The sequence below is a fragment of the Macaca fascicularis genome, chromosome 20 (genome assembly GCF_037993035.2).
Source record: "Macaca fascicularis isolate 582-1 chromosome 20, T2T-MFA8v1.1".
In the NCBI taxonomy this organism is placed as follows: domain Eukaryota; kingdom Metazoa; phylum Chordata; class Mammalia; order Primates; family Cercopithecidae; genus Macaca; species Macaca fascicularis.
This window is the reverse complement of record NC_088394.1, coordinates 80,854,831-81,858,047: the sequence shown is the minus strand read 5'-3', so window position 1 is coordinate 81,858,047 and position 1,003,217 is coordinate 80,854,831. Positions and strand designations below refer to the sequence as shown.

Genomic DNA, 1,003,217 nt, shown 5'->3' with positions numbered 1-1,003,217 from the left:
CACTTTCTATTCCCAGTTTCCTCATCTCCAGGGTCCCTTTTCCTGCAGCATGCTGAGATTTCCTGCTAGACTTGATGTCTACAGCCTTAATTACCTGTTTAATACTTACTGTGTGCCTCTCAGTGCCAGACAGAGGCTAGGTACTTAAATACCTCATTTCCAATCCTCACAGCAACCTTGGGAGGTAAACCATTTTATCCCCATTACACAGATGGGGAAACTGAGGCTCAGAGAGGGGATTGCCACAGGCCACACAGTGAGTGAGTGGCAGCGATGGGATTTGAACCCATGTTGGTCAGATTCCAAACTCCATGTTTTACCCTGATGTTGCCTTTGGTTCAGACCTTCCAGTGGCCACCTTAGCTTCTTTGCCAGTAACCAGACTTTACAGTTGGACTTTTCCGTTGGTCATTCAATGTAAAACTGTGTGATGTTGACAGAAAGAAAACCAGACCCGAGGGTAGATGTGTTCATGTAAATCTATTGTCACTGCATAGAAACCAAATTAGAATCCCCTCTGGTGCGGGGGCACCACCCTCTTTCACTCCAGCATCCACTGTGCACGGTTCTGTGCAGATTCCTGCTCTGGGTGTGTAGTTAGGAAACAAGGCCCAGCCCTGCCCTGAGACCCTCGCTGCCTGGGCGGGGTCACTAGACAACTGATACAACCCAAGAAGAGCCTGAGAGAGGCCTGCAGAAATGTCCAGAAAGCTGCATTCAGCTCTTGCTTTGCATTGCAGCTTCCTTTAATGTTCTCTTGAAGCCATGAGCACGTAGGACCCCCACTCAGGGAACCATCTCGCTGGCTTCCTCATCCCCAGTGCCTAAAGCAATGCCTGACCTAACGTTGGTGCTCAGTAAACATTTTCTTAATTAGCTCACAAATAACTGAATGAGTGAATGAATGAGGGAATTCATTAGCAGGTCAAATCGCTTGAAGAGAGAGCTTGTTTACTGTTACGATCTGTGTGGCCGTGGAGCCCATGGTGTCATTTTATTTATAACAATTTGTACCTATTATTATATGGACAGGTAAGTTTTTCAGTCACTATTTACAATTTAGGACTCGGCTTGTGGACAAAGAACTCACTTCTCTGCAGTTAAGGAGCCGGATTCTAATACTGGCCTGTTACCGATTCCCTGAGAGACCCATAACTGATTTTCCCGCCTCGCCAGAACTCTCCAGACCCGAGCTTTTTATATTCTACAGAGAAATCTAAAGTCGCCGCCCCCAGAAGTCAGCAAGGCCCGTGATGTGCTAGAGGCAGCTTCGCTAACTGTGAGAGCTGATTGTGTCCAGACCTTCCCAGGGCACCTTCCACGTTCAATGACATCACGATAGTGGCTTGAAATCAGCCGCTGTGGGAATATTTATGAGATGGAAACTGACAAGTGCTTTTTTTTTTTCTGGAGAGCCAGTTGTTAAATTTCTACCAGCATACCCCTCTAGAAGGCCCAAATTTCTTCGAAGTTTCTGGTCTTATGTTTAAAATCTCGGCATATACCATGGAATACTATGCAGCCGTAAACAGAACAAGATCATTTCTTTGCAAGAACATGGATGGAGCTGGAGGCCATCATCCTTAGCAAATTAATGTAGGAACAGAAAACCAAATACCACATGTTCTCACTTATAAGTGGGAGCTAAATGATGAGAACACATGGACACATAGAGGGAAACAACACACAATGGGGCCTGAGGGTGGGGGATCAGGAAAAGGAACTAGTGGGTACTAGGCTTCGTACTTGGGTGACAATTTAATCTGTACAATAAACCCTCATGACACAAGTTTGCCTGTGTAACCAACCTGCACATGAATCCCTGAACGTAAAATAGGAGATTTAAAAATGACAGTAATCCCTAAGATCCTCTAATAACTAATGTTAAAAATGTTCCCAATTATTCATCCAAAAATTCTTAAAGACAATGTATTTTGCCATGGTTATACCTCTATATTTCAAATAAAATCACATTTTGGGGCCAAAGTTTAAAAAACTAAAATTCCCGTATATTCTGCACTTTGAAAAACTTGACTTTTGATTTTAGTAAAAAAACATTTTAATGACCAATTATATGACGGCAATCTTTTATTAAAATGGATGCTCTGAGAGGCTGCCATGTTTATCCTGCGCCTTGTTACATCTTTCTGCAACTGGGTTTCCTAGTTTAAAAAACAGAGCCCTGGGGAGGGAGGGATGAACAGGTGGGCAGAGAGCGTGTAGAGGAGTGGAACGATTCTTTCTGCCTGAGACTGCGATGGTGGGTGAGTGCCATTACACACTCATCCAAACCTACAGAATGTCTAACACCAAAAGTGAACCCGAATGTCCACGGTGGACCCTGGGTGATAATGAAGTGTCTATGTAAGTTCATACATTGTAATCAATGTCCCACTGTGGTGTGGGACGTGGTTGGTGGGGGAGGCTGTGCGGCGGGGGTGGGCAGGCTGCATGTGTGGGTGGGTGGGAACCCTCTGTGCTTTCTGTTCAATCTTGCTGTGAAGCTGAAACTGACCTGAAAAAATAACATCTATATTAAAAATTATTTTAAAAAAAAAAGAGCATGGCATGATTTCCAGGTGTCCTTCCAGATCTAAGATTCCATAGGGCTTTTGTCTCCTTTCTTTAATTAGCGCCAGCGAAAGTAGGATTTCCTGGTACCGGTTCCTACTCGTGTGGGGAAGGAACTGCAGCTTACACAGGTGCCGGTACATTCACCGTCAGATGTCTTCACCATGTGGTTAGAATTTGGGGAAGATGAGGCCAAGGGGAGGTTTGATTCTTCTAGCACGGTGGTTTCTCCAAGACTCTTCTGGCCACGTGCGTCAGGATCACCTGTTGAGTTTATGAAGCTACAGACTTCAGGACCTGGCTGAGACCTACAGAGTTGGAAGCCCTGGGGACAAGGCTTGGGTATTATTTTAAGTTCGGGAATACAATCTCTGCTTGGGTGACCATCCCACAGCCCCAGCCAAGCAGTGGCAGGTGGGCTGTTCCAGGAGCATCAGGAGAATGCAGGGGAGTTCCCTGCCATCCGCTCCACCACTCACCATGGCCTGACTGTGCAAGGCCCTCCGCCCCTTTGAGCCTCAGTTTCCCCAGCTATAAGATGGGGATGATGATGTTCACCAACTCCATGGGAATGGTGCATGAATTAAATCAGACACCCCTGGTTAGAAAGCGTTGGCTCCACCATGAGTAGCCCCTGCGCCACCTTGCACTTGTGCTGCCCTCGTGCCTTTCACACACGAGTCTTCATCAGAGTCTCATGCCCAACCGAGACACCAGTCAGGACCGGCACTTGTACCCCTGGTCAGCAGAGGTGGAAACACCCACAGTCTCTAAGAGACTGTGCCAATTGCCAGCAGGGATAAAGTCAAATTTCCTTCGCCTGGTCATCCACATCACCCTAGACATGCAGAGGTGCTTATGGGGGTGATTTGGGAGGCATGAATGCATCAAAACGACACTCCGGGGGAAATCCCCAACTGAAATCACCCCTGCATCCCTGGTACCCTTGTAGGAGCTAGGCACTGACAAACGTTGGGATGTGGCCACAGCTCCCATCACCAAGTTAGTGATCCATATGCAGAGACCTGAAATGGCCATAACACCCTATGCATTTAAATAGTCACTCAGCAAGTACTTACTGAGCACGTTCTGTGTGCTGGGCACATGCAGGTACTTACTGAGCACGTTCTGTGTGCTGGGCACGTGCAGGTGTTTACTGAGCATGCCCTCTGTGCCAGGCACTCGTGGGAGCTGGAGATGCACCAGTGTGCATAGACCCTGCCCGCATGGCGCTCACCACCTGCAAGGGGCCACGAGCTATATCAGTGTCAAGCCATGACAAGTACTCTCAAGAAAAATAAAGTCAGACACGCCAGAGAAAGAGAGGGGAGCCCTCTCTGAGGAGGTGATGTTTGAGCAGATCCCTGGACAAAGCAAAGGGAAAGTGGTGTGAATAAATGGAAGTGTTCTGGGAGGAAGGGGGCGCAGTACAAATGCCTGAGGTAGGACCACACTTAACATGTTTGTGGACAACAAGGAGCCCTATGGTTGTAGTGGAGTGGGGGGTGCAAGGGATGGGGGGAGGCGCTAGAGAGGTGATCAGGGGCCAAATCGTATTGGCCACTCCATAACGCCACTCCTGGGCATTATCCTAACAGAGGGATTAAACAGAAGCAGAAATCCACACTCAGGCACTGGCAGCGTTGGTCCTGAAAACCAGACATTTACAAGCGGCCTGAGTGGCCATCCACAGGGGGCTGTTTCGTGGGCAATGGCGCTCTGCTCCCCAAGCCCGCTGAATGACAGTTACCAGATTTTGTAGCAATGAGGAAAACGGGCATGATATAATAAGTTCAAAATATGTCTGGCACCTGAATGAAGACCGAGAGCTGTTGGGTTAGTGTGGGAGGAATGTGGGGAGCAGTTCTTTTTTCCCTTTTTCAAATTTTATATAATGCGGTTGCTGTATTATTTTTATGATTTAAAAAAAATGAAGGGAGAAAATGTGTTCAAACCAAACCAATGGCTGAGTGAGGGGAGGCAACGAAAAAGATCAGTTTCCCTTCCTCCTGATACACCCCACCAGGGTTTCGGGTTTTCTCACCACTGTTTGCTGGAACCCAGCCAGCCCAGGGAGTACTATGCCCGGGCAAGTACTATGCCCGGGTCCCACTCCTCTTGTCCAGTCCCAGATGGGCCACATGGATTCTCGGGAACGGGAGACTCCTGCTCCCTAAACAGCCTCCTTGCCCAAAGCCTCACTGGACATCTAGAGCAGGCAGCGGAGGCGGGGATGGTGGCGGGGGAGACATTCTTGCAGGACACCTGAAAAATGCCTCATCCCTTCAGCCCTGTGTGTCCTTACTGCAGAGGCAGGCAGGCACTGTAGATTCTATTCTAGTTATTATTTTCCTGATTCTAAGACAGGCTCGTACAAAGACATGTCACCTTCAATGAAAACAACACCTCATTAAAGGTTTTACTTTTTTTTTTTTAGATAAGGTCTCACTCTGTCACCCAGGCTATATAGTGCAGTGGGGCAAGCACAGCTCCCTGCACTCAAACTCCTGGGCTCAAGCGATCCTCCTGCCTCAGCCTCCTGAGTGGCTAGGACTACGGGCTTGCGTCACCTCACCCGACTAATTTTTAAATTTTTTGTAGGGACAGGGTCTCACTATGTTGCCCAGGCTGGTCTCAAAACTCCTGGCCTCAAGTGATCCTCCTGCCTTGACCTCCCAAAGTGCTGGGATTACTGGCATGAGCCACCATGCCTGGCCTAAAGATTTTATTCTATAATAAAATAGCTCGCTCCTTCTGTATCTTACAACTCACCCAAAACAAACCCACCCTACATGGTACTACAGGCAGAAAACCAGCCATCAAGAGTGTGAGGGCATCTCATTAGGTAATCTCTTCTGTTAAAAATGAAAGACATCAAGAACCATTCCAGTTGGGTTCCGGAGTCTTACAGTTTCCAGTTTCTGATATTTATCTCTCACTGTATTCCCAGCTGGGCTCAGCTCAATGCACAACAGGCCCCATTAAATGAACAGAAACTGGCTGGGAAAGGGTGCGGTGAGGGGTGGGGCCGAAGCCCATCTGCCAGGCGAGGGCCTGGGAACCCGGTGAGGAGCAGGCGGGCCCCCACCTCAGCTTCGGGTGTGGTTTCTGCATCTGCTCAGGCTACAGGAATAGGATGAGCTCTGGTGTCATGGAGAATGAGAATGTGGAAGTGGAGAGTCCAAAGGAGGGCTGCAGAGAATGAGCAGAGGAAGGGGAGGGTGGTCCTCAGACCTGCACTCAAGGGGACCCTGGATCTCACTGGAGCCCTCGCTCACTGTGGGGTCTTGGTCAAGCCACCATTTAATCACTCTGAGCCTCGGTGTCTTCCTCTGTGAAATGGAAACAATGAGAACAGATGTGGAGGCATTAGTCCCCCAAATGTCCACAGCCCAACCCCCAGAGCCTGTAACTATGTCGGGTGACCTGGCAGTAGGGAACGACAGTTGAGGGTGGAATGAAGGTGGCTTATCAGCAGATTTTAAAATAAATTATCCTGGACTTTTCAAGTGGACCCAATGAAATCACAAAGCCCCTTGAAAGTAAGAGAGTAGAGGGCTGGAGGGCCATGTCAGGACTCAACCAGCTGACAGATGGAAGAAGGGGACAGGGGCCAAGGAGTGCAGGTGGCCTCTGGAAGCTGGAGAAGGCAAGAAAATGAGTTCTCCTCTGGAGCCTCCAGAAGGAACCAGCACTGCCCACGCTTGGATTTTAGCCCAGTGAGACCCACGTTAGACATGACCTCCAGCACTCTAAGATGCCTTTGTGTTATTCTAAGACACCAAGTTTTGGCCAGGCACGGTGGCTCGCTTGCTGTGGCCTGTAATCCCAGCACTTTGGGAGGTCAAGGCGGGTGGATCACTTGAGGTCAGGATTCGAGACCAGCCTGGGCAACATGGTGAAACCCTGTCTTTACGAAAAAATACAAAATTTAGCTGGGCGCAGTGGCACACGCCTGTAATCCCAGCTACTCAGACGGCTGACACAGGAGAATCACTTGAATCCAGGAGGTGGAGGTTGCAGTGAGCTGAGACTGCACCACTGCACTCCAGCCTGACCAACAGAGACTCTGTCTCTAAATAAATAAATAAATAAATATCACAAAGACACCGAGTTTCAGCAATTTGTTGCTGCAGCAGTTGGAAGCTGGCTCGTGCGCCTGCCAGGGTTGTGGGTGTGAAATGAACACATGCATACACAGTGCTCAGCAGTGTCTGGCACGTTGGAAGCACCCTGCAGATGGCAGCTACTTTTATCTCTGAGAGAGTGATGTGGGGGTTGGTGCCGACCCACCGCTTCCCTGATGTCCAGTCCCCAGGCTTCGAGCAGCTATGGCAGCAGCCGGCCTGGCGCACCTCTCACGATGGCCCTGGTCAGTAAGACTGGGCCTGAGTCAGCAGGCAGTCATCAGAGCCATTTCTCCCTTGCTCACTGGGCAGAGGTGTAGATTCACGCAGTGGGGAAGTCGCCTCCTTTTCCCCAGCACCAGGTCTGCAGCAGCAGCTCTCAGCCCTGCCAGCCAGGACCAGTTGTTCCCTAATCTTGGGGCCAGTCCAGGAGTCCATTGTTTTTCAGTCCCCCAGGTGATCCTAATGGACACCCGGGGTCAAAAGTCCTCTAACCTAGAAAGAACACTGACCAAAGGTTGATGCGCTGACCTTGACCACTACAATACCAGTGACAACAGTGACAGTGGCGGCCACCATTTGCTGACAGAGTACTGGCTAAACACTTTACATATGTTATCTACTCAAATCCTTAAACCCGATTTGTAGGTACTATTGGCACCCCCACTTCATAGATGAGAAAATTGAGGTTCAGGAATGCAGAGAAACTCACAGTCACTCAGTGATAGAGGGGTGGGGCCTGGATTGGAAATTACAACCATCCAACGTGAACGTCTTCCCCTCAGCCACAAATGTGTGAATCCTCACCCAGTAACACACGGTGTGCAGGGTGGCCACTCTCCCAGGTCCCCTAGCTCCCTCACAGCAGATATGGGGCTATAATGGAAGGAAGCTCCACTCTGGTTCAGAGAGACCTGCGTTCAAGTTTGGACTTGAGGGGCAAGATGTAAAATACATCTTCCCATCACTCGTTACATAGGACTTCCTGGTCTGCGACTCACTTTGAAAAGAGTTACCTGGAATCAAGCCTTATCATAATGAATATCTTTGCAAAATAAGTGCCACACACTTTGAAAAAGATGCTTCATTCGTAAAGAAACAGAAGTATGTTTTGTTCAGAGAATTATATATTTTTTAGAGTGTCGTGCCCTCCAGCCAAGCTGCCCTGGAGGCCTTTGGTTGAAGGGCCAGGTTTATTCCTCCCTGCAATGAGGGTGGACACTCCCCATAGGAACTTTTTGGTGAGAGGGTGTTGGGAAGAGCCCCTGCAGGGCTTGGGGTTTGGATGGATGGTGGGAAGGGGAGGGTCTAGGGAAGTGGGGCTCAGTAGAGCAGGAGGCGAAAGAAAGGGAGCGATTCTCCGGGTGGGTGCTTCAATCACTGTCACCTTTAAGACAGGGGAGACCTGCACCAGCATAAAGCTGAGATTGGTCAAGAAACAGCCATTCTTCATTTGAGTGGGGAAAGGGGAATAATTGGTGTTTGTGGGTGACACCGTGGCCTGTCTTCGTCTCACTACTGTGATCCCAGAGTGACCTTCTGTGCAGCTGGTGTTCGGGGAGATGGTTTATATCAAACAGGAGAATGATTCAGCCCGGCCAGGAGCTCCAGGACAGTTCCCAGGTGTCAGTGGCTCCTACTTTCCTCCCCAAGAGTAATTAGAGGGAACCCTTTTAAAGCCATTCTACCATTCCTCCTTTTCACATTGGCCTTCCACACCATGTCTGAAGTTACAGACTCTGGCTGGATATCTGCATTCCACACTCAGGCAGATCACCTGTGGAATTATCCATGTTTTTTCAAAGCATTTTCCACATAGCACTAGTTATGTAAACTTCATGGGAGTAATGGAACAAAAAGGTTCCCTGAACTACCGCATTTGGGAAGCACTGGGTTCTTTGCTGCAGGACTTATCAGAGCCTTTAATATGCTCCTGTGCATTGTGAAACATCCAGAAAGAAATGGGGTATTTTCTAAGCTTGTTTGGTTACATAACTTTCATTTTTTTGGCTGAGTTGCAAATGGGTCAGTATCCTTCGGAACAGAGTTTATAAAATGCTGTCATAAGGGGTCTAAAACAAGGGCATCTAACTGGTAGGACATGGGTTCCTGAGGCACCCGGGGAGTCCTCACGTGGAGTTCACATCACAGAGGCTCGAACACATATACCCAGATGTGGTCGGAACACATCCTAAACGAGAACACATTCTAAATGAGAAGCTGCTGTGATTAGGGACACATTGTTGGCCAAAGCGTGTTAGAGAATTCAGCACGGCGTGTGATAACTAAGGAGGTTCCTGGTCCATAGAGAGGGAAGAAAAGCCCCATGTGTGCTGACTGACACTGCACACCCCTCGGCCTCTCCGTGCTCGTCGTTGGCCCTCCTTCTCCACCCTCCAGTTAAGAACTGGCCTCCTCCTAGCTCCCCCATGGAGCACGCTCCTGCCTGCTCAGCAGCTCCCCGTGTGCCGTCGTCTCTGACCAGCCGGTCCTACCTGCTCCCTCAGCCACAGACGCCCCTCTGCCAGGAAGCCTGCCTGCACTCACCAGGCAAGGTCAAGGCCTCTGCTGCGTTTTCCAGCAGCCCCTTCCCAGCTGTGATTTGCTAATTCTTCTCTACACTTGATTATTGCAGGGAGTGGGGTGGGGGGATTCCCTGCCCCGGGTGACTGACGGGGCCAGGTCTGTTTTGCGCTCTGTTGCAACCACAGCTCCTAGTATTGGACTTGGCATAAAACAGGTGCTCAACAAACATTTGTTGAATGAATAAATGAATATGAGGTCTTTGCACAGTATGTTAATATGGATTTTATTTTTTAGAAACAGGGTCTCACTCTATCGCTCAGGCTGGAGTGCAGTGGCACAATCATAGCTCACTAGATCCTTGAACTCTTGGGCTCAAGGGATCCTCCTGCCTCAGCCTCCCAGGTAGCTAGAACTACAAATGCTCACCTCTATGCCTGGCTAATATTTTTTATTTTTACTTTTTTGCTGAGATGGAGGTCTCACTATGTTGCCCAGGCTGGTCCCAAACTCCTGGCCTCAAGCAATCCTTTCACCTCAGCCTCCTAAAGTTGTGCGATTTCAGGCATGAGCCGCTGTGCCTGGCCTATCTCAATATTTTAAAGGGCCCCTAAGACTCAAATGCCGAAGACCACAGGTCAAGAAGATGCATACAAGTCTTCACATTTGCTGGGTGTGGTGGCTCATGCCTGTAATCCCACCACTTTGGGAGGCCAAGGCGGGTAGATCACGAGGTCAGGAGTTCGAGACCAGCCTGACCAACATGGTGACACCCTGTCTCTACTAAAAATACAAAAATTAGCTGGGCATGATGGCAGGCACCTATAATCCCAGCTACTCGGGAGGCTGAGTCAGGAGAATCGCTTGAACCCAGGAGGTGGAGGTTGCTGTGAGCCGAGATTATGCCACTGCACTCCAGCCTGGGCAACAGAGTGAGACTCCATCTCAAAAAAAAAAAAAAAAAAAGTCTCAACACTTAAAAAAATATTAATAGGTGCAGAGTGACAGCCAAGGGATGTGAGGGTTTTTTTGTGGGAGGAGAGTGATGAAAACGTTCTAAAATTGACTCTGGTGACAGTTGCACAACTCTGACTATGAAAGGCCATTGAATTGTATACTTGTGATGGGTCAATTGTATGGTGTGTGAATTCTATCTCAAAGTTGTCACAGAAAACAGGTGAATCTGGGCAAAACGTTTGGGAGTATTCTTTGTGCGATTCCTTATAACTTTCTTCTACATTTCAAATTATTTACCAGTACGGTTTTTTAAATGGGTGAATCAGATCTTAAGTCAGGGGGATTTTAGAAATCTTCCCTGTCCTCCCTCACCCAGTAAGCATTTATTCCGGATTTATTCCACACCGTGCTTGTCACGATCGTGAGCACTGGACAGGCATTCATTCCCTCGGTCCTCAGTGCCCTCCCGGGACGTAGGTCCTATGGATTTCCCCACTGTACAGGTGAGGAAACTGAGGCCCACCGAGGGGCATGGCTGGCCTCCATTTATAGTAGAGAAAGCAGGACCCGAAGTCGGGATATCTCCCCGGAGAGACTGGACCCTTCCCTGTGGAGCCAGCCTGACCCAGGGCCAAATCCAGGCTTCCATGTTGGTTATGGGGTGTGGGTCCAGAGATGAGCCCTGAAAAAAAAAAAAAGGCGGGATGGTGTTTGTGTGCGTGGTGTTTTGTTTTGTTTTGTTTTTTCCCAAGGAGTCTAATTCAGTCGCTCGCACATGTATTGCCCACAGCACCTGGGCCAGTTTCTGGCCGGAGGGGCCTCAGAAACCTCAGCGGCGCCTGTTGCAACAGCGTGACTACCACACGGCAACACCGACAGCTGCTCAGGAAGACACGGCGTCAGGCTGCCCGACACAGGTGGCGGGGACAGGGATGGACCACCCTGGCCAAGCTCAGCGTGGATTCCGGCCTCCAGGCCCAGCGGCGTGACTGCCCTGCTGGGGGACCGTCACCTCCCCGCTCCTAGGTGAGGTGAGATCCTGAAACCGAACCTGCCTTGACCAGTTCCCCCTTCCAACGCCAACGAAACATGGGACTTCCACCAACGATTCCTCTTTGGGAGTTGTCTGTCCCATAGGGCAGGACGTGGAGAGCTGGATTCAGGAAGTTGCTGGGCGTCTTCAGTTTTCAACTTCGCGTTTTCACTTTTCTTATCAGAAAGGTGCATGAGTAATACTGCGAATGCAGCACCTCGCGCGGTGGAACTACCTTGAGGTGCGGAGTCCCCGAAACTTCACTCTTCTCTTAAGTGAGTGTCAAGGTAGGGATCTGAGATGAAACGAAAGTAGGAATGAAAAGAGCTGAAATAGAAACGAGAAGAGCCAGGGACAGGAGCCAGAGCAGGCCACAGGCGCCGCGTCTCCGTGCGAGACGGGAATGTTCTACATGCAGAGTGCACTCTGGATGGTCTCACTAGGGGGACAGCACCATCCCAGAAAGGGACGCAGTTTCGTGAGCCACCCGGACCTGGCTCCACCCGTGGGCAGCAGCTACCTGACACGCAAAATCATTTCTCCTCTGTCAGCCTCAGTTTCGTCTGTAAAATGGGGCATTAATGCCCACCTTGCCAGGTTGGAGAGGGTGAAGTCAGCATGCCCATCAATGGGTATTAGGACATTAGTCATAATAACTAAGATTTACTGAACACCTGTTTTCTCTGTCAATCAAACAATATTATGCAACATTGAGGTGTTTCCCCACCACGGGCTGGGCGTTTCGCTGAGAACGGGCTGGCTGTGTCCTTCTTTGCTAGTCAGAGCCATCCTGCAAGGCTGTCTTCTTACTCCTATTTCACAGATGAGAAGACTGGCATCATCAGGGCCAAGTCCAGCCCAGAGTGGGTGTAAGTTTGTGAGCTTGCTGCTTAAACAACCTAAATAGGGTCCCTCTTCAGGATAAAAGTACAAAATGTGCCACACGTGCCCTGTAAGGGAGCAGGCAAGAAGGGAGACCTGGAGTTCCAGCTTCATTAGCCTGGTGATCCATCTGCAGTCCTGCCAGGTTCCCCAAGCCTAGGTGAGCCCAGCACCATGACCTCAACACAAAGGGCAAAGACCTGATGCGTGCAGAGGAGGAAGCTGTTTTCCTAAAGCAGTCAGCAATATGTCACCCTGGGGCCTTGGAGGGGAGCAGGTGTGGACCAGCACGGGGAGGAGGGAGGAGGCCAGCATGGAGGCAGGCAGTGCAAGGGAAGGGAGGGGGCAGGAGCAGGGCTGAGAGGGAGGCATGCGGAAGGGAGGCAGGAGGAGGCTGCCCTGGTAGGTGAGTGCCCCTACGAACCGTGGCGTGCTGAGGCCACTGAGGGTGAGAGGTGGGTACTGGCCCCACAAGAGCCAGGTTCTGGGATGTTCCCTGTGGCTCTCAGGTGGATAATGGAGCACGGCAGCCAGCCTGAAGACCTGGAGGCCAGCTGGGAAGCTGTCATGATTTCATTTTAATTAATTTAAACTTAAATAGCCACATGGGGCTCGTGGCCACAATATTGGGGATAAGAGAACATTAAGTTGGGGGCTCTGATGTGATCTCCCCACGTGGCTGAAGATAGCTCTGTCGGAGGTGTAGGAAGCAGCCAAGAAGGGTGGCCAAATGTTTGCAGGGAAACCAGTTACCCCACTATGGGAATAACCCAGGGGAGAGATGGTGGTGGCCCGGAGGGAGCAAGGCAGCTAGGCAGCATGTGGGTTCCTAACTTCATAGCTGTCCTCACTGGAGAACTAGGAGCCAGAAGGAGGAGGAGGAGCTTTGGGTGAGGGGAGAGGGTTGCAAGGATGAATTTGGGTTAAGACGTTTTGAGTGTGAGGTGCCTGCAGGCTGTCTGGGCAGAGCAGTTCAGAGGGTATTCCTTAGATGGTTCTAGAATTCATTGTAGTGGTGCTAAAGACATGGACTTGGAAGTTGTCAGCCAAGGGTGGCAGCTACATCGTGGGAGTAGATGTGGTCCCATGAGAAGACCCAGGATGGACCTGCACAGCCCAAGGAGATGACAGAAAGTGACCTGAAATTCCCTCCTGGCGATGCCACCAACACATCTGAGCACACACGGGCACTGTTGGACTTGGGGGCGCTATCTCAGTTACTGCTGGCCACCCATCCTCCCCATCTTTAACCCCCCACCCAGTGCCAGCTGGATACCCTGCCTGTTCTCACCTGGCAGCCTTCTCTGGCTACCTGCATCTCCTTTGCTGCCTGGGCAGCAGCCCAAAGTAGCAAAGAATTCACAGCCTCTGGCAACAGCCCTTGGATGTGTCCCTTTCACCTTCATAACAGCCCTGAGAAGCAGGTACTGTCAGTATCATCCTGCTGTACAGATGAATAAGGTGGGGCACAGAGAGATGGGGCCACTGGCCCACAGTCCCACAGCTTGTGGGTGGCAGAGCCAGGATTCCAGCCAGGCCACCTGTCACCAAGTGGCACTTATAGCTGGTCATGCCTCCTCGTAGTTGTACCCGGCTATGCCCAGCATGTGTGCTCATGCCATTCACCTGCCCTGACATTGGGCTGCTTCCAGCCATATCCGTGAGGCCCTGCGGGAGAGGAGCAGCAGCATGTGTTATGCTGTTGGCGCCGGCCCTGCCCCAGGTGCTCTCCATGCACTGTATCCTCGCCAGCCCACTCTAGGGGCTTCTCTCATCCCCGGTCTCCACTGCAGGCCCAGCGCTGGGGCTGCTGCTTCACTGGAGGAAGCTTCTATCTTCACACTCAAGATTTGGTGTTAAAAAATAAAGAAAAATAAAGCTGGGTTCAAAATTAGCACAAGATTCGCTACAAAGAACACAAGACACAATTTCCTGTATGGTTTTTTTTCTTCAGTTTTTTTAAGACTTCCAGAAAAGTTTCCACTGCAACACTGAGACCAAAAGGGTAGAAAATGCAAATGTGAGGATCCAACCTTGAGCCATCATCTGCCCCCAGCACAGGGCAGCCACAGAGAGATCAGGAGAGGGACAGCCAATTCCTAAAGACCAGAGGCTCCAAATGGGAAATGGGCAAGAATCGTGAGGGGTCACCAAGACAGTGGGCTCCTTTGACCCTGTGCCCTGAGCCTGTAGGTGCTTGGCTCCATACATGGATGGAGGATGCATGGGGAAGTGGGGAGCTGATGAATGGGTAGATGAGTGGATGGATGGTTGAGTAGGTGGATGCATGGATGATGAATGTGTGGGTGGATGAATGAATATAAGTGAGTGAGTGAGTGAGTGAATAATGAGTGAACTGTGTTTCTAAAAAACATATCACTTGACAGCTAACAACCAGTGTGAGAGGAAACACAGCCCCAAATACTTATCATTGCAGTAGTGGGACTCACACAGACTCACAGTCACCTTTGAGTCCTGGCTCTGCCCTTGGTGGCCGGGGACCTTTGGACAGGGCTCACCCACAGGATGGACCTGCTGATCCCAGTAGCCCACAAAGTGGAGCTAAAGTGTGCAATCTAAGAGCACAGGGGTCCTGCATTCGACCCAAGAAAGAGATTGTAGTTTACCAACAAAGTTCTCGGGGGAGGCAAGACTCCAAATAGCTGTTCAGACCCAGACAAATTTGTGGACTAAAGGGAGACAGGAAACCACTCCACAGAAAAGATCAACTTTTCACCTTCCAAGTCTCTCTGCAATGGAAAAAGCAGCTCTGTGTACAATAGAACTCTCCCATCCTTCAAGAATTCAAGCCCACAAATGACCAGTTGTGGCGGATTAATGCTGGCCACAAGTTCTCTGACACTCAGCCCATTAAAGGTGGGGGTCTGTGTCTCTTTCTTCAATCCAGTGGGCTCTGTGCCTGCTTTGACCAGCAGCATAGGTAGAAGTGCTGCTGTGTCCATTTCCAGGCCTGAGACTTAAGAATCTGCCAGCTGCTTCTTCCTGCCTCCTAGAACATGTTCTCTTGGTGTCCTGAGCCACTGTGGAAGAAGTCCATTTATGCTGCTGGGGAGAGCACATGGAGAGACCCGAGGTGATGTGGAGACAGAGAGCTGACAGCCTTCCCATCATCCCCATCAGTGAAGCCACCTTGGTCCATCCAGAGCAGGCCATCAACCAGCTGAGTCCCACTGAGGGACCCCCGTCAATGCCAGGGAAGCAGAACAACCAGTCAGCTGAGCCCTGCCTAAACTGCTGACCACAAAGCTATGAGATAGAATAAAGTGGTTATCATTTATGCCACAGAGCTTGGGGCAGTTGGTTTCGCAGCAGTAGAGAACTGACACACTAACTCTTCTGCCTAAAGAGCCATGGACCATATGTCGTCTCTGAGACACTGTGACTCTGAGTCATAGAGCTCCAAAATCAACAAGGGTCAGGCCCTTCTACTTTAACTCTCACTCTGGCTTGATAAAACCCAGATCCATGAGGCTAAGACATGGGTATAAGATTAAAAATCCCAAATTAATTGACTTAAAAATTTCATTTCATCCCCATTGAAATGTACTCCTAAATGCCCCCTAAAGGAAGGAAAAATGGAAAAAATTAAAAGACAAGATAATATGAATTCTAATGGTGAAGATTATCCTTCTATAGTGTCCAGGGCAGCTAAGGCCCAAGTCTTCTTCATTCACTTGTTTTACTCAACAGACATCTACTGAGCTGAGCACCTCCTATGTTCCAGGTGCTCTAAGACATAGGCTCTAGGGATACAGCAGTAAACACAGACAGACACAGTCTGATCCTTCTTGAACTTATTGCCTTATAGAGGAAACATGCTAATTAAAAAGAAAAACTTGTTCAAGCGTGGCTCACACCAGCAATCCCGGCAGTTTGGGAGGCCATGGTGGGAGAATCGCTTGAGGCCAGGAGTTCAAGACCAGCCTGGGCAACATAGTGAGATCCCATCTCTACAAACATAACAAACAAAAAATAACAGGCGTGGTGGTGCATACCTGTAGTCTCAGCTACTTGGGAGGCTGTGGCAGGAGGATTGCTTGAGGCCAGGAGTTTGAGGCTGCAGTGAGCTGTGATCACCACTGCACTCCAGCCTGAGTGACAGAGAAACACCCTGTCTCTAAAAAAATAAAAGGAATAAAAGAAAAGAAAAGCTCCTGCCAGGCGCCATGGCACAAGCTTGTAATCCCAGCACCATGGGAGGCTGAGGCAGGCAGATCATGAGGTCAGGAGTTGGAGACCAGCCTGGCCAGTATGGTGAAACCCCATCTCTACTAAAAATATAAAAATTAGCCTGGCGTGATGGTACACACCTGTAGTCCCAGCTACTCGGGAGGTTGAGGCAGAAGAATGCCTTGAACCCAGGGGACAGAGGTTGCAGTGAGCCGAGATCGCGCCACTGCACTCCAGCCTGGGTGACAGAGCGAGACTCCATCTCAAAAAAAGAAAAAACAAAAGGAAAAGCTCCCACACAGAAGTGTATGCATGTTGAGGTGGCAAGCCCTGTGCATATGCAACGGGGGCAGCCCTAATCTGGAGGGTGGTCAGGAAAGGTTTTCCTAAAGTGGTAGACCCTACTTCAGGTAGACTCTGAAGGAAGCAGGAGTTAGCCAGTACAGGAGGAAAGAGAGTGGATTCCAGGCAGAGGAAATGGCACGTGCAAAGGCTCCCGGGTAGATGGAAGGGGATGTGACATGCTGGAGAAAGTAGAAAAAAGCCAGTGTGCCTGGAGCCAGGAGAGCAAGGGGAAGCAGGAGACAGCCAGGGTTCAGGGGATGGGGTGGGTGAGCAGGGCCAGCCCACGCAGACCTTTACAGAGCACACAACCCACGCTCCTTGGCTTTTGAAAAGATGGCGCAGATCCACTTTCTAGCGAATGTCTTGCATAGCTGCTAGATGAAGGGCACCTTGGCTGTGTCAAAACTCCTTGAAGGCCAGGGCTTGAAGGGCCACAGAGGCTGCCTCAGCTGCTTCTCTCCTGGATAGACCAGATGGTCCGCAGAGCACAGTTTCCCAAGGGAGAGAGGTCAGGGCCTGAGCCACTCACTATTCCCTGGCTCTGTTACCTCAGGAAAGTCCTTTAATGGCTTTAGTGAGTCTGGGCTTTGGTTTTCTTCCAGAGTGCAGTATGGGAAGGGGGAAGAGAGTAAACTTCCAGTGGAGAACCCAACAGCCAACGTCCACCTTGGTAAGTTACACGGACGGCATGGACCATGGATAGGAAGTGATGAGAATAGCACTTTAATCTGAGATTTACCTCCCAAAAACCGGTAACCCCAGTTTAACCATGAGAAAAACATCAGAAAAGCTCAAACTGAGGGATCTTCTGCAAAATATTCTACCTGAGTAATCCTCAAAACCATCAGCATCATCACAGACAGGCAAAGTCCCAGAAACTGTCAGCCAAGAGGAGCCCACGGAAACCCAATGACTATCATGTGGAATCCTGGATGGGATCCTGGGACAGAAACAGACATGAGGGGAAATCTGAGGGAATTGGAATTAAGTGTGGATTTCAGTTAATGATCATGTATCATTATTGGTTAATTAATTAGAACGAATGTACCATGTTAATGTAAGATGTTAATAACAGGGGTAACTGAAGGCTGGTAGATGGGAACCATTTGTATTATTTTCTCAATTTTTCTGTAAAACAGTGCTAAAAAACAAGGTCTATATGCTTTAAAAAATTCGGATACCCCAGGCCTCATCTTTAGAGATTCAAATTCCAGCCTGGGTTGGTGCAGGCACTGATCTTTTTTGAAGTTCCCTAATGTGTGGCCAGGGGCAAGTAGCCGAGCTTCACTGTGGACATGGGTGGTGCAGCCATAGCAGGAAGGGCTGCCGTGTTGCAGTCACTCTGGCCTGGGTCCACAACCAGCCTAAGTTAAGCCACACTGGGCACTTAAGGACGCTGAGTGACCATGAGTCAACAGTGCTATGGCTGGGGTTCCTAGTCTGGGTGGGAAAACTGAGCTTGATGCTCTGAGGTCACTGTCAACCACAGGATTCCACGGCCCCAGAAGGAAAAAGCTACCAGATTCTGGACACCTGGATTCTAGCTCAAGCTATGTGTCCTTTAACTTAGCGACCTTCTGGACTCCAGTTTCCAAATCTCCATAGACAGAGGCGAGGACTGGTTGCTGTGAGCTGTCCTCCCCAAACAGAGCAGTGTGCCAGGCTAACCCACAGCTCCCCTTTGGTGGAGGCCTACTGAATCTTGACCACTGTCAAGGTCAATGTTGTCCTGTAAGAGCAATAAGTTCTGCAGTGAGCATAGTGTCGAGGAATGATGGTTATGCTCAGGAGCCCTGGATTTGGACTGTGCTGGTGAGTAGCAAGCTGCTTAACCTCTCTGTGCCTCTGCTTCCTCATCTGTAAAATGGGAATGACAATAATGATGACCTCACAGCACTGTTTGCAACTAAAAGAGATGATCCAGGCAGTGCTCCAAAAGTGGTCACTGTTACCCGGGAGACAGAGAGCAGGGCTGGACAGAAACTCCATGTTTTACTCATTGATGTGGACTCAGGCTTGGCATGTGGGTGGTTAGCAAACATCTGTGGAATTGTTAAATAATTAACCAAGTATTATAAGACAAAACAATGAGCTGAACATTCTGTAGTGGAACAAGGCATAGGTAGCTACAAGACACAGGATGGAAGGAAAGATTCTGTACGTCCTAGAACTTGGGAAAGATTTGCCTTGTGGCCTGTAGCAGGCAGAATAATGGTGTCCCATCCTTAAGACCTCCATGTCCTAACCCTGGAACTTATAGACAGGTTAGGTTACACAGCAAGGGGGAATTAAGGTTGCAGATGGAATCAAGGTTGTTAACCTTAAAAGAGGGAGTTTATCCTGGATTATCTGGGTGGACCCACTGTCATCACAGGGTCCTTATAAGTGGAGAAGAGGCAGAAGAGAGTCAGAGAGGTGGGATGTGGGAGGGACTCACCTGGCATCACTGGCTTTGAAAGTAGAGGGAGCCGGGCGCGGTGGCTCAAGCCTGTAATCCCAGCACTTTGGGAGGCCGAGACAGGCGGATCACGAGGTCAGGAGTTCGAGACCATCCTGGCTAACACGGTGAAACCCCGTCTCTACTAAAAAATACAAAAAACTAGCCGGGCGAGGTGGCGGGCGCCTGTAGTCCCGGCTACTCGGGAGGCTGAGGCAGGAGAATGGCGTAAAAACCCGGGAGGCAGAGCTTGCAGTGAGCTGAGATCCGGCCACTGCACTCCAGCCTGGGCGACACAGCGAGACTCCGTCTCAAAAAAAAAAAAAAAAAAAAAAAAAAAAAGAAAGTAGTGGGAGGGCCCACAAGCCAAGGAGTGCAGGTGGCTTGTAGAAGGTGGAAGAAGCAAGGAAACAGATTCTCCCCTAGAGCCTCTAGGAGGAACAAAGCCCACATCTTGATCTGAGCCCACTAGGACTGACGTTGTACTTCTGGCCTCCAGCGGTGAAAGAGACTAAATGTGTATTATTCACAAATTTGTGCTTATTTATTACAGCAGCTATGGGAAGCCAATACAAGGAGTGTGCAAGAGCCTACAGCGAGGGCCAGAGACACCTGCTCAGCCAGTGACAGGGATGAAAGGTGACAAGGGCTTTAAGCATTCTTTTGGACATAGGGAGAGACTGTCAAACTGTAGTCATCACTCAACGCTCTTCTAACTGATTTATTTGCTGTTATTTTCAGGCATATAATCTTTCAGATGATTGGCCGCAAATTTCAGTGTTTAAAAGCAAGTTACCAAGAGAAAAATGCTGAAAGTCCTAGCTCTCAGTCCCCTTCCGACCCGTACACTCTCAGACACTGGATAGGCCACTGAAACAACTGAACAAAGATATCAGGGGGAGGGGGGTGAATTACAGGCCATTTTCATTTACTCAGTCAGTGTCCATCGCTACACTGTAGTGGATATTTGTCACTAATGTGGGCACCCCAGCCTCAGAGCCCCTCTGCTGTTTACAGGATTTTCTCTCCCATGAGAGGGGAGAAGGACATGCCAGACACTCACGTTTCCAGCCTCCTTTGCAGCTAGAGTGCAGTCATGTGACCCAGGCTCCCCAGGTGCCCCCACACCTGGTGTTAACTCCGTAACTAGTACCCAAGAAGCAAGGGAGCAGGGCCTGGCGTCTACCCACCCCACATCCTTCTATGAGGTCTCATGCTCCTTAACCACAGTTGGCATTTGCTGTTTACAACAAACACCTCTAACTGATTCAGGGTTGGGACAATGCATGCAAGGCCCTGCAATGCTGTCACCAAAGGAGTGTTCTGCAAATGGCCCACCGGCCCTGGTCATCCCTCTCCCCAGGAGGATTAAGGAAGGCTTGGCATTATCATCACCAAATACAATTAACCAGCACAAAAACTACGCAGACCAGTCAAAGGAGAATTAGGAAGACACCCAAGAGCAAACAGCATTGCCCATCCATCAAGGTGCCATTCTCTGTGGGGTGCTGGGTTCTGTGGCAACGCCAGAAATGGCGTGATAGGAAAGGTGGCTCACCCTCTCTCACTCTTTCTAGCCCAGTGGCATTCTGAAAGTGCCTTACTTTTCATGTGATACCTCGTTTTCACTCCAGCAACACGGCCAAGTAGGCAAGGCAGGAGAGTCCCATTTTACAGCTGAACAAGTGGAGGAACAGAGGGGTGGGGCCATTTCCGTAAATGATGGGGCCAGGGCGGGAACAGAAGGTTCTAGAGTCCTCAAGCTTTTCTAATTGGCAAGGAAGGGGTGGGAAAGAGGTGAGGAAGAGAAGTCCGATAATGTCCCTCAGGACGCCTCGGGCTGCAAGGAGCAGAGTCAGATTCCTTGACTCCAACTCAAAGGAATGTCTGCCCCACAAACAGAGAGTTCTAAATCAAGGCAGCCTGGGGCTGGCACTTCAGGCTCTGCCACTCCCATCTCCACGTGTCAGCGCCATCCTTGGCTGGCAGCAAGATGGGGGCCTCATTTCCATCCCATCCTCTGGACATGCCACGTGGCAAGGAAGGAGGGACCTTCCTGGAAGCCCCAGCAGGTCTTTTTCCTCTCAGCTCATTGGCTGTTGTTCAATCCCATGCCCCTTCCTGAGCCGATCACTGTCAAGAGGGTGGGGTGCCTTAGAGAGGGATAAAAGATTCATAGCTGGTAGTGAGGATGGGGACCCCTCCCACTGAACCATACAGAGGAGGACTCGATAGCTGAACAAGATTAGAGCTCTATGAGCAAGGAAGAAAGGGAGAATGCATGTCAGAGGTGAAGCAACAGTGTTCCCATCAGTGGCCAACTTCTAAGAGAATCCTGGACTGCCACCTGAGCCTGGTCCCTGAGTCTCTGTTTTGTTTCTTTTCTTTTCTTCTCTCTTTTTTTTTTTTTTTTTTTTTTTTTTTTTTGACAGGATCTCCCTGTATCATCCAGGCTGAAGTGCAATGGTGCAATCACAGCTCACTGCAGCCTTGAACTCCAGGGCTCAAGTGATCCTCCTGCCTCAGCCTCCCAAGTAGCTGGAATTACAGGTGCACACCACCATGTCTGGCTAATTTTTTTAAAATTTTTCTGTGGGGATGAGGACTCCCTAGGTTGCCCAGGCTGGTCTTGAACTCCTGGGCCCAAGTGATCCGCCCATCTTGGCCTCCCAAAATGCTGGAATTACAGGCATTGAGCCACTGTGCCTGGCCTCAGTTTCTTTATCTAAACAGTGGGAATGATGCTCTTGCAAGATGTTGGGAGGGTTAGGTGGCATGGTGTGTTCACAGGTTCTCAACAACCTTGAGTTGCTGTCCTACTTAGGAAGATGCTCAGTTGTCCCTAGGACGTTCCCCCTTTCTTCCTTGCTCACAGAGCCCTGATTTTGTGCGGATGTCCAGTCCTCCTCTATATGACTTGAGGGGAGGGGTCCCCATCCTCACACCCAGCTATGAATCCCCATCACTCTCTAAGGTCCCTCATCCCCCTTGACAGTGATTGGCTCAAGAAGGGGCATGAGACAGAATAAACACATTTATCTTCCCTGTACACCAGATCCTCCACACAGCCTTTTGATCGCTGGCATAATCCATGAGCCAAAGTGTTAGTGGTGCCTGTGTCTATGTCTTCAAGACCTGAAGCGGGCCCTGTGTTGGAAACGTGCCACTGCCCAGGGACCTTGGGGTTATGGAACTGGAACTAATTACACTGAAGCACCTCTTGGTCCCCATTCAGCAAGAGTTACAGTCACCAGGAGCCCCTCGAGGTAATTAGCTCTCACCTGATGAACGGTTCAAAGTCAGAACACGAGTCAGCATTAGCAGAAGATGGTGATCAGTTCCAGAACATTCTGGTCACTTCAGAATGTGTGGCTCACCCACTCACACATTCACCCATTGGTTGTTCATTTGACAAACATCGCTCGTGTGCCTGCTCTGTGCCCGGGCGTGGGCTGGACACGCGGTCAGCATCCACTCCGTTTGGGTTTCTAGGCACAGGCTCTTCTGTGCTTGGCATTTTTAAAGCAATCCCATTTGAAATGCAACCGAAATTGTAAGCCTCGTTTGAACTAATTCTTTTCTTCCCACACAACCAAAGACAACGTGTCTGATGATGTCGTTCAGACTTTCCAACTACAAATAACCTTTCGTTCAAGCCCAAAAACACGATGGACGGGAAGGAAAATTTCTTGTGAAACCCCTGCACTCACAGTGGTTTGAGAGGAAATATCGTCTTGGCTGTGACAGCATCATGGTCGAATCTCACACCCAGAGAAAGGAAACGCCGACTTTAACCTCAAAACGAGGAAGATCATAATAGTGAAAAGAAAAAAAAGAAAGACAAAAAACGTCTACCCCAGAAATCCCTAACTGCTGCCCAGCCTGGGAACGTGTTGGGAATTTTTCCAAAGAAAGAGACCAAAGGACAACCCCAGGATGGCTGAGAGCTTGGGAAAACGGAGAGAGAACCCATGAGACAGCCACGGGAGGAAGGCAGATGCCAGGCAAGACGAGGGTGGCAGAAGCGAGTCAGGAGGAAGTGGCTTTGTGAGCCATCGACCTCACAGAGGGGGAGAAGCAGAAACGTAACCAAGCAAGGTGCAGAGCTATTTTCAGCCTTGGGGTTTTCACCCCAGGGTCCCCAAAGTGCTTGGGGCAGAGTACAGCTCCCCTTTGAGAAAGTCGGTGCTCTGGACTGATGGGAAGGACAAAAGAGAAGCCAGCTGAGAAGAAGGAGAGTCAGGGGATGCGGGGGTGGCACACACCCTCAGTGGAGCCTTGGGTTCCAGGCACCCACGCTCTGGGCCTCTGTTTTCTCACCTGCTCACTGAGGTTCTGTGTGAGATTCCTATGGTGGCTGTAACAAATGACCACAAATTTAGTGGCTTGAAACAACACACATTTATTCTTTTACAGTTTTGAGAAGTCGAAGTGTGGGCAGAACGGTTCCTTTCTGGAGGCTTTAGGGGAGAATCTGTTTCCTCGCTTCTCCAGCCTTTAGAGGCCACCTGCAGTCCCTGGCTCACAGCCATCTTCAAAGCCAGCAGTCACATCGTCCTGACCTCCGCCTCCATCAACCATGTCCTTGCTGACGCTGACCCTCCTGCCTCCCTCTCATAAGGACTCCTGCAATGACGATGACTACAATGACTACGACTAGGAAGTGGGGCTGTGAAAGGAAAATCTCTTGGACCCCTTCAAACTGGGAACTGCTCAGGGCAAATCTCCCTTCCTTTCTATTCGATGCGTATTCTGATTGCCTCGCTTATCAGAAACTCAAAAGAATGCAACCCGTTGTCTCACCTACCTGTGACCTGGAAGCCCCTTTCCTGCTTCGAACTGCCCACGCCTTTCTGGATGGAACCCGTGTACTTCTTACATAAATGGATTGATGTCTTGTGTCTTCCTAAAATGTATAAAACCAAGCTGTGCCCGACCACCTTGGGCAATGTTGTCAGGACTTCCTGAGGCTGTGTCACGGATGCACCTCCTTAACTTTGTCAAATAAACCTCCTTAAAGTGATAGAGACTTGTCCTTTTTCTCAATTGACAGGACCAACCCAGATAATCTAGGCTGCTCTCCCCGACTCAAGGTCACATCTGTAAAGTCCTTCGTGCCATGAAAGGTCACATAGTCACAGGTTGTTTCCTTGAACTCATTAAGAGTCTCTGTAAGAGGATGACCCTTCTACGAAACCCATTCTCAGTTACAATGGTGGCTAATGTTTATCCAGGGCTTCCTCTCCCCGAGCTGCCGCTCCATGACCCGTGTGTTCTACCAGCATCCCCACGAGTTAAATCCCATCCTCATGTTCTGTACACAGATGGGAAAACAAGGCTTGGGGTGGGCGCACCGAATGACTAGTTCACGTTCACACAGCAGCAAACAGCAAAGCGCGAGCTCTCGGCCACGTCAATATCCTGCCACCCTGGTGTCAGAGGCAAGACTGGCCTCACCTGACTGAATCAAAACAGATCCAGGGTTGAACGTAAAGCTTCTTAGCAACAGGAGCTGTCATCCATTGCTCCTAGATGAGGATGCAAGCTGGCACCGCCATTTTAAAAGACAGCCTGTCAGTTTCTTGAAAACTAAACACACTCTTCCCATACAATCCGGTAACCGTGCTCCCAAGTGTTTACCCAAATGAGTTGAAAGCATATGTCCACACCAACACCTGCACACAGATGTTCACAGCAGCTTTATTCGTGATGGCCAAGTGGCACGGAGCTTACTGAGGTGCCACCAGTGAGTTTTGCGATGCCATCTGAGTTGCTGAATTAAGACAAAGTCCAGGAAGGAAAGATCAAGACTGTCACCATAGTGGCCTGGCCTGTTTCTCACTGCCCTCCTGGCACGGCGTCCTCTAACCCTCATCGTTCCCCTCACACCATGTGCTCTCTGACTTGGTCCTTCTCACTCTGCCGTGCCCACTCCCTCCCTGTCATCCTAGCTCCTCGCAGTTCTTTGAGTCCTGGATCAAACCCTACCTGCCCTCCATCCAAATCCCTCTGTGGCCCTGAGATTGGATAAGGAGCCCTCCCCTGTCTCCTTTTCCTAGACCATGAGCCGGGGAGGGCAAATGCAGGAGCACCCGCTGTGGGCCCCACATCCCAGCTCTGAGCCTGGGTTCCCTGACCCTTTAGCGGGTGGCCTGGACACTCAGAGTTCCCATATGTTCCCAGCCCCAGTCTCTCCTTTATCTCACCCGTCCGCCACACACTGCCAGGACATCTCCAGAACATACCCCTGACCCTCTAGCCCCTGCCCTGACGTAGTCATAGAATTTATTGAGAATTCATTGAGAGCCCCGTGTGAGTCAGGTGTAGGCACACACCCAAGAGCCCCACGCAAGTACGTGAAACCATGGAAACTACTACCATCATCCCTGTTTTGCAAATGAGGAAACTGAGGCTCCGGAAAGCCAGGTGACCCACACATGCTCAGCTTGCTAGACAGTGTCAGAGCCTAAGTTCACCCACGTCAACCCAGTGCCCTCTCATACCTGTACCTCTGATGGCGTCCCATTGCCGAAGAATAAACCTAACACACAGTCTGGCACTCAGGGCCATTCCCCACTGTGGCTCGTACTCGACCTCACCATCACACCCCTCACCACGCCTGCACAGCACAGCCGTCTCCCAGACACAGCATGCCCTGTGGGCCTGGGAGGTCATGCTTGCCTTCCCCATCTGACACTCTCCTCTTTTTTTTTTTAACCTCAAGGCCCAGTTTAAATATCATGTTTCTGTGAAATCACTCTGGGAAGAGTACGGCTCTGGGATCAGCACTGCCCAGCCTCCCAAACAAGGCTCCCTCCTCTAGGGAGCACAGATGCAGCAAACCGCGACTGCAGCTGGATGAGGAGGGGATGGCAGGAACCTCGGTCCAGGCTGGGTAGGGATGGGCCTATGTGGTGAGGAGCCTGGGCTGGTGTTCGAAACCGCCAGGAAGACCTGGGGGGAGCAGCAGGAATCAGTGCCAGGCTAAGGGATGGCCGGGTTCCCTCGTGGAATCCTTTGGAGTCCCATGTAGGACCTGCTGTCATGTCTGAGACTTAGACCTTCTCCTGGTTTCCACCATAGCTTCTATTTACCAAGAGGGCCCACGCAGAGTAGGCAGGGGGATGTTCAAAATACTTAGCTGCAGGCACCAGCCACTCGAGCAGATGCCAGCGCTGCAGCACAGTGTGGGCTCCCTTCCCGCTCCCCAAGAACACCCACGTGTCCGCCAGGGAACCATGAAATGCAGTGCAGAAGCTGGACAGCCTAAAGCTGCACTTCACCAAGAAACACACAAGGAGCCCAACCCCACCCGTCATCGGAGAAGTGCAAATTTAAACCGAAATGAGCACCACTACATCTGCCAGGATGACTAAAACATAAACGACTGAAAGTACCAAGCGTTAGTGAGGATACAGAGCCACGGAAACCCTCGTGCTGCCCATGACCGTGTGCACCAGGGCGACCCACGGGAGACAGGCCCTCTCGATTGACAGGGCCAACCCGAATAATCTAGGCTACTCTCCCCAGCTCAAGGTCACATCTGTAACGTCCTTCGTGCCGTGAAACGTCACATAGTCACAGGTTGTTTCCTTGAACTCTCTAAGAGTCTCTGTAAGAGGATGACACTTCTACAAAACCCAGGTTGTCAGCAGGTCATCACGCTGAATGTACACACACCTGTGACTCAGAAATCCCGCTCTGAAACAAGTGCACCTGTACACGACCACTCACTGTAGGTCCCACAGTGACAGCCAAAATCTGGACACCAAGCAGGTGCCCCTCCATGGGAGAGCGTGTCAGTCATGGCACAGTCCCACCATAGAATGCAGCAGTGACAGCGAAGAAGCAACTCCAGCTACACGAAGCCATGGGGGGCTCTCCCCGCCTAGGGCTGAGCGAAGGAACTCAGACACAAAGGAGCGTGTACTGTCTGCTCCTGTTGATATAACACCCAAGATAACAGGCACGTGTTTAGGGACTAGTTGGCAGTAAGAGTGTAGAGAAAAGCAGGGGTGCTTACCCTAGAAGTCAAGATTGGGCTGACGTCAGCAAGGTCAGACTGCCTTCCCACCAGCGTCTCCTCTGGGTGGGACAGAAGCGAGCCTTAGGCGCCAGCGCGGCCAAGCGGAAGATGCGGGAGGAGGTGTTTCCCCAGGCAGCAGCTGAGGCCCTTTAGCAAGAAAACATCACATTGTATCTTCCCACCCTATTTGCCAGACAAGGAAACTGAGACTCAGGGAGGTGAAGGGACTTGCCTGAAGCAGCACAGGCACAGCAAAGGCGGGCAGAGCTCCCTCACCCAAACCCACTGCCTGCCTCCCGCCTCCCGCCTCCCGGTGCTGCTGCCCTTCCCGCTCCAGGCTGGGGCGGCGGGCAGCCATCCCAGAGGGCAGTTGTTGTTGACCTCTGGGCCCTACAGGTTTTCCTGCCTGTGAGGAAGAGAAAGGATCTCAGCCGACATCAGAATCAGGAAATGAAAGGAACCCTTGAAGGAACGACCTTAGGTTTCAGAAAGGCCCAAGTCCCCACCTTCACCCGGGCCTTTGGAAGAGCAGGCTCGCCCTGAGTGAAGCTGCTCCTCAGCTGAGTCTCGCGGCCTTGCCTGGGCTGAGCAGGCACAGCTGTCTGGAGTCACTATTTTCCTAGTGGCTGCACAAAAGCCTCCGTTAGCATCTGGAGACCTTCAGAGTAGCTCCGTCTGCCACCCTGGAGGCACTGAACACCCCCATCTCCCACTGACCCCAAACCCAATGTCCCAGCCCCAGCCCCAGGTGGCCACACCTGCACCCTCCTCATCCATCAGGGACGAGCTGATCCCCCACTCTATGAAGCCCTCCTCCCCATCCTCTGAGCCCCTGAAGCCCGCGTCAGGTCCAGCACAGGTCACTGCTTGCCTTAGAAGTGGGAACCATGTTGACCAGCTCCGGTGGGCAGCCAGCACACACCCATGTATCAGGAACCATTTATGGAACCCGTCCTGCGTGTTGGAGATGTGACAGTGAGCAAGACAGACACATACCCTCCCTCCACAAAGACAGACGGCCACTCCGGCCTTCCTCCAACCCAGCACTTCTGACTTTCGGGCTTGGATCCTTCTAGCTGGGCAGGTGAGGGCCATCCTTTGCACTATGGGGTGTCGAGCGGCGTCCCTGGCCTTGACCCACTAGATGCCAGTAGCACCTGCTTTCCGTCACGACAACCAAAAATGTCTCCAGACATGGCCAGATGTCCCAAGGGCCAAACCACCCCTGGTTGAGAACCGCCTACTGGTGGACACAGCTGCACAGCATCCTTAGTGAGGGCATTAAACGATCACAAGAGGAATGTGTCATTGCACCTGCTAGACACTTACTGCATGCCAGCCCCTCTGGCCCTGGGAGGGACGAGCTCCTTTACGGATGAGGGAAGGGCCCAGCAGTGCTCTGGGACTTTCCCTTGCTCACATTGTAAGGGGCAGAATGAGGGTCCCAGCCTCAGCCTGCTGCCCCGCTTCCTGGTGGCGATGCGTAGAGAGGTTTGGAAAAGAGAGGAGTGTCGTTGACATGTCCAGGTTTCGGGGGACCCTCTTTGCCACAAAAATTGAGAAATTCATGAGAGAAGCTTCCTCTGCAAAGGACAGGCCATAAAAATCAGTGCCTCATGCAGCACAGAAGAGGCACACAAAAGCCCTTCAGAGACCAGAATAGATGACAGGACGTGTGTCAATCAAGGGGGACCCGGGCACAGAAGCCAAGTAGGGACGCTGATTCGAGTGCTGGCCCTGCTGCCGCGAGCACTGCCCCGGGCGTCCTGGCTGTGGACCGGACTTCCTTGGTATGACCGTCCCGAGAGTGAACAAGAGCAGCTCAGGCCAGGAGGTGCCAGGGGGTGCTGGTGGCACATGCCTTTGACTCTGGAACTGACCTCCCCCTGCTGTTTGTGTGGCTAATCTCATCGAAGTTATTTAGCCTCTCTGTGCCTCCGCTTCTCCATCTGCAAAATGGAGAGAACGAGAATGGAATGAAATGTGTGCCGGGTAGGTCCCGGACAGCCATTGGCACACTCGACCGAGGTTAACTCAAGCAAGGGGTTTGCAAAGGGACTAAGCTCATGGGTGTGGGTGGGCCTCACACAGAGGCCACAGACTTTCTCTGGAAAGCTGGAAAGAGGCAGATAGTGAGTATCTTCGGCCTGGAGGGTCGCACGGCCTCTGCTGCAGTCGCTGAATTCTGTCGTTGCAGCTCCATGGCCAGATTTGGTCTGCAAGCCAGATTTGCTGAGGCCTGGTCTAAGGGAACCCAAGGAGACAGAGCAGGAACAAGGAGGAGCTGTCAACAAAGTCAGGGGACCTAGAGGGGCCAGGCGAGAGCATGGCTGCCGGAGCCCAGGAGGAGGGCGGTGTGGGGGCCGGTGCCTCAGGGGGAGCATTGTTGACTCAGAGAGACTCGGGTAGAAAACAGGGGAGTAGGCGCTCTGGCCTCTCTCTCCTCCCTCCCTCTGGTCTCCCCCTGGGCACCTGCTGGGGAAGCTGCTCATGGTCCCTGGAAGAGGTCAGTCTCCCTGGGAGAGCAGGTGGATGTTGGGACGATAGGAAGGTGTTCAGCAAAACAAGCTGAGAGCACGGTCTGCTCAGGCAGGCGCTCCAGCACTGTCGTAAGCTACGTTGGTGAAGAGGGCCTTCGAAAAATCTCTTCGCCCCGTCTGATCGAATCCCCAGCCACTGGGCAGCCTCCCACATTTGCTGCCCATGTCACTGGGGCACAAGGAGAGGCTGACTCAAACACTCAGGTATGCCAGCAGTCGAACGAAGGTGGTGGCATGGGTTAAGCGTCCCTCTGTCGCTGCGCCAGGGAGACCATCCTTAGCAAAGAGCCCCTCCCCGTGGGCCAACCAATCCCGGGGCAGAGGGGACACCCAATAGGGCTGAGGACCAAAGCCGGGGTCCAGAGGGCCCGCTGGCTTTCACCACGCCCGAGTCAGCCCGCACGATTGAATGCCTTGCCACCGAAACTGCACCCGGGAGCAGCCCTGAGCCAGCAGCGAGGGGCCTCTACAAAGAGGGAGTACAAGCCAACAACCCCGAACGGCCACAGTTGTTGAGAACCAACACTCCTCCCTCCAGGGCTGTGCTGAGTTCTCCCATCATCACGGTCGCGAGAATCCTCCCAACAGCTAACACGCACCCAGGGCTTACGGTGTGCAGGGCGCTTGTCTAAGCATGTCACATGCATGGTCTCATTTAATCCTCACAAACACCCCAGGAGGTCAGGACAATGGGTCCCCACAACATCCATGTGATGTGGGAAGAATCCATCATGTATAGTCAAGGATACTGAAATTCAGAGAGAAGTCATTTTCCAAGGTCACACAGCTCGTCAGTAAGGAGTCGGGATTGGAACCCAGGTCTAGCCGACTTCTCAGCCCGTGTGCACCCTTTGCAACTGCCCACACTGAACCTGGTGGGAATTCAGGCACATTCCCCAAACTGTCTCCCGCTTCTCCCCCTCCTCTCCAAACACCACCTTCAGTTCCCCCACCCCATCCTGCCACCCAGCAGTTCCACCCCCAGGGGTCCCTGCCTCTGCCCTGCAGCCCTATCTGGCTCAGTGATGCAATAGCCCCAGCCAGCCTTGCAGTTGAAATGTTCTGAAATGTACAGTAGACCGGGCCATCTGCTTCCTCCAAACATCACCTTCTGCCTCTGCTGAGAGCCGGGGCAAACGTGCAAGGACACAAAAGCAACAGTCACTTTATTTCTGGGCTTAGGATTTCGAACTGGCCTGGATTGCTCAATGTCTCCTTTTAGACGCGGAGGGCAGAGAGGCCAGAAGGAAGGCTCCGCAGATGCTACAGGAAGGGAAACGCTGAATGGGGAGCTCACATCTGGAGCTGCTCACACGCACTGTGATTTTCCTCTCCAGAAGCTCGTCAAGAAAATAGCCTCTTCAGGGAAGATGAGCATTAATAAAAAATAAAAAATTAAAAAAAAAAAAAAAAAACAGCCAGAGTCCCTTCTGAGAGATTTTTGTTTTCAGGTTTCCTTTTTGTTCCTAACTCCCTCTGGCCCTTATTATTTAGAAAAAAGGAGAGGGAGATAACTATCATGTACCAGGCCTTGGTAGATGCTTGTAACTCATATAAAGCCAGGAGCCGTGGGGCTCAGTCTCAGAGGAATGGCCTCTTGAAAAAGCATAGCTCAGCAAACACATGTAACCTCAGATGAACTCAGACCCTCCATCTGCACGAGTTGAGACCCAGGAGGTGAATGCACATGGAGAAGCCACCACATCTGTAAACAGCCTTTCTCCTCATCTGCACCTCCTTCGGGCCAGCCCGCTACTGCCCGGACGCTCCATGGGAGCACCTTCTCACCTTTCTCTGCCTCTTTCCCTTTCTCGATCCTAGAGTTCAACTTAGCCTCTCCCCAGCAGGAAGCAACCCCTCCAGGAAGGGAGGAGCAGGCTCACAACCACGTTCTCTTGGAAGACAGAGGAGGGGAGAGTCTCACAGTGATTTCTCCTGCAAGACTTTTGTTCACTCATTCGACCTCACAGAAGCCCTATGATCTCGCTCTTATGTTTTCAGTTTTTTGTCAGGAGAAGAGGATGAGAAGGGAAGTCCCATTTCTGTAGCACTTCTTCTGTGGCAGGTAGCTTGGGGGATACTGTTTCTGTAGTCCTTCCTGCCCCCCCTGGAGCCCCATGTCATTCACGTCTGTGTGCTCTTGTGGCCCTTCCTGTTCACGGCCACCTTCACTGCCAGAGCCCGACCCCGCTGTGTCCACTCACCGCTGCTCACTCCGCAAGCGTGTACAGAGCGCCACCGAATCCCAGGCGCTGGGCCAGGGACTGGATAGAGCTGGGATGTGGCCATCCTTGCCGTTGCACACGCGCAGAGAGCAAATAGGTCATTCCATTGTAATTATTTAATAACTGTGTGATAAACATGTATACCACTATGGTAAGCTGTCTAATAATTGTATGGTTATACCATCAGACCCTCACTTCCATAATTCACGTAACTGTGAAATTAAATAACTACGTTTATAATTAAAGATAACCAAACAACTCTATCACTATATAATTCTATAGTTATTTTAGCATCACATTATTTTATAATTGCTAATTATTAAATACTTACCTATAGTTGTTTAATTGTTGACATTGTAGTCCATTGACATAAATTATTGTAATTATACTTATAACTATTTAATAATAAATAAACAATGAAGAAAGAAAGGGAGGGAGGCATTAATGATACGTGCAAATCCACTTTCTTCGTATGTACTGCGTGCCAGGCACTGTTCTAAGCTCTCCATACTTATTAAGTCATTTAATCCTCCCAATAGGTAACATTATTGCCACTTTTTTACAGATAAAGAAACTGAGGAACAGAACGTTTAAGTAACACACACGGCTAATGATCCCTGAGCTGGAACGCAAACCCTGGATCATTCCGGCCACTACACACGTTTTCCTTGAAAGTCCTGACAAACCCTCTCCGAAGCAAACACAACCCCTCACCCGCCCCACCCCGCCCACCCCAATCCAGTTTATGCAGCTGTGACTCCCCCTGCCAGCACCTGCCGCAGTGTCTGAGACTTCTCCGGTCGCCTGAGCCCACCCCTGCACACAAGGCAAGAGGAAAGTGCCAAGTCATTAACAACCTGGGCCTGGCTCTGCAGGGCTTGGGCCTCAGCATTCCTCAGAAATCCCAGGCCTCCTGTAGCACAGGGTCATCATTAGAGCCGCAGGTCCCCTTCCCCTCCCAGCGCTTCTGAGATCACCTCCCCTACGTCGCTTACCTCGAATCCTTTTGTTTCTGTCTCTGTTCCTGGGGGAATCCAAACCCGACTCCACCCCACTTTCCAATACCGACAGCTCACACTGATAAACTGTGAGTCTCTGCCAAGCGCTGTTCTGGGATGCCTTGATGTGTTAGAGCACTCAAGCCTCACTACAAGTGGGGAAACTGAGGCTTGGGGCATCTGAATAACCCAGCCTCTTTCACTCGGCTACAGGTGGTGGAACTGGAGGTTCAAACTGGGCATTCCTGGCCCCACAAAAACCATAACCCACGGTGGGCTGTTTCATTATCTTTCTTGCTCTTATGAAGAAACTTTGGCTGAGCCTTAGAGGTGGGGATGAGAAGGCAGAAGGTGAGGAAAGGTGACCTGTGTGCCCTGAGGGATGAGGAATGGGCGGATAAGGGGAAACTTCGCACTAGGCTCCAGCCAGAGCAGCCAGTTCACTGGAACTCAAAAGCACTCTGTGCTGGATGCTGGCCCTGGCAGGGAGGGGTCTTTGGAACCCAGTAACATGTCAGAGTCCTGCTCTGAGAGGTCATCAAAATGGACAAGAAAAAGCCTCCATTCTCAAGTAGGCAGAGTCCACTGCCACACTCCCAAGACAAAGTTCGGAAAAGGCCCATCTGCCCGGGACTCAAGGAATAGGGGCAGAAAGGAGCCAGGATGCCCAAGGAGAGGCCAGGGGGATAAAAGGCAGGCGGGATGGCAGCAAAGGAGAAGCTTCGGGGCTCCCATGGCAGGTTGAAAGCATGGCTGCAAATTCCTGGACACTTCTTCCTCAAGAGGTGGTGTTTCCGCCCATTCCTCTTGAACCTGGGAGGGTTTGTTTGTCCAGTTCAGCGATGGCTGGGTCACAAACAGCCGTTCAGCTTCCCCTTTGTCCACGGGACTGCCCTGACACTGCCATACTGTGAGGAAGCCCAGGCTCCATAGAGAAGCCACAAGTCAACATTCTCACAATATCCCAGCTGTGCCCAGCCTCACCTCCTTCCAGAGCAAGCACCAGACATGGAATGAAAAAGCTTCTAGGTGGTTCTATCCGGGGGCCTTCAAGTCACTCTCGGCTGTTCCCAGCTAAGATTCCAGACATTGCAGAGCAGAGCAAAGCCAACACCACTGTACCCCGTCTAAATTTTGACCCACAAAATAAAGTGCTTTTTATACCACTAAGTTTAGGAATAGTTTGTTACATAAAAAGAGGAGACTGAAGCCCATCCGCATCCCTGGCAGAGTCCATCCAGACTGAAAAGTAGCCCAGAGAAAATAGGAAAGAAATAATGTACACACTCTTCTCAACTCCTGAGATGTTCCAGTTGGATTGTGATAAAAGACTAAACACTTGTGGGCACCTCTCGTCCACAGACACACTGCAAGGCAAAACATCGAGTCAAATAAGTTTGGGAAATGCTGGTTTAAATGGGCTTCTTACCATGAGCAAGGCCTTTTAACAGGTTAATGAATGGTGTGCTTGAAGGGAATGCCTGAGATCAGGTGTGCCCTGGGGCCAGGACATTTGTCATTCTCCTCCTACGTATAGTAAAAGCAGCTAGATTTTCCACTGAGAAACTGCCACCCCCCACTCTCAGCCCACTGGGTTGTTAAAATTACAGTCATTAATTATAGATTATTCTTTAGAATTTCTAAACATTTCTGAGTAATTGGATTGCAAAACTTTCTATTATGGAGAGTCTGAATCACGCACAGGAGCCATTTCTTCCTGATTCCCACAGTTGCTTCTTTATGGGGAGAAAGTGTGTCAGTGGCAGGCATGGATGGCTGCCCGGTGAAGCCCTTTCAGGAGGATTTTCTCAGGATTTCTAGGACTCAGCGGATCCTGAGGATGCTGGGACCCAAGGATCATCATCTCCAGGCTTCTGGACATTACGAGGGCAAGCAAAAATGTTGTGCCCCAGATGGATTTTGCATATGTTTTTTTGAGACAGTCTCACTCTATCACCCAGGCTGCAGTGCAGTGGCGTGATCTCGGCTCACTGCAACCTCCACCCCCTGGGTTCAAGCGAGTCTTGTCTCAACCTCCCAAGTAGCTGGGATTACAGGTGCCTGCCACCATGCCTGGCTAATTTTTGTATTTTTTTTTTTTTTTTTTTTTTTTAGTAGAGACAGAGCTTCATCATGTTGGCCAGGCTGGTTTCGAACTCCTGACCTCAAGTGACCCACCCGTCTTGGCCTCCCAAAGTGGGATTTTGCAAAAGTTAATGAACTAAGTGGCAATCACTCAGAAAGGGATTGTTGAAATATCTTAACTTCTTAAAACATTTTTAAAATACCAAGAGTGGAGATGGTTTGTTTGTCAGGATGTCCCATCAGCCCGTCCCCACCAGCTTCCCTTCAGGGCCCAGAGCTAACTGGCCAGTGCGGGGTCAGCATCTCAAGTCAGTTCACATCCAGGGCCCTCACAGCATTCTCTAGAAACCACAGTTCTTACAGAAGCATCCTGTCCCCAAATTTCCTCCTCTGCAAATGAAAACGCTCCCCATTCCTGCCTCTCCCCGAGCTTGCTGCAAGAAGTGGAGTAGGAAGGATTTGTCGACTGTCTGCACGACAGCGTTGACCTCTGGGGAGACAACAGACAATATCAACTTTCCACATTTGGCCCTGAATCCACAGGACGGAGAAGAGCTTGCTTGTAAACAAAATTCCTGCTTGCAGTGTGCGGACGTGCGTGTGACTCACGGCAAAGACCCCTAAGACAGTGAGTGACGGACCCAGCTGCTGACCTTTTGCGTGGGGTGTTAGCAAGCCCCCCAGTTCAAGGATGGCAGCAAGATCTGGTCATGAAGCCTCTCAGGCTAAGCTGTCCTCCTGGGACATAGATGGCTCTCAGTCAGACACGTATGAGCCTGTGCCTCAGTTTCCTCATCTGTAAGCTAAAAATGAAGAACAGGCCCAGTCTCACTGGGCTCATATGAGGGCAGAGGAGAGACCAGACATGGCCTTGCAGATGAGACGTGCTGGGGAACGTCTCTCCACCTGGGTTGGTCGGCCCCGCATCTCCCCGAATTGATGGGTTTTGTTGTGTTGATGGATGGCAATGCCCCACTAGGCTGGAAGTCATCTCTGTGACTGCCAGCCTTGGTCCCTCATGTCCTCGCTGTCTCCTCAGGGCCTAGCACAGCGAGATGTGCTTAAATAGGACACACACCCCAGCCATGTGGGGCCGACCCGACCAGGGAGGCCTCGTACAAATCACCCCCAGCTGCCTCCAGGAGAGTGAAATCAGCACAAGACCCCACCTCCTCCACACCCTTCCACACACTCATCCATCAGCTCACAGAAACCCAAACAGGCCCTCATTCAGAATAAAAACACTGGAGAATGTTTTTATTCCATACGATCCGTCCAAGTCTCCCTATCTTTTTGCTGTTGTTTTAGGGATATGTTGGGAAAAAAAAAAAGATCCTTAAAACAGGAGTTGGGTGAGGTGGCTCACACCTGTAAACCCAGCACTTTGGGAGGCCAGGGGAGAGGTTGTGGCAGATCACGAGGCCAGAAGTTCAAGACCAGCCTGGGCAAAATGGTGAAATCCCAACTCTAACTAAAAAATATATATATATATGGCAGATGTGGTAGCGCATGCCTGTAATCCCAGCTACTTGGGAGGCTGAGGCATAAGAATCGCTTGAGGCAGGGCACGGTGGCTCAAGCCTGTAATCCCAGCACTTTGGGAGGCCAAGACGGGCGGATCACGAGGTCAGGAGATTGAGACCATCCTGGCTAACATGGTGAAACCCCGTCTCTACTAAAAAATACAAAAAACTAGCTGGGCGCGGTGGCAGGCGCCTGTAGTCCCAGCTACTCAGGAGGCTGAGGCAGGAGAATGGCATGAACCCGGGAGGCGGAGCTTGCAGTGAGCTGAGATCAGGCCACTGAACTCCAGCCTGGGTGACAGAGCGAGATCATCTCAAAAGAAAAAAAAAAAAAAAAGAATCGCTTGAACCTGGGAAGTGGAAGTTGCAGTGAGCCGAGATCGTACCGCTGCACTCCAGCCTAGGTACAAGACATTGTCTCAAAAAAAAAAAAAAAAATCCTTAAAATCCCAGTGCAATATTGTTTTAGTCCAGCGCACTGAATTAAACCTGCACGTTGCAGCCGTAACTCCCCCTTTACAGAACCCAGAATCTGGTGAGAATTGCATCGTATTTGACAGTGAGGAAAAAAATACAGTACACAGCAGTTTTAAAAAAGAGCATTTTATTTTAACAAAGAATAAAAGAGATCAATATACTGTAAATGGATACAAAAATAAATATTCATTCAGCATATTAAAGATATGTGCTTTGACATTCATTTGAATTGGAGATTCAAGCCTATTGTTATCTTATGAACAATTCAGCAAACAGGTCTGGCATTCTTAAAAATATAATGCTTTGTTGGACAAAACGGAAAAGGCACGTCCCCTGGTCTTCTCCTCGATTCACCTGTGAGCTCATCCACATCTAATGGACCTCTGGGTCTGACTGTCACCTCCACAGGCATGGCGCTGGGAAAAGGAAACTGGTTTTTCATATTTTAAACCGGAAACTCTCACGGTCACAAATCCACCATGTCACGTGAGACTTGGGAGATCGGATGAGCTGTCTCCCAAACCCCAACACCTTCCACCTTCTCAAAATGAAGGCTGACAGGTGAGGCCCCTTCCTGCCCTTTCACTGGGAGATTCTGAATGTGGGATGGTGCTGACTCAGGCTGGGCACAAAGGAGAAAGGAGGACATGGAAAATCCGACAATTCAAAGTAGAAATATTTTAAACATATGTGAAAAACATTTGGAAAGAAGACAACAGGCATCTGGGATGATTTCATTACAGAAATGAAAAAAAAATAAATTTAGTTCTAATCTTCCTGGCAACAAAGCCCCAGAGGAGAAGGATTGTCTGAATATAAAAATATACCCGTTTGCCTGGATATGAAGACATATTCCTGCACTGAATTCTAGAAAGAATATACTTTCTTCTAACAAGTCAAGAGTTTTTCTTGCACTCATTAAAGGGGGGTTTGTATCTAAATATTTTTAAATCTTATTAAAATGCATAAAAGTAAAAAGATATTTCATACAGAATCAAGCCTATGAAATCATAAATCTATAATTCTAAGAAAAGATAAAGACAAAAACAACCTTGTTTTCACGAGTTGATTTTTAAACTCCAAATTCCTTTATTCGAAGCAGCTATCTGCTAATATTACTGAATGACAAGTCTTTGGAAATGATAGTTAACCAAAAATGCAGAAAGAATCACAGCAACTAATGATAATGAAGGGAAAATGTAGAAAATAAAATGTTTAGCCACACGTTGGGGTTACAGCATCCAGGCCACCACTGACATCTCAGCAGGGCTATGCCGCCACTTTGTATTAAACGTCTACTCCTCCGAGAATGCCCTTACTAAATTAAGTGCAAAGTAAGGCATCCCACCCCAGACAGAGGGATCCACATCCTTTAATCATGATGCAGGCCACTGCAATAGGGAGATGGATGCAGGACGCAGCCGGGGTGGGGCGCCCAAGCGACACACTTAGACGGTGATCTGTTGGTTTTCTCTGAAAAACGGTCTCTGGTGTGAGGCACAAATATCTGGAAACATCCGGAAGACGTGGTCTGGCGGCGTCTCCTCGGGGGCCTGCATCACGGAGCCGGCTCCACAGCTCTTCCCAGCCTCTTCTGCCAGCTGCCGGACATAGAGCTGCTCAATCTAGATGGCAGATACAGAAAGTCAGAGGTGGAGGCGGAGGCTCCAAAGGGGATGCGCACTGTCTTTGACCCTAGCCAGGTCCTCTGATGACCCCAGCGCCACGTGAGTCCCAAGTGAATGAGCCAGAATGCCAAGAAAGGGTAAGCAGTGCTCCTGCCGACACTGTTCCATACTCCCCAGTACTGTCCCAGCTGGGACAGCCAGCGCCCAGAATCCCACCATTAAAGATTAATTCCTTTGACCACATGACATAAGGGCTGACAGTGCCCTAATCTGTCACTTAGACCTTCAGGCAACTGAACAGGTAGAATCTTTCTGGATAAGAGGCTTAGATTTAAAAAACAAAAAAGAAAAGCAGAAAACACACACACACACAGATTATGCGCCTCCCAGACACCAGAAGATGGTTCGGAAATGGCAAGAATCTGTTTCCCCCATACTGAAGGTCTTGCCCAGGCCTGCCTCCTACACAGGTGGAAATTCCGTCCTTGTGACCTCTTCTCCAGCCCAAAACTTGATCCTTACATGAGGGGGCCAGGAGACCTGAATGCAGGGCTCAAAGGTGCCCATAAGGCCAGGAAGCGGTGGCTCACGCCTGTAATCCCAGCACTTCGGGAGGTCGAGGCAGGCGGATCACGAGATCGAGACCATCCCGGCCAACTTGGTGAAACCCCATCTCAACTAAAAATACAAAAAATTAGCTGAGCATGGTGGCATGGGCCTGTAGTTCCAGCAACTTGGGAGGCTGAGGCAGGAGAATCGCTTGAACCCGGGAGGTGGAGGTTGCAGTGAGCCAAGGTCATGCCATTGCACTCCAGCTTGGGCAACAGAGCAAGACTCCATCTTGAAAAAAAAAAAAAAAAAAACCTGCCCATACTTACCTGCACGAGAATGAGTTTGGAGCGCAAGGGGGCCATATCCGGAAACTCTTCCCCAAAGCACAGCACCACCCTGCCGTCGGGAAGCCGGCCCTGGCTGTTATAAAACTGCTGCAGCTCTGGAATGACACAGGCGGAGGGTGTTGGCAAGCAAGGCCAAGATGACCTCCAACTCCCGCAGCAGCAGGGCTGGGGGATCGGGAGATTCGGGGCTTAGCAGGGGCTGGGGGATCAGGAGATTCGGGGCTTAGCAGGGGTACTGCAGCAGGTAGGCCAGGGCACCGTGGGATCTCAAACTGGTGGCCCTTGGGCCAAATTCCAAGCAAGGAGCTGTTGGTTTGGCCATTCCAGGTTGTTGCCGGGATTTTAAGGCCTGAGTTGAACGCCTCTCCATGGGCACAGCTGCTCAATGCTCCCTCTTATCTCTCGAGAATTCGTGCATTGCTCTTACCTGCCTGGCCCCTGGAGGCAACTGAGTTTGCAACCTCCACCTGATGACACCAGGGAGGGCTGCAGCCCTCACCCGATTCTCTGACAGCCAAGTGAAAGGGTCTCAAAGTGGGGCCAGTGGACCAGCAGCAGTTGCCTTCCCTGAGAGTTCATTAGACATGCAGAATCTTGGGCCCTGCCTCAGACCCATGGAGCCAGAGGATGTGAGGCAGCCCCAGGAACCTACATGGCAGGACGCCCCTCCATGCCGTGCCGTGCCGTGCTGCCTGCTCAGGGGTGATAACCCCGGCCTCACACCCCCTCATTAGAGGGATTCCTCAGGGCTTATGCACCTGAGCCCACACACGCCACCACACCTGCCCTTCCAGGCCCCTCCTCTGGGAGTTCTCAGGCCAGTGGCAGCTGAGACCTGACACTAGCTCGGGCTGCTGCAGAGAGAGGAGCAGAGAGCATGGGGACATGGAGAAGGGAGCCGCCATCCTAGCCCTCCAGAGACACCCAGGCTGGGATCCTACACATCCTCCTCATAGAATAATGAAAGCTGATGGGCAGCACTTAGTGCATGCAGCTGCCATCCTGAGCACTTAGTGTGCGGAAAGTCAACGTATCTCATGACCTGCACACAGGTCCCCAGAGACCTTACTAAGACACTGTTTCGGATCCTGTGGTTGGAGCAGGGCCTCAGACTCTGCATCTCTAGCCAGCGCTCAGGGTCTCTCCACAGAACATACTCCAAAGAACATGAGGTTAAGTTCCTTTACCCTCCCGACAATCCCCTGAGGAGGGTACTGATTCTGCAGCCCCACTGTACACACGGGGAAGTTGAAGCATAGAGAAACACCGCAGGATCGCTCAGTGGGAGAGGACAGAGTGCCATTCAAAGAAGCCCCTCCTTGCCACACCATGCCCCTCGCTCCTCCACATCCCTCTGTGAGACCACAGGGCCACCCTGAGCTGCAAATGGCACATGGATAGGAGGCGTGATCTCTAAGACATGGGGGCAGCAAGGTGACGACGGTACAGACCTCGGAAGAACTGGCTGGTGTCGAAGACCTGGACCACCTCGTCGCGCTCCAGCTTGTTGGGCCTGCCCTTGCACACCACGGCGTTGCCACTGCAGAACACGCGGCCCTGGCACAGCCGCTTGACGAACACGCCCTGCCGGCTGCTGTGCAGCAGCACCCCGCGCTCCAGGTGCCCGAACAGCTTCCGCGTCACCTGCCTCTGTCGCTCGCTGGGGATGGCGTCGGCCGGTGGGAAGCGCACCAGCTCCAGGCCCTCGGGCCCATACAGCTTGGTGCCAGGTAGCCCAGGCTGGCTCAGGGACAGGCGGCAGCCCTCGGGGCAGGTGGTGGTGGCCTGGCCCACCAGCTTGCCCCCATAGTAGAAGCTGATCACCATCTGGGAGAATGCTGTGGACGAGAGGGACACGATGAGGGTGCTGCGGGGAGACACACAGGGTCCCTCCTGCCCAAGTGCACAGTCTGTCTCAAACCCACATGGGTAACTCTTTGTGTTTCTTGAACCACTTTGATAATTCTGGGAAAATCCGTGTACTGCTTGTAGAAGTAATGTTTTTATACGCATGAACAAATATACAGAATGACTAAGGAAACCAATGACAGAAACTATGAACTACAACAGTGTTCTCTGTTCTTCTTCATTGACTCTTTAAATACAATGTCTAGAGAAGGTCTGGTAACTGTTGTAATTTACAAGTCAGGCTGACGGCAAAGGATATTTCGATGTTTCGACAATTGTCATTTCTTATGATGATACTCTGTCTCAGAGGCACTGCTAAGGACACTGTGGTCTGCTTTCTACATTCATAACAAAAGGAAATGCTCAATTTAAACCTGAAGTTAAAGAAAATAAAGACATAATCTTTTTCTCAACAAATTCACAGTGCCCTTGGTATTTCCTGGATTTCAGATTAAGAATCTCTGCAAAACCCTCATCCAAATCTGTTCTCAGGAAAGAGTCTGAAAAACACTCCAACTAAAGCAGGGGTTCCCCAAATGTGGCACACACAGAATAATGCGGGAGGGGTGACACATGTAATCACAAGAATATTCCATCTTCAATACTACCCCAACCTCTGATTACGATTACCTCAAAAAGCAAGCCTCAGTTTGGTGCTGATAGCTCTCTAACACTTAACACCTGTCAACCTCCCCTTTTGAATAATGGCACTGAACTTAGGGCTCCAAATTCAGGGCATTGTCGGACGTCAAGACAAATTCAATGAAAGCCAAATACAATCTTAGTCAATTCTAGCCAGACAGTATCACCTACTTATACCAGGTGGCACAGGTCTTCCTTTACAGGCAATGATAGTGGGTTCTCACTTAAAATAAGCTTTAAAAATTCAGACTTGAGGAAAAACATGATGTTAATAACAGTCCAGGCTGTGAAAACCAGTTGTGACAGTGGACCTCAAGTGACCAAAGTTTGGAAAACACTAAACTAAGGTAGGAATGCAGATAACATGTAAATGCAGGGAGGTATCTGCATTTTAATCGCCTTAAACCAAAAGAATTACATACGCTAGCAATGAGCTTAGTGAGTTCGGGGCTCCTTCTAAGTACCCCAGACCAGTTCAAGGCTGCCTTGTGGAGCCACACAAATTGTGAGGTGCCCAACTCCATGGCGCCCCCTAGAGTTGTGCAAGGCACCACATCTGGGGAGGCCTTGAGGCCATCTGTGGTCCCTGCAGACACTGCTGGGTACTCAGAACTCCTTGGACCCTCCCACTGGGCTCTGCTCCCTGCCTTATTATTTGACAACCCACCATGCACGGGCTCCATTTCCAGCCATGCTGGAGTTACACAGGTTCTAGAATCACGCAGGGTAGGAAGCCAGAGCTGCAGGAGCTCTGGTCCACCTCATTGATTTGACACTTGAGGAAACCAAAGCCTAGAGAGGATCACCCAGAAGGAAATGGCAGCACTGGTCTCACTCTTCCCTGCTCACCATCCTCCCTGCTGGCCTTGCTCTTCCCTGCTCACCATCCTCCCCGCTGGCCTCGCTCCTCCTCACTCACCATCTTCCCCACTGGCCTCACTCTCCCTCACTCACCATCTTCCCCACTGGCCTCGCTCTTCCCTGCTCACCATCTTCCCCCCACGCCAAGTCTGCAACTTCTGCGCTGCCTGCTGACTCCACACACTCCCCTTCCTTCACCCTGAAGCAACTTTTGAACTTTGTTCCAAAGGAATGAAACACTTCAGGCAACTCCGTCACCCCTTTGGCCCTTTGCCCTGTCATTTCCGGGGCCTTATCTTGGTACCAGCACCTCTCAGTCATGTGAACTGGCAGCTTCACCCAGAACAGCTAAGTGCTTCAGAGACACCTGTGCAGGAGTGTCTTAGTGACCACACGCCACAGAACGTCTTATGCTGAGAGAAGGTTCCAGCTATCAGGCTTGCACCTGACAGGTGAGAAGCCACTCACCAAGGGCTGCCCAGGTGGGGCAGGTGAGCCTTCTGCAACACTAAGGGCCCCACTGCAACCCAGCCCTGCCCTTGCAACCCACAAGAGCAGCCGTGCTGGGGAACGGCCTGACCACACAGGCAGCAACAAAGATGCCCACAGCGCAGACCCTGCAGCCCACCTGCCTGACGTGCGGTCCCAGCGCAGCCGCTGCCCAGCTGGATGACCTCGGGCAAGCCGCTTCCCCACTCTGCCTCAGGTTTTCATCAGCAAAGCAGATAAAACAGCATCCACCTCACTGGGCTGCTGTGAGGATTATCGGAGCTTGTATTTGTGCTTGGCACAGGTAAGCACCAGTTAAAGAAACTGGGTAACAGGACAAATGCTTATCTACACAGACAAGACTCCTGAAGTTATAAATCATAGCCTACGGTCTACACAGCACCCACCAGGTGCTGTGTCCAGGGCACGGGACCTACCAGCACACTTAACCCTGAAAGGTAGATTATTAATGATTATACCCATTTTCCAGGTGAGGAAACTGAGGCATGGATTTACACAGAGGTGGGGGTGGGGCTGGACAGAGGTACAAAGCTCACAGCTTCTAGAAGGACGTTTACGATGCTCTGTGCATGAGGCAGTGGCTGTGACTCTGCTGGACTAATTCAGGGACATGGTCTCCCCAAATTGTGTCTCTGCATCTTGCTGAGACGACTCAGTTCTGTGCCTGGCTACTCCACAGCCCCCGGAAAGCATCGGTCAGCAGACTCCCAGGTCACAGCCCGGTGGCTGGTGAGCCCGGAGTCAGCCCCATGACCCAGGGCCTCCCAGAACTGAGCTCCTGTGGCAGCTGCCAGGCACAAGGAGGCCTCAAGAACAGGCTCTAGTCAGAGGCCTGCGTGACCTGGATGAGACCCTGAACTCTCAGTCTCAGTCTCCTCATCTGTGAAGCTGGAGTGAAAACAACCCCCAGCTCAAAGGGCTGCTGGGAAACAGACAAGAACTTCACGGACAGGGCATTGTCATCTCGGTAGTTTTCTTGCCTGGGTGAGAACCAACCTCCACAACCCAAAAAACTGTCCCATGCGGACCTCGGCCAGCATGCTCCTATCCCGGCCCCATTTCCTCCTCTGCCCAGAGGCCCAGCCCTAACGTCGGTGGCCCATCTGATGAGACCAGCTGCTGGCCTCCCACAGAACCAGCCAATGCTGGGAGATGCCCCGGCTTCCCTGTTCAGAAGATGCTGTCACCATGCCTGAGTGTCAGTTCCAGGGGCAGCTGGCAGAAGTGCAGCCAGGGTCCTTAGCTGCTGAGACTACACACAAAGGCCACCTCTGCCCACTGCAGGCGGGTGTGGGGACGGGACAGCTGCGGGGAGGCCCCCACTCTATAGCACACAAAGCTACGTGACCAGGGCTCCTGAGCCTGTGAAATAGGAACAGCCGCACCCACCTAGAGGTGGCAGGCACGGGAGCCTGAGATAAGGCTCTGAGAGGCTCCATCACTCCACCTGCGGCCCCCAAAGAGGGGCAGCACTGGCATGGATGCTGGCCTGTCCCTCACTCTCTCTCCTGCAGTTACAGCCTCAAAGAGCACGCTGTCTACTTGCTGTTTCAATCCAAGAAAAGGCTCAAAAGAGGCCACTCGCCTGCTCCTGACCAAATGGTGAGGAGGAGAAATCGGGGCCTCGACTTCCACACCAGGTCCTGCTCATCCACAGAACCCCGCAACCCTGCTTGGGTCATCTGGGCTTTGTCTTCAAACAGTGCCCGTGCCCCGCTCAGCCCGGACCACCCCGTACCTGAATGGTGCGCGTCGTAGGCGGTGTACCCCGTCACCAGCGACACGCCTGCGGGAGAAACAGAGAAGCAAGCTCAGAGCCACCCAGGTGTGGTGCCCAGGGAGCTACCCCAATCGTTCCTTCTCCAAGTCCCTTAAAAGGCTGCACATGGCGGGCCAGAGGCCCCAGGGAGCACAGGCTTCCGCTGAATTCAGTGCTTTTCCCCACCAGAGCAGACAGCCATTGTTTCACAAATGCAGAAAACCAGAGTGGCAAGTCGGGGGGACTTCCTCTATGCTGTGGGATTTCTGATCATGTGTCAGTGTGACACTGTGGGGCCACATTTCCTTCCCACCTCAAGCACTTGCCCCCAGAATACCACTGGACTGCATACCCACCACCCAGGGCTTCTCTCTCGGGGAGAGCCTGGGGGTGCAAGCTAGCTTTCCAGAAGGTGTTCCTGCAGCACAGAGGCGCCTTTCCAGGGGCCTCTCAATCAACACCCACGGCCTGGCAACCTTCAAGGCCTCCAGGGCCAGCTGCCACCTCCCAGACTCCCACAAGGGATGTGAGGCTGTGGGGAAGACACTGAGGGAGGAAGCAACCACATTCACGGGCTGCAGAAGCCTGGGCCTGGGGGGCGGGGGCATTTCAAGCAGCTAGGGGCTCGGAGTGGCTCATCAAAAGAGCATCAAAGGATGAAAGCCTCATTGAACCCTTGTGACCCCATGGCGCAAGTCCTGGTTTCTCCATTTTATGGATGAATAAACTAAGGCTCAAGATCTGCAACTTCCCAGAGCGATTCAAATCCAGGGCTCTGAGCAAACTTCCTATTCCTGGTCTGAGTTCTCCTCTCCTCCAAATGCCCTGGGCTATCTTAATGTCCTAACAGACTGTCCGACTAAGGGAGCGCCCAGGGAGGGGGCGTCCGTGTGGCCAAGAGCTGCATCTTCCCTCTAGCCTTACACAAGTTCACTAGACCCTCCCCCCTGGACTTTCCGAGGAGCGTGGGGAGAGCTGGCATGGACATCACTTAAGGAAAAAGCAGCTTGTGCCCTCCTGAGAAGCAGCGGAGAGCAGGGCCAAAGGCACAGCTGGGCTCTGCCCTCATGGTGGGAAACCAGGGCCATGGTTCTTCACCTCTCAGGGCTCAGCTACCTTCAATGACACATGGATCATGACAGCAACAACCACCCACTCCGTCCCTGGCTGGGGGAATGCCGTAAACCCCTTCAGGCCATGCCTGGTGACAATTCTGGGCCACCCACCCTCACCTGTGCTGGGCTGCTGCGCCCACCAGTCTGGAAGGAGCTGACTCCGACAGGCCTCCGGCGGGGAAGGGCTCCTTTTGATCATCCCCATGTAATCGTCCACAGAAGGCTGCACAGTCAGGGGAGGGAGAGGAGGGCAGCTCAGTCACTGATCTCCCACCTGGGGCTCCAGTGTTTGTAAAAATGAACAGTTCATGTGTAACTAAAACCATATTGTCACCTTTATCTCAGGACACAAAAGTCAAGCTTCACTTTGCAACCTGAAAGGCCCTAGGCCTTAAATCTACCGGGCTTAGCATTCAAACCATGTGGCCAAATTACTAGGCTCTCTGGGGGCCGCTAATAAGTTTCTTGGTCCTTTCCAGGACCTGCCTGTTGCAGACCCAGCGTTCCAAGTTATCCAACTGCCCCCAAAGCCCTGGATACACAGACAAGCTCTGAGACACCAATGAACGGTGATACTGGCCAAAGGCTGCCATGCTTTCGAGAATCTCACTCAATGAGCCACACGCAGATGTTTAATCTCTGGCCCATTCCTTAAAGGAGGCTGATAAATCCAATTATGAAATGTTTTGAAATTGCTTTTCTTGTGACCCCGGTGTAGCAATCCAATTATCTCACTCTCTCAGCTGAGTCAGCAGAAAAGCCTTCTACAGAAAACAGGACATTGGTGGAGGGCCACGAAGCCAAGAATTCACTCAGTCGGCTGCCAAAGACCACCCAGACACTTGGCAGCTGCCTCTGCAGAAGAGCAAGGCCGTTCGGGTAGGTGACATTCTGTTATCTTCATTCTCTGACAGCCTAGCTACTCTTAAGGATTCCATTATTGCTATGTTATTAAAAAGAAGAATTTAGACAGTACTCACACCACCTTTTGCAAAGGCTGCGTGAAGTTTAGTTATGCAAATGTCCAGCTTGTAATACCCATAAAAAGCATAGTTAAGAGGCCAAAGACAGAAGAAAAGGGCATCCCAATAGCTGAAACGGGCATACAAAAGCCATGTGTTCTAGGAGGCCCCGATTACCCTCTCCCTTGTAGCCTATGAGGAGTTTATGTGCAATTTGAATATGCTTGGTTATCCAGTTTTCTAATTCGTTAAGGAATAAAACCTGCACATTAAAAAGGAAGCAATCAAATAGGCATGAGAGCTGGTACAACACACCACGCCACCATGACAAGCACAGGCAGCAAGGAAAGTTTACATTTTGTTCTCTGCAGCCTGCTAGGAAGGCAAGGGAGTTCACGATGCCATTTAAAAGACTGCTGTCCATAATGTTCAAAATGTTTGAACAGTTTGGAGCTGGAAAGAACTTCACTAACACATAACAGGCAGCTCAGGCCCAGCCCTAGGGATGAAGGAGGGACTGACCTGTCGGCAGAGGCCAACCTGGGGAGGGGGCACCGAGCCAGTCCCGTTCCAGCTCTGCACAGGTGGAGATGCCACTTCCTAAGAGAGCCCGAGGCTCTGGCTGCCTTCATACAGCAAGAACGGTGCCCGTCCCTGACAGATGACATGAGACTCACCCTGGCAGGGCCAGACCCCTGAAACGCTGCCTCTGCTTACCTCCTTGATCAGCTCGTCGATTTCAGAGCGACCGCACTCCATCTCCGTGACTTCATTCACGCAGCCAGCAGTTGCCACGCCTAGTTTGCCTACAGAAAACCAGACAAACACCATGACACACAGCACGGAGGCATCACAGCCTTCACTGAAGCCATGATCCACTCTGAAAATGCTGAGTTTAAGGAAACGTTAAGTTAGTGAGTGTCTTCATTGGTTTGGGAAAGACGCAGAATTTTTTTCCCATGCTTCAGTCATCTGATCAGCAAAGTCAAAAGAGAGAAGTTGGTGGCGGTGGTGGTAGTTGTTTCTGCTAACACTTTTAAAGGATAAATACAGCATTTTGGTCTCTTTCTTCTATTTTCTGAAGTCCAAAATGAATCTGTATCAGATATACTTTACAGCAAGCATTTGCTAACCTAAGAAGGTTACATTTATAAGCCAGGGCATTTGAAAACACTCAAAGATTTCCTGGCAAAATGTGTTGGCAGGTTGGGGTCTTTTTTGTATTGCCAGTTGGCAGGAAATCTCTTTATGGCTTTTCCAAATATACACATGTGCATCAGTGCACATAGCCATGCCCACACACGCACCGCAGCACCCTCACTGATGCCCAGTGGGCATCAGCCGTAATCACAAACCACCTAAAGGTGCACAGCGTCCACAGGAGCACGCTGGGCCAGCCTCTGCTCTTTCCCTTCTCATGCCGCTTCCTCAGTCGACAACTTACCTTATGAAGTTTATCAGTGTGAGACATATCACAACCAACAAACACAAAAATTCATTATTCCCAGTGACCCACAGAATTTACCCACTCTTTCCTCCTGGCTGAATTTGGATTCCATTTCGATAGATTGAAGAATTCACTGAGAAGCTACTGATGGGGAAGTAGGGAGCAGGTGGGGCGCCCACCATGGAGCCTGCAAACCACTGAAGTTCAGAGGAGAGTGGGCCCCTGTAGGCAATTATGCAAATGCTACGTTGCTTCACCCCTGAGAACCTCCTGCTGCTTCTTAAACATCACTGTCAGGTGATGCTGGCCACACCCCATGCTATAAACAAGTCGGGGTCACCTACCGGTTCAAGCCTGACTCATCTTGCGGGTGGTAGTGGGGGCCAAAATAAACTTCTCTATTCCTTCAAATCACAATTTACTCTTTGGTGACAAAAAAAAATTGCCCAAAACTGGGAAATGAGGCAAAAAGATGACTGCTTAGCCTTTCAGGGCCACCCTGGACTATTATGTAGAGATTTCCTCCTGGAGGCACCCGATTCTCCAAGGGAAGGTCAGTTTGTTGGCCTTACTATTTAGTATTGATCAGGGTTCAGGGTCAGTAGAGTTAGGTGTTAACTATGGATGATTAGGCTACAAACGCCCCAAACCGCAGTTGTACTGTCCAGGTCGGGCATCAGGTTTGGCTCAGCTTTCTCGTTCATGGGCCACATTCACTAGCGCCTCGGGTTCTCTGTCCACCGTCTTTACCACCATGCTGCCTCCCTCATAACGATTAAGCAACTCTCTGACACAGATTTGCTATATATTTGTTTGAGTCACAATTTTAACTTTTAAAAAAGTTCTAAGTCAACACCCCCACAGTGGGAAGAGTCAAAACGTCAAACTTCTGCACAGCCCCAAGAAGTTTTGGGGGTTTCTATTTCTTACAGGCATTCATGGACTACTCAGAAGCTTAAAAGGAGAAAGTCAGAGTGGGTTATTCTAAAAGCTCCATTCAGTGGCTCAGAAAATCAATGTGTTAAAAGCATGTTGTAAACCAGTGCTGGTAATTAGGTTTTATCTCATAAATCAGCTACAATTCACAGCAGCGGCACAGCACAGGGCTTTGAGAAGGATTCTGAGGCCAGATCCCAGCTCAGCACTTTGGGACTGATTTTAGTGATGTAGGACCAGGGTGCGGCATGTTTTTGCTGTCCTGCTTTAATCTGTCACAAATGTTTTCTTGGGATTTGAGAGCTGGAAGAAACCTCGGGAATGATCACATCCCAGAGTTCCCAAATAATGATCAGGATCTAATAACACATTGAGGCATATCCTATCTCCAACAATGAAGCCCATGGTGCCATCTTTGACGACTTCATCTGACAGCTTTACTCCCAACCCTCATGATCCAGTCCTTCTGCGGCCACCATATTTTCCCCCAGCCTCCTCTGCAAGCTGCTGGAAAATGAAAGGATTCCTCATCAGAAACTGCTGGAGGATGCTTATTCCTGTCCAGGGGGGCCCTACACATGTCTGTGGTCTGGCAGCAAGTGGGGCACAGGCTGGGCTGCACCCAGTCTCCTCCGCCCTTCCCTCCAAGGTCACTGGAAAGAGATCTCAATCTCTGCTTATGCAAAGGAGAGAACTACTTTGTTTAACTGAAACCATGTGCCCCAGACCCTGTGTCTACCCCAGACCCAAGCTCTGTGGTGAAGGCTGCAGGCCAGGGCAGCTTCCGGAAGGTTTGATACCCATAAAGGATAGTTACATTTTTGCTCTTCCTCAGGAACAATTCGGTAAACTTTGTATGGCTCGGAAATGTCCAGCTGGGACCGGTCCGTCACTTCCTCAAAATCTGGGCTCTTATTCAAAGCACAGCGTAACCTCGTCTTCCAAGTGGCTGGTTCAGCTTTGTCCCCTTCTTTAAACTTCCCTTTAAAAACTGCCCAGGCCTGAAGAAAGAAACAGAAGCACATTAAATTCACGGCCGACTCCAATCACAAATATCTGTCACCATGACCAGGACCCCACACATCCTTCCCTTCCCACGAGTCTTTGTTGGCCATCAACTCTCATTCAATTTCAGGACCCAAGGCGACTCCAATCATGTCTGGAGACCAGATGTGAAAAGACCCAAGCCAGGGAGGGGGTCCTCCAGGTTCACACAGCTGAGTCAGAAGTCAAACCCAGGCCGAAGGCTCCTCCAACCCTGGAGTGTGCCTTTTAGCCAAGCCCTTCCCTGGCTGAAGAGCTGGAGACACCTGAGGTTTACACAGCACAAAGAGGAAGTTGCATATGGTTTCACCAGAGCGTTCAAAACAAAGAACAACTTGTTGCTTTTTCGGATCAACCCCTAAAATTTAGCATGAAAAGAGAACATTTGCAAAAAGTCAAAATGGTCATCCATCGCCCTGTTACTTTTAATAGAAATTTTGTTTTGCATTTTTGCATTTATTCTAGACTTTTCCCCCCAGGTGCTGTTTAAAATGTAATGAAGTATTTTCCCTTCATTGTGTGTGTTTTTTTAACAGATCTGTTTTCCGACTTCTCCAAGCCTTAGGATCTGAACTAGGACCAGAAATTCAAAGCCGATATCTTAAAGTCATAATGTAGAATGATGAATGGACAGGTGAATGGACAGATTTTAAGATTGCAAAACGGGAATACAGACACACCAACTAGGAGGAAACCACAGTCAGATGAGAATTATCTTCGGTTCCAGGAAAAATCAGACAGTGTCCTCCAGCCTAACATGATAGGAGATCTGTAGGGAATTCCCAATCCCATTCAGGAAAATGCAATTCCAAGAGGTAAGTAACTTTTGCACAGTCACCCAGTCTGAGATTAAATGCCAGCTGTACCCACTTCCAACCCAACAGTTTCTCCACCACTGCAAGTGTTCTCAGGTCCTGGGAAGCTTGTGAAAAATGCAGATTCCTGGGCCTTGCCCCTCAAGATTCTCACTGGGGAAGTGGGGTTGGGTCTAGGTGGCTATCTTTTTTTATTTATTTTTATTTATTTATTTATTATTTATTGAGACGGAGTCTCACTCTGTCACCAGTCTGCAATGCAGTGGTGCAATCTCAGCTCACTGCAACCTCCACCTCCCAGGTTCAAGCGAATTCTCCTGCCTCAGCCTCCCAAGTAGCTGGGACTACAGGTGCGCACCACCATGCCCAGCTAATTTTTGTATTTTTAGTAGAGACGAGGTTTCACCATGTTGGCCAGGATGGTCTTGATCTCTTGACCTCCCAGAGTGCTGGGATTACAGGCGTCAGCCACCGCACCCAGCCCAGGTAGCTGTCTTTAGCCAGTATCCCAGGGATTCGGATTTAGCTACCCAAGAGACCACACTTCCAGAAACTCCATCATGCCCCCATGAGTCACAGCTCCTTTAAAATAGCCCAGACTGTTTTTCCTCTCAAAAAAGACAAGAATGCTTACTGCTCAAGGCCAATGCTGTCTACTCTGTTGATGCAAAATGTTGCACCTCTACCTAGGGTAAAGAAACTGGAAGAACATTCCTACTAGTGAGCATAAGTGGTAGTTTCCTTATGTGACATTGATGTAAAACTCCCCGCTAAAAATATTTCTTAAAGTACACGGTCTTTAATGTTCTCCTTCATTAACTGCTTCACTGACCAGGCATTACTTTGGGTTTTGTTGCTGTTGTTTATTTTTAAAGAAATAAAAGAGCAAACCATGTACTAAATGAACTGTAGTTTCCAATTTTTATTACCTTAAATCAGGGTTTCCCCACCGTGGCAAGCCTGACATGTCAGCTGGGACCCTTCTTTGTGGTGGGGTAGTCCTGTGGATTGTAGAATATTCAGTGGCATCCCTAGCCTTGACCCACCAGATGCCAAGAGCACCCCTCTCCTAGCTGTGACAACCAAAAATGTCTCCAAACATGGCCAAGTGTTCCCTGGAGGGTAAATCATGATACCTCCCCCATCTGAGAACCACTGAGTTAACCCACATCCCAAATGGGCCTTGAAATGCACAGATTTCATGGCAACATTGTGATCAGCTGGTACACATACACAGCTGCGGTGCCTGTAAGGCACTGCCATATTCACTCGTTCATGCCAAGCTCACACTCACCCCAAGAGCAAGGCCAGGCCACATCATCCATCGCAGCAGGGCCCATGGCCAGGAGGCATCCAGGACCACCATCGGGTATGTGGCTTGCAGCCTGCCCTGAACTCTGTGACACAGCAGGCACCTGGCCCTCTCCCAGCCTCTCTAGCCAGCATTAAAAGGTCAACTTAGCTTGATGATCTCTCAAGATCCTTCTTGAGCTACAGCAAAAACTAGACATGAGAGTGATTTCAAGGCTCCCTGCAGCCAGCAACAGTCACTATGGCTCATTCAGCCTCTGCCATAACTTCTTCCTCCTGTTGACGCACAACTCAGGCTGACAGCATTGAACTCAGACCAGGAGGTCTTCCTAATTTAATATGATTGTTTCATGTTGTATTTTTTTTAATTAAATGTTATTTTTCCCTTCAAGGCCTGCTGAATTAGAAAAAACTGTGCTACTGAGTTTTAACTCATTCAGGCCTGTTACGATGCCTGATACAACCATGAATCATAACCTTCACTTAACTAGATCTTCCCCCTTCTCGTCATGTCAAGGAGGTGAAGTACTTTTTAAAAACTAAATGAGCTGATATCAGGGCCTCATCAGTGTACTCAGGGCTGGTACAAAATGAGCTCAATGTTTTTTCAATTTCTCTTCTGTGATCTATACCATGAGGGCGGCCTCAGGATGACGTCTGCAGACAATGAGGGATCTTGGGTAGCTAAATCCGAATCCCAGGGCCACTGGTATAAGTGGCCTCTTTTACCACTCACTTATTATGGAAGAAACCAAACTCATAAATTTCTTTCTTAACTCCTAAATTGTGGAAAGGTTTTCTTTGAACAGTTGAAAGAAACAAGAGTCTACATAACCGAGAAATCCCTAAGATGGCTCTATCTGACCGAGGTTGACTTCATCCAACAGCCAAAGACCTATCCGGCCAACGTCACAGAGACAGGCCTCTCAGAGGACGGATGGGAACAAGCATAGCTCAGGGAAGCACCTGATGGGCTCTTGTTGGTGTCATGTCTCCAGTGGCACTGGTGGCCCTCCCGACGGCCTCCCTGCTCCAGTGGGCACCCGCGTCTCCCTCCTGGCCCCATTCCTGCTGAGATTGTAGACTCATTTCAGATTGCCACATCAGGCGACTGCGTAACCAACGGAAACATTGGGAATCTTGCACATTTTTCTCAACACTGTTGAAACGGCCATGAAGAACATTGCATAAGATGTATAAATCTGGGGCTTTATTTCATTACCCCCCGAGCACAAGTTGAAGCAGGGAATGGGGTGAAGGGAGAAGCTTAGTCTCTGTCAGCAAGCCACATGTCAGGGCTACACAGCCTAGTCCAGCACCCTGTGCCATGTCTTAAAGATGTTTTACTGATGTCCAACTTGCAACTGTGCCCTCAACACCCAACACCTCTGGTTAAGTCTGTTGATCCTGGCAGTGGCCAGCTCTTATCAGGGTTCTCAATGGGGAGGGGAAGACTCTGGCCCTCAGGAGACATTTGGCAATGTACAAGACATTTTTTATTGTGACAGTAGGGAAGGGGATGCTACTGGCACCTGGTGGGTAGAGGCCAGGGATGCCACTAAACATCCCACAAGGCCTAGGGAACCCTTACAACAAAGAATTGCCCAGACCCAGGCATCAACAGTGGCAAGGCAGAGAAATTCTGGCTTTTGGGGTTATCTATAATGCAGAGTTCCCAATCGACTGGATGGGACTCTGATACTGTTTAAATCTGCAGTCCTTCCCAAGAGAAGGTCACCATGATGCCAAAGGCAAAAAAAAAAAAAAAATCTGCAATCAAACAAGAGAGAAATCCACAACAGCACTAAGGGTGAGGAAGCAGGCAGTGGTATCACAAAATTCACTGGTGCTGAGGCTCCCTGACCTGGGGTTCTTCATCAGAAAGAATCTGGAGATGTGGGGGCACCAAGGGACCCCCTCGAAGGTGAGTGCAAAGCATTCCCTTGTCCCCATATTCCTTGGAGTGGTCAGTAATGGGCATCAGATTCTCAAGAAGACCAGCAACCTCAAATTGCAGATTTAACATAATTACTGAAATGCACAGCCCCGCTGCAAACATCGGTCAGGCAAAGATGTGCAGGACCAAAATGCATCTTAAGCCGCCTTTGACCTATTTATGGTCCACTCTGGAGTTAAGGTGTGATCTTTTGTCATTTTTGTTCTCTGGTGTCAGGGGATCGTCATCTGTGGCTGGGAGTCCAGCACTGTCATGGGGTCCTACAGCCTTGACTCCCTCCACACCTTGTTTGTGGTCTCAGGTCTGATTCTGGCCCCCAACAACTCAGCCCCCTTTGCCCCTCTCTCACACCCACTCTCCTCTCCCCATCCCTGGCCCCCAAATGCAAGAGAATAAGCACACATGGCAATGGCTTATAACCTGGGCTATGATTCAGTCTACGTGTAGTGTCCACATTTGCAAACGTGGAAGTCTAGGCTTGACCTTGACCTAGGGCTCCGAATCTCCCAGAGGTGAAACCTGGACATCTGGAGCCTTAGGGATGCCCACACAGCACTCTGATGACCCACAAGGAACTCAATAGCCCAGCTGGTCTGCAGAGCTGGGTTGCCCCAATTCCTGGTTCCTCTGTCTGAATCTAGGTGTAATGGCAAGAAATCTCTGTTGATCAGCTATTCTGGAGTTAGGACCAAGGGTTCACAGTTGGGCCATCTTGCATTTGAATGCTGGCTCCATCATACAAGAACTGTGAGACCTTAACAAGTCACTTCTCCTCTCAGCGCCTCTATAGAATGAGGGTGGGAACAGCATCTACCACACAGGATCGTGTGAGCAGAAAACAAGCCGTGGACCAGGCCTGGCACAGAACAAACCCTCCATCACATCTCTCCACACATGGGGAACTCATTACTCTCAAGGGAGGTGAGACCAGTTTTAGACATCTGCTGCAGGTTCACAACCCCCTACACGACCCAGCCCCCAAAGGAATGACAGATGGCATCTCACCCTCCTGAGCTGGCCCTACAATGCCAGGCAGAAGTATCAGCTTTGAAAGAACAAGGACTGAAACCTTCCCTGGTATATGCATCGCCTCTGACGGAAGCCCGCGGGAAAAGGTCTTAGTGTGAGGGTCTCCAAGAAGTCTTTTCTCCCACTTGGCTCATCAGGAAAAGGAAACGGCAGAAAAGGGAAGAAAAGAGGCTTCGACCCCCTCATCAGAATACAAGTGACCACAAAAGTGACTCTGTCTCTCAAGAGACGTGATATCAGTTCATGTACATTTTTGAGACACATTCTGCACTCCTGAACCAATGTTTGCTTTTTTAAAAACTGGATTACTTTTTAAGTAAATGAGAAAGACGTCACTCAACATCTCCACCAGTCCATGGGGGAAAGGAGACACTGTGCCCACAGAGAGGAAGCGAGCTGGGGTCTTTACCTTGAAAATGGAGGCATCCACTTCCTGATTATAATCTTGCTTGCCAGCGTGTTTCCAAGGGATCCGGAACATGCTCTTCTCGTCATTCTCCCAAATCAGTCCTGGATACATGCTACTGTCAATCTGCTCGATCAGCCACTGTCGAAGCCGCCGACCACCATTTCGGTCACACATCCTTGGAAAGACAGAAACACATGCTGCGATATTACGGATATTGTCTCATTCATCACAGCAACCCAAAAACTGCTAACAGGAAACTCAGAGGTTTGCAGCAAAGGTGCTGGCTTGGGGGAAACCCACAGATTCAGGGACTCCGGGACACCTGCCATGAGAAGGCAATGCTGGCCTCCGTGACCTCACAGCCCTGAATGCAAACTGAAAGCTCCTTGGGAAACCTGCAGCCACCTGAAGCCACCAGCAGCCCCCTGCGGGCCCCTCCCACTGTGCTGGCTGTGCTCCTTCCAGCTTTCACTGGCCCTTTCCTTTCAGGCAGATACAGCCACAGTGAACAGCTCCAGTTTTAGCACAAGACTGGAAGGGAAGGGGAAATCACTTCTACAGCACCGGGTTTCTTCACCGAGCAGCCCATTAGCCTAAGAACTGACTGGGTTACTGGATGCCCAGCTGGCCCCATATTCCCTGATAGAATACAGCGTCTGTGCCATCTGAGAAAGAGGAGGCCCTCAGGCTAGCCCGTCTAAACAGCTGTTCCTTCACAGTGATAAGAGCACGAGTTTAAGAATGAGACAGAACCGCAATCTCATTCAAGTCCTGCCACGGCTCAGCTGGGAGACCCTGGATCAGCATTTAATCTCAGGGCATCAGCTACCCAGTCCCAGATGAAACTCAGGAAAAACTACCAGTACTGGGTGTAGGGAGAACTCAGATGGTATACAGAAAGCAACTGAGACAGGGCCTGGACCTTACACGCCAGATGTCATTATTATTATCCAAACTTCCTGGGCAACTCCTATGACCAACTGAAAGAGACAAGCGTGAGGGAATAAACAGCAGCTACAGAACAGGGCAAAGTTCACTGGGTTCCTCTTCCAGAAGATGTCCCACTCTAGGGACCTAACCATCCCAGGGCACCCAAAGACATCCTTTGGAAGAACATTCTTACCCAAGTAGACAGCTTCCCCAACAGCACAGAGAAAGAGAGAGAGAACTAGCATGACCTATCGACTTAGAGCCAACATTTCCAAGAACAGTGCTGGAAATCCCCGAGACAGCTGGATAGACGCCCACCCAAAAAAAATATATATATAGCATTTTTATTCTTCTGATTAAAATGTGACCTCTTTGGGCAAACGAGTTTGAAACAATCAGCAGTAACAAGACATAACGTCCCAAAATATGGTAGAGCCATGCTGGTCTAGAAAGCAAAATATCAATCAGAACCTTCACAAGAAGTACACATTCTGGAAACTTCAGCCACCCTGCAGGTGGCCATGAGATGGGAAACAGGGCCAGGTCCTAGGGAGGAAGAGGTGGGATTTCTTAAATTCTCCATCCAACAACCTCAGTTGGGCATTTATTGATTTAAAGGGAGTGAATTCAATTTTTTTTTCTTTAGAGACAGGGTCTTGCTCTGTCATCCAGGCAGGAGTGCAGTGGTGCTATCACAGCTTGCGGCAGCCTGGAACTCCTGGGCTTATGCGATTCTCCTGCTTCAGCCTCTTGAGTAGCTGGAACTACAGACATGTGCCACCACACCCAGATATATATTTTAGAAACAGGGTCTCGCTATGTTGCCCAGCCTGGTCTTGAACTCTTGGTCTCAAGTGATCCCCCCACCTCAGCCTCCCACAGTGCTGCGATTACAGGTGTGAGCCACTGCGCCCACACAAATGAGACCTTGGTTTGAAAACTCAGAACTCTGGCAAAGACTTTTCTCTAACCAGACCTTGCGATGTCACTTGAGCCTCTCCCTGAGGCTTCCTCACCTGTAAGTTGAGAGGCTGTATCTCAAGAGACCCAGAATTCTAAAGCAGGCCACGGTGTTTATCATGAAGAAGGGACAGACTTAGGAGAGGGTACCTGAGAAGAGAACTGGAACACCATGACCAAAGACCGCACCCCCCGCCGAAAGTTAGCAGCTCTTTGCCGGGGCAAGGTAGAAAAATTTCTCCTAGACTGAGGAATGAGCTGCATAGAGGTGGCCAGAACACAACAGAGGGGTTGGCATTTGAGAATTTCAACTAAATGAGACAGTTCCCCTGATTTCCTTGCTACAAGTTTCTTAAACTAGAATCCACAGTCCCTGAGCCTCCTGCAACCAAAAGCAAAATTTTGTTAGTACAGGCATTTTTCTAGAAAGAGGGTCAAAACTTTGTCATCAGGATTCCTAATGGATTCATAACATCTAAACTGTTGGGGACAACTGTCTTGGTGATTTACAGGAAAAAGAACTTAAAAGGAAAAAGAGAAGAGTGAGTCATAGCATCTGAAAGCTGAAAAATACTTTAGAAATCATCTAATCCAGCCCCCTCTTTACTTAACAGAGGAAAAACTGAGGCCCAGAGAGGCACGGCAAATACCAAGGCAATCAGCAGACTGTGTTGGAACCCATGCCAGCGCCCCAACCCCAGCAGCAGCTTATTTCGCACATGGTGCAGAGAAGAGCCATGGTTACATTACAAGATCTCTGCACATGTGCAGCCCCGTCTGAGTGTCCTTCGTGGTCTCCTCCAAGATTCTAAGTAACATCAAAAGCCTGAGATTCTATTACAATTATGATCCATAATGATTTATTAAACATTAACAAATTAATTCCACCAAATGCCCAGCCAGGAAAAATTAATAAGTATAGTCACATGTTTATAACTTCCTCTTCTTGATTTTGAGGTAATCTATTGGCCAAGCCCTATCTGCAGCCCTATAAATGTACCCAGCAGTCAGGCTTTCCAGGCGAGATGTGATAAGAGGCTGCCCTGGGCCCACCTAATCCAAATTACAGGACACACCTGAGCAGGCAGCAGCAGAACCCACCCTCTCCCCTTCCTCGGAGGGCCCCAGGGCACTCGCTGTGGCCTGGCATACCCTCATCACTAGACCAGAAAGCACCAAAGCCATTTCTCTCTCTGGCACCAACCTTCCTTCAGTGACTGAATCACTCCCAAATCTTTTCATAGAGGAAGCTGCCATAACCCAAAAGGACAAGCTTAGAACTGTCGTTTTAACTACTAGCTCTTACCTTTGGTTTAAAAAAGAAAGTGGGGGGCCACTGGTTGGGGAGACTTCTTAAAATTCTGGAAAATTCAGTCTCTAGTTCCCATTCGTAAAGCCTTTCACAGCTCTGGGTACGTAACACATCTCACCTTAGGAAAGTCTGTCCTCTGTATTGAGACTCATCTTACAAACAATGTTCTTTAAATAAATTTTTTCAAACAATGTTTTTGTGAGCTGTGGCCGGTATACAGACTCTCTTGCCAAGGACGACTGGGCTGTGATGCAAGAAAAGGACCTCAAGCCAGACTCAGAAATCTTAATTGACTGTCATTAAACAGAATTTTAGAACCAGTCTGTTCCCACCTTCACAAACTAACCCTCGATAACGACTGGTTATTGGGCAGTTCCAGAATTCTGACCCTTCAAGCATTATTCCACGTGGTAGAATTTCAGTGGAATGATAGAGCGAGTTTCAAGATTCGGGGTTGCTATTGCCCTTCATATGAGCTCTCCTAACGTTTTCCACGCAAACCAGATTTAAAGAAAAATGATATTTTTAAAAAGGCAACTATCTACCAATCTTTGGAAACAGGCAAACAATCATCAACGACTTGGGCATTCAGATTGGACTTAGGTGGCTGGAAAATAAGCAAAAAGCAGAGAGGGACACGGACGGCCACTGAGCAGCGCCTGGGGACATTACGGTAGGTAGTTCCACCCCCACGCCCCGCCTGGTGTCGGGGACCCCGCGGGACCCGAACGCGCGGAACACGGGCGCCCTGCCCGCCCAGTGTGCCTACCTGCCGCCGCCCTGCCGCCGTCTCGCCGCCCGCGTTCCCACGCTTGCTGCCGCGCTCCAGGCGATGCGCCAGCGGGCGCGCGACTTTAAAAAGGGCGTAGGGGGCGGGCCCGGTGCGCAGAGCGACGGCCACACCGACCAATGGCGTCATCTCGGCTCGAGCGGCCCGCCTTCTTTGAAGCGCTCGGCTTTCCGAGAAATCACTTTCCTCCCCCGGCGGCCGCGGCAGTGGGTCCGGGCCTCTTCTGCAGCCGCTGGCAGAGCCGCGCTCCTCACACCTGGGGTCCGGGGGCGGCGCTGCAGGGGGGCTTTCCCAGGAATTCGGGAGGCCCCGCGGAGCGATCTGGAGGCGTCCCCTGCCTCCCAGGCCGGCTCGGGCGGACAGCGAGCGAGCCCCTAGCAACGAGCCACTGTGCAGACCGTGTGCCCGCGGCCCATTAATCAGAATCCAGAACCGGAACCTAGCTGCCCCGCCAGTCTCCGCCTCCACGAGCGCTGGATGTTGGGCAGTGACTCCCGCCACGCGTTATTCCACGGAGACGAGGACGCGAAGGCCGTTTACAGACCGTCCCGGGTCGGCGGTGGCCTGCGCTGCCCAGGAGGGGCAGGTGAACCCCAGCTCCAAATGAGGCCACTGCCCGCTGAGACCGCGATTGAAACAGGAGCATCCAACGTGCTCGCCACTAGAAGGTCCCCCTGGGGAAATTTTCATCATAAATCCTTTTCTCGAGAAAGCGTCGGCGTTAAGAAGAGGTCCCCTGGGGGACCAGCCGCTCCTGGGTGTGCACTGACATTTATTGTAAAAATGAAGTGGAGGAGAAGGGGAACAACACTGGAAAAAGAAAGAAATCCCTGGAAACGGAAAAAGAAGTGTTTCCGTGTTCCGTCCTGGGGAAGCCCTGGAATGGGGGGAAAATGAAGGTCTAACTGGCTTTTATTGCCCCGTGGAGAATCACATATCGGGGCTGTTTTTGCATTGAGCTTTTCAAGGACCTGTGAAAATGTATGAGACTGAAACTTTTATTGGCTGCACAATACAAAAAGTACACTGCAAATCTGGAATTAATCAGTGTTTAAATGATGGTCCCCAAAACATGTTAACTTCATAATTGTAATGTATTGATGGATAAATGTGTCATTATATTTTGAAACTGTAAGTTAGATATCACTTGGTATGAGTTCCCTAATGCCATGATTGCCGGGAAGTTTTAAGTCATTATAAAGTGAGTTCCTCATCATCAAATAATTTTAAATAAAACTATTGTTTTAACACTCATATTATTTAAGAGTCTTTAGAGAATATAAGAGTGTTTTAATATGTTTGCTATGATGTGGGATGGAGCTTCCAGAAATCAGAGCATCTAGGACCTCAGAAGTTCTTAAAACAGCCTCTGTATATGTTTACTCTCATATATTTTTATCAATGTGCCCCTAAGCCTACACAGATTTACTTACAAATGCTATCCGCTGTGGAAAGATGCATCCTCAAGTTTCCACTAGCCTTCACTTAGATAAAGACAAGGGTAAGTGAATATAGGAAATCAACAGTGGAAGGGCTCCAGCACGTGTCGTTGGCAGTAGGTGTCACTATGTACATTACAGGAACTGTCTTGCATTAAAACTGCTCCAGAAACCCCATATTTTCCACGTGGTGGTTCCTCGCTGCCTAGGAACAATTTCTAAACAGATCTGTTTAGTTCTGCTCTTATTTAATGGGCATTTATGAGGCAACTATTATGTGCTAGATATAGTGCCAAGAACAGGAGACCCAAAGAATGAACATGATGTTTCATTCTCTGAGACACTCCTGCCCGGGAGTGTCAGAATCTAGAACCCAGCCTGGAGGCTCCACAGAGCCTGCCCCTTGGATATTGGGAGGCAAAAAAAAAAAAACCTTTGGTCCATGTGTGTGTTATTACTTGTCATATTACAGTGTGGTTCTATTCTTTATTCCCTGGAATTATATTTCCAATTGAAAGACCATTTTTCTGGCTGGGCACGGTGGCTCATGCCTGTAATCCCAGCATTTTGGGAGGCTGAGGCAGACAGATCACCTGAGGTCAGGAGTTCAAGACCAGCCTGGCCAACATGGTGAAACCCCTGTCTCTACTAAAAATACAAAGAACTTAGCTGGACATGGTGGCACAAGCCTGTAGTCCCAGCTACTCAGGAGGCTGAGGCAGGAAGATCACTTGAACCCGGGAGGTGTAAGTTGCAGTGAGCTGAGATCAGCCACTGCACTTCAGCCTAGGCAACAGAGCAAGACTCTGTCTCAGAAAGAAAGAAAGAGAGAGAGAGAGACCATTTTTCTGTGTACACAAGATTTCTGCTCATATAATGGAAACACAGTTTTCTTAGGTTTCAAAGAGCTTTCTTTCCATTTTAGTACACTGGGATCTAGCCCATTCTAACAGCTGCATATATTTCATTGTATATATTTGCCTTAATTTAGGTCATCAACTACCTAAACTGATTTGGGTGATCAATTTGATGACCTGAATTGATTATTACCTAATTGAGCATATCTAGTGAGCTCAGATCACCGCTCGTGATCTGGGAGCTGTGTAAATAGGTATGCACATATGTAAAATCACCCTGTCATTTTTTCTTGTCATATAAATGACAAAAATGGCTAAAATGGGCCAGGTGCATTGGCTTATGCCTGTAATCCCAGCATTTTGGGAGGCCGAGGCTGGTGGATCACAAGGTCAGGAGATTGAGACCATCCTGGCTAACACGGTGAAACCCTGTCTCTACTAAAAATAAAAAAAGTAGCCGGGCGTGGTGGCGGGTGCGTGTAGTTCTAGCTACTTGGGAGGCTGAGGCAGGAGAATGGCATGAACCCGGGAGGCGGAGCTTGCAGTGAGTCGAGACTGCGCCACTGCACTCCAGCCTGGGTGACACAGCAAGACTCCGTCTCAAAAAATAATAATAATAAAAATTTTAAAAAAGACTACAATGAGGACACATGGCAATAAGTGGTTATCTCATGCAATACCATTTATTGCAGCAAAAAGATGCAGAGCACGGTCCCAGGTTCTCTGATCCTTCCTTCCAGCATCTCACGATCCCGGTAAATTTCCTCCTGGTCTCTCAGTGGCCTACTTGCCCTCCTACCTCCTCATCCCTTCCCTGTTAATTCTACTTTGCTACCCTGCCTTTCTGTCTTCAGGAGCTTCTCAGTGGTAGCCACACAGGTCTCCTCCTGGCATCTAAAAGTCATACTTACCAACCTCATATTTTCCACATTCCAGCAGGAACCCCTGTTTCCATAGATGGCAGCCTACCACAGCAGGTTTTGGAGTTAGGCCCCAGTTCAAATCCAAGCTCCCTGACTCACCAAATGTGTGAGCTTGAGCAAATGACTTAACCTTCCAAAGCCTCAGTCTCCTTATCTGTATAATAATGGCATTGATGGTAATACTAGGCTAAATTCTGTGACATCACCTACATTCAACTTTTTGACCTACGGAAGGGCAGTTTACTATGGCCTAACCCAATCGTTCCTGCCCTTAGGATTGGTGGGCATTGAATGAGACAGTATCTGTGTGAGAGAGAGATCTCCTTCCTCCACCTTGCTCGTTAGCACAAGAGGAAAAGGTCAAATCGTCACCAATGAGAGAAGTCTAGAAAAAAGGACAGTGATTCCTAACTCTAAGAATGCCAACTGCAGACCAGTGATAATCTGCCTCCATGAAGAATGGGAAGGGTTCCTCCCATCTGGTTAGCTTCCTAGCTCCTCTAACACCTTCCTGCCCCCACCAGGTCACAGGTGGGTGCTTCCGGCTGCTTCTCACCTCCTCACTTATCTTTGCGGCTTTTAGAGACCCTCTCCTCTTCATGGAGTCCCTTTTTCTTCCTCTTCACCCTCCTTAATTCCTATCTTCCTGATGTCCAGAAACCTCCCTGTCGAGCCTCCCTCCCATCTGTCTTGCTAAGCTGCCAATCTGTCTGCCCAGTTCTTATGGTGGAGCAGGTGCAGAGGTGATGAAGCAAGGGCACCTTCCACAGCCAGCCTCAGGACCAAATCCCTGAGAGGCCTTCTGACCCAGACAGTGCCTGCGATGGACCAGATGATGTCCCCCCAAATACATACGTTGAGCCCTAACCCCCAATGTGACGGTATTTGGAGATGGGTCCTTCGGGAGGTAATGAAGTTTTGATGAGGGACTAGGGACCAGAGAGCTTGCTCTTACTCACTCTTTGCCTGTGTAAGGACACAGAGAGAAGGCAGTCGTCTGCAAGCCAGGAAGGGAGCCCTCCCTAAACCTGACCATACTAGCATCCTGATCTCAGACTTCCAGCCTCCAGAACACTGAGAAAATAAATGTCTGTCATTTAAGCCACACAAGGTATGCGGTTGTATGATGGCAGCCAGAGCTGAGGAAGGCAATGCCCCAAGGGACGGAGTGAACTTAGCATGACTTTTGAGTTGCACTTTGCTAATGGGATCTCGGTACCTCTTCTCCACTTCTGATGACGTTACAGAAGGCCTCCTCTATGGTCCTGGCTGTTTTTCCTAGTCTTGGGGAAAGGATGCTCTTTCTCAAGATGTGAATAAGAGTGGTGGAAATCCATCCAATCTCACATATAAACAAACTGCTTAGAACAGTGCCTGACACGGCCGGGCGCGGTGGCTCAAGCCTGTAATCCCAGCACTTTGGGAGGCCGAGACGGGCGGATCACGAGGTCAGGAGATCGAGACCATCCTGGCTGACACGGTGAAACTCCGTCTCTACTAAAAAATACAAAAAACTAGCCGGGCGAGGTGGCGGGCGCCTGTAATCCCAGCTACTCGGGAGGCTGAGGCAGGAGAATGGCGTGAACCCGGGAGGCGGAGCTTGCAGTGAGCTGAGATCCGGCCACTGCACTCCAGCCTGGGCAGCAGAGCGAGACTCCGTCTCAAAAAAAAAAAAAAAAAAAAAAAAAAAAAAAAAAAAAGAACAGTGCCTGACACAAAGTAAAAGCTCAATAAATTGTAGTGCAAGAGGGTGTTAGATTCTTCCCGGCCCGGCTTCTACAGGGACCAATTCCATGAAGAGCCAAAGTGTATGAGACTTACATGTTCAGATTTACCCCTTGGCCAGAGCAGAGACATAAAATGGGTTCAAGAGAGAGGGAGGAGGTGAGAGCCTTTCCAGCTGCGGACCCCAACCTCTCCCTTAACACTTTCCAAGCCAAGCTTAGCAAGTGAGTTCAAGAGTGCTCAGAAACATGTTTACTGAGAGCACAGGTGTCAACTCAGTCCTGAGAAAGCCAGAGTCACCTGCAGATGGGGCTCTGACTACTGCCCTAGAAATCAACAGGGCACTTGGGTGGTGGCGCCAAGAGCCTGCACTGCTCTGGGAATGGTGGCAGCCCCAGCGTGTGTGGGCAAGGGAAATGCACACATGTCCCGTAGGCGAGAGCTGGGCCACTCAGCAAAGAGCCAGTGTGGGGTCCTGCCCTCCAGGGCCTCCTGAAAAGGCAGTGGAACCTCAGGAGAGAGAGGCTGAAGGTGTGTCCTCAGGCATTGTGGGCTGAGTCACAAGCAGCACTTGGAAGAAAATGCCTCTGTTGGGGTTAAGTCAGGAGAGAGGCTCCCAGCGGGGAAAGTCAGATGAGCCCCCAAACTGCCCTGAGTGGGGCTGCTTTAACCATCCTTCTGCCCATACGGGGATGGCAGCATTACATACTTTCTAGGCCCAGAGGGCACAAAACCACCAGCCGAGTACGAACTCTCCCAGTGCCTCATCTCCCTGGTATCTGCAGGGCACGGGGGCTGCAGGACTCTCACTAGGATCCGTAGTCTTGGCATCTTCATTAAATCTCCATCCAGGGACCTGACAGGCTTGTCCATTTCTTTTCATCCTCCTCTTCACCCCCCGAAATACTACAAATCTCAGTGCATTTCCTATGGTGTCTGTCACAAATTATCACAAACTTAATGGCTTAAAACAGCACAAGTTTACAATCTATAGTTCTGCAGGTCAGACGTGCGACACGGTGTCATTGGGCTAAAATTAAGGTGTCGGCAGAGCGGGTTCCTCCTGGAGGCTGCAGCGGAGAATCTGCTCCTTGTCTTTTCAACTTCTCTCCGGCTGCCCACCTTGGCTCACGACCTCTTCTTCCATCTTCAAAGTCCGCAATGGCAGGTGAGTCTTTCTCACGTCACATCACTCTGCCGTTCTCTCCTGCCCTCCCCCTTTTTTTAAGAGACAAGGTCTTGCTGTGTCTCCCAGGCTGGAGGGCAGTGGTGCAATCATGGCTCACTGCAACCTCGAACTCCTGGGCTCAATCATCCCACCATAGCCTCCTGAGTAGCTGGGACTGCAGGTGCACCAAGCTTTTCCACGTTTAAAGACCGTGTGATTATATTGAGTCCACCTGGATCAGCTGATTAGCAACCTTCATTCCATCTACAACGTGAATTTCCCTTTGCCACGTAGCCTAACACAATCCCAGGTTTCATGGGCTGTGACTTGGGCCTCTCTGCGGGCCATTATTCTACCTGCCACATCATCCTTAAGATCCACCTTAAATCTTCCTCTTTCCTACTCCAGCCTTCACTGACCCACATTTTAAAAACACTGGACTCCAGCTATACTGAAATCTTTATAACATCATTTGGTATTTGCTCTATATTATGAATTATTTTGCTGAATTATTCTTGAGGCAAGGGGGAAAATCTTTTTTTGTTTTTTTTGTTTGTTTGTTTTTTTGTTTTTTGAGACGGAGTCTGGCTCTGTCACCCAGGCTGGAGTGCAGTGGCGCGATCTCGGCTCACTGCAAGCTCCGCCTCCTGGGTTTACGCCATTCTCCTGCCTCAGCCTCCTGAGTAGCTGGGACTACAGGCGCCCGCCACCGCGCCCGGCTAATTTTTTGTATTTTTAGTAGAGACGGGGTTTCACCGTGGTCTCGATCTCCTGACCTTGTGATCCGCCCGCCTAGGCCTCCCAAAGTGCTGGGATTACAGGCGTGAGCCACCGCGCCCGGCCGAGGCAAGGGGGAAAATCTTATGTTATTTCAGTGCCCCTACTTATCCCAGCACTAAATTAGAAATGCCTTAAGTAGACAAGGTATAAGTTCATTGCAAAAAAAAAAAAAAAAAAAAAAAAAAAACCCTCAGGGAGGGCAAAAGGAAAGAAAGCTGGAAGAACATTGCTCATCTCTGTGCTCTAAGAGGTGTATTAATTTTTATACCTATCTGAGCTGAGACCCCAATAACTCCCCAGGCTCAGTGATTCTGCAGGAGGAGGGCCCACAGGACCTGCCACATAGTTGCGCTCACAGCTACTGTTTACTGCAGCAAAAAGATGTAGAGCGAAATCAGCACAGGGAAAAGATGCATGGGGTGAGGTCTGGAGGAAACCAGGCCCAAGCTTCCCGAGTCCTCTCCAGTGGAATCCCAAACAATGCACGTAATTCCTCTATCAACAAGTTGCAACAATACATTTGAGATGTTGTCAACCAGGGAAGCTCACTAGAGACTCAGAGCCCCGGGTTTTTATGGGGCATGCTGGTCACATAGGCACCTTCTGCCTGGCACGTTCCAAAAAATTCCAGACTCCCAGAAGGAAAGCAGGTGTTCAGCATAAACCACACTGTTTGCACAAATAGTTTGGACACAGCGAGCCACTTTTATCCGTTAGGGTGGCAGGAACCGTCCTGAAATCCAAGTTCCCGGACAGCAACCAAGGGCCGACCCCCAAACAGGCCTTCCTAAAGGCAGCAGCACCCCCAGCCTGCTGTGCAAACTCTTCTGCACATGCTCCTCATTCCGAGGAGGTTCTGCTCTGCCGCACCTGCTGCTGGTTCCAAAGGTGCCTGTGGCTAATTTACCTGCCATTAACTACCTGTGCTCAGCTGCCTCTAACTAGGGTAGGCTGCATTTTCTCATGCTTCACTTGGTCAGGGGGCTCAAGCTTAAGAACAATGTTGCCACTACACACCAGCGTTTCAGAGGAAGGTTGGAAGGAAGACAGGAAGCCCCTCACATCTGCTGCCGCTCCTCAGAGGGATTGCCCTACCTGATGTGGGTGGTCTGTAAACAGGTGTGCACGTGTGGAAACACCATCCTGCCACCCATTTAAGGTTTATATAACAAAAATAAACACAATGAGGCCACCTGGCAAAGATGTTGGCTCAAGCAAAGACTTCAGTATACCTTCTGTAGGTCAAAAACTAAGGCCCAGTCCCATGCATGAGCAACCCTGGGGCTACAGATACTGGAAGGTGCATGACTCACCTGGGAAAACCAAAGAGTATTTGAAAGTTGGCAGTTTACCCTGGCAGATAAGGAAAAGATTCACTTATCAGTCTCCTCAACACAGAACAAATGACTACAGTTTATCAGGCAGTTGAATACCCAGGGCGTGTGTGCCTATGTATAGATATATATATATATGTATGTACAAAGTGGTAAATGTTTTCATGTAAGAAGCTATCTTACAATAAAAGTGAGACCTCTAAAAGGCGGTAAGTTGGGACTGACTCAGGGGACTTGAGAAGAGAAATATTGAGAAACTGGGTAAAATGTATCTGCCCTAAAGACATGAACTCTGACCCCATTTTGCTTCTGGTCATTTCTCTTTCACTGAGTCAGTTTGCTCTATCTGTTCACAGCGGGTTTGGATGGTGATTTACGAATTGCTAATATTGCCCCAATCTGTTTCTTTACTCTAGAAGGATTACAAATAAAAATCTGAGATTTCTATTTTTTATATCCTAAAACTCATCACTTTTAAATGCACTGGCATTCATTTATTGGATGCTTATTAGACAGCTGTAATGCACTAGGTATTTAATTCATAACCCTCCTGCAAGGAGTGGCAAAGTATGTAAACATTTAATGTAAAGAAAAATAATTTCACTAAGCATTCAATAACATTTTGTCTTTCAGGTATAAATTTTATTCACATTTATCACTAATGGAAGAACTTGAAACAGTCCTGAGGGAGAAAAAAAAAATCTTAAGAGTAAAAGGTTTCTTAAGCATAGATCAAAAATATCCTGAACATTTAGGGTTATTGCCAGGAAATACTGGTTTGTGAAAAATATAAATTCTGGGCCAGGCATGGTGACTCATACCTATAATCCCAGCACCTTGTGAGGCTGAGGCAGTGGATCACTTGAGGTCAGGAGTTCTAGACCAGCCTGGCCAACATGGTGAAACCCTGTCTCTACTAAAAATACAAAAATTAGCTGGGCGTGGTGGTGGGCGCCTATAATCCCAGGGAGGCTGAGGCAGGAGAATTGCTGGAACTGGGGAGGTGGGTTCATCTATGGGACTCCAAGCCTGCTTACAAATGAAGACAATTACAAAGTCGACAATTACAAAATATATATTATAATATTATATCTATTCTGACATGGGACATAGATGAGTGTTTTTAAATTTTAGCACAAATAAGCAACAGTGGGACACTCATCAAGATGTTCCCAGGAGGAGCCTCCCGGGATTCTGACTCAGTGCATCACAAATCTGTGTGCTTAGCAAGCAGTGCCAAATAATCTGAAACACTCACCCATGTTCATCTCCAGCTTACCTTTGCAGATGTGCAGCAGGTGCATCTCTGAGAAACAAATGGCAGAAGCACGATAAAATACCAATGCAACAACAATAATTTACCTCTAAGGAGATTCACAAATTTTGAGCATGGTAAGAGATTTTTAAAAATGCAATCCCAGAAGTCCATTTTTACCCTGGCACTTAGAGTCAAGACTGATGACTTTTTAATTGTCTTCACTTATAAGCAGGCTTCATTTCAGACTTTGGTGGTGTATGGTAGTCTTGTGTCAGTGGGCAGAATTTTTCCCCATGCTTACCTCAGTCCACTTAATAATGGGATGTGCTTTAACAATCTTTCTACAAATGGAATGAGGTGCCTGGTGATGTGGGAGCCACCTGTCCCTGGAAGCATGAAGGGAACACATGGTAGACCGCCTGTTAGAGGTGATTGTGGTGTTGCTGTGTGATTCGGAAGAGTGTACTACTTAACCCATAATCTCCAAGTCCCTTCCTATTTTAAGATTCTGTGATTCGAGGTCAACTTCATTGCCACTGAATAGGTCTTTAGTAAATATTTAGAGAACTGAAGCAGTCAAATGCACCCCACGTCGAAATTCCCTTCTCCCTATTTATTTTGGCTGTTTCTCTGGAATTGCACAGTTGGCTGGGATGCACCAAATGATTGCCTACAAAGGAAAGATGCAAGGAAGGGTTCCGAGACAGAGTGGGTTCTCCAGGCTCAGGAGTCAAGAGGGACCCCTTGAGTCTCAGCACTAAGTTCTAGAACTCAATGCAGGAAACTAAGGAGAAGAACCAATTTGCTAGGCAGCTTTGAGGGGGACTAGGAGTAGCAACTTAAAATTGCAGCTTGCTTCTCTTTTACAAAATGCTTGCTCTTAAATCATCCCCTTTGCTCTGCCCAGTGGAGTAGGGCAGACATGGTTATCCTCACTTGACAGATGGGGAAACTGAGGCTCGGGGAGCTGGAGCCTCTTGCCTTCAAACCCAAGGCTCTTTCCACTGCTCCTCATTGCTTTGCTCAGGGAGTAGAGTTGTTCTACAAACTGAAAATGAACCTAGGGAACTTAGTGGGGGAGTTGCTAGGGACAGGACACAAATGGCTGAAATTTCTTGATGAGTTAGTCATTTCCTTCCTGACAGCCTTCTTCTGGTTCTGATCTCATTTTTTAACCCCTGTCACCCACTCATGCAAATAAATGCATCATCACTTTCAAGCCAAGCCAGATGAATGTGCAAACAACATCTGCCTCATGGGCTGCTCATGGAACGTGTATAAAAATTAGGTTCAGGTAGGTCCACGAGAAGCCTTGGGAGGTGCATTAATTCTTTCCTGGCTGGGTGCGGTGGCCCATGCCTATAATCCCAGTACTTTCAGAGGTCGAGGTGGGAGGATCCCCTGAACCCAAGAATTAAAGACCAGCCTGGGCAACATAGCAAGACCTCATCTCTGCTAAAAATTTAAAAATTAGCTGGGTGTTGTGGTGCACGCCTATAGTCCCAGCTACTCAGGAGGCTGAGGCAAGAGGATGTCTCAAGCCCAGGAGTTCAAAACTGCAGTGAGCTGTGACCACAATCACTGTACTCTAGCCTGGATGACAAAGCAAGACCCTGTTTCCAAAAAAAAAAAAAAAAAAATTATTTTTTGTCACTTGGCTCCATTTCTTGGATTCCTCTTGGAACCTCAAGGAGTTTGGAACTATCTTTTTATAGAATAATTTCCAGGGACTCCTTTTTAAATTTAAATAAATGGAAAACCTGTTTGTTTCATCCCAGTATGTAGTGGTTCTGGAAAGACAGCGCGTGCCAGATATTACTGCTGAAACTCCGCAACATGGACTGGAATAGGCATGCTTATCTTTTTGAACTATGAATGTCAGATTTATTTTCCCTAAAAATTATTCTTATGCTTTTATTTCCTTATTTATTGCTTGGATTGGGTTACTTACTGTTTTGACACATAAATTTCCTCAAATGACTGGCATGATTTGTCAATGTATCATTGAGTACTTATCCATGACAGACCCTTCTCTCTTTTCCTGCGGTGGCGTGAAAGTAAATTCATCTTCAAGTGTCTTGAGTCTATATTACATAAAGAAGAACGCATGGTCTAACACAGAGAAATGGCTAGTGTTGGGAGGAATTCGTGATAGGAGGGTGGAGGGGTTTGGGACCACAGGACAAACAGGAACAACAGTGGAGTTGATTTGTCACGAATCCTGAACTAGTCTCCAGGAGTCATGTGGTGTTTTGATTGGGAGAATAGGAATATGGTGGGGAGAACCAGAGGGGATTAAAATATTGGCAGCCAAAAGTCAGGAGATGATGGGCTTGAGTCCCCTTAATTCACGAGGATTGAGAGGATGTTGTAGGACCACTATATAGTGCTTAGGGTTCCTTCAGTGAAATTTGGATTGGGGAATGGTGGGTAGCTATTATGGGGAAGTCAGTGCTTCACACTATGGGGTTTACTTGGCTGAGGAATTTGGGATTTAAGTCTGTTTGATGTTGAGTGTCTGAGGAGGGGTTTTGTTCTTGACATAACAATAAATAAGAGATGCTTTGGTGTAGGGCTGGTAAATGAATGATTCCTCCTAGTTTATGTAGAATGTCCATTCCTAATAAAGGAGTGGGACAGTGAGGAATGACCAAAAAAGAGTGAGTGAGGGTGACTCCCTGAAATGAGCAGTATACAGGCAGAGTTTTGTATGGGGTTTCTCGTATGCCCTTCATGCCAGCATCAGAAACGGATGATTATTCTAATGGGCTTTTATATTCAGTTAATGCCTATTCAAAAGAAAGAAAATAATTTTACCAGATGCTGTCCCAACTACCCTGGGTTCTGTGGACTCACTAGACGTGGAGCAAAGAATCCCAGGCACCCTCAGTCTTCCTTGGTCAGTGCCAGCAGTGAAGAAATTTCCTCCTGTGATAGTTGGGGGGCTTCATTATGAGCTGCACCTGAATGGGGAAGGTATCCCCATTGGGGGCAGTCCATTTCTCAGTGTCCCTAAAGACCACAAGTTGGGCATGGTTTGGTGGGAGGGGCCAAGGTTTAGGACAAGCCTTTGCCCAGTGTCCAGGGTTGCCACATTGGAAAGAGATTCTGAAAGAGGTGGAGGAGTTTTCTTTCAGGTTACTGGGAGGCTGACTATTGGGCAAAACATGCCTCAGCAATCACCCAATTCCCCAATACCTGTTTCCGCTCATACAACAGACAGAAAGTACATTAGTGATTAGCTAGGGCTGGGGAGTTTGAAAGAAAATGAGGAGTGACTGCAAATGCATATGGGGCTTCTGTTTGGGGTGAGATGGTGATGGTTTGACGGTGGTGATGGTTACACAGTTTTGTAAATGTACTAAAAGTCATTGAGTTGGACACTTAAAATGGATGAATCGCATGGTATGTGAATTATCCCTCAATAAAGCTGTTTTTAAATATTTTATTTAACTGGATAATTCATAGAAGATAAAAAAAATTCCAAACAGCCAATTAGCACACAGAAAGATACTCAACTATGATAGCGATGAGGAAAACACAAGTCAAACAATGACATAGACTCTCATACTCCTTATATCAGCAAGACTCTCAAAGTCTACCAATGCCTAGTAAAGTTGAGAAAGTAGAGAAATTGGGAGCATCGTATTCACTCCATCACATGTTGGTGGAGTGAAGCTGACAGAACCATGTGGAAAATTCTGGCATTGTCTCCAAGAGTAAAGATGTCATGCTTGGCGGGGCATGGTGGCTCACGCCTATAATCCCAGCACTTTGGGAGGCCGAGGCAGGTGGATCACTTGAGGTCAGGAGATCGAGGCCAGCCTGACCAACGTGGCGAAACCTTATCTCTACTAAAAATACAAAAATCAGCCAGGTGCTGTGGCACACACCTATAATCCCAGTTACTTGGGAGGTTGAGAAAGGAGAATCGCTTGAACCCCAGAGGCAGAGGCTGCAGTGAGCCAAGATTGTACCATTGCACTCCAGCCTGGGCAACAGAGCAAGGCTCTGTCAAAAAAAAAAAAAAAAAGATGTCATGCTCTATACGTCAAGAATTCCAATTTGAGGCAAAGACCCTCATTCTTACATGTGATCAATAAGACATAGAAAAAAATATGTACGTGGGCAACATCTGTTATAGCACAAAACTTGGAAGCAACATAGACGCACCTCAAGAGGTCATAGATAACCTGTGGTATTTGAATACAATGCATACAACATCGCAGTTCAAATGATAAACCTTGAAAATACAATTTTGAACAAAAAAAACACAAGTTACAGAATAACTACATGCAATATCATGGCGTTTATATGAAGCCGAAAACATGCACCACAGAGTAATGTGTTTATGAAATGACGTCAGTAGACATAAAATAAAAATGTGTATGAGGATGATAGAGACTAACTTCAAGGTAGTTGTTATCTCTGAGGAGGAGGAAGTAAATGACATCCCCATGAGACGTGGCCAACAGAGTCGCAACTGTGTCTGCTCTGTTGTATATAACAAAAGCAATATGAAGTGAATATCACATAATTTAAAGACTGACCAAACTAGAGGTGAACATTCATGATCACATGTATTATTCTCTTCTACATGCTTCAAAATCTAATGACTTTTGAGAAAAAGCATTGATACATAGTGCTACCTTGAAATGTTCATGGGAATACACTCGTGATAAATTTGGAGATTGGCAGGTAAACTCTTCAAAGCGGTATGCGGAAAGATCACCCAGCCACAGCCTGGCTGTACAGGCCCAGAGCCAAGGATGGATGGGGTAGGGGGAGGCTGCTGCGAGGTGGAAGCCAGGAATTCCAAATTCAGACCTGGGGAATACAGAAGCCCAGAGCCAGGGCACCTTAGTGGGTGAACCCCATGATGAACTTGCAAGTGGAAGCGTATCTGGGGGTGACAGCCAGAAACCAGAACAGGTTAAACTAAAAGCAGAAAGTTAGCTGAGGGCTGAATTCAGAGATGGGGGGTGGGTAGGAAAGGAGCGTCCCAGGCAAGAGTCAATGCACACAGTGAGAAGAAGCCACTTACGCAGCACTCACATCGGGACGCAGGGATGAGACACTGCCAAGGGGCAAATCCAGGATATGGAAGAAGTTCTACTTGGTCCTTGAAGCAGGACTAACCTGTTGACATAGCTGTTCAGAAAATGGCCAGGCATGGTGGCTCACGCCTGTAATCCCAGCATTTTGGGAGGCCCCGGGCGGGTGGATCACCTGAGGTCATGAGCTCAAGACCAGCCTGGCCAACATGGTGAAACCCCGTCTCTACCAAAAATATAAAAGTTAGCCGGGCATGGTGGAGTGCACCTGTAATCCCAGCTACTGGGGAGGCCGAGGCAGAAGAATCGCTTGAACCTGGGAGGCGGAGGTTGCAGTGAGCCAAGATCTTGACACTGCACTCCAGCCTGGGCGACAGAGCAAGACTCCATTTCAAAAAAAAAAAAAGAAAGAAAGAAAAAAGGAAACGAACGTGCACAGGGTGTGCTAAGTGCTCAGAAGCTATGAAGAAGCCAGTGGCCTCCCTGGTGGGGAAATTTTGACAGGTGTACAAATCACTACACTTCAAAGCAAACAATCCATGTGGCTGAGAGGATTTGAACTGGGCAGGCACTGTGGGAATTCGCAGGGAAAGATAAATAAAATCCACGAGGCTCTTTCCCGTGAGCTATTTGTTGGGGTTTCTCCACAGCCTTGTGGGCAGTAGACTAGCCCCAGGCAGAGGCTAGCCCAAGCACACATGCAGCAACTGGGATGCAGAGAGGTGAAAACAGTCACCCCAGGACTCAGAGGTGAAGCAGGCGAAAACCCAGGGTGCTGGTGTGAAGTGAGTGGGGCTTACCCCACCACATCCAATTCGCCCTACACGGGAACCACCAGAAACAGTTTTGTGGGGGAAGCAGCAGGTACAACGGGTGTAAACGATAGAAAGCTTTTCCACAGGTGGAGAGGAATGGACCCACACAGGAAAAAACAGTGCCAGGAACGCCAGAGGAGCAGTGGTCCCCGCGTGTGTTCTCGGACTCTACAGTGCACACAAGCAGCGGTGTGAGCCTGGACCATGAGCATACCCAGGGGGCAGTGAGAGGCACAGCCCACCGCAGCTGTCATTAGAGGAGGAGCGAGCACACAGGATACTGGGAGCCTGGCCCAGAAGAACTCTGCGCTAGTACAGGGACCGTGAGTGGGACAGGCCAGGCACCGCTGGCTGCTGAGCACTGAGAAACACCAAGAAGCTTCCCTCAGGAGCATGTGGGAGGACACAGAGGAGGCTCCCTCGGGAGAATAATGAGGACACGGCGGGGCTCCCTCAGGATGATAAGGAGAGGACATGGGGGAGACCCCCTCGGGAGAATGAGGAGGACACGGGGAGGCTCCCTCGAGAGAATGAGGAGGACACGGGGAGGCTCCCTCGGGAGAACAAGGAGAGGACACAGGGGAGGCTCCCCAGGAAAATAAGGAGAGGACACCATGGAGGCGTCCCTCAGGAGAATAAGGAGGCCAGGGGGAGGCTCCCTCAGGAGATTAAGGAGAGGACACGGGGCAGGCGTCTCTTGGGAGAATAAGGAGGGGACACGGAGGAGGCTCCCTCACGAAATTAAGGAGGACACGGGGGAGGCTCCCTCAGGAGAATGAGGAGAGGACACAGGGGAGACTCCCTCAGGAAAATAAGGAGAGGACACAGAGGAGGCGTCCCTCAGGAGAATAAGGAGGACATGGGGGAGGCTGCCTCAGAAGAATGAGGAGGACACAGGGGAGGCTCCCTCAGGAGAATGAGGAGGACACAAGGGAGGCTCCCTCAGGAGAATTAGAAGACACAGGGGAGGCATCTCTTGGGAGAATAAGGACACGGGGGAGGCTCCCTCAGGAGAATGAAGAGGACACAGGGGAGGCTTCCTCAGGAGAATGAGGAAGACACAGAGGAGGCTCCCTCAGGAGAATAATGAGGACACGGGGAGGCTTCCTCGGGAGAATGAGGAGGACACAGGGGAGGCTCCCTCAGGAGAATGAGGAAGACACGGGGGAGGCTCCCTCAGGAGAATAAGGAGGACACAGGGGAGGCTTCCTCAGGAGAATGAGGAGGACACAGGGGAGGCTCCCTCAGGAGAATGAGGAAGACACAGGGGAGGCTCCCTCAGGAGAATAAGGAGGTCACAGGGGAGGCTCCCTCGGGAGGACACAGAGGAAGCTCCCTCAGGAGAATGAGGAGGACATGAGGAGGCTCGCTCAGGAGAATAAGGAAGTCACAGGGGAGGCTCCCTCAGGAGAATGAGGAGGACATGAGGAGCCTCTCTCAGGAGAATAAGGAAGTCACAGGGGAGGCTCCCTCAGGAGAATGAGGAGGACACGGGGAGGCTCCCTCAGGAGAATAATGAGGACACAGGGAGGATCCCTCAGGAGAATGATGAGGACACGGGGAGGCTCCCTCAGGAGAATAATGAGGACACGGGGAGGCTCCCTCGGGAGAATGAGGAGGACACAGGGGAGGCTCCCTCAGGAAAATAAGGAGAAGACACAGGGGAGGCTTCCTCAGGAAAATAAGGAGAGGACACCAAGGAGGCATTCCTCAGGAGAATAAGGAGGACATGGGGGAGGCTGCCTCAGAAGAATGAGGAGGAGACACGGGGGAGGCTCCCTCAGGAGAACAAGGAGAGGACATGGGGGAGGCTCCCTCAGGAGAATAAGGAGAGGACACCGAGGAGGCGTCCCTCAGGAGAATGAGGAGGACACAGGGGAGGCTCCCTCAGGAGAATGAGGAGGACACAGGGGAGCCTCCCTCAGGAGAATAAGGAGAAGACACAGGGCAGGCGTCTCTTGGGAGAATAAGGAGGGAACAGAGAGGAGGCTCCCTCACGAGAATAAGGAGGACACAGGGGAGGCTCTCTCAGGAGAATAAGGAGGACATGGGGGAGATTCCCTCAGGAGAACAAGGAGAGGACACGGGGAGGCTTCCTCAGGAGAATAACGAGGTCACAGGGGAGGCTCCCTCAGGAAAATGAGGAGGACACTGGGGAGGCTCCCTCAGGAGAATAAGGAGGACACAGGGGAGGCTCCCTCAGGAGAATGAGGAGGTCACAGGGGAGGCTCCCTCAGGAGAATGAGTACAGGGGAGGCTCCCTCAGGAAAATGAGGAGGACACAGAGGAGTCTCCCTCAGGAGAATGAAGAGGACATGGGGAGGCTCCCTCAGGAGAATGAGGAGGACACGGGGGAGGCTCCCTCAGGAGAATGAAGGGGACACAGAGGAGGCTCCCTCAGGAGAATAATGAGAACACGGGGAGGCTCCCTCGGGAGAATGAGGAGGTCACAGGGGAGGCTCCCTCAGGAAAATAAGGAGAGGACACCAAGGAGGCGTTCCTCAGGAGAATAAGGAGGACATGGGGGAGGCTGCCTCAGAAGAATGAGGAGGACACAGGGGAGGCTCCCTCAGGAGAATGACGAAGACACGGGGGAGGCTCCCTCAGGAGAATGAGGAGGACACAGGGGAGGCTCCCTCAGAGAATAAGGAGGGCACAGGGGAGGCTCCCTCAGGAGAATGAGGAGGACATGGGGAGGCTCCCTCAGGAGAATAATGAGGACACGGGAGGCTCCCTCGGGAGAATGAGGAGGACACAGGGGAGGCTCCCTCAGGAAAATAAGGAGAAGACACAGGGGAGCTCCCCCAGGAAAATAAGGAGAGGACACCAAGGAGGTGTTCCTCAGGAGAATGAGGAGGACACAGGGGAGGCTCCCTCAGGAGAATGAGGAGGAGACACGGGGGAGGCTCCCTCAGGAGAACAAGGAGAGGACACGGGGGAGGCTCCCTCGGGAGAATAAGGAGAGGACACCGAAGAGGTGTCCCTCAGGAGAATGAGGAGGACACAGGGGAGGCTCCCTCAGGAGAATGAGGAGGATATAGGGGAGGCTCCCTCAGGAGAATTAGAAGACACAGGGGAGGCGTCTCTTGGGAGAATAAGGAGGACACAGGGAAGGCTCCCTCAGGAGAATGAGGAGGACATGAGGAGGCTCCCTCAGGAGAATAAGGAAGTCACAGGGGAGGCTCCCTCAGGAGAATGAGGAGGACACAGGGGAGGCTCCCTCAGGAGAATGAGGAGGACATGTGGAGGCTCCCTCAGGAGAATAATGAGGACACGGGGAGGCTCCCTCGGGAGAATGAGGAGGACACAGGGGAGGCTCCCTCAGGAGAATGAGGAGGAGACACAGGGGAGGCTCCCTCAGGAGAACAAGGAGAGGACACGGGGGAGGCTCCCTCGGGGGAATAAGGAGAGGACACCGAGGAGGCGTCCCTCAGGAGAATGAGGAGGACACAGGGGAGGCTCCCTCAGAAGAATGAGGAGGAGACACGGGGGAGGCTCCCTCAGGAGAACAAGGAGAGGACACGGGGGAGGCTCCCTCGGGAGAATAAGGAGAGGACACCGAAGAGGCGTCCCTCAGGAGAATGAGGAGGACACAGGGGAGGCTCCCTCAGGAGAATGAGGAGGATATAGGGGAGGCTCCCTCAGGAGAATTAGAAGACACAGGGGAGGCGTCTCTTGGGAGAATAAGGAGGACACAGGGGAGGCTCCCTCAGGAGAATGAGGAGGACATGAGGAGGCTCCCTCAGGAGAATGAGGAGGACATGAGGAGGCTCCCTCAGGAGAATAAGGAAGTCACAGGGGAGGCTCCCTCAGGAGAATGAGGAGGACACAGGGGAGGCTCCCTCAGGAGAATGAGGAGGACATGTGGAGGCTCCCTCAGGAGAATAATGAGGACACGGGGAGGCTCCCTCGGGAGAATGAGGAGGACACAGGGGAGGCTCCCTCAGGAGAATGAGGAGGAGACACGGGGGAGGCTCCCTCAGGAGAACAAGGAGAGGACACGGGGGAGGCTCCCTCGGGAGAATAAGGAGAGGACACCGAGGAGGCGTCCCTCAGGAGAATGTGGAGGACACAGGGGAGGCTCCCTCAGAAGAATGAGGAGGAGACACGGGGGAGGCTCCCTCAGGAGAACAAGGAGAGGACACGGGGGAGGCTCCCTCGGGAGAATAAGGAGAGGACACCGAGGAGGCGTCCCTCAGGAGAATGAGGAGGACACAGGGGAGGTTCCCTCAGGAGAACGAGGAGGACACAGGGGAGACTCCCTCAGGAGAATTAGAAGACACAGGGGAGGCGTCTCTTGGGAGAATAAGGAGGACACAGGGGAGGCTTCCTCAGGAGAATAAGGAGAGGACACGGGGCAGGCGTCTCTTGGGAGAATAAGGAGGGAACAGAGAGGAGGCTCCCTCACGAGAATAAGGAGGACACAGGGGAGGCTCCCTCAGGAGAATAAGGAGGACATGGGAGAGATTCCCTCAGGAGAACAAGGAGAGGACACGGGGAGGCTCCCTCAGAGAATAAGGGCACAGGGGAGGCTCCCTCAGGAAAATGAGGAGGACACAGGGGAGGCTCCCTCAGGAGAATAAGGAGGTCACAGGGGAGGCTCCCTCAGGAGAATGAGGAGGTCACAGGGGAGGCTCCCTCAGGAGAATGAGGAGGACACAGAGGAGTCTCTCTCAGGAGAATGAGGAGGACATGGGGAGGCTCCCTCAGGAGAATAAGGAGGTCACAGGGGAGGCTCCCTCAGGAGAATGAGGAGAACATGGGGGAGGCTCTCTCAGGAGAATTAGAAGACCCAGGGGAGGCATCTCCTGGGAGAATAAGGAGGACACAGGGGAGGCTCCCTCAGGAGAATAAAGAGAGGACACAGGGGAGGTGTCTCTTGGGAGAATGAGGAGGACACAGGGGAGGCTCCCTCAGGAGAATAAGTAGAGGACACAGGGAGGTGTCTCTCTGGAGAATAAGGAGGGGACACAGAGGAGGCTTCCTCAGGAGAATGAAGAGAGGACATGGGGGACGAGTCCCTCAGGAGCATCATGGACCAGGGAACTTTGAGTGCCTTCCTCCCCGGCTCTCCGTGGAATTCAGGAAAGTTTTCCGTGGCGGTGTCTCATTTTCGCCACTAACCTGGGGGTTTCCACAGGGCAGCCCTCTTCCTGACTGCTCCTCCCTCCAGCTTGGCAGATACTCATCCAGCTTCTCACCCCTCCATGTGTCTCTGTACTGCAAGGAACCCCGTGCAGAAAGCATTGGTTTTTTACATTCTCTATTTTTCAAATATGATTTCAACACTGTTTACTATAGTAAACACTACACACACTCCAAGCAAGGAAAAAAGTAAGTCTGTGCCTCAGCAGTTGCCAAGCATTCCAAATATGACTTGGGTCAACCCTGTAGATATGCCAACGTCCACTGAATTTTACCCCTTAAATTGGGTGATTTTAGAGGGTATGAAATCTACCTTCATCAAAAGAAATGAAGACAAACTAGCATCAGATATCATCGACAGGTTTAGGAACAGAAGCTGTTTAAACTCAGCATAATGGTCTATTTTTAACCATTGTGCTATTTCAGAGAAATTGTAATTGAACCATAAGACTAAAATCACCAAGATTTTGCTCTACACATTTCCTAAGCTATTGAAACATGGTTATCTCCCAAGGTTTCCCACTTCTCTATTCTGGTTTTGACTTGAGGAAATTTAAAAATTATGTCATCAAAGAGATTGAGGTCCCCTCACTATGCAGACATCAAAAAGAGACAAAGAAGGAAAGAGAAGAGAAAATGCAAGGACCTCAGTGCAGACAGGGTGGTCAGGCGACTTGGAGGTGACATTTAAAGTGGGACTTGAAGAGCCAGAGAAATTAGCTGTAAGGCGGGGAGAAACAAGCCTCCTGGCCACATTAAGTCATGTGGGTGAAAGTGGTTTCTACACGGCAGAGCTCTCAGTCAGCCCTGACCCCGCAATGGCTTCAAATGTCTCTGGAGAAGTGGCAGGGGCCGGGGGTGGGGGAGTGGGTGTCAGCCTTGAGACTGACCTACAGAAAATAGAGCCCAAAGCTGAGAAGCATGAGGCCAAGCACTGTGGGATTTTCCACCTGCCAGGAAAGCATTATGTCAGTGTCAGGCTGCAGAATGTCCATGGGAGAGACTGTCAATCATCCCCCATTCCGTGGATTCCTGATCAGACCATTTTTGAGACTAAAAGATGCACTTGTCAGCCTTCACCACAATTGAATCCTATTTAGAAGCTGTTTAAACAGAAAAAAAAAATGTGTCATAATTTTCCATTTACAAGGCACACACTTCACTTGGTTATGGAGTCAGGAATAGAAGCAAGTTACAGGAGCAAAATTCATGAAAATGTGAAGTTTGATAGGAAAGATCGGGAAGCCCCTGGCAAGATCATGGAGCTTCAGACACATTTTTGTGTCATGGACTCTGTAGTGGGTTGAATGGTGACCCCCCTCCAACCAAAAGTTATGTCCACATCCTAAATTCCAGAACCTGTGAATGAGACCTTATTTGGAAAAGAGTCTTGGCAGATGTAATTAAGTTAAGGATCTTGAGATAAGATCATCCTGAATTTAGGGTGGGCCCTAAATCTAATAATGACTGGTGTCCTTCTAAGAGGAGAGGACATGGACACACAGAGGACACCCTACAAAGACTGGAGTGACACCATCCCGAGCCAAGGAATGCCTAGGGTTACCAGCAGCTTCCAGAAGCTGGGAGACAGACAGGGAATGGATTCTCCTTCGGGGCCTGCAGGAGAACTCAGCCCTGCCGACGCTTGATTTGAACGTTCTGACCTCCAGAACTGGCAGAGAATGAATGTCTGTTGTTTAAAACCCCACCCCAACCCCTCACCTCTCAGTTTATGGTCATTTTTACAGCAGACAAGGAAACTAATACAGACTCCTTTGGCAATCTGCTGAGGCCTAATGGACCCTTGTCAAGAATAATGGGAGTTTGGATCAGAGGAGGGGGTTCTTTTAGGGTTCTTTTTTTTTTTTTTTTTTTTTTTGAGACAGGGTCTCACTCTGTTGCCCAGGCTGGAGTGCAATGTCGTGATCTCAGCTCACTGCAACCTCCACCTCCTGGGCTCAAGCAATCCTCCCACCTCAGTCTCTGGAGTAGCTGGGATTACCGGCATGTGCCACTATGGTATTTTTTTGTAGAGATGGGGGTTTCACCATGTTGCCCAGGCTGGTCTTGAACTCCTGGATTCACCTGCCTCAAATCGTGTTGAAATACAGTTCTCAATGGAGCTCTTAGGCACCCAGTGAGGAACTAGGAGAAACTTCTGTAACTCTTAGTGGATAATCTCTTGGAGTTTGTCTCTATTTGGTAACAGGGGACACCCCCAAGAGCCCTGCACTAGAATTCTTTACAAATAGCTACTGGCTGAGAAGTGGCCATCTGTCACTCAGTCATTTGTGCATCTGCTCCAGAGACAGCAGTGTCCTAAGGTTTCTTTATAGAAAGTTCAAACTAGGACACAATTCCCAGCTTCAGTGCCATGTGAATAACGGGTTTCAATTAATGTGAAACATAAGCCTCAACCAATGACTTTTAATAGAAATGAAGGAATACAAAACATAGCTCTTACACATCTTCTACTTAAGTTTCTTTAAAGGAATAACAACACCACACCATGCTCATTTCAGGGGATAGGCACAATGGTGCCAGACTCTTCAAGGGGCCTGGGTGGTCCTCTAGCACAGGATCTGCTCAATTTCAGATGGGCCTGGAGGGGGCCTGCACCACCTGCTCCAGGTTAGTGCTCTCCTACCCCTACGGGGTCCCATTCTCATCTATCTATCTATCTATCTATCTATCTATCTATCTATCTATCTATCTATCTATCTAGTGACAACCAGCCTTCTTTCGACAAATAATGCTTTTGCTTCCCAAAACCTTTAAGATCATCTTGCCACAAAATTGCCACTGCGTGCAACCTCAGAAACTCAAAAAGAACCAAAGGCGTTAGCATTGACTCGTGGTTTTCTCTGGTCTCCATACTTAGTGAGTGAACGGATTACCAGTCGGCCTTGGTCAAACCCTCAGAAGAGAAAAAGGGAGTACTCCCAAGTGTAGTTGCCAGAATCTGCACTAGATCCCACTGAAGTGGGGGATCTGTCTATAGATGCCTCCCCAACCTTCAGCACTTTCCCTTCCCCCACCTCCACAGAGCCATGGCCTCGAACTACCCCATGAACCTCACTGTGGCATCCAGAGCGAGTGGGCAGGAGAGTCTGATATTGACCAAACCCTGAGCTTCTATCACCCCTGCGTGTAGTAGCAAGGTAAAAGGAACCTTAAAATGGCCCCAGGATTTCCCACCTCAATCCCAGGACCAGGAAGGTATTGTGATACCACACCCGTGATGATGATAAGTTACATGGCAAAAGGGCTTTTGCAGATGGAATTAAGGTTACTATTCAGTTGATTCTGAGTGAATCCAAAGGGAGATTATCAAGGTGAGTCTAATCTAACTACATGAGCCATTAAAAGCGGAAGGCGATATTGTTTAGCTCTGTGTCCCCCCCGCCAATCTCATCTCGAATTATAATCCCCATAATGCCCATATGTCAAGAAAGGGACGTGGTAGGAGGTGATTGGATCATAGGGGTGGTTTTCGCCCATGCTGTTCTCATGACAGTGAGTGAGTTCTCATGAAATCTGATGGTTTTATGAGTCTTTGACAGTTCCTCCTTCACACAGTCTTCACTCACCTGCTGCCATGTAAGACATGCCTGCTTCCCCTTCACGTTCTGCCATGACTGTAAGTTTCCTGAGGCCCGCCGGCCATGTGGAATAATGAGTCAATTAAACCTCTTTCCTTTATACATTACCCAGTCTTAGGCATTTCTTTAGAGCAGTGTGAGAATGGACTAATATATAAGGTTTTCTCTGGCTGTTAGCAGAGAAGGGAGTCAGAGAGTCAAAGTGTGAGGGTGTCACATGGGGAGCATGAAAAGGAAGGCGTATGGCCTCTAGGAGCAAAGACTGGCCCCTAGATGACACATCCAGCAGGGAAACAGGAACCCTCAGTCTGATACCCACAAGGAACTGAACTCTGCCATCAACCTGGTATGCCTGGAAGCAGTTTCTTCCCCACAGCCTCCAGATGGGAGTCCAACCCCCGCAGGGCCTTGATGTTGGCCTTGTGAGGCCCTGGGCAGAGAACCCAGTGGAGTCTGCATGGACTTCTGACCTGCAGAACTGTGAGATGACAAGTGGGTGTTCCATGCCACTATGTTCATGGTAACTTGTTATACAACAATGGGAAACACGTGAGTGACATTCCATCAGGGGTGAGCTGGCTGCTTGGCCAGCTGGAGCTGAGGCATTCACAACACAGAGCAAGTAAAATGTTCCTGCAGCACCAGTTACCGAGTCCTTCCTTCAGGCAGTCACTGCCTCCTCCTGTCCTCCCAGCATGGCAGCCACTGGTCATATGCAGTTGGGGAGAGTCAGGAACGTGGCTGTCATTAGTTGAGATGTGCTGTACGTTCAAAATGCACCAGATTTTAGAGGCTTGGTGCAAGAAAAAAGAATGCAAAACACCTCAATTATTTTTATATTGATTATGTTGAATTGATATTATGGATCTATTGAGTTAAATGAAATTAAAATTAATGAAAATTTAAACATATGCCTGTGGTTCACATTGTGTTTAACTGGATAGTGCTGATCTGTGTATTGCCTCACTAACACTCACAGCAACCCCAGTGGGTAGGTGCTTCCCTGTGTTTCAGATGAGAAAACTGAGACTTTGCCAGGTGAAATCGATGATTCAACATCATTCAGGGAGTGAGTGGCAGAGCAGGGTCAGAAGCTGGGTCATAGGGACCAACACTCATTCTCTTAAAGCTTAGTGGGTCACCCTCCCAAGCAACAACCGTGAAAGTTTGTGTTGTCTTTTTTGTTTGTGTTTTCAGAGACAGGGTCTCTCTCTGTCTTCCAGCCTGAAGTGCAGTGACGCCATCATAGCTCACTGCAGCCTCACACTGCTAGGCTCAAGTAATCCTCTCGCCTCAGCTTCTTGAATAGCTGGGACTACGGGTGCGAGCCACTATGCCTGGCTAATTTTTTTTTTTTTTTTTTTTTTTTTTTAGGTATGGGGTCTTGTTGTGTTGCCCAGGCTGGTCTCTAACTCCTGGCCTCAAGCTATCCTGCTGCCTTGGCCTCCCAAAGTGCTGGGATTACAGTCGTGAGACACTACCCCCAGCTGAAAGTGTGTGCTTTCAACAGAGGCCTGTACTGTGTTAAACCAAACACATGGCTACAGAGAGGGTTAGACCACAACGCCAATCTATGGGAGGAAGTATTTTGGCACAGTAGGAGACTGTTCATTCTCCTGCAAATTCTACTCTAGGGACTTGCTCTGATAACTGCAGGAAACTAGACCTTTTCAATGAGTGATAAGGCAGTCATTGAATAGGAAAATTGTGGAATTCTTGGTCTTCTTCTTGAGATAATAAGAGGCTCCCCCATGATATCTAAGGAAATGTTTAAAGAAAATAAATGTTAGAATCCACAAAATGTGATCAATTTTTGCAAATGCCTTTGTTTAAGCCCTAAGCACTTAAATTACTACTAAGGAAATGAAATATGCTGGTTACTTTTGTCTAAGTTTCACTCGACATCCTTCCATATGCCCAAAATAAAATCTCAGTGACGCTTGCCCTTCCAGGGCACAGATCGTGTCTTCATTCCACTGGGAACACACTCTAGGAACAGAAAACAAATGCTGTCCCCCTGTCAAGGTGCAGAAAAACATCAGGAGAGGCCAGTGCGGTGGCTCACGCCTGTAATCCCAACAGCTCGGGAGGCCAAAGCAGGAGGGTCACTTGAGCCCAGGAGTTCAAGACCAGCCTGGGCAAAAAGTGAGACCCCATCTCTACAAAAAACTATCTGGACATGGTTGAACACACCTGTGGTCCCAGCTACTTGGGAGACTGAGGTGGGAGGATCCCTTGAGTACAGGAGGTCGAGGCTGCAAGTGAGCCGGGATTGCACCATTGCACTCCAGCCTGGGCGGCAGAGCGGGACCTCGACTCAAAACAAACAAAACAGGCGGCAGTTGCTCCACCTGTCCTGAAGGACTTGGAGGCCTGGGTAGTCCTCAACAGCAGGAGGCGCTAAGGAGTATTCTCAACTATTCAGGAAGTGGCGATTTAAGGGTGTGGCACAGTCCCTCGTAATCACTGTTCACCAATCCAAGGACACTCTATCACATTTTACACTCTTAGCAACCCATTTCTATTTCTATTTAAGTTGCACTCCTTAGAACAATTTTAATCCATTTATAATTCAGTGTTTATTTTGTCCAGCATGTTGGGTTCTACATTCCTCCCTTAGGAAACTGTTATTATAATTGCCATGCCAACCATCTGGCATGTAAAGATCTGCTGAGCACACCACCTCCCAGAAGACATCCTGGGATGGTTCTTAGGGGTAGAGGTCAGGGGAGGTTGAGTAGGATTGGTGGGGAGATCTCCAGGGTCATGTTTTGAAATGCATTCTGTATTTGCTTTGGTAGTAACATGTGACACCCTTTGTTACTTCTCAAAAAGTTTTGCTCCAAAGATGCTGACCTTGCTGACATGGACAGTGGCCCCAGCGGGGAACTAGGCTCCTTCCTGCAAATTCCAGGCTAGGCTGAGCGTGACCAACCCAGGAGAATGTGCTTCCTCTGGGTCACGCGACCAAACAAGGGTGACTATGGGACGGGAATAACATGTTTCACAAAAGTTCCCAAGTTCTCGACAAACAGGTTATAATTTTTCTTACATTGGAGTTGAACAAATATCCCTATAAACATAGACACAAACGTCCTCATCAAAATATGAGCAACTCAAAAGCCTGTACAGTAAGGCTAGTACACCATCACCAAATAGCATTTATTCCTGGAATGCAAATTTAAATCAACACTAAAAAAATCCATCAATGTAATCCACTATACTAACAGACTAAAGAATAAAAACCACATTATTGTCTCAATCAATGTAGAAAATGCAATTGTCTAAATCCAACATTCATTCATGATTAAAAAAAAAAAAAGAAAAGAAAAACAAAACTTTCAGCAAACTAGAAATATAAAGAAACTTCTCCAACCCAGTAAAGGACACCTACAAAAAGGTTACAACTAACCTTACACTAAATGTTGAAAAGCAGAATGCTTTCCCTGAAGTCCAAGAACAAGGCAGCGAGATGTCCGCCCTCACCCTAGAGAAGTGAAAACTTATGCCTACCCAAAACCCTGTACATAAAACTTACAGCAACTTTATTCATAATCACTAAAAGTCAAAAACAACCCAAATGCCCTTCAGTGGGAACAGATAAACAAACTGTGGTACATCCATCAAATGGAATACCACCAGCAAACAGAACAAACTATTGACACGGGCAACAATATGGATGAATCTGAAATACCGTAAGCTAAGTGAAAGAAGCCAGACACAAAAGATTACATAATGTACAATTCCATGTTTATGACATTCTCGAAATGGCAAAACTACAGGGAGAGAGATCAGCCCAGGCTACCATGCAGTAGGTGTGGAGGGAGGCCTGACTGCAGAGGAGCTGCCCCAGGAGCTCTGGGAGGTGGAACTGTATCCTAATGCATCTCCACTAAGGCATGCAGCACTGTGAATGTGTCGAAACTTAAAGAACTGCTCACCAAAACACAAGTGAATTTTACTACATGTAAATTTTGGAATAAATTTTATAAAAGCTAGCAAAACACACACAAACATTTCCTGGCCATCCTCCTATGTGTGTAGTCTTACAGATAAACTTGAGAATAATGTGTTAGGAAGAAAGAAAGAGAAATAAAAAGAGACAGAGAGAGAGAGAAAGGGAAAGAGGTGAAGAAAGAAAGAGGAACAGAGAAAGAAGAAAGAAAGAAAGAAAGAAAGAAAGAAAGAAAGAAAGAAAGAAAGAAAGAAAGAAAGAAAGAAAGAAAGAAAGAGAGGAGGGGAGCGGAGGGGAGGGGAGGGGAGAGGAGGGGAAGGGATAGGAGAGAGAGGAGAGCAGAGGCAGCAGAGGGAGAGGGAGAAAGAGAAAGGAAAGAAAGAAAGAGGAGGGAAGAGGAGGGGAGGGGAGAGGAGAGGAGGGGAGAGATGGGAAGGGGAGGGGAAGGGATAGGAGAGGAGAGGACAGCAGAGGCAGCAGAGGGAGAGGGAGAAAGAGAAAGAGAGAAAAAAAAAGAAAGAAAGAAAGAAAGAAAGAAAGAAAGAAAGAAAGAAAGAAAGAAAGAAAGAAAGAAAGAAAGAAAGAAAGAAAGAAAGAAAGGGAAGGGAACGGAAAGGAAAGGAAGTTAGTTCACTGGTAATGTTCTGAAAACGGCATTACATTGATAGATAATTTATGGGGAATTGACATCTTTTCAATGTAAATCTTTCTTCCCAAGAACAAGTCATCTTTTGTGCTCCTTAATGGAGTGTCTTCAATTTTTTTCACTTTGGGTCCAGCACATACTTTCCATGAAATTTTCCCAAGTTGTTTTTGTTGCTATTGTGAATGAACTCTTTTTTCTATTACAATTTTTGAATTCTCATTATTAGTATGTACAGATTACTGAGTTCCTATTCTGTAACTGGCTGCCTCATTGGCCTCCCTTGTTGTCATTAATATCAGTTATTAATTAATATGATGTTACATAGGCTGACATCATCCACAAATAGCAACTGTCTTTTTCTACTGTTTATATGTCAACTTCCCCTTTCTAATGACGATGACTAACACTTTGAAAACAATGGCAAGTAATCTCACTTTTATTTTCTAAGTTTCACCCACATGTAGGAGATAAAACAGCTGTTCAGCTTTTTGCCCTCAATCATCATTTTCTCTGACCTAAAGGATAGTGAGCCCTGTATACAGTTACGTCTCTATTTCTCACAACAGTTTTTTATTGATTAAAAATTGGTGGTTCATCAGGATTGAAAATGTAAAAAAAAAAAAAAAAAAAAAAAAAAAAAAAAAAAAGATCATTCCCAAATCCCCCAGCTCTAACAAATCGATGGTCTGTGCCCTCCGCTACTCCTTGTCTGAGCTCATCTTGCACAACATTTCCTCAGGTTGTGATCACAGCCTAGGAAACGTCTGTTCAAAGGCGGAAAGCACTCCCTGGATTTTACATCCAAACTCCAGGACCGAGGCAGCCACCTGGGCACATTCCCGCCTTGCCATTAGAGAGGGGGTTAGGAGAGTTGATAACAGGAAAGAAAGTTATGGGCTCCACTAAAGAGCGACCGAGATGACAGGAAGGAAAGGGGCTGGGCGTGCCAGCTGGCCCTGAATTCCCTCACATTCCCCAAAGATGACAAGGCTAGCAAGGAAAAGAAGAAGCAACACAGCCCCAGAGCCTGCAACATGGCCAGTCCGGGCGGGTGATCCAGGAGAACGGCTCCAGTTTCTTCCTGTCAGCCACCAGCTGCCAGACCTCGATCAACTCCCCTTAGCAGAAAGCGCAAGTTGAACACTGAGGAGGCTTCAGTGCTAATTGCGTGTATCTATTTCTTGGGCAAAACAGGGCAACTGGGATGGGGGTTGGGCCAACAGAGCAAGAAAACTGAGAAGCAATTCCAGATTATTCAAAATCATGAAATTGCACCATCTTTGTTCTGGGAATGACCCTAGGAATGACCTAGCATAACTTCCCAATTTTTGCAGGAATCCCCTCTTAACAGCGTCTTTGAATTATTCCAGTAATAATAGAGGTGCTATCTCACAAAGCAGTTTGTTTTTCGACGGTTTAACGTTTAGCAAACTCTCTTAAATTGAAATAAAATCGGTTCCAATTCAAAACTTGAAGTGGGGCTATCATCTGTAACGAGACAGAGTACAGCTCCTCGTTCTAGCACAGAGCTTTTTCTCTTGTTTTGACATTTGGTGAATTCACTGACATTTATGAAGAATTCCTCTAACATATGGCATATTGTCATATGGATTTACATCGAGAAAAATCTATATTCTGTTCTTAAGTGGGAGTCTCATAACCACAGGTTATATAAAAAAAAAAAATCTATTGTACATTGTTTTAAATTAAAAAAAAAAATTTAAATGGTGAATAAATTTCAAGGTAGTCCAAAAGAAAATAAGGAAATTTCCAATGCAATTTTCTCACCATTCTATTACAAAACAGGAAAAAATGACTAAGGAAGGGGAAAATATTATCTTCATTTTCATTTTCTATTGCTGCTATAAAAAATTACCAAAAACTGAGTGGCTTTAAATCACACAAACATATTATCTTACTGGAGGTCAGAATTCCAATATGAGGCTCACGGGGCTAAAATCCAGGTGTGGGCAGGGCTGGTTCCTTCTGGAAGTTCCAGTGGAGAATCTGTTTCCTTGTCTTTTCTTTTCTGGCTTCCAGAGGCTGCCTGCATTCCTTGACTCATGGCCCCTTCCTCTGTCTTCAAAGCCAGCAGTGCTACCTCCCTGACCCTGCTCCCATAGTCACATCTCACCCTGTCTCTCTCCTGCTGCCCTCTCCACAGTGAAGAGCCTTTGTGGCTATGCTGGGCCCACCTGGATAATACGGGATCATCTCCCATCTCCAGGTCACCAGATGAGAACTCTTAATTCTGTCTGCATCCTTAATTCCTCTTTGCCAGGTACATATTCACAGGTCCAGGGATTAAGAGGTGGACATCTTTAAAGGACCTTTGTTTTCCCTACCACAAGTATCTCTTCAATTGTTGATACTTGACAAAAAGATGTGATCAGAGGAAGACAAGCAAGTGTATTCCTTGTTTGTCCTCCTCTGATCACATCTGTCAACAGTGCAAGTGAGCATCTGGAGACTTGCAGGAACGTCGGTGGTGGTATTCTGGTCAGTCCCCATCTCCGCAGTCTCGCTTCAGTGCTCTGGCTTCCTTTGGCCTTGCTGTCATCACTGCCTCTCTCAGCTGCTAAGAGCTTTTCAGTGAAATGAAAAGGAAGAGGCTGATTTTTCTCAAGGGAAATGGGCAAGATTTAAAATAAATCAAGAAAGAGGGGGTTTTTGTTGTTTGTTTTGTTTTGTTGAGATGAAGTCTCGCTCTGTCTCCCCGGCTGGAGTGCAGTGTTGTGATCTCGGCTCACTGCAACCTCTACCTCCCAGGTTCAAGCGAGTCTTATGCCTCAGCCTCCCTTGTAGCTGGGCTTACAGGTGCACATCACCACACCTGGTTAATTTTTTGGTTTGGAGTTTGTTTTTTTTTTTTAGTAAACACAGGGTTTCACCATGTTGGCCAGGCTGGTATTGAACTCCTGGCCTCAGGTGATCCACCCACCTTAGGCTCCCAAAGTGTTGGGATTACAGGCATGAGCCATTGGGCCTGGCCAAGAGGGGTTTAAAAGTGTGCATTTAATATCACAGGTGAGCAGCAACTATCTGGGTCTGGTGGTGCCAGGGCAAGAAGAATTTATCAAGACAGTTGTTGGTAAAGAAAAGCAGATTTATTAGAGAAAGTATGAAAATATGTTGTAAGGGAGCAATGGGCAGGCCAGCAAGAGAGGAGCTGGCTGCAAGGAGACAAAGGCTTGCTGGAGACTTTATAGGATGGTGCTTGTGCTGTGTCCTGGAGAGAGCGACATGCAGTACTGATAACACCAAGGTTGCAGTGAGCTAACTTGCAGATGTCTGACAATAAGTTGGGTGCAGGAGGGCTATATGTCCTGGACCATGAAGAAAGGCAGGCTTGTGGCTTGCCTGCTTTTTCTTTTTGCTTTTCCTCAGTTCCACCAGTCTAACTCTGTTTCCCCAATTAGGACTCCACATTTGAAAAAGAATGGAAGCAACCGAGGCTGAATGAAGCCTTTGGAAGGAAGGCTGGGGAGACCCATGCTCCTGATCCTCCGCAGTGGAAGGAAGGACATGAGGGTGGGGGAGCTGATGGATGAGAGGCTCCCCACTCCCCTCTTGGGGCCCTTCACTTCCAGGAGAGGGTGTTGGGGTGGTCAGATCACAGAGGGAAGTGTCCACAGCGTTCACTCTCCTTCCTGGTGCGTGTGAATCAGACTGAACTGATGCTGACTTCTAGAAAACCCTACAGACCAAAGCTGAGAAAACCCTCTTTTAAAAATTGTAAGTAGCTTCAGTCTAGAAAAGGGGTATTGTTCAAACTCGTTAGATGAGAACCCAGAGCCTCAGAAAGAGCAGATTTGTCACAGAAGAAAGCAACAGGGACCACAAGGCACCCTGAGGCTGCTGTGGGGTATCCTGAGGACAGCTGACCCCAGCCCTGTGTCCTGTCCATGGGTCTTAAGTGGCAGTTCTAGAAGTGGCAGTTCAAACTCATGCTGTTCAAGGGTCAACTGTATGAAAATATGAGTTTTAGGCCTGGTGCAGTGGCTCACACGTGTAATCCCAGGATTTTGGGAGGCCAAGTTGGGTGGGTCGCTTGAGCCCAGGAGTTCAAGACCAGCCTGTGCAACATGGCAAAACCCTGTCTCTTAAAAAAAAAAAAAAAAAGGAAAAAAAATAAAATATGGGTTTTAAGCTGGGTGCAGTGGCTCATGAGTGTAATCCCAGCACTTTGGGAGGCTGAGGTGGGTGGGTCACCTGAGGTCAAGAGTTCGAAACCAGCCTGGCCAACACAGTGAAACCCCGTCTCTACTAAAAATACAAAAATTAGCCAGACGAGTCCCAGCTACTCGGGAGGCTGAAGCAGGAGAATTACTTGAACCCAGGAGGTGAAGGTTGCAGTGAGCCAAGAGCCACTGCACTCCAGCTTGGGTGACAGAGCAAGACTTCATCTCAAATATATATATATACACACACACACACACACATACATATATATACATACATACATATATATACACACACACATATTTATATATGGGTTTTAGGGTGATAAGAATATAAGTGCCTTTTTGCCTTTTTTTTTTTTTGGCATTGTTACATTGTTTTTTCAGCTACATTTGGTGTTACCGTTTTTCCAAAAAGAAGGTGTATCTTACTTTTTCTAGTAAAATCAGAATAGACTAAAAATAGAACCACACATAAATAGTCAGTGGATTTTCTGCAAAGATGACAAGATGACAGACAATTCAATGAGGAAAGAATCCTCTTTTCAGCTGATGATATTAGATGTGATATTGAGTATCCATATAGGAAAAAAGTAAATCGCAACTCTTCTATTGTATACAAAAGTTAACTCAGAATAGGTCTAAGACATAAATTTAAGAGCTACAATTATAAAACTTATAGAAAAAAAAACAGGAGAAAAATCTAAGTGACCTTGGATTAATCAAAGATTTCTTAAACAGGACACAAAAAGCACAAACTATAATATTTAAGAAATAGGACTTCATAAATTGTTTTTAATTTTTGCACTTCAAATGCCACTGTTAAGAAAATGAAAAGGCAAGCCACAAAAAATATTTGCAAAACATATATCTGACAAAGACTGCATGCTGAACATATAAAGAGCTCTTGTTGCTCAATAAAGAAAATAAACAGCTTAATTTTTGTAATGGCCATATGACCTAAACAGATACTTCGTGGAAGAAAATATACAGGCGGCAAGTAAGCACTTAAAACCATCATCAGTCCTCAGGCAAATGCAAATTAAAACCACAAATAAATATCCCAATATGGTCACTGGGATGGTTAAAATGTTTTAAACTGATAATACCAAGTGCTGCCAAGGATGTGGAACAACTGAAACTCACATGTTGATGGCAAGGATGCAAAACTATGCAGCCACTTTGGAAAGCAGATTGTCAGTTCCTTAGAAAGTTAAACATAAACTTATCCTGTGACCCAGGAATTCCACTTATAAGTACTCTCACCTCCCACCAAAAAAAAAAAAAAAAAACAGAAAACAAGAAAACATATGTCCGCATTAACACCTATTAACATGTGTTTGTTTGGGTTTTTTGTCAGTCATTCTCTTTTTGTATTTCTTTTATTTTACTTTCAATAGTTTTACGGGAACAGGTGGCCTTTGATTACATGAACAAGTTCTTCAGTGGTGATTTCTGACATTTTGGTGCACTCATCACCCTAGCAGTGTACACTGCACCCAATGTGTGGTCTTTTATGCCTCACCCCGCTTCCACCCTTCCCCACCAAGTCATTCTTACGCTTTTTCATTCTCATGGCTTAGCTCCCACTTACAAGTGAGAATATACAATATTTGGTTTTCCATTTCTGAATTACTTCACTTAGAATAATGGCCTCCAACTACGTTCAAGTTGCTGCAAAAACCATTATTTCATACTGTTTTATGGCTGAGTAGTATCTCCATGGCGTATATATACACCACATTTTCTTTATCCACTCGTTGGTTGGTGGGCATTTAGGTTGGGTCTGTATTTTTGCCATTGCAAATTGTGCTGCTATAAACATACATATGCAAGTGTCTTTTTCACATAATGACTTCTTTTCCTCTGGGTAGATACCTAGTAGTGGGGTTGCTGCATCGAACGGTAGTTCTACTTTCAGTTCTTTAAGGAATCACCATACTGTTTTCCATAGTGAACACCTGTTAGCATGTTTATAGAAGCTTTGTTCATAATGGCCAAGGGAAACAACCTCGCTATCACCTGGCAAGTGAATAAGCGCACTGTGGCTGTATTGGTCCCTTTTCATACTGCTATAAAGAACTGCCAAGCCTGGGTAATTCATAAAGGAAAAAGATTTAATTGACTCACAGTTCAGCATGGCTGGGGAGGCTTTGGGGAACTTACAGTCATGGTGGAAGGTGAAGAGGAGGCAAGACATTCTTCACATGACAGCAGGAAGGAGAAGTGCCGAGAGAAGGCGGAAGAGCCCCTTATAAAACTATGAGATCTCATGAGAATTCACTCACTACCGTGAAAACAGCACGGGGTAAACCGTCCCCATAATTTCTCAGTTACCTCCACCTGGCCTCTCCCTTGATATGTGGGGATTAAGGGGATTACAATTCAAGGTGAGATTTGGGTGGGGACACAAAGCCAAATCATATCAGTGGCATGTCCATACCCTGGAATACCACACAGAAATAAAGGGAACGGACTACTTACACAAACGTCAATATAACAATACAGATGGCTCTTCAAAGCATTATATTAAGTGTGGGGAAAAAAAAAAAAGAAGAGACTAAATACTGTAAGATTCCATTTGGCTACAATTCTTAAAACGGGCAAACCAATGATGGAAAGCAGATCTGTGTTTGCAGGGCGCTGGGACAGAGCGTGGGTTCATTACAAAGGGGAATGACAGGACCTTCTGGAATGATGGGAATATTCGAGGTCATTACTGTGGTGGTTACAAAACTTACCAAATTGTACATCTAAAATTAGTGGGTTCTGGCTGATCGCGGTGGCTCATGCCTGTCATCCTAGCACTTTGGGTGGCCAAGGAGGGCAGATCACCTGAAGTCAGGAGTTTGAGACCAGCCTGGCCAACATAGTGAAACCCTGTTTCTACTAAAAATACAAAAATTAGCCAGGCACGGTGTTGCATGCCTGTAATCCCAGCTACCCAGGAGGCTGAGGCAGAAGAATCACTGGAACCCGGGCGGCAGAGGCTGCAGTGAGCTGAGATCGAGCCACTGCACTCCAGTCTGGGTGACAGAGCGAGACTCTGTCTCAAATAAATAAAAAAATAAAATTGGTGGGCTTTATTGTACATAAGTTATGCCTTGGCAAAGCTGACCCCCCAAAAATCACCATGCAGTGGAAGCCACTGACATGCCTATAACCAAGGTCAAGTCCATATCCTGTGGCCACCAGGAGGCTGCCAGTGGGGAAGTAAGATTTCAGTTTCGTTTTCCCAGAGGATTCCTCTAAATCTAGGTGAGCAAAAGCAAAACATGCCGCAGAAACTTTACAGTTTTCCTGACACCTCCTCCCCACCCCCATGCCCCAGCCAGCTCGTGGCAGCTCTCTCATCATGAGCGTCTCAGTTTCTCTTCTTCCGAGAGGGATCTGACCACGTGGTCAAAGGCGTGTTGGTTCTCAGCGGCCACATCAGCATGTACTTTCCAAGCTGCATTCTCCAATGAGCAGCCAGGACCTGCAGCCTGGGCCATCTGTGTCTGCTCCCGTGAATGCTGACCTGCATCCTTTGCTTCCAGGTGGCACATGACCGAAAAGTGTATCCAGGGCAGACATGGCAAGAGCAGGGTTCTCCATGGGTGGCATCCGCGGGTGGGAAGGGAACATCACAGCCAGGAGCACAGCTCAGACCGCAGCTTCCAGGAAGCCACTGCTACCCTTGGAAATAGCACAGTGGACCCCAAGACAGGGCCTGTCACTGTCCCCAATTCCTCCTCCCTCAAGACAGAGCTGCCCCGTTACCCAGTCTAACAGGAGCGTGTGTGGCCGTCCCTCCACTGCCAAACCAATGAACATTTTCAGGATTTCTTTGCTTTTCTCCACACCAGGTGAGTCTTCATCCCTTTGCTTCCTTGAACACACAGACTGGACTCTCCTTATCCATCTCTCCTGCTCCAACGTCTGTTCCTCACTTCCGCAGCAGCCAGGCCCCAGTCTCACCTGGAAAGGCAGAAGTCCACCAAGACAGCAAGGCCCACCTGGCTCTCTCTTTTTTTTTTTTTTGCTTTTGTTTTCTTTTGTTTTTTTGTTTTTGGGGATTTTTTTTTGAGACGGAGTCTTGCTCTGTCGCTAAGGTTAGAGTCCAGTGGCGCGATCCCGGCTCACTGCAACCTCCACCTCCTGCGTTCAAGTGATTCCCCTGCCTCAGCCTCCTGAATAGCTGGGACTACAGCCACCTGCCACCACACCTGGCTGATTTTGTATTTTAGTAGAGATGGGGTTTCACCGTGTTGGCCAGGATGGTCTTGATCTCCTGACCTCATGATCCGCCCGCCTCGGCCACCCAAAGTGCTGAGATTACAGGCATGAGCCACCGCGCCCGGCCTCACCTGGCTATTTTGTGCTTTGCCCACCCATAGATCCCATGGAAGGCCGGAAGGAGCCCATGTGGGGCCAAGCCCCCAAGAGACAGCTCCCAGCCGGCGAGATGCCCACCTCTGTAGTGAGAGTCGAGTGGGTGAGGAATGCAAACATGAGAGCACTCCACATAGACAAGGTAACGTCAGGTCCCAGAGCCCAGATATGAGCCCTTTCCATTTTCTAAACTCACCCAAAGGCTAGCTGGCCACATTGTGCACCACTAGTTGCAGCTCAAGAAAATTAAACATGGGGCTTTTCCACTGCAGAAATTCCCAGTCAAAGGAGGAGCTTTCCTGCCGAGCCCGAGTGGAGGTGAATGAGACTCACGTCCTCCCAGCTTCAGCCACTCCTCGGAGCCCCATCAGGCCCTCTCCTCCCGGGCACTGTGGGCACTGGGGGCTGGGTCATTCTCTGTGGCAGGGCTGCCCTGGGCACTGTAAGATGATGAGCAAGATCCTGGCCTCGACCCACCAGATGCCAGTAGCAACCCCCAGCTGTGACAACCAAAAACACACCCAGACATTGGCGAGTGTCCCCCGTGGGGTGCTATCACCTCCTATTGAAAACCACTGAATTACATTTCTTCCTTTTACTTCGGTCTCCTTTAAATCTTTTTCCTTCTGCTCCCTGCAGCCTCTGCTCCCCAACCTTCCAGCCTGTCCCCATGCTGCAGTCCCCCTTGGCGTGTTCTGCAGCCTGCAAACCCGAAGAGGAGGGCTCCCCTCGACAGCAGCAGAGGCGAGAGTCCTCCCACGTGAGCGCCCCCAAGGCAGGGTCCTAAGGAAGCCTGGTGGTGTCTAACACAATGGAGTGCTGCTGTCCTTGGGGAGGTGGCAGTCCAGCAGAGAATGGCACTGGCCTGCCACCTGCCTGCTCTGTGTCACCCACATTTCCTCAGCACCAGCTGGGGGCCTTCCAGCTCAGGGGGCACCCACCCCTCTCCCACTGATCCTCAGGCACTCCACAAGGTCTGAGCAGCAAAGGCCCAACACACCAGAAATTTCTAGGAAGGCCTTTTCCTGACACATCCTTAGGTAGCGGAGTCGTTGGATGCAAAAGGAACTGATATGAAAGGAAACCGAATATCAGGCACCACTTCCCATCAGAGGGACATCCCAGGCAGGGAACTGGGGAGTCCCTTGTGCTGCCTGAGTCACAAGCGTAGCCCATAAAAGGCCTTGAGGACACACCTGTCAGAGCAGCCCACAACACAGACAGAAACTTGGCCTGCAAATCTCTCGGTCCCTGGTATTTTCCCATTGTCTATTTTCATGGGGAAGGACAAATCAGAATGGATCCTAATCCCCAGGTCTGAACGGGAAGTCACTTTTGAGCTGGCTTGCTATTCTCCTGTCTCAGTGGACCTGCTACAGACTGGGGTTTCTTGACTTATGTGCCCGTGAACCACTGCCTGTCTGGCGTGCGGGAGACGCGCACTGTGTACGTCTGCGATGCTGATGGCACCTCGCCCTCCAGCTTGAGGTTGTGGGTAGTGAGTGCTGTGTTCAGACAGTGGTTCCAAGTGGAAGATCAGGTCTTGGACAAACAGCCTGAGGGCCTGGACGTTCATGCCCCCTCCCCTCCTGCTCCTTGACATTGCCACCTGAGATCATATTAGAGCTCAGGACAGCCGTGGAGGAAGCAGGAGGCCATTTACCTGGGTTCACTGAGAACATTCTAGATGTCCGGTGTGTCCCTGAGCTCCTTCACTCCCACCTCCGATGTGGCCACCCTCAGTCCACAGCGGGAGGTCCCACCCACTCTGCAGAAAAGGAAGGGGAACTTCTTCCCACAGAGGCCTGGCAAACACCAAGCCTGGAGAAAAGCACTCTGCTCCTCCACGCCGGTGCCCAGCAGCTGAACACAACCGAGGGGCCCCCTCTGCAATGGAACCTTGGCCCCCAGTAAACCTGCCCGCCCTTCCTCTGTCCTAGACAACCCTCCCCCAGCCTCCAGCGGCCCCGTGGCCTTACCGCTATTTCACCGAGTAAACAGAAGGAGCAAAGGAGAAGGTGCATGGCATCCCTGAGACCCAAGCGGAGGAGCAGGGCTTGGCCGAGGGGCTGGGATCCACCTGGAAACAGGATCTTCATGGAAGGTTGCTTCCCCAACCCCAAGCTGCTCTGGTGCCAGCTCACCAGGCCTGGCACTGCCCACAGCATGACATCACGTAAAGAGACCTCAATGGTCACATAAGTGTCACCCCAAGACGGGTTGGAAAGCCCCTGGGTTTAGAGCATGATGTCGGTCTTTCTTCCTCTCTTATTGGACAAATGCATGCCCAGGAAGGGGAAGGAAAGGATGAAAGGAGAGACATTGAGGAAAATTCAACCAACCTTCGTCTCTAGGATCCAGGAAGACAGCAATGAGGAAGAAAATGGAGTTTCTAACACAACCGGGGAGTGAGACGTCAAACACAGGTGCAGGATGACAAGTCGTGTCCTTCTATGAAGGGCAGGAACAAGAGAGAAAGTGGAGGAGGGAAAGTGGAAGATGGAGAGAGAAAAGAGAGGAAAGAGAGACGGAGAGGGAGAGGGAGACGGGATCAAGTTAAGGACTCTGAGATGGGGAGGTTATCCTGGAATCTCCAGGTGGGTCCAATGTACCCACAGCGTCCTTATAAGAGAGAGGCAGGGCCGGGCGCGGTGGCTCATGCCTGCAATCCCAGCACTTTGGGAGGCCAAGACGGGCAGATCACGAGGTCAGGAGGTTGAGATCATTCTGGCTAACGTGGTGAAACCCCGTCTCTACTAAAAATACAAAAAATTATCCGGCCGTGGAGGTGGGTAACTGCAGTCCCAGCTACTTGGGAGGCTGAGGCAGGAGAATGGCATGAACCCGGGAGGCAGAGCTTGCAGTGAGCCGAGATTGCACCACTGCACTCCAGCCAGGGCAACAGAGTGAGACTCCGTCTCAAAAAAAAAAAAAAAAAAAAAAAAAAAGAGAGAGAGAGCAAGGCATGAAGGCTAGAATCAGAGGAGATGTGACGAGGATTCAGAGGGGGTCGTGGAGTTACCACATGGCTAGCTTTGGAACTGGAGGGAGGGCCACAAGCCAAGGAATACAGGCGGCCTCTAGAAGCTGGGGAAGGCAGGAACAGAAAGCATGCCCACTTACTGGGCTTGCATTTGTCCCATTACAGAAGAAGAAAGACTGATGTCACGCTCTCCTTGACAGCTGCCAGAAGGAACCAGCCATGCCGACACCTCTATCTTAGCTCAGTGAGACCCCTGCTGGACTTCTGACCACCAGAAACGGAAAAGAGGATAAAAGTGTGTTGTTTTAAGCCACAATATTTGTGGTCGTTGCAGGACCTTAAATGCCTCTTGTCTCAATCCATTCCCTGAATGACAAAAAATTAAAGAAGGAAAATCAGGTACGGCCAGGCGCGGTGGCTCACGCCTGTAATCCCAGCACTTTGGGAGGCTAAGCCGAGTGGATCACCTGAGGTCAGGAGTGAGACCAGCCTGACCATCATGGTGAAACCCCATCTCTACCAAAAATACAAAACATTAGCTGGGCCTTGTGGCACATGCCTGTAATTCCAGCTACTTGGGAGGCTGAGGTAGGAGAATCACTTGAACCTGGGAGGTAGAGGTTGCAGTGAGCCAAGATTGCACAACTGCACTCCAGCCTGGGCCACAGAGTGAGTCTCTGAAAAGAAAAAAAAAAAAAAGAAAGAGAAAAGAGAAAAACAGGTGGTATCTCAAGGCAGCACCTGTAGGGGCCACATGAAATGCACAGGTAGAAAGCACATGGACAGCTGGCAGGTCTTGTCATTCCCAGCAGGGATTCAGCAAGAAACATCTCGGGCTGCTGGGACAGAAACATCCGGAACCAAAAGAAACACAGAAGATCTCCCAGCCCCGAAGACAAGAGCCATTTATCACATATACCACCTTGTGTCTGTTATGACCAACAGACCCACAAGAAAAGATGAAGTTTGGGGAACAGGTCAGCGCCCATGGATAATTGTTGTAGGTTTAGTAGGAGTCACACTTCATAGCTGTTGGAGTATTTCCTGATAGACTCTCTGTCAGGAGGAGTTCTACACCCAATAAACAATTAGGAAACATTTCAATTTAACCACAAGAGATTCTGAGTTTCTGTGACTTATGAGCCAGGCCCTAGGTGCTTTATAAAGACACCTGTTGGCCAGGCGCGGTGGCTCAAACCTATAATCCCAGCACTTTGGTAGACCCAGGAGAGTGGATCACTTGAGGTCAGGAGTTTGAGACCAGCTTGGGCAACAGGGTGAAACCCCATCTCTACTAAAAATGCAAAAATTTGTGAGGTATGGTGGCGCACACCTGTGGTCCCAGCTACAGCTACTTGGGAGGCTGAGGCAGAAGAATTGCTTGAACCAGAGAGGTGGAGGTTGCAGTGAGCCGAGATCCTACCACTACACTCCAGCCTAGGCAACTATAGGAAGACTCCATCTCAAAACAAAACAAAATAAAACAAAACAAAAACACCTGTTGTTTGGTTTAGGGCCAGCCAGGTAATCTAGGCTGATCTCATCTCGAGATCCTTGACTTAGTTACATCTGCAAAGACAAATCACACTCTGGTCTGGGGGTTCGAACACAGGCATCTCTTTGGGAGGCCACCATTCAGCCCACTGTGGGCGGACCTGTACCTGGCAACAGGGCCAGGCTCCTCAGCACCCCAGATTTCCCCCTACTTCCCCCTCGGAATGAGCTTTCCATACCCTCAAGTGCCCCCCACAGAGGGGGTTTCAGGGGCAGTTCCAGCCTGGAGACCTAAGACAGGTGCTCCCATTTCCTGCCGGCCCACCCCAGGACCTCCTTTCTGCACACGGAGAAGGGCAGTGAGATCTTAGGTGAGACTCAAGGGCAGAAGGGAGACTCAACACCAGTGTGGAGGTCAGCAGAGCCTATCACATCTCTGAAACCTGCTTCTTCCTCCTGGCAACAGGGTGACAGCAAAGCCTGGCATGGCTGTCCTGTGTGAGAGGAGGATAAGCCTGGCGACTGTCATGATGTCACAGCTCCTGTAGACGTGGGCTACGCCTGTACGCCTGCCGAGAGCAACCCTGGAATTCAGGGGACATCAGGACCGGCTTGGTGGGGATATGCCTCCTCTACTTTGGACCCGTTAGAATCATTTTTCTCATCTGGTAAACAGAGCATCAGTACTTACCTCACCTGGGGACTAAATGGGATGTTTGGGAAGCCAATACCTGGCCCATAACCCACACTGACTCGATCGATTTTCAAAATTCTCTCTCCATAGTGTGGATTTCTTCTACCTCAAAGGCACAGGTTGTGTGCTTATTTTAGTACAGCATACATGGATAAGATAAATAACACATATACCTTAGAGAGAGAAATTATATCATACTTCAGGGGTCCATTTATCATGGCCAAAAAACCTTCAGCAAATGTGGAACTTACACCTTGAGGACAAAGAAAGACTTTCTCTCATCCTTAAGAAAGGCTGCCAGTGAATGTCTGTGCCATGCAAAGTATTTCCACAGTCATGTTTTATTTCATTGCAAATGATTGAAAGTATTGTGTTAGGATAATACATTCCTCAGTCCAGTAAATCAGACCGGCAACCTACATACGTCTCGCTGTGCAACCTACACACGTCTCGATGTGCGACCACGGCAGAGTTTCCCCTTCGCCCTCAGGGTCTTCTTTGTCCTGCACACGACACTTGACATCTGGCAACCTTGCAAGAACCAAGCGACGGTGCTGGTGTCTCCCTACTTCTAAACATCTGCAAACTTCATTTTCTTCTTAGACAAGCAGAAATATAAGTGGAAGGTCAAGTATTTTATTCTCTGACTCTAATGGGTCACCTGCCCCCTCTGGAGTGAGAGAGTTTGGAATCCTCCCATCCTGGGACACACTGGAGGAAGAGGTGGTTAGGGGGTGACAAGGTGGTCACTTCAGTGTGAGATCATCATCTGCTACAATTCAGGATACCAGGAAGGAGCACTGGTTGGCAGAGTCACAAGCATAGAGGGGACACACATGGTCTCTTGGCGCTGGGATACTCCTAGAAAACTCAGGGGCTTTTAGGAATTCCTATAGGGTGTTAGAGCAGTGTGCTGTCACAGAAAGGAGCAAAATCAGGAGTCCTAGGGTCAAGCCCTGACTCTGCTAGAAACTGGCCCATGTCATCAAGGTAGATTGCTGCAACAATGACTCCCTCCCGGCAACATGACTCGTGCTTCCCCGTATTCTCGCCCCCTGGTCATGTGGCTTTGCTGCCCCTCCCATCAACAAATGAGGTCTAGACCAGGCACGGCAGCTCATGCCTATAATCCCAGTTCTTCTGGAGGCCAATGCGTGTGGCTCACCTGAGGTCAGGAGTTCAAGACCAGCCTGGCCATCACGGCAAAACCCTGTCTCTACAAAAAATACAAAAATCACCCAGGCATGTAGTACATGCCTGTAATCCTAGCTACTTGGGAGGTTGGGGCAGGAGAATCACTTGAACCCAGGAGGTAGAGGTTGTAGAGAGCCGAGATCCTGCCATTGCATTCCAGTCTGGACAACAAGAGCGAAACTCTTTTGAAAGAATGAAAGAAAGAGAAAGAAAGAAAGAAAGAAAGAAAGAAAGAAAGAAAGAAAGAAAGAAAGAAAGAAAGAAAGAAAGAAAGAAAGAAAGAAGGAAGGAAGGAAGGAAGGAAGGAAGGAAGGAAGGAAGGAAGGAAGGAAGGAAGGAAGGAAGGAGAGAGAGAGAGAGAGAGAGAGAAAGAGAGAAAGGAAGGAAGAGAGGAGGAGAGGAGAGGAGAGGTGAAGAAAAGTCTAGACCAGGTGCTGTGGCTCATGCCTGTAATCCCAACACTTCGGGAGGCCAAGGTGGGAGGCTCACCTGAGGTCAGGAGTTCAAGAACAGCCTGGCCAACATGGCAAAACCCTGTCTCTACAAAAAATACAGAAATCAGCTGGGCGTGATGGCAGGCAACTATAGTCCCAGCTACTTGGTAGACTGAGGCAGGAGAATAGCTTGAACCCAGGAGGCAGAGGCTGCTGTGAGTGGAGATGGTGTTGCTGCACTCCAGCCTGAGCAAGAGAGCAAGACTTTTTCTCAAAATAAATAAATAAACAAATAGGTAGATAGATGATTGATAGAGAGAGAGAGAGAGAGAGAGAGAGAGAGAGAGAGAGATGATAGATAGATAGATAGATAGATAAGGTCTATTTCCTCATTTCCCCCACTCCTTGCCCCTCTGGAGTAGCCTGTGACATGTTTTGACCAATAGAATGGAGTGGAAATGACCTGCAACTTCCAAAGCTGGAGAGCTCCTACTTTCATACATTCTCAGCATCATTTGAAGATGCTGAGATGAAAGCTTCTCATGGCTCCTGCCACACAAGTGAGCCCAGGTAAGATCAGCTGAAGAATCACCCAGTCAACCCACAGAATCTTGAAGAATAATTCATCATTGCTGTTTTAAGCCATGAAGTTTCAGGGTCATTTGTTATGCAGCAATGCTGACTGATACATCTTCCCAGTCTGTTTATTCCTCTTCTGCACATCTCAGTTTCTTCATCTAAAACATGAGTTTGAATTAGATGATCTCTAGGTTCCTAAGGCTCTGAAGCTCAGTCATGAGGAAAGGAGATAAATGTTTGCCACATCAATAAACAAAAAGATAGAAAAGATGCTAAGTCAAAGAGAGCAGTGCCTGGGAATGAGCATTGTCTCCTCTTGGCTGAAATCGGTCCCCTTCCATAGATGCTGCCAAGGAGGGCATAAAGTTTACCCCAGCTGCACATATGGAAGCATTGCACCCCATAGGATGTGGTGCAAGAGATAAGTGATCTCAGACATTAGCCACACAGTCCTACAGCCCTGCACTCATATCCTACCTCCACTGTGCCAGCCTTGTACCCTGACACAAAAGTCCCTTTGATCCTGAGCCTGCAGCCTCCTTTGCACAGTGCAGATAGAAGTATCCACCTCAAAGAGCTGTCACAAGGATTAAATGAGATGTATGAAGTAGCTGGTGCCTGGCAGGCATTGAAAGTGGCAGTTACAGTCTTTCCACTTCAACCCACAGGTGCCTGGAGATGACCACCTCCAACAGGCAGGAGGAAGAACTGTGATGGAACAAGCAGACAAGGAGTCAAGGTGCTTTCTATCATCCCTGCAACTTCAATGACTAGTATCATTAAGTACAGGAAGTCTTCATGCAAACTCTATGCGTGCTTATGGAGGCAAGACTGTCAGAGGGTGCCACCCCTACCCCCCGCACCTACACGGACTGGTACAAACATTGTAGTAAGCCATGATGCACGACTCCAGCGTTGGTTGTACATTCCTCAGGGCCATAAGCCAGTGAACCTCGAGCTCCCCATTTTAGGTAAAGGGTACTTTCAAAGCAGCAGTCCTGGGTCACTGCTACTTCCCAGTGGTAGGGTCATTCTATTTTCTTCTAGCCCTTCTCTAAACTCTTAACTTCCCCATTAGAGGATATCATTGAGTTGAACTCTCATTTCAGGCTCATTTCCAGAAGGATTTAGACTCGCAGTTCTTCAAGTCTCTCTCACTAGAGTGAATATCTAATGGCTTCCATGATGCTTACCTTGGCTGTCTGTGTGCGGGAATCATGCATCAGCTCTAAGCGCTCCCTGCTGCATTTGACTTCCAAATTATAGCTGCCATTAGGGCCTGAAGTCCCAGTCTCTCAACCTAAATGTCTGCATGTTGTGAAATCGAGGGTATAAAGGGATGTTCAGAAAATAGCTTCTCCAACAGGGCTTCCTTCCTGTGGCCAATTTCATGTAGACATGTCACAATTGCAGGGGGGCAAAAAATGAGAGGTTAAAAAAATACGCTGGATTTGCTGAAAAAGTTATTTCTTGTAAAAGCTTCTCCCTTCCACTCAGGGAGAAAACAAACAAGCAGATTCCCCTTTGGTTTCCTAAATTTGTGAAGCTTAAGAAAACCCTCGCTTCAGCAAGAATCCTGTGACTAAGCCTGCAAGCCCCTGTCCAGCCCAGAGTCCATCAAACCAAACCCCAGGTTCTCACCCCTGGCTACATTCAGGACCTGTCCAGTCAGTTCTGTTTGAACACTTCCCATGACCTCAAAAAAAAAAAAAAGAAAAAGAAAAAGAAAAAAAATGCAGTGGAATGGGATCCCTGCTGAGCTAGGCTGAGATTCAGGCAGATCTTCCATTTGTATTCAGTTAACTTGTTCCTGAATACAGCCTTTACAAAGTATTTTAGTTCACGTCACTCATGGCACCCCTCTGTTAGTTGTTGTCTGAAATGTCATTGTTTCATTATCACCCTTGAGTGACAGTTTAGCTGGATTTATTTGTTTTTTAGTTTTTTGCTTGTTTGTTTCTTTTTGAGATGAAGTTTCGCTCTTGTCACCCAGGCTAAAGTGCAGTGGTGTGATCTCAGCTCACTGCAACCTCCGCCTCCTGGGTTCAAGCAATTCTCCTGCCTCAGCCTCCCAAGTAGCTGGGATTACAGGCACCCGCCACCACGCCCGGCTAATTTTTGGTAGAGATGGGGTTTTTCTGTGTTGGCCAGGCTGGTCTCAAACTCCTGACCTCAAGTGATCCACCCACCTCAGCCTCCCAAAGTGCTGGGATTACAGGTGTGAGTCACCGCACCTGGCCTTAGCTGGGTTTAGATTCCAGCTTCACAGTTATTTTTGTGGCTGTCTTTGGAGATGTTCTTCTACTGTCTTTTGCATCTTACTGCCAGTAAGAATCCATGGGACACTGGTCTGTGTCCCACTGGGGAGGGCTTTTCTCTCTGGCTGCTTGCAGACATTTCTTTGTCTCTGGTGTTCTGCAGTTTTGATGCAATGCATCTAACTGTAGGTTTGTTTTTATTTGTCCTGCTTTGTCCTTGCTGGTTGGAAAAGTCATGTTCTTCATCACTTCTGGACCTTTGCGGATGTTCTCTCTCAGCGCTGTCCTGTCTGTCCCGGAACCCTGATGAAACCTATGCTGGACTCCAAGACGCTGTAAACTCTTTTTAATGAGATTTTGCACCAAGTTTTCCATTCAGCTATTGTCTTATTCCTACAATTGTTTATTTTCTTATACCTTTAGTTTCGTTTGTGTATTTAATCATTTAAACATACTTATCATCTATCAGATTGCCTGATTATGTAAAGTTATTAAGGCTCTAATCCTGTAGTATGTTGTCTGTAATCAATTGGCTTACGATTATTGGAGACGATTACTGCATTAAGGTCTACCAAGAGAATTCACACAATTCTTGCTTTAGCTAAACATTTTCCATTATTCTCATGTTGTGAATAAGACAACTTAACGGTGATCAATATTTTAAAATAATTATAAACTTAGAGGGAAAATAATCTCCTTCAGTTTATGGAGATAGTCATGTCACAGAGAAAGAAAAGGAAAATTATTCAACAACCAAATTCAAATGATGGAATAAATTTGAGCGATCATCTAATCCTTTACTTCTGTAAGGATCACAGAGTAAGTATTTTAGGCTCTGCAGAACATACAGTCTGTGTCACAACTCCTCAAGTCTCTGTGCCAATGCAGCCGTAGAGGCTGTGAACGAGTGAGTGCGGCTCTGTTCCTCTTTATCTTCAAAAACAGGAAAGGGACGGAATTGAGCCCACGAACCATAGTTTGCCAAACCCTGATCTAGTCCTGTGTCTTACTCAAAAGCAGGAACATTTTCCCAAAAAAATTCCTGGAAGCCTGTTTGAATACTTTCAGTGACGGAAAGCTCACCCCTTTATAAAGGCCTTGGGAAAATAGGAGTGTTAGTAACAACAGAAACAGTAGAAACCAATCTCCAAGTCCCTCAAATGATCAAGGATCATTAATGTCTATGAAAGAATTAGATTTTTCAAGGACCTTAATGTCTATGAAAGAACTAGATTTATCTCTTACATCTACAAGTCTCCAGTCCCTCTGTAGTTTACAAATGGGAAAACAGAGGCTTAATGAGGTTAAATAATGCACCCACAGTGGCACAGCCCGCTTGCAGCAGGATGGGTTTTTGGGCCCCGAGTCAATGTTTATTTCCCCACACCACCTTAACAGGCTTTCTTGGCCAAAGAGCAGGGATGGAGATGATGACGGCGGTGATGGGGCGTGTGTGGGCCGGGGAGAGGGCTGCGGTGGGAAGATGGGGAAGAAGCCACGCCCCTGGCCACTGGTTTCTTATTCGATTACTCATCTGTAGAGAGATTGGAGACACATCACCTGACCCATCCGTCGATTCTCATCTGGCATCTAAAAGCACCAGAGTCAGTGCCGGGGAAAACACTGTTTAAAAATATTCCCAGTTTAACCTCAATCCCTCAAGCTTCATCTCTCGATAGGTGCCAGTGAGACTGTATTGACACCTACATCCAAACGTTTCCAGCTCAACAGCCCGCGACCTGCTTATCTGCAGGACCCAGCCCTCCCTTTGAGAACCTTTCTAACACCGCTGGGCGCCCCAGCAGACACCTGACGGAGCAGCCCAGGCTTCCAGCCCAGGGGATGCAAAATGGTGTCTCATCACGGTCCAGAGTTGTGCTCCCCGATCACCCTCCCATGTACTCATTGTGAATCAAACAACTTAACGGTGGTCAATATTTTAAAATAATTATAAACTTAAAGGGAAAATAATCTCCTTCAGTTTATGAAGATAGTCATGTCACAGAGAAAGCAAAGGAAAAGTATTAAACAACCAAATTCAAATGATGGAATAAATTTGAGCGATCATCTAATCCTTTACTTCTGTAAGGATCACAGAGTAAGTATTTTAGGTCTTCTGTGCGATGTCTGTTCCTGCCTTTTGCCCCCTTTTTTAATTGGGCTGTTCATGTTTTCTTACGACTTTGCAAGAGTTCTTTATAAAGTCTTGCTACTAAACCTTTATGTGTGTGAAGACTATGTTCTCCCAGTGAGTAACCTCTCTTTTCCCTTTTTCTTCAAGCTTCTTTCGAAGAGCAAAAGTTCTTCGTTTTAACTCAATCGAACGGCTCCATCTTTTCTGGTGGAATATATCCTATTAGGAAGCCTTCCCTACTCTGGGTTTCGCTGAATCACACTGCGTAACAAACAAGTGGCTTACAGTCACAGACGTTTGTTGTCCTAGCTCATGGTCTGTGGGTTGGCAAGGGCATCCTAGGTAAGGCTGCAGGGCAGCTCCAGGTCTGGTCCCCAGGCCTCCCCTGGTGCTGGTGTCTACCTGGAGCATGCTGTTTTCACGGTAGGTGTCAGAAGAGCTGAAGACCAAGCCAGACCATGCAGACGCACTACGGCCCCGGCTTATGTCACCTCTGCCAAACTTTTTTTGATCAAGCAAGTGTCACAGTGTGTAGTAAAGAATTTGCCCTTAACCAAACAGAGACCTGACCTTTGCCCTCAACTTCTGGAGGGTCACTGCTAAGCCCTAGGGAGGCCATGCCTGATAAGAGTACCTGTTGGCATGAGGGCCTTGGGACAGCCAGATAGGACCAAAAAAAAAAAAAAAAAAAAAAGTGAGCCTTTGGATTCTTTTAGGACATTTTGGAGGGGAAAAAAAATGTGGAACATGGTGAGTTTCGGGGGAATGGGTAGGACAGGGGAGGAGGAAGTGTCAGGAAGTTGATGCCGAGTCTTAGGAGCCAAGAGGGAAGGATTGACTTAAATTAAGGTTAACCTCAAACACTCCAGGAAAGTCAGTGGATTTGCAGCTAGAACATCTCTCGTGCGGCCAAGAAGGCGGTTAGTAAAAGCAGAGGCCACGGTGCATTGCCCAGGAAGTCCAGGTCACTTTCTGATATCTCCTCCCTTTGACCTCACTACCCTACAAGGTGGAACTATTACTGTCCCTGTTCTGCAGATGAGGTGATGCTCAGAGAGGTCGAGTGACTTGTCCAAGACCGTGACCACGGGGGGGTGGAACTAGAACTTGAACTCACATCTCCTATGGACAAACCCCACTTTGCTTTCCAGTAAACCACTCCTATAGAGATGTGCCCACATTGTGGGACTGAGGAGCAGAGACAGAGCCAAAGGGCCCCAGATGAGAGGAGAAGAGAGGGAGAAACAGGCGTGGACGGTGCTGTCTGCAAACTCAACAACCAAGTGAAGGTGAAGGCAAAGGATGGAGCAGGTGGTCTTGCAGAAGAGACGTACTCCTGTGTGAGTGATGAGGACACAGTGCACTATGTCACCTGCTGCTGAGCGGAGACACTTAGCTGTCCTTCCTCCCTCTTATAATTGAAGAGTCAGTGGTCCCAAGTGATACCCAGCTCCCAAGATACAGTAGAGGCAAGAGGTGCAGGGCACAGGCTTCAGAGTCAGAAGAACCTTGCTCTCAGCCTGGCTTTGTCTCTTCCCAGCTTTATTGTCCTCGTCTGCAAGGTGGGAATAGCACTGACAAGCTCACAGTTTAGAGTTAAGCCGCCACCACCAGGTGAGTTGGGACTGCCCAGCACACCGGCACCCTGGGCAGTGCACAGAGCTCCCTGCAGGGCCGGGTTTCCACCCCTTGAGCAGGACCCTGCCAGTTCCACCCCTGCAGCGTGGGTGCCCTTCTTCCGCCTCCTCCCTGCACTCAGAGGTGAATGCACAGTCTTTCTGCCGCTTCCCTCCAGACCTTGGTGTCAGGCCGCTGTCCCACCCTAAGCCTGTAGTCTCGGGCCCCAGCAATATCGGCTGGTGGGTTTTCTTTGCTCCTTCACGATACTCTTCTGGAACATCAGATTTCCAAGTTCCCCTGCCTGGCTGTAGGCCTGCCAGCTCTTCCATTTATAGTAGAATCTTGGTGTCTGAGATCAACTGCAACTTAGAGACCCTCCCTCCCAGCTCGGCCTTCTCCTGTGACCCGGAGTGTTCTCCCCAACTGCCCTCTCACTGGCCAGCTCCAAGGCTCAACGCAAAGAGTCAGGCTGCCCACGGCTGCCAAATCTGAAGCCGTCTTCCCGTCGTCTTTCCCAGAGAACCCTGCTGGCCCACACACCTTCTCCCACACCCCGGAAATCACCACCAGACTAGGGTCAGACACACAAGATGTCTCGAACCAATTTTAGTGAAATTGTCAAATCTGTTTTTCATGCATGAAGTCCCACCGTGCAACTCCCCAGGGGGAGACCCGGGAGCCCAGGCAGCCTGAGTGACTCACACAAGCCAGAAGTTTCTTCTTTCACAGATAAACCTGCCTTGTCCCAAGAGACGTCATCCGTATTAACTTTCTAGCCTTCCAGAGTCTTTGGGTTCCAGCTAACTTGGGTTCTGACATCCAAAGCTCTGGGAGGCATATTTATATTTAGCTTTTTTGTGATCCTGACAGTGTGTGGGCCAGCACGCCTTAGCTCCCGAAGGACTCTCATAAATATTTGTAGAAGAAAGAGAGTGAGGAAGGGAGAGCAAGACAGCAGTACGAAGGAAGAGAAAGACCCGGGGGTCTCCTACAGGCGCACTGTTAGCCTGGCCAGTGTATAAATATGTGAGTACCAAAACTATACACCTTTTTTTTGGAGACAGGGTCTTGCTCTGTCACCCAGGCTGGCGTACAGTGGTGCAATCTCGGCTCACTGCAACCTTGACCTCCCAAGCTCAAGCAGCCCTCCCAGCTCAGCCTCCCAAATAGCTGGGACCACTGGCTTCTACCACCACATCCAGTTAATTTTTTTTTTTTTTTTTTTTTTGTAGAGATGGGGCCTTGCAATGTTGCCCAGGCTGGTCTTGAACTCCCGGGCTGAAGTGATCCTCCCACCTTGGCCTCCCAAAGTGTTGGGATTACAGGTGTGAGTCACCATGCCACGCCCACTTTATTTATTTATTATTTTATTTTATTTTATTTTTGAGACAGAATCTGGCTCTGTTGCCCAGGCTGGAGTGCAGTGGTGCGATCTCGGCTCACTGCAAGCTCCACGTCCTGGGTTCACGCCATTCTCCTGCCTCAGCCTCCCAAGTAGCTGGGACTACAGGTGCCTGCCATCACGCCCGGCTAATTTTTTTGTATTTTTAGTAGAGACGGGGTTCACATGTTAGCCAGGATGGTCTCGACCTCCTGACCTCATGATCCACCTCCCAAAGTGCTGGGATTACAGGCGCAAGCCACCGCGCCCGGCCCGGGCCTACATTTTCTTTTCCTTAATAACAAGTCTGAAGGCAAAGGCCTTGAGGAAAAAGAAAAATGCGCCATGGCACTGGGGCAAAAATTGGGATTCAGACAAATTGCCTACAGGAACAAGTTCAGCGTTGCTGAGCTCAGAACGCAAGGCTTCCTCCTGGTTGAGAAGCATGTGTCCTGTGCTAAACATGTCAGGATACGATGGCAGCCTCGCCAGGCAAGGAAAGGAAATCCACGCGTCCTCACAAATCAGCAATGAAGCGAGCGGCAGCGTCTCCATCCAGCAAGCATCTGCACCCTCCACTCAGCTGCTCTCAGCCACACACATGGGCCTTTCTTGACCAACTGCAAGTACTGAAGGCGATGCCGGATTTATTTTAAAGGCAAATGTATTTCAATGAAATGAGCTGTCCCCCACCCCCCAAATCCTCTGTCAGCACTCCAAAATCTAAAAGTGAGAACTTTTTAAAAGCCACAGCAAATGGCAAATGTTAAACCTGTCAGACAAGGTCCGTAGCTAGACACACGCTCACTATACAACCCAGAGCTCCAGCCGCCTATCCATCTCTCCCATCCCACGTGAGAGTTAACCTACATTTGACCTTCAAAAACCCACAGACACATAAACAGTGTGAGATAACACACAGCCCTGAGACGTCCGCTCTGAAGGGAGGCTGGCTGAGAACCTCAGAGAGGGAAGTGGCTGCATTGTTTAAATAGAGCGTGTTAGTCACTGAGTTCCAGCGTGGTCTCCTCCCAACAGCTGCCTTTTGCTATATTATTAGAGCGAATGTGCTCTTGGCTCCAGAAACACGGGAAAAGGGTGCAATGAAGGGGTCAAAGTCATAATACCCAGGAGCAAAGAAGTAGAGACCAGGAGGAGACGGTGTTCGAGGAACACACTTGCAAAGCAGAGTCTGGTGTGTCTTGCTACACAATTGTCAGTAGCCTAAGAGTAGTACACAGACATTTCCATGACCTAAAAACTCAAGAGAGTGAAATGCAACATAGAAATCAACTGATTTGGGCCGTGCACAGTGGCTCACCTCTGTAATCCCAGCACGTTGAAAAGCTGAGGTGAGCAGATCACCTGAGGCCAGGAGTTCGAGACCAGCCTGGGAAATATACCAAGACCCCAAATCTACAAAAAAAAAAAAAAAAAGAAAAGAAAACTATAATTGACGAGGCATGGTGGCTCACACCTGTACCCCTAGCTACTTGAGAGGCTGAGGTGGAATGATCCTTTGAGTCCGGGAGGTTGAGGCTACAGTGGGCCGTGATTGCCACTGCACTCCAGCCTGGGTGACACAATGAGACCCCATCTCTAAAAAAAAAAAAAAAAAAAAGGAAGGAGGGAAGGAAGGAAGGAAGGAAGGAAAAGGAAGGAAGAAGGAGGGAGGGAGGAAGGAAGGGAGGGAGGGAGGGAGGAAAAAAAGGAAGGAAGGTAGGAAGGAAGGAGGGAAGGAAGGAAGGAATAAACCAATTTATAAAAGATCTGGAATTAGGCGTTTCTGTTGAAAAAGGGCCAGAGTTGAACCACTGACACCAGTGATGGAATTAGTCCCTGTGCTGGGCGGTCTGAGTGAGGATATGCGGAAGTGTATGTTGGACGCATGCAATAAAACAATAACAAAAATTCAAAATGAAGACAGAGGCATAGGAAAGCCAGCATCAGGAAGTTAAAATAAGTAACACCATGGTAATACATGGACAGGACTTGCAGGAACCAAAAGCAGAGCATGGGAGGTCAGCACTGGGGTGCTGGGATGTTGGGGAGGGGGGCAGTTGGGGAGTTCCAGACTACCAGAGTAGCCACAGGAGGCCAAAAGAGGAGGCCAAAAGGGTGGCAGAGGGACCCAGCGGCATTGCCGTGTGGGGAGAGTTCACACAGCACCCTGAGATCACTGCCCTTGGTAGGAGGCCTCCAAGGTCGGCCCTTGACTGGCACCTAGGAACTTGGACTTGGGGAGGGTTCCCACCATTTCCAGAGCTGATACGAGTAGCTCCATGTGCCTAAAGTGGGTCAAGAGTTATCACAAGAATGGCTAAAACCAGTAAGTTAGTAGAGCAAGCCACACCATGCTTTTTGATGGGACTTCCAAAATCAAGGCATCCTAAGTGTAAACTATATTGATTACCAACAACAACAAAAATCGGGATTCAGTTTTCCTCTCTGTTTTGGGTTGAACTGTGACTCCCAAAAGGATATATTGAAGTGATCACCCCTAGAACTTGTGAACGTGAATGTATTTGGATAGTTCACATTCCTACAGGATCTTTACAGATGACATAGGATCTTTGCCAATAAAGTCAAGTTTAGGTAAGGTCATGCTGGATTGGGCTGGGCCCCCACCCAATGACTGGTGTCCTCATAAGAAGAGGGGGAACCTGGACACAGGAAGGAAGGCCCGGTGCTGACACAGGTAGGACTGCAGTGATGCATGCACAAGCCAAGGACTGCCGGCCACCCACGAAGAAAGGAGAAAGGCAAGGAGAGAGCCTCCCCTGGAGCCTTCAAAGACAGCATGGCCCTGTGCACACCTCAGTTGTGGACTGCTGGCCTCCAGATCTGTAACCAAGTACAGGCCCCATTGTTTTAAGGCATGCAGTTTGCAGTACTTTGTTTTGGCAGCCCCAGGAAACCTACACTGAGCGATGAAGTGCGGGTGGAATGTCTCGTGCATCAACTGATGTCAGGTTCAAAGCTTTCTCCGCACTCCAGGTATTTCAAGGAGATACACATGACCCGTCTTCCCTCTGTGTAGAAGTGAATCAGCTTCAGCAAACCAAGAAGTACTAGCCAGGGTTTCAAAGTCAATCATCGAGCAAACCCCCTCGCCATCCACCAGCCACTTTTCTTCTTGCAAAACAGAACCTCTGACACCCAGCCTGACAGTCAAAGTCAGGGCCGAATCCGTCAGGGTAAAAGGACACCTTCCATGACAGATAGGTTTGTTCCTGGTCACTGAAGGACTGGGGCCACGGGAAGCCCATAGACACCCAGTCTCCTGCCAATGGGGGATAAACCACACAGCTGCAAGCTTAAGAGGAGCTGGTTAAGTGTGAAACAAACTATTTTTAAATTTTATATATGTGGGAATCAAAAGAAAAATGTCTACACCCCAAAGCACTTGTTTGGGGTGCTTTAAAATTTTGAAGAAAGACTTTGGAATCCTGATACCACAAAGCAGACTTTTAATTCACATACATGCCCAGAAGCAACAAAGAACTCATGAGAGGGCCTTTGGCCTACAGCAAGTTGGTGACATGGACAAGTGGACAAGGGGATGGATAATTCACGACCCCATAAAAGGCTCCAAAGAAGTCACACTTGACTGTGGCCGAGGCTCTTCAACAACATGTCTAGAGACTCTCAGGGCCTTTCCAGAGGGATCTTAGAGTCCCCACTTCCTCCATTCAGAGGATTAGGAATTTTTTTTTTTTTTTTTTTTTTTTTGAGATGGAATCTTGCTCTGTCGCCCAGGCTGGAGTGCAGTGGCGTGATCTCAGCTCACTGGAAGCTCCACCTCCCAGGCTCATGCCATTCTCCTACCTCAGCCTCCCGAGTAGCTGGGACTACAGGCGCCCACCACCATGCCCGGCTAATTTTTTGTATTTTTAATAGAGACAGGGTTTCACTGTGTTAGCCAGGATGGTCTCGATCTCCTGACCTCGTGATCCACCCACCTCGGCCTCCCAAAGTGCTGGGATTACAGGCATGAGCCACCGCGCCCGGCCAGATTAGGAATTTTGTAGCCAAGTATATGAACTCATATTCTCCAAGCTTCACAGAGGGAGGGGCAGAGCTGGGCTCCTGGATCCCTGTCCTCTCCTCGCCCATGTCCAACATGGCCCAGTGGGCCTGTGATCCCCACAACAGCACTCTGTGCATTTTTTTCTTAATTGATACATTAGTGTACATATTTACGGGGTACATGTGAGAATTGGATGCATGTATACAATGTGTATGATCAAATCAGGGTAACTGGGATATCCATCACCTCAAACCTTTATCATTTCTTGTGTTGGAAACATTCCAAATCTTCTCTTCTAGGTATTTTGAAATATAAAATAATCACTGTTAACTAGAGTCACCCTACTGTGCTACAGAACATGAGAACCTATTCCCTTCTATGTGGTGGTATGTTTATAATGAACTCAGTTATCTTCTCCCCTTGCCCCACTCTTCCCAGTTGATTTGTGAATTTCTGCACTCAGCCCATTTGACAGGTGGGAAAAGGGCTCAGAGAGGCGAGTGATGTCTCAGTACGTGGTGGGGTTGGGCCAAGAACCCAACTCAGCAGACGTTCTCCCACACGGCCTGCCTCTCTGAATTCTGGGGAAAGGGTTTGATCCAGCTTGGAGGTTGTGTGAGCAGAGGCTTCAAGAAAGGCTTTCCTTGAGCTTCAGAGTGGGGAATCTGTGACCAGGTAGAAGGGACGCCTTCCTTTGGGTGGGAAGAAAGAAAGAGGGGATGGAAAAGGAACGCAGCTCACGTGATTGCCCTGGAGCCAAACTTCTCCGATTCTCGTCGCAGCAAAGCCAGGGCAGTGATCTGGGGGCTTCTGTGATAGCAATTCAAATGAGGGGATTCGCCCCAACTGTTGTCATGGGAAACAGTCAGGAACCTGGGTGCTGCACGAGAACACTCCTATGAGGTGTAAGTTCTCACCAGTGGCTCTGGGTTATCCAAGAGGCCAGTGCCCAGCTGGGCTCATTCCCAGGCGTTAGCCTTCGCCTGGCCAAGTCCCATCTGCGTCTCTGCACAACTTTGGGAACCACTGCGGATCACCAAGTCTCCCGCATGCCAAGCACACGGAGCGGAGGCTGTGCCCCTGCGTTTTGAAACTCTGCTCAGTGCAGGAACACTGGAGTCATCTGGGCACCTCTGGGCACTTCTGCAGATGTGGGGATGGGCTTGCGGACTCTGGACAGGAACACTGGAGGTCACCTGGGCACCTCTGCAGAGGTGGGGATGGGTTCATAGACTCTGGGGTCTCCATGATGAGATAGCAGAAGAGATTGTGCCTGTCCAGGCTGGGAACTTCTGGAAATGGGTTCAGACATAGAATGCCTTGGGAAGGGGAATGGCAAGTAAGCCTTCTCCCTGGGATTTATTTCCACCTTGCTTCACACTTGTTGATAAAAGGAAATGTCCCTGAGCTCACACATGCGGGAACTTCCCTCTCAGTCACCCTGAGTTCTGGGAGCAGGCTGTGTGGCGTGTCCTGGCTGCTTGCAGCATGAAGAGCAGGTAGGGGCTGGCAGAGGGGACAGAGGGCACAGGAGAACTCGCCCAATAATACTTCCTCCACCCCTCCACCCCTTGGTGACTTATGGGGTCACCAAGTCAGAAGGGATCCCCATGAGGACCCTTTCATTCAGCACTTTAGGAAAAGCCCCTCTTCCCGCAGTCCCAGCATGGCTCAGGACACCTTGGGGCACAGGGCCCAGCTCTGTGTGCAGACAGAAGGGGCCAGAGTGAAGGGGGCCCAGCTCCTCTGGGTTGGGGGAGGGCAGTGTCTCCATGGGAAAGGAAGGAGGCAAAGCTGGGAGGGAGTGAAGGCCCTGAGAGGGGAGACCAGAGGTGGCAAAGCCAGGGACATATTCTGGGACCAGCTTATGCTAAAGAGTTCATGCATTTTGCCCCACTGGCTCCTTCCATCCATGCTCCAGGGGACAGCATATGGCCCTGCCTTACAGGGGAGGATCAGAGGAGCTGGAGACTTGCCCAGCAACACACAGCACGGGGCCAAGGCCCAGGCAGCATCACAGATGCCCTGCCTGCCCTGCATGACAGCCTGTGTGAAACCCAACACACACACCAGGCCACCCCGTGCCTAGGTCCCCATCCAGCTGGATGTGGTACTGTATGGTCGGGCAGGCGCTGTCACGCAGAGTCCCACACCCACACTCCCACACCACACCAGCCACGAGGAGACCACAGACCCATGGCTGGGCCTTCCAGCTGGGCTGGGCCACCATCCGCTCCCCCAGCAGCAACCCTGAGAACGGAGGCTCCATGGGGAACTGAAAAACAGTGGCACGGTCCAGCTGGAGTGGGGGAGCCTGGCTCACGGAGACTTGACCCGGGGACCCGGTGAAGCCACGTCCATGTTTGGGTTTTGCTTACCAACCTTTTCTCCAAGGCCTGCCTTTCCTGGTATCCGCATGCCCCTGAAGACCTGACCATGTCTTCTTTCCCCACCTGTCTGTCCCCAGGCTTCCCACAGAGCCTGGCCACCAGGAGACAGCGCGCTCACCCTTGTCAACCAGCTCACTGCAGCTGCAGACTTGGAGTTCAGGGACACTCATAGGAAGACTGAGGGAAGAAGAGATGGGGACCTCTCGGACCTCCTCTGGAAAATGTGGTCCGGGTACCAGGGGCACTGTCCCATGCCCCCTCCCCTTGACTCTGAGCCTCACATGGCATGCTGAGTACTGGGCACAGGGGCCTCGGTGGCACTTGGGTCAGGAGACACGATTCTGCCCCATCTGCCCTTGCCCCATGCGTGCACCTAAGATGCACCCAGCAGCCGAGATGTTCCTTCAATCACATTTCACCCCCCTCTTCTGGGACCTCCATCGACGTGCAGCCCGCATTCGATAACTGAGGAATCCTGTTTCACTTCGTCTTAGGGGCACGCTGGGCACCGTGCCAACTGCTCTCGAGTGTTCTGGACAGGCTTCTGGACCTGCTCTGCTGGGTGAAGCACTACTCACCACCAAGGATGGTGGGCTGAGTACTCCGGGCCCAGAGCAGAGCTCTCAGAACAGCACTGGAGCACAGCACACCCCAGCCACCCTGCTGCCCTCCCCAGCTGCCATGGGGTCTAACTAACTCATCTTGGTCCCTACTCTTTAGTGATCCACCCCAAGTTCCATCCTGGAAGAGCTGGTGCCCACCGCTCCATGGGAAGCCACCTGTGAACATGGTTCAGTGACTTCCGAGTAATAAAGGACAGAAAAGCCAGCCCCCTGGCATGCCAAGAAAAGGACCCCAGGCCACACTGCAAACTGAACTCCTGGGTCCAGCCTGTAATTTATCAGCCATGTCACCTGCCTGAGTCACCCCTGTGGCTATCGGAGGCCCAAGCAGTAAGCTGGGGCCAAGGCCTTCTCACGAGAGCAGGGAAGGATTGAACTCAAGGTCTCCTGACGTTGCCAAGCTCTAAGATTTATGATTCTGACTTACATAACCACCAGGGGCCATTTCCTCATTCGAAACAGAGGGACTTGCGAGGACCCCAAGCACTTCCACTTCTAGAAGTCAAAGCCATTCTCGGAGAAGGCATCGGGGACACAGACGGATCCACAGGAGCTCCAGGGCATCCCCTGGAAACGGAGGTTCCTTCTGTCCTTCCGAATGCCTGATGTCCATGTGCTTTCTTATAATTCGCCTCTCTCGTAAAAATAGAGTTTTTCCAATTCCCTTATTTGAGGTTTTACTTCATGACGAATTCTAAGAACAGCATTCACTCCTATTTTTTCCAAGAAACACTTTGGACTCCAAAGTCAAATACATAAGCACTTCCGTCCTAGTCCCTCTTTTGTCCTGAGAGCTTGGATAGAAACTCAGATGAGCTCACAAGCCAGAAATCTGTTTTGAAAATAAGGTTTTCTGCCTTCCTCCTATAGGTTTGGGGGTTTTTTTTATTTCAACTTTTAGATACAGGGGGTACATGTGCAGGTTTGTCACATGGGTATGTTGTACCCCAGTAGTGAACATAGTACCCAATAGGTAGTTTTTCAACCCATGCCCGCCTCCTCCCCCTCGCTGGTAGTAGTCTTCAGTGTCTATCCGTCCCATGTTTACGTCCATGTGTGTTCAAGTTTTAGCTCCCACTTATGAGTGAGAGCAAGAGGTATTTGGTTTTCTGTTCCTGCATGAATTTGCTTAGGATAATGGCCTCCAGCTGCATCCATGTTGCTGCAAAAGATAGGATCTCATTCTTTTTTACGGCTGCATACTATTCCATCGTGTACAGGTTCCACATTTTCTTTAGCCAGTCTACAATTGATGGGTACCTGGGTTGATTCCATGTCTTTGCTATTGTGAATAGCGCCGTGATGAACATATGTGTGCCTGTGCCTTTTTGGTATAATGATCTATTTTCCTTTGGGCATATGCCCAGTAGTGGGATTGTGGGATCAAATGGTAGTTCTATTTTTAATCCTTTGAGAAGTCTCCAAACTGCTTTCCACAATGGCTGAACTAATTTACATTCATCCTTTTAATAGTGGCCTTTGAAATAATCTTTGAAGTTGAGAGTTTCATGGGCATGGATTACATCTGCTCCTCCCAGTTCCAAGGGGAGGCTCATGGTCCCCATTCGACAGGAGAGTCACCTGGCCTTGAGGAGCTTAAGGGACAGTCTCTGGACCATGACACCACCACCTCCAGTGGACTGTGTCTCCCAGCTCTCAGCCTGGCCTGTTCTCTCCTCGTAAGCCCTGCCCCGCAAGGGCTGATTCTGGGGTCTGGGCTGAGACCAGTTCTAGGGAGCTGTGCTTTCCAGTCCCTCCAGCTGAGCCTGCGTCACACGCCTTGCTCGCCCCTCTAACCTGCTCCACAGCCGCTGACATTGTTTCTAAAATCCAGTCTCCAACAACAAAGTGCCGTGTTGCAACAGCTTCTCGAGCCACAGAGTGGTGGTTCTCTCCTCTCGACCCACTTCTCTATATTCAAATTTTACTCAGTTCACTGGAAAACACGAAAGATTCGGAACAGCGAGGCCACTGGACCAGCCCAGCAGCTCTTGGGGGAGGAGGGCACAAACCATCTGGCGTGATCACCGCAGGTCCTGGCGTTCCCAGGTGACTTTCTAGTAGACCCATCTGCTTCTACGACTGTGGTCTCTTGTGTAATTGTGACATAAAGTTCACACACCCAGCAGTGGATGTCGTACCCCACCACATGTCCTCTGGGGTGGCACACCTGTGGCAGGCTTCCAGACATGTCTCTCAAACTTTCCTAAGGGGCCTTTGGATTCCCATTTCCCTGGGTAGAGAGGCATGTGCTCCAGCGCCCATGTGCACCACATCACAGCGAGAGGGCCAGGGACGTGCAGCACAGTCGATTACGTTTCTAGACCACCAGGAGCAGTGAGGGCAGGGGAGCCGGCCCCAGTTCCCACCAGCTCGCCAGAGCCCATTCTGTGCACCTCATTCCAGCTCCTCATCAGTGGCACTGTGGCGACATGAAATCAGCCACAGTGGAGGGTTTGACACCATGTGATGAGCAACTGCTGGACGATTGGGGCTTTCCCTGAGAGAGCTGATTGTTAGGGTCACCAGCACATCACCAGTGAAAGGAGCCCCGAGCAACTGCTGAGCTGCATCGCACTCACCTGTCTGAGCAGAGGTGGGGTTCCATGAGCCCCGAGACCCCTTCTGGTTTCTGAACCAATGTTCTCTACTGCACAGCGGAAAGGGGCTCAGAGGAAGGGCCCAGAAGCCCAGACTTGCTGCCCGGGTTTCCCTCAAGAGCTGCCTTTCCTCTTCTGCAAGACGCATCAGCCCCCCACGGGGACAGGGCCTGGGGCTGCTCAGTGTCTGTGCGGGGCTGTTTGACAGGTTCACTGAAACAGAGTCCCTCCTCCTGCCTCTCCAGCCAAGCAGGACTCGGCCTGCCGACTGCTTTCCTGGCTGAGTATTTATTTTCTGCTTGTGATTTATAAGGCACACCCTCTCTTCCAGAAAGGCCAGGGGGAGCCTGGTATCCCGACAAGCAGCACCTGCCACTGCAGAGAAGAATCTGGAATGTGGGCCCTGGGGTGGCTGGGAGCCAGGTGTCCTCTCCAGGAGGCCTCGTGGGGTGACATTTGGTCCCTTGTCCCCAATCCTGCTCCAGAATCGCCAAGCCTCAAAGATGCAGAACTGAGTAGAGATCCTGACCCACTAGAGCACCGGAAGCCAGGATGCTGAGGTGGTGATCAGCGTTGAACATTCTGCGTGTCACAGCCTGGAAATACGACTGTCAGCATTACCTGCACAGTCTCTCACTTTGAAACGTCTGAGCAGAAGCCAGGTCATAAACAGGCAGTTTCTTGGCGAGCTCGGGGTTAGACAGCAGGAGCTGCATGAAGCAGACAACCCATGGCCTCTGCTGAGACGCCTGGGCCTCTCTCCTACGACAGCCGGTCGCTCACAGCCAGCGGGCCTGGGACACCGCGTGGCAGAGCCGACACCTGCTGCCCAGGCACGACCTGGTGGGACAGCTGAGTTCCTCCCCCTGTATGGAGCCGCCCTTGCCTCTGCCATGCCCATGTCCTCTGGGGTCCTACCAGATCATGCATGCCTGGAAGCCCCTTCTGACTTTTGCCAACTTTTGTCTCTGCACTGGTCCAGTTGCCTGACACATGTTCGAGTGCTGGTCAAGGCTGCCCAGGTTCCAGCCCTGGCAGTGGTGGATGTGGAGTATACCAGAGACTGCTCCCTGCCTCTGTGTGCTCAGCCTCAGGTCAGGAGGGGGCTGGGCTCACCTGCTAGGCCTGGAGGGCTGTGTGAGATGACACCTGGCAGGCACCTGGAACAGCACCCAGCACAGGGCAAGGATGCACAACAGGAGGACCGGTGGTTCCCAAAAAGGGGGTCAGAGCTGAGCTCAGAGGGCAAAGTTCTTTCCTTTTCGCCCTCCTCTCCACGTGGTTCAGGAACTCCTCAGTGGACAGGAGCTCCTAAACTCCCGATTCTTGGAGGTACACTGAGGCGCAGGAAGTTGCCCCCCAACCCGTCCCAAATACCTGGAGAAAATCCATTGCACCACCCGATACTGATTGTGCTGCTGACGTTGAAACCCGGCTTCTGCATCTGCCCTGGGCCCACAGCCACTCAGAGTCCTGCTCCCTTCTCTGCATGGCGGCCCTTGCATGGCTCAGGGTTGCAGCACTCACCAAGCCCCCTTCGCTGCTCCTCACTCCTCACCAGCTTGCTCAGGTCTCTGCACTCCAGCTGCACCCTCGCTGGTCAACTCCTGGTAAGCAGGGGAGTTTCTCCTTAGGCAGAAATCAAGAGTGCCACCCCATCCCCATCCCCATCCCCAGTGGCCCCCACCATTAAGCACTGAACCAAATGACATGTGAGCTGAAGTGCAGTCCATCACTTCCATGCATTCTCCTCAAAGCAAAAGAGCTGGCTCTGTCTCCCCGTCTTCCCCTCTTGTGGGCTTAAATGCAGACACGATGGCTGGAGCCTCTGCAACTGTCTTAGACCCTGAGGTGCTGTGCTTGAATGGCAGAGGAGCATGAGAAGAAAGGGCAGGCACCGTGGACCACGCCATGGTCAGCCCCGAGCTGCTGCCGATACCTGTGTAGTTTTCTTGTTTTAATATGTTGGGGGGAAATGGCCTGTCTAGAGAAAAAACACTGTTCCTCTCTCTCTCTTTCCTTTCCCTATTCTTCCTTCCCTCCCTCCTTCTCTTCCTTCTTTCCTCTTTCCTTTTCCCCCTTCCTTCCTCCATCCCTTTCTGCCTCCCTCCCTCCTTTCTTCCTTTGACGCAGTCAAATCTGATTCTGATACTCAGCCGGCATTGTTTCCATCTCTTCTTTCCAGCAGACCAAGTGGAATAAAGTGAGTGGTGCCATCCCACCTCCCACCACTTTCTCTGCAGGAGAACGCCTCCCATCAGAAAAGGCAGGCTCCTTCCAGGCAAGCCAGCCGCCTGCTGCGGAGGAGCAGGGACCCCACCCTGGGTGGGAGGACAGCCCATTCCTCTCCCGCCAGCCCCGGCTGGGCCAGGCCTGGTAAGCTTGGTGCCCCACCTTGGGCATCTGCTGCAGCCTGGCTGATGGCAGAACAGCCCTCTCCCTCGCTGACTCACTCAACACTGGGGTGAAGGGGACCTGCGCCATGACCTGCACTGTAGCTGCGTGTGTCTGATTTCAAGAGTGGGAGTGGGGGGAAAGTGGTGGAGGTGAGCTCAGTCCTGGTCTGGAGCCCGGGTGTTACGCGGCCCCCACCCTCAATCTCATCTGGGGCCTTGGACAGCACACTAAACCTCGATGCCAGAATCTCCCCCGACTCGAAGGGAAATGAGGAACAGGATTTGGCACCTCTCCCCAAACACATATTAAAACAAAGGGAGGAAGCACGTTTCCTATGGAGAAACCCAGCAGACGCCATGTGCACTGGGCAATGAAAGCTGGTGCCGTCGGGCTGGACAGACCCCACCATGTGCCCACAGGGTGCACTGAGAATATCTCAGCTTCCCTTCTGTGCTTTCCCAGCCAAAATGCCTCACGTGGGCCCCATCATGAGGAAACATCAGACAAAACCAAACTGAGGGGCATTTGACACAATACCAGCCTGTCATACCCAAACAGGGCAAGGTCACAGATATGAGGAAAGACAGGACTGTTCCAGACAATGGCAGGTGAGGGAGGCATGGCTATGGGGTCAGCCAGGACGCGGACCTGTGCCTGGAGGGGATGGGACTGCAGCAGTAGGCGCCCGTCTATTGAGAAATCCAAGTGGGGTCTCTGTGGATGGGGATGGGGAACACAGGAGTTCTCTGAAATAGTCTTACAACTTTTCTGTAAGTTCGAAATGGTTTCAAAGTAAACAGTCACCATAAATGGTAGGAGAAAAAACAAAAACAGGCGGAACAGAGAGTGACAGAGCTGCAGTGCCTCCTGACAGGACGAGGGGGATGAACACAAATTCTGCCATGTCCTCGCTGAAAGCCGACCCTGAGACAGAACGCCTTGGGGACAGACGGCTGCCAACTGGCACCTGAGAGGTCCCCTATGCATTTCCCGCGTGCGAGGCGGCCTCCAGATGGTGGTCCAGCTTCCTCAATGAATAGACGACTAGAAAGAAAGAACTGGGCCGGGCGCGGTGGCTCAAGCCTGTAATCCCAGCACTTTGGGAGGCCGAGACGGGCGGATCACGAGGTCACAAGATCAAGACCATCCTAGCTAACACGGTGAAACCCAGTCTCTACTAAAAAAAAATACAAAAATCTAGCCGGGCGAGGTGGCGGGCGCCTGTAGTTCCAGCTACTCTGGAGGCTGAGGCAGGAGAATGGCGTGAACCCGGGAGGCGGAGCTTGCAGTGAGCTGAGATCTGGCCACTGCACTCCAGCCTGGGCGACAGAGCAAGACTCCGTCTCAAAAAAAAAAAAAAAAAAGAAAAAAAGAAAGAAAGAAAGAACTGAGGGAGATTTAAGACACAAATTGATCTTTTTGCATCTGAATTTGAGCAAACCAACAAACCAACTTTAGGAAGACATTCATGAGAAAATCAGCGAAACCTGAATGTTGCCTGGATATTACATGATATAAAGAAATTATTGTTAAACGGTCTGCGAGGAATGATGATATTGCTGTGAAGTTTGTTTTTTCTGATTTGTGTTTGTTTTTTGTTTTTTTGGGTTTTCTTTTTTGCTTTGTTTTGTTTTGTTTTGAGATGGAATCTTGCTCTGTTGCCCAGGCTGGAGTGCAGTGGCACGATCCCAGATCACTGCAACCTTCACCTCCTGGGTTCAAGCAATTATCCTGCCTCAGCCTCCTGAGTAGCTGGGTTTACAGATGCATACCACCACGCCCAGCTAATTTTGGTATTTTAGTAGAGACGGGGTTTCACCATGTTGGCCAGGCTGGTCTCGAACTCCTGACTTCAAGTGATCGGCTTGCCTCAGCCTTCAAAAGTGCTAGGATTACAGGCGTGAGCCGCTGTGCCTGGCCTGTTTTGGTTTTTTGAGACAAGGTCTCACTCTGTCACCCAGGCTGGAGTTTAGTGGTAGGATCACAGTTCATTACAGCCTTGACCTCCTGGGCTCAAGCAATCTTCCCACCTCAGCCTCTTGAGTAGCTGGAACTACAGGTGCACACCACCTCACCAGGCTAATTCTTCAATTTTTTGTAGAGACAGAGTCTCACCATGTTGCCGAGGTTGGTCTCAAACTCCTGGGCTCAAATGACCTGCCCACCACAGCCTCCCAAAGTGGTGGGATTATAGACACAAGCCACAGTGCCTGGCCAGTTTTCCTTTTTTTTAAAGTCTTCATCTCTAAGACTATTTAGACACATTCATGGATGAAACAAGACAATGTCTGAAACTTGTTTAAAAACCACCAGGGTCGACCGGGTGTGGTGGCTCAAGCCTGTAATCTCAGCACTTTGGGAGGCCGAGATGGGCGGATCACAAGGTCAGGAGATCGAGACCATCCTGGCTAACACAGTGAAACCCCGTCTCTACTAAAAATACAAAAACTTAGCTGGGCGAGGTAGCGGGCACCTGTAGTCCAAGCTACTCGGGAGGCTAAGGCAGGAGAATGGTGTGAACCCGGGAGGTGGAGCTTGCAGTGAGCCAAGATTGCGCTACTGCACTCCAGCCTGGGGGACAGAGCGAGAAACTGTCTTTAAAAAAAAAAAAAAAAAAAAAAAAAAAACCCACCAGGGTCAAACTACATAAATGTCCATCAATAGATGAATGAATAAACAAAGGGTGATATATTCAGATGTTCAGATGGTGGAATATTATTCAACCTTGAAAAGGAAATTCTGATACATGCTATGACCTGGATGAACCTTGAAAACATTATGCTTGGTGAAACAAGCCAAACAAAAAGGACAAATACTATGATTCCACGCATATGAGGTTTCTTCAGTAGTCAACATCGTAGCAGCAGAAAGTTCAGCGGTGGTGTTCAGAGGCTGGGGAACAGGGAATGGGAGTGAATGTTTAACGGGCACAAAGTTTCAGTTAGTGGCAGAAAGTCGACTGGTGATGTTCAGAGGCTGGGGAACGGGAATGGGAGTGAATGTTTAATGGGGACAGTTTCCATTTCAAAGATGAAAAAGTTCTGGAGATGGACGGTGGTGCTGTTTGCACAACAATGTGAACGTGCTTAATGCCACTGAAGTGTGCACTTAAAGAAGGTTGAAATGGTAACATTTAGGCTATGTATATTTTGCCACAATAATTTTGAAAATACCAGGGTGGGTGAGCGCAGTGCCAATCACCACTGAAACTGGGTGTGGGAGCATATGGGGAGCTCTTTGAGTATCCGCTGCATTCTTGTGTGTCTGAAATCTTCCATACGAAAATGCTTCCTTTAAAAGTTCAGAGTAGGCTGGGCGCGGTGGCTCACGCCTGTAATCCCAGCACTTTGGGAGGCCAAGATGGGCGGATCACGAGGTCAGGAGATCAAGACCACCCTGGCTAAAACAGTGAAACCCCATCTCTACTAAAAAATACAAAAAATGAGCCGGGCATGGTGGTGGGTGCCTGTGGTCCCAGCTACTCGGGAGGCTGAGGCAGGAGAATGGCAGGAACCCGGGAGACAGAGCTTGCGGTGAGCCAGGATAGCGCCACTACACTCCAGCCTGAGTGACAGAGCGAGACTCCATCTCAAAAAAAAAAAAAAAGTTCAGTGTAAAACAGCAATCCTAATCCAAATCCATCAGGGCTGATGAGGAAATGCATGAAAGGGCATGTGAAATGATCATGGGATTGTGTGGGGGAAAATCTGGCTACCCAACTATGTCTATGATATGATATCAATTATATGCAAAAATAGGCATTAGGGGAAAAGTCTGAAAGGAAATATAACAAAATTACAATAGCTACGGTGTTCAGGTAGTGGGATAAGCGGTCATGGTTTTTCTTTTTCTGAACTTTCTCTGATAGAGTTCCTTGCAGAGTTTGTTTGTTTAGTTGTTGTTTTTGAGATGCAGCCTGGCTCTGTGGCCCAGGCTGGAGGACAGTGGTGTGATCTCAGCTCACTGCAACCTCTGCCTCCCAGGTTCAACCAATTCTCCTGCCTCAGCCTCCTGAGTAGCTGGACTACAGGTGCATGCCACCACGCCCAGCTAATTTTTGTATTTTTAGTAGAGACGGCGGTTTCACCATGTTGGCCGGGTTGGTCTTGAACTCCTGACCTCAGGCAAACTTCTGACCTTGACCTCCCAAATTTCTGAGATTACAGTTGTGAGCCACTGTGCCCAGTCCCTTGTAGAGTTTTATAAGTAAATTATGTCCACCCAAGGCAGGAACAGGAGAGAGGATGTCGGGAAGTAACCAAGGCAGGGATATGGCAACATCACTCCAGAGAGCCCAGCAGCTTCCTGGGAGAGGCAGGCTGGGGGTCTACCAGGACAGCCATAGCCCAGAGCAAGGAGCTCGGGAGCTCTGCCACCAGCTGTCTGGCCCTCGGATTTGAAGGCTGGACTCCCATCCCAAATGGACACGGTGCTGGTTGCAATGGGAATGAAGGAGGCAGCCAGTCTACAAAGGAGCCCGTCCACCTTCCCACACCGGCCTGTGCCTCTGCTGCCCAGGGACCTTGCCATGGGCCTTCAAGCCTGCCCAGTCGTACCCACTCCTGCCCACATTCTGTTCTCTCAGAGGTCCATCTTTTGTGGCTACGGCTTGTTTAGGCCAATCGCTGCTGGCTCCCGAGGGGTGCAATGGGCCAGGTCTTGTCCTGAGAAATGGCCCTGGCAGGGAAGGGACCTCAGCGCCCACCCAGCAGCAGCAGGCCCCATGGAGGGCGCTTCCTGCCCCTTCGCCTCCCGCTGCGGCGTCCATGGGCTTGTGGTTGCCTCGGCCCCAATCTGGACTCTGAGTTGCTCAACCGGCCATGCTTTTCCTGTTCCCCTTTTCCCAGGCGGGCGCAGCTCCTGCCGGTGTGGTCCTGGCCTCTGTGGGCTCACCGCAGGGAAGCACAGCCCCTGCACGGTGGCCCCCAGGGCTGTTTCCACGTCTCTGATTGCTTTTTCCCTGCCTGGGTTGCTAAACAGTTGATGAAAAAACCCCTTTCATTTGCTTTTTTATTTTGAGGAAGGAGCCCAGTTTGTCTGTCTGGGAAGACGCTATAATGGTCCTAAGGACAAGGCCCCAGCAGACCCAAGAGCCACTGGAAGCACCTCTCCTCCCTGTCCCCGGGTGATGGTGCCCGAGTGTGCCCGGAGGCTGCGCAGTCATTACTGCTGGTGTTTACAGAGACTTCCTGTTGACCCAAGGAGCGAGTGCTATCCCATCCCACCCTCCCAGGAGACCTCCAAAGGGGTACTGCTGTGACCCTGGGTGTGCTGACAAGATAACTGTGTTAGGCTCAGGGAGGCAGATGGAACCACTTCCCCGGGCAGGCTCACCTAGCACCTCACCAGGTGCCCACAGGTGCCCATGTACTGCCCAGGCCACACAGACATGGGAGGATCCTTTGGTGAGTGGAGACTCCGGCCTGAGTTCACCCTTTTCAGAAGGAAATACCAAGGGGCAGAGAAAAACACCTGCAACCAAAAACACCTGCAACCAAAAACACCTGCACCCAAAAACACCTACACCCCAAAACACCTGCAACCAAAAACACCTGCACCCAAAAACACTACACCCAAAAACACCTACACCCAAAACACCTGCAACCAAAAACACCTGCACCCAAAAACACTACACCCAAAAACACCTACACCCAAAAACACCTGCAACCAAAAACACTTGCAGCCAAAAACACCTACACCCAAAAACACCTACAACCAAAAATACCTGCAACTAAAAACACCTGCACCCAAAAACACCTGCACCCAAAAACACCTACACCCAAAACACCTGCAACCAAAAACACCTGCACCCAAAAACACTACACCCAAAAACACCTACACCCAAAAACACCTGCAACCAAAAACACTTGCAGCCAAAAACACCTACACCCAAAAACACCTACAACCAAAAATACCTGCAACTAAAAACACCTGCAACCAAAAACACCTGCACCCAAAAACACCTACACCCAAAAACACCTACACCCAAAACACCTGCAACCAAAAACACCTGCACCCAAAAACACCTACACCCAAAAACACCTACACCCAAAAACACCTGCAACCAAAAACACTTGCAACCAAAAACACCTACACCCCAAAACACCTACAACCAAAAATACCTGCAACTAAAAACACCTGCAACCAAAAACACCTGCACCCAAAAACATCTATACCCAAAAACACCTACACCCAAAAACACCTGCAACCAAAAACACTTGCAACCAAAAACACCTACACCCCAAAACACCTACAACCAAAAATACCTGCAACTAAAAACACCTGCAACCAAAAACACCTGCAACCAAAACACCTACACCCAAAAACACCTACACCCAAAAACACCTGCACCCAAAACACCTGCAACCAAAAACACCTACACCCAAAAACACCTACATCCAAAACACCTGCAACCAAAAACATCTACACCCAAAAACACCTACACCCCAAAACACCTACACCCAAAAACACCTACACCAAAAACACCTGCACCCAAAAACACCTACATCCAAAACACCTGCAACCAAAAACATCTACACCCAAAAACACCTACACCCAAAAACACCTACACCCAAAAACACCTACACCCAAAAACACCTGCACCCAAAACACCTACAACCAAAAACACCTACACCCAAAACACCTACAACCAAAAACACCTACACCCAAAACACCTACAACCAAAAACACCTACACCCAAAAACACCTATACCCAAAAACACCTGCAACAAAAAACACTTGCAACCAAAAACACCTACACCCCAAAACACCTACACCCAAAAATACCTGAAACCAAAAACACCTGCAACCAAAACACCTGCAACCAAAAACACCTACACCCCAAAACACCTACAACCAAAAACACCTACAAGCAAAAACACCTACACCCAAAAACATCTACACCAAAAAACACCTACAACCAAAAACACCTACAATCGAAAAACACCTAAACACCTACACCCAAAAACACCTACAACCAAAAACACAAAACACCTGCACCCAGGAGAATCCCTTCTGCAGGGAGGGCGGGGGGGTGAGATTAACACCGGGTCCTGGGTAATATGGCATTCTTATGCCAGCTGATGGATCCATGGGGGTTCACTGTATTACCCTTTATACATTCTGTGTTTGAAATCTTTTATAACAATTTTAAAGCAAAAAACTTTAATAATATAATTATATAATAATCATATAATTTTAAAGCAAAAAAAAAAAAAATGTACAGTTTTCCTCCCTAGCACTGAGAAAATACAAGGAAGAATATTAGCCAAGTGGCTGGTAGTCTTTGCATTGGAGACACTGGGCTCCACTATTTATCCCAAAACACACATTCAGGATTCAAGTACCCAACAGACAGCATGAAAGCGAGGCCAGGCCCACCCTAAGGTGTCACCGTGGAATTGGAATCTTGGGTTTATCAAGGGTCCCGCCACAGCCCCTCCGGCCTCCGAGGGCCATCTGACTCCACCCTCTGCCGTCAGCCTGTGCAGGTCACTCCCAAGGCCCATCCCCCCGCCTCCACGACCAGCTGTATAAAAACAGCAACCCTGACTCCAGAAACCTGTTATGCTTTTCAAACCCAAAGAAAGAAAAATGCAGGCTGCTCAGACACCTGAAACAAACACTGACTTGGCTTTTCTGACCCTGAGTTCCACAAGGATCTTTATTACATAAACATCTGAAAGATCCGTTCTCTGGAAACGGACAAAATACATAATTCACTGACAGCGTAAACAGCCCAGCATCCCGTGCTCCAGTCCCCAACTATCTGTTATTAGTATTTTTATTTCAAAAACTTCACGAAGGGTTTCATGGCCAGTGACCAATGCTCGTCTCCACGAGCAGAAATCGGGCGGCAGCAGCTCTGCAGGTCAGAGAGAGTGTGGAGAGAACCTGGACTTGGGGGTGATAACTTGAGGCGCTGGGGGTCCCCATCCCCATGCCCACTCCCAGCCCCCTTTTGTGCATCTGGTATGGGGTGGGGGCTAGATTCTGAAGTTTCAAATACTGGGATTACTTCAACTTGAAAATGCTTTTACAGGACAGGGAACTATGCTTTACATCTTTATTTTTTGAGACAGAATCTCAATCTGTTGCCAGGCTGGAGTGCAGTGGCACGATCTGGGCTTATAGAAACCTTTGCCTCCCAGGTTCAACAGATTCTCGCGCCTCAGCCACCCAAGGAACTGAGATTGCAGGCATGCACCACAAGACCTGGCTAATTTTTTTTATTTTTAGTAGATATGGGAGTTCACTATGTTGACCAGGCTGGTCTCAAACTTCTGGGCTCAAGTGATCCACCTGCCTCGGCCTCCCAAAGTGCTGGGATGACAGGCATGAGCCATTGCGCCCCGCCTGCTTTACATCTTAACAGGTCAATTCTCTGAGCCTGAGGTCTTTCTGTCCATGACACGGGTGGGTGGGCTGGATCAGTGCATAAAAGGTCCTCCATAGACCCAAGGTGTCCACGTTGACCCTGTGAAATGCATTGTAATTAGGGGTCTTTGGTGACAAGTAACAGAAGCCCGCCCACCCTGATGAAGCAAGGGAAAAAGAATGTACGGACCCACGTAACCAGGAAGTCCCAGAATGGACCCAGTGTGAAGGGGTGTAGAGACTAGTCAATGTGTGTACACATGTGTGCCCGTGTGTGCTTTGTGCATGTGTGTGCACGTGCATGGTGTCTGTGTGTGTGCTTTGTTCATGTGTATGTGTGTACACATGTGTGTATGCTTTGTGCATGAGTGTGTGAAGCCCGTGGCGTGGTGAGGCCTCCGGACGCAGGATTTCCGGGGAGCTCGTTGTGCTGCCTGGAGCAAAAACCCCTGGCAGGAGAGTGTTCCTGTGTTTGCTTCAGAGAACGAAAACGTCTCAGATACAGTGGCCCCTTCGTTCTCCCGAGTCCCCTCTTTGCCTTCCTTTCCTGGGGTTGGTATGGATCCCACATGCCCTGTATTTCTTCTGCTACAACCGAAGGCACCCTTTGGAACAGTCTATTGCCACCTTCTGTTTAGTGTCTGTTGGTAGAGGCTTCCTATGGCACAGACCCTCAGCAGCCTCTCTTCTCACACCCCCCGCATGTTTCCAAAATCCTTCCTGTTGACACAGGTACATCTGCTGCTTCCAGATTAACCGCTTGATGCAACTCTCGAGTGTAGCCCTGCCACAGTTCGTTTCTCCATTCCTCCCTTGATAAATGCTCGGGCAGGGACCTCCACCGCCAGCTGCACCCAGCATGGCCAGACAGCCCCCCAGCGTGGTCACACCTGTTTACTCTCCTCCCCTCCGCATTTGAGACTAGAGGACATATTTCTACTCAAAACAAGGTGAGCAGGGGATGCGGCAAGGACCAATGATAGAGAAGAGGAAGGCACCCACACCGCAGCAGGAGCTGGAGACACGGATATCCCACGCTTCCACTGGCTCGGGGATGCCTGGGAGGAACAGCCGGCCCATCAACAGCCCGTCCTATCCAATCTCCCAGCCCGGAAAGGCTCAGGAAGCCCCCAGTGCAGGCTTCCGAGGACTTTTTAAACGTTTCTAAAAGTAAATTTTAGCCTGAGATTCCTGGTACTTTGAAGGTCCGTGGAAGAGATCCATGGGCCCAGCAGCCTGGGTGCAAGAGATGCTGTGATCTTGCACATACTTCTGGGAGAGGATTGTCAGCTTGTGTTGGATTTTCAGGGACTGGGAACTCCAAAAGTCTTAGGCTCTGTGTGTTAGGTCAGGGCTCTTTCTCTTATGAATGGAAAAAAAAAAAAAAAATCCAACCTAAACTGGCTTGAATGACAAAAGGAGAAGAGATGGAAAGCATCGGCTCACATAAGCAAAAGGCCCAGGAGTAGCAGGGCTTGCCAATCACACGAGAAAATAAGGTCTCCAAGGACTTCACCGTCAGGCGAGCGCCTTCCACCTGGGGTCCCCCAAATGGGTCCACACACACACCCTTCATCTCCACACGCACCAGAAAGCAATGCTGTTCCTCAGTCACCCCAGCAGAAGTCCTGGAGTCCAAGTGAACCCATATAGGTCACATGCCCATCCATGAACAATCCCTCTCCCAGAAAACTGGGATGTGCAGGTGGGCTCGGGCCGGGTCCCTCACCCACCCCTGCCCTAGGGGATGCTGAGTCCATGCCCCCACGCGGCTGGGCACGGGAAGTGTGACTCCCCACCAGAAACCCAAGTGATGCTCTGCCGAAGGGGTTACAGAGCAGGGCGAGGCATTGAACAACCCTTGTATTCTGGAACAGGCAAACTCCTGTGCCTCAAGCTAAGTTCTCGGGTAGTTTACTGTGGCCAGTCCTGGATGAGGCCTGGTGACCCTGGTGCCCTGTCTGCAGGGATGTACTGGGGAAGGCAGTGCCGTCTGTCGTGGGCTGGATTCGGTCCCCTCACCCCAGAAGTATGTTACAGTTGTTGAAGTCCTAAGCCAATGGATATGACCTTATTTGGAAACAGGGTCTTTACTGATGTAATCAAGTTAAGATGAGATCATGCTGGATCAGGGTGGACCCTAAATCCAATGACAGCTGTCCTTATAAGAAAAACCTGAGAGGGATTTGCAGGCGCCAGGGAGACGGCTGTGAGACAACAGAGGCAGAGACTGGGGTGAAGTGGCCAGAGCCAAGCAACTCCAGGAAGCACCAGAAGCTGGAAGAGGCAAGGCAGCCCCTCCCCCGCAGCCTGCAGACAACGTGCCCCCTGGCAATGCTTTGATGAAGACGAGGGCCTCCAGGACCCTGGGGGAACACTGCTCTGTTGTTCTAGGCCCCCCAGTGTGGGGCCGTTTGTTGCAACAGCCCCTGGACACTGTCATACCCACTGTCCAGTCCCACCATTGGCTCTGACCAGGCGGTGCACCCAGGCAACCCGACGTGGCATGGTCACCCTGGCTCATATCCCTCACAGCCCCAGACCACTGGCTCCTCCACACCCATGAGGATCCCAACCTGGGGTTTTCCAAAAAGGCCACGAGGAGGTTTGAGGAAGTAGTGGCCCCAATGGCTGGGAAAGTCCTCTGGGCAGCCTCATGACTCTGCTTCCCAGGTGACCCCAGAGAGTCTGAAGACATGTCCTCCCCCAAATCCCCAGAAGGCTCCTGATCAAAGGGGAAACCCCAGGGACCCCCCTCCAGCCCAGCACACCCACAGCTTGTGTAGGACGCCTGGGCAGTACCAGAAGCCTACGCGGCCATTAGCCAGACACAGAATGACTGCCTGAGTTCCCTGCTGACCACACCCTCTGACCACATGTGGTCACCTCCAGTTGGCACTCTCTGGTATCTGGATATGGCTTGTCTCGATATCCAGTGGAGGAGCCAAGCCAAACCACCCCTGACCAAGTTGGCCTCAAGGGCTTGCTCCCTCTGAGCTCAACTCTTATCTGAAGTCTGTGCTATTAGCCAGGCTACCATAGCTCAAGGCCGAACGCCCAGGCCCTGGAAGTGGACAGACCTGAGTCTGAATCCCAATCCTATCACCTATTTGGCATACAGCCTTTTCTTGGTGTCTCCATCTGGAACAGAAAACCATATTTCCTATCTCTTAGGATTGTAGGAAAAGGTGACACAATGTACAACATAGCTGTTAGCATGATTTATGATGACAAGGCATTCGTTAAGTGTTTACTGAATGCCTAATATGTGCCAGACAATATCCTAGAAGCTAAGGTTACAGGAGAAACAAAACAGACACCATTGTCTTTAAGCCTATGAAGATGACAATGGTGATGGTGGCAATGACAACGAGGATGAAGATGATGCTGATGGTGATGGTGATAATGGTGATGGTGACAGTGATGATGATGATGATAGTGATGATGGTGATGGTGATGATGACGATGATGGTGGTGATGGTGGTGATGGTGATGATGGTGATGATGGTGATGACGGTGATGGTGATGGTGATGGTGATGATGGTGATGGTGATGGTGATGATGGTGATTATGGTGATGGTGATGGTGGTGATGATGAAGATGGTGTTGGTGATTATGGTGATGGTGATGGTGGTGATGGTGATTATGGTGAATGGTGATGACAATGAGGATGATGATGGTGACTATGGTGATGGTGATGATGATGGTGAAGGTGATTATGGTGATGGTGATAATGGTGATGGTGATGATGGCAATGATAATGATGATGGTGATGGTGATGATAAAGGTGAAATCAAGACTACTCTCTAGACCACAAGATCCTCCTGCACAGGAACCGTATCTCACATGTTCTGTCCCCTTCAGCATCTAGCACGGTGCTAGGACACGGGAGGTACTCAAGAAATATGTGTTGATGGACTTATTCTTCTCCAGGTTGCTTTAAGCAAAGGAGAACCCCCTCCCAAGAGTAGCTCAAGCTGGCCCGCAATGCAAATTTCTTTGAATTTGTGTATTTTAAGATTGACTTGAGCTTTTTATTTCATTCCACTGTATATCCATGTTTGCTTTACTTATAAACAACAAGAACTTTTTTCCAAAACTTTGAGAGAAAATGATACCCCAGGAAAACATGGCTTGTTTATATCCGTGGCTTTTGAGACACTAACCACCCCCAGACACTCACTGACCCTCCCACCCCAAACCCCTCGCGCTACCACCGCATATGTCTGGAGGTCCATAGAGCCCGGGGTCGGATGCACAGAGCCAGGCTGCTAAGCCGCTCTGGAAAAAACACTTCTGTCTCCCAGTGGTGTTGGGGTGGGCGAGCCTTTGAAGACAGGGGTCTCTTCTGCCAACTCGAGTGTCTCTGTGATCTGAATAGACAAGGAGACTAGGCCTGCATGCAACCACTGTATTCTTAGAGCCAAAAGGATATCAAAATAAGAAGGCCCTGAAAAGGTCTCTGGAAACTTTGTTTTCCCTTTAAAACCGGGTATTTCCAGCATAGGGGCCACATAATGGGGCTGCACAGCCCCTGGATGACTTGGATGCAGCAGTGTGGGTTCCAGTATCACCTCTGCCGGACAGTCCACGAGACGCCAGCGACTTAGTGAGCCAGCACTATATACAGCCAGCACAATGGGATCTGCTCTCGAATCCTCACAAGTCCCTGCTGCCAGGAGTTCTATGACTAGGCCCCTTCCCGATGGTAAAAGCAAGCAGGGAGCAGGCAGGGCCCTCACCCAGGATGCGGTGCAGCCCAGAGTTCCATCCAGAGCTGGGTCCCACCACGGCTCCCCCACCGCTTGCCCCACAGTACCCGGCCTCTCTGCCGCCTCCCTGAGTTTCTGTTTCCCGGTTCCTAAAGTGAGGCCTTTTCTCGGCTGCCCATATGTGTTCCGCTCTGTTACATAGGCTCATCTTCAGAAGAATGGCAGTGGAAAGTGCCACACAGAAAATTTGATAACAACACGTGCTCAGAAGTAAATTGAAATGTATTGAGCAGATGAGAATGCCCTGGCTTGGCCCTGAGGATGGACGCCCCGTCTTCCCCTAGCAGAACTGTGGCAAAGAGGAGGAAACAGGTGTGGGGAGAGCCCACCCATCTCATTTTCTCCCTCTTAGGTCAGGAGGGAGACCTACACCCCGACCGCGGGGACTGCACTTCTCACACCAGGGAGGCTCCATTCGCCTCCGAGGGTGTGCAGGGCCAAGGAGCCCGTAAAAGCAGGTGCATCTTTGGGGGATGTAACTTGTGGAATTTATGGAAATGCTTCTGTGTTAAAACAAACACAGCAGTGTACCATGGAGCAAAATGGGAAAATCCCATGGATTTGCGAGATCAAGCACAAGACTTTTAAAGGAACTCGACCTGCGTGGCACGACAATCGGGTCACTGCCCCGTAATCCAGAGGGCACAGGCTCCCTCTCCAGCTTCTCAGCAGATGGTTTCAGAAGAGCGATTAATCGGGGGAAGCGGAGCAGCCGCTGGGGCTCGAGGACAAGCACGGGGCCCTGGTGCCACCTGGTGTTCACGTGGGATATGACCACCAGCTTCAAATGCCGGCAGGTGGGTACAGTCCTGGGGGAGGGGTTGCTGTGTGGAGGGCAACCTTGCATTGCGGACCTCCCCCCAACCCCCATCAGCCTTCTTCAGAAGAAGCTGGGCCCCCACCCCTTTGTGAACGGGTTCCTTTGGCCTCAAGATGCTCACCTGTAGGCCTGTTAAGCTCAGATCTGTTCCCCTGGAGATTGTGATTCAGTAGCTCTGGGTTGGAGCCAAGAGATCTGTGTTTTCAACCAGTTTCCCAGGTGACTTTGATGATCAGGCAAAGTGGGATGCATGCAGTGGCTTGAACCTGCTTTAGAATCACCTGAGGGGAACTTGAAACTAGCTGCATCTGGGGTGGGCGCCTTGAAACAGTTGCCCAGGTGATTCTAATGTGCAGCCTTCACTGAGACACGCTGCAATGAAGGCTTTGGGCCAACATGGTGTTTTGTTTTGTGACAAGGTCTCTCTCTGTTGCCCAGGCTGGAGTGCAGCGGTGTGATCTCGAATCACTGCAACGTCGCCTCTGGGGTTCAAACGATTCTCCTGCCTCAGCCTGTAACTGGGATTACAGGCGCCCACCACCATGCCTGGCTAATGTTTTTATTTTTATAGAGACGGGGTTTCACCATGTTGGCCAGGCTGGTCTCAAACTCCTGACCTTGTGATCCACCCGCCTCAGCCTCCCAAAGTGTGGGATTACAGGCATGAGCCACCACGCCCAGCCTGGGAATGGGATTCTTAACATCCATCCCAAAACGAGGTGCTGCCCACAGCACAGGTCTCGGAGTGCCTTGGGGGGTAATTGGTTAGTTGGAGACCAGTGGACGTCTGAGTTACCTGCTTTCATTGTTGACCTTTGATTAGGTTTGGAGTGGTGGCAAAGGGACAAAAGGTGATGATGTTTTTTGAAAAGACCCTTAGAGGTTGACCCATGCCGAGGGTTTGCACGTGTTCATTGATTCAGTAAACACCGTGTGCTAGGTGCTCACAAGGTACTCCACCGGATTGGACTGACGGAATTCTGGGGTAAGCTGATGCAAATTCAAGTCCCAGCTCCAGCGTTATTGGCTGTCTGACCTTGTGAAAGTCACTTAACCTCTCTGTGCTTCTGACTCTTAACTTGTAAACTGGGGATTAAAAACTCCATGGGCTATAGTAAGGATATAATGCATGCGAGGCAGTGGGCCAGGGCTCGCATCCAGGTCTGTGGAGTCAGCGACCCTGCGCTTACCCCTGTGCCAGGCTACTTCAAGAAGAAAGCCCTTGTGCACTGTGAGTTAGGGCAGAGCAATGCCAGATGCTGCATGCAGCTGAAGCAGGGAAACGGCACACGTTCCCAGCATCGTAAGCCTGCCGCAGACCCTTATAAACAGTGTGCTTGCTTTCAGGGGCTGTGCCAAGTCAGAGTCTGTGCAAAGAATTCTTGGTGGTGAAATTATGTTTCCAGCCTGCAGAGCTGTGACCTGCTGCAAGACGTTCCTGCTGGCAAGGACGCTGTAGGAGGCAAAGCCCAGCAGCTAGAGGAGAGAGAATCACAGCAGCCGCCTGGTGAGTGATGGGTTTGGCCAGAGCCATCCTGCAAGTCCCCTGCCTGTGGGCAAAGTGCCACTGCAAGAAGAGATGTGGCCAGGCACGGTGGCTCACGCCTGTAATCCCAGCACTTTGCGAGGCCGAGGCATGAGAATCTCTTTAGGTCAGGAGTTTGAGACTGGCCTGGCCAACACGGTGAAACCCTGTCTCTACTAAAAATACATAAGTTAGCCGGGTGTGGTGGCGGGGACCTGTAATTTCAGCTACTTGGGAAGCTGAGGCAGGAGAATCGCTTGAACCTAGGAGGCGGAGGTTGCAGTGAGCCTAGATTGTGTCACTGCACTCCAGCCTGGGCAACAGAATGAGACTCTGTCTCAAAAAAAAAAAAAGAAAAGAAAAGAAAAAGAAAGAGAGAGAGAGGGTGGGAGGGAGGGAGACAGAGAGAGAGAGAGGCGTGAAGGGGAGGATGTGTCCCTGCCTTGCCCTCTGAGCTGGAAGAAGCTCCAGAGAGAAAGCAGCTCACTGAGCCGTGGGATCAGTTTCTGGACGTCCCCGCTCTACAAACAGGATGGGTTGTGTCCCAGAGCGCCCTCTGCTGTCCAGAGCTGAGAATGCAGCCCACAGAAATGCAAGTCTAACTCCAAGATGCAGGTCCCCGTGCCTCCCATCGCTGCGGTGTGAGACGCCTGCAAGCTGGAAACAATCCTTTAAAAGGCGTCTGAGCCCCGGCTCTGGGGAAGGAACTGGGGATCACGGGTAATAAAGGTCACAAACACAAATGAACCTCCCGTGGTGACACTCCCTTTCAGAGAGCAGCGTGTGACTCTTCGTGAGGCCCAGGCATCTCTTAGGCTCAGAGCCCCACCTGACACCTGACAGCCAAAAAACTGCACTCCAGGTCACCAGGACGCTCCTCAGCATCCTAGGCCTTGCTGCGGGCTGCTCTCCACCCGTGCTGGGACTTCTCAAAGAAACGGGAACCACACCAGCTTGATGGTGGGAACGTAAAATGGTGTAGAACACTTTGGTAAATAGTTCGGAAGTTTCTCCAAAAAAACAAATGACATATAAAGCTGCTATATGGGCTGGGCACAGTGGCTCACGCCTGTAATCCCAGCACTTTGAGAGGCTGAGGTGGGTGGATCACCTGAGGTCAGGAGTTCAAGACCAGCGGGACCAACATAGTGAAACCCCGTCTCTACTAAAAATACAAAAAAACTAGCCAGGCATGATGGCAGTCACCTGTAATCCCAGCTACTTGGGAGGCTGAGGAAAGAGAATCACTTGAACCCAAGAGGCGGAGGTTGCAGTAAGCCGAGATCGCGCCACTGCACTCCAGCCTGGGCGACAGAGCAAGACTCTGACTCAAAAAAAAGAATGCAAAAAGATATGCTATGAAAATAATAACCAAAATATTAGGCAAAATAGACTTTAAGACTAAAGTATTATTGGAGATAAAGATAATTTCATAATGTCAGAATTTCAACTTTCAGGACATTATAACCAATTTTAATTTGTAAATGCCTAATGATATAGTCTTAAGTATATGAAGCAAAAATTTACCAAAACTACAAGGAAATAGACAAAAATTTGTCTCAGAAATAGAACATGCAAACGAAAACATCAGAAAGGAATAGAATGAGCAATAGAAAATATCAGTAAGAGATGACGTATGCAGTGATTCATGCCTGTAATCCCAGCACTTTGGGAGGCCGGGGCAGGCAGATCACATGAGGTTGGAAGTTCAAAACCAGCCTGGCCAACATGGTGAAACTCTGTCTCTGCTAAAAATACAAAAATTAGCCAGGTGTGATGGCGCACGCCTGTAGTCCCAGCTACTTGGGAGGCTGAGGCAGGAGAATCACTTGAACCTGGGAGGCAGAGGTTGCAGTGAGCCAAGATTACACCCTGCACTCCAGCCTAGGCAACAAAGTGAGACTGTCTCAAAAAAAAAAAAAAAAAAGACGATATGAACAACACAATTAACAAACATGGGCCCATCGGACACACAGAAAGGACACTGCACAGGGCAGCTGAGGACCAAGTGTCATGTTCCAGCACACGTAGAATGGTAGCCAAAATGTCCAGGTGTAAAGCCTTAAAACAGGTATCAACAAAATCTAATCACACAGAGCATATTCTCTGATCATAATGCAATTACACTTGAAGTTAACAGCAACAAGTTAACTAGAAAATTCCTAGATGGTTAGAAATAACATGGGTCAGAAAAGAAATCCTAATGGAAATTAGAAAGTATTCATATATTTCGCTGAACAAGAATGAAAATTCTACAGATCATAACTTGTGGGCTGCAACTCAAGCAGTATCAAAATGTGTGGGAAAAGGCTGAAAATTAGTAAGGCTAATTGTAAAAATACAAATCAAGAAGTTAGAAAAATAACAAATTAGTCTGAAAAAAGAACAAATAAAGAGCACAAATTAATGAAACAGAAAGAAAACAACAGAGATTACAAATGACAAAACTGTGAGAAAGTCTAATAAAATTGAGAGCCACTGATGAGAAAAAGAAAGGGAGAGTGACACTGACTTCGTGAAGTAAGCTTGTGAAAATGTGATGAGTAACCCCTAAACCAATAAAAAACCAGAATGCATAACATCTCTGTCAGTTAGGATATAGTTGCGCAAAACCACTCCAGGAATTTTATGCTGAAAGGGATTGAATACAGATAACCGGGTGCTTACAAAACCACAGGAGAGGCTGGAAAACGGAGCTGTAGCCTGGGCCTTCAGAGGAGTTTTAGGAAACAGAGCTGACTTACTGGAGGAGCTCTGTCTTCCACACAACCTGTAGGGTGGCAGACCCAGGCTGACGCTAGGACCACTTCAAGAACTGCCATCAGGCCAGGAGTGGTGGCTCACAAATATAATCCCAGCACTTTGGGAGGCCGAGGTAGGAAGATCACCTGAGGCCAAGAGTGTGAGACTGGCCTGGGTTATGTAACAAGACCCCATCTCTACAAAAAATTAAAACATTAGCTGGGCATAGTGGTGCACATCTATAGTCATAGCTACTCGGGAGGCTGAGTCAGGGGGATTGCTTGAGCCCAAGAGGTCAAGACTTCAGTGAGCCATGATCACACCACTGATTTTCCAGCCTGGGCAACAGAGTGAGTCTCTGCCTCAAATTAAAAAAAAAAAAAAAAAACCTGCCATTGTTGTCAGTGAGGGTCAGACTGACACCCACCAAGGTTAGCAACAGGTCCTCCGATGCTGCTGCGGAAAACCCAGTGTGACTATGTTTCCTGGCAGAAAATGCAATCTTCCTAGCAAGAGGGCCACTGCTTCACTCCTGCCTTTCCAGTCTCCTCCAAGTGCATCTAATTCACACAATTTGCATCCAAAACTTGAGCTGAAAAGGAGATTGGGAGATGTAGCCTGTCTCTGCATTACAGGAAAGCTGTATCAGTCAGGGTCCAGTCAGGAGACAGAAACCATAATGACTGTTTGAACAGAGAGAACTGAATATGCAGAATGTTTAACCAGGTTACTGTTAACTAGGTCATTCAAAGAGTAAAAAGAAAGTATCATGGAAGCAGCAGCTCAAGAAGTGACCACCATTCCTAAGACTAAAAGATAAAGGGAAGAGGTTGAAACTATTAAAAATCTAGAAATTTGGGGAGGGACCATGTAGGTCTGAAACTCAGATCTAGAAGAGGGGGTGCCATTTGATTGGCGCTAGTGTCTCTGAGAGGCATGATGGGCTGACACCTGCAAGTGTGGGAAAAACTGAAAACTGGACTCAGTTACTACTACAAAAGGAATTGCTACTGCCAGGGTGAAGCAGCATGCTGTGGGGACGCTCACAGGAAGTAAAAAGAAGCAGACAGAAAGCTCATAGGAAATAGGAAGCAGACAGGAAATAGAATGGCAGTCAGGAAGCTCCCAGGAAATAGGAAGCAGACAGGATGCAGACAGGAAGCAGACAGGAAGAGCAAGTCTCTTCCTTCTCCCTCAGCATTCCAGGCTCCCAAGTGCCCCTATTGGCAGAGGCCAAGCCAGCTGGCCAAGCAAAACTGCAGTGTGTAGCACCCCAGCCCCCGCATCCATCAGCCGAGTATAGAAGGTGGGTTTAGAGCTGAGAGACAATGACTTGCCTGGTGTGGTCATCTCTTTACCTACCATACATGTTCCTCCGCACATTATGAACTTCCATTCGATATCAAAACAACTCTAAGTCCCCAGCAAACAGATGCAAATAGTCTTCATACAAAGGAAGATATTCGCATCCTCACCCCAAAATGAAGATTTGCTGAGTTCCAATAGTCATTGTACAGATCTCTCAGCTATGCAAATTACCACTCAAATTCAGTCACACTCCCATCTGAATATTCCGAATATTACCTAAAGGCTACGTTGTAAAATTAACCTCTAACAAACTTGTATGAAACAGTTAAGGAAAGGAAGATAGAGAAGAAAAAATAGTTAATACACACATGTGCATGCACACTCAACCAGCAAGGAAAAATATATGCATAGGTGCTAGAGTCCTTATTTCTGAAACTGGTCATGAAACCGTCACTCGTATTCACAGCTTCCTTCTTCCACTCTCCATTCCGTATTGCCTTTGCCCTTATCCAGGTGTCAGCTGGTTGGGGTTCTTCACATCATGGGTTAACCCAAATCTTCATTTATGTAGGATCCAAATCCTCAGTGGTTCTGCCTTACTGTGATTTTTATAAAACTTCTGTTTACGTAGCTTTACATTAAGTTTTACGATTGGACTGCAAAGTTCTAAGAGGCACCCGAGAGAATCCCCTGGGTTCTAGACATAGACTTCCCTGTCCCCATTTGTGTAGCACAAACCCGTTTTCCCCTTGATAAGCAGGATCCTTCACTCCAGACAGTAGGAGAGGAAGTCCCCCTTCTTTTCCTGATGGTTCAGTGGCAGGAAGAGCCCCAAACAGTTGTGGCAATCTCAATTCCTAGTTCGTTAGAGCTATTGTTCTGTCTCCTGGTAGAATTATTCATTCCCTTGGGAATCAAGACCTCCCAACCAGCAGAGAAAATGTTTAGAAATGGTAAACAGAAACCCTGCAAATGTGAGCTACGATTGTGCCACTGCCATTCCAGCCTGGGCAACAGAGACTCTGTGTCTGAAAACACAATAGGTGGCCAGGCACAGTGGCTCACACCTGTAGTCCCAGCACTTTGGGGGGCCAGGGCAGAAGGATCACTTGAGGCCAGGAGTTCAAGACCAGCCTGGCCAACACAGTGAAATCCCATCTCTACTAAAAATATAAACATTAGCCAGCTGTGATGGTGCATGCCTGTAATTCCAGCTACTTGGGAGGCTGAGACAGGAGAATCACTTGAACCAGGAGGCAGAGGTTGCAGTGAGCCAAGATCGTGCCATTGCACTCCAGCCTGAGTGACAGAGCAAGACTCCATCTCAAAAAAAAAAAAAAAAAAAATTCCTGCAAGTGTGAGCTACAATTGCACCACTGCTACTCCAGCCTGGGCAACAGAGACCCTGTCTCTAAAAAAATAATAGGCAGCCAGGCACAATGGCTCACATCTATCATCCCAGCACTTTGGGGAGCCAAGGCAAGAGGATCACTTGAGCCCAGGAGTTTGAGATCAGCTTGGGTAACATAGTGAAACCCTGTCTCTACTAAAAAATAGGCGGGGTGCAGTGGCTCACAACTGTAATCCCAGAACTTTGGGAGGCCAAGGCAGGCGGATCATGAGGTCAGGAGATCGAGACCATCCTGGCTAACACGGTGAAACCCCGTCTCTACTAAAAATACAAAAAAAAATTAGCCAGGCGAGGTGGCGGGCACCTGTAGTCCCAGCTACTCGGGAAGTTGAGGCAGGAGAATGGCATGAACCCGGGAGGCGGAGCTTGCAGTGAGCCAAGATCGCGCCACTGCACTCCAGCCTGGGTGACAGAGCGAGACTCGCCTCAAAAAGAAAAAGAAAGAAAATGAAAACAAAACAAAAAGGTTAAAATGGGAAATTCTATTTTATGTATATTCTGCCACAATTTTAAAAATTGGTATTTTTTTACAAAATAATGTACTGCGTCGGGCGGGATGGTGCCCCGTCTCTTCAGTGGGTTAGCGCTCACTGGCCTGTCGCGGAGTGTCGGAATGACCACTTCAACTGGGCGGCTGCTTCCGGTGAGGACAACGGGGAGGCCAGTGGCGTCTTCACCACTGAGGCATGAGCCCTAACCCTTTACTCTCTGGCTGTGAAGTGAGTTTCTTGATTAGAGTGATGTGTGGGATGCCCAGGCAGCAAATGACGCATGCACGGTGCTGTGCAGGGAAGGCAACTCCATTTCCTGACTATGGGCTTATTCTTGGAGGACAAATCTCGGCCCCTCTCCTAGAGGAGGGGGTCTAATGTCACCCACCTGCCACTGAGTGGCTGCCTGGTGCTCCCTCATGAAGCTGCCACCTCAGGGCATCTCAACAGCAGTGCCTGCAGGCAACCTGGGGGAGAGGAAGCGGTAGGGAGGCAGTCTGTTGCATGGCAAGAGTGATGCCATCTTGAAGCAAAACTGCCATGATGCCCAATGCTGGACTCCTGCGCACCAAGCTGTTCTGCAGGAAAGTCTTTAAACAGCGCCTTTGGCGTTCATAACCCCTCCCAAAGATGCTTATCTAACCTCCCCCGTGGTAATGAGTTTTGGCAAGAAAGTCTGAGGTGTGATCAGCCGCCCATGTCTTTACCCTAAACGCTTGCTGTATAAAGATGGCTTTCTGGAAGGCAGGGATGGGGAGCCACTATCTGTTCGTAAGTCCTGTTGCTGTTCCTAAGTTCCTATTATTTCTGGCCAGGTGCAGTGGCTCACGCCTGTACTCTCAACACCTTGAGAGGCCCAGGTGGGAGGATCGCTTAAAGCTGGGAGTTCAAGACCAGCCTCAGCAACATAGCCAGATGCCATCTGCACATGTAAATTTTAGATTAGCTGAGTCTGGTGACATATGCCTGTAGTCCCAGCTACTCAGCTACCTGAGGCAGGAGCATCACCTGAGCCCAGGAGGTCGAGGCTGCAGTTAGCAATGATTGCACCACTGCACTCCAACCTGGGGGACAGACGGAGATCCTGTATCTTTAAAAAAAAAAAAAAAAAAAAAAAAAATTAATTAATTATTTCAGAGAAACTGAATTTTTCAGCCTCTGGACTCCCTCAGTCTTTGGGGGTGGGGTCTGCACAGACCTGCTCACCGAGGAATAGAAACCTACGTGGCCCGGGCCATGCCATGTCTCCGTCCCTGTGCCATGGTTCCTTCTCCACAGCCCCAGCTCATGTCCCCTGCTCTCGTTCTGAGCCCTGCCCATGCTCTCCTGCTGCTTTGCCTGTCTCTCCACCCAGGGATTTCAATCCATTACAGCGCAGATTCTTAATTGCAGCCCAAACTCACTTTCCTGCACTTCTGGAAGGAGGCGGGGCGGAGGAAAACTTTTCTACTCACAAGAGCGCTCCTGCTGGGGTTGTTTTCTTTTGAGGTTCAAAAGCATGGATCTGGCCTCTGGGATTTCGGGCTCTACACTTTCCCCACGGGAATCTGGATCTTGCCTCTGCTTTCTTTGCCTGTCTTGGTGAGTCCCCTTCCACTCCCAGCAGTTTCTCTGCAGTGTGGGTCCCTGCCCGGGGACGGTAGCCTGGGAGGGTGGGTGTAGAGAGCGCTCCAGCCCCTTCGGGACCCACTGAGAAGCCTCACAATCACCTGCTTCTGCAGGGAGCGGCCTCTCAGCTTCACGGGAGGGTCGCCGTGCTTCCCAGTGAGTGTCCCGCTGCTGTGTCCCAGGTCCACCTGCTGTCCCCTTGCTTCCCTCCGCATCCTACTGCACCCAGGTTGATGCTGTGCCGGACTGTGGCGCAAGTGACTTGTCCCCACCCATTTGTATTCTGCAGATCATGAGGGGTTCGTGGGACTATCTCCTCACCTAGTATTGTCCACTGGGTTTATGGTTTTGCTATCTGGTTACTGTCTTTACATGGGGATTCAGGGAAATTCAAACACTCTACCACCATCTTCCTGGAACCCCCTCCCCTCTTTGCTTTTTTTGGTTTTTTGTTTGTTTGTTTGTTTGTTTTTTGAGATGGAGTCTTGCTCTGTCTCCCAGGCTGGAGTGCAGTGGCACGATCTAGGCTCACTGCAAGCTGCGCCTCCCGGGTTCACGCCATTCTCCTGCCTCAGCCTCCTGAGTAGCTGGGGCTACAGGCGCCCGCCACCACGCCCAGCTAATTTTTTTTGTACTTTTTAGTAGAGACAGAGTTTCACCGTGTTAGCCAGGATGGTCTCGATGTCCTGACCTCATGATCCGCCCACCTTGGCCTCCCAAAGTGCTGGGATTACAGGCGTGAGCCACCGCGCCCGGCTTTTTCTTTTTTTTGTAAGAGACAGGCTCTTGCTATGTTGCCCAGGCTGGTCTCAAAACTGCAGCTCTCAGCTGGGCATGGTGGCTCACGCCTGTAATCCCAGCACTTTGGGAGGCCGAGGCAGGTGGATTACCTTAGGTCAGGAGTTTGAGACCAGCCTGGCCAACATGGCAAAACCCCACCTCTACTAAAAATACAAAAATTAGCCAGGTGTGGTGGTGTGCACCTGTAATCCCAGCTACTCGGGAGGCTGAACCAGAAGAACTGCTTGAACCCAGGAGGCAGAGGCTGCAGTGAGCTGAGATCACACCACTGCACTCCAAACTGGGCAACAGAGTGAGACTCCGTCTCAAAAAAAAAAAAAACAAAAAAAAAACAAAAAACTGCTGGCCTCAAGCAATCCTCCCACCTAAGCCTCACAAGTAGCTGGGATTGCAGGCTCAAGCCACTATGCCTGTCCGGGAATTTTTAAATTCTGGAGAGTAGAAAACTGCCAGCTGGGAGGAAGATGAGCACAGAAGGAAGAAGAGTAACACAGAGGGACGGAGTATCTTAAATTTCAAGGAGTTTCAAGGTTAGGCTGAAGGGCGAGGTCTCTGTGATGGCCCCACATGGAGATGCAGGCCCTGGATGGGTCAGGAGCCTCATCTCTGAGGCATCTTCCCTTGAGGCCCGGGCCTGGGGAGACAGGGCCCCCTCTGGCCTCCAGTGAGCTAAGCCGGATTATTCCAAGGGCTCACCTTGCTCAAAGTCCTCCTGCTCCAATTTCATGCCTCAATATTTTCCCTGAGCACCTGGGAGGGACAGTCTAGGGGTGAAATGAGACCACACACACACTCAGAAAGAGTTCCGTCCTCCTCTTCCTGCGGGCTGCGGCCCACGTGCCCTGGCATCTGAGGACCCCTGCCGCGCCCCCACCCTGCCTCCTCCCACAGTGCTTCTGCCTGGTGGCCGTCTTGCTGTCCTTTGAACACACCAAGCCCCATTCTGCCTCCAGCGTCGTGCCTCCGTGCATGCTTGGTGCTGTGTCCACCTGCCAGTCCGACCTCCCCTCAGGCTTCAGCATGAGTGGCTCATCCCATCTTCAAGTCTCAGCCGAAATGTCACCTCTTCAGTGACAGCTGCCCAACCAACCCCCACCCATAACCTTTTCTCCCTGTGCCCCCTCCCTCCACCCTGCTGGATCATCTCCTTCTCTGTGTATGTGTTTTGCTTGCTGTCTCCTGTGAGCCTGGGAAAGTGAGCACTTGGAGTCAGGTCAGCATCACGTCCCCATGGCCCGTGGGTGACCAATGAAGGATCGTGGGCTGAATCCAGCCATGAACCCCTGCGGCCTCCCAAATTCCCACTAAAATGGCAGTAAAGGGATTTTCATTTTTTTTCAGCATGAGGACAAAATCAGGATGGACAGCCATGTTTTGGAATCTGAATCTGATGGACAAACGGCAATTCTCTTAGCAAGGTGGAGAGCACAGCTTCCTAAGCAGTAGGAGGGAAAGGCCAGGAAGAGCCTGACTATTCTCAAGAGGACTCACTCAGAGCTACTCCAGGTTAAAGGCAGAGGGCTTGTACAGCAGGCTCGATTCCACAGGCAGACATCTCTGCCTCCCTCTGGGGTGACAGCTCCTTCCTCCCGGCCTCTCCTGAGGGAGATGCGGGTGGTGATGAGCCTGACCTGCTGCCTGGCCCTGGGCAGGTGGCTCCACCAGAGCCAGGCAGGGACCAGGATCAGGGACCAGTGGGGCCGGGGTCAACCACTTCAGCTTCCCCCACCACCCCCAGGAGCCCACGCTTGGACAAGGAACTGAAAATGGCATCCCCCACAAGGCGGTGTGGGCTTTTGTAGTTAAGCCATCAAGGGGTCCGCACTAGTTCTCATGGCAAGACTCCACAAGGCCCTGTAGCCCCCCACATCCCACTCTCCCAGGGGGCTCAGCTGGTCCTTGGAGAACAAGGGATCAAGGGTGTTTCTACAGCACTGGAAGACACTCGATTGGGGTGTATTTGACCTGCTCTTGATTTTGAACTTAGCCCAAACCTTCCAGCCAGCCAAGGTCCTTGTCCCATGCACTTCCTCTGGGCAAGCTCTAAGGGGCCCCTTTGCCTTCCTGGCTACAGCTGTGCTTCTCTGGGGCCATTCTCTCCCCTTGCCTCATTCCTACCCACCAGTGCTGGCAGGAGGCCCCTCTCCGCCAGCCAGCTCTGCTCCTCTCAGCACACGGGCTCCATGTAAAGATGTGTTCTCTTCTCCAGACAGGGTCTGCAGTTTGGGAACTGGTCTTGGGTGGGACAGGTAACAGGATAAGTCCTGGAGACAGCTTGCCAGGGGCCAGGATGATGCTCGTAAGACCACCGCTTTGACATTGGCCTTGTGACTACTTTTTAGATAAAAGAGCTGTGAGTAGCCAGGGAGCTCAGCAGGCCACAAGCAGTCCAAGGGAGACGGGGCCAGCACCCACACCTCAGTCAGAGCTCAGAGTGGGGCTGTCCTCCCTGAGCTGGTGGCCCTCACCCTAGCCAATGTGACAACTGCAGGGAGGGAGGTACAGCCCCAGAAGAAAAGTGGTTCATAGACCGGGCACAGTGGCTCACACCTGTAATCCCAGCACTTTGGGAGACCAAGGCGGGCAGATCATCTGAGGTCAGGCATTCAAGACCAGCCTGGCCAACATGGTGATACCCCGTCTCTACTAAAAAATACTAAAATTAGCCGGTCATGGTGGTGGGCACCTGTAATCCCAGCTACTCGGGAGGCTGAGGCAGGAGAATCGCTTAAACCGGGGAAGTGGAGGTTGCAGTGAGCCAAGATCACGCTGTTGCACTCCAACCTGGGCGACAAGAGCAAGACTCTGTCTCCCAAAAAAAAAAAAAGGGTTGTGGTAACTCCTGCCGGTGTGCCTACAGGAGTATGAGATTTTACTTACATAACGATCTCTTGCCAAAAACCTCAAATTTCCTACATCAAGGGATTCTATATTTTCAGTCTTTATATAATGTCCCCTTACACAATTTAAGATACTAGATTTTTGCCATTTCATTTGCACCCAAAATATATTAACTCCAGACCCTTGGGAGAAACCTATTGTTTTAATTAGCTTTCATTTAGGTATCATTAAAGAACTGATCACAAAGGGTTTCAGGTAAACTGGTCATTTTATTAGCAGTAGTACTGTTTGGCATAACAGGTTTCCAGTAAATAGGCATGGAGTTGCATGGAGGTGACAGAGGCAGGCGCAGGCCAGCTTCACTCACTTCTTCCACTCGTTCTTTTCGTAGTCCCACTTGGAGGCTAAGCCCTGGATGGGGTTCACCTTCATGTCCAGCATCCTCTTGGTCTGCATGGCCACCCACTCTTTGTCAAAGGTTTGCGGGAGGGGGCCGTACACTACGGTGGGAGACAGGTTATGGGCAAGGTGTCAACAGGTTGTTTCTACGCCAAACCCTTACACACATTAAATCCTCCCAACATACCAGCCACTAGATCAGCAGAGCCACCTACCACTCAACACCCGCTCAAACACACGGTTTCTGACAACTGGCAACCACTGACATTTTAAAATTATCCCTTTGTTTGTAAAAAGGTAGCAACAAAAAAAGCTAAAAGCAGAAGGTCCTCTCTAAAGGCGATGGATAACAAGATCTAACAAACAGAGCCCGAGGTGACCTGGAAGATCAAATCGATTCGGGTCTGTTATTAACCCACATCCACATTCAAACCAAAAGTACGAGAATATACCTATTCAGAATGCAAAAATGCCTGTTCTGCCTGGACAGAGAGAACCTCGGGGAAGAGTCGCTACCACGAGCAAGCAACTCAGCAATGCCCACACCCCAACGGTCAGGTCGGGACCCCCAGATGCCGGCTGCTGAGATGCGGTCCTCACAGCAGTCGAGACGGTCATTAAAGGAGTCCCCTTCTCCGTGCTCGAACCTTCACGAGGTCATCTTTTGCTAAGTGACTGGTGAGCACATAAACCGCTACTGAAAACATGGTGCGCTGTCCAAAGTAGTCAAGGTATTTCACCACCCAACACGCATAGTCAACTCTGAATAATCAGATGCTGGCTTATAAACTAACCTCCCACCACTTCAGTTCTCCAGGTCACCAAGGCCTGGAGAACAATCCTGAGATGCACTCTGGAATGGAGTCCCTATCTCATGGCCTCAAAGTGTGGAGGTCCCCCACAGCCCACCACTGGGCACTGCAGGCTGGAGCCCCAGTCCAGGCGCCCATGCCTTCCTCCCTCTCTACTCACCATAGAGCTTCTCCCACATGACAACGAGCGCGGTGATGCCGATGAAGAACATGGCAGTGCCCACAACCGTCTTCCACTCATTTGAGCGCCTGTTCATCTCGGCAAAGCTCTCCTTGAACTTAATGCGATACACTGGGGGCAGAGAGGACAGCCGTTTACGGGCACAAAGGTCAGCAGCTCCCTCCTCTGCAATGTTCAACCACTTCTCCCCAAAACCACACTTGTGAGGGAGGAAACACAGAGCTGAAGGATACACCAACCCAGGCCACATCATGGGCATGCACATACGTGCGCACACATGCCCAGGCAGGCATGTGACGGGGAAAGGAAGGAAGAAAATACATGGAGTTTGCTTTAGGTGGAAATTAAAACTGCAAAATTGTTTCTTACTTGAATTACAGTGTTAGGGTCTATTTAATCTCATTATTTTAATGCCCCTTTCATACCAAACAGTATGCATTTTGCTGAGTTTCTTTCAATAATTTACAGTAAACAATGTCTTGCCCAGCAGATATGCTGAGAGGCTACCTCCACTCAGCACAGAGAAGGGGGCCTAGCAAAAGATCCCATCAGCTGGCAGAGCACAAAAACTGGGGCCCTGGGACAGTGACCCCAAAACCGAGCAGAGCAGCCCTCCTGTGCAAGACTGTTCTCTAGACAGTAGGCCCAGAAGTGAGCAGAGGCTCTCACACACACACTTCCCAGAGCTGCTGGGCGCGCCTGTGAGTTCCCTCAATACCCACACTCGACTTTCTCATCCATGGAGAGGCTGCTCCAAGACGCCTTCTCCTTCTCCTTCAAGGCCTTCTGGCTGGCAGACAGGTGCTTGACATGGGCCACGTCCGGCAAGGGATAGTCACGCCGATCCACATAAGCTGGGAGCATAAAGTCTTCACTCTTCACAACACTTTCTGAAAAACACATTGAATACATCTTTGAAAATCCATGTAGGTTGAGAGTCACGCACAAGGTGATACTTCTAAAAACCGAAACACACACACGTGTGCACACCTTGAAACCCTGGGTCATCTCAGGGGGTCACAGCCACTGTTTAAACAGCTGCAGGAGTGTGGTGGAGGCAGAACAGAAGCACTTTTCATCACAGCCAACAAAAACCCACCAGGGCAACTGCTAATGAATCCTGGGGCCAAGGTGCCCAGAGGCAGCACTTCCTACATTAACAGTTACCTACAGGGCCAGGCGTGGTGGCTCATGCCTGTAATCCTAGCACTTTGGGAGGCCGAGGCTGGCGGATCATGAGGTCAGGAGATCAAGACCATCCTGGCTAATATGGTGAAACCCTGTCTCTACTAAAAATACAAAAAATTAGCCGGGCATGGTGGCACACACCTATAGTCCCAGCTACTTGGAAGGCTGAGGCAGAAGAATTGCTTGAACCCGGGAGGCAGAGGTTGCAGTGAGCTGAGATCGCACCACTGCACTCCAGCCTGGCGACAGAGCGAGACTTCATTTCAAAATAAAAAATAAAAAATAATAATAAAAATAAAAAACAGCTACCTGCAGACGTGGGCCAAGGCCTTCAGGGCTCCCTGAACAGGAGACTGGACAAAATGAAAGCCTATCTGCAAGGGACTCAAACTAATGAGGAAGAACAAAAACAATAAAACATTGAAAGCGTTTCAAGTTCAAAAACAAAGACACGGCCGGGCGCGGTGGCTCAAGCCTGTAATCCCAGCACTTTGGGAGGCCGAGACGGGCGGATCACGAGGTCAGGAGATCAAGACCATCCTGGCTAACACAGTGAAACCCCGTCTCTACTAAAAAATACAAAAAACTAGCCGGGCGAGGTGGCGGGCACCTGTAGTCCCAGCTACTCGGGAGGCTGAGGCAGGAGAATGGCGTAAACTTGGGCGGCGGAGCTTGCAGTGAGCTGAGATCCGGCCACTGCACTCCAGCTTGGGCGACAGAGCGAGACTCCGTCTCAAAAAAAAAAAAAACCAAAAAAATAAACAAAGACACGTGAAAAGATAACCATGACAGCACCGTTCCAGGGAACCTGTGTCCAACCAGGACTGAGTGAGAAATCGTGCTAGCTCTTAGGAATGAGAATCATGCAGCCATTCATTCAAAACATATTTACCAAGCACCCTCTACAGGCAAGGCAGGGTTCTAGAGATGTGGGATCATCACTGAACAAATCAATCATTCCTGCCTAGTGGCACTTACAGTTCTAAAAGTGGAGAACAAACAATAAACATAACAAATGTGCAAATCACATGTTTGGAAAAAGTACTCTGGGGAAAGAGTAGAGCAGAAGGTCATCAGGAATGTGTGGATGGCAGGAAACAAGGGGCAACGTCCACAGGATGAGGCCGACCTAGGAGCCCGAATGCAGAGGGAGCGTGCACTCAGGAGTCACAGAGCACGGGCAATATCGTGCGCTTCTCCTTTCTGGAAATCATGTGCACATACTCACATACACGCAATGAAACACACAAAACTAACAAGGCAAGCCACAAACTATTACACGTAGGAGGCAGGAAGATCTGAGTGAGGATTTCTGCTCTATCTGCTTCTGATATTTTAGTGCCTTCAAAGCAACAGGTATCATGAGGGAAAAAGTTCAGAAATCAGAAAGGTAAGGAATAGCTTGGTTGTACTGATAGTCATCCCACTGTTAGAAGCTGTTTCTCCAATTCTGTCCTACATCTGCAAGAACTCTTTGTGTTACACACTAGTCTGGAGGTACAATGCCCACAACAATGCTTCAACTCCGTTAGCTCAGTCCCAGGGACTAAAATCTCCCAAATCATGTGAACAGTAAATCAACATTCAGCTTTAAGCAAAGTCATATATAGAGTTCTCTACACGTTTATCTTAGCCATGCAAATGACTAGTGTACTTACAAACTTATACTTGACACCTCCTCCCAAAACTGAGGTGGGATTTGAGGGACATGAGGTGGAAATGGCCTGAATTACTTTCTAATTTTAAAACCCTAATTCTATGAAAATGATGAGTGAACTATAAAGAACAGTTGTATACTGAATATTTTTATCAAGTTCAGCACCCCCCAGAGGTTTCTAAAGTTTAAAACAGCTTACACGAGAGTTATTAAAAATAAATGTAAATATGGGTGAGGAGAATGTTCTAGAATCAACTGTGGTGCTAATGACAAAACTCATTATATGAATATACTAAAAACCACTGGAGCATGCACTTTAAATGGGTGACTGTTATATGAATTACATCTTGTAAAGCTGTTGTAAATACCATGACAAGGAGACTGGGGGGTAGGAAAGCTATTATAAGGATGTAAACCTTCAAAACCTTGGTGCATGCAAACCTTAAAATTGCATCTTCCAGAATAATGACCAATTCATGGTTTCAGGGGTTCTTCAGAGCTTCAGGCCTGGTCCCCCAGCAATTAAGGGAAAAGCAATGGTTAATATACCAAACATTTCTTCTAAAGAGAGAGAAAAACAGACTCCAGATTCTTTTTTTTTTTTTTTTGAGACGGAGTCTCGCTCTGTCGCCCAGGCTGAAGTGCAGTGGCGCAATCTCGGCTCACTGCAAGCTCCGCCTCCTGGGTTTACGCCATTCTCCTGCCTCAGCCTCCTGAGTAGCTGGGACTACAGGCGCCCGCCACCGCGCCCGGCTAATTTTTTGTATTTTTAGTAGAGACAGGGTTTCACCGTGGTCTCGATCTCCTGACCTTGTGATCCGCCTGCCTCGGCCTCCCAAAGTGCTGGGATTACAGGCGTGAGCCACCGCGCCCGGCCAGACTCCAGATTCTAATGAATGTTTGTCACTGCTTCAACATGGACGGATTTCTGCTGAGCCTCTCCTGGGGAGATGTGGTATATCTGGGCGCCCCTCACTCAGGTGCATCACCACGCAAATATCCCAACTGACTTCAGTGACAGCTGATGGTATTCTAGACTGCTTTAATATCTTAGGTTGAGAACAGTTTCACGTATTATTCATGTGTGACTTACATAAGTTAAAAGTTAACAGACGCCAGGCGCGGTGGCTCAAGCCTGTAATCCCAGCACTTTGGGAGGCCGAGACGGGCGGATCACGAGGTCAGGAGATCGAGACCATCCTGGCTAACACAGTGAAACCCCGTCTCTACTAAAAAATACAAAAAACTAGACGGGCGAGTTGGCGGGCACCTGTAGTACCAGCTACTCGGGAGGCTGAGGCAGGAGAATGGCGTGAACCCAGGAGGCGGAGCTTGCAGTGAGCTGAGATCGCGCCACTGCACTCCAGCCTGGGCGACAGAGCGAGACTCTGTCTCAAAAAAAAAAAAAAAAAAAAAAGTTAACAGACAAGACTTGTCTAAGAGCCTGCGGTTCGTCTTCATCTGCCTCCTGTGTGCTGGAGATACGGCAACGAGTAAGATAGGCAGGGTCCCCGGCCTCAAAAGGCTTACACTCTAACAGGCTGAGACAGCGATACTCACATAGACATGCATTCATGAGGCATCCAGTGTTATAAGGAAAAGCACAGCAAGGTGAAGTGACAGGGAGCTTCCTGACAAAGGGTGGTCAGGAGAGGCCGTTCTAAAAGCACATTTGTATTGAGGGTGAATGATTAGACAGAAGTGGCCATCCTCAACTCAGGGCTCTACGGGAGGAATGGAGTAAGGCCAGGGGGCTGGGGCAGTGAGCAAGTGGGGAGGGGTGGTTCTGATGGTGGTTTTTGGTTTTCGAGCACAATAGTCAGTAATGAGATCAGAAAGGCAGGCAAGACCAGCTCTAACCAGGCAGGGTGCACACTCTACAGAGTCTACATGGAGAGTTTCTTCCAAAGCCTTCCCTGAACCCCACATCGGGCTAAATGTTTCTACCCAGGAGCCATCTCTTAATAAAACACTGTCTTCATCCATCTGTCCCTCTTCAGATTGCAAACAGCCTCCTGGAAAGAGTGTGTATTTCATCTTCTTTTTCTTCTCGGTGTCTAACAGTGTCTGGTATAAAGTAGATAGATGCCAGATACATGTAAAACTAAATGTGCTGTATGCCAGACACAGAACTAAGCTCTGTCCATACACTTCAGGTGAGCAAAGAGATTCCTAAGCTTCAGTAGCTAGTCCTTGACAGAAATGAGATGAAAACCCAGCTCAGGCTATGACGTCCAGGCTCCTTCGTTTCCATTGTCTCTATAATGTAAACAGACGTGATGCAAATGGTTGGGAGTTGTGGGGGCAAGGTGGGGAGGGAGGTCATTAAGGTTAGTTTTGGTGCAGAAGATCTTTTGAAAGGGGTAGATCTTGAAGCTTAAAACAGGGGAAAGGAAGGGAAGGGTAAGGGGGGAAATATCGGTATCACCAAAGATCCAGAAAAGATTCAATTTGATTCCTAAACACTTCTTAATCTAAAACCGGGCCCTGTGAGAATATTTGTATCTCCCCTAAAGACCCTCAAGAGCCAAACTAAGGTCTTTAAAACTCCAGCACAAGGCCTTATACACAGCAGGAGCAAAATGAAATTAGCTCAGCCTATTCAAAAGTAAGAAAAGTCACACTTACCATGTGCTCGTACACACACAGAGGTGGAAATTGCTCGCTTGCCAACTAGGCTAAATACCCTGGTAGCCAACATTCTGAAAGATAAAAATGTACACCTTCTCTATGAATAAGGGCAAACAGCAAGGAATGAGTCTTCTTTTTGCCCCAGAGCATTCTGGAATTAAATTCTTTTAGTTGCTTCTCCCCAACGCAAATGATCCATTCTTTATTACTGTCTTTGAATTCACAAAATAACCTAGGATGAGGTTTTTCTTAGTAGTTCGCATGCTTTTAAGGAGCTTCATTATAAATCAACTGCCATAATGTATACGAGCTTCAGGTAATTAACAGAACATTGGTCTTTTTAAAAAAACAAGGAAAGGCCAGGCGCAGTGGCTCACGCTGGTAATCCCAGCACTTTGGGAGGCCGAGGAGGGCGGATCACCTGAGGTCAGGGGTTCGAGACCAACCTGGCCAACATGGTGAAATCCCGTCTCTACTAACAATACAAAAATTAGCCAAGCATGGTAGTGGACGCCTGTAATGCCAGCTACTTGGGAGGCTGAGGTAGGAGAATCGCTTGAACCCGGGAGGTAGAAATTACAGTGAGCCGAGATCACACCACTGCATCCCAGCCTGGGCAACGAGAGCAAGACTTCGTCTCAAACAAACAAAAAAAGGCAAGAAGAAAAAATGTTAACAAAGCGACAGTGAGAAAAGTTAGAGATCATTAAAGCACTGTGCTGCCGTTACAGGCTCCATTCTTCAGGGGGCGGTGGGGGGAGGTAACAGCTCACAGGGATGGTGGCACGATCACATTCAACTGAGTATTTGCTTAAAACCTAATACCGCATATACAGACTAGAAGGGGAAATTGGAGAAGACTGCCAACACAGCCCCGGTCAATTTCCAATCCCTGAGGAGAGCGGAAAACCTGGTAGACCCCCGCCTCACCCCGGTCCTCCTCGATTCAGGTCCATCTACCCTACACCGCCCCCTTTAAATCGACCCTTCGCAGGAATGGTGAGGGTGATGTGGGAAAATACCCTCCTCGGGGCAGAATAAACAAGCATGACGTCAGGGCTGAAAGCCCGCGTCTAACTTCTCTCCTTGGGCCTAGCCCATGCGTGAGCAAACAACTGGAAACAACTGGCGCCCTCCAGGCTAGGAAGCCGAGCGCCGCCCGGGAGCCCCGCAAAACCCGGGAGGGGTTGCAGGGACCTTTGAAGGAGCAAGGGCGGAGGATGCAGGTACAGAGCGCAGGCCCGCCTCCCCACAGCCTGCGCCCTCGGCCAGCGGGCGCTCCCAAGGTCATTGCCCGAGGCCGGCCCGCAGCCGCCGCGCGACTGGCGAAGACGGACCGGGCGCTTCGGGACGGCCCTCCGGGCCTGCAGCCATGGAGGCCGGAGTCCCCGCGGGCCGGCCTCAATGTCACCTGGCTCCGAGGCCCATTCAGTGTTTCCTGCGGAAGCCGGGCGGCCACGTTGCGGGCGTGCAGACTCGACGGCTCCCGGCCCCCCGACACGGCCCGGCCTTGCGGCCCCGCACCGGCCACCTCCTGCCTCACCTGCCGCCACTGGCCGCCGCGACCGCCCTCTACGCCCGGTGTCCCGCGACCGGAAGAGAGCAAGGCCGCGCCGCGCAGCACCACGGGATCGAGGAAGACTCCGCCTGCACCCGGCCGCGCAGAGGTCACCGTGGAGCGGAAAAGGGTAGCGCTGAGAACGTCGTAAAATGCCGGGCCGGGCTGCTTTCCGGCAGGCGTTGGAGAGACCGCTTTCCGGCGGCGCCGGGCGAGAAGCGCGAGTGGGGTCTGGGGCTGCGGCTTCCCAGAGGCGCGAATCGCTTTTCGAGGAGCCGAGGCACGAACGGGGCCGGGCCTGAGGGGCCCCTCACCAGCCCGCGGCCGTGCCATCAATCACCGCCGACTCGTCCCGCTTCTCGGCTGAGGCGCCGCGCGGCCGGGCAGCGGGTCCAGGCCTCAGCCGCGCGCCCAGGGGCCTCGGGGCCCTCCCGGGTCAGCATGCCCGGGGTGAAGCTGACCACCCAGGCCTACTGCAAGATGGTGCTGCACGGCGCCAAGTACCCGCACTGCGCCGTCAACGGGCTCCTGGTGGCCGAGAAGCAGAAGCCGCGTAAGGAGCACCTCCCCCTGGGCGGCCCGGGCACCCACCACACCCTCTTCGTGGACTGCATCCCCCTCTTCCACGGCACCCTGGCCCTCGCCCCCATGCTGGAGGTGGCCCTCACCCTGGTAAGCGCGGAAAGGGCCCCTTCCCCGCCCTTGCAGGCAGCCTGGCCTCCCCTCAGTCAGCAGAGAGGCAGCTGGTTCAGCTGGCTCAGCGGTCGCCCTCCAGCAGGCTCCTAGGACCCGCTCCCTAGGGTCGCCGTGGCCAGGAATGGGGTGATCCACGATGGCGCTTGGGTCTTGGCGCTGAATAAATAGCGTCTCGTAGTAGCAGCGACTTTAACCGTCGTGGATGCTTTTAGAGGCGCTTTAAGGCGACGAGTTATACGTTAGTTTCCTGAAATCAGTAGCCTTTGTAGAAACAAGTCATCGTTAATTTGGTTTCGACAAGGATTCGACAAGAGTTTCCATTGAGGATTTCGAGTTGCAGGAAGTTTTCGCGTTGTTGGGACATTAATCGCTAGCATTTGGTTCTTCGCACCTTCACAGAGCCGATTCCTTATCTGGCAAAGTGTAAATGCTGTGGTTCTTTGGCTGTCGGTACTCGGGCACCCCGGAGCTCGGACGCTTTTAGAAAGGTAGAGTTGCCAGATCAGAGCTGTGTCTTCCCGTGATGCATGTCAGGCCTCGCTCCCCTTGAATGTGCCTGACGTTGTGTAAGGAGAATTTGTTCCCGTTAGTGGTTAACAACTTACCTAGAATGCTTCCATGGCTTTTAAAAGCTAGAGAATTTCTATGGGGCCGGGCGCGGTGGCTCACGCCTGTAATCCCAACACTTCGGGAGGCCGAAGCAGGCGGATCACCTGAGGTCGGGAGTTTGACACCATTCTGACCAACATGGTGAAACCCCGTCTCTACTAAAAATACAAAAATTAGCCGGGCGTGGTGGTGGGCACCTGTAATCCCAGCTACTCGGGAGGCTGAGGCAATAGAATCGCTTGAACCCAGGAGGCAGAGGTTGCAGTGAGCCGAGATCCCGCCACTGCACTCCAGCCTGGGCAACAGAGCAAGACTCCGTCTCAAAGAAAAAAAAAAAAGAATTTCTGTGAAATTAAACAGCAGAGCAGACGATCTGTCCAACATGCTTTTATGTTTTTGTTTGCAATGACAGCTTTATTGAAGTACAGTGGGAAAAAGATGTAGCATGCAGGTAGACTAGTTGGTAATTGAATTTTAGACAGTAGCTTTTCAGTTACTGTGATGAATGAAGGGAAAAAGACCATCTATAAATTCTATCGAGTTGTTAAAACCTGAAGGAAAAGTAAACTAGCCTCAGACCTACATACTTGAACTGAGATGCTGTTTGTTTTTCATTTAAAAATATACTGTGATGCCAAAAAATAGTAGCTAATTCATGTAAGAAGTAGCTAAGCTTGAGAAGGTGTAAATAGAATTTCTTTATCTGTGTCCCCGCCACCAAGTAAAACGAAACCATTTCATAATCTGCCATTTCATAACTTACGTAATTATGACACCCAAGTCAGTTGTGGGCAAGCAAGAAGTATCTTTGGGCAAACAGTCCTGGCGTAAGGTTACTGGGCACATCTTTGAGTGCTGTTGAAGTTAAACTTCATATCATTTCCGGGTAGGATTCAGATGATTATAATACTTAGGTGATATTTATAAAACCAAGTATTTTAGCTCTTGAAGAAATGTGCTGTCAGTACTGAAACACCACTGGGGGGGGTGTGTGTGTATGTTTTAATCCAGGTCTTTCCAACCATCTTTTTGCTTTTTTGAGATGGAGTTTCGCTCTTGTCGCTCAGCCTGGAGTGCAGTGGCATGATCTTGGCTCACTGCAACCTCCACCTCCCGGGTTCAGGTGATTCTCCTGCCTCAGCCTCCCGGGTAGCTGGGAATACGGGCACCCACCACCACACCCAGGTAATTTTTGTATTTTTAGTAGAGATGGTGTTTCACCATGTTGACCAGGCTGGTCTTGAACTCCTTACCTCAGGTAGTACGTCCGCCTCCACATCCCAAAGTGCTGGGATTCCAGGCATGAGCCACTGCGCCCAGCCTTTCTAACCATCTTAATTGTTCTGTTATCAAGAGAATTATTGGATCTGTGAAATGCATTGACTTGCAGGGAGCTAGATTCATCAGTAGCATTTATGCAGGATTATTCACTTTTCTAATAAATGTTTTTGAGTGTCTGCTTTGCGCCAGGCCTGTGCTGAGGAGGGATATGGCTGTGGGTGAAACACAGCACCTGCTTAGCACTTGAAGGTGCAGCAAGCCAACAGGCACAGTACCTGAACCTCACAGGCGGAACTTAGTAAAAAAGCAGCAAGGGATTTGAGAGAAGTCAGCCAGCCTAGGCTTGGGCAATCAGGGCAGTCAGGTTGCCCAGAGAAAGGGTCATGCAAGTAGTGGGCCAGCCCTTGACCCTCAGGAGATGGGGGATGGAGGGAGAGTATTCAAGGTACCAGCATGTGCGAAGAGCAGGAGAAAATAGTTGGCGGAAGAGGAGAGCGGGTAGGGGAGTTTGGAGAGAGCAATAGGATGGAGTGTAAAGGGGCGGTGGGCAGAGAGAGTTGAGTGGTGGACAGGTTGCTTTGTGGTGACCTTGTAGATCATGCAGAGGCATTTGGGCACCATCCTGAGGACAGATGGAAGTCACTGGAGGAGAGTTGCATGATCAGATCTGTGCCTTCAAGTGATGGCCCCAGCCTTTAGCAGAGAGGATGCTGGAGACAGGAGTACACCCTACACCCAAGACTAGAGGCAGGGAAGTGGCAGAACTGAGTGCAGCTTGGGTATGGAGAAGGGAACAGAAGAAAGGGCAAGCGGGAGAATCCACAGGTCTTGGTGACTAATCGTTCATGGACCTAGGGGAAAAAGAAGTGAGGGTGATACCTAGGTTTCTAGCTTGTGCGCTGGGACAATGGTGCGGTGGTGCCATTTGTTGAGGGAAGAGGCAGAGAAACAGGTCTGGGAGGGGGTGATTACTTCTGATTGGGGTATGTTAAGTTTGAGATGTTCAAATGAAGAAGTCCTAGGTTGAAAGGTGAAGAATGGGTCTGGGTTCAGAGACCAGAGATGTAGATTGAGAACCAGCGGTGTGCCAATGACTTCTGAAGCCATGAGAGCAGGTCATAGCGCTTGGGGACTGCGTAGGGAGAAGCTCTCCAACTTCATGTTTCCTCTGCTCTCACTGCCAACAGTCAACACAGAAGAAGACTTTCCGACACACCAAGCAGCGGGCACCAGCTAGGTGTCCCCGCATTCTGTTCTGACACTACCTACCTGGAGATAGTGTCAGAGCCCCACAGGTTGAGGGCTCAGCAGCAAGTCCGGGCTCTGGAACTTCTGACCCACCAGCTTCAAGGTGGGATTTCCTTGGCCTTCTGTTTGGATTTGATTAATTTGCTGGAGCAACTCACAGAGCTCAGGGAAACCCTTATGTTTATCGGTTTATTATACAGGACGCTGCAAAGGATACAGATGAAGAGACACGTAGGGCGAGGTATGGGGAAGGGGCAAGGAAGCTCCCCGCCCTCTTGGGTTTTTATGGGAGCTTCATGACATCAGCATTCCTTCCCCCTGGGTCTAGGGGGGGACCCTCTCCTGGAGGGTCTTAAGACCCACCGTCAGCAAGACTGAGAGGGGAGCAATGGAGTGGAAGGAGGGCAGGAGAAGGTGGGGTCCTAGCACCCCTGAGGCTCACACACCTGGCATTCTAACAAGACTAACCAGGGCCGTGAGGAGCCAGGAACGGGCAGGAAAACCAGTATCTCTCATCACACCCCAGGAACGTGGTGTGGGGACACTCTGGCTTTTATGGGTTGAGTGGAGGAGGAGTCACAGAGCAAATAAGGACCAGTCCAGGGGTGGGAGAAGAAGGTGTGGCTGCTAGCCATGTAAAATCCTGTCAGAAACTTCTAGGAGCTTCTTGAAGACAAACTTGAACCTCACTTGGAATGTCAGATACCGCTTATTCTTCTCATTCTTAAGTAACCTTGACAGAGTTGAACACTTCTGTTCCGACTATGGGATATGAATGCAGTACTTGACAAGAGTTAAACCCAGGAACTGTAAACAACTGCATTCAAGTCACCTGTACATGAATTTTCCCCGGGGAGCAGGGCTGCCTCCCAAACCACTTACCAGGGAGGGAAGATGCCCAGAGGGGACCTTGACTGAGCGTGAGAGGGCACCGGGCACCGCAGGGGCCCGCTCTGACCTTGCTCCCGCACCTTGTTCCTAAACTCTGCACTGTAGACATCCAGCCTCCAGCACCTCCGCCCACCACATGAGTCCCCATCCAGCAAGTTAGGGCCACACTAGACTCCCTGCAGTAACTACTCTTCAGCAGTGAAAACAAGCAGTAAGTTTTGCTAAGCAGTAGTTATTTGTACTGACTCTTCCGAGATGGAGTCTCACTCTGTCGCCCAGGCTGGAGTGCAGCGGAGTGATCTCGGCTCACTGCAACCTCCGCCTCCCAGGTTCAAGCAATGCTCCTGCCTCAGCCTGCGGAGTAGCTGGGACTACCAGCGCACACTGCCCTCCCGGCTAATTCCTTTTTATTTTAGTAGGGACGGTTTCACCGTGTCTCCCAGGCTGATATCTATCTCCTGAGCTCAAGCAATCTGCTCGCCTCACCCCCCCAAAGTGCTAGGATTACAGACGTGAGCCACCATCTCCGGCCCTAACGAGAATTTTCTCATTCACGAAAACTCATTCCCTCAGCAGTTGACAAATATGAAAAAGACAGCAATCCAGTGCCCATGAAATAACTTTCAGAGGAAAGTTACAGAGGAAAATTTGCAGCTGGAGTCCATCCACGAATTTTGTACTTCAGTTAAGCTATTTTTATTATTCCCCTTTTGACTTAGTGACTTTCTAACCTGAAGGCAATGAAAACTCTCAGTGTTTAGAGCCGTAGTTTATGAGGTTATCAGCCATAGAAGATGCGGTTTTAACAAACCATCTAAATCCATGCAGCTGTGTAAATGAGGCCTTATTCTCATGGCTCTGTTCTATGCAGAGAGCTTCCTGTTGGAATTGTTTTTGATAAGGGAGAAAGACCATAGACCGTCCATCAAAGGGCAACATTAGATTCCTTTGAAAGGCTTTTCGTTATTTTCCATTAAAAAAAATCCTTGCATTTGTGCATGCTTTTTATTTTTTTAAGTACTTACGCCTATTAACTTATTTATCCTTATAACCCTTTGACGTAGGTAGTGAAGGAATTATTTCTAATAGCAGAAACCCATAAAATGTTAGTAGGAAAATTAGCTTGAACCTGTTTCTCTAATCCCTTTTTGCCCTTTTCCCCTCGTTGATTTCTAGTGCGGTGGAGCAGCTTTCCGTTACGTTCTACTCAGATGACTTGCTTGCTCACTGGCCTTGTCACCATGATTTCAGGCTAGAATTCTTGCTGTGGCCTCCATGTGGGCCTGCCCTCTGCTCCTCTACACAGCAGCTGCCCTGGAGCTCTCCCATGCCCCTCCTCCCTCCTGCCCTTTGTTCATCTCCAGAACATTCACGTGCCGCCTTGAGAATGGGGAGAGGGCTGCTGTGGTTCCCCCTTTGAGTTCTTCCTCCTGAACTTCACCCTCCGTCTCGGTCCCATTGACTTCCCAAGCTCTTCCTTCATGGTTCCCGCTCCTTCTCATTCCATAGAAAAATCGGCAGCTGACTGGAGGAAGCTTTCCTTCTCAGTGAAAATAATAGTTCCTCTACTTCTGAACTCCAAGGCCTACTTTTTGCTACAGATAGGAAGGCTCAGCCAGTTACCCTCAGCTTGTTGGTAAATGGCAAGTTGCGGTCCCTTCCTCGCCTTCTATATGGTTATTGTATAGTCCCTTGTACACAAGGGGCGTGGGGGGCCGGTGCAGATGTTTGCAAGGCTGCTGCGAGGAGCTACTGCCTCTGTGCAGAGTCTACTTGGGAATGAATGAGGTGGCCCCAGCCCTTTTCATAGTTCTCTTCCATGTCTGGAACAGAGGCAGCCAAAAAGGGCATTGAGCCAAAAAGGGGTGGTAAGTAGACTCGTGCTGGGGTGAAAATGTCCTGTCTCCCCAAAAGTAAATGAAATTGCATGAGTAAGTGCAGGATGTGGAAGGTGTCTGTATTCAGAGTCAGTTTGACTATATTGACAACAGTCTCCACAGAGTTTTCTCCTGAACTTTTATTCTCATCTTGATTTTTCACAAGATGCGCATCAGGGTATGGGGTGTCATATCGCGAAGCAGGGACGTGGAAATGGATTCGTTGGGAACAGAGGTTGGGTGGCTTCTCAGCCCTGCCTTGTCTTGCCTCGCTTCGGAGGAAGCTAGTTGCCTGGACTGTAGCTGCCACTTAGATCCACCGCAGCTTTTCAAGCAGGAGCCATTTGGGCTGAGGGCAGGATCCTGCAGCCACTGGAGACCTGGCTGCCACACCCACACCCACACCACCAGCACGCCCCATCCCCTTCCCCTAGCCCACTCTACTCCAGGGCGCTCTCACCTGATGCCTAGTTTCAGATTCCGGCCTGTCAGAGGAAACTGCCCTTCTTATTAGAACTCGTCCACCCTGCCACTGTGAGTGCTGAGGCGTGGCGGAGTCTCCGTTCCTCCCTTTGAGTTCTCCATTCCTCAGTTGGTGAACAGGCTGTGTGTGCCCCTCATAGCCATCCATACAGCTAACTTGGTTATTCTTGTGTGTGTCATTCAAAAGTTCTAAATTCTTTTTTTTTTTTTTTTTTTTTTTTTTTGAGACGGAGTCTTGCTCTGTTGCCCAGGCTGGAGTGCAGTGGCCGAATCTCAGCTCACTGCAAGCTCCGCCTCCCGGGTTCACGCCATTCTCCTGCCTCAGCCTCCCGAGTAGCTGGGACTACAGGTGCCCGCCACCTCGCCTGGCTAGTTTTTTGTAATTTTTAGTAGAGACGGGATTTCACCGTGTTAGCCGGGTGGTCTCGATCTCCTGACCTCGTGATCCGCCCGTCTCGGCCTCCCAAAGTGCTGGGATTACAGGCTTGAGCCACCGCGCCTGGCCAGAAGTTCTAAATTCTAAAGCCAGGCCAGAGCTTTTGTGACCTGATTCACTTTAAGGGCAACCTCTTCAAAGCAGTCTACTGGAAGTTCCAGGTCATGACATTTTTCTGCTGGAATTTGGTTGGGCCCTTGGAGTTTTCTTACAGGAATTCCCTCGGCAGGCAAAATGTAAGTTGAGATATACATGGTGTTTGTCATAGGAATCATCTTTTGTACCAGGTGCTTTCTGTGCTCTGAGAGTGGGTACAAGGTGATACCATATGTGTTCACTCGGCTACGAGTCCTGACCAGGTGGCTTCAGCCCCGGAAAGAAATGGAGGAGCCAACTGAGACTGCTGCTGGGTGTCTTCGGGAAGTTGCCTGTAGCTAAATAAAAAATACATCCTATGCTTTTCCTAGAAAATGCTGTATGGTGTGGTCAGCTGAGTAATAATCCCACAAATATGTCCACGTCCTAATCCCCAGGCCTTACGTAGCAAAAGGGATTTTGCAGATGTGATTAAGTTAAGGACTTGAGGTTGGAGAGATTATCCTGGATTACCTGGGTGTGCCTCATGTAATCACAAAGGCCTTTGTCAAAGGGAGGCAGGAAGGTCACAGAGAAAGGAAGAGATGGATGATGGAAGCAGAGGTCAGAGTGAGGTGGCCATGAGCCAAGGAATGCAGGCAGCCTCTAGGTGCTGGAAAAGACAAGGAAAAGGATTCTCCCCTAGAGCATCCTGAAGAAGCACAGCTCTGCTGACCCATTATAGACTTCTGACCAGTAAGATAAAAATTCTGGCTGGCATCACCCTCAACTCAGATGACTTGCTTGCTCATTGGCCTCGTCACCATGATTTCAAGCTAGAATGTTGTCATAAGTGGGAGTTGAACAATGAGAACACACAGACACAGGGAGGGGAACAACACACACCAGTGCCTGTCAAAGCAGGAGAGCGAGGGGAGGGAGAGCATCAGGACAAATAGCTAATGCACGCGGGGCTTAAAACCTAGGTGACAGATTGGTAGGTGCAGCAAACCACCGTGGCACATGGATTCCTATGTAACAAACCTGTATATTCTGCACATGTATCCCAGAACTTAAATAAAAATTAAAAAATAAGGCCGGGCGCGGTGGCTCACGCCTGTAATCCCAGCACTTTGGGAGGCCGAGGCGGGCGGATCACGAGGTCAGGAGATCGAGACCACGGTGAAACCCCGTCTCTACTAAAAATACAAAAAATTAGCCGGGCGCGGTTGTGGGCGCCTGTAGTCCCAGCTACTCGGGAGGCTGAGGCAGGAGAATGGCGTGAACCCGGGAGGCGGAGCTTGCAGTGAGCCGAGATCGCGCCACTGCACTCCAGCCTGGGCGACAGAGCGAGACTCCGTCTCAAAAAAAAAAAAAAAAAAAATTAAAAAATAAGACATACACTTTAATCAAGTACAGTTTGTTTCGGAAATGGAAGAAATTAGGGAATTCGAAGTTAGACAATCTGAAAATATACACATTAAAAATTCTAAGAAAAACAATCATACAGTAATCTCTATGGATGGTGAAAAAGCCTTCAATAAAATGTATTAGTTTCCTTAAAAAAAAAAAAAGGGCATCGTGGCTTGCGCCTGTAATATCAGCACTTTGGGAAGCCAAGGCAGGAGGATTGCTTGAACCCAGGAGTCCAAGATCAACCTGGGCAACATGATGAAACCTTGTCTCTACAAAAAATTTAAAAATTAGCGGCTGGGCGCGGTGGCTCAAGCCTGTAATCCCAGCACTTTGGGAGGCCGAGACGGGTGGATCACGAGGTCAGGAGATCGAGACCATCCTGGCTAACCCGGTGAAACCCCGTCTCTACTAAAAAAAAAATACAAAAAACTAGCCGGGCAAGGTGGCGGGCGCCTGTAGTCCCAGCTACTCGGGAGGCTGAGGCAGGGGAATGACGTAAACCCGGGAGGCGGAGCTTGCAATGAGCTGAGATTGGGCCACTGCACTCCAGCCTGGGCAACAGAGCAAGACTCCGTCTCAAAAAAAAAAAAAAAAATTAGCTGGACGGGGTGGCGCACACCTGTAGTCCCAGCTACTCAGGAGGCTGAGGTGGGAGGATCACTTGAGCCCAGGAGTTCAGGCCGCAGTTGAACTGTGATCTCACCACTGCACTCCAGCCTGGACAGCCAGAGTGAGACTGTCTCAAAAAAAAGAAAAAAGTGTTGTTTTTAAGCCACTAACTGTGTGTAACTTGTCACAAGGGCAATAGGAAACTAAGACAGTGGCCAATCTGACTATGAAAATAAGGGCAGGCTACACTGGAGAGCCGGGATAGGGACACCCGGGTGGGGGGCAGAGACATGGGTCACCTCAGGGGAGAACACACTCAGGAGGCAGCCCGTGATGGCACATGGAGGCTGGGAGCACGGTGCTCAAGGATCAGCTCATCAAGGAGCTTGACCAAATTTAGAGCAAGGCCCTGTGATGGTACATAGAGATGTTTGTTCTAAGCAGCAATAGAAAGCTTCCGGAATCTATTCCATTAAGAGGTGAAAATGTGAGTTGTTTTGGAGTTGTTTTCAGCAAAGTCACAATGATAGCACCATTATAGATATTTTAGGGACGTAATCCTGATCTTTTGGGTGGATGACCAGAATGTCTAGTTGGTTCACTGAGCCCTGGTTTTGACCCAATATGGTAATTCGTGAACTCTTAGGAGGCAGAAATATCCTAATCCTGTGCGAGCCAGGGACCCTTGGACTGTAACTGTCTTGTCTGCTTTTGATCATGAAGGAGACTCAGAGGCCCAAACCAGAATTCAGGAAAAAGAGCAATAGGATTGTGTTTAAAAAACACACACATGCATTTTTAACCAGTTTATTCCCTACAAAAAAATGAAGTACCAATTTTGTTTCCTCTTGTGCAGACTGAGAATAGACTTTATTACAGTGTATTCGAATTCCATTATGCCAAAACAGGATGACCTTTTGTTGTTTTGAATAATGGCCTTAGACCTGCAGGAAGCTGCATCTGATGAGAAACATGGTACCATAAAAGAAACCCAAAAACACCGAAGGCCTGCCACCATGCTCCCATTTCAAAGCACACCATAGAGAGCTAAGGACATGTGCACATGCCCCTTCCTAACTTGGGACCTCTTTACCCTCCACCCCAGCTGCGGGGTATTTCACGATGTGATGCTTAGAATGCTGAGATCAAGTATGAAAAGACCTTTTTTTTTTTTTTTTTTTTTTTTGGAGACAGAGTTTCGCTCTTGTTGCCCAGGCTGGAGTGCAGTGGTATGATCTTGGCTCACTGCAACCTCCCACTCTGGGGTTCGGGTGATTCTCCTGCCTCAGCCTCCCAAGTAGCTGGGATTACAAGCACCCACCACCATGCCCAGCTAATTTTTTTATTTTTAGTAGAGATGGGGGTTTCTCCATATTGTCTCGAACTCTTGACCTCAGGTGATCCGCCCACCTCAGCGTCCCAAGGTGCTGGTATTACAGGCGTGAGCCACTGCACTTGGCCTAAACGACTTGTTTTGAAAGAGACTGAGATTCCCCTTCTGGCTCTGTTCCTACCTGGTTGCACAAACTTAGAACCTCTCTAAGCTTTGTTTCCTTAACTCTGAAGGATAATGATTTAAATCATTTTAAGGATTTCTAAAGCCCCGGTTCTTTATAAGAGAAGGTGGATAAAGATTGTTTTCCTTCCGACTCTCTGCAGCGCTGTACCAAACCTGTGGACAAAGGGTCCTCTCAGTGGGACTGAGGCAAGCGGTCATTCCTTACGGTCAAAGTCCTGCCCTTCCTGACCGTGTTTTCCTGAGTCCTAGCCTTTCTTGTGGGGAGCAGGGTATGAAGATTAAGATCCTGTCATGTCTTGTCCCAGCATGTGGGAGTGAGATCTGTGGTTTTTGCGACTTGATATTTAAGGGAGAATCATTCATCTTTTCCCAATTTTTGTTCCTCTTTCAGATTGATTCATGGTGCAAAGATCATAGCTACGTGATTGCTGGTTATTATCAAGCTAATGAGCGAGTGAAGGATGCCAGGTACGTGGATGCGGAACCGTCTGTAGGCGAGGAAGTGAGCACATGACAGGCAGAGCCTATCTCTCGTGTGCTTTTCGACCAGATACGAAACCTGTGAGACCCATGCCCCTTCCCTCTGTGCTTATTTATAGTATCTGAGGCAAACTGTGGTGTGGATAATTCCAAACAACAGAAATTCCAAACATTTCTATTAACTTTGGGATTCTGTTCTGTGTCTTCTTTATTTTGCATGAAGGGAATTCATACAATGAAAGCGACAGTCGGGGTTCCGGTTTCTGTCCCTGCTCAGCTCTGCCTTGCTTCCTCTTCCCAGACTAGGGGTGGTGGTGGGCAGAGCACTGGGAAGGAATGCTGCTCTATTTGCCAGCAAATAGACCAGCCTGTAGGTTTGGGGTCAGTACTCTGATGAAAATGTGGTATTTGCTGCCCCATTTATGCTGGTTCTTTCTTCCTTTTATCCGGATCCTTCCCCCACTGGGGCTCTCACTAATAACAAAGCTGAGAATTTTTCTGTATGTCTGTGTCATCTTGGTCCCAACAGAAAAACAGAGGACACGCTCGGGTTGGGATCGTCTGAGAAGGGCTTAATAAGCAGGCTGTTCACAAGTCATGGGCCGTAGATAAGAGAACGCACAGGGGGTCGTGCAGTAACCAAGACTGGCAACAACAGTCCAGAGGGTGGGGAGGAAGGTGCTGGGTAAAGAAGTCCACCTTGAGAAGAGCAGTGCCCTTAGGCAGGTGGCCACAGCCAGCCTGACATGGCCTCCCATCTGGGGAGGGGTGGCCCAGAGCAGTCAGTACCTGATGTCCCTCTTTCATTTTCCTTTGGCTTAACACAGCCAGAAGCCAGACGGGCAGCTGGAAAGTCCACACAGTATATAACAGGGGCATGCGTCATGCTGCCCTGACGTGGCTTCCTCATGTTGTCGGATAGAGCCGACCCTCCAGTGTCCAGGGAGATGGGGGTGCAGTGAAAGGCCCTGCCATTGGGTCCGCTTGCTCAGCACAGATGAGAAGGTAAGCTCGAGCACTTTGGAAATAATACTGTAAGCTGGTGACCGCATTGCTATCACTGATGAGGCACCAGTGTTTCTGATGAGAAACATGGTATCATAAAAGAAACCCAAATTTAGAAACATAATTATCTTACCCTTTTGGAGGGCTGGGTCCACGCACTGGATCCTGAGGGAGGCAGATGTCCTAGGAGATGTGGCGCTCAAAGTCAGTCCACTGAAGCGTCTGCTGGGGCGGTTGGGAGCGCATGGAAGCCTCATGCACGCTGGCTCTTCTGCTGCTTCCTCTGAGCCCATGAGCAGCACTGGCCTGTCCGGCTTCAGCACATCTCTTCTGATTCTCACTGGGATGTCCTCTGTTTGATATTGCCTGCCACCCTTTGTTGATGACTCCGTGTCTCCTTTCCTTCACTGAGCGAGAGCCTACCCACAGGGCCACATCCATCTTAGTCTTTGTTACATGAGAGACTAGGCGTGGGCTGGGGAAAGCGCAGTCCTCTGGCCCTTGCCCTCCTGTGGCTGAGTTAAACATGAAGGACAGTGCAAACGCAGGCTGCAGTGCAGGACAGTGGCCCCTGCAGGGGGCTTGGCGGCAGGGCCCGGGAGACTTAGACCTGGTAGAATGATCCCAGAAGCCACAGGGCACGATGTCCTGTAAACCAGGCCCTCGAGAGTGGGCAGGGCCTTGTCAAGTGCAGATGTAGAGACCAGGAGGTCAGCATTCCTGGTTGGGGGATAGAAGACACAGGTGAAGACGTGGCAGTGGCTGGGGCCGTGCCCACATGGAGGGAGATGCTAGGAAGTAAGGCTGCACAGGTAGGTTGGGCCACACCTAAGGGCTCCTCCGTGCTCAGAAGCATTTTGAACTTCACCTTGCAAGCAGTGGGGAGCGCCCTTGGCAGGAATGTGTTCCTGGACCAAGCAGTGTCTCCCGCGGCTGTCCCTGCAGAAGGGAGAGGAGACTGGGCAAGTGGGAATGGCATCAGGTTGTCAAATGAGTGCAGGGGCCTCCCTTTCCTTAACCCCTCACGCGCAAATCCGTGTCTGATGTGGTCACCCCACGTGGACCCGTGCAGGCTGTCCTGTCCTCCTCTCTGCACACACCTCATCTGGCTCACAGCCCTTATGTTCTTACCTCTGTGCTGACCTCATTACAGCCCAACCTGGAATTATCCTACTCAGACACAGTTTTCCTGCTCTCCATACCTTCCTTCTAGAATGTCGTCCCTGTCCTCACCTAGTCCACGTCCTTCTGCATCCTCTAGGAGGTTTGCAGTCCTTCATTAATAGACTTTTAAATGCATCCCGAGCAGCCATTTGTCAGATGTGTAGAGAGAATAAACCTTAGGTAGGGGTCTGCCACCCTGGAATAGGGAATCCACCCCCCCGTGTGCCCAGTTGTTTGAGGAGGAAACCTCAGGTAGTTAATGCTGTCCTATCCTTGGGCTCTGTTAGAGTCATTTTATTTCATCCTCACAGCAATGCACAAGTGAAGAAACTCCAGCCAGAGAAGGTGGCTTCTCAGAGGCCACATGGCTTGGGAGCTTAGGAGCTAGGATCTTGCCAACTTCTGACTTAAGTATGGTTTTGCTTTTGCCTGGAAAACCTTCCCCTCTCTTCAGCCAGACCTAGCTGAAAATTTACTCTTATTCTAGAAATATTGCCTGATTCACAGTGTCTTGCAGTATGAATTGGAGCCAAGTAGACCTGGATTCAAATTCTAGGTGACTTACTGATGCGCCTCCTTGGGCCTCCATGGCCCTATCTGTAAAATGGAGCTGAGTTCATGCCTCAGAGAGTAGTCATGAGGACAGAATGAAATAGCGCAGCGTGTTTGGCCTTGTGCTTGGTTTACAGTAGTGGCTGGTGCTGTTACTAGTGCTGCGATGACTTTTTCTATTATTTGTCTAATGTAGTGTTTATAACTTTTATGAATTTCCTAAACCTTAGGTCATTCTATCAAGTTTTATTATATGATTTGTTGTTGACCAGTGTTTTGCTTCATAGTTAGCATTTGATATGGGCAGGTTTCAGTGCCTGGCAGAGAGCCCTGGCCTGAGGCAGACACTCAGGAAGAAGCTTTTAGATACACAGCATAAGATGGCACCTACACGCTGGTCCAACGTGGTGCTGTTGGGAGGGTGAGCAGAGGGGTCTGCCTTCAGGATGCCTGCAGTTTTGGTTGGCAGCTGTGTCTTTCTAGGAACAAGGAGTTCCTGACAGCAGGAACCACAGCGGGGCAGTCTTCATTCAGGATGAAGTGGATCAGTATTGGAGATTCAGTGCCTAAGACAGAGAAATGCAAAGTTGGCAGCTCTTTCCGATACTTTTGACAGTTCATTAACTACAGATTTTTTGGGGGGTGGGTGGGGAGCAGACAGAGCCTCACTCTGTCACCCAGGCTGGAGTGCAGTGGCATGATCTTACCTCACTGCAACCTCCGCCTCCCGGGTTCAAACTATTCGCCTGTCTCAGCCTCCCGAGTAGCTGGAATTACAGGCACCTGCCACCACGCCTGGCTAGTTTTTGTATTTTTAATAGAGACGGGCTTTCACCATGTTGGCTAGGCTGGTCTCGAACTCCTGACCTCAAGTGAGCCACCCGCCTCAGCCTCCCAAAGTGCTGGGGTTACAGGCATGAGCCACCACACCTGGCCAACTACAATTTTTATTTTATTTTATTTTATTTTATTTTATTTTATTTTATTTTATTTTATTTTTGAGGTGGAGGCTTGCTCTGTCACCCAGGCTGGAGTGCAGTGGTGCGATCTCAGTTCACTGTAAGATCCGTCCCCTGGTTCACACCATTCTGCTGCCTCAGCCTCCGAAGTAGCTGGGACTACAGGCGCCCACCACCACGCTTGGCTAATTTTTTTGTATTTTTTAGTGGAGACGGGGTTTCACTGTGTTATCCAGGATGATCTCCGTCTCCTGACCTCGTGATCCGCCCGCCTCAGCCTCCCAAAGTGCTGGGATTACAGGCGTGAGCCACCGCGCCCAGCCACAAAGTTTTAAACTTCTTTTAAAATAATAAATTTTAGGCCAGGCATGGTGGATCACACCTGTAATCCCAGCACTTTCAGAGGCCAAGGCGGGAGGGTCACTTGAGCCAGGAGTTCAAGACCAGTCTGGGCAACATAGCAAGACCTCATCTCTACAAAAAAATACAAAAATTAGCTGGACATGGTGGCCTATGCCTGTGGTCCCAGCTACGAGGGAGGGTGGGGTGGGAAGATGACTTGAGCCTGGGCAGTTGAGGCTGCAGTGAGCCATGATCTCGCCACTGTACTCCAGCCTGGGCAACGGAACAAGACCCCATCTAAAAATCGGTGAACAGAAAGATATATGCTTAGAATTCTTGAGCATCTAAAATGGTAGTTTTTCTTTTTAATGAGGTTTCTTTATCCTCTTCCCAATAAAAATCCCTGACCAGCATGATCAGTGTTAAGTACGAGGATAAGGGCTTTGCAAGCTCTTCATGGCAAGTGGCCCTGCCTTTTGCTTTCCAAGTTCCTCAGCAAATGCAGGAGCAGGCAGAGGTGGGTACACGGGCAGGCCTCCTGAGGGCTCTGTACTCGCTCCTCACCATTTGCCATCAGTGCTGTAGGGACCTGGCACCCACTGAGTCCTGGTTGGTGCAGTGAAGCACTGCCTTCCCTCTGTGCTAGGAGCAGCTATCACGCTGCTTTCTTCAGTACGATTGACTTCTACCTGGAAAATCTCACTTTCCCTCTTAAGTCATATTTTTCTTAACACAGTCACATTTTTAAGTCATATTTTTCTTAACACTGCAGCCCTATAATCAGTACATCACTTTGTCAATTTTGAAAATGAAAATAGAATAATCATATAAAATAATTTTTAAAAACATTAATTTTTTTTAGCCTAATCACAAGGAAAGGATTGTAATTGTATATTGTGTGCTTTGTTAAATAACACAATAATCCATGTATTTTTATGACTGTTAAAAGAAAGATGGGGCCGGGCGCGGTGGCTCACGCCACCCAGCACTTTGGGAGGCCGAGGTGGGTGGATCACGAGGTCAGGAGATCGCGACCATCCTGGCTAACACGGTGAAACCCTGTCTCTACTAAAAATACAAAAAATTAGCTGGGCGTGGTGGTGAGCGCCTGTAGTCCCAACTCCTTGGGAGGCTGAGGCAGGAGAATGGCGTGAACCCAGAAGGCAGAGCTTGCAGTGAGCCGAGATCGTGCCACTGCACTCTGGCCTGGGCAACAGAGCTAGACTCCGCCTCAAAAAAAAAAAAAGAAAGAAAGATGGATGGCTTGGTCCCTGCCACAAAAAGCTGAAACTCTTGATTGTGCGGGGCAGATAAGATGCACAGAAGGAAAGCAGCACGTGCCATGGACTCTGTGTTAGAGCCTCTTAGAAATAAATCCTCAGAGCTCCAACAGAGCAGGGGGCCTCGTCCAGGGCGGTTTAGCAGGGCTTTGTGGCGAGGGTGGCATGTCTTCTGTGCCCTGAAAGAGGGGAAGCAATTCAGTAAGGAGGGCTTGGTGTGGAGGGTCAGACAGGGGACAGTGTCAGTGAAAAGATGGGCATGTGAGGGAGATGACATGTAGGCAGATTTCCTGACATGGAAGACACAGCATTGCCCCTGTGGCTGAGCATGGTAGCTCAGCTCACCATGACGAAGGCCTGCCTCTGCCAGCCTGAGAATGGTAGCCTTCATCTTGCAGGCAGTGGTGAGCAGTAGTCTGTGGGGCCGTGAGCACCAGGGGATGCGATGGGAGTTCTGTTTTAGGAAAATTTAGTTCAGGACAAACTTCAGGTTACATCAGAGAAGAAGAGCCTAAGCTGAGCTTCATAGCCCATGCCTGTGGTCCCAGCTGCTTGTGAGGCTGAGCAGGGAGGATTGATTGAGACCAGGAGTTGATGGCCATGATCGCACCTGTGAATAACCTCCATGCTCCAGCCTGGGCAACGAAGCGAGACTGTCTCTCTCTCTCTTTTTTTTTTTTTTTTTTTTGACAAGCACAGGTTGGAGTGCAGTGGCATGACCTTGGCTCGCTGCAACCCCCACCTCCTGGGTTCAAGCGATTCTCCTGCCTCAGCCTACCAAGTAGCTGGGACTACAGACGTGCACCACCACACCCAGCTAATTTTTGTATTTTTAGTAGAGACGGGGTTTCACCATGTTGGCCAGGCTGGTCTCAAACTCCTGACCTCAGGTAATCCACCTGCCTCAGCCTCCAAAAGTGCTGGGATTACAGGCATGAGCCACTGCACCCATCCGACCCTATCTCTTTAAAAAAGAGAGCAAGCGAGCCTAGAAATTATGAGACCAGTTAGGAAGCAGTTTTAGAAGCCCCTGCCTGAAGGAAATAAATGGCAGGGAGAATGCAGGAAGGGAGGGCAGAGAAAGGACCTGTGACCTGCAGGGTGGGGAAGAGCAAAGGAAAAGGTGGCCTCAGGTTGGAGAGGCTGGAAATGGGCTGGCCTGCTTGAGTGTGGTGGGTTCCCGCAGGGAGGCTTTTGAGGGGGTAGCAGTCTTGGGGCCATCAGGCAGTGGTCAGGAGACTTCCAGGTGCTGCTCTGCAAGGGAATGGGGTAGATGGCAGATTGCACAGAGCTGTGGTGAGGACATGGCGCAAGACTAGCGGCTTGTTAAAGAAGTTGAAGAAACAGGCGTGGAAGGGAAGAGGGAGGCTGGACAGCAGCTAGAGAGAACAAGTTCAATGCTTTTGTTTTTCCCTGAAAATAAAGACTTACACAGATTTGAAGGCAGAACTGGGGCTCGGGCACAGAAAGAATATAAATAAGGCCCCTGAGGAGAAGGCCCCTTCCCGACATAGGCTAGAAGAGTAACTTTGTGTTTGGAGACATGGAGCAGGAATGGTGTAGGAGCTGCTCTGTGATTAGTTCTATTAACTTAAGGTAGAAAGGTAGCATTTATCAGGGTTGGATGGCGGCAGGGCCAGAGCCAGCAGTGAAGGCTCATGAGCATGGAGAAGATGTGGAAAGGCTGAGGAATTTCTCAAAGGGTGATGGACCACCAGCTGCTCTGAGGTTGCTCTTACTTGTTGCAGTGGACAGGTTGCTTTGCTAGCGTGCAGATGGAGAAGGCCAGCCCGGGAGACTTGGGGTTTGGCCCAGGGGCTGGCAGGTGCCCTGCAGTAGACTTTATCTGCCTGCTTCACGCTACTCTCCACTAGGTTCTTGGGAGCCTTCCGTTAGGAGATGCCTCTCAGGATCCCATCACCAGGGCTTTCTGGTTGGAGTGAGGCAAGGACCTGCTTTGCATGATGCGCCCCGTTACCTAACAGTGTTCCCCGTCCTTGCTGGCCACACCCATCACAGTGGGGCTGTCATCACCAAGAGCCACTTTAAATGGGCAAAACATATTTACCTGGCAGGGGAAACACCAAGATCACACAGGTGGTTTTCCCAGGGCAAGGTTTGTCCGTTGCACTCCAGATGTGCTGACCCTGCGATTTCTTCATATGTGGGGAACTGCCCTCATACTCTCCCCAGCAATATAAATAAATAAGTAGGCTGGGCACAGTGGCCCATGCCTGTAAGCACTTTGGGAAGCCAAGGCAGTAAGATTGCTTGAGGCCAGGAGTTCAAGACCAGCCTGGGCAACATAGCAAGACGTTGTCTCTACCAAAAAAAAAAAAAAAAAAAACACTAAAAAGTAACTAAGTAACTGGGTGTGGTGGCCTGTGCCTATAGTCCCAGCTACTCAGGAGGCAGAGGTGGTGGAATTGCTTGAATTTGAGGTTACATTGAGCTATGATTACATCACTGCACTCCAGCTTGGGCAACAGAGCAAGACCCTGTCTCTACCAAAAAATTAAATAAGTAAACCGGTGAAGCCAGCACGTGCAGCCTGTTGACTACGCCAGTCTTTCTGTCATTGCTTGTTAAGTCTTGGTGGTGTTGACTGTGCCTTTTGTAAACAGTGTTGGATGGCATTGACTAGAATGTGGTAGCCTGACTATTTCTTTGACAGTCCAAACCAGGTTGCAGAGAAGGTGGCCTCCAGAATCGCCGAGGGCTTCAGCGACACTGCACTCATCATGGTAAGTCGCTTCTGTACAGCATGCGGGAGGCCCTTGCACCTCCCCTCACCAACATGGAGCTTGCTCTGCGGCGGTTTCCTTTCCGCTAACCCCTTCATTCATTTATCTGCTTGAGACCATTGCCGCCTCTTGCAGTTTTCTCCCAGCTGCAGACCAGTTGAATCCCAAACCGTGGCTTATGTGCTCCCACATCACTACACAAGTGGGAGTGGGGTCCCCTGCCAGCAGCAGCACCTGGGAACTTGTTAGAAATGCGAATTCCCAGGCACCCACCCCAGATCCCACTGAATCAGAAATGTGGGGGGGTGGGGCCCAGCAGTTCATGTTCACACACCTTCTAGGTGATTCTGATCTGAACATGCCAAGTGCGAGAAGCACAGAATTAGAACAGCCAGCACAGCCTCTAGGGGCGTAGGGAAAGAAGGCACTTGTATGTGAGCAGATGACATCGAGGGCCTTGCTGAACAGCCTTGATTCAGACAGAATCCTAGGATGAGGGAAGAAGTTATATTTGGAAGCTTCGCTTTTGTGAAAAAACAATGAAGGACTTGACATTTTCCTGCCTAACACAACAGTTTTCCTCGGGCCAGACGCTCGCGCCACTCTGCATACCGGCTCTGTGGGAAGAGTCTCTGCCCCAGCCAGCATGGGCACTGCTGCAGGGAGAGCCCCGAGGAGGCGCCTGTCGCTGCTGTTTGGCTAGCATTCTGTTCACTCTCATGTCCTTTGCCTTGTGCTCAGGTAGACAACACCAAGTTTACGATGGACTGCGTAGCGCCTACGATCCACGTGTACGAGCACCATGAGAACAGATGGCGGTGCAGAGACCCACACCAGTGAGTGCGCCCTATGCCGCCGCGCAGGCGGGGCTTTGTCAGCGCCTGGCCACGCGAGAGCCGCTCTCGCCCAGCCTGTGTTTTCAGTTAGTGTTTTCTCCAGAGGCATGGTACCAAGCATATTCCCCAGCTCCTATAGGCCCCAGTGCTCCAGCGCTTCCAGGCGGTGGAGGGAACCTCAGTGGTATTCACAGGTCTTCCCACCCCAGGCCCTAGGGCACAGACACTCTTCTTCCCAGGCCTTTGCTTTGGTGTATCTGTGGCCACTCAGAAAGCTTCAGTCATCTGCCACCAACTTTCTCAAAATTCCATGTGAAGGGAGTCCCTTCCACGTATTAACCATGTTTTCTATGCTGTGTACGTCTTCATGCGTTTGAAATGCCCATGTTTCTGAGTACTCTGCGCCATCTCTCCTCATACCACTGTGCATATGGCTGGCCTTCTCTCTTGATGCTGTTACAAGCCGCCCATTTTCACTGTTAGATGCTGACTTCTTCATGTTTGACCCGTAGTGACTACTGTGAAGACTGGCCGGAGGCACAGAGGATCTCAGCCTCACTCCTGGACAGCCGGTCCTACGAGACGCTTGTGGATTTCGATAACCACCTGGATGACATTCGGAATGACTGGACAAACCCAGAGATCAATAAAGCTGTCCTGCACCTGTGCTAGGCAGGCACCGCCATGACTGGGCTCCAGGCCTTTCCACTACGTTGAAGAAGAAAACCTATTTTTAAATGTAAATAAAATATCTTGTAGCCTGTGTGGAAAGCTGACCGTTTTAAGAAGTGGCATGTGCCTTGAAAGGGGGCAGAATGTTCAGTCGGTCGTGTTTTTAACAGAGTCTCTAGAAGAGGTGCAGACATCCCGTCTGACTGTCCCTGTGGACTCTCTCAGTTGTATGTTGCTATAATCCTCCAAATCAAAGCTCTTTCTGCTTGTGCAAGATTGTTCCTATTAAACAGTTTTAACTAACCTTTTATAATCTGGAGAGAATACTTTTTAAGGCTTTTGAACTATCTTTTTTTAAAAAAAAAAAGCCCACATCTTATACTCCATTGAATGTGTTTGTGAGTTTTTATCCTGTTTGAATTTTGATGTCCAGGCGTCCTGGGATCAGGGTAGGCACGTGGAGTGCCGGTGCTGAGCTGTTTGAGAAGCTCTGTGTGGGTGTTTCTGTCGTCAGGCTGGGCTGTGAACAGCACTGTTCCACGTGGTGTCGGCTCACAGAGGCGCTGCAGCTCTGCACAGTGGGAGTGACACCACTGATGCCACAGAAGCCTTTCTCCTTAGGGGCAAAAGCAAACATCGCTGGTAACAGGAGCTCAGGGTGGTACTCTTCCGCCACCCAGAAAGCTCACATGCCTGCAGGGCCAGGAAAGGGAAATGATCATTTCTTTTGTATTAGGAAAACAAGACTTAGACTTCCCGAGTTGTACAGAGTGACGTCTGTACTTTTTATACTTACAACATTTGGTCAAGTTTTCTAACCAAACCTTAGGAAACTGAGAGGGAAGCTTTGTGGTACCTTTACCTTTTTTCCGTTTTATATGAATTATTTTGTACAAAGTTCAGAGAGCGGTACCTTTCCTACTGTCTTTTCTTCGACTCCATGGAGGAATTTGTAACAATCAGTGTGACCTACTGAAAGGGTTTGTGATACAGCAGTCACTATTTTCTCTTAACACATAGGAAAAAAGTTCAGACATCGCTACAATAAATGTGCTTTATTGGATCCACCAAATTCTCTCTTCCCCTTTCTTCAAATACCTCTTACTCTTGATTTTTTAAGCTGGCGTTCTCTCACATGGGGGGCACAGGAAAGAGCGAGGTGCCTGTGCAGCCCCCTTCTCTCCCCTGCCCTCAGATGCCAATACATCACAGCTGGAGCGAGATCTTGTTGCGAATGGGCTTGGGTTTGTTTCATAAAGGGAGAAGAATCACCTCCAGCATTTGCGCGTAAGAAGCTGTTTTGTCCTGAGACTGAAACAGCAGCATAGGCCACCTCCAGTTAGAAGTCCAGGGGAACTGGCAGAGCTACTTGGAATGAAGGTGTGGTGAGGGCTAGTTTGGGAGGCATTTTAACAATACAGCCTTCCTATAAACCTTTCAAGGTGGCTTTCCCTCTGTCACCTCCCCGCGGAATTATTTTGCTTGGTTCTCCTCCTGCCTCCCAGGAGCATGTGCTGTCTTCTATTTTGGATTTAGGCCGAAGCTTAAGTCCCATAACCTGTTCCCTGTCTATGGCTGGGTCAGGCTTAAATTTTCCAAAGAAAGCATGTGAGATACCCTGAAGGGAAGGATGTATTTGTGAAAAGCGAAAACAGATTTCCAAAGTGCAGATAGCCGCTCCTATATTCCTTGTAAAAATAGCAGAAACCTCTGCTGAGCCCTTACACCCTGTGCTGGCCCCTCTCTCTTGGTCTGCACACACTGTGCTGTGTGGCCTGTGCTGCCTCCCTCTTACCACCTCCCCCAAAAAGTAGAGTCTGGCCCTGGGCTTAGTTAGGCTCTATCTTGCCCCACCCAGGATGAAAGAACAAGCCTGTTGCAGACCCACCGGAAACTTACTCACTCTGCCTTTTTGTGGAAAAGACAGAGGAGCAACGCGAAGTGCGTTTATATGTTGAAAATCTGCCCTGCAAAATGTTGAAGCCAGGTCCAGTGCTATGCACCTGTAGTTCCAGCTACTCAGGAGGCTGAGCAGAAGGATGGTTTGAGGCCAGGATTTCGAGGCCAGCCTAGACAACTAGCAAGACCCCATGTCTTAAAAAAAAAAAAAAAAAAAACTAAATGTGAGAGGGGTTGCACCTATGTTGATGTACGTTTAGACACACCTGTGTTTAGAGCCAGCCGTCTGCTTACAGTCATTCTGGTCGCCATTTTCATCTTTCATAGCATCCATCCATTAAGAAGTAAGACACATACATTATTAGTTTATATGAAAATGTCATATTCTGTTTCTAGTCATGGTTACCTTTAAGATCCGAGGATAGTAAACATGAAAGATAGGCAGTAACTTCATAAATACTCTAAAAAGCAGTGCACTTACTAAGGAAAATCAACTTTGCTAATCTAATGAAATTGGATTGCTTTAGAGCAGAAAACTAAGAAATCTTTGTTAAATTTTCAAGCCAATTTTCCATGGATCTGGTATTTGTAAGCCTCCTAGATGTAAAAAGTCCTTGTATAATTAGCTTTGGTTTATTTTGTTTTTAGACAGGGTCTCGCTCTGTCACCCAGGCTGGAATGCAGTGGCAGGATCATAGCTTGTTGCAGCCTTGAACTCCTGGGCTCAAGTGATCCTCTAGTCCGTCCTGATATTACTTTAATAGCGTATTTTTCTGGTAGTTGTGTTGAAAAACCTATTGTTTCTGCAAAGTGTGTTTCTCAGCTTTTCACACTTGCCTTTTTTGTTTTGTTTTGCATTGGCAAGACAGTGTTTCCAAAACCACCTTTTTAGCATTTACACTTCTCTCGCCACAGTAGCTACTTTATGGCATCATGGTAAATGGAAGCAGAAAAATAGCCTTGAGCAGCAAACTCTATACCCTATGGACATTTTTAGCAATTTTAGTGAAGATAGCTGAACTTAAAAATAGACTTCCGCTTTAGTAATTGACATTTCTTGAGGCTTCCCATCAACTCTTAGTGCCTCTTATGCATTGGACTTTTTTTTTTTTTTTCAGTTCAATCAAAAGCCTGGTAGGAATTGCTAGCGTTGCCCCTGCCAACTCTCAGGTATGTGGTGTCTTAATCTGACTTCATTTCCATACATCTCAGAATCTGGGAGATAATGTAAATATTTTCATCCTCATAAAGTTGACTTGTTACTCCTTAAAATGCTCACAATATCCTTGAATGGGACATAATATCTAATTGAGTTTGTTGTTTCTTAGAAGTGAATCACCACGCCGGGCGCGGTGGCTCAAGCCTGTAATCCCAGCACTTTGGGAGGCCGAGGCGGGTGGATCACGAGGTCAGGAGATCGAGACCATCCTGGCTAACATGGTGAAACCCCGTCTCTACTAAAAATACAAAAAATTAGCCGGGCGTGGTGGCGGGCGCCTGTAGTCCCAGCTACTTGGAGGCTGAGGCGGGAGAATGGCGTAAACCCAGGAGGCGGAGCTTGCAGTGAGCCGAGATCGCCCCACTGCACTCCAATCTGGGAGACACAGCGAGACTCCGTCTCAAAAAAAAAAAAAAAAAGAAGTGAATCACCGGCTGGGCGTGGTGGCTCATGACTGTAATCCCAGCACTTTGGGAGGCCGAGGGGGGTGGATCACCTGAGGTGAGGAGTTCGAGACCAGCCTGACCAATATGGTGAAACCCCGTCTCTACTAAAAACACAAAAAGCAGCCGGGTGTGGTGAAGTGCACCTGTAGTCCCAGCTACTTGGGAGACTGAGGCAGGAGAATTGCTTGAACCCGGGAGGCGAAGGTTGCAGTGAGCGGAGATCACGCCACTGCACTCCAGCCTAGGCAGCAGAGTGAGACTCTGTCTCAAAAAAAAAAAAAAAAAGTGAATCACTGTTCTTCTGAGGAGCCTTTTTTCCCTTTTAGGATTAACTTCTTAGAGAAGATGTTTCCTTGCAGGTTTCTGAAGTGCTGCCATTGGAGAAGCGATCTGAAGACTTCTGTGGAATAGGAGATCTAGCCCAGCTTTAGAACAGCTGAGAATCGTGTTCTCCTTGGTCTTTTGCTTTCAGAGCCAAGTGACAGGCACCCCCACAGCGGCCACTTGAGTTTGACTAGAGGAGCCCTTTGGCTCCCACTTGCTGTGTTACCTTGTAAAGCAGAATAGCATCCTGTATTTAGTGCTGGCTGAAAAAATTCTAGATTCCATAAATACACCTAAAGAACTGCAGTTCAGAATACTCATGACGTTCTGTGGCCCAGGTGCCTGCCCTCTCGGCCCCTGAAGGCAGCACCCCCAAGTTCCACCAAGCACCCTGGGTGCTCACCCTCACTGAGGAGTTCAGTGAAACCTCTAAGGTCAGCCAGGATTCAGTAGCCTCCAGGTTCTTCTCTCTGCATTCCCTTTGTTACTAAGAATATGGATTCTTCTTCAAGGCTGGACTTTCCCAAAAAGAATCTTGTTCTTGCTTCCAGCAGTGCCTGTTTCCCATTCTCTGTGTGTGTGTGTGTGTGTGTGACAGTCTCTCTCTGTCACCCAGGCTGGAGTGCAATAGTGTGATCTCAGCTCACTGCAACCTCCGCCTCCCAGGTTCAAGTGATCCTCCCACCTCAGCCTCCTGAGTAGCTGGAATTAGAGGCACCCACCACCACGCCCAGCTAATTTTTATATTTTTGGTAGAGACGGGGTTTCACCATGTTAGCCAGGCTTGTCTCAAACCCCTGACCACAAGTGAGCCACCCACCTCAGCCTCCCAAAGTGCTGGGATTCCAGGCATGAGCTGCCGCACCTGGCCCCCATTCTTAAGATAACCCGGCAGAGCTTCAACAGCCCCTGCCATTTCCACTAGCAGGGGGAGCTAGTGTTGGGGGTTAGGGTGCTGCTCCCAAAGCCTCCTGGGGGCAAATCCCAGCCGTACCACTTTCTAGCTCTGTGGCCTTGGGCAACTTACCTCTTGGTGATAACACCTGCTTGCATGGGTATTATGGAGACCAGAACGCTTTTGCTAATACTTAGCAGAATATTAGAGCCATGATGAAAAAAGTTCTTAACTTGTTTTTTGTTGTTGTTGTTGTTTGGTAAACATAGAACATTCTGTTGACCAGATTGACCTGAGAGGTACTTATTCATAGGAAACCTTCAGTGAACATCTATTGAATGAGTGAATCAAACCATTCATTCCCAAATTAGAGCAGTTTACATTTGCCTTCCCAGCAACCCTATGACAGTTCCATTTGACAGACAACGAAACCAAGGCCCAGGCTGCAGAAGTGACTGCCTGAGGCTGCACACCCAGTAAGCCGCAGAGGGTGGGCAGAGGACTGCGCCAGGCGGCCCCGCTGCTGCCACAGAGGAGCAAAGAAGCACCTCTTCCTCTACTTGCCATCCTCCCCTTCCCCATTCTTGCTCACCCCCCCCCCCAGTTTTAATACATTTTCTTCCTTCCTTTATACAAAATCGATGTATGTTCATGGTAGAAAATCAAAGAGAAAATAAAAATTCCCTTCTCCCATGCCCCCTCCTTCACTAGACAAGCGTAAGAAAGACAGAAAGTAGTGAAACCGGCAGGGATTTCGTGAACACCTTTATTGTCCCAGATCCTGAGATACAAAGAAATGGAAAGCATGGCGCCTGCATTTGAGGAGCTTACAATGTAATTTAAGAAGTCAAAGGTGGGCTGGGTGCAGTGGCTCATGCCTGAAATACCAGCACTTTGGGAGACCGAGGTGGAAGGATCACTTTAGGCCAGGAGTTCACGACCACCCTAGACAACATACTGAGACCCCCATCTCTACAAAAAAATAAATAAAATTAGCCAGATGTGGTGGGGCACACTGTAGTCCCAGCTACTCAGAAGGCTGAAGCAGGAAGATTGCTTGAGCCCGAGAGTTTGCGGCTGCAGCGAGCCATGATTATGCCATGGCACTCCAGCCTGGGTGACAGAGCAAGACCCCATCTCTCTCTCTCTCTCTCTCTTTTTTTTTTGGTAACAGGGTATTGATATGTTGCCCAGGGTAGCCTTTAACTCCTGGGCTTAAGCAGTCCTTCTGCTTCAGCCTCCCAAAGCGCTGGGTTTACCTGAGCAACCACACCCAGCACCCCATTTCTTTTTTTTAAAAAAAAAAAAAAAAAAAAAGCTAAAGGCATAAATACAAGTAAAACATTACAAAGTTTGTGCAGATTCCTGGGCTCAGGTCCAGAGAATTCAGATTCATTGAGATTTGGGGCCCAAAGCCTGCATTTTTAGCAGGTAAATTCAGGCCATGCTATGAATAACCCTGATCTTTAACCAAAACCTGCATTTTACTATGAAGAATTTATTATTATTATTATTATTATTATTATTATTATTATTGAGACAGAGTTAGTCTGTCACCCAGGCTGGAGTGCAGTGGCACAGTCACGACTCAATACATACAGCCTTGACCTTCCAGGCTCAAGCCATTCTCCCACCTCCGCCTCCCAAGTAGCTGGGACCACCAGTGCGTACCACCACACCTGGCTAATTTTTTTTTTTTTTTTATGGAGACGAAGTCTCACTATGTTGCTTAAGCTGGTCTGGAACTCTCGGCTTCAAGCAATCCTCCCACCTCAGCCTCCCAAAATGCTGGGATTACAGATAGGAGCTACCGCACCTGGCCTAAGAATATCAGATATGCAGAAATAAAGCAATTTGGCCACTAGCACATGTTCAACCAGGGACTGCAGAATTGGGCCATAAGGTTGAACGCTATGAAATTGCTAATTTACTGGGTCAAAACCTCAAACATCAGCAATTTCATAGGAGTCGACCTCACAGAATTCAGGTCTCCTGAATGAACTCTGTTATCTGTCTCCACAGGAGGCCATCTGATTTTCTTCTCTTTCAAAATGCATTGCACAGAGAATGTGTGAACGTGATCTTGCTTAAGAACACTGGAGCAACACGGAGTAGACACTGTGAGCCATCTCCGCCCTGGAGCCAGGACGGCAAGAAAGGACAGGGCTTTGCACTGCCTTCTGTCTCCCAAAGCATCCTACACATAGAAGACCTAGTTGTTTTTGGTGTTTTTTTTTTGTTGTTGTTGTTTTGGGATGGAGTTTCACTCTTGTCACCCAGGCTGGAGTGCAATGGCATGATCTCAGCACACTGCAACCTCCATCTCCCGGGTTCAAGCGATTCTCCTGTCTTTGCCTCCTGAGTAACTGGGATTACAGGTGCCCACCACTGCACCTGGCTAATTTTTGTATTATTAGTAGAGACGGGGGTTTCACCATATTGGCCAGGCTGGTCTCGAACTCCTGACCTTAGGTGATCCGCCTGCCTTGGCCTCCCGAAGTGCTGGGATGACAGGTGTGAGCCACCGCGCCTGGCCGTAGTTGTTATTTTTACTTAGTTTTTGAGAAGTTGAGTCTCTAGTCTGTTACGTACTCCCCACTTCCAGCAGGCAGCTCTGTAGCAAGGCCTCTCTGTCAGCTGCCTCTCTGGTCTCTGGGGCCCTGGCCCAGTCCCTGCGTATGCAGGACATGCCCCCAGAGGCAGGGTATTGATCCCTATTTCCTTCAAAATAGCTCTACCTTTGTCACCAGGATAATGGCTTGTTGGGTTTTGTTTTTTTTAATCCAAACACAAAAAGGTACAAACTAAAAAAGCAAAATCACCTATAATCCCCCCGTTTGCTGAATATCCTTCTAATCATCTCTCTCCTAAATGTTGGGATTCTTTATTTTTGGCTTCTGAAGTCTTACATTTAAATTCGTTGATAGAGATGTATGGTGGAACACTTTTTTTTTTTTTTTAGACGGAGTCTCACACTGTCACCTGGCTGGAGTGCAGTGGCGTGATCTCGGCTCACTGCAACCTCCACCTCCCGGGTTCAAGTGATTCTCCTGCCTCGGCCTCCCGAATAGCTGGGATTACAGGCGCCCGCCACCACGCCCAGCTAATTTTTTGTATTTTTAGTGGAGATGGGGTTTCACCATGTTGGCCAGGCTGGTCTCGAACTCCTGACCTTGTGATCCACCCACTTCAGCCTCCCAAAGTGCTGGGATTACAAGCATGAGCCACCACACCTGGCCGGAACCCTTTTTTTTTTTTTTTTTTTGAGATGGAGTGTCGCTCTTATTACCCAGGCTGGAGTGCAATGGCGCCATCTCAGCTCACTGCGACCTCTGCCTCCCGGGTTCAAGCGATTCTCCTGCCTCAGCCTTCCGATTAGCTGGGATGACAGGCATGTGCCACCATGCAGGCTAATTTTATATTTTTAGTAGAGATGAGGTTTCTCCATGTTGGTCAGGCTGGTCTCGAACTCCCGACCTCAGGTGATCTGCCCACCTCAGCCTCCCAAAGTGCTGGGATTACAGGCATGAGCCACCGCGCCCGGCGGTGGAACACTTTTATTGGCCAGATTATACTTCAAGGCCGGGCACGGGGGCTCACACCTGTAATCATAGCACTTTGGGAGGCCGAGGCAGGCGGATCACGAGGTCAGGAGATCGAGACCATCCTGGCTAACACGGTGAAACCCCATCTCTACTAAAAATACAAAAAATTAGCCGGGCTTGGTGACAGGTGCCTGTAGTCCCAGCTACTCGGGAGGCTGAGGCAGGAGAATGGCCTGAACCCGGAGGCGGAGCTTGCAGTGAGCCAAGATCGCACCACTGCACTCCAGCCTGGGTGACAGAGCGAGATGCCTCAAAAAAAAAAAAAAAAAAAATTGTAATTCCTATTTTCAGGATTATGTAAACACTTCATTTCCAGAACCGCTGTTTCCCCACTATGTGAATACCCTACATTTTGTTTGTTTCCTCATCTTACATGTATTTGGCAGAGGGTGTTTTGAAAATAAAACTTATTTATTGACGTTTAAGAGGTACCCAGAAAAGGACACAAATCACAAGTGAATAGCTCAGTGAAGGTTCACAAGGTGAGCAAAAGGACAGGCTCCTGGAAGCACCACCAAGCACAAAAACCCAGGCTCTGAGACGCCCCAGCACCCAGGAGCCCTTGTGTCCACATCCTGGACTAGTTCTGTCTGGCTTTGAGCCTGTTAAGTGGGAGCAGACAGTAAGTATTCTTACTGTGTGTGTGAGATTCGCCTGTGACCTGATACGTAGCAATCTTTTCTTCATTTTCACCGCTGTGTGTTATTTTGTTGTATCAATGTACCCCAATTTATCTATTTCTATGTTGATGGATATTTGGGTTATTTCCAGATTTGGACTGATACAGCTAATGCTGCAGTTAACGCTCCTGCACGTGCCTTGCCACACAGCTATGTATGCTTTTCTTTCAGGATATGTAGCGTGGACTTGCTAGGGGTGTGTGTGTGTTCACTTTTCAAGATATGTTGCCAGTTTTACAAAGTGATTGTACGAGCTGAACCTCCCACCCACCGTGTCTGAGAGTTCCCATTTCCTCAGATCTTCAGGACTTTGCGCTGTTAGTCTTTTTTTTTTTTTTTGGTTTTGTTTTTTGTTTTTTGTTTTTTTTTTTGAGACGGGGTCTCACTCTGTCGCCCAGGCTGGAGTGCAGTGGTGCAATCATGGCTCACTGCAGCCTTGACCTCTCGGCTCAACAATTCTCCCACCTCAGCCTCCTGAGTAGCTGGGACTACAGGTGTGTGCCACCACACCGAGCTCATTTTTTTGTAGAGACAGAGCTTTGCCCTGTTGCCCAGGCTGGTCTCAAACTCCTGGGCTCAAGTGATCTGCCTGCCATGGCCTCCCAAAGTGCTAGGATTACAGGCATGAACCACTGCACCCGGCCATTAGTCTTTTTGATTTTAGACATTTTGGTGGTATGTAGCAGTATCTCCTAGATTCTTGGTCTAAATATGAAAAGTAAAATGATACAACTTCTGGACAATAACAGGAGGATATATTCATGACCTTGGGCTTGGCAAAGATTTTTTAAGAGGACACATAAATGATAAGTTGTGCAACATTAAAATTAAGAACTTTTGTTCATTAAAAAACAGGATGGTGAAAAGGGAAATCCCACAGTGGGAAATATTTGTAATACAATTACCCAGCAAAAGACTTCTTTGCAGAGCCAGGTGCCATGGCACACGCCTGTAGTCCCAGCTAGTTGGGAGGCTGAGATGGGAGGATCGCTAGAGCCCAGGAGTTTGAGGCTGCAGTGAGCTATGATAACACCACTGCACTCCAGCCTGCATGAGAGAGCGAGACCCCGTCTCCAAAAACAAAAACAAAAACAAAAAGGCTTCTTTCGAGATTAGGCACATCTCAAAAGAAGATATCCAAGCGGAGTAAACATATGAAAATTGCCTCACTAATGTCCTCAAAGAAAAGCCAAGTGAGAACATGAGTCTGTTTTTGTTTTAGTTTTTTTGTTTGTTGGAGGTGGAGTGTCCCTCTGTCGCCCAAGCTGGAATGCAGTGGCACGATCTCAGCTCACTATAGCCTCTGCCTCCAGGGTTCAAGGAATTCTCCTGCCTCAGCCTCCCAAGTAGCTGGGATTACAGGTGTGCACCACCACGCCTGGCTAATTTTTTTTTGTATTTTTAGTAGAGACGGGGTTTCACCATGTTGGGCAGGCTGGTTTCAAACTCCTGAGCTCAAGTGATCCGCCCAACTCGGCCTCCTGAAGTGCTGGGATTATAGGCGTGGGCCACTGCATAGGGCCATGAGTCTGTTTCTTAATGGGAAGAAAATGTTTAGAAACAGAATCCTCTTTATGTGCACAGTCCAAGTGCCCTGGATCCCCCAGGACACTTTCACACGTGTGACTGAGTGTCAGAATGCCTTCAAACAAACAGCAGCCTCCACTGCCTCTTTCAGTCCCAGGCCCGAACATTGTTGAAACTCAGCCTCAGTACCTGGCCTGGGCACATAGGGAGTCTGAGGGTTTCAGCTGTGGATCTCCCCTGCACTGTTGAGTGGCTTTCCTCTGGGGGGCTTTTAAGAAAGGTACTGGAAGGCCGGGCGCGGTGGCTCAAGCCTGTAATCCCAGCACTTTGGGAGGCCGAGACGGGCGGATCACGAGGTCAGGAGATCGAGACCATCCTGGTTAACACCGTGAAACCCCGTCTCTACTAAAAAAAAAAATACAAAAAATTAGCCGGGCGCGGTGGTGGGCGCCTGTAGTCCCAGCTACTCGGGAGGCTGAGGCAGGAGAATGGCGTGAACCTGGGAGGCGGAGCTTGCAGTGAGCTGAGATCCGGCCACTGCACTCCAGCCCAGGCGACAGAGCGAGACTCTGTCTCAAAAAAAAAAAAAAAAAAAAAAAGAAAGGTACTGGAGTCCCACCCTGGCTGTCATCACCTACTGCCTCTACCAGCCTGGCCTCCCACCAGTCCTGCCCTGGAGCTCAGAGCAAGACCTCCCAGAATCTGATTGTTCTGTTAATCACCTATGATGCCTGGAATTCTCTCAGTGCCAGCTTTCTGAGGAGCTCAAAACCATTTGCAGACCCTGCTGGTAAAATGGCTGCCCTGAGGTCAGCTGAGCTCTGTGCTAAATTACTTCTGCAATAAGAGGCAGTTTTCCAAACTGTGCCTGAGAGTCCCAGAGACCCAGAGCTCCTCACCCACTGGAGGCCTTGGGAGGAAGGCAATGTTTAAACAGACATTCTCAGACTCTCCCGTCAGGGTGGTGGTCTCCATGGTTACTGAGATGTGGTTCGCACAGTAGGTAGAGCATCTGCACACACAGCCACTCCACCTTTACACCTGGGCAGAGGGAAGCAGGCAGGACTGCGTCTGGGCAGGCGCGTAGGCTGGAAGTAGAGAAAGGAGGGATGCGTTTTCACTGGGGGACCCCTGGAGCAAAGCAGGTGGGGAAAAGTCCAGGACCCAAAGGAAGTGTCAGTTTCCCTGGGTATCTCCCCATCTTCAGCAAGGGGTGCCTTGGCTCACTTTCCATATGCACATCCCAAGCAGCCCACCCTGGCACAGCCCTGGGTGTTCTGAAGATCCCACATCTTCCCTGGACCTCCAGGAATGTTAGGCATAGCTGCTCTGAGCTGCCCCACCCAGACTCGACCTTTGAAAGTCTTACCCAGGCTGACTCACTGTCCTTCTATTACTCAGCCTTTCTGGGTGCTGTGTTTGGGATAACGGAAGGCACGAAGGGTAGCCTGGGGATTGTGGGCAGTGTTGAGAGTGTAATGGGGTGCGGGGAAGGCTACAGACAGGAAGGAACCTGAGTGCCTGGAGGGGTGGGGAGGTATCTGGGGAGGATGGAGCCCCAAGCAAGAAGGGTCTTAGGTGGGGCTCCCATTTGCGTGTCCGGGTGGCACGGGGGTGACAGCCTGTGGGGGTTTGGGCAGAGGTCGGGAGAGACAGCTGAGACAGCACAGGAAGCCCTTCCCGCCCCTAGCTGCCACCTCCTGCGCCGCGGGTCCACGCAGCATCACTCCCTCTGTGCCTTGTGGGGCAGCCACTGGGGATGGACAGAGTCTGGCAGTGGGTACAGGAACCCTTGCCACAGTGGGTGACCTTGAACTCCTGAACTCAAGTGATCCACCTGCCTCAGCCTCCTAAAGTGCTAGGATTACAGGCATGAGCCCCGTGCCTGGCCGTGAACTTTATCTTAATTTTGAAATAAGGTAGGGTTCGGTAGTTCATGCCTGTAATCTCAGAAATTTTGGAGGCTGAGGCAGGTGGATTGCTTGAGGTCAGGAGTTTGAGACCAGCTCGGGCAACATAGCAAACCCTGTCTCTTTTAAAAATCCAAAAATTAGATGGGCGTGGTGACGTGCATCTATAGTCTCAACTACTCAGAGGCTGAGGTGGGAGAATCACTTGAGCCCGGGAGGTCGAGGGTGCCATGAGACATGATTGCACCACTGCACGCCGGCCTGTGTGACAGAGCAAGGCCCTGTCTCAAAATAAATTAATTAATTAAATAAAACAATAGTGGAGCATCAGGAAAAGAGATCTGGAAAGGGGGCACAGGGAAGGGGGAACCCTCCTGGGCCACCTGAAACCCCACTATGGGGATCACCAGCAGCCACCACCTCTGTCCCACCGCCATGTTAACGGTCCCAGCTGGGTATGGGGGGACTGGATTCTGCTTTTCCTCCCTGAGGTCCCAGCCTCGAAGAGCTGAGTTCTCATGAGGAGACTGGAAACTCTCCTCCAAGCCTCTCAGAGTTGCAAGGAAATGAAGCCAGCATCAGATCCAACCTCTCCAAAAAATCCAGTGCAGCGATCAGCCCGTGCCTAACGCCCAGCACGCGGGGAACTCACTGGGTCTTGAGCAGCTCAAGCCCACTGCCGATTGCCAGAAATTTCCCCCTGTGCTGTATGGGAACCATTTCCTGAATCTGCCATACTAACCCCAGTGTCACCCTTAGGGTCCCCCAAGATCCCCACACCTGCCTTCCCCAGGACAGACTTGCAGAAGTGCTCTCCCGTTCCCGGGAACATGCCCACCGTCCGTCTTCCTCCCTGGCCGTGGCTTGGTTCCCCCACCACGTGGGCTTGTGTCTTCAGCGTGGGCTCCGGTTGGTCCATTCCTCTAACGCTGGGATATGGAACAAGGGATTAAAGCTTCCCACAGCCACGGGGGCAACAGCAAGGCCTGAGCTTAAGGATAATTTCCCTTCTCTGCAAAGGCCAGGCATTTAGTCCGAATGGGCAGACTCTGCAAAGAGTGGGCCAGGAAGGGACCGGGAGCAGCCACAGCCCAGATGGCCCAGAAGAGCAAGCGATTGTCCCCAACCTGAGCGAGGTCCCTGAGACCCAAGGTGGCCGCTGATCTCTTATCCTCAGAGGTAGGAGGGAAGGTGGGTGGGAGCCTGGGAGGGGGCTCCAGGCAGAGATCGTGTGTGGCGGGGAGAGCAGCCTGGTCTCCTACCCTGCCCCAGGTCCCTGGGAGGTTCAGGGAAGAGCTTCCTCCTGTTTGCCCTCACTCTTCACCTCCTCTCAACACTTAATGCCACCTTCTGGGTGTCCACCGTGTGCCCAGCACTTTCCTGTACCCCTTCTCGGTGAATTTTGAAAAATATTATCTTTCGTTTCTTACAGCAGAAGTCATATGTACTCCAGTTTGTTTGCAATGTAAGGATTACAAAAAATCTACACAGAGAAAGCAGCGGCTGTGCTGCGGGTTCCCTCCCACCCCCACCTCTGCCCCCACGCCCACCCAGGCACAGTGGAGTGTGAGTCATTCCAACTGAAATTAAATGAGATATTGAAATTAAATGGCATGTAGAGAAGAGAGTTCATTTTCTTCTCACCATTGGCTGGCAGCGCCTGGAGGGAAGATCGCGTTCATTTGATGCACAATTCATTTGCTCGTGGAGGAGAACTCGCTGCCGGGAGAGAATTTCTGAGCATCTAGCTTTTTTCTGGGGAGTTGCAAGGGAGCTGTAACCACCCTCCATCCTCAGCTGAGGCAGCCAGGGGCTCCTGGGGAGGTGAGCTGGCTCTCCAGGCTCCCAGGACAACTTAAGGGTGGGCTCTGGGACTCAGGATTCCCCCTTCTGTGCAGACGCCACTCTGTCAAATATTTTAATAGCTGGAAGATGGAAAGATGCGGTGATTGGTTGTGAAGTCCTCAGCAACCTTTGATACGCTGGTGTGTTGGACCTTGGTGTGCCGGGGGTGCCCTTCCAGAGAGACTGGGCCATGTTGGGAGAGAGCCCAGCCCTGAGGCTCAGCCGTGAGCGGTCAGCAGCCAGCACGGGTACCACCTGCCTCTCAAGGGGTTAGCCCGGCACCAAGTGCTAGTGGGTGATATGGCACCTGCAGACTTTAAATATAATTTTCAATCTAATTTTCAATCTCTGAAAAAGGAAAGAAATGAGCGTTGATTAGAGGCAGTCTACAGAAGGGGGTAAAAATGCAAATTCTGAACCTGACTGAGTTCAAATCCTGGCTCCGCCACTTACCTAGCTGGTAACTCTGGGCAACTTACTTCACTGCGCCGTGCCTCAGCGTCCTAGCTGTAAAATGGGATCATAATGAGTGTCTGCCTTTTACGCGTGCTGTGCTTACGTGGCTTTTGGTGTCTGGCACATAGCAAGCTCTCACTAAATGTTCACGACTGCTAATGTTGAGGGGCTTCTGTTTCCAGATGCTGGTCATTAAAACATGGCTGCATTTTTGTCTCACATCAAAATAGTACCATTGACATAGGTACTGTCATCCCTGTTTTTCAGACGTGGGAACTGAAGCACAGCGAGGTTAGGTGGCTTTCTCAAGGTCAGTCATTCTTTTTTATTTTATTTATTTATTTATTTATTTATTTATTTATTTAAAGACGGAGTCTCGCTCTGTCGCCCAGGCTGGAGTGCAGTGGCGCGATCTTGGCTCACTGCAAGCTCCGCCTCCCGGGTTCACGCCATTCTCCTGCCTCAGCCTCCCGAGTAGCTGGGACTACAGGCACCCGCCACCACGCCCGGCTAATTTTTTGTATCTTTAGTAGAGACGGGTATTCACCATGTTAGCCAGGATGGTCTCGATCTCCTGACCTTGTGATCCACCCACCTCAGCCTCCCAAAGTGCTGGGATTACAGGCATGAGCACCATGCCCGGCCTAATTTTTGTATTTTTAGTAGAGATGGAGTTGCACCATGTTGGCCAAGTTGGTCTCAATCGTGATCTGCCCTCCTTGGCCTCCCAAAGTGCTGGGATTACAGGTGTGAGCCACCGCACCCGGCCAAGCCTGGAATTATATCAGGGTCAGTTCCGCGACTAGGCAGAGATCCCCTCGGTAAAGGGTCTGGGTGTCCCTGTGGTTTGTATTCCTAGACCTGCACTGTCCTGACTGGCAGCCACCAGCCACAGGTGGCTCCAGAGCCCTTGACCCCTGGCTGGCTTGAGTCAAGGTGTGTTTTAATGTAAAATACACACCAGCTTTCCAAGACTTAAGGCAAAAAGAAGAGAAATGGAAACTATCTTATTTTAATATTTTAATATTAAATCAAATATTAACATTGATTTAATATTAAAATTAAAACAATTTTAAAATTGATGACATGCTGAAATAATTTTTGGAAAAATTGGGTTAAATGAAAGATGTTATTACAATGAATTTCACCTGTTTCTTTTTACTTTTCTTTTTTTAATGTGGCTACTAGGAAATTGTAAGTGGCACTTGTGGCTCGAGCTAGATCTCTATTGGCCTTAGGCCTTGCCGGCCTGGCACCCCACAGAAGGTGCCCAGGAGAGCCTTGTAAATGGATGCATGGATGAATGAATGAATAAGCGGGTAAGTGACTGAATGAAGGAGTATGGGAGTGACCAGACCCTTGAGAACAGGACCACAGTGCATCAGAGTCCCGGCTGGCCCCATCCCCGGTGTTCTCAGACTGTACAGAGAGGCAGGTCCCTTGGTGAGGGGTCTGGTGCCCCCAGGTGGAGTGAGTGAATGGGCCAAGGAGCCGTGCCCATGAAGGACTGCCCGAGTATCCTCCAACCAGCCTACTCCCTGGGCAGGGCCTCACGGAAAGCCCCATGCTGACCCGGGAAGCAGCATCCTACAGAACAGCTCAGGCCCCTCTGGGGTCCAGTATGCACCCCTGGCCTCTCCCAGCCCCTGGCCGATGCATGTGACACTCCCATGCTTCTAGTGTTGCCTCCATGTGTTCATCCAAAGCCCACAGGGGGCCCGGACCACACTGTAGCAGGCTTCGAGCCACCTGCTCTGCCTGCCCCAGAGGCCTCACAGAAGAAGAATGTCAAAGCTGTGCTCAGCCCCCAGATCGTGGTGCCCAGGCCAGCCCAAGCAGGGGCCTGCACACCCCAGCACCCACTTTGACGCTCGAGAAAAATTAACTTTGAATCTGCCAGTCTGAGCAGCTGAGCCAGGCAGGCTTTAGGAAGAGTGCTAAGGCTTCTAACTCTGCAGCCTCTGGTGCACCCATGTACAGATAGGGCACGTGGTCTGAATTTCGCGGGGAAGCCCACTGGACTCAACAGCACTCCCCTCTCTTTTCAAAGATGTGCAGAAACCCTACTCATTTGGAACACTTGGGAACAAATATTTTACTTAAGGTCTCAGGTAACAGACTTTTAGCCCTTAAGCGCAATGCTTAGTTAAACATGGTAATGGTTTAGGGGAGGAGTGTCTAACAATGGCATTTATACTTTTCTTTATGACCAGTGGTGGTGTAGGGAGGTACGAGGCTGGACTCTGTTGGATCAAAATGCTCTTGGCACTACTGGGCGTGGAGTACTGGCCTGGGAGTCCCTCCATAGCTCTCCCAGCAGCCACCCTGTTTGGATGTTGGGTGTCCTTTTCACAGTTCTTCGCTCCCCTGCTCTGGTCATCAGCTCTCCCTCCTGTGCAGGGCAGGGCAGCGTGTTCAACCTCCTTCCCTGCAGCCCCTCCCCCACAGCCTACCTAAACCACCTTCAGACGGCTGCCGCTGCTACGCTCAGCTGCAAAAGCCAAGCTTATCCAGCGTATGTATAGTTAGGCCCAAAGTTTGGGCCAGCTCTTGCCTCTGATCACTGGGGGGTCTTTGGTGCCAGGCTTTGGGTCTCCCTAGGCTCCCCTGCTGTCTCCTGGTTCTCTGTCGAGGTGTGGACAGGTGAGGTCGCCAGGTATGCCCTCAAATAAATGGCATTCCTGTCCTTCTCTGGATATAATTAGTCTATGAACAGAAATGCCTGTTGCACAAAGGCAGCAAGTTCCCTACAGTTAGCAAAGTACCAATCTGTGTGTCTTCGAGATGGTTTCAACATCTGCTACTTCCTGAATTTGGCAGGAAATAATTAATTCAACAAAGCAAGTTCACCCATGGGCTGAGGGGGGCACAAGGCTGAAATCCGGGAGCTACGCTTAATCCCTATCCACCTGGCCACAGATCCTGTCCCTTCCCCTACCCCACCCACCCCACGTCTCAGGGACTCACTTTACCTCTCCACTCCCACACACCCATCCCACCTTTCCCTACCACGTCGTCAACCCCAAGCAAAGCTGGGACCTCCGACTCTCTTGTTTTGGGAGGTCCCCCTCCTGAGCCCAGCAAGCTTATAAAAAAATTCCACCCATTTACACCATTAAATACCATTTGTTCTGGAACATTTAAAAAATAATTTTTGTAATTTTGCATTTGAAATTATTTGGCTATAGGTAACTTAAATGGTGGGTAACTTAAATTTGGCTATAGGTAACTTAAAACGGTGGACCAGGCATAGTGGCTCACACCTGTAATCCCAGCACTTTAGGAGACCAAGGCGACCTCACCTGAGGTCGGGAGTTCGAGACAATCCTGACCAACATGGAGAAACCCCCTATCTACTAAAAATACAAAATTAGCCGGGTGTGGTGGTATATGCCTATAATCCCAGCTACTTGGGAGGCTGAGGCAGGAGAATCGCTTGAACCCAGGAGGCAGAGATTGCAGTGAGCGGAGATTGCGCCATTGCACTCCAGCCTGGGCAACAAGAACGAAATTCTATCTCAAAAAAAAAAAAAAAAAAAGGCTGGGCGTGGTGGCTCACGCCTGTAATCCCAGCACTTTGGGAGGCCGAGATGGGCAGATCACGAGGTCAGGAGATCAAGACCATCCTGGCTAACACGGTGAAACCCCATCTCTACTAAAAACACCAAAAATTAGCCGGGCATGGTGGCGGGTGCCTGTAGTCCCAGCTACTCAGGAGGCTGAGGCAGGAGAATGGCGTGAACCTGGGAGGCGGAGCTTGCAGTGAGCCGAGATCGTGCCACTGCACTCCAGCCTGGGTGACACAGCGAGACTCCGCCTCAAAAAAAAAAAAAAAAAAAAAAAAAAAAAAGTAACGGAGGCCATGACTGCTTGGCAATTACGCATATTCAGGAAGATTGGCGAAGCTAAACTTCATTTTGCTTCTAAACATACTGAAATCGTTGTGAAGACTACACTTAATGACAGAGTTTCTGTGTCTTAAGTAAACTTTTATTAGCTTGGATTTTGCAGTTTTCTCCATATTTTAGAACCCATAAGTTTTTTGTTTGTTTGTTTGTTTTTTAACTTTTGGACTAGGTAATACATTTTCATGATCCAAGTTGCAAGAGGAACAAAGGACATAGAGAAAAGTCTCCCAGGACCTCTGCCCGCCCCATCCCTTCCTCACAGGCAGCCAAAAACCCTGGTTTCCAGTGGAAACTTATGGAAATGTCTTATGCTTTAAAAAGTGCAGATCCAGATTCTCCTCCCTTTTTGTTTTATTTTTATATTTATTTTTATTTTGAGATGAAGTCTCGCTCTGTCACCCAGACTGGAGTGCAGTGGCGTGATCTCAGCTCATTGCAACCTCCACCTCCCAGGTTCAAGTGATTCTCCTGCCTCAGCCTCCCCAGTAGCTGGGATTACAGGTGCCCACCACCACACCCGGCTAATTTTTATATTTTTAGTAGAGATGGGGTTTCACCATATTCATGCTGGTCTCGAACTCCTGACATGGTGATCTGCCCACCTTGGCCTCCCAAAGTGCTGGGATTACAGGCGTGAGCCACTGTGCCCAACCTCTCCTCCCTTTTTTATGCAATGATTGAACATTTGTATGGTCTTCTACACCTTGCATTTTTTCACTTGGAGATCTTTCCATAGCAGAACATAACAGCCCAGGCACAGTGCCGTGCACATGTAATCCCAGCACTTTGGGAGGCTAAAGCAGGAGGATCGCTTGAGGCTGGGAGATTGAGACCAGGTTGGGCAATATAGTGAGACCCCGTTTTTACAAAAAATGAAAACAATTAGCCGTGCATGGTGGCGTGCTCCTGTAGTCCCAGCTCCTTGGGAGGCTGACATGGGAGGATTGCTTGAGCCCAGAGGGTAGAGGTTGCAGAGGGTGATACACCGCTGCACTCCAGCCTGGGCCTGGCCCATAGAGCAAGATCTCGTCTCAAAAAAAAATAAAGACGGGATATAAAAGCTTTGTCATTCTTTATTTCTTTATGGCTACAAAGCAATCTTTTGCTTTTGGGTTTGAGGGTTTTTTCCGCCCCGGAACATCTTTATAGGCTCCTGGGTAGCTCACCAACCCAGGCATTGCCCACCTCCTGGCACAGCCCCCATTCCCCTGAGCTCTCTGTGCCCCAGCAGCCCTGCCCTGCGCCCTCTCACCCCAGCAGCAGGTGGAGCCAGCTTCCCAGGCAGCCACTGATCTGGCTGCCCGTCCCTGCTGAAAATGCCTCCCGTAGCCAGCTGCTAGCATCGGCGCAGAGTCCCGGAACAGGACCCCAGCGCCTGCAGGTCTCCGAGGATCACACCGCTCACTCCCTCAGGTCCAGCCCGTTGGCCTCCTAACCAGCTGATCCTGCCCTCCCGGCCCTGCCCTCTCTAATCCCTGCCCCGCCATCTGCCCCTCCGGCCCCTCCACTTTGCTTCCACACCCACCTCACGCACACCGTCAGTCAGGATCTCTGCCCACGGCCGCAGGCTCCATGAGGCGGGGGTCTTACTTGTCTGTTCCCCAAACTGCCAGCATGTGAGCGAGCATCCAGCACTTATGAGATGCCCAGGAAGTAATATCAGGAATGAACGAGCGAGTGAGAGACTGCCGTAGTTCTTCCCGTCCCAAGCACGGGCTAGGAAATTTGAGACCTGACTCCTAATCCCAAATGCCCCCTCACTCATGGGGGACCTCCGGCAACTCGCTCCCCATGTGACAGCTTGACTCTCCTTACCCGCATCAGTGGGGCGCCCCCAAGGCTGGCGCAGCTCCTCCGTCCTTTTCAGCGCCCCGCCCATCTCTTTTCCTCCCCTTCATCTCCTGCTGTCCCGTGGCTTCTGCTTTCTGGCTTCCTTCCTCTTTCCGTGTGAATCCTCTTGTTTTCTTAGCACCCACTTTGCCCTCGTACCTCCTCCCTGCAGGAGGGCTGCCCCCCACCACCAGGGGCCAGGCTGTTCCTCTGTGTGTGTTTTTGAGACAGGTCCTCACTCGTTTATCCGGGCTGGAATGCAGTGGCGTGATCGTGGCTCACTGAAGCTTTGAACTCCCGGGCTCAAGTGAGCCTCCCACCTCAGCCTCCCAAGTAGCTGGGACTACAGGCGTGCACCACCATGTCCAGCTAATTTTTAAATTTTTTGCAGAGACAAGGTCTTGCCGTGTTGCCCAGGTGTGGAACTCCTAGCCTCAAGTCATGCTCCTGCCTAAGCCCTCCAAAGTGTTGGGGTTACAGGTGCACACTGCCACGCCTAGCTATGTTCCTCCCTCTCTGCTGCAGAGCCAGCCATTGGGACTGCGGGGCCCATGCACCCTCGGCTCTGCCACAGCAGTGGGGCTGCCTGGCATCTGTGGGTTATACGGTCATGCCAGGGCCTGGCTGCTGTGCTGGGTGAAACGCTTCTTCCCTCCCTTGACCTCTCTTTCCTCCATTATTGTTTTATTACAGCCTCGTTGAGGAGGCATTTTCTTTTTTTCTCTTCTTTTTTTTTTTGGAGATGGAGTCTCGCTCTGTCACCCAGGCTGGAGTGCAATGGTGCGATGTCAGCTCACTGCAACCTCCGCCTCCCAGGTTCAAGCAATTCTCCTGCCTCAGCCTCCTGAGTAGCTGGGATTATAGGTGCGTGCCACCACGCCCAGTTAACTTTTGTATTTTTAGTAGAGATGAGGTTTCACCACGTTGGCCAGGCTGGTCTCAAACTCCTGACCTCATGATCTGCCCACTTTGGCCTCCCAAAGTTCTGGGATTACAGGCGTGAACCACTGCATCCAGCAAGGAGGCATTTTCATGCCATAAAATTCACTTGTTTTAAGTATTCAATACTTTCAGTGAATTGACAGGCCTCTCTGCCCCTGTGCATGCCCTCCTCCTTCCCAGCCTCAGTCCCAGGTAACAACCCATGTGCTCTCTGTCGCTAAGGACTTGCCTGTTCTGGACATTCCATATAAATGGAGCCATACCGTATGTAGAGTTGTGTGACTGGCTTCCTTAAGTGTGTTTTTGAGGTTTATCTACATTGTAGCATGTATCAGCACTTTATTTCTTTTTATGGCTGAATAATACTCATTCATAGTCCGGGCACGGGTGCCCACATCTGTAATCCCAGCACTTTGGGAAGCCAAGGCGGGCAGATCGCTTGAGCCCAGGAGTTCCAGACCAGCCTGGGCAACATGGTGAAACCTCATCTCTACAAAAAAAATACAAAATTTACTGTATTTTTGTATACAGAATGCCGTGGTGGTGCAGCAGGCCTGCAGTCCCAGCTACTCAGGAGGCTGAGGTGGAAGGATCACTTGAGGTCAAAGCTGCAGTGAGCCAAGATCATGCCACTGCACTCCAGCCTGGGTAACAGAGTGAGACCCTGTCTTCCCCAAAAAGCAAAAACAAAAACATCCGCCATCATCTGGCTGGACCACATTTGGTTTATCCGTTCATTCGTTGACCCACAACCCACAGTCGGCTTGTTTCCATCTGTGGCTACTGCGAGTCAAGCACTGTGAACACGTGTGTCTAAGTCTTTGGATGACCATGTGTTCTCTTGGGTAGTACCTAGAAGTGAAATTAATGGGTCGCGTGGTAAATAAATGCTTAACTTTTTAAGATTCTGCCAAACTGTTTTCCAAAGTGGCTGTATTATTTTACCTTCCCAGCAGTAATTTAAGCATTCTTACCCACCCTTACCAATATTTGTTTTCTTTTTAAAAAAATCACAGCCATCCTAGTGTGTATGAAATGGGATCTCACTGTGGTTTTGATTTGCATTTCCCCGATGACTAATGATGCTGAGCATCTTTTCACGTGTGTGTTGACCATTTGTATATCTTTTTTGGTGAAATATCTACTGAAATCTTCTGCCCAGTGGTGTTTTTGTTTTTGAGACAGGGTCTCGCTCTGTTGCCCAGGCTGGAGTGCAGCGGTGCGATCATAGCTCACTGCAGCCTCTACCTCCTGGGCTCCAATGATCCTCCTGCCTCAGTCTTCTGAGTAGCTGGGACCACAGGCACGCACCACCATGCCTGGCTAATTTTTTACTTCTTGTAGAGACGGGGTCTCCCAGTGTTGCCCAAGTTAGTCTGGAACTCCCAGGCTCAAGTCGTTCTCCCACCTTGACCTCCCAAATTACTGGCATTACAGGCATGAGGTACTGCACCCAGCCCAGTCTTTTGGGGTTTTTTTGGTTTTTGTTTTTGTTTTTGTTTTTTTTGAGATGGAGTCTCACTCTGTTGCCCAGGCTGGAGTGCAGTGGCACGATCTCAGCTCACTGCAACTTCCACCTCTCAGGTTCAAGCTATTCCCTGCCTCAGCCTCCTGAGTCTTTTTTTTTTTTTTTTTTAAGATAGGGTGTTGCTTTTTTGATGATGTGGCCGACTATCCCCTCTGTTGGGACATGCTTTTTGTGCTAGGTACAACGGCCTGGGCTTGCTTGAGTCTGTTTCCTGTCCCTTTAACACCTGGGCGGCCACTGTGTGTGACTCTGATCCATGTCCACTGAGGGACAGCACAGTGAGAATGCCCAATCAGACTGCCTGATGGGAACCCAGGCTCTGACCCCCACTTACCTCAGCAAAAGTGAGGACACCACTCCATGCATCAGTCACTTCATCTGCAAAAGGGGAACCAAAATAGTACTGACCTCAGAAGTCTATGCAAAGTTTGCATTTGAAGTAGTGCCTGGAACTTAGGCAGCTCACAACAAATACTAGTTATGATTTCTCTGGTTCCCTCGACTTCATGGTGAATTTACACTCACGCTCACTCCATCTTCACAGCGGTCCTCTGAGTGGTTCTCCTCAGCCCATGCTGGGGTGAGACACTGACACTCAGAGAGGCCAAATGACATCGCTAAGGTCTCACACAGCCCAGGAGGGGCTGCTGAGGCTTCAACCCAGGTCAGGGGATTCCAGATCCCTGCCACCTCGCTCCCCCATGGCTGCTCCCAGGAAGACAAAGTGAGGTTCATTCCATCCATCTGAAAGTCAGGCAGAGGCTGTTCTGATATCCCTGGGCCCCACGCTGACGCCGCTCGATACACCAGTGTGTGCCAGGGGCTCAGGCATAGGGCTCAGTGGTAAGAGACTCAGCTCCTGCTGCTGCAAGAGGAACCCTCAGCCCTGAGGGAGGCAGAGCTGTGAGGACACAGGGTGGGGATAGAGGGTGCCGATGTTTGGGGACACTCAGGAGGCCGGTATGGGGCATGAGGAGGGGGCATCTCAGAGCGGGGGCTGTGGAGCCACAGGCTGAGCCTCCTGCATGGATGGGGCATCCCTGCCTGTTCCCCCTGCCAACCCCGCTCCTGGGGCCTGTCTCCCCAGAGCCTGTACTTTTTGAGACAGAGTCTCAGTCTGTCATCAAGGCTGGAGTACAGTCATGCGTTCTTGCCTCACTGCAACCTCCACCTCCTGGGTTCAAGCAATTCTCATGCCTCAGCCTCCCAAGTAGCTGGAGCTATAGGCATGTGCCACCAGGCCTGGCTAATTTTTGTATTTTTAGTAGAGACAGGGTTTCACCACATTGGCCAGGCTGGTCTCGAACTCCTGACCTCAGGTGATCTGCCCACCTCAGCCTCCCAAAGTGCTGGGATTATAGGTGTGAGCCACTGTGCCCGGCCCTGTACTTCTTTTTGTTTGTTTGTTTGTTTGGCTTTGTTTATTTTTTGTTTTTGAGACAGGGTCTCACTGTGTCACCCAGGCTGGAGTTCAGTGGTGTGATCTCAGCACTGTGTCTGGCCTGCAGCCACCTTTAACCCTCCACCCTGCTTAAGAAACCATTGTTAGGCCGGGCGCGGTGGCTCAAGCCTGTAATCCCAGCACTTTGGGAGGCCGAGACGGGCGGATCACGAGGTCAGGAGATCGAGACCATCCTGGCTAACACGGTGAAACCCCGTCTCTACTAAAAAATACAAAAAAAAAACTAGCTGGGCGAGGTGGCGGGCGCCTGTGGTCCCAGCTACTCGGGAGGCTGAGGCAGGAGAATGGCGTGAACCCAGGAGGCGGAGCTTGCAGTGAGCCAAGATCCGGCCACTGCACTCCAGCCCCGGCGACAGAGCAAGACTCCGTCTCAAAAAAAAAAAAAAAAAAAAAAGAAACCATTGTTGGGCTGGGCGCAATGGCTTACGCCTGTAATCCCAGCACTTTGGGAGGCTGAGGCGGGCAGATCACAAGGTCAGGAGTTCGAGACCAGCCTGGCCAGCATGGTGAAACCTTGTCTCTACTAAATATACAAAACATTAGCCAGGCGTGGTGGCACGCACCTATACTCCCAGCTACTCAGGAAGCTGGGGCAGGAGAATCGCTTGAACCCAGGAGGCGGAGGTTGCAGTGAGCAGAAATCGCGCCACTGCACTGCAGCCTGGGCTACAGAGTGAGACTCTGTCTCAAAAACAAAACCAAACCAAAAGAAACCATTGTTGAATGGGAAACCGAATGTCACAGGTGCACCACGTGTTGGTAGGATGTGGGGAGTTGTGAATGGGAAGACGGTCTCCCTCCTGGCCCCACTCTCCACCCTGCAGGACCCCTAGGAGGTGATGACCCCTGGGCTCGGGTCCCTGCAGAGTGCGGTGTGGCTGCAGGGTGCTCCTCCTTGTCCTGCACCCTGAACCCAGAACTTTCCTGGGAGCTTTTCCTCCTGACATCCACAGAGCAGCTCCCTTGTACCTGCCAGGGCTTCCTCTACAATCACTGGCTCATAGAGGCTTTTTCCTGCCCATTCTGTCTACAATTTTGAGTCCCCATCCCCACCCTTTACAGCCTCCGCTGTAAACGTTTTCCCCGTAGCACTCAGGCGCTGATACCCACGAGGGGCAGGGTTTGGCCTGTCTCTCTCAGCCGCTGTATTCTCAGGGCCTGGAGTGGTGCCTGATAGGCGCCAGTAAATGTGTAGAGCTCTTGTCAAACTGTGCACAGGAAGCTACTCTCCCAACCATTAATCCCCAAGGGGAGACAGGGTGGGGGAGAAATTGTTCTAATTCTCCTACTTCCTCTGCAGACCGAGTCTCCAGGTCTGAGAAGGAAGGACTCAGAGGGCTTTGGTGTCAGGGGCCTACCTTCCCGTCCTGCACCCCACACCTGAAGAATCCCAGCCTCCAGCGTCTGCCTTTCCCTGCACTCTAGGGGATTCTGATCACAGGCAGGTGTGGGGCTGCAGCCCTGGCCTCGTCTCTGGGGTCTGCAGGCTCAGTGCTCCCTGCAGCTCTTCCCAGGTGGTGGGACAAGGTGAGGCTGCTGAGCAGGACTCTCCTCCCAGAGCCCAGGGATCCCCACTAGCAGCTGCCCGCTACCAGCCCCCACCCCCAAGATGAAGATCGAGTTCCTTGGGCAGGCACCTCACCTGGCTGCCAGGAAAGTGACGTGCAGGTGGGCTCTCTGCTGCTAGATTTAAAATTCTCTGTCAGAGCCAACTATTAACATCACCTGGGTCAGCCTCGACCTCCTAGGCTCAAACAATCCTCCCACCTCAGCCTCCTAAGTAGCTGGAACTACAAGCATGCGCCACTATACCTGGCAAATCTTTGTATTTTTTTGTAGAGACGGCAGGGGTTGTGTGTGTGTGGGGGGGTGTCTCACCATGTTTCCCAGGCTGGTCTCAAACTCTTGGACTTGAGCAATCCTCCCACTTTAGCCTCCCAAAGTGCTAAGATTACAGGCATGAGCCACCACACCTGGCTTCACCTAGGGGTTTTTACATAACACCCATACGTGGGCCCTACCTGGGCCAATTAAATCAGAGCCCATGGGGCAAGGCCAGGGCCTGGGTATTTGCTTCATTCATTTTTTTTTATTTATTTGTCAGCTCGCCAGGTGATCCTGGCATGCAGTCAGGGCCGGGAACTATTGGAAAATACTCAGGGGTTCTCAGTCAAAAGCATGGTGCTCCCAGGGGACAGGTGGCAATGTTGGGAGATATTTTTTGGTTGTCATGACTTTGAGGAATGGCTCTCCTGGCACCTCGTAGGTAGAGGCCAGGGATGATGCTCAGCAGCCACAGTGCGCAGGACAGCCCCCAGCACAAAGGGTGACCGGCACAGATGCCGACAGCGCGGACGCTGGGAAAGTGATGCTGGAGTGTGAACCCACTGTTCTCACGGCAGCAGCCTCCTGGGGGAGGAGGCAGTCGGATTCTTTCCATTCCTCATCTCAGTCTGTACAGTTGACAAAACACATCCTCCTCAGCCTCCACTCATTACTGCAGCGTCCCCTCCCCCAGGGCTGAGGCTTGGGCCAAACTCCGCTGGGATGAGCAGCTCCTGTCTCCGCTGGAGGCAGGAGAGCGCAGGAGTGGAGACGAGCCGTCAGAAGGCACTCCTCGCTGACTGGGAGACCCATGACCTGTGACCTCCCTAAGTCTCAGGCCCCACACCTGAGAGGGTTGTCATGAACAGGCAGTGACGTGAGGGCTGCCTGCACAGTTGGCGTCAGGTTAAATACATAACCTGATAAATAAGGAAATCCTCAGTTCTCCTTTGAGGAAACAGAAGCCCAGAGAAAAGCTGATCTCCACTAGTGTCATCCCTTCTGCACCCTTCCAGAATAAGAAGGCAGGGTGAGGGCAACTGCCTGTCATCCCTAGGGACTTCTGCGGCCACCATTAGAGGAGACAGTTCACAGCGGCTCTGCCCCAAAGCTCCCTGGAGAGGAGCAGGACATAGGACGCTCAGCAGCCCAGGAAATGGCCCCTTGGGACCTTCAGGAGGTGCTGCACTTCCCCAGGGACCCGCTGACTCCCGAGGGGCTGGGACGCAGGGAGTCCCTGGGAAGGGCAGGAACTGGCAGTGCAGGGGAGATAGATATGAATCAAATCTGCACAATCACGAAAGGGAACCTGGCTCCAGGGCAGGCACAGCTGGGCTGGGAGGTGACTGACAGAGGGAGACACTGTGCCGTCGGGTCTCGGAGCCTTCATTCTTAGTTGCCTAGGCTTGTCCATCTCAGTTCCTCAGGAGCCTAGGTCTGGTCCCTGCCTCCCCACACCCAGCGAAGGGACGGCACACAGCCAGGCATGATGATTTGCCCACAGCCAGCTTGTTGAGCCCCCTCCCCATCCTGCCCTGAAGTCTCTGAGCTCTTCCTGGCTTTCTAGCCCCTCCCCAGGGATGTGCCCTCAGCAGACAGCCACCTGCACAGGCCTCCCCCAGCCCAGCAGTTGGGGCAACAGCTTTGATGGGCACGCCCACCACCCCAGCACCGGCCAGCAGCAGGTCCCATCCTGCCTCTGGAGGGTGGACGAGTGGAAGGAACGTCCTGCCCCTTCTCTTTGTTAGAGGCGGGGGAGTGGGGGACATGATACATTTCCTGCCTGTCGGTCTGGACTCTATAAGGTCAGGGGAATCTAAAGATCGCTCCATTTTTAGGAATGACTCAAGCAACAGCACACGGCTAGGACGATGACTCCATTTCCTGCAACTCTTTGCCACATTCACCAAAGGAATGTCACTTTCCTGCTCCGTGACTCAGTTTCCCCTTCTAAGCCTCCAGAAATATATAGGGCACGGGGTGTGGAGACCGTGGGCTTGTAGGGTGGAGAGGGTACCACAGGCTTGTAACAATGACATGGAAAGCACAGGGCAGGCATCTTTCTGTTCCTCCTGCCCCACTGGGCAGGTGTCTGCAGAGGCCTCCACACAGGTAGGGCTGATGGAGGGAGTGTGCCTCCTAAGAAGCCCATCTGGCCAAAAGACCTCTGTGTCCACACCGTGGGGAGCTGGGCGATTCCTCTCCCTGAAGCTTATCAAGGTCATCGCCAAACACCTGAAGCTTCCCGGGGGGTCAGAAGGCAAGCCCTGACCTCCTTGTAGGGTGCAACCCCAGGTTCACCCCGAAAGTGGGGTGCAAAGGCTTGCTTGGAGAGCAAAAGGGAACCCCCACAGCCGGAGCCACAGGGAAGGGGCACTGTATACCAGTGCCTGGGGTCCTGCACCAGAGGAGGGCGGCTGCAGACGGCGAGATGGGGCGGGGGAGCTTCTTGTCCTCGCCTCCCCTCTTCGCATCCGGGCAGCGAGGTTCACTGGAGCCGGGCCCTCCAGTATGGGAGGAACCCTGGTGCCTCTTTTCACCACCCAGGGCTGGGGTGCACGGCCGCAGGGAGCCCGGCACACAGCCCCGGAGAGGGGCGCACGGTGGGGAGCCCAAACTTGCCCCGGGACCTCCCAGGGCCTAGCGGGAGGAAACAGGCGAGCAGCGAGGGGTCGGGACCGCCGCCGAGGGCGCCGGGCGGGTCCTGGCACGCTCCCCAGGGAGACGGCGGGCGGGCCCGCTCCGCCCCGCGCCCGGCCCGTGCAATCCTGGCGCCCGCGGCCCGGCGGCTGCAGTCAGCGCCGCCCTCCAGGAGCGGGGCGGGACCGCGGGAGGCGCGCGGCGGCCCGAGCGCCGGCCGGGCCATGACCCCCGCTGCTCTCTCTTGCAGGCTCGTCGCCGCGGCCCCCCGAGCCAGACCGCCGCCGCCACCACCAGCGCCCGGGCGGGCCTCGCGCGCCCCGGGCGCGGCTCCGCAGTGAGCCCACCAGGAAGGAAGCGGTGAGTGCCCCGCGCCTCGTGCCCGCCGCCCCTTCTCCTGGACGCCCGGCTTCCTCGAGCAACGCGGCCCCTGCCGGGCGGCGTCCACGCCCCGCAAGCTCCAGCCGCTGCAGGGGCGCGGCTCGGGGGGCGGTGGGGGACCCACGCGGGCCCGGGCATCCCCCCAACTTCTTGTAGACTTTGCTGCGAAGACACAGGCTTTAGGAAACTTGGCCCGGCTCTGGCGGCGCTGTGCAACTTGCACCGGCGGTGGGGGTGTGTCCCCGCGCGGAAGCCTCTGGCCCCCACTCCCCACCGGCCACCCCGCACCGTCACGAGTTCCTTGGGAATGGACCAGAATGCCATTCCTGAGAGCTGGAAGGCAGCCCAGCGGGGGGCGGGGGCAGGAGGCCTCCCGAGGAACCATTTCCCCTCTATCGAGTATTTCCAAATCTATTATTTATGAACCGCCTCACTCAGGGGCCCCCCTGCGCTCCCAGGGCATCAAAGCATGTTTGCAACCGCAAAGGGCGACCCGTGTGGACGCACGCGCGCCTTCTCCTGGCTGGCTGCGGTCGGGCGGAACTGGGGGAGGCCTCAGTAAAAAGGGGCACCCGCAGCTCCCCCCAGGGGTAGGCGGAGGGCGGGGTCCGAGGGCAGCTGGGACTTCTCTCAGACCGCCTCTGGCTGCGGGGCCCAGATGGGATCAAGGGAAAATCTGTGCAGGCTGGACAGACTTTGGAGCCCGGAGGAAGAGGGAGGAAGGGAAGGCTGCGAGGCAAAGGCACTTCGGAGGTAGTGCAGGCCTCGGGGAACGAACGCCTCAATGTACAGGTGAGGAAACTGAGGCTCTGAGAGGCATACCCTGAGTCACAGGCTCCGGCGTTTCCTGCCTAGACCCCACCCACCCAACGCTGTGGGAAGTCCCCTGTCCTGGGCTGGGTTAACTCCAAAAAGCACCCTCACCTGTGCAGGCCACGCCCTCCTTGGGTTCTGCGCCCCCACCGCTGGGGACCGGGTCCTGCGGACGGGAGGAGGCCGTGTATTTATGGAAACACTTAATCCCTCTGCCAGCCCCAAGGAGGCTGAAAGCTCACCACCTAATCTCCTCTCCCTGGAAGCGCCTTCCCATGCCGGTGGGGTGCACCCCAGACCCACGTAGGGTGTATTTTCCCAGCCCAAGGTGTAGGTCACCTCTAGAGACTTGGGAGCGTCGCGTCAGTGGACACTGAAAAAGAGAGCAGTGATATTTCATGCTTACCGAGCACTCCTCGTGCACCAGACCCTGCGTTTTCTGTTTTAATCCCCTGACCAACTCTCCAACCAAATACTGTCAGCCCCGTTTTAAAGATGAGGAAGCAGGGCCAGGCACAGTGGCTCACGCCTGTAATTGCAGTACTTTGGGAGGCCAAAGCAGGAGGACTGCTTGAGGCCAGGAGTTTGAGACCAGCCTGGGCAACATAGTGAGACGCCCCCCACCCCCACCCCGCCCAGCTACACCAAATTTTTAAATTAGCTGGGTGTGGTGCATACCTGTAGTCCCAACTACTTAGGAGGCTGAGATAAGAGGATTCCTTAAGCCTAAGAAGTTGAGGCTACAGTGAGCTATGATCACACCACTGCATTCCAGCCTGGGCAACAGAGGGAGACCCTGTCTCTTAAAAAAAAAAAAAAAAAAAAAAAAAACCCAAAAAATTAAAAAATAAAAATGAGGAAACAGAAGTTTGTAAAGGCAAAGTGACTGACGCAAGGTCACATGGCTAGAAAATGGCAAGGCCAGGGCTGGAACCCTGAGCCATGGTACTGAATTGCTCTGACCTACAGTGGTAGCCAGGCTAGGCCTCTGGGCCTGCTGAGAATAATCCCCCATCATTAAAAAGATTAGTAAGTAATGATGGGGCCCAGGCACAGTGGCTCACACCTGTGATCCCAGTGTGCTGGGAGGATGAGGCAAGAGCATCACTTGAGGCCAGGAGTTTGAGACCAACCTGGGCAACATAGTGAGACTCCTTTCTCTAAAACAAAAAAACAAACAAACAAAATTAGTAAGAGGTTGTAAACCAAAAACAAAAAAAAACAAAAAACAAAAAAACAAAAAACACACACAAAACGAAAAACCTGAAGTCTCTCAATCATCTGAGTGGATCACTCCCCTTGGCTAAGGGCATTCCAAAGTTAACCTGAAAAGCTAGTTCAGGCCATGATGGGAAGTGGGGTCAGACATGCCTCATTATACTCTCTTCCTTTTTGAAATTCAGGCCCAGCTGACCAGCATTAACATCAGTGCAGACCTTCAGATTAATAGGAGAGTTCCTTTAAGTCTGATAAGAAACATGTACAATCTATTCTCTCTCAAGCCAAACCCCTTATGGTAACCCAGACATTCCTTTCTATTGGTTCCAGGTCTTTAGATAATAACTCTTTTGAGGTTTTTTTGTTGTTTTTTCAGATGGAGTCTTGCTCTGTTGCCCAGGCTGGAGTGCAGTGGCGTGATCTCGGCTCACTGCAACCTCTGCCTCCCAGGCTCAAGCGATTCTCCTGCCTCAGCCTCCTGAGTAGCTGGGATTACATGCGCATGCCACCATGCCTGGCTAATTTTTGTATTTTTAATAGATATGGGGTTTCACCCTGTTGGTCAGGCTGGCCTCAAACTCCTGACCTCATGATCCTCCCGCCTTAGCCTCCCAAAGTGCTAGGATTACAGGCGTGAGCCACTGCACCCAGCCCAGATAATAACTCAACCATTTGCCAATCAGAAAATCTTTGAATCTTCCTATGACCCAAAAGCCATGTCCCCCAATTCCCACCTACTCCCCGCTTCAGTTCTCCCACCTTTCCAGATGGAACCAATGTAAATCTTTTTTTTTTCTTTCCTTTTTTCTTTTTATTTTGGTGGGGGGACAGAGTCTTGCTCTGTTGCCCAGGCTGGAGTGCAGTGGTGCGATCTCGGCTCACTGCAAGCTCCGCTTCCCAGGCCCACGCCATTCTTCTGCCTCAGCCTCCCTAGTAGCTGGGACTACAGGCGCCCACCACCAAGCCCGGCTAATTTTTTTTTGTATTTTTAGTAGAGACAGGGTTTCACCGTGTTAACCAGGTTGGTCTCGATCTCCTGACCTCGTGATCTGCCCACCTCAGCCTCCCAAAGTGCTGGGATTACAGGCTTGAGCCACCGCGCCTAGCCTTTTTTTGTTTTTGTTTTTTTGAGATGGAGTCTCACTCTGTCACCCAGGCTGGAGTGCAGTGATGCAATCTCAGCTCACTGCAACCTCCGCCTCCCAGGCTCAAGCAATTCTCTACCTCAGCCTCCTGAGTAGCTGGGATTACAGGCGCCCACACCACACCCGGCTAATTTTTTTGTGTTTTTAGTAGAGACAGGGTTTCACCGTGTTAGCCAGGTTGCTCTCGATCTCCTGACCCTGTGATCCGCCTGCCTCGGCCTCCCAAAGTGCTGGGATTACAGGCTTGAGTCACCCTGCCCGGCCAATTTTTGTATTTTTTTGTGGAGACAGGATTTCACTATATTGCTCTGGCTGGTCTCAAAGCCCTCTTATTTTTTGGTAAATGTTTTTATTGACGTATAATGTACAGAAAGGTGCTTGAATCCTAAGGTGTTCAGCTCTGTTATTTCACAGTGGCCCAGAGAGGGCAGTGGGCAAGTATTTTGCTGTGAGTCACATGGCTCATCCGTGGGAGGCCAAGCAGGTGGGGATTTCGGTGGGCCTTCTGTCCCCACCCCATCCTGTTTCGCTTCCTGCTGGTGAAGGCTTCCTGTGGGCCAGGTGGAGGTCCCAGCCACTCAGAGAGGGGCTCACTGTCCCTGCAGGACCGTGGCTAAGCCGAAGGCAGCCCTTCCTTTTGCACTCTGTGGACCAGGAAGGAAGCACATGAATGCTTGCAGCATCGTTTCCCAACCCAGTTCCTTTGGCTGGAATTGCGGGAATTCGAGTCCTGCTGCAGAAAGAAAGTGGCTTTCCTAAAGAAGGAAGAAAAGCACCATGTGTGTCGTGAGCCTGCTGGGAGCCCGCTTGCCTGCACTCTCTTCCCTGCTTGCAGTGTGACCAGGCCCAGAGAGCTGAAGGGGCTTGCCCAGCCTCCCCCACCACCCTGCGCCACTGGGATTGCAGCCCACTCACCTGGCAAACAGTCACATTCCTCAGCTGTGACTCTTCTTCAGCCCTACCCTCTTCTGGGTCCTCCCAGGAGGTCTCTGTTAGGCAAGCAGGGCAAGGTGCCACCGTGACTCAGGACCTCCATGGGGTTACTCTGATTTCATCTGGGAGGTGGCTCTGCAGGAACCAGTTCATTCACTTTCCCTGTCTGGTTCTCCAGGTCCCCATCTGGGACAGCCAGACGTTAGAAATCAGATGACCTTGAATAGGGTGGTCAGATTCAGCAAATAAACACAAGGATAACTAAGTTATCCAGCTAAGTTTTCATTGTTTTTGTTTGTTTGTTTGAGGTGGAGCCTCACTCTGCTGCCCAGGCTTGAGTGCAGCGGCATGATCTCTACTCACTGCAACCTCTGTCTCCCAAGTTCAAGCAATTATCCTGCCTTGGCCTCCCCAGTAGCTGGGATTACAGGTGCCCTCTGCCACGCCCAGCTAATTTTTATATTTTTAGTAGAGATGGAGTTTCACCATGTTGGCCAGACTGGTCTTGAACTCCTGGCCTCAAGTGATCTGCCCACCGCCTCATCCTCCCAAAGTGCTGGGATGACAGGAATGAGCCATCGCAACCAGCCCCGGCTAAGTTTAACTGCAGATAAACAAAGAAGAGTTTTTATGAGTGTGTCCCCTGCGATAACTGGGCATCCTGTATTTTACCTAGTCACCTCTCTCTGACCACTTCCAGCTCTAGACTTGTATGAGTCTCTCCAGGATGGGTTTATCTCATACCCTAGAGCTGAACTTCTGTGATCCACAAAAGCGGTAACTGAAGGGAATCGGCAAACATTGGAGCCCGCTTTGATAAGCAGGGTCCCTCCAGCCAGCAGGAGATTCTGTCTCTGCTAGGCAGTCCGCACGGTGCCTCCAGTCAGCAGGAGATTCTGTGTCTTTGATAAGCGGGGTCCCTCCAGCCGGCGGGAGATTCTGTCCCTGATAGTCGTGTACAACTTGGTTGCTTTTGACTTTATGAAAGAACACAGCATTTTGCTTTTCTGTTTGCGCTGAAAATCTGTAGAGGGCGAGCTGGCAATCAGTCATGTTGTGGGCTGGTAATTTGTGGCACCTGCCTTCAAGGCTGTTGCAAAAACAAACACAGCCAACATGGAAGTGGGACTTGTCCCTGGAGATGCTCTTGACCTTAGAGAAGCTGTGTGGCATGTATGACATCTGATGTCCTTCTGTGTTGCTGCCCCTTAGGAGGGGGTGGACCTCTGCAAAGGAAGTCAGTGTTTTTTTGTTTTGTTTTGTTTTTTGAGACAGAGTCTCGCTCTGTCACCTAGGCTGGAGTGCAGTGGCGCAATCTCGGCTCATTGCAAGCTCCGCCTCCCGGGTTCACGCCATTCTCCTGCCTCAGCTTCCCGACTAGCTAGGACCACAGGTGCCCACCACCACACCTGGCTAATTTTTGTATTTTTAGTAGAGACGGGGTTTCACCGTGTTAGCCAGGATGGTCTCAATCTCCTGACCTCGTAATCTGCCTGCCTCGGCCTCCCAAAGTGCTGGGATTACAGGCTTGAGTCACTGCGCCCAGCCGGAAGTCAGTTTTTATAATTGCTCATCCTTGTCACCAGAGAGAATCCCGTGACCATTTGGCGACAGGGAGATTTTTTTTTTTTCTTTTTTTGAGATGGAGTTTCATCTTGTTGCCCAGGCTGGAGTGCAATGGCGCAATCTTGGCTTACCGCAACCTCCAACTCTCGAGTTCAAGCGATTCTCCTGCCTCAGCCTCCCAAGTAGCTGGAATTACAGGCATGTGCCCGGCTAATTTTGTATTTTTAGTAGAGACAGGGTTTCTGCATGTTGGTCAGGCTGGTCTCGAACTCCTGACCTCAGGTGATCCGCCCACCTCAGCCTCCCACGGTGCTGAGATTACAGGCTTGAGCCACTGTTCCTGGCTGACGGGGAGATGTTTATGCCTGGGTGCAAGAAAGAACCTGTTCTGGGAGGCCGAGACGGGCGGATCACGAGGTCAGGAGATCGAGACCATCCTGGCTAACACGGTGAAACCCCGTCTCTACTAAAAAATACAAAAAACTAGCCGGGCGAGGTGGCGGGCGCCTGTAGTCCCAGCTACTTGGGAGGCTGAGGCAGGAGAATGGCATAAACCTGGGAGGCGGAGCTTGCAGTGAGCTGAGATCCGGCCACTGCCCTCCAGCCTGGGCGACAGAGCGAGACTCCATCTCAAAAAAAAAAAAGAGAAAAAAAAAAAAAAGAAAGAACCTGTTCTTCTTTAAGCTGTTGTATAAATAATTAACAATCTGATATTTCAAAGGGAACATAAACAGAGCCCAATTCAATATGAAACGGAAGTTTTTCACACCCCTGCAAATGTGTGAAAAAGATAGAACATTTATACCTCAACTAGCAGTTCTTTTGGGCCCAACTGCTCCCATACCATTGTGCCAAGCTAAGGGTATCCTCGCCTTAAATCTTTTTTTTCTACCATTAAATCTTTATTTTCTTTTCCTTTGTGTGTTTATGTTTTTGTTTTTGTTTTTGTTTTGAGACAGAATTTTGCTCTTGTTGTCCAGGCTGGAGTGCAATGGCACAATCTTGGCTCACCGCAACCTCCGCCTCCCGGCTTCAAGCTATTCTCCTGCCTCAGCCTCCCGAGTAGCTGGGATTACAGGCATGCGCCACCACGCCCGGCTAATTTTGTATTTTTAGTAGAGACGGGGTTTCTCTGTGTTGGCCAGGCTGGTCTCAAACTCCTGACCTCAGGTGATCTGCCCGTCTCGGCCTCCCAAAGTGCTGGGATTACAGGCTTGAGCCACCGCACCAGGCCTTAACTCTTTATTTTCTAGTTACAAAGATACGTGTTTTTGTTTGTAACAAACTCAAACAATCTAGAACTCCAGCGTGTGGAATAGAACACTGCAACCCATTTCAGTGATGTGGGCTTGGCTCTGGTGTCTGGCAGCCCAGCTGTAGCTTGCTAGCCCTGGGTGCTGGGAGTCGCTGGACATCTGTGAGCTCCAGCTCCTCATTTGTAAAACAGGATGGTGATAATGTTTATCTCTTAGGGCATTGTTCGGGTTCAGTGGCATCGTTTTTATAGCAAACTTGGCCCAGAATTTGGCACATTGAAAACAGCAGGATATCTATCAGCTGATATTGTCATGATGATGATAATGAAGTTTAAGGTAAAAGTAGCTCCTCCCCATGGTTAGACAACTGTATGGCTTCTATTCAGACAGATGTAGAATCAAAGCTGTAACTCCTCCTTCTCAGACATTTCAACTCATCTAAGGGGCCCTCTCCCGTGTAAGCATCTGCGGTCTCTGCAGGGGGCTGACCCTGGATCTCACGAAGTGGACAGGGCTCTCCACACTTCCACATAAATTCACCCCCAACATAACAGGCCACACTGTGGAACTGGAGTCACATAGTGGGGCTGCCCTGGTGGTACCTAGTGGCAATCACACTGATGACAATGATGAGGATGATGATGGTGAAGGTGGCAGCAACAATGATGACAGTGACAAGCATGACAACAATAGTGAGGTGACAACTGTCTTAGTCCATTTGTGTTGCTGCAAAGGAATACCCACGGCTGGATAATTTGTAAAGAAAAGAGGTTCATGCCAGGCGCTGTGGCTCACGCCTGTAATCCCACCACTTTGGGAGGCTGAGGCAGGCGGATCACCTGAGAGGTCGGGAGTTCAAGACTAGCCTGACCAACATGGAGAAACCCCATCTCTACTAAAAATACAAAATTAGCCGGGTGTGGTGGCACATGCCTGTAATCCCACCTACTTGGCAGGCTGAGTCTGGAAAATCGCTTGAACCCAGGAGACGGAGGTTACAGTGAGCCGAGATCGCACCATTGCACTCCAGCCTGGGCAAGAAGAGTGAAACTCTGGAAAAAAAAAAAAAAGGTTCATTTGGCTCACAGTTCTGCATGCTGGACAGGAAACATGCTGGACAGGATGGTGAGGGCCTCAGGCTGCTTCCACTCAAGGCGGAAGGTGAAGGGGAGCCACAGACATCATGTGGCGAGAGGGTGGCAGCAAGTGGGAAGCAGGGAAGGTGCCAGGCTCTTTTTTTTTTTTTTTTTTGAGACGGAGTCTCGCTCTGTCACCCAGGCTGGAGTGCAGTGGCATGATCTCGGCTCACTGCAACCTCTGGCTCCCGGGTTCAAGCGATTCTCATTCCTCAGCCTCCTGAGTAAGTGGGATTACAGGCATGCACCATCATAGCCCGCTAATTTTTGTGTTTTTAGTAGAGATGGGGTTTTGCCATGTTGGCCAGGCTGGTCTGAAACTCCTGACCTCAAGTGATCCACCCACCTCAGCCTCCCAAAGTGCTGGGATTACAGGCGTGAGCCACCACGCCCAGCCACCAGGCTTCTTTTTAACAGCCAGCTCTTGCAGGAACCAATAGGGAGCAAACTCATTCATTACTATGAGGATGGCATCAAACAAGCTGTTCATGAGGGATCGCCCCATGACCCAGACACCTCCCATCAGGCCCCACCTCCAATGCTCGGAATCAAATTTCAGCATGAGGTTTGGAAGGGACAGATATCCAAACTATATCAATAAGAATGATGAGAACAATGATGATAATGACGGATAACGGTGGTGGTGATGATGAAGATCATGGTGACAACTCTGTCCCAGGCCCTGTCCTGGAGGCTGGTGATCGATGCCTGTTTGGCGGAGGAGGACACAGAGCCTGGGGGACCGAGGCCCAGCACCTCAGACTCGGGAAATGACTTGCTTAAGGTGACACAGCCCCTTTAGACTCCCAATTCTTTCTCATCCTCTCAGCCAGTCCTGTGCCCACTGCCTCCGCACTGTCCTGGGAGGGAGGCAGAAGCAGGATGACAACGAGGGCAACTGCAGGGACACTGAGGGGGGTGAGCAAACTTGCCGTGTGAAAACTCTTCTTGCAGGAGTTCCACACACCCCACATCAAACTGCCCTATGTGGACGTGACCACCCTCAGTGCTGCACCTGCCTGACCCTCACTGCGTCCTGCCCCCAGTGTCACCTGAATCCCAACTGAAGCTGCTCCTGGTCCCCCATCCTCTGGTTTGCTTCCTCTCTCCTTCCCTCCCTGCCTGCCTTCCTTCCCCTGTGTGTTTTGAGGTAGGGGTCTTTCAAGTTGCGAGACAGCTGCTCAGACAAAACCTGTCAGTTCCAGACACCTCTTCTGGGAGCTGGTGCTGCCTGGCATGGCGTAATATAGATCCTTTGCTCGGCCAGAGCCTGGCCCCAGGAACACATCTCCACCAAATCATAGAAGCTCCTAGGAGGAAAACGGTATCCGACGCACACGCTGCCGCCTGCGTCCTGCCATGGGAGACCAGAGTGGGGAGCCCAGGCATGCGCAGACTGTCATTGAGCTGCCCTGTCTCTTCTGGATGTTGCCTTTCTTTCCTTTTTAAGCCTTTTTCTTGAAGCAGTTTCAAACTTAAAGAAGAGTTGTGAGAATATAAAGAGGCCCTGCAAATATCCTTCGCCAGAAATGAACATTTACCTACATGCGCGTTCTCATCTCTCCCTGCACATATTCGTGCATATCATTATTTTCCTATTATTTTCCTGCTGAACAATTTGAGAGTTAAGTTATGGAAATGATGACTCTTGACCCCAAACGTGTCAGTGTATATATATATATATTTTTTTTTTTTGAGGGTCTCACTCTCTTGCCCAGGCTGGAGTGCAGTGGCACAATCTCCGCTCACTGAAACCTCCGCCTCCCAGGTATCTGGGATTACAGATGCCCACCACCATGCCTGGATAATTTTTTTTTTTTTTTTGAGACAGATTCTTGCTCTGTCCCCCAGGCTGGAGTGCAGTGGCACAATCTCGGCTCACTGCAAGCTCCGCCTTCCAGGTTCACACCATTCTCCTGCCTCAGCCTCCCGAGTAGCTGGGACGACAGGCACCTGCCACCACGCCTGGCTAATTTTTTGTATTTTTAGTAGAGGCGGGGTTTCACCGTGTTAGCCAGGATGGTCTCGATCTCCTGACCTCATGATCTGCCAGCCTCGGCCTCCCAAAGTGCTGGGATTACAGGCGTGAGCCACTGCGCCTGGCTACGCCTGGATAAGTTTTTGTATTTTTAGTAGAGATGGGGTTTCACCATGTTGGCCAGGCTGGTTTCGAACTCCTGACCTCAGGTGATCTGCCTGCCTCGGCCTCCCAAAGTGCTGGGATTACAAAGCGTGAGCCACCATGCCCAGCCATCAGTGTAGATTTTCTAAGAGCAAGGACCATTTCTTTCTTTCTTTCTTTCTTTCTTTCTTTTTTTTTTTTTTTTTTTTGAGACAGTCTTGCTCTTGTTGCCCAGGCTGGAGTGCAATGGCACAATCTCAGTTCACTGCAACCTCTGCCTTCTGGGTTCAAGTGATTCTCCTGCCTCATCCTTCCGAGTAGCTGGGATCACAGGTGCCTGCCACCACACCTGGCTAATTTTTGTATTTTTAGTAGAGACGGGGTTTCACCATGTTGGCCAGGCTGGTCTCGAACTCCTGACTTCAGACGATTCACCCGCCTCAGCCTCCCTAAGTGCTGGGATTACAGGCGTGAGCCACTGCGCCCAGATGAGCAAGGACCATTTCTTAAAGAACACAGTACAATAGGCCAGGCGCGGTGGTTCATGCTTGTAATCCCAGCACTTTGGGAGGCCGAGACGGGCGGATCACGAGGTCAGGAGATCGAGACCGTCCTGGCTAACCCGGTGAAACCCCGTCTCTACTAAAAAATACAAAAAACTAGCCGGGCGAGGTGGCGGGCGCCTGTAGTCCCAGCTACTCGGGAGGCTGAGGCAGGAGAATGGCGTAAACCCGGGAGGCAGAGCTTGCAATGAGCTGAGATCCGGCCACTGCACTCCAGCCTGGGCGACAGAGCAAGACTCTGTCTCAAAAAAAAAAAAAAAAACACACAGTACAATAATCATAATCTGAAAATTTAATATTGACCCCAGACTGTAATCTAAAATACAGTTGTTTCTCTTCTGACCATTTTATTACTTCTCTTCTCTTCTCTTTTCTTTTTTGAGACAGGGTCTCGCTCTGTCTCCCAGGTAGTGCAGTGGCAAAATCATGGCTCACTGCAGCCTCCACTTCCCAGGCTCAAGCGATCCTCCCACCTCAGCCTCCTGAGTGGCTGGGATGACAGGCATGTGCCACCATGACCGATTAAATTTTGTACTTTTTTGTAGAGATGGGGTTTCGCCATGTTGCCCAGGCTGAGCATTACTTTTGAAACAAACACACCAGAATGTCATGCTCTCCTGTCTCCCAGTCTCAACAGTAAACAACATCCTGCTGCTCGCATGGTGGCGCCTCCCTGTGCCCCACAGCATTTTGTTGTTTTACTGGAGTATTTTTACAGCAAATTCCAGACATCATTCCATCCGTGAGGACTTCCGTACAGATTACTGGTTTTCAAAACCCGCCGGGTGGGCTGCGATCAATGCTGAACAAAGACAGGATGAAAGGGAATAGTTGATAGAATCCGAGTACGTTGTGCAGGGCCGGTCTGCACTTTGCTGGGATGTTGAGTCTATCTTCCCAGCAGCCGCAGTCCAGGGAGGTTTGGGAAGCCTGGCCAGCAGAGGCCCTGGAGCTCTGTGCAGCTTTCCCTCTGGCTTCTTTGTGGTTGACCCTGACGTCAGGGCTGCAGGACCCCTTGGCAAGGCTGGCGGCAGGAGAGCCAGCATGGGCAGAATGGATAAGGGATGGAGATGAGGTCTGCTCCACCCTCCCCTGTTCCTGGAAGCTCTTTCCCCTGGGGACTCCAAGACTTTCCACGTCTGCCTGGTCACTAAAGGCGTAGTCTCCACAGTCCAAAGTTCTGGCTTCAAATCCCTGCTCTGTCACTTGCTACCCAGATGACCTTAGGCAAGTTAACGAATTCCTCTGTGCTGTTTCCTGTTAGATGTTTCCTGTGAAATGGGACAGGAATGGTCCCAACTTCATGGGGTTGTTGTGAGGATTCACTGTATATGTATATGTATATGTATATGTATATGTATATGTGTGTGTATAATATACATAAAAGGCTCTGAACAGTGTCGGGCCCATGGTGAGTGCCAGGAAATGTGTCTGTCACTCCCGCAGGCCTGGGCCCTCTGTCCCTCAGCCCCAGCCCCACTCCTTCGCTACCCCTCACTCCTCCCGTAGGGAAGGATTCTCTCTCCTGCATGTGAGAGTCCTGCAGGGAGCATTTAAAAATCTCAGTGCCAGACCAGGCGCGGTGGCTCATACCTGAAATCCCAGCGCTTTGGGAGGCTGAGGTGGGTGGATAACTTGAGGTCAGGCGTTCGAGACCAGCCTGGCCAACATGATGAAACCCCATCTCCACTAAAAATACAAAAAAAAAAAAAAAAAATAGCTGGGTGTCATGGTGCACCCCTGTAGTCCCAGCTACTCAGGAGGCTGAAGCAGGAGAATCACTTGAACCTGGGAAGTAGAGGGTGCGGTGAGCCAAGGTTGTGCCACTGCACTCCAGCCTGGGCGACAGAGTGAGGCTCCATCTCAAAAAAAAAAAGAAATCCCAGTGCCAGCCACACACCAGACCAATTGCCCCGGAATCTCTGGGGGTGGAACTCAGGCTGCAGTTTTTGTTTTTGTTTTTGTTTTTGTTTTTTTTTTAAGAAACAGGCTCTTGCTTTGTCACCCAGGCTGGTGTGAAGTGGCACAATCAAGTTCAAGGTTCACTGCAGCCTCAACCTCCTGAGCTCAAGTGATCCTCCCGCCTCAGCCTCCTGAGTAGCTTGGACTACAGGCACAGGCCACCACGCTTGACTAATTTTTTTTTAAATGTTTTATAGCTAGGGTGTCCAAACTTTTGGCTTCCCTGGGCCACATTGGAAGAAGAATTGTCTTGGGCCACGCATAAAATACACTAACGATAGCTGATGAGCTTAAAAACAAAAAATCGCAAAAAAAATTCATAATGTTTTAAGCAAGCTTACGAATTTGTGTTAGGCCACGTTCAAAGCCGTCCTGGGCTGCAGGCGGCTGGAAGGCTGCGGGTTGTACAAGCTTGTTTTTTGTTTTTGAGATGGAGTTTTGCTCTTATTGCCCAGGCTGGAGTGCAATGGCATGATCTTGGCTCACTGCAACCTCCACCTCCCGGGTTCAAGAGATTCTCCTACCTAAGCCTCCCAAGTAGCTGGGATTACAGGCACCCACCACCACACCCAGCTAATTTTTTGTATTTTTAGTAGAGATGGGGTTCCACCATGTTGGCCAGGCTGGTCTCGAACTCCTGACCTCAGATGATCTGCCCACCTTAGCCTCCCAAAGTGCTAGGATTACAGATGTGAGCCACTGCGCCTGGCTGTAAGCTTGTTTTATAGAGACAGGGTCTTCTTATGTTGCCTAGGTTAGTCTTAAACTCTTGGCCCCAAGCGATCCTCATGCCTCAGCCTCCCAACGTGCTGGGATGACAGCTGTGAGTTACCTAATCCGGAAGAAGCAGTATTTTGTAAAGCTCCTGGGCGAGGTGCGGACACTGCAGGGCCCAGCTCTTCTTGGCTGTAGTGTGGATGCAGGTTCTGAGTGGGCAGGGCCAGCTCAGGGCCTGAGACTCTGCAGGCACAGCTCCCGGGAAGCCTGTGCTGCTGTTCCATGGGCCATTCTGGGAACAGCAAGGCCCTGGAGAAAAGGCCTACCTGGAAACCTCGACCTCCTTTCCCTCCCTCGCTGTCATAAGGGACGGCAGCAGCTGACATTGCTCGGACTTTTCCTCTATTCCCAGCACAGATCACCTCCCGACACTCAGTCCTCGCTGCTGCTCAATGAGACCATTATGTGCCTCATCCCTTTTTTTTTTTTTTTTTTTTTTTTTTGAGACGGAGTCTTGCTCTGTCACCCAGGCTGGAGTGCAGTGGCCAGATCTCAGCTCACTGCAAGCTCCGCCTCCCGGGTTTACGCCATTCTCCTGCCTCAGCCTCCCGAGTAGCTGGGACTACAGGCGCCCGCCACTGCGCCCGGCTAGTTTTTTGTATTTTTAGTAGAGACGGGGTTTCACCGTGTTAGCCAGGATGGTCTCGATCTCCTGACCTCGTGATCCGCCCGCCTCGGCCTCCCAAAGTGCTGGGATTACAGGCTTGAGCCACCGCGCCCGGCCGCCTCATCCCTTTTTAAAAAAAATTTTTTTTCTCAAGATGAATTCTCACTCTGTCGCCCAGGCTGCAGTGCAGTGGCGCAATCTCAGCTCACTGCAACCTCCACCTACGGGTTCAAGTGATTCTCCTGCCCCAGCCTCCGAGTAGCCGGTATTACAGGCACCCACCACCATGCCTGGCTCATTTTTTTACTTTTAGTAGAGACGGGGTTTCACCATGTTGGCCTGGCTGGTCTTGAACTCCTGATACACTCGCCTTGGCCTCCCAAAATGTTGGGATTACAGGCTTGAGCCACTGTGCCTGGCCACCTCATCCCATTTTAAAGATGAGGAAAGTGAAGTGTTGAGATAAACTCTCCGTGGTCACATGGCTGGGACCTGGCCCAGCTGGTGCAGTGGGGAAGCCCCAGAGACCACTGCTAAGTTGGAATGGCCACCTTTCATACGCAGCTGGCCCACGCCCGCTCCATCAGTATCTCTCGCTCTCCCTGTCTTCCCCAGGCCCTCACTCTATGTCCTGGTGGTATCTCCCACCCATGTCTTACTAGCTCCACCTGGACTTCCAGCTCCTTCTCCAAACCTTTCCTGACCTGCCATCTTCACATTCACCTGTCCGATTTCTGGCCCAGAGCAAGCATCTCTGACCTCAGAGGCACAGGAATCCGTGGGACCTTGTGCCCCTGGGTGGGCCTGAGCTGCTGCCTTGCTCCCCAGCCTCCGGGTTGCTGATGCTACCAGTCCACCAACAGCTTGCAGACGAGGGCCAGGCCTGGGGTCTCCTCACAGGCCCTAGCCACACACCCTTCTAGAAAGCAGACTTGCTCCTTGGAATCCTCAGAATAAGCTCTTAACTCAAAACCAGCCCCAAAAACCCCAGGTCCAACCCATCTTTGGTTTCTCCCCACCTGTTCCTGCCTGACCTCCCACCCCCTGGGGCTCCTCCCATGGACTGTGCCTTTATCTTCCTCTGGACCTCTGCACACTACAGGCCCCTGTGGGGTGGGGCTCCAGCCTGGGGATCAGGACAGTCCTGGGTTCGAGTGTCAGCTCCACAGTCCCTAGCAAGCTAGTAGCCTCAGGCAGGTGCCACCACCTCTCTGAGCCCTGATTTTTGTGTCTGTGAAGTGGTGACAGTAATAGTACCTTGCGGGGCTGTTACTGAGGAATGAGTGTCAAGAGCACGCAGGGGCCCTGCACCACTGGCTGCTGCTTTTATTTTTCAATTGCTCAGAACTGAGGATGCCTCATGTCACAGGAACATCATGAGAACACTGGTTGGGATAATTCTAATACCCTGTGGGCTGGGGGCCACACGGGCTCTATAGCTCAGGCTGTCAGATCTCCAAAGAACCTGCATTAGGAAAAAAAAAAAATGGCAGCATTAGAATGGGAGGTGCGGCCGGGCGCGGTGGCTCAAGCCTGTAATCCCAGCACTTTGGGAGGCCAAGATGGGCGGATCACGAGGTCAGGAGATCGAGACCATCCTGGCTAACCCAGTGAAACCCCGTCTCTACTAAAAAATACAAAAAACTAGCCAGGCAAGGTGGCGGGCACCTGTAGTCCCAGCTACTCGGGAGGCTGAGGCAGGAGAATGGTGTAAACCCGGGAGGCGGAGCTTGCAGTGAGCTGAGATCTGGCCACTGCACTCCAGCCTGGGTGACAGAGTGAGACTCCGTCTCAAAAAAAAAAAAAAAAAAGAACGGGAGGTGCACTGCCATGGGGGCCTCTGGGCCACCCCCGAGCCCTGGCTGGCAGGTCTTCACATCTCTGCAGCTGCAGCCGTCCTGTGGCTCTTGAAAGGAAAGGCTTGGCGGTGTCGGTTCCCTATGATCAGTTCACTGCAGCCTCCACCTCCTGGGTTCAAGTGACCTCACAGAGCCAGGGCTGCAGACGCCGCCTTGGCTTCCTGTATATTTAACTTTGAGGCACCCATAAGTTTTTTCCACCAGCACAGACTCCCTCTTTGAGCAAATCCAGCCCAGATGTAGTTGACAGGTGGCGTGACCTGGAGGCCGGTGGTTTCTCTCCACCACAACCTCCTGTTTTGCACTCGTCAGGGCCGGGGTGGGGGCCTGGCCTCACATGGCCAACACAAACAAGTTGTGCCCGCCCCTCCTCTGAGCGCTCTCCTCTTTCCACAGGCCTGCAGAGGCGCCAGCATGGGGCTTAAGATGTCCTGCCTGAAAGGTAAGGCCTGCACCTCCGTCCCCACCAGCTCTCATGGCAGGGGGTGGGCTGGGCTGGGGGGCAGGAGGGAGGGGAGATGAAGCCCTCTGCCCTGCAGAGAGAGCGGGGCACCATCCCTTAAAGCAGTCCTGTACACAGCAGGTACCCTAAAAATGCTTGTCATGACCCTGAGCACCCCCCCAAGGCCTTCCATTTCTTTTTTTTTTTTTTTTTTTTGAGACGGAGTCTTGCTCTGTCACCCAGACTGGAGTGCAGTGGCCGGATCTCAGCTCACTGCAAGCTCCGCCTCCCGGGTTCACGCCATTCTCCTGCCTCAGCCTCCCGAGTAGCTGGGACTACAGGCGCCTGCCACCTCGCCTGGCTAGTTTTTTGTATTTTTTAGTAGAAACGGGGTTTCACTGTGTTAGCCAGGATGGTCTTGATCTCCTGACCTCGTGATCCGCCCGTCTCAGCCTCCCAAAGTGCTGGCACTACAGGCTTGAGCCACCGCGCCCGGCCCTTCCATTTCACTAGCAGTGAGTGACTGAGAAGGTGGCAGTGCCCTGGGGCCTCAGTTTCCCCCTCAGGGGGCCTAATCCCAGGCTGTGGAGAGTGAGGGAGGAGGAGACCTTTGCGAAGGAGCCAGGCACACGCTGGGCTGTTTTTTTTCCCGAGGACACACCTGGGGCCTGTTATCACCCAGACAAGAGGTCCAGCGTCCAGGTGCTGGGAGAGAAGGCCAGCAGGAGAAAGTTCTAGAAGGACACAAAACCACTGAAGGGTGTTGTGGGTGTTGGCGAAGGTGGCCCAGACTTCTGTCCTGTCTTCTGTCCTGGGGCAGACCAATGCGGGAGGAGACCTCCCATCCCAAGTCCATTGCTGCCCCCTCTTCTTTACCTTGGTGACAGTTGCTTTGGTCTCCCCAGCCGAAAATCTGGGAGTCACGTGGGCGGCCACTGGTCCAGACCCAGCATGCCTGCCTGCTCTGACTTGCGGCCCTGCTGCCTGAGACCAACTCTGGCTCCAGGTGTCCCATGGCCAGTAGTTTGAGGGCCGGGCTCCTAGCCTGCCCCAGGGCCACCTGCCTGACCCCAGCAGCCCCCTCCAGGCAGAGGTCACCTACGCACCTGGAGAGGTGGTCAGGAACTGAGCCAGGCCTGGGATCAGCCTGCATTGTGTGAGTTGTAGCCTCACCAATGCCTCTGTAAGACCTAGATCAAGAGCCTCAGTTTCCTTATCAGTAAAATGGGGATCATGGTGGACCCGTCTCAGGTCACCAGGAGCACCAGAGCAGGGCCTGGCGCACCCTGGCGGTGGCTGCTCTTAATTAATTGTATTATTTCCTTCGTCAAATTCACCAGGCTCTGTAGCCCATCCTTTGGGTTTAGGCAGGTTTAGGGCTTTTGGATGCAAGCTACAGAAGCGGATATTGGTTGACAAGGAATTTACTGGAAAGCCAAGGGGAGCCCACAGGAAGAGTGAAGTAAGGAGGAATGAAAAGGTCCCTGCTGGGAGCCGGGATGAATGGACCACCTTTTAGGTTCCCAGGCTGGGAGGAATCCGCTCCAGGAGAGCATCTGGCCCAGCTTAGGTCTTAGGCCCGCCCCCTTGGCGTGGAGGGAAGTGCATCTTGATTGACAGCTCCTCCAAGACCGCTTGCAGAGAGATTGGTTCCCATGGTGAAAATCGGGGTGTCCTTTGCCAAGCGGGATGGGATGCCAGACAGACACAAACAGCCCGCGTCCCCTCCAGGGCCTGCCTTCCTCTGAGACTCCAGCCTGACCCCACAGAGGAGCGGGCAGATGTTTGTCGAATGAGTATCTGTGAGTAGTTGAGGTTGATCCAGCCGCAGACAGTGGTTGAGAGGGTCAAGCCTGAACCCTTGAAACTTGAGGACTTTCTTCCCTTTGACGTGAGTTTCCCAGTTCCTGGCACAAAGTAGGCATTGAGGACACTTTTCTTTAAAAAGTAATATGTATCACATAAAACTTACCGTTTTAACCATGAAGTGTACAGGTTAGTGGCATTAAGCACGTTCACAATGTTGTGCAACCATCGCACCACCCATCTTCAGAATGAAGGTTTCATCATCTCCAACTGAAACTCTGTCCCCATTAAACACTAACTCCCCGTTCCCTCCCCCAGCCCTTGGCAGCCACCATTCTACTTCCCGTCTCTAGGAATCTGCTCTAAGGACCTCATGTCCGTGGAATCATCCAGCATTTGTCCTTTTGTGTCTGGCCTCCGTCGCTCAGCGTGGCGTTTTCTAGGCTCATCCACATTGAGGCACGAGTCACTGCTTCATTCCTTTTCACGGCTGAATACTACTCCACCATGTGGACAGACCACGTTTTCTTTATCTGCTTCTCCAATGATGGACACTGAGTTGTTTCCACCTTTTGGTGACTGTGTCAGGACATCTTTGACAAAGAAACCAGGCCCCTGGAGGTGTCTCTGGGACCACTTTTCTTCCAACCCAAGGCCGGGGCTTGATCAGGAAGGTAGACCAAGACTCTGCAGATCCTGACAGTGCCTGGGAAATGCACTCCGACACCACCCACCCCCGGCCCCTCATGAGTGAAAGCACAGGCAGCCAGCTCAGGGTTCCTGGAGCTGGGAGCTTTTAAAAGGACCACCTTCCTGTCGGCCCTAGAGCTGCTGAGTGCTGGAATGGCACCTGCCCCAAGCACGGCTTGTCCATCCATTTTTCATGGCTGGCTTTGGTGCTACCGGCCCCTGCCCACCCCCACCTGCCCAGCCTGGGTCTCTGAAGGTGATGAGGCCCGCACAAGCATGGTGGTGACTCTGGGAATGGGGAGTAGGGGGGCCAGAACTCTTTTTTTTTTTTTTTTTTTTTGAGACAGAGTCTCACTGTGTCACCAGGCTGGAGTGCAATGGTACAATCTCAACTCACTGCAACCCCTGCCTCCCGGGTTCAAGCGATTCTCCTGCCTCAGCCTCCAGAGTAGCTGGGATTACAGATGCCTGCCACCACGCCCAGCTCATTTTTGTATTTTTGGTAGAGACAGGGTTTCACCATGTTGGCCAGGCTGGTCTCCAACTCCTGACTTCAAGTGATCCGCCTGCCTTGGCCTCCCAAAGTGCTGGGATTACAGGCGTGAGCCACCACGCCCGGCCTGGAGAGAAACATTGTAACTTGACATTTGAAGCAACCAGGAACTCAGTAACATGGCATCTTACTGTCCTAGGGCTGCTGTAAGAAATTGACCCAAACTAGGTGGCTTAAAACAGGAATTTATTCTCTCACAGTTCTGGAGGCCAGAGGTGTGACATCCAGGTGTGAGCAGGGCCTCGTTTCTTCTGGAAGATCTAGGGAGGCTCCTTCCTGCCAAGCTCCTGGTGGCACCAGCCATCCTTTGGTTTGTGGCCGCTTAGCTCCAGCCTCTGCCTCATGGCACATGGCTTTCTTCTTCTGTCTTCCCCTCTCTTTTAAGGACAACTGTCATTTGCTTTAGGGCCCACCCTATTCCAGGATAATCTCATCTCAAGATCCTTAACTCAATTATATCTGCAGGGCTACACGGTGGCTCATGCCTGTAATCCCAACATTTTGGGAAACTGAGGCAGGAGGATCTCTTGAGCCCAGGAGTTCAAGACCAGTCTGGGCAACATCACAAAACCCCATCCCTACAAAAAATACAAAAATTATCGGGGAATGGTGACGTGCATGCCTGTAGTCCCAGCCACTTGGGAGGCTGAGGTGGGAGGATCCCTTGAGCCCAGGAAGTCAAGGCTGCAATGAGCCGTGATCACACCACTGCACTCCAGCCTGGGTGACAGAGCCAGACCCTGTCTCAAAAAAAAAAAAAAAAAAAAAAAATCACAAAGACCCGGTTTTCAACAATGTTAGATTCCCACTCATAGGTTCCGGTTAGGTGTATCTTTTGGAGCGGGCACCGTTCAGCCCTGGATACAATTACTGTCACTCCCTGGGGCCTCAGCACTACATGCTGCCCAGGGCACCAGGAGGAGGGACCCGCCAGGACCCAGGCCCTCTGCCTCTGTGCTCTAGCCCTGCAGCCTGGCCAAGGACTCAGACCCACCCAGCTGTTTCCAGGTGACCCTCCTGTACCATGCCCCCAGCTGCAGGTCTCCCTGGGTTCAAATCCCAGCTCTGCCCCTTACCAACGATTTGACCTTGGAGCAGGGCCAGCTTCACGGGCATGTGACCTCTGCAGCTACACAGGCCCCATGCTCAGTTTAATGCTCTTAATGCATATTGAACAATGGGCCTCACATGTTCATTTTCCACTGAGCCCCACAGATTACACAGTGGTTCCTGCCTTGGGGCAAGTGACCTTGTCTCTCTAGGCCTCAGCTTCCTCTGGGGTAAACCAAGGCATCCTGCATCCAGCCCACAGGTTTTATTGAGTGCTGGGTTCTGGAGAGGACTTGAAGAATCATAAAGACAGGACTCTGCCCAAGGGTATACTATTTAGAGCCACACCATCCAGTAGAAATAGATTTTAACGTTTCTAGCAGTCCCATGAATAAGGTAAAAAGCAACGGGTACGATTACTTTTAATATGTTTTATTTAATTCAGTGTATTCCAAACATCTTTTCAACGAGTGGGGTCCAGTTCACTGGTCTGGGAGGTTCAGTCAGCTGATCGGGGGGGGGGGGGGTGTTCAGTTGTCTAGGGGATTTAGTTTTGTGGTTTGGGGAATTTCGTTGTCTGGTCTGGAGGTTTAGTTGTCTGGTCTTGGGGGGATTGTCTCGTATGGGGAGGTTAGTTGGCTGATCTATGGGGTTTAAGTTGTCTGGTCTGGGAGTTACTTGGCTGGGCTGGGGGCTTTACTTGGCTGGTCTTGGGGGGTTGGTTGGCTGGTCTAACAGGGTTTACCTGTCTTGTGTGGGGATTAATTGGCTAATCTGGGGGTCCAGTTGGCTGGACTGGGGTTACTTGGCTGGTCTGGGGGTTCAGTTGGCTGGTCTGGGGTTATTTGGCTGGGCTGGGGGCTTTACTTGGCTGGTCTTGGGGGTTTAGTTGGCTGGTCTGGGGGTTTAGTTGTGTGATCTGGGGGTTTGATTGGGTGATGTGGGGGTTCAGTGGCTGGTCTGGGGGTTCAGTTGGCTGATGTGGGGGTTCACTTGCCTGGTCTGGGGGATTTAGTTTGCTGCCCTCCTTTCTTTCCCCCTCCAGTCTGAGAATCTCTCCCTCTAGAACCAAAGTAGGCTTTCTGAGCCAGGAGGCACCTTGGCAGTCATCTTGCAAAGCCTTACATTACATATAGGGAAATTGAGGCCCAAGGAGAGGAAGTGACCAGCTACGGTCACACCAACTAGAAATGAGACATGGGTTCCTTTAGGGAGGCGGTTCGGAGACCTGTTCTTATTCTCTTAGGAGGCGTGGTTACCGGAGGCATGGTTACGGGAGGTGTGGTTACGGGGGCGTGGGCTGAGCCCGCTCAGTAGAGTGTGAGGCATGGTTACGGGAGGCGTGGTTACGGGAAGCGTGGTTACGGGAGGCATGGGCTGAACCTGCTCAGCAGAGTGTGAGGGTCACAGTGGGTATGACATTCTTCCCTGCGGGCTTCATCTCACCGACTCTGACCAGCCACAGCCCCAGCCCTCGCCACCTCCTCCTTCCTTAGCTCCCCCATGGGCTCTGAGGCTGTGTAACTGCCTAGGAAGACCCAGGCCCCTTCCCTATTGGGCTGGCTTTGTGTCGATGGCACCCAACGTGGCTGGCTGGGATGGGGTCCGCCCACTGCTGGGCTGGCTTCCGTCTCTACCGTGTGTGACTGTCCGGTGGCTGCTGTGACAAATGACCATACACTGGGGGTGTAAAACAGCAATTTTTATTCTCTCATGGTTCTGAAATCGGCCCTGGCAGGGTCACCCTCCCTCCTCAGCCCCAAGTGAGGAACCTTTCAGCCTCTTCCAGCTTCTGATCACTTCAGGCATCCTGGGTCCAGTCTCTGCCTCCGTCTTCACGTGGCCTTCCTCTCTTCATGTTGCCCTGCATTCAACCTCCCTCTCCTCCTCTTGTAAAGACACCAGGCGTTGGATTTAGAGCCCCTGCGCCCCCAAATCCAGGGTGAGCTCATCACGAGATCCTTAACTAATTACATCTGCAAAGACCTCATTTCCAAATAAGGTCACATTCTGAGGTTCTGGGTTGATGTGAATTTGGGGGACACTATTCAGTCCCCATCAAGTCAGTTCACCTCTGAGCTTCCCCTGTGGGGGGCAGGAATGTGCTTCTCCTGTCTAGCAACAAAGACTCAGCCCAAGGGTGGTAGATATTGAGAGGGTGGCATAGGAGGAACACAACTGTGCCAACACCCCTTTGTTTCCGAGTCCAAAGGAGAGGGGCTGCAGTGGCACCCCTTAAGCAGAGTCCCTCTGCTCAAGGGCCTTTCCGTGGCGACTGTGACCCACAGGAGTGTCCCACGGGCCAAAGAACGTCTCCCTCTTACCTTACCCTATAAAGAATGGCACGTGCCAGCATCAACAGGAGCTGGGCATGGCCACCCTCATCACAGCTGAACTCTACAGTTCAGGGAGACTGAGGTACAGGGGATCTCTCACTGGCTCAAGGCCACATGGCCAGTTAGGAGAGGTTGGCTCCACAGACAGAAGGGGAATGAGGGAGTCGTCTCCTTGGTTCCTAAGTGCTCCCTCACCAGGCTCCAGCAGGGCAGAACAGCCAAGGAAATGGCGTGGTCCTGCTGCATGGTTCTCAGTGGGGTCCGGGACCTTCTGCATAGGCATCACTTTGGAACCAGTCAGACCATCAGATTCTCAGGACCCACTGGATCAACTGAATCAGGAACTCAGGGTTTTCAACACTTCCTCTGGGGGAATTCCAGTGGCTGTGTACTTTTGAGGACCACTGGCAAAATGGCTCTGGGGTCAGAGATCCAAGTTCATGTTCTGGGTCAGCCTCTGACTGACTGCAACTTTGTGCAAGTCACTTCCTGTGCCCAGGCCTCAGTTTCTGTGTCTGTAGGATGGAGCATCAACTGGGAAGATCTCCTGGGTCAGGTCTCGAGAGTTTTCTGAGATAGGCACTAAAGATGGTGCCCAAGGAGCCTTTACACCTTCCTGCTGTGGAGGTAGTTGCAGGTGTGTGGGGGCCTCCGCAGGAAGAGTTCAACTGCAGGCATGGGCTTTTCCGCTAGAGTGGCTGGCTGGGGCGTCAGGGCTACCTGGGAGGACCTCTGTGGTCTTTGAGGTTCTGCGGGGGGAACGTCAGCTCCAGCCTGGGTTAACTCCAGCATCACCATGGATACAGGCTCCTGGGAATGAGACTGGCCCCAGCAACTGTCCTGGGGAAGGTCCCTTAGGGCTGCCTGGGGCTTGGTGGGAAAGATGAAGGTTTTCTCCTGGGTTGGTAGCTTGTCATTGTTTTTTTAAAATAGACTTTATTTTTTAGAACAGTTTTAATTGACAGAAAAATTGAAAAGATAGTACAGAGAGTTCCCATATACCCCACACTAGCTTCTGCTGTTATTAACATCTTACGCTCACACGGTCCACTCATTACAGCAAACCAATCAATACAAATCCATTGTTCTTTATTGCTATTTTATTTATTTATATACTTATTTATTTATATTTTTGAGACAGGATCTCACTCTCTCTTTGTTGCTCAGGCTGGAGTGCAGTGGCACAGTCACAGCTCACTGCAGCCTTGACCTCTGGGGCTCAAGTAATTCTCCTGCCTCAGCCTCCCAAGCAGCTGGGACTATAGGTGTACAACGCCATGCCCAGCTAATTTTTTTTTTTTTTGTAGAGAAGAGGTCTTGCTTTGTTGCATGGGCTAGTCTTAAACTCTTAGCTTCAAGCCTTGACCTTCCAAAGTGCTAGGATTATAGGCATGAGCCACCACACCCTGCCAGATCCATTCTTATTAACTAATATCCACACTTTTTGTTTTTTTGAAACAGGGCCTGGCTCTGTTGCCCAAGCTAGAGTGCAGTGGCACAACCTCAGCTCACTGCAACCTCCATCTCCTGGGCTCAAGCAATTCTCCCACCTCAGCCTCCCAAGTAGCTGGGACTACAGGCAAGCGCCACCACACCTGTCTAATTTTTTTGCATTTTTAGTAGAGATGGGGGTTTTACCATGTTGCCCAGGTTGGTGTTGAACTCCTGGGCTCAAGCTGTCCTCCTGCCTCAACCTGCCAAAAGCGCTGGGATTACAGGCATGAGCCACTGCACCCGGCTAGATTGGTTATTATTAACTAATGTCCACACGATTCCAATTTCCCGCATACATTTTTTCTGTCGCGGGATCCCACATGACATTTAGTTGTCACACCTCCTTAGGCTCTTGGCTCTGACAGTTTCTCAGACACTCCTCATTTTTGTGCAGACCCTGGCTGCCAGGCATGGCTCTGACTCCCTCGCTCGGGGGGCTGAGCCTGGGGGTGGTTGGTGGTTGGCCGTTATGCCACCCATTTTTCTGTTTTTTTTTTTTTTTTTTTTTGAGACGGAATCTGGTTCTGTCGCCCGGGCTGGAGTGCAGTGGCCGGATCTCAGCTCAGTGCAAGCTCCTCCTCCCGGGTTTATGCCATTCTCCTGCCTCAGCCTCCCGAGTAGCTGGGACTACAGGCGCCCGGCACCTCGCCCGGCTAGTTTTTTGTATTTTTTTTAGTAGAGACTGGGTTTCACCGTGTTAGCCAGGATGGTCTCGATCTCCTGACCTCGTGATCCGCCCGTCTCGGCCTCCCAAAGTGCTGGGATTACAGGCTTGAGCCACCGCGCCCGGCCTGGCACCCATTTTTCTGATTTGCCTTCAGAGGCTTGCGTCTAGCCCCTGGTCAACCCAAAACCCAGAATCCCTCCATATGGCCCCGTGACTGTGTGAATGCCTGGCTCTGCTGGCGGATAGCTGCAGGCCAGAATTGCATGAGAGACTGTTCTTTCCACAAACCTTTATTGTGTCCCTACTGTGCACTGGGTGCTGACCCAGGTCCCAGGGCTACAGGGATGAACAAGGCAGTGTGGTCCCGGCCACTGGAACGTACAGAGGTGAGGAATAACCGTAATGCTAACTCAGTGCTGGATGGAAGCTAGTGCCTGCCTACCCAGGGTTGCTAGGGGTGGCATCACCCAGGAAGCACCCCAGCCTGAAGAGCTGGCCTGGTACAGAGCGGGGAAGGGACAGCTGTTCTTGGTAGCAGAAACTCTTGGGCATGGACTGGGAAGCAAGCAGGAGCCTGGCGTGCATGGTGGAGGAACTGGAGGGACCACAGCACCGGAGAAGATGGGAGTGGCCAGCTGGAGCCAGGCAGGGAATGTGGAGTTTCCACCCCTGGGGACAGGAGCTCTGTGAAATGGGAGGGTGAGAAAAGCATTCATTCCACTAATACATTTGAGCAGTGTTCAGAACGAATTGGAAATTTCATACATTTGAAGGGAGGTCACATGGTAGAATCCAGTCCCCGCTGAACCAGGAGTTAGAAAATAGCCAAGGTCAAGCACCCCACTTCCCTGAGCTTTCCTGTCCCCTTCTGTAAAATGGGCTCAGGCTCCTGCCTGCGGGGATCCTGGGGGAGGTCCTCACCCGCTGCCTGCTGGTGCCACCGCCATGTTCCAGGGGTCTTTGTCTACTCTGCCGACCTCCACACCCAAGCCACAAACAGGAGCCAACACATAGTCGCTGTTCCATGGTGCTGGTTCCCTTCCACTGTGGGACAGAGCCCAGACGAGGGTGTGTCCCGGGCAACTTCTCACAAACATGTATTGAGTACCTGCTGCATGCCAGGCAGCACACTCAGCCCTCAGGATGCAGCAGTGAGCAGCTCAGAGCTCTGTCCATGTAGAAGAAATGGAAAGCGTGTGTGAACAAATGCACACCCAGCAGGCTGGATTTCGTGGTGAGGCTGTGAAGGGAATTGAGCAAGGGGGTGCAGTCGAGGGGATGAGGTGGGGTGAGGGGTTCTCTGTGGTGCTGACACTGGAGTCAGCCATGTGGATGCAGGGAACAGTGTTCCAGGCAGAAGGAACAGCAAATGCAGAGGCCCTGAGGCAGGACCAAGCGCACTGAGCTGGTGAGCAGCGAGAAGGCAGGTATGGAGGCCAGGCTGAGCTGGAGGAGCTGAGGTCTCTGGGGCCAGCAGGTGGTAGAAGCTGAGGTGTGGATTGAGAACTTAAGAGTAATACAGGCCAGGCACAGTAATACAGGCCAGTACTTCAGAAAGCCAAGGTGGGCAGATTGCTTGAGGTCAGGAGTTGAGACCAGTCTGGGCAACATGGTGAAACCCCATCTCTACAAAGAACAGAAACATTAGTTGGGCGTGGTAGCATGCTCTTGTAGTGCCAGCTACTCAGGAGGCTGAGGTGTGAGGATTGCTTGAGCCCAGGAGACGGAGATTGCAGTGAGCCAAAATTGCACCACTGCACTCCAGCCTGGGCAACAGAGCAAGACCCTGTCTCAAAAAAGAAGAAATACAAAGCACTGGAATCATTCTAGCCCAGGAGTCTAAACCTCCACCACACATCAGAATCTCCTGGAAGGCTTCCTAATGGATGCTGCCCCGGCCCGTTAGAGGTTGGAATGAGATTGGTGTAGATGGGTCCCAGGCACTGGTGCTCTAGGAGGCCTCCTAGGTGATTCTCCTGGGCGGCCCAGGCTGACAACCAATGCCCTTGCCTTGCAGATGGGGCTGCGGTGGAGACTGGCTGCCCAAGGTAACAAGGAGCAAGTCATCCTGGCTGGGAACGCAAGTGTGCAGGCTCAATTCCAGGGCTCTTTCTGGAACGCTCTGAACAGACCTCTGCCCAGGAGGCAGAAGCTCCTGAGAGACACCCCCCTCCAGCCTCCCTTCGGCTCAGGGCAGTGGGGTGGATCATCAAAGCCTGTTTTAAACCAGAGAGCAGATGGCGTCTGATCTCGCCCCGCCCCCTGCCCAGGACAGAGCGGGCAGCCCTCCTGGCTCACAGCAGGGACTTAGCCGGTCTCCCCCATCAGTCACCCATGCTTAAGCTAAACCTCCGGCACCTGATGTCCTCGGAAAGGAGGGAGGCCAGGCCAGTGACACAGCAGGTGGGAGACAAAGTGCCATTTCCAGCCGTGCCTGGGTAGTTCAGCCCAGCTGGTCTCCACCCCAGTACTCAGTGTTAGTATTCAGGTGATAGTTCCCAAGGACTTTCTCCTCCTCACACTCCTGACACCATGAGGTTAGGAACCATGCTGCCTTTTTCATCCCTGTAGCCCTGGTACCTGGCCCAAGACTTGGCACACACAGACCATGTAACAAATGTTTGCAGAATGAGTGTGCTCTCAGCCTTAGCCACTGTGTGGAGACCCTCCCCGGACTGACCCTCCCGCCGACCGGGGTGGCTGCCCTGTCATCTTTGTCATCCCCATTATCTCGTCATCCCCATCATCTCCGTCATCCTCGTCATCTCCGTCATCCCCATCATCCTCGTCATCCCTGTCATCCCTCTCATCCCCATTATCCTTGTCAACCCCATCATCTCCATCATCCTCATCAATGTCATCATTCCCATCACCCCCATTATCCCACTCCCCCCATGGGAGATGACTGTGGCCATAGTGTTAACAGCCTTCCCATTTTTGCCAATCTGTTGGGTGAAAAATCGTACCTCAGGAGAAATTCATGCTTCCTCTCTTTTTAACAGGAAACATTTAACTTTTTTTTTTTTTTTTTTTTTTTGAGACGGAGTCTCGCTGTGTCTCCCAGACTGGAGTGCAGGGGCGCCATCTCGGCTCACTGCAAGCTCCGCCTCCCAGGTTCATGCCATTCTCCTGCTTCAGCCTCCGGAGTAGCTGGGACTACAGGTGCGCGCCACCATGCCCGGCTAATTTTTGGTATTTTTAGTAGAGACGGGGTTTCACTGTGTTAGCCAGGATGGTCTCGATTTCCTGACCTTGTGATCCACCTGCCTCGGCCTCCCAAAGTGCTGGGATTACAGGCATGAGCCACCACGCCCAGCCAACTTTTTTTTTTTTTTTAAGTACAGATGGGATCTTGCTATGTTGGCCATGCTGGCTTCAAATGCCTGGCCTCAAGTGGTCCTCCTGCCTCGACCTCTCAAAGTGCTGGGATTACAGGCATGTGCCACTGCACTTCTTCTTTTTTTTTTTTTGAGACGGAGTCTTGCTCTGTCGCCCAGGCTGGAGTACAGTGGTGCAATCTCAGCTCACTGCAGCCTCCACCTCCCAGGTTCAAGCAATTCTCCTGCCTCAGCCTCGCGAGTAGCTGGGATTACAGGCACGCACCACCACACCTGGCTAATTTTTTGTGTTTTTAGTAGAGACAGGGTTTTGTCCTGTTGGCCAGGCTGGTCTTCAACTCCTGACCTCAGGTGATCTACTCACCTCAGCCTCCCAAAGTGCTGGGATTACAGGCGTGAGCCACCACACTCCACCTGGCCTAACTTCTGATTGAAGTGTAACATACATACAGGAAAAAGACGCAGGTCCTAAGTCAGCTGCTCCATGCATTTCACACTGACCAACAAACATGTCAGCTGCCCAGAAGCCCCTCAAGCTCCCTGCAAGGGCAATCGGGCTCCTGACATCACAGATCTTGACCTGAATGTGAGCTCCACATGTCTTTTTTTTTTTTTTTTTTTTTTTTTTTTTTGAGATGGAGTCTCGCTCTGTCGCCCAGGCTGGAGTGCAGTGGCCGGATCTCAGCTCACTGCAAGCTCCGCCTCCCGGGTTCACGCCATTCTCCTGCCTCAGCCTCCCGAGTAGCTGGGACTACAGGCGCCCGCCACCTCGCCCGGCTAGTTTTTTGTATTTTTTTTAGTAGAGACGGGGTTTCACCGTGTTAGCCAGGATGGTCTCTATCTCCCGACCTCGTGATCCGCCCGTCTCGGCCTCCCAAAGTGCTGGGATTACAGGCTTGAGCCACCGCGCCCGGCCGCCACATGTCTCTTTTGTTGAGCAAGGAACTCGTAGCCGCCCACACCACGCCTGAAAGTCCTCTGAGACCCTCCTGTGACGGCTCAGTGCAGTGGCCGCTGAGAAGGGAGGGGTGTGCGTTCTCAGCTCCCCAACCCCTGAGGGACCCTCTGTCCATGCCTGAACTTCTCCAAGCCTCAGTTTCTGTGAAGTGAGGGCTGACCTGCCTCTCCCAGCGCTAACACGAGGACTGCAGAAGATGCTGTAGGTGAGGTGCCATTTCCTGGCTGTCACTCTCGAATGTCATTTGTCACCAAAAAGAACTTCACCATTTACAGGAGGGACACCACCTCTGGTAGGATGGGCTGTGTGCCCTTAGCTGTGTGATCTCAGGCAAGTGACTCAACCTCTTTTTGCCTCCGTTTCTTCCACGATGAGTTAGGCAGGATAACACCAAGGGCTGTTTAGATCATTTCAGGAAGTCAAGTCCTGTAGAGACACTGGCATCGTGGCGCCCGGTGCACATAGGCCTTCATAAAACATGTTGAGGGGCCTGTCACTGCACCTGTCTCTTCTCAGCACTGGGACCAGCAGCTCCTGGGGCCCTGGGCTGGGTCTTTCCCGTCAGCCGTGAGCCCCTCTGTAAGATTCGCTGAGGTTGCCTGGGCAACAAAGGCCGGGTCCTAAAGCATGTTGTTGCTGTCGCAGTCCAGGAAAGTCCTGGTCCCTGATCAGGGAGCAAGCAGAGCAAGGCAGTCCTGGGGCCCTGGGCCCACTCAGGGGGAGCCAGTACTCCCCGGAGAGCTCGCCTTGCGCAGTGGCTGGACCTGAGCTGGGAGTGGCAGTGCTTGGTGCCGCTTCGGCCCCTGAATGCTGCTCCTACCTGGAGCTGCAAGTCCAGCTCAGCCTTCGGTCTGCTCTGCTCTCTGGCTGCAGCCTCTCCCAGCTTCAGCTGCCCACAGGGCCCAGGTTCCCCTGGGAGACCCCCAGTTTGCTCCAGTAGCAACGTTCACCACCTTTCTCTGGTACTAACTGGAATCAGCCTGCTTATATTACTCCTTCCATAGCAGTCATAATAGTACTAATAATATGGCCCCACTAAGTGCCTGCCATTCAATACCTTACACTTAGTACCATGCATCCTTGTGACAGTCCTGCAGGATACAGGTTATTATCTAGGGCAAAAGTTACAGTCAGAGCTGGGCACAGTGGCTCACACCTATAATCCCAGCTTACTTAGGGGGCCCAGGCCCTCCTTACTCCCTGAGCCCAGGAGTTAGGAGGCCAAGGCAGCAAGATTGCGTGAGCCCAGCAATTTGAGTTCCACCTGGGCAACAGAAAGACCACCACCTCTTAAAAAAAAAAAAAAAAGTTAGAATCTCTATTCCAATGAGACGGCTGACAGTGTAGCAACTGTTAGCGCTGATAACTCCCTTTGCAGTAGGAGACAGGGTAAGAAACTTGTTCAGACCACACAGCAAGTCAAGGGCAGACTGGGGGCTTGGGTTCCTCTGGCTTGGGCCATCCTGGAGCCCCTCCGTGTAGCCCCAGGCACTGGGGCCACATGGGGACAGAGGAAGCCAGCAGCTCCATGCCAGGCATGCAGCGCCAGCTGTGAAATGCCCGGTCATTGTTGCAGTGAATGTCAATTACCCCTGTGGTTCCAGATCCTGGGTGACTGGCCTGTTCCCCCGACAGGGCCATGCAGAGTTGCCAGATTGAGGATGGAAAAAAACATAAAAACAGGATACCTGGTTATATTTGAATTTCAGATAAGAAATACTGTCAAGTAGAAGCATGTCCCAAATATTACATGGGACATGCCTCTACTAAAAAAGTATTTGTTAGCCTGAGATTCAGATGTGATGGATGGCCTGCATTTTACCTGGTGACCCTGCCCTCCAGGGACAGCTGGCAATGTCTGGAAGTATTTTTAGTCATAGAAGCTGGGGGTGCTACAGGGTCTAGAGGCCAGGGACACTGCTAAACATCGCATGACACACAGGACAACCCCACCTCAGAGAATGACCGCAGTGTCAGCAGCGCCAAGGCCAGGGGACCCTGGTCCACACACGAGCATTTCCGTGGCCAGGCAGGGTGCCAAGTACGTGGCTTTTTTTTCTTCTTCTTCTCATGGTGGCCCTGCTCTTGTTTCCATTTTAGGGATGAGTAGATTGAGGGCTGGAGGAGGGGACACTGCCAGGAAGTGATGGGACCAGGGCTGGACCTGGGCTTCATTTTTTTCTTTTGTTTGGAAACAGAGTTTTGCTCTTATTGTCCAGGCTGGAGTGCAGTGGCACAATCTTGGTTCACTGTAACCTCCGACTCCCGGGTTCAAGCGCTTCTCCTGCCTCAGCCTCCTAAGTAGCTGGGATTACAGGTGCCCACCACCACGCCTGGCTAATTTGTTTTTTGTATTTTTAGTAGAGATGGGTTTTCACCATGTTGGCCAGGCTGGTCTCAAACCCCTGCCCTCAAGTGATCCACCTGCCTCAGCCTCCCAAAGTGCTGGGATTACAAGCATGAGCCGCCACGCCCAGTGCCACCCTCCACCACTTTTTTTTGGTTGTTGTTTTTTTCTTTTGAGACAGGATCTCTCTTGCCCAGGCTGGGGTGCCATGGCGTGATCGCAGCTCACTGTAACCTTGAACTCCTGGGCTCAAACAGTCCTCCCTTCTCAGCCTCCCAGGTAGCTGGGACTACAGGTACACATCACCACGCCCAGCTAATTAAAAAATTTTTTTTAAAGATGTCTTGCTATGTTGTCCAGGCCGGTCTTGAGGCAGGATTGCTGGGCTCAGGCAATCCTTTGTCCTTGTCCTTCCAAAGTGCTGGAATTACAGGCATGAGTCACTGTGCCTGACCCTGGACCTGGGCTTTGGAATCTGGGCTCACCACACTGTACCCACACCCTCCACAGCCTTCCCAGAGCGCCCAGCACTAGGATGAGCAGGAACAGACCGTGGGAACTGGGAGGGCTGCCCAGGAGGGAGGAAGTGCAGTCAGTGCCCAGGGCAGGAATGTGGTTTGGCTGGGCAGAGCCAGGCAGCTGGGCACCTTCCCCCACCTTGGTGTGTCGAAGCTCCTGTCTCTAGCTCCTCTCAGGTTGTCTCTCTCCAGCAGCTCATCCCTGACGCAAGCTAGGGCTTTTTCCTTAATTAAAAAGAGATTTAAAACATCCACTGCTGTCTCTATTGGGCCTGGGATGCCTCAAAAAGGTAAAACCGCCAAGAGCTGCCCCAGCCTCATCCATAATAACACAAAGCTTTCCCTGTAATTGGAATTAAAAAAAAAAAAAAAGATTAAATGCATCTGGAACCCTTGGAGGAATTTATCAGTTTACTTTTGAAAGACCTGCACGAAATCCAGAGACCTGGTCATCTCTGAGGGGTTAGTGTCAGCCCCTGTGACCCCTGTGTTCCTGCTTCAGGGCCTTTGTGTGTGCCGTGGGTGCCTTGGGGATCTCTCCTGCCGCTTTCTGATTGACCCCTTCTGAGAAGCCTTTTCCAGCTCCTGGTCTCCCCTAAACCCTGTTTTTCCCCACTGTGAGTGGGCTTATCATCTGCCCCTGGTCCCTACTTGCATTGACCCAGGATCTTGGAAATACCTTTGTGCTTCCAGCCCCCAGAGCACAGGCTGTGCACGAAACCCTGCATGGCCCCTGCAAGGGCCCTGACTTCTCTCTCTGTGCCTCCGTGTGCCCGTCTGGAAGATGGGGTCTGCCTCACTGGGAGGATCAAATGACGAGTGCCCAGAGGCACTCACATAGTCCAGCCTCCCTCAAGCACTGTTCTCAAGGCTCAGCATCATGGGCCCCTCCCAGCGATGGCTTGAATTACCGGGGACCCTCCTCCTTTTCCTCCAGCTGACCCGGAAATCTTGGGGACCCCATTCCTGCTACTGGAGCCTGGACAGGAGGTGTAGCGGGGAAGGCACAGGTAAACCTCTGTAGAGGCCATTCTTTCCTCAGCAGTGTCTGCAGCACCTGGGGCCATGCAGGGCACACAGCAGGTGCACAATAAATGCCTGTTGACCAGCCACCTCCCTGGCCCAGGCTCAGAGCTGGGGCATTACACTTGTGCTGGAAAGGAGGGTGACATACGCTGGCTCTCCAGGTGAGAAAGCCCCGGCCGAGAGGCAACATCACAGCAGGAAATGGAAGTGAGAGTCAGATGGTGGATTTCCTCCTTCCCAAGCCCCTGGCCATTCCCACAGAATAAGGGAAAATTGTGCCCCCAGAGTCAGGTTGGAACCAGGAATATTTTGTGTAGCACCCACTCCAGCTGTGTGACCGCAAGGGGGCGACAAGGCCCCCGACCCACACTCAGGGGGCTGTAACAGTAGCCGTTGGCACCCAGTAGGTGCTGAATGTTGGCGGAATCAATGAACAAGTGCCCTGACTGAGGACAATTACACCTGTGGTTCAAATCACGTGGTGTGAATCTAAGCTTAGTATCAACTCGTGATCTGAATGACAGCTTGTGTTTACTGAGCGTGCACAGCAAGGCCAGCACTGGGGTTTTCTCATCCACAAAACGCATATAGAATCATCGCACCGCCTTGGCTGGAGTGAGGACTCAAGGGTGGTCCTTAACCTCTCGTGCCTGCCCAGCCGGACCTGGGCACTGTTATTTACCCGAGTTCTGCAGGTGAGGAAGCAGAGGCCCAAAGAGGCGGAGCCACTGCCCAGGTGGCCCGTAGCACAGGTGGGCCTTCTGGCTGTCCGTCCCATTGTGGGTCCGACAGGCTGGAGCCCCCTGTGTGTGTGATGGCGCTTTGGGGAAGAGGGTGTGGTCCCGTTCAGGGCCTCCAAGTGGAACACCTGGGGTGCAAGCCTGAACTGTTTTTAAAAGAATCAGGCCGCGTGGGGTGGCTCAGACCTGTAATCCCAGGACTTTGGGAGGCCAAGGCAGGTGGATCGTTTGAGCCTAGGAGTTCAAGACCAACATAGTGAGGCCCTGTCTCTACAAAAAAGTTTAAAACTTAGCCAGGTGTGGTGGAGAATGCCTGTAGTTTCACCCAGCACTTTGGGAGGCCAAGATGGGAGAATCGCTTGAGCCAGGGAAGTCAAGGCTGCAGTGAACCTGAGCCACAGAGAGAGACCCTGTCTCAAAAAATCAATTAATTGAAATGAAAAAGAACCAGTAGAGGTCGCACGTGAGCCGTGATGCCAGCACTTGCTCCTGTCTCCAGCGCGTGTCTGCGGTGACCTCTGGGCGGCCGGGAGTTCACCAAGAGCTGGCACAGGGAATGGTGCCCTGACCCCAAGGACCTGGGCATCCTGCACAGAGCCTGTATGTGGCGTCTCGGGCACGGGCTTGCCTGACTCAGCATTTGAAGGATCAGGGTTGCTGATCCCAGCAGCAGTGAGGGCAGTGTGCGTGGAGCCTCGTCAAGCCCCAGCTCTGCTCCCCAGGCTCTGTGTATTCCCAGCACGTTACCTCCCTTCTCCAAAGCTCCGTGTTCTCCTTTGTAGCATGGGCGTGATCCTAGTGTTCTCCCTGAGGGATGGTGTGAGGGTTGGTTGCAGGGGTGCAAATGGCAGGCTCGGCCCAGAGCCCAGCTTCGGACGCTGAGGAAATGGTGGTCTCAGGGGAGAGGCAGCACAGCACCCCCAGCTCAGGACCCCCAGGCCCCGGCCAGTTGGCTGCCCGAGGGCCATTTCTTCCCACACCTGGCAGCCCCACGCCCCGCACCTGGCAGCCCCACGCCCCACACCTGGCACTTCCTGCAAGGCTGGTGCCATAACAGTTTTACAGCCAGGGAAACTGAGGCTCCAAGAGTAAAGCCACCTGTTCCCACGGTAGCCCTAGCTCAGGGGTTCCCATCCCTGGCTGATAGAGTCACCTGGGAACTTTTCAAAATCCTGGTGCACCTCATGGAGCCATCAATCAGCCTGTCTAGGGTGAGGCCCTGCATAGGTGATTTTTTTTTTTTTTTTTTTGAGACGGAGTCTCGCTCTGTCGCCCAGGCTGGAGTGCAGTGGCGCGATCTCGGCTCACTGCAAGCTCCGCCTCCCGGGTTCCCGCCATTCTCCTGCCTCAGCCTCCCGAGTAGCTGGGACTACAGGCGCCGCCACCACGCCTGGCTAATTTTTTTGTATTTTTAGTGGAGACGGGGTTTCATTGTGTTAGCCAGGATGGTCTCGATCTCCTGACCTCGTGATCCGCCCGTCTCGGCCTCCCAAAGTGCTGGGATTACAGGCTTGAGCCACCGCGCCCGGCCAGCATAGGTGATGTTAACATCCCAGGTGATCTCAATGGGCAGCCGCGATGGGAACCACTGTCCTGAGCTAGGAGGGCGCAGAGCCGGGTCTCAAAGCCTGTCTGACCTCACCATGCCAGCACCCGCCTGTGTAACCCATGTGGAAGGCCAGCTCCAGGGCCCCGGGTTCTATGGTCTGGTCTCCGTAGCGCTGCCCCCACTGCAGAGGACGTGGCCGCAGAGCAGGGGTCAGGGCCTGGTGACCCGGAGCACGAGGCTGGGCTGCCTCCCGGGAAGGGGGAAGGGCTTCCCGCACAGGCTCCATCCCCCTGAAGCCTTGGGACGGGCCTGGGTCCCTAGGATCTGCTCCCTTCCTTCTGGAATCCCAGGCTCAGGAAATAGGCTTTTAATAGCCTGAGGCAGGCACATAATTAACAAATAACAATTCTGGCCTTAGCACAAATGAGCTCCTTGTCTGGGGCAGGGCTGGCATTTGGTTTTTAATCCCCAGCGTTGGCTTCATCCTCTTGAGAGCTTTCCCTCCTGTTTGGCCACCTCTGCTGCTGAGGCTGGGCAGCCCCTGGGGATGTGAGAGGGGCTGGGGTCCCTCCCTCCTCCCTGTCTGCCCTCCCCTCTCCCTCCCTTCCTCCTCCATCTCGCCTTCCTCCTTCTTCCTCTTCCCTGTCTCTTCCCTCCTCCTCCTCTCTTCCCCTTCCTGCCCTGTCTTTCCTCCTCCCTCTTCTCCCTCCTTCCCTCTCCCCTTCCCCCTTCTTCCCTCTCCCCTTCCCTCCCTCTATCCTCCTTCCCTCCTGCTTCCTTCTCCTCTCCTCCCTCCCTTCCTCCTCCTTCCTCCCCTCTCCTTCTTCCCTCCTCTCTTCCTTCCCTTCCTCCTCTTCCTCCTCCCTCCCTCCTCTTCCCCCTCTTCCTCCTCCCTCCCTGTTCTCCCTCCTCCCCTCTCCTCCTTCCCTCTGTTTTCTCCTCCCTCCTCCCTTCCTTTCCTCCTCTCCCTCCAACTCCCTCTCCTCTGAGACTTCTGCCTCTCCAGGGCTCACTGAGAACCTGATCCTTCCAGATTATATGTGTGGGTTTTGTCCTCAAGCTCCAGACCATGTAAAAATGCAAATGTGGGGTGTTTTATTTTAGAATCTTGGAATATTCACCGAGGAAGGGGTTTGGAGACTGAGCAGGGAGGCTCCCTCCTGTTACAGATATGATCATCAGCGATTCCTTTTGTCGGGGGCCTCCACAAGGAGCTCTTTATGGATGATAATAGAGAACACTTACGGGGCAGCTGGCTGGGCAAAGTACTTTCGTGAATTCATTCATTTCCTCACACGCAGCCCTTCAAGAGGGGGCTGCCCTGCCCACCTGCCGCCGGGCTTCTGGCTGTGGCTTTTGTTTTTGGCATGAGCAAGCCTCAAGCTTTCGAGGTTCTGTTTTTGCCAGTTACAACATCGGGTGTGTCCTCGATCCCAGCTCTCCTCCGCAGTCAGTCCTGGATGTTATAGAGGAGGGATTGGCAACCACAGCCCCAAGACCCAATCCTGCCTGACGCCTGCTTTTAGAAATCAAGTTTTATTGAGACAGAGTCATGCTCGTTCATTTCCGCGTTGTCTGTGGCTGCTTTCAGGCTGCCGTGGCAAAGTCATGTGTGTAGTTTGTGTGGCTCACAGAGATCAAATATTTTCTGCCTGGCCCCTTGCAGTTACATGGGGGCTGTTACATGGGATCATGGCTACGGGAAGCACCGGCTCTTGGGGTCAGCCAGATTCCAGTTTGGGGATGGATCCTGGCTCTGCCTCCCACTAGCTGTTCAGTTGTGTGCAGATATTACTCTCTTAGGTCCCCAGTTTCCACATCTGTGAGATGGGGCTGGTGACACCGAGCACGGTGGCAATGGAGCCTGAAGGAGCCCACGCCTACGGCCCCCGTAGCTTGTCTGGGCGGTTGGCAACACATCCTTTTGTTTGTGGTTGTTTGGGGTAGGGATGCCTCTCTCCAAGTGACTTCCTTTGATTTGTTTCACACTCTGGGCTTCTGTGCAAGATTGCAGGAGAAACGTTCTCTTCTTTAAAGACGGTTCAAACCCCACTGCGTTAGACCTGCTTCGGAGGGGCTATGTGGGTGCTGCTGAGGGGCTTAGAGTTCTGTCAGGCTGAAGTGGCCTCTTCCCTCAAAACTACCCAGTCAGGGGCCAAGAATCTTCCAAGACCGGGCGCGGTGGCTCAAGCCTGTAATCCCAGCACTTTGGGAGGCCAAGGCAGATGGATCACGAGATCAGGAGATCGAGACCATCCTGGCCAACATGGTGAAACCCCGTCTCTACTAAAAATACAAAAACTTAGCCGGGCATGGTGGCGGGCACCTGTAGTCCCAGCTACTCGGGAGGCTGAGGCAGGAGAATGGTGTGAACCCAGGAGGCAGAGCTTGCAGTGAGCTGAGATCGCACCACTGCACTCCAGCCTGGGCAATGAGCGAGACTCCGCTTCAAAAAAAAAAATTAGCTGGGTGTGGTGGCGGGCGCCTGTAGTCCCAGCTACTCAGGAAGCTGAGGCAGAAGAATCACTTGAACCCAGGAGACGGAGGTTGCAGTGAGCCGAGATCAAGCCACTGCATTCCAGGCTGGGCAACAGAGCAAGACTCCGTCTCATACATACATACATACATACATACATACATACATACATACAGTCTTCCAAAGGAGGAAACACGGTTGGGGTTCAGAAGGTAGGGAGGTGACGGGGCAGTGCCTGGGTGAGGGGCGGATGCTGGTCACTGGGCTGAGAATGAGGGGAGGGAAGTGACTGGCTGTGCACAGGTCAAAGGGGGTTCATCATGGTCACCTCACACCAGCCGTGTGTGCCAGGAACCGTGGCGGTCTCTCCCTAGCCCAGGGACTCAGCTGATTCTGCCACTACCACCCCGTGCTTGTCCATGAAAACAAGAAAGCTGCAAAGAGTTAGACTAACAGAAGTCGGGGTGGGGGGCACACATGACCACCCACCCTCTGCCAGCAGCTGCAAGTTTGGGGGTTCCCCAAGCCACCCTCATGTTTGTTCAGTTGCTGAAAGGACCCACAGAAGTCACTAGAGGCTCTGATTCCTGGCTATGGCTCATTCCAGGGAAGGGACCTAGGTTAAGACCAAAGGGAAGACGCTCACAGGGCAGATCCCATGAGAGCTCCAGGCACAGGCTCCCACTGTCCCCTCCCTGTGGAGCCATGGGCAGGGAGCCAACTCCTCCTGACGGTGGTGAGTGACAGCACGGAGCATCGCCAGGAGGGAAGCCCCTGGCCTCCGTGTCCAGAGTTCTTACAGGGCATTATGGATTGAACTGTGTCTCCCAAAAATTCCTAAGTCAACCTCCTCACCCCAGGGCCTCAAAATGTGGCCTTCTTGGGAGTAGTGTCTTTGCAGGTGTAATGAGTTAAGATGAGGTCATTTTAGTAGTGTGAGCTCCTAGTCCAATATGACGGGTGTCCTTATCAAAAAAGGGAAATCTGCGCTGGGTGCAGTGGCTCATGCCTGTGATCCCAGCACTTTGGGAGGCCGAGGTGGGTGGATCACCTGAGGTCAGGAGTTTGAGACCAGCCTGGTCAATATGGTGAGACCCTGGCTCTACGAAAAATACAAAAATTAGCTGGGCGTGCTGGTGCATGCCTGTAATCCCAACTACTTGGGAGGCTGAGGCAGGAGAATTGTTTGAACCTGAGAGGCAGAGGTTGCAGTGAGCTGCGATCATGCCACTGCACTGCAGCCTGGGCGACAGAGCAAGACCTGTCTCAAAAAAAGGCTGGGAATTGGGGGCGGGAATCTGGACAGAGACAAGACACAGGGAGAATACAATGTGAAGGCAAGAGGCAGAGATGGGGAGCTTCTATAAGCCTAGGAACGCTAGATTGTCAACAACCACCAGAAGCCAGGGGACAGGCTTGGAACAGTCTCCCTTGCAGCCTCTGGAGGAACCAACCCTGCCGACACCTGGATCTGGAACTTCTGGCCTCCAGATCTATAAGACAATGAGTGTCTGTTGTTCCAGCCACCCGGTTGATGGTGCTTTGTTGTGGCAACCCCAGGAGACGAAGGCACTGGAGCTCCTCTAGAGGCTGATTGATTGCTCACTTTGGAGCTCAGCCTGCAGGCTGCCATCTCTCTGGGCATGACTCAGAGCCCCCCTCCATCAATCATGCCTTTGGACACCCAGTGTAACCACAGCCCCTGGCAAACAAAGACTCTCCTATCAGGCAAGATATTCCAAGGGCTTAGAGAGCACCTCCCAGAAACCATGGACGGAGACCAGACCTCTTTTTAGGCAAGGTTAAATTCTTTACTACACAAAGGGCCTGGAGAGGAGGTGCAGTGCACCCGGGGTCACACAGCTGGTGGCCTGATTCCAAAGCCAATGTGCCTGCTGCCTTCAGTTTTTCTGAGCCTACCGCCTTGGTCAAGTTGCAGATGAAACAAGAATTTGGCCTGAATGGCATGGCTCCAGGTCCTCTAGTTGTACTTTTTTTTGTGGATTCAAACAGATTGTCCCTGACAGCTCAGGTGTAACCTGCCTCTCAGAGGAACACCCCTTAGGTGAACAAAGGTTGCCCTGAGAAGCCCCCTGTGATTTCCCCACAGCCAGGTATGAGATTCCCACTGTGCACCTGCCATCCCTTCCTATTGGAGTCAGGGAAAGATTTGCTAACTCTATCAGTAATCTATCACTGCATAACAAACTATGCCAAAACTTTGTGACTTAAACATCAAACCTTTATTATCTCAGAGTTTCTGTGGGTCAGGAATTGAGGAGTGGCTTATCTGGGTGGTTCTGGCTCAGGGTCAATCATGATGTTACATCCAAAATGTTAGCCAGGGCTGCAGTCTCATCTGATGGCTGGACTGGGGCTGGAGGCTCTGGGGCTGAGGTGGCTCCCTCGTGGTTGTTCGCTAGAGGCCTTGATTCCTCACCCACATGAGCTTCTCCACAGCTTGAGCATCCTTGTAACATGGTGACTGGCTTCCCCAAGAGCAAGTGTTCCAAGAGAGAGCAAAGAGGAAGTTGCAATGTCTTTTATAACCTCACTGTGGAAGTCACACACCATCATGTCTGTCCTATTGTTGGAAGCAAGTCACTAAGTCCACCCACACTCAAGGGCTTAGACTCCACCTCTCAGAGCCATGTTTTAGAACCCCCACACTGACCCTACAATGGTCACTTAGGAACATTGTCCTAATAGTGGTCAAGGAAGGCCCGAGAACAGTAGGAAAAATACCCCCCCAACCCCTTATTACTCAGCTTCTCCCTTTGGTCAAGGGCTCTGATACTTGAGCTAATTTATCCCAGCCTGGCATTGTTTGGGGCAAAACCAAAGTGATGGGGCATAGAGACAAGGATTGTAACACCTAGCTTAATGCTGCCTGAAGGGTTTTTGGTTGTGTTTAAAATTATTATTATTATTATTTTGAGACGGAGTTTCACTCTTGTTGCCCAGGCTGGAGTGTGATGGCACGATCTAGGCTCACTGCAACCTCTGCCTCCTGGGTTAAAGCTATTCTCCTGCCTCAGCCTCCCGAGTAGCTGGGATTACAGGCGCACACCACCATGCCCAGCTAACTTTTTTTGTAGTTTTAGTAGAGATGGGGTTTCTCCATGTTGGTCAGGCTGGTCTCAAACTCCCGACCTTAGGTGATCCGCCCACTTCGGCCTCCCAAAGTGCTGGGATTACAGGTGTGAGCCACCGTGCCTGGCCTTCTTTTTGTTTAGACAGAGTCTCACTCTGTCACTTAGGCTGGAGTGCAATGGTAGGATCTCAGCTCACTTCAACCTCTGCCTCCCAGGTTCAAGCAATTCTCTTGCCTCAGCCTCCTGAGTAACTGAGATTACAGGTGTGTGCCACCACGCCCAGCTAATTTTTGTATTTTAGTAGAGACGGGGGTTTCACCATGTTGGCCAGGCTGGTCTTGAACTCCTGACCTCAAGTGATCTGCCCACCTCGGCCTCCCAAAGTGCTGGGATTACAGGTGTAAACCACCATGCCCGGCCTTTTTTTTTTTTTTTTTTTTTAGATGGATTCTTACTCTGTCACTTAGGCTGAAGTGCAATGGTGCAATCTCAACTCACTTCAACCTCTGCCTCCCAGGTTCAAGCGATTCTCCTGCCTCAGCCTCCCAAGTAGCTGGGATTACAGGCACACAACACCATGCCCAGCTAATTTTTTTATTTTTATTTTTAGTAGAGACAGGGTTTCTCCGTGTTGGTCAGGCTGGTCTTGAACTCCTGACCTTAGGTGATCTGCCTGCCTTGGCCTCCCAAAGTGCTGGGATTATAGTTGTAAGCCACTGCACCTGGCCTTTTTTTTTTTTTTTTTTTTTTTGATGGAGTCTCACTCTGTCACTTAGGTTAGAGTGCAATGGTGCGATCTCAGCTCACTTCAATCTCTGCCTCCCGGGTTCAAGTGATTCTCCTGCTTCAGCCTCCCGAGTAGCTGGGATTACAGGTGTGTGCTATCACGCCCAGCTAATTTTTGTATTTTAGTAGAGACGAGGTTTCACCATGTTGGCCAGGCTGGTCTTGAACTCCTTACCTCAAGTGATCTGCCCACCTCGGCCTCCCAAAGTGCTAGGATTATAGGCATGAGCCACCACCCAGCCCGCATTTAAAATTTAAAGCACTCCTACTTACTCTGTCTCGAGCATGTGCTGAGCTCAAGGGAAACACAGATGAATGAAGTAGAGACAGCAAAGAGAGGTAGAAATAAAAACAAATCGTGTCATTCATTGATGAATGGGTAAACACAGACATGCAGAAGAGGGAGAGGCCAGATCTGCTGGGACACCTTTCCCAAGGAAGAGCCCGTTGCACCAGGCTTTGAAGGATAAGCAGGAGCTTGTTACTCAGGCAGAGGAAGAAAGAGCATCCCAGGCCGGGGGAACAGCATATGCAAAGGCACAAAAGGGCCCCGGGAGCCCAGGGAGTCTGGGGAAGTGTGAGCGCTTTGCAGAGTAGGGGCTGGTGGCCAGAAATGGGGCTGCAGCTGGCTGGGCCACATGGTGAAGGCTGAAAACTGGACCTAGAGGCCAACTAGCCTGTGATCAGCATTTCCCAAAATCTGTTTCCCGACTCATGGTTCTGGGAGATGTGTTGGGGGCTTCTTTGACATTCCTGAGACTCAGGTTTTCATCTGTGATGCGGGGACAGCTGCGCCCCTTGCTGCGAGGCGTCAGGACTCAGGTGATGAAGGGGGGGTGGCACCCGCGGTTCCTGGCGGCCACTGATGCCTGTCTCTCTGTTGTGTGTGTACGTGCGTGTGTGCTCCACGCCTGGCTTCTCAGGCTTTAAAATGTGTGTCAGCAGCAGCAGCAGCAGCCACGAAGAGGCCCCCGTCCTGAACGACAAGCACCTGGATGTGCCCGACATCATCATCACGCCCCCCACCCCCACAGGCATGATGCTGCCGAGGGACTCGGGGAACACAGGTGAGGCCGTCTCCTCTGCCGCCAAGCAGGGTCGGGTCTGGGGGCCTGGTGGCCTGGTGGAGACAGCTCTCAGGGGCGTCCTTCTGGGCCACGGGGCCGAGCTTGCGTCCCCACCTCCCCCTGGGTTCATTAAGCATTTATGGTCAGACCTGTGTACACTGCACCGTGAGCCCCCTGCCACGGCGCCAGCCTCAGCACGACGCGGCGTGTTAAGTAATTAGTAGACAGCCTCTGCCAGCAGCCAGTACGATTGATGGATGGGGCCGGGCTGGCCTGCCACACTGTGGCTCCCGCCAGCCAAGGTAATTGATGGATGCTCCTTCCCCTGCCAGTGGGAGGACCGCTCCTCCGTCTTGTTGGCTGCTGCAGTTTGGCTGGACAGGACAGACTGGGAAACACAGCCCATGCCCAGGCTGGGGCCGGACCCTGGGCCTTCCAGATGCAGCTCACTGCTGGGAGCAGGGAGGAAATAGAGTTCTTCCCAGGGAGAGGGTGAGGAGGTGGGACACAGGCCCAAATCGGCTCCCCCACCTGCCCCTCGGTGATACCTCTGGTGCTGGTGGGACAAATTGTTCACGTATTCATCGAGCAAAGATTTATTGAGCTGGGCCTACACCAGGTGCTGAAGGCTGCTGCTATGAATAATAATGATATTGGGGATGGTCATGATAGGTTGCACTGTACTGAGTGTAATGAGTGGATTTTCTTATTTAGTTCTTACAGGAATTCTCAGAGTTAAGTACAGATTTCATCCCCATTTTATTATTTGTATTTATTTATTTTTTGAGATGGAGTTTTGCTCTGTTGCTCAGGCTGGAGTGCTGTGGTGCAATCTCGGCTAACTGCAACCTCCATCTCCCTTGTTCAAGTGATTCTTCTGCCTCAGCCTCCTGAATAGCTAGGATTACAGGTGCCCACCACCATGCCTAGCTAATTTTTGTATTTTAGTAGATATGGGGTTTCGTCGTGTTGGTCAGGCTGGTTTCAAACTCCTGACCTCAGGTGATCCGCCTGCCTGGGCCTCCCAAAGTGATGGGATTACAGGCATGAGCCACCGCACCCAGCCGCATCCCCATTTTAGAAATGGGTAATCTGAGGTTGAGAGAGGCTGAGACACTTGCCGTGCAGCTGGTCAGTGGTGCAGCGGGGAAGCAGCCCCAGGCTGTGTGATCTGCACTTCACACCATGGCCCCCAGGCCGGATGCCCTCCCCACAGGTGGCATCAGTTAGTTGACAGCCATTGTGACGTGGGTCTCGCTGGGCCCATGTAAGCGACACGGCACCCATGAGGCTGATGTAGGGTACGTGGAAGGCTGTCTGGGAGGGGGGATCTGTAGACCCTTCCAGATGTCCTGAGCTTGGGTCTCCGCTTGCCCGGCAGAGCAAGTGACTGGGAGAAAGCTGTCAGGCCCCTCTGGGTTGGACCAGTGCAGGTGCTGGGTGGAGCCATGGTGGGTGCAGTGGGGTGCCTTCCTCTGTGACCTTTCCAAGTGCCTGGCACCAGGCTAAATGCTTTTCACAAATCTCATTTAATTCTCATTCCAACCCTTATCTCTAGTTTAGAAATGGGGAAACAAACAGGTCCAGAGAGGGACAGTGCCTTGCCCAGGGACACACAGCAAGGTGGGAGAAGAGCTGGGCTCCTGCTGCAGTGCTCCTCCTGCACCCCAGTGCTGTCTAATCAGAGAGCCCAGTGTGGGCGGACAGAGGCCCAGGTCCTTAGCTCAGCTGTCACAGTCTCTTCCCTCTCTGAGCCTGTGTCCTCACCTATAAAATGGGATCATGCCACTTTGCCTGCTTCCAGGACCAGTGTGGGCAGAGGGGAGACACAGGGTTACTCTGCAGGGTCCGAGCCCTAGGGAGGTTCCTGAACCCTGGGAGGAGTTCCTCTGAAACTTAAGCAGCTCCGGGATCCGACTCACCCAGAAGGATCCAGCATCACTGGGCTGGGTCCCATCTCTGCCTCTGGCAGCACCAGAAAGCAAGGAATCCCAGAGGCCTCAGCCCTGCAGCTCCCAGGGAAGCGGGCCTGGGTGTGGTGGGGGCAGGGTGCATCCAGGTGTCACCATCCCCTCTTTCTCCTAGTCTGGTTGGATGAGACAGGGTCGTGCCCGGATGATGGAGAACTCAACCCAGAAGCCTGAGGAGGTGTCGTGGATTTGTCTGGTGGGCTCCTGCTGCGGGGTCCCAGCTTCAGGTGTCCGGGGGCGTGGCTGCCTGGAGCAGGTGTGCTGAATACCTTGGATGGGAACTGAGCGAATCTGGGTCTCCGCTGGGAGAGATGTGGCAGGACCAGCGAGGAATCCAGCCTGCCTGCTTCCGGAACAGTGTTTTCCGACCCTGCTGAGTGGACTGGACCTCTGACACCTCCAGGGTCTTGCTGACTCCAGCCTGGTGCAAGGGAGCTCCATGGTCCTGGCTGTTGGGGTCCCAGGGAGAGGCTCTCTTCAGGACAAACACACCTTCCCAGCCCCACGGGCTGTGCAAATACGTGCCCCTGCCATAAGCACAAACAAGAACTTCTTGCAGGTGGAGTGGCTGTTTTTTTTTTTGTTTTTTTTTTTTTTTTTTGAGACGGAGTCTTGCTGTGTCGCCCAGGCTGGAGTGCAGTGGCCGGATCTCAGCTCATTGCAAGCTCCGCCTCCCGGGTTTTTACGCCATTCTCCTGCCTCAGCCTCCCGAGTAGCTGGGACTACAGGCGCCCACCACCTCGCCCGGCTAGTTTTTTGTATTTTTTAGTAGAGACGGGGTTTCACCGTGTTAGCCAGGATGGTCTCGAACTCCTGACGTCGTGATCCGCCCGTCTCGGCCTCCCAAAGTGCTGGGATTACAGGCTTGAGCCACCGCGCCCGGCAAGAGTGGCTGTTTTTTATAAGTTGTTGTACAGATGTGGGAACAGTCCAAAATGGGATTTATAATTTCTTTTTTTTGCATTATAAATAAAGATCCTCTGTAACAAATGGTGAATCCTTTTTTATTTTTTTTGAGACAGAGTCTCGCTCTTGTTTCCCAGGCTGGAGTGCAATGGCGCAATCTCAGCTCACTGCAGTGTCCGCCTCCCGGGTTCAAGCGATTCTCCTGCCTCAGACTCCTGAGTAGCTGGGATTACAGGCATGAGTCACCATGCCTGGCTAATTTTTGTATTTTTAGTAGAGACAGCGTTTCACTATGTTGGCCAGGCTAGTCTTGAACTCCTGACCTCAGGTGATCTACCCGCCTCAGCCTCCCAAAGTGCTGGGATTATAGGCGTGAGCCACCGCACCCAGCCACAAATGGTGAATCCTGCTTCTTGGGTCAGGAGGAGGCGATGGAGCATGCCAGGAATATAGTGGGCCCCACGGCCAGGGCCAGCTCTCTGGACGTGTCCTGCACACTGCCACAGGGCCCGTCTCAGAAGGCCCATGCTGGGTTCAACGTTCTGCTGTTGCACCTTGAAATTCTCAATCGGTGCCCAGCATGGTGGCCCATGCCTATAATCCCAGGGCTTTGGGAGGCCAGGGTGGGTGGATCACTTGAGCCCAGGAGTTCAAGACCAGCCTGGGCAACATAGAGCCCTATCTCTACTAAAAGTTTTAAAAATTAGCCAGGTGTAGTCGTGCACACCTGTACTCCCAGCTACTAGGGAGGCCAGGGTGGGAGGATCGCTTGAGCCCAGGACATTGAGGCTATACTGAACTACAGTGGTGCCGTCGCACTCCAGCCTGGGCAACAGAGTGAGATTCTATTTCACTTGATACTAGGAGTTTGAGAGCAGCCTGGCCAACATGGCAAAACCTTGTCTCTACTAAAAATACAAAAATTAGCAGGGCATGGTGGCACATGCCTGTAATCTCTAGCTACTTGGGAGGCTGAGACATGAGAATCACTTGTACCCGAGAGGTGGAAGTTGCTGTGAGCTGAGATCATGCCACTGCACTCCAGCCTGAGTGACAGAGTGAGACTCTATCTCAAAACAAAACAAAACAAAACAAAACAAAACAAACAAAACAAAACAAAATGGAAGGAAGGAGGGAGGGAAGGAAGGAAGGAAGGAAGGAAGGAAGGAAGGAAGGAAGGAAGAAAAAAAACGGAATGCCTGCTGATGCTTGATGCTTACCTTCTCCTACTTCTGTCCTATCCTCTGCTGCTTGCTTAATGTCTGAGCCCTCCACTGCCTGCTTAGCAGCCTCCAAAAATTCTCCATGATCCCTAAGAGGCCAAAGGCTTAGCCTTGCTCACCCTCCACTCCAATTAAGCTGAACTCCTTGATTTTCCTTGTACACATGCCTCTTGTTCTGGTTACCATTGCTGCACAACAAATATTTAGTGTGAAACAACAACCATCATCTGTTTTGCCCACAAATCTGCAATTTGGACAGGGCCTGAAGAGAGAGTTTGTCTGTTTCATGAGACACCAGCTGAGGCATGTATGTCATCTGGGGCTAGAAGATCCACTTCCAAGATGGCACACCCACATGGGCAAGCACCTACCACGTGGCTGCCAAGTTGGTTCTGGGCTCTTGTTTTTCTCCACAAGAACCTCTCCCGGGGCGGCTTGGGCTTCCTCACAGCATGGCCCCTGACATCCAAGCAAGAGCATCTCCAGAAAATCAGGTGGAAGCCGCATCGCCTGTGATGGCCTACTCTCTGAAGTCACATCACATCACTTTGGCGGTCGTCACGGGCCTTCCTAGATTAAAAAGAAGGGAACATAGGCACCATCTCCTGATGGGAACAAAGTCAAAGGCATAAATAGAGCACAGGCTGAGTGCAGTGGCTTCTGCCTATAATCCCAGTGCTTTGGGAGGCCCAGGGAGGAGGATCACTTGAAGCCAGGAGTTCAAGACCAACCTGGGCAATGTAGTGAGACCCTGTCATTACAAAAATAAAAAATAAAAATAAACTGGGTGTGGCAGTGTAGACCCACTAGTTGGAGGCTGCAGTGAGCTGTGATCACACTGCTGCACTCCAGCCTGAGTGACGCAGCATTAAGACCCTGTGTCTAAAAAAGAAGGAGGGGGAGGAGGAGGAGGAGAGGAGGAGAAGGAGGAGGAGGAGGAGAAGGAGAAGGAGGAAAAAGAAGGAGAAGGAGGAAGAAGAAAGAGAAAGAAGAAGAAGAAAGAAGAAGAAAATGTGGATGGGAGATGTTGTGGCCCCATTTGGAAACTACAACCTGCCACCCGGTTCAGGCAGTTCTCCCTGGAACGCCTTTGCTCCCAACCCCAGTCTCTCTGCAAGGTCCAGTTCCATGGAAGCCTGGTGCCCCTCCATGCCAGGCCCTGCCAGCAGGAAGCTTTGCTGTCCTCCAGCTCCCACAGCACGTGTTCCCTCCCTCCCCTGTGAGCGGGGTGCCCTTCTGTTGTTTCACAGTCACTGATGTGCGGGGCATCACAGGAAGAGGTCCCTTGTCGCTGGGGCTCACAGCCTAAGGCTGATCAGCTCACCTACACCCCAGGAACCCCCGCCACTGTCTCTAATAAATAAATTTCCTAAAGGTAGTGACTTAGTCTCACACATCAGTATATTCCCAGCACCTCTATCATAGGCGCTACCGTATTTATTTATTTATTTAGTTTTTGGTTGGTTTTTTTTTTTTTTTTTTTGAGACAGAGTCTTGCTCTGTTGCCCAGGCTAGAGTGCAATGGCACGATCTCGGCTCACTGCAACCTCCGCCTCCTGGGTTCAAGCGATTCTCATGTCTCAGCCTCCCAAGTAGCTGGGATTACAGGCGCCCGCCGCCGCGCCTGGCTAATTTTTGTATTTTTAGTAGGGACAGGTTTTTGCCATATTGGTCATGTTGGTCTCAAACTCCTGACCTCAGGTGATCCGCCCGCCTCTGCCTACCAAAGTGCTGGGATTACAGGCGTGAGCCACCGCACCCAGCCTTGTTTAGTTTTTTAGAGACAAAGTCTTGCGCTGTCACCCAGGCTAAAGTGCAATAGCGTGATGGAACACTGGGGCTCAAGCAATGATCCTGCCTGAGCTCTGGGATTACAGGTGTGCACCACTGTGCCCGGCCCTTATTTAGCATTCATATTGCCTGCTATGTACCAGGACTGTACTTAACACTTGACAGATATTTTAACTCACATAATTCTCATGGAAACCCTGAGAGATACTGTATTAGTCAGTTTTCTTTTTGCTGTGATGTTGCTGTGTAACAACCACCCCCTCCGCCCCCAAACTCAGTGGCTTAGAACAGCAAGCACTGATTCCTCACTCACGGGTCTGTGGGTTGGCCGTGGCCTTGCCGATTGGCTGCGAGGAGCTGGGCTTTATCAGCTGCAGTTGGACTCTGATTTCCCCAAGTGTCCTGTCATTTAGGCACCAACCAGAGTGTGCTCATTCACTCAGTGGGTGGCAGAGGCACAGAGCACAGGCAGAGTCAATGCATTTGCAGCTTCTGCTTGCGACACGTGCCCACATTCCCTCAGCCAAGCAAGTCACATGGCCAAGCCCAACACTGTGAGCCGGGAAGTTGCACGGCACAAGGAAGGGACAGACAATTCTCCTAAAGACGGGGAAAGGTGAGTCGGAAACAATAACCTAATCTCTCGCAGGTCAGTTATCTTTATTACCCGCATTTTACAGATGGGGGATGGGAGGCACCTAGAGGTTAAATCATTTGCCCAAGGTCATCCGAGGTAAGTAAGTGGCAGACGTGGGAATCAAACCCAGAGCCTGTGGTCTTACCACCCAAGGGATCTGCTTCTCTTGCGCTTGTTGATTGGCCAGGCAAATAGTCGCCCCCTTCCTTCTGGCTTCTCAGAGCCCCTTCTGTCCACCTAGAAGCCAGACTGGACCCTCTGCCCCTCCTCTTGAATGCAGGGGGCGCTGGGTCTCAGGGTTGCAGGAAACCTCATGCCTCCCTGAATACTCCTCAGTGGTCTGCCATGGCTGGTCATCCACTGGCTTCCCCTAGGATTCCAGGGCCCACAGCAACCTGGCTGAGGGCTCTGAGCTGGGGACACCGGAGGGAGGGCCGGCTAGAGGCTGCAAGGCCCCAGGACTCTGGGTGTGGCTTTCTCTCAGGGGCCTGGGCTGAGTTCCCTTATCCCCTAGAGGAACTGGGGCCCAAGGCATGCATAGCAATCCCCAGCTTTGGGCCTGGTGTGACCAGAGGCCTCAGCCCTGGTCCGCATCCCCAGCGAGGTCAGCGTTTTGGAGGTGTTGCCCCACGATCATGTCTGCTGAGTAAGGGCAGAGAGACCCTTCCTGGTGACAGCTGCCCCCCCACACTGCAGTCAACCCCATGGTGTACCCACTGCACAGCTCCTCTGCCCCTCGTATGCTTCCCGTAAGCTCTGCCTCCCCTAGGAAGGGAGGGGCATGACGGAGGGGGGCCTGCTCCGCGCAAGCTCTCACATAGGAAGGCATGGGAGCTGGGGGAAGGGCACCCACTGCAGCCCTGGCACCAGGGGGTGGGTAGGAGCAAGGGCTTTGGTGTCAGCCAGCTCCCCGTTGTGCTGTGTGATCCTGGAAAGTCACTCAACCTCTCTGAGCCTTTTCTTCATCTGTACAGTGGGGATAGTAACTACCTACCTTATGGAAGCATATGAGGATTGCATGAAGTCATCCACGCAGCCCATCCACCACCACGTGGAGTTTGGCACAGAGCAAACAGTTTCTAAATGGAAGTCATCATGATCAGGTGGGCTGTCAACCTCTCTGAGCCTCAGTTTGCTCTTCTAGGGAATGGGGACAATGCAATGGGAACCTGAGGATTGTGTGAAATTGCGCAAATGCATGAATGTGGGCTGGGGTAGTAAGAGGGAGGGCCCCGCAGCAGCCCACCTAGGGTCCTATCTAGTGGATGCTCCTGGTGCCCACCCATTGCTGTGACACCAGCAGCCCACTGCAAGCATCCTCTTCCTTTCCAAGGTTCTCTCTGGTGCATGAATAGGTGTGGCAGGGGTGGGGGCTCCTGAAGACCAACCAGGGGTACTAGGGACCTTAGACTCTCGGGAGCAACCTGCACCCGATACCAGGAGGGGTCAATAGATAAATACCCCTGCCTCCTTGCCCCTTACTGGTGGTGTGGTGGGCAAGTCGGAGGAACTGTTCTTCTCAAACTGTCACGTGCTCTCAGTGGAGCTCTGCTTCAAAGGCAGAGGTCTGGGCTGGGGTCTGTGATTGTGCATCTCCAACCAGCTCCTGGGGGGCTGGCTCATGTCGATGGTCCACAGGCCACACTTTCAGTAGCGAGGCTTCATAGCTGCCCAGAGGTTCCCAGTGGAACTGAGCCCTGGCTGCCGGCCATAGAAACCTGCTCGCTAACCTGAACCGGCTCCTGAAGTTCCCTGTCTCAACCTCTCTTCTTGGGAATGCCTTCCAAATAAACCACTTCCACTTGGATCCTGTTTGGGGGCCCCAACCTCAGAGGACGCTGCCGCACTCCACCTATCAGCTGGATGGCCTTGAGCAAGTCACTTGGCCCCTGTGAGCCTCAGTTTCCTTAATCTTCAAATGGAGACAGTAACCAGGAGGTGTAGAAGACAGCATGAATGAACACGCGCAAGGAACCGGAAATGCTAGCACCAGTGCCGAGGTTTGCACAGCTGTGCTGGAGAAGAGCAAGGCTGATCCCCGTTGCCACAGCATTGCTGGGGTGTTGGGTTCTCAGTGAACCGGACGCTTCATCAAAGACTGGGGATGCTCTGTAGGTGGGGGTAGGTGCCTCTTTGGAGCAAATCCAGAGTGAGGATTTATGTTGAACCCAAAACATCACTCCCCTATTCTTATTTTTTGTCTGTTCTTCTTTAAATACGTCCTGGGGGAATGGTTCCTAATGTCTGCAGTTTATTTTTCATTTATTTTTTAATGCCAAAGCCAAGCATACTGATTAAAACCAACAATAAAAAAGCTTCGTGAATGGCTCCCCCAAAGTGTGTGTTGGGGGAACACGGGGCCACAGTAAATGGCAAATGAAGAGGAAATAGATAGAAATTAACGGCGCCGGCTGCCGGCAAAGCCCGTTAACCCTAACCCTGGTGTGTCCGGGGAATGTTCCCAGGTTCCAAGAGGCCAGGGAACGTTCTGGTCTTGAAACTTGGGATTCATGTTGTATTCCTCCAGGAAGGGAGGTTGGGAGGGAGAAAAGTGTGAAAACAGATGGAAATGTAATTTTTTAATGACAGCAGCAGATGGCAAAAAGACACAAGAGTGTATTCACACCATGTCGGAGCCATTTGAGAACGCCTGGCCCAGCCGTAATGTGCGCGGCGGGCTGTCACAATGGCTCCCCGGCCAAACCCAGGAGCCGGCACGCTGCAGGCAGGAACATGCTGGTCCCCCAGGGAGGTGTGGGCCCCGCTGCCAGGCTGTGCAGAGCTACAGGTAGACGGGGAAATACCTGTGGCCACCTGGGTTGGATCTAGAAGCTTCCCTGTGCCTGGCTCTTCTGGGCAGAGTATAGATGGGCTCTAGATTCAGACCCCACTCTTGGTGCCTTGGCTGCTCGGCTCGCCTGCCTCCAGGTGAGTCTCCTCATGCTATACTGCATCCTACCGTCGACTTCATGCACCCTAAATTCCCTTCTAAAGTGTATATCTAGGCTGGTCATGGTGGTGTGCACCTGTAATCTCATTGTTTTGGGAGGCTGAGGCAGGAGGATGGCCTGAGTTTGAGGTTGCAGTGAGCTATTATCATGCCACTGCATTCCAGCCTGGGGAACAGAGCAAGACCTGGTCTCTAAAATAAATAGGCTGGGTGTGGTGGCTCACACCTATAATCCCAGCACTTTGGGAGGCTGAGGCGGAAGGATTCCTTGAGCCCAGGAGTTTGAGACTAGCCTGGGGAACAAAATGAGACCTTGTCTCTACAATGCTGGTGCATGCCTGTGGTCTCAGCTATACAGAAGGCTGAGGCAGGAGGATCACTTGAGCCCAAGAGGTCAAGGCTGTAGTGAGCTGTGATTGCACCACTACACTCCGGCCTTGGTGGCAGAGTGAAACCTGTCTCAAAAATATTAATAAAATAAATAAAATGCAGCTCTGTCATGTCACCCCAGTGTCTCCTCTAATGAGATGGCTTGCCTTAAAGGGCTTCCCATTTGCCTTCAGGATCAAGTCCAAGTTCTTCAAAGTAGCTCACAAGGGCAGGCCCCTTCAGGCTGGCCCCCACCCATCTTTCTGGCTTCACCGCTGGCCCCTGCCCTGGTGGGATGCTGCACTCCGTGGGAGAGGAACGCCTGGCAGGAATGTTGAGAGACAAGCCCTGCTGCTGCCTAGAGGACAAGCCACTATCTATTGAGCAAGGCTGTGCCAGACACCACTGAGGACTTTACCTGCGTCAGTCCCTTTAAGCCTTGCAACAGCTCCGGGAAAAGGTGATGTTCAAAATCAGCCTCAGGTGAAGTGGTAGGGGCCCAGTCCATCAGACCCACTGCTGCTGGCCAGAAACACTGGGCCATGAGCACCAGGTGGAATTGGCCCTGCAGGAGGTCACGTGGTTGCCCCCCTCGCAGACCAAGGTGTGCTGCATGCCCACGTCTCACAGCAGGAGTCGCAGAGGTGTCTACAGCACCCAGAGCACAGTGGGACGCCTCGCTTGTGAAGTCATCCTTTCCTATTCTCAGGCCCTGCTCTGTGCCATATCCCTGGCTTGTTTCAGTGGAGGCAGGGCAGGAAGAGTTACCCCCGAGGGGTGTTTTCCATTCTGTGTGTCTTTTTGGTTGTGCCACTGTTTTTCTAGCTCCCTCCTCAGCTCAGTGGCAAACACCACCAGCTGCTAGCTACTGCTTTCCCCTAGGCTCCCCGCAGGAGACCCCAGGAGACAGGCTGGGCTCACTTTATGCCACAGCAGTGGCTCCTTACCTTAGCTGAGGAGTCTGGAAAATTCTGTTGTCCTGGCCCTACCCCTAGAGGTGCCGATTTCTTTCGTCCAGGAGGAGGCCTGGTCATGGGGCAGGTGGTTCTACTGCAGATGGGGCTGGGAGTTTGAGGAGCCTCTCCCCCATCTCATGTCTTCACTGTAACTCATCATTTTCCTAGGCCGCTGGTCTCCTCACCGTAAGAGGGTGAATTAAGGGTCGAATTAACACACTCTGTGCAGGTGACCCACAGGTGCTCAGCCCCAGAATGACCTGTGCAGGTGCATCAGTGGGCAGGTCTCACCCCAAGTGCTGCCAGCCCAAAAGTCAGACACGTGTGAGTGGCCCACAGAGCACCCGGTCTCCTTGCAGGCACTCAGTCTCAGGGGCCACCTTGCAAGCACTGTTTCCCACATGCTGGGCAACACATCCCATCATTGCTGAAACATGACTGCTTTAAAATAGCAAAACCAAGTCTCATTTTTGGAGGACCATTTGGCCTGTCTAAATTCTAATGTCACCAGAAGATACTGTTGCCAATGATCCCGAAATAGGTTCACAGATTCCACGGTGTTATAGTTTTAAGGCTGGGTGTGGTGGCTTACGCCTGTACCTAGCACTTTGGGAGCCCAAGGTGGGAGGATCACTTGAAGTCAGGAGTTCAAGACCAGCCTGGACAACACAATGAGACCCCCATCTCTACACCAAATACAAAAATTAGCCTGGCATTGAGACACATGCCTGTAGTCCCAGCTACTCATGAGGCCAAGGGAGGAGAATCACTTGAGCCCACGAGACTGAGGCTGCAATGAGCTGGAATCATGCCACTGTACCCCAGTCTGGGTAACAGAGCGAGACTCCATCTCAAAAAGCAAAAACCACCCACAATAAATAAAATAAAATAGTTTATTTATATTATCTTTTTTTTTGTTTGTTTGTTTTGGGTTTTTTTTGAGACGGAGTCTTGCTCTGTCACCCGGGCTGGAGTGCTGTGGCACAATCTTGGCTCACTACAAGCTCTGGTTCCCGGATTCACACCATTCTCCTGCCTCAGCCTCCCAAGAAGCTGGGACTACAGGCGCCCGCCACCACGCCCGGCTAATTTTTTGTTATTTTTTAGTAGAGACGGGGTTTCACCATGTTAGCCAGGATGGTCTCGATCTCCTGACCTCGTGATCCACCCGCCTTGGCCTCCCAAAGTGCTGGGATTACAGGTGTGAGCTACCGCGCCCGGCCTATATTATCTTATATTTATTTGTTTTTTTGAGATGGAGTCTCGCTCTGTCTCCCAGGCCTGAGTGCAGTGGTGCGATCTTGGCTCTCTGCAACCTCCACCTCCCAGGTTCAAGTGATTTTCCTGCCTCAGCCTCCCAAGTAAGTGGGATTACAGGCACTGGCCATCATGCCCAGCTAATTTTGTGTTTTTAGTAGAGATGGGGTTTCACCATGTTGGCCAGGCTGGTCTCGAACTCCTGACCTCAAGTGATCCGCCCGCCTCAGCCTTCCAAAGTGCTGGGATTACAGGCGTGCGCCATTGCACCCAGGCACTCTTATGTTTATTGCAGCACTATTCACAATAGTCAAGATATGGAATCAACCTAAATGACCATCAACGGATGAATGGATTAAAAATGGGGTACAGACGGGGCGTGGTGGCTCATGCCTGTAATCCCAGCACTTTGGGAGGCGAGACAGGTGGATCACCTGAGGTCAGGAGTTCGAGACCAGCCAGGGCAACATGGTGAAACCCGTCTCCACTAAAAATACAAAAAAAAAAAAAAAAAAAAAAAAAAAGATGGGTGTGGTGGCACATGCCTGTAAACCCAGCTACTTGGGAGGCTGAGGCAGGAGAATCACTTAAACCCAGGAAGTGGAGGTTGCAGTGAACTGAGATCAAGCCATTGCACCCCAGCCTGGGCAACAAGAATGAAACTCCATCTCAAAAAAAAAAAAGGGCCGGGCGCGGTGGCTCAAGCCTGTAATCCCAGCACTTTGGGAGGCCGAGACGGGCGGATCACGAGGTCAGGAGATCGAGACCATCCTGGCTAACACCGTGAAACCCCGTCTCTACTAAAAAATACAAAAAACTAGCCGGGCGAGGTGGCGGGCGCCTGTAGTCCCAGCTACTCGGGAGGCTGAGGCAGGAGAATGGTGTGAACCCAGAAGGTGGAGCTTGCAGTGAGCCAAGATCCTGCCACTGCACTCCAGCCTGGGAGACAGAGCGAGACTCTGTCTCAAAATAAAATAAGATAAAATAAAATAATTAATTAATTAAAAAAGAAACAAAACAGCTTTATTGAGGCATAATTCACATACTATAAAATTCCCCCTTTTAAAGTGTACAATTCAGTGGTTTTTAGTATATTTACAGATTTTGCAACGATCACCACTATCTAATTCCAGAACATTTCTGTCACCCCAGAAAGAAACCTTGTACCCCTAACTCCTCATTCTCCCTCCTCCAGCCCCTGGCAACCACTAATTCACTTTCTGTTTCTATGGATCTACCTATTTTGGACATTTCATAGGAATGGAATCATATAATATGTGGACTTTTGTGTCTGACTTATTTCACTTAGCATAACGTTTTTTTTGTTTGAGACTGAGTCTCGCTCTGTCAACCAAGCTGGAGTACAGTAGTGCAATCATGGTTCACTGCAGCCTCCACTTCCCAGGCTGAAGCAATCCTTTCACCTCAGCCTCCTTAGTAGCTGGGACTACAGGTGTGTGTCTGTGTCAGTGTGCTGGACTTTTTTTTTTCTTTTGAGACAGAGTGCTGGAGTGCAGTGGCATAATCTTGGCTCACTGAAACCTCCACCTCCTAGGTTCAAGTGATTCTCCTGCCTCAGCCTCCCGAGTAGCTAGGACTACAGGTGTGTGCCACCACACCTGGCTAATTTTTGTATTTTAGTAGAGACAGGGTTTCACCATATTGGCCAGGTTGGTCTTGAACTCCTGACCTCGTGATCCTCCCGTCTTGGCCTTCCAAAGTGCAGGAATTATAGGCATGAGCCACCACGTCCCGCCTTTTTTTTTTTTTTTTTTTTTTTTTTAAATATGGAGATGGTATCTCACTATGTTGCCTAGGCTGGTTTCAAACTCCTGGGCTCAAGTGATCCTCCCATCTCAGCCTCCCAAAGTGCTGGGATTAAGGTGTGAGCCACCGCTGGTATCAAGTTTTTGAGGTTCATCCACATTGTAGTGTGTACCAGGACTTCGTTATGATTTGCAGCCGATTACTACTCCAGCGTATGAATAGGCACCATTTTGTTTATCCAGACATCAGTGGGCGGCCACTGGGCTGTTCACACATTTTGACTACTATGAATCATGCTACTATGAAGGGAAAGACACAAGTCCACCAAGTGATTCTCACGCACTCAGGCTTGAGGCATCAGGAGAGCACCCTCTTGCAATCTGTAAAGCTGCACACTTTCCCATCCTGTTCTTTCCAAAGCCCGGCGAGGCTAGCGGCAGCCCTGGCCCCATTTTACAGATAAGGACACCGAGGCTCTGTGCTGTGGACAACCAGGCTCCGGTCGCCCTCCTACCCACCCCACAGCAGCCTCTCTGAACCTCGGCTTTCTCATCTTTTCCTCTGCTCTTTTATAGGCTGGACAAATTAGGAAGTAAACCCTCGTCAGCTTTGGAACACAAATATTTGCCAGTGAAGAAAACATTCCCCATCAATCAAAACCGGGACAGGCTGGTACATATGTCTGCAGCCACCTCAGGGAGCTTCTGTTTTAGGAGGGGCCAGGTGGCCCACAGCTCCCCCTCCTCCCTGAACACTGCAGGCTCCTTCTCTTCCTACTTCATTTTGAAGATGCAGAGACAGGGGTTCCGAGTGGTCACTTGCCCTTGGTCACACAGCATCCAGAGTGACCTTTTATTTCTTCTCTTCAAGCATATTTGTCTTTTCTCTTTTGTTTTTATTTTTATTTATTTTAATAGAGATGGGGTCTTGGCATGTTGCCCAGGCTGATCTCAAACTCCTGGCCTCAAGTGATCCTTCTGCCTCTGCCTCCCAAAGTGCTGGGATGACAGGCGTGCCTGGCCAAGAGGATGTGTCTTCACACATGAAGTAACTCAGTGAGAACTCCAGGTCTGTAAAGGACAACTGCCAAGGCAGATACACAACAGACATAGCTTTGTGAGCAGCCCTGTGAGCTTTAGGGCTTTATTTCACCTTCCTGGGGCTTCAGGGAGGTCGGAGAGGAGAGTACCTGGTTAGCTGGGGGCGGGGGGCGGGGGGCGGGGGGCGGGGCGGCTTTCCTGCTGGAATTCCAAACCCTGGAATCCTCGTGTCTCCTGTGACTTTTCTCGGGGCCTAATCATCAGGGTTTTAAATTCGACTGCAGTCGTAGAATAGCGCTTCACCTCCAGGAAGCTTTTCCGGCCATGACCACCCCATCAAAATCACCTGGCCCTGGATGAAATTCAGCTTTGTCTTCCCCGCGACTCCTGAATCCCAACTCCCAGGAGCGTGCACACAAACAATGGGCACCTGCGAGGGGATTCTGACACAGGTGAGCTCCAGACACTGCTCTGGCTTCACCTGCGCCCACTGTGCAGGGGCAGCCGGTCCAGCGAGCAGGTATTTGCTCAGGTGGTACAAACCTACCGCTCCTGTCTCATCTGGGACTCCTGCCGAAGTGCACATTCTGAGCCCCTGCTCCAAGTGTCCATATTGGAAGCTGTGGGATGGGATGTAGGAATCTGCATTTTTATAGATTTTTAAAACAATGTGTGCAGAGAGGGCAGAAGATTGTGAAATTAATGGAAACAAGGTCTTCCCTGATCGCTCTGTCAGCCCAGGTGATGCCTAGTCCCGGGCCCGGTGCTGAGTTTGGGCCAATAAATGCCTGTACTCCTGGTCTGGCACGATGGCTCACACCTGTAATCCAGCACTTTGGGAGGTCGAGGTGGGAGGATCGCTTGAGGCCAGAAGTTCAAGCCCAGCCTGAGCAACATAGCGAGAGTCCCAAATCCACGAAAAGTTGTTTAAAAATTAAAATAAAATAAATGCTTTCACTCTTGGCCCCATGCGGAACGCCGGCGTAGAAGCGGCCCGGAACCCCACCCCTGGCTCTTGACTAGGGCTGTTTGCGGCGGGCGCCGGGGGCAGGCGAAGGGACACCAAAGCTGGCACCCGCCGCAGGAGGTCCTGACGGCGCCAGGTGCTCGCCCACGGGCGGGGCGGAGCCGGGGTGGGGGCGGGGCCAGTCCGCGGGCCGGGGCGGGGCCGGCGCTCAGCCTCCCTTGGCCTTGCCAGTCCGCGGGCTCTTTGCAACCGCGGTCTCCGCCCCCGCCGCCCGCAGACGGCGCCTATAGGCTGTTTACCGCGTTCCTATAGGCTGGCGCAGGCCGTCTTCCGGCTGGGGCGGGCTCCCGCCGTGGCGGGAAAACGGCGGCCGCGGCGTCTCCTCCCGGACGCTGAGGAGGCCGAGGAGACCGTGAGGCTCTGGCCTGCCGCTCGCGCCGCCATGGACGCTGCCGAGGTCGAGTTCCTCGCCGAGAAGGAGCTGGTTACCATTATCCCCAACTTCAGTCTGGACAAGATCTACCTCATCGGGGTGAGGCCCGGGCCGGCCGTGGGGCGCAGGGCGGGCGCCGAGGGGAGGGGAGGCCGGGCTGGGCGCGTCCGGGGCTCCCGCGTGGCCTTCAGAGCCGGGGTCGCGGGCTCGCCCTGCTCCCGCATCTGCGGAGGCCGCCACTCCGCGCTTGACTCGCCCACCGCAGTTCCCGCTTCTCGGATGAGGAAAGCGAGGCTGCTCTCGTTTGCCAGTGGCCCCGAACGCCCGGGTTTACAGGGTTTTTTTGGTTTGTTTTTTGGTTTTTGAGACGGTCTCGCTCTGTCGCCCAGGCTGGAGTGCGGTGGCGCGATCTAGGCTCACTGCAGCCTCCGCCTCCCGGGTTCAAGCGATTCCCCTGCCTCAGCCTCCCAAGTAGCTGGGACTACAGGCGCCCGCCACCACGCCCGGCTGATTTTTGTAGTTTTGGTAGAGACGGGTTTCACCATGTTTGGCCAGGCTGGTCTCGAACTCCTGACCTCATGAGCCACCCGCCTCGGTCTTCCAAAGTGCTGGGATGACAGGCGTGAGCCACTGCGCCCGGGTTATTTGTTTATTTGGTAGAGATGGGGCTGGCCTCGAACTCCTGGACTCCCGCAGGCGATCCTGCCACCTCGGCCTTCCAAAGTGCTGGGATTATGGGCAGAAGTCGGCTTTACCTCTGTTTGTTTGTTTGTTTTTGTCTTTATTTTTGAGATGGAGTTTCGCTCTATCGCCCAGGCTGGAGTGCAGTGGCGCCATCTCGGCTCACTGCAGCCTCCGCCTCTCGGGTTCAGGTGATTCTCCTGCCTCAGCCTCCTGAGTAGCTGGGATTGTGAGCCACCGCGCCCGCCCGGCTTTGCGTTTTTAGTGTAAGGGAGGCACCTTGGCGCTGGGAGTCCTGGAGAAGGAGGGCGGACTCTGTACCTGCCCAGACCCACCTCCCCGCACCCCAGGACCCCAACATTGGGTGTGTGAAACCTGTTCTGGAGTTGGAGGGTGCAGGCGGGAGAGGGAGCACCCCCGACCCACTCCGCGGGGGATTTACATCCCCCTCCGTGGAAAGGCCGGAAGGACTGCGCTCCACGCTCGCAGGTGTCTTGGAGCCGCTTAGGAGGTGCTTTGTTCTGAGTCTGATAACAGTTGGGTTTTTATTATTTGCATTTGGACTTCAGCCTCTGCCATGCCTTGCCTCTTATTTGATAGCAGTGACGCACAGTAATGCTTTTTTTGTTCCTTTTTAATCTTACGGGGAATTGTTTTACTTTTGTCAGGGGGACCTGGGGCCTTTTAACCCTGGTTTACCAGTGGAAGTGCCCCTGTGGCTGGCAATTAACCTGAAACAAAGACAGAAATGTCGCCTGCTCCCTCCAGAGTGGATGGACGTAGGTAAGGATGCAGTGGAGACTGGCTGACGAGTGGGTGGGGCTGGGCTTGGGATGATACCCTCTCCCAAGGGGTGGAGGCATGGGGCCTCCTTCCTGATTAGGTGCGTGCTCCCTCTGTTCTATTATCCACTGATCAGCTGAAAGGAATACTTCCCGATTCACCTCTCAGCAGAGTCTGCTAACCAGAGTTACTAATGTCATGTTAGGTTTTGGTGTATGTGAAAATTGTAGTTTATTTTTTGAGACGGGTCTGACTCCATCACCCAGGCTGGAGAGCAATGGTGCAATCTTGACTCACTGCAGCCTTCACCTCCTGGGTTCAAGTGATCCTCCTGCCTCAGCCTCCCAAGTAGCTGGGATCACTGGCGTGTGCCACCACACCCTGCTAATTTTTTCGTTTTTGTAGAAATGGGGTCTTGCCATGTTGCCCAGGCTGGTCTCAAACTCCTGGGGTCAAGTGATCTGGCCACCTTGGCAGATCTGCTGGGATTACATGTGTGAGCCACTGTGCCCAGCCTATATTTTAATGTAAGACATTTCAATTTGCTTCAAAATAAATATATGACCTTAAAGAAGCATTTGTTTTAAATTTTTAAAAGTTAAGTATAGATTAGCATGTTGAGAAGCAGTTATACAGAATGCATGAAAATAATATATCACAAAAGGGTTGAATATTATTCAACTATAAAAAGGAATGGAATTCTGATACATGCTACTGCGCGAATGAACCTGAAACATCTTAAACATCTTGCTGAATGAAAGAAACCAGGCACAAAAGACCACACACTGTATCATTCCATTTCTATCAACTGTCTAGAATAGGCAAATCAATAGAGACAATAGATTACTAGTTGCTTAAGTACGGAGTCTTGCTTTGGGTGATGGAGGGATTGTGGAGTTTCTTTTTGGCATGATGAAAATTGGGATTGATTGAGGTAATGGTTGCCCAAGTCTAAATATACTAAACACCATTGACTTGTACACTTTGTTTTTAATAGCCCGCAAGTGCTACTAAAACGTGTGTGTGTGTGTGTGTGTGTGTGTGTGTGTGTGTATATATTTATTTATTTATTTATTTTTTAGTGGAGATGGGGTCTTGCTATGTTACCCAGGCTGGTCTCAAACTCCTGGACTCAAGTGATCCTCTCAGAGTGCTGGGATTACAGATGTGAGTTGTTGCCCTTGGCCAGAAGGCATTTTTAGCAGAGAGACCCACCAGGCCTGGCTGCATTAGTGCAGCATCCTCTCCCGGCCCCTTGTTTAAAATCAGTATCTGGCAATTTTGTTCCATCCACACCTGAGGTGATACATGGCAAGGGCCTGTTTTATCGCAGGCTAGAGTCAGAAGGTGTGGAGAGTTCACCTTGAGCTTTTTGCCTGGGCTGGAGCCGTATTGTGGGAACAGTGAGGCACCAGTCTATAGACCCTACCCAACAACCTGCTGCCTCCTGACTTCTGCACCACAGATAAGTCGTGCCTGTTCTGGACGGGGCACGGTGACTCACGCCTGTAATCCTAGCACTTTGGGAGGCCGAGATGGGCGGATCACCTGAGATCAGGAGTTCAAGAACAGCCTGGCCAACATCGCGAAACCCCGTCTCTACAAAAAAATACAAAAATTGGCTGGGCATGGTAGTGGGCACCTTTAATTCCAGCTACTTGGGAGGCTGAGACAGGGAGAATTGCTTGAACCGGGGAGGCGGAAGTTGTAGTGAGCCGAGATCATGCCACCGCACTCCAACCTGGGAGACACAGTGAGACTCCGTCTCAGGAAGTTATTAAAAAAAAAAAAAAAAAAAGTTCTGCCTGTTCTGGGACTTCATTTAAATGGAATAATCTAGTATGTCATTTTTTTTTGTTTATGACTTCTGTTATCTAACATTGTTTTTGAGATTCACCTGTTTATGTTCTCGACACTGGGACACAGAGCTCAGCTCCCGACCCCTTTCTCCACTACCTAAACTCATATCCACACAACCTATTTAGTTCTTCCATTGCTGGATACTCTCCATACTATATATTTGTTCACCGATTCTTCTGTTGGTAGATATTTGGGATTCCCATTTTTGGCTTCTAAAAAACATTGAGAGACAGGGTTTCTCTGTTGCCCAGGCTGGATTGCAGTGGTTATTCAGGTGTGATCATAGTGCATTGCAGCCTCCAACTCCTGGGCTCAAGTGATCCTCCCATCTCAGCCTCTCTAGTAGCTGGGACTACTGGTGTGCACCAATGTGCCCAGCTCATTTCTGGCTTTTGAGACAGAGTCTCACTCTGATGTCTAGGCTGGAGTGCAGTGACTAGATCATGGCTCACTGCAGCCTCCACCTCCTGGGCTCAAGCGATCCTCCCGCTTCTGCTTCTTGAGTAGCTGGGACTACAGGTGTATACCATCACGCTCAGCTAATTTTTATAGAGACAGGGTCTCACTTTGTTGCTCAGACTGGTTTTGATCTCCTGGGCTCCCACCTCGGTCTCCCAAAGTGCTGGGATTACAAGTGTGAGCCACTGTGCCTGGCTCATTTTGGCCATTAATAAGGCTTTTGTGAATATTCTTGTCCAAGTCTTTTCATGGATATGTTATTTTCTCTTGGGTAAATAAACACCTAGAATGATGGACTTGCTGGATCTTAGGGATAATGCTTAACTTTGTAAGTAACGGCCACCTGGTTCTTCAAAGCTGCTGAGCCTTTATCCTATAAGAAATATGAGTTCCCATTGTTCCATGTCTTGGCCAAAAATTTTGATTGTATCTTTATTTGCTAGAAAGGTGGACCAGAGGTGTTTCATAAGCTGATTCAGATGTTAATAAAAGGATCACTCTTCTGTGTAGAGAAGGTCCGTGTGATAGGAGCAGAGCAGGGAATGAATCCAGGCAAGCACTGAGGGTGGCCTCTAGCTGATGGAGGTAGGAGATGTGGTGGGCGTCTAGGTGTGTTTTGAAGGAAGCAGCAGCAGGATTGGCTGAAGGACTGGCCATGGGGTGTGAGGGAGAAGAGTGAAAGCTGACAGCCAGGCTGTTGGCTGGAGGCCCACAAGGAGAGGGAGTTGCTGTCTCCTGAGGTGGGAGGCTGCAGGAGCAGGCTGTGGGCTGCAGTGGGTATCAGGAGTTGGGGTTTGAACTGTTGTGCTTTCTGGATATCCAGGGGGAAGTTACAGCAGCAATGAGATTATTGAGTCAGGAGTTAGGGCTCAGGGGCTGATGGGGGTATAAATTTGGAGGTCTTTCTGAGCACGTGGGTGGTATTTGGATGAGGTGGTGTGGATATGAGTTTAGGTAGTGGAGAAAGGGGTTGCAAGCTGAGCTCTGTGTCCCAGTGTCGAGAGGTTAGGAGGAATTTGCCAAGAGACAAAAAGGGGAGCCTAGTGCGTTCAGAAGAAAGCTCAGAGGGGTGTCCGGGGAGGGCCTTCTTTTTAAGGCAGTATCTATTAGTGTGTTTGGGAGGATCGAGCAGGGAGGGGACAGTGATCATTCAAGAGCATGAGAGCTGCTGGAGTGCCTTCCTGTGCAGGTGAGAGGGTCCAGAACACCTGGAAGGCTGATCCTCGAGTGCATAAGAGCTACGCAGGGAGTTTGGGGGATGGGGTGGCATGTGGGTCACACGCAGATGGGTTTCAGGTGAGAGGTGGGTGTTGGGTTGAGGTGGTGCTGGTGGCAATGAAGAGAGGGAAGAGAGGGTGAGTAGATCAAGGAACTGGGCCAGGATTGCAGGACGGCACCAAGGGCCCTGGGGATGGGTAGTTGGCCCTTTACAGAGGGACCCTGCAGCGTAGCTGTGCTCCGTGCTTGTCCCTTAGCTACATTCCACAGTCCACACCCGGGACACGTTTCTCTGCAGAGCGGGAGGGCTGAGGGAGCTGGAGCATGTGTGAGAACAGTGCCGATGCTGGTGGAATTGGACACAGCTGTTTGATTCTAGACGCTGGGCTTTAACCCGTCTAGGATACCATGCCTCCTCCCGGCTGGGTTGGCTTAACCCTCCTAGGATATTGTATCATGCCCAGGCTAGGGTGGCTTAACCCCTAGGATATTGTATCGCTCCTAGGCTAGGGTGGCTCAGCCCCCTAGGATTTTTTTTTTTTTTTTTTTTTTTTTTTTTTTTGAGACGGAGTCTCGCTCTGTCGCCCAGGCTGGAGTGCAGTGGCCGGATCTCAGCTCACTGCAAGCTCCGCCTCCCGGGTTCCCGCCATTCTCCTGCCTCAGCCTCCCAAGTAGCTGGGACTACAGGCGCCCACCACCTCGCCCGGCTAGTTTTTTTTTTTTTTGTAGTTTTAGTAGAGACGGGGTTTCACTGTGTTCGCCAGGATGGTCTCGATCTCCTGACCTCGTGATCCACCCGTCTCGGCCTCCCAAAGTGCTGGGATTACAGGCTTGAGCCACCGCGCCCGGCCGCCCCCTAGGATATTGTATCGCACCCAGGCTGGGGTGGCTGAGACCCCTAGGATATTGTATCACGCCCAGGCTGGGGTGGCTCAGACCCCTAGGATATTATATCACACCCAAGCTAGGGTGGCTCTAGTTTTGTAAGTTGTCTTGTTCCCTTCTGAACAAGGCAGTATAAATAAATTTAAGTCACTGACTACTTTGATCACTTATTGCATCAAAGGTAAAATACTGACCAGGTATGGTGACTCACTCCTATAATCCCAGCACTTTGAGAGGCTGAGGCAGGACGATCACTTGAGCTTAGGAGTTTGAGACCAGCCTGGGCAACATTGTGAGACCTCGTCTCTACAAAAAATAAAAAAATTAGCTAGTTATGGTGGCATGTGCCTGTGATCTCAGCTACTCCTTGGGAGGCTGAGGCAGGAGGATTGCTTGAGCCCGGGAGATTGAAGCTGCAGTGAGCTGTGATGTTGCCACTGCACTCCAGCCTGGGCATGAGAGAGAGACCGTCTCAAAAAAAAAAAAAAAAAAAAAAATGCAGTAAAGGTAAAGTATTTTGCTGTTTCCCTAAAAAAGAAAAAAACACAACAAACATCAAACTTTTGACTCTAACATTCTTTTTAGGAATATATTCTATAGGCCAAAGCAGCAACAAAAATTTACCTTTTGGAGAGAAAGTTTCAAGGAGGCCTCAAATCATCTAGTTAATGATACAAATGTTGTCCCAAAATATTTTTTCATGTATTTGCTAGTTGATGATGTATTTGCCAGATAATATAGGCACTAGGTAAATTTGGAAGGTTTAATAAATATCTGTGATGGTAAAATGTATTAACTTTTAAATTTCAGAAAAATTGGAGAAGATGAGGGATCATGAACGAAAGGAAGAAACTTTTACCCCAATGCCCAGCCCTTACTACATGGAACTTACCAAGCTCCTATTAAATCAGTAAGTAGATCTCACCTCTTTGAGGCCACACCCAAGACTGGATGGACTCGCCATGCCCTTCCTCCAACCCTCGCCTTTCCTCTCCGCTTCTCTGCTTATTGCCTCAGTAAGTGGCAGCACTGGCCACCCTGTTTCTCAGGTCAGTGACTAGGAGGTCATCTGTGTACACACACCTGCCAGGTGTACTCTGTCTCTGTGTGTCTTTCTCTCTGTTCTTTCCCTTTATCTCTCATTTTTCCTTTTCTCCACCCCCTGGTGAAGCCCTTGGCTCTTTTTGTTCTGCCTCACATCACTCGACATTGGACCCTGGTGTGAGCCACCAGTATCTCACAGAATCGGCAGTAGCCATTCTTTGCCACGTATGTGTTTTATTTAGCACAGCTTTACTCCTGTTTCTCCTTGTAGTAGGTGGATTTGAGTTTTTTTGTGTCTTTCGCAGGAAAGGCCAGAGGACTCACATTTGCCTCTGCGCTTGGTTTACAGGAAAGCCCACTTCCTGGCAAAATCATGCCGTAGTAACCCCGTAGCTTGTTTGCCGTCATCCATACTGGCTCCTCTCAGCTTCCCATTCGTTCTTCACATCACAGTCAGAGTGGCCTTGGAAAGGCAGAACTGCCATGTGACTCCCTGCTTAAAATCCTCAGTCTTCCCTCTAAAGTCCTGAGAATGGTGTTCAAGCAGTGTGAGCCTGGTGCATGCTCCCCCTCCCTCTTTCACCCTCTTACAGCTCTTTCCTCTGCTTCTGGAGGGCTCAGGCTCATACTGGCCCCTGTCACTTCTTTAAGAATTCTGACTTTGCATATACTGTTCTCTGCCCTGTAAGTCCGTCCTTTCCCTGCTCCTGCTCACCTCCGCTGGTTAGTATAACATGTCTCTTCTGGGTTCAGCATACATGTTCTCTTGGCAGCTCTACACATTGCTATGGCATTTGCCAGCTGTAATTTTCTTTGTCTGGCTGTGCCATCACATGTACCCATTTTAAATGGGCAGGGACTGGGTCTCGTATGCATATGTCCCCAGCGAGATGCCTGGGGCTCATGTTTGTTGAGTGAAAGAGTGAAACTAGTAAAGAAGGCAGACAAGTGGATAATTTTGCTTGGGAGATACTTAGAATGTCATTTGTACAATGTCAAGCTTCTGGGCATCCTTTAAGTGGGTTCAAGAGCAGAACTAGAACAAAACATTGGGACACTAGTACTACTGCAGAGCAGCAGGAAGGCCTGGGGGCCCACCGAATGGCACTGCTGAATTTTAAAGGAAGACTTGGGGACACAGCATGGGCTTGTGCTTAGGCTGATATGAGGCTGCAGTCAGCCCATGAATTTCATAAAAAGCCGAGAACCAGCAATGCACCAAGCAGTGGCATTTGTCCCATAGGCCTGGTTCCTGGTGTGGTGGGGGAGAGATGCGGGCCTGGGAGCCCATAGTGAATCTTCAGTGTGACCAATGCTTTTGACAGTCCATCAGAGCACAGTAAGGCCAAGTGGTGCTAGAGAGGGCTCATAGAGGTTTGCTGGGAGGGCAGACTTGTAGGAGGTGGATGGTAGGAGAGAGGGCAGTGAGGCAGGAGGAGCTGATGTGCTCTGGCACAGAGTGTGGAGGACCTGGTGTAGCCAGGCAAGCAGAGGTATTTGAGCATGTGTAGTACATTCATGGGAGCCGGGGAGTGGAGGCATAGATTCTGCTGCAGTGGCCAGCCCCTGGGAGGGGCATGTGGCCTCAGAGGGACCTGAGAGAGACTGCAGTGGTGGTGGCGACAGTAGTTGGAAGGGAGAGGATCTATAAACAGGCTAGGTAAGAATTTGGCATTAGCTAGGTGAGGGGGCCTATTCATGTTTTGTTTTTGAAGTTCAATATGTATGTAGTTTTTATCAAAAACCTTGTTTTATAATTCATTTGGTTAAGGGACTTAATTTTACATATGTTCTTCTGTTCAGTTGATGAGGAGTTGGGGTCTGTTGTTCTTTAACCTGCTGTTCAGAGCACAAGATCTAAATGTTTGGGGGTTTATAAATAACACTCACCACATAAATTCTGTACCAGTGATTTGCCTCTTACTAATCAGGAGTTATTTGTAGCATATGGAGAGAGAATGTCTAGCGTAACCTGTAATGCCTAGCGACGAACAATATTTGCTTCTGCTTTTAACTTGTAGTTTTTCTTTCAAGGTTAGTTTAAAATATTTCACAAAGGGAGCCTCAACTTTGTGAAAGCCTTCCTTCAGCCCTTGCTGACTTTGAGCTTCTAGCCAGAATTTTGCTATGTGTAGGTGTGCTCTATGTATACTAATTTGCAGTTTCTTCTGTGATTTTTGAAAATTGTTTTTGTCTTCTCTGAAGAGCAGAAGAGTCCCTTCCCTTCAGGGCTTGTATGAGGATAGAAATGCCAGGTAAAGTGCTGAGCCCAGTACCTGGCATGGAGCTGGTGTCCTGCTTCTTTAGGCTGTGACCCCTGGATTCCTGGTGGGGAACAGGGAGATCTGCTCAACACTCTGTAAATAAGGAGCAATAGAACTCGACCTTTCAGCCAGCCCTTGAAACTGATTCCTTGTAGATGGAGGTTATGCAGCACAGAACGCTGTTATCCTGAGACAGAGGGTTCTGACTTAGAGCTGATTCTCTACTAATTTTCTTAGGTAAACAGAAGTCCTGTTCAGCAGCCTGCCATGGGATAGTTACCGTGAGCAAAAGAAACACCATGTGGATCACTGCTGAATGTCCTTGGCACCAAGCTTAACTGCTACACATCTTTACATCCTAAAGTTGAAAACAAAGCAAAACAGACTTGCTGAGTCTGGAATAGCCGGAGTATTTTGCCTGAAAAGAGCCACTCTATCCAGCATTGCCTCAGCTTATCCGAGTGTTCCCTGACTGACTTACCCCTTGCTCCTTTAGTGCTTCAGACAACATCCCGAAGGCAGATGAAATCCGGACCCTGGTCAAGGATATGTGGGACACTCGTATAGCCAAACTCCGAGTGTCTGCTGACAGCTTTGTGAGACAGCAGGAGGCACATGCCAAGGTAGGTGCCGCCTCACCTGGGTGCTAGTGGCCTTGATGCTGCATAATTTCACATGGCCTCCTGTCTGCTGAGGCTATTACAGGCAGGCATTACTAGCTGTGCTTTTTAAAAAGTTCATTGGTTTCTTATTTTTATTCGGTAGAGTTTACCATTTTCTCAAAATCAAAAACTCCTTGGCCAACTTGGTCTGTTTTCTTGTTTTAGCTGGATAACTTGACCTTGATGGAGATCAACACCAGCGGGACTTTCCTCACACAAGCGCTCAACCACATGTACAAACTCCGCACAAACCTCCAGCCTTCGGAGAGTACTCAGTCTCAGGACTTCTAGAGAAAGGCCTGGTGCGGGCGGCTTGCCGGGGGATGTGAGTGCTCAGGACGTGATGAGGTACTCGTGGTTCTGGAGCTCTAGAAACACTCTGAATGCATGAAAAACATGTGATGGTGCAAGGAATGGATTCAGGACATTGTTGGAGAAGCAAGTTTGTGATTAGTCCTTAAAACTTAGCTCCCTGGGACATTGTTCAATTCCACATCTGTTTCTAGAAACCAGCCTTTTTTTTTTCCCCCTTTTGAGAAAGAAAAAAGCTTTAGGCAAATAAGTTATTCTCCCTAGCAGAGCCACATGGGTCTCCTGCGTGGAATCTGTCACACTCGGGCAAGTGTTCAGTGACTGGTAGGTATAGATACAGCAGGAGTGGCCATGTGGCCCACAGCTTTTTTCTGTCTTCTTAATCCTGGTTTCTTGGGCTGAATTTGGACTCTCCCGGAGGTGGCTCACAGGGAAGGATGGCAGATGGTGCAGCTAACAATGCTGACCAGTGCTTTTCCTCTAAGCGCTGATGCACAATAAACATGGACCCAACCCAACTCTGACTCTTTAGGTTTTTGTCCTGCGTAACTACCAAGTAAAAGGACTGAGCCTGTGGCTGAGATGACTCAGTAAACTAAACTGAGGCACACAGCAGTCAACTGGAAACTGCAGACCAACACCTGGGGTGTCTCGTTCTCTTGGTTACTTCTAGCTCAGGTTTAATGGGTTTCTTATCAAGGAGAGTCAGGAAAAAAACGAAACCAATGTATTGAGCACGAGTGACACTTAAGACAATGCTAGAAGAAAAGTCAGACTTTTAACGCTGCCCTGATGCATTTAGGGAAGGATTCTTTGTTGTAGGTAACAGTGGGCTCAGGGGAAATTATTTTTTTCCTAAGAGAAAATTACTTAATTTGTAGCATTTTGGAATGGTTAGGTCCTTTACAGAAATGACATTACCTTGAGAGATGAAATGATTGACCAGCATCATGCAATGGATAGAAGGTTCTGTAACTAGCTTTAAAAAAAAGTTTAATTTTTTTTACGGTGGCTCACGCCTGTAATCCCAGCACTCTGGGAGGCTGAGGCGGGTGGATCACAAGGTCAGGAGATTGAGACTATCCTGGCTAACATGGTGAAACCCCATCACTATTAAAACACACACACAAAAATTTGCCGGGTGTGGTGGCACGTGCCTATAGTCGCAGCTACTTGGGAGGCTGAGGCAGGAGAACGGCTTGAACCCGAGAGGCGGAGGTTGTAGTGAGCCAAGGTCACGCCACTGTACGAGAGCAAGACTCCATCTCAAACAAATTTTTAACTTTGTTTTTAGACAGGGTCTTGTTCTGTCACCCAGGCTGCAGTAGAATGGGGTGATCGTAGCTCACTGTAGCCTCCAACTTCTGGGTTCATGCAGTCCTCCCACCACAGCCTCCCAAAGCAGTGGGGTTGCAAGCATGAGCCGCCATGCCTGGCCAGCCTGTTTTTGGCTGGACACCAGTGGGCCAAAAGCAGTGGGGTGCTGTCTGGGGAGCTCTGAGAATGCACGTGTGTGACAGGCTGAACCTAAAAAGACCATCCCCCAGTTTCGGCCCTACAGTGTCTAGCATGCTATGCACTATTGCTCCATGTTGCTGCCCACGTGTCCCCGCCAGGCAGGTGTTGGGGGTTATTTGGACACTGAAGGGTCAGACCTGGAAGACTGGGACCAAAAGAATAGGTCTCTATAATTTAAGGTGCTGTTCATAGTTCAGGTCGTAAGACTTGTTCTTTCATCTTACCCTTCCTCGGAATCCTCTTGCTTTCATCTGGGGATCTTTTAGAATGAAACTACTTGTTATTGTGGAGGGCAAGGGGTCCTAATGCCCTCCTCTTAGAACCTGAGCCAGTCGAGGCAGCTGCATCTGTCTACGTGTTTTATCTGTGGAGATGTATAGTTATGGAGCTTTTTTTGTTTGGCCTTGTTTTATTATATCATAAAAAAGATTTTCCTTTTAACATGATTTAGGAAGATTTTATTTTTTGGATGTTGTCAGAAATTACAGCAATATATTCATAAATACCTAATTACTACATTCAACAAATAATATTACAATACAATTAATTCAAACAAGTACACTTAGAACAGGTTTAATTTCACAGCATCTAAACTGCCCCCAGAGTGACCGAGGCACCGGTGTTCCTCCCTCCCACCTGTGTATGGGTTTACTGTTCTAGAATTAAGCACAGGGTACATACAAAATAACACCAATTAGCATGGTCTTCCTCAGGTCAAGGCAGAGTTAAGGAGTTTTTTAGGTTAAGCACTGGATTGAAAAGTTGGGGACAGGCTACTGCAAGTAGTAAGAAAGTCAACAGCTTGGTTACTTGAAAGAGTATAGAGATTGCTAAGTGGCTAATATACACTTTAAAGAGGAACAGAATTGGTTTGTGCTGACCATCTCCATCTTGTGGTGGATCCCTGGAATTTTCTACACTTGGGTGAAACACGTGGCTCAGGGAAAGGGGGAGTGGAGTATCTGGTTTGAAATTCAGCTTAATTTTTGAGATTTGGCAGTATATTATGAGCTACTTGAGGAAAACAGCATTCTGCTACAAACTGCAGATTCCCTGTGTTAGAATCCTTCACCGCTGAAGGTGTGGGCTCCTTTTTGATGCTCTCTGAATACTCTTAATGGTGCAACCTATCAGAATGTTAGTCCCAATTCAGTGCTTTATTCCTTTAAGATTAGAATGTAGACTAAAATGTGGAAAATCCCGTCTTGGTCACTTATCTGAGACAATTGATTAGGAACATATTTTATCGTCAGTCTGGCTCTGATTATATGAAACAAAGAAAAATAACCTGTTTCAATGAGGAACCAGATAATTTACTATTGGAAGGTATCCCTCTGCAGAGGACAGGTGGCAGTTCCCTTCCAGGTAATGTAGGAAGATGGTTGAAGGACCGAGCCGAGGGCTTCACGTACATCCTGACACACAGGTGGCATAATCGACTCCAGAGCGGATTTGACGTATTACTCAACGTGAAATAGCTGAACAAAAAACTTAAGAGATTGCATGTCAATTTTTAAGCCCAACTGAAAACAGATTTAGGTGCTACTGTGTTGAGAATCATCTGAAAGTAAGTTTTCAAAGTATGAAACTAATTGTTGGATGGGAAAACCATGATTGGGTACTGTGTCTTGGGTGGTGTGCTTTCATTTTTGAGAAACACTTCTTACCTTTTTCTTAGTTTATTCATGTTGCCTCACTGGTTTGTATTCTGATTGTCGTATTTCTTGAGCAAGAGTACTCAAATCGCCACAAGTACGTGGAAGGATGGGGAGACTGGGCGAGAAGCTCAAGGACCGGGCAGAAGTGGGGTTTCCACTGGCAGGGGAGAAGCCAACTATTGCTAGCACAGTGACACTGCTTCCACCCTGGGCGGATCCCTCATGGTGTACCACCTGTCCCCTGTGCTGTCACAGAAACTCCAACCAAGGGAGCACCCCTTAGATGGTAAGGGATGAGCTATGTTTTTAAGTTATTGGATCTACTTTTCCCTTTTACTTTAGCCAAGGCCATTACCAGAAGCATCCAGACATCTGTGATGGAGGACGTGGCCTGAGAGCAGAAGTGCTAAGATGTGACTCTTAAGCCTTCAGACCAGAAACCTCAAGCAGGTTTTCAGTGGAGAAATCCAGTGAGATTTTTGCCCTGATCGTTTGTAGCCGACTCCCTCTGAACACCTGTGGGACATGTTGAGCTCCCAGTGTCTTTCAAGGGGAAGGCCGCAGCACAGCCCCTCGAGTTCTCTTCCAGCCGCTTCTGTGGAGAGGAAGGCGCTTGTTGACTGCTGATAATACTGGCGGTACATTTGTCTGAGTTTGCTAATAACTGGAAGATTCTTGGCAGACGTACAAAGCAAACTGTGCGGGGGCAGATAAAGCGACACGATGCCAGCTGCCAGCAAGCTGTTCTGCGCAGCAAGGGCTAGAGCCAAGGGCTCTGCCGCTGTTCACAGCAGTGAGCAGCCAGCACACAGGTCAGGCAACCTGCCCTGAGCTCAGGCCTCCACCCCCCAGACCAGTGACTGGCAGCCCTGGCCTCTGGTGAGGGCCCTTGGGAGCAAGAGAGGCCTTCTTGATCTAAACACTGCCTCCATAAGCAGTAACTGGGACAAGGAGAAGACTTGCCCATTGCTTTGCCTTGGTGTGATGAGCCCAGTTTCTGACCATTCCTGTGCTTGTCACAGTAAGTTCAAAAAAGAGGGGTTCAGCTCAGACCTCGCGGCTTTTACAAAGCATTGTATTTAAATAAAGCTTCTGACATTGCTATTCTGTACCTGCTCTCAGACACTTTAGAATTCTATCACAGAAATCACTGACTTCCTGAAAGGTTTTTAAAAGCCCCCACCCATGTGTGCACATGATTGTCACACATGGGTTCTATGGACCTCCTCCCTTGATAGCAATGGGTAATATTTGCTATTAGCTTGTCCAGATGCTGGGGGCGGGGAGGGGGAGTGGAGGAGGTAAGCAGTAGCGCATGGCTTTCTACGGCAGCTTCTGGTACAACTCAAACTAAAAATGAAGTGATCGCATAGGCGCCAGTGGTAAGCTCTTTTACTTTTCTTCTTCTTTAATTTTTAAAAACACTTCAATATTTTAATGTCCTGACCAGCAGCAGTACAAACACTAAAAGCAAGGTTTTTTTTTTTTTTTTTGCCCAAAAAAACAAAACAAAACCCCCAAACAGGAAAAACAAACAAAAATCCCCCAAACCACATATTAAAAATGGCAGGCTTTTTATAACAATAGTTAAAGTAATAAAAACATACAAAACTTTGTTTTTTTAATATATATACACAGTACAAGGCTGAAGCACCTTTGACTTTTCTCTCAAAATTTACGTCTGTATGAAAACCCCACCCACTGTAGCAACAATCTGGTGGGTGTGAAGCTGTGTATACACAGAGCTCTGTACATGCTCCCCACGGAGTAATAAAAAGGTACCTTCAGTTTGTGAATTGGTTTTATCTTTAGGTAAGAGCTTTTCCACGGAAAAGCCTTTGGGTTGCTTTGTGTGCTCCTAGGACTTGTTGCTTTGAAGGAAATTTTGCAGGAAAGTAAATGAAACAAATAAGCCCTTTTTTTTACTTACAATGCACCCAACCTTTTCAGCTGAAGCAAGTTTCACTCCTGGGAGGAATGAGACTGGCCCCATCACTGCGGCAAAAGCAAACTGGGCTTGAGGCATAGTAACATGGCAACACAAGAAAACAGAACCGGTTTGATCCACTCATCTGCACAGGGGGCTGTCAATGATCACGTTTTAGTGTTGCTAATGGAGCCTTCACGTTCAGATTAAGAAAAAATGTGGGCGAGGAAGGACTAAAACCACCTTTAAAAAGAAAAAGTATGGGCAATCCTACATTGGTTGCTCGCTGAATGACAATGGTGATTCAATTGCATTGACGTCAAGGTGAGTTCATTCTTTTTTTCTGGAGCCTGGAATCCTTTGCTTCATGCATGGCACATTCTCATTTTGTAAGCTTCAAACCTCCCAGTGAAAAATATTAAATATTCAAGGTAATAAAATAGATAATATTTCTATACTATAGGTTCGGCCTAGTGCAAGGGAAACCGTCACCTGGGGTATCCCTTCAGGTAGCCCCTAGGCCAGTGCATTGCAGGCAAGGCAAGGCACTTTCGTAAGTGGTCCAGTTCTGCCTGGAGCCGCTCCCGTTCTGAGACCATCTTCTGTTTCTGGTTCCTCAACTCCTGGAGAGAGGGAAATTTGTGTCAAAACCAATCCATTTCCTCTGTGAGGACAAGCATGTGGTATACAAACATGCTGGATGGAAGGGCAAACCTACATTTGAAAATGCCCCAACCGGGCATGGTGGCTCACGCCTGTAATCCCAGCACTTTAAAAGGTTGAGGCGGGCAAATCACCTGAGGTCAGGAGTTCGAGACCAGCCTGGCCAACATGGGGAAACCCCATCTACTAAACATAAATTAGCCAGGTGTGGTGTCCTATGCCTATAATCCTAGCTACTCAGGAGGCTGAGGCAGGAGAATCGCTTGAACCCAGAAGGCAGAGGTTGCAGTAAGCTGAGATTATGCCATTGAATTCCAGCTTGGATGACAGTGAGACTTCACCTCAAAAAATAAGTCTCCTTTTCAGCCTGTGTTCTGTCCCTGGCTCTTCCAGAGTCTTAAGAATCGGCGTCTGCTGCTGTCTTGGCTCAAATTCGGAGTTCTTGGAACCCCCAGATGTAAAAACTTTGGGAGTGATCTGAGACCTGCTTCCCATCCCTGCCCCACAAGGACATCTGCTGGACCAGTCCTGCTAGTGTGGCTGTGAGCCGGGTGAGATGGTTTCGGTTGCTTCAGCTTCCCTTCTCTAATAAAACCCTGCTGCTCTCCTTAGCAAATCACAGTAGGGGAGACTGATACAGGCAATAATTCATTCTGCAAACAGCATCTGTACCCTTCCAGGATCAATATTCTATGTTAAAGATAGCTCCTTCCTTACCTAAATCCTAATCAACTAGTGTCTGAATTTTCCCCTTTAGGAGACAGTGGTCTTGCTCTGTCAACCAGGCTGGAGTGCAGTGGCATGATCGGAGCTCACTGCAGCCCTGAACTCCTGGGCTCATATGATCTTCCTGCCTCAGCCTCCCAAAGTGCTGGGATTACAGGTGTGGGCCATTGCATGCAGTCCAAATTGTGACCTCTTAAGAGCACATTTCCTCTTTGAAACTTATCTTCATGGGTGCTTCTGAACCCAAACTCAAAAGGTTGCGTGTTTGAATGTTTCTGTCCCTTCCCAACTCACCGCCACGCTGTGGGAGAGCTGCTCTGCCGTCAGGCTGAGGCTGTAGTGCCGGGCCTCCAGTCGTCTGCATTGTGTCTGCAACACCTGCCGTTCCAGATTTTGCTCTGAAAAGACAAGAGATGGTAATGTATCTTCTGTGTGCAGGGGCAAGGCCTGGCGAATGCTCTCCTCTTCACACACTGCCCAGCAGAGCCCAAAACCTCTCTCCAGTGCAGCCAGCAAAGGCCTCTCCTGTGGGCCACAATGTTCCCAGCCCTTTGAACTGTACCAATACATACATAAACACTAAATTAAGCCCAATACACAGGAATAAAGACAAAGGATCCAGGACTTAAAGGCAATTTGATACAGATTAGGAAGAAATTTGATGGCCTTAAAATGCATCTTTTAAAAACAAAATAGGCTTTCAGTTTAGGCTGCTGGAAAAAGGCCAGAGTAAACTTAAAGCACAGATTTAATTAATAAAATAAAGCCTCTGCTCTACCAAAGGATACCAGGCCTAGTTTTAATAGGAGGGTGACTTCAAATATTTAAGGACAAATCCCTACTTTATACAGAGTGTTTCAGAGAATGAAAAACAGGGAAAGTGCTAACAATCTGGATAACAAAGTACAATAAAACTAGAGTCTAATACTAATGAACATACATGAAAAATCCTAAAAGTACTAACGAATTCAACAAGGATGGAGCAACATCAAGAAAAAAATCAAAGGATGAAAAACTCTGGAAATGGGAACCTTCACTCTTTAATGGGATGCTTTAAAGTTTCACAGACAAGGGCCCCACCAGTGCCTCTCTTTGGCAGCACTGGAGTGACATGACAATCAGACAAATTCAAAAGAACCAAACCTTGTATTTGCAGGTTTGATCATCTGTGATTCCTAAGATCTAAGGAATAATCACAGGCAACGTAAAAAAAATCCAGTCGGGTGGGGTGGCTCACGCCTGTAATCCCAGCACTTTGGGAGGCCGAGATGGGCGGATCACGAAGGTCAGGAGATCGAGACCATCCTGGCTAACATGGTGAAACCCTGTCTCTACTAAAAATACAAAAAAAAAAATTAGCTGGGAGCGGTGGTGGGCGCCTGTAGTCCCAGCTACACGGGAGACTGAGGCAGGAGAATGGCGTGAACCTGGGAAGCGGAGCTTGCAGTGAGTGGAGACTGCGCCACTGCACTCCAGCCTGGGCGACAGAGCAAGACTCCGTCTCAAAAACAAAAAAATCCAAAGACCCCCAAAATCTGTGATACCTGAAACTAAATCTAGTCAAAACTTCATGTACAAAAATGATGTGATAGTTTTGTACCATATTCATGGACAAGGATGCCAACCAAGTCTGTAAATTCAATGCAACTGAAAATCTAACAGGACTCTTTTTGGGAGTGAATATAATGTGATCCTAAAATCCTTGGGTGAAAGCCACGGGCTAAAAACAGCTGAGCAGTAGCTGAGAAGGGGGGGTCAGTGCAGGTCATGACTGACAGGGGCGAAGCCAGGCCCAGCAGGTGTGGGAGTTGAGGCAGGGAAGACTGTGCCCCATACATTGCCTGGACAACTGGTTGGGTGGGAAAGATGCAGTTAAGGAAAATTTCTGCCTTACTCTGTACACACAAACGAATCCTACACGGAACAGGAAAAAGCCGAACTCACAGAAGAAAATACAGAAGAATAGCCTTACAGCCTTAGGGTATGGAAAGAACACACACCAAAAACCCCACAAAACCAGAAAAGATGGAAATATTTCATCTAGGAGAGTTTAAAAATAACTCTGTATTGTTTCTGGATATATACGAGTACACTTAAAGAATAGTAACATGTAGGGGGAGTGGTGGGCAATAAACTCAAAGATTCCATGGGAGGAGGAAAGGAAGTGAAATACAGGATTTGATGCCCTGGTTGTAGCTACATGGGCATTTGTTTTTAGTTTGGAGAATACTTTTCCAGACTGAGTTCTGCCAGGAGAAAAAAGGAAAAAAAAATTTTTTTTTTTTGAGACGGAGTCTTGCTCTGTTACCCAGGCTGGAGTGCAGTGGCGCGATCTCGGCTCACTGCAAGCTCTGCCTCCCAAGTTCACGCCATTCTCCTGCCTCAGCCTCCCGAACAGTTGGGACTACAGGCGCCCGCTACCACACCTGGCTAATTTTATGTATTTTTAGTAGAGATGGGGTTTCACTGTGTTAGCCAGCATGGTCTCAATCTCGACCTCATGATCTGCCAGCCCCAGCCTCCCAAAGTGCTGGGATTACAGGCGTGAGCCATCATGCCCGGCCAGAAAAAACTACTTTTCTAAGTATTTGAAGTGGTTGACATTCATAATCAAGTCTTTGTATTTGGTGATATTTACAACACTGTCGCACGTGATAATAAAGAGTCCTCTAGGACATGTTAAATCAATTGCAGGTGGCTGTGGCCTGGCCCAGCTTTTGTCAAAGCACATACCCAGCAGTGCCCATGCAGTAAGGATGGTGAGTGCAAAATGAAGGCTGGGTACCTCTGCTGTTCCCCAAAGGGGCCTTTGCAATATCCTAGAGAAACTGAGGAACAGAAGCAGGAGGTGGTGTGCAGTATACAGGAGCATCAAATGCTGCAGCGCCCAGCTTCATGGCCCCACTCCCTGGCAGGGGAGATGTGGCCTGAGTCCGCCTGGTGCTGTGGCTTCCCAGGAGGGTTGGCGTGCGCATTCCCAGGTGGGATCAAAACATCCTGGGTATTCTAAGAGGTGGCGAGCCTTCAACTAAGTCTTTGCCAGGAGCCCGTCTTTAAGGTGCTTGGCTAAAGTAAAGGTAGCTGAAAACACGACGCACCCATTGGCCACAGAGCAATCCTTGCAGTGTGGGGAGGCTGTCACCGGGCTAGAGGCATGCTGGAGCAGTGACCAGGCCTAGCTGCCAGGGCTCAGCAAATCAACTAGGTCATCTCCCAGGACCCTTACATGAAACTGAGGCCGACATCCGCACTGATGCAGCTCAGAGAGCGGGGCCCACATGAAGAATGGCAGGTGCCACCAGAGCTGGCATCGTGGTACTTGGTTGCCCTAGCAAGACTGGCCTCAGGTTCCAGCATGGGACATCACCACTACCAGAAGCCGGAAGAAACTTCCCTTCCAGTATTTGTATCTACTGTGCCTCAGGATGGAGAAACAGTCCCCAGGCTGGCAGAGGTCTGCATGAACTCACCACTCAGATTCCTTTCCAAAGGTACTTTCCTGACCCCCTCCCTGCTCTTCCTCAGCACCCCCATACCTTCTATGTGTTCCTGGTAAGCTTCAAAAATGGCCTCAATCCCTTGCCACTTGCGTCTTGGGGCTTCCTCATCATCTTCTCCATCTTCATCCTCCTCTTCTTCCTCCTCTTCCGAGTCCCGGTCCATCTCCTGGGTTGGGGGGCCCTTCCTCACAGTGGGGGGCTCCTGCTGCCCATTGTGCTGGGGTGGAGGGGCGCGGCTGGAGGACTGCAGCTCGGGAATGTTGTAGTGGACGGACGTGTCAACCTTGTGGTTCTGCTCTGCAGACAGCACAGCCATGCTCCCTGTGGAGGGGACAGGGCTTGTGTCAGTGTGTTGGGGAAAGGGACACAGGGTGCTGTCTCAGAAGGGAGCTGTGCCCTGCCTTTGGTGCAGAGTCAGCATGACTGCAGGGCTCCAGGGGCCAGTATGACACTGGGTAAAAGAGGGATCTAGCCCAAGACCTCTGGGCTACAGACCCAGCGTGAGAAAGTCTGAGACAGCCAGGAGACACCACAGCCCTGAGCGCTAGTTGATTCTGGTACATGGACCATTTTTGCTGAAATTCATCTCTGAGACTCCATTTTTTGTTTTGGCTGCCCCCGGTCCTCTGGGTAGCAGGCTAGAGAGAAATGGCCCAATCTCAGCTCACTGCAACCTCCCCTCCCAGGTTCAAGCAATTCTCCTGCCTCAGCCTCCAGAGTGGCTGGGGTTACACGCATGCACTATCATGCCTGGCTAATTTTTGCATTTTTAGTATAAATGGGATTTCGCCATGTTGGCCCAGGCTGGTTTAGAACTCCTGACCTCAGGTGATCCGCCCACCTTGGCCCCCCAAAGTGCTGGAATTACAGGTGTGAGCCACCGCGCCTGGCACTGCCTCCATCTCTTTGAGCTTGGTCTATAGTTGGCCCTCAGCAGACACCAGCCCGTCCTCTCACAAGGCATGGGTGTGTCGGTCCCTAGGCATAATGGGGCTCTGCCCTCTCCCAGGAGTCAGCCTCATTGTGCCCTGTTTCAAGAGAGCGTGCCCCCTCTCATGGCATGGCCCAGTGGGTGACATCCTCAAGGGCACACCTGGCTTCCCGTGTGGATGGCAGCCCTTGGTGGGGCCTGAGACCAGCCCAGTCAGTACAGTGACTTGGCTCAAACTGGTACAGCAGGGTGACTAAAATCTTGAGGAAACCGTTTAGTGTAAGGCCAGGACAAGGTCAGAATAAATTGGCAGAAAAAAATATGCCCTAGGGCCACAGAAAAGCCTCTACAAGGTGTACCCCCAAGGGGCAGGGAGGGAGGGTATTCTGAAATTTTGAAAGGCATCTCAACAGCACTGTACAGTCTCCCTTGGTATCTGTCATGGAGGACTGGCTCCAGACCTCCTGTGAACACTGAAGTCCAGGGATGTTCAAGTCCCTGATATAAAGTGGCGTAGTATCTGCACATCATCTATGCACACCTCTAGAGTACTTGTAATACCTACACTTTACCTGCTGCTTGGCAAATTCAAGTTTTGTTTTTGGAACTTTGTGGAATTCCACCCCACCCGCAAATATTTCTAATCTGAAGCTGGCTGAATCCAAAGACACAGAACCCATGGATCCAGAGGGCTGGCAGTGACATCTTTAGATACCACCTCTACCTTGAGGACTGGCGGCCATCTGCATCTCTGTCTTGAAAAACATGATTCTTTCAAATGAATGCTGGTAAAAATCCACTCAAGTGCTCTTCCCTGCCTTTGGGGAATCTTTTTTAATCTCTGCAAAAACCAATGCCTGCTGGTGTTCACTGCTTTACCTCTTACCTATCGATGAGTCCCTGCTCACAGCACAGCATCAGCGCTGGTGCCTACAAATGCTTTTCACCTACGAGTTCAGGTTTTAGAGCTTAGAGTAAAACAAACAAACATGGTTTTGGCATAATAACAAAATTATTTTCTTCTGGTGATTGGAGTTTATAAAAACTTGTGCCCACAGCTGAACAGCTGTGGCGCTCAGGGACTTTGGCTAGCCTCAACCATTGCCGAGAGCTGAGCGGGGACTGGCAGCCTCATTACCTTTATGCTTCTGCAGGGCCTTCTGGGTGGACTGCAGCACTGACTCGTGGAACTGATGTGCAAACTCTTCTGCCACAAAGGGCTCCCACGGCTTGCTCTTCCCATTGGTGCTGTGGGACAGCGGCACAGGAATGTCCTTGGATGCAGCGCCCCGGATGTAGTGAAGCATGCTCAGGCTCTTCTTGCCTCCAGGGGCCTCGCTCAGCCTGGCTTTCTCCCCGCTGGCAGGAGCTAGCTCCTGGACTCTCGACAGCTCCTGGGGCCGAACCTGTTCCAGCTTCCCAGGCTCCGTGGCCTTTGGGATGTCAGACAAGGAAGCAGCAACCCCCACCGGCTTCTCCACATCTAGAGAGGCTTGCTGAGTGGCCGGTTCTTTTAGAGAAAGAAAGTGAAGGAAAATGTTAAGAAATGCAAGTTAACAGGCTGAGTGTCCAGCACACAGATCCTGGTCTCCAGAGCTTACACTTAAAGACCTAGTGCAAAGAACCAAGACCCGGGGAACATTTAAATCACCGCCACACACATGGCTCTTCTCTGAAGACGGCGGGGTGTTTAGTGGCAAGTCCATCCTTTGAAAGATGTCCCAAGAAGAGAGAAACAGATCCACAGGAAGAAGGAAGTCCCCCAGCCACGGGGATGGTAGGGAGGTATTCAGTCCAACCGGACAAGAGTGGGTGAGGAGCCGAGAACTGGGATGAACTGTAAAGATTCCCTGTGACATTTGACAGGGCAGAGATCAGCCAGAGATGTAAGAGGAGGAAAGGTGTGGCAGCAGGTGCCAGCGGGGCCCAGAGGGCAGAGTGAGGAAGACAAAGATTCAGGAAGAGAGCCAGGGCAGCCAGGCTAGTGGCAGGACCAGGCTGCGGGCACTAAGGCTGGAGCACGCCCTCCCTCCTGGGATGGTACCACTGGATTGGCCTTCATGTGAGCCTCTGTGCCATAACTGAAGGACAACGGTTATTATGACCACAGTGATCACCACATAGAGCTCCACGGAAACCAGACCCTCCCCTCAACTCAAAGCCCGTCTTCGAACTGACGCTCCGTCCCAATGACTGCCACAACTGTGCAAGAATGGTACGCTTGTACAAGAAGAATGGAAGAAGACAGTCTGCAGGAGGCCACATTCACAGTGATGAGGACCTCAAGTGGATGCCTGAGCCTGGGCAGCCCATGGGATGGTCCTGGGTGGTGGCAGGTGGGGCTATCCTTCCCTTACCACTCAGGGAGACGGCAGGACTGTCCCTCGGAGAGTTTGTCAAGGAGTCGGCCACTGCTGCTGACAGTGCCTTCTGCTTCATGGCACGGAGCATTTCAACAAGTCTCTCTTTGTCTATGAGAAAAGCAGCCTGAGATTAACGAGCCAGTTGCGTCATTTTTTGGAGAGGACAGCAGGATTCTAGCCTTGATGGGCAGGTAATGCACTAAAGCCGGAAAAACCAAAAGCAGGTGCGATGGGGCAGGCCCAGTTTTAAGGAAGCAACCATCTTACAGCGAGCCCAGATTGCTCTTGGCATCACTACACAATGTCCTAGCTGTGCTCCAGAGACAGCTGTCTGCGCAGTGGTTACCCCTCTGTGAATCACTGTGCCCACAGACCTCGGAGGTAACGTGTGACGATGTATTCTTATTTCAAGTCAGAAAAGGTGGCCCCAACACAAACAAATGCCCCAAAGGCCCAGGCCTGGCCTCTGAGGCAGAGTGCCTTCTCACCCACTCCTACCATTACTGCCACTTCCTGAAAAGGAAAGATGACCCCATGATGTTCCACGCAGCAGATTCCTGATGTCACCCAACCCTTCTTGACTGTGAAACTCAAGGGCTGCATCGCCCTTAATTTTTTTCCTCCAAAAATTCAGCCAGGTAAAAAGATGCTTTGTATCTAGGGAACTGGGCTGGCATTCAACACATCACTAGCCCGTTAAGAGAAAGGGAAAACTACTGACTGGTTAAAAGCAGAGAGTAAATGGCTACACCCTGATCAACACCCTGAAGCTGCTCAAGGTCTAAGAAGTAACTGCTTTTCTTCAACTTTCTCCCAGAGAGGAGGCCAGAGGTCCATGAGGACTTGGAGGCATGCATAAGGTCAGGCCCAGGAACATCAACATCTGGGCACCAAGCCAGCCTGCATTGCAGGCCAAGGAAGCCAAAACTCTGAGCAGGTGTTGCGGCTGCATTGTTTCTTCTTCTGTATGGATTCTAGCCTAGAGGGTCTGTCCCAACATGGCCCTATGTGGCCAGACTGGACTGGAAGCATCTTTCAAGGCAAGCCATTGGCTCAGTGTGTGCTGTCCTGCTTGGCAGCCCTTTCCCAGGCCTCCGGCCACCAGGACACAACACCCAGCAGACCACCTAAGCAGTCCAGCAAGAGGAGAAGTCTGCAGCAAACGAACCTGGAACACTTGGTACCTCGCCTCATGCCTGGTGCGGTCACTGGAGCACTCGGCTCAAAGAGCGCCTTCTCGGGCGCTGGGAGATAGATGAGTAACAAGGGTAGTCCTCAGCTCAAGATGGTGGGGCTCTCAGAGCAAAGCCTGCCAGGTAAGGCTGCTGTGGAGGGTGTGTAAGAACAGAGAGGCTGTTCCCGGGAGCCGGGAGGAGTAAAGGGGCGGCCTCAGGCTGAGTGATCCCAGATCCTGCCTGGAGTCCACTGGCCCCACCCGCTGCTTCAGAAACCCACTTCCACCCCAGTGAGCCCCCACCTTCCTACCCAGGCGAGGCCCTACCTTTCCTCTTCTCGGCGCTGATGTGGGTCAGGTTGAAGATGGTCAGGAACTTCTTCTTTTCTTCGAAGTTGGGACTGTTGTTCATCTCGTCAGGGCTGTAGCGGGTGGACAGCGCCAGTCTCGGCGAAGGCGTCTGCCGCTTGCTCTGAATCGTTGGGGGCGACGGGCTTCTCTCTCTCAACATCCGCCGCCGCTTCCTGCGCTTCTGGGCCACCAGTTCCTCCTTCTGCTGTTGGGTGGTCAAGCCAAAAAGTTGCAAAAACTCTAGCTTCTAGATTGGGAAAGAAAACAAATGAGTTTGAAGCCACTGGCAGTGGTATGCTTTCACTGTCCCGGGGTCCCCTCCTGGGGTCCTCGAAGTGTGTGCCAGGGCTGGCTGTGCCCGGTGGCAGAGGAGCTTGCTAGGGCGAACCCGCCAGGACTTCTGGAGGAACCTAGCAACAGTGGGGTGGACTGCGGGGTGTGGACGCTAGGACCGAGAGCCCAGCCCAGAGCATGTCCATGGGGAGGAGAGCCCAGTACCTCGGAGGACGTGTCCAATTTGAGGGGCGGCTGCTCGGCCACGCAGCGGAGGTGGGCCCTGACCTCCTCCTCATCGCTCTCATCGTAAGAATCATCGAGGTCGTAGTAGTACCCTGATGGAGAAATGGTTGTATTGAACCGGACAAAGAGCCTTCATCTGTCCAGTGGACATGCCCGCAGGGGCTCATGTGTGCAGACTACCTATCAGTCCAGGCCTGCTGGCACCTGAGCACCCTGAAGGCCAGTTCCTTTCAACCGAGGTGGAAACCAACATTAACCCAGTCCTGGGGCTTTGCAGGACCGCAGGCACGAGGCTTCCCTGGGATCCATGGCTCCCAGGGGCCTCCAAGTGGCTGGGTGGTCCCCTGGGCCGACAAGACCTCCCTCCTCCCCCGGCAGGGAACCACTCATCATACAGGCCTGGGGCTGTGTCCACAGCAACACAGGACTGCCTGTGCGCACGCACTCCCCCGTGCTGTGGCCATCTGAGTCCATCCCCTGGGAGGGGACAGGCACACACAGGCCTGAGCTCTCAAAGGCACAGAGAACAATAGCAGAGCCCCTTGCCCGGGGCACTCGGGTATTTCCCTCCTCCTTTACAAAGTGAGCAGGGGAGAGAAACTCGGCTGGGCCCTCCATCCAGCCTAGACCAACAACCAGGAAGACTGCCTGTGCCCCAGCTTCTAGTGAAGAGAAGGCTGAGCTCAGCACTGGACGGGACCCGAATGTTCAGCGTCAGAAATGAAACTGGGCAGGAGCCCCTGCTCCCCTCCTCACACCCAGGCCTGCTCGGTTGCTCTTCCTGGCTCTCTGGAGAACTCAGGGAGCTGCTGGCTGAGGACTCCCCGCCCCAAGCAGAAACAGGAATGAAGTGCCTGACCTCCTATGCTGACCCAGGGCAGTGCCAGCTGCCGCCTCCTCACCCCTTGGCCCACCTGCTGCAGCTGGTGACAGCAGCCCCATATGTGGAGCCCCCGCTGGGCCAGGGCTGGCTCTCCTGTTATGCTGCACTATTAATATTTAAAACTATCGTATTAGCCTCCGGCTCATCACTTATTCATCGTGCTTGTCTGTGGAACTGTCTTTACAGGTGGGCTTTGATTTGGCTTTCCGGGACAATTTGCATCGAGGCAGGACAGGCACGGGGATTAGGGTCTGCCTCCCCTACAAGGGTGTCATGTTGCTACACAGAAGCCAGTGCAGTTGCCACCTGGGGCCTGGGACTACCCCAGGCAGAAAGCAGGAGTGGACGGAGGGGCAGGGGGCTGGCATGCAGGTTCCCCGTCCCCACTGTGCAGCTCTCCCTGAGCAGGTCGGGGTCTGTGGGGAGGCAGACCTTTCTCCTGGGCCTCCCGCCGCCTGCGCTCCTCCAGGTCCAGCTTGCTGACCAGCCTCCGGCGCTGCTGCAGGAACTCATCGTAGATGTAGGCGGGGTCGGGGGCCCGTGGTGCTGGGGGCCGGTAGGGCGAGCCAGGCTTCAGGGGTCCGCTGAGCTCCCCGAAGGTGGCTGCCTGTGGGAGGGAGGCCCGCTGCTGGCCCAGGATGGTCTGGGTGGACTTCTCGAGCTCAGCCAGGAAGGGCCCAGGCCCGGGCGGGAAGGGCTGGTGCTCCAGGCTCCCTCCCTCTCGTGGTGGCGGTGGAGGTGGTTGGTACTTGTCCAGGGGGGCAGGCTCTCGCTTCCGTGGCCCCTCCTCTGCTTTCTCCGGGCAGAAGACCCGCTCCACCTTCACCAGCGGCACGGCTGCCTGGCGGCTGGGCTCAAATGCAGCTGGATGGCTGTGCACAGAGTGGCTCTCGGCCCGCCGCGTCTCCAAGGTGTTGTCCATCAGGGACACGGGGTTCCAGAGGGCCGTGGGTGCAGCATGGAGCTGGGGCTTGGGTGAAATCAGAGGTGGTGGCCCCCCAAAGTGCTGCGGAGGGTCGCGGCCACCTGGCTCGTGACGGTTTGGTCCTGGCCTAGGGAGTGAAACCAGCCCGTCAGTCAGGGAGAAAAGACCCTTCAGCCACCCCCAGGCTTCCCCGGCTGCCTGCCGCTCCTAAGATGACCCAGATGGCACAGCCCCTTAGAGAGCCAGTGCCAGCGGGGCTGCAGGGAGGGGCACATACTCCACCCCAGGACCATGGTTTCTGTTCTTCATTTCTTTTTTTTTTTTTTTTTAAGATATAAAGACTTGGCCGGGTGCAGTGGCTCATGCTGTAATCCCAGCACTTTGGGAGGCCAATGTGGGTGGATCACGAGGTCAGCAGTTCGAGACCAGCCTGGCCAACATGGTGAAACCCCATCTCTACTAAAAATACAAAAATTAGCCAGGCATGATGGCGGGCACCTGTAATCGCAGCTACTCTGGAGGCTGAGGCAGGAGAATCACTTGAACCCGGGAGGTGGAGGTTGCAGTGAGCTGAGACCGTGCCATTTCCCTCCAGCCTCAGCGACAGAGCAAGACTCTGTCTCAAAAAAGAAAAAAAAAAAGAAAAAAAAAGACTCACTCTGTCACCCAGGCAGGAGTGCAGTGGGGCAATCTCAGCTCACTGCAACCTCTGCCTCCCAGGTTCAAGCAGTTCTCCAGCTTCAGCCTCCCAAGTAGCTGGGATTATAGGTGTGCGCCACCACGCCCGTCTAATTTTTTTTATTTTTAGTACATGGGGTTTCATCATGTTGGCCAGGCTGGTGTTGAATTCGTAACCTCAAGTGATCCAACTGCCTGGGCCTCCCAAAGTGCTGGGATTACAGGAGTGAGCTAGCACGCCCAGCCCTCCAACACCTGCGGCAGGCGTGTGCAGGCTGTTCCAAGAGGACAGGGAGGCTCTCAGCCTAAGCTGCTAGGGAAGGCCGAGACCCCCTCAGGCCTGGGACAGACCCAGTTTTGGTCGAGTTTCCCAACTGCTTGCCTGAATTCCCCTAAGGGCAAGCGCTCATCCTCACTTTCCATGGGGAAACCCACATATGCTGGGCTGTGGCCCTGCCACCAGTACCCTCCTCCCGCTGTGCCTTGTAGGGACACAGGGCAGGCTGGCCACCTTCACAGGGTGAGTACTCCTTCCTCCCCACTGTCCCTGCAGGCAGCCACGAGACAACCTTCCAGTGCCTGCCCAGCCAGAGTCAAACCCACTGTGAAATGGAGATCCTTCCAGTCAGTATCGGGGCCTGTGCCGAGACTGCCCCCCAGTGGCCCCTGTCAGAACTGCAGCAACCCGAAGTGTCCCGTGGCAGAGGCCACCAAGTGTCTTCAAGGACCCAGGCTAAGGCCTGCTGAGGCAGGGAGGGAAAGAAGGGATTTCTAACATCAGAACCCTTCCATTAAACAAGCAGCTGCCCCTTAGTTGCACTAAATGACTTGTTTCCTCAGTGCAATTAGAACAAGATTTAATCTACTCAAAGGCCTATTTTTAATATTGTCTTTCCAAAGTTTATTTTTAAGAGATGGGTCTCGCTGTGTTACCCAGGCTGGAGTGCAGTGGCTGTTTACAGGAGCAATCCCACTACTGATCAACACGGGAGTTGTGACATGCTCCACTTCCGACCTGGCCTGATTCACCCCTCCTTAGGCAACCTGGTGGTTCCCCCGCTCCCAGGAGGTCACTGTATTGGTGCTGGATTTAGCTTGGACACCCAGTGGGTATAGTACACTACAGCCCAGAGCTCCCAGGCTCAAGCGATCATGGACCTCGGCCTCCAGAGTAGCTGGGACTACAGGCATGTGTCACTGTGCCTGGCTATCTTTCTGTTTTTTAAAGGGAGATATACTCACGGGCTGTCTGGACCAAGACTGCACAGTGACCCTGGGCAAGGCTTGAGGGGAAGGAAGAGGCAGAGGCCACGGCAGGCACGTGGCCAGGCTCAGGGATCTCTAGCTTGCCCAGGGGGCCCTGTTTAAACACAGCCACCAAGGCTCTCCCTAGTTATTCCAGACTCCAGGCCAGGGGACGAATCCGATGCTGCTGTCCCTCTTAGCGGAATACAACCGGGAACCACAGGAAGAAGCTGTGTCTCAAGTAAACAGCAAAGGAGTAAACCCTGCAGGAAATCAACGTGTCATGTGCCGCCACAGCACTGAACAGTTTTCTAGCGTGGAGCATGAAGGTCCTGTCAGGCCCCCAAGTTCCCAATGCGGTAAAGCCGCGTGTGCAGCCGGCCACGGGGAACCACCGCAGCCAGGGGAGACCCGGCCCGGGCCAGACCCTGCTTCCCATCATGCCCCCGGTCCTAATGGGGCAGCTATACTGGCTGGAAGCAGTCCATGGGTGGGCAAAGTCACAACACCTGTGCGGGGCCCTGGGGAGCCCTGAGGAAGAAGATGCCTGACGGGAGGCAGGGCACCCTGATGTTGTCAGGCCATGCCAGGTGGGAGCTGGCTGCCCTCAGTCCTCTGGGTAGCAGGCAAGGCTGAGTCTGAGAGGCCTCGGGGACTGGGAGAGGCAGAAGGGACCTCACTTCTGCCGTGCCGGGCAGCGTGAGCCACGGAGAGACTCCGCTGTGGCCTGGTGACAGTCACTCCCAGTCAGCCCTGATCAGTGTGGGTACATTCCCTCGCTGCCCCACTGGATAACGGGGGCACGCAGAAGGGAGGACAGATTTTAAACCGCAACGCGCTTTCGTCCCAGAGCCCAAGGCTTTCTTCTCCCAGGACAGCACCACAGCCTTGAGAGCCGGAAAGATGCTCAGAAATCATCCTATCCACCCTCTTTTATGGACAGTTGAGGAAAGTGATGCTCAGGGAACAGAAGCAGTGTCCCTAGGTCCTTGAGCTGGGCCTGGAGCAGAACTATGGAAGCCTGGCAGGTCATCCCCACCAACTCTGGCTGAGGGTCTCAGCTCAGCCCTTCAGAGTGAGCCCTGGGAGGATATGAGGTGGGGGCCTGGGACCAGCACAGCCCCAAGGCAGGTATCCCAGGGCAGGCAGGAGCAGGGAGGCCTGGGGGCACTGGGTCCCAGCTCAAAAGACCTGTCTGCAGCCAGGGTCCCAAGGACCACCACACAGGTTCCTGGGAAATGCTTTATAAAGGGCTAGAAAATGGGCATGTGTTTTACTATTACTACAAAAGCAATAAAACTCATTTTTTCCCTTAAAATCAAAAGCTGTCTCCTTCTTGTTAATAATAATAAAAAAAAAAGGCCAGGCTCAAAAGCAGAGGAAGATGGAGAGAACAGGTATTACTAGTAACTAAAGCTTCCACCCTGCAGTCTTCATCTGCTGTGAATGGCCTCCTGGGAACTGGGCCAGGCTGCGTGGGCAGGGCCCTGGCTCTCACCATGGACTTGACTGGTCTCTTCACTTACTGGTGGGGATTCCTTTGAGCAACCCATTTTCTTCCTCAGTCTCAGCTTCCCCATAGGCAAGACAGGCATTATAACGCGAAGATGAAAGAACAGAAATGAAAGAGGCAGGCAGAAATGCTGGGGCAGGATGTCGGGCAAACAGGAGGGGCTCAATACTCGCTGAACAAATCGGAACGTGAAGGCTCAGCCCTCCTTCCTTCCTGGGGCTCACTCACCTGGTGGTGCTCTCTGGCCTGTGCTCCGCCTCCACCGGCACTGGGGGTCGGCCCATGTCCAGGTGCTGTTCCAGCACTTGCTGCCGGAACTCGGACACCTGAGACTGCCGGTCCTCCTTCTCCTGCCGCAGCCGCCGCTGCCGCGCCAGCCACTTCTCCTCCTCGTTGGTGCGCTGGATCAGCAGGGCTGTGGCAGCACTGCTGCTCGGCAGAGAGAAGATGCCGTGGTTGGAGATGAGGCTGGGCACCGTGTGGTGTGGGGTGGGCACCGGATGCAAGGGGTGTTGCACAGGCTTGGGCGCCTGCAGGCCGGCATCCTTCAGCTTCTCTGTGGGGGGAAACGCAGTCGAGCAGGGTCTCAGTCACGTGGGCCAGCATGCTCCCTTCCCATCTTCTCTCGCCCAACTGCGCAGAGAAACCAGAGCCCTTCCAAAGGGTTCTTCCCGCAGCCAGAAACAAGATATTCAAAAGGGGCCCTATGGGAGCTTTCGAGAAGCAATGTCTTGTCCCTGGAAGGAAACGCTCCGTGCTGGCACAACTCTTGCCCAGCCAGTGCGGTGCCAGAGCCAGCTCACACTGGCTCAAAGAACAGACTATTGGCCGGGCGCGGTGGCTCACGCCTGTAATCCCAGCACTTTGGGAGGCCGAGGCGGGCGGATCACAAGGTCAGGAGATCGAGACCACGGTGAAACCCCGTTTCTACTAAAAAAATGCAAAAAAAAAAAATTAGCCCGGCGCGGTGGCGGGCGCCTGTAGTCCCAGCTACTCAGGAGGCTGAGGCAGGAGAATGGCGTGAACCTGGGAGGCGGAGCTTGCAGTGAGCCGAGATTGCGCCACTGCACTCCAGCCTGGGCGACAGAGCGAGACTCTGTCTCAAAAAAAAAAAAAAAAAAAAAAAAAAAGAACAGACTATTAAATTTCCGGGAAACATGTAAAAGCCGGTTGTTATTACTAAATAATTGTTTCGTAAACTTACAACGAAATAAATTATGTTAAACTCAACAAAGCACTCAAAACTTATCCCTTCCTGATGCCCTGGCTACATTTCACAACTGTCCTCCTGGGGGTCACCTACATCCACTGTGTCTATATTGCATGCCAACATGCCTCTGCTCCCTACTCCACATCAGCCATGCCACGCAGGGTGAATGCAGTTGGGCAACATTTATACCACGGCAACCGGCAGGTGCTGTGATTCAGGGCTCCTCCCTGCAGGTGGCTGAGACCTTGCCCAGCACAACCCACCCACGCCCAGGCACCTGCTCGGGTTGGGGTCAGCTGCTCCGAGGGCTTGCCCCGCTCCTCAGTGGTATGGCCACGCAGCCCATGCAGCTCGGCCACAGGCAGGAAGGCGGGCTCCAGGGCCTTGGCGGCCAACAGCTCCTTCTCCCGGGCCCGCTGCTCCCGCTGGCGCTCCAGCTCACGCTCCTTCTCACGCTCACGCTCCTTCTCTTGCTCGCGCTCCTTCTCGCGTTCGCGCTCACGTTCCTTCTCCCGCTCGCGGTCAGCCTCACGCTCACGCTCACGCTCCCTCTCCCGCCTTAGCTCCTCGTCCATCTGCAGCCTGCAGCACATGGAAAGAGTTGGGGGCTCTGCTGCACCAGGAACAAGAGAGGGACCTGGGACAGGTCCTTTAAAAGCATAACCAGGAAGGAACCAGGGCACTAATCCGAATAGCGACGGGAGGTGAGCAGGGTTTCACTGGTGCAGGAAGAACTTAAGGTCCATACAATCAAAGCAGCTTACAAAACCCCCAAGCACCCCCGAGAGCTCCTCGGCCTGCAGGTTTACTGCAGGAGACCACGGCTACCGAGACAGGTGCTATTTCAGAGCACAGAGCCTGAACGATCATTGTTCCATTTGGCAGGTGGACAAACTGTGAGGACAGGCATGGCCAAGGAGTCCAGTCAGGTTCCAGCCCAGGCTTTCTGCCCAGCTGCCATCAAGGGACAGGGAGGGCAGAGGGGCTCCTCGGCCCGAGGCACACTTACCTCTCAGCACTGAGGCCGGACATGCGCTCCGAGTGCAGCGCTGCCAGGGATGAGTGGGAGAGCTCGGGGGGGTAGCGGACCCCGGAGAGGTGGAGGTGCATCGCTGATGGGTGCAGCGGGGGCAGAGAGCCGGGGGTGGGGATGGGGTAGAACGGGGACCTCAGGGCGGACAGGCAGTAGGAGTCATCCATCCTGTGCGGAGAAGACAGGGCCATGAGCAGCAAACAAACCAAGGGGAAGAACCAGCCCTGTGGACAGGTGTGCCTCAGCCAGGTACACACACCTGCCTGAGCGTGGGGAATGCGGCAAAATGGCTGGGGGTGAAGACCATGCCTGCTGCTAACCCCAAAGTCCCTTAATGCCGGAGGCTGCTAGGTGCCGACAGCTTGGGGTTCCAAGGCACTGCTTGCCACCTCCTCTGGCTCAGCACAGAGCGGTCAAGTGCCCAGGCCCTTCCAAGGCTGGCCAGCAGGCTGGGCTGCCCTGATGTGGGGCGGTCTATGTCATGACTCCAGGCCCCTCTGACTAGGATGTGCAGCGCTTCTCCAGGGACCCAGGCTATGCCACAGGGCCACTGGGCTCTCCTGCTACATGGCAAAGCATCGCCCCTCCCACGGGTAAAGCCCTGCTCTCTTAACAGTGACTCGCTGTCAGTGGACCCGCAATGAGAAGGGGAAGAGCCAGGGATGACAGCACAGTCACCAAGGGGGACTGTCTACAAGGAGGGGCCCCTAATAGGCCATCAGGGCTGAATTTGGGCTCAAAGCTGGGGACAATTTCAGGGGCTACTCTAGACACTCCCCTGGGAGCCTGGCCCCAGGTTGTAAGAAACCCCTTCCCCGCCAGGTTCCGTCTTGCCAGGAACAGACGAGCACCCACGTGAGACGGCGTGCGGGGGATGCCTTACCTGAAGGCCGGGTGGGGGAAGGGGTGTGGGGCCAGGTAGCTGGGGTGGTAGTAGGCTGCAGCAGTGGCCGGGTCCAGGCCGAGGGGAGGCAGCGAGGACATGCGGAGGTCGTCAGTGGTGTGGTAGGGCCGGAAGCTTCTCAGGTAGTCCTCGGTCACGGTGCTGGGGGGCACCACGTGGTGCACAGGCCGCTGGAGGCTGCAGGCAGGGACAGTGGGAAGAACAGGTGAGTGGAGACCTGCTCCCGCGTGGGGGGATGGCTAACCTCCCTGCATTGCCCCTGGCACTCAGTCGGCACCCAGACTCCTGGCACCCAGAACGAGGACGGGGCTTAAGCAGTGGGGGAGCGAGCTGCCACCGCCACCTCAGTGTGGAGGGGCACAGACAGGGCTGCAGTCCCCAGAGCTAAGCGGCCGACGACCATCTGGCGGACACAGCCTCATCTGTGGAGGCCGCAGGCTGCCTGGTGATGCAGACCTCAGCGCTGTGTCCCCACCTGGCCGCCTCACCGAAGGCCCCGCCGGCCAACTTACTTGAGTGGTGGGAAGCGGGAATCCTGCACAACCGAGCTGGGGGAGAGGCCGAAGGGGTAGGGGGTGCTAAGCAGGTGCGAGGGGATGGCTGGGCCCCCTGCCTTCTCCTGGGGGAGCGGGGGCTCCACAATGAGGCGTTCCCGACCTCCACTGCTGCTCCTGGAGCCGGCGTCCTGCGGGAGGAGAGAATCCGGTCAGGGCAGGAGCCTGGTATAGGCCACTGCCCACAGGACAGAGCCAGGTCTCCTGACTCATGGGAAGGCTCTAGATTTAGTTCATGTTCTAGAAACATCCTTTCCCTAAGGCTTTCTACACAAAACATGGTGCATGTGGCGTGGGAAGCAGAACCGTAAGGAAGGGGATGTGGCTCCAACAGGTCTGGGGTGAAGCCGTCTCGGGGTCGGTCTCCCTCCCTGGGCCTCCTCAGTTCAACAGAAGAACTAGAACCACCCCCGCCACCCAGAACCACAATGTGCACAGGTGAAGGATGCAGGGCGGCAGGGGTTCCTGCCTCCACCGTCGCTGGTGTGGACATCCAAAGGTCACACCAGACACACACCAGGGCAAGCAGACACTGTTGGCACCCAGCACGCCATGATGCGAGTGCCACAATGTAGCCAAGACGTCAACAGCGCCAACAGCTGCCCATCTGACCTCAGATGTCCTGGTCCCGGTGCCCACGTGGAGGGCAGAGGCCATAGGAAGCTGGCACTGCCCCCGGGCTGAAGGTGCTGGTCTGCCCCCAACCAACTCCTGCGGTGGCCCTAGCCCTGGCCCTCGCGTCCACCAGAACAGGCAGCAGCTGGGCCCTGACTGGCCAGCTGGGGTACTGGCCTTCACACACACGGTGGGGCAGGGAAGGCGACAGCTCGCCTGTCCCAGGCTCCTGGACAGACAGTGGACCTGGGTGTAGCTGGGAAGGTGACCCAGAGGACTCAAATGAGGGGTCTGCTCTAGGCACAAAGCAGGAGGAGGCAGTGGCCCAAGGTCCACCTCTCTGGCTGAGGTCCCTGCCAAGTCCAAGGATAGGCCGTGCCACCCCCAGCCACACAGAGGCCACCCTGTGCACCCATCCATGCGGGGTCCAGCCCGGAGAAACCAGAGCGTGAAAAGGTCTTGCTTGTTCCTGTTATTCGTGTGACTGAGCGGGAGGCAGAGCAGGGCTCAGGGCCGCCCAGATGGGGGCTGTGCTCTAGACTCTGGATGGCTGCCAACCCAGGTGTCACTCTGTCACTGGGGCAGCCACTCTCAGCCCCAGCATCTCCCCCATGTGGGGACAGCACTGCCCAGGCCTACCCTGACCTGGGGGTATCTGAGGGCCATGACCCCGCTGGCCCCTCCGAGCTTCCCAGGGACGCAGAGTCACGGGAAGCCGGCCCTTCCTCACGTTCTATGTGGCCGTGTCCGGTAACGACTGCTGATCGGCAGGCCGTGCTCCTGAAGAGCACCAGCCCCGCTCTGCCTCCCTGAGCCACGAAATGCCAAACACCCCAAAAACAAGGAGGCTGTGGCCGTCTCCCCACAAAATCAGCAGGAATGATGGCCCAGGGGCTCTGAGACCTGCCCCACTGCGGAGAGGCGTCTGTCTCCCAGGGGCCGTGCCTGTGTCCCTGATCCCCCAGCCCCTCTTCCTGGGCCCATCCATCTTCACGGTGGCAGACGGTGGCCCGGCAGCAGCACATGGCACCCGCGCAGAGGCAGTGCAGGCAGCCCCGGCTGGCGCCTCCCCCACTCTCCACCCTCCAGGAGACAGTCAGCGAGGATTAATTGGAGGAGCTGCTGCCACCGCCGCCTGGAATCTTCAATGAGAGGCAGCATCTGCTCCCTTCCCGCGGGCTGAGCCCCAGCCCCCCTTCTCTGCAGGGTCCTCCCGGGTTCACGACCTCTGACCTGCCCTTCCAGGGTGCTAGTCTCGAGGGTGGGAGGTACACATGGGCACTGGCGCCCTGCGTGGGGCCAGGAACTTCCTATTGAGGGCCAGCGCCTGGTCTTGGGGTCTCCAGCCTGTGTCAGCAACCGGGGTAGTGGGGGAGTGGCCGAAGGGCCAACCTGACCTTGGGCCATCCTGTCGTGCCTCGTGCACACATCAATGGCATGTGCCCGTCACAGCACCTGCTCAGAGGTCAGTGGAGCTGATGGCGCAGCTGTGCACAGGCATGCGGGGGACTCAGGGCAGCGGAGTTGATGGCACAGCTATGCATGGGCATGCAGTGGATGTACCAGCAGGGTGGGGGCCTGGACATGGCAGGTGCATCGCCAAGCTTGCCCGTCTACCCCAGCCCTGTGAGGCCATTTCCAGGCTTGGCTTCTAGATCCTGCCTCGCGCCCCTACCCTACCTGGCACAGGGCCAAACATCTGAGGAATGGAGCACAAAGCAGCAGCTCTGTCCCCAGGGCTTGGGATGGACTGAACTAGACTGAGTGGCCCCTGGCCCCCCAGCATCCAGGTAGCACACCCCAGTGAACACCAGGCCCAAAGCTAATGGGCCTTTGAACTCCCAGAAAGGGACGTCATTTGCTCAGGCACCCGGGGGACCTGGACTCCCCCTCCCAGGCTGGTGGTGAGGCCTCCAGGACAGGAGGGAGACGATAGCCAAGGAGCTCAATCATCACCCAGCCCTGGGTGGCCAGAGTCAGAAGAGGGCTGGAGGACAGACCCGACCCGAGGATGGCACCCAGGGAGAAGCTGCCGACAGCCGAGGCCTGCCGCCCTCCTCCGCATGCTGCCCGCGTCACGGGCCGGGTCAAATGGCAGAGCACAGGGCCCCAGCCGCCCCGCCACAAGGAGGGGCCTGTCCTCGGCCCAGACACGGCCCTTGAACCCCTTTCCCCTCAGCCGAGGACAAAGCCCTGCTCGCAGGCCAGATGGCACCTTCCTGGCCTGGTTGAGGACAAACAGGGAGTCCGGGAGGCTGGGGGGCAGCCAGCAGGTGGGGCAGGGGCCCGCCCGGTGAGCCAGACCCAAACGTCTGTGGCTTCCGTCTGGCTGGCACCCGGCCAAGCCTGGCACAGACACCTGGGAACTAGGTCAGCGGGGCCTGGAGTGAGGCACAGGGCTGCCCCCCACCCAGGCAAGGCCCGGTAGGCTCGGCGGCTACCCCCAAAGGCACCCCGAGAGCAGCAGCCAGGGTCCCACTGCTGTCTTCACAGACAGACCCATCAGGGCGCATCTGCGGGCAGCTTTTGATTTCTGAGCAGCGGCTGCAGCCGCAGCTGCAACGATGAAAGAAAGAAGGCGGAGGAGGGGCAGAGGGGGAGGGGGGAAGAAGGGGAGGAGGCAAATCCGTCATTCTCCGGTGATTAGAGCAAGGGTTCCACAGTCAGACAGGCAGGACATGCCCTGTTAGCTTTAAAACAGGCTTTTTCATTTCATTTCTCCTCTGGCAGCTCCCACTACCTGGGAGAGCGCGGTGACCCCTAGAAGGGGCCGAAAAGCCTCCGGCCTGGCGCCTCCCACCTGCATCTGCGGGCTCGGAGGCCCCTCACGACTCGTGGCCAAGGCTTTGGGCAGCGTGGGAGGGGAGCCCTGTCTCCGCCTCCCCGCTCCCTGAGAGGATTAAATTCCCCGCTGAGCCTCTGTGCCCGAGTGAGCGGGGAGCCGTACATCACCTGCTAATCCAGCTCCCAGCCCCGCGCCTTCCCTGGTGGCACCGTGTTCCATTAAGCGCCGAGGTGGGAAACTGCTGCAGCAGGGCTGTCGCGCCCCTGCTCTGCCCTGGGCTTGCTCAATGTTCCCAAGGCGGTCAGGACCCTCTGAGGAGGGACCAGCTCAGAGTGGAGGCGTCACCAGGGAAGGCGCTGGAACCCCCTTGAGGAGTCCTGGGCCTAGGCCAGGAGCTCCAGTCCGGGTCAAGGCAGTGGCTGGGTGCAGGGTCCCGGCCGGTAGAGGCTCCTGGTCCAGGCTGGGGCAGGGAAGCGGCCTCCTGTGAGCTGCGGGCGTGGGCACCAACAGCCAGGCCGCATTAGTGGGGCGCAAGGAGCCTCAGCTGTTTGAGTCACGTGATTCAGGGCCCCTGTGGTCAAGGCTGACCCTGAGGGGTGGCCTCTGGAGGCAGCGAGGTGGTAACAACTCCCTCATCCTCCCTCAAACCAGGACCAGGGCCGCCTGCAAGCCCTGTGAGGTATGGAGGCCCCTCTGGCCTGGGTCCACCCTCCATGCCACGCCCTGCCCCGCCGTCTCCAAACCTCACATGAAGGATGAGTGAAACTAAGAGAGGCTTCGGGGGCAGAGGAGGTCCAGCAAGATGAGGACCCCGGGCAAGTTTGTCCTCTCAGCCAGGGAAGGCGTGAAAAGAAGCAGAGGCAACATCAGGCCCCGGGGGTCCCAGTCCAGGGCTCCCAGGGATCCCCACTGCGACCCTGGATCAGGGCCTGCCCGGCGGCTGTCACCTGTGGACTGAGGCTGCTCCCTTTCCACACCTCTGGGGATAGAGGACAGACAGGACCCGATGATGACCAGGTGGCTTCAACGCCCATGTTCCCCGCCCCCCCGGCCCCCAGGAGAGAGGGCTGGTGCAGGGAAGAACCACTCCCCTCCTCCCCACCTTCTTTGTGGTTTAATTAGTATTTCCAAGCGGGGCCGTCCCTCTGGGAGCTCAGCAAAAAAGTCCAGGCGACAGCGGCACCGGAGAATCGTTTTTAATTGGGAAGGGCCCATTCCAGGCTGCGCGCCAGGCATGGGGGCTGGGAGAGCTGCAGGTAGCCACCCGGGGACGCGCCAGCTCCAGGCAGGGGCAGAAGAGCAGCTCCCAGTGCCAGCTCCTTCCACACAGGCAGGCCCAGTACAGCGCGAGGGGCGCACGGACATAAGGAGCCCCGAAAACTTGGGGAGGGGCCTCCGCTGGGAGCCCCAAAAGTAAGACAGAAACACAAAACCCACCAGATGTCTTGTTCCGATAGCTCCTGGGCTGGGATCTTTCCTACCTCAATTCTTTGTTGAGTTCACACAGTGACAGTCACAGTCTGCCGGGTGTTCGACGTGCAGACGCCACTTTACGGCTTGACAGTGCTACAGCTGTGAACTGGACTTCCACCCCCACCCAAATCCGTGTGTTGGAGCCCTGACGCCCAGGGCCTCAGAGCGGAACTGCCTTTGGAGACACAGTCTTTAAAGAGGTGACTAAATGAGAATGAGGACACGAGGGTGGGCGCTAAACCAACGGACTGGTGTCCTTACGAGACGAGATCAGCACCCAGACGTGAAGACACCACAGATGACCCAGGGAGAAGGCAGCCACCAGCAACCCAGGACGGGCCTCTGGGGAAACCAGCCCTGCCAGCCCCCAGATCGTGAACTTGTGGCCTCCAGAACAGGAGAAAATAACTGGACACCCCCAGCGGGTGGTTTCTTCCGACAGCCTGGGCAGACTGATGCGTGGGCCGAGGTACTCACCCGCACAGGGCCTCCAGGAGGGTGCCGCTGTCACTCACCTCCCATTGCAGGGAAGGAGACGGAAACTCAGAGTGGGGGAGGGGGTGTCTTTGGAATTTAAACTCAACCTTGAAAGCTCCAGAGCCCCCAACGGATGCCTGAATCCAGCCTCCCCTCAGAAGATGCTGGGCTCCCTGCCCCGCCCCACTCACCTGCCGGCTCTCGCTCCTCCAGACGCCATTGACGGTTTTGGTTGGAGCGATGGTCACCACGGGGGGTGTGCTGGGCACGCTGTGGCCCCCAGGGGGGACGATGATAGGGCCCATGGGCACGCGCTTGGGTGTGCTGGCAGGGGAGCTATGGTTGGTGGCCGGAGAGGACACGGGGGACGACTCGCTGCTCAGTGAGGACCCTGTGGAGGAGAAGACGGTGGTCTGAGTGGGAGAAGCAGTGACAGCTGGGGACCTGGGTTCCAGCTGTCCCCCTGCCCCAAGTGAGGCACCCAGAGCACCAGGTCTACCAGCCTCGTGGGCCCCCACCCAAGACAGGCAGGCAGGAGACACCCCTCCTGAGGCCCAACTGGGTCAGCAGCTCAGTCTACCCCAGGCACTCCCTATCCCTTCGCCCCACTCTCCCTGGTCAAGAGGCACAAAGCACAGATGCTCTGGTGCCCAGGGCCGCCAACCGCCACCAGACAGGAAGGAACCTGGGCAGGGCAGGCAGGACCAGCACCTGACAGCCCTGAGTGACAGACGAAGGCGGCACCTTTCGGGACAGACATGGAACCCCGGAGTTAGAGAACACACGTTTTTCTAGATGTCGTGAGCCAGTGGTCTGTAAACATCCCAGGACACACAGGCCAGCCGGGCCACGCACCCTGCCCCGCCGAGAGGCGGCTCCACATGTGAGCAGCAGAGACCTCAAGCCTCCAAGTCTTCCCAGGGAGCCCCATGTGCTTGGGGGATGTGGGGGTCACAGGAAACGGTATCCCCTCTGGGGGCTCCCATCAGGCTGGGGAGACAGGGGGCTGGAGGGTGGCAGGAAACAAACATAAGAAGTGGTCGGCACTGGCTAGGCGCGGTGGCTCACGCCTGTAATCCCAGCACTTCAGGAGGCCGAGGCGGGCGGATCACGAGGTCAGGAGATCGTCGATCCTGGCCAACACGGTGAAACCCCGTCTCTACTAAAAATACAAATATTAGCTGGGTGTGGTGGCAAGCACTTGTAATCCCAGCTACTTGGGAGGCTGACGCAGGAGAATCGTTTGAACCCGGGAGGCGGAGGTTGTGGCGAGTGGAGATGGCGCTGCTGCACTCCAGCCTGGTGACAGCATGAGACTCCATCTCAAAACAAAAAAAGAAGTGGTCAGCACCCCTGAATGGGGCCCAGCCAAGCAGGGACGCAGTGCGGTGGTGGCTGAGGAAGCCCAAATGGCAGCCACTCAGGGTGACCCTGGGGGAGTTTTATTTTTACATTTCAGAAACTGACATGTAATTCACCATCTTTAATGATACATGTCAGGAGGTTTGCTTAGGTTCGCTGTTTACAACCACCACCACAACCTACCCCAGAACTCGCCCATCATCTCACAAAGAACCCCTCAGCCCCCCGGATGCCGTGGGGATGGAAGAATGGGTGACTGCAGCCCTGCTGGTAGCAGGGGGAGGGTGCAGGGCAGGCAGGAGGGCTCAGGGCCTGGGTGACAGATGGCTACAGCCAAGAGGATACCCCAAGGGCAGGAGGTGCGGACGGGCAGGTGCAGCAGGGGTTTGGACAGGGGAGGACAGGGAGAAGTGTTCCCAGGCCCTAAGGGAGGGGGCTCCCTCCATCACAGAGCAAAACTGCCTTCTCAGACCAGGGCTCCCCTCTGTTGCCTCCCTCCCACCCAGGTCAGAAAGGGACCAAGCGTGTGTGGTGGCAGGAGTGGGGGTGAGGATGTCCAAAGGCACCTGCTCCAAGAGTCCTCCTATCCCCAAGCAGGTGCCAGCCTCACTTCCACAGCCCCCACCCCCTTGTTGTGGGGGTCAAGTCCCCGTGACCGAGGCCAGAGCAGCTCCCCAGAGGCTGGGGCTGCTGGTGGGGCCTGGGGCTGGGCCTGGGGCTCCAGAAGCTCTGCTGCTTCTGGGTCAAGAGCCCTGCCCAGCCTCACGAGGCTCGGGGGAGCACAGCTGCACACTCACACCCCCGACTCCAGCTGACCTGCAGCCTGCAGGGAGGAGACCCCGTGCCGCTCACACGGTTGTGGACTTGTACACAGGTCAGTGTCCAGCTCACCCTCCCCAAGCCCCCTTCCCAAGCCCCTGACACAGGCCTACGGAAGCTCTCCATCCCCAAGAGCCAAACACAGCACCCAATCAGTGTCCAGCACAGACCAAGGTCTTCAACAGGGCAGGCCACAGAGGTGGCCCTGGATTCTATGGTATCACAGCACAGTGTCCGCTGGGGCAGGTTCCAGCAGGAGCAGACACACATCCACCCACCAGCAGCACCGTGTGTCCAGGCAGCCACCCATCACAGGCGCTGCGCAAGCTCACACCTGGGCTCACGGGGACAGGTGCTGCCGTCTGAGGCGGTGAGGTACAATTGGGCGCCTTCTGTTTGCAAAAGCCCCACTTGGGAGGCACCTGCAGCCCAGGGCATGGCAGAAGCAGGGGTCAGATGCCCTTTCCAGGAGAACCCCAGCCCACCAGCTCCCGGCATCCTCCCCGACTTCTGTTCCGAACTGGCCTTGGTTCCGGTGGCAGAAGCAGTGTCATCCCCGCTTCACTGCATCCGGAGTGGGCACACACACATTCACCAAAGAAAACGGCTTACAGGGGGTGCCCAGAGTCGTCAGGCAGCCAAAGTGGCCTCCGCGGTGTGACGGGAGGGGGAGGCTCCACAGGCATCCCCATGTGGAAACAGAACTTTGTTCTCCCAAAGGTGCTCCCTTGGGGGGGGCAGCTGCCCCGTCCCCAGAGCACAGTCCTGTCGCCTCCTGCAGAAACGCTATCTGGGCCTCTTTAATGTGGATTCCTGGCTTGTGTGCAGCCTGCAAAACTGGACAGGGCAGCCCCATGGCAGACACTCAGTCCAGCCACATTGGCCATGCCCCAGAGCAGCCCGGAGGCACAGTCACACTCTGCCCAGCAATGAACTGCTCAAGGCAAGGCCCCCACCTCATCACGCTCCCACCCACCGCGACCTGGCCCAGGTAGGGAGGGAGGCTGAGGGCTGCTGCCCCTGAGGCGTGACCCGCCCCCAGGCCCCCAGATGGACTAGCCACTCACTCACTGCCCACACCCCGAGAACTCCACCACCCCAAGTCGGCTGGGCCAACCCCTGGGACTGGGCACTGTGCTGGCGGGATACTAGATCCACCTGAGGAAGGAAAACGCTGGCTGCAGGTCAGGGCACCATGACCCTCACCTCGGGGGCAGGGGGCGGGACAGGAGAACAGGCCTCAGCCCTCCTATCTGTGGGTTCGTTCTGCACACTGGCGGTCTAGCTGCTTTTCTGTACGTATTTAGATTTTGAGAAAAAGTTCACTTAAAGTTTTTGGGGGAAAAAACCAAAAACCAGGGAAAGGATCTTTCTTTCAAAAAAAATTCCGTGGAATCTCCATGGCTCTTCGGTTTCAGTTGTTACCGCTTCACTGAGCTATGATTCCATCCCGCGTAACTCACCCACCCAGCGCACGGCCCCCCCGGTTCCAGCACGTTCAGAGTTGCGCGACCATCACCACAATCCATTTTAGAGCATTTCCGTCACCCCAAAAGGAACCTGGTACCCACGAGCAGCCACTGCCCTCTTCCCCAGGCCCCGCACGCACTGGCTTTCGTCTCTGCGGAGGGGCCTGTTCCAGAGACCTCACATCAAGGGAATCCCACTGCATGCACTCTCGTCTGGCGTCTCTCACTGGAGCCGCGTTTTCACGGCTCATCCACGTGGCAGCACCTAAGAGAATCTCTCCTTCCTGAGGCTAAGTGACAGTCCACCGTGTGCCTCTGTTCACCCAGTCCTTACTGGTTTGCCCTCAGCTGGTGGCATACAGGCTGGGCCCACCTTGTGGCCGCTGTGAACAGCACTGTGCCCACCACTCTTTTTTTTTTTTTTTTTTTTTTTTTTTGAGACAGGATCTCACTCTGTTGCCCAGGCTGGGCTGGAGTGCAGTGGTGCAATCACTGCTCGCTGCAGCCTCAACCTCTTGGGTTCAAGCGATCCTCCCACCTCAGCCTCCTGAGGAGCTGGGACTAAAGGCATGTGCCACCAGGCCCGGCTAGAGTTTTTTTTTTTTTTGGTAGAGACAGGGTCTCGCTATGGTGCCCAGGCTGGTCTCAAATTCCTGGGCTGAAGCGATCCTCCCGCCTCGGCCGCCCACAGTGCTGGGATTACACATTACGAGTAACTGCGCCTGCCTCACCACTCTTCTTCGTGGGATGCCCTCCTGTGCACCCGGCCCAAACCCAGGGTGACCCCATCTAGATTCCAGTAGCTGTGAGTGGAGGAAATGTGGACATCTGTGCTCTGGAGCTGAAAAAGGAAATAAAACCAAGACACCAAGAGCCGCCACCCCGTCGAGGCAGAGGCTGCTGAGAGCTCACGATCCGGGCTCCTGCTGCCCAGGGGAAAAGTTGGGGCCAACGGCCAGGTGGGCTCTGGGTCCTCCCTGGGGACCGGACAGACAGCGGGGAGGTGGGAGCAGGAGCCCCACCATGTGGCAAGCCTCAGGGACCTCAGAGACTTCTCTGCACCCCAACTCTACAAATGGGGAGAACCTTGCAGCTCATGCCATAAGGGGGTACAGAGACCCCGCACTGCCCCATCCCTCTGAACCCCACTTCCCAGAGAGACCCCTTGCCATGACCAAGGCAGCCTCCACTCCAGAGTCTCTGAATGAGCCTTGTTTCTAAACACCAGTGGGTGAGGAAGTGAGAGGAGGACGTGAGCGGCGGGCAGCTTCTCTGGGGAAGGGTCTTTGCCTGGGGCCAGGGGAGGCCATTGACACTCAGCGGCCTAATCCCTGCCGGGGGATGCTACTCACCAGACCAGCCAGCTCAGCCTCGATCGATGCCCCCGCAACGCCAGGCCCATTAGCGAGGCTGGCGCCTGGCCCTCGAACCCTCATTCTCACCGCGCGGCTGGAGCAGGAAGGTCTGTGATTGCTGTAATTAACTGGCGGTATTCAGCCAGGAGTTAGTCAATGAAACGGATCCGGATTGGAGATGACAAGAGGCAGCCCGCGTCCACGTCACCTCTGCTGTCTGACCTCGAAGATTAGTGCTGAGGCCCACGGGCAGATGTAATTAACAGCTGACACCCCAAAGTCAGCCGGCAGGTAGACTGAGGGCAAAAACAGGACTGCAGCACCACAGCAGCACCTATCAGCCACCCAGGCTCAGGCCCACCCCGCCAGGCAAAAACCACTGGCACCCCCTGAAGAGTCATCAGTCTTTAAGAGGCGCCTGGGGGCCAGGCCCCAGGACCACTCTCAGGGCACTGGAGACCGAGGCGGGCGTGGCCTCACTGCGGTCAGGCCCCAAAGCCACAGGCCCTGGCCAGGCCAGCAGCGAGCATGGAAGGAAAAGGGAGGGCAGGGCACTCCGAGGGGTAAAGACTCCCCGGCCGAGCTCGGGCACAGGCATTCCCCGGCCGCCGTCCTGCACGGCCCCGACCCACCCCAGAGCCTGGCCCCACTGCAACCACTCAGGGGAATGGCGGAGGGAACAGAACGGTGACTAACGGACGTGCTTCCCTAAAGAGAGTCCCTGGAACATCTCTGTGAGATGCCCACTCCCACAGCCAGGGCTGCCCACAGCTTAGCAGGGCCAGAGCCCCAGGGGGCGGCTCCGGCGTCCACAGCCCATGCCTAGCCCATGCCTACTCCATGCTGCCGATGGAGACACAAATGAGAGGCAGTTTGAATAGGCAGGTGAGTGACAGACCCATCACAGCCCCTCGGAAGGAGGGTCCCCAGCTGCAATCTGCCCCCTGCTTTCAACCATGCAGGGGCAGGTGCCGGCCAGGGCGGGAACCCAGGGGACCCTGTGTGTCTGCTAACCTGGGGGCTCTTCCTGTCATCTGTTCTGTCCCCAAGTCACTGTTTAAAAGTTTCTTTTTAATTAAAAAATATTTTCAGAGACAGGGTCTCTCTCTGTTGCCCAGGCTGGAGTACAGTGGTGCAATCATGACTCATTGCAGCCTCCACCTCCAGGGCTCAAGTGATCCTCCCACCTCAGCCTCCAAGTAGCTGGGACTATAGGTGTACAGTATCACACTCAGCTCCCAGCTCAATCTTGAAAGAGCTCTGGGCAGAGTCCACTCAGCAGGAGCCTCAGCGTGCCACGTGCCATGACTCTGGAGTAGCCACGCCAACGGTGATGCCGGCTGGGCCCTTGGCCGGTGTGGGCTGGAACAGCTGGAGGGTGGGCGGGGCAGGTCCATAGAACCTGTGTCTGCCCGGGCTGCTCCTCCACTCTCTACCCTCACCTACCGAGCTGTTTCCATTCAAAACCTGGGAACCCAGCCCTGGCGGACTTGTGGCGACATGGACGTGGAAAGGAGCCTGGCCAGAGGAGGTCCAGTGCTTTGCCCGGGAGGCCCAGAAGGCCCATGGGAGCCACAGGAAGCCACCAGTCAGTGAGTAGGCAAGTGGGACAGGAGCCGAGTCACCCCAGCCGCTTTCCTTGAAATCTGCCCAGCTGAACGGGAACAGCAGACCCCAAAGGAAAGAGCCAGTCAGCTCCCCGCCCACTAGGAATCATGCGGGTCTGGGAGGTGAAGTCCCCATCGCACAGGTGACGAGAACAGGCTGGGAGACCTTCTGGAGTCACTGCAGCCCTGGCACACGGGACAGCAGGAACACCACAGCGCAGGGCTGAAGTCACGCCACGACCCCCTGCGTCCCAGGGAGACGTGGGAGACGAAGTAGTAGCAGCCGCCCTACGTGGCTCCCAGGATGGGCCTCTCCCAACCTGCGGCCTCCTGCGTCCACCCACGAGGCCCCACCTCACAGCTGCAAAGGGTGGGGGACTGTCGGCCAGTGGCGGGCTCCCATACCCACCCTGCCATCGTGTGCCACAGTCATCAAACCCAAACTGACAATGGGAGGTGTGGGTTTCTAGCTCGAAATGCATTTTGCCGGGACCGAGTATTTGCTGAACAGCGTGAGCTGAGATGCTGGACCCTGGGAGCTGGATAGGGTCGGGAGAGTCCGCGTGAGGCCACAGGAGCTGAGATGGGTACCCCGAGGGAGGTGGGGCATTAGGGTGAGGAGGAAGAAAGAGGCACAGTGGTTGCGGGGAGGCAGAGGGTGCATCGGGGAAACTGGAAAAAAATCACCCTTATATCCAAGTGGCTAGGGGAAGCCTTGCCTCCATTATCCCAGGACAGGCCCCCACCGGCTGACACGCCAAGTACTGGGCCCCTCCACCATGCCCAGGGCTCCCCACTGTGCAATGCGGAGAAGAGGTCAGGATAGGTGGTGGGGTCCTCTCCACCGGCCTTGCTCCCCTCCGCCCCTGCCCCCCGGGCCAGGAGGACAGAGGGGCACGCTGAGGACGCCGCGGTGCTCACACCTGCGCTGGAGACAGACCGGCTCCAGACGCCTGCAGAGCCACCGCCACCGCAGACTGACACCCACGCGAGGCGCGCCTGCCAGGCGGGATCCTTCCTCCGTGTTTGTTTTGCCGTTTTCTTTGAGAGGCAGATTTCCGAGGCAGTGGCAGAAAGGGGGAGCCTCTCCCCCGCCCAGGCCGGCTCCACGGCGGAATCACTCCCACGGCAAATCACGAGGAAGGCTCCATGGTCCCTGCTCACTCAGGCGGGATCCTGGTTTCAGGTGGCACCAGGGACCAAACAGTAACCGGATCTGCCTGCCTTCTCGCCTGCAAAGCCAGTGACAAGACGAGGCAGGCAGCCAGCAGACACCACCGGGGGAAGGCGGCACAGGGCCCCGCAGGCCTTGATGACAAGAGAGCAGTTCCATCACCACTGCCACCACCCGTCAGCCCCGTCCCTGTGGCCCAAGCTGGGCTGTGGGTGGCTGGGCCACTCCTGCCGCAGGTAACACAGCGGCTAACACCTGCTTGGAGAGGCCTCTGGCAGCTTCCAGGGCAGGTACCATGAGCCCCTTGGCTAGTGTTAAGGGAGCAAAGTGTGGGCAGGGAAGCCATGAGTCCCAGCCACTGGGCTGGTGACAAGAAATGGGGTGGGAACAGGCTCAGACTCTTGTGCATCCAACCCCAGCTCTGCACCGTGGGTGGTGCTGGGGTGAGGTGGGGCTTCCTCTCCAGCCAGGAGCACCTGCTCAGAACTGTCCTCCAGATGGCAGCTCTCCCAGCCCACCTGGGAAGGCTCTGGTGCTACCCTGTTCCCAGAGCACTGGCCTCCCAGAGCAAAGGCCCACAGCATGATTGCCCCCAACTGTTTCCCAGGGAGGAGGTGCCTGGTCCCAGGTGCTGCCTGTGCCTCCTGGAGCAGCTGAGGACACGCAAGGCTCCCCGTACCTCCGCCCCCCGCCGCCTTGGCAGACGGGCACTGCGTCCCCGCGGGAGGCTGCTGCCTGCTGCGTACGGCAAGCAGATGCCACACAGCTTGTGAGGGCGCCTGGCAGCAGCCCTGGCTTCGTCACACAGCAGCGGGGGCGGCAGTGGAGGCTCCACGGCCTGCCCTCTGCAGGGGCCAGAGGGGAAGGGCCAGAGACACCCGGCAGCCCCCAGCCTGGACAGCTCCACGGCAGGCCCAACAGCTGTCGGACCCCAGCCCAGCTCAGGGCTGCCTTCAGGGTGTGGAGCTGGGGAGCCTGAAGCACAAGGCCTGGCTCCAGGCACAGGCGTTCCTGGGGCACCCTCGGGGCAAACACCTCTTATTCCGTCAACAAGCACCTCCAAGGACAGGGATGATGTGGGGATCCCGACACACCTGCAAGGCAGGCTAGGCCTGGTGCCCAGGAGGCTCAGAGGGGGGTCAAAATCTGTCCAGGGCAGGGGGTGGGACATGGGGCTGGGACCCACCCCTCAGTCTTGGGACTCCTAGGCTGGCATTTCAGATGCCTATCGGGGTGGTGGGGTCTCTCTGTGCAGAAGAGGTCCTGGCAGGAGAGGCAGGGAGGGAGGTGGTGGCTAGGCCGTCACTCCGAGGAGGCGGGGGGGGGGGTCTCTGCTTGTACCCAAGGACCCGGTGCCACCTGAGAAGGCTGGGCTATGGCAGGAGCTGGTCCACCTGCATCGGAGGGAGGGCTGGGCGGCCCTGGGGACATCCCTTTGGTGGCTGGCACAATGTGGGAGGAACAAAGAGATCAACAGCCACCAGGGCAGAACAGGGTCAGGGACGCCTGGGCTCAGACTGGAGCCTGGGTCGGTCACTGGGAAGGGGCCGGGGGTGCAACCCAGGCTCAACTCGGGATCACGCCCAAACCTGCAACCCAAGGCTCCTTCCAGAACACGCTGCATGGGGCTTGGGCACTCCAAGCCCCCCTTTCTCCCAGGAAGTCAAGACAAACAGGCAGCCACCCGGCCCTGCCTGCACCCTGCACCGCTGGGAGAAGAGGAAGCCACTGCAGGCTCCCGGCCCAGAGCCACTGATGAGGGGAAGCCATGGCGGACCCACACCTTCCCACCCCACCGGGGCAGCACACACCCTCCCCGGGCAGATGATAGGGGTCACCGGGGTAGGAAGGAGAGTGGGCGGAAGGCGTGGCAGGGGGTGGAGGGGTGTGGGAGGGCACGTAGGAGGTTAGGGTGGTAAGAATGGGGAAGGCGAAAGGAGGCAGCATGAGGGTGGGGGGCAGGGAAGGGAGCCAGGGTGGAGGCCTGCTGCACTGACACTCATGCCACCATGCCCGGCTGCTGCTCATTATCACTGAGGCCCCACAATTCATGAGATAGAGACCTGCTCCTCACCCAAGAAACAGCGGAAGCTCAGAGAGGCGAAGCGGCCTGCCCAGATCACACAGCAAGGAAGGAAGGTGCGGGTGTGCATCGGCGATTCCCAAGCGTCCACCCTCGCCCAGGGAGCCCCGGCCTCGGGAGTGAGTAGGTTAAACGGTCAGGCTGGCGCTGGGGATGGGTGTCTGGCCCCGTGCTGGTGGGCGGGTGACTGAGCTTTGAAGATGGGAACACATCTCAGCCTCCAGAAATATAAATCCCAGCGAGGGCCTCCTTTTCCTCTCCTTCCTAGCCTTTCTCCTGGGGCAGCGCAAGCCACAGCTTCGTCTGAATTGAATTTTTAAACTGCACCCTTGAGACACAATGAGAGGAGAGACGTGGAGGCAATCACCGTCAGATGGCAAAAAATGAGAGGTGCTTCCAAAAGTCGTCAGGCGTGCACTGGAGAGGAGGGTCAGTGTGAGTGAGAAGGCTGCCGCAGGCGGCCAGGGCCCCGTGGACCCCCGACGAGGGGCCTCATGGGGCAGCACAGCCTCTGCTGTTCCCTGAGTGCGCCAGCCCTGCCACCTCTCCTGCCACCTCCCCCTGCAGCTCTGGGAGCTGCCCCGCTTCCATCCCTGCCCCTTCTGCCCGGGACGTGCCATCGCCAGGAGGCAGCCCTGGCTGTGGGCCTGTGAGTTGGCCAGCTCAGCCGCTAGCCCGCAGGGGCTTGGTGCTCTCTTGGGCACCTGGCAGGCACCAGAGGGACCCCGTCCCCTGGGAGGTGTGGCTTTCACAGAGGCCCAGTCTCCCTTTCTGCGGGGAGGAGGCTATACCTGCGTGGCAGGGGGCTACGTTGTCTCAGGCACGAGTTGGGGGTTGGAATTCCCCACGCCACTTACAACGTGAGACCCGGGCAAGCCGGGGGCTCAGTTCTCATCCACCAGAGGCGAAGGCTGTGTGAGCAGCACAGCGAGCCCGCCAGGGGCACAGCAGGCGCTCGATACACAGCTACTGCCGAGATGAAGGCGGGGAGGCCCTCGCTGGTCCACCTCCAGGATGGAGAAGACAGGCAGCTGGGGGTTCGTGGCCCCACCCGGGTCGTCCCACCACGAGAGGCAGAAAGGGCTGTCACGCCACAGACGGCCCACGAGGACCAGGAGATGTCATACTCAGAGGAGTCCAGACACACGCTGCGCCAGCCCCTGTGTACGAAATGCCCACAGGCACATCTACAGAGGCAGAAAGCAGACAGCAGCCGCCAAGGGCTGAGGGAGGACGTGGAGGCTGACAGCAAATGCCACTGGGGTTCTCTGAGGGGTGACCCAAATGTTCTACAATTAGATAGTCACACACTGTGTACGAAAATCACGAAATCACGCACTTCAACAGGGTGAATTTTATGGCATGGGAATTATAACTAAAAAAATTTTAAATAAAAAATCCAGACCCCTCCCACTGCCAAGTCTGCCGAAGGTTCCCCCTGCTGCCCTCTGGCGCAGGTGGGGAGGTAGCAGAGGGAAGCTGGAGGGCCCACATGTCCCCACCATCACCCAGGATTCCACAACCCGCAGGGAGGCAGGGTCAGTGCACTGACGGCCAGGCAGAGACTCTTGTGCGCCAAACGCCAGCTCCCTGCACCAAGGGCAGTGGTGCTAGGGGTGGGAGGGGCTTCCCCTCCAGCAGGGACCACTGGGACCACCTGCTCAGAACTGTCCTAACAGTGGCTCTCCCAGCCCACCTGGGAAGGTCCGGCAGCAGCAGGACCCGGGCACGACCCCACCCGCTGCGGCTGCCGTCTTGCGACTTGACCTTTCTGAACCTCGGCCTTCTCATCTGCTCAAGGGGCCTGGGAGGGCTGCCGGCCAGTTCCACGGACGGGGAAAGGTGAGGTCAGGGTGGGTGTGACTCCATGAGAATGCGGACCAGGTGCACTGAGTGGCTGAGGTCACGAGAACAAGTTACCCAGTCCCTCCTCATCCAGACCAAGGCCTGACCAGTGATGACCAGATGGAGACTCAACAAAATGGAAGTGGGGACGACAAGGGCCCCGGCCCAGCTAAGGGCGTCGCAAGACCCGAACACTGCTCCACAAACCCTGGTGTTCCCAGCTCAATGGGGGTGACTTGGGTGAGTGAACCCGTGGGCACAAAGCTCAGGCAGTGGCACTGCTCACCCGCTCTCCTGACCCTCTGCCACCCAGTTCCCAGGCATTCATCCGGGGGCATCTCTCCTGCGGGGCAACCACCCTGGGGGACCCTTCCCAGTGCCCCGGTCGCAGCTGGGAGGGAGGAGGCCCCGAGGCCATGGTGTCTGGCCTCCTGCCATGGGTGCCCAGTGGCACACTTTGTTACTGGCCAGTGAGGACCAGCAGCCTCTGGCACTCAGGCCGCCCGCTGGCCGAGCCACCAAGCCAAGTGCTTGGGACAGCCTGGGGCAGCGGAGAGGAAGCGACCGCCCTATGAGGCAGGCTCCTGCTGTGACGCCCACGGCCGCTGCCAGGCCCAGGGAGGGAAGGCGAGTCTGAACACCTCTCCACCACCTTCCTTGGCGAGGAGGGAAACCTGCCCTTTTCCTGACGACGTCCTCCGCGGCGTTACCCGGGGTGGAGCCCAGAGGCCCCAAAGCAGACACAGCTGCTGGATGAAGGCAGGATGCAGGGGTAACCCAGCCCGGGCAGCACCAGCGCCAGCCACTTGTCGCCCGTGGCCTTGGAAATCCCTCACCAGCCCTGGTTCTCCTGCCCCCAAACGCTGGGAAAAAAGACAACTGCAGCAGGAGGAGCCGGGCCAGCTCTGCCCTCGCTTCTCTCTGCCCCTCTCAGGAGAGCCCAGGTCTCGACTCCAGGCTCTGCTTCCTCCCGGGGTCTGTCCCCAGTCGCCTTGTTCACCACCCCGGAGAGTCCAGGATGCCTGGGGGGCCACCGGGCAGGCAGTCTGCCTCTCCCGAGCCATCTGCCTGCAGCTGCCTAGCCTCTTGACACAGGTGGGGGCCATGCAACCTGGCCCGCTCAGGCGTGGCCAGCGAGTCCCCTGCTGGGGGCGTGGAGGGTTTTCTGGTGGTCCCGCCTGTGCCTGGTTTGCCAGGAAGAGCCAGGAGGCAAGGAACTGCCCCCTGGTGGTACAGAAACCAGACCCCAGTGGGCCTCCCTCCTGGGCCAGTGTCCCCCATCCATCAACGCCAGCTGTGTCCTCTCGTACTCCCCCACTCTCCAATGAGCGGTAGCAGAAAGGACCCAGAAAGGAGACACTCAGAAACGAGAAGACCCCCCAGCCCGCCCTGGTCAGGGCAGGTGTCCCCTCTGCCAAGCTGGAACCCGGATAATATAGACGGATACAGCTCCTGCACGCGTTGCTCTGTGGCCACCCTGGAGGGCCCTGGAACCCAGGATCCTAAGCCATGGGCCTTTCAGGTGAATGAAGCAGATGCCATTGGGGTCCCTGTTTCCTCAGCTCCCCTGCCTGTGAGCAATGCGTCCAGAGGGTGTCCGAGGCTGGAATCCACAGGGCCAAGGCCCCCAGCAGCTCCAGCCGCCCAGTGCGCCTCCCCGTTCGTGCCAGCAGCAGCCCGGGCATGGGCAGCCAATGGTCATCGCAGGCCCCAAGAAGTGCCCCAAAGCCAGAGCCAAAGGGGGCCTCTTTAGAGGTTCACTGCACAGACAGGAAAAACAAAGCTCAGAGGGTCAGTACGTGCCCAGGGTCACACAGCAGGTCCTGCCCAGGTGATACCAGAAGCCAAGGCTCCAGACCCCAAGGGGCCGCTTGTCTACGCTCCCCCCAGTCTCTGCCTCAGGGAGTTAAGCAGTGGTGGGGTCAGCTGTGCCAGAGATCCCTGCTCCAGACCAATGTGTTTCCAGGGACACCATGTTCTCTGCCACGTCTGGAGGGGGTGGTCGAAGCCTGGGCAAGGGGCCACTCAGGGAGCACTAGGGCCTAGCTCTCCCCCTGCAGCCTGGTCCAGGGCACCCACCCTCCTCCCAACCAAGTCACAGAGCTGGCAGGAGGACCTAGCTACGGCCAGACATCCCTACAGTGACTCCGGGGGCCGAGGAAGGACAGAGGCAGGAGCGACAGAAGCAGAGGCAAAGCAGAGGTGCTGGGGCGGGCGGGCTGGCCCAGGGTCTGCAGCTCAGACAGCACTGCCCGCTCCACGCAGAGCACACGGCACAGGAAAAACGAGACCTGCTGTGCGCGTGCACGCCGCGGGCGGGAGGCTGAGTCCCGGCCTCGGGAGCCGCAGCTCCCCCCACGCGCAGCCTGGCGGGCCCCCTTACCTCTGGGCTCCTCCGCCTGTTTGGCGAGCTTGCGCAGCGCGGCGGCAAAGCTGGAGGATGGCGCGGCCTGGGCCGACAGCGCGCTGCTGGTGGCGGGGCTGCCGCTGGGCACCAGGGCGCCATTGAGCGGCGAGGGGGTGAGGGGGTTGACGGTGGCGGTGGTCCTGGTCGCGGTGGAAAGCATCCCTAGCGAAGGGGACTTGGGCTCATGGCTCATGCCTGAAACAGGAAAAGAAGAACCAGAGGTCACCCAGAGAGCAGGAGCGCCCAGCACCAGAGCAGGGTGGGCAGGGCTGGGGCGGGGGGTGCCGGTGTCAGCAGCAGCATGCAGGGAGCAGGGGCAGCCCCGGGGGCTCCAGCAGGACAAGCAAGAACAGGACAGAGCCAGCGCTGCGGAGAGAACAGACCCCGTCCCCAGAGTCCAGCTGGAACCTGGCACAGACCCAAGGGGCCCCCAGGACCCCAGATGCTGACTGGCTTGGGCCAGCACTGTCCCTCTACCTCTCCAGGGCAATCCGGGCTGGGCAGGCCGTGCAGGATCCCGCGCATCACCCAACAGGCCCCAGACTATCGAAGGGTGTGGGGAAGGAGACTGAGGCCCAGGGTGAGGAGGCGTTCAGCCCGCATCCTCAGGATAGAAACACGACGACGGAGAGGCCCAGGGATGACGGGAACCAAGACAACTGCTGTGGCCACCGACGCGACAAGCACACGATGCCAGGCACGCAGGGCAATGCCCTCAGGAGGCTGGCACGAGTTCTGCCCCACATTACAGAAAAGGAAACTAAGGCCCCAACTCAGCCCAGTCCACACGGGCACTCAGCGCAGACCCCCAGCCTCCCCGCCACTCAGGGACCCTGTGCGTCTCTGTCTGAGAGGGGTCCCAGAGATGGGGCCACACAGGCAGGCTGACGGGGAGTGGTGGAGAACATGGCTGCCCCACAGACCCCACTGTGGCCCTTTACTGGGCACAGAGTCTGCCCTGAGATGCTAAAAACAGAAAACTGCGAATCCAAACCGCGGTGCAGCTTGGAACCCTCCCTTTCCTTCCAGGGCCAAGTTCAGGCCGACCTGGCCCAGCAACAGCTGACCTGGCCCTCCCGGCCAGTGGTGGTAGCTGCAGCAGCAGCAGGTCTGAGCCCAGGTACAGCCATCTGGTGACATTAGAACCACTGGGGAAAGGACATGGCCACCTCCAAACAAGCCCTCAGTCCTCCCATCCCGTGTGTCCAACCAATAAAAGCCCAACTTGGTCAAAATGTTTTTCACCAGCATCCCCTCCCTCCCGAGACGCCCCCACCCCTACGTCACCCACAGGCCAGGGTCCCGGCTTCCTCCCTGCGGACGCATCTTGGTTGGAGTGGTGGATGCTGGTGTCACAGAGATCATCTGGGGGACCACACATAACACAAGAGGGGCGGACTGTGCACTTCCTATGGGGTAAGGGCAAGGGGGTCCCAGGGTCCCCCCGGGGCTGTGGGCCCACCGCCCTCACCGAAGAGGCTACCCTGGCCTCCAGAGCCCACCCCACCTCTGCCAGATTCTAAGTCACACTGACAAGTCTGAAACCTGTCCCCATGGGCGGCAGGCCCGGAGGCAGTGTGGAGGGGACCCCCTCAAGACCTCCTTTGTCCACCTGCTATCCCCAGAACTTGCCACCAAAGGCCATGGGCCCTGGGCGTGTATTCAAGGAGCAAAGTCCTCCCTCTCCTGACAGGGGATGTAGGGAGAAAATAACTCTTTGGGGGTACTGAGGGAAAGGCGGGGGCACTGCCTATGAGGAGAGCTGCAAATGAGACAACATTGAGGCAAGAGCGAGTTTAGGGGACATCGTTTGTTCTCTCCAGTGAGAGCTCACACCTCAGGAACAAAGGACCCCTAAGAGCCCCACGCCTATGGCAGGCGAGCCAGCCCCCAGCTGCCAGCAGTCACGTGGTGCCGTGGCCGTGCCCCGCAGCAGTGGGCCCCACCTAGCTTGGGTCTTTCTGGAGGGACCAGGGATGGAAGGGGGACCCGCACCCCCACCCTGCCTTTCCAAGGCCGCTTCAACCTGGCACAGACATGCAAGCACGCGGGAGGGCGGGGGCTTTTGCCTGGCAGCCTGACTTCCAGAAAATGCGGGCAGCCAACAAGGGCCCTTCCTCGGTCAGCCTGAACCCTGCCAGCTGCTCTCCGCTCTGCACTGCTGGCCGTACTGCCCCCAAGGCTGGCCTGGTCTCTGCCCGTCCCCCGCACCGGGCTGCCATCAGTGCCTCTCCCTGTGGGTCCGGTGGGGGCAAGGAAAGCACGCCTGTGGCTCAGACCCACGCTCTGCTGCTTCTGGCTGAACTTGCTTTGGGCAAGTTACTTTGCTTCTCAGGGCCTCAGTTTCTTCATCTACCCAACGGGGTAACAGCACAGCAAACCCGACCTCATGAGGTCACTCCCCTGAGCGTAATGGGGTAACTGACACGAGGGGCTTCAGAGCCTGTGGGGGGCCCCATGGCCATTAATAGACAGCATGCCAGCGAGCAAGGACAGATGCCAGTCCCAGCAGGCAGGAGGTCCAGCCACGGTCACACAGGTGTCTCAGCAAATGGCACCCATGCTCTGGGTCTGCACTGCCCACCCCACCGGAGCTACAGTGGGGAGGGCACGTGGTGTCAAGCTGGTGGGCACCCTGCCCAAGAGCCCCCTGCCCTGGGCCCACAAACCCGCACACCTTCGGCAGAGGGCCACCCCGTGACCCCAACAGGCCGATGGCTGGGGAAAGGTGACACAGAGGACACTGGGGCAGAGGGAAGACCAGCGCTCTTGTCCTGCTGCCTGCAGGGGACACTGGAGGACGTGGCCCACATGGGGGCTGCCATGGGCAGTCCAGAGGACCACTGGGTCCTACCTGTCACCAAAGCACCCTCAGCACCACACTGAGTAGGCTGCGGGGTTTTTAGGAGGGAATGTCTAGAAAGACAAAGTGGCACAGGACAGAGTCCCACCCTCACAGGGACCCATGCAGACATCAACGAACCAGGTCCTCGTGGTCCCAACGAGGCGCTCAGGAGGGTGGCACTAGGAGGGCTGCCTGGAAGATAGGAGCAGGGCCCCAAGGAATGCAAAGACCACCCCCCCAGGGGATACCGCAGCAGCTCTCAGAAGTCACACAGACCAGTCGGGCACTTCTCAAGACAGCCTCACAATGAGCCCAGGAGAAGCCACAGCAGCTGAGCCGTCACCCACCACCCAGCCTGTGTCCCACCCCTCACAGCCATCGCCCAAGCCCAAGAGGCCTAGTGTGCAGATGGGGAAACCGAGGCCAGATGACCGAAGTTTGTTCCAAGGTCAAGTAGTTGAGCAGCATGTCCAGGACTTGAACCCAGCTTCCTGGGCCCCCACTGCTCATTACCAGCACCTGCTCAGTCCATGGTCCAACCACGGCACCCGATCAGAAGGTGTGAATGGTCACGTGTGTGCACCACACACAGCTAAGGTATACTGGACTGTAATGGTTAAAAACATTCATCCTGGGCGTGACGGGCACACCTGTAATCCCAACTAAGTAGAAAGGTGAGGTGGGAGGACTGCGTGAGGCCAGGAGTTCCAAATCAGCCTGGGCAACATAGAGAGACCCTGTCTCTATAAGTTACCCTGAAACTACAGGTGTGTACCTGTAACTCCCAGCTGTTTGGAGGATTATTTGAGCCCAGGAGTTGGAGCTACAGTGAGCTATGATCACACCACAATACTCTAGCCTGGGTAACAGAACCCTGTCTCTCAAAAAAATAAAAAGAATGTCTACAAAGTCTTCATCAATCATCCCTTCAAGAGGTAGAGACTAATTCCCTTCCCCAAGCATGGGCCAGACTGAGCAACTCACTTCTGATGAACAGAGTATAATGGGAGCAATAGTCTGCAGCCACCAAGGCAAGATCGCCTCCTTGGCCCTCTTGGGTCACTCCAGTGGAGGGGGGTCAGCCGCCGTGTCATGAGGATGCTCAAGCAGGTTGTGGAGAAACCCGTATTTCAAGGAACCAAGGCCTCCAGCCAACAGCCACATGAGAAGCTACCTTGGCAGTGAATCCTCCAGCCCCAGGCTGGCCTTCTGATGAGACCACAGCCCCAGCCAACATCTCAAGTAGGCTCGTCATAGACCCTGAGCCAGAACCACCCAGCTGAGCCATCCTCCAATTCCTGGCCCACAGAAACTGAGATAAGAGTTTTGTGTTTAAGCCACTGAGTTGCAGACAGTTGGTTACACAACGCTAGATTACTGATACGGTGAGTGTTGCCACACCCTCTGTTAATCAAGGCCACCCTCTCAATCCATCAGAAAGCCAAGAAGTGAAACTATCTGCACACAGATACTCTGCATCTTCAGTCTCCAAAACATGTCCCTTTGATGTCAGAGACCAGCAGCATCCCACATCCCCCTTTCCCACATTCCTCAGAGAGCCAGCCACTCTACCTCTCGGCCGCCCTATGAGAAAGCCGTGAATGGGCTTATTTCCCAGATGGGTGAAGGCAGGCTTGGATCCCAGGGCCAATGCAGAGCAGGGCTGAGAGGACCTCAGCACAGTGCCCATGTGACACGCCAGCCAGGGCCCAGCTCCAGGGCTGCTCCAGGGCTGATCTCCGGTGCAGGCTGGGTGGCCAACTGTGCCCTGCAACCCGCACCACATGCTGCCACAAAAGGGGGACATGGGGCACTGTATGGTCATTTCACCTTGAGGTGACCCATCCTGGAGGTCTGGGAGCAGATGCCAATTCTCTCTCCCATGGCCTTCATGAGGCCGGCTGGCCGCCTGGGCAGACATGCTGTGACCACCAGCCACAGGCATGGGTTGGGGGCTAAACTAGGCTGTCTGTGTTGCTATAAAGAAATACCTGAGCCTGAGTAATTCATAAAGAAAAGAGGCTTATTTTTGGCTCCTGGCTCTATGGGGTGTACAGGAAGCGTGGTGCTGGCATCTGCTTCTGGGGAGGCCTCGGGAGGCTTCTAATCATGGTGGAAGCCAGCACATCCGGTGGCAAGAGAGGGATCAAGAGTGGGGAGGTCCCAGACTTTTAAGCACCCAGATCTCGCTAAGAGCGTGCTCGTCACTAAGGTGACGGTGAAAATCCCTTCATGAGATCCACCCCCATGATCCAATCACTGCCACCAGGCCCTACCTCCAACACTGGAGGTCACATTTCCACATGAGGTTTGGAGGGGACACACATCCAAAGCCTATCAGTGGTACACAGAGGCCATGGTGCGAGTCCCAGGTCGGACCCCAAATGGTGCACACGCCTTGAGGCTACTGGCAGTGTCTTCAGATGGCAACGAGAGGAGCTATGTCTTTCGTTTTCACCTTTTTTCTCTCTCTGTATGTTCTAATTCTTCTGCAGAGAACCAGGCTTTTAAAAGGCGGCCATTCAAAGGGATGGCGGCTCGACGGCACGAAGTCGGTACCGCCAACAAAAGTGTGGGGCCATCCAGCCCCAGGGCAGGGGTGGAGGGAACTGGGGTGTCCCTGCGGGAGTCAGAACCTAAGCCCTCACCCAGGGAGACCCTCTGCCCACTCCCTCCATGCCCGGGTCTGAGGCTACCTCAATGTCACTATCACTAGCCCACTGGCATCCTGACAGCAACCTCCGTACCCCAGCCTCTGACAAAGCCCAACGCCTGCTCCCTAGGCCCCATGGCCCTCCAGCCTGAGGTACAGTCTCCCTGGGTCCCTGGGGGTCCCCTGCAGGCCGCATCCCTGCAATGCCTGCTCCCTAGGCCCCATGGCCCTCCAGCCTGAGGTACAGCCTCCCTGGGTCCCTGGGGGTCCCCTGCAGGCAGCATCCCTGCCCCGGTGTCAGCTGCAGGCTCCCGAGGAGCTGTGAGCCTGGGAAGCGGCTCTGCTGATGTCAGGTCACTTAAAATAGAATTCCAAATGAGCGGCTTCATTAGGGGGAATCTAAAATTAGCGCTGCTCCTCAGTATGTGTGCACTGGGCGGGCGGGGCAGGGGCTGCAGCGGCTGGGGGCAGCTCCCTCGAGGCCAGGACAGGAGGCCAAGCACCGGGGAACCCAGAGATCCTTGGAGGGGTCTCCCTGGACCTGCTGCAAGTGGACACAGCCTCCAGGGCCCACCTGCCTCCTGCCCCTCCATCACAGGCCTGGTGGGGTCACTTCAAGGCTGCTGCCCCCCAGGCCTCGGCACAAAGCCCCCAGCCCTCCCCAGGGAGGCAGATGTGGGCCTCCTTTCACACAGGTGTTCTCTGGCTGAGGCCAGGGCAGGTGCCAAGGTGTCTGTGGCGGACCCAGGGGCAGCGGGGAGAGGGAGGCCCTGGGAAAGCTCACCCCCCACTGCCCTCATTAGAGAGGTATTTATTAACTTCTGCGCCCCTGGACATTGACTGAATTCTTGTCTACATTATCAGCTCATGTAAATTCATTATCCTAACAGCTGGCAATAAGCTCCACCGGGTGAAGGCCTGTGATGGATGAGGGCCGGGGGCTGTCTCTGCACTGTACGAGCTCTCCTGACACGTGCAGCTCAGCAGGCGAAAAAGAGCCAGGGGTCTAGGTGGACCAGGTCTGTGAGGCCCCCACCCTCTTATTTACATCACATGCTGCTCTGGACACCCCCCTTCCTGCCACTGTCAGCTGCCACCTTGACCCCCACCCCCAGGAAAAAAAAAAGCTGCCATAGACAGACACCTAAAGGCACCTCGGGCCAGGAAACATACGCCTTCTTCACATGAGCCTCAACTGTGTGCTCCTTGGACCCTTCCAGAAAGAACCCACCTGGTCTAGACAGTCTGCTTGGCAGAGCTGAGAACCTAGAGGCTTCTGCCAGAAACCAGAGGGCAGGAAACGGAGAATGAAGCAGCCACCCACAGCACCACAAAACCCTCAGGCCCCACCATTTCACAGACAGGAAAGGTCTAGGGAAGCAAACCCCACCAGGCCTGGGGCGAGGCCCCCCCCATAACAAAGCACCGCTTCTTGAATCAATACTTTCTCCTATTCTCTGCGTAGGTTTCTAATATGGTCAGAAGCAGCACAATGCTTTAAAAAAAAAAAAAAAAAAAAAAAAGGCAAGAAGAAAAGGAAGCAAAGTCCCAATGGAGAGGGGCAAGGTTGGCTGGCCCAGCGAGCTGGTGTTTTTCCGGAACCCATCTCGTTCCTGGTTCTTCGGAACAGACCCCAAACCGGCTTGCCTGCTGTCCAAACGCTCCAACAACAGGATTTAAAAGAGGGGGGAAGATCTCTCTACTCCATTAAATATGGTGTCCCATCCCTCGCTCCCCCTCCCCACGAGGGTGGAGGGGCTTATTAATCAGCGTGCCAGCCGCCCTCCCGGCCTCCCGCGGATCCCATAATTACTGCTTCCTTTCATCCCGGCTCTTCCCCGGCACCAGACCTCAGGCCTGCTCCCTCCGTGCTCTGTAATTACAAGCTAATAGCTGAGATGAATTTTCTGCTGGGCCCCGGTTCAAGCACCAATCCGCCCCTTCCCCCTGACAGCCCCCCGTGGGGTAATTACACCCCGTGAGGCTGGGCGCAGCAGGGCCTTCACTTTCAGGCCCCGCACGCACAATCTGGACCTGGATTCTCTAATCACCCCTCTTGGTAATTCTTCATTACCGCAGAAAGAAATGTTTGTGAACAAATAAAGGGCGTCCCCCAGCTCGGGGACTGGTGCCCGCCCCCGTGATCCCCGCTCCCCCAAAGGAACGAAGCTTCTGTGGCCCTAACGAGGCCAGGACACCCTGCTACAGACCCTGGCAGCTGAGGCTGCACGGGCACCACGTGACCCCCAGGAGCCTGGGCGGCTTCATAATAAATTCATTATCATATCTGCCCTCCACGCGTTCCAAGCTCACTCGCACAAAGCGATTTTTCTTGGGGGTGGAGGCAAGGGAGGGGGCCGGGAGGCCCTGGGGGAGAGGTCTCCTTGCTCCAGATGCATGGGGGCAGCGTGCTTGTGCCTTTTTTTTTTTTTTTCCGACTAAGAACACCTCCCCCAGGCTGCCCTGGGCCCCCACACTGGACTTGCTTCCCAAGGTCTATGTCCCAGAAACCGGCCAGGGCCATCGCTCATGGCTAGGGCAAGGACAGCCCTCGCAGGTGGCCTGGATCCTGACCTGGAACCAGAAGGGCTGGGAAAACACAGGCAGGTGGGCGGGGGCAACCTGCACAGCCACAGAAGTCCCCACCCCAGGAGGGAAAAGCAACACAACACCTGGCCCACGCAGACCTGTCCTCTACCACGCTCACTGAGCCACGGTAGGAGTCCCCAGACGCCCGCCAGGCCCCAGACAACCACGCAGAGCCACCCACAATGAGCCATCTCCCAAGCCATGCCTAGGGCCCCCAGCAGCCATATTCTGAACCCCATATTCTGCCTGAGCCCCACGACATCCTCGAAGCTGCAGTCCTGCCATGAATGGGGGTGACTGGGAGGGGGGCTGGCCACCCCAGTTTCTCCCCAGCCTTGTCTTGCCCACTGCCATGCTGGGAACACAAAGGGGTTCTTCTGCAGAACACGGGGTGCAGAGCTCTCGGAAGGTGCCCACACAACGGCACTGGACAGTGCAAGGGACCAGGTAAACCCAGGGGTGTCACCGGGGGGGGGGGAGGTCACCTGGACGGGCTTCCCAGTTTGGACACCACACTACAGTTCTGAGGACGGCAGGGGGGCTCTGCACAGATGGCGTTGGAGGCTGGGGTTGCATCCTGGGGGCCCGTGGACAGCGGCCTCCTAAGAGCCGACAGTCCTACGACTGAGGTTCACAGCCACAGACTGGTCCCGGAGGTTCCTGGATGGAGGCAAGGGACGGGAAGTCAGGCAACAGATGGCAGCAACATTTGACGCGATTATCCTAAGCGGCTGCTGCGTGTGCGGAGAAGCCGGCCGGGCAGATGAAGGGCTGGAGAGGAGGGTGGCGGGAAGGGCGGGACTGGCAGATGCGGGCGGCAGCCTGGTCTCGGCGGGGAGGCGGCCTCCTAAAGAGGCAGGACAGACCAAGGGGAGGGCAGGGCCCTGAGTCAAGGCTGGGGTCGGTGTCCAGAGCTGTGACTCCAGGAGATGGTGCCCAGCGCCAATGGCGACGAGGGTACCAGAGGGCGACTTTTACCGGGCACCGGCTACCTGTACCCTTACTTCCCTTCATGTAAGCAGACTCCAGAAAGCAACGCTGCCCAAACAGCAAAGTGACACAGGCCGCGGGAGCCACACAGCTCAGCTGAGACGGAGTCGGGGGCTCACCCACGCCAGCCAATTCCCGGCCCCTCCGCCACCCTGTGCCCTCGGCGGTCCCTGGAGTACCTTGTCACATTCTCGCCATGGGCTGCTTCCTGGAGGCAGTGGTCCTGGCGGTGCCCAGGCGCCTCTCTCCACCTGTTTATTCCACACAGTGGGATGCTTTACTCCCAGCCTCCGGAGGGCGAACAGAGGCTGGAGATTCATGCCCTCAGCCCGGGTCGCACGTGGAGGCTCAGCAGCCGGAAGGAAACCCAGCTGTCCTGGCCATGGTGCCGGCTGCTTCCCTTTAATGGGAGAAGGGACTGGAAATGGCTGGCGTCACCTGGGGTCCCCTCCCTGCGGCAGCTCTCACCCTGTGGCGGCTGTTTGGGTGCCCACTCGTGTGCTGTACCCGTTTTACAGATGGGACCTACATGGCTGGGAATAGGAAGGCTCTGGACTCAGGGCCTCTCCCAGCCCCACTTTCCCACAGCTCTCGGCCAGAGGGCACCTGTGCTGGAGCCCAGAACCGCCCTTGGGTGCCCTGTGTAGCCCGCGGCACCAGAGCTGACCGAGTTGCCTTCCACTGCACCCACTCCTGCGGGAGCCCTTCCTCCCTCCGGAGGCCCTGGGCAGAGGAATGGATGGGGTCCAAGGTGTCCACACAGGCGAGAGGTGCCCAGGAGGGAAACCCAACCTGGACCCCGCTCCAGGGCGGGCACTGAGGTCTCCAAGTTTCTGTGGGATGGCGGGTAGGAGCCGGGGGCATGGGCCAGCAGGAGGAAGGGGGCTGGAGCTGGAGGCGCACAGGTCAAGGCCAGGTGCCCTCTTAGTGGACAGAGCCAGAGGGAGGAGGATGCTGAGACACCTGCTCATGAGGCCCCTCTCCTTCTCCCCCGTGTGGAGGAGGCTGAGTGTTTAACAAGCTCCCTCAGGTAAGTAGGAGGGACAGAGGATCCAGGGACATCTCCCAGGAGTGCCTGTCCCTTCCATACCGAGTGAGTGCCGACACCTGTCTACAGGGCCCTTAGTCTCCAGCCAAGACCAGGGACCAGGCCGTGCAGGAGGTGGACACCAACAGGCGCTCAAAGGAGCAATGATGCTGCGGCCAGGAGTGGCCTGAGCAGCAGGGGAGGTGGCGCAGGGGCAGGAAGAGGGGCCCACGGTCTCCAGCTTCAGAGGCAGGGAGATGGTGATGGCTGGAAAAGGTCCCTTCCCTCTAGCAGGGGGGACGCCCACACCAGCAGAAATGGGCGGCTTTAAGTCAGAGATGCTCTGTGCCTGCCTGCGGGCACCGGGGTCCTCCCATCCCACTCAGCCAGCCTGAACCTCTGCGGAAGGCTGAGAGCTGGGGAGCCTCGAGGAAACACACTATGGGGGCTGAGCAAAAAGGGCTTGGTCCTGAGCTGGAAAACCAGAGGGGGCGGGGGCGGGCCCAGGCTGACTGACGCCCAACAGCTCAGTGCGGACTTCCAGGGCACCGCATGGCCTGAGCCTCAGTTTCCCTGTCAGTACCACGGAGAGAGGGTGGAAATGACTAGATGAGAGGGTCAGAGAACAGTGGCTCACGACTGTAATCCCCGCACTTTGGGAGGCCGAGGTGGAGGATCGCTTGAGCCCAGGAGGTTGAGGCTGCCGTTGAGTAGTGATCACGCCACTGCACTGCAGCGTGGGTGACAGAGCGAGACCCTGTCTCAAAAAAAAGGGGAAAAAAAAAAAGACAGTGGACAAGGGACCAGCCTTTTACCCTTCAACCTGTGTTTATTTGACCTGAAGTCATGCTGTGTTGTTTAAAGAGAATCAATGGGCAATATTTTAAAATAAGAGGCTTCAAGTCAACATGAAGCTGCCCACTTTCTCTTGAAAAGTCAAAGCCATAAAAATCACAGTCCCATGAGTGACACTTGTCCTTAGTTTGTCCCTAAGTCTCCAGGTTGCCAGAGTCACCACCCCTCTCCTCCCTATGGTCTCAGGTCGGCCAGCTTCCTCAACACCAGGTCTTCCCAGTGCTGAAAGTACATGCAGGTCTGAGCAACTAACAGCCCTGCAGGAGCTGCAGCTGCGACCCTCAGCGCAGCGACACTCCACTCAGATGTCATCAACACGGTAACCCCTTCAGGGCGTAACAGAAAGAGGTCAGCTCCTTCCCAGGCTCAGCTTCGGGGGACGCCTGTGAAGGCCACAATTCTGGCGCGTGTCAACCCCAAGGTGGGTCTCCCCTGAATCAAAGCCAGCTCACCAAGCCACGACTTGCCCCTCAAGTCATAAAACAGTTACATCTGCTTTTGCAAAAAGGTCTACTCTCAAGATGGTTCAAAGTGGCAGACCAGACCCTCTCCCCAGGAAAATACACCTACTGCATGTTACATACAGTTTTACCAAGTTCACAGAGCCCGTCTGTAAACCCCGGGGGAGTATGTGCTTGAAGATGTGCAGCATCCGTGAATCCAGGCCACAAACTCCCACAGCACCGGGTTCCCTAAGCAGCAACCCACAAGTACGAACACACTCCCCCAATATGACCTGCCTGGACAGAGGAAATACAGGGTGAAAAACAAAGGGCCCAGAATGATCCAAGTTCTAATGGTGCTTCCTCATCCAGACTCCTCTCCCATCTTCAAAGCCCCACGTGCGGTGCCCATACATCACTAAATGCCTCACTGGAAAAAATGAACGATCCTGCAGCCAACATGGACTTTGGAATGGGGTTGTCCGGGAAAAGCCCCCACAACAGTCATGTGCCAGGAGTCCTGGACTCCTTCATCCAACTCAGCCACCAAAAAGGGCAAATTGGCCACTTTCTCTGGCCACAATCATCCTGCAACTGCTGAATGACTGACTGCTTCAGTCTAAATGATTCTGTAATTCTCACACACCCCTCCAGAACCCCAGTGAGGAACTTGTAAGTTTCCCAGTCAGGTCCAGACCTGGCTGTTGGGAGTTGGCAGTCTCTGCCCACCAGGACTGGTAACATGACAAGTAGTCCAGGCTATGTCTCCCGTCCTGAAGGCCCCCTGGAGGGTGTGGGGTGGGAAGAATGAGCCCGAGGTGGGCAGGTAAGCAGAGGTGAGCAGGAGCGCCCTCCCCTCCCCGGCTTCTTCAAGGGTAATCTGGCAGAATGAACACAACAGTCTCTCCAGTGGATAACAGACACGGATGACACAAAACCCCACGGTCCACAATGCCAGCCGTGGCTGGAGAAACCCCAGCTCCAGCATCCAAGCAGACACAGTCCTGCTGTGAGTGGATTCGGAGCCCCTTCGCAGGATCCCAACCAGTCTCAAACTGGAAACCAGCCGCTTAGTTAAAATGTCCTCCCTGTGCCCAGGTGACAGGCTCCAGGGGCCTGGCATCCCTGCTAAGGATGGATTAACTTCCTTAGTCCTATAAAGTCTTGTAAGATGTACATTTAAGTGGAAACAAGTTGTAAAACGATAAGACTGTATTCAAAAAAGGAGGCCGGGACATCAGCTTCATTTAAAACAGATCCGATCTCAGCGCACACCTCCACTCCCTGCAAACCCAGGCACAGGGGAGGCCGCAGACCTTTTCCAAGAGATGATCTAAGCAGGTCCCCAACACCACAGACACCCAGGGCCGAGACCATGTAAACGGGTCCCCAACACCACAGAGACCCAGGGCCGAGACCATGTAAATGGTTCTCAACACCACAGACACCCAGGGCCGAGAGCATGTAAACAGGTCCCCAATACCAGAGACCCAGGGCCAAGACCATGTAAACGGGTCCCTAACACTACAGAGACCCAGGGCCGAGACCATGTAAACGGGTCCCCAATACCACAGAGACCCAGGGCCGAGAGCATGTAAACGGTTCTCAACACCACAGACACCCAGGGCCGAGAGCATGTAAACGGGTCCCTAACACCACAGACACCCAGGGCCGAGACCATGTAAACGGTTCTCAACACCACAGACACCCAGGGCTGAGACCATGTAAACGGGTCCCCAACACCACAGAGACCCAGGGCTGAGACAATGTAAATGGGTCCCCAACACCACAGGGACCCAGGGCCGAGACCATGTAAACGGGTCCCCAATACCAGAGACCCAGGGCCGAGACCATGTAAACGGGTCCCCAACAGCACAGAGACCCAGGGCCGAGACCATGTAAACGGGTCCCCAATACCAGAGACCCAGGGCCGAGACCATGTAAACGGGTCCCCAACACCACAGGGACCCAGGGCCGAGACCATGTAAACGGGTCCCCAATACCAGAGACCCAGGGCCGAGACCATGTAAACGGGTCCCCAACAGCACAGAGACCCAGGGCCGAGAACAGCGCGGAGACCCAGGGCCGGGAACAGCGCGGAGACCCAGGGCCGAGAACAGCGCGGAGACCCAGGGCCGGGAACAGCGCGGAGACCCAGGGCCGGGAACAGCGCGGAGACCCAGGGCCGAGAACAGCGCGGAGACCCAGGGCTGGGAACAGCACGGAGACCCAGGGCCGAGAACAGCGCGGAGACCCAGGGCTGGGAACAGTACAGAGACCCAGGGCTGAGACTATCTAAACGGGTTCCCCAACAGCTCAGAGACGCAGGGCTGAGTGGGGCTCGGCCCAGGCATTCCACAAGGACGATTCCGAAACCCTGTTTTCTTATCTGTTCCGGGGTGACTAACCACACCCTCCTGATGGGCGGCAGAGACGGCCGCGTGGATGGCAGCCTCTGGGAGGCGGAAGTCTCTCCAATGCTCCCATCTGGCTGAGAATTTCTGCTTGAACCGCATTCCACTTTGTGTCTTCAACACCCAGTATAGCATCGGCTGTCTAGTGGATCCTCGTATATTTAAGTGAATGGAAAAAATACCACATGTCAAATGCAAAAACATTACAAAAATACACTCAAAGATAAATGTACACTGGGAATTCAGTTGGAAGAATCCACTCACATCCCGAGACTGGGTGAAGCAGCTCAGTTTAATTTTGTTTTTGTTTTTTTTTGTTGAGACAAGAGTCTTGCTCTGTCACCCAGGCTGGGGTGCAGTGGTGCGATCACAGCTCATTGCAGGCAGCCTCGAGCTCCCGGGCTCAAGTGATCCTCCCTGCCCAGCTTCCTGAGTAGCTGCGACCACAGGCATGTCCCACCATGCCTGGCTAGTTTTTTTTACTTTTAAATTTTTTTGTAGAGGGGGGTCTTGAACTTCAGCGCTCAAGCAATTCACCTGCCTCAGCCTCCCAGAGTGCTGGAATTACAGGCTTGAGCCACTGCACCCCGTAAGAAGCCCAGGTTAAACAGGGCCTTCTGAAGCAGCCGGTCACCTCTCTCCAGGCTCTAACGGAGACAGGGTGGGAGTTGGGTGAGGAGGCTGGAGTGGGAACCTCACAGTGTGAGTTTCTACTTCTCTACCAATTACCAGCTGTGTGACTACAGGCAGGATATGGGTCCCCGGGGCCCCTTTCTTCTCCGGTGGATGGCTAAATGGGGATAAACCCTACCCAGCAAGTCAGTCCCTCCCTGGGGAGGAGGAGCGCACCGGAGTGAGAATATCCCCCCACCATGCCTGGCGCACAGCCCACAGCGTGACCCTCATAGGCCGGCACAGTCGAAGCACCTCTGGATACAGAAATACAGTCTTTCCCATCTGGTTACTAAATCCCAGAGACAACTCCTTAAGTGGGATCAAGACCTGGCCGGCACACCATCTGCCCACAGATCACACCACGTAAGGGCGCCTGCCATGCCTCCAGACCCCCTTGGGGGCTGTGGGGCATCGCTTGGCACCCCCAGGCTTTGCACCCCAACCCAGAAGATAAAAGACTCAGGATTAGCACAGAAGAGGCCCCTAAGGCTGTGCCCCGTCCCCTGGCCCCCACTGGCGAGCTGTCTTGTGCTCAGCTTGACACATAGATTTTCCTTTGGGACGGCTTAACCTGTCCAACATCAATACTGCTCAACCAAAAGCTGGGCGATCAATACCCTTCATTGCTGCCTGCGGCCACAGACCCACCATCCGAGCACAGGAAGGGCAGGGCTGGGGGAGGGACAGTTTGTTGAAGCACCTCCCGCCACCTGGGCCCAGAGTCCCAGTCACCAAGGGGGCAGTGGTGTGCATGTGAGCCTGAGGGGGCGTTGAGGCTCCCAAAAAGAACCTCCAGCTGCTACAGCCCAGCAGAGGGGTTGGCTGGGTCTGCTGTGGTGCCTTGAGCCTTTGGGCAGAAAAAGCAGCTCCAGTCTTGGTGGGAAAAGGGGCCACTCCCAACACTGCAAGGGAGTGAGTTGAGGATAGGGGAACACAGCCTTGGAGCTTTGTAAATTAAAGCCAAGCTGGACACAGTGGCTCACGCCTATAACTCCAGTACTTTGGGAAGCTGAGACGGAAGGATCACCCAAGATCAGGAGTTTGAGACCACCCTGGGCAACACAGTGACACCCCGTCTCCACAAAAAAAAATTTCCTAATTAACCAGGTGTGGTGGCACGCACCAGGGGTTCCAACTTCTCAGGAGGCTGCAGCAGCAGGATCACTTGAGCCCAGGAGTTTGAGGCTGTCGTGAGCTGTGATCACACCACTGCGCTCCAGCCTGGGCCACAGACCAAGACCCTGTCTCTAATTAAAACAAAAACCACAGCAGCAGCAGCAACAGGAGTAGCCGCGAGGCTTTGCAGAGCCTGTGTCAGGTGCTGCACTGGGCACCTGGTAATAAAGCCTTCAACCCTCAACAGCCTCAGGATACAGGTGACATTGTCATTCCTATTCTACAGATTAGAAGACTGAGGCCCAGAACACAAGTGCCCGAGGTCACACAAGCTAAGCAAGAGGCAGATATGGACCGTCAGATGCACCGATCAACACAGTAACAGCTGACACTCACCAGGCGCTCACCCCACGCTCCAGGCCTTCTCAACCCTCACCCGCATATGGCATTTACCCGTCAGGGGCATGTGGCAAGCATTACAGCATCTCATCCTCACCCTCAACTGCCAGAGGGCCTCTGCATCCTCGTCTTACAGATGAGAACATGGGTGGGGGTGAGGATGTGATGATTAAAGTGGGAGGGTCTACATCACCATTAGCATGAACCCACCTCACGCCGCCTCAGTCCAGCGATCCCAAAACCACGATAACACACACCTCCTCAGATACGTCAAGTCCTCCAGCTGGAGGAACCGGTTCCAGAATTGGAAGGCCTGGCCAGAGATGCGGGCGAACACGAATCCACCCATGCCAATGGGACTCTGCATTGAAAGCCCCTCTAGAAGGGCTCAAAGCCCACCTGGGCCAGGCAAGAATGACCTTCAGGATTCTGCCTGGGGTTAACACATGGCCCACAGACATCCAGAGAGCAGCCAGGTGAGAGGTGCCCCGTCCTGCGGGGGAGGTGGGGTAGAGGGGAGATGTCCATTTCTGAGTCATCAGGGTTCTCCATCCAATTCCAGGGCAAGCAAGGTGGTCTCTGGCTTCCCAGGTGGGAACGAGACCAGACCCCAAGTCTCCTTAAACAGCATCAGCCCATCTTCCCAGGGAACAGAATTCCTACCCACATCGCTCCCCCCAGCAGAAGGCCCTTCTGGAGTAGGACGGCCAAGCATTGAAAAGTTCCCACCCTGGCCCCCCGGTGACGAGGAAGCTGCTCTGGAAGAAAGCAGAGCCAGGGTCTCAGCTTGAGCTGCACATGGCAGTCACCTGGGGGGTTTAAACATGGATGCCCAGGCTTCGTCCCCCCGAGGTTTGGGCTGAACTGCTTGGCAGTACAGCCTGGGCACTGGGCGCTTTGAAAAGCCCCCCAGGTGATTCAGAAGTGCAGCCAGGAGAGACCCCTGGGCTGGAGGCTCCCTGCTTCCTCCACCTGCCTCCCTAGAAACCCCAAGTTACAGGGACCCACAAAAGCCTCCAGTGCAGCCTAACCCCTTCTTTCCACAGATGCTTTGCAGGCACAGGTGAGGGTAAACGCAGAGGCCCTTTCCAGCACCAGCCCTGCCCTCATCTATGGCTCCTTCCTCCAGGCCTGGGCTCCGCCCCAGCCTCCTGGGGGCAGCTCTCACTTCCCCTCTGAACTTCTGTTTCCAGACACGGGATGGGCATGGGATTATGGAAGCGAGGGAGGCATCGGGTCAGGAAGGGCAGGTGGACTGGCCTCAGGGACAGGTGGGTTTTGCAGCAGACGGGAGAATCCCAGGCAGACAGGACGGCCCATGCTAGGACAGGGACGTGGCCAAATGCAGGAGTGGCGAGAACGGCGTGTGGTTTCGTCTGGCTGGAGCTGAGGGCGTGAGAGAAGAGGCTGGTGGGGGATCAGAGCTGCAGAAGCAAGATTAAAAGGCCCCCGAGTGTGCGTTTGGCAGGCGTGCAAAGGGCTGCTTTTGGCCACGCTCCTGTTTTATCTGTCTGTACACCTCCCAGCAGCAAGCACACGGCTGGGTTCAGAGGAGGAGCTCAATAAATTCTCATTGACAGGGACACTCAAACGTCACCTCCCAGGCTGTGGCCTCAGCCGGGGGAGAAAGGCCAGCGTGCGGAAGTGAAGCCAGCAGCACGGCATCCCACACCGCACTCAGTGAGGCCGCTGAGATCTGAGACTCCACGGGGGGAGGAATTAAAGCCAGCCGGCCAAGCTTCAGCACAGCTACCAAGCTGAAATGTCACCTGCAACATGGATCTCTGCAGGTTCAAAAACAGTTCTCCCAGCACACCAGGAAAGGGAGGGGAAACCCTGTGGTTTTCGAGGACCCTGTTGTTGCCACAACAGAGGCAATTCACATGCTACCCAGAGAGGGTTCCCATCCAACCCCGGCCCGATGGTGGGGTTTGATCCTTGGACTTCGAGTAACCCAGGCTGGGAATTCCAAGGCTTCAGATGGGGCCAGAAAAAACCGGCCCTGCTAGCCAACTCCACAAACCCCTGCGAGTTCCTGAGGGCAAGAAAAAGGTAGCAGCCAGGCCTCTAGCTTACCCGCACTCTTTCAGAAAAGTGGGAGGCACCAGCTCCTGCCCCTCAGCTCGGGGCTCTGAGCCCAAAGTCCCCCGGTTCTGCCTCCTTCAGAGCAAGGGAGGACAGAGGGTACCTGCTCCAGGGGGCTCAAGGGGAATTTGGGACTCCAGGGACTGGGGGGGGATCTCTAGCTCAGAGGTGCAGGACCCTGGTCTGCCACAGAGTGGCGCTGTGCAGACTTGGCTCTTCCTTGGGCCGGCAATGCTGAGCCCACAGGCAGGCTTGGCTTCTGCTCTGAAACCACAAGGCACTCAGATCTGCAGCCCCTGAACTTCCCCCAGAGACAGGGAAGTGACTGCTGGAGGGGAGGGCTCACGGGGCCATCAGAGGAGGCTTCCTGCTGTGAGCGTGGTGTCAGCCCTACACCCCGCCCCAGGCCCCAGTTTGCCCCCCGTCTGTACGTTAGGATCAGGTGGGGAGCTCTGACAACCCCCAGACCCGGGTCAGGAACCCAGACGCTGTGGCTTAATTGGGCTTGGAAAGGCCTGGCCAGTAGCAGTTTTAAAACACCGAGTTTGGAGATCTACAAGTCCCTTTGAACTCTTGACACTCCAGGATCCTAAAAACCGTCCCAAAGAGCTCAGGGCCTGCGCCACAATGGCCAGCTTGTTGCCTTTCTTGTTTTGAGCTCAGCCTCACTGTGCCTAGAACCAGGACTTCCTGACCTCCCTTCCCAAGGCGGGGCTGACCCTGGGTCACCAGAGGCCCCTGGCGGGCTCTCACCAGCTCTGGCACGGCACCGCCCCCAAGGCTCCAGGAAAGAAAACTCCAAGCGTCAAAACCGTGGTTGGCTCCAGCTTCCCCCGCTTCCCCTCCTGGTTTTGGTGGCTGCTGCCAGAGTGACAAAAGCCATCCTCGCACCCGGCCCGCAGGAGATCAGGAACGCTGCCCACACGGGGCTGGCTGTCTCAGAAAGTCTTAGGAAGCACCGAGGTCGCTGCTCTCGCAAGCCAGGGCCTCTTCCAGCGCTCCCGAGTCTACCTGGGCGGGGCGGCTCCCTGCACAGCCGGCGGCCGGGATGACACACCCCGCCGTCGGAGCCTGCGCCCTGGGCCCCTCACCTGTGGCGTGGTGGCTGAGTCAGGCACAGCCTGTGCCTCAGGTTCTGCCGTCCCTGCTGGTGGAGGCGGCCGTAAACACAGGGTGAGCAACACTGAAGTGCCCCAAGCTTAAGCAACACCGAGGGAAGCCGGGGAAGGCTGCTCACCTGGGTGCCCCTTCCACCCCTGCCGGGGGACGGGGGCACAGAATCCCAGGGGAGAGGACGAGGCGGCCAACCAGGGGGCACATTTCAAAGCGCCCCACCAAGACCTTCTCTCTACCCCTTTGTCCCCCGCCTCCTAGAAATCGGCTTAGGCGGGGACGCTCCCACCCGGAGTGCGACTGGGCCTTTTGTTCAGGCGCCTTTTACAAAAGGAGCTCTCTTTCCATTTGGTGGTCCCGCTTTTTGTTTCCAAACCCCAACCTGTGTGGGCCCCTACCCCTCAGGCCCCAGATAAGGCACTGCAGCGGTTACCAGGGGTTTAGTGTGTTTTAAACGCACTTTGCAGACAAAAGATAGTTTGTAAGAGCCAAACCGACTCAACTCCGGCTGGCATCCACCGCCCAGCTGGGAACCCGGCAGGTGCTCCCACACCGCCAGCATGCTGCCCTCGGATCTCACACGGACACTGCAACCAGGCCCCCGGCCCACCACGTGGAAGGAGCACAGCCTCCACCCCCCCCCATCCAGTGGGGGTGTCGCGGTATCCCTGCCCGAGATCTGGGAACCCCCTCCCTATGGCCTGCGCCTGGAGTCTCCACTGTACATTTCTAAGTGGCCCCCTGGTCCCCCACCCGGCGCTGGGGAGGGGAGGCGGGAAGCTGGGGGTGGGCGGGCGCAGGGAGGGTGAGCTCCACTCCCGCTCCGCCTCCATGAAGGGAATTTAATTAGCCTGCTGGAGAGGCGGGCGGGCGGCCGAGGAGGTGTCTCTGGTGCTGCAATATAATTGAATCGGCTCCACTCGGTCGGGCCACTCGCCGCCCATCAGCGCGGCCGCAGGGCCCGGGAGGGCTGGGGGCGGGGAAGCGCATCCAGGCGGAGCAGGAAGGGCCGGGGAGGGAAAAAGGCCAGCGCGGGTGGGGGGCGGCGGATGTGCAATCCCTCTCCCACCTCCGAGGCTGGGGCAGCCATCTTCTGCGGGGGGAGGGGAGGGGCAGGGAGCCGCTCCGCCGGGGGTGGGGGGAGAGGGAGGAGAGAAGCGGCCAAGCCCGTGGCGCGCCCTTTCCTCGGGAAGCAGGGAGTGAGGGTCACAGACCCGGGAGGCTGCGGTTCTGCCCTCCCGACCAACTCCCCCGCGATGAGGGGTTGGGGAGGGGGAGGGGAGCAAGACAAAAACCCCAACCGGCGCGGCCCCAGTAGCGAGCCCCCCGCTTCCTTGGCCGTCACCAGCACCTGCCGCGGGGGCGCACAGCTACCCCCATTCGCTCCCTCCCGCGTCGCCGCAAAGTTTTCATTCCAGCTCTCCAGCGCCCGCAGCTCTCAAGAAACTCCCCCCGCCACCCCCATCCCCCCACTTTATCTGACCTCTAGTCCGCACGCACTTACGCACGCCCCCCGCCCCCCACTGAGCACACTCCTGAGCCCGGAGCCCCCACCCGCAGCCAGGCCGCCCAGGCTGCGACCCGCGGGCGGAGGAAGGGGGTGGCCTTTGGTCGCCTGCCCGCCCTCCCGGCTCTTATCGCCGCTCACACTCCGGGGAAGTTGCCCGAGAGCCGTTGGCGGCCGCCCCCGCAGAACCCGCGAACTTGGAGGAGGAGAGTGCGGTGCGGGGAGGGTGGAGGACCCGCGTCCCCGGCCCAGTGCGGCGCGCTCACCTTTCATGCCAGGGCCCCGCAGCTCCGCCTCGGCTGACACATGCTGGAGCCACCGTCGCCCAGTGTTTGTCTAAACTGCTTATCTCACCCGGGGCTGCTCGGCGGCGGCAGCTCGGGCCTGCTGGGGAGGTGGAGCTTCCGGGGCCCCGGCCAAGAAACACCTGCTGCTGTCGCCGCCGAGGACACACCCAAACGCAACGCCGCCCACTCCCGGGCCACTGGCTCGCTCCCGGCTCCCTGACCTCAGCCAGCGGGAGGTGTCGGGTTTCAGCCGCAAACACACAGGCGCGCGCGCGCGCACCGACGGGCGCCCGGGTCCACCCGCCCAGGCACACGCCCCTCCCCGGCCCGGCGGGCCAGGTGAGGCGAGGACACCAGCGGGGCCGCGGAGGTGCCACCCCCACACTCCCGGGAGCCCCTGGCTGGACTGCTCCGGGGTCCCGGGGACCTTGGTGGCTAAGACCGGCCACTTGACTCTAAAAGTAGTGAGCAGCCACAGCACCCTCGCCACGTGAGAGGAGCCCTGTCTCCCAGCCGCGTCCCCGGAGCCTAGAACAGTGCCCGGCACAGAGCAGGCCCAATAATGGGCGGACGGGTAACTCCGTGTCCTGGAGGCCTTTTGGAGAACAACCTTCTTGGCGCTGGTGGCGCGTGGGGTGGGGGGAGGCGACACAAAATAGACTGTGTACCCAAGCCCCACCCCCCTATGCCTGACCTTATTACCCCAACTAGAAAAGGCTGAATACTAAGAACTTGGCCTCAAAATTCCATAAGGGACCCCATCCCCCAGTTTTAAGTAACTTTTGGGAAGGCCACAATGCGGGCCGCTGCGGGGGGTGTTCTTTAAAGAGCCCACGGCCCAGGGGCTGGAGAACCCACGGAGGCGCCGCTCCGCCAGGGGGATCATTAAGTAGCTGGGGTTGCGGTCAGAGGCGAGGTCGCCCGCCTCCAGAAACTGGCACGACCCATTGCGCTTCTGGCCCCAGCGCAGCGCCTCCCCATTCCTGGCACCCCCCCCCACCCTACCTCACCCAGGCACTTGACTGGAATGACTCAGGGAGCGTCCTGAAATTCCTGGGCACCCACAGGCGGCGCGGAGAGGGACTGAGGGCCCCAGCCTTCCCACCTTCGGCTCCGCCCACCCCGCCCCCACCCAATCGTGGCGGGCGCGTCCCCAGGAAGCTCGGGGTTAAAGGGGCGGGCCTCGGGGGCAGGGGTCGCCAGGCCTCCCCCGCCGCCTTCTGGCGCCCTGGGCTGTAACCCCCCCGGGCGGCTCCGAGGCCCCGGGGTAACTCCCTCCTCGTCCTGTTCCAACACCCCTCTAATCTAGCGCGTCCCTACTTCTGAGTCCTGGGGCAAACGAGCACCCCCTGGGCGGCCGCCCCTGCGCTGCGGGTTTCGACTTTCAGCCCCCTCTTGCCAGCCCCAAACCTGCCCCGGGACATGCCCGCGCCAGGCTTGGCAGGCGCGCACGCTGCCGTCCCCGCGGGCCCGCCTCCCCCGCCTTCCTCCCTCCCCCTCCCCGCGCCAGCGCGGATTGCGACGGGAGCGAGCGCTGGGCGCCTGCCACCCCCCATCCATCTGTTCCCGATGACGCTGGCGGGCCTAGAGCATTCGGGGCCCGCGCCAGCGAGGAGCAGAACCAGCCTGTGTGCCCTCCGGGGGGCGGGGTCTGGCGGGCGCCCCCAGGCCCCGCGCTCCCCGTTCCACCTCTGACCGAGAGCACGCCTGGGCCCCGGGGTGGGGGCGCACGCAGGCCGGCCCCCCGCCTTGCACAAGGCTCCGGGCCGACCACAAACGAAAAGGGAAACGGACCGGCGAGGCCGGGTCGGGCCGTTACTGGCTCCTACCTGCGGACGCTGGCCGGCCCTGGCACGGCGTGGGGGTGCTGCTTCCCCGCACGACCCGCCAGCTCCCCGGCGACGCCCCCCCTTGAGGCCTTGGCCGGACGCTGTAATTTAGGCACCACACGGTGGCTCGGCCGCACGGCCCCGGGTAATTTATACCCGCACTGGCCCGCGGATTCACCCGGCCCCAAGCGGCCAGGGCTGGGAGGGGGAGGGGCGCCTCCACTCCTGCTGGGAGTCACGAGCCGGGGAAGGGGAGGATAGGGAGGTGTTATGAAGGAATGGACGACTGGCCCGGAGCCTTAAAAACAAAATGCACCTCCAGGACTGGCCCAGCCCCTTTCCCACCTGGATTACAGGCGGCTGGGGGAGGGGAACAGCATGCAAATGAGCCTCTCGCACCTGGCCGGGAGCTGCCTCCGGCCTAGTTCTCCAGGTAGACACCTAGGCCCCACCTCCAGGTCTCTCACCGGGACACGGTGCCACCGCCTACTACCTTCTTCCTTGGAGAGGCCCTTGGGCCAGGGGTGAAGGTGGGGTTAGCTTTCTCCATTGGAGCAGGACCACGACGGCCAACCACAAAAACATGTAGAGTGGCCACTGGGAGGTGCATCACTCGGCTACTTTTTAGAGCCGGCCAATCCCTCCTGCGTATACATCTAGCTCCCTTGGATTGCGAGATAGATGGGTGGTCTGCTCCCGTTTCACAGATAAGGAAGTTGAGGCCCTGAGTTGCTCAAGATCACGCACACAGGTGACATGCAAGCTACGCTCCAAACTGCTCACACCTGGAGTCTCCCGGTCCCAGCCCAGTAGGCCTAGGGGAGCAAGGCGCTGCCAGACACCCCGGCAGCCGCCGGGGGGCAGCAGCGAGCCGCTCTGTGAGTCCTGGCCGGGAAACGCTGGCGGCCACCAGGCGGGCTGGCACGAGGGAGATGGATGACACTCACTGTCAGTGCGCCCGGCCCCCGGAAATTAGTAATCCGGAGCACGGCCTCTGAGTTTAAGGGTGGGAATTGCTCTCCTGCAGCCGGCGCGCTCCTCGCTAACGAGGTTTGTCGCTTGACTCCTAATTTCCCAGCACTGGGGCTAAGGCTGGCCTCCCTCCATTTCCCTCCAGGCCTGCTCCTCCTCCTCTCTCTTCCTAAGCAGCGCCCTGCCCACAGCCCCGCGCCCCCAGATAGTGCGAGCCCTTCCTGGGCACAGCTCTCCTTCCGTGGACCTCCTCCCCATCCTCCACTCCCATTTGCCTGCAAGGAGCTAGGTAGGTGCCAGGGCCGGGCCTACGGGGGCATCTCCCAGAGCAGGAGTCCTGCCCTGGGGACGCTGCACGCGCTGCTCCTTATCACGGACTGTCCTTTGTGCCAAGGCAACAGGATGCTGGTGGCTGGTGCGCGTTTGCTCACACCCTGAGTCCCCTACCAAACTAAACTATGCCTCCAAGAGCGGAAGGCAGGCTCCCAGCCCCTCACCTGGCTCAGGTACCTGCTTCAGTGACACCTAGGTGCAAACTCCAGCCCTACCTCCACAAGTCTTGGGACCTATCAGACCTGTGCACGAAAGATATTTAAATCTTAAAAGCTTTCCTAAGGGCATGGTAGCTCACACCTGTAATCTCAGCACTTTGGGGAGCCAAGATAGGCATATTGCTTAAGATGAGGAGTTCAAGACCAGCCTGGACAACATGGCAAAACCCTGTCTCTATTTAAAAAAAAATAGCTCTGCATGGTGGCGTGTGCCTGTAGTCCCATCTACTTGGGAAACTGAGGTAGGAGGATCACTTGAGCCCAGGAGGCAGAGGTTGCAGTAGCTGAGATTGTGCCACTGCACTCCAGCCTGGGCGACAGAGTGAGACCCTGTTTCAAAGAAAAAAAAAAAAGCTTTCCATTTCAGATGAACATGAGACACCTTAAATCTACTCCCTGAGCTCAGGAACTAAGAGGGGTGTCTGGAGGCGTGAGGTCTAGAAGGATCCACCAGAAAGAAAGGGATGCCTTGAACCACAGAGGGTGGGTGGTTTTTCAATCCACAAACACACTAAACCCTGGGCTGTTTCACACTTGCTTTTCCGGAAACAAAACTGAAAATTCCAGTAAGCCTTCAGCAAGCGCCTCGGAGAGGTCAAGGTTAGCTGGATGTGATGGCACAAGCTTGTGGTCCCAGCTACTCGGGGGGCTGAGGCAGAAGGATCATTTGGGCCCAGGAGTCTGAGGCTGAGCTATGATTGTGCCACTGCACTCCAGCCTGAACCACAAAGCAAGACCCTGTCCTTTTCTGTTTTTTGTTTTTTAAACTCAGGGGTGGCAAGGGACAGACAGCAGAGGGCAGACACTGACAGAGGGGACACTTCAAGGCAGCAAGGAAATTTGGAAGGCAAGAGGGCAGGATGACAGCACAGACCACCACGACCACTGCCTAAGCATCAGCCTGGGCCATGTCAGGTGCTCAGGGGTGCGGGCACCACCCATGACTGTCACAACCCCACTAGGTCTTAGCACAGGGCCCAGCCCTGGTGGAGGATGGATCCTGGACACGTTCTTTCTGGTTCTGCTTCTTCTAGGGCTCAGCAAGACAGCACACAGCCTAACCCAAGGTCATTCTCCACCCTGGCCAGTTGCTCCTACCACGTAAGAACTGCATGTCACCTTCATTATGTTGCCTGGACACCTTGTTCAGCGCCTGGATCCGCAAATAAGTATCAGGGACCTGGATGTCCATGGGCCAGGAGGTAAAGATCACTTCTGCCATTCACCAAGCACCTAACAAGAGCCAGCGCTGCTCAGCGCATGTCACTGGAAGCCCTCCTGGCCTTGCAAGGCAGGCAGTGACCTCCATTACACAGCCCGAGTGGGGAGACCTGAGAAGGTTAATTGGCCTGCCTTGGGCACACACATTCCAGCACGAGTCTCATCCAGACGTGGCTCTTACACCTGGCAGCATTTCTCGGTAACCACCTGCCATGGTCACTCTGATTATGAAGAAAGATACACCTGCAGGGGGACGACAGTTCTCAAGCGGTTTCAGGTCTACGTGCTTACCCCTGGGCAGCTGTCCAGTGCCTGAAAACCATTTTGGTTGGGGGCCGGGGGAGGGGGCCGTTCGCTGCCTAGAGCTGAGAACCCTGGGATTCACCCAGCTGCCCTGCACGCACAGCCCACCCTCCCCAAGGCTACCAGCCCTGCTGCAGGGGCAGGGGGTGGGGGGCTAAGTCCAAAGAGGGCACTAAATCCACAGGGCACGAAGGGCTGAGGGGTAGAAGGCTGCCCAGCTACCCCATCTGCCCTCAGCCCTGCCCTAGGCATCGGTGAAGGTGCAAGCTCCCACCACTTAGATTCCACCCTCCTCTGTTTCCTGCCCTGCTATCACTGGCCCAGAAATGCTCCCCATTCTTCAAAGCCCAGCTTACATCTTATCTCTTGCAAGAAGGCTTTTCCCATCCCTGCCTCTGGAATTCATCTCTCCAGGCTGCGTCCCCCTCTTAGATAGCGACCACATAGTGCAGCGGGTCTTAAATCATGGGTGGGGGGAGGAATGCAGATCCCCAGGCCCCTCCCCTTACTGAGCCAAGGTCTCCAAGTAGGGCCTGAGAAGCAGCATCCTCCACCAGCCACCCTGTAGGCCGGGCCACAGCGTGTCTGCTGGAGTCCCAGACTCCCTGCTCCAGAGCGGCAGTGGGGGCCTCAAGGGAAGAGGGGCCCCTGTCTCCTAGCAGGGACACAGTCCCCAACCCCTGGGCAGGATTTAAGATTTAACCCAAATCTGCTGAATGGATAAAGGCTGAAGGGAGAGAGGAAAAAGCAGGGCCCGCCTCTCCCTGCCTGCCCCTCTTGGGGAGGAACCAGATTCTCCAGGGATGCTGGGGGAGCCCCACCCCAGCAGTTCAGGTGGCCCTCAGTAGCCCAGGTCACCTCCAGGGGAACAGGAAAGGGTTAAGGCCCGGCTAACTCCCTTTGAGGAGTTTTCCTCTTAACCCCGGGCTGCCCCACACTTCCTGCCCTCTCAGCGCCTGGTTCCAATCCGCACCCCGCACACAGCTGCACTCCTTTACAATCAGTTAACAGCTGTTTTGCATAGATTTTCAATTCTAATTGCCTCGCTTTGTGAGCGCCGCCGAGCCCTGGTGAATGGGGACGCCGCCACCGCGGCTGGAAAGCAGGCGGGAGAGGGAGTAAAAGGAAGCCGTGTGCGTCGGGGCTGCTGGCTTTATTTTTCTAAATGGGAAAAGAATGCCCCTGCCACCAACCACCCCCGGCTCCTGCCTCTCCTACTGGACTGGGGAAACCTGAAATGGGTGACCTCACCTCTGGAGAGGTGCCCACCCTATGACCTGGACTCCCTGACCCCAACCCAGATACAGGTCCCAGAGGGCACCTTCTAGCTCCAGAGCTGGCCCAGGAGCCATGGCTCTCCTCCTCCCTCCTGCCCCCTCCTCTTCCCTCCTGCAGCTCCCCTCCCCTTCCCCCTGCAGCCCCCCTCCTCCCTCTTGTCCCCCCCCACCCCAGGCTCTCCGGTATTCAGATATGGGAAGCTAATTGGACAATAAAGTTGAACAGCAAGGAAACGCACTCTCTGGAGACAGCTGGCATCTATAAAAGAGAAATATTTGCATTTAAAACCTTTAAACTTTATATGGCGAGGCCAGGCCGAGGCAGGGGAAGGGGGCTGGGGAAGCAGTGCTCGGACCCTTGATGGGGACAGAGGATCCTGGGAGTTTTGGACCCTCTGCCACCAGTGAGCTCCCCCGACACATACCCCTTGCCCTGTTACTGTCTGGGAGGCAAGTTGGCCCCTGCTAGCCAGACAGCCCTGGCCAAGTGTAAGCGTCCCAAGTGTCTGAAATCCTGGGAAGAGCTTGCGTCCACTTGGGCTGCCACAGGCAAGCCATGGGGATCCCAGGGCATCCAGGCTGGGTCCTGCACCCCGGTGGTGGGCCTGGCTCAACTGCTTTCCACAACCTGTCCCTCTACCGGGTCACCCAGAAGCTCCAGCACCCAGTGACGGGCCGACTCAGTGGCAAAGTAGCTCCTTCCTGGCAAGGAGATGTTCTGCCAGGAGCCTCCTCCAGTGACCTGAAGCCCTCCGCCCCGTCCCCTGCACATCCAGACAGTGCGGCTGTGTGAGGGCACCTGACCGGGTCTGCATTCAGGGCCCTGCGGGCGGGCATCGCTACACTGCACGGATGAGGTTGTGGGGCTCGGAGAAGTCCGCCGTGCCTTCCGAGCACTCCTGCTGTCTGGGGTGGGGATGCCAGGTTTTCATTTCCTCGCATGCCTAGTTCCCATTTTTCATATTTGAGAGAAACCTGGCCAAATTTTCCTACTGTCAACATTGGTGATGTAAAGCCGGGAGAGCATGTGTTCCGGAGTGGTCTGATTTTAGCAGGCTTTTATAAAATTGCAGCGCGCTGAGAACCCCGTCTACCTGGCAGGCCTGCTGGAGTGGTTGTGCCACGGCAGACTTCAAGGGCAGGAGCTGAAACTTCTGTGGTGGAGGTGAGGAGGAGGGCAGGGGCTGGCGGCCAAGCCCGATAGGCACATGGGTAGCTTTCAACGATGTCAACGGAACACAAACCACAGCAGAAACAGGTCCAGTTCGCTGGCAGCAGTCAGAGGGGAGCAGGGTCTCCTCCTTGCAACTTTTCTTCCCATCAGGAAACTACCTCCAGTCCAAGTGAGGCAGTCTCAGCTCCTGGGCCGCCAATGAGCCCAGCCTGCTGTTTGAGGCTTCTGATCACCTACAAAGCGGTCTTCAGTTTGTCTGGCTCCCTCCCTATGGGCAGGGCAGCACCCTCTCTACCACTTACCTCTAAAAACACCCTGGGGCCAGACGTGTTAACCCCATTCAATGACCACCCAGACAGCAAACGTTAACATGTGGCTTTGGAGAGCACAGCCGGTGGCCATCCCCCGGAGGGTGCAGGGAGAGGATGGACGTGGGAGTCAAGCTGCCTGACTGGGCAAATGTCCACCCACTGCACACCCGTTTCCTTAGCTGCTGCCCTGCAAGGAAGGTGTCCCCTGCCCCCACTTTGGTGAGGACCAGACAAGACAATAGAGAGAGCCATGCCCAGTGCCTGGGACGCAGCTGGAGCTCAGAAGTGTTCCCTCAGATTTGCTGTGCAGAGGAAGTGGAAGGGCGGCAGCACATACAAATAAAGTTTTACGAGGAAGCACTTCTCGGCGCCAGACCAGACGGGCAGGGAGGTCGGTCACTTAGACCACTTCTGCCCTGGGACACTGGGCCTGGAGTGAGAGCAGCGGAACTCCTTTCTCCTCCCAACATTAGGAGAGGCCTTGGAATGTCACACACACTCCAAGAATCACACCAGCAACTTGTGTGTGCCCAGCCCCTGCTGGCCCCTGGCTGGTCACTAGGCAAGGGGAGCAGGACAGCGGGTGGGGCCTGGCCAGCCACCCAAGTCCCTGGCTTCTGTAAGTATGAAGATACTGACAGCAGGCTGGGCGCGGTGGCTCACGCCTATAATCCCAGCACTTTGGGAGGCCGAGGCAGGCGGATCATGAGGTCAAGAGATCGACACCATCCTGGCTAACACGGTGAAACCCGGTCTCTACTAAAAATACAAAAAATTAGCCGCGTGTGCTGGCGGACGCCTGTAGTCCCAGCTACTAGGAAGGCTGAGGCAGGAGAATGGCGTGAACCCAGGAGATGGAGCTTGCATTGACCCGAGATCATGCCACTGCACTCCGGCCTGGGCAACAGAGTGAGACTCCATCTCAAAAACAAATAAATATAAATAAATAAATAAATACACACACACACACACACACACACACACACACACACACACACACACACACATATAAAGAAAGATACTGATAGCACCCTGTCTGGCTTTCCCTCTCAGAGATGTAGCTTTTTTTTTTTTTTTTTTTTTTTGACAGAATCTCACTCTGTTGCCCAGGCTGGAGTGCAGTAGTGCGATCATAGCTCACTGCAGCCTCGACCTCCTGGTCTCAAGGATCCTCCTGCCTCAGAAGGTGCATCTTTAGAAATTATCCAGTCAGCCCAGATGACCATCAACGGGGGAACAGATAAACAAAATGTGGTCTCTGCATACACGGGAATATTATTCAGCCATAGAAAGGAATGGGTCCTGATACACAGCAAGGCTTGAAACATACCTTCAGGTCCACTCAAAACCTTGTACAGATGTTCCTATCAGCACATAGCCAAAAAGTGAAAACCTACATGTCCATCAGATGATGGATAGATGAAGAAAACACGGTTTATCCATACAGTGAGTGGACTATGACTCAGCCATAAAAAGGACTGAGGTGCTAATCCACGCTACAACACAGATGAACCTTGAAGACACGAGGCTGAATGAAAGAAGCCGGACATACACGGAGGATCCCATTTGTTTGAAATGCCCCAACAGGCAAATCCAGAGACAAAAACCAGATGAGGGGTTGCTTAGGGCTAGGGGAGGGGAGAGGGCAGTGGCTGCTAATGGATCTGAGTTTCCTTTTGGGGTGGTCCTTTTGGTCCCTCTCTCGCCCCTGCCTTTGCCACATGATGTGCTGGCTCCCCCTTTGCCTTCCCCCAGGATTGTAAGTTTCCTGGGGCCTCCCCAGAAGCTGAGGAGATGTGAGCACCATGCTTCCTGCAAGGCCTGCAGAACCATGAACCAATTACACCGCTTTTCTTTATAATTAAAAAGAAAAAAAGAAAATGATTTGGACCAGGACAGAGACGAGGGCTGCGTATTATGAATGCACTAAATGCCACTGAACTGTACCCTTTAAAATGGCTAATTGTATGTTACATGAATTTCACCTCAACTAAAAACAATCCGATCTGGGCCAGGCTCAGTGGCTCACACCTGGAATCTCAGCATTTTGGGAGGCCAACGAGGGAGGATCGCTGGAGCCCTGGAGTTCGAGACCAGCCCAGGCAATATAGTGAGACTCCATCTCTACAAAAAATAGAATAAAAAAAAAATTACCCGGGCATGGTGGTACCTGTCTGTGGTCCTGATTACTCAGGAGGCTGAGGTGGGAGGACTGGCTTCAGTCTGGGAGGTTGAGGCTGCAGTGAGCCACGATCGCACCACTGCACCACAGCCTGGGCGACAGAGTGAGACCCTGTCTCAAAACAAAACAAAACAAAATCCAATCTGAAGGCCTGTGCCTGTCCCTGGGAGAGGTCAGGTGCAGGGCAGGGCCTGCAGTTTCCAGAGAAGCCCCAAGCAGACGTGGCCTTAAGAGAAGCATCCCCTGGAAATTCCCTTCCGGGCTGTGTGGATGTCCCTTGGGCACTGGGGGCTGAGCAGCCACGAGCAAAGCCAGTCATGACCCAGCACATTTTGCTTCCAGGGAACTTTCTCCACTGGGTCTCCCACACCCTTCCACGGACACGGTGCCCTCTCTGTGGACTCAAGCTCTGAGATGGAGGGGTTCACAAGGTCCCCTCCCCCAGCAGAGCTCCCCCAAAGCTGCAGACCTATTTTTGTCCTCACCCACAATTCTCCCATGGAGGGGGAAAGGCGGGCTTGTCGCCCCATCAGCTCTGAGCAGCTGGAGGTTGAGACACTGAAATGCACACACCTGTCTCCAAACAGGGCTGCAAGGCAGCTCCTGCCACCTGGCCACTCGTCTGGAAAGCGGCCAGCTGTGACCCTGGCAGGCCTGGAGGGGATGGGATGGCAGCCCAGGCAGGGGCACAGGGAAGCAAGGCCTGCTGAGGTCACCAGCTGGCTGTGGAGCCCCCCAGTCCCAGACCCCTGACCTGAGGCCAGTGTGCGGGCCCCTGTGGGGGAGGGCAAGGGCAGTCCCTGTAACCGGGCACGTCTATGGCAGCAGTGAGTACACTTCCACCTGCTGAGCCTGGACACCAGTGGACCAGAAATCTGGGTGATTCACTCAAAAGCCTGGGAGGAACTGTCCTCCTTCCTAAAGATTAACTGGCTGTCCTCAGGCAGGGCGAGGGGCTGTCCTCTGGCTTCCCGGTCCGTCCACTGGCTCAGAAAACAGCCACACCCCAGACCCCCACCAAGGCCACCATCCAGAGCTGGGCTACATGCCCAGAGAGCACCCAGGAGGGCGGGTTCTGGAGCAGCAGGTCATCCTAGGCCCAGGACAGATGTGGGTCGGGCAGGGCTCCTGCAAGGTCAAGGGAGCGCGCTCACACCAGACCAGGAGCGGGTCTAGAACCCCAGGCTGGCCAGGGTCCAAGGGTCTCCATTAGCCCCCAAGAAGCCTCCCAGGGATCCTTAGAAACTTTTATTTCTGGGTCCTTGTTCCCCGATTTTCTACCATATGTTAAAAGCCTTCGAAGTTCTTTTCCGTATCAAATAGCACTGGCTGGGGACACGCAGGCCTGTGAACTGGTCCACAGGCTGCTCCCGCTCGGCCTCCTCCCTGCCTGGCCCCCGCCTCGGCCTCCAAGCACGCCCCCTGGGTGCTGTGTGCTGCTAACCTGGCCCTGGCAGCAGCCCTGGTTGCTCAGAATCAGCGTTTGTGCCTACTGTGTGCCTGGCCTTCTGCCTTCATCCTTGCCGTGAACCTATGAGAGGCCAAATCCCCTGGACGGTGGGGCTGGGATCTGAACCAGGGAGGAGATTATTCTAGAACTGCACTGTCTCTTCCCCCAGGCCCGTCTTCTCCCTCTCCCTCCATGCCGCCTCCCAATGCTCCTGACAAATGTCTTGATTAATAACCTACTGCCTGTCATTAAAATCACAACTGTCACTCGGACAATCAAGTCGCAGTTGCCTTTATCACTCGCAGGCTCAACAAGCGATGCACGCAGACAGAGGAGACCCTGGTGTCCAGGGCGGCCCCACCCTCGCCCACCGCAGGATAGACGGGCCCTGGGGACGCGGGGTCAAGGCCTGGGCCTCCGCTCCCTAGCTCAGGACGGCTGCAAGGATCCCGCTGCTCTGGCTCTTGTTGTGTTTATGTCTTTATAATTTGGTCTCACAAATTAAAATAATCAAAAAGGAAAGGTTAGAGGGACAGAGTTGTTTTCACCCTGGTGTTGAGATTTTTAGCCAGCTGCCTGCCGGCCCCGCGCTGAAGGTGAGCGTGGAGGCGGTGGGTCCCCAGGTCATCCCCACCTTGATTCCTACCTGCTCTGCCTCTTCTCACAGAGCCTCTTCCCGCCTGGCCTTCCTCTGGCCTGTGTCTTCGAGCTCTGGTCCTGAAAGGCCTCCTCCCCACCAGCCTGGCCCCTGCAATCCCACGTTCCCTGGCTGCCGTGGGCCTGGCAGACACCCATGGCTGCCCCACCCCAGGTGCCCCCTCTCCTGGGGCTGCTCCCCTCCCACCCCTCAGACCGCACCTTTCTCGTCTTCCTGGTGGGCCCCTCTCCCTCAGCCTGCCTCTGGGGCTCCCACAGGCCTATTTCCCCTCCAAGACTCCCTCCTGGCCCTCCGGACTGCACTAAGGGCATCTGGAAGCGTCTCACAGTCTCTCTAGACTCGCCCAGCCCCACCGCCCTTCCCTGGGCCTGCTGTATCCTCCCCCAGCACAGCCCCATCTCCTCTATTCAAATCCTGACCTCTTCCTTCAAGCCCTGGCTTAAAATTCTGCCTCCTCCAGGGAGTCCTCCTGGATGGCAGCTCTAACCCCCACTGGTGAAAACCGACCTTCCCTCCTCCCACCCAAGTGTTGCTTTGGCATTCTCGCTTTCTTCCAGGCGCTCACTGAGCTGAGCCATTGGAGAGGAAACTGAGCTAAATGAAATGAAGAAGCCCCTAGGAGGACACAAACCCTCATCAGCGCCAAACAGCCCTCCTGTCCCCAAAATAAACCCAGCCAAAAAAGGATGTGGGAACCTCCTGCAGGATATGCACCATGCCGTCTTGTCCTGGATTGCTGAGTGCCTTTCCCCAGTTGACAAGGATGGGTTTATTTCATCAACCCTCAGAGTCCCTACATCTGTGCTGCTACACCAGCCCCTCCCCTCTTCGTAGCTGGAGTGTTTTGCAAAGAGCCACCAGGAAAACCAATGCCGGGTATCTGGTGTGTGTGTGTGTGTGTGTGTGTGTGTGTGTTTTGTTGTGTGTGTGTGTGTGTGTGTGTTTTGTTTTGTGTGTGTGTGTGTGTTTTGTTGTGTGTGTGTGTGTGTGTTTTGTTTTGTGTGTGTGTGTGTGTGTGTTTTGTTTTTAACAAGGCTCCCAAATGATCTTAGAAGCACACAGACATACACACCAGAACCTTCCTAGCCACAGCCAGCCACCGCCTCTCAACACCAGCCTCTCACCCAGAGTTCACTCTCCTTTCCCATGGAAGACAGTGGTCCTCGAGACGGCCCTCAGCCTGGCCTTCCCCATCAGGCGCGGGTTACATCTTCCCAGCCCCTCCCCTTGGCCCACACAGAGGCATCGAGGAGGCCCAGCCCCCTCCCCCCAGCTCCGCTCCCTGCACAGACCCCCTGCCTGGCCATTTGAGCACAGGGTGGTCACAGCCCAGCTCAGGAGTTCTACTCCTGGCTCAGCCAGCAAATTGCTTCGCGACCTTGGGAAAGTCCCCACACTGCTCTGACCCCATCTGTGAGTGTTGCCGTTAATAACCCAAGGTGGCACCTTAAAAGCAGGCTCAGCTCAAAGAAGCCACGTGGACGGGGCGGGCTTGGAAGAGGAAGGACCCCATGGCTCTCTAGCTGCACATGCGTAGAGAGTACCCACAGCCGCCCTCGGAGGCCACAGACACCCAGAGGGGTAGCCAGGCACGGCTTCAGGGGGCTCACACAGGAGGGACCTTGCCAGGTCCTGGTCACAGGAAGGACAGCTGCCGCCCTCCCATTTTAGAGAGGAAGAGTCTCAGAGCCTCGCCCACGACTGGGGTGACAGCCTCATCTGTCTTCCAGGTGACAAGTCTCTGTTGGCCAGGCTGGCAGTGGAACGATCATAGTTCACTGCAGCCTCTAACTCCTGGGCTCAAGCAATCCTCCTGCCTCAGCCTCTCAAGTAGCTGGGGAGACAGACGCACATCCCCGTGCCCAGCCAGGTTCAGAGATCTTAAGAGGGAGAGAAGGAGAAAGAGAAAGGAGAGGGTGGGGCCTGCGCATGTCTCTTCCATCTCTTTCAACTGCCTCAGCCCGTTTCTGGCAATTCTTCAGGTCCAGAGAAGGCCACAGAGGTGAGATGCAAAGGGCTTGTGATCACAGGTGGCCTGGGCAGCACACGGCCGGGAAGCCAGATCCCAAGACACACTGCACTTCTATTGACTCATGATCCCCAAACTTCACTTTGCACAAGAACCAGCTGGTCCCATGTTACCACCCCCACCTCCCTCACCCACATTCCAGATTGGGGGCAGGTCCAGGGTGGAGCCCAGGAATCAGTATTGTCCACAGGTAGCCCCTGTCCCGGCTCTGAGGGGGTGCTTGGGGCTCACCCCTGGAGAACCACCCCATGACACCAGCTCATCTCGTCATCTGACCTGTGGCGTGATCCTCTTTTAAAAATTAATTGTAATTTATTTTTTCTCCCCCGCCTCTCTCCGCAAGAATCTGAAGCAGCGTCACCAACCTCTGATATCGAGACATGTTTATTATTTTTATGGTTTCTCAGGAAGCGCCGGGTAACTCGAAGGGGAATTATATTCAGAGAGAATTGGGTCCCCAGTGTAAGTCAACATTATTCATTTAACAACTGCTATCGGCGCACGAAGATGTGAGCAGGCCTTACCCGAAGATGTGTCCTGCGGTTACTGGAAGATTTAATTCACAACATCCAAGAAAAATAATTGAGGGGGAGTAGGAGACAGAAGGGTATGGAGCAGGGCCTGGGGCTTGGCAGTTTCTTGTGCCAACCACTGCCCCGATGCTCCAATCACCGCCTGTGGGCTTTGTCATGGATCACAGACCACAGGTCCCTGCTCCAGCAAAGAAGGGGCCATGTCCTCATCCAGAGGCTGCAGAACGGACGAGGGGGCCAGCACCACAAAGCCTGTCTGGACAGAGCTTTTGAAAGAGGTGACAGCCAAGGTCCAAGCAGCCAGCCAGCCCTCCCAGCTCTCAATGGTTGGGGGATGCGGCCCTTGCCCCATGCCTACTTGGGAGACCCACGTGGCCCGGAGCCCCTCTTGGCCTGCCTGCCCGGAGGGTATCTTCCCTTGCCTTTGCTGCAATGCTCCTCAGTGGCTGAGGGAGCCGGGGGTCCGGGCACTAGGGATTAGAGGTTCCTGCTCGGCTGTTTGCAGTGCTGGTGCCTTCTTAAGCACATTCATTGTAAAGTACACTGGCAATCTCTGAAAGATCAAAGTTGGTTTCTAATATGCATTGTTTGGAGACAGGATACCAAACACGGAGAGCCAGACACACGGCTCTGGGACGGGGCTAGGCATTCTCCTGAAAGCTGATGCCCGCAGACAGGGCTCACCGAGGCACAGGGACAGGCCCTCGTGGGCAGCCTGCCCGAACTGCCCTGCGCGGCTGGGTGGTGGCAAACCCAAGCACAGCATATGGGGTCCCAGAGAGCAGAAGCCAGCTGCAAAGAACCTTCTGGGCCCTCTTGTCCAGCCTCTCCTCCGCTGAGAGATGAGAAAGTGCAAAAAAAAAAAAAACCCACCAAAGCTCAGGCCCGGGAGAGAGAGCAGAACGTCCTTGCCCGACACTGTTTTCTGCCGATGGGAGACACCTTCTCCCCGAGACAGTCCAGGGCCCGGTTCCAAGGAACCGCATCTTCAGGGCACCAGTCAGTTTGGTATTTTATGTTCTATTTTCCACTCTCTTCTCTACCATTCCACAAGAAGCAGGGCACCCTTCTGAATACCCTGAGGGCCGATCTCTAGCGGTCAGAAAGGTTAAGCACCTGAACCCAAGTCACACAGCAGCAGAGAAGATCACAATTCAAATCAGACTCCCAGCTCATTCTCCTAGAGAGTGAATGCAAAAAGGTCTAACCCGAGACCAGTAACGGCTGAGGGTGGCCCATCTTTTAGTTATTGAAGAGTCCAGCCAGGCGCCGTGGCTCATACCTGTAATCCCAGCACTTTGGGAGCCCAAGGCAGGCAGAACACTTGAGCCCAAGAGTTTGAGACCAGTCTAGGCAACATGGCGCAACCCCGTCTCTACAAAAAATACAAAAATTAGCCAGGTGTGGCGGTGCATGCCTGTAGTCCCAGCTACTGGGGAGGCTGAGGTGGGAGGATTGCCTGAGGCCAGGAGGTTGAGGCTGCAGTGAACTGTGATCTCACCACTGCACTCCAGCCTGGGGAACAGAATGAGATCCTGTCCCCCAAAACAAATTAATTAAATGTAGTAAGAGAATCGGTGTGACTAAACTTGTAGAATACTGCTCTCTGATAGAACTTTCTTTTTTTTTTTTTTTTTGAGACAGAGTGTCACTGTATTGCCCAGGCTGGAGTGCAGTGGGATGATCTCAGCTCACTGCAACCTCCGTCTCCTGGGTTCACAGCAATTCTCCTGGCTGAGCACAGTGGCTGATGCCATTAATCCCAGCACTTTGGGAAGCCAAGGCAGGCAGATCACCTGAGGTCAGGAGTTCGAGACCAGCCTGGCCAACATGGCAAAACCCCTTCTCTACCGCAAATGCAAAAATTAGACAGGCGTGGTGGTGGGTGCCTGGAATCCCAGCTACTTGGGAGGCTGAGGCAGGGAGAATTGCTTGAACCTAGGAGGTGGAGGTTGCAGTGAGTCAAGATCACGCCAGTGCACTCCAGCCTGGGTGACAGAGCGAGACTCCATCTCAAAAAAACAAAACAAAACAAAAAAACCCTACAAAGTCATTCTTCTGCCTCAGCCTCCCAAGTAGCTGGGATTACAGGTGTGCACCACCACGCCCAGATAATTTTCATATTTTTAGTAGAGACAGGGTTTTGCCACATTGGTCAGGCTGGTCTCAAAGTCCTGGCTTCAAACGATTCGCCCACCTTGGCCTCCCAAAGTGCTGGGATTATGGGTGTGCGCTACCGTGCCTTGCTGAACTTTCCATGATGAAGAGAACATTGTCCATCTGAACTGTCCAATACTGGCACACATGGCCTCTAAGCACTTGAAATGTGGCCAGTGTGACCAAGGAACTGAATTCTAGATTTTATTTCATAATTTAAAATTTTTAAATTAAGTGTAAATAGATAGCAACTACTGTATTGGGCAGCATAATGTTAGAATACAGAAACAACTACATTTTCTGAGCCAGCGTTTATGAGATTTGGTCTGAGAGGTGTATGTGGGCTGATGGAGAAAACAAGGTGGGTCCCCTGAAGGCAGAATCTTCCTGGGAGGCTTCCAGAACACATGAGCACACACACGACGAACACAGTGAGCCAGGCGCCCGGCTGCCGTCATGGGAGTCTCTCTGAAAGCTCGAGTCTGGAAACATCACAAAGTCTGAGAACATGGTTCCTCCCCGGGGAACTATTTTGAGGCTTCATTTCCCAAGTCAGTGATGGGGTCTGCAGCTAAGGTGGGCCAGGCCCCCTCCCCTCACATTAGGGGGACCATGATGCTGCTGTGAGAAGAGCAGATGCATCCGTCCTTCGAGCTGTGATGCGGTGGTGGGTGAGGCAGCCACATCTCTGCCAGAGGAAGGACCCCACCTTTAGACCAAATATAGGCACTATGGATATACAGTGGATGAGCGCGTGGTGGAGGGACAGATAGGTTCAGGGACGGACAGAGGAACGGGTGGGTGGGTGGATAGATGTGTGGGTAGATGGAAGAGTGGGTGGGTGGGTGGAGGAACAGATGGGTTCAGGGGTGGACAGAGGAATGGGTGGGTGGGTGGAGGAATGGGTGAGTGGATGGATAGATGTGTGGGTAGATGGAAGAGTGGGTGGGTGGGTGGATGGATGTGTGGGTAGATGGAAGAGTGGGTGGGTGGGTGGAGGGACAGATGGGTTCAGGGGCAGATGGAGGAATGGGTGGGTGGGTGGATGGAGGAATGGGTGGGTGGGTGGATGGATGTGTGGGTAGATGGAAGAGTGGGTGGGTGGGTGGAGGAATGGACGGATAGATGGATGGATGGATTGATGGTTGGGTGGATGAGTGAATGGATGGGTATGGGGATGGAGAAAGGAATAGGTGCATGAATGAATGGGTGCATGAGAGGGAGGGAAGGAAAGAAGGAAGGAAGGAAGGGAGAGAGGGAAGGAGGGAAAGAAATGGATGAAAGATAGATGGGTAGATGATAGATGGATGAATGTTAAAACACAGAAAAGATCTGGCATTACAAAGTCCCAACCACATGGAACGTGTCCTAGAGGCTTCTCAACAGGCATCAGTGGGTTTTCAGGAAGGAATATACTATTGTTTCCCGATCAACAAGACCACGGAGTCCCAGCCAGGAGGCACAACCCTCTCCACCAGCCTAAGTCTCTAAGTCTCCTCAGAGGGGCCTTGAGCATTCAGGCTGCCTCTGTCAAACTGAAAAGAAGAAGCTGGGCCCCCAAAGAGAAAGGATGCTTCCTGAGTTTATCCAGAGGCAAATGCTAGACGACCCCAGGTAATAAAGACCCTCGGGGCAGGGTGTGAGGCCTGGGCAGGGCTTCAGAACGCAGTCTGGAGGGATGCAGGGGCCAGAGAGCAGGGCCATGTGCTGGTCTGTGCTCAACAGACACAGGAACGTCCTGGCCTGTGCGGGCCCCAGAGAACCTGCCCTTCCTTGCCACCCCCTGGTTTCTTTCCAAGGCTCCTCATTCCTGGGCCCTTCCCACGGCCCTGGTACCTCTTCCTTCACCACGTTCAGCACAGCCTTGTGGGCCTCCAGCGATGCCCAAGGTGAGCAGCGCTGGCACTCTCCCCACGAGCGGGCATGACCAGCAGTCACACACCCGCCAGCCACAGGCACTGCGCATGTGTTTCGTGCAGGTGTCACTCGACAGCCTTTATCCACATTCTGTCCTTTGATCCTCCTAACAAGCCCACAAGGCAGGGACAGTAATGACTCCTGTGTTAGAGGAAGAAACCTGCTCTGAGGGCCTGAGAAACTTGCTCACATCCCACAGCGGGCGTCTGAGCCACGGAGGCCAAGTTCGAACCTGCACTCCGATGCAGGAAGAGGCTCCACGGGCGTTTGCTGAAAGAATGAATGAATGAATGAATGAATGTATGAATGTGTGCATGTGCGTGTGAGGGAGCGAGTGAAGGAAGGACAATTTGAAACCGTTCCTGGAGTCTAGGGGCTTAGAGCTCTCTGGAAGGACAGCATGAAAGGCAGGCCAGCAGCCCCAAGGAAGGCCCTGGCCAGGCGACCCGTCCAGCCAGAGAGCCACAATTCCCCTGGAGACTCAGGGCTCACAGATGGGGCCTGGGGCATGGAAAATAAAGGAGCCTTCAGTGGAGAGCAGATGGAGAAGCTGACCGCAGCGGGGCAGGGAGGTCTGGCGGTTCCAACCCCTGCCCGCCTGTCCCCTCTGGTCCCCCACCCCCCAGGGATTGGACCCAGGCCCTCCACAGCAGGCCTCCTGCCCTCGCCCATCGGGGCCACCCGACAACTGCCAGGCAGGCCAGGCCTTGGGCAGCCCTGGCTGGTCCCCCTCCTCCCCTAGGCCCCTCTCCTCCCTCCCTTTCCTGCAAAGAAGTCAAATTTGCCACTCTGATGCATTAACCAAGCCGGGTAATGAATGGCGAGTGTGTGGTGCGCCCGCTCGGAGAGAGAGAAGCGCAGGCCAGGCGCGGACCCCAGCAACCGGGCAATTTTCCAGGCTCTGCTTCCGAGCCCCTCCATTCAGCCCCCTCCGGCCCCCCCAGAAGAGAGAAGCAGCATGCTCTGTCATCAGAACCGCATTGTTCTGGCCAGAAGAAAAAACGGGTCCAGCAGATGGCAGGTGTAACAAAAGCAGCTTGCTGTGGCCAAACCAATTATTTATCTAATTATGATTTACCACTTAACCACATGATCTTTCTGCAGAGTTGTGGGCAATTAAAACCAGGGTGACTGTGTGGATTATGCAAATGGGCTGGAGCCCAGCGAATAAAATTGGAGATTAGACATTCACACAGGCAGGCGCTAGCACAGGGCAGCCCCGGGGGGAGTGAGGGGCTGGGAGGGAGGGGAAGCTAAGGAGCCGGGCTGGGGAGGGCCAGGGGGTCAGGACGCGGAAGCAGGAAGGAGAAGGAAAAGTAAGGGAAGGGGAGGGGAGGACGGGACAAGGCAGTGGGAACTGCATCCTCCCTCAAGTCCCCAGGCTGCCCCTGAAGGATGACATCAGGCCCCTGGGAGAGGGAAATCAAGGCAGCTGACCTGACCAGCCTTGCAGAGAGCCAGCCTTGCCAGGTCCTAGAGGGGAGGCACCCCTGTGGCCTCCAGAGCTTGTGCTGGGCTCCGTGGAGCCAGGGCACTCTCTCCTGTGGAGGGGAGGGTTAAGGTGGGGTGTTCTGGGCCCGTGCCTCCAGCTGGCTGCCCCACAGTGAGAGCTGCCCCATGGGACCAGGTTTGGTCAGGTAGGTGGCAGCCACCACAATGACCCACTCCATAGACCAGGATGCCCATGGTTCCCCCCAGCTCTGTCACTGACCCAGCAGCTGTGTGACCACGGCCAGTTTGCTTGTGGTCTCTTGGCTCAGTTTCCAAACAAAAGGACTAGAGAGGATGATTCCTCCACTTCCCTGCAGCTTTAAAAGATGGGGTGACATTCTCCAATAGCCAAATGCAATCCAGGTCTCCCAGAGCTGGCTGAACAGAGGCGGGGGCGCCTGGAGAGAGAGGCAGCCATGAGGGTGTCCAGGCACCCCTGCCTAGAGCTGGTCTCCTCCACCCAGAGCGCCCCCACCCACACTGCTCCGAATGCTTAGGGGGACTCATCCGGTTAAGCCTTCCAAAAGCTCTGTAAGGGGTGCCGTCGTCATCCCTATTGACTGAGGCACAGACAGGTTCAGTAACCTGCCCAAGGTCACACAGCTTGTAAAGGGCAGAGCAGGAACCGTCACGCATTTGTGCCTTCAACTCAGGCTCCCCTGAAATGCCAAGCTCTGGGTGGAAGTTAAACATAAAAACCAATGTAATCAAGGCCCCCATCCTTGAGGGGTTGCATTCTGCTGGAGTGAAATTTCTGGATCTGCCATGTTTAAGCAGAGGAGGGGGTCACAGGTAGAAATGCTCCTCCCGCCCCACCCCTGCAAGTGCCTAGGCAAAACCCTCCCAGACATGTGTGAAGGCCCCTGTGACCTGGACACAGGGTCAGCGAAGAAAATCTGCACAGGCCGGGCGAGGTGGCTCACGTCTGTAATCCCAGCAGTTTGGGAGGCCGAGGTGGGTGGATCACTTGAGGTCAGGAGTTTGAGACCAACTTGGGCAACATGGAGAAACCCTGACTCTACAAAAAACACAAAAATTAGCTGGGCACGGTGGCCCCAGCTACTTGGGAGGCTGAGACAGGAGGATCACTTGAACCCAGGAAGTGGAGGTTGCGGTGAGCCAAGATCACACCACTGCACTCCAGCCTGGGCAACAGAGACTCCATCTCAAAAAAAAAAAAAAAAAAAAAGAAGAAGAAGAAGAAGAAAGAACAAAGAAGAAGAAAAGAAAAGAAAAAAAGAAAAATCTGCACAGAAAAGCTCTTCCTTACGCAGTGCTCTTCCCACTAGCTCTGTACTGACCTGGGGGGTGCCCCTGGCCGCAGGTGCTACTTAGCCTTAAACATGAATTAAAATTAAATACAACAACAGCATCCAGTCCTCATTGCTCCAGTCATATTCTGAGCACTCCATAGCCACACGTGGCTGGAGGTTCCCGATTTGGGCATCATAGATCTAGAACATTCCATCAGTGTAGACTGTTCCAGCAGACAGCGCTACTCTGGAAAGTCGGCTCCAGGGACACAGGATTTTTGTCTTTTGTTGGTGATGAATTCCCAGCACCCAGAACGGTCCCTGGCTATCCATTTATGGAATGAATGAAGAAATGAAACGCCTCTTCTGCAAAAAACAACGGTTGATTTTGGGCGGAGTCCCAGTGAGGTCCAGACCCTGAGTGGCTGGTCTGCCTGCAGCCAGGAGCCCCCAGCCCCCGCAGCTCATGCCCATCTCAGGGCCAGAGGGGAGGCTGGTCTTGCCACAGGGGGCACTGCCGACAGCCAGGTGACCACCTCCAGGACCCCTCCCCAGCACCCCCGAGCCAGCAAGGCTGTGAGGAGCAAAAGCTTGGCTGTTTGCAAAGAACCAGTTGCCACCCAAGGCTCCACCCGCATTTGGGAGTCAGGGAAGAAAAGTTAGGGCCACCGGGCTCCCCAGTTTCCCTTCTCTTGGCCCAAACTAACCAGCCTCGTCTCCCCACTTTCTGAGTTCGGGCCCTTAGTTCTAACGCGGGCTGGGGGTGACAGGGTAGCAACTGGAGAGGAAACTACAGTTAAACAATTCAACTCCTGGGTACCTCCAGGGGCCCTGGAAATAAATCAGGAGTGCCCGATAGAGGCCCCTACCCCTCAACCCCAGGGTCAGGCGCTGTTCTCTGGATCCGATGAAAGCTGTGGACCTTCTGCTAGGATTACAGGGAAGGCTCCCAATTTTGCCACCAATGTCAGGGGGTCTGTAAGTCCTGATGGCCTCTGCCCTAGCATCTCTTCCCACACGAACAAGAGTAAGGCGGAAAGGGCAGGGTGGCCCTTGGGACACAGGCGCCTCAAATGCCCTGTGCCCTGCTCCCTAGGAGGGCACAAAACTGGGCTGTCCCTGGTTCAGCTCTGAGAGCATGTCTAGTCCCCCCCACCACATGCCAGCAGCGAGCATGGCCCAAGCTTCATCCCAGGGTTTCTCGGCTAGCCCTGGGGAAAACAGGGTTCCCATTTTACAGGATGGAAAAGCGGGGTCGCAAAAGGCAGAGTGAGCTGTGGAGGGTGGCAGAGCCGAATGGTGGTGCAGCGTGGCCGGGAGGGAGCCCGACACCCACTTCTCCCACAAAGAGCCCGCCACACATGCTCTGCACACACTCCATCCTTCCTCCACAGACACACACTCACACACACATGCTCTCACACACGTTCACATATCACACATGCTCAATCACACACGCTCACACTCATTCACATGCGGGCTCATGCGTTCACACATGCAATGTCACACAAGCTCACACAACCACACACACTCACAATCATTCACACACGGACCCACACATTCATGCACGCAATGTCACACATGCTGAATCACACACGCTCACACTCATTCACACGCGGGCCCACGCATTCACACATGCAATGTCACACATGCTCAATCACACATGCTCACACTCATTCACATGCAGGCCCACGCATTCACGCACGCAATGTCACACATGTTCACACAATCACACGTGCACATTCAGTGACATACACAATGTCACATTCACATTCACATGCTCACAATCACAGGGTCATGATCACACACGTTCAATCGCACACATGTTCACACAATCACATGCCTCACACACCTTCACAATCACATACATTCAAACACACATTCAGTCACACATTCACACTCATGTCTCACACATTCACACAAGCCAATCTCACATTCACACATGCGTTCACACTCCACGTGCTCACTCTCACATTCACACACACAATGTCACACACGTTCACATTCATGCTTAATCACAGGTTCACACCACATTCACACAATCATACATTCACACACATCTCCATCACATGTTCACATTATCTCACACATGTTCACACACGTTCACACATATTCACACTCCCATTCACACGTTCATACGTTCACAATGTCACACACGTTCACACATGTTCAGTCATCCACATTCACACAATGTCACATTCACACGTTCACACACACATATACTCACAATGTCTCATGTTCACATTCCATACAGTCATACATTTGCACAAGTCACACATATGCGTTCACTGCCATTCACACATATTCGCATGCACACACACATGGGGTCACACATGCTCACGCACGATGCTTCATAAATGTTACTGGAGAGCTGATAAACAAATACCAGGGACACCCCACCTTCCGGAGATGCCAGGGAAACAACCCACCAGGTTCCTGCCATGACTCCTCTGGAGTTCTTCCAAAAGTGCCCAGGCTCCACCCGCTCCGTGTCAAGGCTCCCACCCAGCCCAGGCCCTGCCCAGCCAGCATCCAGGCTCTGCCCAGCATCCAGGGCTCTCAGGTCCACAGCCCTCTCCACCTGCGTGCGCAGCTGAGAAACAGGGCCCTACCCGACCTAGAAGCCCCCCAAGCCCTCCCCACCCCAGCAGGGGCTCAAATGGCATCCTGAGTCTCCCATGCCCCAGGCGGGAGATCTGGGGTACAGAGTGGTTGCCAACACTCCTTTCAGCTCCTGCTAGGACGTGGGTGGGGGTGGGACCTGAAAAGTCCCCAGCTGGGCAGAGAGGAGGGAGAGAGGGAGAGAGGGAGGGTGGGTGGGGAGAGGCGGGTACAAGGGGATCCCGGGAAGGGGAGGATTTGGGGGCCTGGAAGTCAGGACAGCCCATAGCCCTCCTGGCATGCAGGAGTGTACCCCACCCTCAGATGTCTGTGTGTGTGTGAGAGTATATGTGTGAACATGTGAGTGTGAACGCGTGTGAGTGTGAATGTGTGAGTGTGAACATGTGAAAGTCTCTGGGGGGACTCTCATTCCCCCAGAGCTGTGCTCATGGCTGCCCCTCAGGGCCGCAGGTACAGAGGCCAAGGGGTCATTCGGGAGGCAGCGGGCCTCGGGTGCTTATCTGGGCTGTCCCCAGCCCTCCCAGCCTCCCCTGGGCCCCCTGACAAAGGCCGTCCTCCCTCCAGGAAAGTGCTCCTTGTTAATAACGGCCACGGCAGATTTCGCCGCCTGCCTGAGTTGATAGGAGATTTATGCAGCCCGCCAAGTTGGGAAATACAGAAATATTCCTGATAATACTTCTTGTCCCAGCAAAGGTCACAGACAGGGCCTATCAATCCCGAGAAATAAAGAAGCCCCCGGTTTTGCTTGTTCTCTGGCGAGGCAGGAGAAGAGCCCTTTCTTTAATCGCCTCATTTGGAGCACTGGCCGGGGTTGTATGTCATCCGAATTACAGATTCAGCATTAATTGACCAGATGTGGGGGGCTCTTTCAGGGCCCTTGAGGATCATAAAGCCGTTCCCACACTGGTAATTAGCAGCCTAGCAGGCCCAGGCTGGGACACGGGCCCCCCAAGGCCCGCAGCGGGGACGGGGGGGCCAGCCAGCCAGCGAGCATGTGCTGCCTCTCTCAAGGCCCAGGGACCCCCTCAAGAGCAGCCAGGCTGGTGGCCGATGCCACATAGGGGATACTGTGTTCTGGGAAGCTGGTGGCAGCCAGCAGTGGGTGCATTCCTTGGCTGACCCTGTCCTGTCCTCCTGGTGGGGAATCGAGCGAGATGCAAGAAGCCAGCTGGGGAAGGGGGGTCACTCCAGTGAAGTGAAGCTGGCAAGGACACCACTGCCCACCACCAAAGGGGTGGGTGCAGCAGTGAATTCCCTGGCTTCTGCAAAGAGGGGGACGAAGAGGCACTGCCTCCTCTGTAGAGAGGTGGGGGACAGGGACAGCCAGGTGACCAATTACGATGACAGAGGGCATCCACAGGGGTGACATTACATTTAACAACCAACCCAGCAAAGCAGGGGCTGAAGCAAGGTGGTGCCTGCCTGTCCTGCAAAACCTTAACTCTTTCACTGCCCAGACATGGGAAGTGCAGGGGGAGGGGGCTCAAGGGTCCGGGAAGGCTTGGGGGTAGCGGCGAGGAAGAGCCTCTTTGCCAACCAGCACGAAAGTCCTGCAACATTCTATCCACCAACCCAGACTAAGTATCCCAGCCCTCTAGCACTGGCTCCCTGAGGAACAGCTGGGGCAGGAGAGGGTTCTCGGTGGCAGAACCTTCCTGGAGGTCATCGCAACTCATACTCCGGCCTCTGCTCAGTGACTAGTGATGGGGCAAAACCAACAGGGGGCCTGGGCTGAGCTGAGAAGCCCCCACCTCGCCCAGGATCATACCTGGGCTGAAGGTGTGAAGCCCCCGATACGTCCCCAGGAGCCCAGCAGGTATGCGGTGCCCCTCGCCCTCCCCCTCTGGAGCCTGACCACCCAGAGCCTCACATGCACACCGCCGCGATCAGTTCTGCTGTGATGTGTTTTATGAACATGCAGATGGCATGGCCAGGGCCAGGGGGAAGGTTTTACCTTGGGATAAGAAATTAACACTGGCAAATAGCAAATTTACTGCATGTATTTTCATTTTCCTAATACCAGCACCATCTGCTAGCAATTGGGGCTCCACATCGCCGTTTTCCCCTTTATTTCTCCCGGCCGCTCTTTCCTGTTTTCATCTTCCATGGCCGGGCCCTCCAGACACTGCTGGGGGGGGGGTTTCGTCCTCAGACCAGAGCACCCACACTGGGACCAGCACCCTGCACCCTCCCGCCGAGACCCACCCTACTTCTGTCTCCTCCAGGCAACAAGAGACGGAGGTGCCCCCACCACACACACAATTCTGAGCCTTAGAGGGATGATGTGAGCCTGGCGAGGAACAGCCTTTAACCAACCCTCACTCTCAACCGTGATAGTGCAATCAAAACAGCTCCATCCAGCCCCCTGGCAGCTGTGGGCACTTATTCCTCGCGTGCTGCATGCTGGAATTATTTAAAATAAGAAAGTTAGCTACTGTGCCTTCTGCACTGAGCTCGCCTGGGCTGGGGGAGTAGGGAGGGGCTGCAGGGGGGCCTGGGGGCACGGAGGAGAGCCGACCAGGCTCCGGGGTTTCCTGCAGCCCAGGAGAAAGGGGCCCTCCATCCCGGGGCTCTCACACGGCTGCTCTCAGAGCTGGGAAGGGTGATACTTTCCACGTGGGAAGCCATGGGGCAGGGCAGTTGGGGGGCATGGGGGCCGGCGTCAGGCCTGTGAGCACGTTGTACGAGCAGCTGCGACTCTTGGCCATGCGGCCTGGCAGTGGGACAGCTGGTGTGGCCCGGCTCCCGGGAGGGACTGGATCCATCCTGGGAGCCCCTGGAAGAACAAACATACCAGGGCCGAGGGATGATGACGCTCATGAAACAGCCTTCAGGCTGAGCCCATGGGAAGGCCAGATCAGAGAGATGGGGCTGGAGAAGAGGGGCTGCCTCTAGATCCCAGCACTCGGGAACCTCACAGACAAAGGCATCCAGGCCAGGGCTCCGCTGTCTGAAGCAACACTTATGTCATGGGCTGAACTGTGTCCCCCAAATTCTTACGCTGAAGTCCTAACCCCCAGTGCCACAGACTGTGTCCTTATTTGGAAATTGCAGATGTAATTAATTAGTTCAGATGAAGTCACATCGGGGTAGGGTGGGCCTGAACCCAATGACTGGAGCCCTTCTAACAAGGGGAAATGCAGACACAGAGACAGATGCAGATAGCAGAAAGATGATGCAAAGAGACGCAGTGAATGGACGGCCAAGTCGGGGAGAGAGGTCTGCCTGGACCAGACCCTTCCCTCCCAGCCCTCAGAGGGAGCCAGCCTTGGGGTGAACCTGCACCTCCCACCAAGATGTAGGCTCTTCTATTACCCCCATTTACAAGTCAGGGAACTGAGGCACAGAAAGGTTAAGTAACTTGCCCAAAGTCACACAGCTAACAATTTTCAGAGGCAGGAAGTGACTCTAGGCAGGCTGGCTCCAAGTCCACACTCCTCACACGGGTCCCAGGTCACACCCTGCAGCCAAAGGAAGTATATGTGGATCAGACACTTAAGACACTGGCTGGGAAGCTCTGAGTGGAATGATGCTCATGTCATCGCCATCCGCTCTACAACAAGGAAACTGAGGCCCAGAGAAGGGAGGGCACTTGCCCACGGCCATGCGGGAAGAGTGCCAGAACCAGGATGGGCCCCTTGGGTCCGGCAGCAGACTGCAGTGATAGGAGGGGTCTAGACTTGGGCTGGGACAGGGCAGGAAAGTCTCCCTCCCTCCTCCCCACATGGAGACCCAGCTGGGCAGAGACACCACAAAAGCAGCCATGTGCCAAAGCCAGCGTTTGGAGAAACTGTGGGTGACACAGAGAAGAGTCCTGCTGTCCTGGGCGTACTCCATGGGGTCTCATGGCACGGGCCTCCAAGCTCAGGGGTCACGTCTGGGCACCCTGAAAATGCCGTCTTGGCTGCCATACTGAAGAACTACCAAAAAGGGAAGAGAGAAGGAAAGCCCCCGGGCAGACTGGCCCTTTTGGAACCCTGGCATGAGGGCAGGGCTTGGAGCCATTCTGGATGGGCCTCTGGTCCCTGGAACCCTTGGGGACCAATGGGTAGAAGTCTCTGGACCCCAAGACGCTGGTGACACACAACGGGGCAGGCAGGGCTGCGGCAGGGGTTCCCGGCGGGGCAGGCAGGGCTGTGGCAGGGGCTCCCGGCGGGGCAGGCAGGGCTGCACAGGGGCAGGCAGGGCTGCGGCAGGGGCTCCCGGCGGGGCAGGCAGGGCTGCGCAGGGGCAGGCAGGGCTGTGGCAGGGGTTCCCGCGGGCCAGCACATTTTTATTGTCCCATCGTCTGTGGCCTCGCCGGAGACGACAGCAGGTGGAAAGCGGCAAACGGCTCAGCAGCTGATCACGCCTTTTTTTTCACCTTTTAGAAAATGTCCTCGCAACTTTTCTTTCCCATCAGTGAAAGCTCCCACCCCATACACTGGATCTGGCCTTGGAAGATGAGGTCTTTGGACTTCCCTGGCCATCTCTGGCGCATCCCATCACCGTGACAACCCGGGCCACGTGGCCCCACGGTTTGCCTCCTTGGAGGTTGTGGATGGGGCTGGAGGGGTAGGGGAAGGAGTGCAGGGGGCGAGGGTCTTGGCAGCCTCCACCTTGGCACGCGTTTCCATCCTGCAGAGCCGCCCCCACACCCTGCTCAACCGCGCTGCTCCCACCAACTTTTCCGGCCAGAGGGAAGCCAATGCACGAGATTAGAGGATAAAATTTATTTGAAAGAATTTTATCGTTCAGCCCAATGATGGTTTTAAATATTAAAAAGGCATAAAACGGAGGGGGAACGGAAAAGCAGTACCAAGTACCAGCCTCGGATGGCTTTCGCCAAATAACGCTGCCATCTGAGAAAGAACGTGTGCGGGGAGAGGAAAGGGTGGGGGAAACTGCTCCACCTCCCCGATCCTACTGCTTCTCAGGCGTTTTCAAAGCAGCATCCCGGATCTCCCAAACCTTACGGAGACAGGTAATACATTCATTATTGATGGATCAGTACCCGGAGAGTGTAAATTACTGAAACAAACACGGCATAATTAGGGCATTAGAGGCAGCGTGGAGGGAAGGCGGGGTGTGCTACGCTTGGCTGTGGCTTTCATCTTTGCAGGTGTTCATCTTGATGGTAGCCAGCATCCCAGCCTGCCTACCATATGCACATCCCAGCTAGCCAGTTCTCAGCTGGGAGGCCCACTGGGAACTCCCTCCTGCCCAAAAAGAGGGGAGCCAGGGGCCCCGAACCAGCCTGGCATCTTGGGGAACACGCAGAGGGGGAGAAAGCAGGTCTCCACACAGACAGGGGCCCACGCACCGGCACGCAGGCACACAAAGACCCAAGGCCAGTCTGCGGGCTGTGCAGCTGGCGAGCCTGTGTCCCCGTCCCCATGCGTGCCCTCAGGATTTCATGACAAGAATGAAACTGATCAGGCAGCCTCCAGCTCCATAATTAGGGCCAATTGAAGGAGACAAAGAAATCTATGGAGATCACAGTGGGAAGTGGTAGTGATGAACGCTGGCTTTGAAACAGCGTTTTGTACTCACTGGACCATCACTGTCTTTACATAAAAGCTGCCTGCCTCCTTTCCCTCGCTCCCCTCCCTGGGAGCAGAGGCCGCCGGGGAGGCAGGCTCCAGACAGCCCCTCCACCAATTGCCTTTTCTGGGTCAGGCCTCATTTCTTGTGGCACGACAGGAGGAGGATGGGGGGCGGGTGAGGCCTCCTCTTTTGTTTTTTTGTGTTTTGGCAGTGGGAAAAGACAAAAGGCAGGCATGAAAAGCCCCCGCTCTCACATGCATCTGAGTATGGGGGGCTACAGGAAGGTGACTCACTCACTGGCACGCTGGGAGAGCACAGGGCCCGTGTGTGAGTTTGCGTGCGAATGTGTGAGCATGTGTGAGTTCTTGCGTGTGTGACTTCAGGCGTGCATGTGTATGTGTGTATGTGTGTGTTGGAATGGGGGGGTCCTGGAAGGGCCAAGAGCCTTGGAATCTGAGGAGTCTGCAGCCCATTCTTGATATTGCTTTACTTTCCAAAAAGTTATGACAACAAAACCATCCTGGGGCCCAGACCCAGAAGCCGTCAGCTATGGAGGACCCTGGAAGCAGGCAGAGAAAGGTGAGTTTGAGGGGACAAGGCCAGGGGCTGCTGGCAGAGCTGCAGGGCACAGGGCACACATGGCAAGGGCTGCCTGGACAGACGGCTCACTCCCTGGGGATTCTAGGAGACCCCAACTGAGAATCGCTGCACGTCCTTGGACGCCTTGTTATCCTTGGAATCGGGGATACAGGGGTGGAATCAAAGACTGGGCCAGCATGTCCTGCTGTCCTCTAGAATTCCAGCGGGAGACCCCCAGACACCAACCCCGCAGGAAGGTGGCCCCTGGAGAGCTGGGGCCGCACCCTGCGGGGAGAAATGAGTGGCTCCAGGAAGCCACCCTGGCTGGCATCCCCGAGACTGTGCCAGCTTGCTCAAGCACGCATGTGTGGCTTCCCTCCCCGTGCCCACAGTAATCCTCCGACTTTACAGCAAATTATTAAAACTCACTTATATTTAATCTGCCTTCTGGAATTAATTGAATTTTTACGCTCAGCAAATGCCACAGTTTGTGCTGCCTCCCGATCGCTGGCTCGGAACAGTTAAATGACAAGGCGGCCGACCAACCGCAGGCTGTGCAGACGGGCTCTGGGGGGTGAAAAGGCATTAAGAGGCGAGGGGGGTGTTGTGCAGGATGGCCCTGTCCCCACCCCAACGCCCTGAACCGTGGAGAAGAGAAGCTCAATTTATCAACACAGGGAGGACTGAGCTCCAGGCGCCTCAGGCGGCTGCGTGAGGGGCACTGGGTGTCAGCTCTGGGGATGCCACCAGTGCTGACTGAGGACCACCAGAGGGAGGAGCCACCCAGGAAGCAAGCCAGGCAGGGCTCCTCCCCTTGCCAAGGAGGGTCCTCCCAGGGGATGTCGGGTCCAAGGAAGCTTCACCCTTTCCCCCAAGTGACCGGGCTCTGGCCAGTCCCCCAAAAGACCCCAAGAACTCCATTTCCTGCACTCAGCATTCCCAGGAACCCAGCACACGGGGGCTTCCCCATCCCCCCTGAACCACGGCCAGCTTCTGCAGTGGAGTTCCACCCGAAGGCGAAGGCACGGAGGATCCAAGGTCACACTGAATACTGGCACGCTCCCTTCTCGCCGAGACACATTAATCCAGGGGGTGCAGACACCTCGGGGGAGGAGGGGCAATGTTTTCAGAGCCCCGTTCGGGTGCGAAGTGAATCCTCTTACATTTGCCAGGTTTGGAGTTTTCAGTGAGATGACACCAGGGTGCCTGTGGAAGTGGCTGTGTCTCCTCTTGCCTCCTTCCCCACCCAGTTCCACCCCAGGAGCCCAGGGATGGAGGCCCAGGAGACGGATCCCACAAAAGCCAGCAACCACTCCACCCCAGGTAGCTGGCGGTATCTGCCTCTTCAATCTGACTGCTCATCCACTTGGGGTGGGGAGCTTTGAAAAATGCAGACTCCCAGGCCCCACCCCAGATCCTCTGGCTAGGATTTGCTGGGTGGTAGAAAGCTGGGGAAACGTGTATTTTCTAAAACCCCAGGAGATTTGGATGCAGCCAGCGGGGGCCAGGAACCTCAGCATGGGAAGCTACAGCCCTGGGTATAGACTCCATCCGCTCGTGCCTGATGCGGCCCTCCTCTCAAGGAAGGGCGAGCTCACTGAAGGGGACAGGTCATAGGTCAGCCCAATTCACCCTGAGCACAGAAATGCACACTGCATTTAGGATGGTCGGATTGCTGGACCAAGCCTGTCTCTCTGTCCCCTGCACACATATGCAGATGTGCGCACACAGACGCATGACGAGCTTCTACGGAAGAGGAGAGCGGTAGGACCAGGCTCTCCAGGGTCCTGCCTTGGGGTCTCTCCCCACAACTGTGGCATAAACCTCTCTCCAGAAACAGAGAGCCTAATAACCCCTCTCAGCTCCCCAAAATCCGAATCCTAAAAGGCTCTCCCCAGGGTTCATCTGGCTTCAGCAGAGACCCTTCCCACCCAAGCCAGAGCCCGGCATTCTCAGTTGCCAGGGACACTGTGCAGTATGGCCCCCAGCAACCTGGAGACATCAAGGTTCCACCTCCCTGCTTCCAAGCTGCCAACCTGCTCCATTTCCTGGGCAGTGGGTAAGGGGCAAGGGGGATGGGGGCAGAAACAGATCCTCCCCCTCTCTTGGCGCTTCCTTCACCAGGCCCCTCCCAACGGAAGCTCCCTTCTGAAGAGGCTGGAGAGCTGCTGCGCGGAGAGGAGCCCACGTGGGACCCCCACAACACACACAGGTTGATCACCTCGCCAAATCCTTAGTAAAACCATCCCTGTTCAAAGGCAAAATCAGCCAACCACCAGTGTTCCTCTGACCTAATGCCCAGCAGGACAAGAGCTCAATGCCTGGATGTCACCTCCAGGGCCTCAGCAACTATGCACTTCTGCTCAGGCTGCCAAACAAAACACCCTAGACTTCGTGGCTTAAACACAGAAATTTATTTTCTCATAGTTCTTAAGGCTAGAAGGCCAAGATCAAGGTGCCGGCAGGATTGATTTCTATGGAGGGCTCCCTTCTTGTGCTTCTTGAGCTCATGTGGTGGAGACAGCGCGCTCCCCGAGGTCTCCTGTGAGGACACTAATCCTAGCAGAGCAGGGGCCCACCCTGAGGACCTCACCTAACCATAACTATTTCCTTAGAGGCTCCATCTCCAAATACAGCCGCCCTGAGGGTCGGGGCTTCCACATCTGAATTTGGGGGAGCACAAATATTCAGCCTGTGACGGGGACCCCAACAGATGTCAGCCACCACACCCAGGCCTTGTGACCCAACAGGAGGCTGCAGTGTCCCTGCGCATCGCTGGGGCATGTCTAAACCGGTCCCTCTGGATGACAGCAGGGGTCTGAGAGGCTCAATGGCAGGAAGGAGCCCAGTTCAGTGGGGAGGCAGAGAGCACACAGCCTCCCTCCTTGGCAGGGGTTCAGATGCTGCCCAGCTTTCAGGGCTCACGGGCTGCTGCCCAAGGCCTCCCACTTCTCCAGGAAGGGCCCTCCCTTCCTCTCTCCCTCTCTGAACTCACCCCTTCTCCCTCTCCCCACACGCTTTTCCACTGTGAGACTGGAACATCATCAGGACAACCCAAAACCTCCTCGTCCCCTGCAAGACTCAGCAAACATCCACAGAGTGAATGTTCCAAGCAACATAGTCCAGGAGCCACGTTCCAGCCACGGGGCCTCTGCACCTGCTGTTCTCTTCACGTGGCCTGCCCTTCCCCAGAAAGAGGGAAGAGGCCCTCTCTGGTTGTCCCATCGAAACTCCACCCTTCTGTCACCACTCCCAGCTGTAACCCTTCTCTGCAGCCCTAACATGCATTCCACTTTATTTGCCTTGTCTACTGTCTGCCTCCCTAACCACTGAGTCGGTTCCAGAGGTTCCAGGATTTTTGTCTTTTTAGTTTAGCTCTGGTTCTCCAGGGCCTTAGTGACTAGTGTGCAGTGCCTAGCAGCCGGTAGATGCTCCATAAATGCTTGCTGATTGACTGGGATGAACTCCCGTCCATGGAGCTATTTCAAGCCAAACCTAAATGATCTTTCAGGGCTAGTTCTAACCTAAGACTTGGTAGTTCCATGACTCTCTTCCTGGGCCAGACCAAAAAGGAACTTTCAGCAGGAACCCCAGACTGGCATCTGAGATGGGGCTCCTTGGAGGACTCTGACTAGGAAGAGAGACGGGAGGCCGCGCCGAAAACACAAGCCCTTCGTGGGTCTCCCAAGTTCAGGTCTGGGGAATCCCGCAGGCCCCTCAGGAACGACCCCGCTGGTCCTGGATCTCCAGGACGCGTCCCTCTGACCTGCCTGCCCGGCCTGTGAGTCCCCACCAGCAACCACTGCAGACACAGCGCCAGGGCCAGGCCGGATTACCATACATTAAGACATAATTACTCTGCGGAAATTTACAATACAAAGCGCCCTCCCCAAGTTGGCTTCAGAAGGATTCCAAGGATACAAAGCCCTGCTGTGTCTGCCACCGACCCAAGCTGGCCCCAGCCAGAATTTCAAAAGAAGTGGGTGGGTTAGTTTTTGGAAAAGCCCCATTCTACCCTCCAGGCAGAAGCGCCGCCCCAAGGGTAGGGACCTCTGATACCCCCAAGCCCCACCCAGAGGGGAAGGTCCCCTCCATCCCCACCAACCTTACTCCTAAACTACGGGTTCCCCCAAGTCCAGAAGCTCCAAGCTGACACCACCAAGGTCACCCCACTTCTCTCAAGTTCTCTCTTTTTAGACTATTTAGGCCTAAGGGCAGAAAGAACCTCAAATCCCAAAATACTAGCTTTTGACCTGCAGTGAGGTGTGGCAGCCCACTGACATTGATTGAGCATCTGCTGTATGCCTGGTACTGTGTCAGCATTAGGATGCCACAGAGAACAAGACAAACCAGATCGCTCTGCTGGGGGGGAGCTTACAGTCCAGTTGAGGAGGCGCAGTAAGATGCTAAAAAACAAAAACAAAACAAAACAAAAAAAACACGTCAGGTGTGCAGGGTGGGTGAGTGACCTGGGTGCACGGTGGCCAGAGAGCCTCAGAGGTGGCAGCCGAGCAAAGGCCTGAATGAACAAGACCAGCCTGTGCAAAGGCCCTGAGGTGGAACCATGAGTGGTGAGGGGGAGCGGGGTCAGAGCACAGGAGCGCTGCAGAGAATGCGGGCTTTTATTCTAAAGAGGGTTTCCAGCAGGGAAGCTGCCTGATTCAGGGGACACTTGGCCTGCTGTTCTGTTAGAATCCTACATCTACCACCTCCTGACCCTGGGATGCTGGGCAAGTCGGTTAGTCCTTTAAGCTTCTGTTCCTCCCTGCAAAATAAAAACAGTAACCACAGCTAACACGGACTTGTTGCACAGAACAAGACAGAGAAAGTCGGGAAAGGGAGGGCCACGCTTGTGAGGGGCGGGGGAGAAGCTCTCTGAGCCTTAGCTGCCCCATCTGTGAAATGGGAACCAGCCCCTGCCAACAGAAAGACTAAAGGCCCAGTGACTTGTGCCTCTGTTGTTTGGGGAGCCCAGGCACTTGGAGCCTGGAGTTCGGGACAGGCTGCCACCGTTATCCATGGCATTCAGGTGAAAACACTGATGAAGGGGTTATTTATCCCTCCGGCCATAAAACTGTGCTGTGTCCCCAGCTGCACAGCAAGCAGCTGTCCTGGTGCCGCCCTCCCAGGTGTCAGCGCACAATATCTGGGGTGGCTCAGGCGGTCCTGGGGAGAGGCCCTGCCAATCACCTCCAGCCTGCTGGGTGCCAGCCAGAGCGGAGAGCTGGGAGGGGCCGGCACTCAACGGAAGAACTGCAGGCCTTTCAGCAGCCTCCCTGCAGGAGAACAAAGGCCAAAGCCTCCCAACACCAGGTGGCTGACAGCAAAGAAAGAGGCTCAGAGAGGGGAAGGAACTTGCCTAGAGCCACACAGCACGTGGCAGCAAGCCAGACTCTGCAAAGGCACGGCCGTCGGGCATCAGAACCTGCACTGCTGACTGGCTTGGAAGGCTCAGCTCAACAGGGAAATGCAAAGTGCTGGAGCCCCTAGAGGACTGGGATGGAAAAGCGGAAACCTGGAACCCAGGCCTTTATCTGCCCTGCTGGGGTGGGGGACCTGGGCTTCTTCCTACAACTCCTGGGCAAGGGTAGAAAGAAACATCAGTTCCTGAGTCAAGGGTAGAGCCAGGCCACCCCTTCCTAGGATGAGTGATCAGGACCTGCCAGGTGACCCTTGACCTCTGTGCCACACTCACACCCTGGGCAGGTGATTGTGCCTCTCTGGGGCTCAGCCCCTGCTCTGTGAAAGGGGGATAATCTCAGCAATGCCTCCTGGGCTAGTGCGAAGGAGAAATGAGCCCATGCAGGTACTGCATACAGTAGGCCCTCAATAAGCTTCAGCTCTGGCCAGCCCAGGATGGAACACTCTTTGGAGGTCCTCCAGCTGCTGGGTGGGGTGAGGGGGTCCTTGTCACAGCAGACCTGCCCTGGCTGGCCCTGAAGCACTTCCTCCACCACCCTTGCAGGGACAGCAAACAAAAACCAAAGTGCCCCGAATGCACACCCCACTTTCCCGAGAGGACCGCATCCTCCCTCCTCGAGGCAATCACCACTGGGCAGGCCAGGCACCTCCACTTTCTGGGACCCCAACTTCAAGGACATCAGCCACCACCTACCATGAAGAGAACTTCAGAGAAGACCTGCATCTGCCCCTGGCCGGGTGCCTGGGGACGGTCTGCTCACCTCCAGGACCTCAGCATCCTGACTGTGATAATCAAGACAGAGTCACCTAAAGCCATCACGCAGGGCCTGCAGTCAGGGAAGGGCCTGCCTGCTCTTGTAAACCAGGCAGTGTTGCAAAACTGGGGTGGGAGAAGCTGTGAGAGCCCAGTGATGACCCAGGGTCCCTGTGTCTAATCCACAGGCTTTGCAGTGGCAAAGCATGACAGAAGCACCATGATCCCCAAGGACACACCAGGGCATCAGTTCCCGAGCAAGCCTGGAACCCAGATTTGCAAACCCAGGACATAACTGCTTTTAGTCCCTCCTGGACCACTTGGGAAGGAAAAGCATTTCTAAAACTCTATGTTGAGAATAGGTGACCCTTCAAAAAAATGCCCCATTGCACCCATAACATACCCCTGCTCTTGGCAAGGCTTAGTTAGAAAGAAAGGGTCTGAGGACAACTTCCCCCTGGGAGAGCAGACAGTCAATTGGGGACTTGCTAGAGGAAGACAAGCTGCCCAGATGTCAGGTGATCCGAGCTCCAGCACCTACCCCAGGCCTCCAGCAGAGACCAATAAGGGCGTCTAGGCTCCAAAAGCGGTGGAAGGGGCAGCGTTTGGCTTCTCTTTGCTTTTAAAAACTAGCCCACCTCTATGCTCATTTCAAAGTCCTTCCTTAAGAGATAAACTATTTCTTCTTAGAGTCTGTAAAACCCATTTATTTTCAAATCCCAGTTACATCGGAGACCACGTCCCTTTAAATGTGCCTTTCCCTCTGGAATCCAAGAGACTCCGAAGCATTTGGTAATACTGTGTATTAAGGACGCGCCATAAAAATAAATTGCATTGTAAAAGTGGCCTCTTAACAGACAACCTTAGCTGCAGGGTTAAATGTCTAATTCCATACTATTACCCACAGAGAGATCAGATAAATCAAAGGGCACCCGTATTCCTGGCCTTGCTCCTGTGGGCCTCTGGCCTGGCACAGAATGTGTTAAGCAGGGCCCAGGATAAGAAACCTCTTCCAGGTAATACTCCCCCATCACTGTTGTAATACCAGGAGCATCTTCAGAACCAAATGCTCCCAAAGACAGCTGTCAGACACATTAAAAAACAGGAAGAAAAAAAAAAAAAAAAAAACGAGGCAGCATACCAAATGCCAAAATATAATGAAAATTCAACAGCTAAAACAAATATAACCATAAAAAGACTGGAATCCTAGAAAAGCGATCTCTACAATTAAGCAGTTTTCTGCTATATAGTGATAATCACCTAATTATACTATTAATGACAGTTCAACCTGCTTTGAAATAAAAGGACATTCTTCCATAACAGGATGCCAGCTGTTAGTTACAGATGTCAAACATCTTCAAAGCATTATTATTAAGGGGGAGGGAAAAAACCCTATAAAATGAACACATCCATATCCCCCACCCCGCCATGCAAAAGAAATCGCAATTAGCCATGTGCTTTTGCAGTGCCCGAGTGAAATAATAAAGATAAAATGTGAAAGTCCAAGGAGGAGATCAGAAAAGAGGGGAGACGATAGAGAAGCTGGTCCCCCTTCCTCAGGCCCATCCACGGGGCACACAGCACCAGAGCGATGCAAGGAGGGTCTGTGTATATTTTAACGGCATCCTTAATTCCTTCCAATGAAATAATCTCCGGAACCAGGATGTTTATTCCAGAGAGCAGATCTCCCGGCAATTCCGCCAGAACTCCCCGGGTAAACACAAATCCTTGAGTGCCTCGTTTGGAAGCTGCTCGCCACAGCCAAAGCTGGGAGCACCGCAGGTCGCAGAGGTGGCTGCAACCTGCCTGCCCCGGCCCTGCGGACATATGCTCGGCCTCATTCCCTGCCAGTATTTCTTCAAACTGTGCGTGCCTTTGACATTCTGTAGCGCCAAGGTGTGATAAATATCCAACTTTGTCTTCTGACAATAGGCAGCCACATTTAATTAACTGGAGCATAAAAAGCCGGGGGCGGGGGAGAGGGGGCGTGGGGAGCCCGCTCCCCAGCGAGGGGATTAACCTTTGAAGCAAGCCGCTGGCAGGGCAGGGGGGCTGCCCGGCCTTGTCGGGAGGGTGCGAAGACAAGCTGGTTGAATCTAAAGAGGGGGCGCTCGGGGTTAAATCCCCTACCTGCCTGGAGCGCAGATCCCAATATAACCAGGGCAGGCTCCAGCAGGGAGCCCCCAGGGGTCCGTGATCGATGCCTGCTGCCTCCCACCCTGGCTGTAGCTGGGTGAGGAGGACGCCCGGGGGGGCCTGAAGCACAGGAGGAGACCAGTCAAATCTCAGCAGAGCCACCAGCGGACAGGCTGTCACGGCGCTTTCCGGGGGAAAAAAAAGTCTGACGCATTCCACACCAGTGCCTTCTTGGGCTCTTGGCATCACCGCCCAGGTGTCCTCTGAAGGTTGGGCGGAGAGGCCCAGAAAGGAAGGACCTGGCTTTGGGTATCTTCTATGAGGTCACTCCCTGTAGCTTTCTGACCCCGGGGCCTCGTCGGAGGCAGAAGGGACAACTTCGCAGAGTTCAGCTACCGCTGACGCGCAGGGAGTAAGCCTCGGGTTTTAATGGGGTAGCAGGCAGGCGGACTGCAGAACTCCCGAAGGGCCCAGCCAGGTGTCAGGAAGAGCCCTCCTAGTTTGGCCTCTAACTGGCTGTGTGACCCCAGGCAGGTCACTTGTCCTCTCTGGGCAGCAGACGAATAATGAACACTGGGATTTTCCCAGGCTGGCTTCTCACTGCGGAGTGGAGAAAAAGCATTCTGGGGGCCTGCTATGGAGGGTCATTTATCCAGTTTACAACTTCCACCGCCGGCCCTCAATGGCTTCCTTTCTCTCCCACAAGAGTGCTGGGCCAAGCCAGCTCTGCACCAGTTGGACGCCCTCCAAGAAAAACTCAGGCTCCGGGGGCTGCCTGTCAGGACCAGACGGGAGGCCTGGCGCCCCCGCCCGCCATGTGTGGGGAGCGGGCCTCTCCCAAGCCAGTCCCTGCGGGGGCTGAGCTCATGGGATGTCCCGCTTCTTCTCTGGCCAAAGAGACGGCACCACGTTTGCCCGAGTTCTCCTGAAATTCCCACCCAAGGAGGGTGGCAGCTGTCACCTGCCCTTCCCAGCTTTGGTCTCTTTCTATGGAATTCAGCTTTGGAGAACATTTTCTTGAGTTCCCAGGAAGTTCCCCAGAAACACATGAAGGACACTCACTCACAATAACTCTAATCTGAGGCAACTGGTGGCCGGAGGAGAAGAAATGCTTCCCCGGCCCAGAATGGTACAAGCCAGCGCACCTGCTGGCTCCCACTCTAGATGTGCCTACTGTGATGGCCAGGTGTTGCTATTAATAGCAGCAACGAAAGACATCATTCAGCTCCTTCGAGTTTCCAAATAAAATATTACTTGACACAGAAAACCAGCAGGTCCCCAGGACACAGCTCCACTTCACAGCTGGGAAAACTGAGGCTCAGGAAGAGAGTCTGGCAGTTCCTCAAAAGGTTAAACAGACTTACCAGATGGTGCAGCAGTTCTGCTACGGATACATGCCCAAGAGAAATGAAAACATACAGCCACACAAAAACGTGCACGCCAATGTTCACAATAGCATTATTTGTAATAACCAAAAAGTAGAAACAAGCTGAACGTCATCAACAGATGCACAGAGAAACAGAACGTGGTCTATCCAGGCCAGGACAGACGACTTGGCTATAAAAAGGAATGAAGTATTAGCCCAGCACAGTGCAGCACACCTGTAGTCCCTGCTACTCAGAAAGCAAACATGGCTTGAGCCCAGGACTTTGAGGCCAGCCTGGACAACATGGCAAGACCTCATCTCTTAAAAAAAGAAAGTAATGGGCCGGGCGTGGCGGCTCACGCCTGTAATCCCAGCACTTTGAGGCCAAGGTGGGTGGATCACCTGAGGTCAGGAGTTTAAGACCAGCCTGGCCAATATGGCAAAACCCCGTCTCTACTAAAAATACAAAAATTAGCCGGGTGTGGTGGTGTGCACCCGTAATCCCAGCTACTCGGGAGGCTGAGACAGGAAAATCTCCTGAACCCAGGAGGCGGAGGTTGCAGTAAGCAGGTATCGCACCACTGTAGTCTGGGCAACAGAGTGAGATGGAGTCTCACAAACAAGAAATAAACAAAAAAGGAATGAAGTACCGATATATGTTAACAACATATATGGATAAGCCTTGAAAACACGATGCTAATTGAAAAAAGCCAGACACAAAAGGTCATATATTGCGAGTTCATCCACATGAAATGTCCCTAACAGGGAATCTGTAGAGACAGACAGCAGACCCGTGGTTGCCAGTGCCCGGGGGAGGGAGACTGGAGAGTGACCGCCAATGGGTGTGAGGTTCTTCTGGAAGTTAAAAAAATGTTCTGGAACTAGATAGTGATGAGGGTTGCACAACTTTGTATTAAAAACCACTAAATTGTACACTTTTTTTTTTTCCAAGACAGGGTCTTAATCTGTTGCCTAGGCTAGAGTGCTGTGACATCATCGTGGATCACTGCAGCCTCCACCTCCCCACGTTCAGGTGATCCTCCCACCTCAGCCTCCTGAGTAGCTGGGACCACAAGCACACGACACCATGCCTGGCTAACTTTTATAATTTTTTTTTTTTTTTTGTAGCGATGGGGGGGTCTCGCTATGTTGCCCAAGCTGATCTCGAACTCCTGGGCTCAAGCCACCCACCCACCTAGCCTCCCAAAGTGCTGGGATGCCAGGCGTGCACCACCATGCCAGGCTGAATTGTACACTTTCAAGGGTGACTCTCATTGTAGTGAATTACATCTCAATAATGAGAACAAAAACAACTGAGTCTGCTGAAGGTGCAAGGACAGTACAAGGAGTTGTGGCTGGGGACGATGCCACGTGCAGGCAGGACCTGGCGCTGGGGTGGGGCTCCTGCCTCTCCATCCCATTCAGCGGCTTTGTGTCCTGATCCTGGGATTGGGGGCAACTGGGAGGCTGAACAACAAAGGGGTCGGCACTGTCTCTGGAATCAGAATGTCAGGGTTCAAACCCTGGCTCCCCCTTTACTAGCTGTGTGAAGCTGTATGCCTCAGTTTCCCCAAGGGCTGATGATGGCACCACCTGCCTGACAGGGGTAGTGAGAGCTGAATGAAGCAACTTCTACTGGGATTTCAGATGCCCCCATGAGCAGAGTCCCCCACCCCCAGCAGCAGCATTCTCTCCTAACCAAAACCTCCTCTGTCCAGTCCCACGTCTCCCGGGCTGCCGGCCCTCTGCATGTGATTCCTCCCTTGCAATGCCCTGACTTGACTGTCACAAGTTCTCCGAAGTAGGCCTCCCTTTAGGTCACAGACAGGGCCCCACACCTCTTCCAGAAAGCCCATGACGACCCCTTGGCCCCCCTTTCCCAGATGAGGTCCTGGAGCAGCAGGGGCCCCTAGGGTTGGGGAAGCCCTTGGAAACTGAGGGAGGAGAACTGGGTTCTGGAGCAGGCCCTGCTGGGTTCTGAGCAGCCCATTCCAGGCACATCATTTCCCCTGCTCTGGAAAAGAAGGCAAGGCACCTTGTGCTCACACACGGCCTGGGGGGGGGTGTGTGTGTCGGGGGTGTGTATTGTGTGTTGTGTGCACGTGTGTGTGTGGTGTGTGGTTGTGTGTGGCATGTAGTGTGTGTGGTTGTGTGTGTTGTGTGGTATGTGGTGTGGGTATGGTATGTGCTGTGTGTGTGTGGTGTGTGTGTGTGGTTGTGTGTTGTGTGTGGAGGGGTATGTGCTGTGTGTGGTGTGTGGTGTGTGTGGGGGTATGTGGTATGTTTGTGTGTGGGTATGTGGTGTGTTGTGTGTGTGTGGTGTGTGTGGTATGTGTTGTGTGTGGTATGTGGTGTGTGGGGGGTTTGTGTGGTATGTGGTATGTGTTGTGCGTGTGTGTAGTGTGTGTTGTGTGTGGTGTGTGTGTGGGGTATGTGGTGTGTGGGGGTGTGGTTGTGTGTGTGATGTGTGGTGTGTGTGTGTGGTGTATGTTGTGTATGGTATGTGGGGGTGTGTGTGATGTGTGTGGTGTGTGGTTATGTGTGTGTAGTGTGTGTGGTATGTGGGGTGTGTGTGTGTGATGTGTGTGGCATGTGGTGTGTGTGGGGGTGTGTATGGTATGTGATATATTGTACATGTGTGTGGTGTGTTGTGTGCGGTATGTGATATATTGTGCATGTGTGTGATGTGTTGTGTGTGGTATGTGGTGTGTGTGTGGTATGTTGTGCATGTGTGTGGTGTGTGTGTGGTATGTGGGGTGTATGTGGTGTGTGGCGGTGTGTGTGTGTTGTGTGTGTGTGCTATGTGTTGTATGTGTGCATCACTAGACACTAAGACTGATGTCCTCTAGGGTCCACCTGGTCCCCACATCCAATGCCACTTGACAATGGAAACCACTCCTTCCTTCATGAAACTGCCACTTGGCGGTTTCTGCCCCCACGCCCAACTCACTTCCCCATTTCATGGACAACCACCGTCTCTCAGATTCCAAACATGTCCCTTGCTGCCAGCTCCTCCCTGGGTCTGGCCACCCACAGGGACCCTCTGCAGCCTGAGCTCCGCCATGGCCTCAGCTCCCACGCCTCTGCCTCCCTTGCTGGGGCCTCTTGCAGCCTCTGACCTGTTTCTCCTCCTCAGTCCTTCCTGTGTTTAATGGCAAAAGGTCAGTCGGTCAGGTCCCTCCTCCAGGTCCCTGTGGCCCCAAACAAAACAAAGACCTCCCCGCTGGGCTCTCGATCTCAAGAGCCTCCCCAAGAAGACCCGGGGACACTCCCAGGCCCATGCCAGTATCACTCCGAGGACTGCAGGCCCAGCCTTCCAGCTTCTGGGCTGAGGATTGGCAAGGTCCAGTGGAACTTTCTGGAACGACGGAAATGCTCTCTATCTGCACCGTCCAACTGAGCAGCCTCCAGCTGCACGTGGCTGTTGGGGGCTCAAGGCAGAGCTGCTGTGACTGGGGCACTGAAGTTTTCATTTTCTTTAATTTTGATCAGTTTAGTTTTCAGGTCTGATAGCCATGGATCTGTGCTAGTGGCCACCACATTAGGTGGTGCAGGTCCAGTGCCCTGACTACCCAATGTGAGGCCTCTGGGCCAGCAGCACTGACGCCGCCCAGGCCTTGGAAGGGTGCACATGACTCCAGGGTTCAAGGGAGGGAAGTTCCCCTGTGTCTTGTTAGAAAGGCAGAGCCTAGGGCCCCTCCCGGACCCGCGGAATCCGAACCTCCCCTTTAGCAAGATCCGGGTCACTGGAGTACACAGTACAGTTTGTGGCACGCTGAGATAAAAACCACTCTCCTCTTCACACCTCCCCCCCTTCCCTTTTCAAAAGCAACCAACGCTTCAGAATCTGCTTCAAGCACAACCTCCTGCAGGAAGTCCTCCCAGATCACTCCAGCCAAAAGGAAACTTTCCATCCTCCAAGTGCCTGGACTTATCTGTATCCTTCCAACCCCCAGAAACTTGGAGTCAGTGGCTTGCGGCTGAGCTCCTGCCTCCTCCGGTGTCCGGCAGGGCCTTGAAGAGAAACCTGTGACAGACTTTCCATCCTCCCCCTCAGCCCCTCCAGGGCCTGGCACCAACAGGTGCTCAGGAACCGCCCTGGCAGTTGCACTTGTGAGAAGCCAACGTCTCTTTCCAAACCAGGGCAAGGAGAACAAAGTTGGTTGCGGGCTATTTGCGTTCCTATTCCTCCCACGTGGCTCACCCCACCGGTCTGACCCGCTGGCCACCTCTCCCCGAGAGCCGTAGCACCTGGGAGGTGACAGGGCCCTGAGTCAAAGGCATCAAAATCAGATGAAAAGCCAGGCAGGTGGAGTTATGGGTTTCAATAGCCAAATAAAACCGCACATGCTTTTCATGACTCTCTCTGCAGGCTGGGATCAAGTGTCACGACTCTGTCACACAGCAGGTGTCAGTTCTCGAAGTGCCTGCCAGCAGGCCACTTGTGGGAACCCCCAAAGCCCCAGAGAATCTCTGGCAGAGGCGGGTCAAGGACCAGGTCTTTCCTCTCCCCACTGCACTCCGTCTCCTAAGCGCAGACCTGGCAGCCTCTCACATGCTGGGAGGCTCTGAAGACTTCCCCCAACGCCAAGATCCTCGAACATGGACACTGACCAAGTGCCAGGCCCATCCAGAACTCCGCCGCCTTGGAAGGGGCCCTCAGAACCAGCCTGTGTGCCCAGGACTCTGGCAGGCAACCTTTCATTCCATCTGGCCACGCAGCCAGCCCGAGGGCTGCTTCTCCCAAAAGCTCACTGCAAGAAGTGGTCAGTTCAGCCTGGGAACTCAGGACCGCAGTTCGTATCTTGGCTCCAACCCCGGAAGCCACCAGAAACCTCACTTTTCTCTGTCCTCCTCCGAGAAAGGCGGGGATTGAAACCCCCACCTCCACCCCCTAGGGCTCAGGCAGGAAGTGGCCTCATCTCCACAGAGGTGGGCGGTCTCCAGGGCTTGTATTACAAACGCGTCTGTCCAGGCCGAAGGCAGGTGCAAGGTCCCCCGGAGAGACCGGCAAAGCCCACACAGGCCTGATGCAGCGCAGAGGCTTTCCCCAAGGCACGCCACGGCTGCAGCGTAAACTCTTCAGTTCCTGAGAAGCAGGGAAAACACATGTAACACGAGACTGCAGTCATCCGCGCGTACCCCTGTGTGCTGGCACTGAGCTGGGGAGGCCCAGGAGTTCCTGCGCTGGAGCTTCTATCCCAGCAGGAAATACGGTGATGATGACGATCACACAGACGATAATACCAAGAGTAAGTCCGCCCTTCCTGACAGCCTGGATACCACACTAAGCTCTTTAAATGTACAAACCCTTTTAATTCTCGCAGCAGCCTCAGGAAAATGATCCTCCACGTTTACCACCCGAGTAAACTGAGGCCCAGAGAGTTTCAGTCACTTGCCCACGGTCTCACACACAAGGAGTCAAGGCAGAGCAAGAATTCACATCCAACCAATTGGCCCCTGGGCCCAGGGGCTCAGCTACTAAATCAGGAGCTACAATGGTAGGTCATGGTTGCTTCCTATCTACAGAGCAGGGAGCAGCCACTCCTAACAGGAGTGAGCACTGACCGTTCCCGGAACCCTGGGCTCGGCGCCCTACACAGCAGAACAGCCTGGACAGAGGTGTGGAGAACAGGTAGAGAAGCTCAGGCTAGAGCGTTAGGCAGCGTTGGCCCTGTCGAGGAGGAAAGGATCCCAGCAGAACCATCCTGGAAAAAATGCGAACTTACTATTTCAAGTAGGCTCGAATTTGGGAGGAGGCTCTGTTGCACGCCACCCAGAAAGTGACCTTAATGACACTAACCGTGATCACACTCCAGAACCAAAGATTATCTGTTAAAGGAACCCTCATTTCCAGGGGTCCCCATCCTCTCCTAGGAGGCTCTAAGAGGGGAGCAGAGGCAGAGAAGCGGGAACTTCCGGCTCCTTCTGCACAGACATCACCCTCATCAGCAGCTCCACAGTGGGAACAGACCGCTACGAACCCAAGGTGATCCAGGGGGTCAAGAACTCTCTGACTTTTGCTCCCGTCTTGAGCTGGCCCCAGCCCAGCCCTGGTCTAGCTTCAACTTTGCTAATGAGCCATGAGTTACCAGCCCCACCTCTGGACTAAGGAACTAAGGGAGTGAACGGGGAAGGGTTTCCCAAGAGCCTCCACCCCGGGTAATAAGCCTGTATCTGGGTCACGAGGCTGGCTGCCTGCTCTAGCCACTGATCAACCCTGTGTTGAAGTCAACGATGAATATTCATGAGCCTATCCAGTTCCACACTTTCATTTCTGGCCCAAATTAATAATTTACCATGGAGTTTCATAAAAATCAGACATAGCTCATTAGTAGCTCCCCAAAAGGCACTCCCATCTTCCCACTGATCCAGTGAGGGGCTCATCTTGCCTCTGTTGACAAGAAACAACACCTTTATTTTCAGAGACAACCCTCACTGTTATGTTCAGAGGACCAGTGAACCTGAAATTGGGGGCTGCCATGACTGCAGAGGCCCACACTGGAGGCCTACCAGCCTCCCCACCAGGGCACCAAGGCCTCTGCCCACAAAGCTCCACGTCACAGGTCTTCAGGAAACTTCAGAAGCAGACCCTGGAAGAAATGCAATCTCTTTCCTTCCTCAAGGTAAGGCTACCACTATCTGGAAACACAGACTTCATAGAGGCCGTGGGTGGGTGGAGCATGTGTAGCTGATGACATTTTCCAAGAGGCAACATCAATCACGTCTCTGAAACCTCATGCCCTTCTAGAAGGGTACCATTCCCCCATTAAGGGGGGGAGGCTAGGCCAGGCACAGTGGCTCATGTCTGTAATCCTACCACTATTGGGAGGCTGGGGCAGGAGGATCACTCAAGCCCAGTAATTCAAGATCAGCCGGGGCAACATAAGAAGACTCTGTCTCTACAAAAAATTTAAAAATCAGCCAGGTGTGGTGGTGCATACGTGTGATCCCAGCTACTTGGGAGGCTGAGGCAGGAGGATCACTCGAGCCCACGAGGTAGAGGCCGCAGTGAGCTGCGATCGCACCACTGCACTCCAGTCCAAATAACAGAGCGAGACCCTGTCTCAAACAAACAAAAAGAGATGAAGCCTAACTCCCCTCCAGCTGAATCTAGGCGGGCTTGTCCCTCACTTGCAACTAATAGAATGTGGTGTGGCACAGCCTTCCTTCTGAGCCTAGGCCCTAAAAGGCTGTGCAACATCCCCGTTGTGAGCTGGGACCCTGCCTTTGGAGCTCTGAGGTCACCATGTTGTGAGGAAGCTCATGCCACACTGAGGGGCCACGAGGAGGCATCCCAACATGAGAGCCCCGGCTGCAGTATGGCCAACAGCCAGCACCAACTGCCAGGCCTGAGTGAGAGGTGCCTTTAGACGACTTGGGACTCTGCACAGCAAATCACCTTGCCTCCCAGTCTTCCTAGCTGAGGTCCCAGGTGTAGCTGGGCAGAGCCAGGTTCAACCCCACCACACCCTTTCTGAATTTCCAACCCACAGCAGCTGGGAGAATAAAACGATGTTTTATGACCACACACTTGCTCATGAAGTCTTCCTTGTCCGGGTCCCCTGCAGACCCACCCACTAGCCCTCCCACCCCTGCCCCCACCCCGCAACGGCAACGGTTGGTCTGACCTGACCACCCACAGGCCGGCACCCCGCGGTGAGTGCTGTCATAAAGATGGGTTGAAATCTGCCTGTGAGTGAAACTTTCCAGGAGGGAAATTGGGCGGCGGGAGTAACACCTTGTCCCTGGGCCCTTAAGATCTAAGATAAAGGCAGTGACACTTCCGACAGTGACACAGGTTCTTGGAGTGGGTGAGAGGCCCTACGTGACCACCCCCCACCGCCCATGCAGTGGCTGGCCCTGCCTCACCTCGCCGGCCCTTCCGCTGCGGAGGGGCCCTTCCGCTGCGGCCCCTCCGCAGCGAGTTCAATTAAGTCCCCACCATTCTCTCCTTCTCCCTTCTTTTATGTTCCCTGCCGGCCCCCCTTTCTCTTGTCAGATAACCACGGGAAACCAGCAAACGGTTGACACAGTTACCAAGACGACAGAAGTTAGGACCGGCAAGGAGGTCTGAAAGCTAATCCTAAATGAATTACAGGACAAGAATGACAGAGGTGGGGAGGGTTGGGGCCAGTTCAAAGGCCCCAGAGTCTGAGACAAGGTGCTGTCGGCCTCGGGGCACTGGCTGTGGGCCTGTCACTCGCTAAGGGTGACACTGAAGTCTTCTGGGGTTGGGGAGGTAGAAGAAGAAATCTATTACAATGAAATTCTCCACTGAAGCTGGGCTGGCCAATAGTGCCCTCCATCCACTGACTCCTGGGGCCCAGGATTCACCCAATTCGGCTTTTCTTACATGGGACACGGTGGAGAGAGGGCAAGGACGACCTCACCAGGCCGATTCCGTTTCTTCTTTACTTATTCAGAACTTGCTGCCTTGTGACCATGGTGCTGTGCATGGCCCAGGCTGGCGGACAGCCATTTCGGGAGTCTGGGCTTCTCAAAGGCCCTCCCTGCCCAGCCCACTGCCTCCCCCAGGAGTGACTTGGCCAGGTCTCCCAGGTAGGGTCCTCCTCTTCCAGGTCACTCTCAAATCCAAGACATGGACGGCATGGAGCTGGGAGCATGACAGCTGGGAGCTATCAACCCAAACGGTAATTGCAGCTCAGGGTCCTACAGCGCTTAGTCCCTCCCTTCTGCCAGTTAACTCATCGAACGCTCTCAGCAGCCCCAGGAGGCAGGCTCTGCTACTGGCCCCATTTAGCAGATGAGAAAACAGAGATCCAGAGAGGGTAAGGAACCTGCCCAGAGTCACACAGCCAGTAAGGAGCAGAGGCAGGATGGAACCCAGCACTTAGGTAGCGCTGCAGCCTCAGAAAAGCCTGCTGCCCTTGAACCCGCAGGGCCCGCCAGAAGACTGGCAAGGACACCCGGGGAACCCTCGCCGTCGGGACCCAGCTCCTCCCGGAGCATGGCCGAGACCCAGGGTCCCTCCTGCTGCTTCTCACACCTTCTCTCAGGCTTTGGCCTGGTTCAAGCACTGCTCACCCCACAGCCTGCTCTCAAATCTCCTGCTGGTCTCCAGGGTCAGGTGGAGGGGTCAGGCCTGTTCTCTCGCTCCAGTGAGCACTGGAGTCCCCAGGAGGGCTCATGAACACACACACTCCACAGGAAACAGCCTTGGCGCTCCCTGCCCCGGCTCTCTCGCCATTCCCCTTCTCCCCAGAGCTTCCCTCCAGGGACCCTTCGCCATGGGCCCCTTGCCGGTGTGGGCACTGCACGGGCATGCCACTCTTGGGGCTTCTCGGTGGCATCTCCCTGTGCCTGGCTTGCGCTCTACAGGTGTTAAACAAGCACGGGGAGTTGGTTATTTATTTATTTATTTTTTTGAGACGGAGTCTCACTCACTGTGTCACCCAGGCTGGAGTGCAGTGGTGCCATCTCGGCTCACTGCAACCTCTGCTCCTCCTGAGTAGCTGGGATTACAGGCACACGCCATCATGCCCGGCTAATTTTTTTGTATTTTTAGTAGAGACGGGGTTTCATCATGTTGGTCAGGCTGGTCTCGAACTCCTGACCTCATGATCTGCCTGCCTCAGCCTCCCAAAGTGCTGGGATAACAAGCATAAGCCACCGCGCCCGGCCAAGTTGGTTGCTTTTAAGAACCCAGGTTCCCACTCACTGACAACAGAATTGAGTTCATGTGTCACTGGCTTGATGACATTCAAGACCCTCCAAGATGTGGCTCCGACCTACTCCCTGGCTTCATTCCCACACTCTACCACCCCCTGGCCACCCTCTCCCCACCCCTGAACTCTGGGCTCTGCTTCCCACCAGAAGCTGTGAAGGGCCCCGTCCGCCATACTCCCACACCCCTGGCTCTCTGAGGACAAGGACTGGGCCTCATGCATCTATCTCTCCAGCCTGCAGGGCCTGGGAGGAGCAGGCAAAGGACTTGACAGGCACAGCTACCCCTTCCGCACAGGCTCCGTCTGCCTGCACACACTCCTACTATTTCTCAGTTTCTGGACAGAGCCCTGCTGCCAGACACACTCAGGACCCCATGGTGCCTCTGAAGGATGTACAGGCTTCAGAGCCCCACCCCTAGAGGGTGCTGCTGAGCAGTGGGGCAGGAGTGGTAGCCTTCCCTGCCAAGTCCCCACTGGTGAGGAATGTGGGTTTCCCCAGAGTAGAAAGGACAGCTCAAATGTCACCTCCGCTCTGTGGCCTTCTTGGATACAGCCTTCACCCCCATCTCAAACCAAACTGTTTTCCTCTGCACGCCCAGAAAATTCTACATATACCTCTCAGCACCGGTACTTGTCACCCTGATTACTCAATCCATGCCCCCCACACACCACCACCACCACCACGTGGGCAGAGATGGCCCCATACCCAGCTCCCGGCACACCCGACATGAACCTAACGTGTTGAGTCTTGTAAGAACAGTTTCCCTATTTCTGTTCATCTCTCCCCACTGTGTTTGCCTCCTTCCTCCCAGCCTCACTCACCTTGGAGCTCCATACTTCCAAAGCCTGCTTTTAGTGCCACCTCCTCCAGGAAGCCTTCCTGGATTCCCTCTGCCAGGATGCTTCTAGGAGTTTCCAGAGCAATCCATCTTTGCTCAGCTCTCTGTCTGTTCCCAAAGTGACTTACAGATAAAACACAGACCTCCTTTGCTGCTCCTGCCCAGTGGACAGACGCAGTGCAGTGTCCGGCACCCACTGGTGCGGGCCCTGCCCAGCTCATGGGGGTCCTGATGGGAGGTGCTCAGGAAGGGGAGGCTTGGTCTGTGTCCTCAGAGGACAGGACTAGGTCACAGGCACGTGTTCTATGTGAAAAGCAACAACATCCCAGCTCGCCACAGTGGCACAGCCCAGTCCAATCCAGGGGCACAATCTGCCCGTGCCCAGCCTGAGGTGACCATGAGACCCCCAAATCCAGAGAAGGGAGGGACAGCCCGTCTGACCTCTGAGGTCCCTCCCAAGTCCAATGTTCCATGACTTCCTGACCCCACAGGCCATTAAGCAAGCAGCCAAATGCCCACTGGGCAGCGGTCCAGGCCTGGTCAGAGGGCGCTTCCTGTCTCACTGAGGGAGGGAGCGGAGGATGGAGCTGCCCGGATCCTTCAGGGCCTGGGCTTCCGGCAGGGCTGGGCTCCAGGACGGGGTGGGATCACGCTCTGGAGATGAGACCTGGACCTGGCTTTACCCAAACCCCGCGAGTGCCCTACTCCTGCAATCCCCCAGCCCCAGTGCCCCCTCCAGGCTTCCAGTAAAGCTGTAATTGGGGCTGAAGGCAATGACCAGCCCCAACCCCAGCTGCGGAGGGCCTGGCATGAGTGGGAAAGAGCCGGAAAAATACATTTTCCCCTAAAGACTTGTAAGAAATTCTCACTGATTTTTTTCCCTTTTACCCCAAGCTTTCACAGCACTAAATATGCCACACTTAGTAATTTTACAAGCAAACCAAACTATACATCACACGGTTTTATGTTCCTAAATTAACAAAAGGACTTTAAATCTATATGGAGCTCTTAAAAAAAAAAAAAAAAAAAAAGGAGGATACCGCATGGATGTTTATTCCCTCGCCCCTGAACTCCCTTCTCCCCTTCGAATACAAGGCACCCCATAGCTTCAAAATTTCTGCTGAGCCTGCAGCTAGACCACCAAAGGGGGACAAGCCCAGACACGGAAAAGGATCTGCTTGGCTGAGGAGGTCCCCTAAGAGGGGATCTCACCGTCCTTCCTGAAAGGCCACGTTAGGGGCCACAGACATGATTTTCCCACAAAGAGTAAGACAGGACGCACCCGAGTCGATGGAGAGGCTGCCTCTACCACCCCAGTCTCCTCCAAAGTCTAAGGAAGAGAATTGGAAGCCAACAGGCCCTGTGAAGTCTCCCGACTGCTGCGTTCTCATCTACACAATGCCAGGGTAGACCAGGTGACTCCATCACACTTGACGTTGGTGAGAGGGAACCCCCGTGGGACCGCTCCCCCCACACATGTCCATGTCCAGCGGGAAGATGGGCAAGCGACACGGAGCACCAGGCTCGAAGCAGGAGGCCACGTCCAGACACGTCCTCCCCTTGCCAGCTCTGTCCAGGAGCTGTGTGGCTCGGACCACCTGCCGCTCCGGCCCTGCACTTTCCCCTGCGTAGAAGGACACACATTCTTGCCCCGGAATCCAGGTAATATAATGACCATTTGCTCCCAGAGTACAAAGAAACCTCTTCTGTCTCCAGAGTCAAGGAGATAAGAAGAGAGTTTCCAGCGGGACTATATCAGATTCCCACCCATGGCATAACAACAACACATTTAAGCAAGAAAAAAACCTTAATGAGAACCAAATTGGGCAGGGGGGTGGGAACCAGAACAGGCCCCTCGGAGAAGGGCTGGGCTGCAGCTGGGACAAAAGGGCCCCCGGCTTTCCCAGCCGACAGATGGAACTGTGGCGGCCTCCCCATTTCTCAGGGGTATCCGAAGATTAATTAGTGACTGCCTGGAAAGTGCTAGATGGAAGCCGAAATGCCTGTCCCCGCTGAGTTTCTGAGCTGTAAATAAGCAGCTTTCTCAATCACAACTGAAATAGCCATGTTTCCTTTTATCTGAGTCAGATCCCATTAGGCCTAACCTGCCCCCAGAGTGGGTCTTGGGTGGTTCCTGAACCACAGCTACGGTTTGCTAACGTCCCATGACAAGCCTGAGGCTACGCACAACCTCAGTCCCTGTGGGTGCCCCGTCCCCGCCTTGGCTCCGAGCACCCTGGAAGTTGGGTTCCAGCCTGACCTCACCTCCAGACACCAACCCCAACCCAGGTGGGCCTGAGCAGAGACCAGCACCCTGCCTCACACCTTGACTTTGTGGAAGCAGTTTAGATGGGTGCAAAACAGAACCCAGAGGCCTCCACATGCCGAGCTTCACTCTGGGTACCCCAGCTCTCGGCTGGAGAAGCCTCAGTCTCCTGCAAGCTCCTCCCAGGATGGTCAGAGAGGGGCCTAGGACAGGCGGGATGAGATATTTATGACTCGCTCTGGCCTCAGGGGGCAACTAGGGGCAGGGAAGTATTCCAGGGGGACCCTGAGTCCTAGAGCAACCACCAGCAGGCTTCATGGCTACGGGCCAAGCCCCAGCTCTCGCTGGGCCTCAGTTTCCTCTCTGGAGGGCCGAGGGCAGCCTTTCTGGCAGTGGACAGTGATCCTGAGGGAAGGCCAGGGTCACCCAGAGTTCAGTGTGGGGCTGGGGTGGGGTCAGCTGATGGCTGAGGAGTCAGTCCTCCCTCCAGAAACGACAGGAACCAGATAAGGGGCTGGGAGGGCGCCGCTGCCAATACCAGCGGCCAGCTCCCACTCAACACAGTCAACAAATATTTATGAAGCAGGGACTCTGGAGCCAGACTGCCCAGGATCAGCGCCTGGCTCCACCATTTACTGCACATGTGACCTCGACCTGTCTGTACCTCAGTTTCCCTGGCTGTCAAGTGGGAAAAGAGTAGCCTGACCTCCCAGAGTTGTTTTGAGGAAGCACCGTGTCTGGCATGGAATGGGAATAGTAGACAAAGCAGCCACTGCCTCTTCCTCATTAATAAATTTTTTTTTTTTTTTTGAGACAGGGTCTCATTCTGTCGCCCAGGCTGCAGTGCAGTGGTGGAATCACAGCTCACTGCAGCCTCAACCTCCTGTGCCCAGGTGATCCTCTCACCTCAGCCTCCTGGGTAGCTGGGTCTACAGGCATGCACCACCACGACTGACTAGTTTTTTTTGCATTTTGTGTAGAGAGGGGTTCTTCTTTTTTGAGACGGAGTCTCGCTCTGTCGCCCAGGCTGGAGTGCAGTGGCCGGATCTCGGCTCACTGCAAGCTCTGCCTCCAGGGTTTACACCATTCTCCTGCCTCAGCCTCCCAACTAGCTGGGACTACAGGCGCTCGCCACCTTGCCCGGCTAGGTTTTTTTGTATTTTTTAGTAGAGACGGGGTTTCACCGTGTTAGGCGGTGACCTTGTGATCTGCCCGTCTCAGCCTCCCAAAGTGCTGGGATTACAGGCTTGAGCCACCACGCCCGGCCGAGAGGGGTTCTTACCATGCTGCCCAGGCTGGTCTCCAGCTCCTGGGGTCAAGTGATCCACCCACCTTGGCCTCCCAAAGTGCTGGGATTACAGGTGTGAGACACCTCGCCCAGTCCTCATTATTATTATTTTTAGATTGTTATTATTGGCCTGGCACTGAGTCTGGTAAAAAGGAGACACTCAGTCTGCGCCAGCATGGGGCTAGCAGCCTGGTGGAGTTCAGGAAAGGGGGGATCTAGGCATATGTACATACAGAGGAAGATTCGAGAAGGGACCCCTGTTTGAATTTCCCAGTTGCCCCATTTGTAGGAAGGTAGAGGCCACACCTTGTACCCTCCCACCCACCAGCCCCATCTCCTTTCACACACGCTCCTGCACCTTGCTGTCCCTACAAACAGCATCCCCTCACAGCTACCATTTCCCCCTGGCCAGTGAAGAAGCACCAAGAGGCAGACGCTACAACCATGGCAGCAAGAGGCCTGGTCCAAAGACAAGAGTTCAGGTCCCCACTAAGAAGTTCTATGACTTGGCCAGGCGCAGTGGCTCATGCCTGTAATCCCAGCACTTTGAGAGCCAAGGCAGGTGGATCACGAGGTCAAGAGATCGAGACCATCCTGGCCAACATGGTGAAACCCCATCTCTACTAAAAATACAGTAATTAGGTGGGCGTGGTGGCGCACTCCCGTAGTCCCAGCTACTTGGGAGGCTGAGGCAGGACAATCGCTTGAACCCAGGAGGCAGAGGTTGCAGTGAGTGGAGACCGTGCCACTGCACTCCAGCCTGGCAACAAAGAGACTCTGTCTCATTAAACAAAAAAAAAAAAAAAAAAAAAGCAGCAGCAGCAGCTCTATAACTTGCTGCAAATAATTCTACCTCAATAACAATAATGACCGTGACAAAATAATAATTATTATTATTACAGTTATCGCTTGACAAGCGCTAACTTCATCCCGGGCACCATCTTCAGTGGACCTGCTCATTCTGTTTCTTGCAAGAGGGTGGGCAAACTTTCTCTGTCCAGGACCAGATAGTAACTAAAGATTTTAGGCGTGGCCAGCCCAGATGGTCTCTGCTCACAACTCAACTTGGCCATTACAATGTGAAAGCTGCCAGAGGAACAGGCGTGGCTGTGTGCCAATCAAACTTGACTTACAATGGGCCGGGCCATGGATTGCTGACCCTTGCCTTACACGGATCCTGAGGGAGATACAATTATGGATCCCATCTTACAAATGGGAAAACAGACTCAATTGAGACTATCAGTCACCCGTCCAAGGACACAGCTTGGAAGAGGCAGAGCCTGACTTCAAACCTACTGCCCAGCCTCAGTTCTCTCACCTGTCAAACAGGAGGAGCCGGTGCCTGATGCCAGCCTGACTATGAACTGCCCCCGGGGCAATGGCTGGACAGGCGGGTTCCAGGCCCTTGCTCCCTGCAGTATCTGGGATCTGGTATCAGGCATAGAAACCAAGTCCAAGAGGCTTCAGAGCACCCCAGTGTCAGGCCTCTGTGGGGCAGGGTCTGCCTCTCATCAGAACCACAGGCCCGAAGCAAGCCAGGCTGGCTGCTGCACCTCAGCCCCCTTATTCCCAGTTCAGTGTGGCAGACAGAAGCCAGCTTCATGTCCCAGCTCTGCCACTTCCAAGCTGGGCAATTGCTCAGCCCCTGGGCCTCACTTTGCTCATCTGATAAGTGGGTGGATGGCAGCACCTATCTCAGAGAGAGGAAGTGAGAGCTACGGAGAGCCCACAAAGCATTTGTAACAGGGTCTGAGAGCACTCAAGAGGACCAGGCCAGGGCCGGGCATGTAAAGTCTGTAATCCCAGCATGTTGGGAGCCCAAGGTGGGTGGATCACCTGAGGTCAGGAGTTGGAGACAGCCTGGCCAACATGGCGAAACCCCATCTCTACTAAAAATACAAAAATTAGCTCAGTGTGGTGGCGGGTGTCTGTAATCCCAGCTACTCGGGAGGCTGAGGCAGGAGAATCTCTTGAACCTGGGAGGAAGAGGTTGCAGTGAGCCAAGATCACACCACTGCACTCCAGCCTGGGCAAAAGAGCAAGACTCCATCTCAAAACATAAAGAGGACCAGTCCACTGCTGTTTCTATTACTCTCAATGCATTAACCCCAGCCCTGCAAAGCCACCCCCTGACCATGGTTCTTCCCAGGAAGCCCTCACCCTGAATATTACACTACGACAACAAAGTATAAAACCCCAGTGGAGACTTTAAATACAGCAACCAAAAAAAAAAAAAACGATAATGCAGGGAAAGCCTGCACCCACCGGCTGAGATTTACTTGTGCCCCGACCCCCCCTCCCCTCACTTCTGACCTCTCTTAATCTCCCTGGGGGTCAGGACAAAAGTCATCCCTCCTGCCTACCCACTGGGGGCTTTACTCCAGCCTGGGCTGATCTTCCTTAATGGCTTTGAATTTCCCAGCCTGACACTTCCTCCTCCTCTTTCTGAGGCTCCCTGTGTAAATAGAAAATCGGTCACCTGATGAATAAATATGCACCAGCAGCCTCCAGTGGCAGGTGAAGAGGGGTGTAGATTACAAACACCTGTGCTTTGAAGACGCCCTGTACTTAAGAAGATTCATTCTTGGCACAAGCTTGTCCTGAGTGCCTCCAAGGCAGGCACAGCTGCCGGGGAGGCACAAGCTCTCTGCTTTAAGGATCTGTTACATTTTGGGTTAAAGGGCTCTAGTGACTAGTCAGCGCGACTGAGACCCAGCCCTCATTTACCTGGAATCTTCCCATGGGGGAGATGGCTCTGAGTTCCCAAAGGCTCACTCCGCCTTCGCCTTACAACCTTTATTTTACTAAGTTGGGGATTCCCGGTTCTAATTTGGATTGGATCCGCTAAGGGAAGTGCGGAGGGAGGGAAAAGCCAAGCTTGCTGTTTGTTGTTGATTTGCATTTCAGGCAGTGGAGGGGGAAAAAAAAAAAAAAGAGATCAAGAATGGAATGGAAACGCTGGGAAATATTCAATATTCTTCCTATAAAAACGGCATATACACCAAGGAAAAAACATAGACCTGGTCAGTTACTGGGAACTAAAACAGACACCACAAAACTCAAAAAGAGTAAAAGTGCAGATTTTCTCCAGGAGGAGTCTTTCCTGCCCCTTTTTTTTTTTTTTTTTTTAAAGTCAGTAGGACTCTGGTGACCCTCTCTGCCCTCTATTAACTCAGTGAAAACGTTTGCCCAGGTTAGGGCAGCAAAGGCCAGATCCAAGGGAGCTGGGTCTTGTCCAGGCCCCTTCCTCCCCCACACGGTCCTCCTGGGGACTCCAGGGCGGTGTGGAAACCTCAGCAAAAGTGACAGGATCTTCTGAACAGAGAGAGAAAAAAAAACCCGAAACCGAACACCGGGCCACGTGCACCCTTCCCCAGCAAAACAATTCAGAAATAAAGCTCCAGGGCAGCGTCTTCTGCAGAATTTTATAAAAGCCTCACGATGGGAAAACTAGGAACTTCCCCTCTCCTCCCTACAGCCCCACACCACTCTCCCCACCCACACACACCCCACCTTCATTAGGTACCGTGTGTCAAAGCTCAAGGGAGATCAACTCGAAGGGAGGGAGGAAAAATAACATCAGCTCATTCCTAGAACCAGCGGTCACACGCAGCACAGCCTTCCCGACCTGCGGTCACGTGGCCCCACCTGGGGCAGGCCTGTGCGTTCCTCCTCGACCCCAGCGGGCACAGGAGTGGGGGTGCCGCCGCGAGGTGGGGGAGGGCCCTGGGGTTCACCACCAAGGGCTCCCTCGCCTGAATTCCTGGATCACCAGCTTCCATTTAGCCTACACTCAATTTTTTTTAAGGTTTATAAGTCCAAATAAGCTGAATTCAGGAGGGGCTCCCCAAACCTCCAGCTGTCAACCCCCTCCCCTCCCCTCCAGACTGAAAGCGCTACTTGCCCCGAAACAGAAAGTTACAGGGCAAGCGGCTGTCACCGCGCAGGAAGGTTAAGGAAACAGGAAGCCACGCCAAATACCCTCCTGAGCTTCCCCGGCCCCCTCCTCCGACCTCGGCGGAACAAAACCTTCCAGGGAATCCCAGGCAGGAAGGGGGGCGGCGGGGGGGGGGGGCCGGCGAGCCACGCTCGCGCCGAGACCGCGCAAGGGGGTTGGCTGGAGGGAGAGGGAAATAAGCTCCAGGATTGGGGTGGGGGAGCATGCTACCCGATCGGGGCGGCCTGCAGGAAAGTAACTTCACACTCGGCGCTTAATTCACCTTGGAAGGTTTAAGTGCCTCGGCCGCTCGCTGCGCCGCCGCGGCGGAGCCGGCTCCGGGCAGACAAAAGGAGCGAGACGCGCAACCCCCGGCGGCGGCGCGGTGGGGGCGGCGGGCCGGGTGGGCGCTCCCAGCTGCACGTAGCCGCGCACACCGCGGGCTTGACCGCCGCTGGAGGATCCGAGGCCGCGCGCGTCCGCGGGAGGGACCGGCGGACCCAATGCCCCGACCCTGGCTCGGGGGTCTGGCGGAGGGGGGTCGGGTGAGGAAGGGTCCCGGGCGCGCCGGCGCCGCGCGGGACCCGGGGAGGCGCACGGCTAGCTTACCTGGTAAGTAATACAGAGGCGGCTTCAATCCAAACATGGTTCAAATTAGAATTCCATAGTGGCCAAAGAGGGATGAAGAAGGAAAATAATATTAAAACCCAGGAATGAACAAAAAGCACCGTTCAAGCCACGGCGCTCAAAAATGTCCAAAACAATAAAATAAAGGCAGAAGAGCGATCCTGAGAGCGACGAAAAAAAAAAAAAAATCAGTCTTTTTTTCCCCCCCAAGATGATCAAAAGGCTCTCTCTCCGACCAGCGCCCGGGCAATTTCGGCCACCTTGGCCCTGGCAGATCCACAATGAGGTAATTGACGACCAAGGACGGGCCGGAGCCTCCACGGCTGCCCGGGTGTCTTCGCCGCGTGTGTATTTTCTGCCTTTTGGACTTGAGATGCAAATAAAAAAAAAGGAGGGGGGAGCACGGCGGAGGGAAGCAGGCGGGGAAGAGGAGCGAGAGAAAAATAAAGGGGGGAGGTGAGGGTGATGAAATTGGGGGGTTAAGATCTTCAGGGATTACTCATTTGAAAGGAAAAGGGGGGGGGAGAATAAAAAAACAGCCCCCAAGACGTGCGAGTAGCAATCTCTCCTCCATTCAGCCATTTGAATGTCAAGGGCGAGGGTCAAGAGACCTGTTTCCAACAGGGTTTCACGTTCAGAACCAGAAGGAAAAAGGAAGGGGGGGCGGCGGGAGGGGGTATCTCTTGTTGCCAAGGAGAAATCGGCTTTGTTTTGTTTCCCCTTAGCTACTGGGTGAGGAGGGGCGGGGTGGCGGGGAGAGGAGGAGGGGGCGAGCGGGAGAGGGGAGAGCAGAAAATTAATACCCAAACAGCCAAGAAGTACTGAGGGGGAGATTTCTTCTCGTAAATAAAAGAGGCGGCGATTGCAAACAAGTCTCCGGCAGGAGAAAGCAGGCCGGGGAGCCGGATCCCCTCCCCCTCTCGCCACCAACACCCCTCCCCCCGTTTTTTGGTTATCTCCCTGGCCCGGCGTCCCACCACTGACTCAGAGAGAGGGGGTGGAAGGAGGAGGAGAAAGAACTCGCGGGGGCTCTGGCGCCTGGGCAGAAGGAGGCAGGAGGAGAGCGGGGAGGCGAGAGCGCACGGCGGTGGAGAGCCCCTCGATCAATTTTCATGCAAGAATCATTATCGGTAAATTGGAAAGCTGGCTGCCTGACAGCAGATTTGTCTCCCCTAATGAAAGCGAAAGGGTAGGGGCGCAGCGGCGGGCGGCTGAAGGCGGCGGCGGCGGCTCCTTCCGTCTCTACGCGGCATCTTCCAACAGCTCCATGCTTCGCAGGGCGATAATAATAGTTTCACTTGCGAGCTTCCCCCCGTGCGGCCGCCGAGCCGGGCGGCAGATCCATGCGGACGGGGAGCGGGGAGCAGGAAGCCGGGCTCGCCTCTCCAAACCCGGGGAGGGTGGCGCTGCCGAAGGCAGGGTGCTCCCCTTTGCGCCGAAGCGGGGGCCGTTTGCAAACAGTGGGCGGCTGCGGGCGCCGTTGGTCCCCACTCCGGCTGCCCAACTCCGCGCTCTGGCCGTCGGCCCGCCCGCCCGCCGGTCTTCCCTCCCTCCCCACCCACGATTGACAGCTGCGGGAGCCGGGAGTTCGCCCTCCGCCAGGACCCGGGAGGAGAATCCCCAAACCGTGACCCAGGACTCGGGGCTGCCTTTTGTGGAACCCACGCGGGGCTGCGGCAACGCACACGCTGGCTTGCCCTGGTGAGCTCCTCGGGCGAGCGGTTTCCCTCCTTTCTTTTCCTCTCACCCCTTACCCCGCACCCCACCCCTTAAAAATCCCTGTTGCAAGTGTAATCAAATGCTTGATAGCATCTCCCACACTCTCCCTGCACTGGTGCATTATCAGATCCGGGAAGGCATGCTTCCAGGCAAATAGGCCTAATAAATGCTATTACTGGGATTCTGCAAGCCCCGGCTGCACCATAGTAACGAGAGCCCCGGCTAATTTGGTTTAAGAAAACGATCAACTGCACAGAGACTGAGTGTGGAGCCTGTATCTCTCCTCCCCACGCCGCCTCCCTTTCACACCAGCTCAAGAAGGCCCCATGTGATAATTCCCCAAATCGAAGGGGAAAAAACCCTGCCGCCAAACCACATCCTGTGCGCTTATTGTCCAGCCCAGCGATTTTAAAGAGACAGGATCCATTTACCCACGTCCCCCGACCCGCCTCTTAAACGCACGCTGCAAAGCTGCCTCTTGATGTGACAATTTATTTTCAAGCCCTTTTACCTCCTGAGGGGCCCCTCGGTGGCACAACCAGCCGGAATCACGACTTGGTGACACTAAGGGGTCACCTTTTGACCCCAGATACAACCATGGTTTGAGGAGCAGACCTGAGCCCGCAGGTACGCACGGCGGGGCACCGCGGTCACGCCAGGCTTGGGTTCCTGCCAACGCTCTCCAACCACTGCGTAAATCAGGGGTCCCCAGCGGTAGCCCCGGGGTCCCTGCTAAATGCTGCGGCTTCAAATGACAGTTGAACTCCCGGAATAAGATACCCTAGAGAAAAGCTCCGGAGGGCAAATTGGAGGAGGTTGGGAGAGTGGGGGGAGCGGCGTGCCTTTTGACCTCTCCAAGCCACTTGCCAAACCTTCGCCTACCCCGCCAGAAAAATTCTTAAATGAGCTGGGCGGAGCGCTTGGAGCCAAGGGAGGGGTGGCGCTCCTCTCCGCCGCCGCCAGCGGCTCGGTGGCTGCGGCGTGCTGGCGGACGCCTTCCGCCGGGGCCCGGCCGCCTGGGGTGCGAGGAGCGTCTTTGAGTCCCCCAGCTCGCTGCTGCGCCCCGCCTGGCGCCCCCTGCCCCCGGGCGGCCGAGCGCACGCGGGCGCAGGGGAGGGCGCCAGAGCTGCTGACCTGGAGGAAACCGGCCGCTCGGGGCCGCCCGCGCCCGCCGCCAGCCTCTGGCTGCTCCGCCCCGCGCTGACCCTGGAGGTCGCGCCAGGCCCTCGGCGCCGGCGGCCCTTTGTTTCCGGAGCTGCGTGGCGGCGCGCTCTCTGCGCCTCCCCTTGCACCCGCCGCCGGCGGCGGCCTGGCAAACAGGGAAGCGGGGTTGGGGTCCAGCACCTGCCCTCCCTGCCCCCCCGCCCCCACCCTGCGCGCCCCGCCGGGCCTCCGGTCCCCCCTCCCACCCATTTATCACTCGCGAGCTGCACAATCTGCGCCCCTGGGGGGCGGGGGGGTGAGGAGCGGCCAGGACGCGGGTTAGACCAACCGGGTGAGCTACCGCCCACCCGCTAACCCCTCACAAATTGGAAAAATCTCCCATCTTACTTAGGGGAAAAAAAAAACCAAACTATTTTTAAAAGACCCTAAACTATCAGTTTCTGTTGTCATTCTTTTATTGGTTTTTAATTCTCCGGGATTACACGAACAACAGTAGTAATTAATACTAAACCTTCCTCTACTGTATATGCTAATGGCAGGAGCCATAAAAATTAATTTGCAAACATGTCATTACACAATAGCTGTACAGGCAATAAACCTGTAATTATGGGCCAATCACAGGCATGGTACAGAGGGAGGGGTGCTCCCCCAATCTGCTGGGTGCCCCCCTTCCCCTGCTCCAGTGGGGAAGAGGATGCCAGAAAGAAGCTTGCCTCCTGGGAGCCACCTGTGGAGAACGGGAAAGGGGTCTCTAGTCCAGAGCCCCCATCAGCCTGGCTTCCAGGCAAGAGAACTTGGAGACAGCCATCGAGGCCCTCCTGAGATTGAAATTGAGCGTGGTGGCCCGACGCAGTGGCTCACGCCTGTCATCCCAGCACTTTGGGAGGCCGAGACGGGTGGATTATGAGGTCAGGAGATCGAGACCATCCTGGCTAACATGGTGAAACCCTGTCTCTACTAAAAATACAAAAAAATTAGCGGGGCGTGGTGGCGGACACCTGTAGTCCCAGCTACTTGGGAGGCTGAGGCAGGAAAATGGCATGAACCCATGAGGCCGAGGTTGCAGTGAGCCGAGATCACGCCACTGCACTCCAGCCTGGGCGATAGAGCGAGATTCTGTCTCAAAAAAAAAAAAAAAAAAAAAAAGAAAAAGAAATTGAGCGCAGAGAGGCGACGCAGGGGCTTGGAGAGCTCCCCAGGCCTGGCTGGCGGTGGGTAGGCCAGACCAGAAAGGAGAGGGCCAGAGAAGAGTGGGCATGCTGGTGGGCCAGCTCCTGGCTGATCTAGTCAAAGGTAAACATCTCCCCCTAATAAGTATTTGAATGCCTGCGTCGAATTACCTTAAAATGCTCAGGCCAAGTCCTAATTGCTTTTAGCCACACCCTTGGGAAGGAGAGCTGTAAGATTCTAGTGATAGCCCAGCCTCCTTTGGCCCTGGATCTGGGCGTCTCAAAGTAGGTTAGTGACATTTCCTGGTGACAGGGACCTTTGTAAGGGAGGAAAATATGAGACCCACTATGGGAGGGTGGTTACACCACAGCTGCCGACCTGATGCCAAAACAGCTGAGAAATAGCAACCCCACTGTGCCCCCCGCCGGCCTCCCGGGCAGCTTTCCATTGAATGGCCGGGTTGTTTGCCACAATGTGGCTGAACAGGGTAGTGGGAAGGATTTTCCCCTTCCCACTGGCCCTTGTGGCTTGGCTGTGGTTTTTGGAACCCATCACTACAGCCATTCATTCCCAGGGGAGCCCCCCCCCCCGGCCTCTGAGGGTGCCTATGGCCTGGCTAGGGGTGACAGGGGCCACCAGTCTAGGCCACACCAGGACGGAGTGCCAGGTGCCCATGTGAGAAGGGCAGTGCTCTTCATAAGATTTCACCCCAGAAGGATTCTGTCCAAGGAAAGAATGCCTCTGTCTCTCTCCCACCCCCCCCCCCCCCCACTTCTCCGGAAAAGCCTGGTGGTGGCGATGCTCTCGGTCCCCATCCCTCCGCTCACCGCTGGGGAGGAATCGGACATTTATGGAAAAGAGGTAGGAAACTAGGCAGGCTGGACCACTCAGACCTGTGCCTCCAGGTAGCCCTTGTCAAAGGCTGGGGACGCCAAGGGGCAAACTCACCCCGCACCTTCCTGAGAAAGCCCTGCCCACGCTGCAAGCCCACCCAAGGTGAGAGGGAAGAATGGGCCCTAACAGCATAGGGCCATGTTCTGGACACAGCAGAAAAAGAGAGACAACTGCTTCATCTCTCAATGGGAGAAAAAAAGCCGGGGGCTGGGCTGCTTCCCAGGAGGTGGCATGTGGCCCGCCGGATCCCCACTCTGAAGAGGCAGGTCCCCTCCACCAGCTGCACCTTCAAAATGGAGGGTCCCCAGACTCCCTCTAGCGGGGCTGCCTTTGCCACAGCACGGAGACAGTCTAGCTGGCCAACAGAGTCAGCTGAGAGCAATAAAAATAGCGTCCCAGCACGTGCTGGGAAAACTGAGGCTGCAGGCTGGGGTCTGGAGTGCACGCGGCGGGGTACCTCGGCTGGCAGCTGTGCCCATGGGCATCTGGTGGCCCCCCAGGACCAGGCCACAGCCTCCCCCTCTGGAGAGGGGCACTGCTCCCCAGATTCCAGGAAAGGGAGGGGCGGGGAAGCTGCGTGGCTAACCTGGAATGACCCATCTGTCCTCGGGTGGGCAGCCTCCGTTTCCCTCTTTAGGGTAATAATACCAGCTGATGCTCCCGCGTGCTCAGTCTGTGCCAGCTGCTGTTCTGAGCACTTTTCCTGGATGGCGCATTAGATCCTCGTGACAATCTGGTTCAAGGTCACCATGAGTTCCATTTTCCAGATGAAGAACAGATAGGTCAAGCAGCTTGCCCAAGGACACACAGCCAGTGGGTGGCAGAGGTGGGGATGGAACCCAAGCTGGCTCCCAAGTGCATGTTCATTACCATCGGCAAAGGTTTGCAGTCAGACTTCAATTCCATCTCGCCCCACTGTCTGTGTGCCCTCGGGCAGTGACATCAACCTTTTGACCCTCAGTTTCCTTACCTGGAAAATGAGGCGAATCACCCCTGCTCTCCAGGAAGATGTGTGTAATGACACCGGTCCTGGCACACAGATACTCCATGAGCAGAGCAGCCATTAGCCCTGTCTTTCAGATAACAGTGGTAATAATGCTAATAGTAGCTCCCACTGATTGGGCCTCAGTGACCCGGGGCTCCACGATGCCTGCTTTCCTATGATGTCATCTTACTTGGGACCTGCCCCAGCATCCCCTCCCCCTTGAGATGGACACCACAATGGCCATCACCCACTTGTGTGCATGAAGATGCTGAGGCCCAGAGAAGTGAAGCCAGTCACCAAGGGCAACGGCATACAGGAAGGGGATACACCCTGTTTCTCTTTCTGTCTGGCTCTAGTCCTTAGGTCACTGGACCGTCTATGAACATTCCAAGTCTCAAGCAATCTGAGGTTGAAAGAAAAAAGGGAACCTCTGTCTAGTCACACCTCATGGTGACTTCTGCATATCCAGGTTTTGTTTTTACCTTCGCTTGGTGGGAATTACAGGGCACACCCCACCCACGTGTGCTGTCACATCTCAGAGCATTTAACCGGGATCCTGGGGCCGAGGTGTCCCCAGCCTGCCCCAGTGCAGGCAGAATGGTAATCTGCCAAAAGTGATGCCCACATAGCCAGGTGCAGCGCTTATACCCATAATTCCAACACTTTGGGAGGCCGAGGTGGAACGATTGCTTGAGCCCAGGAGATCAAGACCAGCCTGGACAACATAGTGGGATGCCGTCCCTACAAAAAATAAAAATGTTAGCCAGGTTTAGTGGTGTGTGTGCCTATAGTCCCAGCTACATGGGAAGCTGAGGCAGGATGATCTCTTGAGCCCAGGAAATGGGAGGCTGTAGTGAGCCGTGTTTGTGCCATTGCATTCCAGCCTAGGTGACAAAGCAAGACCCTGTCTCAAAAAAAAAAAAAAAAGAAGAAAAAAAAAAGAAAAAAGATACGTCTGCCTGGTACTGTGACTATGGCCTTATTTAGAAAGAGTCTGTGAAGATGTAATTAAAAATCTCCAGGCCAGGCGCGGTGGCTCACATCTGTAATCCCAGCACTTTGGGAGGCCGAGGAGGGCAGATCAGGAGGTCAAGAGATCGAGACCATCCTGGCCAAATGGTGAAACCCTGTCTCTACTAAAAATACAAAAATTAGCTGGGCGCGGTGGCAGGCGCCTGTAGTCCCAGCTACTCGGGAGGCTGAGGCAGGAGAATCGCCTGAACCCAGGAAGCGGAGGTTGCAGTGAGCCGAGATCGAGCCACTGCACTTCCAGCCTGTTGACCGAGTGAGACACTGTCTCAAGAAAAAAAAAGAATCCCTAGACCAGATCATCCTGGATTATTAGGGTGGGCCTAAACTCAATGGCAAAGGTCTTTATAATGAGAGGAACTATTTGCACCCCCACGTTTATCACAGCACTATTCACTATAGCCAAAATATGGAATCAACCTCGGTGTCCAACACAGACAAATGAATCTAGAGAATGTGGGACATACACGCAATGGAATACTACTCACCCGTAAAAAAGAGTGAAACCCTGTCATTTGCAGCAACACGTGTGGAATTGGAGATTCTTACATTAAATGAAACAGGCCAGACATAGAAAGGCAGACACTGCATGGTCTCACTAATATGTGGGAACTAAGAACGTGGATCTCATGAAGACAGAGGCGGGAGGGGTAGAGGGGAGGGCGGACAGAAGAGAAGTTGATTAATGGGTGCAAATATACAATTAGATAGAAATAAGACCTAGTTAAAAAATAAAAAAAAGATCTAGTTCTACAGATCAGTAGGGTGACTATAGTTCATAATAATCTATTGTACACTTCAAAATAGCTAGAATAATTCAAAATTTTTTTTTTTTTTTTTTTGAGATAGAATCTCGCCCTATCACCAGGCCAGAGTGCTGTGGCTCAAGCTTGTCTCACTGCAACCTCTGACTCCCCGGTTCAAGTGATTCTCCTGCCTCAGCCTCCAGAGTAGCTGGGATTACAGGCATGTGCCACCACACCCAGCTAATTTTTTTGTATTTTTAGTAGAGACGGTGTTTCACCATGTTGGCCAGGATGGTCTCGATCTCCTGACCTCGTGATCCATCCTCCTCGGCCTCCCAAAGTCCTGGGATTACAGGCATGAGCCACTGTGCCTGGCCTCAAATATTTCTAGAATAAAGAAAAGAAAAATATACCAAGTACACTGATTTTTTTTTTTTTTTTTTTTGAGACAGAGACTCATTCTTCACCCAGGCTGGAGTGCAGTGGTGTCAGCTCACCACAGCCTCCACCTCCAGGGTTCAAGTGATTCTCGTGCCTCAGCTTCCCAAGTAGCTGATTACAGGGACACGCCACCACGCCTGGCTAATTTTTGTAATTTTAGTAGAGACAGGGTTTTGCCATGTTGCCCAGGCTGGTCTCAAACTCCTAACTTCAGGTGATACACCCTCCCCGGCCTCCCAAAGTGCTGGGATTACAGGCATGAGCCACCACACCTAGCCCCAGTACACTAGTTTGATCTGTACAAATTACATAAATGTATTATCACATTAATTATATAAATTATTAAACTATCATATAACTCCAAAAACATGTTCTTAAAAAGAGGAACAGACAAAAGAGAAGACACACAAGAGACACGGCCACATGAAAATAGAGGCAGAAATTGGAGTGCTATGGCCACAAGCCGAGGGACGCCTGGAGCCCCCGGGTGCTGGAAGAGGCAGGAAGAAGCCGCCTGTGGGACCTCCGGAGGGAGCATGGCCCCACTGACACTTTGATTTCAGTTTCATTCCGTGAGAGAATACATTTCTGTTGTTTTAAGCTGCTACCCAGTTTGCAGTAATTTGTTATAGCAGCCACAGGAAGCTAATACATCCTGTCACTTCTGTCAAATGCCCTCTGTCCTATCGGCCCTGGGAAGCTCTGGGCAGTGTCCAAGTCTGGAAGCTGCATGCTTTGGGCCACAGCTGGGTCAAGCCATCCTTCAGGTGTGTCACAGGGACTCAGATTGAGATAAAGTGTCCTGAGGCCCTGGACAGGGGTGTGGTGAGGCTGCCTGCCCTCCACAAAACTCACGTCAGCACTCCACTGGGACCTGCCCGCCCTCTCATCTCACTACCTCGTGACACACATTTGCCAGCCAGGCTTTGGGTGGAAGACCGACCCCCCCGAGATCATCAGATGTGGCCATCTGCCCAGGGAAATAGCCCACCAGCCTTCCTGAGGGTCGACCTCTCACTGCTGGCCTTGCAGACGCCTGCAGGCCCCACAGGGCCAGGGGTGACAGTAACGACAAGAATCCCTGGTGGCCAGCTTCTTACCAAGCCATGCCCTTTCATCCCAGCCTCTAGGGCAATTGGGTGGGGCCAGGTGGCCAAGTTCTGGCCAAGAGAATGTGGTGGAAGGAATAACTGGCCACGTCCAGGCCTGGCCCGGAAGAGCTGCCTGTGCGAGCCTCTGTGTTTCCCTTCCTGGGTCTTTGTAATGGATACCTTCTCCCAGGATGACTCTGAGTACAGATACTGAAGCCAGCAACACCTCCATCAACTGATGCTCAGGGCAGAGGCCCCTGTTCTGGCTCCCCACCAATCCTACATTATGTGGGCATGTCCTTGAGAAATAAATATCTACTGTACAACTTATAATGCACCCCTGTGAAGTTCAGTCTCTTTGTTATGGGGGTTTGTGTGAGTTTAACTAACAACACAGGCCGGGCGGGATGGCTCATGCCTGTAATCCTAGCAATTTGAGAGGCTGAGGCAGGCAGATTACTTAGGCCACGAGTTCAAGACCAGCCTGGCCAACATGGTGAAACCCCACTTCTACTAAGAAATACAAAAATTAGTTGGGCATAGTGACGCATGTCTGTAATCCCAGCTACTCAGGAGGCTGAGGCAGGAGAATTGCTTGAACCCGGGAGGTGGAAGGTGTAGTAAGCTGAGATCAGGCCACTGTACTCTAGCCTGGACAACAGAGCTAGACTGTCTCAAGAAAAATAAAAATAACTAACGGCCGGGCATGGTGGCTCACGCCTGTAATTCCAGCACTTTGGGAGGCCAAGGCCAAGGTCAGGAGATAGAGACCATCCTGGCTAACACAGTGAAACCCTGTCTCTACTAAAAATACAAAAAATAATTAGCCAGGCGAGGTGGCGGGCGCCTGTACTCCCACCTACTTGCGAAGCTGAGGCAGGAGAATGGTGTGAACCCGGGAGGCGGAGTTTGCAGTGAGCCGAGGTCGCGCCACTGCACTCCAGCCTGGGCGACAGAGCGAGACTCTGTCTCAGAAAAACAAAAAACAAACATAAAAAACAAACAACAAATACCCGTAGGTCTCCTTTCCAGATGTTGACTTTCTGCTGAGTACTGTGCTACATGCTTTAAGTACATTATCTTGTTACATCTTCACAACAAAAGCAAGTCTATTATTATCCCCATTTTTTAGATGAAGAAACTGAAAAAGCCTAGAGAAGTGAAGTGATTTGCTCAAGGTCACACAGCCAGTAAGGAGCAATGCTCAGATTGGAACTCAGACAAGTCGGAAGCCAGGCCCTGTATTTTCAACTCTCTCCATGCGGCCTCCCTCATCTCTCTGTGGTAGGAGCTGGCAAAGACGCTTTACCCAGAAACCCTTCTTAATTAAAAGCAAAACAAACAAAAAACAGGAAGGGTAAGAACACTGCATCTGCAGCCTACATGCAAAACTGTGTGTCCGACCTCCAGTTGGGGCCTGCCCCTGGAGCAGGCTGCCAGCAAGCTCAGTATCTGGAAACTCTTTAAAATAATGGTTTTACAAGACAGAGGCAGCGATACGACAAAAGACCTTCCTTCCTATGACTACGGAGATGCCAGAGAAATCAGACAGCGACTGTGCTGGGGACTGCCCAGGCCACATAGTCATCCCTGTGAAGGGACCCTCTGCCTGTCCTCGAACGCCTCCTGGGACACAGACGGGCCACTTCTGGAGGGAGTCCATTCGTCATCTCAGACAGCCCTGGTTGTCAACATTCTGCATTGTGCAAAGCCAACAGAGCCCTGGCAAGAGCTGTTGGAAGGTGCCACAGAGGTCCCCCGAGGGGAGGAGAAATATGGGAATAAATGCGACTCAGAAGTCCCTGGACCAGCAGCTCACACCATCTGTGGACACCGTGACAGCGCGGGCACGGCTGGCCTCCTCACATCCTGCTCCGGTGCGGGCCTGCTCTGGCCGCGGTCCTGCTCTGCTGCGTGGGGGCAAACGGACAAGGCTTTCTTTTCCGCAAGCACTCCAGAGACCAGGCGAGGCCCTGCTCCAGGAAAACAGGCATTGTGAACAGCCCTTCCCACTGTCCCCTGCTGGGGTCTGCTGGGCAAGAAGTCACTGACAGGGTTGTAACTCTCCATTTGTGGATGACACACAGATCTCGCTGTCTCCTCCTGGGCCTAACTGGTTCAGGTCCATGTAGCCCTCTGGCCAAGAAGATGTGGTTTCTACGAGCAGCTTCATCCCTGCCTTTCCCCTCATGCTGGGTGCAAGCTTTTTAGTGCGACAGACCAGAGTGGGATGCCCGAGGGCCCTCTGTGTCCTTCTTTGCCTTTACCTTGAAAGAAATCTGGAGCCAGCCCCAGCCACTTCCTTTCCTATTGGTCTTCCTCGCCTGTTCTTTCTGGACTGTCCCCATGGCCTGAGCTGTCCTTTACTTGCCCTCCAGCGGGTCATGCCTGAACTGATGGGGCAATTCTCGATGTGTCCCCAGCATGGGGTATTCAGTAGAATGGCTCCTCTGTCCTGGCACTTACAAAGCATGGGCACGGCTCAAGGTCTCTCAGCCTCGGCACAACTGACATTGGGGGCCGGATGATTCTTTGCTGTGGGGGCTGTCCTGGGCATCGCAGGATGTTTAGCAGCATCCCTGGCCTTGACCCACAAGATGTCAATAGGACAGCACAGTTATGGCAATCAAAATATGTCTACAGGCTGGCAGGGTGGCTCACGCCTGTAATCCCAACACTGTGGGAAGCCGAGGTGGGTGGATCACTTGGGTCCAGGAGTTCAAGACCAGCCTGAGGAACGTGGCAAAAACCCATCTCTACAAAAAATACAATTAACTAGGTGTGGTGGTGCACGCCTGTAGTCCCAGCTACTTGGGAGGCTGAGGCAAGAGGATCGCTTCAGCTTGGGTGGCAGAGGTTGCAGTGAGCTGAGATCGTGCCACTGCCCTTCAGCCTAGATGACAGAGCAAGATATTGTCTCAAATTTAAAAAACGTTTCCAGATACGGCCAACTGTCGCAAGGAGCAAAACTGCCTCCGTAGAGAACCACTTACGTAGCCTAAATAATCCAGCCAGCACGCTGGGTGACACAAGTTTTAGACCTCCTTCTATGGCTGGCCTTGAGCCAACAGCTGCCCTCTCTTGGCCCCAGCTTTAGCACATACAAATTTAGAGGGGCTGAATGGGGTACTCTAGTCTTTTAGCTGTCTCAGATTCTCCAGTGCTGCTTAGAACCAATGGTTCCAAGATGGGGATAAGCTTGTGACTCAGGACAACAGGATCAGAAGGGAAGGGACCCAGGGTGTGCCCCCCAGCAGGGCTCATGCAAGAAACACAGGAAATGGGGTGTGGACTCTATGGGGTGGGCAACCCTGGTGCCTCTGGCATTTCAGTGTTTCTCCCTTTTCTCTGCAGTCCTCTTTCTCCCCAACCTAAACAAAACCTGCTCTGAAAAGAAATACCTACTATTAATCATTCACACACTAGCATGACTTAGCCTTGCCTCTGCTATCTCTACAGAATCCAGGCTGTGTCCCTGGTTGGGTCCATCTCCTAGCCCCTGGAACAGCTATAGGATGTATTTGGGAAAAGCAGGGCAAAGGAGACTTTTTTTTTTTTTTTTTTTTAAGATGGAGTCTTGCTCTGTCACCCAGGCTGGAGTGCAGTGGTGTGATCTCGGCTGACTGTAACTTCTGCTTCCTGGGTTCAAGCGATTCTCTTGCCTCAGCCTCCTGAGTAGCTAGGATTACAGGCGCCTGGCACAGCACCTGGCTAATTTTTGTATTTTTAGTAGAGACGGAGTTTCACCATGTTGGTCAGGCTGGTCTCGAACTCCTGACCGCGTGATCCACCCACCTTGGCCTCCCAAAGTGCTGGGATTACAGGCACGAGCCACCATGCCCGGCCACAAGGAGACATTCTTAAGTGCATTTACGCTAAAAACAGTGGCTTCCATTTCTAAGGTCACGTGATGAGGGAAACTACGGAGTACCCTGTATTGCAGGAGCTGCTACAGGGAGGGAGAAGCCCCAGCCTGGTGCTGGACTTGGTGGGAGGTCATTTGACTCAGAGGTATCATGGTGAAGAGGTGGGGCCAGCAGGGCCACCCACAAACCAGGTGCTGTGTGGACAGTCCCCCGGGCTTCACGACCATCAGTCTCATACGGCAAACACTAGCTTGTGCTGAGCTGAACACAGCACCAAGGCCAGAGCACTCTTAGTTAACAGTCACAATCCCAACCCATGTGTCCCAAAGAGAGCCTTTCCGGTTGTTTGTGGGGGTGGAGTAACCCAGAAGCATCTCCGCTTCAGCTCTTCACTGGGAGGCAGGCTGGCTGCGCCTGGGCAGAGCGAGACACACCTGTTCAGTTCTGCACAGCGGGGGCTTACGGGTGTGGGAGGGGATGCTGGGTCCCAGCACGGTTCTGCCCCTGTGGCAGGTGTAGCGTGGCTCTGGCCTTCTCTGGCCTTCAGTCTCTTCCTCTGTAGGATGCTTGGACGAAATGATCCCCCAGGCCCTCCAGCTCGGTGAGCCCATGATTAATAAAACTCAGACACACCATCTGCTCGCTCTGACATTTAAGAAACAGAACGGGTTTTCAAAGAGAAAGCTGCCCTGTGCAGCCTGCTCCCCGCCTTCGCCTGCTAATCCAAATGTGGGTTCACACCCTCCCCGCATCCCAACCCTGACTCTACAAATTCCAACATGCACACACACAATCACACGCAGAGCGCGCTCCCCCTCCTCCACCCAGAAGGTCAAAACCGGATGGGGTGGGGGTGGGGCAGGGCAGCTGAAGGCGAGGTCTGCCCTAATAAAACCCTGAAATGACTGACGTCTTCTGGGCCTCCCACCCTTTATACTGCCTTCTCCACCCCGAGGGTAAGGATGCATTTTGAAAACCACACGTCTCCAAACTTCACAACTCCCCTGATGCCGAGACAGCCTTCCCTCATGCTCAGCCCGTTCCCAGTGCTGGGGAGGGAGACTGCTCTCCCTTTCTGCAGATGGGAAAAGTCAGCCCAAGGTCACACCAAGGACAAGCAGCGAGGCAGGGACGCGGCTCCTGACAGAGTACACGCATGTGGAATGTTCTGTGCCATGCAGGGCCCTTTCCCCTGCAATGCTCATCAACACCATCCCCACCGCTCTGTCCTCCAGACAGCCCTTCACCATGCACCGCGGCTTTGCCTCTTATGCGACGACTCAGAAACAGGACCTCAGGCCCACTCCGATCCCAGGCACAGAAGCAAACCCTCTGTGCTATGCCCATGGCCCTGCCTTCTCCACGGAGTGGCTGGCAATTGTAAGCCCTTAAGGCCAGGCCCAGAGGAGGGTAGTGGGGGACAGTGTGGGCCCCCAGGTGAGACTCTCCCACCAGCTAGAGGGTTTTCACTAGGCCCAGGAGCTGAGCCGGGGCGGTGGGGACACGGTCAGGACAGTGAGGCCTGTGCCAGCCAGGTGCCTGCTGTGTGGCTTCCTCCAGGTACCCAAGCTCTGCCTCTGGCAGGGAACAGTGGAGAAAGTCCCTCGGGAAGGCCCTAGCCTAGGGCCTGGCACTCTTTGTTGACTGAGTCTTGGTCACCCCCAACTCAAGCTGTCCTCTTGCGGCTGGCAGCCCTCCTGGGGAACCCCCAGGTGGTCAGCTCTCACCGTCCCAGCCTTGGCCTATGGGCCTCACCGGCTGGCTTCTAGACTCTTCCTCCATGCTGGTCTCCTCCTGAACATCCATGCAGCTGCCTACTCCCACCCTGACCTCCCTAGACAAAATGCCTGCTGCTTCCCACCATTCTCCCTGTCAGGCACAGCCCCCAGACCCTCCTCTCAGGCTCTGTCTCAGCCCCTACCCCCATCCCCGCCACACCACCCTGCTTGGAGAAGTGGCCTGAGTGTTTCTCATAATGACCAGTAAAAGCAACCCAAAAGAACTAAATAAGAATGTACACTGGACTTCTTTTTTTTTTGAGACAGGGTCTCACTCTATTGCTCAGGCCGGAGTGCAGTGGTGCAATCACAGCTCACTGCAGCCTCAAACTCCTGGGCTCAAGGGATCCTCCTGCCTCAGCCTCCCTAGTATCAGGGACTACAGGCCCATGCCACTTCACCTGGCTAATTTTTTGTACAAACAGGTCTCACCACATTGCCCAGGCTGGTCTCAAACTCCTGGGCTCAAGTGATCCTACCTCAGCCTCCCATCAAGAGCTGGGATTACAGTTGTGAGCCAGCACACCTGGGTACCTCCAGCACCAAAGAGCTGTCAAGACTAGAAGGAATCACCATGCCAAAAGCAATGAGAACAGGAAACCCTCAAGGTGACCTAGCTCAGAGGCCACATTTGCCCCAAGAGCATCTACAGGTCCGAGGAAATTTGAATTTCTGTTTTTATGGCCTTGAGAGTTGGGGGGAACACAAAACCAGGCCTCAGGCACTTTGCACAAGTTGGGGGGTCTGATTGGAGACCCTCCCCACAATAAGCTGGGACTCCAAAGAACTACCTATTCCGTGTGAGTGACAGGCAAGTCGACCAGCCCCTGTGCGAAAGGACAGGCAGCGCGGAATCTCTAGTGCTGCCCAATGAACATCGAGGCCTGAACTGGATGAAGGGGGTCCAAAGCCGTGTCTCTAGGCACCTGCCAGACATGCAAGTCCTCCTGAAGAAAAGCACCTTCATTCTGAGCTTCGAAGTATGCCTACGAGAATGTTTCAAATACAATGAGCTGTACACAATCGAAAATATCCAGGCACACAAGAAACCACACTTCCCAGTTGAGAATCAGCAGCCACAACAGCTGACAGAAGCAGACCTGCAGTGACTTTGGAAGTTGGAATTACAGGTACCCGCTCAACAACCCTGCTGACTTCAATATAAAATAAAAGACAAGCCTGCAGCTGTCTGCAGAGAAGAGGAAACCCTAACAAGAGAAGTGGCACAGTCTAACCTCTCACCGGAACGTAGTCCCCATGAGGGCCAAGACTCCTTTGTTCCCTGCCATGACCCCTAGAGCAATGACCTGCCCACATGGGAGCTCAGTAGCAAACGAACTAAATGAACACACTGGACTAAGGCCTTCAAGGAGGGGACAGGGCAGCCATCCGCCTGTTCTGGGCGAGCCTGGTGAATCATTCTAGTCAGTGAGCAGATAGGTGAGAGGAGATGATTAACCCCAAATTTCCCTTCAACGTGACATTTCTCTGTGTGAATGCAGGCACTAATGAAAAAACAAACCCAGCCACAGAACGGCCTCCACAGTGGAGAAAAACAACCCAGAGGTGTAATGACTATTGCAAAAAGCTGAATCCTTTAGGCCAAAACAAGCACCCCCCACCGTTATAATTTCGAGTTCTCCATTCTTTATTACAGCTCATAGGCTTGGCTTGAGAAGCCTGTACCAGGGATTCTTTCTGTGGGGGCAATTTTGGTGCCTGCAATTAGCTGAACAGGCAGCTTTTGTCCCTGCTAAAGCACTCAATTGCAGGTGTAATTAGGTTCCCTCACCCCTGAAATCTGCAGAGAGCCGCCCGCCTTGACTAACTGCACCCACAATTAAGTGCTTACGGGCATGTGGCTGGAGCCGGGAAACATGTGCACACAGCTAATAGCAGGGGCACCAAGCAGGTTTGCAAAAATAGACACTGCGGTGGAGAGATCCAGGCTTTTTGCATTTGTTGTTCAAACGGCTCTGTCCAGCTGGGAATAACGAGGAAAGACAAACACACCAATTAGGCTAGGTCCATACATAAATAAACTGCACAGCTCCTTAATTAAGACACTTACAGGAGTGGGCAAAGCTGTGTGGAGGCAGGGGAAGGTGAGCCATGCCCTGTGGGGCTGGCACTGTGCAGGGGCACCGGCCTTGAAGAGCACCCAGAGCGGATGCCATGGTGGCCGAGATGGCGGAGTCAGGGGCAGACCCGCTCCTGGTGAACACAGCTGTGGGCCACTCCAGCCAAGGGATACTGAGGCGGGTGGGGGAGATTTGGGGTCTGGAGAGGGACTGGTGGGATATGGGGAGGAGCCCCACAGGTCCTCCAGGGCAAGATGGAGGTTAAGGCAGCAAAGGAAACGAAGGTGGCTTAAATCCTGTGTGTCCAGAGAACGGCAGTGGGGCACCGAGCCTGCTCCTGGATCCTTTTCCCAGAGCTGGTTGGTCTGGTGGGTGACCTCCTCCCTACAAGCAGCAGTACCTGCCCTCTCCTCCTCCACTTCCTCCCCACAGGGGCCTCTGAAGGTGGCAAGTCCCCAATGAAACCACCTGCTGGCTTCCAAGGCCGGCTCCCCCAGGGCACCTTTAGTTGAGACCCAGGTCCTTATCAAGTTCCCTGGCTACAAGCACAGTCAGAGAAAAGAAAGGACGCATGGGGCCAGCGATGAAGACGGTAATGCCAGGAAGTGAAAGGCCGCCGGGGACTGAGGGGAATCGGTGTATTTCTGCTTCCCAGCACCCCCAAGCTTGTAAACTCCCTGCCGCACTGCTGTATTGCTTCTCAACAAGAAAACCAAGCAGATTATAGTCGCTGCACTCAGGCCAGGGAGAAAAGCTTCCCTCTCTCCCGACAGGCTGAGCCACTGAAAGCGATTTGCCTTTTGCAGGGCTCAGCAGTCCTGGCTGAAAGCAAAGGGCAGAGGCAATATTTAGATAATTAAAAACCCATTGCTGGCGGGCCAGCCGGGCGGCCACAGGTGGCTCTAGGGTGGCCCAGCAACGGCTCAGATTGGCCGGCATGCCTCTCTTCTTCCCTCCCCTTCTGGCCTGGGTCTCCTGATTCAGCTACGGCTGCGGGAGATGAGAGGCCAGCAAATCCAGCCGGGTGGCCAGTGGGAAATGCTGCCCAGGGAGGAGTCTGGGCTCAAGGCTGCGATTCTGGCTCCATGGCCCTCACTCAAGAGCCGGCCTCAGCTGCCTTTCCATCCACCTCTGCTCCAGCCACACTCGCCTCCCTGCCTCAGGCCTCTGTGCTGGCCGTAGCCTCTTTCTGGCTATCCATGGCTCCTGGCTCTATCCCAGCCTGTACTCAAACACCGCCTCCATAGACAGGCCCACCCTGACCACCCCAGCCTCCTTGACCCCTCACTCTCCTGCGGGGCTTTGGGTACCATTTGATTTCTGAATCCACACCTGACTTTTCTGTCCTTCATCTTTCTCGCCAGGATCTCTTCGGCCTTCACCACGGGGTCAGCTGTGCAGCAGACACACAGTGACTGGACAAGTGAGTGGCCAGGTACGACGCCACCCAGGCACCTCGGAAGAGGGGTAGGCACGAATCCAGATGGGGACTGTGGCCTCCGTGAGCCCTATGGCTCTGGAAGCTTCCTCCCATGGGGGGTCCCTGCCCCATGGGAGCTTGAGCCCAGAACTCGAACCCTGGCTGAGCTCCGCCCCAGCTTTCAAGCACCCGGACAGCCCCGTTGACCCCAGGTTGGGCCGGCCGGGCAGGCCTCAAGCCCTCACTTAGCTTCACCTTTGCATTTTTAAAGCTCGTCTCAGGTCCAGGAGTCGCTGAGCTCCCAGGAGCGGGGCAGGGATCCCCGTCTCCACTGTCCCGCCCTCTCTCCACTCCCCTGCTCTGAGCAGATGCCTGTGAAAATCAAAATCAGGATCGGCTCCTCTTTGCACGGCCCATCCTCGATGATCTGTTGTCATGGGGACAGCCAGAGCGTGGGCCACCACCATCCACAGCTAACCTGCAGCCTGGATTGTAGGCCCTACATCACCTGCCTTCCGACCAAATGCTGCCCAGAGCCACTAATGAGCCACAGAACTGGCAGCTGGAATTTCCCTCCTGTCTAGCTTCTGCATCTCAGCTTCACTGGAGCCTTCCTGGGTGAGGTGCTGGAGAGGGCAGGGCCTGACCACTGCCCAGCCCATTCTTTGGGGTGGCGCCTGCTGGCTGGAAGGCTCAATGACTGCGTCAGGCCTCCTGCTCTTTCTCCAAACTCTGGGAGCATGTGTCCCATGCACAGGGTCACCATTCCTTGCTGGCTCCATTCCAGGTCCTGAGTTTCTAGAGACTTCCCCTGTGATCAACGATCTTTCCTGACAGCAGCCCCATCCCTTTGCCTGTAGCAGTGGCAAAATCAGCCACACCTGGCCCATCCCGGGAGGCCCCGGGCGCCTCTTCCCTCCCTCTCACCCCTCAGAGACAGGAACGGTGACATGGCCATTCCGAGCCAGGCAGGCTCCAGTGGGCAGGGGCTGGGAGCCAGAGGGCCTGGGTTCAAAGCCACCGCCATGCAGGGCCTGTGGCCTCGTGGTACCTCAGATCCTTGTCGCAGTGAATGTGGGTGAAGAAGCTGCCACCCGATGGTGTGAAGCACAGTGGAGGCCCAGCCGTCTGTTATCTGTGAGGTGCGGCTGATGTCCCATGTGCTAGACGAGGCCCTGCCCGCGGCCCACACAGGCAAGGACTGCAGAGGCGCCTGGCAAGCAGTGAACGCCTTGGAGACCCTCCTCCTCCCTGGGAGCTAGAGGCTGCTTGGCCGACCGTCCTGCCTCCTGGAATTTCTGGATGGAGCCCTATTTCTTCTCACCCGCCATGCAGCCAACTCCACCGTTACTTACTGAGAGGTTTGGCCTCTCCTTTTCAGAGGAACCCCAGCCTTCACCTCCTGAGCACCGCCCACTTCCCTAAAGGAAGCAAGCCAGGGAGGTCCCACCGAGAGAACTCAGAACTTCCTGGCCTTCAGCCACAGAAGCCTTGTTGGTGACCTGGCCAAAACCCATTAATCCCTAGAGGTGGCTGGGTCTCCCTCCTGGGGACTGTTTCCCTGGGACATTCCCTCCAAGTTCCTCTGAATCTCTTTCTCGTGGCCTTCCAAGTCTGCTTTGCCACTGTCCCCTCTTGCAGCCCCTGTCCCGATGACTCAGCCCTTACTGTGTCTTCCATCTTTGAATCCCAAAGCCTAGGACTAGGGCCTGTGTATGGAAGGTTCTTAATAAATGCTTTCAGGTATATAGCAGGTGCCCAACGAATGCCCGTCAGGAGACACATGAGGCACAGGCAGGGCCGGGCAGGACAGGCCTTTGAAGCAGGAGGGAATTAAGAAAGAAGGTCCACTGGCCCTGTGGCAACGGCTTTATTTCTGCAGGCAAAGTAGGGGTGAGGGTGGAAAAATGGTTCCCACTGGCACCAAGCCAGGAGCTGATTTTGTGTTGGTCTCTCAGGCCCTGGGGCTGGTATCTTGACACATGCAGCTCTAGGTCAGTGATAGGACCTACTGGGGATCCCACCCACTTCTCCTTTCACCCAGTATCACCCCAACCCCCAAGCAGCCTTTCTCTTATCAGCCAACTGTCACACCCAGAGGGCCACGGTGGCTTTGCTTTTTAATCCCTCTCTCCCCGGCCCAGATAAGGAGGCCAACCTTTACCCTCTGCTGCTTCCCCTCAGCAGCCTGGAAAGCTCCCAGATCACACAGGCCTAGGGTATCTATAAAATCCCACTGACTCCGGAGGTAACCCAGGCGGGGTGGAGAAGGAAGGCCGAGGTCAGGGTTTCCCATCTGGGAGAATCTCATACCCGCCCCCCAGAGACCTGGCTGTGGCCCCAGACAAGGGGAGGCAAAGACAAGTGCCTTGTTCCCCGAGGGCTCGGTAAGGACGCCTTGTTGTATGACTGTGGCTCTGAACCTACTGCTTTACCATCCTGGTACTATGAGGCACGAGCCAGAGCCAGCCTGGGAGCACACAGGGCGAGCCTTCCTCACACTCCCCCAGTCTGGTGCCACTCTGCCTTACCTCACTGAGCCTGGAGTCCTTTGGGGCAGGGGCTGGGTCTCATTTCTCTCTGTATCCTGGCCCTGAGAAGGCCTGGGTCCCCTGCTCAGACCATCTCTGTGTGTGTGAGACAGTCCCACACAATCACCTCTAAGAAACAGGTGTGCAAGGAGCTGCTGCCATGCCCATGCCGTGCACACATGCCTCCAAGACCACAGGCTCCTCATTCCTCATTCACGTAGCCCGGACTGGAAGCAACCCAAGCATCTGTCCCGAAGCAAAAGACGGGACCAACAAACCGCTCAATCCCTACCACGGAACACCAGGCAGCAAAAGGAACAGGCTATCGATCCACGCAGCAACGCCGATGGACGTCACAGACAGAGGAGCAACGCTGTGGGACTGCATCTCCATGAGGTTCCACAGCCGGCAAAACTACCCCAGTAGTTGCCCAAAAGCAGCAACGGGAGGGCCCCAGCAGACACTGCACACCCGAGCTCACGGCGGCACGACCAGCAGCGGCCAAGAGGCGGACGCAACCCAAGGGTCTGCGGACAAATGACAAATAAAATATGGTGCGCACATACAGCGGAGGATGGCTCTGCCTTAAAAAGGAAGAAAATGTGGACGCACGCCACAGCCTGGAGGGACCCCGAGGATGCTGCACTGGGTAAAATAAGCCAGTCACAAAAAGGTCCTGCAGGATTCCACATAACGTTATGTATATTTTACCACAATTTTTTAAAAAAAGAAATTGGCCGGGCGTGGTGGCTCACTCCTGTAATCCTAGCACTTTGAGAGGCCGAGATGGGTGGATCACTTGAGGTCAGGAATTCAAGACCAGCCTGGCCAACATGGTGAAACCTCATCTCTACTAAAAATACAAAAATTAGCCAGGTGTGGCGGCACACACCTGTAATCCTAACTATTTGGGAAGCTGAGGTGGGAGGATTGCTTGAGCCTGGGAGGTGGAGGTTGCAGGGAGCCGAGATCACGCCACTGCACTGCAGCCTGGGTGACAGAGCAAGACTCCATCTCAAAAAAAAAAAAAAAAGAAGAAGAAGAAATTTAAAAACTAGCTTAAAGGGATGGAAAGCAGATGGCAGTTGCCAAAGCTTGGCTGTGGTGGAGACACGATTGGGAAGGAATACCTGAGAAGAAACGTTCTGGAGTGACAGCGTTATTCTAGACCTTAATGGAGTGGGGGTTACACAGACGTGTGCATGTGTCAAACACCAGTGAGCAGTCCCCGCACAGTGGATGCATTTTATTGAATGTAAACAATCCTTCAATAATACTGAGTTTATTTTATTTATTTTTAAGACGGGGTCTCCCTCTGTTGCCCAGGCTGAAGTGCAGTGACTGGATCACAGCTCACTGCAGCCTCCACCTCCTGTGCTCAAGCGATCCTCCCACCTCAGCCTCCCAAGTAGCTGGGACCACAGGTGCGTGCTACCATGTCCAGATAATTTTTCTAAATTTTTTGTAGAGATGGGGTGCCACTATGTTGTCCAGACGGGTCTCGAACTCCTGGGCTGATGTGATCTTCCTGCTTTGGCCTCCCAAAGTGCTGGGATTACAGTCATGAGCCACCATGCCTGGCCAATAACATTGATATTAAAAGCTAAAAATATACTTTGAACACCCATCTCCCAATATACACATATTTATTTAGGAGTCATTTTTATGTACTACATATTAAAGATCTCTCCATTATAACACATATGCAAACAGATAATTTTTTTTTTTTTGAAACGGAGTCTCGTTCTGTCGCCCAGGCTAGAGTACAATGGTGCAATCTCGGCTCATTGCAACCTCCGCCTCCTAGGTTCAAGCGATTCTCCTGCCTCAGCCTCCCGAGTAGTTGGGATTACAGGTGCCCACCACCATGCCCGGCTAATATTTTTTATTTTTAGTAGAGATGGGGTTTCGCCATGTTAGTCAGGCTGGTCTCGAACTCCTGACTTCAGGTGATCCACCCGCCTCGGCCTCCCAAAGTGCTGGGATTACAGGCGCGAGCCACCGTGCCAGGCCAAACAGAGAAACTTCTAAAAGAGAAGACGAATTGAGTTCTAGCATTTTCTTCCAGAGCCTGCTGGGTTGCTGTCCTCCCCTTGGAGACCAGATCAACACTGTTCACAGGCAGCGGCCGACACCTTGGCAGGACAGGAGGTGGGGAGCGGGCTGGTTTGAGCTGGTTTTGGAATACATGGGACATGTTCTGGGGAAAATCTCAAGCCCCTGAAGTTTGCTGATGACAACCACCAAACCTGGGGCCACAGGCACAGGACTTGCAGGGGAGGCTCAGTTCATGCCACATGCACTTTGCAGGTTCTGGAGCCCTCTGCCTACACCCTCACATATGAGAACAGGCATGACTCCAAAATACACATGTGGCAGGTAGGCCAGAATTCTCCAAAGCAGCCAGAGTCTCCACCTGGAGCCACAGGCCCATCCTGCCTTCAACCTGACGCTGGACCCTGGGGGCCCTGCTCAGAATCCAGGCAGGGAGGAACACTGCCGGGGGATGGGGGGCGACCACCAGAGACACACGGACATGGCAGGTAGGGCAGTAATGAGGAAGGAGGGGTCCCCAGCGCTAGGTCAGACGTGGTGGTTCACACCTATAATCTCAGCACTCTGGGAGGCCAAGGCAGGAGGATTGCTTGAACCCGTGAGTTTGAGGCCAGCCTGGGCTACAAAGGGAGACTTCATCTCTGCAAAAAATAAAAATAAGTTTAGCCTGGCGTGGTGGTGTACGCCTGTGGTTCCAGCTACTCGGGAGGCTGAGTCAGGAGGATTGCTTGAGCCCGGGAGGTCAAGGTTGCAGTGAGCCATGATTGCACCACGGCACGGCAGCCTGGGCAGCAGAGCAAGACTTTGTCTCAAAAACAAACAAACAAAATGATCCCAGCTCTACCACACTTTAGCTGCGCAGCCTTAGGCATACTCCTACGTGCCTCAGTTTCCCCATATAAAATTGTGGATGATGATACATGCTTAGGGTTAGCAAAGTTGTGAGGATGAAAAAGCTAATATACAGAACCAATATACAAACTATATTAAAATGGAGTGTCTGTGTCAATCTTTTTTCAAGGCTAACACTGTACACAAAGCGCTCAGAGCAAGCCCAGTGCTGAAGACGAGTCACCGTTACTGTCTCCCTAGACACCCAGGTCCCGCCTCTGCCCACCCCCCTACTCAGGCCCCTTCTCCGTCGGCGCCCTGGGGCATCTGTGTTCTCTCTGAGGACACCAGGAGAAAGGGAAGAGAGTCTCAGTCAGCCAAAAGAGTGTCTTGTCTCTGCAGTCCAAGTTCAAGTCCACAGTTGGGTTTGTGTTTAAGTTGTCCTTTTCCTGTCCTGCGCCCAGCACCTGGCCCCTCCCTGCGCCCATTGTCTCAGGACCCAGGGCCATCCGGTCCATCCTGGGGGAGAACAAGGGAGCCCCCCGCCATTTCCTCGAACTTCAAGTCCCTTGGCCGAATAAACACAACTACACACAAAAGGCATCCCGGCAAGGCCATACAGCAGTGTGGGGCCGGGGCAAGGCGGAAGGGGGCAGGCAAAAGCCACTGTTCCAGAACATTCTGTGTAAGGTGCCAGCGGGGCCATCCTTGGGTTCCAGGGTTTCTTTTAGCAGAGGCTGGGCCAAGAATGCCTGCCTGCACGGCTGAGGTCCTCGGAGAGGGCTCCTTCATCCTTCTCTCCTACCCGACACCACAGAGACATGCCTATGAGTATCTACGGACGACAGTCTGTGCTCATCCATCCACCCAAGCGAGGGCCGTGACAGGGGTCAGCAGCCCTGGACAACTTGCTCCTACTCCCCGGCTGTCTACGGCCACCGTCTGACCTCTCAGCCCCAGGATTGTGTTGTTTAGGGCCTCACCGGACACAGGACGAATGGGCACAAGCAACTCAACACCCCAGCCCTCTCAGAGCCGTGCCCACAGTAGGGCTAAAGGACACCCTCTCTATTACTCCTTCCCTTCCCCATGTCCCCTTCCCACTTTCTCCTGTTATCCCCAGAGATCATTTCCCAAATAAAGCTCCTGCACTGAGGTCTGAATCCGGGCAAACAAACGAAGCCAGAGGCAAAGGTGTGTGCACGGCGTGGGTTGGCAACTCCTGGGAGCCAGAGATCAGGCCCTGCCCCCAGCATGCAGCCAGGCCTGGTGGGGTTCAGCCCAAGGCGACACCTGAACAACACCTGTCAGACAAAGGGAAGCCGGGGCAAGTCACACGGCCAAGGGGGCTACGCCTCAGCCCTGGGAAGGAGGCCGCAAGAAAAGAATCCTCCTCATGTGGGCCTCAGGGCTTCCCCTGGTTTGGGTCACGTTCAGATTTTCCCTCCTCCGATGAGACGAGACCCGACTATCTCAGAAGGAACCGCCATGCAGCTGTAATTGTTTCCTGTGTATTCCACCCATTAATGGGAACTTGGATCCCCCAGCTGGCTGCTCCATGAGGCTTCAGGTAGCAATTTTCCATTTGTGTTTCAAATTTTAATGAACGCACTTGTCCCCTGGGCCCTCGTTGCAGGCTGTAATCCTCATGGAGTGGGTCGCAGGCATGTCACCCAAGGCTGGGCTCCAGTGGGATTTCTACAAGGGCTTGATTTCTCCAGGGAATAGCTCCGACGAAAAATGGTCCATGCCACAGCCTCCTCCACCCCCACCACCCCTCCCTGCTGGCTCAGTGTCGAGCTGGCTGCAAATCTTAAGATTATTATTTCTTTCCGACATCCCCAAAGTATCCTATATCCCAAGATGGAGAGTAAAGTTCAGCTCTGATAAGATTGCATCACCGGGGAGGAGATACATTCTCGCCCTTGCTCCCTCTGCCTCTGGCTAACATAATTCCTTTCTGATCTTACCCAGGGCATCCAGTCAGGCTGGGAGGCAAACAGGATAATCCATTTTAGAGAGATTGATCAATATCGTTAGGAGCTTTTTAAATGGTTCCACAGGCTTCAGGGAGCCAAGGCAGACAGCTGAGCTGGAAATCGGGCCAGAAGAGGCAGGAGGGCAGGCGCTACCCTCAGGGATTTCCAGATAGTCCTTCCATTTCCTACCAGGCTTCAAGAGCTGGTTCCAATCAGGGCAGGAATGCTGGGTACATGTGGGCAGGTTGTGCACTGCACAAGGGGCTAGGCAAAGGGGGAACAGCAGGCTGAAGTCTAGCCGACCTTTCACTCTTCTCGCCAGCGCCTGTCCACACAGAGGAGGAACCGCTCTTCTAACCTACAGCGAGGCCCCCTACAGGCCACGGCTGGTCCTGCCAGCAAAGGACAGAGGTGTTTCCTGGCTCCCAGCTGCCTAGCATTCTGGGTCCTGTTTCCCCGTAATCAAGAAGACAGCCTTTCTGGCAAACCCCCTCTAGCTAGATGGTCTAATCACTGAGGTTCCGGAAGCCTCCCTGTTCTGTCTCCACCTACCCTCCCCCAGCCTAGCCCCAAACTGGCCTCCATGTTCCAGCCCAGGGACACCTAAAGCCAGGGTGCTGGGAGGACCAGTTAGACAAGGAAAAGGGGCCCGGTGGCGGGGGGTGGGGGGTGCTAGAGCAAACCAGAGGGCACCTGCCCTTCCGGTGTAGCAGGCACTGCTCAGCTGCCCCCAACAGTTACTAAGGGGTAGCGCAGACCCAGACCCAGGGTACCAGGAGTTTTGAAGAGAAGCTGGAACTCTGGGGTTTAAATGTGGGGAAGAAATTTCTTCATTTTTAATTGTAAATACTGGCAATACATCTTTAAAAATAAATAAAATACCGTGTAGGAGCTAAGAAAACATGGCTGCAGGCTGAGTACTGAGCCATTTGAGGCCTTCCACCAGCTGCAACCTGGAGACTCTGCCCCTGTCTCCTGGACTGCTGCTCACTTGCCACGGAGCCACTGACGTGGCCTTCCTGGCTACATACCGATGGCGATGGCCCAGCTTCTCTGCTGAAAACCTTCTGGCGGCTTGACACCCCCAGCCCCCAGCCCCCACCCCAGTCCCACACACGATTAACCACCTGCACATCCTGAATTGGACCAAGTCTCACGCGGCCCGACCCCTCTGGACCACTGCAGGCACCGCCTCGCTGGCCTCCTGCTGCCACCCACGCCCCCTACAGTCAATTCTCAGTACCGCAGCCTGAGGAGGCTGGTCCACCAAGATGTGGGTGCCTCCGCTGGAACCCTCCATGGCTCCCATTGATTCTGAGTAAAGGCCAAGTTCTTACAATGGCCTCTGGGGCCTCAAGCTATCTTCCTCCCACTTGCTGATCTCCTGGCTTTCACTCCCACCCCAGGGCCTCTGCACCAGCTCTTCCCTTTGCCTGTCTTACCTCCTCCACGAGGCAGCCACATGACCAGAAAGGGCTTTATCAATAATCATGTTGGAACAAGAGGCATAAACTTGCACTTCCCCAGACGATGGGACATCCCCCCACCCTTGGTTTCTTCTGTGCTCTGCCACAGGGTATCAGAAGGCCCTTCCTGACCACCCCATTAAAAAACAAAACAACACAAAAAACTGCAACCCACGGCTGGGGGCAGTGGGCCAGCCTGCAATCCCAGCACTTAAAAAGGAGCATGGGGCGGGAGGATCGCTTAAAGCCAGATTTTTGAGACCAGCTCTGGCAACATAGCAAAATCTCATCTCTACTAAAAATTAAAAAAAAAAAAAAAAAAAAAAAGCTTGGGGTGGTGGTACACACACCTGTAGTCCCAGCTACCTGGGAGGCTGAGGTGGGAGGATCCCATGAGCCCAGGAGGTTGAGGCTTCAGTGAGCTAGGGTTGTGCTAGCTGGGTGACAGAGCAAGACTCCAACTCAAAAAAAAAAAAAAAAAACAAAAAAAACCCAGCCATCCCTGCCCCACTCCCCCAATCCTTCTTACTCCATTACATCTTCCCCATATCACTTTTCACCATCAAACCTAACACATATTTATCTGTTGATCTCTTTGTTTGAGGCCCTCACTGCACTCACGCTTCACGGGGGTGGGAGTCTTGTCTGTCCAGCTCACGGCCACACACCCAGGTTAGAGCAGTGCCAGCGGCTGAAGGCCTCCCCGCTGCTTGCAGGATTTGTGCGAGCTGCTTAGCCTGATGCTGAGGCCCCCCACACCCCTGCCCACCTCTGCTGCCATCCTCGTCTCTCCCTCTGCCATGAACTGCTGGAGTGTGAGAACAAACTGACACACATGCTCCTCTCTCTCTTCCAGGAATGGCCTTCTCCTCCCCACCTACCAGGCAAACTCCTATCCATCCTTTAAAACCCAATGAGGAAATCCCCTACTTCAGGAAACATTCCTTGACTCTGTTCCCACTTCCACCAGTTAATCCTCCCTCCTTCGACAGTCACTCCTGTACATGTCTGTGCTGCCATTCACAGCTGTCCACATCCATCGATGTGGGCGAGCCCGTGCGCTCTCTTCCAGACCACAGGCTGTGCAGTCAGCCCACTTCCCCAGTCCACTGCCGGCCCCACATCCCTCCGCCAGGGCTGCTGGCCCCACTTCCCCCCACCAGGGCAGGCTGCTGGTTCTGGAACTGCATTCACTGCGGCAAGCTCTCCCCAGGGCAGCGTAGCTCGGGTGCGTGGGAAGTAACTGCCTCCCCAGCACAGAGCAACTGCCTTTTTGGCAATGGCCATGCAGCAGGGAAGAGGGTCAAGAGCCTGGTTCTCGCCCCAGCTCTGGGCACGCAGCCCTTGTCCTCCACCCCTGCCTCCCCGGTAACCCTGGTTCATCCCAGCCCGGCTTCTTCCCTGGGAGAGGTTCTTCTGAGGGTGAACCTCTTCGGCATGGTCCTTTCGGCTTCCCTCCCGCCCGGCAGGGGCAGTAGCCTTCCCATCAATCATCCGCCTCACAGGATGCCCTTTAACACACGCATGTGCACAGGTGGGCGAGGCCGGAGCCAGCCCCTGTGCGCCCACGGACCAGCAGGGAGACAAGCCCGGGCAGCGGTTCCTCCTGAGGGAGAAGCATGACGGGCCTGGCTGCAGCTCCCTGGGCTTGAAGTCAGGCCGCTGCTCAGGAAGACAGAGGCGGTGAGGTGCAGGCCACGGCCTCATCGGGATCATCCTGACTGGACAGGGGAACGCAGGGAGAGGGCCACCCCCTCCCCAAATCCCTGCACAAGGGACAATATTTTTACAACACTGTTTTGGCACTTCCACCGTGAACTTAATTTAACATCCATATTGCTGCTACTTAATTAAATAGATGAACTCATTTTACATTTACAAGTCTTAATTCATCCTGAACAAAATTGGCCATGTTTAGTTCTTTATACACTAGCAGCTCCCTGGAACAAATGGTGACCTTTTCCAGTTAACAGTGGGGACAGGTTAAAAGCTAATTATCGGCTCTGGGCGCCTGTAAGAGAGCGAGTGGACGTCTTTATCCATCATCAGAAGTGAGGGGAGAGGTGGCTGGGTTCAGTTCTTTCTTACGCAGTCACAGGCAGCCAAGCTGGCAGGCGGTATAGACCTTGCCCAGATCCCTGATGGTGGGCAGGTGGTCTCACCCCTCCCCATCCCTGCTTTCCACCCACATCCCACCCTGCCTATAACCACTGCCCTGTCTGTGCTGCCCAACACACCCCTGCATCCCTCTGGCCTGCCTGGCTGACCCCAGCCTTGTTCCCAGGCAGCCCCTGCCCTGGAAGACCCACCTCTCCCCACAGCCTGGCCCTTCCAGACACTACGCCCTGGATTCCAGCAGTCCTGGCTGTTCTTCTCACCCTGCGCCGACTGTGGGGCACAGCTCTACTTCTGCAGCTCCTGAGGGGCGGGGGCCAGTGGCACAATGGCCTGGGTCCCCAACATTGCCCCACATGCCCCATCGCTACAGCTGGCAAAAGGGAATGGTGAGTCCCTATCTCTGGGGGCTAATTCCTGAGGACGAGCTGGGCCTGACACACAGCAGGGACTCAGTGAATGTGGCTTTTGCTGCTGAGCACAGGGTGGGGGAAGAGATGTGTGGCTGGTGGGCTGGGAGTCAGGTGTCAGGCTCAGGTGCTTGTCTCTCAGCAGCTGTACCAGGTGGGGACTGTCTGCACCCAGGAGCCATGAGCGAGGGGACAGAGGGAAAGTTGAACGGTCCCAGGACCCTTGCTGAAGGCATCTGGCAGGTTCCTGCCTTTCCACCCTGGCAGAGTCAACGCAGCCAATCCAAGGCTGCTGGCTGGTGCCCTAAAAGGCTGATGGGAGGCTGGAGGGCCGCGGCTCAGGCTCAGCCACAGGTGAGGTACCCAAGGCAGCCAGTGCTCCCACTACTAGGCACGCAGGTCCTATTACTACCCCTGCATTATAGGAAGAAACTGGAGCCCAGAGAGGTTAAACAGCTTGTCGGGGGTCACACAGCTAGCAACTGTGGAGACAGGATTTGAGCTCAGACATACTGACGGCAAAGTCCATGGTCTAATCACAAAACACACTGCCCCTTGAGGGACAAATGGAGCCCCCTAAAGGTGGGTAACTCTGCATTCTGGGCTCTGTGACGTTAACTGGTCCCCAGCCATGTGGGCAGTGACACCCCCCATTTGGGGGTCAGCTCCTACACCATGACGTACTGACCCCCAAAAGAAAGCCTGCCAGCCTGCCCTGGACATTGTGAGCAGGGTAGGAGGGAAACCATGAAACAAGAAAGCCTAGGGCCAGCCTGGCCACCTTGCTCCTTCTCAGCTCACTGGATTTCCCCAGTGCTGGGGAGATGACAGCCACGCCGACAGCTGCTCTCCCACAGCCACCCTGCCCTCGGGCTGAGCCAGCCACACTGTGCCCACAGCTGGTAGAGAGATGTTGATCCCAGGAGAGGGGCTGTCTGTGCCCCTGGTGGTCACCTCACCATCAGTGCAGCAGACTAGTGGGCCAGAGGAGCCCAGCTGCAGGCAGAGGGGCAGCTGCTGCCAAGGTGCCCTCCCCGGCCGGTGAAACCACTGGGCTGGCCAGGGGCCACTTACCCCCTGGCCCACTGGCCTCAGGTTCCCCGTGGAGGCCAGGAGGCTGGCGAAACCCCCCGGGGCCAGCAGGCGTGGTGACGCAACCACAAGGGCTGATTGCAGCAGAAGCTGCGGGCAGCCAGTGAGACGGCCGGATCACCCCAGGGAGCAGGTTGTTTGTTTGGGGAAAGGGGAAGCGGGCATGGGGGGGTGCTCACTCATTCATGTTTAATCCTGCTGGGCTCACTAATGGCAGCCTCCGTGGCCTCAGGAGATCCCAGCAATGCAGAGATGCAGCAGGGCTGCTGCAGACAAGCCCGGGACTGTGGACCGGCTGCCTCAGTTTCCCTAGGGTGTAAATGTCCTGCCCCTACCTCCCAACTGTATGGGATACAGTGAGGCCATCAGATGCCCCTCGGGGGAAGCTGACTGGCCCTGATGCCCTCTCCCCCTCGTGATTACAGGCCTGGCCTCAGGCTTCCTGGCCCAGGAATGCAAACAGGTCAGGACAGTGTACACACACCAGGCTTCCTGGCTGAGGCTGACAGCGCCTCCCCACCCAGGGCATGAGGCCTCAGCACCCCTCGGCTCCCCTTGGACCCCACCCTCACCTTCCCACACGTGGCAAGCCCCGGGATGGAGACTGCAGGACCCGGGGGCTGCTACCGGGAGCAGGGCCCCATCCGACAACCGCTACAGCCATGGCGGCCGCACTGGCATTTAGGAGCCCTCGTGTCTCTGCAATCCCACTCTGAGCTCCGCAGGCGGCCCCACTTCTAGATGAGCGGACAGAGGCCCAGAGAGGCAGAGTTCCTTTTCTGAAGCCACAGAGCCGGCAAGCAGCAGGACTGGGATGGCATCTGAGGTGCCCTGGGGTCTCAAGGCCAGAGCTCTTACCATCCCCACCACCCCGCGTCACCTCTGCTGACATCCAAAGGGCAAAGACCTGGCCACCTGACTACCAGCCAGAGAGCCAGCCACCAGCAGGCAGTCGCCAGCACAGGAGTCAGACGGGCGAGGCTTGAACATGTAGGTCCCCCGCACCCCACCGGCCCCCAGACCTGGGCCCCGGAAGTCAGAGGGGTGAGGGGCTCCTGGCTGCAGCAGCTGGCCCCGGCCCCACCACCCTGGAGACGGGGCTCAAGGCAGACACGGGGGTCTCGGAAACAGCATCACCCCAAAAGCCCTCCCCTACCCAAGGCGTTCCTCAGTGGGCCAGAAACCGAGGGAGTGAACTGCCCCCTCCTGCGCCCTCCCACTTCTGCTCATCCTGGACCTGTTCACCCCCATCTCCCGCAGCACTGCCCGCCAGGCCAGAGCCCTGTGGTGTGGCTGGCTCTGAACCAGACCCTGGGCCTGAGGGCCAGCCCCTCCCCCGGGGACAACGTGACACCCAGACTGAGCTACCAGGCCAAGCAGCCGAGACTCTCAGGGTCTCCCAGTGTCCGGGGAGGCTGCCTGCAGTGACACTGGAACCCAGGGAAGGTTTGGAGGTGCAGGCAGGCACGAGGAGGGACCCCCTCTGTCCCTCAGACCCCTGGAACTGCATCAGCTCCAGCCCCCAGGGCTGGGGCCAGGAGTCGGGTGGGGGGCGGCTCCCAGGGGTTCCTCAGCCCTGCTTCCTTCCTGGCCCCAGCCCTGGCTCCTTCCTCAGTCCCTGGAGACTCTCTCTGACCTGGGGAGTGTGGCCAACTCCTCCCAACCCGGAGGCAGTTCCATCAGACAATCTGCAGTGTGTCTACCCAGCACCTTCCTGAGCACAGAGGATGGAGGTGGGGTTTAACGAAAGTGGGAGAGGGAGCTCTGCTGGACAGGCAGGATGCCCCGTGCACGCACGCACACACAGGGCACTCACAACCACAGGCACACACACACAACACACACAGGTCTCACACACACACGGCACACACAACACAGTCACACGCACAAAACACACAGGGGACACACAACCATAGGCACACGTACACACACACAGGGCACACACAACCACAGCCACAGCCACATGCACATAACACACACAAATCTCACACAGCCACACACAAACACACACAGGGCACGCACAACCTCAGGCACAAACACACAACACACACACAACACACACAAGTCTCACACAGCCACATACACACACAGGGCATGCAAAACCAGAGGCACACACAACACACACAGGTCTCATATACACAGCTCACACAGTCACATGCACACATAGTCAAACAAGACACACATGCATACACACAACACATGCCCACAGTCACACTCACACACAATCACACACACAACACACACCCACACAGGCCATGCAGAGTCACATGCACATACAACATACACACACAAACACAAAGTCACAACATACAGCCATGCACACAAGTCACACACAACACACACCCATATACAACATACTCCTGACACTTCTACATATATCCAACACACATTCACACCCAACACATGCACACACCCATTCACACTACAAAGCACAACCACACACATACAGTAAAACTCCAACACACTTTGTACAACCAACACACAGACACCCACACAAGCACCCACTCACACCCTCACACTCACAGACTTGGAGCCGGCCTGCTGTGAACCTTGGGCAAGTGATGTCACCGCCAGGTGACTCAGTTTCCCCATCAGTAGGATGCAAATTATCCCCCCTTTATGAGCCACATATGAGCTACGGCCGGAGGCACAGGCAGTTCGCAGAACAGCACCACTGGCTCCGCTCATTCTCACGAGACACGCAGGGGCTAGTCGGTTGGACGAGGTGGGCAGGAAGGTCTCCTCTGGCAGGGAGGGAGTCCTGCTGACCCTGGGAGGACATGGGGAGGGATGGGCTGGGGAGGGGAGGGAGGGCTGTGTCCTGGCGGTTGTGGGGTGGGCCCTGGGCTGTGGGCATCTTTTATACCTGACCCAGCCCTGACGGCCCTGACCACAGCTCAGGCAGGCGTTGGGAAGGGTGCAGTACAGGGAAAGAGAGGGGGATACCGGACAAGCCACGGCCCGGCCAATCCCGCAACTCATCCAGGGCTGTGGGAGAAGGAGAGGAGGGAGCCCCGGTTCATAAAGCATCCTTTAAGGCTGGTTGGGTGGGGGCTGACGATTGTCTCATTAAATCCTTGGAGCTGCCACCCGCCCAGATATGCCTGCCTGGCTTCCAAAGACCGTCTTCCCATGGGGGCTCCTGGAGTTTCTAGGAGGCTCTGGAGAGGCTCCCGTGGGAGGCTGTTTCCCCTGCCACCTTTGCCAGCTAGAAGATGCCCCGGCTTCTGTGAGTGGGGCCCAGCTTCATGCTGGCACGCTCTGTCATGGGAACACTTGGCATCGCCAGGCCCTCATTAGCACAGGATCTTACAGCAGTCACGTGGGAACCCTCCACGACCCCCTGGGCTGAGCGCCAGCGTGCTCCGGGTTTTACGGGGTGAGAACACTCAGACAGAAAGAGGCTGGCCCCTCTCAGGGCGGTTCCAGTGCACAGCCAGGCCCCTGCCCTCCACACAGCACCACATTCCTGCTCCTCCAGGCGGGAGCTGGAATCCCTTTAGCCGATGCTCAAATGCAGAGGGACAGGGAGGCTGCACACACACGTTAGATTGACTGCAAGGGAAGGATGCCTGAGCAGGAAGGGGACTCCAGTGACACCACTGTAAAAAAGAAGATACCGAGGTCCACAGAGAACCCAAACATGCCCAGAGCTGAACTGCCACAGGTAAAGCCGGGCCTGAAACCCCGGCCTCTTGATGTCCACAGGCTGGGCCCTGGACAGGATTCTGCTGCAGGCAGGAGGAGAGTCAGTGTGCCCAAGGAGGCTGGGCTGGGAGGACGGCAGTGGATCGGAGGCAGGAGCTCTGGACCCCATCCTGGCTGCTTCACAAGCTTGCTCTGGGCTCCAGTTCCTCCTCTACAAAGGTGAGGTTTAAGTACAGGCACAGGGTCACTCTTCGGGTTTATGTCTCTAAATCTAAACAGAAAATCAGCTCCCAGGCCTGGCACCGGTGCCTCTGATCTCTGACCCTGCCCTGGGATCACACCAAGTATCGGTGGGTGGCAATCGATGGTCTGGGGTCCAAGGCCTTCCAGCACTGGTCAAGATGGAGGTGCAGCTCGGAGGTCAGAGTGTCAGCAGACCATGTTGATCCCTGAGATCTTCACGAAGAACCCAGACAAACCGGCCCGCTGGGCTCCCAAAGACTCCTCAACCCCAGCTGAGACCTTCCAGCCCCAAACAAAGACCTGTTCAACCGGTCTGTCTACCAAGCCACTTCCATCCAGGGCGGTGCTGGCCAGTTGTCAGAGGGTGGCGGGACCAGACCCACGGGGGCCTTGGTCCTGCACCTAGGATGCTGCCCTGTTTCTCCTTTCCCCGAAGCTGGTCCCCACTGTGATCCACAAAGCCTTTTTCTCTGGCAGAAAATCAGAAAAACAGAATGTGGGTGTGTGTTGGGTAGTCTTGGCTTCCAAAAGGCTAGGAATAAAAATAGGAGCAGGGGCTAGGTGCAGTGGCTCACTCCTGTAATCCCAGCACTTTGGGAGGCTGAGGGGGGCAGATCACCTGAGGTTAGGAGTTCAAGACCAGCCTGGCCAACATGGTGAAACCCCATCTCTACTTAAAAAAAACAAAAATTAGCCAGGTGTGATGGCGAGTGCCTGTAATCCCAGCTACTTGGGAGGCTGAGGCAGGCGAATCACTTGGGCCCGGGAGGCTGAGGTTGCAGTGAGCCGAGATCACGCTAGCCTAGGTGACAAGAGTGAAACTCCTTCTCAAAAAAAGAAAAAAAAATAGGAGCAGAGCCAGAAAGATTCCTCCGAGACCCTCCTTGTCTTCTCTTGGGGGTCTGCTACAATCCAAATGTTTGTGTCCCCGCCCCCAATTCCTGCGTTGAAATCCTCACCCCCAAAGTGATGGTATGAGGAGTTGGGGCCTTTGGAGGTGAATAGGGCATGAGAGCGCAGCCCTCACGATGGGATTAAGCTCTTGTTAGAGGGCACCCCCCTTCCACCATGTGAGGATACAGTGAGAGGACCACGAGGTGAGCCCTCACCAAACACCTCATCCGCCAGCACCTTGATCTCGGACTTTCAGCCTCCAGAAACGGAAGCAGCACATTTCTATTATTGTTAAGCCGCCTGGTCTATGGTGTTTTGTTACAGCAGCCTGAGCTAAGACAGGGTCCTGGGCCTCCCTATGCACCCAGAAGGGCCAGAAGCCCCAAAGCACTGTCGGTCATAAGGAGAAGCCTCCGGGACCCTTTCCCAAGTATAGCGGGCATGAGAGAAAGGTATCTTCCTGCTCCTTACCCCCAGCCAGGCTTTTTAGAATCCCAGAGCACCAGTCTCAGGAAGGAAGGGGAGCACTCCGACTCCTTAGCCATGAATGACGATGACAATGACGATTGCTGGTGGTGGTGATGACAACGGTGGTGATGACGGTGATAATGGCGGTGACAGTGATGATGATGGTGGTGATGCTGATAGAGACTGTGGTGATGGTGGTAAAGGTGACAATGATGGAGACTGGTGATGGTGGTCATGGTGATGGTGAAGGTGATGATGGTGGTGATGGTGACGACGATGATGACAGTGATGGAGACTGTGGTGATAGTGGTGAAGGTGATGATGATGGAGACTGGTGATGGTGGTGGTGGTGATGGGGACTGTGGTGATGATGGTGATGATGGTGGAGACTGGTGATGATGATGGTGGTGATGGTGGTGATGGGGACTATGGTGATGGTGGTGGTGATGGTGATGGTGATGATGATGATGGTGATGGTGGTGAAGGTGATGGTGATGGTAATGGTGGTGATTATGATGATGGTGGTGAAGGTGATGGTGATGATGGTGGTGGTGGTGAAGGTGATGGTGGTGATGATGGTGATGGTGGTGAAGGTGATGGTGGTAGAGACTGGTGATGATGATGATGGTGATGGTGGTGAAGGTTACAGTGGTGATGGTGGTGGTGATGGGGACTGTGGTGATGGTGAAGGTGATGGTGGTAATGACGGTGATGATGGTGGAGACTGGTGATGGTGGTGGTGATGAGGACTGTGGTGATGATGGTGATGGTGATGGTGGTGAAGGTGATGGTGATGGTGATGGTGGTGAAGGTGATAATGGTGATGGTGGTGATGATGGTGATGGTGGTGAAGGTGATGGTGGTGATGGTGGTGGTGGTGGTGAAGGTGATGGTGGTGATGATGGTGATGGTGGTAGAGACTGGTGATGATGATGATGGTGATGGTGGTGAAGGTGACAGTGGTAGTGATGGGGACCATGGTGATGGTGGTGAAGGTGATGGTGGTGGTGGTAATGGTGATGATGATAGTGATGGTGGTACAGGTGATGATGGTGGTGATACAGATGGTGGTGAAGGTGATGATAACGAGGGTCATAGGTGAAAATGTTTACACATACCTAGAACCTCAGTGGTCTCCACACTTGATACCCAGTACCTCATTTAGCCCTTACAGATCCCTATGAGGTAGTGGCATCATTATTCCACTTGTCCAGAGGAGAGACTGAAGCACCAAAAGGAAAGAGATCTGCAGTCATACATGGTGAGGGAGGGGCTGGGATCTGAACCCAGGCAGATGGGTCCAGAGTGTACTCCTCAACACCATGGTCCTGCCTGGATCCAGGTCCAGAGAAGAAAAACATGAGCCAGCCAAGGGACAAAACAGGGGTCTGTGCTGAGGGCCCAGGTGTGAGCCTGAGCTGGGTGGCAAGACAGGGCTTTCCTTCCTGCATGGGCATCTCATAGTGCCAGGTGCCAGTCTTGCATAAGGAAAGGTCCTTTTTATACCACAGGGGCGCTAAACCCATGGCAGCGGCTCTGGGCACACCTGAGAGTGCATCCCTTGTTCACTGAGTGATTTAAAACCAGGCCGTCCGCACACCGCATTTTGGCTTTATAGACCGACTCTGAACCTCATCTATGCATAAGATGCAGCACTGTGATGCATCTTATTTTTCCCCGTTTTACAGCTGGGGAAACTGAATCTCAGAGAGAGCAACTGTTGGCGGAAGGCAGAACTGGGGCCAGAAGCGAATGTGACCCACCCTGAAGGCCCCCTCAGCAGCCCAGCCTTGGCTCCCAGCTGTGAGACCTTGGCCAAGTCACTTCTGTGCCTCGGTTTCCTCTGATGTAACACAGACAGTTGCATCACTGTCTCACAGCAAATGAGATGATGCAGACACAGCACACGGGACAGTCCCGGCCATGCGGTCAGGGCACCGTCCTGTGGCTCCTTTCCATAGCTCCTTCCACAATCTGCCCCATCCACAGTGGGCACCCTCATCACCCAGAGAACCCCTTCATTCTCTCTTGGACTCTCACACCCAGAGAGAACCGACCCTGTGGGGCACACCCAAAGCCCCTCACCGAGGGGTCACTGGACCTGGGCCTGCAGGCGCAGATGTCTGGGCGGCTGGGGATGGTGGGGCCGTGGCAGCAGCCTCTGCAGGGCAGTGATAACCTGGCTGGCGCTGGCCGGCTGTGCCCAGTTCCAGCACATGCGCCTGTCAGGGCATCTCAGGCCAGGAGCCGTGTCCCTGGTGCCCGGCTTGGGGCCGGCAGCTAGAAGCGACAGGGAGGCAGAGACCCTGACAAAGCATACATCCTCTGTGGGCAGAGATAAACTTTGGAGGGGAGAGGGGCGCTCCACCAGCCTTGCCAAGCCGCCACACGCTGATGGGGCACACACAAGGCCTTTCGCGGCCACACGGCTCCGCTTGTCGTTATTCATGGCGGAGCCTGCTTTATCTCCCGCACAGTATGTGAGGCCACGAGATGGACGCTGGCTCCGTGCACGGGGCTCCCTTGGAAAATATTAATATGTAAATGTCACTCTCCGAAGACCAGAAATGAAATGGAATGACCGACCGCAAGATGCTCTGCTGGCGAGATAAAACGAGCAAAGAAAAGGAGAAAAAGCTGCCGGGGCTGGAGGTGGGGGCGAGTGCTGAGCTTAGGCAGGTGGGGCTGGAGGGGAGCGTGGGATTCAGGGGCTGGTGGTGGGCGGTGCGGGCAGCCACTTCCACTCTCTCCAGGCAAACGGCTTCAGCACAAGGCCTGAGAGCAGGTGGAAGCTTCCGGGCTGCGGCCCCAGTGTCTTCACTCCGACACAAGATGACACATATGGGCACTAATGTGTTACTCTCTCCAGGGGTCTGCTGGAAGTTTTTCATGTGCAGAACTCACTTGGTCACTGGCAGCTCTATTGCCCCATTTCACAGATGAGAAAGCGGTGGCACAGGGAGGTTAAGCAGCAGGACCAAGGACACATGGCTGTGCCAGAACCGAGGCCTCTGCATGTGTCCTCAGGGTACCCCATCTCCTCCCATCTCCCACAGAGACACCGGGAGGGACCCATCTGATGGACCCTGTGTGCTGTCGAACCCTAGGCTGCCTTCTTCATCTCCCCAGCGAGGGGGGGCGCAGCCTGCCCCCAACGAAGGCAGAAGCCCCCCACCCACCAGGAACATCAAGAACCAAGACACATCCCTGCCCCAAGCTGCACCCCGTGGTTAGTGGGTAACGCTACGAATACCACCCGGCTCCTCAAATCAAAAGGAAAAAATGGTAGGGGGGCCTTAGAAAGGATCCAGCCCACCTCCTGGTTCATTCCTCTAATGTTACAGCTGAGGAAACTGAGTCTCGGGTAATTTTTTAAATGTGGTTTTTTTTTTTTTTTTTTTTGGAGACAGGATCTCCTCTGTCGCCCTGTAGAGTGAGCAGTGGTGCCATCATGGCTCAGTGCAAATTCAACTTCATGGGCTCAAGAGATCCTCCATGCCTGGCTAATCTTTGTTAATTTTTGTAGCGATGGGGGTCTCTCTGTACAGCCCAGGCTGATCTCCAGAGAATATTTAATCGTTGTTGAAATATCCACCACCCCTGGGCCACACCACACTCCAACACTGTCGCCCACCACCCCCTTGAACTCTGGTAAGTGGGTGCTGGCACTGTCTCCGAGTCACAGTCACAAGGTCACAAGTAGAGCAGCAGCCTGCCCAAGGTCCTGCGATCACAGGTGCTGGCACCAGATCACAGCTCAGCTCTGCCCCGTTCCCCAGGCCTCCCAGGAGTGAGTACACCAGGGGGCTGGTCCCTGTGAGGCTCACGTGAAACAATCTGTCCCCGGCAGGGACCACAGACTTAGCTCTAGGGAAGTTCTGGTAAGAGGGAAGACTGGATTGAAGACCGAGAATGCCACTGCCCCCAGGCCTCCCTTCCCAGCCTCGGCTGCAGCCAGGTGCCCGCATGTTATTTCTCCTCCTCCCATCTCCTCTCTGCCCTTTCCCCTGCCTGCCCCCTGCCCTGTGTGTGCGGTGCTGGGACAGCAAAGAGTGGAGTCCCGGGCCCTGGGTGGGAACACCCACTGGCCAGAGCCGGTGGGGAAGGGCAGGCTTAAGGCCTTGGCAGAAGATGCAGGAGGGGACAGGGTTTCTTGCCCCGTATTTCTGGGGTGCTTAAAGGGCTCTGTCCACATGTGCTGGGGGCCACTGAAGAGCCGGTTCTAATGTGTTTCCACCCCACCCCATCCTAGCCTCGGACCTCAGCTCTGCACAGCCCAGCTGCCAGGTGCCCTGGAAAGTATCAGGGACATTTCCAACTCCAGCCTCCGCCCTCCACGGTCCCCGACCTGTTCAGGCAATCTCCCCACACACGGAAAACTGCCTGGCCCAGTCCAGGCCCCTGGCGCCCCAGGGTCCTCAGAGGACACAGGTCAGGCTGAGACCAGCCTCTGGCCCTTCTTTCTGAGCTCCTGCCCTTCCCCACGTCCCTCCGCCCACCCGCTGCCAGATCTCATCAGCAGACTCTCAGGGTGACCCCAGGCCCCGAAGCTAGAGAAGCAGTCGTGTTTCTTCCTCACCCACCGCCAGCTCGCTACTTAACCCTGCCGAGCACGGAAGCCCACGGCCCAGGAGGCTGGCAGGAGGGGCCTCGGGGGAGTGTGGGCTGAGACCAGGCAGCTCCTGGCTCCCCAGGCACTGTCTCCAGGCTAGAGTGCTGGAGTGCAGGCCCCTGAGGACGGGGATGGGGGCAGAGGTGAGGCGGGTGCCCGCAGATGGAAACTGATTTCAGAAAGCTGGAATGCCGATTGGGAAACATCAGAGCTTGTTTGTCAAAGTGAGGCACGCTGGGAGCGGCAAGACCGCCTCCTGGGCTCCCCGGAGGCGGAGCACCCCCGACACGTGTGCACACGCATCCACATGCATGCATTCATACACACATGTGCACACACATCCGCCCAGATATTCACATGTGCCCATGGGTACACCTGCAGACACACACAAACATGCATGCACACTCACACGCACACTCATAGGCAAACACACAAATACATGCCCACACACACGTACGGGCAAACACACACACGTGTGCATGCACGCACACATCCCTGTCAAGCCTCTGACTCACCAGCCTGGCCTGCAGCTCCCAGGATCCCTGCAGGGACGGGGAGAGGAGCTGCTGGGGGCTCAGGAACCTCCTGCCAAGGCCCTGACCACCCCCTGGGGCAAGGGGCAGGCGGAGAGCAGGCACTCGGGGCCTGGAAGTGTGATCTGGACTTGGGAAACCTCCATCCTGGAAGGAGAGGTTTCTGGCAGTAGAGGCCCTTCCCAGGGACAATGGGCGCAGAGCCTCTGAGCTCAGCCGCCTGTGTGAGGAGCCCAGCAGGGTGAAGAGTGGGGCTGGCTGCCTTCCCAGAGGCCGTGCCAAGCTTCCAGTGGTGTCACTCTCCCAGGCAAGGGGGCTACACAGCCAAGTCCGCCACCTCCAGGCCTGACTGCCCTGCCCCTCCTCCAGAGTGAAGGACGCCCCAGGAGCTGCCCTGCTGGGGGGACTTGAGAGCATGCAGGCATTCTGGGGGCAGGACTCAGAGGGTGCAAGGGATGGGGGGCGGTGCCATGAAAGGGGAAACGCAGGCAGCAGTGCAGAGCTGTTTTCAGGGAAGGCCTGGGGGTTCCTGGCCCTCCTCCCCTGAGACCCAACTGGAGGGAGAGGAAGAGGACAGAGTGAGAGCGGAAGGGAAAAACCGGGGAGGGGACAGGGGAGACGGAGGAGGAGGAAGAGAGGGGAGGAGGGAAGCTGAGAGGAGCAAGGGAGCAGGGGAGGAGGGCCGGGTGCGCAGGGGCGTCTTCCAGAGGGAGGCGGGGAGAGTGATCAGTGCTGACCTCTGCACCCAAGGGAGACCTCTTTCTTCAACATGGTGTACCCCGGAATCACCCAGGGAGTCTGGGGTCTTTTGTTTTCTTTAGGAGGCCCCAGGGATCCCAACGTGGAGTGGTCTCAGCGGGAGGACTCCAGCAGCAGCACTACCTAGGAGCGGAAATGCAGATGCAGACGCCGGGGCCCTGACCCAGAGTATCACACACCGCGGTGGGGTCCTGATTTCCGCGTCGCACACGTGCCCTGCCCTGGAGGGATTCTGATGTTTGAAGGAATGTGGGACCCCCCTCCCCGGTCTGCAGTGTGCACCGGGGCAGAGCGGGGGAGGCAGGCTCCAAGAGCAGCCCTTTCTCGGGAGTAAGACAGGGAAGGAGTGGCCCAGGGGCCGTGTAGCAGGCAGGAGGTGTAGGGCCCAGGAGAGCTGTGGGCATTCAGGTGGGATTCCGTCTGCTTCCTGGAGGAGGAGGGTGAGGCCTGGAGGCAGCAGATTCCCCTAAGTCCTTCTAGAAGCTGGGCAGACAAAGAAGGGGCTGGCCCAGTGAAGCCTGGGAATGGGTCTTTAGGTTGAGGAGCAGCAGAGAGGGAAGAGAAGAGAGGACGTTGCGTGCCTGAGTGGCGAGGGGGGTAGCCTGCAGGAGCCCCCCATGGTGGGGACGGCTAGTGCTTCCAGGCACTGTTTCCACCACTGTGGGAAGGCTGTTCTTCCCACAATACTCAGGAGCAAATAGGGGCACAGAGACATTAGGGAAGTGGCTTAGGTCACCCAGCTGCAAAGTGGCTGAGCTGGGAGAGAAGGAACCAGATAGGCCAGTCCGGGTTCATGCTCCCAGCTGCCATCTCTGAGCCAGGAGAGAAAATCCAGGTGGACTGGAGTCTGGGTTCATGCTCCCAGCCGCCATCTCTGAGCCAGGAGAGAAAATCCAGGTGGACTGGAGTCTGGGTTCATGCTCCCAGCCGCCATCTCTGAGCCAGGAGAGAAAATCCAGGTGGACTGGAGTCTGGGTTCATGCTCCCAGCCGCCATCTCTGAGCCAGGAGAGAAAATCCAGGTGGACTGGAGTCTGGGTTCATGCTCCCAGCTGCCATCTCTGAGCCAGGAGAGGAAGAAGCAGGACACAGAGGCAGCAGGAGTCAGGCATGGCTCAGGGGTCCCTGCTGGGCCAAGTGAGGAGCTCCCCAGATGGGCTGATGGACCACAGAGCAGAGCGATGGAGACACCCACAGGGCTCAGAACTCAGGCTGTGGGTCCTGAGAAAGTAGACAGTGGTGAGGGCACAGGAGTGTTTTCAGGGATTCCAGAGCTCCCCACAGCAGCTGGGGTTTAGGGTCAGATAAAGCGTGGTGGGCAGAACTCCACGGTTGTAGCTGGCCCTTCCAACTCTCTCAAGGCTGGTGATGCACCGCTGCCCAGCTCTGTGATTCAGCAGGCCGGAAAGACGCAGGCAAGATTGGGGTCCCCCATACCTGACTTTCTCGGACCTGCAATTAAATTAGCTTCTGTCTCCACCAACATCACTGGCTAATCAGCCCCCGCCACTCACGTTCCCTGGGTGATGGGCGCGCTTTGATATCGGAGTGGACTCTAATGCGTGTGGTGTGAGCGGCCCTTCATTTATTCCGTGCCTGTAATTGATGTTTATATAAAGTAGCTCTTACAGCTACTCAAAGTAGGAGATGAAAAGCAATCAATCAGCCATTTGCCTCAAAAGAGAGGGAAGAAAACACCGCACATATCAAAAGCAGTCCCCGAAAAAATCTTGGGGAAGGGGCAGGATTAGCCCGTGAGCACTTTGAAGTGTGGGGTTCCCATCAGGCAGACGAATGGCACAGCCAGGATTTGGGGGGTGGCACAGGCAGTACTGGCTCGCAGAAGCACAGCAAGTGTGGAGTCCCTTCTGGAGAACCCAGGCTTCGGTGCAAGACGCTGTCCTGGGGACCGACAGCTGTCCTCAGGGTCTGGCTGGTCCTGCTACCTACTCTAACAGCTTCGCAGCTACCTGCTGTGTTCCCTCTGGGTCACAACTCCAGTGAATACTGTCTGGGTCCAGGCTTGGTATTGAGGGGGCTCTGCTGAGCCCGAGGATGTCCCCAGGGCCACACCCCTGCCTCACAGCCAAGATTTAATAATGACCATGGTGGGCCCAGCCAGGCTGTGGACTCGCAGAACAGTGCTCCCTACACCTTGTGCAAATTCTCTCCCCTCTGCTCCCACCCACACATTGCATCCACCCTCCGACCCTCACACCACTGCGACGTACCTCCCCCCACTCCTGCATGGAGACCCCGACTACAGAAAGCAGCCTGCAGGGGTCTCTGCCCTGCGGTGGCTTCAAACAACAGAATAGCTTCTCTCATAGAACTGGAGGCCAAAAGTTGGAAATCAGTAGCACTGGGCTGAAATCAAGGCAGAGGCAGGGCCCTGCTGTCTCTGGAGGCTCTAGGGAGGCTCCTTCCTGCCTCTTCCAGCTCCTGGAGCTCCAGGTGTTCCTTGGCTTGTGGCTGCATTACCTCTTCCATCGTCTAATGTTCAGTGTGTCTCAAATCTCCCTCTGTCTGTCTCTTCTGAAGACACTTGAGATTGCCTTTAGGCCACCTGGATACTCCAGGATAATCTCATCTCCAAATCCTTAACTTAAATCCCCTCTGCAAAAACCCCTTTTCCAAATAAGGTCACATACACAGGTTCAGGGCATCGGGACCTGGGCATCATTTGGGAGGCTTTTTTTTTTTTTTTTTTTGAGACGGAGTTTTGCTCTTGTTGCCCAGGCTGGAGTGCAGTGGTGTGATCTCAGCTCACTGCAACCTCCGCCTCCGGGGTTCAAGCGATTCTCCTGCCTCAGCCTCCCAAGTAGCTGGGATTACAGGCACGCACTACCATGCCCAGCTAATTTTTTGTATTGTTAGTAGAGACGGGGTTTCTCCATGTTGGTCAGGCTGGTCTCGAACTCCCGACCTCAGGTGATCTGCCTCGGCCTCCCAAAGTGCTGGGATTACAGGTGTGAGCCACCGCATGTGGCTGGGAGGCCATTTTTTGTTTTTGAGAGAGTCTCACTCTGTCGCCGAGGCAGGAGTGCAGTGGTGCGATCTCAGCTCACTACAACTTCTGCCTCCCGGGTACAAGCCATGCTCGTGCCTCAGTCTCCTGAGTAGCAGGAAGTACAGATGTGCACCACCATGTCCGGCTAATTTTTGTATTTTTAGTAGAAACGGAGTTTTGCCATGTTGGCCAGGCTGGTCTCAAACTTCTGGCCTCAAGGGATCTGCCCGCCTCAGCCTCCCAAAGTGTTGGGATTACAGGCGTGAGCCACTGAGCCCAGTCTGGAGCGGGGAGGCATTTTTCAGCCTACCACACATACAAAGGGAAAAGCCTTCCAGGTTCTTGCTTCTCTGAGTCCAGCTCAGATGGCCACAGCAAGCCAGGCACTCGGTCAGCACCTCTTCCATGCATCTAATGTTCACTGAGTGCCGGGCACTGTTCTGGGCACTGGGGACACAGGAGTGAAGAAACAGAGCACAGTCCCTGTCTTCATGGAGCTTTACAGGTACAAGCCGCTAAACAGCAATGCATGCAAGTGCAAAAATAAAGCCAGAGAGGAACGGGGTGTTTTTTGACTCAGTTTTTGACAGAGTGGTCAAGGTTGGTTGCTTTTGGATAAAGGAGGAGCCAGGAGCATGAGCTTGTGCAGACCTGGGAAGAGTGCTCCAGGGAAAGGGAACGGCAGGTGCAGAGGCCCTGAGGCTGGAGCCATGAGGCCTGTGAGGCAGGAGTGGGACACATGGTGCAGGGAGCAGGTTGAGCAGGAGGCCTGCAGGGGTCGCGGGGGAGCTCTAGGGTTCCAGGGGCAACTCTGACTTTCACACTTCATGGGTAGGAGCTGTGGGAGGGTTCCTACAAGGCCAAAACTACATGCACCTACACTTGGGAGGCTGCCTCCCTTAGAAGGCTGGGTTCCCCCTCCCTTCCAGTGTTTTCCAGTAGAGAGCCTCGGAAACAGCCCCGGTCCCTGCTGAGGTACCAAGCCCAGGGCCTGTTCTCTCACACACAGCTGCAGGCACAAAGCAAGGCTGCCATGTGTACCCCCGCCAAGGCGGGTGCATGCAGGCCACACCGACGCACACACACACACTCGACACACACACACACCCTGACACACACACACATGCTGGGGCCCCGGTCCTAGGCTGGGGGAAGCGGTGGGTGAGCCCGGGGGATGCTGGAGTGCAGCTCCATTAAGAATTTATCAGCCCAGAGGGAAGGAGTCTTTCGTGCTGGGCCTCAGACAGTGGGGTCCTCGTGGCAGCAAAACTTTGCTTCTGGGAATAAAATAGAAATTCAGCCCCCGGAGTATAATGAAAAGCCGGCTCACAAAGCATTTTCTTTTTGAGCAGCTGAGCGGCCCCCTAATGATGGGAGAGCCGAGGGGCAGGCAGGGAGCCCTGGGGGCTCCAGGGCGGGTGCAACTGATGGTGGCGGCGTGGGGGTGCTTGGCCCCCCAGGCCCCACCTGCTCAGCGCTGCCTGGCCTAATAAAGCCTCTCTCTTTGGAGTCACATTCAATGCGGTTCCAACAGGGAGCCATACGTCACCAAATCCAGCAAAAATTTGTGCTAAATTGAATCAATCCATCTTGGAAATGGCTCTTGTCAGCTTCTGTCAGAGGAACCGTCTGCAGGGGACGAAGGGATCAGGACGTGGGGGCGGGGGGGGGGGTCTCCTCTCCCTTCCAAACACCTCCAAGGTTCCCACAGTCTCTGACAGAGGTAAGGAAGAGACTCACACACACACATTTACCCTCACGAATGGGGCTCACGGCACGCAGTCAGGGAGCAGGCAGGCAGCCGAGGTGTGCCGTTAACAGCACACATGCCCCGCACCCAGCATGGCCAGTCTGCTCTTGTTCCCCACTCTGGCTTTCAGGACCAGCACACACCCTCAGATGGAGCCTCCTGGCCTCTCCATTCAATGTCACTCCACAGTCATCAGGCACTCGCAAAGCACCAGGCAAGCTGATGACAATAAGGGCCAGGGGTCGCTGGCCAAACGGAGCTCAGACCCTCCAGGTGGGTGACCAAGATGATGACCCCTTCGTACTTTGGAGCTGGCGGGGACGGCTCTGGCCTTGGTCTTGGCCTCCTCGTATCTGTACCTGGAGCTGGGGGCTCCTGAGATGAACAGGACACCAGATGGGAGCCAGCCACTCCCCCATTGTTCTGAGTTAGGCTCAGGCAGCCTCTGAAGGCCCCAGCCCTGGTCCACCACCAACACTGACTTCCTATGGCCAGGACCCTTGCTACCACCACCAAAAGCTGTCCTTGGCATGGATCCAACCCTTCCTGCCCCCTCGCTTCCATGTGCACCCACACATACCCACACGCCCATCATGGGGGCAGGCCATTTTCTCCGTCACACGATAATCCCGCTCTGCCCGGCCTTCCAGCCTTTGTCCGTGTCTTGCCCCTCACCAGGCAAGCCTTTCTTCTCTACAGAGGCTACCTGGATCCTTCCTCTTCCTCAGGTCCTGGTTCAAGTCCCTCCACCTGATGTTCCCACCTTTGCCCAGCCCTACCAGACATACCCACTGTGTCCCAGCCAGCCAGTCGCCAGTGACCAGCAGTGCCATTGTCCAGTGAACCACCTATGCCCACCCAGTGCACATAAGCCGAGGGGGAAAGACCCCGACACACACATCTGTACATCCCCCAGGACCTGATACCAGGCTGGGCACACGGTTACAGACCTTTCTCCTGGAGGTAAAGTTCAAGGTAAAAGACAAAGCCTTATTAGCTTCCTGCTAATTTCAGTCTCTAGAGAAAAACAGACCAGCACGGCAGCTTCCACCAGCATATCGAGCGCAAGGGGCAGTCTCCCCTCCGAGGCTGTGTCTGGGTAACTATTGCCACGTGTCCACGAGGCAGCTCGCTGAGGATGTTTTAAAGGCTGCGGGCCCTGCCCTGACACCCACCCAGGCCACAGCTGAGGGGACGGACAGCTGGAGGCCCAGGCTGAAGCTCAACCACCTCTCACCCCTCACAGACAGCCCCCCTGGCTCTCTACAAAGCCCTCCAGGGCGTGTGCTCCCTCTGGAGCTGCTGGCTTCTTCCCCGTCCAGTCCCAACTCACCTCTCGCCCCTGGTGGTGCGGAAACAGAGCAGGGGCTGGGTAGAAGCTACCTGCGTATGTCATTCTGGAACATCATCTGTTCCGAAAAATAAGGGAGGGAGGCCAGGCGCGGTGGCTCCTGCCTGTAATCCTAGCACTTTGGGAGGCAGAGGCGGGTGGATCACCTGAGGTCAGGAGTTGGAGACCAGGCTGGTCAACATGGTGAAACCCCGTCTCTACTAAAAATACAAAAATTAGCTGGGCATGGTGGTGCGTGTCTGTAATCTCAGCTACTCGGGAGGCTGAGACATGAGAATCACTTGAACCCCGAAGACGGACATTGCAGTGAGCCGAGATCGAGTCACTACACCCCAGCCTGAGCGACAGAGCAAGACTCCATCTCAAAAGAAAAAAAAGACAAGTGATGGACTTAGAAGTTGGGGCACTGGCCACCTCAGCCCCCATCCATCAGCAGGTGGCTTCTGGGGGCTGGGCACACCTGGGCACCCCTGGGGCAGGGGCCCATTACATGGTGAGCTCAGCCCATAGAAACACACAAGGTGTGTGCTCGCAACTTTTCTGATGAATATGACGCATCCATTTCAAATTGAAAAAGAGGGAAAATGACACCTATTATGGGCTGATTTGTGTCCTGCCAAAATTGATATGCTGACATCCCAGCCCCCAGGCCTCAGAATGTGACTGCATTTGGAGACAGAGCCTTTGGAGAGGTGATTCAGGTCAAATGAGGTCACCTGGGTGTCATTAATCCAATAGGACTTGTGTCCCCATAAGAAGAGGAGGTGTGGACACAGACCCGCACCCAGAGGGAAGACGGCATTCACACGCCAAGGAGCGAGGCCCCAGAAGAAACCAACCCTGCTCACACCTTGACTTCAGGCTCCTGGCCTCCAGAACTGCGAGGGAATGGATTTCTGTGGTTCAAGCCAGTGTGTGGCATTTTGTCATGGCAGCCCCAACAGATGAATGCAGCACCCACTGGGTAAGGAGGAGTAACCCTGCCTGCGGTCCCGCATGGGAATCCCAGGCTTCCGGGCTGCCCTCCCCACCCCAGCACAGGGACCTGGGTGAGGCCAGAGGAAGAGAGGGACGACTGGGGTTTGGCCTTGTGAGGTCGCCTACCACAGCCCCCTGCTCAGTTTCCAAACCGGATACCACGTAAGCAGAATGCTGAGGACGGAGCTCTGCAGAGGGATTTACGAGCAGGCAGAGAAGACAAAAGCAATCTCGCTTGACACAAATCTAGATGAATACGTGGATAGGAAACCCACAGACTGGCAAATTAAAACGTGGTTCAGGGCCGGCGAGCATCGAGGACGCCCGTTGATGGATCTTCTCAGCCACACAGCCACGCCAACCAAATATGTCACCACCACACACTCCGGAGAAGCCGCAACCCCACAGTTACCCCAGGAGGGAGGCAGAGTCACTGGTCGGCACACTGCAGGCTACCAAGGCTACGGACTCCAAGCTTGTGGGGTGGCGTGTGTGCAACTCTGGACCATGCCTTGGAAGGAGGGGGCTGTCGGGTCCTCCCTGGCTCAACAGGGGAGGGTGGCTGAGCGATTGCTGGCTTTGCTAGCACTGTCCCCTCACTAAGCTGTAAGGTTTGGGGGAACAAAGGCTTCATCTGCTATGATCACCTCCCCCAGCAGGTAGCAGGAGCTCACGGACTGGCTGATGAATGAATGAATGGCAGTGGCTGGCATAGGGCTAATCGATGTTAGCGACTCTTATGATTACAGCACCGCCCCCACCTCCCCAGGTTGAAATGCATTGAAAACACACCCGCTCTACGTACAAGAAAATACCCAACCCATGAAGGTACGCTTTCCGCTACCTGGGCCAACCTCCTCTTCCATCCTCAAAACACGTCTTCTGCACCAGCCACTCCAGAAGCTCCCCTGATCACCAACAGGCCCCGCTCTTCTGGCTCCTTCTTCGCTTGTCTTGTCCCCTTTTCCTGGAATAACCCTTCTCTCCCTCCCTGGTGGACCTACCAGATCCCTCAGGGCCACGCTTGGACGCCGTCCATCAGCTGAGCCTTCCCCATGTGCCTGCTCCTCCCCACCCCCAAATAGAGCTGAGCTATCCATACGGTAGCCACATGTGGCTATTTATATTTAAATTATTGAAATAAAATCAAAGGAAAAATTTGGTTCCTGGGCCTCACGGACCACATTCCAAATGCTGGAGAACCATATGTGGCTGGCGGTGACCGTCAGGGACACACCAGACACAGGACATTGCTCCATGGATGCAGGAAGTTCTGCTGGCCGGAGCTACCACAGGAAGCTCTGCAGCGCAACTGCTCACAACAGCTGATGTCTGCAGGTCAGCTCCCCGGTTGGACTCACTGTGGAGTCCCTCTTGGAAGCCGGCATTCAGGAGGCACTCCAAACTTGCACACAAACTGGAGATGTTTAGGGCAGCACCAGGTCTTTTTTTTTTTTTTTTGGAGATAGGGTATCCCCCAGGCTGGAGTGCAGTGGTGCAGTCACAGCTCACTACAGCCTTGACCTCCCAGGCTCAGGTGATTCTCCTGCCTCAGCTTCCCAAGTAGCTTGCACCACGAGGCTCAGCTAGTTTACTTTTATGTTTTATAGAGACGGGGTCTCCCTATGTTGCCCAAGCCGGTCTTGAACTCCTGGCCTCAGCCTCCCAACGTGCTGGGGTTGCAGGTGTGAGTTACTGCACCCGGCCTACTTTTTGTTCTTAATTCCAGGGAGGCAGAGTTTCCAGAAGATTCTGTGATCATGATCACAATCATGTGTTAGGGGTGTCTATACACACCAGACCCCGAGCATGTGCCCCCCCAACACTCCCACCTTTGCCCTGTAATGTCCTATTTCACAGCGATGGACACTGATGCCCACACAGGTGGCAGAGCTGGCACTGGAATGGTGGGTCTGACACCACAGCGGCACCTTAAAATCATGCTCCCAGGGCCTGGGCTCCATTTTGAATTCTTTGTAAGATCAGCTAAGGACCATCCTCTGTGACCCTCCCCAGTTCCCAGGCAGAGTGACAGGCACCGTCACAGGCCCAGGAGCACTCGCTGTGACTGATGTGGGCATGTGTGGAGGGCCTCCTGGGTAGGACTCCCAGGCTCATGGGAGGTTGGGGCTGGAAGTGGCCTCAGGTGCCCCTGGTCGCGTGGCAGGCCCTGAAAGGTGAGGGAAAGGCCTCAGGTGACATGAACGTCGGCAGATGCAGAAGCTCATCACCCCATCACCCTGCTCTCGGGGCGCCCCCCACCCACAGCACCATCCTCCCCTGGGCGTCAGAGAGTCCATCCCTAGGCACACGAGCCACCCACAGCACCATCCTCCCCTGGGTGCCAGAGAGTCCATCCCTAGGCACACGAGCCACCCACAGCACCATCCTCCCCTGGGCGTCAGAGAGTCCATCCCGAAGCACACAAGCCACCCACAGCACCATCCTCCCCTGGGCGTCAGAAAGTCCATCCCGAAGCACACGACAGGGCCAGGCCCAACATTCAACAAACCAGGATCCAAAGCCGAGAAGGAGAAGGCAAATTCGGCCTGGGTGAGGGATGGGAGTGCTGGGTCACGTGGGGCTGTGTGTGCGTGCACATGTGTGTGCACACGTGATGATGACGAGGAGAATGGTTGGGAACAGAAGGAACTCTTGATGCAGTGACTTCACCATCATAACTTCCTTTCAGGCCTTCACCTTCCTATAAATTCTTCATGCACCACAAGCAAGGCCGAGGATGATGCTCACAGAGAGGGCAGAGCCAAGGCCAGAGCCACCGCCTGGAGCACCCCCCATCCGTCCTAGCTCTGTACCCCCTAGTTCTGGGACATTAAAAATCCCCAGATGGTTTAAGCCAATCTGAGTCAAGGTTTTCTGTAACCTGTAGCCCCAGATATCCTGACAAATACATTTACTTAATAGGTATCTAAATTGGCTCACTTGCCAGTTTTTTCTTTTTTATTTAAATTTCTTATTTGTATTTAAAAATTGTTTTCTTTCATCTCTTTATTTCCCAATTCTAACTATGTGGCAATCACTCACTATTTAACCCAACTGTCTCTGAGCCCAGACTCCGAAGACTCGTGGGTTTCACGCTAACTGTATGCTACTTGGAAGCACCTTAAAACAGCCATGGGGTGGCTGGTGAGTCAGAAGAGACGCATGTGTGTGCCCCTGTGACCGCTCTGTGGGCTGCAGCTGTCATCACACCCAGCTCTGGAAAGCCAGACCTCTGGGTCTCAAAAGACCTTTCCAGAACAGGGCTCCACAATTTGGCCTCTAAAGTGTGTGGCCCACAGCACGGGTCCAAACCCACCTGCTCACAACAGGCTTTGCAAACACTCCAGTGCTCACCTTACATCGTGGGCTTTGGGGGCGGCCCTCAGGGAGGGTTCACACCCACCCTCCTCAGCCCACCTCCCCAAGATGCCTTTGCGGAGTGGGGTACCTCTTCCACCTGACCTCTCGTCATGCATGGGGACCTGTAGAGTACTACCAGCTGGCAGGGATCAGCAATAAACACGGGCCTGGAAGAGAGGTGTGGGCGGCACCGTGGGAGGCAGAGGGTGGGTGGCGGATGGTGCTTTTCTGCAGGGTCAGCAGCCCGGGCTCCAGCGACCACCGCCACACCTGACCCTCCCTCCTAATGAAGGGAGCAAGAAGGATGACCATCTATCTTCTGCACTGCCGCTCCTAATTAAGCGCCGGCGAATTCCCCAGCCTGGCTGCTTTCTGTCCCCGGCATAATATGTTATTTACCTGCAGCTAATGGGTTCACGGGTGATGATAGTCTTGTATCAAATGACGGCCGCTTGGCTTCTGACAGTTTTAAAGACCAGTCTCGGGGACACTACAGTTTCTAATTACAGGGTCTGTCATCGGCGAGGTTTGCTTCGACACTGCCTCCTTCTCCCTCGGGTGACACTTCTGTCCAGATAGGAAATTTAAGTTCAGCCCCGACAGTTAAGGTTAAAAATACTGCTTGGTACGAGGCAAGAGATCATAATTTGGGTCGCTGCCGTGTTTAATTAATTGGACTGCGGCAATCAGAGCTCCATGGGCCGTAATTACCGGCAGGGCCAGAGGCCCCGCTCCCCTCGCCGTGTCTCACAGCTGTAATTTTGCAGAGGCTCTGACCTGGCTCAGAGCAAGAGGCCCCGGAGTTCTCTCAAGGCCGAGGTCCTTCATTAGGAGGCCATGATTTGTGAGGAGGAGGAGGAGGAGAAGCGGCAGCTGAGGGCAGGTGGAGGCTGGGGAGCTAAGGCAGGAGGGACTGCACCTGCCCACGCCCTTCCCACCTGGGGGCTGCCTCTCCACCAGGTCATTCTGGCAGCTGACCCTCCCTGAGACACCCATGCAGTGACCCCTAGATGCTAGAGAAAGTCACAGGGAATGAAAATCCTGGCTTCCGTGTCTCACTTAACCCCTCGAGGGGCCCCACCCACTCTGGCCTCCTGCTGTTCTACCAATGGGCTTGGTGAGCTCAGACCTCAGGGCCTTGACACGGGCCATGCCCTCTGCCCGGGACACCCCTCAATGTCAACATGGTTTCCTGCCACTCTCTTTGCTCAAATACAAGCTCAGCGTGGCCTCCTCATGGGGCCTTTCCCAGCCTTCATACCCTCATCGCCCTCCAGCCGTGGACCCTGCCTGTCTCCTCCGATAATCCTCCTCCCACCGTGCATTCTGTCTTCCGTGAGGACCCAGGCCCGGCCTCCTAGAAAAGGCAGCTCTTTTTGACCCCCCTGCCTGCTCCAGGTCCCCCAGGGCCACTGCTGCTCTCCAGTCCAGGTTGACCTTGCTCAAGTTTCAGAGAATCCCTGGAGAAGCCAGAGTCAATGCAGTCCTTCCCGGCTCCACGGACACCAAGATGGCCCTGCCCAGCTCGCTCCTTGATCTTGACCCCAGGCTGCCCTGCAGGTTGGGGGTGTGCTTGCCTCTGACCCTGTAGGGTTCCTTCTCCAGCTTCTTTTAGCTCATGATCTCGAGAGCAGAGGCCTTGCAGCCATCATGGCAGACACAGGCCAAGAACTTGGACCACCAGGTGGAGGCCGTGGCTCAGGCCTGGCCCAGGGCCGGTCGAATTCGGGAAGGCCCGTTGCCCTCAGAATCTGGCTCCGCGGCCGCAGGGTACGCTGGTAATAGTGGGAACTTTGGAACCAGACTGCTCCCTGCTGAGCCTCAGTTTCCCCATTGGTAAAATGCGAGGAGTCCTGCTTCCTCCCTCCTGAGAGCTATCCTGAGCAGACGAGCTGACAGTGCTCAGGGCGGCACACGCAGGGCCATGAAGCTGTGCTACCCACGGCACTACCCACAGCACAGGCTGACCTCCCAGGGAAGCTGCCAGGATCGAACTCCACTGTGCACATTCAGGTCCTACAACCCCACGCACGAGGCGTCACCAAGGCTCTCTCGGGACTCAGCCCATACGGCCCCTCTGGCTGCCCCAAGCTCGGCCGGGCAGGTCCATCCCACCTCACTCAACCTCCAGCTGCCTTCCCTCGGGCTCAGTGCCTGCAGCCAGCACAGCCCCTTCCCACGGCCCCCACTGAGTGCCCCTGCCACCCACTCCCCTCCCCCCGGGATCTTCCTGCCAGAGAGAGCTCTCGGTGGGCGCCCAGCTCCCCTGCCCAGCCTCCCGTGGGGAGAGCAGCCCCTCCAACCCCACCCCCCACAAAATATTCTTACATGACAGCTCTGCCAGGGCCTGATAGAAATTCAGAAATAAAATTATTCGTGTGAAGGAGATCTAGTCTGCAAGTGTTGGAGAATGAGGGGAGGAGGCAGGGCCCTGTCGGGGGTGGGTTCCCATTCTAAACCCACACAGCCAAGGGGCAGCATCTGTGGGCGGCAGCCTGACCTGGGCAGTTCTCACCCAAAAGGGGATGTTGTGGGCTGAACTGGTACCTCCAAAAGATATGCTGAAGTCTTGGCAAGGCACGGTGGCTCATGCCTGTAATCCTAGCGCTTTGGGAGGCCGAGGTGGGAGGATTGCCAAGGCCAGGAGTTCAAGACCAGCCTGGGCAACACAGCGAAACCTAGTCTCTGCAAAAATTTTTTAAAAATTAGCCAGGCATGGTAGCACATGCCTGTAGTCTCAGCTATTTAGGAGGCTGAGGCGGGGGATCGCTTGAACCCAGTAGTTTGAAGCTGCAGTGAGCTATGATTTGCATCACTGTACTCCAGCCTGGGCGACACAGCAAGACTCCATCTTTAAAAAAAAAAAAAAAAAAAAAAAAAGGTGAAGTCCTAATCCCAGAACCGTGTGTGTGATCTTATTTGGAAACAGGATCTTTGCAGATATTAGTTAAGAAGAGGCCACACTGGAGTAGGGTGGGCCTTTAATCCCAAGACTAGAGTCCCTACAAGAAGAGGAAAAGGGACTCAGACACACACAGGGAAGACAGCCACGTGCTGACAGAGGCAGAGACTGTCAGGAAGCTGGAGGGCGAAGAAGGATCCTCCCCTGGGGCCTTCAGACGGAGCATGGCTCTGCAGACACCTCGATCTGGGACTTCGGGCCTTTACAACATAAGAGAATACATTTCTGTTGATTTTAAGCGCCCCCCGCCCCCCACCCCCCGGTTTTGGTACTTTGTGTCTGCAGCCACAGGACACTGAGGGCGGGAGGGGGTGACATGGAGGAGGAAAGGTAACATGGAGGAGGAGGGGGCAGAGCGGCTGGCCGATGCCCTGGCACACCCCACTCGGGTGCCCTCTGCAGCGTGCCCAAATCCATCACTGCCACGACGTGCCCCTCCTCCCAGACCCTTGGTTCCCATGGAGCTCAGGGACCCAGAGGGTGGGGGACAAATGCACCTGTTTATTAGGAATCGAAGGCTGGGCTGTGCACATCTCAGTGGAGAGCTGCTTTTGAAGTGCCGAGTGATTTATTTTAGCCAATTACTGGTGCACTTCCCCTTCCCCAAGACCACACGTAATTGATTGAAACCTATTGAAAACAAATTAGCCAGCACCAGGATGCAAAGATCTGTTTATCACTTCTCTGGAGGTTTGCAGGAAATCCACGTGAACTACAACACACATTCCCATTTGTTTTTCCCTTCCCCAGAAGGACAGGAGGAGAAAAAAGAACAAACCTTTTCCAGACTGAGCAGGCCTCGCTCTGCACCTGGCAGCCTGTTATTTTCCAGCTCTTGCAATACTGGGGATGATATGGAGGGGGCCCTAATATTCCACGGTACTAACACCACTGGTCTGTGGTGGGGTGTTTAGGGTGGTCCCATGATTTTACTGCAGAAACAAACATCTGCATACCCCCATTTGTGTGTCTGTTTGCTATGACTTGCTTTCTTACAATAAATTCCCCAGCATGGGATTTCTGGAATCCAAATGAAGAAACATCTCCACGCGTCTTACTTCGACTTTTGCCTTTTTTGCTTTTCTGAAAAGGTTTTTCCCATGCACACGATGCTCGGGCTGCAACAGTCTGTCCATTTCACCACAACTGTGCCAGCAACAGATGTTATCGTTTTATGTTTGGAGGCTGACCTAGCAGGTATAAAGTGGTACCGGAGGGTGGGTTGAAATTGTACCTTTTACATAAAATTTTAAAAATTATTTTTAATTGCAGTAAAATGCACATAAAATTTTCCATCTTTGCCATCTCGAAGCGCACAGTTCTGGGATACTAAGTACATTCACACTGAGGTGCTTTCTTAAAGATAACTTTCCTGCCTTCTCTGTGACAGCTGGCAGGCGCCCTCTTGCTGATGCCCATCTGGGTTGTCCTTCATGCCGCAGATCCTATGAACTTCACTGCGCCCAGGTCTTGGCCTCAGAAGCCACTCCCAGGAGTGTCCCAAGTCCTGGAGTCCTACTCATGCTCAGGGGACACCAAGGAGCTTCCTCCTCTGCTCAGAACCTGCAGTCTCTCTCCTGTGCATTTCCCATTTGGCCTCCGCTCCTCCTGGAAAAAGCCCTGCCTTCCACCAAATGCAGGTCACATGGTGGCCCCAGCCCTGCCCGTCTCCCCATTCTGGCATCAAGCTTCCAATTGCTGGAGCTGGCATTTTCTCTCCCTGGTCTGTGCGATGCCTCTCACTGCCTGTGAGCCCAGGCCAGGTGCAGGTTGCTCTAACCACAGTGGCCCTGCCACTCTGCAGGGGGCAGGGTGGCCAGGCCAGACAGCTGTTCCTTCAACTGGAGCCCAAGTGAGGCCCGCCTGTGCCACCCCTGGCCAGCTGCACCACTGCCCAAGTCGAAAAAAGTGAAAGCTCCCAGGCCCTGGGGGACCTCAGCCCTCTCTCCTGCTGTCACAGCCACCACTGTGTGCCGACGTGTGTATACACGTGTGAGTGTGGTGGTTGTCTAGGTTGTATGTGTGCATGTGTGGATGTGTGTGGTATGTACATATATACACACGTGTGTGTTTATACATATGTATGGTATGCATGTGGGTGTATGCGTGAGTCTATATGCATGGATGTCTGTGTACATGCATGTATCTCTGTGTGTGTTTGTGTCGGTATGCATGGTGTCTGTCCATGTGTGTACATGTCTATGCATGTATATGTACATCCGTATGCATGGGTATCTGTGTGTCCATGTGTGTGTCTGTGTGTCTAGATGCATGTGCATGTGCGTACATGTCTATGTGTGTATATGTTCATCTGTATGTGTGGGTATCTGTGTGTCCGTGTGTGTCTGTATGTCTGTGCACGTGTATGTCTGTGTATGTATCTGTGCATGTGTGTTGGGGGGTGGGGAAGGGGACGCACTGAGGACACCCCAGCAGTTCAGTGCCGTGCAAGGATGAGCACAGGCTAGGAGGACCCCAGGAGAGGAACCGCAGCTTGCAGAGCAAACAGGGGGTGCGTACTGTGCTTCTGTCCTCCCGCCAGTTCCACTCTCCTTCATCAGCCAGCACGGCCCTGCCCACACGCCCCTCTGGGGCCAGATCCAGGCACCCACCTCGCTCCCACCCCAGTGAGGCGTGGTGCTCCTGCGCGGCACACAGGCACGGTGGACAGGGCATGAGGTCCCTAGGTCACCTGCTTCCCCACCTCCCAGCTGTCAGACTCCTGGTAAAAGCAACGTTAGCTCCCCAGGCGTCGGTTTCCCATCTGTAAAAAGGGGATAACAAGACTGCCACCCTCGCAGGGAGACTGTGGGGACTAACAGGGTTGCCACGTCAGGTGCTGAGATGGTGCTGGCTCTGGGCTGGGGGTGCAGAAGTGCAGCCCACCCCACCCCGGGTTCCCCAGTCCCAGACCTTGAAGCAAGCGCTGGTTGTGTTCCCCAAGAAGATGTGTCCATGTCTCAGTCCCAGGACCACACACAGGACATTATGTAGAGACGGGGTCTTTGTAGATGTAACAAAGGTGTAAGTTCACGCCACACCACACTGCCGTGCAGACATGGGAGGCCTGGTCCTCTTCAGCAGGTTGCTGTGAGGTCACAGTTCGGAGAAAAATAGGCTCCCATTAGAAACAATGACCAAAAATAAGAGCGGGGTGCGTTTCAGGGAACCATGACTCTGTGCCGGGCACTGGGCTGGAGAATTTACGCGCATGATCTTGTTTATCCCAACCATCCCGTGGGCCCCTGGAGAGCTCTACAGCCCCGTTCTACAGATGAAGAAACTGAGGCACAGGGCTGAAGCCTCTCACTCCAGGTCCCACATGTGCTGGGATCCGAGAGTTCCTGCTGCCACAAGAGTCCCAATGTAAAACACAGGAGGCAAAGAAGGAGGTCTAACACCAGAGGTGTGCCCACCCGCTCCACCCTCAGGAGACCCAGCAGCTTCAATGGGACCAGAAAGGCCAAGACCAGGGCCAGGCGTGGCAGCTCACGCCTGTAATCCTAGCACTTTGGAAGGCTGAGGCAGGCGGATCACCCAAGGTCAGGAGTTCAAGACCAGCCTGGCCAACATGGCGAAACCCTGTTTCTACTAAAAATACAAAACTTAGCCGGGCGTGGTGGCGCACGCCTGTGATCCCAGCTACTCAAGAGACTGAGGCAGGAGAATTGCTTGAACCTGGGAGGCGGAGACTGCAGTGAGCCGAGATCGAGCCATTGCACTCCAGCCTGGATGATAGAGTGAGACTCAATCTCAAGAAAAAAGAAAAAGACCCAGACCAAAAGGGGGGACGTGGAAACCCTCCTGCCACAGGGGCTACCCTGGGCCCCAAACTGGCCAGTGACAGCAGGTGAGGGGCACTTTACAGCCCTGCCTGTCCTAGGTCCCTGGCGACGGCATATCTTTGCTCCTGCCCCTCCCTCTCCCGCCCCCCTGACCATCACTCGCGGCCTCCAAGGAACTCGGCTCAAATCAGGTTCTGAATCTTCCCTAACACTCTATCTGTATGTCATGACAGCATGGTCCCAGCTCCCTGCAAAGAAGTCAGTTTCTCCCGAATTCCACTTCTGCCCTCAGCCTGTAAAAGCTGCCCAGCGGTGGATGGGTTGGCCCCCCTGCCCACAGCTGGCCTGGCTGCCACTCTGCAGACATGCCCCACCGAGGCCACCCAGGCTGCCCGCCTCCCCAGCACCCTTTGCTGGTCTCCCAGGCGCAGTAATGGTTCCCTCTCTGGAAGCTTCTACTCAGTGCTTATCGCTCTGCTCTCTGTGAATCTTGTTTCCGGCACTGTCGGGTCCCAGTGGCGCTCGGCGTCAGCCGTGCAAACACCATCACTCACGTAGCATAAACCTGTTGTAACCATCCCGGCCAGGCCCGTGAGGGGCGGCCCATCGCTCATCCCTGACGACGGCCTTGGAGGCACGGGGTGGTGGGAGATGGATGGATCTGGGAATTGCCATTGGCTGCAAAGTGGGCACCTCTCACCTCTGGGGAGCAGGGTCAAGTCACTGTCACCGCAGGCTCGGGCCCTGGGGAAATGAAGCCAGAGACCCTGCTCCTTGCTGTGCCCCCACAGAGAGTGCTTGGATGGATTCTGCACCCGGGATACAGCTCTGGCTTGCAGAACAATTGATTCCCCAGGCTCCCTGTGATGCTCTGAGGCAGGTCCCCCCGGGACTTTTGACAAATGAGGAGTCTGAGACCGAGGGACGCTCGATGAATTATCCCAGGTCTCCAGACTCTGGCATCCTTTCTGTCAGGACAAGCTGCTCTGGCAGGCCTCAAACTCAGCCTCCCCTCCTCCAGCCTCCAGGAGGCCTTGATTAGGCCTTAACTGCCCTTGCAGGGGTTTAAAATGTTCCCAGCATGGCTGGGTATGGTGGCTCACACCTGTAATCCCAGCACTTTGGGAGGCTGAGACAGGCGGATCTCCTAAGTCGGGAGTTCGAGACCAGCCTGACCAACAGAGAGAAACCCCGTCTCTACTAAAAATACAAAACTAGCCAGGCATGGTAGTGCATGCCTGTAATCCCAGCTACTCGGGAGGCTGAGGCAGGAGAATTGCTTGAACCCGGGAGGCGGAGGTGGAGAATCACTTGAACCCAGGAGGTGGAGGTTGTGGTGAGCCGAGATCACGCCATTGCACTCCAGCCTGGGCAACAAGAACGAGACTCTGTCTCAAAAAAAAAAAAAAGGCCGGGCACGGTGGCTCAAGCCTGTAATCCCAGCACTTTGGGAGGCCGAGACGGGCGGATCACGAGGTCAGGAGATCGAGACCATCCTGGCTAACATGGTGAAACCCCGTCTCTACTAAAAAATAGAAAAAACTAGCTGGGCGAGGTGGCTGGCGCCTGTAGTCCCAGCTACTCGGGAGGCTGAGGCAGGAGAATAGCGTAAACCCGGGAGGCGGAGCTTGCAGTGAGCTGAGATCCGGCCACTGCACTCCAGTCTGGGCGACAGAGCGAGACTCCGTCTCAAAAAAAAAAAAAAAAAAAATAGCCAGCTGTGGTGGTCCACATCTGTAGTCCCAGCTACTTGGGAGTTCCTCACTTGAGCTCAGGAGTTCAAAACCAGCCTGGGCAGTATAAGTGAGACCTTGTCTCTACAAAAAGAAAAAAAAAAATTAGCCAGACATGGTAGTATATGCCTGTAGTCCCAGCTACCTTGGGAGGCTGACGTGGGAGGATCGCTTGAGCCCAGGAGTTTGAGGCTGCAGTCACGACACCACTGCACACCTTCCTGGGTGATAAAGTAAGACCCTGTCTCAAAACAAACAACAAAAAAAGTGTGTGCATTAGTTCCCTAAAGCTGCCACAGAGCTTATCCCGAACAGAGGGGCTTATAACAACAGGCACATTCTCTCCCAGTTCCGGAGGCCACGAGTCTGAAATCGAGGCATCAGCAGGGCCGGGCTCCCTCTGCAGGCTCTAGGGGAGGACTCTTCCCCATGCCCCCCAGCTTCTGGTGGCTTCTGGTGGCTCCTGGTGTCCTTTGGCTTGCAGCCGCTTCACTACATTCTCTTCCTCTGGCCTTGCATGTCTTCATGTAGGGACCCCAGTCATGCTGGACTTGGGACCCACCCTATTCCAAAATGACCTTATCCTTAGCAACTAATAACATCTGCAAATATCCCATTTCCAAATAAGGTCACCTTTTTTTTTTTTCTTCCTGAGACAGGGTCTCACTCTGCTGCCCAGGCTGGAGTTCAGTGGTGCAACCCCAGCTCACTGCAGCCATCACCTCCCGGGCTCAAGTGATCCTTCCACGTCAGCCTCCCGGTAGCTGGGACTACAGGCATGCCCCACTACACCCAGCTAATTTTTTGTATTTTTGTAGAGATTGGGTTTTGCCATGTTGCCCAAACTGGTCTCAAACTCCCGGACTCAAACAATCCTCCTTCCTTGGCCTCCCACAGTGCTGGGACTGCAGGTATCAGCAACTATACCTGGCCCAAATAAGGTCCCATTCTGAGATTCTGCGTGGATGTGAATTTGGGGGTGCTCTATTCAACCTACTGTAGACTCGGATGCTGGAAGCTGGAAGGGGCTTTACGGCTCACCAAGGGTGCCCCCCTCTTCTTCTGATAAGGAAGCCACGCCCAGAAGGGGGAGGTGCCTCCGTGGCAGTCCCCACACAGAAAGGAGGCAGCGGGCCCTGTCCCCTGCCCCGCCTGCACCGACCCCTGCTGCCTGAAAATAGGTGGGCCGTGGAGAGGTCGACCACTGGGCACAGGGGCAGAGCCTTACTTACTTACAGTCCATCCCGGCCCAGGAATTTCTAGGTCAGGCCAGTAGCCTTCTTATGGGCTGTGATCATGCTGGACTGTTTCCAGCACTAAATTATTTAACACGCGGCTATTCTAGTGTTCTCTGCCCTTCGGGAGGAGGGGAGAAAGGGAGAGAAAAGCTCAGGATGGCTAGGCCCGTTCCCCAAGAGCCAAGGTTGGGGTAACTGAAAGCACTGACCCCGAGTCAAATTAGTTTGGAAGACCCTGCCCATAACGTTTTCTGAGGCAGAGGGTGGCACGGGGCGAGGAGGGAGCACTGGAGTGGGAGTCCTGGCCTGTGGTTTGGTACTGGCTACATGAGCCATGCTAGGTTGTCAGGCCACCAACAAAGGCCGACACTGTCTTGGTGGGTTTGAAGCTCAGATGAAAACATGCTGGGAACATTTTATTTATTTATTTATTTATTTGTATATTTATTTATTTATGTTTTATTTTATTTGAGACAGAGTCTCCCTGTGTCGCGCCCAGGCTGGAGTGCAGTGGCAGGATCTCAGCTCACTGCAGCCTCTGCCTCCTGGGTTCAAGCAATTCTTGTGCCTCTCAAGAAGCTGGGAGTACAGGTGTAGCTACCACTTCCAGCTAATTTTTAAAAAAAAATTTTTAGCCGGCCACAGCTGGCTGATGTTATAATTTTTTGTAAAGATGGGGTCTGCCTCTGTTGGCCATACTCGAGCACAGCAGTGTGATCACAGTTGACTGCAGCCTCCAACTCCTGGACTCAAGCAATCCTCCTGCCTTGGCCTCCCAAGTAGAGGACTACAGATGTGCACCACCATGCCCAGCTAATATTATTTTAATTGGTTATAGAAATGGGGTCTCACTGTATCACTCAGGCTGGTCTTGAACTCTTAGCTTCAAGCAATCCCCCCGCCTCAGCTAATACAAAGTCTTAAACCTCAAGCCAGGTGCAATGGAAATTTGCCACAGCAAAGTTCTGCCTGGGGCCTCTGCATCGCCCCTCCCTGGAGAACACAGAGCTCGCCGGCTCCCTTCCTCCACGCCTCTGCTCCAGCATGCCCCCACCAGCCTCCGCTGTCCCCCACTGGCACCAGCCCTGTGGCTCCGTACCCTGCCCTGGCTCTGAGCTCTCTTAGTGTGCCCACCCACAGACCGGTCACATACTCTCAGGACGTTTATTGCCATCCCCAACACACACACAGAATATAAGCTCCTCCAGGGCAGGGGCGTCTACCTCTGTCCCCGCTCTGTCCCCTGCTCCAGGCTCACAGCAGATGCTGAGTAAATACTCCTAGGAGGGACACACGTGATCTGAGCCCAGCACCACTCCAGACAGACTCAGGAGGGAACAGAAAGGCACTGTGAGGGCATGCGTCAGAATCCCCCAGGGACGGCTCCCTCTGGGAAGGAAGAGGCCTGGCTGTGTGTCGTCTCTGCTAGGCAGTGTGGCTACTCAAGGACGCTGAATCTGGAAACTACCTGTGTTCAAATCCAACCTCTGCCACTTCGGAGCTGCAGAGCCTCAGGCAAACTGTGGAGCCTCTCTGGGCCCGAGTCCTCCGTCTGTAAAGTGGTGATACGAAAGTACCTCCCCTCATTGAACTCTTGTGGATACTAAACAAGTGAACGTGAGTGAGGCCCTCAGAACGGGGGCTGGTATTTCGTGAGCACCAGGTAAGCATTTACTGCTGTTGCCATCATTGCTGGAATTCCGGGGAAAGAATTCCTAAGAAAGTTAAGAGTGCGGCAAAGGGGAGGGGATTCGATTTGAGAGGGGGACTCAAACGGGGATGGGGCCTGCTGGCGGGGGACAGAATTTGAGTCCCTGAACTGCTGGAGATGGAACCCCAAAAACCTCAGCACAGGCCGACAGGGGCGGCTCCCGGCCAGCGCAGCCGCCGGCAGCCTCTAGTCTATTTATAGATCAAACACGCTCGCCATCAAGGTCCCTGTGTCCCCGCCAAAAAGCTGGTTCTGACAAGCAGGAAAAGCAAGTCAACCAGAGGCTCCAGCCAAGCTTGTCTGGCACCCGCTGCCTCGGAGGGGCAGGCGTGGCCGGTGGTAGCCAGCTCTCCAGGCCTGGCTGCCCGTGTCCAGGGGTCAGCTTCCCAGCACCTCAGTGGTGATGGTGGTGCCCAGGTAAGCAGAAAGATGCCCCAGCCCACGGGGTGCTCAGAGGAGCCCCAAGACCCAGGCAGCGACAGGGACAGGCAGGCAGAAGGCACCTCCTGTCCACATGAATACAGCCATGTGGTATCAACACAGGCCACAGTTACCCCCGGCCGACCTCGCGAGAGGCGCTGTGTCTCCCAAGAAAGGGGCCCCTCCAGGCTGCATGCAGCCAGGCCCAGTGTCACCCCCACTCTGCCCCTCTCCTCATCAGACTGTGGTGCTGAGACGCGGCTTTCAGGCTCCCAGGAGGGCTCGGGGAACCAGATGCCCCTTCCTGAAAGGAGACCAGGCTCTGTCACTTTTCTTGCCTCCTCCACCATCGGGTCCGACTCCTCAGGCAGGCCACGACCCCGCCGGAGCCCAAGCTCCTTCCAGCTGCCACACGGGTCTTCTCACCCTCCTCGCCCACAGGCCAGGCCTCCCTGCGCCCCAGCACCCCTGCCAGAGGGCAGCTTCTGGGCTCACACCCTGGCCCCCCAAGTCATCCTGCACATATCACCTTCTCATGAAGCCCCTCCCAACCCACTCTCTTCTAAAACCACCACCCAGCCCCCTAGAACACCCCACATCTTCCAACATCCCACCTCTCCCGTTCCTATAGGGAGCTTCCTGTCTGTCTCCAAGGGCAGGGACTGTTCCCCGTGGCTCCGGGGCACCCCAGGTGCTGACAGGTGCTCAGTGAACACTGGGTGAAGAAACAGATAGATCCTGGGTCCCTTCTCCTGGCCCCAGGTGGCACCCAGGCGCCTGAATTGAGGCCTGATGCTGCGTGAACACAACAGTGCCTGCTAGCGGCTCCGGGCTGAGCTGCAGTTGAGAATGCTTGAAAGCGCTTTCCAGCTGCTCAGGTGCTGCCCCTGTGACGGGGCATGGAGAGCCCAGCTGCACCCCTCCCCCTGCACCTGCAGGACCTACCTCAAGGAGGGCTTTGGGGTACCCTGGCGGCCAGAGGCAGGGGGAGAGAACGGGGTGTGGAGTCCAGCCCCTCGGTGGGGAGGCTCCTGGGGCCGCTAATGGCTTTACCCCCATCCAGCAGACTTGGCCAGCATTAATTTGACCATATATACACACGCTAATCAGCTGTAACCGTGGCACCCAGCTCAATTCAAATTGATTTACTGAGCCTGGAAATGGATACAAATGTGATTAAAGGCTTTTTATTTTACATAGGTTCTCTATAAAATGATTTAAATCAATTGCCCGGCAGGCCCCACGCTACTGCTGCACAGAGCCGTCCTCTTCTATTGATGGATACGGTGCTCCGAGCCAGGGCTGGAAGCACGGCGCTCTCTGTCCCCGCCCTGGGATCACAGTCGGGGCAGCCACAGCATCCACTCGCGGTTGGCCGCCTCCACACGGGGTGCCTCTCTGCGGTGACCGGGCACCTTCTTGGGGGCAGCAGGAGCTAGCGGGTCAGGGGCTGGCCTGGGAGCCAGGTGGGTTGGCCGTGGTGACAGCCTCCTGCACCATCGTTCCTTCTGGCCACGATGCCCTGGGCCTGGGAGGTCAAGTTCAGGATCTAGACCTGTGAGGGGGGTGCGGGAATTGGCGCTTCTGCGGACATCACCTGCTCTACCCTGCTGCTCCTTTTACACATGAGGAGACCAAGGCCCAGGGGTTTGTACCAGGGTATCAGAATCAGGGACAGACAGCTCCTGGGCCACCCACGGCAACCATGAAGGCCCCACCTGCCCACATGAGCGCCTAATGGCTCCAGTTGATTTATAAAACATTATCTCCTCCAGTGAACACAGAAAACACGAGGTGCTCCCGGGCCCCTCAGCCTGGGGGGGAGCTCAGCATGGAGCCCCCAACATGTAGGGTGCTACCCAACATCCAGCACAAGGGAGGCCGGAGCAGCAGCCAGCAGACCAAGGAGGGTCTCTGCCACCACCCCCATCTGTATGTCTCCAGGAGCCACCATAACACAGGACTGCAAACAGCATCGCTAAAGCCACAGAACTTTCTTCTCTCTCAGTTCTGGAGCCCAGAAGTCGGAAGTCCAGGGGTGGGCAGGGCTGCACCCCCTCAGAAGGCTCTAAGGGAGGTCCTTCCTGCCTCATTCCAGCTCCCGGTGGGTGTGGGTGCTCCGTGGCTGTGGCTGCCACGCTACACTCTCGCCTGTCTTCACGTGGCCTTTCCGGCCTATCGCTCCTCTTCTCCTAAGAACTACCAATCAGGCCGGGCGCGGTGGCTCAAGCCTGTAATCCCAGCACTTTGGGAGGCCGAGGCGGGCAGATCACGAGGTCAGGAGATCGAGACCATCCTGGCTGACACGGTGAAACCCCGTCTCTACTAAAAAATACAAAAAACTAGCCGGGCGAGGTGGCGGGCGCCTGTAGTCCCAGCTACTGGGGAGGCTGAGGCAGGAGAATGGCGTGAACCCGGGAGGCGGAGCTTGCAGTGAGCTGAGATCCGGCCACTGCACTCCAGCCTGGGCGGCAGAGCGAGACTCTGTCTCAAAAGAAAAAAAAAAAAAAAAAGAACTACCAATCAGGCTGGATTTAGGGCCCACCCTAGTCCCATGTGATCTAATCTCAGCTCGATGACACCTGCAAAAACCCAGTTTCCAAATCGGGTCACGTTTGAGGTTCTGGGCAGACATGACGTTTGGGGGGACACTATATTCACCCCAGTTCAGACAGGGTCTGAGTCAGCACACTGGGGTTCCGCTGGGAAGAGCTCATCCTCCTGTGAAGGAGGCGTGGGCCGTGTAGCAACTTCACCAATGAAGCACGGCTTGTGGGGCGGGGGCTGTGGGGCAGACACAGCAGGGTGGGGGCTGTGGGGTAGGCGCCGTGTGGCAGGCACTGAGGGGTGGGTGCTGTGGGGCGGGGGCTGTGGGGCCGGCGCTGCGGGGTGGGCGCTGGCTGTGTGCCTGGGTCCGACGGCTGCACAGTCTCTGCTCCTTGGAGGGGCAATGTGCCCCCGCCTGTCTCTGCTTGAGAGCTTCTGCAGTGGTTCTGAGAACTGCAGAGGCAGACGGTGCTGGAGCCATGTGCCACCTGGTTACTAGGCAGACCCCCAGCCCCTAGTGCCCACTGACAGGCAGGGGCCACTAGCCTCTTACATCTTGGTGGCAGAGACCGTGCTCAGAAAACCCCACTGGCCAGGCTCAAAAGCCCATCCAGGATGGGGAGGGCTGGCTGGGGGCAGGGAGAGGGTCTCTGACTCCAGACCTGAGCTGTCCAGTAGAATAGCCACAGGTGATGATTTCAATTCAAAGTTGAGCTAATAAACATGAGATAAAATTACAGTTCCATTCCTGCGTTGCCCAGGCTGTGGGTAGTTCGTTGCTAGCACATGGGACATTGCAGATGCGGATACTTTCCAGCATGACAGAAAGGTCTGCGGAGGGCGGCTCTGGACCTGCTTTTCCTGGCGTAATTTGTACCATGTCGCCCACGGAACAAAAAAGAATCAATGCAAATACTAACAATTTAAAAACGAAAGGCCAGGGCTGTTGATGGCCCTTCACCCCAAATCTGACCCCTGGGCAGCTGTTAGAATTGGGTGTCTCCTGCTGTTTCACCTTCCCTCTCTGGCCACACTGTCCAGGAAATCACCCACCTCTGATTCCCCTGGTCCCCAGCCTGAGGCCCTTGCCTAATTCTCTGGTGTGCTCAAGCTTCTCCCAGAGGCAGCTCAAGGTCCTCCTTCAGTCTCCATCACTCTGTCCTCTGCTCTCCACCTCACAAACTCCTGCACATCCTTCAAAACCCAAGTCCAACTTTATGACCTCCGGAAAGACTGCTCCTGCGGCACCTTGAACTTCCTCTCTTGTGGCTCTTTTCACTGAGAACCTGAGTCCCTGGTGTGCCTGCCCTTCTCTGTCTGGAGTTTCTAGAGCTTAGCCACGCAGACAGCCCCATAGGCTGTAATGCACTAGCTGTGCGAATAAATAAATGTGTGACAACCACGGACGGGAACCAGGTCCCATCCTTTGTTTGTACTCTGAGCATACTCCGAAGCACACAGTAGGAGCTTAATAAACGGAGGGAGGCAGATAAGCTGAATTAAGTGGAGAAAAGACTGCAAGAGGATGAGGATGCTAGATAGGGACACTGAAAAGCTGAAAGGACCAGTAAGAAGATGAAGCAGGCAGGGCCCATGTCAGCTGGGAGGAAGGAGTGGCCCTCCAGAAGCCAACCCCATCACTCGGGTTTTCCTCCACCTCCTTCCTGGCTGCAGAGGGAAGCGTGGCCCTGCAAGGTCACAGCGAGGATGACCACAGACTCCAGGACATTCCCCCAGGCTCCCCTTGTCTGGTCCTGCTAGGAGTCTCGATGGCCAGGCAGTGGGGCTGCCGCTGCTCTGCAGAGCCCAGAGGAGTGATGAGTGGCACTGGGGTATAGCCCTAGAGGTGCGAAAGGCATTGGTGACGGATGGGTCACCCTTGCCCCAAACCACCCTTTGTGAGGCCAGGAGCCACGGCCTCGAGGGACCACCAACCGAGGCGGAAAGGGCACGTAAACCATGCAAGGTCACACAGATGCCTGCCTTGAGCTCCACCATTCTGGAGTGAGCAGTGGCCTGGACAGCCCATCTCCTTCCCCCACCACCCCCCATTTCCCGAAGGCACAGCCTGGGCCCCAAGCCCCCAGCTTCCTGCTTCTATTCTGGGGTCACCATCAAGGTTGTATCGTGGGGTGATTCCCATCCTGGACTTGGGGACCTGGATTTGAGGGCCCGGCTCTGCCGTTCCCAGCTGTGTGACCTGGGTGGGTCACCAAGCCTCTCTGTTCCTGTTTCCCATCTATAACACAGATAGAAATAAGGGGAATAATGTGGTCACTGTGGGCTCACATTTGCCTGGCTCATAATGAGGCCTCAGTGTTTATGAAATTCGCCTGCCCAGGTGCAAACACAGACCACACGAGGGTTCTCAGGCCCTTGACATGCCCGTCACAGCCGGGAAGACTCTACAGACCCCAGAGCTCAGCTCTGCAAAGACTGAGCTCTAAAACACTCCTCTGTATCCACGGGAGGTAGCTTGCCACGTGACAGGAGGAGCCGCAAGGCTGTGAGTGCAAGGCAGACTCAGTCATTTCTGTAAATGCAGAATTTTTCCTGGGGGGCAAGGAGGTGACACCCAGTGAGGTGCTATTTGTATCCATGTCCACTTCGAGCAGGACAATCTCTTCTGATCCCGTTTTGCTTCCCCTCTTTTCCCAACTGGACAGAGAACCCATCCACTGGGGCAGGGCAGCCTCTGGAAGCTTCTGGAATTCTTGCCTTCCAGTGTGGCCCAAGGCCTCCCTGCGTCAGAACCTCCTGGGGTACACGGCAACCACCTGTGAACCCCAAGTCACTGGGGTGCCTATGGTGAGGTGGGCACAGGGCCAGGCACAAAATGACCATACAAGAAATCAGTAACAACTGTAATTTCACCTGAATCCTGCAGCCTACATTTAGCAACAGCTGAACTCACCCCAAGAAATGCACACTGAGCACCACGCACTGGCGAGGCCCCAGCCATGCCAGGAGGGAGGTAGAGGGAGCCACGAATGTGGGCTTGGGGGAACCCCCGAGAACAGCCCATGCGACAGGACAGATGCCCGCTCCATCCCGGGCATGGAGAGGCTGCTGGAGGTGGCAGGGCAGAGAGTGAGTCGGCGCTCCCATCCTCGCTGGGGCAGGAGTGGGACAAGGCTGGGGGCCAGGGCAGGCCCCTCAAGGAGAGAGGAGACTCCACACCAAGGCCGCCAGCCACAGGAGCCGTGGACAGTTCCACCCAGAGGCAAGGCCTTATCAGTTTGGAATCCTGAAATTCTAAGATAGGAGACATGCCACCCCCTGAACGGAGCCACCAGGTGCCACTTAGTGGCTGCAATGTCTTTTTGATGCCTGCCATGCCAAGGGGTGGGAGCTATGCTGCAGGGTAACGGTGGCCCTGGGCAACGCCAGGGAGAACAGGGGAGGGTCCCTGCTGCCCTTGGAAGGCTTCCCGGGCTCTAGAGTGCAAGTGAGAACATGCGTGCTCTTGAGAGCAGGAGCGTGTGCGTACGTGTGTGTGACAGCAGGTGACACCAAGGCAGCATGTGAATGGGTGTGCAAGTGTGTTATGTGTGAGTACAGAGAGAAGGGGAGAGGGAGAGAGGCGGGGATAAGGGAGTAGGGTAGGAGAGAAGAGGAAGAGGTGGTGAGGACAGAGGCTGCAATTGGAGGGACTGGGCGTGGGGTGCCCCCAGTTGGCAGGGCCGCACCTGGGGTGGGCACCCTGACTGCACGGAGCTGCCGTTATGCCCTATCTGTAGAATGGGGCCATGACACCCCCTAGCAGGCTTCTGGGCCAGAACAGGGTCCCTGTAGAGGGGAGGCAGCCGCTGGTGCAGGCTCACGTCCTCGGGGGGCCTGGGTGAAGGGTCCTGTGCTCCTTCTCTGTGGGTGTTTGGGGGAAGGACGTGGGTGTTTCCCGGAGCAGCAGCTCCCAGCTCCTACCTGGGGCCTGGGCTGGGTAGGGGCTGCGGTGGGAGAGCTGCTTCTGCCTGCCTGCCATCCCTAGGGAGGGTGGCATCAGGCTCCCCAGGAGTGAGGCGGCCCAATTACAGGAACAATTACGGGCACGCTGATGCACAGCCGGCCGCCTCGGCGCCCACCTCGCGAGTGACAAGCTGGCCCGGCGGGCTGCGCACGGCTTTAATCCGAGGAAGGCTCTCGAGTGCTAATGGTGCGAGCAGGCTCATTAGCTGTAATCCATCTGTCCTTAACGCGGCGGTGGTGGCGGCCGGGCCTGCGGGATGAAGGATGCCCTCCCAGAACGGCAGGCGGCAGGCGCTGCGGGCACAGACTGAGCAGGGGCTGTGCCTGGCTCCCTCCTTTGCCGCCCAGGAACATGAAATAAAGGCAGAGGTGAAGGCACAGGGGAGGAAGAGGAGGAGGACAGGGCTCCCCACCGCCCCTGGTGTGACAGTGGCTGTGCCAGGGCTGCACGGGACCCGGCCCACCCTGCTGTGTGACTGCGGGCTCCTGTCTCTCCCTCTCTGGACCGATGCCATTCTCTGGGAAAACACAGGGCCTGGGATCCATGCCTCTGGGCGCGGGAAACCATGAGTGGGTGGCCCTGGGGTGCCTATCTCCGGGCACAGGCTGTCACTCCACTTCCCTGGGAGGTGTGGTGGCGTGAACGCTGCCCGGAATGTTCCAGATGGTTTTCTGACAACCATAAATCCTGCTTTTGTCTGTGGCGGCGGAAGTGGCCCTACTGCACCATCTGGACAACGGGTAGCCTGGCAAGAGGCGGTCACTGGTGGGTCCCCAGGGCCTGGCCCCGGGCCTAGGACAGGTGCTGAGGAATCAAGACTGAATGAGGGCTGAGCAGGCAGGTTCCTCAGGCTAGGTTCGGGGTGCAGCCCATACCCAGGGCAGGCACCGGGGTAGGCAGCACCCACATGGCCGTCATGGTGGAGGACAAAGACCGTGAACTGGAAAGGGGGCCCAGGGAGACAGGCAAGGCAGGGGAGCTGGCTACAGAAAAGGGGCCACCCCGGGCACAGAGCCGGCGCACAGAGCAGAGGTGGAGCGGCTGAGAGGGGCTCTGTGCCAGGGCCCTCCCTGGTCTTGAGTCCTGGCTCCGCTGTGCAATTGAAGGAGGTTACTAAGCTTCTCTGCGCCTACTTCCCCAGCTGTAAAAACATGGGAAATAACAGCCCCTCCCTCAGGAGACACGTGAGCTGCTGTGCGGAAAACCCGTTCCAACGGGCCTGGCCCCTGAAGCACCAATGGTGGTCCCTGCTGTGCAGCGGATGCGTCTCCCTGGCTTCGTCACTCAAGGGCCACTTCTGCGGTTTCCGCCACGTCTGTGTACACCCTGCCCTGTAGTATTTACTTACTCCTTCGAATCCATCTGTTGTTTCTGGTTTGGGTTTTGGAGGGATAATTTATATCAACGAATTTTTAAAAACTATTTTATCTCCAGAAGGAACCTGTCGATCACTGGCAGGAACGGGAATCTGGGCTCCCATCCGAGTCCTGCTGGCTATACTGGCTCTGAGCGCAGACCCCTCTCCTGGTTCCCAGGGGACCCGCAGAGGAGAAAGGGAGAGAGGCAGGTGTGTAGGATCCACTGGCCCCTGGCCACGCCTTGCTCACCGCCCCAGTCGGAGGGTTGTTAGGATGGGAAAACCTCACCGGGTTCTACGAATGGGCATGTTCCTACATAGCGTAACCGGTCCGGGAGCCACACAAAGTCACCAAGTGTGGGATGTCCCCCTACCATGAATCCGAGGGCCTTCCGGGGTAACCCCAGCTCTGCCTCAGTTTCCCCATCTGGAAAACAGGGACGCACCTCTTGGGGAGGGTCGCTGAGGGGGTTTCCTCTAACAGTTAGGTCTGAAAGTCCCCCACTGTCCCAGCTGAGGGGAAGGCAGCAGAGCTGTACCCGTGACGGGCAGGGCCCAGGAGGACGGTACACCGAGGACAGCAAGCTCCCCAACATTCTTCAATTATTCAAACAATAATCACACCCTTATTTAAAGTCTAGCCTTGCATTCGCGGCACCCCAGCGGCAAGCACGGAGCCTGCTGCTAGGTTTACACGGGGATGGGCTCCCTCTCTCAAAGTCAATTAATTAAGCAAACGCTTTTGCCAGCATGTTCTCAGGTGTGCGGCCAGGAGGCCCGTCCGTCTCAGCCCGCCGCCTCGGGGACACTTGATCCCACAGGACCTGCCAAGTGGGCGGGGACAGTGGCCGGGGCCTGGGCATTGCCTGGTGGAAGAGAAGGGACCAGAAAGAACTGTTCACAGGCTTCATGGAGCGCTTGCTGTGTGCCGGGCTGGGCTGGGCCACGGGCACTGGACAGGCTCTCAAAACCCTCTTGGTCAGCCCCTTAGCACCCCAGTGTACAGGTGGGGAAACTGAGGCACAGAGTGGGTGAGGGACTTGCCCAAGGTTGAAGGTCACAGAGAAGGGGACTCAACTCCACGCACTCCCCTCTGCCCCATTTCTGTTCTCGCTCTCCCACAATCCACCCAGGCAGGGAACAGCGGCAGTGACAGCTGAGGCTTCCTCCTCTGAAAGCTCGGGACAGAGAGCCTCGCTTTTTCAGGTTTTGGAATATTTGCATGTATTAATACGCAGTGAGATATCTTGGGGATGGGACCCAAGTCTAAACAGGAAACTCATGTATGCTTCATATACACCTGATCCACATAGCCAGAGGTAACTTACACAATACTTTGAATAATTTATACACGAAATAAAGTTCATGTGAAGTCCTTATGTGTGGAATTTTCTAGATGTAGTGTCGCATTGCCACTCAGAGAGTTTGGTATTTTGTTGTTTTTTTTGAGATGGAGTCTTGCTCTGTTGCCCAGGCTAGAGTGCAATGGCGCGATCTTGGCTCACTGCAACCTCTGCCTCCTGGGTTCAAGCGATTCTCCTGCCTCAGCCTCCCAAGGAGCTGAGATTACAGGCGCCCGCCACCACGCCTGGCTAATTTTTGTATTTTTAGTAGGGACAGGGTTTCACCATGTTTGTCAGGCTGGTCTCGAACTCCTGACCTCAGGTGATCTGTCCACCTCGGCCTCCCAAAGTGCTGGGATTACAGGCGTGAGCCCCTGTGCTCACCTGAGTTTTGTATTTTGGAACACCTTGAATGTTGGATTTTCGGACGGGGGTGCCCGATCTGTACACACAAGCAAAACGTACACTTCGAAACAGAGGCTGGCAAACAGAGGCTGGCACTGAAGACAGATGTCCCATCCACGTCACTCACGTCGGTTTTCATATCAAGCCCCCAGGTAAGGACTATCGTTACCAGGATTTTATGGGGGGCGCGGGGATCTGAGTCACGCGGAGGCCGAGGGACTCATTCCAGGTTGCGCGAGTTGTCAGAGATGGGCTGGGGGTTTGAATCCAGACCGCCTGACCTGATCCCTGCTCTGGAGCCAAGTAGAGCCTTTCTAATCCCCTTGCAGGGCAGCTCAAGGCACCCACGCCCTCCTCCAGGAAGCACACAAGTACACGCTCTCACCTGGCAGGACTGGGCACACACCCGAGCACCCCCAGCATCAGCGACTCCCAGCATGTTCTGGAGGGTCCCGGAGCTGGACCCTCACCCACAGTCTCCCATCGCCCGCGGCTCTTCTCCAGCCGACAGCACCGGGCACTGGAGACACTGAGCATTGTGCCAAGGCCTCCCTCCTACAGCCTATGAGCCCCGAACAAACAGGACAAGGTGGATCGTCCACAACAGCAGCTCCCTTTACAGGCGGGGACATGAAATCCAAAGGCCGAATGACTGAGGCCAGATGGGCTGTCTGCAAGGGGCACAGTCCGGGTGAGGGCTTTGGCCACCCTGCCCCCAGGGCCTCAAGGAGCAGGCCAGCATGGTCCGTAGGCGGCTGAGAATGTGGATGCCGGGTGGAAGGCTGCTCCACACCCCCATTCTGCCACCTCTACACTGTGTGACCTTTTGGGCACATCACAAGTAACATCTCCGGGTCCCAAAACGTGGTCTCACAGGACCATCTTCTCACCTTTTCCACGCTTCTCGCCACATCTCCCAAAGTGCCGGGCCCTGGGCAGAGTCCTCCTAAATGTACTTGCTCTGGTGGCAGAATTAGTGACACCCAAGGTCAAAAGAGCTGCTGGGCCCTGTGTCCACCTGCTCGTCTCAGCTCCTGGAAACTGACCACGCCAAGCACTTCCAGAAAACATCAATTGCCGAAACCTTGGCGCGCACACACAGGACAGAAGATTCCAGTCAAACAAAAGCATCTCAATCAACTCCCCACCTGGAAGGAAGAGGAGCCACCCACGAAGAACTAACTTCAATTCCTGGGCAAGGTTCCTCTTATGTGGATTGCCCTTTTCTCCCTACCACCTCCTTCTAGAAAACTCCTATCCACCCCTCAAAACCCTTCCTAAGCATCAAGCTCCTCTGTCCCCACCCAGAGTTAACCACTGCCTCTTCCCCTCTGAGCCTGGTACAAGCCTCTCCCATGAAAAAAACTGGCTGTGCTACGCACTTTACGTGGTTTATCTCAGGAAATTTTTCAAAAAAAGGAGATGTCTTTTATCTCCATTTTACAGAGAAAGAAACTGAGGCGCAGAGTGGCTGCACCATGTGCCGAGGCTGGGTGTAAACCTGGGAAGTCTGGCTCGGACCTCAGCTGCTCGGGGAAGGACCGGGTGGGGAGACGAGTGAGGTGTGGCTGTCCCAGGAAGAGCAGGTATCAGGGCAGGCTGGGAAAAACACCAAAAGTGAGGCGGGAGGCCGAGCGGCCCAGAGAGGGAGCAAGGGCAGATTAAAAAATAAAACTGAAATCAGAGCAAAGGCAGCACACGCTGTCCCGGGAGGGGGTGGCAGACCTGCGGTTTTGCACGCGCTGCTCCCTGGGGGCCCTGCCGGCGCTTGCTCAGTGTGGAGCCCAGCTGCTTCGGAGTATTATTTCAGGAGTGCAGGGAGGTGAGCAGAGGTCTCTGGGCCTCAGGTCGAAACTTCAGGAAGGGGGCACTGGGATGTCAGGCAGAAAAATCAGACGGTGGGGATGGGGGGCCTGGACCTGACCGACAGTGCCGGCCACCCAATCTGGCCCCACATCTTCCCAGGGGCCTTGGCCACCCCTGCCACCTGCCGCACCTGCTGGGAAGGTGACACCAGGGTGGGTTGTCCCTGCTCTGTCTCCCAGGAGGGCAATCGGACACCAAGCAGAGGAACAGGTTCGATGGGCCGTGTGATTTGCTCTCAGTGGCCGGGGAAGGCGGGGGCCCCACTGGGCCTCCCAGGACAAAGAACGGGTGTCCCTTCAGCAGCTGCAGTCACAGGAGCGTTGAGGCTCAAGAGAGCTCCGAAACAGGGTGGAGTGGCGGTGGCGGCAGAGCTCCCCAGGGACCCGGGAGCAGGCAGAGGCGGGTGGAGGCTCACAAAGGCCCCACATGCGCCCCCTGCCACACGGCCAGGAAGCAAGCGAGATGCAGAAGACGTGGACCAGAAAAACTCCCAGTCCCGCCCGGCCCAGTAGGGCCCTGGGATTTCCCTCCATCCCCCTCCAAACATCTGCTTCTCATGCAAGCGGAACAATGTCAGGCCCATGCTGTAGATTCAGGAGTCAAACTGCCTGAGTCCTACTCCTGGCTGGGACCCTTGAGGCCCATGACCCTGGCTCCTCACTCCACCTCTCCGTGCCTCGGTTTTATCATCTATTAAACGGGAACAGGACGCTCAGGATGATGTTAGTTTAGTGATTTCAACCAAGTGCTGGGGACCAGCCGGGAACATGGGCAATGGCAGAGAAGTATCACCCGCCCTGCATCGTGGCCACTGTGTGGCCTCAAGCACCCCAGGGCCTCTCTGAGCTTTGCGTCCTCCGATCTGGAATCTGAACCCCGGGCATGGAGAGCTTTGAGGAGGAAACAAACCCTGATACTGCAGAACGATAAGCCATTGGGCCTGGGCCTCAGTTTCCCCACTCTGTACTGGGAATGACGGCAGCCCCACTGCAGAGCTGCTTGGGCTTCTGTGAAGGGTTCAGGCTGGCACCTGGCACACAGTGACACTCAGAAAATGTTCACTCCACACGGCAATGTGACGTCCCCAGCCAGCCCCTTGCAGCACCAACAGGAGGTTTCCTGCACAGAGAAGGGATGGTGAGCTAAAAACCTCCACACTCAGTGAATCAAAAACATAACATCCACACACAAACTCATGCAAGCCAGGCGCAGTGGCTCACGCCTGTAATCCCAGCACTTTGGGAGGCAAAGGCAGGCAGATCACCTGAGGTCAGGAGTTTGAGACCAGCCTGGTCAACATGGAGAAACCCCATCTCTACTAAAAATACAAAAATTGGCCAAGCATGGTGGCTCACACCTGTAACCCTGGCACGTTGGGAGGCTGAGATGGGCAGATTACCTGAGGTCAGGAGTTTTGAGACCAGCCTGGCCAACATGGGGAAACCCCATCTCTACTAAAAACACAAAAAATAAATGAGCCGGGCATGGTGGCGCATGGTTGTCATTCCAACTACTTGGGAGGCTGAGGCAGGATAATCGTTTGAACCTGGGAGGTAGAGGTTGCAGTTGAGCTGAGATGGTGCCACTGCACTCCAGCCTGGGCAACAGAGCCAGACTCCATCTCAAAAAAAGGTGAGGGGGAAGAGGGGGAAGAAAGAAAGAAAGAAAAAAACACCTCATGCAAGAACGTTCATGCCAGTGCCATTCTCCATACCCAAATGGTAGGACTAGCCCACATGGCCCCCAGCTGAAGAATGGACACACTGGTCTCTCCATGCCATGGATTTTTTTTTTTTTTTTTTTTTTGAGACAGTCTCGCTCTGTCACCCAGGCTGCAGTGCAGTGGCGCGATCTCAGCTCACTGCAACCTCTGCCTTCCAGGCTCAGGCGATTCTCCTGCTTCAGCCTCCCGAGTAGCTGAGATTACAGGTGCCCACCACCACACCTGGCTACTTTTTGTATTTTGTATTTTTGTATTTTTGCATTTTAAAGCCCTAGGAGCCCTTCCTCTGTGTGCTGCCCACCTAGGAGGGTGCCCCCCAGCCACAGGCAAACATGCCCAGAGCCACCTGGGTCTACCCAGCACCCCTTATCTTATCGTGAATTCTGCGAGCCCCTCTGGCCTCCTGGGCTCTCAGGGGTCACTTTCCAGGTGCAGAAGAAGGTCTTAGGGTTTTTTTTTTTTTGAGATGGAGTCTCACTCTGTCACCAGTGATCTCCGCTCACTGAAACCTCCAGCTCCCGGGTTCAAGCAATTCTCCTGCCTCAGCCTCCCGAGTAACTGGGATTACAGGCACCCACCACCATGCCTGGCTAATTTTTTGTATTTTTAGTAGAGACAGGGTTTCACCATGTTGGCCAGGCTGGTCTTGAACTCCTGGTCTCAAGCGATCTGCCTGCCTTGGCCTCCCAAGGTGCTGAGATAACAGGCGTGAGCAACCACACCGGGCCCCATGCCATGGAATACTCCTCAGCCACAGGAAGGCAGGAAGTACTGACACACGCTGCTGCATGGACAAACTGTGAAGATGCAATGTTTGGCGGAAGAAGCTGGACACAAAAGGTCACACAGTATGGGTGTCCATTTCTGTGAAATGATCAGAACAGGGAAATCCACAGACAGAAAGCAGATGAGTGGACATCTGAGGCTGGGGCAGAGAAATGGGAGCGGGGAGTGACCGCTAATGGGGAGGGGGATTCTTTCTGGGGTGACGAGAACGTTCTGAAATGAGGTCATGGTGACTCAACACCATGGGCCTGTACACTTGAAAAGGGTGAACTGCGAGATATGAGAAATTCATCTCAATAAAACTGTTTGAAAAAACAAAACCCTAGGCCGGGCGTGGTGGTTCACGCTTGTAATCCCAGCACTTTTGGAGGCCGAGGTGGGCGGATCCCAAGGTCAGGGGTTCGAGACCAGCCTGGCCAGCATAGAGAAACCCCATCTCCACTAAAAATACAAAAAATTAGCCGGGCATGGTGGCGGGTGCCTGTAATCCCAGTTACTTGGGAGGCTGAGGCAGGAGAATTGCTTGAACCTGGGAGCTGGAGGTTTCAGTGAGCGGAGATCACCCATTGCCTGAGTGACAAAGTGAGACCCTATCTCAAAAAAAAAAAAAAAACCCTAAGACCTTCTTCTGCACCTGGAAAGTGACCCCCGAGAGCCCAGGAGGCCAGAGGGGCTCGCAGCATTCACGATAAGATAAGGGGTGCCGGGTAGACCCAGGTGGCTGTGGGCATGTGTGCCTGTGGCTGGGGGCACCCTCCTAGGTGGGTAGCACACAGAGGAAGGGCTCCTAGGGCTTTAATTTTGGCTAAAGAGTGAGGATGTACATTAAACAAAACGCATATTTGGAGTCTTCATTGAGCAGCTCCTGTATACATGTTTAGGGCATGGGGGACAGGCTGTAGAGCCAAAACCCACCCAGTCCCCGATGGGTCAGCTCCAACTCAGCAAGAAGTTGCACAGGAATCAAGAACCACATATACATCCCAGCACTCTGGGAGGCCAAGGCAGGCAGATCACTCGACCAGCCTGGTCAACATGGTGAAACCCCATTTCTACTACAAATACAAAAATTAACCAGGTGGTGAATACCTGTAATCTCAGCTACTAGGGAGGCTGAGGCAGGTTCAATCACTTGAACCTGGAAGGTGGAGGTTGCAGTGAGCCAAGATCGCACCACTGCCCTCCAGGCTGGTCAACAAAGCAAGACCCCAGCTCAAAAAAAAAAAAAAAAGAACCACATACGATACCAGGCATGGTAGCTCACACCTATAGCCTCAACTCTTTGGAAGGCCAAGGTGAGAGGATCACTTGAGCCCAGGAGTTCAAGGCCAGCTGGGGCAACACGGTGAAACCCCGTCTCTACTAAAAAAAAAAAAAAAAAAAAAAAAAATTATCAGGCGTGGTAGTGCACACTTGTAGTCCCAGCTACTGGGGAGGCTGTAGTGGGAAGATCGACTGAGCTGTGATCATGCCACTAAACTCCAGCCTGGATGACAGAGTGACTCTGTCTCAAAAATAAATAAATAAAAGAATCACATAAACACACTGGGTCAGCCAGTGGGAACAGCATGTGCAAAGGCCACAAGGTAGATGGAATATAACGAACCAAGAATGGCTGGTGACCCAGGGAACAGAAGGCACGGGCAGCAACTGCCATGAAGCCATGATACATGGAATTTAAAGTAGAACGTCCATTCCGGGATTGCTGGCTGCCTGCCTTTTTTTTTTTTTTTTTTTTTTTGAGACGGAGTCTTGCTCTGTTGCCCAGGCTGGAGTGCAGTGGCCGGATCTCAGCTCACTGCAAGCTCCGCCTCCCGGGTTTACGCCATTCTCCTGCCTCAGCCTCCCGAGTAGCTGGGACTACAGGCGCCCGCCACCTCGCCCGGCTAGATTTTTGTATTTTTTAGTAGAGACGGGGTTTCACCGTGTTAGCCAGGATGGTCTCGATCTCCTGACCTCGTGATCCGCCCGTCTCGGCCTCCCAAAGTGCTGGGATTACAGGCTTGAGCCACCGCGCCCGGCCGGCTGCCTGCCTTATTTGGGATTGTCCTATGCATGTGTAGGGGGGGATTAGAAGACACCCAGAAACCTCACCATCCCTGAATGTCACCCCAGACTCGGCAGGTACCCCCGAGTTGCCACAGGAATTCTCATCGGATTCCACTGAGCACCATCCCAGGTCTCCGGGAGCCCATCGTGTTCTTAGAAGCCTGCAAGCCTCAACAAAAGGTGAGGCACGGTGGCTCATGCCTGTAATCCCAGTACTCTGGGAGGCTGAGGGAGGAGGAGCTCAGCAGTTTGAGACCAGCCTAGGCAACATGGCGAAATCCCACCTCTACGAAAAATTTTAAAAATTAGCTGGTGGCATGCAACTGTAGTCCCAGCTCCTACGGAGGCTGAGGTGGGAGAACCATCTTAGCCTGGGAGGCGGCAGTTGCAGTGAGCCAAGATTGTGCCACTGCACTCCAGCTTGGGTAACAGAGAGAGACCACGTCTCAATAATAATAACAATAAAGAAGTGGCCAGTGCGATGTCTCACACCTGTAATCCTAGCGCTTACGGAGGCTGAGGCGGAAGGATCACTTGAGCCCAGGAGTTTGAGACCAACCTGGGCAACATAGTGAAACCCATCTCTAGTATTTAAAAAAAGAAAGAAAGAGGCCGGGCGCGGTGGCTCAAGCCTATAATCCCAGCACTTTGGGAGGCCAAGACGGGCGGATCACGAGGTCAGGAGATCGAGACCATCCTGGCTAACACGGTGAAACCCCGTCTCTACTAAAAAATACAAAAAACTAGCCGGGCGAGGTGGCGGGCGCCTGTAGTCCCAGCTACTCGGGAGGCTGAGGCAGGAGAATGGCGTAAACCCGGGGGGCGGAGCTTGCAGTGAGCTGAGATCCGGCCACTGCACTCCAGCCTGGGCGACAGCGCGAGACTCCATCTCAAAAAAAAAAAAAAAAAAAAAAAGAAAGAAAGAAAGAAAAAAGAAAAACAATTAGAAGAAACATTCCCCCACAGCTCCTGCCTCCTCTTTCTTCCCGGTACAAGCAAGATGTTCCAGTTCCCTCTGGAGAGGGCCCCTGGCCTGGGAAATTTCAGGCCTCGACCCCTGGACAGAGGCCCTGTCACTAGATTTACAAGGCCCAGAATTGCCCGGGCCCTTCAGACAGAACTGAGGCGTGCCACAAATAATCCAGCTTCTGAAGGCCGGAGCCAGCATTGTGATAAATCATCACTCCTTAGCACAATTACAGGCTCCAGGCAGCAGACCGTCTCCACCTCGGCATGGCCAGGCGGGAGGGATAACCTGCCCTCGCCTGCTTCAGGACACCAGGTGCCTCCACAGGACAAACACGGTCCGCCTGCCCGCATCCTGCCCCAGCCTTTGGGCCATGGGCTGGTGATGTCCCATCCCACCCAGGTGCAGGCAGCCCCGAGGGGCCCCCAGCACTGATAGCAGATTCAGCAACGCACTTGTCTGTACTTGCACTGCTCTGCAAACCGTCCCTCCCCTGCTGCCCCTGGTTTTCAGGAGATGGGTGGGGTCTGGGCTGGTGGCGGCAGGGAGAAGGAGAAGGAAAGGATACAGAAAAGTTGGGGCCTTGTCTGGAAGGGGCAGGAAGAGAAGGGGGCCGTCGGGGACCGCCCATCAGAGCAGGGTCAATTAATCCATCGAGGAGTGTTATTACAAGGCACAATTTATCGTGCCTGGGCCACATGAGTGGTGGCACAGAGGACATGGGGTCGCCCCAACTGCATCAGGAGATAAACTGGAGATGTCTGGAGAACAGAGCAGAGATTACAGTGAAATTCAGACGCCAAGGTCCCGGCCGCGAATCTGTCAGCACCACGGGGTCTGTCCAATAAGTTAGAGACGATAAGGATTGAAGGATGAAGTATGAAAAGCAACGTTCATTTCAGAAACTGGCACAAGGGCTTCATGGCATCTTTATTCCCCAGGCTCCCTCTTCCAGGGGTCCTGGAGGCTCAGTTTCCAGGCAGAGAGGAGCTTGTCGGGGAGGAGAAGGTGGTTGGGGGGGAGAGGGAGGAGGGCAAGGGGCACAGGGGAAGAGGAAACAAAAGGAAAGGAGGGGGAAGAGGAAAGAGAGAGCGGGTGGGAAGAGCGAGGGGGACTAGGGGAGGACAGAGGGTGATGGGGACACAGCCCAGGGACGCACTTTCCCCAAGGCTGGGTCAGGCTATCAGAATAGGCGCTCAGGTTTAATTGTGGGAAGTGCTGCAGAGAGGGGAATGAAATGTCACTCCCTGCCGGGGCTGGCATGGCCCCTCTGGCATCCCCGCTGCCCGAGGTCCTCCACCCGCCTCCCTCTGTGCACCTCCAGCTGTACTCCCCCAGCTCCCAGGAACAGCAGCTGCCAACGTGGCAGGATGGGCAGGATGGGCAGGAGGGCGGGGCAGGCTGTTTGGGAGAAACACAAGACAATCAGAAGCCCATCGGAGCACGGGCTGGCAGGGTGGAGGCTGCACTGAGATGCCGGCTCTCCCTGCATGGACAGCCCAAACCTCTGGCCCTCTTCTCTGTCCCAGGTCCCTGGCCTGACCTGGCCCAGCACCTCTCATCTGGACTGGCGCAGGAGCCAGCTCACTGGTGTCCCTGCTTCCGCCTCAGTCCTCACGCCTCATCCTCCACATGGCAGCAGAGGACCCACTGGAAGATTCGTCAGCTCACGTTTCTCCTCTGTTGGGAGCCTCCCTATGTCACACTCTGCCCCGCCCGGCCCCGCCGTGCTGGTTTCGGGCCTTCGGCCCCCAGCGTTGGAGCTCTCTCCTAGGCATTAGACCGGCTCCAGCTCTGTTTTTTGGAGCTGGTCATGCTAGTGCCTGGAGAGTGCTCCACACAGATGCTCCCCCGCAGCGCCCTGCTCCCCACCAGACTTCTCAGAGAGGTCTCCGCTGTCCTCCTGTAGTGCTGAATGGTGATCCCCCACAAAAGACAGGACCACGATCTGCACTTGGAACCTGTGCGTGTGACTTATTTGGAAAAACGCTCCTTGCAGATGTGGTTAAGTGAGGGCTCTTGCAATGAGGTGGTCCTGGATTATCTGGGTAGGCCCTAAATCCCACGATGTGTGTCCTTATAAGAAGAGGGGACAAAGAGCAAGGGCAACATGAAGACAGAGCAGGGAGATGTGACCACAAGCCAAGGACTGTGGCAGCCAGGGGGAGCCGGCAGAGGCAGGAAGGGTCTTCTCTGGGAGCCCCGGAGGGAGCCTGGCCCTGCCAGATTTCACACTTCCAGCCTCCTGAACCGGGAGAGAACAAACAGCTGTGGTTTTAAGCTCCTCAGTCTGTGATGCTTTGATCTGGCAGCCCCAGAACTCTGACCACCACTCTAAATCCTGCAGCCTGCCCACTCCTCCACCAGCTCCCGGCCCTAGCCCTGCCCTAACTTGGTTTCCGCAGCACTTTGCACCTTTCAACTCATCACTTTTACTGTTTATTGCCTGAAACAAGCTCCCCAGGCCGGGGACCTGTATCTTTTACTCGATGCGGTCTCAGTGGCCAGGACAGTAAATGGTGCAGTCAGTGACCAGCAAATAGGCCGTGGAACGAAGGACAGTTTCTGCATGGCCCTCCCACTGCCTGCTGATCTCCATTCAAATGTCCTCCCTCGAGAGGCCTCCCCTGTGCCCTGCTCCTGGCACCTTGGTGCCGAGCGCACCTCCCGTGCTAGAACTCCTCAGCCTTCCTCGCCTGTGCTGACGTGGAGAGAAGCCCAGTGGGCTTGGGCCGAAAGCCCTCTGCAGACACACAGAGCAAGCCTCAGTTGGAGGAGCCACAGCATGGCAGGGGCTGCAGGGAGCCCAGGAGAGGCTGCAGCCCCCACCCCTTACCCCCACTGCTCTCCAGCACCCTGCTCCCTACCAGAGGTGCCAAAGTCATGTCGCTTGGATCCATGTAATGGTGACAGCTTCCCGGACCTTGTTCTTTGCCTTTAGGCCATTTAAAGTCATTTCCCGGTGGCAGAAGCAGACAGAGCTGCAGAGAGCAGCAGGGTCAGACTGAGCAAGGCCTTGGGCTCCAACAGGGGGAGGCCAGACTGGACCCTGAGCCACTGTTGAGCTTGGGGCTGTGCCGGGCTGGGCTATGCCTCCCAAAATGCATGGCCACCCCATAACATGGCCTTATTTGTAAACAGAGCCTTTGCAGATATAATTAGGTAAGACGAGGCCACACGGGAATAAGGTGGGCCTTAAGTCCAATGAGCTGTCCTTCTGAGAAGGAAATCTGGACACAGAATAGCACATAAAGACAGACACTCAGAGAGAAGGCCACGGGAGGAGGAGGCAGGGACCACGGCAACGTGGCCAGAAGCCAAGGAGCACCCGGAACTACCAGAGGCTGGAAGAGGCAGGAAGGACCCTCCCCCAGGGCCTCCGGAGGGAGCACAGCCCTGCGCACACCTTGATTTCAGACTCCTGGTCTGTAGAGCTATCAGATAATACATTCCTACGGTTTTAGGCTACCCAGTTTATGGTCGTTGATTATGGCAGCCCCAGGAAACATACACATACCTTGAACAAGGATTTCTCAACAGGGGCATTTTGCATGGTCTGAGATCCCCCAGGAGACACTTGGCGATGTTTGGGCAGGTGTCTAGTTGTCACACTGGGACAACCAGTATTACTGGCATCTCGTGGGCAGAGGACAAGGTCAATCTACAAAGCACAGGACAGCTCCCAGGACAAGGAAGTATCTGGCCCCAAACCTCAACGGTGTTGCAGTGCCTGAAGGTGTAAACACTCATCAGATTTCTCCCATGAGGGGCCACCACAGGCTCCAGCCACAAGTGGTCACTTAACAAATGTGGGCTTAGCCAGGTACGATGGTGTGTGTCTGCAGTCTCAGCTGCTCAGGAGGCTGAGGCAGGAAGGTCACTGGGGCCCCAGGAGTTAAAGGCTGCAGTGAGCTAGGATCACACCGCTGCACTCCACCCTGGGCAACACAGCGAGATCACCAAAAAAAGTAAATTAAGAAATAAATGGGGCCGGGCGCGGTGGCTCAAGCCTGTAATCCCAGCACTTTGGGAGGCCAAGACGGGCGGATCACGAGGTCAGGAGATTGAGACCATCCTGGCTAACACGGTGAAACCCCGTCTCTACTAAAAAATACAAAAAACTAGCTGGGCGAGGTGGCAGGTGCCTGTAATCCCAGCTACTCGGGAGGCTGAGGCGGGAGAATAGCGTAAACCCGGGAGGCGGAGCTTGCAGTGAGCTGAGATCCGCCACCGCACTCCAGCCTGGGTGACAGAGCGAGACTCTGTCTCAAAAAAAAGAAATAAATGGGCTGGGTGCAGTGGCTCACGTCTGTAATCCTTGCACGTTGGTAGGGCGGATTGCTTAAGCCCAAGAGTTCAAGACCAGTCTGGCCAACATAGTGAGACCCTGGGTCTACAAAAAACACACAAAAAATTAGCTGGGCGTGGTGGCGTGCCTGTAGTCTCAGCTACTCTGGGAAGCTGAGGTGGGAGGATCACCTGAGACACGGAAGTGGAGGCTGCAGTGAACTATGGTCTCACCACTGTACTCCAGTCTGGGTGATGGAGTGAAATCTTGTCTCAACAAGTAATAAAGAAAATTAAATAAATGTGGGCTGAAAGGCCTATGAGCCTGGCCTACGGTACCATGCAACCAACACTACGATCTTCAGCTTAAACTGTGACTAAATGAGGCTGGAGCTACGAAATCCTCAAAAGAGATAAGGTAGCCTTGGGACCGGCAGATCCCTGCCACCCGCTATCCCTGGAGCTGGGGACCTGCCCCCACCAGAAATGCTGAGAGCCCAGCCTCTTCTTCAGGTCAGCAGGGACTTCGTGTCTCTGGGCAGGGGTTGGGTTGAGAGCGCCCAGGGCAGATGGGGGAGGACTGAGCCATGCACATTCGATGTGGCTGGGCTCAAGGACATGCCACGGAGGCGTCCATGGAGGGAATGCCTGAAGGCTCCTGCTCTGGGGTGGCAGCAGGAACCCCCAGCGCCCCCCTCCCCACCAGCACCAAGCTTCAGTGGGCCACGTGTCTGCCAGATGGCAACGCGCTATGTGTCAGGAGATAATCACTATTAAAAATTCACTGGGTTTTATTTTATCTTTGTATTTTTTTCAGATTCTGTTTGGGCTCTCTGCTTCCTCCTAAAGAAGCTACCAAACCGCCACGGTTACACTGTTTTAATCGCCGCTCATTAAAAGAAACACTGACTGGGTCACAGCGTTTCTCCACCCCAGCAGCTGTGGGGGTAAGGGAAGTGGGCAGGGGGCGGGAGGCTGGCTCTCCGGGGCAGCCCAATGGCTGCCAGCCCGCCTGCTCACCCCTGTGGAAGAGCCCTGCAAGGTGCAGCCCCTTCCCGGGGCACCCAGACAACCCTCCCAGACCCCGAACTCCCTTGAGGCACAGAGCAATCGCATTGCAACCTGGGAAGGAATCTGGCCCTGTCAGGTGCAGGCTACCAGGGAGATCAGTTCAGCACCCCAACAAGGGGCACCCGAGAAACCACACATGGGGCATCCCAGGTGCAGTGGCCGGACAGGAAGGGGACCCCAAGTGGCCATGTCACTCGGGAAAGAGACACGGATCCCAGCTCTGCACCCGGGGCCTCGGGCAAGCCCTGACTTCTCCAGGCCTGAGCCCTAGTTCTGCCCAGTGGTGTGCTGAGCTTAGTCTGGCTGCGGCTGGAGGGTCACCGAGGGGCGCCAAGCCCCACAGAGGCACTCCAAGTCAGTGGGAAGACCCCCCCGGCTGGCCCCAGGCGCCCTCTCACTTCAACCAAGGATTCAGGCACCTCCTTGTTCCAGCAAGTTCTGGGTGCCGTGGGCACAGCCTGAACAGCCCAGCTGGCTCGAGCTGCCGACTTTCTAGAGGGGTAGGAGGTGAGAAAAAGCGGAACACGGATGGGGGCTCCCGCACCCTGGAGCCTTGCCCTCACCCTCAGAGTGAGCACATCCCAGGGACGGGCCTCTGGGCAGAGGAGGGGGTGGCATCTCAGGCCTGGGGTGAGCAGGAGCAGCCCTCCATACCCATGGTTGCCACTGCGGGGAATCACAGTGAGGACGGGGGTCCTGGGGCACCCCATGCTTGGTTGGGGACTCTGATGGGCCGAGGGCCCTGGCTCCCCCTCCCACCTTGCCTTGCACTTTTGGTGTCCCTAATCCTCTGTGGTTAGGTGACCTGCTTGGGCAACTGCTGGGAAAAAGGCTGGATTTTTGCAAGGTGCATTTCAGACTGGAAAATGACCTTCCTCCAGTCAGCCCGGATGATTTCTCCCACCTGAACTGGGAACCAGAGAGGGAAGTGACTTCCTAGCCTCAGGGAGCAGCAGCATCCAGGTCCCCAAAGCTATGCCCCACAGTACTGGGGGCCTCAGAGTCCATAAGGAATGTTAGACAGAATTTTTAACCATTGCACATTTTTAAAACATGTAAGGTAGGGAAAAGGTGATGCCTGTGTCCTAGCGTTGCCTTAACAAATGGCCACAAACTGGCTGACTAAAAACAAAGAAATGCCTTCCCTCACAGTCCCAGCGGCCAGATGTCCAACCCCACTCCTGGAAGAGGCTCTTCAGGTGGATCCTTCCTGCCCCTGCCAGCATCTGGTGGGCACCCTGGCTTGTGGTCCCACCACTCCCATCTCTGCCTCCATCTTCACGTGGCCGCCCCTGTGTCTGTGTTTTCTCCTCTTCTGTCTCTCATAAGGGTCCCTGTCACTGAATTTCGGGCCCACTTTTTTTTTTTTTTTTTTTTTAAGACAGAGTTTTGCTCTTGTGCAGGCTGGAGTGCAATGGCACAATCTCGGCTCACTGCAACCTCCACCTCCCAGGTTCAAGCGATTCTCCTGCCTCAGCCTCCTGAGTAGCTGGGATTACAGGCCCCTGCTACCACACCCAGCTAACTTTTTGTATTTTTAGTAGAGATGGGAGTTTGCCACATTGGCCAGGCTGGTCTTGAACTCCTGACCTCAGGTGATCCACCTGCCTCAGCCTCCCAAACTGCTGGGATTACAGGCGTGAGTCACCATGCCCAGCCACGGGCCCACTTTAATACAGGATGATTTTAGCTCAAGAGGCTTAACTAATTACACCTGTAAAGAAACTATTTCCAAATAAAGTCACATTCTGAGGTTCCTGGTGGACGTGAATTTTCGGGGTGGCCCTATTCAACCCAGTGTCGATGGTCGACACCCCCAGCACACTAAGATGAGCTATTCTTCTTCCAGCTCATACTCTTAGACATCAGTAGACGGGGAAAGGCAGCCACTCTTGCCAACATCTGTTCTGTGTGGCTCCAGGCGGGGAGGGGAGGGACATGACCCTCCGGCCCTCAAAGCTCTCCAAGATGACGTTTCTGGGTGGCACAGGCACAGAAGGGCCCTACGAGGGCTGGGTGTGGTGTCTCACACCCGTAATCCCAGCACTTTGGGAGGTCAAGGGGGTGGATCACATGAGGTCAGGAGTTCAAGACCAGCCTGGCCAACATGGGGGTGAAACCCTGTCTCCGCTAAGAATACGAAAGTTAGCTGGGCATGGTGGCACATACCTGTAATGTCAGCTACTCAGGAGGCTGAGGCAGGAGAATCACTTGAACCCAGGAGGTGGAGGTTGCAGTGAACCAAGATTGCATCACTGCACTCCAGCCAGGGTGACAGAGTGAGACCCCATCTCAGAAAAAAAAAAAAAAAAAAAAGGAAAGGGCCCCACAAGAAGCTGGTCCAGCCCTTCAAGGAGTTAGGGAGGCTGAGGCCCTGAGCGTTTCGTACCTTGCCCATGGTTCTGGAATATTCCCTATTCCTCTAGGGCTGTCCCACCCTCTTGTGGTTCAGGGAACCCCAAGCACAGAAATACCTGAGACCCAACAGGTGGGAGTCAATCTCCCACCAGGACCTCCAGCAAGGCTTTCGAGGTGGGCCGTGGCTCTTGGGAGGAGGCCAGGGGGTCACTCCAGGGACAGAGTGAGGGGTGGGCAGAGAAGGAGCCCTCACTGGCATGAGAGAAGGTGAGTCTGCAACCCCGACGCCTCCCGCGCCCCATTCTCTTCTGTCCCTCTGTGTAGCTTTTGATGCAGACGATGTCTCAGGTCCCAGCTCGGAGATGTGCCGACATTCACTAACTACTCCCTATGTTGTAAGCGTGCCTTACACAAATCAACCGTCAACTCCAACACCCCCAGCAGGTATGTGGCGGTCCTGAAAAACGTCCACAAATTCTTTGACGCTCTTCCCATCTGGAGGGGGTATCTCCGTACCTTCCCCTTGAACCTGGGCAGTTTTGGAGGCTGCCTCCGTAGAAGTGATGCTGCGTGACCCCTGTGGCTGGGTCAGGGAAGGTCACACAGCTTCTGCTGGCCTCTCTTGGGACACTGGCTCTGGGAGCCAAGTAAGATGCCCAGCTAAAGCCACCACGTTGAGAGACGGGGGGATGAGACCAATCCAGCATTCTCACCCCACCCATTTGAGCCTTCCCAGCCCAAACAGCAGGCACAAGTACAGAATCGGCAAGATGCCCCCAACCCAGCCCCCGTCTAATACAACAACATGAGACCCCAGGCGAGAGCTGCTAGCTGCACCCCCAGATTCACGAGCAAACAAAATTTTTGTTCTTGTTTTATGCCAATGTCTTGGGGTAGTTTGTTACGTAGCAATAGCTGACTAGAACAAGCCAGAGATGAGGAAACTGAGGCACAGACAGGTCAAGTGTCTTGCACACAGCCCGTAAGAGGCAGCAGCAGGATGCGAACCCAGGCTGGCTGGCTCCGGACGCTCCTTACTGTTAGCCGGGCAAGGGTGAAGACGCAGGTGCCCACACCATCCAGCAGGGGTCTGCATACTCACCCGGCTGCTGGAGGCCAGGGCCCAGGCCATCTACTGCCCACCCTGCCCCACTTCCTGCCTGGCCTCTTCCTTTTTGTTTATTTTTAAGACAGAGTCGCCCAGGCTGGAGTGCAGTGGCACTATCTCAGCTCACTACAACCTCCGCCTCTGGGGTTCAGGTGATTCTCCTGCCTCACCCTCTCAAGTAGCTGGGATTATAGGCGCCTGCCACCACGCCTGGCTAATTTTTGTATTTTCAGTAGAGATGAGGCTTCGCCATGTTGGCCAGGCTGGTCTCAAACTCCTGACCTCAAGCGATCTGCCTGCCCTGGCCTCCCAAAGTGCTGGGATTATAGGTATGAGCCACTGCGCCCAGCCATCTTCCTCCCTTTCTATATATTTAATTCGCAAACCTGGAAACACTCTGCATACTTTCCTCACTGGAGGACAAAAGCACAAATGATACCACTGTCATTGCCACCTGCAGTGAGTCTTCGAGAATGCCAAAGGCGTGGCCACCTGACCCTATCTATAAGGCACCCAAATGCCATCCTCACCTCCCAGGGCTGCTAACTCCTCAGGACCCATGAGCTCAGCTGCCAGTGTGTGCCAGCAGGGCCCCTCTGAGGCCATGGAATCTCAGGGGCAGAGCCTGGCCTGGGTCCACGGTCGCTGGCAGCCATGGCAGGGGTTCCCAGGGTTCACACAGCCCTGCCCGCTCCCCAGGGGGTCCTGGGGCCACTCCTGCTTGGGGAGTAATCACATCACCACACCTGCGTGGAAGCTGCTCCATAGCCCTGAATTTCAAAGCACAATGAGAGCAACTCCCGGCTACCAGAGCCTGGGCCCTGGCAGAGCAGGTCAGCTGGCAGGCAGCCGGGTTACCATGACCTGGCTTTGAGGATGATCCACCCCGTGTCCTTTCAACACTGACCACGTGGTTCCACCCAAAGTGCCCGTGTTCTCACATTCCCACAGCTGGCTGCTGTCACTGAGATGTGAACCTGCCCTCTGGGCCCCAAAGGAAAAGCTAAGCTCTTAGGCTGGGTCCACACCCCTGCCAATGAGCTCATCCACCCACGGGACTTGGAAACAATTTTAAGGCATCCCAAAGTACAGACAGACTTCGGATGTGACTCCACTAATCATTAGAACAAAGTGCTCACTGAATAGCTGGGAAGTGGAGCCACTCATTGGTCTGGCAGGAAAAATGGTTACTGTCTATTCATCTGACAAACATTTATTGGGCACCTACTACATACTCAGCAGCTTGGAAGATTCTGAGATGAGAATGTAAAGGATCTTCCCTTGAGGAACATCTGTCTGATAGGGAGAGAAAATAGGTACAAATGTATAAATTCCACTGAGAAGAACAACAACATAGACCATAAGGAGGCAGGAGAGATGACTTATGGCTGGGTGGAATCTGGAAGGCTTCTTGGAGGAGGTGGCATTTAAGCTAGGCCTTGATGTATGGGGAGATGGTAGGGAAAAGCAGGAAGGAACTTTCAGGTGGAAGAAAAAATAGCAGCTGACATTTATGACACTGACAGTATGCAGTCATTAACTGGACTGATGCACTTACCCTTAGCAGGGCAGTCCTGCCATCCCCATGGAACGAATGGGAGAATGTGGCACAGAGAGGTGAGGTCACTTGCCCCAAGTCACACAGCAGTAATGAAGGAGAACCCAGATGGGAGCCCAGGTCTGGCGCTCTTCATGGATCTATTACATGCTTCCTTTACACCCCAGGCACCAAGCAGAGATGGGAAGGGCCAGGGCATGGCACAGAAGCAGCATGAGATTAGGCTGACAGGAGAGCTGGGGAGGCAGGAGCTCCAGGTGGGCAGGGGGGCAGCCAATGGAGGAGCCCAGGATTCCCACCCAACTGCTGCATGCTGCCGGGAACCTGGGGCCGTCCCAGACTCCCGGATATCAGAGTGACCGGATCTTTCTGGCGCTGAAGGAAGAGACGCCAGTGGCCACAGATGGCTGGCTGGGAGCGTGCCCCTGAGTGGGACTGTCCAGGCTCCCATGAGCCTCTCCCCTCCGCACCTCACTAGCTGTGTGACCCTGAAAAACGAGCATGCTGTTTCCTCACCTGCAAAAGTGAGAGGGCATGAAGCCAGTGCCCTCCCCCAGACGCTGCCATGAGGACTGAGGTGTGACCACAGGTAAAGGACATAGGGAGGGCCCATTCTATCCGTAAGGGGCCCCTACCAGCCCCTGCGGGCAGTCAACCCAGCACTTAACACAGGCCTCTCCAGCCGCCATGCTCCTCCCGGCCCCACTAGCTGGGCTATAGAAACAAAGTGAGGGCCCTTCCAGCTCCAGGCAGGTAGCCTCTGTACCTGGACAGGGGAGTCGGTGTGGCAGAGGGGGAGCAGCAAAGAATCCAACCACCACACCCTGCAGGCCAGGTACACCCTCCGCCTGGGAGATGGTGGCGCATTCCCGAGGCTTCGTGAGTACCCTGTGCAACCCGCATGACCATCACCCCTGGGGGAAAACAGAGACTCCCAGACACCGCATGACCGGGCCAAGGTCACACAGCTGGCGAGGGGCCGTCTAGGGGCTGTCGAGGCCCTCCTCCACCAGCCGGGCACCCAGAGGAACGGCGATCAGAGAAAGCCAGGCAGAGGGGAGCAGGGATCAAACACCCAAATAAGAAGAGAGTTTTGCAGGTCCACTTAGCTTCAAGGAAAAAAGCCTCCCCTTTTCTCTAAGTGGCTGCCCCCCACCCCGGCCCCCCAGGAGAGCGCTGGAAACCGCCTAAGCCGACATCTGATGGACAGGGATTTGTTTTAAGCTCTTTCTACCCACTGGACTATAATCATCAACCGTTCGCGACCTCTCCACAAATGACTCTTTCTCCCCCTGAGTTTTCAAAAGGCAAAAAGCTTTAAAAGCTGCAGTTCAAACAGGCAGAGAGGTGCACACAGAGAGAGGAGGGGTGGGCGGGCAGGCGAGGCAGCCAGGAGGGGCCAGGCATGGGGGATGGCGTCGACCCCCTGCTGCTCGCCTGGCTCACCTGGAAGAAAAGGCCCGCAGGTGAGGTGCCTGAAGGTCAGGATGGGAAGGAGCAGTCCTGAGACCAGCATCCCCGCCCATTCTCTGTCACTGGAGCCACCCCGAAGGGATCTTGGTAGCCAGGGTTGCTGTTCATTGAAGGCTTCTCTCCGTCTCTCACCCCGGCCACCTCTCAGCCCGAGGACCTCAGTGGCCCACCGCCAGCTTTACTGCCCTCAGCTTGCGCCACTGCCCCGGGCCTCAGAGTCTCGCTCACCCTCTCTCTGATGGGACTCATGGCGCCACCCACCCTCAGCGGGCTCTGTGACTCTTACCCTCTCGCTGCCTAACTGCGCCAGTGATACAAGGCCTTCATGCCAGGAGTTCTCCTCCCCAGGGAGCTGATGGGGCAAGGGAGGTGATCCGGCAGTTTGGGGAGGGGTAGGTTGAGAGTTCCAGCCCCACAACCCACCCCAGGTCCCACCTGTGCAAGCAAGAGGGCGCGAAGTCCACACACACAGCCCCATTTCCCACCGTCACTGCAGGCACGAGGGGCCCTGCCTGGGTGGCACCCACCTCCAGGAGCCCCATGGCCAGGCTAAGGCAGAGCCCTGGGTACAGCAAGCTCGGTACCCGCCGGCCACTTTCCTACACGGGGTCTGAGGCCAGCCTCCCCCGCCTGCCTAGAAGCGGTCCATGCGCAGCCAGACCGCGGGGTTCAAGGGTTTTCTACCTGAGGAAGCCAACCCAGGGCTTCTCTTCTGAGTTGACAGCATGAGGAGGCGGCGCTGGGGAGCACGTGCGTGGCCTGAAGGTGATGGGGCTGGAGGGCGAGATGGGGTGAGTGTGGGGCCAAGTCCCAGCCCCGGGTGGGTGGCGCGCCCCAGAAAGTTCCACCCCGGACCCCCACCCTCCCGTCCACGGGGCGGTGAGCTGGGCACTTACTGAGGTTCTGGAGCAGAGATGACCAGGTCTTCATGCCCAGCATCCTGAGCCGCCCCCCGGGCCGCGGGACCCGGGGACTCTAGGAGGGGCTGCTCAGCATGGCCCGCGGCAGAGGCAAGCAGTAGGGGCGTCACGGGGCGGCAGAGGACGGGCCCGGAGGGGGCGGAGACGTGGATGGAGCCCCGGGATTCTGCGGGGGTGGGGGGGCACGGAGCAGCCGGGGCGTCCCTGCGCGGTGCGCCCTGCCCGCGGCGCGGAGCCCGAGGAGGGGCCGGGGCGCCTGGGGACCCCGCAGCCGCTCACGCCGCCCCCCGGCCCCGCGCCCCCGGCTTCACGCACCGCCAGCCGTGGCCGCGCGGCCGCCTTGCAGCCACCACCTCGTCCCCCGCCCGGCCGGCGCCGCCTCCCGCCTCCCGCCTCCCTCCCGCGCCGCGGCGCCCCCGCCGCCCTCCCCCGCCCGCGCTCCCCGGGCAGCCCCCGCTCCCCTGCACTTGATAACGCGCTTGTCAAGACTGCTGAGTTGTTCCTGACCTCTCCCCCGCCGCTGCTAATTAAGGCTCCGCCGTGACAGTTCAAGTGCCGAGCATCAAGTTTGCAGAACCAAAGCCTCTAATTGGGGCCGCTTTTCATTTCTCCATCCCCGGGGCTGGGGCTCCCCAGACCTGGGCACTGGCGCATTTTTCTTTGTATTTTTCATCAGGGAGGAGGGGGAGAAGGAGGACAGGCACCAGGAGAGGAGGGCAAGCAAACAACCAAAAGCCTGAGGGAAGGGAGGGTGGAGGGCCCCCTCCTGCCCAGCAAAAGCCAGGTGGCAGCCACAGGACACCTCCCTGCCAGACGACCTGACATCGCTTCTAACCCAGTCTCTGAGCTCTCTGACCTAGGGCTTTAAGGAGCTGAGCCCATCCCCCAGGAGGCGACTGCAGGGGACCTCCTGACACCTTGTGCTCTGGCAAGGAGGGGCAGACCCGAGACTGGGTGCTGGGGGCAGAAGGTGTGTGTAGCTCTGGTGCACACAGCCCTGCGAGCACAGCCTCCCTGCCCCTGTGGGGAGGTGCTCAGCCTCGCGCCCCACTCCCCCGGGGCCCGCTGGCCTCTCCTTTCCAGATAAGTGCTGTGAGCACCGAGGCTCTAAGTGACTCTTCAAGCTGCCTTTCTCCTCCACCGCCTACTAAATCAAGCTGCGCTGAGAGCCATGGGCTGGGAGGAGAGCAGGAAGGAGGGGCAGGGCTGCCTGCTGCTCTCAGGAGCTGGGGAGGGGTGAGGGCTGGGAGAAGGTCCGCGGGGAGGGGAGGAGGGGAGGGGAAGAGGAGGCCCAGCCGCTGGGATGGAAGAGGGGAGCTGCAGGAGGTCCAGTGAGGCTGGCTGGCGAGGCCTCTTAGCTCAGAATCCTGGAGCTTCACGCAGCACAGGGATTATGGCTCTCCCAGCCCTCCGACTGCAGCCTGAGAATTCCAGGTGATCCTAATTAAAGGGGTGGGGGCTTTCTTTTGAGCCACTACCCAGGCGATTCTTATGACAAGTCAAGTTTGAGAAACAACCATGTACACCAGGGGGTCTCGAACCCCTCGCAACAGATTAGAACCACCTGGGTGCTTTTAAACCACATTCCCCCTTGCCTGGGCCTGCCCTCAGACCAATGACATCACACCTCTGGGCATGGACCCAGCCACTGGTATTTTCTAAAGCTCCCTGGGGGTTCCAATGTGCAGCCAAGGTAGAGATCCTTTGTTCCAAACCAGTGGCTCTCAAAGGGGGGAGGGGGGCTTGTCCCCAGGGCATAGTTAGCAACCAGTGTCTGCAGACAATTTTGATTGACACAACTGGGGGTCACAGCGCTGCTGGCACCTGGTGGGTCAAGGCCAGGGATGTTTCTCAACACCCTGCAGGGGACAGAACAACCCCCATACCAAGGAATCAGCCAACCCCAAATGTCAACAGTCCCAAGGTTGAGAAACCCAGGGTGAGCCAATCCCCCACCAGGCAAAGGCCCTTCAGGAACTGTCCTCCCCTGCGCCCAGCTCAGGGCTTGCCCGAAGCAGGTGTTCCCTAAGGGTGTAGGGAGACACGGTCCCTGGGTCTCCTTCCCACTCGGGAGCTCACTCCTTCCCACCCAGCTGGCTGCCGTCAGCCTGTGACTGTTACAATTGCTTCCTGTGTTGAGCTGAAATCTCTTAACTTCTACCCCACTGGGCCAAGCCCTTTCCCATCTGTCATCAGACTTCACGTCCTTATTTGCAGCCCACTCTCAAGGTCCCCTGGGTCTGAGCTGCTCCAGCAGACTCTCCCCACCCCCACCCTGGCTTCCTTAGCTCCTTCTCCATTGCTGTCCCTGGTTATGGGACGTTCCTTGGCCTGTAAACATCCTCCTTAAAGTGCAAGACCACAGGACCGTGTCTGCGCATGGGTGCTCCGCTCTGGCCTCCCACGCCCCCAATCTCTTCAAGTCTTGGAAGTGACATTAGCTCGGGCAATGAGAGGTCACTGCCGGCTCCTGCCCAGCTTGGAGCAGCTGAGGCCTCATTCACCCTAACCCTAACAAGTGAACTCCCCCACTTTCTGCTTGTCAGTTTACATTGGAAACAGAGTTTTCGGCTTTACATGAACTACCTTGCATTTTACCAAGTGCTTTCTTCCCATTGTCTAGGAGATTAGCAATATAATGCGGTTTCCAAGGCCAAATCGTCCAGCGTCCCTCCCTTGAGGGTAAGCCCTGGCGGTCACCCCTGCTGGACAGGACAATTTGGGGAGTTTAAGAAAATACCAGGCTGTGCCCCCCACCGTGAGCAGCTGTATCAGAATGTGGAGAAGGGGCCCAGTGTGTCTCAAAGCACCCCGGGTGGTTCCAAGGTGCAGCTACGGCTGAGAAGGGCTGCTGGATGGATCAGGGACTCAAGGCCTTCTCCAGGCCAGCCCATTTGACCTTGAACACACTTGGTGTTTCAGGCTGGAGTGTCTGTAGGGGAGTGTTTATCTGGTCAAGGGATGTGGGCCAGGAGCTTGCATCCCCAGGACAGCGTGTCCTTGCTCGTCGGAGGCCAGGCACTGGGTGAAGGTATGTGCACTGCGGGGCCCTGGGGGCTCACGCACCCCAGCAGGAGGACAGGATCCCAGGGAACAGGGTCTGCTTTCTGGTAGAAACTCTTTGGGAAGCTCCTGGGAGGAGCCAGAAGCCTGGACTGAGATCCAACCAGGCCATCCACTCACTGCGTGAGCTGGGGGAATAGCTCGGCTTCCCCGGGTGTCAGCAACCCCCTCTGTGAAGGAGGGGTGAATGCCTGTTCAGCCTTGCACAAAACAAGTGCTCAAGACCAAAGAGAGAAAGCCGCTGGGAAGGAGAAACAAGTCTCAGCAGTGACTTGCCTGAAGCCACATAACTTGCAGGGCCTCAGTATACTCATCTGCAGGATGGGCAGACTGGGCTCAGTGACTCCCTGGAGTCCTCTACCTCTAATCCAGCCCTTGGCATGAATTAACAGATCCCAGCCACTCCCCACTAAGCACATAGGCAAAAGGGACCAGGCAGAGCGTGGAAATGGATGCCCTGGTCTCCCCAGAGTGAAAGGGCAGCTGGGTGGTTTGTGCTCTAAGCCCCTAAGAGCCAGTGGGATGGTGATGGGAGCCAACAGGAGCCCAGGGAACAGGGCTGCCAAGTATAGTTGTCCAGACTGTTCACTGCACAAGAGCTCCTGAAGGAAATGGCAAGTGGGAGCTGAAACCCAATACTCACTCTACTCTTCAACAAGCACCTGGGCATGGGATGGGTCTGCCTGAAGCAAGGGGTAACTTCTAATTTGCACAAAGGAGCCATATGGGCGGGTGGTGGCTCCGTGGAGGGGCACCCACAACTCCTGGATGCATGTGGAGACACAGAGGGTGCCCGGGGGTGGCATCTGCAGTTGGCAGGGTGGTTGTTCTAGATAGACTCCGCCTGCCTCCCGACTTCCTCTCGATGCCATCTTTCTGGGTGAATGAGCACAGGCGGTGTCAGAGGCCACTGTGTAAGCAGAGGATGATGAGCCGAGTCACCACAGGCAGCAGCTGACGGAAAGCCTCAGTCCCTGCCAAGGCCCTGGGCATAGGGTGGCAGGAGCGACAGCGGCCAATACTCCTGAGAGAGGGGAGGGCACTGCTTGCCCCCCCCGGACCTGTGGGCAGGCAGCACGGCTTCTCCCGAGCAGGGAGACGGGTACCTCCTTGCTGAAGGTGAAGGAACACAGCTCCCCTCTGGCCTTGGATGGAGGGTTAGCAGTAGAAAGACGCCCCAGGCTCCCTGAACCTGAAGCGACTTTGTCCCTCCTGCAGTACAGAGGGCCTCATGCTTTAAGAAGCACCAGAATCCCCAGCAGCGCTTGGGAGAACACAGCCTTGCTCTGCCGCCCAGCATTTCTCATTTAGCAGGTCTGGGGCGGGGCCTGAAAATCTGCATTCGTAATGAGTTCCCAGGAGAACCCCACTTTGGGAACTGCTGCTCTGGTGTGATAGCCACCCACAATGTGGAAGCCCCTGCCACTGGCCAGGACGGCATCAACAGGAGATTCCCCTGGACCCTGGGCTTCCATGCCCAGCTCAACCAGCCTCTCCATCTGGGCATCCTGATATCTGGGACAGGGCCTCCATCTCTCCATGCCCCCTTCCAATGCCCTCCTGCTAGGGCCATGTCTGCTCAGCTCTGGCTGCCCTGGGGCGCCTCCTTCAGCTCCAGCTGTCGAGTGCTCCCCTCCAGGCACCTGCACCTGGAGACCCATTCTCCAAGCAGGGCCTCATTTACCTGTGGCCTTACAGCTCCTACCTCAGCTGTGTTCCCTGGGCTGCACTCCTCCCTGCTCCTTGAGGGCAGGACTGTGCCTTTTCTGAAATGTCCCCTGGCATCCAGCCGGGAGCTAGGCAGGGGGTCCCCGGAGCTGGAGGGGGTCTGAAATGGCTGGCCCAGTCCCAAGCGCTGGGAGGCCAGGTCAGCGCCAGCTGGAGCTGCAGAGGGGGCTCTCGGGAAGCCCAGAGCAGATTGTAGGGTCTGGGGAGTCACCTGAGCACCTCACTAGAAGACAGGAACCAGAGTGCACCAGGATAGGGTCACTGCTGTGTGCCTCAGTCTCCTCACATGTAAAATGGGGTCAATAATAGCTACTTCAATCTCAGACAGAGAATGTATGAAAATTACACATCACCAATGCTACCACATCTCAGGATCGAGTGAGGAAGTGTATGGAAGGCTCCGCACAGGGCCCCGCACACTACCAGCCCTTAATACATGTTGGTTGCTGTTATTTCTACTGGAAAGCAGGGTTAGCACCAAGCCTTGGTTATATTCTCCCCATGCTCAGGATGGCTCCCTCCACTCCTAGAGTCTGCCACTCTGCCCAGCCGGGCTGAAGCTGGATGCCTGTGGGGCAGGGGCGGGGGTGGATCGTCCCCAAGTCTCCTTCCTGAGGCATGAGAACATGAGGACCTTGCTGGCAGCTTCACCCAAGGAGGCAGGGGTGCTGTGTGCAGGTGGCCCCGGGGCCCTAGAGGAGCCCATCCAGCCCTCACCCTCACCCTGCTCTCTGCATGCCTGAGCTCAGCCCCCACCAGGTCCTGGGACGATGACATTTCTCATCACCACGAGGGAGACTGTAAAGCCTGCTGTGCTACCCTACCGGACAGAGAAACCCAGGATGATCTGTACCCCAGCCCCAGATCAGGGACCATCGGAGGCAGCCTCTCCCCTCCCCTGCAGTGGGCAAATGCTGGGACTCATGGCCAGGCTGGTAGCTGCAGTCCAGGCTAGGGGGAGTCTCGCCATCCCCTGTCTCCCTGCTACCCGGCTCAGGGTGGAGATGGCTCCCTTCTCTCCTCCTCCCAGAGCGTCTTCCTTGCTCTGGGGTCCTGACCTTGCCCAGATAAGCTCTGACGGGGCCTCTACCCTTTCGCTCTCCCCATCCTTATCTGACTATGTGTGATGCAATCCCGACAGCCTCTAGGGCAGACCCCACTGCCCTTTCTTTTGGGGTCAGAGGCAAGCAGGAGGCAGGAACTGCCTGGCTCACCCCCACAGTCACCCTGGGTAGACAGCGATCTCAGGACGCTCACTGCTGAGGTTCATTTATCAGAAGATGCTTTCAAGCCCAACTGGCTAAGTCTTCCAGAAAGTAAGCTGTGGAAGCCCTTGGTCAGCTTTTCTGTCGGGAGTTGGTTTCTTGTGACTCAGCAAGGGAAGGCCCGTTTTGTCCTGGGCTGTGCTGTGAATGGCATCTTCTTTGAGAACACAGCCTGCCCGTGGTCTCTCCTGTGAGTCCCACCGTTCCTGGCAATGGCGGGGCTTGGGAGTGTGGTGGGTCACAGAGGGCAGGTTCTCCCCGCCAGGGCCCTGGGTCACCACAGCAGCCTCCTAGCGGGTCTCTCACACACCAGTGCTCACCCTGCTGCAGCCTCCCTCCCTAGAAATGCTTAATCTTCTTTAAATACCACTTAGCTGCCTCAAGTCCTTTCTGGAAGCAGAGCAAAAATGGCAGAACACACACACACACACACACACACATACACAGAGAGAGAGAGAGAGAAAAAGCGCAGGAAAATGACTCTCCACCCTGTCCTCAGGATGCTTGGGGATTTGCAGTGGGGTCCACACCACCCCGGACTTCGTGGCAGTGTGAAATGGTGGGCTTCGTGCTGCTGAAGGTACAAGCAATTTGGAAGTCCCAGAGCATAAACTGGAAGGCAGAGAGGGTGGTGGAGATGGCTGAGCCCCCATGTTCCAGAGTAAGCTCAAAGGGTCCCACCTCCAAGTCCTTCCTCCTGCAGGGCCTCCCCACTGGAGCGCCCTCTCTCTCCCACTTCGCCTCACTGGATTCTGATGCCCCAGCTCCACTGCTTCTCAAAACCAAATATAATGCTGACGACAGACCCCCTTTGCACCCCACAACAATATACCAGGGGTCTGGCCCAGGTGTCCTCCACAATACTGTCCTGCCCCTCGGTGACCCTCCTCTGAGCCAGGACTGGGTTAGCTCAGGGAGGCACAGCTGCCTCTGGACACAGGTGAGGAGGAGTTGAGAGGGAGGGCCAGCCGCTCAAGTTCAAATCCTAGCTCTGTTACTTACAACTGGGTATCCTGGGGCAAGTCATTAACCTCTCTGAGCCTTAGTTTCCTCATCTCTAAAATGAGGATGCTATGAGTTTATTTGCATTGTAAGGCTCACAAAGCAGCGCCTGACCCCAGGGGTGGGGGTGGGTCCCTGGGAGGGAAGGGCCTTAGGCCAGGATGGGGGTTAGGCAGCAGGATGGGCCCCAGGTAGGCGTGAGATTGGAGAGAGAGCAGGACACTTTCACCCCCAGACAGCTGCCTGCACGTGGATGGGTCACATTCCCCCCAGTCTTGTCAGAAACTGAGAGCATAACTCCGCAACGTGGGAAGTCTTGGCCACCTGAAGTCTCCTGCGGGGGAGGCAGCTTACAGCGTGCCAGGCTCCCTGAGTTTGTCTCTCATCTGAGACTGAGCCATCAATTCCAAACGGGGCTGAGTTGCAGCCCAGATAATCGGGGGCCCCCAAATGAGCAGAGACTGTGCTTGCCCTTCTGTTTCCTGGGCAGCCGCTGTAAACCCCACACCGGCCTGAGCATGGGGTGTGAGTGGGGGCCATGGGGTCTGCTGTTAGAACACCTCAGCTCCATCCCCAGCCCCACAACGAGTAGACTTCCTTCCTTCCTTCCTTCCTTCCTTCCTTCCTTCCTTCCTTCCTTCCTTCCTTCCTCCCTCCCTCCCTCCTTTCCTTCCTTCCTTCCTTCCTTTCCTTCCTTCCTTTCTGTCTCTCTCTCTTCCCCTCTCCCTCCCTCCCCCTCTCTCTCTCCCCCCCTCTCCCTCCCTCCCTCCCTCTCTCTCTCTCTCTCTCCCTCTCTCCCTCCCTCCCTCTCTCTCTCTCTCTCCCTCTCTCTCTCTCTCTCCTCTCTTTCTTTTCTTTTCTTTTCTTTTTCCTTTCCTTTCTTCCTTTCTTTCCTTTCTTCCTTTCTTCTTACACTTCTGTCTCCCAGGCTGGTGTGCAGTGGCACAATCTTGGCTTACTGCAGCCTCAACCTCCTTACTGCAGCCTCAAATTCAAGCGATCCTCCTGCCTGCCTCCCCAGTAGCTGGGATGACAGGCATGTGCCACCACGCCAGGCTGAGTGGAGTTTTGGAGTCTCTGTTTCCTCACCTGTAAAGAGGGACCCTAGGGTCACCTTGGAAGAGAATGAGGCCCTGCTCTGAAGGGATAACCATCCAATCTGCAGGTGTTTATTGCAGCTGCAGGGCGCTGGTCAGGTCATCACCCCAACTCTCTCCTCTGACGCTTACGAAGCCTCGTAGGATGCACCCGTGTCCCCATTTACAGAGGAGGAAATGGAACGTAAGGTGCCTGCACAGAGCCTGGCACCCAGAAGGTTGAGTTGTGGCTCTCCAGAAACATCTGTCCACACCCTCACCCTCTGCACCTGCACAGGTGACCTTATTTGGAGGCAGGGGCTTTGCAGATGTGATTAACGTAAGGCTCCTGAGATGAGCTCATCCTAGATTAGGGTGGGCCTTAAACCTAGGGAGGAGTGCCCTTGTAAGAAACACAGAAGGAGATGCAGACCCACAGAAGGCCACATGATGACGGAGCCAGAGCCTGGAGTGACGCATCTACATGGCAAGGAGTGCCAAGTGTGGCCGGCACCGCCAGGAGCTGGGAGGAAGGCTGGAACAGATCCTCCGCCAGAGCCTCCAGAAGGAACCCGTCCTGCCGACACCTTGACTTTGGACGTCTCCAGAACTGTGGGAGAGTCAGTGTGTGTTGTTTTGAGGCCCCCAGTTTGGGGTGATTCATTACGGCAGGCCCAGGAAACTCATCTGGTGTCTGCCCAGGAGCCTGGCTACATGGATGCTCCTGGGAACATGAGCCCAGCCAAAAGGGCACTGTGGGCTCACTGGCCCCTGGACCCTGCTGGCAGCAGGGGAAACTGAGGCCCACAGGCATGCCTGGCCGGCCACCCCTCCTGAGCTGTTCTGCCTTGGCTTGGAGCCATTTGCTGGCTGCTCCCCTGCCACATGGGCAGCCCTCCAGGGTCACTGCCTCCACCAGGGCTAAGGGTGAGGAACCAAGGGCCTGGGGCAGCCTTGGAGAAGCTCAGAGGGTATGAAAATTACACATCACCAATGCCGCCACATCTCAGGATCGAGTGAGGAAGTGTATGGAAGGCTCCGCACAGGGCCCCGCACACTGCCAGCCCTTAATACATGTTGGTTGCTGTTATTTTTACTGGAAAGCAGGATTAGCACCAAGCCTTGGTTATATTCTCCCCACGCTCAGGGTGGCTCCCTCCACCCCTAGTGCCTGCCACTCTGCCCAGCCGGGCTGAAGCTGGATGCCCGCAGGGCAGGGGGCAGGGATGGAATCGTTCCCAAGTCTCCTTCCTGAGGCATGAGGACCTGGCTGGCAGCTTCACCCAAGGAGGCAGGGGGTGCTGTGTGCAGGTAGCCCCAGACCCTGGAGGAGCCCATCCAGCCCTTGCTCTGCTTTCTGCATGCCTGAGCTCAGCCCTTACCAGGTCCAAAAGTGTCAAGCAAGTGAGGCTGGCCATGGTCAGACACCCGGGGGTCCTCCCAGAGTTGGCTGGGTGCAACCACCTTGTGCAGAGGGAAAAGGAGGTCTAGTGAGGGAGGGCGCCGGATGAAGCAGGATCCCCCCACAGGAAAGGCAGTGGCGCCCCCTCTTCCTAGCCCCCTGGGCTCTAGACTTCACGTCAGGAACTGCTCACCTAAGCCTGGTCTTATGGGGTGTGGGGCACAAACCAAGCCCTGCCCTCAACAGCTGGGGCTTCAGGAGCCACCCTCAGCCCTAGGGTCACCACCTGAGGGACCTGCTACCTCTACCCACCGACCTCCTGATGAAAGAGGCGCCTTCCGGTGGCTCAAGCCTGTAATCCCAGCACTTTGGGAGGCCGAGACGGGCGGATCACGAGGTCAGGAGATCGAGACCATCCTGGCTAACACGGTGAAACCCCGTCTCTACTAAAAAAAAAGTACAAAAAACTAGCCGGGCGAGGTGGCAAGTGCCTGTAGTCCCAGCTACTCGGGAGGCTGAGCCAGGAGAATGGCGTAAACCCGGGAGGCGGAGCTTGCAGTGAGCAGAGATCCGGCCACCGCACTCCAGCCTGGGTGACAGAGCGAGACTCCGTCTCAAAAAAAAAAAAAAAAAAAAAAAAAAGAGGTGCCTTCACACCTAAGCTGGGACCCAGCCCCACAAGCAGCCCCGTACCCCAACCCTCCGCCCCCACTGCCTCGCTTCCTACGTCCAGCCACCCCGGCATACATTGTCACTGCCTGGCACGCCCTGGATGCCCGATGCTGAGTCCTTCGTACACACTGCATCCATACACGGAGTGATCTGCCCAGCCTCCACGGAGGGAAGGGAGGTGGAGGAGGGTGGGCAGGCTGCTCTGGGCCCCTGAGCCACCGTGTGACTTTACCGCAGAGCTCCCCAAAACAGCGTTTCTTCACACCCCCATCAGCCATGCCAATGTCTAAATCTAGAACCTTCCTCCAATATGGGAGCGGGAAAGGACTGCCTTGCAGTTGCTAACCCCCTGCCCCCATTTTACGGGTGAGGGACCCAGACCCAGGGGCGTCCGTGACTCATCTGTCCAAGGTCACAAAGAATCCTGGTGTCCCTCTGCCCCGGACCAGCAGCACTGGGGACACAAAACCAAAACACAGAGGTAAATTGCCAAACCGCACAGCCAGAGACAGCAGACAGCTCCAGGGAGGACCCTCAGTGCCCACAGGGTGGGTGGGGTTGGAGGCACCGAGCAACCGCCCAGCCCCCCACCCAGTACTGCAGCACTCGCCTAGCCCAGCGCCTGGCAGAGGGAGGGGCCCAACCCCAGTTTGTTAACAAAACGAACATGGGAGAGAGAATGCTAAACTGCTGCCACTAACAGAAAAGATGCCCGGAGTTCTGCCCACCGCCCACCAGGGGTTTCTCTCTCCCAGGGCTTGTGCTGAGGGTCAAATCCTTCTCTGAGTTTCAGTGAGGCCTTCAGGAGAAGACCACAGGCCTCCCAGTGGGAACAGCCTGGGCCCACTGGGGCAGGGGATTCCAAGGAAGGAGGGAGGCCCTGTGAGAGGCAGCAGCAACCCAGGCTTCCAGGAGAATCTGTGACCTTTAGACCAGGGGCTTCTGGGCCCCGCTGGGGTAGCTTTGAAAAATCCCAGTAGCCTTGCCACAGTCCCAGATCAACCAACTCAGAGTCCGTGGGGGTGTGGCCTGGCCATCCGCATTCGTTAGAGTCTGTCCCCAGGTGATGCCCTGAGTTGCCAGACAGAGGCAGAGGCGGGGGCCGGGGTGGGAACACACACGCTCAGCACCCGCTGTTAATTACCAGGGCCCACTGGCACGTTCCAGCTGATGAGAGTTGGGTAAATAAATAAATAACCGCGCTGGCAGGGTCATCAAACATCATCACATTAGGGACGCGAGGAGTCAGACAGCTTGACTCTCAAAACATAATCGGCTTAATTGCGGGGCCTCGATGCAGGCCAGGGTGGCAAATGGCTTCAGCACTCCCATTCGTTTCATTAAAATCCAATTATTCGTGCCGGACACAGGTCTCTCTGGCAGGGACAAAGATGCATCTTCAGCCATGGTCTAACCTGACACCGAGACATGGGCCTTGGGTGGGGACGCATCTTGCTTACAGCACGTGGGCCCGGTCTCCCTGGAACCAGAAACTCGGTGGGGGGAGGCAGGCAGAGACGGGCCTCTTGGGTGGCCTCTCAAGCCAGGTGGCCTGTTATGAGGAGCCTAGCAGTGTGACTGTGGGCTTCAGTGTCTCCACCGGGCAAACCATTTGTGGTGCATCCACACAATGGTGCACTACTCTGCAACAGGAAGGAACCAACCACCAGCGCACGCACCAACCACCGCCAGTGCACGCAGCAACCACCACCAGCGCACGCACCAACTTAGATGGGGCTCAACCCTGGCACACTAAGCACAGGAGTCTTTGTACTGAACGCCTCCATCTGCATGACATCCTAGCAAAGGCGAAACAATAGAGTCAGAAAACAGACCCATGGCTGCAGGGGCTGAAGGTGCAGAATTACCACAAAAGGACGCCGTGGAATTTGCTGAGGTTGGAGGCGGAATTGTGTAAACTGTGGTGGTGACTGTGAGAATTCACCGACCGGTATGCTCAAAAAGACTGAATGCTCTTGTGCATAAGCTATATCTGGATAAACGGGGTTTGTTGTTTTTTTTTTTTTTTTGAAATGGCGTTTTGCTCTTGTCACCCAGGCTTGAGTGCAGTGCTGCAATCTCGGCTTACTGCAACCTCCGCCTCCCGGGTTCAAGCAATTCTCCTGCCTCAGCCTCCCTAGTAGCTGGCATTATAGGCACACACCACCACACCCAACTAATTTTTGTATTTATAGTAGAGACAGGGGGCAGGGGAAGGTTTCCTCATATTGGCCAGGCTGGTCTCGAACTCCTGACCTTAGGTGATTGGCCTACCTCGGCCTCCCAAAGTGCTGGGATCACAGGTGTGAACCACCGCACCCAGCCAAACCTGGCTTTTAAAAAATATGTAAGGTGGGTCGGGCATGGTGGCTCACGCCTGTAATCCCAGCACTTTGGGAGGCCGAGCCAGGTGGATCACAAGGTCAGCAATTCAAGACCAGCCTGGCCAAGATGGTGAAACCGAATCTCTGGGCATGGTGGCGGGCGCCTGTAATCCCAGCTACTCAGGAGGCTGAGGCAGAGAATCTGCTTGAACCTGGGAAGTGAAGTCTGCAGTGACCCGAGATTGGACCACTGCATTCCAGCCTGAGCTACAGAGTGCGACTCTGTCTCAAAAAACAAAAAATAAAAAATAAAAAACAGTAAGGTGGCTGGGTGCGGTGGCTCGTGCCTATAATCCCAGCACTTTGGGAGGCCGAGGCAGGCAGATCACCTGAAGTCGGGAGTTCGAGACCAGCCTGACCAACATGGAGAAACCCCATCTCTACTGAAAATACAAAATTAGCCGAATATGGTGGCATATGCCTGTAATCCCAGCTACTCAGGAGGCTGAGGCAGGAGAATTGCTTGAACTCAGGAGGCGGAGGTTGCGGTGAGCCGAGATCACTCTATTGCACTCCAGCCTGGGTGACAAGAGTGAAATTCCATCTCAGAAAAAAAAGGTCAGGTGCCTAAAATAGAACTGGCCACAAAGTACCCACCATGGTAATGGGGTTCCCATTACATGGGAACAGCTGGGCACAGCTGTATGGTTCCGATTCTACAGCAAGGGGCTGAAGGGAGAAGGCCACTGGGGCTGAGACTAGGCCCTTCCTTTTGGGCCAAGCTGGGAGCCCTGGTGGGCATGGTGTGGCAGGAAGGGGAGTGGTGGGCAGAGGCGGCACAGTCCAACTTTCTGTGTTTTATTCCCCACCAGGGAAATGATTATTATTGTTGGCATTGTTGTCATCATCAGATTTGCAAGGTGGATCTTCAAATGCAACCCTTATATTTTGCAGGAGACAGGATCAGAGAAGTCAAGCGATCTCTCCAAAGTTACACAGCAGCGATCCAAACCCAAGGCATGCTGGTCCCAGTGCCCCGAGCTCACAACCACTACACCTGGCCCCCTCCTCAAAGGTTACCAGTGTTTCCTGAATGCATCTCAGCTGGGCTGGGAACAAGGCATTTGGGCTTCATAAGCGTCCATTCCGGAAGAGAGGGCAGGAGCCATCGCTCACTCCGATTTCCAATCAATTTCACTTGGCAAGCGTTGCTTACTTCATCTGGGCCTATGGAAATTGGATTCTCAGGTGACCCTGTGGCCAAAGGTGGCCAGACAGGGCCATGACTGTAGCCGGATCTGGGAGCCAGGGCTCTGCTCTTCCCCACCCGCCATACGGCCTCAGCCCGGCTGCCGGGAGGCCCTGAGGTTTCCCAGCCATCCCTTGGCTTTGTTTTTCTGGGCCCTTCCAGGCCCAGAACCATCCAGAAAAGTCAGTTAGGCCGGGAACAGCTGCCTGGCGCCTCTTGAATGGCTCAGATGTGGTGCACGGTGAGGCCCCAAGCCAATAGGCTGCCACTAGGTGAAATGGGCACCATTAGAGTCACAAAGACCAATTAAAATGAGAGGAAAAACAGCCTTCCGTTCTCCCAGGGCACCCCGGCCAGCTGCTCCCTGCTCCCACCTCACTGGCCCCAGGGGCTGCTCCAGGCCCGGTTTCCAGCCCGGCTCCATCCTGTGCCCGGCCACCTGCCTTTGACAGAGTCAATATTGACGCCTGAGAGGCCTCCCGCTCAGGCGAGTAGAGGGCTGAGGGGGTGGAGGGGCGGGGAGAGGCAAACAGCTCCTGGATTTTCGACTCAATTGCTGCGAGGAGAGATGAGAAATTGCCTTTCTGACCCAAAACCGGAGTTCACAGCTGCACTTCATTACCGATTTCTCCAGGAGGCCCTGGGAGAGGCTCGGCTCGGGAAGGACTCACCTGTTAGCAGCAGCTGCCGCCTGCCTCTTTCATAAACACGTTGGTGGTTTCCTGCCCGGGGTTGCAGGGCCGGGGATGTGGGCGGCGTGGGGCGGGCTGCCAGTGGTGCCCCCGGAGCCCCCCTCCATCGCCCCTGCCAGTTTGCATTAACTTGGCAGATGGAGGGAGTAAGAGGCGCCAGATAAGTGTGCAGGAGGGAGAGGAAACGGCCACAGTGTCGGCTCTGCTCACTTTAGAAGGGACCAGAAGGTGAGGAGCACATCTTCCCCCTGGGGTCCCGCCTTATCTCTCCATCTCATGTCCACTGCACAGGGCTAACAATAGCATGACAGATGACTGGAGCATCTCCAGGTACACAGTAGGCACTCAGCAAGTGCTCTCTCGCCTCCTGGCTTGCAGCTGGCCTCTCTGCTTTTGAAACACCACCGTTCAACATCTGGTCATCACTCAAAGAGCACAGCGTCCTGCACCCCAGGGGTTCTCCACCCTGGCTGCACGGCAGAATCATCTGGAGAGCTTCCGGAAAGATCCTGAAGCCTAGCTGTACCCCAGAATCCCTAAGCTTGGGCCCAGGTATGTTTCCAGAGCTCCTGGGCAGCTGGAACACAAAGCGAGGCTGAGACTCTCCGTCTGGGATCATTATCTGGACCTTCATGTCTGCACATCTTTTTCCAGAGAAGGTGATACGTGCAGGTGGCGGAGCCCAGAGCTCGGTACACTACTGGGAGGAGGCAGAGGGCTGATGAGCCCTCGCTGGCTGCCAGGTGCTCTAAGCTTCCTTCCCAGCTCTGCTTCTCCCTCTGCCATGAAGATTTGCAATCCTAAACCACAGCAAGCCCTGAGGTATCAGCGGCTGCCTCCAGTCGCCCACCAGGAGCTGACAATGAGAAGCTGTGTGACCCTGGGCAAGTCACTTGAGCTCTCTGGACCTTTGCTGATGAGCTTGGAGACTGAACCAGATGGCCGCTGAGCTGTGCCTGAAAGGCACCTTGGGGTCTGACCTCACGCCTAAAGGTGCAGATGGCTGCTACCTTCGGAAGCAGTGGCAGCAGCTCACTACCAGTCCTTCTCAGTTCAGCCTCCACTGAATTGAGTGATCAGTGGTGATCCTACTGGGTGATCCTACAGAAGCTCTGAGCCCCACAGAGCCTCAGTGGCCTATCTGGTTAGTTGGAAGATGTGACACCTCACAGGGTTGCTGTGAGGGTGAAATGAGGAAACAGGCACAGAGCAGGCGCCTGGGCCATGATGGTGACAGCTGGTGACAGCTGGTGTGTGCTGAGCACCTGTGTGAGCCAGCTCCATAGCCAACCTGAGTCCTCCATCCTCCCAGCGCACCAGTGTGGCTGGTTCTTTTAACGGCCCCATTTTTCAGATGAGAAAGTCAAAGTCCAGAGAGGTCATCTGCCCAAGGTCAAGTGGTGAATCTGGGACTTGAACCCTGAATTGTGAGCCCCAGCTCCTGGCCACCACACGCTTATATGAGCCTTCTTCCAGTGGCTTCTCAGGGCCACTGGGGCCTCAGAGTGGCCAGAACAGACAGCGGCCCAAGAAAGAATCCTTGTGGGGAAACAGGGCCCAGAACACGGAGGGCCTGGGGGTGCTGCACACTCCTAACTAGTGCCTTCTTCCTTGCAAAGCAGGCAAGGTGGGCCCGGCATGGCCCTGGTTGCTGGGAGGACCCACAGCACGCCCAAGCAGGGTCACTGCCCAGGGCAGGCTGCTTTGTGTCCTGGCTCAAAATACAGGCTCAGCTCAGGGTGTGTGACCCATAGGGCACCTGACACTGTGCTGGAGGGGTCGGAGGAGCCAAGCCGAAGGGGATGGGGTGCGGGGGAGCAGGCACACAGAGCAGGAGGAGGGTGTGCCCGTGCAGAGGGAAAGGAAGGCCAGATGGGGACAGCTGGAGCGGGGTTGCGGGCCCTGGGAGGAACCTTGGGAAGCACCAATGAGGAAACTGAGCCTGAGACAGATGAGCCAACCTGCCCAACGCACCCAGGAAGCCAAGCGGAACAGGACGCAGGCTACCGCCTCCACCATGCCTGCTCTTCCCTTGTTCCTCTGTTCCCCAGGGCTGAGCTCCAACACACAGTAGGTCTCCCCGCCAGGCAGGCAGAGAATCTGCTCGATGGTGACTACCAAGGCACCCGCATCCTGCAGGGGCCAAGCCCCGCCCGGGCTACCCTCTGCTCTCCACTCCTGCTGCTGTCCTTCCACACGAGCCCAGTCATCGCAGAACCCAGAGCCAACGCCGGGCCCACTAGGGGCTCCTGGCAAACAGGAAAGCCACCAGGAATGCCGGGGTGGGGGGTGGGCATTGCCCACCCATGCCTATCACGTGCCAGGCGTTGGTCCAAGAGCTTACAGCTAGATCATCTCCAGCACTGAGAGGTTCAGTTGTTATTATCACTGCTTGACAGATGGGGAAACTGAGGCAGAGAGCATTGCAGCCACCGCCCAAGGTCTCACAGCTGAGAGACCATGAGGTAATCAGGCCATCTGGTCCCAGAGCTCCCACGTTTAGCTGATGAGTGGAGGATGCAGCAGAGGCCTTGTTGTCCTGGGAAATGCAGGTCCTCCAGGGAACAGGCCCTGACGTTGCAGATCTGACGCCAAACAGCTCCCTGCCTGGTGGGGTGCCAGGGCCAGGCGGGGCTCTCTGGAAGCAATACTACTACCAATCAGGCTGCTGACAGCGCTGATACCAGCAGCTAATGTTTACAGAACGCTCACTGTGTGTGCACCCAGGCACTCTTCCAAATGCTACACGCACAGCCGTTACCCATGGAACCTCCCAAGCCTGTTAGGTAAATGCCATTATTTGCCCATTTCACAGATGAGGCACTGGCAGCACAGAGAGGTTAGGACACCTGCCTGAAGACACACAGCTACTAGGTGACAGTGCCAGGATGTGAACTCATCAGCCTGACCCCAGCGAGCTGCAAGGCGGGCCCCCAGCAGAACTCCCACAAGGGCAGCATGGCTGCAGGGGCCAATGGGAGCAGGCCAGCCACCCACCGGGGCGGCTGGTGGGAGTTCTCCCTCGCGCCAGGAGAGGGCTGCTGCTGCTGGCGCGCTCCCCGAGAGGCCAGGCCTTGCAAGGGAAGCAGAAATCTGTCGTTAACACAGTGCCAAACCCAAAGTGGCTGCTCCCAAACTGCAATCCAATAAAAGTGCGACTTGTCTATTTATCATCCTCAGGGCTTTTTATCACAGTGCAGATGGCTGCTACCTTTGGAAGGCTCAGCAGCTCGCTGCCAGCCGCCCGCCACGCAAAGCTTAGCTCAACAGAATCTGGGCCTGCACCTGTGAGGGGTCTGGGGAATGGCCGCCCCCCCTTGCCGTGCACGGCCGCCAGCGAGCACACTCAGGGCTCGTCCAGCCCACCTTTCCTCAGCCTCTCCCGCCCCCGTGCTCACAGTCCGCCTTTGCAGAGCGGGGAGGGGGGTGGTTTGCTGGAGCAGGTAGCAGCACACTCGCCCCTCCACTGTGCTAGCGGCAGTGGCGGCCACACCTGGTGTCAGCCTCTAATTACCCCACGTGGCAGCTACTCCCGGGAGAGGAGAGCAAGCAGCAAGGGGCCCCATGGGGGACGGCAGTCAGGTGTGTGGCACCCCGATGCCCAGTGCCAGGCGGCTCAGAACAAGGGGGCCCTGTGGGGTGCCACTAGCGATTCAGGCTGGAAGATAAAGCCAGGGAAGATCAAGGGCGAGGCGCGCAGAAAAGACAGCCCCCGCTCCCCTGCCTGCGTGCGGCGGGAAACCCAAAGCATGAAAAACTGCTCAAGATCACGGCTGGTGCGGAGCCGGCGGCACACCTGGGCCTCCTGTGACAACGTGGGCAGCGGGGAGGCGGGGGAGGCACAGCCAGCGCCACGGGAGGGGGCACAGGCGGGACACCCCAGGGTCAGCGATCCGGAGCTTCTGCTCCCCCACTGGAAACACTCTCTCAGAGGCTGGAGGGGACGGGGAGAGGGACTGGGGCTGGGGCCCAGCACAGCGATGGCACGAGAGATCAGGCCTGTGCTGGATGCTGGTTCCCAGCTTGCCAGTGGGTCACAGGAAGCAGCTTTTCTAGCAACATGGAGCCCTGCTATAGCGTGTGTGCACGTGTGCATGTGTGTACGTGTGTGGAGAGGGCTGAACGATTTACCCCAAGCGGACTGCAGAGGTCCCGGGGACACCTGCAACCAGGGCACTGCCAAGCCCGCAGGCCATGACCTTTGCCCTCTGGACCATAAGCCAGGAAACAGAACACCCCAGAAGCCCCTGCCTAGGGTTCCCCAGGCTGTCCGGTGTCGCCTTTCCAACTAAACCAGACTCGGCAGCTCTCGACGCCAGCGAACTTCCTGCCATCCCTCTCACCTCCCTGGACAAAGCCCTTCACAGCCTCTTGAGACACCGTCCCCTGGTTGCCTTTGCTTATGTCCCTTGGGCTGGCTAGAAAGCGCCCCCTGGCCGGGCACGGTGGCTCACGCCTGTCATCCCAGCACTTTCGGAGGCCTCGGTGGGCAGATCACGAGATCAAGAGATAGAGACCATCCTGACCAACATGGTTAAATCCTGTCTCTACTGAAAATATAAAAATTAGCTTGACTTGGTGGCATGTGCCTGTAGTCCCATCTACTCAGGAGGCTGAGGCAGAAGAATCGCTTGAGCCTGGGAGGCAGAGGTTGCAGTGAGCCGAGATCACGCCACTGTACTCCAGCCTGGAGACAGATCAACATTCCATCTCAAAAAAAAAAGAAAAAAGAAAAAGCGCCCCCTTGTCTCCCAGAATGTGGCAGCCACCCTCCGGGGCCCCCTTCATCACAGGAGCTCTCGTATGGCCCGGCCCAGGGCTTCTGCAGATGTGCTTTCTGGTCGCCACAGGTCACCGAGAGCAGGCACGATCTCAGCCTGTAGCAGAGCTGGGAGCTGAAGTTCCAAGAGGCTGGGGCACCCAGGCAGAGGGACCTGCCTGGCACTTTCCCTGCTGGGCCATCCGGCTCTGAGGTCCCTCCGTCAGCCAAACACGAGGCCTTCTGGTGTGAGGACTCCCTAGCAGGGAAGGCAGGCGGGTGGCGGTGGGGACGCGGCATCGCACCTCCTGCTGCCAGGCCTCAGTTCCCTGCTGCACTCAGCTCACGCCACGGGAACAGCGGGAAGCATCTGTCACCTATGCTTCTCTGAGTTTTTACTTTTTGTAATAATACTACTTAAGTTTCTACCCAGAATAATAACAGTTAACGGTTATATAAACATTACCATGGGCCAGGTGGAAACGCTTTCCATCCATTTCCTCACTGGATCTCAGTAACACGAGGAGGAAGGTCATTGCCCTAGCTCTGTTTTACAGGTGGAGAAGTGGCCACGGAGAGGTGAAGATACTGGCCCAAGGTCAGCCAGTGGGAGCCAGGCCAGGCTCTGGGCCACGCACTCCACTGTGCTGCCTCTTGGGGTACACGGACCAAAGGGAGAAGCAGGCGAGATGGGCCTGGAGAGGGTGGTCTGGGGTCTGGCGGGCCATGGTGTGCTGAGGACAGCCCCTCACGGAGAGGGCATTAGCACGCTGGGGAGGAAATGGGGCCTGCACTGGGCTGGTCAGTGCCCCCCCAACCACATTCACGTCCACCTGGAACCTTAGGCTAGGACCTCACTGGAAAGAGGATCTTTGCGGATGTCATCAATCAGAGATCTCAGATGAGACCATGCCGCTGCAGGGTGGGCCCTCGATCCAATGACGGGTGTCCTTATAAGAAGAGAAGACAGAGCTCGCAGGGAGGACGCCACGGGCAGACGGAGCCAGAGGTCAGGGTGATGCGGCCACTAGCCGCGGGACACCACGGGTCACCAACAGCCACCGGAGCTTGGAAGGGGCAAGGATGGATTTCCTCCAGGGGCCTCCAGGAGGAATCAAGCCCACCAACACCTTGATGTCGGACTTCCAGCCTCTGGAACTGTGGGAGAACACATTCCTGTCATTTTAAACCACGGCATTTGTGGCAACATGTTACTGCAACCACTAATACGGGAGCTACTGGGGCGGACGCTGCCAAGCAAGGGGGCCAGGGGCTGCCTCTCCACCTGATGGGTTGCCTGGCCCACAATGCCACCTGGGTGCCCTCTGGGTTTGCAGCAGCAGACACAAAATCTAACAGCAGTCACGTCACACCTGTCTCCTGCCAAAAATTCCCAATGACCCCTTGGCCAGATCCTAGATGCTGTGCACCACCCAGTCTCAGTTTACCCCCTGTGCTTCCCAACACATCATCCCCTCTAGCCTGCCCGAGCCTCCCCTCACTCTGTCCCTTCATTCACTCATCATTCATTCATCCATTCATTCAATAAACATTTGTCCACCACCTGCTGGACACCCAGCGCTGGGCCAGGATGCAGCAGGGAACAGGACTGAAGTCCCTGCCCATGTGGGGCTGATGCTGAGACGGGGCCAGGATGGTAAACAAGGAACACACAAGCAAGGAACAGTGTTTCAGCAACCGGGGCCCCACAACGGAAACAAAGGCAGTGAAGGAGGTAGCGGAACAGCTATTTAAGGAGGAGGGGGGCAGCAAAGGCCTCTCTGAGGAGGTGATACCTGAGCTGAGGCCTGAAACAAGGGCAGGACTAAGTTCTGGGAATATTTGGCAGAAAGAGCTCCAGGCCATCCACAACAGCAGGTGCAAAGGCCCTGAGGCAGAAACAGATCTGGCTGTTTGCTGTTTGGAGACCAGTAAGGTGGTCAGTGCGGCTGCAGCAGGGGCCCACGTGGAGGTGGAGATGAAGCTGGACAAGGCCGCTAGAAGCCAGAGCATGCAAGGCCTTTAGGCCATCGTGAAGAGTTGGGATCTTATTCCAAGCGGCACAGGGAGCTGCTGTGATGTAGGGGGTTTTGGCAAGGGAAGTGAAATGGGCTCTCAGATGTTCTAAAGTGGTCCCTCTGGCTGCTGCAAGGAGAAAGCATTGTAGGGGTTAGAGGGGAGGCAGGGAGGTGAAGGAGGAGCCCACTGCCATCAATCCTGGTGTCTTTCTCTGATCCTTCCTTCTGTCACAAGAGCCTTTCCTGGAAAACTCCTACACATCCCTCAAGACCCAGCTCAAATGTCCTCTGTTTTGTTTTGTTTTTTTATTTTTGAGACAGAGTCTCACTCTGACACCCAGGCTGGAGTGTAGTGGTGAGATCTTGGCTCACTGCAATGTCTGTCTCCCAGGTTCAAGCACTTTCAGCCTCCTAAGTAGCTGGGATTACAGGCGCACACCACTACGCCTGGCTAATTTTTGTATTTTTAGTAGAAGTGCGGTTTCACCATGTTGGCCAGGCTGGTCTCAAACTCCTGACCTTCAGCCACCTCGGCCTCCCAAAGTGCTGGGACCTCAGGCGTGAGCCACAGCGCCAGTACATGTCCTCTGCTTTGTGAGTGTCCCTTAACCTGGTGATTCTCAACTAGGAGTGGACTGTGCCCCCCAGCGGACAAATGGCAACGTCTGCAGACATTTTTGGTTTTCACAATTGGGGGGTGCTACTGACATCTGGTGGGTCGAGGCCAGAGATGCTGCTAAACGTCCTACAATGCACAGGACAACCTCCACCACAAAGGAGGAGCCAGCCCAAATGGCAACAGTGCCGAGGCTGAGAAACCCCAGTCTGTCTGCACCCTGCAGCCCCCCGGGAGCTCCCTGAGGTCCACGCTCTGCTGTCACAGCACTGGGATCAGCCGCCACCCATCTCCCCGCCAGCCCCTCGTTCCTCAGGTGTGGCCCAGCATACGGGTTGGCTTCCCAGGAGCTTGCTGGACGTGTGCAGCTCAGGCCACCCCCCCCAGCAGGTGGCCCAGGGCTCGAATTGCCATGAGGCCCCGCGTGATGGGTGAGGACTCTGGTGGGACCGCGTCCTCCCGGAAGCCAGGCCAGGGCTGAGTCAGCTGGCCTCCCAGGGCGCAGATGTGGCCTGCCCGGCTTCACTGCAGCCCACAGTTTCCAAAGCTGCAGGAAAAGCTCCCGGGAAGGCCCTACCTCCATAGGCACATTCCAGGCTGCACTGTGCCCCCATGACGGGTCCTGGGGCCTCAGCACCAGAGCTTATCCAACCTGAAAAAAGTAAAAGCTGCAGGGAGTGAGACCCAGTCAGATTAGCATCCAGCTGACCAGTGACCACTGACCCCAGCCAGGGAACCGGGTGTGACCCTTGGCAGAGTTAACCCCAGGTCCTCCCTGTGTCGGCTGAAGGCCAGCAGCTGAGTCCTCATTCTGGAGTGGGTGTGAGAAAGATGATGTTTGGGACTGTCCAGCTGCCCATCTCCTGCTCCAGCAGGTTCATCTCAGATGCACATGAAACTTCTGGAACCCAAGGAAGCGCCTCCCCCAGATGGCAAGTGCTTAGTCCAGTGGCTGGCTGTCTCCGGGCAGTGGAAAGGAACACTGTACACGGAATCCTGAGGTCTCAATCTGGGCTTGTGATTCGCTAGAGCAAGCTGCACCTGCAGCTGTCCTCTGAATGTCCTGAAGGTGTTCCCCAGTCCCCAGCAAAGCAGAGGACTGACTGACTTCTCATCCTCACCTCCAGACCCCAGTGGTCTCGGTGTTGCTGAGTCAAGATGTGGTTCGAACCATCCATTCATTCACTGACTCAACAAACATTTACCACACCCAGCCCCACGATCGGCACTGGAGACACTTTGGAGAACAAGACACGGGACATCAATTTGCTCAGGGCTTAAACCCGAAGGTGCAAGTGTGTGTCTGTGGAGCTCTGTGTAGACTGTGTACTGTGCATATTCATGCATGCATGTGTGTGCACATATGTAATGTGTGTCTGTGTATCTGAGTGTCTCTGCATATGCATGTGTGCATGCATGTATCTATGGGCGTGCATGCCTGCGTGTACATGTATACACATATGTGTGCATGCCTGTGAGTTTATATGTGTCTGTGTGTGAATGCATGCATCTGGGCCTGTGGATCTGTGATCTCTGTGCACATGTGTGCACTCACTTTTGTGTGCATGCGTGTGTGTGCACATATGTGTGCATATCTGTGTGTGTGCATGCATATGGATCTGTGGATCTCTGCGCACCTGTGTGTGCACTTTTGTGTGCATGTATGTGTGTGCACACGCGTGTCTGTGTGTGTTGGGGAGTGTCTTCACCAGTCGAAGCTGGACCTGCAGGCCCATCAGGAGCCCACCCCCGACTGACACAGGCCAGGAATTACAAAGCATTTCAGCGTGACGCCTGGTGTGTGTGTGTGTGTGTGTGACCATGTGTGTCCCCGCCTGTGAGTGCCTCTGAACAAAGTACACCGTCTACCTCTGCGAGCCCACTGCCATCTGTCTCTCCCCCTCCTGCTCGGCCATTTGAGCCAGTGGTGGGGGGGCACCCCCAGCCTCCCAGGCTGAGAGAGCCAGATGGCAGGAATCAGGGCCTCATCTTGCCCCAGGGAGGCCAGCGCCCGAGGCCACCCCCACTGCTCCTCCCCGGCCACCTGGGTCACAGGGCAGGCCACTACCCTCATTCTTGGTGCCTCCTGGCTGTACTGACCCCTGTTCCCGGGCCCCACCTCAGAGGCCTTTTGCCTCAGCCACATAAATCACCATCCAGGTCAGTGCCGGGTGAGCGGCCAGGGCAGGCAGGGCACGTCCCCCGGGTCTGCAGACAGAGTGGCTGCTGAATGACCCCTGACAGCCCTGGCTGGGGGCCTCGGAGGGAAAGAGGGCAGGTCGGGAGGCTCTCGTGTTCCCCTGGGCTTTGTGGGTGATCTTGGCTGTGCCCCACCATGTGTGGAGGTTGACTCTGATCACAGGGCCTGGGGCAGAGGAGCAGGCCCACACCTGCTCAGGTGGCCTCTGGAGGCAGGCAGGAGGCCGCTGGGGGACGCTTACCCTAGGACCGCGTGGGGAGATTCCCAGGACGCAGTGGTCAGTACGGGAGCTGCACAGACAGTGCCCGCAGACCTGAGTGCTGGTCTCAGCTCCGCCAGCCACAGCTGAGTGACCCAGCACCCTTTGCTTCTTCACCCCTGAAACTCAGGTGCTCACACTTACTTTATACAAAGTTCCCCAAGAATTCAAGGCGGCAGTCACTCATCAAGCAGTCATTCAACAAACAGAGGCCCAAGAGGCTGTGGCTGAGACACGCAGGCTCTGGAAGCAGCCACTTGGTGTGAACTCTGGTGACTCGCTTCCCAGCTGTAAGAGCATGGGCAAGTGACTCCACTGCTGGGGCCTCAGTTTCCCCATCTATAAAAGAGGAGGCTGACAGCATGTACCTTCTAGATTGCCCCAAGGATTAAGTGAGGCAGTGCTTAGAGCAGGCCCGCACAGAGCCTCTCCAGGCGGCAGCTGATATCACCCATGAGGGACCTCTGGGCAGGCCCAGGTACCAAGAACAGAGCGTGGTGCGCCCCTCGGTCTCCTGTCCCTCCCTGGAGGCCACCACTCCCCACTTTCCCCAGCAAAGAGCAGCACAGATCCAGACACCACCACGTGGCCTCCCAGGGTCCCCCAGGCTGGGCTGAATTCTCCAGCATCTGGAGTACTGAGTCTTCATTCATTCACCCTCTCATTCCACACATTCTACAGTGTCTACCTGTGTTAGGTACCCCGTGGGGGCTCACAGACTGATGGGGAGGCAGAGGCGGAAACACAGTATCCTATTGGGGGCCACAGAGAAAGGCGGGCAGCCCCTGCAGTGCTGAGAACAGAACCCCTCTCCCCTCCCCCAGATGAGCCCGAAGTAGCTTCGGACATGGAACTGGGTCCTGAGCACTAATAACAGTAGTTAGAATAGCTGTTATTTATGCACCTTCCAGACATAAGTGACTTAATCCCTACACAACCCTATGATGGGAGGCAGGTACTATTGTCATTGAGGAGGCAGGCTCAGAGAGGTTCAGCAACATGCCCGAGACCACACAGCTAAAGGGTGGGAGGGAGATTTGAACCCAGAGCCCGTCCAACCACTGAACATAGCCCCTACTAGCTCTAGGGGTTGGTGTTCAGCCTCCCTGATCCCCCAGCCCAGATCTGTGGATTCCTAGACAGGAGGAAGGTAACCGGGAGGCAGATCGACTTTATAAGTGGGGAAACAGGTCCAGGTGGGGCAGGAGACAGGCAGGACAGGCGGCTCCTGTGCAGGCTGAGGCTCCAGCCCAGACCCCTTCCTGGCCTCCGATCCCGATCCCCCGAGCTTGCAGCTGCCCCTCCTGGTCCTTCTCCTCGGTAGAACCCGCAGGGCTGTGCAAACGCGTAGCTCCCTCCTCCCCCAGGGCGGGTGTGGGTGCCGCCTCCCGAGATGTCATTATTTCCTTATTTCTCCTCCCAGGCACCATACGGCTGCCTCCCGGTCCAGCAGGAGGCCCCGGGTCTTGGCAACATCCTGCTTTCTAGAAATAAAAATGAGAAGAGGGAAAAAAGCCTTCCAGGAGACCAGTTCTTCTATTTACATGTAAAAAGGCCTCCTCGGCACTCCCCGCCCCTCCCCCACTTCTTCTGGGGGTTGAAGATTGTTTGCAGGGCGTGCAGGGGGTCTCTGTGACCCCAGGAGCCTCCTCGGGGAGCCCGGCGAGATCAGATGGCCTCAGAGGGTTGGGGGACTGTGGGGAGGGGCAGGCCGCCTAGTCGCCCCACCTCCCTTAATGGGAAATTTCATGGGTGTGGTAGCTTGTGAGACCGGCCGGCTGCGCCCACGCCCCAGCCCCCGCCATCTGCTCAGAGGCCAAAAGTCGCAGGGGAGGGGAGTAGGCCTCTGCCTGGGCTCCGCCGTGTCGACCTCGACGGTAACCTCCCCTCCCCATCCCCACATTTTTTAAGCAGCTGTCTCCCATTGATGAGCTCAAGGTTGCCTCCAGTCCACCCCCACAGTCCCGGGCTGCCCGCTGCGTGGGATGGGGGAACCGAGCCCAGCCCACACTCTGGCCTGCGGGCTCCCACCCCCAGCCCGGCTGTGGCAGCGCGCGTGGGGTCCCGGCCCGGGACCAGGCACCTGGCCAGCGAGGACTCTGCCAGGCAGCTGGCCCGCCCCTCGGGCAGGAGACTGGCGCCCACGGGCCCTCCGGGGTTTGGGCCTTGCCCAGCTGGCCGGGCCTGGGGCTAGAGCTGCCTCCCGGACTCTCTGGGAGGTCAAATCCTAACCCCACTGGGGCTACCCAGGTCCCCACCTTCACCCCCTGGGTGTTTGCCTCCACGGAGGAAGGGAGGCCCCCTGTTCCTGGGAAAAACAAATCCCACCTCCTGCATTCTAGGCAAAGAGTTACCCCAAGTACAGTGAAAGATCAACCAGGGAGAGGGCGGACCGGCAGAATCGCACTGGAGTGTGGCTGACCGAGCAGAGGCCGGGATGCTGGGGCCGGACTCAGGGCTAGGACAGGCTGGGCCAGGATCCACGGTGGCCTGAGACAGTGTCTTGAGCTCTCTGGGCAATTTCCCTGCCTGCAGCACTGGAATAAGAAAAGCTGGCTTGCTGGATTCCTGCTCTCTGATACCTTCACGGGCTACTTTGCCAAGAGCAAGGGAAGGAGGGGAGAGGAGTTTAGGGGTGAAGTGTTGGAGGAGAGAACAGGAGGTTCAAGCAGCCACCTCATTAACCCAGGGCTGGGCAAGGCCACTCAGTGACCCCTAAATCTTTCTGGAAGGCCCTAGAGGTTGGGTGGGACGATGACGCGGAGAGTTTAAAGAAGCTTCTGGAGGCTGCCTGGCAGGGTTCTGGCCCTGGAAATGCAGACCCACGCCAAACACACTAGTGAGATCCAGGAGCCCCAGACTCCACTTGCCTTCTGGGGTGACTACATGGGGCTGGTGGGGTACCAAGGGCTTGGGCACACGCAAGTCCCCTGTGGCCTCAACTTCCTGCCTGGGGAACATGGGACCCACAGATCCACCTACAGCCGAAGGGCCCACTGTGCATGGCCCCTGGTCAACCCTCAGCCCATCTTGCACAGATGAGGAAACTGAGGTACACACAGGCAGGGATGGAGTCACAGAGCTACGGGGAGACGTCAGGAGAGGGAATTTCAGGAGAGGGGATTTCTGCTGCCCATTCCCAGGCCATCCTTATCCTACACCATCTCTCCCTCTCCCCTTTTCTCTCAGACATTCCCATCAAGCCCAGATCCCCCATCAAAACCCACTCAAGGGGAGGAGTTGCAGGGGCAGCAGGAGAAAGCAACAGACCCCTCCCTCCCTCAGCCCAGCCCCTCCCACAGGACCCGCCCCAGAAGTCAGACGGGCGGCGCACCTGCTGTAGGGGCTGTGACAGATCTAGGGCACGGGCTCAGAGGAATTTCCGCTGCAGCCGAGGGAGAGGGAGGGAGGGTGCAGGTCTCCATCTCTACAGCTGGGCAGAGGGAGGACCCAGGCTGGGTCCCCTAGAAGGCTGCTTCTCCACGGAGGACACAGGCTCAGAGGAATTTCTACCACAGCCAGGGAGGGGATGGTGGGAGGGCACAGGTCTGGATCTCTAGAGCTGGGCAGAAGGAGGACCCAGGCCAGGCCCCCCAGGAGGCTGCTCCATAAACGGCACCTCCTGACATGTACAGGCCGAGGCTCTGGGCATCCAGGCCCTGCTACCACATCTCAGCCTGCCTGGGCCCCTGCCTGACCCCGACAGGGAATCCGGGGCTGTGGGGCTGGAGGGGCCCCAGTGCAAAATGAAAATGGGGACCTCCTGTTCAAAAATGATTAAGCCCATGAAGATGGCAACACCAGGGCAATAAAACCAAGCGTAGGCCCTCCTGAGCGTGGGGCCTGTGTGACTGCTGTGGCTGCACAGCCACAAAACCGCCTTGCTGCCAGGTCGGGGAGGGGACAGGGAAAGGCTGCGACCACAGGGCCCCCCCGCCCCCCAGTAGGACAAGGCAGCAGACCAAGATGGGCAAGTCCAGCCCCCAAGACCACAGCAGACCAAGATGGGCAAGCGGAGCCTCACTGTCTCCCAGGCTGGAGTGCAGTGGTGCCATCTTGGCTACTGCAACATCTGCCTCCCGGGTTCAAGCCACTCTCCTGCCTCAGCCTCCCAGGTAGCTGGGATTACAGATGCGTGCCACCATGCCTGGCTAATTTTTGTGTTTTTAGTAGAGAAGGGGTTTCACCATGTTGGCCAGGCTGGTCTTGAACTCCTGACCTCAAGTGATCCGCCTGCCTCAGCCTCCCAAAGTGCTGGGATTATAGGCTGTGACGTGACCAGCCTAGCTCTGATACTTCCTAACCGAAGCCTTGGGCAAGCAGCTCAACCTCTTTGTGCCTCAGTTTCCTCATCTGTAACATGCAGATAATAACACAGTAATCCTTCCCTTACTGGATTGCTGGGGAACTAAAAGGAGTTACATATACAAGTAAAGCGCTGACACTGAGTACACAGGAGGCGGACGGCACTGATTATTATTATTATTATTATTATTATTATTATTAACCACCATCCTAGTGACTCCTAGGCCATGCCCTAGATGGTGCCCATGGGGCAGCAGGGGCAGTAAGGCATTCCTTGGGACCCTTAGTTTGTCACAGAAATGAGGCTGCAGTCGCCAGCCCTGCAGGAAATAAATCCTGAGACCATGGCAAGTCTCTTCCCATCTTCCAGTCGCAATTTCTTTCCTGGTGAGGAGTTGGGCCACAGTCCTTCAGACTTTGATACTGGAGAATTTCTGCTGCCCCTTTGGGTGGGAGACTGGTGCCCACAGGCCCTCAGGTTTGGGTTGTGCCCAGTTGAGCAGGCCTAAGGCTGGAGCTAGTTAGTCCCCCTTTCCACTAGGGATATGAGGAATTACGGCTCTTCCTTCCCCTCCCGGAGCCAGAGATTTCCATCCTTCCATCTAGTCATCTAACCAACATCCATCCATCCATCCAAACCACTTCCATCCATCTATACAACCAATATCTATCCACCATCCATTCATCCATTCTCTATCCATCCAAAATCCATCCATCTATCCAATATCCATCTATCCAGCATCCATCCATCCAACATCTGCTGATCCATCCGACCCTCCATCCATCATCTATCCAGCATCCACTGGTCCATCCATCCTTCCACTCATCCAGTTCCATGCCAGTATCTATCCATTCAACATTCACCCAGTCATCTCTCCATCCATCCGGGATCCTTCTCTTCATCCATCCATCTACACAGCCTTCATCTGGTCAGAGAGACAGACACCAATGCCAAACAGCAGGGCCCAGAGCTGTCAGGACTCCACAGTGAGTTGGGCAGCAGAGGTCCCTGGGTTGGCCAGGGATCACGGCCAGTGGTGTGCACTCCCGCTTCTCTCTCCAAGGCTGGCTGAGGGCAGGGAAAGTAATTGGGGGAAGGTAAAGGATTGAAGTCAAATCACAGCTCTACTTTTATAATCTAGTCACCGGACCCAGGTGACTTAACCTCTCTGTGCCTCAGTTCCTTTGCCTGTAAAATGGGCATAAGAGATGCTTCTTTGGGGTTCTTATGAAGATCAAAAGAAAATGACAATATAAACCAAGCAAGAGAATGTATGGGGCAAGTGTTGAACTCAAGGCTGGTTGGGTCACTTGCCTGCAGCTCAAGGCCCACTGTTGAAGAGAGCACTTGCCTGGGGCTGGTGGCTGAGACTCCCTGAACCCCTGAGCCCCATTCCAAGGTGCCACAGGGAAGTCTCCAGAGGGGACTTATCATCACCTGATCCCCCAAGCACATCTGAAAAAGCACAAGATAAAAATGGGGCTCTTTCATCCACAGTGTGATCGCTCTGGGCCTCTAGATGCCAGACCAGTCCCAATCTGCCACCCCAGTAAGTCCTGGAGCCACAGGATGACCCGTGTAGAGCTGCAGAGAGTGCCGGGGCAGGCAAAAATCCCCAACCAGACAGACCGAGGTTCAAATCCCAGCTCCATCCTCACCTGTGCACCTGGGGCCTGCTGCTCAAGCATCCCAGCCTTGCTTTTCGCATCTGTCAACTGGGGGCATTTCAGGACTGTTGGAAGCATTGAAGAGAATACCTGGAAAACACCTGACACACAGTGGTCCCTCAAGAATGTCTTTTTTTTTTTTCATTAGAAATGAGAGAAGAGGAGAGATACTGAGAACCGTGGAAATACACAAAAGTGGCATAAAATATGCCCCGCAAATGACATCTGCCACGATCCTGCTTGCAGGCAGGACCCTGAAGAGAACACGCAAGCAAAGCACGGAAAGAACCGCGTGCAGTTGTGTGTTCCGGGATGTGCAGCTCAGCTGCTCGGCACCTGGGAGACAGCGGGTTGGGTCAGAGCTTCCAGCTCATTCTCGCCCTCTTCCCACCCAGGCTCTTCTTGCCTGTGAAGTGAACGCTACTGAGAATTCCCACCTCTAGGGAGGAGGTTTCACTTCAATACGGACTTGACTGTTGATTTCAAGTGCATCCTCAGTTCCCTAAAATTATTTGGAAGGGATGGCTGTGTACAGACCCTCTGCCTCCTCCATCTGGGCGTGACTGTCTCGGCCAATGGCAGAATGTTCTGGAAGCATGGCAATCCATTCTGCACGCATAGAACCTAATCTTACGACACTCCAAGGGCTTTATTAATAGCCTATTAGCGGGTAATTCATGCATTTTGATGAGAAGTCATCCAGTGGTCGTTTATGGGGGAAGAGGGGTGAGGGGTGAGTTCGGGGGCGTGCAGCTAGAGGGTCACCTCCAGTATGCGTCCCAGCACCCGCCCAGGCGGTGAGGATTCCACCAGGCCCCCATGCCGAGGCGTGCCTGGGATGCTCCTCCCACAGCCCCGCCACTCATTAATCTTGATGAGTTTTCTGCTGAGTATTCTTCCAGGGCTTTCAAACCGCTAGCTAATTGCAATTAATCACTTACTGAAACAGATGTCAGGAACAATGGGATTGGGAAGGCTGGAGGCTTGATAAAGCTGTCAGGAGAGGGTGCGTGGGCGGCTGGGGGTCCAGGGAGGTGAGGCGGCCCAGATACCCTCTGGGCCCTGGGTGCTTAGGGTGCCAGGCAGGCCAGTTCCTGTCCATGTGGGCTGGGTGGAGCTTCGCTCTGAGGGAGGAGGGAAGGTCAATGGTGGGAGGCAGGTGCCATGGCCAAGTGTCTCTGGGAGTGCGGGCAGAAACCTCCGACGTTGCCACGGCCGCCACCCCGGAGGAGACTTTCCAGCCCTGAGCTCAAAGGATCAGATCTGGGGCCAGCAGGCGTTGGATCAGAGACGCGCTCTGCAAGCGTGGCCCGCAAACACAGTCGGGGCGTTGTGTGTTTTTCGCCCCGCAGTAATGTAAGAATTGTATTTTCGCATTAGTTGCCAACATTTAAAAATCAGATTTGACAGAAAAATCTGGACTTCTGGCTTCTCTTTGAAAACACAAAGATTTTGCCATACGCCATCCTGCGGCACCGTGGGCTGGGCCTGAGCGAGCTCCCGTATGGACGGGGCCTGGATGCTGGCTTTTGCCAGTGACTCCACGTTCGCCCCGGGGGCTTCCCTCCTTGGGTCTCTGGCTCCTGCATACCCCTCACGTAGCCGCCCTATCAGACTAGACTGAGGCATTTTGCAGATTGACACCCCTGGGGTCTTCGTGCAATTCCGAGCCAAGCTCAGGAGGGTTTGAATCCAGGACGTGAGAAATCTGTCCCCTGAGGCAGCGGCTTTCAACCTTAGCTGCACAAGAAAATCACTTGGGGAGCTTTAAAAAATCCTCAGCCCAGGGCCCTGCGGGGAGCTGGAAATGCTCTGTATCAGCGGCGGCTCTCAAAGTGCAGCGTCTTCAGCAGCCGCAGCCCTTCTTGGGAGCTGTGTAGGAACACAGACTCCCAGGCCCCACCCTGACCTGCAGCGTCAGAGAACCCAGGACAGGGCCCGGCAACCTGCGTTTGCCTTCACGGGATTCTGATGCCTGCTAAGTGGGGGAACCTCCGCTCCAGGCCCTGTTGCAGGGGTGCGGGCAGGTCATGCAGCTGTGTGCCTACGTCAGAATTTCCCCAGCGGTGCCCTTCAGACGAATGCCCTGGACTGCCGCCGCCCTGTGCCCAGCCCGTACCTGGGGCCTATCAAGCCAGAGCCTCTGGGGGTGGCACCAGGTGTCCCCGTTCTGTGCAGCTCCCAAGTGACTGCCATGTGGAGGCTGGGCTGAATGCCGCTGCATGGCTCCATGCTCACCCTCCCCACCGGCCCCCGCCAGGCCTTTGAGGTGCACAGCAAGGTCCAAGGTCATCCCCAGGCCAGGCTCCCTTGGCCACCTTCCCAGTGCAGTTCCCACCTGTGTTCCTCTTGGAGTTGGCTCTGGCCCTACCAGGCTGGGTGACCTTGGGCAAGTTGCTGAACCTCTCTGTGGTTCTTCCCCATCTTCTTCCCTCATCTGTGACTGGGAATGAGGACTGCACAGGAGGCTGTCTGTGTGTCCAGCAATTATCACGGCTGATCTCGGTTCTTCCTTCGGTGTGTTTTTATGCTCCAAACTGCTTCTGGGGCTGGCCTCATCTTTCACTGTATTCTACCTGTTTCCTCTTCTGTACAATGGGCTTCATGACCCAGGAGGTTGTGAGGATGAAATGTACGCATGGGCAACGTTCCTAGCCTAGCCCCAGGGATGCGGTAAGTGCTCAAAAAGTGCTACATGTTGCCCGGACCCTGCTCACACTTCACTGGGCTCCGGCTGAACCTCCGATGGATTCCCCAAGGACTGGGTGGTGAAGAGACAGGAGAATGAATGAAATTCCCTGACCTGCGCGTACTGCACGTTTTTACCGAGCCCCTGCGGAATGCGAGGCCCTGTTCACAGTCCTGAGAACCACACAGAGGAGAACAGGTCACTGGTGGAGCTGACAGTCCAGCAGGCAGACAGAGAATAACCACACACACGCATCCATGAGCAAGCTCGCTGTGACCCAGAGCTCTGGAGAAAAATGGAGAACTGAGAAATGGAAGGAGGCCATGTGGAGGCTGTGCGGTGGAAGCAAGGGGGCTCAGAGCCATGCAGGTCTGTGCAGGCGGGAGCAGCGTTCCAGGCAGAGGGAAAAGCAGGTGCAAAGGCCCTGGGACAGGTCTGAGGCCTGTGGGGCTGGAGCAGAGCGAGCAAGGGAGATCTTGGGAGGAGGTGAGGACAGGAGATGCTGGGGCCTGGGGGCCATGGAACAGATCACACCAGGTTTTGAGGCCAGGCTAAGGACTTTGGCTTTTGTCCCCAGGGACATGGGAGCCACGGGAAGGTTCTGAGCAAGGAGAGACATGATGACACCTCATTAGCAGATTGGCACTCGTCACAGTTGTGCCTGCCTCCGCCACCAGAGCCCCCGTTCTTGGTTCTTCTGCAGTTGGCTTCCCGGGAGGATGTTTCGGGGCAGCAGTACAGCCACTTCCTGGAGATACTCTGTCCCCAGACAGAAGTCCCTGCGGGGAGCTCCTCCGTGCACATGCCCCTGGCAGAACGTGCCAGTGATGCATGCCACACAGAATGTAAGTGTGGCACCTGCCATTGCCAGGCATCCTCGGGGCTGCTCCGGACACAGGTCCTGGGCAAGGGCTGTGTGTCCTGAGAAGGTATGCATGCCCTGGGCTGTCTCTCCACCTGTGCCTCTGCACACATGTTACACGTGCTTGTGATGAGCGGGCACCTCTGCTCCTGCGCGTTTACTGTGAGCGATGCAGCGTGCGGGGGCTTCGGAGCTGTGGGCATGCCACGTATGTGCATGTGTTGTACATGTGTGTTGTGCACGCTGCTGTGTTATGTTATGAAGCTGAGATTCTCGAAGGTGGCTGGGCAGAAAGAGTACCTTACAAATGTTACTGTTCACTCCAGCAGCCCAGGACGGTGGCCACAGCTCACCCACCAGAGACAAAGACAGTTTACTGGTCTGCTGTCAACACCAGGGACCCCCAGGCCTTTGTCTACTGGAAGCAGGATCGATTTTCCCCTAACTGCCAAGGATCCCCCAGCCCGCTCCAACTCACCGGACCCCTGGTAACTAGAACGGGGGGTGGGAGGTGAATTCAAACAGGAGCCAACAGTGAAATTCATCTTCTGGGGCTGTGGACAGGCCAGTTCAGGGGAGGGCTTACCTTTCAGCCAGGTGTCCCCCACAGAGGACCGCTCTCGGGGCTGGCCTGCAGCCTCACCCGCCCACTCGAGAAACCCCACAGGGACCCAATACACCTTGTCTTAGCGAGGCAGGGGAATAAACTGCTAGCAGTGCTGGTTCCAAGCGCTATAGTCACTGCCTCAGCACCCCGTGAGGCAGGGGCTGTTATCGCCCCATTTCACAGCTAAGTAAGCTGAGGCTTGGGAAGGTTCAATCACTTACACAGCATCACAGGGCCAACAGGTGGCAGAGCTGAGCTCTGAAGCCAGACGGTCTGGCTCCGAAGTTCGAGCCACGCCTTGTCTGACACCTACCTGCCTCCGCCCATCGTTACCCCTCACAGCTCTCACCAAGACACGAGGGAGTCCTGGGTCGTGCAGGAAGCCCAGGTCAGGAGCCCACGGCCAAGGCTGGACCTTGTGTCAGGGCCTCAGCCTGCCCTGTTAATGAGGGACCGGCCCCGGCTCTCCCTCCTGCCTGGGATCTGGTGAGGCTCAAAGAGACAAGGGTGGGCGAGATTCACCAGTCCCCAGCACTGAATCCCCTTGAACAAGGGGTCTATCTCAGTCCTGTCCAATACAGCAGGTCCTGTCCAATACAGCAGCCACAGGCCACACATGGCCATGGAGCACTTGATATGTGGCTGGGTCCAACTGTAGCGTGCTCTAGGTTCAAATTCACACTGGCTTTTGAATATTTAGGACAAAAATAAGGATGTGGAATATCTCACTGATACTTTTTAATATTGTCCACATGCTGAAATGGTAACAGGATATATGGGGTTTGTTAAAACATATATATATATACACACACACACACACACACACACACACACATATATATATATATATATATTTTTTTTTTTTTTTTTGAGACGGAGTCTTGCTCTGTAGCCCGGGCTGGAGTGCAGTGGCCGGATCTCAGCTCACTGCAAGCTCCGCCTCCCGGGTTTACGCCATTCTCCTGCCTCAGCCTCTCGAGTAGCTGGGACTACAGGCGCCCGCCACCTCGCCCGGCTAGTTTTTTGTATTTTTAGTAGAGACAGGGTTTCACGGTGTTAGCCAGGATGGTCTCGATCTCCTGACCTCGTGATCCGCCCGTCTCGGCCTCCCAAAGTGCTGGGATTACAGGCTTGAGCCACCGCGCCCGGCCCACACATATATATTTTGAGACGGAGTCTTGCTCTGTCGCCCAGGCTGGAGTGCCATGGTGCGATCTTTGCTCGTTGCAACCTCTACCTCCCGGGTTCAAGCGATTCTCCTGCCTCAGCCTCCCAAGTAGCTGGGACTACAGGTGCACGCCAGCATGCCCAGCTAATTTTTGTATTTTTAGTAGAGATGGGGTTTCACCAATTTTTTTTTTTTTTTTTTTTTTTGAGACGGAGTCTCGCTGTGTCGCCCAGGCTGGAGTGCAGTGGCGTGATCTCGGCTCACTGCAAGCTCCGCCTCCCGGGTTCACGCCATTCTCCTGCCTCAGCCTCCGAGTAGCTGGGACTACAGGCGCCCGCCACCACGCCCAGCTAGTTTTTTGTATTTTTAGTAGAGACGGGGTTTCACCGTGTTAGCCAGGATGGTCTCGATCTCCTGACCTCGTGATCCACCCGCCTCGGCCTCCCAAAGTGCTGGGATTATAGGCTTGAGCCACCGCGCCCGGCCTGGTTTCACCATTTTTTGAGATGGAGTCTTGCTCTGTCACCCAGATTGGAGTACAGTGGTATGATCTCGGTTCACTGCAACCTCCGCCTCCCAGGTTCAAGCGATTCTCCTGCCTCAAGCTCCCAAGTAGCTGGGACTACAGGCGTGCACCACCACGCCTGGCTAATTTTTGTATTTTTACTAGAGACGGGGTTTCGCCATGTTGCCCAGACTGATTTCGAACTCCTGGCCTCAGGTGCTCCACCCACCTCGACATCCCAAAGTGCTGGGATTACAGGCCTGAGCCACGGCACCCGGCCTAAAACATATTGTTAAAATAAATTTCACTTTCTTCTTTTTTAAAGGTAACTACTGGAAATAAAACCTAAGCCAGCACGTGGCTCACATTTGTGCCTGAGTTGCATAATCCGTAGACGGTGTTGCTCTGCTTTGACTTCAGGCACCCTGGAGGGTCTGGGAGATGCTTCTCCAAGGGCTGAATTTGCCTGAACTTGTGGGCAGCTGCTGTCCCACTCCCAGGACCCCAGGACTCACAGTGCTGGCACTGGGGTTGACACTGCATAGCCACCACATACTGAGCCTGTTCCCACTGTGAGGTCTGGGCTCACAGGTGGGGATGCGAGCGGGGACAGTCTCATAGCTCTATTTCCTAGGCAAGTAAACTGAGGCCCCCCAGGTCACTCAACAGTAAGGGGCACAGTCAGGATTCAAACCAAGGTCTGCGGGACACACCACAGTCCATGTTCTGTGCCACCCTCACCAGACATTTTTCAAGCACTTCTCCCTAGAAAATAAAAGATGAGGATGCATGAGCCACCAGAAGTGGGCTGAAGCCAGGGTTAATTTAGCACACTCCCAGTGACTGGAAATAACAGAGCTTAAGAGGATATTTTTTTGTGGTTCATTCATCCATCCATCCTTCCATCTACCATACATCTGTCCATCCATCCACCCGCCCACCCACCCTTCCATTCATCCAACCATCCATCCATCCAGCCGCCCACCCACCCTTCCATTCATCCAACCATCCACCCACCCACCCATCTATCTACCCATCCTCCCTTCCTTTCTTCTTTCCTTCCTTCCTTCCATTCACCCATCCACCCACCTACCCATCTACCTACATCTGTCCTTCTTCCATTTATCCATCCATTCACTCATTCACCTATCCACATTCATTCACGCACCATCCATCCACCATTCAGTCATCCATCCATCCACCCATCCACCCACCCTTCCACCCACTCTTCCATCCATCTGTCCATCCATCCACACATCTACCCTTCCTTTCATCCTTCATCTACCCATCCATTCATCCATTCACTCATCCATCCATCCACATTCATTCACCCACCATCTACCATCCATTCATCTACCAGCCCACCCACCCTTCCTTCCTTCCATCCATCCATGCATACATCTACCCATCCACCCTTCCTTCCTTCCTCCCATTCACCCACCCATCTACCCATCCATTCATCCATTCACTCATCCATCCATCCACATTCATTCACCCACCATCTACCATCCATCCACCCATTTATCCATCCATCCACCCTCCATCCATCCACCCTTCCCTTCATCCATCCATACATACATCTTTCCTTCCTTCCTTCCTTCTTCCCTCCCTCCCTCTCATTCACCCATCCATCTACCCATCCATTCATCCATCCATCCACCCATCCATCCATTCTTCTATCCATCCATTTTCCACTCATTCTTAGAGAGTGGTGGTTAAAAGTGTGCATTCCAGAGCAGGACTGTCTAAAGTTTGAATCCTGACCTTGCCACTGACCAGTTGAACAACTGTGGACAGGAAACTCCACTGCTCCCTGCCTCAGTTTCCCCATCTAAAAGAAAGAGATGATATTAGGAGACCTCAGTCTAGGATGTTCAGATTCTTCCTTGCCTTTTACTTGCCATGGGTTTTTAACCAAAGTCTCCTGTAAAATGGGAACAAAACTGCTTCTTCCTAGCAGTGAGCGGTCAGGAGATAAGACTCCTCAGTGCAGTGGGTACGCGGGGCTGCGTGACTTTCTGGGTGGGCAGGGCAGGCTTGCCTGGCTTGCCTTGGAGGGTGGGTGGGGTGGCCATGTTTGAGTGATATCATCCTTTACTGCCCCTCTTCCCTGCGGCTCAGTCTCCACCAGGGCATCGGTGTGGTTCTGCTCCACATCCCACTGGGAGGAGACCAGCCCCTTTTTGCCACCACAAGATGGGCTTTGTCTCATGAGTATCACAGGCGACTTCCCTTCCCCCAACACTCGCAGCCCCAGTCCCGCAGCACATCTGCCTCCAAGGTCAGTCCCAGGTCCGTCCTCCACCAAGCCTCTGGGTCCAGCAACTCCACCCTTTCTCTTGGCCCTGGGGGTGGGGCTGCTTCCTGCTATCACCACCTCCATCACCTGTGCATCCCCTCCTGCCTTCCGGGTCCTCCAGCACCTGCTCAGCAGTGACCTGAGTCAAATCCTCTCTGTTGAAATGCCTCAGGCGGCTTCTATCGTGGCTGGCCCCTAACAGAACAGGCAGCTGTTTAACAGCTGGGACCATGCAGGAACAGCCAGGGATGCAAACGGCTGCTGGGACACCCCCCCACCCCAGAGTGCCCAGGGAGGGCCAACAGGAGTCCTGGGCGAGTGTCCCGGGGCCCCCAGCCCAGCCCAGCCTGCTCGGAGCTTGCTCTCCACCCTGGCCCTCTGCCTGCCCCGCTCCAGCTGCCTGGTATGGGAGGCAGAGCTCTGCCTGCAACCCGAAGAGGCCCTGACACATGTTAAAATAAATATTCTGCAAATATGATGTTCCATATGTATGACTTCGTGGGGTGATGATTTTTCCACTGATCGCTGTAAGTGACAGCTGCGCGGGCAGCACTGGAAACACAGGCTCCAGCGGCCCTCGCTGTGCCACGCAGAGGGGGTGGCGAGGGGGTGCCACAGTGCGGAGCATCTGGCAACTCAGGGCGCGAGGAGCCCTCGCGCCTGTCAGCGCTGGGCGCGGGCACATTAGCGATTCCGAGGGACGGCGGGAGCAGGTGTTCCCAAGCAGCCTGTTTGTAATAACTACTTTCAGATTGTTTTAAAGTATGTGAGCGAGATCCTGGAGGGCTGGGGGGGAAGGAAGAGGGCGGAGGCTACAGGCGGCCCGGCCAGCTCAGGGGCAGCCTTGCATGTGTCCAGAGCTGGGCAGGGCTAGAGCGCACAGCTGGCAGGTTCCTGTGTGGCTTGTCCACACGTGTCCAGCCAGGTTGGTTAACCGGCACCCTGCCATGCATCCTGTGGCCCCAGCAAGCTGCTTCCAGAAGGCCTGGCCTCTCACCAGGAAACCCCCAGCCTCCCCCAGAGCCCCGGGCCGAACGGGTGAGATGTGTTCGGCAGCGACCCTGCCATCACCAAGAACCTCAAGCCTGGACGTCTGGGTACGACTGCCTGGACGCTGGTACCAGAGGGGTGGGGGCTTTGTGCTCCATTCCATCCCAGTCCTGAGAACACAGTGCTCAGTGAGTCCCCCCAGTGAACCAACAAATGCATGAAAGCGGATTGTCATCATTAGGAGGACAAGAGCTTTCTGGTTCCTTCAAGAGACCCCAGAACACTCTTCTTCTGAACACACTTGCTCCAAAGAGCATCCCGAGGTCTGGGCTGGGGGCATGGATGGCGGAGGTTCTGGCCTCCCTGGTGGATGCAGGGGAGGGCTCAGGAGGGACTTGAGGAGGGCAGGCAGCGCCAGCCTCCAGGAAGTGGCCTCACGCCACTCCTTCAGGTGGGGTACAGGTGCTGGGGCTGACATCCTGAGTGGGGCCTCAGGGGGTCTCCCCCAAAGAAGTCCCACGAGGCTGGGGCTGCAGGGGCCCTGCCTATGAGTGGCAGGGGCCAGGTCCATGGGGAGAGCATTGGAGGAGAAGGGAGAGCAAGTGCGGTTGTGGGTGAGAGAGTGGACAGATGGACAGATGGACGGATGCGGCGACAGAGAGAGGGACACACACTAACGGTTCAGTCTGCTTGGTAGAGTAAGACTCCTACCCTGGACACCAGGCCACACCCCACCCACCCAGGCCCCACCCCTACCCCACTGTGCATTCTCTTTTTTTTTTGAGATGGAGTCTTGCTCTGTTGCCCCTGCATCACCTCTCTGCGCTCAATTTCTTTCTTTTTTTCTTTTTCTTTTCTTTTTTTTTTTTGAGACGGAGTCTCACTCTGTTGCCCAGGCTGGAGTGCAGTGGCGTGATCTCAGCTCACTGCAACCTCGGCCTCATGGGTTCATGCCATTTTCCTGCCTCAGCCTCCCAAGTAACTGGGACTACAGGTGCCCGCCACCATGCCCAGCTAATTTTTTGTATTTTTAGTAGAGACGGGGTTTCACCATGTTAGCCAGGATGGTCTCGATCTCTTGACCTTGTGATCTGCCCACCTCGGCCTCCCAAAGTGCTGGGATTACAGGCGTGAGCCACCACGCCCGGCATGTGCATTCTCTTTTCTACAGCCCCTGAACTCCTCTCTCATTGGGGGTCCCGTGTTAGTGCACAGTGGCTCTCCATGGGCTCAGCAGCCCCCCAGCCTGTGCTGAGGACCTGGCTACACACTGGAATCGCCAGCTTTAAGCAAGCCAAACCCTGCCACCCCAGACCAGCTGGATGGAAACAGCAGCTGGGACCCTGGCTGGGGGTGACTTCCGAGGCCCTCCAGGGATCTCAGGTGCAGCAGAATGAGGCCATGGCAGAGCAGCAGCTGGGTGGAGCACCACAGCAGCGACGGGTGAGGCCACTGGACATCTCTGTCTGGAGCCTGACCCAGGGACTGGCCCGGCCACTCAGGGAGGACGTCCATGCAGGTCTGGAAATGGCGCTCCAGCTTGGCTGGGCATTTGCCCCTTCCCTGCAGAGAAGGGTTCCCCTGACCATTTCCAGCACAAAAGGTGAGCAGAGAAGCTTTCACTTCTCAGGGGTGGGGCAAATGATGAGGATCTGGTTCCTGGGGAGCTGACTCTGCTCCACTTCAGTGCTTGTGAAGCAGCACCTGGGGCCAGCTGCACCTGACTGCCTCCTCGGGCAAGGATGTGTGGACCAGGGGCTGGGAGCAGTGTTTACAGCTGCCATTTAAAAGCCAGTCAAGTTCAATATTAGCTCTGGGGTTTGTGCAATCTGTTGTCAAGATAAAGCAGCCAGGCAGGTGAGCAAGCTGGGCGCGGCCCCGCCCCTGGAGCCCCCAGCGTCAGGCCTGGTTAATGAGCAGCCAGCGGGTTCAGCCGTCCTTCCTCCAGCGCCTGCTTTCCAGAGTCTGCTGAGTCCAAACCCAGGGCAGCAGCGCCCCGGTACCCCTCTGTCCTCACTCCCTGGCTCCGGCCTCCAAGTCCCCAAGCGGCTTCTGTACCTGCAGGGCCTCTGCCTGGGACCTCTCTCCTCTCGCCTCCTTCAGGCCAGAATGCTACTTCCGGCAGCCAGAACCCCCCCTCTCTCCTGCCCCTTTTTCTCTCCTACTGTCTGCTTTTTTTTTTTTCTTTTGGCCAGAACAGGGCCAGGCCCACAGTGGCTGCTCCGTGAACGTGTGTGCGAGAGGACTCCCAGCACGGTGCTCCTCCTCCTCCTCCCTTCCTTGCTCAGCCCCGCCCCACACTGCCTTCCACGCGGGCCCCAGGCTTCTCCCAGCCACCAGGCCTCCGAGGGAGGATCCGACATCCCTCATTTAGTGGCTCCACAGGGGCACCCCCCCGCCCCCGACCAGCTCCTTCCCGCAGAACCTCTTACTGTCAGTCTTGCCGGGAGGCTCGCCTGCGCAGGGAGGATCCTGACCGCCACCCCTAGCAGAACTCATCTTTTATTCATGCCGATAATGTCAACGAGATTGTGTCTGATGCAAAGTCACTTAACCCATTAGAAGAAGTTGCGGCTGCAGCCCGGCCAGGGGCCAGAGGAGGAGGGGGCTGAGATGGGGTGTGAGGATGACCCGGGCACACCCTGGGGACATGGGGGTTCACTGATGGCCTGCCTAGGTCAGTGGCGCGGCTTCCCCATGCTGGGCTGTTCCTGTACATGGGCCGTGGGGCGGGAGTCCTGCCCACCGGTGAGCCTACATGGGGAAGGGGCCCCTCTCTGTGCCTGACATTCATCCTGGTTGAATGAGGCAGTGAAGCCCCTGTTTGCTGTGCTTTTTGTGGGGTGCATCTTCCAGGTCTGAGTGTCCAGAGGGTGTGGAAATTGGGGTGACCCTGTGGAAAGCAGGACCCCCGCAGAATGCCCTGGGCTTCCATCCCCCTGCAATCTGGGGCCAGGGCCCAAGAGACCCCCCAGGGACCCCTGTCTTGGGCCCAGATCACTGGCAGGGGTCCTTGTCCAGGAGACGGGAGGGTGCCCGCTTGCACTCCGAACTGCCCAGCCCTGCCCTTCTTGTTTCTCTCGGTTTAACACACACTTTCACAGCGCTCCCTGCATGCCGGGCTCTGTGCTCAACACCACACATACTAATTCATTTAATCCTCCCAACGCCCCCGGGTAATAACAGTAGGTGCTGTTATGATTCCCATTTTACAGAGGGGGACACTGAGGCCCAGAGAGTCACGTGGCACAGGCGGCGTGAGGCGGCGCAGAGGCGGCAGCCCAACTGCAGAGCGCCCCCTGCAGGACAGCGCGGCCTCACACCGCGGGCGCAGCCAACACCGCCGCCGTAGCCGGTAGGGGCGCCCCCGTGTGGAGGCCCGCGGCACTGCAGCTCCAGGCTGTGGCCGGGCGCCCTGCAGCCTCTCTAGAGGTCCTGGTGAGAGGCCCTAACCCTCCACCCAGGGCGAGAGGACGCCACCTGCCCTTGGCTCCCTGAGGGAAGGCGGCTGCTGGCTGGCCACCCCTGAGAGCGCTGACGGATCACAGGTGCAGTCATGGTGGGATGTGAGCACCAGCAAGCCCGGTGGGCCGAGTGGGCTGGCTTAATCTGCTGCAGGTCCTCCAGTGTTTGTGAGTCCTGTCATTGGAGGGAGGCATGGTGGTGACACAAACGAGGCACACAGGCCCAGAGTGACCAGAGAGCAATGGTGCCACCCTTGGCCCTGGAAGCCCCAGGGCCCTCCGCATCAGGGACTTCCTCTGAGGGGACATGGCGACGGGTAGGGAGGACAAGACAGAAGCAAATCCTGCCTGATCCTGTGTTGGTTTTCCAGGGCTGCCACAGCCGAGACTGGGTGGCTTAGATCCACAGAAGTGCATTCCCTCACGATCCTGGAGACCCTAAGTTCCAAACCAAGGTGTCTGCAGGGCCATGCTCCCTCCAGAGGTACTACGGTGACAGCCTGGGCGACAGGGCAAAACTCTGTCTCAAACAACAAAAAGCACACAAAAAGAAATGGGGTCTCACTGTGTTGCCCAGGCTGGTCTCGTACTCCTGGCTTCAAGCAGTCCTCCTGCTCCAGCCTCCCAAAACACTGGGATTATAGGCATGAGCCACCGCCCCGTCTGGCCCGAGCACACTGCTTAGTGTCTGCCAAGGCACCCGTCAGACCCCTCTAGATACCTTGAGGGCAGGGATTTGTTCTGTTCAGCATCCCTGGCCCCAGCGTCAAGCTCAGCATTCACAGACCCGTGATAACTGCCAGCTGGGCCTCAGAGGGGCCTTCCTCGCTCAGACTTTGCCCTTGCTGTCCCTCAGTTCTGTTCCAGCCCAGTCCCCATGACTCTGGCCCTCCCACAGCAGTGGTGGTCAGTCCTGGCTGCCCACTCCACTTTACCTGTGGAGTTCCTGGCTGGCCCTGCAGAAGCCCCACTTGGACCATTTCCATCAGTGTCTCGGGGGTGGGGCCCAGGCATCAGAGGGGTTTTTAGAGATCCCCAGCTGATTCCAACGTGCATTCACCATTACACAGCACTGCACCAGAGGCAAGAGAAAGGCTGGCACATTCTGCTATAATGTGTTTGTTTGTTTGTTTGTTTGTTTGTTTGGAGAGACAGCCTCGCTCTGTTGCCCAGGCTGGAGTACAGTGATGCAATCATGGCTCACTGAAGCCTCGACTTCCCAGGATCAAGTGATCCTCCCACCTCAGCCTCCTGAGTAACTAGGACCACAGATGCGGACCACCATGCCTGGCTAATTTTTGTTTGTAGAGACAGGGTCTCGCTATGTTTCCCAGACTGGTCTCAAACTCCTGGGCTCAAGCAGTCCTCCCATCTCAGCCTCCCAAAGTGCCGGGATTATAGGCACGAGCCACCACACCCAGCCATCTGGTATATTCTCAAACCCTGACCCCCACTCTAAATGTTGCCTCCTGAGGTGGCCTCTAGCGCCCTCTATGAGCTGAACCTTTTGTAAGGGCAGGGCCCGGGCACCCTCACTGCTGTCCCTGCAGAGACCAAGGCAGCCTCTGACTGTTAGAATCCCCAGGCTCGGTGCCTGGGCTCCCATCACGTCACTCACTCGCAAGGTGTCTCCCCAGTCTCCCAGCTTTACACGCCATCTGTGCGCTGAGGACGCCCACATTCATAGCTCCAGACTCAAATATCCAACTGCCAGTTGGATCTCCGCACAGTGTCTCACGGCAGCTCTCACATGGCCAGGACGGAGCTCCGGCGCCTCTCCCACCCCCAAACCTGCTCCTCCTGGCAACACTAACCTTCCAGCCGCTCAAGTCAACAGACTTGGAGATGTTCTAAGGTTCTCTCTGTCTCCTATCCCACCTCTGCTCTGCCAGCAAATCCTGACAGCTCTATGTTCAAAACGTTTCCCAGATCCAATCCCTCCCCACAAAGCTGCCACCCTGGTCCTGCCTGGATCCCTGCGGCAGTCTTCTGGTGGCTCCCTGCTTGCCGGCTCGTCCCCCTTTTTCTGTTCCTCATATAGTGGCCAGGGGGATCCTGCATCAGAACCTTGGAAGGACTCTCTCCTTTTGGCACTGGACCGTGTCCTCTTGATGATGCCTGTCCCCAACGTCCCACAGACAGCAGTGGCTTCTCTATGCTGAGAGGCTGGGTCTGGCTCCTGGGAGGGGCAGGGAGGCTGCTGGCTTGTGTGTGCCTTTTCCGGGGCAGGCTGGGCTAGAGCAGTCAGAGAGGGCTTCCTGGAGGAGGTGGGGCTTGTGCTAAGGGCTGATCTGGATGGGCAGCCAGGAGAAACACGGGAGATGGCCAAAGAGCAGGAGACGAGACAAGCAGTGTGCCAGGGAAGGCAACGAGTGGTCTGCATCGTCCTCTGCTTCTGAGGGAATGCCTGGGATCACCCTGGGGTCCTATGCCTTGGAGATTGGACCTTTCAGCCCCACCTCTGTGACTTTGCATGTTAGTGGCTTCGTGGCAGCTAAAAAGACTGCTCAGCACGCTTCCTGGAGCACGTTTCCCCACCCTGCCTCTGTCTGGCATGGCGACTCGCAATGTGGCCCTCGGGCCAGCGGTGGCATTGTTAGAAACACAGCCTCCAGCCGGGCACGGTGGCTCACACCCGTAATCCCAGCACTTCGGGAGGCCGAGGCGGGTGGATCACGAGGTCAGGAGTTCAAGACCAGCCTGGCCAAGATGGTGAAACCCCATCTCTACTAAAAATACAAAAATTAGCCAGGCATGGTGGCAGGTGCCTGCAATCCCAGCTAGTCGGGAGGCTGAGGCAGAGAATTGCTTGAACTCGGGAGGCCGAGGTTGCAGTGAGCCGAGATCATGCCACGGCGCTCCAGCCTGGGCGACAGAGCGAGACTCCATCTCAAAAGAAAAAGAGAAAAGAAATGCAGCCTCCAGCCCCGCCTCAGACCCATAGAATCAGAAACGCGGTGGGTGCAGCCCAGCACTCAGGACTGTAACGCGTCCTGTGAGGGATGCTGATGCCCTGGGATGAGACGCTGAGATCCTCTGCTTTAGCCTTGGGAATAGCCTGGGCCCAGCACCCCCTCTACTCCCCCTGGCCTTGGACCCCAGCCTTCCATACCCAGGGACTTCTGACTGCTGAAGCAGCCTGGGCTGCCCATGGGGGAACACAGCCACCTAACCCGCTGATGCCGACACTCTGGAGGCAGTGGTAGAGGCAAGATTCCTACCGCTATGCTGGACACACACCTGGGTGGCCCTTCTAAAACCATAGGCACTTAGAGCCAGAGGGAGTCAGAAACTGTGTGCTCTGACCCTTCCAGGTTGCAGGGAGAACACAGAGGCCACGGGGCTGAGCTAAGCCTGAACTCGGGTCTTCCAGCGCAGACTAGCGGCCTGACAGGCTGTGCAGGTGGCCAGCCAGGGCGGTGTTGTCTCCACGGGGACACCTGGCAATATCAAAAGATGTTTCGCTTGTCACAACTCAGGGAGTGAGTGCTACTGGCATCTAGTGGGGTTGAGGCCAGGAATGTGGCAGACACCCAACAGTGCACAGGACGGCCCCCACCACCCAAATGATCTCACCCACATAGCCACAGAGCTGCTGGGCGTGGTGGCTCACACCTGTCATCTGAACACTTTGGGAGGCCAAGGCTGGTGGATCGATTGAGCCCATAAGTTTGAGACTAGCCTGGGCAACATGGTGAAACCTGGTCTCTACAAAAAATACAAAAAAATTAGCTGGACATGGTGGCTTGTGCCTCTACTCCCAGCCACTCAGGAGGCTGAGGTGGGAGGATGACTTGAGCTTGGGAGGCTGAGGCTGCAGCGAGCCATGATGGTGCCACTGCACCCTGGCTTGGGGGACAGAGTGAGACCCTGCCTCAAAACAAAAACAAAGCACACACCACCACCACCACCACTCCACAGGGCTAAGGTTGGGAAGCCCCGGCCTCCATGCCAGTTCTTGGGCCTCCAAGTCAGTCATGGTCCAGGGAACCTGTAATTCCATGAATGTGGATTTTCCAGGGACTCTTGGGTTCCCATCAAACTCTTAGCAGGAAACCTGCAAGGCTGCTGAAATGTACAGAATGTGATGGGCCCCCTGAAAGTCTGGGCAAGTGGGCACACCCCATTCCACATGGCAGGGACTGTACCTCCTTCCGGGAAGGAGCTGGGCAGAAAGCACCACCCGGTGGACTCCCACCTGCTCAAGAGGAGCCGCTCTGAACCCACGGCCCCACCCCATCTCACCACTGGCTCTCACCTGGGGGCTCTGAACGGAGAAACCCCACAGAGCAGAATTACACATTCAACCTTGAGAAATTAGGCGGCCCCTCCCAGCTCCCGGCCCCGGGCTCCTCCCTCCTCCAGCACGCTGGTGAGCCGGGTTCCAAGAGCGGTTCATATTTAATAACGCAATTTATATTCCACTCTCAACATAAACTATTGTAAAGGCGCTCTAATGTAAAAATACATCTGGCTTGTCAATAGTTTATCTTCTGGATCTGCATCTAAATCCCTGGGCCTGTTTGACTTATGGCTGCACCACCGTCTAATGAATAAAAAGGTGCAAATTATAGGCCCGGCTTTAATGCTCATCATAAAATTAGACGATAGTTGCAAAAGCTGCATTCTCCTGCCCACAGTGCCGCGATGGTAAGCCATAAATAAAGTGTATTTAATGTATCCCAGGGCTGTGCAAACCCAGGAAACAGTGTGTTATTGCTCGGCCTTCGATGGGTCCGCCACAAGTTCAATGAAGTGATAACGGATCCATCATGTGAATTTATGTTAACTGTCTCCTTGCAAAGCCATGGCCTCAACACTGTAAATAGCCTACAATCCTTCTAGCGGGCCCGCCTGCCAATAAAACTGTCACTGCCAGCCTGGCAGCCAGCACCTCCAGGACAGGGGAACAAGCCGTAAGGTTCTGGAGGCCGACCTGGGCTGCGCCTCCCACCCTCGCAGCTCTGCTGTGGGGCCGTCAACCGCACGGGGAATGAATCTTCTTGCAAACAGAGCAGATCCCGATCACGGGATCAGCAGAGGCCAGCTGCTGTAGAAGGGTTTGCTCGGGGCCCTGGCTGGTAGGGGACGGGGGCTCAGAAGGTGGCCATCTGCCTCGCCTGCGGGGAGCAGAGCCAGGGAACTCGAGGTGAGGACCCAGTTTGCCAGCTCTGCATCTCTAGGATAGCAAGTTTGCCATAGCAAACCCCAGGACGCCCTCAGCACCTGGAAGCCACCAGTAACAGAGTCATTATATAGTCATTCATTCATTCATTCATTCATTCATCATCGTGTCCTATTCAGCACTTTCTCTGTTGTGGGTCCTCTGCAGACATGAAGAGGACACACTCCCTCCCCAGGGAGACTCAAAACATGAGAAAACAATTAAGTCCTGGCCAGATGCAGCGGTTCACACCTGTAATCCAAGTACTCTGAGAGGCCAAGGCGGGAGGATCACTGGAGTACAAGGGTTCAAGACCAGCCTGGGCAACACAGTGAGACCCTGTCTCTACAAAAAATACAAAAATCAGCATGGTGGCGCACACCCAAGGTCCCAGCTACTCAGGAGGCTGATGCAGGAGGATGGCTTGACCCCAGGCGGTAGAGGCTGCTGTGAGCTATGACTGGACCACTGCACTCTAGCCTAGGAGATAGAGTGAGACCCTGTCTCAAAAGTAAATAAATAAAAATAAAATTAGGCCGGGCACAGTGGCTCATGCCTGTGATCCCAGCACTTTGGGAGGCTGAGGCAGGTGGATCACCTGAGGTCAGGAGTTCAAAAGCAGCCTGGTCAACATGGTGAAACCCCGTCTCTACTAAAAATACAAAAAAAATTAGTCGGGCATGGTGGCGAGTGCCTGTAATCCCAGCTACTCAGGAGACTGAGGCAGGAGAATTGCTTGAACCCAGGAGGCAGAGGTTGCAGTGAGCCGAGATCACAACATTGCACTGCAGCCTGGACAACAGAACAAGACTCCATCTCAATAAATAAATAAATAAAATAAAGTCACGCTAATGTCGATGCGTATCAAAATGATGATGCCGTCTCCCTTTTCCAAAGCCCCAGGGCACAAGCCCTCACACCTGTGTTTCTGGGCGTGGGCGTTAGGACCCACGAAGGCACGGCGATGTGATTCTGTGGGTCAGGGCAGCAGTCTTTTTCCACGGCACAAAACAGAATAGAAAATACGAGAGATGTGGGTGTGGAGAAGGGGGGAGCACTGTTTCAGGGAAGATGTGTGCATGGCCTGCGTCATGATGTAAAATGTGAAATCCATATTGTGGGTTGTCAACATTGAAGTTGGAGAAACACCTGACTATGGCAGTCATTTAGCAACCAATGCAGTTCCCGAAATACCGGCTTTCTCAGCACGCGAAGACATCTGATGTTTCCGAATAAGTCCCCTAAATGCCTCCTCCCTCCTCTGTGTCTAGCTTGACCCCTCATCCCATAGAACTGTGGCATGGAAGGGGAACGTGGGCCCATGGGGGAGTGCCAGCTGTCCACACCCTCTGTATTAGTCCATTTTCACACTGCTATAAAGAACTGCCTGAGACTGGGTTATTTATAAAGGAAAAAGGTTTAATGGATTCACAGTTCTGCATGGCTGCGGAGGCCTCAGGAACTTACAATCATGGCTGAAGGCGAGAGAGAAGCAAGGTGCCCTCTTCACAAGGCAGCAGGAAGGAGAAGTGCTGAGCAAAGGGGGAAGGGCCTGTTATAAAACCATCAGGTCTCGCGAGAACTCACTCACTATCACGAGAACAGTACAAGGAAAACCACCCCCATGATCCAATCACCTCCCACCAGGTCTCTCTCTCTCAACAGCTGGGGATTACATTCAAGGCGAGATTTGGGTGGGGACACAAAGTCTAACCATATCACCCTCCTTGCCCTGGAGGTTCTGGGAGTAACCATTAGGATTCTCTATGTTAAATTCCTCACTCCGTTTCTGAATTGCTGTTTGGGGGTCAGTTTTATCAGGTACAGTCTGCTAGGCCAGTGGTACATGTATGTAATTGATACCTAAGTAAACATGTCCATTTGGGAAGCGTGTGTTAAATATGATTTTAATGACATGGGTTGAATGAAGTCTGGAGACCATCGGGACCCGAGGCCCGCACTCAGCCCTTGCTGCCTGAAGGTGTAAGTGACATTAGTGATGGAAGATGGTGCTCCACACTCACCCAGGAGAGCGGGCCGCCATGCTTGGGGGTCACAGCTGGGGAAGATGGTGACATCAATCTCCTCATCTTCTGGACCCTCCCTCCAAGGCCCTGCCTTCCTCCTAGGTAAAGCACCAAAGCCACTCAGCTCTTGGCTTCCCAACCTTCAACCCACCTCATTCCCCATGTCCCATACTTTCTTGGGAGATGGGGGTCCCTCAGCCCCACTGCCTCAACCTCACTCACAGTGGCCACTGCCCGGATGGGAGCGGCACTTCCACGGTGTGCGGAAACACACAGGCTTCAAAATGGAAAAGGGTGCTCTGCCTGGAAACAGTAAGAGACAAGCAGAGCAGCAGGGGCTCGGTGGGGCAGCCCCTCCAGCAGCAGCACAGAACCTTCCAGAAGCCAGGCCTTCCTAAGTGTGCATCAAAGGCTCAGCATCATAACCTGCACCTTAACAGGCACCCGGGCTGGTGGCTTCATGGACACATGGTCAATGCAGTCACACAGGGCCTGGGGTGGGCTGAACCATGGCCGCCTGAAAAGATGTCCCCGTCCTCATCCCTGGAACCTGTGAATGTGGCTTTATATGACAAAAGGTAAGGGTGTTTGCAGGTGGGATTAAATCAAGAATTGCACTGGAGAGGTTAGCGAGGATTAGCAGGGGAACCCTGAGTGAAGAGTGAGGATTATCCAGGGGTCCTGAGTGTAACAGTGAGGATTATCCAGGGATCCTGAGAGTAACAGTGAGGATTATCCAGGGGTCCTGAGAGTAACAGTGAGGATTATCCAGGGGGGGCCTGAGAGTAACAGTGAGGATTATCCAGGGGGGCCCTGAGTGTAACAGTGAGGATTATCCAGGGGCCCTGAGTGTAACAGTGAGGATTATCCAGGGGCCCTGAGTGTAACAGTGAGGATTATCCAGGGGGGCCCTGAGTGTAACAGTGAGGATTATCCAGGGGCCCTGAGTGTAACAGTGAGGATTATCCAGGGGTCCTGAGCGTAACAGTGAGGATTATCCAGGGATCCTGAGAGTAACAGTGAGGATTATCCAGGGGGGGCCTGAGAGTAACAGTGAGGATTATCCAGGGGGGCCCTGAGTGTAACAGTGAGGATTATCCAGGGGCCCTGAGTGTAACAGTGAGGATTATCCAGGGGCCCTGAGTGTAACAGTGAGGATTATCCAGGGGTCCTGAGCGTAACAGTGAGGATTATCCAGGGGTCCTGAGTGTAACAGTGAGGATTATCCAGGGATCCTGAGAGTAACAGCGAGGATTATCCGGGGGGGTCCTGAGAGTAACAATGAGGATTATCCAGGGGGGGCCTGAGTGTAACAGTGAGGATTATCCGGGGGCGGGTCCTGAGTGTAACAGTGAGGATTATCTGGGGGTCCTGAGTGTAACAGTGAGGATTATCTGGGGGTCCTGAGAGTAACAGTGAGGATTATCTGGGGGTCCTGAGAGTAACAGTGAGGATTATCCAGGGGGGTCCTGAGAGTAACAATGAGGATTATCCAGGGGGGTCCTGAGAGTAACAGTGAGGATTATCCAGGGGGGTCCTGAGAGTAACAGTGAGGATTATCCAGGGGGGGTCCTGAGTGTAACAGTGAGGATTATCCAGGGGGGGGGCCCTGAGTGTAACAGTGAGGATTATCCAGGGGGTCCTGAGTATAACAGTGAGGATTATCCAGGGGGGCCCTGAGAGTAACAATGAGGATTATCCAGGGGGGTCCTGAGAGTAACAGTGAGGATTATCCAGGGGGGTCCTGAGAGTAACAGTGAGGATTATCCGGGGGGGCCCTGAGAGTAACAGTGAGGATTATCCAGGGGGGTCCTGAGAGTAACAGTGAGGATTATCCAGGGGGGCCCTGAGAGTAACAGTGAGGATTATCCAGGGGTCCTGAGTGTAACAGTGAGGATTATCCAGGGGGGGTCCTGAGAGTAACAATGAGGATTATCCAGGGGGGGCCTGAGTGTAACAGTGAGGATTATCCAGGGGTCCTGAGAGTAACAATGAGGATTATCCAGGGGGGCCCTGAGAGTAACAGTGAGGATTATCCAGGGGGGCCCTGAGAGTAACAGTGAGGATTATCCAGGGGTCCTGAGTGTAACAGTGAGGATTATCCAGGGGGGGTCCTGAGAGTAACAATGAGGATTATCCAGGGGGGGCCTGAGTGTAACAGTGAGGATTATCCAGGGGTCCTGAGAGTAACAATGAGGATTATCCAGGGGGGCCCTGAGAGTAACAGTGAGGATTATCCAGGGGTCCTGAGAGTAACAGTGAGGATTATCCAGGGGCCCTGAGTGTAACAGTGAGGATTATCCAGGGGTCCTGAGAGTAACAGTGAGGATTATCCAAGGGGGGCCTGAGTGTAACAATGAGGATTATCCAGGGGGGGCCCTGAGTGTAACAGTGAGGATTATCCAGGGGTCCTGAGTGTAACAATGAGGATTATCTGGGGGGGGGGTGTCCTGAGTGTAACAGTGAGGATTATCCAGGGGTCCTGAGTGTAACAGTGAGGATTATCCAGGGGTCCTGAGTGTAACAGTGAGGATTATCCAGGGGGGCCCTGAGAGTAACAGTGAGGATTATCCAGGTGGGGCCCTGAGTGTAACAGTGAGGATTATCCAGGGGGTCCTGAGTGTAACAGTGAGGATTATCTGGGAGGGGGGGCGTCCTGAGTGTAACAATGAGGATTATCCAGGGGTCCTGAGAGTAACAGTGAGGATTATCCAGGGGTCCTGAGTGTAACAGTGAGGATTATCCGGGGGTCCTGAGAGTAACAGTGAGGATTATCCAGGGGTCTTGAGTGTAACAGGATTATCCAGGGGTCCTGAGTGTAACAGTGAGGATTATCCAGGGGTCCTGAGTGTAACAGTGAGGATTATCCAGGGAGGGTCCTGAATGTAACAGTGAGGATTATCCAGGGGTCCTGAGTGTAACAGTGAGGATTATCCGGGGGCAGGGGTCCTGTGTCCAATCACAAGCCAGTTTCTGAGAGGTGGGCAGCGGGAGTTCTCATGCACACAGAGCAGAGGCCCCGTGAGAACGGCGCAGAGAGGGAGGTAAAGACACCAGCCCGGAAGGCTGCAGTGAGCGGACACAAGCCCTGGAAGCCAGAGCCCCCAGAGGCTGGGAGGGGCAGGAAGGGGCCTCCCAGGAGCCTCTGAAGGGGGTGCAGCCCTGCCCACACCTTGATGCTGGACTTCTGGCCTCCAGACTATGGCAGAATACATTCCTGGGAATTTTTTTTTTTTTTTTTTTTTTGAGACAGCATCTCACTCTGCTGCCCGGACTGGAGTGCAGTGGCAGGATCACAGCTCACTGCAGCCTCAACCTCCTGGGCTCAAATGATCCTCCCATCTCAGCCTCCTGCATAGCTGGGACCACATGCACGTGCTACCCTACCTGGCTAATTTTGTTCTTTTGTTTTCCATTTTGGTAGAGATGGAGTGTCACTATGTTGCCCAGGCTGGTCTCAAACTCCTGGGTTCAAGTGATCCTCCCACCTCAGCCTCCCAAAGTGCTAGGATTTCAGGTGTCAGCTACCATGCCTGGCCTACAATGTCAATTTTATCCCTCCTTTGAAAAGTCACAAGGCATGTTCATTAACAAACTTAACCGACCAAGAGACCCTCATTCTCCGAACACTCAGAGTTGGGGCAGCTTTGACAAGGCCCCAAGGATCACACCTCCTGGTGTTTGGGCCCCTGGGTGGCCCCCGCCCAGTAAGTGTGGGCTGGACCTGGCGACTTGCTCCTAATGAATGGAACATGGCACGGGTGAGGGGGCTCACTTCCGGGGTCGGTTACAGACTGCGGTTTCCGTCACGTGTGCCCTCTCTTGCCCTCCCCCGTGCCCTGGCTTGCCTGATAGCACAGGATCCCTGTGGTGGGCTCAGTGTGGCTTCCAGCCAGCATCCGGCAAGGAACTGAGGCCTCTGTCCCACAGCCCAAAGGAACTGAGTCCCCCCAGCAACCACGGGAGAAGGCTTGGGAGTGGACCCTTCTCCAGCCAGCCTGCAGCTGGCGAAGGCTGATACCCAGGAGGCCTGGCTAAGCTGCATCCGGATCCCTGACCCACACACACTGTAGGATAATAAACGGCGTCTGGAGCCACAAAGTTTTGGGGCAATTTTTTTTATTTTTGAGTCAGGGTCTTTCACTGTCACCCAGGCTGACATGCAGTGGCACAATCACAGCTCACTGTAGCCTCCATCTCCCCTGGCTCAGGTGATCCTCCCGCCCCAGTCTCCCAAGTAACTGGGACTACAGGAGTGCACCAGCACACCTGGATAACTTTTGTATCTTTTGTAGAGACAGGGTTTTGCTATGTTGCCCAGGCTGGTCTTGAACTCCTGGGCTCAAGTAATCCTCCCGCCTCAGCCTCCTGAAATGCTAGGATTACAGGTGTGAGCCCCACGCCTGGCCTTGGGGCGATCTGTTCAGCAGCCAGAGGTAACCAGCAATCCCAGCACCGCGCTCTCCACATGCTCTCTTCAAAGCACTGCCCTGTGATGCCCCAGCCCCGGCTCCATGCGGCTTGCAGCCCACTCTCTCTGGGTCCACTCTCCCATCTCCAGCCTCAGCATGGCCCCGGCCCTCAGAGAAACCACCATGATCTTCCCTATTCGCTCAGCCCCGTTCTTCAGGCTGGGCGCTCCCCTCTGCAAACCTCCTCCTCCCAGGCTCTCTCGAGTCCCCCTTCCTGGCAGCTTCTCCAACCAGCCATCCCACCGGCGACTCCTCTCCCCAGAGCTCCTTGGCGTCAGGTTCAGGATGGAAAACACAGTGGCCCGGTGGACAGGTCGCTCCGGCTTCAGTACCCAGCAGCTCGTCTCACCTCCCCGCCAGGCCGCAAGGTTCTTATGGACACATCCCAGACATCGCAGGGCACTCAGAGTGTGCCGTAAGCTGGGCTCCGGGACAAATGGCACAGGATGCTGCCCTCTCTGGGCCAACGGTTCTCAAACTTGCGAACAAAACGACTTGTGAGGAAGTGGTTGGCCTCCAACGTCTCCGGGCTCCGGTTCTGAAAACCCGGCATGGAGCCCAGCTGCTGTCCCTCAGGGCGAGCTCCAGACACTAAGTTGCACCTGCAGGCACACACCTGGATCCCCCAGAAGTGCCCACTCACAGCGGGGCTGCCCGGTAACCAGCACACGCTCACGCCAGGCACAGTTAGATGGCTGGAAACACGGAAAGCACACGTTTAGAAATTCCCATCAGGAATGGTGGAACCCAGATTGAGAAACACTGCTCTCGACCCTCCCTGCCAATAGCAGCATGGATGGGTATCAACCCCAGTAATGGGCGTGCTGTGCTGTGTGTATACAGCAGGTGCCCAATAAACACTCAGCAGCAGTTAGAAGCACTTATATATGCCTCATTTGGGCCTCAGCCCCTTGACCCAGCCTGGGGACCCCACCCTGGCCTCGGCAGAGCGTTGGCCCTCACCTGGATGGGCCGCCCGGCAGGTAGAAGCCGCCTGCCTCCGCCCTGCCCTCCAGAACCCTCTGGCCAGCTCGTTCTCCTGGCCCCTGGTGCCTGGCTTTGCGGGAGACACCCCAAGGGAGGCAACTGTGTCCCCTGTTGGGGTCAGCAAGCCCATCCAGAGCCCCTGAGCTCCGCTCCAGCTGGGACAGCAGCATCTTTCACTCTCTGCTGCCACCCCTGGTGCCCCACCCACCCCACCCACCCCGATGGCCCGGGCACTCCCTAATAATAGCAGTACTAAATCTTCCCGGCCAATTCTGCTCCATTTCTATAAATAATGTAGAATCTTTTTATTTACTGACAGGTTGTAAAAGTATCAGGGAGAATAATGTGAAATCAGGAACCGCTGAATAATGCATGGCGTTGGCCTCACTCCCTCTCCTGCGGGGGCGGGGCGCCCATCGCCGCTCCCCGCACTGCACCCACCCAGCTGGGCCTCAGAAAGCCCAAGCTGCGGACCCCAGCACCACGTCCTCTGATTTGGGCTTTTGTGGTGTGGCCTCCACACGGGGGTCTTCGTGGGTGGGGTCTCTGGATCTGCACTCCCACTGATGTAGACGCTCAAACCAACCTCGCCGGCTGCCTCCTCTCACACACAGAGATTTGCAAGGTCAAAGCCAGGTCTCCGCTCTGACCCCTTCCGCGCACACACACAGACACACAGACCCACAATCACACCCAGAGACACACACAACATACACAGACCCAGAGACACACACACCACATGGAAACACACAATCACACACAGACACAAAATCAGAGACACACACCACACACACACACAGACATCACACACAGACACACACACCACACACACAGAGACACACATCACACACACACGCACACACACAACCACATAGACACACCACACAGAGACACAGACACACACAACACATACAAACACACAAAAACACACAGAGACACACATGACATACACAAACACAGAGACACAACACACAGACACACAGAGACATACAACACATAGACATATACTCATACACAGGCATGTATCACACAGGCACACAACTACACACAACACACACACAGACATACGAAATACACAGGCTCACAACCACACACAACACACATACAAAACACACAGGCTCACAACCACAAAGAGACACACAACACACCCACATAACACAAAACTACACACAGAGACATACCACATACGGACATACAATCACATGCAGAGACACACACAAAGACATACACGCAACACACACATGACCACACGGAGATACACATACAGACATACATGAAACCACACACAGTACACAGAAACACATGACACACACAGATATATAACCACACACACAAAATCATACATAGAAACACACACACACAATTACACACACACACCCACACACACACAGAACCCTACACTTCCTGTTTTCCCATCTCTTTGATGATCCCAAAACCTCAGCAGGGAGTGGACGCCTGCGAGGCCTCTGGTGGATCATTCCCTGTTTTCTTGACTTTGAAAGAATGAGCATTAATGATTCGTGGTGCCAGTGTGGTGGCGAAGGCACAGGTGTCAGCAGTCAGCTCCGTGTGGCCGTGACACAAGGTCCCTGCAGGAGGCCCATGTGTTTGAGCTGGGCCTGCTCAGGAGCTGCTGCGCACCTGGTGTGGCTTGGCAGGTCACACTCCATGGGGCACAGCTCCAGGGCACAGCCCCCTGTAGCTGGGCATGCAGTGGCCTGGGGCCCAGGGTCTGCCCTGGCCAGTCTCAACCTCTCAGCAATATTAATGGTGATATTAATAATGTAACAGCAGCCCACACTCACGGAGCCCCCACCACGTGCCAGGGGGTCTTCTAAGAGTGAAGCACATATTCCTAATTCATTCTTCCCCCAAACTCATCAGAATGCGCACCCCGCCAAGTGGAGGTATCCTTGCCTGTTTCACTGTCTGCTGCATCTCCCATGCCCAGGGCAGTGACTGGCACACAGAAGGTGCTCAATAAACATGTTCTGAGGACACGAAGCTTGGTACTGCTATAGTCCCCACTTTACAGGCAAAGAAAGCAGGCAGATGGCTTAGGAAACTGGTCATTTTATCCAGGGGCCTGCAGGGGCTTTTGAAAGCCTGCAAGGGTCAGCGGTGAGAAACTAGGGACAAGGTAGAACCACATCAGCAACGTTCTCTTCCTGAAGCTGGTGGGGTATATGGGTACCGGCTGTGTTATTCTTTTTTTTTTTTTTTTTTTTTTTGAGATGGAGTCTCGCTCTGTCGCCCAGGCTGGAGTGCAGTGGCCGGATCTCAGCTCACTGCAAGCTCTGCCTCCCGGGTTTACGCCATTCTCCTGGCTCAGCCTCCCCAGTAGCTGGGATTACAGGTGCCCACCACCTCGCCCGGCTAGTTTTTTGTATTTTTTAGTAGAGATGGGGTTTCACCGTGTTAACCAGGATGGTCTCGATCTCCTGACCTCGTGATCCGCCCATCTCAGCCTCCCAAAGTGCTGGGATTACAGGCTTGAGCCACCGCGCCCGGCCGGTGTTATTCTTTATACTTTCTGAAATGCATTAAGTATTTCACAATTAAGACACTCTAAAGGCCATGGAGCCCCTGTGGACTGCCCCCGGAAGCCCACCTTTCCATGTGCACAGGGCCCCACTCGGGGCGGTCTGAGAGGACCAGCAGACCAGGCAGCCTCCCATGGGTGCAGCACCAGGAGCTGACAGTAATGAAACCCTGGAGGACTCCCCACAGCACCACACATCACATGTGCACATTTATATGGTCACATGCACACAATACGGACATACACATGCCATATGCATGTGCAAACCTATGCATCCTCAGGCACACATGTACACATCACACACACATACACATGTGTATGTAATACATAAAACACTGCACATGCATATGTATATACCAACCACACACAAGTACTTACACAATGTACACACATATGCACATGCTACACACACACCCAGAGGCACACACAAACATACCACACACGTGGGTGCACACTTGACATGCATTATACGTGTCTACACATGCACACGTATACACATGCACCCACACACATTCTCTGTGCAGGACCATGTAAGGACAACGTGAATAGAAAGTGACATTTTCTTCCAGCCCAGGAACCCAGAGCTGGGCTGTAAACTTAGATTCTCTCTCCTGGCTCTGACACTAAAGTTGTAGGATCTGAAATGAGCCCCTCAATCCTAACCTGTCCCACTTTACAGCTGGGGAAACTGAGGTCCAGGGTCATGCAGCGATTTGTCTGATTATGCGGGAACATGATCAGTATTTGGCCATGTGTGGCCGTATCCTGGGCAGCTCTCCCATGCTTTACCACAGCCTAAGTGGGTTGCAGGGGTGTCCCCAGTCCCCACTCTACAGATAGCAGCAGGGTACAGCCACTTGCCCGCATACAGCAAGCAAAGGGGCAGTACTGGACCCAACCCTGCTGACTGGGAGCCGGCACGCTTCCCCTCCACCTCCTGCTCAGGAGGGACTGGGCTCTCGCCTGCTCTGACCCCTGGGAGCTCTGTGACCCCTCAGGCTTCTGTGTCCCAGATTCTGCCACTGCAAATCACATGTTAACACTCCTCCACTTCCCCAAAGACACCTGAGTTCTTTACCTGCTCACTTCATCTCACCCAACTCTCAACAACCATCTCGGGAACCCGTGATCCCCATCACGCCCATTTTGCAGATGAGGAAACTGTGGTACTGAAAGCCAGCATCATTCGTCGGGGTCCGAAGCTTGGAGGCCTAGCTCCAGATGCCCCACAATGCCAAGGTGCGTCTTCACCAGGGTCCTCTACTGCACAGGATCACCTGGAAGCTCTGAGAATACACCAAGGTCTGCAGCCCCCACCCCCAACCCCACCCCCATGATTCAGAACTAACTGGTCTGCCGGGTGGAGCCCAGGCTCCGGAATTTTATGACTCCAAGGGGCAGCCCCGGGTCTGAAGGGCTCATTTGCTTCCAGAAGCCTCACACCTCCTTCTATGTGGGCTGGAGGAGGAGGATCCCAGGGGAAGTCCCTGAATTTAAATCAGACCTTCAGGAGGGTGGAGAGGGACGTGCGCCTTCCTCCATATTTCAGTCCCACAGCCCAGGGCCCCCAGTCCCCAGGGAAGCGGTGCAAAGGCGATGCAGGTGTGAGGCTGACGCACGTCCTTGAGAGGGGGCCAGATGGCTGCTCGGTGGCAGGTGGTGGCTCCTGCACCCTGGCGCTCCAGGGAGGCCCCGGGCTGAGTCAGAACCCGAAGGCTCCCTGCACGGAAGGTGACTTTGGAACCTCAGGAACTCAACATGACAGCTCCAGAAGCTGGCGGCAGCGGCGGGGGGCAGACAGGGAGAGGGCTCAGTCTCCAGATTTAGTCCTGTGACAAGCCAGGGCCAGCGGAGACCACGTGTTCCAGGCAGGGCCCATGCGAGGAGACACGCATACCATGCGCTATGCCTGGCCTTGGGGACGCACCACCCGCAGGAGACAGCTCAGCACCTGCATCAGCGAGTGGACACTGAGTGTCGCTTGAGCGCCAAGGGTGGGAGTGGGGATCACAGCCTGAGCACCCTGCTGTGTGGCCCCGGGCCCTCCAGTCTACCTCTCTGAGCTGCTATCTGCTTCCCCAAATGAAAAAGGAGAGAAAAGTGTCTGCTTTGCCACGGGGCTGAGAGGAGACATCTGAGCCCCTGCCCCAGTGTGTGGGAAATCGAGTTTCCCTCAAGGACTTCACAGAGGAGACGGGGGATGGGGCAAGGGGGCTCCCTGGGACGTCGGCTTGTCTCCTTTTCCATCCGCCTGTGCCTCTCTGCACCCTCTTCCCACCCACCCAGCTGGAGGCAGCCCTCGTCTCTCAGTCCCTTGCTCTGCTTTTCACATTTGCTGTCTCTCTCTGGACCTTTCTGTCCCTCTGTTCTCTGCCTGGGTGTCTTCCTCTGTCTCTCTCCACGCCCATCTCACATTGTCTCTTTGTTGCTCTCTGTCTCTCTCTGACCTTCACAGGCTCCCTGGAGAGGGCACCCCCATCTCACACACAGACAGGAAACAGGCAACCGCCCAGCCCACGGCCCTGACCTGCGCTTCCCAGACACAGCCTCCCCTGCCGCCACCCTCACCCACTACTAGGACAAGTCCCCATGGGGGCCTATGGCCTCCCATTTGTGCAGCGTCCAGACATCCATCCTGCCCCGTTGTGGGGTCTTGAGAATGGCCTGGACGTCCTGAACTGAGCAGAAATCCCGCTCCCAATCAGAGGGAGGAGGCAGCTGCCTGCGCAGCCAACTGCTCTCCTCCATGGCTCTGGGTGCTGGGCAGCTGCCTGTGGCCGTGGCCAGGCACTGGAAGGTGCTGGCAGGCACGGGAGCGGAAAGCATCCAGGACAGCGGCTCTTCCACCCAGCGTGGAACTAGACTTGGGTGCTGGGGAGGTGGGAGGGGTGTGCAAACAGCCAATCAGAGGTGTTTTTGCATTACGATTGCAGCAGGTCCACTCTGTGCTGGAGTTCAAGACAGGGCCTGTCTGCACTGGGCCATGGCCTAGTATTTCCTGCCTTTCCAAACGACACAGCCGCCCGCTCCCAACTCCCCCTGCCCCAGTGCCTGGGCAGCAAGGAGAGGCTGAGAGCAGAAGAGCATGTTATCCTCCTGCCCCCATGGGCTTGGGGAACTGGGGAGGAGGCGGGCAGGGGCAGGGAAGGGTGTGCCTGTTGATGTTCTGCCTCCTGCTCACGGGGTCCCAGTGAGTTTTCCAAATGAGGTGGACAGACTGAGGCTGGGAACAGGCCACTTGAGGCTGAAGCTGTCATCAGCCTTGTTCATATCCAAGAGAAGGTTCTAGAAGCAGCCAGCTCAGGGGCAAAAAGGAGAAAAATTCCCAGAGCATCTTGAAACTCAGGACATACCAGCCAGGGGACAGGGCTGTGGGCTCTGCAGGCCGGGGGGACTCAGGACGCCAGGACTCCTCACGCAGCCCTTCTACGAGGCGCTGGCTGGCTTTCCTCTCTCCCCATCTCTGGGCTGGCTCTGCTCCAGGCCAGCCTGGGAACAGGGCAGAGCCTGGGGAGGGTGGGCGGGCGCCCAGGAGGAAGCCATGGGGAGGAGGCCAGGGGGAGGAGGCAGGCGGGATGATTTAGGAGCTGTTCTGGGCAGGCCCCTGGAGAGCGTGGGCAGGGGAGGGCGGACGTGACAGAGGGAGGGAGCATTTGTTCAGGGTGAGTCAAAAGATGCAAAGGGCTTTCTCGGGAGGCCTGGAGAGAAAGGGAGGTCTGGAGCTGCCGTGACGAGGGCTGGCATGGTGCCTAGCCAAAGCCAGAGCTTCAGAGCTGGGTGCTGGCCACTGGGAGGGTGTTTCCAGGCAGCGAACATGCCAGCCTGTGTCTAGCCTGGCCAGACCTGCAGGCTCTGAGACGCCCCTTTGCATCTCGGCTCCACCCTTGGCAGCCTGGACCCACTGTCGGGTCTTGGTGTGCCCACCTGTGAAACGGGAGAATCCTATGGTCCTTCTCACATGAGAAGCCTGGCACACAGCAGGGCGTGATCATCTTAGCTGCTGCTTCTCCCTCCTTTCTAATACGCTCGGCAGGCACCACTCTCCTGAAGCCTCAGCAGTTCGGGGCTTGGATTTTTCTGGGCCTGGTATAGATTTTACCTGTCCATTTGGTTCCATTCCACTCCCAGCGATTCAGGGTAACGTTCAAGAAGCCCTTAGCTCGGCATGCAGGGCCTACCCCAGCTTGCCCCAGACCCTCCTTCCTGCTCATCCCCAGCCTTGTGTGGCCACAGCCTACAACCTCCCTATGTTTAGGTGCCCCAGCCTCTGCCCACCCCATTTCCCCCATCGAGAATGCCCGGGTGCCTCTCTCTGCAGGCCTAATTCCTATATGTCCTTGTCCTTCAAGGCCCAACTCAATTGCCACTTCCTCCAGGGAGCCTTCCCTGGATGCCTCTAGCCTACCCCACTGAGCTTCCAGAGTGCCTCCTCCAGACCCATTTATCCACCCTTGGTCTGGGCCAATGTTTGAGCCCAGAAACCATGTGCCCAAGGAGCCAGGGCTGGCAGGGAGGGGGATGCCCGAGGAAGGCTGGGTTTTTGCAGGCAGCAGGAACAGAAGAGGAAAGGTTTGCTCTGCTGTAGAAAAAGAGATGTTCTCGGGGGAGACGGACGGGGCTTCTGCTCCAACTAAGACAAATGAGCTAATACGAATCCCCAGGGCTTTCAGGGGGAGAAGCCCACACACCTGGCTCCTGGCAGGGCCTGGAATCTCAAGGTGATCCTGCAGACAGGAGTGGGTGTGTGTCGGGGGTGCTGGCGCCCATCCAGGACTAAACCAGTGACCTCACAAAAGGGCACAGGGGAGGGTCCATAAGGCAGAGCCCCCTCAAGCCACTCATCCGAGGAACCACCCAAATCGTTTGCTTTAAAGGCACACTCAAAGCCCGACCGTCCTCTTCCTGTGAACATCACAGAAGCAAGCCCCCGACCTCCCCGATTATTTGAGAACTCTCCCTCTACACCCATCAAATTAGAGCAGCGTCCAGCGGGGCCGCACCAGCACCGACAGGTATTAAACTTTAATGAGCGCTAATGGCTTTGCCCTACTTCGTGAGTGCCAGGCCTACATTTATGAACATTTAATTTCTCGGGCCTTGACCTCGCTCCCTCCCTCGCCTGCCGGTCCCTGGCTGCCTCTCACCCTCCAGCCCCGCCTCTCCCCTCACAGATGTTTGTGGTTTTCCTCAGCAGTCACCGCTGAGCCTTCCCCGGCCCCTGACAGCCCGAAGGCTCACTGTCCTAGGGAGTCAACAACCCGGAGGCCAGCAGCGAGCTGGATCAGTATCCATGCCTGGCGACAAGCGGCCTGAGGCCCCCAGGCAGATTGGAAGTGTCCTGTGGGTCCTGGAGAGCGGCGCACTTCATGCTGCCTGCAGGCCATGGCCCCAGGATGCCTGGAGTTCCCCAGCCCAGCCCCGCCCCAGTGGGCCTGCATCAGGACTGCGGGGCGCACGCTGGCGGCCAACCCCCTGCTGCCCCCTGGCGGTGAGAAGGCCCACCTGCCCGTCGGGGGGAACCCCCAGTCCCCCAGCCCAGCCCAGCCACCAGGCTGGGGGGCAGTGGGGAATAGATAGAGGGGGTCTGGGCAGGGCACCTCATTCTAGACTGGGCCCGTAAGAAGATCAGAGCCCTGAATTGCCTGCTGCCTCCTGGGTGCAAGTCCCCTGCCCTGGGGGCCTGTAAATCACACAGGAGCCTGAAGACTGTTCCAGAAGGTTGCAGACCTGTCTCAGTCAGGGATAGGTGGCTCTTTGGGACTCAGTAGTAGTCTCTGCAAAATGAAGTTAGCAAAACACCCACCCAGCTGCTTCCACACCCCTTTAGCTCCAGGGCTGGAGTCAATATGAGAGGCACTTATTAAGCACCTACTGTGTGCTGGGTACTGTGCGGGACGGAGCTGTAACGACATCAGACATTTCTGCTATCAGGATTCAAGGGGATGGTACATCAATCACAGACACCAGGTCATTTGGGCTGGGGGCCCTGGGAGGATGTGGCCCCTGGCCTCCCTGCCACTCCTATCCTGCCAGAGGCCTCAGACAGCCTGAAGTTCACATAGTTTGTGCTCCCGCCTCCCTTTTCTTGAGACAGGGTCTTGCTATGTTGCCCAGGCTGGAGTGAAGTGGCATAATCACAGTTCATTGCAGTCTTGACCTGCTGGCCTCAAGTGATCCTCCCACTTCAGCCTCGCAAAGCGCTGGGATTACAAGTGTGCACCACCACGCCCGGTGCAGTTTCTCTTCCGACCTCCAAGAGGCAGTTGCCTGTGAGAAGCAATGACTGCAGGCTCTGCACCAGCAGCCTTGACAGGGCCTCTATCTGATCCTCCTCCCTCTGACCAGCCTGTGGTCATTATCTGAGGGAGGAGGCCAAGCCCAAAGAGGCAGGGAGAGAATGAGAGGAACCTCGGTCACATTAGGACCCCTTGTTCAGAGGCATGCACTCTACCTCTGGGCAGAGAGACCTCGGAGGGCATCCCCGCATATTCAGGGTCAGCTAACCTGGCCCCAGCCGCTTCTCTAGCCTCAGGCTCCATCTTCCCTGAGGCAACGCTCCCTAAGGGTTAAGGAGACTGGCCTTCTGGGTTCCAGTCCCTTCCACAAGTCCTGGCTGTGATACGGGGCTGGCTCTCAGTTTCCTCATCTGTGACATGGAGATAGTGGGAGAACCTACCCCCCAGTAGGATTGCATGATAAAATGTACAACTCCCAGTGAAACTTAAATTTCAGATAAACAACAAACACTTTTTCTTTATTAATACATAATACATAACCTGAATACCATATGATCCCATTTAAAGCATACGGTTTGATGGACTTTGGTGTACTTACAGAAGTGGGCAGCTACTCACCACAGTCAATTTCAGAATATGTACCCCACTCCAGGGAGAAATTCCATACTCATTAGCAATCACTCTCCAACCCCTCCCCAGCCCGAAGCAATGGATGTTTTAAGAGCATAAGTATAGCCCAAATATTGCATGGGACATACTTATACTAAAAGGTATTTGTTGTTTATCTAAAGTTGACATTTAAGTGGGTGTCCTGTTTTTTTCTTTCTGGATCTGGTGACTCTCTCTGCCAGGCCTGTTGTAATCCTGAAGGAGTCGGCCGCCTGTGCAGAATCAATGCTGTGTGTGCCGGCTGTTCTGTTATCATTATTTATATTGTCTTCATTTGGGTTTCTCCAAAAGCGGATCCCAGGACAAGGATCAAGGGCAGGGAGATGATCTGGGAGGGAATCCAGGGAAGGGAGGGAGTAGGGGGTGAGGCTAGGAAGGAAACCTACAGGGGCCACGTTGAACAGGCCAGCTGGGGCCCCTAGGAGAGAAGAGTTCCCAGGAAGGACAAGGACAATTGGGAGGTATCCACCAACACCTTTCCTTCTTGGGCTGGAGTGACTCCCAGGGACACCCACCTCCTGGCATGTAAGTTGCAGCCTGCGTGAGTCAGGGCAGCCCGGGAACACGTTCCAGCATAGAAGTCCAGAAGCCACAGGGTTCTACAGAGCCATCTGCAGGTAAGCTCGGAGACTGGTGGGGGACATGCTGGTGGGGCTCCAGTAGCACCTATTACAGCGACCTTGGGCACACATGTCAGCTTGAATAGTGTCCCCACCCTCGTGCATGTCCACCTAGAACCTGTAAATGGGGTCTTGCTTGGAAACAGGGTCTTTGCAGATGTCATCAAGTTAAAATGTGGGTATATTAAATTATGACCGATGTCCTTTTAAGAAGAGGGAACTGGGACACAGACACAGAGGCAAGGCGGCCATGTGATGACCACAGACACTGGAGTGACGCTGCCACAAGCCAAGGAATGCTGAAGCCACCAGAGACTGGAAGAGGCAGGAAGCATCGCTGGCTGGACCTGCCAGGCAGAGTGTGGCCCTGCCAACCCCTTGATTTTGGACTTCTGGCCTCCAGAACTGTGGGAGAAGAAATCTTTCAGCCCCCCGGTTTGTGCTACTTTGTTATCGCAGCCACAGGGGACAAATATCACAAGTCACTATCACTCTGTGCCTCGTTTTACTCAACTGACAAAAGGGATAAAAATGCCTGCTTCTTAGGGTGGGTGCGTGTGACATGCATTAATGCCCAAATGTGTTTGCACACTACCTGGAATGTTACAGCTCTGTGCAGCGTGGCTGCTGGGACCATTCTCACTGCTGCTGTGGGTCTGCCTTGCTCCATCCTGGCCCTCTCTTGGGTGTGCTGGGGCTGCCAGCTGGGGGAGGGGGGCTGGGAGCTGAAAGCATCAAACCAGCTAAGCAGCCCCAGCCAAGGAGGCTGGCGCCTTGTCCTGTCAACTCCCAGGGCGCAGCGGCGGAGCCGTGAAGGCGCTGTAATAAAGTGGACCGCTATCAGCTCCCCACGGTGCCCGGCCCCTCTGCTCAGCCCTGCCCAGAGCTTGTCATTCTGCCAGCATGACGCATCTCCAAAGTGCAGACACAAAAATGTAATGTCATAACATTCGCAGTCCAATAACCTTTGCTTCAGGAGACAGCTCTGGCTGTCAGAGGAGCTGGGAGGTAAATATTTCAGCAGGCGAGGCCAGCACGGGGTTCGGGCTGGGACCAGACTCCCAGAGCTGGGCGGTGGCGGGGGACAAGGCGGGGGTACGGGAACACTAGTGTCCAAGCTCACCCCATTTAAAATATCTGCACAGTAAATCCAAGGCGAGTGAGCAGGAGAGGCCAGAGCCAGGATGAAATATGAGCAGACATAAAGTCCGACACCTTTATTGTTCTGAAATGTCTTCCAACAAGTTATGGGACCACAGCTTGACCCTAACCCATCATATTGTTATATGGAGGGACACAAAGCTAGCTCTTAGAATTAGGGCTCAAAGGGGACTAGCTGCCCTGGCCAGGCCACAGCCCTGGGGGGCACAGGTGCCCCCCATTTAGCAGGAATCTGACCCTGATCTTGTTGCCAGAAAGCAAAGGAGGCCCCGTCCCCGTCTGTCGCTGGACACCTCCCCTTCGTCACTTGAATCATGACCCCTACTCCAACATCAGCAGAACCATGCCTGTGACCACACAAAGCTACAGACCGTGCATATTTTGGAGCACCTACTGTGTGCCAGTGACTGTCCCAGATCTCGAGGACACAGAGGTATGTATAAGAATACATAGTTCCCGGCCAGGCGCGGTGGCTCAGGCCTGTAATCCCAGCACTTTGGGAGGCTAAGGCGGGCGGATCACGAGGTCAGGAGATCGAGACCATCCTGGCTAACACAGTGAAACCCCGTCTCTACTAAAAAAAAAAAGTACAAAAAAATTAGCCGGGCGTGGTGGCGGGCGACTGTAGTCCCAGCTACTCGAGAGGCTGAGGCAGGAGAATGGCGTGAACCCAGGAGGCGGAGCTTGTGGTAAGCCGAGGTCACACCACTGCACTCCAGCCTGGGTGACAGAGTGAGACTCTGTCTCAAAAAATAAAAATAAATAAATAAAATAAAATAAACAAAAAATAAGAATACATAGTTCCCTTTGTACAACTATTATGTATCCATCATAACTACAAATAAATAATTTTATAAACAGATAAAGAAATAATCTGTACTTTCTAGGCCTGATCTGCAGCTGAATCCCAGCCTAGGCCCCGAGGTCAGCTGCTGGTGCTTTCTTTGCTCTCTCTGTCCCTTCTCAGGCTTCAGTCATGCCTCAGTTTCCCCTTGGGTAAAACAAGACAAAGAGCCAGACTCCACAGGGTCTGTGTAAGGCCTCAGTGCCCAGATCCACTAAGCATGGGCCCACCTGCCATGCAGCTGTTTGCGAGTGACGCCCCTCTCTGGGCCTCAGTTTGCCTCTCTATTAAATGGGGGCAATACTAGCACCTGCCTGGCAGGCTTGTAGGAATTCAGTGGGTTAGTTCAGTGGGTTAGTTCAGGTAAAGGGCTCCAAGCAGGAAGGGCCTCAATGATGTGTTAGGATTATTCTTCTGTATATGGAAGAGAAGAACCTCAGCTGTGAGGGCAGGAGGTTCTCCCTGCTTGAGGCTGTCTAGGACAGTGACAAATGGTGGGAAGGATGGAGGACGGACGCAGAGACATGGCCACAGGAAGATGCTTTGCACACCCAGGCTTACACCACCTGCATGCAAACCAGATGCAAACCAGATGAAAACAATGTGACCTCCACCCTCGGCCCCTGATACGACCCTAGCAGCTGCTTTCTTTTTTTTTTTTTTGAGACAGTCTCGCTCTGTCACCCAGGCTGGAGTGCAGAGGTGCAATCTCAGCTCACTGCAACCTCCACCTCCTGGGTTCAAGCAATTCTCTTGCCTCAGCCTCCTGAGTAGCTGGGATTACAGGTGCCCACCACCACACCCAGCTAATTTTTGTATTTTTAGTAGAGATGGGGTTTCACCATGTCAGCCGGGTGGTTGACATCAGGTGGTCTTGAACTCCTGACCTCAAGTGATCCACCTGCCTTGGCCTCCCAAAGTGCTGGGATAACAGGCATGAGCCACTGCCCCTGGCCCCTAGCAGCTTCCTAATGAGGTTCTGCTCTACCAGAATGCCTCAGATGCTGCCTGGCCCCCAGTGCTGGCCAGTCCTTCCTCTCCCCAGGACCTGGCTGGGGGGCCTCAGAGCCTGAGCTCCTTTTCTCAGTCAATGAGGGCCATTCCATGGTTCAGAGATTACCCTCGACATCATGGAACATTTCTCTCTCTTTTTTTTCCCCTCATGATCTATTCCCAAAGAACACTTCTTTACCTTGTAGGATTCAGGACACCTATGATTTTGTCTGGGGATTCCCCATCTAACCACAACGTCATCATCCAGTCACTTGTCCTGGCTCAACCCAACCCCCAATGCAGAGCCACCAGCTGCCCCACTCCTTCATCAATAGTCACAACTGAGTCAAGGGAAGGAAAGAAACCCAGATGTTGCCTGCCCTCTTTCCATCTTTCCTTCCTTCCTTCCATCCACTCATATATCCACTCATCTACCCATCCATCCATCTACTCACCCATATACCCACCCATCCATCTGTCCATCCATCCATCCATCCATCCACCTATGTATCCATCCATCCATCCATCCATCCATCCATCCATCCATCCACCCACCCATCCATCCATCCATCCACCCACCCATCCATCCATCCACCCACCCATCCACTCACCCATCTACCCACTCATCCATCTGTTCATCCATCCATCTATCCATCCATCCATCCACCTATGTATCCATTCATCCATCCATCCACCCATCCATCCATCCATCCATCCACCCACCCATCCACCACTCACCCATCTACCCACCCATACATCCATTCATCCATCCATCCATCTACCCATGTATGTATCCAACCATCCATCCATCCATCCATCCACCCACCCACCCACCCACTCACCCATTCACTCACCAATTCATCCATCCATCCACCCATCCATTCATTCACCAATCCATCCATCCATCCACCCACCCATCCACTCACACAACTACCAACCCATCCATCTGTCCATCCATCCATCCACCCACCACCCACTCATCCACCCACCCATCCAGTCACCCATCTACCCATCCTTCCATCCCTTTATCCATCCCTTCATCCATCCATCCATCCATCCATCCATCCATCCACCCATCCATCCATCCACTCGCCCACCTATCCACTCATCAATCCATCCATCCATCCACCCACCCATCCATCCAACCATCCAATCATCCATCCATGCAAATATCCACCCATCCATTTTCATTCACCCATTTGTCTAACCAATAAGTACTTACTGATCACCTACTTTGTACCAAAGCACTATCATTAATGTGTTCTGGTGACACATAATGAACTACACAGATGAATGAGCTCTCACAAAGCTTATGTTCTAACCAAGGGAGAGAGATTTTTAAAAGAAGAAAACTGGCCGGGCGTGGTGGCTCACGCCTGTAATCCCAGCACTTTGGGAGGCCGAGGCGGGCGGATCACAAGGTCAGGAGATCGAGACCACGGTGAAACCCCGTCTCTACTAAAAATACCAAAAATTAGCCGGGCGCGGTTGTGGGCGCCTGTAGTCCCAGCTACTCGGGAGGCTGAGGCAGGAGAATGGCGTGAACCCGGGAGGCGGAGCTTGCAGTGAGCCGAGATCGCGCCACTGCACTCCAGCCTGGGCTGGGCGACAGAGTGAGACTCCGTCTCAAAAAAAATAAATAAATAAAAAAATAAAAGAAGAAAACCAATGAACAAGACAGTTGTGGAGAGTTGGTGATAAGCAAGAGGAAGAAAGCAGCCCAAGGTAACACGAGAGCAGGTGATGTCCTGGAGGAGAGGGGCCACCAGGTCAGGTGATCCGGGAGGGCCTCACCAATGAGGTGATCTTTGAGCTGAGGCCTGAAGGTTGGGAAGAAGTCAGTCCTGCAAAGTTCTGTGGAAAGAGCATCGCAGGCTGCAGGGACAGCAGATGCAAAGGCCCTGGGGCAGGACCAAAGAGCAGGGGCCACAAGGGCTTCAGCATGCATTGGGGGGCTAAGCGGGGGGGGCTAGGAGGGAGGCTGGGGCCAGACCTTGCAGCATTCCCAGTGCTCCACAGGCCGCAGCAAACGGCATGGCGCCGGGGAAGTGGGGGGTTCTGGGGAGTCACTGGGTGTGAGACTCAGGAGGGGCCTGGGGCTGGACCATGGGTGCAGGGGGCTCCCACCCTCCTCAGGCCCGGTGTCTGTTGTGTACAGTGCCCTGTGTGGGACTCCAGTACCCGTGGCATCTGGGCTGGAAGGGCCCTCCAGAAACCACGGGCGTTGGGCAGTGGCAGGGGAACCCCACTATCGCTCCTTTCTGTCCTTCAAGTGGTTCCTGAGAACCTCACATTCAAATTGTCAAGAACTCAGGGACTTGGTGCTAGAAGACCCTAGGTGATGCTGTGTGGCCCCAGGGAGCCCCAGAACCTTCCATGGGAGCTGTACAGTTGTCCCTTCCAAAGTCCACCCAGCCAAAGCCAGCAGCCAGGGCTGCCCCAAGAGGCACCCCAGGAATGGCACCCTGGCCCCTTCCCTCTCCTCCAGCACCCATAGGGTAAAATCTGGTAACAAGATCTCCAGGAGAAGCCTCTGGAAGGAGTGTCCCAGGAGGACAGCATGAGTGGGGGAGCTGTTTCCAGCACCCACTAAGTGGGGTCATCTTTCCTGACTACTGACTCAGGCCAGCCTCCTTCCAAGGCATTTCACACACAAGCGTGCTCAACACTCAGGTCACAAAACCGAGGGAGGCCCAGAGAGGGTTTAGCACCTCCTGAAGGTCACAGAGCCGACACAGCTGGGACCAGAAGCCATGCTCTGAGCCACCACTATGACAATGATGATGAGAAGGATGACAATAACCACAGATACCGCTTCTGTGGCACCAGGTGCCGAAGCTGCCAGACATAGCCTGTCACGGCGACAGCTCACCCTATCATCTCAAACCCCCATGCGTTAGGTCACATCGTTATTATTATTATCTCATTTTGCCTATGGGGGAAACTGAGGTAAGATGGGGCAAGAGACTTACTCATTTGCACAGTGAGATGGCGTGGCCAGGTCTGACCCAGGCAGCATCCAGCTCCCCACCTAGAGTCGGCCGTCCATCCTGGTGTCAGACACGCAGGCAGGACGCGTCGGGCCAGGCACCTGCCAGTGTCAGGGCCGTGTTCAGCTCTGCCGGCCGCATTGCTAAGCCCGAATGGGGGAAGGGCGTGGGAGGGTCCCACCCGAACCACCATGTTTAAACAGGGTGGGAGGGGGTGGTAGTCTCTGAGCCAGTGTCCCCTCAACCCTGACCTGTCACAGAGAGTCCTTGACCAGAAGGGCTGCTGTCTCACGGCCACGGGAGGCCCAGACAGCCCCGCAGAGTGACACCCACCCTGGGTGTATCCTTGGGGAATGGGGGTTCGCCCCCTGCCCACCTCTCTCCAACGGGGCTTGAGCCAGCCCTGAAAACAACCCATGCCGCTATCTAGCCCACACCCAGGTTCAGGGCTGTGCAGGCCCCGTCTGGAGCTGGAACTGGAGCCGTCCTGGCCCGGGGGTCACTCGCGGTCATTCTTAATGGCTCTCCTCCCCTGTCCAGCTCTGTCTCCACCAGGGAGTGATCTATGACCCCATTACTGCCGAGGCCTCGGAAGGGCTCCAGGATGGATGGCCGGCTGCCTCGCGAGAGCGGGGAGGCGAAAACACGTGCAGGTGAAAAATGAACTTCATCAGACTCCCCGGGTCTCATTACCATCTGTCAGCAGCCAGGCGCTGGCTCTGTGGGGCCGTGGGACCTGCTGGGTGCGGAGGCTGCGGACACTCCTCCTCCACCAGGGGTCTACCTCAGCCACAGCCTCCGCTTGGCCTCCTGCCCTGCTCCCCAGGGACCCAGAGGAGGAGCTGTCTGCCATGGGTAGTGGTGGGAGGCAAGTATTTCCCACAGCCCAGACTCTGTGTGGCTGTGAGTCTCTGTCCAGGCGTCTGTCTCTCCCTCTGCATGGTGACTCCAATAGTGGGGGCCATACCATGCTCTTCTGGGAGCCCTGGCCTCACACACAGATGGCGTCAGGGGCAAGGGGCAATTGAGAGGAGCCCTGCCCACACCTGGACCAGAGACGCACAGCCGACGTCACTCCCCCGTCTCCTCCCAGCCTCCTGCCCCGGACAAGCAGCCACAGGCTAGAGGCTCCCACCCCAAAACACCTGCTGAGGGTGCCCTGCCCCAGGCACCCATCCCAAGCCCCATGTGGCCGGGCCCAGAGTGGCACAAAGGGCTTCCTTGGCAAGAACAGACTTGTCTCCCGACTGGCAGAGCAACAGGGCCCGGGGCAGGTGACGGAGCCGGTGAGACTTTTATGATGGGAAGCGTTTCTGAAAGCATCTGGCCCAGCCGAGCCGAGGCCAGGGTGGGCGGGGCAGGGGTGCCCAGCATGCTAACCTGCTGGGTCTGCGGCAGGCTGGATGGAAGGCCGGATCTCCTACTCGCCTGTCTGCTTGCCTGAGGGCCCCCAGGGTGCAGAAAAGCCCAGCAAGACTCGGACATGCCTGCTCTGTGTGTGTCCCCTCCTGGATGCTGGCACTGGAGGAACTGTTTCCAGCCCTCCACACCTCCATCAATGCCTTGTCCCCTCAGGAGAGCCTGGGCTTCATTAGCTGGAGCTCATCAAGGTCTCTGAAGAGTAGGGCTAGGAGGCATCCAGAACAATCCACCCACACGCCTGGCCGAGAGTTCCCAGCCCTTCTGTGGGCTGAGCCACCGCCTGCACAGGTCCCAGCTTGCAGGAGAAGGGAAAGTGAGGCCCAGGGGCAAGGAAACCTCCCTCACAGTCGGCACCACGTGTATAGTCCTGGTGCTGCACACACCGCAGGACCCTCTGACACATTTGGTGAGGTCTGGGATTGGCGCTATCCTTGGTCCCATGTATAGATGTGGAAATGAAAGCTCAGAGAGGTTGAGAGAATGGTCTGAGGTCACACAGCCAGTAAACAGCAGAGGTGGAAGGAAGCCGGAGCCCTTGTCCCATCTGCCATGCTACAGGCAAGGGGGAGGTTCTCCAGCCCTCCCAGGACGGGCCGCTCGCCACCTGGCCACATCCACAGAGAGCAAGGCACGTGTCTGTTTCTCACTCCTCTTGGAGAGGGTCTCTGGGGCCCCCATCAGGAAGCCTGGGCTAGGCAGTCCCTGCCCGTGTTCACAACAGCACCTCCTTCTCCTCCTCTGAGTCTGTGCCCCGCTATGAGGGGAGTGTCATTGACTGTACATAGCAAGGCCCGAGGGTGGAGGGAGAGGTGCTCTGTGGAGCAGCCTGGAGAAAGGAAGCTCTGCCCATGTGGATGTGATCACTGGCCTGAGCTGTATTCTGGAGGGAAAGCCCAAGAGGACTTGAAGCAGTCAGGGGTGGCGGTCAAGCCCTGTGAGGACGGCCCAGGATTGAGGACAGCAGCTTCTGGGCCAAGGACACAATCCTGTGGACCCCATGCCACTGGCCCAGAGACCAGTGGTCCACTCTGACCCCAAGCTCTGCAGGGAAGAGGCCTGTGTGGTCCTCCCACCCTCGGCTGGATGACTTCCTGCCTTCATGGGGCCCCTTTAATGGTAGACCCCTCTTACCCCTGCCAGGGTCAGCCACCCTCACGAGCCAGCCACTCTCTCCTCCTGGCCTCTGCTCCCCTCCCCAAGCAGATACCCATGAGGCAGTTAGAGGGAGGCAGGAAGAGTCCATGTGGTTGGCTTCTGAGGAAACTCACAGTCACTCAGGCTGGCCTGGAGGAGGAGGAGTATGAGTGTCAGAGAGAGACAGAGAGACGCAGTGGGGGGTGTGTGTGTGTGTGTGTGTGTGTGTGTGTGTGCTGGGAGCTCTGCGTGTATGTTCAAATGTGTGACAGACTGTGTGTACATGTGAATGTGTATGTATGTACAGAGGCTGTGTATGCGTGTCTGCATGTGTGTGAGCGTATGTGTGCCATGTGTATGCAGCTGTCTACTGCGTGTAAGTGTGTATCACAGTGTGTGTGTGCTGAGGACTGTGTTCACGTTTGCATATGCATGTGTGCTGGGAGCTGTGTGTATGCTTAAGTGTGTGACAGGCTGCATGTGCATGTGAATGTGTGTGTTTATGTACAGAGGGCTGTGTGTGGATGTGTGTGTGTGCAAATGTGCACTGTGTATGCAGGTTCTACTGTATATATGTGTGTGTTATAGTGTTTGTGTCAAGAGCTGTGTGTGGGTGCATAGGCATGTCTGTGCACTAAGACTGTGAGTACACACGCGTGTGCATGTGTGGGTGCAATCGTGTGTGCCCAGGTTGTGTGCACGTGTGTGTGAGTGTGCATGTGTGCGCACATGTGTGTGCATGGGTACGTGTGTGTGCATGTGTGTATGCACAGGTGCATGAGTGTGCATGTGTGCATGGTGTGTGTGCATGTGTGTTGTCCGTGCACATGTGCATGTGTGCATATGTGTGCATGAGTGTGTGTGCATGTGTTGTGTGTGCATGCATGGGTGTGTATGCATGTGTGTGCACGTGCTTGAGTGTGCACATGGCTGTGTGTGTGTGCCTGTGTGAGGTGCCATGCTCCCGATGGCCTGGGGCTTCTACTGTTATCTGGCAGTGCTTTGACTTGGAATCTGCTTCCCTGCTCCCCATTCTGTCCCTCCCATCTCACCCAGTATCCCTGGGCGTGGGCTCCCAGCCTGGGCACAGGCAGGTACCCCCCGCTTTCAAGGGCTCTGCTGTTGCATCGGGAAAGTGAGGGGCAGGCCATGTCCATCTTCCCGGGGCCCCTCCCAGCTGTGTGACTGGGAGCGATTTTACCCAATTCTGCACATTTCAGGGGCAGCGGGTCACTGTGTGGTCTCTGAAACAGAGGAGCCCTCGTCCAGGGCCTGTGGACCTGATTAGCCTTGTGTGGGAAGCCAATCCCGTCCCAGAGGGTCTGGTGATGACAAGGGGGCCATCCCTGCCCCCACCACAGTCAGGGTTTGCAAGTAAAGGAAGGGCCCAGACACAGAGATAAGGGTGGGCTGGAGAATGACCAGGGCAGGAGATCAGGCAGCGGAGATGAGCCATCGAGGGCCGCCTGTGCGAGCCCCGGGCCCCAGCGGCGATGTGTGGCCAGGAGATAACCACATTGCGTGGGGGTGGCTGCCCGGCCAGCTCAGGGCCGCATGATTGATCACAGCGGAGGAGCCAAGAGACCACAGGAGATCAGATCAGCAGAAAGTTGGGGCTCTGTGGAGCTCCAGGAGACCTGAGAGCCGGCTTGGCTGACAGCCTGCATGCCTGTTATTTACTCCTGGGCCTGGGACCAGACTTCCTTAGGCACTCCGTGAGCAGGCCTGGGAGCCTGGCCCCAGCCCGGTGAGATGCCCCGAGGCGGGTGTCAGGCAGGGGACCCTGACAGGGAGAGGCTCCCCCTCCAGCTTGCTTTGCAGTGACATTTCTCTGTGAACAGATGCACCAGCCTCAGGGTCACCCAACAGCCTCTTGAGGGATGGTTTGCACAAAGGAGGCCTCCCAGGCCCTGTAACCCTGAGAAGTGGTTCCCAAGGGTCACTCAGAGCTGGTGGTCTCGATGCCAAATTACTACACTGACTAGTGAAAGCCAGCAGCGTCTGGCTGCCTGGTTCAAATCCTGCCTGTCAAACCCAAACAGCCTCAGTTTGCTCATCTGTAAAACGGAGATAACAGTACCTCCCTCTTCGTGATGTATGAATATTAAACTGGCACCCAGCAAGAGCTACGTATGTGTTTGTTAAACAAAATGAAAAGAATACTGTGGCCTTTCAGATCCCCTCCGTGGGGATTGATACCCAGAGGAACAGAAAACAGGTGTTCAAGGACCCATTTGCACCTTATGTTCCCAGCAGCATTCTTCACCATCGCCGAAACTGCGGACAGCCCAAGTGTCACCAACAGAAGGACGAATACGTAACATGGGGTCTATCTACACAATGAAATATTATTCGGCCATAAAAAGGGATGAAGCTTTGATTCAGGCTGCAACGTGGATGAACCTGGAAGACACCACACTGAGTGAAAGGAACGAGACACAAAAGGCCACAAACGGTATGATTCCATTTCCGTGAACTGTCCAGAATAGGCAGATTTATAAAAACAGAAAGTAGATCGATGGTTGCCAGGGGCTGGAAAGGAAGGTGGGGGAGTGAGGAATGGCAGAGCTAATGCGTCTGGGATTTCCTTTTGGGGTGAGGAAATGTTTTTGCACTGGACGGAGGTGGTGTTTGCGCAGCACTGCGAAGGTACTAAATGCCACTGAATTGTTTGCTTCCAGTTAGTTTTGTGTTACGTGAAGTTTACCTCAACTTTAAAAAATTAAAGAAACATGCATTGCAAAGACTTCGCCAGAGCTCACCGGGTTCCCACGCCAACTGGAAATCCACAGGACCCCAAATAAAATGCGAAGACCAGGGAGAAGGACGGTCTGCTAGCTTGGCAGGGCGACACTCCCTTCAGCCGCAGGAGCAGCGGAGGGCTGTTTGCGAGGCTGGATGATGGATTGGGGCTTGATGCAGGACCCCCAGTGAGTATTAATTAGATCTAATTAGGTCCGGGGCCACGCCAAATGGAGCCAATTTGTTAACCTTGTTTATGTCAAGATTTCAAATAGCTATGGTCTAATGCAGAGCACAGATCAAATCTCTGAGATGCCACACTAAACCTGAACCATGAGAGATGGGAGGCCTCCCACAGAGGGCAGTGTCAGGGGCTGGGAGCGCCAGGGTGGCAGCGGGCGGGGGGGTGTCCTCCCACCTCGCCTCACCCCTGCTTCTACCGTGTTTGACCAAATGGTTCCCTACGCTCCAGATTCATCACCTGCAGAACAGCAGGGTTGGCCAGGGGCTCAGGGAGGATTTAGAGGGTGGTTTCAGCATTGCCACAATTTAGAAGAGGCCCTCGAGTGCCACCTCCTCCCCTCTTGGACTTGTCTCCCTCTGTCTCCAAGAAGACCTCAACTACTCTCCTTTGCATCTTGGAATCCTTCAAGTCACAGCCTCCGCCTCTCCTCCTCTAGGGAGCCCTCCCAGACTGCCTCGGCCACGTGCCCTAATCCTTGGGGTATAAGAGCCCTGCCTGCCCAGCCGGACTTGATGATCCCTGAGTACAAAGGATCACAGCTGTTCACAGCTATGGTGAATGTCCAGGTTCAAATTAGTGAGTTATGGCCCTTATAACCCATCAGAATGTTCTAGAAATGGTAATGCTTGGTCTTCCCAAGGCCAAACACCTGCTGTCCTATCCTTGGATTTGGAAATTAAAGCCCCTTTGGCCACCACGCTTGGCAGGGCAGGATTGGGGTCTTGGTAGATGTTGTCTGGGGATCTGCCTGGGGCATCCTGGCATGGACAGGCGGGCCAAGGGGCCGGCGAATGGCTACATCTTAGAACCAGCAAAGGTCTTCTCCTTCGTAATCTTGGACCAGGGAGCAGGAGCTAGGGGAGGAGCACAGCCATCTGCTTCCCTCGACCCCTAGGCCATGGCCACTGGGCTCTGGCAGGGCCCAGGATCCAGTAGCAAAGGAAGTACACATCCAGGGCTGAGGGGACTCCAGGACTCCTGGCGCCCCTGCAGTAGCCTGGCAGGGAGCAGCGTCCAGGCCCAGCCATCTGACTTGCAATGGAGGGAGGGGCCGCAGGAAAATGTCCCCCAGGAGCTGGGTTGCTGCTTCTAAGTAAGACCTCAGATGGTCCATGAGAACCCAGAGGTCCCAGGAGACCTGAGCCATGCTCACCATGGGGTGAGGAAGGAACCCATACGTGGAAGCACCTACTATGTTCCAGGGAGACCTCGAATCTTCTCAGGAGCAGGGAGGGGTCTGCGGGAGAAGCGGTGAGGAAGACCACTCCGTGTTCTCCCTCCTACATGTGACAAGGCTTTCCCGAGGGCCGCTGCACGGGGCCAGGCACCATTCTAGGCACTGGGGGGATGGAGAGGAGCAAAACGGATGGAAACTCTGGCTTTCTGGAAGCTGCTCAGCTAGTGTGGACACCAGACCAGGAGTGGAGTTGATTGGTACAACACACTCCCTCTGCCAGACGGCACTGTGTGCTAAGGAGGCCCAGGGAGGAGGGTGCTGAGGCCCGGGGAGGGGCGGCCATCACGTAAGAAGTGGGCTGGGACCGGGAAGCCCAGGGAGAAGTGGCTCTCTGGGGAGAGTCCAGGGAGATGGCAGCTCTCTGAGGAGGGTCCAGGGAGATGGCAGCTCTCTGGGGAGAGTCACAGCAGCTCTCTGGGGAGAGTCACAGCGGCTCGCTGGGGAGAGGTGCATGGCTCTGTGCATGGTGCAGGTGGTAGATGGCTTTGCCCAAGGCTGTCTGGCCAGTGAGAGCCAGAGCCGGGATCTGAACATGAACCTGGACACTTTAATGCTCAAGTCCTCTGGCGTTTGCAAGAGTTGGGGAACATCCAGTTTGGCCACCCTCAGTACTGGTTCAGGGAAGTTCTCAAGTGGAGGAGAGGGAGCAACGGCAGAGCCGGGAGGAGACCGCAGAGCGGCACGGGGGTAGCCAGACGTCTGGGGACGAAGCGGGGAACGGGACTGGCAGTCACTTTCCATCCCCAAGTTGCCTGTCTGGCATTGCCCAGAGAGTTGGGGCAGGCACAGGGCTGCAGGGGGCAAAGGTTCACCTGGGCCTCGGTCTCCTGGTCTCCAAGATGGGTCAGCAACTGTGCCTGCCTCATGAGAGCCATGGGAGGATTCAAAAAATGAATCAGTGCAAAGTGCGCCAAGCAGGGCCACCCTGTCTGGTGAGTACCGCACGTGGGCACTGTCGTGGTGCTGATTATAAAGAGGGAGAGCCTGGGGTCTCTTTGGCCTGGGGGGAGTCAGGGAGGCTGAGCAGACTTCCCATGGCCCACAGCTCCTAAGTGAAAGGCTTCCCGCCTCCACCCTCCCGCACATGCCCACACTGCCAGGGGCAGGCTGGGACCCCTGACCGCCTCCTGGCACACAGAAGGGACTCTGCCCGCAGGAGGCTGCCCCAAGCCACCCGGCCTGGAATGGATGGGCAGGCAGCCACATGGAGGCCACCGTCCCAGCTGAGGGAGGGGCTGGCGGGACCTGAACATCACGGAGTCCCAGAGGGGAGTCTAGAAGCTTCTTCTTTCCCAACCCACCCAGAGCCCGCCACGGAGGAGGGAGCCCTGCCCCCACTGGCCTCCTCAGCCCTGTCCCGAACCCTGGCACTGGGTGGTGGTGGGGGGTGGGGGTGGGGTCTGTCTCCAGGAGACGCGGCTGCCATTCCCAGGGAAATCCACTTGACCACGTGTTCCTAAGCCCAGGGTGCAGATGACGGAGCCGATAGAGCCCTTCCTGGAGACAGGGCTGTCTGCAGAAGGCCAAGATAAGGCTGAGCGGCTGCCCAAGGAGCGGCCGGGGGGCAGCCGGGCCCTGTGGTTTCCCCTGTACCGGGAGGTGGAGGCTGGTGCGGACGAGGGTTGGGGGCCCATGCCCTCCCCCCAGCTCCTGTATGTGTGGACACCAGGCCATCTGGAAGGCCGCCCCCAGGGAGCCTCCTGTTGCAACCCTGCCCGTGTTTACAAAACCAGGGCTCATCCTGGGCTAGGCCTGGTGCTGGCCAACCCCGGGGACAATAGAGGGGAGCCCCAGCCCCCTGCCTGCAGGACCTCCAGGTGTCACAGGAAAGCGGAAGCAGTGGCTTCTGCCCAGGGCACGTGGGGTAAGAACCGCTGCTCACGCTTGCTTACTGTTCCTTCTCACAGTGCCCCCACCATCATCTCATTTAACTGCCTCCGGCCCTACCACATATTCTATCAGTCCCTCCTTCGTTCAGATAGACAGCTAAGGCACAGAGAGGGTAGGTAACCTGCCCAAGGTCACACAGTTAGGAGAGGTTTCCATTGACATCTCTTTCCCCAGGGATCTGAGGGAACCAGCAGCGCAAACCGAAGTCCTTGAGTTAAAAATTTTATTTCTTGGCAAGGAGGGCCAGGAGCCAAGAGGGAGAACAGGCCAGACCCGAACCACTGGGGGCTGTGCAGCATGGCACCCTGCAATTCAGACACTGCACAGATGCCCGTGTTGAGTGGGATGCGTGAGACACCCAGAGAGATACACAGAGAGATGTCCTGTCCCCTGAGGACAGAAACGGCTTCCTGCAGCCCCCAAATCCTCACACCACGTGCGGCCTACCAGGGGTACCCTGTCATCCACAACTCTGCACACACGTCAATCCTGTCAACATTCCAGACTTACAATAAAAAAAAAGGTGATCCGAATTCCAGAACCAAAAATCAACACGTGGTCGGTGAAGGTGGGAGGCAGGGCTGGGTCACTCACACTGGGCAACTCCAGCCACACGGCCGCCTGCGACTGCGCAGTGTGCAACCTGCACAACAGGAGGATCCGTGGGGTAACACGGGGCCATCTGTGCGGTGTGGGGAGGGGTGTGCAGAGAGGCCTATGGCACCATGGACACACTCTCTTCCCAGCAATCCTTGCTGTCCTGTCCTCCCCCCACAGCCCCCACCTCCATCTACCAGCCCCAGCCCCCTGCTCTCTGCCCAGCAGAGCCCCTCTCATCCTCTGTGTATCAGAGGCACCTGTGGCTTGGCAGGGCCTGTGCTGAAGGCTGAGGGCACAGACATGGCGTCCTCTCTCCCTCTGGGCTCGCCTCCAGCTCCCAGCCGCTGCGGTGACAGCCTGCCTCCCACGACTTCAAGAACAGAGCCAGGGCTGTGTTCCTGTGTCCCCAGCCAGGACCACACGCCCGGCAGGCAGGCAGGGAGGGCAGAGCCCTCATCCCACTCTGCCCACACCACCCGGCCACAGGCTCTGTCTGTGCCCAAATCTGCCATCAAGGAGCCAGGAGGCGGCCAGACCAGCCTGCACAGCCACCGAACTCACCCCAGTCCAGCCCTCAAGGGCCGGGAGCAGAAGGGCAGGGCCCCAACCGCTGCGGTAATCCTAACGGGCAGGGACACTGTGCCAGGAACCCAGGCTCCTCCCCAGGCCTAACCGAGGTCGAGCTCCTCCATCATCCCCATTTCCCGGAGACAGAAACTGACACTCAGATGTGCCTTCGGGGTCTGGTTCCTGTGCCTCTCTGCGGACCATCTCACCATGTTCTGCTTGCCAGGGGGTGCAGAGCTTGTTTGGGCTGGGGATGAAAAGAGAGAAGCCTGGAGTTTGCACCTTCTTTGGTGGGGGTGGGGACCCTGAGGGCTGGGGGCAGTTGCTCAGGCCCAAGAGAAATCCACGTAGCAGGAGGGAGGCCAGCTCGCAGTGTGGGGTCTGGTTCCCTGTGGGAATTCCAGCTTCAGAACTGCAGGCTGCAGCCAGGCCCCCGGCACACCTGGGGCAAATCTCACACCTCTCTGGGCCTCAGTTTCTTCACCTATAAAATGAGGCGAATGGTGGAGCTGACATGCGCACGAGAGCTGGCATGCAGTAGGCACTTAATAAATGTTCTTTCCCTTCCCGTGTCCCACTTGGTGAAGGGGAGAGATTCACAGGGGCCAGGGTACTGGAGGTGGGCAGCGCGGCTGCGGAGCTGCCCCCAGGAGGGACGGGCAGGCCTGTGCAGTTCCCTTGCCTGTGCTGGCCCAGCCTGGGCTCATGGCGCTCTAGCTGCTGCCTGGGAGGTGCCCGGCAAGGGAAGACAGAGTCAGAGGTGTCCAAACTCCAGTCTCCACTTCAGCTACCCCTATACCTGGTCGAACACCAGCAAACCCACCGCTTAAGCCCTGCATGGCCCCAGGCAGGCCTGGGGTTCTCAGGGTCCTGGCATCTGGCTGCCCCACACCCCAGCAGCGCTGGCACCGCCCAGCTGTGGCTCTTTGTGACGCCCGCTGCTTTCTAGATATGGGGGCTGGACTGGGTCCCACCTTAATGGGCGCCCTGGGCCTGGTGAGGATGAGGCGGGAACCTCCCTCGTGGCTGGGGTCCTGCTCACCTGAGACTCCTGCATTGCTCCCCACCTGGGGGAAGTGGGAGGGCCAAGGCATGGGCTCTGGGTGGCCGGAAAAGGCACCTGGGGCCTGGGAGGTGACACTGGGATCCAGAAGCTCCCAGGCAAGGGGATTAGCAATGACAAGAGTGACAGTGACAGGCAGGGTGCTGGCAGCTCGCACAGCCTGAGCTGGGTGTCCTGAGGGCCTCGAACCCCAACTCACTCTATCCCCACAGTCTCAGCCAGTGAGTGGCTACTGACTCCCCTTAATGGCCGGCAGCGGTGCACAGAGGTTAGGTGGCTCATCCAGGTCACACAGCAGGGAGTGGCAGCACCAGGATCGAAACCCAGAATGTTGGGGCCACAGCCCCGTTTTCCACCATGACACTCGGGGGCAAAGGGGTGCTTGGGACAGCCTCGGCCCTACAGGGAAGGCACAGTGTCACCATCGCCAGGAGGAGTGACGAGAGTCCTTGTCCCTCATCTGTCTTCACCCCACAGAGGATGAGGGCTGTCTGGCCTCAGTGAGGCAGAAGGTGGCCCAAGAGGAGGTTGGTAAGGATCCTGAAACCGCCTGGGTGCCTCCCCTCCTCCACAGCCCTCGCCAAACCAGAGGCTCAAACGCGTCCACCGGGCCTATCCACCCTCCACTCCCTCCGGGGTCATGGGCCTGGCTGGCTGCCAAAGCTATTGTCTCCACGCTACTGCCCTCAGCCTGGCCATGGCAGCCACATGCCCTGAGACCTGTACATCACACCACAGAACACACTGGGAGCTGCCTGTGCGTGAGCACACACACACAAACACACACGCACACACCGACACATATTACACACTGAGAGCCACACACACACCCACACACACAGAATCATACATGTGCACACAATAATGCACATGGACGCAGACACAGACATGCACACTGACACACTACATACTGAGGGCCACACACAACCACACGCATGCACACTGACACACACTGCACACCGAGGGCCACACGCGACCACACAAGTGCACACTGACACACACTGCACACCGAGAGCCACACGCTACCACACGATGCACACTGATACAGTACACACCGAGGGCAACACGTGCATACCAACACAGCACCACACACACTGAGAACCACATGTGCACACAGACACACAGGTACACAGATGCACGTGAACATGACAGCTGTGGACGACCATGCACATACACACATGCACACACTATGGGGCGATGGGTAAGGCGCCACTGACTTGACCTGACAGTGCCGGGGGGGAGTGGGGAGGGAGGCCAGGCGGGTGCCTGGAGCCTGCCACTCATGAAGGAGACACAGAGACTGGCCCTGCCAAAGCAGTGGTAACCATGGGGCACCGTGGGGCAGGAGCACAATCACCCTGCCCTGGGCAGACTCGGGGATCCAGGGTCCCCAGGCCTGGTGGGAGGAGAGGGCGGCCAGCACTCATCCATTCACACTTTCGTCCCTCCGCCCACACGCACCCACCTGTTCGCTCCAGGACCTCCCTGGAGCACCTGCTCTGAGCGGACTCTTCCAGGCTACAGCCAGCACACCTGTGGCCCTCCCAGACACTCACTCCGGACTAAGAGGACACGCAGTAGCGATGCGGTCACTGAATCCCTGCTATCCATAGTGCCCCAGCCCATCCTCCCAGGTGCCCCGGGAGGCAGCTGCCGCAGCATCCCCACTTCACAAATGGGGAGACAGGCTGAGCTGGAAAGCAGCAGACGGGGAGGAGTTCTCATCCCCTCCCCTCCTCTGCTCTTCCCTCCCTTGCTTTCTTTCCATTTTTTGTCTGTTTTGTTTGACAAGAGAAGACACCAGAGACACTCAAACAAACAGCCCATGATAGAAGACATCAGAGAAGGCGCCCCAACAGCCTGGCTATTTGAGACAAAGGGGTAGAGGGAGAGCGCGCGAGAGTGGAGGATCCCAGCATGGAGCGATCCATCCCCGGAAGCACCTCGAGGCAGCTGGGACTGCTACCGCGCACCTGGCACCCATCCTGGTGGACGAGGAGCTGGCCTCCCATGGCCACAGAGGCTGTTGCTATTGTTGACACCTGCCTGTCCCGGCAGAGGACCTGGGCCTAGAAGGCCACAGCCCACTGCCCTCCTAGTCAAAGCCATGTGGGTGATTCTGGAGAACTTCCGCATGTCTCACAATTTAGAGAACATTTTCCTAATGGGTGGACTTCCTGTAACTGAGGTCGGGATGAAAGCTCTGTGCCACATGGCCTGGCTTTGCAACCCAGCTCTGTGACTCAGCCGACCAGTGGTCACTTGTCCCCTCCTCCTCAGCCTTCTCATCTGGAACAAGGGGGAGGAGCCTGCCCACCTCCCAGGGTATGGTGAGGCTTTGGTGGACTGGTGCCCACCGAGGGTGGTGAAGAACCTTGGTATACAGTGAGTGCTCACTAAATCCCAGTGGCTAGGGTCCTCATTACAGTACAGATGAGGCGCATGGAGGAATTGGGATCTGGAATCTAAGACCCAGAAGGAATATGGTCTCTTCTGACCTCCAAAGACTCCCTGACAGGTTGCACGAATCCTGTTTGAATACAGTCAGGGATGGGGAGCTCACTACCTCGCAGCCAGCCCACGTGCAGAAGGGCATGGGGTGTACATGACTTGCTAATGTGTGCTTGCCACTTGGTAGTGTGTTCCTTTTTTTTTTATTTTTTTGAGAGAGAGTCCAGAGTTTCACTGTCACCCAGGTTGGAGTACAGTGTACATGATCTTGGCTCACTGCAGCCTCAACCTCCCAGGCTAAGGTAATCCTCCCACCTCAGCCTCCTGGGTAGCTGGGACCACAGGCATGAGCCACCATACTCTGCTAATGGTTTCTATTTGTCTTTTTTTTTTAGAGATGGGGTTTTGCCATGTTGCCCAGGCTGGTCTGAAACTCCTGGGCTCAAGTGATCTGCCCACCTTGGCCTCACAGGCACGAGCCACAGTGCCCGCCAGGGGTTCCTTCTTAATGAAATCAAATCCATCTTCCACAGCCCAAGCCAGGGAGTGCAGGGTCTGGACCACAGTCCCGCGGTATCTGTGAAACCAGCCATGATGGAAGAAGCATGGAGCGATGAGAAGGTGAGAAGCCCCTTGCACCCCACCTGGTAAGGAACTAGGAGCGCCAGGGCTTTGGTGTCACCTGTGCTACACACCTGTGCCCTCCTGGAATGTCCGCAGAGGCAGAGCCCCCTCTGCACGCTTCCTCTCCTTCTCTGCCTGTTCCTGCAGCCAGGCTCCTGGCTCCTCTCCCAGCCCCTCCTGCCCTTTTCCTCTCACTTCCAGAAGCAGCAGGTAGCTTGGGAGAGGGTCATTCAGGTTCTAAACCTGGCACTGTCTAGGGCTGCTGAGCAGCCTCAGTTTCCCCCTCCATGGGAAAGGAGGGTGGGATTCAGTGACCTCAGAGGGCCACCTAGTACCCAGGGGCCCAGTGCTGGGAGGATGGAAGGCACCCTGAGCTCACCCTCAGGTGTCTGGTGCCAGGCTCTGTGCCAGCTGTGCCCGGTAAGGGTCTGTGCACAGTACAATAGGGGTAACAGCAGGAGGGGCAGCTGGGACGTGCCCAGGGAGTGCCCAAAGGGCTGTCAGCTGTGGCCTCAAGGCCCTGCCACGCCCCCTTAGAATCCTAACACCTGCGCCTGGGCACTGGGGCTCAGAATGGGGCCATTATGCCTGTCCCTGGGGTCACTGTCCCATGGTTCAGCACTCACGCTCCACATCTGCACCCATGCAGCCCCTGCAGCCAGGACGCACACCCTCACCGAGCCACAGCTCTGCCCTCTGTCCCTCCTTCCTATCTCAGTCTTCTGTCCTGGAAGTCTGGGCACTGTCCGAAGACCTGCGCCCGGCTCCTCCATGGCGCTGGGTGGGGCCATCCCTGGGGACTCACCCGGAAGGAGCACTTTCCACTTGGGGCTCTTCTGGTCCATGAGCACTGCCTGGCCCAGCCCCTGGCCCCCCTGCCCTGGCCGGGCAGCCCGAGGAGCAGCGGTGGCCTCGGTCATCAGTCAGCTCCCCTTGGCCTGGGGAAGGAACGAGGGGGGCGGAGCAGCGAGGCGGGAGGAGAAGAGGACGCCTCCGGCTCCCTCCCGGCCCAGGCCCACAGCTCCGTGTGGGGCGCAAACTCCCGAGAAGAGCGCGAGGGCGTGGAGCACGCCGCAGCCAGCCGCTGCCGGGCGCAGGCCCTCCTCCTGCCCTCCCAGCCTCCGCCCCACCCTGGCACAGGCCGCTGCAAGCTGTACACAGGAGCCAGGCCAGCTCAGAGAGTAGCGGGAGCTGGGAGCTGCGGCGGCCACTTCCTGGCTTCCCTGTCAACTCCGTGGGCAGCAGAGAAAACCCAGTTCCCAAAGGGGGTCACACAGAGTGATATCCCGCCCAGGTCACACCCATGAGCTCGCAGAGTTCTCCAGCGGCACACACTGAGTTCCCACCCCAGGCCTCCCGCAGTGCCCAGCCCTGGGTGGTGGCCTAGGAACTCACTCCACACAGAAGCAGCCGTCCTCATGGGAGGGAGGGAGAGAAGGAGGGAGGGAAGAGAAGAGGGAGGGGAAAGGAGGAAGCCCACCATCATTGCTGTATCCACCTTCAGGTGCTTCTCCCCTGAGGGGCCTCCTTTGCCCTACTCGGGTCTGGGTGCCCAGTTCAAGCAGTGCTGCCTCCTCCCTGGAGCCCTCCTGGGTTGCCCCGTGCTGTGTTCTCTGCGTCTTGTGAGAGCCCATCTTAGTGTATTTGGGGATAGATGGGTTGAGCAGTGACCAGAGGTGAGCACCATGGCTTAGCTGCTTTAGGGGCAGGCAGGGGCAGAGGGATGCCCAGTGCACTGGAAGGTGGGGTCGGTTGGCCATCTGCTGGGGTGCGTTGCTCAGAGGCTAGGGGAGGAGCAGAGGCTGGCTGGGTCTCTAGGGTGAGTGCCCTTCCCAGTGCCCAGGGACAAGGTGGAGGCAGCCCCAGGGTTTGGTTTTGGCTGTGCATCCAGGGTTTCACTGCGCCACCTTCTGGGAGAACGCTAAACTGCACCCAGAACCTCCTGGGTCCGGCCAGCATCCAGCCCCTGCCCTGCGAGGGTGGCGCAGGGACTACCTGGAGGGCTGCCCTCCCAGCTTTAAACTCGGGAGTTACTAACTGAGGCCACCCTCTCAAGGGGGCTCCATCATCAGCCCCGTGTTCCCAAGGAGGGGACTGACCCGGGATGACGCAGAATGCACCCCTGGGGCTGAACCAGGCCGTGGGGCCCAGTCTGCCCCTGCAGAACGACTGTGAGGCTGAGGGACCAGTCCCAGCAAAGCACCTACAACTGTGCCTGGCACACATTCGGCGCTCAATAAATGACTAATCGTGAGCATGGACACCATGCCCCAAAGGCTCAGCCAGCTCAGCCCAGCCAGGGAGAATGTGTCAGGTTGTATAACAGCCCCAAAAGACATCCACATCTAATCCCCGGCGTCTATGAAAATGTCACCTTCTATGGCAGAAGGGACTTTGCAGACATGAGCATGAATCTTGAGATGGGGAGAGTATCCTGGACTGTCCAGGGTGCTGAGGGGCATCTAATGGGGTCACAGGGTCCTTGTAAGGGAGGCAGGAGTGGGTGGTGGGAGATGTGAGAACAGGAGCAAGTAGGGGCTCACGCCTGTAATCCCAACACTTGGGGAAGCCAAAGAGGGAGGGCTGCTTGAAGCCAGGATTTTGAGACCAGCCTGTGCAACAGAGTGAGACCCCATCTCTACAAAAATACAAAAATTAAGCAGGCGTGGTGTCGCATGCCTGTAATCCCAGCTACTTGGCAGGCTGAAGTGGGAGGATCGCTTGAGACCAGCGAGGTCAAGGTTGCAGTGAGCCGTGATCGTGCCACTGCACTCCAGCCTGGGCCACAGGGTGAGATCCTGTCTCCAAAAAAAGGCAGCAGCAAGAGGTTAGAACGATGTAGGAGATGAAACGGCTCCTAGAAGTGGGAAAAGACGAGGGAACAGATTCTCCCCTAGAGCCTCCAGGAGGAGCCAGTCCTGCCCACACCTTGAATTTAGCCTCGTGAGACCCGAGTCAGGGCTCTGACCTCCAGAACTGTAAGGAAATAAGCTTTTGGTTTAAGCCACCAAGTCCACGGTGACTTCTTACAGCAACACAGAAATAATATGACTAGGAAGAGTGCTGTTCCCAGACACAGCACCCGACTCACAGCAGCTGCTTGGTCAGGACCCGCTCCATGTGCTCAACCCAGGGAGCTTGCAGCCCTCCCAGAACCATCCATGCCCTAAGGAGGAGGACCCATCACACCCGGGTGACCGTGAAGTACCCTTGACCCCAAACTAATCAGTCTGGGAAGCCCCCTAGGGAAAACAGGGTGGTCTACAGCTGCTGGAATTTTATTTTAAACTTTGTCATCATTTCAAATGGAATTTTAGTTTAGTTTAGTTTTTTTAGTGACAGGGTCTCACTCTGTCGCTCAGGCTGGAGTACAGTGATGCAAGCATGGCTCACTGCAGCCTCGAACTCCCGGGCTGAAGCGATCCTCCAGCCTCAGCCTCCTGAGTAGCTGGGACTACAGGCATGGACAACCATACCCAGCTAATTTTTAAGTTTTTTGTAGAGATGTGGTCTCACTATGTTGCCCAGGTTGATCTCCAACTCTTGGGCTCAAGTGATCCTCCTGCCTCAGCCTCCCAAAGAGCTGGGATTACAGGCGTGAGCCACCATGCCTGGTGGGAGCTGTATCTTTCAGAGAAGGCATTTAGGGCTGATCTAATCCGTTGTGAAACAGGCGGCAGGAGAGCCAAGGCTCTCCCCCGATGCTCCAGTGGCCTTCAGAACTCTCCCAGCACAAAGAGTTCTGCCCAGACAGGCCAGAAGATCGACTCCACCCTGGGCCCTGGAGAGAGAATGAAACTTCTGGAATGCAGTAAGAACCTGCTTGGAACATCAGCTCTTGACCCAGGAAACTTGGGAAGATGTGCATCCTCCGTGCTTGGAAGAATCTTAATTTCCGGTGGCTCACGCCTGTAATCCCAGCACTTTGGGAGGCTCAGGTGGGTGGATCACCTGAGGTCGAGAGTTAGAGATTAGCCCGACCAACATGGAGAAACCCCGTCTCTACTAAAAATACAAAACACAATTAGCCGGGCTTCGTGGTACATGCCTGTAATCCCAGCTACTTGGGAGGCTGAGGCAGGAGAATCGCTTGAACCCAAGAGGCAGAGGTTGCAGTGAGCCGAGATCGCGCCATTGCACTCCAGCCTGGGCAACAAGAGTGAAACTCCATCTCAAAAAAAAGAAAAAGAAAAAAAAGCATCTTATTTCCTCTTTACATGTCCCCTCCCCTGGTCATGTCTCCCAGCAACAGCTGACTTAAAAGCTTGCATTCACTCAACAGAAGTTTACTGAACACCTATTACGTGCACTGTACCACACACTCGAGAGATCACGAGGACAAGGAGCCATGGTCCCTGCCTTCATGGTGAGGGTAAGCATGCCAGGCACTGGCTGCCTCAGGGCCCTTGCACATGCTCTTTGCTTGGCCTGGAACTCTCTGCCAGATGCCACCGCCTTAGGCCTCTGTGACCACCCGTTTAAAGCCACGACCTCAGGTCTCTGTGTCCCCTGCCAGTTTCTTCACAGCCCTCCCACCACCCGGCATCACTCCTTTACCTGCTCATTTGGGAGTTATCTGCCTTCCTGTTGAACGAAAGCTCTCAGGGCAGGGGTTGTGTCTGCTGTGTGCCCTGCTGTGCCCCCCGTGCCCAGCATGATCTTTGGCACACAGGTGATGCTCAATGAACACTTGTGAACAAAGGCACACATACGGCATGGTAGCGGCAGAGATGGACGTGCCGTGCCGGTAGACAATCAGAGCTCGGTCAGATCGGAGCTGTGGTGAAGTCGCAAGCCAGGAGACATCCCCAGCTCTCCTGTGGTGTCTGCTCCCACTTAGAAGGTCATGGTGAGGGCAAGGGTGGCACTCTTCAAACCGTGTAAACCCACAGTGGTGCCAAACGGACCAGCCGAGGTCCCCGGAGACATTTGTTTATCAGCTTGGACTGGTCAAAGGGAATGAAGGACAGTGAGTGGGCAGAGGCCACGGCAGGGTGGTGGCCAGGCGGGCCAATGCACGGTGGCCCCTGCAGAGACGGTCTGTGCCTGGTGACATGGCTGTGTCCCTGGGGTCCCTGGCACTGCCCCTGGGACGCCCCACCCTGAGCTCCAGAACAGCCACTCCTGCTACTCAGCCAGTCTCGTCTTTTCCATCTAAAATCTTTATCACCAACTTATTGGGAAAGGAGTTCCAGTTTAGGGTAAACAGACCCTCTAAACAGCAATTTTGCCAGTTATAAAGATCTGCTTTTATTCAATGCTTGGTTTATTGTTTTTTCAACTTCCCAAGTTAAATTCTCTTTTCTTTTTTATTTCACACAAATCTAAACCAGTCACAGACAGACACACAGAGTCACATGCTAGCAAGAGAACCAGCTGAGGGAAACCAGATCCCAGTAAGTAGGAGAGCAGGAAGCAGAGGGGAGGGAGGGTCTCTAGACCCAGCATGGGTAAGTCCCTGCTAAATATTCCAAGAGGCTCCTGGGGAGAGATCCACTTACAAGCAAACAGCCTCTCAAGGCTGCCTGGGCTTCTAAAGCTTCCTGCCCCGACTTGCAAGCTCTGCACTCCCAGCATTACAAGAAGTTCCCGAGAAGATAAATAGATTGGTCGCGGAGAGGGAAACAGACTATGGATCCCAGCTCAGCTGGAAACCTATGAAGAGAGACTGAGACAGAGCGGGTGACATGAGCCAGGAGGCAGTCATGCTGCAGAAGGGCCAGGGAAGGGGGGGCTCCTGTGCAGAGCTGGAGAAGCTGCAGCCAAATCCAGCCCCCCCGTGCCCTCCGGAGCAGCTGCCGCTTGGCAGTGGGGGCAGAGCTCTGGGAGCGCCTGGTGTCAAAGCACTCGGCACCGGAGCCGCTACAGGCAAGGCTTGCCAAGGACTTCTGGAGGCCAGAGCCAAGTACCCAAGCACAGTCCCGCCTTCCTGGCGATGGAGGCCGGAGCCCGGCTGGGAGCCCATTTGCCCAACAAAAAAGAGACAAAAGCCGTCCCAGGGCCAGGGTTTCTGGTGGTCACCAGCTCTCTCTCGCTGCCAGGGCAGGCCCAGCTCACACATTCCCATGTGCCAGGCAAGCATCTGATTCTTGAAACCCCATCATCCCCATTTTACACATGGGGAAACTGAGGCACAGGGCAGCTATCTGCCACACAGCAGAAGCTCCAAAGGAGCAGAGCCAGGTTTTGAACTCCGGGAGAGGGAGTCCAGATGTGCACACCAAAAGCCATCCACAGCCTAGTCACTCCCAACGAATAACTGATTTCAACACAAGGCTAGACGAGACAGTGGAAATGAAGTCGCTGTAGGCTACTATAAACCTTCACCTTCTACAAACCTTCACCTTCTACAAACCTTTGCTTTCTACAAACCTTCACCTTCTAGGCAACGCACATGGACGCACCCTTACAGCCCTGTGGTTCCATCTACTGAATGTGGTCCCCAGGGGTGCTCCCCGGGCTCCAAGAGATCCTCAGCTGCAGGTTGAGGGGCTGAACCCCAAGGCTACACTCTGAAATGAGCCTGTCTATACTTGCCTTCTGCTGGCTTCCTTCTTTCGTGTTCCCAACTTGACCTTCTGGGAGGAGCCAGGTGAACCAGCTGCCCCTTTCTCCGCCGGGAAAAGAGGAGAGTGAAGGTGGAGGCAGAGTGCAGGAGGAGTGCGTCTGAGGTGCTGTCTGCACAGACAGGGCTGAGGCCATGGCCCTGGGCACGTGCTATCTCAGGCGGGTTTCTCAGAAAGAGACAGGGAGAACAGGATGCCGTGATCTCTAAGGCTGGGCTCCCGGGGAGACTGGGGGCGGGTGTGAGGATGCAAGGGTGACTTCAGACAGAGCCCGGACCCCAGCCCTGTCCCAGGGGAGCTCTGGAGGGTGGGCAGCTCCTCTCTCCAGAAGTAAGGGGCTTCCCACCCCACAGTTGCCAGTCACTGATTGCAAAGGGCTGCCCCGAAGATGAGAGCTCCCGGCCCGTCCTACAGAGCAGCTGCAGGGACCTGAGGACAGTCCTTCAAAGACAGCCTCGAAGACAGCCAGGGGCTGCCTCAGAACCACAGTACACAGGAACCACGGAGGGCGTGCAGAACTGGGAAGCGCCTGGGCAGTGCGCAGACAGCCTCCGACCCGTGCCATCTCAGGGATCGTGGAACCGTGGATGAACTGCCTAGCAGAATGGCAGGGCTCGGCCCCTTCCGCCGGGGACAGTGCTGCTGGGGAGTGGCTGCTGTTCTGCTCCCCTCGAATCTGGGTGGGGCATGAGCTGGTCCAGGCCAGTGGGAAGTGGGCAGGAATGGCACACGTCACCTCAAGGCCACAGCGGGAGAGCATCTAGGGGTGTTCCTGTATCTGTTCCCTGTGCCCGCTGGTGATGGGACATCAGGGCACTCTGGAAGCCCCGAGGAAGCAGAGACCATGGCTTGAAGAGAATCCGGGATCCTGAGTCACCCAATCAGGAAGACCCACCGTGAACCCCGGGACTGTCTGTTACAGCACCGGGGGTGCCTGCCCTGACTAATGCAGCTGACTTTATAAACGCTGTGGCTGCAGGCTAAGCATAAGCTCCAAAGATGTCTACATCCCAATCCCTGAAGCCTGTGCATGCGCCACCTTACCTGGGAAAGGGGGATTAAGGTTGCTAACCAGCTGGCCTTGAGACGGGAGATGGGCCTGGATTAGCCATGTGGGCCCAGTGCAGTCACAGGGGCCTTCTAAGTAGGAGAGGGAGGCAGGAGAAGAGGAGCGAGAAGGAGGTGTGACCCGGAAGCAGGGTCCGAGAGATGCTGCGTTGCTGGGTTGGAAGGTGGAGGGAGGGCCGCAAATCAAGGAATGTGGGTGGCCTCCAGTCAAGGAAGCTGCAGAAGGCATAGAACAGATTCTCCCCTGGAGATCCCAGAAGGAACAGACCCTGCCCACATTGGGATTTTTGCACAGTGAGACCCACAGTAGACTTCTGACCTCCAGCACTGTAAGAACTATGTGCATGAAAGAGTAATGAGTGTTGTTTTAAGCCACTAAGTTTGTGGTATTGTCACAGCCGCCATGGGAAACGAACACAGACCTCTTCCTAAGTAAGCCCTTGCCATGGTGGCTGGCAACGCAAAAGTCACAAGAGCAGGCAGAGGGAAGGGACCTTCTGGGCCGGCCCAGAGGCTAGAAACGGAGGGCACGATGTGTCTTCTCCAGCAGCTCCCACCCACCCTGTCAGCCCCCTCCTCTTCTCCCCTGCCCCACCCACTGTCCCAGACCACAGGGAGAGGCTGGCTTTCCTTTCCTCAGGTGGCCAACAGAGGGCAACTGGTGGTGACAGTACCTATGGGTAAACTGAGGCACCACATGGGAAAATCAGGCTTTTGCAACTGCACCCTCTGGTGGGAAAACAGCTCAGTGCTTTCATTCTCTTGATTACCCTCACTCCCTCCTTCCTCTGCTGTGTGTGGACGCCTCCTGGAGTTGTGCAGTGTGCACTCTGCACAGCCCTGCCTGGCAGCCCTCAGTGCCTTCTCAGTGTTCATCCAGTATCACTGACACCATGCTACCAGAAGGATTTTATTTTTACCATGCCTATTCACTAGTCAGAGCAGCAGAGCCCAGGAAAGGTCCTGAACCTTGAGAAGGCTCCGTGGCCGGGAAGTAGCAATGCTAGGACTTAGAGACTTCGACCTGAGTCCAAGCCCCTCCCTCCTATCACCAACCAGTGCTGCTTCTCTCCCAAGGCAGCTGCAGGCAACACAAAGATACTTGTTCTAGGGAAGCCTGTTCCCATCCGCTGGTGATAAATTAGCAGTGTCCTCTCAATAGATTCTATACTGCACGCGATGGCACATGAGAAATGGGTCTTCATTTGACTAAAGGCCGAAGAGTACTGGAAAGAGATGAGCTCGAGTGCTCGCCCGCCCCAAGAGGGAAGGACACACATCACAAGGTTTCGGTTGCACCCTTCTCCCAGCAGCTGGAGATGCCTGCTCAGTCCATTTGGGCCTTGCCTGCCAGAGGAATCCCAGCCCCAGGGGTCCCCAAGGCCTTCACAGAAGGGCCGAGTCCCCAGTCCTGGAGCTGTGCTCCCCGCAGCCAGCAAGAGGCCACTTCCCAGATGGCCACTGCAAATGCAACACCTGGGAACCAAAGCTGCCCACAAGGTAAGAGCCTGGCCAGCCACCAGGAGCCTTTGCCCGGGAGTGGCCCCACTCTGGACACGGCGGTAGCCCCATCCGACCGTAGTGACACAAGTCTGATAAGCTCTGTGGGCTGGCCTGGGAGTCTGGGACAGCAGGGAACCCAGTGTTACCAAAACTCATCACCGCCTTCCACAACAGACACAACCCCTGCCTCTGGGGGAGACCAAGGAAGCTGACGGCCATGTGCTTCCCTGGGGGACTCGGCCCAGGTCCCAGCTCAGCACAGGCTCCTCCTGTACCTGCTTCCTTTCCCTGGCAAAAGCTGCTGTCCCCACGCACAAGGCATTTCCAGGGACGTGGGGGTCAGAAATGGACTGCCCTGGGCGGTTACAGTTCCTCCACCTGCCCTGGCCACCCCCACCGCTGGGAAAGGCCCCTGCCCCAGCCAGTGCCAGGGTGGGACCACCATGTCAGGCGCCAGAGAGACAGAGAGGGCAGAGAGCGTCAGTGCCCCCGGGGCCGTGGCCTGGGAAGAGGGAGACGGGGCTGTGGTGGGGATGGGCATTTGGAATGTGTCTCCTGTGTGTGTTTCTGTGGTGTGTGCTTACGTGTGTGTGTGAGACAATCTTGATGCCTGTGTGTACCTGTGTGTGGGGGGGGTCTGTGCCTGTCTCTGTACCTGTGTGTGTCTGTGTGCTTGTGGGGGGACTCTGTGTATGTATCCATGTGTGTACTGCATATGTGTTTGTGAGTCTGTGTGTGTATCCACCTGTGTGAGGATGTTTGGCTTCTGTGTGTGTGGCTGTGTGTGGTATGTGTGTGGTGCAGACAGGCTCTGTGTCTGCCTGTATATGGCCCTGTGCCTGTGAGTCTGTATATCCACGTGTATATCGTGTGCTTGGGAAAAATCTATGCAGGTGTGTGTGCGTCACGGGTTTCTTTGTGTGTATCTGCGTATGTGCTGGGTCTGCCCGTGTGTCTGCATATCTGTGTGTGTGTGTGTGGCCTATGCGTGCACCCGTGCCTATGCCGTGTCTGTGGGCTGTCTCCGAGTGCCTGCTTTCCTGTGTGTGTGAGTGTGTGTGTGTGCGTGTGTGTGGCCTATGCGTGCGCTCGTGCCTATGCCGTGTATGTGGGCTATGTCTCTGAGTGCCTGCTTTCCTCTGTGTGTGTTTGCGTGTATGTGCTGTGTCTGTGTCTGTCTCGTGCGTCTGCGTGTCTGGACGTGCCCCCTCCCCCTGCACCCGCCCCACCGCCCAGCTGGCAGTGCACAGCTGGGCCCGGGAGACTGCGCCCGCCCGCCTGTCGGATGAGAGGTGGCAGGTGTGTAATAAACCATTAGTCACTGTCATGTTTCTGAGCAGCAGTGGCTGCCCAGGCGGGGCCTGACTGTGGGACACGCTCTTGGTGGGTCTCTAGCTGGGGAACTGCCCGGACTTGGCAGCAGCCTGACAAGGAGCAGCTGGCAGACGCAGGTTCGTGCCCTGGCCCCACCCTACCTGCCCCTTCCCGGCCACAGGGCAGGGGCTCCTGGCTTGCCAGGTCAGCCCTTATTGCAGGGACACTCACGGGGATCCTCCACAACCTCTGCACCCTTCTTGGCACCACCAGACTCTCAGGCCCTCGCCCCTAACTTCCCTCGCTGTTACACAGTGAGTCACAGCAAGGACCTGCTGATGAGACAGATTCTTTCCAGGGACCTGGTGGCCACTGGGACCAGGGACTCAGGAGTGACCAGATCCCAGGGACTCAGATGTGACCCAGGTCACATCCCCAAAGGTCTCCAAAAAGGGCTCCTCTTGGAAATGTCAGTCTGAAAACTCCTGAATTAGTTTTAAACTTTTTTTAAAATTAAAACAAATATTTTTGAGACGGAGTCTTGCTCTGTTGCCTAGGCTGGGGTGTGGTGGCACAATCACGGCTCATTGCAGCCGCCTCAACCTCCTGGAATCAAGTGATCCCCCCACCTCAGCCACTCGAGTAGCTGGGACCACAGGTACATGCCACCATGCCCGGCTAAATTTTATATTTTTGTAGAGACAGAGTTTCAACTGGGGGTGGCCCAGGCCAGTCTTGAACTCCTCAGCCTCCCAGCACTCAGGGAAGCAGCCTGGTGTGCCCGGGGTGAGTTCGGTGCGGGAGCCAGACTTCAGGGTTCAAGCCCCATCCCCCTCGCTCAGTGCTGTGTGAGTGGAGGCAGATTGCTCAGCCTCTCTGGCCTGCAGGACACTGTTTCACTGACGGAGGAGGACATGTGTCCTGACATGAGTGGGGAAAAGGCTGACTTGGTTCTTCCTCGGTGTCCAGACCTCTTCAAGCATCTTACAAGCATCAGCTCACGTGGCTGCCACGAAAGCTCTACTAACACCTACTATCATGGCTCCCACTTACAGATGTGAGGACAGAGGCTCAGGATGGCTCATTAATTTGCCAAAGGTCCCTCAGATAAGAAGTGGATGGGCCTGCTCCCCCAACCACAGCCAAACTCCGCCTAGGAGTCCATCTGGGCCTTGTTCTGCTCCGGAGGACTCTGGTTTCCTAAGGCCTCTCCTGTGGCAGGACTCTGCCCAAAGCTGTGGGAGAGAAACGGTGAGAACCAGGCAAGCTGCCTCCTCCTCGGAGCCCTCCACCGACCCGTGAGCCCCCAGGCCCGGGAGGACGCATCACCAAACAGGGGCACCCGGACTACCCCAGGCACAGGGGAACACTGGTGTCCTCCTCTGACTGAGCCTCCCCTGGGGACGTCCTTAGTGACAGGTGAGTGTGGACCCAGCCTGAGCTGCCACCAGAGCTGAGCATCAGAAATCACAAACAAATCCCAACTCACTGGTTCCAGCCTGCACCCTGAACACTGAGGGTACCAAGGCCTGTCACAAACACGCTCGGGTCCTGGCTGAGTTAATCTCCACACCTGCCCCGTGAGCCAGACACTCCCATTAGCTTTCTTCTCATTTCCCAAATGAGGAAACTGAGGCATGGAGCAGGGAAACTCACTTGTCCAAGGCCCTTAACCATTCCTCCCTGACAATGGCCTGGCCTCTGTGATCAGGAACTCTGTTTAGCTGGCTCAAGGCAACAGCAGAGCAGGTCCTCAGACAGGGTGGGGCAGTAGTCCCTGCCTGGCCTGCTTTGTGGCCTGACCACCCTGTCCTTACCTGCCAGTGTCTGGAAGCCCTTCAGAGGGCTCAGCGACCCTGAAGTCCCTGGCCAGTCCCTTCCCTCCACCAGAGCCTACCACATGAGAAACAGGTCGGTATTGGGGTTGTCCTGCAGATGGAGGTCCCAGATCAAAGTCCAGAGCTTGGGGGATGGGCCAGCTGTCCCCGGGTCCCCAGCAGTCCCCTGTCTGCTCATCTCCTCTCCAGCTCGGCCCAATAACATGCGGTGCTTTGGACCCACTGCCCTCACTGTGGTTGGCTCCCGGGGCGGGCTGGGCTGGGGGTCTCAAGTCTCCCATCCTGTAGGGCAGTGATGGGGGCGGGACAGAGCCTTGACCACAGCCCTCTGGAGGGTCTTGCTGACGAACCTATGGCCTAAGGGGTGGCTTCAGGACGGGGCCATAAAAACGCATCACAGAGGTCACCGAATGTCCAAGCCCAGCCAAAGGGTCTGACCTGGCCCAGGCCCCAAGGCCCAGCAGCCAAAGCCTCAGGGTTCCACACACGGCAATTAACCAAGGAGGGCACAGCCTCGCCTTGCCTCAGGGAAGCACCGTGCAGAAGCCCTCAGGAGATGTCTAAGGACGCCTTGGGGTGGGGGTGTTGTCCACAGCGCGTCTGTGGCTAGAGGGAGTGGGAGAGGGAGGTGCCATCGTCCCGCACACAGCGGCCTGGCTCCTTGTGGCCCAGCCTGAGAGATCCACACACGTGCGCCCGGGACACAGCACGTTGACATCCGCAAAAACCCAGAAACGACCCCCTCTGGACTCAAGAATATCCGTTACATCTTGTTTTTAAATGAAGGAATGAATGAAGACAGGAGAGTGCAGAGGTAAATAGATAAACAAAGGCAGCCCTCAAGCATAGCAGGAGAGGGTATCGAGAACCAGGGATGTTGATGAAACCACGATTTGGGAGCCCTAAGGAGCACGGAAGAGAAAATCCAGACTCCAGTAAGGGAGACCCCGCACCCGGTCTCTCCCCTAGGATGTTGAGGACACGAGGCGGAACTGTCTCTGAACTCAGGTCTTGGAGTCCCCATCCCTCCTGGGACAACCGCATCCCAGCCCAGTAACCAGAGATACAAAAAGAGCTGGCATCTACCTGCACCGGCGAGGTCTGGTCCGTCCTCCTCCCGGCTGCTCTGCAGACACTGTACTGGCCTCAGCTCCTGGGCCATCCTGGGGCCTCTGGGCAGGGTCTCCATGGGGGCGCCTGGCCGGGTCTCGGACTCCCGGGTGGGAGGGTGGGTGGCTGTAGATGCTTCCAGAGATCCACAAACAGCCTGAAAGGAAAAGAGATGGACATGGTGAGCCTGGGCCACGCCTGCAGGGGATGACACATGAATGGACTCTCCGGCTGTAGGTGCCATTCCTCCCTAACAATGGCCTGGCCTTGGCATCAGGGACTCAGACTGGCTGGCTCGGGGCAACGGCAGAGCAGGTCCTCAGTAAGGCTGGTGCCAGTGTCTTCCCCGCCCAGCAAGCCCGGCCTAGGTGACACCAGGCTGGACCCCTGCTGCCGGGGTTCCATACAGTCCCATCTGCTTGGTCATCCAAAACTGGAGCTTCTGGAGCCCTTGTGGCAGCTGGCCAGCACTGCAGGGAGCCCAGAAGCATCTAAGAGGCAGCCTGAGGCTGATCCCAAAGGTCCAGCCTTGTCCTGTCCCCTAGTGGTGGTGGGGACAAGGTTTATTCTGTGGTCCTTGCCCAGAGACCCCCTGGGGCCTGGCACTTGGCTCAGAGACCTGGGCAGACCATCTCAGCCGCATCCTGCAAATCAGGAAAAGGCCCTCATCCGACTCCCCGCCGAGGATGCTCTTCCAGATTGGGCCGCTGGGCACCTGGTACGATCCTGAGCTGTTATTACCAGCAGAGGAGCAGCAGACAGGACCCTCACCTCTCTGAGCAACGGGAGTGCCTCGATTACAACATGACAACCTGGATACAGGGCCAGGCACGGTGGCTCCCGCCTGTAATCCCAGCACTTTGGGAGGCTGAGGCAGGAGGATGACTTGAACCTAAGAGCTCCAGAGCAGCCTGGGCAACATCGGGAAACCCCATCTTTACAAAAACAAACAAATACATTTTAAAAATGGACACAGGAAGGCTGTGATTGTGATGTCTTGAGTTCTTGCAGGAGGACAGGTGGGGTGGCACCTGCTCTGGTGCACGTCCTGGTGACCAGCTGTACGCCACAAGCTGGCCGGAGTCTCACCTGTGGCTTTACTAACACAGATATTTCTTCTAGGTCCCTGCGTCAAGGGGAGTCAAAGGGAGCACAGAAGTGGTGCGACCCCCCCTGGGAGCAGGCAACACTGGCCGCTGACCATTCACGGCTGTGTCCCTCCCCAGGTGCTGCCCCCTGACAAGGGAGCCCACCCGAGCGAGGACCAGGACTGCAAGGGTGCGGCCCTGGGCCTCAGGGCACTTTTGCAGGAATTCTCCACCCTGCTGTGTGCACCTGGGCTCACTGGTCCCAAGGGGAGCAAGAACTACCATGCTGACGACGATGATGGGGATGCTGACGGTGATGACGCCAACTGCCCGTTACTAAGGGCCTACCTGTCCCGAGCTCTGCATGGAACTTGGAATAACTACCAGTTATAACTATAAGGATGAACACGGTTAATCTCCATCCACACTGCAGGGGGTCATCCCATTTCCACAGCCCTCACTTTTTTGTAATCTTTATTTTTTATTTTATTTTTAACTTTTTGAGATGGAGTCTCGCTCTATCACCCAGGCTGGAGTACAATAGTGTGATCTCAGCTCACTGCAACCTCCACCTTCTGTGTTCAAGCGATTCCCCTGCCTCAGCCTCCAGAGTAGCTGGGATGACAGGTGTCTGCCACCACGCCCGGCTAACTGTTTTTTTTAGTAGAGATGGGGTTTCACTATGTTGGCCAGACTGGTTTCAAACTCCTGACCTCAAGTGATCCGCCCACCTCTGCCTCCCAGAGTACTGGGATTACAGGCGTGAGCCACCACGTCCGGCCACTTTTCTATAATCTTTAAAATTGTCATAAAATATACCAGGCCGGGCGCGGTGGCTCAAGCCTGTAATCCCAGCACTTTGGGAGGCCAAGACGGGCGGATCACAAGGTCAGGAGATCGAGACCAGACTGGCTAACACAGTGAAACCCCGTTTCTACTAAAAAATGTAAAAACACTAGCCGGGCGAGGTGGCGGGCGCCTGTAGTTCCAGCTACTCGGGAGGCTGATGCAGGGGAATGGCGTAAACCTGGGAGGCGGAGCTTGCAGTGAGCTGAGATCCAGCCACTGCACTCCAGCCTGGGCGACAGAGCGAGACTCCGTGTCAAAAAAAAAAAAAAAATACCAAACACAAAATTTACCATTCTGACCATTTCCAAGTGTGCACTGAGTACATTCCCAATGTTGTGCTACCATTACCACCATTCATTTCTAGAACTTTCTCATCATCTCACACAGGAACTCTGTCCCCATTAAAAGGCTCCCTGCTCCCTGCCCTCAGCCCTGGCTGTTGGCATCTGCTCTCTGTCTTGGTGACGGGCTGCTCTAGTTGGCCCATCCCCTTTCCAGGAAGGGTTGGTAGGAGCCTGGGGTCACAGGCAGGGTCAGTCCAGGCCAGGGGCTTCAGAGGCCTGGGTGTGGGAGGCTGAGGGCCTGCCGTCTGGTGAGGTGGTGAGCTAAGCCCCCCCAGCTTGAACAACGAACTGCGCTACCAGGCCCCTGTCGTGGGGGTTGGTGACCCTCCACTTCTCAATCATGAGCTCCAGGGACAGGAGGGTTGTGGAAAAGCAACTTTCTGTTTATCTGTTTTTTTTTTTTCTTTTAGGGATTAGTGCTATAAAACCCAAGTGCCTAAGTGAGACGGATGGTTTGGAATTCCTCGGGCAAGCGCAGGCTCCACCGGCTCTGCATGCGAAGGACATATAAATTTACCATTTGTTTCCGGGAATGCTTTAATTTATGGGATCCATATGGTGACACTGGCCAGACCACAGCCCCCACAAATCCCACAGGCGTGCCGGCGGCTTAGGCTGGAGCCAGGAGGCGGCACCTCGGACCAACACACTTTATTCATTCATCCACTCACGGCCCAGGGTAACCCCATCAGGACGGCAGGTAGCCTGGGGCCTATACCAACGTGGTTTCCACCCTGGGGACTGAGCCACTCCCGCAGCCTTGCCCCGAGTCGTCTCGGGCAATGCTGTAGGTGATGCTAAAGAGAGGAAGGCTTGGAGCTGCTGTGTCCATGACGGGGCACGGACAGCAGCTCCAGCCAGCCCCAGAGGCTCCTGGTGCCAGGGAGGGCTTACGGGGCAGCACCGGTCATGCTGGGCCGCATCTGTGTTCAAGCCCCCAGGGGATGGGCTGGAGGGGTGCAGGGGAGGGCTGTGCCATGCCCCAGTCTCGACCCCTGCCCACCTCCTGGTCCCTCCTGGAGCTGGGGGCCAGGCTTCTGCTAGAGGGAGAAACTGAGAGGCCCCTCCTGGGGTGGAGATGGCTCCCAGAAGCGGGACTGTGAGTGTAAGGAAAGAAGTCAGCAAACACAGCTGTGGTGAGGCTCACCGTCCGCTTAGCTCAGCACTGGAACAAAAGAGAAAACAACCCTTTTTACTGAGCACCTACTATGTGCCAGGCACTGATCTAGGGCTTTATACTGATTAGCATAGTTAATCCTTCCAATAAGGCATGGAGGCAGGAAGAGATGAACTGAGCGGTCTGAGCTCCCACAGTAACTGGAGGTATATGGAGTTGACCTGAAGCAGTTGTCTGTAACCTCAAACAGCTTACAAAACAACTGAAATACAGCTTTTCAGTAGAGAACAGAATATGGCAAGAGGGAACACCACTGGGGGAGATGGGAGCACAGATGACAAGTACTACAGGAGTTTGAGGATGGGAGGGGTCAGCAAGGGTTGGGGAAATCCACACGGGCTTCCTGGAGCAGCTGGAATGTGAAGTGGGCCTTCAAGAGGAGTAGGATTTGAAAGGGAGTAGGAACAGGAGGGACAGCATTCCAGGTGTGGGAGGCACCTGCACAAGGCGCCAGAGGCAGGAACACACATGAGATTGTTCAGACACGGAGCCAACTGGGCAGCGGGCTTCCTGCAAAGGCAGCTTGGACGGGCTCCTGCTCTGCCTTAAGGGGCTCGCAGTCTGGGACAGGAGTTGGAACACACGTCCCCGCAGGGGCCAGGAGGGGAAACTCCGCAAGGGCACCGAGTGGAGAAGACTGCAAGGAGACAGCCACAGCCCTTCCCAGGGTCAGCAGGTATCGCCTTGATGGAATTGAGTCCCACTTTCACAGATCTTCTGATTTTTCAAGAAGAATCTGGGAATCCTCTTTTTAAAAATGTTTTTATTAAGAGACAGGGTCTTGCTGTGTTGCCCAGGCTGGCCTTGAATTCCTGGACTCAAGTGATCCTCCTACCTCAGCTTCCCAGGTAGTTGGGGCTACAGATGGATGCTACCACTTCTGGCTTTGGGAATCCATTTTTTTTTTTTTTTTTGAGACGGAGTCTCGCTCTGTCGCCCAGGCTGGAGTGCAGTGGCCGGATCTTGGCTCACTGCAAGCTCCGCCTCCCGGGTTCACGCCATTCTCCTGCCTCAGCCTCCCGAGTAGCTGGGACTACAGGCGCCCGCCACCTCGCCCGGCTAGTTTTTTGTATTTTTTAGTAGAGATGGGGTTTCACCGTGTTAGCCAGGATGGTCTCGATCTCCTGACCTCGTGATCCACCCGCCTCGGCCTCCCAAAGTGCTGGGATTACAGGCTTGAGCCACCACGCCCGGCCTGGGAATCCATTTTTTAAAGTTGAACTCTCCTGATGATGAAGTGTCAGCAACTAATCCCCGAAATGTGAAAACACTGTGCAAACCCTCATACACTTTTGATGAGAATGCAAAATGATGCAGTTGCTTCACAAAACAGCCGGCAGTCCATCAAATGGTCTAACATAGGGTTACCTTGCAACCCAGCAACTCCACTCCTAGACATACAGCCAAGAGAACTGAAAACATCCAGCCATCCGCACACAAACTTGTACAGGAAGGTGCGTAGCAGCCCTCAGTCCCACAGACAAATGAATACTGACTGCCAACAACCCAAGTGAGTGTGGAGGTGGGTTCTTCCCCGGTCAAGCCCCCGAGTGAGACTGCGTCCTGGCCAACAAACCAAGTGAATGTGGAGGCGGGTTCCTCTATGGTTGAGCCTCCATGTAAGACTGTGTCCTAGCCAACACCTTGATCTGCAGCCCAGTGAGAGACCCAGAGCAGAGGGCCCAGTTGAACTGTGTGATAATAAACATGTGTTGTTGCAAGCTGCTAAACGTATAGTACTTTGTTACACAGCAATAGAGAGCTGATAACAGTTCTTAAAGTTCTAGAACAGCACCTGGCCTGGGTATCAGTGTTCCCTGGTACCACTGTCTGCTGAGCTGTGTGTGTCAGAAACAGAGGGAACCAGGTGCCAGTCCCTCCCCTGGCCTAGCTCTTCCCACCACTGTGACTCTTGCTGGGAGTGAAAGGATTTTACCCCCTTTCTTTGTCAGCAGCTGGCCTGGCTCCCAGGGGAGCCTGGTCAATATTAATGGACCGGCAAGGCTGCAAGCACACAGGGTTTTGTGAATATGGATTATCTCATGCTCAGCACCATCTTGAAGGTGGAGGCAAAGGTTCTCAGCCAGGTAATCAAACAGAGGCAAAGGGGCCCCCTTCCTTATCCTTCTAAGGCCACATTTACGACAGTCCCTGAAAAAGCAGGCCCTGAAACCTGCATATGTGCTGTGCCTTATCTACCAGAGCCAGGAATTCCAAGCCCACAGTGGGTCTGGATTTAAAGTACTGTTGTGCCTGGCCCTGCGATGTCATCATCCCCCACTCCTGGGGGGCCCTGGAGAACATGGCATCTCAGAGCAGTCCAAGGGGCCCAGGCAGATCGGGCCTCGGACGACTGGCCAGGCTGGGAAAATGCCATTGTTTCCTGAATTTCCCTGGACAAGAGCCACCACCTTTAAAGCTTTAGTCAGTTAATGGGGAAGGGTGAAAGGGGGAAATTTAATAGGGTTCTTCCAAATAAATGGGGATTCACAGCCTACCGCTGAATAGCCTAATGAGATCCTGCATTGTTATGCTTTCTCCAGGGAGCTGGAGTGGTTTCTGGAGAAAGCCGACTCCTGGTAGACTCAGGGGAGGAGGGTGTGGGGGAAGACAGATGCCACATCCCTGCTCCAAAGAGGAAGACTGTGTGTGTGTGCATGCACACGCATGTGGTCAGTGCCAAGTTTTATTAATTTTATTAGTCCATGAGATCCCGAGGTCTGGGAGCCCCAGTCTATTTCAGGTTTTTTTGTTTGTTTTTGGTTTTGAGATGGAGTCTCACTCTGTTGCCCAGGCTGGAGTGCAGTGGTGTGATCTCAGCTCACTGCAACCTTTGCCTCCCGGGTTCGAGCAATTCTCCTGCCTAAGCCTCCCAAGTAGCTGGGACTACAGGTGACCACCACCACGCCCAGCTAATTTTTGTATTTTTACTAAAGACGGGCTTTCACCATGTTGGCCAGTCTGGTCTCGAACTCCTGACTTCAGGTGATCCGCCTGCCTCGGCCTCCCAAAGTGCTGGGATTATAGGCATGAGCCACTGTGTCCGGCCCCAGTCTATTTTTAAAAATGGTTTATTGATATATAAGTCACACACTATACAATTCACCCATTTAAAATGTACCATTTGATGGCTTTAATGTAGGTATAAGCTGTGTAACCATTACCACCATCCGTTTCAGAACATTTTCATCACCCCCAAAAGAAACCCCCATCCCCATGCACAGCCCCCCCTCAACCCCATCCTTCCAGGCCCTGCAATCGCTCATTTGCTCTGTCTCTGTGGACTGGCCTCTTCTAGACATTTCATACAAATATCATTTCTGGACATTTCATACAAATCCAATATGTGGCCTTTTGTGCTGCCTTCTTTTTAAAGTTAGCACCATGTCTTCAGGTTTGTCACGTTGTAGTGTGTAAACCAGTATTCTGAACAACAAAAGACATTCCAGTTTGAGGACCCGCGGCAGCCCAGGGGCTGCTGGACAGACACGTCAGAATTCCCTTCTCCAGGAGCCTCCTCGGCAGGAACTGGTTGGTTGTTCACGGAGCCAGTTCCCTCTCCCTCCTGGGCATCCAGCCAGATTCCATCTCCCGGCCTCCCCTGTAGAAGGGCACAGCTGGTGCCCCAGGTCCTGGCTACTCTCCCAGCTGGGAGATCTTAGTGAAGCGGCTTCACCTCTCCAGGCCTTGGTTTCCTTTTGAGTACGATGAGAGCGGCACTTTGGGAGGCCAAGGCAGGCAGATCACTCAAGCCCAGAAGTTCAAGACCAGCCTGGTCAACATGGCAAAACCCTGTCTCTACTAAAAATGCAATAATTAGCCGGGCACAGTAGTGGGCGCCTGTAATCCCGGCTACTCAGGAGGCTGAGGCAGGAGAATCACTTGAACCCAGGAGGCAGAGGTTGCAGGGGCAGAGATCATTGCACCACTGCGCTCCAGCCTGGGCGACAGAGCGAGACTCCGTCTCAAAGAAAAAATGATAGTGACAACACAGTACCCACCTCCAAGAGGAATGATGGAGGAAATTCAATGAACTCTTCTGCTGAGGCACTTGGACCATAGCAGGTTCCCAACAAACTAGCTGATCCTGTGAACTAAGGGCGGGAGCATCAGGAACAAGAATCGAAGCATCACGGCAACCCCATGGCCCCGAAAAGCTTGAAGGGGTGTGTGCTGGGGAACGCGCCTTGGCCTTGGGTGCAGATGGTGGGGGCGGGGCCTGTCCACTGACCCTTACACCCTGGCCTCTGGGCAGCTCCAGCTGGTAGGGCTCTCCTAGCTGCCGGCCTGGAGCTCCATGACAGTCTAGGGTCCCTGAAGTCACAGGGGCAGGATGCTCTGAACAGCTAAATTTCAGGAGAATGGGGCCCACCCACTTTTCCTGACCAGCCAGAATCATCTCTTCCTTCCAAGCAAGCTCCAGGTGCGCCCCAGGAAGCCGGGGCTGCTGATCTTGAGTAAAACACACGTAGGCCTGAGTCCAAGCTGCCACTCACCTGCTGGTGTGACTAGGAGAAACCAAGCGAGCCACAACTGCTCTGGCTCTCAGCTGATGTCTCCAGGAAGTGGGCTAGTAACACCTGCCTTACTCGTCCCAAGTACCTACTATGTGCCAGGTGCTGGTTGAGCACCGGCCATAGGCAGCCCATTTTATCATCCCAGCAACCCCACCTGAATTCTCGGAGGCACAGAAGTCAAGTCAGCTGCCCAACGTCACCCAGCCGGTCACAGTGGGAGCCAAGAATGTAGGCCAGCATGTGTCCTCTGTCAAGTACCTAGTCCCCGCCCAGTGTCCAGGGCACAGTAGGTGCTCAGTAAACACTGGCAAAGCCTGGTTCCACACCCCCATGCCTAGCAGCCGCACAGCAACCCAGGCCATGATCTGGGGCAAGTAGGTTCATGCTGCTGGTGAATGGCAGAGAAGGGAGGTTTGCTGACGGGCTGAGGCTGATTTATCTTGAGAGCAAAGCAGGGAAGATGAGACAAGGAACACAACCGCAGGAGGGGAAGAGACGCCAGCATCCTGACAGCACAAAAGAATGCAACGTCACCTCCTTTTCGCCCTGAGGAAAAATCAAGCACAGGCACGAAGCCAAGTGCAGGGGGAAAGGCGGTCCCTTCCCCAGGGCACTGGCAGGGTGTGTGCGTTGGCTAAGGAGGGCGGCGGGCACAGCCAGCCCAGGAGCACCTCCCCTTTAATAACTAAAGGGTTATTAAATGTGCACTGGCCAGAGGCTCCTGCCCCTGCTGGGGACGCTCAGGTTGCAGCACCAGTGCCGTCATCTGCCAGGGAGGGAGAGAAGGGAACACGGACAGGCCAGCCCTGCCACAGGAGTCCTCTTCTCCCGCTGTCCTGACCCGCTGTGGCCCCACACAAAGCCCACCTAGCAAGACTTTCTGCTCAACCTGCCCTGATGGGATTTCTTGTTCTGTGCTTCAAGCTAGTGTGTCAGAAGCCAAAAACAGTATTTTACGCCCCTTAATTCCCTGTAATAGCTCCATAATGGCAAGCAGAGGACTCCAAATACTGCAATAAAGGGAATGATAAGGCTTCGGGTCAGGGGGAGATTGGAGATGCCGAATGCCGAGTCCCTGATAAGCAGACAACTAAAGGGTTATTAAATGTGCGCTGGCGACCGGGTGTAATTGGAAAGTTATTAGATATGGAATACACACAGCACCCGGCAAATGAGTAATCAGGGACTAATTAAGCACACGCCACACGGCAGATCGCGCGGGAGAGGCTGGTGGCTGCCACATCTGTGACTGCAATTAGGACCGCTCCGGCTGCAGCGCTCCCGGCTGGGGTTGGGGAGCGGCGGGGTGGGTGGGGGTTGGCTGTCTCGGGCAGGGCGCCGCAGCTGGGGGGTCAGAATCAGACTCTCCCCGCTCTCTCGGGGGCTGGAGGGAGGGAGGCACCAGGCTCCTACAGCCTTGAGGACAACAGAAGCTCAATTAGACACATGGTCCAGGGCTCGAAAAAATAAAAAGGCGGTTCTGTCCCAGGCTTCAAGTTTGGCCAGGTGATGGCTGGCTGCAGCTGCCTGAGCCCTCTAGACATCCATGAAATACATGCACAAAAGCACGACCCAGAGCCAGGCAGGCCAGGCGAGAATGACCAACCCATTTTATAGATGAGAAAACTGAGGCTGAGTGGACAGAAAGTGGGCAGAGGTCGCCCAACTAGATCCTCTTCCAGCAGGCACAGAGCACCTTGCCTTGGGTGTCTGGGTTAGGGAAAGGAGCCTGCATTTCCTGGAGGGGCAGTGACCAAGATCAAGTGGAGAAAGAGAGGCTAGATGCAGCTGGGTGACCAAGAAAAGAGCTGGGACCTGAGCAGGAGCGAAGGTAATCTAGGGAATGCCTCTCTGTGTCATGTCCCTGGCCTCAGCTTCCTCCTCCATAAAGGTGGAGCTGAGTCCCACCCATAGTTCTAAACTGGATGGGTTGATGGACAGATGAATGGACAGATGGATAGGCAGTGGATAGTTGGATGGATGGATGGATGGATGGATGAAGAGTGGATGGATGGATAGATGGACAGGTGGATGGATGATGGACGGGTAGACAGATGATGGACAGATAGATGAATAGTGGATGGGTGGATGGATGATGGGTGGATGGTGGACAGGTAGGTAGCCTGGCCAAACTTGAAGCCTGGGACAGGCCTTTTTATTTTTTCAAGCCCTGGACCATGCGTCCTGGACCATGAGGCAGCTGTGCATTCCAGCTTAGCACAAGAAGTCCATGAGTGCATTTGCTACATAAAGAGTAGAAGAAAGAAGGGGACCCAACCCTGCCTGCCGCAAAGAAAAGCTTGTCATTGGAAGATAAGAAAGTCCCTGGTTCAAGGCCTCAAGGGCTGCCAGGGTTGAAGAATCTGGGTTCAGTTGACACTGGGGCTTGTCTGTCCCTGACCAGGTGGAACGGAGGGTCCCAGAGCGGAAGCTTGCAGCAAAGATGGCTTTTGCAATGCCTGCAGCCACGATGTCCACAGCAGCTACTGAGGGCCAGGCCTGAGCTTGTCCCTGCAGGTGTTGACCCATTTAAGCCTTAATCAACCCAGTGAGGCAGGAACTCTGTGTTCCATTATACAGATGAGGTCACTGGGGACAGAAAGGTTGGCACACTTGCTGTGTCTGATCCCATTGTGGGATGGGCGGGTGGGGCACGGGTCTTTCCAGGAGGGTCACTAGAAAGCAGGGATCCATGTTGATGGCACTGAGAGCCTCAGGACACACTTAGGCTCGGAGGCAGCTGATGGTCCCTCACAAGGCTGGCACAGGGCAGGAGGTCACTGCTTCCCGAGGCAAGAGCGCCTCCTCATGGCTATCAGGCAACAGGGTGCTTGGGTGCTGCTGGGGAATCCAGCCGGGCCAGGGTAAGTGGCCACCGCCCCAAGATGTGGAGGCCCTGAGACCTCGGCACCAGCCCAAGAACCTCCTCCTAGTGGCTGGCAGTGGGAGCTAGACTGAGCTCAGACCGGCTCGCCATTGACATCCTGTCTCTCCCAGGGACCCCCTCCCAGACCCAGTGGTAGCCCCCCACCCCCAGCCTGCTCATCTCCTGCCTCCAAGGGTGAGAGCCTCCTGCTGAGCCCTGGGTGTACAGCCCTGCCAGCCACAGCTCTCCAACACCAATGGGCAGCGGCCTTCCTGAAACACCACACTTATCCCGCCAACCCTTTACCAAAGTTCTGACCCTGTCACGTGACATCTAAGAGCCACGTTATTTGGTTCAGCTTAGCTCTGCATCCACATTTCTGTCACACCCTCATATCCACCCATCCAGCCAGCCACCCACCCATCATCCATCCATCCACCATCCACCCACCTGTCCAGAATCCACTCACCTGTCCACCATCCATCTACTCATCCACCATCCATCTACCTGTCCATCACCCATCCACCTGCCCATCATCCATCCATCCATCCACCATCCACCACTCATCCATCTACCTGTCCATCATCCACTCATCCACCATCCGCCCACTTGCCACCATCCACTCACCTGTCCACCATCCACCCACTCATCTACCATCCATCTACCTGTCAATCACCCATCCATCCACCACTCATCCATCTACCTGTCCATCACCCATCCACCCGCCCATCATCCATCCATCCATCCATCATCCATCCATCCATCATCCACCCACCTGCCCACCATCCATCCACCTGTCCATCATCCATCCATCCATCATCCACCCACCTGCCCACCATCTATCCACTCATCCATCATCCATCTACCTGTCCATCATCCATCCATCATCCATCCACCACTCATCTATCTACCTGTCCATCATCCATCCATCCATCATCCACCCACCTGCCCACCATCCACCTACTCATCCACCATCCATCTACCTGTCCATCATCCATCCGTCCATCATCCATCCACCACTCATTTACCTGTCTATCATCCATCATCCATCCACCCATCATCCACCCACCTGCCCACCATCCACCTACTCATCCACCATCCATCTACCTGTCCCTCACCCATCCACCCACCCATCATCCATCCATACATCGTCCATCCACTACTCATCCATTCATCCATCATCTATCCACCCATCTATCATCCATCCATCCATCATCCACCCACCTGCCCAACATCCATCCACTTGTCCTCCATCTATCTACCTGTCCATCATTCATCTACCCGCCCATCATCCCTCCATCCATCATCCATCCACCCATCCACTATTCATCCATCTGTCCATCTTCCATCCACCTGTCCATCGTCCATCATCCATCCATCCATCATCCACCCACCTGCCCCTCCATCTATCCATCCATCTACCCATCCATCGTTCATCCATCCACCCATTCATCCACTTGTCCATCTGTCCACTGCCTGTCCCTCTGTCCACACATCTATCCATCCACCCATCCACCTGTCCATTCATCGACTTGTCCATGTGTCCACTGTCTATCCATCTGTCCATCCAGGCATCTATCCATCCATCCACACATCCACTGTTCATCCACTCATCCACCTGTCCATTTGCTCATCATCCATCCATCCATTCATCCAGTAAACGTTTATTGAGTACCGACTCTGTGCTAGGCTCTGTGCCTGGGATGTAGCAGCAAGAAAAACAGCTAAAACTCCCTGCTGACATTCTGGCTGGGGAGACACACAGTATTTTAACATGATTATGAATAAACAAAGTGTTCATCTGTCCGTCAGCAGGAAGTGCCATAAAGACAAACAGCAGGAGAACAGGATGGAGAGAAGGGCAGGTGGGTGAAGAAAGTAATGGATGGGTGGGCAATGGTAGAGATATCATTTTCCATAGGATGGCCACACTGAGAAGAGCATATTTGTGAAAAGACCTGAAGGAAACGAGGACACCAGCCACGGAGATATCTGGGGAAGAGTGTTCCTGGAACAAGGAACCGCAAGCGCAATGGCCCAGAGGCAGCAGCACATTTGCAAACCTTTTCTTAAAGGGCCAGATGGTATTTTTGGCTTTGTGGGCTGAATGGTCTCTGTCAAAACCACTCAGCTTTGCCACTGCAGCTCCCAAGCAGCCTCAGACAATACCTAAATGAACATGTGTGGCTGTTTCAATAAAACTTTATTTATGGACACTAAAATTTGAATTTCATATAATTTTTATCTGTGGTGAAATACTGTTCTTCCTTTGGGTTTTGTTTTTGGCAACCATTTAAAAACATGAAAGCCTTTCTTAGCTCATGGGCCGTCCAAAAACAGGCAGCCAGCTGGACTTGGTCCGCAGGCCCCTGTTCTAGAAGCAGAGAGGAGGCCTGGGGTTTAGGAGGGGGTGGGAGGTGGGGCACTGTGCATGCCGACTCCTAAACACAAGGAAATTTCTTGTAGGCAAAGCCTGTCAGGGAGGGGGGCTTGTGGGAGGGGGTGGCTAAGCCTTGACAGAAGAGGCGAACCTGGGAGCCATGGTAAGGGCAGAGCAGGGCTGGCTATAGCAGCACCCACGAGGTCACCTACATCTGCCCGAAGGCGGCAGACGGCTCATTCCAAAGCACACATGGCACCAGCCAGCTTGTCTGCAGCACCGGCTCCTCCCCTCCCTTCCCTCTCCAGCCTGGGAAGCTGCATCCTGCTGGGGCTGAGGGCACAGACTCAGCCTTGCCTGCTTCAAAGTCCAGCACTACCTGATGAGTTGTGTGCCTGCTGGCAAGTGGCTCTACCTCTCTGGGCCTTGGCTACCCCATCTGTGAAATGGAAACAGTGACAGTGCCAGCCTCCTGGGGCAGCTGCAAGGGCCAATGAGTCTGTGCTGTGAAGCTCTGGGGCAGGGCCTGGCCGGGCAAGGGCACTGCCGGATAAACAGGGAGCAGGCCAGCGCTTCACACACGCTCCTGGTGCCCATCACATGTGCCCCACATGCCTGTCCTCTACACATTCGCCGCATCACAGCTTCTCAGGGGGCATCTCTCAGTCCCAAAACAAGGGCTTCTGTCATCCTGGGAGCTTCGGGCAGCCAGTCAAGGAGGCTCCCCGGGCAGGGTCCCGCTCGGCCCAGGGTTCCAGGCGAAAGCAATGCGCGGGCTGCTCACAAACCTTGCCAGCTGCCTAAGGTTCCCTCTCATCCCAAAATGCCCCCTGCCTTCCTCCCAGCAATGTTCTGTGCCACCTCCTCAGCCAGGGATCACACCCTTTCCCCTGGGCGCCGTCCCCAGCTCCCCTCCCCAAGCAGAGCTGGCTGCACCCCAGCCCATGTCCATTAGTGGCACATCCCAGTGCAAGAGATTTGGGTTACCGATCTGCACCCCCAGACCGTCAGCCCTGTGTGAACAGCACTCCCAGGCCCCGTCCCCAGCACAGCCGCTGGAGGAGACATATCTGAGTTATGCAAGGAGCCATGTTCCTGGGTGAATGGTGTTTCAGGCGCAGGGAATGGCCAGTGCGAAGGCCCTGAGACAGGAGTGTGCCTGGTTGCATTTGAGGAAAAGCAAGGAGCAGGTGGCAGGGGAGGAGCTAGGGAAGCAATGGGTCCCGTTTCGAAGGTCCCCACAGGTCCCTGGGAGGACTCTGGCTCTCATTCGCAGCGAGAGGGCAGCCTGCTGAATGTTCCGGGCTAAAGAAACATCATTTTCATTGTTGCCTTTTTAAAATTTCAACTTTTTTTGAGTCAGGATCTCACTTGTTGCCCAGGCTGGAGTGCCGTGCGATCATAGCTCACTGCAGCCTCAACCTCCTGGGCTCAAGCGATCCTCCCACCTCGGCCTCCTGAGCAGCTGGGTCTACAGGCACGCACCACCATGCCCTGCTAATTGTTTTATTTTTTGTAGAGATGGGGTCTGGCTATGTTGTCCAAGCTCATCTCAAACTCCTGGCTTAAAGTGATCTTCCTGCTTCAACCTCCCAAAATGCTAGGATTACAGGAGTGAGCCACTGGGCCCGGCAAACTCTTTAAGCTGAGATACTTGCAGATTCGCTTGCAGCTGTAAGCGGTAATGGAGCCATCCCCAACACCTTCACCCAGCCTCCAAACGCAACCCCTTGCTCCCTGTAGTACCTGCCGCAAGCAGGAAGTGATAACCACTAATCTGCTCTCCATTCTAGAACTCGGTCACCTCAAGCACGTTAAGGAAATGGAATCACATAGCGCTCGGTCCTCTGAGGCTGGCTTTCCCATTCAGTGCGGTCCTCTGGAGACGCACCCAGGTTGCCCTGTGCACCCATGGTTTGTTTCTTTTCATTGCTGAGTAGCATGCTGTGGTGCGGACGTGCCACGGTTTGTTGAACTGATTTCGGGTTTAACAGGATCAAGAAGCACCTTCCTCCCTGAGAGGCTGAGGGAGGCACATCCGGCAGCTCAGCTGCTCCCTCTGCGCCTCCGGGCCTTCTCCACAGCCGCTGCTCCCCACTCCCTGCTGTCTACCACCCCCTCCGATCTTCAGAACCTGTGCCTAGCTTTCTCTGCTGGCCCCCCTTTTCAGTGGCACCCCCTCTTCATGCACAAATTGCTTGGAGAGGGGTGCCATTTGTGCATGGAGAGGGGGTGCTGCTGAAACGGAGGAGCCAGCAGGGATGCTCCATTTGCTAGGCACCTGCGGAGCCCAGTGCTCCCCCCACCCTACCATCGCCTCCGCTGATGTCCCAGGCTGGGGAGGCCAGTGGCTAGGAGCAGCTAATCCATAGGGTGTGCTCCCTGTTTAGATGTGGCTCAGAGATGTTTAACAGCCTGCCAGACGTCAGACAGCCTGAAGATGACAGACTCTCGCCCTGGTGCGCCTTGAACCTCCCAGAGACAGACCCTTGTCACATGCGCTCCGAGGAGGAGGAATTCATCCAGCGGGTCTCCCAAAAGGATAGGAGAGTGGAGGCTGGTGGGGCCGCCGAGGCCCACGCCCTGGGGTCTCAGCTCGCGCGTGGGCCACCGCGGGTGAGCGTGACACAGGGACTGAAGGAGCAGAGCCACCTCAACCAGGGTAGTCAGTTTCTCCAGCGCCGACGGGGCATTCGCTAAAGTGATCACTAGGACTATTAATTTCTTCCCCAGCCCTTGCCAAGGGTATTAAGAGTGAAAAACGGCAGCTTAGCTCTAGGGAAATTCTTCAGGGTGACAAACATAAAAATAGCTCTAATTGAAGTTGATAGAAATTATAGCCTTTAAAAATACACTTCCGGATGCACGGGCTGCAATGTGAGTTAATGCCAGGGCAGGGTTTCTGTCACAGGATCGTGGAAACACAGTGACAGCCACAGCAAACAGCCTCAGGAGATGTCACTTCTGCTTGGTGGACCCTGAGGTGTCGGGGAGGTGGCAGTGACGGGCTGGAGGGCTGGCCACCCGGCCCTGCTGACACAATCCCACCTGCTCACCCACAGTTCCTGCAGAGGAACAGCAGGCAGCCCAGGAATAGACAGACCACCTGCCGGTCTCTATTCCACTGCCGAGAGAATAGGCCCAGGGACTGAGGTCACTGGCTCGTTAGCGGCAAGGCTAGGATCCAACTCCAGCCATCACCACAAGGCCTTGCTCCCTAAAGCCTGATGCCCATCTGAAACTCACACATTAAAAAACATAAATAACAGGCCAGGTGAAGTGGTTCACACCTGTAATCCCAGTGCTTTGGGAGGCCAGGGCAGGAGGATCACTTAGGGCCAGGAGTTTGAGACCAGCCTGGGCAACATAGCAACATCCTATCTCTACAAAAATTTTATTTATTTTTATTTAGAGACAGAGTTTTACTCTGTCACCCAGGCCGGAGTGCAGTGGTGTGATCTCTGCTCACTGCACCTCTGCCTCCCGGGTTCAAGCAATTCTCCTGCCTCAGCCTCCCATGTAGCTGGGATTACAGGCGCTTGCCACCAAGCCCAGCTAATTTTTGTATTTTTAGTAGAGACGGGTTTCACCATGTTGGCCAGGCTGGTCTCGAACTCCTGACCTCAAGAGATCCACCTGCCTCAGCCTCCCAAAGTGCTGGGATTACAGTCATGAGCCACTACGCCTGGCCTCTACAAAAATTTTTAAAATTAGCTGGGCATGGTGGCACATGCCTATGATCCCAGCTAATCAGGAGGCTGAGGCGGGAGGATCACTTGAGCCCAGGAGGTCAAGGCTGCAGTGAGCTGAGATCCACTGCACTCCAACCTGGAAGACAGAACAACACTCTGTTTACTTAAAAAAAAACAGTAAACAACAGAGTCCCTAGAGAGCTTAGAAAAATTCACATGTTCTTGCACACAGTGATGAATTGACTTCTAGCAGTCAGGAAGGTTTCAATTCAGTGGATGGAAGAATAATAAGTATAATGGCAATAAAATAATAATCAACACAGGTGCAGCATCTGCTCTCTGCTCTGCCCTGTTTTAAATACTTTCCACATATTTTAATTCACTTAATCCTTGCCAGAGCCGATGAGGTAGACACTGCCATTATCATCATCATTTTCCAGATGAGGAAACTTGTGCAGAGGCTCAGAGAGGTTGCATAACCTCCTAGATTGGGGGCCAGGGCAGAGCCGGGAGTGGAGCAGCACAGGGCTCCAGCCCACCCTCCCACCGTCCCCTCCCACCGTCCCACCCTCCCAGCTACCTGCAGAGTCTGTCAGCCTGACACATGGGAGAAAACCCTTGACCTGCTGACCTGCAGGAAGTGCCTCTGTTCATTCTTAAACCCAACCTAGGAACGCACCACGCACAGTGGTATCAGGAGCTGGTCCCGAACAGCTCACGTGAAGATGTTTTTTCTTTGTGTGTTTTTGGGACAGGGTCTTGCTCTGTCGCCCAGGCTGGAGTACAGTGGCGCAATCTTGGCTCACGGCAACCTTCTCCTCCCAGGTTCAAGAGATTCTCCTGCCTCAGCCTCCCGAGTGTTTGGGATTACAGGCGTGCACCACCACACCCAGCTAATTTTTTGTATTTTTAGTAGAGATGGGGTTTCACCATGTTGGCCAGGTTGGTTTTGAACTCCCCAACTCGAGTGATCCTCCTGCGTCGGCCTCCCAAAGTGCTGGGATTACAGGTGTGAGCCACCACACCCACCTTTGTTTGTTTTTGAGACAGGGTCTCCTTGGAGTGCAGTGATGCAATCACAGCTTACTGCAGCCTTGAACTTGTGGGCTCAAGTGATCCTCCTATCTCAGCCTCCCAGATAACTGGGACCACAGGCACACGCCACCATGGCAGGCTAATTTTTTTCTACCTTTTATATAGAGGGGGTCTCACTATGTTGCCCAGGCTGGTCTGAACTCCTGGGCTCAGCCTTGCGTGATGATTCTTAAATGACTTGCACCATGTGTTTCCACTCTGGATACACCTTTATCGACTGAGATTCAGAAATGCACCAAAAGCTCACTGTCTAAGCTCAAAGCTGTGCTGAGAGAGCTGGGGACCAGGGGACAGAAAACAAGCCTGTTAGTGAATTTTAAAGTATTTATCTGGCCCCTGCCCTGGGCCAAGCACCGTTCTTGGCACTGAGGACTTGGCAGTGATCAAGACAGCGAAAGATTCGGCTTCTGTGAAGCTGACATTTCAGGTTAAAGGAAGACAGGCGATGTAAATCCAATCCTTCTGGTTCCACAGGCAAACACGAAAGTCACCAAAAATGAAAATGCAGATGCCGTCTCCTGGCATCTTGAATTAGACAATTCAAGAGTCTAAGACTCTCACCAGCAAAGGATTAAGAGTCATTTTTTTAAAAAGAAGAAAAATGGAAAGATTAAAAAGAACCGCCTCCACCCCCACCCCACACCCGCTGCCTCTCTCTGCCCCCCTCCCCCTCTGCACATCCACAGAAAGAAATCTAATAATGGGAGAACATTGAGAAGACAGCAATTTTAGTGCCTTTTCACTGCCGCCTTCCCTGAAAAGATCTGAAGGGAATAATTGACTGAAGTGAGTCCCAGTTGGGGTGGAAAGGGGAAAAGGAAACATGGGAAATAAAAGGCAGAAGCTTCCAGAAAGGGTGCAGCACGCAGGCAGAGTCACGCCAGGGCCCCGTCAGTGCCACGGCCATTTGTCCGGAGAAATCACAGCCAGAGTGAGCACAGCCCTAGGTCCGGGCAAAGACAAATGCGCCCCTTCCACAGGAGGAAAATCACGCCCCAGCTGGAAATCCCGGGTCAGCCAGCTTGGCATCCACGCCCAGGCGGACTCTAGAACAGATCATTGGGAAAACCAATTTGCAATCACGTAAAATAGCCACGAGAATTGCTACGGGCCTGGCTACTGGCCTGGCTGGTGGGGAGGGAAATGGCACCAGACCCAGTGACCTCCCTCCCTTCCAGGTGACAGCAACGGTTCAGGGGAAGACAGCAGGGTTGGGGCCATCCAGCTGCTCATGACAGTCACAGCAGCGGGCGGTGGTAACATGCCCAGCTGCGACTCCACCCAAACACCCGCCGCAACGCCGAAACCAATGATGTTCACAGGATGAGATGCCCTGTGATTCTGCCTGCCACGTGCCAGGCCAAGCTCTGCAGACACCTGCTCATTCCATCCTCAGCAGTATCACGAGAGTAAGGCCGCTGGCAGCAGCACCTGTCCATCACAGCTTGCCCTCCTTCATGCACTGACTTGGTTACTGTGGGCTGTGTGGCCACGGGGAAGTGACTAAACCTCTCTGGGCCCCAGCTTCCTCATCTGTAAAATGGTCACAATGATAGTACCTACCTCACAGGGAAAAAAAAAGTGACTCAAGATAGGTGTATTTAGACCACTACCGGGCCTTTAGGAGCCACTGGATAAAACCTAGCTGATTGTATTTCCCTGACAGTAACCCCTTAATTATTTAATGTCATTTAAATTATTTAGCCACCACATGTGCCATGCAATGCTCAAGCACTCTGCAAATCTTACTTGCCTGATCCTCCAAACATGCCTATGACATAGGTTCTATCATTATACGCCCATTTGATGGAGGTGGAGACTGAGGCAGGGAGGGGTAAGTCAGCTGCCTCAGGTCACACAGAGCCAGCTCTGCACCCAGATGCCATCATCCCCAGCCTGCACTGTTAACCTCGGGGCACATCTACCACTCAGAATAGCCCGGAAGGTTAGGCACTCAGGGTGGCCCTATCGCAGGAAGGAGGTTCAGCCGCTGAATGCACCCAGAGGTGAGGGCAAGATACGGAAAAAGCCACATCTGGAGACGCTGAGGGGGAAGATCTGCCGATGCAGAGATGATAACGGAGGATGAAGCAGATGACAACGCCCAGGCAGCCTGCCCCACCCTGCCGTGGGCAGCCCAGGCTCAGGGCTCCAGGGAAGAATGGCCCAGGCGGTCAGCAAGCGGGAGCCCCCGATGCAGCCGGGGCCCCTTGTGCTCATCTGGGGCAGCAGGGAAACTGCACACGGATGATCTGTATCCATTCTCCAGATCTTTATTCACACCCTGGGTTTGCTTTCAGTCACTATGAAAAGCAGCAACAGCCACCAGCACCCAAGGAGGTGGAGGTGCGGAGCAGGACGAGCCGGGCCAGCACCCACAGGCCCAGCACAGGGAAGGCGCGGCCTCTGTTCACTCTCTTGATCCAGAGGAGAGGGAGGGCCCAGGGGTGTTCCCAGCACCCTCAAAGCTCGGAGATGGGAAGAATCTGAAAGGTCACCTGCTCCAGGGTCTCCAACTCCAGGCTGGGTCCTGCATGAGACCAATACGGAGGCTTCGGCCAGTGGTTTTCAAAAAGAAAATCAAATGGAATGAAAACATTGAATGTGCCGCATGCAGTGAAAACAGCAGAGGCTGATGCTTCCGTTTCAGACGCCGGGTGTGGCAGCATTGCCAGACCTGGACAATCAGGACTCCTGCCCCTGGGCCCTGTGCTGAGAGGAGCCCAGCCCTGGCCCACACCCAGGGGCCCCCGAAGGCAAAAAGATGTGCAGCCCAGGGCACTGGCCCCCAGCCCATCCCTGTGCCAGGTCCCCGGTTTCCCTGCTTGGAAGTCCTGAGCCTACGTGCAGGGCCTCCCCCAAGGCCTGTCCTCCTGAAGGGGCTGTCTGCCGGCGAGCCCTCCCCTAGACCCAAAGGGTAGCATGAGCTTTGAGGAGCGGGCTGGGGTGCCCACAGGCGTGGCCTGGTGTGATGCGGGACACAGTGATGGGTGAGAAGAGACGGCAACAGCAGTAGTTTCTGTCTGCACTCTGTCGCCAGCCCCTCGATGCTGGGGGCAGAGCTGGGGTGTGTGCATATGTGTGAGTGTGCATCACATGCACTACAAATGTGCATGTGGATACATGCACTTGTGTGTACATGTCTGTGAGTGTGTGTGCACCTGTATACGTGTGCCTATGTGTATACAAGCATGTGTGCATGTCAGTGTGTGCATTTGTGTGGGCAAGCATGCACATGAACGTGTGTGCCTGTGTGAGCATGTGTATGTGTGAATGTATGACTGTGCATGCATGTATTTTGGCATGACATATGTGTGCATGTGCATGCCTTGTGTGTGATGTGTGCACATAAGAATTGTGAGGGCAAAGGCGGGCGTGGTGGCGGGCGCCTGTAATCCCAGCTACTCAGGAGGCTGAGGCAGGAGAATTGCTTGAACTGAGGAGGCGGAGGTTGCAGTGAGCCGAGATCACGTCACTGCACTCCAGCCAAGGCGACGAAGTGAGACTTCACCTCAAAAAAAAAAGAAAAAATGTGAGGGCATGTGTGTCAGGCTGTTCAGTGGCTCATAGCCCACCAGGTTGGAGAAGGCCACCAGTGTCCTACCCGAGCCACCAAGGCTGCAGGTGGCCTAATCCCGCACCTCTGCTTCTGCGCCTTCTGTGCTGAATGCCACCGACTAGTCGGCATCTCTGAAGCTCTGTCTTCAAAAGCTGATGAGCTGATGCTCAGGCCGGGAGCTCCTTGAGCAAAGCCTTGGCCATCCCCTGGCTCAGTGCCAGGCTTAATGAACATTTGTTGAATGAATAATCAAGGGAACGAACAAAGGCTGAAAAATCCATCAGCCAATCCCCAAACACTGCTGGAGTGGCGCATGTCAGGAGGGCTAATGGAAGCTCATTAAAGCACCAAGGCTTGATGCTGCCAAAGCGCCCCCTGGTGACCCTGGAGTCCTGCAGAACTGCAGCCGGGTCCTCACCAAGGCTTCGACAAGGACCCTGGTCTGCACCCGGGGAGCCTCCACACCCTGTTCCGCCATGGCTCGGAGACACTAGGATCCCAGAAAGGCCTGAGTCACACCTGTCCTAGTATGCGGTCCTGCCCTGGCTCTGTCCTCCTGGAACCCCAGCCCCAGCTGCTGGAAGTGCACTCAGGCCAGCCGGCCAGCAAGCTGGGGACTTCTTTATGGGACATCTGGGGTAGCAGGGAAACTCCACACTGGACGTGAGGTCTGAAGGGTGTCCCGCCCTGCTCCCAGCGCACCCAGCAGCTCGAAGGCCTCAGACAAGGCACTGGCTTCTTTGGGTATCAGGGTTCCCAACTCTAAAATGGACATGGCTCCCTCCCTTCTACCTCGTCCCTTCCTCTTTTCCTTCTCCTTCTCTTTCTCCCGGCAGCCAACAGTGTTATTGCTGCTGTCACTGTTGGTGGTGCGGGGCATGAGACTGCCACCCTGCAGCAGTGGCAGTGGGAGGGGCTGGGCACCTTCTGTGGTGCACGGCCTCACCCCATGCCCCTCCCCCTATTCTAGGCCATGTACCCCCTCACCCCAGAAACCCACGCCGCAGCACCTGCAGGGAGCCCAGCCCGCACGGCACGGCCTCCGCCTCCTGCAACTGCCTACTCCCGGCTCCATGCTAATTACTCATTCCTGCTGGATCAAAAGTCTTGTTGATTAAAAAGCAGATTGAACTCACTGGCTTGCCGAGGAAAGAATGCCAAGACAGTACGGCCCTCCGCTCGGGCCCGGGGCTGCTCCAGGCCTCAGCAGTGCCACCCAGGGCAAACGGCTGTGTCAGTGAAAAGTACTCAGGACCGGTCACCCCCGGGCTCAGAGCTGGGGCCTCCCGGGACGGGTGTTGGGAGAGAAAATGACTCCCCTCCACCCTCCGAGGTTCCTTAGCTGGGCTATGAATAAATCAACATGAGCGATTAACGGGCGAAAAACCATGTTTAATTACATGCGCAGACACGGGAGTCCCACCGCACGGGAAACTCAAACAAGGGTCAGGTGACTGTCGCTTGTATAGATAGCATCCGAGCCGAAGGAAGAGCAGGGGCCTGGGGCTTCCGGGAGTCGCAGGAGGTGAGGGAGGAGGTGCCTGGTGAATCAAGCTTGTCTTGCTAAGCAGATAAAGTCTCTGGTGATAAAAGTTGTCGGAGCAGCTCTCTTCCCGGTGCAGACACCTCACTAATGCGGCTCTCCTTTACAAATGCAAATTGCTTTTACAAAAGGACAGCTTTTCAGAGCGACTCCTGGCTCTGCAGTTTCTCAGAATAACCGGCTGTAAATATGCTGAAGAAGTATATTTTGGGGTGGCACATTCTGGTCTCCTACAGTCATATTTTGGGGTAGTGGTTCTTGAACCCCCCCATTTAGGGGGAAGAAAAATGGCGTCCCTCCACGAATCACATAGCCCCAATCAGGGGCTCCTCACAAGTGGCCCACCCCATGCCAAGCACCCCCAAAAGCCAATGCACTGCCCCTGCGCCTCAGAGTCCACCCTCTGGTCAGGACACCATGTCCTTCAAAGATGAGCAGAATCTGGGGACAGAGACAGGAGAGGAAACGCAGAGAAGGGGTGCTGGGAGAGGGGAGCTCGTCATGGCTGGAGCACCGGGAAGGACGGTGGGTGAGGCCAGAAGGGCCTAAGTGCGGGACCTTGGCAACAAGACAGTGACTCCAGCAACACCAGTGCTGCTGCCCCACACAGGCCCTGTCCAAAGTCAGCTCCAGAAACGCTGTGAGGCGTGGATAACTTTTTCCAGATGACCAAACAAAGGCCAGTGAGGCCCAGGGTCACCAGGTGGCAAGTGGCAGCTCCACATCCACACTCCGGACGCGCCAGCTCAACTCCTGCAAGGCCATGGGCAGTAGGGAGCCAAGTCGATCACAGAGTAGAGGAGTGACGGCACAGCATCATGTGTGGGGCAAGGAAGGCCGTGTGGACTCAGAAGACAGCTTGGTCAGTGCACACGGTGAGGGCGGGACCAGGAGAGTAGCTGGAGAGGGAGCAGGTCTGAGGAAAGCAGAGCCCCCGTGTCCACGCCCTGGAGGAAAGACGGTGTTGATCCCAAGGCTGATGGACCACAGGCTGACGGGGACATTTTGGTTGTCACAGTAGTATCTAGCAGGAGAGGCCAAGGGCACAGCTCGGCATCTTGCCATGCACGGGACATCCCAAATGTCAACACTACCCAGGCAGAGAAAGTGGGAGCATGGGGCCTCTGGGCCAGGGAGGGCAGGCAGGGCTGTGGAGAGGAGGAGGCTGCAGCTTGGGGCCCACTGAGGGAAGTGGCCCAATGGGATGGGATGCCCACGCAGAGACGGCGGGGAGCTCCAGAAGTGAGATCTCCAGAAGAGGCGTCCAGGTCCAGAGCTGAGGACCCTCTTTGGGCCCCCATGCCTGCCGGCCAGCTCCAAAGGCTTGCTCTCCTGTAACCCAGCCAGTTCCCAGGAGGCTGGTATGTTATTGTCCCCATTGCACAGAGGAAGAAACTGAGGCCCAGGGCCACACACAGGAAAGAGGCGGAGCCAGCTTCTGATGCAGGCTGGCCTCAGGCACCTGACCCAAGCCCCCAAGCCCTAAGGGGGTGAGGTGGGCAAAGTGGAAGGTCTCGAGGCCGGGCAGCAGCCATGCTCAGAGGAGCCTGCAAGAGAGACAAGAAGGAGGCCTGGAAGAGAAGCGTGGTGGGCTGGGCAAGCACAGGGTCGGTTGCTCCATCACACTGGCCTCTGGGGCTGCTGGCAGGGGATCTTGCCCTCTCAGTAAGGGAGACTGTTGGAGATGACCTGGGTAGGCCTGCGTGGATCAGCTGGGAGGCCTTCAGAGCCAGGCCAAGGCTTCCCTGAGGAAGCAGGACCCCTTGTGACAGCAGCTCCCCCGCCCGCCCCTCCTGGTGAGAGCCCTGCAGATGCTGGGCCTGCCCGCCAGCCTCCCCACTGTGAAGTTCAGGGTCCACCTCCCACCAGTTCTGCAGCTCTGGGTGAGTGCTGGCTGATTTGGGGGTTTCTAGAAGGGTCCAAGGTTGCGGAGTGCAAAGGGATGACAGGTGGAGAAGTGGTCCCTGGTGGTGATGGTCTCTGGTGGCCTCTGAAAGGACACACTCTGGGAGCAAGGGAGGTTCAGTGTGAGAAGCTGGTGTAGACCACTCGCAAAGTCCCCGGCTGAGACAGGGGGTAAAGGGGGGTTCTGAGGTGGGACAGCATCCTCCCTGGGTGGCCAGCACATGGCCTGGCCCCTGGACCCTCCAAGAAGGGCACTCAAAAGACAAGCAATGACCTTGAGGAGAGAAGAGGCTAGAGGGGGAGAGAGGGTGTTTCAGAGGGAAGTGTAGACAGGAAGAGGCCGAATCGGTGTTTCCAGGTAGGAAAACAACTAAATCCAGGGTGGGAAAAGCATCACGCCATCCTGACCCCTCGGTTCGGCGCAAAGGAAGCCGAGGGAGAAGGAGAGGCCTGCGGGGTCCGCTGAGCGCAGCGCAAACCTGGCTTCTCGGTCCTGCCAGCTGGGGGCGGGGAGAAGCACACACGGGGAGGGGGGCTTTCAGCTCCCTAAGCCTCATATTAACCAAGAGCTGCTGGCTGTGGATCCTGCTGTGTGACCTTGGGGAAGTCACATCCCCTCTCTGAGCCTCTGCCGCCCCATCTGGAAAGTGGGGACACTGGTCCTGACTTGGTAGGGTTGCTGGAGGATTCAGTGAGTTAAGGAAGACAAAGTACCCGCAGTGTGCGCTCAGTACGTACTGCAGTCCTTAGTGTGATTAGGGAGAGGGAGGATTCTGCCCATCCAGGTCTGTAAGCGGGAGACCAAGGCACACAGACCCAGGGGTTGACGGCACCGCAGCCCCCTCTCACGGACCCCAAGGGACAAAGAGCAGCGGTGTTGTGCTTTCTACCTCTAGGTATGAGTCACCTCTGGTACTTGTCCCAGTTGCTTGGGTGTGACTGGGAGTCTGGGCCCCCTGCCCCATCCCTGGCTCCCCACTTCAGACCTGGGGCAGTCAGGCTAGGACGGGAGCCCCAGCTGGTTGTCAAAGAACCCCAGAGCCTCCACTTTGAGGCAGGAAGCACCCTCTGGATGCAGAATTGCCATAAAGGTGATTCAGGTGTACACACCCCTTCCTCTGGAGGCCCCAAGGCTGGACGCGCCCATTAGAGGTCTCAGGCCCTGCCCCTCAAGCTTCCGAACACGGGAGGCACACCCTCAGGAGCACAGCAAAGACAGGGAGTGGCCAGGCACGGTGACTCAGGCCTGTAATCCCAGCATTTTGTGAGGCTGAGGCGGGCAAATCACTTGAGGTCAGGAGTTTGAGACCAGCCTGGGCAACATGGTGAAACTCCATCTCTACAAAACAAAACAAAAAATACAAAAATTAGCTGGGCATGGTGGTGTGCGCCTGTAATCCCAGCTACTTGGGAGGCTGAGGCAAGAGATTTGCTTGAACCCGGGAGGTGGAGGTTGCAGTGAGCCGATACCATGCCACTGCACTACAGCCCGGGCGACAGAGTGAGACTCCGTCTTCAAAAACACAAACACACAAACAAACAAAACAGACGGGAAGCATTTCCCATCTCTATTCCCATCTCCAGAGGAGCACTTGAGCTCAGAGAGGTTAGGTGCCTAGCCTAAAGCAACACAGCAGGGTATGACCTCTCTAACTCCCCACTAGGTGGCTTGCATTAAATCCTGCCCCAAAGCCAGGGTCTGAAATGTGAGCCATTAACAGCTCCCACGTGCCTTAAGCAGCAAGACAAGAGTGATTCCTACACAGCAGCAGACTTCCACAAACACTCCGACTTCCCAAGCATGGGGTAAGGAGGGAGGAGGGAGACAGGGAAAGACAGGGAAGAAGTGTCCCCGGGCCCCAGGGGCTCATGCTTGGCCACTGACATTTATCCAAGAGGGGCAGGAGGACTCAGAGAGGGGCAGACTCTGGGATCCAGGCAGATGTCATTTCACAGTTCAATTACGAAATATTTTAAACATACAGAAAATGATGCATTATACCTGCCGGTGCCCACCCCTGCCCACCTGCACCCTTCCTGGATTGGCAGAGGCAGACAGCATGGCAGTGGGCTGCTGCAGCCCCTCACAGTGCCCCAGGCGAGGCACCTGCTGTGAGGGGCTGTCTCTGTTCTCCAGCTGCTGTAACACGCGACCGCGAACAGTGGCTCTAACAACACATATGCACCCTCTTTGGAGGTCAGAAGTCCGAGTTGGGTCTTGCTGGACTAAAGTCAAAGTGTGGGCAGGGCTGGCTCCAGGGGAGACTGTTCCCCGTCCTTTCTTCCAGCTTCCCCAGGCCCCTGCATTCCTTGGCTGGTGGCCCCCACCCCATAGCACTCCAGCTCCTCAGTCTGTCACCACACAGCCCACTTCCTCTCCCGCAGCATCAGCTTCCATCACCCTCTTCTAAGGACAGTCACAAGGACAACCCAGGACACTCTCACTGTCTCAAAGTCCCGAGCTCACATCTGCAAAACCTCTTTGGTGAGGGGATCAGGACATGAGCCCTGGGTTCCCTACTCAGCCCAGCACAGCAGGCATTTCTCAGACGTGGCTCTGCCCATTCCCCACTACTGGCCGCCACCGGGAAGAACACGTGCACCTCAGAGCCCACCGGGGAGACTGCAGAGCACCTGGCAGGGGCATTTGCCAGGGGGGAGAAAATAAAGCAGGAAGCACAGAAGCCCCTGGTGGGCGGGGTCTCACACCTGCCACCCCCCAGCCCCTTGCCCCCTGCACCCTCCCAGCCCCTTGCCCCCTGCCCCTGATGCCCGGTACTGTCCCCTCCTGCCCTCCGCCCTCCCCACACATTCCCTCCCCCCCCATCCCCAGCCTTCTTCCCAGGCAGTCCCTGGAGTTACTGTTTTAATGAGTTCCTTGCCCTCTAATTAGCAGGTGCGGCTCTGAAAGGAAGCGCCTGGTGTTTACCCTGCGCAGAGCCTTTAATAACCAAGCCCAAGGAATCCTCGGCTGGCTCCGGCCTAATCCCCTCGGAACACCGGCGCTTAATGAGCCTTGGCACAGGCAAACCTTCTCCTGCCCTCTCCCCGCACCCCGCAGCCCCCCAGGGCTCATTGCTGAGCGTCTCCGAGGGGCTGCCACAGCCTGCAGAGACCCAGGCCCGGGGCCAGCGGGTGCCCGACTTGGGGTCCAGTTGCAGGCGGCTCTGCAGCCCCCAAGCCAGCAGGACACCCGGCTAACATCCTTCCAGCAGCCCCTGGGGCTAGGGCTGTTCCAGGCTTAGCGGAAGTGGCTGACTCACACCCACCCCATGTCTTCCCCACACCGCCCCAGCAGAGCTGAGGCCCTGTATTCACAGCACACAGATGCGCTGAAGGTCCTTCTCCACTCATTTCACACACCAGCCCTGGAGGCAGCCAGCGTCCACCCCCATTTTACAGATGAGCAAACTGAGGTGCAGAAAAGCTCAGGCCTTGGCTGGCTCCTAAAGGGCAATGCTGGGTTTCCAACTGGGTTTGGTTTGATGCCAAGGTTGTGGCTCTTTCTGGGGGTCCCAGGGAGCTGTGGGGGCAGGGAGGGGCCCAGGGCAGAGATCTCCCCCAATGTTAAAACACTGGGGCCATGGGGGTTCTGGCTCCACTAGGGGAGGGCAGCCAACCTCACCCCTCAATCCCCCACCGAACACCCCTCTTGGGCCCCGATGAAGGCTTGGGGCCCCCAGTCCAGGAGGGGCATCAGCCACCCTGCAGGCCCTGCCATCCTCTTCCCCTGGCAGGCTGCAGGGGCAGGGGTGCAGCTGGGAGGTCTGGGTGGTCTCCTCTGTCCCTGTCCATCTAGTCCACCACGGGAGGCCCCGGGGCAGGGACGCCCAGCCGCAAAGCCTTGTCAATCACTGGAGAGGCAGAAGCTATGAGGACCCGGCAGGGACACGGACATGGCTATGGGGAGGGACCCAGGTCCATTGTCTCTCTCCAATTCCCGGCCCCACTGCAGACCCTGCAGGCCCACAAAAGGACCTGCACTCTGAGGAGGAATATTCTGGAACATGTTGTGGCTTTTTTCTTTTAAATAAACGGCTCTGCCTCTACGTTGCTTGGGAAGCAGAGGCACCTCCCACCCCATTTTGTGCTGCAGTTGAATAGCCCGCCAGTCGGCTGAGAGCTTGAAAGGAGCTTGGAGTGTTTAGGCGGGCGGGGGAAGGCCTCCGCAGGCTTCCTTTGTTGGGAAACGGCTCCCTCCGGCCCCCGCTGTGCCTTTATCTGGCTCAGCCGGCTCTTCCTGCAGTCCCGACGCCTCTGAGAAGGTGGCTGGGGAAGCGGAACCCTCTAGGCTGTGGGCAGACAGTGGCCAGGAGACCCTTCTCTGGGGTGACAGTCCCACCCTGGACAGGGAATTCCAGGCCCTTCCACCCCGTCTGGGGGCTTGCTGTGGAGGAGGAGCGGAAAGAGGGCCTGCCAGGCCTGGCCCCCCAACTCCGCTGTCCTATGTTCTGCCCTGGCCTGGTGAGAATGAACTTCCTGGCATCGGTCGGTCATAAGCAGCCAAGCATTTATTGAGTGCTTACTGCATGCACTGCTGTGTGGCCAACATGAGGAGGAGAGGCCAAAAGGCTGAGTGACCTTCTGGGACATGACCTGGGGGACCACTTGACCGTAGCCAGCTGGATTCAGGCGTGGCCAGGGAACTGTACCGGGCAATATGGGGGTGGAGGGCATGAGGGCAAGGATGACCCACCCACTCCCCACTCCAGGACATCCTCCCAAATAACCCGTAGGTGGCAGGCTGTGAGTCTGTGATCCTCAGAGTTCACTCTCCCCCCGGACCTCAGTTTTGCTTATCTGTAAAATGGGCATGTGGAAGGGGACAGTGACCTGTATGAATCCATGCAGCCTTGACCTTCTGTTTCACGAGGATGGAACAAACACAATGTGTGCCAGATTCTACTTTCCAAAAACGGCCACAAACGGTATTTCCCACCTCACATGCTCTTCCAGAACCTTCCAGTTTTGTTTTTGTTTTATTTTGGTTTTTTGAGACAGAGTCTCACTCTGTTGCCCAGGCTGGATTGCAGTGGTGCGATCTCAGCTCACTGCAACCTCCCAGGAACCTCCTAGGTTCAAATGGTTCTCCTGCCTCAGCCTCTGGAGTAGCTGGGACTACAGGTATGTGCCACCATGCCAGGCTAATTTTTGTATTTTTAGAAGAGACAGGGTTTCACCTTGTTGCCCAGGCTGGTCTTAAACTCCTGGCCTCAAACGATCTACCCGCCTCGGCCTCCCAAAGTGCTGGGATTACAGGTGTTGAGCCACCACATCCGGCCTTAGAACCTTCCAGTTTTGTCCTCTTTTCCTGGACCTGCGCAGGAGGAGGCCTCTGTGTCTGTATCTGCTAATAGAATGTGGTGGAAGTGGTGGGTGCCTTGTAGCTTTGGAGCCTAGGTCATAAAAGTAATCCAGCTTTTTCTTTTGGGACACTGGTCTCGGGACCCTGCCACCATGCTGTGAGGAAGCCCAGGCTGCCCGGGGAGAGGCTCTTGTGGAAAGAAACAAGCCCAGAACCAATCTAGCAGCCATGTGGTAGGTGCACGCACTGTCTTGGAAGTGAAGGCTCCAGCCCTAGGGGAGCTGCCTCTCCTGGCGCCCTGGGGGCAGGACCAGCCCTCCCTGCCAAGCCTTATGCAAATCACAGACCTGTGAGCAAAATCAGCGATCATGGTTTATGCTGCTAAGCTTGGGGTGATTTGTCACAGGTAATAGATAACTGGAAGAAATGTTTCCAGGCAGGGACTCGGTCTTAAACTGATCAGGACCCCACATCGTCCAGCACCTTCCAGGCGCCCACACGTGCTTGCTGATCACAGCCTCTACCCTGGACATGAGCTGAAACCACAAAGTAAGCCCCAGACTGTATGAGTCTGTTCTCACGCTGCTATGGAGAAATGCCCGAGACTGGGGAATTTATAAAGAAAAGAGGTTTCATTGACTCAGTTCTGTATAGCTGGGGAAGCCTCAGGAAACTTACAATCCTGGCAGAAGGGGAAGCAGAAGCAGGCAACTTCTTCACAAGGCGACAGGAGACACAGTGCGTGCAAGCCGTGGAAATGCCAAACTCCTCATCAGAAGAACAGCACAGGGGAAAGCGCCCCCGAGATCCAATCACTTCCCACTGGCTCCCTCCCATGACCTGTAGGTTTGTGGGGATTACCATTCAAAATGAGATTCGGGTGGGGTCACAGCCGAACCATAACACAGGCTAAACTCATTTAATCCAACAACAAGCATCCCCATTTTACAGATGAGTTCACTGAGGCCCAGACACGTTAATTAACTCACTTAAGGTCACACAGCCAAGATGTGGTGGAAGTGAGATTAAAACCAGGCCGGAGGCTCAGAGTCCTCCCCATTAACCCTTAGGCTTAACCGCCCCTCCCAGGTGGTTGTGATGAGACCATATCCTGAATAAGCCAGGGAAGCACCGATTCCAGATATGTATGACCCTTCCAGTCGAGGATCTTGTTAAAGTAGACACCGTCAGGCCAACTTTCTACCCCTGTCAAATTTTTCATATGAACATATTTTTAAAATTGACTGGGCTGGGTGCAGTGGCTCACACCTGTAATCCCAGCACTTTGGGAGGCCGAGGTGGGAGGATCATGAAGTCAGGATTTCGAGACCAGTCTGACCAACATGGTGAAATCCCTTCTCTACTAAAAATACAAAAATTAGCTCGGCATGGTGGCATGTGCTTGTAATCCCAGCTACTGAAGGCAGGATAATCACTTGAACCTGGGAGACAGAGGTTGCAGTGAGCGGAGATCGTGCCACTGCATTCCAGCCTGGGCAACAAAAGTGAAACTCCGTCTCAAAAACAAAAAAAAATTGAAAATACTCTTTATCAGATCACAGGACTCAAATTTTGGTTTGAAAACCATGATTGTGACACTGGAAGAACTTACAGGGACAATAAAGAGCCCCCGGAGGTCAAAACACAGTGCTCGTCCAGGCCCAAGGCCTGCCTCCCTCGCCACTAAAGCTTTTTAAGACCCTGAGATCTAGGCTGAGTATGGTGGTTCATGCCTATAATCCAAGTACTTTGAGAGACTGAGGTGGGAGGATCACTTGGGGCCAGTAGTTCGAGACCAGCCTGAGAACATAGTGAGACCTCATCTCTACGAACGATTTTAAAAAGTAGCCAGGTGTGGTGGCATGCACCTGTAGTCCCAGCTACTCAAAAGGCTGAGGTCCCTGGGCTCAAGTGAGCTCAGGAGGTCAAGGCTGCAGTGAGCTGAGATTGTACCATTGCATTCCAGCTGCAGTGACAGAGTGAGACCGAGACCCTGTCTCAAAAAAACCAGATTTAAAAAAAAATGAATTGGGATGCAATTTATACATCATAAAAAGCACCATTTTAAAGAGTCCAACTCAGTGCTTTTACATTTCACAATGCTGTGCAACTAACTCCAGAGCTTTTCCATCACCCAAAACAAAACTCCATACCCATTCGTACTTATCCCTCTTTCCCCCGAAATCGCCCTCCCCAGGCCCTGCCAGCCACTCATCTGCTTCCTGTCTCTGTGGATTTGCCTACTGGACGTGTCACGGATGGGGCAGACCCACCCTCTGTGCTCGTTCCTTTTATGGCCCAGTCATACCCCACTCTCTGGATAGACCAGATTTTGTTTATCCGCTCATCAGCTGACAGCTTCTGTGCTGTTTCCACTTAGGCTATTACTAATAATGCTGCTAGGAATGTGTGTGCACAAGCTTTTGTGGAACCGATGTTCTGATGTTTTCTTTTTCTTTCTTTCTTTTTTTTTTTTTAGAGAGGCAGTCTCGCTCTGTCACCCAGGCTGGAGTGCAGTGGTGTGATCTCAGCTCACTGCAATCTCCGCCTCCTAGGTTCAAGTGATTCTCCTGCCTCAGCCTCCCAAGTAGCTGGGACTACAAGCACGTGCCACCAAGCCCAGCTAATTTTTGTATTTTTAGTAGAGATGGTGTTTTACCATGTTGGCCAGGCTGGTCTTGAACTCCTGGATCTACCTGCCTCAGTCTCCCAAAGTGATGGGATTACAGGCGTGAACGATTGTGCCCGGCCACTGATGTTTTCATCCTCTTGGGTACCTAGAGTGCAGTAACTGGGTCCTCGCGCAACTCTAAATTCATCATCTGAGGAGCTGCAGGCTGTTTTCCATGGCAGCTGCACCATGTGCGTTCCCAGCAGCCATGCGCAACGGTTCCAACTTCTCTACATCCTCACCAACACTTGTTATTATCTGTCTTTTTAATGCCTGCCCCATCATGGGTGTGCAGCGAGACCTTGGTTAAGCTTTCATGTGCAAAGGAATCGGGTGGTGCAGAAGCAGTTCACAGAAAATGCTCCTGGGCTCAGGCCAGGTTCAGGCTCAACGCCTTACTGGACTTGGAAGCTGCGTGGCGGTTGGCCAGATGACCAGCCACTCTGTGTGAACCTGGACCACAAGGCAGGACCCCTTCGGATCTAAGGGGAAACTCTTCACTCAACAACAATGCAGCACATCAAGGTGGCGATGGGGGAGCGTGGAACTCAGCCTGGGGCCCCGGGTGACTGCACAGTTGCCCCCCTTGGGGCCGGCCCTGGACACAGCTCTCCAGACCTCTGCCCACTGCTCAGCCTGGCCAGAATCAGGGGTGGGAGCAGTCACTGGGCAGGGCCTCTGGGAGTTGGCAGTTTCCCACCACACAGGCCTTGGGATTGGGGTCCCTCATTTCAGGCCCCACCTCATCTCCCGCAAGCTACCAGATTGTGCCGTCCACCCGGCGACGCGCCCCCTCCTCCTGGCCGGCACCTTCCCCCGAGATGCCCTCTCTGGGCCTGTCTCCCTTCTTCCGGAATTCGGCTCACCTCAGCAGCCTCCTGAGACTCTAACTCCCAAGGCCCTTCCGCCAGTGCCCCTGACCTCTAGGCTCTCACTCTTTCTAGAGGCAGCCCAAGGCCACTATTCCTATCTTGCCATTTTGTGGTCTCCGGCAACCCTCAGTAGGTTCTGGAAATGTCTGTCTCCCACCCGGAGACAGCACAAAAACGCTCTGTTGAACCATGTGACCCAATCTTTGGTTTTGAGACTGCAGCCCTTAGAGTTTCCAGGCCCACCTGAAATGGCCTCTCACGTCTTGCCCCAAGGTTCTGTCTCCGCCACGAACCACAAATGGTCAGAAACAACAAACAATGACGCCCTGTTCTGTTTTCCCTTCCAAATGCTATTTTGGGAGGTGACAAAGTAGGAAAAAGCATGAGCTTTTGACTCAGACTAACTGACATCTAGTCCCCGCAGGGTCACTCACCAATCAACACTGACCTCGAAGTCGTCAGAGCCTCAGTTTCCTCAAAAGCAAAACGGAGGCCGGGCACAGTGGCTCACGCCTGTAATTCCAGCACTTTGGAATACCAAGGGGGGTAGATTACTTGAGGTCAGAAGTTCAAGACCAGCCTGGCCAACACGGCGAAACCCAATCTCTACTAAAAATACAAAAATTAGCCAGGCATGGTGGTGGACATCTGTAATCCCAGCTACTCAGGAGGCTGATGCAGGAGAATTGCTTGAACCCGGGAGGCGGAGGTGGCAGTAAGCCGAGATCACACCATTGCACTCAAGCTTGGGCGACAGAGCGAGACTCTGTCTCAAAAAAAAAAAAAAAAATGGAGATAACAGCCCTTTGCTCACAGAGTCACCAAGACGGCTGGGAACAACGTCCCCAGAACACAGCCGAGAGGTCCTGAACCCAGCAGACCCCTGTAAGTATCCACTGCTGGCTCACTGCAGTACAAACAGTCCCTTGGTCACTGCTTGCAAACCTCCTCTGATTAGGTTTATGTATTTATTTTTCTTTGCTACAAGGTTTGAAAGTGCAAACAGTGTGGCCAGTTACAATGTTTCCAGAAGCCTCCAGGAGTTCTCAGCAACTCTGGGTGGGCTGTTCCCCTTCCCCGACTGCCACCTTCTCCGCCTTGCCGGGGCTTTGAGGGTGCTGACCCACCCCAGGCTATCAGACCCAGACTGGCCTCCAGGGATGGCAGAGGCCGCTCTGTTTCCTGGAACGTGTGCCATGTGACACTGAGCTAGCCGCTGGCAAGCGGGAATGTTGAACTTGGAAACAACATTGCTCTGAACGCCTTGGAAGGTCCACCCAGTCCCAGCCCTTCTGACCTGCAAGTTGCTGGGTGCAGAGCCTCAGGCACCTTCCCACGCAGGCTCCACGCCAGCCCCTAGCAATGGTCACTGCCCAGGCAGGGAGGAGCCGTGGCCAGGCTCAGTGGGTGGACACGGCCCTGGCGGTCAGGAAGCTGGACATGGGGTCTGGCTCTACCCCAGCTGGCTCAGGGACCTTAGGCTGCATCTGCTTAGGTCCTTCTTGGAGCCTCAGTGTCCAAGGCTATTACTCTAGATGCTCCAGTCAGTCTCTAGATTCTTCCGTCAGTTACAGACAGAATCTTTCTTTCTTTCTTTTCTTTCTTTCTTTCTTTCTTTCTTTCTTTCTTTCTTTCTTTCTTTTCTTTCTTTCTTTCTTTTTTTTAAAGACAGGCTTTCACTCTGTCACCCAGGCTGGAGGGCAGGGGCACAAAACTCCTGGGCTCAAGCAATCCCCCGCCTCAGCCACCCAAGCAGCTGGACCACAGGGACACACCACCACACCCAGTTACATTATTATTTATATGAACAAAATGGTTTTAAGAGTTGGGTCGTGCTCTGTCACCAAGGCTGGAGTGTAGCAGCATGATCACGGCTCACTGCCACTTCAAACGCCCAGGCTCAAATGATCCTCCTGCCTCAGTCTCCCCAAGTGTTGGGATTACAATCGTGAGTCACCATGACTGGCCTAATTTTTTAAGTTTTAGTACAAACAGGGGCCTCAGTATATTGCTGGCAGAATTCTTTTCTCCCTTCCTTTCAAACAAAAATAAATATGTAATTTAGAGAAAAGCAGACCAGCTCAGGCAGCAGAGGGGAGGAAGCATGGAGTGGACCCCTTCTTTGCCCTCCTCTTTCCTTGCAGTGCGGCTTCTGAAGCCCCTGTGCTGAAGAAATCATTACTTCAAGGACCCCTTGGGATTCCACAAGCCTGCACACTTGAGCTACACGAGCATTCATTCACGCTGCAGATGGAGTTAGCACCTACTGTGTGCCAAGAACCGTTCTAGGAGACGGGGATAAGAGACAGAGAAGGTCCCTGTCCTTCCAGATGCCTGGAGGTATCACAGACTGGCAAATACACATAAAATATACAGGGAGCCAGGGGCACAGAGGAAACTAAGGCGACCTAAATAAGATCGGGGTGATGGCAGGGGGCGCAGAGGAAACTAAGCCACCCTAAATAAGACTGGGGTGACAGGAGTGTGATTTCTTTTTTTTTTTTTTTTTTTTTTTGAGACGGAGTCTCGCTGTGTCTCCCAGGCTGGAGTGCAGTGGCGTGATCTCGGCTCACTGCAAGCTCCGCCTCCCGGGTTCACGCCATTCTCCCGCCTCAGCCTCCCAAGTAGCTGAGACTACAGGCGCCCGCCACCACACCCGGCTAGTTTTTTGTATTTTTAGTAGAGACGGGGTTTCACCATGTTAGCCAGGATAGTCTCGATCTCCTGACCTCGTGATCCACCCGCCTCGGCCTCCCAAAGTGCTGGGATTACAGGCTTGAGCCACCGCGCCCGGCCCAGGAGTGTGATTTCTAAGAGGTCATGTGAGCAGACTCCTGGAAGGAGTGAGGAAGGGAGCTCTGGGTGTACCAAGGCCCTGGGGCACAAGCATGCCTGGTGCTGTGGAGCAACAGCAAGAAGGCGGTGCCTCCAGGGCAGCCACGCAGAGTGGGGAGAAAGGATGTGGGGGCTAGAGAGGTGGTGAGAGCCCATCCTTGGGAGAACAAATGTACTGGCTGGAACAGTGCTCCCCAAGAAATCAGGCTCCTCAAAACCTCAGAATATGACCCTTTTTTGAAATACGGTCTTGAAAGATGTTACTAGTTAAGATGAGGTCACACTGGATTAGGTGTTTTTGTAAGAAGAGAGGATACCGGCCGGGCATGGTGGCTCACGCTTATAATCCCAGCACTCTGGGAGGCTGAGATGGAAGGATCACTTGAGCCCAGGTGTTTGAGACCAGCCTGGGCAACATAGAGAGACTCCATCTCTACAAAAAGTCAAAAAAAATGAAAAAAAGAAAAATAATTAGCTGGGTATGGTGGTGGCCCTGTCCGTCCTGGTTCTGTGAGCTCTTGGATTCACCAAGTGAGAAATGGGCGTCTGCTCCACATACTTCCTGGCCTCAGAGGAGGCAAACAGGCCTGGTGTTCTGTGTGAGCAAAAGGAAAACTGCTCCAGCCTCAAGTGACACAGGTCTGCTAACCCATGCATCGTCCACTCCCTCCACGGAGGGTGACCAGAGCCCTGCCGGGTGGGGCCACAGCTGCCCACTCTGCTTCCCACTCAGTCCCCTCTGGAGGCCCTTGGCCCCAGGAACAGCAGCAACATGGATTCCCCAGCCCCGACTGCTTCTCCTTGTTGCCTTACTTAACGTTTCCCAGACAGATTTCTCCTGTGAAAATGTGGGGCCTGTCATTATCCATCTGAGAACCTGTAATTTGTTTTTAAAGAAACGCAACCCCAAGGAGAAGGGAGCCGGCTGGGTGGGGCAGCCCCAGGCTTTGCCAGTTGTAAGCCCTGGACCCAGGGAAAGCTTACCCATGGACTCAACAAGCATTTATGGAGCACCTTATGTTTGCCAGGCACCATGCTAGGTGCTGCCTCAAACAGCACTTCAGTTCAGTTCAAGGATGTTGCACTAAATGGGTACTATTTGTGAGAAGGCCTTCAAAGAAGGTATAAAAGGTGTAGGATAGAACACCAAACTGAAATAGTAGGAGGCAGAATGTGCAAATGCCCCCAAGACTGGCCTCTAAAAGATCACAGGGAAGCTCAGAAAAAACAGAGTGAACGAATGCTGGAGGTGGTGTTCGAGGCCCCTGTGGGCCCTGTTCTGGGTGGAGCCTCAATATGCTCATCTGTGAGATGGTCGCGATAATATCTGCCCAGAACCTTGCCTGGCAACTGAAAAGCTCCAATGGGCTCAGCACAGGGGCCCCTTCACACAGGGAGCTCATCAGCCCGACGCGCGCCACCCCGCGCACTCCAGCTGGAACGGAAGGGTGAGGACCAGGAGGCTCCGTGGCTGGGACGGACACAGGCTGACGCCCAGGAGCTGGCATCTCTCCTGCTCCGCTAGAAAAGCCGCCCGGCTCCCTGCAGACTGGTTACGATGGGACTCGATCCAGAGGCTTCCGTTAGGACTCCTGCTACACTGTCCCACCCAGTGCCCTGGCACCGATCGCAAGCTCTGGGTCACACGCCTACTTTTCCAGAATTTTCTTCACAAATTTCCGACAACTACTGGTGGAAAGCTAGTGTTTTCATTGGCTCTGAGACCCCCAACCTACCACCTGGGCATTTGCCTAAATGTCAAGAGAGAAGAGGAGAAGGGAGCGGGTGAGCAATACTGAGGGCCTACGATGTGCCGGGCCCCACAAGTTCACGTCCAATGTTGCCTCCACTCCACCCTTCCAAGCTACAGACCTCGCTCGCTTTCCAAAGGACACCAGACACCAGGTGGTACGCCATTCTTAGCACTTGGGTCCTCAGCCCCGCCTGCTTCTTTAGGACTCCGCCTTAAACACTGCCCCGTCCATGTTATCAAGGGACCCAGATCATTTACCAACAGCTCAACATCACAGGTCGAGTCAACAGAGAAGGTGGCCCAGGAACTGACAGTCTGGGAGGTCTCCCCCACTCTGTGTCTCCTGCGGCACTACCTTTGGGGAGTCAATGGCAGGTGAGAAGCTGAGAAGCCACATCCTCACTGGAGGCTGCTCTGGAGTCCGCCCGAGCAGCTTGATATGGCTGTGCCGCCCCCACCACCTCTGATGCTGATCTGAACGATGGCGCGGGCTCTACGTGTGCCCCACACCCACCACTGTTCCAGGTGCTTCTCACACATCACTTTTAGTTCCCACTATTGTCAGCCCCATTTTATGGACGAGGAGGCCGGGCACAGTGGCTCACGCTTGTAATCCCAACACTTTGGGAGGCCCAGGAGGGAATATCATTTGATCCCAGGAGTTTGAGACCAGCCTGGACAACATAGGGAGGTTCCCTCTCTACAAAAAATTAAAAAATTAGCCAGGCATAGTGGTACATGCCTGTGGTCCCAGCTAGCTACTTCGGAGGCTAAGACAGGATGATCACGTGACCCCAGGAGGCTGAGGCTGCACTGAGCCACAGCTGCACCAGTGCACTATAGCCCAGGGCCCAGAGTAAGACCCTGTTCCCCCATCCAAAAAAAGGGATGAGGAAACCAGGGCTCAGAGTGACTCATCTTCCAGACACAGCCACACTTCAAAGTGAAGGGCCCCCTCAGTCTTGCTGGACCCAGTGATCACAGCCGAGAAAGGACTGAATCTCTTACGGGGCCTGGCAGCCCCTTAACGCACCCCATCCCTGGCCCCAGATCTGAGGCCTCCTGCCCATCTGGGTACAGGTCCCACCACCATGGGACAACCTCCGCCCCTGCCCTGTTCAAACACGGCCTTGTTGTGTGGCCAGATGTTTGCAGATGCTATTCTTCCTGACTGGCTTGCCAATTCCTCTTTCCCAGCTTTCTAGAACCTTCCCAGTTCTTTTGAGACCCAACTCAGGCCCCACCTCCCCCAAGAACCCCAGGCTGAGGCAGATATCCAAAACACTTGACAACTCACACGACAGAGTTTCTCTATTAGTCTGGGGTCTCCCAGAAGCAGACGAGGCAAGGAGTTGAGCTCAGGTCCTGCACTTAGGAGGGAAGCGCTGGATACACTGGTGGGCAGTGGGGCAGGAAAGTGAATGAGCCAGTGCAGGGCACATGGATGCTCACCAGCATTCACTGTGGGCACCAGGCTCAATCCTGCCAGGGATCTCCAGGGCTGTGCAGATCAGGCCTAGGCTATACCACCTGAGGGGCTGGGACTTGGAGGTGGGTTGTCCTCACTTCCTGGGGCTGCTGGCCAAGGCTGGTCCTGGGGGCATGAGTCCGCAGCACCACTGGAGCTGGAGGTAGGAAGTGTGGTGTGCACAGCACACCGGAGAGCCAAGAGGAGAAGGAGGGCTATCGACCAGCCAGAGGGATGCATGCCTGCTGTCAACAGCCAGGAGGTCCTGCAGCCCTGACATGGAGCAAGTGCTAGTCCTGTCCACAACCAAAGGAGGTGCCTGACGTCACAGTCACTACAACCAGACCAAGGCCCAGTCTTGTCCCCACGTGATCCTCAGAGCCAGGCATGGTGCCTGCCCAGCATACAATAGGTGCTCAGTAAACGCTCACAGTTACATAGACACATGGCAAGATGGAGCAGAGACTTTTATGGGAGGGAATCAACGCGCCTGCCTCTGCCTTAGGCCCCAGCAGGGCAGGGACGGGGCCTGAGATTCACTCAGCAGCCCACCCCCAATGGAGGCGGGCTCCCCATAGAGCGCCAGGGCATCCCTCCCGGGGCTCCCGCTCTGCAGCCCACTCAGTTTTTCTACTCTTTGAGGCCGTACCCTGTGCCCCGAGGGGCTGCAGCCATGCCGGGCGGGGTTCCCTGAGCCCAGTGCAGCCCTTGACACCCACCATCCTGACGGGGAGATGTCTGCTCCCAAAACACACAAGAAGTGGGCCACAACACCCCTGTGGGTGGCAATTCCTGTGGAGCCCCAGGGGGTCAAGACTCGATCTACTGCAGAGGCCACCGGCTGATGTGCAGCCCCCAGTGAGGACATCTGCTGTCCTTGCAGGTGTCCTGGTCCATGGAGGCCCGAGCGCTGACCTCCACTGCCCCCTACTGGCCACGGGCAGTCCGGTCCCCTTACCACTGTGGAGCTCAGTGACTCCTCCCCCAGTGGGAGAGACCTCAGATCAAAGCCTGCTGGAGCGCCCCTCACGGGGAGAGGACACCTGGACCAGGAGCCGGGAGATGTGGGTGACAGACGGCTGGTCCCTTACAGTCACCTGGGCCACACGTGGCTAGGGAGACCTCGAAATGTGCCCTGTGCAGATTGAGACGTACTATAAGCAGACACACCGGATTCTGAAGACTTGATAGGAAAAAAGGAATCGCTCTCTGACAATTCAACATATTGATGACATGTTGAAATGATAATATTTTGAATATATTAGGCTACAGAGAATATATTAAAATAAATTTCACCTGCTTTTCCTTTTTAAAAGCGTGGCTAGTAGGAAATTGAAAACGGCATAGGTGGCTGGTGTCGCACTTCCGCACCGAGTTGCTCAGGGAGCTCGTGGCTGCTATCAGGTTTCTGGTAAATTCACTTTGCCCTTTGGAAACATCGGTCAGGCCAGATGGCCTCTGCCGTCCATCAGGTGGGACATTCGATGGCTCTGAGGGCTGACGCAGGAGCAGCCACAGCAAAGCCCAGCAGGGGCACCATGGGCACGGCCTGGGCACCAGGTCCACAGCACCAGCCCTGCGTCTCCAGCCTGGTCCTGCACCTCACCTTCACCCCCACTCCCCCCAGGGCCTCGCCCTGCTCTGGTGTGGGATGCAGTGAATACACTCGCTTGGTCCTTTCCCAGCCTGGGTTTGCTCTGAAGCCTTCATCCCCACTACTCAGGGTTGCCAAACACAACAAACAAGAATACAGGGTGCCCAGTTCATTTCGGATAAACAATTAATACTTTTTTTTTTTTTTTTTTTTTTTTTTTTTTTTTTTTTTTGAGACAGAGTCTCGCTGTGTCGCCCAGGCTGGAGTGCAGTGGTGGCCGGATCTCAGCTCACTGCAAGCTCCGCCTCCCGGGTTTACGCCATTCTCCTGCCTCAGCCTCCCGAGTAGCTGGGACTACAGGTGCCCGCCACCTCGCCCGGCTAGTTTTTTGTATTTTTTAGTAGAGACGGGGATTCACCGTGTTAGCCGGGATGGTCTCGATCTCCTGACCTTGTGATCCGCCCGTCTCGGCCTCCCAAAGTGCTGGGATTACAGGCTTGAGCCACCGCGCCCAGCCAACAATGAATACGTTTTTAGTGTAAGTATATCCCAAATACTGCATGGGATAGACTTTTATACTAAAAACGCATTCGTTGTTTATCTGAAATGCAAATGGAACCGCGGCCCCCACATGACTGGGCGCGTATTCCTCTCCTGCCTTGCACACGGTCTCAAGTCTACACACACCAGGCAGGCGGCTCCCCCAAGACACAGGGGTTGGGTTTTGGTTACTCTTGTCCCCATCACTGTGCAATGGAATGAACGAGGGGCCCAGTACTTGCTGTAGGAGGCAACACCAACCCGAGGCCCTCCAGGCTCTGCCCGCTCCCAGGCACTCAGCTCCCTCTCAGGGCCACTCCCCAGTCCTGACCCCCAGGGCTCTGCAGGATCACCATCCACCATGGTGCCGTGCCCTGTTTCCTGCCTGTTTGCCATCTGAGCCCTGTTTGTAAACAAAACGTCCCCCAATCTGATGAGCGTACAGGAGGGGCAAGTGAGACCGGACAGCAGGAGAGCAGGCCCTAAATGCTCCTGTGAAGACAGGGCAGAGCTGTGTGGCCTCCTGCTGAGCCTCCCCCAACCCCTGCTCCCTCAGCCACCTCTTTGTCTCCTCTCTTGTCAAAAGCTCACCCTGCAGTGGTGCCCTCAGAACTTCTCAGAGGAAGATGCTAAGGCCTGCTGTGTCCACGGTGGGCAGGGTGGGGCACTCCCAGATATTTCTAAAATAAGCGGCAGATCTTCACTGGGCCTCGGCTCTGTCCCGGGACACGCTGCAGATTTTCTGAACTGGCCCTGATTTCAAGCACTACCCAGTTTTTTCCCCAAGCATCTAAGCGTCCTGGGTGTTCCTGTGAGGTCACCAAACAGCAAGTGCAGGGCCGTGCCAGCTTGTCACTTGATCAACGCACGGCCCAGAACACTTAGCTGGGAGGGTCCCGGGATGGTTCTGTCTCCTCTCCGAGAGGCCTTGGAAGACACACGAGACACAGAGACCTCTCCTGGGCCTTCCCCCAGGTAACCTTGCCTGGGAGACAAGAAACAGCGGGAGAAAACAAGCCTGGGGAACCTGGGGTCTGCTGCGGGGGAGACGGCGGAGTGGACCTCCAGGATTCTAAGCCAGAGACCCAGGCCCACCAAGCACGGGGAGCCTGCCAGGGGAGCAGGTGTTCAGGAAGGAATGGGGCGAGAAGGAGGGAGCCTGTGGATGTGTTCGTGTGTGTGTACATGCTCACGTGTGTGCATGCATGTGTGCACACATGTGTAGGGGAGAGTGGGGTGACCAGCCTGGCCGCCTCCAAACCCTGCAGCCTCACCAGGCCCCACTGTGCCTGACATCCCTTCATCTGTCCCGCGGCCCCACACAGATGCTGGGCTGGGACACGGCATCCTGCGTGCTTCGCCTCTACCCGTGAGACACAAGCCGAAAACAGGCACCCAGGGCAGACTCAAGACCTTTCCAAGGGAATCCTGGGAGGTGGCGGCATTCATGCCCCCTACCTTGGCGAGGTGTGTGTAGGGCCTGGCTGGTTTTGTGGCACCAGCTGGCAGAATGCCTGCCTCCTCTTTTCCTTGCCTTCTCACTCTCCGGGCGGCTCTGCGAGGCACTGCCTTAGGGGAGGGAGGTTGGGAAAGTGGGAGCCCTTCTCTGAGCTAGGCTGTGTCACACACACACACACGGCTGTGTCACACACACACACACGGCTGTCACACACACACACACTGTGTCTCACACACACACACATGGCTGTCACATACACACACACTGTGTCACACACACACACACACGGCTGTCACACACACACACACTGTGTCACACACACACACACTGTGTCACACACACACACACGGCTGTCACACACACACACGGCTGTCACACACATACACACACGGCTGTCACACATACACAGCTGTGTCACACACAGACACACACGGCTGTCACATACACACACGGCTGTCACACACACACACGGCTGTCACACACACATACACGGCTGTGTCACACACACACACACGGCTGTCACACACACACACATGGCTGTCACACACACATACACAGCTGTGTCACACACACACACGGCTGTCACACACATACACACACGGCTGTCACACACACACACGGCTGTGTCACACACACACACGGCTGTCACACACATACACACACGGCTGTCACACACACACACGGCTGTGTCACACACAGACACACACGGCTGTCACACACACACACGGCTGTCACACACACATACACAGCTGTGTCACACACACACACGGCTGTCACACACACATACACACACGGCTGTCACACACACATACACAGCTGTGTCACACACACACACGGCTGTCACACACACACACGGCTGTCACACACACATACACAGCTGTGTCACACACATACACACACGGCTGTCACACACACATACACAGCTGTGTCACACACACACGGCTGTGTCACACACACACACGGCTGTCACACACATACACACACGGCTGTCACACACACACACGGCTGTGTCACACACAGACACACACGGCTGTCACACACACACACACGGCTGTCACACACACACACGGCTGTCACACACACATACACAGCTGTGTCACACACACACGGCTGTGTCACACACACACACGGCTGTCACATACACAGCTGTGTCACACACACACACGGCTGTCACACACACATACACAGCTGTGTCACACACATACACACACGGCTGTCACACACACATACACAGCTGTGTCACACACACACACGGCTGTGTCACACACACACACGGCTGTCACACACATACACACACGGCTGTCACACACACACACACGGCTGTCACACACACACACGGCTGTCACACACACATACACAGCTGTGTCACACACACACACGGCTGTCACACACACATACACACACGGCTGTCACACACACATACACAGCTGTGTCACACACACACACGGCTGTCACACACACACACACGGCTGTCACACACACATACACAGCTGTGTCACACACATACACACACGGCTGTCACAGACACATACACAGCTGTGTCACACACACACACGGCTGTGTCACACACACACACAGCTGTGTCACACACACACACGGCTGTGTCACACACACACACAGCTGTGTCACACACACACGGCTGTATCACACACACACACACGGCTGTCACATACACACACGGCTGTGTCACACACACACACACGGCTGTCACACACACACACGGCTGTGTCACACACACACACACGGCTGTCACACACACATACACACTGTGTCACACACACACACGGCTGTCACACACACACACAGCTGTGTCACAGACACACACGGCTGTCACACATACACAGCTGTGTCACACACACACGGCTGTCACACACACATACACAGCTGTGTCACACACACACACACGGCTGTCACACACACATACACAGCTGTGTCACACACACACACACGGCTGTCACACACACATACACAGCTGTGTCTCACACACACACACGGCTGTCACACACATACACAGCTGTGTCACACACACACACACGGCTGTCACACACATACACAGCTGTGTCACACACACACACGGCTGTCACACACATACACAGCTGTGTCACACACACACACGGCTGTCACACACATACACACACGGCTGTCACACACACAGCTGTGTCACACACACACGGCTGTGTCACACACATACACACACGGCTGTCACACACACACACGGCTGTCACACACATACACAGCTGTGTCACACACACACGGCTGTCACACACACATACACGGCTATGTCACACACACACGGCTGTGTCACACACACACACACACGGCTGTCACACATACACAGCTGTGTCACACACACACACACGGCTGTGTCACACACAGACACACACGGCTGTGTCACACACACACACACACGGCTGTCAAACACACATACACAGCTGTGTCACACACACACGGCTGTGTCACACACAGACACACACGGCTGTCACATACACACACGGCTGTGTCACACAGACACACACGGCTGTCACACACACATACACAGCTGTGTCACACACAGACACACACGGCTGTCACACACACACACGGCTGTCACACACACACAGCTGTGTCACACACACATACACGGCTGTGTCACACACACACTGTGTCACATACACACATGGCTGTGTCACACATACACGGCTGTGTCACACACACATACACGGCTGTGTCACACACTGTGTCACATACACACACGGCTGTCACACACACATACACAGCTGTGTCACACACATACACGGCTGTGTCACACACACAGTGTGTCACATACACACATGGCTGTGTCACACACACACGGCTGTGTCACACACACTAGGCTGTGTCTCATACACACACGGCTGTGTCACACACATACACGGCTGTGTCACACTGCGTCACATACACGGCTGTGTCACACACATACACGGCTGTGTCACACACACACTAGGCTGTCTCATACACACACGGCTGTGTCACACACACATACACGGCTGTGTCACATACACACTGTGTCACATACACACACGGCTGTGTCACACACACTGTGTCACATACACACACGGCTGTGTCACACACACATACACACACGGCTGTGTCTCATACACACACTAGGCTGTGTCACACACACACTAGGCTGTGTCTCTCTCACACACACACACGGCTGAGACCAGGGCGGCAGCACATCCCCCAGGATGCATTTGCTGTCCACATATCTTGGGTCTCCCGGCCTCCCAACTCCCCAGTGGGCATGTATGAGGGTCTCGCAGCCCGGGGTAGACATTGCCAGCTCAGCCCAGGCTGGCGGGTGGCAGAAGCCAGGACTTGGCCACATAAGTTGCCCAGAGGCTCCCAGACAGCTCCCTGTGGGCTTCCTTTCCCACAGCCTGTTCTGACCGCCCAGACCTCAGGCCTGCCTGAGCTGGCCCCAGAACCCTCCTTCCCCACCCCCCAAGCCTAGGGCCTCTCCAGCTGTCCCAGGGGGACCAGCAGGGCAGGAAAACCTCTCACAGCAAAGGGCAGGGAGGGGGCAGGAAGGGGATGGGGGGGTAGGGGTGGAATTATTCCGCTTGGCTTCCTCGGGGCCAACATGAAAGGGGCCCGTTGTCTGCAAGAGAGGAGGCCAAGATGGCCTGGCCCTGGCCCAACGGGACAACCCATTCCGAGACTTCCACCAGGGTGGTCTCGGGGCAGAGGCAGCCCTCCCCAAACACGGAATCACACTGGACGAGGTCAAGGCTGGTGCCTCGAGGACCTTGAGGAAGACACGCAGGACAAGGGGGTCCGCCCAAGGAGAAGCAGGGCAGGTCTCCCCAGGAGCTTCTCGGAGCCCTGACCAGGCATTGCCCCCAGTCCATGAATGCTCAGCTGTGGTTAGAGGGACAAGGGACCCCAACAGGCCAGGGGCCCCATCTCTCACTTTCTGAGAAGGTTCCCTGGGAGGCCCCACAGGCTTCCCTCCTGCTGTGGCCAGGGCTGAGGGTGCCCTGGGGTATCAGCGCTGGGGCCTCTGCGAGCATCAGCCGGGCAGTGGGTCCTCCTCCTCTCCCAGGGAGGCCGCCCACTCCAGGGACCTGCAACCCGGCTGGATCTGCGGCCTGCTTCATTCCCTGCCCCTTGGCCTGGGCACTTTGGTCACAACTGCCCAGGTGACCACTCAGGAAATCCACCAGCCTAGACAGGGTTGGACAGTGTGGGGAGAGGACACTTCAGCTGCTCCCCTCTGAGGCCAGTGTCAACCCGGGTGGATGACCTTCTCTTCTTCCTGTCCCTCCTCCTCCCCTCCTTCCTCCTCCTCCTTCTCCTCCGCCTCCTCCTCTCCCTCCTCCCCCTCCCTGCCTCTCCTGTAGTGAACAGCGTCCCCTCAAAACCCGTGATCTTCTGGAACCTGTGAATGTGACAGTCTGGAAGGGGGTCTTTGCAGATGTCAGGAAGTTAAGATGCTCTAAATCCAGTCTAAATGCACCGAAATCCACGGGGCTCTAAATCCACTGGCTAGCATCCCTATAATGAGAGACAGGTCTGGGCACACAGAGAGAAGGCCACGTGAAGAGGAGGCAGAGACTGGCATGATACAGCCATGAGCCAGGGCACACCTGGGGCCAACGGGAACTAGAAGAGGCAGGATGGGTCCCGGAGCCTCAGAGGGGAGGGGAGCCCTGCCAACAGCTAGACTGTGGACTCCTGGCCTGCAGAACCGTGAAAAAGTGAGTTTCTGCTGTTTTAAACCGCCAGTTTGTGGCACGCTGTCACATCAGCCTAAGGACACTCAGTTGTGTTTAGGGTGGGGGGTAAGTACGCCCGCCTGCAAGACGATCAGAGGGACCACAGAGGGGTTGCAACATTCTCTGAGCTGGGCACACGGGAGGGGATGGAAGTGGTGGGCGAGCGGACCAGCAGGAGAGTCTGAGCGTCCTGTCCTTGCCCCAGGGCTCTGGGGGTGCAAGGCAGAGAGGCCAAGCCAGCCTGGACCACCCTCGTCCCAGAGGTCGGGTGGAGCTGGCCCAGCTGCTCCAGCAGTGTGCACGGACACCGCCCACATCTCCAGACACAAGGACAGCAGTGCGGGGCTGCGGCTGCGGCTGGGCAGTGCCCGGCCGGCGGAGGGAACCTGGGAAGGCAGGTGCTTCACAGCCCTCACTAAACACAGACGCGGAGGTCTGGGGTGAGGACTCGGGGCTGGGGCCACAAGTCAGTGGGTCCCCATCACCAGGACTGCAAGGTGGTATGTGGGCATCGGGGGCTGGGACAGATGTCCCTGGAGAGCCTGCACCATCTCAGGTCCTAAGACATCTGGGAAACGAAGGCAGGCAGGAGGCACCCAGGGCCCCAAGAGAGCCACAGACAGAGCCACCAGGCCCAGGTACGCAGCCCAAGGGGCCCCCACAGAAGGAACCCCAGGTGCACCAAAGCAGAAGCCCATGGAGTCCACCAAGGAGGGAAGAGAAGAATCCGGAAACGAAGCCTCGGGGAAGGTGAGCACCCCGGCTGCTCCTTCCCTCCCTCCCCAAGGTTCCAGGGTGGGAGGCAGCCGAGGGCTCTGCCCGTGTCCTCTGTCCCCAGCAGCTCTCCCATGGTGTCACAAGGGCAGGTTGCCTCTGACGCTGCTGCTGACCTGGGGTGTCTGCACTGGAGCCAGTTTAGAACTGCACAGGCTTGGGTCCTGCCACCACTGTTTCTGCTCCCACGACGCCCACCCTGTCCAGGGAGCCCACTGCCTGGCAGAGAGGATGGCACACTCTCTTCACGGCTCGGCTCTGCCCCTTTGTGCCCACATCAGGGTCATGGGATTTAAGTCTCAGCTCTTCTGCTGGGGGGCACCCCGGGAACCAGGGGCATCCGACGGGCCTCTGGAATTTGGGACCAGCCCATGGAGCAGGCTGCCCTCCCCTCTGCCGTCCTCCACGGCTGTCAGATGCCCGCCTGCAGGAGGACGAGATAATCCTTCTTGACAGAGCCACGGCCATTGCTGGCGGCCGCGGGAAAGCGGCTGGGTTTATATTTAGCCTCAAACTGCTCCTGCCTGCCGGGTGCTGAAGGATGCGGGGCGATGGGAGAGCCCTGCTGTCCCCTCTACTGCGCCTGTGGGTGCCCCCATCCATCCCCAGCCCCTGAGCAGACACACAGGGCTTTGGCTGTGCACTGCCTTGCAGCCCACCTGGCCACACCTGATGGACCCTGGGTGGGTGCTGAGGGGAGTGGCTGGGCTGGGGAGGTGGGCGGGGAGGGGGTACAGACCAGAGGCTGTTCCAAGCACCTCAAGTGGACCCTGACTGGGTGCACTGCCCTTCCAGACCAGGCTCCATCTCTCCCTGGTGGGCCCCAGTGGGCCCTCTTCCTCCCTCCCTCCCTCCCTGCCAGCCTGGGATGGCTGAGAGAGGATGCCCAGGTGCCAGGGAGCAGGGAGAGGGGCTCAAAGGGAGAAGGAACAAGAACCAAGGGCAGCGGGCAGGTGACAGGATCTGAGAGGTGGGGGAGAAGGAGGAGGTGGCGGGGGAGAGGTGGAGAAGGAGAGCACGGCAGGGGAGGGGAGGGAGGGAGGAAGACAGGAAGGAACCGCTGATCAGAGCCACTGTGAAAGGAGGGCAGCCGACAGTGACATTAATGAGAACGACAGCTTAATAAAAGTAGCTACTGTTTCTCCAGTATTGCCAGCTGGTTCGCGCATATTAAGACGCTGAACTTCACAAACATCCCGTGCAGTGGCCACAGCAATTGTTCCCATTTCCAGATGTGCAAAGTGAGGCCTGCAGCAGTTATAGGCCTCACGCACCCCGCTCCTGGGTCCTCTCCTGCCACCCAGGCAGGCTGGGTCAGGGCGTGGGGGCGCCAGCGGGAGCAGGTGGCGGGGGCAGCTGGCAGGAGGCGCAGGCCAGCGCGGTGCCCCTAGCCCTAGCTGAGCGCCAGGCGGGGCAGGGGTGAGGCCGTGCTAAGTGGCTTATGCCTGGGCTCGGGCCGACTGACAGGCGCTGGACTAACAAAGACACGCTCTGTTCCCGGGCAGGTCATGTGGAAAGCACAGCCGTGACCCCGCCACTTCTCTTTCTCTATTTTTTTTGTAAGAAGGGATGTCTGTTCCTGAGCCGGGGTGTGAGGGGGTGGCAAGGGGGCGCCCGCCACTTCGCCAGCTGTAACCACATCAGCTGCTGCAGGCACAATGGATGTTTCTTGGCCGCGTCCACCCCTCACCCCGAAACCCCAACCCCAGGTCGCCAGCCGGCCCAGACCCAGGGCTCAGCCTGCCACCCGGCTCTGCAGCACTGTGACAGCACTGAGTGCCAGCTCGCAGACAGCAGCTGAGACTGGATCATTAGCCCCAAATGGCGTCTGCAGAGCAGGGGAGGGGGGCAGGCCCTGGCACTGCGGAAGCTGCTCCTGGCCAGATCCGGGGGGGTGGGCCACGTGCCGCGAGGACGCTATTTTGGATGTGTTGAATTAAATAAAATATCATCTTGAAATTAATCTCACTCAGTTCTTATTATTTATTTATTTATTTATTTATTTATTTATTTATTATTGTTTTAGAGACAGGGTCTGGTTCTGTCGCCCAGGCTAGACTCCAGTGGTGTGATCACAGCTCACGGCAGCCTCAAACTCCTGGGTTCAAGCGATCCTCCTGCCTCAGCCTCCTGAGGAGCTGGGACCACAGGCACGTGCCACCATGCCTGGCTTTTACATTTTTTGTAGAGATGGGGGTCTCACTATGTTGTCCAGGCTATTCTCGAACTCCTAGCTTCAAGCAATCCTCCGGTCGGCCTCCCCAAGTGCTGGATTACAGGTGTGAGCCATGGCACCCGGCCTCTTTTTACTTTTTAAATGCGGCTACTGGACAATTTAAAATTCTGTATCTGGCTGGCATTCCTGGTTTCCTGTGGCCGGCCTGGGTCGAGAGCCTCGCTAGTGCAAAACCAGCTGAGACCAGCAGCTGCAGCAACCCCTTGGAGCCTGTCAGAAATGCAGAGTCTCAGGCCCCACCCCGTCCTGTGGAACTAAATCCCAATTCCCAGGCCAATTTTGGAGCCTCCACGGCTGCCCTTGTGACCTGTCACTAACCTGAATGCAGACCTCCCGCGCATCTGTGCTTCTGAAAGGCCCCAAGTCACTCTAAATGGCTTGTCGCTGTCACGTCATCCGAGACAGCACAATCCCAAGCTGGGAGGAATTTCTCCTGTGGGTCATGGTAGCGGCAAAATTGGATCTGAGAAGGCTGAACTTGACCTGGTCTCTCCAAAACGGCTTTTGCTGCAAACCTCTCTGATTCAGACTAAAAGGAAGGAAACAGCTGTCTCGCAGAATTCAAGAACCATTGACAGAGCGAGAGCCTTCCCCAGGCAACGTGTTTTAAAAATATATGTTCTTCTTTGTGGATATACACAACATAAAGCCAGGCTTCCCTGTTGAACATCTTTCTGGGGTCAGTTTTAATACATAGATGAGAAGGTTTCCTGTTCAGAGGGGATTGCAGGAACTGTGGTGAGAGCTGCTTTCAAAGTCCCCGAGGAGTTTGTTTTCTGAAGCAGTTTAAAGGAAGCCCTCCGTATTTCTGTTTGTAATCAGTATTGTGCTTTATGGCTTAAAATGCACACTGATGTTCGAGGATTGCTACACCCAGGAAGCCGGGAGCTTGTCTGTTTTGATCCAGAGCCTTAAGAAGTAAAAGGCATTCTCTGTCCTGGCTGCCCCAAAAGGTTCCCTCAGGGTCCTCTCGGAGGCTGGACTCAGGGGCCACAGAATGGTGGGAGGAGTCAGCCCTTCCTGTCCCCAGTTTTTGCTCTGAGATTCCGGCTAGGTGGTCTTCAGAGCTGAGGGCTTCCTTTAGATGTCTCTTTGCAATTCAAAGAGCAGAGCAGCTCGGCATTCTAGGTGAAATACAAGGAAACTGAAATGCAGACACTTACTCGGAGCCTCCTGAAGTTCATGGCTAAGTCCCTCCTTTGGCCACAGAACCGCGCCTGACCTCCCTCCTGCCTGGTGGAAGCTGTCCATGCTGCCGGCACAGCCCCCCGAGGGAAGTAACCAAGCCCTCCCCTGAGGATCTAGAACCTGCTATCAGCTTCACAGCTGATCCAAATTCCCAAAACCCCCAAGTACTGGTGCACAGTGAAGGATTAACCGAGCCCACAGAAAGTGCGACCTTTCCCTCGGCTCCTGGGGCAGTCACCTCTAGACCCCTGAAGAGTCCTGTCTGATGACATTGTCTGTTTACCTGGGGGCTTAGTCACCCTGGACAGCCTACGCTAATGATAAGATTCATGGTGGTGCCTTGGACCATGTGGCATCAGCTCGACCTGTGGAGGGACTTGGAGGTTAAGGTCAGTCACATGGTGTCACCCATGCCCACGTGACCAAGCCCCAACAAAGACTCTGGACACCAAGGCTGGGGGAGCGTCCCTGGTTGGCAATGCTCTGTGTGTGCCGTCATACGCTGTTGTCATGAGGAGTTAATGCTGTCCAGGACTCCATGGAGAGGGACACCTGGAAGCTCTGTGCAGGGAACCCTCCTGGGCTCAGCCCCACGCATCCCTCCCCTTGGCTGACTGAAACCTGCATCTGTAATAAACAGTAACTGTGCGCGCAGCTTTTGACTTCCAGTTCTGCAGTTGCTCTAACAAATTACTGAACCTGAGTGCTGTCTTGGGCCCCCCTGAGCTGGGCAGGTGTGTGGTGTGTCAGAAGTGAAGGTGATCTTATGAGCTTTCTTGGGATGTCGCAGGTGGTCAAACCAGAGAGAACATAGACAAGGAACAGAGAAAGTGGTGGCCACTGACAAGGAGCCTCCAGGTCTGACACGGAGTGTACCTGACTCTCCACCTTGCAAACCATTTGACGACCTCAGGTCAGCAGGTAAACGAGGCCTGAGCTTCCATCCCACCCCACCCCCACTACCGGGGGCAGGCAGCCGGCTGCAGCCTGTACATGTGGCCTGTGCACAGAACACCCTCTGCCCAAGCTCAGCTGCTGGCCCAGCCTCGTGGACACCTCCCAACCTGCCCTCACCTGCAAGGGGCTTGGGCTGTACCCACACCCCTGGGTGGCTTGTGCTGAGCTTGGGCACAGTGCTGGATACGCCACAGCAGAGCTTGTGCCCCAGTGCATGACGGGAAGGGGACCCCAGGACACCCAGGTCTGTATGCTCCCACCTTTTATGAACAGGTACAAACCGCTTGTGGCCTCTGAAAGGCCACTCTCCTTCTGGAAAATGCTCAGCCTAAAAGCCCCTCTGTCGAGTCCACAGCTCCTTCCAATCTGCCTCCGTTTGGCCATGCCCAAGGCCAGAGGTGGCCCGTTCTTATTGGCCTCAAATTGCTAGAAACAGCCAGGCATGGTGGCACATGCCTATAGTCCCAGCTACTCAAGAGGCTGAGGTGGGAGGATCGCTTGAGTCCAGGAGGTCGAGGCTGCAGTGAGCTATGACTGAACCACTGCACTCCAGCCTGGGTGACAGAGGAGACCCCACCCCTAAAAGAAAAAAAAAAAAAGTGCTAGAAAGTTATTTCCCCTAGTGACTCAAAGCCCTTCTCCTGCAACCTCTACCCACAGTCTGAGGGGAGCCCTTGGCTCTGACCGGAAGAACTCCACTTACTTTCAGCGCAACTCACAACAGAAGCAACGACCACCTGATCACGCCCCTGTGATGATGCAGCTTCACTTCCCTCGACTGCAGCTCAGGCGTCATGGCCTCCTGCAGTCATGCAGACCTGACCCACCGGGTCCATATGCCAGTGTCAACATGACCCAGACACCCTCCTTCCTGAGCAGGGAGGATTAGGAAACAAGACTGGCTAGGAGCACAGACAGGGCTGGACGGTTCTTTAAGGAAACTGGAGACCAATACATTCTTGGAGGAAGGTTCTCTCTTTCTAGAGCAGGAGTTCCTAACCCTGGCTGCACACCAAATCACCAGGGGAACTTTATTCATTTATTTATTCATTTTTTGAGACAGGGTCGCACTCTGTCACCCAGACTGGAGTACAGTGGCACGATCTAGGCTCATTGCAACCTCCACCTCCCAGGCTCAAGTGATTGTCCTGCCTCAGCCTCCCGAGTAGCTAGCATCATAGGCATGCACCACTACTGCCCGGCTAATTTTTGCATTTTTAGTAGAGACGGGGTTTCACTATGTTGGCCAGGCTGGTCTCGAACTCTTGGCCTCAAGTGATCTTCTTGCCTTCATCTCCCAGAGTGCTGGGATGACAAGTGTGAGCCACCATGTGTGGCCCACCAGGGAACTTTAAAAAGTACTGATGCTGGGCCAAGTGTAGTGGCTCACGCCTGCAATCCCAGCACTTTGGGAGGCTGAGGTGGGTGGATCACCTGAGGTCAGTTCAAGACCAGCCTGGCTAATATGCAGAAACCCTGTCTCTACTGAAAATACAAAACTAGCCAGGCATGGTGGTGCATGCCTGTAATCCCAGCTACTCGGGAGGCTGAGGCAGGAGAACTGCTTGAGCCCAGAAGGTGGAGGTTGCAGTGAGCTGAGATCGCACCATTGCACTCCAGCCTGGGTAACAAGAGCAAAACTCCATCTCAAAAAAAAAAAAAAAAGAAAGAAAGAAAAGAAAAACTGATGCTGGCTGGGCATGTGGCTCATGCCTGTAATCCAAGCACTTTGGGAGGCTAAGGCAGGAGGATCGCTTGAGCCCAGGAGTTCGAGGCTGCAGAGAGCGATGACTGTACCATTGCACTCCAGCCTGGGCAACAGAGTGAGACCCCACCTCCAAATAATAATCATCGTCATCATCCTGATGCCCAAGGTCCGTCGTCAGAGATTCCAGCTTCGTGGACTGGAACGAGGCCAGGGCATCAGTGTTTTGTGGAGAGCTCCCCAGGTGATTCTCACGTGCAGTCCAAGTGTAGATCCTGCTCCAGTCACAGGGGTGGGGAACCCGGAGTCGGTCCAGGGAGCTGCTTGCCTGGGGCAGAGCCCACAGGACAAGCTGCAGCCCAGGATGGCATGTGCCCTAGGGGAATGGGAGGGCCTCTCACAAGGAATTGAGCTGGGCGGGCTGGGCTCCTGACAGGATGTGGGCTTGCGCTGGGCAGGCCTGGGAAGGGTGTGGAAGTGGGTCCTATGCTGCGCTGGACAGTCAGGAAGCAGGGGTCACTCAGTGCTGGGCTATCTTCATTTCTTTTAGGGGCTCAGAAGGTTAAAGCAAAGTTAGAGTTGTCATAGGCAAAGGAACAGCAATGAACAACGCTGGTTGGAAGAGGAGGACGTTGAGTCATTCTGTGGTTGCAGAGTGGCCTGGTCGCTCTCTTGTCCCCAGTGAAGTCGGGAGGGCCCTGGCCTGTCTCTGCCATCTTCTGCAGGTATTGTTTATGTTCAGGCAGGAACATCATGGCCCAGCTGCCAGAGGGTGGCTTTTCATGTTCTCAGCTGACACCAGGTTTGGTGGTGGACTCAAGGCAAAAGAGATGTCCTCCCCCGCCACCCTACCGCTTGGCAGCTGCCGTGTGGCTTTTCAATCCCAAAAACCCTACTTCCCTTTCCTTTCTGAAGCCACATTTTGGGTGCTTCTCCTGGCATGGGAGAGCCTGAGCTCCACAGAGCTGAGGGCACTGCCCCTGGCGGCCGCCCCGCCTCACCCACAATGCCCAGGAGTTAGCTGGGGCCCAGTCCCCACGGAATGCAGGCACCCAGCCCCTCTGCTAGACAGCCCCGGCCCCACCGAGGGCCTCTCCCCTCCTGGCTGTAGCCAGGAAAAGAAAAGGACAGGAGGTCACTAAAGACACCATGCCAGGGGGCTACTCCCAGCTCTCCACCACGCAGCCAAGTGACCGATCCCTTCCTTTTCCTGGGACTCAGTTTCCCAGCATAAAGCAAGAAGGCTGGCTATATCTCTGGGGGCCCGTGTGCTCTGTATTCCCTGGCATTGGGATGTGGTGCGGAAAGGCCACTGCGCAGTGATTCTGTTCCCTGACCGTGCAGAAGCACCCCAGGGACTTCAGGAAGCCAAGGGGCTCTGTCCTGCAGCTTTTTCTGCTGTCTCCTCTTATCTGGGCCTCGTTTCTAGAATCTTCTCCTGCCCCAGACCACTGTGGTCCTGTTCTCATCGTCTCCGCTGTCTTCGCAGGCAGCCGGGAGGCAGGAGGCCGGCAGCCGACAGCAGCACCAGCGGCTGGGGCGTCCCCGGGACACCCCTGGGGGCAGGGGCACTGCCAGGCGATTCCCAGCCTTCTCCCATGCAAACCTCGCAGCCCCGCCAGGCCAGGGCCTCTGTTCACCCTCGTTTCACTCGGGAGAAAACTGAGGCAGGGCCGGGCCACAGACGCTTTCCCTGGGTGCCCCCAGAACTCGGGAGGCGGCGGCCAGTGCCAGTGGCCCCAGCGCCTGGCCATTGCCCGCACCACCGTGTTTGCTAACCTAGTCTGCAGCTGGCCAGCTGTGCGGCCTCGGGCGGCCCCGTTTACCTCTCTGAGACTCAGTGTTCCCGTCAATAAAATGGGAGTCACAGTAGAACCTGCCACCCTTAGTTGTTGTGAGGGTCCAATGAGCGAGTCCAACGGCCCCGGGCTCACAGCAAGAGCTCACCAAGCAGCGCACCGCGGCGTGGGTGCCGCGCCCTCTGGTGGCTGGGAGGGCTTCCTGCAGGAAGAGGGGATAGGCGGCACCATCCGATGGACAGGTGGGAAACCACAGACCTCCTTTCTGGGAACAGCCGGGTCGCGACTCCCCACCGAGGGGTCATAGACTCTCACTTGCAGGGTGTGCCTTGACCTCAGCATGACTGGAGCTGGAGCATGTCCTAGAGCCCCAGACATGAGCCCAACCAGAGTGACCGCTGCAAGCAAGGCAGTGGCTCGCATGGAAAACTCCGCGCCCGCTTCCCGTTGCTTGGCCACCTGTCCTCAATGCCGGGCACCCCACTAGGCCTCCGGGCTGGGCAACAACGGCCAGAGGGATGGTCACTAAACCCACTTCCTCGCTCTGGACACATGGCTAAGCAACATTTCCACCACCTCGCTACAGGCGGAGGCCACAGGACTGGCTGCAGTCAGCGCAATGTAGGTGGAGGCGACGTCACCACTGTGCCATCCTCTGCTCATCACTAGCAATGCGGAGGCCGAGGCTCCGGGAGACCGGGTCCCTAAGTCACTTCATGGAAGGCCCACTGAGCACCCCAGTGGACCCGACTGAAAGAGAATGCGCTTTGGCTGCATCACGCCACTGAAGACGCTGGGCTACTTGTCACAGCTGACCTTGCCCACCCTGCCCAGCACACCACACCTCGACGAGGCCAAGGCCAAGAACTGACTTCCCGGAGCTCACCACGTTCTCAGGTTCAGATGCCTGGGCCCCCCACACCAGAATTACCAGGGCTGCTTGTGAAAATGCAGATTCTTGGGCTGAATCAGCTCTTCCGATTCAGAGGCTCTGGGGATGAGGTTCTGCAATGCACATTTTAAACCAGCAGCCCTGGTGATGCTGAGGCATGCGTGCATTTCAGAGCTGTCAGTAGCAGAGCAGGAAAGCACAACCTCTCACGCTTGCTGTCCTGCCCGAGCCCAGCCCCCTCCCTGCTGTCGAGAAGAGCCTTGACAGCAGTACTATCGGTGTGTGGGGGGGTGTGCTCTGACTCATTTGTGGCTAATGGTCACTCAGTAAACTGGGCCGACAAGAGATTCATTAGGGTCCTTGCTTAACGCAATGACGAATTCATTGAATTCTGCTAAGGTCGCCCCTTAGCAGGTGGGATAAATCGCAGCTGATCTCTGTCAGGATGACTCCGAGTCACCCCGGATTAAATTAATAATGATTAATTGGGGCTCCTGAAAGCTGAACCACCGAGCGAAGATTAGAATGTGCGTTCGAGTCCTCTCTCTCTTTTATTTCCTCGCTCCCTTCCTGGGCTGTGTCTCCTCCCCCCAGGTGACATTCGAAGACGGGAAATTGGACATGGATGATTTTGAGATCTGGGGTGGCCATTAGCAGCTGTTCAGAGGGCTGCCCTGCAGCTCAGCCGGGGAGGGAGGTTTGGGAAAAGCCCTGCCTGGAGAGTTCTCTCTGTTTCTCCAGGTTGTGCCCCATGGCGGTGGACAGGGCCATCTTCCTGGGGCATGGAGCCCAGATGGGCCTGCTCAGGCTGGTCTGCACCCCGATTTCCAGACAGGGCTTGACTATCAGAACCCAAGGATGCAAGGACAGAATGGGGACAAGGTCACGGGCTCCTGGCTGTGCTCATCTCGTGAGACAAACAGCAGGATCTGACAGCTGGGGTCTCTGGGCCATCTGGAAGGAGGGCGCTCCCTCTTGGGGGCTGCTGCCTGTGGGGGTGCCCTCTGCCCTGCCCTGGGAGGGGACCCAGGGAGACAGGGTCCAGCTTCAAGGGCACAGAGGCAAAGGAAACACAGATGGCAACAGCGAGGGACAGATGTCCATTAGAAAGTGCTGTCCCTGTTTAGAAATCAATCCCGCAGGGAGAGAAGTCCCACACTGGCCCCAGCAACTTCCCTTTCTGGTGCCCATGCAGGGCAGCTTGCCATCCACCGACCGGCAGCCACTGCCATTTTATCTCAAGTGTGGCTTGTACAGGTGAGGGCAGGAGCCTGTCTGCTGGTGGATTTTTAACAGGAGATCATGTTTCCTGGAAACCTTCTATCATCCCGGGAACCCGTCTCCCTGAGACCACCCACTCCAGGGCCTTCCTCAATCACCCCCAAGAATCCGACATGTCTTCCTGAGTGAAGGCCGCTCCTGCCAGCTGCCTGGGTTCTTAGCAAACATTCACCGAGGGCACCACTTTGCGGGGCCCAAAAGGCTCATAAAATGGAACACGGGCTCGACCTGGGAGGTGTAACCATAAACATCCCTGCAGCGGGCTTGGCAACCGCCCTGACACTGACCACCACAGCGCCATGTGAGGGGAGAGGGAGCGCCCCACCAGGCCCTGGGGGTCTGGGGAAGGTTTGGGGCCACTTCAGAGAGCTGGTAGGTGCAACCACACAGGAATTCTGTGTAGCGGGGGAAGGTGGCCCCTGGAGGAGGGAACACCCTGGACCCTGTTGCCAAATGCTCCCATCCCACACCCTCGCTGCATCTCTGCCTGGGTCTCCCCCTTCTCCAGCCCCCCCATCCCCACTCTCCCCAGATTCTGGGAGGCAGCATGGCTGGCGAGTTCAAGGTATGGGGCATGAGTCCAACCCCCTGGTGTGTCCCAGTTCAGCCGCACGCCAGGTGGGTGGTCGGGGCCAAGTGGCTTGACTCTGTAAATCCTGCCTCATCACCCACACAGCGTGAGACTGGATGCGGAAGCCGAGACGCAGGAGGTGCAAAAGCCTGGTGCAGAGCAGCCGCTCCAAAGTGGAAGCCTGGCAGACGAAAGGACACGCAAAACATGGTGGGACCACACCATGGACTATTCCTCAGCCAGAGAGGAATGAGGCGCTGACGCCCCCTGCAACACGGTGGACCCTGACGACGCTGCTGAGTGAAAGCGGCCAGACACCAAAGGCCACAGTGTGTGTGAGTCCATTCACATGAAATGTCCGGGACAGGCAGCTCCCTAGAGACAGGAAGCGGATGAGTGGTTGCAGGATCCGCTGAGGGGAGAACAGGGGCTGACACCAAATGGGCACAGAGTTTCTGTCTGGGAAGATGAGAAAGTTTGGGAATCAGATGGCGGTGACAGTTGAAGAGCATTGCAAATGTACTCACTGCCACTGAGGTGTATACTTAAAAATGGCTAACATGGGTGAGTTGCAGTGGCTCACGCCTGTAATCCCAGCACTTTGGGAGGCCAAGGCGGGTGGATCACCTGAGGTCAGGAGTTCGAGACCAGCCTGACCAACATGGAGAAACCCCGTCTCTACTAAAAATACAAAAATTAGCCAGGCGTGGTGGTGCACCCCTGTAATCCCAGCTATTCGGGATGCTGAGATGGGAGAATCACTTGAACCTGGGAGGCGGAGGTTGTGGTGAGCTGAGATAGCACCATTGCATTCCAGCCTAGGGAACAAGAGCAAAACTGTGTCTCAAAAAAAAAAAAAAAAAAAAGGCTAACATGGGAAATTGTATGTTATTTATGTTTTCACACAATTAAAAAATGCTTTTTTTTTTTTTGAGACAGGGTCTCACTCTGTCACCCAGGCTGGAGTGCAGTGGTGGGATTAGAGCTCACTGCAGCCTTGACCTCCCTGCCTCTGCCTCCTGAGTAGCTGGGATTATGCATGCCACCACACTTGGCTAAATTTTTTCTTATTTTTAAAAGTTTTTATAGAGACGGAGTCGCATTATGTTGCCCAGGCTGGTCTCGAACTCCCGGGCTCAAGCGATCTTCCCGCTTTGACCTTCCAAAGTGCTGGGATTATAGGCGTGAGCTACCTCGCCTGGCCAAAAAATGCAATTTTTAAGTCTACAGTTAAAACTGCTTAATTTCTGCAGAGAACAGAGTAGGCAGAGGGCTCAGGTGTGACATGCTATGCTTGAATCCTCAAAGCAAGAACAAGTTCACTGGAGGCCCAGAGGCAGGCCTGCTGGGGATACGGTCCCTCTGACCTCAGGCAGGTCACTGGCAGAAGCGGGCTTGGCAGCTTCCCTGGCTTCCCCGTGGCCAGGTGTAGGCTGGCAGGCGGGGTGGAGAGGATATAGAGAAGGCAGCCCAGGACTCAGAAATCCAGGTCCTGCCCCTGGCCTCTGCCACCACTAGCCTGTCACCTACAGACTGGCCCATTCCTGAATAGATGCAGGAATTCCAACATCCCAGATCCAGCACCTGGTGCATTCAGGACCAAGCCCCTTAACAACTCAGGTATTATTTGTCCAGCATGTCCTAGACTTGCCAGGCCAACCCCAAGTGCATTTTCCCTGAAAAAGACAAGACGGTGCATACATACGGACACGGGATTTGACTGACCTAGCACCACGCTGCATGTTCACTGCACACAGTCACTGACCAGAGGGCCACGCCTCACAGGGGAACTGTGGCCACGAATGTCAGGAAGCATTCTCACACCTGTCCTCCAGTGGTGAGGACAGACATTCCAGACAGGCAGGCTGGCCTGTGTGCCTATGACTGCAGGTGACCGGGGACAGTCACAGACTGCCTTTGCCAACCAAGGAGAAAGCCCGTCCACCAACACAGACATAAACACCTAGGCTCCCCCACACCCACTCCTGAAAGTTCTAGCCCACCTGCAGCGGACTGCCCCTGCCCTACCTGTGACACTCACACTGCGATCACAGCCCAGATTAACAAGCAAAGAGCTTGAATTTGTTTCTTTAAAAATATTACGAGGTCTCGGCTGGGTGCATTGGCTCATGCCTGTAATCCCAGCACTTTGGGAGGCCGAGGCAGGTGGATCACTTGAGGTCAGGAGTTCCAGAACAACCTGGCCAACATGGTGAAACCCCATCTCTAAAAACACAGAAAAATTAGCCAGGCATGGTGGCGCATGCCTGGAATCCCAGCTACTTGAGAGGCCAAAGCAGGAGAATTGCTTGAACCCGGGAGGTGGAGGCTGTAGTGAGCTGAGATCGTGCCACTGCACTCCAGCCTGGGAGAGAGAGAAACTCCATCTCAAAATAACAATAAATAAATAAATAAATAAATAAATAAATACTATGAGGTCTCTTGTCAGGGCTACGCCAACAGTGGTGACAGCCCTGCTGAGTGGGGGACTCAGGAAGGTGGCCAGTTTAAGAAGGAGGTGGAGATAAAGCACTTCTTCTTGGACATGTCAAATTTGCCTCTTGGAGACATCTGGGCAGGGAGGCAGCTGAGGGATGGGGCCAGGCTCTCAGACTCAGAGGGCCCTGCACCAACAGCAGCATTGCATCACCAGGGAGCTCATCAGAAATGCAGAGTCCCAGGCCCCACCCCGCGCTGCGGAATTCGAGTCCGCTTTTCTAACAAGATCCGGACATGTCCCACGTTGCAGGTTGAGAAGCTCTGGGTGTCCTCGCCTCTCTGGAGAATGGAGATTACAGCCTTTTACATTTTTCCCTCAATGATCTGTTCCAACTGTCTTCACGGAAGGCAATCCTTAATAAGCTGAGCTCAAGATACCTGGCCTGTTTCCCACTCTCATCCCCACATTTCTGCATATGGAATGCAGGGACTGAACTCAAGTTCCACGGCACCCTGAAAATAAGCTCTGCAGGCCACAATGGAGATTCCATATCCCAGCAACAGAGGGAGACAAGGAAATATAAAACTCAAAAGATGAGGGCCAGGTGCAGTGGCTCACATCTATAATCCCAGCACTTTGGGAGGTCAAGGTGGGAGGATCCCTTGAGGCCAGGAGTTTGAGACCAGCTGGGCAAGAAAGTGAGACCCCGTCTACAAAAAATAAAAAAGAAAAAGAAAATTAGCCAGGCACTTTGGATGGCATGCGCCTGTGGTCCCAGCTCAAGGGAGGCTGAGACTGGAGGATCTCAGTGGAGGCTGCCATGAGCCATGATCACACCATTGCACTCCAGCCTGAGTGACAGAGCAAGACACGATCTCAAACACACACACACACACACACGCGCGCGCGCGATAGCTAAACATTCGTGACGGGGCAACCCATCTGATAGTAAGTCATAATTCTTAAACTAAAACTAAAACGTCATCCGGGTTCAGATCAAAGTCTAAGGGATTTACAGATGCTTTGCTTCTCTGGCTAAGAAGGTTCCTCCCCATCTCTGGAGTTTGTCTGCTGCCCCTACCCCTCGGTGAGTCACTTCGTTGGTGGGCCTGGGGGAGGCCTCTGGCCCTGTGAGCCCCAATTTTCAATGCCCACTGCCCTGGTGGCCCAACTTCTGTGCAGATGCTCCCAGCAACTCCAGTGCGCCCTCTGGAGGGAGGGGAGAGAAAGTGCCGTCTCCTGACAACCCTGGAGGGTGCCAGCCCAGCCCGGCAGAGGGCGGGCAGCACGAGTCACTGGGATCACTGGCCCCCCCATCCTCCCCACTCAGTCCCCCTTGCCCCACACTGTTCTGAAGGCTTGGGGCTTCCCAAGCCCCGTAAGTCACTAAAGATGCAGTCCACACCCAGCAGGCACAGGGTGAGGTCGAAGGAGGAAAGATCGGGCACTGGCCGGGGCAGCGCCGCCAGGGGAGCAGCACGGGTGTGCCGACAGACCCCCTGAGTTTAGACCCCACCCCCACCCTCACAGACAGCAGGACTCCAGACAAGCTGTGGACCGGCCCATGCCTCAGTCTCCCCGACTGTTAAATGTAGCAAGTGATAGTCCCTTCCTCCCAGGGTCTCTGCAAGAATGGAAGGAGTCAGGATGTGAAAGGGAGGGAAGCCGAGGCTCTGAAAGCATCAGTGGGCAGTCAGCGTTACCCCAGGTCATTGGCACAGAGAGAGCTGAAGAGCACTCAGAAATGGGTTCCTGCTGCACGGTTTTTGTTTGTACGGTTTTGGTGTTTGTTTGGAGAAGGAATCCAGCTCTCTCACTCAGGCTGGAGTGCAGTGGTGTGATCTTGGCTCACTGCAACCTCCACCTCCCGGGCTCAAAGGATTCTAGTGCCTCGGCATCTCGAGTAGCTGGGATTACAGGTGTGCACCACCACATCCAGCTAATTTTTTTTGTATTTTAGTAGAGTCAGGGTTTCACCATGTTGCCCAGGCTGATCTTGAACTCCTGAGCTCAGGCAATCCACCCAGTTCGGCCTCCCGAAGTGTTGGGATTACAGGCGTGAGCCACTGCACCCAGCCCTTTGTTTTGTTTTAATGAAACTACCTGACCGCGCTTTGTGCCTGGCTGTCTGTGCTCAAACATGATGAGCCGTGGGAGGTGGTTAGAGACCGGCCACAGGGAGGGACAGGCAGTGTTTGCACAGGCTGTTCCCTTCCCTAGCGTGCCTTTCACACCTTCTGCCAGTTCAGAAATCACCTCCTCTCCACTCCCACATCCCCCCTCAGCCTTGAAACAGCTTTCATCCTTAGGTTTCCCATACCGGCCTCCTGGTTCTCAGCCTGCAAAACTGATCCAAACGGGCTCCAAGGAGAGCTGTGGTGCTGGCTTCCTGGATGGGTGCTCCGAAAGGCTGGATTTCAGTGCAGCGGTGACGGTCACCCCTCCTGTTACAAGGAAGGGCCCAGAGCAAGGGGGACCATTAAAGTCCCAAGTTAGGCTGGGTGTGGTGGCTCACACCTATAGTCCCAGCACTTTGGGAGACCAAGGCGGGAGGATCACTTGAGCCCAGGAGTTGCAGACCAGCCTGGGCAACACAGAGAGACCCCATCTCTACAAAAAAAAGGTCACAAATTAGGCGGTTGTCCATGGGAAAAAGGATCGACATGTGTTTTCTACCAGTGTTGCTGTGATGGTCCTAAATCATGTCCACAAATTCTCTGACAGCCCCAGCAAGAGGGGCCTCTAATTCTCCTCCCCTTGACTTAGACCAGCCCAGGCTCACTCCTGACATCAAGAGTACAACGGAAGTGACACAGCCCTGTGACTTCCACGGCTGAGTCATAAAAGGCCATGAGGCTTCACACAAGACCTTCTGCACAGACGTGACAGCAGCCGAAAGGTGGAGACAGCCCAAACGGCCATCGGCGGCGGATGGGTGAACAGAACGCGGTCTATGCGCACGGTAGAATAATCACTCAGCCGTAAAAGGGCTGATGCGCTGGCCCACACCGCAGCCTATGTGGACCTTGAAAACTGATTTTTGTATTTTTAGTAGAGACAGGGTTTCACCATGTTGACCAGGCTGGTCCCGAGTAAGAGAAGCCACAAAGGAGCTCGTACTGCAGGATTCCATTCACAGGAAATGCCCAGCACAGCCCATCCTCCGGCAGAAGGTGGACCAGTGTGTGCGGAGGCACTGGGAAGTGGGGCATGGAGTAACCACTGGGTGAGTATGGGGTTTCCTTTTGGGGTGATGCTATGCACTGAATGTGTCCCCCTCAAATTCAGGTTGAAACCCAAACCCTTGAGGTGATGGTATTAGGAGGTGGTGCTTTTAGGAGGTTATTTGCTCAAGAGGTAGCTCCCACCTGTAATCCTAGAACCTTGGGTGGCCTAGGCAGGAGGATGGTTTCAGATGAGATGTTCGAGACCAGCCTGGGCAACATAGTGAGACCCTGTCTCTATAAAAAAGTAAATAAATAAAAACTAAAAAAATCTAAAACACTGTGAACATACAAAATGTCACTGAACTGTACACTTTAAAATGGTAAATTCTGTTATTAACCTCAATTCACAATAGACCCCCAACCCCTTCTCTCTTTGGACATGCACCTTGGGGTCCCTGGACTTCTGTGCAAGGATCCCAATTACCCTGAAGCATCCATGCTGGGGAGTTCATGGAGAGACTGGGGTGGAGGCAGAGGGAGGGAGGGAGAAAGAGAGAGAGAGGGAGAGAGGCATGCTGGCAAGGTCCAGGAAGGCTGAACATGACCCCAGCCTGTAACCCTGAAATTCAGCCTCACACCGTTGAGAAACTGTCAGGCAGCAACATGAGGCAAAAGAATGGCCTGGGTAGCATCTGTAATAGCAGAACCTGGAACCAACCTCCCTCCATTGACGGAACACGAATGAACAAATGTCACCCGTGGAATACTACACAGCCGGGACAAGGGCCAGCAGGGCCTGCTCAAGTCACTCAGAGTAAACCTCACACTTCAAGCACAGACTCCGGAGGGTACAGCTCCATGTGACCATTTATCCAGGGTTTACAAACAGGCAAAACAAAACCAGAGGTGGGCTCTGGCTGGAGCTGTGTACCCTGGAAGTCTAAAGGAAACATCTGGTTTTCAAGCGTGGGTTGCTCTGGGGCGGAGGGAGAGGAGGCAGAACGGACCCCAGGGGTCTCGGCTGCAGCTGGAGAGATGCCGGCTGGAACAGGCCACCTGGTTTGGCGGATGCGGGGAGCCAGGCTGTGCTCTGGAGTCTTTGCCAGTGTTTTCTCATTTCACCAGCAGCCTGGGAGGAGATATCACTGCTGCCCTCCCCATTGCAAGAGGGCACCTCAAGGCATGGGGGGGCATCGTGCTGGGTTGGCAGTGCCCCCGAGACTTCAGGTCCACCACAGACTCAGCACACGACCTCCTTTGGAAAGAGGGTCTTTGAGATGTAATTAAAGATGAGGTCATGCTGGGTTAAGGTGGGCCCCCATCCAAAGACTGGCGTCCTCCATAGAAGGCCGCATGAGGACACACAGAGAAGGTCACGTGATGGCGGAGGCGGAGATCACAGCGATGAAGTTCAGTGATCGCAGAGATGGCTTCTAGGCACCAAGGAACCCCAAGAACTGTGGGCGACGCCGGAAACTGGAAGAAAGGCCCAAACAGATTCCCGCTCTAGTTCCAGCAGAAGGAAGGCATCCCGCTGGCACGCTGATTCCAGACTTCGGGTCTCCAGAACCGTGAAAGAACACATTTCTACTGTTTCAAGCTACTACTTCTATTTTTTAATTTTTTTTGAAATGGTGTCTCATTCACCATATCCCCTGGGTTGGGGTGCAGGGACTCAGTCTCAGCTCACCGGAACCTCCACCTCCCGGGTTCAAGTGATTCTCCTGCCTCAGCCTCCCGAGTTGCTGGGATAACGGGCACGCGCCACCGCAACCAGCTGATTTTTGTATTTTTAGTAGAGACAGGGTTTCGCCATGTTGACCAGGCTGGTCTCGAACTCCTGAGCTCAAGTGATGCACCCGCCTCGGCCTCCCAGAATTCTGGGATTATAGGTGTGAGTCACCGTGCCAGGCCAAGTCACCACTTTTGTGGTGATTTGTTATGGGACGCTAACAGGACACAGGACACTAACACAGGCCCGTCACTCGTCCAGTCACAGAAAAAGTACAGCAATGGGGGACAAAAGCTGATCCGTGACTCTCGGGAGTTGGGCTGGGGAGAGGGGCCTGACCGTGGGGGCCTGGTGGAACACTGCGGAAAGAGGGAGGTGTTCAGTACCACGGTGGTGGTGGCGGTGGCCACACGACTGTACACGCTTATCAAAACTCTTCGAAACAGACACTTAAAATGTGGATTGTATTGTATGTATATCATTCCTCAATAAAGCCACTAAAAAAAACAATTTAATTTGCTTGCACACACAGCTATTCATCACAAGAGGTCATGTCTAGCACTGTCCCTGTTTCACAGACAACGGAATGTTCTGGGACCACACAGAGGTGATGGGTGTGCACTTTCGTGAATGTGTGAAATGCCACTGAACTGTACACTTACAAATGGTTCGTTCTGGCCAGGCGCGGTGGCTCACACCTGTAATCCCAGCACTTTGGGAGGTTGAGGCAGGTGGATCACCTGAGGTCAGGAGTTTGAGACCAGCCTGGCCAACATGTCGAAACCCCGTCTCTAAAAATACAAAAATTAGGCCAGGCATAGTGGCTCACACCTGTAATCCCAGCACTTTGGGAGGCTGAGGCAGGTGGATCACAAGGTCACGAGATCGAGACCATCCTGGCCAACATGGTGAAACTCCATCTCTACTAAAAGTACAAAAATTAGCTGGACGTGGCGGCACACGCCTGTAATCCCAGCTACTCGGGAGGCTGAGGCAGGAGAATTGCTTGAACTTGGGAGGCGGAGGTTGCAGTCAGCCAAGATCGTGCCACTGCACTCCAGCCTGTTGACAGAGCGAGAATCTGTCTCAAAAAAAAAAAAAAAAAAAAAAAATTAGCTGGACATGGTGGTGCACACCTGTAGTCCTTACTACTAGAGAGGCTGAGGTATGAGAGTTGCTTGAACCCAGGAAGCGGCGGTTGCAGTGAGCCAAGACTGCACCACTGCACTCCAGCCTGGGTGACAGAGTGAGACCCTATCTCAAAAAAAAAAAAAAACAAAAAAAAAAAACAAAGGTTCATTCTTTTGTGTGAATTTCACCTTCAATTACAACAATTTAATCGAAGCCCAGAGAAGTTAAGTAACGTGCCCAAAGCTGCACAGCAAGTAGCTGGGAATATGGGGGGCGGCACCTCCCACGCTGAGGGTGGATTTCCTGATCACCTCTCTGCCTCCTTTACCGGGCTCCCAGGGTCAAGGGCAGGGCTGCCTTATTTCTATCTAAGTCCCCACAGCCTGACCCGGTCAACCCGAAGCCAGCTCTAATAAAAGCTGGAGGGAAATAAGGGCTCTCTGTGGTGAGACGGACGAGTGTTTCGTGCTGGTGGGGGGATGGGGAGGAAGGCAGACAGCCAGAAGGTTATGGGCCCCACAGAGAGGCCCGGAAGGTGGCCTCTGGCCTCTGGGCCTCCACCCCCAGCCTGACCTCCACCCCTAGCCCCCACAGGGTGAGGGCAGTGTAGGGAGGGTCTCCCCGGAGTCAGGGGCCCAGCTGGGCTCTGTCAGCAGCTGGGGCTGGCCGGGTGGAAAAGGGCGGGGACGAGACCCAGCCTCCGCACCAGGCGGTGGCCACACACTGTGCCCGAGCCGCGGCCCTGAGCCCTGTGGGCACGTCTGCCGTGCCAGGGCTGACAGCCCTTTATTTGACCCCATGGGATACCAGGGCTCACACGGGGGCCGGGGGAGGAGGCTGGGGAGGGCGGCGTCCCCTCCAAGGGTGGTAGCGGGTTCAGTGGAAGAGAAGGATCCAGAAAATGCTGCTGGATTCAGGAAGGAAAAAAATCCAGCACCAGCCAGCAGGGCACAAAGGCGCCCTTCTGCAAAGCGGGCTGTCCAGTGGGGCTTGCGCCACCCTCGGGACAGGGAGGAGGAGGGTGAGGAGGGATGCCTGGCTCCTACTCAAGCTCTGAGCAGGCTCAAGGTGATCAGGAGGCCTCAGCTTGGATCTGCAGCCCGGTGTCCAGCTCGGCTGAGACCCTGGGTGAGGGACACACCCACTACATGCCTCAGTTTCCCCTTCTGTAAAATGGGGATAATGACAGTGCTGACCTCCCAGGGCTGCTGTAAAGATTCCAGGAAATGCTGGATGTCACATGTGCGGACAGCATGTGCCTGAATCAGGCTTTGCTGTTCTCATGATGATTCCAGGCCTGCAGCCCCCTCCCGCGTCTGGCTGCTATGGCTCTGACACTGAGGACGGGCACTTCCCTGCTCCCCGCCCGGGGGCCCGGCAGACGCTCCCCAGCTGCTTGTTCTCAGGGGAGGCTGGGCAAGGCTCCCACACTGGCCTGCTCAGGGACCAGGGGACCGCACGAGCTGGTGAGGCTGAGGAGCAGAAGAGAATGCAGGACATGGCACTGGCCAGCCATCTGGTCAGCATGACAAGATGAAACAAGTCAGAATCTACCGGACAGCTCGTGGGTGGCCACCTCCTATCTTTGTGTGTCTCAGTGACAACAAAGCTTCTATGAAGAGTTAGTTATTATTACAGATTATTACAAACAGGGTTGTACATTGGAAAAAGGTGCTCCCTTGCTCCAGGACACCTGGCATGGTATGTGCTGTGTGACCTGGATTTTGGTCTGTGTCCTTGGGCAGTGTGTAACCTGCACAACTGTACAGGGCAGCTGTGGAATGAACAAACAGAAGGCCAAGCGAGTGACGGAGGGTTTAAGGCATACTCCTTGCTCTCTAGGGGCCTAGTATCTATTGAGGTTACAGGAAAGAGAACTGCTTACGTGTCATTTACCAGTGTAAGGCAGGATGGGGTCAGTACCCAACGGAACAGAGCTCACTGGAGGTCATGGGGAGGGATCCTTGAAGGCTGCCACGCTCCAGGTTGAGGGCCTGGGAGTGACATGGACGTGGCCTTGTGATGAGAAGACAGCAGGGGCCCAGGTCTGCTGAGGCAGGGCAGGCTGTGCGGGGAAGTGCGGCGGGGCCTTGGCCCAGGGCAGGAAGGCTGCCCTCAGGAGTGCCACAAAGGGGATGACCCTTCCCACGCAGGGAAGTGACTGACTGTCCAATAACTGGCATCCAAACCACTTCTCCCTTCACCAAAGAAAACCCAAGCGGTGACTGTGGGAGGGGAAGAGGCCTCGTCTCACTTCCCCACTGGGTTTTGCACCCAAGACCTCCCCTCCCTGGCCCTCTTCTCTAAACACCCACCTGCCCATCACACGCAAGGACACGCAAGGGCACGCACCAGGGAGTCAGAAGTCAGGGACGGGACAGCAGAGTGGGGAGTGGAGTCAGCCGAGCCCCCCACTCTGGGGGATGCTGGACGCCTTCCACGGAGCCTTGGGGCCCTCAGCCATCTCAAGGGGGAGGGAGGCCGCCACAGTCGGCAGCGTGGCCTGTGCTCCCCCCGGTCCCTCCTTGGCACCCCCAGGTTGCCATCCTCCTCTCTCCAAAGTTCTAGGTGGCTCTTGAGGACGACAGACCCCCCTCTCCAGGCAAAGCTGTGCAGGCCTTGGCTTGGGGGCGGCCTTTACCCCAAACCTTCAGTGGCTCCCCACTGCCTACAGCTACTTTCCACCAACAGTGAGCCCCCAGCCCATCTCCCTCTGCTCCTCCACACAGCTCCTGCCCAGCCAGGGCCCCAGGGCTCTGCGTGCCTTCCCCTCTCTAAACACCCCTTCTTCAGGCCCAAAGATAAGGAGCGAAGCCAAGGAGGCCGAGTGGCTTCCCTGTCACTTACATAGCTTTTTGGGTAGGAATCAATCAAGCCAGATGCAGAAATCTCCTGCCTACTGGGGCTGCAGGCTCAAGACCACCGTGCTGCGGCTCTGGGGAGCCCAAACAGGTTCTAGCTGCCCTCGGGGATCATAGCGCCCCTTTCAATCATCTACCACATTCTCGTGACAGTGGCATTTTGATGAGCACTGGGCAGGTGCTGGATGCCTTCATAAGGACCACGTAACTCTCCCATTTTACAGATGAGGAAACCAAGGCTGAGAAAAAATATAGGTCTTGCCCAGGGTACACAGTAACCCAGTGGCAGGACCAGCACAAGTTGGTCTCCTGTGCCCACGTGCAGCACACTGCCACCAGGCTAGCCTGGCATGGAACAGGTGGGACCCCAGGTGACATGGAACCTCCCGGTTCATGCCGAGATCCTTGGCACCCAAGACATACCCCCAAGTTTAGCCAGCATTGGTGATGCCTCCCTCCAGTCCCTGGGCCCACAGAGAGGTGGGGGTGGCTGAGCAAAGCTGCTCTTCACGTATCCACCTGCCCACCAATCCCTTCTGCCCCATATCTCCCTGGCTGCTGTTTCAGGGGGCTGATGGCGGGGCACGCCCAGCCTCCCTGCACCCCCAAGCCTCAGCTCTGCGCGGCACTTCCTGTCAGCAGCCTCTCCTGTGCCTGTGAAAGGCCGTGTGGGCTGCAGCCTGCCCGACGGGAACCCCAGGGCCTGGCTCCTGCTGCAAATGTTCAGAGGCAGTTATTTCCACATGAGGACTTGGAACGGAAATGAACGTGGCCAAGCTCGGCGCCCCTCCTGCAAAGTGCCCCTCGGGGAAACAGGAACCTCCGCTCTGAGCTTTCCCGCACGTGTATGTGGGAAGGTCTGATGGATGGGGGACCCAGGGAACCTGCTCCCTCCACCTGAGCCTCTCCATCTGTGCCCAGGCGAATCTCCTGGCGGCTGTCACAGCTCACCCTGCAGGGCTGGCTAAGCAGCGGGATGGCCCAGTGTGTGGGGTCTGGGCTCCCACCCAGGGACCCTCCTCCTGCCGCCGCTTTCTTTGAGTGGGAACTTTAGAGACATCAGGAGGGCTCTGTGGGCCAGAAGCGGACAAAGAAGCTTCTGCAATGACTTGTAGGCAGGAGAGTGGTTCCAGCGGCAGAAACAGGTGCTGGGCGCCCTGGGGCTTCTAGCCCTGGTGGCTGGATGTGCCTGGGGCTGGTGCTGCCCAGGTTTGAATCCTAGCTTTGTTGCTTCTTAGCTGTGTGACCTTGAGCAAGTTAACTGCACTCTCTGGGCCTCCACGTCCTCTTCTGTACTCCGGGCACAGTCATGGCCCCTGCCTCCCAGGACAGGGCTGAGGCGCTGGATGAGACAACCTTTGTTGGGGAACAGCACCTGACCCTGGTCCAGTGCCCAGGAAGCGCCAGCCAACAACTGTCAGAATTGCACACCTCAGTCTCCCATCTCTCACTCCCTGTTGCCAGTGGCAGACGACGAGGACAACTGGCTCCCACGGGAGAGCTGGGAAGGAGGTAGAAGCTTCCATATTCCTGGTGGATGGGTGCGACACCAGCAGCTCCCAGCACCCACGGGAACCTCCAGCCAGCAGGCTTGGAGTCCACCGCCTCTCAGTCGGGGGGTCACGGGCACTGGTCCGACCTCTCCGGGCCTCAGGTCCTCATCAGGCAAACAGGGACAACAGCCCCTCTTGGGAGAAGGTGTCAGGAGAGCTCAGAAAGCAAATGTGCCAGGTGCGGAGCCTGGCCCTAGCCCAGCTCCCAGGCACGGTCTGGCTTCTTCCCATCCCCGTCTGCAGACCCCAGAGTGTCTGTCCTCTGGGCCGCACTCAAGCCTCTCTGTGTTTCTTCTTGGAGGCTGCTCTGGGACGTGGTTTTGGGGTCAGGTCACCCAAAAGAAGGGGCCTCATTACTTGACATCTGCCCCTTGGCATCATCTGCCCCTTGGCTTTGCCCCATGTGGAACCCACAGCCTGATCCTTAGCAGAGTCATAGACAAACCATGGCTGGCCATTCTCAGAAATCCAGTCCCCTCTCACGCCCTCGAATGTGGGCTCCAGAACGTGACTGTGGAAGAAGAGACCCAAGGCTTGTGAGTGCAGGTGAGGTCACCAGACTAGGAGCCAAGCTGTGTCGGGGTCGGGGGGTGGGGAACAGCGGTGTTTGTGTTGTCAGCATTGTGTGAATATCTGATAATTCATTTTGTCCTCTCAAAGTCACATGCTGGCTTTCCTTCTTTCCTCTGCCTGGAGGACCCTGTCCTCTTCCAACAGACAGAGGCTCATCAGGGCGTCTGTCAAAGGACACCTCTTCCAGGAAGCCTTCCTGGATTGGCAGTCCCCATAAAGACTATTGCTGCTCCCACAGCACCACTGCCCTCATCGTCCAGGGTCAGGGAGCCCACCCTCCCCCATCGCCAGTAGGACACGGCCTTCTCTTTCATCTTCCTCTAAAGTCAGAAAGCCTAAGTCACTGGGTGCAGTGGCTCGCACCTATAATCCCAGCACTTTGGGAGGCAGAGGCAGGCAGATCATGAGGTCAGGAGATAGAGACCAGCCTGGCCAACATGGTGAAACCCTGTCTCTACTAAAATACAAAAGATTAGCAGGACATGGTGGCGCGCACCAGTAATCCCAGCTACTTGGGAGGCTGAGGCTTGGGAGGAATCGCTTGAAGCCTGGAGGCAGAGGTTGCAGTGAGTTGAGATAGCGCCACTGCACTCCAGCCTGGCGACAGAGCAAGACTCCATCTCAAAAATAAATAAATAAATAAATAAACAAATAATAAAAATAAAAAAGTCTAAGTCTGATCAGTGTCATGCTGTTTCCAGCTCCCTTGCATACAAATGTGTTCACTAACCACCGCCCTAGATTACAACGCATGTTGTTACAATGGGATTTTAGAAGGGAACGGTTTTAAGGGCCAGAATTGATTCTTAAAGTTCTCTATTCCTTTCCCATCACTTACCCACACCCCCTCTCATCAGCTCTGGAGATTCACATAGGTCACGCGTTCCTGTTCCTATGCTGCAGCTAGGGCAACTGAGGCCCAGGGACAGGGTTGGTTTCCCCAAGGTTCCCTGGCATCTAGCAGCACAGCTGGGGTTAAACCCAGGAGGTTCAAGGCAGCCTGCTGCTCTCCGGCCTGGGTGCTTGTTAAAAATGCATATTCCCGGGCTCCAGCCAGATCTAATGAATCTGAATTCCAAAGAGAGGTCAGGCAGACACATGCTCAAAAGCTCCACCAGGGGTTTCTTTCCGAGTGAAACCGCGGTTTTCATCCCTGCCCCAGCATGAAGGAGCCCCCCAGCCCGGGAGCCAGAGGCTGAACCAGTTGAGAGACAAAGACCAGCCCAGCCTGGGTTCCTCACTGGGCGACTGCCCCAGGACCCTAGGACCTTGCCATGTCCTTCACCAACAAATGTGAGTTGCCTACTCCACCCCCTCCTCTGCATCTTCCTGTATCCCACCACCACCCCATCGTTTACCCTAAGCCCCTAAACCAGGCTGCAGACAGTCCAGCTCCATGGTTCTCAAAGTGTGGCCTGTGGCCCAGCACATTGGCCTTCCCTGGGAGCCAGTGAGAATGCAGAGTCCCAGGTTTCATCTCAGACCTGCAGAATGGGAAACTGCATTTCCACAAGGCTCCCAAAGGGTTCACACACATTGGTTTGAGAGGCCTGGCACTACATATGTGTTACTTAGAGGACACGAAGCAAGGCCTGGACACGAGTGTGTCAGGGGCAGGGGAGCTGAGCTGGACATGGGTGGCCACGGTACAGGTTGAGTCCTTGGGGGCAGCTGCCTGTTTCACTGACAAAGCCAGCCTCTCAGGCCTGGGGAAAAACCCAGCATGGGCGGGGAGGCCAATGGGGGAAGGATGAACTCACGAGAGCCTCTGGCACTGCAGGGAGGACGCCAGGGACCCTCCCACGTAGCAGGTCATGCCTGTTTGTATATGAGCTTAGGAACCAGAAGGGGTCAAGGTGATGCCCTGCCAGAAGCTCAGGGCTGTGCCAAAGCTTATCTGAAGATAAAATGAAACTTGAGCCCAGGATCTGATCCTGAGTGGTTCAGGTGGTTCTCACCACCTACATTCAGAGGTAGGTGGTGACAGCTGCTGCCCCACGGACCTGGCAGGTGGAGGTGAGGAAGGTGGCCGAGGCTCATGAGAGCCTGACACCATTGTTTTCTGGCTGACTTCCCCTCCTTGCAGGGTCCCAGTGATACACACCATTTCTCAGGCCCATAGAGCCCAGGCTGGGGCTCCCGTCCCAGTTGGCAAAGAGGGGGTGGAATTTCACCCCCACTCCCTCTCTCTCAGGGTGGGTGCCTCCTGCAGAGCTGATAGCCCCACCCTCCCCACCTCCAAGATTTGCTGGGGCTGAAATGCCCCCACCCCCAGATTCCAATGACCCAGCACAAATGCCACCTCCTCCAGGAAGCCTGCCTGGACCCCATGTGAGTTTTGCTTCTTCCTCTATGCCCCTGGCCCCCAGGACAGAATAGACTGCATCCTGACCTCTGCTGTCCTCAGCGGCAGGGGTGTCTCCCCACAGAAGGGAGGTTCCTTCAGATCAGAAGCTTCTTTGAAACTTTTCTGACCCCAGCTGGGCAGGGCACTGCCGCACACAGTGGGCTCTCAACACGTTGTCACATTCCACCTCCCCAACGCCCCCATGGGTCAGTCCAGGCTAAGAGGCGGCTCTGCTTCTAATTAACTGCATCACCCTGGGCAGGTGGCTCCTAAGTCCTGGGTCTCTTTGCCCATCTGCCCAGGTTGGATGTATCGTCCTACAAGTTCTTCCAGCTCTGGCACCCCAGAGTGAGTTCAGGGTCAGCGACTCTGTAATTATTTTTTAAATATCAAAGGAGGTGGGGGTTTGAGAGTACTTATTTCTTCTTTTTTTTTTTGGAGCTGAAGTCTTGCTCTGTTGCCCAGGCTGGAGTGCAATGGCGCGATCTCGGCTCACCACAACCTCCGCCTCCTGGGGTCAAGAGACTCTCCTCTTCAGCCTCCCGAGTAGCTGGGACTACAGATGTGCGCCACCACATCCAGCTAATTTTTTGTATTTTTAGTAGAGATAAGGTTTCACCATGTTGGCCAGGCTGGTCTTGAACTCCTAACCTCAGGTGATCCGCCCACCTTGGCCTCCCAAAGTGCTGGGATTACAGGTGTGAGCCACCATGCCTGGCCAATAGCGCTTATTTCATAATGATCTCCATTTCTTCCTTCCACAAATACTTCTGTGCCTACCGTGCACAGGCATTATTCTGGATACTAGGAATGCTGCTGTGAACAAAATAGACCAGCCCTGGAGCTCCTGGGGCTCCTTTAGGCTTCAGCAGGGGTGAGGGTGAGAGACAAGAGGCACAAGGTCAGTAAGTAACTCACCAGCCAGTGCTGGCAACACACGCCAAGGAGGAAAATGGCATCTAGGGGGTGGGGTTGGGACTGCCAAGTCAGGGGCTGGAGTTTTAGAAAGGATGGTTAGGAAAGACCCCACAGAGAAAGTGACCAATACGGAAAGGCCTGGAGGAAGCGAGGGAGGGGCCGTGTGGAAATCAGGAGGAAAGGCATTCCAGGCAGAAGAGGCAGCAGGTACAAAGGCCCTGGGGCAGCAGCGTGGCTGGTCCAATCAAGGAACAGCAAGACCGGGGGGGCGGAAGAGAGTGGGTGTGTGGAGGAGATGAAGTCAGAGGTGGCGGTGTGGGTAGATCACGACAGCCTTGTCAGTCACCGTAGGGATGTGTATGGCTGTTTCACTTTGAGGTCTTCCACGAGGTCCCACAAAACCCTGGGGTGGGTGGTGCAGGCGGACGGGCAGGCAGCAAGCCCCCCACTCCCCAGCTTGCTCCGGCCCCATGCGTCAGCCCGAAAGGCCACCCTGGGAGCTCAGGCCTCCGAGCCCCACCAAGTGGTGCATGTCTTGCACAATTTCCAGGAGCCAGATCTGACAGAGCCATCTGTTTCGAACAGACCCCGGCACTCGCCTCCAGCTGGCCTCGTGCATGAGCCAGAGTTCTCAGTGACACCGCAGAACACTCATCTGCCGCCGCCAGCTCAGTCCCCGTCCCCCGAGACGTGCAGGGAGGCCAGAGGCGCCGGACAAACAAGAGTCCAGCTGTGGCGGGCGGCACCCGGGGCGGGCAGAGTGACCCGCTGAAGCCCGCAGCCCCCGGCACTTTCCAGGGTGGAGGCACATTTTGCAAAGGCTTCTCTTCCACCAGAGCTGCTTCCGACTGGGCCCCAGCCCCTGGAACCCATACTAGGGGGCAAAGAAAAACCTGCGTTGATCCATTTTGTTTTTAATCCCTACACGGGGAAGAAAACATCCCACTTGCTGATCATACGAACTCGTCTGACTTTAAATTTCCCAAGTGATACCAGAGCAGATGTTCAAATAGCCCCTAAATCTTTCATCTTTCAAAAAAAAAAAAAAAAAATCCCAACCCAATCTGAAGCTGTTGGGCAATTGGACTAATAGATGCGTAAATCGCAGCGCCAAATAATTTCTGGCAAGCCCAAGAGCTGCCCATTATGACTGTTACAGCTCAGACGTGCCTAATCTTAATTTATTTTCACAGCCCCCAGCCCTCCGGGCCAGCCGCACTACAATGACCTATTGTTAACATGGAAGTCTCCCCATGTGGGGACGGGCATTTGGAAGACCATCTTTTCAATGGACACCAGGCTCACCAAGTCCTTGATTCAGTAACACGGACTGTGGCAGCAATTTGAGGGGAGATGAGGCACCAGCCAGACACAAAGACACCGACACCCCCTTTTTATTTGTCAGAGCTGAGTTGTCATACACCCCCTCGAATAAATGCTCCCATCTGGAATGAGTCACTTGGCAAGGACACGGAGAGCCTGTGCCAGCCCGTAGGCCGACCCGCCTGAACCCCGTATTGGAAAATATCAAGCGGCCACTGTGTCCTCCTCCTGCTAACACGCACGGAGCACGGGGCCCTTTGCTGGCACTTGTTCACCACCGCCCAGTCTGCTGACCTCCTGGCTGAGCAAGAAGCACATGTGAGCCCTGGGCTGTAAACTCAGCAGCTCGGGAGGAGGGAGGGGCTGCAGGCCCGACGAGGGGACATCTCGCCCTATGCTAAGCCCAGATACCAGCCCCTCCATCTTTTCTGGGGGACCACCCAGTGCCCAAGAGAGTGGGCCTCACTCACCCCCACAGCCTGACGCCCACAGCTGCTTTGTCTCGCCTGCCAGGGGCACGCCACCAAGTCCTGTTTTCCCATGTGGTTCCTTGTGATGTTCAGACAAATGGCATCAAAGCCACACACTCTGGGAGGTAGAAGGTGTTTGGGAGTTAAGCTTTCTCAGCCTTCATGGTGTACATGGATCACAGATGCGGGGCTTGTTAACACACAGGTCCTGATTCTAGGTCTGGGGCAGGGCCTGAGACTCTTAATTTCCTTTTTTGTTTTTTGAGACAGAGTTTCACTCTTGTCACCCAGGCTGGAGTGCAGTGGCGTGATCTCGGCTCACTGCAACCTCCGTCTTCTGGGTTCAAGTGATTCTCCTGCCTCAGCTTCCCAAGTAGCTGGGATTACAGGCATTCACCACCACACCTGGCTAATTTTTGTATTTTTAGTAGAGACGGGGTTTCGTCATGTTGAGCAGGCTGGTCTCAAACTCCTGACCTCAGATGATCCACCTGCCTCAGCCTCCCTAAGTGCTAGGATTACAAACATGAGCCACCACGCCTGGCTGTGCTTTCTTACAAACTCGGGGTTAAGGGTGTACCCCTGCTGCTGGTGTACAGACCCCACTTTGAGTAGTGAAGGGCTGGTCCAAATCCCTATCCATACAGAATCAGCTACATCGAGAAGCACACACTCTGTTTGGGGCAGGAAGAACCCCAGAAATGACACTGTGTTCCCCTTGGTGCTTCATGACACAGGCATACGGTGTCACCCTGGAGACAGTAACACGGATCACTTGGTGTAAGTGACATCTGCCAGGCTTCATCTGGCCATTTTCCCCTTTGAAATTAATAAGTATCTCATGGAGAGATACTTTGAGACGATGCAAATCGCTGTTCTTCATCACACTTTCGCTCACTGATGTCAGCATCCATTGACGGTTTTGCCTGAAACGATGACTCCAGTGCTGTTTGTAAGCGGCGATTTTCTATTTCCATCGTGCCCTCTAGGTTTATTAATTTTTAAGTTCAAATTCTGGTCTATGATTACAGACCTACTCTGCTACCAAAAAAGAGCCTAGACACCCTTGAACTGACATCTCAGCAACACCTGTCAGTGACTGCCAGGACGGCTGCAAGGTGAGCTGTGTGTGCCAGCCCCGCCCGCACCCACCAGCCGTCCCCTCAGTATTCCGTGAGCAACCATTTTCCCCACAATCCCTCCAGCCTGAACAATCACATCCTACTGCAGACCACGACTCTCCCAGCAGCGGGCGTTTAATATCCAGTTAGCAGGTTCTCACCACCCTCTCGCTGGCTCGAATACAGCATCTGCACCAAGTTCCCGAGAATCGTCAACCCAGCAAATCCCTTAATTGGTGGACATGAAAATCCAGGGCTTTGTGCTGTAATAACAGAGTCCTGGGGGCCTGGGGAGTTTGTGCCGCTTGGAGCTCAGGTTTCTGGGACAGAGGCTGAGCGCAGGGCAGGGAGGCAGGTCTCACCTGGCACCTCCCGGAGTCCTCGCCGAGCAGATGGAAGCAGAGGCTCTCTCGCCCGGCCCCCGCCGGGAGACCTCTCTCTCTTTCCCTCGGCCTGCTCTGCCCTCTCCCGCCTTCTCCCTGTCTGATCCTTCTCTGCTGTCATGTTCTTTGTCCTCGCGCCACACGCTGTGATTACACGCCAAGAGTCGCCCTGCAGCGACAGCTAAAGCACGACCCGCCGGGCAGATTCTCAATTCTCCCGGCCTCCCGACCCGCCGGGCCTTCTCCTGGGCCGGGGGCATCTTGAAAGCTGAACAACTGGCCTCTGAAGGCTGGCAGGCAGCTGTCCTCACGAATGCCACAGCCACGGGCATGCATTTAATTGCTGGGAGGGACTGTGGAGGCCATGCAGCCTGCCTCCCTCCCGCCCCCATCTTACTCACAAGAGAAACTGAGACCCAGAAAGGCAAAGAGATGGGCCCGAGGACATGAGGGCAGGAGGGAGACATGGTGGAGCAGATAAAAGCACAGATGCTGGAGCCAGACAGCCTGAGATTAAAGACCAGCTCCAGCATTTCCTAGCTGTGCAGTCTCAGGCAAGTGAATCTGCTTTTCTGGGCCTCAGTTTCCTCATCCATAAAATGGGTATAATAATGGTCTCTACCCCTTAGGGGCTGTTTGAGGGTTGAATGAGCTAATACACTTATGAAGCACTGAGAAAAGGCCCAGCAGAATCAACAGACACGAATACCGTTTTACCCCACGTTCCATTCAGCACCCTTCCTCGGGCTGCAGCCGGACGAGGTTGCACCTTGCGTCAAACTCTGCCTGCTGGGGTCCACGGCCCATCCCAGGGAGAGCACTAAGGATACCATCAGCCCAGCCCACTCTGGCAGCTGCAGGAGGACAGCCTGGGTCCCCCTGAGGCCTTCGCCAACTACTCTGCCTGAGTTAGGCCATGCCTCAGGGCCTGCAGCTCTCAGGAGCCCATTCACTCCAGAACAAGGTGTGTGTGCAGCCCCCAAAGTCCACAAAGGGAACCCAGCTGCAAGCCAAGCAGAGCCAAGATGCTCAGGGCACATGGGGTTGGCACCCACTCTCCGGAGGGCCCAAGTGAGCAAGCCACAGGGGCCCCGCCATGCGTTTTCAGTCTCTGCCAGTCCAGCATTTGGTTAGGACACAGAGAGGAGACGGGAGACACAAGGGCAGTGGAGAAGAGGGCAGGAACCCGTGTGGCCGGGCCCAATGCAGAGGCATGGCTGGTACTTCCCAGGTTGGGCCATCCAAGGGGTTCCAGCCTCTACCCTGCTCAGCAGCCGCCACGTCATGAGGTCAGCCAAGTAGCCTTGTGCAGAGGCCAACTGTGGAGATAGGAAACCACGTGCCCATAGTGGGAGGGAGCCACCTCTGAAGTAGAGCCTTGGAAGCAGATCCCCTTGCCCAGTCCCGGGCCAGCCTGCAGGTGACTCCAGCCCCAGCTGATGTCCAACTCCAACTCTGTGAGAAACCCCAAGGCAGAACTGCCCGGTGGAGCCACCTCTGGAATCCTGACCCACAGAAACTGTAAAAGATCATCAATGATGACTGCGGTTGTAAGCCACAAGGTTTGGGAGTGATTAGTTATGCAGTACTAGATAATTAATACAACATAGAATTATGCAAATTTGTCAAGAAACAAGACTTCAAGGCAGGTGATAACATTGAATCTCGACTAAAATCCTGGTATAGCAAAAGCATAAAATTATGGACAGAAATAAAGGAAATCATAATTCATAAAAATCCTCCAAGGAAAAACAAGAGCCTCTGAGTGTCCCCAGCTAACGAGCAGCACCCCCAATCCTCCGGAGGTCTCTGACCTCATCATCAAATAGTCCAGGCTGCCTGAACGCTTCCTCGATCCTGTCCAACTCTGACTGTCTGAAACTGGAATTTCCAGCCCTCATTGGGTTCGGTAAATGCCCTGGGTCCCCAAAACACACATGAGAACTCTGAACCGGGCTTTCAGAAAAATAACAACTTTCAGAAACCTGGAGGAGAAAAAAGCTTTAAAGTCAGTCTACCCCAGTGGGAGGTAGGTCGGTGGCAAACTGATCTAAAGTAATCATGAAAACACAGCAACCCAGCCGCGCATGGTGGCTCATGCTTGTAATCCCAGCACTCTGGGAGACCGAGGCGGCCAGATCACAAGGTCAAGAGATCCAGACCCTCCTGGCCAACATGGTGAAACCCCGTCTCTACTAAAAATACAAAAATTAACTGGGCATGGTGGCGCACGCATGTAGTCCCAGCTACTCGAGAGGCTGAGGCAGGAGAATGACTTGAACCCGGGAGGCAGAGGTTGCAGTGGGCTGAAATCGTGCCGCTGCACTCCAGCCTGGGCGACAGAGTGAGACTCTGTCTCAACAACAACAAAAAAAAGAAAACATAGCAACCCACAGGATAACCCCAGATGTGGCACCTGGCACCGTCTGTGCCATCTAAGACCCTACACAGGGCTCTGCATGTGGGTGGCAAACCTGGGGACTGTGGGGTTTCTGGCGAAATAATGCTGGCATGCCGCGGCGGGCGTGTCCTGCCCAGATAATGTGAATCTATTCCGCTTTGCTTCCAGAGCTCCTGAAACCAAGAGTGGCGAGGATGAGCTTGGCAGCAACACTAACCCTGTGCACATGCTCTCCATCCTCCCACCTCATCACTGGACACCACCCATACCCTGAAGTGGGCTGACACAATGAAAACCACGTCCATGCACCTTGGTTTTGCCCATGGTGAGCAGGTAGGAGGGAACTTGAGTTTTAGGTTCTTCTAGGGTTTTCTCTTCCTGGAGCATCGCATATGCTTTTTAGAGGAAAATAACAAAAATGGAGTCCTTGAAAGTCATTGGAGCCTATTAGCCCCAAGTAATGAAGAGGCAGGTTAGATGACGCTCCAATGCAGGGCAACTTCTCATCTGGCATTTAAGACGCTCACCCCACCTCTGTGGGCCTCGGTTTAGCCACCTACAGAGGGGATATGAGTAATAATTATCTCCTTTGGAGAGGTGCTGTGAGGGTTAATTAACTCGTGCCTGGAACTGCTTGGAGCTGCTGGTGGCCGAGGCTTGGAGGGTGTGAACGTCACCATCCACAGTGCTGTTCTCACAGGAGCCATCACCTGCCTGCTGTCAAGAGGGCCTTTTGTGTCCCCAGCTAATTGGGGCCTGGGACAAGCCACAGGGCTTCCGCAGACCTCGGATGTCCTCCCCAGTAAAGGTTCAGAACTGACAGCCTGGAAGATCATGTCCACCTCTAAGGCTTTGTGGAGGTGATGCTGAGAGAGGCCGTTTGCATTGTGGGTTCATTTGCTTCTTGACAATTCTAGGTCCCTGCTGAAGTGACTTTAGAACAGGGAGGGCTGTTCATCTCCAACTTCCCCACAACGCATCAGAGACACGGGGCAGCAGGGGCCGCTCTGACCTGGCCCAGGCACTGGAGTAAACCCAGATGGGATGACCTGGGCAGGCAACTCCGGAACCTGGTTCCAATTCAGCCCAAGGACCCACGGGACCCTCTCCTTGTCACCGCCAGTGCTCTCTGCTTCTCCCTGCACTGGCTTTCTAAGAAATCAGACACAGTAACACAAGAGAGAGTCCTCAGGGGGCTTGAAAAATGGAGAGACATTGACACAGATGCAAGGAGGCAAAGGTGACATTTTGTAAAGAATGATGGCAGGGACGGTGTGGGGGCAGTCCCCAAATTAAAGAGACCATGTGGCCAGGTGCTGTGGCTCACACCTGTAATCCCAACACTTTGGGAGGCCGAGGTGGGCTGATCACCTGAGGTCAGGAGTTCGAGACCAGCCTGGTCAACATGGCAAAATCCCATCTCTACTAAAGATACCAAAATTGGCCAGGTATGGTGGCGGGCACCTGTAGTCCCAGCTACCCAAGAGGCTGATGCAAGAGAATCGCTTGAACCCAGGAGGTAGAGGTTGCACTGAGCCGAGACTGCACCACTACACTCCAGCCTGGGCGACGGAGAGAGACTCCGTCTCAGTAAGTAAATAAATAAATAAAGAGACCATGTGACCCAGTGGGACAGACCAGGAGTGGTGCATTCCATGGGCGGAATCTGAGAGCTTGGGTGCTGGTTGGGGCCTTGGCCAGAGAAGCCTCACCCTGGACTGATAGAGGCCTTACCCAAGGTCACCTGGCTAGTGGAAAGCAGGGGCTGGGTGCACTTTTCCCAAAACCTCCGGCTCCTGGCCCAGGGCCTTCCTACCATCTTAAGCACCGCCCGCGGTGAAGCTGGGTCTCCAAGGGCCAGTTCCATCTGCTCTGAAACAGCACGCGCTCTGGAGACAGTGCTGCAGACCTTCCGAGCGCCGGGCGTGTTGCCAACAGAACTGCTGCCCTCAGCAACCCCTGGGTGAAAAGAGAACTTTCTGGAGCCTCAGCAAGGCTCAATTTCCCCCTCAGCTCTGTATATGAGGAGAATTGAGTAATTTCACTGATAAACCCTGGAGTCACCGCTCACACTTAATGAGCTGCTGTCTCCCCGGCTAATGACGCCGCCGGAGTTTGCTCTGAGATGGCGTTCCTTCCACGGGGAAATGGGCTTTTCTTGAAACATAGATCCTCACTCGGGCAGGGGAGGAACAGAGAGTCCCGAGAATTCAAGTGAAGACAGAGAAGCTGGAGTTGAGAAAACACCGCCTCCCACAATGACACAGGGCTCATGGGCTCGGGTGCTCAGGAGGCCCAAGCAGGCGAGGCAGCACCACCTCACAGGGAGGAAACTGAGCTCTGACCCACAGAGCTCCGTTACTGATTGATTGAAACAGGATCTTGCTCTGCCACCCAGGCTGGAGTGCAGTGGTGCAATCCTGACTCACTGCAACCTCCACCTCCTGGGCTCAAGTGATCCTCCCTTGAGTGGCTGGGAACACAGGCACACATCACCATGCCCGGCTAATTTTTGTACTTTTTGTAGAGATAGGGTCTTGCTCTATTGCCCAGACTGGTCTCAAACTCCTGGGCTCAAGTGATCTGCTGCCTTGGCCTCCTGGAGTGCTGGGATTACAGGCATGAGTCACCACACACAGCCCCATGGCACTACTTTAAATGAGCCTGTAGCGTGTTTGCATGGCAGAAGGTATTTCAGGACTGAGAATAGAACCCATAGAGTACACAGGAAAATACACTTTCTCCCTGGGGCGTTGGCCTGAAGCATCCTCCTCCTTCCCCACTATTTTATTGCCCTCTAGCCCTGAAAGCTGCCACATCATATTTTATGTCGTTTACATTTTTTTAAAATCTGGGCATTTCTCCATCAGCTGGGAAGGACACTGGTGTTGAGGTTGATGTCCCTATCAAGGACAATAACCGCCAAAGCTTCCAGTGCTTTGACAAAACCTCAGATGTGTGGCCTTCTGGCCAACGTCTGCAATTTCCTGCACTGAGCATTCGCTGTCTGTCTGGGGGCTGCAGCTCTCTATAAGTCTGCTGTGGCTGAACCAAGAAACAAGTCATTCGCAGATTTCTACAGCAATTAGGATTCCGTGAAGGATTTCGAGGAGATGAGGAAGGCTGGCATCTTTCAGAGTGCAAGGTGATTTTGGAATACAGATAATTTCTTTGGGTTGAATTACCTAGAAGTTTGTCACTAACCTATGTTCCTGAACTATGAAACATGAGTATGTGAGTTAAGAAATAGTTTCTCTTGAGAAATAAACAACTGGCAAATAGTTTGGACAGGAAGAGTCTTTGCTAAATTATTCTTACTGATAATTCAAGACACTTACTTGTATTGGAATTGGTTTGGGATTTTTAACTATGTGTATGAAGCCTACGAGGCTAACAAAAAAAAAATATCTGGGGTAAAAATATATTTGGGGCAAACAAACAAAACCAAAAACAAACCTTGTGAATTCAGGCTCAAATGATTTTTTTAAAACCTGTATTATTAAACACAGTGTCTTCTTTCTCAAAAACCTCATGAAAAACAGGCAAATACACACAAAAACAGAGAAGCAAAGCACTGCTCAGTAAGGGGGCTCAGAGCACCCTGCTTCAGGCATGCGTAGAGAGGGACCGCCAGGGCTCCCACCAGTGCGGCCTCACTGCTCAGGAACGAGAAGAGAGGCTCTCAGGCCACACCCTGCAAAGGGCCTGGGTCAGAGGACAGCACCCCCGCCCCCTGACGCTGCAGGAGGGTGAGTCCAGGGGGGCCTCACCAGCTTGGATTCAGATCCCGGACTTCAGCCAGGGACATGGACCCCTCTCCTCCATCTTCTCATCTGTAAAACGGGGCCAAGTCCGTGACCTTCCTCGCACGACAGCTGTGAGGTTGAAATGGACGATACGGTTGGGATACAGGCCACCAATATTGTGACTGCTCTCAGTGGAGTCAGGAAGACCACATGGCTGCCTGCTTTCCCACCCATTCCCCTCTGTGTGCACTCTTGGGACCTAGGGACCCGCTACCCCCAGCAGGAAGGAACCCCAAGGTGGAGGCCGGGAGGAATCACAGCTCGAAGGCAGCGGCAGCAGAGAAACAGGCCTGAGCTGTTGGAAATGGACATAAAGCAAAGAAGAGACGCTTTGTGGGGGTGGGGGGTCCCCAGAAGATCACCACTCACCCCCCCGCGTCCAGGCTGCCCGGCCGCAGCCCAAGGTCTCTTTCAGGTGGGATGGAAGTCGGGCTGGATGAGGCACCCGTGGTAGGCGGGAGCGCGTCAGTGAGGTCCTGGCCCAGCATCACAGGCAACACCGGAGTTTTTTAGAAATTCAGAGTCCCAGGCCTAGTGCCAGGTGACTCGCATACACATCTGAGAAGCACAGGCTTGCCCTGTGCCCAGCCAGCCGCGCAAGGGACAGGCCCCACCAGACTAGCAGCTCAGCCTCTTCCACCTTTCAGGGGTGGGTTCTGGTACTGACAGACCCTGGAACCCCCTTCTCTCCTTCAGGGCTCCTGTGGAGGGCTCTAGGGCATCCCAACTCTCACATGTAAAAAATGACTCAGCCTGGGCCCATCTGGAGGCACCGGCCAGAAACCCAGGAGTCAGTATCCTTGGACAGCCCTCACAGTGCCCCGCCCACCCCTGTGTCACCTGCCCAGTCTCTTCCCTACTTCTCCCCACTCCACAGGCCGGATGTGGGGTCTCAGGGCCTCTGATGGGCTGGGTGTCCCCTATACACCTCCCCCACCTCTTTCCCCAGATCCAGTCCATTCTGGAGCAGCTGTTAGGGACTCTGAAGATGCCATCCGATCCTCTCATCCTGCAACCTGAAACCCTCAGGGTCCCCCTACTCTCAGAACAAAGCCCCCAGCCTGGCTCGGCTACACGGTCCCCTCCTGCCCACCCACCCTGCCCGGCACATTCTCCAGAGCCCGGCCTTGGGGGCTCTCCAACTTGAGCATGCACGGGAGTCTGAGGACACCTGCCTTTTAGAGCCGCAGTGCAAAGCTCCTGAATCAGAGGGCCTGGGTGGGGCCAAGAGCGCATGTCTAAGGAGCTCTGGGTGACATCCTGCTTCTGGGCCAGGTCCCACCCCACACACCTCCCCAGCCCCTGCCCTGGCCCACGCTGAGAGCAGTGCGGTGGGTCCATCCTGTCTCCTGTCACCGCAGCATCCTCCATGCCCTTCCCGGCCACTTGCCTCTACTGGCCCCTCATGGTCATCACAGGCAGGTCACCCCGAACCCGGGCCCTTTCTGGATTAAATATCCTTAATGTTGCTCCCTGAGGCCCTGCCTTGGCTGAACCTGCCCAGTGACTTAGGAGTTGATTCCATTCATTTCATTTGCCACCAGCAGGCTTTGGGGCAGCAGGCCGTGCTCAGAAAACCGCCAGGTGAACAAACTGCTGGCCTGGACGAGCTGTAAGCCAGACTTCCTGGTCCAGTGCATACCAGCTCTGAGGCTCCTGGGGCACCTTCCTGAGGTCCTCCTACCTCAGTGTCCCCCTCTGCAGCAGCATCCGTTGTAGCAAGTAAGGAGATTCATGTCAGGTGCCCAAACGGGGCAGACAGTAATGCTCAGCATGGGCTGGCAGCCAGCAGGAGGGCCTTCCAGCTGCCCCACAAGGTGGAAACAACAGGCCCGGCCTGCTGCTCCCAGCTGTGTGACCTTGGGAAAGTCACTCAACTTCTCTGGGCTTCAGTTTCCCCATCTGCAAAGTGGGGATGCAAACCCCAAGGAAATCGAATAGGACCCAAGGAAATCGAATAGGACTATCTTCTCTGTGGCTCTGACTACATCCCAGGCACTGGGCTAGCAGGGGACTCAGCTGCCTATCAGTCCCTGTTTGCCCGTCGCTGGGAGGGAGACCCTGAGGCCCAAGGACATAGAAAGCACCCCCTCTGACTTTGCCTATAGCTCTGCAGCATGAGGCATTGCATCCACCCATGCAGAGGTGAACCGGGCCAGAGAGCAGAGAGCCGCCAGCAGGCAGGGCTTGCCCCGCCACCAGCCCTCCTCCTAGCTAAGCCCTTCCCTTCCCAGGCCGAGGGTGCCATCTGCTGGGGGCATGGGGCTCAGCACCCTGGTTCATCCCTTTGCTTGGTTTCCACCTGGGTCAGGGGTCCCATGTTGGAGGCTGCACCTTTACGTACCCCTATTCAGTCCCTGGGGCCCCTCACCCTGACTGCCTCCCCACCTCCAGGACCGATCTCTGGAAATCAACTTTGACCCCAAGGGCCCTGGGGGTAGCCCAGAGAGGATGCCACAGGGAGAAGTGTGAAATGCTGGGCACTAGCTCCGGAATTTTCTCTTTTCATTGGTGCCGTTTGAACTCAGTGGCTTGTCCAGTGAGACAGGTCCGAGACTCACACCAAGGTACTTCTGGATGCAAAGTCCAGGCCCTTCCTCCAAGGTGGTCCTTGCCAGTGCCAAGGGAGCAAACCCTCAGCACCCCTGGCTCACGCTCTCCTGACAGAGCCTTCACCCCCTCAGTGCCCTCTGCCTGGGCTTCTGCCCCCTGCCTGCCCTCTGCACAGCTTTTGTGTCCTGTCCTTCCTTCGGTGTGGAGGAGCGGGGGCTATTGGAGCCCTGGCTGGCTGTCCTAGCAGGGAGCTATTCAGTCTCCTCCAGTTCAGAGGTCTGTGTGGTCTGAGAGTAAGACTTTAGGCCGCATGGTCCATGGGGAGTTGTCGTCTGTCTAGGGTTGGGGCCCGCACAGGCCCAGGTCTGCGTCTGCGGATCGGCTGATATTCCATGTCATGCTCCCTGGCCAGTCACCGCAGAACGTGGCCCCTCACACCTGACAGACTCCTTGCTTTGGGCACCGGCCGCCAAGGAGCTATAATAAGGAATGCTTTGAGCTTCAAGGCTGCTGATGGAGAAACTGCAGAAAATGCCTGGTCTCATTCCAAGAACAGCAGGAGGGGCTGGAACTGGAACAGGGGCAGTGAGGGCCAGGCCCCACGTGCATCTGCAGGGTCCAGGACTGAGCTTTCTGCAGATGACATGCTGCTGGGGGCAGGTGCCAGTGGCTGGACACACAGGCTGAACGCAGCCTCAGGGGTCACCCTGGACCAGCGCTCTGGGTTTATTCCTCCCCCTGGCAAGAGGGAGACAGGTACCTACACCCTGTTAGTACTGCTGACACTAAGCTGCCTATCCCACGTGGGAAGCTGGGGATCCCTTCCCACCAGGAAGGGCCCCTGCCCGCAGAGGCCTCGACAGCTGCCCATTCATGGCCCTCTTCACACTCCTGAGGCTGCTCCTAAACCTGGCAGGTAGCAAAGTGCACGGCCACTGGGATCCCTAGGCCCAAAACCTTCCAAGTCAGGTTTGAAGAGAGCTGCCGAAGCCATCTGGCCAAGTGCTCGATAAACACATCAATATACCCTTCCCTCCTTTAACTTTATTTATTTTATTTTCTTTATTTATGTATTTATTTTTGAGATGGAGTTTCACTCTTGTCACCCAGGCTGGAACGCAGTGGCGTGACCTCGGCTCACTGCAACCTCTGCCTCCTGGGTTCAAGCGATTCTCCTGCCTCAGTCTCCCCAGTCGCTGGGATTACAGGCGCCTGCTGCCATGCCCGGCTGATTGTGTATTTTTAGTAGAGATGGGGTTTCATCATGTTGGTCAGGCTGGTCTCGAACTCCTGACCTTAAGTGATCCACCCGCTTTTGGCCTCCCAAAGTGCTGGGATTACAGGAGTGAGCCACCGCACCTGGCCTACAATTGCCCATTTTCAAGTGTACAATTCAGTGGCATTCACAATGTTGTGCAGCCACTACCTCTGTCTAGTTCCAGAACTTTTTAATCACCCCAAAAGGAGACCCCGGACCAGCATGGTGGCTCACGCCTGTAAACTCAACACTTTGGGAGGCCGAGGTGGGTGGATTACCTGAGGTCAGGAGTTCGAGACCAGCCTGGCTAACATGGTGAAACCCCGTCTCTACTAAAATAAATAAATAAATAAATAAATAAAATAAAATTAGCCGAGTGTCCCGGCAGGTACCTGTAATCCCAGCTACTTGGGAGTCTGAGGCAGAAGAATCACTTGAACCCAGGAGGCAGAGGTTGTGGTGAGCCAAGATCGCGCCACTGCACTACAGCCTGGGCAACAAGAGCTAAACTCCGTCTCAAAAATAATAATAATAATAAAATAAAAAATAAAAAGGAGACCTCGTGCCCATGAGCAGTCACTCCTCTTCCTCCTCCTCCCAGCCCCTGGCAGCACCAGTCTGCTTTCCGACCCTATGGACTGGCCTATTCTGGACATCCCACATGAACGAACTCATACACTATGCGGCCTCTGCTGACTGGCTTCTGTCACTCAGCATCACGTTTTCAAGGTTCATCCACACTGTACCATGGATCTGCACTTCATTCCTTTTTATGGCTGAGTAATATTCCACATTTTGTTTCTCCATCATCAGTTGATGGACACATGAGGTGTTTCCACATTTTGGCTACTACGCAAAACACTGTTATGAACATCTGGGCACACGTTCCTTTAAGTTGTCCTAAGGTCAGACTGACTGGGGGCACGTAATTACATACAGTAAAATCTACTCTTCCTAAATGGACGTTGTGCTGACTTTCAATGGCCCAGCATCACTGTTTTCAATCTTCACCCACCCCCAACCCTAGCGACGGGGACACCAGGGACCGGAGAGGCCACGCAGTTGGCCTGGGGTCCCTCACCTCTAGGCTCCTATTCCGTCAACTCCCAGCCAGTCATGGCTTCAATTCTTCCCTGAGAACAAGTAGGGCCCCCATGGGCTGGGTACAGTGGCTCACGCCTGTAATCCCAGCACTTTGGGAGGCCGAGGCGGGCGGATCACCTGAGGTTGGGAGTTTGAGACCAGCCTGACAAACACGGTGAAACCCTGTCTCTACTAAAAATACAAAATTAGCCGGGCGTGGTGGCGCATGCCTGTAATCCCAGCTACTCGGGAGGCTGAGGCAGGAGAATCACTTGAGCCCAGGAGGCGGAGGTTGCAGTGAGCTGAGATTGCGCCATTGCATTCCAGCCTGGGCAACAACAGTGAAACTCCCAGAGAAGAGAAGAGAAGAGAAGAGAAGAGAAGAGAAGAGAAGAGAAGAGAAGAGAAGAGAAGAGAAGAGAGAGCAAGAAAGAAGTAGGACCCCCTTGCAAGGAGAGCTTCAGGTTCTCTTTTCTCCTGTGGGTCCCCTCACCAAGCTCCCAGCACTGCCAGGGGCTGTCCAGAGTCAGCCCAGCCTCCCCGTACACAGACCCATGGCTTCTCCAGAAACGACCGGCTCTGAGCACGTCTCCATCCCTCCCGCTGCCCAGGCCTGAGGGAGCCCAGGCCCCATCCCACAGACATTCAGAAGGTTTAGGAGAATGCCACCTATGTAAAAAGATCTCACCAAAACCAGACCATTTTCCAGGAAAACAGAAACTGCCAGCATTCAGTCAATAAGTAGAAACAAAAGCAGATCTCGGATCAGCGCAGAAACAGAAGAAAGTTGTCCCAAGAATCATCCAGGAATGCAAAGGCCCAGACACCTCTGCGGGCCTGAAGCTCCTTCGGACGTGAACAAATGGATCGTCCCGTGCATGAAGCCCTTTCAGAGCACGGTCAAAGGCAGGAGCCCCCATCCACTCCACGCTGGGAAGTGTGCAGCCCAAACCCAGACACCCAAAGCAGAGCTTGTTAGGAAAGGGAGCCCGGGCTTCCTTGGGCCTGCCTGTGCCCCCAGCTAATGGCTGCCACATGGTGACGATGATGGGAACGCGGGACTTGGATCTGGGACCATCTGTCCTCAGGCTGGCGGCACCATGCCCTGTAGTGCACAGGAGGTAGCCTCCACCAGAGGGAAGGGGTGAGACAGGGGTTTGGAAGGGGAATCCTTGCAGAAAGGCATCCTGCGACGCTGGCCTGGTCACGTAGCCCCCAAAGGAGCTCCTGAAGGTGCCCTGACCCCAGCCCTGGGGCCTCCGGCTACTACCCTTAGAATAAGGTACATCTTAACCAGAATGTGACCCATTGCTGGTGACCAAGAAACCACCACAGCCTGACTCGAGCTCCCTCATCCCCTCTTTCCCTCCAGGCAGCACTGCTCTCCCCACTTCCCCTTTGTCACAGGCTCCCGAGACAGGGTGAAAAGTGGCAGAGGTGGGGGGTCATGGCACCTGGTCACAGGCCCTGGCTGGCTGTGTGACCCCATAGGCCCCTAGTGTCTCTGAGCCTATTTCCAGCTTTAAGCTCCTGTACATATGGCCCTGACTGCCTCTGACTCTTGGGACATGCTGCAAAGCGGCAGGAAAGCCAGTGTGGGCTGCAAAGGCCTCATCAGTGCTGTCACTCCCACACCCTGGCAGATGTTTCAGGCTTTGGGGATGCCTCTCCTTTCACCCCCCAAAGTCCTACTGCTGACTCCAATAACCACAGTCACTCTTCCCCACCAGTTCCCAAGCCCTGGTCTTCCTGTACCAGATTCTAAACATATATCTGCATCCCACAGAACCCCCAAGGAGCTGACTGAGAGGAAGATGAGCCATTCATGTGAGCAGAGATGTCAAACAGGCAGGAGTGCGGGGAAGAGGGGCAGGGGAGGAAGAGGCTGGGAGAGAGGGTGGGCTTCAGCCAGTCACCCTGGTGGGTAACTGGAACTTGATCCTGCTCAGGAGCTCTGGGACCCACCGTGAAAGACACGCTTCCGTGGTCCACCCACAGGAGGGATCTGGGGTATTTATACACCAACTCCCACAGACATTAGTAAAGGGCTCCTCCTCAGGGCGTTCACCTCCCAGTACTTCTGGCCTCCCCCAGGCCCGGAGGGCTCCTGGGCCACAGAAAGCACCGAGGAGAAGAGATCCTTTTGGGGACAGGGCCTGACGGCATTCACTCTGCCTCAGTGAGACATGGGGATTAGCACCAGTAAAGAAATGAAGAAATGCTGGTTGATCTGGCACAGAGGGGGCAGGTATGGGAAGCCAGGTCTTTGCCTGCACCGGGTGCCTTCTTTCCATGTCCACCTGCCTCTGTCTAGCCTGGGATGGATGGGCTGCCGGAGGAGCCAGACGGGCACATTTAGAAACTGCTCTTTCCTGAGTGGATGGCAAGAGCTCATAAGGAACCTCTCCCACCCCGGAAACACCCAGGGCGACATTCTCTCCAGCTGGCGGGAGCTGGGCTTCTGAGGATTATTAAATGGATTTTTCCTCCCTCTCGTGTGTGTTTCCTTCAAGGCCGCACGCAGGACAGAGCATTAACAAAGCAGCCAGCCCAGGGCAACATCAATCCAACAAATACAACAGCCCGAGAGCTTTGATTTAATAAAATCGGCCCCCACTGGGCCGCTTTAATTGTTTCCAGATTCTGAAAACATTTGAAAAGAGGATGCAAATGGAAAAATCTACCTCTGGCTACCAAAGCATTCCAGGCTCGCTGTGCCGAATGTCTACAGGGGCTGTGTCCTCGGAGAGTCACCCAAGCAGATGGAGCGGAGCCTTGGATGTTGCTGGGACAAATGTCCGGGAGAAGAAGGACACCAGGAGGGAGGCTGTCTCTATCCATCAGACAGGAAGAGTGGCAGGTCACCGGGGTCTTCACCTGGGCCTCCACAGAGAAGAATGTGCTGGGAGCCTGGCTGGTTCTGTTTTGTCTCCAGAGACCATGGAATTGTGTTGTGGCAGGTGGGAGACCCAGGATCTGCCCAGGAATCCGGTGGCCCGGGGAGGTTGCCACTGAGCGTCTGTCCAGTCCCTTCTGGCCAGTATGACCCCAGAGGAGTGAAGCCACGCTACGCCCCACAGCAGAAGGTAACATGGCCACGTGGAAGGAGGAGCATGGGGTGGAGTCCAGCAGACTTGGATTTGAATCCTAGCTCTACCAACAGTGTGGCCTCAGGCACATCACTCACCTTTTCTCAACCTCAGTCTTCATATCTGCAACATGGGCTCACTATGCAAACCACAAAAGCCCTCCGAAGTGTCCACAGAAAGCAGCTACATGTAGGCGCTGCCTCAGGTGCTGCTTGGTCATTAACATGGCATGCATGTAGGGCACAGGCATCCCACCTATGGTGCCACCTCTGCCGACAGGGTCTGGTGCTGCCCCAGGGAGGAGCCCAGAGACCCCGGCAGACCTGCTGCAGAGTGCCAGGCACAAGGGCGTCTGGTGCAGCTCCTCTTTGGGGACACTGCGAGCCCTTTCCCCACGGCTTGGGCTTCAAGGTGGGCACTGAAGGCTGGACAGAGGGGCTTTGGGGGCCAGGAATGCAGAGCACAGGAGGCAGTGCCAGGGAGTCAGGAGTCTCCTGTTCTGTCCTGGGTCCCCAGCCCCATAGGCCACTTGCACTGTGTTTGTAAGAATCTCCCTAACAGGAAAGAGTGTTTGTTACCTCCATAGAACACAAGGGTGAGAACACTCTCACACACACACACACACACACACACACACACACACACACACACTCACTCATGCTAACAGGCACATTCCCACCCTTTGCTGACGCAGATGACAGCCTGCCACGGTCTGTATGTTACAAGTCAATTACACCCGCCTCCCAGCCTGCCTCTGATGCCGCTGGGGAGGTCATCTTACCATCTCGGGACACAGGGGAAGGATGTGGGATGCTTCCCCAGGAGAGGCCCGGCAGCCATCAGAAGGCCACTTCCCGTCAATCAAAGGAGTAAATTGGAGGTGGGGGTGGCTCATTTACTTTCATCTCTCCATATTAGATGGCATGGTAATAAAAGAAGAAAATGGTATGGTTTTTGAGTGGCCTCGGGCAGGTTTCTGAATGGTCTTGATGCTCGGTTTGTCCATCTGTAAAATGGAGGCCATGCCCACCCCAGGGTCACTGTCCAGGAAGCCCCTGACTCAAAAGACATCACAGATCCATCCTTTCCTCCCTCCTGGTGTTTTCTGCAGCCTCCCCCTCCCCTCTCATTAAAATCAGAACGTGCTGGAAGGCAGGGGCAAGCCTAGCCCCCTGGTCCCCCCTCAAGTAGAAATGGGTCCCATCCTTCAGGACCTGTGTCTGGGCAGCTTTGAGTGTGGAGAGAGCACGGGGTCCCAAAGTCCACCTGGAAGGGGGATGGCTCATGGGTTCTTACCCAGGAGGCTGGGCACAGATGGAACCAACACCCCCCGAGGAAAGCAGAGGGTATCTGGACAGCTGGACTCCTCCTGCTGAGGCAGTGTGGGAGGTGAATTGTCCGGGTCCCTTGGGGGACTCCAGGGGCAGCTGCACGCCGAGATCATAGCAGCAGCAGTGCCCCAGGCCAGCCTCACAGGTCTCACTCCTGCCCTTATGGCCGGACAGGGTTTAATCAGACACCTGGATGACGATGAAGGTGCCCTTTGGCCTATATGGCTTGCAGCCCGAAGCCAGCACCCCTGACTGACAACCCCCTCCCCACTCATAGAAGAGTGATTGCAAACTAGGACCCAGACCTGGGGCAGGGGCCAGACGGGGAAGGGGAGTGACGTGGGTGCCCGACACAGAGCGGGTCACTGTGGGGCTCGACACGGTCACTCAGTGGGGGCCTGGCGGTGTTTGTACTGTGGCCATTATCACTATCAGGAGGAGGACTGCTGGGGTAGTGCAGCTGTGGCCACATCACAGCTGAGCGATGCTGTGTGTGAAATTATGCTTCTGCACCAGTGTCCTGTAGAACCCCCACCTGGCCACACCCTGTGCCAAGCAGTACCAGGGCCTCAGAGAGTAGATGAGCTGTGGCCCCTTCTCTGGGCCCCAAGCAATTCCCCCAAGGCAGCAGGATAGACAGCACCGTGTCACCGAATACAGAGGCATCATGGCAGACCGCTCGGCAGTGGGCACAGTGAACCCCACCTCCTTACCAACCACGACAAAGCCTGGCAGCCTCTGGGCAGTGCCAGGCGGTGACGTGAGCTCTTGACAAGTATCACTAATTTAATCCTGGCCACAACCCGCTGAAGTGGGCACTGCTATTAGCCCCATCTCCCAGATGAAGAAACTGAGGTTCAGAGAGGCCACTTAGCTGGGGCCAACAGTTAGTCTGTGGCAGAGTTGAGGCTTCAATCTGGCATCTGGTTCCATGGCTCATGTTTAACCGCCATACTATGCTGCCTCTTATACAACAAGAGCATATCGATACAGTGCCCTGGTTGTTTGAGGAGGGGTTGCCTGCAATGGGTTTTGAAGGATGAATAGGAGTTGTCTGAGCAAAGGAAACAACCCAGGGGTCAGGGAAATCTTGGATGTGTTCAAGAGAATGAAGAAAAGTTAGTATAGCTCGGAGTAAGGGCAGGTCAATCCCTGGCACATAGTAGATGCTCAATAAATACTTGCTGAAGCAGGTGCTGGAGGAGAGCAGCTAGATGCAAGCTAGCAGGAGGTGGCTAAGGAGCGTGACTGTCCTTTAACCCACCTGCACACGCATGCACACACAGGCACCTCCCCATCCCCCCTTCCCCAGTCACTGCCCTCCTTTCCTTCGTGCCAGCCCCTCCATGCCAAGTATCCTTGGGAAGCCACCGAGGGGGTGATGGAGAAAAGAGGAGACTCAGGCAGGCAGGGACAAGGCAGGGGTGGGAAAGCTGGTTCACTTTGCTTCTGGATGTTTATGGTTCTGGAAAATATGCCAGGGGCAGGGGAGGTTAGCTATCCACCACCACCCCCACTTCCTGGGCACCCTGGTGGGGAGGGGGCAAGGATGTGGCTCGGCCTCAGGCGAGGGGTGGGAGTCTCAGGGGAGGCCAGCCCAGGCAGCCGCCGCCGCTGCTCTGATAACCTTCAGCCCCGACCTCATTTCCCACCGAGGCTCGTGCAATTTCTTCCAATTTTCCACATAATTAGCTGAGCGGGAGACGCATCCCCTGCTCTGGAGGCCCAGCCTCCTGGGCAGGAAGGAGCCAGCCGCCTCGGAGCCCAAGGGTCCATGGCTGAGAGCAGAGCCACCTCCCTGCAGGCTCCCTCCTGTCCCCCCGCTGAGCAGGCACCAGATGTCCAAAAATGGGGGATCAAGGGGGAGGGGAGGAGCACAGGACACGGAGGTTAGTGTCCACTCCCCACCAGCTGGCTGTGTGGCTCCAATCCTCAGCCTCTCGGGCCTCAACACACAGGTCACATAGGATCAGTACCTCCAAGAGTCCACTAGAGCCCTGTCTCTGCCCACCCCTCCCAGCCCCAGCATACCCCCAGCAAATAGCCACCCTTCCTTCATGCTGCCCTCACCTCTTCTGGCAGCCCCCAAACCATCCCTTCCCTCCCTGGAGTGGTAGGCGGTGCAAGGACTAGGAGGGGGCATCTAGGAGGCCCACAGCTCAGCTCTGCACCAGATCAATCCCTTGTCTGCTGGGTAACAGGCGGTGTTGGAGACCCATCAGCCTCAGCCTTGCCCTCTGTGAAGGGGGCACAACAGAAGCTACCTCAAAGTTGAGAAGAAACAGGTCCTCGTGCCGGAGACCCTCAGTGCCGGCCCTGCTCCCCGCCTGGTGGACAGTGCCATCCCTGTCCAGTTAGAGGGAGGCCTCTGGATGCTTCTGGAATGCTTGCCATTGGCAATCTCCAATTTGGCTCAACAGAAGCAGGGAGGGAAGGAATACAGGTCTCCCTGCTGGGCCCCCACAAACACGAATTCACTCCTCGGGCCTCAGTTTCTCTAACTGAGCAATGAGCAAGGTCGTTGAGCTCTCACATGGCTAGAAAGTTTTCCTAGAAAGAGAGGAGGCATGCCCAGCAGCCTCGGCCGGAGCTGGAAGGGGGCGCCATGGCCCCCAAGGTGCCCAGAAAAAAGGACAAGTTTGCCCTTCCTGGGGAGGGAGGCCCCTCTCGGATGGGTGGGGTGGGGCACTCCCCCGCCTCCCTGGGGAGCCTCAGGCTCCTTGGAACGGCCTTCCTGTGACGGCATGAGCAATTCCCTTCCTCCCTCCCGAGCCCAGCACCGCGGCCTGAAATCCATCATTCCACTTTGTCTGTCCAAGGACCCGCAGGCCACCCAGCCACTCTTACAGGGAGTACAGCAAGCATTCTCGGGCAGAACCAGGCACAGCGTACCCAGAAAATGTCAAGGCCAGAGACTGCAGAGACCCAGGCCCACCCAGTCATGTGACTGTGGACCTGGGACCTCACCTGCCCTGGCCCTGGGCTGCTCATCAGGAAAATGCAATCATCCACGTCACACAAGCCTGGACCCCAGGGATGTGTGGGATGCTCGGGTACCCCATTTCCTGAGCACAGCAGAGAGCCCCGCATGGCCTGATCAAAACATTCCTCCCTCATGAAAATCAGAACCTGCCCCAAACATGTGGTCTTTCAGTGCCTGCTCCCAGCAACAGCAGGGGGGGCATAAGCCTCTGGAGTTAGCTATCAGAGGAGGCTATCAAGGAAGGCTTCCTGAAGGAGGTGAGGCCCGAGATGAGGAGTTTGACCAGGGGACAAAGGAGGGGTCTGCCCAGTTATGAGATATAGTCTGGGCACATTCTGGAAAAGGCCAGGAATTGGCCTGAACTGGGGCAATTATGTCAGTGGTGAGGTCTGCAGGGTGCATTAGTGTGGGTCTGGGGCGGTCGAGACTCAACAGGGAGGACAGCATCTCTAAGCAGTCAGCCCTCCTCAGCAGCAGTCATGCCTGCCTCCACCCAGCGGAGGTGGCCGCCAACTCCTTTCTGCTCCGTTTATGAAACTGGCTTGCAGGCAGTCAGGATTGGTGACAGTCTCTCCCATTGCAAACAGGCTGGTCTCAGTGTCCCGTCCACACTCCGTGCATTTACCCGCAGGCCCTCATTCTAATTCTGCTACTTGTTTGCCCTTAAGAATAATAAAATTATATTCCCCCTCGCAACTCTCCCAACTCACCAATCTGGGGAAGCAGCCTCCGCCACTGTAGTGATAACAGTGCGTGTTTACTGCATATTGACAACATGCCAGACGATGCTCCGGATGCCACGGTGGTGCCTGCTCGTTTACTCTTCACCACAGCTCTCTCAGGCTGTCATGACATGACTGTCCCATTTCTCAGAGGGGAAAACTGAGGCACAGAGAGGCCAAGTCACCTGCCTGGCCTCACACAGCATGGAAGTAGGGGAACCCGTGTAAGGACCCAGGGCGCCTGATCGCGAAATGCAAGGACTCAGCCCCACCCCCTCACCCCTCCTGGTCCTGGTCACCCACAGTCTACACACACCTGACACCAGGGGTCTCCAGAGGGGACAGGCCAATTTCACATCCTTTTCCTGACTCTACACACACTGGGATACCAGCAGCTGGGAAGTCCAGCAGGGAGAGAGGGCTCGAGCCGTGACAAGCACCAGGGACTGCCTGCCCGACGCCATCCATAGGGGGATTTCATGCGAGTTCAGGGCCCGAGCAGCCACCCCTGGCCCTGGCCCCGGCCCCTTCCTCTCACCCCTGGGCTCCTCTGCTGTTGATGCTTAGATCTCAGCTCCAGGTCTTCAGACAGTGGCTGGTGCAGAGGAGAGTTTGAAGAGGAGGGAGGCGATGATGCTGGGGGAATCAATGTGAAATCAAGACTGGGCCCAGAAACCTCAGGGGCTCCCCGGAGTTGAGGCGTGGAACCCCCACAACAACCTGCCCAGTGTGAGGCCAGGGCTCCCCTCCACCTCACCCGGTCCCCCAAGCCCATCTGAGACGGGTCCTCCACAAGGTCTCCTTGTGCTTTTAAGCTAGGGATGGGGGGCAGATATCCCATTCCACACCAGGGACATGACATGCCACCCACGGGTCAAGGACCCCTCTACCCTAACATGAAACCTCAGGCCCTCTGAGAGGGGCCCACTCCCGGCTCCAGCTGCCCCCCACTCTCCCACAACAGACTGTGCCCCATGATCCCTAACTGCTAACCTTGCGAGGCACCCTCCACTTGGAATACCCTTCCCTGCTTTCTCTATCTGGTAGTGCTAAGGGTCTGTGGAGCCCTTACTGGGGAACAGAGAGGTCCCCGCCTCCTGGAAGCCCTCCCTGGCCCCAGGCTGGAGGGCCCGCCCTGGACTAAGCTCTGCGCCAGCACTGTTTGTCCTCCCTACCGACCAGCAGCTCTGTGAGACCAGGACGGTACAGGAGATCTGGAATGATGAATACGAAATAGAAAAAGTGGCCGGGCGCGGCAGCTCATGCCTGGAATCCCAGCACTTTGGGAGGCCGAGGCAGGCAGGTCACCTGAGCGCAGGAGTTCCAGACCAGCCTGGCCAACGTGGTGAAACTCTGTCTCTACTGAAAATACAAAAATTAGCTGGGCGTGGTGTCCCACGTCTGTAATCCCAGCTACTTGGGAGGCTGGGGTGGGAGAATCACTTGAACCCTGGAGGCAGAGGTTGCAGTGAGCCGAGATCACTCCTTTGCACTCCAGCCTGGGTGACGAACTGAGACTCCATTTCAAAAAAAAAAAAAAAAAAAAGATAACAAAAAGTGACCATTTCATCTGGTGTGATCTGACCCTAGGTGCGTGCCCCCGAGGTAGAAGAAATTCAAGCTTTAATGCAGGAGCCAAGTCCATCTGGGCCTAGACCAGGGATCCTCACACTGCAGCCACCGGGCCAGCAGTGCGAGTGCCACCTGGAAACTTGCTAAAGGCGCAGATTCTGAGTGAGAAACTCCCAGGACCGCCAGCAACCTGATTCTCCAGCTCTCCAGGGGCCTCGGATGCACGCTCCAGCGTCACAGTCCCTGCCCTGAACACTGTAGAGTAAAAGGCTGTGCATTTCTATCGAGCCAAAAAATAAAAAAGGTTTGATGATCTTTGCTAAACAAGCATGATGCTAACATGATGATGATGATGGTCTCAGGGAGGCCTATTCTGACCACGCTCTTTGAAGCTACAACTCTCTTCCCTCCCGCACCCTCCAAGCGTGAGCTTCCTTCTGGAAGCCTCTAATCACTGCGTGTCGCTAATTAGCTGTCAGGAGTGCTGTAAGCGAGCCTGGCCCCCGCCCTCCCGCAATCTGCAGGATCCGGGTGTTATTCGTCTACTCCTGTACTGTCTCCTTCCCTGCTAGAAGCTCAGCTCCCTAAGGGCAGGGATCTCTGTCCACTTTGTCCACCGCTCTATCCTCTGAGCCTAGAACAGGGCCTGGCATACAGTAGGTGCTCAATTAACACCGAATTGCAGAATGGAGGAACCCAGACACTCACCTAGTTCTTTTCAGCTCCCTTTGCAACACATTTTCCAACTGGTGCCCACGGCAAGCTTGTTAAGAGACGGAGCAAGCATCACTCTTATACCCAGTTTCGGATGAGGAAACTGGGCTGTGGGGAGGATCAGACTTGCGCAAGGTCACACATGGAGCCTCGGACTCCCGCTCTGGTCTGATTGCTAAATCCAGAACCCTGTGATCTGTTGGCAAATTCAGGCTCCTGGGATCAGGCGTTCTGGCCTTGCCTCCTTCTCCTGCTGACAAGCCTGCAGTCTAACGGCGTGGCCAAAATGGAAACCGTTACCCTAGAAATCACCGATGTGGGGCTGGAGGAGGGCGGCCACGGCGTGCTTCCTCTGAAGTCCCGGCATGCGGCTTCAGGGCCGTGACGATGATGCCTGCCATCTGAGAGGCCCCCCGGTGCAAAGACACACAGCTAATTAGCTGTCAAAAGCGATGCAAACTCTAGCTGGCCCCCTCCCTGACAATCTCTCCCGGAATCGCCCTCTGCCACCGCGTGTCACCACATGATAAAAGGAAATATGTTCAAAGCAGAACCACTAACAAGAGACAGGGAGGCTCTGAGAGGCAGAAGGAAGCAGATTGCCTCTGACACTCTCCGAGGAAAGGGGGATAAATTAAAACCATTAAAAAAATAATTTGTCATCGTCAGTTTTCAGAAAGAAGTCATTCTTGAAGAGCAGGATTCTTGTTTGGGGCATTCCGAGCACCCGCAGGGGAGACGCCAGGGAAGTGGGTAAGAGTCTGGGCTCTGGATTCAAAACCGGCTTTGTCCCTTGTGACCTGGGTCACCTTGGGCAAGTCACCTTACCTGCCACACCTCAGTTTGCCCATCCGTAAAGTGGGGGAGACAATCATCCCGACATAAAGCATGGGGGAGAGGCTATGAGAAAATACACATATTTCAGGATACACGAGGGTTCAGCCCCCCGGGGACAGCCGAAGCGGGCACCAAATCACAGGTGCTGATGCGCCCGCTGCTGCCCAGCTGCAAAAACACAGGCACGTTCTCAAGCCCCTCAGCTTCCTTGTCTGTGGAATGGGGACAATGACGGCTCTGGCATATAAAGTGCTTAGCATGCACCTGAACAGCCATCCACTGTGGGATGATCTGTCCGAGGGCATCTGCTGAAAGTCGACGGCCTCAGGATGGCCGGGAACCCATTGATGCCCAGCCCTCTCCTGCTGGCCGCCATGTCCCCTCTAACACACAGGGCAGCCCTTCACTCTGAGCCTGTCCTGGCCTCTCCCAGGAGACCCCCACAGGTGTGCCACCCGGCGGTCAGAACCAGCTGGGCTGCTTTGGAGATGTGCCTACCCACTCTGCGCCCTCCTCCTCTGTGGGATGAGGGGAAACACGCCAAGTGCCTACCTGGCTGAGCCCTTGCCAGAAGTCAGGCACAGCTCAAAACTGCGTGAAATCCGCTGAGTCAGCAACTGCTCGCTGTACAGATGGAACACGGAGGCACCGAGGCAGAGGCACACCCTGAGTGACTGGGGGCACCAGGCCTCCTGCCCCCAGGGGTAGGTGAGGCAGAGTCGCACCCTGAGTGAGACAGGGTACCAGGCCTCCTGCCCCCAGGGGAAGGTGAGGCAGAGTCGCACCCTGAGTGACCAGGGGCACCAGGCCTCCTGCCCCCAAGGGTAGGTGTGACAGACAAGCACATGGCATGGGTGTGGTTGGGGCCAAAGCAGAGGTGTAGTCTTGAGCGTGTGTCTGGAAAGCTCTGGCAAGAACGCGAGTGGGGTTGGGGCAGCCCAGGGCAGAGGAAGGGCTGAGACCCTGGGCAGCCGTGGCCCTCCAGGCAGGGGAGGCAAGGGCTGATCACTTAGAGCACTGGGTGATGCCCAGTGACCAGAGCACCCGGGAGAGGGCAGGACCTGTCAGGGCCAAGCCATGGGGGAACTGAGCACCCCCAGGTTGAATGCCCCCTCCCAAGATGCAAGGCTGGGCCCTTCCCTGCAGGTTTCTCCCTGCTTTTCCTTTGCTTTCTCCCTGCAGCTGGGCTGGGGTAGGTCAACAGATGTCCTCAGCCCCCATCTGGATGCTGGCACGGAGGCCAGCCATGGACTCCCTGAGCCCTCAGTGCCACGCCCCATGTGCCCATCACTGCAGGATGTCGTGCGGGGGTGGGGGCTCCCAGTACAATGCAGGGGCAACTGGGACACAGAGAGCAGATGGTGGGCACACGGGCAGGGGTACAGCCCTGCCCTCGGGACTGTCACTGCTCTCACCTCCCCTCTCCTCTGCCACCTGTGTGGCCACCATCTGGCACTGATGCTTCCACAGGGGACAAAACTCCAGCAGCAGGACAAGCAGCTCCTTCCCCTAGCCCTGTGCAGTTCTGTGCAGCTGCTCACCCTCTCTGTGTCCTGGCTGCCCTGGGGCAAAACGAGCCAGCCGTGAGGGCCTCCAGCCCACACCCCGCAGGACAGCTGTGACTTCAGTCTTTATTCTGAGATCTCTGTCTGGCTGTTGGTAGATCCTTGACCTCTTCACACAAAACAACAAGAGTCTTCAGGTGCCTGGAGCCCACGGCAAGAGTGGTGGAGCATGGAGGGAAGGGGTGAGCACAGGGTGGGCCAGGGTAGAGCACAGGGCAGGACGGGGGCTGCACACAGTGGGGCCGTGCGGATGGGCAGCTGGGAGGCAACCGGGGTTCCTTGGAGACCAGGGGCACAAGCCCCACCCCTGGTGGCATGATGTTACTTCTCCCTTCCACAGTTGCGGCGGCCCCTGCAGAACCCTCCTCCTCCCTTGCCCTGAGCCCGCATCCTCCCTGGGCAGAGGTCAAGATCCCCTCCTCTCCCCAGGACCAAGAGGGGCCTCTGGGGAACTTGTCCCCAGCCTGGCAGCCCCCGGGGGCCTCCCAGAAGAGCTTAGCCCCCAGAGAAGAAGGGGGAGCAGTGGGCCCCTGACAGCTGAGTGATTGCCATGGCAACCGCGCAGCAAGGCAGCTGGCAGGGGGGAGGTTGGCAGAACAACGGGCTGGCCTCCGACGGGGAGAGGGCGAGGTCAGGCTGGGGCACAGGGGCCACAAGGGGCGGAGGCTAAACCGCCACAGCTCCCTTCGCAGGCCTGACAAGCGCCGACATGACAAGCTTGTCCCCCTTGGAGGAGTGCGTGGTGACCCCGCTGGGCGGTCACTGACCAGGCGGGTAGGACATCTGAGAACCCCTCCAGACCCAACCGCTTTGACAACCCTCTCCCTCCTCCTCCCACAAGTGGGGAAGGGGCTCTTGCTGGGATTCCTGACGCCTTGGGAGGCAGAGGCCTCCTGGCCCCCAGCTCCCCCTCCGCCTGGAGGCCAGCCAGGAAGGGCTGGCGCGGAGCAGGGGCCATGGGGCTGCAGGATGCGGGAGGGCTGAGCTTTGCTGGGTTTTCCTGCTGCTGTTTCTGCAGCTTGTAGTGAAGACCCAGTAAGAACGTGTTCAGGGGAAGAATGAAGGAATCAGGGGGCATCGTCTCAACATCCTTTCACTGTGGTTCAGGAAGGGAGACCCAGGGGTGCAGGGCCAGGACAGGGGCTCAGCTGAGATCAAACACAGTCTGTGTGACTCCAACCTGCTGTCAGCCCCTCAAGGGAACTGGGCTGCTCCCAGCGGTGTGATGGGCCAGTGGGCCACATTCACGGTTTTGGGGGAGCTGGAGGGGACTCTCAGCCCAACTCTGTCCCTTCTGAAGATGCGTGAGGAGGCCCCTGCTGCCTGCTGGTCTTCCAGGTGCACATCCCACCCTGCCCCTCAATTGAGATCCTCACCCAACCCAGCAAGGGCCGTTTTGCCCATTCTACAGATGGGGAAACTGAGGGTCCCCAAAGAGAGTCAAGCAGCCCAAGGTTACTCTGCAAAGTGAGGAACTAAGTCCAGGCCCTGAGCTCCCAACCACACCACCCCTCCTATGCCCCTGGAATCCCCAGGTGAGGGGCCTCAGTTTACGTGTATTTATAAACTGAGACGTGGAGGAATGATGAGAAAGCATCCCAGATACTCGGGGGACACCCAATCTTAGCTCATCTGTTCTTTTCTTTTCTTTTTCGTTTTTGAGACAGGGTCTCACTCTATTGCACAGGCAATGGTGCCATCACGGCTCACTACGGCCTCATTCAAACGACTGGGCTCAAGTGATTCTCCTGCCTCAGCCTCACCAGTAGCTGCGACCACAGGTGTGCACCACGTCCCGCTAATTTTTAAGTCTGTGGTAGAAACAGGGGTCTCACTATGTTACCCAGGCTAGTTTTTTTCCTTTGCAATAAAGGCAGTTTATAAAATGCTTAGCTAAATATTACTTCATTTTCCATATCTTATAAGACTTATCCTATAAATCAATTTACAAGTATATAGGAAATCTCCTTCCTCACACTATGTGCTCCAGCTTGAAGTTGGACAAAATACAACGGAATGAGCTCCTGGGGAAACATGGTAGAAAATGCAGAACGTTGCTGAGCATGGTGGCTCATGCCTGTAATCCCAGCACTTCGGGAGGCCGAGGCAGGAGGATCACCTGAGGTTAAGAGTTCGAGACCAGCCTGGCTGACATGGTTGAAACCCCATCTCTACTAAAAATACAAAAATTAGCCAGGCATGGTGGCGGGCTCCTGTAATCCCAGCTACTCGGGAGGCTGAGGCACGAGGATCGCTTGAACTCAGGAGGTGGAGGCTGCAGCGGGCTGAGATCACACCACTACACTCCAGCCTGGGTGACTCTGTCTCAAAAAAAAGAAAATGCAGTGTGTTGTTCCAATTGTTCTCTGACGAATACAGCAAGTGTAATCCACCCTTCGTCTCTTCAGCCTCCCTATGTCCCATGTCCCCCCACCCACAGACCCCCACCTTGTCCAATAAGAGCAGCACCATCCAATAGAAAGTATCGTGACAGAAAGAACCTTCTAGATCTGTGTTGCTCAATACAATGGCGACCGGCCACACGTAGTGATCACTTGAAACTCAGCAAGTGCAGCTGAGGAACTGAATTTTGCATTGCGTTTCATTGAAATGTAAGTGGCTACATGTGGCGAGGGTCCTGGGCCCTGAAGCTGGAGAGTAAAGCCTTTATCATTTACTACAAGAGTGTCCTGAGGCCAGGGGCAGGAGAGTGACAGACAAGACCCCACAGCTGACAACCCCTCTGGGTGGCCCAGCACCCCGTGACAGGGACAGACATGGGTCTGAGCTGGTGGGTGTGTTCAGGCGGGGATGGGGAGGAGCGGGTGGAATCCGGGGTCCCCGATGGAAATAAGGCATCAGCCAAGGCCGGGAGGCCGGGCCAGGTGCTGGATCAGGCCCGGTGAGAGCTTCGCCAAGGAACGTGCTTGGGTGGCCCTGAGAGTGAGCGCCTCAGCCACATCGCACCTCAGCTTCCCCATCTGCACCAAGGCAACGAGAACAGTCCCAAACCTAAGGCTACTCTAAGGCTGAATGAACCAGTGCATGCGAAGTGTCTGCCTTACACAGGGTGCGCCTAAGTGCTGGCTGTTGTCATTATTATTAATGCAAAGCACTTAGACATGTCTGCGTCAGAGAGGGCGCTCCACAGGTGCTGGCTGTTGTTGTTATTATTATTATATTATTATCATTACATGTTTCTCGGGCTGTTTGCCCCACTTGAAGCTCCTGCCTTCCACCCGCCTGGTACTGTCTGAGTCTCCCTGCGGAGGGACGAGCTTCCAACTCACCCTGTTGGCGTCCCCTCCCCACCACGTGGTTTAACCAGAAAAACCGGCATTGTTTCAGCCCCATGACACTATGAGGAAATTAGTATCATTCTCCCATCTCACATATGGGGAAGCTGAGGCACAGGGAGGTTAGGGACTTGCCCAAGGTCATACCGGATTGAGAAGTAGGCACTGGCCAGGTGTGGTGGCCTACGCCTGTATTCCCAGCACTTTGGGAGGCCACGGTAGGAGGACTGCTTGAGCCCAGGAGTTTGAGACCAGCCTGGACAACACGGTGAGACCCCATCTCTACAAAAATGTAAAACTGAGCCAGGCATGGTCGTGCACACTTGTAGTCCCAGCTGTTCAGGAGGCTAAAGTGGGAGGATGACTTGAGCGAAGGAGGTTGAGGCTACAGTGAGCCGAGATCACGCCACTGCACTCCAAAAAAAAGAAAGAAGAGTAGGCACTGACTGGCCAGGCATGGTAGCTCACACCTGCAATCCCAGCACTTTGGGAGGCCAAGGCAGGCAGATCACGAGGTCAGGAGTTCGACACCAGCCTCATCAACATGGTGAAACCCTCTAAAAATACAAAATATTAGCCAGACGTGGTGGTGGGCACCTGTAATCCCAGCTACTTGGGAGGCTGAGGCAGGAGAATCGCTTGAACCCGGGAGGAAAAGGTGGCAGTGAACCGAGATCATGCCACTGCGCTCCAGTCTGGGCAACAGAGCAAGACTCCATTTCAAAAAAAAAAAAAAGTAGGCACTGACATCACCCCCACTTTACAGATGGGGAAACTGAGGCTGAGAGGGGTATCATCAGTGGTCCTGGACCACACAGCCAGAAGACAGCTGGGCCAGGCTGGGCCGGCAGCTGGGCTTTCAGGCCTCCCAAGCCCAGGCTCTGGCCTCTGGGCTCCCGGGTCTCCCAGGCAGCAGGAGTCGCGGGAGAAGCCTCTGAAAGGGCTGGGGAGCGGGTGGGAAGGTGTGGACAGCAGGCTGGGCTTCTGCCACTCGCTCCATCCTGCCTCTCACGCCCGCCCCTCAAGGAGCCGGAAGCTGGCAACAGCGACCGCCGCCGCCGCCTCCCCTCTCTGGGCCCATCTGCTCCGGCACCGGGATCCAGTGGGTGGCGGGTCCCTGCAGAGACCGCCCGCATCAGAGGTGGGTGCTGCCCCCAACCTCCTCTTCTTCCCAGCCTGGGGATCACCGGGGGACACAGAACAGTGTTCATGAGTGCACTGTGGTGGGCAGAGCAGGCCGGATGCCCCTCCACCTCCAACACTGAGACCTGGGCACACATCCCCAGCCTCGGCTGCCGCAGGTGTAAAATGGGCACAGCATGTGTTGGTTTAACAGTGGGCTCTAAGCCAGCTCCTGCCCCTGACTGGGACCCCTCTGCCTGCGTCCTTCCCTTTAGGTTTCCTGGTCATAGCGTCTGGGTTTCCAGGACCCTCCCACTTCAAATCAGTGCTGGTGCCCAGGAGCACAGTCATCCTTGTGACAGGCGTGTGGCCGGGCTGAGGACCAGAGCGAGCAAGCTGGGAGGATGTGCGGACAGGGAGTGAGATTTCCAAATGGCCTCCCCAGTGGGCGGCAAGGGACCCCCAGAAGCTAAGAGCCCAGAGCCACCTGTCCCAATTGATGACGCTCATTGCCAGACCTCCTGGGGTCAGGAGACCTCTCCGAGTGGGGCGGTCATGCTAAAGGGTCACCTAATAGATAGCAGAATATGTGCTGAGTACCTGCTGTGCGCCAGGCACTGTGGGAGAGGCTAGGGGACAACTTCGTGAGGGTCAACACATGTCCCAATCCAGACAGCCAAGAGAACCAGGTCTGCAGGCACCTGGGCGGAGGGCAGGGGCGGGCAGGGCTCTGCAGCAGAAACGCTGGGTTCCACCACCTGCTCCTGCTTCCCAGGAGTGGGCTCCAGTGCCGGCTCTGCCATCTGGCTGTGTGACCCCAGGCAAGTCACTTGACCTCTCTGTGCACCAGAATACACCAGGGTAGAAACCACGCCCCCTTCGGCGCAATCCCGGGAGGTGAGATGAGCTGCTGCCTGGCACACGGTTTAAGTGCCCCACAAGGGCTGGCAATGGGATGGTGCTGAGGCTGCGCCCCACACGGCAGGGTCCCCATCCTTCCAGATGGGAATTCAGCCTCCATTTTTGCTCCAGCTCCATCCCACACCTTCCTGACACAACGCACCAGACATCCAGACCTGCCTTTGCCACCTCTGAGCCCACAGCACCCAGCCTGTGCCACCTCCTGGCCTTTGCACGCACAGTTCCCACTGCCAGGAGCAGCCTCTGAGCCCACAGCACCCAGCCTGTCCCACCTCCTGGCCTTTGCACGCACAGTTCCCTCCACTGGGAGCACTCTTGCCCCCCTCCTTCTCCCCTGGCTAACTCTTCCTCCAGGTCTTCCGGGAAGGGGACCGGACAGGATGTCCTTCCTCTGGGTTCTCCCAGACTCCTGGAGCCCCACCAGTGCCATCAATCACACTGTGCCATAGCCCACCCTGGCACAGTGAGCCCTGGGAGGACAAGGCCTCCCCATCCCTCTGCAACACTCAGAAACCAGCGTACAGAAGGGACTCCAGAAAGAGGAGGCAGAGACACAAAGGGGTCCCAGGTGGAGACAGCAGAGGTGGCTGCAGCAGCAGCCTGTTCCCCCTGGAGACCCCACCCCATTTCCAGGGCCACACAGGCTGCAGCTCTCCAGGATCTGGCAGGGGACAGCGACACCTAGTGGGCAGCGGGCACAGTGCCCCACCACCCAGGAGGCCCAGCACACATCCCAGGCCCCAAGCAAGCGGGGATGAAGACTCCAGGGCAGGACCAGGGGCAGAGGGGTACCCAGCAAGCCAGGTGGGTGCGGCGCGTCGCCGGCGGCGAGGCAGGCCTTGGCGCCTTCTCTGCTCCTCCTGCCTCCTCCCGTGGGCAGCTCATTCCCGCGTGGCATATGCCCGCCATATGCTCTTCCCGTCACAGCATCTTCAGCGGGCCTGCAAGCAGCCTGCTGGCGGGGGGCGGGGGCGGGGGCGCCTATGAGCTGGAGCCGCCTGGCTGCTGAGCCTTGCAGGCTGCAGGGAGCAGCTGGGGGCTGCCGAGGGCAGGGAGCCCACCCAGCTTCCGCCTCCCTTCCACCTCCCTGTTGGCAAGTGTCAGCTCCACCAAGGCCCCTGCAAGGGAGCCAAGCCTGTGGTCATCCCACATGACAGGCAGCCAAACTGAGGCTCAGAGAGGCTGAGTGTCTTGCTGGAGGATACAGAGCCTGCAAGGACAGGCCCGTCCTGTCACCGGCAGCCTCAGACTGCACCTGTAACTTGGGGCAGGTGGTTGGGGTGACTCACTGTAGCGTTCTCTGATGTTGGAGGCTCAAGGGTTCAGAGCTTTGCTGTGCCATCCCCATACTGGCACGACCTCTGTTTCCTCCTCCCCTGAAACCATAGCTGGGGCCTCTCCGGCCTCTTCCTGCTCTGACAACCCCCTGAAGGAGGATCTTCAGGGCATTTCTGGGCCTGGCACCTGACCCTGGACTTGAGCTTCTCAAACTGGGTTCCCCAGAGCACTGGCGCCTGCAGACGGGCTTGAGTCTGCCCGAGGGGCTGAGGGGAAATTTGAGGTGGGGACCAGGAGGTTGTCCCCCTTAAACCAGAAAGTGTCTAGGGTAGATTTCCACAGTAATTTCATGGGCATACACATCTAAGCAACAAGGGTAGGGAGGAAGATTCCAGAACTTTGTGCTACGGAGGAGGTAACACTGAGCCACAGTGACAGGCCCAGCCCCCTCCTGCCACCAGATTCCCTCAGGAGCCAGGCCAGGTGACCCCATGGAGATAAGGACAGGCCCAGCCCCCTCCTGCCACCAGATTCCCTCAGGAGCCAGGCCAGGTGACCCCATGGAGATAAGGACAGGCCCAGCCCCCTCCTGCCACCAGATCCCCTCAGGAGCCAGGCCAGGTGACCCCATGGAGATAGGGACAGGTCCAGTCCCCTCCTGCTGCCAGATTCCCTCAGGAGCCAGGCCGGGTGACCCCATGGAGATAGGGACAGGCCCAGCCCCCTCCTGCCGCCAGATCCCCTCAGGAGCCAGGCCGGGTGACCCCATGGAGCAGATTCCCAAGCAACGGATGTTTACTGAGCATCTACTCAGTATGAGGCTCCATCATTTCCAAGTTTCGTTTAATCCCATGGGGCGGGAGTCAGCCCTGGGTCTCTGGAGTCAGACTCTGGGGTTCAACTCCTGTCTCTGCCGTCTATTAGCATGTGCCGATCAGGCAGTGACTCACCCCTCTGTGCCTCCGTTTCCTCATCTCTAAAATGGAGCTGACGGCAGTTCCTACCTGTTCATGGCAGCCTGGCATGGTGGCCTCTGACAGCCAGGGAGTGGCTGTTTCTGAGCACACAGCAGAGACCTACTTGCCTGGAGGACGGGGGAGGGGTTCTGCACACCCAGTGGGTGTGTGCAGCCCCCTAATGAGGACAGGAGCCAGGTGCCAGTCCACCAGGCAGCTGCTGCATTACTCGGGCCCCTTGATGCAGAATCACCCGGGAAAGAGGAAGAGCCACCTGCGTTTGGAAAAGCAGGTCCCGTACCCGGCAGCAGAGGCCTGCGTGTGAAAGAGGGCACGTGCCCAGCAGGCAGGGTCTGACCGCCCAGCAAGGCCCAGGAGGCACCACCACAGGCAGGCAGGCCCTGGGCTCAGCCCCTGCCCAGGGTCACTCTGCTGCCCTTCTCCAGCCCTGTCTGGTTCCTCGGTCAGGCGGAGCAGGGTTCGAGGCCCGGCCTGGCTGCACCCCTGCTGGATGACCTCGGGCCTGTCTCCTGCTGGGCCCAGGGAAACAGAGAACTGGACTGTGCTGCGGCTCAGCCAGCTGGTGAGTGCCAGGTCTCATGGCCGCCCACTCACCCGGCACTTCCTGGGCACCTACTCTGTGCTGTTTGTGCCGGGTGCTGGGACACGGTGGTAGAGAAAACAGACATGAGTCCTTCCCCACAGGGACAGGTTTTATCACCTTGAGAGCATCTGCGGGAGGACAGAGCAGCCTGAGGGCAGGGCCTCTGAGAACTGGAAGAAGCTGCTCTGCAGACAGCACTCACACACGGCGACACCCAGGAGCCACAACTCCATATGAAGGCACGGTGCCGGAGGGGATGGCGACACGTGTCCACAGGCACACTCACAGCTGGGTGATTCAGAACAGCCCAAAGTGGGAGCAACCCAAACATCCATCCACGGATGAAGAGATAACGAGACGTGGCACACCCACACGGTGGAATATTACTCAGCTATGAAAAGGAATGAAGTCTTGACTCGTGCTACACAGATGACTGAGGAATCCAGACTCCGAGTGAAAGAAGCCAGACACAGAAGTCCACGTGCTGTGATTCCACACAGATGAAATGTCCAGAACAGGCCAATGCCTGGAGACAAGAAGTAGATGGGTGGCAGCCAGGGACTGGGGAGGGGATGGGGAGAAGCAGATGGGTGGTTGCCAGGGATGGGGGGTGGGGGTGGGGAGTGACAGCTAAGGGTGCAGGGTTTCTTTTGGGGGTGGTGGAAATATTCTAGAATTAGATAGTGGTGATGGTTGCACAACTCTGTGAATATCCTCAAAACCACTAAACTCTACAGTTTAAATCAGTGGCTTGCAATGATATGTGAATTATATCTCAATACGGCTGTTATAAAAAAAACTGCACTTAAAATAGCACTTACAAAATGCCGTTTTTCATACATCGGGGTATTTTTGAATTACAAAGATGAAAAGGCATGAACACATTGTTTTGATGATCAGCAGCACAATAAAGGTGCTTGGGGGTCTCCATGGCAAGGGGCTTGCAGACAGAGCAGTAGGGGGTCGGGGGAGGCCTGGCCCCGGTGCCTCCGCCCCCAGCCGAGCTCACCAGGCATCCTGGGAACACCCCGCTGGGGCGGGGCCAGCCAAGTGCAGACGCCCTGCCAGCTGCTCTGTTTGTAAACTGCCAGCCAGTCCTGCAGGGCCCAGGCGAGAGGGGGTGCGCTGCTGGCACGAGCAGGGCGCCACAAGAACCTCTGCCAGGGACCCGGGACTCTTTGCCAGGCCTCCCTGGAAAAGTCCAAGCCCCTTCTGAAAGACAGGCCACTTGGCCTCCCTCCCTGGTATGGGCAGGGGGAAGAGGGGTCTCTTCGAGGGGCACAGCCAAGGGCTCGGCCTGGCCTCAAGTTGGTGGACAAAACTAGGAGAGAACCGAGCAGAGCTGCTGAGGCCGCGGCAGACCAACATCGCAGGACCTGCAGCAGCAGCCAGGCGGGTACACAAACCTTGCCCTCACCCCAGGGGACCCCGTAACAGCTTGGGAGGCAGGAGCCGTTCTCATCGCTGCTACAGACAAGGAAACCGAGGCAAGGAGAAGCGCCCAGCTGGCATCACTCTCGGCCCTGTTGCATCACCAGCTTCTGCAGCTGTGACACTGCTGCCCTCATGGAGAACAACTGGAGCGGTGGGCCGTGGAGGGCATCTGCCTGCCTACCTGCCAAACTGCAGGGTGGCCTGACCCTGTGCCGCGTGGGCACAGAGCTGTGAGGGGCAGCCCCGACTCCAAGCCAGGCCCTCAGGGTTACCAGAACACCCTCTTCCCAAACGTCCTGCTGCAGGGACAGCTGGACAATGGGAGCCCCAGGACCAGGCCTGCCCCAGAGTGGCTGGACGCCTGCCCCCAGTGTCCTGGTGGGAACCCAGGACTCTGCCCTGCTGTGCTGTTGCTCCACGGACTGATGATCGTGAGAAGTCCTGGTGCTGGCGCTGGCAGCAGCCTTTGGAGAGAGGCGCCCCACGCCCCCTCCCCAGAACCCGGAGCCCTGGCTGGCAACCCAGCTCTGCTGCTCAGGGTCCCAGTCTGAAACGGGCCGACGGCAGCCTCACCTCGGGGTTGCTGCCTGCACAGGCCCACAGAGTGCTAGCCCGGCTGGGCCTCCGCAAGTGCCACAGTCCTCGCAGCGAGCATGCCTCCTGGGCCCCACGCCCCCTTCTGCGACGGGTCCCCGCTATCCCCCATGGGACCCAGGGAAGGGGCTGAGTCGGGGACGGGCTCTGGGCCCACTAAGGCAGCTTTATTCCTGCTGGCTGGGTCTACTGGGCTACTGGGCACAATGAAGTCTGCACAAGTGCAGCCACTGCTGCTTAAATATCTCTCGTGCCTGGGAAAGGCAAGATGTCTTAGCTGGGCCTCAAACTGGCTGAGCAAAAGGGCTTTTGTGCACTTGGAACATGAAGTGTCTGGGGCAGGAGGCCTTCAGGCATGGCTGGATCCAGAGGCTGAAGGCATCGCCTGGGAGCTGCCTCCTATCTGTGTCTGTGTCTCCCTCGCCCATCCCGGAAGCTCCACCTGCCAGTTGAGCACTAACTCCAAGGGAGTGCCCAGTGCCCAGGGCCCATGCAGGCTGGTCCAATGAACCACTCTCAGCACTGACTTCACGCCTCCCGGAACCTCAGCCTGGACCCTGGTATCTTCACCCAAAGGGAGGAAGCGGTTTCCATTAACTAAAGACCTGAGCTGGTATCAATGGGGGGAGATGGCGCCAGCCAGCACCCCCCTCCCTGCTTGGTTCCAGCCAAGATAAGGTTCCCAAAGGACTAATGCTGGTGTGTAAATATTAGATACTTCTGTCTCCTTCGAGACCAATTACACAGATCATGGTGGCTCCCCCAGGACTCTGCCTTCCACTTACTGTATCATCATTAACAGCCTATTAGGTAACAGCTGCTCAGAGAGAGAGAGAGAGAGAGAGGCAAAGAGGGAGGAAGAGGCAGAGAAAGGGAGGAGAGAGAGACAGAGGGAAAAAGGAGGGAGTGTGAGAGAAAAAGGGAGAGAGAGAAGGGGGAAGAGAAAAGAGACAGAGGAAACAGAAAGAAGAGGGAAAAAGGGGAGAGACAGACAAAAGGAAAGAGACAGAGCTCGTGAGGATGGCAGCACAGGACACAGAAGGACCCAGAATCCAAACTGGGCAGAGGTGGGAAGACAAACGGTCAGAGAAAGAGAAAGGCAGAGGGAGGCGGAGGGAGGCCGAGGCGGAGGAGGCAGCAGCGAAGACTCTCTGAGGGGTACGGGGCTCCTGGGGCCCCAAGCCCACCCGCCCAGCGGGGTCCCCACAAGAGGAGCAGCAGGGTCCTGCCTGTCCTTCTCCATTTGCACCTGCAGCTCTGCACACCTCACCGACCCTCAGCCCCACAGGGAGGTGGACAGAGCTGGGGGGCACCAGGCAGGCCTCAAGTAAGCTCTTTTAAAGCCAGGGTCACCCCTAGCTGTCCTGAACCCAACAGCACTGGGCAATTTGTCCCCAAGGAATTCCTACAGCCAAAAGTGACGAGAAGAAAGCCACTGTCTGGTGGAGCCCAGGCCTCCTGGCAAAAAGGGCCTTCAGGTGCATGCTTGGATGCAGGGGCTGTGCCACTGCTCAGAAGGGGGCTCAGGTGTTCCCATTGTACTCACAGACCAGCCCCATCATGTCCCCGACGTGCCCAGCCCCTCCCTCCCCATGTTCCCTCCCTGAGTGCTCACAGCAGCCCCAGGGGCAGCAATGAAGTGAAAGATGAGAGGCAGGGGCTGTGAGTGGCCTGCCCAGGGCCAGCTGGCCGGGGAGCCCCAACGCTGCTGCTGCTAAACCCCAGGACAGGCAGCTCCTTGCATGCAGGGTGGGAGAAGTGGCAGTGGTGGCAGTGGCCTGAGCCAGGCTCAGGAGAAAGAACCCCCTGTATGGTCGGCCAGGTCCAGGCCTCCTCTGAGGAGTGTGACGTGAGGGCCCGGCCCTCATCCTGTCCTCCTCCCTGGCTCAGGCCCGGTCCCTGCATGCGGCCACTGCCTTCTGGAGCCTGTACAGTCCTCCAAGCCACCTTCCCTTGCTCAGGGACCCCACTGAGCTCTGAGGACCTCCCAGTGCTGCGGCAGGTTTCCCATGCATTGTCCATCCGTCCAAACAACACGTAATTATCGAGCACTCCCTACCCACTAGGTCTTTTCCAGGCACTGGGGACAGAGCACGGACAGGGACCTGCAGACCCTCCCACTCAGAGCATCCAGCTCGCGGCGAAATCAAGACCAGGACACTTGTGACCAGAGAAACCAGAGATGAGAGCCTGGGCGAAAAGAGAGCAAAGAGAGAGGCGTACCAGAGGCGGTCAAGGAAAGCCTCGGGGACAGCGCAGAGCAGCAGCAGCCCTGGAGGGTGGGGCGGGTAACAACACAGGTCAGACAGGAAGGCGGTGCCCCATCTAGGGACACCCCCTGAGCCACTTAAAACTGTATTCTGGCCAGGCGCGGTGGCTCAAGCCTGTAATCCCAGCACTTTGGGAGGCCGAGACGGGCGGATCACAAGGTCAGGAGATCGAGACCATCCTGCCTAGCCCGGTGAAACCCTGTCTCTACTAAAAAATACAAAAAACTAGCCAGGCGAGGTGGCGGGCGCCTGTAGTCCCAGCTACTCGGGAGGCTGAGGCAGGAGAATGGCGTAAACCCGGGAGGCGGAGCTTGCAGTGAGCTGAGATCCGGCCACTGCACTCCAGCCTGGGCGACAGAATGAGACTCCATCTCAAAAAAAAAAAAAAAAAAAAAACTGTATTCTAAGAGCACTGGGAAGGGCCTCGGGGACATGAGCAGGTGGTCACCCAACCTGGCCCCTCTACCACGCTCCCCTGGGCCGTGGTGTGGGGGACAAGCCAGCCAGGACTCCATGACAAAGGGGCCGATTTCCTGAGCCCCCACTTCCTCTGGTGCTCAGTAGGGGCCACAGACATCCAGCGGGGAGGCTCCCCCAGAGGGTGCCCATTTCACTGCTTCCAGGCAGAGTACCCTTGGCTGCCCCCCAGGCCCTCTCTAGGCCACTAGGCTTCTGGGGCCTCCGAGGGTGGGACTGGGGTGGGCCTGGCGCCCAGAGCCCCTGCTGAGATTTCAGGCTCCCAGCCCTGCAAAGCGCCTCATTTCCCCTCCGCCAGGGCCGGGGATAATTAGACGACTGGGGACATAAATCACGGCTGCTCCTGCACATCTGCTAATCACATCTCCTGCAGACAGCGTGTGTGTGTGTATATGTGTGTGTCTATGTGTGTGTGTGTGCATGTGTGTGTATATGTGTGTGTCTATGTGTGTGTGTGTGCATGTGTGTGTATACGTGTGTGTCTGTGTGTGTGTGTGTGTATATGGGTGTGTCTATGTGTGTGTGTGTGCATGTGTGTGTATATGTGTGTGTCTATGTGTGTGTGTGTGCATGTGTGTGTATACGTGTGTGTCTATGTGTGTGTGTGCATGTGTGTGTATACGTGTGTGTCTATGTGTCTATGTGTGTGTGCATGTGTGTGTATATGGGTGTGTCTATGTGTGTGTGTGTGCATGTGTGTGTATATGTGTGTGTCTATGTGTGTGTGTGTGCATGTGTGTATATGTGTGTGTCTATGTGTGTGTGTGCATGTGTGTGTATACGTGTGTGTCTATGTGTCTGTGTGTGTGTGCATGTGTGTGTCTATGTGTGTGTCTATGTGTGTGTGTGTGCATGTGTGTGTCTATGTGTGTGTATATGTGTGTGTCTATGTGTGTGTGTGTGTGTGCGTGTATATGTGTGTGTGTGTGTGTGTGTGTGTGTGTGCGCGCGTGCGCGCAGGGTCCCTGAAGCTGGGGCATCCTGCAGGGGGCCTCCATGACACCCCATGTCCACCACGCTCCACAAAAGAACACGAGTGCTAGTGTGTGTGGGCTCAGGTTTCCTACAACTCACAAGCATTCACACAGTCACACACAGATGCCCTACACACTAACACACGCAGACACCCCCAATACACACACGCGCGCACAGACACCTCGTCTCCCCACTAACACACCTAGACACCCCCCTCCACCCACACACGCCTTGCTCCCCAACACACGCAGCAGACACCTCCCACACACACACGTAGACACCTTGCCCCCTCCACTAACACAGGCAGACACCCCCCTATACACACACACACACACACACACGCACGCACGCACGCACGCAGAAGGCAGAACCCCCAGGGAGGACCTGGAAAGTGTAGGGTTGGGTTTTGGCGCCACCTAGAGTCCATGTCCTGAAACTGCCAGAGCTGGACGAGGCACCCCCAGGCAGTGCCCACACTGGCCGTCCCCCTCCAACCAGAGGACACTTTTTTTCTATTAAATGTCCCTAATCTGTTACAAGTCCGGTTCATACAATTAACTGGAAGAGATAGTAAGGACTATTTTAAGAGTTAAAATGTTTAATGTAACTGCTTTTAAACAAGATTAGGGCATGAAACTTTATATCCAAGAAATCCAATCGAAAGGGGCAAGAAAAGAGGGGAAGTGTTTTTAAACACAGTCAGTTAGGAAGAAGCTCCTTCTCCAAGGATGACGGGACAATGACAACAGCAACAATAACAATGGGACACATGGATGGGTATGTGTCAGGCAGAGGCTCTGCCCCTGGACCAGGTGGAAACGCAGCGTCACGTCCACACACGGGATGCGAAACTTCCCTTCCCCGTGCTCCCAGCAGAAAGTCTCGGGATGGTGCTGCTCTGGCTTCGGTGCCTCTCAAATACTAGCCAATCTCCAGCTTTAACAGCAGGGCAAGGGCTGAGGCTCAGAAACATCAGAAGCTATAATATCAGAAATTCCTCACTGGCTACCTTTTATTTACGGTGAGTGGGGCCAGGGGTGGTTTTTTTGTTTTGTTTTGTTTCTTGAGACAGGGTCTCACCCTATCACCCAGGCCGGAGTGCAATGATGCAATCACGGCTCACTGCAGCCCTGACCTCCTGGGCTCAAGCCATCCTCCCACCTCAGCCTCCTGGGTAGCTGGGACTACAGGCATGCGCCACCACACTCAGATTTTTTTTTTTTTTTTTTTTTTTTTGGAGACGAAGTCTCACTCTGTCACCCAGGCTGGAGTACAGTGGCACAGTCTTAGCTCACTGCAACCTCTGCCTCCCAGGTTCAAGCAATTCTCCTGCCTCAGCCTCCTGAGTAGCTGGGACTACAGGCATGTGTAGTCCCATGCGCGGCTAATTTTTGTATTTTTAGTAGAGACGGGTTTTCACCATGTTGGCCAGGCTGGTCTTGAATGCCTGAAATCAAGTGATCCACTGGCCTCGGCCTCCCAAAGTGCTGGGATTATAGGTGTGAGCAACTGCGCCTGGCCCCATATAATTTTGTATTTTTGGTAGAGATTGGGGTCTCACTATGTTGCCCAGGCTGGCCTCAAACTCCTTAAAACAACACAAATTAATTTTCTTACGCATCTGGAGGTCAGAAGTCTGATAAGGTCTTCTGGGCTAAAATCAAGGGATCAGGATCAGGTCTGTGCTCCTTCTGGAGGCTCTAGAGAACCATCTCGTTTCTTTTCCAGCTTCTAGAAGCCGCCTGCATCCCTTGGCTCATGGCCCCTCCTTCCATCTTCAAAGCCAGCAATGCCAGGTGAGTCCCTGCTGCATCCCACCTCTCTGACTCTCTTCTGCCTCCTCCCCACTTATAAGGACCCTGTGATTACACTGGGTCCACCAGCATAATCCAGGGTTAATTCACAGCCTTAATTCCACCTGCAACCTTAATGCCCCCTTTCTTTCTTTTTTTTTTGGACACAGAGTCTTGCTCTTGTTGCCCAGGCTGGAGTGCAATGGTGCAATCTCAGCTCACAGCAACCTCTCCTCCCAGGTTCAAGCAATTCTCCTGCCTCAGCCTCCCGAATAGTTGGGATTACAGACATGCACCACCACACCTGGCTAATTTTGTATTTTTAGTAGAGATGGGATTTCTCCATGTTGCTCAGGCTGGTCTTGAACTCCCGACCTCAGGTGATCCACCCACCTCAGCCTCCTGAAGTGTTGGGATTACAGGCGCGAGCCACCGCGCCCGGCCCACCCCCTTTCCAAGTAACCAACGTATTCATGGGCTCCAGGGATTAGGAAGTGGACATCTTTGGGGACCATCATTCTGCTGACCACAGCTGGGATATAAAGTTTCCTTTTAAAATAAACTTACATTGAAAAAGGGGCGTCTTGGCCGGGTATGGTGGCTCACGTCTGTAATTATAGTGCTTTAGGGGGCTGAGGTGGGCAGATCACTTGAGCCCAGGAGTTCAAGACCAGCCTGTGCAACAGGGGGAAACCCATCTCTACAAAAAACACAAAAATTAGCCGGCATAGTGGTGCACACCTGTAGTCCCAGCGACTCAGGAGGCTGGGAGGTCAAGGCTGCAGTAAGCTGAGATTGCGCCACTGCACTCCAGCCTGGGGAACCGAGCAAGACTGTCTCAAAAAAAAGGGGTGGGGGAATCTTGTTTATATGAATAATGCAATAAATAATACTAGAGTGTCACGTGAGTGTGAGCACGTTCAGCAGGAGAGAGCGTGGGAGGAGACCTAATACCTCTGGAGGAACCTGTCTTGCGTGCCCATCTTTCAGGAGGTAAGTGTGGCCCCAGACGGTTAAGCAATGGCTTGAGTCACCCAACATGGTGGCAGACCAGGGCCGCTGGGCCTCTGGCAGAGGGGAAGGAGGAGGGCAGCTGCTTGCAGGGGGGTGTGGGGTGAGCAGAGGATACTGAGGCTTGTGGACAGGAAGGCATTACACTCTTCCTCAGGGCAAACAGGAACCGTGGCCTCTGTCCATGCTCCTCACTAGGACACTAAACTGTCCCCCACTCTTATCTCATTTCCCCTCTGGTCTCTAGGAGGTGCAATGGGGTCCAGGGAAGTGCACCCACTCCCCTCAGGGATGCTCACCCAGGGTTCCTCTCAGTGTGCCCTGTGACTTTGTTTACCCCTTTGTCCACACTGCCCTTCACACACCTGACGCTTTGGCTTTCCTCTGCAGGCTGGACACCGTCCCGTCCCCACTACAAGCTCCCTGAAGCAGACCTGCAGCCACGCTGCAAGCCTATTGTAACAGCACCAGCGCGGTGGGCAGCCCTGGTGGAGGTGCACCCCTCGAGGGCACAGCAAAACTGCATGCACCTGCCAGTGAAATCTACGGGGACCCTCCCACCCCCTCCAGCTAGTGACAAACGTGTGCCACCCTAAGGGAACAGCTAACCAGAGAAAGATACCCCCACTGAACCACGCTTATTTCTGAGCTTTGACCCAGTAACAAAGATAGCCTCCTGGCCCCCATAACGTTTCTTTTGAGATCAAAGACTTTCAAAAATGTTAAATAGTGAGACACGTGATTTTTTTTTTTTTTTTTTTTTTTGGTCTTTTTGAGATGGAGTCTTACTCTGTTGCCCAGGCTGGAGTGCAATGGCGCCATCCTGGCTCACTGCAAACTCTGCCTCCTGGGTTCAAGTGATTCTCCTGCCTCAGCCTCCCGAGTAGCTGGGATTACAGGTGCCCACCACCATGCCAGCAAATTTTTGTATTTTTAGTAGAGACGAAGTTTTGCCATGTTGGTCAGGCTGGTCTCAAACTCCTGACCTGAGGTGATCCTCCCAACTCGGCCTCCCAAAGTGCTGGGATTACAGGAGTGAGCCACTGTGCTTGGCCAACACATGATTTTTTAAAAGCCAAACAGTAGAAACAGTTAAAAGTGAAGGTTGCTTGGACTCCCCAAAAATGACCATGGTAGATCCTTCCCGTGCGTCTCCCCCAAATCTGCCACGTGTACACACAAGCATAGATGCGTCCACACACATTCTCACCTGCCAGGACAAACTACGGCGCACCAGACACGGAGCCGGCTCCCTGCTCCTCCACTCACAACATCTCTGGGAGCTCTTTCCACCCCAGCTCCTGCTGCTGCGTAGAGGCCAACACATGGCTCCTGTGGTTTATTTCCCAGCCCCACCTTCCAGGAGGGCACGTGCAAAGCTCCTGGGATTGCTGCGTGCACCTGGCAGCGAGCAGCCACACGCCACCGCCTTCTTCAACACAGGCAGTGATGCCAGGGACACAGTTCCAGCAGCAAAACTGCGAGGAAAGGGGTGTGTGTCCCCATTTGGGGTAAGCCCCACTGCCCTCCGATGTCCTTCCCCTCACAGGCAGCCTCTAGAAGCAAAGAGATTCTCCCCTGTAGCCCCCGGAAAGGACCTGCTCCGCTGGCACCTTGACGTAGCCTGCCCCAGCAAGAATGATTTTGCACTTTGGACTTCCAGAACTGAAGGATAATACATGTGTATTGTTTTAGGTGCCAAAGGATGTGGTCATTTGTATTAGGACCACACACTTCGGAAACTGACTCTGTGTCTCCTCGTTAGGGCTTACATGTTAGTCACCTGGGGGATGGGCGCAGAGGCTTACGCCTGTAATCCCAGCACTTCGGGAAGGCAAGGAAGGAGGACTGCTTGAGCCTAGGAGTCTGTGACCAGCCTGGGCTACATAGTGAGACCCCATCTCTGTAAAAAATTTTAAAAATTAGCTGGGCTTGGTGGTGTGCGCCTGTAGTCCCAGCTACGAAGGAGGCTGGGGTGGGAGGATCACTTGAGTCCAAGAAGTCAAGGCTGCAGTGAGCCATGATCACACTACTGCACTCCAGCCTAGATGACGGAACAAGACCTTGCCTCAAAAAAAAAAAAAAAAAAAAAAAAAACAAAACAGGATCACCTAGAGAACTTTGCAAAAATGTCTAAGCCCAAGGTCCACCCCAAGCCAATTACATCAGAATCCCCAGGAGCAGGGCCAGCATCAAAATTTTTCTACGGAGCAGTGGGGTCAGGGTCACTGTCCTAAACCTCCTGTTTCCGGAGTCCCCGTCCAGCCCTCCCTGCTTGGGACAGGGGCTGCCCTCTCAAGCCCAGCAGGCGTGGCTGTCCTGGATGGGCCTCAGTGCGCCCATCTGTAAAGCGCTGGTGACAGCACTGTCCACGCTGTGCTGCTGTGAGTTTAAAAGAAAGATCAGTGCAAAGTGGCTGAGCACAGGCCCTGCCCCGCGGGGCACCGACAGGAAGACGGAAGGTGGTCTTCACCAACTGCCCAGTTCCCTGTGGTCCTGCTGACTGCACTGACCCACCCTTTCCTGAGTGGGGGAGCGGGGAGGGTGACACATCGCCTGTGTGCAGGCCCTGGCCAGCAGGGACAGACCCTGAGGGCTGCTGGGCCTCTGGCAGAGGGGAAGCAGGAGGGCGGCTGCTTGCAGGGGGGTGGGGTGAGCAGAGGATACTGAGGCTTGTGGACAGGAAGGCATTACACTCTTCCTTGGTGCCAGGAGAGGAAGTGAGGGCCTCTGCAGGCATCCACAGGGCGAGCTGCCCGGCGGGTGATGGGCAGTGAATCTGTAATGCCAGTGAGCACCCGCACAAATCACCTGGGGACATGGGACTCTCGCACCTCCTGAGAGTGGAGGGCTCAGGGCGGAGGCAGGGACACCAGGACGGTGCAGCAGCGAGCAAGGGAACCTGGCTGACCCCAGGTGCAGACAGCAGCTGGGAGAGATGAGCAGCCTCAGAGGGGCCAGCTCCCTCCCCTCCCAGCAGCTACCAGGAAGGGAGGGCAGGCTGCCCCGTGTGGGCTGGGGGTGCCCGGGGAAGGGGTCTGAAGTGTAGGCCATGAGATTCGATAAAGGGCATCAGCCACTCTTAGTCCTAAAGTGAGCACAGGAGGAGAGATCTGGGGGAGAAAGTCCTTTGAATCCCAGCTAGGAGCCACACCGCCTCCAGGAAGCCCTCCCAGACCACCCTAGTAGGGCTGAGTACATAAAGCGCAGGGTTTCAGAGTCACGCAGACCTGAGTTGGAATCCCTGTTCAGTGGCTTACTAGCTGAGTGACATATTCCTAAATCCAGGCATTGGAGGACCACACCAAGTAACTGACACAGTTTGTTCAGAGACTCACCAACGCCCCCTCCCTGAGGTGAGGTAAATGTTTAACCACCAGCTTTCTGCAAAAAATAAACAACTCCAGCTTGCAGTACCTGCTCATTTCCCTGGTGTAAACACTCCCACCACAGCAGACTGCAAGCTACCAGCATGATATCATGCAATGCCCACTTGGGAAAAGGTGGGTCAGAGACAGAGAGGGCCTGGGAGGTAGCACAGGGAAGCACCCCCTCAGGGGTAACTGCCAGGTGCCAGGGGCTATGCTGGGTGCCCCAGCACCAACTCCTCACCACAGCCCTCTAGGATGAAAACCATCAGCCCTGCTTTTACAGACACAAAGAACTGAGGCTCTGGTAGGAGAAGCAATGAGTCCAAGGTCATGCGGCCGAGCCCAAGGTCACGCGGTTAGGAAGTATCAGAGCCACGTTCAAGCTCAGATCTGTCTCCAGAGGAGGAAGGAGGCTCGTTTCATGGGGGAGGCCCGGCTAAAGCCTTGAAAAACATGACAGGCATCCCTGGAAGATGGAAACAGCCTCTTCCGGCCTCCAGACTGGACTCAGAGACACCAGGGCCTAGGGTGGCAGCTTTTGAGAGGGCATTTTTTTAACAGGGAATTAGAACGATGGGAACATCTCTCCGTGACTTACAGAAAGGCGCATTTCTGCTTCCCTGGGTCCTGCGTCCAGCCTCTCTGCTCCCCGACTATGCAGGAATCATAATTACCTGGGACCCCCCAACCTAGCACCAGCCTCTGAATACAATTCAGCCAAGACAGACGAAGTCTGAACGCCCACTCTGACACCCTCAGCTGTCACCATGCTCAGGACAATGGCAGTCCTGATGGGCAGCGTGTCGACAGTGGCCCTGAGGAACCTCGCAGGGCGCACCCAGGCTCCGGCTCTTCGTGACCCCTCCACGCACCGTCTCATTTAAGTCCGGGAGACCCCTAGCAGCAGGAACTACCACCTTCCCCTCACTTCAGGTGAGGCTCGAGAGGCTCAGTGACCAGCCCCTTGCCCCTGCCAGGACTCCTGGGCTGTGAACCCCAACAGGGAAGGTGGCAGGAAAGGCCAGCAGCAGCCCCCAGGACAGTCGTTGGTGAGGAATGCAGGGGTCGGAAGTGCTGGACGTTGGCGCTCCACCCATCTCCCCCTTGGTGGGGGTCTGGTCTGCCCCGAGGAGGCCTGAGCCAACTGAGGGCCTCTGGCTGTGGCTGTGCAGCTGGGGGAGGGGCCCAGCACCAGCAGGAAGGGTGTGGGATTCCATATGGGGAAGCCCTTGGGCTAATGACTGGGGAGGAGGGGACAGGCACAGAGAACAACTTGGGCACCCACGTGTCAACAGAACAGTCACCACGGCCAAGCATCACGTTCCTGTTAACTTATTTCATCTTCACAAGAACCCTTGGAGGCCAAAGCCAATGTCCCACTTAACAGATAAGCAAGTTGAGGCTCAAAGAGATTCAGTCTTCAGAGATTCAGTCGCTCAAAGCCACTCACTGGTGGCACTGCAGGGCTGCAGGCTCACTCTAGGCCCTGAGCCGGGGTGTTTCTACCAGGCCACAGACATTTACAGTGAAGTGCATACAGTCAATGCCAGGCCTGATGCTCTGATGCAGAAGGATGCACCCCGTTACCAGTAGACCAAGACCAAAACCATGTCCAGACCTCAGCTGGCAAACTAGACTTTCAGTTGCTTTGGGATCTGAGATTTTCAGGATTTCAGTATCGGATTTCAGGATCCAGAACTGGCGTGATCAAGATGGAGAAGAGATTTCTATTGAATCATGACAAATGGCAGACTCATAGCCCCGGCGGGACCCCCAACCCTGGCTGTGTTCCTGTGGCTCCCCAAGATCGGGTACGGAGTTACCCGGAAGAGCCCTCACTAGGAGCTGGGAGCCGTGGGGCGACTTGGCTCTCCAGCTCTCAGCTCTCCCAGCCTCGTCTCCTGCAGCCCAGATTAGGTGGGTAGGTGCTTAGTCCTGAAGGCATGGAAGCGCCGGACCCTGAGGCCAGGCTCCAGAAAAGGCTTGCAGGAGGAGCCCAGGGGACTCAGGGCAGCCGTGCAAAGACAGATCACTGTCCCTTCTCAGAGTTCTTGAAGCAGACAGTCCTCCCCACCCCTGCGGCGCCTTCCGACAAACTCCCCAGGAAAGGGTCTCTGCCAGCTTTGCTCACATGCCCGGCCTCACACCTGGTGCTCAATACCCGCTTGTCCTCAGAGGCAGCCACCTTGCACTAGGAGGGTCTTTAAATGCCCAGCTCTGGCCACTGCCCCCATTAACACCTTCCAATGACTTTTCGATAGAAAAGGCCACTGCCAGGCCTGGAGTGGTGACTCATGTCTATAATCCCAGTACTTTGGGAGGCAGAGGCGGGTGGATCAATTGAGGTCAGGACCTCACTTCGAGACCAGCCTGGCCAACATGGTGAAACTTCATCTCCACCAAAAATACAAAAACAAATTAGGGGGGTGTGGTGGTGGCCTGTAATCCCAGCTACTAGGGAGGCTGAGGCAGGAGAATTGCTTGAACCCGAGAGGTAGAGGTTGCAGTGAGCCGAGATCGCACCACTGCACTCCAGCCTGAGCAACAGAGCAAGGCTCCATCTCAAAAAAAAAAAAAGAAAAAAGAAAACAGCACTGCCCTCCCTAGGCCCAGGTGTGCAGGTGGTGTCAGCCTGTCTAGCACACAGTAGGTGCTCATTAACTATCTGTTGGGGCAGGAAGGACTGGAAGGAAGGAGCCCTGTGGATTGATAAATTGGGGGAGAGTGGATCAGGTGGTGGTGAGAAGAACAGGAGCCCCCCTACCCTGACTGAGGGTCCCCCACCCTGACTGAGGGTCCCCCACCCTGCTGAAGGCCCCAAGGGCTGGCCCCACCAGGGAGACCCTGCGGCAAGCGGCCTGGAGCCTTCCTCCGCCCCAGCTCTGACCCAAACCCTGCCTGGCTCCTCCAAGGGGGAGCACAGAGGCTGGCGGCCCCAGTGTGGGCAGTGCTGAGCGAGCAGAGGCAGCCAAGACAAGCAGAGAGGCTTCAACGCCCCTTCCCAGGACACACGCCGAGGCCAGGGCGGCCCTCACGCACGCTCGGGATTCCGCCTGCAGAGCCCGGAGCCAAGGGCTGACGAAACCGCAGCACCAGCCCCAACCAGGCCGCCGCCACAGGGGTGCAGGGGGAAGAGGATGTCTCCAGAACACCACCCCCCTTGGATGGCTGCCTTGGTGAGAGGCGATGGCTCTGGAAGAAAAACAAACAGGCTCTAAGGGAGGAGGAGGTAGCCAGCAGATGCTGGAGGGTGACTCTGTCTGGGGAGGTCAGGGCAGGCTGGCACGCCCCCCCAACCCTATGTGTGGGGAGAACCTGGGCAGAGAAAACATCAATAGCAGGACGCCACCTCCCAGGAGTCCTCCTGCACCCACACACCCCCAGGCCTGTGTTGGGTCCAACAGCACCACAGGCCAAGTGGCCCAAGGCAGAACCTCAGGCCTCAGCTCCTCACTGCCCTCTTCTCCACTGCTCCCACCCAGGGCCAAGCTCTCTGCATTCTTCCCTCAGAACCCTTCATTCATTCATTCATTCATTCATTCATTCATTCATTCATTCAACTAGTGATGAGAGAACTCCTAGGATGTCCCAGGCCCTGTTCAAGATGCTGGGGTTGGAGCTGCAGATAGGGCCGTCTTGCCCCAGGGAGCTTTCATTCATTCACTTTCAGTGGCTCCCCAGTACCTTACAGATAAGCCAAACCCCAAGCATGTGCTGTCAACCCCCAGCTCAGAACTCCCTCCCAGGACTGTAGCCCCACCTCTGCTCTCCAGTCACCGAAGAGTCCCCTGCAGTGGGCACCATGGTCAGCTCACACCTCCTCCTCCTCTACCAGGTGTAGGGCTCTGATGCCATTTCCATTGTTTTATCCATTCATTCATTCTGAGACGGACTCTTGCTCTGTTGCCCAGGCTGGAGCACAGTGGCGCAATCTTGGCAAACTGCAACCTCCGCCTCCCGGGTTCACGCCATTCTCCTGCCTCAACCTCCCGAGTAGCTGGGATTACAGGCGCCCACCACCATGCCTGGTTAATTTTTGTATTTTTAGTAGAGACGGGTTTTCACCATGTTGGCCAGGCTGGTCTCGAACGCCTGACCTCGTGATCCACCCGCTTCGGCCTCCCAAAGTGCTGGGATTACAGGCGTGAACCACCACACCCGGCCCATTGTTCTTTCTGAAAGTCTCTTTCATCCTCTCTGCGGCATCAGCTTTAAATGGAAAACCCTTGGGGTGGGGGCAGCAGTGACAAACGCATTCAGGATGCCAGTGACTCACAGTTCATTCAGGAGGGGGAGTTCTGCAAGGGCAGGTGGCTGGAGGGCATGAGACCTAAGGAAGGGATGGTGGGTGGGGGGGCCAGGCAGAGGTCCCAGGGGGCCTGGTGGGTGCAGGGGAGGCACACTTTCGAGGCATTACAGGCAGCAGGAGCTGTTCCTTCATAATCTCTGGGGCACTCTACCCAGGCTGGAGAGAGAACCGCGGCCAGGGCTCCACAGGCCACTCTCCTGCTCAGGTACCTTCAGTGACTCCCTATGGCTCAACCACAAAGTCCAAAGAAATACAGGCTGTTGGGACCCAAGAGCAGGCATTCACAGTCTTCACAGTGGCCCGACCCACCCCCAGGCCCAGGCACACACTGTTCTCTCTCCACACCGTGAGACACACAGAAGGCACCCACCCCCAGGCCCATGCACAGGCCCTTCTCCCCACAACAGGAGACACACAGGATGTGCTTGCCTTCATTCATTCCTATGCCCCCAGTGGGACTCCAAGTCTCAGAGTTTCTAGCCCAGTGGGCCAGAGGCCCAGCCCAGGGCCAGGCAACTTGGGGGACGTGAAAATGAAGCTCTGAGGACTTGACCAGACTCAGATCATTATTTGACTTTTACACAGAAGTCAGCATCTGCTGTGCCACAGCTCACACCACAGGGGCCAGCCCGGGTGCCCTAGGACCCGGCGCTTCACCCCCCTCCGGACCTCGGTTTCTCCCTCCGTACAATGGGGTCCCCAAGAGCTGGTCCCAGTCCCCTACCAGGAGAAACCCGAGCCCAGCCGCCCTCTTTTCCGGTCCGGTGGCCCAGCTCACTGCCTGCCCGGGAGCCACACAGGCAGCCAGGGAGGGAGGAGCGGGGAAATCCGGGAGGGGCGGCACCGGCCCCAGCCCCAGCCCCAGCCCCAGCCGCAGCCGCAGCCCCAGCCCCAGGCCCAGGCCCAGGCCCACCCTCGGCCCCAGCCGCAGCCCCAGGCCCAGCATCAGCCCCAGGCCCAGGCCCGGCGCCGGAGGGGGCGCCGGCTGCTGCAGCCCCGCTCCCCAGATGCGCGCATTCCTGGAAGGTAGCGCCGGCCAGCGCAGGGGTGGGGCGCGGGTGCCGCTGCCAGATGTGCATCGCGAACAGCTGCCCCGGCGCCCGTAAGGTCAGCTCCTGGCTCCAGCCAGCCGCGCTCACCGGCCGGCGCCTCGCCCGCCTGGCACCCGCCACGTTTCCTGGGGCGGGCGGGCCCCCCACCTCCCAGTCCCGCCGCAGAGGGGAAGGGGCCAGAACGCCACCCAACGGTCTAGGGGAGGAGCCGGAATCCAACCCCACCCTCGGGGTGGGGGGGAAGGGGAGCATGAACCCCGCTCCCGTGGTGGCAGAGGAGGGGTGAGAACACGCCTCCCCCCTCCACACACACACACACACACATACACACACACACACACACACATATATAGTCCCCTTTATCACCGCCTCACCACGGTCTAGCCAGGAAAGGCCTCTCTGCGGTGGGAGGGGGATGGGCGGCCAGAACACACCCCCTATACACACACACACACACACACACACACACACACACACACACACACACACAGAGTACCCTTCCATCACCCCCCTCACCCCACCCCTACCCCCACCCTCACCCCACCCCACTGTGGTCTGGAGAGGAGAGGTCTCTCTGAGTTGGGAGGGGGGTGAGGGGGCCAGAACCAACCCCTCTTCGCCTGGGGAGCCGTCACCCCCCAGCAGTGGGGGAAAAGGCCAGTCCACTCCCGCCTGGCAGCCAGAGGCAGCCCTGGGGGTGCGGAGTGTGTTCTGATTTTGTTTCATTGGATGTTTCCTTTCAGTAATTGAGAGCCCCGGCCTGGGAAGAAAGGGCACCCCTATTTCGGGCTGGGCAAAGCTGCCTGGGAGGGGCAGCAGTGAGGAGTCTGGGGCCCCTAGGACCCCTGCCCCAAAGAAGTGGCCTCACCCCCTGCTCCTCCACCTCACCCCACGCCAGGAACACCCTGCCCCCATCCAAAGATGTGTGGTCCTATCTCTGAGGGTCGTGGGGATGCGAGGAGCCAGGAGGGGGATCAGGGCCCAGATTGGCCTCTCTTTAGTATCCGGGTCTCTGGCGGGGCCCAGGGCAACCCCCACCCTCCAGTAGATAAAGGCGCCGGCAGCCGCCTTTGTTTCTTTGGTGTAAACTGAGCCAGATGCCTTCTAATCCCCCAGCTGGGCTGTACTGGCGCTGGCGGCCGCGGCTCCCACCCCCTCCACCCCGCCCGCCAGCATTCCCAGGGCTGCCGGCTCCTCCCTGATGCTGCGGGGGCGGGGCCGGCATCCTCAACTTCTCCCCGGGTCCAGCAGAGGGTCAAGGGCAGTGTGAGGCCAGCGGCTTTGTGATCTGCCCTCCTGGGCCTCCTGGCGTTGGGAAAGTCACAGGGCCTCCCTGAGCCTTGGTTTTCCTGTCCGTAAATTGGGAATACGGACACAGCCCACAGGGATGGAGAGTGCTTGGCAGGCATCTGCTACCATTAGTGGGATCCACAAGCTCGGGGCCACCCCGCCCCACCTAACCGCCCATCCATCTCCAGGGCAGAGAATAGCAATGGCAGGAACGTCACTATCTAGGGGACCTGCCAGGAGCTGCTGGAGCCGTTCCTGTGCTCACTGACTCCTTCCATGAGCCGGAGAACGCGGGGAGGTGGTGCTCATGTGATCCCCACTGCACAGACCAAGACCGAGATGGTGGGGCCCAGAGAGGCCCCAAAGCTAGTAAGAGAGGAGACTCTTATTTCAAAATGAGGCAGTATAGCCCAGAGAGGTAAAGTGAGTAGCCTAGCATCACACAGCAAAAGGGACCCGGGCGATGGGTATCTGAGGGGCAAATACAGGACGGCGGGGAGCAGATCCCTTCCTGGCCTGCACCAAGACTCCCTTTTGCAGCACCAGAACCAGACACCTACAATGCTTGTTAAAATGCAGAGTCCCTGGCCTTGGTCTCGTCCTATTGAACCTGAGTTCCTAAGGGGGCCTTAGAATCTGCTTTTGTTATATAGGGGCTGGGGGGCTGGTTCTGGGGCCCATTCAGGTTTGAGGAGCCACCTTCTGTGCTCTTGCCCATGTGATCCCTGCCATGTGTGGACACGGGGCAGGGATAGGAGGGGCCTAGGATAGAACAGCTCCAAAAGGGCTCCCTACACTTTCCTAGGCCACTTGGGCTGGGCAGGCAGTCTCACCTGGGCTGGTCCAGCCAGGAGGCCGGCGAAGTGCCAGCTCAGAACCTGCCATGAGCGTCTGATGGACGCCTGCCTCCCTCCAAAGACCGTTAATCATTCCGAGAAAGTCCCTGTCAGTGTGTCTCTTCCCACTGCCTCCACCACCCATCCATACGCACACCCCGGCATCCATACACACCACATGCACACACGCATACCGAGAGCACACACGCAGGCGCCACATGGACACATATCACACACCTCATACATGCATGCATCCAGACACTGTACATGTGTGCATATGCAGCTGTTAGAGCAGTTCCCAACCCTCAAGAGGAGAGAACGAGGCCCTGGAACTGTTCTAAATTTCCCCAAAGGCCGAACCACTCTGCCCAGCCTCCACCTGAGGGCTCCAGCCCGGCTCCAACTCAGGTGCCCTTGATTTTGGTGACAATTCTGTCAACCCAGCAGGCACTGGGCTGTTCACCCCATGCAAAGACCTGGTGGGTAGGTAGCGATTTGATGAAGAAGAAATGAGCCAATGAATGAGTGCTTGGCTGACAAACGAGGCTGGGTAGACACCTTGCCTTTGCAGGCACAGGGTCCCATGAGGGAAACAGCAAGGGGGACTCTCAGGGATGAGAAGGCCAGGACCGAAGCTGCCCCTGCATTTCATTCAAGAGGACAAGGCCCAGCTGGGTGGCCTGTTTGGAGCCACGGGGCCAGCAGCCCCAGCAAGGCCACTGGGACCAAAGCAAAGATCTCACTGCCCTCGCCTGCCGACTGCCATCTCTGACTTCAGCTGCGCACCTTGGCCCAGGTGGCCCCCCCCATGTGGACCTTGCCCAGGCTCATGCACTTTGCACACTCACACCTGGGGCCATTCATTCATTCATTCACACCTGGAGCCATTCACACCTGAGGCCATTCATTCATTCACACCTGGGACCATTCATTCATTCACACCTGGGACCACGCATTCATTCACACCTGGGGCCATTCATGCATTCATTCATTCCCACCTGGGGCCATTCATTCATTCACACCTGGGGCCATTCATTCATTCACTCATTTGGGTCAGAAAGGATACTAACATAGGGTTGAGATCCTGAAAATGTAACCTGGGTGGAAGGAAGCTAAGAAAGCTGAAGCGGTCAGGGAGGCCTCCGGGAGGAAGTGGCTTTTGAGTTGAGACTTGGGAGCTGGCACTCTGGGCAGAAGAGCCACATACAGTGGCAAGGGACTGTTGTTTCACAGGACCCCACTGGCTGGAGCCTAGGAAGGAGCACCTCGATGGAAGGGGGAAGCCACCTCCTCCTGCCCAGTCCTCACACAGGAGCTGGGTCTGCTGGGCCTCCCTGGGGCCACATGGCAGGAGACCAGGGCTGGAGGGTCTGTCCATTTTGCTCCCAAGCTCATACCCTGAGTAGGACAAGCCACCAGGGAGCAGTTCTGTTCCTCTTTCATTCTGGACATTCACAGCCTGTCCACATCATCAGCCCCTGTCCATCCACCCACATGAGGATGTCAGAGCCTGAGTCGTCCTGGGGTAGCCTGGGTTCCCATCCTACCCCTGGGAAGGTGGAGGTCCGAGGGGAGTAGATGTCAAATGGACAGAACATTTAATTTCAGATAAACGAGGGCTAGCCTTTTCAAAGTGAGCCCCCTGGGAAGCACACTGTGGCCAGAGCTTCTCTTTGGATGTTCTTTGGGGTTCAGAAGGCAGCTCCCAAGGAAGGAGTCATAAAAATGCTTGGCTCGCTGTGGGCTTGTTGAAACAAACATATACCTCCCAAGGGATGTACCGAAGGCCAACGCCTTGCTTCTGGTCCACTTGCCAGGAAGGCTTTTGCTGCTTTATGTCTCCCCAGCACCGCCTCTCACTGTGGGGAAGTGAGCCTGGCTCGGCCCAGGTCCCCTGAGGCCTGGCACTCCCTAAACAGAGGCAGGGGGGCAAGCCAACACTGGCATTCATGGCGCTCAGAAAAGAGCCACCAGAGACACCCACCAGATGTCAACGTTGGGTATCCCCGGAGGCCAGCACCATCATAACTTTTTATTCGCTCTTGCAAGTTCCTTGCCTTCTAGCTTTTCTCAGATAACCAGGCATCATTTTATGCTGAAACAACAGTAATTCTGACACAAAGAAAAGAGCAGAAATAACCTTGATACAAAAGTGAAGGTTTAGATGGGCTTCAGAGCCTAAACAGGTTGCTGACCAAGAGGAAGACCCAACGTGGTCATCATCACACAGGTAGCTCTGCCCAGAGAGACCCTAAGGAAGGCAGGGAAAGGGGGCTACATCCAACCAGCCACCCTTCTATTCCACCCATGCATCTAACCACTGTCCATCTATCATCTACTAATTAATCTACACTTCCATCTGTCTGTCTTGTCTAACCATCTGCTCATTCAGCCATCCATCCTTCCATCCATCCTTCCGTCCATCCATCTATCCATCCATCCATCCATCCATCCTTATGTCTGTCCATTCATCCACCCATCCTTCCAGCCATCCTTTCATGCATCCATCCATCCGTCCATCCATCCATCCCTCTATCCATCCATCATCATCCATCCATCCTTCTGTCCATCCATCATCCGTCTGTCCATCCATCCATCCATCCATTCATTTATCCATCCATCCATTCCATTCTATCCATCCTTCCATCCATCCCTCTGTCCGTCCACTTATCCATCCATCCATCCTTATCTTTCCATCCATCTAGTCTTCCATACATTCATTTGTAGTAAGGAACTTTTCCATTTTATCTAACCAGCATCTGTCCCTCTCTAACCCAGGAGGGCTGTGAGTTAATATACACCCTTTTCCCCCTTTATAGACATGGAATGTGTCCCGGGGTAGGCCAGTTATAATCTGCCCTTGGGTATTCGCTAGGAATCTCTCCCCACATGTCCAGGATCACTAGACGCCAGCCTAGAACTGCTGGTGGCCATCTCCGACAGCATACAAGGAGAGCCTGCTGGAGGACGAACCCCCACAGCAAAAGGCAGAGCTAAGTGGGGAGAGGTAGAGGCCTACAGACAGTCAGTGAGACCTGGATCCAAGAGGCTGAAGCCAATGTCACCCCATTGGTTACACGAGTCAGTAAACCCTCTTTTGCTTGAGTGAGTTTGAGTTGGGTTTGTGTCACTCACAAAAAGAAAGGGGCGTGGATAACACAAGCCCTTTCAATGTAATACAAAGTGATTTAGAACCTTCTAGAAGCTTAGCCCTGAGCCTGAGAAGGACACACAAAAGATAAATAAGCCCTGTCCTTGACTGCCAGTTGGAGCAGCAGTTCTAAAACACAAACAATGAGGTTACAAACCAGACAGCACAGGCACTCAATGCCAGCACGGGGTTAAAGGAGGCCAGACAAGACCCCAACCAATTAGCTTCAGTTTTCCTACCTGTAAAATGCAGACAGCACCACTTAAACAGTGCAGGGTTGCTGGGAGAACCCGTGATGGAGCAGGGACTCAGCTACCCACCCAGCAGCCATACTAGCCCAGCCTGTCCCCCACAGAGCCTGAGGAGGCAGATAACGTTCCCAGAGCCCCTTCAATTACAAGCAGGCATGTCGCATAGCCCTGGACAACTGGACCTAGGTTTGCACAAACCTCCTGAGAGACACTTTCTTCCCCCAAAGAGAAAAGGGCAAGAGTGCCCTCTACCCCTTCCCACCCTGCTTTGGGATGCTATCATGTGAGAATGTGATGCTTGGAGCCATGGCAGCTATCTTGCAACCATGAGAAAAGGACCAAGAGAATCACACTTAGATTTACTCTGATTTAAGGAAAAGCTCATTTGTTGTACCCTGGAGCAGCGAACTGCACTCTCCACTCTCACTGAATATTGGTTTCGGGAGGCAGTCTCTTGAGGCAGTTAAGAGCGTGGCTTCTGGAGCCAACCTGCCTGGGTTCAAATCCCAGCTCAACAACTTGCTGGCTGTGTGACTTTAGGCAAGTTTCGGAACCTCAATTTCCTTCTCTATAGAATGGGACTTATATGAGCATGAACTAATTTAGTACACATTGAAACACTTAGCACAGTACATGGCACACAGACAGTGCCCAAGAGACAGTGGATGCTGCACTAGCCAGAGAAGGCGGGGCAGAGTGAGAGAAGGGACTGGGTGGGGCAGGGAAGGCCAGAGGGGCGCAGAGGCCAAGGCCCCAGTGACCTGAACAGCAGCCACAAGTCCGCTCCCGGCCTTGACACAGCACAGGTGGAGCTCTCACTGTGTCCGCCCTGCCAAGGCCGGAGCTGGCTCCAGCCTGCTGCTGACTGCAGGGAGGGCCACCCCCTGAACCCGACATGGCTGCCACCCCCCTACCCACCCGCACGCTGGGCCGCTGGTGCTGCACCAGATCCCAGCTGGAACCTACAAAGGGGGGCATCTTCTTAGGTAGGGAGACCTCAGCCCCCTGCTCCCACGATGCTGCCACCCCATGCTTCGGGCTGTACTCCACAAATCCCCAGCGATGTTTCCTCCTTGGTGGGGATGGCAGGTGTCGCACCCTCCCTTGGGCCCAGCGTGGATGCCCATCTGGTGAGGCAGGAGCAGTTGTTCCCTCCTGGGATGCCCAGGCCCTGCCCAGCTCGGAACAGGCTGCAAGGCTGGGATGGCTTAACTCTTTCGGGTATGTTCTCATTCTCCATGGAGGACCAAAGGCCCCAGGGTAGGGGGCCCCAGGGTGCCTTCTAGTGGGGTAAACTGAGGCAGAAGGCGACCTCAAATCTTGCCGCGCAATTTCCTTTTCTGAGAAGATGCTTTCTGCCAACTAGTCTTCTGGGCTCAAGCGTATGTCACCACTGGCCCTCTCGTTTTCCAAAGCCACCCAGACACGGCAGGTCTGGCCCATCGGTGCCTGTGACCTGTAATTCATGCCATGCTCGCAGGGCCTGGAAAACGGCACCCATGAGGCACACACTGCAGGCAGGGACTGCATTGCTGACGCGTAACACTTCCTGGAATGCCCACGGCAACTCCAAGAGACAGGCAATATTATTATTCCCATTTTATAGGAAAGCACACTGAGGCTGGGGAGCGTAAGCACCCTATCCACCTCCCACAGCTGGTCCATGGCAGGGCGGGGGTTCAAACCCCAGCACAGCTGACCTGGAAGCCTGGGCCTTTGCCGCACTGACTCAGCCTTCCCCAAAGCTCCTGGCCCCAGAGCCTTGCCCTCTCCCTCCTAGCCATCCTGTACACTGCTGGCCACGAGCAGTGTGGACAACCCTCCTCTGCTCAAAAACCTACAATGGCTCCCCAGCACCCACAGGAAAAAAAAAAAAAATCCTTCGCAAAGCCCTCCGTCTGTAGCTCCTGACATCACCCCCAGACTTGACTCATGTTTCACTGTGAGCCAAGTGACAGGGCTCCTCCAGGGGTGCCAGGACTAAGCGCTGCTCCTCCAGCAGCCAGGGTCACTCCCGCCTCAGGGCCTCTGACCGTGCTGTTCCCTCCTCCGGGATCACCGGCCCCAAAGAGCTGTTCGCCCACTGCCCCCCCTGCACGGTGTTCTCTGCATTGATCTGTTTTGTTTTTTTGAGACGGAGTTTTGCTCTTGTTGCCCAGGCTGGAGTGCAGTGGCGTGATCTCGGCTCACTGCAACCTCCGCTTCCCAGGTTCAAGTGATTCTCCTGCCTCAGCCTCCCTAGTAGCTGGGATTACAGGCACCCGCCACCACACCCGGCTAATTTTGTATATTTAGTAGAGATGGGGTTTCTCCATGTTGGTCAGGCTGGTCTCAAACTCCCAACCTCAGGTAATCCGCCCACCTCGGCCTCCCAAAGTGCTGGGATTATAGGCGTGAGCCACCACGCCCGGCCCCGATCTGTTTAAATGTTTGATGCTCCTAACTCTAGTGTGAGCCCCGTGAAGGTAAGGCCCAGCCTGTCTTGTTCACTGCTGCAGCCCCCGGTCAGCTTGAGGCCAGCATTCAGCAAACAGAGAATGAATGAATGAGTCAAACAACCAGTCAATCAGTCTCCAACTCCCAGGGTCCAGTGCAAAGCCAGACTGTGGTGGATGCTCCAGAGCCTGGGGCTGTCCTGAAATGAATCTCCCCTCCCACTTCCTCTCTGCCTGCCCTGATCTTCCCCAACCCTCAATATTTCCCTCAAGTGACCCAACCACCCCACATCCAGCCCCAAAATGCAAGAACCTCCCCGCTGCTCTCTCAGAGACTGCCCAGCTGCTTACACTTTCCCATGCTCGCCAGCTCTCACGCCTCCTGGGCCCTGCCTGTGCTGTTCCTCCTACCCGGACCACCCTTTCTCTCTCACCCACCCAGCCAACTCCTGCACATCCCTCAAGATCCCATTCAAGTACTTCCTCCCTTGCAAGGTAGAGTTGATTTTACAGCCCCTTCTGGCACCTCATCCTCTGGACATACCCACCGTGAGGTCCGTGAGAAGAGGCTTGCATGCAGTAACCTTCACTGAGTACAGCGGGTGCTTACTAAACCACTGCAGGATGACTAACCGTCTTCTCCAGTCATGCACGAACAGGCCTTCCCAACCAGACTGGAGCTCTCTGATAGCAGGGGCTGTTGTGTTCATTGCTATGTCTTTAGCATAAAACCCACTGCCTGTTGGATGGATAGATGGACCAATGAACAGATGGGTGGGCAGACGGATGGATGGATGGATGAAAAGAAGGACTCAGGAAAGATGGGTAACGGGTATGTAAATAAACAGATGGAAGATGAAAGGAAAATGGGTGGGTGGGTGAATGGATGGAAAGAGGATGTGTGGGTGGCTGGATGGACAGGTGAGACCTAGGTGTGGGGATGGCCGCTACCTGACTGACTTACTCCTGCATGGAGAACCTCAGTTTTTGGGCCAGATGAAGAGTCCTGCAAAGGCTCCCCCAGCCCCACCAAGTGCTACCACTGCTCAGAGGAGCAGACGGGTGCTAGCTCCTTCGTCCTCCTTCACCTACACACACACACACACCAGTCCGGGCAGTACCACAGGCAGCCCAGTAAGGCTGAGGCTCAGGCCACCTCCCAGCAGGAGACACCCATCCTGCCCGTCCCTGTGCTGAGCCCCCTGTGTAGACTCCATTCTATCTAAGCCTCACAACAGCACCGGCAACAGCCTGCTTCCTCACCTTATCAAGGAGAAACTGAGGCCCAAGGAGGTGAAGTGCCCACTGCAGACACACAGCTGTAGGCAGCAAAGCCAGGACTCTGACCAAGGCCATCTGGCTGCAGAGCCACGTGCTGCCAGCAGCCCCCTTGATCAGGCCCCACCTCTGCATCCTGGCGTGCTCCCTCCACTTGTCCTTCACCATCACTTTACTTCCTATTTCTTACTTCATAATTTTCCTTAAATCAACTCACTCTTTAAGCTTAAATAAATTAAAACTGTAGATGACTGTCATAAAATGGCAATCAGTATCAAGCAACATAAATAGAATGTAACCCTAAAAAGAGGTCCTGGGAAACCAAGCAGTGTTATCCCATTTCAGCCAGATACCACTCCTGATAGACGGCCTCTCTGCCGCTACCAAACAGAGAGATCAGCAAGAGTGGTGGTTTCAGAACATGTCCATGGACCCTCTGACATGCCTCCCTTAGTGACACGTGTCTAAGGAAGTGAGTATGGCAGAGTGGCAGGGTGTGGCTTCTGAGACCAGGCCATCAGAGGCACTGCAGTGTCCACCTTGCTTAGGGGGAAGCCAGCACCCTAATGTGGGGACATTTCAGCAGCCCTCTAGAGAGACCCACATGGCCAGGAACTGAAGCCTCCAGCCAACAGCCACAAAAGAGTCACCCGGCCAGTGGATCCCCCAACCCCAGTGGAGCCTTCTGATGAGACCACAGCCCCATGTGACATGCTGATAAGGGCACCTTGCGTAGGAGTAGCCAGCTAAGCTGCTCCTTAATTTCTGTTACACGGAAACTGACAGATGATAAATATTTATTGTTTTAGGCTACAATGTTTTGAGGCATTCTGTTAGACAGCAATATATCACAAATACTCCAAGTGTTTGAGAGGCTCTGAAGACAATAATTCCACACCAAGACTCTCTGTGCAGTGAGAGAGAGTAGTGTCAGAATGGCCAAAGACACCTGAAAGGGGAATGAATGTATCCTTGTGGGGCTCCATGCATTCCCTAAGACCGTGACCGCACTGGCCCCTGCAGCGGCTCTCTACCTGGCAGCGGAGGTACAGGGTTCATGTGGATCAGGCCTCATCTCCCTAGGGACTCCCCCAGTGGGTCCCCTTCCCACGGAGTGTGAACTGTGCCCCAAGGCCCTGCTGACCTCTGAATCCCCGCCCCATGCACAGCCCCTGTGCTCACTGCTCCAGCCCTGCTGGCCTCCTGCTCTTCCCAGGAAGCCCACACCCGTTCCCTCCTCGGGACCTCTGCACTGACTGCTCTGCTCTCTGACAGGAACACTCGTCTCCTGGCCGGCTCCGGCTCTACCCTGGGCTCTGCACAGAGGGCCCCAACCACAGGATCTATGGGGCAGTCCTCCCAGAGCCTCTGCTCAACACCCCAACTTTGTCTTCAGCTTTGTGTATGTGTGTGTATGTGATGTTTGTGTTGCATTCAGCTCCCTGTGATCTCACGTGGTCTACTATTCACTTTTTTTTTTTTTTTTTTTTTTTGAGACAGAGTCTCGCTCTGTCGCCCGGGCTGGAGTGCAGTGGCCGGATCTTGGCTCACTGCAAGCTCCGCCTCCCAGGTTTACGCCATTCTCCTGCCTCAGCCTCCCGAGCAGCTGGGACTATAGGCGCCTGCCACCTCGCCCGGCTAGTGTTTTTGTATTTTTTAGTAGAGACGGGGTTTCATCGTGTTAGCCAGGATGGTCTCGATCTCCTGACCTCGTGATCCGCCCGTCTCGGCCTCCCAAAGTGCTGGGATTACAGGCTTGAACCACCGCGCCCAGCCCACTTTTTTTTTTTTTTCCAAGAGGGAATCTCTCTCTGTCACCCAGGCTGGAGTGCAGTGGCACGATCTCAGCTCACTGCAACTTCCACCTCCCGGGATCAAGCAATTCTTCTGCCTGGGCCTCGCAAGTAGCTGGGGCTACAGGCACACACCACTATGCCCAGCTAATTTGTTTTGTATTTTTAGTAGAGACGTGGTTTCACCATATTGGCCAGGCTGGTCTCGAACTCCTGACCTCGTGATCTGTCCACCTCAGCCTCCCAAAGTGCTGGGATTATAGGTGTGCGTCACCACGCCTGGCCAATGTTTTTTTTGTATTTTTTTGTATTTTTGTAGAGACAGGGCTTCACCATACTGGCCAGGTTGGTCTCAAACTCCTGACCTCATGATTCGCCCACCTTAGCCTCCCAAAGTGCTGTGATTACAGCCATGAGATACTGTGCCCGACCAACTTATTTTTGCATTCTCAAAGCAAGCACCCCCCTCCCCTGCCATCAGAAAGTAAGCTCGGCGGGGGCAGGGATGGAGCTGTCATCCACGGCTACACCATCATCACCAAGAACAGTGCCAGGCACATAGTAGATACTCAAGGAACCTCTGTGGAATGAATGAATGAATGAATGAATGAATGAATGAATGAATGAATGGGGATACTGCCAAGAGCTCAGCATCCAGGAACCCAGGGAGTCGGGCTCCAACTGAATTAAGCTATAAACCCGAACTGGAACCAAGCACACTAATTTGTAGAGCCTTGAGCTAAGCCCAAATATTAAGTTTCTCAGTTGCCAACCAGAACGAGAATATTTTTTTAATGAGTTTGGCTCCTGGAATCCTCCTGTGTGTTCCTTTACCCTCCTCTTCCCTTGCCTTCTCCCTTTTCACGCCCATCCTTCAAGGGCAGGTTTTTCTACGGAGGTCCTGTGTTCCTTTCTCCCCACCAGCATCGTGGGACAGGGTCCCTCCCACAGGAACCGGACAACACTTCCTTCTCCTGGGGATTTGAGACGCGCCACGTTCCCCAGAATCGCCAAGGGAGGAAGCGTCTCTGCCTCCAGAATGTCTTAAAAATAGTGCTGATAATGGGGATGGGGCTTCCTTTTGGGGTGATGATAAAGTTCTGGAAATGGAGAGAAGTGGTGGTTGCACAGCCTTGTGACTGTGCTAAACGTCACTGAACTGTGGGCTTTAAAATGGTTACAGTGGGAGGCCAAATGCAGCAGCTCACGCCAGTAATCCCAGCACCTTGAGAGGCCAAGATGGGTGGATCACTTGAGACCAGGAGTTTGAGACCAGCCTGGTCAACATGGTGAAGCCTCATCTCCACTAAAAATACAAAAATTAGCTGTGCATGGTGGCACAAGCCTGTAATCCCAGCTAATCGGGAGACTGAGGCAGGAGAATCGCTTGAACCTGGGAGACAGGGGCTACAGTGAGCCAAGATCATGCCATTGCACTCCAGCCTGGGCGACCAAGCGAGACTGTCTAAAAATAAATACATTAAAAAATAAAAAATAAAAATAAAATGGTTACAGTGGTCACGTGTATTTTACCACAATTTTTTGTTGTTGTTTTTTGAGATGGGGTCTTGCTCTGTTGCCCAGGCTGGAGTGCAGTGGCACGATCTTGGCTCACTGCAGCCTCCGCCTCCTGGGTTCAAGCTATTCTCCTGCCTCAGCTCCCGATTAGCTGGGATTACAGGTTCACAACATCACACCCAGCTAAGTTTTGTATTTTTAGTGGGGTTTCACCATGTCGGCCAGGCTGGTCTCGAACTCCTGACCTCAAATGATCCACTCGCCTTGGCCTCCGAAAGTGCTGGGATTACCGGCGTGAGCCAATGTGCCCAGACTATTTTAACACAATTTTTAAAAGGTTAAAAACATGGTTCTGGTTCCACTTGGCACGACTGAATTCAGGAGTGTATAGGATTAATAATAACCATAGGCTTGAAGACTTTTCCCTGCCTTTTCCTGAGATAAGACAAATGAGTATGGCAGCCTTGACTCTGCCAGCCCTGTTCCTGGGAACAGAGCCTCTCCTTCATCCCTGACCAGAAAAAAACAAAACTAGAGGAAAGCAATCCAGTAAGACTATCTGCAAAATGAAATTCTGAGGAACTCTGCAAGCATGATTTTTAGCTATACAGAAGACAGTTTTTCAATTTTTATGTTCCTCTTTTGCATGCACAACTAAAATGGTAAGAAAACAGAGAAAAAGCCACTGTATGAAGGAAGCTCTGCATGGATCCAAACTTCTGCTGCAAGGGAGGCCCGGGGAGGCCTGGGGAGGCCCATCAGCAGCGGGAGACCAGTGAGACAGAAAATCAATCAACAAAAGCTCCCCACCCTCGGAGAGGGCGTCTTCAATGAGAAACATCTCCTCCCAGCAGTCCATGCGGAGACGGAGACACGTTTGTAATTGGGCCACGTTTTCCGTTTCCTGGACTTCATTTGTGTTCGAGGAGGCAGTAAAATTCATTATGATTTCCAAATTTGTTTGATCCGACAAGGAGATGTTGGTGCACGGCTGCCGGGGGTGGGAATCGGCTATTGTGAAAAATAGCTATCAGCCTCCTGGCGGTGTTTTTCCAAGATCTAAAGCTGCTGGTGGCCTGGTGTGAACTGTCAGGCACGTCCCGGAGAACTCCTGACTCAAAGGGACGGGACCGTGAAGATAATCCCCAAGTGGAATGTGGCGACCCCATTTCACACAAGCAGGGGGCATGGCCTCCAGCCTACCCTGTGGTCTGAGGGACCTCTCCCCCAACGCCGGGGCCTGCCTGGGCTGGAAAGCCCTGCACTGGCCCCAGCCTGGGACCTGGGATCCCATGCGGACATTTTGGACTAATCTGTTCCTAAGGTCTGGTGGGTCCAGTTCAGGGCAGAGTCTGCTGGAGGGAGAGGCCAATGTGCCCTGGGCCTGCGCACCCCAGACTCCTGCAGACCTGAGGCTGACAGATACCAGGCTGCCCAGCGGGTCACAGTTGACCCTGTGGGACAGGGGCCGGGAGGGGCAGCTGAGTCAGCTCCCTCCAGATCAACAGAAAGCTGGCCTCTCCATCAGAGGCACAAAACACCAGGGCTCCAAGTAGGCCTGGCGTGGGCTCTGGCCCCCAGCCCAGGCAAGGGGCAGGGTGTACCATCTGCACCCCATCCTGAGGTGCTGGGGTGGCTGGGGGCCGAGCCCCCACCCGCCTGGACAGGAAGGAAAGCGTGCCTCTCTGGCCCTGGGCTTAAAGAGCTGCTGCTGTTTCAAACCCTCATCTTGTTTAGGAAGCCGAGGCGGAGACCATTCAGGCAGCGCGTCCTGGCCCCGTCAGGGGATGTGGGCAGGGGGCAGCCCTGGCTGGGGAGTTGGGGCTGCATGGGTGGTGCCTGGTCTAGGGAACCTGCTGCCATGTGAACAGGGGACCAGGACATCTCTTTAGAGGGATGGGGATGTGGCATACCCTGCTCATAAGCAGTGTGTGTGTGTGTATGTATATGTGTACACGTGTGTAGACATGTGGATGCATGCATTTGGGGGGGTGTGTATGTATGTGGTATGTGTCTGTGGATGCATGTGGGTGTAGGTAGTATATGTACATGGTATGTGTGTGTGCATGTACGTGGGATGTGTGTGTGTGTGCGTGTGCTGGGGGAGTGTGAACCAGGCCAGTAGCCTGCAGCTGACCTCCCCGGCAAACCAGCCGCACAGTGGGGCTCCTCGCACAGCCCGGCCCCCCGCCCACCCAGCACGGGAGGGACAGCTGCAGATGCCGACCCTGTGACCATGAGGCCGGCACCCCTGGCCTCCCTGCCTCTGGGCGGGGGCTGCGCCACTTGACCTCAGAGGTCTGGTGACTCCAGGATTTTACAGCTGGGGGCCTGGTTTTCTCAGCCGCAGGGTCTCGGAGAGGGGGCAGCCCGGAGGACGCTGAATGGCCACAAAGGCTTGGCTGTTCTCCCATGTGCCTTGCTGGGCCAGGGAGGGGGAGAGGGGCTACTGGAGGAAGGAGTGAGCAGGGGGGTGGGGGCAGGGTAGGAGGAAGCTGGAGGAAGCAGTGGGGGGCACGATTTGGGAAGGTTTCCTGCAACGGGGAGGGATGGGGAGGAAGTGGTGGGAGAGAGTGAATCAGAGACAGAGACAAATACTGAGAGAGATGGAGAGACAAAAAAGAGAAACCGAAGCAAAGAGAGAAAAAGGGATAGAGGCAGACACCAGAGGTGCAGAGAGCGCAAGAGAGCACGAGAGCGGCAAAGCCAGGGACTCCAGGCAGCAAGACAGAGACAAAGCGCGACGGGCCAGGGCAAGCGGGCAGCAGCGGGCAGGCCCGAGAAGCCCGCCTGTGTGGGGAGGCTGTAGTTCAAAAGGGAGGGGAAGAGGTGGTTTGACGACCAAAGTCATTGAAAAATTTTTGGCACAGCTGCCCCAGGCTCCTGGCCGCGGGCCCGGCTCTGAGCTGAACTTAAACAAACCCCTGTTGCAGCCATCTGCTTGATTTTAAAATAAATCAAACAGTCTGCTGAGCCGGGGGTGATCGAGTTTCCATCTGCGCCACCGCCCGCTCGCCGGCTTGGAGCCTCGCTTGCCTCTCCCAGCCAAGGCTCCTGGCAACATGTGGTCCGGTAATTCCTCCAGGAGCAGGGAAACTGGACCCCCGCCTGCCCCCAGCTCCTAACTGAAACCAAGTGCCATTTTCACAGCCACCCACTGGAAAGCAGACCAAGAAGAGCTCTTGAAATCCCAGGCGCGGGGCAACACCAAGCTGCTTCTGGCCCAGAGGGTTGGGGAACATGTTTTGGGATTCCCTCCTGCTCCTTGACAAAGAGTGAGGGGCCGAGAGTGGGGTGCTGGTCCCCCAGCCAGAAGGATGCTCTGACATCATGTAAGGACACACAGGCCACCAAGTCTGGGCAGCTGTGGCTCATGGGAGAATGGAGAACGGCCCACCTGGAGCGGCCGAAAATAGCAGCAGGGATTCCCATCCCCCAGGCTGGGGTCACCCTAGGAAATGCTGCCCACCTGTTCCAAAGGAAGTCCTGTCGCCTGCAGGGCCAGGAGACCAGGAGAGCCTGCCTTCCCTGGCCCAGGCCAGAAACAAAGAGAAACGTCGGCTTGGGAACCCTTCGTGAACCCATCTGTAAAATGGGCATAAAGCAAAGCTGGCGGTCCCACAGTCTTGGGGCTGTGGCTTGCAGAAGGGGGAAGGGGCGGCTCCAAATGCAATTCTGGAAAACGCAAGAAGGAAAGAAATGACCACAGGAGACAGGTCAGGTGCACAGACGCAGAGGACATGATATGACCACTCAAAAGTGTTACAGGCGACATTCGGAGATGGAGGTGGGATGGAAGAAGAATGAGAACATTTGTCTGTTGTCATTGCCACGCAATGAGTGTACTCATGCTGTCAAGACGGGGCTTTCTAGAGAGTGCAAGGTGGTCCAAGACAGCTAGCCCAAGGACGAAGGCTCCCTGACCAGATAGGACCCAGGCCAGCCCCAGGCCAGCAGCTTCATGTGGTAGGTCTGTCCTGGGCCCCAAAGCTACTTTTAACCAGTACCCCCCAGATATTATTCTGGATCCAATCAAAGTGTCAAAATAGAATTCATTTTTTTAAAAAACCCACATGGGCAGCAGTCTTTTTGGCTGGGCGCGGTGGCTCACGTCTGTAATCCCAGCACTTTGGGAAGCCGAGGCAGGCAGATCACTTGAGGTCAGGAGTTTGAGACCAGCCTGCCCAACATAATGAAATCCTGTCTGTACTAAAAATATGAAAATTAGGCCGGGCACAGTGGCTCATGCCTGTAATCCCAGCACTTTGGGAGGCCGAGGCAGGCCACTTGTCTCCTCGAGGTCAGAAGATCGAGACCATCCTGGCTAACATGGTGAAACCCCATCTCTATTAAAAATACAAAAAGTTAGCCGGGCATGGTGGCGGGTGCCTGTAGTCCCCACTGCTCAGGAGGCTGAGGCAGGAGAATCGCTTGAACCTGGGAGGCAGAGCCTGTAGTGAGCCAAGATCACACCACTGCACTCCAGCCTGGGCGACAGAGCGAGACTCCGTCTCAAAAAAAAAAAAAAATACAAAAATTAGCCAGGTGTGGTGGCATGTGCCTGTAGTCCCAGCTACTTGGGAGGCTGAGGCAAGACAATCACTTGAACATGGGAGGTTGAGGTTGCAGTGAGGCAAGATCGTGCCATTGCACTCTAGCCTGGGCAACAGAGCAAGACTCCATCTCAAAAAAAAAAAAAAGAAATCCGCATGGACTTTCAGAATACACAGGAAGGACACGTGACATTCAATCGGTCATTTGATTCTTTTTTTTTTTTTTTTTTTTTTTTTTTGAGACGGAGTCTCGCTCTGCCGCCCAGGCTGGAGTGCAGTGGCCGGATCTCAGCTCACTGCAAGCTCCGCCTCCCGGGTTTACGCCATTCTCCTGCCTCAGCCTCCCGAGTAGCTGGGACTACAGGCACCCGCCACCTCGCCCGGCTAGTTTTTTGTATTTTTTAGTAGAGACGGGGTTTCACCGTGTTAGCCAGGATGGTCTCGATCTCCTGACCTCGTGATCCGCCCGTCTCGGCCTCCCAAAGTGCTGGGATTACAGGCTTGAGCCACCGCGCCCGGCCGGTCATTTGATTCTTATAAAAAATATGCAAAGGGTGCCTGGCTACTGCATGCTGGAAGCTATGGAAGCAAAGATGAAGCAGACACAAGACCAGCTGGACGCACAGAGCAGGGACCTGCAGAAGGCAGGTCACGGGTGAGCCAGGTGCAGAGCTGGGCCCGTCACTTGCTGGACTCCCACGGGCCTGTTCTTACTCCCATTTTCCATATGATTTGGAAAGTGAGGCCTAGAGGCAGAAAGCAGTTTGGGAGGTCATACAGGTAGCAAGCAGCAGAGCTGAGCTCAAACCCAGGTTCACCGCTCCGAAGGCCACATGTTACCACTATGAGCGGCACATCTCATTTCACCTGCAGCCCCAGAAGCGTGCCTGGCACTCCGCAGGTCTCCATAAACGTGCACTCAGTGAAGGGGTTTACTTCTCTTTCAAAGAATCTTAGGAGCTGAGAATGTGCACTGTGTTTGAGATGAGGCCATGAAGGTTCAGGAAGGTTCAGCAGCCCCTCCCGAGTCACAGGGTGACACACAGACTTGGGGCTCGAACCTGGTGCTCCGGACCCCCAAGCTCATGGCTTACAGTGGAAACCCTAGGAGAAAACCACCTCGGCACAGTGAGCTTCAGATGAGGCTGAAAGGAGCCAGGCGCAGTGACTCACCCCTGTAATCCCAGCACTTTGGGAGGCTGAGGCGGGCAGATCACTTGAGGCCAGGAGTTTGAGACCAGCCTGGCCAACATGGTGAAACCCTGTCTCTACTAAAAATACAAATAATTACCTGGGTGTGGTAGTGTGTGCCTGTAGTCCCAGCTACACAGGAGGCTGAGGCACGATAATTGGTTGAACCTTGGAGGCAGAGGTTGTAGTGGGCCAAGATTGTGCCACTGCACTCCAGCCTGGGTAACAGAGAGAGACTGTTTCAAAAAAATATATAAAAAATAAATCTGTTGGAAAAAAAGAAGAGGCTGGAAGGACTTCTGACTGGGGACAGGGAGTGCACAGGTGGTGATCAGGGAGGGCTTCCAGGAGGAGGCAGGAGGAGGAGGATTGGGGAAGGATGCAGCAGGAAAAAATGACATGAGCAACAGGAGGGCTCAGGAGAGTCCGCTGGGCTGTTCGGCTTTGAGGCAGAGAATGAGATACTCCTGCTTGCTAGCCGTCACTGAGCCCTTCTTGCAGCAGGCCCTGTTCTGAACCCTGTCCGCGTATTCGGGCATTTAATTCTCACAACCAGCCCAGGACGTCATCCCCTATTTCACCAGCATCACCTCTGACACATTCCTCATGTGGCTTTGGGAAATCCACACACGCTCTGAGCCTGGGATCCCCCTGCAAACTCAGGGAATGAGGAGCCGCCGGCTCGGGGACCTTCCAGCTCCCACCTTCTCGCACTCTGCAGGGCACACGGTCCTCTGGAGGGATCCCCAGCCCTCGCGTGAAGGTCTCAGGCGTGGCGACTTCTTTTGGCCCACCTGACCAGGCTTCGCTCCCAACCCCAAACACAGCACAGAAATGAAGACAAGCTGTTTCCGAGAGGCACATCCCGTCCAGGGCCTGCCCCAGTCCCCTCCTCCTGCCTCCCACCCTTTTCCCCCATCGTCCCCATGTGCAGCATTTGTTGAGCGCCTGTGCAAGGCACCGCGTCACAGGGAGCTTGACACCCGCCCAGACACCTGTGAAGTTGCTACTCTCATCACCCCCACGCTCCATATGGGGAAACGGAAGCAGAAAGGGGCTGAGTCAGTGGCCCAAGGTTATCTCAGGATTACCTGACGCAGCCAAGGCCCCAAATCCAACCCACTCGCGCCTCTACGGCCCTGTGTCAACCATGGCACCCCGCTCCTTCCTCCCACACGAGCATCAGGCTTGCCACTTTCCACAGGCTGCCTCACCCATTCCTCAAGAGAACCCAAAGAGGGGGTGCTGCAAACCCACTTTGCAGTTGGGGAAACTGAGTTCTGTAGATTGCTCAAAGCCAGGCGGCCGGTAAGAGACAGGAGTGAGTTTGAGCAGCAAGTGCTGGATCTTTCCAGGGACAGCCCCAGAAACAGTCCGGGGCCGGGGGGTCCCCCAGAGGCCGGAGGAGGTGAACACAGCACCTCCAAGCAGCTGCTGGGAGTCCTACAGCCCAGGCTCAAATGCAGCCTCTACACCCGTCTGTGGGAAAATAGCTTAACCTCTCTGTGCCTCAATTTCTCATCTGTCCCAGGGAGATAAGAAAAGTACCAATCTCCTGGATATGAAGTGAAGGTCACAGACATCAGTTTGTGTTCCTGACACGTGTAGTAAGCTAAAGGTTTTCTATCCGTTATGACTACTTAAAAAATATTATATTAGCTATGAATTATTATAATTAGATAACATATCACTATTAGGTATGGTAATAGAGACAGCTGGTAATATCAGTGCTTTATCTTTTGTTGTTAGAGACAGTCTTGCTCTGTCGCTCAGGCTGGAGTGGTGGGATCATAGCTCACTGCAGCCTCCATCTCCTGGGCCCACGTGGTCCTCCCCAGTCAGCCTCCTGAGTAGCTGGGAGTACAGGTGCATGCCACCATGCCTGGCTAATTTTTTGATTTTTTGTAGAGATGGGGTCTCACTACATTGCCTCCATCCTGGGAGCAGGCAGAGGCAAGATGGGACAGGAGGGGCTTGCCCCTCCCCAACTCCTGTTGGCTCTGGGCTGACCCCCAGGGCTCAAGGGAACACTTGTCAAGTATGTCTCTGGCCCACCCCTCCAACGGCTCCGCTCACAGCTAGGGTTGGGGACAGGCCTCCAGGTGACCAAAGGCCCTCGTGTCTCAGTTGGCAGCTGACAACCTGATCCTGTTCTGCGACAGAAGCAGCAACCGGTGGGGTTGGGGTGGGGACGGGGGAGGGGGATAGTTGAGAGTCCTAGGCTAGCCCTCCAAAGCCAGCTTAACCCATAATATCCCATAATAGTCACGCCCCCCAGAAAGTGTGCTCTGAAAGCAGTGGTGTTCACTCCTTGATCCCCAAGTGCCTGGAACAGTGTGAGGCACAGAGCAGGCACTCTGTGAATGTTTGCTGAGTGAATAAACAACAGCCACATGCCAGGCACTTCTCTAACAGGCATCTATGTGACTGTCACCATAGCTCTATAAGGCAGATATTATTATTTTTTTAAATGTTTATTTCAATTGCTTTTGGGATACATGTGGCTTTTTGTTGCATGAATGAGTTATACAGTGGTGAATTCTGAAACTCCAGTGCACCCGCCAACTGGGTAGCATACACTGTCTCTAATGTGTAGTTTTTATCCCTGGCCCCCCCCCATCCTTCCTGTTCCGAGTGTCTGAAGTCCATGGTGCCACTCTGCCTGCCTGTGTGTACTCATAGCTTAGCTCCCACTTACAAGTGAGAACATATGGTCTTGGGGTTTCCATTCCTACGTTACTTCACTCAGAATAATGGTCGGCAGATATTATTTTGCACCTCCATTGTACAGATGAGACAAGTGAGGCTTGCAGCACTTAAATGACCCAAATCACAGGGTTTCAAAGCTGAGGAGCAGGGATCTGACCCCACAGAGTAGAATTTGGAGTCGAAGCTCTGTCACCACTTGACTTCTGGTCACAATCCCACGTCTGTGTCGCCTGTGACAGGGTCAGTGTTCGTGGTGGCCTATCCCCCAAGGCTCTGGACATTCAGCTCTTTCCTCTCTGGGCACTCTAACCAGGCCTTGGGCCTAGCGTTGTGCCTCCACCCACCTGCCATCCACAGAGGCCAAGACCAGGGAAGGAGGAGAGAGTGGACATGGGAGGTAAGGGGCCAGCCCTCCTGTGGCCACAGGGTCCACTCTCAGAGTCAGCCCTGCCCTTCTCTCCTGCCCCATCCCCGCCCACCTATCCATCCACAAGGGCCCCGCATCCTCTCACTCACTGCAGACCTATGTTTTGCCAGACCTGCCGACCCCATCCAGGACACCAGGCCGTGCCGAGGACGCTGCAGTCGCCTGCGCCACACGGGGTCTGAGAGGGGACGGGGTGGGGCCACAGAGGCCAGTGAGGGAAGCCTCAGAAGGGCCCAGGTACTAGTGGCTCAAGGCAACTGTGATAAAGAACCACCATCTGAGTGGCTGAAAACCACAGAAAGTCATTCTCTCGCAGTTCACTTAGAAGTCCGGATTCAAGGTGCTGGCTGGGCCGCGCTGCCCCTGAGGCTCCGGGGCCAGCTCCTCCCTGCCCTTTCCAGCTTCTGGGGGCTCAGTCACCATCCTACGCATCGCTGGGCCAGTAGCTGCATCAATCCGATCTCTGCCTGCACCCTGTGTCTGTGTCTCTAAATCTCCTTCTTGTGGGGACATCAGTGTCTGGATATACATCCCAAACCCAGTATGACCTCACCCTAACTTCACGCATGGGCAAAGTCCCTATTTATAAACAAGGTCACACTCACAGGTTCTGGGTGACAAGAATCTGCGGGGGGGCCCTCACCCCAGCACAGTCGGCTTCCCCGACGTGGTGCCTCCGGAGCTGCTCTCGTGGGTGAGCAGAGGCCACCCACCAAGGGAGGGGCCCGCAGGCAGGCCAGTCTCGGAACCCGACACTCGTACAACGTCAATCTTCTTTCTGTCTCTGTGCACTCCAAACAGCCAGACCCTATTATGGGATATTATGTACCCAGCGGAACGATGCCGGTGCCAGCTCCCAGCCTGGCAAGAGATGCCCTGGGATGGCCTCCACCTCCCTTAACAGCCCTCTCTCTTTTTCTCTGTCTTATGGAAGCAGCCACAGAAAATCTCTGCAGGGAGGACTGAGGCCTCTGTTCCCACGTGACTGACCTGGCACAGCTGCCAGCAGCCTGGGGCCCTCTGTCCTCAGGGCCTGCGAGTCTGAGCTGCCTGTGGACTCTGCTCCCCACCCCCACAGGCTGGGCAACGGGGGCCTTCAATATTCTTCACTCTTCGAGAACCAGCTCAGAGCCTGAGCTCAGTTCAAGGTCATGTGGTCCCTGCAAGGGCACTCCTGATGGGTGGGAGTCCAGGCTCTGGACTCCCTGGGCTGGGGGCGTCTTCCTCACACAGCAGAGCCCGCCTTGCTGACTATCACACACGGGCCGGTTGTTGCAATCTGTGCAGCAGCCGTAGCCCAGACACGCGACACTTCGGCTCGGAAATGCCGCTCCTGGACATGTGCCCCGCAAGCATGGCAATGACAAAGTACACAGGAAGGTCCTTTGACTGTCATGATAACAGTGGGGGGTGAGGGGGCTGTTCTTTCTTATTTTAATTTTTAGAGACAGGGTCTCACTTTGTTGTCCAAGCTGGAGTACAGTGGCGTAATCATAGCTCACGACAGCCTCCACCTCCCGAGCTCAAGCGATCCCCCTCATCTCAGCCTCCCAAGTAGCTGGGACTACAGATGCATGCCAACATGCCTGGCAACTTTTTTTTGTTTTTTTTTGTTTTTTGTTTTTGAGGCAGTATCTTGCTCTGTTGCCAGACTGGAGTGCAGGGGCACGATCTCGGCTCACTGCAACCTCCGCCTCCCGGGTTCAAGCGATTCCCCTGCCTCAGCCTCCTAGGTAGCTGGGACTACAGGCAGGCACCACCACGGCTAATTTGTGGTATTTTAGTAGAGACGGGGTTTCACCATATTGGCCAGGATGGTCTCAATCTCCTGACCTCATGATCTGCCCACCTCAGCCTCCCAAAGTGTTGAGATTACAGGCGTGAGCCACCGCATCCGGCTGCCTGGCTAACTTTTAAGTTTTTTGTAGAGATGGGGTCTTGCCATGCTGCCCAGGCCGGTCTCAAACTCCTGGGTTCAAGCGATCTTCCCACCTCAGCCTCCCAAAGTGCTGGGATTACAGGCACAAGCCACCACATCCAGCTACGGTTTGTTCTAGACATTCAGCAATAAGGTATCATTAAGAAAACACAGACGCCCCCTCTTCCTACACAGCTGGCCATCTTCAGCTGTCACCCCTGCAAGTGGGCGGACACCCCTCATAGATGTCTGTGGGGCATCATATTCGTTTTCTTGGGCAGCCATAACGAAGTGCCACAGGCTGGGTGGCTTACACAATAGGAATGTATTTTCTCACTGTTCTGGGAGCTGGAAGTCCAAGGCCAATGTGTGGGCAGGGTGGGTTTCTCCTGAGGCCTCTCTCCTTAGCCTGAAAACGTCATCTTCCCCATGTCCTTACACGGTCATCCTCTGTGCAATATCTGTGTCCTAATCTATTCTTATGACTACATCAGTCCTATTGGCTTAGGGCTCACTCTACCCACCTCATTTCACCCCAGGTTGCTTTTTTTTGAAACCGAATCTTGCTCTGTCACCCAGGTTGGAGTGCAGTGGCGCAGTCTCGGCTCACTGCAACCTCTCCCTCCTGGGTTCAAGCGATTCTCCTGCCTCAGCCTCCCAAGTAGCTGGGATAACAGGCACCTGCCACCATGCCCAACTAATTTTTGTATTTTTAGTAGAGACAGGGTTTCACCACGTTGGCCAGGCTGGTCTCGAACTCCTGACCTCAAGTGATCTGCCTGTCTCGGCCTCCCAAAATGCTGGGATTCCAGGCATGAGCCACCGCACCCGGTCTCTAGCCCAATTATTAATACCTTTCTGAAGGCCCTATCTCCAGACACAGGCACATTCCAAGGAACTGGGGGTCAGGGTTGCAACACACAAATTTGAGGAACATGGCTCAGCCTATAACAGGAGTCCTCCCCAAGTCAGAAACCATTTGATGGGTGATGGTTCAAGCAATGCCAGCACGGAGGTGACACAGAAGCCTTCAGCCCCCCAGTGCCTGGAAATCCACACGCTCAAAGCTATGTGTAACTTCAGGAAGGGAGCCCTGCTGGAAATCGCTCTGCCCCAAGGAGCAGCATCCATCTCAGAGGAAGAGCCCGGGTCAGCTCCCAGCTTCAAGACGCAGGAGCAGAGTGGCACTGGGCAGGCACTGACACCTGTCTCGCAGGTGCCCAGCACCCCATCAGGCTCCATGGGGCGCCCTGGTCCACACCTCCCATCCCCAGGATCTCACTCCACCCCTGGTCTCTCCAAGCCAGATGGGAACCACACAGCTGCAAGTGGTTCCCACCACAAGTCACCACCTGCAAAGGGCTTGCACGCCAGGGGCCCCTCCAGACCCTCAGCCCTGTGGAGAAGCTGTGAAGGTGCAGCCTCGCTGTATGGATGACCAAAGTGAGGCTCAGACACGCCAGTGGCTTGTCTAAGGTGACACAGCACAGCAGTGGCAGAGTGGGACAGGAACACAGCTCTCACACTCCACTCAGGCTGCAGTGATGCTTCGCTGGTCACGATGCAGGACTCCACCCTGCATGCCAGTGGCTTGTCAGCAATAATAAAGTGCTTAGCAAGAAAGACATTCCCTTTAAAAAAAAAAACGCACACACAAACCTGAAGCTGAGACCAGTCTCTCCTGGCACCCCACGCACTTTCTGGCATGGGAAGGGGCAGCTTGGCCAGGGGGCTGGGTACCCCCCAGGAGTGAGGCCCTAACAAACTCCCAGAGAGGTGGTATTGGGATCCCCAACCTAATGGAGGGATCCCCACCACATGCCTGTGGCTCACAGATCCCAGTGTCTGCACACAGGAGGCACTCAATAAATGCTCCTTGAGCACTCAAGGGCCCCAAAGCCAGTATCAGCAAAACCTGCATCCCAACAAGGTCAAGTGGCACAGCCCTCACCTGTGAGAAAGAGTCTGGGAGCTTCCTGGCCCAAAGATCATCTTACAGAGAAGGAACCCAAGGCCCAGAGAGGCAAAGCAACCTTTCCAAGATCACACAGCTTGCTTGGGTCTTGGCCAGAAGAAGAGTCCAGGTGGCTCCTCTCCTACTGCCAGAGATGACAAGCTCAAGTGACAAGAATGCCTCCCTCCCATTTAGTGCTAACACAACACGGTGACAACATTAAAGGATGTTTCAATGGGCAGTGGGTGGCACCCCCATCACCTTCTAATCACAGCCTCATGCAGCTTCCCAAATTCCTCCCAGCCTCAACTTACACAGGCATATTTCTTTAAGGCTGGAATCAGGACACGTGTACGGTCTGGCATCTGCTTATGGCCACTCAACATGACATCACTGGGTTGTTGTTTTTTTTTTTTAAGACAAGGTCTCACTCTGTTGCCCAGGCTGGAGCGCAGTGGTGCAATCACGGCTCACTGCAACCTGGACCTCCCGGGCTCAAGCTATCCTCCCACCTCAGCCTCCCGAGACTGGGACTACAGACATCATGCCCAGCTAATTTTTTTGTAGAAATGGGGTTAGCCATGTTGTCCAGGCTGGTCTCAAACTCCTGGGCTCAAGCGATCTGCCCACCTCAGCCTCTCGAAGTGCTGGAAACACAGCAGTTTTCTCAATCACACCTTACTGTGGACATTTGGATTTTGTTTCCACTCTGGTAAATAACAGTGCAAAGAACAACTCTGTGCACCTATTATTTCCCTTCTTATGAGTTACTTCTTTAGGACACATTTTCAGAAGTGGGACTCCTGGGTCAAAGCAGCCAGTGTTTCTCAAACTCTTGACACCTGCTGACAAATGGTTTCGGTAAAGACTAACATGGCACAGAACTACGCTGCCAGCGGCAGTATGAAAGAGCCATATTTTTGCAGCTCACCAGCACCAAGTCTGACCATGTTTTTGATATGCTAATAGTTGGACTGTAACCGCGTCCCCATGTATTTACTGTTGTGTCTCCTTTCATTTGAATTAGCTGTTCAAATCCCCTGCTAAATCACAGCACCCCTGGAGGTAGGAAAGCTCAGTACCAGTCTCTGGTGGCCAATCACTTTAGGTCACCAACTGGTCACTTTGTAGACCAGGTCAAAGGCAGAATTAGGATAGGGACCCTTAGCCCCCTCCCAGCAGCCCCCTCAGCCTCAGCTGCCTGGATCACCAGGGCAGGCCCAGCAGGCAACGTCAGGCGGCCAGCCAGACTCTCCCTCCCAGCCTCGGGATCACGTGCCGTGACCATGGCCATGCACCTCGATCTAGGGTTGCAGAATGTGGGCTGAGCAGCCGGGGAACACCTCCTGGCCTTGCGTGACCCTTGGGCTGGCCGTGGGAAGCAGGTGCTATCGAAGCTGTTTCTAGAACTGTGAGGTGCTTGCGGGTTTCTCCCTAATGTGGGGCAGTGATGGTAATGAGGGAGAGAGTGGGAGGGGGCAGTGGTCCAGGGGGATGCAGGCCAGCTGGGGGCCATGAGAGATGCAGAAGAGGTAAGAACAGAATGCAGGCTCCTCTGCATGCCCAATGATCAGAGCAGGGGCGGGGGCACAGGAGCCGGGCACAGACAGCCAGGAAGTGCATGCCGAGGTCACACACGGGGACGGAGGATGTTGCCCTGGCCAGCTATGACGCCTTGGGCAAGTTCCTTAATCCTCCATGCCTCAGTTTACTCATCTGTAAAATGAGATCGTGGTGGCTACCTCGTGGGGCTGTTGTCAGAGTTAAAGGAGCCAATTCGTGTGCAGCTCTGCAGGTCAGAGCCACAGTGAGCAGAAAACAGAAACGCTGGACACAGTAAACACACGGTGAACCCCAACACACGGCAAACCCCAACACACGGTGAACCCCAACACACGGCAAACCCCAACACACGGTGAACCCCAACACACAGCGAACCCCAACACACGGCGAACCCCAACACATGGTAAACTCCAACACACGGCGAACCCCAACACATGGTAAACCCCAACACACAGCGAACCACAACACACGGTGAACCCCAACACATGGTGAACCCCAACACGCGGCAAATCCCACCACATGGTAAACTCCAACACACGGCGAACCCCAACACACAGCAAACCCCAACACCTGGCAAATCCTAGCACGTGGTGAACCCCAACACATGGCAAATCCCAACACACGGCAAACCCCAATATGCGGCAAACCCCAACACGTGGCAAACCCCAACACACGGTGAACCCCAACACACAGCAAATCCCAACACACGGTGAACCCCAACACACAGCAAATCCCAACACACGGTGAACCCCAACACACAGCAAATCCCAAACACGGCAAACCCCAACACATGGTGAACCCCAACAGATGGCAAACCCCAACACGTAGCAAATCCCAACATACAGCAAACCCCAACACGTGGCGAACCCTAACATACAGCAAACCCTAACACACAGCAAATTCCAATACGTGGCAAACTCCAACACAAGATGAACCCCAACACACGGCAAACCCCAACACATAGCAAATCCCAACATGCAGCAAACCCCAACATGCGGCAAACCCCAAACCCCAACACGCAGTGAACCCCAAACCCCAACACACAGCGGACCCCAACACACAGCAAATCCCAACACACGGCAAACCCTAACACACGGTGAACCCCAACACACAGCAAACCCTAACACGCGGCAAATTCCAACACGCGGGAAACCCCACCCCCATCCCCATTCTGCTAATCTAGACCAGGCAGCGGTCAACTGCGGCCCAGGCTGAGCTAAGAATGCTTTTACATTTTTAACAGGTTGTTTAAAAAAAAATAACAAGGGAGAGTATGGGGCCCAGAGTCTGAGGCTGTATGGCCCACAAAGCCTAAGATATCTACCATCTGGTCCTTCACAAAGTTTGCGGTCCCTGGTCTAGAGGCACCAAAGTTTCCTTCGGAATTGTGTGAAAGGGGACAGGTGGTGTGGGGGACGAGGACCCAAAGGAGTCAGGAGCTGAGGCAGCAGGAGGCCAGTGTCGGGCAAAGCGTCAGGGAAGGGGCCTGCTCCAGGGCGTGGCTGCTATGATGCTCCTGGAGCCCCAGGCAGGCACCAGGCAGGAGCACCGAGTGGGAGCACCAAGTGGGAGCACCAGCCGAGATACCACACGGGCGATGGCCAATAACTCCGGGGACTGTTCAGAGAGCACTCTGATTATTCCTTCCACCAGCAACGTGGCAGGGTGAATCCCCAGCATGCGGTGCGGTCCCTCTTCATCAAGCACCCAGCCCTATTGGGAATGTTGAGACACCAAGGGCCTGGACACCAGGGAAACTGAGGCTGGAAGAAACAGCATCACCCCTCCAAAGTCACCAGGCCATTCAAGGACAAGGATGAGAGCCAGGCTCCCTGACTCCCTCCAAAGTCACCAGGCCGTTGAAGGACAAGGATGAGAGCCAAGCGCCCTGACCCCCTCCTAATGCTGCTCCAACCACACACTGACTGTGGGGTACATCCCCATGGTCCTGGGCACCCGGCACCCACCCAAACTTCCTCTGTCCCCAGGGACCCTCATCAGATACCCTCCTGTGAGGTCACCCTGGCCTGGATGCAGGGCCCTTGAGTGAGACCCCGGGATAAGGATCCAGCTACCCACCGGCAACATTGTGCCTTTCCAGAGCCAGTATCCCCTTCTCCCCTCCCCTTCCTGCGCCATCCCTGAAAGCCTCCGTAGGTTTGTCTGTCACATACATCCCAGCACCCAGCAAAGCACGTGGTGACCAGGAGTGGATGTGTGAGTAAATCAGTGGCGTCCCGGAGAGGTTGGCTATAAAGTGACGTCCTCCTCCATTCATTCTACAGTCGAGAAAGCAGAGGCCTGGAGAGGCAATGGGCCTGTCTGCCCTCACCCTGCTGGTCAATGGCAGAGCTGGGATTCGACCCAGCCTCATCTGGCTCCGAAGCCCAGGTTCCTCACACCAGCGCCTGCAGGGGATTCATGAAGGAGCTGCAGGCTCTGAGAACAGATCTCCTGCTGGGGCAGGGTGCAGGGGCCTCTGAATGACCCTCAGTCACCCCCAGCAGGGGAGGCCAGCCTCTCCCAGCTGGGCTGCAGGTCCCAGTGCATCTGTCATGTCCACTGCCATCACCCGAGGGCTGGCATGGACCAGGAACCTGCTGGGTGATTGAGTGATGGGGATGGCTGGCGGCAGGCAGGGGCCCCCAGTGCAGCACAGCAGAGCCGGCCCTCAAGACCTTCCCAGTTGGACTCTAGGAGGCCGGCCCGCAAAGGGGAGCCTGAGCAGGGGGCCTGGCCAGGGCTTCTGGCTGAGAGGAGAAAGTGGGGGTTCTGCTGGGGAGCAGCGCCCTCAGGACGACAGGGGTCTCCTGGATTCGGCTCCACATTCTGCCTCCCTGAAGGTGGAGATGCGAGGTGGGGAGAAGGCAGGCAAGCGCAGACGCCAACAGCCCCAAGCCGCCAGCCTGTCCCCATCACCAAGAGCCCTCCGCTCGGACCTGCCAAGAGCCGGGGCCAGCAGTGGGCCTGGAGAATAAACATGTCACAGCGAGGCCAGCCTGCCGGACCGCTGGAGCCAAGAACCGCCGGAGGCTGTAAACAGTCTCTCCTCTTGGCCACCGACGCTGGCCCACCCCTCTGGGCTGGGAATTAGCACTTTGCCTGCCATAAAGAAAGGGCAGGAGGGCTGGGGGGGCCTGTGGAGGGGGTGGTGGGCAGGGAAGCTGGGCTGGCCAAGGGCCAGCACCTCCATCCTGGCGGCCTAGAAGCTTCCCCCTTTCTCCAAGAGGCGCTGGGAGATTGTGAATGAATGGGGCCTGCTGAGGACGCTGGGGGCCCAGCCGGGGAGGGAATGGGCAGGGGCAGGAGAGAAAGGGGTGGGGGAGGGGCTGAAGCCCATGCTGTAGGGGCCCCCCGGCCTTGGCCTGGGTAAGCAGATGCTTTTCCAGTACGCCAAGCCCTACCTGGCTTACAGCTGGATCTGGGGAAACCTGGGGGTTCCTGGGGAGGGGGTGTCCAGGCCCCACTGAAACCCAGTTCAGCCACCCTGAAAAGCCTCTCGCACCAACTCTCTCTGCTCCTGGCCGCTGGTTCCAATCAGGCTCAAAACCTGGCTTCATTCCAGTTCTCCTTGCTGGAACACAAGGCTTCTCAAAGGGCAGATGTGGCCCGGCCATCCCCAGCTGAGACCTTTCCACCGTGCCCCCCCTTCCACCGTGCCCCCTGCCCTTCAGATCATGGTCTGAGTCTCCAGAAGGCCTCCGGCCCGGGCTTCCCCCGACGCCTGCCTCCTCGCCAAACACAGGTCTTCCCACCACACCCCGCACCATTTGCACATGCACCCCCCTCCCTCCTTCCCAAGCCTGGTTCACTCCCCCTTATCGTTCAGAACTGGGATCAGCTGGCACTTCCTGCAGATGCCTCCTGGCCTCCCCAGGGAAGTCAGTTCCCTACCTGCCCTGTTCCCTGTTTCTCTCCTTCCAAACCCCTGTCCTGGCAGCACGCTGACATTTGTTTGTGTGGTTTGGCCACTGACATCTGTCTCTCCCACCAGACTGGAAGCTCCGTGAGGGAGGGGCTGTGTCTGGTTTTGCACACCACGTTTCTGTCTTGCAGGCACGTGACAGCACTCAGTAAGTATTTGTTAAGTGAATGAAGCAGCAGATGAATGAATGGATGGATGAATGAATGAGTCAGGCGGCCGTGTCACCTGGAAAGGTCACCCAGGGCTCAGTTCAGATGTCCTCCCAGTCTGCGAGGCTTTCACAGATGGGCCCCTGGGTCCCGCTCCCCAGAGCTCCCCACAGGGCAGGCCCATGGGACACCCACTCACACTGAGAAGGGGACACCGCATGCTGCCCGGGGCAGGAGAGATGGGCAGGGGCCTCCACGGCTGCCTCTTACCCCCAGTGTAGAGCCCTGGAGCCAAAGAGGGGCTGCGGGGATGAGTGTGTTTGGGGGAAACTAAAGAAGGAAAAAAAAGTAAGGCAGCGAAGACACAAAGCCCGGCCTGCTGTGACCTCAACTCCTGTTTCTGCTGTGTCGCCTCAGGCCAGTGGTCTAACCTGCTGGCTTCCCACGGAAGAGAGAGCCGGGTCTCCCTCCATCTAACCCCTCCCCGTGAGGCCACAAGGGCAGGCTGTGTCCCATGTCCTGTCCTCAGGCCTTGGCTCTGCCTGCTCACCACTGTTGCCAGGGTGCCACACCACCTTGGCTTCCTGCACCTGCCCCACCTTTAGACTGGACCTGGACACAGGTGTGCCTGCTTTACCAGGACCCCACCTGCACAGCCTGGCGATATGCCCTGCGAAGCTGTTGTGGGGCTGGTGGCCATCACTCCATCTAGGTGGCCATCACAAATGGATGCTGAGGGCAGTGGAGCAAAGATGGAAAGTAGGCACCTAGGAGAGAGGCCCCAGAGCCAGGTGTGAACTCAGAGCACAGGCACCCCCAACAGGAGAGGACCCAGGGCCAAAGCAGTGAGCATCTCAGGAGAAATCCAGCCCCCTGCCAACGCCGAGGACAGCTGGGGCCAGAGCCACATTCCCCAGGAACACACAGATGTTCTGGCCAAGGAGGAGGGGGAGAAGGGGGGTAGAGGTGGGGAGGGAAGGGGAGGAGGGAAGGGGAGGAGGGAAAGGGAGGAGGCGAAGGGAGAGGACAAGGGCTGGCTCTGACCTTCCCACAGAGCTGGGGCACAGCCAGGAGGCCCACAGCCTGTCTCCAGGGCGGGCGCAGGACAAGGCCCAATCCCCAGCCTCCATTCCCCTTGGCCAGGCCTGGCTCCACACTGGGCCTGGGAGCACAGCATCTGGACTCCCAGGAGGGCTCCGGGCGAGAACAGACACAGGGAGCTGGGTGCGATTGGCCGAGCTCCGGCCAGAGGCCCCCAGGGCCCCTCCCAAGGGGCTCTCCCAGAACGCTGTGGGCCTGGCCTGAGGATCGAAGGGTCCCCCATGAATGCTGGCAGCCCCATCACTGTGGCAACTGAAAGCATCCCTGTGTGGGGTGGGGTTCTGCCTCTGGTGAGCCCACAGCCTGGCTGGGGGCCTCATTTCTCCAGAGCCAGCCCCCTCCCCATCAGCACCACCATGAGCCCAGGAGTTTGAGACCAGCAACACAGTGAGCCCGTCTCTACAAAAAATGTCTTGTGGGCCCCACCCCCGCTCTCTCCCGGCCAAGCCAGGCCTCTTGTTCCAATACTCCCAGCAATGGGGAGAGCTTCCCAAGCCCACCCTGGAGGCCGTGTGGGGCACAAATGGGGAGGAATTATGATGTAGGAAGTCCCCAGAGACCCTAACACTCAGGCCCTTCCTCGGAAGGTGCTGGATTCCAGAAGGCAGTTGGGGCTGGGGAGGAGAGGTCCCTGGGATGGAGACAGCCAGCCCCAGCCCTCACTGCCCAGGCAACCCTGTGCCAGCTCCTCCACATCACAGGCCGCCCGGGGCCCGACGGGGGCCTAACAGGGGAGCGTTTCCTAAGTCGGTCAGCCCTACCACCTTCCGCCAGCTCGGCTAAGGCCCGCCACCACCCTCCAGGACTTGCACTCACCTGAAGTTCTCCTGTTCATCAACTCACTTTTAAAAACTCTTTAAACATTAAAATGTATCTCTCTCTCTTACCATCCACAGACGGTAACTAAAATATATCCCCGGATTACACTGTAAAGCCCTAGCTTCCTTGTCCACAATTCTGAAATCTAAGAGGCCCTGAAAAACTAAAAAAAAAAAAAAAAAAAAAAATCCCTAAGTTTGTGGCAAATCATTTGGCCATCAGACTGCATGCTGACAGACACAAGGCTAAGCGGCTTCCTCTCACATCTCCAACATGCAGAGAAAAGCGAAGCCTGGAACTGTGGATGAAGGCCAGGGCCCAGCCAGGGCCTGAGTCAGTGGTTAATGGCCCAGCCATGGTCACTGGTTTTTGTTTTGTTCTGTTTTGTTTTTTGAGACAGAGTCTCCCTCTTTCGTTCAGGCTGGAGTGCAGTGACGTGATCTCAGCTCACTGCAACCTCTGCCTCCTGGGTTCAAGCAACTCTCCCGCCTCAGTCTCCCGAGTAGCTGGGACTACAGGCGCTCACCCACGGACCCAGCTAATTTTTGTAGTACAGATGGGATTTCACCACATTGGTCAGGCTAGTCTCAAACTCCTAACCTCAAGCAATCCACCTGCCTCGGCTTCCCAAAGTGCTGGGATTACAGGAGTGAGCCACTGTGCCCCGCCTCCCGTTCATTTCCTGAAGTCAAAAAAACAAAACAAAACAAACAACGGGGAACATGAGTTGCAAGGATCACTGGAGCCTAGGAGTTCAAACCCAGCCTGTACGACACAGGGCGGCCCTGTCTCTAAAACAAAAACAAAATAGCTGGGTGTGGTGGCGCCTGCCTGTGGCCTCAGCTCCTCAGGAGGCTAAGGTGGGAGGATCACTAAAACCAGGGAGGCTGAGGCTGCAGTGAGCTACGATTGCGCCACTGCACTCCAGCCCCGGCGACAGAGCGAGACCCTGTCTCCAAAAAAAGAAACACTTCTAGTCCCAAGGGTTTTCAGATAAGGGGTTACAGATCCACACAACGAAAACAAAACCAATACCGCTTCGGCCGGGCGCGGTGGCTCACGCCTGTAATCCCAACACTTTGGGAGGCTGAGGCGGGCGGATCACAAGGTCAGGAGATCGAGACCACGGTGAAACCCCGTCTCTACTAAAAATACAAAAAATTAGCCGGGCGCGGTTGTGGGCGCCTGTAGTCCCAGCTACTCGGGAGGCTGAGGCAGGAGAATGGCGTGAACCCGGGAGGCAGAGCTTGCAGTGAGCTGAGATCGCGCCACTGCACTCCAGCCTGGGCGACAGAGCAAGACTCCGTCTCAAAAAAAAAAAAAAAAAAGGCCGGGCGCAGTGGCTCAAGCCTGTAATCCCAGCACTTTGGGAGGCCGAGACGGGCGGATCACGAGGTCAGGAGATTGACACCATCCTGGTTAACACGGTGAAACCCCGTCTCTACTAAAAAATACAAAAAACTAGCCGGGCGAGGTGGCGGGCGCCTGTAGTCCCAGCTACTCGGGAGGCTGAGGCAGGAGAATGGCGTGAACCCGGGAGGCGGAGCTTGCAGTGAGCTGAGATCCGGCCACTGCACTCCAGCCTGGGTGACAGAGCGAGACTCCGTCTCAAAAAAAAAAAAAAATACCACTTCGTTCTGTTCTGACACTGCCCTGCTCCAGGCTTGCAGCCCATCACCAGGGTCGGTTCGTCTCTAGCCTGGTCAGACTCATGGAGACAGAAAGCAGAGAGCAGCCAGGGCTGCAGGAAGCAGAGTTCGTGTTTACTGGGGACAGAAGTTCAGTGTGAGAAGACAAAGTTCTGGGGATGGATGGTGGGGGTGGCTGCACAGCACTGCGAACGTATTCAATGCCACTGAATTGTACAGGTAAAAACAGCCGAAGTAGTCAATTTCCCATCATCTTAGCACAATAAAAATTGTTGAGGTTTGCATGACCTACTGGCCCTTGAGATGTCCCCTTTCAATAACAGCGAATGTGGGACGAAAGAGTGCAACGTCCTCTTGGGGTGATTGTCAGTGAACGCAGTGTCACCAGGGTCCCTTAAAACACGTCATCCGGTGTAAGAGTTCAGCCCACACCTGGAAACACCTGCCCAGGGCAGACAGGTCAGGATTTAGAGAACAGGGCCCTGGGTTCAGGCTCTGCCTCCACTGCGTAACAGCTGTGTGACGTGGGGGGACCCACATGACCTCTCTGAGCAAAGTTTCCTCCTTTCTTCAAGGAACTGGAGGGTACCGGCAGCCACCGAGACCCAAGCCCTCAGGAAAACGCTCCACAAACATTCATTATTGTCCCTGTGATTACTCAATAAAGGTGAGGCTGGCGCAGCCCGCCTGACATAGGAGATAGGAAAAATGTCCAAGGGTTCTATGAGGTCCCTGTCCTGAGGAAACTCAAGACCCCCGGGAGAAAGATATAAAACTGGGCCCCAAGGACAAACCTGCATGTTATGTGATAAAAACGGGATCCGAGCATATTTGAAGGTGGGAGGAAAGAGTGACAAGGTGTCAGCGAGCTTGTGAAAGAAAAGGCAGATTTATCTTCAGCCCGAAGAGGGAGGGATGACAGAGGAGACGAAGGCAAAAGGCAGGGTGACAGCCCACAGCTATTTTTATTTATGGCAAAAAGAGAAGAGGGCAAAGTCAGGCAGGGACTGGCAGCCCCATCTTCTGGCCTAGGAGTCTCACGTGTCCCCCTTGTCCTGTGCATCCCACAGTGGCCATCCACGCTGTCCCATCACTGGTGCTCAGACACTGCGGTAGCCTCCTCCCTGCTCTCCCAGCCAGCAGCCTCCGGAAGCCACCTTGGTCTCCGCACAGGGGTCTGCTGGCCACATCACACCCCTACTCAAAACTGTTCCCTGCTGTGTGTGGCTGAGCGGGCAAAGTGCACCTTCCAAATGGAGTGTCCCAATGTCATCCTTTTTAGATCCTGAGCTCCCAAACTTAGACTTTAGAGAGAAAAAAAGGGAAGAGGTGCAAACTCGGTGTTCTGGCCTGCAGCGCTTTTGACAGGAGAAGAAACTGCGCATTACCCAGAAATCAGCGGAGGAGCTTCTTGAAGAAGAAACGTGTCTCTTTTCACAGCTGAGCCAATGCGCCTCTGATGAAATAAACACAGCCGGACACTCCGGTTTGTATTCTTGGAGAGGGTGTTTACATTTTAAAATAAACACATCGCTCTCCTTCAAGTCTTTTTGGTCAGAAGACTCGGCTCCGTGTGAGTCCCGCCAGTGGACAGAAGAAAACCCACCGCCGGGTGCCGTGGCTCTCGCCTGTCATCTCCACACTTTGGGAGGCTGAGGCGGGAGGATTGCTTGAGTCCAGGAGTTTGAAGCCAGCCTGGACAACATAGTGAAACCCTGTCTCTACAAAATATACAGGCTGGGCACGGTGGCTCATGCCTGTAATCCCAACACTCTGAGAAGCTGAGGCAGGCGGATCATCTGAGGTCAGGAGGTCGAGACCAGCCTGGCCAACATGCTGAAACCCTGTCTCTACTAAAAATATATTTTTAAAAAGTTAGCCGGGCATGGTGGCACATGCCTGTGATGCCAGCTACTCAGGAGGCTGAAGCAGCAGAATCACTTGAACCAGGAAGACAGAGGTTGTGGTGAGCCGAGATCATACCACTGCACTCCAGCCTGGGCAACAGAGCAAGACTCTGTCTCCAAAAAAAAAAATAGCCGGGCGTGGTGGTGCATGCCTGTAGTCCCAGCTACTCCAGAGGCTGAGGTGGGAGGATCGCTTGAGCCCAGGAAGTCGAGGCTGCAGTGAGTCATGATCACACCACCGCACTCCAGCCTGGGCGACTAAGTGAGACCCTGTCTCGAAATAAAAAAGAAGGAACCCCACACTCCAGCCCATATTTTCTCAAAACAACGGAGGTCTGGCAAGGAGCAAGGGGCTGAAGGGTCGGGGTGGGGGGTCTCTGCAGTGTAGGGAGGAATCAAACGGGGGCATCGCAGTCTCAGCAGAAGGAACTGCAGCATCCAGGGCTGAGTGGGCACTGTCCAGGAAGACAGCAGCCCTCCCCAGCCCCAGACACTGGCCAACAGAGCTCAGGCCACCTCCATCCCAACCCTCCCAGCACATCACCATTAGGCGCACCCTGGTTCCGCTCATCCACTGCTTTATGGCCTCTCTCTCCCACTGCAAGGTCAGCTCCTGGCAGCCAAGGACTCTGGTCTGTCTTGTCCACAGCTATGCCCCTCAACCCTGTCCCGGGATAGTCCTAGCCCCCAGCTGGGGCCTAGAAAACATGTTCCGAGGAAGTGCCTCAATGCACTTTGCCAGCATCTCTCATCCCCTGTTGACCTCATCCGCAGAGTGGACCCTTTCCTCTCCCCCTTTGACAGTCAGAAACACGTGGCTCCACTTTTTCTGAGCCCTGGTCCCCATGATTGGGAGCTACAGTGACCCTTTGGGTCCAGACAGGGTGTCCCTCAGGGTCACTGCAGCTCCCAGCCATCCCGGTGACGGCCAGGGCTTCTGATCTTCCTTCGCTTCTGCCGCCCACATAGAGGTCGAATCCCAGCCCAAGGTGTGAGGACGCTGAGGGCCACACCTGCATGTCCTGGCCACCCTCTGCTGGAGCAGGACTCGTCCAACCAAGGGGTGCTCTCGGTAGGAGGCAGGAATTGTTGGCTCCGTGGCATCTGGTTTGTCACTGACTGTATCTAGAAACTGCCCTGCATGCTCACCACACATCCGAGATGGAAAGAAAATATACCTCACAAGAACCTTGCTGATTTCTGCTCCAGTAGCCCCATGGGGACACTGGGCTGGCAGCGCTACTGGGACAAAGCTTCTCTCTGCTCCAGGCCTCGGATTCTCAGCTGTAACAACGTGCAGGTGGGAACCGCCCCTCGAGAGCCCTTGGCCAATGAGGAGACGGAGCAGGTGGATGAAGGTGCCTGCTCTAAGGGGACACGGAGTGGGGACACCAGGACCAGGGAAGGCCTTGATCCCGGAGGGAGCTGCCAAGCTTCCTAGCATAGGGAGGGATTGACTGTAGTGTGCAGAGAGGCCAGCGCTCTTGTGACTGCCGGTGACGAGGGAAACACGGTCCCCGGAACCTGTCTTCTGGAACCAAGTGGAAGACCTGAATTATTTGGGTTTTAGGCCCCAGGCTGAGATAAAAGATTTGGGATTTTAAAGCTAGAAGTGCCACCCCGGGTGTCATGATGGAACAGGAATTAAAAGAAATTAAAGACTGGGTAAGCAAAAACTCAGTTGTATGTAAGAAAACCCAACTCCCCCTGAGGAAGAGAAAGGGCTGGAGTCCTTTAAAATTAACTGCCTGTTTTTCTCTCTGTGGCTAGTGAGTCTTCTCTCTCTTTCCCGCCCCTCCCCAAGTGGATGGAGGAGGGCTCACTGGGGTCCCCCTTCCAGTGTGGATCCCCAAGTGGCTCTGGGTCCACTGTTCTGAACTGCCCGCCCATGTGTCTGGCTTCCCCGCCAGGCTCTGAGCTCCAAGGGGCCAGGTCTTGTTCTCTGTGCCTGGCATGCAGGAGGTGCTCAATAAATGGCTGATCGATAAATCAGTCACACCCAAGCCCTCGTCTGACCCCATAGGAAATGCAAAAGTTGTGTGGCTGACCTGAGGTCACCAAATGAGCAGCAGGTCCCATACCGGGGTCTCCAGACTCCCTGGCCAGTGCTCGTCCTCTGATGCAGTACAGGCTTCTCCAAGTGTCCTGGACACATATTCACAGGGGAGAAACCCAAGCACAGGGTGACCTTCAAATTCGGTTAAAAATGGATTCTGCTGATCTTAATAAAAGATCCATTTAGCTTCTGAATGAGGGAATGCAAATTCCAGCAGGCCCCCCCACCCCGTCTAAACACGCGGTCTAAACACAGGGCCTAATGGGACACCCTCCCAGCACAGGGAGCCTTGGCAAAGAAGGATAGCATGTCGCTGGATTAATTTATGGAGCTGCTCAAGGTCCGGGCAGGTCTGGCTGCCAGCAACCAGGAAAAGAGCACGTCTGTGTTCCACCCATCGAGAAACAATGCTTACCAAAGGCCTCGGATGGAATCCAGAAAGCTCTCCAAACCCCCCCTGGGCACCAGAGACTCAGCACCAGCCACACTGAGAGGCCATTTTTTCCCTTTCTCCCTCAAATGTAAAAAGTCACACACACTCATTGTGACAAGCCAAGACGCAGGAGTGCACACACGAACCTGACACCAATCCCTTCCCCACTCTCTCCTCTCCCATCCCCCAGGGGCTGACCGACAGTCCGATGCAGGTCCCGTCCGAGCTCTCCACAAACTTGTGAACAAGTCGGAACTTGGAACAAAGTTCCAGAGGAGGGGCCTTTTCTCCCTGGTCGCCTAAACTGAGATTATCCCATGCACGTTACTCAACATTTCGGGGCCTCACTCAGGTCGAGACAATGACAACACCGGCCCCAACCCTCTACCCACAACCCCCAAGTCCGAAAGTTCTGGAAACTAAGTTTTTCTTAACTCATTTGGCAGCAAAAACTGCCCTGCCCTGAGGCTATTTAGAGCCCTAGTTTTTCCCCACTGGGCGTGAATGCGCACATGTTTTGCAGCAGAAACATGACCGTGTTTGGTTATCGGGTGCTGCCCCCGACTCCGCTGGGGTGTCGTGTCAAACACAGCATCGGTACTAAAGCATCTGTCTGAGGTTCTGAAAAATCCTGACTTCTGAGACATAGCTGGCCCCAAAGGTAACAGACCAGGGGCTGCAGGTCAGAAGTGATGGGAATCGGAGCTGCTGGCTTTGATTTGTTTCATTTTTTAACTCTGTGTAAATGGAATTAGGCTGCTGACTTTTGAAACACAGAGGCTCTCATTCTTTCTAACCTTTCCGGGATATTGTCAGCAGTGCTGTGCCCTAGGGCATCCCGCGTCTTCTTCGAGGTTAAGTTCATGGGGTTAATTTTGACGACCACAGGCGACACTGCAGTGGTCATCCTCATTGGCGCATATGTACCCCCTGGAATATTTACCTCGATAGGGGATTAGCAGGGGGGACCCAAATGGTGTCAGAAATATAGGGCGGAAGAAGGTGGATTTGACAAATGTGCACAGAGCAATCCTCCAAGACTCTAAATCCAGAGAGCTGCATCCAAGCCCATCCCCCGTGTGACTTGAGAAAGGTGACTTAACCTCTCTGAGCCTCAGGAACATGGGAAGCTGCGAGGCTGCTTCCAGCTCTCCTTTGACAGCTGCCACCCCTGTCCTGGCCAGGGTTACGGCCCCTGCTTCCGAAGTGGTTCCTGCTCATTTCCTCCCCTCCTCCTTCCAACTCGCCTGCCCGGTGCCACTCAGAAAAATCCTTCTTGTAAGATGTTTTGTTACAGCATCGTTCACCCAAGCTCCAAATACACAGTGGCTTCTTACCGCCCCAGTGAATGGAGTTCAAGCTCCTCTGTGGATTTTTAAAATCTTATATTAAAATTATTAAAGCACCTAAAATTCCACCACCCATAAGACAGCTGACTTCACCTATGCCCGTTCCTCCTCTCCCCTCACACGTAGGCAGAGGCACATGCCTGCGATTGGATGGTGGAGTGTGGACAGGTCTGCTTCTCACTTTTCCCACCTCACAAATCTCCTGAGCGATTCCTGTACTGGGAACAAGCCTTTATGATGATCTGAAAGCTACTGGCCTCATGACCGGCCCTGCCTGAGCTATGGCTGCTCCGAACACTCACTTTTAGCCATTTGTAGCCACTCACTTTTAGCCTCCTCTTAAAAAAAAATACACAGACCTAAGCACCTTGGATCCTGTTCTCTAGATACTTTTGTCCACCCCAGCCTTGGCAGCAGAAATTCAGATTCTCACCCTGGAGAGGTCTTTTCAGCCATTTCCTGAAACACCCTGCACAGAACACAAGTCCATCACAGTAGACATCAGTGCATTAAAGGCACTGATAAGTCCTGCAGCCAAAGCTCCTGGTTAACTGTCTTTAATCTACTGTTTCCCAAATGCATTTGAGTAAGGGAACAAAAAATCCCAACACTCAAGTCATTAGTGTTCCTTGGCACACACGTGGGGTCCTGCTAAGGGTCCAGGTCACCTCCCACACTTCCATAGTCATCTCCTGCTCAAAAACCTTCCAGAATGGCCCCTGTCTCCCTGGTAATCAATCTGAATCTTGAGCCTGGTGTTTGCAATCAACCTGTTTTTACCTCTTAGAAAAAGAAGCTCATTGTGGCTGGCACGGTGGCTCACGCCTATAATCCCAGCACTTTGGGAGGCTGAGGTGAGCGGATCACGAGGTCAGGAGATCGAGACCATCCTGGCTAACACGGTGAAACCCCATCTCTACTAAAAATACAAAAAAATTAGCCGGGCGTGGTGGTGGGCTGTAGTCCCAGTTACTTGGAAGGCTGAGGCAGGAGAATGGCGTGAACCCGGGAGGCGGAGCTTGTAGTGAGCCGAGATCACGCCACTGCACTCCAGCCTGGGTGACAGAGCAAGACTCCGTCTCAAAAAATAATAAAAAAAGCAGCTCACTGTGGTTACTGCCTCGTGCAAATCTAGAAGAAGAAATAGTCCCAGACCAGCCTCTGACCCACTAGGTGACGTTAGGCGAATCCACTGGCCTCCCTAAGCCACAGTCTCTTCATCTATGAAAGGAAAGAACCAGCATCCCAGGACTAGTATTTTTGGGTTTTAGTCTATCCAGGGGTCTCAGCCCACAGTTGCAGCAGAGACCGCGAGGGCGCGTGGACACAGAGTCCAAGAACAGTAGCAAAGAGAGAAGGTGACCATTCTCCTGAAGTGATTCAGGGGCGTGGAGTCGAGCCCCGCTGCGTCATTGAGTCAGGGTAGAGCTCTGCTATGTACCAGCCGCATGAGCCTGGGTGAGGCCTTCACCTCCAAGAGCCTCATTTCCGTTTTGAAAAATGAAGCAGGCTACACACAGATGTACACACACACACACAAGTGCATGTACAACTGGAGAAGCAGGAATAAGAGCCATGGACTGTGTCGATGACGACACCCTGACTGCGGCATTGTACCACAGTTACCCAAAAGGCTCCCACTGGGAAACATTCAGTGAAGGATACACTGGCTCTTCACTATTTCTCACAACCACACGTCTATCTACAATTATCTCAGAATAAAATGCTTTTAAAAACTGGCTGGATGGCCGGGCGCGGTGGCTCAAGCCTGTAATCCCAGCACTTTGGGAGGCCGAGATGGGTGGATCACGAGGTCAGGAGATCGAGACCATCCTGGCTAACCCGGTGAAACCCCGTCTCTACTAAAAAGTACAAAAAACCAGCCGGGCGAGGTGGCGGGCGCCTGTAGTCCCAGCTACTCGGGAGGCTGAGGCAGGAGAATGGTGTAAACCCGGGAGGCGGAGCTTGTAGTGAGCTGAGATCTGGCCACTGCACTCCAGCCTGGGCGACAGAGCAAGACTCCGTCTCAAAAAAAAAAAACTGGCTGGATGCGGTGGCTCATACCTGTAATTCCAGCACTTTGGGAGGCCGAGGCGGGTGAACCACTGAGGCCACGAGTTCAAGACCAGTCTGGCCAACATGGCAAAACCCCATCTCTGCTAAAAATACAAAAATTAGCCAGGCATGGTGGTGGGTGCCTGTAATCCCAGCTACTCAGGAGGCTGACGCAGGAGAATCGCTTGAACCCAGGAGGTGGAGATTGCAGTGAGCCGAGATCACACCACTGCACTCCAGCCTGGGCGACAGAGTGAGACCATCTCCAAAAAAAAAAAAAAAGAGAGAAGCAGGTGAGCCCAGGAGTTCGAAGCTGCAGTGAGCTATGATCAGGCCACTGTACTCCAACCTGGGTGACTGAGCAATATCCTGCCTCTACAAAACAATAAAAACAACAATACATTTAGAAACATAGCAGGAATACTCATGGAGATATGGCAGCTATTCAACAGGATGGTGTGTCTATCACTCCCTTCCAATGCCTATCCACATCGCGAGTGTTCAATAAACAGACACTGAAGAACTGAATGAATGGAGAAACAGAAGGAATGTGAACTCGGTGTTCAATCTTTTTTCTTATTCTTTTGATGAAGTCTTAATAGTCCAGAAAAGGAAACACGTTTTGAAGTCCGATGGCTGGGTACGCTGCAACCAGAGGGCTCCCTATGGTCTCCCAAGCATTAGAGGCCTTACCAAGATGTGCCAGATGCCTGGGGAGGAGCCTTCTAGCAGGCTCCTAGCCCCCTCCAACAGGCCTCCTGCCCTAGTCGGCCAGAGGCCAGGTGGGGCGGCAGGCACACAGCCAGCAAAACCAAGAACAGGGGTCACTCTTGTTCGCAACGGCATTTACACAAATCCCACCTTCTTCCCAAAAGGGCGAGGCGGCTTCCAGCTGAGGCCCAGATGCTGCCTCGACCCCCACGCCTTCTCTCCTTCTGCCCTAGTCCCTTCCAACAGCTGGCCCAGGGAAGCCACCCATAGGCTGCCAAAGAGAATATCCCCCTGCTGATCTCACCCCCTCTGCCATTTGCTGGAGCTGGCGAGGAGGCCAGGAGGCCTCCAGGCTCCCCACCGCGTCTGACGAGCTTAGGCCCCGGAACCTGCAAGGTCACTCAATAAGAACCAAAGGGTGAGGGGGGACAGGCTCAGGATGGAGGCAGCGGAGGCGCAGATGAGGTCCACGGAGGCTCCTGCAGAGCCACGCACACCTGTGAAGCTGGAGACAACCTGGGCGCACAGCCACAGGCGGCCGTTATGTAGCCAATGAAACTGTTCTAGAAGAATGCTGAGCCACATGAGGCCCTATAACAAGGCTTGGCACATCGCTCTAACACGTCCCAACTCGTTTAACCTTTGAAACAACCTTACAATAGACATATGGCTATTAACCTTTACAGATGGGGAAATTACAGCACAGAGAGGTTAAGTAACGGGCCCAAGAACACACAGCTAGGTAGAGCCCAGATTTGAACCCCAGCATCTTGCTTTACAGTGGACAGTCCTAACCGCTCTAAAAGAGATGATGTCCTGGGTGAAAAAGACCAAAACATACAATGTACAGCGTGGTCCTACCCACAGTACTGCCTACGTGTATGCTGTGCATGTGTCTGAGCGCACCAGAATGTACACGAGCAAAAAAGGGCTGGAAGTTCTGGATGGCGGGATTTAGGTCATCTTCATTACCTCCTTCTCATCTCTGCTGTCTACATTTTCAACATGAATAGCTTAGACTTCAGAAAAAGATTCAAAACTGCTGCCCTTGTCCTCCTTGGTGCCCTGCCCCTCTGCATGCGCCGACCCATGCCTGCCCACCCTGGAGGCCCTGCTAATGGCCTAAGTCCTTCAGGTCCCCAGACCCTCACACCACCCAAGTCTATCGGTCATGGTGTCAGGGAAATCGTCTAGCCATACGTTTGGCATCAGCACACGCGGCCCTTCTCACCCGGGGTGTTGACTCTCGGGTGAGGGGTAAGTTCCGGCCTCTACTCGCTAGCCCATCACAGGCACGAGGACTGTTTACTGCAACGCTGGGGGATGTTCATGCCGGCGTGAAGTGAACAGCAGAGGCACAGCTGCATGGAAAGTTCCATCTCAACTTGATAGGAAGTGTGCACTGAACACGCCGAGGGGGAACAGGAAAGATCAGCTGTCGCCGCCTCTGAGCTGTGAGGCTGCTCGGGAGCACTGCTCCTTCATTCCTCTCTGAACTTTCCAAAACCCCTACGGCAATCATGGAATGATCATAAAAATGAAAGCTAACATGGCCAGGCACGGTGGCTCCTGCCTATAATTCCAGCACGTGGAGAGGTCGAGGCGGGCAGGTCACTTGGGGTCAGGAGTTTGAGACCAGCCAACACAGTGAAACGCCATCTCTTCCAAAAATACAAAAATTAGCCAGGCGTGGTGGCACGCACCTGTAATCCCAGCTACTCGGGAGGTTGAGGCAGAGAGAATCGCTTGAACCTGGGAGGCAGAGGTTGCAGTGAGTCGAGCTCATACCACTGCACCCCAGCCTGGGTGACAGACTCTATGTCAAAAAAAAAATTGTGCTAACAGTACATGGGGCTTACTGACTGCCAGAGACTAGGCTAAATGCTCCACACGGGTTAACTAACTTAACCCCCTCTTTGAGGTGGATACAATCACAAGTGTTTTCCAGATGGAGAAACTGAGGCACACAGAAGTTAAGCTGCTTGCCCGTGATCACACAATAAGTGTAGGAGCTGGGATTTATCATCTTTAAAATGGAAAAAAAAAAGTATTAAAATAATCTTTGGATATGAAGGGTCAAGGATAGAAAAGGACTTTCGCAGGTACTGAATGTACAGTGTTATGTAAATAAACATTACCTACCCACATGCTTTGCCCCTCATTTAAAAGCAAATCATACAGAAGAATCCTCATACATTGCTGGTAGGAATGTGAAATGTTGCATCCTCTTTGGAAAACATCTGGAAAATAATCTGATAGTTCCTCAAAAGGTTAATCATAGTTAGGATATGGACCAGGCATAGTGGCTCATACCTGTAATCTCAGCACTTTGGGAGGCTGATGCAGGATTGCTTAAGCCCAGCAGTTTGAGGCCATCCTGGGCAACATAATGAGACTCGTGCCTCTACAAAAATATAAAATTAGCCAGATATGGTGGTGCATGCCTCTAGTCCCAGCTCCTCAGGAGGCTGAGGTGGGAGAATCACTTGAGCCTGGGAAGTCAAGGCTGCAGTGAGCTGTGAGCGTGCCATTGCACTCCGGCCTGGGTGACAGAGCAAGACCCCATCTCAAACATAAAATAAAATACATTTAAAAATAAAGTTATAGTGCTACCCAGTAATTCTAAGTATATACCCAAGAGAAACAAAAACATATGTCCACACAAAAACCTATACCTGAATGCTTGTAGCAGCTTTATTCACAACCGCCAAAGGATAGAAACAACTCAAATATCCGTCCACTGATGATTGGATAAACAAAATGTGGTCCATCTATACGATGGAATGGTATTCGGCCAGAAAAAGGAATGAAGTGCTGATACTTGCTGCAACACGCATGGACCCTGAAAACATTATGTCAAAGAAGCCAGTCATAAAAGACCACATTTCGTATGGTCCCATTTATGTGAAATGTCCAGAAAACGCACATCTATAGATACAGAGAGTAGATTCGGGGAGAGAGGAGAATGGGGTTTCTTTTAGGGATGAATTTCTAAGATTAGACAGTGGTGATGGTTGTACAATTTTGTGAATATACTAAAAACATTGAATTGTACACTTTAAATGGCAAATTACATAATAAAGCTGCTGTGTATATATATACGTATGTGTGTGTGTGTGTGTGTGGATATATATATATATATTTTTTTTTTTTTTTTTTGAGATGGATTCTGGCTCTGTTGCCCAGGCTGGAGTACAGTGGTGCAATTTTGGCTCACTGCAGCCTCTGCTTCCCAGGTTCAAGCAATTCTCCTGCCTCAGCCTCGCAAGTAGCTGGGAATACAGGTACACAACACCACGCCCAGCTAATTTTTTGTATTTTTAGTAGAGACGGGGTTTTCCCATGTTGGCCAGGCTAGTGTCGAACTCATGGCCTAAAGTGATCCACCTGCCTTGACCTCCCAAAGTGCTGGGATTACAGGCATGAGTAAGACTCTGTAATCCTAAAATATATATATATATTTTTAAAAGAATAGAACTGACACAGAAGCAGCTATCAGTGGCTCTGACGGGACCTTGGGCCACCCTGGAGATGAAGGAGCAGTGGGTCTGCAGGATGCCGCTCACCATCAGCCCCACCCTGGTGAGTCCCGCCCTTTGTGCCCTCAGCCAGGAATCCCACATAGGCTTGGCAGCTGGGCTGACCTCCCATGGCCCCTCAAATTGCTAGTGCAAAAATACCAGGATATCTACTGCCAGAGGGACAGTCTTGGCTGATGAAGCAGAAATTTCCAGGGCACTGGCATTCTGCCTCAGCCTCTGGCAGGCTAAGTTATAGGCAAGTCCTCCATATTGGTGGGCAAGTCCCTTTCCCTTCCTGGGCCTTGGAGTTCTGTTAAAGTGAAGAGTGTTAGACTCAACTTCACCCAGTCCTGTGATTCTAAACAGACATTCAGATTTGTTAAAAATACAAAGACGGCCGGGTGCGGTGGCTCAAGCCTGTAATCCCAGCACTTTGGGAGGCCGAGACGGGCGGATCACGAGGTCAGGAGATCGAGACCATCCTGGCTAACACGGTGAAACCCCGTCTCTACTAAAAAATACAAAAAACTAGCCGGGTGAGGTGGCGGGCACCTGTAGTCCCAGCTACTCGGGAGGCTGAGGCAGGAGAATGGCCTAAACCCGGGAGGCGGAGCTTGCAGTGAGCTGAGATCCGGCCACTGCACCCCAGCCTGGGCGACAGAGCAAGACTCTGTCTCAAAAAAAAAAAAAAAAAAAAACAAAGACAAGTGAAACTGGAATTTCAATCAAGGTTGTGGATAAACCATACTTTGTAGCAAAAGCACAGAAGGTCACAAATACTTCAAATGGTGGATACTTTGTATAAGAAATGAAACATAACATTATTAAATGCATATGCTCCAAACAACACAGTCACTAATATTGAGAGAGCCAGCAATTGTTTACGATCTGTGATTCTGAGATAAAGTAGTTCTCTTTTCTGCATTAAAAAATATTTCAGTTTAATATCTTTCTTACTTATCCAAGTTTTCATAAAATTCACTCAAGCCAAAGGACACACCGTCTGGACTTCACCAATGTCCATCACAGGGGCAGGTGATAGCGAGAAATTGCTTTAGCCTCCACTGGCTCAATACACAGAGAGAAGAACAGGCTTGCGAAGTGTGCCCTTAGACCTAGATAACTTGGAACAGTCCTGGTGTTTTCATACACATTTCTTCTAGATTTGCAAAAACAGAGCAAGATAGGTGACAAGCGCAAAAGATAATACATCTCAAGCCCCCCGAAAAACTAGTTCAAAAACTTTAAAGAGGTAAATCTCTAAAATACAAACCTTCTGGGAGATTAATAAAATTCCTACACTGGTTAAGAAAAGAGAAGGCACCAATATCAGGAATGAAAGAGGGGACATCATTACAGAACCTACAGGCATTAGAAAGATAATAAAGAAATATTAAGGACAAAGTTATATCAATTAACTTGACTACCTAGACAAAATGAATAAGTTATTTGAAAACAATAAATTACCAAAACTGACTTAAGAAATAAACCTCATGGGAGAATTCTCATCGTCAGTACATCAAGAAAATGGCCAAGTTTCCCATCTACTTAAGAAGGTAATTCAGAAAAAGACTACCAACTGGAACAGGTTTTTAAATGTGGACAAATCTGGTTTGTTTTGGCAGTGATGTCTCTTAGAACTTTTATTTACTGTGGTTTTTAAAGACATATACTTAATGCCATTTTTATTGTTTTTCCCTAACCTCCCATTTTCACTGAGACTTTGATCTTGCCAGTTGTGATTTTGCCAAGTGCAGTGCTTTTCAGGAATGCCACTCCCACAGCTGGCAAGGAATCACTGTGTACAATGCACAAAAGAAAAACAATAGAGGGTCAATGGGTAAAAATTCAAATTTTAGCTATTTTTTTCTATCTAGTTGGAGAAACAGGGCTTATACATATGAGTCAATCTGAAGTCACAGAATAAAGTGCTAGGTTATTATCAAATGTCAAAAATGCTACATACAGACAAGTGTCTAGGTCAGTCAGGAGAGGGAAGAGAAACTTCAGCTGGCAGGAATCAGCAAAGAAGGCTCCCTAGAGCAGGAAATAGGCAGAAATGGGAAAGAAAGAGCATATGTCAAGACTTAATGGTGGGAGCAAGCTTCGCTCTTCAAGGAATGGTGAAGAAAAGGCTTCTGGCAGCACCAGAGTGTGTGCAGGGAAATGTGTCTATAACAATGGCTGTTTACATTCTGGGAGTCACATGTCCCCCACGGTGAGTCTGATAAAAGCCACGGATCCTCTCTCCAGAAAATGCACATATGCACCAGATTTTACAGTAAATTTTGAGGGTTAAGAAAGGTGAATGTGAGAACAGAGGTAGTGTTGAGAATGATGGATCTTTGTAAACTCCCTTCTTTTCATTTTTTTAAGATAGAGATAAGGTCCCACTCTATCACCCAGGCTGGAGTGCAGTGGTATGATCATAGCTCACTGCAGCCTTGAACTCAAGTAATCCTCCTGTCTCGGCCTCCCCATCATCTGGAACTATAGGGCATGCCACCACATCTGGCTAATTTTTAATTTTTTTGTAGAGATGGTGTCTTGCTTTGTTGCCCAGGCTAGTCTTGAACTCCTGGCCTCAAGTGATCCTCCTGCCTTGGCCTCTCAAAGTGCTGGGATTACACGTGTGAGCCACTGTGCCCGGCCTCCCTTAGCTCTTTCCCATAACGTGACCTAAAAAGTATCCCTCCTGATTCACCTGGACTAAAAGGGTCTAGGTCCCTGTGTTTTTGAAGTCTAGGTGCCAGCTCTCCAGAACAGCGGGAATGGAGGAACAGAAGGGAAATAATAAATAGCAAAAGTAATAAGAGCCAATGTTAATTGAGCACATACCATGTACTACAGCCTGTGACACACACTCTACTGTAATTCCCATACACAGATGAGGCAACAGGGCCCACAGACAGACAGACGGTCAGGCAGCAGGTGCCCGCTGACTGCTGCCCAGTGCCCAGCAGCCCCATGAAGGACCATGTGCCTGAATGCCCCTCCGTCTCTCAGATGAGCACTGGGAGCCCATGACAGGTTGAGGGAGCCTGGATCCCAGGAACCCTCCAGCCACTCACAGGTTTCCATCCCACACCTGCCTCCCCTTGGATGACAGTGACCACAGCCTGGCAGCCACTGTGAACAGGGCCCAGCACCCTGCAGATGGTACCAAGGCCCATGGGAGACATGGCAGGACCCTGGGAGCAGGGGTCCTGCCACAAGGCCAGGGTGGCCCAGGTGGGGGAAGGGTAGGGTTATCCTGAGGGTGAGGGGCACGGGCCCCTTCATTCCCAGGGCCTTTGAGTGGGGCCTTGGCTACCTCCCCTCATCTTTCCTCTGCCCCTACTAACCACAGCGATTATTTCCCAAGTCTGGACCACAGGCAGAACCCTCGGCTGCGGCTTCACCTGCTTCATATCCCACAGTCCTGTGAGGTCAGTCCCAAGCCTGTCCCTGTGTGTGGGTGAGGAGCCCAAGGTCCAGAGAACAGAGTGACCTGCTGAGGGCCACCCAGGCAGGAGCAAGTGAGGGTGAGCCCTGATGTCTGAACCCCCTTAGCCAAACCATGCCATCTCCCGGTCAAGAGCAGACCAGCACTACCTTCCCTAAAGCCTGGGTTTCTGCGTCGCAGGAAAGGGATGGTACTGGCGCTGGCCTCACCTCCTTTTGTAAGGATGGCTGGAGAGCCAGGTAACACTGAGCAGCAATGGGCTTGGTCACAGGGAAAATCTGGGAAGCAAGTTTTGAGTTTTGAACTCCTTCTTTCTCTTCCCCCAGAGCAGGGCTCTCAGCCCAGAGAACAGAGACCCAGTGCTCCCTAGGGCCTTGGCCCAGCCTGAAGCTGCCCCCGGCACTGCCCAGCCTCGCTCTGTCCCTTCCACCAGCCAAGGCCCCCAAGCTGTGGCGCTGCCAGCTCTGCTGCTGCTGACGCTGCATTCCGCTGGCCTGATTAAGGCCCTGGAGCTGCTGCAGCCAGAGTCACAAGGGATCCCATCGTGCCTCCTAGGCCCTGAGCTCCGGGCACCTGGACACCACAGAGCCTGCCAGGCAGCTGGGTGGCTCCCATTGGCCAGCTGCGGACCTGGAGGCGACAGAGGCAAGAGGCACCTCAAGGAGGACCACTCCCCAGAGACATCAAGCATGGCTGCGTCACTGCACCAATCCCAGTGCTGGCCTAGCACACGCTCAGCAGGGCTGGCCTCGTCCGGGCCCCACAAAGTCACCCTGAGGGGCTGGTGGGAAAGAGGAAGCCAACTTCCCTCGTACACCCATCAGAGGGTCCTGTTTACAGGTCACTGAGATAATGTCTTGTCATCGATACATGGCAACCATCACTACTATTTCCTTATCACCATTACCATCATCATCATCCTTACTGCATTTCACTGATTTGAAGACCCAGACTGTTTAGATTTTTTTGTTTTTTGTTGTTTTGATATAGGGTCTTGCTCCGTCACCCAGGCTGGAGTGCAGTGGCATGATCATAGCTCACTGTAGCCTCAAACTTCTGAGCTCAAGCCATTCTCCCACCTCAGCCTCCTGACTAGCTGGGACCACAGACATGCACCACCACACATGGATAAATTTTTTTTTTCTTGAGACATAATCTCACTCTGTCGCCCAGGATGGAGTGCAGTGGTGCGATCTCAGCTTACTGCAACCTCCACCTCCCAGGTTCAAGCCATTCTCCTGCCTCAGCCTCTCTAGTAGCTAGGACTGCAGGCGCCTCCCACCACACCCGGCTAATTTTTGTATTTTTAGTAGAGACGGGGTTTCACCATGTTAGCCAGGATGGTCTCGATCTCCTGACCTCATGATCTGCCCGCCTCGGCCTCCTAAATTGCTGGGATTACAGGTGTGAGCCACCGTGCCCAGACAATTTTTTAATGATTTGTACATATGGGGTCTCACTATGTGGTTCAGGCTGGTCTCGAGCTCCTGGGCTCAAGCAATTCTCCTACCTCGGCCTCTCAAACTGCTGGGAATACAGACGTGAGCGACTGTACCCAGCCTGTTTTACATGTTAATGTATCTGAAACGTGAAATCAGGACAAAATCTCACAATGGGTGGAGGGTCAGTCTCCCAAGGCAGCATCTTCTCAGGCCTAGGGGGACACAGAACAATATCAGTGGCGACTGTGGTCAGATGTCGCCGCCCGGCCCATCGTGGTCTCTCACGCTGACTTGCCTCTACTCTCATCTGGCACACAGTATGAGCCGTAAAACTGCTGACTGAACCCACCCATCACCCTGCTCAGGTCTCTGCATCCACAGCCCATGGCAGAGACGCCCCTCACTATGTCAATTTCCCCCATAAACATCTCCCAGACAATAGCCCTCCCAGCCCCTGCAGGGCCCTCCAGAGTTTCCCAGAATGCCCCAGGGAGGGCTCAGATCACGGGCAGGAGGCCTGCCGCCAGCACGGAGCCCCCGAGGAGCTTCAGGCTACAGCCTGGCAAGGGTGAAGCACCAGGAAGTGGATTTGGCTTGGGCTCCCACAAGCCCACACAGACCAAGGGAGCCAGAGACAGGGACATTTCTCCTGCCATCCAGAGAAATTCTTACGACATGTGAGTCCTGGGAAGCTCTGGCCAATATGCTCAGAACCATCTCACCAAACAGGGAGACGGCGCCAGGAGCCCCAGAGCTAGGGCTTAGTGAGAAGTTTCCAGCCGGTGTTCCAAGCGTGCTCAGCCCAGCTCTCTGCAGGCTGCAGGCCAGATGCTGGGCTCTGCATGGAGGTGACTTCTAGGGCTGCTGGGAGGTCCTCTGCCAAGGGCGGGCAGGGACACAGCTCTGGCCACCTGGCAATCATGACACCAGAAAATCACTGGGAAGGAACATCTCTCAGACCCATGGCCCCAAAGTGACTGTTGGAGTAGAGAAAACTTGTGTGCAGCTGGGCTGAGAAGGGAGCACTCTGCCCCTGGAGCTGACACCTGTGTGGCCTTGGGCAAGTCACTTTCCCTCTCCGAACCTGAGACCTCGGTGTCCAGATGTGAATAATTCAGATAAAAGAGGCACCAAGACAAAGATGCTGCCAGAGATGGAGGAGCTGCATCGTACTGGAAATAGCGCCAATTCATGCGAAAGACAAAACAGCCACAAATGTGCCAAATCTACGATGAAAGACTGGACAAAACTAAAGGGACAAAAAGATAAATCTAAACTGTAGTAGTTTTCTACTCTTTTCTCAGCAACTGACAGACAAAAAAAAAAGTTAATAATAACCTAGACAATTTGAACACCACTACCAACCACCAATCTCCTCGAATTAATTAATATGTAGAGAACCAACTACTGCTGTTTCCATATCCTTTTCAAGAGCTTGTGGTCCCTTCTTCAAGAGAGTACACTTAAATATAAAAGGATTAAAGCCATACAGAGTACCTTGTCTGTTCACAGAATTAAATTAGAAATCAATAACCGTAAGATATTAAGATAGTCCAATGTTTGGAAATTAAGCAACATACTTCTAAATAATCCATGTTTTCTAAAAAAAACACAAGGGAAATTGAAAAACATTTCAAATGAGATGAGAATGAGAAATGACATATCACAAAGTGTGGGGTGCAGCTAAAGCAGTGCTTAGAGGAACATGCATAGCTTTAATTGCCTATATTAAAGTAGCGATAATAATCCCTCCCATGCAGAATTTTAGAGAAAAGTAAAGGAGCTTTCATGGGGTAAGAGGGAAGCATATGGGGAATGCTTAGCAAATATGCCAGTGCCTGGCTCCCTTCTTAAGTATAATTTAGCAGGCATCATTGAGGTTAGAAATTTCTCTCTCCACATCCTGAGGGAAAATATGACTTTGCACATTCCCCTTTTTTCCCCTAGGAAGTACAAGATCAAGAATTTGCCAGGCATGCAGGGGAAGGGGGAGCAGAGACATCAGAAGATGCCACCAGCAGAGTCATTGGGAGCCACAGGCATTCGTTCCGAGACAAGGTAATAAACCAGAACCAGAAACAACAAAAAGGAAGACAGGCCTGAGTCACAGATGGGGTCCAGAAGCCCCTCCCAAAACTCTTCCTGTTCCCCAGAACTCCCCAGGCAGAATTCTCAGAGCTGCAGAGGATCCTCAGAAACCTGTCATTCCTTCCTGACACATAACAGGTGAGGCCTGGCTTCTGAGGGAGTGAGTTCTCCATCCCTGGAAGGATTCAAGAGGAGGCTGAAGACTCACTGGGGAATGATAAGTAAGGCCCATAAACAAATATGAACAATTACCGAGTTTTTACTGGGATCTTGGTCTGTGCAGAACATGTCAACAGCTTTGTCTCACCCTCATGACATCTCTGTGAAGAAAGTTCTAGAAAGAAGGCATGGGGAGGTATTTGAGAGCCAGACTTTGGGCCAGACACACAGGGATCCCATGCCAGCTGTGCTGCTCCCCAGCTCTGGCCTTGGCACGTGTCTCCACCTCTCTGAGCACATCTGTAAAATGGGGGCAATCATCTCTAAGGCACAGGGGGGCATCCACGTAGGTGAGCCATCATTCTTGTCCCAGCTTTACAGCTTTACAGCCAAGCCTAAGACAGTACAGGCGACTTATCCAGCGTCACAAAGCAGAGAAGGACAAGTGCAAACATATATCTGAGTCCAAATGGCCCCAGGACATGGAGGACAGCCAGATCACCAAATCAGAAGGGACCCTCTGGGGTCACAGGTGAGAACTTCACCCCACAGGGGTGAGGGCGGAGCAGGGTGGGGTCTGGGTGCCCTGGCTGTAGAACACCAGCCTCTTCAACCCCACCCTGCGTCTTTCCTCCCCAGTCACTGTGCCCACCTCCTTCCTGGTGCAGCCCAGCTGGACTCCAGAGTCTGTGCCAAGTTGTTTCTTAAGACGAACACTCCTGTGGCCAAGAGGAAGTGGTGGCACAGGTGAGAGCGAGGCTGGCACACGGGCCCTGCCAGATTCACCTCCAGGCAAGAATGTGAGTGTGCGTGCATGAGTGTGCATGAATGAGAGAGGGTGTGTGGGAGTGTGTGCATACGGATGTGTGTGAGGGCATGTGGATGTGTGTATGTGCAAATGACTGTGCAGGTGTATGAGTGAGAATGTGGGGGTGAGGGGGTGAGGGTACAGGTATGCATGGAAGAGCAGGCATGTGAGCACGTGGGCACAGGTGTGAGGGAGGGTGTGAGTGCACATGAGTGATGTATGTATGAATGCACATGACCGCATGTGCAACAGTGAGTGTGATATACAAATGTGTGGGTGGGTTTGCATGCGAACGTGTGTGCATACAAGTGTGTGAGTGCGGTGCATGAGAAGGAGGTGCAAGGTGCATGTGTGAGAGAGAGGTGGGTGTGCAGGGGTGTGTGGGTCAGAGGGGTGGTGGGGGCAAAACGACCCCACCCTGTGGATGCTGGGGGAGGAGGGGCTTTACTCCCATCTCATGCCCTCTCAATCCGCTGTCCCTCCCACACAGGCGGCCTCAGCACGCCTGTCGGCTTGGCCTGCCTTCCTGAAGACTTGCACTGCACCAGGCCTTAAGCCCTAAAGAAAGGCCCGGTTCACCCTGTCACCTGCCGAGGGACAGGTGAGCAGCCAGCGTGCTCCAGGTTTCTCCCATTCATGGGAAGTGCTCTTGGAGGAGGCATCCAGCAGTCACACCCTTTGGCGCTCAGAAAAACAGACCCTGCATTGACCCCAAACACTTACGAATCAGGAAGAAAATGCAGTTTCTGGAAGAGAAAGAGGTTGAGGCATGGGAGAAGCAACAATTCCCCCTGCAGGGACCAGGCCACCAGGGGAGTGACACTTTCTCTGGCTGCTGCCTTTCACCACGGGGCTCACACGTGAGGCCACCTGAGGGCCAGGCCTGACCCTCCTTCCATCCTCTGGAGGCTGCCCAGTTTCTCAGACAACAGGGCTGAACCCAGAGGCCGTTCTGCATGCCCCGGGGTCCACCAGGTACATTCTGGGCTTCTGTAGGAGGCCGAATGGTTGGTATTATTCCCAGAATGGCACCTCCTTCTCCCACAGGAGCCCAGACTACCCGGACTCCTGGCAGCGGGGAGCGGGAGGGTGGAGGAGGGCTTCCCAGGAGCCCTCACTGTCCACTGTGCGTCCCCCGTACTTGGTGTGAACAGCCTTGCTGGGGATACCGCGCAGCCTGGAAGGAGAGCACGAAGCCATATTCTGGATGTTCCACGGTTCCCCTCTCCAGAGGCTCCTGGGAAGTCGTACAATTGCACAAGAGAAAGAACAGCGTACAGCTGTGAGACAGTCCCTCTCAAAGGGCAAGGGCATGCCTGGAGGACATGCCAGCTCAAAGGGAGTGCAGATTCACAGAGCTGGCACTGCAGCTGTTCCAAGTCCCCACCATGCTCTTGGGACGTCCAAGCCTCAACCTACCCTGCGCTGCCATCCAGGTGCCTCCTGGCCTCCCTTTGCTGCTGGGTCTGGACCCCAGGACCCCTCCCAGCCCCACGGGCAGTCCTGTTGCGTCTGGAAGTGTGGAGGCCCCATGCCACTTCCCAGCTGCCGCCCTTATCACTGTCACTCCCCCACACAAGCCTCCCAGCCTGCAAACCTTCCCACCCGAAGCGGGAGACTAGGTTGATGGGTCTGGAAAGGTGAATAAAACACCACAGCAGTGGTCAGCCCTCTGGCCCTCTCCCTCTAGAACTCAGAGCCTTTCTGAAAGCTGATGCGAGAGACCATGGCGGCCTCCTCCTGTGCTAAATCAGGGGAGGGGCTGGGTAGAAGCCAGGCCCCTACCGGGGCTGCATCGCCTCCCAGAAGCACCCCTTAACTCCAGGGCGGGGAAAAGGCTGAGGCAGTGGCGTTGGACTGGCCACTCTCCCTCACCTCCCAGCCCTACCAATGACGGCGGGCACCTCCACCCCGAACTCTCTTAGGTTTCTGAGCCTTGTCCTCCTTATCTGAAAAGTGGGAATGATACCACCACCCATGGGACCATTCACGCCCCCTCTGCGGTCCAAGGAGAAATGGGCAGACTTTAGGGAGGTGGGGAACCGGCACCCTGCCCACGGTCACCAAGTTAGCCAGTGTCAGTGTGGAGTCCAGATGAGACCCATAAGGATCCCGGGGCCAGCGGACCCTGTGGGGAGCTGCGGAGGCTGACACCAGACACATGGCCCAGCGTTCACCTGCTCTAAGCTTTCCAAGTTCAACATCATGAAACACATGTTCTTTCTAAATGTAAAATACGACACAATCTGAAAATGTCTTTAAAACGTTGAAATGGTTCCTACAGTATAATAAATTGGCAGGCAGCATCCCAGCATACATTTAAAGAATAAAATCAGGACTTTTTAAGGTGACATCACTGGTACGTAAATGCCGGAAGACGAAGCTTTTCGACATTCGCTACTTAGTTAAATCCTAAGAACTCATCAGAGACCCCTCCTCCAGGGAGCTTTCCTGACCCCACCCACCTTCATCTTCCTCCCAGCCTGTCTTCCCATTCAGGAGGGGTGTGGTGAGCAGGTCAGAGTGCAGACGCTGGAGCCAGGCAGCCTGGGTGTGGATCCCGGCTCCGGCACTTCCCAGCTGCGTGACTTTGGGCGAGTGACTTAACCTCTCTGTGCCTCAATTGCCTTGTCTATAAAAACAAGTAAGCCCACTCATAAGACAGTGAGATAGTCACGTGGGGCAACGCAGGCAAAACTCTTATGACAGTGGCTGGCACCAGGCGCATGCTATCAATGCCGTCTGCTGCTGCCACTGGCACTGGCATCCCCTCAGCCCTTGCTGCTCTCGTCAGAGCCCGAGGGCTTGGGAGTGGAGGGCCAGAACCTAAATACCCTTTCTGTGCCAACAAATGACACTAATGATGGGCAGGATAGCGTGGCCTCGGTGGGCAACCTTTGAGGGGACACTCTTGGGCCCTGGGCTGCCTCTCTCTCCCCAGCCCACTCTCGCCAATTGGAAAGAGCTGCAACAAGAGGCACTTGCCCCAGGCCCTGGCTTGGCAGGGCTGAACACCAACCCCGGCCTTTGTGCCACTCCAACGAGGTTCTGCACCTCTCGCAGGAAGCCCAACCCAGCAACCGATTTAATCAAGGGCTCCACGCCAGACGGGCCGGGCAGCAGAGCTTAAAACACAGCAGTCAGGGCAACCAGACCCCAGGCAGGGAACCTGAGAGCCACGGGCTCACAGAGCCAGGCTAGACCCCAACCTCCCAGGTCTTCTCTGCCCCCCAGCCCCCTGCCAACATGTGCAGAAAGACGAGATGGTTAGCGACTGTCAGCTGTGCAGGAGCCGAGGGCTCAGCTAATAGTCTACCATCTACCGTCTGCCCCCATTTTCCAGAGCGGAAAACTGAGACCCAGCCAGGGTAGAACATCTTGTCCAAGGCTGCTGTGAGTGTCGGGGCCATGACTCAGGGCTTCTGATGCCCAGGGTTGTGGCTGGAGCAAGCCAAAAGCCCCCGGAGCCAATGCATCCCCTTTTCAATCCTTAGTACAGCTCCCCACATCCCAGGGAGAACAAAAACGACCACCATCTTCAAACACAAATCCACCGCCTAGAGACCAGAACTAAGAGGATGCACTGCAGGCAGAGTTGATGAAACAGGGTTTCAAGGAGTCACCAACATGACTTTTCCAAACCTAAGCCCTATCACGTCATTTGCCTGCTGAAAACCCCCAACAGGAAAGCAGTCCTCAAAGGGTTAAACCTCCAGTGACCTTAGCACCCAGCAACCTGACTCCCAGGGGCATACTCAAGGGAAATGACATTTATCCACACAAAACACTTGCCCATGCATGTTCACAGCGGCATGATTCAGAGGGGCCAAAAAGTAGACATAGCCCATGTCCATGCTCTGACGACGGGGACACAGAACGTGGTTCATCTGTACAACAGCGCTCTTAGTTGCAACACGGGATGAAGCTCTGATCCACGCAATACCATGGATGAACCCTGAAAACATGACGCTGTGTGAAAGAAGTCAGTCACGTATTAGATTATTCCACTCACAGTGTGTGAATTATATCACAATTAAAACAACAGCAAAAACCACAATTTTATCCAGGGCAGCCCCACAGTCCCTGTTCCCGCCTGACGGGCCCCCACCCGCCGCTATGATGGACGGCGTGCCCCTCGTCCCTCCCTGCCCACCCCCCGCACCTCCCTCCTCACTGTCCCTCAGTCCCACCTCGGGAGGGGCCAGAACCCTCCTCACTGTGCAGGTGGCAGGCCCCTGCCACCCTTCTCTCCAGCCACTCTGCTGGCTACCATCACTGCCCCCAAGACCCTGCCTGGTTGCTCACTGCTGGGTCCTGGTGTCTAGAGCAGTGCCATGGGCACTCAGTAAAGACAGGCTGAAACCTGGAATAGCATCCTTTTCCCGTTGCCTTCAAGGATAAATCCGACTCCTTAGCTGTGCCCATGACGATGCCGTCTGACAGCAGTTCTCACCTTTGTACTTGAATCTTCTAGAAGCTTTAAAATACCAGGGCCAGGGACCAACCCTCAGAGATTCTGATTTAACAGGAGGGGGGCAGGGCCCTGTCGTTGATATTTTCAAATTCAGATTGATTGACGTTGATTCCAGTGTGCATCCGGGGATTCCAAACACTGCCGGGAATGCTGGTCCTGCCCACCCCTCATGCCCGTCCCCTCTTCGGGCTCCATGCAAAATGAACGTTCTCCAGCACATCAACCCCCAACATCCAGGCCTTAACACCTGCTCCTCTTCCAGGAGCACATGGCCCCTACTCAGACTTGGCTGAATCATTTTCAGTCTTCAGGACTCAGCTTAGATGTCACCTCCTCCAGGAAGCCTTCCCTGTGCACACCTGTTTCTCACTCTGCCAAAGGCTCTCAGCAGATCCTATCCTGATCTCAGCTCAGAACTCAATGCACTGCACAGCCATGGCTGGACCTCTTCACCAGTCCCTCCACCTCTCATCGCCCACCAGCACCTTGAGGTCAGGGGATGGCTGATGTCACAGCAGGTGCTCCCAGAATGCCTGGCCCAGGGCAGACACATTGTTCTGCGAGTGGGTAGAATGTGGGTGTGCTTCTCCAAGGCAGCCATGGATGAGGGTAGAGGCTCGCACAGGGACGGGAGGTGGGACTGCAGCTCGTCCCCGGCCCAGCACTGCCAGGGTGTAGCGTTGTGTGAAAGTGACGGTCTGTGAGATTCTTCCTGACCGTAACATGTCGTTTTGGGGTCCCGGTATCACATACTAAATTTGAACCAGGCCCCAAGACGAAGTCATGCTCCTGTTCCTAGTCCCGCAGCAGAGACCGCCAATAAATCACAAGACATTTTCTCAGAGAGTCTAGACACGGCCTCAGAACCCTTCTTAACACAGCCCGAGACGGCGGAATGAGACACCACGTATACAATGCAAATCGCCTGTGACCTTTGCAGACCAGTCCTGTCGTTTTGACCGATGGGGAAACTGGGTGAAAGTCGTCCAGTGGGGAGGGGCTCCTTCCACAACTGACCCCAAGAGTGTCCTACTTGGGGCCACGTGAAGTCAGGAGGCAAGTCCTGCAATGCTCTTCTCCGAGGACAGACATGGCATCTCTCTTCAGTGTCCCCACTAGAACCGGGACCTGAGGCGGCAAAGGGCCCTGAATTCTGGACATGGGGTCTTCCCCAGCCAAGAAAACGTGCCCAGAAGTTATACATCCTCCAAAGACACTCCCAGCAGAGTTAACCTCACAAGGGTGAGATCTCGAGAGATCTAAGCAGAGGAGGAACCAGGAAGCTTGGCAGACCCTGGCTCCTCCAGGCTCACCCCTTCCCCCTCCTGCTTCCAGGGTAGGCCGAGTTTTGAAGACCTTTCGCCTTCACTTCCTCCTTCCCCTGGTTTTCTCCGACTGCCTCCAGGTTCAGGAGGGGCACATCTGGAAAGCTCACGCCTCCGAGCTTGAGAAGGGCCTGGCCACTTTACAGTTGCTGCCAAGGAGAGGGTGCCAGTGCCAGCCCCAGCCAGGCTGCCTCCTGTGGCACCTTCCAGAAGGTCCCCCCTTCCAATCAGTCCTGACCAGGTGTTCCAAGAGCCTGGGCCTGGGGAGGAGGGGCAGCCAGGCCCCCTGAGGACCAGGGAACTGTGTGGGCGCAGATAGCCAGGAAGCATGGGAAACAGATGTGCACGTGGCCTGATGGGCGGGTGACGACAGACGCTCTCCGCAGACCTCAGATGTCCCTGCAGAGAAGAAAGGTGGCTGCGGCAACAACACCTGTTCTGGGCTCGGAGGCCACACTCGGGGGGCCTGGCCGGGGTATCCCCATAGTGAGAGGCTGGGGTATGGTTAGGTAAACAGCTGCATGGGCCATTAACCAGAATGCTCTCCGGACAGAGTCCTGGAAGCGGGAAGGGCGGCCCGCCCGCCAACTGGCTTGCAGGGAGAGCCAATCCATCATGCAGCAGACCCATCTTTGATGGGAGCTCTCCCAGCAACAGAAGGAAGGTGCCGGCTAAGACCTCAACAGATGGGCCACGCTGGGGAGGCCAAGGCATGGGGCACCACTGCTCACCGAGCAAAGAAACTCGGGGGTGCAGCCAAGGCAGCCAAGTGAGGCGTCTCAGGGCCTCTGCCCCACGCAAGCTAACTCCTGCCCCTGAGATGTTCCAGAGGCTGCGGCAAGGAGGGGTGGCACACACAGGAAATTAAGAGCCACTGCCCCACCTCCAGGTCATGGCCACCTCCACAACTGGAGACCCACGGGGACAGAAAGGCAGGATTTGGGGAGGCCAAGGTGGGAGGATCACTTGAGCTTAGGCGTTCAAGACCAGCCAGGGCAACAGAGTCTCTACAAAACATCAAAAAATGAGCTTGGCGTGGTGGCGCACACCTATGGTCCCAGCTACTCAGAAGACTGCGGGGAGAGGTTCGCTTGAGCTCAGAAGGTGCAGGCTGCAGTGAGCGGATATTGTACCACTGCACTCCAGCCTGGGCAACAGAGTGAGACCCTGTTTCAAAACAAAACAAACAAACAAAAAGGCAAGACCAAGTAGAGGCTGGAGCAGACTCAAAAGCTGGACCCTTAGGCCCGATGCTGGTCCTGGGGTTACTAGCTGAGTGACCTTGGACAAGCGGCTTAACCTCTCTGGACTTATTTCCTTATCTACGAAAAGGGAACAGTAGCACCTCCTGAAACTGGGCTGCGGCGAGGCTTCAGGACATGTGAATACAGGTGAAGTGTGCACGCCTCCTGGAGGATGGGAAGCACTCCAAAAAGACATCACCCATATTATCGCATCCCCAAATGCCACCCCCAGCATTCTGGCCAGCCTTGTGTCTAGCTCTGAAGGGAGGGACAGCCGTTCCCCGTCCAAGCAGAAAGGCAGCAGGCAGAGGCTCCAACCTCAGAAATCCAGTGTCACGCCAGCAGCACTTCACGGGGTGTGGGGGGCGGGGAAGGGGGCGTCAATGCATCTGCACCTCCGCTGCGAGCCAGGCGCTCGGCTTACTGGGCTCCAGGACAAACTTCCCAGAGGGAAGAACATCCCCAGTTCTCAGGTGCAGCTACCGAGGCCCAGACAGGGCCACAGTCTCACCCAGGATCACACAGCTGACTCCCAGCAGCATGAAGATTCAAGCCAGGCTTGTCTTAAGGCAACCCCGGGGTCTTGCCAGGGTTTCACAGAGCCTCCTTGGGAGGCTTGCAGGGAAGTGTCAGTCCTTGGGGCAGGGGTGCCCAGCCCAGAAGAGCAGGCTTCAGCCCACCCCAGGCCACCTCGGGCACAGCCCTGGTGAAGCACAAGGCACAAGTCACGTGCCTGCAGAACGTGGTGCTCTCTGGGGACCCAGGGCCCAGCTGGAGGGAGAAGTGCAAACCCTATCCAAAGCAGAAGGTGCAGGGGACACCCTCCTCCTTTATTTTCTTCTCTTTATTTTTTTCATGTTTCCTCTTGTAGTGTTTTAAAGCTGATTCACTAATGCATGAACACATCATAGGGAACAACTGAGGAGTCACAGGAAGCAGCACAGACCATGGTTCTGGGACATGCCACGTCCCCAGCTGAGTGGCTTCCCTGCAGCTAACTTCCAGTGCCCTACTCATCGCACCTAAATTCTCAAACCGCCCCCCAAAATACAGATGGGAAGATGCACGTGAGCATCAAGATCTTGGGGGCTGGCATTAGGAAACCGGCTTGGGGACAGTCCCTCCACCCTCTCCCCCTCCCCAGGGGGCTCGCAGGCTTCTCCCCTGCCCGGAACCCCAGCTCTCATTCCCAGCTCCGGAGCCCCAGTTCTCATTCCCAGCTCCTGCAAACGCCACCTTCGCTGCCCACGCCCACCCTGGCACTGGATCCTAAGTTTAATCTGCTCTGCTGTTTCTCGGCACTTAGCTCTGCTGGAAGTGGCTCCTTCCCTCCACTCCTCGTGTGTGTCCCCCTCCCCCATGACACTGGAGGCTCTGTGCTTGCCACCAGATCCCCAGCATCTGGAACCGCGCCTGGCTCAGAGTCGGCGCTCCATAAATATTTGTTGAATGAATGGGAAGGAGGAGGAGGGAGGACGGAAGGCCAGAAGGCTGCATTTCCGGCTTTCTCCCAGCTGTCAATCGCACCTCCCTGGGAGCTGAGAGCTGAGGCTTCTCCTTTCCCTCTGTCCAGGGGAGCCTGAGACCAGCAGAGCTGCCCCCTTTGCCCCAACGGCCTCACCACCCACCTGGATTGCTGCCACAGCTGGGCCCTGAGCGGATCTCTTCTCAGTCCGTTCCACTTTCTTTCAAGAAATTGTTATTGCTCCCCTGAGCCTTCAACTTCAAATCCAACCTCCTACTCCTGATTTCAAGGCCTGGAGTTCACTCCAACCTTATTTCCTCTTATCCCCAACAGGCACCTCCTGCCCACGGAGGCTGAACAGGTCACCCCTGCTTCTGGGCCTGTTTGCCTGCCTCATTCCAACAAATCCTACCTCTTTTCCGAGGCTTCACTCAAGCTCCACCTCCTCCAGGCAGTTGATGGAAGAGGGCCTAGGGAGCAGAAGCAGGTTCAAAACCGGCCTCAGATACCCACTGGCTGTGTGTTGTCTGACTTCTCGGAGTGTTGGTTAACTCATCTATAAAACGAGACAAGAGGGCCTCAAGGGCCACAGTAAGGGGCGAACGCACTAACTTGTTCTAGGGAACAGAGCACACATCCATGCCACATGAAACCTTGCTAAACCCATGCTCACCCCTTCTGGGCAGACACCAGCCTGCATTCCCGTCCACACCAGACTACTCTCCATTCCCTCTTCCCAGCTCCCTGGGAAACAGCGGCTTCTTGTTTCCTGGAGTTCTTATCGGTCAAGGCCGAAGGGCAGCATCCCATCAACTGCTGACACGTGAGCGAATCCACATGAGAAAATGCATCAGAGTTTGGATGTTCTGCGTAAAACCCTGTGTTTGAGATCCTGCAGAGAGTTCTGACTGCCCCTGGAAACTAGCACCCAGCCTGCAAGTCAGCATCTCGCACACAGAACCAACCCACATCCAAGAAGAATTTGCTCCTATGTATCAGCGTGGAGGACATGAGGGTCCCACTATATGTCAAGCACCTGACCCTCTGGGGGAACTTACATTTCCCCCAACCCACTGAACTCTCACCATGTCCCTACAAAGCAGGCAGTACGTTTCCACTTCTCAACCAAGGAAACTGACATTCCACCAGGATAAGAAACTAACTCGCAGGTACTTAGCTAGCAAGAGAAAGGGCAGACTTTCGCAACCCGCCTCAGATGCCTACTGACTGAGTGTTGTCTGACTTCTCTGAGTCTTGGTGGACTCATCCATAAAATGAGATGAGAAGGCCTCGCAGCGCCATGGTAAGGAACAAATGAACCAGGGTCATGCTCCAAAACTTGGTCTTTTCTCCCAGTTTCAGCCCTTTCGGGAACTGTAGCTCTTCTGATTCCCACAGGCTGCATTGCTACATGCCGTAGAGGAGAGCTTCAGCATCTGTGACAGGAGACGCTGTGCTCGTCCAGTTAAAATGAGAGGTCATCCCACCAAAGCCACAAAGACAACTTGAAAGTCCAAAGCTGTCATCGGCAGAAAAGGAAGTCTGAGTGGGGGCCGCGTATCGGGGGAGAGGTGGGCAAATCACAGCAGAGCCCACTTCCTGGGTGCAGCTACTATACGTGAACATGTCCCCCAGATATCCCACCTACGGGCCCCACACATGCAGGTGGGAAGCAGGATCAGGAAGCTTTCAAAGGTTGGGATGACCCTTTCTGAACAGGACAGTGCCACCTTTCCCATCCCTCTGCCCACACATGGCCAGCAGCTGCCACTACAGGCGTTTGATTAAAACAAGTCACACTGACTGTCTTTGGCAGAAATGAGGATCCATGCCCCGGTGGCCAGGTTGGTGACTGCCACTCACAGACGCCTACATCTACCTCCCCAGACCCACTGGGGGCAGTTCCTGCTTGGGCCCTTGCAAAGCCGGATCCCAAATTAACTGAGCCCCGTCTGGCTCCTCGCGGGCGGGCAGCGGGAAGGCAGGCGCCTTATAAACAGGGAGAGCGCCAGGCCTCCCGTCTGCCTCCTGCACAGCTGACTTGCAGAGAAGAAAGGCTGTCTTCCCGCTGGGGGAAAAGTCTGTTTAGGCCACTGTCCCTCGAATTCCACACCCGCACGTCTGGAATCCTGTTTCCCTCAGCCATAAAGCAAGCACAGTCTCAAAGGAACAGTGTGAACGTAGGTGGAAAACTCTGGAAAAGCCAAGCCACACGGGAGCTAGAATGGAGAGGAACTTCCACCTCTGATGTGTTTCAAACCGGGTGAGCACAGAGACCTCTCTGTGACCCGCGCGGCTGGACTAATTACCAACGTTATCTGGCGGATGACAGACATGCCCCGAACTTCCTCTGTTTGATAGATCCCACTGCAAACACACCCAAGTTCAGGCCCGTGCCTGCTGTTCTCAGCAGTGCCCTATTCTTCCCTAAGACCACTCCTGATCCCCACTCCTCTGACCCCTGCCCCATGCCTCCAAGGTCAGCCAGGCCAATGTACCCACCAAGCACCAGCCCAGTGACTTGGGGGCGTCCCTCTCCTGGACCGCTCCACACAGAACCAGTGAAAACTCATACTTCAGAGTTTTTCTGAGGAAGAGAAAAACATCTCTCCCTTCCCTGGATGGATTTTGGAGGAAGCGTCTGAGATGAAAACTGCTGCTTACCTTCGTCGCTGCTGCCACTGGGGAGCTCCAGTTCATGGGTCCCTGGCGGCTGACCCCTTGACCTGCACACACCAGGGTCCCACACTCCACGCAAGCGCCGATGATCAGCTGCTGTCCGTCATCCACCAACAGGCTGTGGCTTGCTCGCAGGGTGTATAGGAACAGGGGCAGCCGGGCCACCCGCACGGACTTCAGGCCCAGACACCGTTTCTTCTCCTGCTGGCAAAAGAAGCACACGAACGTCTCCACCTGGTACTGCCGGGACCAGGCGCTGACAGCGTGGTGGGTGCTGCGGGCCTCATGCTGCAGCCACTGGGCCAGCAGGTCATGGTAGCAGAGCACACAGGTGGCCACCAGGCCGGTGGAGTCCACAGGCCTGGCACGAGGGGCAGGCGGGTACACGGTCAGGAAGGGGAAGAAGGGCTCCTTCTCGCCCAAGCGGCTGGCAGGGTTCACGTTGAGCTGGAACTCCTTCCCGGGGCCCAGCTCAGCCCCACAGATGTAGCAGATGGACACGGGACCGCCCTGGGCTGAGGCGGGCAGCTCGGAGAGGGCAGGATCGGAGGCGGAGAAGGCCTGGTGGTACCTGCCCAGGAAGCCCTGCACGGAGGTGATGAGCTCCTCGTTCTGGCAGGCCCTGTACAGGGCCCAGACATCCTCCAGGACGCTGAAGCACTTGGGGCAGCTGCGGACCTCACAGCGCTTGTTGGGGCCCTGGGCGTTGGGCGGGCAGGGAAGGAGGCTGAGGAAGGGGAAATGCATGGCGCTCCTCGCGTTGCCATTGAGGATCCTGGAGGGGACCGCCCGGGCATCTGGGGTACAGTCCTCCCCACAGAGGTAGCAGGCCTCTCGCAGGGCCCCGGAGGGCAGGCCCTCTTCTCTAGGGAGCCTCCTGCCCTTGGAGGCCATGCCGGGGGCGTGGCTGTCCAGGGGCACCACATAGAGTCGCTGCAGCACCGGCACGTTGGCCAGCTCGAAGCTCTGCCACTGCTGCGTGAGGGAGGAGAAGCAGCTGGCGCACACCAGGGTGCTGCCGCCCTCGCTGATGGGCTGTGCCCCTGGGGGCGGGCTGTGCAGCCACAGGAAGGGGAAGAACGGGGCCTGCGCCAGCTTCTCCTGCTTCTGCACGTGGACCTGGTGGTGCGAGGCCGGGGACAGCGGGGACCCGCAGATGTAGCAGCAAAGGCCCTCTGGTGGTGCCGCCCGGCTGTCTGGGAGAGCCCGGGGGACACGGCCACTGTTCTCCTTCTCTTTGGGGTTGCAGACGCCTGGGAAAGGCTGCTCCTTGTGGTCCTCTTCCCCACTGGTGATATTGATGTCACTGTCCTCGGATGTGCAGAAGCCGCGGAGGGTCTCCCTCAGCGGCCTGCTCTCCAGGGGCTTAGAGGCTCTGCCAGAGGGAGGCCCTTTCATGCCGTCTGCAGAAGCCTCTTGGACAGGAGGGCCTTGCCAAGGATCCTGAATGCCCCTCAGGACGCTGGCCCGGGCCTCGGGAACCCAGTGCCTCCCAACCCCCTTCCGCCGGCGCCTAACCCCGGCCTTAGGCTCCCCATCTGTGTGGGCCTTCGCGGGGAGCCCCTCGTGCTCCGCGCGCCCCTGCGCCGGGGCCTCTGCGCCCTGTCCCAGAGCGGGTCCCGGAGTTGGCCTCCACTCCTGGCCGCGCCCCCCGCGAGGCCCTGGCCCCGGGGCCCCGTCCTGGTGGGGGCTGGCGGCGTCCCGCGCGGGCGGGTCGGGCTCGGAAAGTGGGTCCGTGTCCGACAGCTCCGACAGGTCAGAGTCTCGCGTCTCCTCAGCGGCCCCGCGGAGCCGGGGGCCGCCACCGTCGTCCTCGTCGTCGTCGCCGCCGGCGCTGCCCAGCGCGTAGGCGACGTTCCACTCGCGGGGGGCCCCGGCGCCGCCACGGCGGCCGCCCGCGCCCGCGTCGCACTGGTGGGGCCGCTTAAGCCAGTACATGCGCTTGTCCACCGGCGTGCGGGCGCGCTCGAAGGCGGCCCACTGCTCGCCCAGGAAGCAGCGGCACACGGCGCACACCAGCACGCAGCCGTCGGCCGGGGACAGCTCGCGCGCGCCGGGCGCCGGCTCCTGCTGCTGCAGGAACGGGAAGAAGGGCTGCGCCGGGGTCCCCGCGCCCGCCGCCGGCTGCTTCACCTGCAGCTTCAGCTCCTTGCCGCGCCCGATGCCGCCGCCGCAGATGAAGCAGGAGAGTGGCGCGCCGCCCGCCGCCCGCTCGCCTACGGCTGCCATGAGCCGCTGCTTGCGGGAGACCGGGGCCGGCCGCCCGCTCATGGCCGCGCCGCGTCGCCCGCCCGGGCCCCCGCGCGCCCCGGGCCGCCCTCAGCGCCCGCCCGCGCCGCCGCCGCCGCGCCCAACTTGGAGCATGTGTGCGCGCCGCAAAGTTTGGCGGCGGGCGGCCGGCGCGGGCGCGGGCGCACGGCCCCTCGCAGCGGCGCCCCCCCGGGCCTGCCGAGCCCCCCCGGCGGCAGCGCGGGCCGAGGCGGCGCCGCGGCGAGCGCGCCCGGAACGCAGCGGCGGCGGCGGCGGCGGCTGCGGCGGCGGCGAGGCCCGAGCGGCTGGAGCGGCAGCCGCATGTGCGAGCTCCGGCGCCTGCCAAGGCGTGGGGTCATTTAATTGGGGAGGAGGGGGCGGGGCGGCGGCGGGCGGGAGGGGCGGGGAGGGGCGGAGGGCGGGCGCGCGGCGGGCGGGGGAATCCCTCCCCGCGCGCTCCCTCCCCCCGCCCTCCTCCTCCAAGCCTGCCTCCCTCCCGCCCGCCGCTGCCTCCCCCCGCGTCCCAAACTGCGCACAATAGCGGCCGGCTCCTCTATCTATTTTGTGTCCAGCCGGAGCCGCGCGCGATGATTCATTGCCCCAATTAGGGGCTCTCTCCAGCGCGCCCGGCTCAAGCCGTCTGAAGGGTCTCCTGGGGGACCCGCCGAAACCCATCAGCGGCTGGAGCTGGTCTTTAAGTAAAGGTCAAGCAGGACGCGGGAGGAGCCAGGTAAGGACGCGGCGGTCGCCCCTGGAGCGGAGGAAGCCCCCACCCCAGGGCTGCAGTAAGGGCAGCCCCAGCCTAGATGCAGGCACCCTGCCGGGTTCGTTCGGGGTGGTCCGATCCCCTCAAAAGGGGGGACCAAGCGAGAAAGCCATTTACAGTCCCGAACAGGCCTGAGTTGGGGACACCATTCACGGCCCCGCGTTCTAATTTGGGAGAGAGGAAAGAGGCGCCGTCCCCGTCTCCTGGAACCCGTTAGTGAATGCATCATCCTGCGGATAGTCTGGGGCCTGCTCTGCCCCTTCCCACCACCGACAGGGGTCACTGGGTCACCAGCAGAGGTAGAAAGGGTCCTGTGTGTCCCAAGGCCAGTGACTCAACGTCTCTGGGTCCTGATTTCATTCTCTTCAGCAGGAGCTGCAGCAGGGGATTGATTGTTTCCGTGTCTTTATTGTACATGTGTAGAGATACATTGTATTTATTTAACAAGCAGAAGGACCTGCGGTGCAACGCGCTTAGGGTTAACTGTGGGGATCTGCCCCATTTCACAGACAGGAAAGAAGTCGCATTGAGTGTTACGTTTTCATCCAAAGGGGCCAAACAGGATTCAGACCCAGGACGTCGGGCTCCAGGCCCTACTCTTGACCACCAGGGCGAGTAGCCGTGCGAGGCAAACGTCTGGTCCACGTCGCAGGTCTGCTGATGGGGACGGTCCATGGCAGGACAAGGCCAGGATCCCTGGGTCCTCCCGGATGATATGGCTCAGGCCCTGGTCCAATCCAGGCATCTCCAGACCTCTCATTTCCCATCTGTGAAATGGCACCGCTTCCAGCTTCAAAATTCTAGAAGTCTCTGACTTCTGGGCCGTTTACAGCTTCCTCATTTGCAAGCAGCAGCCCAGAGTCAGTCTGGGGACAAAGGTACCCGTGGTCCCCTCCACCCTCTGGGACACTGAAATGTAAATAAAACTGGGCTTCCTCTTGGCAAGGAAGAGGGCCATGCATTGTAAATAAATGCAAGAAGAAGGCCTCCAGATTCCCTGGGGGATATTCCAGGGCTCGAGGTCCAAGGGTTAACAGGAAATCATCATTGGTTGGGACTTTGGGCCTTCACCCTGGCCCAGAGGAATGCTGTGTCAGCAAAACTGTCCCGAAGGAATGTTGGGGGCGGGGCAGGGGGCTTTTTGGCTCCTGGCATTTTTAATACCTGGAGAGCAGAGGAGGGCTGATTCGGAGAAGTTTAAAGGGCAGTGTCTGTTGAATTGCATCCTTGCACAGTTTAAGGGGGACTATTAGGTCCCACACAGACTGAGAGGTTGCTAGTAAGGCACTGCCTGACTGGGGACATGCAGGCCAGCGGGTGAGTTTAATGTGGGTTCCTTAGGACTGGGACACATGCTGTCCCTTCTGCTTCAAATGCGTTTTGGGCTCATCTGTATGGCCATGGCCACAGTGTCATCCTCAGAGGCCTCCCTTTCCTCTCTAGAGCAGGTGCTGTGCCGTGCTTCTCCATCCCAGCTCCCCAGCGCAGGAGTTTGCCATTGATTTTATTGATTTTTCCGTCCACTGCTCCTGTCTGCGCCCAACACCCCCCCGGAACCCTGGTGCTCCCTCCCAAGGGCAGGAGCCAGGTCTGTCTTGCTCACTGGAGATGCGGGGCCTGGCTCGGTGCCTTGGTCCCACATACCTGGGTCTCAGTCCTGTTCCATCCCTTGCCAGTTGTGTGAGCCTTGGGTGGACTTCTTAGCACACGGCCCCTCAGTTCTCTGCTCTGTACAATGGGGGTTGTTAAATAAATAGAGATTTGGGCGCAGGCATGGGCTCTGGCATGCTGTAGGTGACTGTGTACGTGTGTTGCCCCTTCCTCTTTCCAGTGGTTGAAGAGGTTCTCCTGCCGCCTGTCCGCACTGCAGGGCGCGCTGCAGGGTGGCAGGGAGGGCCACTGTGTTGAGGTCACACACAGAGTCTGAGGGAGAAGGATCACGGGGCCAACCAGACCAAAAGAGAGAGGTAGGGTTTTCTTGGCGGAGCTGGAATCCTCCAGGAGGTATTCCGAGTATGCACCATACATATGCGGGTGTGAGTGTGTACGTATGTGAATGTGCATGAGTCTGTATTTGTTAGATTGTATATGTGTGTGTACATGTGCGTAGTTATATAGGTATGTACAACCTGTGTGTGAGCATGTGTGTGAGTGTGCATGCGTGTGTGCGTTTGTGCATGCGTGAGTTCACCTGTGTGCTTCTGTGTATGTGCCTGTGTGTGCATGTCAAGTGGGCCGGGAGTGGGAGTGGGAGGTGTCCAGCTGGATGTTTTTCTTCTCTTCAATGACCCAGTGACTTAGGAAAGTCCCCTGGAACACGTCTTGGGAACCAGGAAGCAGGGTGAACACAGATCAGAGGAGAAGGCCAGTGATGATGGCTGCTCCTCTGCGGGGATGACATGGGGTCAGGGCCACTGCCACAGCTTGACACAGCAGACTGACATCGCACAGCCATTTACTAGCTGTGTGGCTTTTGGCTTGCTTGTTTACCTCTCTGAGCCTCAGTTTCCCCTTCTGTAAAGCAGAGCCAACTTGACAGTGTGCAGGGAGGGTGAACTGAGCCAGTGCTGGTAAAGTACATTGCATTGGGATGCAGAATAACAGTGGTATAAACACACACAGCATGTGTAGGCATTAAACACACAGCACACCCATTCAGTGTGAAGCACACACCAGGACCTATACTTTGCAGGTGCCAACTCGTCAAATCTTTCCCAGAAGCCCATGAGGAAGGTTGTGCTGTACCCACAAGTTTAGGGGTGAGGAGACTGGGGCATAGGGAAGGGAAGTCATAGGTCCAGGGTCACACAGCATGGTGGAATTGGGACTGGCACCCCGGTCACATGCCTCTGAAACCCTCTGCTTTGCTGGCTAGTGAGTGAGATTCACTTTCTCTTCAATCCTGCGATGCCAGGACAGGAACAGCCTAGAATCTGGTCCCCCCTCTCCTCACGTGTCCCCAGTTTCACACCAAAGGAAACAGGCCCTCACACGTGCCTGTCTGGATACAAAACAGGCCAAGTTTGTGCCAGGAGATGAAAAGAAATGCCAGGGTGGATTGGCATGAAATTCACGCACCAAAGTAGACTTGAAGTCCCTGTTTCTAATGGAAATGGGCAAAAGGTTCAAACAGTACTAAGCCATCCAAACATCCCTGCCAAGAGCTGCTGAGGCCACAGCCTGAGCATCCCCAGCAGAGCCATCTCCTGACTTCCCTCTAAGCCCTACACCCCACCTTGCAGCTGGAGACAGGGTGCCATGCTCCCTCCAGACCACACACTGGCTCTTCATCTTTCAATTGTAGGACTTGAAAAGCTTTGAGAGATGTTCATAGACAGACCCTGCGTTGGGAGCAGGTTAAACATGCCCACCTGGATTCTGCAGGAGACAAGGAGGCCGTCAGCGTAGAACACCTGGGCACATCTCAGATTTGCAGCTACCTGTAGGTTCATCTTAGCCCAGAAACCGCAGGAATCTGCCCTCATCCCGCCCAGGAGAGCTCATTTCCAGCCTCCAAATGCTTAACCACACATTGTTTTGTATATCTGTCTCTGTGCCTGCCTCTCCCACTGGAGCAGAGCCTGAGCTGGCTTGCCTTGCCCTGCCCCACAGTTTCACAAGGATGTGGACATGGTTGGGGACCAATCGGTGCTTGAACCAGGGACGCCGCTAGACTCTATCCAAAACCTCACTCATTATGCCTTCCAAGTTCCAGAATCATCCAGCTGCCTGGCCAGTTTCGACTGCGCCATCTTTTATTCCTCTTGAGTGCCAGCAATCAAGATTAAACTCTGTCATGTGCCCCTGGCTTTTCCCAACCCTGCAACCCGACTTCCCTTCTCACTGGGCCTTTTGCCCTTTTCCTCCTTCCTCTAAACTGTGCCTGCGCCTTTGGCATCCTGCCCAGGGCCCATTTACCTTCTTAGGCTGGTCCATCCTCCTCTTTTCAGAGGCGACGTGTGCTGTGTTTGGCCTCTGGCTCACTGGGGACCAGAAAAACAAAATTTATCATCTGACTGCCCTATTTTTTCTTTTTTCTTTCTTTCTTTTTTTTTTTTTTTTTTTTTTTTAATTCTTTTTGCCTAAGAATGAAGCAGGCCCTTCTCTGCTGTCCTTAGAAACAGCTTCAGACATGGCAGGCCACTGGCAAAAATACATCGTCCTTCTCAGAGGGAAAGAATGTAACTGTTAACAACAAAAAATCCCTGGGATTTGTGGAGGCCTTGGGCTTATGAACCAGTTCACCTCCGTGCACTCGTGTGACACAGCAGTACATGGAGGCATCACATCCATTTTAAAGATAGAGAAACTGAGACTCCAAGAAGCAGGGATTTCCCCAAGGGCACCATTCTTGGAATCAGGATAAGTTGCCAGCTTTGGAGCTGATGAAATTTTGTTGCATTTTGTATGCATTTATTGTGCTAATTTGTTAAATATAAACATTAAACATATACAGCATGTTTTGTAACCCTGTCTTAGCAGCTTGTTGCCTTTTTATTTTTTATTTTATTTATTTTTATTTATTTATTTATTTATTTATTTTTGAGACGGAGTCTCACTGTCACCCAGGCTGGAGTGCAGTGGCACAATCTGGGCTCACCACAATCTCCACCTCCCAGATTCAAGCAATTATCCTGCCTCAGCTTCCCAAGTAGCTGGGACTACAGGGATACGCTACCACACCCAGCTAATTTTTGTATTTTTAGTAGAGACGGGGTTTCACCATGTTGGCCAGGCTGGTCTCGAACTCCTGACCTCAAGTGATCCACCCGCCTTGGCCTCCCAAAGTGCTGGGATTATAGACATGAGCCACCACGCCCAGCCTCGTTGCCTTTTTAAATACAGGCGCTTCTGAGCATGGAAGTGGGTGGACCATTTTCTATCTCAGGGGCCTGAGACAACCTAGGCAGAAACATTTCGTAAACTGCAGAGTGCCTTTTTAAACAATCACGGTTTGCATTATACAATTCAGTGTCAGAGCACGGGCTACAGATTCACAGAGCAGAATCGGGTGCTCTAAAACCTCGCCTTGCTCCCCTAAGCCTGAAAAAGAATCCAGCAGAGAACAGCCCAGTCTCCCGCTCTGGGAGACATCGTCCCCCAGCCCAGCCCTCACCGTCTTGAAATCCAAGGATATTGCCGTGAACTTCAGGGCCTCATAAAACCCTTTTGATAAATGATCGCTGGAGCTGACCTGCCCCTGGGGATGATGGGACAAACACTCACATAAATCTGGAGTGGACTCAAAGACTCCCTTGCTGCCGGCTTCTCAACAGGCCCCTGATTTGCAGCACAAAATTCACAGCAGCCATTTATGTGTTTGTCCCCATGCTTCCCAGCCATGGAGGTTTCTTGGTAGGGCACAGGTGGGAGGGGCGGGGGCACAAGCCAAGGGAGACAGAAGCCAGGGCAACCCAGAAGTGCCATGAGGGCACCCGGCATGCAGTCAGCGCTCAATACTAACCAGCGTGCAACCGAGAAGTGCCATGAAGGCACCCGGCATGCAGTCGGCGCTCAATACTAACCAGCGTGCAACCGAGAAGTGCCATGAAGGCACCCGGCATGCAGTCGGTGCTCTGTACTAACCAGCATGCATCCTGCAATGACAGTAGCTGATGTTTAACTAGAAGCCGGGTACCGTGTTCAGAGCTGATAGTCATGTTTATCCCATTTGGTTCTCACAACAGCCTAAAAAGTAGGCACGATTACACACTTTCACAGACAAGGACACTGAGGCTTGGAACAGTGAATCCATGTCTCCAGTGTCAAAGCTGGGAAGTGTTAAAGCTGGACTGAGACCCGGTCTGGCCAGAGCGCCTCGCTCTCATCCGCCCTGCTGTGTACTCAGCTCCTGGCCTGTTGGGCCGCCTTCCCAGATCCTTCCTGCTAGAGGTGTCCTTGTCCCTCAAGGGGTCCTGCCAGGGAGGCTAATGGTCAGGCCTCGCTGCAGGCCTTCGAGTCCTGCCTGTGGCTTCATCAGCGGCTGCCAACTTCAGGACAGGTTCCCCAGCTCTCTGGCACCAGAATACTCAGTGGGCCGCGGCAGGTCCCCCGAGCTGCCTAATGGGAGGGCGGTGAAGTCAACAGCAGCAGATTATTTCCAGCTGCTGCTCTGAGTCACCGAAGCATGTTCCAAACCCAGCCGCCAGCTTGCCTTCCCTGGCCTCTGATTTATGCGGCGGGTGGGTCGTTGCTGGACTTATGGATGGGGACATGAGGTGGGACTGAGGCATGTGTCTGACACTACACTAGGGTGTTTTTTTTTTTTTTTTTTTTTTTTTTTTGAGACAGAGTCTCGCTCTGTCGCCCAGGCTGGAGTGCAGTGGCGCAATCTCGGCTCACTGCAAGCTCCGCCTCCCGGGTTCACGCCATTCTCCTGCCTCAGCCTCCTGAGTAGCTGGGACTACAGGCGCCCGCCACCGCGCCCGGCTAATTTTTTGTATTTTTAGTAGAAACGGGGTTTCACCGTGGTCTCGATCTCCTGACCTTGTGATCCGCCCGCCTCGGCCTCCCAAAGTGCTGGGATTACAGGCGTGAGCCACCGCGCCCGGCTAGGGTGTTATTTTTAAAAAACCTTTTAGTGGGCCTGGAGCAGTGGCTCATTCCTGTAATCCCAGCACTTTGGGAGGCCGAGACGGGCAGATCACGAGGTCAGGAGATCGAGACCATCCTGGCTAACACAGTGAAACCCCGTCTCTACTAAAAACTTCAAAAAATTAGCCGGGCGTGGTGGCGGGCGCCTGTAGTCCCAGCTACTTGGGAGGCTGAGGCAGGAGAATGACGTGAACCCAGGATGTGAAGCTTTCAGTGAGCTGAGATCGCGCCACTGCACTCTAGCCTGGGAGACAGAGCGAGACTCCGTCTCAAAAAAAAGAAGAAAACCTTTTAGTGAAGTGTTGCCTCTGTACAGAAAAGTGTGCATCTTCATACGTGTACAGCAAGCTGAATTTTCACAAACTGAACATATCTGTGTAACTATCACCCAGAAAGAAGACATGTCTAGGCTCCCAGAAGGCCCCCATGTACCTGCTTCCAGACCTTCCCCTATCAGCAACGGTAATGACTTGAGCCGGGACTACAGGCATCTTGACTTCTAACACCAAGAATGTTGTATTTTTAGCAGCTTTATTGAGATATAATTCAAATACCACACAATCCACCCATTTAAAGTGTACAATTCAATGGCTTTTAGTGTATTTACAGAGTTTTCAACCATCAGCACAATTCATTTTAGAATATTTTCATCACCCCCAAAAGAAACCTCATACCCTTTAGTTCTCACCCTCAACACCTCCAGCCCCCGCCCCGCCACCCAGTCCCTGGCAATCATTAATCTACTTTCTGTCTCTGTGGATTTGCGTGTTCTGGACAGTTCGTATAAATGGGATCGTACAACACGTAGTCTTTTTTTTTTTTTTTTTTTTTTTTGAGATGGAGTCTCGCTCTGTTGCCCAGGCTGCAGTGCAATGGCGCAATCTTGGCTCACTGCAAGCTCCGCCTCCTGGGTTCATGCCATTCTCCTGCCTCAGCCTCCCGAGTAGCTGGGACTACAGGCGCCCACCACCATGCCTGGCTAATTTTTTGTATTTTTAGTAGAGACGGGGTTTCACCGTGTTAGCCAGGATGGTCTCCATCTCCTGACCTCGTGATCCACCCACCTCGGCCTCCCAAAGTGCTGGGATTACAGGCGTGAGCCACCATGCCCAGCCACAACACGTGGTCTTTCGTGACTGGCTTCTTTCAGCGAGCATAATGTTTTCAGACCTTCACGTTGTAGCCCATGTCCGCACAGGCTGCTTTTGTACCTTCGCTAAGTGGAAGTGTTTCGTATGTACCCTTCGGCTCTGGCTTTTTGCTCTGTGTTAGACCTGTGAAATTCTTCCCTGTTTTTGCCTGAAGCAGTACTTTGTTCTTTTTGATTGCTGTATAGTAGTCTGTGGATGAATATTCCATCATTTGTTCATCCATTCCGCCATTGGTGAGTTTTGGGGAGTTTGCATTTGGGACTTACATGATTAGTGTTTTTCTGAACACTCTATTTCATGTCTTTGGTTGAAAACACAAAATGCAGGCTGGGTGTGGTGGCCGCATCTATAATCTCAGCACTTTGGGAGGTTGAGGCGGGAGGATGGCTTGAGCCCAGGAGTTCGAGACCAGCCTGGACGATATAGTAAGACCCCATTTCTGCAGACAAACTTAAAAATTAACTGGTCAGGCCAGGCGTGGTGGCTCACACCTGTAATCCCAGCACTTTGGGAGGCCAAGGTGGATGGATCATGAGGTCAGGAGTTCAAGACCAGCCTGGCCAAGATGGTGAAACCCCGTCTCTGCTAAAAATACAAAAATTAACCCAGTGTGGTGGCGGGCACCTGTAATCCCAGCTACTTGGGAGGCTGAGGCAGAGAACTGCTTGAACCCAGGAGGCAGAGGTTGCAGTGAGCCGATATCACAGCCACTGCATTCCAGCCTGGGCAACAGAGCAAGAGTCCATCTCAAAAAAAAAAAAAAAGAAAAGAAAGAGCTGGTCCTGGTGGCGAATGCCTGTAATCCCAGGTACCGGGTAGACTGAGGCAGGAAGGCTGCTTGATCCCAGGAATTCGAGACTGCAGTGAGTTATGATGATGCCACTGCGTTCCAGCCTGGGTGACAGAGTGAGAACCTGCCTCCAAAGAAACCCCTAAAAGCAAAAATACATAATGCATTTCTGTTGAGTTAATACCTAGGAGTCAAATTGCTAACCATGGGGTCAGTGTATGTTTGACTTTAATGCATACTAAGATGTTTTAAATCACATTCATAGGCCCATGGAATTCCCAAGTCTCCCTGGTTCCCAGACTCAGCCCTTCCTGACTCCTCCCCTCAGCTGCCCACCCCCCAGCCTGACCCCCTGGGCAGCTTCTTACAGGGCACCTCCTGCCTTCCAGAGCAGCTGCAGTAAAGTCCGTACAAGTTGCAGAGGAAACGGTCTTGATGGCCAAGATTCGGGTTGGGTTTTGTGAGCACACATGGTTTTTCTGCCCTGGCTCTGAAACTGTGTTCCTTTCACAGGCCAGAAATACTTAGGCATGGCTCACTCTAAAAGGGGAAATACATTTTTAAATTCCATTCTGCCTGGGTCTTAGAATGATTTAGAACATTCCAGCTGTCTGAAGGACAGTGCTCACCAGGAACAGTGGCTTACAGTCCCCAAGATTGATCGCTTGTGATTTTGGGTCCTGACTCCACCAGTTCTGGGTTCGATGTGCATTTCTCCCGGGGGACTTCTGGGTTCAAAAACTGTGTAGAGTCCAAGCGAACGAGCCGCAGGCCGACACAGTGGCAAGCGCATGCGTCTTCGAGTGAGACTTCATCAATACAGCAATCCCGAGCCCTTAGCTAGCTGAGCTAAATCTGCACACGTCATCCCATTTCAGCCTTTCAGTGCCCGATGAGGTGGGTGCACAAGTATTATCTGCACTTTACAGATGAGGAAACAGAAGCACAGAGAGGCTAAGCTATTTGGCCAAGATCACATAGCCTCTAACAGACAGAGCTGGGATGTCAACCCCAGGCTGTCTGGCTCCAGACACCACACTGAGTACTGCACTACTTTGCTCCAGATTTCAAAATCTAGATGGAAATTCAACCCTGGCATTCATTATCAGTGTGGCCCCTGGTCAGTGGCCGAACCTGCGAGCCACATTTCCTTACTCCACGTGGGTGTGGCGCAATAACCATGCCCACGATGCCTCCTTGTCAGGAGATCAAATGCCAAAGGGCCTTGAATACAGTAGGCGCTGCGCAAAGATTCATCTCCCCACCAGCAGCACCCCCCACCCAGCTCCCTGAAATGGCTCCTGCCTTCCGGAAGCGCCTGCCTTCTGAAGCCTGCATTTTTAGAGAGGATTGAGATGTTGGATGCGCTCCAGCCCATCCCCTGAATTTGAGAGTCCAAGGCCCAGGGCAGCCCCGACTTGACCAAAGTCACACCAAGTCCAGCTAGAACTCACGTTCCTGACTCCCAGCCTAAAGCTCCTTTTACCCCTTTGGAAAAGGGTGATTTGTGGTTATGAGGCCAAGGGGCCCTGAGTCAGTCATTCAAGAACTTCTTCCTCACTCCATTTCTTCCTTGGAAGCCCGAGGTTTAGCTCAAGGGAAGTCGAGCTCTGGGCTTAAGAGAAAACCAGAGAAAGTCTGAATGTGGGGCTCCCAGGCTCGGCGCCCAGTGGGATGGGGTGGGGGCAGGCGAGGAGGCTGGGAGTCGGGCCCAGGTGTCCCGTTGCGTCTGTGACTGGGCACCCTGATGTGCCTTCCAGAAAGACTATCTCTCCATGGGGCCCCCCTCGACCCTGCGTGGCCATTAATATTTATCAGAGCTGAAAGCTGAGCTGCTGGAGCAGTGGAAAACAGCCATGGACAGGTGCCGCGGTGGCTGGCACTCCAGCCCAGGGTGTGGGCCGCTGGGGGGAGCTTAGCAGAGGGTAAGGAGTGGGCAGGGTGGTGTGGGCTAAGCCAGGGCCTCATCGGGGGGTGGAGCCAGGACTGCCATCTAAAAGGGGGAAGCAGATGATCAAGAAAGTGGGGGTCTCCTTAGGCGAAGGGTTCTCCTCCTGCCATGGGGGTCTGAGGCCAGAGGGTGGGGACAGTCAGAGGTCCCTGGCCTGGGCTGGAAGCTGGGGAGCTGGGGGAGGGGCTTGGCGGGGCAGCCCCAACCTCCAACCTGCTTCCCCTCTGGGGGCCCCCATCCGTCTGTTCTCCACCCAGCAGCCAGCACGGTCTTTTCAAAAGCACAAGTCTGGTTGTGGTCTCCCTCTTGCTTAAAATCCTTCTCAGGGTTCAGAGCTCTCAGATTAAAGGTCAGAAACCCTGTTTGCTGGCCCTGCCCAGGCCTCCAGGAGACCCTGAGGCTTCTTGGGACCCTGCAGCCTCCTGGTGCCTTGGCCTTCCCAAGAGGCACCGGGCACATTGCACCACCGGGTCCTTGTAGGTGCTGCTTCCGTTGCCTGGAACTTGCACCCCTTCCGTCTGTGCCTGATGAATTCCTGCCTGTCCCAGGAATATCCCATTCCTCACCCTTCTGCTCTGCAGGCTGACCCTGCAAACTACATTTCCCAGGCTTCCTTGCCTCTGACTTCCTATTAGGGACAGTCCTTGAGAGGCATTTGCAGGAGACTGGGAGACCGGAGGGCCAGGGGAGGGAGAAGCCCTCCTCTCACTCCCTCTCTCTTTCTCTCTCTCTCTCTCTGCTTGGGGAATGTCTCTGCAAGTGGCCAGATCTCTGTGATTCCGGCAGCAGCTCTAGTAACTCCATCCTCCTCCCCTGTCCTGCCCAGGGATGACAGCAGCTTCCTGCTATTCTTCGTCATGAGTCAGCCTCACTTCCCTGCTTGCTCTTGCAGCTTCTTCACCACTTTTGCAGCCCATTCTCTTTGTTGGATTCCTCTCTTGACTCACCTGGCTCAAGTGCCCTTTTCCTTGACCAGCGTTGGCCTCTGTGTGACCATCCAGATCTCGCAGGAGCACTCACTCCCTGGCCCCGGGGCCTGGCTCGGAAACCTCTGTGACATTCTGGGTGATATCTTTTCTTTCTGGGCACTGTGTGGGCACGGCTTGTAATTGCTGTTTGTAATTATGGCTTCATGAGCGTGGCTACTTGGCTAACATCTGTCTCCCCTCGGATTTGCAAGTTTCATGAGGGCGAGGCCCAGGCATCTGTTTTTGCTCAACTGTGTATCTCCAGGACCAGAACCAAGTTGATGTCTGCCACTTAGGGGGCACTCAATAAACATGTGCTGAATAATGGGCAAATGAATGAATGAGGAGAGCTGGGAGGGACATGTTCCACCAAAGCCACTTGCTCCAGGGGAATCTTTTTCCCTTTCTCATGAGGTTACTAAATAAATTGCTTGGAGAGAGTCATCATTCACTCATTCGACTAGATTTATGGGCACCTCTCTTGGGCACCAGGATGGATGGGTGGATAGATGGGTGAATGGATGATGGTTGGGTGGGTGGATGGGTAGACAGATGGAAGCATGGATGGATGGAAGGAAAGAGAAATGAAGGATGGATGGATTGATGGATGGTTGGTGAGTAAGTGAATGAATATAGGTGGATGGATGGATAGATGGATGGACAGATGATGGCTGGGTGGGCAGATGGATAGGAAGATGGATGAATGGATGGAAGGCAAGAGAAATGAAGGATGAATGGATTGATAAATGGTTGGTGGAGGGATGGTTTGGTGGGTGGGTGGGTGGATAGATGGATGAGTTTGGAATAGAAGGTTTGGTGGGTAAATGGATAGATGGATAGATGGATGGATGGGTGAATGGATGGATGGATGGATGGAGAAAGGATGGATGGATGGATGGAAAGAGAACAGATGGATGGATTAAGATGGGCTGGTGGGTATATGGATGGGAGGAAGGAAGGATTTACTCCTGGAAAAAAAAAGGCAGAGAGAGAAGACAGGCAGACTGAATTAAGATAAAAGGCACGACTGCTCTTTGCGGAGCAGCAGAGGGTCAGAGAATGTCAGTGCTCACGTGGGAACGTCGTGCTGTGTTCCGCAAAATATGCAGAAAGGTCAGGCTCTGAGAAGGGAGTGGGCAGGAAAGGTAGTATCTGAACTGAGGTGCAATTCCCTTGCATTAACTAAGATGAATAACTTTGCTTTGGAGAGGCCACTCCCAGCCATGACTTTTTGGCCAACAGGACATGCCTGACAGCCCTGTGGCTGCCTCAAAGACACGGGGCTCCCAGGGTGACAGTTAAGGTTGACATGCCCCTGGCGGCGGGCGACAGAGGCAAAAAGTGAGATCCTGGAGCCCCTAAGTTCACGTCCAGCAAAAGTTGGAACAACATTTCCCTTCACCCCAGTCCTGGGACCCAGGACAGAGAATCTCAAATTAAACAGGACCCAGAATCTCTGTGAGCCTATTAACAAGCTGGTGCCTGTGGCTCCCCGGCAGTCTGGGTCAGAAGGCCAGACTGGGGCCTAGAAGTCTGCATTGATTTTTTTGTTTTGTTTTTTAGGTTTTTTGTTGTTTGTTTGTTTGTTTTTGAGACAAAGTCTTGTTCTGTCACCCAGGCTGGCATGCATTGGCGTGATCTCGGCTCACTGCAGCCTCTGGCTCCTTGGTTCAAGTGATTCTCCCACCTCAGCCTCCCGAGTAGCTGGGACTACAGGCGCCCACCACCACGCCGCGCTAATTTTTGTATTTTTCGTAGAGATGGGGTTTCACCATGTTGGCCAGGCTGATCTCAAACTCCCGACCTCAGGTGATCCACCCACCTCGGCCTCTCAAAGTGCTGGGATTACAGGCGTGAGCCACGGTGCCCAGTCTGCATTGGTTTTAATGAACATTTGGGGATTCTGAGGCAGAAGGTCCATGGACGACAGTTTGAAAAACAGTAACATAAGAGACATCTGAAACAGCATCCCCCGAGGAGGGGAAGGAGCAGGAAGGTCTAACAGCTTGAACTTGGGCTTGGCAGCCAGAGATCTAGGCCCAGTCCTGGCCTGTCTCTCATAAGTGGAACCTCCCTGAGCCTCAGTGTCTTTATCTGAGATAGAACAAATTCTCTCCATGTTTGAATTCAATACATGAGCGAAGCACCAGCAAAGATCATCCAGCAAATGTCAGCCCTGAACATATCTGTCCACGTGGTTAAAATCGAATGCACCTCCACCACACCAGAGGAGTTCCAGAACTCAGCATATTCTGTAGCGTTAGAACTATAAAATGGTGCCAATGCCAAATCTTACATGGCACCCCAGCGGGGCTGAGGCAGTTCCCTTAATCAACCACCGTTATATTTCTGTAGCAAAAGACATGAATATTCATGCAGAGAGCAGCAAGTGGAGGCTCCGAAGAGCCTCAGGTCCGTTTTGGTTTTTTTTTGTTTTTTTGCTTTTTTTTTGAGATGGAGTCTTGGTCTGTCGCCCAGGCTGGAGTGCAGTGGCTCTGCCTCCCGGGTTCACGCCAGTCTCCTGTCTCAGCCTCCCGAGTAACTGGGACTACAGGCGACCGCCACAACGCCGGGCTAATTTTTTTGTATTTTTAGTAGAGACAGGGTTTCACCATGTTAGCCAGGATGGTCTCCATCTCCTGACCTCGTGATCCACCCGCCTCAACCTCCCAAAGTGCCGGGATTACAGGCATGAGCCACCGCGCCCGGCCTCCCCAGGTCAGTTTTTTGTGACCCAATGAGTGACACAAAAACTTGTTTTTTTTTTTTTTTGAGCACTCGTGATTTTGGAACTGCAGGTACGGGACTGAGCCCTATATAAAGATGTGGGCATCCAAACCAGGCGCAGTGGCTCACACCTGTAATCCCAACACTCGGGGAGGCTGAGGCAGGTGAATCACCTGAGGTCAGGAGTTCGAGACCAGCCTGGCCAACACGGTGAAACCGCATCTCTACTAAACATACAAAAATTAGTTGAATGTGGTGGCGCATGCCTGTAATCCCAGCTACTCAGAGGCTGAGGCGGGAGAATCACTTGACCCTGGGAGGCAGAGGTTGCAGTGAGCAGAGATCACGCCATTGCACTCCAGCCTGGGCAACAAGAGCAAAATTCTGTCTCTAAATAAATAAATAAATAAATAAATAAGTGGGCATCCAGATGATGCTATGAAAAAAAAGGAAATTGTGCTCTGGCTACCTGGGTATTGTTCTGGGAGGAGATTAACCTTATACTGTTGAATAGAAGGAAGATTTTTTAAAATTATATACGTCTTCATAGAAAAAAAGACTGGAAGACTGATAGTAGGTGTGTTTACCTGGGAATACAGATGGTGGTTTTCTCTTTTTGCCTGTGGATATTTTCAAAAGCCTCCACCTTGTACCATGAATTTATATTACTCATCTGATTTATTTTTAACAACAGGAGTTTTAGACCAGGCACATTGGCTCACGCCTATAATCCCAGCACTTTGGGAGGCCAAGGCAGGAGGATGACTTAAGGCCAGGAGTTCGAGACCAGCCTGGTCAGCATAGTGAGACTCCATCTCTACAAAAGAAAAATTAGAAAATTAGCCAGGCAGGGTGTTGCACACCTGTGGTTCCAGTTACTCAGGAGGCTGAGGAGGGAGAATCACTTGAGCCAGGGAGGCTGAGGCCGTAGTGAGCCACAATCTCACCACTGCACTCCAGCCTGGGCAGCAGAGTGAGACCCTGTCTCAAAAAACAACAACAAAAATAGGAGTTTAAAAGTCTTTAAATGCCCAAAGATTTGGTGAGTGACACCTTCGAGGGACAGATTTGGTGGGACCTTCAAGGGACAGTGGTGGGATGGGGTGTCAGGGGACATGGGGGTCAGCACCTACCCATGGCCCTAATTGGGGTCTCCTCTGAGGGGTGACCAGGCCTCATTCCCTTGGGCTGCTGGGGCTCTCTGCTTTCCCTGCCCTGAGCCTTTGCAAACCAGGCTCTGAAGAGGATGTTTGTCTCCTCATCGCCTGCCCAGCCTCAGTTGGTCCCCTCTCTGTGAGAGCCCCTGCCATGGACACTGCAGGGGCTCAGTGTAGAGCACAGGGAGTAGGTGAGGCCAGCAGGCAGGCAGGAGGAGGGGGGCGGTGGAGGTGCCTCTGGTGGGGGTTGCCGACTCGCAGCCATCCCTTCCACAGGTGGCCTGCCATCTGCCCCGGCTCCCTGCCCAAGCCACGTGTCCAGCCCTCTTAAGTTTAACTTTGGCTGCGCACGCGGCCTGAGTTCATACAGCCAGAAAAAGAACTTGTCGAGAGCGGCCAGGCCCGAGGACAGAGTGTGGGTCACTTGTCCCCAGGGAGGGAGGCTAAAAATGACCAGGGACCTTGGAAAGTCCCCCGCTGGGGCCCCAGCCTGCCTTTTGCTTCTCCGGGTTCCTTGACTTTGGCTTGAAAAGCTTTCCAGAGCTGAGCACTCCCGGGCTTATCCCGACAAATGGAAATGCGGACCCAGAGAAGTGAAGAGGCTTGCCTGGGGTCACACAGCGCAACCGTTCATTGATTCATTCATTGATTCTGTGTATTGAATGAGCTCCCTGCCCTCTGCAGAAAGGAGGAGGAGCCTGTAAATCCAGCGAGAAGAGGAGCTGTCTACGCAGACACCTAAACTTAATCCACGAGCCTCCCAGCTCTGCTGCTGACAACCTGAGAGAATGTCCATGGCGCTCTGAGCCTCTGCTTCCTCATCTGTAAAATAGCAATAATAATAATAGCACTGACCTCTTGGAGCTAGCATGCTTGGCCATGTCACAGATGTCTGATGAGAAAGTCCTTTTATTTAACCTCAGCGTCACGGGCTTTTAATTTTTTTCGCACAACCTTGAGTGGTCGCCATCAATGTCAATAGCTTTTTGTTGTTGTTGTTGTTTAGACAGGGTCTTTGCTCTGTCACCCAGGCTGGAGTGCAATGGTGCGATCATAGCTCATTGCAGCCTTGACTTCCCTGGCTCAGGTGATTCTCCCACCTCAGCCTCCCCTAGTAGCTGGGACTGCAGACATGCGCCACCACAGCCGGCTGATTTTTGTATTTTTTTGTAGAGACAGGGTTTCACCAAGTTGCCCAGGCTGGTCTTGAACTCCTGGGCTCAAGTGATCCTCCCACTTCAGCCTCCCAGAGTGCTGGGATTACAGGCGTGAGCCCCGTGTCTACCCACCAACCTTTTGCAGTGAGGAAATAGACGTGGCGAGTTATTTGTCAGCGCGTGCAGGACAAGCCCAGACTCGGACCTGGTCAGTCTGATCCCCGGCCGGCCATCCCCACCCCCTCCCCCTCTGCTCCCTGAATCTGCCTCTGCCCTGCAGGGAACGTGTTGGAGCCTGTCCCCTGGGGTGGGGCCCAGCTGTCATCCTCCGGCTGCCAGGACTCTGGTGTTCGACACCTGGTGCCAGGCCTCAGGCTGAGGCTGGGGAGACGCATGTAGCTTCTGGACCATCAGGGGCAGGAAAGGGAGCCCAGGGGGCCAGGCAGGAGCCTCGGGTACAGCATGTTCCATCCTGCATTACCCACCACATGAGGCCTGCACCCTCACAGGCCCCCTTCTCCAGGCCGCCAGCCCTGCCAGATGCCTGTGTGGAGAACCCAGCCTCTCCTCCTGCCATCATGGGTCTCCCTTACACCAGCCTAAGCATCCACTGGAGGAGTCACTTCCGTGCAGGCTTCCAGGATGGAAGCTGCCCGCCATGATGGACTCTCTGGCTCCTGCAGAGCCTGGGACACCCAGTAGCTCAGCAATGCGTGTTGAGTTTTCCGAGTATCACCTGGAAGAACGTCGTGTGGGTGTTTCTCAGAGCACTGCCATTGAGGAGCGAGCATTCCCGCAGCTCACGTGGAGGTGGCCAGTGGGCGCCACGCACTCACGTTATTGAAGACACCTGTGCCAGGCATGGGGCCCGCTCTGTGACCTCAGCCTTCCTGCTGTCCTGGTGGGCTGGGGCTCTTACCTCCACCTGGAGATAATGGCCTTGAACTTGGAGACATGCTGTCACGGACAGGGGCAGCTGGGCTGTGGCCCCAGGGTGGCCACCTCCAAGCGTGTTTGTCCCAGTGGGCTGTTTGTGTTTCTGACGAGCCCTGCAGAGGATTGTTCTGAGTGGGCTGGTGGCTTCGAGGCCAGCTCAGGCCTGGCTGCCCTAGGGACTCTGACTTCCTGGTCCTGCAGGGGGCTGCCACCCTTGGAGCTGTCAGGGGCTCCCCAGCGACTCCTCTAAACTGGGGCCAAGAAACACAGACCGTCCGGGGAGAGGAGGGCGGGGGCGATTGCTGAGGGTGACTGCGAGGGTGGGGCCTGGCAGGCCACTGAGGGAGGTGGGGCCTGGGCCTCTTCCCAGCCAGAGGTTCCCTGGACTCCTGCAGAACCCGGGGGCACGCAGAGCTGGCAGCGCTCTGCAGGGATAGGAGGCAGGGGCCTCTCCCAGGAGGAGGGAATTCACCCTGAAGGCTGGAAGGCACGGAGCCAGCTGCTGCCTGCTGCCTGCTGCCTGGGCAGGAGCGGGATGGGCCTTGTCGCGGGAAAGGGCTGAATGCCTCTTCCTGCTGCCCAGAGGCGCCAGAGCGGCCTGAGAAGGAGCCGCCGAGTCAGGGCTGGCCGGTCCCTTCATTCCATCTGCCCAGAGAGGGGCTTTCTTCTCACTCTGCCACTCAGGAGCCCAGAGGCAGGAGAGGGATGCTGTGAATCTGACCATGCACAGAGAGGGAGGGAGGTAGAGATGCAGAGAGACACACACGGAGGGAGGAGCAGAGACAGAACGTGATACAGAGACACAGAGACACACACAGGATGTCGAGAGACAGATCAGAGTCAGGGATACAGATACACACAGAGAGACACACACAGAGGGACAGAACACGATACAGAGACAGAGAGACACAGAGGACGCTGAGAGACAGACAGAGACACACAGAGGGGCACAGAAAGACAGACAGGGACACAGAGGGACACTGAGGATTACAGAGACACAAAGAGACAGCGTGTGTCAGAGGCACAGAGAGATACAGAAACAGACATGCAGAAAGACAGCCACACACACAGTTGGAGGGACAGAGACGCCGAAAGAGAGACACACAGACACAGACAGGCACACACATGCAGCTACACACACACACACACACACACACACAGTGATCCCAGTATCCCCCACAGAGCCCCCAGCCCTCACAGGTCCTGTGCACACCTGCAGCCCTTGTGACCCCACCTTAGCTGCTTCTTGGGGAGCAGCAGGAATAGCCCTCAGGGCTGTCCTGCCAGCCATGACCCAGAGCTTAGCCATCCCCAGAGCCCAGCAGTCCCCAGGTCCCAGCAGTCCCCAGCTCTCAGCCCCCAGCTCTCTGCTCCCAGGGCCACACGTCGCAGCATCAGTGTCTTGTGTTTTGACCCAAATTCGCTCAGGGTGAGGCTCTGCGTGGTGAGGAAGCCCATCAGTGGACACGCTTGGACCCAAGACCTGTGTGTGCATCCTGGGACTGCCACCCACATGCTGCAAGACCCAGGGCAAGGGTCTTCACCTCTCTGAGCCTCAGTTTCCCTCATCTATGAGGTAGATAGAGGCGGTGGCCAACCTGGGGGGTTGGGGTGGCTGCAGAGCTGTGGGAGGAAGGTTGATAACCAGGACGTGGCCCCTGCTTGGTCTCGGAGAGGCTGCCAGGCCGCCTTGGCCCAGCTGTGTGGACTCCAGGAATGGAGGCATTTACACTGCCAGCCTGAAGAGACGGGGGCCAGGTGCAGGTCCGGTGGGGACCTGGCTTCTAGTCCCAGCGAGGGCACCATTAGCCATGTGGACTGGGGCTTGGGTTCTAAACAGAGCTCCTCTCAGACATGGCTCTGCCCCTGTCCAGGGAGACGACAGGCTCGGTCAGCAGCCACCAGGTTTCATGGCAGAGTTACTTCCTGCCCAGCACTGGCGGGGCTCAAAGTGCTGCACTCAGGCACCAAGTGAAATAAAGGGAATCCCAGGCTACGTGGCCCAGAGAGCTCTGGCTGAGCATGGGGGACACGGAGAACAGTTGGCATGGAGGGCTGGGAAACTCAGCTGCTTTTCTCTTTTTTTTTTTTTTTTTTTTTTTGAGATGGAGTCTTGCTCTGTTGCCAGGCTGGAGTGCAATGGTGCCATCTTGGCTCAGCTCACTGCAATCTCCATCTCCCTGGTTCAAGCGATTCTCCTGCCTCAACCTCCTGAGTAGCTGGGATTACAGGCACCCGCCACTGCACCCAGCTAATTTTTGTATTTTTAGAAGAGACGGGGTTTCACCATGTTGGCCAGGCTGGTCTCGAACTTCTGACCTCGTGATCTGCCCACCTCAGCCTCCCAAAGTGCTGGGATTACAGGTGTGCGCCACCGCACCTGGCCTCAGCTTCTTTTTATGAATGCACTTTATTGAGGCATAATTTATACAATAAAATACATCCGTTTTAAGTGAGTTTGGCACAGGTATCCACCCTCATTGCCACCACTGCAGTCAAAATAATCAATACATTTCCCCCTTCCCTGCCAATTCCCACTCCAGGCCCGGAATGCCACTTCTGAATACTCTGTCCCATATTTTTGCCTTTCCTGGAATTTCCTGCCGGCGGAGTCACACAGTCACAGCTCACGGTTGCAGTCCCATGCCTGGCTTCCTTCATCAGCATCTTGTTTTTGAGACTCTTCCAAGCTGCTGCGTGCATGGGTCATTCTTTCCTCATCCCACTCCAGGATGACACCACGGTGTGTTTCCCCAGCTCGTGTGGATGGATATTTGGATCGTTGCCAGCTCAAAGTTATTCTGGAGAAAGATGCTGTGAACATTTGTGCACAGGTCTTTGGACGTGTGTTCTCATTTCTCCTGGATAAATACCTAAAAGTGGAACTGCTGGGTGACACGGCAGGTGTTGACCCTGAGTGGAGCTGGTTTAGCCTCAGTTTACCTTATTTATTTATTTATTTAAAGACAGAGTCTCACGCGGTCACCCAGGCTGGAGTGCAGTGGCGCGATCTCAGCTCACTGCAACCTTCGCCTCCCAGGTTCAAGTGATTCTCATGCCTGAGCCTCCTGAGTAGCTGGGATTACAGGCTCCCACCACCATGCCAAGCTTATTTTTTGTATTTTTAGTAGAGACAGGTTTTCGCCGTGTTGGCCAGGCTGGTCTCGAACTCCCGACCTCAGGCAATCCACCCGCCTCGGCCTCCCAAAGTGCTAGGATTGCAGGCGTGAGGCACCGTGCCCGACCAGTTTCCTTATCTTTATAATGGGAATTAAAAAGTTGGAAACAAGCACCCTGGCATGCATCAGCAGGTGAACAGATAAACAAAACACGATGTGTCCACACCATGGAGCATTATTTGGCCATGAAAAGGAATGATGGCCCTTGACAACATATGCCAGGAGACAGAAGCCAGACACGAGGCCACACACTGATCCCATTGACATGAAATACCCAGAACAGGCAATCCACAGAGACAGAAAGCAGCTTAGCGGCTGTTTAGGGCTGGGGGCCAAGGGGATGGGGAACCGCTGCTCGTGGAGACAGGGTTTTCCTTTTGGAGTGATGAGCATGTTGTGAGATGAGATACAGGTGGTGGCTGCACAACCTCATGGCTGCACTGAACGCCACTAAATTGTACCCTTTAAAATGGTTAAAGTGGGCTGGGCACGGCGGCTCACGCCTGTAATCCCAGCACCTTAAGAGGCCAAGGCAGGCAGATCATGAGGTCAGGAGATCAAGACCATCCTGGCCAACATGTTGAAACCCTGTCTCTACTAAAAATACAAAAATTAGCTGGGTGTGGTGGAACACGCCTGCAGTCCCAGCTACCCGGGAGGCTGAGGCAGGAGAACTGCTTGAACGCGGGAGTCCGAGGTTGCAGTGAGCCTAGATCGCACTACTGCACTCCAGCCTGGCAGGAGAGCGAGACTCTGTCTCAAAAAAATATGTAAATAAAATAAAATGGTTAAGGTGGTGAAGTTTATGTTATTTGAATTTTGCCTCCATTTTCAAGAGGGGGAGGCTAATCTGATCGTTGTTTTTAGGATTCCTGCAAAGGTTACACGAGATGCCGCACGGAGCTTTTAGCACAGTGCCGGGCACACAGTCCCAGGATGACAGCTGCAGGTCTTTGGGGGTTCCGTCTGCTCACTCCCGGCTGTCCCCATGCTTAGAACACTGCCTGCATGTGGGAGGCACACAACAAATATCTGTTCATCAGGAATGGTTAGCTTCGGGACTCTGATGTCCTCAGGCCCCTAAGTAAAGCCCTGCCAGGAATGCATGGTAATGAGAATGTCTGCAGCGTGACTGTGACCTTGGCATCCATTATCTTCAAGAAATCTTCACAACAGCCCCATCATTAATCTCCCCATGTTTACAGAGAAGGAAACCGAGAGGGGTTAAGGAAGCCGTCCAAGGTCAGCCACCAGCCCAGACTGGCGACTCCCGAGCCCATGGGGCAGGTGAGCAGGCCGCGTGGTCAGCCAGCCCGGACTCCCCCCACGCAGCATCACCAAGCCTCATACGGAGAGGCCCACCCTTGGCAATCTGTGCAGAGCGAGGCTCTCTGCCCTACTCTCAGGCTGGATTTTCACAGAGACAAGGCCAGGAGGGGAAATTGTCCCTGTGGGTCTGTTCCGGAAGAGACCCTGGGCTCCAAGCACAGGGCAGGATGTAGCCTGCCCCGGGTCCTCTGGCCAAGCCGGGAAGAAGGCCTCATGACAGCCAGGCCGGCAGGGATTTCCCAGAGGCTCTGACTTGGAGGGAAAGAGGAGGTAAGGAAAATGCAGCCAAAACTAGGCCAGGGAAACCTGTTCACGGCTGCCTGGGCCGGCCACTGTCTCCCGACAGCCGCAGTGACTCTCCCAGGGCTTCAGCCATTGATTGCCCTCTTGTCCTTAGCCCTCAGTGGCCATGGGCATACCTCATTCTCATTCTGGGAATTCTCCCGAGATCTCACTCTTGGCTGGATCTCAGCCTGGCTGACCCCTCCCCAAGGCCATCATGCTGCTTCCTGCCTGGACTGGGGAAGGATCGCCCCTAGAGGCTTCCGCCTCCTCATTCCCCCATTCCCAATTCCCATCCCAACCCCTGAAAAATGCTTACCCCAGAGAACCCATGAGCATGCTTCTGCCACATCCAGTTCTCCAAAACTCTGTTTCATGCATGTCACTCTCCTGCTCTCGAACTATCTGTGGCTCCCTAGTGCTCTCAGAGAGGCAGTTCAAAGACTGGCTAAGAGCAAGGATTCTGGAGCCAGGACATCTGGGTTTGAATTCTGACTCAGCTGCTTACACGTTGAGAGATCCTGGGCAAGTCACTGACCTTGCCCTGCCTCTCTTGCTCCATCTGTGAAATGAATCAAGCATTGGGGCCTCCCACACCATTCTTGGCATAGTAAACGAACCGATGGATGTAACATGTTTAGCACAGGTCCTGCTGGTCATTGTAAGGACTGTGAATACTGAGGGCAGAGCCAGTCCGTCTTCTGGGTCTGGACCAGGGCACAGTGTCTGGGATTCACTCCAGCCAAAACACACGGCCCCCACTGGCCATCCGCATCACTGGGATGTCACATCCCCACCCCCAAGCCTTCCACCCCTGCAGTCACATTATCTTACAGGCTCAGCTCAACAGGCACCCCCATCCACCCGGCCCCAAGCAATTGGGTCACCCAACTTGATCTCCTTCCTTGGGTGTCCACACCAGCGCTTCTCAGACAGGAAGTGCACATGAAGCCCCCTAAGCCCGCCTGGAAGAGGAGCTGACCCCCATCTGGGCTGACCCCTGGACAGGCAGCTCTGGGCAGGAGGCCCCTGGCCTGCGGGCTTTGTGACCGCCCCTCCCGGGAGCAGACTCCAGGCTGGTTTGGTGCCTGCTCAGGGCCATTCACCAGAGTTAAACATCTAGTCAGCAAGAGGGCGAGGGCCTCGGCTATGCTCCAGCCTCTACCTTCTCCAGCCCTGCCCCAGCGGCTCTGTCCATCCGTCCTGGGCAGCGCTCAGCAGCCTCACTTCCTCCCTCTGCAGCCCCCTCCCCAGCATGGGACCCAGGGCACCCCGCTGGCTCCTCCGTCCCCATCTAATGCCGCCTCCCAGTCGCTTGTTCATTCATTCAACACACATTCATTAAGCGCCCTCTGTGGCTTGCCCAGGTCTCTGATCCCTCAGCTGTCGTGTGGCTGTTCTCGGGACATGCTTTACTTTCTCGCCTTGTAAAGTGGTCTTGGGTGGGTCTTGTCACCTTCTTCCCCAGGCCCCACTGGGATGGCCCATGGACGTTGCCATCACAGGTTCAGCACCTACCATGTGCCGGGCACTGTGTCATGCAGGTTACAAATGTCCTACCACTGATGTCCCCTGCAAGCCCTGGAAAGCCAGGGCCTCTTCTGCGCCCTGCCCCTCACTTGCAGAAAGTGAAGCTCAGAGAGGCAGAGTGACCTGCCCTGGGGCGCACAGCTGGTGAGAGGCCAAGCCAGGGCTTCTCGCTCCAAAGTCTGGGGTTCACAGGGCTCCACAACCCCTCGCCTGTAGGTGTTGGCTGCGTGTAACAGCCACATCCTACGATGAGACTTTCTGTGGCTCCTCAGTCCCCGTCAGCCCCTGTAGATGGCAGCTTGGTCCTGTCTCCAACCCTGACCTCGGGGTCCTGAATCTCCAGCCCAGAAATGTCGACCTTGACATCAACACTGCAGGCTGAATGACAATCCCCAAATGTGCCCCTCGTCCTAACCCCTGCACCTGCAACTGTGTTAACTTGGGTGGCCAAGGGACTCTGCAGACGTGATTCAGTGAAGGACCTGGATGTGGGGGGGTGTGTCCTGGATTAGCCAGTGGGCCCGAGGAACCTGGGGGCCCTCACAGGAGGGAGGCAGGGGTGTCAGAGCCAGAAAGAGGAATTGGAAGATGCTCTAATGATGGATTTGGAGAAAGAGGAAGGGGCCAGGAGCCAAGGAATTCAGGCGGCCTGGAAGCTGGGACCAGGGGATCCCCAGAGCCTCTAAAAGGAACCAGCGCTGCCGACATCTGGATTTTGGCCCAGTGAGAGCCATGTCTGACTTCTGACCTCAGAACCAGTAGAGAAGCAGCTGCGAGGTTTCAGCCTCTAAGGCTGTGGTGATTTGTGGGGCGGCCATGGAACGCTCACGCAACTCCCTGGACATCCCGCTGCTGCACGGGGTCCTGGCCGCGCCTGCCCTCCTCCCTTCCCTAACCCCAGGTTGATGCAAGACGGCCCCCACCCACACTCAGACCCCAGGCGCGAAGGAGGTCTTGGCCGCCTCAGCTTCTCCAGTCTGGCAGCCTCTGGGCTCTGGGCCCTGCCTCTGGCCCTGCTCACTTTCTGCCCTGGGCCATTGTTAGCACCTTATCAGCCCAGCACATCTCGCCTGCATCTAATTGGAATTTCCTCGGAGGCAGGAAACCTGGCTCAGGCGTCATCAGGGCTCAGATGGGGGACCTGCGGCCTTCCTACTGGGTAAACTGAGTCGCACGCCTGCCCACTCTTGGCTAACCTCCTGGGGCTGCTTGATGCTCTTTCCCATGGCCCAGGAAGCCCTCAAGGTCAGCCCACCCTCCCTCCCTCTGCGTCCTCCGTCAGGGCCTCTGCCTAGGCAGCTCTCTCTGCCCGTAAGCTCAGCCCCTCTGGGTGCAGCGCTGCTCCGTCTTGCTCAGGGCTGAGCACGGGGGGAGTGAGAAGCCACCCCTTCCAGAGGTGCCCCACAGGGCACTCCCTTGCTGGAAATCACTTCATTATTGTTTGGCTTTTTTTTTTCCCCCTGAATCTTCTGAGGGGATCAGGGTGTCTACAGCACTCCCAAGACCTGTCCGGATCTCAGCTCACTGCAAGCTCCGCCTCCCAGGTTTACGCCATTCTCCTGCCTCAGCCTCCCGAGTAGCTGGGACTACAGGCGCCCGCCACCTCACCCGGCTAGTTTTTTGTATTTTTTAGTAGAGACGGGGTTTCACGGTGTTCGCCAGGATGGTCTCGATCTCCTGACCTCGTGATCCGCCCGTCTCGGCCTCCCAAAGTGCTGGGATTACAGGCTTGAGCCACCGCGCCCGGCCTCCAAGACCTGTTTTGAGGCAGGGGGTCCACGCGTCTCTCACAGGTGGGCCACGGTAGCTGTGCACAAAGGTGTCCCTGGCTCCAGCTGACCTCAGGCAAGTCAAGTCCCCTCCTGGGCTGGGGGTTGCGTCTGGAACGTGGCAATACAAAGGCAGGTCTAGTAAGGACAGAAGACCCCGGATGGCACGCACAGTGCGTGCTCAGCTAACAGCAGCTGTTTCGCTTGATTCTCCAGTGACCGTCAACGTGCCCTCTTGATCCACAGGCCAGGGAGGTTATTGATTGATAAAATGTTCCCCCTGGCATGGAAAACACAGCCCATTTTGCCCTGTCCTCCTTTGGGCAGAGCCGAGGGCACAGGAGACCCACAGCTGTGCGGACTCCCCGCTGGTGGGGATGGTCACGTTCCAGGTGGGACAACAGAGCTCTGCTCAGGGTCACATAACTGACATGTCACACATTCAGACTTCCAACCTGCTTTGTGTGGCGTTGCCGTGGCCCGAAGAAGATGAGCAGGATTCAGAGGCATCTCATAAGTGGACAGAGACCCCCGGTCTGTGTGCGGCGGTGAAGCTCCCCGTACGCCTCCTGCCGTAACCAGAACCCCACGAACAGCTCGTGTCAAGGTTCCCAGGCCGGCCAGGCAGGGCTGGGCAGAGTGAGGTGCTGCAGGTTATGGACAGGGGGACAAAGAAGGCTTAGGGTCTCAGAGAACGTTCCCTCCAGTTCCCCAGGGGCAGGAATCAGGCCCCTGACTTCTGCCCCAGCCCAGGTTCTTGCCCGAGTGAGGCTTTCTCACCAGCGTGATCGGGGTCCGGTTTGGAGCCAGGCCACGCAAAGCCACACAGAGCAGCCTCGGAAGTTTGGTGACAGAAAACAATGTGACCTCGGTGGGGTTTGGAGGCTGCAGCTTTTGGCGGGGCGGGTCACGGCCCCCGGGTGTTGTGGCCGCAGAGTCACGCAGGGGAGGCGCTCGATCGTGGCTCAGGGGACGGGGAGGCCCCTTCGTCCCTGACCAGGTTGGGCCGCGGTAATACCTTCTTTCCTCCCCCTCCGCCCCCCACAACCCTGACACTCTTCACTGAACCCTTCCGTCTGCTGGGCACTGGGTAGACACTATTTGTATAAATAAAATTCCTTTTGGGCCTGTGTGGATCTCCTCCTGAGCCAAAAGGCAGTTTGAGTCTGGGAGTGACGAGACCCGGCCGTCACGGGAGTGGCTGGGGCAGAGAGAGGAGGTGACCTTTTGCAGCTCATCCCCCTCCACGGCCTCATTGAAAGATCCTGCCCAGGACCGTGGGGGACAGGGGAATGAGGAGGGGGACACTGTCTTACCAAAGGTCATGATGTCCCAGTTTTGCCTGAGGCTGTCCCCCATGTCATTTCTGCCAGCTGCAAAGAGCAGGGGAGTCCACAGCCAGCGGAGTGAGGGGATGGCGGTCACCACCCGGTCAGAGCCCCGCTCCATCCCTGCCAGAGCAGACGATGCTGGAGAAGGCGGGGCCAGGACACATAGGTGATCCCAGAGTTGGGAGCTGCTGAAGGAGGCTCCAGAGACCCCGCATCCCCCACAAGCAGGGAGCATCCACTTCCTGCAAGGTCCTCTCCCCAAGGCCCCATTTGCTTTGAGCAAACAACCCTCTTGCCGACTCCTGGGCCTGACCCTGGCCAGGCATCATGGGGTCCTCTGGGGAAGGTTTTCACAAAGACCTGTCCAGCCCATGGGCCACTGCAGGAAATCCTGGAGGCCAGCGCTACAATGCATTGCTTCCGGCTGCCTAGGGGTCCCTGGGCACAGGAAAGAGGTACCGGCAGCTCTCAGGCGTTCAATAGGGACTGGGTGGTCCCCCAGGATCATCACAGCCTTGAGTAGCAGTGGTCAGGCAGGGGAACAGAAAAGCTGCCCTGGGAGGGCAATGGGAGTTTCGAGCTGTGAAGGACAGCCGTCCTAAAATCCCACTTTCTCACTCCTCTGCTCACATACCTTCCATGGCTCCCCATTGCCTAAGGGATCAAGTCTAGACACTGAAGCTTGGCATGCAGGCTTTCTCGAGTGTCTCCACCAGTGGTAGCCCTTTCCCCGACAGACCACCGCCTTACGCCAAACATTCCTGCCCTGACTGAGGTCTTTGTCTTGGCCACTGCATCTGCCTGGAAGGCCCACACTCCTCTCCCCAGAGCGGCTCCGGGGCGGTCCAGTGTGTTTAGTGCTTATCGTGCTTGACTCCGACAGCTCCTCAACCCTTATGGTGACTGCACTTCTCCCAGGTCCAGGACGGTGCCCCAGCTGCTCCCACAGGGAAGATATGCACAGCGTGATCAAGATAGTCAGACCAAACCAGGTGTGGCGGCTCATGCCTGTAATCCCAGCACTTTGGGAGGTTGAGGCATGTGGATTCATCTTAAGTCAGGAGTTCGAGACCAGCCTGACCAATATGGTGAAACCCTGTCTCTACTAAAAAATACAAAATTAGACCGGGTGCGGTGGCTCACACCTGTAATCTCAGCACTTTGGGAGGCCGAGGCAGGCGGATCACGAGGCAGGAGATCGAGACCATCCTGGCTAACACGGTGAAACTCCATCTCCACCAAAAATTCAAAAAATTAGCTGGGCGTGGTGGCAGGCGCCTATAGTCCCAGCTACTCGGGAGGCTGAGGCAGAAGAATGGCGTGAACCCAGGAGGCGGAGCTTGCAGTGAGCCAAGATCGTGCCATTGCACTCCAGCCTGGGCAACAGTGTGAGATTCTATCTCAAAAAAAAAAAACACACAAAATTAATTGGGCATGGTGGAACACACCTGTAATCCCAGCTACTTGGGAGGCTAAGGCAGGAGAATCCCTTGAACCCAGGAGGTGGAGGTTGCAGTGAGCCAAGATCACACCACTGCACTCCAGCTTAGGTGACAGAGTGAAAATCGGTCTTAAAAAAAAAAAGATATTCAGACCAGGCCAGGCATAGTGGATCAGGCCTGTAATCTCAGCACTTTGGGAGGATGAGTCAGCGGGAGGATTGCTTGAGCCTAGGAGTTTGAGAACAACTTGGGCAACACAGCAAGACCCCATCTCTACAAAATAATTTTTAAAAATATTAGCTGGGCGTGGTCGTGGGCACTTGTAGTCTCAGTTATCTAGGAGGCTGAGGTGGGAGGATCACTTGAGACCGGGTGGTTGAGGCTGCAGTGAGCTGTGATCGCACCACTGCATTTCAGCCTGTGCAACAGGGCAAGACTCTATCCAACATCCACCCAACCAAAAAAAAAAGATAAGGTGAGCACTGAGCATAGAGCTGCCACGTGTGGAGATGCTGAGCCTTTTCTCTGCAGCTCTCTGCTTCGGAACAAAAGGAAAGGCAGCTTCTTAGAGGACTCAGCTTTCAGCTTAATTTCTTCCTTTTAGCAGAGGAAGCTGCTGAGTTAGAACCCCTCTTTTGGACACGTCTCCCCACCATCCACGCCACCAGCAACCGCAGGAATCTCTGTGAACCACAAATCTGGCGATGACACTAAGACTAAGACTTAAACCCTCCATTGGCCCCTGAGGTCCGCAGAACAAAGTCCACTACTCTTCAGGAGCTCAGGCCTGCCACAACCCCACCTTGCCTCACCTCCTCACTTGTGCAATGGGGAGCACTTAACTTCTGTTGTCCTCAAATGTGTATGTTTTCTCTTGCCTCTGTCCTCTTGCACAGGCAGCTCCCATTGCCTGAAACACTGTTTTCGGCCTCCCCACTCCTCTTTCTTCTTGCTTGTTTTCTTTCTTTCATTTTCAGCTTAAATGCTCCCTCCTCCAGGTATGCCCTCCTGATTCTTCCAAGACTGGCTGGATGCCCTTAAGGATGTCTGCAGCCCTCAGAGTTGCCCATATATTTTATATTTCTTACTCTGTCTTGTCAATACTTGAACTCTCTATGAGGATAGGGACCCTTTGACTTCTCTAGGTTTCATCCTTTATTTCCCACCTCTGGGGTCACCATCTCATCAATGTCACCAGCACCTCCACTTAAACAATTAAGAATCACCTCCTCCCTGCTCATTCTCCCTCCCCTCATGCGGTCCCACCACCTGGCCAAGGGGTCTTCCTAAAACATGAGTCAGACCCTGAGTCTCCCCTGCTCAAGCCCACTAGTGACTTCCCCATTACTCTTAGAATAAAGCCCCAAGTCTTCACCATAGCCCACAGGATGCCCGGATCAGACCCTGCCCCTCTTCCCTTGCTCCCTCCATGTAAGTCCCCTGGGGCTTCCTTCCATATTCTATAGCCCAGCAAGCCTCTCGTGCCTCAGGGCCTTTGCACATGCACTCCTGCTGTCTGGAGAATTCTTACTGCTCCCCATGGGACTGGGCCCTCTCCTTCTGCCCAGCCCAGGTGAAAGGAGCCCCCCTCAGAAGCAGGCTGACCTTAGACTCACTGGCTCCAGCACCTGGCTGACTTCCTTCCTAGACCTACCCTAATGACAATTACCTGTATTTACCCACTTGGTTATGTTTTTGTTCCTCGCATTCCACTCAAATGGAGGAGGCAGGATATTCCGTCTTGCATACTGTTATAATCCAGATGCCTGGCATGCATCCTCACCCCCAACAGGACTCGGCCAATATTTGAGAAACAAATGGATGAGTGAAGGGACACAGGGCTTCTCTGCCGTGCTGGGTTTGAGGAGACCAGGGACAAGACCCCCTGCCCACGCCCCCCTGAGCCCCTTCCTCCACCGGCCTCCCCAGCCTCTCCTGGAGACATGTTACCCAGTCACGTGCAGAAGAGTCGACGCTTTTAAACAACACAAACATGCTGTCAAGTGGCCTGGTGACATGGTGGCTCACACCTGTAGTCCCTGTCAAGTGGCCTGGTGTTGGCGGGGGTTTCAGCAGGTGGCATTGGAGGGAGCCACAGACAGACGGATGGACAGAGGGCTGGGCGAGCAAGCAAAACCACCAGCCTGGGCCACAGTTCTGCTGGGGTCTGTGAAGTCCTCTCCGCACCGTGTCTGTCTCAAAAGTGTCTGCAATCCATCAGCATCAGGGGAGCTTGGGGCCTGCTGCTGGTGGCTGCAGGCTTGGCTCTCGCTGTTAAAAAGCTGTGAATGCTGGGCACGGTAGCTCACGCCTGTAGTTCCAGCACTTTGGGAGGCTGAGAGGGGAGGATCGCTTGAGCCCAGGAGTTCAAGACCAGCCTGGGCTACATAGTGAGATCCTGTCTCTACCAAAAAAAGAAAAAAGAAAAGAAAAAGAAAAAAAAGAAAGGAAGAAGAAGTAGAGAGAGAGAGGAAAAAAAAGAAATTAGCCAGGCCTGGTGGCACACGCCTGTAGTCCCAGCTACCCGGGAGGCTAAAGTGGAAGGATCACCTAAGCCCGGGAGGGGAGGCTGCAGTGAACTGAGATTACATCACTGCACTCCAGCCTGGGTGAAAGAGCGAGACTTTGGCTAAACAACAACAACAACAACAACTAAAAGGGTACAACCCATGACGTGGGTCAGGGGTGGACAAGAGCACAGCTGCCCCCCACCCCACCCCATCTTTGGAAGCAGACAGACTGGACTTGTCCAAAACCACGTCATTTGTTCAGGCTCTTGCCTTTCAAAGGGAAATCTTCAGAATGTGATCTTCAAGCAGGAAAGAGAAAAAGTTGTGGGAAGGACAGGCAAGGAGAGAAAAGGAAAGAAAGCAGAAGGAAGGGATGGAGAGAGAGAGGAAAGAAAGAAAGAAAAAGAAAGTAAAAGGAAGGAAGGAAAAAAGGAAGGAAGGAAGGAAGGGAAGAAGGGAGGGAGAGAGAAAAGGGAGAAGGAAGAAAACGAAAGAAGGAAGGAGGGAGGAAAGAAGGACAAAGAGAGAGAGACCAATAGAGCCAGAGAGACAGGGGAGGGGAAGGAAAAAAGAGAGAAAGAAAGAAGAAAAGGAGAAAGGCAGGAGGGGCGAAGGGAAGAATGAAAATGCACATCAGCCCCTAATGAGAGAAGCCCCAGCCTCCGTCCCTAAGCCACCCCAAAGGCCCCTGTCTCGCCTTGGCAGACCAGGCTTGCTGGTGGGACCCCACCCACCGCCCAGGCCCGCCCCGCTCCTGGACAAGGCAGTTACACAACGGTCTCTGTGGACACCATCCAGAAGCTGGAGGTCACATGGGGCAGCTTCACCCGGGACTGGGAGGCGCTTCCCAGACCCAGGCCACCCCTCCTCCCCGGCTCCCATTAGCTTGGCCGGGAGTCAGCTCTCCAGCTCACTGGCCAGAGCGTTCCCAGATGTGCACCGCGGGTGATAAAAGGCACACTGGTTCCTGTCAGCAGCAGGGAACTCCAGGAGGGGACCCCCAGCAGCCGGCCGGGGCAGATGTTTGCAACGTGTTCGCTGGCAGCAGGGAGGGGAGGCCAGAGGCACCGGGATGACCTGGCTGGCTCGTGAGGGGACCACACAGGGATGTCGCCACACCCCCTCTCCTGGGACACAGATCAGATGGGGTGGGGTCACGCGCAGTCAGGAGACACCCTGCCCTTCCCACCTGGCTGCTCTCTCCACCATGGACTGCACTGGGAGTGGCATCCGGTTTGGGGTTACCCTGGGCCTCTACTGCCTGCCCTGGAACTGCATCCTGGCTTGGAAATGGGCTGCTCCTCCCTCTGCCCCTGAGTTTCTGGGGATGGTGCCAGTACCAGTACTTTGCCCTTGACCCTTGGTAACAGGGGAAACATGTAACCCTGTCCCGACCAATCACAGTTTCCCGTTCCCCTGGCCACTGTGATTGGTGCAGGGATGGGCATGGGACCTGAACAGGACCAATGGAGTCCTTCCCTGAGAATGAAGACTGTTCTCTCCTGAGTCTCAGACCTTGCGAGGAGCGATTCCGGAAGGTCGCTGGTGGCCACTAGACTCCTCGGCAGACCAGGAGATCGGGTCTGGAATGGGGCTTGGAGTTGAGCCCATGCAGCAAGCTAGGGGCAGGGCGAGTTTAGGAGAAGAATCAGCCAGGCTGCCGGCCGGCTGGGAGGGGCTCCGGCGGTCCCAGCAGCGTGGGCGAGGAGAGGGGAGTGGAGCAGCCACTCTGGGCGACCCAGTGACCTTGAACATTTGAGCCCCGTGAAATCGGGGCAGCTGGATGAGGAGCGCAGGGGCAGCTGGGGCCGCGCACAGAGCAAGGGGAGGGACTGCCCCCGCTGGGTCCTGCAGAGACAGGCCGCTTTCTGCTTTAAAACGCAGGCAGAGGCCAATTAAACCAAAGCACTGAGGTGCCTCCCGGCAGAGATGGCCGCAGGAAGGGGTTAAACAAGGGCACAGCTGACTGGCCAGCTTGGGACAGGAAGTGAGGCCAAGCTGAGGCCAGGCCGGGGAGGAAATGCAGGATTCTCTCCCTCAACCCTCAAACTGACCTTTTCAGATCGCCCAAATCTTCTTCCTCTTTTTCCTAATATGTCTGAGCACCATGCAGCCCTGTGATTTGTGGTGGTGGTTTCTCTGTCTCACGACAGCTGCCGGGGGAGGAACTACGTTTTGCTCACTGTACAGATGAGGAAACTGAGGGCCACAGTGGTGATGCAGCTGCTGATAACTGACAGGGCTGAAGCCGAAATCAGGTCCCTCTGACCCCCAGGCCAGGGCTCGCTCTTTCTTTTTTATTTTTCTTTTAGAGGCAGGATCTCACTGTGTCGTCCAGGCTGGAGTACAGTAGTGCAATCACGGGTCACTGCAGCCTTGACCTCCCAGAGTCAAGTGATCCTCCCACCTCAGCCTCCCAAGTAGCTGGGACTACAGGCATGCACCACCACACCTGATTAATTTTTTAAGTTTTTGTAGGCCGGGCGCGGTGGTTCACGCCTGTAATCCCAGCACTTTGGGAGGCCAAGGCAGGCGGATCACGAGGTCAGGAGATCGAGACCATCCTGGCTAACATGGTGAAACCCCGTCTCTACTAAAAATACAAAAAAATTAGCTGGGCGTGGGTGGCAGGCACTTGTAGTCCTAGCTACTTGGGAAGCTGAAGCAGGAGAATGGTGTGAACCCGGGAGGCGGAGCTTGCAGTGAGCCGAGATCGTGCCACTGCACTCCAGCCTGGGCGACAGAGACTCCGTCTCATAAAAAAAAAAAAAAAAAAAAAAAACAGTTTTTGTAGAGATAGGGTCTCACTATGTTGCCCAGGCTGATCTCAAACACCTGGGCTCAAGTGATCTTCCCTCCTCAGCCTTCCAAAGTGCTGGGATGCCAGGTGTGAGTGCCGTGCCGGGCCTTTCAGAGCTCTTTCCTTGACAGCTCTGTGGCTCCCACTGACAGGGCTCTGCCAGCGGGCTGAGGAGTTGCCTCTCTCTCCCTTCACCCTATGCTGGGGTGACTCACAGATGCCCTGGTCTCATGGTGGCCTGACTATGGCCTCCCCACCCTCTGCTCCCATCTCCTCTCTCACAGAGCCCAGCTGTGAATGGATATTTGCCCACCATGCATAGATGGTGACCACACACACACACACCGTCTGTCCCGGAGAAACTTCAGAGAGAAGTGACATCACAGCTTTAAGCCTCTGCTCTCGGAACTGCTATTTGGGCCAGGTCTCTTCTGACTTTCTGGCCCATCCGGGGCATTTTGCTGGATGGTTTGGAGCCGGACCAGAGGGGAGGGCTGTCCTCTCTGATTCCAGCACAGTTCCCAGCGTCGCCTCCAGGTGTGAGGGTCACAGGTGCAGCTTCAGGGAGGGACTGATGCCCACTAAGCCCTGTGGTGTCTCCAGCAGGGGGATGGTGGTGGCTCTCCCTGTTGAAGGCAGATACGCCTGGGCTCAGGCCCTGCCCTGCCTTCCCCCTGTACACTCAGTTGTGTGACCCTGTCAAGTCGCATAACCTCTGAGAGCCTCAGTTTCCCCATCTGAGAAGTGGGGATAATAATGCCCTTAAGACTGCTGAGTGACTGGTGGACTCTTGACGGTTGGCTGTTATACCAACAGGCACTGCTGTCCTCAAAGCTGCCACCCAGCAAACCTAGCGCCACCCCACTCTCACGCCCCAGAGTCCAGCAGCCCTGAAAGACTGGGGGTGGGGTCAGGCAGAAAATGGAGCAGCCCGGCCAGCAGGGTGGGGACCGGAAAAAGAAGGGGTGGCTGCAGGAAAGGTGTGGCTGGAACCCCTGGAGCCAGCAGCTGGAAGGAAGGAGTCGCCAGGTGGGTCCCACCCTCGGCAGGCTGCGCCAGGAGGCATGAGGCCAGGGCGCTTGGCTGGGCCATTCCCACCTCCGGAGACCCTGGGATGTCCTTCGGGATGGAGGGCCAAGCATTGTCCCTGATTACAAGAGGTGCTTGCTGGTGGCTTTCACACGGTTCATTGTATGCTGGGGCCTTGGGAACTGACTTCAGTGTCCCTGGCTCAGTGGGGTCTCAGATCATGGCCCTCCATCTGCCATGTCCCTGAGCTTGATGCCGGTGTGGGCGGCAGAGCAGGGGTGTGTCGGGAAGGGAGGAGGACTGAGCTCTCCCAGCTGCAGTCACTCATTCAGCCTGCACCAGCGTGTGCCCCTGGGTGTCTAGCCCTGGGCTAGGCCCTGAGGAGAGGGCGATAGAAACTCTGTGTGACCCCCACCTTCCAGGAGTTTGGTGCGGGGGGTCTGGCCAGGAGCAGCCACATGCACAGTGATTCTGCAGATGGGAGAAGCTTCCCAGAGAAGGTGGAGGTGGAGACCTGAAGGACCAGGAGTTGGCCAGGCTGAGTGGGTAGAGAGAGAAGAGAGGGTATTCCAGGCCAAGGGGCAGCATGTGCAAAGGCCCTGAGGCCAGAGAATCTGTAGAACAAACAAATAAGCAACCAAAAATGGGGATGAGGGAGAGGAGTCAGGCTTTGGGGCCATTCTAAGTGTCTTTAAAGGGTTGGATATGAAATGTGGCACGTCAGGGCACCGCTGAGGGTCACACAGCTAATAGGAGTGGGTTAGGACTCAAACCCAGGTCCGAGTCCCTTTGACCCTTGAAGTCATGCACCACACAGAGTCTTTCTCAGGCCAAGGGTGTGGCCCTGTCCCAGGGTGTTTGACAGACCAACCAGAAACGGAGCCACAACTTACAATTTGACCTTTGGAAACAGACAGCAGGCACTGGCCAAGGGCGTCATGGAGAAGGTGACCTTAGGCTGAGCCTGGAGGGATGGGTGAGTTTAGGTTCCTAGTAGGCAAAGGAAGACAGGACACAGCAGAGAGTCCTCCAAAAAAAGACAGGCCTCCAGGCCACCTCCCATCTGCACTCCCTGCCCCCACCTCCCCTTCTGCACCCCTGGCCTTCCCATCTGCAGCCCCTACCTCCCCCTCTGCATCCCCTAACTACTTCCCATCTGCCCACTTTCCTCCCTCCTCCAGCCAGTTTCCTCCCCTCCTCCAGCCTCAGTCTCCCCATCACAAAGGGAAAGGAGGAGACCCAGGCAAAAAGGGCCAGGACAACTTGGGGACTCTCAGGAGGGCTCTCGGGTATCTCCTTCCCAAGGAGAGGGGAGGGGGCAGGGGGCCTAGAGTCAAGGGCACCAGCCTGGTCCCCCGCACTTCCCTCCTGCCAGGATTCTGAACAATGTCTCTGGAAAGTGGGGTTACTAGGACCCTCCAGGGGCATGGGTTAGGTGCCAAGGGGTGCCTGGTACACAGTAGGTATTCAATAAATGCCCCTGGGCCCTCTGGTGGCTACCCATTCCCCCTGACAAGAAGCAACTACTGATCCACAATGAGTGGGGCAAAGGCATCTTGCAGGCCCCAAATGTCCAGTGTTAAGGGGCCTCCACCTGAAAGCAAGTCCTATCCCTCTCAGTATGCGGGTGTGCACACACGGAAACATGCTCACACTCACACATGTGTACACACAGAAATGCGTACACACAAAGACACATGCACACACAGAAATGTGCACGCTCAGACACATGTGTGCACACACGGTGTCGAAAATCCCATCCCCCTGGCCAGGTGCGGTGGCTCACGCCTGTAATCCTAGCACTTTGGGAGGCTGAGGCGGGCAGATGGGCAGATTGCTTAAGCTCAGGAGTTCGAGACCAGCCTGGGCAACATGGCAAAACTCTGTCTCTACTAAAATACAAAAATTAGCTGGGTGTGGTGGTGGGCACCTGTAATCTCAGCTACTGGGGAGTCTGAGGCAGGAGAATGGCTTGAACCTGAGCGGAGGTAGTGCCACTGCACTCCAGCCTGGGCGAAACTCCGTCTTAAAAAAAAAAAATTCCCATCCCCCTATCTCTCTGTCCACGAATTCACTCCTGCATCCCCAAGGCTCTGCCCAACTCTGTGTCCTGTAAATAGTCATTCAAGGTTCCAGAGCCCCAAGCCCCAGGACCAAGGGGAGGTCCCACAGCTGAGCACTTCCTGTCCCTTCCTTTCTGACCCCTCAGTGCTCTTAGTCACTAGTGGCTAGAAGTTGGGGTGGGCCTCATGGCTAATTAGGGATGGAATAAGTGGTACCCAGGCTTTGGAGAGGCAGCCCCAAGTTCAAATTCAATTACTCATCAGGGTTACTGTGTCCCTTTTTTTTTTTTTTTTTTTTGAGATGGAGTCTCGCTCTGTTACCCCAGGCTGGAGTGCAATGGCACGATCTCCGCTCACTGCAACCTCCGCCTCCCAGGTTCAAGCGATTCTCCTGCCTCAGCCTCCTGAGTAGCTGGGACTACAGGCGCACACCATCATGCCCATCTCATTTTCATATTTTAGTGGAAACGGGGTTTCACCATGTTGGCCAGGATGGTCTCCATCTCTTGACCTTGTGATCCGCCTGCCTCGGCCTCCCAGAGTGCTGGGATTACAGGCGTGAGCCACTGCGCCCAGCCTCACTGTGTTCCATTATTTAGGTTGAGCACTGCACAGGGAGTCATGTCAAAGGGGAGGCTGTTCACATTGTGGACATCTTTATCATCTAGAAAACATGTTTGTGTTTTTATGATAGCTTTATTGACTTGAAAGATGGACTACTTTTCCATCAATTACATCAATTTTCTGTCAGATGGTAGCAAAGGCACTTGTTCTAACAAAATCAGTGTCAGGCAATTGTCTTAATTACTCCCAGCGGTTTTTATTAAAACTGGGGTTCCTATTATTTTGTTTAATTTATATATAATGACATCATATCTGGTGTACTACTGTTAAGAAATTAATCATAGGATAACTTTATTTATTTGACATGGGAGTCTGCTCTGTCACCCAGGCTGGAGTGTGGTGGCGTGATCTCTGTTCACTGCAACCTCTACCTCCTGGGTTCAAGCAATTCTTCTGCCTCAGCCTCCTGAGTAGCTGGGACTACAGGCACGCACCACCACGCCTGACTAATTTGTTTGTATTTTTAGTAGAGACAGGGTTTTGCCATGTGGCCAGCCTGGTCTCAAACTCCTGACCTCAGGTGATCCACTTGCCTTGGCCTCCCAAAGTGCTGGGATTACAGGTCTGACCCATCTGGCCAGATTAAGCATAGGATAACTTTAAAATATTAGTTGGAGAAAGAAAAAAAAAAAAGAGAGAAAGAGGTGGCCTCTCAGTTTGTTTCTACATCTGTCTTCTGGGCCTAATGGCTCACCCCTTTTGAGATATGCCAAGGATACAGGAAAATCTATGTGAAGTTTGTGATGGCCAGTAGGTGCTTAGCCAGTTTGCACCTGTGACATGCAGCTCTCCTGGAAACTTGCTCTGCAAACTGGAGGGCTCTCACTGCCTCAGTTTACCCATCCGAGAAGAGAGGCAAATCTCCCCAAGAGCGGAGGAGGCTCGGTCATCACAGAGTCCTGTTCCTGCCTGGGCTGAAATTCTCACCCCTGAGCTTCTCCAAATTTGGTGCTGCCCAGAGTCCTGACCCTGTTTCCTGTCCCCCTCACCCCTCCCCTCCGTCCTGGCTGCCAGAGGGGCCGCCACTGGTGGGTCCCTCCCTAGAGCCCCCAGAAGCTGCCCAGAGAGGAAATCCTCTTCCTCCTCTTACAGGCTGGAAGCTACAGAATGTTTCTTTTGGAATTTTTTGGCTTCCACATTGCAGAATGTTCTAGCCTTGTCAGCCACAGGCCCCCCTTCCCTCTCGGCTGGCAATTCTTTGGCCAAAGACGAGCTTGGACCTCACCTCTCCTCTCCCTCCTCCTCCTTCTCTGAAGTTTGTTGCGAGCAAAACAAAACATGCCAAGGAGCTCAGAAGATCTGACCGGAAATTCACGAAACTCACCCAACAGCTGATGCTTTCCAAAAAGACAGAGGCCGGGGCAGCAGAGCAGGACAATTTGTGGCACCCCCAAAACAACAAAGAAGCAGGAGGAGGGCAGGGGAGAATCCGAAGGGCTGTTGTGGGCCCTGCCTTGGCCTGGAAGAGAAAAACCCAGCTCTTTCCTCATCTAGCTCCGAACCCTCCTTTCTTGGCAGCGGAATAATTAAATATTCATGCCTTTTCTCCTTCCCCTAAGAAAGTGATAAGTCAGATTTCTGCACACACACAGAAAAAGTGCCCTAAGGTGAGAGGTTGGAGCCAAATTTCAGTTGGAGACAAAGCCTTCACTTCAATTTACGAATGGAAACACCCTTCACCTTTGCCGCTGTGAATTTCCTAGATACACACGGTCAAGACAATCTGAGAATTATGAGGCTCCAGGACCAATTAGGGCTGTTTGTGTTGACGTCAAGTCTGGGGGAATTTTTTTTTTCTTCCCCTTGCAAGTATTTATGATACTGACAGATGCAGCAGGGAAAAAAATCCCTGAGCAGGAATGAGCCTCGTGGGGCCACGTGGGTAAGGATTCAATGTGAAAAGCAGTCTCTGGTATGGTTTAAGCCACCAGATCTGTGCCCCTGCTCTGCCGGCATGAGGACAGGGAAACAGAGCAATTATTGTGCACCTACTGTGTGCCAGCATGCTCCCAGGCATGTGACGAAGACTGCATAGTTGGTTTGTTGGGTTTTTTGTTTGTTTTTTGCTCTTTTTTTTTTTTTTTTTTGAGACAGAGTCTTGCTCTGTCGCCCAGACTGGAGTGCAGGGGCACCATCTCAGCTCACTGCAACCTCCGCCTCCCCAGTTCAAGCAATTCTCCTGCCTCAGCCTCCTGAGTAGCTGGGATTACAGGCGTGCACGACCACACCCGGCTAATTTTTGTATTTTTAGTAGAGATGGGGTTTCACCATGTTGGCCAGGTTGGTCTAGAACTCCTGACCTCAAGTGATCCGCCAGCCTCAGTCTCCCAAAGTACTGGGATTGCAGGCGTGAGCTACTGCACCCAGCCAAGTACATGGTTTAATCCCTACAACAGACCCAAGAAGAAAGAACTCATCCCATTCCGTGGGTGAGGAAATGGAGCAGCAGAGTCATTTGGTCTAAGGCCAGGGATGGGATTTCTATCCTGTCTCGTTTCGCGGGGTTTTTTTTGTTTGTTTGTTTTTTGGGTTTTTTTTTGAGATGCAGTTTCCCTCTTGTTGCCCAGGCTCGAGCGCAATGGTGCAATCTCGGCCCACTGCAGCTTCTGCCTCCCCAGGTTCAAAGATTCTCCTGCCTCAGCCTTCCACGTAGCTGGGATTACAAGTGCAAGCCACCATACCCAGCTAATTTTTTGTATTTTTAGTAGATTCGGGGTTTCACCATGTGGGCCAGGCTAGTCTCGAACTCCTGGCCTCAAGTGATCCGCTCCTCAGCTTCCCAAAGTGCTGGGATCACAGGTGTGAGCCACCGCGCTCGGCTTTGGTTAGCTTTAAAGATGATCCCACTGTTGGCAATTCCGTTCCGTTTAGGTTCTCCCCGTGCAAAGCGCAGTAAGGTTTGCCGTTCTGTGGGAGGCCAAGGTTGCAGCCTTTAGGCTCTGCCTGGAGTCATGTCTCTCCTACACACCAGGAAACTCAGAGAAGAACCCGGAGGGGCTGAAGGGCCTGGATCAGGTCCAGCATCTGAAGGGACTTAACAAGGAGTAAAGTATCTGCCCTGCTATTCCTTACAAAAGCACCTGGAGAGGGACAGGGCTGCTGGTGTGGTTTAACACACCCCACACTTTCACTCAAACACACATCGATTCAGCACCTGCTGTATGGAAGGGGACAGTGCAGTGGTAAAGTGCAGCCTCTTCAATGCTGGCCCTGGATAAGGGGTCGGCTCCCTCTGGACCTCAGTGTCCACATCTGAAAAATGGGGACAAGGAGAGATGCCCCTGGCAAGGTTGTTGTGGGGACTGAGATAAAGCTGTAGAGGTCCCCTGTGGGCTTCTGCAGCCAGAGGCCTGGGTTCAAATCCTGCCTCTGGGTGGCTATGGTGGCTGGTGCCTGGAATCCCAGCTTTGGGAGGCCGAGGCAGGAGGATCACTTGAGGCCAGGAGTTTAAGACCAGCCTGGGCGACATAGCGAGATCTCATAGCACTAATCTTTTTTTTTTTTTTTTAATTAGCAGGGTGTGGTGGCACACACCTGTAGTCCCAGCTACTCTGGAAGCTGAGGCGGAAGGATCACTTGAGCCCAGGAGGTCAAGATGGCAGTGAGCTGTGACTGTGCCACTGCACTCCAGCCTGCATGACAGAGAGAGACCTTGTCTCGAAAAACAAAACAAAACAAATCCTGCCTGTACCTCCTGTGTGACCTCAGGCCTGCAACTCACCTCTCAGTGTCTCCGCTTCCTTACCTGGAAAAAGCGATGGTAACAGTGGCTACCTCACGCTATTGTTGTGAGGGGTAAAGGCATTTGTTTATAATTTATTAAACACGGCGGGTTGTAGTAGCTCACGCCTTTAATCCCAGCACTTTGGGAGGCCAAGGCGGGCGGATCACGAGGTCAGAAGTTCAAGGCCAGCCTGGCCAACATAGTGAAACCCGGTTTCTACTAAAAATACAAAAATTAGCCGGGCATGGTGGCACACGCCTGTAGTCCCAGCTACTCAGGAGGCTGAGGCAGGTTAATCATTTGAACCTGGGAGGTGGAGGTTGAGGTGAGCCGAGATCGTGCCTCTGCACTCTAGCCTGGGCAATGGAACGAGACTCTGTCTCAAAAAAAAAAAAAAAATGTTAAACAGTACGTATATATTTTATGTAGTTTTTTGCAGACCTGTTCATAAGAATTGTCTGTGGTGGTGGAGAAGGGGCATTGTACACAAAACCTGTTAGCACAGTCCAGGCACACAGGCAGTCATCAGGAAATGTGCTGCTATTATTTTTATTCTGTAGGTTAGTGGGAGCCATGGAGAGTCTTGGAGTGAGAGAATCACATTGAGCAAAGTTCTATTTTAAGCATGTTAGAAGTGAAGATTTAAGAGACTAGACCACCAGTGCATGAGCTACCTTTGTGTGTGTGAGGAAAAGATGTCCCCCGCTAGGCAGACAGAGCCCCGTGCCAGGGCACATGGCTTGTTGGATGGAGCTAAGCACCCTTGCAGAGTGAACAACCTGCCCAACAGTACCTGGCAGCTTTGGCCAAGAGGACATAATGGAGTAGTTGTTAATTAGAGCCTCTGCCACTAATCTCTTTGCCTCTCTTGCTCGGTGTCCCCTCCCCCACTCCCCGCCCCACCAACCCCCCTGCATAGAGCAGGCAGCCCTGAGCCTGGAAGCCCACGCAGCAGATGGAAAGGCTTCCAGCTGGCCCCGGGCATGTGTGTGGGTGGGTGGAAGGGGGTGGGTGGAACAATTTCCTGTGCCCCGATCCCAGCTAGCTCACTCTGACCACATTTTTCCACCTCGCTTTTTTGCTTATAATTCGCTCACACATCTTACAATCTGGATTGTTTTTTGTGAATGGAATGTAACCTGAGAGCTGGGGAGGAAAGTCCCGGTGAGGCCGTATGGATGAAGAAGGCGCCCCTCTCCGTGTGAAAGGGGAGCCGGGGCGGGCACTGCGGGCTCCCTGGTGGCCAGGGCAGCCGGCAAGACGGCAAGACGGACAGCGCCAGGTGGGGAAGGTCACGGCGCCCGCAAGGCCGAAGAAACAGGAGAGGCTGGGACTCCCCCAAGCCCCTGCCGCCTGGCAGCTCCCCCAGCCGTGTTTTCTGAGCAGGACCACCCAGGGAGAATCTGACCCCTGCTGGGATGGGGCACTGGGGGCTGTGGCCTCTTCTAGGAGGAGTCTGGTGACTTCCAGCGGCAGATCTGAAGTCTGTACCCAGTACCCGGTACTAAGTAGCCCTCGTTCACTAATTCGTTTGTTCATTAATTTGTTCAAAAATATTTATTGAGTGCCATGTGCCAGGCACGGCGCCAGGCACCGGGAACTGCTGTGAACGAGACAGCTGAGGCCCTGCCCTCGTGGATGGTGGGGAAAAGCAACCAGCACACACCTCTGAATGCTGACAAGCTTAGGGGTTCCTCCGTGAGCTAAGCGCTTTGCATGTGTTTTGTCATTTCATCCCCAAGCAACTCTAGACGTCATGTTGTCACTGTCCATTTGACGTTCGAGAAAAATCAAGGCCCAGGCAGATTCAACAACTTGCCCACGAACAGAGTCAGGAAGGCTGGACCAGGTCCTGTTGACCCCTGGCCTGAGAGTCTCACTACTGTGCCTCCCACAGCTGAGCCCCAGCTTCGGGCAGGTCCCAGGCTGCCGGACTCCCTGGGCATGGGAGGTCTGGGGTGGTAGAGGCTTCCTGGCCCTTCCCAGCGGCGAGGCAGGCCTTGCTCTGCTGAAGACCTGAGGCCTGCCAGGGTTGCCCCCGATGCAGCCAGGGAAAGAGTGTGAATTTGAGGGGCTCACAAAGTTTCCCAAGGCTTCTACCTTCAGCAGCTGAGGATAACAAGGTCCCTCACCAAGAGTGAGTGTGAGGACGAAACAAGGTTCAGTTTAGGCAAAGTGCTAAGCACGCTTTCTGGCATAAGGTAGGTGTTCGATAAACGCTGCTTGCACAGTGAACAAACTGCCCAACAGTACCTGGCAGTACACTTCCCGGTCTCTTTCATTAAAAGGTGATACAATTGAGCTGAGAGGTCCAGGAAGGGCGGGTGTTGAGGCTAGACAGATTTGGGTGGCGCTGAGAACTCTGGAGAGAAGCCAGAAGGTGGCTGTTCTACCTGCCACTTCCAACACGCCTGTCCTTTTTGAGCACTCACTGTGCCCACAGTGTGCCAGCACTTTCCCTGGACAGCCCAGAGCCGCAGAAACAGCCGTCAGCAAGAAGACCTTGAAGATGGGGCCACGGTCATTGTGCCTTCAAAAGCCTGGAAAGCTTCAGGGAATTAATACAGTATATGCTTTCCTGGATCTGTGAGCTGAGAGAGCCCACATAGACTGAAAACTCCGGGCCCTGGCCCTTCTCTCTGCTTAAAAACAATGGAGACATAATCCATATGCCATAAATTAACAATTTTAAAGTGTGCAATTCAGAGGTTTTTCATATATTCACAAGGGTGCTCGAGTATCACCACTGTCTACTTCCAGAATATTTTCATCACCCCAAAAGATCCCATGCACTTAACAGTCACCCCATCCCCTCTCCCCCCATCCCCCAGCCCCTGGCAACCATGCATCCACCTTATATCTCTATAAATGTTCTTGTTCTTAACAGTTCTTGTAAATGGAAACCTATGCCATGCAGGTCTTTTGTAAACTGCTGCTTTCACTTAGCATGGTGTTTTCATGATTTAGCCACACTGCAACATGACTCAGCACTTCATTCTTTTTCATGACTGAATAATATTCCACTGTGTGGATATACCACACCTTGTCTCTTCATCAGTGGATGGACATCTGGCGATTTCTACTGGTTGGTTACTAAGAATACTGCTGTTAAAAACATTTGTGGACAGGTTTTAGTGTGGACAGATGCTCTCATTCGTCTTGGGGATAAGCCTAGGCATGGAATTGCTGGGCTGCATGGTAACTCTGTGTTTAAACCTTTTGAGGAGCTGCCAGACTGTTTCCACTGCAGCTGCACCATTTTCATCCCCACCTGCCACAAAGATGGGTTCCAATTTCTCCATATCCTCACCCACACTTGCTATCATCCGTCTGTATGATCCCAGCTGCTGCCCTGGCCGGAGTGAAGCGGCTTCTCAGTGCCATGTGGCCTTTCACCGGCATATGCTTGTCTAAATGGGGGTTCTCGCGAGACCATGGCTTCAGCAAGGCAGGGCCCACCCATGCCTGTCACCTGTCACGTCCACCACTGGCCCTCAGAGCCAAGCCCGGAGCAATTGCTCAATAAAAGCGCGTTAAATGAATGAGTAGCTCAAGAACTGCTAAAGTGCGAACGCAGGCATCCTGACTGCATGTGGCTCTGAGTTCCAAAGATTTTTTATCATTTAGAGAAGCCCAAGAAACCATAACAAAATTGCCATCGTGTGGAAATTTCCCAGGGCCCATCTGATGACCTGTCCTCACTTCAGGCCCCCTGGAGCTGGAGGTCATCCTCACAGCGGCCCCGCTGGAGGGGACTTAGTCCCTATGGGGGGCGGGCAGCGGGGGAGTGACTGCACCAGGCCCACGGGCAGCAGTCTCTTCTTCCTGGACGGCACCCCGGCCTGGCTGGGGCCCAGTCCCCGCGCCTTGGCCTCTGAGGTGGTCGTCCCAGCCAAATGCACGAACACGTCACCTCATTGGAGCGGATGTGCCCAGGCCGCTCTGCAGAGAGGAAGCGCACAGCTCAGCACTTATTGTTTAAAGAAGGTTTCGCAAAGCCCCGAGGCCGAGGCTGTGAGTCGTTCCTGTGGAATCAGGGAGCCTGCAGGGAGGTCACCCTTTGTTCCCTCTGACAGAGGCGGCTTGGCTGGTGGCCGTGGCCTCAGCGGAACCCTGAAGTCAGCAGAGCTTGTATCGGAGACCTTCCCACTTTACTCACTCACACTCCCGGCCTCCCCTCCCTGCGGGAAAGCTCCCATCCCAGGCCCAGCCAGGGTCTCCTCCCCAGGACAGGCGCGGAGGAAGAGGCAGAGTTAAACCGGCCATAGCTCAGTGACGCACCACACTATTCTCTATTCTGCCGGGGAGGGGAGGGGGGCTTTATTCCCATTTTACAGATGAGGAAACTGAGGCCCACAGCAAGTCAGAACCGGTCCACAATTCACAGCTGGTAGGTGGCGGAGCTGGGATTGGAACCAAGCAGTTTGGCTGCGGCAGCCCCTAAAAGGTGGGCTGGGGGTGGGTGATGACCTGGGCCAGTTATCAGGAGCTCAAGACAGAGGAGGAAAATAAGGGCTCTGAGAATGGGCGCGGTGGCTCACGCCTGTAATCCCAGCACTTTGGGAGGCCGAGGCGGGCGGCTCACTTGAGGCCAGGAGTTCCAGACCAGCCTGGCCAGCATGGTGAAACTCCGTCTCTACTAAAAATACAAAAAAATTAGCTGGGTGCGGTGGCGCATGCCTGTAATACCAGCTACTTGGGAGGCTGAGGCAGGAGAATCGCTTAAACCCAGGTGGTGGAGGTTGCAGTGAGCTGAGATAGTGCTACTGCACTCCAGCGTGGCTGACAGAGTGAGACTCTATCTCAAATTTTTAGAAAAGTGGGGACGGGGGGGAGGGCTCTGAGTATTTAATTAATCAATTAATTTTAATTTCAATAGGTTTTTGAGGAATAGGTGGTGGTTGGTTACATGAATAAGTTCTTTAGTGGTGACTTCTGAGATTTTGGTGCATCCGTGTTTACAATATAAGAGGTGGGGCCTTGCTTCTAAGGCTGGTTTGTTTTTTTTTTTAATTGTTGTTTTTTGCCACTTCAGGAGGGTCTAACCTTATGCCTTTTTTCCTTTTTTTTTTTTTTTTTAAATTGGTGTGACAGTATACTTTCTTTGAATAAAATGGTATAATAAGGAGACTTCACTTTTTGGAGTTTTAAATAAAGGTTTCTTGGTACTGATTTTTTTTTTTTTTTTTTTTTTTTTTTTGAGGAGGAGTCTTGCTCTGTCACCCAGGCTGGAGTGCAGTGGCATGATCTCGGCTCACTGCAACCTCTGCCTTCTGGGTTCAAGCGATTGTCCCGTCTCAGCCTCCCAAGTGGTTGGGATTACAGGCACCCACCACCAAGCCCAACTTATTTTGTATTTTTATTAGACATGGGGTTTCACCGTGTTGTCCAGGTTGATCTCGAACTCCTGACCTCAAGTGATCCACCCGCCTTGGCCTCCCAAAGTGCTGGGATTTTAGGAATGAGCCACCATGCCCAGCCTTTTGTTTTGTTTTGTTTTTTCAGAGGCAGGGTCTTACTCTGTGGCCCAGGCTGGTATGTAGTGGCGCCATCTTGGCTCACTGCAACCTCTGCCTCCTGGGTTCAAGTGATTCTCCTGCCTCAGCCTCTCAAGTAGCTGGGATTACAGGTGCCCACCACCACACCCGGCTAATTTTTGTGGTGCAATCTCGGCTCACTACAGCCTCCATCTTCCGGGATCTCAGCTTCCCAAGTAGCTGGGACTATAGGCATGCACCACCACACCCGGCTAATTTTTGTGGTGCAATCTCGGCTCACTACAGCCTCCATCTTCCGGGATCTCAGCTTCCCAAGTAGCTGGGACTACAGGCATGCACCACCACACCCAGCTAATTTTTTAAACTGTTTTGTAGAGACAGGGTATTGTTTTGTTGCACAGGCTGGTCTCAAACTCCTAGACTCAAGCAATCCTCCCGCCTCAGCCTTCCAAATTGCTGGGATCACAAGCATGAGGCACCACCCTCAGCCTTAACCAAGGACATTAAAAAAAATAATAACACAACCGCTACCATTTTGTACCCAACAAGAAACACAAGACTACCACAAATGAAGGAAGACAAATCTCTAAATTCTTTTTTTTTTGAGATGTAGTCTCGCTCTGTTGCCCAGGCTGGAGTGTGATGGTATGATCTCAGTTCACTGCAACCTCCGCCTCCCGGGTTCAAGTAATCCTCCCGAGTAGCTGGGATTACAGGCACCTGCCATCATGCCTGGCTATTTTTTTTTTTTTTTTTTTTTTTTGTATTTTTGTAGAGATGGGGTTTCACTATGTTGGCCAGGCTGGTCTCGAACTCCTGACCTCAGGTGATCTGCCTGCCTCAGCCTCCCAAAGTGCTGGGAATATAGGTGTGAGCCACTGCGCCCAGCACCTAAATTGTTTTAAAAATGGAACAAGCCTCACTATGTCAGTTTGCATTTTCCATGTTCTTCCCGGTTCACTGTGGACTGTGGCAGTACCAGCCTGGCTCACTTTACCACGAAGCTGGATTTCAGGGGCCCCTGGGCTGGGTGCCTCGGAGGTAGCATCCTATCAACAGATGCTTGTCACTGGCTTCCTGCTGGCTGGTGAATGGCCTGGCAATTTTGTACTACAGAGGAAACAGGTCTCAAACTGTTGGCCAAAAAGTCCTCATGAAAACCCTTCCACCATCCCAAAGATGCCCAAGTACTAAAGAGGACTTGTTGACCTGCACGCGGCCTTCCACCATTGGAAATTTCACTTCTCCCATGCCTAAGGGTTCCTTTGCACCTCCCCACACTCCTAGATAGAGTATTCTTTTGGCAAACACATGACTATTTTGTTCACTGACATGGCCCCAAAGCCTGTGAGATTGCTGGACACAGAATGGGCGCTTAATACATATTCATTCAGTAACTGACCGAGCCCAGACACATGTGCTCTAGTGAAATACTACCTAGCCACTAAAACGAGCTTGATCACTGTGCAGACATCAACATCCATCGAATCCGGATGGTGGGGCACAAATTGCATGTTCTTCTTTTTTTCATTGTTCTATGTATTTGAAATATTTTTAAATAAAAAGGTAGAAAAATAACAAATATTGGCCGGGTGCAGTGGCTCATGCCTATAATCCCAGCACTTTGGGAGACCAAGGCAGGCAGATCATGAGGTCAGGAGATGGAGACCATCCTGGCTAACAGGTGAAACTCCGCCTCCACTAAAAATACAAAAAATTAGCCGGGCGTGGTGGTGGGCGCCTGTAGTCCCAGCTACTTGGGAGGCTGAGGCAGGAGAATGGCATGAACCCGGGAGGCGGAGCTTGCAGTGAGCAGAGATTGCGCCACTGCACTCCAGCCTGGGCGACAGAGCGAGACTCAGTCTCGAAAAACAAAAAAAAAGAAGAAAAGAAAAATAACAACTATTATACTGGCACATGAGAATGCCTGTGATGTCAAAATTATGAAATCATATAAATTATTTCCTAAAAGGATTGTAGAGAAATGCATCCTCTGTTACCCACAGGTATCTCTGGATGTGGGATTATGCACTTTTCCTACTGTACTTTCTACCTGTGTTTCTAGATTTACTACATAATTAGGGAGGGAAAGGCTGGGCGCGGTGGCTCACGCCTGTAATCCCTGCACTTTGGGAGGCCGAGGTGGGTGGATCACCTGAGCTCAGGAGTTGGAGGTCAGCCTCGGCAACATGGTGAAACCCTGTCTCTGCTAAAAATACAAAAATTAGCCGGGCGTGGTAGCACATGCCTGTAATCCCAGCTACTTGGGAGGCTGAGACAGGAGAATAGCTTGAACCCGGAAGGTGGAGGTTATAGTGAGCCGAGATCGTGCCACTGCACTCCAGCCTGGGCAACAGAACAAGACTCCATCTGAAAAAAGAAAATAATAATAATTAGGGGGAAAAACAGCTTTGTAAAAAACGCAACTTCAGGCTTACTTTCCCCACCATCCTTCCCTTTATCTCCTGTCCTGGGGAGCTGCAAATTGCTTCTAAATTGCCTTCTCTTTGCTTAGGAGGGGAACAGCTTTTTTCCTGTCTCATGGAAATGTTTGTGCCGCCAGGAGTCCAGCAGAAGAGAGACAGGAGAGGAACACAGCCCCTGCGTGGGCCCAGGTGCGGGGCGTTCCGTGGGGAGCTCCACGCTGGGAACAGAGGCCTTTCCCTGTTGCTCAGAAGGCTGCATGGAGGCCAGGGGTGCAAGACGTTCTGGGATGTGGGATGGGGCTTCAGGGTGTCAGGGCTGGGAGGGCACCAGGCATCACTAGGCCCCACTCTTTCATTAGGCAAATAAGAAAATCAGACCAGGCGCGGTGGCTTACTCTTGTAATCCCAGCACTTTGGGAGACTGAGGCGGGCAGATGGCTTGGACTCAAGAGTTCGAGACCAGCCTGGGCAACAGCGCAAAACCCTGTGTCTACCAAAAATACAAAAAATTAGCTGGGTGTGGTGGTGCGTGCCTGTGGGCCCAGCTACTTGGAAGGCTGAGGTGGGAGGATCGCTTGAACCCAGGAGGCAGAGGTTGTAGTGAGCCAAGATCGCACCACTGCACTCCAGCTGGTTGACAGAGTGAGACCCTGTCTCAAAAACTAAAAAAAGAAGGCAAATGAGATTCAGAGGGACAAAATGACCTGCCCAGAGCCACACAGCACACCCGTGGCTAAGGTGGAATTTGATCCCATGACTCCTGAGCCCCCGCCCGGCCCCCACCAGGTCCCATTCACTTTTCTCCAGGGCTTCCACCCCCAGCCTTTCTGTTTCATAAACCCACATGGCAGCGATGCCAGCCACTTCCTGTGTCACCAGGTTTTGACATCATCACTGGGTTTTCCAAAGCGAAAACATATTTTGGGATTTTTGTTTATTTGTTTGCTTTGTAAGATGGAGTCTTGCGCTGTCACCCAGGCTGGAGTGCAATGGTGTGATCTCGGTTCACTGCAACCTCCACCTCCCAGGTTCAAGTGATTCTCCTGCCTCAGCTTCCCGAGTAGCTGGGATTACAGGCACCCACCACCACACCTGGCTAATCTTTGTATGTTCAGTAGAGACGGTGTTTCACTATGATGGCCAGGCTAGTCTCAAACTCCCAACCTCAGGTGATTCGCCCGCCTTGGCCTCCCAAAGTGCTGGGATTACAGATGTGAGCCACCGCACCCGGCCATTTTGGTTTATCTTTGTCTTTTTTTCTGCTCACTCGAAGAAATCTGAGCACCCTTCCTAATTATTTGGTTGAGACTGGAGACACGCGCAAGGCACACCAAAAACACGACAACAACCCCAGGGAACCTGCAGTCACTGCTGGCCTGGAGGAAGATGGGACACCAGGCCTGTTGCTGGGGTGTGGTCAGCTCATGAGCCCGAAGGTCTCTGGAACAAGGGGCGTTGGCCAAGCTCCCCAGCCCCTGATTGTGGTCCCCTGCAGGAGTGGCTGAGGGAGTCTACACAAAGTGCTTTGCGGCTGGGGCTTTAGCAGCTAGGAGTGCCAACAGAGTCCCTGAGGAAGTAAATGGCCATCAGCCCAGCCAGAGTGGAGCCCTGCAGCCTGGTCTACCCTGGACACAATCCCTGATTTGTACCTGAGCCTGCACCTGAGATTACATTTCCCAGCTTCCTTTGCAGCTAGGTGTGGTCATGTGATTAAGCTCTGACCAATGGGATGTGAGCACAAAGCAATATGCATAGCTTCAGTAAAGAAAAGGGCATGTCCAGGCGTGGTGGCTCACGCCTGTAATCCCAGCACTTTGGGAGGCCAAGGCGGGCGGATCACTTGAGGTCAGGAGTTCGAGACCAGTCTGGCCAACATGGTGAAACCCTCTCTCTACTAAAAATACAAAAATTAGCCAGGTGTGATAGTGCACGCCTGTAATCCCAGCTACTAGGGAGGCTAAGGCAGGAGAATTGCTTGAATCCAGGGGATAGAGGTTGCAGTAAGCCAAGATCGTGCCACTGTGCTTCAACCTGGGTGACAGAGTAAGACTCTGTCTCAAAAAACAACAACAAAAACAACAACAACAAAAGAAAAAAAGAAAAGAAAAGAAAGAAAAAGGGACATGGCCTCCTTTGCCCCTCCCTTCTTCTTGCTGGCTAGATGGTAGATGCAATGGCTGGAGTTCCAGCAGCTATTTTGGACCATGAAGCAATTCCAGGAATAGAAATTGATAGAAGAATGAGAGAGGAGAAGCCTGGGTCCCAAAATCATGGAGGCTCACAGACGTGAGAAATAAATTCCCATCTTTTTAAAGACATGATTATTTGGGTTTTTCTCTTACTTGTGGCCAATACTGTTGCTGTACTATCTTTTGGTTGGGGAGGGGTTGCAGTCATTTGCAGAGGGGTTGTGAAGGGACCTGCTATGGCGAGGGGCTGGGACAAGTCCTGACGTGAGGTTGGTAATTATTTTGCATAACACTAACTGCTGATGGGCACGTGTGAAACCCTTAGTCCAGTACCCAGCACAGTTTAAGAATGCAATAAATGTTATTTTATTTATTTTTCATTTTGAGACAGAGTCTTGCTCTGTCGCCCAGTTTGGAGTTCAGTGGCGCAATCTTGGCTCACTGCAACCTCTGCCTCCTTAAAGTGATTCTCGTGCCTCAGCCACCCAAGTAGCTGGGACTAAAGTTGTGTGCCATCATGCCCAGCTAATTTTTGTGTTTTTAGTAGAGATGGGGTTTCACCATGTTGGCCAGGCTGGTCCACCCCAAATTCCAGGTGGTGGGCAGCCTCTGGGACTGACGCTCTGCAGATGGGTGGTGGAGAGGAGGCTGGAAGTTATGTCACGTGGGAAAAGGTGGCCTAGAAGCAACTAGGGAAGAGAGTCTTATAAAACAGAGGCAGGGTCCGGGGCACCTCTGAGCCATCCTGCCATGCATTCAGCCTGAATCAGTCCTTGAGGAAAAGGACACCAAGGATGTTCCCCAAAATAACTGGTTCAGAGTCCCCAAAATATCAGTATTGCGCCTGCTAAAGGCAGCGGGTGGCTGTCCTGGGCCAGGAGACAATGGTTTGCTTGTTTGCTAAAACGGCGTTATTGAGACAACTGTAGAATCTCAATGAAGTCTGTAGATTAGGGAATAGAACATAAGAGAGTGAATTTTCCGATGTTGATACTCGTACTGTGGTTATGTAAGAGACTGGTCTTGTTCTTAGGAAACACATATGAAATATTTGGGCAAAGGGGCTTCAGGTCTGCAACCGCTCTCAAGTGGTTCAGAAAATAAAATACACGTGGAGGGGGGCAGCAGAGAGAATGATGAAACAAACGTGGTAACATTTCAAAACCGGGGAATCTGTGTGAAGGAGTTCTTATATTATTGCTGCACAACTGAAATTATTTCAAAATAAAAAGTTACAAAAATTTAAAAAACCAAAATCAGTATCATGAATGAAAAAAGGCTGAGAGGCTGGGCGCGGTGGCTCATGCCTGTAATCCCAGCACTTTGGGAGGCCAAAGCAGGTGAATCACTTGAGGTCAGGAGTTTGAGACCAGCCTGCCCAACATGGAGAAACCCTGTCTCTACTAAAAATGCAAAAATTAGCCAAGCATATTGGCGGGCGCCTGTAATCCCAGCCACTCGGGAGACTGAGGCAGGAGAATGACTCGAACCCGGGAGGCAGAGGTTGCAGTAAGCTGGGATCATGCCATCGCACTCCAGCCTGGGCGACAAGAGCGAAACTCTGTCTCAAAACAAACAAACAAACAAACAAAATGCTGAGAACAGTTTCTGATTCCACGAGACTATGTAGACCCAGGTAGTCCTTGCAGACCCTCCTAGATCCAGGGGAAAACCAGCTACCATGATGGCAGTGGCTGGATGTGGCAAGTGAGCCTATGGACAGGGTCAGACGCCAGCACAGCCACGTGAATTTCCTGGGTGTGGAGTCACAGGCGGACCTGCGGGACATGTCCTTGCTCTTTGGAGGTGCTCCCTAGATTTCATGATGTCTGTAACCATCTCCCATGTGGTTCCCCAAAAATACATTTATAGGGCTGGGTGCAGTGGCTTATACCTGTAATCCCAGCACTTTGGGAGGCTGAGGTGGGCAGATCACCTGAGGTTGGGAGTTCCAGACCAGCCTGACCCAAATGATGAAATCCTGTCTCTACTAAAAATACAAAAATTAGGTGGGCTGTGGTGGCGCGTGCCTGTAACCCCAGCCACTCCGGAGGCTGAGTAGGAGGAGAGCAGTAGCAGGAGAATCACTTGAATCCGGGAGGTGGAAGTTGCAATGAACTGAGATGGTGCTGCTGTACTTCAGACCATGCAACAGAGGGAGATCCTGTCTCAAACACGAAAACAAGACAAATACAAAAACATTTATAGGAGAGAGGGGGTGGGAGGTGGGCCCATGGGATCTAAATGGGGGTACACAGGGATTCATGCATCCCCCAACTTCGCCCCAGCCCCTATTTCTCAACTTTTCTCTCTTTGGCCACTAGATGTCTCTGCGTTGTCCAACCAGGCAGTGGTTTTCTTTTTCTTCTTTCTTTTTAGTAGAGACGGGGATCTCACTATGTTGTCCAGGCTGGTCTCGAACTCCTGACCTCAAGTGATCCACCCACCTCGGCCTCCCAAAGTGCTGGGATTACAGGTGTGAGTCACCATAGCCAGCCTTCATTTTTATTTTTATTTTTATTTTTATTTTTATTTTTTGAGACGGAGTCTCGCTCTGTCGCCCAGGCTGGAGTGCAGTGGCCAGATCTCAGCTCACTGCAAGCTCCGCCTCCCGGGTTTACACCATTCTCCTGCCTCAGCCTCCCGAGTAGCTGGGACTACAGGCGCCCACCACCTCGCCCGGCTAGTTTTTTGTATTTTTAGTAGAGACGGGGTTTCACCATATTAGCCAGGATGGTCTCGATCTCCTGACCTCGTGATCCGCCCGTCTCGGCCTCCCAAAGTGCTGGGATTACAGGCTTGAGCCACCGCGCCCGGCCTAGCCTTCATTTTTAAAAAGTGCTTAAAGTTTCCAGGATGGCGAATTGAGACCTTTGCCCTTCTTCTCTGACCCTCCTCTCTCTCTCCTACCCTGTGTTAAGGTGGCCTTTTCTCAATTGAGCGTCTTCTCTGGTTTCCCGGGGGACCGCCCAGCCCACTTGACCTCTGCGGCAAGGAATTTTCCACCAGATGGGTCTCTGCTGCCCTCCCGTGGCCATTGGCAGTAGTGCAGACCAGGCCAACTGGAGGGCAGACACCTGACATGGCTTTTGTGGTCTCTCCTGTCCTAGAAGAGCTGGGGTCTGCAAAGACACAGAACCAATTGGAAAGGTATTTACTTAAGGGATTGGCTCACATGACACAAAGAAGACCCTCCAGGAGGCTGGCGCATGAAGGAGTTAATTCACCAAGGGGATAATCCAAAACTCTCTCCAGGACCTGGCTGTTCGGTTGGGAAGTTAAGACACACCCCTTAAAGGGGCCGGGTGCAGTGGCTCATGCCTATAATCCCAGCACTGGGAGGCCGAGGCGGGTGGATCACCTGAGATCAGGAGTTTGAGACCGCCTGGACAACATGGTGAAACCCCTTCTCTACTAAAAATACAAAATTTAGCTGGGCGTGGTGGTATGCACCTTTAATCCCAGCTGCTTGGGAGGCTGAGGCAGGAGAATCGCTTGAACCTTGGAGGCAGAGGTTGCAATGAGCTGAGATCTTGCCATTGCACTCCAGCCTGGGTGACAGGAGCAAAACTCCGTCTCAAAAAACAAGCAAGCAAACAAACAAAACCACAGCCCTTAGGACAGACACCCACAATTCCAGCAGAGCAGAGCGTTCATGTGAGATGGATATGGGGGGAGGCGGCGGGGCGGAGCAGTGTGTTGGAGGAGGAGGGGTGAGGTCAGGGTGCTCCGGAGAGACCCTGTGGGGTAGACCATGGGACGGTTTGCTCTCTTTGGACCCTGTGTGAGTGTCCTGGTGGCCCCCATAGCAAAATGACTCCAAACTGGGGGCTTAAAATGACAGAAGCTTCTTCTCTTGCAGTTCTGGGGCCAGAGGCCGAAATCAAGGTTCTAGGGAGGCTGTACTCCCTCCGGAGGCTCCAGCGCTCTCTCCAGCCCCTGGCACCTCTCTGTGCTCCTGGCTCACACTGTGCCACTCCTGTCCCTGCCCCTTGGCCTCATGCCCATCTCCCTTGGGTGTGCTTCCATCTCCTCTTCTCATGAGGACTCCAGTGGTGGGATCGGGGCCCACCTTCCTCCGGTGTGACCCAGCTGATCACATCTGCAACGACCCTGTTTCCAAATAAGGCCACACTCTGAGGTCCCCAGGAAGACATACATTTGGGGGGACACTGTTCCACCCAGCACAGCCCCCAAGAGTGAAGGAAGCAGAGAGCAGGAGAGTGACTTGACTGGGGCCCAGTGATGGCTGCATGGCACAAAGGGGACACGGGACCCCCCCACCCCACAGCCTGGCACAGAAAGGAAGGAACCACGCTGACCATGGAACCCCAGGGGGCTACTTAGAGACGTCCCACGGGAGGTTGGAGGGGTTCATGCCCCAGACAGAGAATGGGGACCCAGCAGGGACAGAGCTTGGGTGGTCCATGCATTGTTCAGGGCCTCTGGGGAACACAGGGCAGGGCATCTGCAAAGGACTATTGGAGAAAGTGTGATGATGAGATCACTGGAGAAGCGTGAGGAGGGGCCAGTCAGCCGGCACAGCCCCGTGGGCACCTGGGGATGGGTCAGAGAGGGAAGCCGCCATCAGCCTGGACCTGCGCACTGGGAATTTCAATGAGTTCTGGGTCCTGGCCCCAGCCTCTGTGTCTGTCCCTTCACCCCCATGTCAGGGACTTACTTCTTCTAATTAAGTACTGTCATGATCCCATTCTGCAGGGGAGGGGACTGAAGCCCAGAGAGGTCAGGAGACTTGCCCAAGGTCACACAGCAGAGCGGGGTCTGGGATTTGAACCTGTGTTTAGCTGACCCTAAAGTCCTTGCTTTTATATATGTTTAAAAACAACAACAACAACAACAACAAAAACCCTTTCCATTTCCATAATGAAAACCTCCAAACATACAAAGTAACAGAACAGCAGAGCAAGGCCTGGGCCGCTTCCTTCGCCCACCTCCCACCCTCATTCCTTACTGTCGTGATGTTTATGTTTCTTTCCTGAAGGTAAAGTGTCTATACATTGAGATACAGTAATCATACAATTAGTAGAATGTATTGGACTTGAGCTAGTCAATTTGACATGTGCGTTTATATTTTCTTTCTCTGGTATCTTAATTGTCTTACTTTACTAACTGAGCAGATAGTGCTTTTTTTTTTCTGAGACAGAGTCTCGCTGTGTTGCCCAGGCTGGAGTGTAGTGGCGTGACGTCAGCTCACTGCAAGATTCACCTCTCGGGTTCACGCCATTCTCCTGCCTCAGCCTCCAGAGTAGCTGGGACCATAGGTGCCCACCACCGTGCCTGGCTAATTTTTTGTATTTTTAGTAGAGACTAGTAGGGGTTTCACTGTGGTCTCGATCTCCTGACCTTGTGATCCGCCCACCTCAGCCTCCCAAAGTGCTGGGATTACAGGCGTGAGCCACCGCGCCCAGCCCTATAGTGCTTTTATAGTAAGGGAAAAAACAATGCAATTCTGATAAAAACATGAAAGCCACTCCTTTGAGCTGGTTCCTTGCCCCACCCTGGGGAGCCTCAAGTTTACCCTGTGCATCTGCACCCCCCACCTGAGCCTAGACCCCGGGAAGGCCAGTGGCGGGCTTGGGGCACGCAGCCTCCCTGAAGGGAGGGAGGAACCCAGCGGGCAGGACCCACACACGTGGCTGTGCGCAGGCCTAAGCCCCCTAAATCTCTCCCTGCTACCTTCTGGGGAGCCCCAAGCACTAGCCCAGTTCCACAAGAGCCTCCATCTTCAAAGGGAGAGTGTGGGCCTCTGTGGGATGCCCTCTTCTCTCAGTAGCCCCTGAGCCAATGCGAGGCTGGGGAGGCCAGCCTCAGGGAGGCATTGCCTGGGCAACCAGCTCCTCCTAGGGCCTGCTGTGGGCGGCCCTGTCGCCTGGCAACCGGGTGGCAGCGTCCCTGGAGCCCAGGCCACACAGCTGCACCCAGCCCTGCCCAGCTCCTCCCAGGCCTGCAGGACCCCTGGGGCCCTGTCCTTATTCCCCAGCACTAGGACAGTCAAAGCTCTGGTCACAATGAACATCGTCTTCTCCAGGTGAGTGGGCCGGCGCCAGCCTGGCTGCGAGGGAGGTGGAAGTGGGGTTTTGAGGCCCGGTGCACCAAGAAAGATGAGGGCAGCAGGACCTGCTGCTTGGGGTGGGGGTGGGGGGTAAAGGGAGCCCTCCCTCCCACACCGCCTCCGCCTCCATCCAGCTCAGGGAAGACAGGGCTTGGAACTACAGAAGCTTCCAGAATCTGGCCTCCTTCTGCTTCTCCAGAATCACTGCCTGTGGAGCTGGGGTAGCCAAATTCATCCCCTTTCCTTTCTCACCTCCACCTGGAAAACCCCCATCCCACCTCAACCCCAACCAGGCCTCCCCCTTCCCTGGAGGCCCAGCCCACGCCGCCCCGGCCCACGCCGCCCCGGCCACGCCGCCCCAGCCCACGCCATCCCTGCTCTCACAACCTGCCTGCCCTGCCCCGTTCATTGCCATGCCTGGTTCCTCTGAGGTTTGAATTCCAGGCAACCTCTCAAGCACCCGATGTGCTTTTATCTTTTATTTTTATTTTTTTGAGATGGAGTCTCACTCTGTAGCCTAAGCTGGAGTGCAGTGGTGCAGTCTCAATCTTGGCTCACTGCAACCTCCACCCACTGGGCTCAAGCGATTCTCATGCCTCAGCCTCCCAAGTAGCTGGGACCACAGGCGTGCTACCACACCTGGCTAAGTTTTTGTATTTTAGTAGAGATGGGGTTTCACCACGTTGCCGAGGGTGGTCTTGAACTCCTGAGCTCAGGCAAACTGCACCCCACGGCCTCCCGAAGAGCTGGGATGACAGGCGTGAGCCACCGTGCCTGGCCCTGATGTGTTTTGAAAACACAGCTTCTCAGGCACACTCCCAGGGATTCTGGTACACACGCCTGGGGTGGGGGCCTAGGAGCCCCAGTGTCTGACTTCTGTCCCCTGTGCTGCTGAATCATGGCGCTCTGAGGATCCTACCTGCAAGAACAGAGGCTGTGTCTGGCTGTGTGACCTGTAGCAAGATGCTTCACCTCTCTGGGCCTCAGTTCACTCCATTTTCATATGGTGATACCAGCAGCGCCTTGCTTACAGGGCAATGCACGTGGAGTGTTTTGCGGCGAGGGTGGCGAGAGAGTTAGGGTCTGTCTGGACAGAGAGCTGCTCCTCAGGGCGTTTCTCGCATCAGGGATTTGATGAAAGGATTGCACGGGGGACTTTGGTCAGAGGGAGAGAGGCAGGGATAGTGACACGCTGGGGATGAGGGGAAGGAGAAGGCGTGAGGAAGCCCAGGAGGGAGGCAGAGGCTGGGCGTCCGTGGCTGTCTTAGAAGCCTGAATGCGGCAGGTCAGTCATTGTGCACCTGCTGCGGGGAGGTGCCGGACCGGGAGCATTTAAAGGTGAGTCAGGGCCGGGTGTGGTGGCTCATGCCTGTCATCCCAGCACTTTGGGAGGCCAAGGCAGGAGAATCACCTGAGGTCAGGAGTTTGAGACCAGCCTGGCCAACATGGTGAAACCCTGTCTCTACTAAAAATACAAAAATTAGCCAGGCATGGTCGTGGGTGCCTATAATCCCAGCTACTCGGGAGGCTGAGGCAGGAGAATTACTTGAACCCGGAAGGCAGAGGTTGCAGTGAGCCAAGATCATACCACTGCACTCCAGCCTGGGTAACACAGCAAGACTCTGTCTCAAAAAAAAAAGAATTTTGACAGCCTACGGGGAAAGACAGCACAGGGGAATTTCAGAGGGAAGAGGCGTCTGCAGCCAGGGATTGTGGCGTAGAGTAACCCTTCCAGGAAGATAAAGCACCTTTAGCATCCCAGGGAGGAAAAAAGCCAGCTTTGCAGCCAAACCCACGTCTATATTCCTGCCCACTACTGACCCGCCCAGGCAGATCCCCCTCATCAGCCTCAACAGCCCTGATACTGCCACCTTGAGTGACAGCCTGTGGCATGTGTGTGCCACACCGGAGGCCGGCTGATGGCAGCTCCTATTTTTTTTTTTTTGAGACGGAGACTCATTCTGTCACCCAGGCCGGAGTGCAGTGGCGAGATCTCAGCTCACTGCAAGCTCTGCCTCCTGGGTTCATGCCATTCTCCTGCCTTAGCCTCCCAAGTAGCTGGTACTACAGGTGCCCGCGACCATGCCTGGCTAATTTTTTATTTTTTATTTTTTTTATTTTTAGTAGAGACGGGGTTTCACCGTGTTAGCCAGGATGGTCTTGATCTCCTTACTGCGTGATCCGCCCACTTCTGCCTCCCAAAGTGCTGGGATTACAGGCGTGAGCCACTGCGCCTGGCCAGCAGCTCCTATTTTCATAACCATTGTCTGCTCCTGGCATGCCTGGGGCCCTGCATCACTGCCCAGAATGGCTGCTTAGGTCCCCTCCTCCGCAGGGACAGCCAGGTGAGGGGGATGGACAATACCGTGGCCAACACCGAGAAGTACTTCGGGCAGTTCTGCTCACTGCTGGCCGCCTACACGCGCAAGACGGCCCGGCTGCGGAACAAGGCAGACCAGCTGGTCAAGCAGCTCATCGACTTTGCCAACTCCGAGAACCCCGAGCTGCGGGCCACCATGAGGGGCTTCGCCGAGGACCTGGCCAAAGTGCAGGATTACCGGCAGGCCCAGGTGAGTGCTGCCGGCCTGGGTCTGGGATGCTGAGGGGCACCTGGGCTCCAATGCCAAGGTCAGGCCTGAGGGCTGCAGGAGCCCTGCTGTGGCCACAGCCAATGGGTATGTCCCCAGAGACATCCACCAAGCGTGGACATTGACACCCTTTCCAGGGTCACGCCTCTGCCTGCAGGACTGAGAGCCCAGGAGGCTTTGCTGAGTCGGATGAACGGCCAACAAAGCATGGAAACCCAGGAAGCCAGCCCTGGGGGCTCCATGAACCCCTGAATGAGACACATCCAGGGCCTATGAGGGCCTCGAGAAGGAACAGAAATCCTGGTGGGGAGTCAGGGGCAAGGAGGCTGCAGGGTGTTTAGGAAATAATTAAAAATAGAAATTCCCGCCAGCCCAGAAAAATCCTCACCATGAATTGTAGAAAAGAATCAAAAAGGGCCAGGTGCAGCGGCTCACACCTGTAATCCCAGCACTCTGGGAGGCCTAGGTGGACAGATTGCCTGAGCCCAGGAGTTCAAGATCAGCCTGGGCAACATAGCAAGACCCCATCTCTTAAAAAATAAAAATAAAAAAATGAGCACCTGTGGTCCCAGCTACTCAGAAGGCTGAGATAGGAGGATCATTTGAGCCTGGAAGGTCGAGGCTGGAGCCATGATTGTGCCTCTGCACTCCAGCCTGGGAGACAGTGCGAGACTTTGACTTACAAAAATACCAAAAAACAAAGATTTAAATCAGATGGCAACGCATGTCATGGGCAATCCAAGAAAGATTGTGCAGACGGAAAAGGCACCGTCTTCTCCAGGCAGGCAGACACAGCCCTCGGTGCCCATGTTCTCAAGACAGATGACGATAATCCCCCAGTAAGAGGCCGTGACAACCCCATTTCTCACCAATACATCCTAATTTCACCTGGTAATGGGGTGGCCACCTGTGCTACCTGATTATCTTTTTTTTTTTTTTTTTTTTGAGACGGAGTCTCACTCTGTCCCCCTTGCTGGAGTGCAGTGGCCGGATCTCAGCTCACTGCAAGCTCTGCCTCCCGGGTTCAGGCCATTCTCCTGCCTCAGCCTCCCGAGTAGCTGGGACTACAGGCGCCCGCCACCTCGCCCGGCTAGTTTTTTTGTATTTTTTAGTAGAGACGGGGTTTCACCGTGTTAGCCAGGATGGTCTCGATCTCCTGACCTCGTGATCCGCCTGTCTCGGCCTCCCAAAGTGCTGGGATTACAGGCGTGAGCCACCGCGCCCGGCCTAAAAAATGTTTTAAATAAAATAAAGATAATCAGGTGGCCGGGCGTGGTGGCTCAAGCCTGTAATCCCAGCACTTTGGGAGGCCGAGACGGGTGGATCACGAGGTCAGGAGATCGAGACCATCCTGGCTAACACGGTGAAACCCCGTCTCTACTAAAAAATACAAAAAAACTAGCCGGGCGAGGTGGCGGGCGCCTATAGTCCCAGCTACTCGGGAGGCTGAGGCAGGAGAATGGCGTGAACCTGGGAGGCGGAGCTTGCAGTGAGCCGAGATCCGGCCACCGCACTCCAGCCTGGGTGACAGAGCGAGACTCCGTCTCAAAAAAAAAAAAAAAAAAAAAAAAAATTTTAAGAGGCAGGGTTTTGCCATGCGGCTCAGGCTGGTCTTGAACTCCTGGGTTCAAGCCAACCTCTCACCTCGGCCTCCCAAAGTGCTGGGATTACACATGTGAGCCACCATGCCTGGCCTAGTTAATTACCTTTAACCAAAGGAAAAATAAAACTTCTCACAGCTCTGTGACAAGCAGGTGGCAGAGCTCGGAGCCAGGCGTCTACGCTAAATTCCCAAAGAGGTTGGAGGAAGACCAGGACACCAGGAGGCAGGGCGCCGTCTTCCTTGATGTTTACGTGTTCACAGAGATGGCTCCTGGCCCTCACAAAAACATTCCCGATTGTAAAACGGGCAAGAGGCTGCTTTAGTTTTTTGTGGTTTTTTGTTTTTTGAGATGGAGTCTCACTCTATTGCCCAGGCTGGAGTGAAGTGCCGTGATCTCGGCTCACTGAAACCTCCGGCCTTGCAGGTTCAAGCGATTCTCCTGCCTCAGCCTCCCAAATAGCTGGGACTACAGGCGTGCACCACCACGCCCAGCTACTTTTTTGTATTTTTAGTAGAGATGGGGTTTCACCATGTTGGCCAGGCTGGTCTTGAGCTCCTGACCTCAGGTGATCTGCCCGCCTCGGCCTCCCAAAGTGCTGGGATTAGAGGCATGAGCCACCGTGCCCAGCCCTGCTGTGACCTCAATAAAAGTCTTGTCCCCAAAGCCAGGCTCAATTTTCTCATCTGTAAAGTGGGTTTGTCATCGCCACCCTGTGTGGCAGTTGGGAGACGGGGCCAGGGCTGTCGTGTAGAGGGACTGAGCACACACCAGGGGCCTGTCCTGGCCTCCCCAGTAATGACACTCCCTGAGTTCTGGGCCAGGCACCATCTTCCTACTGTCCTGAAACCCTGGTGGGTGCACCCATGACCTCATTTGACAGGTGAAGAAATGAGGCTTCGAGAGATCGAATTCTTTGCTGGAGCCCTCGGGAGGCAGAGCCGGGCCCTGAGCCCAGGCTCGGTGCCTCCAATACACTGGGAAAAGGGAGGGCACCTCGCGCTCCCCCTCCCCCCACACAGCTCTGGACACGCGGCTCCTTGGTGCAGGCTGCACTTTATATGCCCAGGCTGGAGGCAGGCAGCACCCTGTGCCCTTCACTCAGATCCCCTTGTGTCCCCGCTCCCCCAGGTCGAGAGGCTGGAAACCAAGGTGGTCAACCCCCTGAAGCTCTACGGGGCACAGATCAAGCAGACGCGGGTGAGCGGGGGCACGTTGGCGTGGGTGGCGACCCGTCTTGCCCTGTGGGATCCCAGGAAACAGCCTGCTCCTTTTCTGCAGGCTGAGATCAAGAAATTCAAACGTGTCCAAAATCGTGAGATCAAACAACTGGAAAAGCTGGAGAAACTGAGGCAGAAGTCACCCTGGGATCGGCAAATGATCGCATCCTTCCCTGGAAATGGGGCCTGGGGCTGCCGGGCCAGGGTGTCCACTCACACTGATGTCCTCTGGGGTTTTCTTTGCCTGGGCCCGCTGGGCAGGGACTGGGAAGCGGGCGGACCACCCCGACGGGGCTGCCTGGGCTTAACTCGGTTCCTTAACACATGTTTTTCAGTCCCAGGTGAGTGTCACATGTCTGTCTGGGGCAGGCAGAATCACATGTAGGAAATATACGACCTCACAAAACGGCCAGGTAGGCTTTACCTGGGCAGAAGCAGGTGTGTGCAGGACCTTGTGCTCAGGATGGGAAAGCCAAAGCTACCGGTAAAAAGGGGCTCTGGGAGTCTGGAGACCTGGGCTCTGTCCCATCATGGACACCATCCAACAAGTCACTCCCTCCACGGGCCACGGCTTCCCCGCCAGTTACTTGTTTAATGCTCATATCAGGTGCGCACTACTAGCCTCATCCCCATTGTCTGCAGGAGGAAACCAGGGCTCACAGAGACGCAATTACGAGAGCTCATGGGGCACAGCAGGTGGAGGGGAGCCCGCACGCTCTCTGTCGCGCTGTCCTGTCCCGTGGGAAAGATGCAGGGGACGGGAGGTAGGGTGAGAGCTGGAGGAGGGTTAGTCACCTCCGCTGTATGTGTAACTGATTTGTGACTGTGTGACCTCATCCAGAGTGCCCCCACTTCTTTTTGAGAGACAGAGTCTCGTGCTGTTGCCCAGGCTGGAGTGCAAGTGGCAGAGTCTCGGCTCACTACAACCTCCGCCTCCAGGGTTCAAGCAATTCTCCCCCCTCAGCCTCCCCAGTAGCTGGGATTACAGGCGCCCACCACTGTGCCCGGCTAATTTTTATATTTTTAGTAGAGACGGGGTTTTGCCATGTTGACCAGACTGGTCTTGAACTCCTGACCTCAGGCGATCCACCTGCCTCAGCCTTCCAAAGTGCTGGGATTACAGGCCCAGCCACAAAGACTGTCCCTTAATGGAGCCAAGTCAGCGGTCCTCACCTGGGGGCATTTCACTATCCGGGGATGTTTCTGGCTCACGATTGGAGAGCTCTGCTAGAACGTGTTAAGTTTGTCCCACTGTGGTGAAAAATGGCCACAGACTCACCGTTCAGGAGGTTAGAGGTCCATCGTGGGCCCACTGGGCTAAATCAAGGTGTGGAAAGGGCTGGGTTCCTTCTGGAAGTTCCAAGCAGAGTCTGTGCCCTCGCCTTTTCCAGCTTCCAGAGGCCACACACATCCTTTGGCTTGTGGCCCCTCCCCCGTCTTCAAGCTGGCAGCTTGCACCTTCCCTCTGTAGTCACGTCGCTCCTCTGACTCTCCTGCCTGCCTCCCTCTTCTGCCTGTAAGGACTCTTGTGATTGCACTGGGTGTAGCGGATAATCCAGGATATTCTCCCATGGCAAGGATGGCTGATTAGCAAACTTCATTCCACCTGCTACCCTAACTCCCTTTTGCCTTGGAAGGGGCGTATTGGCAGGTGCCAGGGATTAGGATGTAGCCATCTTTGGGGGCCGTTATCCCACCTACCACCTGGCATCCAGTGGGGAGAGGCCAGGGATGCTGCTAAACCTCCCACAGTGTCCCGGACACTAGTGCCAAGTGTGGGGAGTCCTGACCTACACGAATGGGGGCCACAGCCCTGCCCAAGCACCTCCGGGTTCTATCCTGGCTCCTGCCTGGGTCACCCACCGTCTCTGCAACCCATTTGTTTGAGTGACAACAGCTTTCCCTTCTGTCCTGGGGGCTTCTTAGATGCGAGCCCCCAGCTGTCTCTTCTCGGGCATTTCACAAACATGAAGGTGGCATTAAGTCCCCATTTTAAAGAGGAATTTGAAGCTGAAAAAAGTGACTTGCCCAAGGTCATGCAGGCAGTTAAGTTGCAAATTTCAAATGCACCTCCAAGGTGTTCAACTCTAAAAGCTAGCTTCTTCATGTCTGGGCTTGGCGTGGAGTAGGCGTCTATAGATGTTGATCAAAAGAACAAAGGAGTTAATTAACTAAACGTGTTCCTCATGCAGAAGTTAATTATCAATGAACGTGGAGCACCTGTCATAAGGGTTCAGCAGGTGCCACTGTTTAAGTTTTACAACAGCCCTGCTAAGCAAGTCTCATTACTGTCCTCTGTTTACAAGCAAGGAAATTGAGGCTCAGAGAGGGTAAGTGACTTGCCTAAGGTCACACAGCTAGCAAGCAGGTGTGTCTCACTCCAGTGACTGCTCCTTCAGCTGGGGTCCTACTCAGCCATTCCTTTGATGACCAAATTAGCAAGAGATGTCCCTTGAGGCAGGAGAGCTGACCTGAGAGAAGGGTTTAGAGACAGAGTGATTCAGAAAGGTGTCTAACGGCCAGAAGCACCCCCATGACACTTTCTACCCCTTGTGTCCCTGGGGCCAGGCGGAGACCAGAGTGCAGAGGGCCGCCATGGACTCCAGCCGCACCACCCTCCAGCTGGAGGAGACAGTGGATGCCTTCCAGAGGCAGAAGCTGAAGGACCTGCAGGTGAAGGTGGTTGGCCGGGATGGGAGGCGCCCTGGGCTGCCTGGTGTGTGTGTGCACACACATGTGTGCATGTGTCTATGTGCATGCATCAGTATGAGTGTGTGTGTGCGGGTCTGTGTACATGTGTGAGCATGGGCAAGTGTGAGTGAGCTTGTGCTCACACAGGCTCACGGCACAGTTAATCCTGGCCACAGGGCATCAGAGGCTGGTGCTCAAGGCAGCTGTCCCAGTGCAGCTGGAAGCCACTGGGTGGCCCTAGCTCCAGCTCCTAGCCAGGAAGAGTTTGTCTCCCTCCACACACACTCTCCACTTCCTCTCCACACAGATTGCTGTAACCTCTTTTTCTCCTCACAGCTCCAAACCCCCTCCCTGAACAAGCCACATTGAGGCCCAGCAGCTGGGTGTGGGTGCCTTCCTCCTGCCACCCAGATCCCCACCCCAGTGCCACAGAGCCCTGGGCCCAGAGCCCCAGCTCTTACAAGAGGAGCTCAGAGAGGTGGGACTGGCTGATCACAGAGATCCCTTCCCCAGCTCTCGAGCCCACTCTAGTCCATTCTCCAAAGGTGCATGCCGCCTGGGGATTCTTTTTCTTTTTTTAGATGGAGTCTCACTTGGTTGCCCAGGCCGGAGTGCAGTGGTACGATTTCCACTTACTGCAACCTCTGCCTCCCGGGTTCAAGTGATTCTCCTGCCTCAGCCTCCTGAGCAGCTATGATTACAGGCGTGTGCCACCATGCCCGGCTAATTTTTGTATTTTTAGTAGGGATGGAGGGGGTTGGTCTCACCATGTTGGCCAGGCTGGTCTCGAATCCCTGACCTCGAGTGATCCACCTGCCTTGACCTCCTAAAGTGCTGGGATTACAGGTGTGACCCATCGCGCCTACCCCAGGGATCTCTTAAAAGTCAGGTCCAATTCATCATCCCTGGGCTGAGCACCCTCTGGTGGCTCCTCTCATTCTAAGGACTGGAACCAAAATCCCTTCAAGGCTCCTGAAGCCCTGACCCAGCCCTGCGGCCTCATCCTGCCTGTGACACTCCAAGCTCCAGTGCACAGAGCCCACTCCTACCCGAGGCCTTTGCAGGGCTGTGCCTTGATCTGCATCCAGTTGGTGCCTCCTCCTCCTTTGGCTTCAACCTCATTCTTTGGGGAAAGTCACCCAGACCCCAGACTGGTCAGGCCCCTTGTTTATACACCCTACTCTGCTTCTGCAGGGCTGCCATCCCAGTTGCAATGGTTAATTGTGTATTCAATTCACGCGTTACTTTAACAAGTGTGGAATGCACACCTGCTATGTGCCAGGTGCTGTGCCTGATGCTGGGGACATCATGCCCAACAAACAAGGTCCCTGAGCTGACGGAGTTGACACCGTTAGGGTGGGAGGAGATGGACGGCTCATGTGGCCGGTGATGTGCTGTGTGCCGTCCATCACATTCATCACATTGTGGAGCAGAGAAGCCTGTGAGGTCGCTGTGTAACACACTGCATGTCGGTGCCACAGGACAGGCCCCCTGCCAGTCCCAGCCACCAGGGTCCAGGGCCTGGTACCTAGTGGGTATTCAGTAAATGCTTGTGGAATGAATGAATGAGTGAACGCCTACATGAACGCATGCACAAGGGAATGAAGTGTCAGTGATTAGTGCTCACGCTGTCTACGTGGCAAGGAAGACCTGAAACTGTCGGCAGACATTATTCAGCACCTGATGTGTTTGGGGCTGGGTGGACGGCACCAGGGAGCATGGACCACACGGTTCTGCAGGTCAGGGGCCAACAGAAGCACAGTTTAAAAGTGGGCATGCTTTCAAGTTCTGGGATTAAATTTGTAAGAAATGTGAATCCAAACCATGCCTTGAAAGCCCTTCACATTTCAAAAGAGATAAAACAAGAACTTGAGCTAATCATCACCACCTGTCTTAGCCCATCCAGCCTGCGCCAACACAACACTTTAAGCTGGGTGATTTATAAACAACAGAAGTTTCTTTCTCACCGTGTTGGAGCCTGGGGAGTCCAAGACCGAGGATCCAGCAGATTCAGCATCCAAGGAGGGTCTGTTCCCCACGGCTGGTGCCTTCTATGCATCCGCATGTGGCAGAAGGGGCAGAAAAGCTCCCTCCAGTCTTTTTTACAAGGGCACTAATCTCATTCATGAAAGTGGAGCCCTTCTGTGGATCATGAGGAGTTCAAGACCAGCCTGGTCAACATGGTGAAAGCCCATCTCTACTAAAAATACAAAAATTAGCTGGGTGTGGTGGCACACATCTGTAATCCCAGCTACTCAGGAGGCTGAGGCAGGAGAATCGCTTGAACCTGGGAGGCAGGGATTGTAGTGAGCCGAGATCACACCACTGCACTCCAGCCTGGGCAACAGAGAGAGGCTCCATCTCAAAAAAAAAAAAAAAAAAAAAGGCCTCCTGTGAAAAGATCTCCAGGACCAATTGTTAGCAGGGGAAAAAGCAAGCTCAGAAGAGAGTGAAAAAGGGACAAGAGAAGAATATTGGCTTATCTAAGGAAACAAGGGGGGAACACACAAAAACTTCTGAACGTGATCTCAGGAGGTAGAGGGAAAATGAAAAAGGGAACAGGATGGAGGATGTAGAGCAAGTCTCCTCAATTGACACTTTGGCATGGTTTATATTTATTTATTTACTTATTTACTTACTTACATATGTACTTAGTAGAGACAGAGTTTTGCCATGTTGCCCAGGCTGGTCTTGAACTCCTGGGCTCAAGTGATCCTCCTGACTCCACCTCCCAAGTTACTGAGATTACAGGCATGAGCCACTGTGCCTGACCAATAGTTTTGATTTTTGAAGCATGCAAATGTGTTCATTCTCAAAGAAAATTAAATTTAAAATAACATGTCGAAACTTCCCACCTAGGACCTGTCCCCACACGGACAGCTCCCCTCACCCCCATCCCATCTGCCTACATCCCAGGCTACCCTGGGCTCTCTTTCTCACCGTGATGCTTACATTCTTTGATTCTTTGGGTTTCTCTCCCCACAGACATTTTTTTCTAATTTTGTGACTATTGAGATGGTTTTCCATGCCAAAGCGTTGGAGGTGTATTCTAGTGCCTTCCAGACCCTGGAGAAGTATGACCTGGAGAGGGATCTACAGGTGGGTCACAGACACATCATTTCCTATTTGTTGGAGTGGGGCAGAGTTTCACTTTGGTTCTGTATTGATAGAAGCAGTTTTTGTTGGTAACGTTTCACAACTGTGTTTTTGGTTTTTTTTTTCTTTTTTTCTTTTTGAGATGGAGTCTCGCTCTGTCGCCCAGGCTGGAGTGCAATGGGACAATCTTGGCTCACTGCAAGCTGTGCCTCCCAGGTTCACGCCATTCTCCTGCCTCAGCCTCCTGAGTCGCTGGGACTATAGGCGCCCACCACCACACCTGGCTAATTTTTTGTATTTTTAGGGGAGACAGGGTTTCACCATGTTAGCCAGGATGGTCTTGATCTCCTGACCTTGTGATCCACCCGCCTCGGCCTCCCAAAGTGTTGGGATTACAGGTGTGAGCCACTGTGCCTGGCCACATTTCATAACTTTTCTAACTTTGAAGACTCATTCTGATGAAGCATTGTCAATATCTGCACCTGGGTGCCAAACAGGACAATTTTTCGTAACACTGTTTGGAATATCAACATATTCATCATCGTTGGGGTGTTTAAAAACAAATGGATCAGTGGGGCATGGTAGTTCACGCCTGTAATCCCAGCACTTTGGGAGGCCGAGGCAGGCAGATCACCTGAGGTCAGGAGTTCAGGGCCAGGCTGGCCAATGTGGTGAAACCCTGTCTCTACTTATTGGGGGAACCAGCCCCCAGTATTTCAACATAGGTCCTTTCTATTTTCCCTAAGTGTCGGCCTGTCTGAGAAATAAAGAGAAAGAGTACAAAGAGAGGAATTTTACGGCTGGGCCTCCAGGGGTGACATCACATATTGGTAGGTCCATGATGTCCCCTGAGCCACAAAACCAGCAGGTTTTTATTAAGGACTTTACAAGGGGAGGGGGTGTATGAACAGGGAGTAGGTCATAAAGATCACATGCTTTAAAGGGCAGTAAAGATCACAAGGCAAAGGGCAAAGCAAAGATCACAAGGCAAAGAGCAAAATTAGAATTACTGATGAGGGTCTGTGTTCGGCTGTGCATGTATTGTCTTGATAAACATCTTAAACAACAGAAAACAGGGTTCGAGAGCAGAGAACCAGTCTGACCTCAAATTTACCAGGGTAGGATCTTTTCCCCACCCTAATAAGCCTGAGGGTACTGCAGGAGACCAGGGCATATTTCAGTCCTTATCTCGATTGCATAATACAGACACTCCCAGAGTGGCCGTTTATAGACCTCCCCCCAGGAATGCATTCCTTCCCCAGGGTATTAATTATTAATATTCCTTGCTGGGAAAAGAATTCAGTGATATCTCTCCTACTCGCACGTCCGTGTATAGGCAGGCTCTCTGTAAGAAGGAAAATATGGCTCTATTCTGCCCGACCCCGCAGGCAGTCAGACCTTTGGTTGTCTTCCCTGGTTCCCTAAAATCGCTGTTATTCTGTTCATTTTCAAGGTGCGCTGATTTCACATTGTTCAAACACACGTGTTTTACAATCAATTTGTACAGTCGTGGTACTGAGGTGACATACATTCTCAGTTTATGAAGATAACAGGATTAAGAGATTAAAGTAAAGACAGGCATAAGAAATTTTTTTTTTTTTTTTTTTTTTTGAGACAGAGTCTCGCTCTGTCGCCCAGGCTGGAGTGCAGTGGCCGGATCTCAGCTCACTGCAAGCTCCGCCTCCCGGGTTTACGACATTCTCCTGCCTCAGCCTCCTGAGTAGCTGGGACTACAGGTGCCCACCACCTCGCCCGGCTAGTTTTTTGTATTTTTTTAGTAGAGACGGGGTTTCACCGTGTTAGCCAGGATGGTCTCGATCTCCTGACCTTGTAATCCGCCCATCTCGGCCTCCCAAAGTGCTGGGATTACAGGCTTGAGCCACCGCGCCCGGCCAAGAAATTTTAAGAGTATTAATTTTGGGAACTGATAAATGTCCATGAAATCTTCACAATTTATGTTCAGGGATCGCAGTAAACACAGGTGTAAGAAATTATAAAAGTATTAATTTTGGGAACTGATAGATGTCTATGAAATCTTAACAATTTATGTTCCTCTGCCATGGCTTCAGCCAGTCCCTCTCTTTGGGGTTCCTGACTTCCCACAACATCTACTAAAATACAAAATTAGCTGGGCATGGTGGTGGGCACCTGCAATCTCAGTTACTCAGGAGGCTGAGGCAGGAGAATCACTTGGACCCGGGAGGTGGAGATTGCAATGAGCTGAGATCATGCCACTGCACTACAGCCTGGGCAACAGCGCGAGACTCCATCTCAAAAAAAAGAAAAAAAAAGAAAAACCGTGAATGGATTAACAACAACAAAAAACATTTCCTGGCTGATGCTTGGTGTAGTTTTGAAATAGAAAGAAGTGCTATTTATCCCCATCTGATCAGTTATAATCTAGAATGAGCTGTTTGCATTATCTGTGACATCCTTCTGTAAGTCTAGTATTGTAAAGCAACAATCACTTCTCATGATTCTCATCTGTGGTTCTGGGGGTTGATGGGGCTTACCTGGGCAGTTCTCAGGTGGGGCCTTCATGTGGTTGCCGTTGGTCAGGGGCTGGGGCTGTCTTTTCTTAGCTTTCCTCCCTCACGTCTAGCAGAAGGTGCCTGTCATCTGAGCACAGGACAGGCCATGTGATTTGCAGGGCCCACTGCAAAATGAAAATGTGGGGCCCTTCCTTCAACAATTACTAAGATCTTCAGGACAGCAGCATCAGAGCGCTAAGCCAAGCACAGGGTCCTTCTGGGTGTGGAGCCCTGGGCAACTGCATGAGCCACATCCCACAAAGCCTGCCCTCCCTGGGTCTTCCTCAGGATCTGCGGCCACAGTGCCTGCCCACAGCTTTTCCATGGGGCCTGGGCTTCCTCACAGCAGCTGGTTCCAAGAGGGAGTGTCCTGAGACACGAGTGGAAACTCGATCACTTTTTTTTTTTTTTTTGAGACGGAGTCTGTCTCTGTCGCCCAGGCTGGAGTGCAGCGGCCGGATCTCAGCTCACTGCAAGCTCCACCTCCTGGGTTTACGCCATTCTCCTGCCTCAGCCTCCCAAGTAGCTAGGACTACAGGCGCCTGCCGCCTCGCCTGGCTAGTTTTTTGTATTTTTTAGTAGAGATGGGGTTTCACCATGTTAACCAGGATGGTTTCAATCTCCTGACCTTGTGATCCACCCGTCTCAGCCTCCCAAAGTGCTGGGATTACAGGCTTGAGCCATCGCGCCTGGCCTTTTTTTTTTTTTTTTTTTTTTTTTTTTTTGAGATGGAGTCTCGCTCTGTCACCCAAGCTGGAGTGCAGTGGTGCAATCTCGGTTCACTGCAATCTCCACCTCCCGGTTTCAAGCCATTCTCCTGCCTCAGCCTCCCGACTAGCTGGGACTACAGGCGCCTGCCACCATGTCCAGCTAATTGTTTGTATTTTTAGTAAAGATGGAGTTTCACTGTGTTAGCCAAGATGGTCTTGATCTCCTGACCTCGTGATCCACCTGCCTCGGCCTCCCAAAGTGCCGGGATTACAGGCGTGAGCCACCACGTCCAGCACTCGATCACCTTTTATGACCTAACCTCAGCAGTAACCCAGTGTGTCCTTGCCATATTCTATTTGTTAGAAGTGAATCTCTGAGGCTGCCTGTATTCAAGGGGAGAGGAATTTGATTCCAGCTCCTGATGGGAGAAGCATCAGATCATCTGAGTTACCAATAAGCCTTAAAACTACCACGAGAGGTTTGATGCAGGTCGGAGGGGCTTCTCTCGCATTCACTCACTTAACAATATTCTTTTTAGGGGCAAAGGGGATCTCGAATCCAGCTGTTTTCCTGTGTGACGATGGTCATGTTACCTGGCCTCTCTGGGCCTCTCCCATCTGTAAAACGGGGTGATAATGCCCACTCACAGGGCTGCTGTAGATTATGTGGAATAAGAAACAGGAAGCTCCTGGAGAGGACTGTGGAGTTCCATGGGCGTTAGCTGTCTCGGGTCTTCTTATCCCACCGTCTTTCCATCCCACTCCCCTGACATGCTGTGTTTTCCCATTGGATCCAGTCCACCCTGGTCTCTCCCCGGCAGGATTTTAGAGCCAAGATGCAAGGAGTTTATGGGCATTACAATACTCAGCCGCTTGCCAACACCAACCCCTCTCCATCTGTTCTTCAGTCTCTCGCCAGCCAGGTGAGTGTGTGGGTGGGGGTTACACCTAAAATGACATACATGGCGTGGGAGGTCCTGTGGTAGTAATCCCAGGGATCAGAGGAGGGTGGCTGAGAACTCAAATTTGAAATGAGAGGCTGAGGAGGCAGGGGTGGTGGGAGCGTGGAGGGCTGCCTGGGGTCTGACCAGGACTTTGCCTTGAGGTAGAACAAAGGCAGGTGCGGGGAATCATGCCTGTAATCCCAGCACTTTAGGAGGCCGAGGCGGGCAGATCACTTGAGGTCAGGAGTTTGAGACCAGGCTGGCCAACATCGTGAAGCCCCATCTCTACTAAAAAAAAAAAAAAATACAAAAATTAACCGGGCTTGATGGCGTATGCCTGTAATCCCAGCTACTTGGGAGACTGAGGCAGGAGAATCACTTGAACCCATGAGGCAGAGGTTGCAGAGAGCCGAGATCGTACTATTGCACTCTAGCCCAGGTGATAGAGTGAGACTCTGTCTCAAAAAAAAAAAAAAAAGAATCAATGAAGCCACAACACGCAGTGTGGCAGCTCACACAGTCCCTGCCGTGGCTGCCACGAGTCCTGAGCACTCCCTGGAGGCACTCTAAGGTGTTGCCACTGGAGAAACAGAGGCCCCCCAGACAGGTCCACACCTCCATCCCAGCCCACGGGCCCACGGTTTCCAGAATCCAGGATTCCTCAGAGGTTAGGGAAGTGATTAGGTGTATACATTACACATTACCTTACAGCCCCAGGAAGGCCTGCCGTCAGGAGCACTTGTATTTCCGCAGGGAACTCTGCAGGTCCAGCTGTATAGGGCAAATGAAGACCCTGAACATCCTCATGCCAATCATGGCAGGTTTAGTCTCCATGACTAGGGGTTGAGGGGGCAGTCAGCTCACTGTGTGTGTGGGCAGGGTGGGTATCTCATGCTTCCAGGACATTCTCTCTAACGATGGTAGGGTAAGTGCAATCCCAAGCTGTTTAAAATAATCCCAGACTGCCGGGAGGCTTTGTCCATATTTTCTTATTCTTTTTTCTTTGTCTTTGTTGGATTGGGTTAATTCGAAGACCTTGTCTTCAAGCTCTGAATTTCCTTCTTCTACTTGTTCAATTCTATTGCTGAGACTTCCCAGAGCATTTTGCACTTCTGTAAGTGTGCCCAGTGTTTCCTGAAGTTTTGGTTGGTTTTCTTTATGCTATTTCTTGGTCCAAGCCCACTGCTCCTGGCGGTGGGACCTCGGGGAAGTCTCCTGGCCTCTCTGTGCCTTGGAGTACTCGCCTGCAGAGTGGCTCAGAACAGTGACCTCTGTGTGGGGCTGCGCTGAGTATCAGATGAGCAGATCCATACGAAGCATGGAAAACCCGGCCTGTTGCACAACGAACACTCGAGACTTGTTGCTGCCATTATTATTACTGATGTTGCTGTCGTTTTATTATTACTATTATTTGCTCAGAGCACGATACGGAGCCCAGGAAAAGAAGGGGAGGAGAGTGAGGACGACTCCATGGAAGAGGCCCCCGTGGAGGATCTCAGGGCCCTGGGGCAGAGACCCAATGCTAGAGAACTGCCCACAACAGTCAGAAGAACTTAGCTGGCCTGGGATCCTCAAGTGGGCTCTGCTGTGTGCCCTTAGGCAAGCCACATGTCCCCTGAGCCTCAGTTTCCTCATCTGTACAATAGGGCCAATATCATTCACCTCAGAGGTTGCTCTGGGGGATCGCTGTGCCTGGCGCATAGTAGGTGTTCAATAAATGCCCTGTGACTCTCAGCTGGATCCTGGCGCTCTCGTCCTGCCTTTAGTCCGGGGACTCAGGTGGGGTGTGCTTGCCCCTGTGTTCATGTTGCAAGCACAGTGGATTCCTTTCCTGGGCTGCCTTGACAAAGCACCACTGCCCGGGGAGCTCAAACCACAGAAAATCACTCTCCTGTGTTCTGGAACCCAGAAATCTCACAACAAGGTGTCAGCAGGGCTAGTTCTTTCTGGAGGCTCAGCACCCATCCCAGGCCCCCTCCAGCTTCCAGTGGCTCCTGTCCTCGGCGTGCCTGGGCTTGTAGCCGCAGCCCCAGCCCCTGCTTTCCTCTTCAGGTGGTGTTCTCCCAGTGTGCACTTAAGCCTGTGTCCAAACCTCCCCTTCCTATAAGGACGCCCATCATCAGAGACCCCCCTCACTCCAAGATGGCCTCATCTTGCCTAATTATATCAGCAACGACCCATTTCCAAATAAGGTCACATTCGGAAGTATGGGGGCGGGTAGGACTTCAACATAGACCTTCGGGGACAAAATTCAGCCCACAACACATGGACGTGATGTGCAGGGATGCTCTTGGGACCAAGATTGCCACAGAAGTCCACAGCGGTCAGAGCGGGATGGAGGTGTAGGGAGGGTTGGGGTGTGTGGACTAGGGGGCTGTCTGCTGGGACCCCTGGTGCACAGCCAGGGAGCGAATCCTCTGGACCGTGTCCAAGGGCAGCTGAGGTGAGCTTGCTCCTCCCAGCCTGGCACAACTCAGTGACAGTGAGGCTTGGTGGAGATGTCTGGGTCCTAGAACTGTCTTCCGTGGCCAGGCGCAGTGGCTCACACCTGTAATCCCAGCACTTTGGGAGGCCGAGGCAGGTAGATCACCTGAGGTCTGGAGTTCGAGACCAGCCTGGCCAACATGGTGAAACCCATCTCTACTAAAAATACAAAAAATTAACCGGGCATGGTGGCACAAACCTGTAATCCCAGGTGTTTGGGAGGCTGAGGCAGGAGAATTGCTTGAACCTGCAGGGCGGAGGTTGCAGTGAGCCGAGATTGCACCACTGAGGTTGCAGTGAGCCGAGATCGCGCCACTGCACTGCAGCCTGGGCAACAAAAGCAAAACTCCGTCTCAAAAAACAAAACAAACAAAAAAACAAACAAAAAACTGGCTTCCGTGCTTCCCGTGAGTGTGGCCATCTCTGTCCCTCAAGGCCACACGCTGCCCAATGATTCCAGGTTAGAAAGTGCACCTGGGTTGGGCGCGGTGGCTCACGCCTGTAATCCCAGCACTTTGGGAGGCCGAGACGGGTGGATCACGAGGTCAGGAGATCGAGACCATCCTGGCTAACACGGTGAAACCCCGTCTCTACTAAAAAACACAAAAAACTAGCCAGGCGAGGTGGCGGGCGCCTGTAGTCCCAGCTACTCGGGAGGCTGAGGCAGGAGAATGGTGTGAACCCTGGAGGCGGAGCTTGCAGTGAGCTGAGATTCGGCCACTGCACTCCCAGCCTGGACCACAGCGTGAGACTCCGTCTCAAAAAAAAAAAAAAAAAAAAAAAGAAAGTGCACCTGGAGCCTGCAGATACGGGCTGGCTCCACCGATCCCAGCACCCCCCACGGGTCACCCCCAGCCAGGGGTCCCACAAGCTCAAAGCCAGAAAGCACCTCGTCTCTGTTGAGACAATGGAAGCCAGTGAAAGTTCCAAATGAGGCTAAATTCTCCATGAGGAGATAGAACAGCATAGAAGCTTCTTTCTACCAACTTCCTAGATAGGATCACAATCCTTCCACCCTGCAGCGGGGAGGCCTGTTCCAGCTGTGGAATCCTTTCGAGCGCCCGGGGCGGGGCATCATCCTTGTGGGGGGCTCATCCCTGCCTAGCCTCCTGCCTTCTGAGGACCTCGGCTGGGAATGGTCCGCCCGGTGGCCTCTCATGCTGGCCTGGTGGATAACTGCTGCACTCTAGAGCCAGACAGCCCCAGGTTCGCATTCCCCACATGGAGTGCCCTAGGTTTTTCATCAGCAAAGTGAGGGACACACATCTTTCTCACAGGATTGAGGTAGGGTTGGCATCTTCATCACTGTGACTTTTTCGAGACAGAGTCTCACTCTGTCACCCAGGCTGGAATGAAGTGGTGCAATCCTGGCTCAGTGCAACTTCTGCCTCCCAGCTTCAGGCAACTCTCGTGCCTCAACCTCCCCTGTAGTTGGGACTACAGGCACCCGCCACCACGCCCGGCTAATTTTTTGTATTTTTAGTAGAGATGGGGTTTCGCCATGTTGGCCAGGCTGGTCTTGAACTCCTGAGCTCAGGCAATCTGTGCACCTCGGCCTCCCAAAGTGCTGGGATTACAGGTGTGAGCCACCGTGCCCGGCCCACAGTGATTTTTATTACCCAAGATTCGGCTCCACGGTGCCTCTCAGGGAAGCCTTCCCCGACTCCCCCAGGCGAGGATACACGCTCCAGAAATAACTAAAACTTTCTAGATGTTCTGTATAATCTGTATATTACGTCTATTAATGCTTTAGAGTGTATATTTGTATACTTTTATAAGCATATACCTGCGTGTACACACACATTTGCTTATATGTAGACGTCCATGTTTTCAGGAACCTTAGCTGAGTCCCAACTCTGTGATAGTTTCTGAAGGACGATGACCTTGCTAGTCAGGGCCATGGTCCCGGAACTGGTGGTGCCAATTTCATGTAAGGTTTGGCTGGGTTGGGGGCCTCTCTCCTTCCCCTTTGGCCCCAGTGCACCTAAGAGACCAATTGTCCCAGAGTACAGGTGGGACAGTCGGCCCAGAGCCTTCCCTGTCACTCCTTCTCTGCTGGTCACTTGGTAACTGGCAAGAAAACTCAGAAATTCTCTCTTTTGGGGCCCTGAGGAGGCAGAGATGGGGGCAGCCACCTCACACAGGGATGCCCTCCCTCCCTGCCTTTTTTTTTTTTTTTTTTTGAGATGGAGTCTTGCTCTGTCACCCAGGCTGGAGTGCAGTGGCATGATCTCGAGTCATTGCAACCTCTGCCTCCTGGGTTCAAACGATTCTCTTGCCTCGGCCTCCCAAATAGCTGGGACTACATATGCCCACCACCATGCCCAGCTAACGTTTGTATTATTAGTAGAGACACGGTTTCTCCAACTCCTGACCTCGAATGATCCACCCGCCTCGGCCTCCCAAAGAACTGGGATTACAGGCGTTGAGCCACCCCACCTGGCCGAATAATACATTTTAATTTATTCCTATCAAAATTAGAAGAGCTGGGTCCTTTTTCTTTCACTAGATAGGAAACTTCCTACCCCTCTGTCCTGAGGGCAGCTGAGCAGGAAGAGGCCTACCTGCACTTCCCACAGGAATGGCCTGGGGCTGTGATGCTCTTCTTCCCGGTCCACAGATGAACAAGCTGACGCTCAAAGAACTATCTGGCTAAGGGCATACAGTCAGCTGGCGGGAGGTGGAACCGGATCCGGGCCCTTCCAGGTCCCGCCCCGAGCTGCTCAAACTCTTTGGGGTCTTCGCTGCCTTTCAGAGGAACTTCTCCCCTCCGTGGAGTCTGCCTCCGAGTCTAGCCCCTCACCTCCTGCGGGAGGAATCCCCCAGCACTAGAGAAAAAGCCCAGATGCGATGCCCCAGGGCTGTGCACCCACAAGCCATGCCCGCCCTCCCTGTGTGGCTAAGAGGAGGGGGCAGAGGGAGAGCTGGGGATGTGGAAGCTGCTCCATTCTTCCTCTGCCTGGAGTGGCAGGGAGTGTCCCTGTCCGCTCAGGCAGTTGGGGGAGGGGGACCTTGCATCCCTGCTCCTGGGGTCTGGGGGATACCCCTGTGCCCTGTTCCTTCCCTGGGCATGAAGGGGACCCCAGGATCTAGCTCTGGGGTCTGCCCCTGTGTCCAGCTCCCTCCCAAGGCAGGAGGGGGACCCCTGCATCCCACCCCTGGGGTCTGGGGGGACACCTGTGTCCAGCTCCTTCCCCAGGCAGGAAGGGGACCCCTGCATCTCAGCCCTGGGGTCTGGGGGACGCCTGTGTCCAGCTCCTTCCCCGGGCATGAAGGGGACCTCTGCATCTCAGCCCTGGGGTCTGGGGGACGCCTGTGTCCAGCTCCTTCCCCAGGCAGGAAGGGGACCCCTGCTTCTCAGCCCTGGGGTCTGGGGGACGCCTGTGTCCAGCTCCTTCCCCGGGCATGAAGGGGACCTCTGCATCTCAGCCCTGGGGTCTGGGGGACGCCTGTGTCCAGCTCCTTCCCCGGGCATGAATAGGACCCCTGCATCTCAGCCCTGGGCTCTAGGGGACACCCCTGTGTCCAGCTCCTTCCCCGGGCGCATTGCCCATCCATTTAGGCCAGAGTATCAGAACGTGGCTGTGGACTTCTTACAATCAGAGAAAAGGAAAAGCCCCCAAATTTTTGAAATATTTTTGTGGAACGGAGTTGGAAGGAACTGATACAGGCGCCCTGCTTGTGCTGGGTAGGGGCTGTGCTCAGGGCCACTGACCACCCCAAAACCCCCAAAGAGGTAAGGTGTCTTTGGCTTTGAGGGGTAGGGTCAGGTGTCCAGGTGAAGGGGTTCAAGGCGGTGGTGGAGCCTGGGCCAAGACCCAGTCCAGAGAGGGGGTCCCTCATTCATGAATACAGACTCCCAGTAGCCAGGCAGACCAACATGGCCAATGTGGCTGCTGTATCTGATAAGACCCGGGTGCTCAGTCTGCGTGGAAAAAAATGTCTATTTGGCCTTAGAAAAAATGGTTTTCTTCTGAAAAGCTATGGATGTCACTCAGAAGATTGCAAATTCTGTAAAAAGTCCTCATGGATGTGTTAAATATTAAACAGACTTTGTCTTTTTTTTTTTTTTTAAAAAAGGATATTTTATTTCAGCTTCTACCTTCCGACAACTCAAGGTGCAATATATACACACATTTTTTTCTTCACAGCAAACACCTTTGATTTTAGCACTGTTTTGAGATCTTCACCCTTGAAATTTTCTCAACCTTAAAATACTTTGTAGAACATCACCGAGTGGGACACAAGATTGCAAAAATGCAACAGAGAAGATACTGGTGTCACTGCACACCACTGGGGGCTACCAACAAGGCAATGTCCGGATGTGACCACCACGAGTCTAGGAAAGAGAAAGCAGAGGGCGTGTGCATGGGAGACGCCACTGATAGTTCCAAGGGGGGCTGCCAGGTCCAAGGCGGCGGCAGGTCAACCGTGTCCTGACACATTTACATGTTTTAAGGGGATCCATGTATGTTGTCTGAATTTCCAGCATTTCCTAGTGTTCAAACATTTGCCTTATCTTTCCCCAAGTGTCCTCCCAGAAGACCCTAAGCCACAGCCCCAAGCTCGCCGGGAACGCCAGGAGCTCCTCTCCAACAGACGAACCCAAGACAAGCTGTCTCTTGCAGGGAGATCTGGAGTCCACCCCTTAGGGCTGCACGTCCTAAGGGCATGCCGTCGTCCCCCACCTCTATTTCATGAGCAAATCATCTAGGATTAAGGAGGGAGTGGGCGCAGTCCCCTAGTTCCAGTCAATGCACAGGGGATTTACTGACAGGCATCCTCTTTCTAGTTAAAGTGCAAAGTCCCTTAAGGTGCAGCTCAAGGGAGCTTCAGGCTGCAGCAGACTCAGGCTCTGTTTTGTCAGGTCCCAGAGCCTGCAGATAAAGAGGATGGGCTGGGTTCTCCCCAAATTGCACTGTCCTGCGGGAAGGGTGTAGAAGGGAAGTTGGGGTGAACCCAGCCCATCCTCTCTCCCCTTGGACATGGTTTTTCCCTTTCCAATAGCAACTAAGAAACCTTACTCCCACCCCCAACCCCCGTGGGAGCGCTGTCCCACTGAAATCCCGTGGTCACGTGCATCCCCAGGCGCAGCTGCAGGTAGGACCGCGCTCCCGAGGGCTCTCACTCACCGGAGTCTGCAGGCTAGAGACACCCACACAAACCCAATCCCTTGCCAGCACCGGAGTCAGGCTCCCACGTGGCATGCATCCTTGCGAGCCCGTCAGTCACATGATTGATTCCGTCCCTCTCCTGGAGAGCATGCTACCCAGGCCCAGGGAGGCCCAGGGATGCATGCGGGCCTGACGCACAGAAGGCAGGCCCCCTGAGCGCCTGTGTGGAGGGTGGCTTCCAGGCCAGTGTTGGCTGCAGGAGAACAGTCTGGACGTGGTTCTTCTGTTTGGTGTCTCAGGCACCAACACATTCCTATTCCTGGCCCGCGGCAGCAAGGGTTCCTGGGGTGCATGGCCTGTGTGACTCCAGGAAGCGCTGCTCTGTCTGTGGCCTTAGCCTGTGCGAGCCAGGCGGGGTGCACCTGGCATCCGACTCCCCTTTCCTGTGGACGCAGCTGGGAGCTTCTGAAGTGAAACCTATCTCCAAGAATCATCAGTGTGAATACGTGATTTACAGGACAAGGGAGTGAGATGGCTGCATCCTAAGAAAAATGGTTCAGCGGAAGTGAACGGCTCACTGGGACTGGAAATGGGACAGGAAAAGGAGTGAGAGTGGCCTTGAGTGAGAACCTGGCAGCTTCGCCTTGTGGCTGCAGAAACGGAGGAGGGACCAGCCTCAGAACACCTGCCTGCTGGGTCCAGGGGGGCTCTCCCTCCCCTCTCCCTGAGGCTGGACCACTGCCACGCTGTGAGCATCCCTTCCTCTGCGACAAGGAACCCTCTGATTTTTAAAGTTCTCTTTCTCGAGCTCCACACTGTTCTTGGAAACACTACTGGATTCCCTGGCTGCGCTGTGGTCTGGTTTTAGGTAATTCAGTAACAAAGCTGACCTAACCACACGGGCCTATCTGGATCCTTCCAACAGAGGCTGTGTGTGGTGCCTCAGGCCTGTCATCCCAGCACTTTGGGAGGCTGAGGTGGGTGGATCACCTGACGTCAGGAGTTCGAGACCAGCCTGGCCAACATGGTGAAACCCCATCTCTACTAAAAATACAAAAATTGGCCAGGCGTGGTGGCACGCACCTGTAATCCCAGCTACTCAGGAGGCTGAGGCAGGAGAATTGCTTGAACCCAGAAGGCAGAGGTTGCAGTGAGCAGAGATCATGTCACTGCACTCTAGCCTGGGTGACAGAGCAAGACTCTGTTTCAAAAAAAAAAAAAGAAAAGAAAAGAAAAGAAAAAAGCCAGGTGTGGTGGCTCATCCCTGTAATCCCAGCACTTTGGGTGGCTGAGGCAGGTGGATCACCTCAAGTCGGGAGTTTGAGACCAGCCTGACCAACATGGAGAAACCCTGTCTCTACTAAAAATACAAAATTAGCTGGGTGTGGTGGCACATGCCTGTAATCCCAGCTACTCGGGAGGGGAGGCTGAGGCAGGAGAATCGCTTGAACCTGGGAGGCGGAGGTTGCAGTGAGCAGAGATCGAGACACTGCACTCCAGCCTGTGCAACAAGAGTGAAACTCCGTCTCAAAAAAAAAAAAATAAATAAAGCCAACAGATAGTGGGACCCAGGAAGGTCAGGCCAGTAGCTTACAGCCCTGGCTTCCGGCTAAGGAACCCCAGTTAGACTGAAACCTTTCACAAGCTCTTTACGGTGTGAACCTGCATTCTTCGTGTCGGGGTCTGGAATACCGGGTGCTCCAGGGTGATAAGGTAACCCAGGCAGAACAGCCTAGGGAAAAGCGAAATCTCACGGCTCCAGCCTTCTTTCCTCATAACTGAACTCCTCAGCATTACTGGGCTTGGAGGAGTGAGCGAGAGGCCTGTTTGATTTTAACTCACAGGAAGGAAAGAAGACGAGGGTTGGCGGTGCCTGTGATTCCCGCACTCGGCCTCGGTGCTGGTTTTAAACCCAGCGTGTGTTGCTTGGATTACCTGAACGTCAGGATTTTAAATTGGGTACAGAGCTCAGAAACTGGACTCTCCCTCTAGCCCTTTTTTGGAAATGTCAGAGCTCTTTGGCCCACTTTCTTTCTTTTGGCAATAGGAAAATCATAGAGCCTACCCCGTTTCACTTACAGGTAACTTACGACATCAGAATTCAGTTCTCTGGCCTTTGGTTAAACATGTGCATGCACAGGGCAGATGCAATCTATTAACACAGCCCCTCTTAAACGTCTATCAATGTTGCTACAATTCCATCAATGTTGCTAAAATTGTAACAAAGGCTAAAAACATACAATGCTGCATGTCAACATGTCCTGTTTTCAAAGCAGGGAGCTTTTCACTTGAGTGAGTTGGTTGCGGTTTGGTTCACTAGGATTCACATAGCCCTCAAGGTCGGGTGACAGAGTGCCTGCAACGGCCCCATGGACGACAGGCCTTCGCGCCCCTAGTTTTGGGCATTCTGTCTGCTGGGGCTGGGAACCTCTTCCTAGGAATCACCTGACACTTCCTGAGTTTACAGAGGGGCCACCAGAGCTCTCCTGTACCCAGGTGGCCCTAGGTGTGCCCTGGTGTGACACCTCCCCACGCGGGGACCTTTGAGTAGTGTGGCTGGGTCAGTCTGCTCCACACCAGGGCCCGGCTCACGCCTGCTCCGCACCAGGGCCCGGCTCACGCCTGCTCCGCACCACGGCCCGGCTCACGCCTGCTCTGCCCAGGGCCCGGCTCACGCCTGCTCCGCACCAGGGCCCGGCTCAGGCCTGCTCTGCCCAGGCCCTGGGGGAAGACAGGAAACCTTGGTGGCAGGTGGTCAGCCCTGTGCCAGGCACACTGGGCCTCCTCCAGGCAACCCTGGCCAGAGCCACTGTCAGCCACAGCCGCAGGAGACCACAGGCAGCCTCCCGAGCCACTGCCTGCTCTGCTCACAGCACAAGCAGCTGTGTCTCGGGCGTCCTGTGTGGATGGAGCACAGAGGGGACCCTTCTCTGTGAGGCTTCCTCCAACTCTGAGGAGCTAGATCTACAAGAACAGGTAGTAAAGGGAGAAATAAACAAACAGACAAAACCCCAAACCTTTCCTCTCCCTGAAATGGCTATTTCAAGAGGTCTATGTGGACAAAAAAGTGTTAAGACCATTTTTGAAGTCAAAGTGCTTGGAAAAAAGTCCAACGAAGTCAGTGCTGCCTTTCCTTCCACAGGCTGTGCCCAAGCCCTCCAGTGCCCCCAAGAGAGTCTCAGAATCAAACAAAACTTCCAAACAAAAATCCTACACATGCAGGGGTAAGTCTTGTGGGCACTGCAGAACAAAGGCTGAATGTGTTTCACTAACACGAATAATACATGACTAAGAACGCTGACAACGAGGCGGCTGAAGGGAGCTCCCGGACAGTCAGCCCTCAGTGTGGCCTGAGTTTTGCCGGCGCGGGGAGGAGAGCAGTGCCCTGGAGCCGTGGCTGGACGCCGCAGGAGGTGTGTATTATTTGCAGTTGGCATCAGAGCGAGGGGCGTCCGCACACCCCTTGCTCTCTGATGTTTCTCTAAATGGATTCGGTGGAGACACGGCCGTCGGGGTCCAACGATGGGGGAAGGGGCACCCCAGCCTGCGCAACTCCCCCACCCCGGCCCAGCTCATGGTGAGCACACTGGCAGCATGGCCACAGTCCGGCCAGCGGCATTGCCAGGCTGAAATCACTCACGCACCATGTAGCCAGGGGCCCTGAGCCCCGGCTCCCCCATTCTGCAGTCTGGTGACGTGGTCCAGAGGCATCAGATGACACCACATTTCAGATAATGCCCCAGACACACATTCTGTGATCCAACCCATCTGTGCTCGTCTCTGGACCATTCCGGGGAGGCATTCCCTGGAGGGAAACCTTCCAAGCAATGGCCGGGTAAGTGACTCTCAGGCTTACAAACAAGATGGGACTTATCTGACCAAATGTCAGAGGAGGTAGCCAGGAAGGGCAGGAGGGGAGGATGGCGGGTGGAGGGAGAGCCCCACGGGCCTGTTTGGCGGTCAGGGACCACAGCAGCGACAGGTAGGAGGCAGGGGACCCCAGGCAGGCTGGCAGTGTCCACGCATGGCAAAACAGAAGGCTCTGGACCCAGCATGCAGGTGTCAGGGTCAGGCCCCGGGCCCACGGGCTGGCCTGGAGTGCCCGTGATCCACAGAAGAGAAGGGTCATGGTTCCCAGGCAGTAGCTGCGAGGTGAAGGGAGTCTCTGCAGAGGCTGGAGGAAGGAGCTGCAAAGGTCTGGTGGGGAAGGAAAAAGCCCCTTCCGGAGCCCCTGGGGACACAGGCCCAGCGCTCAGCCCTTAGAGGCAGAGTCCATGCCACTGGCTCGCCCCACACGTCACACAGAACTGCCTCTCTCCAGCTGCTGTCTCTCCCAGCTCAGACTTTCCTGCCTTGTCTGGAATAAAGAGCAGCACTGTTTGCTTTTAGAAAGGGTGGTTGTCTAGTGACTACTAAAGAAACTTCTCTTTCCTGTGCTTCTTGTGAGGGACACACGGCACAACGCTGCTTCGTGACTGCGGAGCCTTCTCTGCTTCAGAAGGGAGCTGTCCGCCAGGTGGGCGCATGTCAGACGGTCTGTGTGGTCTACTGCAGATACCTCGGCACTGCTGTGGCTCTGGTGGAGACACACAGATCCCGGGCCGTCTGCAGGGCACACACATGTCCCTCTGGTGGGAGCCGGGTCTTGCTCCAGCCAGCCAAGAGCATCCTCTGCACCACTCCCTCTCTCTCCCTAAAACAGGCGTTTCTTCCTCAAGGGTCCTGTGACTTCCCGTTCCTGCCCCACAGAGGGAGACTGGGGAAGAGTGAGGACCGGCCACAGCCCCACACTGAGAGGGCTGGATGGGAGCCAGGTGTGCACCCATTGCAGGGAATGTGGCCCAGGGCCGCCCACCATGAGTGGCAGGGCCAGTCCTCCACCACTGGGTATGCCGGCGGCAGCCCCACCTCATGGCTGTCCTGCCTGCATCCCTTGCCCACCCCCACCCTCGCCAGCCCTTGGCCCACGATGGACCACAACGTCCTCCCCCTCCTCCCTCTTGGTCTCATCGCACAAGCCTGGCACTCGGGGTACAGCTGGTCACCTTGGCTTTAGCCGTGTGACCCAAGGGACACTTTGGCACATGGATGGGGGGATGGGGGGGCGCAGACACAGGCAGAGGAGAAGAGGAAGGAGCAGCGGATTCTTCTAACCACTAGTTCTAGGGCAGCAGGTGCGGCTCTGGGTGCTGCTGGCTTCATGCAGGTCACGGGTGGGGTGACGGCCGGGCACTGGGCCCGGGAGAATGGCGCATGGTCTCAGTCTTCCTGCAGAGTGTGACCTCTGGGGCCTACTCGGTGGCCATTTGTTCAATGTGGTCACTAAGCAGCTTGTATTGCTCTGGAAGAGAAAGCGATGTTATTTCTCAGATGAAAGATGGTGACAGGGACAGATGTGTCCTGCTCTTGTCACTCGGACAGGGGTGAATCAGGGCCTCCCTGGCAGCAGGGCTATGGCTCCTGAACTGCACTGCCTTCCGCAGGCCACACAGCTTGCGCGCTTCGGGGCAGGGCTGTGCCACGAGGGCGCGCTGCACACGCAGCCTCTTGGCCAGCACGCCGCCTGTGGGGCAAGCAGGTGGCTGGAAGGGGCCCTCAAAACTGGGAACACACCTTCTTATGAAAATGGTGTCATGGGGCGCAGCCCCTGCAGCCTGTGACAGGCACGGGGCAGACAGTCCAGCCACCCTGGGGACTGGGAGAGGTGGCAGCATCCCCCTTGCCCTGTGCCAGTGAGGCGGGGCTGCTAGCAACATTCTGAGACAGTCTAACGGTCACTGGCGCCCTCATGCCTCCTCAGGCCGCTCCACCACAGATCCCTTGAATTAGGTGGAGAACGGGATTTTCTGAAGAATATGGGTCGATCCGTATCCACGCCTAAGTGTAAGTCCTTTTTGACGCAGAGGAACCAACGCTTGCAGCAGATGGGGCCGCACACAGGGACTGGCCCCCGCGCAGGAGGGCGTCAATGTCACAGCATTTCCCTGCTGTCACGGAAGCCAGAGATTCCAGAGAAACCTCAAAACTCCCTCCCCACCGCCCTTGTCCCCTGGCACTCATCATAGCAGTGTGGTCTGAGAAAGAAAAGGACGCCACGCGGGAGCCATTTAGAAGGGGGCAACTTGGGGCCAGAGTTTGGCTCCATGCAAGCTGAGTCCAAGCGCTGCATCCCCCTCTTCTCTGTCCTGTGAACACCGGGGCTGCAGCCTCAATGCCCACAATCCCATCTAGCAGAAATGGATTCCAAATGGAACGAGAGGTGTCCTGTGTGTCCGTCTACACAGACTGGGGAGAGAGGAGGGCCGTCTGCCCAGAGCTCAGCACATTTCCGACTGCAACACGACATGCCTTCTGGCAGTGCAGAAGCGCCAGCGGGCGCAGCACTGGCTCCTGACCCCAGCCCTGCCCGCCTCCCGCCAGCGGCCTCCCGCAGACGCACCTTCATCCAGGTTGCCAATCACAGCCTGCTTCTTCAGGAAGTCATTGCACAGCTTCTTGTTCAGTCCGAAGGCCAGCATGTTGTGCGAGAACGTGCTGCAGGAGAAAACCCAAGAGCGTCACCCGCCGGCTTCCCAGGGGAAAGGGCCAAGGAGCTGGGCCCTCATCTCTGGGACGCCCACCGTGGCCTGCCTGGAATTGTCAGCAAAAACTGAAACGCACTGCCGCCTAATTAACCACCAGCAACTCTCGCTGCGGCACTGCGGCCACCAGGGGTTGCGTAGGAGGCGGATTGATTATGAGCTGGCATGGAGGCCAGTGTAATGAACTCCATGCCTCAGAGCAGGCTGACACAGCACCCCAGGGTGTGACAGCTCACAGGTCGTGACAGCTCACAGCGTGGGCCCGCCCCCTCTCTCCCTGCCCCCTCTTTCCCCTCCCCCTTTCCCACGCCCGCCCTTACCCCAGCTGCCCAAAGGTGATGTTCTCGTTGAACCGGAGGCTATCATCGCGCTCCTCCTGCGTCATGTGGCACCACTTCTCCCTGCAAGCACAGGAGGTGACAGGAGCGGGACTCAGACGGTGCTGTCCTTGCCCCTGCTCCTCGCCCTGCTCTGACCCGCGGGTGCTGACGGCACCCATGTACGGCCCCCCGGGCACAGAAGGGGGTGCCTTTCACCAGAGAGCCGTGTGCTGAGCCTTTCCACAAGGCCTGCCGGGATCCTGACACCGCGCTTGGGGTCCCCAACGTTCATCTCACTCTTCACAAGATAAAGAGACGCGGAAACAGAAGGGTTCTTTATGGCCCTGAAGGTGCGGAGCGCCACGCGGCTACCCAGGCATTCTACAGGCAGCGGGGCCGGCCCCAGAGCCTCGCTACAGCGGGAGAGTGGGGTCTGGGCCCGTCCTCGGGGTAGAAACCTCCAGAGAGGGAGGGGACCTGCCCAACATCCCAGGACAGCGGGCCTTGGTGGCCCAGGGAACGTTTTCAGATCACACCCGTGTCTCCTGACCAGCCTGATGGGCCAGGCGAGCTGCGACATCCTGGGGCCAGTTGCGGATGGCAGCTTCCACAGAGGCTGAGGGCACGGAGGGCCACACTGTGCCCTGCCTGAAGAGGGCTGTGCCCTGCTCAGCTGTGCCTTCTCTGGGTTGGCTTTCTCAAGGCCCTCAATGCTCTCTCTAGTCCCCTCCCTAGACCAGGCCCCCACGCTTCCCGCTGGCCCCTCTGACCGTGACCCTGTGGGTGTTGTGGACCATAGTGAAGACAGCACCCAGGCGTGAGAACAAAGTGCTGAAAACCCAATGAGACGGCATCGACCGAGGTTTGCACCGAGCTTCAGGAGCCGGGGGGCACCCTGACGCGTTCTCCGCACAAGGCCTGGGGTGGGAGGGTGTTCTGAGCGTTCGCCTGCTGTATGCTTTAGAGGGGAGTGCTGTTAATCCCTCGTCTGGGGCAGAACAAGGGGGCTCTCCACTCCTTCCCAGCCCTCATTGCCACAGAGCTTTTCTGCGTTGCCGGCTCGTTCCCCGCCCCTTGGGCAGGGCCTGGGGCCTCCCTGACCCTTACACAACTCCCTGGACACCACGCCCATCTGAGAAGCTACCTGCAGAGGCAGCTGCGAACGTGCAGACATTAATTTGAGCCCCTTTCCCCTTAAAAAGAAAACTGGATGGATGAGTCTGACTAAAATAAGGTTGAGAGGAAGATCAAAGAAGGGGGAGAAGGATGGTATGAGAGGGTGAGAGGTTGGGATCATGGAGAAGCCAGAGGAAGAGAAACAAAACAAAGGAACATGAACTCCTGGCTCCTCGCCACCCCCGGCCCACGAGAGGTCACTGGCACTGCTGCAGCTTAGCAGGCGTCACAGGGCATCAGGGGCATGATGGGAGTGACGGACAAAGGTCATTCCCGGCCTCCTCGTGCCGATGGCAGGATGCCCACGAAGATACCAGAATATACTTCCAGGTACTCTGCAGAGTCCCGTCCCATTTCCTTCCTACTGTCTTTCCCCAAAACAGCCCCCCTGAGGGTTGTTCAGACATAAACCCCTGCACCACCCGCAGGCCTGCTGCGCACAGTTGGGCAGGTTGGGCCCTGCACAGCCCCAGACCGCACGGGAACGGCTCCCTTGGAGTCGTGCAGCACAGGAGCCCTGACCCCTCCTCTCCTGAGCCAGATGACGCGGCGATTCTTCTCGCCATGGTGAGGACGAAAAGTGAGACATTTAACCTGACGTCTCAAGAAAGAGGTAAATGGTCACTGGCAGTAGATGAGGTAATGTCCACAATAAAATCACTTCTTACAACTGACTTCAGGCCGCGCGCGGTGGCTCATGCCTGTCATCCCAGCACTTTGGGAGGTTGAGGCGGTCAGATCACCTGAGTTCAGGAGTTCAAGACCAGCCTGGCCAACATGACAAAAACCCATCTCTACTAAAAATACAAAAATTAGGCCGGGCGCGGTGGCTCATGCCTGTAATCCCAGTACTTTGGGAGGCTGAGGCGGGTGAATCACCTAAGGTCAGGAGTTTGAGACCAGCCTGACCAACACGGTGAAACCCCGTTTCTACTAAAAATATGAAATTAGCCAGGCATGGTGGTGGGCACCTCTAATCCCAGCTACTTGGGAGGCTGAGGCAGGAAAATCGCTTGAACCCAGGAGGTGGAGGTTGCAGTAAGCTGAGATTGCACCCCTCCACTCCAGCCTGGGCAACAAGAGTAAAACTCCGTCTCAAAAAAAAGAAAAAAAGAAAGAAAAAGAAAAGAAAAAAGAGAAAAGAAAAGAAAAATCAGCCGGGCGTGGTGGCGAGTACCTGTAATGCCAGCTACTTGGGAGGCTGGGGCAGGAGAATTGCTTGAACCCAGGAGGTAGAGGTTGCAGTGAGCTGAGATTGCACCACCGCACTCCAGCCTGGGCAACAGAGCGAGACTCCATCTCAAAAAACAAAACAAAAAAGAGTTCAATTTCCAGTGCCAATCAAGCTCTGACACTGCACAGTGAGCTGAACTTGCGTCTACACTGCCTTGGTGGGAATCTGGATGGGACTGACCGCCTGCTGCGAGGGAAACCTTCTGAACGGAGAAGCACCTGCCTCTGGAAACAGAGAGGATGATAATGGCTTCTTGCTGTCAGCAGAGGTTACCAAAAAAGAGATGGCATGTTAGAGGCATGAGGTTGCCTGGGGACTTGGAGGCAACCTCGCCCCCTGCCACCTGCCTCAATCTCAAAGCAATATTCAGCCTTCTGGGGAAGGCTCAGGGGCCGGTCAGAGATGAGGAGCCGGTGCAGAGCTATGTGTGGTCAAAGCTAATCTGCCCTGGTGAGAAGGCCCAGGAGGCCAGCTGTCCCCTCAGCTGAGCTCAGGACAGACCACCCCTCCCCAGCAGCACCGACCAGCTCTCAGAGGATGCTGAGATGCTCCCAGCCCTCCTTGGGCCAGGGCTGTGGGGCTGACTTGTTCCTGGAAGGCTGGTTAATCACACTGTCACCCAGAGAGTCACTGAAAACCCAGGGGCTTTGTTCATGAAAGGAGGTGTTTGTTAGGCCTAAGTGCTCCTTTAAAAGCCATAGGTCTGCATAAGAAACGTGATTGCTCACGACAATAAACACCACACATGTCACTGATTAGAGGAGGCAACTTCACGCATCCTCCAGCGAGACATCGTAACAGGGACTCTTATTTGAAGAGGCAGATCGGCAACTCGGAAAACACATCACAGAGGATTCTAGCCCGCAGAAAGGGGAACAGGGAGAGTCAGACCCCTCTGTGGGCTGGCAGGAAACAGCCCCGTTCTAGGATTTCCTCAGGGACCCCTCGCACCCCCATCCCCGAGCGGCTGGGAAAGTGGGAGTGTGTCCCTCTTCCGGGCCTCCTCAACCTGGCGGCCCCAGCACACCCGAGAGTGGGTGGTGTTGCAAACAGGACGGGCTCTGCACCCCACCCGCGGTTTCCCAGATGAGCCGGGACCTACTTCTCCAGTGTGAACAGTGAGGCCAAGCGTGAGGCTTTCAGGTCTGCTCAGAAGGGGCCGGAGCGGCTGGCGGAGAGCACGGCTGGCCCAGAACTGGAGCCCGCTTTCCCTGGCATCACCGCCTCTGCCTCTCGAGCTCATGCTGTCGCCAGGGCGTCTCAAGGTGTCACATTTGTTTTCTGACTATTTCGGAGTGCTCTGGCCTTGGCAGGCTCCCACCTGCCCAGTTCCGGGATGCATTGCCAGCCTGCCCTAGTGCTGGCCTCACCTCCCCAGGGCTGCCCTCCCCACCGGCTGCCAGGCTGCACCTGCGTCTGGGCTGTGCCTGCTGCAGCAGCTCAACACAGTGCACAGCCCCCAACCTGAAGTGACCTTTGCAGGAGCCCGCACTGTAAAATGGAACAAAGTCACGTGGACACACACACCTCTTCTCCTCCTCCTCTCCAGCATCCCCTCTGGAGCGGCAGCAGAAACAGGTAAACAAAGGAACATGTCAAAGTCATGCAAGATATGTGGATGGTAAAAAGAGAACAAGCAGAGGAGGGTTATTACAGGCAGAAACGAGCGGGACAGAGAAAGACAGGATATTCGAAATAAATTAACTTCCTAGAAGTCTGAGAACTAAAGAGGCAACGCCCATCTGCCTAGAGGCATCTAAGCATTTCCCTGTTCTGGTCTCCCTCCAGAGCGGGGTCTCTCTCGAGGGTCCTCGGGCAGTCTCAGTGTCTTTCCCTCTCCACGAGCCCCTGTGCCTCCCCAGGAAATGCGGCCATGGCAGAATGCTCTGGGTCCCTCGCCCCTGATAGGGTTTTAGCTGCCCCTAGAGGGAAGAATTTCACTTGAGACATGGCAAGTGCTGGGAGACTCGAGTCTTCCCCCCAACAGCAGCCATCTGCCCACTCTCCTGATGAGGGTTAAGGGTAGAGGGTCTCCCTGGTGTTACAGAGAGCCGGATGTGCTTTATTAATAAGGAGACCAGGGCCCGGAGAGGTTCAGAGCCTTCAGTCACACGACTGGAAGGGGCTCCCCCGGGGGCTGCTGTCCCTCGCTGTCGTGTCGCTGTACACGGTGGATGGCACCTTTGCTTGCTATGGCATCGGCCCCCGTGGAGTGGGTGCCAGCCCCCCCTGCTGCCATGTGCGAGGTGGCCCTCAGCGAAGCTGGGAAGGTCTGGTCAGGCTGCAGACCCAAGAGGTGAGTTGCGAGCGGCAACTGCATTCACCAGGCACCAGCTCTCGAGGGCAAAGTCTCGGGGGAGGTGGCCAGCCCTTCCTCCCAGGACCCTGCTCCAGGCGTTCATCCCCAGGATGCTGATTTTGTTCAGCAAACAGCAGGGTGGGCCCGGGAGCAGGGGTCCTGATGGTATTAGAGGGAGCTGGCAATTTTAAGAGGGTCAGGCCAAGTCATGCCAGAGCCCCAGGACAGAAAGCGCTCATGCAAGCTGAGCACCCCCACCCATGAAGCCGAGACCCTCAGGCAGCTTGCAGGGCACCAGGGCCATGACGGGGTGAAGAAAAACCAGACACGTCCACTCAGCTGCTCTTCTGCTCTCCTCTTCCGCAACCGGGAAATAAAGCCACTCCCTGGTCCTTTTTCCTGAGGCCAAATGGGGCCACACTTTGCTCCTACCTGGTAGTGGGAGATCGCTTTGTCCTCTCACAATGGACAGCGTCAAAAAAGGCTGCATTCCAGAACCTCAGCGTGTGCCTGCAAGACAGAGCCCTAGTCACACTCTCTCCAAGGGGAGGCCGGGAGGACACGGGTCGTGGGCCACTTGAGGGATAAATAAGGGCAGTGTCTCACATCTGTCTGAGCTTCTAAAAAAGCCTCAGAGAGGTAGGGCTGAGGAGGAAAAACTGAGCATATGGCTTGATCTAAATAAAGCTGTTTCCCCGGGGCTGCCGGTGGCTGCGTATCTCTTAGGAGAGATGGCGTAAGTGGGAGGGAAAACTACGCTATCCCGGGCTGCACCGCGGGCAGGAGGGCGCTGGCGGGCAGAACTGAAGCCACCATCTGTAGGACACAGAGGCGGGCCGTTTTCTTCTTCCGCCTTTCCTGCTGGGACTCCCAAGAGGAAGCACAGGGCTGGGAAGATGTGCTTTTCTACATCAGGGTCTAGTAACATAAATGGGAACCCGGCAGCGACACGTCATGTGCCGAGAGAACTAACGTTCATAGGGACACTCAAGGAAAAAACATTCTTTGGGGTTTTTTTTTTTTTTTTTTGAGATGGAGTTTCACTCTTGTTGCCCAGGCTGGAGTTCAATGGCGTGATCTCCGCTCACTGCAACCTCTGCCTCCCAGGTTCAAGCATTCTCCTGCCTCAGCCTCCTGAGTAGCTGGGATTACAGGCACACACCACCACAACAGGCTAATTTTGTATTTTTAGTAGAGATGGGGGTTTCGCCATGTTGACCAGGCTGGTCTCGAACTCCTGACCACAGGTAATCCGCCCGCCTTGGCCTCCCAAAGTGCTGGGATCACAGGCATGAGCCACAGCGCCCAGCAGAAAAATTCTTCTTAAAGAACATCAGGGGTTGGCAAACTATGGTGTGTAGGCTGAAGCAGGCCGGCGGCTTGTTTCTGTAAATAAAGTTTTATTGGAACAAGCCACGCTCATACATTTATACAACGTCTCTGGTGGTGTTCACGCTACAACAGCATAGTGGTGTGGCTGCAGCAGAGACCATCTGGCCCGCAAAGCCTAACATATTTATTATCTGGCCCTTCACAGAAAAGTTTGCCAAGCAACAATGAAAAGACAGCAGCCAAGTCAAGGACAGAGGAGCTGAGCTGAATCACCAGAAGGCGGGACAAAGCGCGCCAGCTTCTCCCCGTCCTCTGCTTCCACGGGAACCGGGTCCAGCCTCAAGGGCCTTCCTACAGCTCCAGCCCTGCCCTCTGCCCTCTGGGTCCCTGCGGCACTCCCTGGCCAAGCTCCTTAAGTAGCCCTTGCTTGGTTAACAGGCAGAATGCGCCACAGCCAACTGTGATCTTCAGGGGAGGGAGGGCCTGTCGGACACTGATTCCAGGTGTTAGCAAAGCACTCTAAAATATGTTGAGAGGCTTCAGAGAGATTAGCGCAGCCTGACCATCATCTGCAGAGCTGGGCCATACGCCAGGGTGGCCAAGATTTCCCCTGCAACACTGGTCTCACTTCAACCATCACCTTCATTCATTTATATACATGTAAGAGCTTAATTGGGATATAATTCACATGCCATGAAATTCGCCCTCTAAAATATACAATTCAGTAACTTTTAGTGTATTCACAGAGTTGTGCAGCCACCATTTCCAGAACATTCCCTCACCCCATAAAGAAACCCCATCCCCATCAGCAGTCACGCCCTGCTCCCCATTCCGCGCCCTCTGCCCGGGCTATCAGTCATCTGCTGTGTCTCTAGGAATCTGCTATTCTGGACATTTCACAGGGATGATACAATACGTGGGCTTCTGTGCCTGGCTTCTTCCACTGAGTTTCACACATTTCCCAGGCCTATCCCTGCTGCGGTGTGGAGCGGCATGCCATTCCTTTTCATGGCTGGCTAATATTTCATGCAATGGATGGATTTTGTTTACCCATTCATCACTGGATGACCATGAAGGTGGTTTCCACTTTGGGGCCATAATAAATGACGTTGCTACAGACATTTGTACAAGGTTTTGTGAGGATACGTTTTTCTCTTGGATGACTCCTAGAGTGGAGCTGCTGGCTCACAGGGTAACTCTGTGTTTCACCTTTAAAGGAACTGCCAGACTGTTTCCACAGCAGCTGCTCCATTTACATTCCTCTTAGCCATACAGGAGACCTCCAATTTCTCCACATCCTCGCCAATGCCTGTGAGGGTTCATCTTTTTATTTTGCTACCCTGGGGGGTGTAAGAATTCTGCCATTCTGATGGGGACAAAGGCAACTAGAAGCAATCCTGGGGAGTGACTGCTGGCCCCGTAAGAGGGTGACAGGAAGCCACGGGCTCGGCCTTACCAGATGGGCTGCTGCTTCAGGTGCGTGTACAGGTAGATCTTCTCCCCCTTCTTTTCGTCCTCGGGGCTGTACACAGTCACTGTGGGAGAAGAAAGGCTGAAAGCAGCTCCGGCTGCGTGCCCGCTGTTGGCAAACCCCGGGCGACAGCCTCCCAGCAGCCAGTTTCTCCCCGAATGCCACAGAAACATGTGGTGCAAACTCCACCATGGCTTTTCTGCTAGCCATAGCCAGTAATGGTGCTATTCCCACCCGGCAATAAGGACTTCCTCTGAGGGATGGTTCCACAGCACAGCCGCAGCCCCTCGCGGTAACCCTTAGCCTTCCTGGGATTAAGGAATTTAGTTCCTCCTTAGAAAAGTGGCTCTTCCACAGAAACTCAGTGAGAAAATACAGACCACGGGAGCTGGGAAGCAACTGGGGCATCAGCCAGGGCAAGGTTCCTGTGCTCCGTGGAGGCAGGAAAGCCCCAGAGGCTGTGCACCTGCTTGTGTGCTGGCTGAGGGGGTGTGGGCCAGGCATCTCCTGCTGTTGCCTGGGCAGACTCACCAGCCCTGGGCCGCTTCTCCTGGGGTTTGCTCTCGTCTTCCCTGAGGGAAAGAAGGCACCATGACGACAGATGCGACTCACACCACACTTTCTCAACTCAAAGACGCTGTTCTATACTTCTCAGGTGGGACTGGCTACATTTAATATGGCTTGCTCTGAAAAGCCTTTTATGAAATCAAGGCTCTATTTGTCAACTGCCAGTGTTTCAGAATTCAGGAAATGTGGCATTGAGGTTTCTTTATGTCATTTTCTCTGAATCCAAAGCTAAATGGGGCAGAGGAGGAGGCCAAGGCACCTGGCTGCGGCCCAGCCATGGGTGGGAAGAGGGGACCCCGGGGCTCCCTCTGGCTGCCGCATCCCTCCTCCTTGTTGAAGTCATAGCTTCTATGAGTCTATTTCTGATGTGCCTGTCTCCAAAGTGTTCCTCAAGTGTCTGTCACAGCCCTGCTCTCCTGGGAACAGTGTTTTTCTCCTGTGACTCAAGACCGTGTTCCACAAGCACTCACTCTTGGTCCAGCCAGGGGATGGGGGGGACAGAGGAGACAGAGTGGAGGGGCTGCAGTTCCCTCTGCCATCGGACAATCCCCTGGGCTCCTCATCAGTCCCAGGGAGTGTGGCCCCCAGGGACATCCCTGCACGTCACTGGGGGGCTCGGCTTTGCAGACCATATAGCAAGCTGTGGGGGCAGAGGCGGCTGGGCAGTGCAGTGCTCCTGACAGTCTCTGGGCCTCACTCGAACCCTCCCTGCTGCCCCCACCAGAGCTCCACACCAGCTTCTCCCCCGTCCCATGCAGGTGGGAGGGACCCCAAGGCCACACGTACTCGTTCCTCCTGGCCAGGGGCCCCTTCAGCTTGGTCTCCAGCCCCCCGAAGAAGCCCTTGACATTCTCCGTCCTGGCCGAGGTGTTCTTCAGCAGCCGCTCGGCGATGTCCTTCTTCTCGGCCAGCCAGCTGTTTGCGGATTTCAGGTAGGAGTCGATGCTGCCCGCGGGCTTCTCCCGGGCCTCCGGGGGCAGCAGCTGCGGTTTTCCTTGGACGAGAGAGGGAACAAGACGAGGCCAGTGAGGCCGGGGTCTGCACCTGCTAACTGCAGAGGCCCAGGGGGAGCCCTGCAGGGGTCCTGTGCAGTGGGGATACAGGAGCCTCCCTCCTCAGCCCAGGACGGGGGTGGTGCAGGCTCAGCCGGCCCAGGATGAGGAAGTGGGGGCCCTGCTCCCCGTGAGCACTCTCAGCACCTGCTGTGCACAGAGAAGCCACTAGGAGCAGGGAGGGAGCAAAGGAGATGCAGGCTGGAGCCCGGCCCAGGTGGCAGGGTCTGCAGGGAGGCGAGGGCAGAGGCCCGACCATGCCAGCGCCAGGGAGGCAGAAGCCAGCTGGGCACCAGGCCCCTGAAATGGGAGTGCGGAGACAGCAGGGGGGTGGGGAGCCCTGGCACCCAAACTCCCTTAGCCAATGGACGGACACGAGGCCCTGGCACCCCCGCAGGATGACGTACCCCCAGGGGCCCCAGTGCCCACTATAAGTCAAAGGTTCTCTGTAGGCCCTGGCAGGGTGTCCTCACTAGCTGAAGCTGCTGTGGGTAGCCCTGTCTCAGGAAGCAGCGTCTATTCATTATGTGTCTATCTGTTCTTCAAAAAGGAAGAGCCAAAGGCTGTACTGGGGGTTCCCACTCCACCCAAAGCAGCTGATGAGTGGCCTGGCGGGAAGGGCTTGCCCGCTGGTGTGGCTGGGACACCAGCCATGGCGGTTGGACCAAATGAACTGAGGGGTGCGGAGAGGACAGCTGTGGGAGGGGGAGCAGATACACACACCCCAAGAGTGAGCATGCAGGTACTGAGAGAGGACAGCACGGGGGGTCGGGGCCTAGCACCTCCCTGACCCAGCTCCAGTCCACGTGGAGGCTTCCAGCAACCTTCCACTTATGGTGGCCTGAATGAGTCCTGCTGCTGCAGCCCAAGGAGACTCACGCAGGAAGCCCTTGAGCTCCAACGTACCAGAAAGTTCCAACGGAATGAGGCAGAAGAGATGTCATAGCCTCAGCATCAAGAACAGTCCACACTCCTCATAAGCCATCTCCAGCCCATCCCTGGGCACTCTCTGCCACTTCAGATCCTAGACGGCTGCTCCCCACCACCCTCCAATAACCAACCGTGTCTTGTTTTGGTAAAACATAAAACTGATTATCTTCACATCCAGCAGTTCCTGCCTCCACCATAAAACGTCCTGCCTAGCATGTTTCTCCTATCAGCTCGGGAGTTTCCTTTGCACCCTGGTCAGTCAACCTCCCACCCCATGATTCGGACCATGTTTTCTCTGAAGTCTCACTCCTCCCTAACACCAGCGTCCTCTGTTCTCTGGAGGCCCCGCAGCTTTTGCTTTTAACCATGAAGAAAGCTTCCGCTGACACATTATTGGCTGGCGAGCCTCAGGATCCCGTGGGTGAACCCCACATCAGCCCACCCGTGTCTTACCGATGTGGTAGTAGGTGAAGCACATGGTCATGAGGTTCTTGGCAGGCCCAAAGTCATCCATCTGATGACACCTGAAACAAGAGGCAAGGTTCACGGCTAAAGATCGCTCCACTTGCTTCTCCTTGCAAGTCGGTCAGCCATCGCTGAGACACTTGACACATGTGTCCCAATTAATATCTTCCCCCCTGGAGACGCACAAAACAATCTCCCTGAGTTCCATTAGGAGAGCTACACACAGGCACATGGCCTGGGACTGACTGAATGGGAAGGAGTTTGTGGTCTGCCTGCCTGGCTTCCTTCACTGAAAAGGTAAAGCCAGGGCCCGGGAAGCTCAACTCGACACCCAGGAGCAGAGCCAGGCCTCAAGTCTCAGTGCACAAGAAGCCGGGCCTCAGGTCGCAGTGCACACCCGTGGCCCAGGCCACCTAGCTCTCCAGCCCTTGCCTTCTCAGGAATTAGCAGTAAGTTGGAGGACCTTCCCCGCATCTGTGGCTCTCAGGCTCCTGCCCACAGCATCGGTGGTGGGGCATCAGGAGGTGGAGCCTCTGATCCAGCAGGTCTTGGTCTTGGGCGGGGCCATTCCTTTGTATTGCAGGTTTCTTTGTCTTTCTATCCTGATCCCTTTTAGACTTTTCTTTTCTGTTTAGGTTTTAACTTTGGGCAATTATTACTTTACGAGTCAAAAGAAATTATCTAGACAGTGGGATTAAGGGCCATTTTTATCTTTTTATATAAAAAACTAACTAAACTAGTAATAAAACTATAAAAGACTAAAAGTAAAAACTAAAGATGTTTAACAAACTAAAGATTATAAAACTAAAAAATCCCATATTGTCTAAATATTAAAAGAGTTTTTGTTTCACTTTGTTTTTGCAACTATACAAACATATATATGCTCAGGGACCAAGTGATGGCAAGAATCTTTGTGTTTTGGCAGGTTGGGACTTTAACGCCTCCCTCCCCAACTTACTTGTGTAAGACAAAAAACTCAAAGAAAAATGGAGAATTACTTTTAGCCTAGTGCAAATAAAAAAAAAGAAAGAAAATGGAGACTCAGAATTGTGCAAAATGGGGGTTCGTGAAAATGCCTGAGACTGCATATGAGACTGCATATGTTGGAAATTGAAGTATCTTAATTGCATGAGAGAATGTTTCACAAAAGGCAACCTAGAGGGCCTGTTTTAAACCACTACCCTCTTGGCTGAAGGTGAGGGCTCACTCAGCCTCTTCCGGTGAAGGTTTCTCAGCCCTCCCCTGGCCAGCTCTGAAGGCCAGACCTCAGAGGAGAAACGGATCTTGGACTTCGGGTATCCTGAGAAAGCGTAGGAAAAATAGGGATCCTCCTTTTGTTGGTTTTCTTCTTCCAGTATATGCCCAAGTTCAAAGAGAAAGAGAGAAAGGGGAGAGACATGAAGAAGCAGGAGAACTGGGACTCGAGAGAGCAGGCTGGGTGTGGTGCTTCACGCCTGTAATCCTAGCAGTTTGGGAAGCTGAGGAAGGAGGACTGCTTGAGCCCAGGAGTTTGAGACCAGCCTGGGAAACATAGGAAGACTTCATCTCTACTAAATGTGTGTGTGTGTGTGTGTGTGTGTGTGTGTGTGTCTATGTGTATATATCTATATGGAATATGGCCAGGCGTGGTGGCTCACTCCTGTAATCCCAGTACTTTGGGAGGCTGAAGCAGGTGAATCACTTGAGGTCTGGAGTTCAAGACCAGCCTAGCCGACATGGTGAAACTCTGTCTCTACTAAAAATACAAAAATTAGACAGGCATGATGGTGCATGCCTGTAGTCCCAGCTACTCAGGAGGCTGAGGCAGGAGAATTGCTTGAACCCGGAAGGCGGAGGTTGCGGTGAGCCGAGATCCCACTGCACTCCAGCCTGGGTGACAGAATGAGACTCTGTTTCAAAAAAAAAAAAAAAAAAAATTTAAAATGAGCCAGGTGTGGCAGCATGCACCTGTAGTCCTAGTTATTTGGGAGGCCGAGATGGGAGGATCCCTTGAACCCAGGAGATTGAGGCTGCAGTGAACTGTGATTGAGCCACTGCACTCCTGCCTGGGTGACAGAGCAACACCTTGTCTCAAAAAAACCCAAAAAACCACAAAAAACGACTCAAGCAGCTATCTTTGGTTGGGAGACAAGGAAGTAAAGGAGGGAGATTTTTCAGGCCTGGAAGGACAAAACAAAGGCAGTGATGTGGGAAGGTGGCGATGGGATGAGCCAAGGACCAGAAGAGGACACACGGCCCAAAGCAGGGGCTGCTTGGAGGCCTTCTGCAGGAGATGGGGATAGTGGGGTGCAGATATGCCCAGATCAGGGCTCCCAGCCCCAGAATCGAGGCTCCAGGTCGGTCAGGCCACTGCCCAGCCTCCCCAAGGCCAAGAAGCATCCCCTCCATTTCACACCTTGGAGGTATGAAGCTGGCCTGGTGACCCCAGAGAGTCATGCTCCTGAGAAGGGGGTCTGTGCCTCATGGAGTCTGGCTCCCTAATCTCACAAGTGAGCAGGGACAGAGACTGGATTGGCCCCAAATCTCCAGCTGGCGGCCATGCCCTTTCCACCACTCCTCACTGCCTACCAAGGGCTTCTGTGATAAAAGGCCCCAGTGGTGCCTAATCAGTGTTCACAGGGAAGGCTACAGTCCTCCCAACATATCATTAAGTGTTTATTTGCTCATGGGGTTGGCAGTTGAGTTTGAAGTACTTTACAACAGGAACTCGGGAAAGTGCCAGAACTCCCAAGGAGGGCAGGGCCACAGTACCTCATCACCACCTGGCCCTGAGGACCTGCACAGAGGATGCTCCTCACATCCAGCTGCAGTCCTCTCATCACTGACAGCTAAGGATGGCCAGCCCTGCTCCTGTGAGATGGTGGTTACGACTGTGCCTTTTAGTTGATGCTGGGTGTAGCAGAGCAATTGCAACCTGATGACTAGCGTGGATATGACTCACAGCTGGTTATGACACGGCTGGGTGGGGAGGAAAGGAAGGAGGGAAGGAGGGAAGAGCTTACCAGGACAAAGGCTTTGTGCAACGGCATTACTTACTCGAACAGCACCACTGCAAAAGACTGCACCAGGCGGTAGAAGGTTGCCTCTGAGACACACTTGGAGTTGCAGCGCTGTCCAGAAAGAGGCCAGACACGTCATTGAGGTTCAGGGCGACACACGCAGCACTCAGTGAAGCTGCAGGCTTTCCACTCTCAGTGTTTCCAAATGCAGCTGGGATGAGGGCCCAGGATGGCTGCTGCCTCTGCACTATAGAACCCGCCCCTCCTGCCAGGACCCGGGCAGAGTACAGCCACCTGCACCCAACCATCACTGGGCAGGGCACACACAGGGGTTCCCCTCGGTGTCCTTCCCAGATTTTTAAAAGTCAGAACTTCATACACACCCACACACAGAAAAGTACCCCACAATGACAACACTGGCTGTTTCCAAACTGTGGATGTGTGGGTAATAAACTTCTCTTTGCTCATCTGCATTTTCTAACTTTTCCATGAAAAATAAATTATTTGCACTAAAATACTTAAAAACTAAAAACTTAGGCCACTCAGGAAAAAAAAAGAACCTACTGGATATTTACAAAATTAAATTATTTTCTAAACTTTGTTAATATATTTTTCTTCACGGCCGAGCGTGGTGGCTCAAGCCTGTAATCCGAGCACTTTGGGAGGCCGAGACGGGCGGATCACGAGGTCAGGAGATCGAGACCATCCTGGCTAACACGGTGAAACCCCGTCTCTACTAAAAATACAAAAAACTAGCCGGGCGAGGTGGCGGGCGCCTGTAGTCCCAGCTACTCGGGAGGCTGAGGCAGGAGAATGGCCCAAACCCGGGAGGCGGAGCTTGCAGTGAGCTGAGATCCGGCCACTGCACTCCAGCCCGGGCTACGGAGCAAGACTCCGTCTCAAAAAAAAAAAAAAAAAAAAAAAAAAAAATATATATATATATATATATATATATTTTTTTCTTCACATGACCGTCATGATCTTGAATATTTTTTATTTTTTACAAAAAATCGAGTATTATGGGTTAATAAAAATATGCATGCACATAACTCACATGCTTGCCTTTAAAAAATGAGATTTTCCGGAACTTCATGAAATTGAAAGCCCAGTTTCTTACTCTTTCCCTTGAAGTGCGACGTCCAAATGAGCTACTTCCTGTTTCTCACTATTCTTTTTTAACTTTTAGAGATGGGGGAACGGGGGTACCTCACTATGTTGCTCAGGCTGGTCTTGAACTCCTGGGCTCAAGTGATCCTCTCGCCTCGGCCTCCCAAAGTGCTGGGATTACAGGCGTGAGCCACTGTGCCCAGACTGTTTCTCACTATTCTCAACACTCCTTTTCAGAATATTCTGGGGTAAGTTTTACTTTTCTTTTTCTGTTGGGTCATTTCCGTTGACTCTTTTCTCCAGAGTGTCATTATAGGATAAAGTCAAATTTGTTATGCTTCACCAGATTCTTCCTCAAGAGTAAACGCCCATCCTTCCCATCACCTTGCCCTTACCTGGGCACTCACGTATCGAGCAAACCACTCCCGGCCTTTTCCATTTTCACTGCTGCAGTACTCTCCAAACTTGGCTTTCTCCTCCTGATCTAAGTCCTCCCTAAAAAAAAAAAAAAAAAAAAAAAGGAGAGGGGGAAAAAAACCCCTTTTCAATCCGCTGGAGCAATAGGGGAAGAGCAAGGAGAAGGAACTAACGAAGTATTGCTCCCCAGCCAAGCACAGACCCCAACTCCCATCACCTCGTCTCAGCCTCCGGGCGGTCCCGTGAGGAAAGGGTGTTACTGTTATTTCAAAGGTGAGGAGCCTGGCTCGGAGAATCACACGCCGGTTTGAGAGTGGCGAACCAGAGTTCCATCCAGGCTTCCTGGTTCCAAAGCCCATGTCCTTCCCCTGCCCCTCCCGACCCCTGCCTGGGGAGGTCTGAGTCCGGATAAGGGCACGAACCCTGAGAGGTCTTGGTTCTCCAGCTCTCTGACTTCCCACTAGTTTTTGATGCTGGAGTCAGCATGGAACCAGCCCCTGAATTTAAGACTTCCTGAATTTGTTCTGTCTTAGTATATTGATGCCAAGGTTTGATGCCAGGAAGAAAACCATCTCCCACATATCAGCAGGGCGCTCGCTCATCCCTCTGCACTTCCAGAGTGAGGCTGCTCATGGGCCAGGCCATCCCCAGCTGTGTGTGAGAGGTATGGAGACCAGGGGCCTCCACCCTGGTGTCACCACCACTAGGATGGATAACATGCTCACATACTTTCAGGCCACTTCTCATCACTCTTTGTAAGGCGCCAATACTCTTTCCCAAATTTAAAGACTCGAAAATGAAGCAGAAGGCTGAAGATCACTTGGCTTATGCAATCTTCATTTATGTTTTGTAGAAAACATCTTAGTCCTCATTTACTCTAAATACCAACATCAGATGAAATATGTGTTATCTGCAGGCTTTTGTAGTAATTTCTGGAATGCTTGCAAAGACGCATCTGACTCAGGTGTCCACATTCTGTATCGCTGACAGGCTACTGCAAATAGAGGCTGGCTTTCCTGGCAAATGAGCAAACTTCTGGGTGTTTTCCCCTTTTCATTAACTGGGGTGTGCTCAGAGAAAGCGCACCCATCTCGGTGTTGGTCAAACAAAACAAGTAGGAAGCTACATCTGCTCTCCTAAAATGCACTCAAATCAAACATAAATGCATTTTTAGTTAATTTTTTTTTTTTTTTTGAGACGGAGTCTCGCTCTGTCTTGCCTAGGCTGGAGTACAGTGGTGCAATCTCAGCTCACTGCAACCTCTGCCTCCTGGGTTCAAGTGATTTTCCTGCCTCAGCCTCCTAAGTAGCTGGGATTACAGGCACCCGCCACCAAGCCCAGCTAATTTTTGTGTTTTTAGTAGAGATGGGGTTTCGTCATGTTAGCTAGGCTGGTCTCAAACTGCTGGCCTTAGGTGATGTGCCTGCCTTGTCTCCCAAAGTGCTGGGATTACAGGTGTGAGCCACCGCGCCCAGCCCATAAATGCATTTTTAGATGGTCAGGTATTGGGATTATCATGCAACGGTTCCCTTTTCTAACCACACAGAAAACTGAGGCTGGTCTCCACCAATTGAGAAGCACCCATCAAAAAGGCAGAAGTCAGCCCTTAAGAGTTTACACACGTGGGGCTCAAATCACGGTGGAAACAATGGGCTCTGCAGAGTAAAAGGCAACATTTCTTTTTCTTTTTTTTTTGAGACAGGGTCTCCATTTGTCACCCAGGCTGGAGTGCAGTGGTACGATCATGGCTCACTGCAACCTAAGCCTACCTGGTTCAAGTGATCCTCCCACCTCAGCCTCCTGAGTAGCTGGGACTATGGGCACATGCCACCATGCCTGGCTAATTTTTGTGTGTTTTTTTGTAGAGTTTCACTATGTTTCCTAGGCTGGTCTCAAACTCCTGGGCTCAAGCGATCCTCCTGCCTCAGCTTCCCAAAATGTTGGGAATACAGGTGTAAGCCACTGAGCCTGGCCACAAATCCTAACTGCGTTAATGAAACTGGAAAACTTTCCCTTAAGGCAGTGCCTCTCAGACGCTGATGTGCATGAGCTGTCTACTGATCTTGTTAAAGGGCATGTTCTCACTCAGAGGGGCCAGCCAGGGCTCAAGACTCTGCATTTCTCACAAGCTCCCAGGAGATGCCAATGCTGCCAGCCCACACATGACAGAGCAGCAAGACCATCTGTATCTAGTGTGCTGCCGTGAATGGTGGAAGAGCCACAATCCACACGTGAACCCCATGGCTCTGGGGTGTGTGTGCATCCTCCTTTCCCTGGCTGAGATATTAACAGGCAGTGAACTGGGGTAGGGAAACATCAGGCCGATGCACAGATTCCCGCTTCTCAGTGGACGTCACGGCCCCAAACTCTCCCTTCCTGCTGCTCCAATTGTCAACACTCGTTATTTTACCCTTAAGAACCACAAAAGAACAGCCACCCAGGGAAGGGCCCCATGCAAACAGCTGCTTCAGAATCAGCTGCTGGCCAGGGTCAGCACTTTGGAGGGTCGTGGCAGGAGGACTGCTTGAGGCCAGGAGTTTGAGGCTGTGGTGAGCTATGACTGCACCACTGCACTCAAGCCTGGGTGACAGAGAGAGACCTTGTCTCCAAAACGAAAAAAAAAAAATTAGCGGGGCATGGCGGCATGTACCTATAGTCCCAGCTACTCGGGAGGTTATGGTGGGAAGATTGCTTGAGCCCAGGAAGTGGAGGCTGCAGTGAGCCGTGATTGCGTCACTGCACTCCAGCCTGGGCAACAGAGTAAGGCCCTGTCTCTAAAAAAAAGAATCTGCTTCTTATGAGCACACCAGTATGGGTAACCACAGCTTTATTATCTTATCTTGCCCCTATATTTAATTTCAGTGAATAATTGCAACCTCTTAGCCAACTACAGCTGTGACAAGGAACGCTAGGGAGTGGTGAGCCTACAAATGCTCAGATGGTCCCAGAAACAGAACAAGTGCCCCTTGTGTTTAGCAACGATGAGGTGAGACAGGTGTCGGCGGAGTGAGAGGAAAGAGATAGCCCCCTCCAAAGCCTTGCTTAAGAATTGCATGGATAAAATTCAGGAACAACATGCACTGGAAAATAACAGAGCTCGGCCGGGTACGGTGGCTCATGCTTATAACCCCAGCGCTTTGGGAGGCTGGGAAGGGTGGATCACATGAGACCAGGAGTTCGAGAGCAGCCTGGCCAACATGGTGAAACCCTGTCTCTGTTAAAAACACAAAAATTAGCCGGGTGTGGTGGCAGGTGCCTGTAATCCCAGCTACTCGGGAGGCTGAGACAGGAGAATTACTTGAACCTGGGAGGCAGAGCTTGCATTAAGCTGAGACTGCACTACTGCACTCCAGCCTGGGTAACAGACCCAGACTCGGTCTCAAAAAAAAAAAAAAAAGAAAGAAAGAAAGAAAGAAAACAAACAAAAAGAAAATAATGGAGCTCACGGGGATGATGGGGACCTGTGAGCCAAGTACTCTGGAGCGTGTCCCTCCAGCGATTCTCTGCATGGTTGCCCTTCCAAATCACCTGGGAGCCGCACATGCTTTGACGCCGGGCCTCACCCTAGAGAACTGATGTAATTGGTCTGGAGTGAAGTCCAGACTCGGGTACTCTTTAAAAGGTCCCCATGTGGCTCCGCATGCAGGCTGGAGTGGAGGGAGGCCCCTGCAGTGGCCATCCCTGGCTGATGAGGAAATGGAAGCTCTGGCCCCAGGTGGCACCCTGGGGAGAGGCAGAGCCAAGAGCAGAAGGCGGCTCCCCTTGGGCCCTGTGGCCATGCCAGGCTGTCTTGTCCACACAGGCCTCTTACCCTCCAGAGAAGATCTTCTCCACGTAGCCACGCATGAAGTCCCTGAGAGCCAGGGTCTCTTCATCCTGGGTAGACTCGGTGCTCTGGCTGGAGGAGAAGGACTCGTTGGAGGAGGAGCGGCGGTCCTGGTCCCAGGACGGGTGTGAGGGTGACTCGCCCATGTCATTCTCACTGTCCGCAGACTCAGTGGTCTCACTCTCTGACGCGCCATCCCCCAGGGAGCCATCCCCGTCCTGCAGTGCAGGGGGTGGTGCCTCCAGGGGAGAGGAGGTGGGTGCCTCAGGCCCAAAGTCGATTAGCGAGCCCACGGGGACCTCCCGGGCCTCCATGGCTCTGGGGGGCTGCTGGGGAGGCTGCCTGGAGGGGAGCCCGGCAGCCTGGCGTCCCAGGTGTGTTAGTAGGAGCCCACCAAGCTCACAAGTTGCCGGTAACTGCTGGCCACCAAGAATGAGTCCTTTGCAGCAGCTCACCTGGCCCTATAGCATCTAGAATGGAAACACAGACACAGACATTAGCGCCATTCCTCACCAGAATCCAGACCTAGATCACACACTCCCCGTAAAGAGAAGAATCTCTGCTCTTCTGGAATTTGGGGTGCCTCTTCACCATCATCTTCCTACCGTCCACTTTACTGTTCAAAACCTGGTACACGGTAGGCCCTTGATAAATACTTGTTAAATGAATGAACAAATAAACACTGACATCAGGATTTCTCCAAGTTCTGCAAACAAACTGTCAGGGCACTGCCTCTGCTGGCCTCCTTCCCGCTCCAGCCCCAAGACTGAGCCCATCACCAGGACGGAAAAGGTCCATCCTGGGCTGGAAATGGAGGATCACCAGGGACAATCCACCTGCCCGCTCGCTGTCACTGGAACTGGTGGCTACGGAAGCACCTCCCTGCTGAGCAACAGATACCTCACCTCTTAGCTCCGGCCTCCTTCCTTGGCTCTGTTCTCATCCAGAACGTTCCCAGGCTGTCAGAGGTCTATCCCCTCTCAGCATCCTTCTCAAACCCTACGATGGTTGCTAAGCACAACATTTGCCATCTGGACTTGTCCCCTCTCCCGGCATAGCAGCCGCCCTGGACAACAACACACCCCTGGGCTCCTCAGGCTGGGCAACCCTCTCCCTTCTCCATTCCCCTCCTTTTTCCTCCGCCATTCCTACCCTGGAGTTCTATTCACCGCTCAAGGCTCTGCCTTGGCCACGTCTTCTGAAAAGCTCTACTCTGCTCCTATTCAAAATGAATGAATGACTCCTCTGTGGGCTCCAGCAACTTATTTAGCCTAATTTATCATTCTGCTTGCTTTACTGACAGACACCAATATTTCCGTTTACCCGTAAAGCATACACCCCTCCAGAGGGACCATGTCTGGCACCCTGTAGCCATGCTGTGCCCAGCGAGGACTCCTGACTACATACGTGTGTGTTGTGTGCTTGCTGAAGGAAAGAACAGACCCGAATGTGAACACGCTCACAGGGTCAGGGGTGTTGGCTATGCAGGTCACAGGGTGGCAGAGCTGGGATTCAAATCTTCGCTTCTAATCCTGGTCTCCTGGCTGCTGGTTCAAGAGGTCCCGGGGAACCTTCCTCACCAGTACAGAGGCAGACAGCTAAGCGGGAAGGAGACACCGTCTTGACAGTCAGCCCCTCAGAGCACAGCATACCTCTAACCTCAGCCCTGTCCGTTAGGCCCCAAATATCTAGGACAATGCCTGCCAGTGAGGGGGCTGTGAAACTGCTGAACTGACTGCATCTTCAGAGGACAATTCAATAGCAGAATGGCCTTTTTTGCCTCTTAAGAGCTTAATGCTCACCCGTCGATGATGGATTCCTCCAAATTCTCCAGCCTGGGGTATTTTTAAATACCCTGAGTCAGAAAAGAAAAAGGCTGGCTCCCGGTCACCAGCATGGTGATGGGCATGTTCAGGGGAGCCCCACAAGGCAAGCCTCAGTCCGGAAGAGAGAAGCATAAACCTCAGCTCAGAAGAACTTTCCACGCCAGGACAGCAACAAGGGCTCTGATGAGCTCAGAAGGCAGTGGCTTCGGCTCAGGGAGCTGGAGAGCAAGGAGTGGCCGGTTGGAGTCTCCCCTCACCAGCTGCGTCCCCGGTCAAGGCCCCTACTCTCCGGTGGGTCCCCCTGGCTGAGGCATCAAGATTGGATCAGAAACCCAAGGCCCTTCCACAAGCACATGCTCACTCGCCAAAGAACAGAAAACCACACCCATGGTAACATGCCTGGCATTAAAAATGAAAAACCACACACTAGGAAAATGTTTACAGTAAATATACTAGGAAAATTGAGCTAGTGGTATATCTGTATTACAAATTCACACAACTCTAAAAAGTCTATATTCTTTTTTTTTTTTTTTTTTTTTTGAGACGGAGTCTCGCTCTGTTGCCCAGGCTGGAGTGCAGGGGCCGGATCTCAGCTCACTGCAAGCTCCGCCTCCCAGGTTTATGCCATTCTCCTGCCTCAGCCTCCCGAGTAGCTGGGACTACAGGCGCCCGCCATCTCGCCCGGCTAGTTTTTTGTATTTTTTTAGTAGAGACAGGGTTTCACCGGGTTAGCCAGGATGGTCTCGATCTCCTGACCTCGTGATCCGCCCGTCTCGGCCTCCCAAAGTGCTGGGATTACAGGCTTGAGCCACCGCGCCCGGCCAAAAGTCTATATTCTAACAGCCACACAAACAACTCAAATAGGCAAGGCACACAAGAGGAAATACAATTATAGGCCAGGCGCAGTGGCTCACACCTGTTATCCCAGCACTTTGGGAGGCTGAGGCAGGTGGATCACCTGAGGTCAGGAGTTCAAGACCAGCCTGAGCAACATGGTGAAACCCCATCTCCACTAAAAATACAAAAACTAGCCAGGCATGGTGGGGCACGCCTGTAGTCCCAGCTACTCAGAAAATTGCTTGAACCCAGGAGGCTGCAGTGACCCGAGATGGTGCCATTGCACTCCAGCCTGGGTGACAGAGCACAACTCCGTCTCAAAAAAAGAAAAAAGGAAATACAATTATTAAAGGCTTAGACAAGTCTTCAACCTATACTAATAACCACAATATAAATATACAAATTAAAGCCATAAGGTATCATCTTATACTACTAAATTAGTAAAAATTTAAAAACTATTTAAATACTGGTAAAGTTATGGTAAAATTAACATTCTCAAGCATTGCTGGAATAGGGATAAATAATACTTCAAAAGGCAATTTCTACCATTCTTATTTTTCTCTGTTCTGATTCAGGAATTCAAATGCTTGGAATTTATCCTAAGAAAATAATTCAAAACAGTCAAAAACAGTTATGTAGAGAAAAATGCTCACTGCAACAGTGTTTATAATCTTGATTAACTGGGAAGAGGGTAGAAAAAATACCTAAATACAGTAAAATGGGCCAGGCATGGTGGCTCACGCCTGTAATCCCGGGAGGCTGAGGCGGGTGGATCACCTGAGGTCAAGAGTTCGAGACCAGCCTGAGCAACATGGTGAAACCCCATCTCTACTAAAAATACAAAAATTAGGCAGGCATGGTGGTGCATGCCTGTAATCCTAGATACTCGGGAGGCTGAGGCAGGAGAATCGGTTGAACCTGGGAGGCGGAGGTTGCAGTGAGCTGAGATCACGCCACTGCACTCCAGCCTGGGCAAAAAAGCGATTCTCCATCTCAAAAAAATTAAAATAAGTAAATAAATAAATACAGTAAAATGTCAAATGCATGTTAAAAAGTTGATGCAGTAGTGATGAGTGTATGATACAATTCAAAAAACGTCCACTTTCTGGTAAACAGAATGTTCTGTAGTCAGCCCAGGTTTACTGAACGCTGCTGCTTGCCAACCCCTGTTCTGAGTGCTGAGAACACTGAAGTGAGAGAAATTTAATTTTATTCTAATTACAATCATGTAATCATATGCAAAAGCAATGAGGAAGAATGTAGAAATGTATGGTGGTGCTGGCATAGGGGTGATTTCCTCTTTCATTTTGTTCATTATCCTAACATTGCATGGCAAACACTCACAGTTCAGTGGGAAAAAGGAAACAAGTCACTGTCTCTAGAAGCCATTCAAGCAGTAGCAGGGCCGTGTCTCTGCCCACACACAGGAGGTTCAAGATCAAGCTGGGGCCGGGGGCAGTGGCTCACGCCTGCAATCCCAACATTCTGGGAGGCCGAGGCGGGTGGCTCTCCTGAGGTCAGGAGTTCAAGACCAGCCTGGCCAACATGGCGAAACCTTGTCTCTACTAAAAATGCAAAAATCAGCCGGGTGTGGTGGCGGGCGCCTGTAATCCCAGCTACTCGGGAGGCTGAGGCAGAATTGCTTGAAACCAGGAGGTAGAGGCTGCAATGAACCGTGCCACTGCACTCCACAGTGCAGACACAGCGAGACTCCATCTCAACTAAATCAATCAATCAATCAATCAAACTGGATGATCGTGGCTATTTCTGATCCAGTCTCAGGCACTCTTGGGCCAGTCAGACGCTCTCATGAGTCATCCTCTCCCAGAAGCCCTGAGTGCTGGGTGCTGCCTTCCTCAGTGGGCTCAGCACAGAGTCGACAACATCACAGGAGAGGCACTGAGTGACAGGAAGCAGATGGGTGGCAGGAGGGCTGCGGCGGGCACCACCCCTGTGCCCGGACTCCTCAGCTCAGGGATCTCAGCTGTTTGGGGCTCGCTCACAGAGCTAAGATGTCACAGCAGTGACTCTGTGTGGTCATGGCAGGGGAAGCAATCCCACCCTCTTCCTCCAGCAAGGAAAAGTCATTATGGGCCTCTAGGCAGGACAAGGTGATGGCCACTCCCACACTGCAGGGTCACAATCTCGGGGGACTGCCTGGGCCAGCTGGCGAAAACACAGGAGGTGGTCCAGCAAGGAGCCACACTGTCCCTGCTCAGAGCCAGCCCAGCGCTGCCATCCGGGAACGCGGACCCAGGAGTATCAGATCTTCTACAGGTTTCCAAGGAATGCTGAAATCCAGTTACGTGAAATCTGATTTCTCAACACTCACAACTAATTTAAATTGATTTCAAAACACTTTGGTAGTCAAAAAACCCATCTGTGGATTGCACCCCAGCCCATCTGCTTTGTTCTACCTTCAAGGAGGTACTGAGGCCACTGCCCAGACTCTGAGAAACAGTGTTTTTGGCTACAGGGGAATCTGTGTCACTGGAGATAGGAACATGCTGGCCTGAAGCACTGCAACCCCCCTGCGGTTACACTTTGCAATGAGCGTCATAGGCCCCACGATGGAGGCTTCCACCAATCAAAGTAGGCTAAAATTCTAAGTCAACCTGTACCTTCCAAAGCCCTTGTGAGATTTTGCAAACATCCATTCATTCTGCACACATGTACCGAGCATCTACTATGCATCGGTTACTGTGCAAAGAGCTAGAAAGAAAGCCATGAGGGAGACCTTATGGAACGTGTGTGTGTGTGTGTGTCTGTGTGTGTGTGTGTGTTTGTGTGTGTTTGTGTGTGTGTGTGTGTGTGTGTGTGTGTGTGTTTGTGTGTGTGTGTGTGTGTGTGTGTTTGTGTGTGTGTGTGTGTGTGTGTGTGTGTGTGTGTTTACGTACGTACCACGGGGCAGGGAGAGGGAAAGAAACAGTTAATAGAATAAAAAATCGAACAAGAGCTTCTGTAGCACTAAGTGCTACAGAGATGATCTGAAGGTGACGGCCCTGAGAGGGCTGAGAAGTGGCTTCTTTGGATGGCGAGGTTGGGGAGGCAGATCTGAGCTGAGATGGAAAGAGGGAGAACCTGGCCGGGCGCGGTGGCTCAAGCCTGTAATTCCAGCACTTTGGGAGGCCGAGACGGGCGGATCACGAGGTCAGGAGATCGAGACCATCCTGGCTAACACAGTGAAACCCCGTCTCTACTAAAAATACAAAAAAAATTAGCCGGGCGAGGTGGCGGGCGCCTGTACTCCCAGCTACTCGGGAGGCTGAGGCAGGAGAATGGCGTGAACCCGGGAGGCGGGGCTTGCAGTGAGCTGAGATCCGGCCACTGCACTCCAGCCTGGGCAACAGAGCCAGACTCCGTCTCAAAAAAAAAAAAAAAAAAAAAAAAAAAAAAGAAAGAGGGAGCCAGCATTGAAAAGGCTTGAAGGTGACCCATGCAGAGGGAACATGAAGCATGCAGGCCCTAAGGTAACTGCTTTAGAAAGTTCAAGAACCAGGAAGGCTGATGAGGCCGGGGAGCCACTGCTCATGGGAAAAGAGGCCACAGTGGTCTGTATTCTGGAGGGGGTTTCCTAACCTCCTGCTGCAACCCCTTCCGCCCCACTTCCCCCACTGCTTCTTCCTACCCCGCAGCCTCCAGCTGTAGAAGGAACTCACGAGATTGCCCCGGTGTGGCTGCTGCGCCACTTCCCCACGGAGCTGTGCTCACACTGATTTCCCCAGCATCCCGGAACAACCAGAGCTGTGGCTTCTCCAGCAGGTTGGCTTTGGGCAATCAGACAAGGGCTCCCTGCAGGGAGAATCTGGAACTTTCTGTAAGCCTGCCCCTTCCCATCAACCTCAAGACACTCCTCTCTTTTAGTGTTCCCAAGAACTCCCAAATGTGCTGCTCCCCTCAGCCAGAGTGTGCCAAACCTCAGACAACACACAACACACATAGCATCACATGTACATACACCTGGATTGTCTCCCCTGTTAAAGCTGCAATAAGGTAAGGCGGGGAGAGGCCAGGAAGTGCCGGGGCAAGGAACCCGAACACAGGTCAGCTGGAGAACCAGTGCTCCAGATCCCCACGTCATCCTCACCTCTTACAGCGACATCTCAGATGCTGGAGGAGGCATTTCTACATGTGGAACTGCTGGCCAAAGGGTGTGCACACTATTAAGCCTTGTGATAGGAAACGCCGGATTACCTTGCCAAAAGTCTGTCTGCAGCAATATATACTTGGTGGGCTTTTACCTGAAACTTTTCTTTCTTCTTCTTCTTTTTTTTTTTTTTGAGACACAAACTCGCTCTGTCGCCCAGGCTGGAGTGCAGTGGCGTGATCTCAGCTCACTATGGGTTCAAGCAATTCTCCTGCCTCAGCCTCCCAAGTAGCTGGGAGTGCAGGCTTCTGCCACCATGCTGGGCTAATTTTGTATTTTTAGTAGAGATGGGGTTTCACCATGTTGGCCAGGTTGGTCTCAAACTCCTGACCTCAGGTGATCTACCCACCTCTGCCTCCCAAAGTGCTAGAATTACAGGTGTGAGCCACTGCACCCAGCCTTTTTCTTTTCTTTTTCTTTTTTCTTTTTTGATAGGTTCACACTCTGTTGCCCAGGCTGGAGTAGAGTGGCGCGATCTCGGCTCACTGCAGCCTTGACCTCCTGGGCTCAAGTGATCCTCCCGTCTCAGCCTCCTGAGTAGCTGGGACTATAGGCATATGCTACCATGCCTGGCTGGCTTATTATTATTATTACCATTATTTCGTAAAGGTGAGGTCTCACTATGTTGCCCAGGTTTGTCTCGAACTCCTGGGCCCAAGTAATCCTTCCAACTTGGCCTCCGAAAGTGCTGGGATTACAGGCGTGAGCCACCATGCCTGGCCTGAACCTTCATTTCAACTGTAAGGTGGAAAAATCACCTAGCCCCAGCCTTGCAGCTGGGGTCCCTGGGTTTTGCTCCTGCTGTCCATGCAGGGTGCTGTGCAGGAAGGACAGGTGCACTGTGCAGATGGGGCACTGGGGCCCCAAGACACCAGCTGTGTCTCTGAGGGAGGCCTGAACTTCTCTCCTCTCCACCCCTGACTAAGGTACCTGGTTTGCCAACTGCCTGGTGGCCCAAACAAGGAAAAACTCGCCTCTTCGTCCTTGCATCTCAGCTCCATCACAAATCAACCTAAGAAAGCCAGGCGCAGTGGCTCACGCCTGTAATCCCAACACTTTGGGAGGCTGAGGCAGGAGGATCACCTGAGGTCAGGAGTTCGAGACCAGCCTGGCTAACACAGTGAAACCCTGTCTCTACTAAAAATACAAAAATTAGCTAGGCATGGTGGCAGGTGCCTATAATTCCAGCTACTTGGGAGTCTGAGGCATGAGGCTTGCTTGAGCCTGGGAAGTGCAGGTTGCAGTGAGCCGAGATAGCACCACTGCACTCCAGCCTAGGCAACAGAATGAGACCCAGTCTCAAAAAACAAAACAAACAAACACAAAATCAAACTGGGAAATCATCTGAATCTGTACCCTAGTTTCCTCTTTGAAAAATGTGAATGAGAACTGCTCTTTTTCCTAATCAGCTGGATTATGACAGTAAGTGAGGCACTATATGAAGGGCCTTAGAAGAAACATTTCAGGGAAACAGCTTATGGTCCTCCCGGCTGGACGGGTGAAGCTGAAGATCTCCCCTGGCCGTGCTAACATGAAACAGTTCAGCGGAGGAATCGATGACCCTATTATCAGAGTAGTTCATACCTTTCAAAGAGCAAAACTATACAAAACATTTCATTCTGAACAACTTCACACCGCTGGGGCAGTATTTGCTTTTACTCCCAATTTAGAGATGAGAAACGTGGGGCTGGAGGAGAAGGGTGTATGCGGGGATCACCTCCAGGCAGACCTGGCATCTGATAGCATCTTAAGCATCACATTTGGCTTCAGGCACCCCACTCTTTTCTGGAGCCACCTTAGCTGGATAATACCTCCTATCTCCTATGACTAGAGAAGACAGCCTGGCTCAGGGGGAGCCCCAAATCCTCATTGCATGAGGCAGAGTTCAAGGGGCTGAGAATGCTTTTAACCTAGGGTTGTGGTTCCCAAACTGGCAACAGGGCACCCCCAGAACACCTAAGCAAACTTTATAGGGGTACCACAGGATAGATCGGTTTTTCGAGGGAAATACAGCAATACTGGATACCTGCAAGACAGCACATTACTAGCTTGAAGCAGTTCACTTCTACCATAAGGTCATGTTACGTGTCTTTTGATGATACCCTAACTGAGCCACAAAGAGATTTTTGGCTGTGTGGGGCTACTAAGCAATAGTTGGTCTAATACTTGGTCCAGCAGTCCCGTCAAGTCACAGGAAATGTCAATGTCCTTTTAGACGTCAGTGTATTTGGGTCGCTGTCCAGACACAGATTTATACTCAGTCAATATGGATCTAGAGCAACTGCGAGACAGTGGAATCAACCAAATTCATTACTGCAGTTGGGCAGTGGATTTGGTTGAGTTTCCTGGCAGCCGAAGCCAAAAAGAAAAGCATCCTGGGCCATAACATTCTCTTGATCTGACAAATTCATCCGCAGAGTAGCTTTCTGCAGATACTGAATTTGGAAATGCACTTGTCAGGAGGGTCCTCACATGCAATGACACTAATCACTGTGATGACAAGGTCTCTAATAAGGTCTGTAAAAGGTACAGAGATGATGAAACCAACATTCCCTCCCTCCCTCCTTTCTTCCTTTCTTTCTCTCTTTCGCTTGCTCTTGCTCGCCCTCTCTTTCTTGATGGAGTTCTGCTCTCGTTGCCCAGGCTGGAGTGCACTGGAGCAATCTTGACTCACCACAATCTTTGCCACCCAGATTCATGTGATTCTCCTGCCTCAGCCTCCCGAGTAGCTGGGATTATGGACATACGCCACCCCACCAGGCTAATTTCGTATTTTTAGTAGAGATGGGGTTTCTCCGTGTTGATCAGGCTGGTCTCGAACTCCTGACCTCAGGAATCCACCTGCTTCGGTCTCCCAAAGTGCTGGAATTATAGGCATGAGCCAACGTGCCTGGCCAAAACAGGCATTTCTTTAAATGACTCTCAAAAAATCTGAAGGCATACATGAAATCGATTTGGTGCAGGTATTTGTCTGGCTGGATCTCGCTACTAGGTGAAGAGAAGAGCTCCCTGACACATGAGGCATGACAGTGAACGTGCCCATGACGGTGCCTCTCCTCCAATGCCAGACGCCTCAGTAGGGTTTTTGACAAGTGTCGGACCACAGACCATTCATGCTTGAATTCTCTGAAGAGGGCCTGAAGTGCCAAGGTTCTGATTTGATACCCAAAATAGCATCCATGTGCTGTAGTCACCAGGGAGGGAGGGAGAACTGTCATTCTGCTGTGAACATAAGAGCCTGGCTTTATTCCCTCAGACACAGACAGCAGCAGCATCTTAGCCATCTGCAGGGGCTACTCCTGTGGGGAGCACTGCCCAGTGAAGACGAAAATGTTGGGGTCACCCATGAGGAGGGCAGTGGGGGCAGCTCCAGCCCACACCAAGCCGTGTGCAGACACACCAGGTCCCACACAGAATGACCTACTCACAGGGTACTGGCTTGAAAGAGGCAGCCCTCAGCACCATAGGAAAGGTAAAAAGAGAGAGAGAAAAAAAACAGAGGCAGCCTCTCCAATGGAGATCCTCTAAACCAGGCACTGGCATACGGGCTACGCTCTGGCTGACTGTCCCTCCTTGTGGCCCAGGACTGAAGATCTCAGGACAATACTCCTCCAACGCAAGTTCCCTGGGAGTCAGGAGTCGTGTGTGTTTTCTTCACTGCAGTATTCCCAGGACTGGAACAGGGCTAGGCCCATAAGAGATGCTCAGTCAATGTGTTTTAGTTAAAAACTCACAGTGCCAGCAAAGGTGAGCTCCACCCAAAGGGGCTGCATCTGAACTGCTCCTTCCTCCACACCTGCCTCAGTCTGCAAGGTCAGCTGCTGAGTCCAGCCACTGGCGTCCCAATCACACCACACACTTCCTCCTGCCGCCCTGTACACCTGGTGATGGAGGAGGAGCAGTTTTTTGGGTTTTTTTTTTTTTTTTTTTTTGAGACGGAGTCTCGTTCTGTCGCCCAGGCTGGAGTGCAGTGGCCGGATCTCAGCTCCCTGCAAGCTCCACCTCCCGGGTTCACGCCATTCTCCTGCCTCAGCCTCCCGAGTAGCTGGGACCAAAGGCGCCCACCACCACGCCCGGCTAGTTTTTTTGTATTTTTTTAGTAGAGACGGGGTTTCACCATGTTAGCCAGGATGGTCTCGATCTCCTGACCTCATGATCCGCCCGTCTCGGCCTCCCAGAGTGCTGGGATTGCAGGCTTGAGCCACCGCGCCCGGCCGGGAGGAGCAGTTTAAGGAAGACTGTCAGGAAAATGCCCTGCTGCCGATTTATTTTATAACTGAAAGGAGAAAAAACTATAGGATCATTTACTGGTCTTTTGATCAATAAAATGCATCAGCCCGGACCCTATGCCATTCTTCCCGGCTGCATGAAAGTGTACACGGCACAATTCCTGACCGCAGTGGGTTTACAATATAACCCAGGAGGCAGAGAAAAACCCAGTCAACAGTTCCGCTGACTGGCAAACAAACACGCTTTCTGTGGAGGTGCCGTGTAGAGGGCGCTGTGCAAACGAGCAATTGACAGACTCAATCTTCAGACACTGTACACCTAGTGGGAAGAATAAGACAAGTATCTTGGCTGGGCGCAGCGGCTCTTTCCTGTAATCCCAGCACTCTCGGAGGCTGAGGCAGGAGGATCGCTTGAAGCCAGGAGTTCATGACCAGTGTGGGCAACAAAGACAGACCTTGACTCTTAAAATATTTTTAAAATAATTAGCTGAGCATGGTGGCATGACTATAGTCTCAGCTGTCCGAGAGGCTGAGGCATGAGGACCCCTTGACCCCAGAAGTTCAAGGCTACAGTGAGCTATGATCACGCCACTGCACTCCAACCTGGGTGACAGACTGAGACCCCACCTCAAAAAAAAGACAAGCATCTAAATAATTGGGCAGCCGAGCAGAGGGGGCCAGCACCGTAACCAGTGAACAAAGGGCTCTCGGTGAGCGGGGCTCAGAGGAATGCAAGAGCACACCCAATGGCAAGGAGATTATCAGGGAAGACTTGGGGAACTGTGTCTTGGAAGGCTGGCAGGTTTTAAGTGGAGCCGGGAACGGAGGCTTTCCTGGAGAGGGACCCACACGGGGAAAGTCAGGCATTTCCCATGGGGTGGGCTGTGAAGCTGCCCTGGCTCTCTATGGCTGATGTTCTGTGGAATGGAAAGAGCTACCGCTGCAGTGTGGCACGACAGGGAACTTACTGACTGGCTTGCCCTGAACCTAACTTCCAGGGCGTTTGAAAGACTTCTCGTGGCAGTGTGGAGAAGGGTCCTCGGAAAGCGTGATTTTCTAACGCCACGCTGATTAGGAGGAGCAAAGGGTGGGTGGCTTAGGAAGGCATGGGTCCTACAACAGTTTAGGATCCATGTCCGGGATGCTGGATCCCCACTGCAGACCCTCATGCCGTCCATCACAACTGACTCCCAGCTATCCTGAGTTCAAGGTGCCTGCTGGCACACGCTTGTCATGTGGAAAGGAGAAACTGCTGGCTGTGGCTTCCAGAGGAGTCTGGGCTGAACCAGAGGCACAAACAAAGCACAGAACCATTTAGAGTGCAGAGAAGGGCTGAACTGCAGCACTGGCAAGGCCAGAAAGGGGACTAGGGGAGAGACGGGAGGGAAAGAAAAAGCACAGATTGCCCCGCAGCACCACCCAAGCACCAGCTTAGAGGTTTGAGTGGGCCCGAGAGCCCACGCTTGTTGGGAGGCTGGCTCCGAGCAATTGGCTGTCACACTGATGAATTACAACTCAAGGCTTCACAGAGAAACTCTCTGAATCACGATTTCTCATCTCTGAGAAAACCAAGATAACAGGCTGGGGGAGAGGTGAGAAGAAGGGTAAATGTAAACCTCATTTCAAAAGGAGAAGGTGGTAGATTCTGTGCAACAGATTAAGTAAGATATCCATGTCAGGCAGGCATCTAGAAAGAGGTTACTAACACGACGCTCTGCAAGCACTACGAAGGGGAAGTGGTGAGGGCTGAGGTCAGGAACTGGTGCCAGACTAAGCCCTGCTGTTGTTTGTGTGTGTTTGTTACAGTCTCAGAGATCAGGGAGAGTGTCCTGTCCTGTAGAATAGCACACTGAGCTTTAGTGAGGGACTTTGCTTTCACTTTCTGTCTTTGAAGACGAGGCAGAAAAACATGGCCTAAGCAATGCGTAATTAGATGTATTTAAAAATACTGTATTTCATTACCCTAAATGTATCTTATTTCCTTTTGCACTTTAAGATATCTGAAATCAGATGTGTCTTATCACTGTTTCAACTAGCCCATCATGGTACTGTCTAGAGACAAGAGTGGACATTCCTTTTCTATTTTTAAGCAATCAAAATAAAATAAAATAAAATAAATAAATAAATAAAAAGGCTGGGGGGCAGTGGCTCATACCTGTAATCCCAGCACTTTGAGAGGTCAAGGCGGGAGGCTCACTTCAGTCCAGGAGTTTGAGACCAGCCTGGGCACATAGCGAGACTCTGTCTCTACAAAAAAATTAACTAAATTAGCTGGGCGTGGTGCCACACACCTGTAGTCCCAGCTACTCGGGAGGCTGAGGTGGGAGGATTGCTTGAGCCCAGGAATCAGAGGTTGCAGTAAACTGAGATTGCACCACTGCACTCAAGTCTCTGTAACAGAGAGACCCTGCCTCAAAAATAAAATGAAATAAAATACAAAAAATACATAAATCATAATGATGCCGTTCAATGAACCCTCACAAAGTGAATGTGTACATGCAGCCACCACCCGCGCCAGGATGTAGAACACTGCCATCCCCTTTTGGCCTCCCCAAAAGGTAAACGGATGGTACACTCTGGGAAGGGCACACTGCTGGTGACAGGATGATACTGTACAGAAACATGGATTTTGGCTGGGCGCAGTGGCTCACGCCTGTAATCCCAGCACTCTGGAAGGCCAAGGAGGGTGAATCATTTGAGGTCAAGAGTTTGAGACCAGCTTGGCCAACATGGTAAGGTCTTATCTCTACTAAAAATACAAAAATCAGCCAGGCGTGGTGGTGCGCACCTGCAATCCCAGTTACTCAGGAGGCTGAGGCAGAGAACTGCTTGAACTTGGGAGGTGGAGGTTGCAGTGAGCCGAGACTGTGGCCACTGCACTCCAGCCTGGGCAACAGAGCGAGACTCCATCTCAACAACAACAACAAAAAAAAAAGAAAGAAAGAAAGAAAGAAAAAAAGAAACACAGATTTCAACGGCGCTGAGATAACTTCAGAAATATGGGTCTTTGAATGTGAAGAAGCTTTCGAAGTATTTTAACCACTTTATTTTGCTTATTTTTTTTTTATTATGGACCAAGGTGACACATAACAATCTATGTCTAAGTAATTCTAAAGACATTCTTTCAATAAGGATAGAATAAAAATTCTAAATGATAAGAAAACGTGTAACAGTTTAAATGGCAGTGTTTAATCTTATTTTTGAGACAGAGTCTCATTGTTACCCAGGCTGGAGTACAGTGGCACGATCACAGCTCACCGCAACCTCTACCTCCTGGGCTCAAATGATCCTCCCAACTCGACCTCCTGAGTAGCTGGGACTACAAGCACACATCACCACACTCAGCTAATTTTAAATTTTTATTTTTTTGAGACGGATTCTTGCTCTGTCACCAGGCTGAAGTGCAGTGGCATGATCTTAGTTCACTGCAACCTCCGCCTCCCGGGTTCAAGTGATTCTCCTGCTTCAGCCTCCTGAGTAGCTGGGATTACAGGCGCACGCCACCATGCCCAGCTAATTTTTGTGTTTTTAGTAGAGACGGGTTTTCACCATGTTGGCCAGGCTGGTCTCAATCTTTTGACCTCGTGATCTACCCTCCTCAGCCTCCCAAAGTGCTGGGATTACAGGCGTAAGCCACTACGCCTGGCCTTAAAATTTTTTTTGTAGTGACAAGTTCCCACTATATTGCCTGGGCTGATTCTGAACTCCTGGGCTCAAGCAATCTTTCTTAGTAATGTATAAAATAAAGATGAATCTTAGAACTGATGAGTTGTTAAGTCTGATAAAACATGATAGCTGAGCTGCCTTATCCAGAGAGTCAACTTGGAAAGCTGTCTCCATCCCTCATGGGGCAAACTCTAGTCCAGGCCTATCCTTACACCTTATTAATTATTCAGATATGAACGCAAACATCATGCTGATAGAGAATGTGGGGAACATAAAACCAAAAGATATAGTTAACTTAGAGAATGACACAATCGAGACTCAAAAGGATTTTGGCAGACTGCAGCAATGCGCTGGGTCTAAAAGACACCTCTGGCTGGGAAATTCATTCATTCATTGGGCGTTTGCTGAGTACCTTCCATGTATCAGGCATGATGTAGAAACAACATGGTGTCTGCCTGCCAATAACTCATAAATGACTAGCGAGGTTATCTAAAAATTTGATCCAGGTTGGGCATGGTGGCTCACGCCTGTAATCCCAGCACTTTGGGAGGCTGAGGTGGTGGATCACCTGAGGTCAGGAGTTCAAGACCAGCCTGGCCAACATGGTGAAACCCTGTTTCTATTAAAAACTACAAAAATTAGCTGGGCATGGTGGTGGGCACCTGTAATCCCAGCTACTTGGGAGGCTGAGGCAAGAGAATCGCTTGAACCTGGGAGGAGGTTGTAGTGAGACGAGATTGTGCCACTGCAATCCAGCCTGGGTGACAGAGCGAGACTGTCTCAAAAAAATAAATAAATAAAAATAGAAATTTGATCAGAAGTTACACAAGCACGATACTGAGAGGCAGCTCACTGCTTGACGGCTCGCTTGCTAGGAGTCAACGTGTGTGGAATGAATGAAAACAACAAACTCTGAACCGACCTTCAGATGCATGGACAAAAGCACCTGCCCCCAAACCACAGTGATGATGCCAGTCATTCTGCTTCTGCTGGTCAGACTGCTCCTGGAACACTCTGTTCAATTCCATGCCTCAGGAGAAATGATCAACTTTCCATAGCAATACTGTGGTTAGCCATGTCCAAGAATCTATATTCATTGTTTCCTCAAAACTTAAGACCAAAGAAACCCATTAGGATGCATCGATTGATTAATTGATTGATTGGAGACAGGGTTTCGCTCTTGTTGCCCAGGCTGGAGTGCAACAGCACGATCTTGGCTCACTGCAACCTCTGCCTCCCGGGTTCAAGCAATTCTCGTGCCTCAGCCTCCAGAGTAGCTGGGATTACAGGCGCCTGACATCAGGCCTGGCTAGCTTTGTTGTTGTTGTCGTTGTTGTTGTTGTTTGAGACAGAGCCTTACTTGCTCTGTCACCAGGCTGAAGTGCAGTGGCGTGATCTCGGCTCGCTGCAACCTTTGCCTCCAGGGTTCAAGCGATTCTCCTTCCTCAGCTTCCTGAGTAGCTGGAACTACAGGTGTGCACCACCACTCCCAGCTAATTTTTGTATTTTTAGTAGAGATGGGGTTTCACCATGTTGGCCAGGACGGCCTCGATCTCTTGACCTCGTGATCTCCCCGCCTTGGCCTCCCAAAGTGCTGGGATTACAGGCATGAGCCATCATGCCTGGCCAATTTTTGTATTTTTAGTAGAGACAGGGTTTCACCATGCTGAGTAGGCTGGTCGTGAACTCCTGACCTCAGGTGATCCACACGCCTCGGCCTCCCAAAGTGCTGGGGTTACAGGTGTGAACCACTGTACCAGGCTAATGCATCGTTTTAGAAAGGATAAGAACCTTGCAAAGGCATTTTAATTTAATAAGTGCTTGTGAGACTTAAAAAATCATGAAAGGAGGCCAGGCACAACGGCTCATGCCTGTAATCCCAGCACTTTAGGAGGCTGAGGCTAGAGGGTCACTTGAGCCCAGGAGTTCGGGACCAGCCTGGGCAACAAGCAAGACCCTGCCTCTCAAAAAAAAAAAATGATGAGAGGGAAAAGGTGAGAGCTACCAAGGCCATCCAAAGAAATTCCAAACAAACCCCGCCAGCATTGTTAGGGAGTCTAATAATCATATCACCCGAGCAAGGGTGAAAAGGTTGAAATTTACCATGGCAGGGTTGGATGCAGCGGCTCACGCCTGTAATCCCAGCACTTTGGGAGGCAGAGGTGGGTTGATCACTAAGTCAGGAGATCGAGACCATCCTGGCTAACACGGTGAAACCCCATCTCTACTAAAAATACAAAAAATAAAAAATTAGCTGGGCATGGTGGTGGGTGCCTATAGTCCCAGCTACTCAGCAGGCTGAGGCAGGAGAATGGCGTGAACCTGGGAGGCGGAGCTTGCAGTGAGCCAAGACCGCGCCACTACTGCACTCCAGCCTGGGGGACAGAGCGAAACTCTGTCTCAAAAAAAAAAAAAAAAAAAAAATTACCATGGGGGTAAGTAACATGTGAGACAAGACGGTGGTCTTTAAATGTGTGTGAGTCGCTGCGTATGAGGAAGTAGACAGTACGGTTCTATGTGGCTCAGAAGGAGAGCTGAGCCTGCAGTGGAGGTCCAGCAAGGTGGAGCCACCACCAACCGGAACAGTCCTTTGGGGTCTCCTTTTGAGGGCAGCGGGAAGGGGAATGGGGATGTCTGCTTGTTAGCAGGTTATTAACTGGGAGAGGCCATTGGACCTCTAGGGTTTCTTGCCATTTCCCTTCTGAGATAACATTTTACAAAGCTTAATGCGGTTCTTCTCCAGTAAAACTGTCATAATGGTTATATCCAAAGATAGGTCCTATTTTATGACCTCCGGGAAGAGGAAAACATCTAAATTTGGTTCACAGTTCACAGAAAAAAAGAGATAAGGGTCCATCTGCTGGTTCCCCAACCCAGTGGGAGAATGAAATGCATTAAGTTCTCCACGAAGATGACCTCACAAAACTATGGCTTCAACTGGGTCCTTTCTTTTTTCTTTCTTTCTTTTTTTTTTTTTTAAGACAGGGTCTCACTCTGCCGCCCAGGCTGGAGTGCAGTGGTGCAACCATAGCTCAATGTTAACCTCAAATTCCTGGGCTCAAGTGATCCTCCCACCTCAGCCTCCCAAGTAGCTGCACCTAATGCCCAGCTAATTTTTTAATACATTTTTTGTAGAGATGGGATCTTACTGTGTTACCCAGGCTGGTCTCAAATACCTGGGCTCAAGTGATCCTGCTGCCTTGGCCTCCTGAAGTGCTGGGATTACAGGCATGAACCAGTGCACCTGGCCCACTGGGTCCATTTGTAAATGCCTGTGAAGGGCAGGCTCTGTGCTAAGTGCTGGGCACATGGCAGGCAGTGCAGGGGATATATTCCCCATGACACGGAGACACAGTCTACTGTTTCTGCCTTCCTTGACTCAGCAACAATGCACAAGTCTCCACAACAAACCCCACTCCATCACACTGCTGAAAACAAGGGGTGAGTCAGCCCCCAGGGGATTGGGGAGGGAAGGAAAGAAATACCATGGCTATAAATCAACAGCTCGGCTGGGCACGGTGGCTCACGCCTATAATCCTAGCACTTCGGGAAGTCGAGGCAGGGGGATCATTTGAGGTTAGGAGTTCAAGACCAGCCTGACCAACATGGTGAAACCATCTCTACTAAAAATACAAAAATTAGCTGGACATGGTGGCGGGTGCCTGTCATCCCTGCTACTTGGGAGGCTGAGGCAGGAGAATGGCTTGAACCCGGGAGGTGGAGGTTGCAGTGAGCCGAGATTGCGCCACTGTACTCCAGCCTGGGTGACAGAACAAGAGTCCGTCTCAAAAAAATAAATAAATATCAATCAATCAATCAACAGCTCCTCCAGAGTCTTTGAAATTTCTTGTTTTTTCAAAAGTTGTCCTAAGTCCCAACTCAAGTCACCGCACACAAGCATGCAGATGTACACTTTGCACTTTAGTCATTGTTTAATTGGTCCTAGGTAATTCCTGAGTTGAGAGCTGGGCGCTCCAGTTTCAGGCACTGAGACAGCCTGGGGTGATGGGTTGTCTACCATCAGCTATCACCATTGACTGAGTTGGTTCCACTACAACTGTGTGTTAGAATCCAGCGCAAGGCGTGCCCTCCCCAGGTGACGGGCTGCACTTCTTTCATAAAAGGACACAGTGGCCAACTCCGGGACAGCTGAATTCAATTTGGACAGAGACTGACTGGGCCTTCCACTTTTGCATAATTTGGCAAAATAAATGAATATTGCCCCAACCCCTTGGCATGCAGACGGCGGCACATAATTACTGAACTGGGAGAGGCTCCCTAAGAGATGCAGGACTTGGGCCTCATGAATGTGAATGAGGCCATTCTTGCATGGCTATAAAGACCGAGACTAGGTAATTTATAGAGAAAAAGGTTGTAATTGGCTCTACAGGCTGTGCAGGAAGCATCATGCTGGCATCTGCTTGGTTTCTGGGAATGCCTCAGGAAACTTATGAACACAGCGAAAGGTAAAGAGGAAGCAGTCACGTCCTACGTTGCAGGAACTGGAGCAAGAGAGAGAATGAGGGGAGGTGCCACACCCCCCCTTTTTTTTTTTTTTTTTGAGATGGCATCTCGATCTGTCACCCAGGCTAGAGTGCAGTGGCACGATATCGGCTCACTGCAACCTCCGCCTCCTGAGTTCATGCCATTCTCCTGCCTCAGCCTCCCGAGTAGCTGGGACTACAGGCGCCCACCACCACGCTGGCTAATTTTTTTGTATTTTCAGTAGAGACAGGGTTTCACCGTGTTAGCCAAGATGGTCTCGATTTCCTGACCTCATGATCCTCCTGCCTCGGCCTCCCAAAGTGCTAGGATTACAGGCATGAGCCACCGTGCCCGGCCTGCCACACGCTTTTAAACAACCAGATCTCATGAGAACTCACTATCTCGAGGACAGTGCCAAGAGAGATGGCACTAAACCATGCATGAGAAATTTGCCCTCATGATCCAATCACCTCCCATCTCCGACACTGGAGATTACAATTCCACAGGAGATTTGGTGGGGACACGGATCCAAACCATATCAGAACCCAAGGTAGGTGAGGGTGGAACGGAACCAACCTCTATTCTCTTTGGGCTTGGTGCTCAGCTCCCACTGGCCCCATGAAGGGCCAAAGCTAACAGCTGTGCACCGAGGACATCTGTGCCTCTGTGGGAGGAAAGACCGGGCAAATCCTCCTGGATCCAGGGATGGCCTGGCGGGCCACAGTGAGCCCTCTGTTCAAGAGCCACTAGTGTCTGTCCCCACCTACCCACGACACCTGCCATCTCTGGCTGGGGCCCAAGGCGTTCTGCAATCTGGAGCTGCTCGAAGCTGCCCACGCAGTTCTGCAGGGAGCAAGGACAGAGGGGACATGGCCACCGGGCAAAGCAACCTCACAGAAGTACTCGGTGTTGGTGTCTTCAAGAAAGAACTTCTGCCCTCATCAGGCCGCTTTTCCCTCCCTCTCCCTCTCACACACACCCTGCACCTTTGCTGAGGCTTTCTTCACTTACCCCACACTACCCACCGCCTTCTGGGCTGTGGCCAACCCAAAACCTGCCCCTCAATGCGGAGAAATCAGAAGACTGTTATTGTGTTCCACTGTTTTCTACAGGTCATTTGTGGTCTTCTGAAATCCTCCCTTATCTGGTTGATACATATTTAACAATATTTGATTAGTATTATTATCATCACTAGTATAATTTAGAGACAGAGTCTCGCTCTGTCACCCAGGCTAGGGTGCAGTGGCACAATCTTGGCTCACCGCAGCCTTGAGCTCCTGGACTCAAGCTACCCTCCCACCTCAGCCCGCCAAAGCGCTGGGATTACAGGTGTGAGCCAGCACATCCAGCTTGAGAAAGTCTTTCAACAAAGCAAGAATCATATAAAAGCTTTGTTTTTTGAGAAAAAGAGGGGGGAAAGAGAGAGAGAGAGAGATCTGCTTTGAGACGCTAAATTCTTTTTCAAGTCCAGATCCAATTGTGCAGCATGAGGCTCTGCACGTGGGTGACTACCTGGACACAGACACTTGATATCATGGATTAAAGACTCTTGACTCTTAGAAACCCCTTTCCATGTCTCCATCCGTACCTTTCTGACACTCCCCGTGGAAAGCATAGGCTCATGTGCTGACGGTCGAAGCCTTCGTCTCAACCTGGAAGGTGGGGTGGGTGCGGAGGGCTTCCCTCCTCCCTCTGCAAGGCGCACATGGAAAGATGGGTGAGGGCATGAGGGAATGGGCTCCAGAGGCCCACAGGATCCTGCATATCAGGCGCTTCTGCTCACTCTCACCTAATCATTCACCCTTTACTTTATTCCTGACTTCCTCATTTCTTTGTTTCATCCAGATTTTTCTGTTTAAGGCCTTTAAAACACATCTTCTGGTTTCCTTATGGTTCTGGTTTCCTTATGGTTACTCCACAGGGAGTAAGCGCCACCCCCGCCACCCTGCCCTGCCCACTGAACGTGGCTAAAAGGCTAGACAGGCACACAGAGGAGCTACTGATGCCTCTGAGAATTGACCAGCAGCAGGCAGAAGGGGGTTGAAGACCAGAATTTGAAGTGCCACCAAGGTTGCGGTGAGTCTACCATGTCCCTGACCCTGGTATCCCCAGCCTGGACTAAATACAACCCGATACCCAGAAGCGAGCAAGAGGGTGCCGGGGGCTCCAGGATAAGCCTCTAACAACAGGAAAGGGGTCACCTGGTTCTGAGACAGTGGGCCAGATCCCTGGCTTTTTTCCTTTCTCCCTGTCTCTCTGGTGCCCTGGTCCCCAGGAAATTCCACAGCGGCAGTGGTGGCAACAGAGATAGCACCAGCAGAGGGCTTAGCCGGCAGGTGTCTGAAGCTCTGAGGGAGGGAACCTTCCTTCCCAACTGGAGGAGCGGTGGTCCAAAATGAGTGAAAAACCTGCTGGCTTTCTTCTCTGTGTCCTCTTCTTGCTTGGCCACAAAAGTAAGCTCGGTCACGGGAGAAGTGTGGCACAGCTGATAGCTGAAGCCCTGCCTCCTGGCTGAAGGGGTGAAGACAGGAGGCCCAGGAAACAGGAAAGTGCTCGGGAGACTGCAGAGAGGGAGGAGCTGGGGAAAACAACCCCATCAAGTTGTTACGAGCTCCTGGGCTCAGCCCTGAGCGAGGCATAAGTAAACAGAGCCCTCGAGCACAGACCCTGAGCACTGAAGGTCAGGATGGAGCATGCCCAGGGCCCACGCAGGCCATGGAGTGCTACACAGTGGACAGATCTGAAGAGTGGGCAAAGGCTTGGAAAACGGCACCAAAACCCACAGCAGAATGGTAGGGACTGAGAACCTGAGCCCAAGCTGGTAGAGTGCCTGCTAAAACCAAGGCACCAACAACTTTCCAGAGGCCTGAATCAAGAACCATAGTGTCCTAACGTAATATTCAGGACCAATCCAGAATGTTTAGGACCAATCCAGAATGTTCAGGAATAATCCAGAATGTTCAGGACCAATCAAGAACCATTCAGCATACAAAGAGGTTGAATATCCTCAACTAGCATGGGAAAAGATGATCAACAGCTCATCTGAGCTAACAGAGACATTGGAATTAGCTGACAGACTTCACAGCAGCTATTATAAAAAAAACCTGGCTGGGCACGGTGGCTCAAGCCTGTAATCCCAGCACTTTGGGAGGCTGAGGCGGGCGGCTCACGAGGTCAGGAGATCGAGACCATCCTAACACGGTGAAACCCCATCTCTACTAAAAATACAAAAAATTAGCCGGGCATGGTGGTGGCCGCCTGTAGTCCCAGCTGCTGGGGAGGCTGAGGCAGGAAAATGACGTGAACCTGGGAGGCAGAGTTTGCAGTGAGCCGAGATCGCGCCACTGCACTCCGGCCTGGGCAACAGAGCGAGACTCCATCTCAAAAAAAAAAAAACCCTCCAAGAAGTAAGGAGGGGTATTCTTGACATAAAGGGAAAGATCAAAAGTCTCAGGAAAGAAATAGAAGGTATAAAGGAGAACCAAATGGAACACTTAGAACTAAACATATAGTAACTGAAATTGTAAAATCCCACTAGACAGGCTCAATGGCAGAATGAAGATGACAAAGGAAAGAGTCAGTGAACATGAAGAGAGCCCTGGGCTGCACGCCCTTCCTGACAAGCACATTCTGGACCTGGGTTCCCTCTCACCGTGTGTCACCAGCAGACCTCGAAGGATGGCACCAGCCTACAGACAGGCCGTCCATCTGCAGAAGGAAAGGGATTCTTCCTTGTGAGAATGAGGAACACGAAATATAACCGAGGGGGACTAGAAATGACGAAGGCAGAGCAGACGGGCCTCCGCTGGGCTGATGCTGGTTGGCGGTGGGCTGAGCATCGGCTTACGTGAGAAAGGAGGTGGGAGAATTTAGGGAGTTCGCAATATCAGAGCCCCGAGTTTTTCCATGGTTCTTCATCCTCTGTAAGGAGAAAGGTGTCACGGGCATGTAGAAAGCACTCCAGGTCAGGTAAGATGTTTATTTTTAAGCTGCACAGGGTAAGAAACTGCTAAGAGAATAGCCATGAGTGAAAGATGCAGCTGCACAGCCGAGAAAGACACGGCATGTGGTAAGAAAGACTTCACAAGAGACAGCCCCAAAGAGTTGACTCCTACTCGGCTCCCTACATAAAGCTCAAACAGACAGCCAGAGACCAAGAGAAGGGCTGAAGCAACTCCCTCAATGTACGAAGCCAGAACGCAGGCAAAATCAAGGGCAACGTCCCGGCTCATTTCCAGGGACTGTGGCATGACCCACCCCCTGTGACATTTCCTGTGACCCTTCCTCGGGTGGCTATCCCTTTGAGATGCACATTATCGGTTGCCATCATCTTCCTAGCCCTGCAGGAGCACAACCATGGGACTAGAATAAGTACAGAAAGTCCAAGCCAGATGGACAGATGGAAGTGGGCTACTCGCTGGAGCTCCACAAACCCTTGCAAGGTGCCTGCTGGTGCAGAAGGTGGCACTCATCCACACAGCCCGCACAGGCTGGAGCAGAGGCCAATGCACGGGGCAGAACCTGGTCCCCTGCCTGGCGGCAACTTAGGACCACTGACTCTTCAAAATGAATCCCAATTCCAGGAATTCCATGTCATGTCCTTAAAATAAGGTCACTGGGGCCGGGTGCGGCAGCTCATGCCTGTAATCCAGAACTTTGGGAGGCCAAGGCAGGTGGATCATTGGAGGTCAGGAGTTCGAGACCAGCCTGGCCAACATAGTGAAACCCCATCTCTATTAAAAATACAAAAATTAGCTGGGCATGATGGTGGGTGCCTGTAATCCCAGCTACTCGGGAGGCTGAGGCAGGAGAATCACTTGAACCCAGGAGGTGGACGTTGCAGTGAGCCAAGATTGTGCCACTGCACTTCAGCCTAGGTGACAGAACAAGACTCTGTCACAAACAAACAAACAAGGTCATCGGGCCTCTGCTTAAGTATTAAATATAAGGATCCCCCAAAGAACAGTGAGTGCTTGGCCAGAAATCAGCCCTGATCAGCTGAAACCAGGCAGGTGCGGCAGCCCCAGCCTCCTGTTCGCCTGCTCTTTCACGGCTCAGAGATGTCTAGAAACGCATCTGACTGCTACAGACTGTTGACATGATGAGGGATAGACGCTTTCTTTTCTTTTTTATTTTGTTTTTATTTATTTATTTATTTATTACCTTTTTTTTTGAGACGGAGTCTCGCTCTGTTGCCTGGGCTGGAGTGCAGTGGCGCAATCTCAGCTCACTGCAAGCTCCATCTCCCAGGTTCTTGCCATTTTCCTGCCTCAGCCTCCTGAGTAGCTGGGACCACAGGCGCCCGCCACCACACCTGGCTAATTTTTTTGTATTTTTAGTAGAGACGGGGTTTCACCATGTTAGCCAGGATGTTCTCGATCTCCTGACCTCATGATCCGCTCACCTTGGCCTTCCAAAGTGCTGGGATTACAGGCGTGAGCCACCACACCCGGCCTGATGCCTTCTTAAGAGGAAGATTACTGGCTGGGCACGGTGGCTCATGCCTGTAATTCCAGCACTTTGGGAGGTCGAGACAGGCGGATTACGAGGTCAGGAGTTCGAGACCAGCCTAGCCTGGCCAACAAGGTGAAACCCCGTCTCTACAAAAAACACAGAAATTAGCCAGGTGTGGTGGTGCGTGCCTGTAGTCCCAGCTACTCGGGAGGCTGAGGCAGGAGAATGGCGTGAACCCGGGAGGCGGAGCTTGCAGTGAGCCGAGATCGCGCCACTGCACTCCAGCCTGGGCGACAGAGCGAGACTCCATCTCAAAAAAAAAAAAAAAAAAAAAAGAGGAGCATTACTTTGTGGTGGTAGATGGACAGAGACTATGTTTCCAGGACAGCAGGGATCACTTCGAACCCCAAGAAAGGAAACAACTATCAACGTGTCCCCCTCTGGGATACTATGAGGGACTTGATTTCTGAGTCACCTCGCTGAACACTGTGACCTGCCCTAGAGGACACAGGGGACACTTGCTGTGCCTTCCTGGGGACCAGAGTCCCTGCACACGCAGTGGGCACTACCGGTTCATCTCCCCTCAGTTACAAACCGATACGACTGACCCAGTGTCTTCGCTGTTGACGGGACAAGGGCCCAAGCCATATAGAACTTCATGAGTGACTACAAAAGGAAAAGATAAGGCAGGCTTCCTTCTTTCTGTCCTATTCAGGTTTTTAAGAAACAAATATGGAAAAACGTTCATGCCAGTCTACAAACAAGAAGATTCAAGTAAAGCATTTCTTTTTTTTTTTGAGACGGAGTTTCGCTTTTGTTGCCCAGGCTGGAGTGCAGTGGTGCGATCTCCGCTCACCACAACCTCTGCCTCCAGGGTTCAAGATTCTCCTGCCTCAGCTTCCCGAGCAGCCGGGATTACAGGCATGCACCACCACGCCCGATTAATTTTGTATTTTTAGTAGAGATGGGGTTTCTCAATGTTGGTCAGGCTGGTCTTGAACTCCCGACCTCAGGTGATCCGCCTGCCTTGGTCTCCCAAACTGCTGGGATTACAGGCGTGAGCCACCACGCCCAGCCTCAAGTAAGGCATTTCAATCCATTAAACATCATTTCCTGGCTGGGCATGGTGGCTTACACCTGTAATCCCAGCACTTTGGGAGGCTGAGGTGGGTGGATCACTTGAAGTCAGGAGTTCAAGACCAACCTGGCTAACATGGTGAACTCTCAACCCTGCTAAAAATACAAAAAATTAGTTGGGTGTGGTGGTGCATGCCTGTAGTCCCAGCTACTCAAAAGGCTGTGGCATGAGAATTGCTTGAACCCAGGAGGCAGAGGTTGCAGTGAGCTGAGATGGTACCACTGCACTCCAGCCTGGGTGACAGAGTGAGACTCTGTCTCAAAAAAAAAAAAAAAAAAAACAAACCACCAAGCAGCAACAGGCTCCAAACACTGTCATCTCATGTCCTGTTTGAGATGGATGCCTCACCAATGTGCACCACAGATGGGGGCTGGAGGTTATTTCAGTGCACAGGTGTGTGTGGTGTGTACCTGGGTAAGAGAAGTTGCTTGCCAGGTTTGTGCTTTCAGCTGTAGCTGGGGGTAGTAAATGGAGTTGTTTTAGTAGGTCCTCACAAGGAATAACTACACAGCTGTTTTTCCAAGTGCCACTGTACCTATCAAAATGACTATTTAAAAAGTATTTTTATACACCGCTAGTCTAAATTGTATTTCGGTTTGTGCCTGTTACGACATATTAGCAAATGTAAAGAATTATCTTTCCCACTACTTGTTTATAAACCTCGTAGTTGTTAAAAATAAATAAAGATATGTATCCCACTCATTATAGAAGTTATACACAATCACGGTTTTCTAAAAATTTTCTTTCCTTAAAAACTTATATTTGAATAAAAGGATGGCACTTTCAGACATTACAAAAGTCTCTGCTCCTCCCTCTCAGGGAATCTCAGAAGCCTGCCTGCCTCTGAGTGCCACGGTGTGGCCTGACGAACGCCCTGCAGAAAGGCCAAGCCGACCGCTGCCTGCTGCTGCCTCTGGGCATGGCACTGCTAGGAGGGAGCCATGCTGGGCTGGACTGTTCTTTTCCACAACACTCAGTATTACCATTATTTACTACTTTTTGATAATGGCATAATAACTATAACTCACATTTATTGTATATTCCCTACATACCAGGCACTAATTATCTGATTTCATTCTCCAGTAACATATGAGCTAAAACTATTATCCCCACTTCATGGAGGAAGAAACTTTTTTTTTTTTTTTTTTTTTTTTTTGAGACGGAGTCTCGCTCTGTCGCCCAGGCTGGAGTGCAGTGGCATGATCTTGGCTCACTGCAAGCCCCGCCTCCCGGGTTTATGCCATTCTCCTGCCTCAGCCTCCCGAGTAGCTGGGACTACAGGCGCCGCCACCTCGCCCGGCTAGTTTTTCGTTTTTTTTAGTAGAGACGGGGTTTCACCGTGTTAGCCAGGATGGTCTCGATCTCCTGACCTCGTGATCCGCCCGTCTCGGCCTCCCAAAGTGCTGGGATTACAGGCTTGAGCCACCGCGCCCGGCCAGGAAGAAACTGTAAGGCTTAAAAGGGTTAAACAGATGCCTAAGGCTACAGAGCAAAGATGGACGTGTCTAGATAAACCCAGGCAGAGCGGGAGTCCACAGCCTTACAATATTTCGGGTATGGACAAGGACCCCGTCCCGTATTTGCTCATTTGGGGGATAGATAAGGACTCTTCACACAGCTGCAGTACACCGGGGTGGATGAACACTCCCTCGACCAAGAGCCACGGGAAAAGACTCAACCTACAGGTCTCCTCATGTGGAAGACACACAGGCCACATGTGATTAGCAATTTGATATCCCATCCAAAGCATCTGAACTTCTCTAGTTCCCAGTTCAGTAGGGATTGACTAACAAGGAGGGTTTAGCACTTTTCACCCATAAATGCTGGGCTTTCACAGAAGTTACTCGCTGCCAAAAGAAAAGAGTTGAATGTTATTAAAATAATTATAAGACAATAAAGGATGTTTGCAAAGAAGTGGGAACAAAACAGCTATGCACTAATTAATTCTAGACTTTGTGTTACTCAAATAAAATCCCAGGATGTCAGGGTTACATGAGACTTCAGGCTTCTGGCAAACGGGTAGGGGCTTGGCAGACAGATAAGGAAGGGACAGGAGTGGGCAGTGCAGGGGACAAAGGCTGAGATTCCCGGGAATTGTTTTAAGAGCGGGACACTGAAGCCCAGAGAGTGAAGTGACAAGGTGAAGCTGTATCCCCAAAGTCAAGTGGCGGTTTCCTCAGATGGGTCTAGAACCCCCACTTCCCGCCTACCGTGTCACCAGCTGGAAACACAGAGAACCAGGGGAACCCAGGGTCCCTCCCGCCCCTGAGTGGCTTGTCACCTCTCTGCTCAGTGCCACGTCTGGGAATCTCACCACCTGAGGCTGACGAGGACAGCTGCTGTCTCTCTGCCCTTCTCCTTTCCTTATAGATGGAGGCAGCGCCCGAGCAGAGATAAAAGGTGTTACTTTGACGAGTTCAAGCCATTCACTTGGCAACCATCTTTAAGTCCCTACCAAGTACTAGAACTGTGATAAATCCTAGGAAAGAAAGATGAATAGGACATGACCCTTCCTTTCCCAAGCACAGTCCAGAGAGATGCACACAGAAAAGATGACAGCCATGTGCCACGCGCTCTGACTCCAGGAGGCAGATGCCAGGAGGAGCCCAGGAGCAGAACTCCACTCTGCCTGGGGCGGTTTTCAAGGGCTGCGTTCTTTGGGTGAAATCTGGTAGAAGCCTGAGCCTGCCAGTCATACAACGGAAGATATTCCGGACAGAGGAAACAGTTGGCGCGAAGTGACAGGCGTGAGGTGGTTTGCTATCCCCCACATGGCTAATTCAGACTGATTCCGACCTAGTTGGAGAGTTGGGAAGGATTAAAAAAATACTGCCTAGTCTAGCACAACTTCAGTTTCTATTTGGAAGTATTCCCCAAAACCCTAAAACTGAAACATATATAATCAACCACTTTTCTACCCATAATAAAACAGGAGCTGAATTCTTATTTAGGGGACCTTAATATATAACAGGAATTAAAATACATCTCATTCTGCACTCTAGTCCTGCTTTGCAATATGCAAATGCATTTTTGAGGAGCCTGGAAATGGTGGAGTTGGCAGATGTTTACTTGCATGTGAGTGAAAAGAAAGACGTTTCTGTGGCTGTTTTGCTTCAAGGGTATCTAAATAGGTTCCAAGGACTGCTTTAAGTGTATTGATCCACAGCTCTCAAGGCACATGCTTCTCTAGATGGCTTCTCTGCAAAATTCTCATCTGTAGTTTACAAGTGGAGCCAATTTTCTTTCATCTCAAACGCTTTGGCTGCAGGCGGCTCCCATTTGGTCTGTGCTTTTAGGAAAAGCAATGATACATTGGGGAGGGTTTAACCTGAACGGAGAGAAGGGAATGAAAAGATGGGGCCTGCATGGAACCTCTCAAGTTTCCTGAAGTTAAAAACCTTCCCGACATTACCAGAGGTAATTCCAAGACAGCAACAAATGTGTAGCTGCGATGATTGGCAGTGGAGTTTCTTTTTTTGAGACAGAGTCTTGCTGTGTCACCCAGGCTGGAGTGCAGGGGTGTGACCTCAGCTCACTGCAACCTCCGCCTCCCGGGTTCAAGTGATCCTCCTACCTCAGCCTCCCAAGTAGTTGGGATTACAGGTGTGAGCCACCACGCCCAGCCAACAATGGGGTTTCTTGACAATAGCACCGTTAACAGTTGAGCTGGTCATTCCTTGTGGTGGGGGCTGTCCTTGCACTATAGGATGCCTGAGGCACTCCCGGCCCCCACCCACTAGATGCCAGAAGCACCCCTGGGTTGTCACAACTGCAAATGTCTCCAGTTGAAACTCCTGACCTACATTAACTCCAAGCAACAGCTTCAAAGCATCTCAATCTCTGCACTTGCTTCCTGTTAAAAACCCTCCTATGGCCAGGCACAGCGGCTCATGCCTGTAATCCCAGCACTTTGGGAGGCTGAGGCAGGCGAATCACCTGAGGTCAGGAGTTCGAGACTAGCCTGGCCAACATGGTGAATCCCTGTCTCTACTACAAACACAAAATTAGCCAGGCATGGTAGCGCATGCCTGTAATCCCAACTACTCAGGAGGCCAAGGCAGGAGAATCACTTGAACCCGGGAGGTGGAGGGTGTAGTGAGCCAAGATGGCGCCACTGCACTCCAGCCTGGGTGACAGAGTGAGATCCATCTCAAAAAAAGAAAAAAAAAGAATAAAGAAAACCTTTTTTCTTTCTTTGGTATCACTATCACCCAAAAAAAAAAACAACCCAATAAAGAGTAATCATGCCAGCAGTGGTGGCTCACACCTGTAATCCCAATATTTTGGGAGGCTGAGGCAGGGGGATCACTTGAGGTCAGGAGTTCAAGACCAGCCTGGCCAACGTGGCGAAACCCCATTGCTACAAAAAATACAAAACTTAGCTGGGCATGGTGGCACATGTCTGTAGGCCCATTTACACAGGAGGCTGAGGTGGGAGTATCACTTGAGCCCAGGAATTCAAGACCAGCATGGGCAACACAGCGAAACCCCATCTATAAATAAAATAAATAAAAGTAGCTGGGCATGGTGGCACATGCCTATGGTCCCAGGTACTCAGGAAGTTGAGGCAGGAGGATCACTTCATCCCCAGAGGTTGAGGCTGCAGTGAGCCCTGATCGTGCAACTGCACTCCAGCCTGGGCAACACAGTGAGACCCTGTCTCAAAAATATAAAAAAGAGTAATCATATAGACCTTTGATGATACGTAAGTCCCTACATAAAACAGTGTTTTGTGTTACAAGGAACCTCGCGACATTAAATGGCCCCGGTTAAAATAGGCTCCCAATGGCACTGACTACTCTGTGGCCTCTAGAGCAGCAGGAGAATTGAGGGTTTGTGTTTGGCCTCTGTCCACTCAGTCAACAAGTATTATTGAACATCTACAGTGCACCAGGCATTGCTCCGGGTGAAAGAGACAAAGGCCTGGCCCTCAGGGAGCTTATGTCCTAGTCAGAGAGCAAAAAAGCAAACAAAAGATATTATAGTCATCATCTGTACTATGAATAAAATATGTCACTAACAAGTCAGAGCTGTGCTGCCCACTGTGGTAGCTGCTGGCCACATGTGGCCCTTGAGCCCATAAATGTGGCTTGTTCAAGCTGTAACCTGCTCACCACACCAGATTTCAGACTTTGAGCAGAAAAGAGAATGTAAACTATCTCATTAATAATTTTTATATAGATTACATGTAGAAATAATAATATTTTGGATATATTGGTATTGGGTTAAATAGAATAATAGAATCTATTAACAAGAGATTCTTTCTTTTTTTTTTTTTTTGAGGCTGAGTCTGGCTCTGTTGCTCAGGCTGGAGTGCAGTGGCACAATCTCGGCTCACTGCAACCTCCGCCTCCCAGGTTCAAGTGATTCTCCTGCCTCAGCCTCCCGAGTAGCTGGGATTACAGGTGCCCACCACCATGCCCAGCGATCTTTTTGTCTTTTTAGTAGAGATAGAGTTTCACTGTGTTGGTCAGGCTGGTCTCGAACTCCTGACCTCAAGTGATCCACCCACCTCGGCCTCCCAAAGTGCTGGGATTACAGGCATGAGCCACCGCACCCGGCCAATTAAAAAATAGATTATACTGCTAGATACCCTTACTTGTTTAATGTGGCTGCTAGATCTAAAATCACACATGTGGTACGTCCTGCATTTCTGCTGGACTGTGCTGGGTTAGGGAAGGTAGCTCGCAGCAAGGAGCACCTTCAGCCTGAGAAAGCAGGGAGGTCACTACAATCCGGAGGCCGTGGGGCCCAGCCCAGGGAAGAGGCAAACTCAGTGCTCTTCAAGGGCATGGACCTGGGCCATTCTATCCATCGCGACGCAGTGTGGTCCAGTGGGTGCACAAAGGCGGTGTGGAAGGAGCTGAGGGTGGGAGGGCTGCAGGGACTTGCAGGCCAAGTTACAGACTTGGGAATACATCCCAGGAGCAACTGGAGGGTTTAAACCTGGGGAATGCCATAAGCTCGATTTTGGAAAGATGCTGCACTCTGGCCACTGTGTGGAGAGCGGACTGGCATGCTAGCAAGAACAGACGCAGGACCACAGGTGGGAGGCGCAGCCTCACGGGGCCCCTCCGCTCTTGGCCGCTCCAGCTCACTTGGGAGGGTTCCCCGGAGGAGGGAGAGAGGATGTGAGACATGCTACTTCTTTCCCACAGCATAGATGACTTTGTTAATTCTACTTCCATTAAATTTCTGATTATGTAGAGTATCGCTTCCTTCCACAAGAGCAGACTCGTAAAGTGTTTTTTATTATCCAAATTGGGCCTTGGGATTCTAGGAGTGATGTTGTTCTGTGTAATGAAGTTCAACATAATCTGCCTCTCGCTGAGTAGGGTGGGGAATCGACTAGTTTTACTTTATTAACGGATTTTCTATTTCCTTCCAACCACTGCAAATTAAGTTTTTTAAAAATTATGGGGAGGGAGTCTTAGGTTTGACAGTGACACACGGACACTGCTTTGGTCTCATTTCATTCTTTTACTTCATTCTCGATACTTACTATTCACTCAGAATGTGGTTCTCTTCCCTCATGAGGCTTCCACCCCTCCTTTCAGGGCCCCATTTTGTATCCCAGCGTCCTAGGTTCACCCGACATCCCCTAACTCAAGGATGTCAGCGTCACAGCGGCCGTCCACATGCACTGACTCTGGCATTTTCCATTTGTTCCACTGTTCCTAGATTCTCATTTTCCCCTAGCTCATTGGTCACTTTTGCCACTGAGTCATCTGCTTGTGAGTCACGTCTGGCTATGATGTAAAGGCCAGGAAAATGTCTCCAAACACACCTGGCACAGAAAAGGATGTCACTGAAGAAGATGGTCTGTCAGGCACATGCTTTCCTACATGGACTCAGCCATGAAGAGAGAAAAAAAAATCCCCTTCTCTCTCCTTTCCTTCTTCTAATTTACCATCTCCATCAGCCTTGGCTAGAAACTACTCCTACAGAGCAATGCGTCCTGGCCATTCATTTCTGATAGTTAGAGGCAGGAGAACATTTCTGGAATAAGGCCAGAAACCCTGCAAGAATGAAAGCAGGCTTTTCTCAAGTCAGGTTCTTCCTACTGAGCGAGGCGGACCTCACACACACACTGCCGCGGCATCACTTTCCTTCTGGGAGCTATGACGATCCCGTGTTACACGGAGACCACCAAACTGTGCGTTAAATAAGGAAAGGTGGGAGCGGTCCCAGGGGAGGGGGCTGGGCAGGTGTGACCACATGCAGTGTGGTGCCCTGGACTGGATCCTGGAACAGAAAGAGGACAGTACAGGCACACTGTGGCAGTCAAGCAAGGTCTATGGCGTAATATGTAAGCACAGCCAGGAGGGCTACTCCCTGCTCGTCCACCCCACAATCAAAGGCTCCCTCTGCAAGAGGGCAGATGGAGACGAGTGCAGAGGGCCAGAAGGCACCGGCACTCTTTCCCAGTACCAGACAATCACTAAAAACATCCACAGTAGAAAGGAACAGAGCATGGACACATGATACAACAGTGACGAACTAAAAATGAATCTAGTTACAAGGCCACATACTGGACGATTCCATGTTTACGAAATGTCCAGAACAGGTGAATCCACGGAGACAAAAACTGGATTAGTGGTTGTCAGAGGCCAGACTGGGAGGTGGGGGCAGAGACTGCAAATGCGAAAGGGGTCTCGTGGATGGGATGATGGAAATGTTCTGAAATTAGATTATGAGGAAGGCTGCACCACTCAGTAAAACTACTAAGAATCACTAAATTGTACAACTGAAATGGGAAAATGTGATGATATCTAGAACATGCTCAATAAGCTGTTAAAGAAACAAACAAAGAAGGAGGAAAGAAGCCTGTTTAAACACTCTACGCAGGCCACCTGTGGTGGCTCACGCCTGTAATCCCAGTATTTTGGGAGGCCAGGGTGGGAGGATTGCTTGAGCCGAGAAGTGCAAGACCAGCCCAGGCAACATAGCAAGATCCCATTTCTTTCTTTTTTTTTTTTTTTTGAGACAGAGTCTTGCTCTGTTGCCCAGGCTGGAGTGCAGTGGCAGGATCTCGGTTCACTGCAAGCTCTGCCTCCTGGGTTCACACCATTCTCCTGCCTCAACCTCCCGAGTAGCTGGGACTACAGGCGCCTGCCACCACGCCTGGCTAATTTTTCCGTATTTTTTTAGTAAAGATGGGGTTTCACCGTGTTAGCCAGGATGGTCTCGATCTCCTAACCTTGTGATCTGCCCACCTTGACCTCCCAAAGTGCTGGCATTACAGCTGTGAGCCACCGCGCCCAGCCAAGATCCTATTTTTACTAAAAATAAAAAATAAAAATAAATTAGCCAGGCATAGTGGTGCATGCCTGTAGTCCCAGCTACCTGGCAGGCTGAGGTGGAAGGATCACTCGAGCCTGGGAGGTCGAGGCTGCAGTGAGCGGTGGTTGCACCACTGCCCTCCAGCCTGGACCACTGAGCAAGATCTCATCTCTAAAAACAAACAAACAAAAAACAAAACAACATCGTAAGCAAAGTGAGAGAAGATTCTGACACTAGAAGACTTGAGGTCAAAGCCTTCCTTTCACAGCCTGGGAGAGGAGGGTCCCCATGGAGCTGGGTGGAGACCAGGGCTTCCTAAACCACCAGCTTCCTGTGCCACCAGCATTTCTTCGTCACCTGCTCTGTGCTGGGCACTGGGCTAGGCCTGGGGAACGGAACGAGCAGGACAACACAGGACTTGCAGAGCCACTTCTGACCTGCTCAGAGAGGAACGGGCGGCGAAGAGGGCAAGAGAGGCGCCTGCCACGGGACGGGGGACAGACCCAGCACCGCTGTGGCCCTGCTCTGAGAACCGGGGGCTCCAGGAAGATGTCCTGGTGCCTGGGGCTTTGACAGCCAGGTGGAAATCAGAGGGCTGAGAGGAAGCAGGGTAGCCGACGGCTCAGCCTGGGGAAGGGGCAGAGGCAGGTGCACAGGTGTGAGGTGGGGCTTAGGGGCCCAGCGCCCTGCAGAGCACTTGTCTCTGGTGACAGGGGGTCTCAAAGGTGACCTGCACTCTGCCAGGAGAGGTGGCACAGGGGAGAGGCAAAGAAACCCAGGCCCAGAGATGGGCTGCCCTGGCCCACGTGCTGGCACTGCTCTTACACACTGTGTGATGGAGGCATGTTACTCCGCCTCTCTATACCTCAGTTTTCTCACCTGCGAAATGGGGATGGTAACCATGGCTACATTACACTGTTTTTGTGAGGGTTGAAGTGATAGCCCCATGAGGTACTGGGCACATAGCTGGGCGTGGACAGAGGAAACCCTAAAAATATGAGCCATAATAACAACCACACAATTTTTATACCTCAGCCACATAAGATAAACTGTCTCCGTCACATTCCTTCCTCTGTACTCGCCCTGGACATGGCAAACCCTACCCAGTGAAGTCTAAGGCACAAGACTATGAAAACCACTCCATAAATAAAGCACTTTCCCCACACTCTTGCCCCATATTTAACTGTACAGGCTCATTTCTGCTAAGCACCTTCCTTCCCCAGATAAACTCCTTGGCAGGAGTACAGCCATCAGCTTTTTTTTTTTTTTTTTGGAGATGGAGTTTCCCTCTTGTCGCCCAGGCTGGAGTGCAATGGTGCAGTTTACTGCAACCTCCACCTCCTGTGTTCAAGCGATTCTCCTGCCTCAGCCTCCTTAGTAGCTGGGCTTACAGGAACCCATAACCACGCCTGGTTAATTTTTGTGTTTTTAGTAAGAGAGAGGGTTTCACCATGTTGGCCAAGCTGGTCTCGAACTCCTGACCTCCAGTGATCTACTTGCCTCGGCCTCCCAAAGTGCTGGGATTTCAGGCATCAGCCACCACGCCTAGTCTCATCAGCTCTTAACACGGGAAACAAGTTATCTGTCACAACAGATGGACTGTGGCGAGGTTGGAGGAAGGAAGGAGGGGAGGGATGGCGAGCATGACCCATGGGGTGAGAGGGATGAAGGTAATTGGGGACATTAAAAGGATATCAGATCTCTGGAAGGAGACACAAGAAATGGGCAGTAACGCCACTGGGGAGGGTAACTGGGAAGCGGCGGGGGCAGGGAGGGACAAACTATGACATCTTCCTGTATCATTTGAATTTGGTGCCACCTGCACGTATTACTTAGTCAAAAACAAAAATAAATAAAGACAGGGGCATATTGGGTATCTGGGTGACAGATCCAGGAATTGAGGCATCTCCAGCTGCAGGTGCCAGTCACCAGATAAGTCAGCTGGCACCAGTCCTGCTCTACCTTTCCCCCACCCCTGCCCCCACCCCCAGCCCAAAGGGAGAAAAGTTGCTCTGTGAACTCCCTGAGGGCTCATCCTTGGTCAAATCTGAGACGCAGCAGCCCACAGCTCTGGAGGCCTTGGTAAACAGCCCTTCCAAATTACACAAGGGAGGAGGCTTCTACATACGCCACCGCCTCTGGGAAGCATTGCCTAAGTGGGAGGGCATCGTATTCAGCCGCGCCATTTATTTCACTGCTGGACGCCCATGAGCTGTTCCTCCACTACAAGGACCAGTGTAGCAAAACGCAAAGGAAGGGAATCATCTCCCTGGGCTCCTGCAGAGTGCATCGGAGAAACCCAGCATCCTGACCTGAAGCAGCAGTGGCGTCCCTGCCGGGAGGGGTAAAGAAGCTGTGGGCTCTGCAATCAGAAGTGAGGAGGTTCTCACTGTCAGGAGCTGCATGGCCTTGGGCAGGTCGCTGGATTGCTAGCCCTCTTCATGGTGAAGCACAATGGTCAGCACTTGACTCGCAAATCGTAAGGATCATGAATGCTGCTCATAAAAACGTCCACATCCCCGTCATTATCCCTAAAAATAATCGAGCACCTCCTGCCAATTTTTCCCTTTAAAACGTCACTGCATCTTGATCCTGGAAGGCATTATGGATTGAATTTAGGCGCCCCCACCCCTGCAACCCCTGGACCCAAAAGATATGTTGAGGTCCTAACCCAGGGAACCTGTGAACTTAATTGAAAAGAGGGTCTCTGTGGGGCTGGGCACAGTGGTTCACATCTGCAATCCCAGCACTTTGGGAGGCCGAGGTGGGCGGATCACGAGGTCAGGAGATTGAGATCATCCTGGCTAACACGGTGAAACCCCATCTCTACTAAAAATACAAAAAATTAGCCAGGCGTGGTGGCAGGCGCCTGTAGTCCCAGCTACTCGGGAGGCTGAGGCAGGAGAATGGCGTGAACCTGGGAGGCGGAGCTTGCAGCGAGACGAGATCACACCACTGCACTCCAGCCTGGGCGACAGAGTGAGACATTGTCTCAAAAAAAAAAAAAAAAAGAAAGAAAAGAAACGAAAAGAAAATAGGGTTTCTGTGGATGTAATTAGTCGAGTGGAGGTCATCCCACAACTTGGGAGGCCGAGGCAGGAGGATCACTTGAGGTCAGGAGTTCGAGACCAGCCTGGCCAATATGGTGAAACCCCATCTTTACCAAAAATACAAAAATTAGCCAGGCGTGGTGGTACGCACCTGTAATCCCAGCTACAGGGGAGGCTGAGGCACGCGAGGCGGTAGTTGCAGTGAGCTGAGATCATGCCTTGCACTCCAGCCCGGGCAACACAGACTCTGTCTCAAAAAAAGAGAAGGTCATAATGGAGTAGTGTGGAACCCAAGTCCAATCCGACTGGTGCCCTTTTAAGAGGAGAAGAGACACAGACCCACAGGAGAAGACATGAAGTGGAGACAGACACAAGGGGACAAGGAGGCCATGTGACCACAGGGGCTGACCCTGCGGTAACGCAGATGCCAGTGAGGGGACATCACGGATCACCGGCCACCAGCAGAAGCTGGGAGCAAGGCACAGAGTCTCTCTCTGAGTCCCCAAGAAGGAACCAGCCCTGCTGACACCTTCATTTTGGATTTGTGGTCTCCAGAACTGTGAGAATAAATTTCGGTTGCTTTGAGCCCCGATGTGTACTTCTTTGTGAGAGCAGTCCTGAGAGAAATAAAGGTGACCTGGCATTACTGTCTGTCTAGTGCCTGAATTCTCTTGCCCAATGGTCCACTAGCCAGGCTAGGTTTGACCGTCTCTAGTAAAAGCATTCTCCAATAAACGAGGTCATTTCTGATATTGTTATGAAGAAAATAAAACACTATAATATGACAGAGTGAGTGGACAGGGATCAGAGGAAAAAGAACATTATTCTATTAGGAACGGTCTCACTAAGGATGTGATACTGCAGCAGTGATGGGAACAGCAGGAAGCTGGCCATGGAAAGAGGAGGAACAGCCCGTGCAAAAGCCCTGAGGCAGAGTCATTTTGGCACTCGCAAGGCACAGGAAGAAGGCAGGACCTTGGTGAGTGACAGCAGCAGTCGATGAAGCTGGAGAAACAGGCAGGGTCAGTCAGCACCTGCGCAGTTGCCCTAGTTGACCAAGGTCTTGGGAAGCTGCTAGAGACAGACATGATTTAACTCAGACTTTTTAAACGACCACTCTTGCACAATCACGGTCTTAAAACTGAAGTCTGAGGTGCAGTGGTACAATCTCAGCTCATGGCAACCTCCACCTCTGGGTCTCAAGTGATCCTCCCACCCCAGCCTCCCTAGTAGCTGGGATTACAGGTTTGCACCACCACGCCTGCCTAATTTTTGTATATTTTTTGGTAGAGATGGGGTTTCGCCATGTTGCCCAGGCTGGTCTTGAACTCCTGGGCTCAGGTGATCCACCTGCCTTGGCCCCCACAAAGTGCTGGTATTCCAAGTGTAGCCACCACACCCAGCCAAGGCCAAGTCTTTCTATTACTTTTGTCCCTTGGTTCTTGGAACCCTGGGCTTAATAAATCACAGTTCCCAAGCTTCTCCAGGCTTACGTCTAATTCATTCACCACTGTAGCAGTTTCCAATGAATATGCTTATTTTTTTCTACACTGTTCATTACATGTGATGTCCAGAAAAGAACACAATGTTCTAAGCATGGAGTAGACTGGGACTGTCCCCTGTTTCATTCCAGACCTATACTTCTGTTCATGTGCCCGGGGTTGCCTTGGCTTTCCATTGTTTTATACCACTGACTTGCCGAAACATTTATCGGCCAACCTCCCCCGAAGTCCTCTTTGTGATGCCCAGATTTAGACAGTGGGATTAAAACTTGTTCTTCCCTCAGAACAACTACGCCTTTTTGGGGGTTTTTTTGTTTTTTGTTTTTTTTGAGATGGAATCTTTCTTTGTCACCTAGGCAGTGGCGCAATCTCGGCTCACTGCAACCTTCATTTCCTGGGTTCAAGTGATTCTGCCTCAGCCAGGATGCCAGGATTACACGTACCCGCCACCATGCCCAGCTAATTTTTGTATTTTTTTTTTTTTTTTTTTTTTTGAGACGGAGTCTCGCTCTGTCGCCCAGGCTGGAGTGCAGTGGCCGGATCTCAGCTCACTGCAAGCTCCGCCTCCCGGGTTCACGCCATTCTCCTGCCTCAGCCTCCCGAGTAGCTGGGACTACAGGCGCCCGCCACCTCGCCCGGCTAGTTTTTTGTATTTTTTAGTAGAGACGGAGTTTCACCGGGTTAGCCAGGATGGTCTCGATCTCCTGACCTCATGATCCGCCCGTCTCGGCCTCCCAAAGTGCTGGGATTACAGGTTTGAGCCACCGCGCCCGGCCCTAATTTTTGTATTTTTAGTAGAGACGGGTTTCACCATGTTGCCCAAGCTGGTCTTGAACTCCTGACCTCACGTGATCCACCTGCCTCAGCCTCCCAAAGTGCCGGAATTACAGGAAAACGATAGCCACCGCGCCCAGCCCTATGGCTTATTTTTAAGTGTCACCATAATGCATACAATGCCACATATAAAAAATGGTTTAGAATAAACAAAGTTACTGGGTCAGCTCCCTTGGTTTCACAACCACTGCATTTCTCTTTCGGGTGGAGGACAAGGAAAACGATTCTAGCAGGCTGCCGGAGAACTGCATGCTCTCTTGCCTCACACAGCTGAAGACACCTGGGCTATGTGGAAATACAGAGACTTAAGCAAAAGACGCTCTTTGAAATCATACTTCCTATTGGATTTCTCAAGGACGTCTAAATAAATCTGAGTCCACGCAGACTACCTCAAGCTTGGGGTGGGGGCAGGGGTGCTGCGGCGGATTCGGTAAGCCGGGCAGGTGGTGGAAGAAAAGGATGTTTTGCAAGCCTCTGAGGACCCCTTGTGTGAGGCACAATCCACCCGGATCTGCCCCACTTCCCATTCCACAGAGTGGTAAGGGCTGCTATATCCAGTGTCAGATGGCTGGGCTGATCACTTCACTGTGCCCACAGTAGCAAAGTGACCCTGTGCAAGTCACTCAGCCTCAGTTTCCTCATCTGTGACATGGGAATGGTAACAAACCCATCCTGATTGCCAAGCTTATAATGAAGATTAGCCACGAGTCTGCGTGGGAAAACCCTTGTGAAGTATGAAAGTGAGGGTTATTATGGACAATAGAGTTTTTTACTCCTGCTTTTGCATGTCTTTCCTGCTGCTGGTTGACTTCTCATGACTTTTTTTAAAAACTGCCCCAGGCTGCTTTTGGTGTTTTTTTTTAACCTGATTACTTTTGCTTTATGAGAGAAAGGAGGGAGAAGGTGGGAGGACAGAGAGGCAGGCAGCATGACTCATCCCACCCCAAACCCTTCCTGGGGACTGTCCTAAAAGATGCTCCTCAGAGCCACTGGGGCTACTATAAAGCAATTCACCTTTGAAGAAGCAGTTATTGTCATGAAAAGGGAGCCATAGCCAGTATCTATGGAAATCCTCCACTTTCTGGCATTCAGCAGCAAATTATTTAAGGCTTGTGATTTACTCCGTCACCAAGTGGCTTCTCATTGCCTTTGGCTGTTACATCTCAAATAACGCAAACCAACCTTCACACTAACTGACACGTCCCATACAAAAGGCAAACACGGCCAGAAACGTCAGAATGTAACACAGAGAGGCTAGTGATGATCTGATCGTGAAGGCTGCCTACATGTGAGTCCCACGCCATCTTCATCTCTTTAATGGAAAAAGAAAATCTCATGAGTCAACTTTTTCATTGCGAGCCAATCTCAATAGCCTTTCGTCCCGTGCTTCAAAGGCGTAAGCAGTCCTATTTCTGAACAAAGTGGAAATAAAAACAAGTGACAGCCAGAGACACTGAACAATGGAGAACATACGCTTCCCAGGAGAAATGGGGGGAAGACAGGAAGGAACGCTCACATGCAATATAACCCACACCTTTTTCCTTTGCACGATTCTGTGTTAAGCATTTCTCTGCCCTGCTTTTAGGTTGAGGGAGGGGGTTGCCTCTAAGGAAATGAATCTGAAACATCAACATCAAGTCACAGCCTGGCTAAAGCAGCCTTGGCCCTGACAGCTGTCAGCCTGCCTCTAACACTGACTCACCACAGCCACTACCTCCACGTCAGGGGCGCCTCACCTGTGCCAGCTCAGAGGCTGTTCCTGCACAATCCGGAGGCTGGGACTCATGCCTGGCCCCTAACTAGAGAGGAAGAGGACCCAGCTGGTGCCCCTGCAAAGTCTTTTTTTTCCTCTTCCCCTTTTCATCTTCCCAAGTCTAATCAACCTGCAACCCAGGGAAGCACAAACCCAGGACAAGGGCAGGAATGGGGGGCACGCACCCAGCTCCAGAACACTCAATTCTGTCCTTTCCAAGATCCTCTAAACGTGTTCAATTCCACCTGATCCAGCGGTCCTAAACTGAGCTGCTAAAACCGCATTTCCACTGCTATGCTCTCTGCAATCCTCCCCTTTGCTCACGGGCCCATCAAGAGCAGAGGGAAGAGGCAGAATGGATAGGGCTGGCCACCCAGGCCAGGAAGCCCCTTTCTCTCACCCCACCCTGCTAGCCCCGGGAGCGGTGAGGCAGCAACTTCATCAACCCGCACACACGCACGATTCGCCAATGTCTTTACCCCCCGGGTCCCTGCACCCTCTCCCCAGAATGCCCTTGCAGAAGTCCGGGATTTCTTCTTCCCCCAAGACTGGGACACCAGCTCCATCCCAAAGCCACCTGCTGCCACCACCTGCCCCCGGTTTGGGGACGCCTCCTCCCGGCAGCGGCCCGGGTTGCACTCATTCACCGGCGTCCGCACTGCCCCTCCGCCCATGGGCTCCCAGCGACCTTCCCCTATTCCCCTTGCCTTCCAGCAGGCGAGGAGTCTGCGGAGAACCGCGGCTTGAGCCCCCGGCCCGCGAGGCCCCGCCCCCGCCTACCCCGCGGACCCCTCCTCCCTCCTCGCGCTCCCCGCCCCACGGCGCTCCCAGCTGTCACCCCTCGCAGACCCCCGTCCCGGGTCCCCGCCGTCCCTCCCGGGTCATCCTTCCCCTCACGAGCCTGTCAGGCCGGCCTGAGGACGCCCCACCGCACCTCTCACCGCGGGCACACAGCGCAGGGAACCGGCGCCGTCGGACTCCGCGGCTGCGGCGACTGCGCCGCCCGCGAGCAGCCGGGTCCTTTCCCGATGCCGCGGCGCGAGCTGTCAGTCAACTGGACGTGCCCGCCTCCAGCCCCTTCTGCGCAGGCGAGAGACGGGTCGTGCCCTCCCCTCCCAGGAGGGGCGGCCCACGGTTGGTGTCACGTGACAGGGCGGAGCCTGCGGGGCCCGAGGCCTGCTCCGCTACGTGGGTGCGCGCCCGGGGATACCTGGATCCTTGCTTGCTCTGCCAAGAGGCTGGGTGTTCTCCGGCTCTGGGAGCAGTGGGTGGGGCAGGGCCGGTGCGTACAGGTGAGTGGGTTATTTCATGATTTTGTTGGGAGCATGAGAAGCGCCAGCAGGAATCTAGGAAATACCGTCTGATTCTAGTTGTTTCCTGGCCCTGGGTTTCCCTACCTTTAAAACAAGCGTGGCATTTACCCGCCCTATCCCCTAGTTACGGTGAAGGCATGACATTAACCAACATACCTTTAAAATTAGTCCAGCGAGGCTTTGAGCCGGAGCTAAAAATAATCATAATAAATAAATGATATAAATTTTTTTTTAAAATTTTACAAAGAAAAATGTCCGGCGAGGATACATGGTATGGAAGAGCAATCGGAGGCCAATATATTTTTTAAAACGGGGCATCTTTGAGACTGGTAGATTCCATCTCAGTTGCTCCATAAATTCTAGGCCAGTCGGCATCTTTTCAGCAAATACAATAAACACAACGTTCAGGCCATTCAGTTTCTTCTGTCTCCTCAATTAAAACAAAAAAAGTTGTTTAAATAGAAGTGCTGCCTTTGGACGCCTTTTTAGTTGTAGAGGAAGTATGGAAACATAAACTGACAGCCCCTCCCTAGTAATTTGGGGGTTGTGTCAAACTCGACTCCAGCACCTAGCAAAGTGGAGAATCTGGTTCTGGAGTATTAACTGACACCTCAAATTTTCTGAAGATGTTTGTACAACTACATTCCAGGGCTATAATGCTCCTTCTGGTAGCTCCTTAAATGAAGTGATCAAGCCCTGTCTCTAAAGAAATGCAGTGATATCTGAAATAGGGCTGAATGTCAATTTTAGAAAACGGTGGGTTTTCTGAAATTGCGGGAGTTACGCAGGAGAAACAAGTTCTACCACTTAAGAGAAAAGATGACATGTGGATTGATGACCAAGTATCTGTCCCACACCCCAGGCAGAAGTGATAGTCCTTGGAAAGATGTAGACTTGAACTGTAGACTCCTTGGGAAAGTTTAAGGGAACACATGAAGAAAAAAGCTGGGAGCTGCAGTGCCCTGAGGATTATGGAGTCTTCAGCACCATAGCTCCTTCTGGTTCATTCCAGATTTGTTTGATCAACTGGGTGTGGCCACCAAGCATGTGAAGCTGGAACTCAGGGAGTCTCCAGCTTGGTGTGAATTCAGTTTGTGTCAAATACCCCTCATTCCTTGACATGGTTGCTACAGGTGAGTGGGTGCGCCTTTGGTCTCTGCAGGGTTCTGCCCTGAGTCCAGCAGAATGCAAGTGCCATGTTGTAGAATTCATGGGAATGGAGGAGGATGGATGCCGTGGGTGAAGAAACTCCTTCCCTGGGTCAGCAAGTGAACCTCTCACAAGGCACTGACTTGTGCCATCCTGACCTGCCCTTGCATTGCCAGCTGTTCGGGAGAATTGAAAAAAGGTGACTCATTTAGTCAGATTCTGTTTTAGGGGAATGTCATGCAGACCCTCTCCTGACTTCGTAGAAGGTTTTCTGACCTTGTCAAAAGGTTACAGAGAGGCAGATGACATGACCATTTTTTAAAAGAGGAAGAAAGTGAGTTCTGCAAACCACAGATCAGTGAACTTGCCATTGGGCCTGGAAAATCTTCAGGACAGATGACTTAACAAAAAAAATTTGTGACCTCTCCGAAGATGAAACACCAGTGACAAAGACCAAGTCACACTAGGCTAACCTTATTTCTTGCTGTGAAATGTATAAACTGGTAATTCAAGGAAATATGGTGGAAATATATATCTGGACTCAGAAGGTTTATTTCCCAGGATTCTTTCAGTTACTAGTGATGGAAACTCGATTCAAACTGGTTTTTAAAAGAGAGGGGGCCGGGTGTGGTGGCTCACGCCTGTAATCCCAGCACGTTGGGAGGCCAAGGCGGGCAGATCAAGAGGTCAAGAGATCGAGACTATCCTGGCCAACATGGTGAAACCTGGTCTCTACTAAAAATACAAAAATTAGCTGGGCGTGGTGGTGTGCATCTATAGTCCCAGCTGCTCGGGAGGCTGAGGCAGGAGAATCGCTTGAACCTGGGAGGCAGAGGTTGCAGTGAGGCGAGATCTCGCCATTGCACTCCAGCCTGATGACAGAATGAGACTCAGTCTCTGCCCCCCCCACCCCGAAAAAGAGGGAATATGTTGGCGGACATAACTAAAAGGCTCTGGGGTTAACTCAGCACGATCCAGGAGCACAAGTGATGTCATCAGAACTTGGTCTCTCCCGCTCTTCACTGCTCCTTTGAGTTGGCTTTAGTCTCAGATTAAGCTCCTTTTTTTTTTTTTTTTTTAATGGTTTCACTGTGTCACCCAGGCTGGAGTGCAGTGACGCAATCTCAGCTCACTGCAACCTCCGCCTTCCAGATTCAAGCAATTCTCATGCCTTAGCCCCCCAAGTAGCTGGGAATGCAGGTGTGCACCACCACGCTTGTCTAATTTTTGTATTTTTAGTAGAGACGGGGTTTCACCATGTTGGCCAGGCTGGTCTTGAACTGCTGGGCTCAAGTGATCCACCTACCTCGGCCTCCCAAAGTGCTGGGATTACAGGCATGAGCCACCACGCCTGGCCTCAGATTAGGTTCTTTTTACAGAATGTCCTCCAAGAGCTCTAGACTTATATTGTCTGTCTCAGCTTAGCAGGCCCCATGGAAAAAAGGATCTTCTCTTTCAATATTTTCAGCAAAAGCCCCAGGATTTGTTCGGAATGGACTGACGCACCTGTGTGTTCATCCCCTGGAACCAATCTCTGAGGTCAGGTTGTTGGAATAACTGGATTGATCAGATCTGCACAGGAGTAGGGGTCAGCCCCACTCACACTACTTGAGTGGAGAGCAAGGGAAGGGAGGCTCTTCCCAGGAAACTGAGGTGGTCTGGTCAGAACAAGGAGGGTCGATTCTGGACAGGCAGGGAAACCTACAGATATCCAGGATGGAGCCTCTGCTAACATATCTCATGACATTGTTTAAAGGACAGGACATGGGAAGGTGGTAGGAGAAGCAGTAAAGTTATTGGATGGCTAAATCAATATTCAGAAATATTCTGGCTGGGCACGGTGGCTCATGCCTTTAATCCCAGCACTTTGGGAGGCCAAGTGGGCGTATCACAAGGTCAGGAGTTCAAGACCAGCCTGGCCAACATGGTGAAACCCCATCTCTACTAAAGATACAAAAAATTAGCCGGGCATGGTGGTACATGCCTATAATCCCAGCTACTCGAGAGGCTAAGGCAGGATAATCGCTTGAACCTGGGAGGCGGAGGTTGCAGCGAGCTGAGATCGCACCATTATACTCCAGCCTAGGCAATAGAACAAGACTCTGACTCAAAACAAACAAACAAACAAAAAAAAACAACTCTGAGACCAGTTGCAGGGCCTCATGCCTGTAATCTCAGCACTTTGGGAAGCCAAGGCGGGTGGATCACCTGAGGTCAGGAGTTTGAGACCAGCCTGGCCATCATGGCGAAACCCCATCTCTACTAAAAATACAAAAATTAGCCAAGTGTGGTGGCACATGCCTATAATCTCAGCTACTTGGGAATCTGAGGTAGGAGAATCGCTTGAACCCAGGAGGCGGAGGTTGCAGTGAGCTGAGATCTTGCCATTGCACTCCAGCCTGGGCAACAGAGCAACACTCTGTCTTAAAAAAAATACTTAGAATAGGTTGGGCGTGATGGCTCATGCCTATAATCCCAGCACTTTGGGAGGCTGAGGCAGATCACCTGAGCTTAGGAGTTTGAGACCAGCATGGGCAACATGGTAAAACCCTGTCTCTACCAAAAATACAAAAAATTAGCTGGGTGTGGTGACACATGCCTGTAGTCCCAGCTACTTGGAAGCCTGAGGTAAGAGGATTGCTTGAGCCGGGGAGGTAAAGGCTGCAGTGAGCCAAGATTGTGCCGCTGCACTCCAGCCTGGGTGACAGAGGGAGACCCTGTCTCAAAAAACAAACAAAGAAATACTTTGAATAGAGGATGAGTCCAAAAAACAACTATACAAAATAGCAGATGATATGAATGAGCACCAGTTCTGCGTGTGTTTGACTACCATGCCTGTTTTTCCTTTGTTTTAACAAATCACCACAAACTTATTGGCTTAAAAACAACACAATTGGCCGGGTGTGTTGGCTCATGCCTGTAATCCCAGCACTTTGGGAGGCCGAGGCAGGTGGATCACCTGAGGTCAGGAGTTCAAGACCAGCCTGGCCAACATGGTGAAACCCTGTCCCTACTAAAATATGAAAATTAGCCAGGCATGGTGGTGCACCTGTAATTCCAGCTACTCGGGAGGTGGAGGCAGGAGAATTGCTTGAACCTAGAAGGCAGAGGTTGCAGTAAGCTGAAATCGCGCCACTGCACTCCAGCCTGGGCGACAGAGGCAACACTCCATCTCAAAGAAAAAAAAGAAAAGAAAACCATAATTTATTATCTTACAGTTTTGGAGGTCAAGGCCTAAAATTGAGGTGTCAGCAGAGCTGTGTTCCTTTCAGAGGCTCTAGGGGAGAATTGTTTGTCTTCTCTGGCTTCTAGAGGCCACCTGCATTGCTTGGCTTGTGGCCCCTTCCTCTATCTGCCTAGTCAGTCTCCTTTACTCTGGAACAGATCCTCAGCTTTTCTTTGTCCTTTAAGACACTGACATTTATTAAGAGTACAGGCCAGTTGTTCCATTGGATGTTCCTCAATTTAGATTTTCCTGATTGTTCCCTTATTATTAGAGTCAGGTAACACATTTTAGCAACAGTGATGCATAATTAAGTTGTGATCTCAGTGCTTCATATCAGGAGGCACATATTATCTGTCTCATTATTGGTGATACTATGCTTGACCAATGGTGATATATTTCTCCACTGTAAAGGTACCTTTTTTTCCTGTGTAAGTAATCAGAAATTTGTGGGGAAGATACTCTGAGGCTATTTAGATACGCTGTCTTTCAACAAACTCAATGTACTTTCAGCTAGTGGTTTAGCATCCATTAATGATAAGGCTATAGTCGTCCCCAAATGTTGAGTTTTCTTCTTCTTCTCATTATTACTAAGACAGAGTCTTGCTCTTTTGCCCAGGCGAGAGTCCAGTGGCACAATCTCAGCTCACTGCAACCTCCGCCTCCCAGGTTCAAGTGATTCTCCTGCCTCAGTCTGCCAAGTAGCTGGGATTACAGGCATGTACCATCACGCCTGGCCAATTTTTTTGTATTTTTAATAGAACCAGAGTTTCACCATGTTGGCCAGGCTGGTCTCGAACTCCTGACCTTAAGTGATCCAACCACCTTGGCCTCCCAAAGTCCTGGGATTACAGGCATGAGCCACCGTGCCTGGCCGAGTTTTCTAATTCTGTTGCTCCACCTGCATTTGTTAGTTGACATTTCCCTGTATCTGTCTTTGCCCTTTTCTAATCTGTTCTCCACAAAGCAGCTGGAGGGCTCTCTTCTCTCCTCCCCCCTCCCCACTCCCCACTCCTCTCTCTTCTCTTCTCATCTCCTCCTCTTTCTTTCTCTTTTTCTTTCTTTCACAGAATCTTGCTCTGTTGCCCAGGCTAGAGTGCAGTGGCACAATCTCTGCTCATTGCAACCCCCATCTCTAGGGTTCAAGTGATTCTCATGCCTCAGTCTTTTGAGTAGATGGGATTATAGGTACACGCCACTGTGCCCAGCTAGTTTTTTGTATTTGTTTCTCTTTAGTAGAAACAAGGTTTCACTATGTTGCCCAGGCTGGTCTCAAACTTCTGGGCTCAGGTAATCCTCCCCCCTCAGCCTCCCAAAATGCTGGGATTACAGGTGTGAGCTTCTGTGCCTGGCCTGGAGTGACCTTTAGAAACCACAAATGTGCTCTAGTCCTTCAGTGGCTTCCCTCTGCCCCTCACACATGCCAGCGTCCTTCACTGTTGCTAGGGCCCAGCATGACTTGGCCCCTTCCAAGCTGTCTGCGTGGTCTTGAGTCGCTTCCCCTTGCCCTCCACACATTGACCCTCGCAGGGCGTCAAAGATTCTATGCTCCTTTCTACCATGGGACCTTCCTGTGAGTCCCTTTGCCCGGAACTCACTTCCTTTCACTTCAAGCTCCTTTGCTCAACAAATATCCATGTCTTTCACGTGTCACATCCTAAAGGAATCCCTGCATGTGACCTCCAGACCAGGTCAGAGTCCTGGGTGTATCATCTCAGCAAATAAATAATATCATCCTCCTCCAAAGAAGCACATGTTTGCGATTACGCATTTGTGAAAATGGACCTAAGCTCCATAACAGGCAGGAGCTTTGCCTAGTTTTGCTCACTCACGTGTCTGCAGCACTTAGCATGGTGCAGGCACACTTTTTGAATGAATAAATATGAGTTTAAAACAAGGATCGCAGGGAGAAGGTAGACAAGACGAGGACTGGGTTATTGTAGCCTGAGGACAAATGGGCAGGGGCTTGCTTCTAAAGGACTCAGTGGATGTGGTCATGGGACCCACTTTAGGAGAACCGTGCCTAAGGCAAGCCCTCCAGGAGGCTGGCTTGGCACAGAGCTAGGATTGTGGGCTCTTTCGAGAGGGGTGTGGCGCAGCTGAAAGGGCAGAGCTTTCATAGCCCAGTGCTGCTCACCTGCCAGCTCTCTCTGCTTCTGTACTTCATTTGGTCAGTGGCTTACATCTGACTCTTGGTTTCTGCAGCTGTACAAAGATTTCACAGCGTGGTGAGGATGAAGTGAGTCTATGGGCGGTATAACAGCAGCTAACAAGTTCAAGACACATTTGGGGTGGCATCCTGACTCTCCACCTCTTCACTGTGTGACTGGGAGCACACTGCTCAACCTCTCTGGTCCTATTTGTCTAGAAAAGGGACCAATCATAGTGAGTTCACTCATTCATTCAGCGCATATCTATTGAATGTCTACTTTTTCAAATGTTTTTAGTATTTATTTATTGGAGACAGAGTCTTGCTCTGTCACCCAGGCTGGAGTGCAGAGGTGCGATCTTGGCTCACTGCAACCTCTGCCTCCTGGGCACAGAGCCATTCTACTGCCTCAGCCTCCTGGATAGCTGGGATTACAGGTGCCTGCCAACACGCCTGACTAATTTTTGTATTTTTTGTAGAGACGGGGGTTTCACCATGTTGGACAGGCTGGTCTCGAACTCGTGACCTCAGGTGATCTGCCCACCTCGGCCTCCTAAAAGTGCTGGGATTACAGACGTGAGCCACCGCACCTGGCTGAATGACTACTTCTTTTTAGAGGCAGGGTCTCACCATGTTGCCCGGGCTGGCATGCAGCGGCTATTCACATGAGTGCCTACTTTTGGACAGGCAGTGGGGACACAGTGAACAAGACCAACAAAACTCCCTGCGTTTTGTGAGGCTTGTGTTCTGATGAGGAATAGTCAGTGGGGTAAGTGAAGGATACAGGTGAGACGTGAGACGTGGCAAGGAGTAAACCAGGGAAGGGAAGTGAAATATGTTGCAGGAATGCACAGGGGCTCCGGGAGAAAAACACTTTCTGAGTCAAGTCCTAACGGCCACGAGAGAGTGAGCATGGACTATCTTGGGCATGCTTGGCACTCAATGAGTGGCCCCACACAAGGCTTTGCCAAGCATCCTCCCTCCAATTCCAGACCTGCTCCACCCACAGCGGAGGTGAGGTGGCCTGCAGAAAAGGAATTCAGGGACACATCACCCCCTTTGGGTTTAACACCACAGGTTGTGGAATTTCAGTCTTCTGGCTTTCCTAGCGTGGCTGTTGAACTCAACATCACAAACTCAGTGGGAAAAATAAGAAACAACCCAAATACCCGTCCGGAACAAGCCTCTGATTTTCCACTGCGTAACCTTTGCAAGTTTTTCTCTCTCCCCACCAGCATCTACTTGAAATAGAGAATACACCGGCCAGGTGCGGTGGCTCACGCCTGTAATCCCAGCACTTTGGGAGGCCGAGACAAGCGGATCACCTGAGGTCGGGAGTTCGAGACCAGCCTGACCAACATGGAGAAACCCCGTCTCTACTAAAAATACAAAATTAGCTGGGTGTGGTGGCGCATGCCTGTAATCCCGGCTACTAGGGGTACTGAAGCAGGATAATCGCAGAAGTTGCAGTGAGCCAAGATTGCGCCATTGCACTCTGGCCTGGGCAACAAGAGTGAAACTCCAACTCAAAAAAAAAAAAAAAAAAAAGAGAATACAAATAAATGTACATAACTGAATGATTTTTTACCAAATGAACATCCGTGTAACCAGCACCCAGACCAAGAGATAGAACATCACTAGCACCCTGCCCCCCATGCTCCCTTCCCTTCAATGGGAATCACTGCCATGCCCTGTCTTCCTATACCGAAGATCAGTTTTGCCTCTTTTTATTATATTGTATGTACTCTTTTGTGTCTTGCTGCTTTTACTCAACATTATGAGACAGGAATAATACAGGGTGGCCACAGGAGAATTAAATTTCAGTCAGTAGTTTCACATGACTAGAGGCTATGGACTTATAAGACCCTGAAAACCAGGATGTGGGTCAAGCTGGCTAAGATCAACTGGACCCAACATGGCACTGGATGTGACCAGGTTTCTCCTAGGACCTCAATATACACTCATTAACATCCTAAACACACACCCACTAGTGTCTTGACGGTTCCAAGAACACCCAGATTTGGTGTAAAAATGGGTGGCACCACAGTTCCAAGAAATCTCCACCTTTTCCCAGGAATTTTCATGAATATTCCACCCCTTGGTTAAAGAAACCCATAGAGGTAGCAACCTCAAACCCCTTTACACGTGACTTTTGAGTACGCCCACATTCCCTTGAGTGTGTACTTTTCCCTTCGCAATAAATCACTGTGCTTTCACTATTTTCTGACTTATCCTTGAATTCCTTCTCACAACAGTTTCAAGAGCCTGGACACCAGCTGGGGTTGAGGCCCCATTGGTTTTTGGGGATCTCTCCTAGCCCACTGGTATCAATTATATTTGTGAGGTTGATTCATGTTGAGTGTTGCATGTATGTTTATTGTTGTTGTGGCACAGTATTTCATTGCACGAATATGCCACAATTTATTCATTCTGTTCATGGACATTTAGGTTGTTTCAAGTTTGGGGCCATTATGGATGGTACTGCATGAACGAACATTCTAGTACAAGTCTCTTGGTGAGCATAGGATGTGCATGTTCAGTTTGAGCAGCTCCTCCTATGAGTTGTCTGGGGCAGTTTAACAATTACTCTTGGCTGGGCATGGTGGCTCACGCCTGCAATCCCAGCACTTTGGGAGGCTGAGGCGGGTGGATCATGAGGTCAGGAGTTCAAAAACATCCTGGCCAACATGATGAAACCCCATCTCTACTAAAAAAAATACAAAACTAGCTGGGCGTGGTGGTGGGCACCTGTAATCCCAGCCACTCAGGAGGCTGAGGCAGGAGAATGGTTTGAACCCGGGAGTTGGAGGTTGCAGTGAGCCAAGATTGCGCCACTGCACTCCCGCCTGGCAACAGAGCGAGATTCCACCTCAATAAAACAAACAAAAACCAATTACTCTCTCACCAGCAGTGTGTGGAAGTTTGGTTGTTCCGTGTTTGGCCAACTCTTGGTGGTGTTTCATTCTAACCATTCTAGTGGGTGTCTGCATACTATTTCATTGTGGTTTAAGTTTTCAGTTCCCTGATGACTAATGAGAATGAGCACTTTCTTTTTCTTTCTTTCTTTTTTTTTTTTGATGGAGTCTTGCACTGTCGCTGAGGCTGGAGTCCAGTGGTGCGATCTCGGCTCATTGCAACCTCCGCCTCCCGGGTTCACGCCATTCTCCTGCCACAGCCTTCCAAGTAGCTGGGACTACATGCGCCCACCATGCCTGGCTCATTTTGTGTATTTTTAGTAGAGATGGGGTTTCACCGTGTTAGCCAGGATGGTCTTGATCTCCTGACCTCGTGATCTGCCCACCTCGGCCTCCCAAAGTGTTGGGATTACAGGTGTGAGCCACCGCGCCTGGCCTCACTTTCATATCTTTCAGATATTCTCTTTCATAAAGTATGTTCGGTGTTTTGCCAGTTATTCTACTGGGTTGTCTTATTTCTTTGTAATTACATTTTTACATAAATTTTTTAATGTATGTAAAAATGAATACATGCTCATGATTAAAAAATTGAACAAGTTGGCCAGGTGCGGTGGCTCACACCTGTAATCCCAGCACTTTGGGAGGCTGAGTCTGGTGGATCACCTGAGGTCAGGAGTTTGAGACCAGCCTGGCCAACATGGTGAAACTCTGTCTCTACTAAAAATACAAAAAATTAGCTGGGCGTGGTGGCGGGCACCTGTAATCCAGCCTGGGCAACGAGAGTGAAACTCCATCTTAAAAAAAAAAGGAAAAAAAATGAACGAGTTACAGAACTATTTTTTGTATATTTTTTTCCAGGGAGATTCTGTGCACAAAGAAACATATATAAAATGTACATAATCCACAACTATTCTTTTTTACACAAATACAGTTTTACACAGTACACTTGACAAACCTTGAAGACCATTCATATCGATTCATAAAAATCTCTTTCAGTTTCTTTTTACAATTGCACAGCACGGTATTCCATTCATGAGTCCAACATATAAGACTTTAATATACCGATGGGCACAGAGGGTGATGCCAATTGTTAGCTTTTACAAACATGCTACAGGAATTCATCCTATACATAGACTCACCCATCTGCACAAAGATGTTTGCATCTGGGATTTCCAAAGAGAGGAAGTCCTGGGTCAAGGGGTATATGAACTTACATGTTTGTGACTCGTGTTGCCAACTTACTCTGCAAAGAGTGCAACAAATGTGAAATTGTACTAATTTGGTTTGCCCTGCAAACACAGGGTACTTGTATTACCAAATCTTTACCCATCTGCTAGGTGAAGAATGGTATTTAGGCTGGATGCAGTGGCTCACACCTGTAATCCCAGCACTTTGGGAGGCCAAGGTAGGCGGATCACCTGAGGTCAGAAGTTCGAGACCAGCCTGGCCAACGTGGTGAAACCCCATTTCTATTAAAAATACAAAACTTGGCTGGTCGCGGTGGCTCAAGCCTGTAATCCCAGCACTTTGGGAGGCCAAGACGGGCGGATCATGAGGTCAGGAGATCGAGACCATCCTGGCTAACACGGTGAAACCCCGTCTCTACTAAAAATACAAAAAATTAGCTAGGCGCAGTGGCAGGCGCCTCTAGTCCCAGCTACTCAGGAGGCTGAGGTGGGAGAATGGCATAAACCCAGGAGGCAGAGCTTGCAGTGAGCCGAGATAGCGCCACTTCACTCTAGCCTAGGCGACAGAGCGAGGCTCCGTCTCAAAAAAAAAAAAAAAAACAAAAAACAAAAACAACAAAACTTAGCCAGGTGTGGTTGGTGCTTGTAATCCCAGCTACTCGGGAGGCTAAGGCACGAGAATCACTTGAACCCGGGAGGTGGAGGTTGCAGTGAGCCAAGATTGCACCAGCCTAGGCGACAGAGCGAGACTCTTGTCTCAAAAAAAAAAAAGTATTGCCTTATATGTTAAATTTGTATTCACTCCTTTCTGAATGTGGCTAAGCATCTTTTCACATATTCAAATAAAGCCTCTACTTTAATTTGTTGTTGTTGTTGAGATAGGTTCTCTGTTCCCCAGGCTGGAGTGCAGTGGCGTGATCTTGGCTCACTACAACCTCCACCTCCCAGGTTCAAGCAATTCTTCTGCCTCAGCCTCCCAAATAGCTGGGACTACAGGTGCCCACCACCACACCTAGCTAATTTTTGTATTTTTAGTAGAGACTTGCCCATGCCAGGCCTGAGCCTCTACTTTAAATGGGCTATATTTCCTGTGATGAGGGCTTAGCTGGAAACAGCTCCTGAAGATTTGGTTTTTGCCTGAAGGAGACACAAAACATCCTGTAAATGGGACGTTCTGCATCCCTACACAACTTGTAGAGGAGATTTTCTGCTCCTAGGCCTTCAGTGAAATCAGAGAGAGGCAAAAACAGAACAAACACAAATTCTGTTGAACCAGTTGAACAGGAAGAAACCTTCGAACTCTAGTCTAGGGGCCAGGCACAGTAGCTCACACCTGTAATCCCAGCACTTTAGGAGGCTGAGGCGGGCAGATCACCTGAGGTCACGAGCTCGAGACCAGTCTAGCTAACATGGTGAAACCCCATTTCTACCAAAAATACAAAAAAAATTAGCTGGGTGTGGTGGCGCATGCTTGTAATCCCAGAGACTTGGGAGGCTGGGGCAGAGGAATCACTTGAAAATGGGAGGCAGAGGTTGCAGTGAGCTGAGATCAAGCCATTGCACTCCAGCTTGGGCAACAAAAGCGAAACTCCGTCTCAAAAAAAAAAAAAAAAAGAAATCAAGTCTAGGCCGGGTGTGGTGGCTCATGCCTGTAATCCCAGCGCTTTGGGAGGCCGTGGCGGGTGGATCACCTGAGGTTGGGAGTTTGAGACTAGCCTGGTCAACATGATGAAACCCCATCTCTACTAAAAAAAATACAAAAAGTTAGCTGGACGTGGTGGCACATGCCTGTAATCGCAGCTACTTGGGAGGCTAAAGCAGGGGAGTTGCTTGAACCTAGGAGGCAGAGGTTGCAATGAGCCAAGATCATGCCATTGCACTCCAGCCTGGGCAACAAGAGCAAAACTCCATCTCAAAAAAAAAAAAAGGAAAGAAATCAAGTCTAATCTCATATTTTAGAGATTATTTTTGTATAAAGCTGAGGGATACAGAGGGGAAATGACTTGCAGAAGACCACATATTGCTTCCGTTGAGAAACAGATGAAGATCCTTGATAAGAATGGAATTATTTTTGTCAACTGCTAGCATCTCTGTTAAGTATTTTAATGAACCAGGTGCGGTAGCTCATGCCTGTAATCCCAGCACTTTGAGGGGCCAAGGTGAGAGGATCACTTGAGTTCAAGTGACTATATTGCCTGAGCAATATAGTGAGACCACTGCCATCACCCCCAAATCTTTACAAATAAAATAATAATAATTAACCAGGTGTGGTGGCCGGCAGCTGTAATCTCAGCTACTTGGGAGGCTGAGGCATAAGGATCACTTGAGCCAAGGAGTTTGAGGCTGCAGTGAGTTATAACAGGACTACTGCACTCCAGCCTGGACAACAGAGCAAGACCTTGTCTCTCTCTCTAAACAAAAATTTTAATGATTTAATTAAAATTTAATAAACAAAAATTTTAATTTAAATTTTAATGATTTAATTGTTTTTTCTTTTAGCAAGGGTATAGTTTTACACAAGCTATACCAGTAACTAAAAGCACAGGCAATGCAAACAAGTATAAAAGAACATTTCAGGACTGTAAGCCAAAAATAAAATTTTAGGCTAGGTGTGCTGGCACATGTCTGTAATCCTAACAGTTTGGGAGGCTGAGGTGGGAGGATCACATGAGCTCAGGAGTTCGAGACCAGCCTGGGCAACATAGTGAGACCTCATCTGTATAAATTTAAATAATAATAATAATAAAATTTTAAAAGTTGAAAAAATAAAATTCTAAGCCCCCCAACCAACTGAATGGACCCTCCCTCTTGGCCAAGGGCATTACAAAGTTAACCTGAAAAACTAGTTCAGGCCATGACGGTGGGGGTTGGAAATGCCTCACTAACTATATATAATCCCTCCTCCTGTTGGAATTTAGGCGCAGCTGATCAGAACGAACATTGAAACAGAGATCTTAAAACTGACGAAGAAACAGACTTTTTGTCATAAGACACCAAATTCCAGCCTGACTCTGGCATCACATGACAGATAGCAGGCCCCGAGAGAAATCAGAGTATATTTCTTTTTTTTTTTTGAGACAAGATCTTGCTCTGTCTCCCTGGCTGGAGTGCAGTGATGGGATGATCAGCCTCAACCTCGCGGGCTCGAGCAGTCCTCCTGCTTCAACCCCCTCGAGGAGCTGAGACTACAGGGATGCACTACCATGCCCAGCCAATTTTTAAATTTTTGTAGACAGGGTCTCATTATATCTCCCAGGCTGGTCTCAAACTGGCCTCAAGCTATCCTCCTGCCTTGGCCCCCCAATGTGCTGGGATTGTAAGCGTGAGCAATCGTCCCTGGCCCAAAGTGTATTTATTTGACATATTTTGAAATGGCCCTGCAAAGCTGTCCCCTGTGAGCAAAGTCTACATTCTGTTGAGAATCCCCTTTTCTATTCAGGTGTTTTTCTTGATCCAAGAGATAATTTACTAAGAATCTGGCCCCTTTTTTAGCTCTGTTAGGAGCTCTGAGGCTGGGCGTCGTGGCTCAAGCCTGTAATCCCAGCACTTTGGGAAGCCGAGGTATGTGGATCACCTGAGGTCAGGAGTTTGAGACCAGCCTGGCCAACATGATGAAACCCTGTCTCTACTAAAAATACAAAAAATTAGCTGGGTGTGGTGGCGGGTGCCTGTAATCCCAGCTATTCAGGAAGCTGAGGCAGGAGAATCACTCAAACCTGGGAGGCGGAGGTTGCAATGAGCTGAGATTGCGCCATTGCACTCCAGCCTGGGTGACAAGCGTGAAACTCCATCTCAAAAAGAAAAAACTCCTAAGCCTGCTACCTGGAGGCTTCACATGCATGATGAAACCAAGGTCTCCACAACCCCTTAACTGACATTCCTTTCTATTGGCTCCAGGTCTTTAGATAATAACTCTGCGAACTAATTGCCAGAGAAAATTTTTGAATCTGCCTATGACCTGGAAGCACCCCTCCCCCAACCTCACGACCTTATTTCGGTTGTCCCACCTTTCCAGACTGAACCAATGTACATCTTACATGTATTCATTGAAGTTTTGTCTCCCTACAATGTAAAAAACAAACTGTAACCCAACCCCCTTGGGACATGTTCTCAGAATCCCCTGGGGCTGTGTCCTGGGCCATTGGTCACTCATATTTGGATCAGAATAAATCTCTTCAGATATTTCACAGAGTTTGACTATTTGACTCTTTTTGTCAACAGGACCCTCTAAATTTGTCAAGGGGTAAGTTAAGCCCTGGAGACTGGATCATGTAGCATGTTTGCAACTTCTGCTTCATAGACTGTAGATTAACCCCCTTCCTCACTATTTTTGTTCTGTAGACGACTAGGAAAGACGTCCTCCCCTTCCAATCACTAAAATCTTTGTTACAGATTAACTGCCTTCTTTATTGTCCTGTACCTAAGTCACACCAGATGCCACAAAGACTCTGGCTGTCACACCTTCACTGTGGAATGTTAAATAAACCTTTTCTAAAAGGAGCACGTTGATGAATCAGATTATTGTAACCGTGCATTAAGCCTGCTACAGAAAGATGTTGAAATTCTGTTAAGCGTTCCTAAACTATTTCTCTATAAACGATCCCCAAACGTCTACACTCCATACAGTGACTTCCATTCTTTGGGAACTGTGCTTCTCAGGTGGCCATCCTCAAACTTGGAGCTTGAATAAACTCTCTTTAGATTCCAATCCTTTGATTATTTTGCATTGACAAAAGCATGGGGACTGAGCATTATGCGGTGAGGAGCCCTCCACTCTTCATTTTTTGAGAAAGACTTTAAAATGAGTGCAAAGATTATTGGGTGTGTAGGGGAGGAGAAAAAAAAAAACTCCTTATCTCTCTACCCTTTTAAACTCTTGGCTGGGGTCCCTGTAACAAAGACAAACTAGGCCAGGCGCGGTGGCTCATGCCTGTAATCCCAGCACTTTGGGAGGCCAAGGTGGGTGGATTACCTGAGGTCAGGAGTTCCAGACCAGCCTGGCCAACATGGTGAAACCCCGTCTCTACTAAAAATAGAAAAATTAGCCAGGTGTGATGGTGGGCACCTGTAATCCCAGCTACTCGGGAAGCTGAGGCACGAGAATTGCTTGAACCCGGGAGGTGAGGTTGTAGTGAGCTGAGATCACACCACTGCACTCCAGCCTGGGTGACAGAGGGAGAGTCCATCTCAAAAACAAAACAAAAAAACACAATAAGAGAAAAACAAATAGAAGTTTATTAACATGTACATCTCATATATACATAAGAGAAACTTGGGAAAGAGTAACTCGAAGAGGTAGCTTAGAATGTGGTTTCACACAGTACCTTCGACAAAGAATAATACCTTTGGCCGGGCATGGTGGCTCATGCCTACAATCCCAGCACTTTGAGAGGCCAAGGTGGGTGGATCACTTGCAGTAAGGAGTTCAAGACCAGCCTGGCCAACATGGCAAAACCCTGTCTTTACTAAAAATACAAAAATTAGTCGGGCATGGTGGTGGGCCCCTGTAATTCCAGCTACTCAGGAGACTAAGGCAGGAGAATTGCTTAAACCAAGTGGAGGTTGCAGTGAGCTGAGATTGCACCACTACACTCTAGTCTGGGAGACAGAGCGAGACTCCATTAAAAAAAAAAAGAACAATACTTTTGTAGAGAAATGACAGGACAAAGGAAAGTAGTTTGCAGCTTCCAAGGGTGGCAAACTGTGGGAAGGTTTACACATGGGAAGAAACTTTAATAGAGTAAGGTTTGTTTACAGATTCCTTTGGTGCCCTCTCTGGGCTAAGAAAAGTCTAGAGTGTCCAGTAAAACTGAATTTACACCTGCCCTTTAGGCAGAAAAGGGGGAAGATAAAGAGAACTTTTCCTGCATTTGTTGCTTCTTAATTGCCTTCAGCTGAAAATAATTTTTATGTCGAAGAGGCATATTTTGCGGTGATATATTCTGGTTTTCTTTTTCTTTTTTTTTTTTTTGAGACGGAGTTTCTGTCACCCAGGTCGGAGTGCAATGGCGCAATCTCAGCTCACTGCAATCTCTGCCTCCCAGGTTCAAGCGATTCTCCTGCCTCAGTCTCCTGAGTAACTGGGATTACAGGCGCCCAAAACTGTGTCTGGCTAATTTTTGTATTTTTAGTAGAGATGGGGTTTCACCATGTTGACCAGGATGGTTTCAAACTCCTGACCTCGGGTGATCCGCCCGCCTGGGCCTCCCACAAGTGCTGGGATTAAAGATGTGAGCCACCACACCCGGGCCTAAAGAAAACCAGAAGTTTTCTTTAGGTGTCTTCATTGAACAAGCAGGTATTGTCTGGCATACCCTTCTGGGTTATCTTGTCTTATGGGGTCTTATTTTTATCTTTAAGCTATCTAGAGTTCTAGTGGAGCATTGTATATATACCATCATTAATGAGTTAAATGAAATCTTTGACATACGTTCATTTTATATTTGTGAGTCATATTTTACTTTTTTTTTTAAAAAAGGATATGCTTTTTTTTTTTTTTTTTTTTTGGAGACTGCTCATTCTGTTGCCCAGGCTGGAGTGCAGTGGCGTGATCTCAGCTCACTGCAACCTTCGCCTCCAGGGTTCATGATTCTCCTGCCTCAGCCTCTCGAGTAGCTGCTGGGATTACAGGCGTGCACCACCACATCCGGCTAATTTATGTGTTTTTAATAGAGACGCGGTTTCACCATTGTTGGCTGAGCTGGTCTCGAACTCCTGACCTCAAGTGATCAGCCCGCCTTGGCTTCCCAAAGTGCTGGGATTACAGGCGTGAGCCACCGCGCCTGGCCTTAAAAAACATTTTCCTACTTTCAAACACCTTAGGGCTTACTATATGGAAGGGACCGTGGATGCTCTAGTGTCCTTCAAGGAGGAGGCCGGGGGCTCCGCGGACCTCAGGAGTCAGGCCTCCAATCCCCAGTTCAGGGCGCTTCCCTCTTTTCCCCACTGCTTTCTGGCTCAGCAATTTCCACTCCCGCTCCCGTACTTTCCCATTTCCTTAGGTCACATCCCCGCACCTAGTACAGGCCACACCTGGAGCTGGCCCTGAGACACCGCCGCGGGTTCGGCAGCCTAACAGCGTGGCTTGGACCCTGCAGCAGCCCGTAGCCACTATCCTTTCTCCTTCCGGACTTCAGTTTGGCTGCATCTCTGTCTTAGCGAGAGGGGCTGTGACTAAAAGCTGCCTTTTCTCAATGAACTGCCAGTTTGCAAGAGCCTCCGGGTCCCCTCAAACCGCCTCGAGCGCCCCTCTCCGCGGGAGCGGCGCGGCCGGAACTGCGTAGGTGCGGCGTCACTGACCTCGCCGGGTTCACTTCCGGGGCTCGCGCGGCCCCGCTATTCAGCCAAGGCTCCGGGCTCCGGCATCTGCTCGGCGGCAGCCTCCTTCAGACCTGCCTGGCGGGACCCAGGGAACCGAGCCGAGCCGCGGGGCCCGCTCCGGCCCGGCCATGAGCGCGGCCGCATGATGCGTCCCTGCCTCGGCCGCTGCAGTCGCCGCCGCCGCCGCCGCAGGCCGGGAGGAGCCGCAGCGCCGGGCGACCCCGCCCGGGCCTCGGGTGAGTGCGGCGGGCTGGGCCCGGCGGGCTGCTCACTCCCGGGTCTCCCGGCCACTCCCGGCCCTCGGCCTGCCCTATCCTTCCGTCGGTCCCGCCGCTCTCTCTCCTCCACCCCGCCGCGCACCTGCGACCTTCTGGAGTTCCTAGGGGCACCTCGGTTCCCGCACCTGACTTCCCTGCCAGGTGCCTCCTTGTCATTCCTTAGTTGCTCTCTCGGGATAGGGACTAGCTTGCAGCCCCAGCTTTTTGCCTGACCTTGGGCGTGACACTCAGCTCTCCGAGCGCTGGTTTTCTGTGTGACTAATGACGGGGTGGTGGTTACAGAGCAGCCATAAACCCTGTGTAAGCTGTAAAGAGTTTTTTTATAGGCATGTATTACAATGAACAGTCTCGGACCTCGCGTTGTGGCTTCTCTTCCTCTTAAGTTGTAAACTTTTTTATTCTCTGCCCATCTTCCTAGTTATCTTCCCTCCTGCTCCACGTCAGTCACCTTTGGGTGTTAGTTGCCTGAAAGGGCATCTGGGACAGTCAGGTCAGCTTTGAGGGCAGTAAGGCTCACCTCTCCTGGTGTGGTTCCTTCTGCAACTGAGTCACACTCGGTTAGATAGACACACTCTTTATTAGCTTGTAAATAACCAGTTTATTGTGGCAGTTAAATTGGAGTGTAAGAAGCAGTGTTGATGCGGCTCCTTGCCTTGTAGCTTCTTTTACTGTCTGGGCTGTATACAGTGTTGGTCATATCGCTGCTGCAATGTTGCATTTGCAGTCTGCTTAGTGTATGCACTTAAGCGCACGTATTTATCTGTGTTACTGTTACTGTCCCAAGCGGTTTAGAGATTTAGGTCAATGTGTATTAATATTTCTTTCTGAACTCTTCACCTCACAGATGAAGAATCTCTTTTTTGTTATGTTTTACAGTGTTGACATACCTGAAATCACCTTTTAGTCACTTTGTGGCCTGGCAGGCACGCACACGGTGGCTCATGCCTGTAATCCCAGCGCTTTGAGAGGCTGAGGCAGGAGGATCGCTTGAGCCCAGGAATTGGAGAGCAGCCTGGGCAACATACTGAGACTCCTATCTCTACCAAAAAAATTCAAAAATTAGCCGGGTATGGTGGTGCACGCCTGAGGTCTCAGCTGCTTGGGAGGCTGAGGTGGGAGGATCACTTGAGATCGAGATCATGGCACAGCACTGCAGCCTGGGCAACAGAATGAGATCCCGATCTCAAAAAAAAAAAAAAAAAAAAAAAAAATCACTTTGTTAAATTTGCTTGTTAAAAGTCAGAACTTGGTTAAAGTGAAAGGCTCTTGGGATATTTGAAATATGGAATGGAACAGAAGTATTAACTAAATTGCAGGTCTTGAACATTCTGGAAAATAGAAGGTTAGGGGCCCACACTGACTTCTGATTTGAGAGTTGAAGGAGAAGACAACTATTTGAAAAGGTAATTCCTAAAGGATTCACTAAATAATAATGGGAACTCTTCTGCTACCATTGGCTCAGAGCCTGCCTCAGTTGACAAATTAATGAATTGAAACTTTACAGCCCTGCTAATCAATGAACTGTAAAAAACAAATCCTCTTCAAGAACAGAAAAGTATTAGCATGAATAGAATGGCCCTTTCAGTGAGAAAGAAAGCACTGAAATGAACTTTATATAAGAACAATCTTGATTCAGTCTAAAATATGAACGTACTTTTACATTCTTACTGAAACTTACCTGCTGGCTTGGATGCTTTGTTGATACAAATAATACAATCTTTGTTAAATTAACAAAGGAAATGGGTCTAGAAATAAGTTCACATAGAAAGTTAATGTTTGAGATGAACATTGAGTAGTTTTCCTGATTGGACAACTATACAAGATAATTTTACTAAAGCTGCTTTTTGGGGTATGTTTCTTTAAAATAATATTTTAAGTTAAGAAGTACTTTTTTTTTTTTTGAGATGGAGTTTCGCTCTTGTTGCCCAGGCTGGAGTGCAATGGCTCGATCTTGGTTCACTGCAACCTCCACCTCCTGAGTTCAAGCGAATCTCTTGCCTCAGCCTCCTGAGTAGCTGGGATTACAGGCATGCGCCACCATGCCTGGCTAATTTTGTATTTTTAGTAGAGACGTGATTTCTCCATGTTGGGTCAGGCCGGTCTCCAACTCCTGACCTCTGGTGATCCGCGTGCCTCAGCCTCCCAGAATGGTGGGATTACAGGCGTGAGCCACTGCGTCTGACCCTTTTTTTTCCGAAACCCTAGAGCAGAACATAAAGTCAGAACTGTCATTTTCACTGGAAGTTCTTATTCCCAAAGTTAGTCTCCAGGGTCAGTGTTAACAACTTGCTGTGTGACCCTTCGGTTGTAACATCTGAGAAGAGTTTAGTTGGACTGTGCCACTTAGCTAGCTATAAAGTTGAGAGGGAATAGTACCAGTCCACACAGGACTGCCCTCACTTGTGATACCAACTGCAAGTTGTCTCTTTTTTTGGTGGGGGTTGTAGGTGGTGGTTCCCAAAACTACCCTTGGGTGGAGTCCAGGGAAGTACCAGATGGGGAAGTACCAAAGGCACGATTGTCCTCTCCCTATGGAGTTAGAACACGTTACTTTTTTGGCATTGATGTGTGGCAATATGCATGGAGTATTGCCAGCCTGGGGAGCTCACCTGAGCCTTGGTGGTCAGTTGTTATTGAGGTTCCATTATGCAGTCATGATTGATTGATTGATTGATTGATTGATTGATTGCCTACATGGTTGATCTTAGTTCCGAGATAGACTGATATCCTGTGACAAACAGCTCCCCCCTCACCCTACATCGTATTATTAGCTGAGGACAAAGGTCAGACCTCTTTTTGGGTAAGATTAAATAAAGTTAAATTGTTTTTTGTTTGTTTGCTTTGAGACAGGGTCTTGCTCTTTTGCCCAGGCTGGAGTGCAGTGGCACAATCATGGCTCACTACAGCCTTGGTCTCCTGGGCTCAAGTGGTTCTTTCTGCCTCAGCCTCCCACTTAACAGGGACCACAGGTGTACGCCACCATGCCTGGCCTATTTTTTGTAGAGATAGGGTCTCATTGTGTTACCCAGGCTGGTCTGAAACCTCTGGGCCCAAGCAATCTGCCTGCCTCGGCCTGGAATTCCAGGCATGTTCCACTGTGCCTGGCCTGGTGAAATCATTTACTACATATCCTACTTCTTTCCTGGTCCCTTCCTACTTGAAAATACTGTATGCTACTGTGCTTTGCCATTGACAAATGACTGTCCCTTCTAGAACATGGAGGAGACACAGGCCACAGGGAGAGCTCTCAACCTTAGTTTCCTTCTAACTAAAATGTCTTTGAGTATCTATCCATCAGTCATTTTCTTCTGCTTTGCCTCTGAGGAAGAGACAGTCCCTCCTTCCTGATGTTAACCCTTGTGTCTGCTTTGGTCTGCTCGTTATGGGTCTGTGGATTATCGTTTACTATCTCTTGCCTTTTTGATTGTTTTTTCCATTTGCTGGTTTCTTCACTTCTATTTACAAACATATCCTTGTCTTGGTAATCTCAGCCCTGTTTGCTACTGAGTTCCATTCCATTCCATTCCTTTCTTTTTTTTTTTGAGATGGAGTATTGCTCTGTTGCCCAGGCTGGAGTGCGATGGCATGGTCTTGGCTCACTGCAAACTCCGCCTCCCAGGTTCAAGTGATTCTCCTGCCTCAGCCTCCCGAGTAGCTGGGATTACAGGCATCTGCCATCATGCCCAACTAATTTTTGTATTTTTGTAGAGATGAGTTTTTACCATATTGGCCAGGCTGATCTTGAACTCCTGACCTCAGGTGATCCACCTGCCTTGGCCTCCCAAATTTCTGGGATTACAGGCGTGAGCCACTGCACCCAGCCTCCATTCCATGCTTGAAAAACATTTCAGGGGAATCCTATTAATCCTCTAATCAAACCCAGACTCTGCATGGGGCCCAGACAGTGCCAGATTTTGGTTCAGCATCTTATGGTTTTGAAAATGCTGTGTTCTTCTATAGTGTATTATAGGTAGTGGGTGCTTGAAAACTGTTTGGTGAATGAATAATTTGGCAAGGCAGAGAAAGAGAGAATTCTAATTGGAGGAAACAGGAGCAAAACCACAGAGGTATGACAGGCGAGGTAAGGGGAATCCAAAGGAGCACCATATGGAAGAGAGTGGGGAATGTTGAGCCTGGAAAGGTTGGGAGAGCCAGAAGGTTTCATAACAGGTTGATTTTGTGACCTGTGCTGTGGTTTTGTTTTATTTTATTTATTATTATTGCTATTTTTGAGACAGGGTCTTACTCTGTCACCTAGGCTGGAGTGCAGTGGCATGATGTCAACTTACTGCAGCCTCAACCTCCTGGGCTGAAGCGATTCTCCCACCTTAGCCTCCTGAGTAGCTGGGGCTACAGGTGCACGCCACTGCACCGGGCTCCTTTTTTAAAAAAAATTATAGAAATGGGATCCTGCCTTGTTGCTCAGGCCGGTCTTGAACTCCTGAGATCAAATGATCTGCCCACCTCAGCCTCCTAAAGTGCTGGGATTACAGGTAGGTGCCACTGCACCTAGCCCTATATATTATTTTTAAATTATTTAATTTTATTTTTCAAGGAATTTTTGTTTAGGTTTTTAATTTTTTTGAGATAGGGTCTCGCTCTGTTACTCAGGCTGGAGTACAGTGATGCAGTCATAGCTCACTGCAGCCTTGAGCGCCTGGGCTCAAGTAATCCTCCTGCCTCAGCCTCTCAAGTAGCTGGGACCACAGCTGTGTACCACTGTGCCCAGCTAATTAAATTTTTTTTTTGTAGAGACAGGGTCTTGCTATGTTGCCCAGGCTGGTCTTTTAACTCGAGTGTTCCTCCCACCTTAGCCTCTCAAAGCACTGGGATTACAAGTGTGAGCCGCCACCCCTGGCCTGTGCTGTGATTTCGAACGGTGACTCCTGCAGCCATGTGGAGAGTCAGTGGAATCTAGTGACCCTTGAAGTTAGCGTTCTGCAGAGGTACAGGCTAGAGATGAGGGCTGCCTAAACTTGGGTTGTGGGAAAGGTGAGAAGAGAAGGATCAGAGCTGTAAGTGGGAAGTGTTGTCATGCATGCAGGAATGGAGGAGGAGGAGGAGGAATTTTGTGTCCAGAGGCTAAAAGGTGGTGAATCAATTCTGGTTGCACGAGGAATGTCTCTGATTTGGAAAAAGACACTCTGTTAAGCTGGTGGTTTGGTTCACCGGGAAACACTGCAGTTCATTTGCAGCACCGTGCGAGGAAGGGCAGTCAGCTAGAAAGGCTTCCAGTCTCATTGGAGACCAGCTTTTACAGTTCACTGAAATGTTTTGAATTCTTAGATTCCATATTTCCCACATTCAGTTTATTCATTACAGAATGCACTTTCTAAAACTGAGTGCTCTGGAAGCCAATGTATTTTAATGGAAGAACACGAGCTTTGGAGTCAAAACAGTTCTGACTCCACCCTAACTGGCTGTGGATCTGAGCAAGGCACTTAGCCTGTAAGACTTAATTTTGTCATCCTGAAAATGAGCTCACGATAACGCCTGGCTTTTAGGGCGGTGGTCAGGTGCATAAATCTCCTGACATACAGTAGATGCTCAGTAAATAGCCTTTCGTCTCACCCTCATATTTTATGTTGTCATTAACTTGTAATTGAGAGCTAAGTGTATTATTAGCATGTCATATTTTCTTAGTATTTTGAACTCTGGTTAATCTGGCATTATAAAAGCTCATTCTGTATTAAACAGGGAAACTCTAGGAAGACAGGGAAGGAGGTTGGGAATACCAGCCTGATTCAGGCTCTGCTATTCCCTGGGATGAACACTTAATGAGGTTTGGAACTCTAGAGTTCTTTTTATTTCTGGATTTGGATTTCTTGAGGGTTTAGTTACCATGCTGGGATTTTTAAAAATAGCTGCTCCATTTGACTGTCAAAGTTGGGTTGCGGCTCTCGTCCAGGGATGAAAGGGGAACCTTTGGGGTACAAGTAAGCATTCCTTGGAGACCGCCTCATCTGGCCTGCGTGCTCTAGTGGGGTCCCGTGCGCGTGTTTTCTGGACCTGAAGTTGTGACTTCCCTGCAGGTGAGGTTTTTCCCTTCACCCGCTTCTCCCTCTTTCTCTGTAACCCTGGTGCATTTCTCTTCTATTCCTTTCCTCCCAGGCTGCTTCGGGCCTCTGGCCCACTTCTCTGGCAGATCTGATCACATGCCCCTATCATTTGCCTGTGGGCTTCCTTTCTACTTTTTCTTGTCTTCCTCAAGCACCCTCCTTCCCTTACTTATTCGCTCAACAAATGTTTGTGGAGTGCGTGGTGAGCTCGGGAGTGCTGGGGATACTACAAGGAACATTCCATTGAGGTGATGGCAGAAAAAGCAGCCAGGGAGAGGCTGCTAGGAAGGTAGGCCAGCAGGCTGCAGATGGAGTGAGGCTTTCTAGGCCACGGTGGTGGGGTGGAGTGGTGGTGGTGGGGATTTTATTCTCACTGAAAAGGCAGTGATTGCACGAGCTTAGGCAGGGGAGTGACATGATCTGATTTATATCTGTAGAAGACCACGCTGGGTGCCATATGGGGGACCGGACTGTTGAGTGAGCAGAGGCGTGAGAGTAGAGAGAGGACGGGTTAGCAGGTGATCTGAGCGCTCCGTAGGTGAGAGCCTCATGAGACCTTGGTCTGGGCAGGTGGGGAGGTGAGAGAAGTGGTCGGATTTGGGGTAGGTTTAGAGGTGCACCCTATAGGACTTGCTGATCAGCTAGATGTGGAGAGGTGGGGAATGAGATACATGAAGGGCGGGTCCTTGTTTTTTGACCTCAGTGTGCCGTTTATTGAGATGGGAAAGTGTGGCGTGGTGACTGACTGGGGAAGGTTCTGCTTTGACCTCCTCCCCTGGAGTTGTGGAGTGGCCAGTTGGATAGACGCACTTAGCGATGCATTGTCAGCCTGAGAGTTTTCCAGATTTTTTTTTTTTTTAAACTTCATGAAATTGAGGTCCCCATGAACTCCTTTGTGGAGAGCATGTAGATGAAGGGAAGACCGAGGACTAAGCCTGGGTGCTCCCGGCGTTGACATGGGTGGAGGAGAAGTATCCAGTCAGAGACAGGGTGCAGCTAGGGGGAAGGAAAGCCAGGGTTGTCCCCCAGGCCCCTCACTCCTGAGACTGGCGTTCCCTCTCCCACGTCCATGGTCCATCGTGTGCTGTGTGTGTTCCCCCAGGTTGCCATGTTTTTGATCTGCAGTGTTTGTGTCCTACTGTAGAGTAATTAAGTATTTTAACATGAAATGCCCTTCTAGAAAGGTCAGGCAAGGTCACTATTCGCCATATGGCTTATGTGCCAGCATATCATTGAGATGTGGCTTTAGTTGGGTTAATATTCTGGTGTGGATTTTTATTCCTTAAAAGTTAATATTCTGATCTTTGGATTCAGTAATTTGAGTAGAAAATCGTGGTTTCATAGAGCATGATTTCCTATGGTAGGATTTGAAAGGACAAACTGAATATTTCATGATTGCCAGTTGATGGCAAGAGCACTTAGGAGCGCGATCGCTGTTGGCTCACTGCAGCGAGTCAGCTGAGTGCTGCGCTCCTTTTGCGAGTTGAGTGAGGACGTGACTTCTGTAGCCTTCCCCACCTTGACTCAGGTTCCCTGACTCATCTGGTCTGGTGACATACCTGCAATGTGGGCACCTTCACCTCTGCTTCTGTGCGGCCCCCTGTTTGCCCAGCCCATAGGAACCACTGCCTCTGGATCTTACAGCTCCCCGCTGGACCCAGCCTCAGTCCTGCCCCTCACTTCCTCTGAGTCTGTTTCTCAGGCTCCTCAGGCCCTCAGTGCCCTGAGTTTCGGTCCCTTGGCTTACCAGGCCTCTCCTCCTGCCCCTTGGACTCTGAGGTTGGCCTCTCCAGCTTGCATCTTTGTCTTGCCTTCGTTACTCTGCTTTTCTAGCCCATCATCCTGGCTAATCTCCAGTCCTGGGTAAGTTTACGGTGCTGGACTGGGCCTTTGGATAAAAGGACCAGCCATTCCCATCCTCTATGAGACACTTAAGGTGTCAGCATTGTCTGGGCCCCACAGGGTGAAGGTTCAGGCCCCTCTTGGCTGCCACCTCTCCACCCCATCTCCATTTTGCAATCTCCATAGGCCCTCCCAGCGCTGTGGCCCCGCTCCTCCTCTCTGCTGAGACACTCAGGTCTTCCTGAGTGTGAACTGCTTTCACTTCTCTTAATCCCGGGGTTCTCCTTTCTTCCTCCGGGGAGGAAGGATCATTCTGCTTTATCGACCATCCCCCACTCCACCCACGCTTTTTCTCATGTCAATAAAATTCACACTTGATTCCGATTTCCTCCGCTTTTCCTTAATATCCTTTCTCTGTCCCAAGATCCCACCCAGGATCACACAGGACACGAGTGGGCACGTCTCTTTAGGCCCCTCTTGGCTGTGGTGCTTTCTCAGGCCTTCCTTGTTTGGGTGATTGGCAGTTGAGAGCAGTGCTGCGGATCAGGGATTTTCTGTAGGATGCCCTTCTCTTGGGACTTGTTTGGTATTTGCCTCATGACTAGACTTGGGTGATACAGTTAGAGGGCCTGTCCCGCCACAACCTGTCAAGGCTGCGTTCTGTCCACACGACTCATTGCTGTGGATATGGCCTTGAACACCTGGCTGACTGAGGTGGTGTTTGCCAAGTTTCTCCTTGGTAAAATTATTTTCTTCCTTTCTGTACTCCACTCGTTAGAAACCGCCCCTGCGAATGGCCATACTTGAGGGGTGGGGAGCGGTGTCTTCCGTCCTGGAGGAGGAGGAGCCGCGGGTGTTCCTCGGACTCGCGGCGCTAGCACTAGGTATTTGTCTATTTTCTGTTTATTCAACTATTGCTTTATATCAGTCTGGACTCTTGCATGTTTACTTGATGCTTCGGGTTATAAAGCAATACTATTTTATTTTCCTGGAAAAAGCTTTGACCATTGGGAGCTCTTTTACTTGGTTCCTATATCCCTTTCATGTGTCCACCTGTCCCCATGATTGTGTGTGTGTGTTGTGAACACTTCATTACTGTCTGGCAATACAAGATGCTCCAAGCTCATCTTGTATATATATTTTTGCCTCAGTCCTGGTTCCTTTTATTTATTAGAGAATGGTATTAAAAACCAAGATCTGTGGTAGCTTACATCTATAATCCCAGCACTTTGGCTGACGTGGGAAGATCTCTTGAGCCTAGGAGTTCAAGACCAGCCTGGGCAACATAGCAAGATCCCATCTTCAATGTTAAGCAACAACAGCAAACCAAGATCTGAGAATTAGGTGTGCTGGTGGCTGTTGGGGTGTTGCTTCTAGGCCGTCTCAGCTGACAGAGCAAGTATAAATATGTGTGGATGCTAACCCATGTGTGTATACGTATCTATAGATATTTCCATATGTAACTGCTTGTATCTTTCTTAAACCAAAAGTGTAGGTCATTCTAGCTTCCTCCTCTTGCTTACCTGGAACCTTGCACCCCAACAGTGAGAAGCCTGGCTCTTGCCATCCATTTACTTAATTTTTTTTTTTTTTTTTTGAGACAGGGTCTTGCTCTGTTGCCCAGGCTGGAGTGCAGTGGTGTGATCATGGCTCACTGCAACCTTAACTGCCTGGGCCCAAGCAATTCCCTCCCCTAAGTCTCCCAAGTAGCTGAGACCCCAGATGTGTGCCACCATGTCTGGCTCTTTTTTGCTTTAAATTTCTCTCTCTATATATAATTTGACACGGAGTCACCCAGGCTGGAGTGCATTGGCACGATCTCGGCTCACCGCAACCTCCGCCTTCCAGGTTCAAGTGATTCTCCTTCCTCAGCCTCCAGAGTAGCTGGGATTACAGGCGTGCGTCGCCACACCCAGCTACTTTTTGTATTTTTAGTAGAGATGGGATTTCACCATGTTGGCCAGGCTGATCTCGAACTACTGACCTCTGGTGATCCACCCACCTCGGCCTCCCAGAGTGCTGGGATTACAGGTGTGAGCCACTGTGCCTGGCCTATTTTGTTTATTTGTAGGGACGAGATCTCGCTGTGTTGCCCAGGCTGGTCTCAAACTCCTGGGATCAGGCGATCCTCCTGCCTCGGCCTCCCAAAGTGCCAGAATTACAGGCATGAGCCACTGCATACTTCATTGTTAAATTGCAGAATGTAAGTATTAATATAATAGTTTCAGGATTGTTCATCATACCTCATGGGAAACAAGTTTATCCACTAGAATACGGTGCATATGGCTCCTGCATATGGTGTAAGACCTTAGTCTCACAGATTCCACTCACTACCCAAGTTTCTTAGGTCAGCACCTTCCCTGTGCCCTCTGCAGTAAGGTTTTCGTACATTCGTGGATTCGGAATATAGTTAGGTTCTTCTGTCACAGCCTGCATTCCGTCCTGAGATCTCGACCTCCTAGAATATTTCCTTTAAATTTGCATGCATTGAGGTTCACTGTGTCATAAAGTTCTGTGAGTTATTGCAAGTTCATCATGTTATGTATCCACCATCACAGGGTCATAAAGTTACACTGCCCTAAAGCAAACCCCTGAGCTTTACCCACTCTTCAGCCTGTGCCAACCACAGATCCATTTACTGTCATCTCTAGCTCTGCCTTCTTCAAAATGTCATATAATTGGAGTCATCAATATGTAGCCTTTTCGTGGGCTTCTTTTACTTAACAATATGCTTTATTTATTTATTTATTTTTGAGAAAGAGTTTCACTCTTGTTGGCTCACTGCAACCTTCACTTCCTGGGTTCAAGTGATTCTCCTGCCTCAGCCTCCCAAGTAGCTGGGATTACAGGCATGCGCCACCACGCCTGGCTAATTTTTTGTATTTTTAGTAGAGACGAGTTTTCAGCATGTTGGCCAGGCTGGTCTTGAACTCCTGACCTCTAGTTAACAATATGCTTTTAAGATTTATCCAGGCCGGGCGCGGTGGCTCAAGCCTGTAATCCCAGCACTTTGGGAGGCCGAGATGGGCAGATCACGAGGTCAGGAGATCGAGACCATCCTGGCTAACACATTGAAACCCCGTCTCTACTAAAAAAAAAAAAAAAAAATACAAAAAAACTAGCCAGGTGACGTGGCAGGCGCCTGTAGTCCCAGCTACTTGGGAGGCTGAGGCAGGAGAATGGCGTAAACCCGGGAGGCGGAGCTTGCAGTGAGCTGAGATCCGGCCACTGCACTCCAGCCTGGGCGACAGAGCCAGACTCTGTCTCAAAAAAAAAAAAAAAAAAAGATTGATCCATGCCACTGTGTGTTAATAGTTAATTTCTTTATTTCTTTTTATTGCTGAATTGTATGGATGTACCACAGGTATCCATTCACCTACTGAAAGACATCTTGGTTGCTTTCACTTTTTAGTGAATATGAAGAAAGCTGCTATGAATATCCTGTGCAGGGTTTTGTGTGGATGTTAAATTTTCAAATCAGTTGGGAAAATGCCTAAGAGCGTGATTGCTGGATCTTATGGTAAGAGTATATTTAACTTTGTAAGAGACTGCTAAACTGTCTTCCAAAGTGGCTGTACCATTTTGTGTTCACATGAAAATAAAGGAGAATTCCTGTTGTTCGGCATCCTCGCCAGCAGTTGACCTGGTCAGTTGTTCTGATTGTAGCCATCCTCATACGCAGGTAGTGGTGCCTCATTGTCTTCATTAGCAATTCCTTAATGACATATGATGGTGGGCATCTTCATGTGCTGATTTTCCACTTGTATAACCTTGTTAGTAAGGTGTCTGTTCAGATCTTTTTGCTTATTTAAAAAATTGTGTTTGTTACTGTTGAGTTTTAAAAGTCCTTTCAGTATCCTTGGTATGAGTTCTTTATCAGATAAATGATTTACAAATATTTTCTTCCAGTTTGTGGCTTATCTTTTCATTCTCTGAACAGTTTTGTCTTTCACCTTTTGTCTTTCCTTCTCTAGAGTTTCATTCCCTGTGTCTGCAAACTTGGAATCTCTGTTTTTTTGTTTTGTTTTGTTTTGTTTGTTTTTTGAGACAGAGTCTCACTCCTTTGCCCAGGTTGGAGTGCAGTGGTGCGATCTCGGCTCACTGCAACCTCTGCCTCCAAGGTTGAAGTGATTCTCCTGCCTCAGCCTCCCGAGTAGCTGGGATTACAGGCATGCGGCACCATGCCTAGCTAGTTTTTGTATTTTTAGTAAAGACAGGGTTTCACCATGTTTACCAGGCTGGTCTTGAACTTCTGACCTCAGGTGATCCAGCTGCCTCGGTCTCCCACAGTGCTGGGATTACAGGCACAAGCCACTGCACCTGGCCAGAATCTCATTCTTTAAAAACAGAAAACTATAGTGAGCCTATATTGCTTTTGTAGTTGTAAGAAAAGGTAAAAAAAAAAAAAAAAAAAAAGTACAAAATTAGAAAAAGAAAATGGGACCAGTGTGGCAGGGCCTCTTAGCTTACGTACTCTTAGTCTAGTAACTTAATTGGCTTAACTAGGCATAAATTCTTGTTTCCATTAAATCTAGTTTTGGGGCTATCACAGGCTTTTTAAGAGTGTGGCATGGTCATACTAAAATGCCTCATGGTGGGACTTGCATGGAGTTACAGGGACCCGGGGTTGAGACTCTGATAACTCATTGACTAATTGTCACTGTGGGTGACACTTCAATCCCATAGGTCCAAGGAGCTCCTCTGTAAAATGCGGAGACCAAGAACTTCTTGAGGATTGTCCTAAGCATTAAATCAGATAATATATGAGGGGAAGTTTAAAAAAAGATTTTCCTCCACTTTTCCCTCTAGCTACAGATGTTTGTCACTTAACAACAGTTTATAAAATTGGCTTCTTTAATTTTCTCACTACCCAGTCTCCCAGTCTTGTAACACTTACTGAAACTGTCAGCAAAAGGTACCCGCTAATCCCATTGGCCTCTCCCCTGGCTTATTTGGGGTTGTTGACTCCTCCAGCCTTCCTCATTTCCCTTCCCTCCTGCTTCCCTCAACTCCCTTCCCTGCCTTTCCTAGCTTCCTTCACTTAATGTCTCTGCTCCCCAGGGTCCCAGCCTGGGGAGCTCATCCGGTCCCACTTTGGTCCCATTTTACCTGTCACCTCTGTGCTGGGGCCTCTCATTCTGGGTCAGAGCATTCGTTGTCTGCTTGCTGGTCAGCTTTGTGAGCTTGGCCCATGGACACCTCAAATTCAGTGCGCCCCAGTCTTGGCACTCTCCCTGAGTCTGCAGCGCCCACGTCCCAAAAGAGTGTTCCCCCAGGGCACAAATGCTCCATGTCCCTCTTTGCTGTAGTTGCTGTGCTCCCCTCTGTTCTGTCCCATCAGTCTCTGTATTGCTTTTCTTTCTGTGACTGTCTCTCAGACGGTCCCCAGCCTCGGAAGAGGCCCTGCTGCTTAGGGCAGTGGGCTCCTGGTTGCCAGTCTTCCTTCTGCCAACCTAGTCTCACTTTGTTGCCAGTTATCTTTTTATTTTTATTTATTTATTTTTGTGAGATGGGGGCTTGCTTTGTCGCCCAGGCTGGAGTGCAGTGGCGCGATCTTGGCTCACTGCAACCTCTGCCTCCTATGTTCAAGTGATTCTCCTGACTCAGCCTCCCAAGTAACTAGGATTACAGGCACGGGCCACCACGCCTGGCTAATTTTTGTATTTTTAGTAGAGATGGCGTTTTGCCGTGTTGGCCAGGCTGGTCTTGAACTCCTGGCCTCAAGTGATCCACCCACCTCCCGAAGTGCTGGGATTACAGGCGTGAGCCACCGCGCCCGGCCCCAGTTATCTTTTAAACCATCTGATTTACCTAAGGTCTGGTGCCTCCCTTTCCAGCAGAATGAAGTCCAGAATTCCAGGTTCCTTAGCCTGGCATTCAGGCTGTGGTTCCAGTGGGCCTCAGGTTTGTCCCTCTGGTCACATTCCCCACCGGAATGCAGAGTTCCCTTCTGCCTCTGCGCTGTCTCACAAGATTGTCCTCTCTTGTCCATATCTTGCTGGTCTGTTGGGGCCACCCATGCTGTCTGTCGTCTTTATTGACACTTTCTCTGGTTCCTCCAGAAGTAGCTGTTTTCATCTCTCTCCCTGATCACACTTTGCTCCTGACTTGGGGAAAGCACTTTGCACATCAGATTCCCACCCCGCTGCTGTGTGCACTCTGCTCCTGTGGCTGAAGCTGTCTTTGGCTGCCTGTCCTTGGGGCCTTGCACAGATATGTGCTTGGATGCCCACCCCCAACTCCCCAACCTGAGGTTTGAATTGAACGGACTGTTCATGGCAGGGGTTGAGTTTGTTTTGTATGCTTCTATTCTAAGACAGGTTTGCTTAATTCCGTTTTTTATGGGGCCAAAGTGGGTGTATGAATAGTGAAGCAATGGCAAGTTTAAATAGTGTTTTAATATAAACATGAATACCAGACTGTAGGGTGGACATACTTAGCAGTGCAGTGGTAAAAATAATTATGTCTTGGTTCTTTTCTGTAGTCACTGATCACCAGAGAATACTGGTATCTTTTGTTTACTTGTTTTCAGTGTGTTCCTGAGAAATACATTTTCTGTTTATAGCCAAGGAAAAAAGTAAGGGCGAAGAGCTTAAGAAACTCGCTTGAAGTTACAGATACAAGTAAATCCAAGACAGGGTCTTGACTCAGGAATACAGGTTATCCAGGAAGAAGAGTGTCTCCACCACTCGCTGGGAGTTGCCTCGTGCCGCACCCTTGCACTTTCACACCTGCCATGCATGCCTGTGCTGGGTATTTTTTCTCCTACTCATGGTTTTAATTGAGGCATGATTAATGTACGGTGAAATGCACAATTTTATTTTATTTTATTTCATTTTATTTTAGAGACAGGGTCTTGCTCTGTTGCTCAGGTTGGAGTGCAGTGGCACAAACACGTCTCAGTGCAGCCTCGACCTCCAGAACTCAAGTGGTCCTCCTGCCTCAGTCTCCTGAGAAGCTGGGAGTACAGGCCCTGCCTGGCCAATTTTTAAAAAAGTTTTTTGTAGAGACAGGGTCTTGCTATGTTGCCTAGGCTAGTCTCGAACTCTTGGGCTCAAGCGATCCTGCCTTGGACTCCCAAGGCACTGGGATTATAGGTATGAGCCACTGTACCCAGCCCCACAATTTAAAGTATATAGTCAATTGGGTGTTTTTTAAACAGTGGATTGTATTTTGTTTTAACAAACGCATATGCCTGTGTCACCCACTTGTCTTAAGATACAGGCATGCCTCTCAACTTACAGTGTTACCTTGGCCCTCTCCACAGTCACTTCTACTTGTGCTCAAATCCTTATTCTGATTTCTTTCTAAATAAACGAGTTTGCCTCATTTAGAATATCATACACATGGAATCACACCGTATATATTCTTCCATGTCTGGCTTCTTTCACTTAGCATAGTATTTTTGAGATGTAGCTATGTTGCTTGTATCAGGAATATTTTCCTGCTTTTTTGCTCAGAAGTCTGCCGTTATGTAAATATACCAATGTTTGTTATCTATTTCCTGTTGACGGGTTTGGGTTGTTTCCAGTTTGTGGGTATTATGAACAAAGCTGCTGTGAACAGTATCGGACAAGTTTTTGTGTTCATATTCATATTTATTTTTCTTGGGTAAATACCTGGAAGTTCTATCTCTGAGTCACAGGGTAGATATTTGTTTAACTTTGAGAAAGTGCCAGACTGCTTTCCAAAGTGGTGGTTGTGTTGGTTACTGTTTTAAATTTATAAAATTAATTGGAGATTTGATCTCATTGTAGGAAATCTTGTGTAGACCTGATGCTTGTGATTCACAGTCCTGAATTTTAAACCAGTTTTCGATTTTAAGGCATTGCTAAGATAAGCTTATTGGAAAACAGTTCAAAATATTACTAAGCATTTCAAGTTTCTGGCTGGTGCATAGATATTTGAATAAAGTTACTATATATAAATACTGCATTTAGGCTGGGTGCGGTGGCTCACGCCTCTAATCCCAGAACTTTGGGAGGCTGAGGCGGGTGGATCACCTGAGGTCAGGAGTTCGAGACCAGCCTGGCCAACATGGTGAAACCCCATCTCTACTAAAAATACAAAAAATTAGCCGGGAGTGGTGATGTGCGCCTGTAATCCCAGCTACTCGGGAGGCTGAGGCAGGAGAATTGCTTGAACCCGGGAGGTGGAGGTTGCAGTGAGCCAAGATCACGCCACTGCACTCCAGTCTGCGCAAAGGAGTGAGACTCCGTCTCAAAAAAAAAAAAAAAAGATTCAGAAGGGACTGAAAACTGGAGCTCTGTTGGGGAACCAGTGCTGTGTCAGTGTTTGTCTAGGGCCTGAGCAGCAGATTGAGGGAGAAGCGACCCTTGAGGGATCTTGTAGTGGGTGCGATGGGTGCAGGGACCTCCACAGAGCTGGCCCAGGTGGAGATGTGGCACAATGGGGCAGGAGACAGCGAGCCATCTCGGGTTATTGGGAAGCACCCCAGAATGTGTTTTCAGAAACTAGTCAGGGCTCTTGGTTTCAGACAACAGACAGCAGCTGAGGGTTGACTCAGGCAGAAAAAGCACTGTCGTGGAAGCATCTCAGCTACAGATGGAGCGGAGGAGCCAGGCAGCAGGCGCTGAAGCCAGAGTGAAACCTACCACAAGGAGATCTGCTTCGCCCTTTTCTCCCGGGGACCCCTTTGCTCAACCTCTGTTATTTGGAGGGTGGACCTCCTGACCTGATCCTCTAATTTTATTTTACATTCTCTCCTCAGGGTTTTCTCTCTGTCCTCTAGCTCTCCTCTCTGGGACATTTCTACTCTTTTGTCCAATTCTGTTTAAGAAAATTTAGAATCTATAGACTGTTGTATTTTCGTTGTTGAATAACCAGGAAGTTCTTAAACCGTTCCTCTTTTTGTTTCAGAGAACCAATCTCTTCTCTTATTTTGAAGAATATGAATTACACTTGTGCCTTGTGGACATTTTCTTCTCTGTGCATTGTGCGTGTTCTGGATTCTTACCCCTCATTTCTGTTTTGTGCTGTTTCATGAGCCATGTTTCGACTGACTTTTTTTTTTTTTTTTTGAGACAGAGTCTCGCTCTGTCGCCCAGGCTGGAGTGCAGTGGCGCGATCTTGGCTCACTGCAACCTCCGCCTCGCGGGTTCAAGCAAATCTCTGCCACAGCCTCCCAAGTAGCTGGGGTTACAAGCGCCTACCACCATGCCCAGCTAATTTTTGTATCTTTAGTAGAGACGGGGTTTCACCATCTTGGCCAGGCTGGTCTTGAACTTCTGACCTTGTAATCCACCCGCATCAGCCTCCCAAAGTGCTGGGATTACAGGCGTGAGCCACTGCACCCGGCCTGGACTTTCTTTTTTTTTTTTAATGCAGCTATGACAAGCACTTGGAACCTCTCTGTCCGTGGTGGGGGGTTCCCTGTGGCCCTCGACTTTGGGAGGTCTGACAGTGAATCTGACCTGTTTCTTGGGTTTTCCCTACATCGCAGAGTCTTTAGACCTTTTTCTTGGGTCCTGTTAGTGCTAGAGAGGATTCCTTGACCCTCCCACCTGTCAGGGTTCGGGGAACCACGTGGGAGATACGCTCCGGGAGTCTCTGCTCTCATTGTATGGCCCTCACTGGGTTCCAGTGTCTTCCTTCATCTCCTCGCCCCTCCCACAGCAGGGCCTGCTGTTCCAGTCCGCCCCTCCTGCCACATGGGCTCTGTCTCTCTGTTCTGTGATTCCTTTAATGTGGCCAGTAAATCAGCTTATCTACAGTAGAGGTGCAGGCTAGCCAGATTTGGTCTGCCCTAGGGGATTTTTCTGGAGGGATTTTACCTTATAGATCTGTATTTAATGCTGGGGCTAAAAGAGTAGGAGGGTGAATGGAAATATTTAAAATAAATTACTTGGTTTCCAGGATTGTGAATTTACCTAGTAATCAAAACTTAGAAGAGCAATGATTTCATACTTAAGGATAGTTGTGAGTGACAGAACTTGATGCGTCAAATGTTACGTTGCTTATATACACTCCAAAAATCATACCCTAAGAAATATGATACAACGTTTGTCATAAATCACTTTTTCTAATCAGATTTTATTCTCTTTCAGATCCGATCACATAGGACAGTATGCACCTTAAGATCCTGAAGAAAAGGCACAAAATGTTCAAGTGATGTTTAGAAATAATTTGTGAGGTAAGAGTATGATTATTTAGGGTCTAATCACTTTCCTTTCTCCCAGCTGACACTTGTATATTACTAAAAAGGTAACCTGTGCATGTGGCAAAGCAGAGGCGTGGTGCAAAGGCCGACAGACCTGCCTTCCTTTTCAGCCACGGCCTTCCTGTCCTAAAAGGAGGGTGTGTCTGTGGAGGGGACTCCATGAATTGAATTGATGAGTTCTTGGCCAGTATTACAAAATGAGGGGAATACCCCGCTTTACACCTGAAATGGAAAGGGTTTTTTTTTTTTCTTTTGTTTTGGTTTTTTTTTTTGAGACGGAGTCTCGCTCTGTCACCCAGGCTGGAGTGCAGTGGTGTGATCTTGGCTCACTGCGACCTCTGCCTCCCAGGTTCAAGCGATTCTCCTGCCTCAGCTTCCCTAGTAGCTGGGATTACAGGCACCCACCGTCATGCCCGGCTAATTTTTGTATTTTTGGTAGAGATGGGGTTTCACTGTGTTGGCCAGGCTGGTCTTGAACTCCTGACCTCCAGTGATCCAACCGCCTCAGCCTCCCAAAGTGCTGGGATTACAGGCATGAGCCACTGCGCCTGGCCTGAAATGAAAAGTTTTTTGCTTGTGTGGTTGTCCCTTTAAATATGGAGATTTGTAGTGTTGCTTTTGGTGTTCTGGGAAATGGCTTTGTTTAATGTGCTGATAAAGAGCTTAGGTTCAGGAGTGTTGAGAAAATCCCATTAAATCGGCCCTTGGAGTAGAAAAGTGGTGCTGGGACATCTGTGTGACAGTGCCCAGTGTTTTCAGGGTTCCCTCAGAAACTGTCTTGAGTATGAAGTCAACAGTGGTTTTGGAATTCAGTGCAGAATAAGGCTGTGCCCTTACTCCTAAGGAGTGTGTGCATTTTAATACCGCATCTCAAATGGCTGTGCTGTTTGCTTTTAGATTAGGGTTCCATGTAAAGGAATGATTTCTTCATTTCTTCCCCTCCCTTCCTGTTGCATTACTCAAGTGTAAATACAGTGACTCAGAGATGCGAGTGCACTTTGTTACTGAGAGCTGTATTTGTCCAGCCTAACCTTGCGATATTTGTTTGTTGCTTTCTTGAAAATAAAGGGATTTTTGGATCTTATGTTATTTTCCTGTTGACTTCTAACGGATCTTATAGATAGGGCACTAAAGCCCTCAAGTGTTACACGTCACCCTAATATGTGCTTATGGGAACGTCCTGCCATGGCCAGTGTTCTGTGTCTGTGGGCGCTCTCCTTACACAGCGGTGCCTGCCCATCCGCACCCCCAGGTCAGACATGGAGCCACAGCAGCATCTTGCACTCCATGGAGGTCTCACCACGACCTGAACTGGGAAGGCAGAGCTGAGCTGGCTCAGGTGTCACATGTCTGCCTTTAGAAGACTTTCAAGGGGCCCTGCTTTCTGGAGAGAGCTCAGACTGCCCAAACATTGCGCTCTGACAAAAGTACAGCTTGTTTTACTGCCTGGCAAGCACCCTTCCTTTTCTGATGGAATGTGTCCTATTAGAGAAGTCAACATAAAGCAAAACGGTTCTGGTCAGAGGAATTTTTCAGCTTACGGCCTTGATGTACCCAGGCCCACAGATATGATTCACCAAGAAACTTAGATGGAAATCAGCAGGAGGTGATTGGAATCTGAGAGAGGGACTGCTTGCTTTTTGTTACGTCTGCCTTTTAGCAAACATGCCCTTGCTGTGCGCCAGACAGCATGCAAGGCACAAGGGGAACAGAGCGGGAGGAGACCCAGACCGCCCTGGAGGGGCTGACATCAGGCAGGGAGGTGGAACCTGCAAGAGCTCTTGGGTAGCAAGTGGTAAGTACCCGGGAGGGAGAGCTGGTGAGCGTGCCCAGGGCTTCAGCAGAGGCAGAGAAACTTCCAGGTACTTTCTCAGCCCCCTGACAGTCAGGCTTTTACTAGTAGTGCAGGCAGAAGCAGTTTCAGCCTTCATGTCCAGATGGTCACATCTGATGTCTAGAGACCCCTTCACAAATTGCTCCTCAGAAGAAAGAGAACTCCCTTTTCAGGGTGGCTTGCCTAGAAGAGAGAAAAGTTAGGCTCAGCAGGTGATTGGGGTTTATGTAGAGGAAATGGGCGCTGCAAAGGTGTTTGCAGGGGATGTTGAGCAGACAGATCCGGAAGACGTCGGTTCAGAAAATGCTGAAGGAATGGCTGGCTAAGGGGTCCATCCAAATTCGTTTGATCTCTGGTTTCTTCTATTTCACTTAAATGCTTATTTAAAAAATTTTTTAAATTAAAACAATTTTTTTGACACTGGATCTTACTCCGTTGACCAGGCTGGAATGCAGTGGTGGGATCGTGGCTCTCTGTAGCCTCAACCTGCCAGGCTCAAGCGATCCTGCCACCTCAGTCTCCCACACATCTAGGGGTACAGGTGCGTGCCACCACACCTGAATAATGAAAAAAAAATTTTTTTTTTTTATAGAGATTGGTCTTCACATGTTGCTCAGGCCAGTCTCAAACTCCTGGGCTCAAGAGATCCTCCCACCTTGGCCTCCCAAAGTGCTGAGATGACAGGTGTAAGCCACCACACTTGGCCTTAAGCATTTATTTATTTATTTTTATTTTTTGAGACAGGGTCTCTCTGCCACCCTGGCTGGAGTGCAGTGGCATGATCATGGCTCATTGCAGCCTCAACCTCCCAGGCTCAAGCAGTCTTCCCACCTCAGCCTCCCTAGTAGGTGGGACTACAGCGCAAGCCACCATGCCTGGCTAATTTTTATTTTCTGTAGAGATGAGGTCTTACTCTGGTGCCCAGGCTGATCTCAAACTCCTGGGCTCAAATGATCCTTCTGCCTCAGTCTCCCAAAGTGCTGGGGTTACAGATGTGAGCCACTGCACCCAGCCTTAAACATTTTTTTTTTTTTTTTTTTTTTTTTTTTTTTTTTTTGAGACAGAGTCTCGCTCTGTCACCCGGGCTGGAGTGCAGTGGCCGGATCTCAGCTCACTGCAAGCTCCGCCACCCGGGTTCACGCCATTCTCCTGCCTCAGCCTCCTGAGTAGCTGGGACTACAGGCGCCCGCCACCTCGCCCGGCTAATTTTTTTTTTGTAGTTTTTAGTAGAGACGGGGTTTCACCGTGTTAGCCAGGATGGTCTCGATCTCCTGACCTCGTGATCCGCCCATCTCGGCCTCCCAAAGTGCTGGGATTACAGGCTTGAGCCACCGCGCCCGGCCGCCTTAAACATTTTTTAAAGCTGCTTTTATCTGATTGAAAAATAGGGCTATTTTACTGACTTTGGAAAACAATTTCATTTTGCTCTGGTACCAGTCAGCATTTTTGTATCGAGAGGAAATTTTGTAAAGTATTTGGCAAATGAACCCTCACCACATGTTCATTCGGCAAATATTTTCATAATTGCTGTGTTCCAGTTGCATTTAAGAAAAGAAAAAGTCACACCCAGATTTGAAAAACAGCACCCAGTGCTGTTACTCAGTTGTAGTGGCCTGACCTCTGAGAACATTCTTATTACTCTCCTTTATTCGCATTTCAGAAGCCAGGTTTCTGCACTCTGCCTGCTTAAAGCATGAGGAGCGCTCCTGCTCTGAGAAAGTGCCAGGGTCAGTTCGTTATAATATTTGTCAGTGTTTTCTCCCCATGGGAAAGCTAAGGCGAAATTGACTGTCTCTTCCTTTCCCTGGCTCTTTATCTGTGATATTATAGCTCTCAGAGCAAACACCGATAAGAGAAGGGTGTGCAATCAAAGAAGCAGTCAAAATAGTTACCAGGAAAAGTGCACTTTTTTCTTTTTCTTCCTGGAGAGGGAGTCTTGCTCTGTCACTAGGCTAGAGTGCAGTGGTGCAATCTCAGCTCACGGCAACCTCCAACCGCCTGGGTTCAAGCGATTCTTCTGCCTCAGCCTCCCGAGTAGCTGGGATTACAGGCGCCTGCCACTGTGCCTGACTAATTTTTGTATTTTTAGTAGAGACAGGGTTTCACCATGTTGGCCATGCTGGTCTTGAACTTGTAACCTTGTGATCCACCTGCCTTGGCGTCTGAAAGTGCTGGGGTTACAGGTGTGAGCCACTGCACCTGGCCCACTTATTTATTTATTTATTTATTTATTTATTTATTTATTGAGACTGAGTCTCACTCTTTTGCCCAGGCTGGAGTGCAGTGGCGTGATCTCGGCTCACTGCAGCCTCTGCCTCCCGGGTTCAAGCGATTCTCCCGCCTCAGCCTCCTAAGTAGCTGGGATTACAGGCGCGTGACACCACACCCGGCTAGTTTTTGTATTTTTAGTAGAGACGGGGTTTCACCATGTTGGGCAGGCTGGTCTCAAACTCCTGACCCGAAGTGATCCACCTGCCTCAGCCTCCCAAAATGCTGGGCTTACAGGCGTGAGCCACTGTGCCTGGTCCCACTTTTCTCTTTAGTTTCTTTAGATCTTGTATGTTCTTAGAAATCAGATGCTATGGGGAATAGGTTAGAAGTGTCAAAAGGATGGCTTGCAAAAGAATGGATTAATAAATGAAGGAAAGGCTGGGCATGGTGGCTCTTATCTGTAATCCCAGGACTCTGGAAGGCTGAGGCAGGAAGATTGAGCCCAGGAGTTCCAGAGCAGCCCAGGCAACATAGTGAGACCTCGTCTGTGAGCTGTGATTGTGGCACTGCACTCCAGCTTGGGCAACAGAGGGAGACTGTGTTCCCAAAAATAACAAAAACAGGAAACTTTTAGAAGATTAAAATAGAGGCTGGGTGCGGTGGCTCACGCCTGTAATCCCAGCAATTTGGGAGGCTGAGGTGGGTGGATCACCTGAGGTCAGGAGTTTGAGACCAGCCTGGCCAATATGGTGAAACTCCATCTCTACTAAAAATACAAAAAAATTAGCCGGGCGTGGTGGCAGGCACCTGTGATCCCAGCTACTCAGGAGGCTGAGGCAGGAGAATCACTTGAACCCGGGAGATGGAGGTTGCAGTGAGCCAAGATCGCGCCACTGCACTCCAGCCTGGGCAACAGAATGAGACTCGGTTTCAAAAAAAAAAAAAAAAAAGATAGAGATGAAGGGCATTCTAGAAGCAGGATAGAGTGTCAACGAACAGAGATACAAAAATGGGAGCCTGCTCCAAAAACATCACAGAGAAGTGAGGATAAACTGAGAATCAAATTGAGAAGAAACAGGTAAGACCGATGAGGTCAGTGTGTATGAGGCGGTGTAAAGATGAATAGAGAACCAGTGACTTATTGTCGTTCTTTCATCGTGCTGTTTGCCAAAGTCTGTGCTGGGCGCCTGCTTGGGAGCACTGAGGCGAGCTGCTGAGCAGAGGAGGGACAGGTGGGGCTGGGGAGCGAGTGCAGCAGTGATACAGCAGAGCTCCTCTCCACCCTGCCGGGGAACCTGGTGCTGGGACTTCGCGTCTAGCTTGTGCTTTCCATAATCTTTGTGGCCACGGCTGGCATAGGTTTTGTTGTATGTAGGCATAACCTGTACTGTGGGACTCACTGTGTTGTAGTAAAGCAATCAATAAAGTCAGAGATTTAAAAATTTAGATCTTATTATGTTCTTCTTTCCCACTGTGTGTATTTAGACTAACTTTATGAAATGGCCAAGGACCAACCATAACACATCATATTTAAGGTATAGCTTGTGAGCTTTTTGAGCCTCACCAGCTCTGTGTCGTCCCCCTCCCCAGGGTGCGTCAGGGAAATCATGCAGCCATCAGGACACAGGCTCCGGGACGTCGAGCATCATCCTCTCCTGGCTGAAAATGACAACTATGACTCTTCATCATCCTCCTCCTCCGAGGCTGACGTGGCTGACCGGGTCTGGTTCATCCGTGATGGCTGTGGCATGATCTGTGCTGTCATGACGTGGCTTCTGGTCGCCTATGCAGACTTCGTGGTGACTTTCGTCATGCTGCTGCCTTCCAAAGACTTCTGGTACTCTGTGGTCAATGGGGTCATCTTTAACTGCTTGGCCGTGCTTGCCCTGTCGTCCCACCTGAGAACCATGCTCACCGACCCTGTGAGTACTGGCTGCCTCGCTGGGTGGCTCTCTTGTGTCTGGTCTAGTGTCACACGCAGACCATGTGGTGAATGACCTCAGGTTTTTATTAATTCCTGGACACAAGCTTCTAGCCTTTTCCATGTCATAACTGGAGAAGAAACATTGCTTAAATAGTAGTGATATCATGGTATGCTGATGGAATGTATTAGCCCATTGTGCTAATTTTTTTCTTTTCTTTCTTTTTTTCTTCTTCTTTGAGACGGAGTCTCGCTCTATTGCCCAGGCTGGAGTGCAGTGGTGTAACTATGGCTCACTGCAACCTCTGCCTCCCAGGTTGAATTGAGTCTTGTGCCTCATCCTCCCGAGTAGCTGGGATTACAGACAAGCACAACCACACCCAGTGCTAAATTTATTTATTTATTTATTTTGGAGATGGCATTTCGCTCTGTCTCCCAGCCTGGAGTACAGTGATGCAATCTCGGCTCACTACAACCTCTGCCTCCTGGTTTCAAGCGATTCTCCTACCTCAGCTTCCTCAGTAGCTGGGATCACAGGTGCGCACCACCATGCCCGGCTAATTTTTTTGTATTTTTAGTAGAGACAGGGTTTCACCATGTTTGCCAGGCTGGTCTCAAACTCCTGACACCTCAGGTGATCCACCCGCCTCCGTCTCCCAGAGTGCTGGGATTACACGCGTGAGCCACCACACCCGGCCTGTGTTAGGTAATTTCTAAAATCCCTTCTAGTTTAAATATTTTGTTTTTCCCAAGGACAGACTGAAAGCTGGGAAGCCTGGGTTCTAGGTGTCACCACTTTACCAGTCTTTTCAGTTGTCATTTGACTGTAAGCAACTATGTGAACTTCACTGAGCTAGAAGGTTAGATATTTTTCCTAAGTTCTTTCTAGCTCTGTAGTTCTCTCGTTGTCATGTCTCAGCTAAATCCTGAAGCAAACGTTGTGTTCAGCCAGCTGGTAAAAGGTAAAGGCTCAACCTGCCTGAAAAGCAGAGAGGAAGGATTCCATAATTAGCAGTGTGCTCAGGTGTGGCTGACCTGTTGGAGGAAGCAGTGCACAGGGACAGATTGACATGGGTGTGGAACAGGAAAGATGGACTGAGCTCATTTTGGGAGCAGATTCCCTTTAGGCTGAGAATAAACATAGGCCAGACCTAGCACAGTGAAATACACCCAGTTCCTGACGTCTTGCAGGCCACCAGGTTCAGCTTACACCTGGGCTTTGAGGCTGTTCCTGAGTTTTGAGACATCCTTCAATCAGGGAACAGCATTCGGGCCGATTGTACAGATCTTTGCAGCTTAGCCATCCGTCACCTGTAGTCAGTGAGTTCCAGGCTCCCCGCAGAGCTCGGAGGAGAGACGCCCAGCAGCTGCAGGCGTGCGAGGCCAGGTATAACAGTCAGTAGATTTTCATTTGAAAAAAGTTCTTTCCACTGCTTTAAAACCGTGGTTTTAAACCATGATATAGGGACTCCCCATTTGTCAATGTAAAATCTACTGGGCTATCATCTATTTCTAAGCTTTCTCTAAAGAAGGTACCCAGAAGTTAATAAAATTAGGACTTTTTTTTTTTTTTTTTTTTTTGAGATGGAGTTTCGCTCTTATTGTCCAGGCTGGAGTGCAATGTACGATCTTGGCTCACTACAACCTCTGCCTCCTTGGTTCAAGCTATTCTCCTGCCTCAGACCCCTGAGTAGCTAGGATTACAGGCATGTACCACCATGTCCGGCTAATTTTGTATATTTAGTAGAGACAGGTTTCATCATGTTGGTCAGACTGGTCTTGAACTCCTGACCTCAGGTGGTCCACCCACCTCAGCCTCCCAAAGTGCTGAGATTACAAGCGTGAGCCATCATGCCTGATGAGGACTCTTTTTTGAGGATAAACTACAACCGATGAGCTCACAGAATGTGGTCTACATGTGGCTTTATCTGTCTTTGCTTTATCTGAATTAATTATTCAGGGTTTGGATGTACATTGTTTACTTTCTTCTGTTTTACTAGGAGAGGTCATGGGCAGCTGTCCTGGGAGTGGAACAGTATTACAGGCCCAACCCAGTGGGCAGCTGGGGGGTGGTACCTTGGGGACAAACTTGGAAGCAAAGTCTGCCAGTGGCTTTGTAGCCTGATCTGACGGTGGAGTCTTTGACCGTTACCGAGTCTCTTCTCTGACGGGTTTGTGCCTTCAGATAATTAAAGGCTGTGTCATCATTTCCTTTTACGCAGCAAGTCTCCCTCTAGGAGCCAGACCCCGCTCCTGATCCCTGTGGGTCTCTGCCCTCTCCTTCCTTGGCTGCAGCAAAACTCCTTGCTTGTTGCCCAAGCAAAGTGCCCAGGCACTTTGACTAAGGAGAGGGCCAGCTACAGGGCCAGGTCCAGCTCAGCGATTTTTACTGGAATATTGCCTTGTAGGAAAAATCCAGTGACTTCTGACCATCTGCCCACACAGTGAAAACTGGGCTGGACCCAACCCTTGTGGGCAGTTGTGGTGAGGGAACCGAGTCTGTGCAAAGCCTCCTGCTTGTGAGTGTGGGGTGGGACACGGGGGAGGGTCAGCCTGGCTGGGACTCCTCAGCAGTTTGCCCCTTTCTCCTCTGTGCTTGGACTCTACAGCTACTCAGCAGTCCAGCTCCTGCTCCTGGGGAAAAGGCCCCAGAAGCCTGGAGAACTGGAGGCAGCCAGGAAGTCGGGGTAGAAGGTGTGTGCAAGGGCATGCTGCCGCCCTGGGGGGCAGATTTCTTTTGCTTGTCGTATTACTGCAGAGAATGTTGAATGGAACATTCTGAGGGAGAAGTTGGAGATCTTGGATGTCAGGGGTGTTTTGATTGAGATTTAATTCATATAGCACTAAATCCATCCTTGTGTCTAGTCTGTGGTGTTTAGTGCATCCACAGAGTGTCCAACCATCACCTAGTCAGTTTTAGGACATTTTTTATCACCTCAGAAAGGAACCCCACACCCCTTAGCCATCACTTCCCAGCCCCCTCCCCCCCAATGCCCTCTGCCCCTGGCAACCACTCATCTGCTGTCTCTGTGGAATTTGCCTGTTCAGGGACTTTCATAGTCATCTCATCTGTAACCTTTTGTGCCTGGCTTTCACTAGGCATTGTGTTTTCAGGGTCCGTCGTGCTGTGGCATGATCAGTGCTTCGTTTGGTTTAGGGCTGAATAATATTCCATGCTTTGGCCGGACCTGTCTCGCTTATAACCGTCGTTAGTTGATGGGCATTTGGGCAAGTTCCGCTTTTCGGCTGTTACGAATCATGCTGCTCTGAACAGTCGTGTAAGTTTTTGTGTGGATGCATGTTTCATTTCTCTTGGGTATATACCTAGGAGTGGAGTCGCTGGGACATATGGTGACTCTATGTTTAACTTTTTGTGGAACTGCCAAGTATTCTCTAAAGTGTCTGGGGGAAAAAAAGAAAAAGGGGAAAAAAAATTGTGGGGAAGGGAATGGAAAAAAAAAAAAACCCAAACACCGAAGCGTCCACACCATTTTACATTCCCACCTGCAGTGTGTCCACGTCTTCAACACATTATTGCCCTTCTTTTGTGACGCCGTATCTGTCTTTGCTGTGTATCTGCCTGATGACCAACGATGTTGAGCATCATTTCATGTGCTTGTTGGTCATTTGTGTCTTCTTTGGAGGAATGTCTGCTTGAGTCCTTTGTCTATTTGGATGTCACTGTTTAACCCATGTCACATATTAGGACTCTGGTGACAAGTGACAGAAACCGCCAGGAGTCACTGTAAATGAAACTGAGGAAGGGGGAGTATGCAGAGCCCCAGGGCAAGGACGCCTTTGGCTGCTGGCAGGTGGACAGAGGGGAGAGGCTGGCAGCTGCCCTCAGGCTTTGTCTGAGTCCTGGCTTTCCTGCTGCCCAGGGAAGAAGGGCAGTCCCCAGAGCAGGTGGAGTGGCAGTCACTGATGTCTAGCTCTACTGTTCTGAAGGGGAGAGTGGGCATGGCCCAGGAGGGTCAGGTGTCATCTCTGTCTTCCCAGTGGGGAGTTGATTTCTTCTGTCCACAGATCATGTCTTTACCCTACCAGGGTCCAGTCCAGGCTGAACTAGAACCATCACATCACCTCTGAACTGAACAGTTAAGGGGTTGGGGCAGATACCCCAGTGGGACTTCATGTCATTTTTCTAAACCAATAGGACCAATCCTTGCTGGGATTGGCCTGGGTTTGTATTGTCACTTGCGGAAAGTCACTGGTGCTTTGAGTGGGGCGTGGAGGGGAAGATGGGGTCGGAGGCCTGCTGATAGGGCAATGAACCCTGCTGTGGAAGGATGCGACTTTGATCCCAAGCTTCACTTTAGGATCGTGAGAGGGCTGGGAGGGAGGAAGGCCACCCACGGCCCCGGGCCCCGGGCCCCGCATCCCTTCACCTGATGGAGCCTGTGTCTTCAGGGCCAGCCCCGTGGATGCCCGTGAGCCTTCTCGGCAGCTGTGCGAGTGCCTTCCAGAGGTACCCTTCATGGGGCCTCGGCTGCTGTCCAGGAGCTCTGCCAAAAGCATGCTTTCCTCCCACCCTCACAGCAGTGCTGGGACGTAGGCGGAACATCCGTGTGAGAACATGAGACCTCACTGCCAGTAAGAGGCCAGGCTGGGATTTGAACCAGGTTGTCTGTCTCCAGAGCCCCGGCCTTGACAATTTCACTTCTTATGGGAAATTCCAAATGTGCACGGTAGGAAGAAAAGAGCACTCCACCTTGAGCTTGTCACCACCTCACAGGGTGGCCTCGCCCATGCTGTTCCCTGCCCAGATAACCCACCTAAATCTCACTCATTCTTTCGTATCATTTGTAAATGTGTGTATCTTTTAAAAGGGCTCTTTGTAAAAATATAACTTCAATACTGGTAGCTCATGTAAAGCAATACAATATTTAATACCATCTATCCTGTTAGAGTTCAGCTTCCCTCAATTGTCTCAATTTTTTTTGAGACAGAGTCTCACTCTGTTGCCCAGGCTGGAGTGCAATGGCCCAATCTCGGCTCATTGCAACAGTCACCTCCTGGGTTCAAGCGATTCTGTCACCTCAGCCTCCTGAGTAGCTGGGATTATAGGCATGTGCCACCACGCCCAGTTAATTTTTGTATTTTTAGTAGAGACGGGGTTTCACCATGTTGGTCAGGCTGGTCTTGAACTCCTGACCTCAAGTGATCCGCCTGCCTCGGCCTCCCAAAGTGCTGGGATTATAGGTGTGAGCCACCGTGAGTGGCCTGTCTCAATTCTTTTATAATTTTTTTCCCTTGAATCAGGATCCAAATAAGGATCCACACAATGTGATTGGTTTATATGTCTATAACATCTCTTTTAATTAATTTGTGTGGTTGCTGCAATCTCTTTTTTTCTCTTGGGGTTTAGGTTGAAGAAACACAGTTCTTTGTTTGCAGTTGACATCCCTGTACTGGGTTTTGACATGTTCCTCCTCCCCAGCATTTTCCATAAATTAGGAGGCAGATCCACAGGCCCAGCCCCATTCTTACCTGCCCCTTAGGCCCTGGGGATCCAGAATGCATGATAGGGAGCTGGGGTGGAGAGCAGTGGAGAGAGGACAGGAAGCATGCTCTGCAAAGCCTAACTGCCCTGGAAGGGCGAGGTGGCAGTGTGTGCTTTGCCCGGGCCTGACTGGCTGCTTTGTCTCATCAGGGCAGACTGGAAGTGGGATATGGGCAGGGGCACCATGAGAGGGAACAGCCAATCAGGGAGCACCTCTGAAGGGAGGCAGCCAGGTGTTTGGGGTGGGAGGAAGGAGCCTGAAGGCATCCTATGGCCTGGAGCCTGTGGTCAGTCCCACAGGAAGATGGGCGGGAAACATTCAAGAAGTGTTTTAGAAAAAACCTCCCGAAAATGGTTAAAATGGGAACTGAGGAATGTGCTCAATTACTGGGAAGGTTTGTTCTGGTGGGAAGAACAACGCCCCATGGGTGCAGAGGAGATGGTGCTCCAGCCCCTGCGGCTGTTGTCATGGGCACATCCGGGCAAGGCCCTTTGAGATGGTGCAGCCATGCACACCCCCTCTGCATATGGTCTCTGTTTCTGTCAAACCACACCTCGAAAGGCTCAGGATGAAAATGTAAGTGATAGACTTGGGGCCTCAGGTGGATGGAACCCCTCCATGAAATCCCCAGGAGACCATGCCCGTGAAGAGTTTCATTGTCTGCCTGGGTTCACTGTCTGTCAGGGTTCTGAGCAACAAAAAGGAATCCCTGGACCCAGCAAGTGCCTGAAATCCCACAGTCTCAGGTCCCTGAGGATCACCCAGTGCGTACTTGGCTACCCCTTCGAAATGCCTTTCCTTGCTTATAAGTGACCAAAAACTGGGGTAGCGTTGGGGTGGCCACTTTCCAGAAGTATCGTGCCACATCGTATCATATTTGCTGCTGCGGGAAAGTGCATGCATGGCTCATAAAATTACGGTGTTTGCAGTTTTAAAATCTGGCCCATTTCCTCTTATTGAGGAGATTTATAACACTCAGCTGTCACGTGAGGCATATATGCAACATTGTGGGATTTTATAAATCAAAGCAGTGTTAAGATCCCTAGATTGCTGGAGGAAAGTTGATTAAAGACTCCAGGCCGGGTGTGGTGGCTCATGCCCGTAATCCTGGCACTTTGGAAGGCTGAGGCGGTTGGATCACCTGAGGTCAGGAGTTCGAGACCAGCCTGGCCAACATGGCGAAACCCTGTCTCAACTAAAAATACAAAAAATTAGGCGGGTGTGGTGGTGGGTGCCTGTAATCCCAGCTACTTGGTAGGGCTGAGGCAGGAGAATCGCTTGAATCCTGGAAGCAGAGGTTGCAACGAGCCAAGATCACGCCACTGCACTCCAGCCTGGGCAACAGAGCGAGACTCTGTCTCAAAACAATAACAACAAAAGACTCCAAATTGTGGAATGTAATTTTTTGGGGGGGTAGGGGTGGGGGGGTACTGAGTCTCACTCTGTGGCCCAGGCTGGAGTGCAGTGGCACTATCTCAGCTCACTGCAACTTCCACCTCCTGGGTTTTCTGCCTCACCCTCCTGAGTAGCTGGGATATTACAGGTGCCCGCCACCACGCCCAGCTAATTTTTGTATTTTTAGTAGAGATGGGGTTTTGCCATCTTGGCCAGGCTCGTCTTGAACTCCTAACCTCATGATCCACCCACCTCAGCCTCCCAAAGTTCTGGGATTACAGACGTGAGCCACCGTGCCCGGCCAGTAAAATGTTTTACTGATTCTGATTTAAGTTTTCAAAGATGAGTTTAAACCCTTTTCTAACTTCTTTGAGGAGGCAGTGTGTTAGGAAACACTTTGATTTTGACCAAAACAGCTTCCCCATATTAGGGCCACGGGACTGACGGGGCCTTGTTTGGAGGAAGTAAACTTCGGGGGAGGTTTGGGCAGTGAACGCTCACATTTGCCCTGCAGCCCCTCCTGGGGCCCCTGCCTGTGCTGCCCGAGGCTCTAGCTCTGGCCCATTGTGAGCCCTGAATCCAGAGGGCCGCAGTCTCTGGCTCTGCAGGGCGCTCACCTGCTGAACTTTCTAAAATTTGGATGTCAACCCTCACCCTGCAGAGATTCAGATCTGTGGCTCCCGAGCCCAGCCAGGCACCTGCATTTTAAGGAGCTCCAGCAGGGCCATTTGCTGTTGGCAGAGCCCTTCACCACGTCTGCCATCTCCCAGGCTGTTAGCTCCCACCTTCCATTTGCACCCCACCTATATCCCCTGTCTTTGCACAACCACTGCAGCCCCGACTGCTGTTCCCAATGTCTGTGGGTCTCATTCTCCAGACCTGTGATTTCTACGTGAAATGCAGACTCTGGGCTAAGAAGCAGACACAAGGCCTTGTTCCTCTTCTTGAGGCATTGGAACCCCCCAGGCAGGTCTGCCTATCTTATTCCACCCCGCCACAGCTCCCAGAATTGTCTCCCACAAACATGGTTTTGATATATCTCCACTGCCCAAAGAACAAAAGCCTTTGCTGTTGCAGCCAGCTCTGGCCTCACCTTCCCTACATCGGGTCCTCAGTTGACGTGGTACTGGTAGGGTGACTCGTGGCTTTCAGCTCTGCCCCTTACCATCAGCTCACGACCTCCCCGACTCCTCCTTCCACTGCTTCACCATCGCTCATCTTGTCCAGCTCCTCTGGCACTTGGGGCACAGACGGATGCACGTTCGAGTTTCTGGTGCTGCTCCTGCTGGGCGGCCTCGTTGCCAGACATGAATCGGGTCAGGTGGTCTGGGCTGCCACCTCCAGGTTTGTGTGTAAATGCCTTTGAGGAAGTTGGCCAAGAGACAAAAGTATCACGTCACTTTAGCAACACGAAGTTAAAGTCCTTTTTGAGATTGTTTTGTTCCTTGTTCCCTGACTGCCCGATAAACAAACTCTGGGCAGTGCTTGTCAGTTACCTCCCCATCAGCAGGGGCTACAGGGAAGTGCTGTACACAGAGGTTCCCTGCCCCCCTGGGGACAGTCAGTGCCCTTATCTGGGAACAAGCCTTGCCTCTGAAAATGCAGGTGGTTAAGCCATTTATCAAAGGGGATAATAAAGTAGTTTTTGTTTATTGTTTGATGATATAGAAAATATAAGATGAATTTTTTTTTATGGAGACGGAGTCTCAAACTGTCACCCAGGTTGGAGTGCAGTGGCACGATCTCGGCTCACTTCAACCTCTACCTCCCGAGTTCAAGCGATTCTTCTGCCTCAGCCTCCTGAGTAGCTAGGATTACAGGCACACCCCACCATTCCCGGCTATTTTTTTGTATCTTTATTAGAGATGGGGTTTCACCATGTTGGCCAGGCTGGGTTGGCCAGGCTGATCTCAAACTCCTGACCTTGTGATCCGCCCGCCTCAGCCTCCCAAAGTGCTGGAATTACAGGCGTGAGCCACCGCGCCCAGCCTGATGTGTTTTTTTTTTTTTAACTTTCCTTCTCCCCAACTAAAATACATTCTTCTTATATGGTAGGGGGCAGTACCCAAAGGAAACGCTACAAAAGAATACATGGAGAGCTTGCAGTTGAAGCCCGGGGAAGTGATCTACAAGTGCCCGAAGTGCTGCTGTATTAAACCCGAGCGCGCCCACCACTGCAGGTACGTGCGCGGCTGTATTAAACCTGAGCGCGCCCACCACTGCAGGTACATGGGCCCCGAGCATCTGGGCAGCGCTGCAGGGGCAGGTCTGTAGGTATCACGCTCTTTCTGGGGTAGGGAGCTGAGTAAAGGGCCAGTGCCCTAGAGTCTTTTTGGGAACTGGGAAACAGTATGGACTCGGGGATCCCCTCCTTCCCGAGGGACTCGCTGTGGCTCAAAAACCGGAGGAGGTGAAGAGGTTCCCACCTCTGTTTTGGCACACATGCTACGGGCCAGCACGTGTGTGCTCACAGCTCCTGGGCACATCCTACGGTGGTGAAGCTTAGAGGCCAGGTTGTTTTGGGCGTGGTCTCTTTTTTTTTTTTTTTTTTTTGGTATTTATTTGGGTGTGCTCTCAAACACCAAGTTGTATTTTTAAACCCCACAGTCCAGTTATCTGCCTGGCTCAAGTAGCCTTCCTGGCCCTCATGCCTCACTCCTGCTGGTCTTGGCTGTATTTTATCCTTTTCCCCCATATTTGCCAGCTCCTGACTCCTTTGTCTGCTCCTGGAGGGGCTGGCCGTTGATTTCACGTGTTGAAGTGTGGATGTCTGGGTGTATTTCTCCATTCCTGGAAATAGTTGTCACACATCCCTGTACTGTGAAACTGCTGGGGCGTGGCTGCACCTGGACAGTACCCTTCTCCTGGGGGGTTGTGGCCTGCTTGAATAGGCTGGAAGCCATCGATGGCCTCCAACGGGAGGAAGCCCAGATACAGGGTGCCGACTGCTTTATGGCTGGAGTGAAAGCTGTAAAAGATTCGTATCCACATGGTTTGGCCGGAAAGTGAAGGAGGATGAAATGGTATCGGAGAGTCGGTGGGTGGTTGTCTTGGGCTGGGGTTGGAAATGGGCAGTGACTGCATATGGGCTGAGGTTTCTTTCTGGGATGGTGGGAATGTTCTAAAATTAGATGGTGATGGTCTCACAACTCTGCAGATAGAATAAAAATCATTGAATGGTACATTGCAAATAGGTAGATTTTTATGGTATGTAAATTTTTTTGTGGTGTGGGGGGGGTGGAGTCTTGCTCTTTTACCCAGGCTGGAGTGCAGTGGCGCAGTCTCGGCTCACTGCAACCTCTGCCTCTCAGGCTCAAGCGATTCTGGTGCCTCAGCCTCCCTAGTAGCTGGGATTACAGGCGCCTGCCACCATGCCCGGCTGATTTTTGTATTTTTAGTAGAGACGGTGTTTCACCACATTGGCCAGGCTGGTCTCGAATTCCTGACCTCAGGTGATCCACCTGCCTCGGCCTCTCAAAGTGCTGGGATTACAGGCATGAGCCACCTTGCCTGGCCTATGATATGTAAATTATACTTCAATAAATCTGTTTCTTAAGATAAAATGGGAATGTTTTGGAAGTCAGGTGCTATGGAGGATGGGCAGGGAGCCGAGGTCAATGAATGGAAGGCGATGTTACGGGCGGGGCGCAGTGGCTCAAGCCTGTAATCCTAGCACTTCGGGAGGCCAAGGCGGGCGGATCACAGGGTCAGAAGATCGAGACCATCCTGGCTAACACGGTGAAACCCCGTCTCTACTAAAAATACAAAAATAAATAAATAAATTAGCTGGGCGTGGTGGCGGGCACCTGTAGTCCCAGCTACTAGGGAGGCTGAGGCAGGAGAATGGCGTGAACCGGGGAGGCGGAGCTTGCAGTGAGCCGAGATCGCACCACTGCACTCCAGCCTGGGCGACAGAGCAAGACTCCGTCTCAAAAAAAGAAAAAAAAAAATCAGGTGACGCTATGATAGCAAATCTTCCTGGAGCGAACCTGCTGCTGCCATTGATGCCGCTTGATGTAATTAAATGGTGCAAACTCGGACTAAAAAGTGATTGATAATCAAATTAGGTTATTTAAAATTGGACATAGAGAGTGTTTTGGGCAAAAGTAAAATATAGCTGTAAGCACAAGATGACTTCATGCCTGGGTGTATAGTTGATGATTCAAGATGAATATGCAATCCATATTGCATATTCATCAGTGAATATGGATTGAATGGTAGGAGTTATTTGAAGATACGAAGAATGTTTCTTTCTCTGAAGGTAAAAATTCAATTTTGTTTTTTATTGAAATAGACTTACAAGCTTGCAACATTAGGAACGTTATTGATAGGTGTACATGATCGAGCTCTACTGGGGGAGAGTCTGAAAACTCGTGGAGTATGGCTCAGTGTGACCTTTCGTCCCATCCTGTTGGTCCACTGAATATTTTCTTTAGGATAAACAAGACATTTAATTAAAATGATAAACCTTAAAGGAATATAGTATGTATGATATTTTTTTGACATGCTGTATTAGAATATGCATTCTAATTTTCCTCCACCTTTGATTTTATTTGGTTGTGTTACTCTGGTTTCCTCAGAGCATGGAATACTGAAAAATCAAACTCTCCTTTTCAGTATTTGCAAAAGATGTATTCGGAAAATGGATCATCACTGCCCGTGGGTGAACAATTGTGTAGGAGAAAAGAATCAAAGATTTTTTGTGCTCTTCACTGTAAGTAAAAATATTTTTGTAGTGACTTACATCGAATTTGAAATTCTTTAACTGCTTCTTGCCTGGAGCAGGGAAATCTACTAACGTCAGACTAGTTTCTCTCCAACCTTTTCTCCAGGATTCAAATTATAATACTGTGCTATCATTGGCAGGAAGTAGTCCCAATAAATAAACAGTATGTTGTTTGTATTATTTTAGGTGTTCACTGTAATTCTTTCCCAGATGTTCTCAATCACTATCGTTTATTAATAATAACAGGAATCTTCCTAAAGTATGTTAGAGCTTTTTTTTTTTTTTTTTTTTTTTTTGAGACGGAGTGTTACTCTTGTTGCCTAGGCTGGAGTGCATTGGCGCAGTCTTGGCTCACTGCAACCTTCGCTTCCCAAGTTCAAGTGATTCTCCTGCCTCAGCCTGCCAAGCAGTTGAGATTACAGGCATGAGCCACCATGCCCAGCTAATTTTGTATTTTTAGTAGAGATGGGGTTTCTCCATGTTGATTGGGCTGGTCTTGAACTCCCGACCTCAGGTGATCTGCCCGCCTTGGCCTCCCAAAGTGCTGGGATTACAGTTGTGAGCCACTGTGCGCAGCTATTTATTTTTTTATAGACGGGGTTTTGCCATGTTGCCCAGACTGGTCTTAAACTCCTGAGCTTAAGCGAGCTGCCCGCCTTGGCCTCCCAAAGTACTGGGATTATAGGCGTGAGCCACCATGCCCAGCTGTATTTTTCTGTAAAATTATTCCACTTGGTCTAATATGATCTTGGGTAGGAAAATGTCAACTACTGCAATTTAATCCTTCCCTCATTTTTTTCCCTGACAAATAAGATGGAGGTATAAACATGATGTGTCATCAGCCTTTGCTCCTAGAAAGATTTAATTGTTTAAATTACTAACTGGCTGGATAGATCACTTGAGGTCAGGAGTTCCAGACCAGCCTGGCCAACATGGTGAAACCCCATCTCTACTAAAAATGCAAAAACAGTTAGCCGGGCATGGTGCCTGTAGTCTCAGCTACTTGAGAGGCTGAGGCAGGAGAATTGTTTGAGCCTGGCAGGCGGAGGTTGCAGTGAGCCGAGACTACCCCACTGCATTCCAGCCTGGGCAAGAGAGGGAGACTGTTTCTAAAAAATATAAAAAATAAAAATGACTAATCAATCTCCCCCTCATTGTAGATGTACATAGCTCTGTCTTCAGTTCATGCTCTGATCCTTTGTGGATTTCAGTTTATCTCCTGTGTCCGAGGGCAGTGGACTGGTAAGTTCCCTGGCTGTGTGTCATTCCTGGCCGTGCATGCTGTTTTTGGGTAAAAGGGGAAGGCTTTAAAGGAAGAACCAGGTTTCCAATTTTGAAGGAAATCATTGCAATTATTTTAGGAATTGAATTTTAAAGAATTAAGTTTTAACACCACCATTTTGCTAGTATATTGTTTCCCCGAAAGCTTGTGTCTGTCTCCTGGTCAGCTAGCTAGCTCTACCGTTGTTCAAACTAGTCTTCGCGTTGCTTGCGTGAGTGATTGACCCTGATCAAATGTAATGAAAACAGGCGCTCATTATCCTACCTTAGATATGCAGTGAGGTCTGGACTGGCTCGTCCCACCCCAGGTGGGAGCAATGCTCACTGGTATGGGTGCACACAACTCCTCTGGTTTGGCTTCAGTTGCCATTTAATTCACAAATACAGTGTCAATAGAAACCTCAGACTCTTTTGAAACCACTGGCCAGGAAGTCATGGTATGAATTTTTGCTCGGAGGGGTGGCCCTCCGTTGCTCCTTGGAGAACAATGAATGCGCCCATTTAGCAAGTGAACAACTTCCGCCTGGAAGCCGGCCAAACACTCTGCCACTCGGGGTATTCAGGACCAGTTATAACCAACTTCCTCTTGTCCGCAGAATGCAGTGATTTTTCACCTCCGATAACTGTAATCCTGTTGATCTTCCTGTGCCTTGAGGGTCTTCTGTTTTTCACTTTCACTGCAGTTATGTTTGGCACCCAAATCCACTCCATATGCAACGACGAGACGGTAAGCTTTGTTCTCGGCTGTGTGGACTTCATATGTGGTCCAAGCTTGAATGGAAAGTCCTAATGTCAACAACAGGTGCCTGTGGACTGACTCGGGAGCGTAATGGGACGGTCTTGATGAGCTTCAACAGGCTCCCTGTGTTTGCTGTTTCTTTCATTCTGTGCGGTGCATATTTCTAGTCTCAGTTTGATTTGCGAGTCAGCAGAGCCAGGCAGATTCCCAGCTCCCAGTGCAGTCAGTAAATTTTAGGGAATTGACTGCCTTTAGGGCTTGGCTCTGCAGGCCTGGAGTGGCGCTCAGTAAATGTTTGTACACAGTAACTAACAAGTGAAAAACGTCGGTGCCTGGCTGGGAGGGCCATCGTGGTAGTTGGGGCTGGCCGCATGGCTGCAGCGGGGCTGGGCTCACAGAGGCCGTGGGGGTCTGGACTGGGGCAAAGCTGGGAAAGAGAGTTCACTCACCGACCCTCCATCGAGCCCACACTGTGCTTGAGCACGGTGTGATTCCAAGGCTTGGTGGGGTCTGCCGAGCTTCCTGGAGCCGCTGCCACTTGCTTTTCTTTCTGCTTCCAGGAGATTGAGCGATTGAAAAGTGAGAAGCCCACATGGGAGCGGAGGCTGCGATGGGAAGGGATGAAGTCCGTCTTTGGGGGCCCCCCCTCACTCCTCTGGATGAATCCCTTTGTCGGCTTCCGATTTAGGCGACTGCCCACGAGACCCAGAAAAGGTGGCCCGGAGTTCTCAGTGTGAGGCCCGGCTCATCAGCCTGGAACTGGCTCACAGACGTCCACTTACTTGTTTGGGGTCTGAAGGGTATCAACAGCTCATCTGTGACCAACAGGGCAACTGGAACCTACACAAACCAATTGCTTGCAGCAAGCAGAGTTTTATATATTTATAGTCACAGATGGCAGAGGAAGAGGCTCTCAGTCCCCACCTGTACAATGACGGAAAGGTATGTGGCCATGCAAAGAAGCCAACCACCATGGCCTCCTGCAGAGTTGGGACTTCTGTGGAGAAGACTGGGTTATTACATGGGTTATTCAAATCCTGTGTACTGAGCTGCTGTTTCCAATCATGAAAAACAGTCAATCCAGTGAACAGGGATTCTCCGAGCAGTCATTTCAGGGGGCTCCTGCTGACCCCGCCGCTCAGCAGTGCACTCCCCGGATCACAGCAGGGCGTTTACATAGAAAGACGTTTTGGTCTCGATTAGCTCCGATGCTTTGCAACTGAAGTTGCAAAAGATCTGTGCACTGAACAGTGAAGGTGGCTTCCGGCCCACTCCCCGCTGCCCCGGAAGAGACAGCCTTTGACTCTCAGCAAGTCTGTGTGTGCGTGTGTCTGTGCGTGTGTGCGCGTGTGTGCATGTGTGTCAAAATTGCCAGTGTTGTTCAGGCAGTGTAACATTTACCGGCTGTGTGCAGCAAACAAGCTATTTTTTAGAAACCGACGTTTCAGGGAAGAGGGGAGAGAACCACGGGGTCCTGCCCGTGGTTACTATGAATGTATTGCTGTTGGAGGACATCTTGATCCAAAGAACAGCCGTTCCTGTGCGGCCCTTCGTTGCCCTCCTGCTTTCATTTTTTAAAGAAATCTTGAGTGCTTGAGGGCCTTGGAACCGATTTTTTTTTGGTTCCAGCCAAATTAGCAGTGTATAGATGGCACCTAGGTAAGAGCAGAGCCGTGGCTCAGTGACTTGATACTTTGGGCAGCTGGATCCTGTTAGTGGTGTGTGGGGCAGGGGAGGCATCCCAACTGGAGAGGCAGGGCCCAGCTCTTGGGTACCTCTGGGAAGGTGAGGGGACCATGAGGCAGCCAGCCCCTGGCAGGGGCGATCGTGCCACCACACAGGCAGCGCTCCAGCTGGGAATGGTCGGATTGGCGCCCTCGTTGGATTTTTTGGTTAGCGTTTGTTTTCTTCTCCACCCACGGCACAGGTGATAAAATGGGATCCTTGGTGCGGAGCTTAAAATGACGCCAGAAAGCCAACAGCTCCCCTCCGTGGGGACTTGCCTTAAACTTGCCTGGTTTGTACATTTTTTGCCGGACGCATCAAGAAGCAATCTGTGACCAAGTCTGAGGGTCTTCCTTTAAACGTGCCCTCCACGCTAAGAGGAGCTGGCGTCTCCCTCCCGGAACGGTTTTGCCTTTCTGTTCATCTGTGAACTGTTTTGTTTTTAATTACTCTGTACCCCATCCGAATCAGGGCTTCTACCGCTGCTGATGCAAAACCACAAAGGGACCTACCTGAGCCACCGTCCTAGCCAAGCAAGCAAACCTGCAGGGGGTTTGGAAGTGGACTTGGTCACCGCAGAAGTGTGTGCATCATTGGGGGAAGAACTGCGTCACAGCCACCGGGACAAAGCATAGATTGTGGGTGATCCTGGAGACACGAGTTTCCAGGATTGTTTTGCATACTCATTTGCACATTGTTGTCTGGGTTGGACATGCGTGTGGGCTTCAGTGTGAGGCTTTTAATATGTATATCCTGTTATATCAATAAAACAATTATCCAAGTGGTTGAATCCTGTGAGACTTGGCAAGTGTGTGCAAATCAAGTATACTTGACTTTTCAACCTCTTCTTTCAATGTAACTTTTATATGAAATAAAGTAATCAATTGACAGTTCTCAAATGGCTTCCAAAGTGCCCGTTCTTCATGGATGGCAGTGTTTTCAGGGGGTGCCTTTCTGTGGTTCGTGGATCCAGCCTCAGGCTGTTAAGGTCACTCCCAAACAGTTTCCAGAACCTCTACATGCTTTCATGCCCATGACGAGTGACCTGGGCGCTCAAGCGCGACTCATAAATGTTGCCCAGTGAGTACTGCTGCTTGTTGAACGTTTGACTCCCATCGTTTTACTTAGTCCTTTTTTTAGTGCACTTTAAAAACAATGTTTCAAAATCTCTCTCCATAGTCCAGAATCTCAAGTACCTACAATTTGATTTTAATTCATTCAACAAATTTGTCTAATATTTGCACTGTGAGGGAACCAAAATGCCCACTTAACTTCCAGAGGCCAGATGGTCAGTGTGTACCACAGCCCTGCCTTGCATGTGCTGTGCCTTGGGGCACCTGGTGGCATTCCAGAGACGCAGAAATGTGAAGGAGACTTGAACGCGGAGGCGCGCACCAGAGCTGGGCCACTGCATGGGCAGCAGCCCTCCAGCTTGTATTTGTGGCTCTGCTGCATGTTGCTGCAATGTTATTTGTATTCCTTCTATTAGATTGTTATGTAGGCTCATTATATAGAAGTATGACGCTTGCATTAAAACAAAACAAAAATATCCCCGAAATAGGAAGGTGGCTAAATCTTATCTTCTATTGTATGTGAACTTGGGTTGGGTATGGAAGCAGGGGAAAAACTTGAAGGGTAGCCTGGGAGCCACACACAAAAAGCAGGGTGCCCATAAAAAAAGCACAGGCGCCCTACAGCATCTCCTGAGGAACCTCTTTAAAACTGCGTTGCTGCTTATCCAGCTGCTAATTTTAACCAAGACAACCTGAAGAGGCTGAGGGAAAATCGTCTGGTTTTCCCTGTGGCTGGTTCTGGGAGCTGAAAGCTGAGCCAGTCTCTGAGCTATAAGAGAACGAGTTGCTCAGCGGTCAGGCCCGATGGGCCCGTGCAGGTGGCTTCCTAAAAGGGCCAGCAAGTTTCTGAAGAAGGTTCTAGGCACAGCACATCTGCAGTCCAGAAAACTCTGGGTTTCCTGCCTGCTCTCCCGTCCCTATTCACCGAATATATGTGCGTCCCATGTTTCGTACATCATCAAGTTTAGTTGTGATGACTGAATACTTTGCTGCTAAACCAGATAGGGGCCTATGATTTTTTTGTCCAACTTTTTGCTTTTACAGAGGTGAAGCTGCCTCGTGTGTTCCTGTTCCAGCTGTCACTGAGTGCCTGCACCCCAGCCAACCTCTGCCACGGGCAGCACCTGCACTGCCTCCCCCATTCCCTGCTGAGAGGGCCTGGCTTCTCCAGGGTTGGTGGGTTCAATCTCCCAGGTCCCAGGGTCTACACCTTCCAGATCCTTGCAGTGGTACAGCCGCTCCCTGGGAGCTGCTGGAGAAGGGGTGCCTTATTCTTCAAGTTTCCGGTATTTTGGCCCACCTAAAAATGCCTTATTCTGCCTCACCTTTGGTTGATGATGTAGCTAAGTACTTTTCACTCAGCCTGTTGGAGACACAACCCCACCATCTTCTAGCTCCCAGAGCAGCCATGGAGAGCCCACACTCTCCCGGCCCCTGTGCTATGTGACTTAGCTTTTCTTTTTTTTTGAGATAGGTTCTTGCTGTGTCACCCAGGCTGGATCTCAGCCCAGACTGGAGTACAGTGGCATGATCTCAGTTCACTGCAACTTCCACCTTCTGGACTCAAGCGATTCTTGTTCCTCAGCCTTCTGAGTCGCTGGGACTACAGGCGCTTGTCACAATGCCCAGATAACTTTTTTGTATTTTTGGAAGAGACAGGGTTTTGCTGTGTTGCCCAGGCTGGTCTCGAACTCCTGACCTCAAGTGATCTGCCCACCTCGGCCTCCCAAAGCACTGAGATTATAGGCGTGAGCCGCCGCGCCTGGCCCACAGCCTCTCTTTAGTCCTCAGTTTCTCAGGGTTGACGACAAGGTGCCTTGGCCTCAGTTCTGCTGGCTGTGCTGGTGCTCAGTAGATTCTTTCCAGCTGACACTCAGCTTTCCGGTTCTGGCAGACATTCTGTGTTAAGTCTTTGGGAATCCCATTCACTCCATTTTCTTTTCTAATTTTAAGATTGCATGTTGAACCGCCTAGACTGATCCTCTAATTTTCTTTTTTTTTTTTTTTTTGAGACAGAGTCTCGCTTAGTCGCCCAGGCTGGAGTGCAGTGGCGCGATCTCGGCTCACTGCAAGCTCCGCCTCCCAGGTTCACGCCATTCTCCTGCCTCAGCCTCCTGAGTAGCTGGGACTACAGGCGCCCGCCGCCTCGCCCGGCTAATGTTTTGCATTTTTAGTAGAGACGGGGTTTCACAGTGTTAGCCAGGATGGTCTCGATCTCCTGACCTTGTGATCCGCCTGCCTCGGCCTCCCAAAGTGCTGGGATTACAGGCGTGAGCCACTGTGCCCGGCCTAATTTTCTTATTGTACACTCTTTTTTCTGGAAAATCTTTAGCTTTGCTTTTTTTTTTTTTTTTTTGAGACGGAGTCTCGCTCTGTCGCCCAGGCTGGAGTGCAGTGGCCGGATCTCAGCTCACTGCAAGCTCCGCCTCCCGGGTTCACGCCATTCTCCTGCCTCAGCCTCCCGAGTAGCTGGGACTACAGGCGCCCGCCACCACGCCCGGCTAGTTTTTTGTTGTTGTTGTATTTTTTTTAGTAGAGACGGGGTTTCACCGTGTTAGCCAGGATGGTCTCGATCTCCTGACCTCGTGATCCGCCCGTCTCGGCCTCCCAAAGTGCTGGTATTACAGGCTTGAGCCACCGCGCCCGGCCTGTTTTTTTGTTTTTTTGTTTTTTTTTGAGACAGGGTCTTGCTCTGTCCCTCAGGCTGGAGAGCAGTGGCATGATCTCCTCTCACTGCAACCTCTGGCCTTGCAGGTTCAAGTGATTCTCCTGCTTCAGCCTCCTGAGTAGCTGGGATTACAGGCATGCGCCACCACGCCCGGCTAATTTTTGTATTTTTAGTAGAGACGGGGTTTCACCATGTTGGCCGGGCTGGCCGAACTCCTGGCCTCAAGTGATCTGCCTACCTAGGCTTCCTGGAGTGGTGGG

At 53.6% G+C, this 1,003,217-nt stretch overlaps 9 protein-coding genes and 9 long non-coding RNA genes across 77 annotated transcripts; 12 read left to right on the top strand and 6 right to left on the bottom strand.

The window, feature by feature from the left end:
* Positions 1-37,050: 37,050 nt before the first annotated feature.
* On the bottom strand, positions 37,051-60,205 carry IRF8 (interferon regulatory factor 8). The gene is made up of 9 exons (XM_005592710.4): positions 60,144-60,205; positions 56,173-56,347; positions 50,425-50,608; positions 47,942-48,030; positions 46,380-46,485; positions 45,127-45,174; positions 40,919-41,305; positions 39,447-39,562; positions 37,051-38,565 (listed from the first exon to the last, which is right to left on the bottom strand). Exons 2-9 carry the CDS (start codon positions 56,344-56,346, stop codon positions 38,389-38,391), a joined length of 1,281 nt encoding a protein of 426 aa, XP_005592767.3. The 5' UTR covers position 56,347; positions 60,144-60,205; the 3' UTR covers positions 37,051-38,388.
* Positions 60,206-151,175: 90,970 nt separating this feature from the next.
* On the bottom strand, positions 151,176-159,395 carry COX4I1 (cytochrome c oxidase subunit 4I1). Of its 4 annotated transcripts, none has more exons than XM_045382858.3 (5): positions 158,992-159,395; positions 157,792-157,865; positions 153,041-153,208; positions 152,298-152,429; positions 151,176-151,426 (listed from the first exon to the last, which is right to left on the bottom strand). In XM_045382858.3, exons 2-5 carry the CDS (start codon positions 157,862-157,864, stop codon positions 151,290-151,292), a joined length of 510 nt encoding a protein of 169 aa, XP_045238793.2. In that variant the 5' UTR covers position 157,865; positions 158,992-159,395; the 3' UTR covers positions 151,176-151,289. The 4 variants fall into 4 exon arrangements, with proteins under 4 accessions (XP_045238793.2, XP_005592763.3, XP_045238792.2 ...); XM_005592706.4 differs by having other exon boundaries at positions 159,206-159,395; XM_045382857.2 differs by having other exon boundaries at positions 159,338-159,395.
* Positions 159,396-159,545: 150 nt separating this feature from the next.
* On the top strand, positions 159,546-181,598 carry EMC8 (ER membrane protein complex subunit 8). Of its 2 annotated transcripts, XM_005592708.4 has the most exons (5): positions 159,546-160,024; positions 170,884-170,960; positions 178,949-179,018; positions 179,760-179,854; positions 180,367-181,598. In XM_005592708.4, exons 1-5 carry the CDS (start codon positions 159,794-159,796, stop codon positions 180,524-180,526), a joined length of 633 nt encoding a protein of 210 aa, XP_005592765.2. In that variant the 5' UTR covers positions 159,546-159,793; the 3' UTR covers positions 180,527-181,598. The 2 variants fall into 2 exon arrangements, with proteins under 2 accessions (XP_005592765.2, XP_005592766.2); XM_005592709.4 differs by lacking the exon at positions 179,760-179,854.
* On the top strand, positions 166,634-168,435 carry LOC135968808 (uncharacterized). The gene is made up of 2 exons (XR_010583774.2): positions 166,634-168,044; positions 168,345-168,435. It is a non-coding gene; the product is annotated as an uncharacterized lncRNA (long non-coding RNA).
* Positions 181,599-183,465: 1,867 nt separating the features above from the next.
* On the top strand, positions 183,466-189,336 carry LOC141409308 (uncharacterized). Its single transcript, XR_012429199.1, has 2 exons — positions 183,466-183,595; positions 187,332-189,336. It is a non-coding gene; the product is annotated as an uncharacterized lncRNA (long non-coding RNA).
* A 5,763-nt stretch (positions 189,337-195,099) lies between these two features.
* Positions 195,100-201,122, bottom strand: LOC135968809 (uncharacterized). Its single transcript, XR_010583777.2, has 3 exons — positions 201,056-201,122; positions 195,330-195,383; positions 195,100-195,224 (listed from the first exon to the last, which is right to left on the bottom strand). It is a non-coding gene; the product is annotated as an uncharacterized lncRNA (long non-coding RNA).
* Positions 201,123-203,001: 1,879 nt separating this feature from the next.
* On the bottom strand, positions 203,002-210,827 carry LOC135968928 (uncharacterized). The gene is made up of 2 exons (XR_010583966.1): positions 210,772-210,827; positions 203,002-203,918 (listed from the first exon to the last, which is right to left on the bottom strand). It is a non-coding gene; the product is annotated as an uncharacterized lncRNA (long non-coding RNA).
* On the top strand, positions 209,618-261,597 carry C20H16orf74 (chromosome 20 C16orf74 homolog). Of its 3 annotated transcripts, XM_065537575.2 has the most exons (6): positions 209,618-209,826; positions 210,532-210,639; positions 213,629-217,114; positions 226,201-226,246; positions 252,599-252,742; positions 254,828-261,597. In XM_065537575.2, the coding sequence occupies exons 3-6, from the start codon at positions 217,091-217,093 to the stop codon at positions 254,884-254,886; spliced, it is 273 nt and encodes a 90-aa protein (XP_065393647.1). In that variant the 5' UTR covers positions 209,618-209,826; positions 210,532-210,639; positions 213,629-217,090; the 3' UTR covers positions 254,887-261,597. The 3 variants fall into 3 exon arrangements, with proteins under 3 accessions (XP_065393647.1, XP_045238791.2, XP_005592761.2); XM_045382856.3 differs by lacking the exon at positions 213,629-217,114; XM_005592704.5 differs by lacking the exons at positions 210,532-210,639; positions 213,629-217,114.
* Positions 261,598-268,911: 7,314 nt separating this feature from the next.
* GINS2 (GINS complex subunit 2) lies at positions 268,912-279,694 on the top strand. The gene is made up of 5 exons (XM_005592703.4): positions 268,912-269,107; positions 270,358-270,472; positions 275,705-275,804; positions 278,699-278,825; positions 279,030-279,694. Exons 1-5 carry the CDS (start codon positions 269,018-269,020, stop codon positions 279,153-279,155), a joined length of 558 nt encoding a protein of 185 aa, XP_005592760.2. The 5' UTR covers positions 268,912-269,017; the 3' UTR covers positions 279,156-279,694.
* A 1,435-nt stretch (positions 279,695-281,129) lies between these two features.
* GSE1 (Gse1 coiled-coil protein) lies at positions 281,130-792,645 on the bottom strand. Of its 37 annotated transcripts, XM_065537749.2 has the most exons (20): positions 496,360-496,746; positions 496,148-496,237; positions 495,750-495,815; positions 477,108-495,436; positions 421,714-468,153; positions 322,899-323,117; positions 308,993-309,192; positions 303,410-303,582; positions 302,877-303,074; positions 301,970-302,161; positions 301,238-301,542; positions 299,979-300,306; positions 295,822-296,441; positions 294,486-294,598; positions 293,964-294,234; positions 292,457-292,570; positions 291,238-291,609; positions 289,205-289,489; positions 285,963-286,066; positions 281,130-284,902 (listed from the first exon to the last, which is right to left on the bottom strand). In XM_065537749.2, the coding sequence occupies exons 6-20, from the start codon at positions 323,113-323,115 to the stop codon at positions 284,768-284,770; spliced, it is 3,627 nt and encodes a 1,208-aa protein (XP_065393821.1). In that variant the 5' UTR covers positions 323,116-323,117; positions 421,714-468,153; positions 477,108-495,436; positions 495,750-495,815; positions 496,148-496,237; positions 496,360-496,746; the 3' UTR covers positions 281,130-284,767. The 37 variants fall into 37 exon arrangements, with proteins under 37 accessions (XP_065393821.1, XP_065393820.1, XP_065393825.1 ...); XM_065537748.2 differs by having other exon boundaries at positions 477,108-495,815; XM_065537753.2 differs by lacking the exon at positions 322,899-323,117 and having other exon boundaries at positions 477,108-495,815.
* On the top strand, positions 388,585-391,165 carry LOC135969002 (uncharacterized). 3 transcript variants are annotated; one of them, XR_012429197.1, is made up of 3 exons: positions 388,585-388,884; positions 390,059-390,258; positions 390,797-391,165. It is a non-coding gene; the product is annotated as an uncharacterized lncRNA (long non-coding RNA). The 3 variants fall into 3 exon arrangements; XR_012429196.1 differs by having other exon boundaries at positions 388,585-389,621; XR_010584055.1 differs by having other exon boundaries at positions 388,585-390,258.
* On the top strand, positions 403,260-423,926 carry LOC141409307 (uncharacterized). Its single transcript, XR_012429198.1, has 2 exons — positions 403,260-403,408; positions 420,607-423,926. It is a non-coding gene; the product is annotated as an uncharacterized lncRNA (long non-coding RNA).
* LOC141409306 (uncharacterized) lies at positions 495,901-514,026 on the top strand. Its single transcript, XR_012429195.1, has 2 exons — positions 495,901-496,254; positions 509,870-514,026. It is a non-coding gene; the product is annotated as an uncharacterized lncRNA (long non-coding RNA).
* Positions 792,646-792,875: 230 nt separating the features above from the next.
* On the top strand, positions 792,876-809,300 carry LOC102138487 (uncharacterized). 4 transcript variants are annotated; one of them, XR_010584052.2, is made up of 4 exons: positions 792,876-793,041; positions 793,629-793,955; positions 794,909-795,044; positions 809,100-809,300. It is a non-coding gene; the product is annotated as an uncharacterized lncRNA (long non-coding RNA). The 4 variants fall into 4 exon arrangements; XR_010584053.1 differs by lacking the exon at positions 809,100-809,300 and adding an exon at positions 804,456-809,091; XR_010584051.2 differs by lacking the exon at positions 809,100-809,300 and adding an exon at positions 796,382-797,542.
* Positions 809,301-850,142: 40,842 nt separating this feature from the next.
* On the top strand, positions 850,143-867,421 carry CIBAR2 (CBY1 interacting BAR domain containing 2). 5 transcript variants are annotated; one of them, XM_065537732.2, is made up of 9 exons: positions 850,143-850,282; positions 852,642-852,876; positions 855,627-855,695; positions 855,777-855,878; positions 856,051-856,056; positions 858,284-858,388; positions 861,392-861,505; positions 865,565-865,666; positions 867,107-867,421. In XM_065537732.2, the coding sequence occupies exons 1-9, from the start codon at positions 850,263-850,265 to the stop codon at positions 867,242-867,244; spliced, it is 891 nt and encodes a 296-aa protein (XP_065393804.1). In that variant the 5' UTR covers positions 850,143-850,262; the 3' UTR covers positions 867,245-867,421. The 5 variants fall into 5 exon arrangements, with proteins under 5 accessions (XP_065393804.1, XP_045237904.2, XP_065393803.1 ...); XM_045381969.3 differs by lacking the exons at positions 855,777-855,878; positions 856,051-856,056; XM_065537731.2 differs by lacking the exons at positions 855,777-855,878; positions 856,051-856,056 and having other exon boundaries at positions 865,541-865,666.
* Positions 867,422-872,229: 4,808 nt separating this feature from the next.
* On the bottom strand, positions 872,230-941,257 carry KIAA0513 (KIAA0513 ortholog). 2 transcript variants are annotated; one of them, XM_005592686.5, is made up of 13 exons: positions 941,200-941,257; positions 899,047-899,531; positions 895,214-895,313; positions 893,749-893,822; positions 890,701-890,771; positions 889,052-889,259; positions 888,230-888,270; positions 887,684-887,762; positions 885,328-885,405; positions 884,124-884,153; positions 880,187-880,267; positions 879,725-879,819; positions 872,230-878,626 (listed from the first exon to the last, which is right to left on the bottom strand). In XM_005592686.5, the coding sequence occupies exons 2-13, from the start codon at positions 899,373-899,375 to the stop codon at positions 878,577-878,579; spliced, it is 1,236 nt and encodes a 411-aa protein (XP_005592743.1). In that variant the 5' UTR covers positions 899,376-899,531; positions 941,200-941,257; the 3' UTR covers positions 872,230-878,576. The 2 variants fall into 2 exon arrangements, with proteins under 2 accessions (XP_005592743.1, XP_005592745.1); XM_005592688.5 differs by lacking the exon at positions 884,124-884,153.
* LOC141409304 (uncharacterized) lies at positions 882,389-887,342 on the top strand. The gene is made up of 2 exons (XR_012429192.1): positions 882,389-884,174; positions 886,433-887,342. It is a non-coding gene; the product is annotated as an uncharacterized lncRNA (long non-coding RNA).
* A 163-nt stretch (positions 941,258-941,420) lies between the features above and the next one.
* Positions 941,421-1,000,115, top strand: ZDHHC7 (zDHHC palmitoyltransferase 7). Of its 8 annotated transcripts, none has more exons than XM_074027694.1 (8): positions 941,421-941,557; positions 977,768-977,853; positions 983,516-983,847; positions 992,801-992,925; positions 995,363-995,459; positions 996,632-996,713; positions 997,349-997,479; positions 998,052-1,000,115. In XM_074027694.1, exons 3-8 carry the CDS (start codon positions 983,533-983,535, stop codon positions 998,226-998,228), a joined length of 927 nt encoding a protein of 308 aa, XP_073883795.1. In that variant the 5' UTR covers positions 941,421-941,557; positions 977,768-977,853; positions 983,516-983,532; the 3' UTR covers positions 998,229-1,000,115. The 8 variants fall into 8 exon arrangements, with proteins under 8 accessions (XP_073883795.1, XP_065392796.1, XP_005592742.1 ...); XM_065536724.1 differs by having other exon boundaries at positions 992,801-992,970; XM_005592685.4 differs by lacking the exon at positions 941,421-941,557 and adding an exon at positions 959,513-959,757.
* Positions 1,000,116-1,003,217: the final 3,102 nt, after the last annotated feature.

Bases quoted from the DNA above. Each gene is read 5' to 3' on its own strand.
- C20H16orf74 (XM_065537575.2), top strand. From the start codon at position 217,091: ATGATGATGATAATGAAGTTTAAG. The intron at 226,247-252,598 runs GTAAGGCCTGCA...CTGGCTTCTCAG, and splicing joins TAAGATGTCCTGCCTGAAAG to GCTTTAAAATGTGTGTCAGC. The intron at 252,743-254,827 runs GTGAGGCCGTCT...TCTTTCTCCTAG, and splicing joins GAGGGACTCGGGGAACACAG to TCTGGTTGGATGAGACAGGG.
- GSE1 (XM_005592690.5), bottom strand. From the start codon at position 792,332: ATGAGCGGGCGGCCGGCCCCGGTCTCCCGCAAGCAGCGGCTCATGGCA. The intron at 595,501-790,046 runs GTAAGCAGCAGT...TTTTCCTTTCAG, and splicing joins CAGTGGCAGCAGCGACGAAG to GCTGTTTGTGGATCTCTGGA. The intron at 323,118-595,319 runs GTAGATGCCAGC...TTCCTGTTTCAG, and splicing joins ACCAGACCTCGCCGGTGCAG to GCATGAGCCATGAGCCCAAG.
- IRF8 (XM_005592710.4), bottom strand. From the start codon at position 56,346: ATGTGTGACCGAAATGGTGGTCGGCGGCTTCGACAGTGGCTGATCGAG. The intron at 50,609-56,172 runs GTAAAGACCCCA...TTCTTTCTTCAG, and splicing joins TGGATGCCTCCATTTTCAAG to GCCTGGGCAGTTTTTAAAGG. The intron at 41,306-45,126 runs GTACGGGGTGGT...TCTCGTCCACAG, and splicing joins CTACGACGCGCACCATTCAG to CATTCTCCCAGATGGTGATC.
- ZDHHC7 (XM_065536724.1), top strand. From the start codon at position 983,533: ATGCAGCCATCAGGACACAGGCTCCGGGACGTCGAGCATCATCCTCTC. The intron at 992,971-995,362 runs GTACATGGGCCC...TCTCCTTTTCAG, and splicing joins GAGCGCGCCCACCACTGCAG to TATTTGCAAAAGATGTATTC. The intron at 996,714-997,348 runs GTAAGTTCCCTG...TCTTGTCCGCAG, and splicing joins TGTCCGAGGGCAGTGGACTG to AATGCAGTGATTTTTCACCT.
- EMC8 (XM_005592708.4), top strand. From the start codon at position 159,794: ATGCCCGGGGTGAAGCTGACCACCCAGGCCTACTGCAAGATGGTGCTG. The intron at 179,019-179,759 runs GTAAGTCGCTTC...CCTTGTGCTCAG, and splicing joins GCGACACTGCACTCATCATG to GTAGACAACACCAAGTTTAC. The intron at 179,855-180,366 runs GTGAGTGCGCCC...TTTGACCCGTAG, and splicing joins CGGTGCAGAGACCCACACCA to TGACTACTGTGAAGACTGGC.
- COX4I1 (XM_005592706.4), bottom strand. The intron at 153,209-157,791 runs GTAAGTGTGACT...TGTGTTTTTCAG, and splicing joins TGTGTGTGTACGAGCACATG to AAAGTGTTGTGAAGAGTGAA. The intron at 152,430-153,040 runs GTGGGTATTGAG...CTCTGCCCCCAG, and splicing joins CATGGATGAGAAAGTCGAGT to TGTATCGCATTAAGTTCAAG.
- GINS2 (XM_005592703.4), top strand. From the start codon at position 269,018: ATGGACGCTGCCGAGGTCGAGTTCCTCGCCGAGAAGGAGCTGGTTACC. The intron at 275,805-278,698 runs GTAAGTAGATCT...TTGCTCCTTTAG, and splicing joins ACCAAGCTCCTATTAAATCA to TGCTTCAGACAACATCCCGA. The intron at 278,826-279,029 runs GTAGGTGCCGCC...TTCTTGTTTTAG, and splicing joins AGCAGGAGGCACATGCCAAG to CTGGATAACTTGACCTTGAT.
- CIBAR2 (XM_065537732.2), top strand. From the start codon at position 850,263: ATGAACATCGTCTTCTCCAG. The intron at 850,283-852,641 runs GTGAGTGGGCCG...CCTCCTCCGCAG, and splicing joins ATGAACATCGTCTTCTCCAG to GGACAGCCAGGTGAGGGGGA. The intron at 852,877-855,626 runs GTGAGTGCTGCC...CCGCTCCCCCAG, and splicing joins AGGATTACCGGCAGGCCCAG to GTCGAGAGGCTGGAAACCAA.
- KIAA0513 (XM_005592686.5), bottom strand. From the start codon at position 899,375: ATGGAGGCCCGGGAGGTCCCCGTGGGCTCGCTAATCGACTTTGGGCCT. The intron at 895,314-899,046 runs GTAAGAGGCCTG...TTTTTTTTTTAG, and splicing joins GAGAAGATCTTCTCTGGAGG to GGAGGACTTAGATCAGGAGG. The intron at 893,823-895,213 runs GTAAGGGCAAGG...CTTTCTGGACAG, and splicing joins CTCGATACGTGAGTGCCCAG to CGCTGCAACTCCAAGTGTGT.